This window comes from Podarcis liolepis (assembly GCF_965112155.1).
Source record: "Podarcis liolepis genome assembly, chromosome: 17".
Taxonomy (NCBI): domain Eukaryota; kingdom Metazoa; phylum Chordata; class Lepidosauria; order Squamata; family Lacertidae; genus Podarcis; species Podarcis liolepis.
Genome location: NC_139571.1, coordinates 16,827,559 through 17,925,058, shown reverse-complemented (window position 1 = coordinate 17,925,058; position 1,097,500 = coordinate 16,827,559). Strand labels below are relative to the sequence as shown.

General features: G+C 43.4%; 8 protein-coding genes, 3 long non-coding RNA genes and 1 pseudogene across 26 annotated transcripts in view; 7 read left to right on the top strand and 5 right to left on the bottom strand.

Annotated features, from left to right (window-relative positions):
- BNC2 (basonuclin zinc finger protein 2) overlaps positions 1 to 67,910 on the bottom strand; it is a 419,967-nt gene extending 352,057 nt beyond the window's left edge. The window contains exon 1 of one of the 2 annotated variants that reach the window (XM_083482228.1): positions 67,241 to 67,910. In XM_083482228.1, the coding sequence (XP_083338354.1) occupies positions 67,241 to 67,243 (3 nt within the window). In that variant the 5' untranslated portion in view covers positions 67,244 to 67,910. The remainder of the gene's footprint in view (positions 1 to 67,240) is intronic. The other variant, XM_083482225.1, reaches the window with a different exon arrangement.
- A 47,963-nt stretch (positions 67,911 to 115,873) lies between these two features.
- LOC310696611 (PSME3-interacting protein-like) lies at positions 115,874 to 117,062 on the bottom strand (annotated as a pseudogene). The gene is made up of 2 exons: positions 116,711 to 117,062; positions 115,874 to 116,441 (listed from the first exon to the last, which is right to left on the bottom strand). The product of its transcript is annotated as a PSME3-interacting protein-like (transcript).
- An 813-nt stretch (positions 117,063 to 117,875) lies between these two features.
- Positions 117,876 to 286,109, top strand: CNTLN (centlein). 4 transcript variants are annotated; one of them, XR_014520625.1, is made up of 27 exons: positions 117,961 to 118,344; positions 133,011 to 133,099; positions 144,513 to 144,597; positions 152,415 to 152,549; positions 153,184 to 153,363; positions 158,592 to 158,725; positions 166,923 to 167,085; positions 172,701 to 172,892; positions 182,383 to 182,556; positions 187,085 to 187,210; positions 188,608 to 188,729; positions 193,749 to 193,874; positions 208,071 to 208,171; positions 213,504 to 213,595; positions 219,399 to 219,940; positions 222,808 to 222,979; positions 224,891 to 224,963; positions 226,567 to 226,784; positions 246,222 to 246,401; positions 250,742 to 250,839; positions 252,634 to 252,760; positions 254,166 to 254,303; positions 256,497 to 256,682; positions 272,504 to 272,698; positions 274,350 to 274,427; positions 282,504 to 282,728; positions 285,022 to 286,109. XR_014520625.1 is itself a non-coding variant. In XM_083482217.1 (26 exons), exons 1-26 carry the CDS (start codon positions 118,225 to 118,227, stop codon positions 285,121 to 285,123), a joined length of 3,948 nt encoding a protein of 1,315 aa, XP_083338343.1. In that variant the 5' UTR covers positions 117,961 to 118,224; the 3' UTR covers positions 285,124 to 286,109. The 4 variants fall into 4 exon arrangements, 3 of the variants coding, with proteins under 3 accessions (XP_083338344.1, XP_083338343.1, XP_083338345.1); XM_083482217.1 differs by lacking the exon at positions 282,504 to 282,728; XM_083482218.1 differs by lacking the exons at positions 182,383 to 182,556; positions 282,504 to 282,728 and having other exon boundaries at positions 117,876 to 118,344.
- A 9,374-nt stretch (positions 286,110 to 295,483) lies between these two features.
- On the top strand, positions 295,484 to 304,286 carry LOC310696635. The gene is made up of 3 exons (XR_014520665.1): positions 295,484 to 295,594; positions 302,754 to 302,844; positions 304,262 to 304,286. It is a non-coding gene; the product is annotated as an uncharacterized lncRNA (long non-coding RNA).
- A 2,267-nt stretch (positions 304,287 to 306,553) lies between these two features.
- SH3GL2 (SH3 domain containing GRB2 like 2, endophilin A1) lies at positions 306,554 to 393,024 on the top strand. Of its 3 annotated transcripts, XM_083482340.1 has the most exons (11): positions 306,554 to 306,796; positions 341,426 to 341,590; positions 370,053 to 370,121; positions 375,299 to 375,383; positions 375,829 to 375,901; positions 380,588 to 380,731; positions 382,784 to 382,917; positions 386,627 to 386,785; positions 387,350 to 387,453; positions 388,890 to 389,014; positions 391,281 to 393,024. In XM_083482340.1, exons 3-11 carry the CDS (start codon positions 370,096 to 370,098, stop codon positions 391,478 to 391,480), a joined length of 1,050 nt encoding a protein of 349 aa, XP_083338466.1. In that variant the 5' UTR covers positions 306,554 to 306,796; positions 341,426 to 341,590; positions 370,053 to 370,095; the 3' UTR covers positions 391,481 to 393,024. The 3 variants fall into 3 exon arrangements, with proteins under 3 accessions (XP_083338466.1, XP_083338465.1, XP_083338464.1); XM_083482339.1 differs by lacking the exon at positions 341,426 to 341,590 and having other exon boundaries at positions 306,555 to 306,796; XM_083482338.1 differs by lacking the exons at positions 341,426 to 341,590; positions 375,299 to 375,383 and having other exon boundaries at positions 306,562 to 306,796.
- A 65,444-nt stretch (positions 393,025 to 458,468) lies between these two features.
- On the top strand, positions 458,469 to 952,762 carry ADAMTSL1 (ADAMTS like 1). Of its 3 annotated transcripts, XM_083482208.1 has the most exons (30): positions 458,469 to 459,229; positions 536,288 to 536,410; positions 720,613 to 720,740; positions 741,668 to 741,713; positions 756,116 to 756,352; positions 780,011 to 780,137; positions 787,767 to 787,841; positions 791,428 to 791,585; positions 801,951 to 802,062; positions 807,017 to 807,155; positions 815,371 to 815,421; positions 820,224 to 820,428; positions 823,274 to 823,421; positions 828,032 to 828,116; positions 847,169 to 847,470; positions 857,381 to 857,510; positions 883,865 to 884,075; positions 888,431 to 888,610; positions 893,554 to 893,707; positions 896,222 to 897,365; positions 907,223 to 907,350; positions 912,467 to 912,595; positions 917,918 to 918,097; positions 922,643 to 922,777; positions 930,298 to 930,498; positions 932,430 to 932,610; positions 938,673 to 938,880; positions 943,160 to 943,269; positions 946,087 to 946,307; positions 947,761 to 952,762. In XM_083482208.1, exons 1-30 carry the CDS (start codon positions 459,125 to 459,127, stop codon positions 947,865 to 947,867), a joined length of 5,460 nt encoding a protein of 1,819 aa, XP_083338334.1. In that variant the 5' UTR covers positions 458,469 to 459,124; the 3' UTR covers positions 947,868 to 952,762. The 3 variants fall into 3 exon arrangements, with proteins under 3 accessions (XP_083338334.1, XP_083338336.1, XP_083338335.1); XM_083482210.1 differs by lacking the exon at positions 888,431 to 888,610 and having other exon boundaries at positions 458,660 to 459,229; XM_083482209.1 differs by lacking the exons at positions 458,469 to 459,229; positions 536,288 to 536,410 and adding an exon at positions 689,560 to 690,104.
- On the top strand, positions 516,479 to 518,771 carry LOC310696619. Its single transcript, XR_014520649.1, has 2 exons — positions 516,479 to 516,616; positions 518,643 to 518,771. It is a non-coding gene; the product is annotated as an uncharacterized lncRNA (long non-coding RNA).
- Positions 952,763 to 960,596: 7,834 nt separating the features above from the next.
- SAXO1 (stabilizer of axonemal microtubules 1) lies at positions 960,597 to 996,454 on the bottom strand. Its single transcript, XM_083482295.1, has 4 exons — positions 995,991 to 996,454; positions 972,483 to 972,659; positions 970,746 to 970,948; positions 960,597 to 961,756 (listed from the first exon to the last, which is right to left on the bottom strand). Exons 1-4 carry the CDS (start codon positions 996,050 to 996,052, stop codon positions 960,726 to 960,728), a joined length of 1,473 nt encoding a protein of 490 aa, XP_083338421.1. The 5' UTR covers positions 996,053 to 996,454; the 3' UTR covers positions 960,597 to 960,725.
- On the top strand, positions 988,093 to 990,965 carry LOC310696614. Its single transcript, XR_014520642.1, has 2 exons — positions 988,093 to 988,139; positions 990,738 to 990,965. It is a non-coding gene; the product is annotated as an uncharacterized lncRNA (long non-coding RNA).
- Positions 996,455 to 998,154: 1,700 nt separating the features above from the next.
- Positions 998,155 to 1,017,920, bottom strand: HAUS6 (HAUS augmin like complex subunit 6). 2 transcript variants are annotated; one of them, XM_083482250.1, is made up of 17 exons: positions 1,017,535 to 1,017,920; positions 1,015,814 to 1,015,909; positions 1,013,438 to 1,013,516; positions 1,011,414 to 1,011,546; positions 1,011,091 to 1,011,238; positions 1,010,476 to 1,010,541; positions 1,010,127 to 1,010,181; positions 1,009,804 to 1,009,977; positions 1,008,826 to 1,009,019; positions 1,007,844 to 1,007,973; positions 1,007,205 to 1,007,307; positions 1,006,680 to 1,006,776; positions 1,005,160 to 1,005,226; positions 1,003,959 to 1,004,141; positions 1,002,877 to 1,003,012; positions 1,000,067 to 1,001,023; positions 998,155 to 998,955 (listed from the first exon to the last, which is right to left on the bottom strand). In XM_083482250.1, the coding sequence occupies exons 1-17, from the start codon at positions 1,017,663 to 1,017,665 to the stop codon at positions 998,948 to 998,950; spliced, it is 2,757 nt and encodes a 918-aa protein (XP_083338376.1). In that variant the 5' UTR covers positions 1,017,666 to 1,017,920; the 3' UTR covers positions 998,155 to 998,947. The 2 variants fall into 2 exon arrangements, with proteins under 2 accessions (XP_083338376.1, XP_083338377.1); XM_083482251.1 differs by having other exon boundaries at positions 1,013,438 to 1,013,496; positions 1,017,535 to 1,017,884.
- Positions 1,017,921 to 1,020,738: 2,818 nt separating this feature from the next.
- On the top strand, positions 1,020,739 to 1,028,902 carry LOC310696607 (SOSS complex subunit C-like). Of its 6 annotated transcripts, none has more exons than XM_083482370.1 (7): positions 1,020,746 to 1,020,864; positions 1,021,407 to 1,021,428; positions 1,022,460 to 1,022,531; positions 1,023,918 to 1,024,020; positions 1,026,232 to 1,026,291; positions 1,028,001 to 1,028,091; positions 1,028,612 to 1,028,902. In XM_083482370.1, exons 3-7 carry the CDS (start codon positions 1,022,507 to 1,022,509, stop codon positions 1,028,705 to 1,028,707), a joined length of 375 nt encoding a protein of 124 aa, XP_083338496.1. In that variant the 5' UTR covers positions 1,020,746 to 1,020,864; positions 1,021,407 to 1,021,428; positions 1,022,460 to 1,022,506; the 3' UTR covers positions 1,028,708 to 1,028,902. The 6 variants fall into 6 exon arrangements, with proteins under 6 accessions (XP_083338499.1, XP_083338496.1, XP_083338498.1 ...); XM_083482369.1 differs by having other exon boundaries at positions 1,020,763 to 1,020,864; positions 1,021,407 to 1,021,460; XM_083482374.1 differs by having other exon boundaries at positions 1,020,844 to 1,020,864; positions 1,021,407 to 1,021,460; positions 1,023,890 to 1,024,020.
- Positions 1,028,903 to 1,032,862: 3,960 nt separating this feature from the next.
- Positions 1,032,863 to 1,055,851, bottom strand: PLIN2 (perilipin 2). The gene is made up of 9 exons (XM_083482297.1): positions 1,055,630 to 1,055,851; positions 1,052,796 to 1,052,852; positions 1,052,516 to 1,052,711; positions 1,050,446 to 1,050,528; positions 1,048,746 to 1,049,031; positions 1,047,943 to 1,048,127; positions 1,046,332 to 1,046,466; positions 1,043,412 to 1,043,702; positions 1,032,863 to 1,034,726 (listed from the first exon to the last, which is right to left on the bottom strand). Exons 2-9 carry the CDS (start codon positions 1,052,823 to 1,052,825, stop codon positions 1,034,592 to 1,034,594), a joined length of 1,341 nt encoding a protein of 446 aa, XP_083338423.1. The 5' UTR covers positions 1,052,826 to 1,052,852; positions 1,055,630 to 1,055,851; the 3' UTR covers positions 1,032,863 to 1,034,591.
- Between the last annotated feature and the right edge of the window lie 41,649 nt (positions 1,055,852 to 1,097,500).

Below are 1,097,500 nucleotides of genomic sequence, written 5' to 3'. Positions count from 1 at the left end.
AGAAAGAACATGTTCTTGCTGGATGTGCAAGTCTGTTTTGATTTGGACAACTTGGACAAAACATAGCTGATAGCTTGAGGAATGCCCTTATTCTTCCTCTTAATGCAAAGTTTAGAAGAAGTAAAAAGTATGGATAATAATGCAGCAGTTTTGTCATACAAAAATACATTAAGATACTCTTGCTTGCTTTGGGCATGCTAAAGTTATAAAAGGGAAATGGATATTGTCCTCATAAGAGTGAGAGGGGCAGCTTTTCATATATTAGCACATGCAATAAAGTGCTGCATTTCTCTCCACCTATCAAAATGATATCACTGTCCTATGGGATATTTGTATGTGGTTTAAAAGTGGTGTGCATCTATTTGGTCCACAATATTGCTAGATCAATATATTTCTTTTCTTAATAAAATAATCTCAGGACTCCTGAAGTACATTACTGAAGAAGAAAAAACATGGCAGATTACTTTGACTGGAACTCAACTCCATACATTGACCAAAACGTTATGCTGAGAACCAGTGTGGTTCAGCAAGCAGAGCAATGACTGAAGTCTTGGATTCAAATTTCCCCCTCATCCATGAAGTCACATTTTCTTCAGCAAGTCGGGGGGGGGGGTTCTTGGCTCTAGTTCCCCATCTGTAAGACGAGACAACCATTGTCTCCTCACACAGTTGTTTGTGACAGAAAGACTATAGGATGCTTTGCACGTTAAAAAGTGCTACACAAAAGGATATTAACAAGAAACATGATGTGTAGAAAGGACTGTGGAGTAGCAGCTGTTAAAATAAACCCATTAGAAATGGAGTTTCATTCCGGTAGTTTCCCACAAAACAAAACTGAACACTGGTGTGCTGCATACTACCCAATATCCTGTACTATGAAGATCTCTAATCCTAAAGATACAGTAGTGCTTATACATGTAGACTAAGCCTACCCTTGTTCTGGGCTTTGTATAATTTAGGATGGGGAAACTTCCCAGTCGAGATTAGAAACTGTTTCCAGAGGTACTTTAAACAATTATATACACAAGGGCCACAGAAAGAAATTGATATAGATCGACTTTTGAAAATAAATGGATTACAAAAAATCTCTCAAGAAAATAAATTAATGTTGAATTATAAAATAACTGAACAGGAGGTAGAAGGTGCCATTCAGAATATGCAATTAGGTAAATCTCCAGGACCGGATGGATTGACTTCTAGATACTACAGATCTTTAAAAGAATGGTTAGTACAACCTTTAAAGGAAGTCTGTAATGAAATATTGGAACGGAAAAGGGCACCAGAGTCGTGGAAGGAAGCGGTATATCACACTTATACCGAAAACAGAGACTGAAAAGACACAGCTCAAGAACTACCGCCCCATATCACTGCTTAATGTGGATTATAAAATCTTTGCAGATATTTTGGCTAAAAGACTAAAAAAAGTGCTAGTGGAAGAGATTCATAAAGATCAAGCAGGCTTTCTCCCAGGTAGACACTTGTCTGATAATATGAGAAACATAATTAATATTTTAGAAAAATTACAAGTTTATATTAATACCAAGGCAGTTTTGATATTTGTGGACGCGGAGAAAGCTTTTGACAATATTTCTTGGAGTTTTATGAAGAAGAACCTACAGGGGATGGGGGTAGGTCAAGGTTTTGGAAATGGTATAAGTGCAATTTATTCTGAACAAAAGGCCAAATTAATTGTTGATAATGTGGTGACGGAGGAATTTAAGATAGAAAAAGGGACACGACAAGGTTGCCCAATCTCCCCATTGCTTTTTATATCAGTCCTGGAGGTTCTGCTGAATATGATTAGAAGGGACCAATTGGTTAAAGGTATACAAGTCGGAGCTAAACAGTACAAATTGAGACCATTTGCAGATGACTTAGTATTGACATTACAGGAGTCACAATCTAGTACTAAAAGAGTTTTGGAACTGATTCAAGAGTTTGGTCAGGTTGCAGGATTTAAACTGAATAAGTTGAAAACAAAGGTTTTAGAAAAAAAATTAACAGCGATTGAGAGAGAGAGGTTTCAGAACGAGACAGGCTTAACAGTGGTTAAGAAAGTGAAATACCTGGGGATTAACATGACAGCTAAAAATGGGAATTTATTTAAAGACAATTATGAAAAATGCTGGAGGGAAGTGAAGAAAGATTTATAAATTTGGTCAAATTTGATGCTTTCACTACTAGGCTGCATTGCTGCGATAAAAATGAATGTATTGCCCAGAATGTTGTTTTTGTTTCAAACATTGCAAATTTTGGATAAAATGGATTGTTTCAAGAAGTGGCAGAGAGATATTTCTAGATTTGTCTGGCAGGGCAAGAAGCCTAGAATAAAATTTAAAATACTAACGGACGCAAAGGAAAGAGGTGGATTTGCCCTGCCAGACCTTAAACTTTATTATGAATCAGCAGCTTTTTGCTGCCTGAAAGAATGGTTGCTTCTTGAAAACACAGACATTTTGAAGGTTTTAATAATGTATTTGGATGGCATGCATATTTGTGGTATGATAAGGTCAAAGCACATAAAGCATTTAAAAATCATATTGTCAGGAAAGCATTATTTAATGTCTGGATAAGATATAAGGATCTACTTGAAAATAAAACCCCAAGGTGGTTGTCACCGATGGAAGCGAAGGCTCAGAAAAAGCTCAATATGGAGACCAAATGGCCGAAATATTGGGAAATTTTGGAACAAGAGGGAGACAAATTGAAATTGCAGAGTTTTGAAAAGCTAAAAAATAAAGTGTGATTATTATTATCAGATGATGGAGGCATATAATTTGAACAAGAAAATTGGCTTCCAGGTGGAAAAATCAAAATTGGAAACCTTTACCTTTACCTTTTAGGGCTACTGTTGGACTACAGTTCCCATCAGCTTTGACTATTGGTCATGCTGGATAGGGCTGACAGACTCCAGGAGATCTTGAAGCATGCAGGTTCTACATCTGCAATATATCAGCTTGAAAACTTGTTGCCACCTACCACGTTAAAGATGCCCCTGCCCATACGGGCCAGTCTTGACAGACTCTAGGGTTGTGCACCCATCTCACTCAAGAGGCCGGGGGCCAGCGCTGTCCGCAGACACTTCCGGGTCACGTGGCCAGCATGACAAAGCTGCATCTGGCGAGCCAGCGCAGCACACGGAAACGCCATTTACCTTCCCGCCAGTAAGCGGTCCCTATTTATCTACTTGCACCCGGGGGTGCTTTCGAACTGCTAGGTTGGCAGGCGCTGGGACCGAGCAACGGGAGCACACCCCGCCGTGGGGATTCGAACCGCCGACCTTTCGATCGGCAAGCCCTAGGCACTGAGGCTTTTACCCACAGCGCCACCCGTTAACCCCACACGTTAACCTACCACGTTAAGTCAACACAAACGATGTCTAAATTGGAGCTACAGTTCTGATGGAGACACCACCTCAGCAACACCTGTCCCTGAGATGGTGTGTCACTATCAGAACATAGGGGCATAACAAGAGCCTTCTGGTGCAGGAGAGGGACCCATCTAGTCCAATATCCCATTCTCAGAGTGGTCTTACAAGCAGGACCTAAGAGCATTCTTCCATCCTGCAGTTTCCTGCAACTGGTAGTAGAACAGAAGCCTCAGGCTTAGTAGGCATTGCTCATGGTAGGCCAACTTTTATAGGAATGAATTCATGCCTTCAAACTAAAGATGATCTATATACTGAGAATATTTTTTGATGGAAATTATCACAAGTTAACTCCAGAAGGTTACATTTATCTAGCCTGGAGGTTGCCTTAACTGCAAACGCTATGCACAGTTCTTATGTTTGCAAGAAAATGGCAACTTGATAAATTTACTTAACACTGAGTACAGTTAGTCATGCTCCTGGCTTTTGGAATATCTGTTGTGGTTTAGTTTATTCACAAGTGGTTCTGGTTCTGTATTTTGCTTTATTAGATATTTACAAGATAATTGTAAATGTATTTCCAGGGGCAGGATATGCATCAAGTCTTCCGACAATACTTATAAAACGTAGGTAATTTCCTGATGGGATGATCTGAAGTACTTTCTGGTTAACTTGACTAGACTATTACCACTACCAATTTACTAAACAGAGAGAAAATTCTGCAGATGTTGGGAGCGTTATGCTACTAGGAATTTACATTTTATACGTCAATACAGCATGGATTTCTCATATGTTTTTATCCTCAGACCTTAAAAACGGTAATAAAAAGCAAGCATTGCAAACCAGAATGGTTTTTCTTTTGCTTGCATCCGTGCAAAATGCATTTCCATATACCAAAAACAGGAGAGTCTGGACATAAATGGAGCAGCCATGTCTTAATGGTTTTAAAAGATAACATCTGTAAAGCAAAATGTTTGAGGCAGGTATATAGAACAAAAGAGAGAGTGTGATCCAGGAAGGAACCGCCCTCAGGATTTCCATGTTATAACTGCAGTGGTTCTCAAGCCATTAAGCTGACTGGATCACCTTGGTCTACTCTGTCTCTCAGCCCATCCTCCCTCACAGGGCTGTTTTGAGAATAAAATTGGAGTGGAGAAGCATATACAGGGTGAGTCCTTTAAAAGAGGACCCGTGGATACAGAGTACACATGTTCCACAGAGCCTCTTTTAAAAGACTCACCCTGTATGTTGCCTTGAACTGCCTGGAAGTAGGGCAGGAAAAAGGAGTAAGTATCAATAATAACAGCAAGCCCATTTATGAGCAGTCAGTTGTTACCCTTCAACATTATACTGCGGGAACACAGTTTCCAAAACTTGGATCTCCAGCTGTTTCTGAGCTGCAGTTCCAATCATCCCTGACCAGTGGTCCTGCTAGCTAGGGATGATGGGAGTTGTAGTCCAAAAACAGCTGGGGACCCAAATTTCGGAAACCCTGTTATAAATTGTCCAGATACAGTCATACCTTGGATCTCAAACGCCTTGGCTCCCGAACAAATCTGCTCCCGAACAATCGAACTCCAGAAGTGAGTGTTCCGGTTTTCAAACATTCTTTTGGAAGCCGAACACACGACAGAACTTCCTGCAGCCAATCAGAAGCCACGCTTTGGTTTTTGAACGTTTTGGAAGTTGAACAGACTTCCGGAATGGATTCTATTCAACTTCCAAGGCATGACTGTATGTTTCTTTATTGGGGGGGGGGGAATATCCTGAAGTCAACCATGCTTTCATGCTATGTTTGCAAATATTTTACAAAATCCAGAGCTTACCTCTTTGAAATCCTATAGCTTGACTATTGTGGGTCTCTCAGGTTCATGGAAGACCTGGGAGCATGAAAGATGAAGGGAGGTTGTTAGACTGCCAAGTGGACAAGGGCTCGCACTGAAACTTTGACAGCAGCATTAGCAGTCTTTAAAAGGTTGTGTTGGTGTGGTGGTATGGGCACTAAAAGGACTTTCTCTCTCCTGATGCCATCACAATCTGCACAACACCAAACTTTTGCAGCTGCTCTAGGTGCTATATTCAGGCTGTCTTGAAAGTGCCTTGAAATCTTGTACCCACGGCAAGTAAGTTGCTCCATACCAGGGGTCGGCAAAGTTTTTGTGGCTTAGGCCAGTTCACGGTCCCGCAGATGCCGCAGTGGGCCAGAGTGTATGTGCATGCACGCATGCACAAACACTATTTCTGGCCCTCCTTCCAGCATGGAGGAGTTGTGCACAGCTTCCCATTGGCTGCAGGAGCTTCCTGCAGCCAATGGGAAGCTGACCAGCATAGTGGAAGGCAGTCCCCGCTCTGCTCCACGCCGGTTTAGCCCGGCGCATGGGAGCCAACCGAGCAGGCAGCGGGGGTCCATGGGCCAGTTAAACAACCCCCATGGGCTGCTTGTGGCCCATGGGCCTTAGGTTGCCAACCCCTGCTCCATACTTTGCAAGCAAAACTACCTGGGCTTAGCATGAGAGTTGCCACTTCAAAGAAGCAAAGATGATACCAATAATGCTGAAAAAGAAACAAACAAGCAAAAACAGGGTCCACTCAAGATAATAGTGCACATAAACATTATAGCAATAAACAAATACTAAAAGCAGCCTGCAATTATTGAGGATACTAATGCCATTTTCAAGCATTTTTGATGGAAAGCCGGCCTGTTTGCCAGTTCTAACGGGAGTTATGATTGAAAGCAGACAGCAGAGCTTGTAAGAATCCCAAGGGATCTTTCTAATATGGCAGCTGGCAAATTTTGCCAAGGAAATTCAAAACAATCCATAGCAATCTTTTCTCTCTTGTGTCTTTTACAACATAAAAAGTATCCCACTGTACAACTTATAGTCTATTCTGTAGACTCCCACTCTGAACTTTCCCCTGAGAGCGATGGAATGCAACTGTGTGCAAGCCAAATATGTTATCACCCTTAAGAATACGCAAGTTAACTGTGCCAACACCAAACTCTCATAGAATATTACCCTGAAATAACATAGAGCAAACCTTTCCCCTGCCCCCATTCACCTCTTTGGGATATATTGTAGGGCTGGCTGATATATCGATACATCATCCAAAACCGGTTTGAAGTCCATATCATGATATCAGTTTCATAATTTTTGACCTGGCAATATACCACAAATCGTGGTGTATGTGTGTGTGCTATGCAAAAATCACAATGTGGAAAAAACTGTGAAGCCAGCCAATGCTTCTCTCGATTCCTGTAGCCCCTATTAACTCTACCAGCTCAGTTCTCCCCTGCCTCATACAGGGGGCAGCGAATCACAAGATCAGGCACCGGCAAAATTCACGATGCGGGGAAAACCATGAAGCCAGTCAATGCCTCTACATAGCTCCATCCTTATTTCAGACATGGTAATATATTGGTGTATTGTGATGTTTAACTGGTGATATATCACAATGTTGAAAAGCAGATATTGCCCAACCCTAGTATACTGAAGATCATAACAAAATGGACCTAGGTACCAGGTGTGCAAGCCCCAAAAGTAGCTATGGCCAGGCATGGTCTAGATAAATGTATTGTCTTCATTGCTGACCTGGTGACTGCAAAAGGTTGTTAACACTTGGCAGGACACAGTATATTGCTGGTAGGCTGTGTTTGAATGGATGGCTCACAAATTATTCTTGTCTAAGGATACCACTAGGAATCATATCTTAATGCCACAAAATATTCTATCAGAACAATGTATAAGGAAATCCATCTTAAACAACACCTTGCCTATTAGACCTGAATGCCCACTCATCCGGTTCTGAAAAAGTTCAAACTCTTCCACAGAAGAACAATGTTCAGCTTGAAGTGAAAACTTTGATCCAAGTTACGGTTTGGATTGAGCTCAATTGACCAACTTGAAGCTCTCTTCTCTTCTCTCTCTCTCTCTCTCTCTCTCTCTCCCCCCCCCCCCTTTGGTACACATCACAAAAGGGAATCTAAAGTGATACCAATGCTTTAAAAGGAACAATCCTTAATCCAAACGGACAGCTTTATAGCTGGCCTGTATTGCAGCATTTTTCTTCATGAGTGAGAAAAGCTAAATGCCACTTGAGGGTTAATCTCGCCTAACCTCGCGAGTGAAGATAAATGCCAACACAGAGAGCAGGCATCGCAAACACAGCATGTATACTTCCCCTTCCTGTGGTACCAAGAAGACAAAAAAAAAGGCCTATATGGCAAGATAGAAAATGAAAAGTGCTAGAAATGGGAAGAAACAGGAGGCTGTGCTTAAAAGGAAGCCAAACTCCTGAATTATTACAGTACACAGAAAAACTGTACTGTCAAACGGCTTTTTCTCTGTGTTTGAATAAGCAGTCATTTTTTCTCCATTTAAACTGTATTACATCATTCATCCATAAGGCATCATGTCAGCCTGGTGCAAACACGATGTGTCCCAATCTCAACGTTAATGTAAGAGATTCTGAGTACCCCACGGCCTCATGACTCAGTCCTTCTGCTTTTCCTGCTATGTGAATTCCTCCTTCCCTTTGCATAATGTTAAGAGACATCTAATAAAACACACTACTAGAATGTAAACAATGGCTAGCTTTAAGTTGGAGTTTGAAACCAGGGTTTGCCTTCCTTTGCAAGCTCTGGTCGAAGACAATCGCAGTGACCGTTGCGAGCAGGGGTGAAAAACGCAAGTTCCTCAAGATGTTGTTGGACTACAACCCCTGATCCCTGCCCACTGGTCATGCTGTCTGGGGCTGATGGGAGCTGGAATCCATTCTTTTGAATTATGGTGCTGGAGGAGACTCTTGAGAGTCCCTTGGACTGCAACAAGATCAAACCTCTCCATTCTGAAGGAAATCAGCCCTGAGTGTTCACTGGAAGGACAGATCCTGAAGCTGAGACTCCAATACTTTGGCCACCTCAGGAGAAGAGAAGACTCCCTGGAAAAGACCCTGATGTTAGGAAAGATGGAGGGCACAAGGAGAAGGGGACAACAGAGGACGAGACGAGACAACAGAGGACGAGACGAAGCTACCAGCATGACTTTGACCAAACTGTGAGAGGCAGTGGAAGACAGGAGTGCCTGGCGTGCTCTGGTCCATGGGGTCACGAAGAGTCGGACAGGACTAAACGACTAAACAGCAACAACAAAACAACATATGGAAGGCCATTGATTCGTCACCCCAGGTGTAGCACCCCAATGCTACACTATGCCTAAGCCTGAAAAACAAAAATAGCAAGAGGGAACCCACATACTGCTCTTTACCATAATTACAAGTTGAGGGAAAATATTAGGCTTACCCTGGGTCAACAAATGGGTAGTTGTTCTAAGTCAGGATACTAGGTTATTGTGAAACACAGTGCTGAACCTCCTTAACCTACCTCACAGGGTCATTGTGGGGATTAACTGAGGATGGGGGTGAACCATGTCCTCATTGGAGAAAAAGGTAGGGAATAAATGCAATAAATGAGCTCTTCTGCTTACCTGCTTAAGAAAGCTGGAGGGGCCAGACAGACGGAGGTGTCAGTGGCCAACCTGTCATCTAGAGATCTCCACATGGCCAGAATTTGACGCGCACCAGTCGCAAAACGTGCCTGGCACCTGCCTAATTTCTAACACTGCCTTGAACTATCTCTTGCTGGCCAGGATGGGAGATGGAGAGGAGGGAGGGGGAAGGAGAGAGTGTAGGAAGTGAGCTTGGCTAGAATGTGGCCTACTGTGCCTCTTCTCTGACCCACAAGGGAATGGATCTCTCCACCTGGAAAACCCCTGGTGTAAACACAGAATATGTGACACAGTTATGAGAGCCTAGAAAGATCTAAGTGACCGTATAACACCAGTCTTGAAAAACCTACACTAGCTCCCAGTATGTTTCCGAGAACAATTCAAAGTGTTGGTGCTGACCTTTATTTAAAGCCCTAAATGGCCTCGGTCCAGTATACCTGAAGAAGCGTCTCCACCCCCATCATTCTGCCCAGACACTGAGGTCTAGCTCTGAGGGCCTTCTGGCGGTTCCCTCGCTGTGAGAAGCCAAGTTACAGGGAACCAGGCAGAGGGCCTTCTCGGTAGTGGCACCCGCCCTGTGGAACGCCCTCCCACCAGATGTCAAAGAGAAAAATAACTACAGTGGTACCTCGCAAGACGAATGCCTCGCGAGACGAAAAATCCGCAAGACGAAAGAGTTTTCCGTTTTTTGAGTCGTTCCGCAAGACGAATTTCCCTATGGGCTTGCTTCGCAAGACGAAACGTCTTGCGAGTTCTTGCGAGTTTGTTTCCTTTTTCTTAAAGCCGCTAAGCCATTAATAGCTGCTAAGCCGCTAAGCCGTTAATAGCTGCTAAGCCGCTAATAGCCGCTAAGCCGCTAATAGCCGCTAAGCCGCTAATAGCCGTGCTTCACAAGACGGAAAAAACGCAAGACGAAGAGACTCGTGGAACGGATTAATTTCGTCTTGCGAGGCACCACTGTACCAAACTTTTAGAAGACATCTGAAGGCAGACCTGTTTACGGAACCTTTTAATGTTTAATAGGTTATTGTATTTTAGTGTTTTGTTGGAAGCCGCCCAGAGTGGCTGGGGAAACCCAGCCAGATGGGCGGGGTATAAATAATAAATTATTATTATTATTATTATTATTATTATTATTATTAAATGCTGTGACATTTGGTCATTTAGCCTCAAAACAACAACAACACCCTGTATCTTTCGTACAGCAAGGATGATTGCATGCAGAAAATGGCTCAGGGGGAAAGGTTTAAGTGTTCTTCATTCCTGACAGCAGCCTACAGCAGCTAGGTAAAAAGTAACACAGACCCATGTGCATTATGTAGGTTGAACTTTACTCCGTGTAATACTCCATGGTTGTGTCTGTGCACACACAAAGGAAAAGCAGTGATGGGAAGCTGAACAGGAGGTGTGGATGCAGAAGCTCAAGGCTGCATTCCCTTGTCTTGCCAGGCGCAGATCATTCGCACTGCTGTAATAACTGCACCTACCCAAAGAAGAACAGACTAGAGTGGACTCTTTCAAAAATGACAACAACGACAGCAACTTAACATTCCTTAGCAGAGAATCACACACACGCACATAGTACCTTTTACAAATCCTCAAACCTAGCCCCCACCCCCATCATTTCTACCATGTAAACAAGGCATAAAGGCCAGAGTGAATTTGTGAGATGCTCCATGCCTCGCTCTTTGCATTCTCTCAGCAGATTACCTCAGTGAACCACATTTGGCCATAGGGACACACAAGTGCCTTCCTATTGCATATAACCTTTAAAGTCCTAAGGCACTCAGAAGGATAATAGTATTCACTGTGCATTACTATCTCAAAGGGAACAAAATGCATCACATGGCACTTTTCCCTGCGTTGCCTTCCATATGTGTTTCTATATCTTTATTAGCGGATGAAGCACTTCCTACGTATTTGGACATTTGCACACATTTCACAGCCTTCCTGACACTTCCAAGTGTCAATATTTTAGGGGAGAAAATAAGAGTTTTTACTTTAGAGGGACGGTCAGCAGGCAGCGGCTAACCAACCCAAATGCACTTTTACGGACAATGTTGATGGGAGCTTTTTCTGGCTAATATGACAAAGGAAAATGAAGCAAGGGAATCTGGCAATGTACAGGAGAGGATGAAATATTTATACACATACCCTCAAGAGGTACCATAATAAATGATTTGTAGGAAGGAGAGGAGAGGTCTGGAGAATTAGCGAAGCATAACGGCTAAAGAGTTTTAGCTGATTAATCAATTAAATTTAAACTAAAATTGGGTGCTGCCGAAACCTAAATAAAATATACATCCATTTTCAAACAAAAGCTACCACTAATTTTCAGGGGGTGGGGAGACCATCTCGTGTGTGTGTGTGTGTGTGTGTGTGTGTGTGTTAGGATTTAGAGTGGCATCACAATTTTCCCTACTGCATAAAAGATCCAAAATGGCTTCAAAAACAAACAAGCGTACCTTGTCTTCACCCAACAAAACTCCCACTACTGTGAGTTATGATTGCACCTGTAGTTCTGCCTATTATGTTGCAAGATGCATTCACTTGACCTACTATGGTCATTTAATGGATGCAAATGTGTACATTTTCCCTTCAGAAGCAATTCTATTTTTTTCTGTACAGAGATTCTTCCCACAGTAACATAGTGTTTAAACTACAAGCCGAGCTAGCTTCCCGTGCTGAGGGGATTGCCTGGGTGCTTGGCCATAAAGAGAACAAAGTACAGGGGGCTCTGTGCGAGATGGTAATTGGGTGGGCCTCCTCCTTCAAGGATAAAACAGGAGTTTGTGGTCTAGAAGTAAAGCAGCAATCTAAAGAGAAAGTCGGATCAACCTATAATTTCTCTTTAAATCCACAGCTGTGGCTGTGGGAGAAACAAGACCCTTTTGGTGTGTTGATACTGTAGGTAGGTAGGTAGATTCAGGTAGGTAGCTGTGTTGGTCTGACACAGTCAAAATAAATAAATAAAAATTGTCCAGTTGTACCTTAGAGACCATCTAAGTTAGTTCTGGGTATAAGATTTCGTGTGCATGCACACTTCTTCAGATGCATGCACACGAAAGCTTATACCCAGAACAAACTTAGTTGGTCTCTAAGATGCTACTGGACAATTTGTTTATTTATTTTGCCTCCATTGTAGCTTCAGGTTGTATATATGTGTAAATAAATCACTTGTCATGAAGACATCACAATCCCACAATCCCAAAAGTAAACTCTGGGTAAGTGCCTGAAAAACCTGCTTGGAGATTGAGGTGGCATGAAACAATATAATTGTATCCAGTCCTATTTTTCTAGAAAAAGAGGTGCCGGAGCTCACCATGAACTTCTCTCTCGTTCTCTTAGAATGACAACGGTGCCCACCCCTGAGAGGCACTGGAGCTGAGCTCCAGTGAGCTCCAGCTGGAAAAGTAAATAAATTCCTGATTGTATCTCACTGGTGAATAGAACTACACCTTCAGGCTTTTCCCATATTTAACTGATGTTGTGCAATTCATTTTCATTAACACTTCATTTTCATTAAAACCATACATGGAGCTCAATCCATGTGGTACCATAGAGGGGCTCAAATAAGTTTGGATGTAAGTGATTTTCAAACTGTGTCCCAACTGATTTCAGTAGAAAGAATGAAGTAGACAGTAGACAGAATGAAGGGTGTCCTCAAATATTCCGCTGATGGTTTTCAAACTATGATCCAGGGAACCCTAGGGTACCCAAGAAGCTTGCTGTAGTTCTCCAATAAGCAGGGTTCGAAATTAGCAGGGCGCCAGGCCCATTTCACATGTGAAGATTCTCCATTTGTGAGCACCTCATTTTTTGCACCTGGCTGACACTCAAGTATTACTAAAATGTGTGTGCTTTGAAGCCTTGAAGTATACGTTAAGGGTAGACAATATGTAAAAGAGTTTAACAATAAAAAGTAGAGTGTTTTGAAAACTGAAGTATGGTTCCAATATGTTTATTGTAAACACCAAATTAAACATGTATTAACAATTTCTGTTAAAAATGTGATATTAACAATATGTGACTTATGTGAATTGCGTATTAGTTCATGCTTATCAAAATAATAAATAAAAAGTGTTGTCGACAAACCCCCCCCCAAAAAAATGGCGACTAGACATTCTGTTTTCGTGCCCACAATGCAGGTCCCAGGAGCCCTCTGGCTCCTAGCTTTTCTATCCCAGTTTCTAACACTGCCAATAAGACAAGTTGTGGCAAACAACTCTGTTATCTACCACTGCCAAAGATCTTCTGCATGAACAGCTACAAGGAAGTGTTGGGTATGCTGTACTGCACACTCTTGGTTCCTGCCTCAGTGAAGCCCACCAAACTTGTCCTCCATCCGTCATGAATGAGGGTGCACCTAGAACAGGGGTCGGCAACCTCAGGCCCATGGGCCACAAGTGGCCCATGGGGGTCTTTTAACCGGCCCATGGACCCCTGCCGCCTGCCTGGTCAGCTCCCGTTCACCGCACTAAACTTGCATGGAGCAGAGCGGGGACCACCTTCCATGATGCTGGCTGGCTTCCCATTGGCTGCAGGAAGCTCCTGCAACCAATGGGAAGCTGTGCACACCTCCTCCGTGCTGGAAGGCCAGAAATAACGTTTGCGCTTACGTGCATGCATGCGCGCGCATACTCCGGCCCACTGCGGCGTCTGCGGGACTGTGAACCGGCCCAAGTCACAAAAACTTTGCTGACCCCTGGGCTAGAATAAGAGTTTCACAGCGGTCCAATGTGGAAAGAATTTCCTAAAGGCAGAACATTTGGAAGGCATAGCACTCCACGAACTAAAGTTTCTTGCCACAGCTAGCAAAAAGCTTTTATAATTTTTGGTAAGGTGTGGTGCCTACTTTCCTGTGCTAATTTTTTGAAAATCATCAAGTTATCCCAAATTTGGGAAGTATTAGGGAGTAGAAATCACGGATCTCTTGGAGAGGGGATGTTGAATCCTGTAGGTGATACCTTACACATTATTTCACAACTAATCCATGGTGGTTTCTTCCCACACAACCTGAAGAATGTTTGAAAACACACCACCTTCTCAGGCACACCAAATTAAGTCAGTTTTCTATCAGCAGAGAAGTGAGGGAGGCTGCTCCTTCCCTATCCTTGACTGCACTCTCCTCAGCCGAGCATGTACAAACTAGCATGAAAACATGAAGCACAAGTTTGTGGTTGAGAGCTCAAACTCTCTTCTGTAAACTTCAGAAGTTTAATTCCCAAGTTGCTATCTTGGGTAATGCTGTTTTGGAGGATCAACGTCCAACATTCCCATCCTGAATTTTTATAATGGAATGTGGGTGTCATTTTGTTTTTACAAAACTGTGTACGTTTGGGGGTGGGGGCTGAGTGTGTTATTTGGTAAAATGCATGCATACACACGAAGGAGGTGTGTTCACCATTCTGCTTGTCCCAGTGAGGAACGGGCTTCCTGCAGTGTGTCACCAAACATATACCTAATGAGCTTCCTGAAACAAGCCTAGCAACTATTATTATTACTACTGCTACTACCGCTAGGCTACCTTTAAAGGTACTGTCAGGGAACTGCCATCAGAGGGAAGAGGAGAGGTAAGACGCTCCAGTGATGCAGGGGAGGGAACTAGCAAGGAGAGAGAGAGAGAGCTTCCACGGGGGAAAGAAATCCAGGGGACACCAGGGAGAAAGGGGAAGCTGAGAGTACGGCGGAGGGGAGGCTCAGAGACTCTTCCAGTGAAATCAGCGGAGAGAGCACAGGACCTCCGCTTGGCACGCCCACGTTGCGCAGAAGGCTTCCACGCAGAGAATCTAGGAGGAGACTTGGAGTCAAGCAACTTTTATGTCGGAAGAAATTTAGGTCCCGCCCACTGACAGATTCTGCCAGTGACTAAGACAGTCGCGTTTCAAGGGCTGTCAAACCAGGGAAAGTTTTAGCTATACGACTAGCTTGGAGCAGTTTGCAGTTTACGCACAAGCAACCCCAATTCCCACTACAGGTACCTTTAAAGGTGACTTGGAAACTACAACCAATCCAGAATGCGGCTGCCAGACTGGCGACTGGAAGCGGCTGCCAGGACCATATAACACCAGTCCTATAATATCTACATTGGCTCCTAGTACGTTTCTGAGCACAAGTCAAAGTGTAGGTGCTGAGCTTTAAAGCCCTAAACAGCTGTATACCTGAAGGAGTGCCTCCAGCCTGCCATTCAGCCTGAACCCTGAGGTCCAGCTCTGAGGCAGTGACAGAGCTAGCCACTCGGGCACCTGGAGTGGCACACTGAGGGGTGCCCTCCAGCATGGAGGCGATCATTCCTGGGGTGTGCCATCCAGTGTGCACCCAGGGGGTGCAATCGGTATGGTGGATTGCTGCCGGGAGAGGGGTTGTCATACACACCCTCAGGGATGACACCCAGGGCAGGCTGCCCCCATCGCCCCCCCCCCTTTCTGTGTCCCTGCTCCGAGGACCTTCTGGTGGTTTCCTCACTGCAAGGAGTAAAGCTACAGGGAACCAGGCAGAGGGCCTTCTCGGTAGTGGCACTCACCCTGTGGTACGCCCTCCCATCAGATGTCAAACAGATAAACAACTATTTGACTTTTAGAAGACATCTGAAGGCAGCCCTGTTCAAGGAAGTTTTTAATTGTTGATGTTTTACTGTGCTTAGCTGTCTATAGTTTATTGGAAGCTACCCAGAGTGGCTGAGGCAACCCAGTCAGATAGGTGGCATATAAATAATAAATTGTTGTTGCTTTTAGTTTTTTTATGCCCTATCTTTTCCCCTTATGGGACTCGAAGATATTCATACCATTATCCTTGATTCTCCTTTTCCTCTGATTGCTCTGTGGTCTCCTGCACTACTGAAATATAAATTGCAACCTCCATGGGGCAGAGGCTTGTTGTTGTTGTTCTTTTGCTTAAATTGCTATACAATCAGTCGGCCAATTATGCAACTCCTCAAGAGCTGCACTGTGCCCCTCTTACCAGTTGAGCAACACACCAGCAGTCAGTCAATTTATGTTACAAAGTAAGTGTTCCCTTATGGCGGTCTGATTCTAATTCCTGCTGCACTGGCAAATAAGCATTTAGGATAGAATGCGCTGGCTGCCAAATCATTGCTACTTCACGGAACATGACACTATACTGGCACTGCAAGCAGATATGCCAGCACAAATCAGGGTGTTAAGCTATCACAAGTCACTGTTGATGAATCTACTTAAAACACACAATATGGCACAATATTTTTGATGCTCTTTGCTGGTTCCACTTCTTTACTATTAACTTTTATTTATTTAGGGCATCTAAACCTCGCCTTTCTACCGGACTTTTTCAAGATGGATTACAAAAACTAAGAAGCCACATTAAAAACACACACACACACACAAAAAAAAACAACAACAACAACATGCACACCCTGAAAATCATATTACAAGAAGGAATATGGAGTTGAAACCATATCAACAGCAAATGTAGCAATGGGAGGGGAGCAAACAAACAAAAGGCAGCAGAAATTAAATAGCACAACTTTACTGTTGTCAAAAATCCTTCAACGGTGCCTGATCTGGCTGTAAGTGCCATTACATAACTGATGAAACATGTACAACGGTTTTTATAAATTCTCTTCTCTTCTCTTCTCTTCTCTTCTTTCTTTATGCATCCACTGCCCCCCCTTTTTTATTCAATGCCTCCCAATTGCACATGAAGCTAAGTCATTTCAGTGACACCCCCTCCAGGGGGGAGGTATTGCCAATTCTGGGAAACATTGATTGATTGATTGATAGGAAACATGAGAAGCGGCTAGGAAGCAGCTGCAACAGCCACACTTTGTAGCATGTTGGCTGCTTTCTTTTCTGTCCTTACCTGTGTGGACTTACCTGTCCTGGCATCACCAGTTATGGTAGGTGATGGGTCTCTCTTGGGTCTTTGCTTCTGGAGTTTCACAGTGAACTCATAATGACATCCAGTGATTGGCAGGTGACAAGTTGGCCCATAGGGGTGGGAACTGCTGGGACAAAAAAACTTCCCCAACCCTGTCATAGAAGTTCCTTTCTCTTAACATGGCATTAGAAAGTGAGAGGGGGTGGAAGACATTGTACGTGAAAAGTGATGCTGATGAGCAAAGGACATATCCACCGTTTCTGACACTTGAGTCCACATTATCCATTTGCCTTCAAATGGTGGGGGGGGGGGGGGCGGAGCCCACAATAGTAAATAAAAAAAAAATCACTGGCAATCTGTGTTGGGTTTTCTTAATATTGAGGTAGTCAATGGTGCTACTCAGAGGTGCGTGTGTTTGTAATTATAACATGCATGGCAGCACATCTGCAAGCTCTTAACAATTCAACACACCTGTAGTATCATAACAATTTAACTAATTAGCGGGGGGGGGGGAGTTTACCTGCTGCATTGAATGCAGCGATGTGATAAGGTAATTGATTATTTTGAAAACTGTATTTAAGTTGACCAAATGCTTTGTATGGTACTGGCTGGTGTAGAATGGTGAGTTGCAGCTGTTTGATTATTATTTAAAATAAAGATAAGCAAAGATATTGCAGGAAAGTTTTTATTCCATCGCCCCATTCACTGCGCAAACTTGGTTGGCGAAGAAAGTCCAACAATCTGATTTTGGTTAGAACCCTTAATCAGACAACACTTTATTTTTATACAATTGAATTTAATTTAACATAGTAAAATTACAAGAGAAATGAGGGAGTCTATCATCTTAACAAATCATTTTTTGTGGTGCTGTTTTCTGCAGTTTAAGAAGAAAGGAAGGCAAGGAGAACATCAAGGGCTACTCTAGTGGGACTGTCCTTCCCTGCTCTCCTTGGAACGATGGACTTCATCTGCCCTGTGCAAGGAACATCAGATCATAGAATCGCAGAGGTCCAATTCCCTGCAATGCAGGAATCTATGACAGATGGCCATCCAACCTCTGCTTAGAACCTCTGCTTAGAAAATCTCAAAGAATGGAGAGTCCATTACCTCTCATGGGATTCTGTTCCATTTTCAAACAGCTCTTACTGCCAAAAAGTTCTTCCTGGTGTTGAGTTGGAATCTCCTCCTTTGTAACTTGAAGTCATTGGTTCAAGTCCTACCCTCCAGAGCTTGGTCCCTCCTCCACGTGACACCACTTGAGATATTTGAAGATGGATCTCATATCTCTTCTCACTCTCCCCTTTTTCAGGTTAAACATACCCAGCTCCTTCAAGCGCTGCTCATGAGGCTTGGTTTCCAGACCCTGGATCATCTTGGTTGCCCTCGTCTGCCCATGTTCCAGCTTGTCAACAACCTTCTTAAACTGTGGTGCCCGGAATTGGCCACAGTATTCCAGGTGTGGTCTGACCAAGGCAGAATAGAGTAGAGCTCTTTTACTTCCCTTGTCAGGTCCTGCTTTAAGGGGGCAGGTGGTTTTGTTTTGCTTTGTAACCATGTGGCTTTTCATTTATCTGTTGTGTTTTATAAATGTTGTTTTAAGGACTCTAGCAGAATATAAATCTACAAAATAAATAAACTCATTTAAAATATGGTGCTAACCCAAGAAACAAAACAAAACAAAAAGAAATTAATAACCACCCACATATATACTAGAGGTCTTCCAAAGACCTTTTACGCTGAAACCTTAAAAAGGCAGTCCATTAAGAACTTTACAAGGAAAGTGCTCAAGGCTAGTTTAAAGCATGATTGATATTACAGAAACATGGCATAAAAATAGATATTTTTTAAAAGCACATATGTAATAAAAACACCTTCAACATAAAAGGATACAATAAAGTAGCACAAGGGTATCAGGAAAATAATAATAATTCTATGTAGGGTAATTTATTTTTTTACTTGTTCTTTGCTTTGTTGAAAAGATATGAACTCTAAAAACCCATGTTACACTCAATTTCAGGTAAAACATGTTAAAAGCCCACAGTAAAAATTTAATATGCAATACAGTTTTTGAGTCTATAACTCCTTAACAGTAATGTTTTTACCTTCAGGTTGTACATGTTAAAGAGTGTGGGCACTTTGAAAAGAGTATAAATAAAGAAGAAAGGGGAACTATGAGAGTTTTCCAGAAATTCATTGCAACCAAGCAGAACTCAGGTGGTAGAGAGACTGATCAATGGTCAATCTTAGGTCAGTAATTTAGAGTGAGGCTGTGTGATGACCAGCAGGTCAACAGAAGTTTGGTCACAGTAGACAGCATTAAGCATTAGGCACGAGGGCCCAACTTGTTTCCCGTCAACCAGCACTACACTTGGACCATAGCATTAGGGATGCTATCAAAGCTCACCAGTCCCAGAGCCAGAAACAAACTTCAGAGTCTCAGTTAACACCAGTGGTGGCTGATAACCATTGGAAATGGCGGGGCAGAAGCAGACAAGTCAATGGCAGATGGAGCCAAGTCAATGGCAGGTGGAGCCAACTTACAACAGGCAGAACCAACTAATTCCAGTTTGTCCAGATCCTCTTCCCTGATGAGTTCTACAATGGCAACCCTGAGGCTAAGGAAGAGAAAGAGGACAATCAGTGCCAACCCCTTGACTGGTAAGTAAGAAGACATGGGCACCGGGCCGTCTTCACCCACTGTGCAAGGGGTGAAGGGCACTCGGGCACCGAATTTCTGGGGGGCGCCATGCACCCACTGCTGAAACCACCTAAGCTCTTAACTATCTACCTGTTATGAAATAATAAATAATTTAGATCAACGAAACAAAATACATATATACCTAGGTATTACCGAAATGTATACCTATTGTTTCACTTAAGGACTTTCGATTTTGTGCTCTCATTTACCAAAGATGCACCGTGCCAGCGGCGGTGCTTGGCATTCACAATGGTGCCGTGCACGTGAAATTAACTCTTACATCAAAATTTGGGGGCGCGGGGCAGATCTTTGCACCCCGGCAGCACATATGCTAAAGACAGCGCTGCACAGGCACTTCACATACATGCAGTGTTCTCTTCATTGTTGTGGGCCATTCCCTGCTGGCCCCTTTCTCTTGTGTTCACCCACAATCCCATCTTCATCTGACAGACTCCCTGGTCTGACCCTTTTGCCCCAGCAAACTGTACCACCCTCTCTTCCCCTAAGGCCTTCTACTTCCCCTGCAAATGGAAAGCAGCACAAAGCAGCCCAGTCAATGGTGGCCAGATTCAAAAGCTTTGCATGCAGAGGGTCCCAGATTCAATCGCGGACATCTCCAAGCAGGACAAGAACATACCTCTGTCAGAACCCTAGACAGCCAATCATGGTCAGTATAGATTTCCCTGGGCCAATGACCTGGTTCGGTATAATGCAGTTTCATATATTGATATGAACACCCGTCTATTACTATTATTATTTTGTAAAATAATATTAAAATATACTTTTCTTTATTCTTTTACTGCCTACTTTTCTTTGCATTTTTTCTTTATTTTTTCTTCTCTTTATATTATTCTTTATGTATGGCTTAGTAGTGATGTATTTATTTTGCAATAAAATTTCTTGAAAAAGAAAAAAAGAACATCAGTTGCATGTTTTTCCACCCCTGCTTTCCCCTAACCCCTGCAGCAAATGGGGAGCTTAGCTAAGCAATGATAGAGGCATCACTGCTACCAAAGCCACTGCAAAATCCCTTTGTGCCTTCCATTTTAAATGGGGGGAGGGAGGTGGCCATTGTACAGGACCCTACTTTGTCCTTGCATTGAATTTACTCCCCCCCCCCACTTACTAGAAATTTAGCAAAGCAAAGTAACATTTTTTAAAACAAAGAAGAAGAAGAAAGCAATGTTTTTATCTTCTCTTGCTCCTTTGATGGCATTGAACCTTGGAACAGTGCCGCAGACAGTGCCTTCGAATGCACATTTGTGTTGTGTAGGAGTGATGATTGAGTGCCCTTGAGGCACCTCAGACAATGTGCTGTCGCTTCTAGTCACTACTCAACAAGACTAATGCCATTCCTGTTATGACAAGAATGAGCCATTTTAAGGCACCACACCTCTGCCCCTAAACACATATTTTGTAAGTGGGATGAGCCTGGCAATAAAGGCTTCAGGTGTTGCTAGGTAGGAGCAATTTTTCCTATAAATACCAAGGAGCGAAAGGACTAAATTCATAAACAAACAAGTTTCAGTGGGAGAGTTTCATTTGTCTTCTGCTCCGGGAAACAAAAAATGTTCTCCACAATTTTCACAACAGTTTAGGCCTCATTTTCGGACGACAGACAGAACACAAAAACTATTGACTAGCCAGGTTAAGAAAGGCAAGGTTGCCAGCCTAAACCTGCCATCTGCTGTTAAGAGAAAGCAGATCACACCCTGACTGTGCTGTGCTCAAGTTTCCGAATCTCCCAAGAAGTTCTTTTCTCTTGAAAGAAAGAAAAAAAGCAAAAGCAGAAGCCCAAAGATGAAAACAAGCAGCCATTTATTAGAATAATTGACCAAAAAAATAAGTTTGTGTGCAGATAAGATAATAATTGACATCCTTTTCTTTAGGGAAGAAGGCAATGCAATACAAGCTGGCCCACCTCTGCAATTTGACAGCAATCCAAAAGGAGAAGGAAAAAATATTGTCTCGGTATGCTTCAGCATTGAAGCCCATGCCTTAGCTTTGTATTTGTGCTGCAATGTCTCATTCCACAGTTGGGGTGGAGAAGGGTTATGTGGTGCTATCATTTGCACCTCATTAGTCTTTCGGCTAGAGCTTTGAGAAAGCTGATATTCCCTCTAAATTTTTACAGATGCTTCTAGTTTACCACTTCATGGCTTCACCGTGCCAAAAGCCTTCCTGCCACTAAACTCCTAGCTGGCATGTAAGCAGAATTCAAACCCCCAGAAAAAAGCAGGTCTTTGTGGTGCTTGCTTCTCTGATTCTAATATGTTTAACACATACATTTAATAACACTTAGAATTCATATAGTTTGAACTATTCAGAGTCCTCAGCAGTCTTTACAACTTGCTTGTAAGGTAGGTCACTTTCACAACACCTTTACTGTAGATGGGTCTGTGCCTATAATTTAGTGGAGGCTGAAATATTTTGGCCTGGTTCAGATAATTATTTGAGGTTCCATGAGCAGTGTTAGAAACTCAGACATCTAAGCTAGGCACCAAATGGCTCCTTAAACCAGGGTTACAGTCGCCAAAAGGGAATGCCCACTTGCCATTTTGGAGCACTGGTTCAAATGAGGCTGTGGACTCATTCGCAAACACTAAATGCAACTTTTTAAAAATCTCTGCAAAAATGGCATTCAGTGGGAAGCTGTGTTTCCTTGGAGCCACTTGTTATATAAATGACTACCCACAGTCACATTCAATCAACAGTAGAAGTGATTTGCCCAGTGTCATGTTTTTTCCCTGTGCAATATACTGTAAATCGGTTGAGGTGGAGTACTCTGATTTAGGTTGACTCAGTATAATTAAATGCGCTTCAGATTGCCTTTCACAGAGTTACTCCTGATTTGTGGGTGCCTCCCACATTCAGGTTTTGGTCTCCCCCCATTTATATATCACCTTAAGTGGCTGAAGCCTTTCCCTCCTTAGAGAATTCACCTCTTCCTTTGTTACTCTCCCCAATACAGAGTTCTCTTGTGTTTCCTTTTCCTTTTAGTTGTTTTGGGGTATTTTTCTAGAGTTCAGAGCAGGTGACACTGGTCTGTTCTTAATCTTCGGTGCTTTAGTCATGTTAGGGCTAATGACGAGGGACACAAATCCCTTGATGGAACTGAATGCATTCCAACCTTCCCCGACCCACTCAGATCAGTAATCCTCTGCAGCTGGATCTTACTTACTGCCATACACAGCTAATACATTTTTTAAAGGCTAGTCAGCAGTGACAAATGTAAACTGGACTGAACAGCTCTCTTCGCCTATTTTCTCCGCATGCCCCCGCCCCCGCCACCCTGCCACAAGTTTTCTTTCATAACGCTGAGACTTGCCATTTCAGTGATGGATATGGTCTGCCAGTAGTACCAAACTTTGCATTGTATAGCTTTGCTCTAAGTGACTGGAAGGTTTTTAAAAGCTTCTTTTGCTGTCAGACAATAACACGCACACACACACACACACAAAAAGTCATTCTTTACACATAACATTTCGCAACCAGGAAACCAATACTTCACTGGCTTATCACTACACTTCCAAGACTTCTGTTTATTTAGATATAGTGCACAAGGCACCCGTATAAACACAATTCTGGCAGGTGTTCTGAGCAAACATTATCCATTATGTAGGTTAGAAACAACTGTTTTGCATCAGGACAAATCGGGTATTTGGCGCTAACTCACAATGGCAAGTCATTGAGGAAGGGAGGGAATCGATGACATGATATGATATGGCTGCAATCTTATAACACCAGTGTCAGAAACTCAGATATATAAACTAGGCGCCAGATGGTTCCTTAAAGGTTACAGTCGCCAAAATGGAAGGTCTAGTTGCCATTTTTGGGAAATATGTCACCAATGTCTTATTTTTCAAATGATGGGCTGACTGTGATTGATTATCAGTTAAACATCTGGCAAGTTCAGAGGACAACCTTGAGCTAGGTTAAGAGCTTTGAGAATGTAAAGAAGAAAAGTCACTTGATCAAGGGACAGTCCACATATATATATTGGCCTGTTCCTGCCTCTTTTTCTTAAATATAACACAGAGCATTCATAATGTAAGAATATTCTTCACAACTGTGAGCAGGGCAGTGGGATAGGGTAACTGAAGACAAGCTGCAACAATTACAGTGGTGCCTCGCAAGACGAAAAGAATCTGTTCTGTGATTCTCTTCGTCTAGCGGTTTTTTCGTCTTGCAAAGCAAGACCATTGACGGATTAGCGGATTAGCGCTATTAGCGGCTTTTAGCGGCTTATCAGCTTATCAGATCAGCTGATAAGCGGCTTAGCGGCTTAGAAAAAGGGGGGGAAAGGGGGGGGAACCGCAGGAACTCGCAAGACATTTTCATCTTGCGAAGCGAGCCCATAGGAGATTTGTTTTGCGAAGCACCTCCAAAACGGAAAACCCTTTCGTCTAGCGAGTTTTCCGTCTTGCGAGGCATTCGTCTTGCGGGACACCACTGTAAGTATAACATTGCTCAGTGCTCCTGCTCAGGCTGCACAGAAAAAGCATTTTGGTTCCTGAAATTCATTCTGATTGTGCAGATAAAGTGTAACAGAAATAATTCTACAGGACGTGGTATTAGTTTGTGAAAAGACTCAAGAGCCAATGATCCCCAGGCATGCACCACCAGATGGTGGAGATGTCAGGCGCTAGTTGCTAACAGGTGCAAAATGCGCCTGGCGCCTGGCTAATTGATGTGGGTTTTCTAGAAAAGTAACTGAAATCAAGAGTAATGACCTCAGTTCTAGAGTGGTGTGGCAATGGTTTGCAATAGTATCAAGTTTGGAATGAGATCAGAAATGCGTCAGTTGATCTAAGGCAGGCAAAGGCAAACTTGGCCCTCCAGATGTTTTGGGACTACAATTCCCATCATCCCTGACTACTGGTCCTGTTAGCTAGGGATCATGGGAGTTGTAGTCCCAAAACACCTGGAGGGCCGAGTTTGCCTTTGCCTATGCACATCCAAGATGGCACATCTATTTTTTTTAAATGATATTTATTGCAAGATGGCACATCTAAGGCCATCTGAATCCTACAGTTGGCGTGAACATTTCTTTCAGCAGATTAAACCAATGCAATCATTTTCATTCCATTTGTCTAAAGACAGAAGTGGGAGGGTAGGATTTCCACTGACAGCTTATTAGGAGCAACCCAATAATCACAGGCAGGTTTACTCCACAGTAAATCTTGGCTGGACTCAAGAGAACACACTTCTTGGTAAATATGTTGAGATTCTCATTAGGGATTGAGAAGTATTCTCAGATGTTAAATGCCGGAGACTGGATTTGATGGGATATAAATCTAAATCACAGATTGTCGGTATTGCTCGTTTGCAATCTTCCATTAGCCCCAGAAAGCATGGCCGATAGTCAGAAATTATGGAAGCTGTAGTCCAACAACAGCTGGATCACAAAACTCTGGGTCCAGTTTATTTAGGCTGCAAAAAAAAATGTTTAACAAAATCCAGTATAACAAAAAGTATTTCTGCTTATTCTTTGTTGGAGGATAACATCAATAAACAGTGATTAAAGTGATACTGCTAATTAGGTGTGAATATAACTAGCACAATGCTGATTACAGTACATTTCATTATGTTTAATTGCAGCAAAGTTACATTTGGTGAGGGGAACATAATTTTACAACTATCCTCAGCATTCCTGCTTTACATTCAACCTCTTTATATTACACACTAAAGCATTGCACCTAGGCCTTGAAGAAGAAGAAGAAGAAGACGAAGAAGAAGAAGACGCCACCCTGGGCGGCTTCCAACAAAATATTAAAAAACCAAAACACCCTCAGACTTCCCAATACAGGGCTGTCTTCAGATGTCTTCTAAAAGTTGTAGTTATTTATCTCCTGGACATCTGATGGGAGGGCATTCCACGGGGAGGGTGCCACTACCGAGAAGGCCCTCTGCCTTGTTCCCTGTAACCTCACTTCTTGCAGGGAGGGAACTGCCAGAAGGCCCTCAGAGCCTGAATGAAAATAATTTGTAGACAGTGACAAGTTGGGCCCCTGTGAATTAAAAGCAAATCTAATTTTGTGCCCTCCTTAAAACAAGAAATTCAAGAAAGCCTTAGTGACCAGTCTCAGTAGTACTGAGGAAAGCATGAATGAAAGGGGACAAAAGGCAAGCAAAATCTGAAATGGTTAAAAAGAAAACTTTTTAAAAAGAACATTCTGTTGGATTGCATTGGGTTCTGCTGTCAGCAACCTTTACTACATTTAAAAGCAGCCAAGGTTTTTCTACTATCCAAAATAGATGTCCACCGTGCTATTTTTCTAGAAAAAGAGGTGCTAGAACTCCCCGTGAACACCTCCTTTGTTTTCTTATAATGGCACTGGTGCCCACCTGAGAGGTGCTGGAACTTAGATGTTGGTGCATGTCTTGTATATTGGAGGGAGCAGAGAATGGGACTGTGATTGGGATTTAATGATATGAGACTGTTTGGTAAGGTTTTTATGTTGTTTTTAATGCTGCTCTGTTAGTTTTAGATTTTTGAAATCTGGGAGCCACCATTATAGCAGACAGCAATTGAAAAGCTACAGAGAAAACACACACACACACACACACACACACACACACACACACACACACACAAACACACACACATACAGAGAGAGAGAGAGAGAGAGAGAGAGAGAGAGAGAGAGAATATCTTTCTTCTAGAATCTATTTTTATTTGAGAGGCACAGTATAGTTAAATACAGCAGGCTTGATAAAAAAAATCAGATCAGTTTGCTAATTCATTTAATCCTGTTTTTAAAACTGAGGGGAAGTGTTTAATTACAAAAAGAATGTTATAACAAACAAACAAAAACCCCTAGAATTTTTTCCAAGTAGACTCAAATGTTTCAAAGACATTTGGGTGCCAGGAGGCTGGAGGTAATAAGAGATTAACAGTGCCTTTATCTGCCCGAGCTGCAACAAAACATGTGTCTCCTGTACAGTGGTACCTCGGGTTAAGAACTTAATTCATTCTGGAGGTCCATTCTTAACCTAAAACTGTTCTTAACCCGAAGTACCACTTTCGCTAATGGGGCCTCCCGCTGCTGCTGCCCTGCCGCCGCCGCGCGATTTCTGTTCTCATCCTGAAGTAAAGTTCTTAACCCGAGGTACTATTTCCAGGTTAGCGGAGTCTGTAACCCAAGGTACCACTGTATTGGTCTCTACAGCTGCAACACTCCTACAGTTTGACTTCACCTCCAAAGGCACATTCTTCCAAAGTCTCCCAAGACTGACAGATGCCAATTTATGCAGAAGTAATCCCCATTTAGTTCTACGGAGCTTACTCCAAGTAAATGTGCTGAAGAACCAGCTAAATGCCGCACAGCAACGAAAGGGGCAATTCCACAAAACCTTTTCTCCTCAAATTACTGTGCCAGTTTTACAAATTTGTGACAAAAGTACCGTACCGTTTTCCATCAGCCTTACTTGCTGCTGCTGCTTCTCGGTTCCCGCCTAGAATTTTTAAGTTGTTCTCACTGGTGCTGGACCAAATGTTCTCAAGATGAGGGAGTGAAACTTTCCACCAATTTGGGAGGCTAGTTCAAATTAGGATGGAAGCAAACTCATCATCCGGTGTCCTCAGCCGTGAGAGATCGTTTTCCTTCCTCAAAACATTCAGGAAGGGGAAGTTTTTATTTACTATGAGTGTGAAGTTGCTGCTCTTTGGCTGCTTTTATTTATTTATTAAGAGTATTCAACAGGCGGCTGTTCAGCTCTGGTGGCTGACGAAGAAGGACAGGCAGCAGCAAAGGAAGTACACATCTGTGTGCGCGCATGCACAGACACACCCACCCATATTCCATGGCCCGACCACCACCACCCACCTGTAAAGATTCTGATCCTATCAGCCAAGGATCTCATCTCCATTACTGACAGAAGAAAAAGCAGAGCCTGCCAGGGAGATGGCATATTTTAGGAACGTTGAACCACAACCAGATGATAGAACATTAGCCAAACATGTTCACACTTCCTGATATTAAAAAGGAAGCAGACAGCTGCATTTTGCACCAGATTTTCATTGATGAGTCAACTGAAGAACCTACAAAAGTGTGGATCAGCATAGCAGGATCCCTGCTGTTCAGGAAAAGACAGTTGGCACAATAAATGCAATTGGTGGGAAGCAGCTCCAGGGACCACTGCTGCTGTTGTTTCGTCATTTAGTTGTGTCTGACTCTTCGTGACCCCATGGACCAGAGCACACCAGGACCACTGCTACTTGCTTATAAAAAAAACAATTCTAGGTTCAGAAGCCCTATTCAGAGAGGTTGATCACAACTCCATTAATCAGAGATGAACTAGCCACTCCAGTGTGATGGGCTTCCCATGACATGAACCATGAGCACATTCCCTTACCAAAAGCAAAGTACACATAATATTTGTGCATTGTTTTCTATAAGCTCACTCAGTTATTTTTTGTTTGGTAAATAAAGCACTGATATTTGGCATGAGGCTTATCAGTCATGGAGGAGATTTGATTTTTCCCAAAATACACAAATTCTTCACATGCAAAAATAGATAAGGCTACTAAGAAGCAAACTTTCTCCTTGTATCTTTTTAGCAGAACTAGGTCAAAGAAATCTGGGGTTTCTACATTAATCAAATCTTTTTTAAAACAACAACAACCTAGCAGCTAGTGCTTTCTCTTCATCCACAATAAAACTGCTTATGTAAACAAAGGGAATAACTGTAACAGGCATAAGAACATGTATGATTCCAAGACACTACAAATGCAAATATTTGCATAAATCCATCACCACCCAAAAAGGCTTATAACACATTTTTTGTGTTTATGTATTGCACAAACTAAGATTCAAGAAGGGGGTCAATCTTGATTCAAAGCTGTAGCTTACTTTGATTCCCATCCCCAAATCCATTTATTTTTATTCAACTATTCCAACATCATGCAATAAATTCAAAAGCTATATGGATGCAACATTTTTGTTTTAAGTATGTCCAAGTCTTATGGCACCTTACAGACTAACAAACTGATTAAGCCATAATGTTTAATTCACAAAAGTCTATGTCATGATAAATGTGTTAAGTCTTTAAAAGGTGCCATAAGACTTTTCAGTTGTTTTTGCTGCAACAAAGACTCACAAAAATACCCCTCTGGAAGATGAATATCATCAGAAGCTTCTGGAAAAAAAGGCTCTGAAGTTCCCAGTGACAGGACTTGTGTGAAATGAGCACTGTTTCTTTAAACTGAGTGACCCGCTGCATTTAAGTAGTCTTTAGCCAAGGAAAAGTTCTGAAACACAACTCTCAGGAGCAAACATTTTCTACATGTGAAGTAAACTCTGTTGAAAGACAGCAGACTAGGGTCCCACCAGTAAAAACAGGAAAGTTTTCAGCCACTGACAGCTCTCACTACAGACAGACACTTACACACACAAAGGCAGGGGGGGAAACCCTCCAAGTGTCATAGACTGACTTTATTAAACCATATGCTCATTGCCCTGTGAAGAAAGCGAGGTCACTAATTAGTTCATTCTGCGAAAGAAGCCCCTCCTGATCCCGTTGACTTTTGTCCCCCGGTTAGCTCTAGCTATTTCTGTCATGCAACTTGAAAATCACTGGAGGGAAGAAGATCGCCATAACAACCGCTGGAATGATCTTGTGGAATGTGTCTAGTGGCACTGGAATAACCTGAATATGTGCTCCAGATGTGTCGGCTGTCACGGAAAAAGTAAACACATCTGATGGACAACGTATGACTGGATGGCCTCACGGTTGACTCCAGAGAGTTGGGATCGAGGGAGGGAGAGGAAAAGGAGGCAGAGAAATGGAGTCAAGGGCCAGGCGAGAGTCACCCTGTGGACCTGTGCAGCCTGGCAGGCTGAGAGCAGAGAGGACTGGGCTTGATTGTTTCATGCCTGTCCCTCCTCAGAGAGGCCTCTATGGGACTGCTGCAGCCTCTGTGAATTTCCATCTGGCAAAGACTTGCGAGCTTTTGGGAGCAAACTGAAATATGAACTTCAGGGGAAGGGGAGGTAGTGGGGAGACAGAAAAAGGTTCAGGATATTTGCTTCCTGGAGTTTTCTTGGGTCAGTATGCTTCTAAAGCATCCTGCATTCACAAACCCAAGCCCTACAGGCACGCACACACACACGGTACAACTCTGCCCTCCTGTCTTCCTCTGCACGCTTGAAAGAAACATTATTTTATTTGGCCACCTAGAGAGGAGGTGAAAAACGAATTTTAAAAGTTGTGCCAATTAAACATGTTAGAATCAGAGAGAGAGAGAGATGGAGAAAAACATACATTCTCTAGGAGGCTGGCTGATCTACTACTTTCAAATGTTATTTTGTTAATTTTTTGTGGAAGTCACGCTTGTTCTTGAAGAGTGCCAGCTGGAAAAAATATGGATCTTCTTTTGATGCATTGATACACTATTTAAAGATATATATATTCCTGAAATCTGGAAGACTTCCAGTGCCCTAGATGTTCTAAGGAAGGTTGGTGGTGTTCCAGACATGTTCTTGAGTAATTTTATATCTGTATATGAAATTGGTCAAACTAGACCCATTAAGTACCTCCTTTCATGGCTAAACAAAGGAAGATGATATATACTACGTCAGACCATTGGTCCATGAGTTCAGTATCATCTATAGCAGGGCCTCCCAAACTTGGGTCTCCAGCTGTTGTTGGACTACAGATCCCATCATCCCTAGCTAGCAGAAGCAGTGGTCAAGGATGATGGGAATTGTAGTCCAAAGCAGCTGGAGACTCAAGTTTGGGAAACCCTGCTCTACAGAGACTAGTAGTGGCTCTCGTGGTTTTCAGGCAGGGTTCTCTGCCTGTCCTACCTGGAGAAGCCAGGATGGAACCTGGAACCTTCTGCATGAAAAGCAAGTGCTCTGCTAGTGAGCCATTCCTTGGCTAAAGAGTACAGGTGATTGGCTGGCACAGAAACTGCCAGCTGCTTTCAGAAGAAGGCAGACCAATGCCCTGCCTGGAGGTGAGGTCATCAGTGATTATAAGAGAACAAAAGGCCTGGAGCTGGCTTGCTCTCTGCACTGAGTCCGAAGCTATGCCTTTGCCCGCTATCCCTGCAGAAAGCTAAGATCTGTTGGAGTGTTAATGCATCTTATGTATACAAGTATACAAGCCTGTATACAAGTATGTAAATAAAACCATATGGGTGGGATTCAATGTTGTACTAACACAACGGCCCTTGTCAGCGCAAGCATTTCTGCTTGCTCGCCAGACAGAGAGATCTTCCCTCTCCTTCCCTCCAGCTCTTCTTGGGGTTCTCCCTAACTTCCAGAACAGATTAGGGGGAGGAAAGAGGAGAGGAGAGGCATGGAGTGCACCATTGCACTAGCAGGAGTCTTTGTGATGCCTTCTGCTAGTGCATTGGATTCCGGGGCAGGTCTTGAATCAGCTAATCCTGAAAAATATCTCTGTATAACTTGGATTTGCAGTTTAGGGCAGAAAATGGAATGGGCTGGCCAAAGATCGTACCCTCCAAGCTTTAGAAGAGGATTGGAAAAAATTTAAGGACTACTTACAAAAACATTATAAGTTATATGAATGTTGAGAATTTGCTAAGTTTTGGTGAAATTAGCTTCAGTAATTAAATTTGAGAATGGTGGAAACTAAGTTATAACTATGAAAGAACCAAAGTTTAGAGTAATGTCTTTATTTTAGGACCAATGATGGGAAAAAGTGAACTAACAACAAGTATTCTAAATCTAAATATAATTAGACGAAAATACAAAAAACGCATGAAACAAGGTAACAATTTGCTGTTATTTTTATTGTAAAGAATGCAGGGGGCGGAGGATGTGGGGAAGTCCAGTGGATTATGAAAAATTGTATGGAAAATATGAATATTTTCTTTTTTTATTTTCTTCTCTTTTCTTTCTGTAAAGTCGCTTTTGATGAGATATTGTCTATGTTATTGACCCTGGAAAAAAGCAATAAAAAATATTTTTAAAAAAACAAGCTGAATGCAGCCCATTTGTGAAGTTTTATAGCCTGACAAGTTGTTTTTTGTTGTTGTTGGTGTTTTTTGCAGTTCCAGGCATGCATGCAGACTCAAGAGGCTTATGAAGCCCCATGTAAACTATCACACATGACTATTGAGCTGCATTTGGCTTGGTGGATCTTAAATTGTGCAGGTCTGACATATGCTGTAGTCTCAGGTTCAGAAGAAAGTTTAGTCAAGTGCTTAATCCTGGAATGCTTCTTCATAAATTATCTGCTTCATTTTCCTCCAGGTAGAACCAGTTGCATGTGCCAATAAAGACAAATTGTCTACTTGTCTTTGTTGCTGTGGTTAGCAATTCACACAGGTTAAGACAGAAATAGAAGCACCAAGGAATGAAGAGCTTTGGATATACACAGTTGCAGTTTCAAAATAATGCACCCAAAATACACTGTTGCATCACTAAAGGTGCCTTGACATAACTGAATGACTATGATTACTGGGAGAATCATAGAACTGTAAGGAACCACAAGGGTCATCTAGTCGAACGCCTTGCAATGCAGGAATCTTTTGCCCAATGTGGGGCTTGAGTCCATGAGCCTGAGATTAAGAGTCATGCTCTACTGACTGATCTATCCAATTTGAAGTGGGGATCCAGTTCCACATTCTGCCCATGGAAGGATTACCAAGATAAATAGTTTATGTAGGAATAGAGAAATGCTTTAGATTTCACTGGAAGGTTCTTTCTAGGAAGCAGCACCTAGTAAGTTGGGGTAAAAGGGTAAAGGTAAAGGACCCCTGACAGTTAAGTCCAGTCGCGAACGATTCTGAGGTTGCGGCGCTCATCTCACTTTACAGGCCGAGGGAGCTGACGTTTGTCCACAGACACTTTTTCCAGGTCACTTGGCCAGCATGACTAAGCCGCTTCTGGCGAAACCAGAGCAGCTCATGGAAACGCCATTTACCTTCCTGCCGGAGTGGTACCTATTTATCTACTTGCACTTTGACGTGGTTTTGAACTGCTAGGTTGGCAGGAGCTGGGACAGAGCAACGGGAGCTCACCAGGTTGCAGGGATTCGAACCACCGACCTTCTGATTGGCAAGCCCTAGGCTCTGTGGTTTATCAGCCAATATCATCACCATCATGCCGCATGCAAGCTTCCCCTGCCTCAGGGTCTCCAACAGAAGGCTACCTATAAGGCTGCAGGGTTCCTTCTCCCTATCACAGTGTTGGCAGCTATTTATTGCTTTCCATCTTATCATATCAGTTGCCATTGCTTCTAGGCCTTCAGTCCAGGAGCCAACTAACTCTGCAAGTAAAATTTTTGGAGCCAAGGCTAGTTTGTGCCTGGTAGAATGGAAGTTAACATATTTTGGGGGAGGGTTTTTTTTCCATTTTCCCCCTATGGGTTTGTTTATTTTTTAAATGATTGCTGAAAACCACAGCTTCATCTGGTTCAACTTTATTTAACGGTGAGAAAATCAACAAACCACACCACATTCCGTAAGCAAATTACATACCACGAGAAGTGGCTGAAGATGAAACAAACACACATTTAAACTGATTTGAGAAGAAGTAGCAAGGTCTGTGTCACATGACAGGTCAACCATTTTGAAGAACACTCCAATAGCTTGGGCGACTTCATATTATTCAAGTGTATAAAGTAATGTAAAATCTTTAGTGTTGAACAGCTGACATGTTAAAGCCCCATCCAGAAAGGTAAGAAGAATCGCCTCTTCTCTGAACACCTGTTGTCAAAAGCCATCAAGCTAAAAGCTGTGTTAATTTACCTCATTCTTACAGGCTTTTTAAAAAGAGATTTTCTTAAGAGAATTTCATTTATAAAAAGATAGAGAGAGACAAAGGGGGGGAAATTGAGTGAGAATGAGAAAATAAAAAATACTGTTATAATACATTAATATACAGATGTGTATATTCTTATTATCATAATACACATATAATTGTAAGTCACCTAATATATTCTTACAGACTTTAGTCATATTTCCATTTCCCCCATAGAACAAAATATGTATTACAATGGATTTTCAAAAATCAATACAATATTTCCCCCCCAAAATCATATGATAAACCACAACCTGTATTACCCTCTGGAAAATATATTCCTGTTTCCTTTTTATAGGGACCATTAGCCAAAACATACACTGACTTCATGGGAAGAGTACTGCATTTTTACAATCACAGTAGGATGACATCTTGCATGGGGGGGGGGAGGCTAAAGTTCCAGAGATAGCCTGCATACACAAACATGCAAATTCCGAAACCGCCATCACACAACCTTCCTTACCTTTATTGGACTCTGAGATGCTCCGGCAAGATAACGCAGAGCAGTCCGAGTTCCCATGAGATCTCATGAGAGCATCCCAGAGCCCAGTGAGCAAGTCTGAGAGCTTAAAAGCTCTTTCTATGCTGGGAAAACCCAGTGCAAAAGGAGCTTTTAAGCTCTCAGACTTGCGTGCAACTAATTTGACTGTGTGATGGGTTACAGCAGAACTAGAGGAGCCAGAAGTTCATATATGGTCAGGAGGTGCTGGTCAGAAGAGCTCTAGAGCTGGAGGATCAGGGAAGAAGGAGGAAGACTTGAGAGGCAGGTGGATTGGCTTGATGACTGAAGACTTGCTGGGGGTGGCTGGATTGCTTGGCTTAAGGCAAAGGACGAACCTGCCCACAGCGCTAAGGCCAGAAGTGAGAAGCAGCTTGGCATGTTGGCCCGTGGTGACTTGCTTTCCTATATGATATATGCTGCAGTCAGTAATTTCCTGTGTTTAACTTCTCTCCTTCCATATTCTGTTTTCCAAAATCATACCTCATGTTAATTAGGCCATTCATTTGCTGAAACTCTGGTAAATTATAAGTTAACTTCTGAAGAAAGACAAGGAACAAGGCACTTTTCAAGATGTAAGAAGACCAGCAGTTGATCATCAGCCTGGCTGGCTAGTGAAACCATTCCCCTTAGCAGGCTATAATCAGAACAAGTTGGGGATTTCTGGAGCAGAGAACAACTGACATGAATGTTTGGCTGGACAAGAGCCACAGATAGACATTGAGAAAAGGGGAACTTTTTCAGAGAAAAACTACTACCCCCCCTTTCTGCTTTTAAGTAATCAAAATAAATACTTCCCTTTGCCTAAAACAGCTGTAAAGGCAACTTAAGAATCACCTTCCTGATCTCTCTCCAAGTTACTAAAGAACATGAGATTTGTTGCATCTTTCAGAAATCATTTACATGTCAAATAACTCCCTATTATGTTTCAAATGAGTAGGTTTTCGTATTCTTTTGTTCGCTTTTCAGTTTCTAGGTACCTGTTACAATTGCTCTCAGGTTTTTTTGTCTCATCATTTAGCAATATGAATGCAGCTGGGGTTTCAACTCTCCAAATACTAAATATGAACAAGACATATTGTGGTCTTTTGCAGAACTGCAGAGCAAGTTGATCACTTGAAAAACCAGATGTTTTGTTATCTCCAAATTAGGCACGGACTTCATTTCACACTGGGGAAGGGCTTCGTTTCACCATCTATCATGCTTCTGGAATCTTTTTTACACTCCAGAGTGGGTAACAACAGTCATATTTCCCAAACCTATTTATTCCTAACTGAATTTTCACTCTGGTGTTCTAAGTCCGGCAGGCATTTGTGGGAAAACGAATATTAAGGGGACAGATCTGACCTGAACAGCAGCTGTATGGTTGCATAGCTCTCTTTTAAGGGAACGCTGTGCAAATGTGGAACAGGCCACATGTCTCCTAACTATGCACTTGCCCACACATTGTCCCCCTGGACACATTTTTAATAATCAAGATCTTAAAATCAGAACACACATCAAATGTGGCACCAATACAACGCAGCACGTTCAGTAACTTTGTCTTGCTCATTTATACTTGGTTGTGAAGAGTCAATCCTTCATTCCATGTAAAAGCTGGGAGTCTTAATCACAGTGAACCAACCCATCATGGTAAAAGGAGAATTGCTTTCTTTCTGACACATTCCTAACAAATGATGGCCAGATGCTGTGTCACACACACACAAAAATGTACACCACCATTATATTTTAAATGGGTTGGTAGTTTAGTAATATATAAATAAATAAAATATATTAATTCAGTAACTTGTGATTAGGTTTTGAATACTTCAAAGGTCACATTCTTCCAAAGGGCTCTTTGAAGACAAATGCTACAAGATAGACAATGGCAACACTACCCATGCTAGGTTATATGAGACTACATTTTAAAGAGAAATCCAAAATCCAGAGTTGGGCAATAACTTTGCTGTGACCAAGCAAAATGACACAAAAAATGTGGCAAGCTTCCAAGTTCTCCAGAATTCTTCATCAAGCAAAATATTACAAAAAATAAAAGGAGAGGAGAATAAGAGGGAGCAGAGTTAAGACGAAGTCACTTTGTGATTGAAGTTACTAATACAATACTAATATATTTTAATCCTGCAAACTTGACCATCACTAGGTGCGCATTCACACAAAGATTAACCTGGGTGTTTCATGTATGTCTGGCAGTAATTCATAAAAAGAGGAACTAAGTGGTACTGCAATTATTGGAATTGTCAAACATATCACTGCTCAGATGGTTGGCTCCCTCATTACATCAGAACGGTATCTAAATGCCTCCGCTATTACTATCTCCCCCAACATGATATTCACCAAAAAGGTAAAGGTAAAGGGACCCCTAACAGTTAGGTCCAGTTGCAGACAACTCTGGGGTTGCGGGGCTCAACTCGCTTTATTGGCCGAAGGAGCCGGCGTACAGCTTCCAGATCATGTGGCCAGCATGACTAAGCCGCTTCTGGTGAAACCAGAGCAGCGCACGGAAACTCCGTTTACCTTTCCGCCGGAGCGGAACCTATTTATCTACTTGCACTTTGACGTGCTTTTGAACTGCTAGGTTGGCAGGAGCTTGGACCGAGCAATGGGAGCTCACCCTGTCGTGGGGATTCGAACTGCCGACCTTCTGATTGGCAAGCCCTAGGCTCTGTGGTTTAACGCACAGCACCTGCCCCCCCCCAATATTCACCATATAATGTCTTAATCTGAATGTCACCATTGTCTAACGTCAGGTAAACTGGTCGTTCTCAGTGGAGGGATAAGCATCAAAGTTCTCCTTCTTCAGAGAGAGATTCAACCACCCATTTTAGAAGACCAGTAAGGACAATTTGGTTTTTTGGTAAGTATTTCAATTGTTTAGCATTCCCAGATTGGGAATGGCTTGTTTATTGGACGAATTGGCTGCTATATATCTTTCCTATTGATGTGGGTGGGTTGGTGGGTTGGTTGGTTGGTTTCAACCACAGAACTGTAGAGTTGGAAGGGACCCTGAGGGACATCTAGTCCAATCACCCTGTATTTTTACTAGAGGGTGTATGGATTCACTTCATATATTGTTCACCATTGGTGGAATAAATCAATGAGCAGGAATGCACGTGGATGACAATGGTCAGGACTGCCTGCACGTGCGAAAGAAAAATTGCGAGAACTCACCCCTCATTTCTTCTGAATAAGTTAAGATAGCTGCTAGGAAGAAATCAATTTTAAAGATGGCTTATGTAATACCAACTTGAAGATGGCAGGAATTTGTAGAAAGCACTCTTTTATGATTACTCCTTTCCAAGCAATGAGGACCCAAGGGATCATCATAAAGAAGAAGAAAAGTCAACCAGGTATTTGAGAGCTAGGCTCAGAAAGAACAAGCAAGACAAGGGTTATTATAATGATGTTGATATCAAGCTGTTTCAAGACCTTTTAGCACATGCAACCACAAAAGTGCTTCAGAATTTTAGTTTCTCGGAGGGATCCTACTGAAGGTATTACTTGTTTGCTCCTCGCCCATCTTCTTCACTAGCTATGCAGAAGCAAGAATTTATTTCATATTTTTGTTGGGCGTATTATTATTCATTATCACATTTCTGTCATACTGTAGAAACGGGGCTGAGGTTGAGCCTATGCAGTGAAGAGAAAGTCTGGTTTTTAATGGCTGGGGTCAGTATTAGAAACTCAGATATATAAGCTAATCTGCAAATGGCACCTTAAACCTAGGTTGCTGTCACCACAACAGAATGTCTAGGTGACATCCCCCCCCCCAAAAAAAGTGATGGTGGTGATGATTACCACTTCTGCATTTTAAAGGGAAAAAATCTCAAAGTGGTTTACAACGCATCAAAACATCCAATAAAACAATCTAGAATAAAACAGATTCAAGTGTCAAGGAAAATATTTCAGATCTTTCTCTAAGTAACATTTGGCTTTCCCTGTATTTATTGACCTACTTAGTTTATAGAGGTGCCCCGTAGCAGAATTGCTATAGGAAGCCAGTGTGGTATAGTGTTTAGAGTGTTGGACTAGGACCTGGGAGATTAGGGTTCAAATCCCCACTCTGTCAGGAAGCTCAATAGGTGACCTTGAGCCAGTCACCGCCTCTTCACCTACCTCACAGGATTGTTGTAGGGATGAACTGGGGAGGGGGGTGAACTGTGGATTCCTTGGAGAAAAAGGTCAGAGATAAACGCAATAAATAAGCTCTTCCGCTGACCTGCTTAAGAAAGCTGGAGAGGACCAGCCAGATGGAGAAGTCAGTCGCCATCCAGAGAGCTCCCCATGGTTGCCATCAGACCCACACAAAACACGCCGGGTGCCTGGGGAATTTCTAACACTGGCTGGGGTGGCCACTATAGGCAGGCAGGCTAGTTCCAACCCAATATGTGTCCATTTACTTCTTTCCCATATAACTGAATGGCTGTTATTCACTCCTGGAGAAAAGCAGAAGTGTGGCATCTGGGAACACTGCTGCTGCTCCCCAAAACATTAGATATCATGGGCCACATGGCAGTGATACATAGGAAGCTGAAATGTGCATCTCTGTGTGCAGAACACATAGAGATGCGTTGAATCCCTGAGAGGTCTTTTCAGCACAGAAAGGCCACAGAGGTGAAATAACATGGGAGATACCAATGAGTATAAGGAGACTAGGTCAGAAGTGGGCATTCCAAGTCCCCTTGGCTATCTTCTGAAACAAGGATAGAAAATTCAGGGTCCTGGTTTTCACTTTTTAAAAATGTGGGTTTTTTTCCAACAGCAATGCTTTTCAATTAAATCACTTCCTCAGTGAGTAAAGTGCTGCTCCAGAGATGTATGACGAAGATAAAGCCTATTCCAGCCCATTGCTCCTTTCCATTCATAACATTTTAGATCTTCTATTACATTCAATTCACATGGGCATTTCCTCCTTCTAAATACAAAATTAACATGCTTTCCTTGAGCTACTTGTGTTACATTTCCTGTTTCTGTCTTGGCGTATCTCATCTTTGGTCAGGCAAACGGAGCGATGAAGAAAATGCAGCAGGCGCTATATAACCTCTGGACACCATATGCCCACTAGATCTTTGTGATTCAATAGGTATGGGCAATAAGAAACTAACCAACTAGCTGCAGAAAAATTATGGAAAGAATAATATTTGAATTCACGAAGTGAACCAAGGTGTTACAAGGAGGAACTTAAACAAAATAAGGGGTGGGGTGGGGGGAATGTAGAATATATAAGCAGTAAAAACAAGAGACCGTGCTGAAGTTTCTGGAAATCTCAAAGGGGTTCTATCATGTACAACAATAAGGTACACAAGAAAGAACAACATAGTGTGGCATCTGAATATAGACTGCATTTTTAATCAAGGCATATATTGGCTTATATCTTGATCAGGTAAATGGGCTTAGACTTTCAAAAGTTTCATGCCATGCAGAAACCAGCTGGCTAAGTACTTTGGCAGTTGTTTATCTTCCTGCTCTCCTGAACAAGGGCCTCCCTGATTTATAGCAGTAGCAGGAGACAAGTTTCTCAAAGTTGTAAAAGCTGGAATTACAGGCTGAAGATCAAGGTTACACAGACCCTACATAATTAAGAGTTTGGTAAACAGTAAAATAAAACCGTGTGCCTTAAACTTGAGCCTAAGGTCAAAAGGCCAAGAGCACATGGAAAACAAACCGGCTGGAGAAGGGGGGGAAGTGTGAAGAGGGGAAGAGGCTTTTTTCCTATTTTATTTTGAGGCTGTAAACTGTTCCTTCCTTGTTACTTTTAGGAAGTTTATCCTTCTAAAAAGCTATCTATGATAATGTATGAAATATCCTGGCTTAAATGTAATTATGCAAAGGATTTAACAAATGCTAGAAGAGTTGTATTTATCCTGGAATTAAGTCAGCCATTGAGTCCAGCCCCCTGCCAGAAATGAGACGCCAACCGAGCAATTCTGATATATAAGTTGTCAGATATTTGTTTAGAAACCTTCAAATGAAGGAGATCTTTCAATATTGATGTGAAACTCAAGATCCTTGACATATGTTTAAGATAAAAATTTAAGATTAACCATTTGTTTTAGAAGGCAGTAGGGCAAGGAGGGCAAGAGGTGAGCTGGTAATTAAGATTCCATGTAAGATATATTATTACTTATTTGTCATTTATATATAGCTCTTTGTGTTCCTTATAAGGACAGTAGGATATGAGTGTATTTTTGTGATTGGTTATACCAATCAGCCAATAGGAATTTCAACCAGGCTGATGGGACAGAGGCAGCCATAGGAGGAGCAAAGGGGGCTGGATTAAGGAAATATAAGTGCTGGCCATAATGGCAGGAGGCCAGGCCAGAGCTTGGTAATCATATACCACTGTGCCTCTTATTTATTTGTCTGACAAATAAATTATTTTTTTAATTTCTCTGCTGCTGCGTTGAATATTTCATTCCAGCTAAGCGTTAACCACAAGCAGGGTGCTACATTTTATGGTGCCTGCGACTCGGATAAGTGGTCTGCTGGAACGCAGTCCCTTCGCCTCACTGGACGGGGTACAAGAGAGAGGACAACTGTGCCTACCCAGCGCGCACTGGAAAATTTTTCCAGGGGAACGCAGCAGTCTCGTCTGTCTGATACCCTGCCCACTGACGGCGACGGACCGGGGGGGACCAGAGAAATAAACAGGGAACCAGCTAAGGGTAAGTGCACTAAGGGGTTTGGCCCTCCAATTAATTGGGAGGAAGAGAAGTCCTGATCAAACTTCTGCGTCTCAGTAAAGGGGAACTGAGTACGCTAGGTGGCTGGGTATATCAGATGGTGATCTGGTGTAGGGAAAAGGGAAGAATGGGAGGTAGTGTGTGGTGAAGTATCTGGCGCATTGCATGTGTGAGAAAGTACAATGTGTAGCTGACCTAAGTGTGGAGTGAGTACTACTTCGTTTCCCAGTAAGGTGTGTGTGTGAGTGACTGAGTGGATACTTCACAGGGCCATACAATGGGAGTTGGGGGTTCAAAGGGGGGAAATACACCTTTTGAATGTATGTTAAATAATTTTAAGAAAGCCTTCTCAGGGGCATATGGAGTCAAAATGACGCCAGAACGCTTGAGAACGTTATGTGAACTAGAGTGGCCGAAGCAAAATACTGAATGGCCATCTCAAGGAACCTTTGATATAAATTTAGTAAGCAAACCTTGGTCTAACATCGCCAAAGAAACTGAAGGGAGCCTAATTCAAACCCTCCACCAGTTGTAACCCCAAGGCAAGAAAGTGGAATGAATAATGGGGGTGGAGTCACAGAACTTGATTCCTTGATAAATTATGAAAAATATCTTCAGGAGGCATTGGAGTCCTATAATGAAGCTCAAGCAGAAGTGGTTATTCCACCTGTGAGTCCCAGTAGAACTCCATCTACAGTCTCCTTTAGTGGAACAACTGATTGCCTACCCCAAACCCCTGTACATCCAAGTCCTAGAGAATTATTACAGAAGTTACAGGGAGACCTTAATCGGTCAGCAAGCAATACAGCCGGGCGTATAAAGCTGCTAAAAGAACGCCTTGGGACAAATACCATCCCCTATGATTTGAGGCCCCTAGAGCAAAGCGAAGAGAAAGATCACGTAGTAGCCCCTCTCAGAAGAGTATTTGATGCACTTGAGGAGCCTGTCCAGTACATTCCATTCACAACTACGGATCTGATGAATTGGAAAACACCCTATCTTTCACAGAAAAACCTCAGGCTATGATGGACTTGGTGACTTCAATAGTAAATACTAACAGTCCTACTTGGACAGGTTGTCGCCAGCTCCTGAATACTCTCTTCACCACTGAGGAAAGGAGAGACAAAATTGAAAAGGCACAGATATATTTGCGTGAGCAGGCCAGAGTGGGAAATATTTATAATATTGACCGTCATCTCCAGGAAAACTTTCCCTTGGAAGATCCTAATTGGGATCCAAACAATGCAATTCACCTGGCCAGGCTTACCACCTATCGCCAGACGCTTGTGCAAGGTATCTGCAGGGCATGCCAGAAGCCCACTAATATGTCTAAAGTCTCAGGAGGGTAGACGTGTTACCCATAACACTGTTTCGTGTTCGGTGCACACCCACAAAAAGACTTAAGTTGTCACCTTTTGAGCTCCTGTATGGGAGGCCGCCCTCCTTTGTTCAGGATATTCCAACTGACCTCAAACAAATAGGAGAACATGTGACACAGGGACAAGTGCAATTTCTCTCCCGTGTTTTTGTCTCTCTCCCGTGTTTGTTTGTTTTGTTTTGTTTTTTATCTTAACAGGTGGGCCCTCGAGCGCACGCCGTGCAGCATTGCCTGCCGATTCATCAGCTCCAGGCTGGCATAGCATATGGGTGAAAGAGTGGAAACGTGATCCACTTGCACCTGAGTGGCGTGGACCTTACACCGTCTTGCTCTCTACTCTAACAGCGGTGAAGGTAGCTGAGGTGACCCCCTGGATTCATCACTCCCGTTTGAAGAAGTCCGAAGGCAGTTGGACGTGCAAAGGTGACCCCTCTAATCCTCTTAAACTGACTCTCTCCAAAAACCCCTGTATCTAGCCCTACCGGGAACGGGCTGGGTCACGGGCAACATTAGACGACCGGCCTGCTGCAGCCACAAACCTGGAAGCTGGCTGACCTGCGCACGCCTGAAGCTTGAGGAGCGTCTGAACCAGCGGCTGTGAAAGGGAAGATTCTCTTATACAATTGATTGACTGCCCCCTTGTGGAACAATTATCAGAGATATTACACATTGGGGATCCTTGGGATATATGTTTTGGTCTTGGTGGTTCCCCATTCCTGTCACTGGGGGAATTATATTGGGACTAATATTTATGCTATCACAATAAGGTAATCTTTTGTGGAAGGAATGCATATGCTAGACATCAATATGATTTTATTAATCCTGATCCCTTGGGAAGGGGAAGGGTCCTTGAATCTGACCAAATTGACTAAATATGGATTCCGCCATGACCACAATATGTGGGTATGGTAGCCAATGTGCAAATAGGACCAATTACCTTGTTTGCTCTCTTGGGCCAGATGATTCAGAGGGAGGTATGCCCTTATTACCAATACCATTAAATGCCATTGGTATGGTAAGCGAAATGCTACACCAAACAGAAGTACAGAATTTCCCCGGATGGAACTCAACAAAACCATTACGAGTTATACCTGTACAAGGGGAATTCTGTGTACATAAATCATAAGATGCAGCTGATTCTACCATGGTAGGCTCTTCTCATTGTCACTATACTTGGGATTATATTAAGAATAGTCATACCTGGGCAAACGGTACTACCTATCGAACTCGGAATACCTTGCCCTGTGCACCTCCTTTTATTCATGCATGGAAAGTGGTATGGAACATAACTGTGACAGAGAAAGGCAATCTAACATACTGCACTGTGAACTCTCTACCTCTTTTGCTATTTCGCCTTCTGTACTCCACGTACCAAAAACCTCAGACCCGATGGTTGTGGTGGATATGTGGAGAATGGGCATACAAGAAACTCCCTTCCAAATGGAGTGGGACTTGTTTCCTGGGATGGGTATTACCACCAATGTGAATTATGCCCACTAAATTTGGCCAAGCGTACACGAAGAAACGCTGATATTTCTCATATAGCAGGAGGAAGTACCCAAAGTCGGAGCGGTACTGATGATTGGCCGCCAGGGCGCATTATAGCCTATTATAATCCTGCCTCCTGGAATCCTGGTGAGCTCATACAAGGGGCACGGGATCCTATTTATAATCTAAACAGAATAATTCGATTGCAAGCAGTAGTGGAACTTGTAACCAATGCAACGGCCCAGAGTTTGAGACTTATTGCACAACAGTTGGATGAAAGTAGAGCCCCATTTTGCAGCTGAAAATGGGAATGGATTATGTACTTGCCAGGCAGGGAGGCCTGTGTGGAGTCTTGAACTTGACAGGGAATGCCTGTTGCTTTAACATTTCTGATAATGGTGAGGTAATCCGTGTGTTGGCCACAAAGATGGAGAGTATAGCACATGTCAAAGGGATATTATTGTCTTGCTTGTTTTTCTTGACAGTAGTGATGGTTTTATGTATGATGCCATGTATCATTTCATGTTTTAGAAGTACAATTAGCAAGATGATTTCAAATGAAACTCTACCTCATATCATGGCCCTATACAAAGCTTTAACTCAGGAAGATCAAGCTATCAAGGACGCTTGGTAGCAAGGTCCTTGAGCTTGAAAGGGGGGATTGTGGCATCTGAATATAGACTGCATTTTTAATCAAGGCATATATTGGCTTATATCTTGATCAGGTAAATGGGCTTAGACTTTCAAAAGTTTCATGCCATGCAGAAACCAGCTGGCTAAGTACTTTGGCAGTTGTTTATCTTCCTGCTCTCCTGAACAAGGGCCTCCCTGATTTATAGCAGTAGCAGGAGACAAGTTTCTCAAAGTTGTAAAAGCTGGAATTACAGGCTGAAGATCAAGGTTACACAGACCCTACATAATTAAGAGTTTGGTAAACAGTAAAATAAAACCGTGTGCCTTAAACTTGAGCCTAAGGTCAAAAGGCCAAGAGCACATGGAAAACAAACCGGCTGGAGAAGGGGGGGAAGTGTGAAGAGGGGAAGAGGCTTTTTTCCTATTTTATTTTGAGGCTGTAAACTGTTCCTTCCTTGTTACTTTTAGGAAGTTTATCCTTCTAAAAAGCTATCTATGATAATGTATGAAATATCCTGGCTTAAATGTAATTATGCAAAGGATTTAACAAATGCTAGAAGAGTTGTATTTATCCTGGAATTAAGTCAGCCATTGAGTCCAGCCCCCTGCCAGAAATGAGACGCCAACCGAGCAATTCTGATATATAAGTTGTCAGATATTTGTTTAGAAACCTTCAAATGAAGGAGATCTTTCAATATTGATGTGAAACTCAAGATCCTTGACATATGTTTAAGATAAAAATTTAAGATTAACCATTTGTTTTAGAAGGCAGTAGGGCAAGGAGGGCAAGAGGTGAGCTGGTAATTAAGATTCCATGTAAGATATATTATTACTTATTTGTCATTTATATATAGCTCTTTGTGTTCCTTATAAGGACAGTAGGATATGAGTGTATTTTTGTGATTGGTTATACCAATCAGCCAATAGGAATTTCAACCAGGCTGATGGGACAGAGGCAGCCATAGGAGGAGCAAAGGGGGCTGGATTAAGGAAATATAAGTGCTGGCCATAATGGCAGGAGGCCAGGCCAGAGCTTGGTAATCATATACCACTGTGCCTCTTATTTATTTGTCTGACAAATAAATTATTTTTTTAATTTCTCTGCTGCTGCGTTGAATATTTCATTCCAGCTAAGCGTTAACCACAAGCAGGGTGCTACAATAGCACAGTTTATATCCCACTAGGCTGGTGAGTCTTTGCATGTTGGAGGGGCAGGCATAATCACTTTCCCTACACGATGTAGGCAAACATGATGAAAAAAACAAACATTGCATTGAACTCTTTCGAAACATGCATCATTTAAAACAGCATGTACCTTAAGAGTTTTTGAGCACCGTAGAGCATAGCACTTTGAGAATGCGATGAACGTGATAATCTGACCAAGTTCACATGCAAACGCTAAGCCAAACTACGAGCAAGCAAGTGTGCTGGCACACAGGGAGCATGTCACAGCCCCAATCATCCTTGTCACTGCTACACTACTGGAAATTAAGCTATGGTTTAACTTAGCATTATGCCCAAACCTGAGCTCATGGTTTATCTCACTTCAAACAAACAATGAGCTATAACCATGGCTTGTTCTTGGCTTACCACACTTGGTTATGTCAGGTTTAGGCCTAATGCTATGCCAAACCATGGATTAGCTCCCTGGGGTACAGAAGCAGCAGCAGCAACGAAGTAAAGCACCTGCCTCCTGGTTCCAGGAGACAAAACTGCACCCACCTCTTCAGGCTTCTGACCAGGCATGTCCACCTCCTGGGCTGCCTCCTTCCTCAGCCACACAAAGCTCTCCCTTTCTGAACAACCAGAATCCAAGGCACCAAAGGAAGATCCCCCTCCCTCAACCCTGGCTCCAACCATTCGGCCCTTCCCCCATTTCTTTCTCCACCTATGGTTGGGCCTGCCAACCCAATCCCCTTCCCAACTGTGCTGCAGGGCTCACAACACAATCTAAGAATAGGAAACCTAGTGGATGGTGAAACTGCTTGTTTTTATTCTTTTCCATTGTGCATTTCCCCACCTATCAGCATGCTCTGAGTAAAATCTTTGTAGTTATAAGCCCAGGTTAGTAGCCTAAGGGAGGGCCACAGGGTCAGTTGCCCCAGGCACAAAATTTGTTAGGGGTACAAGAGTTTAGCACCCAGTGCTGCCTCAGTACAGCTAGGTGCTTCCGTCACTGGGCTCTGTTGGAAACAGCTTCTCCATGCAAACTCAGAAGTGACCTCTCCAGACAATGGAATGACTCTTCTTTTCTTATCTCTGTGGTTGCTATCTCCTGGGTAATTCAGACACTGTTAGGCAGTTGAATGTGCATGGGTATCTTATCCATTTCCGTCTCTCCAACCTACCCAGCCCCAGGCACTGGCAACCTATGCTACGCCACTGTATAAGGTTGCCAATCCTATGCTTGTATCCTGGGCTCCACAGCCAGCTTTTCTGCCAATTGCTCTACCAGGCATGGCCCAACCAAAGCCACCACTGCTACTAGCCAAGTTAGTACTGAACACCCACCTAGGGTGCTTCTACATAGCCGTTTATTGTGAAATTGGTGTTGCTCCTGCTCAAACATTTCTTCCAGTGTCTGCATGATACCCTAGCCATCAAAAAGCCAGCTCATACTTTTTCTTGCTTTAAATCCGGATTTTCTCCTAACACTGAAAAACCACAAGGAAGTTATAAAGGACCAGATGTTGCAAAAAAACTATCACCAGCTACAACTATCAGTGGATAAAACAACCCTAGAAAGAGTCCCCCCACCCCAAATTGGGGGCGTCTTATACACGGGGGGCGTCTTATAGACGGAAAAATATGGTATATGGGTTAGCAAGACTGTTTAATTCTCTCTTTCTCCATTCTCCTTTCTTTCTGCTTTCTGAATGCAGACTCTTTCCTAAGCCACAGACAAGTCTTTGAAAAAAACACTGATGTTTCCTAAATACCAAACAAGCAATTCACCCATATGACTATGCAAAAATTGATACTGAATTAAACTGAATTGCACAAGAAGTGGAATGTGGGAGACAGCTATGCTTTCCTTGGTCATAATGACCCCGTTCTCCCTATCTGCCAAGCATTCTCAAAATATACCTATTGTAGAGAAGAGCGGCTGGAGATTTTAAAAGGATCTTGACAAAAACACTGGATCTTCTTGCCAAATACATTTTGTTGTCACACATTTTAGATTTTTTTTTTTTTAAAGAAAGAATGATTTAAGTCACATTAATTCTGAGGTGTGACCTGCAATGGTAGGCTACATGTTGTGTTCAGAAAATGGTGCCAAATGCTTCTCTGAAACATTTGTCACAATGAAAGAAAGAAATACGGAAATTTGCAGAGACATAAAATTGCCTTGGTTTCATAATTAAAATGTTCACAAAATGTCAGATTTAAATGGTACTGGAAAACATATTTCCGTATTATGTCATGGAACAAAAGTCAAATGTGTTCGTCCCACAATAGGTCAATGCAGGTTAGCACATTGCCACACATCTAATACACCGTTCCTCACCTCATGTACATGATTGCCTCCTTACTACTTTACAGAGCATCACAAACAACCAAAGCTCACCCATAGAAGGATCATTTGGTCATCTGTACAGGCTCAGCATGACCTATCCTCATACAAATCTACCTGCATTAAGATTTATCAGAAGCTTAAGCCAAGGACAGGTTTTAGGCCTGGACCAATCAAGGGTAGCTTCCTCCAACTGCGTAGAAAAGCAGGTAAGTCATAATAAAAGGAGGGCAACAGTTATGCGGGCTACCCACTATGGTGAATGAGAACCATCCAGAATCAAACCATGGTTTCAGACTGTGGCTTGTTTAAACAGTTCCCAATCTGGAACTTCACCAGGAACTGTGGTTGCTTTACAATCAAAACTCTTTGGCCCAGTTGTGAAAGAGGAGGAAAAGGGAGGGAAAGTGTACAAGCCTGAGGCTTGCCACAGCTTGTTCTCATAGCAAAAACCCTTGGTTGAATTGAGCCAATATGAGCATCTCCAGTGTACATTTGCTAGCAAACCAAACATTATCATGTACTAAGGTAAAGGTAAAGGTACCCCTGCCCGTACGGGCCAGTCTTGACAGACTCTAGGGTTGTGCGCTCATCTCACTCTATAGGCCGGGAGCCAGCGCTGTCCGCAGACACTTCCGGGTCACGTGGCCAGCGTGACAAAGCTACTCTGGCGAGCCAGAGCCGCACACGGAAACGCCATTTACCTTCCCGCTAGTAAACGGTCCCTATTTATCTACTTGCACCCAGAGGTGCTTTCGAACTGCTAGGTTGGCAGGCGCTGGGACCGAGCAGCGGGAGCGCACCCCGCCGCGGGGATTCGAACCACCGACCATGCGATCGGCAAGTCCTAGGCGCTGAGGTTTTACCCACAGCGCCACCCACGTCCCATATCATGTACTAATATGCTGTAATACATTACAGCTCAATTCTTCATGTAAACCCTTCCTTACATATTAGTTTTAAAATTTATACCCCATCTTTCAAAACAGAAGACACTCCTAGACAAAAGAACCTTTGCACAAGGATAGTGGTAGTAGTAGTAAAAATAATAATAATTTATATACCATCCATCTGACTCTGATGCCCCAACCATTCTGGCACCCAACAAAGAATAGTAAAAACACAACATTGTATATACTCTCGCTGTGCCAACATTTTTAAACTCAAGAGAAATTGTAACTGTCCAATAATTTAACACACCGATGCAATTTTAATTATTCTGATTCTTCCTCATTTTCCTCTACTATTTTACAATATACGGATGCATTTATATGTTGTATCTAACCAGTGAATGCTTGTTTATTTGTATTAATCATTCATTTTGTGTACTGGCCCTTCACGCAAAGATCTTAGGCCAGTTCACAGCATAAAAAGACAACTTAAAAATACAAAACATATAATTAAAAAACAAGAATGAAACAAACCAATAACCAATATTGGTCCTCTTGTTTTCCCAAGTCAACTGAGGAAATAATTGTTGGTGAACCAGGTCCAACATGACACCGAGCAACACAGTAGACCACACCTAGAGAAGGTGGAGAGATATGCACACAAATGCATATATAACTAAGCCCTAATTCTGTACTTTTTTCAGATAAACATATCTGTGTCCAATATGCAGCTAGAACTACATATGTTAGGGGGCGGAAGCAGGTAGATGCTAACTCTTTAGTGCTTACCTTCTTAATAGCCATTGTGTAGCACTCTGAAGTATTCAGTGCGCTTTGCTTGCATTATCTAATTGTAATCTTTACTTCAACACTTTAAATTAAGTCAGTATTTTTTTAAAAACAAACAAACAAACCATGTTGCAAATACTGAGGCAGAGGGTAGAAGATTGTCTATGTCTACCTAGTGAGTTCATGACAGAGGTAAGATTAAAACTGGAGGCTTTGTGGTTTCCTGAGCTCAATGTCTTGCCCTCTATCCTACCAGTACCCTTCTACCCCAACAAGTGAAGAAGCATCCCTTAGAATGACCACCTATTAAAACAACTTGATGAATGCCCTTCCCTTCTAGTCTTCCTATTGTCAATCACAGCTAGACACCGCAAGTCTATTTGTTTCCCCACAAGCTAGAAGCTGCAAGAGATAAGGCAAGTGGGATAAATGTCAGTATACAGGATCAAATATCTTATTTGGAACAGAGTAGTTGGGGGTGAAAAACTGCAGGCTTAATTGCTGCTAAATGCAAACACGCACGTGCTCTTGAAAAAAGCCTGCCTGGAGTTTCATAGAAAACACACACAGCGAAAGTTGTTGAGAAACAGAATGATGCACTTAAAATAATATCTGTTTACAATTTCAAGTTGCTGCATGGTGGAAAACTTGATTTCTGTAATATGTCCTCAAGATACAATCAAACGCGAGAATGTATCCTGCGGTAGGTCGAACTTTCCAATTACTAGAAGCAAGCGCACAAGAGATATAATTACTTATGACACTGGGACAGGCATGCATGTTTCGACACACACAGAGTTCTGAACAACGTTTTTTGGCAGTATATGACAGAAGACTTTAAATGGAACTTTCAAAGACAAGGTGTACTGTGTTATAAAAATATACCAAGTTGAAAAGATCTTTTTTATCCCACCAAATGGTTTTTAAAAGGTATGAACATATTATGCTTAAATATCTCTTTAAAGGCTCGAGAAAGAAAAATATTTCCCTACAGCAGTAAATACAAGCTACATGACAGATTACGGGGGGCGGGGGGGAGAATATAACTTTGAACAGTTTTCTTTTCCTTGGGTGAAAGGATATAATTTTCTCTTTTAAGAATGCATAATTTATGGCGAAGAACTTTCAATCAAAGAAAGGTGAAGAGTTTTTTTAAAAATGAATTTAGGAATACATCCTTAGCATCAAATAATATCAATTCACAAGATAAATTCCTGTATAACTTCTGACATTATTGGTTGGGCAGAAAAATGAAGCAGCTTGGGCACCAACCATTGCATTAAGAAGCCATTCAAAACTAAGGGCCCGATTCACACAGCCAATTCACATGGTGTCCAGCTGTTTCGTTTGTCCAGCACAGAGAGAAAACAGACGTTCGCACGCAGGCATCATTTACAACATTTAATGGAAGGGATGTAGTTCAATGGCAAAGCACCTGCTTTGCGTTTCCAAAAGTCCCAGATTCAATCCCAAGCACCTCCAGGTATGGCTGAGAAGGTTCGCTGTCCGAAATTCTGGAGAGCCACTGCCAGCATGGACAGTACTGGACTAAATGGACCTATGGTCTAACAAGGGCAAGGCAGCTTCCTGTGCTCCTACCTGAGACAGGCACACAGCTTGGATCCATTACCTGAGGCTCAGGTGGCCTCGCTGCATCAGCTTCAACTGGTGACCCAGCTGCACCCCTTTCTGGGGAGGGATAGCCTGCCTTCTGCCATCTGTGCTTTGTAACCTCTAGGGTAGATTACTGCAACACGTTATACCTGCAGCCGCCTCTGAAGACAGTTTGGGAACTTCAGCTAGTGCGAAATTCAGCAGATGGGCAAGATGGTTTGAGCATATAATGCCAATCCTGGCCCAACTGCACTGGCTGCCAATTGGTTTCTGGGCCCAATTCAAGCTACTGGTTTGGACCTATGAAGCCTTAAATGGCTCAGGACTGCAATACCTTAAGGAGCGCCTCTCCCCATATAAACTGACCCAGACCCTGTGATTATCATCTGAAGCTCTTCTTCATGTGCCCTCCCCATGAGAGGTCTGGAGGGTGGCAACACGAGAAGGGGGCTTTTCTGCAGTGAACCTGTTTGTTGAACGCTCTCCCCAGAGACGGTCACCTGGCACCATCATTATATATCTTGAGAAGCCAAGCAAAAACTTTCCTCTTTCAGGCCTTTGACCTTTAACTATCTGTGGTCTTTTAGAAGTGAGTGGGATGTTTTCATAGAATAACAGAATTGCAAAGCTGGAAGAGACCCTAGTCCAGGGGTCAGCAAACTTTTTCAGCAGGGAGCCGGTCCACTGTCCCTCAGACCTTGTAGGGGGCCGAACAATATTTTTTTTGGGGGGATGAACGAATTCCTATACCCCACAAATAACCCAGAGATGCATTTTAAATAAAAGGACACATTCTACTCATGTAAAAACATGCTGATTCCCAGACCGTCCAGGGGGCAAATTTAGAAGGTGATTGGGCCGGATCCGGCCCCTAGTTTGCCTACCCATGATCTAGTCCAACCCCCTGCAATGCAGGTATATGCAGCCAGTGTTAGAAATTGGGATAGAAAAGCTAGGAGCCAAATGGCTCCTGGGAGCTAGGTTGAGGGTGCCAAAACAGAATGTCTAGTCACCATTGGGGAGGTGGCAACCAGATAAAGCAACTACTGAGATTACATATTCATACTCCTTATTTTTTGAAAACCCCACAGAATACATCCCATAAACCAGGGTTTCCCAAACTTGAATCTCCAACCATTTTTGGACTATAATTCCCATCACTGGTCCTGCTAGCTAGGCATGATGAGAGCTGTAGTCCAAAAACAGCCAAAGACCCAAGTTTGGGAAACTGCCATAAACAAGTATTAATTATAGTTAATGGTTTATTCAAGATTACTATCTGTGTGTGTGTGTGTGTGTTGTGCGCACGCACCCAGAGCAGCAAGAAGTTACTGAGCAGTGCTTGGCATGTTTGGGCTTCCTTGGGGGGGGGGGATCACTGGAAATTAATGGCATTTTTGTAATGTTTTGTTTACTTATTAATACATACATGCAGCAGATCCACTCCCCAACACTGGCACCTTCACCCCAAACTGGTTCCAGGTTTCACAGCCATCCCTCAGTCCCTCTTTTATCCCAGAACTGCAGGGTCTTTCAAACAGAGACCTCAGATCTGCCCAGCACCCTTAGATGGGTATGTGTGAAGGTATGACAACCTTACATGGCCTCCTCCCCCCCCAAAAAAAAACTTCAACTACCCATCATGAGCAATTAGCCAGCAATTTCTCTAACAACTAGCCTCCATTAAGAGACATTCCCATGGCCATTATCAGGCAATTTGCTTGACAAAAGGTATAGCTAGGCCAGTATTCATAACACTATCATTCGGATCACACTGTTTTATAAACCAGTCAATATTTGCAAGAAGTGTGACTCTTCTCCAGGGTCAGATCTATATTATTAAAATAAGAGTCCCAAATCACTCAGAAAACATCAGCTGTAATTCCAAACTACTCAAAGGTAATCTGTCCAGATTCATTAAGGAGAAACCCACTAGCAAGGCTCTGCTGAAGGCTTGCTGAGGTGCATTCCGCCATTACTTAGCCAACATGCTAGATACATGAGCAATTGCATTCATTTCCCAGAATGATACAAATGGCGGAGTTTTGTTCATTAGATGCTGCTGCTTTTGCGATTACTCCTGTCTATTTACAGAGTTCACATTTACAATAATAGCCTTGATTGCAAAGACGTCTAAAGGGGTTTACTTGTATCAGAATGAAATGACATATTAAATATTCAACAGTGCCAAGAACACTCAATGCTGCGCGAGAATGCTCAGAAGAGACACTAAGTACAACGGGGAATGTGGAAGCAAGATGTCCATCACATTTCTCAAAAAGCAAAAGGAAAGTTCAGTGTTGCACTAGCTTATTTACTACCCTTGAGATCAAGTTACCAAGAAGTTGTCCCTAGGTTAGGAAGGGAGCCAGCATAATATTTGGTTTTCCCAATGGTTGTGCGCTTACTTTCAAACACATTGTTTCAGCACAGTGTTGTACTTTGTCCTCAGTTTAAGGCCGGACTTTTAGCCAAAACATTTCTGGCATAAATAACTTGGCCTCAGAAGAAAAAGAAAATATATTGTAACTAAGGCCCAGCAGAATTATTGGATATGCTCTGGGTCCCTTCTTCCCTTCTCTCCTTGACAAAAGCAAAAGTGGTGTTTTATTATCTGTGTGCCACTTAAAAACCAAACAAAAAAACAAACTAAATTACTTGACATTTAGTTACTGCAAACTCAATACTGCAAGGCACAATAAAACACTACTAACGGAGTCATCCTATACTTTGCTTACACAAGGGTAGAGAGATATGGCTCCTCTGCAGTAGCGGAATGAGCATTGTATCTTGTACCTGCTCAGCCTGAGAGGAGAGGAAGACACAGCACATGCAAAACCCCCACACAGCATGAATAGGGCAGCGTCACACAGTACCCCTTGAACCACCACCACCTGTTAATCCAGAACTGTGCCAGTGGCAATGCCCTCATGCTGTCAACACACAAATAACTCATAACAGTGGGGACCTGCCCCCAGTGCTCTGCATCACAACAATGGCACAGTGGCACAGGAAGCAACAGCTTGGTACTAGCAGTCAAGAGGCACCTCTCCATGCTAGGGGTTCAAATCTCCCTGTGCTCCTCACAAACACCATTTTGGAAGCAGGAAGCTTGCAGAGAGCACACACAGCCCTCCTGGGGCAAGGCTCAAAACCCGTCTCAGAAAGGAATCTTTTTACCAAGCAGTCAGTGTGTGGTGCTGAATGCAACAAGACTAGTCATAGACCAGGGGTCAGCAAGGTTTATCTTGCTTGGGCCAGATCAGTCCCGTGAAGATCCCTCCTTGGGCTGAATCGTGCGCACGCCCATGATTTTCGGCATCAGACGTGATTTCCAACACCATAGAAGTGAGTCCCCGTGCCACGCTGTGCTGGTTTAGCAGAGCGCTGAGTGGGCAGCTCAGTTCAGGGGCAGCTTGTGGGCTGGTCAAACAACCTCCGCAGGTCGCTCCCGGCCTTAGGTTGCTGACCCCTGGCATAGACACAAGCTTGCAGCACTAGCCTCCATGAACTCACTTTATGGGGGGCACTGGGCAGCTGGAATGAGTTACAGCCTCATTAGGGGAAAGGAGCAACATAGCGCGCCCCCCTCACCTTTTCCATATCAATCCCTTCTCAAGTCTCTGGAAATATCCTTATCATGTGCAGGACCCTGTGGGAGATTTTACACATCAGTATTCATGGGACAGGACAGTAATGAGGGGAGACATGAAACTACACTGCTCATGCAGCCCACACTTGGCTTCAGAAGTTGTGTCATCCTGTTCTTCACACTATTGCCAAATTATTACTGATGTTTTGGATAAGGGAACTTTTTGCATTCTCATAAACTTTTATTTAAACCAGTTCATTAACCTTTGAATGTACAAAGTGGCTTTTTAAAAATCTATACATGCAACACAAATTTAATGCTAAGCAGCACAACTGGTGCAATGTATTTCAAATTCAGCGTGGTTAAGCCAATAGTCTATCAAAGGACTACAAAAGTAATTATTAGACAAACAGTAAGAACAGGCTTTTGTTAACAGGAAAAAGATATTGTGAACTCCCAAGAAACCAAGCATTGTCCTTAATTCAGCACTGGCACAAAAGAAGCCCTCCAAATTAGTTGTACTGCCACTTATTTATTTAATTCAATTTCAAGATGTATGTACTTTTTAATAGAGGTCTGGTTAGGCTGCACTAAAAACAAACAAACAGCAATTTCTCCATGCTGTGTCATTCATGAAAACATTAAATAAATGCACATTAAACAAAAGTGGTTTCCAGCTGACATTTTCATCTTTGAACTCAGAACCAGAAAGCAGTATCTGAATTCATCAAAGTTCTTATCAATCTAATGATAAGATGTTCCACACAATGAGTTTGAATGTCACACTAAGCCAAATGACAGCTTAGCATGAGCACACAAGTGTACCGGCTCCAGGGGACAAGACTGTGATCACTTTGCTCCTCCTTGGCTATTCTGGGGAATCACCAGGGAAACCCAGCCAGATGGGCGGGGTATTAAATAAATAAATAAATAAATAAATATGCATTGTGCTGAACTAAGCTGTGCCTTGGCTTAGTGTGTCATTCGAACACAGGACTGTGATTTAAGCTCTCTCCAGACTAACCATGAGCCGTAAACAAGGTTTGATCCTACCAATGGATGCGGTTTGCTCAAGGGAGCTAAACCAGGAGCCTGGATTTGAATGACACCCAAGCAGAAACATGGCTTGGCTCAGCGCAGTAACAGAACAACCAGGGGGGAAGAAAGAGGCTGCTGTATCTTCTCCAGGAGCCCACACTAAGCTACGGTTTGGTTTAGCATGAAGCAAAAACCAGGACAATGTTGTTAGGTTTGTTCTGATTTGTTTTGTCTTGTTCTTTAAACATTCAGTTTTACCATTCATGTTTTTTATAATGTGGCAGCCTAGGAAATTTCTGAACAATTGCTATTTACTAATTTCTGCAGCAGATGTAGTTCTCATTTTTGTACATGAATAACTAAAAGTTGTGCTTAAAAACACAAACAACAAAAATGAAGCAAATCTTCCTTTGTGCGTAGCTACCAAATAGACTCTGCCTAGGCCAATTGTGTTCTGCTTGTCAATTTGACTTTTTGCTTTCTAAAGCGTAAATCATTTGTTTGCTGTGCTTTGCCTTCTTTCACAAGAAGGAAAACAAAGCAGCTCAACAATGCATTTATACTAACTGAAATAGCACAGCGTAACAAGAAGAATGAAACTTTAAAATTGTTAACTTTATTCGAGCCATCCATATCTATTGGTGGATACATCTTGCTAAGAAACTCTATTTACATCACAAAATGGCCAATTGTGTTCTTCCTCCACCCGCCTTGAGCATGAATAAATATCAGCAACCGTCATAGAACTATTTCATATTGTGCTTGGTATGCAACTCCTAGAACTTAATGCTAAAAAGATTAAGAGCCTGGGTCACATCAATGTGCCCATGCAGGCCACCTGATAGCTTCTTTCTGATATTATCCAGATCTGGTTGTTGTAGGAAATTTTTAATATCACATGATGGGCAAAGCACTGACATCAAAGGGCAGATAAGCATATCTGGAGCAATGGATCAAATACTCCTCTCCATGGTGGAGCGGAGCTCTGAAAAGCTGTTTCTGCAAATTTGAAGCTTTATCCTGTTGTAAGGTAAAGGTAAAGGGACCCCTGACCATTAGGTCCAGTCGTGACCGACTCTGGGGTTGCGGCGCTCATCTCACTTTATTGGCTGAGGGAGCTGGCATACAGCTTCCGGGTCATGTGGCCAGCATGACTAACCCGCTTCTGGCGAACCAGAGCAGCGCACGGAAATGCCGTTTACCTTCCTGCCAAAGCGGTACCTATTTATCTACTTGCACTTTGACGTGCTTTCGAACTGCTAGGTTGGCAGGAGCAGGGACCGAGCAACGGGAGCTCACCCCATTGCAGGGATTCAAACCGCTGACCTTCTGATCGGCAAGTCCTACGCTCTGTGGTTTAACCCACAGTGCCACCCGCGTCCCTTTTCCTGTTGTACTTGACACCAATTGGCTCCTTCTCCCCCTTGTGATGTCACAAAGATTTACACTGTCTCTGAAGCTGTACTGAACTTTCAAATAAAAGTTTTCATTTTTCAGAGTAATATGGAAGATGATGAACATTTATTTAAATTGCAAGGTTAAAAGACAATGCCATCTCTGGGCAGTAGACAAAACTAAAAGCACAATTAAATAATGTAATGCCAACAAGCAATAACTGCAGATTAATCAACATGTTAGAACAATGAACAGCCTGGCTTTAAAACATGAAACCAAATGCCTTCAAGTCCTTTTCAACGATTAACAATGCTGGAGCTAGCCACACACGCCTTGCTCCACAAACTAGGGGCCACCAGTGAAAAGGTCCTCTCTCTAATGCTTACCAGTCTCATATCTTTACAGCAGGCTAACAAACAATGTCTCAAACACTGATCTTGGCACAAGCAGGTTTGTATGGATGAAGAGTGTTCCTCAAACAATCTGGCCCTGTACTATTTAGGACTTAAGAGGTGGAAACCAGCACCTTCAACTGGGCTGAGAAACACTAGCAACCAGTTCAACTGAACGCTGTTGGTGTTAGGATCTGACCAGCTAGTCTAAACAAATACTGACTCAACAAATATATTCTGTACCAGCTAAAGTTTCTGAGTCAACTTCAAAAACAGCCCCATGTAGAATTGAGGACACTGCAGCAGCTTAGCCTAGTACACAGACACTTGAAGCAATGTCCCCTTTCTCTAGAGAGTTCAAGCAGTACTTCTTTTAAGATACATGTCTAAAAGCAAGACTACGGTAGCTTAGTCTAGTGTTTGATTGGCAGATTTGCACCCCTGACATTTTCATCTGTGGAATCGGGTCCATCTTCACCCAAACTTCCTCCTCTTTCATTCTAACCCTTTAGCAATTCCATGGCATTTCAAGCTCCTATTACACACGTCTTGAGTCCCACCCCACCCCCGCTAATTACTCTAAAAATGTATGTTTTCTATTAATAGTCACTTTATATTGAATCTATTCAACATAAACAGAGTTGTTTTCCTGACAACTGTACTTTCAGTAGGCCTTGAACAGCTTCCTATCTAGAAAGGGTTTTGATATCTGATTGTCCTTCAGCAAAACTACAATAAGGAATAAGGACATGGAGAAAACAGAGCTAGAAGTACTAAGATTGGACAGTAGACTTCTATCATGTCAAAGTGCAAGGTGCCTAAACAGATTGGGGAAGACACACGATAAAAGCTTATAAAATCATAAATGATGCAGTGAAAGTAGACTGATTTTTCCACTGTCCCATAAAATCATCACTTGGGATCAGCCAATTAAATTAATTAGCAGGAAAAGATTCAGGACACACAAGGCATAATTAACTTATGGAATTCACTGCCACAATATGTGTTCATTACCACATGAATTCTGGTGTTGGCCAATGTGGTAGAAGGCGTTAAAGGGGAACTATAAAATTAAAGTGATCCCATCTTCTGATAAAGCACAGCCTCTTTTGCATATAGATAACTGGGGATATGACTGGAGACAAGGTAACAGAAATGAAAGCACAACAGGATAAATATTGTACAGTGGTACCTCGGGTTACATATGCTTCAGGTTACATACACTTCAGGTTACACATGCTTCAGGTTACAGACTCCGCCAACCCAGAAATATTACCTTGGGTTAAGAACTTTGCTTCAGGATGAGAACAGAAATCGTGCAGCGGCGGCGCAGCAGCAGCAGGAGGCCCCCATTAGCTAAAGTGGTGCTTCAGGTTAAGAACAGTTTCAGGTTAAGAACGGACCTCCGGAATGAATTAAGTACTTAACCCAAGGTACCACTGTATAACTTATTTGGTTCTTTGTTTAGGTATGTGACTTGACTTGCCCCACATCGCTCTGAGCCACTTTAACCTTCACAGCAAAAAAATTACAAATGTTCAGAACCAGCAAAATGTATTATAATGCTTAGTAATTTCCAAAGAGCAATACTGGATTTCATTGCTTAGAGCTGATCATATCAACGGTGCTGTCAATGTTTTTAATACACAGTTTGCCGTTCTGATCCTTGACAAGGTACCTTTTGGAGGATTATAAGAAATATATTCCATCTTAGCTAGGTTTCTCTTCTCTTTTTCTTTTTTAAAAAGTCAATATTTTCACCAGTTGCAGATAGCATTTAATTTTTATTTATTTTTTGTTCTTGTAACAGAAACTTAAAATGAAAGTAGCATGATTGACAAGTACCTCACAGGCAACCCTGGCAACACTTAATTCGACTCCCTCTCCTTTGGCTCCTTAAGCAAAATTCCTCCGCAACTGTTTGTCTTCACAGTAACTCCCACAAAGCTCATTACTGCCAGCCTTAGTCTATCCCTCATGTTGCGCATTTATCTCTGGGGTGCATTATCAACATGTGGCACATGTCCTTGACATGCACAGAAGAGCCTGCACCCCAGGACAGCAGCACGCATGACAATAGTGTTGACTCTCAGTCCATTATGGTTGCTGGGATGTAACCGAGAAATCTAATAACTGTGACAGTGGGCCTTTGGGTTCTGGCTTGCCTTTTCCAGACAGTGAAGCTGCACAGACACTAATGAAAGGTTAAATGAATAGGAATAGCTGACAAGAGGTACAATGAAGAAGGGGCTTGGTAATCTACAGACACTGAGCAGAGATCTTTGGCTCAAGCAGAGAAAGGACAGCACATCAGCAAGTCACAATATTTAAAACAGCTTGCTATACACAGAGGCTTTTGTGTCTGGGTACATGTCTGGCTCTGGAAGGAAAAAAGACCCTGAAAAGGAATTCCAGCATGGGGCACTTCGGCAAATGTAAGGTCACAAAGAGGGAAAAATGTTTTCTGTGTGCTGCTACATCTTTGTACAGAACATTAAAAAGCAGCTATTAAAAAGACACATGAATCACAACTTTTAAGGACAATGAGGCCTGCCTGGCAATTACAGCTGCCTTTCAGAGGAATCCCAACCGATAGTGGAAATGGGTGTTAATGCTGCATATGTATTTCTTTAAGAACCAGAGTCATTCATAATCCACGCATCACTTTGCCTGCATTTCTTCTTCCTACAGCTATCAACTTCATTAGCATGAATGTGCAGTATCTGAAAAGGCAAAGGATTGAAAGATGTAGCTGAAAAAACAACAAGGTTTTACAACTCTTTAAGTCACCTTTTGACTTGAAACAATGACAACATTTTCCCCCAGCACATTTGGGTACTTGATATCTCCTACTCGTTTGCTGATGTGATAATTATGTTCACAAAACATACCAAAATGCCATAGGTCCCCCCCCTCCAAATGAAGGCAAGGGTAGAAGGACAAATAAAGCTATTAGACACAATGGGAAAATATTTTAAATTAACACATACCTATTAAAGAACAGCAGTCTAGAGTGAGCTAAAGGAGGGGGTGGGGTGGGAGATGCATCTCCCCAGAATAGAAAGTAACCTGATCACAATATTGTGTTTGACATAACCTTAAGCATCTTTACTCAGAAGTATGTTTCAATGACTTCAATAAGGTTTACTCCAATAATATTTAGTGCATGCAAGACTGCAATTGTGCAACCCAGTCTTCTACCTGTTTATTCAGAAGCCCCACTAGGTTCAGGAAGCCTTAATCTTAGCTAAGTGCACACCCAGGATTACAGCCCAAGGCTGTGCTCATATTCAATGGGGTAAGCCCCATTGAAATCTAAGAAACATTTCTTAGTGAGCATGCAGAGGATGAACAGTATATATTTTTTTAAGCTTCAACACCCTGATTCTAAAGACATTTGCTTTAGGTAAATCCTATATTTCAGTGGACTTTCTCCTATTTAAACATGACTAGGTTCACTTAAACCCACAGTCTCAATCATACCCTTAGTGTGTTTTTTTTACGATGCACTAACTTTAAGTGTACATGTATCACAGTACATTGTATTTAAAACAGTGAAAGACACTTCCTAGGCTAGAGCTCTGTGCCCATTTTTTATATACATGGGGCTCCCCTGCAATGGAAGTGTCAGCTGAGCTTTGCATCAATGAAACTGCCCCATACACACAAGTGTACTTGCCGGAGCAACAGCTGCATGTTTACTGAAGGATCTATGCGGGCAGTGTCTGTACTTCAGACTGCAGGTAAATGGTATATATAAGATTGAGTGCAGTTCACTTCATTAAATAGCTATCTATACTGCATGCTCTCCTTTGCACATCAACCACCCCCATGGCAACCTCCTGCATATTCCCCCTCTCACACATTGCAATTGCTAAGCTCCCTTGTCACCTTTCTCCCAATTATGAAGCCACCATCTCCTGCAGTCCCTGCTGTCATCTTCACCCACATTCCCATGCCTTCTGCTCCTCCATTTTGCAACACACACAATAACATATGTACAGTCTCTTTAAGATAAAGATAATTGTAAGCAGCAGAGGAGGAAGAGAGGGGGACAGAAGGTGAAGAAAGAGCTGTGAGGATAGGTGAGCCCTTTCTCCATCCTCTGGACTCCCTGAGGAACCCAACAAACCTGCTGTACCTGGAGCTGGGTTTGAAGGGTGCAACTTTAATGCAACCTAGCTGTGGGCAGCCTGAGAAATGACCATCTACCTGCCCATAAGAAGCAAGTCTAGAGTGATGTCCGCTGTTTCCAGGATCTCTTCTCATGTGAGACTTTTGTGGGTGAGCTGAGAGTTTGTTTGGACCCACAGGCTGAGAGGAAGGAAGTAAACTAAATTGGTATACATGTAACTTTATAATTAATGTAACATCTTTATATGCAACTGTGTGTTTTTGCAACATTGTGAGCCCAGCACCAAACAATAAAAAGCCCGTTGCAACTAAGTCTGGAAATGTATCTGTGGACATGTAGAGTAAACACTGTATACTCTACAAGTCCACAGATACATTTCCAGACTTAGTTGGCTTAGGCTGCCAGTCCCATGCCAATCAATGGGACTTGACTAGTCCCACTCCATGGCTTTCAATGGGACTTAAGATATGTACACATTAGTGGTGAAAAATCAGTGAGGTCCTTTATCCCAGCTGCATTCCAAGTTGCATTTCTACATTGCTACATTGCTAAAATGGACTAAGTAACAATAATACCAAAGGGTGTGTGTTACTTCCTCATCTATACCTACTCTAGATGTCTTACATAACAATGGTATTACCACAGAAATTTCTTAAGAAAAGGACATTACTTTGATTTCAGTAATACTTTTGATTTCAAGAACGGTAATTAGTTATTTCAAGCTTCACTCTTATACACACTAACCTGGGAGCAGTGTTAGAAACTGAGATATGAAAGCTAGGAGCTAAATGGTAGCTTAAACCTAGGTTATGGGTGCATCAATGGAATGTCTAGGCGTGCTTTCTTATAACAATAATACAGTGCTGAAAGTGAATGAACTGCAGCTAAAATATTATGTTCATTTTTCACATGGTCTAGTCCTTCCCCTGCCCACCACCCTAATGTTCTTAAGAGGGTCTCTTCTCCAGCCTTCAGAGAGTAGCTGGAAGTGGGGAGTCAGAAAAAGGTCCTCCTTTCCTTCTACTCTGCAGTTTTAATCTGAAATCTTAGGCACAGGACTGCGCCCAGAGCTCGGAAACTGCTCAAGCTAATGAAATTCCCTGTCACAAAAATGCACCTAGAACAATGGGAGACTGGAACACTGCCTTGCAGTAAGCCCTATTAAAGGTAATGGGAGCTACTTTTGAGGAGACAGGTAAAGCACTGCGTTGTAAGCCTATTTTTAAGATATCAAACTTCTCCCGTACATAATAAGTTTCAAAGGTGCCTGGGTATGTACTATATGAATGAAAAGGACTTGACTGGGGAAGTTAAGGGGAGGAACTCCTCTGAAAATCAAAACCACATGCTGTCACTGAAATCAATATTTTGCATATACAGAGACATTATATGTGTGTGTACACACACACACACACACACACACACACCATACTGTACAGTCATCCAGAAAACAGGAGCTGTTGGGAACATTTGATTCATCTGGAGAAATACAGTACTTAGACTCAAGGCACTGACAACTAAATCAGGATTCTGCTTCTTCTAGTTCTTCACAAAGGACTTTAACCAATAATCTTCTACAGATATTTCAGATATTATTTTATAAACATGCACAGAGGGGGAGAAAGAAATGAGGCACTGCTTCCCCTAGATAGAAGCTAAGTGTTCTTGATTTTAACTCAGCAACTTTTTCAGTGCCAAAGCTTAAAGAGATGTGGGGGATAAATGGGAACATCTGGTATAGCACATAAAAGGTAAATATTACTTATTGTCCATTAAAAAAAGAACTCTCGCCTAAACATTTTCAATTCACACTTGACTTAGAAACCTTGTACCTTGAAACCTTAGATGGTGCAATTCTTGTACATTTTGTAGGAAATGATTGTCTACTTTTCAAGAATTAAGGCTGCTATGCTAACGCTAACTTAACTTGGAAATAGGTTCAACTGATATAAAAAGCAGAACATACGCTTGCAAATAAATGTGTTGAGGACCAGGATGTACATGTAAGAAAAACAGAGAACATATGAATAACTCACATATTAGGAATCATTTGATGGCTCAAAGTGCCCCCCCCCTTTTCTTTTAACAGAAGACTGGAAATGCCAATAGTAATTTTCTCACTCTGTTTTCACTAAAATAATATTTACACAGAGTATGTGTAATGACTTTTCCCCCTTGTTTAATCCCCTATGTATCTGAGTACTGGATACAATGGAATTACAATTATTTAGCAAGCTATAAATAATGTATCTGGCATGCGCAATTGATATTTAGCATGTCTTACCAGAACTATAAAAGGCTCATTATAGATCAGCAAATCATTTCTAACAAGCAAGTTCAGCTGTGAAATACCGAAGGAAACCTTTACTGTACATTGCTGATATGCTTGTGTGTGTGTGTTAATGGATATATATTTAATTTAATACAGTGAGTAACATACCACCCAGAATAGTTTTTTTTAAAAAAAATAAATGCCAAGACACAAACAAACTTCATAACTGCACCACGTCGATGACTGATTTAATAATTTAATTTAATTCAATAAATTGAAACAACAGGAGAATACCCTGCCTTTGGAAGAGGGTTGAGTGTCCAGTTTCGTCGTTCCTGAACAGCTGTATTCGCCAGCTTAAGTTGCTCAGCTAATTCCTGGCTTGCAAGGACTAACGTGGAAGCCAAGTAAAAAGAAGGAAAGAAATTCACACACACACAAAAAGATCAATTTGCTATGAAAGATCAAATGAGAAAACTGTGGGGACAGCACCAGGTCAGAGTGTAGAGAACGATGCAGTCCTGTTCTTCATTAACTTGAAACCTCTTGGGATGCCACACACTACCTGTCCCTGAGCTTATTGAAACGCCTGACGCTAACCCCTGTCTCTGCGCCACTCTTCTGGGCCCCAAGTGAATCATATCCTGCCGCTGACAAGTTTAGCTGGGGGACCACAGCTGAAACATGAAAAGTGCTTTTCTCTCTCCTCCCCCCCCCCACCTCCCTTCTCAAAATCAGGCAGTTTTCTGGGCAGTGGTGGTGGGGAAAGACGACACAGCGTTGACTCAGTGACATGGCGAGATGAAACAAGAGGTCCAGGCCACTCTGGGAGCTTTGCAGATAAAAGTAATCAAATGACACTCCTGGAATGCAAATTGGCATTCTTGGACTGCAGCAATTGCGCAACCCATGAAACATCCTTGACAGCAAAGCAAGATTAGGACAAAATGTTATGTAAAAGCACTGAACGAAAAAAGGGAAAGGGGGGAAAGGGGGGGTGGGAAGAAGCTTGCTTGGAAATTCAAACAGATCACATTTACACACCATAACATTGCAGGAGTCAAGTCTGCTCCTCAGCTCCATTCTTTTTACTGCTTTGTTTCATGTAAATGCATAACCCAGTGTGTCAAAGAGACACACACACAGAGAGAGATCCTGATCTCTGTACACTTGTAAGAATGGAAAACATTCGGAGCAGTGGAAATAAACATGTGTGCCTGCTACATTTCTTGCAATATAAATATTTTTAAAGTTAACTATTTTCCAAAACATTTCTAGATAGATCTTTGCTACATCAAAACTAGTGTTGGGTATATGGACCAGTGCAAGCACATGGATTATATTTAGCTCATTGGGAATTAATAATACTTAACACCCAGTCACCGTATGTAGGCAGCCTCTAGGCCAGGTGGAATGAAATCTCCTTAATGTACAACCTGAAAAGTATTTTATTACCCCTAGAATTAAAAAAAAAAAACCTTCATAAAACTGGAAAAGCTTTTATGCAAACACACACAAGTCAGAAGTTAGGACTTCTGACACTGTAAGTGTGCATATCCCCTTATTTACATTTCAGGCTGAAGCTTCCTGAAATTTTTAAGGATAAGAGATGTTCTATGCTTTCTTGCAATGACTTGATATTCTTCAGAAGATCTGCTGATCAGGCAAGCTTATTAAATATTACTGGATGAATGAACTTATTAAAATGCAAGCGCTCCCCATCCCCATTTCTAAATGGTAAAAAAAAAGTCTCATTAATTACTGTTTTAAAAAAAGTAATTACTGCCCATGGAAGATAAGCAATGATACACATGGTATATTAAAAAAATTACAAAAGGGTGATAAAAATAAAATAAATGCTCACTTTTGTATTATAAGATTTCATTTGCCATGTCAGGAAATGTGTGAAGGATTTGAGAAGAGGTCTGTAATGTTTCGCTGGGACTTTTGAACTTCAAGTCATTTCTACTGAGTGGCACAATCTCCCCCCCCCCCATGCAAAATACACTTTAATGCTGGATCTACTTAGATTATTACGTGATGTCCTTTGTGCATCAATTTTACAACAGCTTGACTCTAGGGTAAATGAGAAGCACCATAAACTGCAGTCTGCTTTCAAAACCACTTTAATTTCTGTCAGTGCTGCGGTTACCACAGTCCTGAGCGCATGATGCGCCACTTTTACCCACCCACCTCCCCTCTTTAGGGTTGCCTTCATTTGACAGTCTCATCTCCTACACTCCAAGAGGGGCTTTGATCACTGGAACAAGACATGCCACTCTACGGGGAAGGGGTGGCGGCGAGGAAATAGTATTTTCCCTAAACGCATTCTAATTACAGACGCAGAACGCAAGAGCATCCCATTCCCCAAGTGGGGCTTATGACAGCAACGCGCAGGGGTTAAAGTACACTTAAAATGCAAGGCAGCAAGTCCGGGAAGAATCCATCCCCACTCATCCCTAGACTAAAAGACCACCGAATTTCTTCGTTCGCTGAGCCGGTTGGGTCTTTTGAAAGTGCTAGCAGAAATGAATGCAAACCAGATAGTGTCCCTCTCTACCTCTTCAAAACCTGCCAGTTCTTTAATAAAATGTCCACATCAAAAACAGCCCAGGGGGAAAAAGGCTTCAGAAAGGTAGGTCTCCTGGGCTTATTTTAACTTGCGTTAACACCTTCAAGGGGGGAAGGTGAAGATTTTAATGATAATAATAATAATAATAATAATAAGCGTTTTGCAAATTCCTAAGAGCACCTGACGTCTTCCTTTCTCTACCTCTGCCTTCTTGAATCACTTTCGTTTCCTGCTTTCTATGGAGCTCGCTTCCGATGTGCAGCGGCTGGCAATCTCTCCGCAGACCCCTTTCCTAGAAGGCTAATAATAATGGCCCTCCACGAAGCGCCTGCCCGCCTGCCTGCCTGCGCTCTGCCTTCTTCTCCTCGCCCGCCCGCAGCACGAGCCTTCCTGCCCGGGACAAGTTCTGCTAACGAACCGCGCCGCCTGCAGAGGTGAAAACTGCCAAGCACATGACCGAAAAGTCGCGCGCGGGACCGGCGGCTTTGCACTTCTGGCCTGGGAGCCCGAGGCGCTGGAGATCGTCGAATACACACACACACACACACACACACACACACACACACACACACACACACACTCCCACTCGCACAGAGCTCGCAGCCCACCTCCCTTGGCACACCCCCCCTCCCGCCGATCGGCGACCCCCGATCTCTCCACTGGCGCACACAGCCCTCCCTTGCAGGCTGCTCTTCGCCAGCGCCGCGTACCCAACACACACCTCGAGCGAGGAGAGGAGAGGAGAGGGGGGGGATCTCATTCCTTAGCCCCTCCCGCTCTTTTCCCTCACCTTGGATGCCAGGAGCAGAAGGGAAAGAGCTCCCATCCCATTCTCTCTCTCCCTCCCTCCCTGAAGGGAAGATGGTGGGGAGGGGGGAGGAGAGAGAGAGAGAAACGACCCAACTTCAGGCCAACTTTCCAATCCGGACCCTGCTCTGCGCTTCGCCGCCTTCGCCCTCCCCCCCCCTCCCCCGGTCCCCGCTTGTTTGTTTCGAAGGTTTTTGAGGAAACACGCTTCCTCACAGGCGGGGCTGTTTGCATTACGGCACGCTTCAAAAGGCGCGCGCGCGCACACACGCACCCGCCACCCAAAAAAAAAAAAAAAAAACCCCACACACAACTTTTTTTTTTAAAGGAAATGTTGGAAAAACTTCTTACCATTTCGGCATGCTGCTTGTCAGGGGCACCCCCCCGGCTCTGGAAGTCCTCGCGGCGGCGGCGGCACGGGCCTTTCCTTCCTTCCTTCCTTCCTTCTCCCCCCTCACCTTCCTCACACAAATTCCTCCCCCCCTTCCCCCCCTTCTCTCAGCAACACCAACAAGAAATCTCCGCAGCCCTCCAGGTGATTTCCAGACACGCGCGTGAGGAAGTCTCTCAGCCCCCCCAAAAGAAATCTTCGGTGGGGGGAGAGAGAGAAAGGGGGGGATAAAAGGTTTGCTGAGGGGTCAAGAGGCGAGGAATGGGAGTCTGGTGCTGCCACAGGTTGGGGAGAAGGAGGGGGGAGGCTGTCCCCAATCTGAAAACACGGCGGCGGAGGCGCTTCCCTCCTCTTCCCTCCTCCTCCTCCTCCTTCGCCGTCCCCTCCCGCCGCTACTGTACCTCAGAGCAGCTTGTTATTGGTCCTGGGGAAGGCAGAGAGGAGGTGGGGAGGGGAAACGGGACACTTTTCTCTCCCCCCCCCCTTTCCTTGGGCAAAGCCAGGAGACCCAAGGAGAGGCCGCCTGCGCCCAGCTGTCAATGAAAAGTGAGGGGAAAGCGAGCCGCCCAAAGCGAGACCCGGGAAAACTTTTATTCTGAGGAGCGAGCCCGCTCGGGACTCCCCTCGCCCTCCTCGCCGTGTGCGTGTCTGTCTGAGGCGCTTTCTCTCTCTTTGCGCGCTCTTGACGCCCCTTCCGGGCCGGTTCCTCCTCACGAGCGAGCGGCGCAGCAGGCACACGCTCTCCCGCCGCCGCCACAGCCGCTGCTCCTGCCTCCGCTTCTCGTCTTCCTTATCAGCTCAAGGCGTCCAGGCGCCGCTGGAGAGAAAGACGGAGCGAGAGGGAAGGAGGAGGGGGAAATGGAGGAGCCCGCCGCCGCCGCCGCCGGGAGAAGCGGGAGCTGCTCCCCAAAGAGGAGAGCAAACTTGGGCCGCTCCTGAGGAGAGGTTTTTTTCCTCCCTCTCCCGTCGCGCGCAACGCCCGCCTTGCCCAGCTCACTTGTGGCCCCACTTCGCAGCTTCTTCCTTTACCTCACGGGCTGCTGTGCTTTGACCGCCCAAGCGCAGCCCTCGGGGATTTGTTTCTAACTGCCTACCGCCCTGCCTAAGTTGCGCGGGTCACTCTGGGCAGCGCCGAGCCCGTGGGGGTTGTAAGTTTTTGCGCCGGGCTGGTCGCTTTGCTGGGCTAACGAGGCGAAGAGTCGCCACTGTGAGGCGGCGGCGGCGGCTCTGGAGACCCGGAGAGCAGCCCGCCCGCGTCGGAGACACCGCGAAAAGGCGCTCGCTCGCTCGTTCGCCGCCTCAGTCCCAACACGTACAAAGGCGCCACAGACCAGGGCCTCCCGAAGTTGCGCATTATTGCGATTCCTTATCATTATTTCATTATTTTTTATTATTGAGTTACTTTCTAAAAAGTTACACGCTCCTTTCTTCACCGTGCGCGCGCGCAAACGCACGCGCGCCCCCCGTCCTCTTCCTCGCCCCGCCGGACGTTATTGGGCACGAAGTGTTGGCACGGCTTGGCAAACTTCTGGGGCATCTAAACCATCTGGGGCATCTTTCTTTCTTTTTCAGGTCTCCCGTTTGAGTTAATCTGTCATGATTCACTTTCTCTCTCCATTAAAAAAAGGATACCCAACATTTTTATTGGCCAAGTTCTATGCAGAAATCCCTCGGTTTTGAGTGCACTCCCGTTTACTGATAACGAAGTTTTACTCAGCGAAAGCCTGTTGAAGTTAATGGACCTTTATAGTCATTCATGTCAGTGGATCTATTCAGAGTAAAACTTAACTGACCTGACAGAATGGAGCACTTTGAGGCTGAAGCCCTATCTATAGACAGGGACCAGAGAGCAAATCTCAAATTCACTGAGTTACGTACTTCTGACTAAACTTACATATAGGGTTGCTCTGTTAAGCAGCTATTGACTTGGCTGGTTCTTGCACTTAGAAACTAAAATACCACCCACTCCTTATGGAGAACTTGCCATTTATTTTGTGTGTGTTTTAAAAAGCCAAGTACTCATTACTAGAAGGAAAGGCCACCTTCACTATTTCCTACAGTAGGAATTCACATGAGTCAAAATGACTTTTTAAAAAAATAAAGTAACTGTAGTGTTTAGTCTCCATGCGAGGAGTATGCTTCCATCAATTAAGATTCTCCTCCATCAAAATTCTTTGCTTGGCTCATTTGCCCGCTGGAGATTGCCTATTGTGTTAGTCACATTATCCTAGCCCTGCTCCTGTCCTGCTCTGATCTGGGAGGCTTCAAACGCATCAAAACCCTCACAACTTGCCTCCCACTTTGCTTCTCACCCAAGCAGCTTCTCCCTCACTTTCTTCCCTGCCTGCCCCAATTCGAAGCAGCCACAGCACATCTCACCTCTCTCGCCAATCCAGCTTCTGCCTCACTCCTTCACCCCAATAGCTTTGTTATCCTAGGGATGGTGCACTTGTGGGCAGGCTTGGAGAAGGAGGCTGTTGTTGGAAAATATATCATTGTCCTGTTCTTCTGTTTCAACCCCAAAAGCTACTGTCTGCCTTCTCTCTCTTTGATATGCTCGCAGCATGACCAAGCCACACAGAAAGGCAGAACAGGCTATGAAAAAAAGAGAGACTGCACTACAACAGAGTGAATGTGGTGATTTGCAAATTTTGGTAAAGCTTGCAGCTTCAGGCAAGTTGCAGTCTCTGAGCCTACCTCAGAAGGTTGGCTTGAGGGGAACATGCTCTGAGCTACAGTACTTAGAGGAAAGAGTTGTACAAAAAATATTTAAACATGTGCTAAACTTTGTATGGCTGTGATCTCTGTTTTAGGGTGTTTTAGGGGCAGAATGTTAAAATTACCACACTCTTATGTTCATGTTTCCTAACATTGCCTTCAAAACTGAAATTTAAGAAAGAAAGCAATCTCCCAGCAATTTATCAAGATCATGTTCTATCTATGATTTTCATAGACGGCTAAGAGGTTAGTTTAGTACTGACTTAAATCTAAGAAATACAGGACTGAACACATCTCATTTCTCTGCTTAGTAAAAAAAAGGATTGCTCTTTTTGCTTTTTACTCCAGAATAAGATTAAGGGACAGATTTTCAAAAGCAAACATGACACTTCAGTGCCTGTTTGGTGCTGACTTCTAATGGAATTTAGACGCCTCAGATATCCTGAATCCAGTGAAGCATGAAACCAGCAGAGCACTTTGCAGAATCAAGCTAAAGAGTCATTTGGGCCTTTGAAAACATGCCCCTGCAGCAATTAGTCGTAAAGCTGTCGTCCCCGTAAAGCTGGCGACACCATAAACACAGCTCCTTCTGCACTCTGAGCAACTGTACTAAACATAAGGTGCAAAAGGCTTTGCTGGATTTGCGGGTGCTGTTTTACCTCTGCTTGCCAAACTACTTACAGCAGCAGCAGCATCTTAGCACAACTTCTCTCTTCAGCCAGTGACGGCAGATGACGTTGCCAAAATGCTCCCACTTCCCCCAAAAAAATCCTTCCTGCACCATTCAGACACTAATTCCAGGCTTAATTCATTTATTGTTTTAATTTGAAGGCAACATACACTGTTCTTATTCCTTCTATGTTTTTTTTTAATTCACAATAACCCTCCGAGGTAGGCTAGGGCTGAGAGACTGAGCCGCTCAAGGTTACCCAGTGAGTGCAATGAGGATTTGAACCCTAGCCCCCCCCCCCGCCCTAGTCCAATATATTAACTTCTACATCACACTTGCTTTCACATGTATTGCCTACTCATTGTGCTGCCAGACAGCAGGTCACTTCATCTTATTTCCAGGAAGATCCACTCTTTCAATCGGCGCACGGAGTTAGTGGAGTCTGTAACCTGAAGCATATTTAACTTGAAGCATATGTAACTGTATAAATCTGATATATCTTTACCACGCCCACTGTGCCTCCAAGGAATTCTTCATGGAATAGAATTGTAGGGTTGGAGGGGACCATGTGGGTCAATCTAGTCCGACCCCCTGCAATTCAGGAATCTTTTTGCAAATGTGAGGCTTGAACCCACAAGCATATACACAGGGTTCTCCTATTCTGTCCTCACAACAGCCCTGTGAAGTAGGTTAGGCAGAAAGAGAATGCATGGCAAAAGGCCACCCAGCAAGCTTCATGACTGACAGTGAGAGATGTGGAACAGTCTCCTTCCAGAGGTTGTGAACTCTCCTTCCTGGGAGGTTTTTCAGCAAAGGTTGGATGGTCATCTGTCATGGATGCTTTAGCTAAGATTGCTGCACTGCCGGGGGTTGGACTAGATGAGCCTTAGGGCCCCTCGCAACTCTACAGATCTGTGATTTTATGATTCTTGGATCAGGTCCAGTGCTCTATCTGCTAAACCACACTGGCTCAAATAAGTAGTTACGGCGCTGCTTTGATGTCAGCAACCTGAATATGTGAATTCACCTTTAGGCCACAGCTGCAGATCTTTAATTGTTGTGCATGTGGGAGGAATGAGAGCACGACAAGAGTGTTCCTGTTTAGACATGACTGGCACATCCATGCCCTTACACTTCTCCTGAGTCTTCCCACTGTGTTGACAATGCAGCTGACCAGTATTGGGCTTGCTCACAGGGCAAATGGACACTATTCAGGTACCATGTAGACCTCCTGTGTCTGCCATATCAGAGATACATTCAACCTAAATATTCCCATTCATAGATACACCGCTGTACAGCCAGTGTACACACACACACACACCAGACTCAAGTGACAAAGCTTTTCTTGGGCTATAATATTTCAGTCTGCAAAAGTCCACTCCCATCCTAAAAGGGGTGTGAAAATCTCACTGCACTCAGGGGTGGGGAAAAGGAAACGGAATGTTTGGGAGAAGGCTAGGATGAATCCTTGAAATGCTAGTTTTCCACATGCAGGAAAAAAAGTGGGAGAGGCTGAACTATGCCAGAGATGGGCAGACTTGAGGTGTGTGGAATAGACAGTGTTTTTTTGTTTAAATTTTTCCTAGATCGCCATGACCTTCCAGTTGCAGGCAAATGTTTGAACAGTGGCTCAGTGGGAAAGAAGCACACTTGACCATAGATAAGTTTACCCCAAAGTAAGACCCACTAAATTCAATGGGGCTTCCTCCCAGGAAACTGAGGGTACGATCGCAGCCTTAACAAAGTGCAAGAACTACCTCAGAGCATATGCTCAGCCCAGCATTTGTATGTAGTATCAGAAATGAGCTCTCAGTCACAACCTTGTCTCACAAAAAATCTACTCCTGGTTTCTCCCATCCCAAGGTGTTTTCACTTCACCCAACAAAGTACAGTACGCAGTTCTGGCAACTTTCTTTCCTGGACAAAAAGCATTGGCACTTACTGTAACAACTTCATGGTGAATACTAGCACCTTCTTTTCTAGAGGAAAAGCACTGATTTCAGCTATTGTCAAACGGAAGTCAAAAATTCTTGCCAATCTACTGCAAGTTGCCTGGAGAGCTACCAGTGGACCACAATCTACCTTTTGCCCGTTCCTGAACTATGCAAGCCAATCATACCTTCTATAAGCCCAGGAAATATTTTTGCCACTTGATTCTTGTGCTTGTGCAAACGAGTTGTGTTGCTCACCCACTCTGGCAGCCCGTTGGGAAGCCAGTAACAGTACATATACAAAACAAGGCTGTTTAATGTGTGCCATTCTATTAGGCTTTAACTTTAACAAGACCTCTTTCTTGCAAAGTCCAGATGGATGTGGTTCAACAGCTCAGCAATCGTCTTAAATGAATTCTTGCACCAGACAGTACAGAAAGATGTTGTGAAATTAGGAAGCAGAAAGCTCTTTATTATAATAGGAAGGGTGTTTTTGTTTGTTTGTTTGTTTGTTTGTTTGTAAATAGAATAGATATTTGGAATTAGTATCTGATGTGCATTCCAGAAAAGGAGAAGAATGAAAAAAGTTGGTTACTCACTTTGGCACTGCACCTTGTTTTTCACACACACATTAAAAATACTCATGGTTCATTTCCCTTTTGGAAGAAGAAAAAACTCGCAAGCTGTACCCAGGTCTTACCAAAATGTTGTGCCCATGAAGCCCCCTAGTGGTTATATAGACTCATTATCCTGTATTCATCTCTCCTGATTCCACATTGGCCAAGGGCGAGTATAGATTCAGCTCTATTAATTGTGCAATGCGCAGTGGTCCTTTGAAGAAGAGGCTGATATTACCCGTCACGCCATAAGCCTATAAAAGACAGTGCCTGGTCCTGGGGCAATGGCACTTTGCCACCATACGAGCGCAGTGCCAACTTCTCCAGCAGCTGTGAGTAACCTGCGAACTGGTCGCAGGAGGTACCTCTGAGAACAGGCACTCCAGTCAAATATATTACAGAGAAATCCTTCATATTCCCAACCTAGACTCTTTTTTTGGCATTTTTCCTAGATTCTGAGTTTCCCCGGTCCAGCAAATGTGCACATTCTGCTGTAACACCCATTAAAATATATTTTATATGTTTTATTTTGGTTAAAAAAAAATGCATAAAAGGCAGAAACCCCCGTGCTGTTTGTTGATACTAACATTCCATTTTTATGCCATTCTCAAGAAACTAACCAGTTCTGTGTCACGGGTTTGTCTTTGACACTACCCCTTGTATGCTACTGCAAGTGATGGCCACCTGTCACGAATGCTTGAGCTGAGATTCCAGCATTGCAAGGGGTTGAACTGGACAACCCTTGGGGTCCCTTGCAACTCTACAATTCTATGATTCTATGAATTCAGATGCCAGCTCCTGCTGCCTCCTGTCTCTCCCTGACACGTAGCTTCTCTGTCCTGTGTGGTTTTATTTATTTTCATTATTTACCTACATTTATAACCCTCCTTTCCTCCACGGAGCTCAAAACAGCATGCATGATTTCTCTCTTTCCTCCATTCTGTCCTCACAAACAACCCTGTGAGGTTGATTAGGCAGATAAGGACTGGTCACCCTGTAAGTTTCATGTTGCTGAATGGAGATTTGATTGGTTCCCCAGGTTGTTCTTCGGCTCGCTTAACAGTCAGAGTCTAACCTATTGCTGGATCAAACTCCTGTAGACCTCTAAATTAGCTCATGTGGACTTGCAAAATAAAAATAGTATTTCAGTTCCATGCATGTTTCTTTATTCATATTGTTGTCCACCTTCTAGTATTAGTTTTAACTACCCACCAGTGTGATGCATTGTAACAAATTAGGGGTGCGGCAGGGGTGCCAACTTGAATAAAATATTGCGGGGGGCACCCTGCATAATTGATCACATGACAGGGTGCGCACACACCATTTGAATGGCAATGCCCATCAACTTTGGAGAGGCCCGGCCCACTCAAATATTTTATTGGGGGGGGGGGAGGCAAAGACAACTCGGCCCCTAGGAGTCAGCTCCTATGGGTTGTGGGGACCAAATTCCCATGTCCGCTCGGCCATGGAGCTCTCTGCATAACCTTGGGTTGATTTATCTCTCAATGTTACCTACCTCATAGGTTTATTAGTGAGGGTAGAATGAGGAGAGGAGAAACTTGTATGCCCCCTTGAGATATCAGAGATACAGTGGTACCTCAGGTTACATACGCTTCAGGTTACATACGCTTCAGGTTAAAGACTCCGCTAACCCAGAAATAGTACCTCGGGTTAAGAACTTCCCTTCAGGATGAGAACAGAAATCGTGCTCTGGCGGCGCGGCGGCAGCAGGAGGCCCCATTAGCTAAAGTGGTGCTTCAGGTTAAGAACAGTTTCAGATTAAGAACGGACCTCCGGAACGAATTAAGTACTTAACCCAAGGTACCACTGTAATATACTATTCCCAAATGTAATATAATAGCCTTCAAAACTAGGGCGACCAAGAGCCTGCATACATGGCATGGATGTAATTAGAATTTGCAACCATTTGTCCTTTTTTTGTTCTTTGAAGAACTTGGTGTTGATTACATGCTCCCATTCAGTTTCTAAATGTTCCTGGAAATTCCTCTAAAAGGCAGCACCCGGTCAAGTCAAAATCAAGCTCTTTGAAGGCCCATTCATTTCCAAGGGACTTAAAGTCCCTAACTTTCATAGGGATCGTGATCCTGTCTGTGAAAGCTCACCCAAAAGCCTAGGTTCTCAGCATTCTAACTAGATTTCTGGGTTCAGGAAAAATGGAATTTCTATTCCAGTTGCTTCGCAACTCCAACACTGGAGGAAGGAAGGAGCTCCAGATAATTATTGATGCTAGGAGGAAACGTACATATGCATCTGTGCCCCACTGACACATTTATTTTACTTAAATTATACATTCTGCTAATGCATCTTGCCTCATACCTCATCTCCTTAGATAGTTATTTGTTCATGCAGAAATGCATACTGTTGCTAACCATCAATTGTGTACTCACAGGAACTAGAAGGTATGTGGAGAGCATTTTTAACTCTTGACCGTTAGCACATGGCACTAGCTTGCTGCAGCTAAAAACTTCGGCTCATGGTGTCTGTTGGGTACATTAAAATATATTATGTGGAGATATATATATATATATATATATATATATATATATATATATATATATATATAGCATCATAAATCAGCATGCATCAAAATGAGCATTTTTCTTCTGCTGCATGGGAGATTGTATGCAGTGCTCTACCAAGACACAATACATTTATATTGAACTGCTTATATTTTCCACCTACATAAGTTGTTGAGACAAGTATATGTGAGAGCTAATTAAAGAGCTGTAGGAGTGGGTAAGCATTAGTCACTGTGTTTGCCCATTTATGAAATGTTGTTAAAATTAGATTTTATTCAAGATAAGAGAGAGAAAGCTGAGAACAGACACGTCCAATATAAATACTTTTATCTTCATACCAATAAATCACCACAGTGCCTGGTGAATTAAAAGCAGTATTATATCAGACGCTCTATCAAAGTATAGTGCAGATGCAGATACTGTAGTTGCTTTTAAGTAAGTCATCTTTACTGGAAGAATCTAGACCTCCTATAACAATGTATCTCACCCTGGGAGGGCACCTTGTAGCCTTCAAGATCTTCCTGGACCATAATTCCCATCATCCATGACTATTGGCCATGCTGCATGGGACTGTGAGAGTTTGTGTCCAACAATATCTGGAGGCCACCAGTTTCCCAACCCTTTATCTGGCCTTTTGCATGCAATCCATTAAACTCAATGGGTATTTTGCTATGGACTTCAGTGATATGTGGGTTGGGCTACCAACCTTCAGTATCCAAGCAGCTTGTCAGCTTGTTCTCCAAATCGAAACAAACTTCTTCAATTAACTCAGAGCGTTACTAAATAAATAAAGCTAAAGGACCCCTGGATGGTTAAGTCCAGTCAAAGGTGACTATGAGGTTGCGGCGCTCATCTCACTTTCAGGCCGAGAAAGCCGGCATTCGTCCACAGACAGCTTTCAGGGTTGTGTGGCCAGCAGGACTAAACCACTTTTGGTGCAATGGAACACCGTGATGGAAACCAGAGTGCACAGAAACCCCGTTTACCTTTCCGCTGCAGAGGTACCTATTTATCTACTTGCACTGGCATGCTTTTGAACTGCTGGGTAGGCAGGAGCTGGGGCAGAGCAATGGGAGCTCACCCCATCATGGGGATTAGTACCGCCAACCTTCTGATGAGCAAGCCCAAGAGGCTAAGTGGTTTAGACCACAGCGCCACCCGCATCCCTTGGTAATAAATAAAAAGCAAAGCAAAGCGAAGCGAAGCGAAGCGAAGCGAAGCAAAGCAAAGCAAAGCAAAGCAAAGCAAAGCAAAGCAAAGCAAAGCAAAGCAAAGCCAAAGCCAAAGCCAAAGCCAAAGCCAAAGCCAAAGCCAAAGCCAAACTAAGCTAAGCTAAGCTAAACTACAAGCATGGTGGAGCATGCTAGCTTATTTCAGAGGACCTCCACTAAAAAGAAAATGCCTGCCCTGGTTCATTTGAACTCTCTCACTCCTCTATTTATCACCATCTAAAGCAGGGTTTCCCCAAACTTGGGTCGCCAGCTGTTTTTGGACTACAGCTCCCATCATCCCTAGCTAGCAGGACCAAGTGGTCAAGGATGATGGGAACTGTAGTCCAAGAAAACAGCTGGAGACGCACCTTTGGGAAACCGTGATCTAAAGCAACTTCCCACATTACTGCCTTGAAGGTGTTTAAGTGATATAGCAAGGTATAGACATTTTCCTAGTCTTATAGAGGCTCTTATCAATGAGCAACTTCCTACATGACTGAAATAACATTTCAGTGATCAAATTACATGGGCGCTTGGCCCATTTCCACCCTTGGATTTGGTGTAAAGATTTTGTGGTCTTCAGGGGTGGGAAGAAATTTATTATATTGGGGGTGGAGTGCTCCTACATATATTTGGGGGTTTGAGGCAGCAGATGTTTGCAATCAGTCAGAAAAAATGCTTTGCTGCCACTTCAAGGAGCAGTGAAGCTGTCATGAGCAACTGCAACCCATCGACTACCCACTGCAAACAGCTCAATAGGAACAGGGCTACATGGCACCCAACTCCTATGTACCCTGGCTGGCATTGCTAATTGTCAAGAATGATAGGAGTTGGTGGAAGGGTACCATCTTGGCTACCTTGCCTGTAGCATCATTCTTGGCTTTAAAAAAATTGGCTGCCTTCACTACTCTATTACTCTAATAATAATAATAATAATAATAATAATAATAATAATAATAATAATTTATTATTATTTTTACCCCCACCCATCTGGCTGGGTTTCCCCAGCCACTCTGGGCAGCTTTCCAACAGAACGTTAAAACAGAATAAAACTTCAAACATTAAAAACTTCCCTAAACAGGGCTGCCTTCAGATGTCTTCTAAAGGTCAGATGTTGTTTATTTCATTGACATCTGATGGGAGGGCATTCCACGGAAGGCCCTCTGCCTGGTTCCCTGCAACTTTGCTCCTTGCAGTGAGGGAGCCACCAGAAGACCCTCAAAGGAGGACCTCAGTGTCCGGGTTGGACGATGGGAGTGGGGATGCTCCTTCAGGTATACTGGACCGAGACCGTTTAGGGCTTTAAAGGTCAGTACCAACACTCTGAATTGTGCTCGGAAACGTGCTTGACATATTAAAAATGCTTCTAGCCATGTGCTAAAGCTTTCCCACATGCTTTTATGCAACTTACATCAACATAGAAGGCAGCTCAGCCACGTGGATGGAAAGTGATACAGGATCGACTGTAACAAAAAATCATGTCGCACTAGGTATGTGAAATGTGGGGGATGGAAAGTTTCCAAGTCACTAACATGCAATACACATGAAACAACTTGTTGCACATGGTAGTATAATAAAACTAACTAGCCCTTGTTCACACTGCTTCCAACTAACCACATACTGTTTGGAACATGTCATTAAAACCATTACAAAATTAAGCAGATAGCTATATTGATCCATTAAAATAAATAAATAAATCCAAACCAGGACAGTAAAATAATACCGTGTGAACTACTGAGTTGTATGCCATGCTTCTTCAATGTAAAAAAAACCCACACGTTATTTAAAAGCAAAATGCAGCCAGATGAAGAGGCGAATGTACAAAAACAGTTCACACATTAAATGAATAGAACTTAAGCACGTGTTTTACTCAAGCTTTTCCTCAAATCATGCACGCCTAACTTCCCTTGAATTGCATGCCATCTACTAAACAGCTACAGTTCTGCGGCTTTTTGGGTGTAGGAAAAACACCAATCTAGACTGCATTGCCTCCCATAACAATATTGGTATTTCCTGTTTAATTCTGTATTTGATCATATAGGATAGGCTTGGATGTTTTTGGTTTTGGGATGGGGGGGAGGTAAAAAGAATGGCTGAAATATGGGCCAAGTCACATTTTTGTAAGGAAGTTGGAAAGGTAGTTGCATTCTTCCAGCGGTTCATTTTACAGTCTTCTTTGAAGGCAAAAAAAGTGATCACTATGGTTTTCCATATTATAGGTTATAGCTTGTTAATATTTTAAAAGATAGCGTGATGCTCACACGCAGCCTGCAAATCTTTTTGCCAAAAAGCAACCATGATTTTGTTCAGCCTATTAGAAACTGATTCATACGTGACTTTTACTCCTCCCTTCCCTCAAACACTGAAACATGTCACATTTGGGTAGAGGAAGGAGACAGAAACACTCATTGAGAAAGTCGGTATAAAAAGCAACACGCTGGATGAAGTTTTCCAAAACTCCAAAGCACAATTCCATTCAGCTGGAAAAACAACTCCCATAATCGTAACGCAAGACTACCGAGTCATAGACCAAACTTCACACTCTCACGTTAACCAAGCATCATGTGTTCTCAACTTTTAACAACGCTGATAGGTGATGACAATGACACTTTATTGCATATATCAGACACTTTATACAGTATAAAGCTAAAAGTCTCAAAGTGTCCTGGCAAGATAAAGAAGAATGAAAGCAATTTAAAACCAGAAAAATCTAAAGCAGTGAACAATACAAAGTACCCAAAATGCTCACACAGTAACATATTAATGACTAGTACTAGCCACCCCACTAAGAGAGGAACGCCAGCATAGGAGGCAACTTAATTACCTTAAGGAATAAGTAAAAGGTCTTAGCCTGGTGTCTATAAAGACTGACAAGGATGATACCAGGCACATTTCCTAGGGAGAACTTTCCACCGATTGGGGAGAGGCCATGTTGTCACCTCCTGAAATGACCTGTTCTTGTGCGGCCACCCTCCACACCTCCCTCAGGTGGAGCACACAGAGAAGTGCCGTTTAATTGTCTTTTAAAGTGAGGAAGTGGTTATGTCATCTGCTGGAGCAGATGACGCAATGACAGTAATTGATGGACCCTCTAGAAAGTGAATAAAGAAGCAATGAGGATTTCACGTTTGGTTCTGGAAGGCGAGCACAGAAGAAGTCAGAGAATGAGGGAAATGATTAAGCAGAGACTGTGCACGTCTTTCTCTTCTTTGATGGGGTTCGTATTTCATGCTGGCAGTTGAAATGTTAACAATTCCCTGCATTATTTCTTGTATTTCTGATTAAAAGTTATGGGTTGCATTTCAGTTGGCTGATGATCTGTCATTAAAGGTCAATGTTTTTACAAGTTGAACCTATGTAGTCAGAAGCAAGCACCAGCAAGTTCATTATAGCTTGCTCCCAAGTAAGTATGCATAGAATTGCAGTCTTGCTGATTCAAATAAATTGGGCATTTTGTGGCATACTGTTGCTATGGGTGTGCTCACATGCACACAGATAGATCTGTACAGTACTCTGCATTTTTGCACTCTCTTTGGGGGCATGGCTGTGGCGGCTGTCATGATGTGCTCTTGACCTTCAACATTTACCTTTGCAGCACCTCACTGCTGTAACTATCGCAAACAATGTAAAGAGTAAAGAAAGACAGTGAATTTATTTATATTTTTATACTTTTACCAGGGTAAAGAAAGCTGGTCTAACATAATGAGCTTCCTTACAACTCAACCTCCCTTAGGTTTCCAGCCTTAATACTCACCCTCAAGAAAATACATCAATACTTTAAACACAACACTCCTGAATCACGGGAAAGTCCATGACAAAGTGTTTGATTTAGTTTACTCACATTCAACAAAGGTTAAGAAATTACTATGAAATTCTCTTTGCAAGTACTGTAGAGATAACCGGGATGACCACTATTCAACTATTAGTTTTCTATGCAGAGGGAGGAAAGAAATAGTTGCGAGCAAATTAACATACAATCCTTATTTTCCGTATCTAGCTAGTTTATTTTGGATACCCTGTATTTTGACTTTATTCATGTATAAATCTTGGGAGTGTGCTTGTAAAAACAAAGCTCTAGCAATGTGGTTCACTGGCTGATGAGCTGAATTTTAAGCAACATATCCTAAGGGTGTAAAACGAACCAGAATCTTGTTTATACATCCACATCCCACTTTAAGAGGCAGCTATAGATTTACTTCCTTTGAAATTTCTAGCGTATGAAACAATCTCTTTTAAAGACATAATTCAGCTGAACAATCAACAGAAAGAGAATTGCAGTCCTAGAGATGCCACAGAGGCAGAGGCAGGTCTTAATAGATAGAAGCTAACGCCATTGCAGCACCGTTGAAACTTTCCAAGCCTCCTTGATGCATGAATGCTACTTGCTGCAGCATCAGGTGGTGGCTTGCATGTGAGGTAAAGGTAAAGGGACCCCTGACCATTAGGTCCAGTCGTGAGCGACTCTGGGGTTGTGGCACTCATCTCGCTTTATTGGCCGAGGGAGCCGGCGTACAGCTTCCGGGTCATGTAGCCAGCATGACTAAGCTGCTTCTGGAGAACTAGAGCAGCGCACGGAAACGCCGTTTACCTTCCTGCCGGAGTGGTACCCATTTATCTACTTGCACTTTGACGTGCTTTCGAACTGCTAGGTTGGCAGGAGCAGGGACAAAGCAAAGGGAGCTCACCCCGTCACGGGGATTCGAACCGCCGACCTTCTGATCAACAAGTCCTAGGCTCTGTGGTTTAACCCACAGCGCCACCCGTGTCCCTGCATGTGAGAACAACACACACAAAAAAGGCGAGTGGGTTTCATACCATAATGTGCGTGCTGGTTTTAAAGGGAGTTAGTTCACACACTGAGTAATCAAAGTGATGGGAGCCAAATGAAGTGTATGTATGTGTGAAGCAGCTTGCAGACATTCAAAGCAAGTGACAACAGCAATTTGCCGTTTACTGTAAGGCTCAAAGGACTTCAGACCACACGGGGACTTATCAGCAGGGGCAGCCCTGCTTGAGTACAAGAACAAGGTGGTGCTGCCTCCATGCTTCAGACAGAATCCTAACTGGCCTGGCAGATGAATCATTCATGCTGACAACAGGTTTGTGCTGCTGCACCAGAGAGCAGCAGGCTGACTTAGGGGACACAGATCAAGCCACCTGGCAATTGCAGCCCTCTCTACCCCCCACCTGCCTCACTGCACCTAATGGGAGAGTGACCTCTGACCCCCTAGGGCAGGCAGACGGGGGTGCCAGCAGGCTGGGTGATAGGCAAAGAGGGCTGCTAGCACCACTTGTCTGATGACCAACATGGCAACTACAGTCCAATGGGATCAGGTGACATGAAGGGCTTAATTCAGCTGCTTCGCTGTTTAAGACTTTTCGTTCCAAGTCACTTTGCTGGCATCATCCAGAGTTGAGATACGAAATTTTTATCAGGCCCAATAAAACTTTTTTTTTACACTCTTTCCTCTTTTATCAAGCCCTGTCCCAAACTACCCCACATGGTGCTTCTGTACATCAGATGACTGCATCACATTGGATTATTGCTACTCAGTCAATCATCTGTGTGAGTCACATGACATTGTATTCGGTCAGCTGCCCATGATTGCATTCTCAGCAACTCCATTGCTCTACTCGTGGCCCGAACAGACACTTAGGAGACTGCGTAATCAGAGATAATATTCTGGATGATTTACAAGTCTCCCTGCTATGTTGCCATTTTGAATTTCCAATTTCTTCTCAACATCTTCCAAGATAACAGTGCCCACTCACACTATCAAGAGCTCATAACCCACCTGCTCTCAGCGGCCAGAAACATCATAGCCAGACACTGGAGAGACCTGTCAGGAATAAACATGGAACACTGGTATCAAGAAGTATGGGAAAGAGCCTTAGTAGAAAAGCTAACCAAAAGACTGAAACTGACATGGGGGCAAATAGAAGAAGATGCCTTCACTCTGGTATGGCTCCCCTTTATCATATACACAGCCCAACAAGACAACAATACAAACCCACCAACAGCATATGATTCAGTATGGCTAACTTAACCCAACAACTCCCCCCACCCCATGCACAAACAAATCCCACTGCAGCCAACCAAAGACAATCTACCACACCCTAGGCCACCCCAACCTCTCTCACCACCGAGGAAACATAACAAGTGAATAGAAAGAGAAGCTACCCAAGTAACGCTGGCACAAAAACCACATGCATGCACTAAGAAAAAGAACATAAGCTTCACCAGCCCACCAGCCCTCTCTCTCCTGTCTCCACCTCTTTTCTTTCCAATCCTCTGTAACACCAATGTCTCACAACAAATGTAACTGATCTGTAGAAAACACAACCTGAAGAAAGAGACAATGTGTGTGCTTTTGTAAATGAGGAAAATCTTCAATAACATTATATATATAAAATTTATTTTACTTTATTCTGTGATGTAGAGACAGACACTACAATCCTGCACATGCTTTCTCAGAAGTCCCAACATCTTCACTAGGTCTCAGTCCCCAGTAAGTGTATTCAGGATTGGAGCTTGATGCAAAATAGCAAAAGACCTTTATCATTAGCAGCAGGTGAAGTTGATACCTAGTTGGGGGATGTCGGGGTGAATAAGCCCTACTTATACTAATGAATGTTATACTGATAAATGGAATCTATATGCATGCAGTAGCTGGGCTCTCTTTGTTGGTGCTGTTTTTGCCTTCCTTGAGAGAGCAATCTAAAAGCACCTTTAATCATAAAAGATAAATCACAGGAATATCTTAACACCGAGAGACAAAAGAAGGTTCTCAGTTGATTCAAACACTATTAAGTTTTTAGTTTACCTTTGATCACTTCAAAAAAAACATGGCGAACTCTCTAATGAAATGTAACCTATTATTGAAAATGAAAGATTTACAATGAATCTGTCCCATTTAATTCTTTATCCTTGTAAGATAATATTTGGCCTACACCTCATAATCAAATGGGTATCAAGGAAGATCAGCATTTTTAAAAACGAAAAAGGCACCAGGTGAATATATGTACCGGTAACTGCGATGCTATACATGCTTTCCTGGGAATAAGCTCTATCAAACACCAAAACTTACTCTTTCTTTTCTTTTTCTCTTTTTGGTAGGATAAGTATTTAGGAACTTACTTCTGAATAAGCCTGGGATGGGGAATCTTTGGCCTTCCAGATTTTGCTGAACTATGATTCCCATTAGCCTCAGCATGCATGGCCTTTGACCAGAGATTATGGGAGTTGTAGGTCAATAACATCTGAGGGGCCAAAGGTTCCCCACACCTAGAAAAAAGCACTCATAAGATTGTGTTGTCAGAAGACAGCTATTTAAATATTTAGCTTATATTCTGCTCTTCCTTTTGGAACACTCATAGTATGTATGTAATTTATATCTCACTCTTACTCCCAAAGGAGCCCAGGGTGGCAAACACATCTACAGTATATTTGGGGAAGTGGTTTGTCAGTCAGTCAGTTTGTCTGTCTATTTTTTTCTCTATACATTAGGACACCTTTCAATAAATTGCTGCCAAACTTGGCACAAGCATTCCCAAGGTTGGGGTGGCAGTGGACTTCATCACTGTTTGGGTACCAGTTTGAATCAAAATGGCGGACTGAAGCATGACTTTGGTGTGACTTCGCCTATTTTTTTGGCATAGGTTTGGGTGTGTGTGTCTTCATTGCCATTTTGATGCCAGGCACCATTCTGAATCAAGGTGGCAGACTGAAATGTGACTTTGGCATGACTTCAACCAATCTTTGGTGTGATCGGTTCAAACTCACAAATTATACTATCTGGAGCAATAAAATTGACCAGTCATATTCAGGTGGTTATTTCCTTAACTTAATAAAACTGAGATATGAATGCAGCCTCTTCACTCGAGCAAGAAAACCAGAAAATCTTCAGTTGACTACCATTTTGCATTTTGCCCAAGCCAAGAAACTACGGTTAAGAGCTTCAGGACAAGCCAGGGTATTAAGCCAACTTCAAATGTAGACTTGTTACAAAGCTCTTAACCATAGTTTACCAATTCAGATGAAGTGGCAAGTGGTAGTTAAATGAAGATTTCCTGGTTTATTTGGTGGCTCACACAAAGGAGTCACACATGTGGGCAAGAGGCTCATTTGCATCCCAGCTTACTAAGCTAAGATATGACCATCCAAACTCTCCCACTGTCACCACCAACATCTTACAACAATAGGCATTGCACATGCATTTCCCAGGCCCCATGCGCCAGGATAACATCTTGCCCAACACCACATGAGTTAGCACAAGCACCATAGGCTGCTTATCTGTTAACTTTCCAAACTGCTCATACTTTTATCCCCTGTGCAGTCAATTAGCAATAAGGTTCTTAATTAGTCTGGCCCACCTGGCTATTTTCCTCCTAATAAATCAATTAATTCAAATCACATTGAGGTCTTTGTATTTAGTACGACAGCTCAGTCATTACTGGTCATCATTGGGTGGGACTGCTGTGCAAGCCGCAAGAACTTGCTATCTGAGCTGAATTTTTATCCTCTGTTGTTGTGGAGTCTCTCAAGTAAGCTGGGAGTGTGACTAGTAATTTTAATGCCGGTTGAGATTCAGCAAAAAAAGGGCTAGTCCAGGGAAGATGTAAACAGGCTACCATGCCAACCTGTATATACTTCATCTGTATTTGAATAGTAAGGAAAATATTCACTTTAGACCTAAATGTCCTGCTGTCCCAGAGGATCCTGGCGCTGCTGCTCAATTTTCAGTAAATTCTGAACCAAATAAATACTTTTTAATACATGAGAAATTGTCTCAAAGATGTGAAAGCTGGGGTACTGCTTCCAAGTCCACAAAGTCATAGAAAATATCCCAATCACAACCAAATAATGCAAGAGTAATGTCAGTGATTTGGCCAAAAATAAAGTTGATTCTTTAGCTCGTGTGGAGAACTTTTGACCTTCCAGATGTTGCAGATCTACAATGCGCATCAGCCCCAGCAAACATGGCAGACGGCTAGGAATTATGGGAGTTGTAGTTCAGCATTTGGAGGGCCAAAGGTTCACCACACCAGCTTCAGGTTATTAGCTATGATTTAGGATAAATTTGTTAAGGACTTGTTCCCTTTTGAACTTGAACATGAATGCTCCCTCCTCCAGTTTAGGAATTCCCTCCCACTAACAGAGGGAAAAGGATGGATTGCCTGGGGCCTCTATGGCAGGTTTAGCATTGCTAGGAAATGAAAAACTGACACCTATTTAGCTGCCCATTTGTCACCTTGCTTGATAATAATAAGACACCTTTTAAAATTCCCAGCTGTGCAGACCTCAAGCTTTTAAAGCTGGCATCACTGACCTTTGCAAACCTCACCATAAAAGAAATTTCTGCTGAAACCAATAGGGTGGGCAGGATCCAGCCACAGTTAAACTTTTCTGCAGCCGGACCTTCTGTATATTTACTAGATGCAAATCTCGCTGAATTCAACTTGACTCGTTCCCATGGAAGTAAGGAAGTGTTTATCAAATTGTAGCCTAATAAACACATTCCTTTGGAACAACTTGGTAGGACTTACCACTTGAATAAAGCACACAACAGCAGCTCACCAGGGATGGGATTTTATTCCCAATTGGGCAGATGCAGGTTCTGTGGGAGAAGTTTGGCATTCATCAAAGGCTCCTTTGCATGCCAGCAGCTTCCAAGTCCACTCAATGGAAACAAATTTATTTCAGGTGTCCATTATAAAAGAACCATCACTTTCTCTTATTGGCTCAACATCTGCATCCTAACTGGGTTGTTGAAGTCCAAAGGTAAGTCTGCAGACAACCATTGGTGCCCAGGCATGCTTGTTTTGGTTGCTCAGATGAGGGGCAAATTGATACTGATATATATAGGCTGTAGCACTGGGACAGACCACATTGCCCTGCACGCAAAGTGTCCTAGATTCAGCATTTCTGTGTAGGGTTGGGAAGGACCCCTGCCATGAGCCCTGGAGCAGCTGCCAGCCAGTGTAGGTAGGAGGTAGACCATGCTGAGAAAAGCAATGACAAACCTAGACAGCATCTTAAAAAGTAGAGACATCACCTTGCCAACAAAGGTCCGTATAGTTAAAGCTATGGTTTTCCCAGTAGTGATGTATGGAAGTGAAAGCTGGACCATAAAGAAGGCTGATTGTTGAAGAATTGATGCTTTTGAATTATGGTGCTGGAAGAGACTCTTGAGAGTCCCATGGACTGCAAGAAGATCAAACCTCTCCATTCTTACAGAAATCAGCCCTGAGCGCTCACTGGAAGGACAGATCCTGAAGCTGAGGCTCCAATACTTTGGCCACCTCATGAGAAGACTCCCTGGAAAAGACCCTGATGTTGGGAAAGATGGAGGGCACAAGGAGAAGGGGACGACAGAGGACGAGATGGTTGGATAGTGTTCTCGAAGCTACCAGCATGAGTTTGACCAAACTGCGGGAGGCAGTGGAAGACAGAAGTGCCTGGCGTGCTCTGGTCCATGGGGTCACGAAGAGTCCACACGACTAAACAACTAAACAACAACAACAGACCATGCTGAGCTAGATGGGCCAGCGGTCTCTCACCTTTGTACCTTCCTAAAAGCAAGGATCACACAGAATGCATTTGCTTTGTAAGGTGCCTGCCTCTCCCTTAGCCTTCAAATGGGCTGATTGAGCAATGCCATTAGTATCTGTGAAATACCTTGGCAGTCCCATTGGAAAGGTGCTTCATAAGCACACCGTGTATTGCATGCATAAGTAAACCGTGCCTGAGTTATTTCTCTGCAGGGAGGAATGTATTGGTTTTTAATTGTTGATTTTAATGGATTAGAGTAAAATATTGTTTTCTTTTATTTGATCTTCGTCCCATGGTGCTCCTACTTTTTCTTCCTCCTCATCAGCAGCGACAGTTCCCTCTTCAGACTTTTAATTATCTCTTCCAGGACCCCCTTGTTTTACCAATGGTGGTGGCAGTTTTATCGCTCTGCTGAGGCCCAGTTCGGCAGTTATTCCCTCTCCACTGTCCATCCCCCCCCCCCAGCAGGGAGGGCCGTGCCAGTTATTTATCTGCTCCTTCAAACCAGCAGAGCAACGGGGAGGTAGGAGGGTCGGCACAGAAGTTTCATGAAATAATCAAATGGCTCAAGTCCACTCCTCAGCAGGAGGCTCCATGAGACACCATGTTGCCCAGCACTGGAAGAAAATCAACACACTCATTTAAGTGATCTAATGTTACATTATTAACACTCTCTCATTAGAGGAACCTCCACTAACAATCATTACTGAGTTTCTGCAGGCAATCAGAGAAACAGAGTCTAGGAATGCACAGCTGTCTTAAGCAGGAGGCATTCATTAAAGGCAACAGCTGCTAACACAGGGAGGGCAGTGGTCATCTACGGGGTTGAGGTCTGGCCTTGCCTCCCTGCCTGACCATGGCCTTTCAGTGCAAAGGGGGGGGGGTTCATCTCACAGTGACCCCTCCTGGTTCCATGAAGTATTCTAACCCGCAACATAGCTGTGGACAAAGGGACCTGCTTTCATAAAACAAAGGACTAACTGATTAGGACTCAGAATTAGATTAAAGAAGAGGCACTCTTGGTAGGGTTTCTTTTCTTTCCAAGTCCTAATTAAGCTCATTACCTTTGCTTTCTTCCACTGAAAGATGCAGTACACATAAAGCCTTTTCCACTTCATATTGATAGGACCTCGAGATAGGTCTGAGCCAGTTGCATCACACCCCCAGGGGCAGATTTTGGTACTATGGCACCCTGAGCTAGGACAAAAATTGTCCTGCACCCAGTCCCCGTGCCCTGGCAGGCTTTGGGGCAGATGTGCAAGGGCTCTAGCAGGGCCCTAGAGCCCTTCTACCTCCTCCTCAAAAGCTGACCAAGTGCTAACTAAACTTTTGGGAGGATGCTAGGACCCTGCAGAGCAGCTCACACCTCTTTCCTGTAGCTGAGCAAGTGCTTTCTGGGCTTTCCTCTCTGCTCGGAGCCCAGTGGGGGGGGGGGACTGGGCGCACAGCGCTAAACTGCCTCTGACACCCTATGCAGCTTCCCCCAGGATGAAACTCTTTCCTTGGCTAATGAAGGGTGCAGTGCTTTGCACATTTGCATGGAAGCCATCCCCAACGAGCTCCATGGAATTTATTTCCCCAACCAGAGTTGGGGAATCTGTAGCCTCCTAACATCCCTGTCATTGGCCAAACTGGCTGGATCTGATAAGAGTTGGGAGCCTGCAATACAACAAGAAGAACAAGAACAAGAACAAGAACAAGAACAAGAACAAGAACAAGAACAAGAACAAGAACAAGAACAAATTTGTACCCCGCCCATTTGCCCAGGTTGCCCAAGCCACTCTGGGCAACTTCTAGCATATACAGAAATATAATAAAACAACAAACGTTAAAAACTTCTCTAAAGAGGGCTGCCTTCAGGTGTCTTCTAAAGGTTGTGAAATATACTCAGAGTCAAAAGTGGATTTCATGCTCTTTATTCAGCTCATAGTGGTGAGGAGGAATGAATGTTTCCCCAAAGTATCTGCTTTATATACATTATTTACACAATGGGCTGCACATGATTGGCTAATTCCAGAATTCTCCTGTAGGCCAATCAGGTTGTGGATTAACTTCCATCTGGAGCTGGATTGGGTGGCTCCTGCAGACCAATCATACTGCTGCATTGTTCTAAGACCAATCAGACTGCTGCATTCTGAATCCTATTGTTCTAGGACCAATCAGACTGCTGCATTTTGGATCCTATTGTTCTAGGACCAATCAGACTGCTGCATTTTGGATCCTATTCAACTCAGTACATAACGGGTTGCCTACTTACTTATCTCCTTGACATCTGATGGGAGGGCATTCCACATGGAGGGCGCCATCACTGAGAAGGACCTCTGCCTGGTTCCCTGTAACCTCATTTCTTGCAGTGAGGGAACCACCAGAAGGTCCTCGGAGCTGGACCTCAGTGCCCAGAGTAAACAAAGGGGGTGGAGACTCTCCTTCAGGTAAACTGGGCCGAAGCCATTTAGGGCTTTAAAGGTCAGCACCAATTGCGCTCAGAAACGTACTGGGAGTCAATGTAGGTCTTTCAGGACCACTGTTATATGGTCCCAGTGGCCATTCCCAGTCACCAGTCTAGCTGCCGCATTCTGGATTAGTTGTAGTCACAGCATCTGGAGGGCCACAGGTTCTCTGATTTAAATAGGAGTTTGGGACATTCTCGGGGATCAGTATATGGATCAGTGTCGATTATACAAACCTTCAGTGGTATTCAATATTTATTTATGTATACGAAATGCAGAATGGAATGTAACATTGACCAGTTTAAATCCTTTACGTCCAGTTTCCTATTACCTTGCACGAGCAGCGAAACACTTTCTACTCGGAGCCCAAGTAAGTTCTTGCTGTCATCAGAATGCCCTCTTCTCCCCTTTTCCCCAACTCTCCCTCCTGCATTTTCTATCTGATGGAGCTTTTGATTTGCACAAATAGCATATGTACATATAAATCCACATGTCAAAAAACCTGACGTGTGGCACCAACATGCGCCATCACACATAGCTTTGGCTTGATAGGGATGACAAGCTAAAGAGCACTTTGAATGGAAACCTCATACAGGAAAGCTGCCTGTGTGGAATGAATACGGTGCCCTTTTTGAAATGACACTTGGTAGTTGAAGAGGCAGTGCGACCACTCATGAACTGCCTGGGAAGAGAAGTAATTACTGGGAAGTTGCAGTCAGCTTGATTTGGTTGTGCAACTATGACAGACGACTACAAACCATTCCAGTCAGCTCTTGTTGAATGCGTAGGATGTCACTAAAAAAATATTTTTATCTAGCGCAGCGTTCCTCAACCCTGCATCCCCATATGTTGCAGGACTACCCCATCACCCCCTGACCACTAGTTAAGCTGGCTGGCCATGATGGCAGTTCTAGTGCAACAACATTTGGGCACTCAAAGATTAAGAACACAAAGCTAGAGGGCCAGGACTCTCAGGAGTAGACACAAGTCCTTTGGATGGTCATCGGATACATGCAAGCAGTTCTCTCTCTCTGCTTCCATCCTTTGATGCTAAACCACAGCTGTACAGTGGTACCTCGGGTTACAAACACCTCGGGTTACAGACTCCGCTAACCCAGAAGTAGTACCTCGGGTTAAGAACGGTTTCAGGTTAAGAACAGACCTCCAGAACGAATTAAGTTCATAACCAGAGGTACCACTGTACTTAACGTCACACAACAAGAACCTGTCCATATGGCAGGTGGGATCTGGCTGCCTCGGGGATATTTCAGGATATTTCTGCAATATTGCTGAAACAAAGGTGCCCTGGATGTTTTTGTACATTCCAGCAATGAATTTGTTCAAGAAAGGACCTCCTCAGCCATGAAGTTCACTAGTTGATTTTCGGCCAGTCACTATATATATAAAACGCTTTGAAAATGCTTTAAAAAATGTTGTAATATATATATTAAATTTGCCATTAAGCTCGCCATCTTGTGTCACTTTTGTATAATGCACTTAAAACACCCTTAAAACATTGTATTTGCAGCTGTATAGCTGAGTCCTTTGTCTCAACCTATTCCACAGTGAGGGATTATTGGGAGGGTTAAATTGTGCATGTGGGGAGCAATGGGGGTGACACCCAATGTCATGCAAGAAGTCTTCCATTTGCACAACTTAACTCCTTCCTCTCCTCTCCTTGCCTTCCCAGTCTTCTTTGGAGGGTTCTCCAATCTTCTAGACCAGAGCATGTGGGGGACGGGGAAGGAGGGGCTGCAGGGAATGAAGCCCCCTCCACAAGGCGGCCTGTTCTGCTGCTGGACAGAAACAGGAAAAATATCAGTGCAATAAATAAATTTGACATATTATTCATCCACTGAACTTATGAAGATTCCCCACTCTGGGATCCCACAGCTAATTCGCCCCTGGTCTCCTCGCTGGCCCAAATACGACTAATTTAGCCAGCTAGCCCTGGTGATCATCTAATGTTTATTGGATGGATTTCCCCCCTAAACCGATTTTTGAATTCTGAATTTATTGTTATTCACCTTTTATACTGTATTTTAAGCTGTTTTTTGTTGCATCAATTAAGTGTTTTAAATTTCTTGTTAGCCACCCTGAGCCCGGTTTTCTGAACCGGGAAGGGCGGGGTATAAATAAAAATTTATTATTTATTATTATGGGTGGACTCCAGGGCTAATGTGAAGAAGCCATCTTTGAACTAAAACAGCAGAAACATCATCCAACGGTTGCAGGTGATAATTGGAGTAGTTGTCAAGTCAGCTTTGGAGGCATCCTGATCACATGGAAAACAAACACTCTCTTTCTCTTAGTCTTTATTCCAGCACACAAACCTTTTAGATGAGAAAAACAGTGTTGTACTCTGTGTGTGGCCTGTCAATGAACTGTTATTGTTCAACTCCCACCACCCCACCTTTTTTTTTTTTTTTTTGACGATTGGTCTGGGAGTGTGCACTCTTGCTTTGTTTTGGCTGGGTTTCTGCTATATAAATAAATGTGCTTTGGTTCTTCAAAACGGAATATCTTTGGAAAGTGGTGACTAACTCCCAACTTCCAGCCCTGTGGGAGCAATGTCACTGGAGAAGAAAGAGATGGCAAGTCCGGGAACATACCAAATCAGACAATATGGGTTTTTTTTTTAATTCCACAGGACACTTCCAAGAAACATAAGGCGATTTTGACAGTGGTGCCTTGTTTCATATTGAAAGAAAACAACAATTTCTCTCAGTTAATAAAACAACTCAAACGCCAGCCCAACATGGAAATGAACCATTTTCACAAGAATGCTATTAAGAGTGTAACTCTCTCATAAAGAGTTGGTACTAATTTAAACCGCACATGTTCGGTGCGTAGCTACTCATACCGGTTGGTTGATACTTTCAGGCTTTGGAGCCAGTGTGGTGTAGTGGTTAAGAGCGGTAGTCTCGTAATCTGGTGAACCGGGTTCGCGTCTCCGCTCCTCCACATGCAGCTGCTGGATGACCTTGGGCCAGTCACACTTCTTTGAAGTTTCTCAGCCCCACTCACCTCACAGAGTGTTTGTTGTGGGGGAGGAAGGGAAAGGAGAATGTTAGCCGCTTTGAGACTCCTTAAAGGGAGTGAAAGGCGGGATATCAAATCCAAACTCTTCTTCTTCTTCTTCAGCAAAATGCGCAACCAATTAAAAAACAACGTTTGAGTAACTAATGCTCCACTACTGATTGATTTGTATCTCACCATTCTTCCAAAGAGCTCAGGGTGGCAAGCATGAACTGATCTCCTTTCCCCCCTTTCACAACCACACCTGGGGGACAGGTTAACCTGAGAGATAGTGGTTCACCAAAAGTTACTGAGCATTCGTGGTGGCTGAGTGGGGATAAAAGCCGGTTCTCACTCTGGTTCCAACAAGGAAACTTGTTTGCATGGAACTCATTGAGTCTAATTGATCTCAATGGAGCTTCCTTTTAGGCAAGTTGTTCGCCTTTTAGCTGTCCATCTTCTCTAGGGTGGATGAATGCTGCATCTTTAAAATTTCACATGAGTGAAAACTAAATATAATTTTGCATGGGTTGGAACAGGACTTAGTCATGCATGGTGCAGTCTCATTGAAATCAATGGGGCTTAAGCCAATCATAACTCAATTCCCATTGATTCCAATGGCTTAGATCCGAACGAAGGGTGGAATTCAATGCACTCCTTCTGTTAGTTGCAAGGATTTAGGCTTGTGCAATGAAACCCCCCACTCTCCTTCTGCTGTGTATCAAATCTGTTCCAGAAGTTTGGGCAAACCCATAGAGCAGATTTAGGGGGCATCTGGGGTTGGGGAGAGGAGGTGGAAAGTTCCGTTGCAGAAGTTTGTGTCCTTGAGCTGATGGAATGAGTTACTTAGTGCTACACTGGATACAAGCCAGTGGTTTAGCTGGTGACAGCATCCTGTAGGCAGAGTTCCACTAAGAGGACACTCTTGCCAGTGGGATGAGGTGCTTTATCTCCAGTCTCCCCTTGCCCTCCAGGTAGGTGGGGGCAGGACAAGAAATCAGCTAGAAATGCCATCCTGTCTCTGCAGCATCCAAGTTCCCTCTGTGTCACAGAATAAGCTTCTGTTCACAAAGGCCGAGTTAGGAATAGGATCCAAGCCAAAGGGTTTTCTCTAAGCATGACTAAATCTGGATCCAGCCCTTTTCACTCATATGAACTGAAGAAAAGTTAAATAAGTCTTGCTGCCTGATCTCATATTGGTTGTTTGGCAGAGTGTGCTGCCAAACCATTGGAGAGTTACAGCGCCTGCTGTGACTGTAGAGACCGATACAGGAGAGATATGTTTTGTTGCAGCAGGGGCAGATGAAGGCATCCAGTTTTGCTGCTACTGATCAGTGCTGGATTTACGTATAAGCTAAACAAGCTATAGCTTAGGGCCCCACTCTCTTGGGGACTCCCCAAAAAACTTAAAGGAAAAAAAACCTGGATGTACATTTCCAAAATATAAAATAAAAAACAAATAAAATAAAACCTACATACAGCAACAGTGTTTTGTGTTGTGTAGGCTCCTATGATGTAAGTGATGGGCCCATGTTACTTTGATAAAATACATGTTTTGTTATGTGCAAATGGCTTTAGATATCTATTAGGTCCATAAATTCCCATATAGCATATATTCAACACAAAAAACAGCGACAATTTGTTGTTGACAAAGGACAGCTGGACATATAAAGGGCCCCATTATCTTCAGTAGCTGAGGGCCTCATCAAACCTAAATCTGGCCCTGCTACTGATGTTTCTTCTCTCTGCGCTCCTCCCAGTGGTCATTCCTCCTCTGGTCACTGCTGTGGATACACAACCTGACTGTCTCTCTCCAGACACTATGGTCGTCTGTGAGGGATTCCCACATGGTTGGCAGCCTTCAAGTCACATTTGCAGACTTATTTGTAATGCAGAGTTGGTCTGCCGACAGGCCTAGTGCCTGAAGTCAGTTCCCCGTAGAGCACGTCCTTGGGGTTTCTGCCATCTTCCATTCTGTGAACATGACCAAGCCAGTGCAGATGTTGCTGAGACAGGAGTGCAAACATGCTGGGGATGTAGGTTTGGGAGAGCATATCTTCGTTTGAGACTGTGTCCTGCCATGTGATGCCCAAATTCTTCCTGACGCAGTGCATATGGACGGCATTGAGGCGTTGCTCTTGGAGGGTGTAAGTTGCCTGTGACGCACATCCATAAAGCAGCCTGCTCAACACACAAGCCTGGTAGACCTTCATCTTGGTATTGGATGGTAGCATCACATTCTCCCATCCCTTTTTGGCGATGCAAGCCTTTGCTATAGCAGCTGCCTTGCCAATACACTTGTCCAGCTCAGTGTCGATGGAAAGGTTGCTGGTGGTGGTGGAGCCCAGACAGACAAATCATCTACCACCTCACCTGTGGGGTCACCAGTGCTGGTGTGTGAAGTGCTGGTGATGTTCTGGCCCAGGATGTTGGTCTTCATCAGGCTGGTGGGGAGGCCCAACTCCATGGAGGCTTGGGCAAAACGGCTGATAAGTCTCTGTAGAGCTTCCTTGGAGTGCGCAGTCTAGAAGTAAATACCATTGTCCTACAGGGTCATAATGCCCACCACTGGAAGTGATTTGCAAAGTGATTACAGGAAGGATATTGGTATAGAATTTCATTTCATTTCCAACCAAATGTAGGGGATTAGCTTTGATAAACAAGACCTTGCAGTGCTGCAGTTTCTCTTTCTTCCAGGCATGCTTCAGTGTTTTCATTTCTGCTTCCCGGAATGTGAGAGTGTCGGAGAAAGTCATTATATAAACTATGTGCACCGTGCTTATTTTGTAACAAATGGTGAAGAGCAGTCTACGAGTCTATTATTTAAACAAATAGAAGAAATATGTGTATTACTTCACATTTACCTCTGTGAAAGGGAAGTGTTGTGTAAATTAACAGGCTCCCCCTCCCCAGTGCATACTCTGGGCATTTCCTTTGTGGAAAAGAATGAGAAGCTGTACCATGTGCAGGATTTCATGTGCACGATCAGAGCTGTTGGGAATCTAAGCGTTATATGGAAGGAGGCCCCACTGGAATCCAGGGGATTTAATTCTATTCTTTAGGATTAGAATGTTAGTAAATAAAATAGCTCTTTATGGATCTTTTTCCTTGTGTGAGATCAGGTCCCAAGAGATGGATTTGCATGACTTTCAGCTTATTCTATGTCAGGATCTGAACGTAGACAAGTATTCTTGATGAGATTTACAAAGTTGATGAGATTCACAGTCAAAATCTTGGTTCTCTGGGTCCTTGGTATAGCTGTGGCAAAAATTTTGCTAGCTCGTATGATAGCAACCCCAAGGAATACAACAATCTGTTCTCTATCATTATCATGCTTCTCCAAGAAATGTTGAATGAAAAGCAGGTTTCATGAAGTTCTGCCCATTTTCTCTTATGATTTCTATCAAGATTTGAAATATTTAGATCAGGATAGAGGGTATTCCATCTCTCTCTCTCTATTCCAGTTTAGTATAGCAAAGGAAGAGTAAGTGATATTTAAATTTAAGAAGTCATGACTTCTGCTAATTTTTCTCCTTGGTTGAAAAATTGTAAATTGCTCCAAAGATATGAGCCTTCCTTAGGCATTTTATTACATATTAAAACAGTTGGACTATGATCTTCACTTGCAGCATAATTATATTAATATTGTTCAGAGTGTGTTGAGAAGATTTGGAAAGCTCTTTAGAATTCTTTTTGGAAATGTCTCTCTCCTTATTGGTTACATTTGTACCCTGAGTTCATAACTTCATTTCTATGAGCTCACAATGACCATGTGTGGTAGACAGCAAACTTACCCGCTGGATAAAGGAGCAGGCATAGGGCACTGGGCTCAAGGGGTGCTGTGCTTTGGGGTAGAGGGGAAATATCTGTCATAGGCTAACAATGCAATTATCCACTTGGCGGCTGAAACAAAAAGTATAAACATTTAATAGTGTATAGTGTTATTAGTTTGTGAGTGCCCTTCTAATTCCTGGATCCAGCAAGTGATGAGGTAATCACCTGGATGGTGGCTCAATAAGAGAACAAAGGAAAGCTGGTTTTGGGCTCCTCACGAAGCCTGAGTTTTAGAGTTGTGAGTCTGCAAACACTGCAAGCAGAAGTGTCAGAGCAAAGTGTGAGAGTAATGTTTGATATCTGTTTGAATTCAAGGCTGTGTGAGAAACAAGACCCTTTTGGCCGTGTTCAGAAAGTGGTGGTGGGGGATGAGTGTTCAGACCCCTGGGCTCTCACTTGTGGGGTGCCTCAGGGTTCTGTCCTCTCCCCCATGCTTTTCAACATCTACATGCGGCCGCTGGGAGAGATCATCAGGAGGTTTGGGCTGGGTGTTCATCAGTATGCGGATGATACCCAGCTCTACCTCTCTTTTAAATCAGAACCAGTGAAGGCGGTGAAGGTCCTGTGTGAGTGTCTGGAGGCGGTTGGAGGATGGATGGCGGCTAACAGATTGAGGTTGAATCCTGACAAGACAGAAGTACTGTTCTTGGGGGACAGAAGGCGGGCAGGTGTGGAGGATTCCCTGGTCCTGAATGGGGTAACTGTGCCCCTGAAGGACCAGGTGCGCAGCCTGGGAGTCATTTTGGACTCACAGCTGTCCATGGAGGCACAGGTCAAATCTGTGTCCAGGGCAGCTGTTTACCAGCTCCATCTGGTACGTAGGCTGAGACCCTATCTGCCTGCGGACTGTCTCGCCAGAGTGGTGCATGCTCTGGTTATCTCCCGCTTGGACTACTGCAATGCACTCTACGTGGGGCTACCTTTGAAGGTGACTCGGAAACTACAACTAATCCAGAATGCGGCAGCTAGACTGGTGACTGGGAGCGGCCGCCGAGACCATATAACACCGGTCTTGAAAGACCTGCATTGGCTCCCAGTACGTTTCCGAGCACAATTCAAAGTGTTGGTGCTGACCTTTAAAGCCCTAAACGGCCTCGGTCCAGTATACCTGAAGGAGCGTCTCCACCCCCATCATTCTGCCCGGACGCTGAGGTCCAGCGCCGAGGGCCTTCTGGCGGTTCCCTCATTGCGAGAAGCAAAGCTACAGGGAACCAGGCAGAGGGCCTTCTCGGTAGTGGCGCCCGCCCTGTGGAACACCCTTCCAGCAGATGTCAAGGCGATAAACAACTACCTGACATTCAGGAGACATCTTAAGGCAGCCCTGTTCAGGGAAGTTTTTAACATGTAATATTTTATTGTATTTTTGGTTTTTATGGAAGCCGCCCAGAGTGGCTGGGGAGGCCCAGCCAGATGGGCGGGGTATAAATAATAAATTATTATTATTATTATTATTGATGCTGTGAGGCCCGCCATCATAGGCTCAGGTTGTATATATGTGTAAAGACACTACACTCTGCTACAGTATGCCTCATTTCCAAAAGGAAACATGAACCCTGGGTAATCCCCTGGAATCTTGCATCACTCAGAGATTGGGGTGGTATGCAACAATAGTATGAATCTTAGTGTAATCTGCAAATGCAGACCCTCCAAGTCTCACTATTTTCCAGGGACGTTCCTGGTTTAGAGAAGCCGTCCCGGTTTCTGATTTGATCCCAGAATATCCCACATTCCCTTAGGATGTCCCTATTTTCATTGGAGAAATGTTGGAGGGTAACTCCATATCTGACCCCTGAGCCGTCTGAAGGCAATTCTGTATAGGGAAGTTTTTTTTAAAAAAAATGTTTAATTAATGCAGGCTTCCTCAACCTCGGCCCTCCAGATGTTTTTGGCCTACAACTCCCATGATCCCTAGCTAGCAGGACCAGTGGTCAGGGATGATGGGAATTGTAGTCTCAAAACATCTGGAGGGCCAAGGTTGAGGAAGCCTAGTTTAATGTTTTATTATGTTTCTATATATGTTGGAAGCTACCCAGACTAGTTGAGACAACCCAGTAAAATGTGTGGGGTATAAACAGTTAAAATTATCATTATGGAATGGGACGTCCATAATTTTAATCGGAGAAATGTTGGAGGGTATGCAAATGTGTTGTCTTACATGACAGAGATAAATCATGCATGTGAATTAAACAGCAAAGTTGTAAGGCAGGCTAGAAATGCAAACCAAAATGGTAATCAAATGTTGAAGAAATGAACAGAGGACTCCAAAGACACCATTTGATCTGAGACTGACTCTGGCAATTTGCCCTGAGCAACCTAATAGAGCTTCTTAGATGGCTGGGGGTTTGAAGCTCTGATTATCACATCCGAGTTATTCTAGTCCCTGCACCACACTTAAGGTTGCTATCCTATATGTGCAATAACCTGGAAGTAACTCCCATTGAGCTCAACGGTGTGCTGCAGTGACTGTTAACTTTAGGCTACAGCCCTGTACAGACTGATTCACAACCACATTTCTTCCTACAGCCTGGTGGGCGATTCATATGGCCAGTTTAATTTGTCGACCAGCAAAAAAAGCAGAGGATACGTCTCCTGTAGAAGATAGCACTTGCATGAACAGACTGAATGTCGGAATAACATCTGACTGATTTTATGGGATAACATGAAATGAGAAATCATCTAGCCAGGCCAGAGCTTCCTGCTGTTGTGGAGGGCTTTTTCCATCAGCTTCTGGCACAGAGTTTGGAACTGCAGCTGGGGCATGTGATTAGACTCTGTGTCCCAGCATGCCACTCCAGGGTGTGGCTGTTTACCCATTGGGAAAGGGAAAGCGTTTAATCCTGCATTCTCCACAGTAGTTATGCAACCTGCTTTGCAAATGGCACTTTCACTTGGTTGTACACAATCCGCATTCCTGCTGCAGGTGTTATGGTCAGAGAAATGCACGGTCTTTGGGAGCTCTGTAGGCATAGCAATATTTGGAACAGTTTTTTCATAGTTAAAGAAGTTGAGATCCTACAGTTTCTTTGTTGTGCCACAGTAGGTATTCCAAACGTGGAATTTTTAAAGTAGGCTATTACTTCCTACATGAAGGACTTCAGAGCAAAAGTCAAACCAACCCACCAAGGAGGGAAACTATAGCTGCTTGGTTGTTGCTGCACCCCAGTTTCCATCAACCCCAGCCAGCAGGGCCGTTAATCAAGGATGATGGGAGTTGTAGTCTGGAGAGCCACAAGCTAACCACAACGTTGGGGACAGTGCTATATTTTGGGGGGCAAGAGCTCACCATTAACTTCTCTCTTGTTCTTTTAGAATGACAATGGCATTGACATGAGAGGTGCTAGAGCCGAACTCTGGTGAGCTCCAGTTTTAAAAAAGCCCTGGTCCGGGGGTGTCACAGTTTACCCATCCTGCTCTAAGGATAAAAAGGAACTTTATTAAGATATGAATAGGGACCTGTTTGCAGAGGTGCTGTGTTCTTTTGGCAAGTTGTGCATGAATGCATGGACACACACTCTCTTCTTCTAGCTTTTGCCAACTTGATTTTGGACTCCAGTTCCTATTGCCCCAGGCTGGTAAAAGCTGCCATATTCCATTGTCCATACCAGTGGGGGGGGGGTAATAGAAAAAGGTGCCTGTACTCACCATGAAGTTGTTACAAAAAGTGCCACACTTTTAATGTTTGAGGGTCAAAGCTGCCCTTGAGTACCCCCAGAGCAAAAGCATTGATCCATACAATTTTTACCTCCTTGCTCAGTGCATAGAGGCAAGAGAAAGAGCTACTGTGTCTAGTTTAATCTTACAAAATACCAGTACTACATGATGTATATTTGACCATTTTGTATAGACAGTGCTTTGTAGTGCCAGAAAGTGGCCCTTCATCTGGTAAAATGGAGCTCTCCCCCCCCCCCACTGCTTGTTAACATAGCAATTAGTTTACTAAAAAGCACATTATCTTGAGCCTGTGCCAAAATCACTACATATCAGGTGTGAAATGTCTGATGTTTTCCATCTGGAGAGGATCTGCTCTGCAGTCACAAGGCGTCTGCATGGTTTTTGGCTGACTTGCTAATTATTTTGGGGAATGTTCTGCTGAAACATTTTAAAACTACAATTCAAAATAAATACGGATGCTTGGGTGTGCACTAGAAGGAAAGCAAGAAAGCATCCTAAGGAGAAGATAGGAAAGTTCTCTGTCCTAAAACCTTTATAAACCCAGGGACCACAATTCCATTTGAACCCTGTGAAATCTGGGTCTCTCCTGGTCAGGCACGTCCAGGGCAGAATGCAAAACAAAAGGTTAAAAGAAAAAGGATTGAGACTAAACCTCAGGAAGAACTTCCTGCCAATATACAGTGGTACCTTGGTTTCAGAACAGCTTAGTTTATCAACAACTTGGATTAAGAACACTGCAAACCCGGAAGTAGGTGTTTTGGTTTGTGAACTTTGCCTTAGAAGCAGAACATGTTCTGCTTTCTGTCAAGTGTGTTCCATTTGTAAGCTGAGTCCCCCGCTGCTATGGGAAAGCACGCCTTGGTTTAAGAACACTTTGTTTTAAGAAATGACTTCTGGAACGGATTAAGTTCGTATACCAAGGTACCTCTGTCGTTGTGGAATAAAGCAACAAGGCTTGCAGTAAGTTACCTGAACCAGTGGGGGCGATAGACAGAAAAGTAACCATTTCTTCCCCCACTGATTCCTTCTTGTTTAGTAACTACCTGTTGAGAAAGTAGATCACTTCCTCTCAGGGTTTACTTCCTTCCCTTCCCCAAATTAGTTCAAGTACGGTATCAGTATTAGTTAGCATGTGCAGGTGTTATTGACTCCATCTTGGCCACATGGCTTTGTTTGCCATCAGTGATAAACTTCCTGTTTTCTTTATCACTTCAACCAAGACTATTTCTTTCTGTGCACTGCTGTGGCATACCCCTCAACCGCCTGAAATCAATTTTAAGCGGGACACCCTGGGATTACAGAAGCCACCCCAGCTTCTGGTTGGATCCCGGAAGGTCCCGACTCGTTACAGAGCGCATGACCAAAAGATGCTCATTTTTTTGTCTGGCGTTCTGGCGTGAGCCAGGTGGCCAATTTTGATCAGCAGGACGTTGGGAGGGGTATGCTTTGATATATTTACCAAACATCAACAAATATGAACTCTTTGACACCGGGACAGATGGCCTCAGAAGGTGGTGGACTCTCCTTCATTAGAGGTTGAATGACCACCTCTTAGGGATGCCATACCAAAAGATTTCCTGCAATGGCAGGAGGTCAGACTAGAAGACCTTGGAGGTCCTTTTCCGATGAGCAGCTTGGCTTTCTAAAGTGCTGACTTTTGATAATTTCCATCTGTTTTGTGGGGAGTTGCAGATGTTTGCAACTTTTCAAACTTATCCAACACATACACTCCATTTCTAGCAAAAACAAAGGCTTGCTGCAGCTCAGAACTTAATGGTCAGCTCTGGTCTCAAGGAACATTTGATACTAAATGATACAAAATCACAAATAACCCACCAATATATTTGCATTCACTAGTATTATGCTCAGGTAGACGTATCAAGGTGTCCTACAGAATAACAGAAAACAGCATTTTTGCCTTCACTGCTGGTAGCTGAAAATTTTCAGGCATATTCTTTTCTGGGAATATATTTAAAATCCAACACTAGTAATAGAATACACAAAATAAATATGCTCCTTGCAAAAGCTATACATGTGGGTGCATTTTGTAACTTCCATTTCCTTTGCTCCTTTGGCTATCCAAACAAAGGCATTCCATGGAGAAGTGGAAGGAAGGCATGCTTGTTACAGCATCATTTTACAGCTGTAGCATAAATAGAGCAGAAATACCATCTTATGGGTATCAATCAAAGCTTAATTTCTGCCAGAGTTTAACCCTGGCATCTGTTTCAGCGTGGGAATGTAACCCTGGTACATTACAAACTAAGAATAGGTAAAAGCAGGGGTTGTTTTTTTTTCAGCCAGAGCTCAGCTCCAGCACCTCTCAGGTGGGTGCCATTGCCATTATAAGAGAAAAAGGGAAGCATTCATGGTGAGTTCTGGCACCTCTTTTTCTAGAAAAACAGCACTGATTATAATATATATGGTATTGTGTAGGTTATCGGAGGGAATCCATGAAGGCATGAGGATATCTCCTACTAAGCGATACACTTCGGTATTAGTAATTAACACATTTTCTCATTTCTTTGCAATAAAAAATAGAGCTCAAATTATTGGGGGAAGCAGAGAGGGCACAACCTCTTTCCTTTATGTGCTACGTAGCTCCCTTAGCTATAGTTTTCAAATGCTCCTTTAAATTTCCGAAATAACAAAACAGGTAATAGAAGCAACTCCAGAACTCACCCTATTAAATATCTCCCAGGACAACGATACACATGCATACTACAAGGAACTCATGTCACTTATTTTCAGCAGCTAGAAATATCATAACTAGACACTGGAAGGACCTATCAGGGTGAACATAGACCACTGGTACCAAAACGAAAAGTTAACCAACTAGAAAAGTTAACCAACAAACTCAGACTAGCAGAGGGACACGCTATGGAGGATGACTTCACCCGAGTGTGGGGCCCCTTTATTATATGCGCAGCACAACAGGACAATGACCTATCCCCCCCCCCAACAGCATACAAATCAATATGGCTAACCTTACCCAACAACCTAGCATGCTTCCCCGACACAAATGAGCCACACCGCAGTCAACTAAACACAACCAACCAAGCTTGGGAACCCCATACCTCTCGCAATGTCAAGAAAAATAAATAAATACACAAACAAAGGACTTACCTATATGATGCTGACACAACACCCCAACCTACACTAAGAATAGGCAATACTGTAGAATGAAAGAACAATATCCTCGTCTCTGTCCCCCCTCCCCTAACTGCAGGATGTTGATGACAAAAATGTCTCTCACCAAACGTAATCAAACTGTGAAAACGAATATGAATTGAAAGTGGAGAAAATAGATGCACCGTTTATCTGTGTCAGGTGTGCGTGCAGGAGCCAGGCCCTGTGACGGGTAGGGCTTCGCAGGACTGGGGCCTTCCTAAGTTTGTTCTGAAGAGGCAAGTTGCAGCTGCACAGGTGAGGCCAGTTGGTGCACCTGGTGGCAAGAGCCGGGAAGGGATATAAGGTCAGCATTTCCCTTCGGCTTTTCGCCACAGCAACACATTCCCTGCCTTGCTGCGTTTGGTCCCTTGACTCCTTGCTTCCTGACCTCGGACCCCTGACTTCGTGACTCCTTGCTTCTTGATCCTCAGACCCCTGACTTTGTGACTCCTTGCTTCCTGACCCTCGGACCCCTGATTTCGTGACTCCTTGCTTCCTGACCCTCGGACCCCTGACTTCGTGACTCCTTGCTACTTGATCCTCGGACCCCTGACTCTTGGCTTCCTGACTCCTGGCTTCTGGACTCCCATTCCTGCTCCCACCCCACCATCTTGCCCCTGGTCCCGACATCCCCAGCCGAGACTTTGATCACCCGTGAACCAGACCGTGACAATCTGTTTGCTTTGTAACACAAAAAAACCTATTATCAATATTTTATTTTTTTTAAAAAGAAAGCTCCTTTGTGATGATGGTGGTGGTGGTTGTGGAGATGATTTGGCGAAAACTGGAAGGAATCAATGGGCCCCCAACTGTCCCCCTATGATTTGAGCACCGATCCAAAAATCATGAATTGAGCTGTGTGTATGGTTATGATTGTGTGCTTTGCAATCTGGTTTAAAGTGAAGATGAGAGCCATGTGGTCTGATACTCTGCATTTCCTTGGAAATAAGCTGAGTGAGTCTTGTTGGGCTTACTTTCAAAAAAGCATGCATAGGTTTGCAGTCTCACAAAGGAGAATTTGGACTAAACAGCTGCAGAATTATGAACCTCGCCATGCTATTAAAATCACTCCAGATTTGTAGAATGCACTCCCAACCCACTACAAAATAAAACAATGGTACTTGTGTATCTTAAAGTTTGACTACTAACAGAATGAATTTGCACTCTTTCTCATCCAAATGTTATGTATTCTGTCATGTGAATATTAAGTGCAAGAGCTATGTTTAAATAATGTGAAGAGCCTTGAATTAAAGCAACACAGGCCAATCTCTTTAAGGTTTATGTTGACAGTCTATCCTTAACTCATACAAATTGTGCGCAACAGATATAATGGCATGAATTATATCACTCTTCAAGTAACATTTCCAAGACTACACTTGAATTTCCTCTGTTCTGACAGTTTACCATCTCTCCATATGTTTAAATATAGATTTAACATTTACTAGAGTTCCTTTTTAGAAGGGGGAAGAATATATTAGAGTTTTTCTAGGAATGTTATTTGCTTGACAGTGGGATCTGCCCACTTTATATATTTAATCTGAGATTTTTCTTTTTACAGACTCTCCAGGTGTCCCTATTTTCCAGGGACAGTCCCAGATTTACAGAAGCTGTCCTGGTTTCTGATTTGATTGCAGAATGTCCTGCTTTTCCTTAAGACATCTCAATTTTCACCAGAGAAATATTGGAGGGTATGGAGTTATGCAACCCCCAAGCCAAGGAGATAAGTAACTATACAACCTTTAGAAGACATCTGAAGCCAGCCCTATGTAGGGAAGTTTTTTAAAAAAATGTTTAATGATGTTTTTATGTATGTTAGAAAATGCCCAGAGTGGCTGGGGCAACCCAGACAGATGGGCAGGGTATAAATAAAATATTATTATTAATATTATGAAATAGGTCATCCCTATTTTCATCAGAGAAATGTTTGTATGTTATTACTATTCTCCCTAGGATACTCTTTATTTTTAAAAAAAAACGCATTAAATGCTATCATTATTTTTGTATTGTCTTCTTCTGGAAAAAGCTCTGGAAGTACTTCTCTATGGCTATAATTCTACGCACCCTTAGTCAAGCGAAAATCTAAAGGGCTTCATGAAACTGGTTTCTGTGTAAGTGTGCTTAAAATAGCTCATAAATCTATCCTTCCATTTCTCAGCGTTTAGTTCAGGGGTGGGGGACCAGTGCCCTCCCCATGTTGTGAACTCCAATTCCCATCAATCCCAGCTAGCATGGCCCATGGATCGGGATGGTGAGACCACAGCAATGTCTGGAGGACTTCAGGCTCTCTACCCCTGGTTTAGCTACACTAAAAAATAAATGTATACTAATGCAATAATAACAGCAAGAGAACATCTAATTGCAGCGCTAAATTCTAGTGAGAGCAGGTAAGCTGTCAGTGACACCCTGCTGAAGGTTAAGGTGGCACATTAATTATAAATAGCACGCCTAATTGTGAATTATCCACTATTTTGACACTCGGCCACGGAGAAAACAAGTTTTGCCATGCAGTAAGATATTGCTTGAAAACTGAGGGTCCATTTTTCATTCTAAGTTTTGTTAACACTGTTGAAGGATTCCACCCAGAGCTCTAGCTATTTGGGTTGCTATCCCATACATACTAACTTGGGAGTAAGCCTCATTGGAATAAATGGGACTTTCTTCTGAGTAGTCAAATACAAGGTTGCTGTCGGATAGCAAAATAGTAAACAGGTTCTTAAAACTGGCAGGTTATTAAAACAGCACTGCATAGGGCTCAGTTTGGTGTTCTCCTTGATGGGCTAATATTCAGGGACTTTTTATTTTTATTTATTTTTTGCAGGGGCAAGTAGGAGAGCATTTAATCTGGCAACCACCCACAAGCTTCCTGAACTGGGAATTTTTAAAAACCACTTTATTCTGCTGAATGTGCAAACTGGTCCATATTTAACAAGACCTGGTCCCCTGCCCAAAAATGACTACTCCCCAGCCTCCTATATCTCATTAAATCTCAGGTGGTATACAGAAATATAAACCAATAAACACACACACACACACACACACACACACACACACACAACCCAACACTTCAAAATTAGTTAAAACCAGTAGAGCAGTAAGAACATCATCAAGCAATAGAACTGCAAGCAGGTCAAGCAATACTTTAAAATGCCTGGGTGAGTAGAAAATATATTTGCATGATGCCAAAAAAGACATAGAATTAGAGTTGCAAGGGACCTCAAGGTTCATTTAGTCCAACCCTCTGTGATGCAGGAACCTCAGCTAGAGCATTCATGACAGATGGCCTTCCAACCTCTCCTTAAAAACCTCCTGAGGGAGTCTGTTCCACTGCCGTACAGCTCTTACTCTCAGAAAGTTTTTTCCAAATATTCAGTTGGAATATCCTTTCTTGTAACTTGAAGCCATTGGTTTGAGTCCTACCCTCCAGAGGAGGAGAAAACAAGCTTGCTCCCTCTTCCATGTGACAGCCCTAGAGGTGTTTGAAGATGGCTCTCATATAACTCCTCTCAGTCGCCTCTTTTCCAGGCTAAACATACCCAGCTCCTTCAACCGTTCCTCATAAGGCTAAGGGAAAGCGGGAGATTCGAGGATCAAATCAGAAACCAGGATGGCGTCTGTAAATCCAGGACTGTCCCTGGAAAAGAGGAACACTTGGAGGGTCTGTGGGCATGCTTCTTGACTGGAAGAAGGCAAGCACATAGCAGCATTCAGAGCTTCAACAGGCAGCCTCCTCCATGAACTGGCATTTCTGCTGCATCTCTTCATCCAGAGCACAGAATGACCCCATCACACTCAATGCACGGATGTGTCTGAACTTCCCGTCCCCAGTTTACTGTTTTGACCTTCCCTCTGCTCAGAGAGGGTAACCTCCATTGAGGATATGGGGCCAAAGGAACTTGAATTATTTAATGAATCATGACACATTAGCAGTGTTCTTGCAGTGAATTATGAGGGAATTACTTCCTTAGCCTTGGCAAAACATCCTCCCATTACTGTTGGGGTTTCTCTCTTGTTGTCTCTTAGCATTAGACTTTTCATCCTCAACTTACGTTCCTTGCTATTCTGGAAAAGGAGAACAAGCACATTGCTAGAGAGGCAGATGTTTCAACAAAAATGCTAATAGCTATAACTAAGGGTTGCCCCTAGTCAACCTCCCAAAATCACTGTGTGATTAGAATGGCTGTATTCTCCATAGCCTGAGATGCAAACCTTCTTCATATCTATTATTAAGCAGAGAGGTGAAGAAACCCCGTTTATGTTTTGCACACACAAAAACTGTCAGGTGAAGCAGGAGTGGGACTGCGTTCCTGGCCCTGCTCTTAACATCCCACCCCTGAGCTAGCCCTGCTCTCTGACGTCCCTGCTGGACTGGCTCCCATCCAAAACACGCAGACAGAAGCTCTTACTTGTAAGCAAGAAAGAGATCTTTATTCAACCAAGTAACAGTGTAGGCCCTGCAGCAGACACAGTGCTCAGGAGTCATGATTCAGGAGTTCAGGAGCAGGGCATGTAGTTCAGAAATGAAGCGAAGTGCCAAAGATGTTCCCCTTTTCCCACCAAGCTTGTGGGGATATCAAGATTGCAAGTAGATGCTTTGTCAGGGTTGCTTGTCTGCTCCCACCTGAGAGAGCAGCACCTGGTTCAAGATGAGAAGGCTGCACCCCCCTGCTCAGTTGCTGCTGTCTTCTGTTCAGCTGATCAAAGTCCCCCACTCCCAGCCCTGCATAGACTCTCTGCTCCAGGAAGGTCAAAGGGGGGAGATGACATCCCTGATCCCGCTTCCAAAGTGACTAAAGTCCAGACCCTCCAAGTGTCCCTGTTTTCCAGGGACAGTCCCGGATTTACAGACACCATCCTGATTTCTGAGTTTAATCTTGGAATGTCTCTCTTTTCCTTAAAAAGGTAAAGGCACCCCTGACCATTAGGTCCAGTCGTGGCCGACTCTGGGGTTGCGGCACTCATCTCGTTTTACTGGCCGAGGGAGCCGGCGTACAGCTTCCGAGTCATGTGGCCAGCATGACTGGCGAACCAGAGCAGCGCACGGAAACACCTTTTACCTTCCCGCCGGAGCGGTACCTATTTATCTACTTGCACTTTGACGTGCTTTTGAACTGGGACCGAGCAATGGGAGCTCACCCCGTCACAGGGATTCGAACCGCCGACCTTCTGATCGGCAAGTCTTAGGCTCTGTGATTTAACCCACAGCACCACCCGCGTCCCTTTCGCTTTTCCTTAGGACGCCCCTATTTTCAAGTTGGAGGGTATGGAATTCTGCTCATGAAACACATTTGCAGGCAGAATTGCGGGAGGTCATTTTCCCAGGCTCCTGTTTCCCCTGGCAGGCCCCTGAAAAGCTACTCCAGAGGGTCTGGAGACCCCCCAGAACAGTGTGGGAGGTGATACAGGGACCTGCAGGGGGAAATCTGTGAAAATTGTTTCCTTTATTTCCTTTGGTGGATTGGATTCCCATCTGGGAATGCAAAGATCCTGCTCTTGGCAGAAAGGCATCCCTGGATCCATCCCGCTACTACCCTATGTTTGACATTTTAACAGTATCTCTACCAGCAGAGATCCATCTGTGGTTGAACTGATATTAATAGTATGACTGTGAAATAAATGGCTTATCTGTTGCAGCCTGAGACTGTAGTATCCTTGACATAATAATATGGGAGCTTTGTAAGTGCAATGAAGCACCTGCAGAGATCTGGACTGAAGCCCATGTTTTTAGGATTAAGGCAAACATCTCCTACCCTGCCCCCAGCCCCATTGTGTATCCTACTCTGTTGTGAGTGTATTTCATTGCTGTCTATGGAAGCCCTGTGTGTGAATTTCTTTGCTCGTGTTCCTCTGTGATTGGAGTTTAAGTATTCCTTTTGAAGTGTTAACACCCCAATAAGTTCATATATTACACATACTGTATTTTAGAAGCAGTCCAGTGTGGCTTAAACACTTGAATCAACAGTTATACGGCTCACACTTTGTTAACTCTATCTGAGCTCAGGCACAGTAGGACAGGAAAGTTGGAACATTTCTGCTTTACGCTGCTGCCAATAAAAACTAGCCCTACCTCGCTGGACTGAGTCATGTAAGTCCCACTGTGATGATGGAGTTCGGGCTGCACAGAGAGTTCAGGTTGGGCTGACTGTGCAGTACCACCCTGGAATGCAATGTACAGTATCTCTCTTGTATATTCCCCAGAGGTGTGGAATTTATAGCAAGCACTGCTTTGGGGAACTGTGTTAGCAGCTGAGAAACAGCAATATAAAGTAGCTTCCCTGTAACTCAGAGCTACTAGTAGAACAATGCCAGCAAAACAAAAATAGCATTTTGCTGGCTCATCTAAAGCAGCTTTAAACTGGTCAGATTTAATTAAAAGGGGTCACGTTAAATATACTGGAAGGATTTAAATTTGTGGAAGCAGCACTTAAAAAAAACATATAGATAAACCAATTCCAAATCAGCTTGGCAAAGATCTTTGGGGGCACAACCCCTGCTACCTGTAAAACATAATTTTAATTAAGATTGTATTTAAATAAATAACTTGATATACAATGTAGAGAAAAAGATCTACAGGCTCACCTCCCCATAATCCATAAATCTGAGCTGGATAAACTGTGACTATTTTATATGAAGGACAGAGTAGCCAATGCTTTAGATGTGGTATAAGCACTTCTCTTATAACTTGTGAAATGAGACTTGCAAACCTTTTCCATGGTTTCCTGTAAATTTCTCAAAATGGATGAAATATGTGGGTTATACTTCAAGTGTAATAGTAATATCAAAGGGGAAGCAAAAGTAACTTGAGGTTCACCTTACTAATGTCACTGTGATGTTTGATTCAGCTTCAGTGAGTGATCCTAAATACAGTAAGTGTATTTCTGTCTCTCTGTTTTCCAGTGTCAGACGAGCCTTGTTATGTTTCCTGCGTGGAAAGTTGTTAGTATGGAGTGTGGAAGTGGATCTGGCTGATGGGCCAAATCCTAATCTCTCCCTACACTCCACACAGTGGAGTGTGATCAGTAGACTAGGGGGACTAAGCTAGTCTCCTAAATGTTCCCAATAAATTAGAGTATTCAAGTACTAAAGCCTGGTGCTTTCTTCCCAAAGCCTGGGAAGCATCTGCCTGCCCAGCTTAGGTAAGGAGGCATGATGCTTCAATGGGTTCAAGAGCTCTTCTGCCACCTTCCCAAAGTCCACCCAACTTTGGGAAGTAGACAGGAGGGCTCCAGCATCCTGTTAGAGCCCTGACACCTCCTTCCTAGAGACTTCTGCCCAGCTTAGGGGGGGAAGCATGCTTCTCACTTACGTGACTCCAGGATGTCATGCACGCAACACCCCCCCCACCCCCAGTCATCCTTGCAAGCTGGAGCCTCTGACTCTGTGGGCCAAATCTGACAGGTGGGCAGGGCTCCCATCACCTGACATCACAATGATGCTAAGTTACACTGTGCTTTGAAGCCCTGACAATTGTTGGAACTTGTTGGAACTTCACAGCGGGGCTTGGAGTTGCAAAGAGCCCTGCTTTAAAATTATGCCTTTTGGCCAAGTCCAGGCACCTTTTTACTTGCCCATATGACTGGCAGGTAGACATGGTTTGGCTAAAATGACCCCATCCTGTATCGTGCATTAGGTTGTATATCTGTATGCCTTGATATAATCTAAGCCAAGAATGGCGAACTGGTCCCCAAGGCAATTGTGCTTGATCCGTGATTGTCCTACTTTTAATCAAGGTATGGCAGAAATTTATTGCAGCCACAGTTTCACTTATAAGGAATAGAAAAACAGTTCAGTTGTAAGAAATAGGGGTATTCCGATCAGTTACGTCTTAATCTTTGATTATGTACACAATGTGCAACTGCATATATTTGTATGTTATGCAAATATATCCAGGACGAAACCAAATGTGATGCAGCTGACCCTGATCAGGATTTCCCATAGCCAACAGCAGTTTTTGTGGGATGTGGGATGATTTGTTTGGGGAAAGAATTCAGATTAAGACACTATACCCATCGCGGCAATTTCCCCATTATTCAAAGCGGTTGTGGGGATGTGCTAATTAATGAAAGCAAAAAAAGTGGGTGATCATGGATGTCCTACATCACATCTGCTTTGGCCCCAAGCATGTGTACAGATGTGGCACCAAATTTATTAAAGAATCTGACTGTGATTGAGAAGGTCAGTTTGTACACAGCAGCTCTCAAGTGTGTAGAACTTGGCTACCGTCCTAATGTTCATACGTTAGGAACACACTACTTTTGTGTGCGTGCATCCATGTGGGGGGCTGTGGATCTCTATGGATTGTGTGTTCTGAATTCTGTTAGTCCCCCGAGAAGGGGATAGTGAGGGTGTGATGTGTGGGTGTGCATTCTCAGCTGGCATCCCTAAGGGCAGGGCAGATCTTAGGGGTGTCCTCTGCACAATGCATCAAGCCTGGGTGGCCGTGGACTTTGCTGTCCCTTCCAAGTACACGCCTTAGGTTAAGAAGAGCATTGTTCTTTTGGGTGGCCATGTACTTTTGACTCCTCAGAGAACAGTAATCTAATTTGTTCCACTTCCCGACCAATCCTTTCCCTAGCAGGTAACATTCTCATTTTTATTTTTTTGTGACAGCCTACACATCCTGTGCAGGGTCAAACCTCACCCTCTTTTTAAGCTTGACTGTGTTTAAAATGCAAATAAACAGCACTTCCCAAACTCTGTCCTACTGTCTCCTTTGGATCATTTAAACACAAATACTTTTGCTAGGACAGTCCAGTTGTGATATTTGTTTCCTCCATTTAATTACCTCCAGCTGATGGACTCCCTCCAGGCTTTGTATTAATGACAAGTATGTAGGATGGGGAGGTACCACCAGACTTTGATCTAGAAGTGACTAATAACAACTTATCTTCCTCTTTCCTTCCAGCCCAGCCGCCTTGTGTGGTTTATTGACCATTCCACGACACTTTCATTTGTAACCATTTCTTCCTGCTCTTATGTCTGGAATGTAGGACAATAATCATTGAAGGCTACAGAGACTTGCATTCCCTTCAGAGCTGAATGTTGGAACGAGCCTTGCAGACTAGTTTAAAGATTGTGAAGCCTTGCCAAGGTTGGAGGCTGTAACTTGAAACATCCTTATGCCTTGCCTGTGCAGCTTTACTAAAATGTATTTCAGGTTGCAGCCATTATGAAAACAGCCTCCTATTATCAAGCATAATAGTAGTCTTGTCTAAATTTAACTTCGTTTTCTGAATTCTGGCATACGCCAAGGGCATGCAATTAAATTTCATGAAGGTCCATAAAAATCACAACAGCAGTAGTGGAGGGTGTGTGTCTGGAATCTGGTTGCTTTCTCCTGAACACAAGAGCACTTTCTCTTTTATATCACAGCTGAGTGGGTGGCCTATAAAACATGGAGTGGAGGTCCAGTTATGGACCTCAGACCACAAATGGTTTCAAGTCCACCTCTGCTCTAAACCTTCTCTTTTTCAGAACTACCGAAACAGCTCTTCTTTGTCATAAAATGTTGTTCCCATACACCTTTATGTCCCTTATGAACGCATTTCGAAGTAACTGTAAGGTAGATATTGAGCTAACTTCACACAAATGTTGTCTAGTAGACAGAATGTTGATGCACGAAATCTGCAAAATCTCTGTGTAACAATGAACTGGAGGCATGACCTTGGAAAACTCGTTCCCTGGCAGGTCATCATCTATCTGTTGCAATGGTATATATTTATTACCTAGCTCAGTTTTTTTGGAAGCATTAAGATTACAAGGCAAAATCCTGTGAGTGCCATGCAACCCTACTCAAAAGCCTCACGGAGTTAAGCAGGGCATGCTGCCGGCACACACACTTAATTCCAATTTGTACCTATCAGGTTGACAAAGCATTACCCTTCTTATTCAGAAAATGGATCTTGCATCTTTACTAGTTCCTACTTCATTTTGAACGCTAAGAGCAAATGCTGCTTTGGCAAGTGCAAATGATGGCCACCAACTTGGATGGCTTTAAAAGGAGTATAAAGAATAAAATCCTCATCACCACCATTAGTATTATGCAATAGTTTGTCCCTAATTTCATTGGATAAATGCTGGAAGGTATGGAGTTATGTCCCCTTCATGGATCACTGCCTTGCTGTGGTGAAGGGGCTTGAATAACTCAGACAATCTATGAGCTATGCCGTGCAGGGCCATCCAAGATGGACAGGTCATAGTGGAAAGTTTTGACCAAACGTGATCCACCTGGAGCAGGAACCGGCAAGCCACTCTAGCATCCCTGCCAAGAAAATTCCATGGACAAAGACAACAGGCATATAAAAGTTATGACGCTGGAAGATGAGCTCCTCAAGTCGGAAGGCATCCAACATGCTACTGAGGAAGAGCGGAGGACAAGTACAAGTAGATTCAGAGCTGATGAAGCAGCTGAGCCAAAGCTGAAAGGTCGCTCAGTTGCGGATATGCCTGGAAGCGAAAGGAAAGCCCGATGCTGTAAAGAAAAATATTGCATAGGAATCTGGAATGTAAGAACCATGAACCTTGGTAAGTGGGATGTGGTCAAAAATGAGATGGCAAGAATAAATATTGACATCCTGGGCATCAGTTGAACTAAAATGGACGGGAATGGGCAAATTCAGTTCGGATGACCATCATATCTACTACGGTGGGCAAGAATCCCGTTAAAGAAATGGAGTGGCCCTCATAGTCAACAAAAGAGTGGCGAAAGCTGTACTGGGATGCAATCTCCAAAATGATAGAATGATCTTGATACAAATCCAAGGCATCACAGTAATCCAAGTATATGCACCAACGACTGGTGCTGAAGAAACTGAAATTGACCAATTCTATGAAGACTTACAACACCTTCTAGAAATGACACCAAAGAAGGAGGTTCTTCTCATTATAGTGGATCGGAATGCTAAAGTAGGGAGTCAAGAGATAAAAGGAACAACCTGCAAGTTTGGCCTTGGAGTTCAAAATGAAGACATCTTGAAGGCAGCCCTGTATAAGAAAGTTTGTTTAATGTTTTATTATGTTTTTTATATATGTTGGAAACCACCCAGAGTGGCTGGGATAACACAGTCAGATGGGTGAGGTATAAATAGTCTTCTTCTTCTTCCTCCTCCTCCTCTTCGTCTTCCAAATCTTTCGGGGGGGTCACCCCAAAATCAATAAATCAATTTTTTTGTACAGTATATGAAACTGTATAATGTATTATGTAATATAGAGCTTGCAAATTTTCTAATACTTGTACAATGTTTCGTACGCTGTACACTGCTTGTTGTTGCTGAGGATAAATCAAGGTTGCCGTTTGTCTTCGTTTCTGAGGCGAGCGTCATTAAATCCAATCACTTGGATGGCACGCTCTTTCTCAATACCAATGTTTGGATTTTTCTAAAACATTCTAAATAGTATAACAACAACAGCAACAGCAGCAACAACAACATATTATTTATACTCCCAGCCATCCGGCTGGGTTTCCCCGACCACACTTCTTCCAGCAAAATATTAAAATGCAATAATTCATCAAATATTAAATTCCTCAAATATTTTAGGAACTTCCAGGTAGCTGCAAAAGTTCTGAACAGTTCCCTAAAGTTTTTAAAAGTGAAAATACTTTTTTTTAGGAGTTCTTTAATCAGATGCAACACTAAAACATCGTTACAGTGTCGTGACAATCCACATTACCATCTGCTCGATTTTGCACTCTCCCCACAACAAAACCAATACTTAAAAACTAAAGAGAGATCCAATCCATATGTCAGCACCTGCCAGACAGCTACACCCTAAAAATGCTTCTTTGTAAAACCAACTCGGAACACCCCCAGCAAACAATCTTTTCATTCATGGAATCTTTTTAAAAATACAAGGAATTTCCTGTCCTCATCTGTAAACCTCAGAAGCCTCAAGTCTTTTGTTGCTGTTGGTACAATGGATGCTTTTCTAGATTTTATGGATATTGAAGATGTATGTCTCCCCAATCATAGCTGTCAACCTTCACTTTTTTTGTGGGAAATTCCCTTATTCCAGCGCCATTTCCTGCTGCTTCCCACTGCTATCCCGGATTGTTAGCTATCCTGTAGACTGTCCCCAGGACAGGTGAGGCTGCTGATCCCTTATTTTCAAATCTGGAAGTTGACAGCTATGCCCCCAATCTGTACTCCCTCCTAAACTGAATGCAAGTCTTAGAGTGGAGAAAAGGACAGGGGATATGAAGAGAGACACGCACAAAGACTGATTCATTACATTATTTTGGTATTCTCTGGAAAATAAAAGAGACAGGAGAACAGAAGTTGCGGGTCTAGGGGATGTTTGGGATGGAAACAGAGAAATGACGAGCATCCCTACCCATGCTTCTAAGGGGCTGGGGAGACTCCAACAACAGAGCATCAAAGAAGTTGCTTCCCTGAAACATGGAGGAGACGATCTTCCCGGTGGAGTTGCTGGTCCCTTCGCTGTCCGAGCTGGACCCAGAGTTGCTGCTCCCAGAGTAGGCCCTGAGGCCCGGCAGGATCCCAATGCAGCCGGCAGCCAGTGGAGGGCAGAGCCGCTCATGGAGCCGCTGCTCAGAGGAACACAGGGAGGCTTTTCTGGAGTCTTGTTATGGTCAGGATCTGGATCAAGTTACAGTCTTTTCATACTGTTGGCACCTTCTGAACTCCAACGTTTCACAGCTCCAGCCAGCAGCTTTGCCTGTGAGAACTTGCTCTTGTTTTCTGCTGATTTCACCGGCAGTTTCTTGTCTGCCTCCTTCTTCAGGTCGGCACTGACCCCCACCTTTGACAAAGTGCTTCTGTACTTGTTAAGTTGTGGGTGAACATATCAGATGACACAGTGATTCTTTAAATGGCTCTTGTCTATTCACAGGCCAGAACAGAACTGGGCTGCAGGGTTCAGCCAACCTGCTTATATAGAGCTCAACTACAAAGCAACAGTAACAACTTTCTGTACATATCCAATCACTGAACGTCACTTCCAATTCCTTATTTGCATATGCAGACCTGAGTGAAAACTATCTACAGTATCCCCCTGCTGGCCCAGGGTGACAACTTCAGTACATAACAGTACTCATTCAGCTCCTGAGAGATCTTCTTCTCACCGCTGCTTCTCTATTAACGCTTGATGCCGGGAAACCTCATCTACAAACTTGGTCTCCTCATCGTCTAGGCCTCTGACCATGTTTTTGAACTTGAACTGCTCCTCAGACTCCTGCTGCTTCTTGTCCTTCTGCTCCTGGAGCCTTTTGTAGAGCGATTGGGGGTTGTACACCTCCTCGGGGCATTCTTCAGGGTCTTCGGATTTCCGAACCTTCTCCCATTCTTCATGCCTTCGCTTGCGCCACTATTCTATCTCCGCTCCAGACACAAAGCTTTTGTTAATCACGAGGTTGGCACTACCTTCTCCTCCATCCATTGTGGAGCAGCCTCTCTGCCATGGACCCCTCCAGCGGGGCCTTCAAGTGAAAATACTTATGAGTAGTACAGTGGTACCTCGGGTTACATACGCTTCAGGTTACAGACTCCGCTAACCCAGAAATAGTACCTCGGGTTAAGAACTTTGCTTCAGGTTGAGAACAGAAATCGTGCGGCAGCAGCGCAGCGGCAGCAGGAGGCCCCATTAGCTAAAGTGGTGCTTCAGGTTAAGAACAGTTTCAGGTTAAGTACGGACCTCTGGAACAAATTACTTAACCTGAGGTACCACTGTAATGTTACATATGAGTGACCTTTTTTCACAGCTGAGGAAAATTAGCCCCCTTTTCAGTGTTTCTAAGCAAAAGTTAACCTCCTTATGACACTGGAAATCAGGCTATTTTTTGGGGGGGGGGGAGTCTAAAAGTTATAACCCTAGTGTGTATATGCAGATATACTTTATCCAGCAGGTAAGGTGGTTTTCCAAACTTTTCACGTTTTTGACACTTTTTAGACACGCACTATTTTGCGACGCAATAGGAGGGGAAGTCGAAAAAGAACCAAAGGAAAATTTATTACGTTTTTGGGTGTATATGTGAAAGTATTTGAAATTAATAGAATGTAATAACTTTTTTTCTAAATCCCTCTCAATGTAAATTGGCTTATTTCCAAACACAACACCCAAAAAATATTCTGTCACAAGTGTCTCTTCAGAGGCAACAGAAGCTGCGAAAGCACAGACTGAGGAGACGCACAGGAAAAAGAGCGGGAGTCTGAGGCGCGAAAACTTGCGCATGCGCTGTAGCGACGCAGGGACATAAAAAAAGAGAGAAAGCACTTCCCCCTTCCGCTCCCCCCCATCCCCGCTCAGCAGCCGTTAAACGGACGATGCGAGACGCGGCGTGCTTTTTCCTGTGGTTCCTATCGCCGCCCGCCCTCCCTCCCGCTCTGGAGAAACACATTTCGAAAGCAAGCAAAAGCGGGCAGAAGAAGGACGCGAGAGGGAGGCGGGACGGCGACGAGGAGGCGGGGCTTCGGCGGAGCCCTTCGTCTCATTGGTTCGCAGCCGCGCTTTCGATTTTCAGTGGCGCGCGAGGCGAAGGTTCATCTTTGTAGCCTCCCCCCCACAACTGCCTCTCTCCCCCCCCCCAAAGAAGGGTTTTCTCCTCAGCATGGCTTCTTCTTCCAAAGGCGGGAGGAAGAGTCCGGCTCCCGCCGCGTCAGCGGCATCGCGGGTCTTGGCCCTGGAGGAAGAAGTGCGGGGCCTGACGGAGGAACTGAGTCAGTGCCAGGTGGGTACCGGGGCGGAGGAGGAGGAGGAGGAGGAAGGGGCGCAGGGCCTCCCTCACTCCTAGACCCATCATCCACTCGCAGGCAGGCAGCAGGGGGAAATATCGCAGCTTTGTGTGGAGTGGGGAGGGGTCCCCCAGAGGTCATCCAGTCCAACCCAGCCCCCCGACCAGGCAGGAGTCTCAGCTAAAGCATCCCTGACAGAAGGACATCCAACTTTTGCTTAAAATCTCCAAGGAAGGAGAGTCACGGAATCATGGCGTTCTGAAGTGGGGAGGGGCCCCCAGGGGTCATCCAGTCCAAACCCCACCCTCCGTGCTAGGCAAGAATCTCAGCTAAAGCATCCCTGACAGACTGACATCCAAACTTTGAATTTGTTCATTCCAGACTGGAGTATATATGATAACAACAAAAACAATAATAATAACAACAATTTATTATTTATACTCCGCCCATCTGTCTGGGTTTCCCCAGCCACTCTGGGCGGCTCCCAGCAGAATGAAAAGCACAATAAAACATCACATATTAAAAAACTTCCCAATACAGGGCTGCCTTCAGGTGTCTTCTAAAAGTCAGATAGTTGTTTCTTTGCTTGACATCAGATGGGAGGGCGTTCAACAGGGCAGGCACCACTACCGAGAAGGCCCTCTGCCTGGTCATAGAATTTATGAGTCCTAGAATTGTAGAGTGGGGAAGTCTACCCGGAGGTCATCTAGTCCAGTGTTCCCCAACCTTGGGCCTCCAGCTGTTTTTGGACTACAGTTCCCATCATCCCTGACCACTGGTCTTGCTAGCTAGGGATTATGGGAGTTGTAGTCCAAAAACAGCTGGAGGCCCAAGGTTGGGGAACACTGATCTAGTCCAACCGCCCCCCCCCCCATACCAGGCAGGAATCTCAGCTAAAGCATCCCTGACCGATGGCTGTTCAACCTTTGAATTTGTTCGTTCCAGACTGGAGTTTATATAATAATAATAACAACAATAATAATAATTTATTATTTATACCCCACCGATCTGTCTGGGTTTCCCCAACCACTCTGGGTGGCTCCCAACAGAATATTAAACAGAATAAAACATCACACATTATAAACTTCCCTAAACAGGGCTGTTTTCAGATGACTTCTAAAAGTCAGATAGTTGTTTATTTCCTTGACATCTGGTGGGAGGGTGCCACTACTGAGAAGGCCCTCTGCCTGGTCCTAGAATTTACAAGTCCTAGAATTGTAGAGTGGGGAGGGACCCCCAGGGGTTATCTTTGCAGGAATCTTTCACTCCTTGTGGGGCTCGAACCCTGGGCATGGCCCATCAGGCATGCCGTAGGAGCCACACACTGAAGAGGGATCAGTTGTGCCAGGAGACACAAAAAAGTGAATGCAGAGCAAATACAGTGGAACCTCGGGTTACATACTGTCCTCCTTACGAATGCTTCGGGTAACGAGCTCCACTAACCTGGAAGTAGATGCTCCTGGTAGCGAACTTTGCCCCGGGATGCGAGCGGAAGTCGTGCGGCGGCAGTGGGAGGCCCCATTAGTGAAAGTGCAACTCAGGTTAAGAACGGTTTCGGGTTAAGAATGAACCTCCGGAGCAAATTAAGTTTATAACCGGAGGTACCGCTGTAGTCCCTGATGACTCAGGCAAGTAAGCCAAGCTACACACTATAAGGAAGGGAAACAAGAAGTAGTTATTGTGATGGCTTCTTTCTTCGTAAGGGCCTTACGATTTTTCATATGGAAGCTGAGAAGCCTGCCATAAGTACGCTTTGGTCTGCAGATTTGGTTCCACTGCTTGAGAAAATCCAATACCGAGGCAAATTCCCATGCAGTCTTGTTGACTCCCCTGCATACAAACATTACAAAAAGCTTGTTCACACATTACTCTGAACACAGGTGCTGTGTTCTACACTTGCGTTTGTGTGCAAGTGTCTTCTGACTGATTTGTACACCACCACTGTTGTATACACAGATATTCCACCACTTGGTGAATGTTACATGTGAATGCTGCTAGAGCAACTTGAAAAAGTTAAATATTATTAAATGCACGTATCACAGGTATGGAACCTCATTACAGTCATACCTCGGGATAAATACGCTTCAGGATAAGTATTTTTGGGTTGCGCTCCGCAGCGACCCGGAAGTAACGGAGTGCGTTACTTCCGGGTTTAGCCGCTTATGCATTTGCAGATGGTCAAAATGACGTCACGCACATGCGCAGAAGCAGCGAAACGCGACCCGCGCATGCACAGACGTGCAATCACGTCTTACGTTCTTTTCAGGATGCGAACGGGGCTCCGGAACGGATCCCCGTTCACATCCTGAGGTACCACTGTAGTAAGTATTGATGATGGGACGACAGGTTAGTTTAGGGTGCGCATGGCAGACCAGGTGGCACATGTGACTTGCTCCTCCACCTTTTCACCACTGCTCCCTGCACCTGCCATCTCACTCAGCCTAATGTTAGCTCCCTGATACGAATATGTGATACCACTTTCATATTGCGAGCTCTCTGTATGGTTGTTTAAATTCCACATTTTATTTTAGCGGTGTATGTAAAATGCCTTCTGATATTATGTGTGACATTGCTGCCTATGACAGCCTGGTACTGCAAGTCAGTAATAACTCCTTTGTTGGATGAAGTAGAAATCCTAGCTGGTGAAACATATTCTCAAAGGGCAGCTAGATGCATCTAAGAATCTCAAATGCAGTGTTTGATGATGATCATCCCCTATTTTATTTCATAGGCAGAGGTCACCTTTCTCTGAACATGCAGCTTCTGTTTTAAGCTATCATGACTAATAGCCATTGATGCATCTGTGAATTAAAAAAGCCAATCTTGTGGCTATTGCTTCATTGTGTGTCATTGAATTCCTTACATTATTTATGCATTGCATGTAGTCTTCTTTTGTGTTTGTGTTCCCTGAATCTGCTGCCCAGTTACTCCCCTCTCTGTTTCTCCTCCTTTCTCCCAATTGCCACCAGTACGAGGAAAATTAACTATGTCAGCTCCCGGCCTGATCTGTGGATGTGTCAGGATAATGTTGGGTCTTTGGATCCTCTGAATCTTAGGATGCCTTGGCTTGTCCTTCCCTATGACCTGTAGAAGTCCATTAGTGGCACATCCTCTCTCACAGCACAGTGGCATTTATGCCACTCCCCTCAGCTGGCCTCATAGAATTGTAGAGTTGGAAGGACCCCAAGGCCCTGCCCACAGCTGTCCCTGGTTGGGCTCAAACCACCAACCTTCTGGTTAACAGCCAGACACACTGACCCATTGTGCCACTGGGGGCTCCTTCATCTAAGTCTTTTTTTGGGGTATATTTTCCAATTCTCTGACAGCATTGTGATTCTTGGTTTATTTTCAACCCATATCCTAATAATTCCTAGTACTTTCTTTACTTGCCCCTTTCAGTGAGCTTTCTGCTATGCCCTTAAAGACCTACTTTCTGGGTATGCGCAGCCATCAGAATTTATGTGCGTCGCTTTTTGCACTTACTGTTTTTCAGTCTTATTTGCCATTTTGTTGGCCAATCCAGCAGTTTGGAGAAATCCTTTTTCAAACTTTCCAGTATCTGTACTACCCTGAATAATTGGTGTCATCGGCAAGCCTGGCTACTTTACTGTTCTCCCTTGACTCCAGATCATTTATGAATAAGTTAAATAGCACCAGTCCCAATACAGATCCTTAGGGGACCCCCTGTTTTCTACGAATTTATCTGGGACAGATGTTAGGCTGACTGGTCTGTAATTATGTGGATCCCCCCTGGATCCTTTTTAAAAAATTGATGCTGCATTGGCTACCTTCCAGTCCTTTTCTAAGAAGATTTATTTTAGTGATAAGTTGCATATTTTTGTTAAAAGATCAGCAGTTTCACATATGAGCTCTTTAGGAACTCTTGGGTGAATGCCATCCAGCCCTGGTGACTTATTTTTAACTTGCCATTTAGTTCTAAACCAGCTTCCTTTGTCACCTCCAATTGACACAGTTCATTGGAGTGGTTGTTCAAAAGTAGGAATCTCTTCCAGCATCTTCAGTAAGGACTGATGAAAATAATCCGTTGAGCTCTGACTTGCAGATAAGACCACAAGAGATACAATGCTGCCTCCTTCAAAAAGCTTTCATTAGTAATTTTTGGCATGCTATTTGCCACGATTCTGGTTTAGAAAAGCTTCTGCATGGTTGTTTGAAGGATATACTTATTCTTCACAGGCAGCTAGATGAATGGCTATGTGCAGACAACTGATTTACCTTTCTGTAATTTCCCTGTTTCCCTACATCCTGCTATTGTACCTTTGTCTTCTTGTATCTGGTATACTGGAAAGCAACCACAGCTCAGTGATAGAACATATGCTTTGGATGCAGAAGTTCCTACCTTCATGCCCATCATCTCCAGTTAAAGGATCTCAAGAAGCAAGTCCTGTTCCTATAGGGAAGATACACAGCTGCCTGTCAGAATAGACAATATTTGGCTAGACAGATCCAACAGTCTTCAGATGTTCAGGGTTCACATGCTTCTGATCTACTCAAGTATTTATTATTCATTTTTAAAATATGTGTCATGTATCTTAAGGCTGCAACCCTATAAAGTGGTACCTTGGTTTATGAACTTAATCCATTCCGGAAGTCCGTTCTTAAACCAAAGCATTCTTAAACCAAGGAGTGCTTTCCCATTGCAGGGGGAGGGGCTCGATTTACAAATGGAATACACTCAACAGAACATGTTCCGTTTCCAAGGCAGAGTTCTCAAACCAAAACACCTACTTCCGGGTTTGCAGCGTTCTTAATCCAAGTTGTTCATAAACTAAGCTGTTCTTAAACCAAAGTACCACTGTAGGGGCATACTTTTATTAGGCCAACCTAGCACTGGCGCTGTGCTCTTGTGGGTGTCATGTGACTTGCATAGGTGCATGGCTCTGAAAATGTGTGGCCCTCTTTTGCCTTGGGACAGGTTGGAGAATATGGTGACACCATTTACATAACAAAAACTACCATAGAAATATCAACATTTTCAAAAGTAAGAGGTCCATGGCTTGGCTTTTTGAAAAGTGGGAACCTTTGGGCTAGTTACTCGTACATTACCAGTAGCCTTCAAAAAAAGTGCATTATGGATTAAATACAAACAAATTGACCCTGGTGTTCAGGCTCTGTACAATGATGAATATTCAGCTATCCCCTGAAACATGCATGTTCTCTTTCTGAAACCGCTGAACATCAAGCCTGAACCCACTGGGAGTGTTATTTGTCTTTGATGCTACATGTTTGCAAATGCAAGCTTTAAAAATATGGAAACTTTGATACAAAATTGATGTCAACAAGGACCACCTCAGCAGTGAGATCATAAACTCTTCAGTGCTCATAATTCTTTAACATTTTTATGAAAAGCTAGTTGAAATTTGAAGTAGTTTATTCTATCTGTACACCATTGTCACCTGCCAAACGGTGGCAAAGCACCTGCAATATTTTTCTTCATTCCTCTTCTCCCAAAATACAGATATATACAACACGATTATTGGTTTTGAATAGTTTTCATTTGGTTAGGGCCACAAGACCTGTGGAATATTGTCATTTGTCACTTCCAAGCCCATTCAAGGAATTATATGCTCGGAAGGGTGTGGGACAGAAGTGGCTTTCTCCAACACTTGTGAAGAAAGGGTCAGTCCCAAATTATTGACCTGGCTTTCTCATATTGATGGAATGAGTTTTGTCTTTAAATTTCACCTTTCCTCCAAGGAGCACAAGTTGGCATACACAGTGTGACACCCGGTCCCCAATTTTATTCTTGAAAAAAATCCGTGAAGTGTTAAACCAATAGAAGCTTATTTTCTGAGTTTCTAATTCTATTGTTATAAGATAACGATGAGCGTTATCTTATATCTTATATCCCTCTCTTCCTATTGATGCTTTCTCCCCCATCCAGAAAATACCCCAATGCTCTAGAGCAGAATTTGGGTGCTACAAGAGGGGAAAAGGAAAAGGAAGCCCTGTTTGCTTGAGCAGAAGTTTGTTGTGCAATTGAGTATCATCCATTATTTTGCACAATCTAAGTACGTTATGCTTGTAGCCCAAGGGATTGTTTCACATAGTTCCTAAAGTGATCATTGTCTTTGACCCTAGGTTTTGCAGCTATGGTGGATTGAGATCTATGAGGCTTATCAGTGGTTCTATCAGTGGCTTATCACCAAAGCTGTGGCTCTCTATAGATGCTAATGCAGATTTTCTTCCTCTTGAGTTAGTTGTCTGATAAATGATGTTCCAACACTGCAATCAGCTACAGAGTGCTTAACAGTTAAATTTTCTCTATTTAGCCACATCAACTCTCAAAAGAATGTGCCAAGTATATCTGTTTGGCTAGGCTATCTGTATCCTGGGATTTCACAGAAATTCTACATTGAAAACCGCTTTGAAATTTACAGACAGATGAACACTATGCAAATGCTGAGCATCATTAGGAAGCAAGGAACAATAAAAGATTCCCATCAGTCCAATGGATGTTCTGACCGTTAGAATGCACTCCATTCCCTGAACCAATGATCAAATGCAGAAATCCTGATTTCTCAAGTTTTGCTCACCTAGAAGATAGCTGTGTTAACCCATAGGGATGTATGTAATTTTGGTATTCTATGTACCGGTATTTTTTCACTAGGTTTCATTTGTTCATGCTGAGTTCTCTGAAACAGTAACTCATTGAGGGTACAATCCACATCTTTATTCAAAAATTTATAGCCTATCTTAATGGCTAAAGTGAACTCTCAAGAAAATAGAAACAAAATGACAACCCCAAAACATATCCCAGTAAGTGCCCTAATCTGGGTCAGCCCAGCTGATAGCTTGCAGACCCAAGATCCAAGATATGGGCAGGCCCTGCCAGTGTGTGGAAGCACTAGGGCAACTTTGGTTAATTTTAGCTATGATTTTTTTTGGGGGGGGGGGACAACAACCTCAAACCATGGTGTAACATATTTCTCTAAGCTATAGTAGAGTCTTAGCATAGTTTTGATCCAGACATGACAATAATCCACTGTTAATTCACAACAGAATTAAAAGCATCCCACAAGTTTCTTTTTGGCCACTTTTGAGAATAGGATGCTTGCTGGATTAAATGGGCCTATGGCCCATGTTCTGGTGTCCTTGCTGCTGTGCCAGAGGAGGAGAGGAGAAGGGGAAGTGAATGAATGTGAGCCTTGTGCAGATAAACTACAAACTATGGCTTAGTGTTTTGTCCAGACCAAATCAAAACACAGGCCATTTCCCACTTACACAGGGGTTAAGTTCCGGGCCCCCACGCACATAAGTGAAATTGCGTAAAGTTGGCAGCACCCTCTAAACATGTTTTAAATGCTCTCTCTGTCACGCTTTCTTCAATCCATATCAAAAATACTGTATCCAAAAATATGTGCAACTAGAATTGGAGCTCTGGGGCCGGCAGGAGGGTGGAAGATGCGTGGGAAAGCGGTTGCTGCTGCTGCTGCACTACCCTGCACATCATCTGTTAGGCAGGGAGGCTGAGCAGCGTAAACAAGCCCCCCTGTGCCTCTGGTCTCCTTGGGGCTTCATCCGCCCTCACCAGCGTCCTCTTTGGGCTCCAGGGAGGGTCTTCTCATGAGCTATGAGGACTCTCCAGCTCTCTCACCATTTCCAGGTTTGAAGTATTTCCTGATGCCGTGCATATACACGGTCACGAGTGAGTAGAACGTGCATCAGTGGGAGGGTGGCTGTATAAGAATAGCCTGTGGCCCCCCGAGTCCAGCAGCAGGTTCTCATGGTGTTCAACAAGGTGCCCCCAGGAGGTCTGTAAGCAGGGCCTGAGCTCAACAGCATACTCCCCTTGCTTGATTTCCAACCACTGGTATTCAGAAGTATAGGCATCATGGTCAGTAGCTATGGATAGCCTTATTCTCCACAAACTATCCCAAGCCTTGTTGAACATATCTTCCACTCCCTCGCTCATCTATTTTTCTAACAAGAACCAGTCTGAAAGATGTACTTGCTTGTGGCCCTGAGCATTTACTTGAAGCTTCATAGACTTTAGAATGGAAGATTTACATGAACTGAAATGTGCTTCTCAGCTCTTTCACAGGTGGCTTGTTTCAATTATTGGTGTATTTTTTCAAATCTTCATCAGTTTCTTTCACTCAGTGAGGCAAGTGAGAAGCAAGAGGAATCAAGCTGTGTTGAGCAAACCTTGCAGCTATGTTGCAGGGGCAATGTGTTTGCCAAATTCCTGGCTAGCTCTCCTGAAGTAAATACTTGAAAGTGTTCTTTATTCTGCAGCATTTGAAAATGCTTTTTCAAGATCAAGTCCTAAGAGCTCTGTTTGTTTAGTAATCCAGTCAAGCATAGTAGTAGTGCTGTCTTAATTAACATGCTACGTTTGAATCTTGGATCTAAGAGATTTGCAGCAATATGAACTGGCTGTAATAATATTATTTTTAAAATATTGCTTTAGATGAGCTGTCTTGGACTATTTTTTTTAAAAAAAGAAAAGGTGGGTTATAAATTGTTAAAATAAATCAATAAGATAAGTTACACTGAGATGGTCCCTTAGCCTGGTCCTCACTTTTTTCTGGGATCAGGTCAGGAAAAAGGGCAACAAAATACAGCCTGATTCAGTTGGCCAGCCCGGATACCAGGACTTTGCAAGTTTTCCATCTTCCCCTGGAGATTTGTTCTGTGCAGCCAAGAATTCCCTGCCTATTTGCAGTGAATCTTAAAGTCGTGGCTGGATTTCCAGGAGAGTGCAATGTTAGAAACTCAGATATACAAGATAGGTGCCAAATGGCTCCTTAAACCAGGGTTGCAGTTGCAAAAATGGAATGCCTAGTTGCCAGTTTAGGTCAGATGGCTTGCAAATTCGTTCTGATTGTGCAGATAAAATATAATGGATAGAATTCTACAGGATGTGCTGCTCGTATGTGAAAACAGCCAAGATCTATTGATCTCCAGGCATGCACCTCCAGACAGGGTTCGAAATTAGCAGGGTGCCAGGCATATTTTGCACCTAAAGATCCTCCATTTGTGTGCACGTTAAAAAGTGGGTGCCATTTTCTGCGCCTGGCAGACACTCGGGTATTCCTGAAAAGTATGTGCTTTGAAGCCTCAAAGTATATGTTAAGGACAGACAATATGTTAAAGAGTTTAACAACAAAAAGTGTTTTGAAAACTGAAGTATGGTACCAATATTTTTATTGCAAACACCAAATTAGACATTTATTAACAATTTCTGTTAAAATGTGATATCAACAATGTGTCATTTAGGTGAACTGTCTATTAATTCATGCTAATCGAAATAAAAAATAAAAAGTGTTGCAAACTGCCCCCCCCCCCAAATGGCGACTAGACAGTCTGTTTTGGCGCCCACAACCCAGGTCCCAAAAGCCATTTGTCGCCTAGCTTTTCTATCCCAGTTTCTAACATTTCCACCAAATGGTGGAACCCGGCACCCGGGCATCTTGGTTGCAATTGGCCGATATCCAGGTGCAAAATATGCCTGGCGGCTGCTGAATTTCAAACGCGGGGAGAGTGCTATTGCACTCATGCCCCACATGTGGCATCTGGGTGGCCACTGTGAGTACTAGACTAGACAGGCATTTGGTCTGATCCAGCTGTTATGTTTTTATGGAGTTCTGGGCATGGCTCACAAACCTTGGGTGGATTCCAGCTGGTATCCTTAAGCTCATGGAAGGATTTGGATACAGCAGACACCTCCACTAACAGAAGAGGAAGGGAGGCATTTTCTGCCATTCCCCTTGCAGCCCCACCACTGCCTTCCATCCTATGCTGGCGTGTCAGTCAACCTTCAGGGGGTTCCAGGTGTCACGGTCCAGTTCATGGGCGATTGAGGTCCCGGCTGGTGATGTCAGGAACGGGGGCAAAATGGCGAGGTGGGAGGAGGAACGGGAGTCCAGAAGCCTGGAGTTGGGAAGCCAAGGGTCCAAGGGTCAGAGAGCTGGGAGCCACGAAGCCAAGGGTCAAGAAGCAAGGAGTCATGAAGGCAGGGGTCTGAGGATCAAGGAGCAAGGAGTCATGAAGGCAGGGGTCCGAGTATCAAGGCGCAAGAAGGCAGGGAACGTGTTGCTGTGGCAAAATTGCTGAAGGGAAATGCTGACCTTATATCCCTTCCCGGCTCTTGCCACCAGGTGCAGTGAGTTACCAACTGGCCTCACCTGTGCGGCCGCGACTTGCCTCTTCAGAACAAACTTAGGAAGGCCCCAGTCCTGCGAAGCCCTACCGGTCACAGGGCCTGGCTCCTGCACGCACACCTGACACCAGGAAGTGTTAGCAGAGCTGCCCTAGAGGAAGGCTAGGACAGAAATGGAATAAACCAATGAATAACTTGCTGGATGAAAATAACTTCTGTGAGCCTGAGGACACCAGTTGGATTTCACTCCTGCGTATCTTGGAATATCATTGACTGTAACTTGGTCAGGAATTTTAGTTTATTTGGGTATGTCTTGGGCTATGTGCCTGGGACTAACGCTGGCTCTGGGATAGAGTGTTGCCTGCATGCCCCTGAAAGAGACTGCTCTTGTTGAAGGTCTCCATGCTGCTCCTGGGAGGCTTTGGTGCTTAGGTTTCGTGCTTAGCAGCTGCAAATTAAAGAAAAATGAAGGGAGCTGGATGCTTTGACCTTAGGAAAACAAGGGGCCTGGAGGGAGCTCATGGCTGAGTGTTTGTGTGTAAGGGTTGCCTCCCGAGACCTTTGGCATCCTCAGTAGAATAAGTGTGGGCATGATATTAATGTAAATAATACTTTCTGCTTCTGAAGTGTCTCTATGTGAATAGAGGTATCAGTATTCTGCTTCTGGCTCAATTAGCACACCAGGAAACCGGATTGATGAGAGGGTATCAGAACAGTTCACATTTTTCTTGTAGGAAAATAGTAGTAGTGTGTGTATGTGTGTTCAGGAATAATGGAAATTGATAGAATAGTGTGCTTCTGAGCTGCATTTAATTTTAGAATGTTATTCACCATAGCCATGACTCTGTGTGCTTTTCAGTTGGTCTAGATCAGTAGCTCCAAAACTTTGTGCCAGGCCGAGGGATTTTTGTGCTGCTGGAAGTAAGTGAATAAATAGCAGCCAACTTCACCAAGGTGAGAAGCTGCATTCCCTCCTGGGGAACCTTCGAAGGGTTGGTGGGGCAAGAGGCAAAAGTGAACAGATCAGTTGATGTGACTCTTTGTACTGTAGGCTACATTCCAGGTGAAACGAAGAGATTTTCTCACACGTTTCCATTTCTTCATTCAGATAGGCAAGATGGATGGGTCAGTCAGTCAGTCAGCCAGTCAAGTTTATTGCTTATAGCCAAAGGCTGCTGCAATGTATACAGTGAGGATGGATCAGTCTGTTTCACTTATACACCACTTTTCTACAATGAGCTGTGCCCAAAGCGGCTTACAGCAGACATTCAAAACATAAAAATAGAGAACATTTGATGTACAAATGTACAAAATACAGAACATGCCAGGAAATTCAAAGTAACAAAAACTAAGAACAATTGCACTGTACTGAATGGAAGCAGGGGCTTTCCAGAGATTGAATATTTGATCACCATTGAATTATGGATGTAAAAGGAAAACAGCAAGTTTTGCCTTCTTTACCAGAGAGCTTCATAATACAGGGACACATTCCAGCCAGGTAGAAGGATTCAAGGAGGGGGATGTTGTGATTTGTAGCCTGTGGAGAAGGCTCATGGTTTGTCAATTGAGCCACGGGCTGGGGAGAATCCCAAGAGCTGGAGAGAGAGGGCTTGAGGGCTGCATTTGCCGGCAGACCCAAGATTTCCCATCTCTGTTCTGGCCCCCCTCCTTACAGCCAGTGGCTAATTTTTGCCTCATCTCAGTTTCCTGAGAGAGGGAAAAAACACCTGAAGTTTTTCTTCCTGTCTTGTAACAATGGAACTTGGTACCACCCAATGAAGCTAAATGTTGGAAGATTTGGGACAGGCAAAAGAAAGTACTTCTTCACACAGTTCATAGCTAAACTAGGGAATTTGCTCCTGTGAGAAGTAGCACAAACCTCTTGTATTTATGCTTCTTGCTTCAGCCAGATTGTTGGTGACCTCCCATTGGAAGTCCAACTCCTTCCCAAGAGAAGTGGCTAGCACAAGTATGGGACATTGCACTGCCAGAATATTTGACACACAAACAGAGAGTCCATAACGGTTCATTAAAAGCAGATATTTCCCCCCCCAACATGGTATAAGCCTTTTTTCCCTATGTTAACTCAGTTGAACAGCCCACTAAACCCCCTGTTCCACCTCATTTTATTTTTTCTATCTGCATGTATTTATTTTGGTTACACTTACTACTTTTACAGTATTTTGTATGTGTTTATATCAATAAATTTTTATATATTTTTTTAAAAAAACAGCAGTGATGGCCACTGACTTGGGTGGCTTTAAAAGAAGATTAGACACATTCATGGAGGATGAGGTTGCTAGCCATAGTGCCTGTGTTCTGCCTCCACTGCCAGAGGCTGGGCAGCAAAAGTAGGGAGAGAGCTGCTGCACTTATGTGCTGCTTGCAAGGTCTCTGGGCATCAGGTTGACCACTGCAAGACGGGATGCTGGACTAGATGGGCCTTTGTCCTTATAGCAGGCCTCTTCTCACATCCTCCTTTGGTGTGATTGGACACAGTAGATTGGACCTGTTCTTGCAAGAGGCCCACTCAGAATAGGGATCACCACAGAAACATGTTTGTGTTGCATGCATGTGTGTAGTTCTCTGAAGGCGAGTCATTCCGGTGCTGACACTCAAAATCTTTTCAACTGAAAGAGTACAGTGTTCCAGTTTTAATTTACGAGAAGAATTTGTGTCGGCTATCTGAAGTGTGGAAAATGTGTGTCTAGGGTGAGCATCTCCTGAAATGTTTTCAAGGCCAGAGCTCAAATGCTGAGGGCTGAATAGTCCTACAGTACTAAACTGAAGTCTTAAATAAATGTTGATGTTTTTACCTTTTCATAACATATGGGCTTTTTGTGGGGCGGGAGGGAAGGTATATGTCTGAATATTGCATGTAGGGATCTGCTCTGTTCCTATTATGACACGACCATATTCAATAGTAGCAGGGATCAGAGGCTGGGTTGTTCTGCATTTCCATATGTCTGCTAACATGACGATGATGAGGTATAATTATTTTCACTCTTGACTGAAGCACAATCCCATTGTCTCTCTCTTTCATAACTGTCACTTTTCCAGTGCGAGGCCTGACCTGCAATCATTGCAGATGCTTTGCTGCACTGGGAAGAGCATCTCACTTTCAATATAGTTCCCAAAGCACTCTAAATATTTATGTTTTATACATCTCTCTTTTCAGCCTGCACTCACATTCCCAAAGTGAGCAGCTTCTCTTTCTGACACACAGTGGTAGTGTGGGTAATTTTATTTTTAATGAGGAAATTTGAGGGAACTTCCGAATGACATCTGTGTTCTGTCCTGCACAGATAAGTTCTCAGCTGCTCAAGGTACACCTCAGCTGACCTCTCTGTGCCGTTAACATACGCAGGGTAGACAGAACAGTCCTTGGGTACATTGAAGATTGATATATCCCAGGCATTGACAGCTGTAGAGCTGGGCTGCTGTGCCAATTTCAGACGGGAGGTTTTTTCTTGCTTCAGAAAAAAATTAGTTGGCTCTCAAAACCGTTTAGAGAGCCATCTTACCAAGATGGCTAATTGTGCAAGGAATTTTATGAAAAGCCTTTACGATGTTTTATTCTGAACAATTGCAAGCTAATATTGCTACTTCTATTAGGCCAAATGCTTCTTATAATATTAAGAATATTTAATAGCAAACGTTTTGGGTATTTTCAGTTGGAACGAAGTTCAGATATTCAAATTTTTCGTGCCCTCTACATATAAAGAAGAGGAAGAAGAGTTTGGATTTGATATCCCGCTTTATCACTACCCTAAAGAATCTCAAAGTGGCTAATGATATCCTTCCCTTCCTCCCTCACAACAAACACTCTGTGAGGTGAGTGAGGCTGAGATACTTCAGAGAAGTGTGACTAGCCCAAGGTCACCCAGCAGCTGCATGTGGAGGAGTGGGGAAGCGAACCCGGTTCACCAGATTACAAGTCCACTGCTCTTAACCACTATAGCACACTGGCTTGATGTGCCCTGTTGCTTGCCTTCCTGAGTTCCCAGCCATTAGAACTTAGAATCCTTAGGATGTCTGTGATTCTAAGAAATGATATTTATTGTTGGGGATGAAGTAAGCTGAAATGCTGGGCAGGCAGAGTATGGTGGCCGACCACAAAAGCAGACAGACCTTTAGCCTTTGTATTTAAGAGGGAATTTCAGCAGGTGTAGCTTTTCTACATCTGGCTACCTTGTAAGTTCTTTAAATGCCTCTTTTTTAAAAATAAAAAGACTCTTAGGAGATAGACTGGTTAAAAGAAGTGGGATGAGTTCAGCAAATGATGTAGGGAACTGAAATGATGGGGATGAAGAAACTGGAGTGGGGCAGGGGGAGATCGGACAAACCCTTGATTAGAAATGTTCCCATAGGAATCAATGGAAACCATGGACTTGATATGTGAATGCTCACACAATGAATTATTTCCAGGAACACATTGTGTTTAGTAAGCGGGACCTGTGTGTAGTAGAGGTTTTGTACGGCTTATAATGTAGTGTCAACATGTTTCATGCTTTCATTTTCTGTTTGTATTATTAGGCTGATAAAGAATTTGTGTGGTCTTTATGGAAACGTCTTCAGGTCGCAAACCCAGATCTGACCCAAGCAGTCAGTATGGTTGTCGAAAGGTGAGTATGGGCAATTTTTCTCTTTGTGTTGTTTTCTTTTTAAATTATAGTCATGTTCAAGTGTTCGCCTGAACATGCAGTGCTTAAAAGTGATAACAGGGTGCACATGCAAGCCCCAGCCACAACATCCCCGTGTTCATTCATCCTCATTCACATTAACATTGACCTTCCCATGTAGAGCAGGAAAGGAGATTTTGCCTAGATTCGCTTGAATACTGGTAAAACTCTGCACAGTTTGAGACATTGATAAAGCAGAGTCTCCCACTGGATGGAGAGTTATAGTCCCATTTAAATGAATGTGAGTAAAAGCCTGCTTCAGACTTTTCATGTTCAACACAGGAAGGTCTGGGCTCATGCATGCAGGGATGCTGTGTCTGGCTGCCCTTTATTTTAGATATTGCCTATTCAGGCCTGAACATACCATTCCTTTCTCAGATATGAGGAATCTGTTTAAGATCACAAGGGTTTGCCCTAGGTAGCTGGCCATACAGAGAGGGCAGAATTGATGTCCTACAATACAGTTGAATAACTCCGTTCTCCATGTATTCAGGAGATCAGTGCTGACTTATTGAAGGTGACAGGCCTAGTTATATTTAGGGCTGCCATTTGGTTAAAGGAATCTTAGTCCATTAATTGCATGAGCATTAGTTGATTGATGAATTAAATTGAATTTGCATATGATGAACAATCGGTCTAAAGACAGAAATCAGTTGTGGGGTGAAGGTAAGATGATGCATGTATCTCTCACAGCAGGCATCATTCTACTATCTCATCTTAGAAGAAGCACTCCTATTGTGTAAGCGAAGGGTGAATACTTTTTGATGACACTTGCCATTTGCAGTGTGTGTGTGTGTGTGTGTGTGTATCTATCATCTATTTATCTATCTATCTATCATCTATCTATCTATCTATCATCTATCTATCATCTATCTATCTATCTATCTTCTGCCTGATTATTTTTTCAGTTGATCAGAAAGTTTTGACCTGATTTATACTAGCCTATCAATCAGATAAATGTTGTATCCATAGCATTCATCTTTTGATATTTTGTTATAAAAAAATTATAAGTGAGAAAAGTTGGTTTTAAAACAATATTATTCTTATTATAGAACCATAGAACTGTAGAGTTGGAATGAATCCCAAGTGTCATCTAGTATGGTTTTAGTAATTATATATATATAGAGAGAGAGAGAGAGAGAGAGAGATTTAATTCTGTTAATAATCATTTTTTAATGATTTCCCCCCTTGTTTTTAGTGGATCTTATTTTTATGTGTAAGCCGCCTTGATTCCCATCAGGGAACAAGGCAGGATATAAATAAATACCACCACCATCATTAAAATGATTTAAGAATGCCACTTTCTGAGATGCTGGAATAGTGATTTAAAAATAAATAAATAAATAAACCTCTAACTTGCTTGTTAAATATATGGACCTTAATTGTTGAAACCATATAGTCATTTTTCTCCTGAGTGAAGAAATAATATGAGAAGCAATAAGGTATAGTTGTTAAAGTGTGGGACTAGGACTAGGCAAATCTGAGATCAAAATCCCACTGAACTGTGAATCTTATGGGGTGAATTTGGGCCAGTCATTGGCCTGCTTCACACATCATGCTAAACCAGACCATAGCTTAATTCAAATGTATGGGCTCTGAGAGTAGAGGTTATGGCTGCTTTGCTCATCCCTGGTCTCTCTTCTGCTGCACTCCACTGAGCTGAACCACAGTTTGGTTTGCACATTGTCTGAACCAGCATACTGGTTTACCTCCCTCTAACAATCATGAGCCTTGTCACTTTTGTTTTCAATTTTGTTCCTAATGATTAGGATTTTTTTTGGCCCTATATTAATGTTTCCATACCTGAGAGGGTCACCACCAAAAAAAGGCCTGTCTTTTTAAGGCATTCTTTATTTAGTCTAATTGTTTTTATTTAACCAATTAATATTTCAGTAGACTTTTATTTGCAACACTTTTAAATATCCATTTTTATGAGACTATGATAATTAAGCTGTGCAGTTGAAAAATCTTTTGGGGAATTATACCTTTGTACTGGTTTGATGTGGAAATATTTTGCAACTGAAGAAAGTAACTTTTTCCTTTTCAGAATTCTTTCATGTTCCCAAATAGGGATTGAACTGCCCTAAAAATTTCAAAATGAAACTGGAACCTCATTGTCTGTAGCGTTGATTCCTGAGATACACAAAATAGATTTCACTTTTCAGCATTCGTTGCAGTTCTTATCTGGTGACTGTAACAACATTCTCTGTTTTAATATTCAGGTACAAACAAAAAATATCTTTACTGTGCAAATGAGAAAAGCCTTTGGGATATGTTAAAGCCTCCAGGTATTTTCAAACAAGCCATTGTAAAAGTATATCCATGTTAGTGTACTTTCCAACTACTTTAAATACTATTGATCTCTGAATTATGTAAAAAAAAAAAAGGGGGTATGCTATTTCTAGTTCATATGCCTTTTGAAACTTTTTTTTAATAAAATTAAGCACAAATAAACACTTAATCAGTAATTTTGAATACCTGTGTTTATCAGGTAAATACCTGGAAATGCTTCTGTTGCTCTGTAAATGTTTCTAGAAGGAGCAAGCCAACTGTACGGAGTTTTGAAATTAACTTTTAAGCTATTTTTGAATACCTTTTATCAATGTTTTCCCACAAACCCAGCATATTTTAATAAGTGAGAAAGTGGACAGGATAATTGAAGCAATCCATATGACCATATGTTCCCCTGGTACCCGCCCTTCCTGGGCTGGTTAAAGCTAGCTGGAGGAGGGTGCCCAGGGTGTTATGAACATGCCGTTGTGTGATGGGGAGGTGCCAGCTGCCCTTATAGAGGTGGTGGTGTGACCCACCTGGACCCAATGGTTGTAAGAACAGAAGAAGAGCCTGCTGGATCAGGGCAGTGGCCCATCTTGTCCAGCATCCTTTTCTCACAGTGCCTACCCAGATGCCAGTGTGAAAGCACAAGAGCAGGCATAGGCAAACTCTGGCCCTTCAGATGTTTGGGACTACAATCCCCACCATCCCTAGCTAACAGGGCCAGTGGTCGGAGATGATGGGAGTTGTAGTCCCAAACACCTGGTGGGCCGGAGTTTGCCTATGCCTGCACAAGAGCACGGTGCAAAAGGTGGTGGCAGAGCGCATAGCTGTCAACCGTCCCTTATTTGGCGGGAAACTCCCTTATCCCAGCGCCGTGTCCCACTGCTGTCCCTTATTGATGATGTCCCTTAAATTTCCTGGGTTTCATGCTCGCCCGGCTAAGGAGGGAAGCAGTGGCTCTGGGTCCTCCGCTGCAAGAGAGAGCGTGCGCTGGCGCCGTCGTCCTGGCGAGAGGAGTTCCATCCACCCTTCCCCGCCTGAGAGAGGGGGGAGGGAGAGAGACTCTCGCCCACACTGTCCACGAGCCCGGAGGCAGCAGTGGTGGTGGCAGCTGAGGAGGCGGCCTGAGGGAGGAGGAAGAGGAGGGGATGGGGAGGGACGCAGAAGGGCGGCGCTTCAGCGGCCGCTGCGGCACTGCAACTCCCTCATGACGGATTGACAGCATCTGTCAATCCTACCAATGTATGTAACTCTTTACAATAGCAAAATCTCTTATTTTGGCTGCTGATCCCTTATTTTCGAGGCTGCTGGTCCCTTATTTTCAAATCTGTAAGTAGACAGCTATGAGAGCGACTGCAAGTGTTCCTGTATGACCCTGATTATCTAGATTCATTTCAGTCTGGGTTTAGGCCTGGTTTGGGGAGTAAACGAGCTTCCATTGCCTGGATGAATGAGCTGCATTGGGAGAAAGCCAATCGGAATGCAACCCTGTTACTTTTACCCGGTCTCTCAGCAGCTTCTGGATTGGCTGTGTAGGATGGTGCGTAGAGACACTGTAATACAGTCATCCCATTCCTACTTGCACAACTGAGTCTAGAGAATAGGATTGGGGGAAGGAGTGCTTGTTGACCCATGGCAACTGTGCTATGGGGTTCTGTAGGGCATTCACTCCAATGCTATTTAACAGCTACATGGAGACACTGGGGAGCTGTCACTAGACATTTTGGAGCGCACAGCCATGGTTACACTGGTGACCTGCAACTCTACTACTTTGTAACATGTGAATCAGAAGACACTGTGGAAGCTCTGGACTAAGTTCCAAATGCAGTGCTGGTCTGAATGTGTATGAATCCTGGGAAGATGGAGGCTGTGTGGTTAGGTGATTTCTGTGTCCGGATGATATGCCAGGTGCCTATAAGCAATGGTTTTTGACTTGTGTGACAAATCTCCAATCAGAAGCAGATGGAAAGCATGACCCACATATATAGTTTTTGCTAGCAGACCCTGGTCCTACTAGGACTTGGGGTGGGGGTTCTGCTTCCTTTTCATAGAATCTTCGTAGAATTGTAAGGGAGCCTGAGGGCAATCTAGTCTAACCCTCTACAAAGCAGGAATCTCAACTAAAGCAGCTGTGATGGATGGCAATCTAACCTCTGCTTTAGAACCTCCAAGGAAGCAGAGGCGACCACCTTCCAAGGGAGTCTGTTCCCCTGTTGAACAACTCTTGCCATCAGAAAATTATTCCTGATGTTTGTAAAAACAAACAACCCTGACTTTTTAAGATAATATTTTTGTTTCCTGTTAATTATATTGCTTTGAATGTATACTTTGTATTGTATTTCTTTTGTGTGTGGTTTTTTTCGTGGATTGTTTTATTTGATGTTTTAATGTCGGTTGTAGACCACCTGGAGATTTTCTTTTAAAAAAATAGAAAGCGGTATAGAAATGAATTGAAGAAGAAAAAAATTACTTTGAAGACAAGGCCAGAGAATTATCCTGCAAACTCATGCACATAAGTTACCACAGTGACAAAGAGTGCAAGGGTCAATGATGTCCAATAAGTTTCCAAACCTTCTATAAAATGACATTGGTCCTGTTGGGAGTGGCCATTTTAATGCCGTATACGAAAAAGGACCTAATAATCAACTTCTGCTGTTTCATAACAGCTGGAGGAGACATGTCTTCCTCTGGCTTACACATGGTTCATTCTGTGTTTCAGTCACTTGGGTGAGCAAATGCCTTAAATCAGAATATCCCCAAGTAACAAATTTCTTTATTCTGGATCAGAATGGAGATTTTGCCATGTAAGGCCAACTCCCCTCTAAAAAAACCAAAAACTAAAAAACTCTGAGGGCAGAGCAATAATTTAATGAATTTAACTACATATTCTTAAGCCAAATACTAGAGCAAATATTCTTAAAGTTGTGCAGTGACATCCTGCTATTCATATCTTGGTTCCCCCCACCCTGCTTTTTAAAAAGTTCCTTTATCCAGACAGCTTGCAGAGATTGCCCTGTGCATCTAATGTGCTTCCGTTTATTAAAGAAATGTGTGAAGCTTTACTCTGTTTCAGTTATAAGTTATAAAATAAATTTTTGTTCCTTCACTTACATATGGGTAAAGATCTAAGCAACCGGAATCTGTTTTAAAACTACTTGGTCTGTTGGGTTTCCAGTCTGTTACGGAATAATGCCAATCTTGTAACTACATGTTTAAATTCATGAGCAGGGCATTTATGTTGGTTTCAAGTGTCAGCTTCCTCTAGGGATTGTGGATTATGTCCAGCATGGACTACAACAGTTGGGCCCAGACTGGTGAAGGTGGAATAAACCATAATGTTTTTTCCCCGTTGAGTTGAGGCTGTGTGTTACATTGTCTGTACAGCCTTCTCAGTGTTCTATTTAGAGGGGAAATATAACACCATGGCAGGATTTAAACATCAAGTGATTTATATCTGATCTTCTGGTGGCAATATCAAATGAACTTGTTTGCATTAAATCATTTAGCAATGCTCATTGATTATACTGCCAATAGACAGAGTAATTCAATCAATGCAACTTTGTCATTTATCAGCTTCCTTCCTCAGTTAATCAAGGCATACAGAGTACCGTCATAGACCGCTTAGCATATGGGCACTCATTTAAACTATAAGATTATGCTATAGATGTGGATTGGAGTAAAACAAAATGTAAATGCCTGGTCTTTCTCACTCTATAACCTTTAATGTAAGCTGATTAATATTTTCTTAAGTGAACATATAGAAGCAAAGGTTTTAAAACAAGGATTTTGTTTTTAGCCAGATCATGGCATCACTGACTGGCACGCAGAAAAGAATAGTGGAGTGTCGAGGTGTATAACCTTTGCCTCTAAGGTCAAATAATTGTGATTGTCCACAACTGATGAAAGTTTAATACCCTGTTTCATTAAAAATTCTCAGAACATTGAACATAAGTCAACATTCCATGGAGAAGAAAGTATTACGCAGCTTGCATGTGTGCATATCTGCATATCGGAGCACAAAATATTGACATGATAATTGCAGTCAAGCCTGAGTGAACAGTGGCCTATGGGAATTCAGCTGGTGTTGTACCAACTGGATGGCTGCTCAGGACACAGTTTGAAATGCAAGGTGCAAGTTAGCACTTTATTCAGCACAGGCAGGCATCATTTAAAAATCCTTGGGGGAAACCCTGGTGATGTGCAGATGTTAGACCAGTCTGTTCTGAAGTGCTGATATTTTGAGCACTGTAAGAAACTTGTGCATTTTATATGATAAGATGCTTTCAAAATTAAGAAAGAAATATGATACTTAAAGTGTTCAGCTTAGTACTTTAAGCCATAACCTCCACAATGTACAGGAATGCATAAAGAGTCATCTGTGTTCATAGCTATAAAAATCATGATTGATTTTAGTCATTCAGTTTACAAGTACAAGACAATTTGTTTCCTTGAATCAAGCTTCTCTAGTAGACAAAGCAATATGTAGTGAAATAATGCATAGAGCAAAGACATAATCAGATAAGCAGTTACTTAATTTTAAATTAAGCAGTGTTAGAAAAATGTAATTTATATTGATCATATGTTCTTTAAATGTTTTCATTATAAAAATAATTGATATGGAGACTCAGATATTTTAATACTTTGCAAATTAGGCTTTCTAGGTTGTTAAATAAAACAAAAACTGCATGTAAAATTTGGTTTGGCAGTCTCACGTTTTCCATTTTTCACACATCTTAACGTGTATTGAGGTTTAGATGCAACCCTATACTTGAGACCTCCTGGCTGAGGCGCTGATGCCACAAAAGCCCCACCATGCTGGCAGAGTCACTGAAGTGGGGTGAGATTATGGATGGAGGGAACACAACCAGTTTCACTGTCTCCCCCACCCTTCCTGTTCAGGAAGTGCTGAAGGCTTTCTTCCAAAGCCCTATGTTCAGAGAAATGTTGAGTCTCCCAGCCTTCATTTCCTGTGGGAGAGAATGAAATATATTGTCACTTCTGCAAGGTAAACTGCACCAGGAGGCACCATCAGCAAGATTCTGCCATGGCGTAAACTGCTTTTGAAATACTGGGGAAGTTTCTTGTGTTTCTTGTGTCTGTTTGTGGACGGTGGTGGGAGAAGGATAGTCAAAGCAACACATATGTGTATATGTGAGCTCTAGTATCCTTAAATGGTCTCACAAGCCTCACCTGCACAACCTCCATTCATCTTAATAGGAAGGTTTCCTAGTAACACAGGGTTTTGAGTAGACTCAACGAAATGAATGGGAAGTGCCATGAACAGTCCAAAGCAGTTGAGGTTGTCAAGGTGGGGTTGTTTGTACATGTGAGAAAAGCAACGAGCAACTAAATAAACTGTGATCTATGCAAAAGGTAAAGCCTTGTTTGGCGTAAGGTTGTTTCCTGTATTCCTAGAGTGGCTCACATAGGGCCCAGTCCATCACCCTTCTAGGCATTGCTCAAGACCACACTCACTTTGCCTAAGCCAAATTGTCTCCTATGCCTTCAGACTCCTTTCTACAGCATCCTCCTTTGACAAACCCAAACATTGTGTTGCCATTTCAAAATGCAGCTTTTCAGTTCAGAGGGGGCTTCTGGAGAGAAATTACAAACAAATCCTTCTACACTTGTTGGCGCCTCGTTGGGTTGTAGCCACTGTCTTTTATCACTTACACTTTTGCTACAGTAATATGAAATAGCATAGCTTTTGACTTCTCTGTGTTTCACTTTATGTTATGAACAAGTTTAATTGATTTCCACCACAGATCTCTATTTGTCCTCCTGCCCATAATTTCTCTTCAACACCACTGCTTTGCATATTTATTATAGAAAAGATAATATTTTATAAACTTCAGCAGGGCACCTTTGAAAATATTTGCGGTTTTTTAGAAACTGCAGGTTCTATTTTCACACCTCATTCGTAGTTAAATGCTTCCTCGTCGTATCCAATATTTCATTTTTGACAACTCATTAAAAATGGGCCAAATCCCAGAAAATATGGTCCTGTCATGTTGTATAATATATAGCGTGGGCCATATGCAATAGAAAATTGTTAGTTAATGGTTTAGTATAATTTCTCAGATTTTTTGGCTTTCGGTGGCTGGTGAAAACTGACTGTGAAAAATCCATGTGGTTAAATACAGCTCTGTTAAACATTTAAAATAGGCGGTACTCGTGGGAAAAGTGATTGGAGCTTAAAACTTGTACAAATTGACAGCCTCTCTTCACTCCATTTTTCATCCTAAAGAAGTCTGCAAATATTCTTAGCTCACATCATTATTGCTCATCAGTGGTTCTAATTAGCTAAACTGGAGTTTGTCTCGGTCATTGATCATCATCAACTCTTTGACAGTGCCTGAATTATGTTTTTTTCTTATTTGGGCGAACACTTTTTAATGTATTGTAGGCATGTACAGTGTATATTAATTGAATCAACCATATTTTTTTCCGACTGTGCCATTTACCTTTATAAGCAAGCCTTTCCTCTGCTTCCACCCTTTCCTCCCGTTTATCATACTTAAAATGTAGCAGTGGGTTCAATGATATGCTAGTAGCTTGAAGCATACAGCAATATTACTTAGCTCCTCTTCTGGGACCTTCCCTGTAATGAGTATTGGAAGTTATCCTATACCACCAGGAGGAGCTGGTGATAAAATTCTATACCAGGTTTTTAATTTATGCTGCAGCATCTACTCGCACCCGCTGTATGCAGAAATTGGAGCATTTACACAGTATATACAATGATTGCACATTTCTGACTTAGTTTGTACTGCAACCACCACTCTACTAAAGGCTGCTTATCGAAGGAACTCTCCCCCCCCCCCAAGAAGGTGTTAATTTTCTCCCTTTTATTTAATGGAATGTAGATACATTCTTGGAATTGTCATTTGTGCCCCTGTTACACACTGGGAGTGATATCTAATTGTGGTGTTCCACTTGTACAACAGACCTCAGCTGCATATAGGGGGCTTCTCTGCTGCCCTCCAGGTTTACAGCACCCTCCTGCTTGCTATGAAAGCGAGAGAGATCATGTGTGCAAGAGACAAAATAGGCCAGAAATTGGAGTTACAAGGAATAGGATGGCAGAGACTTTGCAGCAGTAAATTACAATTCTAGGATTATTATTAATTTAAGCCAATGAGGCGTTCATCCGGTGACCATCACATTTATTATGGCTCCTATGTAACACTATTTCCCCAAATGATTAGTCTAGTCATAGCATGCTCTTTCAAAAGAAATAATAAGTATACCCTTATTTATTATTTATTTCTTAAAATTTATACACCTCTTGTTTAAAAAGAAGAAACAAAAAGAACTTTCTCATTGAAGTATGTGAAGCTTAGGAGGACTTAACAGCATCGTTCCCTAGAGGTTGGGCTTGGAACAGACTTGTATAAAGCCTTGTATGAAAAACCAACATACACTCCAGATGTGGATGCTTTTTCTGTGCCTCTTCAAGGGTTGCCCACTTTGTGCATCTTTTCAATTTTTTTCCTTCTGGTTTCCCTTTTGTGTGAGGTACAGATTCTGTACCCACATCTACTACTTTTTGTCTGCTTACAGATTCCAACTGTTGATGGAGTTTTTGGCGCTCCTTTGATCACCTTTCATTTTTCAACACACCGTTGTCAGTTACCCTGTTCATAATGGCAAAAGTTGCTAAGTCAGGGTTCACTAGGTATACCAGTGCATTCATTTTTAATTAATGCAGTTAATTATCTTACTCTTTCCATGCCCTCTTTCCACTTATTGTAGGTGCTTTATAAATAATAATATTTTATCCTATTGCTATATACTTTGGAAAGCAATGACATCACCAAGCCAAGAAAAGGTGTAGGATGATATATCAATCTTTATTGGAATAAAAGATGTGGTTGCTAAAGCTCTCTGGTCCAAATCTACTGAATAAAAGGCAAATGTGTGTGGTTTTAGTCTTTCTGTATTGTATATTGAGTATGTATGTGTTGAGTAAACTCAGTGTTTTAGAACAGCAATGACCACTTTCTTCATCTTGAAACACTAGAATCTCACTGGCTAAGTCATTCAGGTTCCAGAATATTTTTTTAAAAAATCTCTCATTGGTGCTTGACTGAGGGTTTGGCTTCTCAGACTAAAAAACCCATCCTTGTTTGCACATTTCCCCCTCAGCCAGAAGATGACCCTTCTTGCATCCCCAGGGGGCTGGGCTAGATGTCCCTTTGGGTCCCTTCCAACTCTGCAGCTTTCCGATTCTATCAGTGAACTGACTGGGTCTCTAAAACTGTTGCTTCGCAACTGCGAGGTGAGAAATGACAACTGTGAAGGTGGAGATGCTCTTTGTCCAGCTGGCCAGTCTTCATTTGGAAATTTTTACATTTCCTCCAAACATTACCCACAACTAAATCAAAACTCCTGAGGCACAATTGATTGCAGGATTTGTTTAAGAACTGTATAAACAGGTTGCAGTGACTAAATGAAGAGTAAACCAGCAAACCTGATGAATGCAGCTGAGAAGCTGGCACCATTTGTTTTCTCTTTCTTTTCCCATATTATCATCCTAGTTGAAGTTATGATACACAGGTTGGGATGGTTGCCAATTTGGAACTTGACTGAGGAGAATAAATCATTAGGGAATGAAACATCTCAGCCCTGAATTTACCAATTGTTGACGGTTTGAGCACAATAGAACTTTTGCATTTACCAGTGGGGAAATGGCGATGGTCCTCAATTTGTTGCTCTTTTTATATCCCTAAAATGAAACCCAGATTTTATTTGATATCAATAATGAGGAAGCGGGGGAGTGCTCATAAAAAAGGCTTCATTTGCAAGATACTCCATATATCTTTTTTTCAAAGTAAGCATATCTAGTCTTGGTATCATAAATGCTGCTTCATTTAGAATAAAGTTGTCTTAGTTGTTTGCAGATAAAATTTGCTGTCACTTGCCATATGTTCCATGATTAATACTGCAAGGGCTGTCAGCCTCAGATAATTTAATTTCCCATGCTTTAAAATGACATTCATTATCAGGACATGAAAAATTCAAATGATTAGCAGCAAATTATGACTAATAAGTGTCAATATATTTTTGTTGTTTCTAGAGAAAAGCAGAAAGCTGAACTCAAGGACAGGAAGGTTTTAGAAATTTTGCAAGTTAAAGACGACAAAATACAGACATTGGAACAGGTTAGTGTTATATTTAAACTAACAGGTGAGAATAATGTTGCTTCTTCTAATTTGGCTTAATCCCTATTGTTCGAGTTCTGTTTCCTAAAGTGTAAAGAGCTACTAGAGGACCCTGGAGCTTATCCATCTCCCTGAACCCTACTGTATTTCTATATTGTTTCCAGTTTCCAACTTTTCATTCCCAGTTTTCAACCTAGAGATGAACAAAGTGTAGCAGTTTATGAAGTTGGCGAGAGCATTTCACTCAAATTCTTCAAGGCACAGCTCCTGTAAAACTAGCTGTCATTGTTTTTAAAAATATATTTTTATTAAATATTTTCTTGGTTTGCAAAGGTACATACCTTGTCTCTTTTTCAGGTTGTGTAGTCTTTCTTACAAATCAGTTACGTTTGTTGTGAGACATTAGTGTTGAGTACCGTATAAGGTTGGGGAAGAAGAGGGGGGAGAGATGGAGTGGGGTGGTGAGGCTTATATTATTTTGTATAGTGTACATGTGGGGTTTTGTGTCAGCATCAGCTGGGTAGGTTCTCTTTCTATCTGTTTATTACATTTCCTTGGTAGTGAGAGGTATTGGGGGGCAGGGTGTGGTTGGATGTCTGTGGTTGTCTGCAGTGGGGTTTGTTTGCATTTGTGAGGGGGGAGGGCTTGTTGGGTCAGGTAAGCCAGATTGATTCGTATGCTGTTGGTGGATTCCTGTTGTTGTCTTGTTGGGCTGTGTATGTGATAATGGGGTGCCATACTTGGGTGAAGGTGTCCTCTTGTATTTGTCCCCGTGTCAGTTTCAGTTTATTGATTAGCATTTCTAGTTAGGCCATTTCCCATACAGTTTGATACCTTGGTCCATGTTTATGCCTGACAGGTCTCTCCAGTGTCTGGCTAAGAGGCTTCTGGCTGCTGAGAGTAGGTGGGTTATAAGCTCTGTATAATGTGAGTGATCATTATGATCATGGAAGATGTTCAGTAGGGCCAGTTCTGGGGTGAGTTCTAATACAGTGGTACCTCAGGTTACATACGCTTCAGGTTATATATGCTTCAGGTTACAGACTCCGCTAACCCAGAAATAGTGCTTCAGGTTAAGAACTTTGCTTCAGGATGAGAACAGAAATCGTGCTCCGGCAGCGTAGCGGCAACAGGAGGCCCCATTAGCTAAAATGGTGCTTCAGGTTAAGTACGGACCTCCGGAACGAATTAAGTACTTAACATGAGGTACCACTGTACCTGTTTAGTTATTTTGCATATCTCTTGTAGGACTGCTGTCCAGAAGGGTTGGATTTTAGGGCATTCCTACCACATGTGGAGGTATGTGCCTGTGGAGGTACAGCCTCTCTAACATCTTGGTGAGGTTCCTGGGCATATCAGTGCCAGTTTCTGTGGTGTGAAGTACCACCTGCAGGTAGGCAATGTGTAGTTTCATGGTGTTTACGTATGAGGTGATGCATTTTCTTTTGGCAGGATTTCCTAATCTCCTCACGTTTAATGTAATTGCTTTTAAGCTAGACATTTCGCATGTCTATTTTATAGGACGATTCCCTGCCAACCCGTCTGGGTTGTCCTGTGTTTCTCACCTTATATTGTCTATCAAACCTAGTGTGTTGTGCTGGCATATAGTGTGGTGGGTGGGGGAAGAGGGGGTTAAGAGTTAGGGGTGGGCTGAAGATTGGGGGGCAGGTTATAGAAAGGAGCCTATATGTAGTTATATAGGTGTTAGTTTGTTTGTTATATAGTTGTTTGTTAGCTTGGACCATTTGGCTCCCAGCCGGTTGGTCCTGTGTCTCAGCTGGCATGGATGGCCTTGTCTGAGAACAGGCCATCCCCCCTTTTGCTTGTGATAGGGGTGGGTCGGTGAGACTGTGTCAAGCACCTTTATGGTGCTTGTGTTGGGTGTAAAGTTTATTGGTTTGTTGGGGGTATTAGGGTTGTGTGTGGGGGAGGTGGATTCTTATTTTTGTTTGTGTGCTTATTTTTTGTGTATAGCCATTGGAACGAGGGGTGCATGTGGTTGGAGGGGATGGGTTGTTGGGGTGGGTGGAGAGTTCTAATTGGTGGCAGTTGTTTTGGAGCAATATTTTCATTTATTATTTGTATTTGTTTCAGATAATAGTGATTTGAGCATGTTTATACGGAAGTAAATCTGTTCAATGGGATTTACTTCTGAGAAAGTGGGTATAGAATTGCAGGCTTAGATTCCTCCTTAGGCAATTCCTTAATAAGCCTTAAACACAAACATACTAATTGTCAGATCACAGTAGTGAAAGAAGCGGTGGACACATAAAAACTAATATACGTCTTTGAGTAAGTACATTTTTCTCTGTTACAAGCATTCAGCTTTCAGAAAACCTGTCAGTGCTGAGCTTGGCCACTTGGATGCAGCAGAAGATCTACTCAAAAACCATTAAAAGAGTTGCTTATCTTGATTTTTCTGTCTTTATTCTCTACTTATACCATGTTTATGAAACCATCAAATACTAAGGATATTTTCCCACATCATGTCTTTCAAGTGACCTCTTCAATTAATGCAGGTTTACATTAATCAGCTGTGCAGCTAGTTGTTTGTCAACCACATGGGGATTGCCACTTTTGCCTCATGTGCATCCTGTACAATTGGCTGTTTGAGATACACTTGACTAATTCTCATCCATATACACAGCCTAGGCCTACCCACTTTGAGGCACTGGTTTACCAAAATCCAGTAAGACACTTTGTCTTCTTTTTTTATTTTGATTTCACCTCTTTTCCAGGATGCTCAGTAGCATGCATGACTATCCTGGTTTTTATCCTGAGATTATTTCTCAGGTAGATAAGGCTAAGAGAAAAAAGAGGGGGTGAGTGTCTGGCTCATGGTCACCTAGTGAGCTTTGTAGCTAAGCAGGGGTCTCAGTCTGGGTCTCCCTGATTCAGAACTATTGCTGCTACAGTTGGGTGCAATTGTATAGGTTGCTGGTGGAAAACTATGGTTGTACCTGGAGACAACCTGCAGCCACTATAGATAGTGACACCTTGTGCCTTAACATCCTGAACTATCGTTGTCTCTCTAATGGCAGAGAGAACAGCAGTTAGTTTGTGGAGAAACAAGACACCCATGATGTTGGTAGCAAGTAGTGCAGAGGTCACCAGTGTTGTGTTCTCCAGATGTTGTCGGACCCCAGCTTTCATCAGCTCTAGCCAGCTTAGACAACAATAAGAGTTGTAATTTAACAATATATGGAGGGTACCATGTCAGCTGCTCCTGGATTCATGTCCATTAGCTGAAACAACAATTATTGTAATAACTGGGTGCTTATTAGGAATTGTTGGGTTAAACAAGAGAGGATGTTATCAGCTTGGATCTTCTTCTCTTTTACATGCTTCATATTAGCTCTGGATGTGCACTCACTTACTAATTCCCCTGAGCTGATGTTCTTCCTTGAGATGATAGTCACCCGGTATAGGGAACTGGAATGCTAACTGCAGCTTTGTAGGAACTGGCTTTCATTAGTTCTGGTAGTTTCTGCATTTCTGGTAGTTTTAATATTTTTCAAATTAATTTCATCTAACTATTGGTTATAATTGTAGCAGTTGGTGAGGAAAGATTTGTTCCGAAGGTGTAGTACAGAAGATTGGGTTATATCTAGTAGCATTAGGAATACTACATTGTATATGTATGCTGACCCACAGTTCATGATGAATATTCTGTTACATCTTTTGGGTAGCTAATTAGCATTTGTTATTTGTGAACTGCCATTTGGTCGTCTTGACATGTGGGTTAGCAAAATCATTAAAATCAGTTTCTCATTTTTCAACAGAAAACTGCCCTGAGCCCTTGGGATAGAGTAGGTTATAAATCTCAAAATAAATAAATGGAAACATCTTTTATTTATTTTTTAACTTTAAAATGAACACATATTTAGATCTTGAAATACTAATTTTGTGGGTGTTTTTTTTTAAAAAAAAGACCTGTAGTTCAATCTCTGTGCTTGCAAAATCATGAGCTTTAGTGTTTGCACAGTTGCGAAGACTATGTGTCATCATTGCAGGCACACAGATCAGAAAACCAATGGAGGGAATGTAATATGTGGTATGGCGTTAAGTTCTGTGAATTGGTTTCAGGGCTTGTTAATGTTAATTAGTTTAATACAGGTAATCACATACTTGAAACTGGTGCTAATCCACACTGCTTACACTGGAATCATCTGGAAATCAGTGATGTGTGTGTGTGGGAATCGAAGTTGGCGTTTGGAAAAAAATTATGTTGGCATGCATCAAATTGTGTTTCTCTGGAGAGGCATTGGCTTTCCTCTAGCAGAAAATACTACATATATATGTGCAGATTGTAACCATTGCATTGTTATTGTTAGCTGTTTTTATCCTATTTTATATCCATGAAGACCTGTAAAATGGGCTAAAGGCCACCCATTGAGCTTTGAGACTGCCTAAAGGTTTGAATTTGGACCTGGCTTTGTTGAGTCCCACACTCTGTTCCCATACACAACACTAAATAAAGCCCTACCCTTACCTTTGACTCTGACCTCTTCAAAGGTTTTCCCTTTTAGGATTAGTTCAAACTGCACATTTTTAATCTATGCAAAAGACCCTAACCATTGCTAAGCTGTGTGTCTCCATCAATAAATGCAATAAGCGAACCATGGAACATATAAATGGCAGCAATGTTTGTGGCCAAAACAACAACAATTCAGGGCAGCTTCCAACATGTATAAAAACATAATAAAGCATCAAACATGAATAATAGCAATCTGATCCAATATAAAAAAGTCAAAATGACTACACAGTGCCTTTGTGATACAAAGAATTCCTGGTGACACAGAAATTATCATGTCCACATTTTAGGTTTGTCCATGTCTGTTGGTGGCTTTAATACTATCTCAGGTGACAATGTAAATCTTGTTCCTCCTGTGTAGTCCACACAGTAGTCTCAAAATAAAATGTAAAGAAAATATGCTCATTTGTTTTTTCTCGGGAGATGAAAATTAAGGATGAATAAAAGTACAGTAAACCTTTACCTTCTTTTTTTATAGCACTGTTATTTAATTAGCTTTCAGTTTTGATCTGAAGAGACTAAAGCTAATCTTTTTGTCCTAGACCTTGTAATCTTTCAAAACCTTATCAACCAATTATACTCCAGAGGGGTTAAAACAGTACTAGCTGCCTCATTATCTCCACTTGAAAATCTTTGGCTTGCTGTGCAAATCTATATTAAAGCCCCCTTTAATAGGTCCAATTGAAAGAAACATAACTCTAGCTTCGAGCATTAATTAACTTTAATACATTTCGTTCTTAACTTTTACCTAGCCTATTTATTAATTCAATTTTCTATACCTTGATTAAATTAAAATCATATTGTAGAAGAAATTACTGTAATATTAATATTTTTTGAAAGATGGAACCTCAATAAAACGTTACTGGCAAAATGGGAATATTTCATCATGATAAAAAGAGACAGTTGCAAAGTGTCATGCAACTCTTGAGCAATTGTAAGAAATGTAACATGATTTTTGGAAGGCTTAAAAGAGTCCTGTACAATCATCAGCCAAAGTGCTGAATAGCCAGAATTGGAGTGGGGAACCTTGTCTGCCCCTCCCAATCTGACCGTGCCTCTGCTGAAAAGGGTATTTCGCTCATAGCTATTCATCATGATTTCTTCTTTAGATTCTAGTCCAAGCCTCCACCAGATAAAGGCCCATGGGGGCAAATTGTGACCTTTTCCCATTTGTTGCAGTTTTCTGGGGGGAGTTGGAATGCCTGTTGTTTTCATTGCTTTTTCATGTCTGTGTAGGACCATCTATCTAATCCTACTTGCTTCACTATACAGTCGTACCTTGGATCCCGAACACCCTGGAACTCAGACATTTTGATTGTTCAGGTTTGCAAATGTTATTTTTCTGTGGCTTCTGATTGGCTGCAGGAGCTTCCTGACACCAATCAGAAGACGCCAATTGGTTTTCAAACGTTTTGGAAGTTGAACAGACTTCTGGAATGGATTCCGTTTGACTTCCAAGGTACGACGGTATCTGTAGAGCTTTTAATCTCGCTGGATTTAGAAGTATATGGTGGAATTAGTGCCATTTATTTTCATTTTATTGCTGCCAGCTAACAATGTTGCATGGCTCACCTGTGTCTGGTGTGCATTGCTTGGAAAGGAGAAATTTTGTGTGCTGTTGTCCCTAAACCTAGTGAGATGGAATAGGGATGGGGGGGGATAGAAATGGGGTGCAGGGAGAGGAATAGATTAGAAGAAGAAAAAGTGGGTACAAAAAGGATGTGGAGAGAACAAAAGCTTGGAAGGGGGTAATATAGGATAAGAAAAAAAGGGAGGTAGCGTGTGACATGTAGTGTAGTAATCATAGATCACAGAATCATAGAATTGTAGAGTTGGAAGGGACTGAGGACCATTTAGCTCAAATCCCTGCATTGCAGGAATATTTTGCCCAATGTGATCTCAAACCCACAACGCTGAGATTAAGAGTGTTGTGCTCTACTGACTAAGCAAGCTATGCTTAGGGCAAATTCCGTGTTCATCTGTGGAGGCTTCCTTCGTGTTTTGAAACCCCGATTTTTACAGAGATCCACACTAAAAGTGCTCACAGTGACGTTGGAAGTCTGAAGTAATGTGTCCCAAAGATGTGAAATATACTAGCCTACCTGTGCTAGATACATAGGTACCTTCCGGCGGGAAGGTAAACGGCGTTTCCGTGTGCTGCTCTGGTTCGCCAGAAGCGGCTTAGTCACGCTGGCCACATGACCCAGAAACTGTACGCTGACTCCCTCAGCCAATAAAGTGAGATGAGCACCGCAACCCCAGAGTCATCCGTGACTGGACCTAATGGTCAGGGGTCCCTTTACCTGTGCTTTAAGACCTGCTGTGGTGCAGGGGTAGGTGGCAGGGCATTCCACACCTTTGCAATGACCACCTCTCTGAGGTGCTTCATGCTCCAACATTGTTTTTGTTAAGTTGTGGGCGAACATGTCAGACGACATAGCGATTCTTTAAACAGCTCTTCTTTATTCAGATGCCAGAACAGAACTAGGCTGAGGAGCTCAGTCAGCCTGCTTATATAGAGCTCCAGAACAATGCAACTGTTGCCATTTTCTAAAACTATCCAATCACTGAACGTCACTTTTCGATCCTTCATTTGCAATACAAAACTATCCAATCACTGAACGTCACTTTTCGATCCTTCATTTGCATAACTATCTACAGTATCCCCCTGCTGGCCCAGGGTGAGAACTTAAGTACATAACAGTTTTCATTTTCAGCAAGTGACTGTGGAATGGGGACAAATAAAGATCTGACCTGCCAGGCCAAAATTGTACCCCACTCAGTTGGTCAGGAGCTGCCTGGGCAGAAATCTGTATGCTGCTTCTAGTATGGCAAGCCAAAATTGGTGCAGGCTGGAGTGTTCCGGTGGCTAAGTAACTCCATCAACCCAATATACCCATTGACTCCCACTGGCATTTTTTTTTAATAAAAAAAATCTTGAGTTGGACTAGGACATTGCCTGATGAACATCTGTATCCTCTGTTTCTTGCTCCTGGGTATTTAATCTTCTTCATCAAAACAAAAATCTTCCTCATTTGCACAAATTTATGATGTGATGGATCCTTACATCCAGGCAATAGTTTCAAATCCCTCTCTTTTTGATATGCCAAATAGTAATATAATAATTGGTTTGCTTAATGATAAAATGTTTGTGTTTGTCACAAAACTGTGCTGCAGGTACAGGCAGATTAGATAAAATTGCAAATGTTTTGTTGCCTGGAAAATGAAATTTTGAAATGTGTTGATTTTCACATTATCATCATTATTAAACAATCTTTCTTAGAGAACATGTGGGCAACAAGAGGAGATAAACAACCTGGTACAGAGAAAGCTTGCTGTGGATGAGGAAAACGCAGTCTTGAAGACAGAGCTCTGCATCTTCCAACAGAAATGTAAAGATAAAATCCAGGAACTTAAGGTATATTGACTCGTACATAGTACTAAGATGGCCACAGCTTTGAAGTAGCTCTTTGAGCTGCATCTGTCTTTGTGGCATGGAAAGTGACAAGCTCAGAGGAAATATAGCCTTAGGCCTTAGGCTGTACCTTCCAGTCTTCTCTCACGCGCAAAACTCGGAGAAAGATGCTTTAAAGTGAAGAATCCACGCTTTGTAACTTTTGAATAAATAGTTAATGATGGAAATGGAGCAAAGAAAGTAGGAGTGTGAAGATGTGGCTTCGTGTAATTAGATTCTGATGGGACTGGCATTATTAATTGATAAAGCCGAGGTCTGGGAGGATATGTCTGTGTGGGTCTCAAAAATAGCTGGGGACAGCATCAAAGGCAGCTTGATCAATTAATGGGCTCTTTGCAAATGTGTACTCATCAAAGCTGTCATCCAGCTAAAAAATATGACCCTTCCACCTGCATGAAAGAGGCCAATAAAAGTACACAGGTGACCTTGGCCATCAAATATAGAAGAAGCTGCTGCGAGGGTAAAACTGCACAGTTTATATTTGCTGATTAGTTCTCACTTTTCTCCCCCCCCCTTTCCTTTCCCTTTTTCCTTGGTTTTGTTTTTGTTTATCGGCCCTTGTGGTACTGTTGTACAGGACACTAAGGAGTGTGCACTGAGAAAGGAAGAGCAAAGCAGACTGGTTATAAAAAACCTGGAGGAGGAAAATGAGGGATTAAGTACACGCTATGCTGACCTGCTAAATGACCTGGAGAAACTGAGGAAGCGGGAGGCACAATGGAGAATAGAAAAATCTGGCATTGAAGCAAAAATAAAGGTATGAGGAGGAAGAGGCTCCTGGATGTGATTTCGGCACCAGCTTCTCACAGGCTTTATGCTACATGTTATTTTCTTTAAATAACAAGTTATATATTCATAAGTACCAATGGGGACTGACATTCATTTACATTCCTTCACTTAAGACCCAAAGCTTTTTAAAAATTGATGTTGCAAAGCAGGAAGCTGACTTCAAATAGCCACCCTAAAATGTAATCATTAAATAATAAAAGATATTTCATTCAAATATAAACATGTAGGTTTTTTAAAAAATAAAATAAATAGGAATTATCCTATCCAAGATTTCTCCCCTCGGTGAGATTGGCAGCCCAGTCCTGTGCATAAAAATGATCTGACCCAAAGGTGGGTCATTCTGTTCCCAGCAGTCACCAGCCAGAACAGGTTTACTTGGAAGTAAGACCCACTGCAATCAATGGGCCTTACTTCCAGGTAAGTGTGCAAAGGTTTGCAGTGGTCATTTCATTTCTCTAATGTTAATGTCATGAATTACAGCATGTTGTAATTAATTGTTCTTAAACTTTGCAATACATTTCTATCATTCTTTAGAGAGCTCCATGCATGTTGAGTTTTTATATTGTATCATCTTGCTTTCAAAACAAACAGACAACTCTTTGGAGTGATTATGATAAATATGCTGACTCTTCCATTTTGTTAGGATGTCTCACATATACAGGTTTCAGCGTCTGTTTATGCATATCTATAGCAATATGTTGTGTGATGTATCTAGACTTCCGTGAGATCAAAATTATTAAGACTAAATGCCACTTACATAGCTATAGCATATTTGTTGCTTTTGCACAAATGAGACATCCACAGATAGATAAGCTGTGAATGCTTTATAAATTAGGCACTTTAAACCCTTGTATTTTTCTCATAGAGATTTGTTGCTAAGGCATGGTGCAGTTGTTGAGTGAATCTTGCTATTTCTCTGGACATAATCTATATTTCAGACGTGTGTCAGTGCATTTTATGAGGCTTGCCCCCTAGAATCCTGGGAATTGTAGTTTGGTGCTGCTGCGGATAATTCTTTAATAGATTCCTAGTCCCAATCTCAGAACTGCATTTCCCAAGGCTCTTTGTGGAGAAAAAATGACTATTGCATGAGGAGTGTGGCTGTGTCGATGGGTGAGTGTCAGTGACCTAGGTTTCACCTCGTACTATTCCTCACATTTCCCTAATTACTCCCTAGCTGTCTCCTGAACCCCTCAATTGCTTCTTCTAATCTCCTTCTCACTCACCTTGCTTCTCCCAGAGTCCCACCTTTTGCACTCTCTCTGCCTCTTCAAACTAGTTCCCTTGTTTTGCTCCCTCCTCATTTCCTCCTGCTCTTATGCTCTTTTGCCTCCTAAATCTTTTTCTTTCTATCACCATTTCTCATGTCTTGTCTCTTCCTTGGCTTTCTTCACTTCATCTTTTCTGTCTGTTTTCCCGTCTTTCAACTCAATCCGTTCTGTGCATCCCCTACTTTGTCTCTTTGATAACTTCAGCTTCCCTTTCGTCCTAAAACCAATACCACAAATGCCTTGAAATGTTGCTGTTGCTGCTCCTGTCGCTCCCACCAGCTTCCCCTCTGCCGGCCTCGTCTTTTAAATACATAGTTTTATTGATTTCCAGTATAGAACAATTACAAAAAGAGAGAAAAAAGGATACAAAAACAAAATCCCAACTTGCCCCCTTCCCTCCTCCAGAACAGATTAATCTAGTTAAATTTTCCAAAGTCTAATCTGTGATTTTGGTAGTTGCCATTCTTCAGTATTATCAGTAAAGTATTTTATGAAAGGAGAAGGAGAGAGTGGTGATGGCTGCTGCTCAAGCTGACCCCAGAACCGTGACCTATAGAACACTCTGACACAGATTTTCGTGGGGAACTCACACAAGCGAGCACTGGCCTGACTTCAAGAATAATGGCCGCTTGATCCCCGGAGCTCTTAGAAGAAGAGGAGGAGTTTGGATTTGATATCCCGCTTTATCACTACCTGAAGGAGTCTCCAAGCGGCTAACATTTTCCTTTCCCTACCTTCCCCACAACAAACACTGTGAGGTGAGTGGGGCTGAGAGACTTCAGAGAAGTGTGACTGGCCCAAGGTCACCCAGCAGCTGCATGTGGAGGAGTGGAGACACGAACCTGGTTCACCAGATTATGAGTCTACCACTCTTAACCACTACACCACACTGGCTCTCCCTAACCTAGGGTTAGGGTTAGAAAGCCATCAAGCAACACAGTCTGAATGACCTCTTAACAATCACAAAGAAACCTACCAAACCACCCAGCCACAGATCGACACCACACAAGATCTAGTCCAAGGGTCAACAAGAAGACCAAAATGGCATCGATTTAGGGAAAGACAGAAACCAAAGAGACAAGTTCCCCAGATAGTGAATACGCAACAGTACCAAAACATAACCTGGAGGAACTTGAATTGAAACTGAAAGAAGCCATACAAGGCTCTCTCATGGACTATGCAAAACCTGAAAGAACCAAATGACTCCCTTAGAGCAACAGATCAAAGAACTGAACTCCAAGATGGAAATTCTTATGGGCCTCCAGAAGCTTCCCCAGCTTCCCCAAACAGGTGGAGAAGAGAGACCCAGCAGGCTCTGGAGCAATAGAAAACACATTTGCTGCATCATCCATATAACAGCCCTTCAGATATTTGAAGATGGCTATCCTGTCTCCTTTTAATTGTCTCTTTCTCCAGACTGAACGTACACAACCCTTGATTCTCAGTACTTAGTTTCTAGATCTCTCGTCAGCTTTCCTCCTTGTGCACAGTCTCTGCTCTTATGTGTATATGACAGTCATTTGGAAACCTGTTCCTTTATATGGGAAACCAATTCCAAGAAGAAACAGTGTAATTTGAAGGAACTTCTACATTAGCATGCTTTGAATGCTATGTTGGATGGATTTTTTCAGAGTTCCTCACCAGTCGCATTCCTTATTTTGTGTTTTTGGGACATCTGAAGTTTTATCAGCTCTGCTGATGTTTTCCCCTTGTTAATATGCTTGACAACCTAGAGATCTAAATCAGAAAGCTTATTTTACTTTAGCAGACTATTTCCCAGAATGGAATTCTGCAATTTGAACTATTTACGATATTAGAGGTTTTCACAAAATGCCTGACCCCATTGCCTGCTCATTTGTAAAAGAAGATGTATACATTTATCTGTGTATACATGACCGGCTCATTAAAGCAAGCTCCAAGGAGGCAATCAATTCACATTGATCGCATTCTCACACTACTGTAACCTTTTTCATAATAAACGATGAGAAAATCTCTCTACTGTTCTGTGGCCCTGGAATAGGTAAGAGTCATGACCACTAGAAATTAGCAACAGACTCCATGCTTTAGTGTTTCCTGTAGCCAGCTGTTCTCTAAACTGTGGAGAACCCAAATCTAATGCCTGTACCTTTTAACTAGTGCAGTTACTAGAAATATGAAAACTCTATAGCCTCATGGCAAGGTGTGTGTAGGATGGTGGTCGGGGAACAGTAAGAAATATGGTGGAATCAGGGAGGAAAAAGGGGATTTTTTCTTTTTTCTAGGGGCACTTGGTAGAACCTCTGGCCAGTTGACACTGTCAGCATCTAGAGCATCAAGAACCCATGAGTCTGTGCATCCTTATGCCTGATGCACCTCAGCTTTCCATAAGTCCCACCTGAACCAAGCAAGACATAATTCCTTATTGTGAGTCAAGATAAGAAGCCCAAACCAGAAGACTTTATATCAGTTCACAACAGTGACTTGTTCTTATGTGATGTCCAGCAAACTTAACAAGGCCAATAACATTTCAGAAACCATTGAGAAATAATGTGTGATGATTTCATTTAGCACTTATTCATTAAATACAGTCTACTCTGGGTGCATCCATACTGATCTTATTTATGTGATCTGATTATGGGTGGTGGTGGAGAGAGTTTATTGCTCCACTTCTAAGTTTTCTCATGGATAGCTTGTACCTTGTTAAAAAAAAAAAAGTTTTTCCAAAATTTGTCTAGTGACAGGTCTCAGTGGTGTCCAGAGGCACCATTCTTGTTGAACTAATTTAATTTGATATTGTTCCTCACAATCCTGGTACTACTTAAGGCTCCCCTGTTTCCCCTTTTTTTAAAAGTGCCAGATACTGTATTTCCAATGCAAATTTTTCATCAGTAGTCAAATCCACAACAAAAATCTTTGTGCCGCATCTGTCTACTACTGCTTCTTCCTACAGGTTGGATGCAGAGTTCCCATGAACTTTGCTCATGGGATGTTCCTACTAGAGGAAGCAAGGGAGGAAGTGATTTTTGCTGATTCCACCTTCCCTCTGCAACCTTCCCACAAACAGAGAGAGTCCTTCTCCTCATGGAAGGAACATTGTGGTTTTAACCTTCTAGCTTTGGAAGTGACTTCTGTAAAAATACACGTGTCTACATGGTCAGGTATCACATTGAAAATGAATAGCTCAGTTGGTAGAGTTGGGTCATGGATTCGAGTTCCACGTCGGGCAAAATATTCCTGCATTGCAGGGGATTGAACTAGATGACTCTTGTGGTCCCTTCCACTTCTATGATTCTATGAGCTGATGTTATGCTCTGAATTTGTGTGTGATAATGTTACTTTTAATTTTTTGAAGTGGATGCTATCATTGCATCGTGAATAGCAGACCTGTATTAAGCAGTTTTGGCTCTGCAGCAAAAAGGCTATGTTTTAATTTCATTTACAACAAAAAGCCACCATCTACAGCAGCTCTTTTTTGGCACCCACATGAAACTTTTGAGCCATGAGTTTGCCATTCTTAGTTTGAGCTGGTAACTAGTAATCTATGAATTAATTGGAGTCGCAGAGTTTTCTTGGTAGACAGAACTTAATTCAAAGAGCCAAGCTTCCATGATGTGATGAGGGTTGTTTTACTGCCCACACCATTATTTAATCTAGCTGCAGATACCATTTTAGTTTGCTAAGCTTTTAGTGTGAGTTGAAGTTCCACCTCCCTATTGATGTTGAATTGTTTTATCCTGCTGTTGGTTATGGCTGATTTTAGTAATTTGAATTACATTTTTTTTAAAAAATTCTTTTACGCAGCTTGGAGTTTTCTAAATACAGAAGAGCAGGGTGTTGTTTTCTTAAAAAGGCGCAAAAATCGATACTATTTTTGATCCTGTTATAATGATGTGCATCCTTTCATTTCTTGTTTAATTTTGTCTATAGCATAATATATGTTTTCCAGAATTTGGAAGCTGATTTAACAGAGGCAAGTGGGCAAATGGAAACCTTACACAGCAAATGCAATGATCTGGCATCTCAGCTGGGTGTTAAGCAGACTGAACTAACACAAAAAGACTTGGATGTGGCCAGAACTAGGTATGTGTGCAGTGTTTTTATAAAGGGCTTGTGAGCATTCCCATGATAACGATTATGGGGCAACATCAAATGGTTTGCTTTTTGTAGTATGTTTTGCGCATTATGAAAAAAGTTTAGAATGTCTACTGTTTACGCAGACTATCTCAATGCCTTTTGACTTCTGTTATGGACATTATTTAAAAATTGCACATCTCTAATTAGCATTGGGTCAAAGAGTTCTCCGTCTCTGCTGCAAGTCACAAAACATCAATATGATTAGTAACATAAGCAATTAATTTGAGAGGCTAAATGCCCGAAACTGACAAAAGTTTGAAGCCTAACTTTCACTTTTTAATTAGAGTTAAGTCTGACAGGTCAGCAGGAGTCTGCTGCTAAAGGTTTAAAATGTTGTGATTTTAGCTTTATCTGAGCGTTTCACATATTAAGTTGGATCATGAGGATTAATACTGCATGTATGAAATATGACTGACACGTAAGGCAAGTCTGAACCAAGAAGCACAAGCAGGGCAAACTTACGTTTCGGCTAATACGACTGTTGCTATGCGGGAGCTTAGATCAGTGTAAATAATTGGAATCTTATGCTGTCCCCAAAGAAATGTCCAAGCACAATTAACAGCAGTAGAAAAATGAGGGAACGTATTAATGATGACAGCCACTCAGAACCCCTAGGAACTGTCTCGCAATCACCAATCACAGTGTTGCTGCAGATGATGTCCCGTATTAAGTGTGCATAGATTGTGCAGACAGTGGCCATATTTTGGATGTGAGCTGGCAGTCAATGGCTAGGCAAATTAGTTTGTTCTTGAGCCACACTCCTTTCTACCTCACAGCAGGGGACTAAACCTAAGACATCTTTCCTGGAAACACTTTAGAACCCCTTGAAGCTATCCCACCAATGCAGGAACCTTTTGGGTAGTGCTGGTACGACACATATTGCTGCTGCTCCCTGCTCAAGTTGGCATTGTCTGTTCAGGCATAATGCCTGGAAAGAGCTTATATCATCTCCAAATACTGATGTTCTGAATGGCCACGGTGCTTATCTAGCATACATTTAGCTTTCCATAGAAATGCCATGATGCCTCTTCCGTTTGCTTCCACTCTTTACTACAAGTTGCTACAACTCTCATCATCTCTGCACACTGGCTATGGTAGCTGGTACTGATAGAAGTTGTAGTTAAACAATACCTTGTGAGTCACAGGTTGGCCACCCTTGTTTTGCAATTTTATTTTCTCCCATGGCCTTTCTGTAACTTTTCTCTATGTGCATGAATTTAAACATATATGCGCATGCACACAGAAGATAGATTTCTATTATTTGCATACTACCTTTCATTTCAAATAAATACAAAAGCAGTTTATAGGACATTTAACAATAACAATAAAAAACCAGTGTGTCTGAAGAAGTGTGCATGCACACAAAAGCTTATACCCAGAACAAACTTAGTTGGTCTCTAAGGTGCTACTGGACAATTTTTTTATATACGTATTTTTCACTCTATAACACGCACCCGACCATAACACGCACGTAGTTTTTAGAGGAGGAAAACAAGAAAAAAAATTCTAAACGAAACAGTGGATGTATGAGTTTTGTGGTTCATGCTGTGGCCACAGACATGTGATCTGACAGTGAGTTTGGAGCAGCCCAATGCAAAAATCCTGAGGATCCATGCTTTGTAACCACGTTTTTGCACCACTGCGGCCCCAGGCAACAGTGGGTGTGTAATTTTTTTGGTGCAAGATGTAGCCATGGACATGCTATGTGATCTGATGGTGAATTTGGGGTGACCCAGTGCAAAAATCCTGAGGATCCATGTGGATCCGTGCTTTGTAACCACGTTTTAAGTGGGGAGGGAAGGAAAAGCACTCAAGGGACAAGGAGCACGCGTGGGGTGTGTGGAGAAGGATGCTGCTAATAATGCAGAAGAGGGGTTTAAGGGGAGAAGGAACACGTGTGGGGTGGGTGGAGAAGGATGCTGCTAATAATGCAGAAGAGGGGTTTAAGGGGAGAAGGAACACGCGTGGGGTGGGTGGAGAAGGATGCTGCTAATAATGAAGAAGAGGGGTATAAGGGGAGAAGGCTCCTCTCCTCTCCCACTTTGCTCCTTTAAAGCAAGCAGGCTCTGCTTTTCTCCCTCCTCCCCGCTCCTCCCCGGCTTAGCGAGCTGAAAAACTTTGCTGCTATGTAGCGAGCTGAGTGGGGAGGAGAGAGGAACAGACAGCCTGCTTGCTTTAAAGGAACCAACCGGACAGGAGCCGCTTACACTCGTGTAAGTGACTCCTCTCCTCTCCCACTTTGCTCCTTTAAAGAAGCAGGCTCTCTGTCCCTCTCTCCTCCCCACTCAGCGGCTCTTCTCCCGCTTTGCTGTTTCAAAGCGAGCCATGGAGGAGAGAAGGAAGGGGAACCATGGATCCTCTGCTCAGGACTGCAGCAGATCCCCCCACCATTCGTAGGCATTTGCTCCATAACACTCACAGACATTTCCCCTTACTTTCTAGGAGGAAAAAAGTGAGTGTTATGGTGCAAAAAATACAGTATTTCGACTGTGTCAGACCAACATGGCTACCTACCTGAATAAAAACCCAATAATCAGTGGCCTGCTTCAGAGGGAGATCAACTTGTAAGGGAGGTGCCACATGGTGAAATCCCTTCCCTGCACCCCTGTGAGGTAGACATCTGAAGGCTGTGGTCTGGTTAAGAGGGATGCTTCCACAGTTCACAGTAATCAGATTGGTCATTGTGGGAGAATGAAATTCGCTCAAATCACCTGGTTATTTAAGGCTTTATAAGCCTGTACTTAAACCTCAAACTTTGCTCAGTATCTGACAGCCAGTGCAGCTCTTTCAGAACAATTTTACATGCATGCAGTGATAAAGTGGGCTCTTGTCCGTGGAAGATTGTGCCACCATAGGTCTTCGTTTAATGTGTCACAAACCTCCTCCTTGTTTCTGCAGTAACAGTCCTGTCCTCAGGCCGGCATTGGAATGTTTACCCATTGGGGACATCGTGAGACTCAGAAGCAAAACATGCAAAGGTTTGCACTGTTAACACAGCTGCCCCTCTGGAACATTTGCACTTTATATTCTAGGCAGTAATTCTTCTATACGATGTCCATGACAATAAGTAGCCTTCAAGGAACTTGTGTGGTGGTGACAGAATTGTCCGTCTTTACAGTGCACAAAGCCAAGAAAAAGATAATGCAATTCACTATGCAAGTAGGAAGGGGCAAGAAATCTCCTGATACAGTGGTGCCCCGCAAGACGAATGCCTCGCAAGACGGAAAACTCACTAGACGAAAGAGTTTTCCGTTTTGGAGGTGCTTCGCAAAACGAATCTCCTATGGGCTTGCTTCGCAAGACGACAATGTCTTGTGAGTTCCTGCTGGTTTTTCCCCCTTTTCTCCCCCTTTTTCTAAGCCGCTAAGCCACTTATCAGCTGATCCGATCAGCAGATAAGCCACTAAAAGCCGCTAATAGCGCTAATCCGTCAATGGCCTTGCTTCGCAAGGCGAAAAAACCGCTAGACGAAGAGAATCACAGAACGGATTCTTTTCATCTTGTGAGGCACCACTGTAGTAGTGTTGAAGAAATTAGCATGATATTCATTGCTTATAACCCTATAAGGCTCTTATTCTGTACCTATAAATAAACATACAATTATGACCGTGAAAGATCTACAATCCTTGTTGTTAGTATACCAGTAAGACAAATCTACAAAATATCAGCAAGGGTTATTCTGAGGATGACAGATACCATGGGCATGATGTATGTTCATAATTGCCACATCTAGCATCCGGATTGGTGGCAGCTGCTTATATTAAACTTTGGAAAGTTGCACTTGAAGATTGAAACCACTAAGATTCACAGGACTTAATATTCAGTTCAGGTGTGAAAACCAATGTTCCTTTGAACTGGGTGCTTGGAATGGGAGCCCAGGTGAAACTCTGACATACTTGCTTTGTGGTGAAGGATGTGGTGAAGTTCTTTCTGAACCCTCCCCCATTTCTTCTCCAATTGTCCAACTTAAAATTCTTTTTATTTCTTGCTGTATCTTTTCATTGTCTGTGGTGCATACCTATTATTGGCTCCCTACAGCTCACAATGTGCAGATTCTGAAATCAGCTTCAGGAATGGATGCTCCTTCCTCTACCTCAATTTAACACTCCGTTTCAAGTGCTGGCATTAGCACTGCCCCAGCGTACGGCTAAGTTAACCATGGCTCAATTAACCAGGGTTCTCAAAACCACTTGAAACCCCATTTTCAGTCACCCACATGGTTTAGACTGTGCACACCACTTGATGACTAAAGCTTAAGGCATTAATCTGTGTTCAGTGATCTGTGGTATTATTCCACTATGTTGCGGGGAGCTTCCTCTGCTAAAATTGTGTTGCGTTGGCTACATCACAAAATGGCAATGCCTACCTTTATTACTTGGCCAGAAAACTAATAGGGGAAGAATGACGTCATTGCTTTTAATTACCTCCCCTAGTCTCTGTATTTGCATGATAGGAACTGGCATAAATGTAAATGTATCCCTTTCTTGTTTGTATTATTTTGGCAAAATTACTACTTTATTCAGTCCATGCATGTTCAGAAACCTGCAAAGTTGAGCTGTGCACCCAGCAGAATTACAGCTGAAGCAGCGAACCACTTACTAGCAACCCTGTCGCTTATGCTCAGGTCCTTTGTTCTGCTTTGTTGTTTAGACATTTACTTGTAGGGCATTAACCTTGAAATTTGCAGATAAATGCTTGGAATTGTGAGCTTTGAGGTCTCTTCCTTTTATAGTCTTTGCGAGGCTCCATTAAAACTGCTAGGTTTTGAAAAGTATCCTGTGATCAACTGCAGCATCCCCGCTGCTTGGCTGCTCTATCTCTTCTTACAATGTAATGACTGTGCTTTCTATGAAAGTTCGCTCGGCAGGAGAAGGCTTTGACTTCAGCAGCTGTGGGAATGAACAGAGCAGCTGCCTGACCTAAAGCTCTTTCATACACACACACACACACACACACACACCCATAGAAAATCCTCACTTCGTCCACCAGTCTGGTGCCCTCCATGGCAAATTTCAGAAGTGGGGAGAAAGGGCAATAATTCCATTTTAGGCATCAGATTTTACTGACTTTGGTATCTGCATCAGGGAAATGTTAATTTAATTAAAGTGCATTGTTGTAGCACCTGAGAGCAGGTACTTGCTTCAGAAAGAGCAAATTATAATACATGGGTTTTTTTTTGTGAGAAATGATAATAATCATTTTTAAACAGGGAGATCCTTGAAGCAACTCCACAAAGTTAAATTAGGAGAGGGGATATTGAAAACTTGAGATCAGCATAGAATCCAGTGGGTTTCATCATCCTTAAATCAATAGCTAACGTTAATCTAGCCTCCATTCTATTACCTGCATTTCTTTAGGGGACCCCCAAGGAGATCATAAGCAATGCAGAATGGAAACATTCGGAAGTGCAGGGCAGACCACATTATACCAGTGCCAGGAATCTCAGCACATGATATACTTGTAATTGGTGTTTCAAACAAGCGACCCCTCACTGTTGGGGAAGTTATAACTGGCATAACACATCCAGTTTGTGCACAAGATAGTTTCACCGTGCAAGTTGGGCTATGAATATAATCTAGAGCGGACTGCACATAGGCAGATTTTTGCTGTGTTGCTTTCACATCCGCTAGCACCATGGAACTTCCCTGCTGAGTTTGAAACACCCCAAAGTTTAAATACAAGATTGAAGAATTAGTTATTTAAAAGAAAGACTATTGTGGCACTTTAAATACTATACTAACAGACTAATTGTGGCATAAGTTTTCAAAGCACAAAGTGCTCTTTTCTGGTATTTATAGACCTTCCTATTTGTAGGTTTACAAGACAGCCTACAATAAAGTTTAATTAAAAATTCATCCAGTAAAATTGAACAGATTAAAAATGTGTTGTAAAGATAAATTGCCTAAAAAACTAGCAGTCAATTAAAAGGCATTGGAAAATAAAAAAGACCTTTCCCTGTTCCTGAAATGATATCCTGAAGTTAGCCTCCCTGGGAAAGCTGTTCCACAGCAAGGGTGAAAAGAGCCATCCCAAATAGTCAATATAGAATTGTCACAGGCAGTTTCTCTTGTATTTCCTGGTAATGCAGTCCTACTTTTGCAAGGTACTCAAGAGGCTCGTGGTTGTGCAGCTTCAGATGTACTTGGACGAAGAAACAGGTTATCTTCACCCATTTTCGCCTGGCTTTGGTTTTCGTACCAAGACAGCTTTGGTTAATCTGGTTGATCACCTGCTTTGTGAGAGATGGGGGAGTTCAAGTATGTTGGCCTTGTGGCTTTTGATACAATCACCCCACCTTCCCCCCCCATCCAATGGTTGGGGTCACAGGGTTAAGGTGTTTTTGCTGCTACTTCCAGGGCCACTTCCAGAGAATAGCATTGGATTACTTCTGCTTGGCCCTCGTGGCAGTTACGCTGTGGGGTCCCACAGGTTTCCTCCTTGTCCCCAGTACCATGTAACATCTAGATATAGAGCTGGGTGAGGTTGCCAGGGAGACTGAGAGTCTGCACCACCAATACACTGATAGCTAACGTTATCTGTATTATGCATCTACATATCATCCAAACCCGGTACTGGAAGGCATTGGCGAGCTGGAAGAGGGCCAAAAAACTGAAACCGCATCTTGACAAAATGGCGGCACTGTTGGTGGGCAGTTCTCATGTCTGAGAATTGGATGTTTGGGCTTTTCTGGAGGGAGTTGTAAAGGAGCAAGTGTGTAGTTCAAGAATGCTCCTAAACCCAATAACTTCACTAGAAACCCAGGTTTGTTTAGCAGCTGTGGTCATTCCTGGATTGAGATTCCCTGGTGGCAGTTTTGCTTGCTCCAAGATCTCCCATTTGGATTACTGTAATGCACTCCATATGGGTTACCATTGAAGGCAGTCTAGAAACTGTAGCTAGTGCATAACATTGCTGCACAGGTTTTAACAGTTTCACTAGTAGGGAGTCATAATTTCCACTGGCTGCCTTTATGCTACTGAGCATCTAGCATATGTTTCCATTCTTCCAGTATGAAAAGGCATTATTTTGTCAACTATCTGTTAGCATATTAATTCTCTTGAGTCTTCTGTTTGTTCTGTTACATAATTCATGTCCCTGTCATCTGAATTTCTTTCCTCCTTTGGGTTTAAATGGACACATAACAATGTTTCTGTCTGTTTGTTTCTGTAAACAGCCTGCCATTTTAATGGCATTAAGTACCTGATTCATACGGTAAATCTACACAAAATGTTGTTCCTCTGTAATAAAGAGAAGCTAAGATTTTAAATTTTTAAAATCTTAAGATCCTAAATAGATTCAAAGAATACTGAAAATAAAAAGCAAGATCAAAATATATAAATCAAACGGAACCACTGTTTTTAGCTGTGCTTTTAATGATCACATAGCTGCTCTCATAAGAAATTCTGAATTGCTAAACATTTTTGCTATATAGTAGAATGGAAAATCCGAAATTCAAAACCTAAGCCTTCTTTGAGTGGTATTCAACAAAGTTTTACACAGAATAGACCTGTTAATATTATTCAGTCTAGCATAGTCATGTTCATTGATTTCAGACAAGTGGAAATGTTTGCACTGGCAGAGTGGTCTGCTTAGCACTACGTTGAATTCTACCCCCTGTCTTTGGCCTGATATAAGGTGGGTCTTTCCAATTCCTTAAACATCACAAGAAGTTTCACAACACCTCTTTGGACTAGTTCTGTTACATGTGTTCTGTTATGTGTTCTGTTATGTGTTCTGTTACATAAACTCCTTAGTAGGACATTTTTACTGCAAGCATATTTTATCAGGAATCAAAAAAGGTATGAATAAAAACAGTGAAAGTCACTTGCATGTATCCCTTCTTATGTTTTTGCTTTAAAAAGTATATTGAATAATGAAAGGAGAACTGCAAGTTTTTCTGTGAGAACTTGTTGAAGTCCATTTATTTTACCATTCATATTGCTGAAATGAATTAAAACGAAAACTGACATTACAGTTTATATTTCTTTTCTTTTTAGTTCATCACTCTTATCACTCAATGAATCTGAAACGATAGATGAGAGTGGAAGATTTTCACATAAAAACAGCTAGCATAAGTGTTTAATTGAGATGATTGCAATATTTCTTTTGCTCAAGTTTCTTGTTTCTTGCTTGCTTTGCACAGGAAGGAGTTGCAGGAGCTGCAGAATCTCTACAAACAAAACACTGAACATGCAGCACAGCAGGCAGAGCTGATCCAGCAGCTTCAGGCTCTCAATATGGATACGCAAAAAGTACTGAGAACTCAGGAAGATGCTCACACAGCTGAAACAATATCATATCAAAAAGTATGTAGGCGCTCCGAAAGTGCGTTTCCTTCTTTACAAGGGCAAAGCTTTGCAAAAGTGTCACCTTCACTATAAGTGCAATATGTGGTTGGACTTGTGTGAGTAGTCATTGAAGGTCAGTGGCAAATAGCTTGTTCCATCACTGCCCTTGGCCTCATCACTAAGGTAAAGGTAAAGGGACCCCTGACCATTAGGTCCAGTTGTGACCGACTCTGGGGTTTCGGCGCTCATCTCGCTTTATTGGCCGAGGGAGCCGGCGTACAGCTTCCGGGTCATGTGGCCAGCATGACTAAGCCACTTCTGGCGAACCAGAGCAGCGCACGGAAACGCCGTTTACCTTCCCGCCGGAGTGGTACCTATTTATCTACTTGCACTTTGACGTGCTTTCGAACTGCTAGGTTGGCAGGAGCAGGGACCGAGCAACGAGAGCTCACCCCATTGCAGGGATTCGAACCGCCGACCTTCTGATCGGCAAGTCCTAGGTTCTGTGGTTTAACCCACAGCGCCATCTGTGTCCCTGTCCTCATCACTACCACACTGTTATTGACATCTTTCTCTTTGCAGCTGAGGAAGGGGGGACATATAATTTGACACTCCTGTTTCCAGACGGGGAAAATATAGTACAATCAGTGTGCACCAGTTTGCTGTGTTTCTTTTTCCTTTTTTTATCTGTTTATTTTAATTAACAAAATGTATATACCACTTACACTATAGAATCATAGAGTTGGGAGGGACCCAAGAGTCATCTAGTCCAACCCCCTACAATGAAGCAATCCCAGCTAAAGCATCCATGACAGATGGCCATCCAACCTCTGATCAAAAACTTCCAAGGGAGAAGAGTCCACAACCTCTCATGGGGTCTGTTCCACTGCTGTACAGCTCTTACTCTCAGAAAGTTTTCCCCAAATATTTAGTTGGAATATCCATTCTTGTAACTTGAAGCCATTGGTTTGAGTCCACCACTCTAGAGGAGGAGAAAACAAGCTTGCGCCCTCTTCCATGTGACAGCCCTTGAGATATTTGAAGATGGCTTTCATATCTCCTCTCAGTCTCCTCTTTTCCAGGCTAAACATACCCAGCTCCTTCAAACGCTCCTCCTAAGGCTTTGTTTCCAGAACCATCATCATGTTGGTTGCCCTCACACATTCCAGCTTGTCAACATCCTTCTTAAATTGTGGTGCCCAGAATTGGACACAGTATTCTAGTTGTGGTCTGATCAACATAGAACAGAGATTTATAAAAGACAATCTAAAATATTCATTAACGAAACAAATAAAACGAACATGTAGAACAACTTACATTAAAAAACCCTAGAATTTTCAAAGCAGTTATACTTTATAGCAGTTATACAATGTGTTTAAAATTGCACACCAAAATTACATGTTTGGGTGGGCTTGCTGTGTGTGGGGGGGGGGGGGAAGGTTTTTGTAGGCACTAAAAACAAGATTGTGAAGGCACATGGTTAATATTAATGGGAAGGGAGTTCCAAGGATTGGGTGCTACCACACTAAAAGGTTCAGTTTCCTGCAGAATGAACACTATGTGGCACTTCATCACATACAAGAAACAGTGTAAAACTGATTAAAATTAAAATTAGGAACAGAGACAGCAGGTTAGAAGCCAATGAAGGTTTACAAAAACCTAAATATGTCAGCAGCTTGAAAAGTAAAATACCTGTCAAAATCAGCAGTCTTCATATGCAAGGTTATAATCATGCCTCCCCAATGGTATTATTATTTCTTTTGATCTGGATGCTGTACTTCTGTTGATGCAGCTTAGAATTGCATTAGCTTTTTTTCTTTTCTTTTCTGGTGCATCAACACTGTTCATATTGTGGTCTACTAAGACCCCTAGATCCTTTTCACATGTCCTGCCTCCAAGCCAGGTGTCCTCCAGCCTATATTTGTGGAACTGATTATTCCTGCCTAACTGTCTGCATTTACAGTTGTCCATATTGAAATTCATTTTGTTAGTTTTGGCCCAGTTCTCCAATCCTGATTGTATCTTCTGTGGTATTACCTATCCCTCCCAGTTTAGTGTAAAAATAATAATAATGACTAGCATCTGCTCTATTCCTTCATTCAAGTAATTTATAAAGATGTTGAACAACACTGGGCCAACAGAACCCTGTGGTACTTCTTACTTTTTTCCTGGATGACGAGGAACCGTTGGTGAGCACTCTTTGGGTTTGGTCAGTCAACAGCTACAAATCCACTAATAGTAATATCGTCTAGCCCATATTTTACCACCATCTCTGCAAGACTGTCATGAGGGACTTTGTTGAAAGCCTTACTGAAATCAAGATACGTTACAACCCACTGCATTCCCCTGTCAGCCAAGCTGGTAACTCTATCAAAAAAATAAGATTTTCCTGACATGACCTGTTTTTGAGAAACTCTTGCAGGCTCTTAGTTATCACAGCATCCTTTTCTAAGTGCTTACAGACCGATTGTTTAATTATCTGTTTCTATCCTTATAAAATCTGTTCTCTTGATCCACTTGGAAAGTCAAGCCTGTTTTTGTTCTCCCTCTTTCTCTAGGCTTCGGACAAACAAGTGTGATGTCCTTTCAAGCTAATGATGTGACCATGGATTTATATTTGGAGAGCTGGTCAAGTTCATTTCGGGTTTATCAAGCTCATTTGAGCAAGCTTTGAAAAACAACACTTGATTGAGTACATCGAAGACACTTTGTTTATCCGTGTTGCTGGTCCCAATTTCTGTAGATAGAGGAAATACAGATGTGGTCTAGGATTTAAACTTAGTTTCCTGTTTGGGAGCAAACAGTGTTACTTTTGGACCATTGAGAAAGCTTTCCTTTATGAGATTTTCAATCAGACCAATTAATAAATAGCTAGGCAGCCAAGACCTCGCTGAAGGGAAGTGCTGCATTTTGAAACAAAACTTTTAAACTGTAAATTTCAGAGTGTGCTGATAAGGTAGTCTGGAGACCGAGAAACTCTTGTTGTCTTATTATCCTTAGTATTGATTTAAGACTCACCACCTTGAGTCTTAGGTGAGGATAAATCTATTGAGTCTCATTAAAACCAGCATGCTACTGGAGCACTTGGTATGTCTGGGACCAGTGAAATAGTTGGTATACATTTTTAGAAAATAATTCCTTTTCTTGAGAAGAAGAGCTATAAATACAGTATAAAATAGATGTCAATGAGTTTCCATAAACCCACTAACCTAAAATATTTGGACTGAGGGGAAGTAGTGTTGTGTAGCCCATCTTGATATTAGTGTGGAACTGAATGCCTACATCCAGTTTTTCTAACTTGGGATCATTGGTTAGACTATGTTCTACAAAAACGCCTGAGAGTTTGGAGATGTTTTCCATTGTAGTTATGTCTGGATATGTATTTATAAGCCTCTCAAGATGTTATATCTAAGAGCATGATACAAGCGTGAATGGGCTCATGTGATTAATCTGGTGCAAGACTGTCCAAATTTAAAATATAGGTGGAGAATTAATAATCATACTATGCATTTATGTCATGCATTTTAAGAATTCAAGATTACCAAAAATTTCTGAACGCATAAAAACCTTTAGACTGAATATTTCCTATATTTAAAAACAAATCCTGGATATATAGATACTAGCACATCATATAAAAGGTTCGGGTAACTCTTTTTGACATGTAAGGTTTGTTCATATGTGTTTGTTCATTCAGGATTTTTTTTTATGTTGGGCATATGGGAATGTTCAAACGTTCAGTTGCTTACTCACAGCCTGATTACAGCCTACTACTGTATTGTTCAGAAGCGGGGAAGGGCTTCACCCTTGGTGTCTCTAGGTCAGGCTGGGAATGCCTCCCATCAGAACCCTGGGGACCTACCGCCAGTTAGGGTAGACGATACAAAGGATCAATCATTTGACATGGTATACGGCAGCTTCCTGTGTCTGTGTATATCACATGAGATTACCAATCATTTGCCTTCACTCCTGGAGCTGCAATCCCATACACACACAACTGGGATTACGGTATGTGCTGTTGAACTCACTGGGACTTACATCTGAGTAGGCATATATGCAGAATTGTGCAGCAAGTTTGTCAGAGCAGCTTTATTTATTTCAATTTATGCCCTATCTTCTTTTGTTCAAGGCGGCAGCTTGCAGTAGCTTTTAAGCCATGGGATCAAGTGTGACCTAATAAACTTGGTCTGTCTGTGCAAATTTCATTATTTCCTAAATGATATGCCAGTGAGTCACATGACCTGAGGTTCTGGGCATATGGGCTATCTGACCACTAACAGAGGTCATTGATCTTGCTATAAGGGACGATATATCATAGGACGTACATGCTGATAGGCTCAATGCCATTTGGAAACGTAGAAGACTTTTCCTCTGTGAATTTGCCTATAGAGTGGCTGACAAGTCCTTATCTAGTTCTTCCAGCCAGCACACTAATGCAAGGGAGACAGTTGTCTTGGAATACTGCACTTTTGATTTGTTAGGGGAATATAAAGTCTGTTATCTGGTTTCAGCCATTTGGAGGATGAAAACTTGTTGGGCCTTTTGCAAATGTAGACATTTGCATTGCTGGGTGGCTGCAGGTTTTGTTTTGTTTTGTTCTCTTTAATATTTTTATCCAGACAAGTTAGATGGCTTAGAGAAACCTGATCATCTTAGCTGCATGTAAATAACAGTAAGCTACTGTGGTGCAGGAAAGAACTTGGAAATGGTATTTTGTTATACAGTAGCTTCAGTTAACAGAGAACTGTATTTATTTATTTTTGCCAAATATTAAATAGAAACTAGAAAAAAATCATTTGTATGCACAAACCCTACCCATCCATTTTCTATAACCCGTGACATGTGAAACTGTAACCATCAAGCTAAAGCTGAGTTCATGTTCTTAGGACCAAAATAGCCCTGGCAGGCAAAAAATGTTTGTTGCATTTGTCTTGTTGCTGTGTCTGTTCCATTCATGAATAAAGTAGATGTGGTCTAATTTCTGTAGGAGATATTTGCAGAGGCAAGTTTCTTTTCTGTCCCTTTCCCTCTCTCTTCCGTCCCTGCATTCTAGGAATCTCCTGCTCTTTTCTCCCAGGGCAGTTCTGATACTGGAAGTGTGCCAGAGCACAGCAAGATTAAGTTCAGGTGGATTCAGGTCCTTTCACATGCTGTCACCTTTCGTTATAAAAACTAGACCCACCCAATTTATATGTCAATGTGATAGAAATGGTTGCTTCTGTCATGTTTGGTTTGGCCTGTAGCCTTCATTTAGTAGTGTAGAATTTAGATTTATGGGATAATATTGTTGCGAGCTGTTACATCTAAGATAGTTTTATGCAGAATAGGTTCTGTAGATTTACTTAGTGTAAAATATAGGTAAGTACACTATAGGCAGTACACTACAGTTCCAGTGTCAAGCATTTTCTTTCTATGTGTTGATGAAAGGCATTGGAACTCTGTCTCAAACAAAATCTGGCAGAGTGGAATCAGCATTTACAACGGTTGAAAATGGTTTTAATTATACTGGTTCTCTGAATTTTGTTGCTAGATTTCACACTCTAGTAGTTGCATTTTTATGAACGTATGCTCTTGTTCATAATGACACTTTTTCTTAAATCTTAAATTTTTCTTAAATTTCTTAAATCTTAACATAGCTTTACAATGAATTGACCGTATGTTTTGAGAAACTCAAAGCAAGTGAGTTGGAGCTCCGGCAAAGTCAAGCTTCTCTCCAGAACCAACTACTTGAAAAAGAACGACATATCAGTCAGCTGGAAGAACAACTTCAACAGGCTCTCAGCTCTCTGTTTTCAAAACCTGAAAGTCCTTCAAAACAGAGAAAAGAGGTAAGAGAAAAATTGTTGGCAAATAGTATTTTTAATTATTCCACTGTCCAAGTGAACAACCTGGTAGATATAACACCATGCACCCATAAAACAATCAAGCATCAACTAAGTTAAGTTTTTCTGCAGCACTTGCATTGTTGTTGTTCACACAAAAAATGAGAACACAAAATACATAATGAAACAAAAACAAACCAGTAACCTCCCTCCCACAAACACATTTAAAAGGCCATAAAATGTTTGATCAGCCCAATACCTGGTTATAGAGAAATGTTTTTGCTTGGCACCTAAATATATGTAAGGAAGGTGCCAGGTGAGCCTCCCTGGAGAGAGCATGCCACAAAAGGGAGCCACCACAAAAGAGGCCTGTTCTCACGTTGCCACCCTCTGGACCTCTCATGGAGGGGGCACACAAAGAAGGACCTCAGGTGATGATTGCAGGGTCTGAGTCACTTCATATGGGGAAAGGCAGTCCTTGAGGTATTGTAGTTCTGAGACATTTAAGGCTTCATGGGTCAAAACCAGCACTTTGAATTGGGACTGGAAATTAATTGGTAGCAAGTGCAGTTGGGCCAGGATCAGTGTACAGTGGTACCTCCGGTTAAGTACTTAATTCGTTCCGGAGGTCCGTACTTAACCTGAAACTGTTCTTAACCTGAAGCACCACTTTAGCTAATGGGGGCCTCCTGCTGCTGCCCCGCCGCCGGAGCCCGATTTTTGTTCTCACCCTGAAGCAAAGTTCTTAACCTGAAGCACTATTTCTAGGTTAGCAGAGTGTGTAACCTGAAGCGTATGTAACCTGAGGTACCACTGTAATATACTCTAACTATCTTGCCCCAGTGAGTAACCTGGCCGTCGAATCCTGCACCAGCTGAAGTTTCTGAACTGCCTTCGGAGGCAGCTCAACATATAACACGTTGCAGTAATTTAACCTAGAGGTTACCAGAGCATAGGTGACAGAAGTTAGGCTATCCCTGTCCAGAATGGGGAATAGCTGGGCCACCAGCTGAGTCTCAAGGGACAGCAAAGGATCCAGGGGTACCCCCAAGTTATGTACCCACTCCTTCAGAGGAAGTGCAACCCCATCAAGAGCAGGCAACCTCCCCTCTGGAGAACCACCCACTAACTGCCTCGGTTTTATCCGGATTGAGCTTCAGTTTGTTGGCTCTCATCCAATCCATTACCAAGGTTGCACAGCTGCATAGTTCATACATAGTTCATATAGGCCAGAGAGTTTCACATTCCAATGGAAGACCAACTTTTTAAATCCTGCGGGTGTAACGTTTGGTCAATTAATACCACCAACTGGTTGATTATGCACTCTTCAATCCGTTCAAATGTGCTTCCAATTAATTGGGTAGCAGGCTTTTTAAAAATTTGAATGCAAATCAATAAGAATGGACACTGTTGTTGGAGAGGCATTTCACTTATTTTCTCATACAGAAGGGAATGCCTTTTCTAAGACAGGACATTCCAACTGCTGGTGCTCTGTGATGGAGCAGAACTAGGCATGACCAGCATTTTGCTGTGAAGACAAACAGCAGTTTTCCAGGCTTAATATTGTTCTCCACCAGGGATAACATACCTGTAGCTTTCTAAGTGCTTCTGGCTTCCAACTCCCACCAGCTACAGTCAGCATGGTCAGTGATGATGGAAATTGCTATCTTAACAGCACTGGGTGGTGGTGGTCCAGGGTTTCCATTCCTGACTTGCACCATCCTCTCCCTGGTCCAGTTTCCTGCCACCCCCCACCCCCCGCTTGAGTTGATCCATGCTTAGCAGCGCTGGCCACAAAATGCAAACAAACTTGCTGTTTCTCCTGAAATAATCTTGAAATTCTGGATCAATGGGCATATTCCTGCATTTTTTTTGGGGGGGGGGGAATTCAATGTAAAAAACAAAAAATACCTTTCCCTTCTTCAAAGTGGTCAGTTCTTCAGATAAAATTGTGTGCCTCTTTTAATCAATTGTTTTAAACCCATAAGATTAATCAATTATGTTTCTTGCCCCCCGTCCTTCCTATTTCAACCCTTTGGAAAAAACCTAAATATTGAAATTTACTCTGGTTTGTGAACACATGGAATGAGTATTATTCATGTATTTATTTCCTTTGAGAAATGCAAATGATAATCCTTCTGCTGATTCAAATAATAGTACTTAGGATAATGTTCTTGAGTAATCCATACACATTTTATTTTCTGCATAAGCACCCCTATAGTAACCCGTGTGTGTGTGTGTGTGTGTGTGTGTGTGTAAGAGTTATCATTTCTAACTTTCATTTCAGTAATTTCGTCCACATCGCTAGCAAAATATTTGCAGAGACAGTATTCAGCTAAATGTGCTGAATACAAGGCTGATATTGCCTCTTATTTACGGTTTCAGCCATGTGATGTTTAGAACCGTTTTATTTGAATTTAGTAGCTTCCCAACCCTGCAACGTGGTATGTTTGCATAGGTGGAATGCATAGACAGTTCTCTATTGCAAGGTGAGGAACATCCCATGTTCAAATAAATGTGGAGGGTCTCTGTGCAGTAACCATTTTTTGTTAATGGTAACAGGGCTGCTGGGAGCAGTGTATCAGCAACATTATTGTATGTAGAAAGGTGCACGATAGGAAACATAGTTTGAAAAGGTTGCAAGTGTTGGGTTTTACCATCTCTAGGAGCGGTTTAGCATGCAAGCCCCACCCCTGCCCTTTTGACTGAATTCTGTTATCCAATAAGAAGTTTCAAGCCAGTAGCGAAGTGCCGTATCCGAAGTTTCTGTCTTCAGGACTTGTTGGTGAAGCTTAAATGTTTATATGCTTAATAAGCCAGCAAAGCGAATATCCATTTCCCACTCAAAGCAAAGGCAAGCAGTAAGAATGGGAAAGTGCAGGGCTTTATTATGGAAACAGCAACTCAACTTTAACTACTCTATAGTGGCAGTGTTCATGCCGCTATAATAAAACTTAAGAACGTTTTAGTAATTTTTTCCCCTACAATTATTCAAAATTACATTACCCTTACTGAAAACTGAATGGCTTTTAGTGGATTAATTAAACTGTAGCTGGTTTGCCATCTGGGTGCAGCTTGTTTAGCTGCTTTTCACAGAAAGATTTTTCACGGAATAAAGAGCATTTTTGTTGTTAGAAAGCAGCTGCTAGAGAATACTCTTTAAAATACAAATGATGTGTGCCCTAATAATTTATGTTGCTTTATATTAAAAATAATGTTGTGGAAAAAGAACTTTTTTAACATCTTATTTTTTTTGTCAGTGTTGCTTTATTGAAGTCATGGAGCCTCTTACAAATCAGCTTTTATAAATATATTCACTTTTTCCCCCATTCGGGTTGCTCATGATATTGTGCTAAGAGTTCAGGGTTTAGGCTAGATGCAGAAGAGGAACTAAAAAGGAAGAGAGAATTAAGTAGATCTGATTTTATGGCTCAAGTGGTTTCATTAAATTAGAGTGCTGTGTGCTCCCGTTCATTAATGAACTTTTGCCATATGCTTTAACTGTTCTGGTCAATAGCTGATAAAGAGAAGCTTGTGTTAAAAAACAAATCTGGATAAAAATATCCCTGTGATGGGCTTTTATCAAAGGAGTTGCTTTGAATTCAGTAACTACTACTGAGGCAATATGGCTCACAATTTGCGACCCAAAGGTAGTCATACATTATTGGAATAGAGCCTACTGCGCTTCACATTACACAGATGTGAAGACCTGATTATAGCTGCTTCATAATTAACAGTGATCCGATTTGTTTTGTGGCATAAATGGTGCATGTGTAGAACATTAGCCATGGCACTCTCATTCAAATTCAACTCGAGGGCTCAGCGGCAGGCGGGTCACGAGCTTCAGGGAGTAGCAGCACAAGCTCCTCCATATGTTCTTGCGGCATCTTACTATGGCTATGAGTGCAAGATAAGTTCCCCAAAGAACCTAATCGTGTTCTGTAATTACAGTGCGGCTTTCTGCTGGCTAGAAATGAGGGAGAAGCTAAAACCCTCATCAGATAATTTGTAAATTACTTTACATGGCGGATGCCTAACTCAGTTGGTTTTCAACTGCTGAAATTATAAATAATTGTAACAGATGTGGCAATATGGCTGGCCTCCAATAAATGAGGCCCTTGATAATTTGGCCGACCCTTTGACAGGCCAATTTAATAAAATGTGAACAAAATCTTCTTGCTAATAATTTATCATCCCTTTTCCCAATAGAATAAATTTAATTACCCTAGCAGTTAACAAGGTCACACCCAGATGCCAAACTCAGCTACAGTTTTGATAATGCAATCAGGAATTGAGAGGTGATGACAGCGTTGTTGTTTTTTTCATTACCTGGCTTCACATAAACACAGGTGGCGTAGCTTTCTTGTCAGTTTTTAATAATTACAGGCTATTATGGAATGCATAGTTAGCAGATTGAAAACCACACTTTGGTGAATTTGTTTGAGTATGATTGAGATTCTAATGTATAGAGATGATAATATATAACAAGCGTCGCTCCTGGTTTACTCCGTTATTGTGCACGATTTGATTTCTACTGGTGACAGAAGTGTAACCGTTGTGCAAACTTTGGTGTAGCTGGCTTATAAGGCTGTGTTTGTTAGCAACAGTAAGACGGAAGAGCCAAACAACACCTTTTCCTTCCTAATCAAACTAACTCTGCCTTCCCAAGCTAATATACAACCGTATCACACAATTGCATGCTTGTAACCCCAGAGGAAACCTTAAGGTCATCAGGTCCGACTCTGCATATGAGGCAAGATGCTCTATACACAAGCGTTACTACATTGGATTAGAAAACACAATCTAGGTGTCAGTGTGCTGAATGCAGAAAGAGCGTGCAAAATATACTTAAAATGGCATGGAAAGGCGTTTCATTGGAGTCTCTGTAAAGTACTGACTGCATTCAACAAAATTGTTTGAAAGTCTTCTCTAGCACTGATAATATGGTCAGCAATATGTAGAACAGTTTAGCGTGAAATTAATGCTGCAGTTTTGATTTCAGTGAGGCATTGGAAAGGACTTAGAATGATAGTCACAGACAAAAGTCCAGATGGCACCCCACACATTAACATGGGGCTTTAAGCTACAACAGGAGAAAGGTGTCCAAGTATTGCTGAACTGTCTGGCATGTGGACTCTGGATTATGGCCATATGCAACAATCATACAGAATTCATTATGAAGTCAGAGCTCTGTGAGTCGTCCTCCGCCCCTGCTTTCTGTCTGCATTGGGCATTCTTCATTGTGGACATGGAGGATTCCAATATGTAGATGAAAATTGGCTAAGCTCATCACATCCTGATGTCTTTAGGCTCAATAAGGCTCAGTCCTGTTATGTTATGGAATGTTCTCATGGTCTATAAAGTTGGGTTGCTGTGGCTTCCCTGATGAGTGCCCCATTTCTCTGAAAATTCTGTATTGCCTTCTAGGAATTGTAGTGTGATCCCTATCCTTGTTGCCTTGTTTTCACTCCACAGTACCAACCATGGTGGAGTGCACCTTGAAAATTCAGCCTCCCCTAAATTCAGTGTTCATTTAAAGGTGAACATATATAGTTGTACCTTCTGGAACAACAAGTAGACTGAAGCTAGCCATCCTTTGACATTTGCATTTCCCCCTGAATTTCACAACGCAGTTATCTAACCTAGTAATAATGTGTACAGAAATGCATATACTGGGGTAAAGTATGCATAAAATATTTGGGGAAATTGCTCTGCAAAAATGTGTATATTGGGCAAAATGATACACACAGGTTTGTATTAGCAGAATATCACATTCGAGTCCTGATGAGGATGTGCGTATGTGTTTCAAAAAATTGCATGTGGAGACCTGAACTTAAGACTGGAAAATGACAAACCAAGAGAAAACAAAATTGACAGATTCTCTCCCCTCCTAATAACCACATTAAGGGCTTGCAAGACTCAAAAGAAGTTAAGAGTAAATAATTTCTACACATTCCAGCTTTTCAGATCACCTAATCACCAAATCTGATTTATCATTCTGAGATGGAGAAGAATTTTTGGGGAAGGAGGGCAGAATGGTACTCAACTTACATTATAGCTGGGCCTTATATTTTGAACAGCTTGTATGCTATGCCTGGTAATTACAAATTTTGATGCTATTCCTCACTATATAGTGTAGTAAATATTGTTACGATGTTTATAAAAATTGATTTTCCTTCGAACTTGCTAGCTGCACTTGTATAAAAACTAAGCTACTGCAGTGTTAACTAAGAAAAACAATTAGTGAGATGTTTCCTTTTCTCTTAGCACAGTTAGATACAATGCATCTTCTCTATATGTTCAATGCAAACTTGCCATGTGAGCTGCACACATAACTATATGCATGTTTCTTGTTAATGTCATTTCCTTATTAGGTTGATTCACATACAACCTACCATTGGTTCACATGCCCCTGCTTTCCCTCATGCACTCAGATTCATAGATCCAATTAAGAGTCCTTATGGATTAGTGAAAGTATGCATCTTACCCATGCCAGGCAGGTGCCAACTTTGAAAGTCAAGAGTATATTCCACCAATTCTGGCAAATCACCCTCATTAGTCCATCTAGTCTTACAAAATGCAGTGTGATCATATGGGCTTTCTTTTTTGAGGCAGATTTTCATGTTATAAAATGAGCAAGTAGAATTATCCTATTTTAGGAATTATTATTTTTTATTTAGTATTCTACTTTGAGCTATTAGGACAAGTTGGCATTATTGCACTGTGAGAAAATAAATACACACTTTTGACATATGAATGTGTATTCTTGTTGGCTACACATTGGAGTGGATCCAGATTGCCTTCCATGGAAGGAAAGACTACTTTCTACAGATTACTTTTGATCCAGTGAAGGGATCACACTGAGGCGGGGCTCTCAACATGCTAGAGCCACACAGGAACTTCAGAGGAAGGAGGGAATTAGCAAGATGGTGGCTGAGGGAGAGGAGCCTGTTACCTGCTGCACCTCCACAAACCACATACTGGAAAAAACTGCATATGCAAGTACAAATTAGATGGAGGATTTTAACACAAACTTGTATTGTGTTTCACAACTTGCCTGGTAGATACAGTATAGTAATTCGGTATAGCCAGGTGCATGGAGTTCATTGCAGGTGAATGAACCCATTTTTTGTTTCAACTCGAGTGCCAAAATGTCTTGGGCCAGCCAAACAGGGTAGTAATTTCTTTTGCAGGCTAGTAACTTCATTTTTTCTTTTATATATTAGCATAGTGGTAGCATTTGTTGATTTACAAGGAAGTTCTAATGAAGTAAATATCCACTTTTGCTGCCTAGGAATTTGAGCAAGTAATCCAAACCTACCAGTAAGTTAAATAAACCTTAAACCTTGCAATGTCTCATCCAGTAGCTGCTAACAGAGTGGTTTGGACATAGCATGCTAATAAAGAAAAAGTTGAAGGGCAAATTCTGCAGTACATGGAAACATTTGACATTTGTATAGTCCATACCTGTGTGCCGCAGCACAATTCTGTACACACAAAAATGGTTTATGGATGCAGCCAATAATATCCAGATTAAAATCTGCCACAGATAAAGAGCAGATAAAAGTGAACCAGGTCAGAGGAACCCATGACAATGAATGAGTTTAGAAAAACAACCCCAAGTTAAGCAGAACTAAATTGAGGCTCGCATAATGATTTCATACGCTACAGTGGAAGTAAATGCATTGCCAAGCTTCCAACTAGTAGGAACAATTTATTCACCCATTTTCAACACATGGTAGTCAGACAGGGGCTCCATTCATGGAATCAGAGAACTGTAGAGTTGGAAGGGACCCTGGGGATCATCTAGACCCCCTGCAATGCAGGAATATGCAGCTGTGCTATACAGGGATTGAACCTGCAACCTTGGCATTATCAGCACCACACTCTCAGATGCTGCTGCTTCTCTCTTGGTGCTGCACAAATCCATATTGAGAGTAGAGTCTCTTTGTGCAACTTTTTTTTTTTATTTGCCTGGTGAGGGAGTTGGAGGTTACTTCTGCAAGCCCAAGACTCACTTCCAACCCTTGAGGTGGGCTGGGGAGTTTGAGTCGCTTGATAGTTGCTAAGGGTTTGAAAATCAAAGCCATTTGCTGCGGCCTCCACTATTGTCACCTTCTGGTTTGGGAAGATGTGCAGTTTTGTGTTTCACTTTTTGTCACGTTGTAACCGATTGTATTCTCTAGAGTTGGAATTGTCATAATGGGCTACATGGAGAAGGTTTAGAACTTTTGCTAGCAAACATGTTAGAATTTTGCTACACATTTCATGGCAAACAATCCCAAGGCTCCCATGGTATATCTACAAGTTTATACATCAAAACAACACAGATTCCTGTGTTTCGATGATGGTTTGAAACTTCAGCTGATAAAAACTGCTATGCCCATCTTTTGGGCCATGGTGAGGGGTGCATTATGAGTGCATTACACCAGTGTTCTAATGCCTTTTTGCTTTTCAATAAAAAATGTTGGCAATGACCTAGGTAAAGGTAAAGGGACCCCTGACCATTAGGTCCAGTCGTGACCGACTCTGGGGTTGCGGCGCTCATCTCGCTTTATTGGCCGAGGAAGCCGGCGTACAGCTTCCGGGTCATGTGGCCAGCATGACTAAGCCTCTTCTGGCGAACCAGAGCGGTGCACGGAAATGCCGTTTACCTTCCCGCCAGAGCGGTACCTATTTATCTACTTGCACTCTGACGTGCTTTCGAACTGCTAGGTTGGCAGGAGCAGGGAGCTAGCAATGGGAGCTCACCCTGCTGCGGGGATTCAAACTGCTGACCTTCTGATCGGCAAGTCCTAGGCTCTGTGGTTTAACCCACAGCACCACCCGCGTCCCTTGGCAATGACCTACAGAGGCCTCAATGGCATGGGCCCAAAATAGGAAGTCGTCTTCACCCCATGTTCTTTTGAAGCCTTTAAGAGCTCCTATCATCTGTGTCATCTATGTATTAAGCCAGGACAGAAAGGGCACTAAGAGATGTATTCCCAGTAGTTGCACTGTAACTTTGGATCTCCTTTTCTTTGGACACTTCCTCGTGATTAAGTGCCTTCCAGAAGCAGTAAAGTGTTTCTTTTACTGACTTTTGATGCCAAAGATAGGATAGGTGAAAGTGTTAGTATAGATCAAGGTGGGATTAAAAAAATATATTCAGTGTTTTATAATTAGCATATTGTTATCAGTCCTGTTCCCTTGGGATGAGGAGGGCAATGGCATTGAATTAAATAAATTAAATGCCTGTGGGAAACATCCAAATCATTATGATCACAGTTCATATCAAAAGGTACAATCCAAAAAAAATATGTTTTGGTGAACTTAGCCCTATGTCCAATTGCACTTGAATATTTTATTTTATTTCACCCCAGCCCCGGCTATAAAAGGTGGTCTTTTGGTGTGCAACTTTTTGATTTAATATGTGAAGCATAGTATGTTGGCAGCAGTATTCATATTTTGCTTTTATCCCCAAGTATTCCAAAGTACTTGTCCTTCTGTTTTCTAGGAATTCCAGCAGTACTCTTTAAGTGAGCTAGAATATCTCATACTATCACAAAAATCTGAAATAAAGCTTTTGAAAGAAAAATTGAAAAGAGCAAATCATACACTAGCAGATCATAGCCTTTGCAGCAGAGATTTCTTGGATTGCATCAGTGTTAAGGCTGGGAAGAAATACAAGGTAGGAAAGCTTTATTGCCTTGTGTATTTGTGTCAAAATGAGGTTGGCAAAGCTTGACATTTTGCTCTGGGACTCGGATAATACCAGTTTTAATAACTGTCGATGCTACTTATAATTCTGGAAGCTTGATCGAAGAGTGTTTTTATTATCTGCCAAAGACTTGTTAAAATAACTGTTGGGAGTAGGAAGTTTTACCTTATTAAACACTGAATAAAGGATTGTTAATTTAATGAAATTATTTAAAGGTTCAATTCTTTGTAGGATTCTTAAGATGAATATTTATTACTTGATACTGTTTGTGAGGATGCCCATTCTTTTCAAACAGATGAACTTAAGAAATTGAGTTTGAGATTTAAAAGTTTGCAATTAATATAAATGCTGAGTTAGGAGTTCTGTACAACTGGTGTTGTTTTATCTTTAGAATTAATTATTGAATCTGAACTCAGTTATTTTCCATGTATTTTACCTATTAGAATTTGTATTTCTCTCTGCTCTTAGATGTTCAGGGCTTGTTGCATCATGTCATTTAAAAACAAAAAACAAAACATATTACATGAAAATAATCTCACCTATACCTGTATAACACTAATTTCCAGACAGCCGCCAAAATATGTCCTTTCATTGGTTCTGATTATTCTTAATTCTCTTCATGAGAAGAGAAGACTCCCTGGAAAAGACCCTGATGTTGGGAAAGATGGAGGGCACAAGGAGAAGGGGACGACAGAGAATGAGATGGTTGGATGGTGTTCTTGAAGCTACTAGCATGAGTTTGATCAAACTGCGGGAGGCAGTGGAGGACAGAAGTGCCTGGCGTGCTCTGGTCCATGGGGTCACGAAGAGTCGGACATGACTAAACGACTAAACAACAACAACAACAATACCTGTATAACACTAATTTCCAGACACCCGCCAAAATATGTCCTTTCATTGGTTCTGATTATTCTTAATTGTGAAGCAGCTCCACAGAACACTAGTCTTCAGACTTCTTGCATGGATAGTATTGTTAATAAAGTAGTTTTGTGTAGGCATATTAATCACAATCATGGGGAAGGAAGATATTTTTCGGATACAGGGCTTCAATGATTATAGAAGCCCATGGGTCAGAACAGAACAACTATCTTGAATTATACCTGGAAGCTTGCAAGAAGAGCTCTGGTAGATTAGATCAGGCCTATCTTGTCGAGCATCATGTTTTCCAGAGTAACCAACCACATGCCTATGGGAAGACCACAAGCAGGATACAAGCTCAAAAGCCCTTCTGTGGTGCTGGTGACACTGGACATAGCATACAGCCATCATGACTACTAATTACTGATAGCCTTACCCACCATGAATTTTTTTACTCCCCTATTAATGCCATAGAAGTTGATGGCCAATACAACAACACCCTGTGGTATTTTAAAGCTAGGAAATTTGTAAAGATACAAATATGTGGTCAAACAGGGACTCCTTCATCATTCTGACCCCTGTGAAAGAAGTGGTGCCTTCTACTATCCTAAATTTTTTCTAATTTGGAGCCATTAGACATAATTAAGATGGTTCTATGTCTGAAATACTGTAGAAGGAGGTTCAGTTTAAAAACTGGGCGAAGTGAATCAGGCACCATTTTGACAGTATTTTTTATCTTTAAAGGTAGAACATACAGCTGCAATGGATGTCCTCTTTTCACCCCCTCCCACAAATGTTGTGGACACAGATTAATTCTGAAACAATTTTGGAGGAAAATGTTCCCCTGCACTAAGACTCACGTTTTTTTACAATGACTGCCCTATACCCCCAGAATGCCCAGGATCTGGGGGAAGCTGCCATTTCTGCTTAGGATGCCCAGGGACAACACTGTATCTGAGGCATTCTGGGTAGGAAATAGGTAGCACCAAGGGAGGGGACAGGAGGCAAGTGCCCCCCAAAGAAGGAGCCCCCCCACTTGCCACCTCCTGTTACTAGACTCCTGCCATTAACATATACTGATACTTTTGGTTCAGAGATCTTAACATGTGAAACACAACTTCCTCACCTAGAAATATACATTGCCTTTTCTGTGCCCACCCCCACCCCCTGGAAATCTTTTTTTGGTGTTGCCGCTGGAGATAGCATCTGCCACAAGAGGCACCTGACAAGAGGACCTCTGTCATTGCTGCTGCTGCCTGAAAAATCCGCAAATGGGGCAACAAATTTGGCGGCCATTCTTTGTCCCACACTGTAGTAATGTTTGAAGTGGCCCACTAGCTGTGGTATAACAGAATCTACTTAGTTATGCCACTCTAGCGACCCTTATGGTGTTCTTGAAGCTACTAGCATGAGTTTGATCAAACTGCGGGAGGCAGTGGAGGACAGAAGTGCCTGGCGTGCTCTGGTCCATGGGGTCACGAAGAGTCGGACACGACTAAACGACTAAACAACAACAACAGCGACCCTTATAAACTATACAGTAGTTCTATTAGCAACCTTTTCCCCACTTCTGACCTGCTCCAGGAAAGCCTCTAGCATGGAACATTTGCACCTCATCGGGGCTTGCACCAACATCGACTCATTTTGTTGCGTCAACCTTTCTATTCTATTGAAGACTTCATAAATGTTCTTCAGAATTCTCTCCATTCCTGTGCTCTTTGGCCTGTGCAACCAGTTCATCTTTACTTACAGATGATCTACAGCAAAATGTGTTTTATAATCTGTTTGGCACCATCAATGTACATGGCACTTTACGGATCTTATTATAATAGTCTTTACAATGCTACAAGCATAAAAGTGTTCTTAAAGATTTATATAGCGTAGCAATGCATTAGCAGCAAAAAAACATACTCTGCCAGAATAGTCAACCTGATGTCATCTGTTACCTTAAGTACAATTCTATGTAATTCCTACTGAAATGTGGATTGACTCACTGGAGTCAGAGAAAGGGTAGTGAGTTGGTGGTACAGTTCTGCAACATCCGCCTTGAGCACTTGGCAAGAGGGCATCAACCTTAGACTGCAATTATGTTCCTGGAAGTGGCAAGGAAGATGTAAATGTGTGGAAGATGGAGAGCAGGCATTAAAGTTCAGCCCTGTTCACCAGGTGTCATGAGTGCCCCCTTCAGAGGGACCAGGGATGCTGAGAAAACGTGAACAGTGGTCATAGAAGATCAGGTTAGGGACAGCAAGAGACGTGCCTCTGCCATCCTAAGCCTTCAGTACAGACAGATAGAGAAATCAATATAACTTTTATTGTTTGTGGGCCAGTTCACACTCAACAGTTCTCATGCAAGCACCCCTGGAGTGTTGGAGACAATTCTAGGGTTGTGGCCAGGCAGTACTCATGTCCACAAGCCACTTGCCTTCACAATGGCTCAAAAAAATAATAAGGCTGCAATTGCGCAAATCCTGGTGATCAGGGATTCCAGTTTGGCCCATGAGGCCATTTCCCCCAAACCATGTCCATCTGCTCTTCAGCTGATGTCAAGGGAATGTCAGTTGATGGGTGAGAAAACAGAGTTTAAGTCTGCACTGGCTGCACAATCCTGTTCCCAGCAGGAAACAGGATTATGCAGCCAAGTAGCATACCTCCTCCTTCCTCAGATTATCCTTATAGTTGATGGGAAGCATATATTTAAATATGTTTTTCAAAGAGGTGTTCCACTACAGTCCGAATCCTTATCTGTTTTGTTCAAAAACAAAGAACAGCAGAACCCTATTTCTTTTCTTTCGTGTCATAAAAAAACTGATGAATTTTGAAGGCACTGCAATTGCTCCTTGTTTTACAAAATAAAAGAATTGGAGAAGCTAAAGGAGCATTATATATCTTAGGCTGCTAAACTATTAAGTGCACCATAATGGTATTAAGATACTGCCCAGCCTTTTAAGCAAAATTATCTAGGAATTCAGTGAAGTTGATCTGAATCTTTCATGCCTTTTACATAAAGGCATATGACATGGTGCAAGCAAGAAGGTTGCCCAGTTTAAGTGCTATTTTCACACATCCTTTCTCCAGATTGCCGTAGAAAGCTGCACATAATATAAACACACACTCTTGTCTCTAGTTAGGCATATTATAGTTAATGACCATATGGTCATTATGGTATAAGATCTACTGTCTGTTGTATTTATATTCCTCAAGCATATTGTTCCTTCAACTTCACAGTGTGTTAAACTATTTCAAAGGGGAAAAAATCCTTTCCCTCTTGTTTCTGGTTGTCCTATCAAGTGTAACCTTGGACCCTTATAGAGCAATTAGATCAGCCTCTATCCCCTCCTTTGTAATGAGGTTTCTTGCATTTCTGAGTCTATAACCCTTTAGTCTTCCCTAATGGGACATCATTATTCTGAAAGAAACAATGTAAATGTAAATGAATATTCTCATTAACGAGTCACAGAGAAACCTTTAGTGGTAGCGCTGTGGTAATTCTGCTTGTTATTTCTCTGGTATTCCATGCAGGATTTTTTTTCTTTATAATTCATTATTAGTATTCAAAATTACTTGTTCTTTAATTTTGCATGTCTTTCATAATCCAGTGTTCCAACCAGTTCAACCATGTCCTTGTTTTATTCTCGAGGAACCACCTGTGAAACGTTCAAGGTCTCTGTCCCCAAAGAGCTTTTTGAAAGAGTCGGAAGAATTAAGAAGGCTTAAAATAGCTGAAAGAAAGATTGAAAACTTAGAAAAGACACTGCAGCTAAAGGTGAAAATTATTATTATTATAAGAATTAGCTTTCAGTTGGCATAGACAGGCAAACAAAAATCACAATGTCATTTTATAAAACCCAGCATACATAGCAATGCATATGGAAATTGAAATAAATAAGATGTGTTTTCCGTGGGCTTAAAGTTTTACCATTTTCACAGTCAGTCCTGTGCAACAAAAAAATTGAAATAAAATGTTCAAGCAGGTACTTAAATAGAATTTGAATTAAGGATTGTGGGGCTGGATCCCTGCAAATCTATCTGTCCACCCTAGAGAGTTATATCCCCATGTCTGAAATGGCCATAAGAAGAGCCTCCTGGATCAGGCCAATGGTCCATCTATTCCATCATCCTCTTCTCACAGTGGCCAACCAGATGCTTGTGGGAGACCATCAAGCAGGCTTTGGTTTCTAGCAACTGGTATTCAGAAGCTTTGCTGCCTCCAACTGTGGAGGACAGCCTAGTCACCTCTCCCTCCATGCATTTGTCTAATCTTTTAAAGCCATCCAAGTTGGTGGCCATCATTACTTCTTGTGGGGGTTCCATAGCTAAACTATGCACTGGGTATCAGCACAGCTTTAGGTTTTGGCTACTCTCATAGCCAAAAAGCCATGGAGTCAAGTGCTAAGAATCAATTCTTTTTTTGCAACGCACAGTTGATCTGTATTGGCTGTGTTACTAATAGGAAAGAACATGACTTGTTAGTCCAAGGAATACTGTACTCTGCATAGGACAACATGAGTTTTTCTGATGTCCCATGAAAGCTCTTTATCTCTTTATCCGCTTCGAGGATACAGTGAGGTGGTAATGTGTTGCTTCTTGTCAACCAGTTTCTGTAGTAATTAAACTATTGTGTTTGGTCACAACTATTTTGAATATTCGTAAGAACGTTTGTGAAATAAATCCATTTCTAAGAATCTGTATTCCCAATTATTGTTTTCAAAAACAATACAAACAAAACTATGCACTGGGTAAATAAGTATTTTCTTTTATGTGTTCTAAATCTTCCAACGTCCAGCTTCACTGGATGTCCACGAGTTCTGGTATTTTTTTTGGGGGGGGGACTTTATCCATTTTCTCCATGTCATGCCAAGTTTATAATTGTATAAACTTCTGTCATCTCACCTCTTACTCGCCTTTTCTCTAAACTGAAAGTCCCAGACATTGCAACCTTTCTTTGTAGGGGAGTCGCTCCATCCCTTTGATCGTTTGGTTGCCCATTTCTCAACCTTTTTCCAACTCTAAATGCCATGAGTGTTTCTATCACTGTGTATGAACATTGTGTTGTCAGTTGATCGTAAATAATATCAAAAAACTTAGCTGTAGCAGACTGCCATTTTAAGTGCTTGCATTTTACTCAGTTGTATCTTATCACGTCACCTTGGTATTATGCAGATCCAAGAAAACGATGAGCTGAGGCAAACCCATGAAAAGCGCAAAAAGAGGCTGCAGATGTTACAGACCAACTACAGAGCAGTAAAAAAGCAATTAAAACAATGGGAGGAAAGCTATAGCAAGTAAGTTACACAGCTCATTAAAAACCATTATATGTATTAAATCTGAGTGTAACTTTTGCTGCTTAGGTGTTCTAGAAAAGAAGTAGATTAAAGCAGGGAAAAGATAATTTCCTGATACTGTTGGTCTTTATTGCACAGGCTCATATGAGTAAATGTTACTGTATAAACAAGTGGCATAAACTGGAATGCCATTTAAGTTTAGATCCCATTATAAGTTTCACGAATGAACAGAGCCACCAATTACTTCTGTTGTGACTGGTCACTGCCCTTTCCTTGTACCTGTGTTTTGTGGGCATTTAGTTCCATTGTTTATATATAGCTTTTTTCCTCTATCCATGAAGAAAGGAGGAAGAGGGCTGTGCATATGCTTGGGGAGAGGGCATGAGCAAAGGCTCAGACGAGTAATGCTAAACCACCCCTTTCTTTTTGCTGCAATGAACTTAACACAGTATGACTACTTTCTCTAAGTTGTCAAATGGTTTGTTTCACCTCTTCTAAAATCCTTCTTAATTAATGAGTTTACAGTGGGGGATATTCAGCCAACTTTACTCGGTGTAGATCCATTGAAAAGAATGAACATGTCTAAGCTAGGTCCAGTCATTTCAGTGGGTCTGTCTGAGTAACAGTTAGTTGAATATCACCCATTGTTTTAATTGTTTGTTTACATGTAGATTTCATTGTACACTCCAAATAATTCTGCATAGCATGCAATAATCATCATAAACACCTGAAACATTTATTAATATATGCAGTTATACTCCACTTTTACTGTTAGGTCACATGGTATAACTTCTATGAGCAATGGGCAAGAACAGCTTAGATTTTAAATTAAGGGCAACTTAAGCAGGTCCATAGCTTGGTGACCAGGAGTGCCTATTTCCAGCTATGGCCCCTTTGGACAGATATTACATAGCCAATGTTCTCCATGCTCTGATAACTTCCAGATTAGATTATTGCAGCATGCTGAACATAGGGCTACCATTGAGGACAACAGTTCCAAAACAAAGCAGCCAGATAACTGGTTGGGGTTCCATCTCTAATTTGAGTAACCCCCATTTTAAAACAGCAGCACTGATTGCCAATTCGTTTCTGGGCCCAGTTCAAGGTGCTCATGTTACTAGATATTTGCCATAAATGACTTGGGCCCCAAATATCTGAAAGTCAGCCTCCTTCCTTACAGACCCTCTTGAGTGTTATGGTCAGTAGAGGGGGGGGGGTCTCTTGGGAGCTCCACAATTAATTTGCACAGATTGCATTGTTAATTCAACACCAGAATGTGTTGCTAATTAATCATTTATGCTTATAAGTTATAGGGAAGAAAGTGATCAATTGATAAACCCGGATTAAGCAATGGTAGTGAAAATAACAGTAAAACTAATTGAGATTCTGCTACTTCTTTGAATGGGTTTTTAGGAATAACTCTGAATCAAGGCCATGTATTGATTTCTTCAGGGGCCTTTGCTGGTTTTTTCTATTCCCTGTAGATAGCTGTTGTGTACCTGGGTTTATTAAAAGAAATGAAATGACCACCTTTTCTTCTTCCATTATTTCCCTCCCTCTGCCCTAACCAAATGGGAGCCTCCATGGGGGCTCCAGGTATGTTGAACTGGTACAAAAAACCACACACAACGACCTTTTATTTTCTGTTTTAAGATGTGGGGCACTCTGAGACACTTGAGTTCACTTACCAAATTAAATAAAAGCAGTTTTTGTTGAGCTATTTAGCCCAGAATCACAACCACATAGGGATCGTGTTCAATGAACACAGCAAATTAGCATGGATGTTCCTCTCCCTGGAAAAGCCCCAGTCTTCAATAGGAGGAGTTTTGATATGTTGGTTGACTATGCCTCTTCCACTGGGATAATGAATAAATTTAATGTTATAAACTTGTCATCTGTGCACAGGGTTTGTAGTATCACTGAGCAAGGAACTTTCTGGACAATTAAAAACCCCCTCAAATATTTATTTTAGGACCACAGTTATACTAGCTCTGATCCAATATCAGGATACCCTTGGATCTACAGGTATAGAGTGGTATACAAATTAAATAAATAATACTAACAATACATATTATTATCATGCCTGGTTTCCCACATGCTGTAGGGAATAGCAATTATATTATCTTAAATCGGGAGGCATATGCTCTGAGCAGTACATTACTGGATGGCTAAACTGTGAAAAGAAATTGTTTTTGAAATAACATGGTATAGGGACATAGGAAGTGGTCGTATACCAAAGCCAACCATTGGCCCTTGTAGCTCAGTGCTGGCTTCAACGGACAGCTCTGACTTTCCCATTTCAGATAGATCCTTCCCAGACACGTCCAGAGATCTGGACTGAACCTGGAACCTTTTGAATGCTAAGCATGTGCCATGCCACTGAGCCACAGGTCTCCTCATTATTGTGGAGAGAGGAGGAGAGACTTTTAAGTGGTTGCTTTTCTTGAATATTTAAAGGGTTTCTTGATTCCTCATGTATAAGGGGAGGCATAGCTTATAAAGAGGGTTTTCCAGTCTTAAAAAAAAAAATCAAAATCAAATATAAGCTTCTGGCAAGGGGAAGAGTTGTGTCATTTATCACAATCCTTTAGGTGTCCAAAGCAGATGCACAAACACATTCCACAAAGTAGTATTGACTGCTAGAAATAACATTTTCTGATAAAGAAAATGCTGCTATTTGAAAATGTGAGGCCATTGCAACCAACACACTTTCCTCTGGAATGGTGGCTGTACGCAATTATTCTGAAGTAAATTAGTAATCAGGAATGGCTCTGGTTGCACAGAAGGTGAATCCAAAGGATGCCAAGAATCGTTCCATACACTGGCTTTTGTTCAGGGGAGGTGTGAGGCACTTTCCACACTCATGTCAGTGTTTGGGGCAGCTCCATGCTTCCCATCCCTGTTATGTACCTGAAGCTCAGTATTGTTTTGAATGGGAAATTCTTGCGAGGAGCTCCTTCTATTCAGCAGAGCACCCACAGAACATTGGATCAAGCTGAATATTTCGATTTAAAATATAAAAGATGTTTTGTTGACTTGCAAGGTCACTTTGAGAGAAGTGATTCTAAGACATAATTAGACCAGGACTTTGTCAAACCAGATGCAAAAGGGAAGATTACAAACCGTCACATCCATACCTTACCTGAGACACAAGAAATCCAATCAGAGTTGCTGGAACAAAGGAATCTCATGTTCCTTGAATTCGCCATGTGGCTTTTACAGGGACATCAAAAGGCAGCATGTGAGTAAAGCATTGTACTACCCTAGAACTCATTCTCAGAAGTCCTTCTGCTTGGCATTATCGCACACAGTAAACTGTCCTTCTGGTGTAAATGAAAATATAGGGCATTGCATGCACTTAAAAAACCTATGCATTGTTCATATATAATTTTAATGGAGAACATTTGTTCTATAAATTTATTATTTTTAGAAGGCTTTTTCTTTTTCTAAAAAATTTAATTTACAATTTATAATGGTTAGAAATAGGTATAATAATAGGAATAATAATTCATAAAACTAATAATAAATCAATAATACCTTAACAGATGGTATTCAAAATTCAAATATTAATGTATAAATATATGAATAATATAGATGACATAGACTTTTTTCAGGAACATGTGCAAATACATCTGTATTGGCTTATAATTTGATTCAATTGCTTGGTTCTCTTCCTATCACTGTTAATATGACCTCTATTTATGTCCTTTCTTCTGTTACAGTTTTTGCACACTACTTCCTATCAAATGTTTCCCATACCACTTTGTCATTTCAGTTTGGTTTTGCACTTATGACTCACCATAGTCAGCAAGGTTGTTTATGCAAGGCATAAATTAGAGGGGTTTTCTCCTCTTGTCTGTTGATTATTTGTCTTTTTCTGTCCACACTGTGTGGGATCATGCTCAAACCTCCCCAAACACAGCAGAATGGGAACGTAAATTGAACATGTAGTAAGGTCATAAGCAGCATTCTCTAGGGAGGAAAGTGGACAATGTCATATGTCAGTTCTTGCCACAAAGCCTTTCATGTAATGTTTGTGTTGTGGCATGCTTATGAATCACATCTCCAAATTCCTTCCGAAGAAAGACAGTAGAATCCCGAGCTTAGTTGTAGTGTCTTGTACAACAGCAACATTCTGTTCAAATGCAATTGATTTACTCTCTCCAAACAGAAAACTGGCACTATGTGGATTTACATAATTTTATGTTAGTAACAACCCTGGGGCAGGGGTAGGTTTGTCTGAAAGGCGTGGACGTATCCAAGGCCACCCAGTGTGTCTCTTGGCTAAGCAGAGCCCTGATATCAGTTTACCAGAATTCTGTGCTTTAACTATAAGCCAGTTGGATTGTGGAGCACAATGAGTTAAGAAAAGAGGTGTCATGTATGCCTGTGATGTCATGGATCTTTGTGCAGGAAGTTGTAGACTGCATCGCTATGGTGGTTTTGGGAGTACAGAGGACCGACAGTGGGCTTGTAACTGGCACCACTAATGTTGAAGCACCATTTGCGGGAACCAGTGTCTCCATATGAGGGCTGTGTATGAAAACACCATGGTTTGTGAAGTTCTGATTGTCTGAAAAGGAACTGCCAAGATCATGAGGAGGAGCTTCCTCCTTCTTGTCTTTGTGTGTTGATATATGCTTAGCTCCTTCCTTCAGATCAAGTGTTTGTGCTACTTAAGGATCAGTTGACACTGGGTGCTGGGAGAATTGGTGGCTCCTCACCTTTCTCTGAGACCGTGTCTGACATCTCTACCTTTCACTTTTCTCCCTGCTGACTGTGCAAACGAAGGCGAACGTTGCAGTTTGACACACACCATTTCTGAACTCTAGTGCCACATCAGCAGTTTATCCTTCTGAAATTAGTTAACGGGAATTTCAGTTTCTTGACGTGAAAATTTAGGGGCTATGTTTCAGTAATGCCATTACATGTCAAGTGTTGGGACATTACACTTTTCACGGACATTTAAAACCGTTTATTTTATAGATTTTGTTCTTGTCATTGTTTGTTTAAATACAGGCCTGGAAGCGGTAAAAATGGAACAGAGCGTTCTCATCCCCGGCAGCTGTGTCAAGAAGATTCTGATGCTGTGTGGAACGAGCTGGCGTATTTCAAAAAGGAACACAAAAAGCTATTGATTGAAAAGTGAGTTTCTTTCTTTTAAAATACATATACATTGAGAAACGTGCTGCTAGTTTGCTAAATCTTCTTCTCATTGAAGGCTACACGAAGGAATTCCTTTCAAATACCAAAATTAAATCATCTTCCTCTCCTAGAAACTGAGAGGAAAGCACCCTCCTCCTCCCACCCCTCCTTTTAAATCAGTGACAACAAGTTTGCTAGCACTAACAGAAACTGTATTACATGATCTAGGGATTGTGTTAATTAATGTGGCTCTCATCTGTTGGAGGTGTCGCTCTTCATTAGCCTGTATTTTACACACTGCCGTGCTTCATTTTTGGAATGAGGTGGTGAGGGGATAACCTAGCCAGCCATCCTTGTTTGATCTCCTTGATACATACGCAATGCAGAATGCCTCAGCTCTCTTGGTTCCCTGCCCTGTCCTGCTAATCCCAGCTGAGCTCATTATGGTGTAGCCTTGCTGCTACTCTTGGAGCCAGAGCTGTCCAAGCTAATTACTGGTAGCAGCAGAGCTGCCTGTTAAGGGTCTGGAGTGGATCTGCTAACATGGTCCTTCGTAGTGACCTGCGAAAGGCATGAGGGAGTTGCTCTCTTTCTTGCCATACACAGCCTGTCCTTTGGGTTTAGTACTGATCCCTTCACACAGCTCTTTTAGCTGTGGTAAGTGTAAAACTTGGAGAAGGAATTCTTACTTTAGAAAACATACAGTTTGCCTCTTTGATCTTATAATTCATAGACTATTACACTCACCCTGGTAAAGTAAGAGCATTTCCCTTTCATACTAGAAAAAAGGGAGTTGGTAGGGATTGCATAATTATTCTTTTAATTATGTTTTAAAATGTCTTTTGTCAAGTTGATTTTGTTGTTTAGCATTGAGTGTGCTTAAAACTCTGAACGTTTCCCCCCTTGTTCTTTTGAGACTTCAGCAAATTTGTCAGAAGTGTGCCTGCATTGATAGAACATCTAGAATATTATCTTGGCAGTAAAATGCTGAAGGACCTACCTTTAAAACTTCACTGTTGGAACTACAAAAATACTGCTGTATCCATAGCGCAAGCTATGTGTTAATATATATATGACACTATGATCGCTTGGATAATGATTTTCTGACACATTTACTGGCATCATAGGTTTTTGTAACATCACATAAAGATAGTAGCATATGGGATTCTACCATAGAATTTCTGAAAGCTGGAGATCTTCTTTACATTTTTTTTACTGCGTCTTGCAATGTTTTAGAATTCTGATTCTACTCCATTGTTCCAAGCACTAGACCCTACACTGGCCAGTTGCATTTCAGCATTATTCTGACATCTTAGGAAAACGCTATGGGAAGAAACTTGGGTATTGCTTTTTCCAGAAAGATAGTCATGTTAGTTGGTTGCAGCAAATATAACAGGGGTTTGTATCTAACAATCAAACAATTGCCTGCTCCGAACAACTTCCATGAGTGCAACCAAACTTCCCCATCCTCTCCTCCCCTCGCTTAAAGTTGAACACATTTATTATGGCATAAGCTTTCACCGACGTCAGTCGATTTCATCAGATTCAGGAAGTGTTATCCTGTCTTATGAGGTTTGCATGGTTGGGAGAAGGAGAAACATAAACACTGAGATCACAAAAGAAACAAAGTGAAATAAAATGCAAAAAAGTACAGATGGTGCTAATTGCATTATCAACAGTGGCCATTTGCAGCAAAAAAAGAATAATACAAAAAAATTTGATGACTCTGTTTTGGGAGGCCAATTAACATAGTGTAGTGTTGTAAAAACCTGTTCCAGTTCAATCCACATTTGAGCTTCCTTGTAACCTTGGTCTTCAAGGAAAAAGCAATATTAAATGGACTGGGGGTTTGTTAAGGATAGAATACTGGAAGAAATAAATAAGGCTTAAAAGACTTATACAAAGTTCTGATTATGAACTGTGCTGTGATAGATTTGCAAAAAAGGAGCTACTCATTTTTCAAATGCTTTATCTCCAATCATCGAATCTACCTCTGATTTGTAGCAAATGCTGTTCAGTGACAAGGAAGATCATAAACTGACTGGTCCTACTGGTCTTTTTCTTATGTTTCCTGTGAAGGCTTCAAGTGATAAAGCCATGTTCTTAGAACATCAGTATCACCAGCAGAAAAATTGGGTAAGATGTAAGACTGTACCGGTCTTCTCTGATGCACATATTACATCAGTGATGTTTTTAGTCAATGGTATCTGCTGATAGTTTGTATTTAAAAAGTTGCCTATCTCTGCTAGAGAGTCAGCTGAAGGGGGGGAAGAACACAATAAAGATCATTTTCTAAAATAAAGATATTGAGCGGTGACAGGCAAATATTTTCCCCTTTGCTCTAAAATGAGCCGCTTACTGGTCTACATTTGCAGTTAGTACAGATGCCCAATTCTTTAATTGTAGCACTGTGTCCAAGATGTCTCAGTACCAGGCATGGTTATCTAAGTGTTCTATGACTAAGTGGTCAACTAATGTTCCTTAAAGGCTCCCCCCCCCCCACAGATTTTATATAGCTTGTCTTGTTAGTTCTTGTATGGAATGTAAAGAATTGATCAGGTACGCTGTTTGTGATAAAGCCCCCTATTGCATGCATCCTGTGATCATTCACATTCCAGGGAAAGAAACTACTCTGCAGGACACACTCAGCAGACCTTTAACACAACACATGGCAAAATAGTAATTAATTAAGATAGAGCATTTGTACCCCAGTCTTCAGCTAAATCACCTCCCAAGGGGGCTTACACACAAGCAATTAAAACAAGGCAGTCTCTGCCTGCATGCTTACATTCTAAAAGGCATCACACACATATACAGGCACACACAGTCACGACAAGGAGGAAAGAGCAAAAAAGCACACTAAGGCACCAGTTCGTAAAGTTAAATAGTAGCTCTTAAAATGACCAAGTAGAATGGAAACAGTTTAGGAGGCGCTGAGCTGATGGAAGGAGCTCTCCTTCTTTCATCTTATTGGTAGTGTTTGGCTGATGACCTGTTCAGATGCACGGACCTGATTATTTGTTTCATACTGTTGTGAGCTGTTCTGGGAGCAAAAGTTTAGCAGTGGGATATAAATATGATGATCATGTGCAGAAGGACAGGAGATGATTTTTAAAAAGGCATTCTAATGGGGAAGTGGTCAGGAGTTCCACTGTGTGCCTCTGAAACATTTATTCTACTGGGGGTAAAAGGATGAAATTGTTGTATTTATTCCTTTCTCCATTTTAGCAACAGCAATTATTGTAGCAGCCTTTCTTTGATTACTTCAAACTAAGGCTTGTTGTAGGTGAAATGTATAGCACAGAGTGCACTCTCTGCTTTAGATGGCGTAGCGGTTGAAACAGATCCATCAGCACAGGGGTACAATAAACATCAACCTCATCTCAAGAGACAAGGATCTTCCCGTGGCTCTGGATATAAAGAATCCAATTCCACCTTTTGCCTCCAGAGAAAATCTACTGGATGCTATTTTGTAGATGCAAAGATGGTGGCAAAGATGTTTCCTTCAGTTGCTGACACTTATGCCACAGATACATATTTTTAAAAACACTACGTCAGTTAGTGTAGGCACTAGCTCTTCTGAAATAGAACTGTGAGCTGCAATAGAAGAAGAAAAGGAAGAAGAAGAAGAAGAAGAAGAAGAAGAAGAAGAAGAAGAAGAAGAAGAAGAATTGTCAATAGCTACTAGGAATTCGGTTACATTTGCAGTGTAGCCATGCACACACGATCATGGGTAAAGTATTTCATCTCCTTTTATTCCCAGGTAGAAGGGATGGCAGTGTATTAATGTAATCTGCATCAAAAGCTTTGTCCTTGATCACTCATGGAAGAAAAGCCCTAAATTTGCTGATCCCACACTTATGACTGTTTCCACACTTCTTTGGGATTATGCTTCTACATGGAACTTGATGCTCTTATTGGGCTAATTGATTGTACCTTCCTTGGCATCCAAACCCACGTCTTTTCTTCCCTAATTTGAGACATAAGCGCAGGTGAACTAAAGTACATTTTATGCTGAATATCTTTACAGCCATTTTTTTTTTAAAAAAGCACATCTATTCTATGAACTATGTTTTAGATGTTCTTCTCGAGAATTTTGTATGAAACCTCATGACTACAACAATTTTAAATGAACTGTACAGTGTACACCGTCTTCAGACCAGTTGCACCACTATCGTCGGCATCTGTAGTCACCACCCCTCCTTTATTAACAAATTTAGCAAAGCAAGCAAAAAGAACAGAGAAAGAGGTAGGCAATGTGGGGAAACCCATTAGCTCACATTAAAAAATGCAATAAGTATTGATACAGCCATCTTAATTTAAACATATAAATTGATATGTGTCAAATAAATGTCCAGATAGGTATCCACATGAAACTGACATTTATAAGAAATGTGTTCAAATGTGGCAAAGGCGGTGAGGTCCTCAGAACCTTGCATGGCGGGTATTTACCCTTCCATGCGCAACGTATAACTCTTTTCATGAAATACCCTTTGGTTGTCCTTCCATTAATCCCCATACTGGAATAATGTAGTTTAAAAATACATGAAAGATCAAGAATTTCACCAGGACAACATTAATATGGACAACAACTTCAGACCAAAATGAATATATCACTGGACATTCTCACATCATATGCCACAATGAGGCATTATTATTATTACTATTATTTAACAACATTTATGTACTACTTGATTTTTTTTAATAAGAAACATTAAAATTATCAACAAGAAGTGTTAAAAGCAAGTAATTTTAATTATCGTTTTTTTAAAAAATGTATCGGCAGACTACAGGTTTATAGCCGGCGAATAAAGTCAAAGCTGTGATTGGCAAATGATCTTTTTGGCCAATGCACAAATGTTATGAATGACTAGAGCTGCCTTTTCTGCCTCTGTCTCATTGCTGCCCAGCTCAGACACTGTGCATTGGCTGATGGTGTGTCTATGTTTGCAGCATGCGACCTGAGTGATTTTATGGCTTTCAGCAGCAGCAGGTGTGCCTGCCCCCTCTGTTGTACACATCTAACATGAACACAGCTGCAGCAGAATTATAGTTTATGATGCCCTTAAAAGTGTTGATGGTGTGTTTTATTTATAATTTTTATTTATTTATTAGATTTATACCCGTCACCTTCCTATAAAGGACCCCAGAGCTACTGAACAGGGCAATTTATTTGTCTGATACATAGCCTGCTCTGAATCTGGTTTCTTCCAGTATCCTGTTCCTGTACTTACTTTTCTGGAAGTAAGGCTGCAACCTCAATCCTATTTATCTTGGAGTAAACCCCACTGAGTTCAGTATGGCTTACTTTGAGTAGACATGTTTAGCATTGTGATGTACATCGGTGGGACTTACTTTGGACTAGATGTAGGATTGTGTTGCTAAAATCTCTCAACATCCTATTTTTAAAAAGCAGTTAGGCCTGGAGTCTGGGGCAGATAGGGAAAAAGGCTGCCGTGGGCACATAAACTGTCAGGGGCTAGGTCCCTGTGCCACAATTTATACACTTCCTTTATTTATTATAAATTTATTTCATAAAATTTATACACTGCTTGGTTGTAAAAAAAAACCCCAACAACTCAAAAGTGCTTCACAGAAAAAATGAAACGAACAGCTGCCTAAAACATATCAAAAAATCAACAGCAGCGATAAACTAAAAACAGAATAAAACACACACCAACACTCTGCACATTTGAGTGTGAGGAAGGATGAGTTGGGACTTTTCATCGGAATGAGAAAAGGCCCGGGTGAACTAACTCTTGGTCTCTTGTCTCTAATTGGGTCATTTTTCTTGCAGCTATTCTTCCAAGAGCACATACCAGGGAAATAGCACAAGAATTTAACATTAAGTGGCCATATCAATGCCTTGTTTCTGTAATTAGAATTCTGTCAACATCCTTTCTGTGTTAGCTTGTTGTGGCCTTCCCTCCTCCTCCTCCTCTTACCTTCCAGGCATTTATAGAAGCCCATTTAGTTAAGCAGCGTTTTGAAGAAAGGCTGCTACAGATGAGACTGGAATTTTTATTTGGGGGGGGGGATGTGATATGGAAAGGGAGCGGCTATTTTATTGGATCTTCTGGCTGGTGATCAATATGAGAGATGTTTGGGAGCCAGAGAAGGAGAACCGCTGCTGCTCTGATTGATTTTGTAATTTTATTGTGCTTTTAGATTTGCCAAAGGTTCTCAAGGGCCTGGAAGGGATGTGTCTCCTATGAAAAAGTTTATGTACAAATGAGGCAATGATTATCTAAATAAGGTGTTTCACAGAGGTTAATAGAGATAGGCCTGTTACATTAAATTATTTTTAATAATGCTGACTGTTATTAAAAATTAAGGCGTTCTGAGCTTCAGTCACTTTCCCTCTATGCAGGTCCTTAAGTGGATTAATACCTACATGCTGCCCAATAACCTCCTTTCTCAAATTGAAATAATGAGGAGGAATGTAATACTCCTCGCATACAATTTGTGGTTGGGAGAACTTATTAATATGATTTATCACTGACTAACTCACTCAAAGGGAGTCAAGGTTGTGTTTTATGACAGAGAGAAGGCAGCGATAAAATGCAAACTCCCTTCTTCCCTTTTGTTTTTCTGTTAGGACTGAGCCCAGGCTTCATTCAGAAGCTACCTTTGCAACATGGGAGTTGCTTGAGTAGCATGGTCCCCTCCAACATTGCTCTGGCGATGCAACAGGTGGGCAGTTGGGATGGCAGGATTGCTTTCTTTGCTGTCATCTTCCCAGGCCACACAGATATGTTTGAAGGGACTCCCAAGAGCCAATTAACCCTAGGAATGGCAGATTAAAATGTGCTTATTTATTTACTTACAGTATATATAAGCTACTCTTTGTCCAGCTTTTTAAATCCCAGAGCAAGGAACAAAGTACCAAAGGTAAACGGGGTGGGGTGGGGTGGAGGGACAATATGTAAAAAACACAAAATCCTATAAACATTTTCAATAAACAGCAAATTAGCATTCTGACATCATAAGGTAATGAGGACAATTAAAAGATCCAGTTTAACCAAATACCTAGATAAAACACAACATTTTGTTGCCAGTTTTGGACAAATCATACTTTGCAGTGGTACCTTGGTTCTCGAACTTAATCCATTCCGAGAGTCCATTGGACTCCTGAAACCGTTCGAAAACCAAGGCGCGGCTTCCGATTGGCTGCAGGAGCTTCCTGCACTCAAGCGGAAGCTGCCTTGGATGTTCGGCTTCTGAAAAATGTTCGGAAACTGGAATGCTTACTTCCGGGTTTGCAGCATTGTGGGAGCCAATTTGTTTGGCAACTAAGCCGTTCGGGAACCAAGGTTCCACTGTACATTTGAAACAAATGGGACTTGCAACAAAATGTTGCTTTGGATCTCAACCACTAGCAGAAGTGTTCTTATTTAGGGTGCCAGCCGGCTATTCCCTCCTTGTGATACTAATCAGTTATAATAGGCTCAGGCGTGCCAATTCACTCTCACTCTTCAATGTTTCACTTCCTGCTGACACTCAAGAAATCCTTAAAGGAATCAGAGCACAGAGTGTGGTGGGGCTGGAAGGAGGAGTGCCCAAGCTCAGGGTTTACTCATGTAATGCCCAACCATAGTTTACTGCTGCTGCGAACCGCAAACTGACCCAGTTCACGACTGTGAACATGCGAATGTTTCTCGGTCATTAATTGGGAAAAAAAAATATCCAGGAAAGACATTAAGAATTCAAACAGATGCACACCCAGGCACCATTTGTTTCTATGATATACCTTATTTGGGCATTTCAACCATCTGAAACTTGATGTGCTTGCAGTGGCTGTTCACCTAACCCTGGTTGGAAGATCCAGAAAATGTTGAACAGCTGTCCTTGGCTAGCTGATAGTTATCAAACTGCAATCACTTTCAGATAGTCTAAATTGGCCAAGGAATTCAATAAATCATTCTCTGTAGCACGAACATGACTAAAATGTAAGTAATGCTTGTACTTCTCTCTCTTTTTTTGCTTTACACTCTTTTGGCAGCCTTATCCCCCAATGTATGTAATGGTTTTTTGCTTTCTCACACAGGCTAGATCAAACACCTGCTCCAAGATTTGCTCTCGCCTCCCAAAGCTGTCAGTTGACACACAAATATACAGACCTTTTGAAAGAGCATCTCTTGCCCTTATTGCAAGCAGATGTACCTGAATCTTAACATTGGAGGAGCAAAGGGAAAACTTTTGTCATACTAGTATTTGACTGCTTAAGAAGTCAGATCTGGTTCAAGCTTATTTCAGATCTTACAACTTTAAAGACTGGCAGGGTGGGGATATTGGCGAAGTAGAATAAGAGAACATTGAGCCATGTTGTTTTCTTCAGCCTTAATTTATGACATCTGTATTGACAGCAGAATTAAAGGGCAGGTTTTTCAGCAGTTTTACAGGGATTCGTTGAGGAAAAATTGGTGTTAGGTTTCCTTTTTCTTAATAACAAAAAACAGCTTTATTTCCCTAGTAACCCTCCTATATTCACATAACAGCATTCCTCACAGCAAGTGAAAGAATATTTCTGGTTCATTGGGTCATGATGAAAAGCACTTTAGTATGACGATTGTTCTGGTTTATGCAACTAAGTGGTAATCCTATGAGCCACTAGGCTGACACCATAGTATTTAAAGTAATGTGTTGTGGGGTCTTTGCTTTTCCGTCAAGGGGCATAAAGAAATTATGTTGCGCCACAGCAAGTCACGTACCAACATGAATCATGCTATTTATTTGTGAAGAGGCAGCTATTGGCCATGCTCCTCAGTACTTCCAGCCCCTCATGCTACCTGAAAAATAAATAAATAAAAGCTGCCCATCAGCCTTTCATGTTTTTTCAGTTACTGTCAGATTATTGATAGGGCTGGGCAATCTATCACTATGTCCTCCAAAACCAGTTAGAAGTTATATCATGATATCAGTTTCATAATTTTGACCTGGCAATATATCACGAATCATGGTGTGTACGTGTGATGCAAAAATCATCAAGTGGGAAAAAGTGTGAAGCCAATCAATGCCTCTACCAAGCTCTATCCTTATTTCAGACAATATGATATATCGGTATATCGTGATGTTTTGCTGGTATCTATCACGACGTTGAAAGCCAGCCCTAGTTAATGAGTTCCTAGTGAACCAATTGTTATTGGCTGTGCTATGGTGGCTATGTTATACAAAGGACTTATGTCGAAAGGGAGGAGGAACAGGGCCAGTTAGAAGCATTGAACAGGAACCTTCAGCTTTGTATGAGTAGACCAGCAGTGGCATAAATTCCGCCTAGGATTAAAAGTAGTCACATTCACCTTTTTAAATGCAGTTTTTATTAAATATTTTATCATGCTTTTATCCCGTGTTTGAGAAGCATTGAAAGAACAGGTAGCAGTTTACAGGATAAAGGATAAGTGTTATCAACATCATTTGTACATGGGAAGCAAATATGGCTACCAAGCCCCTCCCCTCAAACAAAGTCTAACTGTACAAGATTCTGCAGCAGGTGATTATGGGTAGTCTCCAAACTTGATTACTGCAGTCTGTTTTATGTGGGACTACCTTTGCTCTGCCCTGGAAGCTCCAGCTGATACAGAATGTTGCGGCTCAGTTGCAGACAGGTGCAGGTTTTCGACAGCTTGCTGCAGGATCTGCATTGCCTGCCTGTATGCTCTCGGACCAGGATATACAATAAGAGTGCAATAAATACAATCAATCAAAACAATATAAAACAAGGTAAAAGGTAAAGGGACCCCTGACCATTAGGTCCAGTCGTGGCCGACTCTAGGGTTGCGGCGCTCATCTCGCTTTATTGGCCGAGGGAGCTGGCGTACAACTTCCGGGTCATGTGGCCAGCATGACTAAGCCGCTTCTGGCGAACCAGAGCAGCGCACAGAAACGCTGTTTACCTTCCCGCCGGAGTGGTACCTATTTATCTACTTGCACTTTGATGTGCTTTTGAACTGCTAGGTTGGCAGGAGCAGGGACCGAGCAACGGGAGCTCACCCCGTCGCGGGGATTCGAACCGCCAACCTTCTAATCGGCAAGTCCTAGGCTCTGTGGTTTAACCCACAGCTCCACCCACGTCCCTAATATAAAACAATTTATAATATAAAACAAGCAAAATGACAAAATAACCACCGGTCACGCTGGGTATGTGCTCATGAGCTGCACTGATGCTCTCTCTGCAGAAGCAGCTGCCCAGCATTCCACTTCTGATTTGGAAGGCAAATTAAGTCCCCGCCCCATCTGCTCCGCACTCTCGCCTGTGAGCAAGCCCATTGCAACCCATTGCCCACGAGGCATCTCCTCACCCTCCTCACACCTCAAGCTAGTACCAGTGAACAAAGCCCTGAACAACTTGGTGCAGTGGTATATTAATGAGCACCTCACCCCCTGTAGGTCACATAGATCCCTGAGATAATCAGAGGCCCAGCTTCTTCAGGTGCCTAATGCCCCAGAAATTAAATTTCTCTAAGCTTGCTCAGAAGAGAGCATTGAGTGCAGTAGCCCCTGCATTATGGAACACTCTCCCAGTGGAGATGAGGCAGACGCCAGCGTTGTATGGATTTCGACGTGCTGCGAAAGCATTTTTATATTTCAGCCAGCCTTTCCAGAATGTTAATTTTATCCAGTCACTTTTAATATTCTGCTGTTTTATTTTATGATGCGAGTTATTTTATATTTTATTTAAATCGCTTAGAAATCTATGAATACGGGTGATTCATAAATACTTTAAATAAATAGTAAAAGATCAGTGCCATTCAGAAGCAGAAGCACATACCTATACTTTTGGGGAACTAACTTCTTCATAGTGGAATTATCTACATATGTATCAGAAGGATATCATACAATAGGAAAAGTAGATTGTTCCATGTTCCCTTTTACAATTCTGACTTGGGGTGTCACTTTTCTACACTGCAGCTGTTTTCCATATTCTGGCAAGCTGGACAAATATGCATGGAATGCCATTTTAATTACAGCACACCCCTTTGGACTATTCTTCTACCAAACATTACATAACTATATATTTGAAAATCCATTAAGATTTTAAATGAAAATCAAGGACTCATAGAATTGTAGCGTTGTAAGGGACCCCAAGAGTCATCCAGTTCAATCCTTTGCAATGCAGCTAAATCTCAGCTAAAGCACCCATGACAGATCACCAAATCTTTGCTTAAAAACCTCCAAGGAAGGAGAGTCCACCACCTCTCATGGGAATCTGTTCCACTGTCAAACAGCTCTTGCTGTCAGAAAGTTCTTCCTGGTATTTAGTCAAAATCTCCTTTCTTGTAACTTGAATCCATTAGTTTGGGTCCTAGCCTCTGGAGCAGGAGAAAACAAGCTTGCTCCATCCTTCATGGGATAGCCTTGGTGCTTTTGAATTATGGTGCTGGAGGAGACTCTTGAGAGTCCCATGGACTGCAAGTAGATCAAACTGATCCATTCTGAAGGAAATCAGCCCTGAGTGCTCACTGGAAGGACAGATCGTGAAGCTGAGGCTCTAAGACTTTGGCCACCTCATGAGAAGAGAAGACTCCCTGGAAAAGACCCTGATGTTGGGAAAGATTGGGGGCACAAGGAAAAGGGGACGACAGAGGACGAGATGGCTGGATAGTGTTCTCGAAGCGACCAAGCTGTGGAAGGCAGCGGAAGACAGGAGTGCCTGGCGTGCTCTGGTCCATGGGGTCACGAAGAGTCAGACACGACTAAAAGACTAAACAAAATCATATCTCCTCTCAGTCTTCTCTTTACCAGGCTAAAAATACTCAATTATTTCAATTGTACCTCATAAGGCTTGGTTTCCAGACCCTTGATCATCTTGGTCACCCTCCTTTGCACACGTTTTCAGCTTGCCAATAACCTTCTTAAATTGTGGTCTGCAGAATTGGACACATTATTCCAGATATGGTCTTACCGAGGCAGAACAGAGCAGTACTATTACTCCCCTTGATCGAAACACTATACTTATGTTGATGCAGCCTAGAATAGGATTAGCTTTTTTTGCTGCTGCATCACACTCTTGACTCATGTAAACTTGTAGTCTACTAAAATCCCTTATCATTTGTACTACTGGCAGCCCAGGTGTCCTCCATCTTTTATTTGTGCAGCTGATTTTCCTGCTTAAGTGCAGAACCGTACATTTGTCCCTATAGAGATTCATTTTCTTAGATTTAGCCCTCTTTTCCAATCTGTTAATATCATCTTGAATCCTGATTTTTACAATGTTTTTCAGGCAAAAATGGGTGGCTGCAAAGCTTCAATTATCGTGTTTCACAGGACTGAAGATTTTTATTTTGGTGGGAGTCAAACCCTCCTCACTGAAGGGTTGCTTCACACAAAATGCAGGGGGAAATGAGTTTACCACTAAATGTATTCTTAATTGAGAAGTGCAGCCAATCCTAGCTCTCTGTATGATTTTGATGATTATATCTATGATTTTGTTTGAAAGATTATTTGAAAATTTATGTACTCTCCTTCATCTAAAGGGTCAGCAATTACGTGTAGTAAAATATCTTACAGACAGGGCTTTTTTTTCAGCTGGAGCCTACAGGAGCTCAGTTCTGGCACCTCTCAGGTGGGCACCATTGCCATTGTAAGAGAATGAGAGAGATGTTCATGGTGAGCTCCGGCACCTCTTTTTCTAGAGAAATAGCACTGCTTACAGAATATAGTGTACATTGATCCTCAGAGTTGTCACCTGATCCAAGACAATGCAAAATGAAATGAAATAAAATCTATTTCATAAGGACGGATCATAGAGAAGTTGTGAGGAGTGATCTAAAAAGTTTTCTGATGTATCCTCCTGGAATTGCTTATGTGCTTCAGGTGCTTTGTGTATAAGATTTTACATAAATGCCTCTGGTTATTGCATGTATCCTGGTACGTTGCCTAAGGTCATGATAATTGGTTAATCTGTAATCATTATGATGTCTTCATAAAGACAATTATTCTGTTTCCTACTTATTTGTAATTTTTTTAGGCTGAAGTTTTGAGCTCCCCCAGTTTTCTGTATCCTGGTTTAATTTAGCTAAATGCTGGTTGCTAATATGCTTCAAATGCAAGGGATATAATTAAAATAGTTTTAGTGTAATGCACTTTTATTTTTCGGGAAGAAGAGGTTTCTAGACTGAGAGGACAGGGCTGCTCCTGCCACACAGTTCTTCTCATATAGAATCGTAGAACTGTAGAGTTGGAAGGGACTACAGAGATCATCCAACCCTGTGCAATGCAGGAATCTTTTCCCAACATGAGGCTCGAACCCACAACCCTGGGATTAAGAGTCTCGTGCTCTACTACCAGCTGAGCTATCTGCTGCTGGACAGATGACTTGATGGGACTTTGACTCATCATAGGAGGGAGCTATTTCTAGCTGAAACCTTGATTACTTATAATGGAAGCAGAAACCAGCACACACAGGAAAGAAAAAGAGATCTGCATTTATAAGGGCTGTGCTGTTAACTGGCAGAGCTTGAGAGTACCAGCAAGTCACTGTCATTCCAGTACTGTCTAGTTAATCTTTTCATTTGCTGTGAAATCTGTCAATGGGCAAATACTCAAACTTGAAAGCATAACATCATAATAGAGAGTATATTGCATTTCAAGAAAATCAAATCAAATACAGACCGTTGCGACAATGCTGTCTATTTTCAGATCTTTTACAAATCTCTTCTTACGTGGTTGTGATTTGATTGCTGATTTCCCCAAAAGTTGGCATTGTAACTAAACATGAGAGTGGATGTATCTACATGTTTTCAGTTAGAAATGGAACAATAGGATTTTCTTGCTAGAAATGGAACAATAGGATTTTCTTGCTGATCGTACTGTTCTGGAGCAAGACTGCTCATAACATACTAGTGTTAAAAGTTACCATATTTACTCAAATGTAATGTGCACCTTTTTTGGCCAAATTATGTCGTGGAAATTAGGGTGCACATTAGATTTGACGGTACCTTTACATTTGCCAGCAAATACTTCTTTGATTTCAAAGATTTGAAAATTGAGGTACGCATTTGATTCAATGGTACATTAGATTCACGTAAATACAGGTAACACTAGTGCTGATATGTGTTTCCTGAAATTCAGTATAAAGGTTTTCAGTATTTTAAGTGACATGTTTTATTCAGCATGTTTTTGTAGGGTATGTCTCCTTGACTCACTCACCCCACATTCTTTCTGCTGTGCGCTCATTTCTTGTGTGTGTTTTTCTAGACTGAATTTAGAGGAAGAATTGGATCAGATGAGAGTGTATACATCTAGGGATAAAGCTACAATACAAGAACTGAATATATGCCTGCAACAAGAAAGAGAAGGTAGGCTTATTTCAGCCATAATGTCAAACAAACCATGTGTCGTGCTAATTATAGGTTATAACCCAAACCATAGTTTTAGATCTGTTTCTGTGCTTTTCTTTTCTGTCCTCGCAACGCTCAGCTTCATAAGTTCATTCTAGGCCCCATGGTACAGTTGCAGTGGGAAACAGAGCGATGGCTGTATAATTATGATGTGTTAATTCAGACATCACACCAAACTGTATTCTCAAACACTATTAAAATCATGGCCTCTGATGCTGGTTTGCCAGCCAAATGCAAACTGTGGTTTGTCAATTCACAAATTACTTGAAAACATACTTAAGCTTCTTAAAACCCTGGCTGGCGAAACCAGAATCCAAAAACCACAATTGGTGACAACTATAGTTTGGTATGATGTCAGAATTGCCAGGGAGGTCACAAGGCTAAACAGCTGCCCTGGGCTTTTTGGAAGAAATGTAATAAATTTCCCTCAGTTTACCTACGCAGAGGTTTGCTGTTGTAATAATTTTTCAGCTTCTCCCTTTTTAATCATGAGGATCACATACATGGATATAAGAAATGGCCTATCAAACCATATCTATGGCAGTTGTCCCTCTTGCATCTAGCAACTTGTCTGTGTCAGTTATGTCAGTCACTTCAGATATACATTGCTTCAAGTGCTTTCTTTGTTGTGAAGCTCTTCAATAAGTAAGAAATGAGTCAGTTCTCCTAAAATGGCACTCTACCATAATTACCATAGAGGCATTGGCTCTAATGTGTGTCCTATTGCAGCAATTGAATTTAACTTCAAATTATTGTGATTACCATAATCATGCATTTCAGTGCTTTTTGTTGTTTTTTTAAGGCTGGCATCTGGGATCTAAAAGCACTGTTTGCATAGCTGTTAAGGGGATTTGGTTTCCAACCATAAGAACGAGAAGAGAGTCTGCTGAATCAGGCCAGTGGCCCATCTAGTCCAGCATCCTGGTCTCATACTGGTTGACCGGGGTATCTGTGGGCAGCCTGCAAGCAGGACATGTGTGCGACAGCACTCTTGCCTCCTGCTTTTCCCATGATAACACTGGTCTTGAAAGACCGACACTGGCTCCCAGTACGTGTCCGAGCACAATTCAAAGTGTTGGTGCTGACCTTTAAAGCCCTAAACAGCCTCAGTCCAGTATATCTGAAGGAGCGTCTCCACCCCCATTGTTCAGCCCGGACACTGAGGTCCAGCGCCGAAGGCCTTCTGGCGGTTCCCTCACTGCGAGAAGCCAAGTTGCAGGGAACCAGGCAGAGAGCCTTCTCGGTAGTGGCGCCTGCCCTGTGGAACGCCCTCCTACCAGATGTTAAAGAGAGCAACAACTACCAGACTTTTAGAAGATCATAGAATCATAGAATCATAGAGTTGGAAGAGACCACAAGGGCCATCGAGTCCAACCCCCTGCCAAGCAGGAAACACCATCAGAGCACTCCTGACATATGGTTGTCAAGCCTCTGCTTAAAGACCTCCAAAGAAGGAGACTCCACCACACTCCTTGGCAGCAAATTCCACTGTCGAACAGCTCTTACTGTCAGGAAGTTCTTCCTAATGTTTAGGTGGAATCTTCTTTCTTGTAGTTTGGATCCATTGCTCCGTGTCCGCTTCTCTGGAGCAGCAGAAAACAACCTTTCTCCCTCCTCTATGTGACATCCTTTTATATATTTGAACATGGCTATCTGAAGGCAGCCCTGTTTAGGGAAGCTTTTAATGTTTGATGTGTTACTGTATTTTAATATTTTGTTGGAAGCCGCCCAGAGTGGCTGGGGAAACCCAGCCAGATGGGCGGGGTATAAAAGATACATTTATCATCATCATCATCATCATCATCATCATCATTATTATTATTATTCCTCTGGCAGTGGAGGTAGAACATAGCTATTGTAGCTGGTAGTCATTGACAGCCTTGAATTTGTCTAGTCCTCTCTTAAAGCCATCAAAGGAGTCAGTTGCCTCCCATAAATACTTGCCATTATCTTTCTTCTTTTTCTACATTGGCACATTTTGACTCTCTAGCTTAGAGTGCAGAAGCAGAATCCCTTGGTGGGGGAAAGCAACATCCCTGTGGATGTGCGCAGCCCAAAACTTTGAACACTCCAAACCCATAGTGGCTGGGGCAAGCCAATCCGGTGGGCGGGGTACAAATAATAAAATTATTGTTATTATTGTTCATAGTATTCTGAGGTTCCATTTCCAGACTGGCTGGGGCATGGAATGGGAGCACCATATCCTCCAACATTACTCCAATGAAAATAGGGTTGTCCTATTCAACAACAACAATATTACTCTCTATACTCTGGGTTGCTTCCAACATATATAAAAACATCATAAAACATTAAACATTAACAAACTCCCCTATGCGGGGCGTGGGGAGCCCCGCCGGGAGCACAGGGCAACGGCGCACAGCCCACCCGCCACTCCCAAGCGGCGCCGGAAAGAAGGGGGAAGGGGGGAAGGCTGCCAGCAAAGTGGCGCGGCTCCCCCCCCCCCCAGGAAGCAGTTCAGATTGGTAGGGGAATATATATTTTTCTTTTTTCCTATTGATTTTTAAAGGTGCGGCTTATTTACACGTGCGGCTTATATCCGCTGTTCCTGGAAAACCGGGGCACTTGGAGGGACTGCAGCATTCCTCTGAGGGACTGGAGATACACTGCCAGCTCTGGCTTAATTTTAACTGTAATCTGGACATTTAGTCAGTGTTGTGTCAGTTAACCTCACCATCGACACCTGAATCTAGAGTGAATTCTGCATACTTTGCTTGGTAGCAATGAACCTTTGTAACTCCTCTCTCTCTCTCTCTCTCTCTCTCTCTCTCTCTCTCTCTCTCATATTTGTTGCATTGTGGCTTTCCTAAATTCTGGATCACTGGGGGGAAAAAAAGATATTTAAATCACCTTTGTTTTCAGTGTGTGTAAATCTTATATTCAGTAGTTGTAATTCATATATCTAATCATGTTATAAGGTTTAACGCTGAGTGCTTTGATCAGTTTATTATTAGAAACAAAACAAAAAACTCCCTCAAAAGTAAATGTTGATGTAAAAGCTACAATTGACATTCAAATGAGTGAATATTTAGAAAAAGATGAAAAGCCTCTATGTGTTACCATTGCATGTTACTTAAAGGAAGTAGCAAATGTATGCAGTACCACTGTGCTGAGGGACTAACCTTGGAACTAACATGGGAGCTGATAGATTAATATCAAGGTAAAGGTACATATTCCCCAGCTGCACAATTTTACTTTTTTCAGCTTCTATTATCTTTAGACTGGTGCTCCATTTATTTTGTGAATACAGAAGTTTTAATTGGCCATGACATGTTCCAAAGACAAAAGAAAGATCTAATTCTCTCTAACAAACTTGTTAGTCACTGTTTATGCCAAGAGGATTGCTAACCTACAGAGAGTAGCAGGCTTTTCTTCTGCTCCTCCTTTGTTTGTGAATTGAAAGTTCTTAAGTGACCTGCCATGTCTGCTTTACTTTTGAATGACGGTTCTAAAGCAAACCTTTAGCCGGTATAGTGGATATTATTCTCTGAGGAGGCACGTCTTGTTTACCCTAAAAATATTTTTGCAACATTTGAGCAGTTTTCCTGCAATCCATTTCCTTTATATAACATTTTTTTAAAAGCTCAGTTCACAGTTAAAAGCGCAGCTGTGGCTTAGTATATGCACACAAACATACTTTCTGAGCCCTTGGCTAATGTGCACTTGATGAATTTAATTTAAATATGGGAATGGACAATTGGAAGGGGTGCAGCACTGCATATTTTGGGAGAGAAGGACTGGCTGGAGTGAACCATTCAGACATGCAAACCATGATTTCATGTTGCATTCATTAAGTAGCCATCTTGAAATACCTCAAGGGCTGTCACATGGAAGAAGGAGCAAGCTTGTTTTCTCCTGCTCTGGAGGGTAGGACTCAAACCAATGGCTTCAAGTTACAAGAAAGGAGATTCCAACTAAACATCAGGAAAAAAATTTTGACAGTAAAAGCCATTTGACAGTGGAAAAGTCTCCCACGGAAGGTGGTGCACTCTACTTCCTTGGAGGTTTATAAACAGAGGTTGGGTGGCCATCTGTCATGGATGCTTTAGCTGAGATTCCTGCATTGCAGGGGGTTGGACTAGATGATTCTGGGGGTCTCTTCCAACTCTGCAATTCTATGATTTGGTCCTTTGGGCAAGCTAAGAAGAGGAGTTTGGATTTGATATCCCGCTTTATCACTACCTTAAGGAGTCTCAAAGCGGCTCACAATCTCCTTTCCCTTCCTCTCCCACAACAAACACTCTGTGAGCTGAGTGGGGCTGAGAGACTTCAGAGAAGTGTGACTGGCCCAAGGTCACCCAGCAGCTGCATGTGGAGGAGTGGAGACGCGAACCTGGTTCACCAGATTACGAGTCCACTGTTCTTAACCACTACACCACACTGGCTAGTTGTGTGAGTGAGTTTCTGCCCATGTGGTCATGAATATATCCAGCACAAACCGCAGAAAAGGCATTGGAATGATGTGATGGAAATGGTTGGAACTGGGCCGCAGAATTGGCTTATCAGATGGAGCAGCAGGGCGTGTTTTCAAGGCGGGTTCCAGATTGTCTATTTGAAACGCATGTTTTTACTTTTATAAACAGTGGTTAGTATGTAATAGGTTTTGCGTTTTCAACTTTGGGGCTAGAGCGAGGAGGAGGTACAGTCGGGGGATACCATCAAGCGTGTGGATGATCTTCAGAGTGGTGAATAGAATGATGGGTCACCAGTTGGTTGCTGGAGTTTCTAATTGCTATGAATCTCCAGCATTTCAGTGGAATGGCATGTGCGACTTATCCTGTAAAGTACTTGATCTTTCACCTTACAAGAAAGGGAGTTTAAAGTTCCGTCCACCCTAATTCTGTTTCTGTTTGCTTTGTTCGCCAATCACTCTCTGATCCTCCTGGCAGGGGATAAGACCCAGAGAACAAAACTGCTAGTGACTGTGTAGATAAAAAGACTTGTGAATTTGCCTTTTATGGCACAGAGGGAATAGTCTATAAAAGAATGAAGATGGGAATAAAAGTACAGCATCTTTAACCTGCACATCTATTGTACCTTTGAAAAGCTTGTACTGGGGGGAAAAACATGGTGATGCTACAAGGATTAATAATTATACAGCATAAGGCTTTAAAAAAAGGTCACTCTTTTGAGGCTGACCAAATGGCTTGACAAGAAAATAGACCACATTATTCATAATTGGGAAGCCAATGAACCCGTTTCCTTAAAATGCCTTGGTATTGTTTTACTAGGATATTAGGTGTCAAAATATATTATTTATTTCCTCTTCCAGAGCTGCTCTTTAGACTTGGTGAAGAGGATGGGGTCAAGAACAGTACTCCAAAGAAGAATGTGAAAGAAATACCAGCACAGACATTACTGAAGGTACCCTAATCTGTAAGATATTGAGTCCAGCAAGTTAAATCTCAATTTCAGTGTAAGGGATCATAAGTTAAAAGACAGAACTGATGAATGTAAGCCATGTGTTCTTTTTTTTAATTACCACCCATAATTCAAAATAACCCTAACTGCCAAAATTGTGTCAGAAATCAATGCTTGTGGAAAATATATATGTGTCTCTTGTAGAGGGAACGAAAATTTTTTAAATGTATTTAAAGAGACAGGGAAGATCTAGATGTAAATGGAAGCATTTCTTTGTTTTAGGAAGCTTTAGTAAACATTTTGTGTGCCGCAGTTTGCTTTTGTATAGTACAACACGTAAATACTACACCGCAATGGCTTTTTATACTTGCAGAAAGGACAATATCAAGACTCGGTTGTGTATGCATAAGTGTGTAAGTTCACAGTGCAAAATAGTGCTATTTTTTTTAAAAATAACCCCGATGTAATTGGTTTTATGCCTATATGTGGTACCTCTAAGACAGTGTTTCCCAACCTTTTTTGGGCAAAGGCACACTTGTTTCATGAAAAAAATCTTGAGGCACACCACCATGCCAGATGGGGAAAGGTCACTTTTTACTTATGTAAAAAAAAAAAAAATAGTAACAGCATAGAAGGTAATGGTTAGGCTAGCATCCCTCTTCCCAATATGCTAGGTTTTTATTTGCAGGGACTGTTCTACATGGGAAAACATTCAGCACTGTCATTCTCCCATCTGCCATCTGAATTGGTACTATTCTGGGTCAACTTACTCTGCTGCATGTGTAGATGAAAATGGCAGCCCAGTAGGCCGGCCGAAGCGAGCGGCGATGGGATGTGGGAGGGAGCTCGCTCGCCGCCCCGCGTGTACCTATGTGGGGCACGTTACAGCCCCGTGACGTCAGCGCCACGCAGGCAGCCAGGCAGGCGCTGGGCGGCCTCTCCTCGCCGCCGCCGCCCCACCTCTCGCCGCCCGACTCGCCCGCCTCCCTCCCACGGCACACCAGGCAACGTCTCGTGGCTAGTGTGCCACGGAACACCGGTTGGGAAACACTGCTCTAAGATGATGCCACTGGCTTGCTGATTCAAAAATCATGTATGGGGGCAGAGGCACATTGGTATATTGTGTGAAGGAAACATGTAAAAAATAAATGAATGAAATCATCAAAGGCTTCCAAGAGCCCAGTGTGCCCCCCTGTATATAGGCTTCTCATTGGCCCAGTTTGGATGCTGCAGTAAACCACGGTTTAGTGCTGTGCACACACTGCAGTCATCCTCAAGCTCACACACTCTCCCCTGCTTTTGCACAGCTAGGACAGTGATTTTGTTTCCCTTAAATATGCCTTTTAATTCTGACCAAACTAGGGGTCATGTTTTACATTAACTTTGTAGTTTAAACAAGCCAGCTTTGTAACCCATGGCCGAAGTTGATATATTTTGAAACTGGTGATGGTTAGTGTAAAACACAATCCCTGGGTTGAACACAACCACCACTGAACTGAAACTAAATTTTTCCAAAGTTATTCTCTGACTGCACAAGAGGATTGTAGCATCAACATAGCAGTGTGGTGTATATTACTTGGTTTACCGCCCACAGCGTGAGGGGAGGAAAGAGGGTAGTTGTTGGGTGTCGGTTGTTGCTGCTCGTCTAAACTTTCGAATCAACATAATTATGTCAGAGGCTCAAAACTTTTTGCTAAAAACCAAAGCCAACAATTAAAGGCTGTTTGATCTGTGATGATAACATTAGTGTATTTCTTATGAAACATGAAGAAATGACCACAATCGCTCTTAGAATATAGTGCTTGCTATTTAACAGTTTAATCTAGAATTTATCTGTACCTTGGTTGCTGCAGATCTTAATCCTTTTTAGATACCTGCCCCAGCAATCTGAAATACCATAGGTAAAGGTAAAGAGACCCCTGACCATTAGGTCCAGTCGTGACCGACTCTGGGGTTGCGGCGCTCATCTCGCTTTATTGGCCGAGGGAGCCGGTGTACAGCTTCCGGGTCATGTGGCCAGCATGACTAAGCCGCTTCTGGCGAACCAGAGCAGCGCACAGAAACGCTGTTTACCTTCCCGCCAGAGCGGTACCTATTTATCTACTTGCACTTTGACGTGCTTTCAAACTGCTAGGTTGGCAGGAGCAGGGACCGAGCAACGGGTGGTCACCCTGTCGTGGGGATTCGAACTGCCGACCTTCTGATCGGCAAGTCCTAGGCTCTGTGGTTTAACCCACAGCGCCATCCGCGTCCCTCATCTGAAATACCATATATATTATATTGTATATATTGTCTTATATTGAAGTAAATATTTCCAGCCTAAATTAACTGATGAAAGATGTACAGTGACGTAACCAGTTTTCAGCTCATGAAACTGAATTCTTGGGGGAGAACTGCACTCTTATGCCTTTAACAGATGCATGGCAGGCAGAAATTAAGCAGGTCAAGCCTTTGCTATTAGGGCAGTAGACTTATGGGAGCAGCTTGACCCACCAACATTCTGTCTTATTAGTTGTTTGTGACCCATTTGGGGGCCGTTCCCCCCCATCCACACGTGCACAAAAGTTGCATATGACACAAATCATATGCAAATTTTATGCAAACTTACCCCCCCCTTTTTGCAAGTGGGCGGAGGACCTAATTCATATACAATGTACTGGCCCCAGAAAACCATGTTGGCAGCCCTTGAGGAACAAACTATTTGGATGAGGTTGAAGAAATGGGAAGGTCTGGGATAAAGGGGGTGAAATGTTGCTGTTTCTTCCTGAGCCTCCTCATCTCTAGAACTGATATTAAGTAGTTCATTTTGTTAACAGCTGCTCACTTAGGAGGCTGTGCTTTACCATATGTTTGCTCCAAAAATATATTTAAAAGTGTCTTTCTGCTTTTCCATCCCCATTTCTTGAGCTGCTTAAACTGAAGTTTTAACAGTATGCTTGAACTGAATAGGTGAGACCTTGTGACTTAATATCAGGATAGCTATGTCCATTTATCTTATATTTGTGAATTAGCTTGTAGGAAGTACAGTAATTTACAGCAGATGATGTGATTGCATATACTTCTAACACTTGCCATATGGTCAGGTAATGAAGGCTGTCATCTCGTTATTACTGAATGACAAACATCATGTTAAAATAATAACACAGAACAGGAAATGCTCACATTCATTTATCTTAAGGTAGAGTGAGTAATTGAAATAATTTGAGCGATACAGTAGAGGATGTCACACCAATCACCTGTGTTTCAGAGTAATTTTGTTTGCCAGGTACACTCTAAATTCCATCTCTGTGGATTAAAGGTGTTATCATGAGACCTTAGGGTATAAACCTTGAAGACATTCATTGTTTCCTTTCAACTATTGTAAATGATCTAGTCCTGCACCAAATAAAGAAGAATCTGTTTTACAAAACTAAAAGGCAGCAAGCATCTTACATAGGAGGGCTTTATGATGGAGGCTAATTTGACGTAAATTATTATCAGACAGGCTTCAGCTCTGGCACTAACTCCATAGTGTATGTACTACCCAGATATACAGGGTGGTGTTTCATTGCTATTTGCTGCAATTGTAGCTGGCTTATGGTGGGGAGTAACTAGAGCTGAGAGCTGTAGCAATTCCTTCTGGAACATCATCCAACTATTTTCAGTAATAAATGACAGTACTCCAACTCGACTTAGGCAGAGTGCCACTTCTTTTAGCCTCAAAAGCACTGACAATTGGTCAGAGCAACATCCCTGAGTTCCACTCCAGACTTGATTTTAATTGAAACCAGAATTGTATCAATACACACCACCTATGCAAGTTTAAATGCTCTGACGATAACAGTATTCACTTGGCTCGTGCACCAAAATGACAAATTTGATGGTGAGGTTTATTCATTCAAGCAATATCCTGGCAGAATCACTAACCATTTTGTCTTCTCTGTATTTCTGAAAAATAATAATGAAGGATTTAATACGACAAGGTTGCCCTGTATTGGTCTGCTATGACGATGCAAAAGTATCATTTTCATTACAGTTGTGACTGGGGATTTCCCCCAGCCTCACTCATCTTTACTCCAGACCTCCCCATATTCAAAAGGTATGGAGGGGGGGAACCTGAAATTGCATTTCACTGAATGTTCTTCCACTCTTCCCTGTGCCATTACGGTTCCTGATAAGTGATGGGCAGTAACCACTGTCATCGTCAGAAGGGCAGGGGTGGAGAGCGCAGGGTCACCACACTACTGGTGTGAATAATGGCTTGGGGTGGGCAGCTGTTTCCGTCCCATCGCGGCAGGCTCCGTCCTCTGGGGAGCAATACTTTGCTAGGCACCCAGCATTTGGGGAAATCCTCTGGCTGGCCATTTGGATTGGTGGGCTTTCCCACCACCCCAAGATTTGAATTCCAGCCAATCTGGGCTCACTGGGTGGGCAGGGCTTGGGAGAGGACCGTAGTGGTGCAGGCTTGACTCCAGTCCGCACCCAGCCTTTAAAAGTTGGTCACATTCAACCCCAGGGACCATGGTTGGCTGAAGAACATTCAGATAAAGATCTGAATGAAGCTATTAAGTTTATAAGCATCAAAATAACTGAAATTATAAATATTATTTCTTGAGACAGTGTAGCTCAGTCTGAATTTAATGTGCAGAATTTATTTTAAAGTTTAATAATATCTGATATCTGGGATAGCTTTTGGATACACGGCTCTCAAGGTTGTGTATAAAGCAGACGTGAAAGCAATTTTAAAAAGAAGAAATATAACTAAGAAAACAAAAATTGAATGTTGAGCAATTACACCTCAACAAGACTAAAGAGGCTATTGTGTGGTGTAGTGGTTAAGAGCGGTAGTCACGTAATCTGGGGAACCGGGTTCGTGTCTCTGCTCCTCCACATGCAGCTGCTGGGTGACCTTGGGCCAGTCACACTTCTTTGAAGTCTCTCAGCCCCACTCACCTCACAGAGTGTTTGTTGTGGGGGAGGAAGGGAAAGGAGAATGTTAGCCTCTTTGAGACTCCTTAAAGGGAGTGAAAGGCGGGATATCAAATCCAAACTCCTCTTCTTCTTCTTCTTCTTCTTCTTCTTCTTCTTCTTCTTCTTCTTCTTCTATTGTAAAAAACCAGAAGAAAAATGTCTTGTCAGCCAGAAGCTGAGCAATGAAAGGGTTAATCTAATCTCCCTAGGGAGGGAGTTCCTTAATCAAGGGGGTGGCCCAGAAAACCCATCTCACGTTCCTGTCTACTGTTAGTCCATATGCAATCCATTACAGTGTCCAGGCAATATATTGCTTCTAAGGGCCGAGGTCTCTTCAGCCTCCCCAATAAAATATTTGAGGGCACACTCCCAAAGCTGATGGACGTTGCCATTCAAATGGTGTGCACATGCCGCATCTTGTGATTATGTGGGGTGGGCTTACCTGCCCCTCCCATATTTTATTCAAGTTGGCACCCCTGACTGCAATTCCTTTCCCACTTACCTGGGAGTATGCCCCACTGAACTCAATGGGACTTCCATCTGAGCAGACGTGTATAAGATTGTGCTGAAAGTCTCTGACTATATTTAGACTTCTGTGTCACTTTGTTGGGAATGTTAACTTCCTTTTACCATCTGCCCTTTGTTTAACAGATGTATTATTGCAGTTCAAATGCATTCATCTGCACTACCTTGGAATTATTTTTCGATTAGGTACTTTAAATAGCTTTTGCCCTTGCATTGGATGCAATTTTGTTTTCATAGAGAGTATATAGGACATTAAGACATAATTGCTAGACTGACTGCTGTCTGAAAGGTTAAATTTGAAATATGGGGGGTTTTTTGCTGTTGTATTCAGGTTTTGGAACTGGAAAGGAGGCTAAAGAGTTTCGAGAGAGAATCAAGGAGATTGAAGGAAATCAACAAAGAGTTAACGAAAGGTAACAGTGATCTGAAAGCATTGCTCAAACAGCAGAAGGAAGAAGCAGAGGCCAGGGAGAAGGAGCTGGAGATGCTACTGAAACAAATCAAAGAAGTCCAGCAGGACAAAGCAGACCTGCTGCTACTGATAGATGGGCTAGAGAGAGAGGTTGCCTTTCTGAAGAGGCAATTGGCAGAAGCAAGCTCGCTGAGAGATGAAAACAAGGATCTACTGAGTCAAGTGAGGCAATTGCAGAGTTCGCTGGACAGAGCAAGGACAGTGCCTTCCATGGCCAATGCGGAGGCATCCTGCAGGCAATGTCTGTGTAAGAATAGAAGTGCCAAAGTTAAGTTGAAAACAGGGGAGAAGAAAGGCTTAGTGGGATATCACCAGTCTCTTCTCAATCAGTCCATCAAGGTTATGAGCGGTGTATTTGAGAACTTCAATAAGGACGGCTGGGAGGATGTGAGTGAAAGCAGGTACGGCTCTCATTAACTTCGCTCTGTAGAGGGGACACTGTGCATATGTAAAGTACTAGCAAATAGAGATTGAATTTTAACTACTGTCGATTTGGTATTCAGAAAAAATACTGTCAGAGCCTTTGAAATATCTTGGGAGGTCTTGTTCTGAGTTTATTGACTGAAATTTGCATGCAAAATTAGCCACAACTGCACGAGTATTTGAGTAGGTGCCAGGAAACCCAAAAGAAGGCGATGCTTGATTTCTTCCAGTGATGCTATTTTCATGCAGTCATGAGGCTTGAAATTGACAGTTTGGCAGGTTGATTTAATTTGCTGGCCCTTTGCATATTCACCACTGACAGCTAAGGATTCCCAGGCAAGCCTTGCGAAGTCGGTTTAGTTATCTTGTGACATGCCGACCCGGGAGTAGAAACATTTTCTCCCCTTAATTTAGTTAGATAAATTTTGAATGACCCATTTCAGCTTGCAACCAGATGTCTACAAGCTGTTTAACGTCCTTTAAATTAAGGATCATCCACACTAATTATTTCATGTATGTTTTATGTGCAGTCATTGTACTAACTTTAATTGAATGATGGTTGAAAAATCAGTTTTGTAAAGGTAAGTATAACTGCATAGGTGCTTAGAAACAGTCCTTAGCAAATGCTATTTCCGATCCTGAAATGAAGCCACTTCAGGATGTTTCCATAGGTTGTAAGAGGCCAATGGGTGCAAAGCTTCTCACTTGATTTCATTTCATACATATAATGTGCATCACCCAACTTTCAGAACTTGCCATTTGCACATGAGAATAATGCCTTGAATATTTCCCAGCATTCCCGAAAGGGGTTAGCTCATGTTCATTTGTGTGGGTTTTGTGTGTGTGGGTTTTTTTTAATCTTATGAATGTTGTAAAATCAAATAAATTTATCACACCCCTTTTCATGTTCAACCTGAATTGTATAGTACTTTTGTAAATCTGCAGTTATGGAAAGTTGGTTTTGGACAGTTATTTGTATTCATCAAATGAACCAAATGTGAGCAGAATAAGTCTGCAATAAGAAACATCCGTTTTAAAAATGGGTACAACAAAGGATCTTCCAGGTCATGTGATGCTTGTCTTAACCAATAATAATTGAAGATCCTTTGTAACAATTTGCACATTATCTTTATAAGATGTTTAAGAGTTTAGATGTGGGTGGGCAACCCACGGCCCGCCAGAAGTTATTGGACTCTAGTTCCCATCAGCCCCAGCCACCATTGCCAATGCTTAAGGATGATGGGAGTTAGAGTCCAGCAATATATGGAGGACTACAGGTTCCTCATCCATGGTTTCGATCAGACCTTGACTTTAATTTGGAAACTGGATAATATATAAATTTTGTAGCTTTCACATTCCTTCCACGACAGGAGGAGTGGTCATTTTCAACTTCTACTACTAAAGGTGGCAATGTCACAGAAACATAACACTGTTTGGTAGTAAGTAGTTTTGGCCATGATGGAAACATTGGATATTTTGGAGGTTTCTTTTTATCTCAAGTATTTGATCATGTGTGTGTGTGTCTTTGTGTATATAATGTTAAGGGTTTAGGAAGCTGTCATTGATTGAGTTAGGTCATCCGTGTTGTCTTATACCAGTTTCCCCACCCTGGTCTCATCTTGTTGTTTGGGAGTACAGTTCCCGTCAGCCTCAGTCTGCATGCTGAGTGGTCAGGGATAATGTGTATTGTAGTCCAAAGCACCAACAATCTGAATCTGCTTTATTCAGATATGCGAAATCAGCGCTCTCAGGATACAAAAGAAACATACTAGGCACATGTATCCTTAGAGGCAATCAGATGAAGCTTAATTCAGTTTTAAAAGTTTGAGATTAAGTTCTCCCTTGCCATCACTGAAGGCTTTCAGTCGGCATATTCTTTAAGTCACCTCAAAGTAAGCTGGGCATCGTTGCTTTTCATATTTATCAATGATCCTATGCCCTTTATATGGTTACCATTAGGCTCTTTCTGAATTCTGGGGAAAAGTTTTTCCACAGATTTGGGGACAAGCAAGGCCACATGTGGCCTATGCAGAAATGTCACGCCTGTGCCAGTGAAAATATAATGTCTGAACTATGCATAACCCTGTCTAGAGGAGAGAATTAATGGCTTCTCAGAATTTTCCCAATACACATATTTCCTTAAAGAAACACAGAACAATTATTCTATTCTGGATCTTTAGATATGGTTGCAACATCCAAGGGTCAAGTGATAAGTGGCCCCCAGAGTCCTGGGCAACTAATGCAAGGAATCAGAGCAGTTGTTGGGATTTCTTGCTGCTGTTTCCTTTCTCCATTCCCTTTCCTTAAGCAGGAAGCATCCATTGCATTTTAAAAGGGATCAAAATAAAGATGATGAAATTACATTCTTATAGTCAGTACTTCATATTTCTCTAAATTTCAGGATATGGGGTGAAGGTTTGGAGGACTAAGGTCCTCTGAGGGTCTTCTGCTGGTTCCCTCACTGCGAGAAGTGAAGTCACAGGGAGGCAAGCAGAGGGCCTTCTCGGTAGTGGTGCCCTCCCTTTGGAAAACCCTCCCTTCATATGTCAAGGAAATAAAGAATTACACAACTTTTAGAGGACACCTGAAGGCAGCCCTTTATTGGGAGGTTTTTAATGCTTGATGTTTCATGTTTTTAGATATGCTGTAAGCTGCCCAGAGTGGCTGGGGAAACCCGGCCTGATGTGTGTGGTAATAATAATAATAATAATAATAATAATAGCACTTTAGTTTGTGTGTTTGTTTTTTCTAGATCATTATGTGGTTGCTTTATTTTCTGCTTTATTGGATAATTGGAGATCATTAAACCCCAATGTTCTAATGTTTCCAAATCTGGTCTTCATAGTGACTCTGAAATACCAGTTTCCGAGAATCTGGGGACAATAACTGCAAAAAGAGTACAGCATTCTCCACTGACAGACAAATATGACCAACAGGAACAAAATAAGGTGGAAGATAATTGCATGCCTCCAAACAGTGTGCATTTAGAAGGCCCAAGCAAAATATGCTACAAAAAGGTAAAAATGGACTTGAGCACATTTAACCATGCTGCTCTTCAATGTATGTGACAAATATTTAATGGTGATCAAATGCATTTGTCTTGTACATCGTGGTTCCTCTTAAGATATGTTAACAGAGTGGCAGGGGATCAAACTATGAGGAAGTGGCAACATCACAAGTCTGATAAGGCATGAACAAGCTGGCTAAACAGCCACTCTTATCAAATATTGTTAGTGTTGTATGACGTTGCACTGGTGCAGCAGCTGAAAATCACATCCTAGGCATTTACTTACCTCTGCAACAGATCTTGCAATCAGTCACAAGTATAGTAGCCCTGTATGAAACCTGTGCTGTGTGGCAACTATTTCTTTAAAGTCACTCACAGCACGGATCTCTTTGTTTTCACAGTGTCACTGCAAATCCTGTTTGCATCTGTGTAGCTACCAGGTGTTTCTGCTTGGCTCATCAGGCAGCGCACCCTTCACACTGTTATTTGTTGTCCAAAGAGAGCTTAGTTTATATGAACCCTGATATACAGCTGTTAAATGCTGTTCTAGTAGGAGCCATGATTGAGCTGAATGAGATTTGCATTGGCATTTCAGATATGTGTTCCACAGAGAAATTTTTGTTCGGTATCTCACAGTGTTTCTGAGCATAATAAAGTGTGTTTGGGAAGATGCGTTGATCTGCATTAAGGTATATTTTGATGGTCTGTCTGAGTGATTGCCCAGGTGAATTCCCAAAGTTTGTTCTCCTCCACAGAGCAGCCTTCCAGTTATGCAGGGTGTGATTGACTACTCCCGTATTCTTACTGCTCTCACCTTACTAAGCAGCACATGCACAATCCCAAGCTTTATGTACAGTGGTGCCCCGCAAGACAAATGCCTCGCAAGACGGAAAACCCGCTAGACGAAAGGGTTTTCCGTTTTTGAGCTGCTTTGCAAGACGATTTTCCCTATGGGCTTGCTTTGCAAGACAAAAATGTCTTGCGAGTGTTCCGATTTTTTTCCGCTTCCCCCCCCTTTTTCTAAGCTGCTAAGCCGCTAATAGCCTTTTAGCCGCTAATCCGCTAAGCCTTTAATAGCCGCTAAACCGCTAATAGCGTTAATCCGCTAAGCCGCTAATAGGGTTGCTTCGCAAGACGAAAAAACCGCTAGACGAAGAGACTCGCGGAATGGATTAATTTCGTCTTGCGAGGCACCACTGTATTCAGAGTTCCGTAAATACAGGAAGTGCTTCACTTTGTACATTGTTGATTAGTCTCTTGTCGATTCACAAAGGGAAGGATAATCTGTAGCTTTTTAAACAAAAATATTTTATATTAAATGTTTCCTTGTGTTACAAAACAAACAAATAAACAAGTAAAAGTGCATCTAGCACCTCCACTTTCATAGAGTCTATTTCACAGTTCGTTTACATTTGGTATAAGACACTATTGTCATATTGTACTGTTGGGGGAAAAGAGAGGGGAGAGAGAGAGAGAGAGAGAGAGTGAGAGAGAGAGAGAGAGAGAGAGAGAGAAGGAGCGAGGGAGGTAGGGGGATAATGATCTTTTGTCCTAGTGCATAGTGTTTGTGCAGGGTTTTCGTGTCAGCATCACGAGGGTAGGTTATTTGTGTGCATATGTACATAGATAGATAGGCATTGCAAGAGATTAGAGAGTCCAGAATTTGGTTGGTTGCATTCAGTTTGTTACAGTGTGGTTTGATGGTATGGGTTGTTGTTGTTTTTTTTGCTAGGGCCAGATTATCCATATTGATTTGTATTATGTTGTGGGGGATAGGTAATTGTTTAGTTGTGCTGTATGTGTGATAAAGGGAAGCCACACCAGGGTGAAGGTGTCCTCCTTAGCTGATTTGTATCAGAACTATCTCATGTATAGCCACATGCTCTACTATTCTGTACATGTTTCTTTTTGGTGACTCTAGCAAAAGAAAGAAACAGAAGTAGTTCCTTTCCACAGAAAGAAGATCTTGCATTCAGCTCTCATCCCAAGTAAAGGTAAGATTCTTATAAAGTAAAATTTGTCATCCTATTATCATTGCACTCTAATATCTGTGTAGAGTGACTTTTAATGTAAACTAAGCCAGTTAAATATCACATATGCATGTATTTTTCTCCTGCCCCTGGTATCTGAGGCCAATTTCTGTAACTTATTTCTGTTCATGAACATTAGTAGGGTTTTGAGCAGTAACAGAACAGTACAGACACCTTTAATTATTATTTACCAGAAGCCTAAATCACCCTAAATAAAAACAAATTGAGAACACACTGATAACTGGATGAGCAAAATCATGACTGCATTAGTGCTGAATTTTGTACAGTCTTATGACCTAATCCCAAGTATTTTGGAAAAGTATGGGTGGCGCTGTGGGTTAAACCACAGAGCCTAGGACTTGCCGATCAGAAGGTCGGCGGTTCGAATCCTTGTGATGGGGTGAGCTCCCGTTGTTTGGTCCCAGCTCCTGCCAACCTATCAGTCTGAAAGCACGTCAAAGTGCAAGTAGATAAATAGGTACCGCTCCGGCGGGAAGATAGACGGCGTTTCCGTGTTCTGCTCTGGTTCGCCAGAAGGGGCTTAGTCCTGCTGACCACATGACCCGGAAGCTGTACGCCGGCTCCCTCGGCCATAAAGCGAGATGAGCGCTGCAACCCCAGAGTCGACCACGACTGGACCTAATGGTCAGGGGTCCCTTTACCTTTACCTATGGTATTCATTTGAAGTAAGAAAGGTGTTGGAGATGGTCAAATTCTGGACAAATTCTTAACTGGGAGAATGCAGTATTCTTCATGTCTGCCTTGTATTCTGAGGTGGGGGCGCACAGCCAGTACTCTCTGGAGTTGCGTTTGCAGGTCAAGAAGAATGATTCAGAGTTTAGGACCTTGGAGGGCATTTCCTTCAGCACAGTCTGATCCAAAATCAAACGATAACGCCTGGCCTGCTCCGCCTGTTGTCTCTACTATGATAACCAATGTGCTTTCAAATTTGCAAATAGAGAAATTTGAAGACACACCCTCTTCACTTCTGATACGTTACTTTTAAATTGTCTTCTATCAGTCATGCGCACAGCATTTAATGCCCACATAGTAGTAAGTAAAGGTAAAGGGACCCCTGACCATTAGGTCCAGTCATCTCGCCTTATTGGCTGAGGGAGCTGGCGTACAGCTTCCGGGTCATGTGGCCAGCATGACTAAGCCACTTCTGGCGAACCAGAGCAGCGCACAGAAACGTCGTTTACCTTCCCGCCGGAGTAGTACCTATTTATCTACTAGCACTTTGAAATGCTTTCAAACTGCTAGGTTGGCAAGAGCTGGGACCGAGCAATGGGAGCTCACCCCGTCACGGGGATTCGAACCACCGACCTTCTGATCGGCAAGTTCTAGGCTCTGTGGTTTAACCCACAGTGCCACCCACGTCCCTCGACATAGTAGTACTGTATACTAAATCCTGTATTGTCTCAACTAGAAAAGTGGGCTTGATTAGGACTTGATTCTAAAGAATGTTTAGTTGTGAGGCATTAAAGTGTGACGAGAAGATGACCATTTCATCAAAGGTCAATGGAAACCATCAAATTAATTGTTGATCTTTGTGACCAATGTTTAGTAAACAGAGAGAAGAGAAGTATCGTGGGTCAGAAACCTGGCTGTGCCATTTCACTCAGGGGACGGATTACATCCTTACAGCAGCAGTTAGCCGTTCTTCAGAATTCGAAAAAAACAGCCATGTCATCTCTCAAAACGTCCAGGGAAACAAATAAAAAATTAACATCCCAGCTGCATCTTGTTGAACAAAGACTTCAGGCCAGCAAGCAAACTATTCAGGTAATGGTGCACTGTAGTCTCGACATGCAAGAAAACCAAAGTTTGGTGGCCAAATTAATCATATACATCTGTTTACCTATCTATCTGAATTCAGAGATACCTGTGGGTGCATGACACTGCTATTGTGAAATTCACAAAGGTACATTATACTTCTGAATATGGAGATTTCATTTAGCTATCCATGCCAAGCATCAAAAAATATGAACACCTACCTGACACTTGTTTGTCTTGTGGTAAAGGCATACAGGTAGTGCTCATATTGGCATATTCCTCCTGAGCAATCTTCTGATAGTAAGTTAATTGAAAGCCATAAATAATGTACCTAACCGCAAAAGACTGTGTTGGACTGGCATGTGATCAAAGCCTAGAAATTCTCCTTGCCTACTTGGGGCTTGTGAGGACAGGTAGAACTGGATTTTGGCAAATGTCTTTTCAGATTTCTTCATCCTTTCTCCTCCCCTAGGTGACCAGAGTTTTTGAAGGTAACTTTTGAGAAAATATGGAAACTAGACCACATGTAAAAATAGTCACACACATTTTTCCATTGCTGCCTTTACTAACAAACACACTAGATGCAGGTTACAGAAAAAGTAATTGTCTCCAAGCCAAAAAAGAGAGAGATAAAACTGTTGCAGAAAGTTGGGCAAAATATCTATCTATACAAGTTATGTGCCAAATCTCAGCATCCAATTTTAATTTTCTGATTTCACCCAGTTATTCTTAACGTGCTCTATTAGTGCTACCAAAGGAGAAATCACTTTAAGAAGAGGTTTCGGCTACCTTCCAGTGAAAATTAAGGAGGTAAAACATCGCTGTAGTCACTGCAGGAACATATGCATTTTAGAGGTAGCTTTGGGTTTCAAAAGACCAAGTGATAGAAAAAACACATTTTTAGTACTGCCTATGATCAAGAAATTGGCTGGTTAGCTTTCCCAAACAATCCACGAGCTGTAAATCAATGGGCAAACTTTAGTTATAGCTCATGAGTCCAGGTTCCGGTGATACACCAAGCCAAATCTTGGCTTGGATCAGCAAAGAAAGCTGCAAGCTCCTCTCCAAGATTGTGTGCATTGGTGCCAAGCCAAGGTTTGGCTTAGTGTTGATATGAGAACTAGGTCACTGAGTGGTAATGTAGTAACTTAGTGGGCAGCAGGAGATACTGACATGTGCTTTTTATGATGTGATGTTACACTTACAATTCACTCTGGAAATGTTGTAATAGATGTAGATGATCTTTGGCATCTATTGATTACAAAAGTTTGTGGACAACAGCAGATATTTTCTTATGCTATTATCCTTTAATGACATGCTGTCATGCTTACTGCCCACCCACGTAATATTTTAATGGATGTAGATGGTTTTTGGCATCTATAGGCTGCAAAGCAGGACAGGATGGAAGTGAAAATACAAGCCCCTGGAATGATCTGGACGGGTTTAAAATTGTGGATAGTAGTAGCTGCAGGGAAAGTTGCTCTTAGCTCAAAAAAACCCACCTCTGCTTATACATCATAAAAACTTGTTAACATAGTATGCGTAGACAAGATAACCTTTTGACTGAATGAAACTGAAGAAAAAGGTATGTAAATCAACACAAACAGGTATTCATTCAGTCAATACTTTATCATCATCCCCATGGACTCTGGTTGTATAAGATCAGCTCTAGATTTAAGATGTAAATGTTCCAGATGTTCATTTTCGAGACTGATTTTACAGTTCCTGCAACCCGAGGATTGGCTGGCGTCTGTTTCCTGGATGGCTAGATTCATTATCCCTCCCTCCTCCACCCCTCTCTCACACACAGTGCATGTTTGTAGCTATCTCATAATATGTATGTTGGATTTAATATTTTCTCTTAGTTACATGAATTATCTGTAGAATTCCAGAGCCCATATTGTGTTATCTTTGCAATGAAAACCTTGCCCCCCATATTTTCCAGCAAAATTACTGCAGGGTGACTGCGCATTTGGGATTTGGTGTACAGTTTCCGAGACTCATCATAAGTACTGAAACAAGACCTTCTGTTTGTGAGTAAAGTAGTTAGGCTTTCCACTCAGTGTGTAGAAATCACAGCTGGAGTTGTTACTTAATGTGGAAGTGATGGGATCTGATCTTTCAGGAGTTCCTTAGAAAAATGTCATGGAAGAATTATTGGCAAAATTCAGGGAAACTCTTTTTAAAAGCTTGTTTTTCCCCTCACACCCCCTGTGTCTAATGGCAGTGCTGGAATTTCCATCACCAGATGTCTTCTCAGATTAAGACATCCTCTGCTGTATGTACTAGGGTAATGACAATTATACATGGGTAAGGTATAACATTAGCATAGCAAAAACTCATAGAGGCGCAAGGGATGCAAGATACAATACAAAACTGCCATACTGTAATTTAAGTCAGTAATCATTGCCTTTTAAATGTAGCGACCCAATTACAAAGCCCCCCCCACGACAAAGCTACCCAGAATCCTTTGCTCCCATTCCCATACTGCTACAGAAGTGGCTCCACAGGAGTAATCGGATTGTTTTATGGGTTGCCTTTGACATCTGAAAAGGACTGAGTAGCTGAGCAAACCCTTCTCGTCTGAAGAGGCCAGGCTTTTAAAAAAGGGAACAGACTTGCAACCTGCCAGGCAACTGTTTGCAGCTCCTTTGGGCAGCAGTACACAAAGGCTGTGAAGCAGCTCCTCTTCCAGATGTGTAACTGTTGTTTCTGCTTGGGATTGCTGCGTTTCAGCCTAAAGAATTCCTCCAGTAGCATTTCAAAAACGACTGCAGGCGTTTCTTAAGGAGTTCCAGTGATGCTAGTAATTTGTAAAAGAAAATCTTGGTTGTTCAGTGCTTTCTGTGTTTTGCACTGAAAACCTCCTTAGCATTTCAGAGCTCTGTTGGCTTAAGGGAGGTAACTTTTGCTTTAACTTGGTACATCTTTAGAAGAGACTGAGTTACTTGTATCACTGTCAAACACTTAAATTGAATTCACAAAAGCAAAAGCCCTGCCATCAATTCCATTCTAGTCATTCCTTTTCTCTCTGCTCTCTCAGCTATATCTCACAGAAAACCCAGTTTCACAACTCAGTCTCATTCACTGCCTCTCCCCTAGCTGGACCCTAAGCCCTTTTTTCGTGTGCCTCCTCCATGAGAGGTCCAGAGGATGGCAACAAGAGAATGGACCTTTTCTGCAGTGGCTCCCCATTTGTGGAATGCTCTTCCCAGTGAGACTCGCCTGGTGCCTTCATCATACACCTATAGTTGCCAGGCAAAAATGTTCCTCTTTAACCAGGTCTTGGTTGATTGACATACAATGCCCTTTTAAAATGTGTATTGGGGGGGATTATTGGGTTGTTCTTGTTTTTATTTTTATTTTTATTATGTGTATTTTATATTGCACTTTTATGTTGAGAACTGACCTGAGACCTGTGGGTATAGAGCAGTATACAAATTTAATAAATAAGAACAATAATAATGTATACCAGTTCCTGTCATTCCATAACACCCTACAGCGGTTCTCAACCTGTGGGTCACCAGATGTTGTTGGACTACAACTCCCATCATCCCTGAGCTCCGCCTTGCTAGCTAGGGGGGATGGGAGTTGTAGTTCAACAACATCTGGGGACCCACAGGTTGAGAATAGCTGCCCTAGTATCTACCACACAGGGTGAATGAAAAACAGAATTCAGGCAGAAACTATGCAGATTTAGGCTATGGGGCTGCACATGTTGAAGCTGATTTCTACACATACAGTTGTCTACAGTGTGGAATTATTATTTTTTATCAAGGTCTGACCGATTTCGATGGGCGTGCAGGGATTCTTGTATCATTCCAGACATTGGGACATGCTGGCTGGGGTTGATGGGAGTTGGAGCCTAACGATATCTGGAAGAGCACAGGTCTGGTAGAAGCCATCTGAAGCTGTTTGCCCCAAACGCTTTTCTTGTGTTCAGCACTCTCTGCTAATGTGGGTGGCATTGTGTTGCAGATGACCTTTAAAGCCCTCAACAGCCTCGGCCCTGTATACCTGAAGGAGTGTCTCCACCCCGTCATTTGGCCCAGAAACTGAGGTCCAGCTCCAAGGGCCTTCTGGTGGTTTCCATACAGGGAACCAGGCAGAGGGCCTTCTCCCTGGTGTCACCCTCCATGTGGAATGCCCTCCCATGAGACATCAAGGAGATAAGTAGCTATACAACCTTTAGAACACACCAGAAGGCAGCCCTCTATAGGGAAGTTGTTAATGTTTGATGTTTTATTGTGTTTTTTTATATGCTGGAAGCTGCCCAGGGTGGTTGGGGCGAGCCAGTCAGATGGCCAGGGTATAAATAATAAAATTATAATTATTGGATTGCTCTCTGGCTAGTGGGTGGGTGGTCCCATGGTGACCAGGTCTGGGTGACCTTTTTTGGGGTTCCATTTCAGCGTTATGATACTAATTAGTAACTCTTTTCATTTTGTGACATACATATTTTTTAAAGTACAAGGGCACGATACAGTAGGAGATTTTTCCTTTCCGTAGGTTTGTGTTTCCGCGATCAAACAAAATGCCTTTTATGTTCTACTGATCTCTAAAGCAGGATTGCTATTTAAAAAGTCTTCCATTATTAATGAACTTACATAGGCTGCATGTTGGAAATGCGGCTTATTCATAAATTACAGCAGCTGTTTGGCATGAATCAGACCTGTCTGAGTGCTTATATTCATTGTAATGCAAACTGAATGTTGATAGATGCTAGATGCTAAAAAGGTATAATGTGGCAAGGCAAGTGAATTATCCTCAAAGAGGGAGTGCTGGTATTCAAATACTGGTGCATAGCCTTCCTAGAAAACAAAGGCACATCCCTGTGGATTTCCTTGGCATAAAGTAAGGGGCCCGATTCAGCTGATGTTCAGCACTTGAAAGTCCCATTTCCAACGTGCCCGTTAGGTATGTGCTTTATATTCTTTTATTTAAATATCGGGAGTTTAAAACTGTACACGGCCCTCTTCTTTTAGCTGCAAACTTAATACAAACTATAGTATACCAGTTTTTTCTTGTACATATGGCGTGATTTTGCTATAATTGTATCACAAGTTTTCAGTTGTGATTCATTCCAGTGCAACAAAAATCCCTTATTTTGTTTTTGTTTTGTTTTCTTGGTAGTGGTTTATAACACAGAACTCTTCCTTTAATATATACAATTTCTGGGTGTCACATAATACTTCATAATGCTGATAATATGTAACTTAATAGTTGTACCATTTCTTAATCGCTTTAAGCGTTCCTGCTAAAACTGGTAATATTTATAAGCTTTCCCCCAAGCACCAGTTATTTTTAGCGTATTCTATTTATTTTTGTATTTGATAATGATTTCTCTCACATGAAAGAATAAAAAAGCAAATGGTGTCTGGAAGTCTGGAAGAGGCAGTGTTCCCCATCTTTGTTTTCTAGAAAGGGAATAGTCCTTCTGGATCCCTGAATCATAGGATTAGAGGGTGCTACTTCTAAATTGTGTTCAAGAACCAGTCATTTGTATCTTTTATTATTCTAATTACTCACTGATAACAGGAGTTAAAACCATCAACATTGCCTATGTCCTAGATAAACCTTTAGCATGTACAAAAGTCACTTTTTAAAAGCTTTTAATTGCTTCTGTAGTTACATACAACTTGTGTGTGTGCATTCCAGATACAAAAGCAGTTGTCCTGTATAGATACAATTTAACTCATCTAAACTTAAACTAAAACAATCTAAGATGAGAAGCAAATGTCTCCTGGATGGAAACTGTTTGCACATTCTAGAAAACTTATAAATTCCTTTATATTTGCATACTGGGGTAGGAAACATTTCCTAAGATCTTTTCTCCACTGTTGTGAAGAGGGCTTGTGCCTTTACTTGGTGTGTGAGACTCACAGAAGAGACACAAAGTGGGTACAAGTTGGCTTTTCCTTTGCAGGGTTCAGTACTCAAGTTCTTTCTGTATCAACTATATTCAATAGCCAGTGTTGGTGACTGCCAAGAAATTCAGAATATCTCCAACCCATCAAAAAAAATCTGTAGCTCTCTGAAAATGAAGTGCGGTCAGAATGCTTTGAGGCCATTCCCTGCTTTCTGTGCACAATTTGTGTCAATATATTTGCATTTGATATAGGTTCAGGTACATTTTCTGAAATAAATATTTCAAGTGTGTGTGTGTGTATGTCATTCTGGATTGTAGCCAGAGTACTGAATACATTTCTGCTGGCTCAAAATCGCATCTACCAAAAAAATTGTGAAATTAGTTCTCAGTTTCTGTTTCACAAATAAGACTGTTAGCTTCATTTTGCATGGAAACAGGTAGAAACAAAATTTTAAGGCATTTTTGTTGCTTCTTCTTGTTTCTTGTTGTTGTTTTTTATACCAAAAATGAAGCCCATGCAATTTCCTCATTCCTACAACTAAAGGTCAGCAGATTGGGTGTTGGCTCTTCCCACAGATTGATGTAGGGCTCCCAGGATTCAGTTGCTCCTGCCTTCGTCAAGTGCAGCTAGATGGCTATTTGCTCCCATTCTTAGTTGTCTCCTCAGTTGCATTTATTGAAAGCTTTCCAAGAACTCAGATGATGGACTTGCTAACTGGGCTTTCCAAGATTCTGTAACTTGAGAAGCTAAGCCATGCCTCAATACTGTACTCTGATAAAATGTTACACTAGGTGTTTTTTATTTTTACTTTCCTATATGGGGTCTAATATTTTTTCTATGTACTACCATAGCCCAGTGAATGTCTTTTAGTGTTTGTGGCCTTCATACTCACCAGGACAGTTTATTTTCTGGACAAAGCACCTCATGCTAGCAGTTAATTTTTCCAAAAGTATTTATGCTAAGAACTGAAAAACAGCTTTTCTTTTCGGCAGCTAGTTTGTGATTTTCCTTTGTACAACTCTGGTGATAACAACCGAAAAGTCCTATTTATATAATTTTTCATTGTCTACTCCCTGAATTGTTTTTACTTTGACTTGGCAGCCTGCATAGCGGACAATCCTAGTAGGATATTTAGTATATATATGTCGGGTTCTCAAGGGCTATGGCTTTTGCCAGATGAAGCACTTTTGATTTTGAGGCTGATGAAACACGGTGCTATTATTGATCTGTACATGACACAGCCTGTCTCTCTGCTGGCAGAGTGTAGCAACATTTATCCAGGAATTTGTGAAATGTCACTTGGATCATGTTCGTAAGGTAAACTGGGCAAAAAACAGGATCCAAGCTGAGAATCTATGTGGAATTGGACGTGACTGTCTTATCCCTATGTCCTATATTCTAGCTCAGGCGAGTGATATTTGTTAACCCAATGGCTGCGGTTTTTATATTATGTTTCAGAGAAGTATGATTATCATTTGAAATACCCTGTCCAATAAAGTCATACTATTTTTCCACTCTGTTTTCAAATGCACTTGGGATCAGAATATTTTAAGTCAGTAAATGTGATCTGAACAACACAAGTCAATAATTTCTGTTCTGTTTGTAGCAAATTGATAGTTCTCATACATCACAGAATAAAAGAATCTGCTTATATTCCCTGTAGGAATTCCCTTGCTAGTCTCAGTTCACCTACAGGTGTGTGGGAGAGAGGGAAAAAGAGAGAGCCTGTCTCATTAAAATCTCAGCATGCACTGTGGTCACAAAATCTATGGCTTTGATCTCATGGTAATACCATCCAAAAAAAATTCCTGCACTGTACATGTTTTCAAAATGTTTTGGTATGCATTTCAAAAATAACTGAATTATTTATTTTAGAATGTACAGATTTTTTTCCAAGAAACTAAACTGTCAAATCAAATGTGAAACAAGTTTTTGTTAACTAATAATAAGCAAAGGCTTGGAATAAAAATTCAAAATTCCACATTAGGGCAATACCTTGATGGAGACAACCAAAATGTTATTAATAGGCGTTAGCTTTTGAGGTTGCCGGAAATATTCATCAGACCAGAAGGCAGTAAAGAAATCTAGCTGGGAAGAAGAAGCATGCAATGGCTGGTCCTCTGTTTTTGAAAATATAAAACCCAGATAATACCTAAGGAACTGTGGTGAGGGATGCTCATCATTGGGCACATATCCTGGCCATGCTGAGGGATCACCACTGGCTGCCTATCAGCCACCGAGCCAGCCCTAAATCAACTGGACCAGATAGAAAACTATATTGCTCTCAACTGCCTGATAAGGGCAGTGGGATCAGCAAATGGTACCCAGTTAGATTTGCCACAGCCGGATGATGATGATCAGCTTTCAGTAACATGGTGATAGGCTTCTTTTACCGGTGGTGCCAGTGTTATGGAGTGCCCTCCATGCTGTAATATGAGAGGCCCATCATTATTGGCATTCTGTCGGCTGCTGAAAACACACTTCTTTAGGCAAGCACTCCTCTGAGCTTGATCTTCTGATCTTACTGCTTAAACTGCTTTTAAGTGTTTTGTCATTCTTCTTAACTAGCTTATTCATTGTATATTAGGGATGCTCTATGTAGCTTCATTACATTTAGATTTTATTTATAGATTTAAACTGTTAAGAAGCATATGACTGGTATATAAATTAATAAATAATAGCAATAGTTCCTTGGTAAGTGATAAACAGGAATACGGAGAAAGCTTTGTATACACAAAGCCAGAGATTAAATGTAGGTGATCAACTATTGTATGCTTCTTCCCATCACTTCTAGGTGTGCAACCTGGAACCTGCATGGCACCTAGTAGCTTCATTGGACTGCCTGCTTCCTCCCATGGTTCCTCTTTCACACATAGAATCCTGGGAACAATAGTTTACTCCTCAAAGAACTACAATTCCCAACACCCCAAACAAACTACAGTCCCCAAGAGTCTTTGAGGGAAGCCATGGTTCAAACATGCTTCAGCATAAGCTGTCTCCTCCCCCTGTTTTTTTAAAAATTAAAAATTGAAAAACCAATCTACCCTGATGAAGCGTTCAGGAAAGCTTCAAGGTGGGCACACTACTTTGTAACATTTTAGTTGCCTAATGAATATGCCATCCAAATGTGGATTTTGCTAACTAGCATTTGCTCTGGCTTTTATACAAAATAGACAAATTTTTCAAACAAATTTACCTATAATATTCAAATGACTGAAGCTGCAAATATGTGACTATGTGCCACAACTGATATTAATAAACGAAAACCTGAGCAGTGGGAAATTGGCAGAAAACAATCTTTTTTTTTTTAGTTTGATTACAATTCCATTTAAGATTACTATCATTTCTAATTAAAACTTGCCAAATTTTTAATCCTTACGTTGTTATAGCACTTTTCAATAATTTGGAGCATTTTACCTCTGTTGTCTTAATCACTACAACAACCCTGTACAGTAGGTCAGCCTCATTATCCGTGTACAGTGGTACCTCGGGTTAAGTACTTAATTCGTTCCGGAGGTCCGTTCTTAACCTGAAACTGTTCTTAACCTGAAGCACCACTTTAGCTTATGGGGCCTCCTGCTGCCGCCGCGCTGCTGAAGCATGATTTCTGTTCTTATCCTGAAGCAAAGTTCTTAACCCGAGTTACTATTTCTGGGTTAGTGGAGTCTGTAACCTGAAGCGTATGTAACCCGAAGTACCACTGTATTGAATATTGGACACTGAGTATTCTTCCTTCCCCCTTAGTGAGTTTATGGCTTGGGAAAGATTTGATTTCATTGCACATAGCCTTTACTCTTGGTTGTTACTCGAGCGCCATTAATTTGGCCTGTACGGATGTTTTCTAAACTGTATCGTAGCACTTCGGTCCATGCAGTGATTTTTATCCATTGCCGAGTGATTTCCTCCCACCATCAAATCCCCTGCCAAGTCCATAAAGAGCACCCTCCCAGCCTGAATGTAGTTCGGCACATGAAGTGTTCATAGAACCATTTAGGCAGACCCTCTCTTTGATAGGAGATAAAGATTGACAATGTAAGCACTCAGCGGGGAGCAGGCTAAGTTGCTCAGAGAGTTAATTCTGTAGCTCAGAGCCAAATGGCTCATCAGCACTGAGCCAGAGTACAATCTTGAAAAGCCCGGTAACTGAAGGCACAGGTGGAGTTTGACAACAATATTGTGGCCAGGATTGGCAACTATAATTTGCCAGTGGAAGTGTGCCTGGCTTCCCTCCCTATTAGCCCTGGTGAGATTCTGCTTACTGTCGCAGGCCTTTCCACGTTGCAGGAGACGGGTGAAAAATTTAAATGGTTTCCTCAAGCTGTTGGATAAACAGGAGTCCTTTAAAAGTGAGAACAACAGATGCAGAATTAACAAGAAAATGATTGTGTCCATTTTAATTTTCACTTGCGTTTACAGGTTTGATGGGATTGGGGACCTCAGGAGTAAGGTCTCAAAGCATTTTTAATGAACAGTCACAGATTTCAGGATAATGGTAGCAAAAATGTCATCCAGAACATCTTATGTGGCTTGGTATCCTGTTTTATTCTCACCATTTTAGTATGAACGAAAGTCAAAGATATATAGAGCTTTGTACTTTCTCCAGCAGTTAATAGCCACTTACTTTTGTCCAGAGGTGTTATTATTATCATGATTTCTCAGTAGTATGTATATGTTTACTTGTGTTAAAAATTATTGAGAAAATTAACAATAGCTCAGTCCTAGAACACAACGTTTTTCATTTCAAAAGATCTTGGGCTGAATTCCCAGCATTTCCAGGTAAGTTTAGGTGAGACCACTGTTCTGTAAGCTGCTTTGAGAGGCTTTTTGGCTAAAGGGTACAGGATTCATGCCAGTAAGTAAATACCTATAATTCTGAGCTTCGTGGGCCATTGATAGGAGACAGCTTCCTACATTCCATGCAGTGTAACGTTATTACAGCTGAAGAAGAAGGCAGTGAAATGCCTGAGCTGCACAGAAGCAAAAAAAAAAAAAGGGGGTGGAATATTGTATATTTTTCTGTTGTACTCATTGCACAAGAAGAGTTTAGAGAAAATGCTGCTTCCACTCCTAAAAGAGAACTTAATGCTGCAAATGAATTTTCAGCATCCCCTTATTTTTTTGTGCATGTAAAAAGTCATTTGGAAGGCTATATCCTTTGGTTACATTCAATTTAAATAATCAGAAGCAATTTTTTTTAAAAAAACTTAATATTATGTTACTATTATGTTAATGTCTTTTTCTCCATATTTTTGTTAGCTATGTGGAAAACAGATGGAAGCATCCAACGCGCATTCCACAATGAGTATATTTGTGTGTTACCTGAAACATCAATACTGAGCATTGCTGCTGTTAAATTTGTAATGAGCTGTAGGGGCTGTGAAATTCCCTGACTGGCTCTCATATAAGTACTTCATTTACAGCACTTAGATGTGGCAAGATGCTGGATAATAACGTAGTAAAGCCAGCCTCTACTTTGAGATGTGCTAACCTAATTTTGCCATTCTGAACCTGTTGTTTTCCTTCCTCCAATATTTGGTGTGAGCAGCAACGGCAGGGCAACTGAACTGTAATGTGACATCCAAAGATATCCTCTCGTGTCCTGCCTAAGTGGCACATTGGTGCCTACCACAGGATTTTGACCTTATAAGGGACAGTGAGCATAAAGGTATCGCATTTGCCTGTGTTCACATAAGTGTACATATTTGGTTTTGTATAAAAGATACTATAAAAGTTCACTCAATAAGCCAGAACCAAATGTGTCATTATACATCTACAGTCAGTGACCATTTTAGGCGTGTCCAATTGTCATGTGACTGCCAATGGGCGGGTCCTTTTGGGCCTAGAAGAAGGTAGAATGGGAGCATAATGAGGTGGGCATGATCACACATAATCACCCAGAACACGCAACCCCTGCATAATTTGGGGGTTGCCTGTACTTGGATTGCAGGAAATGTATGCAGTAGATAAATACAATAATGTCTATAGCCAGATTTATATGCTTATATAAATAATAATAATAATAATAATAATAATAATAATAATAATAATAATAATAATAAATTTATTATTTATACCCTGCCCATCTGGGTATAAGCTCCCAACAGAATTAAAAGCACAATAAGACATCAAACATTAAAAACTTCCCTAAACAGGGCTGCCTTCAGATGTCTTCTAAAAGATTGTTGTTTTATTTCCTTGACATCTGATGGGACGGCATTCCACAGGGTGGGCACCACTACCGAAATGCCCTCTTAAAAGGAGCAGAAGAGCCTTGTGCCGCTGGTCACTTGTGCATTCAAGTAAACAGTTCACAGTAGCTCTGATGAATTCATTGGCCCAATTCATCTGAAAGAATTCTAGCTCTGTGGGATACTGGTTTAATTTATATTTATCTCTGGTAATCAGCAACTTACAATTAGTTTTATTACATTAATTAGTTTGTTAGTTTATTGGTGTTCCTTTCTGCTAACACTCAGAAGCTAGCAGTTCATAAGAAGTGTACACACGGTGTTTTGGTTTTTAAAACTACAAGTTTGCACAATCGTGGAGCATACATAAATGTCTTAATGCCATACATTAGTTCGCTCTGCCATTCCTAAACTTCCCTTCAGTGCCCTAATGTATGAAGCTACAATCAAGAACTTGATTTGGCCCTATTTGAAAAGCAGGGAGACAGAGGAGACGCTTTGAGAGATACTTTCAGGATTAGTTTCTTAATGGATGACTTCTTTAGATGGGTCATCTTCAGTTGGTGGCCTGCTTAACACATTTTTTGATGTGTTGCCAAATTGAGACTTTTATTATATATAAGAACATAATAATAACAGAATTTGTCATAAGTTTCAGCATTTAATTTCCGCACGTGAGGTGAAAGTTTGCAAAATCTTCCTTAAAACATGTTAGTGTGATCTTTTGAACTGAAACTACAGTGTGAATCCCATCGGCAGGAAAAAATACTTACAAATTATTATTATTTTTAAGGCAAAAAGCAGTATTATCAACAGGAACATACCTCTATTTCTCTGTTGGGATGTAGTTTAAACACTTCATTAGAGATTGGCATTTTCGGTACCTTTAAGCATCTTTAAAAGCTGCTTTGTTAATTGCAAACCATATTTAGTATGACCTCATAATAATGTTGCACACCTCAAGTGTCATGGCTGTCTATGCAGCATGCGCTAGAGCAGTGTTCATTTATACTAGACAACTGAACTTCAAGGGGAGCAAAATCTTGATAGGCAATTAGCAGTAATTAGGAAGATTCAACTCAATGAGATGTCAACATTGGATTGCTTTAAAAAAAGAGTTGAATGTCAGGGACTTGAAAATAAAGTTTTTCTCTCGCTGACATACAGGTATGGCATATGAAATATGAAATGTTAATTTAACTTTTCTGCTTATTATTCATGCACAATATTATTTTGTCATTCAGCTGCTACTCTGACAGAGTGCAAGGGGTGTTAAAACAGTGCTGCTGGAATAAAAGATTAATCTACCACTGGCCAATTAACCAAAGGGTACTTAATGGTCTCTAAAGGCTGATGAAGTCTAGCAACTAGCTAAAGTACTCGTTAAAAAGTCCTCTGCATTACCTTCATTTGCTTGACATTTTGCGAAATACACTGTTATCTTTCAGTAACTATCTGGAAATAGTTTATAAATGTGTAATCTTGGCAGCTCTTACGAAACTGAGCAACTAAGAATATTATTTCCCTCCCTGCTCTGTCCGTCTTATCTGACAAGGCGGCCATTTCTCATTTCCATTTTTCTCCATGTAGTTATGTGGTAGAAGAAAGACTTCCTTTCTTTCAATTCCTTGCATGAAAAATAATATGCATCTTGGAATTCCAAGTTATTAAATTATTATAGCCTCTTATCTGAAGGCAGTAGTGGCCTGATGTCCTATATGTTTTTCATAAATATTTTACCTATATGAAGCTCCAAATCTGAAAGAAATAGAAGACCATGGGTATACTTACCTAGTCCCATTTGGTGCTATAATTTTGCAGAGTTCTGTATAAATTTATAACTGCCGCAACACTTAGCCATTCCAGCCTGCCTTGCATCCTTCCTGTCCCCATAAAAACTACTTTCAGTCTCTCAGTTCCTCTTTGGCATTCCCTTCATATGCCGCACAGATGATCCAAGCTGCGATGTCAGCTAGAGAGGACTGGGTATAAGTGATGCTGGAGGAGTCAGTAGGATAATCTCTGGAGGAAAATCGAATGACCAGAGAAATTACACTCTCAGCATTGGAATATGCTCAGATGTTGATGGGAATTTCATAACATACACTAAGGTAGCTAAATGTTTTGAAGGGGAGCGTTGTGCTTTCAGTCGCATAATGCTGGAGGCTACAACTACAGATGGAGCGCTTTGATCAAATAAAAACTTAGGTGCAATGACCTCCCTGAACTCTCCCTGTAATACATTGCTTTTAGTGTGTTGGTAAATGTATTATCATTGTAAAGATCAAACATACCTTAGAGCAGGGGTAGGCAGCATAGTGCCCTCTGGATAGCTTATGTGGTTTGGGTGGTTTATTTCATTACAGTGGTGTCCCGCAAGACGAATGCCTCGCAAGACGGAAAACTCGCTAGACGAAAGGGTTTTCCGTTTTGGAGGTGCTTCGCAAGACGATTTTCCTATGGGCTTGCTTCGCAAGACGACAATGCCTTGCGAGTTCCTGCGGGGTTTTTTTCTCCCCCCCCCTTTTTCTAAGCCGCTAAGCCGCTTATCAGCTGATCCGATCAGCAGATAAGCCACTAAAAGCCGCTAATAGCGCTAATCCGCTAATCCGTCAATGGGCTTGCTTTGCAAGACAAAAAAACCGCTAGATGAAGAGAATCACAGAACGGATTCTTTTCGTCTTGCGAGGCACCACTGTAGTTTCAATGAGACTAAAGCATAAATTTTTGTGTTTATTATTTGTATACTGTCCTATTCCCACACATGGTATACAACATAAAATCACAGTATAAAAACGCAAAATACATAATAAAAATAAAAACAACAAGCCAATAATCCTCCACAACACATTTTAAAAGGGGATTGGATGTCAACCAGCCAAAGGCCTGGTTAAAGAGGAACGTTTTGCCTTGTTCCTGAAGGTGTATAATGAAGGCACCCGGCGAGCCTCCCTGGGGAGAGCATTCCATAAACGGGGAGCCACTGCAGAAAAAGCCTGTTCTTGTGTTGCCAGACCTTCTGGACCTCTCGTGGAGGTGGCACATGAAGAAGGGCCTCAAATGATGGATCTCGGGGTCCGAGTAGGTTCATATGGAGAGAGGCGGTCCTTGGGGTATTGTGGTCCTGAGCCTAAATGGTTGGACCAGGACCACATGACACAAACTCAGATTCTGCTTGTGGGCTTTCCATGGGTATCTGACTGGCCACTGTGACTGCAAGACTAGACAGGCCTTTGCTTTGGCTGATCCAAGCAGAGCTTTTCTTATGTTCTTTAAAAAGAAAACCCTACAGTTTTCCATTTCAGACAATTATTTTCATAAAGATGTCAGAATAGGGGTGCATGACGCAGAATGTGGCATTTGGTTAAATTATTTTTCTCCAACCTTTCTTAGAACACGATATAACAGCAGTGTAATCTACTACACAAAGATATGATTCAAAGCTAAAGCCTTTCTTCTCGGGGTGAAGCCTTTGGTAAAATAGTTTATTTGAGAGCTTAGAGGAAAGGCTGATCTACAAGAAAACCCTACAGACATACTCGGTTATGCAGAAGCTTTTTACAAAGCATTACTGCATCGAGTCAGTTTTTAAGGCATTTTACTTAATAATATCACTGTCTCCAATTTAAATTCTAGTACTTAATTATGGTTTTGCTGTTGCTCCTGGACAATATAAAACACACACACAGGTAATTAAAATCCTCTGAGGATCACTATTAAAAGTATATCTACAGAAAAGAATTTGGATGGTTTTTTGTCTACAGCTGCTATCCTAACCTGCTGCCAGTTACCTAGAGAGTTTTTGGAATAATACATGCTGTTTACACTAACTTCAGTCAGCTTATCCATACATCTGCTGGCTTTTGCTATTATCTACTGAGTTCATCAGATCAGCAAAGAAGTGTATCTTGATTATCTTGATTAAGCAGAAGCCCTCAGCTGCCACCCCCCACTATGTTTTTAATACTAACGTGCCAGTCCTTTCCTTGTCTAATCTAAATTATAACATGACCTATCATTAAGTGCTAAAAGAGTATTCCCAAGGTATGTACTATATGAAAGGTCTATTTTAATGCTATTACAAGTTTATATAAATAGGGTAGACATGAAGATCATTTTTACTATAAATCGATAGCTATTTATATATTTAGTTCCAATTCTTCTGGAAGGTGCTTTTGTTACCTGTCCAGAGCCCTTGAGATAGGGAAGACTAGATCTAGAGTGACAGATCTGAACAGAAGGCACCTCAACTCTGTGATTCTAGATCTACAAGCTATCCTTTCTCAAAGGCTCAGAGCAGATTACAAAAGCAAACACCATCCATCAGAACATAATAAAATATATCCAAATGCAGTGAAGTTTCCCCAAGCTTTCTTGACTCTTGAGCTGTAAAGGCTAGCTTAGACAAGTAGGTTGTATGCTCTGGAAGAGCACTTCCATACTGGAGAACAGCCTACGACACTACTTCTCTTTGCTCCCCTAGCTTTGGAACTTGGTACAAGGACATAATTAATAAGATGTATTCAGTGGTTCTCAGAGGAGCATGTGGACCTCCCATCAGCTCCAGCCAAAATTATTAGCGATAGCTGGGGTTCTGGTCCAAGCACATGTGTAGACCCAAAGTTGAAGAAGCCTTGTTGAGACTCACTTTGATGGATCTGGGCCACTGATTGTGTAAATTAGGGTCTTGACGTTTGGAGAGGCTTTTGGGGTGACTAGAGTATAGGTTATGTTTCAGTGTTCTTCAGTCTCATATTAAACAGTTGTGGGTTTTTTGCTTAAAGCTTTTAGGGGAAAGTTGGTTTCTTTTACAATTGATAGTTAATGTCTTTGTTGCTTTCAACATAATTATGTGTAAGTTACCCTTCTCCAACCTGGTGCCCCCAGACTACAGCTCCTATCGACTCCAGCCAACATGGTGTATGTCATATACACAGGATCATACAAAGTAAAATAGAGTGTGAATTGTTGTTGGTACCCATCTGTCTTGAGAGTGCGCCTCTGGGGGTGAAGTCAAACTACTGTGTTAGCAGCAGTGAAGTGACCCACCAGGGCTCAAGCCAGGGCATTGTGTATGGAGATTCTAGGCTGCCCAATGACAAGACCCCCATCTCTGCCTCACTGATGTGGTTCAAAGGAAAGCAGAACAATACGTTTGGCACCAGCTTGGCTGCAGGAGTTGCTGGAAGGAGGCGTACAAAGTGTCATGCAACAGTCTTAGTGACTCCACTCCAGATTTGTGTAGGGTTTACTCATTTGCCTTTACTTCTTTTGAAGATATCCCACAAGGCAGAGAGGTTTAGGATCAGGGTTTTCCTTCTCCTAGATGGGCTCCCTTTCCTTATTGATGAGTGCCATCTGCTACTTACTTCCCTCTACAGCACATGCTGTTAGACCCACTATGGGTCAATCAACCGGACCCTATCTTTGCATGCAGGGGAAGTCCCTAACTCACTGAGGGTTTGAGACCCATCAGCTACCTTCACCTGGGTTAGCCAGCCTGCTGAAGCCATTCCCGGTGTGTGTGGCTGCTGTCACATGCTGACAGCTTCTAGGAGCCACAGGTGAGAGAGCTGAATGAGGGTGGGGACCAAAGGTGAGCAAAGTACCCCAGCCGGCACAACACGTCTGACACCAGACATATTAGGTTGATCATATATTGTACACATACCTCCATCAACCCCACAGTAAAATTATTCAGCTCAAAAGAAAGCACTGCCCTATTTTAAACGAGCCCTGTGATTCCCCATCTTCTTCTAGTCTTTCAGGTTCAGTAGTAGAGAACAGGAGATATACACACATGCGCACACACAAATGATTTAAATGATAAAATATGAACATTATCAGGTGTCCTGATGTTTTAAAGCGAGAGACGTGGCAAATATAGTGAAGACATCAGTGAAAAGGAGCAAGAAATGAATACATGAGTCTTAAGGCTTTGTGGAGAAAATAAATGTTGGGCAAACCCACTGCCTCCCAATTTTTCTCTGGGGCGGCTCATTGTCTGTTTTAATAACGCCCCAATATTTCCTTCCAATTCTTTTTTTAATGTTCCCTTTTCCTGTCTATATTCTTTGCTTTTGTGAATGCCTCCTAAGTCCTTTCTTCTATTTCCTGCCTTCTACCTTCAGATTAACATTATAGTGTATCTGTTTCTTATCTCCTTATTTCAGTACAAAATATAAAGTAGCTACAGCTAGCTGTTTTAAATGGTAGCATCTTTTGCAGTGTCTAATTGGGAGTCTTCACAAGGGAAGTTTTTTGCTCCTCTGAGAGATTGCAATACCATTTTGTCTAATTGTTCCTTATGTTAAACTACCATATTATAAGCATCTTTGGAATATTAAAATAGTACTATTGTTGAGCTCTTAAGGAGCCTTCGGCTGTTATGCCATTAAAAGCTTGGTGGCTTTCTGCTGACTACAGTCTGGTAAAAGATTATTCCAGCTATTACAGAATAAAACATGTTCCTATATTCCACAGCATAGCAAAATTAAGGTAAATACTGAATACTTCATTTTACCATTTTAAGACACACGCTGCAGCACCATTTCACATCGCATAAATGCTCCTGATCCGTTGTCAGTCAAGTTCAGTAAGACTGAAATAGTTTATTTGCTTGCTATTCATATGAACTAAATCCCTAACAAGCCTCATCTGCTAATTGGACTTAACATTTATGTTGCTAAATGAGAAGCATTTTGGCTGCAGTGTTGGGTGGTAAGACCTACCCAGTGGAATAAACAACTAACATCTGCTATCTTGTCGTGCTCCAGCTTGGCTTTTACCAGTTAAGTACATCAGCCCCAGGGTCAAGGTTATGGAATTTGTGGTTTCCTGGCTCTTGTGTGTACATGAGGAACGGAAGAAGCAACAACATAAAGACCAGCCAAACAGAAGTTCTGCAGTGCATATGGTCTATTTTGCTTTAACCTCCACAAGTCCTACAAACCTAATAAGTCAAAGCACACTGCTCCATAGCATTTGTCAATAGAATATTCATGTGAACTTATTCCAGCAGCCATTACATTCAATCCACATTTCCTACATAAAGTGAAATCTGAGAATATTTCACTGTTTTCACATACACATCACAAGGAATATCAGTGGCAGTGGGGAACAGTATTAACTATTCTTTAAAGCATCATTTTCCTCTCCCCTTTGATGGGCAAATATCACTAAAGGCAGCCTGTCTCATTCTCTCTTCCTCTTTAATATGGTTGTGTCTGTTTTGCAACCAGTGAAATCAGCCAACCCATTTGCAATTTGGACAATGCACGGTGCATATGTTGTGTTTCGTAATGCTAAACTGTAAAATTATATAGCACGTTGGTCTCTATTGCATATTGAACACAACTGTTGCTATTATTACTTTCTTTGGAAAACAGACACTGACGTCCAACCTGACTGAGTTGCAGCGAGAAAAATCAGATTTACAAGGGAAGTTGGACCACCTGAAAGTGAGAGAGGGTCTGTCTCCTGTGACATCTGGCCCTACTGGAATGACACCAGCAACTCCATTAAAGAATGTAGATTTGGAAATGAAGCAGCTGCAGTGTAAACTGAAGGTGACAGTCCACGTTATGAAATTATTATGAAATTTGCACTTTTATGTCCTAAAGAGAGTATCAAGCACTGAAAGACTAAAAATAAAATGCATCTTGCGGCTTAGGTAAATGTGCTATTAAATGATGGTCACACAACCATAATTAAATAAGAATAACTTAACATTCAGTCAGATGAAATTGAACTGGCTCGCTTCATCTGTTCAAAGATTAGAGAAAATAAATCAGATTCAGGACTATAATTAAATCTGGCTTGTTGAAAGTGTTAGGCTGTGTTTAAGACAAATCATATGATTCCGGTCCTTACAGTATAAGAAGTGAGATTTAAAATTGCTATATTCACTGGGTGTGTGTGTCCTATGATGGATATAAATCACTATTATGGCAGTTTGAAAGGATAGTGACCTCCTTGCATTTTGCGACAGTATGAAAATATAATCTAGGAGAAAGAGGTCCCTGTAGTCATATTCTCTTCAACCCTCTGTTGCTGTTCACTACCAGAAACTTCTTCCTTTCTGGAACACCTGTCTGAAAGTCTTTCTAATGTTTCTAGGAAAGCCTCAAGCCTAATTGGAAAATGCTATTGACTTTCAACAGTATTGGTGAACATTTAAAAAACCAGCATGACTCCACCAATCACATTTATCACAATGATTATTTTGCATCCCTGACTTCTTGGAGGGAGTTAGAATCGCAGTATGGAGGTTAATCTTAATGGAAACATTGGCAATATCAAAAAGTACATAGAGTGCACTTGTTTGAGAAACAGAAAGGAAGAGTACATGCAGGCTGAAGGTTTTGTGATATTTGAATATTGATAGCGACATGGAATAGGCATTGTATTAGCAGCTACAAGATGAGATTGTGGAATAGCTGGAATTGGATAGGCTAGGAGTAACCAACATGGTGCCCCTCCCATATTGTTGTTGCACTGCAGCTCTGATAATCTCTGACTGTTGTCCTTGCTGGCTCATGTGAGCTGGATTCCAATAGGACCTAGACTATCCCCAGTAGCCATTGGCAGGGCAGGCAGGACAAAGTTCTTGTCTTCCCAGTGCTGATCAAAAGGCAGGGAGGGAGAGGGGTGGGGAGCCCAGCACCAGACGGCCACAGAAGTGCTTCCGTACTATGCACAGGTCTCAGAAAATAACATACTAAAATTCGGATTCAGATAGAGCAAGACGACTCCTCTTGGTGAAAGGAAGAATCCTGGGGTAAGGTGGAGGGGAAAGCCCATGGTTTCATCTTTGTGGAGAGACTATTTCAAAGTAGTGAATTTTCGTATGTTATTTTCCTATCTCATGGATGGCGGATAATGAAATATTTAATTGGAGCCAAATCAACCTTCATAGCACTGTGCGATGGCATCCCTGATTTATATAAAAAATTAAAACAAATTTGTTCTTGGTATAAGCCTTCGTGTTCATGCACACTTCTTCAGATACAAAAGCTTATACCAAGAACAAACTTAGCTGGTCTCTAAGATGCTACTGGACTATAAACACACACACACTGCGTCAGACCAACATGACTACCTACCTGAATCAAATTCCTGATTTAGTTAAGCAGATTTTAGTGGAACCCTACGTCAGTCTCTCAGTACTTACTCATGAAAACCCTAATCAAGTATCCCAATGCTTTTCCAAAGTCAACATTGTTTTATTATTTATTCCATTTATATCCTGCCTTTCCTTCAGTTCACTCAAGGCAGCATATATTTTGTCTCCCCTTCCAAAAAAATCCTCACCACAACCCTAGGCTGGTTTGAAAGATGCTGACTGGTGCCAAATCAACCAGTAAGGTTCATGGCTGAGTTGGGAATTGAACTGGAGTTTTCCCAGTCCTAGTCTATCACTCTGATCCCTATACCACATGGCTTCCTAGTATAGCCATTGTTCCTAAGACTGCCTTGCTTTTCAAGCAGTTACAAGGGATACACCTGGAAGCTTGCTGCTGTATGCAAAAAAACACAACATGGTGATTTGCTACAGCTACCCACATATCAAAGTTTACATATTAACCGTATGGCTTCTTAATACACCCCTCAGTGTGTCCTGCATTGTCCCAACAACTTTAGCAAAGAGAATTTTAAGAAAGCTATTAGCAACGCAATAAACTTATACGATGCATCTGACTTCTTGGGAACCTGTTATAAAACCATCATCATTTGTGCACGCGTCTCAGTTTTCCCTGCAAGGTTTAGGATAAATAGTCCAAGATTGTACCTTATTCGTGTATCTCCTCCCCCCTTTTCCAAATTCCAAAGTCTAACCACACAATAAGTGGTTTTTGAGAACCAGGCTTCCTGCATCTTAACACTCCTACCCAATCACGGCTGGAAGAGATTTGCTTCATTTCCTTTCCCCTTTTTTGCAGCGTTGTTTTCCACAGGAAGTGGTGACTTTCCCCCTTGGACACAAGCGCTGCTGTGTAGCTCTTTGCAGAGGCCCCCGTTCCGCACAAGTGTCCACTTTCACTTGGCACATGTAAACGCCTCTGAAGGTCATGCTGCACAAGTTGGCCTAAGGAACTTCAGTTATTATTCTGCTGCCATCTATCATTTTAACTATTCTCAGGTTAAACTTCATATATTTCAGGTTGGGGTGACATGCCCAATGCAGAACTGCTGGAATCCTAGGCATGCTTTGACCACATGAAAACATTTCACTTCCCCCTCCCCCCCACCTTTTTTTTTTTTTTTTTTGTAAATGTAATAAATGACTGCAGCTCTGTTCTGAAAAATCCTTTTCCTTACCCAAAGAAAGCTCCTGTTGAAGTGTGCTGTAACGCAAGAATTATGACTTGCATTCTTTTTGTGGCTCAGGAGTATAAACTAGACATTATTTTTCATCCCTTACAGTATGATTGTGTTTATGAACATGCAGAGCCAGCCTTAATTTTTTTTTTTTTAAAGAAAAAAGTAATTATAGGTTCAACTTCCTGGCATGCTTTAACCAAGTTGCGTTTGAATCCTTCGCAAACCTGCTTTTAATTTTTATTTCATTATATGAATGTTAAAACAGGATCGTTATAGTCCCTGCCATGAGAAAATGTTGGAATTTCAAGGCACTGTGGGTTGCCAGTATTATTGGATTTTAATTAGAGGAACAACTATCATTTTATTTTTAAGCCAGTGAGTAAAAGGGTGTAGCAGTGCAGAAGAGGCTGCTCAATATAACTGCAGTTTACCCCATACTCTACCCATCAGAGTCTATACTTCCCTTGAGGGGAAGAATACTATGTGCAAGGCTCCCATTAATGTTAATGGGAGTTAGAAGGCTGCAATGAGCAGGAGACATTCCAGCAGAGTTTGGCTTTACTGCCTATCCCATCTCTTCGCTCACAGTTTTACACCTAATGTGTAAATTCCCCAGGCCAAAACAAGGGCTGAACTTGCAAATAGGAATGCACACCTACGGTGAATTCATCTCCCACTTCTGCATCGAAAGGTGGAGGAGAAGAGAATGCCATTTACTCTGAAATACTCTGAAATGAAAGTTAATTGTTGCAGTTCCATGCCACCAATTTTAGCTGTTGATCACTCTGGAAAATATGGTAGGATTATTTCAAACGGCTGAGAGGTTTCTTTTTGCGACGTTCCCTTTCCCCCCAGAATTGCCTAAAATAACTGATTTAAGGCCGTATGATCATCTCTGTACAGTGAATTGTGCTGTCTACTTCCGAGTAGTATACATAGACAAGACAAGGTCTATGGACATCCTTGTTTAGGCTGCTAAAATTCTGATGTGTTGGTGGTGAAAATAGTAACAGTAGAGGAAGTGAACCAGATGCTGGTGTCCTGTGTGACTACTCCTAAGGAGGACATGGGACAACAGACCAAAAATCTATACGATCAACTCCTGCTCCTACGTAATGTTTCTCATAGGTCTCATGCAAATCTTGGAGATCAAAAGACCGAGAAGAAGCACAGGTCTCTCAGACATATGCCTTTTGTTTCCCAAGCCTATCCTTTGAGGAAACACAATTGATGGAAAATTTCTGTAAGCCGATCGTAAGAGTTTAATATTTTTTTCTGCGAAATAAGACGGGATGTATCTAGCTCTGGGCTGGCCCTGATAAATAACCATTTAGTGGTTATAAAGTCAGCAGTGTGAAACATTAGCAAAGTGTTTCTAAAGGGCAGAATTTCTAAGCGCAAAAGCTGTAAGAGATATTCTTTTGTGCTGTGATGTACACTAATGATTGTTTAATAGTGATCAAAATAGACTATAAACTATTATACAGTAATTTTTTTTGTTTGAAACAAGATCATTATGAGTTATATTTTCGATAATTCTAAATATACACTATTGAGGCTTTAATAAATATTTTATTCAATCTAGAATGCAAATAATGAAATCACTAAACAGTCATCAACCATTAAATCTTTGAAATATGAAGTCCAGCGAAAAGAAGAACAGATGCGGGAACTACAGGAAAAGTAGGTTCACTTTGCTTCTCCATTGTGTCTGCTTCCCCCCAGTGGCAGAAATGTAATTACTTAACAGAATTTTGGATCAAGTAGAGACATTTTTCTGGAAGTGATATTTTCTATCCAGTTTCTTTTTTTCTTTATGATGCCTATTTCAAACTATTGCAGCAGTCCATGCTGATGACTTTAAAAGCAAAAGACAAAAACTGATGAGTTGTTAACTGACTATAATTTCTGTAGAGCAAAAAGAGTATCAACAGTCACATTTCAGATTGCAGAGCGGGCTTGCTTATCCCTTGATGTAAATCTAAATGATTGCCTCACCGTAGCTAAAAGCAATCTTTCAAATACAAATGCCTAAGGGCTTAAAGACAAGTCAAGGTTTAGATGCTTAAACAGGATTAAATCTCCAGTTTTACATCTGTAAAAGGTGCAAAAGGGCAGTTAGGCTTATTCATTTTTATGTTTGTTAACTCTGCAACCCTATTCCTGTTTACTCAGAAATACATCCCATTGTATTCAGTGGGGCTGACTCCCAGGTAAGTGTTTATTATAGGATTGCAGTTTTAACTCTGAAAAACATTAACTTTGAAAATCACATCTCATTTATTTTGCATACATAACACTGTATTTTAACTATGCTGGTTTATTCCAGAAGAGCATACTATAGATTTGTAGATTGATTATCTAGTCAAATATTAAAGTCACAGAAACACCTGCAAGTGAGTAAACCTGCTGCCTACTACTGTGTGATCTTGGAAATAAAAAATATTTTATTGATGTGGTTCCTTCACCTTTAAGACAGGAGTATCTTTAAAATACATTCATGGAATGCATATTTCATTGATTAATGCCTTAAGATGCAGCTAAAGAACCCAGCACCTCCATTTTTTTAGATTTTAGATAAGACTGTTCCCTACCATTATTTTATATAGTAAATACTGAATGCGCTTTGCTGGAGGTGATCTACTCGATTGCTCCCAGTACACTGTTAGGTGACCATTCAAATGTAAATTCTTTCTATCCTTTTTTATTATGCCATGGTTTTCTTGCTGATTTTATGTGACATGATATCAACAACAATGTATTCTGTATATTCAACATACTGATTTGATTTATTTGGATAAAATATTGTGTCCATAAGAAAACAGTTTCAAGTAATAAGGAAATAGGCATCCTGTTTGTCTCACATATCACCCAATCAGCAGTTTTTAAAATTCCTTTGCCACAGATTTGCTGTGGAAAAGTTTGCATTTCCTTCAGAGATGCTATGTGTGAAAGCAATGCTGTCTTTGAAATCAGCGTATTGATTTTCCACAGATATTACTCACAGACATATTTTAATTCCTTCCTTTTTATTGTTATGAAGCTTTCTACATCCTAAATAAAGGTGTACAATCATGCTGGGCAGTCCACATATTTGCACTTTTAAATTGATACTTTAGTAAATTACAATCTTCCTCTTCTTCACTTTGTCAGCCTACACCAAAATAATGCAATATTCTGCTTTCCCTTTGCTCATAATTGTATGCTCACCTTAGTATGATTAACTGTAGGAAGTACTGTGTATTTGCATTGCTGGCATAATAATGTTGTTCTTGCAATTCAGAAGTCCACAGAGTTTCAATTTATCCGTTGTATCTTTATATGTGTAGAAAAATGGAATGATTTTCAACTCCTTTGCACTGGCAAAATGTGCAAAGATTAGCACTCATCAGAGTCATACATTTTAATTATTCAAAATAAGCACACAGTAGTAATGTTTCCTAATTCTGTGAATATTGCATTCCTCCTTATTTGAAGGATTTCTCGAATGGAGAGAGACCTAAGTATGAAAAGGAATTTAATAGAAGATTGGAAGCTGCGCATGAAAGCAAATCAGGATAAAGAAAAAAGCTTTAATGAAAAACTACAAACTCTTGAAGAAAAGGTATGTCATGGTTTGTGTGTGTTTAATCCCCTTCCTCCAAAATGAGCATCACATACAAAAATCAAAATATCAACACCGTTGGTGAGGTTTTGTTTGTTTGTTTTTTAAAAAGTGTTGCATTTGTATCCACTTAGAAATGCTATCAGATTTCATTGATTAATTGCAGCAGTCGTGATAATTCCATTCATACATAGAGAGAGCACATTTGTGCTATCTAAACAGTGAAATAATTTAATGTGACAATGAAAGGTTTGCTGTGTACATATGGTATATAGTGAATCTGGCTTTTCTTGTGCTTGTTAATTTCAAAAGAATGCAGCTCAAATACCTGATATGTGAAATATATGTGTTTTTTCTATCTAACATCTAGCAGAAAGAAAAGATTACATTTCAATTAGCTTTATAATAACAGTGACATGTTATCCCTTTCACTGTTATATATTTAATGATTCCATTTTATGCTATTCTGCAAGTTGTTTTCTCCCTAAATATTTAATGCATTTTGCAGATGCTTAAAGGGACGAGAAGTGAAATTGCGCCTTCCTTACGCTATCTGCCCAGCACCCTTTTATTCCCAGCAAACAGGGCTCGCATGGAGGAACCCCTGAGGCTTCACACTGTACAACCTCAGAGCAGAAATAGTTTTTGAGGCGAGCCCTACTTTGATTCTCTTTAAAATCAGGCGCTGGCTGCGTTGCTCTGAAAGTAGCCTGCACCGGCAGCCATTAAGCACTTGTCAGTTCCAGAGAGAACTACTCTCTTGCCCTCCATGTCAGAGATAAGATGTCATTAAGAAATCATCAGCCAAAAAGAGGGGGGTTGGGGTGGAGAGGAAATCACACCAGGAAGGTGCAAAATGAATCCTTGATTTTGTTTCTGTTTTAGAAAATCAATGTTTTGAAGAGCTGTGATATTAAATCTTGCATGTTTTGATTTCGGGGAGAGAAAGTATCTGCATACCATAGATTGCATAGATCTTGAATACATTTCCTTTACAGTTGTTTGAGAAAGGCTGATCCAAACAAAATCTATAGGTGCTGGATACTAACAGAAGGGTTGTGTGGTTAATATTTGTTTCCATCAAAACCTGAAAGCACTAATTCTCCATGTAGCTATACTTTCTGCAAGCTTATATCTGTCTACTTGCTAAATGCTATGAATTTTGTAATCACTACGAACTTGGAGCTCTGTAGCCAGTTATGTGTGAATAAGTTCTATTGATTTCCATGGGATACAGTCCTTGCAGGAACAGCTGAAAGAGAGCTGCCGGCCTTTTCACCTAAACTGGCAAAAGAAATGTTTACAATGAAACGTAGTTGTTATTTTGGCAAAAGGTTTTAGGTTTCCCCTCGAAATGGTGCAAATGTTTCCCCTAATAACAGTTATTCTCTGGGTGTTACTTCAGGTAAAGTCATTGACGGAAGATTGTTCAAACAAAAAAACATCGATTGATTCACTAAAGCAAAGGCTTAATGTAGCTACAAAAGAAAAGGCACAATATGAGCAGATGAATCGCAAAGCTAAGGAGGAGCTGGACAAAAAGGTACATGGTTACAGATTGTTTTGGATTAAACACAGAATATTTAATTTCTACCTAACCTTTTTATGTACAGTGTTTATTACCAAAAGGAAAAGAGTGGTGAGGTCAGCAACTCTGCATTTTCACTCTACCCATCGCAGTATCTCTGTGGTTTTTATTCTCTTGGACTTGGAGCCTTTACAAGATATGAATGTAATGGCTAAATGCATATTTGAAGATGAATTAAATGAATCACAGTATGATGTTCTGTGATATTAGCCTAGGTAATGAAATTCAATATGCCCCTGTTTGTAGCACCCTAAAATGGGTTCAGCGGAGCTGCTTTTTTTCTGCGCAATTCAAGAAGCAAGGACTGAAACTTCTGGTTGGGGCAGTCAGGGAATATGGGAACATGCTCCTGTGGTGCCCACCATCATTATCCTTAGGTCAGGGATGAGAAACCTGTAGGGTCTGGTGTGGGAGGCACTGCTGCTCTCCTGGCTCCCAAACACAATGACAATAGTGGCAGATGGGCTTCCCAGCACCACACAGCGCCAAGTTCCCCATGCCTCCCCCCCCCCCCGGGAGAGCACCAACGACATGCAATGTTTGGAAGCTGGGGGAGAAGTGGACTCGTCAGGAATTACAGCTGTCCAACAACATATGAAGGCCCATAGGTTCCCCATCCCTGCTCTATGTAGAAAGCATATCTTTGGCTCTCCATTGGTTTTCTGTTCATGTTGTTCTTTTAGCTTAGGTAGAGACAGAGGTTTTAAGTGTTATTCCTGTTCCCACCTTAAAGGTAAAGGGACCCCTGATCATTAGGTTGAGTCGTGGCCGACTCTGGGGTTGCGGCGCTCATCTCGCTTTATTGGCCGAGGGAGCCGGCGTACAGCTTCCAGGTCATGTGGCCAGCATGACTAAGCCGCTTCTGGCGAACCAGAGCAGCACACGGAAACGGCGTTTGCCTTCCCGCCGGAGCGGTACCCATTTATCTACTTGCACTTTGACGTGCTTTCGAACTGCTAGGTTGGCAGGAGCAGGGACAGAGCAATGGGAGCTCACCCCGCCACAGGGATTCGAACCGCCAACCTGCTGATCGGCAAGTCCTAGGCTGTGCGGTTTAACCCACAGCGCCACCTGCGTCCCACCTTACTTATTACCTATTACCTATTACCTAGTTGGGCTGGCCCAAGGCGTTTTGGCACCTGTGGTGAACCGCACAATGACACTCCCTCACCAGGGGAGAATGGGTAAGGGAAGATGTATATCAGGAACGGGGGGGGGGGATAAAATTCTACATCTGGAGCAAGGATGGGAGGAGCAAAAGGTCGTTGCAGAGGTGGCATTGGGTGGGGCTTAAGAAGTCCACGGACCCAACCTCCAAGGAGTGGTAGCAGCAGCAGCAGCAGCAGCAGGGGGCAATGCATTCCATATCTGCTGCCTCTGTGGATCTTGCTGCCTCACCTTGTCTTATGGGTTGGTACCTAGGAAAAGAGGGAAAGAAAGATGGAATGAAGGCCATGTATGAACTCAAAGCTTACTCTTGCCTCCTACTGGGTCAAAAACCCTACATTTGTATTATGGGCAGGACTTACCCTGAGCCCATATTAGGACAGCGATGGTTTCATTGAGCCCAAGGCACTCGGTAGTAGAAAATCCACAACTGTGTGATACAGTCCAAAGGAAACAGCACTTAGGTTTAAGCCAGGTACGACACACCAATACATAGATCCTTTCTCTGAGTTTGTTTGACCCCAAACAGCTGAGGAAGAATGGTGGGGACATGGGAGAGGGTAGCAGGCTGCTCCGTTGGGAGAGAGTAATGTACAAAATCGTTGTAACCTAAAGCAAATCAAGCAAAGGTTCCTTTATAGATATATGACACTGGAAGAAGACAGCAATGAACATGGTAAAGGAAGCTGAATACAGTTTTTAACTTATGTTCTTGTTCTTGCTCTTGCTTCTAACTGTGCAGTATCCCAACTCCTCATGAAATCAGACAAGAACTAAGAATATCCCCACTCTAAGGGTGAAGGAACCAAGTTGTGGTCCTTACAGTGAATCTTCCTAGAAAGGGGACACAATGGACTTTGTGGACTCACTATGTATCCACAAAACTCGCAATCCCTCTCATGGCTTGATTGACTCACCTTAGGGTATTTTGCTCTTGAGTGAAAAGTATACCAGTATCATTTTCATGTGGCTTTATTTCAGGAGCTTAAACTCGCCAATCTGGAAGCTAAAATGGCTGAGGCGGAATGTGCCATGACAGAACTCGAAACCACTGCCTCTCAGCAACTTCATGGCTTGGCAAAGCAAAGTGAACAGGCACTCGAAGTACTGCAGAAAAAATTGATGATGTCCAATGACAAGGTGGAAGAGTTCGTTACCTTTGTGAAGGTTCGGTATTTTAAAAATTTGTCTTTTGGTTTAGTGACATGCCTTAGGTCAGCTTTCCCCAACCTAGTGCCCTCCAGATGTGCCCTCCAGTGCTTAGGGATCGCAGAAGTACTATTCCAACATCTGGAGGGCACTGGGTTGGGGAAGGCTGACCTACATCATACTAATTTAATGCAAATATTCCTGTGGACTCCAGACTTCAGGGTTTTCCAATTGTCCTTCTAGCAGAAGGTGAGACGGGCCAATGGTGACATCTCTCCCTCTGCACTTGGGGCATCCACTGTTGCCAGGACGAAGTTTTCTTCTGGCTCAGCATATCCCCAGCATCCAGATCAAGACCCCCCCCCCCCAGCCCCTGGGACCCTCCCTCAGATTGGTTTCCAGACTGCCATCCCACTTCTCTTCCCTATATATGTATATATTAAAAAACCACCCCTCCTCTTGTGAACAGAGATGGACAAAGCTGTTGTTTCATAACCTTTGGTGAGTGACTGTCCAATTTCTCCTGAGCACAAAGTGATGTCCAGACAGCACAACCAGACAGGAGATCTGTGAACAGGATGTCCACTGATTTTTTTTTTTTTTTTTTTTTTTTTTTTTTTTGCTAATTAGCAGCCCTATTAAGGGCGGGGTGTGTATGAAGGTTGAGGGGAGGGCTTGATTTGGAAGGTGTTGTTTAATCCTTTTCTCCCAGGCAGTTTCTCCAAGGTAAATTGCCTCCTGCTAAAAAGCAGTTGTTAGCTGTGCAGGGCAGAAAAAGACATGTGCAGATGCTGTCCCCCCCCCCCACGCAGAACTAATAGCAACAGCAGTATCTATGAAGGTGGGACACAGTGAAGTAAGATAAATGTCATAGGGCTTCTTTTGCTTTGACTTAACCTGTTATGAATCTGGAATAGAACATCCTGTTTTCTCTATCAACATTTTAAATTTAATTTAATAGACCTTTCCAAATAAATGCCATCTCCAAAATATCATAGTTATGTATCCTCCCTCTGTTGAATAGAAGATCACTGCCAAGTTGTCAAGAGCAAAGGTAGCTAAAAAGAAATTGCCAGCAGGAGTGAAATTAATAAAGACTAAATGAAATTAACTTGCTTGCTGACAACCTAACAAGCTAATTACTACTTTGGATAGTCAGTAATAAACACAGTCAAGCACACGGCACCTAAAAACAGCTGAGTAGCTTTCAGAGGAAGAAGAGGAAGCACGCTATCTCAAAAGATGTGTCGCTGCATGTATTAAAATGGTCAGGGCACAGTTCTCGTCTGCTAAGCACACCTAGAACTGATGGATTTCATCGGAACTTAAGCACATTTTGCTGTGCTTTGGACTGCGACTGCACAAAATGCAACGGAATGAGCTTATAGTGACAGGACTTTTCTAGCTGAGCACAATTTGTGAGAAGTAGACCAAACAAGATCAGGGGAGCATTGCTCCAAAGTTACCATGTCAGAGAAAACACTAATTTTGAAAGTCAAGGACCTCACCACATGAATATATTGATCCCTTCAAACTGAACACACAGAAATCAACTCCAAGGTCCTGCTCTACATAATAAAATGGTTAGGGAGCTTGCTTCAAACAGCATCCCCAGGTCACCTTTCCCATACTTCATCTTGCCTCTGGCATCTTCCCCGTAGTATTTTGTATTATCCACTATGTGTGTTTAGGAATGTACCAGTGCCAGAATATCTGTTACTCCTCAACACTGCTTTCTAGTTTTGCATACTTCTCACAATCTGTATTTTTGGGCATTTCATATCTGTTTACATTTTTAACACGGCACTCATGCATAAACATACTTGCTAACTTAGTATAACAATGCATGCAGCTGGTGAACTAGATTTTCACCAGTAGTGCCCGGAAGCTTGCAACCATGATACAGGTGTTTAATCTTTAAGGGGCCACAAGACTCATTGCTTTTCATGTTGCTCTTCTACATTGTATGCATATCTCCTGAGTGATAGCTCAGTTGGTAGATAATGAGACTCTTAATCTCAGGGCTGTGGGCGAAAGATTCCTGCATTACAGGGGCTTGGACTAGATGATCCACGTGGTCCCTTCCAACTCATATGATACTGTGATCTTCCAGGCCAGTGCCAGCTGCAAGTAGTCATGTGCAGCACTGGTGCAGATCCTCTCTACACTATTCAGATACTGAGCTCTGCTGCATGTTACTTTAGCAGTATAGAGAATGTTGTAGCATAGGGTTGCCATATTGAAATGCCAATTGAAATGGCGAAATTTGCATCCGGAGGGAAATATGGAAATATGGAACCCTATTGTAACATAGAATGCTCTTGTTCAAGGTTCTAGCCTTGCACAACCCTTTTCCCAGGGTTGTTCTATTACAAACAAGGCTTGCATCTTTCTCTCAATCTTGGCACAAAAAATTAACAGCCAGTCAGCATTCCATACGTACCAAGCCTGCTGAATCCTAACTAAGCTGTTTTTGTGCCTTTTCATCCTTTCGTTTCCCCTCGCTTCCTACAGATTTTTTAAAATTTTATTTCTGCAGATATGTTCCTGCCTTCCATTTGTGTAGTGTCATTTTGCCTACATACAAAGCCACCCTCATAGAATGAGTTTTCTATTAGTATATAGCAGGGGTAGGCAAAGGGTCGATTGGGATCTACTGGGATATCTTCAGGTGATTTGAGGTTGATCATCTGGGATTTCTGGCTCCCATTTGTTTAACAATGGCAACATGTCAAATGACTTCCCAACGCCTTAGATTATACCCTTGAAATGCTGTTATATGGTTACACCATTACATGGTTAACCATTGCAAGGAATCAGCAGCTTCACACATTTTTGTCATTTCTGAGGTCTGCCTTTTTCTACATATTTGTGCTGTGACAATCTTAAAACGTACACAGTTACAAACCTCATAATAAACAAAACCCAGGTCAATATGCATTTGATAGAATAATTTTGTTGAAAACTGTTAATCTATTGTGCCTGGCAGATAAATTGCAAGAAAACAAAGATGTGGTCTGGAAATCAGATATTGATGATGAGCAGAGCAGCCATTATTGACTTGAATTCACCTGGTTGCTAAATATTTATGCAAGGAGAGTCCTCTGAAACCCATTTTTAAGCACAGTGTGTTACCGAAAAATAACAGCTGAGATTCTTCCTCGGGTATCAGTAGCACTATATACTGCACATAAAAACTACTTCTTAAACATTTCCCACTAAAACCACACATAGGGAAATTAAGTTAGCACAATGAGGCAGTACCTTTGCCCCTCCCCCTGGCACCACCTCCTTCTTTGAAGTATACTCTGTGCCATCTCTACCCTCTCCCTCTAGGAAACTGCCAATTTTTCTTCTATTCTCGCCCTGCTCTTCCCTTTTCCACTTTGATATGTCTCTCCCTCCTGTATCGGCCCTTATTATGAGACGGCTGTATCTTCAAGTGAATGACAGAGACCCTTTTCACACATTCTGCATTTGAAGTGTACACCAGACATACGAACGTACCTTGGCTTTTGACCTTCAGCACTGGGCTGCATCAGTACAAAACACGGTACCATTTCTCGGTTTGATCGTAATTTGCATTATGCCTTTACTTTGCATTATAGATCTTGCTCACTGTAGACACTGCTGCCCTTTTCTCTGCTACAACGCGCTCAGTTCAGCCGCCCGTCACCCCAATCCTACAGATAAGAGTATGTGTCCCCAGGTTATTGGCCAAGCAGCTGTCCATACTGCTTTCACCTTTTCTCTCTCTTCATTTGAGTGATCTGATCCGTTTGTTCACGGTACTGTCAACCCCCAAAGCCTTCAGCCTTGAGTTACTTTCAGCCATCATATTTATCTACAGGAAACTTGGATTCTTGTCAGCTATGTCTGCACCAGTAGATACATTTGGGAGATTTTGAACTTGAGGGGGAATACTGGAGAATATGGAATGTGCGAAAGGCTTTCTTTAAAAAAATGAAAACTTGATAGTAATTTCAATCAAATATCTCCTTTAAGGATGTGGGATGTTTTCATCTACATGTTGATATCAGTTTTGGTATTTATAGTAGAAGTTAAATGTAACATATTTATATTGTATGATTGGTGGAAATAAAGCAGCTTTTGTAACATTTTACAAGTGGAGGGCTTCGTATTGGTATTTGATATCAGCAGATACTGCAGAAATGCCCCAAATACTTGACCATTTAATTAACAACAAGCTGAATTTTTCATACTTTATAGATCTTGATTTAATTATTGCTCTGGGACTACATTCATGTGATCTGAAATATGTCTACTCAGAGTAAACTCCACTGAGTTCAGTGGGACCTATTTCCAGGAAAAATGTTTAGGATCAGAGCCCTAGAACTATGTGAGTAATATACTGGTTAAATAGGATGTAGCCTGATGATAACTAAGATTTCCTGGCTTCTCTTCTGTGTCTGGAAAGATGTTATAATACAATTTTGGTTAGAAGCACCATTCCTTTTATAAGGCTTTTGGTCATAGGAAACAAGCTTAATGTTGGAGCAGCTTGAAAGCAAAGACTGAACTTTTTGGCCCATTTTAGCTCAATCTTACAGTTGTAATTTTAGTTCAGATTAGGAAAAAATTCCAGTACGATGCATTTGCACCATTGTCACCAGGCAGTGAGTTTGCCAGTCTGTGAACATCCATAATATGTGTGATAACAAAATAAATCAGAATACAGTGGTACCTTGGGTTACATACGCTTCAGGTTACAGACTCCGCTAACCCAGAAATAGTGCTTCAGGTTAAGAACTTTGCTTCAGGATGAGAACAGAAATTGTGCTCCGGTGGTGTCTCAGCAGCGGGAGGCCCCATTAGCTAAAATGGTGCTTCAGGTTAAGAACAGTTTCAAGTTAAGTATGGACCTCCGGAACGAATTAAGTACTTAACCCGAAGTACCACTGTAGTTTTTAATTTAAACACTTTCATATGTGCTAGAACAGCCTTCCCCACACTGCTGTCCATAGTGCTATAGTTCAAACATGTGAAGGTCAACAGGCTGGCTTCTTTAGAAGACTACCACAAGTGGCTCATGGGAGCATTTTCACGACGCCTCTGGAAAATCTTGATGTATATGATTCGCTGACTATTTTCTATTCACCAGGCTTCCGTTTGGTGGCAGGTCAGGCGCCGATGCTTGTATTAAGAAACAGCCACAGTTGATGGTTCTGAGAAGAAATTGGTGATTAGATTAATTCTCCATCAGGATTACTCTTCAGATGGGATTTAGGCAAATTGAATCAGAAGCCTGGATGGTGACAGTGAATATCTATTAGAGTGCAAGGGGAAAATAATAGGCTATCTGGATTTTAATGAATGAAGTGAATATCTGAATTCTCGCTGTTTCGCGTTAGCATATGGTAAGAAATACGTACAGTACACCAGGAGCTATAATGTAGATGCTGGACAGACTCTGTATTGCTCCAGATGAAAAATTGAAAACTTCTGCTGTGCTGGAAATTAGGCTCCATTTATGATTTGGACACAGATAGCACATTTCCTTGGGGGTTTCAATATTACAGTATAAAAACTGTGTCTGGATACTACTGTATTTATAATCTTTGAAAATCTTTCAGCCTATGTTGAAATTTAGAATATATATATATATATATATATGCAGGTTTTGGTGTCTTCGGGTGTCTTCCCGTGTAAGAGTTGGGGTGTCTAGGCGACGTTTCGACGAGGTCTCACTCGTCATCTTCAGGCTGGTGCTTTCGGCTTCTTGTTACTGGAACAGAGCAGGATCTCAGTGTTTGAGTTTCTATAAATACTGTTGAGGGGGTGTGGTATATAGCCTCCAACGTTCTGGGCAGAGGGGAAGTTCCCAGGTTAGTGTGTCTTTTCTTCTTTTGTTCCTTAATTACTTGAGGGATATCTTGAGTGATTTCTTGAGTGATATTCTGAGTACCACTTAGGTGGGTCATTAAGTGTGGATTAGTTGCTAAAGCTTTCGTGTCTTGACCTCTTGAGCTTGTGAAGAGTTTTTCTGAGAAGATGGCTGTACTGCACTTAGTTGTGCTCTGGCTTGGCTTCGTGTATAGGGGCGAGCTGTGGTTTTGTGCCCTGTGCCAGCCAGATCTGTGTAGGGATTGCAGAGGGGTGCAGCATCCGGAGGTGCCACTATGGTTTGGCTACTGGATGGAGTCTGTAATTTATCTGTGGAGATAGAGAAACACCCCCACAACATGAACAAGCGTGACGACACGTCCCGCCTGCCAGACATCTGGAAATTAGCCCTCCCCACAAAAACCGACACCAGAACCAGAGGCACACAGAACGCCATCACCAATCAACCACACCAGACCCAAACCCAGACCCTCTCCACAGATAAATTACAGACTCCATCCAGTAGCCAAACCATAGTGGCACCTCCGGATGCTGCACCCCTCTGCAATCCCTACACAGATCTGGCTGGCACAGGGCACAAAACCACAGCTCGCCCCTACACACGAAGCCAAGCCAGAGCACAACTAAGTGCAGTACAGCCATCTTCTCAGAAAAACTCTTCACAAGCTCAAGAGGTCAAGACACGAAAGCTTTAGCAACTAATCCACACTTAATGACCCACCTAAGTGGTACTCAGAATATCACTCAAGAAATCACTCAAGATATCCCTCAAGTAATTAAGGAACAAAAGAAGAAAAGACACACTAACCTGGGAACTTCCCCTCTGCCCAGAACGTTGGAGGCTATATACCACACCCCCTCAACAGTATTTATAGAAACTCAAACACTGAGATCCTGCTCTGTTCCAGTAACAAGAAGCCGAAAGCACCAGCCTGAAGATGACGAGTGAGACCTCGTCGAAACGTCGCCTAGACACCCCAACTCTTACACGGGAAGACACCCGAAGACACCAAAACCTGCATTCCTGTACCCGTGAAAATCTACGAAAGCAAATATATATATATATATATATATATATATATATATATATATATATATGGCAGCCAAATGGCAGTGGGCAGCATCTTTCCAGCAGCTGCTCATATAATTCTGAAAAGGCAAGTGTCTATAGACCTGATTCACATAACTAATATAGAAGCACATTTCGTTTTAAAGAGTTGCTGCAGTACAGCAACGTAGTGTGCTGATCCAGAGCTGGCATAGGGAAACTATTTGTTCTTGCTCTTGAAATGCCTTTTGGGTACAATCACATAGTTATTTCCATACAGTATATGATAGATGTTCAAGATTGTTTTGGCAAGAAGAAGAGAAGAAGAAGTGTTTGGATTTGATATCCCGCTTTATCACTACCCGAAGGAGTCTCAAAGCGGCTAACATTCTCCTTTCCCTTCCTCCCCCACAACAAACACTCTGTGAGGTGAGTGGGGCTGAGAGACTTCAGAGAGGTCACCCAGCAGCTGCATGTGGAGGAGCAGGGACGCGAACCCCGTTTACCAGATTACGAGTCCACCGCTCTTAACCACTACACCACACTGGCCCTCTCAAGAGGGCAAGCACATAGAACCTGCATGGTACGTGCAACCAATTCTATTTTGGCAAAAGAAAATAGGGAAATCTCTTCAAGGAGATGCTTTTTTCTGCTGATTGTGAAGACAGAGACTGTGCTATACTGTGAAGTTCAGGTCTACTAAATCACCACCATATCTAAATATTGAACACAAAAATGAGAGTTTTTTCTTGCTAAGAAGAAGAAAGCTTACTAATATTGAGTCAAGCCATTGGTCCATCTAGTTTGGTATTATCAATCTTCAACACCAGCCAATGTCCAATGATCAGACATGATGTGTCAAGGGGCTGTCAGGAGAATGCAGGTCATCCACAGGTCAGGAAAATGACTGGGCAGGGGGGGATGTATGATACTGGATCCATAACCTAAAGGGGGATCCCCATAAGTGGTCTTGAGAGGGGCATCACAAGGCACTGGCCCAAACTCAGGATTTTGAAATTTTCTTATGGGTCAACGTGGCTTCCTTTAATTTTTGAATCTTTTTTTTTTCTGGCTCTCAGGGATGACAAAACATAATTTGGTCAACATTTCCAGAACTACAGATAGCATATATAACATTTTAAAAATGTATCCATGGGCTTTGTGATAAGATTTCTTATTTTACCCAGTGGTATAGTTCAGCAATCTTATGTTACTGGGTATGTCCAAAATGTGGTGAATTCTGACAATACCAGCTGAATTTTGTGAAATCTTGACGCTAGTTATTTACTTCTTGGTTTTTCGGGAATACCCATGCTAATCCCGACAGAAAGATATAGGTAACTACCAGCATTAAGCATTAGATCTCTAGTCCTAGTCATTCAATTTCCCCCCACCCTGTGATTACCAACATGTGAGGGAGAGATTAGGGACAGTGGCTCCTCCCACACTTTTCCATTGGTGTCCCTGCAACACACACACCCCTCTTCTGCAGCCTGCTCTACCCAGGTGAGCTCCCTGCACAGTTAAGAACCCTGGAAGATCAGGGGGGAAACCACAGTTTTAATTCTTGAACTTCTTGCATGTTCTGTTGCTGATTTGGTAATCTTTCTGTTTTTTTGAAATTGTAAATCACCCTGAATATTATTATTATTCAGGAAGACGGCCAAGACATTTTTTAAAAAACAGTATTTTCATGTTTCTGAATATTATGCTCCTGAAGCTCTGGAACTGAGTAGTGTAAGGCTTAAGCATGCTTCAGTTTAAAGCACCCGGAACCATTTGCAAAACTGGATTAGGCTTTACCAGCTGCACTGGCTCCCGGTGGAGTACAGGGTCAGGTTTAAGGTGCTGGTTTTGACCTTTAAAGCCTTAATGCGGCCTAGGACCCACACACCTACGGGACCTATGGGACCGCCTCTCCTGGTATCCTGGTATTTAGGACCTTAAGGTCCATAAATAACAACACTTCGGAGGTCCCAAGCTTCAAGGAGGTTAGATTGGTCTCAACTAGGGCCAGGGCCTTTTCAGCACTGGCCCCGACTTGGTGGAACGCTCTTTCACAAGAGACCAGGGCCTTTCGGGATTTGACATCTTTCCGCAGGGCCTGCAAGACAGAGCTGTTGTACCTGGCCTTCGGCTTAGACTCACTCTGACCCCTTATATGGGATTTGGCATATAAATTTTACTTTGGCTTTTTTGCTGGCCCATGTAGGACCAGCATGGATATCTGGCTCGGGTGAATATCTGATGTTTCCTCCCTTTATGGTCTTGATTTATGGGCTACTACTAAAATGAGGCTGCATTTTAAGCCGTATTATAAGCCGTATTTTAATTAACTTTTTTTCTATTACGTTTTATTGTAATTTAGATTTGGTGTTAGCCGCCCTGAGCCCGGCCCTGGCCGGGGAGGGCGGGATATAAATAAAAAAAATATTTATTTATTCATTTATTTTCACATATTTTTGTTGAGTCTTTAATTTTATGTCTTACTAAGATCGCAAAACCTTTGCCATTCAACTGTAACCTGGCGGGGGATAGTATACTAGCTATACAAATACTCCGCTGCTTGTGGTATCAACAGTTTTAGTGCTGTTCTCCAAGTACTGAACCAGACTAGTGGTTCTTAATTTATTATTTGCCAGTAGATCAAAGCTCGGACTGACAAAGCTGAACAAAAATGTTAGTGGACTTTAGCTAATGCTCAAAATGTATTTTCTGAGAGAATATCAAATAAGGTCAGTAAAAGTGTGACCTTTATTTCTAGGTCTTTGAGGACATTGAAAATTCCTGGGAGCTGAAATGCTTTAAGGAAAGTTTCATGGATACTGTCTACAGTAGAAATATGCTCAAAAATCTAAATGTAGAGGTTTTCAGTTAGATGCTAGAGTTTGAGAGGTACTGCTTTGTTTACCAGTGAAATGCATAACTGTAGATTCCTGGTACTTACACCAGGCCTGACCAAACCAAAGGCTCCACATTTCCTGCCAACCAGAGGGTTCTTGTCCTCTAACCTTCTCTTCTGGATTTAAGAAGAACTCTGAGATCTGAGGGTACACAGCCTCGGGCCAAGGTCCCAGCCTCAGTTTGAGTTCCAATTTCAAGCCCTGGTGTCCCTTTGGGATCCTCATTACAGGTTTTTTTTGGGGGGGGATAGAAATTGAAATATGCAGGCTATACCCTTAACATGCCCCTATATCCACAAAATGATATCCTCTCATTTATCAATGCATGCATGAGCAAAAAAATAAATCAAAGATGTTTCATCCAGACCCATAAGTGTCTCAGAGACAAGAGACTATGTTAAAATAAATGAAGAGTTTTCCATTAGTTTTCCATGAATTCGTCAGAACACTGCCTTGCTCTTTCCGTTTGCTGATTTCCGTTTTCTGCTGTCTTTTGTCTTCTTCAGCCCATAGTGAACTGCTGACAAACTAAAAATATCAAAGAAATAAGCTGTTCTCAAGACGTAGTAGGAAAATTACCATAGGAGTAGTCTTTTGTAACTATTGATTTCAGATTACCCAAATCTCAGATTGTGAAATGAGTAAAGGGAAATAAGAAATGGATTTTCAGAATTAGAGAAATCTCTTTAGATATGTTTCAAATACGTTTACAACTCCTCCCTGAAGAACATGTTTTGAATAAACCAAAGGCTTGAAATTAGAGTGCTTTACTCAGCACACCAGTAACCATGCTTCATAATACTGTAATCAATTTTATATGTGGTTCCATGCTTTGTACAAGGGAGGCATTCATTCAGTTTTTCTGTACACATACATTATTAGGGAAGAAAATGTACTGAGCAAAAAAGCCCGTTAGTCTGTGTTCTAAACTCCACGGTTCAAATCAATGGTGGTTTGGCAACTGGGTCCTTCCCTGGGGCTCACACTCCTTCCCTCTTTCCCTTGTGTTTGGGTTTCCTCTTCCACTTCCTGATTTTTGCTACCCATATTTTGCTGCCGCATCTGAGCTGGCAAATTGTAAGTTTGTAAACTCGTTTCAAAATCATTATTTGAAGACACTGTGCTAATTCTACTTTGCCAATGTAGATGTCATGGCAAGCTATGACTGGCGAAAACATAAGACATGGAAATGGGAGGTAATGAGCCAATGGACGCTCCCAATCACCAAACTCTGATTTGGCACCCAAGTGGAGAACTTCATTGATCAATCCTTGTTTGTTTCATACTCCTAAGGTCAATCCTAAGGTCAGTGAGCAAATAGCACCATCCTAACTTTGTATAGCTTACAAATTTTGTGTACGACTCATATTCTACATGTCACATCTTAGAATAAGATAATCTGCATGGTCACTCATTTTAGTGGCTAACAGTATAGCCAGGGATTCTCTGTTGCTCTTTTATGAAACCACTGGGAAATGAAGCCAAAGGGATGGGTGCCTATGAGGTTCCCCCCCCCCAAAAAAATGTCCAGTTTGGTTCTTTTCAATAATAATTAAAAATGTCTGTAGAATGACCACCTACTACGTGTGGCAGGAAATAAAAATTAGTGTAGTTCTCTTGAGTTTTCCAGCTTCAGGCTGAGTTCCCATCTTCTCTCCCTCTATCCCAAGAGTGACATTTAGAATGAGTGTCACCCCCTCCCTTATTATAGACCGCAAACAATTATTATCATCTTACTTCTGGCTGGCTCACAGCATCCATAAATAAAGTGATTACTGTTATAAACAGTGCTAAGTGTATGCATGTCAAAAGCTCTTGCTATTATTTATTTTTATTTTGCAACTAGTGCTCTGTTGAAATTGGACCATCCAGCAGAGAAGAACCAATCTGAAAAGGTCCTAGGAAACTTGCCTCAAAGGGCACCTTCCATTTGGCTCTTGAAGGCAGTAGAGAACACAACTGCTGATGGCCAGAGTGGCAATACAGATGTTTTCAGTGGTATTCTCCTTAATGTTACTCAGAGCAGACCCACTGAAATTAATGAGCATGGCTAATTTGCATCAGTTAATGCCAATGGGTTTACTCTGAGCAATACGTAATGAAACACCATCCTTTATGACACATTAAACATGAATGCCTGCAGGAACAAAGATTTGGAACTTGGTTACTCTTTCACCCTTTATTCCAAATCCCTCTGTGTACCCTGAAATATGAAATGGTGCATTTCAGTGGTGTTCCATCCTGTGGGTTCTGTAAGTAGTCCCCCTCATAAGCCTGTTTTTCTGTCACGTATAGCAATGCAAACACTTGACTGGCAATGTGGATGGTTGTGTTTTCCTTAGCAATGGCTACTGCTGGAACCAGGGGAGCCACCTCGCCCTCAGGATTGTGGGTGCCTGCTGTTGTAACACGAATGTGTGATGTGACGTCGCATGTCCACATTGCGGCAGCCGTTCCTCTTCCTCCTACTCTCCACAGCCAGCGAAGCACCCTTTTCTGTGGAGAGGGGCTCACACTCGGAGGCAGAGAGACACTGTCTCAGCATCCAAGCCCCTAACCCAGAAACAGTGCCTCATCGGTTGGCTGTGGAGGGCAGAGCTGAACAATATCTCTCTCTGAGGCAGTGCCACTGCCACCTGCTGGCTTTGCTCATTGACTTTGTGGGTGCCTGACCCTCACAATTAGATTATTGTGGGTGCCCAAGCACCCACGGCCGCCTGCAGTTGGCTCCTGCGCTTGGAATTGTGCTACAGAAGACCACCAAGCTGTTCCTGTGCTTATTGACACATTTATTTGAAAAAGAAATTACAGATAGCAAAAATAATCTGCTATCTTGCACAGTTATTTATTTCAAGAAAGTGTATACCCCTCCGTATCAGCCATGTTCTCGGAGATGTTTACAATTGAATTAGTGGGAAACTGCTGGATGTTCACTAAATTATTGAGTGTGGTGACTCCCCTTTCTCTATTCTACCATATTCTTCCACCTTTCTGCTTAAATCTTTTTCATAAACCACTTACTTGTTCTTTAATCAGACTTTGGCTCTCATTTGCTGCCAATGCTAAGCCATTGCTTTCAGCTGACAGATAATACTTTTGTTTTGATCATGTCTGAATGCCAGCTGTTTAAGGCCGACTGAATATTTCAGGTGTGATCTCTCTAAAGCTGCGCAGAAATTCGCTGTTATTTATGTAGTTCTCTCTCTTTTCCATCAAACCAGTATGAGCTAGTGCTGCTGGTGAAACTGTTTGATCATTCCCTTACATACTCAGCATTGAACTTATTAGCTACTTAAGAAGGATTGGGTTGGTGAGTTTTCACAGGGGGAATTCTATCTTCTGTAGTACTCTAGTGGGAAAATAGATCATGAGCCTCTAAAACATATGTGCGCCTCCATTGTAAAAACTTCAAGCTCTTTGCCATTTAATTATTTGCTACCAAAATTAAAAACATATTCAAAACTGCAATGCTTCCCTTGTGGCACTGATGGTCGGGGAACACTAGGGATAGTTTTACAGTTACCATGAGAATCAAGCACAGGGGAAAACAAAAACATCAGTGGAGTACGAGTTATTAAAGTCCTGCCTGCTGATTAGCCATTTGGGCTGCAATCCAGTATTCAGTTAGAGGTGCTTAAGAACAATTGAAATCAATGTGCTGGATTGCAGCATTGCCCTCCAGTGCTATAGATCTAGCAACAGAAGCAACATTATGCATCTCTTTATCCCTGGAGGCAAATCCTCTCTCTAGTTTCTTACTTTCAGTGTTGGAGGTTGGAAGTTTGCAGTGCGGCCTTGATAGTGTCGATGGGCCCAGAAGGCCCGTAGCATGTAGTGAATTGTAACGGGACCATAGCTTTGCCTCCTTTCTATCCCAGACAGTGCTACACGAAGAATAAATAGTGTCCTTATTTTCCAGGGACAGTCCTGGATTTAGGGAAGCCGCCCTAGTTTCTGATTTGATCCCGGAAAGTCCCACTTTTCCTTAGGACGTCCCTATTTTCATCGGAGAAATGTTGGAGGGTATGGAGTTATGCGGCCTCTGAGCCAAGGCAATAAGTACCGTATTTTTTGCTCTATAAGACTCACTTTTTCCCTCCTAAAAAGTAAGGGGAAATGTGTGTGCGTCTTATGGAGTGAATGCAGGCTGCGCAGCTATCCCAGAAGCCAGAACAGCAAGAGGGATCGCTGCTTTCACTGCGCAGTGATCCCTCTTGCTGTTCTGGCTTCTGAGATTCAGAATATTTTTTTTCTTGTTTTCCTCCTCCAAAAACTAGGCGCGTCTTGTGGTCTGGTGCGTCTTATAGAGCGAAAAATACGGTAACTATACAGCCTTAAGAAGACATCTGAAGGCAGTCCTGTATAGGGAAGGTTTTTTTAAATGCTTAATGTTTTATTATGCTTTTATATATGTTGGAAGCTATCCAGAGTGGCTGGGGCAATCCAGTCAGGTTGGTGGGGAGGAGGAGGAGGAGGAAGAAGAAGAAGACGACGACGACGACTAAGTCCCTATTTTCATCAGAGAAAAATTGGAGGGTATGAAATAAGTGTATTACTCTCATCAGGAAGCCAATCTACTTTGGACTGGTTTTGAGAGTTTGTTTCTGGTATTGGGCCTGTCTCAGCTTATCAAGGACCCAATTCATGTGATGAGACACAACCTCAACCTGGTCTTTGCTACAAACCAAGGATCTGTTGGTCACTGGTCTGTTGGTCAGTGGATTGTCAGGGTGGACCATTCCCTGGTGGGATTTGGAATGTCACTGGCAAGGGGGTTGCATCCCTGGAGTCTTAATGAAATCCGGTGGACTCCTGATTGCTCTGCTGGACTTCCTTGATGACATGCTGCTGAAGCCCTGGACTCCCTGTGAAATGGTGGTATTGGAGATGGAAAAGAATAGATACTGGAATCTGCAATGCCTGTACCAGAAGGCAGTCTAATACAGATAGATGCTGGAGATGTAATGCTGAAAAGCGCTTGTTGAGGCATATGATGTGGCTGTATCCAGTGTACTATATACTTTTTGGTCTGAATCTGTCCATATGTTTGTGACTTCCATGTCCCTTTTTCATCTTGCTTTGTTTTTCATATTCTTTCTTAAATTTGACATTTAACAAACAAACTTGATTTCCATTTTCTCAACATGTGAAGATACACTAGGCTTTATGGAGTGGTAAAATTTAATGATGGCTAAGGACTATGATCTGTGATCTTCTTATATTGTTACATGTGTTCTTTCCTTTTTTGTTGCCTGAATTTTTAACTTTATTTCAAAATAAATTCCATGTTGTTGTTGTTGTTGTTGTTGTTGTTGTTTACTCATGAATAACTGTATGAATCTTATCACTAATAGAAGCTTGCTCCAATGAGGCAACATCTGGCATTTGATGTGCATGTTTATGATGCATTATCTTTTCTTAGGTGCTATTGCAGGTTTTAGGCTGCAAATCTATTTAAATGGGAGTAAATCCTAAGTAACTCAATTGAACTCATCCTATTGAATGAGTAGGTATGCACCGTTAACCCCATTGTGGAACCAAAGTTTAATATCTAGAGCAAAACACGGGTCTAATATTAAGGCAAATTCAAAAGAGGATAACAGCTGTGGCAGCTTTTGGGGACTGTAGGCAAGGTTTTGTTATTTTTAACTTAATTACCTCATGTGGTTTCTCATGTTGAGGTTCTTTTAAAACAATAAATAGGGTGGTTTATTTGTAGAACTGTCTTGTTCAACACATCAAACTTTGTCCAAAGTCAATCCAGCACTCTGCTCTGTTCTATTCTAGGGATGTTATTAACATACATATGCCAAACAAATGGGGTGTTTCTTGATTACACACGTATGTTTGTGCAGTTACACACCTATATGTCATGTGCAGCCTACTATCTTTTGATTATGACTTCTACCCCAACTGCAGCCATGCCTTAAAGCATTTGTGATGTGCCAATATGAAGACCAAAGGCGTTAAAAGGTGATCTGGAAATGTACTGATCATTTATTTCTTTATTTCACTTTCCTTAGAGTTTAGCCACAGAGTTGCAGTCTAGTGTGAAAGAGATGAGAACGCGAATCAGATGTAGTAAAAAAATGCAAGAAAACAAAAAATGCAACAGCGTTTCCAAAGCATCTGTTCACCGAGCCCAGCACGTGGCAGCATCTATCCTTAATATTTCAAAGACTGATTTAGACAATTTACTTGATGTTGAGGATGATGAGGTAAGCGACCAATAACACCTGGTTTTGCTAAAAGGAAGCCCCCTCTTTTGCTGGTGTGGATTGGCATAGCTCCATTTAACTCAGTGGGCTGCAGCAGTGTCACTTAGACTCTATAAATTTATTCTCCTCGTTCTCTTCCTCCTCCTCTTCTGATTTCTTACCCACCCTTCACCGTAAGGTTCCACCAATGCAATAACAAGATTAGACTGGGTGTGTGTCATGGAGGCTTTAGCTAAGATTATATGATTCTATGTATGTATTGGGTTATTGCTTGTTTGTATGGTTTATTCTTTAGCCTTTTCTTCTCCCTAAGATGTCCTACAAGGCAGTGGGTACAGATTTTTCATTGGGATTTCTTCTGGAAGCCTTTCTCATGAATGAACATAGCGGAGGTTGAGGACCAGAGTTTTCCAGGTTGACAAGCCCCATCTGCCCCTCATTTCTCTCCACAGCACATGCGGAAACTTCCTTCTTGATCATTGGACCCACAATTGTTTTCATCTGCTCGAACCCATCTTTGCATGCAGGGGATAGCCAATTTACTTCCAGTAATGGATTGTAGCCTCAATTTGGGCCCTTCTGCATGTTTTCTTGATCACTGTGCTCTGGGCCTTCCCTGTTTTTTTCTTGCCTGCCACCCCTCAGAAATGAGTGACAATTTAAATGCAACGTATTTCATACCCTCCAATTCCAAGTAAACTATTCCCCCAGTAGTAAGTATGGCACTCCAGACACAGAATTGATCTTTACCTCCTTGGACAGATGTGAGTCCAAAATGACCCTCCATCCTTTAGGGGCACAGTCATCCCATTCAGGACCAGGGAGCCCCCCACACTACCTGTCCATGTCCCCCAGAAACAGTACTTCAGTATTTTAGGGATGTAGTCTAAATCTATTGGAAAGGTTGAATTGCTCATGAATAAATGGGCAAGGTTTAAAAGAACTTATTCCACAGATCCTTGGGGAGTTTGGAGTTGTCCCTCAAATGCATCCCCCATGCTAAGCTCCAAAAGCCACATGTTTTGTGACAGAAGTTCTGTAACCACTGCCCATCAGCTGTGGAGGTCCACCGATTGTGCCTTGAGAAGCCACAGACCTGACATCCAAGTTAACAACACGGTGGAACTATACTGAGGGTTGGGACTGCATTGAAGGAAGCCCTGCTTGATATTGCCTGGGACAGAAAAGTCTTCTTTCTCTACTTCTTATATCCCTTTAAATGTCACTGCTAGTAGACAGGGTGATCTGGCTGACAAGGGGTGGCAGGCCCCAACTTCTGCACCCTGTAATAGAGGAATTGTTGTGCACCAGTGTGGTGTAGTGGTTAAGAGTGGTGGACTCGTAATCTGGTGAACCGGGTTCACTTCCCCGCTCCTCCACATGCAGCTGCTGGGTGACCTTGTGCTAGTCACACTTCTCTGAAGTCTCTCAGCCCCACTCACCTCACAGAGTGTTTGTTGTGGGGGAGGAAGGGAAAGGAGAATGTTAGCCGCTTTCATAGAATCATAGAGTTGGAAGAGACCACAAGGGCCATCGAGTCCAACCCCCTGCCAAGCAGGGGTACTCCTTAGGGTAGTGATAAAGTGGGATAGCAAATCCAAACTCTTCTTCTTCATCATCAATATTTATTTATTTTGGTGTGTGTTTTTAGGAAACACAACAGATGAAAATGGAATATGAAAGCGACAAAGAATGGATGGGCTACTTACAGAAGCTTCTTGAAGGACAGGTGCTTGGGTTTTGCTATATCATCAAGTATAACCATGGCTATAATTTGTTTATTTCATGGCATGCAGTTGCTTATCTACTGGAAAGATGCTGTTTTTACACAACATAGTCCAGAAAATATATGCTACACTTGCTGACTTCCTCAGCTATGGGGGAGAACACTCTTGTTATCACCCACCTTTGACAGCTAAGATGGGGAGAGTTCAGTTTCCAGTGTGAAGAAGGCCAAAGAGTCTCATTTACCTCCTTCCTGTATTTATGGGGATCCTTCCCATTGAAAAAGGAGAAATTCATCAAAGGCTATTTGCATGGTAGATCTGGAGTGATTTCCCAATTCCTGGTGGGAGAGGAGCCCGTTATCTGAGTAAGAAACAGAGTCCTTCTTTTCCAAGGAAATGGCTGGCTGGTCCAAAAGCTCTGCTTCTTACTCGCCTACCGGGAGCCCTTCCTACAGAGAAATAATTGATAACAATGATGCCAGGTGGAGGTCCCTATTTGGATTTCCTATTTTCCAATGGGAAGCTTCATTGGCCAAGCCAAAAGCGGTGATCAGTGCACATCTCACCTGGCCTCCTGTGATGTCACCTTGCTCCCCACTCCTAGTGGCACCTGCAAGGTGAGAAGCCTCTTTCTTAATACGGCAAAGGAAGACAGGTGGAGGGGCTGGAAGAAAATGTCAACCCTAGCTAAACTCAGCCCCAAATGAACCATTCCTGCTTACGTTTTGGGGAAAGAAGGGAAGTTGAATACCTTAGGCAGAGTTCACCTAAATCTGAGAGGTTCAAGTACAGATTTAATTAAAGCGCATTTCAGTATCTTTTTACAAAAAAAAAAAAATCTATTGAAAATTTTCAAGGGTGTTTCCTAAACATCCTTTTCTCTTAAGCTTTTGAGACTTCACATGAGATGGAGGAAAGGTTAACACCATATTTGTTTGAGCTAATGATACATATGGAAAATAGAACATCTAGGGAGACAAGCCTACATCTCGGCAAACGTATTAATTAAATTATTGAGTCTATCTATATCCATGGTGGAGAGAAAAGGATTTGTTCCCTCATAAGTCTTAGGAAAAAGAGATTTTTTTTTATCATGTGCCTTTAAAGTTAGTAGTTGATATGGACACCTGAGGAGTTCATGGGTTTCTGTGACCTTTTACTATGGACCTGTTTCCAGTCAATTCATGTTTTCCTCACAGCCAGACAGCTGTTTATTACCGTGTCTTCCCGCATTCTCTACAATATTTTCTACTGAGACCTCAAGCAGCTTGTTAGTGGGAAGTAAATATTGATTTGGCATCCTGTCAATGCAGAAAGAATGAAAAAATTTCCACCAGAGGCCCCTCAAACATTTTCCTATCGACATTTTCTGGGCAGAGTGGAAGGCTGCATAGAGGATGACAAGGCTGAGACTAGTTGAAATCCCTGAGGGGTCCATTGAGACTGCCGCTGTGACCTGTGTGATACTTTTTCTTCTCTTTCAAGTCTTTTTTTTTTAATACACACACAAGTCTGCTGGGATGCTCCCCTCTTGTAAGTGATCAAGGGCAGCTTATTGGCAGGTGAGAGCCCTGCTTTTCTAGTCATAGCCAGCTTTTGTTTCAAGATGGCTGACAACATAAACTGGGTTTTGAAACTTCTTTCCTGTGTAGTATATTTATCCTCCCAGTTCTGCTAATGTGTCTCCCTAATCCAGGGAGAAACTGTCCTACAAAGAGAAGAGTCTATTTATGACAGATGCGCCGCAGTATTTATTGCACAAATGTCGTAAAATGCACGTGCGATTTCTCTTCAGAAAGTGAAAAGGGGGGGTGTTTAAAACGGTTGGGGAGATTCGTGGAAATAGCTTTCAATCTGTGCACCCAGTTAAAAGCAGCACACATTTTCACCCTAAATGAGATCAAAACTTAAAATCCAGTGTTACAGTGATGGCTGATATTTATTGACTGGCAGGTATTTAATATATTATCAAAAGGTTAAAGGAGCGCCAATACTTTCATTGCCCAAAAATCCCAGAAATGCAAATATCCAGTCAATAGGAAGTGTGAATCAGGCAACCGTTTTATGGGGTTGGTGCCTATGTAATTCTGGTGATACATTAACTGTGGTTAAGAGACTGGGAGCTGATGACACAACTGAGAACTCACTCTATACTTCCCCTTTTGCTCATTGCTCCCTTCGTGGCACAAATTCTGCCATCCTTCCTCTGACCACCTTAGCCCTGGCTAAGTGTTACTGTCACTGATGTTTGCCATTATCAATGCTAAGCAGGCTTCTATCATAGGCAGGATCTGAAACTGGCTTCAACCTGTAGTTAAGCAGGGACTCCAGTTAACAGTAATGCTGACGTAACACAATATCTGGGGAAGACAAAAGAGGGAAGGTGGTAGTCTCAAAAACTCTTAACCATAGTTAAAAGGTCTCCAGAACTATGCCTCTGCCAGTCTATATGATAGAAAGATCAAATACAAAAAAAAGTTTTCTGTATCCTCCTTTTGAACTTCTCACCTGGCCATTAGTGCATAACTTAGGTAGGCAAATTTTTAGGGTTCGGGCTGGAATCCACGTATTTTGGAAAGGCAGGATCTTTCCTGAATCCAGTGGGACTACATGTCATTTATAGCATAATGCTATTTCTTTGGAAGCAAGCCCCATTGAGTTCAGAGCTTACTCCCACGTAGGTGTGTTGAGAATTGCAGCCTTTGGAGATGATTCAGATCATACTTCTGCTCATTTCTCACCACCACCAAGTGGGAAGCACATGGAACTCAGTTGCTGAAGAAAGGAAGCGGCTTCCAACTCCAGCTACGGGCTCCAAAAGTTGACTGTGGATTTACAATAGTCCTTGTTCTATCATTCTGCCATGGCTTCCCAGCATGTGTAGAAATACCAAAACGAACATACGTTTGTTCCTTAAGCATGCCAGTGGACATGTGATGAGCACAGTTGTCCTACGTGGAAGCATTGACGATGGAAGAAAATGGAAGGCAGCCCTCAATCACAACAAAACTTCACAAGCCTAAGCCAGATAGCTGCCTTTTTGGCATATACCTGGGAAAGAGAGGGTAGTATCATATGTTGCAGGTGCACATGGAAGATATTGAATACCCCTTCTCTCAGCGGACCAGTACCTCAGGCACCCATCCAGTTTTGTGGAACACGAAGGGCAGCACGTCCTGCAGACAAGGCCAGGCTGACATGAAAACTCCTGCCCGTTCTGTGGAGGCCAATAAGCTTGGAAAAGTTAGAGCCCTCTTGTGTCATTTGTGTTTCCCATCCAAGATGTTTACGTCCGTTTTGTGATCTGCTGGGCCACCTCCCCCCCCACTTCCTCCCCACCCCCTCACAGAATGTCTTGCAGCAAAGTACATGAGATCACTTAATACCGAAGTTTGATATAGTGTCTTCTTGTGCCATTGAGCCTGGCCTCTAGAACATAATTGCCCAACAGTATTGATTTAATTGCCTAGGTTTATTTGTGGACTCCTAATTATTGACTGGAGGTAAATTTAATGGAGAAACCTTTATGAACACAGGGAAACTGCTGCTGTTGCTGTTATACATAAATGAACAGCATCACATCCCTTTGGATCATTTTTCAAGCTAATTTTATTCCACTGTGACAGTATGATAACATTTAAAATGTCATAGACGTTTTATTTTTATTGCTGACATGCACCGTTTTAGTACTACATTAGAATTTGGGAGGGAGCAGTTTCATGGTGAGCACTGGTTGTTCTTTATTGTCATTTAAAGATTCCCCCAGAGAGGAGTCGTAAACCGGGGCACACCTCGTAGTTGTTGCATCTCCACCTGTGTTTCCTGTATTGCTGATACCTAAAGGGGACGGGATCTTTTCTGCCTAAGGAAATCATCAATAATGTTGCTGATTAACAAATATAATATCTCTGGGCAGTTGCTGAACAAATATATCTGCATAAAGTGACCTCCCCCCCCCCCCGGCCCATATGAGTGAGATTACAGGCAGAGTGGAGAGAAAGCTTCCAGCGAGCTCTTGTTTCACCTAATGGGCTATTAGAGTCTTTCTACGGAGCAATCCTATCCTCGCATTACCCGTATTGGGGGTGCAGGGGCGACATATGCTAGCGGAATGGCTACCATGTTTCGCCCAGGAGAGGAGAGGAAGCGTGGACCTTCGTATGAAGTCGAGGAAATGCAACCAGAACATATGACGGTGGAATAAACACAACAGAGGCACCCACAACATCCCCGGATACATTGCCATGAGCCTTCAATCAAGACTCTGTCGGCATCAGCGCATGCCATCCATGCATTGGGACATGCACATGCCTCTTATCTCCATGCGCACTGAATGCAGGATGACATCGCAACATCCTCAGCCCCAGTGGCTTAGCCAACAACAGCACTTCTACTGCCATTCCCTTGGCTGGCTCCACATTTCACTGGCATATCTGGAGTGTCACGGCAATGGTGCTTCTTACTTTCCACCAGTGTAGCAGGGCTTCCGCAGAATAGCCTCCTACTGGACCTTCAGTAAGGACTGCACCTTTCGTCACCAAAATATCTATGGATCACTTATAATACCTTTGGTCCTCCTGAAGTTGGTGAACTGCAAACCTCATCATCCTTGCCATTGGTCTGGCTCACCGGTGCTGATGGGAGTTGGCCTTCAGCAACAGTTCTGCATTCCTGGTTTAATGGCTTTCTGCCCTGCTCTTCTGTTGAAAAGTCTCCAAGAGCAGCTTACCTACAGTCAAAAGAAGCCTGCCAAAAAGGCTTATGAACTGAAGGATATGACGCAAAAGGAAAATAGGAAGAGGGAAAAAAGCAAACGAACCAATTCTTAAAGTTACATCATTTTTATAATTTCAAGCTGGAATGGAAACACATATCCATGTAGTTCAGAAAGCCTTGGGGAAGGAAAGAAAAAATGAATGGGTCCCTCCAATGCATAACATTTCTCAAAGCTCATGGAATGGAGAATAATCAGTGACCTCCCATGGCACAGATGCACACAGAGTTTATGGAGAAAGACTTGGTTAGGAGATCTATTACGTGGCATACGTACATATATTAAATGTCCAACGTACATTTCTCCAGCTATCCATAATCAAAGTAACCCTTTATATAGTCTCACTTCTGTACTTTAAAAAGTGAAAATATGAGTTTCTAAATACTTGTTCTCCAAGAGACGCTTTGGGGCGGCAGGGTGTGTGTGTGTGTGTGTGTGTGTGTGTAATATAGCACTGTGTGCTGAGGATGAGAACCTAATGAAAGAACCCGGCTTCTATTTAAACCATTGATATTTGCAAGGCTGACTTGTAAATAAATATTTGGGTTTGGCAATATAATGCCTGGCTGAGATGCAGGAGCCAGGACACAGCAGCCAAATCACAGATGGTCCACTGCTTAAGCCCTTTCCCCTTGCTTCAGTGCTGCAGAACTTACCTTGCAGCAGAAGCTAAAGGTCACCTGTTAAAGGGCTGACCAATATTCTTGCTTTGCCTAAAATGCCGTCACTCTAATTAAGAGGCTCTTTGTGTGCGTTAAGAGGACCAAATGTCAACCCTTGCTTCTGCCAAGTCAGGGGCAGGGTGGAGGCAAAGTGATGCAGGGCAGATCTGTGGCAAGAATTTTTTTTTTGGGGGGGGGGTGTTTCTACAATCAAGTGGTATATACATTTTACGAAAATACATACATACATATCAGTAATACCCATAGCCACCCTGTTGCTTAGCACAAACATGGCGGCACTCCCTGTGTGACTCTTTCTTTTCTGTTCGCTGTTCCCCCCTGCCTTGCAGGCAGAAGGATAACAAATGGGAAATCCATAGCACAGTGCAGTGTCTTATCAGACACCAAACATTGCTGGATCTTTAAGGACCACTTCATATGAATCTTCCGTTTTTCTTTCTTTGCTTACTGTAATCTATGGCCGTTGGAAATGGGTCATATGAGTCTTTTTATCATGTACCAAACCTGCCATTTTTCTTACTACCACCAATGCTTAATTTAAGCAAAACAGATCAAAGATTGGGAGGGGCCAGTTAAATTAAAAATTGCCCCCTAGTTGTACCTTAGTTGTAGCTGCCCTTTGAGCTGTTTCATGGGACTTCCCTGTCCCTGGAGACATTTGCTAGCAGAGTTACTTCTCTGATGTCTGCCTCCTCTCTCACGAGGCCTTGCTCTCTTGAAACCCTCACAGAGCAGAGCTTCTAGTAGCCTTACATTAAAGGCAGCTGAAATCTATACAATAGGCAGCTCGTGAAGAATCTGCATCACCCAGCACACAACGCAACTGCTGTTCCCTTCATAGCGATCACAAACTTTGGTAAAACTGTTTTCTGTTGCTCGGGGTTGTCTTTTCAGTAAGGTAATATGAGCTCTGCAGTGATGTGGCTTATGAAAAGCAACTGAACGTTGCAGCACACAAAATTAGCTGAATAAACAGGTTGCAGTGTGAGGCACAAGGTATCCCAGTGGAGATAATCATACCATCTTGACGGACCCTGTCAGGCCATGCAACTGTATAGGAAAGGGATATTTCCTTTCAGGTTAAGAACTTAATTTGTTCTGGAGGTCCATTCTTAACCTGAAACTGTTCTTAACCTGAGGTACCACTTTAGCTAATGGGGCCTCCTGCTGCCGCCGCACGATTTTTGTTCTCACCCTGAAGCAAAGTTCTTAACCCAAGGTACTATTTCTGGGTTAGCGGAGTCTATAACCAGAAGCGTCTATAACCTGAAGCGTCTTTAACCTGAGGTACCACTGTACTGACTTAAAATTTTAATTCAAATGGGAAACTCTGAAAACTATTCTTCGCCAAAGCTAGCGGACTCTAAATCAACCTGTCCTGCATCAAATTAATCTGTCAAACATCTTAAAGTGGGCAAACTGCAGGGAAAGTGGGGGCAGCAAAGGACCAGAGTGAGAGGCCTAATCTTTACATTCAGTCCCCTCAACCAAAGAAGTGTGTGTTTGCTTATGGTAGGTGGAGAGGGTGAATATATATAGTCGTACCTTGGATCCTGAACGCCTTGTGAGTCAAATGTTTTGGCTCCCGAACGCCACAAACCCGGAAGTGGGTGTTCTGGTTTGCGAACGTTCTTTGGAACCCAAACGTTGGACGGTGCTTCCACGGCTTCCGATTGGCTGCAGGAACATTGGCTGCATCTTATCAAATTTGTCACTCCCTGCCACAGGAATTTTCATTTTTATTCCTTCATTGTAAATGCCCTGGGTAGAGACCAGGCCTAAGTCATAAAATATATGAACTCTGGGCCCACCAACATTCAGCCTAGTCCTTCCATTCAAACAGCTGTTTAAGAGCAATATCTCTTTGATTTATGCAACCTGAATTGGTGGCTCTTGCCTTCCGTGCCCCATATCTTAGATGGCAAGCTTGCAGGCAGGATCATCTGTAACTCTTGTCAATTAAAAAATCATATATGCAGGTAGAGTGATGCTTGGAGGCTGATAGGCCACTGACTGGTTGGGGTTCCACCAGAAGCCCCTAATATTCGTCAACCCCAGCTGTCAATCAGCTTGCACCTGAGCTGGTTGGTCATTGGATACATGCCCAATGCCTACACGAAACATATTTGACCCTAATCAATAAAGTTATGGCCTGGCTTTTATTCATGGCCTGCTTCCCCTACACTATGCATACGAAGCAGGCATGCCAACTCTAGGGGGCCAAAGGCACCTTGGCTCCCTCAATATTTGTTTGAAGGGGCCAGGCCCTCACAATCTCCAGGTGTGTATTGTGCGTTTATGATGTGACATGCGCAATGCAGGTTCATTGGCTGGCTCCTCCAGCCTCCTGAGCCGTTCCCAAGGGCATGCGGGTCATACACGTGATGTCACACATACTGGAAACCCCACCTCCCCCAATCTTGGGGGCAACCTGGTTCCTCTGATACTGAGCTAAAAGGGCCTGTAGTATGACTCAGTATAATGTAGCTTCCTATGAGAGAGAGAGTAAACATTTGGGGCCCATTGATAGGATTCTGCAGGGTGAGCTTTTTTTGTTCAGGAATTATGAACACACAGAGGAAATCTGTATATTTACTAACCCATTAATAAAAATCTGGCAGGCCTCCACTGAAGATGAAGACTGCAAAGATGCAGTGCAGAATGTATGTCTATAAAGAGAGCCAGATAAGAACATGGACACATTCCCAGAAGCTGATAAATGTGCAAGACATCTGCAACATTTCAAGCTCTCTTATCCTTGATTGCACTGAATGATTAAGATAGAAACACCTCCTTAAAAATCATTTTACAGTGACAAAGGAGCCTTAGAATGTAGTGAACAGCAGGTAAAATATAGAATGATATGAGCCCAAGACAGTGGTAAAGTAATCCATTCATCTAAAGGGGAGTGTTATTAGGAAAAAATAAAGATGCCTCAAAAGCAAATGTGGTCTGGGTGGTGACAGACAGGTCTGAGAAACTTTGAAGAATGGAAAGGATGGCGGTTACCCTATACATAACTACATGAAGAGGGGGAAAGCATAATGTAGGAAAATGATATTTACAAAGTCACATGTGAACTTCAGTGCATGATTCCCACTGGATCAGTGTTCTTGTGGCACAAGAAACCTTAACGCCAGTATATAAACTGCACACATGTTGATGTGTTTTTCTCTGTATTAATTTATTTTTCTCATCTGTGGTGGTTTGAGTTAGTCATTTGCTTATGTACCCACATACAACTTTTTCTTAATTCATAGATGAATTCAGAAGAATTCATCTATGAATACTTAACTGGAGAAGAAAACTTTAAAAAAACAAACAAACTCGCAAATCTTTATTTCTGATATTGCTCCATTTGGATGTGTGGCCTGCAGTGAAGGAAAGGTCTTAAACCCCCCATTGTGGGAATACCTCTGCATCTATAGGGATTTCTAAGCAAACCCCTTTGCCAACCCTAGCCTATTTTGTTGAGGTTAGCAATCTTCGGGTACCATGGGTTAGTTCCACAGGTGCAAGCCGAAGCCCTCATCTGCAACTGAAAAGACTTCCTCTGACTTAGCACAAAACCTTTGTGAAAAGGAAGTGAAATTCAGTGGAGTGCTTCTGTTAGCACAAGGCATTGTGAAATATTTTCTGGTACAAAGTGTTGCACAAGGACTTGCAAAACATCTCAAGAAGTTGCTTGTGCTAAGCCTGTGTTGAGTGAAGTCTTCTGCTAGTGCTTCTGTTCGTTGAACAGTACTAACTGCTGAGTGTTATCTGTCGACCAAACCCAACCTTCTCAACAGAATGACTTAATATGCTTGACATGCTGCATCTGCCTTGACCTAGGCTCATGCTTGAGCTTTTCAAATCCAGCCCCAGGTTTCCCTTTTGCCATATTTGCTAGTTACCGTTTCTAGCTCTTACCAGAAACCTGGCCCACTTTGTTGAGGTTCATAGCCTTTGGGGCCAGAAAAGGTTGGATCCTCAGAAGTCCTTCTGCAATTGAAAGGCTTTTTCCAGACTTAGCACAAGATTTCACACCTGTTGCGTGGCCTGCTGGGGAAATCACTTTCTTCCTTCTCAACATCATAGTGAGCTCACAGAATTGGTGTAGATTTAGATGCTCACAAGCAACCCATTCACATGGTGAAAAACATTTCCTTTCTGCTGTGGACTGTTGCTCTAAGGCAGCCATGTCCAAAGACCTTTTGGGGGGCCTAATCCGGCCCGCCGGTCTGTTTAATCTGGCCCCTGTGGCAGTTTATCTCCTGAGGCAAAATCCTAAAAATACCTCAACAACTTCAACCTTAAACAAAGCTCAACAACTTCTTTGGAGTAAAATCCTAAAAAAAGCTCAACAACGTCAATCCTAAAAAAGGTTAACAACTTTGGTTGGCCCTTTGGTTTGGCCCTCACGGCCCTTCATCAGATCTGGCCCTCTTTGAAAAAAGTTTGGACACCACTGCTCTAAGGACACAAAGACTACTGACTTGCCATGTGACGAAGGCTTTCTTGAGAATTACAGCCATCCTGTGAATGATGTCATTTTTCTAACTTTGACCGTAAAGTATAAATAAAGTCAGTGCAAGCTTGTCCTGTGCTCACCCCTAAGTTTCCTTTATGCTTACGTTTCCCAATAGAATCCTGATCTGTGAAGGGATTCCCCCCCCCCCCTGCATTTAGTCCCCAAAGTTTCACTGGATGCCTCTGAAAGCATTTGCCTCCGGCCCGAGGAGCTGTATTGATAGCTCCCTCTCTCCCTCTCCTGAGAGCAGTCAGCATGCAGTGCTGCGTCTACTTATAAGTGCCCCAGAGATGACTGTAACCTCATATTGATCAGCTGATTGAAGATAAATGACAGAGCTGCTGGTATTGCAGATTACATCATTAACATGGTCAGTAAACCATGAATTGTTCAATAAGGCGTTTATCTTTTTTCATTTTATTCTGCTCTTTTATCATTTTTATGATAAGGAACAGTTACACACACTAATCAGGAGGATCCGTTTTAGGAGAGAACGGACATGGGCAAGTGTGCCAGTGTCAGAACTAAGTGAAATCTAATGGCTTCAGAACACTTAGTAAATGTTTTTTAGCTGAAGAAAAATATAGGCTTCGCTGATCATTTTTCTTACTCTGCTTCTCTTTCAGTTTCCTTTTGCTTCGTATTTAATGGATGCAGTGCTGGAAAAACTAAATGAGCAGAAAAAACTGGCGGAAGAATACAGTTCTCTTGTGAAACAAATGACCTAGGTGTTGCTGAACAGAATCTTGAAAGAGAGAAAGGGGACTCTTCCCCCTCCTGTTTTTGGTTTTGCACTTTGACTCCACTCCTGATTTTTGCTCATACTAACGACCAGTTCACAATCTGTCGTGGCAGGTGCATTTGCTGCATACACCAAAAAGTACAGCAAATATGAAAAGGAAAGATACCCACCAATGTAGACATAGCAAACGTACCTGTTCTCATTAAGTGTGAAGCAGCCATTGGCAACCTTGCCGTCAATGAGTCTTCTAAGTAAACAGACATAAGATTTGGCTGTAGATCTCCCTTCTTGTTTGCTAGACACCTTCTACACAAACACATTTCTAAGCATTCGCTGCAGAGCCATTTGACACTGGTTATGCTCCCAAGTCCAATGGAAATAGTGTAAGCATTTTGCAGAGAGATTGCCTTCAAGCAATTAAAAATTAAATTTATTTTGCCAGTAGGAAGTCTGGATAAAGCAAGATGCAGTTGCAGAGGTCGTCTTAAGAGCAGTTCCCAGCAAACATGCCTGGAGTTGTAGTCCAAAAATGATAGAGGCTGCATTACACATCCGGCATTGCTAAGCACAATCCATTAGGAACTTGAGCAACTTCTTTTCTTGCACAGCTCCTGATCATTTGAATGGTGTGTGCACAGGAAACCCCCTAGGCAACTGTGCCATACATTCAGAAAAGCAGGAGTACAAATTTTAATATAATTCATTAAAACTGAAGTTAGTGCCCTTTGAAAACCCTTGATTATGACTAACCTAATAAACAGCTTCAATATTCTCTTTTTATGTGAAACAACAACAAAAGGAACACAAGGCATGGTTAATGAAGCATTTTTAGGGAGCATTCAGCAAACATGTGCTTCCTATTGTTTGTTCGTTTTGCTTTTTTACTGTGAAAGAGTGCATTACGTGTGCAATGTATTTAATTGTATTTAAGAAACATTTTGTTTTGAATAAATGATTTTGAGTTGAACTTTTTATCTAGGAAATCCCTGTAAAATTATGTTTCTCTTTGTTTCTCTGTCCCTCTGTCTCTCTCACACACATAGCTGTAGTAACATTTTGTAATAATAGAACTATCAGTAATATGCTTGAAAGTAGAGGTGAGCACATATTGACCCTACACCTTTAGGACAGGGATAGCAAATGTGGGACCCTCCATATGGTTTGAGCTACAACTTGTAGCTCCCTGACCACTGGCCATTCTGGCTGGGGCATCTCACCACATGGGCGACCCCTGATTTAGGGGATTACAACTGTGGACAGGTGCTTAAAAGGGTCTCTTAGTTATGTGGGAGCTGTTTCCCATGGAATCAGGAGAGCACATGGCATGAAATAAATGCCATGTTTGAGACCCATGCCATCAAAAGCACACCCGTGTCTGGGTCCAGAAAAAACGCCTCCCACACAACTACAATAATATTTAAAGACCCGTTCGATTATTTCCTAAAGAAGATGATCCCTTTAGAACAAAGGTACATTCTTAGAGCACAGACAAAATATTCAGCTACTGGTAAATTGCTTCTGTGTGAACAAGATTCTGAAGACTGCTTGACAACTTGTTCTAGTCTTCCATATAAAGTATTTTCTTTTAAAATGCCTTTGAAGATATGCTCAAGGAAATGAAACGGTGATGTGCCTTATTGGTTGGTTGGTCAACAGAAGTTCCAGGTTTAACACTTGGTATTTTCTTCAAGGAGTTTGGCATGGAATGATGGGGCCACCCATTCAATTATTTAATTAGAACAACATCAGAACACTTATAAACAGCTGCATACGCAATTGCTATTTCTACAGATGAATTTTATTGTCTGATTCAAGAGAGACTGCATTTTGTAAATGCTGTTCAGCACCACATAATTTTTTTGGATCTTATTTGTTGTGGCGTAGAAAATGGAGCAGACATATGCTTTGAGTGCTTAAGCTTATCTGAAGTTAACCCTGTAAGCCACGAAGCCTGAACTGATGTGAAATACCTGCACACCCTTCAGACGGCTTAACGTGTTATCACACCTGCTATTTAATTAAGTTAATTCAGTAAAAAGAGTATAAGAATAGCATGTTGGGAAAATCTCTGATCCCACCCAATCACAACTTGCCCATAAAGCTAGAACTAGTACAAATATCTATCTACACTTGCTTGTAAAAATAAATAAATCAACATTTCCTCACCCCAACCCACCACTTTTCACGTTTCCGGTTGTCTCCAATATTTTTGTTGAGCGGCTGAAATAATTTTGGAGCAAGCTGCATTTTACAGGTACTTTGTGCATCGCCTCTCATTATTTCCGCACCTAAATGATGGCCTCACCTAGAATGCAGACCAGTCCTCTGATTTACTTTCCTCCCCTTCCTCCTCATCGCTTATAAATTTTTCCCAATTGATCCTGTTTTCGGATTGATTCTAGGCTCATCCACAAAGTGCGGGAAAATATTGTCTTTGGATTATTATAAATTCTGGGCCAAAATAGTTTGCTTCCCTCCTGACATACTTTGAAAAAGTATGGAGAAAAAAAGGAGACCCATCGAGAGATGCAAGATGAACAGCTGTAAACCCCCCCCCCCCCAAATAAAGGAGGACTGTAAATCTGTTGTTAGGCGTCTAAGAGCTGAACTGCATGTTCAGTAAAATCTTGTTCCGCTGAAGCGGGAAATTGCATATCTGAATACTGCACATAGATTCCAGCTGGTATACTGGAAACAAATAATTGGCCTAGGCTTTTCCATGAGCTGGTAAGCAGTCTGAAACGGGCACGCCACATAATTTCGCTGAACATGTAGACCAGTCGATTACAATCATAGATCTAAAACTCTAAAATGGTGCCACCCCAACTTTTTCTTACCCCGTGAACTACTCGAAAATTGCTAAGGGTCTTGGTGAGCCATTTAATGGTTTTTCTGCCAGTTGTAGAAACTGCAATGCACTGTAAAGGCAAAGGGACCCCTGACCATTAGGTCCAGCCGTGGCCGACTCTGGTGTTGTGGCGTTCATCTCGCTTTATTGGCCGAGGGAGCCGGCGTACAGCTTCCGGGTCATGTGGCCAGCTGACTAAGCCGCTTCTGGTGAACCAGAGCAGCGCACGGAAATGCCGTTTACCTTCCCGCCAGAACAGTACCTATTTATCTACTTGCACTTTGACGTGCTTTCGAATTGCTAAGTTGGCAGGAGCGGGGACCGAGGAACAGAAGCTCAGCCCGTCACGGGGATTCGAACTGCCAACCTTCTGATCGGCAAGTCCTAGGCTCTGTGGTTTAACCCACAGCGCCACACACGTCCTACACAATGCACTGTACTTGGCGTTATTTGATTTTCAGCTATTTAATGAACATACCATAAGCCATCTGAATGAAGCTCACAGACAACCAGTGGTCCACAAACCACAGTTTAGGAATCCCTGCTCCTGTCGCATCAGAGTATGCCTGAATACATACATGAAAACTAGGACTGGGTGATATATTGATATATCGTCCAAGATGGATTTGAAGTCCTTATTGTGATACCACTTTCATAATTACTGACCTGGCAATATCTCACGAATCTTTGTAGCTCCATCCTTATTCAGACATTGTGATGTATCAGTATATCACGATGTTGAAAACCAGATATCGCCTAGCCCAATAATAGTTTAAAATGAATTGGAATCCCAGGGATCATAGGAAAGATCATTAAATTACAGTAGCAGCACAAGAATTAGAGCAAATGCCTTTGACTACACACGGCAACAGAGCTTACAGCTTGAAGAAATGGTCAGGTGGAGTGGCTGAACAGCTGAAACCCTGGATGAGGAATCTGTGACCCCTCAGATATTGTTGAATTATCAGCCTCAGCTGGCATGTCCAAGGGGGAGGATCCAACAATTTGGAGGAGGGCAAGTTTACCATCCTTGGCTTAAATTCCCCACCTTTGTTGGATTTAAGCACGACCAGTTCATTCGTTTCATTTTTTACAGGAAAATGCAACTTCAAGGCAGGGTTGCCAGCTTTTAACTTCCTGTCCTCAAACAGAATATCCTTTGCCCAGAGCATCTCTGACAGCTTCTGAACTTCTCTTAAAAATCCAATAGTGAAGATTCTACAACTTTCTTTAGCCTCAGCCTTGTACTGATTAATGAATTAGTTTTGTCAGTGGGTATGGACTAAAGAGGCATAATTAATACTATACAGTATAAACTGTTCTTACACAAATCCTGGCTTATTGATAATGCCAATTATCCAAGTGCTGTGTGTATCCTTAGATATTTTCTCTCTCTCTCTCTCTGGAGTCTTATGTTTTGCATTAGCTTTGTGCAAATTTCATTTTAGTGAAATGAAAAAAAAAGGTTCCAGCCAAAGGAAGAAGTAATGAGAATCCATTTATAAACCAATCTAATTTGTTTATAAACAAAACAAATTAATACCCTTTGTGAATGTTATGTTCCTGCATCACCAATTCATTTAGCAGCACTGAATGTTTCTAAATTGTCAGGTTGCGCTAAATTGTATCTGGCTATTAATTCTGAGACTTTTGAAAATGAGATGAGTAATAAAGCTTAGTTTGTAGTAAATAGTATCAATGTCGTTTTCTTTTTTTAAATTAATAATAATTCTTTGAGCAGTTATTCCTTATTACTCATTGGCAAGTAGCCATTGCCCTAACAAGAAAGCATTGAAGCCAATTTTAGTCATTCTCAGAGTAGACCCATTTAAATTAATGGGTGTGACTAACTTGGATCCATTCATTTCAGCTGAGTCTACTCTGAGGAAAACCGAGTTGCGTACAACCTGTTGTTCCTTGTAATAGTGTGTTTATTGTAAGAACAGCCACCTCTGGTTCAATCAGTCAACCAAGCTTCCACAAATGTACATTTGAAGGCAACTGCCCCTTGACCCTCTGGCAGTGACTCCTGTCCTGGTCAAGACGTCCAGCAGCACAGAGATCTCTACCTCCAAGTTCATCAAGAATTGAAAGGTCTCCCATGTCAAGCCAAGTTTTAGGGCAAGTAGAAGCTTTTTCCTGGTTGATATCTCAGCACAATAAAGGAGACTTCTTCTGCCCATCCCTGAGTCCTGTCACAGACCCTCACAAGTGGCTCTATTTTCCAGGAACAGTACTGGTCCTGGATTTACAGAAGCCATCTAGGTTTCTGATTTGATCCCAGAATGTCCTGCTTTTCCTTAGGACATCCCTATTTTCATCAGAGAAATGTTGGAGGGTATAGAGTTTTGCAAACCCCGAGCAAAGGAGATAAGTAACTCTGCAACCTTTAGAAGAAATCTGAAGGCAGCCCTGTATAGGGAAGTTTTTTTAAAAAAAAGTTTCATGTTTTATTATGTCTTTATAGACGTTGGAAGCCACCCAGAGTAGCTGGGGCAACCTGGTCAGGTGGGCAGGATATAAATAATAAAATTATCATCATCATTATTATGGAATAGGACGTCCCTGTTTTCATTGGAGAAATGTTGGAGGGTATGCTGTCCCACATGCAACAAGGAAGGGGGAGGACTGGAGGTCTCTCATATTGCGTGGAGCCATCAATGAAGAAGCTGAAATGTTTGAGAGTAACAGCTACTGCCTGTTAAAAAAACACAGCCAAGTCCCTTTGTTCTTGTTCAAGACCATTTGAATTCTTCACAGACAAGTTTTCCACTATAAACATCAAGTGTGAGGAACCTTTGGGCTCCCAGCTGTTGCTGAACTACACTTCCATCATTCTTCCTGGACAGTGAGGTCCAGCACCGAGGGCCTTCTGGCGGTTCCCTCACTGTGAGAAGCAAAGCTACAGGGAATCAGGCAGAGGGCCTTCTCGGTGGTGGCACCCGTCTCCTGCCAGATGTCAAGGAGCTTCACAATCTTCCAATATACCTGAAGGAGAGTCTCCACCCCCATTGTTCAGCCCGGACACTGAGGTCCAGCGCCAGGGGCCTTCTGGCGGTTCCCTCACTGTGAGAAGCAAAGCTACAGGGAATCAGGCAGAGGGCCTTCTCGGTGGTGGCACCCGTCTCCTGCCAGATGTCAAGGAGCTTCACAATCTTCCAATATACCTGAAGGAGAGTCTCCACCCCCATTGTTCAGCCCGGACACTGAGGTCCAGCGCCAGGGGCCTTCTGGCGGTTCCCTCACTGTGAGAAGCAAAGCTACAGGGAACCAGGCAGAGGGCCAGAGGGCCTTCTCGGTAGTGGTGCCCTCCTTGTGGAACGCCTTCCTGCCAGATGTCAGAGAGATAAACAACTAAATGACTTTTAGAAGACATCTGAAGGCAGCCCTGTTTAGGGAAGTTTTTAATGTGTGACATTTTAATGTATTTTTAATCTTTGTTGGAAGCTGCCCAGAGTGGCTGGGGAAACCCAGTCAGATGGGCAGGGTACAAATAACAAATTATTATTATTATTATTATTTTCTTCATCCCTGAACCGAGGCAAATAGGAATTGCAGTTAGTCAACAGCAGGAGGACCAAAGGTTCCTCACACCTCATTTAGAGTCATATGTATTTTCTGCTGTTAAGGAGATTACCAAGAGCAGGAAGCGATGATTAAATTCTTATGAGGTCTACTTCTGAGTAGACACATACAAAATAGCACTGTGAAGAAGTGATTGGTGCAGTCAACAACCACTGCAGCCCCTTCTTCTGAACGGGGCTCTTCAGCACGGGGAAATGTATGAATAACATTGTTTGCATATGTTGTTCTTCCTGAATTTAAAGATAAGTATTCTGACCTGCTTATGGCCTAGCTGGATCAGGTTGCTGCTAGCTGCTTCTTTGTGACAATTAAATGACCAAATAAAATTTCTAGAGCCTAGCAGATTCTTAAGAGTTTAATTTTTTTGCATGTCATTATTTCATTATTTTGCATACCGCCCTATACCCACAGGTCTCGGGGCGGTTACAACATAAAATCACAATATAAAAACAAAAACAAAATACATAATAAAAAAGGAAACAACCCAAGAAATACAGCACATTTTTAAATGGTATTGGATAGTACAGGGTTTTAAATGCACATTTTATGTACACCTCCTCAAACATGACCAAGGAAACTGAAGAATAAGTCAAAGAAAATGTCCTCTTACTTTATATAGACAATGGGGGCTTCCTGGCTGAATCTATTCTTCCATTAAGTGCTCCTGATGCTCCACCTAGTGGAAGGAAAGTTCCCACCTGCCTTAAATAAACTTTACACAAAACGACTTTTAGTATTTCCTGTGAGCTTTTTCAGTAAAACAGTTTTAATGTGGAAAAAATGTTTTCTGAGTCGTCGTTGTCGTCCTCCCCCTCACCGCAATGCTTGGTTGTATCACGCAAACACATCATGTTTTTTCTTTCTTTTAAAACCAACCAACGTGCAGTAGGCAAGGGGAATGGAAGCAAAAATAAATGGAAAATTACAATATTTCCCCTCCTCAATATGTACAAAATGAAGAATTGCCCAGTAACAGTGAATAATTCTGGCTTGAACAGTACGCAGCGGTTTAGACTGCAATCTGCCCATATTGATCACTTATTTGTTCAGTGTGATCCTGTCTCCATTTAGTGAATTGACTGGCATTCCCTGCTTAACTTTGAGGGAGCTACTTATGTCTTACAACTAGGTTATCTGCCATGACATAGCTGTTTACCTTTCCAGTTTACCTTTTCAGACCTAATCCTTACTTTTTTTTTAAGAGTTCTTTTCTATAGCTACGTTTGCCAGCACGACAAGTTATTGCTTCTCTTAGGTCACCCATGTTGCTTTTGTAATTTTGTTAAAGAATAAAAGGATACTTTCTTGGATGCCTAGAGCCAGGTTTGGGGGAAGTACTCTTTGTTGAGAAAGCCACAGCAGAGATTTAAAGTCACAAAACATGCAGCAAAGTTATGCATGGAAATATAGGCTGTTAGACCTTTAAATATCCCATTCTAAGTCACTTCCAAAGCTTCCTTAGCATAGAAAAAGACCGCACGTTTGGTAAGTTAATAACAGTTTACTTACAAACTCTTCAATGTTTAAATTCATGTGCTTTTCCATACAGCAGCAAGAAAAGACAGGCAATATAGCTTAGTTTCAAAAAGTGGTCCAATGTTTCTAAATTTGTATGCAAACACAAAGATGGCTTGCTAAATCCATGTGGTCTAAGTTTGGTGTAGACTTTCTTACTGGTAGCCTTCACATAGTGGAAAGAGAGAGAATAAAGAGTTTGGTCAACCATGCTCCCAAGGTAAGGGTGTGTGACCTAACTAAGCCGAGCGGGGCAGTTTACTCTATGGTTTTAACCCCTTCATGCATGAATTAGATTTAAGCATGCTGGTTATATGAGGCTGGATATATCCCACAACCCTCAGGTGTTCAGCTTCAAAAGCCCAGACGGGTCCCATATACAGTCGGAGACCTTTGCACTTTCAGTATGAAAGTCCAAAGGGAGATTCCAAGTGAGTTCATCTGAATGTGTGCCAAAAGCCTTCCTGCAACCCAGAACCCTGCTCAGTTGGGTTTCATAATTACAGAAAGATTCTATGTGCATTCAGCTGAACTTTCTTGGACTCTACATTTCAGAACATGCTGAAGCTAGAAAGGTCAGCAGTAGAGGTAGGGAATCACAAGAGGGATAAATGCAGGGCTGGCACATGTTCCTCTGACCTGCCAGTACTGCATCCTTGGGTGTTCTTTTGAACTCCTGAATAGAGTGTTCATGTTTTAAGAATCCTAACACTGAGTGAGACACCTGATCCCGGAGATGCAGGTGGTGCTGTGGGTTAAACCACAGAGCCTAGGACTTGCCGATCAGAAGGTCGGCAGTTCGAATCCCCACAACGGGGTGAGCTCCTGTTGCTCGGTCCCTGCTCCTGCCGACCTAGCAGTTCGAAAGCACGTCAAAATGCAAGTAGATAAATAGGTACCACTCTGGCGGGAAGGTAAGCGGCATTTCCGTGCGCTGCTCTGGTTCGCCAGAAGCGGCTTAGTTATGATGGCCACATGACCCGGAAGCTGTACGCCGGCTCCCTTGGCCAATAAAGCGAGATGAGTGCCGCAACCCCAGAGTCGGTCACGACTAGACCTAATGGTCAGGGGTCCCTTTACACCTGATCATACTTGTGTTAATAGCAAAAATAAACTGGAGAAATCAAGGACAGAGGTGGAAAGATTAAAGCTGTAATCCTTTGCCAAATTACCTGGGAGTAACTCTCATTGAACACAGTGGGACTTCTGAGTGGGCTTGCATCAGATGGCATTGGAAATGTCCTTCAGTTACACTAGGTTTGTTTAAAGCAGGGAAAGAGCCGCAAGTTGGCCCAGTCCAAAGATGGTGTGTTCCAAGTTGTACACGCATCTCTGTACACTTGTCATCCTTTACACATGCAAAGTGATTTCTCCATTCAAGTGAAGGAGAAGATGCTTACAGGCCCACGAGAAATCATCTGACTAGTGTTGAGTTGCCCAGACTTGGGTCTCCAGCTGTTTCGGGACTACAGCTCCCATTATCCCTAGCTAGCAAGACCAGTGGTCAGGAATGGTAGGAATTGTAGTCCCAAAACAGCTGGAGACTCAAGTTTGAGAAACACTGGACTAGAGTAAGAGCAACAACTGTATACAGTCGTACCTTGGTTCTCAAATGCCTTGTGACTTGAACGTTTTGGCTCCCGAACGCCGCAAACCCGGAAGTGAGTGTTTCAGTTTGTGAATGTTTTTTGGAAGCCAAATATCCGACACTGCTTCCGACTGCATGCAGGAAACTCCTGCAGCCAATCAGAAGCCATGCCTTGGCTTTTGACTGCTTTCGAAAGTCGAACGGACTTCCGGAACGGATTCCGTTTGAGAACCAAGGCACGACTGTACATTCAAAAGGATCTTAAACTGTTTGAGACGATCTTTGACTTTCAGTACCATTTGGTATCAACAGGTTGTGTGTGTGTGACTAGATGAAAACCTCATTACCTAGTCTAAACAAGAAACAAATAAATTCAGTGACTATATGAAATGACTTCCATAGGTCTAGTTACAGGTAGGTAGCCGTGTTGGTCTGCGTAGTCGAAACAAAATTAAAAAATTCCTTCCAGTAGCATCTTAGAGATCAACTAAGTTTGTTATTGGTATGAGCTTTCGTGTGCATGCATACTTCAGATACTGTATCCACGCTCATTGGTTAATAAGAATAATAATAACAATTATAACAACAACAACAATAATAAACTTTATTTATACCCTGCCCTCCCAGCCAGAGCATTCCATTTGTTACAACAATTTTTTTTTAAAAAAGTGATAAATGCAAACACATCCTCAATATTCCCACTAGATGGCAAACTTTAACTGAAAATGTATTATGTTGGCAGGGAAAATGAGTCCATCACATGTCTATTATCTCACTCTGCATATGTTTATGTTTTGACCCACAGTTCTAATGGAACTCTATTGGTTGTGTAGAAGATGCGATTTTGCACACACTGCTTGACTTGCTAGTGGGAATGAAGCTTCATCAGCTGAACTTCTGTCTTCAAATAAAGCAGTACAGGTAACAGAGACCTCTTCTCCTTCCCATCCAGTAAGACGAGGCAGGTAGAGCCTGCTATTACTGAAGGAACACGGCAACTTTCTGTCTGAAACTTGGTAGGCTTCAGAAGTGGTGACCATGCCTGCAATTTGCACCCAATTCTAGCAGGGGGGGGAAAGTTTAAAGATTTCCTGCATGAAAGCTCCTGGATGAATATGCCTGGTATATGGAAAACTTGTTTTATTCTAGAGCAGGCATAGGCAAACACAGCCCTCCAGATGTTTTTGGACTACAACTCCCACCATCCCTAGCTAACAGGACCAGTGGTCAGGGATGATGGGAGTTGTAGTCCTAGAACATCTGGAGGGCCGAGTTTGCCTATGCCTGCTCTAGAAGGACTCATTTCTCTGCAAGTTCCACCCATCTATGTGGGGGGAAAGGTTAGGGCCATTTCTAGATTCCCCATTATGAACTATTTGGGAGCCTCAGATTTAACAGATGCTACAGATATAAGATAAATTTTGTGGTCGCTGCATACCCAAAATTTAAATTTCCTCTGCCCACCCTAGCATTACGTTAATTTTGTATTTCTTTTGGCCACCATCAATAAAATATGAAGTTGAGGGAGCATCAGGCCCCCAGGTTTCGGCACCCCTGGCCTAAATACCTTTCCTAGGAGATAACTTGGTAATTATTTGCCAACACTTGACCAATATATTATCAGTAAAGGTAAAGGGACCCCTGACTGTTAGGTCCAGTCGCAAACGACTCTGAGGTTGTGGCACTCACCTCGCTTTACTGGTCGAGGGAGCTGGCATTTGTCTGCAGACAGCTTCCGGGTCATGTGGCCAGCATGACTAAGTCACTTCTGGCGAACCAGAGCAGCGCACGGAAACGCCGCTTACCTTCCCGCCGGAGCGGTACCTGTTTATCTACTTGCACTTTGACATGCTTTTAAACTGCTAGGTTGGCAGGAGTGGGGATTCGAACCGCCGACCTTCTGATCGGCAAGTCCTAGGCTCAGTGGTTTAGACCACAGCGCTACCCGCCAAATGCCAAAATTAATCACAACAAGTTTTTTGTAATGTTGGCTAACTCTCTTTAGTTACTGCTTCTCTTCTTTCTGTTTTTGGTTTCACTACAGTTTTCAGTAATGTTTGAAGGTTGTAAATAATGATGGTGATGATAATTATAAATCTATATCCTGCCCTTCCTCCCAAAGGAAACGAGGCCAGTATGCTGATTGGGGTTTTGAAATTTGGGGTCTGTCAGCTGCCCTGCAAATTGCAAAACTGAAGGACAGGATGGCAAGATAACTTTTATTTTACCCTGTAACAGTGAGTTACAGGAGCAAACATTATTTAGCATTTGAAAGAATGGTTACACCAATCTTCTCGATCATTTGGAAATTACTGAGTCACCACCATCTTTTCTGATAAAAGTTAAATTTTCCAATTGAACACATGATGGTGCTAAAGTACAAGAAATGAAGCCGGTAGATTGGAGTGTTTGAGGAAAGGCAGGAGTAAGGGAATCGAGTTCCTCTCTTCCCTAACAGCAAATAAACCAACCAGCAAGCCATGCAATAGCACTGACACTTTGTGGGCACTTCAACCCAAAGAGATGTATTAACAATTTATTAATTTTCCATTCATTTTGGAATTATCAGTCCCATCCAAGCACTTACAGAGAGTGACGTCTGTACTTTTGGAGCTTTTCTTCCTTAAAATTACAGCGAAGCGAGCCAAGCTGCCTTGATGTTTGTGGGCGCAGGATAGGAATAGAATGGATTTTAAAGTTAGTTGCCAATCACTGTCATGGCCTGGCTGGGTCAGGATGATGCAGAGAGCACATTGTCCGAGGACCTGGGGGAGGGCTCCAGTGGGATGTGGGGAGTCAGAGACCTCTGCTGGGATTGGAGCAGCCTATTAGTGGGGATGGAGGGGGGCAGGGGTGCCAATTTGAATAAAATATGGCGGGGGCAGTTAAACTCTGCCCCACAGAACTGATGGCATGACATGGCACACACCCACACCATTTGAATGGCATTGCCCATCAACTTTGGGGGGGCAGCCCCCTCAAATATTTTATTGGGGGGGATGAAGGGACCTCGGCCACTACCAGTTGGCTTCTGCAAGAGATTGGGCAAAGGAGGAATGTTAGAGACTGCCTCTCCCGCCGGAGCAGTACCTATTTATCTACTTGCACGTTGACGTGCTTTCAAACTGCTAGGTTGGCAGAAGCAGGGACCAAGCAACGGGAGCTCACTCCATCACAGGGATTCAAACCACAGACCTTCTGATCAGCAAGCCCAAGAGGCTTAGTGGTTTAGACCACAGCGCCACCCGTCAAATGCCAAAATTAATTAGACCAGGTTTTTTGTAATGTTGGCTAACTCTCTTTAGTTACTGCTTCTCTTCTTTCTTCTTCAGAGAAGAAGAAGACAGTTCAGATTTACAACAAGGGAGGGAGGTCACAGCTCAGAGGCAGATGAGAGAGAAAGCTGGGAAATAATGGGAGAGGAGGAGGAAGAAGAGGAAGCACCAGGGGGCGACAGCTGACGGACACAGTGTCTTTAGAAAGCATTCAAGACCTCCCCTCCCAGAACTTGGCGAGCCTTGAAAGTAGGAGAGCAAAGAGCTCAAAGACAGAGGGCACTTTTCAGCATCCATAGCGATGACACGTGAGAGAGGAAGGGGGTGAAGACTCACTCGGGGCAACACCATTATTCCAAGAGGCTGCATTTCCAAGCCTCTCTCTGTGAATATTGAATAAAAAGCAGTTGGTAAGAGCTTTCGCTTGCCTTATCCGTTCCTGGCAACCTGCCGTGGGGGTTGAATCCTCTGCCTCCTGGCAGCTTCTATGGAGTGTCTTAACCTGCTCTCTGGTCTCACCTGTCCTTGAAGGTGCCTGTAACATCGCCCACCTTTGCATCATGGGATGCTTGGATTAGCTCTGCTTCCCAGACAGGGTGTTTCTCCAGTGCCAGCAATCTCTCAGGAGGTAGTGATACCTCCTCCATCACTTGGGTCCAGGAGGAGCCTGAAAAGAAAAGAAAAGATAGTTCCACCTACTAGGTAAAAAAAGAGATTGCAGAAACACTTAGAGCTCTAAGTTGTTCCCAGCCCACTCCTATATACAGTGGTACCTCGGGTTACATACGCTTCAGGTTACATATGCTTCAGGTTACAGACTCAGCTAACCCAGAAATAGTACTTCAGGTTAAGAACTTTGCTTCAGGATAAGAACAGAAATCGTGCTCTGGTGGCACGGCGGCAGCAGGAGGCCCCATTAGATAAAGTGGTGCTTCAGGTTAAGAACGGTCTCAGGTTAAGTACGGACCTCCGGAACAAATTAAGTACTTAACCTGAGGTACCACTGTATAGGATAGCAAAGGGGTGTGCAAGCCTCCAACCCCTCATTACAATAGCTTTGTAAATAAATGATCCTCCTATCTGTTCTAAACTTACCGTAATTTCCCCCCTTTATATCTCTTTTCCTTCACTGGCATTTCAGTGTGTCATCTGACCTTCACCTGCCTTTGCTGACATCCGTGAGGCCTGGTGGCCAGGCCGCCTCAGGTCTCTGTTGCTAGGTGAGAAAGCAGTTCGCAGGAGGTCCGTCCGTTCCACCTAAGGAACAATTTGCCAGCCTGTGATCTGCCATCCCATCAAAATGCAGGAGCAGATGGTCCGCTTGCCTCATATCGGTGGCTAAACCAAGGCTGACAGAACATTTCAAACTGCATTAGTGAGCCTAGTGAGATAAGACAGCAAACAGCTAAATCAGCCGGGATCCAAAAAGTCAATTTCCCCAACAATGTTGCTTACTGTATCTGGATAATAATCAGATGCTGGTCCCTCCTTGAAACAGCATGATGCCCCCTGGACCCTGAGACGCAGGCAAAGCAAAATAATAATAATAATCAAACATGCTTCTTGGACATTTCTCCTCACAACAGAAAAGGCCGGAAGGTATATTAGTTACTGCTTCAGAGCCGAGGAGAATAAAAGGCGATTTCTCTCTCCAGATGAGCCCCCCAAAGACCTTCTGCACTTGCAGTCATACAATAAACCTCAGGGCGAAAAATAAACCCATAGAACCACGAGGGAAAACACTCTGGAAGTCAGTTATCTTTGAATAAGCCTTGTCAAATAAATCGAGCTTCACTTGAGCCATTGGCCAGTGGCCAGACTGGAGTCTGTTTAGAATAGAATAGAATAGAATAGAATAGAATAGAATAGAATAGAATAGAATAGAATAGAATAGAATAGAATAGAATAATTCCTATGGAGCATAGGAATCATATATATCCCAGAATAGATTACAGCCCAAGGTGGTTGTTGTGGTTGTTGTTTTAAAAAACAACAACATTCTAACAATAAAATTATATTTCCAAGTAATAAAAACAGTTAAGAAAGCAGCAGCATAAGACAGCAAGAACAATCATCTCAAAAGCTGAAGCAACAGTAGATCAAATGAAAAAAGAAAGCTGAACACAGAAAGCCCAGGTCAAAAGAAAGCAGAGCAAGGCTTCCTTAGCACGTTTGGTCGTAAGTGAAATGGGGAGCTAGAAAAAGGGACACGTAAATCTATTTCGTTCAGACTCCAAACCTTTCTTAACTGAATCACTAAAGAGCAGTAGAGCTATTTATGCACAGCGCGCTGGTGCAACACTTTAGCCCAAATCTCTGTAGGACTTCGTCTAGCGGTTTCATCGGTGGTAAAGAGCATTGGGGAGAAGATACAACCTCTTGCACCCAGGAGCTGAAATCCGTGCATTAGTTTCTCATCCCCATCTTCTAGAATCCGTAGCGACCCCAAAGGACCTCAGCAGGGTTCTTCCTAAACCCACCCTTGAAAGAGGACCCGGAAGGAAACTATAGGACTCAGCTACATTACTCAAAAAAACAACACTTTGATTGCATTATAAACATGCAACACCAGATGGCGCCAGAGAGCAAAGAAATTCTATGCGATTTTTTATGTAGTATTTTTTTTCTTTTGTTATAACGATTTGATTTCTGACTTATTTATAGCGCTTACCCCCCACCCCCATGTTTAGATCCATCCTATGTTAATGGTACTGAAAGATGCTGAGAGGTTCAGGATCACATTCCCCCCATCTGTCTCCTGGTACGAGCTGTTTACGAAGGCTTCTGTCCCAAATTAGCTGCATCCAAGATGATTAGCTTCATTAGAGTAAATGCAGAGCTGGGTGACACACTCCAAGCATTTTACCTAAGATTGGAATATTTGAACCTGAACAATAATTTTTAGATTTCAGATATGGTTTCTTACAAAGAGGACATGCTACTGCCCCACTGCGGACAAGTTACACAGCTGTCCCACATTTACAACGTCAGAGGTCCAGACTGTTTAATGCTCTCCTTATTGTCTTAATCATACAGGAGGGGAGATGTGCATAGCTCCAGGCAGAACACTGAAAGCTATGCACAGAAATCGACTCATTCCAACATTTCCACCTCTTGCCAGCTCCTAAGTCCCCAGCAATGCTAGTGCGCATTGCTCTTCCCCCCTGCAAATACAGTCATGCCACATTGGGCAATTCCTGCAGCTGCAGGAGGAGGCGCATGGCTGTGAGTGCGCACATGCAAGGAGGGCTGCAATTAATGGGCTGAGAGCAGCTGCACAGCATGCATGCAGAGTGCGGAATTGACTAGAGGTAGAAGCAAAGATCTGGAAGCCTGAAATCATTACGAAACAAATTAGTTTCATAATAAGATATATCAATCTTTGAGAGGAAATTGAATGCGGAGTGTGCTTAAAATAATTAGAAAAGAACGGATTTCCAAGTGACTAGTGATTAGGAGGCTAGAACTCTGTTCTCATGTATAATGGATTATTTTTGGTTTTGTAAATATATCTGAGCAGGACTGATATTCAGCAACCCACCGCTTTTGACAACGCTTTTTTAAAGGAGCACTTTTTAAAAATTTTTGCTGCAGCATCCTGTGAAATACTGTTCTTGTTCCTTTTGCTTATGCTTCTCAGAGAAAGCAGGTGGTGAAGAAAAACATCCCAGCAACAGGTATCAACTCCCAGGGACTGTGCAGAGGAGTCTGCAGCAATCTACAGTTGCAATTTGAGTGTGGCTCGTTGGCAGGTTATGGCACAACCCCATCAAAGACTGAGCTCTCCTCGTGTTATTCTCTGTGCCATATGCTGGAGGCCGGAGAGCAAAAGATAAGTGGGAATCTGGCAGGGCTCCACTTTAAGACTATTAGAACTGAAAACTGGCAATGTTGGATCTGTGCAAGTTTAGACTACCCCCATGTCCTGTTCCCAGTGGCAGGCCACAAGCCTCTCGTATAATAATAATAATAATAATAATAATAATAATAATAATAATAATAATTTATTTATTATTTATACCATGCCCATCTGGCTGGGTTTCCCCTGCCACTCTGGGTGGCTTCCAACAAAATATTAAAATACAATAGTCTGCCAAACATTAAAAACTTCCCTAAACAGGGCTGCCTTCAGATGTGTTCTAAAAGTCTGGTAGTTGTTTTTCTCTTTGACATCTGATGGGAGGGCATTCCACAGGGCTGGTGCCACTACTGAGAAGGCCCTCTGCCTGGTTCCCTGTAACTTGGCTTCTTGCAGTGTGGGAACTGCCAGAAGGCTCTTGGAGCTGGATCTCAGGGTCCAGGCTGAACGATGGGGGTGGAGACTCTCCTTCAGGTCTGCTGGGCCGAGGCCGTTAGGGCTTTAAAGCTCAGCACCAACACTTGAATTGTGCTTGGAAATGTACTGGGAGCCAATGTACATCTTTCAGGACCGGTGTTATGTGGTCTCGGCAGCCACTCCCAGTCAACAGTCTAGCTGCCGCATTCTGGATTAGTTGTAGTTTCTGGGTCACCTTCAAAGGTAGCCCCATGTAGAGCGCATGGCAGTAGTCCAAGCCGGAGATAACCAGAGCATGCACCACTCTGGCGAGACAGTCCGCGGGCAGCTACGGTCTCATCCTGCGTACCAGGTGGAGCTTGTAGACAGCCGCCCTGGATACTGAATTAATCTGCACCTCCATGGACAGCTGTGAGTCCAAAATGAATCCCAGGCTGTGCACCTGGTCCTTCAAGGGCACAGTTATCCCATTCAGGACCAGGGAGTCCTCCACACCTGCCCCCCCAAAACAGTACTTCTATCTTGTCAGGATTCAACCTCAATCCGTTAGCAAGAACGCAAGAAGGGCATCTTAAAGCCAAGCCTTTCTCCTGCTGTGTCCCAGCATGTGGTCCTCACAGGTACATTCCCTCCGATCATGGGGGATATAGTTTACTGTCCTGGATGTTGTGTATGCAAATCTCAGGCTAAGCTGGGGAAAAGCTGATAAAAAAGAGCAGGGCATTGGGGTAATCTTCTTCTACCAGGTAACCACAGCCACCTGTCGCTTTGCAAAGGCATCCGATCAAATCAGAATATAGAGCTCAGAGTTTACAAGTACGTGATGCTGCTCTTTTTGAAATTAGCAACAGAGGTGCCATCTGCAGTGCTCAAGAGCAGGGGCTGAGTAATGAAGCAGCATAGAAACGACAAGGAGTTTATATAGAGCATGCTTTAAGGAAGGGATAGTGCAGGAGCTGTGGGAAATAAGGAACAAAAAATGCAAGCAGGAAATGAGTGGGGAATGTCCTGGAGCTATGGGGAAGACGGTGCTCCTTGGCCATGTTTGGGTACCTCTCCATAGTTTAGAGTACCTCTCCATGTGTGTTTCCACACACATCCCTCTCTGTCCTCCATGCAGGCAAGCAGAGGGCATTGTTGTTGTTGTTTAGTCATTTAGTCGTGTCCGACTCTTCGTGACCCCATGGACCTGAGCACACCAGGCACTCCTGTCTTCCACTGCCTCCCGCAGTTTGGTTAAACTCATGCTGGTAGCTTTGAGAACACTGTCCAACCATCTCGTCCTCTGTCGTCCCCTTCTCCTTGTGCCCTCCATCTTTCCCAACATCATGGACTTTTCCAGGGAGTCTTCTCTTCTCATGAGGTGGCCAAAATATTGGATCCTCAGCTTTACGATCTGTCTTTCCAGGGAGCACTCAGGGCTGATTTCCTTAAGAATGGATAGGTTTCATCTTCTTGCAGTCCATGGGACTCTCAAGAGTCTCCTCCAGCACCATAATTCAAAAGCATCAATTCTTCGGCGATCAGCCTTCTTTATGGTCCAACTCTCACTTCCATACATCACTACTGGGAAAACCATAGCTTTTACTATACGGACCTTTGTTGGCAGCAGAGGGCATTATCAGAGTTCAGAATGCCTTGCGCCCAGGCAAAGACACTCAAGAAGGATGCAAAGCAGGGCGAGATACCCTGTCCCTGATTTAGGCAACTACGGTGGCTGTCAGAAATGCATTCCTGCTGTGTTGCCCTTCTCTGTCTTGGAAGGCTCCGAGACTGGAGAGGAGGGACAATGTGCGAAAAGCCAAGGAAGAACTGCACAGATTTCGTCAAGCACAAACTCTGCTTACCTCTGCAGTGTCCCAGCCTCCTGGGAATCGAAGGCTTGAAAGCATTAACACCTGCTCATCCCAGTGGCTTGGCACCTGTTGCTACTAGACATGCAAATGAAGACAAAACGGTCCTCTGCCAGTTACATGGGAGGATAACGCAAGAGAAATTGCACTGAGCAAAGCGAGTAACCATTCAACTTATATCCAGGTCACACAATGATTTCCACTGCCATGGGAGTAATTTATTGGGTGAGCAATGACTTCACGTGTTGGCTATGGGACCTTCACTTGCCGTGGCTTGAAGGTCACATCGTTCATGGCTGGAGACAACTCTTTCTGTGTGAGCTACAAAATATTAGACATTTGTGTTCGGCGTTCATCATAATCATAGAATTCACACCTCAGCTACGATGATGTTGTGGAGTGGCATGCTGGGCACCCACAGTCGGGTCTCCAAGTTGGCACCCCTGTCTGGGAGTAAAGCTGATTGACCTCAGAGGGGGTTACTCATGAGTAAACATTTATCGGGTTTTGCTGTCATTTGCTAGCTTTGCGCAAGTGTTGTTTCAAGGCTGCTGGAGTATTGATGATTCCTGTTTACTCTCAAAACCAGATGCAAGTGGTTCAACATATATCGGCTGAAACAAGAGCACACTCCTATCATTTCGAGTTATATTTTTTATTAGCCTCCACAAAGAGAGCCCATTTCGACTGTTCAACTGTCAGCAACCCACTATGACTGAAGATTAAAGCTATAAATATATACAGAACCATGAACTACTTTGTTTTTTTTGGAAGGTGAATCCTTCAGAGGCTTTGCTTGTATAAATGGATTTTGTGTGTCTCTGTGTTCAGAGCATTGTTATTTATTTCTGTGCAGTATTATCTTGTGTGGGGGGGGGGGTGAAAATTCAGTGTTAAAGTTTACGTGACTTTACTGCACTCAATAAAATAACTCCAGAGAAACCCATATATATTTATTTCTGAAATGAATCTTCCCTGTTTGTTGCATATCAACTATTCTTTATAGCTGAAAGAAACCCCTTTGTGAAAGAAGATAACTAATAAATGTCCTCATCACAGAAAAACATTCAGTCCTCTCTATGCGTGCCCAGATCCTGTGTTAATTCAATATGTTACTACAAGGCTTCAACACACACAACAGCTCCAAAATATATCTTACCCCTAAGACCCACAAAACCCAGCAAGACTTACTTCATAGTAAAATTTTGCATTATACAAAATGTGAAAAGGATCGTGACTTCTCTATGTTTGTGGTCATTTCACAATTGATTCCAAGGATAAGATAAAAGGTGCTTAACTTTTGTAAAGTTCTTGTTCTCTTTTAATGGCAATGCTGCCCACCCAAGAGGTGTCGGAACTGAGTTCCAACAAGTTCTGACTGGGGGGGGGGGGAGCACAGAGTATAATCGATTTAATTGACACAGAAATGGAAGATGTATGTGTATTAATGAAAGTTTAAAATGAAAAATGGTTAAATGTGTATTGGTAACATTGGGGTTTTTCCATAGTAGTTTTTCTAAGGGGCTCTAAGCTTCTAAATGGGTTAACGGTTACCCATTGATTCTGTTACTCTAAACTGTTGTAACTTTAGGTCAGGTGACAAAGGTTGTTGTTGTTTAGTCGTTTAGTCGTGTCTGACTCTTCATGACCCCATGGACCAGAGCACGCCAGGCACTCCTGTCTTCCACTGCCTCCCGCAGTTAGATCAAACTCATGCTGGTAGCTTCGAGAACACTGTCCAACCATCTCGTCCTCTGGCGTCCCCTTCTCCTTGTGCCCTCCATCTTTCCCAACACCAGGGTCTTTTCCAGGGAGTCTTCTCTTCTCATGAGGTGGCCAAAATCTTGGAGCCTCAGCTTCAGGATCTGTCCTTCCAGTGAGCACTCAGTGCTGATTTCCTTCAGAATGGATAGGTTTGATCTTCTTGCAGTCCATGGGACTCTCAAGAGTCTCCTCCAGCACCATAATTCAAAAGCATCAATTCTTCGGTGATCAGCCTTCTTTATGGCCCAGCTCTCACTTCCATACATCACTACTGGGAAAAATGTTGGAGGGTATGCTGTCACACATGCAACAAGCAAGGGGGAGGAGGACTGGAGGTCTCTCATATTATGTGGAGCCATTCATGAAGAAGCTGACATGTTTTATTATGTCTGTGTATATGTTGGAACCCGCAAGAGTGGCTGGGCCAATCCAGTTAGATGGGTGGGGTATAAATAATAAAATTGTTGTTGTTGTTGTTTTGTTGTTGCTATTGTTATGGAATTGGACATCCCTATCTTCACTGGCGAAATGGTATACGGCGTGGGGCTACGAGGCTTGCTGGCACCGGTGACCGGCGCTTAATTGGGAGCAAGCGGGCGCAGGCCAGGAGCGTCCACACGCTGGAGAGAACCGGAGCGCGCCGCTCCTTTCTCGAGAGAGCGCAAGGCGGAGAGGGAAGCGCAGAGCTTTCCCTTTAAGAGGCCGGCTTGCCTCCATTTGACGTCAGGCTGTTTCTGCACCATCGCCGGCACCCGCGAGCCCCCATTCGGGCAGGAGGGGCGAGAGAGGCAGCGAGCGCGGCCGGCCAGGGAGGGAGAAGGAAGCGAAGCCCAGCTCCCCCGGGAAGCGTCCCGCAGCCCCTCCGGCTCGTCCTCAGCATCCTCCCGCGGAAAGCGCGTCTCCTGCAGCCATGTCTGTGGCCGGTTTGAAGAAGCAGTTCCACAAAGCCACTCAGGTGCGGGGGCCGGGAGCTCGCGCGGAGGAGGCCGAGGAGCCCCGGGCAAGGAGGGAGGCGCGCGGGGGCGGCGGAAAGCGCGGGTCTAACCCTCCGGGTTAGGAACCTCTGGGCGCGCGCGGGAGGGAGTGAGGCGCCGGAGGAGGCCTCCAGGGGGCGCTGCGTTGGGGAGGGGGCGCTGGGCAAACGGGAGGACCGGGGGCAGCTGGGAAGCCAGCCGGAGAGGGTGGGGGGCAGAGGGCGAAACTAGGTTTTATTTCACCCAGGGCAAAGACCCAGTTTGGCACCCTTCCCAAAGCGCATTTGCGTGCGCGCACACACCCGGGCTGGGAGAGCCTCTCTGGCGCCCCTCTGGAGGCTTAACCCGGGGCAAAAAAAAAGCGAGGCGGGGAGAGGATGGGGTGGGGGAACACATCCGAGATCGACGAGGCTCCCTGCTTGGCCCTGTGCCATTGCCAGGTCTTCCCAATTAAGTGGTGTTTTTGCACTAAATAGCGCACCTGCTCTGTGTGACTGCAGCAGAAGCTGGAAAGGGTCCCGGCGGAGGGGCGCTTGGCCCGACCAGGTCTGGCCAATGCAGGGGGCGCGATGGGTACCGCATTGTGCTTTCCAGGGAGACGGGGATCAGACACCCGGTTTTCTCTCTCCCCCCCCCCCACGCTTTATTTCTCTGCCCTGCCTCGTTCCGTGCTGGGCGCCCACAACTGGCTCGCCGCAGACGCGGGGTCTTGCGCTTCTCTCTCCTCCCGCCCTCCATCTCCGCGCTTCCCCCGCATTGGAGCAGCTCAGCCGCTGCAGAGCCCGGCGAGGATTTGTGGCTGCTTTTATCCGCCGCGCTGCTGCTGCTGCTCGTGCTCCTGCAGCCTTTCTGGGACGTGGCTGGGGGGAAGGAGGGGGCACCGGGCGCGGGAGGCTGGCGGAGCTTGCAACGTGCAAGCGGCTGCTGGTGGAGGAGGAGGGCTGGCCAGTTGTACTATTTCCATACCCTTCCAGTGGACTATCCGGCCGGGACTCGGATTATGTAAAAATCCTCCTCCAGTGACCTTGCAGTGATGTAGTTACTGAGCTTTGATTCCCCCCCCCCCCCGCTGCTCCATCACACGGTGTCCCTAACCGTGCGCGCGTCCCCTCCCCTCCCTCCGCGCCTTTCCCCGTCTCATCAACCGAAAACCATCCTTTTCCTTCCATCGGGTTTTCGACTTCATGAATGGAAGTAGATCTATATTAAACTTTAGTCTTTAAAATCCCAATGAATGAGGTGTTTGGGGTTTTTTCGTGTGGGGTATTTTGACGCTCGAGTTGGATATTGCCAAACTGGTTTGTTTTGGTATTTTGTTGGTTAAATCTGTTTGGTGGTAAAGAGCCTTGTCACCACGGAGGGGAAGTTCCTTAAAAATATAATCTAGTGTGTCCGTCTGTCAGGCTGCAGTGTTTTTTTCAGTTTAATCTTGTGTTGTGACCAGTGGCAATGCGCTTGTGTGAGTAACTGATTTGGAGAGTGAAGTCTGATGGGTTAATGGCCTCATGCTGTATTTCTATAACCAAGGATTAGATTCTGATTCGGTTTAATTCACGTTGGTGCAAACCTGGGACAGGAAGGGGAATCGAATCCCCAATATCTGTCGGGTCACAGAAAACCTTCTGTCTTCCTTTTTTGAAGGCCACGTGTTATATAATGCCGCCTATGAAGTATCTTCAAGATAACGTCAAGCTGTTTAAAAATATCACCCTAGTGAATCTCCTCTGCAGAATGCAGTGCAGCATCAGACCTTTCGGGACCGGCTCAAGCACATTGTCTTATCCTCTAGGAAATGCAGACCTTCCAGAATTAGGAATTCACGATGGAGCAGTTCTACTGGCACATGCCTTCATTCTGATTCTTCCGTCATCATTTACTTTAATTTCTTTCATGGCCAAAGTGAGCAATGCAAATACTTTATTAGAGGGATGCAACACTGTGTTGCAACCATTCTTCAGTAATAATAATAATAATAATAATGTAATAATAATAATGCGAGAAGCCAAGTTACAGGGAACCAGGCAGAGGGCCTTCTCGGTAGTGGTGCCCTCCCTGTGGAATGTCCTCCCACCAGATGTCAAAGAGAACAAACAACTACCAGACTTTTAGAAGACATCTGAAGGCAGCCCTGTTTAAGGAAGCTTTTGATGTTTCATGTATTACAGTATTTTAATATATTTTTTGGGAAGCCGCCCAGAGTGGCTGGGGAAGCCCAGCCAGATGGGCGGGGTATAAATACTAAATTATTATTATTATTATTATTATTATTATTATTATTATTATTATTATCATTATTATTTATACCCCACCCATTTGTCTGGGTTTCCCCAGCCACTCTGGGTGGCCTCCAACAGAATATTAAAAACACGATCAAGCATTCTAACATAAGATTAAGAACACATTAAAACATCAGTAATTAAAAACTTCTCTAAGTAGGGCTGCCTTCAGATGTCTTCTAAGAGCCAGATAGTTGTTTATTTCCTTGACATCTGATGGGAGGGCGTTCCACAGGGCAGGTGCCACCACTGAGAAGGCCCTCTGCGTGGTTCCCTGTAACCTCACTTCTCACAGGGAGGGAATCACCAGAAAGGTCTTGGAGCTGGACCTCAGTGTCTGAGCAGAATGATGGGGGTGGAGACACTTCTTCAGATATACTGGACTGAGTAGCATTGATATGAACATGACATGGCTAATTATCACCATGTTATGGGATCAGTGGGCTTCAGATGTTGCCTTCATCGCCTTAAGATTTTAGTTCCTTTCTGTCAGTCTTCGGTCGCATCGAGAATGCGGTTGAATCTGTTTGGGAGAGTAGCATATACATGTTGGCACTCTGTTGCTAGTCAGGAACATTTAGGGTTAGAGTAAAGTGATCTGGAGACGATTATCCTATAACCAGCAATAAGAATTTTGAATTTTGTTAGTATTAACAGGAGTGCCAAAAGTCTTGAACTAAGCAGTCTTTAAAAATGGGATATATTAGAAAGATGGCGCAACGATATGAGGGCTGTTGTTCTATATGCACAACAGAGTAAGTCCCATTGAACTTGATCATTAAATAGATTTGCCAGGCAGAGGATGGCATTTTAAACGCTGGTTTTGATCAATATTTTCAGCATTCTGACTCCAGTTGTAAAAGGTGTCAACAAATCCTGTGAATGGTTCAACACCCCACCCCACTTACTATATTCTTATGGGGTTACACTTCTGAAACTTTCATGCCGGTTAAATAAAGTAGGTAAAAATTAATACTGCATGTGTCATAATTTTAAGGCCTATTTCTGAGCAATAAACTGTGAGATATAGTTCTGAAGGCGAATCACATTTGATATAACTCCTTTTAAAAATTCAGTTTTTAATATTGTGTTGTTGTTTTAAAGAAGACTGAATAAGCAGGTAAATCTCAGTGCTGCAGAAATCTCAAAAACCGCTGCCGAAAACTGAATTAAACTTCTGTTATTAATTGTAGTTTTCTCAGAGATTTGCATTTAAATTAGTTTGGTCTCCATGAATTGTGTATGGCTGGAGTTAAGGAAATGAATTTCGTGCCTCCTTGTCCTCTGCTCACCTTTTTAACCTATTCTGCCGTCCAGTTAGCATAATACCTACAATTACCTTAACACCTGCAAATCCCTTTTAGCCTCCTACTGCACACGGTAAAAATAGGCTGTGCACTCTTTCGCATTCCATGTGAATTTTTATTTTATTTTATTAAACCTCTTGAGTCCTTTTTCAACATGGCACCTGTTCCTGGTTTAGCCTTGTGTGGACATCTGCAAGTTGCTGCTCACATATTGCACTTTTAGGTGTACATTTAAAGATTGAAATAGTATATTAAAAAATGGAGTGTTCGAGACAAGAAGTTGGGAGGGGAGGCAAGTGAGGAATCGCAGGGAAGGCTGATAAATAATTGGAATCGCTTTCCCTCCCCAGTAGCATTAGCACAAGATACAGTGGTACCTCGGGTTAAGTACTTAATTTGTTCTGGAGGTCTGTTCTTAACCTGAAACTGTTCTTAACCTGAAGCACCACTTTAGCTAATGGGGCATCCTGCTGCTGCCGCGCCGCCAGAGCACAATTTCTGTTCTCATCCTGAAGCAAAGTTCTTAACCTGAAGCACTATTTCTGGGTTAGCGGAGTCTGTAAACTGAAGCGTATGTGACCTGAGGTACCATTGTAGTTCAGTTGGTTAGAGTGTGGTGCCAATAATGCCAAGGTTGCAGGTTTGATCCCTGTATGGGGCAGCTGCATATTCCTGCATTGCAGGGGGTTAGAGTAGATGTTCTTCTGGGTCCTTCCATCTCTATGCTTCTAAGTATAGGGTAGATTAGTGACTCAGGGCCCTAGCCCTGAATCCCAGCAGCCTAGCACTATTGCCTTATAGCTCTAGTTCTGTGGTTTAGAGCTAGATGAACAGAAATCTACTCAGTGTTCCCAAAATCTGTGTAGCTCGGTCTGGAGACAGTCTCTCTCTCTCTCTCTCTCTCTCTCTCTCTCTCTCTCTCTCTCTCACACACACACACACACACACACACACACACACACAATATTCTGGGAAGAACTGGAGATGGGTTTTGTGCTAGCTGTGAATTCCAATATTTGTTAAGCTGTTGGATGCTCTGACCTCTTCTTAAAACAAGGATAGGGGACCTCTCTAGATGTTGAACTCCACCTTCCATTAATCACAGCAAATATGGTCAGTGGTTGGGGATGGTGGAGTTCAACAATGTTTGGAGGGCCACAAACTTCCCACGTTTGCCTTAGAGGAAAGAGTTGTGTGTGCGCGATCAGGACTGGAGGAAATGTTTTTCTTCCAACCTTAGTAAATCACTCCTAGGGCTCTTTCAACAGTAAACAGGTTGGGTCTCCTAAAAGTAGATAGCATTCTGACTGTGGATGGGAGAAGTTAGGGTCCAATGCACCTACTCCTCTACCCCACTTCCCAGATGCTATAATAATCAGGTTAGGCTCTATTTAGCAGGTTTCCCCATCATCATCTTCTACCCTGGCACCATCACTACTTATGTTTAGGGGCCAGGCAAAATCATTTCATTTGCACCAGGCCTTTGGCCCTTAATTATCTGTAGCTTCGTTCAGAGGGTAGAATGTGCCATTTTATAAATATGAATGTATGTTTAGGTTTTATTCCATTTTAGTTTTATGCTGGTTTTAATATATGCATTTGGTTTTGTAAGTAGCTTTGAGTTTCATTTTGCATAAAACTAATAAATTCAATTAATAATACTAATTGACGTTTAACTGTTGAGTATTCTTTATCTCTTTGAGGGCAAACAACTTCCACGGTCTAGCTACTGGGTGTGTGGGCATGAATTCGTAAGAATCTATTGAAGCCAAATTGCGTAGTTTTGTGAACCTACTTCAATTTATTCTTTGTATTTATTTTTTGCGTAGTAATGCAAGCAAGCCATAGACTACTTCAGGTCAATCATGGGCAATTGTGTAGAGAGGCTTAAAATATCCCCACTGGGAACCCTGCTAATAGCATCCCTGCTGAGTAAAACTGAATGGGCATAAACCAATTTGGCAAGTGTGGAAGTTTACAGTTGGGAAGAAATAGGCATTTGAGCTTTAAAAGGCGTCCAAGTAAGTGCTGCTCTGGAATAGCTTCTGTCTTCCTATAGTGATCGCTGGAGAAAGTGGATCAGTTCTGAAAAGAAATCCATGGGGCTAGAAGGCACTCCATAGACCAAGTCCAACCCCTTGTACAGGATTGATCCTCCTTTAATCCTAGCAGACTGTATCATGTAATCCAGACTATATGGTATATCACAAGTAGGGCAAGTAATGGGACACATGGCATGTCCAAGTGAGCCTGCAAAGTGCCTGGTTCCAGGTGTTTTCAAGCAATTGGTTTGGCTTATAAGTTGCACCTGGAGAAGGATGGAGGAACTTTCAGAGCTTCAGCTAGGCTGACCAGCTGCAACATATCTTCTTGCCCTCCACAAATGATCAGCGAGTCCATTATAAAATAAAAACGGCAAAGACACTTGCAGCAGGGTAAAGACCTGAACCTTTGTCAGCAGCTTTCATGGAGTGTCAGTCACTTGATGCATCTAGAGTAGACTGTAGCCTACAGAAGCTTCTTCCATAATAAAATGGTTAGTCTTTATGGTGCCGCAACATTTGTTAAGGTTTGTGCTGCAACAAGCTGACACGGCTGTGTCTCTGGGGATCCCTAAAAAAGCAAAACCCAAGCACCCACCTCTGACCAACCCAACTTCCAGCCTTTTTGAGAGGTGGAAGTTGGGTTGGTGCATTGGCAAATGCACACAAATTTGGCCTGATGAGTCTTCTGTTCTATTAACTGGGCTAGTCCATGCCATGGGCTAGGAGTCAGCTTTGCCTGCTGAGCAGCAGCTTGAAGGCGGGAGAAGGCAGAGTGACTCCACCTGCGGTTGATCAGCCTCCACAGAGGAGAAGGCACTGATGAGAGCCAGCTGGTTCTGGTCTTCTTAAACAGAGCTCTCAGCAGCAGTTAGATGCTGGAAATAGCACCTGTAGTTCCTGGCCCTACCTTGCTGCTTCCTGCTCTCCACCTGGACCCTTGGCTCTGTGATCACCTGGATTCCCTGACCTCTGGACTGTCTGACTTCATATGTGGATTCTGCTCTCAGGCAAGGGTTTCTCAGAGACTCCTAGCCCCTGCTTGCTTGACGAAGGGACCTGGATGGGGCTACGGCAGTAAGATATTGCCGGAGCAGTAAACGGTGCCCTACCCAGTCCCGTCAAGGACATTTTGGCACTTAAGGCAGGAAACCAAGCACACCTTCCTCCTTCCTAGCAGTAAAAATACAATAATAATAATAAATGGCAGGTTAGCTATTTAATTTGCTGCCCTTTCACGACACCTTCAGTTGCCTGTCTGAGGCAGCCCTCTCATTCTGTCTAGGGGTAGGGTCACTCTCTTGGGCAGAAAGCAACCAACAGTCTTCAACACTGCAATTCTAGGCATGTTTCTCCAGAAGCAAATACAGTGGTATCTCGGGTTAAGTATTTAATTCGTTCCAGAGGTCCGTTCTTAACCTGAAACTGTTCTTAACCTGAAGCACCACTTTAGCTAATGGGGCCTCCCGCTGCTGCCGTGCCGCTGGAGCATGATTTCTGTTCTTATTCTGAAGCAAAGTTCTTAACCTGAGGTAATATTTCTGGGTTAGCGGAGTCTGTAACCTCAAGCGTATGTAACCTGAAGCGTATGTAACCCGAGGTACCACTGTACTGGTGAGTTATCTCCCCACAACTCAAGCTGGAACATCATTTTTTACTAGATTGCATTGTGTTTTCAATGCTTCCTGACCCAGGAAGCACTGAACCGAAGGGCACAGAAAGCTACAAGTCCCATGAACCCCAGGAGGAAATAACACTCTGGGATTATGTCTTTCATCTATGCTTTGATAACCTCTAGGTTAGATTACTGCAACGCTTTATATGTGGGGCTGCCTCTGAAGATGGTTCGTAGACTTCAGCTGGTGCATTATTTTATTGTTTAATGTAATAATTTGATTTGAAGTTAATTTGTGAAACTTTGGAAAAGTTTAATTAAAATTAAGAAAGGAAGAAACTACAGCTGGTGCGCTTCATGGGAGACTTTGGTGGCCAGTAACCACATATTTGTAAACTGAAGCAACCCTAGTAAGTATTTGTTTGCAGTAATTGCTGAAAGATAATTGTGCTGGTTTCCTTTAATGCTACATGAACCAAAATAGGAGTGAGATGCCAGGGAAGGTAATTGTGGAAATACAGTTATTTGGCTGGAGACAAGGGAGTTAAATTTAGTATTTTGATCCGTTTAAAATGTTACAAAAAGGCCATTAAGCCTAGGGGGAAATACGTCTCAATATTACATTGATAATTAGTTTACCCTGGCATACATCTAAAAGCCAGCACACAAAGAGGGGCTTTCTTACCAAAGCTTTGCTAGAGGAGAAGGAGTCTGCACCTGGTGACACTCACCTAATGGGAGCTGGAGGGTTGGGCTCCATGTCAGAAGCTAATATAGCACCAGCCAAATTAGCTGATACGTAATTTCCTCTGGAGATAAAAATTCACCTAATTAACGTGTTTCCGACAAGGCAAGTAGATGGAATTCTGCACAGTGATTTCTTCCTATACCAACCGAGAAGCCTAGCAGACTAATGCTATAAATGTGCTTTGGTGAGCCACTCAGCAGGGAGGCAGGGGCTTGGTGCCGAAGACCTGAGCTTTGACCAAGAACTCATTGGAGAAACTGATTTCCTTATGGGGTGAGCTGGAGCCAACTTGGCCTCATCACTAAAATTGGTATGGAGCCAATGGCCAGAGACCTCTCTTTGTCTGTCTCTGTTTCTTTCTCTCTTTCTGTGTGGCCTTATACTGTACTCTTTCAAGAAACCCCTACTTAGCTTCTCCTAACATGGAAGTTGGGACGTGATGGGATTCTGGCAGCAACCTCTCCTTGCAGCATGGCTGAGAGTAGCATTTGCCAAGATCCTGCTGAAGGCTTTGTGTCTAAGCCAGCCTTTTCAAAGCTAATACTCTTTGGATAGTTTAGCCCCCAGCCCCAACCAAGCTTGTGCTTTTTGGGACAGATGGGAGTTGTAGCTCAAAATATCTATAAGGCTGCCCCAAACCTCCTCAGATGAACCGTTTCCATGCTAGTGTCCATCAACTTTTGCATGATCCTCTTCCACCTTTGTCTTGGAGAAACCTACTGTGTGTATATCATTTATTATCACATGTACTGTGGTTACTTAACCTTTCTCCTGCTTGTTCAGTCCCAGAGTTAAACTCGGAATGTGAAGCCAATTCCCCTTTCCATCTTCTTCCATCTTGGAGAAGAGGAGGTTAAGGGGTGATATGATAGCCATGTTCAAATATATAAAAGGATGTCACATAGAGGAGGGAGAAAGGTTGTTTTCTGCTGCTCCAGAGAAGCGGACACGGAGCAATGGATCCAAACTACAAGAAAGAAGATTCCACCTAAACATTAGGAAGAACTTCCTGACAGTAAGAACTGTTCGACAGTGGAATTTGCTGCCAAGGAGTGTGGTGGAGTCTCCTCCTTTGGAGGTCTTTAAGCAGAGGCATGACAACCATATGTCAGGAGTGCTCTGATGGTGTTTCCTGCTTGGCAGGGGGTTGGACTCGATGGCCCTTGTGGTCTCTTCCAGCTCTATGATTCTATGATTCTAAGTGTTTCAGAAACCTAGCCAACTTTGTGAAATTGTACGGGTTTGAGGGTGTTATGGACCACATTATGTTGTACAAGGCGAATGGAAAATGTAAGCATGGCAGGATCTTGCAGATTTCTGTGCAGTAAGGAGCACATTGCTTGTGTTGATGGCTGACCTTAATTTTTTATAGTTCTTGGTTACCAAACTGACCCTGCTAACCAGCTTCAATATAAGATCCTTGTTTGCTTGTCCCCCGCAGCTGCTGTATTGACTGCAATATTTACCATGGGGAGGGGGGATAATTGGTTCACATCAAAGGGCTGCCATCTCAGCATTCACACCGACCTAAAACTCCATGCTGTTATTTGCCACAGCAAAGCAGTGGGGCGTAACAGCTGGTGGGAAGTGACTGGGATAGACTACCAATTTTATTTTAATTGCCTCATATTATTTTTGCCTCATAAATGATTGTTTTGTTTTGTTTTTAAAAAAATATATCTTTATTAATTTAAAATAAATACATTTATGAGAAAACAGGTGTACATACAAGTAAACAAACATACAATCAAACAAACAACTAACAGAAAAATCAAACAAACCACCACACTATAAGATATAAGAAGATTAATATAATTATCATCATATATACTCCTGATACTGAATACAATTATAAAACTTAAAGAGAAGAAATTTAAAACTGACTTCCAATTAATCTCACTGTACTTTGTCTATCCATTACTTTATACTGCACAGTTACATATTTCTTATATAATTTATTTTTATCTCCCTACGAACTTATATTTATACAATACAGGATCAGTCTAATTCTGCCAAGAAATGATTGTTGTGAGGAAAGATGATCTCCGTAAGCCGATGGCTCTGCCATGCTTTCGATCTACAGTTGTGCTTTTAATGTTTCGTGCAGGTATTATTGGGTTGCCATCTGGCCCCGATTCCAGGACAAAGTGATTCCAATGGAATTGAGACCCTCTGAAGGGTGTTGTAAAAATTCTAAGGTCTCAAATATAGAATAAATGTATAATTCTTGCTTTTGGACCTTATTGGTCATGTGTACCAGCAGGACACAGCAGCGGGAAGGTAAATGGCATTTCCATGCGCTCTGGTTTCTGTCACAGTGTCCCATTGTGCCAGAAGCGGTTTAGTCTTGCTGGCCACATGACCCAGAAAGCTGTCTGTCAACGAACGCTGGCTCCCTCAACCTGAAAGTGAGATGAGTGCCACAACTTCATAGTTGCCTTTGACTGGACTTAACCATCCAGGGAAGGGATGCAGGTGGTGCTGTGGGTTAAACCACAGAGCCTAGGACTTGCCGATCAGAAGGTTGGCGGTTCGAATCCCCCCAACGGGATGAGCTCCCATTGCTCAGTCCTTGCTTCTGCCAACCTAGCAGTTCGAAAGCACATCAAAGTGCAAGTAGATAAATAGGTACCGCTCTGGCGGGAAGGTAAATGGTGTTTCCGTGCGCAGCTCTGGTTCGCCAGAAACGGCTTAGTCATGCTGGCCACATGACCCGGAAGCTGTATGCCGGCTTCCTCAGCCAGTAAAGTGAGATGAGCGCTGCAACCCCACAGTCGGTCACGACTGGACCTAATGGTCAGGAGTCCCTTTACCTTTACCTTTACCATCCAGGGATCCTATACTTTTACCTTTTTTGTTTCATCAGTGCTGATGCTTTGTGCAAACTGTGTCTGGAACTATGTAAAATTTACTAATCCCCAGGAATGTCACAGCTTGACCTGCCCGAGCCACTGTAACCCCACTTTATGTGTGATGTATTTCTTACTGTAAAGGGGATGTCCTTCATCTTCATGCCAAAATGCTAACCCTCAAAAAGAGGTGTCTCTCTTTGTTCTGGGTCTCTCACTTCCTTGCAAGGGAACTTTGTTGCAACAGAAAAATAAAGATCTGCCTTGCTTTCCACTGGTTCCATCCATTCTTCTCTGACTGATCATGGACTTAGGGGACTCAGAGTCCCTTGGGAAGTTGGGCAGCAAAAGCCAACCCCAAATTTTCTACAACAGCATAATATGTCCTGACAAAGAGCATTCATTGTGTTATCTCCCTCTCCCTCTCCCTCTCCCTCTCTCTCACTTTAATTAATTCATTCAGTATACTAAGTTGCTTCAGGTTTAATGATGACCAAATGGAACTGACAAATTGAATTGCTAATCTGAAACTATTTTGGGCCTATAGCCCTCCCACTCAAAAACCGTAAGGTTCTGTTCTGCACACTTCACAAAATTTACTCACCTTGGCAATCAATATAATGAAACAAATTACTCTGCTGGATTTGCACGGAACTATTGTGAAGCCAGCTGCCTGCTCTGTGCCAGGTAAATATTTATGGGGAACCTTTTACAAGCTAAGATCCAAATCTAGTGTGCCTTGAATTGACAGACAATAAAAAAGAAGCTATGTGTATAGTCCAGAAGAAAGTTCTAATTAAAAGCTTCCACTGCCAATAAAGAATTAAGCTCATGATGAGGTAGCTCACAGTGCAACCCTATGCCTATTTATTTAAGAATCACGTTCTGCTGTGTTCACTAGAGCTTACTCTCAGGCAAGTGTGCATAGGATTGCAGTTTCAGGCCTGGAAATGGTTTCTCACCTGGCGTCCTGTGACAAATAAGACTGACCTCTAGGGAACTATTGTACATTGGAAGACCCTTGCTCCTCGGCTTGTGTGCATTAGATGTGCCAAAATTAACTAATACAGTGACTTGCTGGTTAGTGATCCTTCTGTGGATTAGTTATTTTCTTGGATGATGATGATAATTGCAATCCGTTCTGATTTAAAATTTGATCTGGTTTGGGGACTGCAAGTGCCTTAGTTGTCCTGGTTGATTACTTTTGCCTAGAAGTGGGAAAGGAAAGTGAAGCCTTTTTAGTTCTCTTGGAACACTCAGTAGCTTTTGATAACGTTGATCCTGGGATGCCAGGGCTCTTAGCTGGGTGCAGTTATGAGTAACTGTTTTGCAATGGCTACTGTTCTGCCTATCGGGTAGATCTCATGAGGTCATCCTGGGTTGCTCTGTGAGGTCCCACAGCAGAAACAAATGTCAGACACTCACTCACCTCAGTGCTCTATTGGTCAAGCATTCTTCCTATTAGAAATAATTAATTGATATTCAGAGGAGAGTCACTTTGCTTCTTGTCTGGACTTCCTCTTGAGCCAATGTTGCTGAACCACAACTCCCATTAGCCCCAGAAAGCAAAGCCAATGATTATGAAAGTTGTAGTTCAGCAATACATGGAGGGTCAAAGGTTCCCACACCTGATTTAGAGACATGGTTAATTTAAAATTAAAAGTGATTGTGTGTTCAGTATTTTAAAAAAGACTTTAGTTTTTTTTTAATGGCTAGTTGGGGCAGAGGGGAGAGACAGAATTCTGTAAGTAAGGCATACATAATTACCAGACACCTTCATCTGCCTCACCTGCAATAAAACATATCTCTCCCGTACCAGTCTCTGCTGCCAGACTAGGTGCTGTAATTCTCCAATGGTTTGGCTTAACCCGCGAAGGTGTACTCTCCTGTTGTCTCTCGAGACAGACAGATGCCAACACACATTCTGTAACTACCTGTTTCATTCCACAGTGACCCTTTGGGTATTGCTAGGTTCACACAGGTGCTTTCTATAGATTCTCATCCATTCGCTGTTTACATATAATAATGTTAATCTTCCTGCTTACAGTAATTGAACAGAACAATGATGTAACGCCAATAAGTTGGTAGGGAATTTCCTACAATAACTGGCCGTGTCGTTGTTTAGCCTGTAATGATTGTTTAGTTGTGCCCTTTGCCCAGGACTCAGTCATTGGCTGCAACACCTATCTAAGCAAATCAGACAGCTAAGCCAAGTTCCGCTGTTACCCTCCCCCCCCAACAAAAACTTCAAAAGGGGAAATTATAGGAAGATTGTGTCATTTTGTTCTATGTAACATATCAAAGGAGATTTCCATTTTTATGCACACCTGAAGGGCCTCATAGCCACAGCTGGTGCATTTTCCTAACAAGCTAATCACAGTCTCTGTAATCTGTTTTGTCATGTGTTGTATCAGTTTATCTGTAGGTGTCCCAAACAACACAAGCATTTTCCTGGAAGTGGGATATTTGCAATCTCAGCTCCTGTATTTGCATCTTCCCACACCCCCTCTTACCTGCCCGCGAAAATGAGTGACAGTTCTCTCTTACTTCATTGCGCTGTTGGCAGAAATCCACCTCTGTCATCACTGTGTATAACTGCTGAGTGTGAAGTTGTCTTTTGGGTTATCCATGAAACTTTTTAGCCTGAGCTGACATTCCACGTGTACACATGTGTGGGTTGATCGTGCCAGCTGGGCAACTTTGAGGCACCCAACTTCCATGTTGACTGTACAGTAGATAATGCATATAGACCATCATTGCATGACTCCCCCCCCCCATTTTTTTTTGTGTGTGTGTATGTTTGTATATTAAAGGTAAATAGGTCCATTAGGTCCAGTCATGGACGACTCTGGGGTTGCGTCGCTCATCTCGCTTTATTGGCCGAGTGAGCCAGCGTACAGCTTCCGGGTCATGTGGCCAGCATGACTAAGCCACTTCTGGCGAACCAGAGCAGTGCACGGAAACACTGTTTACCTTCCCACTGGAGCGGTACCTATTTATCTACTTGCACTTTGACATGCTTCTGAACTGCTAGGTTGGCAGGAGCAGGGACCGAGCAACGGGAGCTCACCCTGTTGCGGGGATTCGAACTGCCGACCTTCTGATCGGCAAGTCCTCGGCTCTGTGGTTTAACCCACAGTGCCACCCACATCCCATGTATGTATATTAGGGCTAGGCAATATCTAGTTTTCAACATTGCAGTACATCACCACCTAAACATCCCAATATAACATGATGTCTGAAATAAAGATGGAGCTATGTAGAGGCACTGGCTGGCTTGACGGTTTTCCCCGTATTGTGGTTTTTGCGGGCACCTTCTCTTGTGATTCACTTTTCCCTGCAGGAGACAGGGGAGAGCTGAGCCACAGAGTTACCAGGGGCTGCAGGAATTGAGAGAAGCATTGGCTGGCTTCAAGTTTTCCCCCACACTGTGATTTTTGCACAGCACACATACACATATGTCATGATTTGCGATATATTGCCAGTTCAAAATTTTTGCAGCCGATATCATGATATGGACTTCAAACTAGTTTTGGACCCTATATCAATATATTGGCCAGCCCTAATGCTGAATATTCAGAATGGCTGAAGCCTCTAGACATGGGCAGATGTGCACTCAAGATCCAGAAATAGAAATTGGGACCTTCCACATGGAAAAGGTCCACTGCAATCAATACATATGTATATATCTTCCTTCAATTCCTCCAACACTTAGAATGAGCAGAAATGTCAGAATAACTTTACATTAAGCAAAAATGGGTGGCAACTCCTGTCTAGATATCTAATTTGCTTCATTTTATTGCATTTTTATTCTACCTTCTCCTCTAAGGAACTCATAGTGGCTGAGAAACAGTGACAGGCCCAAGGTCACCCAGTGATTTGAACCCTGGTCTCCCAGGTCCTGGTTGGACACTCTAACCCAGGCATAGGCAACCTCGGCCCTCCAGATGTTTAGGGACTACAATTCCCATCACCCCGACCACTGTTAGCTAGGGATCATGGGAGTTGTAGTCCCAAAACATCTGGAGGGCTGAGGTTGCCTATGCTTGCTCTAACCACTACACCACACTGGCTTCCCATCTGGCCTAGGAGACCCCTACCATTTTGTGGGTCCTTGTAGCTTACAGCATGCAACTAACAGTCTCCCCTGTACCTTAACACGGGCTGCGTAATGGTTACAAAATACAAGTACTAGCAGATATAATGCATACATACCAAGTCCCTTCTCTTCTTTGCCCCCATCCCCAACAGCCTGCCTGCATATGGCCTTGGCTGGCTCTGTACCATTCTTTGCAGGCACCTTTGATGCATGATGACAGCCCTATCGGAGGCAGGTTAAGCTGGTTATGAAGTCTCGTTTCCATGCCATTTGGAACCAAATAGCTGCTTTGCGGAATCTTTGTTGCCCAGGGGGTCTTTCTGCCTGTCTCAGCAGCCTGCTTCTTTCAAAGCGGGAGCTGTGCATGGGAATTCCGGCTGCTTCTCCATCTTGGCAGATGCATAATTACTCCTATTTGAGTTTTGCATTATAATGCCTCCTTGCAACCAGTGGCCAATTATCAACGCTTGCGCTTCTCTTGAATTAACTCGGTGCCTAAATGTTACGGCTCTGAGGGTTTCCGTCCCCCACGATACGCTTGTGTGTGTGTTTGTGTGTGTGTGTGTTTGCTCTTTCCTCTGCCACTCAGGGCGACTTTCCTTTTCCTCCCATGTGGGTGGAAGCAGGCTTTGAATCCCGGAATCCAATTAAGACCTCCCTGCAGGCCGGCAGGCCTCTCGCCTTCTCTGTTTCCCTTTTGTTGCATGCCTGTAGTGTAACAAGCAGCAGAATGGCTGTTCCCACAGCTCAGAATATGATTATTTATTAAGTGCTTCCAGCCAGCAAGATGAATATATTACTCTCTGACAAAGAAGATCGGGTAATTGAAAATGTATATTTTGCCATGATACTGAGTTTCTTTCTTAATAGCAGACTAACATGGCTGCAGTGGTCCCTCACCATAAACATCAGACCCCAAGAGATTTTATTGCAATGTTCTCAAAGTAAGAATTACTGAAGATGCTAGTATTTGATCAACATAATAGAATTTTAGATCAGTTGAGGCACACAGGGCGGGATTTGCCTAACGATCCCCATCTGAAAGGCTTGCACAGATGGGAAGATTGGAAGAGTGTCATGTTGAACTTCACCCATAGTGTTTTCTTGGCTCATTCAGACTTGTGTGGGTAGTGTTACTGTGCTTATCATATCAATATTCCTTGTAGGTGGGTATGTTGGAAATGTGGCTGATTAGCCCCGTGAATTCCTTACTAGATCCGTAAAGGTCTCTGGGATACCTTTTTCTTAAGAGGGTGATCACCCAACAAGCTAGGCCAGGGGTGGCTAACCTGGCGCCTTCTTTCAGATTGCATTTCCCATCACCCTGTGACCATAGGCCATGCTGGCTAGGCCTGATGGGATTTGGAGTCCAGCAGCCTTTGGGGGGTTCCATGTTGCCTGTCCCTTGCCTAGGCAAAAAAATACTTGGGGGTTGTTCAATATGTGTGCTCATTTCTTGATTATCTCCTAAGATCATGGATGTCCTGCATATGACAATGAGCTTTCACAAAGCAAATCCTAAAGATCCACTGTCATCTTATACACAGTCCTTCGTATTGAGGATAGTTTAGCCATTCAGTTGCCAGGCACCGAATCCTAACAAATCAGTACATGCTCATTCATGTGTGGAACACCTTTCACAGAGAAGCAAAGGGGAGAATGTAGAAAGGCAGCGTTTTAAAGCTGTCCTAAATGTATTTTAAAATTGTTGTCACCTGAGACAAATAAAACTGAAACACAGTGATGAAATACAACTATTCTATGTTATTTTCATTTTATTGAGCACTTTTATAGCCCACCTTTCCTTCAAAGAATGCAAGTGGGTATACGTGGTTCTCCTTTTCCTGATTTTGTCCTTACAACAACCCTGTGGTCAGGCTGAGAGACTGTGACTGGCGCAAGGGTGCCCAGTGAGCTTTCTGGCTCAATTTTGAAAGTCTGGATATAGAATTGCATATGATGAAAGCTGTAGCCAAGTACCAGTGGCCCATGGCAAGAGATACTTGGCACCTCTTTTGACCCCAGAGTTCCACTGGGTCGCACACACATGTACATTACATGGTGTATGTTAAGGTGCATCAAAGATGACCAGACAGTTTCAGCTACAAGGCTTTTGGTGAAGGGCACCTGACATAATAGAAAGATGATGCTCAACCGAATTCTCTTGGTAAAGCAAGTCACAGCAATGGAAAAACCATTATCCTTCCTCCTATTGCTTTTCAATATTTTCTGTAAGTGGATATGCAACAAGCCCTCACCTGCTTACATCAAAGGCATCCAATACCTTTTCTCTCTGAAATTGTATGTCCTCTATTCCTTGATAGCATGGGGCTGGGTTCAGAACTTCATTTCTTCCAAAACTGCATGCCTCCACTTCAGGGGGTTTCAGCTCATGATTGCAAGGCAGACGCAATTCTGTTTGATAATTTGCTGGAAGCCCTAACGTCTGGTCTGTTTTGCAAAGACCAGCTCACATTCTGATAGATGGTGTCAAAATAATGGCTGCTATTTCCTGCTCTCGAGACCCAGCACTTCAGAACTCTATAGAGAACCACGGGACTCTGCACAATTAGCGTTCCAGCTTGTTCCAAGCCACTGCAGTTTAACTGAACTCCATGAAGCTGACAGCGTAGCCCAGAAGAGTGCATTATTTCTGAAATGTTGGGAAACAACTCTGCTCATAATGTCGGAAGCCGCAGCAGCTGCAGTTGCCAAGAGACTGAAACAAACAAACAAAAAAGAATTGTTTTTACATATGTCCAATTTAGTGTTGACTCTTATAACAAGCAGTAAGACGTCGGAGGAAAAGAGTCTCTAGAGTAACAGCTATTTTTGCAGAGGTGTTGTTTGCTGGTGGTCTCAGTTTCTCCCTAAAAATAAAATTCTGGTACGGAGGCAATTATGTTACTCAATAAATCCACATAGCTTGAAGCATGCTTAACCTAATGCATGCTTAGTAGTCCCCCCTTCATTTTGGACAATTGTGTTCAATAGAAAGGGGTTTGGGGCCAGTGAAGCTCCCACATGCAGTAGACCCTCAGGGTCTTTTCCAACTCTACATTTCTCTGATTCTATGAGTGAAGCTAGCTGAATGTTGACTTACTTAATCGGATTATACAGAGTGTGCATCCCATTTCTCTATGAGTTTGGGTTTTTTTGGGGGGGGAGTCATTCTGTCTGTAGAAGTGTGTGCAAACTGAGCATGTTGAATTTCAAATTGTAAGGTTCTTAGTGTTGGTTCTCTTGTACTGTTTAAAGTGTTATGCACATCGATGTTGCTATATAAATAACGAATAAAATCAGGCAATGACCATTTCGACAGGAATATTTTGCCCGGTGTGCCACTCCCCAGTGGCAGCTGCTCTGTGCTGCCCAGTTTTGGAAGTGAACTTGTGGTTGTTGATGATGCATGTATGCTGCAGGGCACAGTGTAGACTCTAGAGAGTCAGCCTGGGTGGATCAGCACCATGGACAGTGCTCTCTGCCGTTGCTCCTTCCAGCTTTCCATTTTTGAACTGCAATCTTAAAATGGATTTTGGAAATGTCAATAGGAGCCCATATCTTTCCCAGAGTGAATGAACTTCTTGGCTGTAATGAGTTAAGCAGTTGCCTAGGATGTTTCTTATTGCCAATGTTTGTGACCACCCTCCCTTCTTGTGGCAACGGCCACTCGATGATATACAGCAATGCCGTTATACAAAAGTTCATGATGCCTGAATGAATCTTCTTCTTTGGCGATCCCTTGTAGCCGAGTATGATTGTTTTCCATAAACACGGTTTTAGCCATCAGTCCGTAAGTGACTCTGGAGGCCAATTCTGGATCCACACGGCCTTCCACAGTGGGGACATTGGTTTCTGGGTGGGAGTTGATCACAGTGAGGGTTTGCCAAGCGTGCCTTCCTCTTAGCACATTTCTCCCTTTTGTCCTGAGTCTGAGGGTCTTCAAAGTCCATGACACCTTTGGTTAAAGGCTGTTCTCCAATTGGAACTCTCGCAGGCAAGTGTTTCCCAGTTGTTGGTGTTTATACTACATTTTTAAAGATTTGCCTTGCGGCAGTCCTTAAACCTCTTTTGCTGACCACCAGCATTACGCTTTCCATTTTTAAGTTCAGAATAGAGTAGTTGCTTTGGAAGACGATCATCAGGCATCCGCACAGCATGATCAGTCCAGTGAAGTTGAGGTTGAAGAATCATTGCTTCAACACTGGTGATCTTTGCTTCTTCCAGTACATTGGTATTAGTTCACCTGTCTTTCCAATAGATGTGTAAAATTTTCTGGAGACACTGTTGATGGAATCTTTCAAGGAGTTGGAGATGGCGTTTATAAGTGGTCCATGTTTCACAAGCATATAGTAAGGTTGGTAGTACAATAGCTTTGTAAATAAGCATTTTGGTTTCCCTGCGAATGTCCCAGTCCTCAAACACTCTGCACTTCAGTCGGGAGAAAGCCATACTCGCAGAGCTCAGGCGATGCTGGATTTCGGCCCTTGTGGAAAGATAATTGCCCAGGTAGAAGTGATTGACATTTTCCAAAGTTACACCATTGAGTTGGATTTGTGGCACTGCAGAGGGGTTATTTTGTACTTGTTGGTGCAGCACTTTGGTTTTTTGGATGTTGAGCAATAGGCCAAGCTGTTCGTAAGCTTCTGCGAATATATTTAGGGTGGTTTGGAGGTCATCCTCTGAGAATTCACACATTACGTTGTCATCAGCATACTGAAGCTCTATGACTGATGCCTGAATGAATACACTAAATCTGGAGATGAAGGGGAAGACTACATATTATGACTAGTAAAGGAGATGCCAGTGTTTGCCATAACAAAAGGGTAAATTGTGGTGGTGATGTGCGCATCTTTATCAAAACCAACCAGCCATGTGCTTGCATCTGGAAACACTGGTGTTTCTCAAACGAGCAGTAACATGGCTCAGTATGAAAGTATATGAGAAGGAATTTTCAAATGACCATCTTAAGGCACTGACTTCATTTATCAGCGTTGATGAAACTAACTTGTGAATCTGATGCATTGTATGAAGTTCTGTCAGTGCTACCAATATGTTGGTAGCAACCTGCTAGTCCTTCATGGTGCTATTTAAATGTCAGTGGAAGGAGAGAAGAAATGATACAAACTGAATAAAAATGCATGAAGAGGCACGTGGGAGAGCGGGAAATAGAAAATAAAAGAAGTTTCTGCACGTAATGCCTCTGGATCAGAAAATTCTGCCTAAAATGGAGAGGATGAGTTACGATACTGACAGAACCAATGTCTGTACTTGAAGCTGAGCTATGGGACTCCTTGCCACAGGGAATTAGATAGCCATACCTAATTGCTCCTCCCATCCACCACCACTTTGTGATTGGCTTTGCTTCTCGTATGTTATGGCTGGTGGGATGTGTTGATTTTTAGCCCCCTCAAGAGGGTCTTGAGGGTAGAAAGTTTGATGTAGCCCATTGTGAGCCAGATGTGTCAGTGGTAAAAGGCAACATCGGATGTTCCTATGACAAACTTAATGGCAATTTATAAATGCTTTAAAAATGCCTGTGTGCTAGATAAAAGATGTAAATCTCTTACTATTTTATGGCATCTGAAATACCAAAACACTCTTACAATGCTGCTGTTTCACAATCTAATTCTGAATGTCTCCATCAGGGGGCCTTTGAGCCTTGCCTCCTTTCCCCAGGCTGCCTGAAACCTAAAATGATATCCATGTCCCTGTGTGCTTGGCTCTGACGATGCTGTGTGTCCTCTGAACCTATTCCTCAGGCACTCAGTTTTCACTCATTGGAGGAGTAGCCCTAATGATTCACTGTGCAATAGCTTGATTTATTGTGACTTCATACTGCTGGGCAGGACATGCATGCAGAATTGCAATCTGTAGAAGAAAACAAGTACTATCGATTACTTATTTATCATAGGTGTGCTTCTGTTCAGTTTAAGCAATGGTTTATTTTAGCTGCTTGGGTGACAAAAAGCCAGCTGTATGGATTTTTTCCCCCTCCCAAGGACTCTGCGTTTGAGTTGCTGACAGCAATTGCATTTCTAGGAGCAGTTGTGCTCTTGAACTGTCTTCCATCTCTTTCTCCTTTGGGCCAGATCTGTGCTGTTTGCAGAGAAATTATAGGAGGAAAAACCCTCCAGCTTGGAATGAGGGGGTGGAACCACAGTATAATCAAATTAGTACATGTGATAACCTTAAGATGTGTATCTTTGCAGTTGACTATAAGATTGAATGTGGCACATCATAGCAATCTTTGCTCATTAATAAAGCAGTTATGAAATTAGAGGCAACAGTGATGAAGGATTTTACTTTGCTTTTCCTGTACTGCAACCCTGCAGACACAGGATAGATAACGGGATTCTCCAAATTATCACAGACATGGAAAATAGATTGGATGCACCTTCTTGCGTAGATGATGCCTGATACATGCTGTGACCTGCATGAAGTCCAATTCTTTAGCTGTTGCAGAAACCATGCATTAGCAACACAGGAATGACCCAGCCAAAGCTAAGCACATCACTGATTTCAGTGGAGTAGTTAAACACAAGTTCCAAGCATTTCATTTTGTATATGACTCAGATGCTAAAGTTTGGCTGCATTGAGCCTATTCCATATGGAATTACAAAGATTTGGCTAGGATTTCGTGCTTTGTACCCAAGGCCTTCTCAGTTGTAGTCTATTTACTTTCATCTAGCACAGTTGCTAGTTCCCCCTCCTCCAGTCCCTTCTGCTTAATACAAACAACATGGTTATATAAATACTCATATAAACTTCATTGCTGTTCTTGAACTTCTTCTTCTTCTTTTACAAATGCATGTACTGTACACTCAGATTCCTAGTCTTCATTTCCTACTTAATCGGCAACAGTGGGTGTGTGAGTTAGAGAACTGGAGAAAAAGAACCGTTTCCAAACAATGGAAGAATTTCGAATGTCTGTCACTTTGTCTGTGTTCCATATTCTATTTTGATAAAGTGCTTGTATGGGAGGAACTTAACTGGGCCAGCATTCTCACATACTTTTAAGATGTGCGGTGCTTTAATTTGCCCATAGACACGTAGGTGTGTGCATTATGGTATTGTGTGATTTAAAATAGAAGCTTACTTCATTTTCCCATACATGTTCAGTCTTGATACCTATAGACAATGTTACAAGACAACACTGCAATAAATGTATCTAGCCAAGAATAGAAGTTCTCAAAAGGGCACTTCCTAGAAATCAAGGGTTTTCATAAACACACCATAAGAAATTTAGGAAGCGTAGGTAATATTCAAAGTACGTTAACCCTGGATTTTTATTAAAAATGCTCAAGGCAACTTACAACACAATTAAACATTTATTTTAAAAATACCGATAAAAGCTAATGCACATATAGATGGAGGAACCAAAACTTGCTGTGAGGTTGAAACCCAACAGCTCAACAGTGCAGTTGCCTGGCGTTGGTGACAGAAGGTCTTCATATAGCAATAATATGCCATCAAAGAACTTGTGTGGTTACTGCTATGAGACATGGAGTAAGTCTTTTGCATTATCTTTGGGCAGAGATGGCCAGTTCCATGGGTGGTGTTGGACTCCAGTGCCCATCAGCCCAGCCCAAATGGTCAAAAGCCAACCAAGAATAATGGGCACTGTAGGAAGTTGGGAGGGTCATGTTGATGCATGCCCCTTGGAATAAATATTATTCAGTCCAGTTCCAGTAAGAATTCAGTTCTTGGGTTGCTTTAGTCCTGATGTATAGCTTTTATTGGGAGAGGGAAAGAGTGAGTGTGCTGATTCTGTTTTGATACCGTTGATCATGGCTTTCTCCTGGAGTGGGTCAGTGGCATGGGAGTTGCAGGCCATGTGTTGCTGTGGTTCTGCTCCTATCTTCAGGGAACCAGAGCATTTGGCACTGCTTGGTCAACCCCATGGCTTTTTGACTGTGAGATTCAGGAAGGTTCCAGTGCTGTTCAACAGCTACATTGAAGCCATTGGGGCCAGTTGGGGATTTGGAGCAAGGCGTCATCAGTATGCTGACGACATCTCTCTGTGCCAATTGAGGTACGTGCCGGTTCTGAGCCCAGTGCCTGGATGGAGTGGTGGGCTGAAAGGGAGGCAAGAATTGGAAGCTGAATCCTGGCACAATTGAGATCCTGTGGGTGGGAAGATCTCAAGTTTGTTTTCTGACACATACAAAGCTCGCTGGCAGTGAGAGAGGGTTCTCGGCTAAAAAGTGAGGTTTTTAAAGACAACTTCTTTTGTTTTAGTGGTGCCAGTTACCATCTTGCTGCAAACTCACTGTGATACCCTTTGTTCAGATTATCCCAAGGCAGTGTTAATCTGAACATTAAAAAAACAGCATGTGCACTTGCACTATCTCTAACCTCTCCTTGCTTGACTGAACTGAGATAAATGGCATTGAAACATTGATGCCTTGTTCTTTCTGAGGTATTATCAGTAAAATGCCTGGCTTTCTTCTTCTTCTTCTTCAAAAATAAATTCTATTATGCATCAGCATTGCAAAACCATGTATACAGCACAAGATTGCTTCTATGTTTCTATACCCAATGGATAAATGTTGTTTTTCTTTTAAATGGGCCATGGTATAAGTCAGCTTTCTATCCTGGTTGGCTGAAAGCAGAATTTATTTTCCAAAATGAAGGCCGTCTATTGTTTCTTTATCCCATTCTGTTTCTATGCCATTCTAAAGTAATGGCAGTAGGAACGACCATGAACAGCTCACTTGTATGAATTTAGAGAATCTGAAACATTCTAGTAAGACTATCTGACTAAGAAAAAGTTTGAAGAAAAACGAGCTAATAGTATTCCCTACATGTACATTAGAAATTGGGAGCATGTGCATGATCCATATTAGGAATAAGTTACGCAGGTTCACCTTCTCCTGGTATTACATGAGACTTCCACATGCCTGAATGTTCAAAGGTGATAGGTTTATAATTTTCTCTTTGCCTGTCCTGGGCCTAAAGTTTGCTATTCTGGTCCATTTGCATGAATAAGCCACCTGGGACAGTATTTGAGCTGCAGATGAAAAATGCCGCTTTTGTGAACTTTCATGTGCTGCTTGAGATGAAGGAATAGCAGAGAGTCAGATGCGATGGAGAGAAGGGAGTGACAGCAGATGGATTCAGGAGCCTCTCTACATCTGTGAGGTGTGTGATGCATGTGCATCAGCTGCGCAGAACTTGTGCACCTGTGTAGAGTCCCAAGATGCTACCAACATTATGCCTACGCCAATTCCGCAGCCGTGGCCATTTGTTGCTGCTCATAGAGCTATGCATGCTCAAATACAGAGTGGTCAAAGCTACACAGGGAGCGTAAACTTGGAAGTTCCACATCACTCTTCCTTTCTTCTCCAATAGCCCTTAAACCTGCAGAACAGATTACAGCGAGAGCTTATCTGTCCCTGTTTTGCAGATCTAGATTCTACTGAGGAACCAAGGGACCGTTTTCTTCTTTCTTGTGTGTATACATGCTGATGCACAGTGATACACTACATTGTCTTAAGGTTTGGAAACCAGAAGTTTCAGCAAGGCAGTTGTGAGTCAAGGACCCTCCACCTGCTTAGGATAAATAAGACACAAGACACATGTATTTTAGGTTAATGGGCTAAATAAGGCCACAACTTTATTGATTACAACATGTGAGAGGTATTGGCTTATGCATTGGATCAACAATCAACATATGACCCCACCCTGTGCAGCGGGGAGTCATTTGAAGGTTAACACCCAGTGGGAGGAGCTTGTTGATACAAATACAACTGGAAGCTTCCCCTGATGTCACCGGGGCTCTAGCCACCAACAGGGCATCAGACAGGATCCACGACCTCCAGATTCCTTTAACAGAATACCCAACAAGGGGAGGGGTAGGTGATGGCCACCACCTGCCCTCCAACACACGACAGATATTCCAATGCCTAACCACCAATACCTGAAAAGTTGTGACGATTTGTTACGAGGTAGGCGAAAAACCAAGAGGCTTGTGCCAATTTGCCAAATGGATAAAAATTCCTACCAGGCCCCCTGGTCAACCAGGGCAACCAACCCTGTTCCATAGCAAGGTCAAAAGGCAAGAATTATGGCCTAGGGGAAGGCAGGCAGGTGATCTGAAGGTGTGTGGTGTGGTGTAGTAGAGCCAGTGTGGTGTACTGGTTAAGAGCGGTAGACTCGTAATCTGGAGAACCGGGTTCGCTTCCCCGCTCCTCCACATGCAGCTGCTGGGTAACCTTGGGCCAGTCATACTTCTTTGAAGTCTCTCAGCCCCACTCACCTCACAGAGTGTTTGTTGTGGGGGAGGAAGGGAAAGGAGAATGTTAGCCACTTTGAGACTCCTTAAGGCAGGGATAAAGCGGGATATCAAATCCAAACTCCTCCTCCTCTTCAGGGTGAAGACACAAGGCTGCAGTGTCCGCTTGAATGCAGCTCAACCCTGCCCACAGACCAGCCCTATTGGCTGGCTTGATGGGCGGGGTGCAGCAGCCAGGACAGTGATGCAGGGGGCCGACTATGCCCCCCTGCTGACGTGGGACTGGTTCCCGCTCACAACACCTCCCCTCTGTGAGGAGGAGAGGCCTTGCATACGGCACAGTATCATACCTATTTTGCCAACATTCTCCTCCTCCTCGGTCCTTGCACTCTCCAGGGTCTCTTTGTATATCTTCCATTCACCTGTAGCAGCAGCATCACATCAGCCCCAAAAGACTACCTGTTCTTTCTGACTCTCTGGCTTTCCCCAGATTTATAGGGCTGTCAGGAGGATCTTGGTGGAAATTTAAACCCCATCTTTCTTGGCCGTTTGCAGCTGCCTTAGCTTTGCTGATTGTAAGAGGTGGGTGAGGGGATTCGCTCCCATTTTGTGCCCTTGCTGGCCTCAGCTATGCTATATTTTGTAGAACACACCCATGGAAATGGCGCTACCTGGCACACTTTTCTGGGGACACGCCAGGAAGATGCTGTGGGATTGGGAAGAACTAGAACCACCTGCCTCTTTTTAAAAGTCATAATCACGATGATTTCAAAATGCCAGCAGGAAAGCTGTTTGAGGTAAATCGTGAGCTGACTCGTCTTGTTTATAAGGATGTCTAGGAAGAAAAATAAGGCATTGCTGTGTAAGAAGATATTGTCTGTCTTGAGTTGGGTTGCTGGGGAAGAGGAAAAGGCTTGAAGAGAACGCATGAGCTGCTCGCTCCGTTCGCCCTTCTATAAATAATTAAGATACACCAACCTTCCAGAGGGTATAAATAAAACAGTGTCACTGTGTATGTGATCTATGAGACACCCAGGAAAATGGGTCACCAAATCAATGAAATATGACAGACTGTTCTCACTCAATTTGGAAAGCATTCTAGCAGTTCTGCAGCTAATTAGTTGCTGTTATTTTAGTTAATTTCAGTCGCATAAGGACTTCACGTGATGCACACGTTCTATAAATGTTGGCCATAAGAGTCAGTCTGTGTACCTTTTGCTTAATATTTATAAAATCCAAGTCTAAAAACAGTCTATCCGTCAAGCCCTGCACTTACATGGTGCACTGCGGCTGGATCTAGATGCATTAAAAAAAGTTTGAGGAAAACGCCTTGTAAACCTCATCATGGGAAATCATGTTGCCCAAAGACGGAACTCCACAGTGCCATCTGGTGTCACAGTTTTATAACACATTTAAATTGTGTTTCTGTTTTTGTTTTAAAAAAACTAATGTAGCTGAACCCCCAGGTTCAGTATTTGATCCACCTGAGAAGGAATTTCTGAACTCTTGACGCATTCCTGCATTCTGTCCTGATTTCTGGCTTGCTCTGCTGTACTCTGTGGTTCTGGCTCCATGTTCTTGACTGCTGACATTTCCCGTCTCCTAGTTCCCGACTCCTGTGACCTGATGTGATAATCCAGGCAGGAGATAGATTAAGAGCTCTTAAAATATACATGTAGGTAAACCCTAGGGATTTAAGGGTCAATTTTAATTTCATTTTTTTTAAAAAATTAAAATTATATTTACAACCTGCTTTTCTTAACTGAAGGTAGCCCCTAAGCAGTAAAAATAAAAGCAGACAATATGTAACAGTACGTGATAACCAGGAAGCAATTTAGTGGGTTCACATGTTGCTCATGATGCTAATTTTCTTTCCATGGAGATTTTGCAAAACATTCTTCAGAAATGGCATGTTCAAACGTGCAGTTCTTTTCTCAGTGAGGGAAGAGGAGTCTTGGTAGAAACTTGAAAGAGTCAGTCAGATTCTGTTTCCCTTTTTAAACAATTTCCACCTCTAGGAAGCTTGCAAGCGAAATGTATTTTCCTGAAAATATGATGGTGGTTTATTTTGTTTCTGTTTGCACAAGCTGGCTTCCAACTGTGTGCGTTGTCTGTTTTTCTAAATGCAGTATTATGACCTCTGATACATAGTGAACTGGTAGCTCAGCGTAAAGATCTAAAGGTCAGAAACAGGTCAGAGTTTTCAAGCTCCTCAACCTCAATCGCATCCGTTTAAGTCCGTGGCTGCCTCTTAAACGCTTGCAGCCATCTCTTCCTGTGCTTAATCTTAGTAGCATGAAATGATTAGAAAGCTATTGTCATTCATTGAAATGCTGCATTTACGTTGCCATATTGTCAGATATATTAAACTTAGTAAATGTATACTGCATGCGCACATTCAATAGGATTTTGTCCACATTCATATCATTTATGAAGAAAGCTTAATAGCAAAAGGCAAACCTTTAAAATGAGGAAGGAGAGGAGCCAGAAAGCTGTGGTTTGAATTTCTCCATCTTAATGTTCACTTTTGAAACAGGTGATGTTTTAAGTGATGTGTTTGACTTGTGGAACAATGCAAGTTTTGCTTTTTCTCTCACTCGCTGATAATGTATGGAGTAAATTCCATTGTTGAGAGCAGTGGTAGATTTTGCAGCATAATTTGTGGGCCTGCCCAGCTCTCCAAGGCTTCTTTATTTCAGGCTCCCAGACTCAAGTAGATGAGGTTAAGCTGCCCCATGGCATGAGATGGAAATTGGGTTTGCATATTCTCTGAAGCTGCCTTTGGCAATGAAACGAATTCCCTACTGGGTGCAATGGGGGATTTCCCCTTATTGCAAATAGCAACTTTAGAGGAAGGGTTTTCCTCAGGATCCGTGTTATGGTTAAAGTAACTCACTCACCGCACCATAACCATCAATTCCTACCCTTACCAGATGCTATTGCATTGTTTAAAACCTGCATGACAAAAGGGAAGGAGCGTTTTAATCTTATATCTCGCTTGTTCTATATACTTTCTGGCTCAGGACTGTAAACCTCCCTTTTGATCCACAAACTCTACATATAAAAAGGCTACCAAGGAGAATCGTATAGAATTGTTTACAAAATTGCACTTAACTATGGGCGAAGATGACTGAAAGTTCATGCTTTCCTTTTTGGTCCTGTGAGTTATAGTGGAATTAACACTCCAGTAGTGCAAATGATTAAGTGGATACAGAAGATACTGCCAGAAAAGTGTGCAAAGCACACTTTATGCTTATTTAATTCAACTGAGACACAGATGGTTAGATTTGTTGTGCTGTATACAAAGCACGCATAGCTCTTAAAAGGGCTAGCTCATCATCATCACCATCTCATTTATTCGTCATGTAACCAAGATCAGAATCACACTCTGCTTCAAAGGACAGCATTCTAGACCTATATCCTCTTCAGCCTTCAGCTGAGTTTATCAGTTGTAATGTCAAGTGCAATAGACTCGAAAGGGTGAGTGTATTTTTAATCAAGCAAAGGCCACTGATACAGACTTGAAGGAATTGATGCAGATGCAGTAAAAGGACAACAGGAGAGACTACAAAGCAACTTCCCAAGTATAGAAGTACTTGGATATGATTGAAGCCAACCTCTTAACATGCCACAGATCCTTTGATCATTTGTTGTATGGACATTTCCTCCAGTTGAAGTGAGAATAGGACTGTTTGCCTATGTGAATAACCCCAAGGTGAAATTGCTGACCTGCATCACACCAAATTAACAGTCTCTGAAACCACCTTAGGAGCCCAAGTTATGTATACAGAACCTGAGAGGTCTATGACTGATCCACCTGCAGAACAGAAGGAGCCCATCACGTGTGCAGGAGATTTTCCTCAGGACCACTGCAGAAGAGGAAATGGTTGAACTTCCCCTCCAGGCCTTCTGCAGTGGCATGTTTTCTCTCCGCCCCTCTCTGTTTAAAAGCAAAGATGCATGTTAAATGCAGAGAAGCATTTTAATGTTATGTCATGTTTGGCCCTATATATTTATTGTTTCAGGATTTCATGCATCCCTTTTCTATAAGAGATATATTGCTAAATTATTAAACCTCCTACAAGAATGCAAACTGTTCTATATTTTGGAAAGTTGTTTGGCCATTCACCTGTTCTCTTTGAATTCAGACATCTCTTAAGATACTGGCACAAAATTTGGCACAAAAGTTCCAAAGATTGAGGAGCATGTATGTTTGGGTGCCATTGAATCCCATTACAATTACAATTTCACACCAGACATTTTCCAAAACTACACTGCTTTTGGCACATCTTAAGATATTGCAACTGCTATGCCCCCTCTGGAGGTATCCTCTTCAGAAAAGTACCTGCTGCTCCACAAAGTAAGTGTTATGAAGGAGTGGGTTGCACATGGAGATGGAGAAGGGGATTTGGGATCTCCAGGGGTTATGACACCCTTGAAAGAGCACCACCTAACTTCCACTTCTTAATTCCTGTGCATGCTCAGATATAATTTATCACATTGTGGTATTTTGGGATTTGACAAATGGTAGGTTTCTGGGTCCGGCCTTGGTGCAAGTCAATGCAGTATTGCATTTTATGAAGAAGAATTTTAGAAGTTCTTACAGCTGGAGTTTGGCATTAGAGAGCACTTGCTATGGAACTAAGAATCTTGAACCTCCTGGAAGACCTACTAGAATGTGTTTGCATTGCAGTGCCTTCCATTATTCCATAATGAACCATAATGGCAGTGGTCCATGTTCCCATTATATGTTCCTGAGAGCTTCTGAGTTTAGAGTAGTTTGCCAGAGTTTTTCGAAGCTGAGCTTTCAAACAGTTGCAAACAGTTCCAAGAAATGATGGCTTGCTCCTGTCTCCTCTATAGAGCAGTTTCATTAAGCTCTCGCCATTTGACTGTCAGGCGTATAAGAAGCATTTCAGGAGCTGTGCTATTCTCATTGCTGCTCAAGATACCCAAAGTTTATTCTGTGCCGTTGCTGCTACTCTCTGAGCCACAAATTATTTAGAAGGAATCATTCTGCTGCCAGCCTTTGTTACATCAAGCAGGACTCAGCTCTTATTAGCATTTTCCACTAGTAAAAATAATAATCCCTAATGCTTTGGTAATTCACTCACTTGTTACCTTTAAGATCCCAGCTGATAATTAGTCTAATAGAAGTGTGTGGATGTCAAGGGATCAGGGGTCACAAGTGGAATTGCTTGGTAAAGCCTGTGCAGAATGTCAAACCACCATTGACAATATGAGGAGCAGCTAAAAAAATTAATGAGCAAGAAATGTGTTCTAGTGTAATTTATGTTTAGCTAGTGTTGGTCTCCACTTCTCAAATGGTGTCCAGTGAGATGTTCCAAAACAACTACCTGTTCATTAGTGAGCTACGTGAATTCAGAAAGAGTTGCATGGTCATTTTCCTCTTTTCCAGCCGGTTGCACAGCAGTGATAGCAATGTTTGTTTTGGAATGTAGCATGGTTAGAATAGTTAGTCATGAAGAGAACTATACGCTGCTGCTATGGTGCTTGATTAGATCAGCACCAGCTGCCAATGGACAGCGTCCAACATTCGCTTGGGAGATCAGAGCCTGCTATTCTTCTGCAAATGAAGCTCTTTTGTTTTTATTATTTTCTGCTAATGTGTCCTATTGGGAGGGGGAAATGACGTTCCTTCAATATTTAAAGGCTTAGTCCTTTCTCAGAGGCATCAGCCTGGTATATGAAATGGAAATGGGGGATCACTACAGCTGTTGGCCTCCAACTTTCAGCAGTCCCAGCCTTTTGGCCAAGTTTGCTGATGGCTCTGGATGAATCTCACTTTTGGCTGTTAGGTGTAAAAGTAGGCAAGAGCTTTACTAAATATAATTAACACAGAGAAAAAGAACGGAGGGTGTGCATGTACAGAAGTTCAATACCCCAAAGTAGAATTGCACAGAAAAACCAGCCTGGCTCAATAGCCACAAAGCCCCCTCTCCAATTTCAAGACAGATAATAATTTTATTATTTATACCCTGTTGTTTGAAGGGATGCAAGTGGCGCTGTAGGTTAAACCACAGAGCCTAGGACTTGCTGATCAGAAGGTCGGTGGTTCGAATCCCCATTACGGGGTGAGCTCCCATTGCTCGGTCCCTGCTCCTGCAAACCTAGCAGTTCGAAAGCACGTCAAAGTGCAAGTAGATAAATAGGTACCACTCCAGCGGGAAGGTAAACGGCGTTTCCGTGCGCTGCTCTGGTTTGCTGACCATTAGGTCCAGTCGTGACCGACTCCAGGGTTGCGGCGCTCATCTTGCTTTACTGGCCGAGGGAGCCGGCGTACAGCTTCCGGGTCATGTGGCCAGCATGACTAAGCCGCTTCTGGAGAACCAGAGCAGCGCACGGAAACGCCGTTTACCTTCCCACTGGAGCGGTACCTATTTATCTACTTGCACTTTGACATGCTTTCGAACTGCTAGGTGGGCAGGAGCTGGGACCGAGCAACGGGAGCTCACCCCGTCGGAGGGATTCGAACCGCCGACCTTCTGATCTGTGGTTTAGACCACAGCGCTACCCCGACCCCAAGTCAACCCTTATAGTGGCTGATTTCTTGCTTGAAATCTTACAATGCCTACTAAGCTACACTTGCAGTCATGAGAGCCTCAAGCCAGCCTGGCCCTGAGCCCAGAAATGAAGCACCAGAAAGTGCCACCTCCTTCCTTCTCCTACAGTTGCTGCCCAACCTGCAGGCTATGCGGCAAGGGAGAGGTATTCCTCTTAGCCAGTGGTTTCTGTGCTTAAACTAGAATTTGCACAATGCTTCTTGCATTGTGCATCATTATCCCATTTACACTCATTTTGGCACCCTGTAAATCTGGACTGCTTTGCAATACTGGTGCCAATAGAAAGTACAAGCTCTGGTTGTGCTTTGCTCCCTGTTGAGTTTCCCACATGCTATTCCGGTGGGGGTGATGCTATCTTGATTGTGTGTGGGGACTGCAATAATAATAATAATAATAATAATAATAATAATAATAATAATTTATTAATTATACCCCACCCATCTGGCTGAATTTCCCCCAGCCACTCTTGGCGGCCCCCAATCGAGTGTTAAAAACAATACAGCATTAAATATTAAAAGCCTCCCTAAACGGGGCTGCCTTCAGATGTCTTTTAAAAATAGTATAGGTGTTTATTTCCTTGACATCTGGTGGGAGGGCATTCCACAGGGCGGCCGCCACTACTGAGAAGGCCCTCTGTCTGGTTCCCTGTAACCTCACTTCTCGCAATGAGGGAACCGCCAGAAGGCCCTCAGTGTCCGGGTAGAACGATGGGGGTGGAGACGATCCTTCAGGAATACTGGGCTGAGGCTGTTCAGGGGCCCTCGCCTGTTTTAACGTTTGCCGGCAATTCACTTGTGACAGAAATACTGCGGCAATAAAACATAAATTTTAAACAAGGAAATCCAAGCAACAACATATATACAAATTCGAATACATTTTTGCATTTGCTCCTACCAAGTAACTTTTACAGAATCATAGCTCTATTTTGTGGCTTGCATTTTTTTTCCAAAAGAAAGAAAGAAAAGCTTGACTTATCCTATGTTCAGCTATCTGATTTCCAGTAGCCACTATACTTTTTGTCCAAATATATGTCTCCCCACCCCAAGGTAGTTAATTACACAGGGGTGCTTTTATGCTTTATAATTTTCTAATGCTCTATAATTGAATTCCCACTGAAGCTTTGCAGAAAGTCAAATTAATTGTTGGCATAATGAAAAATGTGTTAAATATAAAGGAAGGTGCAGTGTACCAAAACATGTTTATTAAATGCCTCTGTTTTGAGCGCTGTGGAAATGCTAAAGGATGATGTGAATCACAGGAAAAAAAGAACAGTAAGAGGGGAATATGTGCAGGTCGAACAATGTATCTCCCCCTGTGTGTTCCTATGTATGGAATCCTGGTATTGCTTGAACAAGTAATCCATGAATAGAGACCAATGTGATTACTACTGCCATATCGTAGTGTTGACTTTGTCTTTACTCGTACCTTCCCAGAAAACCTGAAGTTTATTTAACAGATAGTACCTGTACTTCTGGAAAATAGAAGGGGAAGAAATTGAGGCAGTGAGAGATATTACTTTCTTGGGCTCCATGATCACTGCAGATGGTGCATGAAATTAAAAGATGCTTGCTTCTTGGGAGAAAAGCAATGACAAACCTAGACAGCATCTTAAAAAGCAGAGACATCACCTTGCCGACAAAGGTCCGTATAGTTAAAGCCATGGTTTTCCCAGTAGTGATGTATGGAAGTGAGAGCTGGACCATAAAGAAGGCTGGTCGCTGAAGAATTGATGCTTTTGAATTATGGTGCTGGGGGAGACTCTTGAGAGTCCCATGGACTGCAAGAAGATCAAACCTATCCATTCTGAAGGAAATCAGCCCTGCGTGCTCACTGGAAGGACAGACCCTGAAGCTGTGGCTCCAGTACTTTGGCCACCTCATGAGAAGAGAAAACTCCCTGGAAAAGACCCTGATGTTGGGAAGGATTGAGGGCACAAGGAGAAGGGGACAACAGAGGACAAGATGGTTGGACAGTGTTCTCAAAGCTACCAGCATGAGTTTGACCAAATTGCAGGAGGCAGTGGAAGACAGGAGTGCCTGGCATGCTGTGGTCCATGGAGTCACGAAAAGTCGGACATGACTAAACGAGTAAACAACAGCAACCTGTACTTCTGCTCTGGTGTCGCAGACCCTGCATGATAACTGCCCTGTAGCTAGCTATCAGAGTGGGACACCCATCACAGAATTGTGGAGTTGGAAGAGACCGTTGAGGAAGGGGGAGCAACAAAGTTGAACCATGATTGACAAAGCTGAAGCATCAGTGGGGACAGGATCTGGGGACCCACCCATGGTATCATTGCTGGTTCCCATGGTATTATTGCTGGTTCAGACAGTCTGGTAGTCCCAAATCAGCATCCTCATTCATTAAATTCCCATTCCTGCAGGTACAAAGAAATGGGCTAAAACCAGTTCTGCTTATCGTGAAATTCCCATGCTAAACACAGCATGACAGCTGTGTTTTATGTATTATGGTCACAACGTGCTTAAGTTAAGCCTCCTTCCTTTGGGGCTTAGCTATTGCTTGTTTAGGGAATGATGCTGACAGCCGTTTTGTCCTGCAAATGGTGTCAATATATAGGAACTGGTTTTGATTCAAAAGCTGAACAGGCCCGATTGGCCTTGTAAACTGCCTAGAGAGGGGAGTGACTGACAGAGCCACATTTTAGCTGTTGTGTGTGCCCTTTGTAAGAATGAAGTATGACTGTTAAAATAAATAAATACGTGACCTATTCAGGTTGAGTTCGAAGGTCAGCCGAGATCAAAACGATCACAGTCACACATAACAGGCCTAGATTTCCTGCTTGAAGTAGATTTGTAGGCAGAGATCTAACTTCCATGAAATGAAATCTTACAGATGAATGCTGCCACATAGAACTGACAATCAAAATGAAAAAGGGAGCTTGACCTGCATCACAGTTAACATTTACAACAAATCCAGCATGTTGTTATACAACAGAAGGTTGTATCTGCCAAGCAAATAAAACTGCATATTAACACTCCTACCACAACCAGAAAAGAGGTGAGGAGAGGCGAGAGATATCTCTGTTCATGAATTTAATGCAACGGGTTTTTACTATATGAGCTTGGTGGCTAACTGCAATTTGATTTGTTCTCCAATTAAAGATGCACATTCGTTAAATATATGCAAATAAAATAGTTTATTTGTTTTAATAGATGATGCATGTGAGGAGCCTCTTGTGTGTCAATGAGACCAAAGACAGAGGCTTCTTCTAAGATGCTACTAGCAAGGATTTGTATTTTAAAACAGAGGCAATATTTTTTTAATAGAACAAAAGGTTTCAAATTAATTTTAATTGACTAAATTTTGCAGCTCTAGTAAAAAACAAACATTAAAGCCCTTTGGTGTCTTCTACTGAACTGAACCAAGTTACACACCACACTTATGGGATTACTCTGGAATGAATTGGAGTAAAGTGGTTTAAAGATGCAATTATAGAGACAATTAATGATTGGGGCTATCAGGGAGATGGTAGGATATATAAGGCACAGGATGCATTACATAGGGAAACAAGAGTTGTATCCTGTTGGGTCCTGTACCCAAATTCTTAGGCTGCTACTGCATACATATGGCAATTTGTGTGTGTTGCAGAGCATTGGACTAGGTGTCCCTTCCAATTCTACAATTCTATGGAAAATGTAGGGTAAGATCTGTTGTCTGTACAGAGCAGGGTAGAAGGCTCTGTTTTTAGGTGGCAGAAGTGAAGCGAACTCCATTTCTGCAACAACTGGATGGTTTCTGCATTGCATGGCAGTTAAGGGGCAGGGTTTGCTGTACAACAACAACAACAACAATAATAATAACAATAATTTATTATTTATACCCCGCCCATCTGGCTGGGTTTCTCCAGCCACTCTGGGCGGCTTTCAACAAAATATTAAAATACAATAGTGCGTCAAACATTAAAAGCTTCCCTAAACAGGGCTGCATTCAGATGTCTTCTGAAAGTCTGGTAGTTGTTTTTCTCTTTGACATCTGTTGGGAGGGCGTTCCACAGGGCTGGTGCCCTCTGCCTGATTCCCTGTAACTTGGCTTCTCGCAGCAAGGGAACCGCCAGAAGGCCCTTGGAGCCAGACCTCAATGTCCAGGAGGAACGATGGGGGTGGAGATGCTCCTTCAGGTCTACTGGACTGAGGCCGTTTAGGGCTTTAAAGGTCAGCCGCAACACTTTGAATTGTGCCCAGAAATGCACTGGGAGCCAATGTAGATCTTTCAAGACCGGTGTTATGTGCAAATGCTGACTATACAGCTCTCTGAGGTAGCAGCTTTCCAGTCTCTACATCCCCAGCCTAGAATGCTTCAGATGTTTTGGTGCAACAGATCAGTACAGTAGACTTACTGTTCTGGAAGGCATGTGAAAGTTATTCCTTCTTACCTCATGCACGCCCGCCACTCATTGCATAGCAGCCTTCCGCAACATAATGTCCTCCAAATGTCTTGGACCACAGCTCTCGCCATCCTTGACCTCTGGCCAAGCTGGCTGGGGCTGATGGGAGTTTGAGTCCAACAAAACCGAGCAGCATCTTGCTGGGAAAAACTCTTCTGCATTGATTACAGAATTGATGCCTGTTGCTGCCTCCACTGCACACGAAGTCAGTCTTGCTATGTTTAGCACCTGCTCAAGCCAGGGTCTATGTGGGGACGAGGTATGGAGAACTTTTGTATTTTAATTTCATTTAATAATTGCGTTGGCCATCATCTAAAACAGTGTTATCCTCTCTGTGGCTTACAACGTACCAATAACATTGCATACCCTCCAACGTTTCTCTAACCTTTAAAGCCTTATATGGCCTAGGATGCTCGTACCTATGGGACCGCCTCTCCTGGTATGTCCCATGGAGGACCTTACAGTCTTCAAATAAAAACATCTTAGAGATCCTGGGCCACAGGGAGGTTAGGCCTCCTGGTATGTCCCATGGAGGACCTTACAGTCTTCAAATAAAAACATCTTGGAGATCCTGGGCCACAGGGAGGTTAGGCTGGCCTCAATCAGAGCCAGGGCTTTTTTGGCCATGGATCCGATCTGGTGGAACGCTCTGTCACAAGAGACTAGGGCCCTGTGGGACCTGACATCTTTCCGCAGGGCCTGCAAGACAGAGCTGTTCCACCAGGCCTTTGGCCAAGGCACAGTCTGACCTCCCCTCTCCTTCTGTAATCCTCATAGAACTCTAGCCCAATGGTTGCCATTAATTTGATTCTGAACTGATTTTAGAATGTAGTTCAATTAATTGACTGTGATTTTATGTAAACTGTGCTATTTTTACTGTTGTTAGCCGCTCTGAGCCCAGCTTTGGCTGGGGAGGGCGGAATATAAACAAAATATTATTAATGAAAATAGGGACATCCTAAGGAAAAATGGGGCATTCTGGGATCAAATCAGAAACCGGGACGGCTTCTGTAAATCCAGGACTGTCCCTGCAAAATAGGGACACTTGGAGGGTCTGGGACACCATGTTGACTGCCATTGCTCTAAAGGATGTCACTCTGAGCTTCCATCTTTGTAGCATGAATATCTGTAAGCCAAATGGCGATTTTTATTTTGGTGTATTCCCTCATTAGGAACAGTTCAGACACAAACACCCAAGGACATTGGACCCTGGATCTCCTGCTTCCTGCTAAAAACAACAACCCCAAAACCTTAAAAAACTTGCTTGCAGGGTTGGTGAGAGATCCCTTGTGATCTCATGGTCACCATGTTGGACTAGAAGCTGGGAGACCAGGACTGAAATCCTCACTTAGCCATGAAACTCACTGGGTGCCCTTGGACCTCTTCTCAGGCCAGCTTCCCTCACAGGGTTGTTGTAAAGATATTATGCAGAAAGGAGAACCCAGTATGACTCCTTGAGCTTCTTGGAGAAAAGATGGCATATACAAGCAGTAATAAAACAATACAGCGCTGTGGTGGCAATAGCAGAAGATGCCTTGCATAACGAATCTCCATATTTATTGCTGCTGCTCCAGGGAGGCTAGCAGGATGTGTGTGGGCAGCACAGCAGTTGTTATGGCAAAACAGCAGCCGTAGCTCCAAACCCCAGTTTGATAAAGGCCTAGAGGCCACATGCCCACATAATGTAAGACAGCCGAGAGTTTCAAACTCTAGGACCCAGACCCGGGCATCTTGCTCTTTGCAACACTGTCCTCCTAATTGGACCATCTTCGCTTGGTGAATAAGCAATTCCTCACATCTCCAGACTCTCTCAAAGGCAAGCATGGAAAGCAAATTAGCCTACATATCCTCAACATGTAAAAATACAGTGTTTGTGCGGGGGGCGGGGGAGAACGAGGCTGAAAGTGTAGGCTTTTAGAGATGGTTTGTCTTCTTCTGAAAAATCTATCATGCTTCTTCAGGTGACAGATCCTTTCACAGCATGCAGTTTTGCTTGTAAGCAGGGCTTCAGAAATTGTGCACAATTTGTATGGCATGTGAAAGATAAGAGCGAAAGAGATTAATTTTTTTCCAAATATATTGTCAGTCAGTTTATTTAGAGTTCTGAGTGCTGGTTAGCAGGCACAAGAGAGCCTTTCTGGCAACAGTTTGGAAATTTCTTCCTGTGTGTGCTTTAAGTGTTTAACTGGCTATAAGGCTTAAAAAACTTTTCAGGTCATTTATTATGCTGGCTTGATTAGCATACTTCCATACTTCCATGGGCATCTTATCCAAGTCTATTATTATATTTAATAGTATCATATATTTATTATAATATTTAATAATATATCTTCTATTCTATTTCTACTACTGCTACTACCACTACTACTATATTTAACTGTTTTATAGGTGGAATTCTTTTTAAATGCTTATATTGTTTTTATATATGGAATTGTTTTCTATATGGAACTTTTTTTAAAAAAATAGTTTTATAGTTGTCACTATTTCATCAGTTTGAGAATGTGTGTTCTGTTGTTGCAACTCACACTGGGACTTTCTGGTAAAGGGAGGTTCAGAAATCTAATATAAATAAATGGTTGTAGGGGAAATCTGGCTGCCCCACAAACATGGCAGACTATTAAAAACCTAAGTCCTGTCTCATTTATCCCCCCCCCCCATGGACGTTGAAAGGTTGAAAGATTTCACCAGTCCTCCAAGGACTGTGCTTTCCTTTTCCTTCTGATCTGCTCCCAACCCCTACACAATGTGCCCCCAACGTTCTGTCGGGAATTTCAGCCCAGCCCAGCTTGTGAGACCCTCTGATTCACCGGGAAGTATAATGCTGGTTCACCAAGTTTTATTCATTCATTCATTGTTGCATTTATATACCACTATCTTCCTCCCATGAGTTCAAGGTGGTATACTTGACTCGCCTCACTTAGTCCCCACTGCAACCCCAAGATGCAGAGACTGGCTCAAGGTCACTCTGTGAACTTTGACCAGGGTCCAGTGGGGATCTGAACCCGCGTCTCCCAGCTCCTGGCTCTTAATGGCTGTGTATATGCCACCTTATTTTCTAGCTCTAACCAACATTGGACAAAACTGAATAGTAACTGGACTTCCAGGAAGAGATTCCTCAGTTTAATTTTTAGACTGCTCACACCTCACTTTTCTTCTGTTTTGTTGCTAGGCAACCTTGACTTTCCTGGTTGTGACAGTGAATACCAACTGCTGTTTTGCTTGATTCTTCCTCTCTCCTCTCTCTTCCTCTCTCCTCTCTCTCTCCTCCCTTTTTTAACCAAGGAAGCTGTCTGTGGCATAATGTCAGATGCTCTTTTCCACATATCAAGATTTACAAAGTCAAACTGCGCTCAGGGGTTTTGTTCCCCCCACTTTTTAACAATTGAAATATGCACTCGTGTTGGTTTTTTAAAATAAAGTGTTTGCATTCTTAGTACGTAAAACAGAAATTTCCAGACAGATATTTCAAGATTGGATGACAGGCAATGTGAAAACGATTTTGCGCCTTGGACGCATTCACATTTTACATTTTTTTAGGTGTGCACAGGAATATCATGTGGCAGATTACACTCATTGTATGTTGCTGTCAACCTCCTTTCAAAGAAATCCTCTGGCAGTAATTCTTTCCCTCATAAATATTGTGTGGCTATTGCCTGATTCTGAATATTTTTGATTTAGTAAAATGTCAAGCCACTGGGTGGAATCCAATGTAGTGCTAAGGCAATTGGCCCATCAATGCCAGGATGTTTGCTTGCACAATGTAACATTCTCCTTCTACACACTCCCTAAGGTTTTCCTCAACTCTGGGTGATGCCCAGTGTTGGATGAACAGATTATCCCTTCCACTCCTCCTCCTCCTCCTCTGCTCCCTGTATGCCTCCAAAATCTTGTCTGGAGCACATTTTGGGGGTATGAAAAGGGAATGAAAGGAAGGAGAAGTTCAGCTTTGCAAGCAGAAATGGGTCACACAATCCTGTGGGGGGAAAAAGGTAAAGGCAAAGGAACCCTGGATGGTTAAGTTCAGTCAAAGGCGACTATGGGCGTGCAGCGCTCATCTTGCTTTCAGGCCGAGGGAGGTGGTGTTTGTCCACAGACAGCTTTCTGGGTCACGTGACCAGCAAGACTAAACCGCTTCTGGTGCAGCCGGACACCGTGATGGAAACCGGAGCGTACAGAAACTGTTGAGAATTCTGTTCCACCTTAAGGAACAGATGTGTGGAATTGTTGCATGTCACGTATCTGTTTACATTCCAGCGCAGTATGCTGGGAACTTCTGTTTGTGTACAGCTTTTGCGTTTCTCTCTGAGATGACATGAGAGAGAGATGACATGTTTCTTTGTTCTGATTTATGTTTAATAAATCTGTAGCTGTAGCATGACTTATGCCTCACGCCTACTTCTGTGTGCGAACCACACTCTGCTAATTGCATGCCCTGGCTTTTGAAGTTCGGGTCGCTGATTTACGTCGGAGCACGGGCCGATGGAAGGAGACGTCTGAGCTGGGCTTGCCAGCTGGCCTCCTGGCCCCTCTGCATGTCGACAGAAACACAGTTTACCTTCCCGCCGCAGCGGTCCCTATTTATCTACTTGCAATTGCGTGCTTTCGAAGTGCTAGGTTGGCAGGAGCTGGGCCAAAGCAACGGGAGCTCACCCCGTCGCAGGGATTTGAACTGCCAGTGTTCTTAACGGCATGCCCATGGTGGTTTAGACCACAGAGCCACCCGTGTCCCTTGGGTATCACTGGATGACACCCTCTGGATTCCCAAAGAGTGTGCTGTTCCATAAGGGATGCTATGCTTGATGCAGATGTATAGCATGGCTTTCTTTTGAAGTACTCTAACACCAAAATAGATTGCCTGCATTTTGATGATGTCCTACTGGTTCAGTGGGTCAGTGCGTCTGGCTGCTAACCAGAAGGTTGGTGGTCTAAGGCCATGCAGGGGTGGCGAAGGGCAGGGTTCCTGCATTTCAGGAGTTTGGAGTTTGGTTCCCTTCCAGTTCTATGATCTATGGTTTTAGGTTGATTAGATACAGTTTCAAGCACCTGGTGGAACCATTTGAAGAAGCCAGGCTGACATCTGATGCTTTGTGACTGCAAGAATTATGCCTGGCTCACTGGGAGAGAGTTCATGGCCAAGCCTATTAGAACACATTGTGAGTAAATCTGTCAAGTCATTTGCATTGCATTATCAGGCTTGTAAACAATTTCCATCTTCTTGACTGGTAGGCTTATTTGAATGAGGAGGACTGGGAGCAAATCCTGATGATGGGCAAGGTATTATGGGACGAATGTTTGCACAAATATCTTCTGTGTATTTATACAGGCAATTTTTGGCAGACACCATTCCATTGGGCCCCAATTTACTAAACACGCCGGTGTATAATGATTAATAAGGCAAACAATTATTCACACCATTACTAGCAGCACATGCTAGTACTATGCTGAATTTTTGTGAGGGCTGCAAAAGTTGCTATTCTTCTTTGGAAATATTCATGAATCCTTGCTCCTACCCTTCCACATTATAATGCTTTCTCCTGTCTTTAACCTCTTTACTGCCATTGTTGTCCCACTTTTAGGGGGCAATATTAAAATGTCAATACAATTCAATATTTTCCCCCACTAAGTAAATATTCCTTGGTCAGCGAAGCATTGACTGTTGCCCCCGTGAGAACAGTTAAAGACAACCTAAAAATGTGTTTGTGTGGAGTCAACCTAGAATAACTGAAATCACATTTAAGGATTAATTAATGGCCATGAGCACTACCAAACAACACATTTATAAATCAAGGAATCAATATATCTGTAGTCCATGTCTCCTGCATTTTCCACCCTGGCTGGATTTTCCTTTAGTTCCTATTCAGCAGTCCAAGGTTGTATAATCATGGCACTGAAAATGTCAGAGCAGGCACATTCAAACAGAGTTCTGCACTTCAACACCTGCCTGATCTAACCTGAGTTGCAGGATTGTACAGGTGCAAAAGACTCAATTCTCTATTCCTTCCCCACGTTAAGAAGTTCAAATTAATAATTGCACCAGGCCCTTTCGCACAGTGTGCAGAGGCAATCAACAGGCAGTGACAGCCAGTCATGAGTTCCTGCTGAGTGTTACAATATGGAACTTTTGTGTTAGTCACACTGTGGGGAGGAAAACCATGGGTGCGCAAAAATTGTCTGTAGGTTAATTAAGTCTTTTCATTTGGTTCAAGAACACTCATGATCAGCCCAGAATAGCTATAACCACAGAACTGGGGATTATTCTCTCAGATCAGAGCCCTTAGAGTTAGACACACACAAAAAAAGGTATGTATCACCTTTCTTTAATCACTGCATGTGCATTGGGACATAATTGGGCTGGAGGTTATTAAAAGTTCACCACTTTTCAATTCTTAGCTCTCAGTGGTGAAAGAACAAGAAGAAAAACCTTACCCATCCAGCACTTAGTTTCTGCCAGAGGAGTTTGCTTGACAGAGGCTGGTGGCATTGTGGTCTCTCTGGAGATCTCATAACCGTAAAAAGTAACCAGCACATGTTTCAGGAGAGGCAGTTTGCCACGAGAGCTTATTTGCTAGCTTGGGACGTCTCTTTATCAAAATAAAATATATTGTGCCTTGCGGAAAGAGGCATAGAATTACTACAATTTCATTCTCCCTGACATGTTTTGCGATTACTTTAATATCAAGCAGTAAGCCTGTATTTGGAAGGATTAATCCAGAACAAGCACAAGCAGAACTCACATCACTCTGGATCCTGAATTACCTACAGTCTATTTTTTTTAGCCTTTGAGAGTGCTTGACAGAAAATCTCTGTTAAGAAATGCAGATTTTGGCCCAGGACACTTTTCTGTCCAGACCAAAAGTGTTGTTTGCTGCCATTCTTAGTGTTTTTATGCCCTAATTAAATATTATGTTGCAAAAATAATAAGGATGGGTGGGTGGAAAGCAGGTGGGGAATGAGAAGAGATAGGAGCTAAAAAGCTCTGGGGGAGGAGAACATTGACATATCCAGAAAAGCTCTAGTTTGGCAGTGGCCAGGTAATGCACTCTAGGGCACCCTTCCTCAACCTGGTGCCCTCCCGTGATTCGGACTACAATTCCCATCATTCCTGGCTATTTGCCATCTTGCTTGTGGCTGATGGGAGTTGTAGTCCAAAACATCTGGCAGGTTGGTTACAGCTGCAATGAGAAGCTGCGGCTTCTCCCAACAGCTGATAGCTAATTCCCTTACACGAACAGCTCTTTGTGTGTTTGTGTACATCTCTTTACTTCTGGAAAGAGGCATTTAAAATTAGCACTAAAATTGCCTGGACAGGACTTTGCTCTTCTTCCTTGCCTCCCCCCCCCCCAGTATCCTTATGTTTGAGTTGAGAAGATTGGGATTACTTTGCCATTTTGCTTATCCTTAGAAAAAACACCACACAACCCAACTAATCCTGGATTTTGCTGTGAAGTGATTTCAACCACTTGCTTCTTCCTGCACCTTGAAATAGTTACAGCTTCATCTCCATTGAGGCTCAGTGCAATGGAACTTACATAATGCTCTGACAGCATTCTTAAATAAATGACAATGTGGCATGTTTTGAGAATTTCAAGTCCACAGCAGCTCAGAGATGTTTCCGCTGCATTTGGCTTTAATTGGACACCAAACCGAAAAGACTCTGAGCTCTCAGTTGTGTGCAGGTTGAAGTTGCCTCACATGTAAGTCATTTTAAGGAAATGGCACCAGCATGTTGTTGGCACTTGCGAGGGCTCTCCTGACCCGTGGAGATGGCAACATTGACCCTTAGAGTGAAATCTAACTGCTTGAGTTTGCAAGCTTTACAGAATAACACACTTTCCAGAATGCAAGTCACAGAATTGGAGACAATTAACCAAAACAATAATAAATAATAATTTTTATTTATACCCCACCCTTCCCCACCTCTGGATGGCTAACAACAAATTTAAACACTTAATTGTAAAAGCAGCATAAAAAACAGTATAAAAACATGAATAACAATAAAATTCAAAGTTCAGAGATCAGTTTGGGGAAAATCTATCTAATAAGCATTAGATATTCACCAGGGCTAGCTGGCTGAATTGGTCCTACTTGGGCAAGCGAGGAGGCCAGGGGAGAATTAGCTGTGGGGTCTCAGAGCGGGTGATCTTCATAAAGGGGAGGGGGAGGGAAGAGACGGGAAATCAGGCTGAAGGGAAGGGAAATCAAGAGAAGGGAGATCAGGCTGAATTCAAATTAAAGGCCAGGCGGAATAGCTCTGTCTTACAGGCCCGACGGAAGGCGGTTAAATCCTGAAGGGCCCTAGTCTCATGGGACAGAGCATTCCACCAGGTTGGAGCCGTCAGCCATCACTGAGAAGGCCCTGGCCCTGGTGGAGGATAGTCTGACTTCCTTAGGGCCCGGGACCTCTAAACTATGGTTATTCATGGACCTTAAGCAAGCATTGTGTTTATGTGCTTGTTTGTTTTTTGAAGAAATGCTATGCAATGGTTTAAATGCAAAGCATAGTTATGTGGTTAATTGCAACACACTCCAGCTAGATGGCATTAACATGGTAAGCTGATCTCACTCTGGCAAATGTGGACAGCTACTCTTGAGCTGGGTAACACAGACTGCTTGCATGTTGTTAGCTAGGTGATATGCAGGGCCGAGCATGAAAAGGAGTAAAGGTATTAGTTTTTAAAAATCACAAAAGAAACATAGGAGGAAGTGATCTTCTATATATGTACGTAAGGCCTAACTTCTTATGTGTATTAAATAAAAAAAAGTGAATGTGTATGGGAAGAGCGAGCAAAGTGGGGAAACATGCAGAAAAAGAATCCACGGTTATCACTGGTCTCTGGTGGGTTGGTCTTGCTATCTAGTCCCAGGTATGCAGACATCTACATATTGTCACAAGAATAATGCTGTAGTCCTCCTAGCTAAGTGAGATAATGGCCCACAATGTCCCTGACAGTACAGTTCTTTCCATGTTTGCGCTGAAGCAAGCCCAGCCATGTTCAGTGTAGTAAGTCTGGTTTAAATTAGAAGCAAATCTCATAATTTGTCATTTAAATGTAGCAAGACATTTGTTTTGATTGTCATTCAAACAAGTGATTTAAAAGCTGCAGCAGATGGCCATGCAAACCACTTGAGGCTGACCACACAGAAAGATCCATTGGATTCCTGATGGGAGGAGTGCCACTAGCCTCTTAATTCTGCCCTGAATCCAGCAGGCTTCCTTTATTCAAAACTAGCCCCTCCTTCCCACATTTCCAATTGGCTCTCTTCTTTTTTTATGGTGATGCCTAGCAGAGCTTTGGTATGATGTCATACTTCCTTAATAGCTTCTGTTCTTTGCATATTTAATCTGGGCTAATTTTAGGAGCTACTTCTCAGCGAAATTCCAGTTTAGAATTGGCTTAATGCAGGGAGTCAGATTAATGAGCCTGAAGTTAGCAAATAGCTCTGCCTTCACAGAGAGCTAGTAGAAGCTGTAAGGGTGGATTCATACATAATTTGAAGCCATCAAGGGAAGAAATGGTCTTTAAGTAGCTTTGTTGGCAAGGTGAAGATAATTGCAAACCACATGACATTATGCAAATGTCTATGTGGTTCTGTGCCCAGGGAGTTCTGCTAGTGGCATGGTTGCCATAGAAAAGAAAACATCTGAAGGACTGGAGGGAGTAGGGCAGGGGATATGGTACAAAACTGCTATGTCTGATTAACCACACACATCTGTTCTGCATGTAATTTGCTCTGCACATGCTGTTGGGATGGATTCCCCCACCCTCAATCTTCTGACTGTGCATATGTAATAGCAGGTAAAAGGTAAAAAGGTAAAGGACCCCTGGACGGTTAAGTCCAGTCAAAGGCGACTATGGGGTTGTGGCGCTCATCTCGCTTTCAGGCTCAGGGAGCCGGTGTTGGTCCACAGGCAGTTTTCTGGGTCATGTGGCCAGCATGACTAAACCACTTGTGGCGCAACGGGACACCGTGGCAGAAACCAGAGCACATGGAAATGCTGTTTACCTTCCTGCCGCAGTGGTACCTATTTATCTACTTGCACTGACGTGCTTTCAAACTGCTTGCTAGGTTGGCAGTAGCTGGGACAGAGCAATGGGAGCTCACTCAGCAATGGGGATTCAAACTGCCGACCTTTCCGATCGGCAAGCCCAAGAGGCTCAGTGGTTCAGACCGCAGCGCCACCCCTGTCCCTATATGTAATAGCACTGCCATGCACACAATGTAGAGACCATTTGGGTGGTAGTGTGAATGCACATAAGTCATTCCCTTCTATATGCATAGAGACACATTTCCCTTACTATATGGGAACAGAGTTATTATTATTACTGTTCTATGCAGAAGCTGCATTATTTGCAAATGAACTAATTCTGTAGTTGAGGCTGAACATCTGGAATGTGCCACAGCCGCAGGCAGATGAGCAGTGCCGTGTACAGGGCCCACCATGAAATCAGTCGTAACCATGTGACAGGTTGTTTCTAAGGGCTCAGCCACACTTCTGCTTCAACAAAGGGCTCGGCCGACAACGACAAGAACCCGCCAACAGCAATCAAATCAATCTGGCTAACCTGACTCAAAAAAACCCACCCACCCCACTCACACATGAAACCAAAGTTCACCACAGCCAATCCCAACCAACCAACCAACCACACCCTTGGCCAACCCACTCACCACCAAAGGAATACAAGGAATACAATAGTAAAGAGAACCCGCACAAGAGATGCTGACACAAAACCCCACACATACAATAAGTAGAAGAATAGAAGGATTGCCACCCGACCCCACCCCCACTCACCATGGCCCCCTCCACCGCTTTCCCCTTTTCTTCCTAATGTAACACTAATGTCTCACAGCAAATGAAACTGATCTGTAGAAAACGCAACTTGAAAATAGAGACATTGCACATACAGTACTTTTGTAAACCAATAAATCCTTAATAAAAAAATACGTTAAAAAACACACCAAAAAACACACCAAAGGGCTGAGCCACGCTTCCGCTTCTCCCATGCCTAGAAAGCATGGCTCTGAGCCATTCTCCACCAGTTTCATGCTTTCTAGGAAGAGGTCTGAGCAGTTGTATGTTTGCTCTGTAACTTTCCCCTGAAATATAAGCTCTTTACTTCTGAATCGGAACAAATAATTCATGGAAAACCCATTGCCATTTGGTCCTATTCAGCAGTATATGGTGAATTTCCCCGGGGGAAACCAGTGGGGTATAGGGAGCTATGGAGGAGCCCAACGTCATCCCATTAGTTCAAGGATTTCCTTCTGCACAATAGGACTTCTTCTGCCCAAATATGATTTGGACAGAAAAGATTTGCTTGGGGAGGGACATGAGAAGAAGTGGAAGCCCCATTGTACAGGTGGAAGACTGCACTAATGGGACAATTTTGTCCTAAGTGTTACAGGTTTGGGTGGCACCATTTTTCGGTGGAACTGATCTTGAAGTCAGGGATGAGGATCTGATGGACAGGTATAGACATGATTGTTTAGTCGTTTAGTCGCCTCCAACTCTTTGTGACCCCATGGACCAGAGCACACCAGGCACTCCTGTCTTCCACTGCCTCCTGCAGTTTGGTCAAACTCGTGTTGGTAGCTTCAAGAACACTGTCCAGCCATCTCGTCCTCTGTCGTCCCCTTCTCCTTGTGCCCTCCATCTTTCCCAACATCAGGGTCTTTTCCAGGGAGTCTTCTCTTCTCATGAGGTGGCCAAAATATTGGAGCCTCAGCTTCAGGATCTGTCCTTCCAGTGAGCACTCAGGGCTGATTTCCTTCAGAATGGATAGGTTTGATCTTCTCGCAGTCCATGGGACTCTCAAGAGTCTCCTCCAGCACCATAATTCAAAAGCATCAGTTCTTCGGTGATCAGCCTTCTTTATGGTCCAACTCTCACTTCCATACATCACTACTGGGGAAACCATAGCTTTAACTATACGGACCTTTGTCGGCAAGGTAATGTCTCTGCTTTTAAGATGCTGTTTTAGGTTTGTCATTGCTTTTCTAAAGTTATGTTACGAGAACCAATGTGGTGTAGGCCTAGACTTGGAGACCCACTGGGTGACCTTGCTTTTCTTGTGCTCCCTCAGCTTAATCTACCTCAGAGAGCTGTTGTAAGGATTAAATAGGGAGAAGAGATCTGTGTGTGCTGCCTTGAGGTCCTTGAAGGAAAGGTGGGACACGAATCTCCCCAAAAAGTCTTCTGTATATGACCTCCCTCCGCTTCCATAGCAGCAAGTTTGTTGTTCGCTCGCTTCTGTTTAGATGATAGCACTGCAGACTACAAATGCCTGGCACTGATCAGTAACAATGCTGGAGATTCTGTGAGTCACAGTACATCAGCAGCCTCCAGCCATCTCTGCAAAGAGCGCCAGAGTTCTGTGAGTAGCAGTGACCTTTACTCCCTGTTATTTGGGGGACCAAAAATCCAGATCAGAAGCAAGAATATAAGAGTGCTTGTGATATGTCTGATCCTAGCCGAGGATATTGAACTGTTGGCAGAAGCTTCAGCTGCATCACTTACTGTCACTGTAACATCTCTCTGGATAAAATATGGAGGAAAGGGAGAAGCACGTATGCCAACTAATAGTATTTGTTGGTAAGGTGGGATACGCTCTTTTTTCATTTTTTCATTTATTTCATTTAGACATTTTATATACAGTCATACTTTGGAAGTCGAACGGAATCCATTCCGGAAGTCCGTTTGACTTCCAAAACGTTCAAAAACCAAATCGCGACTTCTGATCGGCTGCAGGAAGCTCCTGCAGCCTATCAGAAGCTGCGGAAGCCCTGTCAGACGTTCGGGTTCCAAAAGAACGTTTGCAAACCAGAACACTCACTTCCGGGTTTGCGGCGTTCGGGAGCAAAACGTCCGAGTTCCAGGGCATTCGGAATCCAAGGTACGACTGTACTGCTTAATTATGTCGATCTCTTAGCAGTGTAGAAAAAATATAACTACAATTAAAATAAAAGTCAGGTAAAATTATAAAATTAGAATCCAGTTAAAATTCCTGCTAGATTTTTTTTTTTTTAAGGATTCACTAGGCAATGGAAGTTCATTGGGGAGAGGGCTTGTCTGACCTCACCTCCAAGGGAGTTTCATAAAATTAGGCCCACATTTCTGGTGGTGGGAAAACAGGAAAGACTGGGATGAGGGACATGTTATAAACAAACCCCAGCAAGAGCCCTGCTGCCCCAAGGGTTGTTGTTGGGGTAAGTTTCCGCTTGGGAGCAAGAGGAGTTCTCCATTTGCTTGCATAGGTAAAGGCACAGATCTAAATGCAAAACAAACTATTTCAATGTTGGTAAGAACATAAGAGTCTTAATCTCAGGGCTGTTGGTTCAAGCCCCACATTGGGCAAAAGGATTCCTCCTCACCAGAGTTTTCCCCAAGCAATCAGAGACTACGCCTGTGTGAAACCAACATCTCCTCCTCCCTTTTCACGCCTCTTCTGTTTCTGGGAGACCAGGGGAGAGGGGAGCTAGTCATAGCAGGAGGGAGAGAGATACCCGTGCCTCTTCACCAGCCTGACTTAACTCTGTCTCTTGGCCTTCCTCCCCTGCTTCAGCTTCTGCCTCTGATTCTGGACTCTGCCGCAGACTCTCCCAGCTCACTAAGCCCTGTTACTTCTTTCCTGGTCTTCTGCCTCTTATTGTTGTCCTACCACCAATCCCCGGGCTCTGAGCCTCCTTCCTTTGGTGGTTCCCCAGCTGGTCCCTGCCACCATTCCTCTGAATCCAACCAGCCCATGACATCTGGCAATCCATCTCAAAATGTAAACAAGGGCATCTATAGGTCAGCTTTCACAATGCAGAGTCAGTGTGAAAGGAGACATTGGGCACACAATTCTGAACTTTGGGTTAATACATCTTGTGTTGTGTTTCACACTGCATTGCATATTTTATCTGAAATGGAATCACAACTGTGCATGGCTACTCCAAACACAATATATACCATCGATGGCATCGTTTACCAAATTAATTTGCCTTGGAAGCATCAACCAAATGAATAATGGTCACAGATCAAACATAGCACAAGACATACTGTTTTCCCAGCTGTAATGTTCCAGCTGTAGATATAGCTTTGCTAGTCAAGGGTACTGAATTAAGCACGATGCCATTGAGACAGCTAGCTTGCTCAAGAAAAATGAAACCTTTAATTTGTAGAGCTGTGGCTTATTAGGAAAGAAGCATCACACAGAGTTAGTATTAGAAGAAAATTAAATGAACTGTGGGATGCAAACTAGTTTTAATCTATCTTGCAATTTAAAGGATCTCCCAAATGTGGTCATGAAAAAAATAATCACAGAAGCAGTTCTGCAAAGAGTTATCTAACTCCTCGGCTCAGTAGAGTTTTATTCCTTTATAATAGGAATAAAATAAAGATGCTGATTTGTTGATATTAGCAAACAGTATTTAGTTCCCGTCTATGTTAGATAAACATGAAATTTCAGAACTGAAGCTGAGAATTGCAGATAAAGAGAACACAGATTGTGACTCAAGAAATTCATGTGGGATCTCTTTCAGTTGCAGCTTTATTGGTTTTTAACCCAGTTGTAGCCAAGCTGTGGAACTCCACATGGGGCTGAACTATAACTCCCACCATTCCTGACCATTGGCCATGCTGGCTGAGACTGATGGGAATTATAGGAGGGCCATAGGATGACAAGCTCCATTTTTATGTCTTTATATATTACATCTATATATTACCTTCCTCCCAAGGTATCCAGGGTGGTTTACAATTTTAAATATTTGAAGAAAGGCTCTAAAATATTCCCAGACCAATTTCAGGAGCTAATAGCATGAGCTTCCCTAGTTTGGGCTTCTCCAATCAGGTCTAATCAGTGACTTTGGAACAGGAAATACTTGTGAAATTGGCTGCTCAGAACATCGTTAGTATCTGGTTAAGAACATAGCAACATTCATCAAGAAAATGGGATAAACCAAAATCACAGCGATAATATCACTTAGAGAATATGATGTTAATTTGCACAAACTTTCTCCTACATTGTGCCTATATATTGGGGTTGTCCCCCCCCCCCCCCGATGATATATGGTATTCAGCTAGGTTTTATTTAGAGTAGACCCATTGAAATCAGTGAACATGACCTGCCTGTCATAATGATAGGCATTTCGCTAGCAAATAAATTTTGGGCAGAGCACGATGCATCTTTTCTACTCATGATGAGTAGTGTACTGGTTTGTCAGCAATCCTTCTGGGTAGGCTGAGATGTCACATTACGAAAACAAAAAATAAAACCACCCAACATTATGCACATGGAGATGGAATGACTCATGATTCAAGGCGAAGCTGGAATGCTGTGTGTGCTCGGCATAATTCTGATAGTTTAGGGATATTTGAAGGAAGGTGTTTATTGGCTTCCCGTGGTTTGTTGATTGATTGGGTTTTTGCGTGTGCAAATAAATAGCATTAAACGGCAAGATAAATGAATAAAAATGTATTTATTCCATCTGCCTGTCTCCTTGCGTTAACTGTTGTAACTTTGAGTCTTCTCGTCTGCCTTTGATAGAGACAAACCAAACTTTGTTTAGACTACTGTACTGTGCTGAAATTATTCATATTAGTGAGAAGTTCATGATAGCGATTTCTCCAGCAATACAACAAAGGCACATCACAGTATTGGGGGCGGTGGCGAGGGGATCCCGCGTATTTGCTGCTTATAAATGGTCCATGTGTGTTGATTCTGCAGCTACCTAGGATCTGACAATGGACTTTAAGACTGGAATAAAATCTGTCATTTACCTTAAAGATGTGAAGGCTAGGATCCTAGGACTGGGCTTTTGCAGTAGCTTTAAATATACTAGGAATGAAAAAAATGAGTATCTCTATATTAAGGTAAATGCTAAAGGATTCTCCAACTACCTACCAGGATAGAATAGTTGACTGCAACTACTAACTAAAACAAACAAACAAACAAACAAACAAACAAACAAACAAACAAACAGGCTATTCTTGAACACCTTATGCAATCTGCAATGGCTTCAAGTGCTCTCCTGTTCAGTTCTGCCCTTGAGCATTTAATCTATTGTATTTCCTAGACATGCTCTCTCCCTGAAGATGCTTGGAGATAATGCACAACCTAATTTTACGTGCCTGTTTCAAAATAAAACACAGCTTCCTTTTTAAATAGTAAGACTGTGTACACTCCATGCATTTAAAGCATTTTCCTCCTTCCCAGGAATCCAGCTCATCACAGAACTACAATTTCTAGCACCCTTAACAAACTACCATTCCCAAGATTCGGGGCGGGGGGGGGGATAATGATGCTTAAATTCATGATGTGTATGCAACCTAGGTGAGAGCCTAAATGCAGGTGGTAGATCTCAGTTATTCAGAAAAAGACAACTGCCTTTCCTCAAAGGTGTTACATTGAAGCCACACATGTATTACTGTTACAGATAGGTAGCCGTGTTGGTCTGCCATAGTCAAAATAAAAAAAATCCTTCCAGTAGCACCTTAAAGACCAACTAAGTTAGTTCTTGGTATGAGCTTTCGTGTGTATCTGAAGAAGTGTGCATGCACACGAAAGCTCATACCAAGAACTAACTTAGTTGGTCTTTAAGGTGCTACTGGAAGGATTTTTTTTATGTATTACTGTGATTGCTTGACTAAATACAGTGGTACCTCGGGTTACATACGCTTCAGGTTACATACGCTTCAGGTTACACACTCCACTAAGCCAGAAATAGTGCTTCAGGTTAAGAATTTTGCTTCAGGATAAGAACAGAAATCGGGCTCCGGCGGCACGGTGGCAGCAGGAGGCCCCATTAGCTAAAGTGGTGCTTCAGGTTAAAAACGGTTTCAGGTTAAGTATGGACCTCCGGAACGAATTAAGTACTTAACCCGAGGTACCACTGCATGTGCATTTTTGTAGCCATCAGTGTCACATCAAAGCAGAGAGCGTGGCAACATTTGAAACTTCAGAAGTGACTGTGTCTGCTCTTCCTCCTTCCCCTGGAAGCCTGTACAATGGAACCTCTGGTTAAGAACTTAATTTGTTCCGGAGGTCCGTTCTTAACCTGAAACTGTTCTTAATCTGAAGCACAACTTTAGCTAATGGGGCCTCCCACTGCTGCTGTGCTGCCGCTGCGCAATTTCTGTTCTCATCCTGAAGCAAAGTTCTTAACCCAAGGTACTATTTCTGGGTTAGTGGAATCTGAAACCTGAAGCGTCTGTAACCTGAAGTGTCTGTAACCTGAGGTACCACTGTATGTAGAAACCTTCACCTACCTAAATTGCAACAGCAGCAACAAGAAAGTTCTGCGTGTTCAGAATGATCTCACCAAGCCTTGTAGCCCTGAAATATAGGTGGAGACGCAGGCTGAGAAACTGCTCATAATTCTCTGTTAGCTTTACCACCTAAGATGACTTGACCAGCCTCCACAGCAGTTCATGCCCAGAGAGAGTGTGCTTGCATGCGTGGAATGGTGCTTTCTGGTTAAGTTCAGCTATCAGGATATCTGCTACCAGCTGGTGAGAGCAAGTGATAACTTGTCAGCCGGATGATCAGGAAGCTAAAGCTGGCTTTCTGAGCAGAAATTTGGCAGCGTGGCGGGGGGGGGCGCGCACAAAAACAAAAGCTGCTCCTAAGGTCCGCATAAAACAAGTACTTCCATAATGAAAACGAAGCAGCCTTGTTATTCCGAATGTTCCCTTTCTGCGTTATCACTTGAACTGTTGCTGACTTGGCATTATGCTACGCTATGCAAATCTCTTCCCCCTGAAATTAGCAACATTGATTTACTTTTAGGATGTGCCGTGTGTCCCCGGCTGACATCATTTGTCCTGCGGCGTTGCTGACCTTGTGCAAGGCAGATCTGCTGTATCGTGAGGGACTTTCACGCCGCTGCTCTTTCTGTCCTCCCACGCAGACGTTGCCTTTTGGTCCCCGGTGGATGTGTAGCTTTTAGGTGGAATGCAATAGCACTGCAGCAGAGGCTCTGCAGCGATGGGCTGGAAGAATACGCAGCAGGGCCGTTGCTGCCAAACTAGGTACCGGCTATGGCTCAAATCCTTTGCTCTTGTTTCGTGCTGCCTGAGTCACAGGAATGTACTAGATCGTGCAGCCTTAAACTGCTGAGCTAGGCTAGAAGGAATCTTATGTTAAAAGTTTTTTGTTTTTTTAAAAAATATCACCACCAGATAAACTGAAATCAAATGCTAATTAGAAACAAGGGGAACTTGGGTCTTCCAGATCTATCTATCTATCTATCTATCTATCTATCTATCTATCTATCTATCTATCATCTATCTATCATCTATCTATCATCTATCTATCTATCTATCTATCTATCTATCTATCATCTATATCTATCTATCTATCTATCTATTTATCTTTATTACGGTCCAGAGACCCAACAAATCGTTACAAAGCAATGCACAATTCAGACAGCCTACCTCCAGGTTAAACAAGCATTTTGTTCAGACTTAAAGATAGGGATCATTGGTTCTTGCAACCACTGATAAAAACTTTGCCACTGCTAATGTTCTAGCGTTTGTCTGGTCTTCCAATAGGAACCTGACATAGTGAGCCTCTGGTTTCCCCGGGAAAGGTACCAGCAAGGGTAATATCAGTTCAGCCCTCCCTTGCTCATATTTCGCACAGTGCAGCAAAATATGTTTTATAGAATTGATGTCTTGAGCACACGAGCAAAGTCTGTCCTGGTAGGGAACTCCTCTCAACCTGCCATCCAACACTGCAGAAGGAAAGATGTGTAGTCTGGCTTTGGTGAATAACCTTCAATAATTTGGTACTATCAGGTTTTTAATGTAAGGTGCTAACTTAAAGACATGCCCATATTGTACTCCTACTGCAAGCAGACTACAGACTGCGTGTGATCGAGATCGCAAGTCACTGTGTGTATTATCCCATAATCTTTGCTTTAATGTCTTTAAGGCGCCTTCATAACCCAGGTAATAAAGTTGGGGGGATGACAGACCAACAGAGGTGGCTTTTCTAGCCATGGTTTTCTGCCATTTGCTGACAAACTCTTCATTGGTCAGGTGTTGGTACAAACCCTTCCCTAGATCAAATATTGAAATCCTGAGCCAATGTTTTAGGGCAGCCCACCATGCTTTAGTTGAAATTGGGCATTTACCAGCTTCTAACAGAAGTATGGAGTTGGGGACACAGTTAGGTACCTTGGGTCTTCCTGATGTTGCTGAATTACATCAGCCCAGAAGCATGACCAGTGGCCAGTGATGGCTAGAGTTGTAATTTGGCAACATCTCAAAGACCAAAAGTTCCCTTCCTACGTGCTGCTTTATCAGACTTGCCCTCTACGTGGTTTAAAAGTGGAAACCTTCACAAGTTAAACAATGGATGTTCTTTATTGCTGGGTGTCCATTGAGACAAACCTCGAATTCCTTGGGGCCAGCATTAACTTCAGGAGGTCCTGAACCAGAGAAACTTAATGTGTGAGGGTATGGGCAGATCTATACCACATCTTTGAAGCACATTAAAACATGACTTCCTCAGAATCCTGGGAGCTGTAGTTTGTCAAGAATGCTGATAATGACAGAATCACAGAACTGTAGAGTTAGAAGGGACCTTGAGGGTCATCTAGTTGAACCCTGGCAGTGCAGGAATCTCAACAAAAGCATCCCTGGCAGATGGCCAAGGAAGGAAGAGTCCACAACTTCCCAAGGGAGACCGTTCCACTGTCTCTTACTGTCAGAAAGTTCTTCCCGAAGTGAAGTTTAGTTGGAATCTCTTTTCTTGTAACTTCAAGCCATTGGTCTGAATCCTGCCCTCCAGAGCAGCTCTGTGAGGGTAGTTCCGTGAGAGTAAAACTACAGTTCCCACGATTCTTTGGGGAAAGTGATGTCTTTTAAATGTGCGTTGGATCTGCTTTACATGTTTGGTGTGGATCTGTGCTGGCTGTGGTGGAGGAAAATCACAAGCTCCTCCAGATCTAGAGCAGATAAGAAGTTTTCCATTTCTTTAGTTACTGGTGGTGGTGGGGTACTCAAGTAAGACTTATTGTGCGGGGGCCTGTTTCCTACATTACAGTGGTACCTCTGGTTGCAAACAGGTTCCATTCCAGAGCCCTGTTCGCAACATGAGCAGAACGCAACCTACATTTGCGTGTCTGCGAGTGTGTGGGTCACAATTTGCTGCTTCTGCGCATGCGCGGCTTGTCATTTTGAGCAGCTGCGCATGCGCAAGCTGTGAAACCCAGAAGTAACCCTTTCCAGTACTTCCGGGTCTCCACAGGACGCAACCTGAAAAGACGTAACCTGAACCGAATATAACAAGAGGTATGACTGTACTTTATAGCAGTCTTGGAAATGTCATGGCACTTGCAGTAACTGGGAGCAATAGTCCATCCTGGTTTTCTTTCTTGTTTTGGTTTTTCTTTTTGCAGGTGTACCTGCATGGTGTATGCAGATATTATTGCTGCATTAAAATGTACAAACTATTGTTAGAATGGCATACTAAAAATGAAGAAGTTAAGACGTTTATGATTAAATGGGCTAAAGATTTTGGTCATAGTATTCAATTAGAAGTGTGGGAAAGATTATGTACAAAAACTATTAATTTTACTGCATGTATGACACTTAAGGAAAATTTAATGAAGATGATCTATAGGTGGTATTTGACACCGACCAAACTTGCTAAAATGTATAGGACCCAAGATAAGGTTTGCTGGAAATGTAAGGAAAAGGAAGGGAATTTCTATCACATGTGGTGGACTTGTACTAAGATCAAAGTCTACTGGGATATGATATATAATGAATTGAAAAAGGTATTTAAAAACACTTTTAGTTAAAAAAAACACCAGAGGCTTTTCTATTGGGTATAATAGGAGATGAAATTCCCCAAAAGGACTTAAAGTATGCTACCACTGTGGCGAGGACACTTTTAGCCCAGAAATGGCAGCAGCAGGAACTTACAACGTTGGAAGAATGGCAGACCAATATGATTGAATATGCAGAATTGGCAAAGCTGACAGGGAAAATCCGAAAGCAGTGTGACGAACTGTTTGAAAAGGACTAGAGTAAATTCTTACAATATATGAAGGAACATTGTAAACATTTGAAAACGTTTGCAGGATTGATTTAAAATATTTTGTAATGTTATGATTAGATACCTCTTTACAAATATTTGAGTTGATTTATAAGCATAGAAAGAAGCCAAATAAGGTAATAGAGAAATGCTAAGATGAATGTTAGTATTTATGGAAGCCGGGGAATGGGAGGGGGGAGAGTCGATGCTCTGATTGAACAAAAATGTATGTGATGATAAAATTTCATTTTGAGTGTGCTTAAAAAAAGAGAAAAATTAATAAATATTATTTAAAAATTACATTTTCAAGGTGCACAGGCAAAAAATTCTAGAATGACAACTTAAAAAAGCAACAGCATTTGAAATTGCTTCAAAAAAGAAGGCAGCAAATAAATGTGAGAACCCTGAATTATTCAAAAGAGAATATGTGCAGTTAAGATCTTTACAAAACGCAAGGCAGATTTCTGTATTTATTTTTAAAAAGCAACTTGCAATTACACACTATCCTGGAATTATTAAAAGAAGAAGCATGAAAATGTTCACTTAAACTGCTCTTTGGGGACAGGTACTCTAACTAGGGTGAGAGGATGATACTGAAGCCATGTTATATTTGATCCCCTCTTTTGTCATAGGAGTAGCGATAGATTAGTTACGGTCACCTTCATGTGTCAAAAGTCCTTGCAATGCCATTCCCTTCATCGGTCTCCTCTTTAGTTGCCGAGGTACTTAGACCAACACTGTGTTTTAAAATAAGTAAATAAATGATAAACCACTGAAGTTGTCAGTGGATGTTGCTTCAGGGTTGATGTGATCAAGCGTTGGTTACTCTGGCTGTGCTCCAAGTTTAATAAAGAACATTTAGTTTTCAGGTTATTCTCCTGTACGATACTGCAGGACTCTTCTCTCTCCCTGCCCTCTGATTCTCCCTTCAGTAGATTGCCAACCATTACATTTCTTGCCTGGTTTGTTCTTGGTTAGCATGGGAAAGAGAAGGAACAAGATGCTGGTCAGCTGGGGGTGGCCTGCAGTGGGGCTGGGCAGCTATTTTTCTGCCACTTGGGATGCAAAGATGCTAGGTAGACAACCTCTACGCTGTTCTGCCCACAAGAAGCTGCCCTTTCTTCCTCCTGCAGTACTACAGATGACCGCAAGGTTTATAGATTCAGGTAGGTAGCCACGTTGGTCTGACACAGTCAAAATAAATAAATAAATTGTTCAGTAGCACCTTAGAGACCAACTAAATTTGCTCTGGGCATAAGCTTTCGTGTGCATGCACACCTCTTCAGATACACTGAAACAGAAGTCACCAGACCATTATATATAGTGGGAGGGTGGGGTGGGGTTTTTCTCAGGAGGGTAGTACAGTGGTATCTCGGGTTAAGAACTTAATTTGTTTTGGAGGTCCATTCTTAACCTGAAACTGTTCTTAATCTGAGGTACCACTTTAGCTAATGGGGCCTCCCACTGTGCCACTGGAGCACGATTTCTGTTCTCATCCTGAAGCAAAGTTCTTAACCTGAGGTATTATTTCTGGGTTAGCGGAGTCTGTAACCTGAAGTGTCTGTAACCCGAGGTACCACTGTAGGAGATGGGTGATTGACTCAATGGGTATGGTAAACCTGTTGGCGACTGTTTTTCCTGTAGGACTAATTGGTCGTTAACAGTCGTCAACAGGTTTACCATACCCATTGAGTCAATTACTCATCTCCAACTACCCTCCTGAGAAAAACCCCACCCCACCCTCCCACTATATATAATGGTCTGGTGACTTCTGTTTCAGTGTATCTGAAGAGGTGTGCATGCACACGAAAGCTTATGCTCAGAACAAACTTAGTTGGTCTCTAAGGTGTTACTGGACAATTTTTTTATTTTCTTATTTATTTCGTGAGGTTTATGTTTATTCAGACATGGGGCACTCCAGATCCAAACAGCCTTAAATTCATCCCAGGGAAACTGGTGCTGGTATCTAGAACTGCAGAATTCTTTCCATCTGCCACATATTGCTCACCCTTAGCAAGACAGCTCTTCAGGGCTGAAGGAATTGAAAGCACCTTCTTCTTTGCAACAGGCCTTGCCACAGTCGCAAAGAAAAGCGAAGATGTGGATTGGCACTTAATAAAGCCATATATTTATGCAACTATTATGCTTAACATCAAGCACCAGCCAGCCAACCCTGACTGTAATAACCCATTCTCACGGCGTCTTAATTTCTCACACTCCGATTTCAAGCAGAGCTTTTGTCACCTGGCGGTAGTCTCATTTAGCTTTTCAATTTCAATATGAGAGATAAAGCCCAAGCAATAAGAAATTATTTGTATTCCTTTTAGGTAATTGCGTGGCAAATGTCACCCATTAGCATAGAGGATTAACACTGTTCTCTCTGTATGTATTTCTATTTGCAAGAGTGAGAAAAAACATGATGCTGAATGGACAGGTGCGTATGGATATGGATATGGGATGGTACAGGGATGGGAAAACCTTTTGCGGTCAGAAAGACCACAAAGGTGGGTGGAACAATAGAGGAACTCTTACCTTTATACAGTAGGGTTTACGCGAACTGTGCAAAAATCAGACGTTTCTACAACAGAGATCTCTCCATCTCCATTCAGGCCTGTTTCCAGGCACAATTCAAAGCGCTGGTTATGACTTATAAAGCCCTTTATAGGTTTAGGTCCAAGCTATCTGAAAGACCTTATGAACCTGCCCAGGTTCTGAGATCTTTGTGGGAGGCACTTCTCTTACCCTGCCACCTTCACAGATACGCTTGGTAGGGATGCAGGACAGGGCCTTCTTGGTAGCTGCTCCCAGACTTTGGAACCCTCTCCATGAAGAAGCCAGACTGGCTCCCTCCTTGCTGTCCTCCCACTGGCAGGTGAAGACCTTCTTATTCCAACAGACTTTGGAGAACTGGCTGCTTTCAGTGAAAGGGCTGATGCCATGCTGGTATTTATTATAATTATTTGTCTGTTTTTGAGGGGGGGGGATGAGGAGGAGGAGGCAGAGATTTAATAGAATCATTTTAAAAAAATCATTGCATTTTTTCTACGTTTTTAGCTGTTATTATTTTATCTGTAACCTGCACTGAGTCCATGTCAGGGAACAAGGCTGAGTAGTAGTAGTGATGATGATGATGATGATGATGATGATGATGATAATAATAATAATAATAGACATCAGGGGAAGGGGTTATGTATATTGTTAAATATAATCCATTTCATTGACAAAAAGAATAGATTACATGGGAAAGTAGCTGGAATCGACACCCACAGGATTAATTTTTCATTTCTAGCTATTGCAAATAGTTGTTTTGACTGAGATGCATTATAATGATGCTAAATCCTGCTCTTAACCTTGACTTTCGGTTTCCATGTGCAAAGCATTCTGCAAACTAAATCGGTAGCACTTGAAACAGGAAAGAAAACATGGGAATAGCCATCATTTTAAGCACTGCAATCTTTCTTAACCAAGAAAAGTTTTAACAGTCTCCAATTTTGAATATCCTGTTTTTATGGGGGGGGGGGTCAAAGTTTTGCCTCTTAAACTGTTTCAAATCATAATAATCAGTTCTAAACATTTTTAGCTGCAATTTAAGGTTTGATCATTCCTGTTGCTCTCTCTGTGTTTTAAGAGAGATGCTTAGGCAAAATGTTTCTGACTTGGCAAATAAATCTCTAAGCGACTAGCCAATTCAGTATGTTTCTGGCAGGGCACCTCTCAAATTACTGAAGGAAGCAGCAGACCAACTCCAACAAGATTTACCATTGACTGTAACATGTCTCACTTTCAGATTAGTACGTCCTGATTCTGCAAATGTTTCTATAACTATTCTGGAAAGAAGAGCTGATAGTGAACACCCTTGATTTATTCTCCTGTGCAGGCAGACTTGAGGTGAATATAGCTGGGCAATAACTGCTAAAAAAAACAACTGTCTCCAAAGTAATCTTAGAAGGAAGTTCCATTCAAACTGTTCAAAAGCTTTGTTGTTGTTTAGTCGTTTACTCGTGTCCGACTCTTCGTGACCCCATGGACCAGAGCACGCCAGGCACTCCTGTCTTCCACTGCCTCCCACAGTTTGGTCAAACTCATGCTGGTAGCTTTGAGAACACTGTCCAACCATCTCGTCCTCTGTCGTCCCCTTCTTCTTGTGCCCTCCATCTTTCCCAGCATCAGGGTCTTTTCCAGGGAGTCTTCTCTTCTCATGAGGTGGCCAAAGTATTGGAGCCACAGCTTCACGATCTGTCCTTCCAGTGAGCACTCCGGACTGATTTCCTTAAAAATGGATAGGTTTGATCTTCTTGCAGTCCATGGGACTCTCAAGAGTCTCCTCCAGCACCATAATTCAAAAGCATCAATTCTTCGGCGATCAGTCTTCTTTATGGTCCAGCTCTCACTTCCACACATCACTACTGGGAAAACCATGGCTTTAACTATACGGGCCTTTGTCGGCAAGGTGATGTCTCTGCTTTTTAAGATGCTGTCTATGTTTGCCATTGCCTTTCTCCCAAGGAGCAGGCGTCTTTTAATTTCGTGACTGCTGTCACCACCTGCAGTGATCATGGAGCCCAAAAGCTTGAAGATGTCTAATTGGATTAGAAGCATTTAGGATTTAGTTTGGGGGCACCATGATAGACCACATTCAGTGCCCTCCTGACTGAATTGCTGGATGGGCATAAAGACCATTATTTACACATTTCAGAATGAACTGATTAAATCTTGTTAGTCATCATTATCAAGAAAATGGTTTTCTCACTTAACGTTGCTGCCAAAAAAGATCTATACATCATGATTTATCAACATAAACAGGCTGCACAAGTTCATTGATTGAGGGTCCTTATCTGGTTTGGGCGCATCAACGTGTCTGGATTGCTTCCAAGAAGCAGGAATAACACTTCCATCCAGGATAGAATTAAGCAGAAGTGAAAGATGAGGGACTCAGATATCTGCTAAATGTCCGTAAACTCTTAAGTTAGACCATCATTACTCAGCATTTTACCATTTTAAGGTGTGTGGGGGTTATTGTTTTTTGGAAAAATTCAGCATCAACTTCTTCAGCTAAAATGGTCAGATTCAGATCACCTTGATGCTCTGCTTTTAGAGCTGTTCTGGTCCAGCTCCATGTCATCAAGTGATATAATTAGATTGTCTAAAGAAGCCCAGTATACACTATCGCCCGCTTTGGAAGTTTTCCTTGAAATCCATTGTGAGTGTGGATTTCATGCATAGAATGCCTTTTGAAACCTCTAAAGCTATGGTCTCGTGCTTTTTTCCTTGCCTTGCATAAATCCTTTACAGGAAGATATTCTGATTCTGTTGATTATTAAGCCTGATGGTGACAAAAGTGTATTTCTGGCTTGCAAACAAAATCATGATGCTTAAGAACAATCACCATCACCAATCCTGGCACAACTGTACTGGCTTAGTTTCCAGGTGCAATTCAAAGTGCTGGTGTGGACTTATAAAGCCTTACATGGCTCAGGACCTCAATACCTTAAGGATTGCCTCTCCTCATATGAACTGACCTGGACCTGAACTGACTTGTCACCTGAAGCCTTTCTCTATGTCCCTCCCTCCTAGAGAGGTTTGGAGGGTGGCAACAAGAGAACGGGGCCTTTTCTATGGTGGCTCTCCAATTGTGGAATGCTCACCCCAGAGAGGCTCGCCTGGCACCATCATTACGTGTCTTTAGATGCCAGGCAAAAACATTCCTCTTTACCCAGGCCTATGGCTATTAAATAACCTACGGCCTGTGAAAGTGTGGGGGAGAGGACTGCTGTTATAATAACTACTTTATTATTAGGCTGTGCTGTCAGTATGCTTTTTATTATGTTTCTGTCATGTTCTGTAATGTGTTTTTAAAGTTGTACACCACCCTGGGAGCTTTTGATAAATGGTGGCATATAAATGGAATTAATAATAATTTTAAAAATCACTCCATCCTTGCTTCCTTCAAGGAAAGGCATTCTACGCTGGGAATTAAAGTCTCATATCAGAGCTCCTTCTGGCTTATCAGTTCCACCTGGATTTATCTTGTTTTGCTTTTCTTTGTCTGCAGAAAGTGAGTGAGAAGGTTGGTGGAGCAGAAGGAACCAAGCTAGATGAGGATTTCAAGGAAATGGAAAGGGTAAGTCTGAAAGACTGCTATTACATATTTCATATTATTTCAGCAATGCCTGATATTAAAGCACTGTTGCAATTAGGGCCAAAATGTATAGTTGATTAATCATTTGGAACAATTGATTAAAAACCTTTTGAATGTTATTTTAAAAATGTGCCTCTATTTTCAACCAAGAAATAAAAATAACGGGTGGGCGGATCCTAATTCAATTAATGTAGGGTTCTTCATGTATGGCTGGGCAGCGTTTACACATTTGGAGATTTCCCATGACATCTTTTTCTGGCAAGTGTTCTTACTTAACTCAAAACCAAAAATGCTGCTAGACAGGCTACTGCTTACAAGACGAGTGTTTGGTAGCAGCCCACCAAGACCATGTGGTTTTGATGCTCTCTTTACAAGTAAGGAGTAATGCAGTCATCAAGTAGGACAAACTGCCATTGCAAACCTGTACACACATTGTGTGAACTTGAGCATGTGCAAGGAGAAATTTAAATCATTTGGAGAGAGGAAAGGAAATCAGGTTTATGCTTCACCATAAAAGGAATCCAAAGAATTCTCTTGACACAAGAACCAGAAGAGTAAGCTTGCATGGCAATGCTGCAATTCAAAGCTTATCCCGGTTCATGTCTGTTTGAAGTGATGTTTAGGAAGCTCTCTTTATCAACAGGCCTGTGGTTGTAGATCTAAAGTAGCCCAAATCATATGCACAGACACTGACATGTTTTACTTTAGAAAAAATTATTAAAGCACCGTTGCAATTAGGGCCAAAATGTATAGTTGATTAATCATTTGGAACAATTGATTAAAAACCTTTTGAATGTTATTTTTAAAATGTGCCTCTGATTAATTGATTGCACAGGCAGCAGATTTCAAGGGGCAAATTTCATTTTTTGGAAAGTTTGTTTAAGAACAAGCTTTTACAAAGCCACAAATGACAGGCACCATTTTAGCGGGGGAGGGTGTCTCTTTTAAGATGGTGCTTGTTGTGATTTGTGCGTGCTCCATCTGGAAACCAACTCTGCCTAATAATAATAATAATAATAATAATAATAATAATAATAATATATTATTTGTACCCTGCCCATCTGGCTGGGTTTCCCCAGCCACTCTGGGCAGCTTCCAACAAAGATTAAAAATACATTAAAATGTCACACATTAAAAACTACCCAGAAGAGGTAGTTGCCTTCAGATGTCTTCTAAATGTCAGGTAGTTGTTTATCTCTTTGACATCTGGTGGGAGGGCATTCCGCAGGGTGGGCGCCACTACCGAGAAGGCCCTCTGCCTGGTTCCCTGTAGCTTTGCTTCTTGCAGTGAGGGAACTGCCAGAAGGCCCTTGGCACTGGACCTCAGTGTCCGGGCAGAACGATGGGGGTGGAGACGCTCCTTCTACTGGGCCGAGGCCGTTTAGGGCTTTAAAGGTCAACACCAACACTTTGAATTGTGCTTGGAAACATACTGGGAACCAATGATAGTTGACTTCAGAATGATAGTTGACTTCATCTTTGTTGTTGTTATTAACATTTATACATTTTGGAGACTGAATTCAAAAGGACTTAACCTTGGAACAGGCATGCATAGGACTGCATTGCTAGTAATTCAGGCGGCAATCTCGTACCTTCCTAAGGATAAGCCCCATTGAAATGAATGGGACATATATAGAGGTTTTAAACCCCTACTACTAATTGACGTTGATGGCTTTAATCAAATGTTGGACCTAGTTACGATAAAACAATTGGCACACTGTGTAGGAAACCAGGTATTCAAATGACACCCAGTGTCTTCTTACCGCTGAATTTGGAAGATACTATTACTTTTATCTTGTCATATGCCGCCATATCACAGGTGAATAAAAGGATTAAGAAAGAAAGCTCCAGTGCCCCAATCTGGCAGGAGAGATTGAATATTTTGCATGGCCTCTGGTCTTTCTTTCATACCCATTGCAGTTGCCAATATAAATGTGCTTCTTGGCACACATTCCCATCCACAACATGATGCTGATCTGAGCCCTGTTGGAAGGGCTAGATGCTACTTTTGATGTGAACAGACAACGTTTGGATTGGAGCCCAATTTTCAGCAGCTTCAACAACACTTATTTTGCCTTCCAATGAAATTTGTGTTGATCTACTTTTGCTTTGTGCTTTAAGCCCATGACTCATTAGGGAAAATGGATAAAGGCAGAGAATTGAATGATAACCTAAAAGCGGAAGATGGGCAGCCAGACGAAAGCTAGATCCTTGCATATGCTTGTTCTATTTTCTTTGGACATCTACATGCCGTTTTAATGATTGGTGGGCTGTTGAGTGTTCACTGCAGTGAAGGAAGATTACTAGGTCTGTGTTTGCTCTGATGAACACCTGTGCCAGAAACATGGAAGGGAGGAGGAAGTGGCAAAGGCAGCGAGACATCTATAAATGCTTCCTCCTGCAAAGGAACAAGCAGGCCAGGTGCACTCGGGCTGTACCAGTGGGTTGTCCCAATATTCTAGCAGAATGACACCAACTGTTCCTAATAAAAGGGTTGCTCGTTCATGATCACTAGGAGGCAGGTTTTGCCTGTGTCTTGCAGTGGTGATTTTGGAGACCTGCTTCCAGGGCCTGTCATTAGCCCCATCCAATCATTCAAAGCATTGTGGGAGGGTGGCATGACAGTAGCAGTGAAGAAATTCTGGAACAGAAGGCAAGGAAAATATTCCGGGGAGAGGGGTGGAAGAGGGATAATTTCATGTCCCTTCGTGTGATACTGGATCTCCCCATCTAGGTCCCACTTTAAAAAGAATGAAAATATTCAATAGTTTGTTAAAAATATATATATACCTATTTCCTTAAAACTACATAACAGATTAGGGATGTGGGTAGCACTGTGGGTTAAACCACAGAGCCTAGGGCTTGCTGATCAGAAGGTCAGCAGTTCAAATCCCCGCCACGGGGTGAGCTCCCATTGCTCGGTCCCTGCTCCTGCCAATCTAGCATCAAAGTGCAAGTAGATAAATAAGTACCACTCCAGCAGGAAGGTAAACGGCATTTCCGTGCACTGCTCTGGTTTGCCAGAAGTGGCTTAGTCATGCTGGCCACATGACCCGGAAGCTGTACGCCAGCTCCTTTGGCCAGTAAAGCGAGATGAGCACTGCGACCCAAGTCATCTGCAACTGGACCTAACGGTCAGGGGTCCCTTTACCTTTACCGGGTTGACCAGGAAAGGTAGGTGGAGCAATGGAAGCATTTCCGTGCGCTGCTTCGGTTTCTCCAGAAGCAGCTTAGTCATGCTGACCACATGACCCGGAAGCTGTACGCCGGCTCCCTCGGCCAATAAAGCGAGATGAGCGCCACAACCCCAGAGTTGGCCACGACTGGACCTATGGTCAGGGGTCCCTTTACCTTTACATAACAGATTTGCACATATGATAGAGGAGAACAGAGGAGGCTCTGGAAACCCTAAATGCAACGGTTACTCCAGGCCCACATTTTCAGAATGCAAATAGCAGCTTCAGTTGGGGAGGGACAAATGACTGATAATTGACAGAATTTCAGCACGCAGGGAAGAGGAGTTTAACCCTTTCCACCCCTGCTGTGCTCCTGTTGGGAATTGCTCCTTGAATTGGGAGGAAAGCCCCATTGGGAAGCTTCATAGTAATGTTGAAAATGTTGAACTTCTTAAATTAAGCGCAGTTCTTGTCCTGATTGAAACAGGTAAGTGGCCAAGAATATGCAGCAAGCCAAAAATTTCCTCCTTGCTCCCATTCATTCTTTGTAGAGCCAATGTGGTTAAGAATATGAGACTGTGAAGACCTTTATTCAATTCTCCACTCAACCATGAACCTGGGATCAGTTATTGTCTCTCAGCCTAACCCACCTCGCCAAATTGTTGTAAGGATAAAATGGGTGACACAGAACCACATGCAGACCACTCTGAGCTGTGCAGAGGAAGGATAGGATATAATTGCAATAAATCAATGGAAAGGCCATTGCATTCAAGTATCTGCATTTCAGACCTGGTCTTATTAGATCTGCTACTTCCTAGGCTTCCTTCACTGCCTTTATTATTCCAGCCTTTTGATTTTATGTTGCTCTGAGACCTCAATTAGGCCAGTACTTCACTGTGCTAAGCATTGTAATGACACATAATAAACTTTAATTATTCCCCGGCCCTCAAGCGCTTACTGTCGTATAAACAACAAAGCAGGTGGGTGAACAAATGAAATGAGGGCATGGAAAGGAGATTAACAATATAAGCAGGTATCTGTTGTGTACATAACAATGCAGATGTACGTGAAAAGAATGGGGTAGATATTTGGTCAAGGATGGTAGCTGAGCAAGTGCAAGAGGACTATTTTCAGGTTTCTGCATAAGCTATTGAAAGTTGGCTGTGTTCTGCTGGGTTTGGGAGCATGGCCGGTCCTACCATTCTGCAGAGTGATGTGGCCACCTCATGCAATAGTTAGGCAGAGGTGCTGAAAGACAGATCTTTGTGTGTTCCACGCGGCCTGCTCTGCAGCCTCTAAGCCAGCCTCCCACTATTGGGTGCAGTGGAGGCACTGTCTCATTGCTCGTGCTTCCAATTAAGATTCCACTGCATGTCTGATGACTTGTGAAATGGGGAAGGGAATGGGGAAGGGATGCCATTTTGGCCTTCACCTCAAGGTGCCACATGTCTTCAATGTATTCACACTGAACCTTATCAAGTGTTTTAATACCAGTGAATGGGGCTGAATGGGGCTGAATAATCTCCAGAACTCTCCCCCTGCTTCAAAATTTGACTCAGTTTCCCAGCTATAGCATTGTTTACCACAATGGTTCCATTTTAGGAGATACACTGTAGAATATTCAGAGTAGAATATTGAGAATATCTAGAGCCCAGAAGACTGGTAATAGCTTATTGAGCCTTAGCTTCTCTGAAAGGAAGGCTTGAGTTATATGTTCACCTCCCAATGAGGCATAACATACATAGAAGCCTCCCAGAGCCTGTAGATGACTCTCTGTCTTGACATCTTTGATGCCTGACACTCAAAGTCGGAGATCCCCCTTGTGGTCTTGGTGAGTAAAGGGCTTCAGCTGTTCACTAACCAACTAATAGGTGCCTTGCTTTTATTTTTAAGGATGGAAGTAGACAATTGCTCCCCAGTTTTCCTTTCTTGTCCTATCTGACATTGGTTGCTTTTCCCTACTCTTCTCCTTCCCAACTGCAGGCAGGAGATGTCAACAAAAGAGAGAACAAGGAAGGAAAACAGTCAGGGAGTGACTTCCTTGATCTTCTCTGCAAGAAAAAGCAAGGTACTGCCAGAGGATGAGTGAGTAGCAGCTCTCGCCCTCCCAGAAACTGGGGCCAGGTGAAATCTAGAAGCGGGCTCACCTGTGCCAGGTGTCTGTAGTGGCTGTTGGAACCAGTGGTTGCTATAGGCTCTTGAAGGTTTCTGTCCCTGTTCTGGCTCATTAAGGAAGCTGTTGCATGAGGCAGAGTCTGCAGCATTATAGATTTTCTATCATGGCAGGCATAGGATTTTGCCACATACCCAGTAACATGTTAGGGGAGAACAGCAGTGTGTTGGGTCTGTTAATGTGTAGTTGCTATTGACAGAACTAGCACATTTGTGTCATCTACCACATATAATGAAGAATGATGGAAAAATAAATACAGAAAACAAAAAGTATTGGATTATCCATCCTCACTGGGTGTTTCCTCTCTCCCTTTTATATCTTCTTCTTCTTCTAATTGCAGAAAGTGGATGTCACCAGCAGGGCTGTGATGGAAATAATGGCCAGGACAACAGAATACCTTCAACCTAACCCAGGTAATTGTCCTTCTTTGGGAATCAGAGTGCATGTTGATTAAAAGTTCACTCACTTTTTTCCAGTGCTGCTTCAGATGGGCTTTTATCAAAAAACAACAGCAGAGTAGGAAATGATGTGTAGGAGAGATATTCTCTGTGCAAAGTATGACGTATATAGATGGTTTTAAGAGCTTTGTCATTACTGATGCATGGACACTGAATCTAAGGTGAGGAATTCACTGGCCTTTGTTGCCATACTTCTTGAATGTACATCAGTGCAAGGAACATCCTAATCTACACAGAAGGCTGTTCTGCTTTCCCCTTTTCAGCAAAGTCTCACTTCCACATGTTGACCAGAATCTCAACATTCAGGGCTCCTTTGTACAGTGAAAAGAAAAGACACCCGACACTGTCATCCTGAGCCCCCTTTGCCTTAGTTCTTAAGGTGCTCTTGTATGAGTGGAAGGTGCTTCAGCTAGGACAAGAGGAGCCTGGTATTTGTCAGTTCTGTCTTCCTCCTTAAGTGCCTTGTGCCCAATGCCTTCCTGTTCCCCAAAACTTGGGAATGGATTTTGAGGGCTACAGAGGAGGCGGTAGAGTCCTGCCATTTCAGCAAAATTCTGTTCCATAAGGAGAGTGGATGTTAGGAACCAAGCCATTGCCTACTCCGCCAGGGCCAGGGCCTTCTCAGTGATGGCTCCAGCCTGGTGGAATGCTCTGTCCCATGAGACCAGGGCCCTGCAGGATTGAACTTCCTTCCGCAGGGCCTGTAAGACAGAGCTATTCTGCCTGGCTTTCAATTTGAACTTAGCCTGATCTTTTATTCCCCTTCCTTCCCTCCCCTTCCCCTTTTTATGAAGATTACCCGCTCTGGGATCCCACAGCTAATTCTCCCCTGGTCTCCTCGCTGGCCCAAATAGGACTAATTTATCCTGCTAGCCCTGGTGATCATCTAATGTTTATTGGATGGGTTTTCTCCTAAACTGATTTTTGAATTCTGAATTTATTGTTATTCACATTTTATACTGTATTCTAAGCTGCTTTTTGTTTTACCAATCAGCGTATTTTTCGCTCTGTAAGACGCACCCGACCATAAGACGCACATAGTTTTTAGAGGAGAAAAACAAGAAACAAGAAAGCAACGCAAAGCCTCTTGAGCGAAGAGGGAGGAGCACTCCTGCTGTGCTCAAGAGGCTTTGCGTGGCTATCCCTGAAGCCAGAAGAGCAAGAGGGGGAAAGTGCGTCTTATAGAGCGAAAAATACGGTAAGTGTTTTACATTTGTTGTTAGCCACCCTGAGCCCATTTTTCTGAACTGGAAAGGGCGGGGTATAAATAAAAATGTATTATTTATTATTAATATTACTCTGACTGTCACTGACTGTCCACCTTCTCATCATGCCATAAAAGAAAAGAAGAGCCTGCAGGAGCAGGCCAATGGCCAGTCTAGTCCATCCTCCTGTTCCCACAATGACAGACGAAATTCCTGCAAGCTGGTCATGAGCTCAACAGCACTCTGCCCACCTGCGATTCCCAGAAAATGGGCATTTGGAGCTAGAATGCCTCTGACAGCATCGGTAGAGTCACTGTGACTAGTAGCCATGGATAAAATGTCAGGGATGGAATCTGGGGTCTTGTGTGTGCTCTTGGTCTGCCTGTATCTCTCACTGCATGTTTATCACTATGTGCAGATGTGGTAGGGAGACAATGCTGAGTCTGGTTTCTTGGTGTGTTTGTGGATTGTATGCTGTGCTCGTACACATGCATTCAGAAGATGGGAAATACTTCTCAGAAATAGGTAATGGTTTTTGTCCTTCATGGTGGAAGAAGCCTGGGAAAGTATGGTCTCACTAGTTATAGTCTGCAGAGTCATTCTGTGCGTAATAGCTGTGGTTACAGGTGAAGTCTAACTGCATTGTGTCCCTAGGCTACTGAATACACCCACTTCTGTTCCAGTCAGTGCTCTTGAATTGTGCCAGCTGCTAAATGAGGCAAGAAGCTCTGACGTCCTGTTGAAAACACTTTAGATTCAAAGGGCAAACCGCAGGTTGAAAATCTTAAGCAACATAGTCTCCTCACATCCTGGTATTGACCCAGAACTCTGATGTGTATTGAATTAAAACATTGCTTATTTGCAAGGTGTTGACATCTGGTTCCATATCAGAGCGTTTGGTAAAAATGGAATGGATGGAAATCAAACTTTGAAATATTTCTTGGCTACGCAAGTGATGTTGGTTCTTTTCAGTTGTTACCAACATGCATTGAGTTTCAGACAGTGGGGTGTCTGAAAAGGGGGTCCTGGGCACATACAGTGTATGCATATAGGAACTTCGTGTATTCTGGATCTCTCATGGTGCAGAGTTCCAGTCAGATTAAGCACCTGCGGAAAGAGGCAGGGGCACTGGGGAGGGGCAATGTCTGGTTTGGGACAAACTTCTTTATGAAAATAGACACCATTTCCAATCCAGCCTTCATCTGAAGACTGCAAGGGGGTTGTGCAACAGTTTGACTGTTTCGTTGTTCCCCGCGGGGTTCAAGGTTTCAAGAGGACTGGAAAAGATTTAGTGAGCCCGGAAAGGATTTGCAGCGGAACAAACAGAGTGCAATGGCGCAAACCATTACTTGCCATCCTGCACTCCACCGGTATCATTATAGTGTTCTGTTTCCCACTCTGAGCAACAGAATTCTGATGATTTCCCCTGCCATCTCGTGGGTTTGGTTGCGATATATACGTTATGTGTTAGTGAGCAATTTGTGCTGCAGAGGCACCACAGCCAAAACACATTTTCATAGATGAGTCACCGAGATAATAAGGTTTGCTTCCTAGGATAGGTTTTGTACTCTGAGACAGATACCCAGCTACAAAATGTATGCGTCATGCATCCACAACGGAGGAGTTGTGTGCATGCATAAATTACTCCAGGTCCCTTTACAGTCCATGTGAGTGTGGCTTCATATCTTTCCCGGTTGCAGCTGGCATATATTTTAAGGCGGGGAAACACATATCCATGCTCCTCTCATTACTGATGTGCTATGAGGATCTTTTGTGCATTCAGAAAGTCTCTTGAGCTACAGCTTCCTTGGAACCACGTAGAAAGAGTGAGTGGGTTAAGCTTATTACGACTGTCTGCTGTCCAGTGTGCTGATAGTTGTAGTGCCAGGCATTGGGGGTGGGAAAGCAGGCAGTCTGCTCACTTGATACAGAGCTTTAGAGGAAAGAAGGAAGCAAACAGTGCTGTCTCTCTTCCCTGCTGCCCAAGGCACCCATGTAGGCAGAAGAATCATAGAAAGAGAACCTTTCTTTGATATGAGTTTTTGCTGTTGTTACTGATATTAACTGATATTACAGTGGTACCTCAGGTTACAGATGCTTCAGGTTACAGACTCCGCTAACCCAGAAATAGTACCTCGGGTTAAGAACTTTGCTTCAGGATGAAAACAGAAATTGCGGGGCGGCAGCGGGAGGCCCCATTAGCTAAAGCGGCACCTCAGGTTAAGAACAGTTTCAGGTTAAGAACGGACCTCCAGAACGAATTAAGTTCTTAACCTGAGGTACCACTGCACTGATATTAACTTTTTGTATCATTATTTTTGTGTGGAAGTTGTTCAGTTTGGTTATGTAGTTCTTAATGTGTTTTATTTGTTTTTATGACTACTTTGGGATGCGGGTGGTGCCGTGGGTTAAACCACAGAGCCTAGGACTTGCTGATCAGAAGGTCGGCGGTTTGAATCCCCGTGATGGGGTGAGCTCCCGTTGCTCAGTCCCTGCTCCTGCCAACCTAGCAGTTTGAAAGCACGTCAAAGTGCAAGTAGATAAATAGGTACCGCTCTGGCGGGAAGGTAAACGGTGTTTCTGTGTGCTGCTCTGGTTCGCCAAAAGCGGCTTAGTCATGCAGGGCACATGACCCGGAAGCTGTACGCCGGCTCCCTCGGCCAATAAAGCGAGATGAGCGCCGCAACCCCAGAGTCGGCCACAACTGGACCTAACGGTCAGGGGTCCCTTTACCTTTACCTTATGACTACTTTGCTATGTTTGTGATCATGTAAATCTTTTCATATTGTAAGCCGCCTTGAGCATTGTTTTAGCTGTGGAAAGGTGGCATACAAATAAAAAATGATGATCATGATCATGAACCTACTCAAGTGATGCTGGCACAAAACCCCCACACATGCACTAAGTAAAATAACATAAGCTTCACCACCCCACCACCCCTCTCTCTCCCGTCCCCTCCTCTTTTCTTACCAACCCTATACTGCCTATCACACAAATGTCTCACAACAAATGTAACTGAGCTGTAGAAAACACAACCTGAAGAAAGAGACAACACATGTGCTTTTGTAAATAATAATAAAATAATAAAATTTTATTTATATCCCGCCCTCCCCAACCAAAGCCGGGCTCAGAGTGGCTAACAACAGTAAAAGTAACACAGTTTACATAAAATCACAATCAATTAATTGAAATACATTCTAAAATCAATTCAATTCTAAAATCAATTCAGAGTCAAATTAATGGCAACCACTGGGCTAGAGTTCTATGAGGATTACAGAAGGAGAGAGGGGGTCAGACTGTGGCAAATCTTGGAGTAAATGGAGTTTCACCATGGCTGAAGAACTCACTGGGAGAACTCTTTTTAAAATTATTATTCTGTCTTTGGTCTGTGTTGTCACCTTTTCTTGGGTTAATTAGCTTGTTTGCTTGCTTGCAGCTTCCAGAGCTAGACTCAACATGCTCAACACTATGTCCAAAATCAGAGGCCAGGAGAAAGGACCAGGTTACCAACAGGCGGAGGCCCTGTTAGCAGATGCGATGCTGAAGTTTGGAAAAGAACTTGGAGACGAATGCAACTTTGGTAATGTGATTTTTAAAATCCGCACTGTAAGATACCTCTGGCTGGACCTTCTCGGGGTTAGGCCTCCAGAGGTGGCACAAAAATGGCAAAACCTGATTATGCCACATTTTATTTATTTTAAAAAAATTATGTCCTGATTTTTGAGAGAAGTTCCCCACAAAGTGGCTCACAACAAGATTTAAAATCACAACATACCACACATTTATTCAGGCAGATTTTTCCCATGTGGGAGGGCCAGGACTAAGCACATGCAGAGAACCCTCATGCAAAATGTGGAGCTGCAGCCACAATTTGCTTTGAATCTCTGCATCTGTTTTGCCAAATTGTTCTTTTATGAATTAAATGTTCATAACTGGACCTTTGGAGAATAGTTTGTATCAGACGCAAGCTCCCAGTACAAAAATTCAACAACACGCCATATGTAGGGTTGCCATATTTCAAAAAGTAAAAACCAAGATACCCCAAATGTTTTTGAGCTTTTAAAAGGAAAACCCTAAAGTTGTTGAGCCAAAACATTCGATTTTTCAATTGACTTGCCTAAGATCCAGGACAAAGCGGATATTCCTCCCAGACTTCAATACCGCTTATTTTCTGACAGTTAAACATTTGGGGCTGTTTCACACAAAGGCTAATTATACAGAATATACACTGCTGGGCATAGTAGCAACCCTTGGGCTCATGTAATTTTCTCTAGCATGCACAGATAACCTTCAGTCTGAACTAGGGCTTACAGGCACAAGTGCTTTTAATATCTACTTTTTAATCTACAGTGGTGCCCCGCAAGACGAATGCCTCACAAGATGGAAAACTTGCTAGACGAAAGAGTTTTCCGTTTTGGAGGTGCTTCGCAAAATGAATCTCCTATGGGCTTGCTTCGCAAGACGAAAATGTCTTGCGAGTTCCTGCGGGTTTTTCCCCCTCCCCCCCTTTTTCTAAGCTGCTAAGCCGCTTATCAGCTGATCCGATAAGCTGATAAGCCGCTAAAAGCCGCTAATAGCGCTAATAGCGCTAACCCGCTAATCCGTCAATGGGCTTGCTTCGCAAGACGAAAAAACCGTTAGACGAAGAGAATCACAGAACGGATTCTTTTCGTCTTGCAAGGCACCACTGTACTATCTTGCTTTCATGAGATGTCCACTGAAAAGGGATGCCCTGATCCTATGAGCATTGTCTACTCACATAAGCATAGATAGATAGTTATAGATAGACAGAGAGACAGATAGATAATAGCTAGCTAGCTAGAGATAGATAGATGATGGATAGATAGATAGATAAATAGATAGATAGATAGATAGATAGATGATAGATGATAGATAGATAGATAGATAGATAGATAGATAGATAGATAGATAGATGATAGATAATAGATAGATAGATAGATGATAGATAGATAGATAGATAGATAGATAGATAGATAGATAGATAGATAGATAGATAGATAGATAGATAGATGATAGACATAGCTAGCTAGCTAGCTAGCTAGCTAGATAGATAGATAGATAGATGATAGATAGATAGATAGATGATAGATAGATATAGATAGGCTTTTTCACATCCTGCCATGCTTATAAGCTTTTGTTTCTAATCTTCTTAGCTGCACTAGAGCCCGATTTCCACACTAGAAGTGTGGAAAACTATTGATTTTTACAAATAAACAAATTAATGGCTGGTATTCCCCAGGCTGGGTCTGAATGAGGCCAACATAGCAGACAACCAATGGTCATCTGGGAGGGAGTTGCATGATTATGTGCCATGATACAGAAGTTCTGTTGCCTAGAATGCCTTTAGTGATATTCAACATTAGTTGTACATTAGAATGATTGAAATCAGTGGATTAAATCCAGCGGTTTCAGTGGGTCTATTTGCGTATGATTAATGCTGGTTTTCACCCCTGTGTTTTTGATTCCTGAGAAATTACTGCGCTTAGGAACCGTGCTTAGAATTTTATTTCTGTAATGAACTTCTCAATACTTGCCCTGCTCTATGTTGATGTGGAAGCACAGTCTTTATTTCTTCATCAAGATTAAGTAAACTCTTCTTCCATTTCTTCAGGCCCAGCTCTCGGTGACGTTGGGGAAGCAATGAGGGAACTTTCTGAGGTGAAAGATTCTTTGGACATTGATGTGAAACAGAATTTTATTGATCCCCTTCAAAACCTTCATGACAAAGATCTGAGAGAAATACAGGTAATTTGCTGAGAAATTAACTGGCCATTGCAAGATACACAGCAGAACCATTGCTCTGTAGCTCCTCCTTTCTATTCCACATAATACAGGATACCAGGATAGAGAAACCAAGGGGTGAGGTCAGTGCAGTGCACATGCACATGCACTGGCGGGAGACCTGATTGGATCTGTTGGTATGCTTGCACTGTATTCACCTTACCTCTGCCCTGCTCCATATCTGTAATTTAATTGTGTGTGTGTGTACGTACACACACACACACACACACACACACACACAATATTTTCTATCTATCTATCCTATCTATCTATCCTATGTATCTATCCTATGTATCTATCTATCATCTATCATCTATCATCTATGGCCTAGGACCCTCGTACCTACGGGACCGCCTCTCCCGGTATGCCCCACAGAGAGCCTCAAGGTCCATAAATAGCAACACCCTAGTGGTCCCGGGCCCTAAGGAAGTTAGATTAGCCTCAACCAGAGCCAGGGCCTTTTCAACACCGGCTCCGGCCTGGTGGAACGCTCTGCCTCATGGGACCAGGGCCCTTCAGGATCTGATTTCTTTCCGCAGGGCCTGTAAGACAGAGTTGTTCTGCCTGGCCTTTGGCTTGGAGCCAATTTGATTCCCTCACCCTCTTTCTTTTTTCTTTCTCCTCCTGTGATGAGGCTACATTTTAATATTTTAATGTTTCTATATTTTAATGTTGTATTTTAATCTTGTTTTTAAGTTGTATTCATTCAGCTTGTTTTTATATTGCTTGTTAGCCGCCCTGAGCCCAGCCTTGGCTGGGGAGGGCGGGGTAATAATAATAATAATAATAATAATAATAATAATAATAATAATAATAATATCTATCTATAATCTATCTATCATCACCTATCTCTATCTTAGAAGAAGGAGTAGTTAAATGGTGGTCATACCAATATATAACATTGCTCAGCTAATTTTAACTCTGCAATCCTATGTATGTTTATTCAGAAGTGAATCTTCAACGGGATGACCCCCAGGTAAGTGCATAGCACTGGATCCAACCCTTTATGCAGTGCAGCACAGGGAGAATGTACTTAAAAGTGGAAGCAAGGATTCCAAGAATAGAAATCACTCCCAGCGGCAAGTTCCTACTCCAAAGTCAAAACTAAGAGAACATTCCCTGGTGGCCAGTGTTGCGGTCCTCATCTACATGATAGCATCTTCCCCAGCAGGCTGAGAATTGTAGTTCTGTTCAGACACTGGTGTTTGGATACAGGCATCTGCAAGCTCACTCAGAGCTCCAGCTCTAATTGACTGAAGAGCACTTGAAAAAATGTTTTATTTGTAAAATTATTACAGTGGTGCCTCGCAAGACGAAAAGAATCCGTTCTGTGATTCTCTTTGTCTAGCGGTTTTTTCGTCTTGCGAAGCAAGCCCATTGAAGGATTAGTGGATCAGCGCTATTAGCGGCTTTTAGCGGCTTAGCTGCTGATCGGATCAGCTGATAAGCGGCTTAGCGGCTTAGAAAAAGGGGGGGGAGGGGAAAAAACAGCAGGAACTCGCAAGACATTGTCGTCTTGCGAAGCAAGCCCATAGGAAATTCGTTTTGCGAAGCACCTCCAAAACGGAAAACTCTTTCGTCTAGCGACTTTTCTGTCTTGCGAGGCATTCGTCTTGCGGGACACCACTGTATTTTTATTTTAGATATTCCTAAACTGTCCTTTGGGATGCGGGTGGCACTGTGGGTTAAACCACAGAGCCTAGGACTTGTTGATCAGAAGGTCGGTGGTTCGAATCCCCACGACAGGGTGAGCTCCTGTTGCTCGGTCCCTGCTCCTGCCAACCTAGCAACCTCCTGCCAAAAACCACTTAATTTTGATAAAGCAGCATACACAGGGGGATGCGGGTGGCACTGTGGGTTAAACCACAGAGCCTAGGACTTGTTGATCAGAAGGTCGGTGGTTCGAATCCCCGCGACAGGGTGAGCTCCCGTTGCTCTGTCCCTGCTCCTGCCAACCTAGCAGTTCGAAAGCACATCAAAGTGCAAGTAGATAAATAGGTACCACTCCGGCGGGAAGGTAAATGGTGTTTCCTTGTGCTGCTCTGGTTCACCAGAAGCGGCTTAGTCATGCTGGCCACATGACCCGGAAGCTGTACGGCAGCTCCCTAGGCCAATAAAGCGAGATGAGCTCCGCAACCCCAGAGTCGTTCGCGACTGGACCCAGCGGTCAGGGGTCCCTTTGCCTAAACTGTCCTTTAATTTAGTGGGCTGTAAGTACACCTTAGGCAAATGAAAGGTTGTTTATATCACAGCTTTCAAAAAAACCACGAAAAAACCCCACAACCATCCACAGATTAAAAACAAATAAACCCAAAGAGCAATAGGAAAGCAACAGCAGCAGAAGACACCAGTCATGTTACCATCTCTTAACTTTCTGCCAATTTTTATTTTTTTTAAAGGCTAATAAGCTCCCTAGAACTGGGCAGTGAAGTAGCTTGGCAGGATTGCCTCCATAATTGTGGCCCATATCCACCATTTTTGCTAGCAGATGGCAGGGTTTAAAGGTTGTGCGGCAAAGAAATTCAATGCAGCAGTTGCGCTAGTGGAAGTTTGTTGTGCAACAGCCAATGTTTATTGTGCAATTTGTTTCACAGCAATGCCTGGTAAAGTACTTATGTTTTCCCTTGTCCAACAATGTTTCGCCAGCGCAACAAGAACATCACTAATCAACTTTAACTTTGTGCTACATTGGATGCACTCTCAGCTCCCTCTGCAGTGAAGTCTTGTGCAGTACTGCTTTCTTCAAGGACTGCAAATTTGATGGAATTTCCTGTCAGTATAAACACCTACTTATTGTTTTAATTGTGGTAGGAGGGTAGCCACTGAAATGCTGTACAATCAACAAAATAAAACAAGGGTGATCTCGGAGTACCACTTTTCCTGATGATCTCTAGAGCCTGGAAAGGCCACATTCTTGTGATAAACATAGTTTCTGATGTAGTTGGTAGTTGTCAAAATTCAAGGAAGCAGTGTGTGGTCCTTGAATAAATAAGGATGTAATTAAGATGCACAGTTGGTCTTGAATTCACTGTGAAGCTTTCCTATCCACTACAGTGTTATGTCTGGAGTTGGGATTCTAGAATAATAGGCAGGGAGGATTCTAGAAGGCAGCATCTGATTGGCAGTGGAGCCGTCCAATCCGGCTCCAGAAGGGAAGTTTGAACTAACCTATCAGGTGTGACCTAGGGTGTGGTTACATGATATATAGCCTGGGTCTGGCAGGGACTACAAGCCAGGCTACACCCTGACTGTTTTTATCCGACTACCTGAAATAAACTGAAGCCTTTCTCTGAGTATATTTCATACAGTGAGACAAAAATCAGGTTGCAAGCTAAAATTGCTTGGTTTTTTTAATATAAAAAAAATAAGTTGCATATTTAGGCAAATAATGTTCTATTAAAAAATATGACTGTGTGGTTCTCCTATTCTATGTATTTTGGCCTTCACTCACTCTGATAGGGTAGTTTCACATCTAAACAGCTACCAACTATGACTTCTGCCCTTTATCTGCAATATGAGCAGCATACGGACTTGATTCTACAGCAGAATTTGTGGGTACTTAGTCAACTCATTCCATATAAGTTTGAATGTATAGTCTTTATTTAGTCCACTGCGTTTGTAAGGCAGAGGCGAGGACTTGCAGAATCTCTCTCCACCCTTTCCCCCTCTTCAGCATCACCTTAAAAAATTGGAGGGCAGACGCCTGGATTTCGATTACAAGAAGAAAAGGCAAGGCAAAATCCCAGATGAAGAACTCCGTGCGGCTCTGGAGAAGTTTGATGAGTCAAAGGAAGTTGCTGAGTTGAGCATGTTTAATCTGCTAGAAATGGATGTGAGCAAATCTCTTATCTCCTTGGAATGTGTTGTAGTATTGACATGTTTGTTGGCAGTTTAACGACTTTTTAAACGAGTAGAAAAACAAAATAAAAGAACTGAGTTTTGTGTTCATGTTTCCTAGACTCTCTTCCATGAATATGCATCATCGTATTTCTTAAATCAACAGAGCAAGCATGCACAATAATAATGTTTTATTTGTGTGCAAGCTAGTCTGTGTATGGACTCTTAACATAAGAAGCACCTTTCTGCCCCGGGCCAACGTCTATCTAGCCCTCCTTCCAGAACCCAGCTGGAATCGAATGATTCTTTCTCCAAAAATGCCCAATACTGATTGACCAGTCTGCCACTGGTATACCAATGGTTCTGCCCATTTCCTGCTGAAGTGAGCTCCTAACACAAGTCTACATACATTTATGTTCACTTTGGCTCGCCAGTCCAATACAGATAATACTTTATCCACTGTTTCTTGCATGTTGGAGTGTTAGTGCCTTTACGAAAGCTCTTTGAATAAGCCGCACGACAATAATCAACACACGTTTTCAATATCTCTCTTTTTCAGATCGAGCAAGTGAGCCAGCTATCTGCCCTTGTACAAGCCCAACTGGAGTACCACAGGCAAGCCACACAGATCCTCCAGCAAGTTAGTTCCAAGTTGGAAGAGAGGTAGCTAAATATTTCTGATGTTCTTAAAAAAGGGGGGTGGGGATCTGAGGCTTAATATATGTTTCAATTTGTGTACAGTGGTGCCCCGCAAGACGAATGCCTCGCAAGATGGAAAACTCGCTAGACGAAAGAGTTTTCCATTTTGGAGGTGCTTCGCTAGGCGAATTTCCTATGGGCTTGCTTCACAAGACGACGATGTCTTGCGAGTTCCTGCGGGGTTTTTTTCCCCTTCCCCCCCTTTTCTAAGCCGCTAAGCCGCTTATCAGCTGATCCGATCAGCCGATAAGCCGCTAAAAGCCGCTAAAAGCTGCTAATAGCGCTAATAGCGCTAATCCGCTAATCTGTCAATGGGCTTGCTTCGCAAGACGAAAAAACCGCTAGACAAAGAGAATCACAGAACGGATTCTTTTCGTCTTGCGAGGCACCACTGTATATTGTCTGTGCAAACATGTCAGCAGTGCTGAACCAGAAAAAACAGGCTTGAAATTGTATTGTTGATCTGTTCAGTCTTTTAACACATAAATTAAATCCCATTGGTTGCAGCCACCAGGAAGTAAGATGTGTAAGTGTAACTTAGGGGTGGAGCATGTTATATTTTGCAGCAGGCACTCAATCAAAAACATCCTCATTGTGATGAGGTCTCTACCACCATCACCATCCCTAGCCTTACTAGTATTCGCACAGTTGCTCCCATGCCAGTAAAAGAACAGATACAGATGGATTGAAATGTTACTTCTAAAGACTGGTGGTGGGGTTAGTTCCCTTTTTTCATTCTGAAGTCATGCGTACCGATTTCAGGTGTTGCAAAGCTTGGAGGTGGCTTCTTTGCTTGTTTTAAATTCTGTAAGTTGTTGACAGGAAGATTTTGGAGCTACCTAATACACTTTTACTCAACTATATATAGTCTTTCTACTGTTGACTTTAAGCACCTTGGACAAGTCCAGTCTGTTGCATTCTATCAACGGAGAGTTCAATATATTCAGTGAGCCGGGGAATCTGCATAGCTTCAGTTCCACTGCAAATGTGACCTCAAACCGCAGAACATGACAGCTTTGCAGAAACACAGCTTTCCTGAGGTCTTTTGCAATCAGACCTTCCAGGAAAAGGTACAAAAGGATCTACTATGATGAAGGGTTATAATCAGTGCTATTTTTCTAGAAAAAGAGGTACCAGAGCTCATCATGAACTTCTCTCTTGTTCTTTTAGAATGGCAATGGTGCTCACCTGAGAGGTGCAGGAGCTGAGCTCTGGTGAGCTCCGGCTGAAAAAAGCCCTGGTTATAAATATACCAAAACAAAACAAAACAAAACAAAACAAAATATCTAAGAGACTCTAGTTTATTCAGAATTCAAGGGAAACTTTTTGTCTTTCATTAGTCTTGGTGCTTACGATTTGCTGATGAATTGCTTGCTCAGGATTTGCTTATCTTCTGGCAGGATAAAAGATGCCTCAGTTCAGCCCAGAAGAGAGTATCAGCCAAAGCCCCGCATGAGTTTGGACTTCTCTGAAAACAATCAGCACAATGGAGGGCTCTCTAATGCCACCACTCCCAAGCCCTCAAGTAAGAGAAGGTGGAAAGGAGGGGTGGGGAACATATGATAGTAAAGTCTCTCTGGGGGTTGCTCCGAAAATTATACTAAACAAGGACAAACGCTGGCATGAGCGACTCCTGCAATAGCATTTTCAGTTTCTGGCTAGGAATGCCCAAAGGATGAATTCTGTAGAAAGATGCATGGGCACACCTAACATAATTCACCATGGAAGAAATGCACAGACTTTCGCCCTTGGATATGAGACAAGGAGCATTGAAAAGCAGGGGCATCTGTCAGCGTAATTCATTGGTTGATCTGTCATACATTTATATTTTTCCTACTGTTCCTCCAAAAAGACAAAGCTGGCGCACATGACATTATCTCCTTTTATTCTCACAGTACGAATGAATGAATATTTATTTGCGCCAGCCATCGGCCATAGCAATAAAACAACAATACGATATACAAAGAATTTAAAAAGTCAATTTTATAAAATACATATTAGGGTTTTTAATCAATAGTCAAATAGTGGATCTTATTCGAATTGTCCCAGCTGAAAACCTTGCAGCCTTTGCTGTCACCTGCTCATCTTGATCTGCCAAGAGAAAGGACACTGGGGCAGTGGCTGGGCGACCCGGAATGGACAATAAAAGAGGGGTGATAATCTCATTCCTCAAGTCTTTATAAAGGGTGCAAGCCAGAAGGGCATGCACCACCGATTCAGTGCTGCCATCTCCACAGGGACATAAGCGTTTTTCATGTGGAATCTGTTGGAATCGTCCCTCAAATACAGCCAAGGTCAATACATTCAATCTTGCGAGAGTAAAGGCACGTCTATATTTTAGAATTGCTAGGTTATTTAGATTGTTTAGAGTGCCAGAGAGTCGAGATGGGAAGGTGGGAAATAGTTATACCATGGGCAAAATTTCCTTATCGTGGCCAAGTTATTCTGATGCTCAATGTCATTTAGGCGCTGACAGGTTGTGAGGTTGCAATGCCTAAAGCATTCCTCCATGTGTTGCTGATCCAATGCCATTGGTAGATTTACCAACCCAACTGGCAGCAAAGACAGAAAATGGTGGTGGCTCCCCAAAGAGGGGCCCATGCTTACCTTCATAATCTGTGTTGACCAAAGACCTCCTGACTCCACCCCAGCTCATTCAGTATAAAATGTGGTCCTGGTACTGGGTGCAAACCATTGAATATGTCTAGGCTGAGATATGCAATTCTTGGTCTGAGGACATGATCTAGACCACAGGCCAGTTTCCCTCAAGATGCCCACCATGCTCCTTTTAAATAAATAATTTTAAAAAACCAAGTGTTCCTATGAAGCAAAAATTAAAAACTCAGTTGGCACAGTGTTGGGGTGCATTTGTGCATGCTTCCTGTGAGGTGTGGATCTCTGTGTGGGTTGCCCCACTTGATTTTGTCTACACCCATTTCTGGTACGGTACCCTCAGAGGGCCACCAAATAAAGTTAGCTACTCCTGGCACAAGGGACGTGGGTGGCGCTGTGGTCTAAACCACAGAGCCTAGGGCTTGCCGATCAGAAGGTCGGCGGTTCGAATCCCTGTGGCGGGGTGAGATCCCGTTGCTCTGTCCCAGCTCCTGCCAACCTAGCACTTTGAAAGCATGTCAAAGTGCAAGGAGATAAATAGCTACCGCTCTGGCAGGAAGGTAAACGGTGTTTCCGTGTGCTACTCTGGTTTGCCAGAAGCGGCTTAGTAATGCTGGCCACACGATCCAGAAGCTGTACGCCGGCTCCCTCGGCCAATAAAGCAAGATGAGTGCTGCAACCCCAGAGTTGGCCACGACTGAACCTAATGGTCAGGGGTCCCTTTACCTTTACCTTACTCCTGGCGCAAATGATTCCACACACTGGGAACCCTGGGCTCTCAGGTTTCCTGGTCATGCTTAGAAAATAGCAGCCAAATTGGGATGGCAGCACAGGGTTATGGAGGGGGATATGTCCTCCCATGTCCCAAACCTGTGCTATAACCAGACATTTATCAGCTAGTATGACTAATCTCCTCAGCCAGTCCAAGAGCCCATCAGGTCCAGCATTTTTTTTTATGCTGGACCAGATTTATTTATTTTTGCCATGTGTAGGGTACCTGGTTCCCCCCAGTTGTCACTGCCTACAGTGCCCACCATCCCTTGCCATGCTGGCTGGGGCTGATGAGGGCTGGAGGGCACCACATTGCCTACCCCTGACTTCTACCAGTATTGATTTCTTTCTCTGTCTCTAAGCGCCTTTGTTTCTGTTCCCCTCTCTTCCCTCCGCTTCCTCTGCAGATGTTCCCATGGACCAGCCGTGCTGTCGAGCTCTGTATGACTTCGATCCTGAAAACGAAGGGGAACTGGGTTTTAAAGAGGGTGATATCATTACCCTCACTAACCAGATTGACGAAAACTGGTATGAAGGGATGCTTCATGGCCAGTCGGGCTTTTTCCCTATTAATTACGTGGATATTCTCGTCGCTTTGCCTCATTAGGAGGGCTGAATCACCGTGTCTTAATCTCCCCCCTCCCTCGAGAAATAAATAAAACAGGTCATGTGTCGACACCACTGCTTTTTAAAAACAAAGCAATGAATACATAATATGGCTGCTTACTCCACATCACAAATACAAGCTGCGGTGGTGTTTTTTTCTTAAAACAAAAACAAAAAACCAGTCATTGGGCCCCCACAGACAATCCTTGGTTTTCGTGTTGTCATGCTACATCGTGGTGATGCGTGTTATCTTCTCCAGGCTGTGTGCCCAGGCACGTGGGATTTTCACGTTCACACACGCACGGTTGCCACAGAGCAATGTCTGCAGAATGATGGGGGGAGAAAGTGGCGGTAGGCAATTTGAGTCAGTCATAGTGTTGGGAATGGGGGATGCAGTTGAGTTAGCTGGGAAGAAAAGCCTGTCACCAGTCTACTGCCATTTTAGTTCTCCCATCGAAAGCGGGGAGCTGGGTAGCGCCCCTGATTGTTCCATCTTTCCCTTCCCAAATGTTGCGGTTTATGCGGGCCTAATATCGCTAACCAGCTTTTCATGTCGTTCTTCTCTTAAAAAGGAAAAAATAAAGGGGGAGGGGAAAGACAGAGTCCTGTCCTTGGAGAAACAGCATAGCGTATATTTCAGTTTCTCCACAGATGAATCGCCACTATTCTATACCCGCTGTTGGCGTAGAACCAGCTTTTATATACGCAATAGTTAAATAGAGGCCTGTGCAGTATCCAGGTTACCTTTTGAAACCATCCAAAGGCCAGGCCAGGAAAGTAAAGCGCCACAAGCCAATGTGGCTTTCCTCAGAAATGTTGGACATAACAACAACAACAACAACAACAACAACAACAACAACAACCTAATGCCAGCAGCAAATAGATGATGCTAGAAGAAAAACCTAAAGAAACAAACAAACACAACTGTTTCCACTTTGTGTAAAGTCTAGGCACAAAAAACAACAACCCCAATATTATTCTACATCTTCACTGAAAAATAATAATGAAAAGCAACTCACTTTATGTAATTTTTATTTTCATCTACCTTGTGTTCTTCGAACATCATTTGTGTATATTCTGCCCTCAATGAGGACTAAAAAACAAACAAAACAGAAGAATCTTTGTGCTGAGCAATTAAAGCGACATGTGGCTATATATGCAAAAACATTCAAGTTGATTTTTCCTCTCCAGAGTCGTCATATATATATATATATATATATATATATATATATATATATATACACCGTTCCGTATCCTACATTTTGTGTGTGCATAGTGATGTCTCTAGCTGATTCACTGTTCCTATTTTTGGTAACTGCTGTAAGAGTTTGTTTTAATTTGAGTTGCCCAGAGTTCTATTTATCTATCTACGTACATATATATTTCTATATGTACAGACTCTTCCTCCTGCACTGCTTTGGACGTGCCGCTTCAGTATTGGACCGTGTGAAACGACGGCAATCCTCCTGCTTTTAATGTATAAACTTATACCATGGAGAGCATTGTTATTTCAAATAAAAATTGACTAGTGGATTGACTAGTGAATGAGTGTGTGTGCTTTCCCCCACATATCATTGATTTGCTGTTTCTCTTGTTGTGCCAGCACAATCGCATTCTGTAGGTTAGGGCAGGGCGGCTTGGAGAGGGGGCTTGGGAGAGCTCTAGTAAAAATCTGGGGGATTTGCATGAGATCAACACCTGTTTCCGACTTGTCTAGCTATAGCAACAACTAACAACCCACCCACCCCAGTTTCCTTACCCTCCCAGAATCATTATTTTTTTTGGTTTTTTCGAAATACTTATGCGCCACCTTTTGCCAAAATCGGCTCCGATGTAGTTTTCGTCGTTAAAAATGCCACGGCGATAAGAACACAGAATAAAACAACCGCTACATAAAACAGAACCATTGGCAAATGCCTAACATGAGATAACACAAAATGGTTTTGCCTGGTGCCTGAAAAAAACAAAAAACAAAAACAAGTGCTGATCATTTGAGGCTCCCTAGGAAGGGCTTTTTATAAATGGGGTGCCACCACCAAAAAAAGCCCTGTTTCTGATTGTTGCCTGCTTCACCTTTGACAAGGAAGTAACAGAGGAAAAGGTCTTTGGCTAACCCAAGATGCAGGCATCAAGATGCTATGGGAGGTAAAGGAGCTCAGTCCCAAGCTGTTAAGTCTTCACAAGTCAATATCAGCAGCTTCATCCAATTCTGTTTTATTAAGTTTCAATATTTTTAGCATATACAGTCAAAACACAATTTCATCTTTTCTCTTATTTCTGTCGACTTCCCTTTTTTCCATGGAGTTGTTGTTTCTCCCCTTCTGATGCTAACTATCTTCTATCTCTCAAATCATAACCATAATATGGTGGTACCTCTAGTTATGAACTTAATTCGTTCCGGAGGTCCGTTCTTAACCTGAAACTATTCTCAACTAGAGGTGTGCTTTCGCTAATGGGGCCTCTTGCTGCTGCTGCGCCGCCAGCACACAATTTCGGTTCTTATCTTGGGGCAGAGTTCTCAACTTGAGGTACTGGTAACTCTTCCAGGTTAGCGGAGTTTGTAACCTGAAACATTTGTAACCTGAAGTGTTTGTAACCTGAAGTGTTTGTAACCTGAGGCGTTTGTAACTCAAGGTACCACTGTAGTATAGTCTAATTACTTCTGTTGCTCATAGCTCAAATCCTGCTTTCAAGTTCATCATACTACGATATTTCTTTAAATAGTCTGAAAAGGGCATCCTTTCTTTCATAAAACATTCATCATTAGATTCTCTTAATTTTTCCAGTTCTGCAGATTCCATTATCTTACTTACCCATTCTTCTTTGGCTGGAGCTTCTTCTTCCTTCTGTTTCTGTGCATATAGAATCCTAGCTGCTGCTGTTACATACATAAAAAACTTTGACATTTTAGAGGAAGGGATTTCTACCCCTATAATCCCTAACAGAAATGCTTAGGGCGCGCGCGCACACACACACACACACACACACAGTCGTACCTTAGTTTTCGAACAGCTTAGTTCTCAAACATTTTGGCTCCTGAACCGCTGCAAACCTGGAAGTGACTGCTCCGGTTTGCGAACTATTGGGCCGATTGTATGCGTCTCTCGCACCCCATCGTTAAAATCCATCTCATAAGGCAATGTTCATGTGGGAAAGAGATGTGATGTACTTTTCACATATATACTGTAGTGATGTGAAGTGGAAGCATGGAGAAATGGCTCTTGTGCCATTGTGTAAGTGTGTGAAGGGCACTAATTGTGTGCTCAAAACGAGGCTGCATATACTCCCTGTGATTGCAGGGATGACCAAGGAAGTATCTTGCAATTACTTCCTTTGTAATTAGTTTGTTAGTTTGTGTGCTTTGAATATATTCCACATAATGATGATTAAAACAAGACAGAAATGTTTACATGAAATTTCACAACTGAACTGAGTTCCAGGCACACACACACACACACACACACACACACACACAAATGTGCCCCAGTTTTAGGTTATAATAATAGTAAATTATTATTTATATGCCTTCCATCTGACTGGGTTACCCAAACCCCTTTGGCTGGCTTCTAACAAATTAGGTTGGCTAGCAAGTATCAAATCCCAGGCACTTTGAAACTGCTGTGCCTGTGGGACTACAGCACTGTTAGCTAAGCAAGCCATATATTATCCTTTCTGAAGGGAGGCGATGTTGTGCTGTCATCGACAGGTTCTGCTGCCTTCAATCATTTTCGCCTCCTCTAAGTTTTTATGCAGCCTTCCAGAACATTTTTAAAATGCAAAACTCTTGCTTAGCTGCTATACCAGTCAGAAGTAGTTTGATTTATGAATGTTTTCAATCAAGATAAACGAAGTGGGGATGGGGAATCCTAATACTGAAATGTCGACTGGAAACAGATTGCAAACAATTTAATGCTGTTTTCTAACCAAGAGGTACATCTGCCCAAAGTGACTTGGTAATCTAAGTGATGCTATTTGGAGCTGACTTTGCATTCTGTATGGAGAATCTTGGAGCAAGCTATGAAAGTGTTTAGAAAAGGGGTTGTGTAGCACCTTGGTAGAGCACACACTTCATGCGAAGAAGGTGCTGAAAAGGATATCAGGTAGTTGGACTGGGAAAAGATCAGAGCGAATTGCTGTCAGCTGCAGACAATCCTGGGAAACATAATGAATGGTTTGATACAATTGAAGAAAGCTTCATACAGGTTCCCTCACTGCGAGAAGCGAAGTTACAGGCAACCAGGCAGGGGGCCTTCTCAGTGGTGGTGCCTGCCCTGTGGAACGCCCTCCCATCAGATGGCAAGGAAATAAACGACTATCAGACTTTTAGAAGACATCTGAAGGCAGCCCTGTTTAGGGAAACTTTTAATATTTGATGAATTATTGTATTTTGATATTTTGCTGGAAGCCGCCCAGAGTGGCTGGGGAAACCCAGCCAGATGGGTGGGGTATAAATATTATTATTATTATTATTATTATTATTATTATTATTATTATTATTATTATTTTATTTGTTAATATGTGACCCTTAAAATCCTCATAAGCCTGATGTGGCCTGCTGATTAATGCAGAGCCTTCCAAGTGTGTTTTGTTGCATTTCTTATTTCTAAAAGTTCTCTGCGTAATTTATATTGGGATAAAACAAAACACTTTAACAATCTTACATTTTTAAAGGGGGAGGAATAGCTGCTCGTAGCTGTATTACTTTTTCTCCGGCAGTCCACAGGATGGGGCCCCTTGTCATTTGAGCACTGACTTTGTTTTCCTTTTGACTCCACCACACCTGAGTCTCCTCTGATGGCGGCAGGCAGTATTTCAAGAGGTATGTCACGTCTGGGTTCTCTGTGGCATCTTTGACAAAAAGGTCCAACTAAATACATTTTGAATTGGTGCAAATCACGATTGCCTTGATATTTTACATTGCATAATTTTCGATGCAAATCTGATGGGGGGGGGAGGTTTTTTTTTGTATGATTATTCCTTTCCCACTTCGCCTGCAAGGAGGGAATTTCTCCATAAACTCAATACTTATATTAAATATTCAGACAGAATGGCTAGGGCCATAGGTTTCTGTAGCTCCTTCTGGTGGTTCCCTTGCTGCGAGAAGCAAAGCTACAGGGAACCAGGCAGAGGGCCTTCTCGGTAGTGGCGCCCACCCTGTGGAACGCCCTCTCACCAGATGTCAAAGAGAAAAACAACTACCAGACTTTTAGAAGACATCTGAAGGCAGCCCTGTTTAGGGAAGCTTTTAATGTTTAATAGGTTATTGTATTTTAGTGTTCTGTTGGAAGCCGCCCTGAGTGGCTGGGGATACCCAGCCAGATGGGCGGGGTATAAATAATAAATTATTATTATTATTATTATTATTATTATTATTATTATTATTATTATTATTGCTTCATATACCACTCTGGTAACCTGTAGAGGGAGTTACCGAGAAGGAATGAATGCCGAAGTGAATATTGACTATTTCTTCCAACTCCAGGAGAGTCACTTCTGTGTCGGAAATAAGCTCATCCTTTGCCTCCGCCCAGTATGATATTCCAGGGCCAGCTCAATACATTTTGACACAAAATGGCGGCCGCCTCCTGCCAGGGGAAAAGGAATGTGTGAAGATCTACATCAGCAACAAGGGGGCGGGGGATAAAGGTCTCCACTGGGAACAGGGGGGGAGGAGACCCACAATGACTCCTATTCACAAAGAGGCTGCTATAGAGGCAGCATTGTGGGATGGGATGTGAAGAAGGAAGCAGATCCAGCCTCTGAGGAGTGGGGCACAGCTGTCATTGCCACTGAGGCAGCAGCACTGGGCGACGCATTCCTCGGAGGCTGGCTATGCTGCTTCGGTAGATGCTGTGGGAATGGTCAGGGATGCAGGAGAGGATATATTGTTTGATTACAGCCTTTCCAACTTGGGTAAACAAGTTCACAATTTAGCAAAGTAACATCCCCCTTTTTAAACTCACAGCAGATGCTTTTGCTCAGACTCGCTAAAGCCTCTATAATAACTGTTCTGGTATTTCCCCCTTATTCCCTCAGAAAAGATAAGACATGGCACAGTCTTCTATAAAAGTATAAAAAGAGTTTACTCACTCACATTCTGTTCACAGTCTGCCAGAAGGCAGACTTATCGTAGAAAAGTAACATACACTTGGAAACTATCTCATAAAGAGACAGTCCCTTTGTCCTCTCTTGTCTGGAAGCCAAGAGAGCATCTTTGGCTCAGCAGATGTTTCTTCTTCCACGGAAGTAGTCAGAGAGAGAGAGAGATGGCTGCCCTGCCCAGTGCTTTTGTCATTACCTGCACAGGTGAGGCCATGCCCACCTCTAGTCACATGCAGAGGAAGTCTGTCCCCAGAAGGAAACAGGAAGTTTACCTGCTCGCTGGACAAACATTCCTCCCTATGTGTAAACATGTTCACTCTAGGAATGTTGTACTTGACTGCTCTTGTGTTTCACATCCCACAGATGCTACCACCTGAGGCGGTCCTCTCACTTTGCCTCATGGGTGGACCAGTCCCATGTTATCCATTTGGAAGTTGCAAGAGATGTTTAGGAAGAAAAACCAAAGGAGGCAGCCCCTGCAGTGGCTTGTCTTAATAATAATAATAATAATAATAATAATAATAATAATAATAATAATACATTTTATTTATATCCCGCCCTCCCCAGCCGAAGCCGGGCTCAGGGCGACTAACAACAATAAAATAGTACAACATTCTAAAATCATTTCATTATAAAATTAATTCAACTCAAAATGATGGCAACCATTAGGCTAAAGTTCTGTGAAGATTGCCAAAGGAGGGAGTCAGGCTGTGCCCTGACCAAAGGCCCGTTGGAACAGCTCTGTCTTGCAGGCCCTAGTCAAGTCCCGCAGGGCCCTAGTCTCTTGTGACAGAGCACTCCACCAGATTGGAGCCACAGCCGAAAAAGCCCTGGCTCTAGTTGAGGCCAGCCTGACCTCTCTGTGGCATAGGACCTTCAGGGTGTTTTTGTTTGAAGACCGTAAGTTCCTCTGTGGGACATACCAGGAGAGGCGGTCCCGTAGGTACGAGGGTCCTAGGCCATATAGGGCTTTAAAGGTTAAAACCATCACTTTTAAATAACAGAACCTCTGCAGCTTTGTTACGGTGGCAATGAATGGATCGTAGGATTTGAGGAAGGCAGGAACTCAGTGACAGATAATCTTCCTTGCATGCCCCAGGTTCAGTCCCCAGTGTCTCCCTGCAAAATGTGCCAGGGTGAACAGCCCAGAGCTGGATGATCACTGCCTATGGCAAACAGCATGGCAAGCTAGCTGTCTGATGCAAACTACAAGGGACTTATTCTCCTGCCTATCGAGTTCGTGAATGGCTGTGGCTTGTAAGATCCTTTCTCTGCACGCCCAGCTGTTCCTTGTTTGCAGAGGTGGGCAAGCCAGCTGCGCTCCGGTCCAGAGTCTGACTGACAGGAGTCTGGCAGCGCATGTGCCTATGCAAGGGAAAGTCCGGGAGATTATTTCAGTGTTATTGTCTGGCATTTGCAGAAATGTCTCAAAACCTCCACGCGTTAATAATAAAGCAGCATTTAGGTGGCTTGTTGGTTTGCTGCCTGGGTTTCCTTTGGCTCTGCCATGTGCTTAAGAAATTATGGTTTGCCCAGTTTCATTTTTTAGCTTCCTGGGTTTTGTGTTGCTGTGGGAAGCATGTTCGTTCCATTGAGGAAATTAAAATAAGGGAGAAGCTTTTGGAGGGGAAAAAAGGATGCTTATAACCTGAGGCTTCAAGAACTAAAATTTCATTCTGGCCACAAGTCCAAAAAGTCAGTGGGAGCTGAAGGATCAGTTACAAGATGATGCTTTTATTTTATTATTTTATTTTATTTTATTTATGCATATGAAGAGCTTTCTATTCTGTCTTTCTGGTGCATGCACACCAGAAACTAACTTATTTATTCATTAAAACATTTCCATTTCACTCTTTTGGTGCAAAGGAGCTGCCTGGGCAGCTATCGTTTGAAAACTATAATGGCATAAGAGCAGTAAATACCAAGCAATGAACTCATGAGGCAGGATCAGCAATAAAATACACGCATAAGAACATTACCTGCTGCATATAACGAAAGTCTTGCAGAAAAAAAAGGTCTTTAGCAACCAGCAAGGGATGGAGTTACATACGTCATGGAACAGCCTAGATGCAGCCAGTGAGAAATTTTTGCTGAATTTTCTTCAAAGTTCTTTGCAGTTTTAGCAAAGGACTTGCATGCAGTCGTCTGGTTCACACAACCATGTGACGGCGCGGGCATACAGTTCTTTCGTGCAATTTTCATGAGAGAACTATGGGGGAACAGAAGCATGACACCACATCCAAATATGTCCACTGTAGTAAAAGGAAAAAAAAGGTAAAGGACCCCTGGACAGTTAAGTCCAGTCAAAGGCAACTATGGGGTGAGGCGCTCATCTCGCTTTCAGGCTGAGGGAGCTGGCATTTGTCCACAGACAGCTTTCCAGGTCATGTGGCCAGCAGGACTAAACCGCTTCTGGCACAACGGGACACCGTGACGGAAACCAGAAACATTGTTTACCTTCCCGCAGGAGTGGTACCTGTTTATCTACTTGTGCCAGTGTTGTTTCGAACTGTTAGGTTGGCAGGAGCTGGGACAAAGCAACGGGAGCTCACTCCATCATGGAGATTCGAACCGCCGACCTTTTGACCAGCAAGGCCAAGAGCTTCAGTGGTTTACACCACAGTGCTACCCACATCCCTTTACCACTGTAGTGTCACATCACAGCTACCAGTGTGGTTGAAATATAGCACAACACAGTGGTATATCCGTCAAAAAGCCACAGCGCCATTACACAGCAGCTAATGCAATGTGAAAGGAGGATGAGGAACGAGGCCACCAAACGCTAGCGTTATAACCAGGAAAACTAATACAATAAAACCCGTGTCTGAAAGCATCCTGAGCGTTACATGTGAATGGAGCTAATGCGTAAGCATAAATGCTCCTTTTTAATTAAACCCAACCCGTCACCACCACAATTCCCCTTCTTAATCAAAACAATCTTTAATCATCATCATCATCTTTATGTGGATGGTGAATCAAGGATTCAATTTTTATTCACTCATGACAGTGAAGCAAATGTTTTTTGAATGTTTGATCTAATAAGTCAGCTTTGCATCTGTTAGCAGCAGCTATGGAAATAGTAGCATGAAGAAAAGTTGCAAAATTCATCTTTTTAGAAGAATATATAAAAAGCTCTGAGCGGTGTGTATAAAGTAATTATCAATAATTTGCAAACAATACCAGCGTTTTTGTTTTTTAAAAAACCAGAATACACATCTGGATAGTGGATTTTCTTTCTCTTTCTTTCTTTCTTTCTTTCTTTCTTTCTTTCTTTCTCTGATTTCGTAGTGGTTAAAGCACACTGCCTTTTAAGATCAGCTGTAGTTGGAGTCCAGCAACATCCCCATTAAAGAAAACCAGGGCACTTGTTAATGGGGATGTATCTGTGCAGGAAGCCTGTGAGATATTATTCTGTATTAGCATTTCTGCCCAAAGGGCTTTGTTTCTCTAACTGCTCTATGATGACAGGGGTAAAACCCAAGAAAGGATTCATTTCCCTGCATGGAGACAGTGAGAGCATTTGCATCTTGAATTTCTGTCCGCTGCATAAAAGCACGTCTAAGAAACAAAGGTGGTAGTCATTCTGTGGCAGGGACAGGGCTGTGCTCACTGTACTCTTAGGCCATTAAAAATAAATAAATTCTGGCAGTGTTCCTTAACGTTTCCAAGTGCATCTAATGATTGCAGATGAGGTTGCACATGTGCACATCCTTACCTGGAAATGGATTTAAATTCATCCAGAGCCTACATTCCAATGACTCAGGGAAATCCTATTTTATGGAGGAAAATAGGTTGCCCTCTAGCGGTGAAACACTTTTTTTCCCACTCCAAAAACCATACACAGAGATAATTTATGAGACTGTATAGCTTCCTGATCAAACCCGTTTGCAGGCTTTTTTGAGTGTCCCAGGAATCTGCGCCAAGCAAAACTATGTTCAGAGTGTAGATTTAAAATTTTGGAGGAAGCTTGCCTAAAAAAACCCCCACCTGCCCCATCCATGTCATTTAAAGCACGCCTATACAACTTTGATTTTGATTTCCCAGTAGTGATGCATGGAAGTGAGAGCTGGACCATAAAGAAGGGTGATCGCCAAAGAATTGATGCTTTTGAATTCTGGTGCTGGAGGAGACTCTTGAGAGTCCCATGGACTGCAAGAAGATCAAATCTATCCATTCTGAAGGAAATCAGCCCTGAGTGCTCACTGGAAGGACAGATCGTGAAGCTGAGGCTCCAATACTTTGGCCACCTCATGAGAAGCAAAGACTCATTGGAAAAGACCCAGATGTTGGGAAAGATGGAGGGCACAAGGAGAAGGGGATGACAGAGGACGAGATGGTTGGACAGTGTTCTCGAAGCTACCAGCATGAGTTTGACCAAACTGTGGGAGGCAGTGGAAGACAGGAGTGCCTGGCATGCTCTGGTCCATGGGGTCACGAAGAGTCGAACACGACTAAACAACTAAACAACAACAAGTCTTGCTGTGTTTTGTGGGTCTTAGGGGTAAGATATATTTTGGGGCTGTTGTGTGTGTCGAAGCCTTGTAGTAACATATTGAATTAACACAGGATCTGGGCACGCATACAGAGAGGACTGAATATTTTTCTATGGCAAGGACATTTATTAGTTATCTTCTTTCACAAAGGGGTTTCTTTCAGCTATAAAGAATAGTTGATATGCAATAAACAGGGAAGATTCATTTCAGAGAATATATATATATATATGTTTCTCTGGAGCTATTGAGTGCAGTAAAGCCAAGTAAACTTTAACACTGAATTTTCATTCCCCCCCCCACAAGATTTCTGCACAGAAATAAATAACAATGCTCTGAACACAGAGACACACAAAATCCATTTATACAAGCAAAGCCTCTGAAGGATTCACCTTCCAAAAAAAACAAAGTAGTTCATGGTTCTGTATATATTTATAGCTTTAATCTTCAGTCATAGTGGGTTGCTGACAGTTGAACGGTGTGTGTTGTCCAGGTGAGCTTGACAGCTATCAATCTGAAAACAGGCTTCAGGTGGTGTTGATAGCTGTCAATCTGAACACACCTATCTTTTTAAAAAACCTGAAAGGCTATGCAGCAGCCTGCCCTTCTGTGTGCAGGCAAGATTTTAATTTTGCCCTGCAGTGGGTATATTGAATGGAGAAGGCAGTCTTGGGGGAGGCAGCTGAGCAGCTGCATCCAATCTGAATAAATGATAATTTGCAAAGAGATAGGCACCACCTGAGGTTAGCAGCAAGAAGCCAGCCAGCCTTTCTCCCAAGCTCTGAAGCCCACTGAGCCACACTACAGAGAAGAGAAGGCCTTCTTTCCAGGATGGCAAGGTAAGGAGTTGTTCGGGGTCTTATCTGAATATTTATGTTCATGGCCCGGTTGCGATATTTGGGGACAAAGAGCAAGTCTTTCTTTAATTGTAGCTTGTGGCAAATATTGTGTATATCCTTGAAGCATAAGGGAATAGTGCATTGTGCCGCAGAAAAAGATGGGAACAAGGGCAAGAAAGTCCAGCAGACTGGCAGGTGTTTTATTTATTTATGATGCCCCCACTTGGGAGTAAAAGTAGGATCAGTGTGAGAGCAATGGCTGCTACTTCTTGTGGGAAATTAGCATGTGTTGTTTGGTCAGTGCTGATCCCAATTTATAAATTGGATTGGTATTAATGACAAGATGTCATAGATATTGAGTACAAGATAGTGAAGATGTCATAGATATTGAGATAGTGATGATGATCATAATAATATATAACAATCTTACATGAAATTGGTGAAGGCACAGAAAGCTCTTTAATTAGCGGCCAGAACACAACACGGAGTTAACTGTGTTGAAGAAATCAAGGCCATTATTTCCAAGTCAACATAAAATGGTTGCCATGCTTTTTTCATTCATTAGCTGTTATTTAAAAATGACTGTAGTCTTCAAAGTTTTAAAAATAAAAGTTGAAATCCTGCATAGATGCTTGCTTTCACCTTCTCACATCTGTTAAGACTGGGGCGCTAGTGTGTGCCTGCGTTTAACTACATCCATTGTGCATTATAATATTTAAATCTAATATTAAACCTTTAAGTAAAGCAGAGCTATGACCTAGTAGTGTTTGATATTTGGGTTCCTTTGCAGATTCCTTGAAGTAAACAATATTGTTAGGGTGAGTGGATGCTAATAGCCAGTAGAGGGCACTCAGGCATTTTAAGATAGCTAACAGACTCCAAAGAGGATGCAATTTCATTTTGGCAAGTTTACCCAATAGATTGCTTACAAAAAGAACAGGTTTGTGCTGACATTCATGCTCCAGTTTCCAGCACAATACCAAATGCGGGCTAACTGAATCTGTCTGTTGCATTTTGTCATCTGGAAATTAAGAAAAACTGGGAAATGCTAAATACGCAATGCGATGTTGCTCATTAGAGTTGGGGTGCATAAACTGCCTTGGACTCGATGTTTATGGATGTAAATGCCTTATGCAAGTAAATGTCAACATGCTAAAATGTTAACAGACCCATAACAGGGTGCCCACCAGTACTGCTGTGAATAAAGCAGACATTTCTGAAGTTGTTGGGGATTATCTGCAGTGGCATGGATCCTAGGCTTGAATGCTGTCTTCCAAAAAGTGAAAATTCAGACAGAAAATTAGAGCTGGGGGGGGGGGGCAAAGTTGTTGAACTTTTTTTTAGTTTTGCGCAAAGTTGATGAGCTTGTGTGTGTGTGTGTGTGTGTGTGCGCGCGCGTGCGTGTGTGTGTGCAAAATCTCAAAAAATATTGAAGTTTTTGGCTCGCCATACATCTGGATTTCCCCGGACATTTCAGCGATTGCTGCCCGGACACTGTTTCCTACAGTCGATTCCTGGCTATGTCTGGGAAATTCCAGACATAAGGAACAGTCTCCCGTCTTTTCCTTCCCTTGCTTAGGGCAGCGAGATACAGGACAGGACACGACAGGCCTCTTGCACCTTTAGGTGTTGGGTAAAAGCTGGATTTTGTGACCAGTAGGACTTTGCAGGACTGGGGCCTTCCTAAGGTTGTTCTGAAGAGGCAAGGCGCGGCCGCACAGGTGAGGCCGATTGGTGGCAAGAGCTGGGAAGGGATATAAGGTCAGCATTTTCCCTTTGGCTCTTTGCCACAGCAACACGCTCCCTGCCTTGCTATGTTTGGCCCCTTGACTCCTTGCTTCCTGACCCTCGGACCCTTGACTTTGTAATTCTTTGCTTCTTGATCCTCGGAGCCCTGACTTCTTGACTCCTTGCTTCTTGATCCTCGGACCCCTGACTTCTTGACTCCTTGCTTCTTGATCCTCGGACCCTTGACTTCGTGACTCCTTACCTCTTGATCCTCGGACCCTTGACTTCGTGACTCCTTGCTTCCTGACCCTTGGACTCTTGGCTTCCTGGCTTCTGGACCCCCGTTCCTGCCCCCACCCTGCCATCTTGCCCCCGGTCCCCACGTCCTCAGCCGGGACTTCGATTGCCCATGAACCGAACCTTGACAAGGTTGGCACCACAGGACATAGGTGAAAGTCAAGAATTGCTAGCAGAATAGTGCAGCTTTGAAGCAGTTGGCTCTAGTGAAGGATTGGAGAAGCCGTTGCCTTCCAGGTATAGCTAGACTACAGCTCTCAAAGGATGTGTTCTACCACTGAGTGAGCTGCAGTTCAGTACAAAGGTAAAGGTAAAGAGACCCCTGACCATTAGGTCCAGTTGTGGCCGACTTTGGGGTTGCGGCACTCATCTCGCTTTATTGGCCGAGGGAGCCGGCGTACAGCTTCCAGGTCATGTGGCCAGCATGACTAAGCCGCTTCTGGCAAACCAGAGCAGCACATGGAAATGCCGTTTACCTTCCCACCAGAGTGGTACCTATTTATCTACTTGCACTTTGACGTGCTTTCGAACTGCTAGGTTGGCAGGAGCAGGGACCGAGGAACGGGAGCTCACCCCATCACGGGGATTCGAACTGCCAACCTTCTGATCGACAAGTCCTAGGCTTTGTGGTTTAACCCACAGTGCCACCCGCGTCCCAGTTCAGTACAAACTTTGTTGAAAATTACCCTGCAGCAAAGGCACCTGCTTGGACCAGGCCTTCCTTCCTTCTTCTATAGCAGTTTTAGCATAGTAGTCCAGAAAATTGATAATGTTCAGTGTGGCTTTACGATTACACGCAGGAATGCTGCACACGTTTAGACTTCTTTCCCCCTTCTTGTAATCATTGATGTGCAGATGCTCATCTTTTTTTTTTTAAAAAAGGAATGTATTCTGAAACTGTTCAATGAAGCTCAAACAATTAATCATCTTTTAAAAAAACAAACCTGCTTCCCCTAGCCATAAGGAGACATGTGGTTTTTTCCCCCTTCCCTATACAAACCTGCAGATAAAGTGGACTAACAATATTTGGCATACTTACAGCTTGCTTTTCATCACAGGTCAACCCAGTTTTACATACCTTTAATATGAGGGCCTTACAAGATTAACAAACATTAGCGCTAGCTTTTAGAGGCGACTGTCTTTATTCTGTGCACATGGTTAAGTGAGTCACAGGAAAGTGAAGATTTAAGCAGAATGTAAGCAATTAAGAAGGCTGTGTGTGTTTTAAGTTGATTTCCAAAATATAGGTTTCTCTCCAGCTTTTTTGGAGTGAGTGAGTGAGCCAGTGCTCTGCAGATTTGCAGTTTTAGTATTTCTCACCAAGTTTCTCATTTGTGACAATGTTCATTCAGAAAAGGACTGCTGAATGTCAGGCTAAAGGACTCCTAAGACTGCTTCACTCCATATAGTTAATGCACTGTGATACAACAGCTTCCTCTGAAGAATTTTGGGAACTGTAGTTCATTAAGGGTGCTGTGACTTGCTAGAACACTCCTGTTCCCCTTGCAGAACTACAGTTCCCAGAGTGCTTTAGCAATCGACCCCTCTTCACTGGAAACTCTGGGAACCGTAGCTCTGGCAGTGGAATAGGAGTTTCCTAACAATTCTCAACACCTTCACAAACTACAGCTCCCAGGCTCCTTTGGGGAAAGCCATTACAGTTTAAAGCAGTATGATACAGATTTAAATGTTTAGTGCAAACGGAGCCTTTCCATTCTAACAGTGCAATCCTACACATGTTTACTCATAAGTAAGCCCCACAGTATGAAATATGTCCTACGCCCAGGTAAGTGCCTTGAGTTGAGAGCAATGTCATTGTATTTCCTTATTTCCATCAATCTGCTGCCAGCAAGGAAGCTGCTTTCTCGCAAGTCCACCGTTGCAAAACCCCAACACAAAAGCTGCTGTAATAGACAGGTTCCTGCTTTTTCTATGAGCTCTCTCCCAAATTGTTCGGCGGAAACTTGATGTGCTTGATTTTCATTAACCGGAGCGCGATGATCTCAGATGCCCTCTGGGGAACATTTTTGTAATTTTGAAGAGCACAAGGAAGGAATTGAGCCTTCCTTCAGTCAAGCTCAAAGGTGCTCGCTGATGGGAAAGAATGTCCCGAGAGCACGGCAGAGCCTGTTAGTGATAGCTGAATGGCAAACGTTTTCCATTCAGAACTGTGCTAATTCTTTACTAGCATTGCTCATATGTCATAGGCCACATTCACACCACCCATTTAAAGCACTATGATACCACTTTAAACAGGCACGCCTCCCCCCAAGGCACTGTATTTTGTTAAGGGTGGTGGGAGTTGTTAGGAGACCCCTATTCCCCCCACAGAGCTACAATTCACAGTGTGGTTTAACAACCAATCCCTCTCCGCAGGGAACTCCGCAAATCGTAGTTCTGGCAGGGGAATAGGGGTCTCCTAATGATTTTCAGTACCCTTAACAAACTACAGTTCCCATAATTCTTTGGGGGAAACCATGGCTGTTTGTGGTGGCATAGCACTTTAAGTGTATTGTGTGAATGTGACCACAATCTCAAATCCTTCCGGGTTTAGCTCTGGATAGCTCCAGAATGGCCACAGCACTTTTCTTTGGGCACTGATATGGAAACCAGGAGGCAGGAACACCATATTAGAACTCCACAAGGAAAGCCATTCCATGTGTGCAGAACACATTTATAGGCTACAGATGTGGGAGCTCCAGAATGAGATGAATGGTATGTGAGGATGAAGAAAATGAGGGAAAGTGGTGAGAGAAGGGAGGGGACCATAGGAGCTACTATCAACTTTACTGTACGCTTGTGAAACATGGACCGCTCATAAACGCAGTCTCCAACTCCTCGAAAGATTCCATCAATGGTGTCTCCGGAAAATTTTACACATCACTTGGGAAGACAGGTGAACTAATATCAATGTACTGGAAGAAGCAAAGAAATGATTCTTCAACAGTGTCAAAGAAATGATTCTTCAACATCAACTTCACTGGACTGATCATGCTGTGCGGATGCCTGATTATCATCTTCCAAAGCAACTACTCTATTCCGAACTTTAAAATGGAAAGCGTAATTCTGGTGGTCAACAAAAGTGGTTTAAAGACTCTCTCAAGGCAAATCTTTTAAAAAAGTAGTATAAACACTGACAACTAGGAAACACTGGCCTGCGGGTGCTCCAATTGGAGAACAGCTTTGACCAAAGGTGTCATGGGCTTTGAAGACACTTGAACTGAGGATGAAAGGGAGAAACGTGCTAAGAGGAAGGCACGCTTGGCAAATCCACACCATGATGAACACCATCCCAGAAACCTATGTCCCCACTGTGGAAGGAGGTGTGGATCCAGAACTGGCCTCCACAGTCACTTATGGACCCACTGTTAAAACTGTTCATGGAAGACAATCTTACTCGGCTATGAGTGATTGCCAAAGAAGAAGAAGAAGATGATCTGAGGTTTAATAATAATAATAATTTATTATTTATACCCCGCCCATCTGGCTGGGTTTCCCCAGCCACTCTCTGCAGCTTCCAACAAAATATTAAAATACAGTAATTCATCAAACATTAAAAGCCTCCCTAAACAGGGCTGCCTTCAGATGTTCTCAAAAGTCTGGTAGTTGTTTTTCTCTTTGACATCTGGTGGGAGGGAGTTCCACAGGGTGGGTGCCACTACCAAGAAGGCCCTCTGCCTGGTTCCCTGTAACTTCTCTTCTTGCAGTGAAGGAACTCCAGAAGGCCCTCGAAGTGTCCAGGCAGAACGATGGGGGTGGGGGTGGAGACGCTTATTCAGGTATACTGGGCTGAGGCCGTTTTGGGCTTTAAAGGTCAGAACCAACACTTTGAATTGTACTCAGAAATGTACTGGGAGCCAATGTAGGTCTTTCAAGACCGGTGTTATGTGGCCTCAGCAGCTGCTCCCAGTCACCAGTCTAGCTACCGCATTCTGGATTAGTTGTAGAGAGAAAGGGGCAAAGTAGTGAGAGCAGGGGGAGGACCATAGGAGCCTGGGTCCCCCCAATATTTTATTCAACTTGGCAGCCCTGGAGGGGACTGTTGGCTCAGGAGAGATACCGGTAAGTTGTTCATGAGAGATTTGCATTGTGTTGTACAGTGTCGTCGTATATTTGGGTCCATTGTGAAACCATATTTTATTAGTAGCAGTAGCACCATCGCCATCATAAACAAAGTAAGGTTCTGGGGTTGGATGTATACCTACCAATATAAAAATTAAAACAAATAAATTATATATAAATTAAAAAATTAAAAAAACAGTTAAGGGGGTAAGAATCCTTCTAATTCATGAATCCAAAAAGGATTCAAATGCTGGAATAGCCAGGCATGTTTCTTGGTAACGGCCTAAGTATGGGTTTTTTAAGGTAACAAAGGAAGTGTCTCTGCACAAGAGGACAAATGGACGGGTCCCCCCCTCTCAATTTACTGTTTGTTGGAAAGACAAAAGACAAAGTTGTGTGTAGGAGCTAGAAGCAGGCTGGGCAGCTGAGTGACAGAGCCATGCCTGATCTCTGCTGGGAGCCAGGGGTGTGGCTATGAGAGAAGCAAGAGTTTATTGGGGTGTTAATGCTATAAGCCCCTCCCTCATGGGTGCAGGTTGTATATATGTGTAAATAAACCATATATCCTTCAGACGCCGCTGTCCTTCATTCTGAGGAAACTGAACCCTGGGTAAGAGTCTGAAATCCCTGGAATCCTGCAATCCTCAGAGATTGGGGTAGTGTGCATAAATACACACAACAACAACAACACAAACACACACTTCATCTTACATTCCCTTAGCAGATATAGTGCACCCTCTACTCTTCCTTTGAAATTAAATTAAAAGATCTAGTGCAGTGTTTTGTGGGGCGCATTTCAATGATTTTCTTTTACGCTTTAAATCAAGTAGTAGACTGGTTTAAGAAATATTCCTTTCTGGAAAACTTTTTTCTTCCAGAAATGTCAAGGCTTAGAAAAGGAAAAAGAGTCTATATGTTTGAGGTGGGGGAGGGGGACAACTCTGAATTAAAAGGCACTGACACAGTTAATAATGTTGGCTGACTGATATGTCCTGGCACGAAAACAGACAGCTCCCCAAAGGTGTGGCTCGTTCATAGGGGATGGACCTGAAAGCTCAGGAAGTGACTCTGGCAGGAAGTTAGGGTGTGTCTTCCTGCCTCGGGGAGAAAAGAAAGCTTTTCTGCGATGTTTGCCAGCATCAGCCTGGGAGTTGTCTCTGTGCAGGCTGTTCCTTGACAAATTTTTAACTCCCAATTCCCAAAATGTCACAGTACACCTGAGCCTTAAAGGCAGCATGCAACTGCTTACACACACAGAGAGAAAAAATATTCTGTACTCTTTGAGCAAGTTGTTCTTCTTTTACATTTCTTTTGAAGTTTCTAATCTACAAATGTAAATCTCTCTCTCCCCCCCCCCCCGTTTTAAACAGAATGACTCTGTTATAGAGGTTACTTAGATTTTGCGTTTTCAGACCCAGAAACCTCCCCCTTAAATAAATTCACACTTGACTAAAATTTAGGTTTGGTTTTTGGCAGAATTTAGGCCACAACTTTATTGATTACAGAAAGTAACTGGTTGCATAGGCTCTGGTTTGACTAGCTCCCTGCTCTGCAGGTAGCGCTGACCCAGGGTTCCAGCCTAGGTCAGCCAAGGGTGAACACCTGGATAAGCGGAAAGCCGGGAACAGGCTATCTCTGCCACCCAAATGCCCCCTGGACTCAGGCACGGGAGTTGACCAAACCATCGAGTCCCTGGATTCCTTTAATTCTCCCATCCCTATTACCTGAACCAGAGCCTATCCACAACCTTACAAGTTGTGACAATTTGCTACACGGCAGGCGAAACCCAAATGGCAACAGCCAATCAGCCAAGTGGGGGAAATTCCTGCCATGCCCCTGTCCCAACGACAGATGACACACGACGGCACAGCAAGGTCAAGCACAAAGCCCTAAAAGTAGGGAGAGGTGGGCGGGTGTTCTGAATGCATGCGACGAAAGAGGAAGCTCTGGGTCATGGGCATGGGCATAAATAGGTCCCTCGAACCATTTGGACTGTGTCCCATTGGCCAGATTGCACCCAGCTTTGAGGGACCAGGTGTCCAGTCATACCCACCCACAACACAGGGTGTCGGTTTCCAGGTCTCACCGCAATACGTGACCTCTTTAAGGGAGGACCCAATTTGGCTAAGCCCCACCCCATAACCCACTAAAGGCATAGAAACTTTCCCACAGTGTAATTGAGAAGTTTTCTGCCGCAAGTTTATGACGATGGCCATCAGATTAGATTGTATATGCTGTAAGCTCCCCTTAGTTTTCAGGTGTAAATGCTCCAGTAAAACAACAAGTACGATCCAATACAATAAAAGTAAACTTTAAAGGGGGATTAGACAAACTTATGGAGGATCAAACTACCTGTGGCCAGTACAGCTTCAGAGGCAGCAAAATCAGTTGCTGGCAAACAGCAGTGGGAGATGCCTATAGGCTTGGACACTGGGTGAGAAAGAAAATGTCAGACTAAATTGGCCTTTGACATCAGTCAGATGTGTTCTTCTGTTCTTACCTAGGCAAGAGTCTTTCAGTTTGTGCCTTTCTGCAGCCCCGTGTGACCACCTTTCTGACTCCGATTGCTGCTGGTGTCAGAGCGTTGGCAGAATCTCATCCAGGCCAGCTATGATGTTTGTTTTGCATAATGTGCCACAGTAAGAGTGCAGAAGTCCGTATCAGAGCCATGCTAAAGGGAAAGCTGATGACGCTGTAGGAGGCTCGGGCCTGCCAACATTAAATCCCAATGCTCTGCATCCAGAAATACACTTGGGGCTTAGGTTTTGGGTGAAAACGTGGAAGGATTTGGACATAAGCAGGCTGCAAGGTCATGTAGCAGGAAGCAGGTTCAGCAAGAGATGGAGATCTCCCCAGACAAGTGACAATGGGCTTCAGCAGCTCAGTGGAAGAGCCTTGCAAGCCTGCCTAATGGCAAAAATGTAAGATTTAGACAAGTGGTGTAGGCAGCAAGAAGGCGGTGTTTTATCCTAGCCAAGGCAGTAAGTTAACAGCTCTGCTGAAATGAATTTATAGACCCCACCCCAAAATGAACAACAGTGGTGTTCTCACCTTTCACATTTCATGTGAGCTTGTATGCATGCACTCAGCCTAATTTTCTTGTACAGAAAGCATTTGTAGCTCAAGGAGCAAAAGCAAACGTTCCAAATTCTTCACATACTTTTCTTTTCTTTTTTTACAAAAGAAGCTCCTTTGTCTTGGCTCTACTGTTGTGGCGAGGGTGGGGAGCCCCTCTCTTGCATCGACCGAGAGCGAGAAAGAGAAGAGGAAGTACATGCTTAAGGAACACCTTGCATTTTCAAGGTGACTGTAAGCAAGGTAATAATAATAAAAAAATTACACGTATGTCCAGTAATGTCTGCTCAGATCAAAAATAAGAAAAAACAAGATAAGGACAAGGAACAGTGAATAGGTGGGTTATTGAGGGGGGGGGGGTTAGCCTATTACTATACTAAACTAGATTTCTTGACAGCCGTGATATCCTGGCGCCAGATCGGGGGGACTGTGGCAGGAGGGGGGAAAAGAAAGCAGGTACTTGCAGATGCCATTTGGACAGACTGTCTCTGAAGAATCTCAGTTATTAAAAGGGAAGCCTGGAAAAGCTAAAGAAGCATTGTTACCTCCCCCCCCCCACCTTTGTTGCCTGGGTACACCTTTTGCAATTGATGCAACCAAGGCCTTTGAAAAAATAAACATTTAGAGATTTGCAGAGAACACTGCTCTCGTTCTGAGTGGCACCTCCCACATTTACCGGGCCCCCGATTACTTTAGCTGTACAGACATAATAAATAACACTTGTCTGTTCAAAGCATCTTGTTTGTGCCTGGCAATGTCATAGATCATAAACGCTTCTTCAGATCTTGCGATCCTGGAGCTGCGTTCATGATTACTTAAAAACAGTCAGCGTGTGGGAATGCCAATTATGTAGAGGTTGGGTGGCTGAAACTGTTGCTTTTGGAATGAGCAGGCGGGTATTTGAACGTAATGGTGCATCTTGTAAGATGATTCTCACCAGCGCTGTCTGCAAAGATCCGCCCAGCGCCTCCAAATTTAGTTTAGCCCCCAAATTAACTTTTATTACGCTTATGTCAGACACCTCGTTTACGCCTTATCTCTTGTTTACGAAAGAAGGGAGGAAAAAGAAAGAAACTCTTTTATTTACTCATTTATTTACAATACACTTATACTTAAGAATACAACACCACCACACTTAAACCTATAAGGATTGTTTAGGCACCTGCTTAGGAGAAAAATCAGTCGTGTCAAAGGTGCCACTGAGCCCACTGCCTCATAGCAACTCAATACAATACGTAACGTAATACTTTGATGTAAGAGTTAATTTCGAGTGCACGGCGCCATTGTGAATGACAAGTGCTGCCGCTGGTGTGGCGCGCCTGTGGTAATTGAGTGCACAAAGTCGAAAGTCATGTAGTGAAACATAGGTATACATTTCAGTAATACCTAGGTATATATGTACAGTGGTACCTCGGGTTACATACGTTTCAGGTTACAGACTCCGCTAACCCAGAAATAGTGCTTCAGGTTAAGAACTTTGATTCAGGATGAGAACAGAAATCGTGCTCCGTCGGCGCGGCAGCAGCAGGAGGCCCCATTAGCTAAAGTGGTGCTTCAGGTTAAGAACAGTTTCAGGTTAAGTACGGACCTCCAGAACGAATTAAGTACTTAACCCGAGGTACCACTGTATTTTGTTTTTCTAGCTTGATCAAAATTATTTATTATTACATAACAGGTAAAGAGCTTAGGCAGCTTCAGCCTGGCGCCCCCCCCCCCCCAGAATTCAGCGCCCGAGTGCCCTGCACCCTTTGCACCCCTGAGTAAAGACGGCCCTGGTTCTCACGCTTAGTCTAAACACATTGTAATGGAGATGAAGCGGTCTGTACCACTTCAGGCTCCAAGTTGGTGACATCAGGTTTTAGAGCGCTGCTGTGTCCAAAAAACCAAACCGAAACACTTTCCTGCAAATGATCTAAGACCACACCTGCACCCAAATTTAAAGCAGTACCATATCACGTCAGTCATGGCTTCCCCCAAAGAATCCTGGGTTCTCCTTAAGGGTGCTGAGAGTTGTTTGGAGACCCCTATCCCTCTCAGAGTTCCATTGGAAGAGGAGCTTGACTGTTTAACCACTCAGAGAACTGTAGCTCCATTTAGCAAATAGGGAACTCCTAACAACTCTGGTCACTCTGCTTACTGCCAGAATAAATTGTACCAGTGGGCAGAAGAGATTGAAATGCATGTGGAGGGATCTACAGAGGGATCTACAAAGAAAATAGGATTCTGAACTATTCCACTTCAGACTGCCTTGCCCTTTCCTTTCTGCACATGCTCCAGGTGAATGAAAAAGGCGGTGGTGATTGCGATACTGTGGTATCTCAGTTTACAAACTGTCCTGTTAATGAACTATTCGGTTTACGAACTCCGCAAATCCAGAAGTAGTGTTCCGTTTGCAAACTTTACCTCTGTCTGCGAACGGAAGCTGAACGGTGGAAGGGCACCAGCAGCGGGAGGCCTTATTAGGGAAAGCGCGCCTTGGTTGAAGAATGGTTTTGGTTTAAGAACGGACTTCCAGAACGGATTAAGTTCGTAAACCGAGGTACCATTGTATATGCCCAACCACAATGCTGTTGGTCAGGTGTGGATATACTTGCCCATTTTTGGGATCACCTACATCAGTTTTCATCTGTTTTCAAATAGTCACACTGCGGTGTAATGTAGACTTGGTCTACAATGAAATGTTGATTGAAACAAGTTCCTTAAAAAGCACTTTTCAAGGACATATGCTGAAGGCAGCCCGGTTTAGGGAAGTTTTTAATGACTGGTGTTTTAATGTATTTTTAATCTTTTGTTGGAAGCTGCCCAGAGCGGCTGGGGAAACCCAGCCAGATGGGTGGGGTATAAATAAATAAATTATTGTTATTATTATTATTATTATTATTATTATTATTATTATTATTATTACTACTACTACTACTACTACTACAAAAATATGCAGCAAACCTAGATTGTGGATGAACTATATGGGGCGGGGAACCAAATACTCCTTCTCCATCGATTCTAGAATAAAATATTGTATGTGTAAAGCCTAAGTAAACACCAAACCCTTTTGCATTTAGTGCAAATTTCGCATCCTGTGTAAGTTCAAGTTAGGAGATAAGAGGTGAATACTCCTTTGTCTCATTGTTTCTCTCAAACAAAGAAGGACAGCTAGCCAGGAAAATGGGGGAAAGGGGCTTCAGAATAGAATTACTGTAGTTATTTTAGTTAATGTATTGTAATTATTGATCCTAATACATTATTGACTGGGGGCTTTGCCATGATTCTGCCATTGTATGAGAGCTTATCTTTGCATTATGCTGATAAATACTTCCTGCCTGCAAAGATCTTGTGAGACTTTTTCTAAAACGCACTTGCAAGCAGCGTACAATAAGGGCCTGCACCAGCAGTGCTAAATTATCATGGGAAAATCAGGTCTTAATTCAATAAACTTTTAATCAATTGTGCTTTATAGCTATGCTAAAGTCTTCCCTGAGCCCTTGGGATAGTATCAGGGTCAGATTCAGGTTTGATGAGGCCCTCAGCTACTGAAGGTAATGGGGCCCTTTATATGTCCAGCTGTCCTTTGTCAACAACAAATTGTCGCTGTTGAACATATGCTATATGGTCATTTATGGACCTTATAGGTATCTAAAGCCATTTGCACATACAGAATGTAGGCACCCTATATATAGAAAGGAGCAAACCAGGGATATTTGAGGGAGCAGGCTAGCAGGTGGGGCCCATGACTTACATCACAGGAGCCTATACAACACAAAACACTGTTGCTGTATGTAGGTTTTATTTTATTTGTGTTTTAACTTATATTTTGGAAATTTACATCCAGTTCTTTTTTTCCTTTAAATTTTTTGGAAGCCCCCAAGAGAGTGGGGCCCTGAGCTAGAGCTTGTTTAGCTTCTACGTAAATTCGGCACTGGATAGGGTACATCACAACTTGTAACTGCATTGGAACATTCAGGAAGTGTGGAAGTGGGTGGATAATGAAGTTGCAATTATTTTGTTCATATCAATATGAACAAAGATCAAATTTCTAAGCTGTCCCTAAGAAGAATCTCTACAAGTATGCCCACCTTTCAACAAATGGCTAACAGGCAACCACACCCACTCTTTGTGGACAGAAGGATGTAGAATCCATCAATACTGAAAGCAACCTGCTGAGAATCCTCCTGCTCCTGCAGCTGAAGTGAAATAAGAATAAGAATAAGAATAAGAATAAGAATAATTTATTATTTGTACCCCGCCCATCTGGCTGGGTTTCCCCAGCCACTCTGGGCAGCTTCCAACAAAGATTAAAAATACATCAAAATGTCACACATTAAAAACTTCCCTGAACAGGGTTGCCTTCAGATGTTTTCTAAATGTCAGGTAGTTGTTTATCTCTTTGACATCTGATGGGAGGGAGTTCCACAGGGTGGGTGCCACTACCGAGAAGGCCCTCTGCTTGGTTCCTTGTAGCTTTGCTTCTCGCAGTGAGGGAACCGCCAGAAGGCCCTCAGAGCTGGACCTCAGCATCCGGGCAGAACGATGGGGGTGGAGATGCTCCTTCAGGTATACTGGGCCAAGGTTCTGGCATGTGCCCCCCCTTGTCACCCCCGCCAAAGCCTCACTCACCAGGATCGTGCAGCTGTGGCTTCCAGGTTCCGGTGAGATCTCACGAGAGCCCTGTGAGAGCATGCAAGAGTTCTGCAAGAGAGCATGGAATCTTCCAGAACTCTCGCATGACCCTCCCAAGACCCAGGTAAGCAAGGTGCTCTTACAAGATTTTGTGGGGTTCTTGGGAAATCTCACAGGAATATGGCCACTAATCCTTGCTTCTCTGGTGGTGGTATGTCTGTGGAGCACACCCCCCCCCCGCCTCACTGTCTCATGGAAGTGCTGGTCCTGTGAGACTGAGCACCAATGACTGAGAAAAAGTACGTTTTTGCACTACAAATGCCTTAGTTGAGCTAGCTTCTGGGTGCTAATATGGATGAACCGTAGACTGACTTTTAGCTTGGCTTTCCCCACACTTATTTAAATATGATTTTTATTACTGTAGAATAGGAAAAAAATGTGATACATTTGTAATATTTTAGGAGCAATACAGGTGTTGTTTTCAAAATTATAAACCAGGCAACAGCGCTTTAAGGCCTCTGGCTGAAAACGAAACATACTTTTCTCCCAGGACTCTATCCTGTGCTTACAGAAGGAGATGATGGCACTTGGAAGTTCAACAGAGCTTTTCCTTGTTTTAAAACCATTACCCATCATCAAAATACTTTCCCGGCACACCCAGCGTTGTCTATGTGGGAAAATCTGAAGCCTGTTTCAATCGGCTTATAGCTGTTCTTACTGACTGCATAAGACCACAATGCACGAAGCAACATGTAGCTATCGTGAAACCTCCCCTTTTAGCAGAATGGCGAGCATTTTACGTGCTCCCATTAATGTAGTGGGCATGAGAAAAAAATAATTGGGTGTAACTTTGAGTCAGTCAGAGTGCCCATTAGAGAGCCCTTTGTTCAGCAGCCTCTTTTTGCCAACTCCCTGTCTTGTCCATATAATTCACTCCTAAATTCCAGATGTGGTGCATCTAAAAGAGATTTCAGGGCAGAAAACGTATGTGAAAGAGGCAAAGCTGTTACTGTTTATATTTGCACGTGCCCACCCCTACCTCCAAAGGACTCTAAAGAAGGATGTAGATAAACTGGAATGAGTCTATAGGAGAGCAATAATGATGGTCCGCTGTTTTGGAAAATGAAGAAAGGTTGACGGGAGTGAGCATGCTTTATGTGGAGAATAGAAGACTTCAAAGCACCAGGATAACACTCTTCAAATACCTTAAGGGCTGTCTTAAAGAAGTGTGGGGAGGGCAAGGGCGAAGACATGTTCTCTGTTGCCTCTGGAACAGAACTAATGGGCTTAAGTTACAGGAGTGTAGAATTTGGTTGAATGCACTGTGATGGGCCCACAGCCCCTGCCCTGGAAAAGACAAGCCACCTTTTCCAAGATGAGTGGCACGAGGAAAAACTGGTTCCTGCTAATGGTGGGAGACCACTTTCTTTTTCTTTTATTGTGTGGGAGAACATTCATACATGCAGTCACAAATCTGCATTCTGAAGGCATTCAGTCCCAGCAGAGCTATGCTTTGACCTTCACTGCCGGAGGCCCTATGCCTCTCAATGCCACCTGCTAGAAAGCACAATTGGGCCAGGTTCTGTTGCATAGCCTCCAACATTTCTCCAATGAAAATTTTGTTGTTTAGTCGTTTAGTCGTGTCCGACTCTTCGTGACCCCATGGACCAGAGCACGCCAGGCACTCCTGTCTTCCACTGCCTCCCGCAGTTTGGTCAAACTCATGTTGGTCGCTTCGAGAACACTGTCCAACCATCTCATCCTCTGTCGTCCCCTTCTCCTTGTGCCCTCAGTCTTTCCCTACATCAGGGTCTTTTCCAGGGAGTCTTCTCTTCTCATGAGGTAGCCAATGAAAATAGGGGCATCCTATTCAAGAGGAGGAGGAGGAGGAGGAGGAAGAAGAAGAAGAGGGACTACAACAACAACATTATTTGTACCCCGCCCATATGACTGGGTTGCCCACTCTGGGTGGCTTCCAACATACCATATTTTTTGCTCCATAAGACACACTTTTTTCCTCCTAAAAAGTAATGGGAAATGTCTGTGCATCTTATGGAGCGAATGCGTGGTCCCTGGAGCCGAATTTCCCAGGGGCAAAAAGCAGATCGTGCTTTTTTTTTTTTTTAAAGAAAGAGGGAAGGGGGTGTTGAAACAAAGCTGCTGAGCAGCTGATCGGCAAGCGATTGGGAGGGAGATAAGGGACTCTAGAGATAAAGGAGGCTGCCTGGGAGGGGGGAGGTAAAATCACATGGATCCTCAGGATTTTTGCATTTGGGTAACCCCAAATTCACCGTCAGATCACATAGCATGTCCATGGCTACAGCCTGCACCAAAAAAATCACGCATCAACTGTTTCATGGGGCCGCAATGGCGCAAAAACGTGGTTACAAAGCACAGATATACATGGATTCTCAGGATTTTTGCATTGGGTCACCCCAAACACACCGTCAAATCACATATCATATCTGTGGCCACAGCATGAACCATAAAAATCATACATCCACTGTTTCGTTCAGAATAAATTTTTTTCTTGTTTCCCTCCTCTAAAAACTAGGTACGTCTTATGGTCGGGTGCGTCTTATGGAGTGAAAAATACAGATATAAAACACAATAAAGCATTAAAACTTTACTAGGCAGGGCTGCCTTCGTATGTCTTCTAAAGGTTGTATAGTTACTTATCTCCCTGGCTTGGGGGTCACAGAACTCCACACCCTCCAACATTTCTCTTCTGAAAATAGGGATGTCCTAAGGAAAAGCGGGATATTCCAGGGTCAAATCAGAAACTGGGACAGCTTCTGTAAATCCGGGACCTGTCCCTGGGGAAAAGGGATACTTGGAGGGTCTGCTGCTGCCCTCGGGTCCTGTTTTTCTTCTTCCTATAAGCATCTGATTGGCAACTGTGAGAACAGACGAGCTCTTCCTATGTTCTGTTCTTTTTAAGAAACTGTTCATATAAAGTATGTAACATCATCCTTAGTTGGCTTTTATTCTGTACACGCTTCTTCTGAATATATTATATGACCATTGTTATTCCATGCGTGCTTACAGTAAACAAGACTCTCACTTGTTTTGTTTTTTTACTTTTTTCTTTAAATATTGCCTTGAATCGATAGCTGAAAACGTATTATGTTTCTGTGTATAATGACACAAATGAACTTTTTGATAGTGACAAGGAACGGAGGCATGCGAGTGTATCAGATAGAATCTGCCGTTGCAGAGGCACTACACGCTAAGCCAATCTTTCTTTCGTCTTCTGGTTCTTCAGAACTTTCTAAAGCAGGCTTGAAGTATGAATGCAGAATTCATAATATAAAAATCAGCAGCTGGTGGCCCCAGGGCAAAAACTGGTCTTCTGAGGGATGTAAACAAAAGCATTCTATTTAGTATTTCAGCCAAAAAAAACAACCCCTACTAAAAGTGCCTGTCCTGTCCTTTCTTTCTACTGTATTTAGTGCTCTCGCTAACTGCTGATGATATTTGAGTTTTCAATGGCCTCCCGCCCCCCTCCCCATATGCTTTTGAGCCCATGGTTTCTTCCAACCACAGTCAAGTTGCAATAATGCTGGTTTCCCCCCATATACTATGTTCATTTCTATGGCAACAAAAACGGACTGTCACAAATACCGGATTATAGCTGTCAGGCAATAAGTTATTATCCAAGCAAAAATATGTCAGATAATAAATAGCAAAGGGACTATAGAATATGATGGGCCAAGTGAAGTGGTTGGGCTGTTGTTGTTTTTTGCATATAAATACAAAGAAACCAGTCTCAAGTGGCCGCCCAGGAGACCAGCAAAGAAACGGTGTTGCCTAGCAGTGGATGCCTTCATCCAAGGGTCAAACGGAGCAGCGTTTAAAAAGCAGGGCTGTTAAAGCAGTTGGCTCAGAGAAAGGGGTGGGTGTTGTGGAGAGATAGCATCTTCTTTCAGAGTTTTGCTTTCTTCCTTACTGTAGCCACTTAGTAGAAAAGGTACTCCTTGAACGAAAGCTTCCCTTCAAAAGGAAACCACCGACGAACACCTTTCTTTGGTCAAAGAGGCCAATGTTCTGATTGCATGATGGGAGGTCATGGACCAAAAGTATGAAGGTACCAAAAGATCTGGGCTCTGGGTGTGAGGGGGAGAGTATTTTCTTCAGGACACACCCAACCGCTGATGCGTTTTTCAAGTACGGATGGACATTTTAACATGCCAGCACACATTACGAGTGATGCAATGAAATGTTCGGCCACATCCAAAAAATGATGTAAGGTATGTTTTAATATTCTAGCTGTTATTTTAGTGAGCTGCTATAGCATACATGTAAGCTGTTGGCAGGGAAGTCACAGGATAAAATCTTAAAGGTAAAGGGACCCCTGACCATTAGGTCCAGTCGTGGATGACTCTGGAGTTACGGCGCGCATCTCACTTTACTGGCTGAGGGAGCCGGCGTACAGCTTCCGGGTCATGTGGCCAGCATGACTAAACCGCTTCTGGAAAACCAGAGCAGCGCACGGAAACGCCGTTTACCTTCCCGCCAGAGCAGTACCTATTTATGTACTTGCACTTCGTGATTTCGAACTGCTAGGTTGGCAGGAGCTGGGACCAAACAATGGGAGCTCACCCTGTTGCGGGGATTCGAACCGCCAACCTTCTGATCAGCAAGCCCTAGGCTCTGTGGTTTAACCCACAGCGCCACCCATGTCCCTCTTGGATAAAATCTTACCTCAGTCATTATTCACTAGGTGGCCTTAGGCAAACTACTGCATGCTACTGTTCTCCTAATCCAGGCATAGGCAAACTCGGCCCTTTGGATGTTTTGGGACTACAACTCCCATCATCCCTAGCTAACAGGACCACAGTGGTCAGGGATGATGGGAATTGTAGTCCCAAAACATCCAGAGGGCCGAGTTTGCCTATGCCTGCCTAGTCTCTTTGCCTGTTCCCATTGGCAACATGGATAAACTAGCACTGGCCTACCTTGCAGGGATCCCTTGTACACAGATTATATGCACTGCACAGCTCGTAATTTCCAAACTCCCTTCTCTTCTTCCAGTATGGCCAGAAGGACTGCTTGCTTCCAGGCAATCACAGTTGCTTCTCGTGTCCGGAAAGCAGGCAAAGGTTAATGTTAACTGTGGCTTAGGGAGCAAGGCAGGATCATTCATCACAGTTTGAAGCTGGCTTATTTTCCTAGGCGATTGTTAACACCACTGTTTGTCTGCTTTCAAACACACCAAGTAACTGCTAATAGAAAAAGCTTCCAGTCTCCTCCTCATGGCCACGCCAGAGGAGGGGAGCAAGTGAGCTCACTGCTCATTTAGGCTTGTTTATGTAGTGCTGAAGTATGGTTAAGTGTGTCGTCTGAATGCAGCCGTCTTCAGAGGCAGATTTAGGGAAGAGTGAGTACTTCAATCACACTGGGCGGAGCCTCAGTGCCGCCGCAAATGTTATTGAGAATGGAGCGCAAGATGCAGGGGGTGCCGAATTTTGGTGCCACTAAAATCTGAGACCCTAAGATCCACCACAGTCGTCTTGTAAGGATAACTGAGGCAATGTATAAGAATGTCCTTGTAACGTTTGAAGTGTGTTTCATAAGGGTCTAGTATGGTGTTTCTCAACTGAGGGAGGTGTGTGTGTGTGTGTGTGTGTGTGAGAGAGAGAGAGAGAGAGAGAGAGAGAGAGAGAGTCCAAACATATATATGAAGTGTTATCTTTGGGAGGTGAGAAGATTGTACCCTGTTTTTCATGTGATCTGTCTTTCATCATGGGCATTATTAGTTTGGCATTATCTTGTGAATGTATGGCAATCCACAGCACAGCCGTTCATTGAGCATGGTTTCACCTGTTGCATGTTCACTTGCACTGTTCATTTCTGGTTAATTTTGAAAACTTCGTGCACGCCACATGCTATTGCCTATGGAATTACATATCTGTTTGGCCACAACATATTGTACTTCATCTTTGGACAGATTATGCTTCATCACATGCTTGTAAATTCCCTTAAAATATTCCTGCCCCCCCCCCCCGAACTGAGATATCTAACTTTTGTTAGTTGACCTAATAGCTATATGTGCACACATCACAATTGACTGTGCTTTGCACAGAGGGAAATTCCATTGAGTTCAGTCTTAATATAGGAAATCTTTTATGTGTAATATAAGTTGCGTGCCCAGGCATCCCCGCCCGACGGACCACCTTCAACAGTGAATATCGAGAGATGACAACTTATATTTTGGGTCAAATCAGGCCACAACTTTATTGCCTGCCGATGTAAGAGGTTTGGCACAGGCTCTGGGTAAAACCAAGCACTTCCGGCCTGCCTGCCGGAAGGACTTAAATTTGGGGTCAGCCGGAAGTGAGGGGGTTATTGAATTACATCAAGGAGCAACTCCCCTGCTGGATTGCAACTGGGGGATTCTGTGGCCCTAGACCCCACCTGGGTCAGAAGCAGCTCATTTTTATTCTCCCTCCCAAAGTGCTGGCTCCACCCCCTCTTGGTAGCCAATCAGAGAGAGGCTCCAGCCCTCTGGTGGGAGTCTGAGGCACTGCATCACCAGACTCTGGCCTAGATCAGCTGTCTGTCACAAAAGCCTTTACATAGGATGGGTGCACAGCAGTATTTCAGTGACAGCTCCTCTGGCAATTCAAGTACTTTACTGTGAACTGATGTGCTGCACAGAATATCAGAGCGCCCAGTCTTTTACCAGCTTCTATCGGGAGCTGTGGGCTGCCTTCTCAGGTGGAAGGTGTAACCTGGTCTGGAATCCTCTATAGAAAACTTCTGTGTGCGTCAATTAGTGTTCAGATTTGCTGCAATAATTTTTATGCCATCAATCCTTTCCACCAGTAGCTGGGCTAAGATTCCTTTGTCCGACCCATAACAATGCATCTTATTTTACAACCAGCCTAATGGACTGAAGTGCCGAACTTTTCAGCTTTACGTTTGCCATTCTGATAAGTGGCACCTATTAAGTGCTGCAAATTAGGAAGCTGTTGACCCGAAAAACCAGGACATGGTGAAATGGACAGAGAAGGAGGGCAGTGTATTCCAAGTGAGTCCAAACTGGAAGTACCAAAACACTCATGGTTGGCGGGGGGACCCATTTGATAGGGAAACCATTTTGAGTTGGGGAGAAACGGTCCTCTCCTCACCTTCCTTTGCTTAAGCTTACAGTGTCCCAAGGCTGCTGGATATATAGAATCTGTGATGGTGTGTCCAGTTTGGGTCTGAGCCATTTATTTTTGCCTGCAGTTCCCACATTATTCATAGAGCACCACTGATCTGAGGGAAAAATACAAATAAACCCGAGGCAATTTAATGTGTAGAACAATAACTCTTGTGTCTTGCTTAGGGTTTTCAGTAGGCACAAGGGAGGAGGCAGGGAAATGCATTGTGGCAGTTTTTGGTGGGAAGAGATGCATCTTATTCTGCTGCATTCATCATAATTGCTGACTAAATTTCACTCCTTTTTTTGCTGCTTGCTGTGGAAGAATGTCTTGCCTCTAGCAAGCTTATACTTTCTTTGCCTGTTCATGTCATCCAACTCTCCAATACAGTTCTTGCTGTCAGTGTTGTGGTGGACAATGTAGGGAGGCCCAGGGTTGTTGTTGTTTTTCTTCTTCTTCTTCTTCTTCTTCTTCTTCTTCTTCTTCTTCTTCTTCTTCTTCTTCTTCTCCTTCTCCTTCTCCTTCTCCTTCTCCTTCTCCTTATCCTTATCCTTATCCTCCTCCTCCTCCTCCTCCTCCTCCTCCATTTTAAAGGAAGATCTGGTTTTCTGCTCTTTGCTATACAATTTGGTTGCTACTTGAAGTCTATTTGTTGCTGTTTCAAACAGAAGACTGCTTGCTGACTGCCCTGAATGCATGTTTGAGGAGGCTTTGTGGCCCTGCAGATGTTGTTGGACTACAGCTCCCGTCAGCCCCAGCCAGCATGGCCAATGGAGTCCAACAACATCTGCAGGGCCACAAGACCGCTCAGTAACAACCCTCAAAGGAGAGCCAAGTTTTTAAAGCCCTCAAACTCTTTTTCCTCTTGGCAGGAAAATGACAGAGTCAGGGCAGAGCTAATCCCCGCTCCCCAAGCTACAGTACAAATTTCCTGTGTACGTGTTTGTGCATGGTGACATTCTGTAGGGTGTCATCTATCACCAAACCCTTAACTTTCGTTGGTGAAGCACTGCTCAGTGGGGTGCTTGTGGGGCCAGTCACATCATGCATGGCTTTTTTTTTAACCTGCTGTTTTCTGCCAGTCTGGCATTTGGAAAACTTGGGTCTAAAAAAGAAAGAAAAAAGTCCACAAACAAAAATCCTTCTGCAGATGCCCACAGGTCTCTGGAACTCAAGGAGGGCAGGAAAATACTATTTTAGGGAGTGGGAGCTGTTATGTACTGAAGTTCTCACCCTGGGCCAGCAGGGGGATACTGTAGATAGTTATGCAAATGAAGGATCGAAAGTGACGTTCAGTGATTGGATAGTTTGTATGCAAATGAAGGATCGAAAGTGACGTTCAGTGATTGGATAGTTTTAGAAAGTTGTTACAGTAACAAGGTACTGGAGCTCTATATAAGCAGGCTGACTGAGCCCTTCAGCTCAGTTCAGTTCTGGCCTCAGAATAAAGAAGAGCTGTTTGAAGAATCGCTGTGTCGTCTGATATGTTCGCCCACAACCTAACAGGAACAACACCGCACAGTGCAAATACATCCCATCAAACATGGCCCCTTGGTGTGTGTGGGAAGCTGGGAGGCAAAGTTCAGCTGAAAATTCTCATGTGTGGACGGGTGTGTTCAAAAGCAGAAATGGAAAAAATGGACCTGAGTGACTCACTTGTGGATTAACAGTCTGGTGTTTACACAGCCATGGTCACAACAACAGGAGAGGTGAATAATTTAGGCACCATTTTATACATACAACAATAGGAAAATGGATTTTGGATCATGCCCATTGGGAAAATATTTCAAGTAGTAAAATGTAAGGCAGCTTAGCCAAACATCTGTGTCCCCCAATAATCTACAGTTAGTTTTTATGTGTGATTTCTCTACGGCCAAAACTCAGAAGTTGTCAGTTCTTTTTCACTCTCCCTCTCTCCATCAGTTATTTGATACTCAACAATATTATACGCCCACACTTGGGTCTTTTTTTTAAAAAAACTTGCTTTACTCCCTCAGATTTATTCTAGATGACTGAAGCTGTATGAGAGTAAACAAGGAAATAAATAAGCGTCCCATCATAGAATCAAAGCTGGCAGCTTTGTTTAAACTGAAAAGCTTCTTAATGAATACAGTTGAAAAATATTTTGGCAAAAATACCACAGATGTCCTAGATCTCAAGATGATTTGGGGGGGGAAAACGTTAAGAATTCTGCCTGGTATGTTTGAAACCGCAAGGTAAATAGGTGGTGTTCAGTAGGTGCTGCTTTCTGCTGTTGTTTTACTCAGAGTAACAGTGTATTGAGGAAGAGCATTGAATGTATTAGGCCTATTAATTCTCAGAAATGAGCATATGCTCTTAGGCCATAAAATATGGTACTACATTTTCCCAACTCCACCTCTTTGTATATATGTATACGAATCCTATGGGATACATAGTAGTGCTATTAACTTTGGATAAAAAGTGCTTACCTACTGTTCAGTGGTAAGCCTGGCGATGTATCAGTACCTCGCCCAGGAATGGTATGAGAGCCAGACCGCAATGGTTGCTTCACACGGCAGTCTTTCTTTTTCTTCTTCTTTGGCGATCACTCGTAGCTGAGTAAGATTGTCTTCCCTTAACATGGTTTTAACAGTGAGTCTGTAAGTGACTGTGGAGGCCAATTCTGAATCCACATGTCCTTCCACAGTGGGGACATTGGTTTCCAGGCGGGAGTTGATCACGGTGTGGATTTGCCAAGCGTGCCTTCCTCTTAGCACATTTCTCCCTTTCGTTCTGAGTTCAAGTGTCTTCAAAGCCCGTGACACCTTTGGTCAAAGCTGTTCTCCAGTTGGAGCACCTGCAGGCCAGTGTTTCCCAGTTGTCAGTGTTTATACTACATTTTTTTAAAGATTTGCCTTGAGACAGTCTTTAAACCTCTTTTGTTGACCACCAGAATTACACTTTTCATTTTTAACTTAGGACTAGAGTAGTTGCCTTGGAAGACGATAATCGGGCATCCGAACAACATGACCTGTCCAACAAAGTTGATGTTGAAGAATCATTGCTTTGACACTGGTGATCTTTGCTTCTTCTAGTACACTGGTATTAGTTCGCCTGTCTTCCCAAGTGATGTGTAAAATTTTTCAGACACACCGTTGATGGAATCTTTCAAGGAGTTAAAGATGGCGTTTGTAAGTTCACCCAGCGGTAGATCACAGGTTAAACTGCAGCTGCACAAATGGAGTACTTGTGCTGTGGCCTCAGTCCCCGCCAGCTTCACATGGCAGGCCACCGCTCCCCCTCCGGGAGAAAGAGGTAGCCCACTCCTGCGAAGGCGGAGGCAGCCCTGTGTACATAGCCTGACAGGCTCTGTGCACTTGGCTACCACTGCCTGTCTGCCTTCACCCAGAAGGTTGGGCTGCGTCTTTCCTCCCGGGGTGGTTGGTCACCCTGGGAGTAAAGAAGCAGTGCATGAAGGCAGGCAGGCGCCTTTGAGGGAGCCTCCCCTCCAGCTTGCCTCAGTAGCTCATTACCTCCATGCACTGGGCGCTGGGGTTGGAGGGACTCCCTCTGTCCCCAAAACCCAGCAGGAGGAAAAAGCTGTATCTGCCCTGACTCCCTGAGGCGCCAGGGTGAAACCACTTTAGCTCGCTCAACAAGAGAGGTAGCAATTCCAGCCCAGCTCCTCATAGGGCCAAGACCAATGCAGCTTGTTCCTCCTTCCATTTCAAATCGCGGTGTATCACCAGATCACAATGTTTGGCTGGTGATACATCATAGTGTTGGAAAGTTGACATCACCCAGCTCTATTCAGTGGCCTCCTCCCTACAGAAGTTCATGCCACAACACATTTGTTAGTGATTATTTTTTTCCTGATATTGGTGGTTAGGAAGTCAACGAAGTGCAAATGCACCAGCAGGAGCACCAGGTTGGCTCTGCTGGTGTGTTTTCACTGCACCAATCTCCCTGCCACATCCCTACTCCTCCTCTCACTCCCACTAAGCAACAGCCACTCAGGTGTTGGGATGTCAGGTAAGCACCACCCACCATGTTGTCTGCTACTGCAGCTCATTTTAAGCCACTAAAGTAAATCTCAAAAAGATTAAGAAAAATATTAAAATTATGGGGGATTCCCCTATTATGTTCCCAAGGGTCCACTCTGCAACAATTTAAGAATAACACTTTGTGCAACTCATGACAACATTGGCAACAACTGGGATTTGCCAGTGAGTGTACACTTGCCTGTGTGATGTGTGCCCCAAAACTGAAAAGAAAACCCTGCAGCGTGAAGCAACTCTAACATCTTGCAAGTATATCCATGAATTAAAAGCCCATTTTAAGATGGGGGAATTACATGCTTTATTAATCTAATTAGTTAGTTAAACATTGTAGCTTCATTAATAACATTTAAAAGATGCAGGCAGTGGGGAAATGTAGCTAGATATGGTAAGAGAGTTGATTTTGTTTGAATTTTAATTGGAAACGACATAATTTGCACTTCTCAAACCAAATCATGAACCAAAGCACAGCTATCATTTGAAATTTGCACTTCTCTGAATTTTGCAGTTCTACAACAATGCCATGTGTACAAAAATGCATATACTGGGGAAAGAATGCATAAAAATACTCATATTCATGGAAATAACATGCAAAAAAATGCTTTCTATCAGGGGAAATTGTTTGCAAATTCATTAGAAATGCATACAAAAATGTGTCCGTAAGGAGAAATTTCCAGTAAAATGCTGATAAATTTCCAGGAGGGTTTTTAAAAAATAAAATCAATAAAATCCACAAATCATTGCAGAAATGTGGAGAACTGAATTTAAGACTGGAAAAATAAGAAGCTGGGAGAAACTGAAATTGACTGATCTGGCCCTCCCTCGTAGTAGCATGCATTGAAAAATAGCCCAACATTATGCATCCCTATTAAGGCAATGCAGGACACCTAACAAAATGTGTTCTCCATCTTTATCACCGCCAATGGCATGTGAATGGGAAACTGAAACCAGTGGCAATGCTATCACTCTCTAGCTTGGCCTGCCTGTGTTTTTTTGAGTGAGTTAATTCATAACAATTCCGTAGAGAGAGTCACTTTGTTTCCCGAGTCAGAAGATCCAAATGATGCTCCCCTGCTGTGATTAAAAAGTATAGTAATAAACTAATTAATTGACAATCTTCTGCCATTTTAATAATAGGATTGCCCCTGTTTCAATAAACAACTGTCAAAACGAGTTATGTAGGGTCCCATGCTCCAATGGGCCACAAAACAAAGGCTGCAAAACTGTGATATTGTGTGTGGGCCATAAGAATGGGGACCTTTAAGTTGTCCAGTGAATAGCTCATAATCCTTGTTCCAGATTTCTAACAGTGGAATTCTGCACTCTGTATTCAGTGAAAGATAAAGCATTTTACCATCCTGGTTATTGGCGTAGCAGGGTGGTGAAGGCCATTGAGAAATGTCCCGTATTTTTCGCTCTATAAGACGCACCCGATAAGATGCACCTAGTTTTTAGAGGAGGAAAACAAGAAAAAATAATACTCTGAATCAAATGTTGTTGAAGAGGCTTCGTGCAGCTATCGCTGAAGCCAGAACAGCAAGAAGGATTGCTGCACAGCAATCCCTCTTGCTGTTCTGGCTTCTGGGATAGCTGCGCAGCCTGCATTCGCTCCATAAGACGCACACACATTTCCCCTTACTTTTTAGGTGGGAAAAGGTGTCTCTTATAGAATGAAAAATATGGTACTCGTCTACTTTGAGTGATCCTGAATACGCACTGAAGATGTGATGAAAAAGCTAAACTGCATCCTAGCTGTGAAAGGGAATTCAGCCTCCCCTGCTCTTCAAAATACCCTCTAAAACTGCCTCACTCCCATTTTAAAAGAGGGCACATCTTGCTAGCTAAGAAGTTTGGGCTCGCATTCAAATCTGAATGGCTACGTCGTGACATTATGAAGCCGAATCAGGATTGTGGCAATATTTTCGCCCCCTTGTTTTCACACCCCCCCCCCGTAATCGCTGAGACATGAAGGAATGTTTCATGGGGGGCGATTTGAGTGTGCGCGAGACAGCGAGCGAGTCAGTGAGAGTGAAATCTGCTCCCCATTTAAGCTCAGCTACATGTTCGCACAATGAATCAGACGCTTTTACAATCTTCACACATAGTGATCTGCATGCAATTTTCATGCCTCTTTCTGCATGGACGTGCTTTTTGGATAGGAAGAGAGAAATGTTTCTGTCTACTTTGGGGGTGCACAAGAGCTGCTAAGCTCCCATCCAACATCTTAAATACTTGCAATAGTAACTGCCGCTTCACTGGTTGCATTTGATTAACAGATATCTGCAACGTATATGTTTTGTCAATATAAGTTATGTCGGGGTGGGAAGTTAGGGAAAAGACATCCCCTCTAAAGAAACATTTGGGGTTCTTTTTTGTTTGTTTTAAAATAAAAACTAAACCCCCAAAGAACAGCCTGGAAGCCAAAAGAGATGGGTGTGTGTTCCTGTGTCAACATATTGCATTTAAACAATAAATACAGTTGTGTTACAATAGCTAATAAATGGGTAAGTAATTGTTCTGGAGTTAGGAAGCAGTGTGGTGTGGAATTAGTTCCTTTCAGGAGAAGAGCGATTGCGAGCTGGAAAAACTGCTCCTTTTGTGGGAGAAGCTGCTGTTGCTCTCTGACCTCTCAGCCATGTTCCTTTCCAGCAGAATACAGAACAGGTGGCTGGCAGTAATTGAGAGCCAAAAGTGAGAATCAAGTACTTGGAGCAAACTGCTCCAAATAGATCCTCCGTTCTCCCTTTTTAGAAAGGCAACTACCATCAACAAATGGCCGTTTTTGCTGTGTGTGCAATGGGTGGGTGAGCCATTCTGCATTTGTTCTCATGGACGTGACTTCATTAACATGTGTCACTTGCCATATGTGAAGATGGACCTGGGAAGACCTGGGGGAGGAGCTTCAGCATCCTAGAGAAGGGATGTTGACAAAGCAGAGCTCTGTCCGCACACTGTCTCTGTGCAGCTTAACGCTTGGCACCAGAATCACACTCCAGCTCCAGCTGCAGAACTGCTGAAATCTGGTGGGGCTCTTTAGCCAAACCACAGCATTCTGACTTCTCCCTTTTTATAGGGAGCTTAGGCTGATCTACTTCTGAGCATTAATAATAACTGCTTTCATTTTGCCTCTACTTAACCAAAGGCATCGATCTCCTGAGAACAAATATTTATGAAAGGAATGTAAAAAACACCATGTTGAAACTCCTGGTTGTTTCAGGGCTAGTTTTCAAAAACTGTGCTAGGAGTCCAACTTTTGTAAATGATAGGTTAGTGCAGGGTTTCCTAAACTTGGGACTCCAGCTGTTTTTGGACTACAACTCCTATCATGCCTAGCTAGCAGGACCACTGGTCAGGGATGATCAGAATTGCAGACCCAAAACAGCTGGAGACTCAATTTTGGGATATCCTGGGTTAGTGAGTTCAGAACACTGATCAGGGTATTTGCACCATTGTGTGATCAGAGTAGAGCCATCAAGGTGGTGCAGAATAACTGCTTATCATGAAACCAGTGGTGCGGTTACATAATTTTAGACTCTGGTCAATAGAGTTTCAAGGTAAGGGGTGCTCCTCTTAAGATGGCAAACCATTTTACTTTGCTTACTTCAAAGTATTGAAAGCCAACCTCACAGAAACTTGGGGTCATCCTGCCCATTCTATAGAGTGGTGTCCTGAACCTTTACCCCAGAGTCCTGCCATGATGGTACTACTGCATGAAGTTGACTTGGTGATCTTGTACCAGACATCATCATATTGTGGGATAACCAGCCTCATATAACCAGCATGCTTAAATCTAATTAATGCATGTAGGGGTTAATACCACAGAGTAAGCTGTCTTGCTAGGCTTAGCTAGGTCACTCCCTCTCATAATGGGATGAAGGGCTATTAAGCATTTGTTCTTCCATTTTCCACCATGTGAATCCTACCAGTAAGGAGGTCTAAGCTGGATTTTCCAAGCTCAGACCACTTGGCTTAAGCAAGCCGTCTTTGGGTTTCTATACAAATAATTTTAAAACATTCACCACTTTGGAACCTACATTTTACTGCTTATGTTTTCTAACTGCTGTATGGAAAAGCACATGAATCTGACCTTTGAAGAGCTTGTAAGTAGACCATTTTAACTTTCCAAATGTGTGATCTCTTTCTATGCTAAGGGAAGAGGGGAACTTTGGAAGAAACTTAGAAGGGGATATTTTAGAGGTCTAATAGCCTATATTTCCATGCTTTACTTTGCTGCAAATTTTGTGATTTTAAATCTCTGCTGGGGTTCTCTCACCACAGAGTACTTGCTCCAGGCCCTGGATCTTAAGCGTCTAGGGAATTCTTGTTTTCATATGCCTATATTTTATCTTTAACCAAAATACAAAAACCAACACTTCTAAGCATATCCTACTTTGTGAGGAGGATAACAATGTAACTCTTTCGTGGAAGAATATGATATGTATGTAATAAATACAAAGATGAATCTTAACTAAAGAGGAAATTAGAAGGTCTTCCTAAGATACTATGTTGTTTATTAATCAAACAAGTTATAAGCCGCCTTGTTTTTTCACCATGGATCCCAAAAGCGCCTTACAACATGCAAATGCAATGATTAAAAGCATAATGTGCAACAATAAATCAAAACCAGCTTCATTAAAAAATGATGTAGAGAATGTCACTCTAAAGCATACTAAGTGATTTCCGTACAGTGGTCTGCTGACGTGTATGATGCAAATGTATAATTATGGCTTACTTTGTTTATTGAAAAATAAAATGTTAAAAAAAAAATTTTTTTTTTGAAAGGGAAACCAGTACAGCTGCTGCAAATGTCTTCTGAAAATAGAGCCACTTGGATGGCCAGAGGCAGAGACCTGTATGGTCTGGGTGGGAAAATAACACCCCACCGTGTTCCATGAACATCTTTGCGGTATTTGGTGAGTGAAAACCACCATGTCCCGTATCTTGCCTTTGACTGAAATAACCAGTTTTTTTCCTGCAATTTACGAATTTTCTTTCTGCCTGAAATGTGCAATGCAATAAAGAGCCTAACAGCACAATCCTATGCATGCTTTGGGGGAAGTATGGTTCACTGAGTTTCAGATGAGTTCGTTTGCTTTAGGATTACAGCAGGAGATTGTTTTGATAGGTCTTTAGTGTAGTTTAATGTTGACTGCGATTGGAACTGATACTTCTGGCTTCATCTTGTACTGTGGCTCCCGCTCTGTTCAGGTTCAACTCAGTACCATTCCAGTTGTGCCAATCAGAAGAGACAACTTTCTCCGTCTTCCATTTGCCCAAACCAACCTCATTGTTGCTTCATGGTGGGGACAGGGAATCTGTGGTGTTCCAGACAGGGATGCCAAACTATTAGTAAGAATTGCTGCTAGTGGACCTATATTAACTCAGCCTAGGCTACCTCACAGATCTGTTACAAAGATTGAAAAAAGGGAGGGGAGGGTAATGTACACAGCCATCAACTCCTGAGAGGAAAAGCAAGATAGAAATATATAATGGCATTCATGCAAAAAAATAAAAATAAACATGCACAATGCTCAGACTTGAGCTCTGTGGGAGGAAAAGCAGAATACTAATACTAATTCCAGGTTTCTCCTTTCAACTAATTTTGGATTAATTATCTTTTTAAGGCCCTTGCACACAAACAGGCATGGGGTTTGGGGGCAGCCTCATGCCTCTAGAAAAGGTGTGAAAGGGTTTGTGCATGGGTGAGTAATCACCAAATCCTTTCGTTAAACAAGGGATGGGGAGACCCAGATTCATCGCCAACATCAGGGATATGATAAGTCCTGCGTTGGTTCAGCTCTAAAGCCAGTTTACCACATTTGTGAGAACTGTACTGACAAGGCTTGTGCCAAGTCTCTATCACCCTGATCTACTTCACGGGGTTGTTCCATGGATAAAATAGGATGATGCCATTATACTGCACTGAGGGAATAGAAAGTTGCAAATGTGACAAATGAATAATGATGTGGGATATCATTATCATATGATGTAACCTGCTTACATCACTGATGGTGGGGCCATGGTGTATTGCTTATGTTGGGTGTACGTTCAGATTTTCCAGTTCAAAATAAAAAGGGACACAAGAGTTTTGGAAAACAGGAGTTTGGTATGAATAAAAGGATTTTCAGCATGTGTTTAAAACGTATTCCAGACAGCATAAATTATGCTATCTCAGTTGTGCATTTCTTGGAATCCAGTACCAATGCTGTAGTGGAATTTGCCAGATACACATGTAGAACTAACAGGGGATGACATACCTGACCCAAATAAGCAAAACTTCTTTCCTTTCAGTTCTGAAAAACTGGGTGCATAACTTGAAACCGCCCCCAGGCAGCTTGAACTTGAAGAATTGGCACTTAACATAACTGATCATAGTAGGACTTACTAAACTTGGCAGCCAGAGAGCGGTCATATTTTTCACATGGATGAACTGTTCTTGAACAATTTCTCCAATGTATTAAGCACAAACAGGCTTTTCTTCCACAGCAGAGATGCAGGTCTTTCCTCTCTGCCTTCTTCACAACAACAGACAGATATAGTTATGCTGGTGCCTGGGGCAGAGTGGATTCTATTTTACCCCAGTCCCTGTGCAGATTGATTCTTACTGAGAATAAGGGATTGGAAAATGATATAATAACTCTGGGTTGCACTCTGGCTGTGCCTTGTGCAATGGTAAAAAAATGGGGAATAAATAAAAGAAGGGAAAGGTGGGGTTGGAGAGTTGGAGTGAGCAATATAGATTGTTGGGGGTGTTATGGGGGACCCCCACCCACCTGCCTCATCTTTCTCTCCCAGTGAGGTTGCACACATGATTGGGTGCTGAGCCGATCTCTTAAGATGAGGACAGATAAGGATTTCCCAGTGCACTGGCTTCATTAAAAGTTTGCTTGAGTGTCTGCATGTACTTTTCACTAGCTGTGGGAGTATTATTATTATTGCCTTGCATGGCTTCCTTCATACCCAGAATGCAACAGGATATGATGGTTCCAGGCTCTGAGCCATTTTAGAGACACTTTTACACAAATAGCCTTGTGAGACAAGTTTTGCTGAGAGGTAGTAAATTGGCCAAAGTTGTTTGGTGAGCTTTATTTGAACTTGGGTTTTGTGGGGTAGTATGAAATTCTGAGGCGGTCTTCGTGACAACCTCAATAACCCCATCCTTTCTAAGACTATGTGACAAAAATGAATTTTCAACTAATGTAGACATTGTTCCATTGCCCTTACCGCCATTGGCCGGTAAGAGTATGAAGATCAACAAATGGAACACAATTAGTTTTCCCATGGCCTGATTATCACTGGCTTGTGGTAATGCAGAGAGGGGCTTTTTCGCCGGGGGCACTAGTGCATATCCATCAACTGCCCCATTTTAAGTGAGGCATCCCAGATTCACAGAAACATTCCCAGCTGGAGAAGGCAGGCAGGCAGGGGAGAGGATGGGAAGGAGGCAAGTTAGCAGGCAGGGGAGAGGAAGCGGGATTGGTGGGTGCGCGCGCAGCTATCCCATGCCTGGGAGGGCACCCTCTGTGCCCCTCTGGAATGTGCCCATCCTGGGCAGCACGGGCATATGCTCCGCCACTGATGAGCAGCACTCTGTTGCGGGTGGAGTACGGTGCTCTCAGGTACATGACTTTGCTGCACCATCCAACAGAGCCGGGGGAGGGGGGGAGTGGAGTGGGTCCCAGAGGGGCTGCAAGGGAGCTGTGGCAGAGGGTGGAGAGGCTGCCTCGGGCTAGAGGGGGGGGCTGTGGCAAAAGTGGGGTGAGGAAAAGGTGTGGAAGAGGCACAGAGGAGGGAAAGCAAAAGGGAGGTTTTGCCAAAAATTCTCTTTGCGAGTAGAATGTGTGTAAAATTCACCCAACAGTTATGGAGTGGTGGACGGCATAGCCCTATTTTTATGTCCCAATTTTTGTCGGATGAATGTTGGAGGGCAGGCTGGGGTCGTGGAATGATTTCCCTGAGAGGCCCCATTGATATTGGCATTCCACTGGCTCTTGAAAACATACCTGTTTAGACAAACACACACCTGATCTTCAGCTTTGAACCTCCTGTTTTAATTGCTGTTTTTATGCTGTTTCAGTGGGTTTCTTTATTGTACATATTTGTTATGGATGCTTAATTTAATGTTTTGATGAAATTGTTTTATTGTGCATTTTAATGACATGTGGCTGCTGTCTTCTTGCAATTTATTTTTATACTTGCAAACCACTTAGAAACCATTTTGACAAGTATATTGGCCTGCAAAGCTATTTCTCAAAAAACACACCCACCTGCCAATCAGCTAGCATCAAGCACTCAGTTGGAAGGTGACGTGAGCTCATTGGGGGGGCTCCATCCTGCCAAAGCAGCAGGATTTGAGTAGGGATTAAATCCTGCACAGTTTGACTGAGTGTACCACTTCCCCTGCTGGGAACAGAATGGCCGGGGAAACCCAGCCAGATGGGTAAGGTATAAATAATTAAAAAATGTTGTTGCTGTTATTATACACACAGTCAAAGCAGCTGGGGTCAAATCCAGCTGCTTTTGCAGTGCATATCACTTTCCCTGTTTTTGGTGTTTCAAAGGGCTGTTTGAAAGCCCCTTTGCAAGCAGCCCAGATTTTGGGGCTATAAAGAGCAGGGCAAGACTGCTTGCCAAAGGGGCTTGCAAATTGTTCATGATGCATTTTGAAACACCCACTTGGAAGCTAAATTAAATAATAAGAAAGGACCATATATTCAGACTGCAGTTGGCTATAACTCTTACTGAAACCACTTTTATCTAATTGGATAATAGTTGTTTGGGACCAGAACACAAATATGGAAAAAATAGAGATTTGGGGGTGATAGTTTAACATACGAGATGGAACTTGCCCCATCGGAATTGACTTGACACCCAGTCTTTGTGCGCACACCCGACCACACCAGCAATATGTGTCTGCTACAGAAAGGGAGGAGAAAGTCTTGTGTTGAGTTTTCAGCTGCACATGTGAAATGTAAGATCTAGTTCTGCTCTTACACAATCAGCTTAATTGACCTTTATTTATGTTATTCTCATCATACACTGTGGCCTACTATAATGTTTCTCCTGCAGGCACTCACTTGTTGTACAGTACCATCTCATTTGCCCCCCCCCCCCAATTGGATAAGGTGTTATGCCAAGTCAGATGGTTCATCTATTGAGCCCATCCTTGCCTATTCTGGCAGTTGTTGTTCCCAGTCTCAGGCAGAGAGGTCTCTCTGTTCACCCAACACATGCTCTTTTCAATTGAAGATGACAAGGACTGAACCTTGGATATTCTTTATGTTCTCTGCCATTGAGCTATGATCCTCCACACTGTTTTGAGTGGGAGATGGAATGGAAGAGGTGGAATGTAACTTAAGTGAATGGAATGTATTCGGTTTTCATCTTCCACAGCCCGGATTAATTTCACCTGATTCCTATTGTAACAGGGATATCTGCTCCTGGTGTAATTAAATTAACCCAGTGTTGTGCTCTTTCAGATCTTATGTTAGCAGCAAGGAAGCTGTATTTCCTTGCCTTAAGGTCTGGTCTACAGCTGCTTCGTTTGGTATCCCTGAGAAGGCACAAGTCCTCTTGTGTATTGCGTCTATTGGACAGATAATCTCCATTGGTTCATGTTCGGCTTGAGTACCAAGTGACTAGAGTAAGCAGACAGTATTTCATATCTGATATTTTTGTAGTTCCTTGGTTCATACATCAAGGATGTTCTACACATGTGCACTGATTTTAACTGCTTCGCCACAATGTTTAGCAATGCAGTCATTCGAGATGCGTTCCAAAATATATGCAATGGGTGTGAATTTTGGGCTGCACTGCTTCCCTTGAAAAAGAAATTTACAGGAAAGAAGCCAAATAGTTCTCACAGGCAAGATAATTTTTTGCTGCAGACAGGTTGTACAATAACATCTGCTGTTGCAAGATTTGTGTACGACAATGAGGGGCAGCAGAAAAGTATAAAGTATTGGAGTTAAATGAATGAAGATAATATATTGGGTAAAGGCCGTCTCTTCCTATATCGGTTCCAGTGTCAAGCTTAATGGGGAACACATCATGATGTTTAAGCACCTGTTGAAGACATTTTTATTCAATAGGGCTTTCCCTAAGGGGTGACCCAATCACTTATAGAATATTAATTCCATATTTGCAAATACGGCTTTATTGCATTTCTAGATTTTGTAAAGTAATGGCTTTATCACTTCTAGAGTTTGAGGAAACTATTTTATTACTTTTAGAAAGTGGGTTTTGTGTTTTATCCTGTTTTTATCTTGTATACATGCCGTGTGTGACTTTCTGCATTCTGTTGACAGGAATTAGGATTGCCTGCTATCCTTGCAGGTCATCATTTTGAATATTAACATATGCATTTTGTGTTATTTTCAGAAATTTGTGCATTTTTATGCATGCTATACCCTAGAATATACATTTTTACACACATTAACGTGGTTGGAGAAATGTATTGCAAATTTCGGAGAAGAACAAATTTAGAAAAATGGCTTGCACACTGTTTTGGATAGTGCAGATTTGATAAGTTTGCCTTTAAATGCAAACTGAAACAAATTTCTCTCACATTCCTGTTTACTGATCTTTACAGCATTGCCTATACTGCCTCAATCAGTTAGTGGTGCAATACAATTTTTGCGTAAAGCAGCAACTATTTCTCAGTGGGCTAGTGGTTTCGACTTTCAGATGTGCAGAACAATCCCCATTTCCACTGTAATCAGTGAGAGAAAATGCCTTTGATCCTTTCAACACCTTCCTATGAAATGGACTGTAGGGCAACCTTCTCCTCCTCCGGTCAGCTGCTTGTGTCTACCCACAAATCAAATGCAAGGCGAAAGCTCCCTAAGAAATCATAGTTTTTCTTAAATAAAGCTGTTCCTTGCTAAACAGCACAGGCTATTCCCTTTGGTGCATTCTAGCTAGATGATGTAAAGTTCTTCGGGTGTGGGAGGCCATACCATGAAGCACAGGAAATAGCTTAAATCTTCTCAAATGTTTATAAAGTTAAATAAATGGGAAACGGCTACAGCTGACATGGCCAACCACTTCAGAGCTGTTTTAGTGAGATTTATTATTATTATTATTATTATCATCATTATTATTATTATTATTATTAAAATTGTCACTATGTGTCTGTAGTTGATGTTGAATTCAGTGGTAGAGGGGAGTAGGGCTAACCAATAATAATAATAATAATAATAATAATAATAATAATAATAATAATAATAGCCCCAGACACTCTAGGCCAGCGGTTCTCAACCTGTGGGTCCCCAGATGTTGTTGGACTACAACTCCCATCATCCCTGAGCTCTGGCCTTGCTAGCTAGGGGTGATGGGAGTTGTAGTTCAACAACATCTGGGGACCCACAGGTTGAGAAAGGCTGGTCTAGGCTGCTCCCAACAAAACATTAAAAATAGGGCTGCCTTTCATAGGAGCCAGCTGCTAGGGGCTGAGGTCCCTTTGCTCCCCCCATAAAATATTTGAGGTTGCTACCCCCAAGTTGAGAGGAATTTCCATTGAAATGGTTGTGTGTACCAAGTCACGTGCCAATATTTTATTCAAGTTGGCACCTCTGCTGCCTTCAGATGTCTTCTAAAAGTCAAGTGGTTGTTTATTTTCTTGACGTCTGATGGGAGGGAGCAAAATGTTGTTGGGCTTACTGGCAGTTCTGTACTGAGGTGCTTTAAGACAGCGGAATGGAACATTCATGTTTCCACTGCAGCCCGCGGGCGGCAAACCGGCTGCTGTCTATGGTTGTAAAGACTGTGGAGAGAATAACTGGGTGCACTCTTCCCACCTTGGATCAAATCTATGCTTCCAGGTGCCATAAGAAAGCTGAAGAGATAGTGAGCACCCCGGAAATGATCTCTTTCAGCTTCTGCCTTCTGGAAGAAGTTACAGGATTATAAAGACTAGGACTAGCCTCCTGAGAAACAATTTCTATCCAAATGCGATTTTGGTTTTAAACACAGTGTAAGGGATGCGGGTGGTGCTATGGGTTAAACCACAGAGCCTAGGACCTGCCGATCAGAAGGTTGGCAGTTCGAATCCCCATGATAGGGTGAGCTCCCGTTGCTCGGTCCCTGCTCCTGCCTACCTAGCAGTTCGAAAGCGTGTTAAAGTGCAAATAGATAAATAGGTACCGCTCCAGCGGGAAGGTAAACGTCGTTTCCGTGCGCTGCTCTGGTTCGCCAGAAGCGGCTTAGTCATGCTGACCACATGACCCGGAAGCTGTACGCCGGCCTAATGGTCAGGGCTCCCTTTACCTTTAAGGTAGTCTCTATGGGAGTATATTGTATATAATTATGGGGTATCAGAGTTCTTAGAGGGCTAACCAGGCTGGGATGGCTGGGATAGCAGGCTTGTTGGTTTTTGAATGTGTAGATTTTTTTCAACGACAACGACAATAAAGATTACCGTATCGTATTGTACTCACACATGCACGGCTCTACTCAGTGTGCACGCTGCCCCTACGAACTCTGTGCCTGCCATAGGTTTGTCACCACTGGCCTAGGTGGATGCTGCGAGCCGCAGTTCAGTTTGCCACATAGGGTGGCTGCACATGGCTTCCCGTTCGAATCCCACACTGTGCTACTGTGTGTCTGCTTCAGGTGCGAGGGGAGCACCCAGCCCCTCCCAATACAATAAAATGAGAAACCCGCCCTAAATCATAGCTCTCAGCACGCTGGCTCTCAGTCCTAAGCCTACACCCATTTAAGAGACTGCGTGGAAATGGAAATAAATGAGAACGACTTCCCAGCAGATCTAATTTAAATGGGCTGTAAGGTCTTCTGTATGAAGTCAACCTCTGGGTGCGGGAGAAACAGCAAGAAAGAGAAAGCAAAAACTAGGTGCTTTTAATTGTGCTGTAAAAGGCAGAGTATCAAATCAATAATGCTGAATTTCTGCCACAAGAAGAGCTAAGCATGAAAATATTTATTGTTTACTAAAAAACACCTTTTATTCCTTGCAGAGACAATGTAGTTCATAGGAGATTTATTACCCCATCGCATAAACTGTCATTTATAAAACACCATGGGTTCGTCACAGTGCTCCAAAATGGCTATAAATTTGTCAGTAATGCACATCAGTTCATTACGGAGCTCGCTTGATCTTAGATTTCTGCCTGCACTCAGCTCCAGTCTCAGTGGATTGCCTGATATGCTTGCATTTTATATCTCACATAAAAGTTTCTCTCGTATAAAGTTATCAACACCATATATTGCCAAGATCCATCTGGCATCCCCCGAATGTGCATTTCCATTTCAGTTTCCCTTGCTCTTTTAATGAGATGCCAGGCGTGTCAGAAAAATGTGTCCATGTGGTGCGCCACACAGCCAGAATCTCATTTAAGCTGGGTTGCCTTGTCTATGTGCGCAGGGCTCACACACCAGGGATCCGCGTGAAAGGCTGGCACCCCACTGCCATGCGAACAAAACACGGGGAGCAGCCGAGGCCCAGGTTTAAACATGGGGAATGCTGCATGGACAACTTTTTCAGATACATGTCATTAGAACCGGGTCTTAGATCAGTATAACCAAAGGCTGAATTTGGGCTTGTGCTAATGAAGGCATTTGGGCGGCTGAAGAGATCCAAAATATTTGTAAACAGGGAACTAATAATGGTTTGCAGGTCTGGTCCCGAAATGAGACAGAATGAGCAAATTGTCTCAGGCAGCGGGTATAGAATTTGTGTGTGAATTAGTGCTCCCAGGTCTCCTGTTTAGGGAAGGTTTTAATGCTTGATGTTTCATCCTGTTTTTAATATTCTGTTGGGAGCTGCCCAGAGTGGCTGGGCAGGGTATAAATAAAAATGTAGTACTATTATTATTATTATTATTATTATTATTATTATTATTATTAGCTTCATTGTTAGCTTGGCCAGCCACCTCCCCTTCCCATGAGCCAAGATGGGGGGTATGAAAATAATAATAATAATAATAATAATAATAATAATAATAATAATAATAATAATAATAATGAAGCTTCATTGTTAACTTGGCCAGCCACCTCCCCATGAGTCAAAGCTCTTTACTGCCCTTTCTACCTTCTCCTCCCTGTCTCACCTTATTCAGAGAATGGGTTAAGGAGGTCCTTCTTCAGAAAAGTTCAATGAGTTACTGCAGCAGTTTGCCATGGCGGCTACAGATACTTTAAAAAAATTGTTTGGGGGGTGGAATGCGGTTACTAGAAACTTATCTAACTTTAAAACAGCCTGTTTAGCTACTGTGGTAACAACTCAGGCACTGCCTTGTCCATCTTATCTTAAAGGCCTTGCTCTAAAGAAAGGTCACAAATGGAGTTGTTATCTTCATCATCATATTGAGGTGAGAGAGAGAGAAGATGAAGTGCAGAAAATGCTAGTGCTCTCACTGCAAATGTGGAGGCAGAGGGAGGGAGGAGCTTAAGAAATGCAAAGGTGCAGGAGGCTCATTGATGGCTAGAATACTGGACAGCAAAGATCAGCCATAAAGCTCTGCTAGTGTTCCTGAGATGTCATTGTCTTCAGTTTAAACATAGGGTTGTTGGTTCTCCAAAGAGAGAGAGAGAGAGAGAGAGAGAGAGAGAGAGAGAGAGAGAGAGAGAGACTTTCTTTTGTTATACAGTGGTACCTCGGGTTACAGATGCTTCAGGTTACATACGCTTCAGGTTACAGACTCTGCTAACCCAGAAATATTACCTCAGGTTTAAGAACTTCGCTTCAGGATGAGAACAGAAATTGTGCGGTGGTGGTGTGGCAGCAACAGGAGGCCCCATTATCTAAAGTGGTGCTTCAGGTTAAGAACAGTTTCAGGTTAAGAACAGACCTCCAGAACGAATTAAGTTCTTAACCCGAGGTACCACTGTACAGTAAGTATGCAACTTACACACATTTAACTTGTACGCACTTGGCTTTAAAGACATGGCAAATAGATAAATTAAAAGGGGCTGGGATTCCCAGGAAAATGGCTTTGACAATCCCACCTGCCATCGCACCCCATTGTGTTTTAACTTTACACAATTTTGGCTATAGGCTTTCTCTCTCTCTCTCCCTCTCTCAAATATCCCTGAGCTCTTTTAATGAAAGGCGGGGCAACTTTACAACAAACAAACAAACAAACAAACAAACAAACATGTGAAGGGTTAAGATTACTGTAATGTTTTTTCTTTAATCCCAGTCTATTACCTATCCAAATATATCCATAATGGCTATTATGCTAGCTTACACTTCAATGCAAGCCAAAATTAGAGACATGGTAATAATTCAAAATTTGGAATCTGAATCATTCCCCTTCCTCCCAGCAGTCTACCTTCAACTTCCAAGACAATGGTTTACCATGACTGCAATACAGTATGCTGGAGACAGTGAGTTTGAAGAGAGCAGAAGTAATATACAGTAAATGTTTCCTCTGGTCCCTGATCATTAAAAATATATCAGAGTGGGAGGGGTATGCACACCATAGGCAGCAACACTCTGGTCTGGATGACACTACAGAGATTCAGTATGACCCTCCATGTGGAGCCAGCAAGCCTGTTCTTACCTTCATCTCATGGGTGTGGACAGCGCTGTCTTTAGCATATGTGCCGCCGGGGTGCAAAGATCCGCCCAACGCCCTCAAATTTAGTTTAGCCCCCAAATTTGCCCCAAATATGTAACATAATATTTTGATGTAAGAGTTCATTTCGCTCGCATGGCGCCGTTGTGAATGACAAGCACCATCGTTGAGTCTGACAAGCGCTGCTGTTGTGAATGACAAGCGCCGCCGCTAGCGTGGCGCATCTTTGGTAAATGTGTGCACAAAGTCGAAAGTCCTTTAGTGAAACAGTAGGTATACATTTCAGTAATACCTAGGTATATATGTATTTTGTTTTTCTAGGTTGATCAAAATTATTTCTTATTTCATAACAGGTAGATAGTTAAGAGCTTAGGCGGCTTCAGCGGTGGGCACCTGGTGCCCCCCAGAATTTGGCGCCCAGGTGCCCCGCACCCCTTGCACCCCCCAGGTAAAGACGGCCCTAGGTGTGGAAGGTCTGACAGAATGGCTGCAGTCTTGTGTAGCAGTTCAAGATCACATAATCAATTTCCCTGATAAAATCTGGGAACTGGCCGCATGGATTTGGCCTATGTAAAAAAGGAATGCATATCTGCAAGTTCCATTTGAATGGGAATCCCTGAGGAATGGCAAAGCTGGGACGGCGTTTCAGTTCCCACCATGCAGAGTCAGACTGGAGTATCATATCCCATTAGGATTGACAGCAGTTACCTCAAGGTTATTGCACTGTAAGATGTTGTTGATAGCAGCTCTTGAATAGGCAGAGTGGGGAATCTTTCTGGAGTCCCCCCCCCAACTTCTTAAATTGGCCTTTTAGAAGTTAGGTGGTAAAAACCACTTAATTTTGATAAAGCAGCATACACAGGGGGATGCGGGTGGTGCTGTGGGTTAAACCACAGAGCCTAGAACTTGGCGATCAGAAGGTCGGCGGTTTGAATCCCCATGACGGGGTGAGCTCCCGTTGTTCGGTCCCAGCTCCTGCCAATCTGGCAGTTCGAAAGCACAAAGTGCAAGTAGATAAATAGGTACCACTCCAGCGGGAAGGTAAACGGCATGTCCGTGTCCTGCTCTGGTTTGCCAGCAGCAGCTTAGTCATGCTGGCCACATGACGCAGAAGCTGTCTGCAGACAAACGTCAGCTCCCTCGGCCAATAAAGCAAGATGCACGCTGCAACCCCAGAGTCGGTCACGACTGGACCTAATGGTCAGGGGGTCCCTTTACCTTTAGCATACACAGACAGAAGAATGTTTAAAGCAACAACCAGCATACCTGCAAGCATTCTCATATGTGAAACCATTGAAGGTTTGTTGAGTGGAAAGTCTTTTTTGTGCCATTGGCCTAACAACGTAATTGTTTCTGGCACGCACAGAATTATGCTGTAAGTGGTTAAAACTATGAAGAAAGGGACAATGGAGCCTTATTCCAGTTGCCTTTGTTGAGACTCATGGGCTGCAGTCATTTTAATATATTTTGAAATTAATATTGCTTGGCATTATAATTAAATGTGTCTTTCGCTATTCATTCAGTCTTGAATACAGATTTGGACTTAGCCCTCGTGGGGTTGCTTCAGAAGGGCATTTTGCTGTACCTTTTCCATCGCTTGTAGTAGGCTTTTTACGCAGGGAGTGAGGTGCTCCACAAATAAGCACAAATACCTTCTTTCTACCTAAGTTAACTAGACTTGTGTACAACACACAGAGAGAAACACTCAAAAGGACTGTTAGTACCATTTGTGGTGAAGTTTGCGATAAGCACATTATTAAAGCTTTAGAAAACAACCCAAGAGTGATCTCATTAAGAAACCCAGGAAGGGGGGGGGGAATCACTTCACAGAAATCACCAGCTCTGCCCTTCTCTCGCCCAAGGCTTCATGGGACCCCCCAGTCCTGTGACTCCCACTGGCCCAGTCCAGATATTTACTGGGCAGCTTCAAATAATGGATGAGCACCAAGTCAGCAGCACCAACTTCCATGGATTTCACTGATGTTTGCTTTCAAGCAGGTATGCTGCTTGCTCAATATCTGATGTAGGTGTCCTTTGCAAAGACCATTATATATTACTGTCTGATTCTTTCTCCTTTAAAAATAATGGGGGGGGGGTTTCATTGTGAAATGGGTGGCCGTCTCTATGGCCTTTTATAAATTGTATTATATAAAATTGTACATTATTTTAGGTCTGTGGCAGAAGAGAGGTGCAACTATTCTCCTTTTCCACCTTGTGAAATCTGTTGCTAGCTAACAACATGGGGGACCTGATAACAGATACAATGCAGGAGGCCCCTGATTAGATCTCTCAACATTTCCCCCGCATTTTGAAGCAGCTGTGTAGTGCTCTGTTTTTGATAAGGATAGCAGAACTGGAAGGCAGGTCGTTTATCTCTTTCCCTATGCTGTTTTCTCAATTAAAATCTTTGTTGTGAATCTGACTCTGATTTAATGAATTGGCCTGCTAACAAACTGTGGTTTGCACAAACCACCATTTTCCCATATTGACTTTTAAAGCCCTAAACAACTGCATCGTTCATCTGCATCATTCATCCAAGACACCGAGGTTGGGCTCCGAGGGTTTTCTGGTGGTTCCCCCATTGTGAATTTAGCACTATCTGCTTCATATAAATGCATTTAGTACATGGTGCCAATTACATACAAGTCACTGAGACAGAAAATGTTGTGTAAAGGATAATGACAATATATCACCTGGACTGAGTTTTTTCTTTTTCTTTAAATCTGTCATTATAATGTAATTCTATAATGTAATAAGACTATTTAACTGAGCACCTCAAAGAAAATACTGAGCAAATTGTAAAATTGAGGTGAGAATGTGGTTTTCCTCAGCTATCAAACAATTAAAGTGCTATATTTTTTTTCAAAAAAAAAATAGATAATGGTTTTGCATATGCAGAAAAGCCTATGAAGGTTTGCCTAGCATGGGCAAGGGGGTCCACAGCTGGAGAAAATAATGATCTCATGGCAAGGCTTGCTGCTTCTAAACAGTTGCTGTCTTTTTCATTTTCTCCACTTTCCCCAGCCTGCTTTCAAAACTCTTTATCATTTTTTTTTTTTTTGGGTCATTCTCTCCTCTAGTTCCCTTTTCACACAGTTGGTTTGGATTTAAAATGGGAGATAGTATTCCTGTATCTTGAAGCCTAACAAGCGCTGAGTAAAAGATGTGTTACTGTGTCTGTTGACTTTCGTATGATGTTTGGGTCAGTAATACATTGTAAAAATCGTTCAGGTTGTTGTTAAGTTCAGAGGGCCAGTCTGGGTGTGATCTGAGGAGTCCTTTTCAGGATTCCTGGTTGCAAGACAGAGGTTTGGTCAGGGGAGAGGGAGCCAGGTTATCTTGAACTCCCCAGCCTTCCTGAAGGAGGTGACTCTCAATGGGTGGTTTTTTTCCTGGAAGGAGCAACCTGAGGGCTTAGCTTCCCTTTGCCTCCCCATGGAAGGCAGTATCATCAAGATGATGTGTAAATAAGAGAACCATAGACTGGCAGTCCTGAAACTGAGACTGCATAAGCACTGTATCCACAGAGACACAGAGGTCTGGGTTTTGCTCAGTGAGAATCTAAACTTGGCACACTTGGAATTCTATTAGAAATCTGATGGGGAACAAGAATTACCGACAAAAGAAGAATGGCAGACGAAATTAATGCAGAATTAGACAAGGTGAAACCTGCGGGACCAGAGATTCTCAGAGGACTGGAGTAAATATTTGAATTCTTTGAAAAGCAATTGTAATAAACAGATTACGCTAGTAGGACTGCAAGAAGTTTTTGTAAGGAGGATTATGCGAAATATTGCAGAGAAGATTATGAAGAGAATTATTAGTTAAGGACAAATAAAAGTAATAAGGAAATTAAGAAATGTAGATTAAGTGATAAGACTGAAAAACCTTCAGACGTGGTTGATGGAAGTCCAAAACGTTGTATAAGATAAGAAAATGTGTTATATGTGTTGAGAATGGTGTGTGTGTGTGTGTGTGTGTGTGTGTGTGTGTGTGTGTGTACAGTGGTACCTCGGGTTACATACACTTCAGTTTACATACGCTTCAGGTTACAGACTCTGCTAACCCAGAAATAGTACCTTGGGTTAAGAACTTTGCTTCAGGATGTGAACAGAAATCGTGCTCTGGTGGCGGCAGCAGGAGGCCCCATTAGCTTAAGTGGTGCTTCAGGTTAAGAACAGTTTCAGGTTAAGAACAGACCTCCGGAATGAATTAAGTACTTAACCCGAGGTACCACTAATTATCACACACACATCTATCTATCTATCTATCTATCTATCTATCTATCTATCTATCTATCTATCTATCATCTATCTATCTATCTATCTATCATCTATCTATCTATCTATCTATCTATCTATCTATCATCTGATGGGGATCAATATCTGTTGGAGTCAATGCAGTGAATTCACCTCTTGTGCTCAGCCTGTATTTGTAGAGATGAAACCTTATTTCAGGGGAACACCATAAATCTCTGATGACCTCATTCAAAGGAAACCGACCTGGGGCATGCACTGGACTGCCTTCAGTGGCAGACTTTGGACTCTAAAATTCAGTGCCACCTGCCTCTCATTCCCCGTTCTACAGCGTTGTTTTGGTGCCCCCTGCAGCTTGGCGCCCAGGACGATCACAGCGGCTGTGGTACCCTAAAGCCGACTCTGCTGCCCTGAAACTTCTCATGGTATGAAATTTGGGATGTGCGCATAGCAAAAGCGACGGTAAATTTAGCCAGTGAGGGCTGGCAGGATTGTAACCAGGACAGAGCTGCTAAGAAACAAGAGGGGGTCATTAGCATTGTTGGTCTGCAGAAATTCAACAAATATTTTTGGGGGTGGGGAAACAAACTCACAAACCACCCAATGATAACTGAGCATAGTGAGTGGCCACATAATTCTGAACATCTGGGGGTGAGAGGGAATGGCGTCTCCTAAAAGAAGAAATAGTTGGCTTGAACATAGTTGCTCCACATGGTAATATAATGTTGCATGTCCCACTTGTATTAATACCAAGTGAATTCTGGGGAAGTAATTATAAAATACCAATCTCTTTATATTTTCATAAGCATAAATAAGGGGGTGCATGTACATTCTTTTTTTCTGTACCAGATGCTAATTTTCTTTCACTGGAATCATCTGAAGATAAGACAGCAAAACTGTTGAGTCCTAATTCATCTATGTATGCTGCAAGTGAACCAGAATTACCAATCACGGAATATGAGGCATCACCTGGTTAATTGATTTAATAACATTAAATCATTGTTTACTATACAGATATATATTTTTCTGGGACTGCAAGGTCACAATCCTGAGCATACCTGCTTGAAAGCAAACATCAATGAAATCCATGGAACTTGCTTGTGAATAAATGCAGTTATGATTTGCTACCCAGGTAGCATCTCTATAGTAAGCAATGTTAGGGTCGTTGGAAGGGGAGGGAACACAGAAACTAATGTGCACTAGATAGAGGACACCTGTGTGCAGGTATGGACATTTGCAGAGTGACGTCTACATAAACACTCTTAGAAGAACCCCAAACTGCAGCGCCTGTGTCCCTGTCCCAGGAGAAAGCTGACAGGACACAAGGGGAAATGTATGGCAGTAGTTATGGCTGCCTTGCCTCAACAACATACTTTATAAAGATTCAGGGCTGGATCTATGTTTTGCTGCCTATTGGCCTTACTGCGTTGTGCAGGCATAGGCAAACTCTGGCCCTCCAGATGTTTGGGACTACAATTCCCATCATCCCTGACCACTGGTCCTGTTAGCTAGGGATGATAGGAATTGTAGTCCCAAACATCTGGAGGGCCAGAGTTTGCCTATGCCTGGTGTAGTATATACTGTATGCCTGATTATCATCTTCCAAAGCAATGACTCTATTCCGAACCTAAAAATGGAAAGCGTAATGCTGGTGGTCAACAAAAGAGGTTAAAAGACTCTCTCAAGGCAAATCTAAAAAAATGTAGTATAAACACTGACAACTGGGAAACACTGGCCTGTGAGCACTTCAATTGGAGAACAGCCTTTACCAAAGGTGTCGTGGGCTTCAAAGACACTCGAACTCAGGACTCAAGGGAGAAATGTGCTAAGAGGAAGACATGCTTGGCAAAACCTCACTGTGATCAACTCCTGCCCAGAAACCTATGTCCCCACTGTGGAAAGACATGTGGATCCAGAATTGGTCTCCACAGTCATTTACGGACTGTGTTTATGGAGGGTAATCTTACTCGGCCATGAGTGATCACCAGAGAAGAAGATATATGCATTGAAACAGGAACCCTATTTTTTCAGTGCAGATTTTGATAAAGAGCTCTCAACAATATGCACTTGCAGTACTAATATAAACTGTTGTGCCTCTGTCTCTGCAAAATGTTGAGTCTTATACTGAGCCTTATACTGAGTCGCCCACGCCATTGGTTCACCCAGCTAAGCAGTCCTCCAAGATTTTAGGCAGGAGACATTCCTAGTCCTTCTCGGAAACATCTGGAGGGCCAGAGTTTGCCTATGCCTGTACTACGCAGTAAGGCCAATAGGCAGCAAAACAGAGATCCAGCCCTGAATCTTTATAAAGTATGTTGTTGAGGCAAGGCAACCATAACTTCTCCCATAGATTTCCCCTTGTGTCCTGTCAGATTTCTCCTGGGACAGGGACACTATGGGGAATCCATAGCCACCACTGTCAGAAGTCAAACAGTGAGACTGAACCCAGACCTTCTGCATGCAAAGCAGATGTTCTACCACTGATCTATGGCACTCCCCTTAATGCCTTATCTCTTTCATGCTCCTGTAAGGCGCGGGTGGCACTGTGAGTTAAACCACAGAGCCTAGGACTTGCTGATCAGAAGGACGGCGGTTCGAATCCTCGCGATGGGGTGCGCTCCCGTTGCTTGGTCCCTGCTCCTGCCAACCTAGCAGTCCGAAAGCACGTCAAAGTGCAAGTAGATAAATAGGTACTGCTCTGGTGTGAAGGTAAACGGCATTTCCGTGTGCTGCTCTGGTTCGCCAGAAGCGGCTTAGTCATGCTGGCCACATGACCTGGAAGCTGTCTGTGGACAAACACCGGCTCCCTCGGCCTATAGAGCGAGATGAGCGCGCAACCCCAGAGTCGGTCACGACTGGACCTAATGGTCAGGAGTCCTTTACCTTTAAGACAAGAATATCCAAATGTACTTGGAGGACTCTGAGTGTTTCATTACATTGTGTGTGGGTAGCTGAATCTCTCTCATAAAGCCTCACCCTAAAGCAGTTTATAGAAGTTGTTACGGTTCTTTGGGGGTGCTAAGTATTTTAGATCTCGTCTTATGGCTTGGTTTTCTATAAAATGCAAAATATGGATTCCTTTTTAAAAAAGAAACAAACAAACCCAATTCCTTGAGACTTCTTAGGGCTTTGATCCTATGTACACATTCCTGGATCTAAGCCCCATGGAACTCAATGGGGCTTCTGAGCAGACATTCACCAGCCAGCACCATAAGAGAGTGTGAACTTATTTCTTGTTAAGTCATTTTAATGTGTTATGAAAAACAGTTTTGTCACAGTTTCAATTTGACAGGCTGGTTGTTTTTTTAAAAAAAACAAACAAACAAACCCAAAACCTTTAAAGTGTGTACAGCCATACCTCGGGTTACAGACACTTCAGGTTGCGTTTTTTTGCGTTGCGGACCCGCTGAAACCCGGAAGTACTGAAACAGGTTACTTCCGGGTTTCGGGGGTCGCGCATGTGCAGAAGCGCTGAATTGCAACCCATGCATGCGCAGACGCGCTGCTGTGGATTGCAAACGTGCATCCCGCACGGATCACATTCACAACCCGAGCGTCCACTGTATATCTATATACAATTAGACATTTTGTCTAATTTGTAATGGAGGCTAGTAATTCGTTTCTATCTTACTTCTATCGTCTTGTGTCTTTATAAAAAAGCAACACAATAGGCTTCTTCAATAAACATCAAGTTTATAAATATAACACTTTAAACATAAGTTACATTCAGCAGGTTGATTTTGTTTTTCTTTCTAGAAAGAGAAATCTGTGTTATGTTCAATCAAAATAGAAATTTCCAGCTGCTATTTTCAGCTACTTTTGTACCATTTCAGTTACAAATCCTGCACATTTCATTACTCACAAGAGAACTGATCCAACGCCCACTGAAGCAAATGGAACGACTCCAATTTCATTTCAACTGGTGTTTGGTGGCCATAAGGGGAGGGGAAAACACTAGCAAATGAACATTTGAAAATGCATGCATATCCAAATAGTCTCAGGGGATGTGAGTACAGCCAATAAATAGTTGGTTGGGTGAAGATGTAAACATCCTGCTTTGTTTCTTCAAATTTACTGGCTCACAATTCTAAAGATTGTAACTCCTGCAGCATTGGAATAGACGTGGCCAGGAATGTCCCAGATCTTGAAAAGTCAAGAATGGGAATCAGGCAGCAAAGCACACATCACCCAATGCAAGCCTTACACCCAAATCCTGAACATGTTCAGTTGATTTGGGCTGCAATTCCATCCCCACTGACTTGATAGTAAGTGCCCCTGAAAACCAATGCTGGAGGAACTTACAACAAAATCATATGCCTGATTACTCTGAAGTAAGTAACCATGCTTAGTTGCATAACCTTGAGTTTGTTGTCTTGCTGATGATGCATGATAGAAGAAGAAGAAGAGGAGGAGGAGTTTGGACTTGATATCCTGCCTTTCACTCCCTTTAAGGAGTCTCAAAGCGGCTAACAATCTCCTTTCCCTTCCTCCCCCACAACAAACACTCGGAAACTGTAATTAATCCAGAATGTGGCAGCTAGACTGGTGACTGGGAGTGGCCACCGGGACCACATAACACCAGTCCTGAGAGATCTGCATTGGCTCCCAGTATGTTTCCAAGCACAATTCAAAGTGTTGGTGCTGACCTTGAAAGCCCTAAAGGGCCTTGGTCCTGTATACCTGAAGGAGTGTCTCCACCCCCTTTGTTCCCTCATTGTGAGAAGTGAGGTTACAGGGAACCAGAGAGAGGGCCTTCTCGGTAGTGGCGCCCGCCCTGTGGAATGCCCTCCCATCAGATGTCAAGGAAATAAGCAACTATCTGACATTTAGAAGACATCTGAAGGCAGCCCTGTATCCCTATACAGGGCTGCCTTCAGATGTCTTCTAAGTGTCAGATAGTTGCTTATTTCCTTGACATCTGATGTTTTTAATATGTAATACTGTATTGTTTTTAACACTTGATTGGGAGGTGCCCAGAGTGGCTGGGGAAACTCAGCCAGATGGGCAGGGTATAAATAATAAATTATTAAATTATTATCTGTGAGGTGAGTGAGGCTGAGAGACTTCAGAGAAGTGTGACTAGCCCAAGGTGACTAGCCCAAGCAGCTGCATGTGGAGGAGCGGGGAAGTGAACCTGGTTCACCAGATTACGAGTCCACCGCTCTTCACCACTACACCATGCTAGCTCTCTTGATAAAGGCAAGATCAATCAAATGGAAGGTCAAATTATCAAATGATAAAGGCAGAAGAGCCAAGCCAACAACAATATTTAGACAAAGTCCTACAAAGTAATAACTTTTAATAAAAAAAAAAGGAGATTTGGGAGATACTGGGTCAGGATTATCAGGTGTTGCTTGGTAAGGTGTGTTTTTTCTTATTATCTAAAGTAGGGATGGGGAAACTGTGGCTCTTCAGAAGTTGTTTGATCCACAGCTGTAATAATCAATGACCAGGGATGATGGGAAATGTAGTTCAACATCTAGAGTGCCATAGATTCACCCATCCCTGCACACAAGACATTTCAATGTGTTAAAGGGACCCCTGACCATTAGGTCCAGTCATGACTGACTCTGGGGTTGTGGCGCTCATCTTGCTTTATTGGCTGAGGGAGCCAGCGTACAGCTTCCGGGTCATGTGGCCAGCATGACTAAGCCGCTTCTGGCGAACCAGAGCAGCACACGGAAACGCCGTTTACCTTCCCGCCGGAGCAGTACCTATTTATCTACTTGCACTTTGATGTGCTTTTGAACTGCTAGGTTGGCAGGAGCAGGGACTGAACAACGGGAGATCACCCCGTCGCAGGGATTCGAACCACCGACTTTCTGATCGGCAAGACCTAGGCTCTGTGGTTTAACCCACAGCGCCACCCGCGTGTTATTTAACCCAAATCCTAAATTCTGCCTCACCCCCCCCCAAAAAAGTCCACCAATTAAGCTCTCAGGACCATATCAGGATGGACCATTGAGATGGCAGAAAGGGAGATAGTTCAATTCACACACGGGGGGTAAACAGGAGCAAGGAGGGGGTTGAGCAACCCTAAATCAGGCCAATTTGCTCCTCTGCAGTTATTCATCTCGCCTCTCCACCATGACCTCCTTGTGCCTCCCTCTGGCAGAGTTCATCTTGAGTCTCTTCCAAGGCAGGAGCCATAGGAACACCACTGACAAAGACTGTGCCAAGGGGCTCACTTAGCAAAGAGCCCTTCCTTCTTTCTGCCACTACCTGTTTGCCTTTGCTGCTTGCTCACTTGCAGCCTCCTCTCTGCTTCTCATGGAAATTGGCCTCAGCGGAAAAGAACAAATGAATGGGTGGTAACAGTGGTGATAAAGAAGTGGACCCACTGAGGACATCCTGACCAAGAGGTCCCTATAAAAAGCATCACAGTGTGGTATGCTGGTTTGACAACAACTGATAGGAAGTGCCTACAGAAGGTGTGAATACAGCACAAGATATTATGGGCTGTCCCGTGAATTCGCTGGATGAAATAGCGGAAGAACGTTGCCTCAGGAGAGTGAGGAAAATTCACAGGGATGATTCCACACCCTGGCCGGCACTTTCTTGATCTCCTGCCCTCAGGCAGAAGATAGAGAAGCATGATTAGTTGCACCAACAGGGTAAAGAACAGCTTCTATCCATGGGCTGTTAGGCTGCTGAATGAAAAGATAACAACAGGGCAACTGACTTTGGGGTTTGGTGGGTGTGCGTCAGTAAACGAGGGGAATTAAGACTAAGAGAGCTGAGTGGGGGGTGCTCGTGTAATCTCACTGTATACAAGTTGTACAAGTGACAATAAACTATTTTAATTTCAATTAGAGTCAACATTGCTCAGGGCTGCAAATCTGTGTCTTGTGCATCTGGTCATCAGATGACAACATTGGATCCTGTCTTTAGGTGAGATGAAAGTCTTTGTTTCTGAAATCATGGGGCAAAAAGTTGCTCTTTGGGTTGTGCTATTTCAGTGGCATCCCAAAACACATCATTCTACGGCTATAGAGTTTTTTCAGCTACATAATATCTATACATATATATAGAGAGAGAGAAGAAACAAGAAACTGAAAGGCAGAATGTTTATATCTGCAGCCAGCCCAAGTTTGTTTGCTTTTGTGTGTGTACAGAGGGTGTGTGTAGCAATTTCTTTATTCGATGAACACATATCTGGAGGGTGTATTTTACTTGGTCAGATTTCATCATATGCACGACAGAAGGCGAATACTTATTGGATTAAATGTGGTATAAATCCTATCCACTCCTTATCCCTGAATCACTCCTAGAAGTTAATGTTAAGCATTAAAAAACCACCTCTGCAGGGGGGAGGTAGAATGCCCCTGCAGTGGTTGACATAATGCAGAAAAGATGAAGAGAGCTATGATGACCGTCTTCAGCCGGCATACATGCTGCTTAATCACCATATAGTTTTATTCAGGATTCCCATATGATGTATTTGGCTCCTCAGCGAGGTGTGCATTTTCCACGGATAATCCAAGTATGTAAATACTATATGCCCAGATGCTAAGGGAGTGTGCACATATACTCATGATGGGAGCTGAGAAATGTGTGTAATAATAATAATAATACATTTTCTTGCGGTTTTGCAAGAGGCTTTGGGGATCCAAGCCGAATCTTTCACAGGCTGCCAACACAAACGTGTCCAGGTTGATATTCCTATTTGATTGTTAGAAATGTGTCTTGCAACTTTCTCATTAACAGATGTCTGGCTTTATATGCAAGACAAAAGCTTTTAAAGCTGTGAATCAAAAGGTTTTTTTGTTTTGTTTTTAAGATCTAGCAAGTGCCTAAATAAGCGATCTTCAATCTTCAAGCATCTTCAGTTCTTATAGCTCTGATGAGATCTATGTTCTTCGCAGGGTACTAGCCTTTTAAATGCATTTTTCTTCTTTTTTAAAAAAATCGATCCCGCTTCTGTGCTTTTAGCAGCAGCCTGAAACACAAAATTAAGCAGGTGAAACTTTTTGCACCACTCTCTAGCTCCATAGCAGGAAAACTAGACTTGCCTTCTTTCTGTGCTAGGCTGCAGTTACTGGATCATGACCTGTAGAAAACAGCTGACGTTCTGTGTGACTACCAGCACCATGGCAATCCGTTCCAATGTTTGCTTTCTCATGTAAAGCACAATGGCACTTACTCACAGGCAAGCATTCTTGGGATTGGTGCCTTGATATTAAAATATATAAAGTCTAGTTTTCACTATGCAGTATGGAAAAATAAGCTATTTTCATACTGAATGTCAGACAAGGTCATGTTTGATGCATTGGTAATGCATTTACCAGCATACCAAAGATGAGAACTCCCATTGTTCATTCTTTATCTGAAAATCTAACGATCCAAATCTGTAGGATAGCTCTTCCTTAAACAACTCTTCTCTTCCTCTGAAGTCACAGTTGTTGTGAAGTATCAATGCCCCCAAAGAATTTCTGAATAAACGAGGATGCCCTTGATTGCAAAATGTGATATTACTTTGGACTCTACTGTGAGGATTCTCAATTTCCCTGTGTATACATTGTTATGCTATAACTCAGGGGCAGCCCAAGATGTTTTGGTACCTGAGGCAAAATGTCCAGCTGCCACCCCCACAATGGGGTGTGATGCTCTGAAAGGGCAAAAGCCTTTGCTAAGCTTCACTACCAGGCCGGGGTGGGGGCAAACTCCATAAGGCAGTAGCGTGAAGTTAGTGGACTAGGGGGATTAGGCTAGCCACTCCTCTAAATGTTCCTGACAAATTAGAGTATTAAAGTATCCTTCCCAAAGCCTGGGAAGCTTCTGCCCAGCTTAGGGAGGGAAGTGTGATTCCTGTGCATGCAATGTCGCCTCCCAATCACCCTTGCAAGCTGGCACTTTCGGCCCTAACTGTTGTTAGAATTCCTGCTCTATGACTGCAGTCCTGGGATTGTTGTCTATCACATGATGGCATATGTTTTGACTCCACAGAGTGGGAAGTAACAGAGACAGGATGTTTCTTTTACTGTGTTCCGTGAAGTGGGACTATTGTCCTTTGTCCTTTTTCTCTTTGCTGTCTGATGCTTGAGAGAGAGGGAGCCATGTTGCAGTACTCCGTGTGAGTTTATATGTAAATAAAGTAGATTAGCCAAAATGCTGAGTTGCTGAGGTCTGTCACGCAAGTTGCGCAAACTCTGCAGATCCCTAAGTGTGCCGGTGTTGGTTGGCATCGGTTGCTGTGATGTTCAGGCTGAAGAAAGCTTTTGAAGTTACCAAACGATCGACCAGGAGGGAGGGAACATGCCAGTCGGGCACGTGACTCTGGCAGGGTCCTACTTGAGTGTAGGCTGAACTCCTGACAACTGTTCCCCTATGAAAAATTCCCCCGCATGCCACTGCCACAAGGGCATCCATGATGCCCCCCGTCTTGCCAAAACCTGGTGAGAGGGAGCTGTTCTGGAGACCTTTGCCTCTGGTCTTCCCTCACTCCTAGGGCAACGCTGAGTGGCGGGCGGGCCGCTTGGGTGATCTGCAGCTGCCAATGCATCCCTGGCCTGGGTTGCTTCTCTGGTGGCAGCGGAAGTGGTGGGGTAGTAGGGGTCCCTGAAGGGGTGCTGCATCTTGCATTTCCGCCACCTGAGGCGGCTGCTTCACCCTGCCTCATGTGTGGGCCGACTCTGCTATCACTACCTCTCTGTGCATCATACTGATGGGTGATGTTGGTGTAGGGGTGATCCATATAGGATTGGGATAAGGTGTGGGGTGGGGGGAATGAATCTAGAAAAAATACTTAGTGGCAGGCACTGCTGAACAAGAGCTATTGGTTTCTGCTGTTGTGCCTTTAAGAGCTATCTGATGCACAGTCTCCTATTAGGTGATTCTTTCCTGTCACATAGGGTTGCCATATTTCAAAAAGGATAAACCAGGACAGCCTGAAAGTTGTTGAGCTTTTCTAAAGAAAACCACTGAAACTGACTTGCCTAAGATCCAGGACAAAGCATCACCTTGTGGAAATTGCCCCCCGCCCAGGACATAAGTTCCGCCTTTGAAATGGTAATGTCCAGGGAAATCTGGACATAGGGCAGCCATGCTGTCACATCTATCTATGACTCAGCTACACAGGTCAATTTATAACATTATAAACCCATTCTAAAAATGTCACCCCAGATGTTGCTGTGGGGCAGAGTCAATGGCAGATTGCCTCAGAAGCTTTCTTCTCCTTCTCCTATAGCATTTTTAATAGCATTTTTTTTTGTGGTAGGATCGTGGGACTTCTGAGTAGCATTGAATAAAATATTGCGTGGGGCAGATAAGCCCTTCCTGCATAATCGATCACATGACACGGTGCATGCACACTATTTGAATGGCAATCCATATCAACTTTGGGAGGCCCTGGCCCCCTCAATTTTTTAATGGGGGGGAGCAAAGGTATCTCAGCCCCTAGGAGTTGGCTCCAGTTGATTGCTTTGAAGTCACTTCATCACTAGATGGGGGAAAATCGCCTTCCAACCGCCCCTCCCCGTCTTGTATTTTGCCAGAACTAGGCTTGCCATATGTCCTCCTTTTCCAGGACACGTCCTCCTTTTTCAGGGGTAGAGTTGTCACAGCGATGCATAGTCAAAGGTAGAAGCCGACTAGCGCGTCCTCCTTTTTTGGTTCTTCAAAATATGGCAACCCTGTGTAGCATTTAGTATTTCAAAATCACGGGGCTGTCAGCTAAGCTGGCAGGCATTCGGGTTGCGCTTGGGTGAAGTAGCCCCCAATGCCCATGCTGTGCACGTGCAGTCTGATCCTGCACCATCCAGGAAAACCCAGCGCAACGCGCGGCTCTTCTGCTAGGATAGACGACGCGCGCAGGATCGCCGCCTGAGCCTGCGCTTCTGCGCGCGCGTCCAGGCGCCCGCCGGCTGCGCTCCGGTTCCGACTTGGCGAAGTGGGCGCGCGCTTGCGCGGACGCCCCCGGCGGGTCCGGCGCGCCGAGGAATCCCCTCAGGGGAAAGCAGCGGTGTCTCTTTAAGGCGGGGAAGGTAGGGCGAGGCCCTTCTCCCCACACCGACGCCAGCCCGCCCGCCCGCTCGGCGAAAACTCCTCACAAATTGAGGAGCCAAGTGCCTCGAGGGAGCCCGGCGCCTGAAACCCTGAGGCGGAGAAGCCGGCGTCGAAAGCAGCCCCGCCGCGGTCCCGCGGCTCCCCTCAGCCGTCCACCGAGGAAGTGAGGAGGGAGGAGCAGCAGCAGCCGCGGCCCCGCCACCCCTCCTGCCCCGCCGAGCTCCTCCGTTTCGCTCGCCCCCTTCGCCCATGTCCCGCTCAAGCAAGCGAGCGCCCCGTCGCGGAGCTCCCCGGGGACGCCTGGCTGCGAAGCGAGGAGCCGCCGACGGGGCGAGCCTCTTCAGGAGGGATTAAGCGGGAGGTGGAGCGGACGAGAGGGGGGCGACCGAGCCGGGCGCGGAGCTTGCGCGCCTCCTCCTCCTCCTCCTCGCGCACTTTGTTTTTCCCGCCCTCGCAGCTGAGGAGGACGAGGGCCATGGCAGCGCCGGCGAAGCAGCAGCAGCAGCGCCGCGCCTGGAGTTTGGTCGCCGCGCCCGTGTTCTTCTCCGTCAGCTTCTGGCTCCTGTGCTCGGCTCCCCAGGTAAGAGAAGCCGCGTCCCGTCTCCCTCTCCCTCTGTTTCTCCCCTCGGCTCGGTTGTTAGCGCGGGGAGCCCCCTGTCGGGCGAACGACAGGTGGACACGCACGTGTGCATGCGCGCGGGCGCGGAGCAGGGGTTGCCTGAGGCCAGCAGAGGCTCCTGCGCGCACGGGTGAGCTTTTGGGAAAGACGTCTCTGTGTGAGGAAGAGGGGCTGGGATGCGTTCCTTGCCTGTAACTGCCCATGCTTGCTTGCTTACTTGCTACTGATCCGTGCCTGATTTACGTATAAGCTAAATAAGCTATAGCTTAGGACCCCACTCTCTTGGGGCCCCCAAAAAAATTTAAAGGAAAAAAAACACCTGGATGTACATTTCCAACATATAAGATAAAAAACAAATAGAATTAACCTACATACAGCAACAGTGTTTTGTGTTGTGAAGGCTCCCATTTCTTTATGTGCAAATGGCTTTAGATACCTATTAGGTCCATAAATTACCATATAGCATATATTCAACACAAAAAACAGCGACAAATTGTTGTTGACAAAGGACAGCTGGACATATAAAGGGCCCCATTACCTTCAGGAGCTTAGGTAAAGGGACCCCTGACCATTAGGTCCAGTCGTGACCGACTCTGGGGTTGTGGCGCTCATCTCGCTTTATTGGCCGAGGGAGCCGGTGTACAGCTTCTGGGTCATGTGGCCAGCCTGACTAAGCCGCTTCTGGCGAACCAGAGCAGTGCATGGAAATGCTGTTTACCGTCCCGCTGGAGCGCTACCTATTTATCTACTTGCACTTTGATGTGCTTTTGAACTGCTAGGTGGGCAGGAGCAGGGACCGAGCAACGGGAGCTCACCCCGTCGTGGGGATTCGAACCGCCGCCCTTCTGATTGGCAAGTCCTAGGCTCAGTGATTTAACCCACAGCACCACCTGCGTCCCTAGTACCACCCGTGTCCCTGTGCCTGATTTACCTATAAGCTAAACAAACTATAGCTTAGGACCCTTCTCTCTTGGGGGCCCCAAAAAAATTTAAAGAGGAAAAAACTGGGGGTACATTTCCAACATATAAGATAAAAAATAAAATAAAACCTACATACAGCAACAGTGTTTTGTGTTGTGTAGGCTCCTATTTGTTATGTGCAAATGGCTTTAGATACCTATGAGGTCCATAAATTACCATATAGCGTATATTCAACACAAAAAACACAGACAAACTGTTGTGGACAACGGACAGCTGGACATATAAAGGGCCCCATTACCTTCCGTAGCTTAGGGCCTCATCAAACCGAAATCCGCTCCCTGGGGTCCCTCTTAAAGTGAGGGATCTCTTTGGCCCCATACTGCTATGCACTGTCAGGCATGAGCGTAGCCATGGGGCGAAGGTTTTATGGGGGGGGGGACACAAAACCGAGTTACCTGCTACACAATCGGTCAGTTAGTTAAGTATTTTTATTTATTTACTTGATTTGGGGGGCAGCTGCCTCCCCAGCTATGCCCATGGTGTCAGGAGTTGTAATAATAGGCAGGGATGCCAGCTTGAATAAAATATTGGAGGGCCACGCAAGCTCCGCACTGCATAATCAATCACATAATCAATTATGTGCACACGCACAATTTCAATGGAAATACCCATCAACTTTTTTGGGAGGGTGAGCTCCATATTTTTTTTTGGGGGGGTGAAGGTCCATTGGCCCCTAGGAGTTGGCTCCTATGATAGAGAGTGTCTTGGGAACCTGAAGTTTGGGACAGGACAAGATTTCCTGCATCTCTTGTGGCTTCAAGAACTCTGCGCTTTTGCAGCTTAGGATGACTCCAAGCTGAGACTGACAGGTGTCATTTGCTTTTAGGAGATGATTCTTAAAGTTGTTTTAAAATAGCTGACCTTTTTGTTCCAGGACATGGCATTTCCAGGGAGCTTTGAACTATCAGAACATGACATGTGAACTTCAAGGAAGTGTCCTCTTCTTTGGATTTGCGGATCACCCCTTTGGTTTCTTTCAGAGATTCTAATAAGGGGTTAATTTCTGCCGTATACAGTGTCTGCTTCTCTGGTGTTTACAGAGGAGTTTTAGAGACTCTGTCCAGCTTCTGCATCTTGGTTTCTGAGTGCAAATAAGTGATAGCAAAGTTGTTGGTTTTTAATTTTAAAAACTGGCTTTCCGTCTGTGTTTAATGCCTGAATTCAGGATATGGTTATCCTCTTCAGTAAGAAGCAGAGGTTTCAAAACCTGCAGAATCTGGTGCAGCATTTCAGGGAAACTTGCCACTTTTTTTGCTGCAAATGGGTGTTGAGGATAGAGCTGTGTGTCCATCTCACTTGAGCGAATTTAGCAAAGCAGGTAAATTACCTTCTCTTTGGACCCAGCAAGGGCTGAAGTGGCTGGAAGGTTGAAGGGAAGAATCAGGACTCGTTTTGTGTCTAGCAGCTAACAGCAGAACTTGAAACTGATGTCGAAAACAGGAGGTGTTGCCAGATTAGCTGGTTTTCTTTGGAAACAATGAAACCCGAAAATTTCAAAAATAAACATTTTAAAAATATAAACACATTTCAATGCCACTTCACTTTTCCCAATGTCATTGAAAATGTTTTATTATTCAATGTGCCAAAAGTACCTATGTCTTGGTGGGTTGCGCCAGGCTGGATTATGCCAGCATCCTCTAATTTCAAATACGTACAGTCTTTGCAAATGCCACTGTGTAAATGGAGATGGCCTCCTTTCTCTGCCTGTACCACAAGAATCATAAATTTGGCATATCCCAGTCCCCAGAGTTCCAAAATAAAACCCCTAGTGTGAATTCTGCCAGATTCTATTTTTGTCCATTGTTTTAAATATAGGTCACATTCTCTTCCTAGAAGTACACCAATAGATTGCTGACTCTGCCATCTTAAATACAGTAGGCCTGCAACTTATGTGGGGGCTACGTTCTGGGGATCATGTGTATAGCCAAAATTGAGTAAAGTCAAAACCCATTGGGTTCCATGGTGGGTGGGATTGTCAAAGTCATTTTTCCCAGAACCCGTTTTCCCTTTCTGCCCCTTTTTAATTCTTAAAAATATTTTTTGCCACTTGTCTAAAGATGAAAGCACACACAGTTCTCAAACCTTTCTTGGATAGTTTGCCAGTTTGGCTGCAATAATAACAGCTAAAACCTAAAAATTCAGTATACTGAACAATTGCATTTATCAGCATGCCACGACTGCATTTTGGTGCACAGGTTAATAAATGGAAATTGAATGTTGGAGGGGAGGTTAGTAGAGTTGTTAAGAATGCAGTGTTGCATGGCTAGTGACTTGATTGATTTTCTAGCTTTGAGTCTGAATTCCTCCATATTACATGGAAGTAGGTTTCCAAGCTCTTTTACAAGGAATTCTGTCTTAATTTTGGACCCAAGATATGAGCCCCCTGGTACTGCATTGACTCTAGGTCTAAAGTCAATCTAGAGTCACTTTATCCCACTGATGATAAACGTCAGCCAAGCCTACATTGTATCTGCTTCAGTGTTTTCCTGTTTTTTCTTAACAACAAATACATTGTCAACAAAACTGGAAATAAAACTAGCGAAAAGGCACAAACATTTGTAAAAACTATGAAACACTGACTTTGAATAACGAACAGTGAAAGAATGCACAGTAAAGCTATGCTGTTGATGCCTTAAATGGACCACCCCAGTTCTGCCACCAGAAAACCTTCCCCGTGCAGTAATTTACCAAGGAAGACTAGGTAAGAATATATACATTTCTAAACTTCGAAATATAAGGACACAAACAGATGTCCTGTCCCTCTGGGGGACACCCAAGGGGACATGGGATACAGCAGATCTCCTTCTTTGCTGGTGGAGAGGAGATTCACCCTCACCTGCCTTCCTGTAACACCTGTGGAAAGGTATATCACTCTCAGTGCTCCAAGAGCAGAGAGAGAGAGAGAAAAGGGAGCACATTGGGGGAAGGCTTTGCATTTGCTGAATCCAAAGCCCCCTCTTGCTTGGACACAACCCTGAAATAGTGGGAAAGGCCTAGAGCTGGCATACTGGTTTTTCTTTCATGGGGAACCAGTGAGAGGAAAAAATATTAAAGAAAGGGATGGAGTGGCACAGGATGGTCAAAAGAAGGCAAAGAGCCGTCCCTTTCCCCTTCTACCTTTCTAGCACTAGCTCAGCAGGAGTCAATTGAAATAAACCTATTATTATTTTTTAAAAAATTAAAATATAGGTGTGGGGACCAAACTCCCAATCAACATGGATAAAGTGCTCTATTCCTGTTGTTTCTAGTTCAGGCAACCCCAAACTCAGCCCTCCAGATGTTTTGGGACTACAGTTCCCATCATCCCTGACCACTGCTGTTAGCTAGGGATGATGGGAGTTGTGGTCCCAAAACATATGGAGGACCGAGTTTGGGGATTCCTGCTCTAGTTCTTCTGGGGTCATGATGCTTCTGCCATGGAATGTCCCATACCTACCCCACATTGGGTTGTTCTGTCCGGCTATAAAGTACTGGAGAGCAAGTTCAACAGTTACAAAGCAGGGCCTTCTCTGTATTGGCATCCCATATTGTTGTCATGTATCTTGAAGGTAAAGGACCCCTGACAGTTAAGTCCAGTCATGAACGACTCAGGGGTTGAGGTGCTCACCTCGCTTTACGGGCCGAGGGAGCTGGCGTTTGTCCCCTGTCAGTTTTTCTGAGTCATGCAGCCAGCATGACTAAGCCGCTTCTGGCGAAATCAGAGCAGCGCACGGAAACACAGTTTACCTTCCCGCCGGAGTGGTACCTATTTATCTACTTGCACTTGACATGCTTTCGAACTGCTAGGTGGGCAGGAGCAGGGACCGAGCAACGGGAGCTCACCCCGTCATGGAGATTTGAACCGCTGACCTCCCGATCTGCAAGCCCAAGGCTCAGTGGTTTAGACCGCAGCGCCACCCGTGTCCCCTCTCATGTATCTTAGGGGGTACCAAATCATTATACACAGCAGCAGGGTCTGCCAAGGAGAGGAAAAGCTCAACTACATATCAAGTTTGCTGAGGCAAACAGAAAAATCACTGTTCTGCAAGTAGGTACCGGTACTGTTGTTGAAAACATCTATATATAAATACACACACACACACACACACACACACACACACACACACACGCAAGGCTGTTGTCACTCTGTAGTCTGTGTGGCTTCCAAATGATGGCATAGTGGCAGGCAGGTAATTAGAACATCTGTGTGTACAGGCAGTCTGCCCATGCAAACTGTTTAATAGTAGTAGGGGGCACTTCAGAGTGTGGTTTTATCAAACTGCTCTGTGAAGCAGCTCTCTCTCTCCTTTAAAAGAGGTTGGGGCAAGGTGTGGAAGTGGTTTGGGCAAGCTGCAAGGGGGCGGTTGAGGTATAAAGGAACAGGTATAAAGGGATGAGGTTTGGCCTGGGGTGGGGGAAGGCAGTGTCAGCAAAGGGAAAGGTGAGCAAGGGTGGCAGTCCCTAGTATTTAATATTGTATTAGTTGCATTCGAGTGAAATTTGTAATTCTTTCTGCCACTCCCCAATTACAATGCATACAGCCTGGTAAAGATGAAGTACATAGAAAGATGAAGTACTCGGGTTACAGATGCTTCAGGTTACGGACGCTTCAGGTTACAGACTCCGCTAACCCATAAATAGTATCTCAGGTTAAGAACTTTGCCCCAGGATGAGAACAGAAATCGTGTGGCAGCAGCATGAGGCCCCATTAGCTAAAGTGGTACCTCAGGTTAAGAACTGTTTCAGGTTAAGAACGGATCTCCGGAACGAATTAAGTTCTTAACCCAAGGTACCACTGTACAGTGGTACCTTGGTTTACGAACTTAATCCGTTTCGTAAGTCTGTTCTTAAACCAAAGCGTTCTTAAACCAAGGTGTACTTTCCCATGGCAGCGGGGACTCAATTTACAAATGGAACACACTCAACAGGAAGCGGAACATGTTCTGCTTCCAAGGCAAAGTTCGCAAACCAAAACACCTGCTTCCGGGTTTGCAGCGTTCTTAATCCAAGTTGTTCATAAAGTAAGCTGTTCTTAAACCAAGGTAACACTGTAGTGATCAGCGTGACAACTGTGTTTGTCTTGAGAGACAGCAAAGGGTTATGGAAATCTGAGATCGCGCTCATGTCACATAACAGCAGTTCACCCAGCTCCTGAGATCAACAAAGGCAAACTTATTCTTCTTGTACCGCCAGCAGGTGCAGATTGCTATACAGTGATGTGAGTCTTCTCTGTAGAGGTGCTCCAGCTGTGGAATTTACTCCTCCTGGAGGTACAGTTGGTCCCTACACTATTGGGCTTCTGGCATTAGGTTAAGATGGTATCTCTTAACCCAGGCCTTTGATAGAGCTTACCTTTCAGCCTTGCCTTCCTCACAGAGTTGTTGTGTGATAAAACAGAAGGTGGGGGGGGGCATGTATGCTGCATTGAGTTTCTGGGAGGAAAGACAAGATACAAGTGTTAGCCATATATATATAAAATATATCTGGTGCAGTCATCCTGGGGGCAGGAGAGCCACATAATTTTTCTCTTGGTCTGTTTGTGGAGGCTCTGCACAATCTGGTTTTTAAATTGAAAGGGGAATTGTGATTCCTAAATAGGGGCTATTTGGATGTACGGTTTACTTTTCCTAATAAAACACACTGGACATCTAAAAGATGAAGTTAGTTTTATAATCCCGGGGAAGTGAAGGTTGCATGGTATTTATTATAAACTGTGCAGGCTGCAGTAAATATTATGGGCTGTGGTTCTTAATTATCCTCTTGTGAGGAGGAATTTTTCTTCTTCCAGGGTATCAAGTACTCCTGTAGTCTCTCCTGTTTTGTTTTCAAATGAGTTTTTCGTTTCTTGAAAGCAGAATGTTGAGCTGGGTTGTGTCATTGTGTTTCCCATGGGTATAATTTACACGTACTTGATGTCATTTTAGTATTCTCTACAAGGTAGTTCCCTCTGCTTAGTCATGGAATCTCCGCTGCCCAGATGTTGATTCAGGGAAATGGATCATAGCTTAGCTTGTGGGGGGAGGGCTGTAGAATATCCTGCAGATGCAATGGAGCACAAACAAATCTAATTTAATTAACTTTTCTTGTTTTCTTAAAACTGAAAGTGAAGCTAGTGTGAGAACCCGCCCCTCCTGGTTACTCTTATTTGTTTTCGAGTCATCTCCAGATTAGTTTTTGTTTTTTTACAAAAACATAATTAAATCTGATCGCTTTGATATACTTCTTAATGTAAGGTTACACTTATTGAGAATAGTGTTGGATTGCATGGGCAAAATGCCACATCTTAAGTAATAAGATGTGAAAAGGTAGTAAAACATGACCACTCTGCCTGGTTGCTAACTGCGTCATCAAAATATGTTTAGAATTTTGTTTTTTTAAAAAATGTATTACTGTGCTGCTAGGACAGTTGGAAGCTTGTGAGCATGGTAGGCCTTAAAAGAGGGTGGTTGGAATCTGTGGCTGTCCGGTTTTGCTCCTTTCACCCCTGGTGACTGGATGTGCTCACTGGGGCTGCTGGAAACTGGAGTTGGAGAACACCAGGGAGGCTGCAGGTTCTGAACCTTAAAATCTCAAATCGATAGTTGGCTGGTGGGTAAGGTAGAGGCAGTTCTCATTTGTATGGCCAAAAACTTTAATTAGTGCAGCTAAAATGTCACATTTGTTCACTTTTAAAATCTGCTTTTGGTTTTTACATTATACCTGCAGTGTGAAATTAAAAACACAAATACTTAACTTTCCTTCTGACAACGGGTGGTAGCCTTCCTTTGGGAAAATAGCAACCGCATGGTCCAGCATGGAGTTTGAAAACTTCGGTTGCATTCTTCAGAAGGGAAAGGGTTTGCTCCGAGCTGTCTTAAGTGCTGAAGAAGAAACAGCTGGTGCACAGCTGGGTCATGCTACCTGATCGTCAAGAATACCTCTGTTTCAACCTATGTAAATATCAGACTTTTATTGTTGGAGAAGTTTCTGTGTTGTGTGTGTGTGTGTGTGTGTGAGAGAGAGAGAGAGAGAGAGAGAGAGAGAGAGATGGTATATTAATTTTTTTGTCTAGATTCTGGTACTTTTTGAGTTAAGGTAAAGGTAAAGGGACCGACCCCTGACCATTAGGTCCAGTCGTGACTGACTCTGGGGTTACGCGCTCATCTCGCTCTATAGGCTGAGGGAGCCGGCATACAGCTTCTAGGTCATGTGGCCAGCATGACTAAGCCACTCCTGGCGAACCAGAGCAGCGCACGGAAACGCCGTTTACCTTCCTGCCAGAACCGTACCTATTTATCTACTTGCACTTTGACGTGCTTTCAAACTGCTAAGTTGGCAGGAGCAGGGACCGAGCAATGGGAGCTCACCCCATCACGGGGATTTGAACCACCAACCTTCTGATCGGCAAGTCCTAGGCTCTGTGGTTTAACCCACAGCGCCACCCGTGTCCCACACTTTTTGAGTTCGCGCTGTGTTAAAAAGCAGGAAAGTCATTCTGTGTGCAGGCTTCTACAAATAATGCTCATCGTAAGAAGTGTGGCACTGCCACTCTGGTGAGTGTGATGAGTGAAAAGCCTTCCTGCCAACTTTGAAGTGGCAGAGGCAGGTGGAGGTCATCCATGCAGCTTCAATGTTGGGAGGAAAGCTGGGGAAGGTGGTTGCAAGCATGCTCTCCATCTCGATTTCCCACATACCGCTGAGCCCTAACTGCCTGTAATGACTGACACAATCGCCTCCTTTTTTTTAATCACAAGAAGAGGAGAAAAAGAGATGACGAAGGGGGTCTGTAAGCCTCTCCTATGAACATGGGCTAAAGCCTGGATGGACTGCTCCTCCCTTTTCCACAAGAAATATTGCCAGAGATTCCTTTGCTGTTGGGTGGAGATTATTGACGTCATACAGCTGGCAGGTGGAATGAGCACAGTTTTTGGCTTGGGTAAGCAGGCCCAGCCAAAAACTCCAAGTGCATGAAGGTACATACAATTGAGATTACAAGCATAGAAAACTAAGGAGGTTTTTGTGTGTGTGTGTTTTTAGAGTGAGTAAGCGGGAACTTCAGGATTGAATAAAGTCAGGTAGAGTGAATGGTCACTGAATGCCTTGTTTCCATGTAGTCTTCTTCGGTGGCTCGATGCGCATTGAGGATTGTGCTCAATGCTAATCACTGGGAATATTGTTGACAGGATCAGCAGGACTGAGTCACAAAACGCTTGTCATCTTCAAGAACCATCCTCCATCACTACAGAATTTGGAATGTCTGTATTAAAGTTAAAATACCTTTCTGTGACTTTTGATGCCAGGTGCCACTAATTCAATTCCAAGGAGTAAGACACGCATGTTCAGTAGTTTCATAGGTGAGGTGCCACTACTATCCTTATTTGTTGCAGCAGTTTCTACAACAGTAGGTAACTTTGTCTTTTAATATACAGTGGTACCTCTGGTTGCAAATGGGATCTGTTCCGGAGGCCCATTCACAACATGAAAAGAGAGCAACCTGCAGCGGCGTGCCTGTGCACGCGCGGGTTGCGATTCGCTGCTTCTGTGCATGCGCGTGGCGTCATTTTGTGCTTCTGTGCATGTGCAAGTGGCGAAACCCGGAAGTAACCCTTTCCAGACAAAGTTGTGTATAGAGCCAGTGTGGTGTAGTGGTTAAGAGCGGTGGACTTGTAATCTGGTGAACCGGGTTTGCTTCCCCGCTCCTCCACATGCAGCTGCTGGGTGACCTTGGGCTAGTCACACTTCTCTGAAGTCTCTCAGCCCCACTCACCTCACAGAGTGTTTGTTGTGGGGGAGGAAGGGAAAGGAGAATGTTAGCTGCTTTGAGACTCCTTCGGGTAGTGATAAAGCGGGATATCAAATTCAAACTCTTCTTCTTCTTCTATAGATCATATGCCCAGACATTATTTGTACATAAAGGTATGCATGCCATTGTTGCTTTATACAAAATGCTACGCTTGCGTTAACAGTGATGCAAGCCCAAGCCTTGTCCCCATGTTTCTCTTTTATAAGGGGTACAAACTAGAGTACAGAGAACACATTCCTGGTCATTTGTGAGAGTCTCTTTCGTAACCAGTCTTTTATTCAATGAGACATTTTTAAAATCTCTTCTATTTTTTCAAATGTTTTAATTCTGGATTGTGTGCGATTATATGCAGTGTTCATACTTCACCTAAGGACGAAGCTATAGTTGTGGGCAATTGCTTGGATAGGAAAATAATACGCAGGCTGTGCAGAATACTTATGACATACTTTCATTAATAATGTACTTAACAGGGAATTTAGGGTGTCATATCTCCCATGGGCATAATGGATGCAGTCCTGTTCTGAAGGATATCCCATTTTTGCTGTCTTCCCCTCTTTAGCCAACCTTGACTATTGTGGTACTTTGGACGAGCTCCTTCTTCACCATATCATTCAGGGAATTTTGCTGTTTGGCCAAAAGCAGAGCAAAGAGCCTAGTTTGTCAGGATAAATGACAAAGCAAGCAACTGTTGAGATACCGTAAGCACAAGGATAGCTACCCAATTATGCACAGTTCATGTATTAAAAGTTTGCACAAAAAATGGGTCATGTGTTTGGTTCCTAAGAATGAAGTCAACTCTGAGAATGCCTATCACACATGTGGCAGTTGAAAAAGCTCTTATTGATCCTTCAAAGGCTTGAAGCAGAGCTTAGTATGACAGATATGATGAATCACAAAGGAACTATTGGCTCAGAAGGAACATATGGAGCTTGTATTTGGACCTTGGAGGTTGGAGTAATGAGGAGCAAGTCACAGATGGAGACTATCTGGACAGCTCCCCAAGGAAAAACATGCAAAGAAGGTTTGGGGGTGATAGAGTACTGTCAATAGCCCTGTAAATGAATATTGATGTACATTCCTTTCCTGTATTTGTTGAGGGTGGAATGGAACTGAACCATGGTGCTGCCTGACGAGAAAAGCCATCAGCCAATCATGGGATGATGGGTAATTTGCTATTTTAACATTTTAAACTTGGAGCAGATGTTGGATTCTTGACAAAGACAGATGGAGCACCTTCAATTGATGTATCTGCCGTTTTACTCCCACCGCCATTCTAATACAAGGCAGTCTACAATTCTTACTCCTAACGCGGCATTGCAAAGTTACAGTACAATGAGTTTGCAATGTCAAGTACCAGGTGAGAAAAATCGACCCATTATTTAACTTGTCTGTTTGACAAATGTATCAAGCAAAGACCACACAGATGGAAACGTGTGATTTGGCATTGCCATGGTTAAGGAAATAAAAAAAATAAAGCATGAACTTGCTTAAGAGTGCTGTTGCAGTTATGGTGTGACCCCCAAAGCCCCATTTCAAATCTTACTTTGGGCAAGTAGTGATTCTTTTGTGCTCAGTTCCCTGGGTGTGATATAGAAAAAAATAAAACTGGTCTTGCTTCCACAGTTGTTGTGAAGAATAGTCAGGTAAAGATTAAACATGCACAGATTACTTGAAGTTTGAAAAAGAAGTAGACCAGACAAGGAAAAGAACTATCAGAATAGTCTAGGCTTGATTTTTCTTAATGTTATTCAGGATTTCTGTAAGTATTGCTTTGAATCCCCTTCTTTGGAGGAATAGATAACTGAATGGATGCAGCTACGGATACTGATAAAAATGTAGTTTGTGCAGGATGTCTTTTTATAAATTTTGATTTAATAAATTTGCATACGAATAAAATAATGGTAACACAGGATAAATCATTTTTATTTATTGGATTATGTCTTGAGAGGCACCATCCTTAGAGAGAAGGGCGATGGAATGCAACCTGCAACCCACCTATTTTTTTATAAGTCCACATATTAAAATAATTAACAGTTCCATAAAACTGTGCAGCCTGGTTCACCAAGGACATCTTTTTATGGAAAGGCTTTAATTGATTTATAGTTAGGCGAACTAGTGTCACAGCCTTAACTTTCCCCATTATAAAGCCTCTCCTCCTTGCAGAGGGGAAGGAGTTGTGAGTGGGAGCCATTTCCCGCGTTGGCAGGGGGCATTTCGGCCCTTGCCCAGCCATCCTGGCTGCCACGCCACACCCCCAGGTAGCCAACCAACCAGGTGGAGGCTTGGGGGCGGGGTTTCACTGCTCGAATGCAGCCGTGGCAGCACTTCCCATCCATTGTGCTGCTGCCTTTCGTCGGATCACCCTCCCACCCTCCCTCTAGTTCATTGCTTGGTTCTTGACATTGCTATGGACCTGTGGTTGGTCGCCTTGGTTGGCCAAGGGGCCTGGTAGGAATTTTTATCCAACTGGAAAATTGGCACCAGCCACTTGGTTTTTCGCCTACCTCGTAGCAAATTGTCACAACTTTTTGGTATTGGTGGTTAGGCATTGGAATATGTTTGTGTATTGGAGGGCAGGGTGTGGCCATCGCCTACCCCTCCACTTTATGGGTATTCCATTAAAGGAATCCAGCAGTCGTGGATCCTGTCTGACGCCCTTGGGCCAAAAGTGACTTGTCGACCCTTGAAGGCTAGCAAAGAAATTTATTATGGCATAGACTTTCATGGAATCATAGAATTGTAGAGTTGGTGGGACCCCAAGAGTCATCTAGGCTAACCCCCTGCAATCCAGGAATCTCAGCTAAAGCACCCAAGACAGATGGCCATCCAACCTCTGCAATGAAAGAGAGTCCACAACTTCCCAAGGGAGTCCATTACACTGCCAAACAGCTCTTGTTGTTATAGCCAGCTGGACAGCTGCTGCAAGAAGCAACAGATCTATATAGCATGGCAGCTGCTGTTCCTTTAAAGAAACCAGCATATTGCTAGATCTTCCACCTTCTATGGTAGAACAACAGCTTGGGGGTCTGGTTTTAAAAATATTTGAAGTGTAAATAAAAAGTTATCCTTAAAAGGTTTTTTTTGTGCTCATCAATGCCTGTAGCTGTTTATTTTATATCAGATTATTTTCAATTGGTGTTACTTTGTTGTTCCATTCAGTTGCATTGTGCATGGTGATTGGGTAAGGGTCTAAGGGAAGGTAGCATTTGCTGGAGTGAAAAATGGTCATTTATTTAGCAGCAGCCTATTTATTATATGTTAAAGGGTGGGAAAATGCTATGGTGCCCAGGTCTCCAGCAAATAATGAGTGACAGTTGTCCCATCTCTTGGCTCCCACCTCCCAAAAACTCATATGCTTTAAGTCAGCTAATATTTCATATATAGTTCACCTTCATTGTGGTTCAAGTCCATGGTGCATCTTTTAATAGGTGCATCCCAGTGTTATTTGATGTTATATGCCATGGAGACCAATGGGACAAATTTGTGATGATAGATAACACTTAGGACAGTGTTTCCCAACCTTGGATCTACAATTTCCACCATCCCTGACCACTGGTCTTGCTTGCTAGGGATGATGGGAGTTGTAGTCCAAAAATAGCTGTAGATCCATGATTGGGAAGCAGTGACTTGGGGCATTGCTAGAGCTCTAAGACTAGATGCATCCATAACTTTGTTTCTGTGCCATTCTTTGCAACAAAACGAGAGTGGAGATGTCCCTAAAAATGTGTTCCTCCTTACTTTGTATGTAGATAGTCAGGCTTCCTCCTTTCTCTGTGATGCTGTCTGCAAATAGTGCAAACCTTCGAAATTCATACACAGAAACTGACCTTTTATGGACATACTAATGTGTCCTGTGTGTATTTAATCTTTTGAAGAAGAAACTCTCATGTAGGCACTATTGGCAAAGGAATACAAGTGTGAGTCAGAAAGCTTAAAATGGAGAGTTATCTCTTTTTTCAGAAGGGAGGAGTGATAAATGAGCATTTGTTTCCTGACAGTTACAGATCTCCTGTTTCTTGATAAACTGCTTGTGATCCCCCACACTTGACTCTTAGTTCAAATGTATTCCCCGCAACACTCCCCACCCAACACCCATGCACACACATCAAATATATAACAATTATATTATATTTGTAAATATTTATATTGTGTAAATATGAACTAAGGGAAAGAATAGAACAAAAAATTGTGCGCCAAACAGTGGCAAATAATTTCCTATGAAATATTTTCCTATGCTTGGACTAGAGAGTATTTCAGAGCTTCCTTTTCACTGAGGAAGCAATGCTTTTATACTACTCAGTAAAAGATTTTCCTGTTTGATGGGAAGTTAATTGGCTGCTTTTGTTCATGCACCTGTAAATAATATTTCAATTTGGCCATTAGCATGAATCCTCGCTTTCCCTCAGGATTCTCTTAGTGTTGATATGTTTTTGTTTTCCATTATTATGTGACATTTACTCCTTATCCTCCTGTTTTACTGATACTTCCATGTGATTCAGTAAAAAAACAAACAGGTGCTTGCACCATAGGGGACAACTCCAGACATCCCGCACAAACCATATAATTCTGGGGGCTGGGAACCCACAAAGTCAACGAAAACAGCTAGCAGGCGGCAGTGGTGCTGCCTCTGAGAGAGCAGTTCAGCTCTGCCTTCCACGGCCAGCAAGCGAGGCACCCTTTTACATGGGGAGGGGCTCGGATGTAGAAGCAGTCTCTCTGCCTCCGAGCCTGAGCCCATCCTCACGGAAAAGGGTGTCTCCTTTGCTGTGGATAGGAGGGGGAAGAGGAGTAATCCCTGCTGGCCACCGAAACGTGGATGTCACGCACACATGCCTGCATGTAGTTCATGTGATGTCATGCAATGGGAGCTCACCCCGTCACAGGGATTCGAACCGCCGACCTTCTGATCAGCAAGCCCTAGGCTCTGTGGTTTAACCCACAGCGCCACCCGCGTCCCTCCCAGTGTAATAGTAATGTAAATTACAGAGCAATCTAACCCCCTCATCTTTCGTGCTGGGTGGTGCTTGGATGGGGAAGACATGTTCCTCATCTTACCCCTGCCTGGCTCCACCAGGTTCTGCTCTTGATGGGAGCCCCTACTGTGGTTGAGAAGTGCCCCAATAGCAGGTAGAAACCTATCATCACCATCATCTTAAGTGGTGGTAGCCAATGGAACCTATCAAATGGGTCATTGGGGGGCAGGAAGCATGTGAGGTGGCATGTGATCTGCTGGGTCCCGTGGAGACCGTGTCTTATGGGGAATCTAAAAATGACTATGCCTCTTTTTCTGTTTTGATATAAGTGGATTAAATTTGTAGGCACAGGAGCCCCTCCAGAGTAGGCAATGCAAACACTTTTCACCCTGTCTCATCTGGAGAGATTAATCTCATTCCTCAAAACAGACTCTTACCCTGAGGGGAATCGAGAACAGGCACCCACACACCTGATGCTCAGTGGTTAAGAGCAGTGAACTTGTAATGTGGTGAACCGGGTTCGCTTCCCCACTCCTCCACATGCAGCTGCTGGGTGACCTTGGGCTAGTCACACTTCTTTGAAGTCTCTCAGCCTCACTCACCTCACAGAGTGTTTGTTGTGGGGGAGGAAGGGAAAGGACAATGTTAGCCGCTTTGAGACTCCTTCGGGTAGTGATAAAGCGGGATATCAAATCCAAACTCTTCTTCTTCTTCTTCTTCTTCTTCTTCTTCTTCTTCTTCTTCTTCTTCTTCTTCTTTGGAACCACCCCAAACAATCACATAAAAGCAGAACTAGTCTCATTTAAAGAACAATAATGCCACAAGAAAAACAAACAAACAAATAATAAAACTAATCTACAGACCATTTTTGTTTAAGCATCTTGTCCTTAAGATATCAGTTAGTCAGAACAGTTCTTCTGCAGCTACATCTTTTCATGAACCTCCCTGCTATGATGCTAATTGTCTATCATTTATGAAAATTTCACCCATTACTTTCCTAAAGGGTTTTATTAGAGACTCTGCAAATGTTTTGTAATACACTAATGGCACCAGGCAGAGGGCCTTCTCAGTAGTGGTGCCCACCCTGTGGAATGCCCTCCCACCAGATGTCAAGGAAATAAACAACTATCTGACTTTTAGAAGACATCTGAAGGCAGCCTTGTACAGGGAAGTTTTTAATGTTTGATGTTTTATAGTGTTTTTAATATTATGTTAGAAGCCGCCCAGAGTGGCCGGGGAGGCCCGACTAGATGGGTGGGGTATAAGTATTATTATTATTATTATGGCAGTCTAATGGCCACTGATATTTTCCCCCTGAAGCAAAAGCATCCAGGGCCTGTTGATTCTCTTAGCCTAGTTTTTAGCTAAAATAAAAAAAGAAAATTAAATTATTTACTTATTATCAGGTTTATTTATAAAGTTTTGGAATAATACATCAGTAATCCACTCAGTGTGTTGACTAATGCCTCTTTTTAATGGTGGAATCTGCTTTTATATATGTTGTTATTTCAGTTGATAAGACAGCAGCTTTCCTTCTTTGTTTCCCCAGTCAAATGTTCTTTAGCAAAATGTAATTGATTGTCTGAATTTTATAGGCTTCTAATAACTGACTGCTTTGGGGTTTTCTGCATATACTTAATTTGCTAACAGCACTGTTGTTTCCCCAAATTAAGATTCTAACTTCATTCTCTATCTTTAATATAAATTTTGCCCATGTCCTCTACTGCTCCTGCTGTTTTCTGAAGTGGCAAAGTGTTATTAATAGTGAAAGGATCCATTAATTCAGCTTGCATTTCCTATTACTTCCGGGTTTAATAGGAAAAACTCAACCTCCTTTCACCCCATTAAATAATTCCACTGAAATCAGGTTATGGTCTACATATGTCACTGTTTCAATTTTAACTTGATTTGTTTTTTACATTAAAGTAGGTGTTATCCAGAACACTTCTATTTTAGTGTATGTGTTAAAATATGTAGAATAAAAGGTATAATCTTCCATTTGTGTTCCCGGTGCCTCCAAATACTGTTCAGCATTAACAGCTCCATATATTCATGAAGTATTTCAGGTAATATTATAGAGCAGTTATTTTTATCCTTAGATTTATCCTTGGCAGGGTTGAATATCCCATTCATATTCCCAGTTAGGTTTTCTCCTTCTGCTATGTCATTCCTTTTTCTTTATAAATTCTCCTAGGACTTAATTTGTCCATCATTTGGAGCATAAATGTTTCCCATTGTTAATTTCCCAATAGGGCTATTTAACTTCAAGAAGACAAATCTCCCTTCTGTATCAACTGCTTGTTTTCCTGCTACCTATTCTTGGTCTTGTTTACCAGTGCCTTAACTTTTTAGTTACGCATAAAAGATCTCTGTTCCTAAGAATTTTGTTGCTAATCAGTCCTATTCATTTCCAGCTGCTCCTTTTTTAATTATGTTTTCTCCCATCTCTTTCTAACTTCTAAATTATTTTGCTATTAAAAAAAAAATCTCCAGTTGTTAACTGTATCATTTCTTCATCTCTAATTTCTTTATTTTGGTGTCATCTTATAATAATTTTCAAATGTCCCCCGAAGAACCATTTTTTCCTCATTAGCCTATCTGACCCATCACTCCATACTTCCTTTCATAATATTAAACTACACTATAAGCCAATGTAATCCTAAAACATAACCTTCTCTAGCTACACAAACGTAAAGGTAAAGGACTCCTGGACAGTTGAGTCCAGTCAAAATCGACCATGGGGTTGGTGCCCATCTTTGCTTTAGGCTGAGGGAACCAGTGTTTGTCTGCAGAAAGCTTTTCCTGGTCATGTGGCCAGCATGACTAAACCGCTTCTGGTGCAACAGAACACTGTGACGGAAACCAGAGCGCACGGAAACACTGTTTACCTTCCCGCCGGAGCAGTACCTATTTATCTACCTGCACTGGCATGCTTTTGAACTGCTAGGTTGGCAGGAGCTGGGACATAGCAATGGGAACTCACTCTGCCGTGGCAATTCGAACCGCCGACCCTCCGATGGGCAAGCCCAAGAGGCTCAGTGGTTTAGACCACAGCGCAACCTGTATCCTGCTAGCTGCACAAATACTTAACTAGGTAAATGACAAGTAATGTATAATCCAGTTCCTCCAATCAGTGGCGTAGCGTGGGGGGTGCAGGGGGGGCCGGCCACACCAGGCGCAACATCTGGGGGTTAGGGTTAGGGGGCGCAAATCCACGGGTTAGGGGGCGCAAATTACTTGCCTTGCCCCGGGTGCTGACAACCCACGCTACGCCACTGCCTCCAATTGTACTGATACATTAATTGGGGAAAAAACACACAAACCGAAGCAAATCAAAACCACTCCAACCTCTTCATTAATGAAAGTACAGAATTGTATAGTAAATTCAATAACAAACTGGAAAAGACTATAGTGATAAGAAAAAACAAACACTTAGGAAAAGCTGATCATTGAAAGGTTAGGTTATACGATAGTTCATCAGAAGGTTAATGCATTGGTAGAAGACCTCCTTAGCAGATTAGTTCTGTAGATAAATGATAATTTTCACATGACTATTAGTTCATTAAAAACTTAGAATATTATTATTGTAGGCCTGGTGCCTTGATGCTTTTGTTGTAATTATGGGTATGTTTTAAGTACTCTACATGTCCCCAACATGTGGTTGAAATGTACCTTCTACTTCTTTACGTCTCCAACAAATACTTGACTCAGGTTTATACGTTTTTGCTTATTTACTTGGTGTCCAAAAGCTGTTCCTATTCCTATTCCTATTCCATCCTCCCCTATCTCTCAGCTCTGCCTGTTCCTTCATCCCCATATTTTTTTGTTTTTGTTTTAGCAGCCAGTCAGTATATTCTAACTTGGTAGTGCTGCCTTGCTTTCCGTAACATTATCTGCTATGGCTGAGAAAGCTTTACTTTCTGTGTACAAGTAATCCCATTTATCTAGAGATAAGTGTGCTTAATGAAACTCTAAATTCAAGAAAGAGAAGGGGGCATTATTCATTCAGGAAGTTCACTTAAAATATAGGCTTTTATTATTGAGCTTCCAGGGCACTGCTGCATTCCGGGGCTACCATTAGTCTTTCGTAGCATCCTTGCTTTGGACGTTAGTATGTAGGGCTGGACATGTCCCAATCAGTTTAGAGTTGATGGAGCTGAAACTCATACAGAGGACCAAACAGAGGAACACAGAGTAGGGTTTTTTTAATATAAGAAACCCAACATGGTAGTCTGCCAAAAAGCCGAATTCTAATTAGTTTCTCTGAGCTGCTTATGTTTTCCTATAGAAGACTGACCTTACTTGTCATGTGTTACCTGGCTGTTGCTAAATTTTTGACCTGTACTTTCATTTCCAAAGTGGCATGTGGATGAATGTGACTTGAGAATGACTGTACCGGTCTGAGCTATTATCATTGCCTCATAAAACAAATGTTGCTTATATGTTTAAAATATAGAATTGTGTCCCATGCCAAGTTATTCATGCAAAACTGATCCCCCCCCAGTGTTTTGGAAGAAGGAAATGTTCAGCACCATGGACCACATTGGGTTATGCAAGTTAGCTACCTCTTATTTTGAATCACATTATACTGTTTCTATAAACTTGTGTAAACTTAGTTGATGCCTGGAAATGACTACAGGCTCCTCAGACAGTTTTTCAGTTTGGAATCAGGCAGAGAAATTCTTAATGATATTTGAGCAGAATGCTGAGTTTAAGATGTTAATTAGAATGATGTGTGTAGATGTATCTTGAAGCATTTGAATCAGAATTCATTGAAATAAAAAACAGTTTCTGCCTATGGACACGATCCAATCATTATTGGATTTTTCACAAAGCAGCAAGCAGTCAAGGCTAAAGAATCACTTGGGTTATAATTTAGGCTTTTTAAAAATAAAAAAACACTAGCCATTGATTGTACCACATGAAAGCTTGTTACTGCTATCCTGGTTCAAGTCTCTCATAACAGCCTTATATTAAATTTAAAAACCATGGAGCTTGGAGATAGTACTCCATGACACCAAACTGTAGCTCAGATTAAAAATAATCAGAACATTTGTGAAACTACAATGCCAGAAAAACTACATAAGTATAATAATATGAATTTGCATTGTAACAACAGGTGACTGGAAAATACAACTTCCAGTATATCACCCTATGGACATCTTCATAGAACTTTAAAAGGCAGAGATAGAATTAGTGTAATAATTGCTGATATTTAGCTGATTATCCTTACAGTAGGCAAGAGAGCAGCAGAAGCAAGCTAATAGATACGAACATTTGTGGCTAAAGTGGGCTGGCAAGTGATGCATACTTTAATAAATCAGGGATGGCTAACCTACGGTATTTCAGATGTTGGGACCCAGCAGCCTCTGCCAGCATGGCCAATGGTCAAGGACGATGGGGAATGTTGTCCAGCAACCACAGATTATCCTATAGATATCCATAAGTACATATTATACACCCATTTTCTTAGGGTTCATTGCTTCTATTTTAATGGTGTCTGGAATTTAACCTTCTTCAAAAACGGACACTAATCTGGTAATCCTATGATCTCTTATCTGGAAGTAAGTCCACTGAAGTTGAACACAGTGAGATTTACTTCTAAGTAAAAATCAGCCACGAGGGCTCACTGGAAGGACAGATCCTGAAGCTGAGTCTCCAAGACTTTGGCCACCTCCTGAGAAGAGAAGGCTCCCTAGAAAAGACCCTGATGTTGGGAAAGATGGAGGGCACAAGGAGAAGGGGACGACAGAGGACGAGATGCTTGGACAGTGTTCTCAAAGCTACCAGCATGAGTTTAACCAAACTGCGGGAGGCAGTGGAAGACAGGAGTGCCTGGCGTGCTCTGGTCCATGGGGTCACGAAGAGGCAGACACGACTAAACGACTAAACAATAACAACAACAACAACAACAACAAATATGAACAGGATTGCATTACAGAACTCTCTACAGTGGTACCTCGTACAGTGGTATGCTCAGAAACCCAAGTGTGGCTTCTGATTGGTTGCAGGAAGCTCTTGCAGCCAATCAGAAGCCATGGAAGCAGCACCAGATGTTCAGGTTCCAAAGAACATTTGCAAACTGTAACACTTCTGGGTTTGCAGTGTTTAGAAGCCAAAACATCCGAGTACCAAGGTGTTCGGAAGCCAACGTACGGCTGTAATTCCCATAGAAGCTTCATTGGGGAGAATTAAGACAAACAAAGGCTAAATTTGAATGGTCACAGAGGACCAAAAGATGAATTACCTCCTTGATCCTTAAAAGGGGATATTAATATCCATCAGAGACTGTAAGGGGAATATCAAGTTGTTCTGAGTGCTGGCAACACTAAACTCCATTAGCCATTCTGAAAGATGCTCTACATCTGTGTGTGTGTGTTCTATTTTTTCTGCAGCCTCGTTCTACCCCACAGCAATTATTGCTGTGTTGTAAAATCAACACTTCAGAGCCATTAAAAAAATAATAATCTTTTTTAAAAAAAGGCCAGGTCCCTGTACTCAGATAGCAGATCTGATGGGACTCTCAATTTTGAAATATTATATAACACTATGACCTTTCTTTGATGTACACGGTGTGGATGACAGATGTATTTTGGCAATGGCACTCAGAATGTTTCAAGCTAATCTTGCTCTTCATGATAGGATTACAAGGCAGAAAGAGCCTACTGTAAGTTCCAACTTTTACAGAAGAGTGTAGCAGGGCAGCAGCGGGGGGGAAGATAAGTCAAGTTTGGCTACAGGGGGCTATCCACTGGAATGCTAAACCTCTTTAACCGTACTGGTGACAGTTGATGCCAGATGCTGAAACTGTAGCAGAGAGAGGGAATTTTAAGAGCAAGAATTCAATTTTTGCTGAGGTTTGCATTTGCAAGGGAGAATCAACAGGAAGGGAGTTGATTCGTTCTCACATTTGCAGATTCTCCCCTGCAAACAATCAAAACTGCCCCCCTCCTTTCAACTAGACTTAGTTTCCAGTCTAAAAATGGCCTGGGAAGACAGTTTGCAAGGGGCATGATAAAGGGTGGAAATTATTATATTGGTCTCTCCTGTTTTAGAAGGTCATTGCATTACATTCAGCTTTTAGGCTTCAGAATGTCCGATTGCAATGCGTTCGCAGCTTCAAAAAAGAAACGGCATTTTGGCAGGTCAAAATTCTTGATGTTAAATAGGCGTTGAGTTGTGCCTTGAGAAAATGTGTCTTTATGAGTCGGAGTCTTTGATATGTTCTGTTTGCTGATGAAATTCTGCTGCTAATCTTTCACAATTCTGTAACTGCAAGGGGATGCCAGCCCAGCCAGAACTTGCTGAGCGTCTTGTAATTTTATCAAGCGGCTACTGAGCCCTGAAGCCTGGGTAGAATGCAAATGAAATGTATACTGCGTGCTGTATGTTGCCAAACTGCACCAACAGAGGCAAATGTCCTACTTCCCCCCAGCAAAACCCCCCTGTAGCACAAAAGCTGGTATCATAGTACCCTGAACATGAAATGGAAATACTGGGGCTGTGCTAATTTGCTGACCATTTGTTTCCTCTGCATCGGCTTCAATCACCCCTGTTACCCATAGTCTCAGTGACGAGATGCTTTTGGTTAATTTGAGAGTTCTAGGTGAAGTTTCAAAAATATCCATGCATGCAGCATCTTAGCACCCCAGTTTGGTGCTGACTTTTATTTCTGGCTGCAGATAGACAGATGTATTTGGTTAGTGGAATTATGTCCTCTTGGTCTTCCATCACAGAATGCAAGGTAGTAAGCACAAGGTTTCTAGGTGCATTCCATGCAGATGCTGGCTAGACTTAAAACTCAGTAGGAGCTACACCATTTGCCCCCAGACAATGCTTTGGTGTGGATATAGTGTTCTATTCCTCCCATCATTTGACTGCTCAATCACCCAATGCAAAATATTGCTCCTGGTCAGCCCAGTCTCTTGTGTGGCAGGATTATTATTATTTTTTTGGAAATGAAAGATATAGTTTGGATACACGTACATATGCATATCTAAATGCAGAAGTGAAGTAATTTGTGTTAGTTTTATTTTATTTGCCTACCACCCATATCACAAGAGTTGTCTGGGTGGCTTACACGTAATTTAAAAATACAAAATAAAATCATTTTTATACAGTCAAACCAACCACAGTCATACTTCGGGTTACAGATGCTTCAGGTTGCGTTTTTTCATGTTACGGACATGCGCAGAAGTGCCAAATCACAACCTGCGTGTGTGCGCACGCGGTGCTGCAGGTTGCGATCGCTGAGGGTTGCGAACGTGCTTCCTGCATGGATCACGTTCGCAACCCAAGCGTCCACTGTATAAATAAACAAAGACTAGTACAAATAAAGCAGTTAAAAACAAGAAAGAACCAGCAAAAGCAATAACGTATGCAAAGATCTAAAATTACTAAATAGATATACTCATTACATTAAACAGCCTGGGAGAAAAAAATGCCTTTAAAAACCATAGAGTAAGCACCAGGCGAGGATGTCTGGGAAGGGCATTTCACAAGCGGGGTGCCACCACCAAGAAGGCTGTCTTCTTAATAACACTTCATTAGGCAGGGGAACTGTGACAAGGGCCTCTGAAGATCTCAAGGCCCAGGCAGGTATACATGGGAGAAGGTGAGCCTGTTCTTTGTGCTAACTATGCAAGATAAGCCAGTCCAAAGGGCTGCTGCACGTTGGTAAGATTTCTTGATATGTTCATTCCCTTGTGTGCATGATGTGATGGAATTTAGTCTATGAACTGGCTTTGAATAATACCTTTTAAAACTGATTATTCAGCAATGTTCATTGTATAAGATGAAAAACCTGTCATCAGCTAATTCCCGGTTTGAATAGTAGTTGATTCTAAAAATAGCAGCTGACAGATGAGAAGAATTAAATTGCCATTTGTTTAAGCATTAGCACCCTATTTATTCAAGCCAATCGTGGTAGGATGGTTCCATATTAAGTAATCAACGATATGGTATGCCTGTTACTAATGTAGCTTCTGCACACTTAAGCCAATAGAAGTTTGGGCTGCTTTCTTCAAATACCAAATGTGCTTTGACCACATTTAAATTGACAAGGCTTAACAAAAACATACCTTACTAATGTTTTAACATCTCACTTATGGAAGTATAGGCAGAGTAAATCTTGATTATTGACAGCTGTCACTGTGGCTTTTAGAATGTGAGATTAGGAACACCTGTTACTTGGCAACCTGTCCAAGTTTATTAGAAGCAGATGTAGTCGGGCAGTGAATGGTTCCACTGCTGGGACCCTGCTTTGGTTGCCATCCTTGTGTGAATAACAGATATCAAAGCAATATTTAGGCAGCAGGATTAATATGTAAATCTCATTCTGACTGCATGTAGGAACCCAGCCAGATGGGTGGGATATAAATAAGGATGAGAATAAGAATAAGAATTTATAATAGGAAATTTGCAATTTCCATAGTCTTGTAGGTGTCACTTCCGGGGGTGGCATTTGATGGTATTTTTTTTATTCTTTCTTATTTATTTGTTTATTAGATTTATAGACTGCTCTTCATAACAAGATCTCTAGGCAGTGCAGAAGATAAATCAATGGTATCCCATCGTTTTCCAGTATGCATATAAATACCACAGCCCTATGGGAAGAACAGGAAATTTTTGATATAGGAAATTTATTTTTGAGAATACTGCACAATACCTTTTATGTTTAAAGCTTCCTGATGTGTGTGCTTTTCTTCTTTTTGTTTATATTTCACTCCTCGACTTAATATGTTGCTTTTGTGTGTGCAAAATGGGCAAGAGCTTTCTTATGCAGTGAAATAAAATAGACATCAGTTCCAAAATCCAGACACAGGGGGCTAGTCATATTTCTTCTCTAAAACTTTTTGAGGAAATAATATAATAGCCCCCATGAGGTTAAGCTGGTTTTTTGTTGTTTTTTACCAAAATGGGGGAAAATATGTATGTTCTAATTACCAATGGATTTTGAGCACACTCTCTGCCAGCCCTGAATGAATACCAACTGCCCAACTTGTTTGTTTGAATTCCCTTGGCATAAAGTTATTTGCTCTCCAGTGTAGGACAGTTCAGATCATTTGTAAAATAATAATGGGGGTGGGGGGTCACTCTGTACAAAAGCAGAACAAGTCAGAGGGGGAGGAGGGAAATAAAGTGTGGTTGAATACCAGCTTGTTTCCTTCGAAGTCTCTTGAACAATCTTTGCTTGGTTTCATCCAGCTTGCCAGCCCATCCATTGTGCTACAATCACCACATGATACTATTTGTCTGGTTGCTTGCAAAGGAGTTGCATCTGACAAATGAGTAACTCACAAATGAGATACAAAAGCGGATGTTCTGGGGGGCAGGATGAGACCAGGCAAGACTTACACCTGTTCCAAACCACCTGGTTCAGCTTGGTCATGTGACCCAGGGCCCAATTTTTCGCTCTATAAGATGCACCAGACCATAAGACGCACCTTGTTTTTGGAGGAGGAAAACAAGAAAAAAAAAATTCTGAATCCCAGAAGCCAGAACAGCAAGAGGGATCGCTGTGCAGCGAAAGCAGCGATCCCTCTTGCTCTTCTGGCTTCTGGGATAGCTGCGCAGCCTGCATTTGCTCCATAAGATGCACACACATTTCCCCTTACTTTTTAGGAGGGAAAAAGTGAGTCTTATAGAGCAAAAAAAATACGGTACTTTGACTCACACTCACCTGACAGCTCAGCTGGCAAGCAACCCCTGCAACAGGCTTCTGATTAGAGTTGTTTTTATTATTATTATTCTTTATTAAATTTGTAGAGCGCCCTACGCCCACAGGTATCGGGGCGGTTCACAGGAATGGGAATGAGGCAACCTATTCTAGCATAAATTGAGTAATAGTTAAGATTGCATGCTCACAACCATTTGCATTTCACATGAGGCAGCTGATACTTATCAGGTTTGCAGCAGCCGTGGAGTTCAGATTTAACATTTTCTTCAATTATTGGGGTTTTAAGGAAAACCTGGGTTTGTATGTTTTTGCAATAGATTTTGTTGGGGGAGGTAAACCCCTCCATGGATGTCAATCCAGTTCTGACCCTGCTACGCCTTCTTTTTCAAGGCGTAGCAGAGACAACATTGGAATTCAGGCAAACTAAGCTAAACTAAAAGCAAATATGAATTGAAAGAGAGAACAATCTCCTCAGAATGAACAGGCTGCATGTAATCGAGTTGTCATGGAGTAGGCAGGTGGCGTACGAGATAGGGAGAAGATCGTGGGTTCCTTAGCCTCTCTCATTTAGATGTTTTGCTTTAATGGGCAAGATCGGTCACTTCTGAAGTGCAGTCATGTGGTAATCCTAGTAAAACAGTGTTTCTTGAGTAGCACTTAGAAGTCGTTGCCAACTTAAGCATTATATTCTGCGTACTAAGCACCTTTGTAGTAGCGTACTTCAGTGTTGCTTTTAAATGGGCTAGAAGTGACATGAGATTGCAATATTCGTAAGCAGAGGTACCACTGTAGTCTATTTGTGCTTTAAAAGGTGGTACAGTGGTGCCTCAGGTTAAGTACTTACGGTAATTCGTTCCGGAGGTCCGTACTTAACCTGAAACTGTTCTTAACCTGAAGCACCACTTTAGCTAATGGGGCCTCTTGCTGCCGCTGCGCCGCCGGAGCATGGTTTCTGTTCTCATCCTGAAGCAAAGTTCTTAACCTGAAGCACTATTTCTGGGTTAACGAAGTCTGTAACCTAAAGCGTATGTAACCTGAAGCATATGTAACCCGAGGTACCACTGTACTCAGAGATAGAGAATATTTGCCTCTCAGTGATTACACACACACACACACACACCCTCTATTCCCAGTTGTATATGTCGCCCATGGAAGGGGGGAGTGGGAGAAAATTCACAGCAGAGTTCCCAAAAAATAGACCAGAGGCAATTGAACTTCATCTCTGCGCTGGCCCAAATAGGACTAATTTAGCCAGCTAGCCCTGGTGATCATCTAATATTTATTGGATGGATTTCCCCCCTAAATTGATTTTTGAATTCTGAATTTATTGTTATGGACGTTTTACACTGTATTTTATACTGTTTTTTGTTGCATTAATTAAGTGTTTTAAATTTGTTGTTAGCCCGGTTTTCTGAACTGGGAAGGATGGGGTATAAATAAAATTTTATTATTATTTATTATTATTCAGCAGAGCTTTACTTGCTTAAGGTTAATGAGCAAAATGGTCACAAAGCCAGTGCATTCAGGTCTGGCACAGTCCATAAAAATCCAGTTGCAGCACTTAAAACAAAACTTACAGTAACTTATATTAAGACGTAACCTTAACACTACAACATACAGAACAAAACCTCCTTCCTGTTTCTCTCACATAGAAATAAACCTTCTAGAACAGTCTTGAACTAATCAGAATAGGAAAGATCTGCACACATCAGATCAATACTTTCTGTACTAAGAGATGAAAACTGAAAGCATGAAAAATATCAACCACTGCAAAAAAATAATAATATGTCTCTGCTGTTCATTGGCAATGAAATGGTGTTTTAACTGGTCAATGTTGGAAGAAACATTTGTTCCAGTGGGTGGGTCCCATTCCCCAAGCGGGGTCAGATAGTCACAACCAATGCCTAAGCAACCACTCACATTTTTGGTATTTTAATAAAGTTGTGGCCAAAATTATGCCAAAAACCTTAAACAAAAATTATGTGTCAATTGTGTTTTATTGGGGGGTATCTTGGCAACCTCGACACGCAAAACGTTCCTCATACCTTTGAAAATGAATCGTTTTGTTGTTGTGTTTAGGATTTCTAGCTAGACAACTATTGAGACAGAATCAGTTGCTTGTGAGAACTATTTATGTTGTTAGATACAACCTTTCTCTGTTGCCCACACTTTTGAAATCACGGGGAGTGACTTCTGCAATGTGCTTTGCGTGGGGCTGCTGTTGAAGATGACTTGAAAGCACCAACTAGGATTATAAAGAATGCTGCCAACTACCTCTTGGTGAATGATGAGAGATGGGACTGTATTCAAGCTCTTCGTGGGCAATTAGCTTCTGGTTTCAATTCAATGTACTGGCGCTTATCCCTTTTTTATTTTTTAAAGGCATTTGGCTGCTGAGTGGACATTTGCGGCTCTGTATTGTTTACAATGATCTTATTTTGTTGCTATTTTAATAGTTTATTTTCTGTCGGAAGCTACCTCAGGGAGTTGGGGGTATAAATGTTTTAAATAAGTGAGTTCCAGAGCCCTTCCTTCTCCAGTTACATTATATAAGATTCAAAGATTATTGCTGTATCTTCTATGCACTGTTGCGTGTGTTTTCTCTTTCTCTTTTAGGATAGAGAAATTAGGAACAAACCATTCTCTTCCCTGAAATTGGGTCAGTGTGTTGCTTGTTCTTCCTGCACACAAGAATGTTTTTCTCCAATGTCAGTGTAATCTTAGCTACATTTACTTGGAAGCAAGGCCTTCTGAAGTTAGTGGATTGCTGCACATGTATAATGTCTCTGAAGTGATTACATTACTGTAGGCCAGAGGTTTGAGCCCATGGCTCCCTTGACCAACTGTGCCACCCCTGTGGGGCTCAGGATCCCAGTTATGTCGGCTGCAGGGCTAGCAGCCGTTCACCACTTTTTGAACACCCTCCCTTGTGGAGGGTTCCCTCAGCCTCCTCTCCTCTCCTCTCCCCTCTCCTTTAAAGCCCTAAACGGCCTTGGTTCAGTATACCTGAAGAAGCGTCTCCACCCCCATTGTTCTGCCCGGACACTGAGGTCTAGTGCCGAGGGACTTTTGGCGGTTCCCTCACTGCGAGAAGCCAAGTTACAGGGAACCAGGCAGAGGGCCTTCTCAGTGGTGGCACCCACCCTGTGGATCACCCTCCTATCAGATGTCAAAGAGAAGAACAAGTACCAGACTTTTAGAAAACATCCGAAGGCAGCCCTCTTTAGGGAAGCTTTTAATGTTTAACAGACTACTGTATTTTAATACTTTCTGGAAGTCGCCAAGAGTGGCTGGGGAAACCCAGCCAGATGGGCGGGGTATAAATAATAAATTATTCTTATTCTTATTATTGGGAGTCCTCTGAGCAGCCACTGCTGCCACCCCTGGTCTCTGAATTGCCCCCTGCCCCCAAAGACAGGTGCCTCCTCACCCCACCCCACAGGGACCTGGGCAGATAATTCCCCCAGCTTTAGTGGCCCAACAGAGACTGGCCAAAGGTGAACATGAGACCAGCACCTTACTTTGGGAAGGCAGCACTGGCAGCAGGACTGCTGCAACAAACAGCTATGCAAGCCGTTGTGAGACAGAGATGCAGTGCCGGATTTAAGTATAAGCTAAACAAGCTCTAGCTTAGGGCCCTACTCTCTTGGGGGCCCCCCAAAAAATAAAGGGGAAAAAACCACTGTATGTACATTTCCAAAATATAAGGTAAAAAACAAAATAAAACCTACATACAGCAACAGTGTTTTGTGTTGTGTAGGTTCCTATGATGTAAGTCGTGGGCCCCGCCTGCTAGCCTGCTCCCTAAAATATCACTGGTTTGCTCCTTTCTATATATAGGTGTGCCTACATTCTGCTCTTTATACCTATTATTAGGTATATCAAACACCTATTATTGCATCATACACCTATTATTAATTCATGTTATAGCAAATTTCAAGAGACTAGATTATGAGTATAAATTGTGTTTCTAAAGGAACTTTTGTTCTTGCTAAATGCCAATGAATAAAAAAATCATTTTAAGTTAGAGATTAATAATTATTTCACTATTAATATACTTCTTCTTAATTAGAATCATAGAATCATAGAGTTGGAATAGACCACAAGGGCCATCGAGTCCAACCCCCTGCCAAGCAGGAAACACCATCAGAGCACTCCTGACATATGGTTGTCAAGCCTCTGCTTAAAGACCTCCAAAGGAGGAGACTCCACCACACTCCTTGGCAGCAAATTCCACTGTCGAACAGCTCTTACTGTCAGGAAGTTCTTCCTAATGTTTAGGTGGAATCTTCTTTCTTGTAGTTTGGATCCATTGCTCCGTGTCCGCTTCTCTGGAGCAGCAGAAAACAACCTTTCTCCCTCCTCTATGTGACATCCTTTTATATATTTGAACATGGCTATCATATCACCCCTTAACCTCCTCTTCTCCAGGCTAAACATGCCCAGCTCCCTTAGCCGTTCCTCATAAGGCATCGTTTCCAGGCCTTTGACCATTTTGGTTGCCCTCCTCTGGACACGTTCCAGTTTGTCAGTGTCCTTGAATTGTGGTGCCCAGAACTGGACACAGTACTCCAGGTGAGGTCTGACCAGAGCAGAATACAGTGGCACTGTTACTTCCCTTGATCTAGATGCTATACTCCTATTGATGCAGCCCAGAATTGCATTGGCTTTTTTAGCTGCCGCGTCACACTGTTGGCTCATGTCAAGTTTGTGGTCAACCAAGACTCCTAGATCCTTTTCACATGTACTGCTCTCAAGCCAGGTGTCACCCATCTTGTATTTGTGCCTCTCATCTTGTATTTGTGCCTCTCATTTTTTTGCCCAAGTGCAATGCTTTACATTTCTCCCTGTTAAAGTTCATCTTGTTTGTTTTGGCCCAGTTCTCTAATCTGTCAATGTCGTTTTGAAGTGTGATCCTGTCCTCTGGGGTGTTAGCCACCCCTCCCAGTTTGGTGTCATCTGCAAATTTGATCAGGATGCCCTTGAGTCCATCATCCAAGTCGTTGATAAAGATGTTGAATAAAACCGGGCCCAAGACAGAACCCTGTGGCACTCCACTAGTCACTCTTCTCCAGGATGAAGAGGAACCATTGATGAGCACCCTTTGGGTTCGGTCAGTCAGCCAGTTACAAATCCACTGAGTGGTAGCATAGTCAAGACCGCATTTTACCAGCTTCTTTACAAGAATATCATGGGGCACCTTGTCGAATGCCTTGCTGGAATCAAGGTAGGCTACATCCACTGCGTTCCCTTCATCTACCAGGCTTGTAATTCTGTCAAAAAACGAGATCAGGTTAGTCTGACATGACTTATTTTTCAGAAATCCATGCTGACTATTGGTGATCACAGCATTCCTTTCTAGGTGCTCACAGACTGTTTGCTTAACGATCTGCTCCAGAATCTTCCCTGGTATTGATGTCAGACTGACTGGGCGGTAATTATTTGGGTCCTCTCTTTCCCCCTTTTTGAAAATAGGGACAACATTTGCCCTCCTCCAGTCTGCCGGGACTTCGCCTGTTCTCCAGGAATTCTCAAAGATGACTGCCAGTGGTTCTGAGATCACATCTGCCAGTTCTTTTAATACTCTTGGATGCAGTTCATCTGGCCCTGGAGACTTGAATACATCTAAACTAGCCAAGTATTCTTGTACTATCTCCTTAGTTATTCTGGGCTGTGTTTCCTCTGCTGAATCATTTGCTCCAAATTCTTCAGGTTGGGCATTGTTTTCTTTATCGGAGAAGACTGAGGCAAAGAAGGCATTGAGGAGTTCAGCCCTTTCTGTGTCCCCTGTTTGCATTTCACCGTCTTCTCGTCTGAGTGACCCCACCTTTTCTTTGTTCTAATTGTATTTCAGTTCAGCAATTACTTTGATAAAATACATAATTTGTTATGTGCAAATGGCTTTAGATACCAGTTAGGTCCATAAATTGCCATATAGCATATATTCAACAATAAAAAACAGCGACAATTTGTTGTTGACAAAGGACAGCTGGACATATAAAGGGCTCCATTACCTTCAGTAGCTTAGGGCCTCATTAAACCTAAATCTGGCCCTGCAAAGATGCAAGAGGGCAATAGAGGAAGGAGGAAAGATAATCATTCATGGCACCCCAGGGTGCCATGACGCACTGCCTGAAAACCACTGCTGTAGGCCAAAGTATTTAGACTTTCTTGTTGGGGAGAGATCTTTATTTTGAATGTTTACATTTTATTAGGAAACCTTACATAGTTTCTTGTTTCCTCTGCTCGGGAACTAATGCAAACAAAAGTACTACAGTGTAATAAAGGTTACTTCCAGATTCTGAATTAATTAGGACTGAAGTACTCTTGTGAGTGTCGTTATACAAACTAAAAATTAAATGCAAGACAGAAGGTAGCTAATTTGAAAAGGGAAAGTAATTCTGTTGCAGGAAATACAGCCAGACCAGAGGTTTGCTGAAACAAACAAAACTTGTGGAAACAAAACCCAAATGTGATTTTTCAAATATGCTATCTGAAGCTATGTTAAAAACCTCAAAAATCTGTTACAGAATCTAATCCCGCTGCTGACATAATTACATTTCTTCAGGAAAGTAGCTAAAAAGAATTCTAGTAGTTATTCACATAATATGACCCTATAATTTGACTTGTCAGTCACCAGATGGCACACACAGAATAGAGGTGCAGTGTAGTGTTGCATTTCTTTACTTCTGCCTACATTTTACTTGCTGGGAGTAGCTGATAGTTTGACAAAGCCAGAGACATAACAAGAAATATAGTATGTTTCATAGAAAGGACCACAAATACAGGTATTTTTATTGCGTCCTAACACATGCAGATGTGATTAGATTAGATTAAAGATACCTCTTTTAGAAAGCAGGCAAGAAAAATAATTGAATAATAATTATTATTTTATGAATTTTTCCCGAATGCAGTATTTAAAAGGAATGAGCAGTATTTCTGACAAGAGATTAGACAGAGGTCCCGTTGTCAGATAATGCTAAACCAGACTATGCCTTTGTGCAAACATGCAGATTGCCAAAGAGGAGCTACTACTATGCCGTAAGATCCACTGTCCTGTAATATCACATATGAGCTTTAACTACTGATGAAGCCCAGGATGGCGAAACAAGGCCAATATTCCGGAAATCCTTGTCTTAGACTCTGTGAATGGGTTTTGTGGAACTGTAACAACCTTTCATGTGGATGATTTGGACTTTATGAACAGACAGGTTGAATAGACACCATTACATTGATGGACCTTATACATGAACTGACTATAGAATGTTCTGATCCACTGGGTCTTCTGCTTTGTTCATTTGTTGAACTTTATGAGTTACTTCTGTTGAAATTTGAAATTTGATACTATGAATAGTATACCTTATTTATCTAAGAACACAGCCAGTTACGTCTCATGTATAAAGAGGAGATAACGGCTGCTTTGCTCTTCTCCTAGTTGTTTTGTTATGGAACTCTGCCCCCAAAAGTCGTGGTTTGGCTTAACATGATATCTGAAACCACGTTCATGGTTTGGGTCTTTGCGGACAAACCATGAGCAATAAATCATAGGAAAAGCATTGGCTTTCCTAAAGAGAACAATCCACAAGGTTGGGTTCAGATGGCATGCTCTGCCAAGTCTTGGCTAAGGTCAGCACAGAGCACAGCAAAACAACTAAGGAGGAACTTCTGCTAATTATGGGTTACCATGAACATGCAGGCGGCTCCTATGTCATATCTGCCCTAGCAACAGTCAGATGAACAAACCATAATCTCTGTCTTGGAGTTAAATTCAAACTGCAAGGTTTGGGACACCAAGGTTTGTTCTTTTCCTGGCAAAGGTAGAGCAAAACAAACCACGATGCAACATTAACGCAGACATCATGGTTTGTTGCTCCTGCTCACTCCGTAAAGTGAGAGCGATTTCTTTGTGCACGTAATGAATCAGTAACTATGGTTTTCCATGATGTAAGAACTGGGCCACAATAGCATAAGCTGCTGTGTATGGAGTCAGCAAATGCATAATTTATGTGAATATTTGGGTAGTGATAAGGTCTGTTTTGGCAGCTGTTATTGAATATCCTTTGTTAGTTATTAGGACAGAAATATCAGTTGGAAATAGATATTTGTAGATTCCCACTAGCACCTGGAAGTGAGCTAGGTTTTCCTCCAAAATACCTTCCTTCTCTGATTCATTCTCTCTCTCTCTCTCTCTCTCTCTCTCTGAAATTAAAGTTGAAAAATCCTAATATGCACTGGTGGAAAAAGTTCAGCATTATCCCTGCATTTGTTAATTCATTGCCAAATAGATACAGAAATAAAAATATTTTTGTTAATATTAATTATTTCATTATAAGCCCAAACTACTAACTTTATCTAATGTTGCTAATATCCACCCATCACTATTTCTAGATTTCTCTCTATCTCCAATATCAGAAATAGATAAATTTAAAAAGCCTATCTATGTCTCACATTCTTACTCAGTTTTAACTATAAGCAATTGTCAGGGGTTTAGGAGCAGAAGCACGGGCAAGGGAGGAAACAGAGAGCGAAGGGGAGGAGGCAGAAGAAAAGATGAGTGACGACGACGACCCGAGATCTCCTAGTCTTTCCAGTGAATCAGAGGATTCACAGAAAGGAGCACCAGTGGCGAGGGCAAGGGGGGAGTCTAGGGGGGCACCCCAGGAAGACAGAGCCAGAGAGGACTCAGGGGGGAGCAGCTGGAAATCGGGACCAGCGTCACCGCCAGGAAGCAGGGAAGAGGAAGGGAGCCAGGGGGGAAGCGCTGGCAGCTCACCACAGGAGGGAGGACATGAGTCAGGAGTGGCCACACCTCCACAGGAGGGAGGACATGAGTCGGGGATGGCCACACCTCCATCGGGGAGCGAAGAAACGGTTGAGAGGAAAGTGGAAGGTTGGGCGCGCGCGCCAAGTTCAAATGCAGAGGAAGGCGGCGCAGTAAGCAGCCCCGAAAGAGAGCCAGGTCCTAAAGCCCGGCGCAAGGAGGCAGGAGGGTCTGGGTCAGCGTCAGAAGAATCCCGGAAGGAAGAAGCCCCGGGGGGTAGAGGGACCCAGAGGAGGACAGTCAGGAGGAAAAGGTGGAGCAAGGCTAGGATATTAAGTTGGTGCACACAGGGCGGAGACTCAGACGGAGCTTCGCCGACCTAGCTACTAGGCGTAGAGTTGCGCGCAGCAGCGTGAGAATGGAAACTGTAATTCAATAAAGACTTTTACTTAATGACCGCTGGCTAGCGTGATCCTCTGTGAGCTAGGATCTTCAAGCAGCTCTGACAGCAATATTCCTCATTGTGGATATTTTTATGCCTTTTGGCCTACTTTAAACTACTAAATAGCAGGCCTAGGTTTCATAGACTAACAATAGCCGCACTGTCAGCCAGTGTTTAATGTGTGAATTAGAGGCAAATGAGTAATGCTGTGATTGCAGCAGCTATTAATTCCAGTATTAGCTCGGTCCTCTGCTCTGGTTAACTCCTTGTGTCTTTATTCACAGCCACTAAATGAATATAAATTTCAGATCAAATAAGATCCTAAACTCTATTTACGGTATAGCTGATATATTGGTGATTCTCATGTTTCCAAAGATTCCTACAGAATTGTTATTATTATTATTATTATTATTATTATTATTATTATTATTATTATTTGAATTAATATACTGCTGTATGCGCAGATGACTCAGGGCTGTTCCCAAACGACAAATTATATATTATCAAAATAAAAGCACCAACCCAATAACCCCCCTCACCAAAAACACCCACCACATTTTAAAAGGGCATAGGATGTCAATCAACTCAACCAAAGGCCTGGTTAATAAGGAACATTTTTGCCTGGCACCTGAAGGTGTATAATGAAGGTGCCAGGCGAACTTCCCTGGGGAGACCATTCCACAGACGGGGAGACACTGCAGAGAAGGCCCCGTTCCCGTGTTGCCATCCTCCGGAGCCCTCAAGGAGGAGGCACACAAAGAAGGGCCTCAGAAGATGATCTCAGGGTCTGGGTAGGTTCAGATGGAAAGAGGCGGACCTTGAGGTATTGTGGTCCTGAGCTGTTTAAGACTTTATAGGCCAGTGCTTTGAATTGGGCCCAGAAACTAATTGGTAGGCAGTGCAGTCGGATCAGGATTGGTGTAATATGTTGTCTTGCTCCGTTGAGCAACCTGGCCACTGAACTCTGCACTAGCTGAAGCTTCCAAGCCATCTTCAGAGGCAGCCCTACTTATAACGCATTGCAGTAATCTAACCTTGAAGTTACCATAGCTTAGACAACAGAAGTTAAGCTATTCCTGTCCAGATGGGGTGTAAGCTGGGCCACCAGCCAAAGCTGATGGAAGGCCACCTCAGCCTCGAGCGACAGCAAAGGATCCAGGAGTACCCCCAAGCTATGAGCCACTTTCCTTCTGAGGAAGTGTAACCCCATCAAGAGCAAGCGATCTCCCACCCATCGGGTCTAGGGAATCACCCACTAACAATGCCTCCGTCTTATCTGGATTGAGTTTCAGTTTATTGTCCCTCATCCAGTCCATTACACTGGTCCAGCACTTCCACTGCCTCACCTGCAGATGTAAAGGAGAAATAGAGCTGAGTGTCCTCAGCATACTGCTGACAACATACTCTGAACCTCACCCAGTGGTTTCATTTAGATGTTAAACAACATGGGGGACAGGACTGAGCCACGCTGAACCCCACATTGAGGGTTCCATGGGGTTGAAAAGCATTCCCCAAGTAGTACCCTCTGGGAATGACCATCCAAGTAGGGCTGGAACCACCACAAAGCGGTGCCACCCACCCCTAGTTTGGACAGTTGTTCCAGAAGGATACCATGGTTGATGGTATTGAAAGCCACTGAGAGGTTGAGAAGAAAGAACCAGGACATCCTTCCTTTGTTTTTCTCTCGACAGAGGTCATCATACAGGGCGACCAAAACAGTTTCTGTGCCAAAACCAGGCCTAAACCCTGATTGAAATGGATCCAGAAAATCAGTTTCTTCCAAAAGCGCCTGGATCTGGTCTGCGACACTCGCTCCAGAACCTTGCTCAGGAAAGGGAGATTAGCAACTGGCCAGTAGTTAGTTAGGTTTTCTGAATCCAGGGAAGGTTTTTTAAGGAGTGGTTTTACCACTTCCTCCTTCATAGCATGATCTTGCTATTATGAATGCGGCAAATCATAATCTGCATATATTAAAACCTGATCCCTCCAGAATTCTTCTGAGTTCTTATGTTCTGGCATTCTTCATAATTTTGGAAGTACCTTGAGCTAATTTTAGAACATGTTCACTTGTGGAAATATTGGCTGTCAAGCAGACAGGCAGTAGGAAAGAATATTTAAGAGCCAATGAGTGGGGGTTGGAAGTAGAAATAAATATGTATCTCAGGTAAAATAGTGTGAAGCCTTCAAATAAATGGTTCACATGCAAATGCTTGCTGTGAGTTGAATAATTTATTGGTTTGATTATTCATATTGACCATAGTGCAACTGCTTTGGCAGACAGGCTTCGTTGCGCAGACTGTCTTGATGCAGCAGACACAGAACCAACAAACTAATCTCTGCTTATAAACAATATATTTTAATATAGTCTATTCCATGATGTGGGTTTTATGGAAAATTCTGAAGTGGAAAATTTTCCAAATAAAATTTCCTTTGCCTATCAGGGCAATTTGCATAGAATTACTTGCACCAGAAAATACTCAGTTTGCACTGGGAAATTTTCTGATGCTCCAGAGACTAATTTAATTTAACATGTTTCTTCTATTTGTCTTTAGTAAACAAAGCTGAAAACTTTGAACTTGCCAAGCTTGCCTAGTGCTTTATATTCAGTTGGCATCTATTCCTTTGGCATCATCCAGCTAAACAGTTCTAATAGAAAAAGCACATTTGTCAGCACAGTGAAACTTCCCCTCCCTCTCTTCGCCCTCACTCCCTAAATCTGTTGTAGGATTTTCCCCAATCCTCCAGAGCAGATTGGTCAGGGGCACAGGGAGAGGAGAGGGGTGAGAATTCCCATTGTGTAGCCGACAGTGCTTGCACCAGTGGAACTGTTTAACTGGACACCACCCATCATTATAAATGAGTTTATGAAATCAAAAGTTTTCCACAGGAGCACAGTCCCATGGGAAATGCTGTTATTTCCATTGAAAAGCTTCCGCGCAGGACTTTTTGACAACACAGCATAGTCTAGGACAGGGATGTCCTACCAGTAGATCGTGATTTACCAGTAGATCTACCAGTAGATCCCCAGCTGATCCTGGTAGATTGCGGGATCCTTATCATGTACAAAAAGTTACTTACGGGGGGGGGGGGAGCTAAAAAACTCTGTGCAATCCTCCCCCCCCAAAATCTTGAAAACTCTGGGCAATCCACCTACCCCCCCCCCACTCCTCCTCCCTCCAATAACAATGGGAAGATCACTGCCAGTTTTTTTTTATACTGGGAGTAGATCACAGTCTCTTGGGAGTTGGACATGCCTAGTCTAGGAGATGGAATCCTGTAGTCTTCTTGCAGTCATTGACTTGCTAATCTTAACTAATTTCACCTTTATTTGGTTCTGTTTTCTTTTGCTCACCTTCCTTATTAAGAACACACGTTTTCTGTGTAACCGAAGCCCAGAGAACTTGCATTCTTGACAGGCCAAGTTATTGTATCACAGTGAAGTTTCTATTTAGGATGAGGCATCTGAGACCTTCCGCAAAAAACAACCACTGTGATTTATTGCCTTTAGATGTTCAACTCTCTCGGACGCTGCAACACTGCGTTTGAAAATGTCAGTTCTTTTATCTGGGATGAGGCAGTGCACAGCAAGTCTTCACTTGTTTATGTGGGATAGCAAGTACAGTATATACATAGACTTATGACAAATACTGATTATTGCTTTCCTTTGAAGTCCTATGTGAAGTAAGTAAACCTGAGGAAATGCTAGATGCAGAACAAGAGTATGGACTGATGCAAATTCAGAATACCTTCTGAATTTCAAAATTAGAGACCGCTTGGGAGATAGATCTGGGTCTTAACTAAACCTCAGCTAGGAAAGGGATTGGAAGGGAGTGAAGTGAATGCATTATACATAAGGCTGCCTCTGAAGACAGTTCGGAAACTTCAGCAGCCAGGTTGCTCACCGGAGCAAGACTGTCTAAGCATATTGCACTGATCCCGGTCCAACTGTACTGGCTACCAGTTAGTTTCTGGGCCCAATTCAAAGTGCTGGTTTTGACCTATAAAGCCTTAAAAGACTCAGGACCGCAATACCTCAAGGACTGCCTCTTTCCATCTGAACCTACCCAGACCCTGAGATCATTTTCTGAGGCCCTTCTTTGTGTGCCTCCTCCTTGAGGGCTCCGGAGCGTGGCAACACAAGAACGGGGCCTTCTCTGCAGTGTCTCCCCGCCTGTGGAATGGTCTCCCCAGGGAAGTTCGCCTGGCACCTTCATTATACACGTTTAGGCACCAGGCAAAAACGTTCCCTTTTAACCAGGCTTTTGCCGGACCTGATCTACATCCTAAACCCTTCTTTTAAATGCTGGCTCTTTTTAGGGGTGTTCTATTGAGTTGTTGTTTGTATTTTGATTTTATGTATGTGATCCTTTATGTGAACCGCCCTGGGACTTTCGGGTATAGGGCGATATGGAAATAAAACAAATAAAGTAATAATAAATGTGAAAGTGTGGCTCCTTTCCCTATTCCATTTTCCAAACCTAACATCTACATCCCTTTAGGAAAGTCTCTTCTTATGAACTCTGTAGTCAGTAAATCCCATAGAATTTGAGCCAGATTTATTTTATAAAGTATATTCAGATACCTTATTTTGTCTTGATCGTACAAGCTATAGGGTAATCTAGAGTAGATCTCTTCTATGTCTGTTTTTCTTTCTTCTGTGGAAGCTGTTGAATAATTTTCCAGTTTTTATACATGCTCATGTTCGTTTCAGTGTCCCGCCTGCCTTTCCCCCTGCCCTCAGTTCTCCAAAGAAGGATTTTCTATAAACTACAGGCTTGCAAGGAAGTTCCTCTCTTGGGAGGAAGTATTCAGCATTGATCCTGCATCCTGTCACCCCAGGCAAAGTGACTTCTCATCAGACTAGGTTATTTTCCTGTTCTAGGGAGGATGAAGATTGACAGATAAGAAATGAAAATCTCCACAGTTCTTTTTTTAAAAAAAACAACAACAACCAGTCTAAAGTTTGGACATTTAGGGTGTGTGTGTGTGTGTGTGTGTGTGCATTCTCTCTGTCTGTCTCTCTCCAGCATGTTCCTTGTTTAGAGTCCATTCTGCAGAATACTTGGCTGTCATAACACAATCTCTTCATTTACAATATGCCTCCCATTGTTAGACACTCTCTCTGGCTATTGTAAACCACCTCTGATGAGTGAGTGTTCTGCTTAAGAGCCAAACTCCACTCCAATTTCCATCCACACTCTCAAACAAGAACAGCTATTCCCATGCGCCTCTCTTCAGTTTCTGTGTCTTGTGCCCCCCCCCCTTTAATGACTTTGAGAAGTAAAAGGAGCTAAGTATTATATACAAATGCTGCTTTCTTGTACTCCATCTGGAAAACTACTCTTACGGAACCTAGAACTGGTAGACTGGCTGTAACTCTATTCATACATTTACTTACTTCCAGAAATATATAGGCACTGATGTGAAATTTGAAGAAGTAAGTGAGGGGCAAAGTAGGCCTGAAGGAATGCTCTTGTTTTAAGCAGGTGTGCATGTGTGTAAATATGTATTCCTCATAGTAAATAATTACTAATCCATCATGCCTGGTAAACCTCTCCACACCCCAGACTTAACCTGTCTGGTAACGTTACAAACTTTTAACAATGCCCAGGGTTTTGTAATCTTGTTGGATTTGATCCAGACTAAGTTTAGTTTAGCTTAGTTTCCACTGGAATCAATGAGCCATGTTAGTCATGATTTTACTTAAATCCTAGTGAAATCAGTGGGGCTTAAGTTCAGCTAACTGGTGCCTAATCAGAAGTAAATCCTGTTGAGTTTGATGGGGTTTATTCCCAGGTAAATGGGGGTTAGAACTGCAGTCTCAGCCCGAATCCAAACCATTCTAGTTCTAATAATGGTTTTCATGTGATTGTTTTCAAAGCAAAGTAAACAAAATAAAAGCATACCATACTTTTCTGTGTATAATATGTATAAGATGCCCCCTCTTTTTAGGGGCTCCAACTTGAGAAAATGGGGGGGGAGAGATTGCCCAGAGTTGTTGAGCTTTTTTTGGGGGGGGGTGAAAATCACTCACCCGCAGGAACGCAGCAACAGCCAATCACACGCACATTGGTGAAGCCACCAATCATCTGCATGGTCGTGAGCACCAATCGCCCGCCCAATTGCTGCAGCAGCCAATAGCCAGTAGACCCTCAAAAATGCCACAGACAATATCCTGCTCACGGCAACCACCAATCCCCCATCCCACCTCTCCACTATCAATGTATAAGACAACCCCAAGTTTTTAGCAAGTTTTTTTTTTTGTCATGTACTGAGTTGAATAGGATCCAAACTGCAGCAGTCTGATTGGTCCTAGAACAATAGGATTCGGAATGCAGCAGTCTGACTGGTCCTAGAACAATTAGGACCCAGAATGCAGCAGACTGATTGGTCCACAGGAGCCACCAAATCCAGCTCCAGGTGGAAGTGAATCCGCAACCTGACTGGCCTACAGGAGAATCCCGGAATTAGCCAATCACATGGGGCCCATTGTGTAAATAATGTATATAAAGCAGACATTCTGGGGGAACTTCCATTCCTCCTCACCGCTATGAGCTGAATAAAGAGCATGAAATCCACTCTCGACTCTGAGTATATTTCAATTTTAATAAAATAACCTACGGCAATTCCAAAAAGACCAGAAATCGCAACAGCAATGTCACAACTGAAGCTGTACATTAAATAGAAATTGGTGAACCACTCTGACCCCAGAGCAGATTCATACAGGCTAACACATTAGAGGGGTCTAGGTGGAAGCCTCTGTCCAGAAGCCAAGTGTGGGACAGGCAGGCCATAGACCCTCAGTAGATTGGCATCTTGGGGAGGCCAGAATCCTTTGCATGACCCTCTCCAAATTTCAGCCCTCCGGCATGAGGCTGGAATGGAGATACACCCACTGAGCCAAAGTCCACCTACATCCGGAATCGATAAAGCTGTGGCCATTTTTCTAACCCCAGATCATTGTCCTGTTGAGTTTATTCCTTACACATTTCTATAGCCTTTGCATGGTGAGAGGTGGCTCTGTGACTGGGACCACAATGAGTCTATGTTTCTTTGTTTGTTCATCCCTCTCTCAGGCAGGTATACACACACAGTGGAAAGAAATCCCTGATCTGGGCCTTGTATAGAGTAGAAAAGAATTTGCTCTCAACCACAATACAGTAATGAGTTTCAGAGCTTTACTGCAAGCAGTCTTAAAATAGTTACACATAAAAATTACAAATAAGATACAGAGTAACACATTGCTCTTCAACAAGCAAGTGATGCCGTCCTGCCTTCTTCCTAGTCCTTAATACAGCACATTAAATTTTCCTCTCTCTGGTCCGAGAGAGATCCTAAGCAACTTGCTTGTTCATCATTGTGGAGCTTAGCTACTACCACGTTTGCCAAATCCAGTAACCTTGCTGGCCATGTGTCAAGGGGACTATTGCTCCCATTTGAACCTACCTGAGGCATGAGGTCATCAACAGAAGCGTCATAGGTTTAAGCTGTGGGAAGTGACTAAGATTGCTTCTGATAATGTTCTTATGCTATTAACTCTGGCCACACACTGCTGCAATCGAGCAACACCATTTGTGACTGACTGGGGGAGACGATCTACAGCCAGTGTCAGAATTTTTAATTTTTAACTTGTGTGTTTTAATTTTGTAAGCTTTCAGTATCCTAGGAATTTGAGTGAAGATCAGACTTTAACTATAAATAGCTATTTTTATTTTTCTAACCCCCTCTCCATTCCCTGAATAATCTATGTTGTCCTTCCTTAGCCAGTGTCTTAAGTATTGGGGATGCAACTTACCTTTTGATCCTCTACTACTTTTTTATTCCAGTTGATCTGGAAGTGGCAGGGTTTGTGCAAATATTAACTTTATTAAATATTTATAGACTGCCCTTTTCATAAAAATATAGAAGATTACAGTACTTTCTTGTTAGTGCAGTGTGATAAATGAAGCTACAACCATGTTTTTAACTTCTAAATATGAAGAACATCGCCTTAACTCTGGAGAATCTGATTAAATTTACAATTCAGCTTTGCTCCTAATCAAATTAGGAAATACAGAAAAATGCTGATCTCTGTAAATATGATAAAACATTATTTATAACTCCGTGCCAAGAAAATGTACCATTTTTGTTTAACTTTAGGATAGCTTTCATTCCTGATAAATTTGTATTTTTTTTAAAATAAGTGAGAAGCTGCTAAGACAAATATAGTCTGTAACTATTTTTACATTCAAAGCTAGCTCTGTTTTCTACACTTGAGCTCTGACTGAGTGACAATTCTGCATTGTTGCTGAAGTGAAGCCAGTTCTAGCTCCTTGATTTAAACATTCTAGAAATTTGGGGGGGGGGGACTTAACATCTGGATCCAAATCTTTGAAGCTTGAGTGTAAGCTTTCTCCTATTCTGCTAAATTGAATGCAAATACTTTTACTACATACCACTTTACTGGAAGTGTTTTAACAGTGAGTGCCATGATCAGGATATACGTTTGAGCAGAACATTAAAAACTTCCCTAAACAGGGCTGCCTTCAGATCTACAGTTGTCAGTTATTTAAGGCAAATGCAATTAAACCACAGACTTTAGTCAGCCTGAGCTGAAATGACAACCATACCAACCTGTTGTGTTTGAAATTAGGCCTCATAACAGTTAGCTAGATATGTGGGTGGTGCTGTGGGTTAAACCACAGAGCCTAGGACTTGCCGATCAGAAGGTCGGTGGTTTGAATCCCCGCGACAGGGTGAGCTCCCATTGCTCGGTCCCTGCTCCTGCCAACCTAGCAGTTCGAAAGCATGTCAAAGTGCAAGTAGATAAATAGGTACCGCTCTGGTGGGAAGGTAAACGGTGTTTCCGTGAGCTGCTCTGGTTCGCCAGAAGCGGCTTAGTCATGCTGGCCACATGACCCGGAAGCTGTACGCATGTGACATCGTTTTGCGCTTCTGCGCATGTGCAAGTGGTGAAACCCAGAAGTAACCTTTTCTGGTACTTCCAGGTCGCCGCGGGACATAACCTGAAAGAACGTAACATGAAGCAAACGTAACATGAGATATGACTGTACAGTAGTACCTCCGGTTACTTAACCCTCTGGTTACGTAAACTTTGGGATGCGAAAGCGGCAAACCTGGAAGTATTTTACCGGGTTTTGCCATGCAAACATGTGCAGAAGTGGTCCTCAGGTTGTGGAAAGCTCAGGATCCGTCCAGACCTGCGGAACGGATCCTGTCCACAACTGGAGGTACCACTGTACTGCATTGCCAAGGATGGCTCATGTGACCTTTCACCCTCTTCAAAATCAGCAGTTTTGGTTTTGCTATGTTGTCAGGATGAGGCTAAAATCTTTTGTGGGGGGAGAGAATGATTTTGGCTTTCGTTTTGGTTACCCCAGAAAGTTCTATTCTGATCTGAGCAGGAAACAGACTGGTGGTCGCGGGTTTTGAGTACAAAAGGAGCAATAAATAAATAAATAAATAAATAAATAAATCCCCTCCTAACAAGAATTACATTTCTGCAATCTGTGACATAAAGGAATTTGTGTGCTTTGTTCCATTGACTGTGTATCAAAATAGCCTCAACCCCGTCTTCCTTTTTCAGCACAAAGTAACTATTGTAGTTGTCATTGTAACCACTTTTCTTCCATTGGAAGCTGCAGAAATTCAGTTATTAAATAACTAAGTTGCTTATATGCCAAATACCCATTTCATTGTTGCGAAATTATCTTTATATCACAAAATGTCAAAATCACTCAGTTCAGTTTGAAGTCAAGCTTACTGTAAGGACAATTTAAATGTCAAAAGGGAAGGAAATGCAAAATCGAGCCACCCAGTCAGATGGGCAGCTGACAAATTAATAAAATTATTGCTGTTGTTCAGGCCATCAGGAGCTAGAATGGTAAGCCTTGAATCATTGTGTTCTGATTATTTGTTTTCTTCATATAAATTGAAAAGTGGGATGTCATGAAATAAGACTGATAGAGTTTCAAAATGTGGAACTCCACATTGCAAGAATGTCTAATAAAACATTCTGTAGTGTTTCTAGGTCAATGTCATTGCCTGTTGATCTAAAGACGTTTGTGTGCCAGCCTGGGTCCTTTTCATTCCTAATAGTGTGCATCTAGACATTTTTGCAAGATCTGCGCCTTGTAACAACCTGTCTCTCCAGGTAGGGGACTTGCATGTAGGCCTTTGGAAGATTCGTGTTTTTGTCATGCCCAACCGATCGAGGGGATATAAATTTAATTCTAGCCAGTTCAGTATACAAAGAGTCCAGTGTACTTTTAAATGTACACCTGTTCCTCATTCCTCCTGCCAAATTTCCGTAAATCTATGATCTAATTATTTATAACTTTGAAAGTGCTTTCTTCTGTGGTCAGGTGAAAAATCTGTATAAACAGACGGCACCTACAGTTGTTGCCACGTAAAGAAAACCAGGAATATAAGTTGGCCAGGCCACATCCCTCTTCCCTTCTAATAAGAAAAGAGGCCATGGAAATCATTCAAAAGAAAACACGTGTTGGATTTTCCTGCACTGGAAGGAGAATGATGTACCAAACTCCATGAACCTCCCTGAGACCCCCTGGCATAGGGTAGTATATAAATTCAATAAAAAATAATAATAATGAATGTATTTTCTGGAATTTTACTTTTTCGGAATATCTCCAATAATCAATTCTGGATTCCTTATTTGCCTGCAACTTTTGAAGGAGACAAGGGCAGTGTATATGGTATTTTCCACATTTTATATTCACAAAACCTATGTGAGATTGGTTTAAAAAGGTAAAGGGACCCCTGACCATTAGGTCCAGTTGTTACCGACTCTGGGGTTGCAGCGCTCATCTTGCTTTATTGGCTGAGGGAGCTGGCGTTTGTCTGCAGACAGCTTCCGGGTCATGTGGCCAGCATGACTAAGCCACTACTGGCAAACCAGAGCAGCGCACAGAAACGCTGTTTACCTTCCCGCCGGAGCGGTACCTATTTATCTACTTGCACTTTGACGTGCTTTTGAACTGCTAGGTTGGCAGGAGCAGGGACCAAGCAACGGGAGCTCACCCCGTCGCAGGGATTCGAACCGCCGACCTTCTGATCGGCAAGTCCTAGGCTCTGTGGTTTAACCCACAGCGCCACCCTAAACTGAGATTAATGACTAATCAATAGAACTTCATTACCAACTGGGGATTTGAAGGCAGGTTTCTTCAGTCCAAACGCAGTGCTTCAAACACTGAATTTTCTAGTAATTAAAAATTAAGCATGTCGCCACTAGCATTGCCACGCACTCGTCCTAAGACTAAGGATGTAGATTGCAATACTTATTGAATTGTGTCCATTGCTAGTCCTACCCAGAGTAGAACCATTGGAATTAATGAACCTAAATTTGCCGTGTTCATGAATGCTCTTAGGGTATACTCTAAGTAAGAATAGCAGTGGGTGCATTCTATTGCCTATGTTACTCCACTGTCTCTCTAAGAAAGGATTTGTATTTTAGGGATGTGACTGCATGCTTGCTGTGGTCCAGGAAGTTTTGTTTGACTGCACATGTACCAAATGAAAATTGTATAACAGCTTGTTTGGAAATGCCTTTCCACCTGTGTTCCAGGCCTACTACTCAAATGACTAATTAAGCAGCCACACTCCTGGAATGCTTGTAAGCAGCATGCAGATATAATTAAACTTGTAGTGCAGGTGCACACCTGTTGTTGAAAAAAACCATTAGTGCGTGCCCTTGGTGGATCAGTTTCACATACAAAGGCAAAGCTAGGTTCTTAGGTGAACTGGCCAATCCCTGCCTATATTGAACGAGCGAAAGAAATAGAAATGAGCAAAATGGATTTGTTTTTTAAAAAGCACTCAAGTTTGAACAGTATTTACTGCCCAAGTATCAAAGTTGCTAGAATCATTGACCTGTTAAATCTTCGTTCATGCATTCTGGAGGACTTGGACGCATAGACAAATGCTGCATGTTCATCTCATTGTTCCCTCTGCTTTCTGTTACTCTCACTTTATAAAACATTCTCAGTCCTTCTGAACAGCTGATAGCCAACACTAAATGTTGCATAAAGCAGTGCTCCACAGTCCTGTTAAACGTCTTAATGAGTTCTTACAAAAATAAAAATTCATGCAGGTGGTTTGTGGTTAAATCCTTTACAATAAAGTGTATGTAGCACAGTAAGGAAACGAGGCTCGCTAGCAAGGCCTCTTTGCATCTAAGTGATATTGTCTGAAATCAATCAGGTTTTTTTGCCTAGTGCCAGAGAATAGCTAGCTACCAATTTGATGGCCACTTTCAAAACAAATGAAGAACAGATAAACAATTCTGTATCATGGTAAATATTTTCTGAAGCAGCTTGACAAGAAAGAAAGATATTTTATTGAATCCCGCGCCCCCCCCCAGCTTTAATTACAACACCACATGTTTTTAAATCTTGCATTCTCTTCAAAGAATGCCTTTATTGCTGTAATGCATACTTTTCCAGTTTGCAAATGCTGGGCTTTGTTAGCATCGCAGAAGTTAAGATGCTGCTTGAAATATTTTAAGTGAACTAAGGACAGCAGCACACATTACAATTGTTGAATCAATGGCTGCATGAATTAGCAGTGTTATTTTTTATTTTTAAAAACCCCAGGTATAGTTAAAGATACAGACTGCAATATAATTACTTAAGTATGCTTTGAGAGAGCCCTGCCCCCAGATAATAATAATCATGATGATGATGATGATGAGGGGCTGGATCCAATCATCCCATTCCACTAGTGGAGTCTACTGCAAGGTTTCCTGCTTGCGTATGGGACTTCCTCCCTTCCTTCCCCTTGCGGCGTAGCATGTGGGGGGCACAGGGACAGTTGCCCCAAGCACAGAATTGTTCAGGGCACAATATTTCAGCATCTGGTGCTGTCACAATACAGCTGAGCACTTCTGTTGCTGGGATCTGTTGAAGACGGCTTCTCCATGTGAGCAAGGAAGTGAGCTCTCCAGACAACGGAATGGACTCTTCTTTTCTTATCCCTCTGGTTGCTGGGTGACGTGGACACCATTAGGCAGTTGAAGGTTTCCTTCCCTCCAATCTGCCATCCTCCATGCGGCCCCAGAGGCTGGCAACCCACACTATGCCACTGCCTCCTCAGTTGGCTTAGGGGGCCAGGAGAACCCCAGAACATTGCGTGCAGGGAGGAAAGGGCAGGTTGTCCCATTGGACAAGCAGAAATTCTTGCGTTGATGGAACAGTTTCCTCAGTGCTGCGCTGAATTCTACTCGGAATGGATAGAACTTTCCTTTTGAAAATAACTAGATAGCCCAGGCCTGCTCTGAATATCCCGTTCTTGCAGCTCTTAGTTAAAAGGGCATCTAAAGCCTTGAGGGATGTGGGTGGCACTGTGGGTTAAACCACAGAGCCTAGGAGTTGCCGATCAGAAGGTCGGCGGTTCGAATCCCCGCAACGGGGTGAGCTCCCGTTGCTCTGTCCCTGCTCCTGCCAACCTAGCAGTTCAAAAGCATGTCAAAGTGCCAGTAGATAAATAGGTACCGCTGCGGCAGGAAGATAAACGTTGTTTCTGTGCGCTGCTCTGGTTCGCCAGAATCAGCTTATTCATGCTGGCCACAAGACTCCCTCAGCCAATAAAGCGAGATGAGTGCTGCGACCCCAGAGTCAGCCACGGCTGGACCTAATGGTCAGGGGTCCCTTTACCTTTACCTAGAGCCTTGAAAGCATTCTGTCATGTACTTCTGCTCCTCCCTAACCCAATCTGTGCACAATAGCTTAAAAGCCTGCAATAAAGTAACAGGTGTATTGAAGTCACAGGGGTTACATAGGCACAAGTTTGGGTCAAAACACAATGGCAAATCCTAAATCACAGAGTTTAGAGATGAACAACTAAATCTGTATCTCGATTTCCTCCAGTGTAAACTGGGGCTAAGCAGAATTAAAAGCCCATTTTGGAAGGGGAGTCCATTTGGAGAGCAGAGTTCATAAAGCCTGGGGGGGGGGGGAAAGAGATTTTCTTAGCACTTTATGTGTTATAACAGCACACCCAGGGCATTTTTAAATCTCACAATTCTCTTTTTCTCTTGGCAGTGGTTCTTACTATTTTGATTACTTTTTGACCTCTCATATCAGACCAACTTCAGTCCTGAAACTAACAAACCAGCATTGCCCAGTCAGGAGATTTGGGTGTGGGGACCACGGAAAGAACAGCTATGCCAAATCAAATGCTTTCAAACAAACATTGAGACTAACACCTAATGAAATTGCCATTTTTTTAAAAAAATAAAATCCCGTTTTATGTTGGTGCATAAGCAAATGTTGAAGAAAAACTGTCGGATGAAAATATTTCATTGCCTGCTGACATATTAATATGATACTTTTTTTAGAAGGGTGGTTTTATTCAAAAACGAACTTGGCAATCACCTATTATGTCTGGGAAGCTGCATAAAATTGCTGACAGATAAAATTAGGGCTGAGTTATAGCTAAAATGAACTTCGCCGCTCAGCCATTTCAAAGCCAACCAGTTCAACATCGGCTTGCAGATTGTTAGACTGAGAAATAGTGGGTGAGCATAGCCCTGTGCCATTGCTGAAGGAAGTTGTCTTCCGCATACATTTGGCATTCCCCTAGAAGAGACAGAAGCATCTACCTTTTGTTGACATTGACACCATTTTGCTTTCAAAACCTCTGTTCTTGCTATTAGAGAATAGAATAAAATTAATATTCACAAGGACACAACTTAATTGAAAAATAATAACCAGTATAGGATGTTATTGCATATCAGCTTTGACATTTGACCAGAGATGTACTTGTGGATCTCACAGTCATTGTATGTCATGATATGTTGTTCTTGGCATCCATCTGTCTTGGGAGACAATGGAAAGGTGCGCGTTCGTGGGCAAAGTCTAATCGCTGGAGTGTTACGGCATGTACTGTGGCTGTAGAAACTGATACAGGAGAGACATGTTTTATTGCAGGTGGGACAGATGAGGGTGATATGACATGACTGGAGAGGAGGTAATGTTGAAGGAAGGGTGAAAGGCATGCAGAAAAGGACATGGAGAACTCTATTGGTGTTAGAGAGGGAGTTCAGATGCAAATGATGTTGTTGTTTAGTCGTTTAGTCATGTCCGACTCTTCGTGACCCCATGGACCAGAGCACGCCAGGCACTTCTGTCTTCCACTGCCTCCCACAGTTTGATCAAACTCATGCTGGTAGCTTTGTGAACACTATCCAACCATCTCGTCCTCTGTCATCCCCTTTTCCTTGTGCCCTCCATCTTTCCCAACTTCAGGGTCTTTTCCAGGGAGTCTTCTCTTCTCATGAGGTGGCCAAAGTATTGGAGCCTCAGCTTCTGGATCTGTCCTTCCAGTGAGCATTCAGGGCTGATTTCCTTAAGAATGGAGAGGTTTGATCTTCTTGCAGCCCATGGGACTCTCAAGAGTCTCCTCCAGCACCATAATTCAAAAGCATCCATTCTTCGGCGATCAGCCTTCTTTATGGTCCAGCTTTCACTTCCATACATCACTACTGGGAAAACCATAGCTTTTACTATACGAACCTTTGTCGGCAAGGTGATGTCTCTGCTTTTTAAGATGCTGTCTAGGTTTGTCGTTGCTTTTCTCCCAAGAAGCAGGCGTCTTTTAATTTTGTGGCTGCTGTCACCATCTGCAGTGATCATGGAGCCCAAGAAAGTAAAATCTCTCACTGCCTCCATTTCTTCCCCTTCTATTTGCCAGGAGGTGATGGGACCAGTGGCCATGATCTTCATTTTTTTGATGTTGAGCTTCAGACCATACTTTGTTCTCTCCTCTTTCACCCTCATTAAAAGGTTCTTTAGTTCCTCCTCACTTTCTGCCATCAAAGTTGTGTCATCTGCGTATCTGAGGTTGTTGCTATTTTTTCCGGCAGTCAGATGCAAATAAAGCCACCTTATTTGTGGTGTGAGTGGCTTGCTTAGATAAAAGAATGATAAAAGTCCCTGTTCTCTCCCCAGCTCCTTTCTTCCCAGGCACACCTCACATCTTTTAATCCAAAAGCAACAAACCCCCAAGTTTAAAAATACACAAGTTAGAAAGAAGTTTAAAATGATTTTTAAAATAAGTGGGACAGTGCTAACGGCAACAAAACCAGCTTCACAATATTCCAATCCCAAAGCCTGCTTAGCTCCCTCAGCTTCCATAGCATTGGAGGTTGCTAACTTTGATAGATGCTAGTATGTGCTAAAGTGTTTGCTGGTGGTTTTCAACATAGCACTGTATCGCCAGCTATACACTGCAGCAATATACTGAGCTGGCAGAGTTAACAGGAGCTGCAGGAATCAAGAGAAGCATTGCCTGGCTTCACGGTTTCCCCTACATTGTTATTTTTGCATAGCTCTCTCTCTCTCACACACATCATGATACACCAGGTCAAAAATTATGAAATCGATATAGCAATATGAGCTTCAAACCAGTTTTGGATTATATATTGATGTATCTCCCAGCCCTATCCTTCACTTAGGGTTGTAGGTTTTAAGGTTTAAGGTTTTACTATGTTTTCATATTCACTGGAAGCCACCCAGAGTGTCTGGAGCAACCCAGTCAGATGGGCGGGGTACAAATAAATTATTATGATTATTACTTATTATTATTATTGCCAATTTGTGAGTATGTGTTAGTGACTTGATTGTGTTCAGTTTCTGTTAATTGGTTCTCGTGGGAAACTTGCAGATTCTAGCTTCACCAATTAACTCAAGCTGGTGTCAATTTACTCTTGGCAGAAAGCCCAGGTCTGCTTGACCTAGAAACTACTCACTCTGATTGGTTAACGACCAGCACTCAACTCTGTTATCAAGGGATTGTTAGCTCAGTTTGATGTTAGGTGTGTTAGGAGTTAGAAGTGCTGTGTATGGTTTTGAGAGAGAGAAAGAGAGGATTTATTTTGCTTTTATTTGTATGCAGAAACTCTGCTGGTTTTATTTTTCCTTTTAATAAATCCTGTAAATAGTTCTTCTGAGTCTAGCTGACTAGTCATTACCGCCGCAACTAGCTTCCTCGCTGTGCAGGAAAACTCTGCTACGTTTGGGCTAAAGCCAGTAGGGCTATGCCTGACACTTCAAAGTTCCATGAGGTTATGGGCATTGTGCTGCCAGCCTGAGTTGTGGTGGTGTCAGCATCAACGGCGTTGGTTCCAGTAGTTCCAGAAGTTGTTGTTCTCTGGCTGGTTCCTGACCGTGGTGAGCTGGTGACGCAGCGGACAGAAGGACAACAGCTGCAGCGTGTGAGTGCTGGGTGCTGTGGTTCCTGTTTTCTCTCTCGGTGGTCGTGAGTAGCTGGTTCCGGGTTCCAGGGACATCGCTCTCAAGATGGCCTCACAACCAGTTCAGATGGCTTTTGAGCGTCTGAATGACTCCAATTACTTGCTGTGGTCGGAACGCATGCAGGCAGTGCTGCAGAGGGATCGTCTCTGGCAAGTGGTGAGTAAGTTTCCTACGAAGCCTGATGATGAAGACCTCGATAAAGACCAAAGAGCAAGGGCCACAATTGTCTTGGGGCTGGAAGATTCCCAGTTGCCGTATGTGAGGGGAATCAAGACAGCTAGAGGTGTGTGGCAAGCACTTAAAGAACTCCATGTGCGTGAGACAGCGGTTTCCAAGCTGTTCATTCGCAAGGCATTGTACAAGGCAATGTTACAGCCTGGGGTTACAATGCAAGAACACCTACACAGTTTACAGTTAAAGTTTTCTGCGCTACAGGAAAGAGACTGTGCGTTAGACCAGCAGGAGAAGGTGGCTATTATTTTGAGTTCTCTCCCGGAAAGCTGGGATAATTTAGTTTTGTCTCTAGAAGGCATACCGGAGCATGATTTATCAGTCAGTTACGTTACTGGGCGTTTGATTGAAGAATGGCAGAAGAGGCAAGAAAGGTTGTTGGCTGCAGAGGCTTCTACAGGTGGACGGTTTGGAAGGAGTTCTCATGCCGTGCCAGAGGTGACGCAAAAGCAGCGTACTGGTGAGGAGTCAGCGTTTGCTGTTAGGCGTTGTTTCCGATGTGGGTCTTCAGCGCATCTAAAACGACAATGTCCGGAGTTGGTCAAGTCTCAGTTGCCGGTGCAGGAGCAGAGACGAGATCAGCAGCAGCAGCAGCGTAAAAAAGAAATTCTTCAAACAAAAACAGTCGGCTCAGCTGGTGACCGCCAAGGTCAAGATTGCTGATGAGAAACAAGCGGTCTGGGTGGTCGATTCGGGAGCATCTCGCCACATCGTGAATTCAGATGAATTGTTTGTTTCCAAGAACTCAGCACAGCGCAGCCAGGTGGCTCTAGCAGACGGAAGTACTTCCGAAGTGATTTCGGGGGGTGCAGTTTTTGTTCCTTGTCTTCGTGAATGCCTGCAAAATGTACTTTGTGTGCCTTCATTAAGGAGCAATCTGATGTCTGTAGATTGTTTGCTAAAAGCTGGGTTTAAAGTGTATTTTGAAGGAGACAGTTGCATTATTAAGAAGGCTGGTGAGATTTTAGGCACTGCTAAGTCAGAGGGAGGCTTGTTTTGGCTTAAAGCAGGATCTCAAGTTGCAGCAGTAGTCAGTAAATCTCAGCCTGCAGTGAATAACAAAGCTATACATGACAACTGTGTGCACTTATTGCATAGGAAAATGGGGCATGCTTGCTGGAAAAGTGTACTAAAAATGTCTGAATTGGCTGATGGGGGTAATTTAAAGAGTTGTAACAAGTACCTTGATTGTAATGTGTGTAAAAAGGTTAAAACCCACAGAGTCTCTTACCCCAGAAGTGACAGAGTTAGTGAGTCACCGCTACAGTTGGTTCACATGGACGTAATTGGTCCATTTGCTGTAAGCAGGGGTGGATCGCGTTTTTCACTAACAATTGTGGATGACGCCACGCGTTACTCCTGGGTTTTTCCCATGAAGAATAAGGGTGACGTGTTCACTAAGTTTAAAGGCTGGGTGGCATCTGTGGAAAGATTTCTGTCCATTAAACTCAGAAGGATTCAGACGGACAGAGGTGGCGAATTTATGTCAAATGCCTTTAGAGATTGGTTACAAAAGCGTGGCATTGGGCATAGAAAAACGAACGTTTTTTCCCCAGAGGAGAATGGCGTTGCAGAGCGAAAAAACAGATCTTTACAAGATATGATGTTTGCCATGCTTGATGATGCTGATTTACCCATGTCTTATTGGGGGGAGAGCATGCTCACCGCGTGTTATCTCCAAAATAGGCTCTTTCATCAAACAATAGGTACAACCCCATACTTTAAATTGTTTCAGAAAAAACCTAAAATTGACCATTTGCATGTGTTTGGATCAAAAGCCTGGGTATTAATTCCGAAACAAATGAGAAAGAAGGGAGATCCTAAGACCAAACAGTTAGTGTTTGTGGGTTACCAGGAGCTGGGAAAAGGTTTCCGCTTTGCTGAAGGGACAAATGGCATTGTGATCTCCAGGAATGCCAGTTTTTGTGAACATAGTGGCTGGGAGAGACTACATGCCAATACTGAGGTTTGGTTTGAACCTTCCCAGGAGCTCCATGACTCTGAAGGTAGACACAGAGAATCAGAGTCTGAGGGGGAGGAAAGTTCAGATAAGAGCTCTCAAGAAAGTGGAGTTAGCCAGAGACCAGTTGCTAAGCAACAAAAGAGAGGTCGTAGTTCTGAGGAGGAAAGTGGGTCAGAAGAAAAATTTTCTCCCAGAAGATCTAAAAGACAAAACAAAGGAGTGCCTCCAGTGCGTTTTTCTCCTGATACTGCAAATGTGTTTAGTGTAATTGCAGAGCCCAAGAGTTTTCAGGAGGTGTTAAAGTTACCAAAAGAGGAGGCAGAGCGCTGGAAACAGGCAATGGAGGAAGAGATGTCCTCTCTGAATGAGCACAAGGTTTTTACACCAGTAGCAGCACCTGAGGGGGCAAAGATTGTAGGCTGCAGGTGGGTGTACAAACTTAAACCTCTGGTGACAGGAGAGTACAAATACAAAGCTCGTTTAGTGGCTCAAGGATATTCTCAGAGGCCTGGAAAAGATTATGACGAAACTTTTTCCCCTACTGCTAAGGGGGACAGTGTAAGGCTGATTCTAACGCTTGGAGCAAAGAGAAAACTCCTGTTAAACCATTTTGATATCCAGACTGCATATTTACATGCATCAATATCAGAAGACCTGTATCTAGCCGAACCGCCTGGTTATGAGACAGGTTCCAATAGAGTGTTGAAATTAAACAAAGCTCTATATGGTCTCAAACAGGCTGCAAGATCTTGGAACAAATGTTTCCATGAGGCCTTAGTGTCATTTGGTTTTAAGCAGAGTACAGCTGACAATTGTGTTTATGTACGTGGTACAGGCAGTGATCAAGAATTTTGTCTGATTTATGTAGATGATGTTTTGTATGCCTGCAAAACAGATAAACAAACTAAAAGATTTGCCAAGCAATTGTCCAGTAAGTTCAAAGTGAAGGACTTAGGCCCGGTTAGGACATATCTAGGGTTGGAAGTGTGCTGGGCCCAAGATGGCAGCTGCCTAATTAGTCAGCAGAACAAAGTTAAACAACTACTGACTACATACAGGATGCAGGATTGCAAAGGGGCAGCGGTGCCTATGGATCCAGGTTTCATAAAAACACTTCATATAGATGAGAGTCCTGAATTTGAACATCCTGATGTATATCACTCTGTAATTGGAAGTTTATTGTATATAGCACAGTGGTCCAGACCTGATATTAGCTATGCAGTAGGCATATTAAGTAGATTGGTCTCAAAACCCACACTAAATGCCTGGAAAGGGGTAAAACAAGTTCTGAGGTATCTCAAACAGACAATTGGCTATATGTTACAATTAAATTCTTCAGAGGACGAAATGTTGAGTTGCTACTGTGATAGTGACTGGGGAAATTTGCCAGATAGAAAATCTGTCACAGGACTAGTCATAATGGTCGGTGGAGCTTTAATCAGCTGGCGGTCACGCAAGCAAGACGTTGTAAGTGTGTCATCAACGGAATCAGAGTATGCCGCATTGAGTGAATTGTGCAACGAGGTGATTTATTTCAAGCATTTGTTAGCAGATTTAAATGTAAATTGTGGAGAACCAGTACAAGTTTACATTGATAATCAAGCTTGTATAACCTTAAGTAAAACAGAGGGTTTCAAATCGCGTTCCAAACATATCTCTGTAAAATACCAAAATGTACGTTGCTGTGTACAAGACAATGTAATCACCTGTACTTATGTATCAAGTGAAGAAAATGTAGCAGATGTGTTAACTAAACCATTGGCAAAGATAAAGAACAAGCGAATGTGCAAGGGTTTAGGTTTGCTGGAAAAATAATCTCCTACATAGGTGTATTTGGAGTTAATTGTTCAGCAGAATCTGTGAGGGGGTGTTCAGTTTCTGTTAATTGGTTCTCGTGGGAAACTTGCAGATTCTAGCTTCACCAATTAACTCAAGCTGGTGTCAATTTACTCTTGGCAGAAAGCCCAGGTCTGCTTGACCTAGAAACTACTCACTCTGATTGGTTAACGACCAGCACTCAACTCTGTTATCAAGGGATTGTTAGCTCAGTTTGATGTTAGGTGTGTTAGGAGTTAGAAGTGCTGTGTATGGTTTTGAGAGAGAGAAAGAGAGGATTTATTTTGCTTTTATTTGTATGCAGAAACTCTGCTGGTTTTATTTTTCCTTTTAATAAATCCTGTAAATAGTTCTTCTGAGTCTAGCTGACTAGTCATTACCGCCGCAACTAGCTTCCTCGCTGTGCAGGAAAACTCTGCTACGTTTGGGCTAAAGCCAGTAGGGCTATGCCTGACACTTCAAAGTTCCATGAGATTGCCTTAGGAACTGGGCAATCAGAAGGGTGACTGATCAGTAATAGACCATGTGCCTTGCATCGAAAAGGTCCCAGATTCAGTCTCTTATATCTCCAGGTAGGAGATGTCTGAAATCCCTAGAGATTGGCTGCTAGTCATTGTTGACAAGACCAAGCCAAATAGACCCCCCCCCCATGGTCTGACTTATACTAAGAGAGCTTCCTACCTTCCTATATTTGGGCAGATTATTTCATGCAAGTGTACCTAGTGAAAACATTTGCTGGGTTACATGTGCGCATTTGGTTTAATTAAGAAAACTGTGGATGAAATTACGGTTTATGCATAAACAAGTTTGAGAAGAAAGTGGGAGTTCCTGACACCAGAAGGTTAGCTTTTAGAAAATTACTCTTGCCAGACAAGAGGGCTGGGCTAATCTTCTGTGTGCCTGTCATCCTGTCAAGTTGAGAATGTAGCAAGTACAGATTTCATATTTTGGGAGTGGGGTGGGGGGTGGCGGAGTATGAAATAAAAATTTCATAATGTAGCTGGGGATTTGTAGTTAATGCAGCGCAGCATATTGCACAGCTGTGAACCTCTTTTTTGGTGTGTGCCAGCCTTCATCTGCTAGTGAGAAAGTTTTCCTAAGCCAAAACAGGCCATATGAGCCTACAGGGCTGAGCAGCTAGCAGGGAAGCAGCAGATGATGAAACAATTCTTTTTATTTAAACCAGGGTATTGGGCGGGGTGGGGTGGGGGGTGGAGGACTCCCAAAAGCCAGCCTTGTGATTTATTTCCTTACTTACCAGATGTACTGTGCTCTTCTACATCACTGAGGCAATAGTCTCTGATATAATAACGAGATAAAGTGTGTCGATGGGTTGTGCATAGAAACGAGGAGAACTGAGGGCAAGTTGAAAAATAGCTGCAGTGTTGGTTTCTAGCCGTGCATGTCTACTCAGAAGTCAGCCCCACTGAACTCAGTAGGGCTTGCTCTCAGGTAAGTAGGCACAGAATAGCAGCTTGATGTCCATATGTGTATCTGTGTGTGAAGAAAGGTTTCAACATTGCTACCACATTTGCATTGGTAGGTTAACACTCTGATCACAGTTCAGCCCCCCAAATTCTTTTTGTATGGAAAGCTGTTTTTTCTTAGCTTTTGCAATTCTTTTCCAGGCAATCATTGCTGTCAGTGCTGTTGGGAAGGTTAGTGACTTAGGGACTGGGTGTGTAGAGGAGAGAGGTTCAAGTTACTTTGGCAGCCTGTGGATTATTAGCAGGAAACAGCAATGAGGACTCTCATTTTTTTCCCCTTTCTGTTTTGCTACTCGTGCAGAAATTACAAGTGTGTGTGCTATTTCTGTGACATACACACAAACAAACAATTTGTGCTACACACAGCACCCTTGTGAAGTACCCCCACCCCCCATTGCCAGAGGATAGACGTTTGCATGTTGTTTGTAATTCACAGGAAGAATTTTTGTGTGTGTGTGAATCCTGTTGGCTAGACCCCAATGGGAGTTGGAAAGAGATTGTATGTGAAGATTGTTAACAGGGAAGATGCGAGGGTCAGGTCTGGCAGATGGTAGATGGACTACATAATAAATTTAGGAGTCTGCCAAATACACTGTTGACAGCTGCCCAGTTTTTTGCAATTCTTCAGCACGCTATCATCAAATCAGTAAAACCGTTTAACTGAAGGGGGAAAGAGCAAGAATATCATATCCTTTTCATTTTATTTTAGGATGGGAGTTGAGCCCCCCCCCTTATTTTTACAGGCAATACTGGCTATAAACATTTTGGAACAATTAGAATTTATTTGCCATTGGTTGGAACACAACAAACTGCGAGGCGATTAATAGCTGTGCATCAAGAAATATGGAAAATGTTCCTTGGTTGTTTATGCCTCTGCCACTTTTGTGCACTGTGCAGTTTTCAGAGTGGACTATAACTACTGCTATTGGCCTCTGTCTGTCTCGGGTGACAGTGGAAGAGTGCGCCTTCAGGAGTGAAGTCAAACCATTGGAGAGTCACAGCGCCTGCTGTGGTTGTAGAGACAAATACAGGAGATACATGTTTTGTTGCTGTTGGGGCAAATGAAGGCATCCGGTTGAGCTGATGCAGATGTACCATAGCATTTTTTCTTTCTCTGGTCACTGCTGTGGATACACAACCTGACTGATTGTCTCCTGGCACTATGGTTGTCTGCAAGGGATTCCCACACGGTGGGGTTAATGTCACCAGCCTTTGTGTCACATTTCCAGACATCTTTGTAATGCAGAAGCAGAGTTGGTCTGCCAGTGAGCTTGTTGTCTGATCAATAGAAGTGGGAGAACACACACACACACACACACACACACACACACACACACACCTTCTGCTTATCCTTGAAACAGCTGCTCGCATAATCTGCTCATTTCAACTTTCTATGTGTTTATAAATACAGTACTGGTGTTTCATTTCGTTTTTCAAAACACAAACTGGGGAACTGAACAGTGTATTTCAATAGTTGTGTTTGATTTAGCATTTACCGCACTTAAGTGACTCACCCCACATTTTCCAATTTGAATGCTCTAGTCTTTGGTTAATGTAATGGTTCTAGTTCTGATTTTGGATAGCAACCACCCACTGGTGATGGACTCTACCTTAGAAGAGGGAAGTCAACTGCTACAGTTCTCATGACTGGGTGGGAGATTTCACTTCTTCTGGAACCTCATTGTTTATAGCAAAATTTATCCCCCCCCCGAATTCCTGGGCCACTCAGTTCCATGGAACACTGAGGCATTGCCTTTATGCAGAACACATATGGAGAAGTGTTAAAGATGAGCTTCCATTATTCTGCTGTGACATCCTTTTGTTTCTCATTAAGCAGAGTCCACATGGCTCTGTTTATCATCCCTGTACATTAAGATGCTCTAAGGAATGATATTCAATGTGGTGAACAAATGCTTCCTCTCCTTGTCTTTTTCCTGAGTTGGGCCTTGCCCTAATATCTGTTCTCACGTTAGATGTGGGTTTTCTTTCAGATTAGAAAATGACTAGAAAGATCAGACAAGGTTTTGAACTATGGCTCACTGAAGATTATCAGCCCGGTCTCAAAGCAAAACAACAACAGTTCAATGCAAACTTATTAAAACAGAATGATGTTAGGCTGAGTGTGGTTTCTGAGTCTGTTGAATAATGACTTTTTTATTGAAAATGTTATGGCGAGGCCAGCCACACTTAGCATTTATAGTGGAGGGGAAAGCCAAGCTTTTGTCCATGTGATCTGTACAGCAGAAATTGTATATGTACATAATCATGCAATTTGTATCCAAGACTACACAATGTTAAAAAGGGCAAAGACTTTCTTAAAATTTCCAAAAGCCATATTAACACCCAAATTAATGCAATATAACAACTTTCAGTATTTAATTTGTTGTCACAAGGAAATAATTACATATAATGGAAAGACGTTTAATGCTATTATACAATTATGATCCAGACAGGCCTCATCTCACCAAAACAGAGATATGAAAAAGGTTATAATAGTCAAGCTAAACGCCAGTTATTAATGGAATGCAAATTTAGAAAGAACACCCCCCCACACACACACTTTACAATGTTAGATGTTTTTCTTCATAATTCTTGCCAGATTTATACAGATAGGATAAATCTCAGAGATTTTGTATCCATCTGCCATAAAGTCCCCAAAAATGCAACTCTGGTTTCAAGAAGAGAGAGACATACTCTTAAGACTTTAAAGCTAGATCAGAACAAAGCAGAGGCCAAACTGTTCACATTCCTAGTTCCTTAGCTTGCCTTTCAGGGGTTTAAGTAAACTCATGCTTCCATATGTCTGTATTTAAAATATTTGAATAGACATTTGTAGGATTTCGCTGGTGGGTTCATATTTTCTTATAAGAGACTGTCTTTCAAAAACACACAGAACATTTTACAGAGGGCAGTAGCACAGAGCATCTAATGGTGCTGCGATGAAGAACAATACTTTAAAAAGTTGCCTTGGTCCTGATCCGAAGTTCACTTTCAACAGACAGAAATGCTCTTTCTGGCTTTTGATCCCGGGAGTGGTGGGGTGGCATTTGCAGATTCCTCTTGGAGCTTCCAGTGGCATCAGCTGCCAGCATTCCAGAGCATCATCCAACCCTCTGGAGAGCAGTGTGGTAGGTGATGCTGGGGACTAAGTGCGGACTTCAATTTGTGGCCAAATAACTACCGATATAGCAGCTCCTCTCCCCCATGCTTTTTAACATCTACATAGTCGCTGGGAAGGATCATCAGGGGGTTTGGACTGGGTGTCCATCAATATGCAGATGACACCCAGCTCTACCTCTCTTAAGGCGGTGAAGGTCCTGTGTGAGTGCCTGGAGGTGGTTGGAGGATGGATGGCGGCTAACAGATTGAGGTTGAATCCTTACAGGACAGAAGTACTGTTCTCAGGGGACAGGGGGCGGGCTGGTGTGGAGGACTCCCTGGTCCTGAATGGGGTAACTGTGCCCCTGAAGGACCAGGTGTCCAGCCTAAGAGTCATTTTGGACTCACAGCTGTCCATGGAGGCGCAGGTCAATTCTGTGTCCAGGGCAACTGTTTATCAGCTCCATCTGGTAAACAGGCTGAGACCCTACCTGCCCGCAGACTGTCTCGCCGGTGGTGCATGCTCTAGTTATCTTTCGCTTGGACTACTGCAATGCGCTCTCTGTGGGGCTACCTTTGAAGGTGACCCAGAAACTACAACTAATCCAGAATGCAGCAGCTAGACTGGTGACTGGAGGAGGCCGCCGAGACCACATAACATTGGTCTTGAAAGATCTACATTGGCTCCCAGTATGCTTCTGAGGACAATTCAAAGTGTTGGTGCTGACCTTTAAAGCCCTAAATGGCCTCGGCCCAGTATACCTGAAGGAGTGTCTCAGCCCCCATAGTTCTGCCGGACGCTGAGGTCCAGCACCGAGGGCCTTCTGGTGGTTCCCTCATTGTGAGAAGCAAAGCTACAGGGAACCAAGCAGAGGGCCTTCTCGGTAGTGGTGCCCGCCCTGTGGAACGCCCTCCCATCAGATGTCAAAGAGATAAACAACTACCTAACATTTAGAAGACATCTGAAGGCAGCCCTGTTTAGGGAAGTTTTTAATGTGTGACATTTTAATGTATTTTTAATCTTTGTTGAAAGCCGCCCAGAGTGGCTGGGGAAACCCAGCCAGATGGGTGGGGTACAAATAAATTATTATTATTGTTGTTGTTGTTGTTGTTGTTGTTGTTATTACCACTCCCATACCAGAGAAGTGACCCATCAGATGATGTTCAGTTTCCATTGTCCCTGACCATTGGCCATGCTGCCTGGTGCTAATGGGAACTGGAGGTTCAATCCTGGTATGGGACAGCTGCATATTCCCACATTACAGGGGTTGGACTTGATGACCCCCAGGGCCCCTTCCAATGTTACAATTCTATGATTCTATGAAATATTTGAATGGCCACAGGTCTCTAATCCCTGCTCTAAATAAATGCTATCCTCCAAGTATATGGATTGCCTCTACATTCTAATCTTAATGGGGAAGTCCTGAACAAAATGTCTAAAATGAGATTTCCAGAACGTGTGACATTAACACAGGTAAATGGAATTAATATTGTTACAAAAGTTGGGTGCCACATTCGCTCTCTGCTGAGTGATAGCAAGATCCCAGGGGGTTCCAGGCACTCACCCAATGTCTGTGTTCCTTTGGAGAACTGAGACATGGCAGAGATGGTCCTAGCTTTAAGAAACATGGTTTATTCACCTATTTGCACCTTCAGTCTGCATGGAGGGACTCCAGAGCTTACAGCATGGTCATTTCAAGATGGGCTTGTCCCCCACAGCAGTGCAGCGAGCCTTCATCCAGCCTGCCCAAGATGGATCCTAGTCTTCTTTCTGCCTCCTTTCTCCTCCTCCTACCCAGCACACCTGCTAACAGGTGGCTTTTCCTGACACCTCACACTCAGTTACCTAGGCAAACTTCCAAATCCCCAGTCTCTGTTCACACCTCAGGACCAGAGGGGAGGACAGTTCTTTTTTATGCCAACAGCCCTCAGTGAGGTCAGGTTTTTTGCACAAGCTAGCCCAGGAATTCCTCTGCAACTTGCATTTCTCCCTTCACATCCCAACTAATCAAAATCCTTCCATTTATTAATTTTTAGAATTTAGGGGGGAACCCCCCCCAAAAAAACCTTTAACAATATGTTTGGTCTAATTTGTAGTTAGTTCAATGTAATTAACAAAGCAGTTGTTTACATGTTCAAAGTCCTTGGGTTACTTCAGAGGGTGAGGCTGCTATTTGCAAATAAACAATCCCAGCTGAGAAAACAGGATGTCACCCTGTTCAGTTCACTTCTCTACTATCTCAGAATACTTTCTAGTCACTGCTTGCTTGCTGTTAGTTGTGAAATCCACCCATCTCTGAATAAGTGAGGTGCTGGACTCAGTACTGATCATGATGAATTACCCAAATGAGAAAGAGGGAGATTCTTTTCAGCTCACTACTAGTATCTCTGGATCCTTTTATTAATTCTTAATACACTGGAATAATAATAATAATAATAATAATAATAATAATAATAATAATAATAATAATTTAATAATCTATTCTTAGGCCTTTTAAATATAGAAGACAACACAAATAAGGATTTGTGTAGGGTTTGAAATCTCAGGTTAAACAGCCATTCTTTTTTATTATCTACCATGCTGAAATACATTTAAACATCTCAGTTGTAAAAATTATCAGAAAAGATAATTATTTGAGCATATACCGTGAAGTTACTGAATATCTATAGCTGAACTATTTCAGTTATCAGCAGAGGAAAAATAACCTTTTCAGACAAAGCCAGCAACCTGATAATTTAGAAGCAGTGGAAAAAACTAACACTGAATAGACATTATTCCTGTTACTCACTTAGAAAACAGTTCTGCTTTATACTCCAATGAAAAGCTATCCTGATGGTTCTGGTTCTTGGATCAAAGAGCTTTCTACTTAACATTCTACTTAATCCACCTGTGTAACAAAAATGATGGAAATTGAAATTTAAGGCACTTTGGCTTAACTATAGCTTCATATAAGTAGTAAACATGTTTTACTGTCTGCAGCACAGAAGTAGCAAATCATGGGTAGGCAAACTAAGGCCTGGGGGCCAGATCTGGCCCAATTGCCTTCTAAATCCAGCCTGTGGATTGTCCGGGAATCAGCGTGTTTTTACATGAGTAGAATGTGTAAAATTCATCTCTGGGTTATTTGTGGGGCATAGGAATTCGTTCATTCCCCCCCCCCAAAAAAATATAGTCCAGCCCCACACAAGGTCTGAGGGACAGTGGACCAGCCCCCTGCTGAAAAGGTTTGCTGACCCCTGTAGAAAATGCATTTTAGAGTCACAGATTTTCTTAACTGTGATGTGCTTAACATCAACTGTGATATTAGGGTTAATATCAGGGTTAATATTACGTGAAAGGGATATTTTCCCACAACAATTACTGCATTTCACAGGAAAAAGCCTAGAAAACCATCTAATTAATTCTTACTCCTGCCCCCTTTTTGGAAGGTGGTGGTGACTTATTTTGTTCCCATATGTCATTTTTGGCTGGGCTACATTTATTATGGTTTGTGACCTCAAAGGCCAGAAGTGGCCCAGGCCTCAACAGACCTCTGAGAGGACCTGATGAGCTCCCACATCAGTAAGATTCCATTGCCCCTGCAACTCTTCGGACCAGTTGTCATCATAGCTGTCAACTTTTCCCTTTTCTTGCGAGGAATCCTATTCAAAATAAGGGAATTTCCCTTTAAAAAAGGGAAATGTTGACAGCTATGGTTCTCACAGGATAGGATACCAGTGACCCTGAGACCAACATTCAGTTGATTCTGCCATTGGTCCTAGACCAGCCAGGATGCCAATGTCACGATAGACCCAGTGGCATCTAGTAATTCAGTTGACCCTGCTTTTGCTTCCAAGCATGTCATTCCAATCAAGACGAAGGCTTTGCTTGTAACCATTGGGCTATAGGTCCCTGTGACTCAAGCCATTGATACACACACCACACAAATGCTGAGAACTGCTTCTTCACTCACACATGCTATTTCAGCCTGTATTGCCAGTGTTGAGCATGTTTCTTTTGGGAGGCAGGAATTGTAGTGACTGAATGCTGGGAAAGCTATCTGGCTCAGCTCCCACTGCTGCGTATTAATAACAGAAGGCAGCAGAGATGACTGTACCTGTCATCTCCATGTAGTTGCCAGCTCTATCTGGGTTAAAGAGAACACCACCTCCTAATGCTGTATACAAGTCAAAAGTAATCAATCATTCATTCATTCAGAAAGTACATTTCGCACCATATACAGAAATAATGTGCACTGAAGGATGACAAAGAAAAAATTGTTTTAAGAGCTCTTGGTCCTTCATACATCTTCTGAAAATGGCAGACTGTAGCTCTTGGTAATGGAGGAAGCTGAAAGCATTTTCTAGCTTTCCCCATGAAAATCCTTGTATGTCTGTTAAACAAAACCCAAGCACTACTGTGGCTTAATAAGGTTATGAACACTGCATGAGATTCAGCCTTAAAACAGTAAGAAGTATACTGTAAAATAGCAGGAAGTTTGTCTTCTACAAAGTACGGTATGTCTATATGCTTTCACTCTTCCTTTGTCTGAACACATGGGAACCTGCTTTAAGATACTTTTTGTAACTTGTTTACAACCCTAGTAACAAATAGTCAAACTCTCCACTTCAACAACATATAAGGGACATAAGCTGTAGAGTTGTTGCAACACCTCTGGCATTAAGTAGCGTTGCCTCTTAGCACAGTTTTTTGCACCAATGCCAGCAGTCATGATGAACAACAATTTTCTAATATTCCATTTCATCCCAAGTCACTGCTGCTTTGAACAAAATGAGGCCTTTGTGATTGCTCAAAAAAACCCCCCCACTATCCTCTTTAGTGATTGCAGGTCATGCTGTGATGCTGGTTTTCCTGAGTTGGAAGACTGAAATTCTGAAAAACGACATATGAATTCCGAGTAATTTCTTTCCCCATGCCCCCATCCCAATATATTCAACCACCTGTATATTTAGACTTTATATTGTAAGTTTTTGTATCTTGTCTAATATGTTGCTCTTGAAATGTTAATTAAAATGAACTGGAAGCTGACTAAATGGATGCCCCTTGACTTAATGGAAGTGCAAGGTTCTTTTGAGAAGAATGATAGAAATACAGTGGTACCTTGGGTTACAGATGCTTCAGGTTACAGACTCCGCTAACCCAGAAATATTATCTCGGGTTAAGAACTTTGCTTCAGGATGAGAACAGAAATTGTGCAGCGGTGGCGCAGTGGCAGCAGGGGGCTAAAGTGGTGCTTCAGGTTAAGAACAGTTTCAGATTAAGAACAGACCTCCAGAACGAATTAAGTTCTTAACCCGAGGTACCACTGTAGGCATGAAACGTCAGAACTGGTTGTGAAATGGGCTCCGAGGGTGGACTTGGGTCTTTCAAATTTCAATGATGCTCTGTGCAAGGCCAAACTTCGGTGCCTCTCTGCCTCTTGTCTTCCGTTCTGCTCAGTTCACTATGTCAAAGTTGTGATGCTTACTGTATTCTTGTGAAACATGGACCAATCATAAACACCATCTCCAACTCCTCAAAAGATTCCATCAACAGTGTCTCTGAAAATTTTTACATATCACTTGGGAAGACAGGCAAACTAATAGCAGTGTACTGGAAGAAGCAAAGATCACCAGTGTTGAAGCAATGATTCTTCAACATCAGCTTTGTTGGACCGGTCATGTTGTGTGGATGCCTACTCTATTCCAAACTTAAAAATGGAAAGCATACTGCTGGTGGTCAACAAAAAAAGGTTTAAAGACTGTCTCAAGGCAAATTTTAAAAAATGTAGTATAAACACTGACAATTGGGAAACAGTGAACTGTGAGTGCTCCAATTGGAGAACAGCCTTTACCAAAGGTGTTGTGGGCTTTGAAGACACTCAAACTCAGTGGCATAGCGTGGGGGGTACAGGGGGGGCCGGCCGCACCGGGCGCAACATCTGGGGGTTAGGGGGCACAAATCCACGGGTTAGGGGGCGCAAATCCACGGGTTAGGGGGCGCAAATTACTTGCCTTGCCCCGGGTGCTGACAACCCACGCTACGCCACTGCTCAAACTCAGGACACAAGGGAGAAACGTGCTAAGAGGAAGGCACACTTGGCAAATCCACACCATGATCAACTCCCGCCCGGAAACCTATGTCCCCACTGTGGAAGGACGTGTGGATCCAGAATTGGCCTCCACAGTCACTTACAGACCCATTGTTAAAACCGTGTTTATGGAAGACAATCTTACTCGGCCTCGAGGCATCGCCAAAGAAGAATAAGAAGCCCTGCAGCAGCACCTAGGCTTGTCACTCAGTGTGGCAGAACCTGTCACAGTGCCCTAATCCTCCTTTCTGGGTTATAAGACTATTGCATGGTTACAGATGTTTTTTAAAAACCCCCAGAAATACTACAGTGGTACCTCGGGTTAAGTACTTAATTTGTTCCGGAGGTCCGTTCTTAACCTGAAACTGTTCTTAACCTGAAGCACCACTTTAGCTAATGGGGCCTCCTCCTGCTGCTGCGCCGCCGGAGCACGATTTCTGTTCTCATCCTGAAGCAAAGTTCTTAACCTGAGGTACTATTTCTGGGTTGGCAGAGTCTGTAACCTGAAGCGTATGTAACCTGAAGCGTATGTAACCCGAGGTACCACTGTACAAGAATGCCCATGCATGTGAATGCAGTAGATACAGTTCAAGTAAAATTAACTATTTGGTCCTCTTGAGTTTTAAGAACATATTCATATCCCCCCCCCAATTAAAATCAATAGGGCTTAAAAGTCCTTAACTGTATATATAATTTTTTGAAATAAATCTTACATGGAGGTTGCATTTAAAAGCAGTTACGGAACTAAAGATTAGAAAGGCACATACTGGCATTAAATAGAAGTTCACTGATTTTGTCACATAGCTTTTAATTTTATTATTATTTATTAAATTTTTCGGTCACTTTATCTCGTCCACGGCAACCCGAAGCGACTTACAGTCAAAGAAACAGACAATGAACCCCACATGGATACATTAAAACCAAGAGGATAAATGTTTTTAAAAGCATCCAAGCCCAAGCTTAAATATCTTTAACAAGGAAGGAAGGAACAAAGGAAGCTGGTTTATACCAAGTCAGACCACTGATCTCTCTAATTCCGTATTGTTTACACTGGCTAGCTGTGGTTCCTCAAAGTTCCTCAGGTAAGGGACATCCCCATCTCTACTTGGGATAGAACATCAGACCTTTTCAATGCCAAAAGTCTCAGGCTCTTTGAGCTGCATCTCTTCTCCCAGCAATGATGAAAGCCTCTGTCCCGTGCCATCATCATATAGAATAACATAATATAGAAAAAATAAATTCCGTGTTTACTGCACGATGATCTGAGAAGGTTCGAGCTGCAAGAGTGTGACCCAGCTTGTTTCATTAATAACACATGTGACAAAGATTACAGCATATCCAAATTGGAGAGATAAAAAGAAAAAATTTCCAGCATCATAAAAAACTATATTTGTATACCATGTAGTATTTTAAAAAACGGAATAAAGATTTATCAGTTATTAAAACCAGTTTTACCATTGGCAGGAAACATTAAAAATCCCATCCCAATCAAACGCATCTGGGGGAGGGGGGGGCATATAAATCAAGCATGGGAAAAAGACCCTCAAACTTAAGACTTCTCACGGAAAGATGGGCCTGATGAAATTATTTAAATGATGCACATTTCCTTTTGATATGGAACTAGCGGGGAACAGCTGATATTAGATACGTCGAGAAGTTCTCCACCCACAACACTGGGTGGAAGGAAACATTGATTTTAATTTAGCTTGCCACAAAGTGAAAATAAGGCTTTTAAAAAGCCCCCAAACAACCCTGGGTTTACTTGAACATGCAATGGCCAGGATCCAAAGAACTCTACAAGGAGTTCCATGTGCCTAGGGGACTGTGGTTTTGTGTTTCTCAAAAACCAGCCTCCGTGTGTGTGTGTGTGCGAACAGTCCTACTGAGCATGTGTGTGATGGGTGTTGTCAGTAAGGTAAAAGGTAAAGGACCCCTGGATGGTTAAGTCCAGTCAAGGATGACTATGGGATTGCGGCGCTCATCTTGCTTTTCAGGCCAAGGGAGCTGGCGTTTGTCCACAGACAGCTTTCTGGAAACCAGAGAGCACGGAAACATCATTTATCTTCCCACCGCAGCAGTACCTATTTATCTACTTGCACTGGTATGCTTTTGAACTGCCAGGTTGGCAGGAGCTGGGACAGAGCAACAGGAGATCACCCCTTCACGGGCATTCGAACCGCTGACCTTCTAATCACCAAGCCCAAGAGGCTCAGAGGCTGCCACCCATTGTCAGTACGGCCTGCCAAACCCCTGTAAATCAGAAATGTCTGCACCCACATTATGTGTTGGGCAGTACCCAGAATGAACCTGCCACTCAGCTCTTTGATTCTGGGGAATGGGAGTATTTAAAAGCATACTTTGCCCTGCTCCAGTATACTTACAGACGATCTTTCTAAGGTGTAGCACAGCAAGTAGGCACCTAGATATACCTGTAGTTGATGGAATGGAAACCATCCAGACAACAAAGCTTGATATAAAATTTCCTACCCTGAAGCACCACCAATTGAGATTTGCACGTGTGTGTTCATCACTTGATGTCCCATCACTTGATAACATGTTGTTGAATGTTTGAATTCTTTCTAGTAGTCTTCTGACCTTTATTCTATGAAGGGGTGTTTATGCCAGTTCCTATACGGACAGAGAACTTTGGATAAAGAATCAGATTGATGTAAGGAGAGGAAGATAAAAGAAATTCAGATTTGGGGGTATGGAACTGAGATCCTTAATATTATTGTTATCTATTAAATTTATATGCTGCCCTTCATCTAAAGATTTCAGGGCGGTTCACAAGATAAAAATATAGGGTAAAGGCAAAGGGACCCCTGACCATTGGGTCCAGTCGTGACCGACTCTGGGGTTACGGCGCTCATCTTGCTTTATTGGCTGATATGTTTAGGACTATAATTTCCATCACCCCTGACTTTTAGCAAGGACTGATGGAATTATCATAGAATTGTAGAGTTGGAAGGGTCTAAAAGGGTCATCTTTTGCCCAAGGTGCAGCTCGAGCCATGAGATTAAGGGTCTCATGCTCTACTGACTGAGCTATCCCAAACATCTGGAGGGCACCAGGCTGGGAATGGCTGGTCTAGATCCTGGCTTTTAACGGGGAAAAGCCTGCGAACCAGAATGATTTGGAAAGATTGTGTAAAGACTCATTTTAATCAGGAATGACTAAAAATGGGAATATTGTGGTACCTCGGGTTAAGTACTTAATTCGTTCCGGAGTTCTGTACTTAACCTGAATCTGTACTTAACCTGAAGCACCACTTTAGCTAATGGGGCCTCCTGCTGCTGCCGCGCCGCCGGAACACGATTTCTGTTCTCATCCTGAAGCAAAGTTCTTAACCTGAAGCACTATTTCTGGGTTAGCAGAGTCTGTAACCTGAACCGTCTGTAACCTGAAGCGTATGTAACCCGAGGTACCACTGTATGTGAATTATTACTTATCATTATAAAAAAAATATTTTTAGGCAAGCTTTATAGGTAAAAAGCATCTCAAGGCAGTTTACATTTTTTTAAAGTGTAAAATATATAAATTATAAAATTAGCTAAAATAGCAGCATTACAATTCCATGTGCAAATAAAAATACCACTGAACTTAAAACCGTTAACCGTTAGGCTTATTCTTTCTTTGCATTTCTCAAACCTCTGAAGATCTTTTGCCCGAACGGTTTTATAAATTCATCTTTCCTTTTGCTTTTGGGGGACATTTTGTGGCAAAACCTGGTTCAACCCACCCACCCACCCACCCGTCCCTCAGTTTTTCACAACACCTTTCAAGCTCCAAGTGGGTAAATTTTGTAAAACGCAATTTGCTCAAGCTTATAAAGGATACCTCATCCTTCCTTTTTGTCTTCGCCATGCCTTGGTGGCCCACCAGCAAGGTTGTTCTAATCAACAGGGTTTTAAAGCAGATGTAAAGCTTTGATTTGTTTGCTCCTATATGAGTTCATCTTTCTTTCCCACAGTCTGCTGCCCATATTTTTTTTCAGCCAAGGTTGCTTGGCAGCAGAAGTATTGGCGTGTTGTTTTTTTTGTTACGTTCTTTTTTTCTTTCCCCCCATTCTCTCTTTTTTGCCACTCCATTTGCTGGGGCCATGTTGGCTTTCTCTGTTGTTAGAACACTCTGGGTCAAGTGTAGGCGTGTGCTTGCTTTACAAATAACATCCCCATCACTGCTAATGTCTGCCTCAGATGTTAAGTTGCTGGTGGCTTTGTCCGAGGGGGCAACTTCACGCTGTAATCTTGAATGCAAATCACTTTTTGTTGCTTTTGTTCCTTGAGAAAGGAGAGGCTGAAATGGAGCTCAAATAATTTATTTCAATGAATACATTAACCAGGCTTATCTATTGTGGCTGCTTGAGGACTGAAAATAATTAGCACAAAGCCACATTTCCTTCACAGGCCATGGAAAAGAGTCAGAGTCTTGCTGCAAACCCTGAATTCAGTTTCTGTAGAAAGAAAGGGTTTTTTTGGGGGGGGCAAGAGAGATTTAACATATTTCAAGGGCAACTAGAATTTCTGGTGGGAACATTTTCAAGCAGAATGAAAAACATTCCCTTGTGAAATATATTGCTATTTGAACTGGGAATTTCTTGGGCTTGTTGTAACACATCCTCAGACTGTCCCATTAACGCAACTCCTTTTTCTTTTAAATAGGGCAGTCAGGTATGGGCACCCTCTTTGTATCCTTGGAGATGTACAGCAAAAAAGTACTTTTGTCTTTAAAAGCATGAACTCAACAAGATAATTCAAAACCATTATCCGGACGTCGTTTTAGCAACTTTTCAGGAGTGCTGTAATAAATGATCCAAAACACCTGGGAGAGAAAGAATTGTAGCTAATGTGTTGCAGTATATTGATAATTATTTAATATACAGTGGTACCTCGGGTTACAGACACTTCAGGTTACAGACGGTTCAAGCTAACCCAGAAATAGTACCTCGGTTTAAGAACTTTGCTTCAGGATGAGAACAGAAATCACATGGCGGCTGTGTGGCGGCAGCAGGAGGCCCCATTAACTAAAGTGGTACCTCAGGTTAAGAACAGTTTCAGGTTAAGAATGGACCTTCAGAACGAATTAAGTTCTTAACCCAAGGTACCACTGTACCTGTTTTATATCTCTTTGTTTTACATGTGAAACCTTATTAGTATTATTATTATTAACATCTCTTGCAGTCCAGAGCTCATCCAGAGCTTTGGCCCACTTGACCATCTCCCTACAAATGTTGGCTATTCATACATGAATTTCCCCTTTCTTTCATTTCTTATGCACACACCCTCTTTAAATCTCAGTTTATCTGTAACCTCCTTCTGCAGCCACACTGGTTTTTGTGGGTCCTTCCTACTCTTCTTTCTTGTTGGATTTGTCTGCATTTGTGCCTTCAAATATCTCACCATTAAGAAACCCCTATGCATCTTCGACTCCCTTCTCTTTGAGTATTTCTCACCATGGAATCTCATCCACTAGTTCCTTAAGCTTGAAACCAGCCTTCTTAAAGTCCAGAGGGTATCACCTACACTACCCTCAGCTTTCCCTTGCCTCTGTATCATGAAACCCAACAGGACTTTCTCCCAAACTTCCCAGTACTTCCTCTTCGTTGATCAGTTCCTTCCTGTTGGTGAGGTCCAGGTCCCAAGATAGATGATCCCTTTGTTGTTTCTTCCACATTCTTGGAAATGAAATGTCAGTTAATTGTTAATTAACTGAGTTCCGTAGATTACATGAAGTCAGTTTAACAGTCCATCCTCCACGCAGCTATCTCGGACAAAGAGCCAGGATGTGACTCTTCCATTGGGTTTTAACAACACAGGGTGATAACAGAGCTCTGTAATCTGATGTTCATCCCACCATCTGGCAAATAAGGTATCTGGCCTTTTATGGATTCATTTAATCTATTTTTATTTAAATTTGAATCTTTGGTACGCTTCTGGTTCTTGCCATAGTGCACAGTGTATATGCAGAATTCCCTTTTGCTTTAATCTTGCTGGGTGGTTAATTTTCACGAGATCGCTTTTAGCTCTTGTATTTCGTGAAAGTAAATAGCATTTCCCTCTTTCTCTTTTACGCTTGACTTTATAACTTCAATCATATTCTTCTCTTTGAAAGGGACTCCTTCAAAAGCATCTAAACATAGGCTTGATGTGACTGCTTACAATTTTTGTCTCTTTTCAGCACCCCTTATATTTTTCTCTCCTTCCCCACTCCCTTTTTATATGAAAATAAACCCACCCTTGCTTGAAGCAACACAGCAGTGCTAATCAGCAAGTGTTTTTGGCAGCGAGCAGCAATGCGGACACATCTGGAAGCCCGAACAGGAAGTCATTCCTTGTCCAAGTAACTTTGCAGAGCAAGAGGCCTGTGATGCACTAACAGGGCATTTTTGTGATGGTACAGAAATGTTTGCTCTCTCAGTCAGTCGAGAGAAGTCAGGACCTTATCATAAGCAATTAGCACTCATTAAGTGTCATTTCACACTGAAACATTTTTAATTCCTCTCCTGCTGGGACTGCACTGTATCTTGAGCCAGTTAATCATAAACACAGATTCCTTGTGTTTAATTATAAGCATCGTGACTGCTGCCTATCCCTGGGCTCAATAAATTGAGCTCATGCTAATCTCTGGCTTCTGATAATTGAACCAAAAAAATCAGAAATGGGATATAAAGCAGCCAGAGATTTTTGCCTCTTCAGAGGAGCTTCCGTGTTGAGGAGAACAGGAATAAAGACCTTGTGGACCTCCAGATGTTGTTGGACTACAACTCCCATGTGTCCAGCCGGCATATGCAGAGATGATGTGAGCTGTAGTCCAAAAAGGTATCAAATTAGCCACCCTAATTTGCAGCAGCAAAAAAAGAAAAAAGAAAAATGGTTCAGGGCACAGGTGACACTTTTAAATTGAAAAATGGTCCACTTGACCTGTTCTCAAGAGAATAATTTCTGCCCCTTATTTCTTATTTTAGGGCCCTCGTATTTACGGGACCGCCTCTCCTGGTATGCCCTGCAGAGGATCTTAAGGTCCATGAATAATCATAGTTTAGCGGTCCCGGGCCCTAAGGAAGTCAGATTACCACCAGGGCCAGGGTCTTCTCAGTGATGGCTCCGACCTGGTGGAATGCTCTGTCCCAGGAGACTAAGGCCCTTCAGGATTTAACCTCCTTCTGCTGGGCCTGTAAGACAGAGCTATTCCGCCTGGCCTTTAATTTGAAATCAGCCTGATCTTTTATTTCCCTTCTCTCCCCTCCCTCCCCCCTTTTATGAAGACCACCCGCTCTGAGACCCCACAGCTAATTCTCCCCTGGCCTCCTCGCTGGCCCAAGGAGGACTAATTCAGCCAGCTAGCCCTGGTGAATATCTAATGCTTATTAGATGGATTTCCCCTAAATTGATTTCTGAACTTTGAATTTTATTGTTATTCATGTTTATATCCTGTATTTTATGCTGCTTCTATGTTGTATTACAATTAAGTGTTTTAAATTTGTTGTTAGCCACCCTGAGTCCGGTTTACTGAACCGGGAAGGGCAGGGTATAAATAATAATAATAATAATAAATAATAATAATAATAATAATAATAATAGCTCTATCTTGAGTGGTGTACATCTGCATAGAGAGTAGCTGCACAAATAATACACTAAGCTGCAAACAGATTTGCATTTATTAAAAATATGTGAGTAACACTGAGCTTACAAGCATGTTCGCCTCTCATAATGAGTAGGTTTTCCCCTGGGTATGGCTCTTTGCTCTTTAGAACTCTCCACAGCTGCAAGCTTGTTGTGGCACTTTACCATTCCTTTTGAGATATTTTTTCAATTCCCACCTGATTCATGTTGTACTCAGTGTTGCTATGGCGCAGTGAGTCTTATGTAATACAGTTGGGTGTGTACCTCACTGTTAACCACATAATGCAAAGTCCATGCACCTGTTTTGGTTTTTTTTAAAAAAAATTCCCCATGCTCATAAAACCATATATGTCTTATACTACAGCAATAATATAATTTTTAACATTTAATTTTACAGCACAAGCGTTCAGTGCACTCAGAAGGGCTGAACACCTCCCTCTCCTTTTCACAGCCATGAACTCAAGGAATTCTCTCCAACATATTACAAAGTATAAAACTAAGGCTATTCTGTGCTGAGAGACCTCGAATTTTCCATCCACCCTTTTCGGTATTATTTTTTTCCTCCACCCCTCTCCTTTCCTCCTCAGCTGATTTCTCTCCAGCCATCTCAACGGAAGGCGCAGTAACTATGAAACACACCACTGCTCATTCTTCATGTGAAAAGATCGCATCCTTATACCCTAAAATGCCATATAGCTGCCCGTGAGTCGTGGACTGGCCCTGGTTTCATAGTTCAGACAAAGTCATGTGGTATATAGACAGATGGGTTAAACCCATAGCTTTCCTAATAAAGTGTAAGCTCTCTGAACATTTCCAAGGTAGCTTTGCAGTCTACAAACCAACCAGGGAGGTATAAAAGCAGCAATAAGAAGTATGAGACAAAAAACTTTCTTGGGCCAATTGCTGTAGCAGGAATATAAGTTGTCAAGCTACAAATTGCTGTTCTTTAAGTTCACCAGATGTGAGCTAACATTACTGTATACTATGCAGGCTGCTAGTAATACATAGTTTATTCCTCACATATCCATGCAACCCCAGGTGAGCTTATTGGTGGTAGAGGGAAGTAGCAGTGATGTCACAAGTTGTGACAGGTGGCTCTCAGCCACTCATTGTTAACTACTCACAGAGCCCCAACCCAGGCTGCCATCTAGATGTTGTTTGATTGCAACCCTCAATATCCCTGACCATTGGCCATGCTGGTTGGGGCTGATGGAAATGTCGTCCAAAGCACAGCTGAGGCTGATCTGGGACATAGCATTTAGATGGCTGGCATTTGCTAAGTTTGTAGAAATACTAGCCATGGCTATACAGGTTATAGTTTTGCTCAGGCCTTGTTCCTTTGGGGGGTGGGGGTGGGTCACTGGGAGTGGGTCCACGATACCATTCATTTTAACTCTAGGTGTAGGCAAGTCATGCAATATCTTAATCCATTTTATGAAATCAAAATTTATTTCAAGCTACCTCTCTATACTGTATATAAATTGTGTCAAAGGGCTTTTCAGCATCTAATGGTAACATTAGAAATTGGTCTTTATTTTTGCTTAAGTCCACCACTAATCTTCTTCTTCTTCTTCTTCTTCTTCTTCTTCTTCTTCTTCTTCTTCTTCTTCTTCTTCTTCTTCTTCTTCTTCTCCTAGATGTTCTTGGTTTACAAAAGTATGTGCAATCTCTCTCTCTCTCTCTCTCTCTCTCTCTCTCTCTCTCTCTCTTTCCAAGTAACATTTTTTTTACAGGTCAGTTTCATTTGTTGAGACATTAGGAAGAAAAGGGGGAAAGAGGTGGAGGGGGGAAAGGTGGGTGGGGGTGGGTGGGTGGGTGGCGATGTTTCTATTATACTTAATATATATGGGGTTATACTTATTCTATTATACTTAATATATATTGTGTCAGTGTCGCTTGTGCAGGTTCTCTGCTATTCACTTGTGTTCCTTTGGTGGTGAGAAAGGTTGGGGTTGGCCTAGGGTGTGGTCGTTTGTTTGTGATTGGCTGTGGTGATCTTTGTTTTCATGAAATCCACCACTAATCTCATATTAACTGCTGCTTGCCTCGTTTTTATAAAACCAGTCTGGTCATTCTCGAAACGGACATTATCAATTGCTGGATTCCAATTGCTGAAGTCATTGTTAAATTCTTTGTATCAACATTAATCAGTGATATAGGCCGATAATTTGCACACTGAGTGTGATCTTTATCTGGTTTGAGTGCAACTGTAATATAAGCTTGATTGAATGTCATTCATAAATTACCTTTATCAAGTTTCTCTTTGTACAATTGGTGCTGATAGATCCAGTGCTTTTTTTCTGGGGGGACGCAGGGGTACGCATACCCCTAAACATTTTATGAATCTTTGTACTTTTGTCCACTTACTGTATTTATTTCCCCCGATTTGAACTATAAAATGATGACTTTCTTGAGTCAAAATGATAGTACCCCTAAACATTTTTTAATATATGCTTTTGTGTGTCATCTAAATATGTTGTTTATTTTGTTAAAGGAAGCCTCTATATCATCTTAAACTACATATTTTGGTTTAGCATATAATTCCAAAGAGAACTTGAAAAATTGATCATTTGAGATTTTATAGACTTCATCTTTTCCCACCCTAATAATTAGGATCATTGCTTTTCCTTTCTTGTTATTTGGGGTTTATTACTCCTGTTGCACTATGCAATGTGTCCATGGTTGGCTGTATAAAAAAAGCTGATTAAATATTTCATTTTCTTATGCATCAGCATATTTCTACACTGTTTTTGCAGACAGTTCAGAAATTGTTATTCCTTTCTATGATGTTGCCAGCAAAGATAAAGCATTATTTTTCTAAACGATAGTATTTTATGTTTCTAGGTTGGTGGCGACCAAAGCCAGGGAGCCATCTTTCTGCGTGAGTTTACCTTGATTCGGAGAGAGAGTCTTAATGAAGATTTCCTTTCAGATTTGCTGAATACGAACCACAGAATTGAAGATACGGTAGGACTGGCCTATCTTTTAAATAATATGGTGCATGTGAAAAATGGCATTTAGCATTTAGATCGTTATTCTAAATGGCAGGAGAGAGGAACTCAGAGATATTAGGAAGAACAGGTATAACAGGCACTAGAGCCGTGGTTGGAACTGTTGGTGGCAAACTCTCCTCCCATAGCAGTGCTCTTCTGGCTCCTTCCTATCCCAGAACTCATAAGGCAGCGGTTCTCGACCTGTGGGTCCCCAGATGTTGTTGGACTACAACTCCCATCATCCCTGAGCTCTGGCCTTGCTAGCTAGGGGTGATGGGCGTTGTGGTTCAACAACATCTGGGGACCCACAGATTGAGAAAGGCTGTCATAAGGAAAGAGAAACTTGCACTGTAAAAGGTATGAGGGAGAAGAGCATCAGTTGGTTGAGAAGTGGTCTACAGAGGTCAAGTATGCCAAACTGGAGGGAGATCTACTGCAGCTCTGGCTGCTCTACCAGGTTGCTCTGAATTCAAGAGAGAAGATCTGAATGGTGAGCTGGAACCAGTAGCTCAGTCAGTATAGGCTGGGAGCAAACCAGAAGGAGTATCTCCCTCCCATAACCCTTCAGAGGTCTGGCTTTAAGTTGTGACTGTAAGACAAAACCAGTTCCGGAGCATAGCCTAGTGAAGTAACAAGACAGCATAGAAGCTGAAATTTACCTGCAACAATTGCTCTATAGCAGCAGGGATGATGGGAATTGTAGTCCAACAACATCTGGGGACCCACAGGTTGAGAACCACTGCTCTATAGCATGGGTAGGCAAACTAAGGCCCAAGTGCCTTCTCAATCCAGCCCGCAGATGGTCCAGGAATCAGCATGTTTTTAAATGAGTAGAATGTGTTCTTTTATTTAAAATGCATCTCTGGGTTATTTGTGGGGCATAGGAATTCGTTCATCCCCCCCCCCAAAAAAAAAACATAGTCCGGCCCCCCACAAGATCTGAGGGACAGTGGACCAGCTCCCTGCTGAAAAAGTTTGCTGACCCCTGCTCTATAGTGGAAGCCAGACTTCACCAACTTGCTGTCCTGTGCGTTTTGTTGCACTATAAATCCCAGTATCCCTGAACAATGACTATGCTGGCTGGGTCTGATAGGAGCTGGAGGACAACATCTGGAGGGCATAAGATAAGGCTAGTGAACTATCTTTGAATAGTAGTTATTTTGATGGGACTTGCGTGAGCCTAGTTTTCTCTAGATTTTGCCTGCTTTGTGCTAATACACTGAATTTATTTCAATGTTTCTGGTGTCGAAATCCTATCCCTGAAATTAAACAGAGGCATATATTTTTTAGTTAGCATTTGTTCCTCTTTCCTCCTGTCTTTCCCTAAGTTATGCAAACCATAACCATTCAAACTCCTCCTGCTGATTCAGTCTATCTTTTCATTTGTGGACAACAGTCCAAGCAATGGAGGTTATTGTGTATCATTTTGTGTTCGTTAAGATTGTGATGCTTTTAGCATATGCACTTTTACAAGGTTCTGTGTTGTATTTGGAGAAGACTCTCTGATTGTATGTAGTTGTTTCTTTTTGGTTATATAAATTTATTTTTTAAAAAGCAGATACAAAGATAATGCTTTGTGCTGCAATTCAGCTGCACTTGTGATTGTGGAGTGGATATCACTGGTGAGAACACGGTTGACTGGAACATTAGAGAGATGAGGATTGTGAAGATAAATCTTGCTTAGGTCAAAGAACATACTTAACAAAGAGGATGGATGCATTAAGAGGATGGATGCAATAAACAGTCCCCTGGTAATCCATCTGCTTTTCGGCAAACCATCTCTAGGATTCTCACAATCCCACCCAAAGAGTTCACACATCAGGCAAAATCAACACTTTGTTTTTGCCGTGTATAAATCTGTTGGTGAGACTCATAGTAGAATCAAGCAATGCTTTACTGCCAAGACAAAAAGATTCTTTGTGAAGATGATGCGATTAACCCTCACTGTGATTAATGATGTGTGGCTTGAATCTCTGTGCATCAAATGCAATGCTCCATAGACCAGCAGGCAACCTTTTGTTAGTCTTTGTGTCTGTTTTGCTGGCTTGGCCTGTGGTTGTATTGAAATACATTGGTCTTGTGCCGGACTACAAGTATTTGTACACAGTTAACAAGCGATAGTACCATGTTAATTATACAGAAAGTTCCAACCAGAAACTATTTCTTCTCAGTAAGTTTATTTTATCACTCAAAAAAAAAACCAAAAACAAAACACTGCCCTGATAGCTATGCTACATCTTAAATTTTCATTGAGAAATTACCGTATTTTTCGCTCTATAACACGCACCCGACCATAACACGCACGTAGTTTTTAGAGGAGGAAAATCCGTAGGCATGCCACCTGTAGGCATTCCCTCCATAACACGCACAGACATTTCCCCTTACTTTCTAGGAGGAAAAAAGTGAGTGTTATGGTGCAAAAAATACGGTATATTTTTTTTGGTTGACAGATGCCAGAAAATCAAATCTGTTGAATGTGAATGAACAGAATATGAACAGGATATTTTAAAACTCTGTGGTCCAAAGGAAAGCAGAGCAATATGTTTGGCACCAGCTCGGCTGCAGGAGTTGAAGAAAAGAGGTGTTCAAGGTGCTATCCAACCATCTTGCGGACCCTGCTCTGCATTTGTGTAGGGTTTACTCCTTCTCCTGAGGAAATCCCACAAGGCAGTGGAGGTTTAGGATCAGAGTTTTCATTCTCCTATATGGGCTAAATTACCAGGCTGATGAGTTCCATCTGTCCCTCAATTCCCTTTACAGCACATGCAGAAACTGCCTTCTTGACCATTGGACCCACTATTGATCTCATTCAATCAATCCACTGGAGCCTGTTTCCACATGCAGGGCAAGTCCATAACTCACCTATTTTAGCCGGCCAGCCAAAGCCTTTCACAGGGTGTAGCAGCTGTCGCGTGTTGGCAGCTTCTAGGAGCCACAGATGAGTGCTGAGTGCAGGGTCGGGACCAAAGGTGGCCCCTCCAGGTACTACCCCTCCCCTACCACCCAATACACCACAATAGTGGTGTAAAAGTAAAGGTAAAGGGACCCCTGACCATTAGGTTAAGTTGTGACCGACTCTGGGGTTGTGGCGCTCATCTCGCTTTATTGCCGAGGGAGCCGGCGTACAGCTTCCGGGTCATGTGGCAGCGCACGGAAACGCCGTTTACCTCCCTGCCAGAGCGGTACCTATTTATCTACTTACACTTTGACTTGCTTTCGAACTGCTAGGTTGGCAGGAGCAGGGACCAAGCAACAGGAACTCACCCCGTGCGGGGATTCAAACCGCCAACCTTCTGAGCGGCAAACCTAGGCTCTGTGGTTTAACCCACAGCGCCACCTGCATGCAGAACTATCTAAATAAATAGAGGTTGCTGATTCTATCACTCAAGGGTATCTCCTGGTTCACACTTCTCCCCTTTGTTATTGAAGACTGGCATAAAAATCTCTGGGAACTTTATCAGCTCAGAACACAGAAGTTGGAGAGATCATGTCTGAATGATTTATCACTTTGAGTGGAGAACTAGAATTTTAGGCAGATGCCTGGCCTAGATCCCTAATGGTTTTCATGGTCAGGAGGTTTTTGATATGGGAAAATATTTCCTCCTAGAATACTCTTCCCTACATTCTGAATCTGATACTTTATTGGAAGGTTTAGCACTGTGTATTCAGATTACCTCTTATATCACAGGTTCCCAGTGTGTGGCCCATGTTTGCCTCTAGACAGTTCCATCCTTATTTCAGACATCATGATATATCAGTAAATCACAGTGTTTAGCTGGTGATATATTGCGATGCTGAAAACCATATCAATGGCCCAGCCCTGTCAATGGGCTATCGGTTGTTTGTGGGCTTTATTCAGATCGCCTGCAGCTTGACTTTAGCATCTAGCACAGCTCAAAAAATTGGTGAACAACAGACAGAAAAATGGTCTGCCTAGATACTCTGCAGTTATCTATTTGTCTGGGGTGGTGGTGGTGGAATTTGGGAACCACGGTCTGAGATTATAGCACAGTAGCATAAGGCTAAAAGGCCAGACTTTATGGCTTCATGACAAGAGTATTGTTACATTGTTATCTGCAGGATAATCAGATAAGTAAAACAAACTTTTATTTAAAGTAACAATGCATCAATTAGAAATTAAAGATTTATTCAAAATAATAAAAAAGCTAGCTGTGATTTTCTCCCAGAAAAACTTAGTAGTTGTTGCTAGATATCAGTCTAATGCAGCGGTTCTCAACTTGTGGGTCCCCAGATGTTGTTGGACTACAACTCCCATCATCCCTGAGCTCTGGCCTTGCTAGCTAGGGGTGATGGGAGTTGTAGTTCAACAACATCTGGGGACCCACAGGTTGAGAAAGGCTGGTCTAATGTGTATTCATCACCATCAATGACAACCGAAGCAGTATTTGGGCAGCCTGGGGATCAAGTCCCCAAATTCTGTTGTTCTGGAGTCTTAAGGATGGATCTGTGAGTTACGATCCTGTAGCCCCATAGGCCCCCATTATGCAAACACTGCACAAACATGATACAAAAATAGCAGTACAGCGCTTCTAGCTTTAACCTCAGAAATGTGATGTTTCTGCCGGCCAGGGGAAGAATTCTGCCCCTGCCCCCAAATCTTTATCATATTCCATCTTTTGCTAAACTCATAACTAAAAATGGACTAGAGAATGCAGTCCAGCAATGGATTCCATGTTTTCTCCAGGGTATCCCTATTTACCGTCACATACCCTCAGTTTTGAACATTCACTAGAAACATAGAATTAGAAAATAAATTTAAAAAGCAATGGTTATATGTAAAATAACAATGTATAGACTCTTAAGGATTTAATGTTTCCTTAGTGGTTTTCAAAATGGACTTTTAGGAATATTACGTGCTTTTTTAATTGGTTCGTTTACTTCTTAAACTTATGATTGGACATCAGGTGGTTAGATGTTAGCAGAAGCATATTTAACCCTTTGCTGATAGGTTGGGTCAAGCACAAGGGTGGTGCAATGGAAAACGAATGTTGCAGTGAAGGCATGATGTTTTCATCTTCTTGCAAGTGGTGTGATGCTTAATCAAATCTGCCAAATATTTTATTTGTATGCCCTTCTTGACCCAAACACTGGATTCGTAAAAGCAGTTTCTCTGTCAGTGTAGGGTTAAAGATCTTGTTTGTACTAACAGAAGAAGTAATCAATGCATTTATTTATTTACAAAATGTTATGTATAATAAACATATACTGTTCTTGTTTTGACACCATTGATAATGACCAAAACAGCAGTGATCAGGCACTTGTCCATTTGGTATTTTCGTCTTAGTTTTGGAATTCTGTGTGTAATATATGTGTGTCTAATATATAATAAACTAAGTATTTTGAATAGCGTGTATAAACGAATTGCATTAGTTTTACAAATGTTTAGTATACATTTTCCCCTGCCCTTGTTCCTTTTGGTGTATACTGATGACCACATGCCACTAGTACTGTTTATTAGGATCATTTATTTATAAAATATTTATATACTGCCATATCATAAAACATCAGGTGGTCGTAAAACAGCAAAACATAAAACACTATTAAAAACAGTTTGGCTTACCTATCACATCATGGTTATTTTCTCCATGCATGGATAGAATAACCACTGTAATTTGAGCTGGAAATTGCAGGAGTGTGGATGCAACGATGGCTTTGTTCCAGATTTGTTTCCCTGTAGGAATCACCTCCTGTATTTGTATCTTTTTAAAAAACAAGCTTAGCTCTTTTTAGCTGCACTGCACCGAAATACAATATTTACATTTCTCTAAGTGGTCCCACAGTTCAAAGAAGAATTCCTGCTGCTGTTGCTGGAGCCTCAAGTGCTCATTATAAACAAAACTCTGAACTGAGGAAAGCAACAGTTGTTTGCAGGTAAAAAGACAAGGTCTGTTACTTGGTCTTGAAGGAGGAAGAGTATATATTTTGCAACAAAAGAAGGGCCAGGGAACCTGGGAAAGAGTTCCAAGGTAAGTTCTACATCAGCAACCACCTGGCTTAGACTGAACCTCCACAGGAGATGGAGACTCCTCTTCCTGGCTCTCAAAAAGACCCTGGTCTGGGCAGGATGTCAGATGGACTTCTTCTTCCAAGTATTATTATGTAAATAATAGCCTTGAGGAGCTAGCTGTTAGCAGCTTGGGTGAATTAGATTGGAATAATCACAGCTTCTGGAGTTTGAAGGGCTTATTCATGCAGGAACTTCTTACAGATTGGTGAAGATAGGAGAGAAATAGTGTACACATTGTTTGGAGAAAACAGCAAACAAAAAAATGGCTCAGCTTTTAGGCATGGAGTTAACTTAGAGAACTACAAATGAAGAAATGGGTTTCCCAAACCCAAAACTGACTGTGCAGGCAGTTTGAAACGGGCGTCAAAATCCCTATTTTTCCTTAGCTAAAATCCATTAACTTGAGCTCTGAGTCAACGTATAAACAAAAACCCGGCTGTATAAACAAGTACTCAAAGCCCTCTCCTTTATCAGTTCGTGACGGCAAGGATGACCTTGGCTGTTTCAGTGGAGTAGGGATGACACGTCTAGGTCTTATCTTACATCCTGGACACACTCTGACACACAGACCTAGTCTGGGAACAGCGCCAGAGTGTGTTCTTGGAGTTGGTGACCTCTTGCTCCAAGATAAGAGTAGGAACAGGAATAGCCTTTTATGGTCAGAAGTACAGGAAGGAATACCCTTTTATGGTTAAGAATACTTTAAGAATATTGCTGTACAAACAGTGGCTTCTGTTTAAAACAGAAGTGGTTTAAAACAGCACATGCATTGACTAGGATATTTAGAGAAGAAAATGTATTTGCTTTCCTTCAACAGTAGCTAGGTAGTCTACTGGCAACCCTGATGTTCCTGCTTGACTTGTCATAACCTCATTCCCTCTGGTCCGTAAGCCCTTGGGTAATTTGAGTGAATATGGTATCCATTTTGGAGTTTTCAGTGCTGCAGCTGGAACGGTGGGGAATGGTGCATTTCTGCAAGGATGGTGTGTTTCTTGGGTTTGGTGGCTGTGCTGTTTGTTGGCAGGTCCTGCTTCTCCTGTTTCTTTGAGGAAATCTCACATTCAGGGGTCTGAGCATGGCTGGACTAAGGGAGCTTTACAGTTTTAGTTTACTATGGATAATGAAAAATGGGGTAGAATTCTAGCACACATATTTGCACAGTATCAAACAGGTTCCCACTCATTAGGTCAATGAAAAGGTACATAGTCAGTAGCAATTAAGACCACATTTATGTTACCATTGTTATTTATCTGTATAAGCATGGACTTGCATATATACAGAGCCGAACTTCTAGGAAAACATCCTAGATATTTTATTTGGGGGGGGGGAGGGGGGTCTAAAATGAAAATAGTAGGAAGTAACCAAAGAAGAATGGTATACAGCTACGTTACCTATCTGTGGGACCTAGGGCAGTATCTGGGCAAAAATGAAGCAGCCCATTATTTTGTCAGTTACTGCTTACAAGTTCTATGATGAGAAAAGCCACCTAAAGTGTATAGGAGAAAGCAAGGAAAGGTGAATGGGAACTGGAGAGGAAGTTCATTATGTGTTCTCCATATTTGTCTAAGTTAGTATTCTGGCAAAGAGAACCAGGTTGTAGCTACATGTCTATAAAGTTGGGGTCTGCTCAAGGTAAGGAAGCTCATTGAGAAAACAAGATGAAGGGTGGCATGCATATTTGTGGTACGACAAGGTAAAGTCTCATAAATTGTTTAAAAACCATATTGTCAGGAAAGCTTTATTCATTGTCTGGACTAAATATAAGGACTTACTTGAAAATAAGACCCCGAGGTGGTTATCACCGACGGAGGCTAAGGCCATAAAACTACTTAACATGGAGAGTGGCTGGGTAAAATACTGTGAGATAATAGAAAGAGTTGGTGATACTTGGAGGTTGCAGAGTTTTGAAAAATTGAAAGGAAAGGTGCGAGACTGGTTTCACTATGCCCAAATTCTAGAGATCTTTAAAAAGGATTAAAAAATTGGTTTCCAGGTGGAAAAATCAAAATTAGAGTCAGAACTACTCGAACCTAAGACGAAAGTGCTTTCAAGAATGTATAACTTGTTACTTAAATGGAACACTCAAGATGAGACAGTTAAATCAGCCATGATAAAATGGGCACAAGACATTGGGTACAACATTATGTTTGAAGACTGGGAAAGGTTATGGACCACCGGTATGAAATTTACGGCATGTAGTGCCTTAAAAGAAAACATTATGAAAATGATGTACAGGTGGTACATGACCCCAGTCAAACTTGCAAAGATATATCATCTGTCTGACAATAAATGTTGGAAATGTAAGGCTGAAGGAACATTCTTCCACCTCTGGTGGACATGCCCGAGGGTGAAGGCCTTTTGGGAAATGATTTATAACGAGCTGAAAAAGGTATTTAAGTATACCTTCCATAAGAAACCAGAGGCCTTCCTCCTGGGCATTGTAGGCCAGAGAGTGTCAAAGAAAGATAGAACTTTCTTTTTATATGCAACTACAGCAGCAAGAATCCTTATAGCCAAATATTGGAAGGCACAGGAGCTACCCACGCTGGAAGAGTGGCATACGCAACTGATGGACTACATGGAACTAGCCGAAATGACTGGCAGAATCCGAGACCTGGGAGAAGAGGCAGTGGAAGAGGATTTGAAAAAATTTAAGGACTATTTACAAAAACATTATAAGTTATATGAATGTTGAGAATTTGCTAAGTTTTGGGAAAAACATGCTTCAGTATTGAGATTTGAAAATGATGGAAATTAAGTTATGACTGTGAAAAGTTTAAATTTTAGAGTATATAATTAGATGAAAGTACAAAAACACATGAAACAAGGTATCAATTTGCTGTTTATTTTTTATTGTAAAGAAAGCAGGGGATGGAAGATGTGGGGAAGTCCAGTTGATTATGACAAAAGATCTGGAAAAGTGAATTTTCTTTTATTTAATTTCTTCTTTCTTTTTGTAAAATCGCTTTTGTTGTGTTATTGACGATGTATTCTGACCTTGGAAAAAAAGCAATAAAAAATATTATTAAAAAAAAAAGAGAGAAAACAAGATGAAAAGGATTAGGTCCAAGTGCCATTGATAGTACCATTCAGAGAAGGAAGATCCTCTAGCTTTCTTGATTCCTGGAATGGCTAAGAGAAATATGCTTTTGCTTGTGGAACAAAAAAGTAACGTCCTGCCAACGTTACCTCTCTGACTATGCCTGCTCTAGCATTTTCTGATATCTTATGTCAGGCATAGGCAAACTCAGCCCTCCAGATGTTTTGGGACTACAGTTCCCATCATCTGTGACCACTGGTCCTGTTAGCTAGGGATGATGGGAGTTGTAATCTCAAAACGTCTGAAGGGCTGAGTTTGCTTATGCCTGTCTTATGTTAACGTATGGTTTCTAGGCCCAGAGATTGTGCTTATACCACTGAATGCTCTGAGACTCTGCTTCTTTGTTATTTTCCATGCCAGTCCTCTTGCTCACTTTTCTCTCTACCTCAACATGACATGTGTCTCATTCTCATTTAGAGCTCTTTTGGCCAAAGCAAATGCAGAAGGGTGGACTTCTCCACCAGTAAAGAAAAAGGGTAGGGAATGCATTCGTTGTATCCTCTTAGTGCCTGGGAGTACTGTCTCTGGAGAAGATGTTCTGTTGACCTTGCCATCAGATTTAAGCACAGGACTCTGCTTCTTTAAAACTCTCATTCTTTAAAACAGCCCATGAACCAAACACCCAGGAGAAAGAAGGTTCAAAGATGTCCCTGGACCAGAATCCCGACATTTCACAATGGTATTTAAGCTGCTAGCTTTTAAAACTGGTTATGCTCAATATTTTCACAGAGATTCAGATGTATTGAAAATAATGGCCCATGGAGAGTTTTGGATGGTTTCTTATTAGCAAAGAGCACTCACTACTGGAAGAGATGTGCCATTGCATTTAATTAGATGAGCTTGTACAGATATTCAGAGCATATGCTACTGGAGTCAATGTTATAATGATGTTTTGCAACACATCCTTCTCTTCGTTCCATAAAAAAGAAGTCTCTGTGGTGTATGCGGCAGAAATGGAAAGATGGCAGAGGACACAATCCCTGTTTTTCCATGCAAATTCATTTGTTGGAATGAATAGAAGCAGTATATTTGTCCTGTCACTATGCAGCAGGATGTTCTCCTGTACAGATCCTGCACTTGCTTAAACCTATACATTGGTACCTTGGTTCTCAAATGCCTTGGTACTCAAACAACTTGGAACCCAAAAACTACAAACCCAGAAGTAAATGTTCTGGTTTGCAAACTTTTTTCAGAAGCTGAACGTGCTCCATTTTGACTGTTACATTTCCAATCTGAGTGCCACACTTCTGTTTTGAGTGTTACGCTGAGGTCTGTCTGCTTTTGCTATTTATGTTGCGTTTTTGTTTTTGTGACTTTTTTGCTTTGTTTTTGTGACTGTGTTGAACCCAGTTCAGCTACTGATTGATTGATTGATTGATTGATTGTGTGACTGCAGTACATAGTTTATTGCTTTCATTTTATGCATCAATGGTCTCGTTAGATAGTAAAATTCATGTTAAATTCCTGTTTTAGGGGTTGTTTTTAAAAGTCTGGAACAGATTAATCCATTTTGTATGACTTTCTATGGGAAAGTGCACCTTGGTTTTGGAACGTTTTGGTTTAGGAACGGACTTCCGCAACAGATTAAGTTTGAGAACCAAGGTACCACTGTACAGCAAGGAAATATTTTCAATGAGTTTTTGATAATACTTGTCTTGATGAAGTTCAAGAGGGGGTTGTAACCTGATATGGTTGTATGTAAACTATGTACATCTCAGCCTGGATAGCTCAGTTGGGTTGAGCATAGTGCTGATACCGCCAAGATTTTAGATTGGGCTAGACAATCCCCAGGCCCTTTCCAATTCTACGATTCTATTTATGGAATGGATTTCACCTCTTGCTGGTCAGTGAATAGTGGGATTATCAAGGCTCCTCAGTGCAACAAACTGAGTTACAAAGGAATGCAGTTAGCAATCTTAATTTAAATCAGGATTCCATCAGGTCTGCTTCAAGACAGGACACTTCTGTGATAAAAATTCCTAGATTAGTTTTTTTAAAAAAAGTTTTATTTCTTTTACTGGAGCTCTGATGCTGAGCTGTTTTAAAAGAGTGATCTTAATGAAATCCCATTTTGTTCCTGCTTCAATTTGTTGTTGAAAGTGTACAAGAAATAATGTTCAAGCATAATTGAGAGTGGCAGGAATGATAGGTTTGTGAGCATGTCAATTTGAATTTTATCCGAATACTCATCTTTCACACAGTACACAGGTTGTATTTTTTTAAAGCAGTCAATTAACAAAAAAATAACCCTTGGAGTAAAATAAGTATGGAGGGAGAAGACAGCTATGTGCATTTCAAGTTACTACATGTTAGCCAGTTAAATACGTTTGTCTCCAGACTACCCTTTCCCTGAGAAAAATGTACTAATATGAAAAGCTGAAGTATACCAGTCCTGCTGTTTGATTTCTGTCTTAATTTATTTAACGCAAAGTTTCTGAACATAATGAAACCACTACCATCCCATAATTTCTAGCTCTGAAAGTCAAATTAAACTTCAGTTTCATAGATATCATCAACATATGTGATCATGCAAGTAGAAGCCTGTGGAAAATTTAATAGGGGAAAAATATTTTAACTATTTTATGCTAATTCAACCTATTTTATCTTAATTCCTTCCCACTAATGTTTTAGGTAGTGATTATCCAGCCAAGGATAATTCTCTTAACCAAGGTTAGCGTCAGAATTAAGCAGAATTAAGCTGTATGGAGCTTCCTTCTCCTCCTTGCTGTCCCTGCCTTCCCTGAGCTCTCAAACAGCCACTATGAGCTGCTCAAGGGAGGAGGCCGGCAGCAGCAGCCATGGAGAGGCCATGGGGAGGCCACAAGATGCTCCCTCCTGCACCAGCTCATTCTCCTCCCCAAGCTCACTGGCAGGGGAAACAGGGACATTCTGGGATCAAATCAGAAGTTGGGAGGCATTTGTAATTCCAGGACTGTCCCTGGAAAATCTGGACACTTGGAGGGTATGAAACAACACAGCGGGCTTGCCAGGGAGAATTGAAATTGAAATACTTTATTGTCACTTGTACAACTTGTATACAGTGAGATTACACGAGCACCCCCCCACTCAGCTCTCTTAGTCTTAATTCCCCTCGTTTACTGACGCACACCCACCAAACCCCAAAGTCAGTTGCCCTGTTGTTATCTTTTCATTCAGCAGCCTAACAGCCCACAGATAGAAGCTGTTCTTTACCCTGTTGGTGCAACTAATCATACTTCTATATCTTCTGCTTGAGGGCAGGAGATCAAGAAAGTGCCGGCCAGAGCGTGAATCATCCCTGAGAATTTTCCTCACTCTCCTGAGGCAACGTTCTTCTGCTATTTCATCCAACGGATTCACGGGACAGCCCATAATATCTTGTGTTGTATTCACCACCCTCTGTAGGCACTTCCTATCAGTTGATGTCAAACCAACGTACCACACCGTGATGCAGTATGAAAGGACACTTTCTATTGTGGACCGGTAGAAGGAGATAATCAAATGTTGATTGATATCGTTCTTCCGCAATACTCTGAGGAGATGGAGTAAAATAATTTGTGTGGTATTTCCAGCTTGGGCTGTTCGATGATGGGGCAGAATAAATACATTGGTAGTGGGTCGAGTCTGAAGGTGTTAGAGGAGTCATTCTCCCTGCTTTCTGGGATAGAGATTTTCCTCACCAGAGTTGTTTTCCAGTTTCCACAGGAGAGTCAGTCAACAAAGGGATTTTAGGCTGGGAAGGTTTCCGTGGGTATTTCAAACATTTGAGGGTGTTGTGCCCAAGGTGCTGATCATTTTGTATATATAATTTGTACATCAAACCTTAGCATTTGCAATGTTGGGGGGGGGGAATGGAAATCAAAAAGAAAAGGCAAATGTGTCCTTTGCTGTCTTGGTACTGTAGTATTTTATTTATTTATTTATATGTTCTTGGAAGTATTAACTCTACTTTTTGAACAGGATAAAGTGAGTGCTTGCTTTTTACAGTGCAGAGTTGTTCCTCCTAAAATGTTCTTTTACATAATTACCTGGCAAGAGATTACTTTCTTAATACTGACAACTTGACAACATGTTTCGGTTACTGAAAATTATAGCATAGATGTGAAAAGGGAGCTTTTGAACTTCTGGGTTTACCTAATTATAGGTGTAGTGCTCTGACAAGACTCCACAATTTATAGTGGCTACTCCTTCCTAATTACTTCTTAGGCTGTCTAATTCTCAAATTAGTTCTAATGTGTCATCCTTGTTTAACTTTCTGTGTTACTGCCACTGATCATCATGCTTCAGATATCTCAGGGGAGAGTACTTGCCTTAGGTAGATGAGATTGAATGTCCTTATAGACCACACAAGACACAAGGGAGAGATCAAACTTACATGAACAGAAGCCCCAAAATAATATAAAATCTGAACTTGTCTTCTGGGCATGAAGAGTTATGATGTACACATTTATGACTTTAGAATGCTGAAAGTTTTTTTTTATGTGAGCAATTTAAAACACACACACACTTAATTTGACAGGTAAACAGTAGTTGCAGCAGTTATTTGCATGTTGAAGGATAACAGATCTCTCCCATGTGACCAGTCAATCAGGTTGTGTACAGTGGCATTGCATGGAGGGCGTTCACAAGAGCAGTTGCCCAGGGTGCAAAATTATTAGGGCGTGCAAAATTTCAACACCCGGTGGTGCCTCAAAGCAGCTGTGTGCTTCCATTGCTGGGCTTCATTGCAAGCAGCTTCTCCATGTGAACCAGGAAGTAACCTCTCCAGACAACGGAACAACTCTTCTGATCTCTGCAGCTCTAAACAATACTACAGCTCAAGAGTTTGTTCAGCAGCGTCAGCTTTTGTAGCTGGAGTCAATCGGGGCCCTGCCCTCCAGGCCAGGGAGCAGATCTCCCAGGACTCTCAGCCAAGATGGTTATGGCTAAATCCCCAAGGCACAAAACTGATTCCAGTGGACTCTCTTTGAGTACCCACATGTTACTGGGCTACATCTGGATATTATGATTGGTAATGCTACCAGGATGTTGGGACTTGCCGATCAGAAGGCCGGCGGTTCGAATCCCCATGACGGGGTGAGCTCCCGTTGCTCGGTCCCAGCTCCTGCCAACCTAGCAGTTCGAAAGCACATCAAAGTGCAAGTAGATAAATAGGTACCACTCCAGCAGGAAGGTAAACGCCGTTTCCATGTGCTGCTCTGGTTCGTCAGAAGCGGTTTGTCATGCTGGCCACATGACCTGGAAGCTGTATGCCGGCTCCCTCTGCCAATAAAGCGAGATGAGCGCCGCAACCTTAGAGTCAGTCACGACTGAACCTTTACCTTTTAATGCTACCAGGAAGGAAATGATCTTATTATGCATATATTGTACAGTTGAATTGCTAAAAGCCTCAGTATGCCAATACCTTGGTTTAACAAAATACTTGCAGATAGTTTTTCGTAATAAGTGTTTTGCCCCTCATAATTGTTAAAACTAAATTATGATGATAATAATTTATTATTTATTATTTATACGCCACCCATCTGGCTGGGCCTCCCCATCCACTCTGGGTGGCTCCCAACAGAATATTAAAAACACAATAAAATATTAAACGTTAAAAACTTCCCTAAACAGGGCTGCCTTCTGATGTATTTTAAAAGTAGGATAGTTGCTTATTTACTTGACATCTGATGGGAGGGCATTCCACAGGGCAGGCACCACCACTGAGAAGGCCCTCTGCCTGGTCCCGTGTGACCTCACTTCTTGTGGTGAGGGAACCGCCAGAAGGCCATCAGCACTGGATCTCAGTGTCTGGGCTGAACTATGGGGGTGGAGACGTCCCTTCAGGTATACAGGACCGAGGCCATTTAGGACTTTAAAGGTCAGCACCAACACTTTGAATAGTGCTCAGAAACGTACTAGGAGCCAATGCAGGTCTCTCAGGACTGGTGTTATATGGTTCCGGCAGCCACTCCCAGTCACTAGTCTAGTTGCCGCATTCTGGATTAATTGCAGTTTCCGGGTCACCTTCAAAGGTAGCCCCACATAGAGTACATGGCAGTAGTCCAAGCGGGAGATAACTAGAGCATGCACCACTCTGGCGAGACAGTCCATGGGCAGAGAGGGTCTCAGCCTGTGTACCAGATGGAGCTGGTAGGCAGCTGCCCTGGACACAGAATTAACCTGCACCTCCATGGACAGCTGTGAGTCCAAAATGACCCCCAGGCTATGCACCTGGTTCTTCAGGGGCATGGTTACCCCATTCAGGACCAGGGAGTCCTCCATACCAACCCGCCCCCTGTCCCCCAAGAACAGTACTTCTGACATGTCAGGATTCAACCTCAATATGTTAGCTGCCATCCATCCTCCAACTGTCTCCAAGAAGTCTTATCTACTATATCTACAAACAGAATATGAAAACAGAGAACAACAGGATTATGGGAAGTGTGTCTCTGACTGCTGAATAACTCCTCCCACCCAGAATTTGAAGAGGTTTACAGCCAACTCCCTTGAGCACCTCAGGGGCTACTCGTCTTTCATAACAACCACACACATGCATACAACATAGCCTATAATCAAAGCCAAGATCAGTTAAATGGTTGTTAGTTGAGGGAACAATTTAATAACCGTCACTTCTTTAGCTTCTGTTCAATCTGTTTAGCACCAGCGCTTGAAACTCCTTTATTTGTATGACACCAAAGCTTGTTAAAGTAGCTGCAGATAGGAGGTGAACTACTGTGCACTGCTGGAGCCAGGATAAAAGCTTTGTGTATGGACCAAACCACTTTAGGCTTCACTTGAGAGCTGTCCTAATGAAATGCTCCTCCACTGTTAGACACAAAAAACTTGTGTGTCAAGCAGAAATCCGTCTCTGAACTCTTTCTAAATAGACACTTAGCTACTGTGCAATCAGATCGAACATTTAACAAAGCAAAAACTTGCTACGATTGGGACAGCCACCTTTCCCATGTAAAGATAGAAGGCTGTGATTCATTCCCCCTATGCAAGCAAAGTAGTAAAGCACTTTGGGTCTTACACAATTCAACACCCCTTCACAAAGTTGGCAAATATCGTTCGCGTTTGTCAACAGAAACTTGGAGTTTTAGCTTCATCCTGGCAAACCACACTGCTGAACTTTTTGCAAACCACAATTCTGCCGCTACCCAACTAAATGATCCTTGTTAGGAAGACACTGAGAACAAGGATAGAGAACAGAAAACATGCTGCACATCTAGTATTGTATTACAAAAAAGTATTTTCCCTTGATTAAGTGTATCACTGCCAATCATTTATACTTTTAACAGATGCGTATATTTCTGCAACTGTGGCTTCACAACCATAAGATGTTGAGTCTAGACTGTGTACCTGTCCTTCACACCAGTTATTTCTGGCTTATTAAATCATTTGTATCAACTCCTGTTCATGTGTGTGAGAGAGAATTTTGGGGACTAGCTTTTATAAATAATAGGGGTTCTTTTTGTGCTTGTGTGATCAGCTTGTTTTCCATTTAAATCCACCATGCTGCAATAAACCAACACCAACTTTCAACAGGTCCAGATATCCTATAGCTATGCTAGGATTTCTTAGCGAAAAACTTAGGCATTACAGCTAAGAAGACACATGTCAGGTTTTTAGGGTTAACAGCGGGAAATAGATGGCTATGACAGTTGAACCCCTAGAGCTACCATTGAGGAAATATATGACCTCTGGCAGCCAAAATCTAGAGTTAATATAATTAATCCAGGCATGCGGCAAAAACACCAGCAGACTTGCTTCACTTTACCATTGTTATGTACCATTAGGAATGTGTACTTTCTAAATAAAGGCATGTATTCCCCCTCCCTTTTCTCCTTTCCTTCTCTTCCCCCTTTCTGCCCTATGTTCCACACTAAATGCTGAATGTCACCCAAGAGCTCTTTCTCTCATCATATCTGTCCCCGGCCACAGCTTGGAGTTGACTTCTGATTCTTCCATAACTGGCAGGTTTTTCCTCATCGCTGCGGATGTACACATGCGCATGAGAAATGCCTCAGATGTATTCTCTGTCTATCAACAGTTTGCTTGATTTGTGGCTGCCCCGGCATGTTTTAAATAGAGCTGAAAGCTCTGGATGTTTAGACACTGAGTGTCGCAACAATGATATGTTACCGTGGGGAATGATATTTGTAGTGTTGCGGTCCAGATTGTTATTGTGCATTCACTCATGCTATCTTGCTTTCAGCTGGATGCTCCCTTGATTGCTAATCAAGATTCCCATGTTTGCTTTATATTCTTAAAGATCTGTATTTAGCTGCTGTGCCAGAATTTTTTGCATTGCAAGAGGCATAAGAATTGATTACTGTTACCAGAAGGATTAAGATTTCTGAATAATCTAATGCTTTTATTTCAGCACTGGAAAGAATGTATTGCTTCTGCCACCAATACTGACTTTTTTTCTGAGCCTCCAACACCAGATGTAATTTTGAACTCCGTATGAGCCAATTCAATATTCAACATATGAGTTTGCCCCTGAGATACAAAATATCCAAGATAATATTAATATTAGATTATCACATGTTTGCGCATGTGGGTTTGTTCACATGACCACAATAATTATTAGTTCTTATGGGAAACAGGAATGTATGCAGGGTCTCAGTATGTGGTAAACAGATGTTGCACATCAGTCAGAGTGAACAGAATTCAGAACTATGGGTGCAACTTGTAGATTTTTTTCAGGGGTGAGTTAAAACTGGAACTTGGTAGCAGTCTGAATTTGCCAGTTTGAGCATATTGCACTTGGATTTGTCAGGTGTACCAGTTCCCAGTTTGTTTCCAACAGGCCCAATTCACAGTGCTGATTTAAAACTTCAAAGACCTCAACATCAGGTTACCTGATGCCTTCTCTCCTATGCACCTACCCAAACCCCAAAAGCCTCTTTGGACAGCCTGCTACAAGTGTTCTTCACTGAATAAAGTTAGGCAGGTAGTCATTAGGAAGAGAAGCTTTTCAGCAATGGCCCCCCACTTATGCAAGATCATTCCCAGGGACATCTTCGTGGTATTTTCAGTGCCAAGTGAATCTTTTCATTTACTCCAAGGGCTGGATTATATTCTTGCCTACAAACACAGTGAAATTTATGCATGCTTTCATTAGCCAACCTTCTATTTTGGGAATTAATTACTACATAAATAAAAATTAAAAACAGAAGCAAACATCTTCAAGGCAATTGGAAACAGAAATATGTGTTGTAGCATGTCTTTATCATTGTTTTGGCAGCCTATCCAAATAGAATTGAAACACTGTGTGGCCATTTCCCCCATAGTTGTTTTGCACAAGGTAACTCTGGAAAGCTTTTCTTTTCTTTGTTTTTGATTCATAGTAAGAGACTTTATCCTATAACTAGAAGTAATTTAAATTATCCTCTGAAGGGGATATCAGGCCTTTTCCAAAAACTAAACAGCTACCACTTGCGAATCTAGTAGATTAGGAAATGGAGGAAGCATTGACAATGAGGACTTGCAACGATTGCTTTAAGTCTAGCACTATATTGTGTTAAGCAACTGTTCACACACGATTATACCATAGCAAATGTTGGTTTTTGTGCAATAGCTTCATTTGCACAATCATGTGTCTGCCATATTTGACAGTGCACATTTTACAGACTGATGCATTGTGCAATGCAAACAATTTACTTTTCATTGTGATTTTTAGTCCTAGATGCAATGATATTCTTAGAACATAAGTGCACATACTCTGCTCAGCTCAAAACGTTATGCATCATTTCCCGTTTTTGCCTGTTTTATGGCATCTTGCATTTTTACTTACGAGAAATCACTTTGCGATTTATTTGTTTGTTTTTTTAAAAAATGAATAAATTTAATAAGCAACAATAGCAACATTAGGCAAGGCAGTCAGCATTGTACTGGTTACATAGTGTCCTTCCTATGGACTATAGCTCCCCAAATGACTGTACATTGTCCATGTTGACTACAGCTGAGGGGAGCTGTAGTCTGAGCAACATCTGGAAAACACCAGATTGGCTACCACTGCATGGGGTTTGAATCCAGAAATAAACCGGCAGAAATTTTTTTTAGGAGTGGTGCTTTTCTGTTAACCTCTGTAGAAGAGATAGCAAAAGACTTTGCACAAAATAGACTTAGCGCAAATATGCATCTTTGAAATATTCTACGTGACCTAGACAGCATCTTAAAAAGTAGAGACATCACCTTGCCAACAAAGGTCCGTATAGTAAAAGCTATGGTTTCCCCAGTAGTGATGTATGGAAGTGAAAGCTGGACCATAAAGAAAGCTGATCACCAAAGAATTGATGCTTTTGAATTATGGTGCTGGAGGAGACTCTTGAGAGTCCCATGGACTGCAAGAAGATCAAACCTATCCATTCTTAAGGAAATCAGCCCTGAGTGCTCACTGGAAGGACAGATCGTGAAGCTGAGGCTCCAATACTTTGGCCACCTCATGAGAAGAGAAGACTCCCTGGAAAAGACTCCCTGATGTTAGGAAAGATGGAGGGCACAAGGTAAAGGGGACGACAGAGGTTGAGATGGTTGGACAGTGTTCTCGAAGCTACCAGCATGAGTTTGACTAAACTGCAGGAGGCAGTGGAAGACAGAAGTGCCTGGCGTGCTCTGGCCCATGGGGTCACGAAGAGTCGGACACGACTAAATGACTAAACAACAACAACAACAACAACAACACGTGACCTTGGGCAGGAGATTGCAGTGGGCCTTGTACCTAAAGAAGCATGCTGATATATTTCGGTTTTGTTTTCTCCCACAGAGATCTTGTACTAAATGAGAAAAAAGCCTTTCTTGGAAAAGGCCTTCCATTTGAGGAAGAGCATCTCTGGTTCCAACCATAGTTGTTCGCTGCTTAGAGCTGTGCATTAGAATAAAACCTTGTACTCTAGATGAAGCACAGGGTTTTCACATGCAGTGAGCGAATAAGATGAAAATATGTGCAGGCGATGTATGTGGGGAGGAGAGTAAGTGTGCACTACTTCAAACTTTTAATTAGCAAAATAATATTAGGATAGCATTGTAGGCATTCTAATGCAGTAAGTGCCATAATGTACCTTTTTATCCCTTTTAGTATGTAGCATTGCAACTCACATTATCCTCCATTAGAGGGTCCCACAACACAGCTAACACCATTCATAACATTCTGTTTGGAAATCATGTTTCTGCTTTTGATTTCTGATTCTAGCATCCAGTTCAAAGACTTTGACCATCTGCATAATTGGTCATTGCTTTAGTAGGAATAAGAATCCCCCACTCTTTTATTGCTGGGTATTCAATGTAAATATTGAGCACCCTCTTCGATTATTGAACCCACAGCCCTTCGTCTCCACAAGGAAGTATTCTCCTTCCTGGTCACAGAGCATAATGGCCTCATTCACATGTAACACTAAGCCAAACCATGGCTCACAAGCAAACTTGTGAGCTTCCGGATAAGAGATTGTGGCTGATTTGATTCTCCCTAGTTGTTCTGCGGCCATTCTGCAGTGAGCTACACTACACTATGGTTTAGCTTAGCATGTTATTCCAACCTGATAATGTGATTCATCTCTCCCAAACAAACTATAAACCACAAGACAAATCTTAGTAACAGCTCCTAGCTTGTCTGCAGAGAACTAAGCCCTGAGCCTTAGTTCAGACAACTGAGCAAGATGCACAAGATCCCTATGTTCCTGTAGCTCATGCACACATTTTCTGCAAGAACTATAGCTTTCTCACTTATACACTTTTTTACTTTCCGGCCAATACTAAATCCTTCCACTTTCATATTCATTGACAAGGTTTTTGCATCGTGTCTGTGTATGTCACTTCAGGGATTATTGTTCATTTTACCAGCGCTCAAGTTTTCAGTTTTCATATTTTTCTGTAACTGGGATGTAAAATGGTATATCCTTTAATAATAATAATAATAATAATAATAATAATAATAATAATAATAATAATTTATTCTTTCTTCCATGTAGAAGGTTACATTGGTTACTCAAAAGTTATATTCCAATTCAACAAAACTAACGACTTCCTGCTCACCCAACCCAAATTACACACAATGTAAAATGGTATGTTCAAAACAGGCAGTGGTATATGGCAACATAAAGCTTGGGTTTTCTATGTTTATTGAATCCTGCCAATGATCTTTTGCTCCCAGCGTGTTATAAGACTATTTTGGGTATCCCACAGGCAGTGAAAAGATGTTTGTTTTGAAAACGGTCAAAAGTTTCTCATCACTTTCAGTATTTACTTGCATTTTTTCTTCCAAACTTCCAGGCTTATTACCATTCTTTAGATTGTAAAGCAGAAAACATTTGTATTTTTCTGTGTGAATCAGCTGCATGACACTAGGGGATGCTGTTGGGCATAGTTTTGTTGAAATTTGCTATTACTGCAAGCCATGCTACTAGATATAAGCAGCGATAACAGAAATGTAATAATAACTTATGTTTTATATGTGCGTTTACATTCAGACTTGAGTAGGTATCGCCAAAAGTAAAAACAGATGATGTGTCCAGGAGATTTAATTCTCAAAATCCCAACTGGTTTACAGTCAGAAAGTTAATGTTATCGCTTGTCATCTAGTACTGCATGAGCTCTATAAAAGATTCTTGGATGATCCAAAAACCAAGCACACACAAAAGATTGTGCTTGCATAAAGCAAAAGTAAGAAACAGGGGACAAAAAACCGATTCTGCAGACGTTTGCTCTGAATATCAGGACCAGGAATAATGTAAAGGGAAGCAATAGGGTGGCTAGGACAATACAAATGTTAAAATTTGGCAGCTTACTCACAAAATGAGTGAAGCACATGCACCAGGTCATTGATTAATAAAAAAATACCTACTGGAGCCTTATTTCTGCAATGAAAATAGGGACATCCTATTCCATCACCATCATAATTTTATTTATACCCCACCCATCTGACTGGGTTGTCCCAGCCACTCTGGACAGCTTCCAACATATATAAAAACATAAGACATTAAACATAAAAAACTTCCCTAGACAGGGCTGCCTTCAAATGTCTTCTAAAGGTTGTATAGTATATCCTAGATTTGGGAGTAGCATAACTCCATATTTTCCAACATTTCTCTGACAAAAATAGGGACATCCTACTGAACATTCCAGGATCAGATCAGAAACCAAGATGGCTTCTGTAAATGTGGGACTGTAACTGGAAAGCAGGGACACTTGGAGGGTCTGGAGCAGGGGTCGGCAACCTAAGGCCCATGGGCCACAAGCAACCCACGGCGGTCATTTAACCAGCCCACGAGCCGCCCACGAACCGAGCCACCCGCTTGGCAAGTCCCCACGCACTGCGCTAAACTGGCGCAGCACAGGGACTCACTTCCGCGGCACCAGAAATTGCGTCTGCGCAGACGCCGGAAATCGCGGGTGTGCACGCTCATGCATGGGTGCGATCCAGCCCACAGAGGGATCTCTGCTTAAGTGAACGGGCCCAGGCAAGGTGAACCTTGCCAACCCCTGGTCTGGAGCCTTGGTGGTGTAATAGTTACCGTATGTTCCGGCGTATTAGGCGACTGGGCGTATAAGACGACCCCCCAACTTTTGCTGTTAAATTATAGCGTTTGGCCGCCCGCCGCCAGGGGCAGAGTGTGCACCCCTCCGCTGCCTCTGCCGTCGCAGCAGCAGCAGCCTGAGGTGAGGCGTTGGGTGGGTGGAACGAAACCGAAACCCGCCACCCAGAGGGAGGGAGGCCCGGCCCGGCTCCCTCCCTCACCTGTGGGGATGCCCAGCTCCTTGGAGCCTCGGCCGAAGCCACACACCACCTCGCCACGGCAGGCAGCCCTGCACAGCCACGGCGGAGGCTGGATCCGGCTCCCGCGACGGCAGCAGCGGGCGGGCGGGTGAGCGCCGTGCTCGGAAGGACTTTCTGCGGTGAGGATAGAGCGGCGGCCACTGAACACGCGCTGTGCCAGTACGGAAGAGGTGGCGCCTTGAGCTGTGCCACAGGAGGCTGCGTCCCCTTCCGTGGGGAGGGAGGAGGAGCGACAGCAGAAGGGGCACCTCTGCTCACGGCTCCCTGTCCTCCTTCCCAACAGGTGGCTCCATGTATACCTGGCGTATAAGACGACCCCTGACTTTTGGGGTGATTTTCCTGGGTTAAAAAGTCGTCTTATACGCCGGATCATACGGTAATCTGGAAGAGAATTACATATATGCCTTCTATACACAAGAGTCTTAAGAGTTTCCAGAAATTACGAACAAAAGTAAATAAGAAGCTCTTTAATTTTAGCACATCATAACTATGATTTCAAGTGGGTCTGCCTTGATTATGACTAATGTTGAAGACCACTCAAAGACTTTTGAAAGCAACAAATGCTGTAGAAGTATCATTCTCTCATATATGATTAAATACATGTTTGATAAAGACTGGCTTTTTAAAATTTATCATAGTGTATTACGACCCTGGAGGTATGTGGTAGTATTTTCGACACTAGAAACATAATGAGCTGCCTATAAATGTAGTGAAAGCCAGGGCACTCACAATTTCAGCAGCCAATGTTTTAGAAAATGAGATTATTTTTTCTGTTGAATTTTGTTAGCTTGTCAGTTTCCACAACCCTGCTAATAACTGAAAGTTATTACACTGTCTACTGAGAATAACTACGATAGAGTAACCTGAATAACTAGAAAAGGGAGACAATAAGTAGCAACTCAACGAGCTGAATATTTGCTCCTATCCACTCTGTGCGTGACACAGAGAACTCAAACCAAGCTGATAAAGTAGACTTAAGCATGCAATTTTTTTTTCGACACACGGGGTGGTATTCAACTAGGTTTTACCCAGAACGGACTCATTAAAATTAATGGACCTAACTTAGCAATGTAAATTAATTTCAGTGGGTCTATTCTAAGTAAAACGTGGCTGAATAGTTCTTTCAGAGCTAACCAATATTCTAAAAGATAAACATGTGCTTAAGAATGTTTTATATTGTGTGTGCAGTGGACATCTATTTCCCAGCTGGTCAAGCTGCTGCTGTATACAGTGGTACCTCAGGTTAAGAACTTAATTCGTTTTGGAGGTCCGTCCTTAACCTGAGGTACCACTTTAGCTAATGGGGCCTCCCGCTGCTGCGCGATTTCTGTTCTCATCCTGAAGCAAAGTTCTTAACCTGAGGTACTATTTCTGGGTTAGCAGAATCTGTAACCTGAAGCATCTGTAACCTAAAGCGTCTGTAATCTGAGGTACCACTGTATCAAGTTTGTGTGTGAGTGCCTATTTCAAATGTCTCTCAGTGCTAAGCACTTAATAAACAGTGTAAATACATCATGCTCAATAGTTGTAGCAGCAGCATGTTTGCACTAATATTAGTTTATGGAAAAGTTTATGGAAAAATTATAGAATTATATGGTCACGTGACACACAGAAAATACACAGATAAGATGTTGTTAAATGGAATCATTTATATGTACCAACATTGGAAGTTCCATTTGGGTGAACGATGCAGTTCCCCACCAACCTCAATTTGCCCTCAGCCAACACCTGCCAACCTTCTTACTTAAAACCAATTCATTGGGTTGCCCTCTGTCTGCTCTCCCCTCCTTAGTTGCCCTTTACAAAACTTAGCAGGAAGGAGGATGTCAGGAGTCCAGGTTCCCAGCTTGATAACACAGTAAGCGTAATTAAAAAGGAGGATTTATTGCAAAAACAAACAGATAGCTCCAGACGGCTCTAACAAACCCTCCGGCATCATTACTCAAGATGATCCTTCTGAAGGCTGCTTCCGGCGTCTCCAGCAGATATTGAACTTATGACCCTTACATCTCGTTTTGCTTCCTATCTATAAGCCCTCCCATTTGCCGACCCCACGGACTTATTGAATCAGCTCCAACCTTTTCTTGTTCTGAGAAGCTGTTTTTGAGTTTGCTCACTCCTGATTGTGCTTCCGGCAAGCTATGGCTGTGTTCTAGCCTGCTTTCAGCTACTGCCCTATCAGCCAGCCCGTCAAGGTCAGGAAGAGCCAAAGTCTGCAGCTGCTGGCTCTCACCTGCCTGACTCACATCAAAACCTCCCTGTTCCTGGCTGCTTTCTGCAGTTGGCTGCAAACCTTCACTTGGAGCTGTCTCATTCCTGACAGAAGATGAGACAGAACCAGTATTAGTTGGAACTGCCTGTCATTGTCTCTAGCTCCCCCTGCTGCTCTTCTCTAGTGGTTAAGATCACTCCAGAAGGGTTAAGAAGTGTACCAGTGGTTAAGATCACTCCAGAAGGGTTTCAACAAAGTCATTGGACATGTAGCAACAGCTATCAACCATCATGGCTAAAAGGTAGCTTAGGGACTGTGCCACTAAGTGTCAGTTGCTGTGGGAGCAGCACAACAGTGAGAAGAAAGCTAATTTATTTGTTTGTTCTATCCTGCCTCTCATCCATGGAACTCCAGGAAATGTACATAAGAGTTTGCAAGGTGTTGTTCATACAGAAAAATGGCAATGCCATCTGGTTTCTCAACACTCTCAACATTCTCAGTTGGCACCTCACTAAAAATTATTCTGCCAGCCCTATTATTGCAAGTTCTTTAAAAGTAGAAGTTGGAGATGCTGTCACAGTGATTGAAATATGCAGAGCCGAGCCATCAAATCCATTCTGATAGAGCACCCCTAATTGTGCTTTTAATTATGTGCTCTCTAGAGCAGAGCAGCAAAGTTAAGACAACATACGGTAGTTGATCAAATTTAGATAAAATGGCAAACAGCCATAGAAATAGAAGTGGATTGTACTCAAATTGATCAAAACTCAGTAGGAAAGAGTGATGCAGAATATTCCCAGAACCTCCACATCTTTTGATCATCTCTTCTTTCACCATTTGGGTTTAGTGGATTTGCATTTGAAATTGCCGTAATTAAGTATGCAAAATTAGACATGCAGTTTCATGCTTAAATAGTTTGATAATCTGTCTGTGGAAACATTCTCATTAGGATTCTGAGGTTTTGTGCAATTAGGATTGAAGCTTTCCTTGTGTGCTTTACCACATCTTTTCAAAGTTGATGATTTAAACTCAATAGAAATGCTCCATCAGATCAAATCCAGAAGATTATTTTTGAAACCACAAGGCCTAGAAAGAGTTTATTTGAAATGGAAAGGCTGAGCTGTGCAGATATATCAAATGTGCCAAATTCATAGCTTGACACATCTGACACTGGCCATCTTCTTTTGTGTAAATATGTATTAAGTTACCCCTCACAAAGGGTTGGGTTGCCAGCAAACTTGCAATAAAAAGAAGGAAGCTCATAACACTCCATAGTGGGGTTTTTAAAACTCTGATCGGAATGATATCTTTAAAAGAAAACTAATTTCAACATAGCAGAATGAAAAATGATGAGTTAAAAGGAAAAGAAAATATCACATTTCAGTTGAAAAAGAAAAGGCAATATTTCTCTTTTAAAGGGTGAGAAGAATCCTGCCTTATATGGTTTTGTATGCTTTGGAGTTATTTCCCCCTGCCTCCAAACTTTATTTTATTGATTTTTGCACAATACAGAAACAGAAACATTAAATTGTTGTCCACTATCACAACTTGCACTGAGCATTTCCCGCAACTAAAACAATACAGAAGTGCCCTTATTTCTGATTTAGAAACATCAGTTATTTAGGTAACCTCTCCAAAGATCTGTTTGAGTAGTGGGGAATCTCTTCCATGTTCATTAACACAAGAAATAAATGGACGCCACACCATATTGAAGTTGTCTCTTTTGGAAGTTTCTTGTATAACTCTTCTGTGACAGGCAAGTCTTTCTGATAAGGCTACATTCCACACAGCATTAAACCATAGATCCACGTGTATTTCTGACTGATTTTTCCACTGCTGGGCTATCACCAGGTGTCCCCCAGTCAGATGAAAACCAATTAATTCTTTGTGATTCTTAAGGTCCTCTGTGAGGAGTGCTAACGCTGGATTAGGCTGCAGAGATGGTTTAGGGATAATAGAAATAACCTTGGAAACGTTGATCCAGAATTTGTGTACAATTATACATTCAAATCATACATGCATGTAATATCTAGGCTTTCCACATGCTTTCCAGTAGAAAGGGGACAGTCTGTGGTTTATTTTAGCTAGTCTTATTGGTGTCCAATACCATCAGAAGATAGTTTTTAGGGAGCCTTCTTGAAGGTGATCAGATACTGTCTTTAAAGGGCATGTCCCACCTGTGAGCCTCTATCTTTTCCCCCTACCTCTGTCTCCCACAGCTGCCATAAACTTTCTGAATTTTCCATACTATGTTACAATACTATAGATTAGGGAAGCTGTCCCTTTCAATTCATAGTTTGATTAAAGCATAGAGACTCGAATGCAGTGAGGGATGGTAAGCCCTTTGGGCTCCAGGAGCATGTGAAAGTGTAGCCTTGTGATGCTCTGAACCAAGTTTTGTGTGCATCCCCAAGCTTCCCCATAATGCTTAGATTGGCTTCTCACTGGGGAGAAGATCACAAACTCTATACAGCCCCTTTGACTCCCTATCGGCTTGTTCTTGTCTGCCTAACCAAAGGTAGGGTGGTCTAGAATGGGAGTTGTAGAACTTTATGCCAATCTTTCCTGCTTTAAAAAAAAGGATTCTCCACTTTCTCTGTGTCCCTGCAAGTATGACACACCTGTTGACAGCAAGGATGGAGCAAATTTAGCTGTACCCAAGGATAATCAGTTTGGCCGCTGGTCAGTAGGATAAATGATTTTATTTGAAATGCAACATAAAGGTAAAGGGACCCCTGACCATTAGGTCCAGTCGTGACCGACTCTAGGGTTGCGGCACTCATCTCGCTTTATTGGCTGAGGGAGCCGGCGTACTGCTTCTGGGTCATGTGGCCAGCATGACTAAGCCACTTCTGGCGAACCAGAGCAGTGCACGGAAACGCCGTTTACCTTTCCGCCAGAGTGCTACCTATTTATTTACTTGCACTTTGACATGCTTTCGAACTGCTAGGTTGGCAGGAGCAGGGACCGAGCAACGGGAGCTCTCCCCGTTGTGGGGATTCGATCCACCGACCTTCTGATCGGCAAGTCCTAGGCTCTGTGGTTTAACCCACAGTGCCACCCATATCCCTGAAATGCAACATAGGGCAGTCCTAAATTGGGCATTCCTAAGACTCCCTTGGACTTATATGGGATTTTATGACTGCCCTTTGATATTTTTCTTTGATAATTGTGTTTCTTTTGCCTTTTGAGGGGGGGGGGCGTCTTAAGACTGGTAGTACCTGGAAAAGAGATGAGAATCTAGGCAACATCAACATTTTTATTACTGCAATTTGTCCAAGATGCTTCCAGTTTTTTTAGATTATGCTTGGAAGTTGTGTAGAAGAAGAAAAACGCCTCTCAGTTCTGGTGGAATCTGACTTCACTTCTAAACACTTTATATGCCAGGAACACTGGTATGGAGTTACTCTTGCAGATATGGGATAATTCTGTCAGTGCTTGTCATAATTCTTTCCAATAGCTGAGTACATATTAATGTTGTCTTTGGAATGGGCCATACCTCCCAGACTTTCAGGTGAATTAAAACTTGGAATTCCTGAAGTTTGGGTTTAGCATGCACACAACGTGATGTGTCCCACCGTAGCATTGCATCAAGGAGCGTCTAGATCAGTGTCATTACACACACTCAGTACTTTTCTGGTCATGCACATTAAAGAGAAGCGTGAGAATAATCAAGTGCAATTAACTGACCAGCTTTGGGAGCTTTTCAAGAGCTGTCCTGCTATCCACATGGAAACAAGACAAGCATCTTAAACTCTGTCCACCTCCTTCCCTTTGTGAACTTTGGAAAGTTACGCATTTTGTTGCCTAAGGCAAAGAACAAGATGGTGTCCCTCCTTATTTCTCATAGAATCATAGAATCATAGAGTTGGAAGAGACCACAAGGGCCATCGAGTCCAACCCCCTGCCAAGCAGGAAACACCATCAGAGCACTCCTGACATATGGTTGTCAAGCCTCTGCTTAAAGACCTCCAAAGGAGGAGACTCCACCACACTCCTTGGCAGCAAATTCCACTGTCGAACAGCTCTTACTGTCAGGAAGTTCTTCCTAATGTTTAGGTGGAATCTTCTTTCTTGTAGTTTGGATCCATTGCTCCGTGTCCGCTTCTCTGGAGCAGCAGATAACAACTTTTCTCCCTCCTCTATATGACATCCTTTTATATATTTGAACATGGCTATCATATCACCCCTTAACCTCCTCTTCTCCAGGCTAAACATGCCCAGCTCCCTTAGCCGTTCCTCATAAGGCATCGTTTCCAGGCCTTTGACCTGGAAGCTGAGATGACTGCCAGTTATTTCAGAACTGGTGATGGGACGGCATCTCTGCTACATCATACAGTATTTGCTACAAAAATATGTCTCATAGCTAAAACCTATGTATTACATCCATAAAAAGAATTAAAACAAGTGATATTGATAATTGATACATAGAGGATTGCTTTTGTGTCATCAAGGGTCTTCTTGGTAGTGGCGCCCGCTCTGTGGAACGCCGTCCTGTCAGACGTCAAGGTGATAAGTAACTATACAACCTTTAGAAGACATCTGAAGGTAGCCTTGTATAGGGAAGCTTTTTAAAAATGTTTTATTATGTTTCTATATATGCTGAAAGCCACCCAGAGTGGCTGTGGCAACCCAGTCAGATGGACAGGGTGCAAATAATAAAATTATTATCATGAGTATCTATGCATACCCACTCACCCCATTTCTTAAAATGGTGTATATCAGTTGCTACTAATTAATTTTGGTCTTGGCCTTTCGCAAGGCAGAGGCTCTACACGTTTATATTGTTAGGTGCTGTTTTGCCTAACCTGTTAGGCTCTTTTACTGAAGGACAGGGCTACATCATTAGGCATAGCTGCCCTTTGCCAAGGCAGAACCTCTGGCATTGTTTAGCTGCCCGTCTGTTTGCCTTCATGTTGCCTTTGGAAGTCTATGCTATCTCTGTGGCTTTTGTGGTTGTTTCCATCAGGCAGTGTGGTCCCTTTCCAGAGGCACTAGCGTGCCAGACTAGCCCATTTGAATTTGTGCCAGCCCACTTACTTGGGAGGTGAAGCCAAATATTTTATATTTAAAACCGTAATGCTGTGCTTGTCCACCTCACTCCTGTCTCCTGAAGTCATTAGTTGTGGTTTTACTTCACTGTTAAAACACTCTTCAAGTCCGTTCTCGTTCTCTCTCTCTCTCTCTCTCTCTCTCTCTCTCTCTCTCTCTCTCTGCCCCCTCCCCAGCTATTTTCAGCCCTTGTATATTTAGTAAGTTGTGTGTAGGTAAAGAGATTGTACCGCTGCATTTAGTTTTCTTTCTTTTTTCTCTATTCCCTGTGTCTCAAGGGAAAAAGCTATGTTTCTTATTAAATATGAAACACTGTGTTTAAATAACATTAGGCATCTGAATTTAACCAACCAAAACCAAAGCATTCCCAGTAGATGTTGATGTTCTGCCTTTAGCAGTCGCAAATGCATCACAGGTACAGTGCGAAAGGACGGCTTTCTTACACTGAATTTCTAAGTCACACCATGTTTAATATAATGTATTTTATTAGTTAAATATTATGAAAAGGGTCAGGGCTCCCCCCCAGCTGGAACTCACTGGAACTCAGTTCTGGCACCTCTCAGGTGGGTGCCATTGGCATTATAAGGCAACAAGGGAGGCGTTCATGGTGAGTTCCGTTACCTCTCTTTCTACGAAAACAGCACTGATGATGGTAATTTATAAATGCTGTATCACTAGCCCGCTGGTGTTTTTCTTAAAGTAGTATCTCCTCAGTCAGTTGGTTTGAAGGCTGCCATTTTGAGAGTGCGATGTGAACTTCATGGCAAAACCATTGGCAATGTTTCAGATTAAACTGAGGGATGGGAGGGTTCTCAGCAAGTTTTAAAAGCCTAGCAAAGATTAAACTGCATCTGCTGCGATTACTTTTTCTATATCACAGCAACACATGTACACTCTCCACCCGTCTTTTTTCAAAGAATTGAAAGGATATGTTCCTTTGGCATACATGCTTATATGCATTCTTTTAAAACTCTTTGTAGCAGTGATCATTCAGGATGCAGAATAGGCTGTTTATCGGTACTCCTGTTGTTATTATCGTGGAATATGACATCCCTGTTTTCATCGGAGAATTGTTGAAGGAGATGGGGTAACAGGTGGTGCTGTGGATTAAACCACAGAGCCTAGGGCTTGCTGATCAGAAGGTTGGCGGTTTAAATCCCAGCGACGGGGTGAGCTCCCATTGCTCGGTCCCTGCTCCTGCCAATCTAGCATTTCAAAAGCACGTCAAAGTGCAAGTAGATAAATAGGTACCACTCCAGCGGGAAGGTAAACAGTGTTTCCGTGCACTGCTCTGGTTCGCCAGAAGCGGCTTACTCATGCTGGCCACATGACCCGGAAGCTGTACGCCGGCTCCCTTGGCCAATAAAGTGAGATGAGCGCCGCAACCCCAGAGTCGGTCACGACTGGACCTAATGGTCAGGGGTCCCTTTACCTTTACCTTTAACTGCTTCTCTTGTCGGTAGAGCAGAGTAAACATTAGCAGAAAGTCCAATTCCCTTTCTCAGCCCTGCTTACATGAAATACCCAATTTACTATATCACTAGCCTCTACTATAGACATCTAGACGTCAGTCCTTCAGGTAAATAATTAGGTGAGTGTTTTTTATTCTTCCTTTGGAAGGTGTAGAATTGCCAATCTTAAAAACTGAGGTCATTTGTTTTTTCATAAGAAAGGTAAGGAATAGAGAGTGGGAGGTGAGATTCATTTTCCTTCCCTCTTTAATCCTTGATTTCTGCTCAGCCTGCCAATGCGCTGTCAATTAAAGTCAATTATGGCATGGTGTTATACGACTGGAAACTGTCCAAGACAGGAGAGGCACTGAGACAGCTTTAAGATACTAGCAAGCTGTCATAGCTCCACTCTCCTGGGTTAGTAATGCCCTGAACTGTGTGTGTGATACCTTCAATGTTGCTTCATTAGAACAGCAATGGAGAACAGCCTGATTAGACCTGGCAGGGGTCCTAATGTGACCTGCAAGGCCATTTTAGCCACTCCCACTTGCAGGTGGCACTGTGGGTTAAACCACAGAGCCTATGACTTGCTGATCAGAAGGTCGCGGTTTGAATCCCCACGACGGGGTGAGCTCCCGTTGCTCGGTCCCTGCTCCTGCCAACCTAGCAGTTCGAAAGAACATCAAAGTGCAAGTAGATAAATAGGTACCGCTCCGGTGGGAAGGTAAACGGCGTTTCCGTGCTTCTCTGGTTCACCAGAAGCAGCTTAGTCATGCTGGCCACATGACCCGGAAGCTGTACGCCGGCTCCCTCGGCCAATAAAGCGAGATGAGCGCTGCAACCCCAGAGTCAGTCACGACTGGACCTAATGGTCAGGGGTCCCTTTACCTTTACCTGCCCTACACCTGACATCATATGTGACATCAGGTGTGGGGGCAGGTAAAGAAGCAGCTGCAAATGAAGACTCGGGAACCTCAAAGTGAGCTCTCCATTATTTTCTGGAAATATGTTTGTCCCCTTTTACATTTCATGCCAAATGCAAGCCCCCTGGGATTGGTTCCCTTCACTAGCTTCTGGCCAGAGCTTTCAAGTAGAACCACACCCTACAAAAGCACCGTTTGCAGCCAGGCAGGCAGATCAACTGATCGGCCTGGCTGCAAACCCCATTGTTGCTGTTGTTTAGTCATTTAGTCATGTCCTACTCTTCGTGACCCCATGGACCAGAGCATGCCAGGCACTCCTGTCTTCCACTGCCTCCCACAGTTTGGTCAAACGCAAACTCCATAGATTCCTGCAAAAGTGGGGTTTGCAACTGACGTGAATCAGCTGGTTGGCTGTGCCTGCAAACTCCGCTTTCAGCAGAGATCTTCTGTTGCAGCCAAGCTTGAGTTCGCTTAGAGTGCGCTCTCAGTTCCTTCACCTGAAGCTGGGCCACTTGGCATCCAGTGCCAGTCAGTGGGGCAGCTCAGGCATTGTGTCGCTGCTCACCTGCCTTCCCAACACAAAGCACAACAGTTGGTTCCTGAGCATAGCTGTCAACGTTTCCCCCTTTTTAAGGGAAATTCCCTTATTCCGAATAGGATTCCTTGCAAGAAAAGGGAAAAGTTGACAGCTATGTTCCTGAGAGGGAGAAGTGTGAGGTGTGGGGAGCTCAGTGCAGTGCAGGAAATGATGGCAGGGACAGCATCTTGGCTCTGCTGCCGTGCCACTAAATTGATTTTTGTAAATGTAACTGTATAATGTATTATGTAATATGCATTATAATACAGTCGTACCTTGGTTCATGAACACTTTGCAAGTAATGTTTTGGCTCCTGAACACCACAAACCCAGAAGTGAGTTTCCTGGTTTGCAAACATTCTTTGGAACCCAAACGTCCTGACGCGGCTTCCGTGACTTCCGATCGGCTGCAGGAGCTTCCTGCAGCCAATCAGAAACCGCACCTTGGTTTCTGAACGTTTTGGAAGTTGAACGGACTTCTGGAATGGGTTTCGTTTGACTTCTGAGGTACCACTATACCACAGTGGTACTTTGGGTTAAAAACTTAATTTGTTCTGGAGGTCTGTACTTAACCTGAAACTGTTCTTAATCTGAAGCACCACTTTAGCTAAGGGGCCTCCTGTTGCCGCCGCACGATTTCTGTTCTCATCCTGAAGCAAAGTTCTTAACCCGAAGTACTATTTCTGGGTTAGCGGAGTCTGTAACCTAAAGCATCTGTAACCTGAAGCGTATATAACCCGTGGTACCACTGTACAGGATTAACAGGGCTTGCAAATTTTCTAATATTTGTACAATGTTTCCACTTTCTCTGCACCACAGATAATCTTATGTACCTCTCTGTTGTGTGTCCTCATGAGGTGAACCCATCAGAACTACTGCTTAGTTTGTTTATTTTTAAGAAAACACTCAGGTACTTGGAAACTTAGTGAGAACCAAGTTCACTAAGACAGAACCAAGTTGGTAAAACAAAGGATGTGTCAGGAGATAGAAATCTTCCAAGAAACAGTAAACACACACACACACACACACACACTAAAATTTCCTCAGCGGTTAACATGAAGAGAGATGCAGAAGCCCTGGTAGCTGCCTTCTCTTGCTTGGAAGCCATGCCCCCCAAACACAGAAGTGTGCGGTGGGAGTTGTTACTTGTTGTTGTTACTTATATTGCACATTGAAATAGGTTCAGGTGCTGAGCCCTGGCTGAAATTAAGCTTTGAATCTGTACTTCTGGTAGATACATAATTTTGTCTGGCAGTGGCACTGAAAGAGAAGGCAGCAAAGATATGAACTACTCCCTTGCTTTTTTGCTCCCCCCTTACCCCCCCCCCCGGCTTTACTGCTACAAATACTCTCTGACAGTATTTGTTAACTGATCATTTTAGGCTACCGACATACCAGGGGAAGCCCTGAGGGATTAAGTCTGGATGAGATTTAAGAAGCCTCCTCTTGTGTATCTTAGTAAGATATTAGTCATATCAAAACACTAAAAGGAAGAAGAAAGGAGGGGAAATGACAGGCTCCCTCTCTGATATTCTTAGGGAGCATTTTTGTCTTCTGTGGGCTAACAATGCCTCTATTCATTTCCCCGTGTCCGAGTGGGAATTTGTTATTCCAAGAGTGTGGCTTGGCAAAAAAGCAAAAACACAGCGTAAGGAAAAGGGCAACATATTCTCTCTGAAATGGCAAATCTGTTTGCAGCTAGGAGTGATGTTTGCAGCAAACAGGACTAGCAATATCCATTATGTATTTTAGATAAGAAACCATGATGTTACATCCCTCCTAATTTAAAGAATAGCACCGTAAAGACTTTGGTTGTTTCATTTTTGCCTGAAGCACAAGTGTTAAAAAGGGTTTGGGAAAAATTGCGAAATGAATTACTTTTATGCAGAAGCACACCGAAGGCCACTTGGGAATGGAATTTGAGATGAAAGGGCTGGGATACATGTGATCCACTGTGCTAATGTAGAATTTTTTCTTCATTTTTCTCTCTGCAAAGATACTTCAGAAAATCATTCAATGGCAGAAAAACTCTGTTTCAACTTCTGCCCTCATAATTCAAACTTCAGAGGAAACGGCAGTCAATAAAAAAATCCCTTCTTTGCGTATTAATATCATAAGCGTGAACTGCTGTCTTTGTATCTGTTGTTAGAACGTGGGTCATTTATTTAGCTAAGAGCAAGATGTCACTTTGAATGATACAGCTATCCTGGAAATGGTTGAAACGGAAATGCCTTCTATTTAAGCTTTTCTTAATTAATAGTTTTGAAGTGTTTTATTCTTCCAAATGGGTCCAAAGATTAAACACATTCGGAGAGTCACTAATTGGATGCTCAAAATATATATGTCATTTCAGTTTATGAGAAATCTGTTTCTGGAGGGCGGTAAGCCATAAAAATACCATTTCCATGAATAAGGGCATGGGCAAACCTCTGGAAGTTTGGTTTGGGCTGTGTTCAAACCCAAAAGCTTTTGCAGAACTTGAAATAAACTGAATTGCTACCACAAACCAAAGTGGGAAATTTCACTGAGAAATCATTTCCTATTTTTTTCTTTTTCCTTTTTGCATCCACAACATAAACTTTAGCTTTATTCTAACGTGTCCTGTGTTTCCTTCTCTGTTATGTCCAAAATGGAACTTGAAAGTGGGGAAACGATTTTGACAGAGGTACAGGAGAAATTATTAAAATGCTTGGCTCCTACAGAGGCTTACTTTGAGGGGTGTCGGTGACAGCAGAATCACTTTTATGTGCATATTCTTGCTTTAGTGAATTGTCCTGTTGCAATTTGCTGAGATGGAGCTTCATATTATTTACTGAAGGGATGCGGGTGGCGCTGTGGTCTAAACCACTGAGCCTCTTGGGCTTGCCGATCAGAAGGTCAGTGGTTCGAATCCCCATGATGCGGTGAGCTCCTGTTGCTCTGCCCCAGCTCCTGCCAGCCTAGCAGTTCAAAAGCATGCCAATGCAAGTAGATAAACAGGTACCACTGCGGTGGGAAGGTAAACGGCATTTCTGTGCACTCTGGCTTCCGTCACGGTGTCCCGTCATGCCAGAAGCGGTGTAGTCCTGCTGGCCACATGACCCGGAAAGCTGTCTGTGGACAAACGCCAGCTCCCTCAGCCTGAAAGTGAGATGAGCACCACAACCCCACAAGCGCCTTTGACTGGACTTAACTGTCCAGGTGTCCTTTAACTTTAACTTTAACTTTATTACAAGCTGATAAGCTCCGTAGCATAGTTTCATCTGATATATTGTCAGGATTTTGTTTTTTGTCCTCTTTGATGAATTCGTTTCTTGTTCAACCAAGTAAGAGGTGCATATGAAATGAGACACTTTCTAAACCCCCCCTTTCCTTTCTCTAGTACTTTAATGAGCAGTTCTTAAAAATAATCACCATAGATATTTCGGTAATTTGAAAGAGGGAATTTTTTAGGGATTTCACGAAAGACATGCAGATACTGTACCATGAACACTGCTGACTAAATCCATTGTTGCAGACTTGAAGCCACATCTAAGTCTTGCTATAATAATAATAATAATAATAATAATAATAATAATAATAATAATAATTTTTATTTATACCCTGCCCTCCCCAGCGAAGGCCGGGCTCAGGGCAGCTAACAAGCAACAATAAAAACAAGTTGAATGAATACAACTTAAAAACAAGATTAAAATACAACATTAAAATATTAAAATATTAAAATGCAGCCTCATCACAGGAGGAGAAAGGAAAAAGAAAAAAGAAAGAGGGGGAGGGAATCAAATTGGCTCCAAGCCAAAGGCCAGGTGGATGAACTCTGTCTTACAGGCCCTGCGGAAAGAAATCAGATCCTGCAGGGCCCTGGTCTCATGAGGCAGAGCGTTCCACCAGGCCAGAGCCGGTGCTGAAAAGGCCCTGGCTCTGGTTGAAGGTAATCTAACTTCCTTAGGGCACGGGACCACTAGGGTGTTGCTATTTATGGACCTTGAGGCTCTCCGTGGGGCATACCGGGAGAAGCGGTCCCGTAGGTATGAGGGTCCTAGGCCGTGAAGGGCTTTAAAGGTCAAAACCAGCATCTTAAATCTGACCCAGTACTCCACTGGGAGCCAGTGCAGCTGGAAAAGCACTGGGTGAATATACTCCCATGGCAGAGACCCTGTGAGGAGCCTCGCTGCAGCATTCTGCACCGGCTGGAGTTTCTGGGACAGCTTCAAGGGCAGCCCCGCATAGAGCGAATTACAGTAGTCAAGCCTGGAGGTGACCGTCGCATGGACCACTGTGGCCAGGTCAGGGCGGGAAAGGTAAGGGACCAACTGCTTGATGCATTGTATACGTAGTATGGGATATACAAGTGCTCAGTGCACTAGAATGGAATTGTACTAGGATTGTAGTGATACTATATTGATATTACCAACAGGTATTGTGTGACAAATCTTAAGGGTCATCTGTACCAGAGTTATTTAAGTCATCCTGATTTTCCTTTAGCGAAGGGCCTGTGATGCTCCTAAGGCAGGCAAGAGAAAAGGACTTCTATTTTCTGAAGTAGTTTCAAAACGATGTCTAAATGCTTTGGATACTAAGCATTGCTCAAATGATGCAAGATGAAGCCAGCGGCCTGCGAAATTCACTGGAAATAATAATCTAGAAACTGAAACGATGTTACTTAGGAATATGATATTGAAAAATGCGATACTGAGACAGTTTTTTGACCACAAGTTTGGGTTATTATGTTCATTTGCTTAAGACACACAAAAGTTTAAGCGAGGGTGATGCTTAAGATTTTGGAATGTGATACGAAACTTTGCCCATCACCAGATGAATTTTGAGTGCAGTTGGCATCTAAATGGATTTAGAAAGTGAGAGGCTTTGGTTAAGCGTAACTCCAAATGGTGCAGATTAGGGAGAAACATACCAGCTATAATTCTATAATTATTATCCTCTTTCCCTTCTCTATTCCCTCATTAATGTGAAACTTCAGATTATAAGAACCATGAGGAAGCAAACCAAGGGTTTCTTTTCTCTCTCTTTTGCTTATGTTGTATATAAGGTGTTTTTACATACCCAACACTAATGACAATAAGTGAGATTAAAAAAAATAAATAGTATGTTGTGTATACTTTTTGCACCTCCCTTTGGGTTAGATTCCACCCCCTTTTCTTTGTTTTTGTGTGTCTGATTATTAGAGCTGGAATATTTACTAATTAATAAATTGGATTAAATTTTTAAGCATCCGTTTTAAAAAAGGTACCTGTATTGTATTTTGACTGCCTGCCAAAAAGTGAGCAGAGATGGAACCTGACAGGTCTCCTTTGAGAGGGTTTCCAATAATCTTTATGCCATGTCTGCTGTACATCTCATGACTGGTAGTGGGGGAGGAACTACAAAGTTGATATCATTGCTCACACAAATTTGTAGACTGAGAGTTGAATCCAGAAGAACTTGTTCCCACTTTCAACCCATTGAAACCAGTAGACGGCAACCCTCACCCCACTTACCTAGAAGTAAGCGCAACTGAATTCAGCAGGACTAACTTCTGAGTAGACATGGTTAGGCTTGCACTAAAGTGTGACTAGGCTCTACTGGATACATACATTGAACTGGTGTGTTTTATATACCTTTATTATTGACCATGAAGAAGGCTGGTTGCCGAAGAATTGGTGCTTTTGAATTCTGGTGCTGGAGGAGACTCTTGAAAGTCCCATGGGCTGCAAGAAGATCAAACCTCTCCATTCTGAAGGAAATCAGCCCTGAGTGCTCACTGGAAGGACAGATCCTGAAGCTGAGGCTCCAAGACTTTGGCCACATCATGAGAAGAGAAGGCTGTCTGGAAAAGACCTTGATGTTGGGAAAGATGGAGGGCACAAGGAGAAGGGGGCAGCAGAGGATGAGATGGTTGGACAGTGTTCTTGAAGCTACCAACATGAGTTTGACCAAGCTGCAGGAGGCTGTGGAAGACAGGAGTGCCTGGCGTGCTATGGTCCTTGGGGTCACAAAGAGCTGGACATGATTAAACGACTAAACAACAACAACAAATTAGGGTTGGGGAGATCATATTGCATGAGTGGAAAGCATCATGCACACAGTTTGTATACAGTCCAAGGTTTTTACACTTTGTAGTTTAAAATACATGTTTTATGTTCCCAGGAAAAAGGAAAGGCCATAGCATATTTACCGTATTTACTCAAATCAAATACTCACTTTTTTTGGCCAAGTTACGTTGTGAAAATTAAGGTGCGCATTAGTTTTGATGGCACATTAGACTTGAGTAAATACAGTAATAAAATAAAATGGTTCTCCTCCAGCCAATCTTATTTTATTTAACAATAATCATATACTGCTTGATTGTAAAAAGAACCTTTTAAGCACTTTGCAAAAAAACAAAAAACACCCCACATAATTGTCAATAAAAGTCAAAGTTAAAACTAGGTATTTTAAAATTTCAAAATATAATTCAAACTATAGTCTCATGGCAACATAATTAACAGACTTGTATATGCTGCAAGACTGTTCTCTAAAGACATGAAACCTGTTTCTGCACAAGCACTAATGGAAGCCGCATGAAAGATTTTCAGCTTCTTTCTAAACTGGCAATAAACGGTGTTTTAATTTAAAACTTCTATTGTTTGAAGGATTAGAATATGAGTAGTTGTAGAAATATTGAAAATGTTGAACAATTAAAAATTTAAAAGATTGGAAAGTAAATAACCAACGCCCTCAAAATTGTTTTCAAATTTGAAACAGTGTTAAGATTGTGAGGAAGGAGATGACTCATGAATTTGAACCATGGGGTTTGGCAATACCAGCTACATGAAGATAGACAAAATAACATTGTGAGAGAAAGTAGACCTGGCACCCGCTAATTTAAATCATTTTCTTTGGGAGAAACAAGTCCCCTTCACTCTTAACCTTTCCTTGGTTTAATTTCCCATCTCTTTCAACCCCAGGAGTTATCCTGGCTCCATGCAGAAATTCATTATATATGCATATATACACACAGAGATCCTTGCACCTCTTAGAATGACACTTGAGAATATTTCAGACTAGGTAAATCAATAATCACTTGTCTTATCAAAATACCTTTGTTTCCGAAGCTGTGGGGAATGGCTTTCCTGTCTCTTTCTATACGATATCCTTGCACCTGAAAACCTTTGTGTTTCAGGACAGTCTTTTCGCGTCCCTTTAAGGCTATTTCTTGCTGCCAAGACTGGGTCAGATATATGCCCTTGAACCTTTATTAAATTCATCTTTAATATTCAGTTGGCATTGAACATCTAGTAACTGTCATGTTATATCTCCGTCAGAGACATTTTTAGGAACCCTTAATACGAAGCATGGCGACATTCTTTTATTTATAGACTTTTCCATTGTTTTTGCCTGCATGTTTTCTTCTTTTCTTTTCCACCATGAGCAGAAATAACCATAGCTGCTTTGCCAGCCTCTGACCCCTACTTTCCATTCATATGTGCCTGCACCAAAAAATGAACATTAATAGCAGGGGTGAGGAATCCTTTTCATCCCAAGGACTGCCTTTCCTCCCTGATGCCATGTGTCAAATGATGGATAAGGCCAAAGACAAAGTGAATGAAGCAATTAATGTAATTCCCCACCTCCCCGCACCTTCATAAGAGTAGGGTCAGGAGCCAGAGTCAGGTATAGGTCAGCAATAGAAAAAACGGTGTCAGTGAAGTTAACTCTTTATTCAGAGAAGCCAAAGTAGTTCAAAAAGCAGAGGCATCGCTTTGCCAACAAAGGTCCGTATAGTCAAAGCTATGGTTTTCCCAGTAGTGATGTATGGAAGTGAGAGCTGGACCATAAAGAAGGCTGATTGCCAAAGAATTGATGCTTTTGAATTATGGTGCTGGAGGAGACTCTTGAGAGTCCCATGAACTGCAAGAAGATCAAACCTATCCATTCTGAAGGAAATCAGCCCTGAGTGCTCACTGGAAGGACAGATCCTGAAGCTGAGGCTCCAAGACTTTGGGCACCTCATGAGAAGAGAAGACTCCCTGGAAAAGACCCTGATGTTGGGAAAGATTGAGGGCACAAGGCAAAGGGGACGACAGAGGACGAGATGGTTGGACAGTGTTCTTGAAGCTACCAGCATGTGTTTGACCAAACTATGGGAGGCAGTGGAAGACAGGAGTGCCTGGCATGCTCTGGTCCATGGGGTCACGAAGAGTCGGACATGACTAAATGACTAAACAACAACAGTGATCCCAACAAACTCTTCCCAGTAGGTCTTGCCAAAATGAGGCAGTTTGGAGGATTGAAGGTTGCTGCCTTCCCAACGCTCTCTAAGGCTCCTTCTCTCCAGGGTTTCCCCTCCAGGCAATCTCAAACTGTTCTGTGCACAACAAATCTCTGCCCTGCTTCCCCCCCCCCCATTTCTCTGCATGTTCTGGGAGACCAGTGGGGAAGGGAGCTGGCTGCAGCAGGAGGGGAAGACTCCCTGTATTCTTTAGCAGCCTGCCCCTCTGTCTCCTGGCTCCATTCCTTTCCAGCCTCGGAGTCTGAACTGCTGTCTGCAACAGCCTCTTCCTGCTCACTAAACCCTGTTACCTCTTCTGCTTCCGACACCTCCTCCTCCCAGTCTGCTCCTTCTTTTCCCTCTGATCACTCATTGTCCCTCCACCAACCCCCTGGCTCAAGAAGCACTCAAGAATGATACAAAGCATGGCTGGTGAGGGGTGTGATCTGGAGAGAGTCTCAAGGGCTATATAGAGAGCCCTGAGGGCTACATGTGGCCTAAGGTTTCCCATTGCTAATGTAGGGCATTGCCCTTGCACACTGCACATGTTCAGTGGTTTGTTTGTTTTAAATCCAAAGGATAGGGCAAATCTGTTTTAGGGAATATCCATGGCATCCAGATTGAATACACTGTTCTGGTTGGGCAAGAGAGCCCACAGAGCAAGGTGGCAAGCCAGGTCAAGTGCTGCAGCACCATGGAGAGCTCCAACTGAGCAACTTGCTCCAATGTGGTGTACTGAGGCCTTTTTTGCTTTAGCTTAAAGTCCACCTTTTCTAGGCCTCCTCTCCATTGTGAGAACTGCAATACTTAGAGGGCCAACCCCAAGGGCACTTCTGCAATCCCTGCCCCCCTCCCTGGTGTGCTTCCTGTGCAACTGAACCAGTGTGGTAGATTGGGAGGCACTCAGTTCTTCAGGCCTAGGCTTAATGGGACATGTGAAATCTGACCCAGGGGGATCCTGCTTGGCAGCCTTGGATTTGGCACTCTCTTGGTGACCAGCATCAGGTTAGAGTCGGATACCTGGCCTTGCTCATTAGCTAGCAACTCTTTAACCACTGACTGTGTTTTCATTACTGCTCGACTCTGAAGTCATGGCACTGACAAATGTAATAAAAGGAAACTCACAGTGCAGTCCTTACCATGCTTATTCAGAAATAAGCACGAGTGAGTGCAGCAGGGCTTACTCCCAGGGCTAGAACTGCAGCCTAATTTATCATTATCATTGTCACAGTTTATTTCTTGCCCTTTACCCAAAGGTCCCAGGGCAGATCACAATGATTAAAATACAACATTAATATTACAGTGTAATATTACACAATAGTGGAACAGCTGAAAATTACAAAAATAAGGCAGGTTCTACCTAGGACCCTTGTACCTACGGGACCGCCTCTCCCGGTATGCCCCACGGAGAGCCTCAAGGTCCATAAATAGCAACACCCTAGTGAACCCGGGCCCTAAAGAAGTTAGATTAGCTTCAACCAGAGCCAGGGCCTTTTCCAAGCCAAAGGCCTGGTGGAACGCTCTGCCTCATGAGAACAGGGCCCTGCAGGATCTGATTTCTTTCTGCAGGACCTGTAAGACAGAGTTCATCCACCTGGCCTTTGGCTTGGAGCCAATTTGATTCCCTCCCCCTCTTTCTTTTTCCTTTTTCCTTTCTCCTCCTGTGATAAGGCTGCATTTTAATATTTTGATGTTTCAATATTTTAATTGTTGTATTTTAATCTTGTTTTTAAGTTGTATTCATTTAACTAGTTTTTATTATTGCTTGTTAGCCGCCCTGAGCCCGGCCTTGGCTGGGGAGGGTGGGGTATACATAGAAATTATTATTATTATTATTATTATTATTATTATTATTATTATTATTATTATTATTGAAAATATACATTTGATGTGTCAGAATCTAGTGTGAACAGGTGCATCTACAAATTATTTGTCAAATCATCAGATGTATTTGTGTGATGCTCCCTTCATGTGAATCGCAAATGAAGTGGTCTGCTGTGCTTCCAGCTTCTCAAAGCAGTCTCTGGAGTAGAAATGGGCAAATGTGTCAATTTTGGTTTCTGATTTTCCCAGTCAGTTCTCCATATTTCCATAGCGGTTTGTTAACTTTTTAGTCTTCATGAATATTCATCTGCAGGTTAGTGGGAAATTCTTCCCCTATACACATTTTGTTCTGTGCAATCATTCCCAGTTTTCCCCTTGTCAAGGTTCAAGTGCCACTCAAGGTTGGCAGTCTGTAATCTTCAGGTCAAACTTCCTTAAGTTTAAACATACTGACCTGAAGACAAACGCTTGTCTAGATTTTCTTGGGAAATTCCCTATTAATATTTGGCTGTCAATTTTTTCATTTAAGTCATGACTGCACCTGGTTTGTGAAATTTTACATAAATTGGAGTGCAGTCCTTAGGGACATTGACTAGAAAATAAAGCCCCATTGAAATCACTAGGACACCTCTATAAAAATGCTTATTCCGCCTGGCCTTTAATTTGAATTCAGCCTGATCTTTTATTTCCCTTCTCTTCCCTCCCCCTCCCCTTTTATGAAGATCACCAGCCTGAGACCCCACAGCTAAGTCTCCCCTGGCCTCCTCGCTGGCCCATGTAGGACTAATTCACCCAGCTAGCCCTGGTGACTATCTAATGCTTATTAGATGGATTTCCCCTAAACTGATTTCTGAACTTTGAATTTTATTATTATTCATGTTTTTACACTGTACTTTATGCTGCTTTTACAATTAAGTGTTTCAAAATTGTTGTTAGCTGCCCTGAGCCCTGTTTTTGAACCGGGAAGGGCGGGGTATAAATAAAAATTTATTATTATTATTATTATTAGGATTGTACGGCACAAGATCAGACCCATGTAGTTTTGTACAACAGCACAAGCCTCAAAAATCTGTGGGTTCCCTGTTAAGTATAGCCATTTCGCCTTAAAATTCTGCACTTGCAAACTCTGGCACCAAGGGATTGTGAATCATTCAGCTGCTTTGGTGTACTTTCTTTCTTATGAAATGTGTTATGGACTGGATTCAGACTAGTTTAGTCACACTTACTTCCCATCAGAACCAGTGAGACTTAACTTAGTCATACCATGAGTAACTGACATTCCACTGTTTTCAGTGGAAACACTGCACAACTAACTTAGGATGCATCCAACTTGTTCCCTTTTTAAGATAGTGTCTGCTTTTTCCACCTATCAAAGTTCTCCTTCCTGCCTGAAATAAAAAAGAAATGTATGATAAAGCGAGAGACCTGGACAAGATGCAGTTCCCTGCTTCCCTTTGGGTGATATGGATTAATCTATTTTATTATTTTGATGGGCTAAAGAGACTAATTAATGGATTGGTATAATTTGCTCATAGATACCCCATCTGTGAGGGACACGGGTGGCACTGTGGGATAAATCACAGAGCCTAGGACTTGCCGATCAGAAGGTTGGCGGTTCGAGTCCCCGCAATGGGGTGAGCTCCCGTTGCTTGGTCCCTGCTCCTGCCAACCTAGCAGTTCAAAAGCACGTCAAAGTGCAAGTAGATAAATAGGTACCGCTCCGGCGGGAAGGTAAACGGTGTTTCCGTGCGCTGCTCTGGTTTGCCAGAAGCAGCTTAGTCCTGCTGGCCACATGACCCGGAAGCTGTACGCCGGCTCCCTCGGCCAATAAAGCGAGATGAGCGCCACAACCCCAGAGTCGGACATGACTGGACCTAATGGTCAGGGGTCCCTTTACCTTTACCTTTTACTAACACTTTACTGATGTGCTACTTACTACATTTCAGTGTTCTTGTGGAGATTTAGGAGTCATTTCTCAGCCCACAAGGAAATTCCCAATAAAATGTACAACGTGTAGAGAAGCAAATTAAGATAAACTCGTGCTTGCTTCATCTAGATATAAAAAGTCATTCCGAACAAGAGTGGCTTCTAGGAAATGCTCAGGCTTGGACTTTGGCAGGTCTTTTGCATTTGTCAGTGACATATAACATACATTTCATTTATAACGCCACAGAGGAGACTCAGCAGATAGCTCAGGGCATATGATGACTCACAAATGTAGTGTGTGTGTGTGTGGAGAGAGAGAGAGAGAGAGAGAGAGAGAGAGAGAGAGTCAATATGGAATGATACCAATAACCTGTGGGCTTGCAAAATGCGACTGGTGACAGAGCCTAAAATGACTTGAACATTTCACATTTGTGGGCTATGAAGTCAGCAGGAGACTGAGATGGAATTATAGTTTTATAATTCATGGCTGCTTGTTGCTCACTCGCTATGTATATATGTGTGTTCAAGACACACCATTCATTTCCTGTATTTAAACAGAGCTACAATATGTGAACCAAACAAAGCACTCATCTGGCAAGGTAATTACACTGACGATATCAGGATATCACACTCTGCAAATAACGCATTTGATGAAAACCCCTTAAAATTATTTTCAAGCAGGCATGATGCCATCATCAGTTCTACCTGTGAAACCACATAAGAGGCACATTAACTTCTTTTTTGTAAAATAAACAAATGATGCCATAGATAAAATGGCTTTTGCAGATTATACATTAACAGCGCAGCGAGTGCCAAGCATAGTCAAATAGCCAGCTTCTGTACCTCAGGCAAGAGAAAAGAAAGAACGAATAGACATTGCACCTACGACCACAGGGGGCTCATCATTCCCACCGCATGCATGTATGTAACTCACATTACCATTAACGAGAGTTGCGTATGTTCGTTGACAGGAGAAACGATCTCATCAAGAGGAGAAAAGTTGCTTCCTGCAATCCATGCTGGGGGAAAAAACCCTAGTTATATTTAAAGTCTCTTTGCATGTTATTATTACCTCTATTTAGTTTGCCTATACGGTGGTACCTCTGGATGCGAACGGTATCCGTTCTGGAGCCCCGTTCGCATCCTGAGTAGAACGTAAGACATGTCTGCGCGTGCGGGGGTCGTGTTTTGCCGCTTCCGCGCATGCGCGTGACGTCATTTTGAGCATCTGCGCAAGCAGTGAAACCCGGAAGTAATGCGCTCTATTACTTCCGGGTCGCCACGGAGCGTAATTTGAAAATGCTCAACCTGAAACACATTTCACCCGAGGTATGACTGTATAGTTTGCCTACTAACACTTTCACTAAACCTAGCTTATTTGCCCAGGCAGGCGCATTATATAATGCATGAGAGCAACAAAATAACCGGACTGTACAACAGCGATGGGATAAAATCAGGCCAAATCTTTATTGACAGCAGCGGGCAGGGCAAGGGTTGGCATGGCATTGGGTCCCAGGATCAGTTCATCATTCCACAAGCCCCATGCTGATGGAATGGATCCGCTGGGTTTGGATCCACTGAGAACCAGTGTTGAACCTTGCTATGGTGGAAGCCAGGAAAGCAAGGTCTCACTGGGACCAGAGTGTAGATTCCAACCAGGCCCAGATTTGCCGTGGTCAATTCTCCCCTCAGACCCCTTATGGGAGCCCCGCTATACTATGTTGATCCTGCCCAATGTCATTTCCACCATCATGCAATGTTCTTCTGCCTACAAAGGAAAGCCATAATTTCGCTGAGGGAAAGGCAAAGAAAGAAAGAAAGAAAGGAGACCAAGTGCCAATCAGGTTGAGCAGTGGCGTAGCGTGGGTTGTCAGCACCCAGGGCAAGGCAAGTAATTTGCGCCCCCTAACCCTAACCTCCAGATGTTGCGCCGCCCCCCCTGCACCCCCCAAGCCACGCCACTGAGGTTGAGAGAGAGAGAGAGAGAAATCCTTTCCACTCCTGTCAACCAGCGACCCAAAATTGCTCAGTGAAACCTCTAACCTGAGGTGGGCGAGTGGGAAGCTCTCAAAGCAAAATGGCTGTGAGCTCCAGGAGAAGCAGCCTTACACAGGCTTCCCTCTGCAGCAAGGGCTCATGGGACAGCTTTTTCCCATGAGCCCATCACACAGAGAAGATACTGGGCAAAGCCTTACCCAGTATTTTGCTGCAATCTATGGGCTACAGCGCTGCTGGGCAAAGGCTTATTGGGCACAGAACGGGGCTTGTATGAAGAAGGTTAGGCTAAGAGACCCTTACTGGTCCAGGGTTACCCAGTTAGCTTCGTGGTTGAGCAGGGGTTTAACTGCAGGTGTCTTTGGTTCATGTTGATCGCTCTAATTCATCACATTGGTATACCTCAAGTGTGGCATCTGTGCTCAATACTGAAATAGAAGACATAGAAGAAAAGGAGGAGAAAGGTTTCAAGTAGCTGCTATAGAGCCTGTTGTATATGGATGTGTCATCCTGCTACACCATTTGAGATTCAGGGCTGCTTCTCACTTGTCATTTTTATGTATGCCTAGCATCAGCTCTGAATGGTGTTTATGTATGCTGCCATTTTTGTAGCTGATTGAAGTCTTCTTTTTCTTTGCAAACTGGATGGAAACCAGTGTGGAGCTCGTGGTTCCTTTGCAACTCCACTTCCATTCCATGAATTTTGCGGGGGGAAATTAAAGGAGTACAAGTGATGTGACGTATGTATTCTTCAACTTAGCATGTCCTCACTGGCATGTTGCTTTTATGCTTGAGTAGGACAACTGAAAGGGGCTTAAGGTAGCATAGCAAAACAGTACAGTGGTACCTCGGGTTACATATGCTTCAGGTTACAGACTCCGCTAACCCAGAAATAGTGCATCAGGTTAAGAACTTAGCTTCAGGATGAGAACAGAAATTGTGCTCCGGCGGCATGGTGGCAGCAGGAGGCCCCATTAGCTAAAGTGGTGCTTCAGGTTAAGAACAGTTTCAGGTTAAGTACTTAACCCGAGGTACCACTGTATTGGCCTTGCTCGTCTTCTCCAAATGGGAGGAGGATATCTTCAGCTAGCTCACAGAGCTGTTTGGATTTACCAGTAGTTCTTGAAGGTTTCAAAACCTCCCAGGAAGTATTAGAATAAGATTAACGATATAAAAACTTACCTGGCTAATGGCTAGAAACTAAAAGCTAACTGAAAACAAACTGCAGGCCTCAGAGTTCAAGGGAGATGCAACCTTGTCCTCATCATCATGCCATTCAGTATGTGGATTTTTGTGAAGGAAGTCAGATGACTTTACTGCATCCCTTCTCAGTGGTCTCTTATACTGGTCGGCTGTTACGCTGTTTTTATATGTATATTTTATTTTTTTAATCTTTATTTGTACACTGCTGATGTGCTTTTAAATAGGTTTACATTGTCAGCCACTTGAGGTCTATCCGGTGGGGAAAAGTGGGATATAAGCTTTTTAAATTGGTAAAGAAGCAAATCTTCTATAGTTTAACAGCTGGTAAACTCACATTTGAAATAGACTTGCAGCTTTGCAGATGTAAACCATAATAATAAGCTGAATGAAATTAGAATCCTTGTGGCCAAAAGATTTCTTGTCAGCCTGGTTGGATAATGGGATAGATGCCTCTGACCTAGAAATATCAATGGAATGAAATAAATGCATGGAGATGAATTTTAATTACAGAAGAGTTGTAGGCATTTTAGATATCTGACTTATGGCCAAATATAACAAGTTGATGCAAGATTTTTCAATTACCATAACAACTATTCATCAGGAGGCAAAATTATGGTATATCACTGTGTATCCTGTATAAATTTGGAACTTCCATCTTCAAACCAGGCATTTGTCAGTAGCCTTAATGGTACCTGAAGTATTCATCAGTTAAGGCAACTCAACTGCAATGGACAAATAAATAAAAAAAGGGCAGATACGTTATCTCATTGCACTTTTATTATATTAGTTTCTGAGACAGAGAGGGGTGTGTGAGTTGTAGAATTCAGCATGCGACAGTCTAGTCAGTAATTACGTATTTCCTTGATAAGGCTTTGGCTGCCAGCCCACTCAAATATTGATATGAAATCTGATCTGCTGGGACTGTGGAATTTTTTTGGTAATGGGAATGAGGCTAAGAGGTTTGGAAGTTTTTGGCAACTCAGCTGTAGTAAATTCAGGAGCTCGAGGCAAGGACCATTCCCCCCCCCCAGCTGAGCCCAAATATAATATATTATTTTACAACAATGCTGTCCTCTGTATACATAATATTCCTGTGTCTGGTGTTTCTCCTACTTCTCTATTTGTCAGGAATACACATTCAAGATAAATCTCTTGTTTTTGAATAAGAGAAACAGCATACCGTAACAGATCTTTGGGTGGTTGAGTTAGATCTTACACTGCATATGATCTACATGTATCTCTATTTGGGTATTATTCTAATGTTTTTAGAATTAGTTATACAATACATAGGAGGCACTGTGGTCTAAACCACAGAGCCTAGGGCTTGCCGATCAGAAGTTCGGCGGTTGGAATCCCCGCGACAGGGTGAGCTCCCATTGTTCAGTCCCAGCTCCTGCCCACCTAGCAGTTTGAAAGCAAGTAGATAAATAGGTACCACTCTGGCGGGAAGGTAAACGGCATTTCCGTGTGCTGTTCTGGTTCATCAGAAGCGGCTTAGTCATGCTGGCCACATGACCCGGAAGCTGTACGCCAGCTCCCTTGGCCAATAAAGCGAGATGAGCGTGCAACCCCAGAATCATCCACAACTGGACCCTAACAGTCAGGGGTACCTTTACCTTTACCTATACAATACATTGAGGCCTTACAAATAGCAGGGGAGAGAAGGCAAGCAAAATGCGAGGGAGATAGTGAAAGATACAGGAAATTGAATGCAGATTTCCAAAGAATAGCAAGGAGAGACAAGAAGGCCTTCTTAAACGAGAAATGCAAAGAAATAGAGGAAAGCAATAGAATGGGAAGAACCAGAGATCTGTTCAAGAAAATTTGAGATATGAAAGGAACATTTCGTGCAAAGATTACCATAATAAAGGACAAAAGTGGAAAGGACCTAACAGAAGCAGAAGACATCAAGAAGAGGTGGCAAGAATACACAGAGGAATTATACCAGAAAGATATAGATGTCTCGTATACCCCAGGTAGTGTGGTTGCTGACCTTGAGCCAGACATCCTGGAGAGTGAAGTCAAATGGGCCTTAGAAAGCACTGCAAATAACAAGGCCAGTGGAAGTGATGGTATTCCAGCTGAACTATTTAAAATTTTAAAAGATGATGCTGTTAATGTGCTACACTCAATATGCCAGCAAGTTTGGAAAACTCAGCAGTGGCCAGAAGATTGGAGAAGATCAGTCTACATCCCAATCCCAAAGAAGGGCAGTGCCAAAGAATGCTCCAACTACCGCACAATTGCACTCATTTCACACGCTAGCAAGGTTATGCTTAAAATTCTACAAGGAAGGCTCAAACAGTATGTGGAGCGAGAACTCCCAGAAGTGCAAGCTGGATTTAGAAGAGGCAGAGGAACCAGAGACCAAATTGCAAACATGCGCTGGATTATGGAGAAAGCTAGAGAGTTCCAGAAAGACATCTACTTCTGCTTCATTGACTATGCAAAAGCCTTTGACTGTGTCGACCACAGCAAACTATGGCAAGTTCTTAAAGAAATGGGAGTGCCTGATCACCTCATCTGTCTCCTGAGAAATCTCTATGTGGGACAAGAAGCTACAGTTAGAACTGGATATGGAACAACTGATTGGTTCAAAATTGGGAAAGGAGTACGACAAGGCTGTATATTGTCTCCCTGCTTATTTAACTTATATGCAGAATTCATCATGTGAAAGGCTGGGCTGGATGAATCCCAAGCCGGAATTAAGATTGCCGGAAGAAATATCAACAACCTCAGATATACAGATGACACAACCTTGATGGCAGAAAGTGAGGAGGAATTAAAGAACCTTTTAATGAGGGTGAAAGAGGAGAGCGCAAAATATGGTCTGAAGCTCAACATCAAAAAAACAAAGATCATGGCCACTGGTCCCATCACCTCCTGGCAAATAGAAGGGGAAGAAATGGAGGCAGTGAGAGATTTTACTTTCTTGGGATCCATTATCACTGCAGATGGTGACAGCAGCCACGAAATTAAAAGCCGCCTGCTTCTTGGGAGAAGGGCAATGACAGGCCTAGACAGCATCTTGAGAAGTAGAGATGTCACCTTGCCAACAAAGGTCCGTATAGTTAAAGCTATGGTTTTCCCAGTAGTGATGTATGGAAGTGAGAGCTGGACCATAAAGAGGGCTGATCGCCGAAGAATTGATGCTTTTGAATTATGGTCTGGAGGAGACTCTTGAGAGTCCCATGGACTGCAAGAAGATCAAACCTATCCATTCTTAAGGAAATCAGCCCTGAGTGCCCACTGGAAGGACAGATCGTGAAGCTGAGGCTCCAGTACTTTGGCCACCTCATGAGAAGAGAAGACTCCCTGGAGAAGACCCTGATATTGGGAAAGATGGAGGGCACAAGGAGAAGGGGACGGCAGAGGACGAGATGGTTGGATAGTGTTTTCGAGGTTACCAGCATGAGTTTGACCAAACTGCGGGAGGCAGTGGAGGACAGAGGTGCCTGGCGTGCTCTGGTCCATGGGGTCATGAAGAGTCAGACATGACTAAATGACTAAACAACAACAGCAACAATACAATACATTTCTCGATGTACACTTGCTCAAAGTCCTGAGTCTCTTGGAGAATGCCTAAAGTGCATGGCTAATCGTAAAAATACCTTGCAAACTTTATGGGATCTTTGTATCTCTAGCAGCCCAGCTCCACAACTGCTTTGGACATACATGCTGTATAAACCCGCCCTCCATGTCCCAGTGAAGTACACAGAAAATGATCTAATAGAGCCTGGTGCATTCCATTTGAGCCCTACATGTGCTGTGCAAAGATATCTACTGGCCTGTAATGCTTACATCCCACACTTGTCCATGCATGGGCCCCTGCACAGGTGAAGGGCTGAAGAGTGTTTGTGGTGATCATGTGTCAGTCTTTATTTTCCCTCTCCCTTTATCACTGCTTGCTGGTGATAGGAAATGCATGAGACACAACCACGATGTTCAATGAGCCAGGCTGGAAAATGTGCTATAATCACTTGCTTCTGTTTGTAGGCAATTGTTACTGTTGCAGGTACCATTTTTAAATTTTTTTTATTTTAGTTCTTCATTCAAGTTGCAGTGAATTAACAGATATGCTACATCAATTTAAACAATTATGTAGGAATAATTGGCACAAAAGGAATATCGAAATCCATCAAGGCTTCTTGGTAGGTGGCAATGTGGTAGAATGCTATTATCTCACCAAAAGGACTCTTTAGGATCATATACAGATGGGGAACTTGTTGTTGGACCCGCACCCCCATCAACCCCAGTCATTATGGCTGGGGGGGCTTTAGTCTGCAAGCATCTGTAGAGCCACAGGTTGCCCATTCCTGTTGCAATGCATTTAATTACAACAGTTTGGAATAGTAACATGGTGTCAGAGGCCAGGCTGAGTTCTGCAGCTCGGATGAGGAATAGTGGGAGCCTCCCCATCCCCCTGCTCCTGACCAGAATCCTAAAACTGCCCAGGAGCAGTGGAGCAGTATAGAGATGGAACCGTGGTTTGCAGAGGGGCATAGTTCTGAAGACAAAAGTTGGGACAAACTGGGGGGTGAACAGCAATGTGAAGAAGAACTGGAAGAGAGTGAGCAAACCGACTCTCACTGGAAAGTGTACAGCCTATCAGTCCAAGGTCATGTAGAGCAGATAAGGTGGCTACACAAGAAGCACAGTGGTTGCAAGATCAGGTTGCAAGAGGTGGAAGTGACTAGGGAGGAAGTGGGTGGAAACCTTAATGGGGAGCACCTTCATTCTGAGAATGGCTGCTTTGTTCCTTTGCTGTGACCATTAAAGACTCTTTAAATGGAAAGCGACTATTTTCGCTTTGTCCTGCTCTTCTATGGCAAAAGAGAGGGAGGATGCCGAGTCCTTGGAGCCTGACACATGGAGGGGCGCAGATTGGACAAGGCTCTTCTAGGTGCTCCACACTATAAACAGTTATTTGCTTTTCCATGCTTATCTTTTTGGTTAGTGTTAGCCGACTTTAATCTCTTCAAGTCTTTCTTCACCATGTCTCTTCAGATCTTTTCTTGCCCATCAACACTTCATTGCTGTAGAACCAGTCAGCTGTGCTCTGTTGTTGTTGTTGTTTTAAATAGGTTTTATTGAAATAATTTCATGGATAACAAAGCTACGTATAGCACCTGTGTTTTCAGCTCATAGAGTCTTTTCTACAGGTCAGCTTCAGATGTTTGGTTTGAACATTTTTTCCATTAATAGATTAACTTTGATTCTAGCCATAGGTTAAAGGGGGATTTATTTATTTATGTATTTATTTAAAAAAAGGTTGGAAATGGCATTTCTGTTCAGACATATGGTACTCTTGCACATTCAATGGAAATATTCATTCTCCTTTGTCTTTTCCACTTGCTGCCCTATCCTCCTGTCTTTGAATGAGATTTCCCCTGCTTCAGAAGTGATAAATGAAGCGAGCATTAATCGTAAGTCTGTAGCCCAACAGAAGCCAGCTTGGAAATCAGAAGAATATATAATCCTGATTGATTGCTCCTCAAGAATATTTTTGGTCGGTTGTTACATGCGCTGTTGAAGTTGACAGTTCTACCTCTCCCCTAAACAATCTGAAAATAAATAAATTAATAATGCCAGAAGAGCAGGGTAGGATTGGTATCACAGGCTCCTACCACTGCGAATATTTGAGATAAATAAGGAGCTTTCCATTTGTCTTATAGGGAGCAATAAACTGTGATGAATTTCACTTGGCACATTGGTTCAAAGCACTTATGCTTTTAATTCTCAGAGTCTTCTGTTCTCTTGAGGAGGAGGAGGAGAAAGAAGGAGGTGTTTGCCAAATAACCAACCAAAAATAACTCCAGGCTTTGGCACAACCATGATTCCTCAGAACAGTTTTTTAAAAAAATATCACAGCAAGTCATGTAGGGTTTGTATCGAAACATTTATTTTTTCCACTTAATTCCACATATCATTTACAAAATTTCATCCTGTTGAAAAGCAGCAGGTTGACAGTTCTGGAGAACAGTGCTGTAAAGAACATTACACTAGCAAACAATACCAATTCAAGTTGGGAGCTGTCTTTGAAGATGAGCCAGGCAAGGCAGCTGGAGCACATTGCATCAGTTCTGTACCAGTTGATACCAGTGCATTTCTCGTTATGTATGTGTGTACAGTCATACCTCTGGTTGCGAACATGATTCGTGCGGGAGACACGTTCGCAACCCGCAGCATTCACAGCCTGAAGCGCTGTGTCTGCGCACACACGTGACACGATTTGGCGCATCTGCGCATGTGCATGACGTCATTTTGTGCTTTTGCGCATGTGCGAGCGCCGAAACCCAGAAGTAACCCGTTCCGGTGCTTCCGGGTTCGGCGCGGTCCGCAACCCGAAAATGTGCAACCTGAAGCACCTGTAACCCGAGGCATGACTGTATGTATGTATTTATACCTTGCCTTTTTTCCTGATGAGACTCAAGGCGACTTTCAGAGAAAAACAAGAATTGCTAAAAACACAGGGGGGGGGGGACCATCATTTTAAAGCAATTAAACATTAATAGAATTAAAACTATTTAGATATATATATATAGTCTATTTAAAACATACAAATAATTACAACAAAAGCAGCCCGGCACCAGCCCTTTCAATAAAAGCAGTCGTTCCCCAAAGCCTGTTGGAACAAACATGTCTTTTTCACTTGCTGACGGAAGGATAACAAGGGGGGGAGGAGTCTAGTTTCTCCAGGGAGAGGGTTCTAGAGTCTGGGAGCAGCCACCAAGAAGACCATTTTCTGCATCCCCATCAAGTGTCCCTGCGAGGATGGCAGGAATGAGAGAAATAGTCGCGAGACCTCAATTTCTATCCATTCTGTCTTTTCCTTTCCCTGCTCCTCAGCTTTCTCATTCATTCTTTCCTACGGGCAGAAATTAAATGCACTTAGAGGATCATGGGAAAGCAAATAAGCTTTGTCCAAGCTTCTACCAGTGAGAGCCAGTGTGGTTTAGTGGTTAAGAGCGGTAGTCACGTAATCTGGGGAACCGGGTTCGTGTCTCCGCTCCTCCACATGCAGCTGCTGGGTGACCTTGGGCCAGTCACACTTCTTTGAAGTCTCTCAGCCCCACTCATCTCACAGAGTGTTTGTTGTGGGGGGGAGGAAGGGAAAGGAGAATGTTAGCCGCTTTGAGACTCCTGAAGGGGAGTTAAAGGCGGGATATCAAATCCAAACTCTTCTTCTTCTTCTACCAAAGGATCTGTTAACCTAGCAACTGAATTGGGAACTAGACAGCAGATTGAGCAGACTTACACAGCCACTTGGTCGCAATCTTCCTCCCTATGGTGAGATGTGTTGTATACAACTAATCCAGAATGCGGCAGCCAGACTGGTGACTGGGAGTGGCTGCCGAGACCATATAACACTGGTCCTGAAAGACCTTTATTGGCTCCCAGTACGTTTCCAAGCACAATTCAAAGTGCTGGTGCTGACCTTTAAAGCCCAAAATGGCCTTGGCCCAGTATACCTGAAGGAGCGTTTCCACCCCCATCGTTCAGCCCGGACACCGGGGTCCAGCTCCGAGGGCCTTCTGGGGGTTCCCTTCCAGCGAGAAGTGAAGTTACAGGGAACCAGGCAGAGGACCTTCTCAGTAGTGGCACCCACCCATCAGATGTCAAGGAAATAAGCAACTGTCTGACATTTAGAAGACATCTGAAGGCAGCCCTGCATAGGGAAGTTTTTGATGTTTTATATTTTATTGTGTTTTTAATATTATGTTGGGAGCCGCCCAGAGTGGCTGGGGAAACCCAGCCAGATGGGAGGGGTATAAATAAATGGTTATTTTTATTATTAAAATATAGTGCATATATTCCACATGCATCTATACATATAATATGCAAATGTTATGCAATATTTTGCCTTCTTATTTGATGATGCATCTTCTCTTTTGGCAACACGGCCGTCTTATGTACATGTAAGTAAACCCCACTGAATGCATAGGTTTTCCCTCTGACTGTCTTAAGAGGTCTATATTGTTACCTTTCTCAGGGAACTCTGCTAACTAGTTTTGTGAGTGGGTCAGAATTTATAACTTAGAATTCTCACCAGTTCCCACAATCCTTTGCAGGGGTGGAGAGATGTGGAGCCACAACATTTAAATGCTCTAAAACTGATACTGGTTTGTGGCATAGATACGTCCCACAAGTCAGAGTAGATCTTTTATTGTGCAAATTTCTGCAGTATTATTTTTACCTATTATGTCTCTCGCATTCCCTTGGGACAACACCACTCCGACTTGATCTGTTTTGGCATTTCTCCACCTCCTGGACATTTTTTTTTTGGTCTCTCCTAATAATTGCAGCTTGATTACCTTTCATAAACTCAGCACAAGCAGAGAAAGTATTCAAAAATCCATTGCATATAAAAAGACAATGCTGTGCTTTAAGACATCATTTCTAAATGTTCCAAGTGTACCTGCCTTTCAGCCACATTACTAGCCTCACTGGTATTTCTTAATTTTGAGATCTGCTGTAAAAGAGTTTATAAGGAAGTTTGATTCCACCTTCCCCCCCTTAAGCACTTCTCTGTCTGGCCCACAGTATAAATATTTTAGCTTTTAGAAACGGTACCTTTTGGTCTCTGGTGTGAAATAAAAATTAGGAAAACAAATTACTTCTGATCTTAACCCAAACGCATTTTAAATGGAAGGTTTGCTTGTAACAGTATAGTGTTATCCCATTGTTTTTGGGTGGCTTTTTAATAGCCTGCATTTACATTTCTCTTGTGCTTTTGATGAGCCTCAAATAGTTTCTCTCCTCTCTGGGTGGCCTCCCTGTACCGCAAGCCACAGGACCAAATGTACACCTAACCTTTGTTTCATTGCAAAATGTTATTCAGCAGTATCTTTCCAACAGGGTTGTGAAAAGAACTCAGCAACCTTCATCTGTCTAGATATCTATCTGTTCCTTCATCCATGCACCCTATAGAAAAAAAATCAGACTTAACATGATTGCTGTGATCTGGATTCTTCTCTATTTTTGAGTGCCGGTTCCTTTCAAGAGGTTCATTTTAGCTTGGTTGGCACGTTGCTTTAAGCCATAGTTTAAAACAAATTCTGGTTTAATGTGAATGAGCAGTAGCTTGGTGCATGGCAAGGTTCTTGGGGCTTGCTGCTCCCTTGCCCTTGCTGCTTTGCCACAGATGAAAAAGGTTGGAGCCTGACTTGTCCTGTCTGAACTTGGGCTCATGGTTTGCTTCCCCAAAACAAACCTTGTGCGGTGAGTTAAGAACAAATCATGGTTTCCAACTGCAGTTTGTTTGTTTGTTTGAAGAGAAATTATTATTATTATCATTATCATTATTATTATTATTATTATTATTATTATTATTATTATTATTTGTACCCCGCCCATCTGGCTGGGTTTCCCCAGCCACTCTGGGCGACTCCCAACATAATATTAAAAACACAATAAAATATAAAACATCAAAAACTTCCCTGAACAGGACAATGTAAGCCAGACTATGGTTTGTTTCACCTGCAGTGCAACAGTGGAAGGGGAGCAGTGATGCAGGAATGTTTGATGTCATTCATGTTACAACATAGTTTGCTTTATAGTTACAATAATTTTTATTAATTTCAATGCAATTCCAATAAAAGCCACATCGCCACATGACCAAATTACAATCCAATTAATAGAGAGAGAACCAATTATTCAAAAACCAAATTAATCAATTTGAGATGACTTCCTGTGTACTGAGTTGCAGGTTACAAAATTCTTATTTCTTCCTGCTTGCATAATCTTAATCCAATAACAACAGTTCCAGTTTTAATCCTCAACATGTTGTTGTTTAGTCGTTTAGTCGTGTCCGACTCTTCGTGACCCCATGGACCAGAGCATGCCAGGCACTTCTGTCCTCCACTGCCTCCCGCAGTTTGGTCAAACTCATGCTGACAGCTTCGAGAACACTGTTCAGCCATCTCATCCTCTGTCGTCCCATTCTCCTTGTGCCCTCCATCTTTCCCAACATCAGGGTCTTCTCCAGGGAGTCTTCTCTTCTCATGAGGTGGCCAAAGTATTGGAGCTTCAGCTTCCAGTGAGCACTCGAGGCTGATTTCCTTAAGAATGGATAGGTTTGATCTTCTTGCAGTCCATGGGACTCTCAAGAGTCTCCTCCAGCACCATAATCCTCAACATAGTTTGCTTTAAACTATGGTTTGAAGTGAGCTGAGCCTCTGTGTTCATCTACCATTGTATTGTGCTGTGTGTTGCATTAATAGGAGGTCATATACTAGACATTGTTAGCATAAAAGCTTGATCGCCACGTCAGCACAATTGTAACTGGAATAAATTTGAGCAGGGTTTTTGATATGTGTCACTAATTTACCTATGGGGGAAGATGAGGACCTCATACATTAATTACTTTGCCAGGAGACCCAACAATTTGCAAAAAAATGTGTGCCATAATGGTTGGCCATTATCTCAATAATACCAGCTATTGTTAGCATGATCTCTGTACCTGTTAACTGGTGCACATAATACAGTACATTGTAATTTGTGGTACAGAAAGGATATTGCAAATGTGTTTTCTTTAGCATGGCTGCTGAAGAGAAATTGGCATGCCGAAATTGGTATATCAAATTGTATCGTTTACCCTTAAACAATTCTCAGCTGGGTTAGAAGAACATTATTATAATCTAAAGAATAATGTGCTGGGAAATGGAAATACCTACTTGAGTTCAAAAGCTAGATTATTTCATGCAATTCTACTGAGTATGATGTTCTGCACAGCACAGACTCAGGAACTGTCTATGACTGAGGCTTACTCTGCTCAGTCGTTTATACAGTTGATAATGCAGTTTCCACCAGTTTTGTATCTAACCATCAACCCTTCCCCTCCTATTTTCCTGCTATTTTTTGTTGTTACTTTTGCTCTACTTTTTTCATACTTACACCTTAATCTAAAAGCAAAATGGAAGGCATAATAATAATAATAAAATAATAATTTATTTGTACCCCGTCCTCCCCTAGAGGACGCGGGTGGCACTGTGGGTTAAACCACAGAGCCTAGGACTTGCCGATCAGAAGGTTGGCGGTTCGAATCCCCGCAATGGGGTGAGCTCCCATTGCTCGGTCCCAGCTCCTGCCAACCTAGCAGCATGTCAAAGTGCAAGTAGATAAATAGGTACCGCTCTGGCAGGAAGGTAAACGGTGTTTCTGTGTGCTGCTCTGGTTTTCCAGAAGCGGCTCTGTCATGCTGGCCACATGACCCGGAAGCTGTACGCCGGCTCCCTTGGCCAATAAAACGAGATGAGCGCCGCAACCCCAGAGTCGGCCACAACTGGACCTAATGATCAGGGGTCCCTTTACCTTTACCTTTACCGTCCTCCCCGGCCGGAGCCAGGCTCAGAGCGGCTAACTTCATATAAATAATACAATATGCATAAAATCAATCAATCAATCAATCAATCATGGCATTAGGGAGTCAGTATAAATGGTCTTACTGTCCCATTACTTCTGTCAGTAAAGGGTAGCTGGGTATTTGAAGGAGTCTGCCTAATGGCGGTTATCCCATCAAGCAGACAGAATCAGGCACATGTCTCTCTTTCTTTGTTTCTGACGCGTAGACCAAGCATACGAATCCCTCCTTTCCTAGGACATATTTCAGCATTGGAAGCACCCAGATTGGAGAAGCAACAATGCCAGCACCACCTTCAAGTCCAGCCACTGAATCAGGTTCCCAGTTTATTCTGTGGGCAGCCTAGCTTTGTTCTTAGATCATGACTTCTATCCATAATAATAATAATAATAATAATAATAATAATAATCAGAGAACCTCTTTTGGGCTTCTCGTCTTGAAAGAAAATGAACAAACTTGAGATGCCCAGACTGAAGACTGTAAAAGCATTGCTTAGCAGAGGGAGAGACAGCTGAATACCGAATAATAATAATAATAATAATAATAATAATAATAATAATAAAGAATACTACTCTGGATTGAACATTAGACTGTTTTGAGGAATATGACTGACATATGGGTAGCTGGAAGTGCTTTATACTTATTTTTTATATTTTCTTTTTTTTAATTCTTTTATTGTTCCTTTAATGCTCTCATCTCTTTGTCCCCCTTCCCCCCATTTTTCTGCTTTGTGTTTTTGCTCTGCTACAATCTTTAGAATTTATTGTGGTCCTCTGCTCAGAATTAAGGAGGAGTTAGCATACATATATAAAGGTGATGGAGAGTTGATGAAGGACCCTATGTGAGATGCAGGGAAGGGAAGATTTTCCAGGGTGGGAGGGTGGGAGAAGAAAAGGAAGCTCCCAGGTGAGAGCTGGGAGGGTTCACCTCTCCAGGTGTGGGACAAGGGACAAGTTAAGAATTACCTGTGAAATAGGACTTTGTATTCTCCTGTTTTCCTTCTTCCTTTGTTTTTTTTTTTTTTTGCTTAGATTAGTTTGTTTTCTGTTGTAATGTATTATGAAAGGTCTTCATAAAATCTTACTATTTAAAAAAAAGCAATGTAAGATCATCACGTGAGGCCATTCTGAAGAATGTGATTGGTAGAAGATCATAAGGAAAGTCCTGCTAGATCAGCCCAAAGCCCCATTTTGTCCAACATCCTGTGCTTCCTGTAGCTTAGCAGATGCTTATGGGAATCCCAGAACATGAATGCCTTATGAGGAATGGCTAAGGGAGCTGGGCATGTTTAGCCTGGAGAAGAGGAGGTTAAGGGGTGATATGATAGCCATGTTCAAATATATAAAAGGATGTCACATAGAGGAGGGAGAAAGGTTGTTTTCTGCTGCTCCAGAGAAGCGGACACGGAGCAATGGATCCAAACTACAAGAAAGAAGATTCCACCTAAACATTAGGAAGAACTTCCTGACAGTAAGAGCTGTTTGACAGTGGAATTTGCTGCCAAGGAGTGTGGTGGAGTCTCCTTCTTTGGAGGTCTTTAAGCAGAGGCTTGACAACCATATGTCAGGAGTGCTCTGATGGTGTTTCCTGCTTGTGGTCTCTTCCAACTCTATGATTCTATGATTCTATGAATGCAGCAGTATTCTCCTGCTTATGATGACCCAACACCTTCAGCAATTGGTGTTCACAGGTCCAACAGTGGAGGGAGAACATAACCATCATGGTTGGAAGTGGTGGGTGGAATTGCTTCCAAACAAACAAACAAACAAACAAACAAGACTCTCTTTTTTTTAGTCTGGTCAGATATGGGTTGAGTCTCTCTTTAGCTCACCTGGTAGTGAAATTATCAGATTGCTCTTACGGCCAGCCACGTTGTAAACTACTGGAACAGGGAAAGCACTGTAAGCAGCAATATGACTCAATCGTCAACACAGATTTCTCCGTGTTGAAAGGGTTGTGTGAATTTGCCCTAAGCCAGTGAAGCCTGTGAAGTTGCGCTGATTCACAGTCACAGTTTATTAATGGCAATGGCAGGGCTAGATTTAATAGCTGCCTGCTGCGACACTTTTGCAGTAATATCCAAAGGCAACATGATAACCAAGTACCACAATGCAACGTCAATATAAACTCTTTATATAACCTATACAGAACATAGAACAGTATGAAATATATGAAATATGCACTCTCTGCAAAACCAAATAAACAGAAATCTTGTAAAACAGAAATCTTGTAAATCTCTGAAAGTCACAAAATACGCACTCTTGATGGATTCTCTTGAAAACATAGAACCAAACAAACATAAGTCTTATAGGTCTCTGAAAGTCTTTGTGGGCTATGCAAGTCTCTGAAAGAAGCAATGGGTCACATTCTTATCAGGTGATAACAAGCCGTAAAGCTTTGTTTTATGATGTCCAGCGCTGCCGAAGTGGTCCGCAAACAGACATAGTGAACAGTGATTCCAGATATACCCACTGTTTTGCAGGTGTGTGTGTGTGTTTAAAATTGCTCATATATACACTCCAACTTGTCCTCCACACAACCTCCTCGTTTCAGGTTATATTGGACAACTTATTGAGACCAAAGGATGCAGACAGGGTGCAAAGTCCATGCTCCTTTTGACCCATTATGTCCATATCTGTGATGGCTAAGAAGAGCTCTTCATGAGGAAGTGGTGGCTTAAGACTCAAAGATATATATTGATCCTTGTGACTTAAAAAAGCCCGAAGTGGACGAGCAAGCTGTAGTTTGCAAGTTCCAGGCTCTTCTGGATTCAGAGATTTTTCTGGATGCATTTCACACGGACTTCCAGGTCGTTTTCAGGACTTAACATCTGCTTTGATCATCTTGTTGGGTGATCTTTGCTGGGAGAGAGACAGGGAGTGTGACTTTCTTGAAAAATTGTGAAATTGGATATAAATTATTAAGCTTAAAGAAAAAATTGATACACAGCATAATTCTAAACTCAGTGTGATGGTGTATATAGCATAAGAGACTGATTATATGAGGGGAAAGTAGACATCTTTCTATTATGCTCTTAGTGTATAATTTTTAAAGGATTTTAATTAAGGAATGACTGATAGGAGCTGCAGTTCTGTTTCCCCTCCTTCCCTCTCTCATATATATATATAATTATCAACATCAATGTAGCTCATTTCTTTCAGAAAGCAGAGTGTATATCAGAAGACCACCAAACGGCGATAACCTCTCAATGCAGAGTGTGTTGTTATAGCTGCTTTGGAGCACCCTTTGTTATACAATCCCCTGGCATACTTTAATTAGCGTAGCCTATATTTTTACTACAGCATCAGGAAGATTGTTAATAGAAAACAGATCTCTAGCACAGAGAGGCTTCACTGGGTTGATAGATGTCGTCAGCTGGGGGCTGTGCTGACCAGGCAATCTAATTCTACCTTCCCCAACCTGCTGCCTTCCAGATGTTTGGGGCAGCGGCTCCCACCATCCCCAGCCAGCATGGCCAATGGTCAGGGGATGTGGGAATTGCAGTTCGAAGCCTTTGTAGGGCACCAGGTTAAACAAGGCTCCTCTAGTAGCTTTCATGGGCTTGGCATAGGTGCTTTTGTGTTTCTTTTATGATGGTTAAATAAAGGGGGTAGGATTAAAAAAGAAGCAATATCCCTGACCCAGCATTCAGACAATGTCAAGTGATGTCAAATGTTACAATTAGTACCTTTTTACCACATTAGGCACGCGAACACACACACAAAATGCTTGCAATCACTTTCTCGTGGCCAGAGGGAAACAGGGGAAATATAAGCACAAGGCTCACTTGTTCTGCTCTTAGTGCAAGACTAATAAACCAGATATTAAGAACATCCACCTTCAGTACCTGAATATACATGTTCAGTAGAACAAACACTTTGCATGCCTCAGGTTCAGCCCCCAGTTGAAAGCTTTTGAGATGTAGCTTCGCTGTTTCTCTGCCTAGGCTTTGAAATGCCCTGACCCAGCATATTCATTCTGGACAAAACTTTGCTCTGGGGACAGGCACTTGTTTGTTTGGATATTTGATCTGTGTCAGTGTAGTGTAGTGGTGAAGAGCGGTAATCTGGTGAACCGAGTTCGCGTCTCCGCTCCTCCACATGCAGCTGCTGGGTGACCTTGGGCTAGTCACACTTCTCTGAAGTCTCTCAGCCTCACTCACTTCACAGAGTGTTCGTTGTGGGGGAGGAAGGGAAAGGAGATTGTGAGCCGCTTTGAGACTCCTTAGGGTAGTGATAAAGCAGGATATCAAACCCAAACTCTTCTCCTCCTCCTCCTGATTTTTGGTCATACCAGTTTCCATTAGCCTCAGCCAGTGCACCCAATAGCAGTGGTGGAACTTGAGGTCTCAAGTTTCAGTGGCACCCTTTGCAGCTCCAATGGAGCTGGTACTCAGCTCAACTCTTGCCTTACACCTGACATGGTAGTTGCAGAACCCTGTGCAGTGCCACCGAAGCTCAGCGTGCATTGCAACCAAAGCGCTCACACTCCCCTAAATCCCCCTCAGCCCAACAGTCAGAAATGCTGGGAGTTGTAGTTCAGCAACACCTGGAAGGTTACAAGTGAGCCAGCCCTGCATTAGCTCCTTTTTTTGTGTAAAATCACCATGAGCTGCAAGGCACACGAAAACTAAGGCTACCATGAAAGCAAATTACATATTTGGCAATAAGGATCTTGCGATTCCACCTTATGGTTTGATTCCTTACTTAAACGATTTATTGACTAAATAAACGTTCCAGCGTTGAGTAGAGGGAAAGTATTGGTGAATGTTTGATAAATGGATTGAATTGTGATTTGATGTTTGTTCTGTTTCTCTTTGCTTTTAAACTCAACTATATAGGCATGATGTGTGTGGCACTGATACTCTGAGTTTTATTTTTTTAAAAATGTTTAGTTAAGTGGTTTCTGAACTTATAAATTCTGCACAAATGCTTTAAGAACGGGCAGCTTAGTGGAGTAACATTAGATGGATTTTATTTATATTTATATGCAGTTAAAGGCCTCTGATTTGTGATGGTGATTTCAAACAATTCCTAGGGACTTGGTAGCTCAGTATCTTAAGTGGTGGCTTCAAATGTTTTATTATGTTTTCATATACCATATTTTTCCATGTATAAGATGCCCCGTACTTTTGGGGACCCCAAATTTAGAAAATGGGCATATGCACTATCCGTGTATAAGATGCTCCCAGATTTTTAACCTTATTTTAAAGTAACAAAACCTAGTCTTATACACGGAAAAGTACAGTATGTTGGGAGCCACCCAGGATGAAAAGGGCAACACAGTCAGATGGGCAAAGTATAAATGAAAAAATCATTCAATAATAATATTATTATGGAATAGGACACCCCTATTTTCATTAGAGAAATGTTGGAGGGTATGTGTAATTTATAACTGAAAAAGTGGTGGTTTATCATTGGTGTCCAAAAACAGTAAGGCTGTTGTGGCGATCACACAGGGTCCCCAGACGTTTGACGGTCTATTGATCCCTGTGCCACCACTGTGATTGCCTCCTCGCTGCCACCAACCCGTTTCTCTCGGGTGCACACGGAGTCCAGACAGTTGTTAACATTAACAAATAATCAAGTTTATTTTATAAGCATGAACAAGTTTATGGTTTCAGTTAATTTTTCTTGTCATTTTCTTAATCTTAGTTTCTTTACCAACCTATACGTTCCTAACAACTTCAAACTGATTATCCAGACTATCTATCCGACTCCACCTAACAGTTCCCCTCACTTTCTCACATTAAAACTAGACCAACCCACAGACTTATCCTCCCTCTTCCGTCTCCAACTCCCAACTGGCTTCCAAACAACTCCAACTCTAACTCTAACTCCTCCCCTTGGGTTCACACTGGCCAATCACTTCACACTCATTTAACCCTTTCCTTATGACCCACCTAGGAGGGCAAACGCCACAGCTGTGTAGACATTAAAATCAGCATTTTACATTCCATGATTTTTTTTTACAAAATTATCTTGTTCAGTATCTCAGTATCTGTGGATAGTACAGTGGTGCCCCGCAAGACGAATGCCTCGCAAGACGGAAAACCCGCTAGACGAAAGGGTTTTCCGTTTTGGAGGTGCTTCGCAAAACGAATCTCCTATGGGCTTGCTTCGCAAGACGAAAATGCCTTGCGAGTTCCTGCTGGTATTTTCCCCTTCCCCCCCCCCTTTTTCTAAGCCGCTAAGCCGCTTATCAGCTGATCTGATCAGCAGATAAGCCGCTAAAAGCCGCTAATAGCACTAATAGCGCTAATCCGCTAATCTGTCAATGGGCTTGCTTCGCAAGACGAAAAAACCGCTAGACGAAGAGAATCACAGAACGGATTCTTTTCGTCTTGCGAGGCACCACTGTATTCAAGTAAGCCATACTCAGCATAGACCCATTGGACCAAATGATTCAGTGGGCCCACTTTAAGTGTGACTTAGTCATAAACCATCTTGTTTCTCCCCACCCAGTACCACCAGAAAGTAGTGGGGAGGATTTCAAAACTTGCCTGTGTGCATCAGGAAAGCAGTTGTTTATTTATTGCACTGGAAGGCGTTTTCGAAATGAGGGAGATGGTGCTTCGGCCTGTGGGCTCTGGATTTTCTTCACATCACCACATAGGCAAAAGATCAGAGGGCTAAGGAAGGCTTCCAAGTTTTATTCTAAGTCTGAGAAACTGTAAGAGATGTAAAATTGGTCAGGCTCCAGCAAAGAAAATAAACCAAAATGATGAAGTACCTAATAAACTAGAGCAATGTGATGGCTCTTTGGTAATTTTAAGTATTTCTCATATTGTTTTAAGTATAATTGTTGGACAGAATTTGTTCCAGCTAAGGAAGTGAAAATGTTAGCAATTAGGGGTATCGTTCCCCCCCCCCCCAGTAAGTTCATACACATTCCAAGGTTGTTCCTCTACAGTTCCTTACATAATTTACTTTCAACTGGGAAACAAATAATTTCTGCTCTGTATTTCACCTACCAACCACCTTTGGGCTAATTGCAGGCACCTATTTAATCAACAAGAACCAAGTATATCCATACATTCTGAATCAGGGGTCGTCAGTGCAGTGGTTTCCCCTCCCCAGATGTTGATTACAGCTGCCATCATCCCTGACCATTTGCTGGTGTGTGTCTGTGTGTGTGTGGACATTTCCCCAGGGTACCAGGAGTGGGGATCTGAGCTGCAGGTAGGAGTGGCCAATCTATTCATTTCCCAGTGCTTTGCCTATATGTGGGTGCACATGAATTGAACATGCGTAAGGGTGTGGCATACACGCCAGTATTTACACATTGAGAGAAGAAAGGGGCACAGCTGACAATTTGGTGTGGTTGTCTGTCCATTTAGCTGTGAAAGGACATTTATAGCATCCTTCAAACTCCCTTTTATATTACCGGTACTTCTGTCCTGCATTTTATTGCTCACAGATACAATTGTTTCTGTTTTTTTATATATATATTCCTAAATACAGAAGAATGAAGTGACAGAACTATGCTATATTGTATGATGACAAACAGAAAAATGTAACAAAATATAGACATGTCATTCATTTCTTTATTTACAGAAATATTCATGTAATGCTTTTCAAGCATAATGGTTCTCAAAGCAGTTAATTAAAACCAAACGTTAGAAGAAGAATGCAAAAGTTGTAATTTCAAATCACACAAACAGCTGCATAAATGTGGGCTGAACATTTTAGCATAAATAAAAGTTGTGAATGTCTGGATGGAATCGTCCACAAATGATACTTATGCTGTAATACAACCCAGTAGCAGCCACAAAATGTTGATTGCATTGTTCCCAAAATATGTATTTTAATTTAATGCAGCCTATGCAAATTATAAAAAATTATTGTTAACACTACCTATCAGGGCATTACTTCGGTAAATATTTTTCTTTTAATATGGGGTTAACTTTCATAGCACGTGAACTGCTTTTCATTACAGCCGTAGCTAAGGAGATCCTGAAGCAGCATATAAAAATGTTGCAAAGCTTTAAAAATATACTGCCCCAATAACTTGCCAATAGCCCTATTAGCTGAGGCTATCTCTCCTCTAATGACATTAGACTTTAATAAATCATAAAAACATGAAAGGATTTGGGGAGATTGGAAGAAAGTTAATGATTCATTCAATATTTTAAAGGGTAAGTGGAATGACCCCTGCAATTAAATTCAAGTTTGTCTGACATTTGTTTAAGACATAGGGAAGCTGGTACATAACTTTGGAAATTAAACTTGGAAGCATTGTGTGAGCACAGGCAATGTTCAATTGTGAGGTGTCACTATCAGGAGCTTGAGCATTATTAACTCTGTGTTTTAAAGCACAGGTAAGGAACTTCAGGCCTGGCCCAAATGCAACTCTCGGAAATCTGATAATGTCTCTTGCTTGCATGGACGGAGGATAGAAATATATGTTCATGGGTGTAGAAACTAGCCAACTATACAAAAGTAAAACTTAATTGTCTTTGATCTTCCTCTGCCCAGCTCTGGCATGTGACCTTCAGAAGATTGCCTAGTTTGACCTTCAGCTATCAGGCTGAAAAAGGTTCTGCACCCCGGTTTTAAAGGGCTGAAAATGAATGAGTCGTTTTGCACCTTGTGTGGAGAGGTGTGGAGGTTGCTGTTGCTTCTTCCATTCTTGCCGCCACAGTGCTCTGGGAAACTTACAAGCTGCAGCATACTGTACCTCGTTGGACAGTCTCAAAGTTTGTGTATCTTCAGGGCCAGCTCCAGGTTTGAAGGGGCCCTTGGCAATGCAAGCCCCCTCTTGTGTTGGTGTGACCCCCGGCTGTACCTAACAGCAGTGGGTGGCCATGTTAATTTCCCACAGTTCCACCAGTGTAGCAGTGCTCTTTTTGTTGTGAGAAATTAAAAGGGTTGCTCAGTGCTTCCACCACCACATAAAGCCTCTACTAAGGACACAGGGCAAATGCAATTTCTTCTCTTGAGTTCGTAATTAATGCATGTATTACTTTAAGCCAAAGGAGGACACTGTTTGTGTAGTAGTCTAGCCAGCACTTGCTTGTGAGACTCTTTGTCTAAGTTAACTCGCCCCCCAACTTGTTGAGACAAAATGTCTGGTATTTCCCCTTTCTAACTTCACTCAAGCTGCAAATAGTTCCTGCATGAATAAAGTCTTTGAACTCCATAAATCGCAAGGGATCTTTCCAATCTAATTCATCCAGGCTTCATGGTCTGCTAAAACAGTGCTGGTTGGTGGGCCTTGCTGGGTTCCTGGGGCCCTAGCCTAGGTGTACCAGATGCTGATCTATATACCCAATACCATCTATTTCCCTTGGGTTCAACGCTGAAGAACTTTCCTGAACAATGCCCCCTGGGAGAACTGTCCTCAGCAATTGCAGAGTTTGGCCTTCTGGGACAGCATGCCCATAGTTTTCTCCAAGCTGATAAAGACTCAGGCGAAAAGCAGATGAAATGTTCATGCAATTTGCTTAGCTTTTTTCAAAAGAAGGTTTTGCATGGTCCTTTGTTTTGGAGTCAGTAATTTAAAGCATTGGGGAATTAGTTCATCTGTTTGTTAGACATATGACACAAAATGTCCAGCATACCTGAAGGAGCATCTCCACCCCATCATTCTGCCCAGACACTGAAGTGCAGGACCGAGGGCCTTTGGCGGTTCCCTCCCTGCGAGAAGCCAAGTTACAGGGAACCAGGCAGAGGACCTTCGTGGTAGTGGCACCCGCCCTGTGGAACGCCCTCCCACCAGATGTCAAAGAGAAAAACAACTACCAGACTTTTAGAAGACATCTGAAGACAGCCCTGTTTAGGGAAGCTTTTAATGTTTAATAGACTATTGTATTTTAATCTTTAGGGACGCGGGTGGCGCTGTGGGTAAAACCTCAGTGCCTAGGGCTTGCCGATCGCATGGTTGGCGGTTCGAATCCCCGTGGTGGGGTGAGCTCCCATCTTTCGGTCCCAGCTCCTGCCCACCTAGCAGTTCGAAAGCACCCTTAAGTGCAAGTAGATAAATAGGTACCGCTTTATAGCGGAAAGGTAAACGGCGTTTCCGTGTGCTGTGCTGGTGCTGGCTCGCCAGAGCAGCTTCATCACGCTGGCCACATGACCCGGAAGTGTCTCCGGACAGTGCTGGCCCCTGGCCTCTTAAGTGAGATGGGCGCACAACCCTAGAGTCGGACACGACTGGCCTGTATGGGCAGGGGTACCTTTACCTTTACCTTTATTTTAATCTTTGTTGGAAGCCGCCCAGAGTGGCTGGGGAAACCCAGACAGATGAGCGAGGTATAAATAATAAATTATTATTATATTATATAATGTGGGGAGTGGGAGAGCAAACTTGAGTACTCAAATGCAAACTCATGAGGCCTTGACATTTTCTGCTGTACCACTACTTGGGGATATATACATCTATGTGGGGTAGATGTAGCCTGCCACTTGTGCTACTGTGAACAGTGTTGCTGACACACCATGGACCAGTAGTGGCATGTGTTGTGGGGTAGAGACACCCTCCCAACACCAATGTTGCTGTTGGTTACCTGGACAAGCTGGGATGGTATGGTGGTGAGACTACAGTTACAGTTGTGGGGCTTTTGCTGCCTGTCTAGTGCTCTTGCCACTATATCCATGCTTCCATGAGCTCACCACCTCCCTCTCCCACCACCATCCAGGCAATCAGCATTGAACTGGAAGGATGAGGCTCCTCTCCACCACACAGAACCACTATTTCTATGGGCTAAAAGATCAACCCTGTGGTTTCACTATGTGTCCTTTATTTCTCTACGTGTTCAATTGAGGACTGGTTCCGGACTAAGTTTGCATGGCTCTGTGGAGCACAGCTACAGGATAATCAGGAAAGCCAAGCACTACATTATCCTTGGACTGTGTTTTTTGGTGCTGGATTTATTAAAACAACAGTATTAAATAATAATAAAAGATGGCATAAGACCGCAAAATATTGTACCACGAAGACAGTATTAGTTCTGAACCCCACAAAAGAACGTCAGCTGCAAAGCCCAGTCCATCTTTCCCTCATTAAAGGAAAAACCAACAAGGTCTTTCAAAGATAGAAATTAGGCTTAGCAGAAGGGCTACCATTGGTTTCTCAGGGGACTTCAGCTTCCAGTGATATGAAATCTCTGTGTTTAAATACAGGAAGAGCATTAAAAGCTGTATGAGAGTTGACAGATTATGTATGAATAGGGAAACCTGAGCCGGCAAGTGTAGAAAGCTTTTTTGCAGTTTGAAAAGCTCCGTGAAGCACAAATGTACAGAAGCTATTTCTCACATTCTGGTTTATTAAAGGGAATAAAAATCAGTAATCCTAGATTCAGAGAGGAAGAAGAGATTAACAAATGGATGAGTATGACCAGACCTTAGCTGCTTGTTTTCATAGGTGTGAGCTTTGAAAAGTAACTTGTACAAGATTGTGACAGTAATTTGTCACATCAAATTCCTGTGTTTTGCTCAGAAGGTAGAAGAAGCGGTACTAGCAAGCCAGTCACCAACTGAGTTTGGGGGCATGACCGTTCCTAGTTCAGTGCCTTGCACAGAAGCCAGAGGAACTTTGATAAGAACTAATTTGACCTCGGGGTAAACTAACAGCTCACTGGGAATAACCAGCAGGCCTGTCCAAGGTAGCTTGAGTGCCCTGCAACACAATGCCTATGGTTTCCATAAGAAACATTCAGAATTTCCTGCATTGCTGGGGGTTGGGCTAAATGACCTTTGAGGTACCTACCTTCCAACTCTACAGCTCTATGGTTCCTTTTCAAGCAAGGCAGAAAGTCTGAGAACCACAGCTCTTGTCATTTTCTTGCATACTGAAAACAGCCCTCTCTTTCTTCATTTATGTTCTGATTGTTAAATTTGGCTCCAAGTTCAAAAATAAACAATGTAATATGTAAAATGTAGTTCTCATTTTTGTAGGCTGGTTTTGTTGTTGATTTAAGTGTATTTTGAGAAGTGGTTGCATCTGAAAGTAAGTGAACATGCCCTTTTGATCCTCGCTCTGGCACAATCGAGGGTCTGCAATGTTTCCCTATCCTCTTTGAAGCAGATGGAGCTTTGCAGGGATGAAGGAAACAGTGCTTTTTAACAATTTGATCTTTCTTTATTGCTATTTTCCCCCCAAAAAAATTCAGAGCCAAACCTAGACTTGGCTCTTAGGTTTTAAATAAAATGTATTTTAAACAAGTTTTCCAAAGCAGAATGCAGCGTGATTCCCCCAGAAACAGGTTTCAAAGCAAACATGGTAGTAACTGAAACTACCACTCAGCTCAATAAAGCATCAAAAGAGACAGGTTTGAAGAGTTATGCTCCTTCCACAGGCAAGCAGAGTGGATTTCTTCCAAGTTCTGAAGCATTGTTCTAGTGAATTTATTTCATGTTTAGGGATTCCAAATAGCAAAACAAAGAGAATCGCAAATGCAAACAACTTATGCTGGCTGTACAAGGAACACAGAAGTTCATTTCTCACACCTGATTCCTCTCTACCACACCCACACAACCATTCAAGGTCGTACTGAGCATTCAGTCAGATAAAGAGTTTTGCATAATTATGCTCTCCAAGCAAGGTTTCTAGCTGTCTAAGGGACGTGGGTGGTGCTGTGGTCTAAACCACTGAGCCTCTTGGGCTTGCCGATCAGAAGGTTGGCAGTTCAAATCCCTGCACCAGAGTGAGCTCCTGTTGCTCAGTCCCAGCTTCTGCCAACCTAGCAGTTCGAGAGCATGCCAGTGCAAGTAGATAAATAGGTACCACTGCGACGGGAAGGTAAACAGTGTTTCCGTGTGCTCTGATTTCCGTTATGGTGTCTCGTTGCACCAGAAGTGGTTTAGTCCTGCTGGCCACATGACCCGGAAAACTGTCTGTGGACAAACACCGGCTCCCTCAGTCTGAAAGTGAGATGAGCGCCACAACCCCATAGTCACCTTTGACGGGACTTAACCATCCAGGGGTCCTTTACCTTTACCTTTTACCTCTAGCTGTCTACTGGGAGAAGGCCAGGATCCAAGAGCAAATGATCCACTATGTTAAGCCATTTTTTTTATTTTAGGTAACAAATGATAGTGGATACCACTTCTATTCGCTTGTGTGATTTCTGTTCCCGACCCTGGGTGAACATGCAGGTTGTGGCAATTTCCACTCCCATTTCCATTCCTATGGAATTTTCCAACATCCCTACATGCATCCCTACTTCGCTTTTGACTAAATCATAGTTCCCTGTTACAAAGAGACCCAGAAAACTGTGATTTATTCTAACTGTAGCAAGTCAACGATATTTAAAAAAAATTTTTTTAGCAAGGGTTACTTTAACCCACAGTTCCCTGTGTTAGTAATACAGTGGTGCCCTGCAAGACGAATGCCTCACAAGACGGAAAACCCGCTAGGCGAAAGAGTTTTCCGTTTTGGAGGTGCTTTGCAAAACGAATCTCCTATGGGCTTGTTTCGCAAGACGAAAATGTCTTGTGAGTTCCTGCGGGGGTTTTTTCTCCTTTCCTCCCCCTTTTTCTAAGCCGCTAAGCCGCTTATCAGCTGATTCGATAAGCCGATAAACCGCTAAAAGCCGCTAATAGCGCTAATCCGCTAATCCGTCAATGGGTTTGCTTCGCAAGACGAAAACCCGCTAGACGAAGAGAATCACAGAAGGGATTCTTTTCGTCTTGTGAGGCACCACTGTATGAAATTGTGGCATCCAGGGAGGTACTTTTAGTGGAGAGGCACCTCTGCAAGGTTTATCACCCCTACCACTTCCCCTTATCCTCTTGCTCACAAGCTTGGAGGCACTTAAGAGATACTAGATTTCTTGAGAATAGGAAAGTAATGTTTCTCAAGCCTACTTGTCCCCTACCAGCTAGATTCCCTTCTGTAATTTCTGTTCTCTCCTTGGAAAAAAATCTAGCACAAACAAGGCAATTAAACATGTGGGTGAGGCAGGCCTGACTCCTAAGCTATGTGCCAAGTCGGTCGACTTCAGGCTACTGATTTAAAGTGTTTTTTATTAAAGGGCTCAGATAAGGAAATTGAGAAAATAGCAGGCTGCGTTGAAAAGAAAATATAACAGTAATTGTCAACTGATCCCAGACTGCTGTAACCGCTAAGGAAGATTTAGTAACTTACATATGAGAGTATATCATTCTTCTGCATTATTATGGGTTCCATCTGGCAAGAGACCAAACAAAAACAGAAACAAAAGCATGTTTGGAACTAGCCATTTTTACGTTGGGTTCCAGGAGGGAAGATCAGCATGGGGGAATGGTAGAATCAAGTCAACTAAATAGGAGATGGATGCTTACCACTGGCAGTTCAAGTGTAAACATAAACAGGTATTTCTTCCCTTCCTGCTAGACACCCATGCACATTCAGGTAAAAAAAAAAAGGGGGGGGTTGTATTGACTCACTTTGAGGATCATGGAAGAAAAGGGTCTTCCTTGTGTTGCTGGATGGAAGGAAGACTCCATGCTATCCAAAGGGGTTTTTATGAGAGAGGGGTTTAGGTTTTGCTCTGTTATAGAAATTTGTTTATTTAACAGCCAAAGACTTCCCTCATCCACAGGGCTGGATTTAGGATTGATAAGGCCCTAACCCACTGAAGGTAATGGGGCCCTTTGTGTGTCCAGCTGCCCTTTGTCAACAACAAATTATCACTGTTTTTTTGTGTTGAATATATGCTATATGGCACGTTATGGACCTAATTGGTATCTAAAGCCATTTGCACGTAACAAAATATGTATTTTTATCAAAGTATTTTATTTTATTTGTTTTTTAGCTTATATTTTGGAAATGTACATCCAGGTTGTTTTTCCCTTTAATTTTTTTTGGGGCCCCCAAGAGAGTGGGGCCCTAAGCTATAGCTTGTTTAGCTTATACATAAATCTGGCACTGCTCATCCTCCATATGCCCAAAAGAAGAAAAGAGGACAGAGGAACCCTGAAGCTCACTCTGTTTCATTTGCCATCATCTAAATCAGGATTTAAACTACCATCTGAACAGGACCAATGGGATCACTGTCACAAATACTCCCATGAATTGAAGATAATAAGCCACTTGATCTCATGATCAGTTCAAAGGCATATCATTTATTACATCAGCATTATAGGAAACAAACCCGTAAACTTCTTAGTCAATCCATCCCTTGAAGACAGAGGGGAAACCCTAGTCAACAAGAGCAGAAATGTGCTACAAGCAATTGCTACCATTCAGAAGCCAAAGATCATTATGGAGCTGGAAACATTGCATTGTTTGGATTCTGTGTATTCATTCTCATCTAGCTAGGAAGACATAATAATTTTACACAGGTAGGTAGCCATGTTGGTCTGCCGTAGTTGAAACAAAATAAAAAAATTCCTTCCAGTAGCACCTTAGAGACCAACTAAGTTTGTTATTGGTATGAGCTTTCGTGTGCATGCACACTTCTTCAGATACCATTTTACACATGCATTCATGGGGTCTGAACTGGCAGTGGCTGATCATCAGCAAGACCTTGGGGTCATATTTTAATTAATTGTTTCATTTTTAATTAATTGTTCTGGATTTAAGTTAATCTCACCCCACTGAAATCATTAGAATGAAACTGGCATAAATCTAAGAACGTTATGGATCACACTTCCTGTACCCTTGTTCTGAGTGCCTCTACCCCCATCGTACAACCAGGACACTGAGGTCCAGCTCCGAGGGCCTTCTGCTGGGCCTCCCTGCAAGAAGTCACGTTACAGTGAACCAGGCAGAGGGCCTTCTCGGTAGTGGCGCCCTCCTTGTGGAACGCCCTCCCATCAGATGTCAAGGAAATAACTAACTACAACGTTTAGAAGACATCTAAGGCAGCCCTGTATTGGGAACTTTTTTCTGTTTTGGTATTTTATTGTGTTTTATATTTTGCTGGAAGCTGCCCAGAGCGGCTGGAGCAACGATGGCCAGCATGTAAACAATAAAATAGTAGTAGTTGTTTGTTGCTGCTGCTGCTGCTGCTGTTATTTCTTGGCTTAATTTCTGCCAATTCATGAGGAAGCAGCAGAGCAGATTGGTTGCTGCACACTAAAGTGGTTCTTTAGTTTTTAAATGGGTGGAAAATGTTTCCCACAGTCTGGAAATTATTTGGCATTTCGAACAATTTATTCCCATCGCATTCTACTCAGTTCTGTTCCCTTTTCAAATAAAGGCCATTTATAAGTTGATGGTTTGTATAATCTATTATAGCCATACACTTTCCCCTCATTATGGGGCTGTCTCTGTTTTAGCATGCTGTTTGGTATACGGCTCCAGTTGAGCTATCATACATACCATCATTAGAATAATACTTTATGATAACACAGAAAATGCCTGTCTCCTAAAGTTGGTATTTTAACAAGGGTGGAGTGCATCTGAAATGTATATCACATTGCAAAGGGTTTCATATTGCCAAACCCTGAATACAAGCTATAGCCACTAGAGGCTTTTTACCCCTGTTTTTTTTTAGTGGAATGTGATATTATTTTAGTTGTTACTGTTAAGTTTGCTTGGAATTTTTATTTGCTTATAAATACATGTTTGTGGCACATCCTCCATACACTGATATAGAGTCCCTGTGAGAATGTTAAGGAAAAAAAGGTTGACGGTGCAAAATAATTAAGAGCACATAAGCATATTCCTAAATATATAACAGAGTTTAGGCATAGTTTAATTTGCCGTTCATAAATCTTTTATTCTTCCGTGCGTAATAAGAACTATTTATTAAAATCTGGCATCCAGTTATCAATGATGAATATTCCTATTGTAAGAACAGGAAGTTGATCAACATTTAGGTTTTGGCTGTTTGTTTCCTGTATCCCTTTCATTTGAATTCAATATTTTTTTAAAGTGATGATAAAAAAGAAAAAGATGGAGAAACTTGAGTTTCAGAATGAGTATCTACTTTTCTGACTTGTATAGTTTTATATGAATCAGCCTTTGAAATGTGGCAGTTTCATTTTAGCGTGGCACCTAAAATATACCCTTGTATCTAAAGCCAATATCACACATGTGATAGTACTAAAAGAGAAAAATTATATGAAATAGGTGGAATGGAATATATTTCAATTCATAATGTTGGCGTGGCTACTTTCCCCAAGGTCTGAAATAATTTCATAATTGTACCACGGTTCAACCATATCTTCATGTTGGCAGTTTTTCTGAGTCACGCAGTGGCATCACCCTCAAAGCCCTAGTGATGAAGTAGACTCCACACATAAAAACTTGAAGATGACTCTTTACTTGCAGGATGGCAACTATTTACAAGCAGTAGCATTTGCACATGTCAAGTCCAGTGCAATGCATTTCTCTCCCTTGAGCCCAAGAGAGGGTCTTCTTGCTTCCCAAACTCCTTCCTAGCAGTGCATAAGTGATCATTCCATAGCTTTGTCCGTCCTCAAAAACTTCTCTGGACACGGCACCTCCACGCTCTGCCAAACAACAGCAAAACAATCCCCACCCCTCCTATCACTACCTAAGACACCCATACTCACTTTTAAAGGGAGTTAACAAACCGACAAGGCAATGGTTCAACATTCCTGTGACCTTAATTGGAGCAGCAAGATGTTGCAGCTCTTACATTACATTACAGAGGTTTTCCTTTCCCCGCAATGCAATGTATTACAGTGGTACCTCAGGTTAAGAACTTAATTCGTTCTGGAGGTCCGTTCTTAACCTGAAACTGTTCTTAACCTGAGGCACCACTTTCGCCAATGGGGCCTCCCACTGCCACCGCGCCACAATTTCTGTTCTCATCCTGAAACAAAGTTCTTAACCCGAGGTACTATTTCTGGGTTAGTGGAGTCTGTAACCTGAAGCGTCTGTAACATATCTGTCAACTTTTCCCTTTTCTTGCGAGGAATCCTATTCGGAATAAGGGAATTTCCCTTAAAAAAGGGGAAAGCTATGGTCTGTAATCCAAGGTACCACTGTATTTGGAAAATACATTTTATAACAAATATATTACAAGTATTAACAGATCACTCTTCTCCTCTCCGTTTAGCATGTCTGTTGTTGCTGTGTGTGCGCAGGAGAACACACTGTGTGTGTAGTCCCAGTCAGTGGCTCTCTATGTTACAGAAGAGAGAGCCCTAGACGTGCCTATGCTTAGTGGGGTTTTCCTTGTTGCAGTGTTGCAGTGTTTCAGTGTTGAGAGAGCCTTCTCTAGCTTCGCGAACTCCATGTGTTTTCGGACCACAGCTGACACCAGCCAGTTCATATCATTTGGATCAGTCAGGTCAGTGGTCAGGGCAGGTGATGGGAATTGTCGTCCGACATAATCTGGAAGGCACCAGGCTGAAGAAGGCTGCATTAGAGAAACAAGAAGAGCAACAAGAAATGCGTGCTAACCAGGTTATTATCTGTAAAAATATATATATGCAAAAGAGATATGGAATGAGAAAGAGAATTAGTAAAATAAATGTTTTAAACTGCTACTGATATAAGTGGGACATGTATGATATCATAAAAGATCAGTAACATAGCCCATTTCCTGTCATGTCCACTTTGTTTGGGACCTTCGGAGAGTCAGACACAAACTTTTATAAGTAAAACATTGCCTCACTATACTGTTCAAGCATGCAGGTGTTCGCATAGGCCTTAAAAATGGTGAGACCTTTGCCTCCCATATCCAGCTGCTAATAATAAAAATTATAATTTATCATAATCAGGTTGCATGCAGGAACAGAATGCCTCATCCCCTGGTGGATTTGGCAGAACACAAATAGTTTGCACCAACTTCTGCCTTCTGGACTGGATAATGACATCATCACCATCATCTGGAAAATTCCAGGCAATACTCTGGTGATTCCTGAACCTGAGGTCCTATTTTGATGTTCCCCAACAAGCCGGGATTTTGCAATCCAAGAGCAAACTCTGGTTTCAGGATTGCTAGCAATCCTGACTTTTTAAAGCAGCAACAAAGCCAAAATCCTATCACAGTATGTCAGTTTGTGGCTTCCTAGTTTGTTTCTCCAGTTCATACCCGGGGAGCAGTGAAGTGGGAAGGCTGGGCAGCAACGCTTATCCACAATAAGCCACGATAAACCTGCTATGTTGGAATGTGAGAACGTGTAGCCACAAGCCCATGGGCCACCCACTTCCCTTTGCCACCCCTGCTTTTCCCAGGCCACACCTCTCACTGGCCAGGTCCACATAGCCCTCAAACCATTGAATGACTGGAATTAGGGTTGCCACCTTTGTTGTAGCAAAATACAAGGTGGGGCAGAGTGGTTGGGGAGAGTCCCCCACCCCCCATCTGGTGATGAAGTGTTCAAAGCAATCCATTGCAATCTAGAGAGCCAGCATGGTGTAGTGGTTAAGAGCGGTGGACTCGTAATCTGGTGAACTGGGTTCGCTTCCCCGCTCCTCCACATGCAGCTGCTGGGTGACCTTGGGCTAGTCACACTTCTCTGAAGTCTCTCAGCCCCACTCACCTCACAGAGTGATTGTTGTAGGGGAGGAAGGGAAAGGAGATTGTTAACCTTTTTGAGACTCCTTAAGGAGAGTGAGAAGAGAAGACTCCCTGGAAAAGACCCTGATGCTGGGAAAGATTGAGAGCACAAGAAGAAGGGGACGTCAGAGGATGAGATGGCTAGACAGTGTTCTCCTTTGCGGCTTCTAGTGGGTCCAAGCCCCACCTGCTAACATTGTTCATCAGCGAGGGAGAGGAGAGCTATTTTGGGAGGGAAATTGTAGTTTTAGGTTCAGTGCCTTGATTGTCCATTGGGTTTAAGGGGACCAATAATATTCTCAGTGTAAAAGCACTGTTTCAGAAGGCAGTGAAGCACGGAAAGGAATGTTGGTTTTGTGAACTTTGGCAGCCTGGAGCCCTATTGTGCATTGATGGAGCACAGCTTTTCTCTGAAGAATTCCAAAGGCATCACCATCGCTTTAAATAAGGCACCTCGTGGAAATCAGAGCTGGCTGGCGCTGTTTCACGAAGCTGTGGCTGTGAGCAAGTAGAGGACCACAGGAGACAACACCACATTTATTTTTAAACGTTGTTATTTGGGGGAAAGGGAGCCCTGCCTGGGCTTCACGTTGTGCAAATGGCTAGTCACGCCAGAACTATATTTGGTTTCATTTCCAAATGGCTCCAGATAAAGTATTTTTCTTACCAACGTGTTAGGTTCTTCAGTGAAGCAATTGAGTTCGTGGCATCAATAAAACTGTTCTGTTATCAGATGGCTACATCCGACTTAAAAAGTGTCCATAATGCAAGTCATGAAAAAAATCTAGCCATATGTAGGCATTAGAGTAAATGGTCCCACAATTTAAACAGCACTGTGAAGAACGGAGACCCATATATTGCTATTGTATTTAGGGACAGACACTTTTGTTGCAATAGGTTTATCAAATTCATAATCCATAAATAAAGTTATTCAACTTAGAATGCTAGAATCGTAGAATTGGAAGGGACTCTGAGGGTGATGTAGTCCAACCCCCTGCAATGCAGGGATCTCAACTAGATAATATATGACAGATGGCCATCCACCCTCTGCTTAAAAAGCTCCATGGACGGAGAGCCTGTTCTGTTGGAGTCTGTTAGGTCCATCTTCCATGTGACAGCCCTCCAGATATTTAAAGATAGCTCTCATACCTCCTTTCAGGCTCCTCTTTTCCAGGCTAAACATGCCCAGCTCCTTCAACCATTCCTCATCAGGCTTGGTTTCCAGACCCTTGATAATCTTGGTCACCCTCCTCTGAATACATTCCAGCTTGTCAATGTCATTCTTAAATTGCGGTGTCCAGAACTGGACACAGTATTCCAGGTGTGGTCTAACCAAAGCGGAATTTATCTGGACACTATATTTCTGCTGATGCAGCCTAGAATAGCACTAGCTTTTTGCTGCAGCACCACACTGTTGACTCATGTTAAGTTTGTGGTCTACTAAGACTTTTTTACATGTACCACTGGCAATCCAGGTGTCCCTCATGTTATATTTCTGCAGCTGGTTCTTCCTGCCTAAGTGTAGAGACTTAACATTTGTCCCTATTGAAATTCATTTTGTTAGATCTCCAATCTGCTAAGAATCCTGATTCTGTCTTCAGTGGCATTGGCTACCCAGCAGCATTGGTTTCATCTGCAGATTTGATGAGCATCCCCTCAGTTCCTTCACCCAAGTTTGCCTATTCTAAAACAAATATGTATAATTATGCACTCCCCTCTCTTTACTCTCATAGCAACATTTTCATCTCAGTAAAACATTCACAATGTCTGAATGTTGTGTGGTCTTATTTCTATGGAAGGAATAAATAACAGGAATTGCAGCAACAGTCTCTAGAAGTCACTAAGGCAACATTTTCCCAACTTTGCCACATTAAGCAGTTGGTCCCTTACTTTTCCTGCCCCGATTTGGCCACAGTGATCCATGCGACGGTCACCTCCAGGCTTGACTACTGTAACTCGCTCTATGCAGGGCTGCCCTTGAAGCTGTCCCACAAACTCCAGCGGGTGCAGAATGCTGCAGTGAGGCTCCTCACAGGGTCCCTGCCATGGGAGCATATTCACCCCGTGCTTTACCAGTTTCACTGGCTCCCGGTGGAGTATAGGGTCAGGTTCAAGGTGCTGGTTTTGACCTTTAAAGCCTTTTGTGGCTTAGGGCCCTTGTATTTACAGGTCTGCCTCTCCTGGTATGCCCCGCAGAGGACTTTAAGGTCCATGAATAACCATAGTTTAGAGGTCCCGGGCCCTAAGGAAGTCAGATTACCACCAGGGCCAGAGTCTTCTCAGTGATGGCTCCCACCTGGTGGAATGCTCTGTCCCATGAGACCAGGGCCCTGCAGGATTTAACTTCCTTCTGCAGGGCCTGTAAGACTGAGCTATTCCACCTGGCCTTTAATTTGAATTCAGCCTGATCTTTTATTCCCCTTCCTTCCCTCCCCCTCCCCTTTTATGAAGATCACCCGCTCTGAGACCCCACAGCTAATTCTCCCCTGGCCTCCTTGCTGGCCCAAGTAGGACCAATTCAGCCAGCTAGCCCTGGGGATTATCTGATTGATTTTTGATTCTTTAATTTTATTGTTATTCATGTTTTTATACTGTATTTTATGCTGCTTTTATAATTGTTTTAAAGTGTTTTAAATTTGTTGTTAGCCGCCCTGAGCCCGGTTTTTGAACCGGGAAGGGCGGGGTATAAATAAAAAATTATTATTATTATTATTATTATTATTATTATTATTATTATTATTATTATTATAGCTAAGCGTTTGTTAGCTAATACAAGTTTACCTAGTCTTACTGAGTTTAATGGGCTTACTCCCAATGCTCATAGAATGTGTGTGTTAGAGAGAGAGAGAGAGAGAGAGAGAGAGAGAGAGAGAGAGCGCCATTGTCTGGCACCCTGTGAATGGAAGTTCAGTCCCCCTGTATTCTTGCTGAACTTCCTACATCCCAGTATGAGCCTGGGAGGATCATATGTAGTGCAGACAAAAGCAAGCACCTCTCCCTTCAACTCTGATTCTCCTGAACAATCAGGGAAAGGCAATTAAAATCCCCCAAGTGCTTTATTTCGAAGCGAAGAGGTGCCAGGATGCACACCTGCTCAGAAACTATCGGACCTTGCAGGCAGTAATATGGCTTCTTAGGGAGCCTTGGACTTGAATCCTAAGTGAGTGTAGACAGGCTGAATATATTCAAGTGAAGATACATGAGCACATGCTTGCTTTCCTTTATTATAGGTTGGGAGTCAGCTCATTGAAAACAGATGTTGGAGCAAGGCTTGGCCCAAATTAAGCATCTGTGGCTCAGTGTGGCTTGTAAGCCACAGTTTGGTCAGTGCTGTGGTGCCTTTTGTTATTGTAAGGGTTTCCTTGTGTGGAAATGATGAGCTGTAACTTTCTAAAGACTTAACTTGAACCAATGCTTAGAACCCAAAAGCATAGACTGGAGACAAGCAGTGTTTATTCCACCCCCCACCCCCACCCCACCCCACCCCGAAAATGGAAGCTTGCTTGAAATAAAGCTTGCTGCTCATATTCAGCCCACTTTCACCTTCTAGTTTACAAAAACCTACAAAGCTTTTCTTTTCTGTCTTTTTTGCTTGAAAGACCCGTGAAACTCTTTGACCAAAGGTAACAAGTTATGTGTGTGTATGCCCTTGATAAAATGAACTTTCTCAAACTGCTTTTAGCTCTGTTAAAATATGCTATCAACCGCGAGAGGCCCTTTTTTCAGTATTGGTGCTGAGCCATTACAAAATTCATTTTTGGATATATTGATTTTAGAAAACTTATATATTGTGCATTCAGTGGTCCAAACAGTGCCAAGAACAGCTTCTGTCATTTTGAAAATCGAAACAACTATATCCAATGAAATGTGTGAACAACAGTATGCAGCAACATGTGAAGCAATGATCTAAAACAGTGCCTCTGAGCATGCACAGAGCAAAACATTCCAGCAGACTGGAAACCCGGGCACACTTCCTACTTTAGAAAGTTCTGCCTTTTAGGAAGTAGCCAAACAGTTTGTTGCACACAGTGGGTGGGATGGAGGGGAGTCTTCTTTGAATGCAAAAGCCTTCAGAGGTTAGTTTGCTGCTGCCAACTTTTGGAAGTTCATCAGGGGCTGTCTTTAAAACAGCAGGGCTTATAGTGGCCATGGGAGAATTTTCCGGGTTACTGTGTGTTTAAAAAGGGATCCAGTGATTAAAGACATCTGACCGTCTTGAGAATGAATAGAGAAAATAATCACCTCCAACTCCAGTGATATTAATATTTCCACTGGCCAGGTTCACTGCTATATAATACATTGCCTGCTTTCTCGCCTCTCCAGCCTCCCTCCCTCCCTCATCCCCCCACCCCCGCCCCACCAACTTTCTTTTTCTAGGATTTCTTACTGTGCATTCTTCTCAAGCTTAGTATCATGCTGGAATTCTAAATTCCGTCAAAAAAAAATTTTGGGACCTGAATCCAATATCCAGACCAAATTTGAACTACATCCATTTCCCCCCACCGGGCTGCAACGTGAAGATTTTTAATTCTGTCCGCCTTTACTAAAATGCCGAAACCGCAGCCTCTTGCTAGCTGTGTGCATGGAGTAGGTCTGAATGTTTTGTGCTGCGTTCCCAGAGAAGCTGTTTACTAACTCTGTCAGGAATAGTTAGGACACGCTGCAGGCACGATTTTTCTATTGCTGAATACCAGACTCAGCCCTTTCAAACGAATTACACTTTTATAGGGGTTTCCCAAAGGATAGCATATAACCCTTCAGAGGGCCACACAGTGATTTTCTCTGTGTGTAAGTGTGTGCATGTGGGTGTGTTTCTGCAGCAGATTCATTGCATCTTGCCCTCTCAGATGTGCAGATGTGGAGGGGAAGGGAACTCAACTCTCTGCAGCGCATGTGGGCTTTCTGCAAGAAAAAATATTATAGGCACAATCTGATGTGGAACAAGAGGATTAGGAGAATGTTTAGCCCCATGCCCCTGTTATATTTGTTTATAAGGGTATTTATATAAACTGCCAACTCATTATTGAGAAATATTGAGGCTGTGCACACCAAAAATACAATAGAAGTAATTAAATCTCACCACAGTGCAGGGCTAAACACCCAATTATGAATAGAATTAATTCTCTAAAAATGCTGGACAAAGCAGAACACTTTCTTCAGATGACAGGGAGCATCGTTTTTGCCTTAATCCAGCTGAGACTGCTGAAACTGACCCACTAGCCTAGGGTTACCAGACATCCCTGGTTACTGGGGACAGTCCCTGGATCTGCAGATCTTTCCTTGGATAAATTCTGTCCCCGGAATGTCCCCAGATTTGCAAATCTGTCCCTGGGAAATGTGGCAGCGGCAGTCTCAGCAGCCCGGAGCCAGCCTGGTAGCGTAGTTGGCTCTGGCTGGCTTCAGGAGCTGCTCACTGCTTGCTGCCACCGCCACTGCCCAGGGGGAACTGGGGACATCCAGAGGTACAGATTTCCTGCCCCCTTCCCCCTTTGTTTTGACAGATCGGGGGAGGCGCGGGAGTTGTGGGCGGGCAGCCGTTGCCCAGGAGGGGTGCAAGGCGCACGGTTTCTCTGCCAGGCAAGGTGCAAAGCCCTTCTTTCACACCCTGTGAAACATAAATGTGCAGAGGTTTTTTTTAAGAAAACTGGGCAACGGCCAGCAGCCTGCGACTCCCAAGCCTCCCCCGATCAGTCAAAACAAAGGGGGAAGGGGGCAAGAGATCGGGGGAGACTCGGGAGTCATGGGCACATGGCAGTCTGTTGCCCAGTAATATTAATGAAACAAACATGCATAATCTAACACCTGAATCCAAAACTTGTTAAATCAAAAGTAATCCCCACTGAACTCAGGAGAATTGATTTCTCCGTAAGTATGTTTGGGGTTGCATCTTAATTTTATTTTATTCCAATGTGATTAATGATGTGAGCAGAAGGGGGAAGTACAAGATATTTTAGTGACTAAGCTAAAAGGGCTTAGCACCTTTATTCAATATGCATGTGTGCTTGGGCCCAGGGTCTTTTGCCTCACCATCCCCACTACTGACTCCCTGTTGCTACTCAGCTTCCCCCCCCCCAAAAAAAGTCCCCGGATTCATTGAAAAAAATCTGGTAACCATACACTAGCCCCACCCTTCCCCTTCTAGTCTTTGACCCTGGATCCGTCCCCAGCAGACAAAGACTGTGTCAAGAGACGAGCTCCTCCTCTGGGCTTGCCTTGCCCATTGTTCAGCAATGGAGAGGAGAGCCAGCAGGATTGGGGCCATCTTGCTGCTGGGTAGCAGGGGCAGCCTCTGACGCCTCTCTGTTTGAGTCTGTGCTCACACTCTGACTCTCTAGCCCTGACCTGGAAGGTCCTCCTTCTCCTGACCCCCTGCTTCTAGCATCTCCCAGCTTCTTCCTTCTGCAGACTTCTCTTCAGTGTCCCAGGATCAGGATCTGGGATCTAAGTCATCGTCTTCTGTGCCTCCCCCAGGGGGCTCTTGGGCGGGTAGCTCCCACCATTCTTCCTCATCCAGCCAGTCCCTGATTCTGCTGATAGTATAACATGGCCATTGGCAGCACCTTTCCGATAAGTTTACTAGCATTTGGGGTTTAATGACTGAAAACGTGCCATTCTCACTTGTTTTGGCATGCAGTGTTTTAATTATCATTTTATTCCAGCGCCTTTACTGTTCCAAACATCTGTTGCCTGATATAGAACATAGGGTGTGCAGGGTGGGGGGGGGGGACTGGAGAGACATAAAAATAAGTAAATAAAAAGAACAGTTGAGATTTTCATGATGTTAACAGCAGGAGCAGTGCGGCAACGTTTGCAATTATGAAACATAAGGTGAAGCTCGCATGAGGTTGATAGGGCAGCAGTTTTCTTTGGCTTTTAAACTACACTGAACCAAACATAACTCGACAGCAGGTCTGAAGTGAGCCATCAATAGGCACCAGTTTTCCTGATAACATGGAAGAATGTTTTGAATTTAAACACTATGCTGCTATTTCTGCAGCAGAACGGGTTGGCGGGTGTTAAGAGAATTGCAATCTAAGTGACAACAAGAACTGATGTTGTATTAGACAGAGCTTCACGTGCCTTTCAGAATGGGCAACTTTCATAAATCACTTGAATGCAGTGGAGAACAATAATAAACTCTGGATCTATTTTTACTTTTTTTCCAGGAACTTACTCTTGCCGTTTTTTCCTTATGTCTGGTGTATCCTTTTTTAAAAACAAAAACAAAAACAAAAAAACCCAGTGGATTGGATAAAGTGACTAGAAGGAATTGTACCCTTTCCTGTAGACATTCTTCTTTTATTATTATATAGTTGCAAATCAGGGATGCGGGTAGCGCTGCGGTCTCAACCACTGAGCCTCTTGGGCTCGCTGATCAGAAGGTCAGCGGTTCAAATCCCCGCGACGGGGTGAGCTCCTGTTGCTCTGTCCCAGCTCCTGCCAACCTAGCAGTTCCAAAGCATGCTAGCGCAAGTACATAAATAGATACCGCTGTGGTGGGAAGGTAAACGGCGTTTCTGTGCTCTCTGGTTTCCGTCACGGTGTCCTTTTGCGCCAGAAGCGGTTTAATCCTGCTGGCCACATGACCTGGAAAACTGTCTGCGGAGAAACGCCGGCTCCCTTGGCCTGATCAGCTGAGAAGTGAGCGATTTACAGAAGCCCGCTTCTCAGCTGATCGAGCTCCTGGCCTCCGGCTTTTGTGAGCTGGATTGGGGGCATTGTTAAACTGCTCACCAAGGCATGGGCAGCTGCGTGCCCCTCAGCAGAGCAGTTTAAAGAAGCCACCTGCCCTTTGCGGTATGAGGGCCAGAGTGTGCTAGTGGCTTCACCCGGAGTTTATCATGGTTGAAGCAGCCGCCGCTTCTGTGTCCCTCTGATACATACCACCAGTTGAAACAGCCATCACACTCTGGCCCTCAAAGTAGTCCTGGGCGATGTATCAGTACTTCATCCCAGGCCTACTGGAGTGGGTTTAATCCTTTGTCTTCTCCTCACTCCAGAAAGGAACATGTTAATCTAAGTTACTTTCCAAGAAAAGTTTCACTGCTTCAAAGAATTTCAGTTTTGGCCATTGTGTGAACTTTACCTTTGTGCAGAACTTGGCATTTCATTCTCTGTGATTCCTCCTGTGGTGTTGCTAACTAACAACACATGGAAGAGAATTTGAAGAAAAACAGTGGCATCCAAGGACTGAGGACTTGGGAACACCTGAAATTTTCAGTTTACTTTCTGACCTCACGATTGTCCCACTGTCCCCTGTTACTGCCTCCCCACCCTCTTTTTGTCAGAAATATTTTTAGGCAGTACCCACATCATAATTTTGATGAAAAATTATATTAGATACCCATCAGTTATTCAGTTCTGGAAAGGAGGACCACTGTAGGTTTCCTTGTGTTTCCTAACAGGCTTGAATGAGATGGAAATGCAAGGGAGAAAAATTGCTACTCTTCCTTCTTATTGATCTGCAGATAATGCATTCTAAGGCTGGCATGTGTTTCAAGTGAGTATGATTCTTCCAGGATTGATCCCAGGGAACTGGGCAAAGTAAGAGACCACATGCTGGTGTGAACAACCTTTAGATTAAAATCTGACAGATGCAGCAGCTTAAAGGCAATCAAGCATGTTGAGTATATTGGCAGACATTGGCCCATAATGAAAAATAAGATAATAATGAGTAGAGGTGGGTGAACCTGTCAATTTCAGTTTCTACTCTTAAATGCAATTCACCATAGTTAGGAATGAGTTTGAGAGTTGTTATTTTTAAAGTCTCCGTGGAAAATTGTCAGCATTTAACTGCACATTTCTCCTAAATGACTTTGCCTCAAGTCACCAGATAGTTCCTTATCTTTATCTTTTTGTCCAATTATATGCTACTTTGGGGCCATAACTCAGAATATCATAGCAAAGGACTGCAGCATTAACAATTACAGTGGTACCTCGGGTTACATACGCTTCAGGTTACATAGGCTTCAGGTTACGGACTCCGCTAACCCAGAAATAGTGCTTCAGGTTAAGAACTTTGCTTCAGGATAAGAACAGAAATCGTGCTCCGGTGGCACAGGAGGCCCCATTAGCTAAAGTGGTGCTTCAGGTTAAGAACCATTTCAGGTTAAGAACGGACCTCCGGAACGAATTAAGTACTTAACCCAAGGTACCACTGTATTTAAAAAGCTGGTTAAAACAATTACAAAGACTAATAAAAAGTTTGGCATAGCTCTGTTTTGCAATGCTATCTCCTAGGCTAGCAGCAAACACCACATGTATCCACCTCTCTTTGCCGGTCCACCAGGAAGAAGAATCTTGACCTCCTCCACAGGGCCTTCTGCGCTGGAGGGCTGGGAGAAAGCTCAGAACAGGGGCAAGGAGGCAGCCCCCCCCCCACAGATGGCAAAAGATGGAAAATATATTTCATGTATTGTGATATCTTATGATATCTTGCTGCAGTGCAGCTTGCTATGCTTGAAAAAGTTCAGATTCCACATCACCCAATGCTAAAGAGAATAAAATGCTTCGCTATGTGAGAAGGTCTCAAGAGATAGTCAAAGCATCATCTTGAAAGTTAACATCAATAGGGTTGGGCTTGCATCACACAATCCAAAATTGCAAAATGAACTGCTAGACTTGAGCAGTGACCTGAGTTCCAGGCTGTGCATATGAAAAACTGGTTACACTGCACAACTGTTCCGTTGTGCTTCAGTGCCCTGCATGGATCTCCTCATTGCATGTTCTCCTGATGCTAATTTGGTTGTGTGACCTGACCAAAGGAGAAAGATCTGTTACATGTATTTAATACCGTGTTAATTCCAGAAATCCGTGTCGGCTCAGCAGTGCAAATGTCTATGTGGATCAGATTTTGTATCTGTCGACTCTTTCATCTGCTGGAACTGCTTGCACAAGCAGTGAGTAATATTTGGGTAAGGTAGTCATGGAAGATGCAGGGACACATCCATAACCAAGGATTTCTTCATTCCTCGCTTCCCAGCAGCAGCAGGGCTGTGGCTTACTCAGAGAGAGGGAGGCAAGGCAAAAGGGAGGCTGGGCTGTGCAACTGAACTTGTTCCCCTGAATCTGCTTCTGCGCTAAGCTTCTAACAGATTTAGCAGCTTAGTGCAGAAGTTGTTGGGCAGAACAACTTACGAACCATCACTCCATGTCTCTGTTAGCAAGACTCCTTGCTTGATAACCATTTGATAACCAAAGCAGAAAGTACCAGAAGCAATGAAAAGCACATGGAATCCTTATATTGATAGTCTTGGAATGTGCCCGGGGGGGGGGGGGGAGATTGCGACATCAGCAGCAGTTGATTGATTTTGCCAACATGATCTCTGAACACTGAACAGTGCAGACTTTTTAAAGGACTGTAGGCTCAAGATTATTTTCATTAAGAGAACTTTTAAAATGCAATCACAAGAGTCTGTAGGATCACTGTTCGGCTGAAACCCTGTATTCCGAAGCAATCGTGGTGGTGAAATAACTCTGAGGAATGCATTTGCCTTTTTTTGGTGGCAGCCCAAGTTGACATACCCCAGGCTGAAACCTGGCATACATTGGTACTAATGCAGGAGAGGGATTGATATGCTGGGAGCCCTCACAGCATATTAGGCAACTTTATTGTAATGACTGAAGCGACAGCAGATCTTTTCTACTCCAGCCCATGCAGAAAAGCAGTCCATTCACTCAGCCATCCAAGCATGAAAATCAAATAGGATGGTGCAGTTGGAAATGGGAGATGGTATTCCAAATGCAGAAAGCAGCTTCCACCGTGGCTGTGAAAAGAGCCTAGCGTTTTGTGTAACAGACTCATACCCTGTGCTATTGGTTAAGTGCAACAGCGCAAAATAAGAAGGCTATGTTCATACACCTGATTAAACCATAGTTAATGTTTATCTATGGTCTAATGCTGCTCAAAAGTCCCAATTTCTCTCCTTCCCCACTGCTGGCCTTGGTGTTCTGGGAACAACAAGCCACAAGCCTTGGCTTGCCATGCCATCCGAACCCAGGTTCCTGGTTTATTTCCTCCAAACAAATGGTGATTCGTAAACCAAGAGCAAATCTTGGCTGCTGCTCATGGTTTGTTTGGAGAGAAACAAACCATCAACTCCAGTTCAGATGATGAGCCAAGCTTCTTAGATTTGTTGTTCCTGTGGCAGCACACTGCTCATTCACGCTAACTCATAGTTAACTATGGTATAATACTATGTGTGAACCATGCCAAAGTGCCCCCTTCTCTTTGCTGGGGACAGGAGAGTGCTGGAGCTCTGTGTTTGTGTCAAGGTTGGTTGGGCCCTTCAGACTGCCATGCCTTTTGTAAAAGAAAAGCGGATTTTGTAAAGAGGCAAGCTTGATTCGGTCTGCAGCTTTAAAAGGAACACTTAATCTGCATTACTTTGTTTCCAAAAGAGAGCTTTGCTTTATTGTACTTGAATTCTAAACAATGCCATAGGACAAAAACATACAAGCAGATGGTATAATTCTGAAAGGCTCTGTCCTTGTACTATTCAGATACAAAGAGCTGATTGACGGCAAATTGTGGAAAAATGTGGCTTAACTAGAGCCATGTGTACAGAGCAACTTGACTTTCAGATTTCGTAAATAGTTCACACAGTTCCCAGAACTGTGTTGTCAGGCAGTTCACCCTCACCAAGTTTTCTCCAGGTGGTTAGCTATTATTTTATTGCACATACATTATGTCATGGAAAGTAAGAAATAGTGTCTGGGAATCTACTTTCAAACTGAATTGCTTTCATTAAGTCTGCATTAATTTGCCTGAGTTTAATATCAAATGAGTTCCTTATCTTGCAGTGCTTAGCTTTGCATAAGTCTGCCTAAATCTGTTTTGGTCTACTGACACTGAATGAGGAGGAGGAGGGGTACGTGAGGCAGGGGGGCTTGGGCTGAGCTGTTTCTGAGACACATATTTCCATCAGATGCACCCCTTTCTCCACGTGGCGAATAGCGGGTAATTCAGATACTCATGATATCATTTGGATATTAAAGAATTATGCTCGAGGATTTAGAGATAGTTGGCTTCAGCTGGGATCAATTGTTGCCTCCCCAGCGAAATCTTCGCTGCTGTTGCTCTTATATCTGATGAAGAACTGGCTTTTCACATCCAATTCACCTTAAAATCTCGGCTGAAAGCATACACATGGTGATGGAATGACTCCAAAGGTCCATGATATACTATTCATCATATGCCTTGTTTTACTAATTTATGTTGTTAGTATACTGGGCATTTATTGCATAAGGTCTAATGTCCCATAAGCTGGCTTGAATCTTAAATGCCTCCTGCAACTATGGGGAAGCACAGTTCAGAAAGTGGCTGTTTCAGGATTAGGAACTGGGAACCAGTATGTAATGTTGTGATAGCTCAGTCAGTAGAGCATGAGACTGGGAAGTGTTACATACCGTCCCCTTTACGAATACTTCGGGTTACGCGCTCCACTAACCCAGAAGTAGATGCCCCTTGTTGTGAACTTTGCCCCAGGATGTGAGTGGAAGTCGCGCTCCGGTGGCGCAGCAGCAGTGGGAGGCACCATTAGCGAAAGCATGCCTCATTTTATGAGCGGTTTCCGGTTACGAACAGACCTCCAGATCCAATTAAGTTTGTAACCGGAGGTACCACTGTATGTTACCAGGTTTCTCCAGCAGCTGATGCTGGAAGGTGGGAAGCAATGGGGAGGTGTCTGAGGACAGGGCTGTGTGCATCATTCGACCTGTCTTCTGCACTCTAAGCAGGCCTGCCGCCTTCAGGTGCAGCAGAAGAAGCTGTCTCATGGTCAGTGTTGAAATAGGTCTTGCCGGGCAGTCTGCTCTGGTTTTTATGTGGAATAGGAGGGGCTCCATCTTTCTCCTTGAGTCAGGCAGCAAAATGTCCTGGGCCAACCCTGTGTCCTAGTCATGAAAGTTGTCACCATTCTGCACCAGCCACAAATAAAAGAGAGAGGAGCTTATTTTGCTTAGGGCACCATTAAGTTTGCTGCTGAAACAGGAAACGCCAAGTCCTTCCTTCCTTCCTTCTCTCCTTCCCTCTCATCCCCTAACATCCCAAGTAAATGTGCAGAGAGAAGCAATATTTTAGAAAGCAATAAAGGAATTTGTCCAATGGAATCAATGTTGTATATTTTCTAACTAATCTTCAGTGTCTTGGCTCAGAATGAAGAGACAGCCATTTAGCCTTCGTGCCAATTTCCATTTCTCAAGATATTCCCCCACCCTCCTTCAGATTAACTAAAGACTTAACAAAAAAGTAGAGTCTGATTGCTGTTATAAACCTGTGCATAGGTTATACCACTTCAAATTGTAGATGGACGCTCTCAAGATTGAATACTCCTCTGTACCAAACAAACAAAAATTAGGAAGTATTAGGAAGCACTTGGAATGAACTATTTCAATTTAACAAAGTTCACATAATTTATTTTAAACATTTTTTATTTGGAGTGGGTGGGTTAAACAAGTACAAATACAATCTCTGAACGACACCTGAAAGTAGTTCTCCTAATTGCTGGGGGAACTGAATATGAACTAAGTTCATTTTCTGGCAGAACTTTGAGTGATTTCTAGTTCATCTTCAAGAAACATGTGTTTTTATGCATTGGAGTCTTTGAGCCATTACACTTAAATATAATCATTACTGGGGAAAATAAACAACTAACAGTCCATGGTGTGTGCTTTGATGTTTTCTTAGTATATTTTATATTTCAGCACAGTAGCTTGTATCATTCTTTATGCTGGTTTTTCTTTTTGCTGAGGATCATTTGAATGAACTTGAACTGTGAACCAAACTAGTTCATTTTGTTTAAGGATGAACATGAACTGAAATTAGTTTCTTTTTGAGCGCGTTGAACTTTTTAAAAATGAGCTTTCCAAACTGTGCTTTCAGGCTACATGTTTTGTCTGTCACAGGTCAGAAACAGGAACATTTGTGCCCTTCAACAAGCAGTAGTACACCTACTCTGGAAGAAACCGTCCCAAATCCCATGGTTCATAACTACTGCAAATAGTTGCAAATTGGAAGATGTGGTGGAAAGGGGATGGCCAAGCAGTTACAGGAGTTCCTGGAGGATACAAATTACCTGGATCAAGGGTGGGAAATAACCTAACTATACCCTAACTATACCTAACCATACACCCTTGCCCAATTTTGCAGATTCCATCCCCAACCCCCAGAAGTCAATCAGCATTCCATGTCCACCAAGGACACTGTTTATGTTTTCCCATTTACATATTTCCCCTCTGCGGCATTTTTGTGTACTTCTGCAAACCTTGAGGTTCCTCCAAGTTTGCTGGTGTGTGTGTGGATTGTGCCAGTTTGGCTGCACGAATAATAATAATAATAATAATAATAATAATAATAATAATAGTAATAATAATAATAGTAATAATAATAATTTATTTATACCCCACCCATCTGGCTGAGTCTCCCCAGCCACTCTGGACAGCTCCCAATCGAGTGTTAAAAACAATACACCATTAAATATTAAAAACTTCCCTATACAGGGCTGCCTTCAGATGTCTTCTAAATGTCAGATAGTTGCTTATTTCCTTGACATCTGATGGGAGGGCGTTCCACAGGGCAGGCGCCACTACTGAGAAGGCCCTCTGTCTGGTTCCCTGTAACCTCACTTCTCGCAATGAGGGAACCGCCAGAAGGCCCTCAGAGCTGGACCTCAGTGTCCGGGAAGAACGATGGGGGTGGAGATGCTCCTTCAGGTATACAGGACCGAGGCCGTTTAGGGCTTTCAAGGTCAGCACCAACACTTTGAATTGTGCTTGGAAACACAGATTAAAGCTAGAATCACCATTGAGACACATGGCATGAATATCTTGGAATTCCTATTGGTAGCATTTGGACCACCGCTATGGAATATCTTGATATTGTGGACTTCTTCAGAAAGCGATTCATTCATTTTATTTTACTTGCTTTTTTACCGCAGGGTTGAAAGACAAAAATATTATTAAGAGTATTATGGGAGGAAATCCTTTTCTGTGAGTTTTGTATTGAGGTTCTTGTTGTGTAGTTTATTGTGAGACACAAAATAGTCAATATTTTTTACTCTGCGCTAAAGAGGGAGTGGGGAATCAAAGGCTTTCTACTGCTCCTTCTGCAGCACCTGACAGAACATACCTGAGATTACTTGTTAATTTAAAAAAAGGTTTCCCTCCAGAAAAAACATTCAAAACCATATAATATTTATTTTAAAATAAATTAAGTAGTCATTGCCTCCAGAAAACTTCAAAGTTGACATGCTGATGCACAATGTGTGGTGGAAATTGCAGTAATTAGCAGCAAACTCATTGGGGAGTTTCCAATAGATTATAGAGTGCTAAGGAAGGAAGGAAGGAAGGAAGGAAGGAAGGAAGGAAGGAAGGAAGGAAGGAAGGTCTATAATTGCTCTTAAATTGTGTACTGTGGTGTTAGCCACCCAAAGGCCATGATTAGGCTCTGTTGACCACAATCGGACTTACTAAACAGATATGCATAGGATTATAATACAGGTCTGTTTTTCACTCAGCAAGAAAATGTCTTTAGAATTTTCCCAATGGATGGTTGAGTCAGAACAAAAGACAGACTATTATTATATTTATAAAGAAAAAACACCTGACATTACAATGAGTAGGGCATATGAGGTGAGTGTTTTCATTTCCCCAAGATTTTTGGGCAACCCTAAGCAATGAAAGTCTAAGATCTACAATTCTGAAAAAAAAACTATGCTAAGTCTTGGACAAATAAAACACTTCTGACCTGAAAGATAACACACTGGATGTCAGGCAAACTTTCTGAGAGGGAAGCATTTCCAGAGTCAGGGTGCCATGACCTGAAATATACTATCCTGGTCATCGCCTGCTTCCACTCTGGTGGGTTGAGTGCAGGATGAGTGCAGGAGATACGAACGAGCCTGAAGACCCTAGGTAACATTTATGAATACTGCATAGGCTTTTTCCAAAGACAAAACAAATGGAAAAAGAATCTGGCATTTTATTTCAGTTTTGATGTAAGTTCAAAGGAGCAGTTCTTCTTTTCTTCCCCCACAAAAGGAAGGAAAAGTTCAGGGAAACTTTGGCTGCACTTGCCTAGGAACCTTGCAGGGCTGGCACCTCTCCATTCATTCTTTTATTTGGCCAATAAAAGACAGCACCAGAATCTAAAGGACATGAAGTAAGAGAAGAACATGAGTATATGAAATGAGGCCTTTCTACTCATTCAGTAACCATAACCAGCTATGCAGTTAGGCAGAAATGACTTTGTAATAAATAGAAAAAGCTATTTCAGGCAGCTGTGGTTTCTTCTTCTTCTTCTTCTTCTTCTTCTTCTTCTTCTTCTTCTTCTTCTTCTTCTTCTTCTTCTTCTCTCCCCCCACTGACCCCTCAGAAGTAATCCGTGGTCACCTAATCATTTGCAGACCTCGGTGCTTACCAAGGAAGGATGAGCAGGTTTTGATGACTTGCTGCTAATTCCCAGGTCTTGATTAGGGACAAAAAAATTGCAATCAGGAACACTGTTTGCAAAACAAAGCCACTGATTTCTGGCATTTGCTGAGGCTTTTTTTGTGCTGAAAGTTCCCTGAACTCACTGAAATCTGTGGAACATGAGCAAGGCAGGCCCAAGACATTTTGCCACCTGAGGCAAAGGACAAAGCGGAACTCCCTTCATTCCATATACTGAACTCCACTGAATTGTCAGTTGAATCTCAATTCAGCAGTGGCAGCAGAAAAACATTGGCCACTGCAACTGAGGGAAGCAGGCTACCTTAGGGTTAGCTAATATTAACTAAGGAACACTGGGCAAACTGCATGGCTCACACAGCTCTGTTGTTCAGAGGTTCACCACTACAGTGGTGCCTCGCAAGACGAAATTAATTCGTTCCGCAAGTCTCTTCGTCTTGCGGTTTTTTCGTCTTGCGATGCACGGTTTCCCATAGGAATGCATTGAAAATCAATTAATGCGTTCCTAGGGAAACCGCCTTCAGACCAGGTCCGGGGACACTCTGTCCCCGGACCTCTTCTGAAGGCTGGGGGGGGGACAAGGGCTTTTCTTCCCACCCCCAGCATTTTAAAAAACCCCGGGACAGCGGAGGACTTCTCCGCTGTCCGGGGCGATTTAAAAGCCCCTGGGAAGGCAGGCAGGGGGGACAAAGACTTTTGCCCCCCGCCAGCCTTCAGAAGAGGTCCTGGACCTCTTCTGAAGGCGGGCAGGGGGCGAAAGTCTTTGCTCCCCCCCGCCTGCCTTCAAAAGCCCTCCGGGACAGGCAGGCGGGGGGAGCAAAGACTTTCGCCCCCCGCCTGCCTTCAGAAGGTGTTCCCTCCCCCCCCCGCCCGGCTTCGGAGCACCGGGAGAAGCGATCTCCCCGCAGCCCCTTGCTTCAAAAGAGGTCCGGGGGCAGCGGGAAGCGCTTCCCGCTGTCCCCGGACCTGGGGCTGCGGGGAGAAGATCGCTTCTCCCCGCCGCCTCTTGCTTCAAAAGAGAAGACCCGCTGTCCCCGGGGCAAGCTTCGTTTTGCGAAGCAAGCCCATAGGGAAATTCGTCTTGCGAGGCAACTCAAAAACGAAAAAACCTTTCGTTTTGCGAGTTTTTCGTCTCGCGAGGCGTTCGTCTTGCGGGGTACCACTGTATTCCCTGCCCTCAGCTGTTGCCACCTAAAACTCCTCTGCCTAATGGCATAGCTGTCAACTTTTCCCTTTTTTTTTAAAGGGAAATTCCCTTATTCCGAATAGGATTCCTCACAAGAAAAGGGAAAAGTTGACAGCTATGCTAATGGTCAGGCCAGCCCTGGATTGTCAGGTGTGTGTGCAGGAGCCAGGCCCTGTGGCCACTTTGCAGGACTGGGGCCTTCCTAAGTTTGTTCTGAAGAGGCAAGGCACAGGTGAGGCCGATTGGTAACTCACAGCACCTGGTGGCAGGAGCTGGGAAGGGATATAAGGTCAGCATTTCCCTTTGGCTCTTTGTCACAGCAACATGCTCCCTGCCTTGCTGCATTTGGTTTCTTGCTTCCTGATCCTCGAACCTTGGCTTCTTGACTCCTTGCTTCTTGATCCTCGGACCCTTGACTTTGTGACTCCTTACTTCCTGACCCTTGGACCCTTGGACCCTTGACTTCGTGACTCCTTGCTTCTTGATCCTCGGACTCTTGACTTCATGACTCCCTGCTTCTTGATCCTTGGGCCCTTGACTTCGTGACTCCTTACTTCCTGACCCTCGGACTCTTGGCTTCCTGACTCCTGGCTTCTGGACTCCCGTTCCTGCTCCCACCCCGCCATCTTGCCCCCGGTCCTGCCGTCCCCTGCCGGGACTTTGATCGCCTGTGAACCGGACCGTGACATGGGTGTGAAGAATGATCGCCGTCTGATACCAGGCAAATGGAGCTGATGTTCTCTGGACTGAGTGGTGCATTTTGAGATAGTGGTTCATAATGAGATAGGATCTCTGCCACTAAAATCTTGGATTTGCCACTAAGATAATAGCAGACTTCTTGCTAAGCTGAAGTCTGGGGTAAATCCATATATGTGTGCTTTCCTTTTTCTTTCTATTTTACACTTGCACCATACTGCATGTGTATGGAAAGCACATATCTTAAGTTTATGGAACCATGGCTGGGTATGATTTGCTATGCCCATGGCTAGGGTGGTGTCCCTAGACCAGGGATGGGAGAACCTCGGGCCTGGGAGACAGTCTTCTCTGTGTAGCCCTTGGGACTCTTCCTAGGCCATATTTCTCTTTCCATGTGACACACTTCACAAGCTGTGCTCTGCACACTCACTGAGAATTTTTACCTGGATGAAATTTGTCCTTGAACTCTGATAACATTTCTTATTTGCCCAATAGAGAGCTGTGTAGGTGCATGTAGAAACATGACCACTGTACAAATGTAACCTTTTATATTCATTGTTCTGGTTTCACTCACTTTTGCCTTTGGCCCTGATCACCTGGCATGTGGCCCCCAAGAAGTTGTCTAGAAGAGAATGTGGAACAAAGGTTCCCAACTGCTGCTGTAGACAATCAGTGTAGTAAAATGCTTGGTGAAACTGTATCTTTGGCTTGGGAATTTTAGCATCTCATAACACAACCCTATACATGCTCACTCGGAAGTAAGTCCTATTGAATCCAGTGGGACTTAGTTATGCCCAGTGCTGTTTTTCTAGAAAAAGAGGTGCCGGAACTCATCATGAATGCCCACCTTGTTCTCTTAGCTTGGCCATGGTGCCCACCTGACTGAGTTCCGGTGAGTTCCAGCTGAAAAAAAGACCTGGTTCTTCCTAAATGTGTATAGGGTTGCAGAATGTGTATAGGGCTGCAGCTTTAATCTGCATTTAAACTTTGAGAATTGCTTACTTTATCCAGCTGAGAGGCAGTGAGAGAGAGATAAATTAGGGGCAATTTTGGGTGCCAACATTCTTCACTTTTATGTGTACTAATCATGATAATTCATGTCATTTTGATATAAATATGGTATTCGTGAATGATAAAACATTCAGCAAGAAGGTGAATTCTAATAACCTTGTTTCCAAGAGCCGAGCTGCAAGTCTTACTTCAAATGGGTGTGACATGTTTTTTCTGTATGATAGCTTGTACAGTTAAGAAAGCAAATCCTCTTTGGGGCTCTGAAGTATTTTAGAAGATAAACTGTGTGGTGCAATTTATAGTTTGTCACACAGCCAAAGCTCATCTCTCATATACTACCAGCAATGCTTCATTATTTTCTGCTAACTTAGATGCTGACCTCCCAGGGCTCTTATAACATCATGCTTCATTTATTTGTTCAAAGCAAATGCTGCCTCCAACTACTGATTTATATACTGTATTAAATGTGTTGTCATTAACATTCATTTACCCACAGTTATTATAGAGGTATCTAGAAAGCAGCAAAGATAATTTCTCTGTACTTAAAATAGTAAATAGAATAATTGCAGCATCGTAAGAATCTCCCAGGGGAAACTGCAGGGGAATGTTAAGTATGATGTGTGGGTACCTTGAAACTGTCATGACTTGTTTATGGATCTGCTGGTAAGGCTTGCAGAAATGGAGACAAGAATCTTCAGCCGCTACACGGAAACATTGTCCTTTTTTCCCTTTTGCATTGAGCTGCCATTCTTAAATAAGATTGAAATCGGTGTGGTGTCTCACCCACCTCAAGTGGGTTGGGCATGAAAGATTCGATCTTTCAGCCAGAATAAAATTAATGCATTTTAAAAAATTCAGTCCGGTGGGATATATCAGTATCAAAATGTGATTCAATACATATTCAAAATGCAAGTTTTTTTGTGGGCACCTGTCTATTAATTGTGCTTGCAGAGACAATTAGAATTTATTTGCAGTCCTTTCCTTGAAACCTTCAGGGCTGAGAATGTCAGCTTCCCCAATGCCCATCTAATATCTACATGAATGAATACACTGAACCTTTAAGAAAATCAGAGGCTCACTATGTCAGGTTCCTGTTGGAAGACCAGACAAACGCTAGAACATTAGCAATGACAAAGTTTTTATCGGCGGTTGCAAGAACCAATGATTCCTATATTCTGAACAAAATGCTTGTTTTACCTGGAGGTAGGCTGTATGAATTGTGTATTGCTTTGTAACGATTTGTTGGGTCTCTGGACTGTAATAAAGACTGATTGATTGATTGATTGATTGATTGATTGAGAAAATGTTGGTCATTTTACAATGAAAGCTACCTTATTCTTTAAACATGTATTCATGTCTTATTGCAGTCGCTTGATGGTCTCAGACCAGTGAATTCAATCCCACGTAAACCACTAACTCGTGGTTTAGTGATCTCTTTGCCTTGATTCCTCCACTGCAAAATGGTCCATGGGTCAGTGGCACAGCTGGTGTCAGGTGTTGGCTAGCATCCTTGGAACTCCCTGCCTATTTATTCCAGGCAGGTGCCTTCACTGTGTTCTTTTCAGTGCCTGTTTAAGACGTTCTTATTTAGACACGCCTAGCCAGATGTTTGGAAAGTTCATATGAGTGTTAATTTGTTCTAGTCTGGTCTATTGTGATTTTAACTTCCTGTTTTATAAGTTGTAGGGGAGTGTATAGGTGCTAGAGGAGGATATATTTAATAGATATGACCCTTCCTTCCTCACATTTGTAATTTTGGCAGAGTGCATCCCCTTGCAGCTTAAAAGGGAAGCTTAGATAGGCTAGCTTTAGCCTTCTAGTTTAAGTAATCAAGGATGCTTTAAGGCAGACTGGATTCTCACAAAACAGTCTTGTAAAAGGTAAAAAAGAAACCTTTACTCTCTCTGAGTTTCTGTTGCAGAATATCAGATACAGGCTTAAAATGGTAATTTTACCATTTACAGGCTTAAAAAGGCGCCTTTTAATTTCGTGGCTGCTGTCACTATCTGCAGTGATCATGGAGCCCAAGAAAGTAAAATCTCTCACTGCCTCCATTTCTTCCCCTTCTATTTGCCAGGAGGTGATGGGCCCAGTGGCCATGATCTTAGTTTCTTTGATGTTGAGCTTCAGACCATATTTTGCGCTCTCCTCTTTTCACCCTCAATAAAAGGATATTTGATTCCTCCTCACTTTCTGCCATCAAGGTTGTGTTATCTGCATATCTGCATATCTGAGGTTGTTGATATTTCTTCCAGCAATCTTAATTCCGGCTAGGGATTCATCCAGCCCAGCCTTTCGCATGATGAATTCTGCATATAAGTTAAATAAGCAGGGAGACAATATACAGCCTTGTCGTACTCCTTTCCCAATTTTGAACCGATCAGTTGTTCCATATCCAGTTCTAACTGTAGCTTCTTGTCCCACATATGTGAAGCATCAAGGTCCATTTGTTGTGTAGATGTGTGTGTGTTTGTACAACAGTGCTAATATTCCCATTGAGAAAAGTCAGGAAATGTTTTACCCAGAAAACGTACAATCGAGTACTACTAGAAAGGGAGCTGGTTGTCATCTTGGCTACTTTATTATGTGTATCACACCAAGGTCACTTGAAATAGCCAGTGTTCATTCCAGACTTTGGCATGTCACGCTTGCAAGGCACTTGCGTACGAGTTCTCTCTCTTATTTAGTGGTGGCTACCTCTATCAGCCCCGTCATTCTTCCTGGAATCCACTTTAATTAAATTTTCCAGGGCGTTTCACTGGTGACCTAAAGGCCCGTAGGGATTTTAATGTTCAGGAACAAATCTGGCTTCCTGCCCAAATCCTCTTGGTGGTTTATTGCTTCATGAACAGAAATTACTTTCTGCTCAATTTAAACAGGAATTCACCACCCCCCACCTCCAACACAACACACACACACACACATGGGCACCAAAATTGGTTTTGAATCAAGCACTTAAAAAAGGAATCCTTTTTGTATTATTATGCCATGCCCCTAGTCACTTGCTTCTTAGTACTCATGACTTAACTGCAACCTCGGGTGATGACTTGGATGGATGAAATAGCCAGCACAAATCAAATACCATGGACAGAGTTTTCCTGACTTCACCTCAAGCACAATATCCTTTTCAGTGGAGACTGCTTATCTGTGAGATGTGGAGATCTGGTTCATATACTCCTGAATTTGCAGTGGAGGGGTGATGGGATTCTCTCCCCCCCCCCTCCAGTTGCTTCTGTCCTAGAGATAACAACATCCCATGTGAGTTGGGTGCACCACAGAGTGGTCCGCTTGCCTGGAAAAACTATCTGCACGTATTTTCTGTGGAAGAAAAACCTTCTGCACTGCTGCGAGTCTCTATGGAGCACCCAGGTCACTGGTAAAGTTATCTGCTATAAAAACATATCAGCTATGTTTGTAGCTCAGGAATATAGGTATAGCCTGAGTGTTGTTGATGACCCATGTTTTGATTGATGCTATTACATTTTTATGTTTCAATGCTGTGCTGCTATTAAGTTATTAAAGTACAGTTTATGCCTCAGTCCTTCTGGGTTTTATACCCACTCATGTTATGACTGGATATTCTTCCGTCTGATTTTTCTAAACACGACAGACCTCAAGGAGTTCACGGTAAAATTGGCAGTCTGTACCTCTCCCCAGGCTGTAGGAATATAACATGCTGACTTCAAATGGGGACTTGCCAATCAACAGTTTGCTTCCTTCATTCCCCACTCATCATCCTTTTTGCATCCTCATTGGTATTCAACTGCAAATGTCACACTTTGGAGTTTTCGGTATGTTAATAAATCTGCTGAACTGCCAAAGTCGTAACCTGTTGCCACTGTGTTTCATTAGAACTCTCTGTTCTGCTTGCAGTAGCTTATGCAGATGGGATACAGATTTGCTCAGATCTTAACAGCCCTTCTATCTATAATTCTCTATCAAGTTTTATATAGGAAAGCATAAAATAAATTTTCATTAGCCAAGCAGAGATTAAATCAGTAGAGGGGGTTTTAGTATCCACATGTTACTGTTTTTTAAAAAATAAATAATAAAAATACCCTCCAAGGAGGAAAGGAATTCTGGTCCAAACTGGTGGTTGAATTCTAGAACAGAAAGGAGGAGAAATACCAGCAGCCACAATTTCAGATGTGGCACTCATGTTCCACCCATCATGGATATGTGGGGTCTGGTTCTTTGGGGTCTGAGATTTGGGGAACAGATTCTGATGCATCTTAAAAACCCACAGCCAACTGCATATGTGGATTGAGATGAATTGAATTAGGAGACAGTGCTGCTGCAAAATGGAATCTATTATCCTGCCTAGTTATATTCATTAGGGTTATAACTTACTGACTTTAAAAAGAAAGAAAAATATGTCCTGTATCATAAGGGGATGAACTTTTGCTTAGAAACACTGAGAAAGGAACTAATTCTTCTCAGGTGTGAAAAAAGGTCACCCGGAAATGGAAAGTTGGAATCACCGTATATGTAATGTTACAACTCATAAGTATTAGCACTTTTTAAAACTATCTGGAACTGTTTAGAATTTTTACAGCTGTCTGGAACTGTTCTATAAGAGTCCAAATAATGGTATATAGAAAGAACATGCAGTCAAAGTGATGCAGGAATTTAATGGTGTTTGCAGCAGAAACAAAGGGTAAACTCAATTTATTCTAAGCAACAAGAAGTGATGTACAGTGTACAAAACATTGTACAAGTATTAGAAAAATTGCAAGCTCTATTTTTCCTGTATTATAATACATGCTGTCCATATTACATAATGCATTATCCAGTTGCATATACATAAAGTGAATTATTAATTTCGGGGTGACCTTTTTTTCAAAAGATTTGGAAATGACAGTTCATTCATTTGTTTTTAGGCAAAGGTTCATCTAACTAAGCTACAGGAACATGAGGCTGTAAGAAAAGTTATAACCCTAATTTATCTTGGCTTCTCCTCCAAATAGGGATAGACTGTTAGTACTGATTTACTGAAAGTTCCTGCCACAGTCCATGTCAGGCTAATTTAAGTCAAGACCTAACATGGAATGCTGCATTCAGAACAATGGCTGTCAGTGGTTCACACAGTTGGCATCTCTGGGCTCCAAAGTCCAGAAAAGAGGAGATATGATAGCCTTCTTCAAATATCTTAAGGGCTGTCACATGGAAGATGGAGCAAGCTTGTTTTCTCTTGCTCTGGAAGGTAGGACTCAAACCAGTGGCTTCAAGTTACAAGAAAGGAGATTCCGAATAAACATTAGGAAAAACGTTCTGACAGTAAGAGCTGTTTGACAGTGGAACAGTCTCTGGGCACAATTCCAAGTGTTGGCACTGACCTTTAAAGCCCTAAACGGCCTCAGCCCAGTATACCTGAAGGAGCGTCTCCACCCCCATCATTCAGCCCAGACACTGAGATCCACCTCCAAGGCCTTCTGGCGGTTCCCTCCCTGTGAGAAGCGAAGTTACAGGGTACCAGGGAGAGGGCCTTCTTGGTAGTGGCGCCAGCCCTGTGGAATACCCTCCCATCAGATGTCAAGGCAATAAACAACTATCTTGATCTTAGAAGACATCTGGTGGCAGCCAGATGGGCAGGGTATAAATAATAAATTATTAGTATTATTATTTTTGGGATGTTGTGGACTCCTTCCTTGGAGGTTTTTAAGCAGAGGTTGAATGGCCGTATGTCATGGATGCTTTAGTCGAGATTCCTGCATTGCGGTGGGTTAGACTAGATGGCCCTTAGGGGTCCCTTTAAACTCTAAGATTCTATGGTTCTATGAAACGATCAGAAGATAATCCAACTCAGTCCCCAAACCAAAGAGCCTTGTGTTTAAATGGCGCCCAGCAATTTGTGATGGATTTACAACCCCGGTCAGGTGAACATTTGTCTGCATGCTTAGAGTAAGAGACAACCATGAAACTTCTTTCTAGCCATTAAAAAAATAAGGCCACCCTAATCCAGATTGTGGCAGCAGCAGAAAACTGGCAGAGAATCTGCATTTCTAAAATTGTCATGGGAGGGAGGATCAGTTATGATGCCCAGCATTAAGCTTGTATTTACATATGAATTAGTTGTCTTTTTCCAAAAAAAAGTTAGCTAAATCACAGAATGAAACATAATGCACAGCACCCAAGAGCTTTAACTGTATTTCTGACATTCCTTGAAGGACTTTATATAAAGATGTAAGTAATGAACAGCTGAAATAGAGGATTCTTCTTCACAGCAAATAGATCGTGCTCCCATTCTGTCAAATAACCCTTTGCTTATTTTCTTGAGAAGTGCGTCACCTTGAAATTTCATGAGATTAAAAAAAGCTTATTAAAGCTGAGATATATTTATAACTCTGAGTTTATCATACTGTATATTTCCCCCTCCCGCTAAAGATAAATCTAGAGAAGCACTGGCAGGAAATGTAATATTATTTACCATGTAAGTATGAGCATGCAAGGACTATCTTTGTCAAGAGGGTAAATTTGGTGGGGGCAGATGTAATAAGGCAGTGGGCATATATAATCAGTCTGCCAGAAGTGATGGCTCTATTGGCTTAATAAATGCTATGGCTACAGTTTACTGCATAATTACATCCACTTACCTGAGTCAAAATGAAATCAACTGGGATAAATCCATCTAGCTCGTTTCTGGATGGTAGCTTTTCTGTGCTGTATTAACTGAATGTCAGCTGGATTATATTGATAGTTCTAGGTGCACTAATAAGTGGGTGGAATCCAGCAAGAGTTAGGGAATTTAAGTTGCATTGAAATTAAATACTTAATACTCTCCCACAGTGAAAGTTAAAGTAACCCCCAGAAATGGTTAGGCTGAACTTCAGCCTCCAAGTTTAGTAAAGATTTGTTGAGCTGATGTAATGTTTCTACCCAGTGCTTCACCTCAATAATAATAATAATAATAATTAATAATAATAATTTATTATTTATACCCCGCCCATCTGGCTGGGCTTCCCCAGCCACTCTGGGTGGCTTCCAACAAAATATTAAAATCCATCAAACATTAACAGCTTCCCTAAACAGGGCTGCCTTGAGATGTCTTCTAAAGGTCTGGTAGTTGTTTTTCTCTTTGACATCTGGTGGGAGGGCATTCCACAGGATGGGTGCCACTACCGAGAAGGCCCTCTGCCTGGTTCCCTGTAACTTGGCTTCTTGCATGTAATAATGGGTGTGTTTTCTGGAGTGGATGGAGGTATTTAGAGCTTCATATGGTAGGGGATTTGAAACAACACCTTAGCAAGGGAAGTGGGCAAGAGTGACTTGAGGAACCCACACAGGAACCTATCCTGGGATACAGATCAGTACATAGAAAGCTGGTTCTTTTCTAAAATAAGTCCAACAGATCCAGGTTTGCCATCAATACTGTCCTTCTACTGTTCATCTAAGAATCTATTGCATGCTCAGATGCCTCATGTGTCTCTACATATTGTAAATAGTTGATTTCCACAGAATCCAGCAAACAACATCCTGGGCATCACAAATGCTTAAAACAAAATAAAACAGTATATCTTGACTTTATTATTCTAGGGTCTCTTGGGGGACCACATAAGGTTCTTTTAAACAGAACGTGGAGATTTGACTTGGCATGTTCTATTTTGCATACCATTTCACATCATTCAGATACTCATATGGTTGGAAAATTTTATTTCCTTTATGAAGTTAACTGCTCTATAGATAACAGGTAAGAACAGCAGGACAAATTCTCTATGCTTGGGGATCAGTCAGGGCCGAATTTCGGTTTGATGAGGCCCTAAGCTACTGAAGGTAATGGGGCCCTTTATATTTCCAGCTGTCCTTTGTCAACAACAAATTGTCTGTATTTTTGTGTTGAATATATGCTATATGGTATCTTACCAGTGATATTTTAGGGAGCAGGTTAGCAGGCGGGGTCCATTACTTACATCATAGGAGCCTACACAATGCAAAATACTGTTGCTGTTTGTAGGCTTTATTTGTTTTTTATTTTATATTTTGGAAATGTACATCCAGGTTTTTTCCCCTTTAAATGTTTTGGGGGTCCCCAAGAGAGTGGGGCCCTAAACTGTAGCTTGTTTAGCTTATACAGAAATCCGGCACTGGGATCAGTATATCTATAGATCTATTTGCAGAGTCAGTGCCATTTTTGGATAATTTCTTAGGGCAACTTATTAGGGTTGTGGAGAGATGCATGTAGTATCAGATTAAAGCACAGAACATGAAAGAGTGAGTGGGGAATGGACACAAGAGGTATTGCAAATGCAAAACACATCTGTGAATTTTCATGCGTCTCTACTTCTTCAGGTTTAATTTCTGTGTGCCTTGTCTCCCACTCTTTTCTTCCCCCAAAAGCAAATTTTAATGAGAACCTTAAGACTGGGATTCAGCTATTGTCATCTCCCTAAGGTAGAGCTCTTCCTGTTCCAAAATATGTTTTTGTTAACATTTAATCAGAAAGCTAGTTCTCCGTGCTTGCTTTTTCTTTCTATCCTCCTGAAAATTGTAATGCACAATACATGGAGCTCCTACCATTCTCAACGTAAATCTTCAGACTTTAATTGAAAACACAGTTACAGTAGTGCACAGATCCCATAGTCAACCTATAACTCTCCTCTGTGTCACAGTATTATCTGTGAGTATGCTTCTCTGTGGAACTGAGTGTCAGAAAACTATGTTACAGATAAATAACAAAAAGAGACTTGCATTTTGCATGCTCTGTCATTTCTAAATGGGTTGTGTGAGAAATACATTAGGATATGCTAAAATCTCTCTGAAGTGCATAATAGGTTTTTTTCCTTGTGCGTTAGAAATGTGTCTAAATACATAATAACTTATTTAATCCTTACTATTAGACTACTGGAAATTTTTTCCGCAATAAAGCACTTTGCCGTTTGGAAATCCCAAGTCTAGCCTTTCTAAATTTGACTTAATGGATTTAGCAGGTTTCTTCATGCTATACTTTTCACAAGAAACCTCATTTTCATTTCAAATTAATTGATTTGTACATTGCACTGCTTCCCCCCACAAGCTAATTATTTTTTGCCCATGGGTATTTGAGGTCTGGGGTATTTTAAGAAGCTAAGGAAGCACAGCAGAAGTTCAGAAGTGGAAAAGAATCAGAAATCAGTGTCATCTGGATAAGTTTGGTTAATAGTACAGATACACAAGGAAAGTTCTGTTGGGTCAGACCAGGGCTCTTGTCAAGTTTAGCATCCTTTTCCTCCACAGTGGCCGACCAAATGCCTTCAGGGAGCCCACAAGCAGGGTGTAAAGGCAAAACCACAAATTTAATCAAGGTCTTCTCTGTTTTCATGAAACAATTTTTGGGGATCAAAATACAGCCCTTCCTTGGACTCTCTTCTGAAAGCTTTCCCCATGATAAATTGCTTTCAAAACTGAACAAAGGCAGATTTTAGATCAGAGGCTTTTTCTTTATTTGCTTATCTTTCTTTCAAATGTGAATTAGATACACTATGCAACTTCTGCCAATTCCCTCTTGTGACTGTTATAGGGACTTTGCAACCACGCAGTCCAAAATGCAAAGCAAATGTTCAATTGGTATATCCATTAAACCAATTTTTATCAATGAACTTAATTCACATGCAATAGAAGTGACATGAATTAACTACCAAACGTTAGCTACCTAAAAGTTTCCAGATTTTCATTTGCAGGGGTTACTGATAAAACACATGCGTATAATTGTGATGTTTGGGCTGCTACTCTCAGCTTTCTCCGTTTCATGTTTGCACATATATTTATCACTCTGCATCTCAATTTTGAGCATGCAGATGGCCATAGATCTTCACCATCCTTCAGTACTTACCATGTCACTCTTTATATTTTTCTCTGAGATGCATGGGCAGCTAGGCCTAGCCAGCATTTACATTTAAGCACATGAGAACAGCCAGCATCCTGGTCTGAGGGGTAATCTGTGAGACAGCCGCAATCAGGACATGAGCACAATAGCCCCCTCTCGTTTTGTGATTCACAGCAACTGGTGTTCAAGGGCATACAGAGGCACCACATAGTATCACTCAATATTGTAAGAAATTATCATAAGAAAAAGAAATAGGGGAGCTAGACCCTGCAATCTAGTACTACTCAGAGCAAAAGGTAAAGGACCCCTGGACAGTTAAGTCCAGTCAAAGGTGACTAGCTGGTGTGGCACTCATCTCGCTTCAGGCTGAGGGAGCCAGTGTTTGTCCATAGACAGCTATCCGAGTCATGTGGCCAGCAGGACTAAACCGCTTCTGGCGCAATGGAACACCGTGACAGAAGCCAGAGGAAATGCCGTTTACCTTCCCGCCACAGCAGTACCTATTTATCTACTTGCACTGGTATGCTTTTGAATTGCTATGTTGGCAGAAGCTGGGACAGAGCAACAGTAGCTCTCTCCATTGCGGGGATTCGAACTGCTGCCCTTCGGGTTGGCAAGCCCAAGAGGCTCAGTGGTTTAGACCACAGTGCCACCCACATCCCTACTCAGAGCATTCCTGCTGCTCACTGTAGTGCATCACTGATACCAAGTAAGCCCATCAGAGCTCACCAGTGGAAGAGGTCACTTTTTCCAGGGTTTTAGTCCTTTAATATGGCATGCTACACTTAGAGAAGGAACATAGCTCTGTGGTAGAACATCTGCCTTGTATGTGGAAGGCCCCAGGTACAGTTCCTGGCCTGGCCAGGTAGGGTTGGGAAAGACTATTGCAAGTCCTGCCCGAAACCCTGGAAACCACTGTCAGCCACTGTAGTGAATACTGAGCCCGGTAGTGGCACCCGCCCTGTGGAACGCCCTCCTACCAGATGTCAAAGAGAAAAACTACCAGACTTTTAGAAGACATCTGAAGGCAGCCCTGTTTAGGGCAGCTTTTAATGTTTAATAGATTGCAGTGGTGCCTCAGGTTACAGACGCTTCAGGTTACATACGCTTCAGGTTACAGACTCCGCTAACCCAGAAATAGTACCTTGGGTTAAGAACTTTGCTTCGGGATGAGAACAGAAATCGTGTGTCGGCAGCTGGAGGCCCCATTAGCTAAAGTGGTGCTTCAGGTTAAGAACAGATTCAGGTTAAGAACGGACCTCCGGAACGAATTAAGTACTTAACCCGAGGTACCACTGTATTGTATTTTAATATTCTGTTGGAAGCCACCCAGAGTGGCTAGGGAAACCCAGCCAGATGGGCGGGGTATAAATAATAAATTATTATTATTATTATTATTATTATTATTATTTATTATTTATTTATTATTTAATGGACCCGTGGTCTGACTTCAGTATAAAGCAGCTTCCCTTAAACCTATGCTTCAGTGCTCCACGAATTGGCTGCATTGATTCAAAACCTGTGTGAGTATGACTGTAGTATGTGTCTATGATATAAAAAAACCCCTGCATCATGAAGTTACGTTGCTACCTCATGAAAATAGCTGTTCCACAACATTCCGATACTTAGGCCTGTGACCCACACAGAGTCAGTCGTTGGGCCTTTCCACTTATTTTTCAGATGGGCTCCATAGAAAGTCATCCCAACATCCTACACCTGTGGATATTCTCTCTTTCATTCCCTCTCTCTCTTTTCCCCTCCCCATGTACTTGTGTGTAAAACTGAGTAGCAGCATGACTCTGGCTTTACTTATTTAATGTTTTATTCTTACTGCTGCTTTCTTATCCAACAAGTTGAATTTCTTACTCTTAAAAACCTGTCTGTCTCATATTTGTGTGAAAAGCAAAACAACTTAATTGTTTTTCCTTACATGATCTCTTCAGAAAGATTTTCATTTTGGGAAGATTAAAAAAGAAAAAAAAAAGAAAAAGCTCCACCACCCCGATCCTTATCTTTAAACCTGGTTTGCAAATTGAGAAGACTGTGAATAAGAACATTGTCTGCTAGCCAGAGGGTGCTAGCAGAGGCCTCATCCCAAGCCAGTTGTCATCACTGAAAATACATCTGACTTAAGGCAACTTTGGATGCTACACGATGCCAAAGCTTTGTCATGTTGGCTCATCAGAGCTGTATTTTAAACCGAACTTGTATAAATCTATTTGGAAAGTGCATATCCTCTTGTGTGTGTGCATTTGTGTGTGCATGCGCATACAGATCTCTCATATTCAGTACCATGCTCCTCCTTTTCAATTGCTTGATGTCCAGTAGTAAGAGAAATCTGGTCTTGTTTTTAGCAGACTGTCCCAGGGTGTGTCTTAAACCTTCTGCGTTAGTCGATGTGAAACCTTTCTTCAAATGGGTGGAAGCTAGGTTATGAAGATGCCTGGAGATTCCTACCTCAATGGCTGAGCCAATGGTTTGTCATCTAAAATGAATTTGAAGCTCTGGGATAGAAAGTGTTCATTGTGGAAAGAAGTCATAATTTATTTAAAGAAGTCTGTGTCCTTTATAGAGGAATTCCCACTAGGGCTTTAGAAAAAGGTGGTGAGCTGGATTTAAGACTCTATTTAGCTGTGATGGAAACTGAAATATTCAACCAAAACTGATTGCAAAGAAGTGAAATAATGTTGAGAAAGTGGGGACCTATTTGTGATTCGAGGACCTGCCTCCCGCTTATGAATAATAAAAACACGTGGACACAGTAAATTAAAGGTTAATGGGCTAGAAAAGGCCACAACTTTATTGATTACAGCATGTGAGAGGTATTGGCATAGGCATTGGACCAACAGCAAATTTTGACTCCACCCACTCGGAGAGGGGTGAGTTTGATTAGAGTTAACCACCAGTAGGGGGAGCCTGTTGATGCAAATACAACTATAAGCTCTCCCCCTGATGTCACCGGGGGTCGTGCCATGGCCCCCCGCCACACAGGGCATCGGACAGGATCCACGACCACCGGATTCCTTTAATGGAATACCCGTAAGTGAAGGGATAGGCGATGGCCACACCTTGCCCTTCCACACACCAACAACACATTCCAGTGCCTAACCGCCAAATACCGAGAAAGTTGTGATGATTGCTACGAGGTAGGCGAAAAAAAACCCAAGAGGCCAGTGCCAATTTGCCAGTTGGGAAAAAACTCCTACCAGGCCCCCCGGACAACCAAGGCGACCAACCATAGGTCCATAGCAAGGTCAAGCGAGAAGCTAAGCGCTAAAGGGAGTGGTAGGTGGGTGACTCGAAGAAATCCGGCAGCGCAATGGCCGGGAAAGCTGGTGCGGCCGCATTTGAGCGGCCAAACCACACCCCCGAACTGCCACCCGATTGGGTGCCATTACAGGGGGTGTGGCGCGCCAGCGACAACGGCAGGCAGGGGCTGAAACGCCCCCTGCGCCTCTTGGGAATCGGATCCCGGTCACAATCCCTCCCCTCCGGGAGTAGGAGAGGCTTTGTCGAAATGTCAATTTATTCCTTGCAGAGTTTCTTCTTGTTCTTGGTTTCTTCCAGCCTCTTTTTTGGGATTGGGGCATTTGAGGAAAATAGATAACGTCACCCCCATTCTTCTTTTGACAAAGCAGTTGCGTAGATTCTTATTGCTTTGGCAGACATCTGTTATGTTACTTTCCAACATGCTTTCAGTTAAGGTGGTACCAGAGGACAGGAACATTGTGGTTTCTAGTATATGTTGCTCACTTCGGGCTAATGAGGACTCCAGGGAGTCTCATCGTCTTCATTCAGAGCCCTTTGTATGAGACAACCTAGTCAGAGAGACAGTCCTATAAAAACTAAGAAGGGTCATCAATTAAAATCTTACACTTCCCTTGCAGCTGCACAAACAGGTTAACAAATGTCACAGATGGTTTTACCTGGTCTGCCAGACTTCCAAACACCATTAATAATAACTTTAATGGATGTGCATACAGCAGTTAGGTAGCTTTTAGAAGGGGCATTTGCATTGTTCCTGGAGTGTCTGCTTGCCTGTTGTATCTTCAAGAATTGGGATGTGTGTTTCAGAGAAGTGGTTGGAGTATAAACTATGGAAAGAGAAAGAGAAGAAAGTGACATTGAAGCTGCAAGGGGGAAATGTTATAACAACAGATAATATAAATATTAAAAAAGCATTTCATCATTTTTATTCTAAGCTGTTGCCAAGCAACTTTTTAAATATAGATAGACAGATGAATACTTACAGAGACAAAATTTACCAAATACCGAATTTCACACTCGCAGAAACAAACTATGCATGGACCTATAACTATTTAAGAATTAGGTGATGCTATTAAAAAGTCTCAAGAACAGAAAGCTGCCAGGCCCAGATGGGCTATCAACTTCATACTACAAATCTTTTGAAGATGAACTCTTTCAAACAATGCAACAGGCAGGTTACAGACGCTTCAGGTTACAGACTCCGCTAACCCAGAAATAGTGCTTCAGGTTAAGAACTTTGCTTCAGGGTGAGAACAGAAATTGTGCTCTGGCAGTGCGGTGGCAGCGGGAGGCCCCATTAGCTAAAGTGGTGCTTCAGGTTAAGAACAGTTTCAGGTTAAGAACGAACCTCCAGAACAAATTAAGTACTTAACCCGAGGTACCACTGTATATTCAACACAAAAAACAGTGACAATTTGTTGTTGACAAAGGACAGCTGGACATAGAAACGGCCCCATTACCTTCAGTAGCTGAGGGCCTCATGAAACCTAAATCCGGTCCTGCATAGGAACATCAGAAGCTGCCGTACATCAGAGCCAGCCCACCCAACTCAGTATTGTCTACACTGACTGCCAGCAGCTCCCCAGGGTTTCAGGCAGGGAATCTCTCCTGGTCCTACCTAGAGATGGCAGGAATTGAACATGGAACCTTCTGGTGCAAAACAGATGTTCCACTTGAAGTACTAACCACTAAGCCACGCTGTCTGTGTGTGGACCAATGGTGACACGGGCTAATGAGCCTTTTTGAAGTATCAAATAAGAATGTTTGGATAGTTAATGAATGGGGTCTGGCCTTTCTTAGCAACTGTCTATATTTCCTTAGGGAAATCCATCTCACAGTCCTGAAAAGCAGCAATTCAACATATTGTGGGTTGTCATTGTCACATATTTCTGGAAAGCACTGTGACCCTCCGGGTATTAAATCAAGCCTTCCTGCTGGAATGAGGGTTGTTTTGGCAATTTAGATACGCTATCTGTAGAGAGCTCATTTTTAAATTAATTTACTTTTAATAGGTTTAGGGGTGTTTTCTTTGCCAAATATCTTTTTGCTAATTGGCCACTGCTGATTATTATCATGGTCTCCTGTGAAAGTACATTTTGTTCCAATCATCCTATCTTTATGGTCTGTTTGGAAGGGAAATCTTGAAACAATCGCAGTTTAATAGAGAGAGGAAAACAAACTTTCCCTACTGGGATCTTGGTCGTAGTCCAGATTTTGTTCTAAAATAAAAGAAGGTAAAGCCAAAAAAATGTGTTTCTTCTCATAAGAGGTGTCCGTATAGAAGACAAATACATAGCACAGTTTTTCTTACTCATTCCTAAGATTAAATCTGTTATTCCTAATGTTCCCTTAGAAGGATATTTTTTTAAGCCAGTTACTGGTCATTCTCATGAAAACAGTAATTAGACATAGGCAAAATGTCTGAAAGAATTAAGGAAATAGGTACATAGGTCTCAGCACTGCTTTCCTTATAAATCAGATTGAAGGAATGGGGAGTTATTCTCTCCATAATATCGAGACCAGAAAAGCATCATTACGTAGCATTCTTCAGAGCAGCTAATATCACAGAGGGCAAAGTTTGAAGGACATATTATCATCACCTGCTCAGGACTAAGGCATGATTAGAGAGTTACCTGGAAAATTGAGACATACCTTTGCACCAGCGCAAGATATAGAATGGCGACTTATGCATTGCTCAAATGCATCACCAAAGAAAAAAGAGGGGACAGATTTGTGTATAAGCCACACATGATTATTTATTTGTATAGATGTGAATTTAGAAATCATTACTGTACTATCATTTAACTAGAAATACTACAATGCATCTCATTATAGTAGAGAAAACTGTGACCACGTGCTAAATTTTGATGGGCAACTTCAATTCCCAATTAAAATAAAACTCACCATTTATCACCAGCACCGATTAAATCTGATTCAATCCTTTTAAGGCATTTTTGGATTATAATATACTTAATGTTTTTAGATTTTTTAATTTGGGGGTTTCTTGTTTCTAGATCCTTTTGCACGCTCTTAATGTTTTAAATGTTTATATGTGCTGTTAATGTTTTTAAATGTTTTAAGTTTTTTCTTTAAGGTTTTGTTTGTATTTTTGCTGCAAGATAGAAATGTAACAAAATAATATTTACAGCAGCTTTATTAAGTTCTCTGATTGGCTTTTTAAAGCTTGATTTTGACTTCATGCTATTGTTGCAACAAACTTTTTTTCCCTGGGGCAAAGTGTAGTGTAAATTGATGCTACCTTTCTGGTAGAAAAGCTGAATTGCTACTGTCAGGGGTTCAGAGACAGAGACACAGGTGAGGGAGGAGACGGAGAGCGACGAGGAAGAATCCCAGGACAGTGAGGAAGAGGATGACAATGACTTGAGATCTTCCATGAGTCTCTCAAGTGAATCGGAGGATTCTCAGGAGGGGGCGCCCCTAGTCAGGACAAGGGGGGTCACAGGGGGGACCTGCCAGGAGCAGGGAAGCAGCAGGGAAACCCCGAGCGGGAGTGGGAGATCGGGGCCGGCTTCCCAGCAGGAACGAAGGGAAGAGAGGGGGGTTCCCAGTGTGACACACGGAGCGGAGCAGGAAAGAGACAGGGGAAGGAGATCTGGGGAGAACGTCCTGCCGGAAGAGGGGGAGAGTAGTACAGGGAGTAGTGTCAGTGTCAAAAGGAAGGTCAGGGGTAGCGAGCGCGCGCCAAGTTCAAATGTGGAGGCGCGCGGAAATGAAGAAAGCCCGGAGGAGGAGCCCAGCCCCAAAGCACGAAGGAGGGGGGAACAGGCATCTCAGGAATCCGCTTCAGGAGAGAGCAGGAGGGAAGGAACTCAGGGGGGCAGAAAGACCCTGCGGAAAAGGAAAGACAGGAAGAGGTGGTCTAGCACAAGCCTCTTAAGTTGGTGCAGGGGCGGGAGCGAGTCAGAGGGGACTTCAAACGTCTGACGTTAAAGACACGGGGCTGCACGCCTCGGTTGTGGAATCTATAATGAACTGCAATAAACATCCCTGTATATAAGAAGAGCTTGGCGTTGGTCTTTTGTGAGCTGAGACCTGAGGCAGCCTCTGACAGTAAGTCCCCTCCAAAACTACGCAAAATTTTTTTTTGCAAAGCTCACGAAGTTTGGCAGCCCTGAGTATGGAGCAGCAGATAGCTGAGCTACGCAACGCAGTCTCCCGGCTTACCACTGAGGTAGTGGTCTCCCAGAAGAAGGGGGAAGAGGCAGAAAAGCGGTGCCAAGATCTGCAAGCCAGGTGGGATCATGCATGCCAGGTGGGGTTCCCGGGGACCAAAGCGGCTGGAGTAGCACTGGGCAGAAGAGGGGGCAACTTGGTAGCCCACTTCGATGGGAACCTGCAGCAATACCCCAGTTTTAAAGCAGACGTAGAATATGCGTTGCACTTGCTTCGCGACGACTTTAAAGATGAGGAAGAGAAAGTGGGGTTCATTGTTTCCCACTTGCATGGGGAAGCGAGGGCTTGGTTGCGCAATCTGTGGCGTGAGGATTGTCCTGCTCGAAGGGACTCTGATGAATTTATCAAATGCATGGACGCTTGCTTCCAGTCTAGTGTGGATGTGGATGTGGCACGCCATCAGATCCATGGTTTAAGGCAAGGCAAGGCTTCCGTACGTCAGTATCATGCTCGCTTCTTCGCCTTGCTGAATGTGCTGCGCTGGGAGAAGGATTCTTTGGCTGTCAGAGACTTATTTTGGGAGGGGCTATCTGGCCCTGTGAAGGACGAGTTGGCTAGGGGGGACAGACCTAAAACCCTGGCAGACGTGGTGCAGCGAGCGCTTGCCATTGGAGTGCGCCAGGAAGAACGCCCTTGGCGCAATGAGGGGGGTAGCCAGCTTCACGCACCGCCCAGAGTGCCTCCTTTCTTTCCCAGAGATCCAGGACGTCCGCGTCTCTCCCCTCAGCTGCAGCCAGGGGAGGAGCCTATGGAACTGGGGAGTGCTAAGGCTCAGTCAGTGGCCGGAGCCCCAGCGTCCGGAACAGTCAAGAAGAAGCCTCCTAGAGGGAACAGGAAGTGTTACGTCTGTGACTGTACAACGCACATGGCGAAAGAGTGTCCCCAGAGGCTCCGGCAGCACACTGCAGCCTTGGCAACAGTAAATGCAGCAGCACAGCATGAAGAGCTGTTTCAGGGAAACGACAATGCCTGGCTGGAATCAGCAATGTTGGGGCACAGCCAGGCAAGTCAGTAGAGCAGTCCCCAGCGCTTTTGCAGCCTACAGACCCCCTGCCACCCAAACCTGTAGTGCAGCTCACTGCCACCCTCCAGCTACCTAATGGACGCACCCTGGAGGTCCCCATCACAATTGACAGTGGGAGCAACGCAGACTTCGTGGGGGTGCAGTTCGTCAAGCAGCATCGCATAGAGCTTCTGCCAGCCACGCTGCCATTGAACGTCGTCACAGTGGATGGCAGGAAACTGCTGGGGGGGCAAGTGGTACAACAGACGCCGCCCATGGTGATGCAGATTGGCAATCACCGAGAAGTCATCAGTTTCAACGTCACCCGCCTGTCAGACACGCCTATAGTGTTAGGCATGAGTTGGCTGGATAGGCACAGCCCGACCATGGCGTGGTACCAGCGGCAGCTCACCTTCGGCTCGTCCTATTGCGCGCAGCATTGCATCCAGACCGGTCAGGAGGAGGAGGGCCAAGAGGAGGGGCAGCAGCTACGTCTCAGCATGGCGCAAGCAGTACCCCTCAAGTACAAGGGGTTTTTGGAGGTTTTCTGCGAAAAGGAGGCTGACCAATTGCCACCTCACCGGCCCTACGATTGCGCTATTGACCTCTTGCCAGGGACAACGCTGCCGCCTGTGAAGCTGTATTCCATGTCCGAGGAGGAGCTGCAGGAGCTCCGGGAATTCATAGACCACAATCTGCAGCGGGGATTCATCCGAGAATCGAAGGCTGTAGGGGGCAGTCCTGTGTTTTTTGTGAAGAAGAAGGACACGCCCCAAAAGAGGCTCATCGTAGACTTCAGATTCATAAACTCAAAAACAGAGCCCGCGGCCTTTCCCATGCCCAAGATCGACGACCTGCTCGCGACGGTGCGGAAAGGGAAGATCTTCACCAAGTTGGATCTCCGCGGAGCTTACAATCTCATACGTGTGCGAGAGGGTGATGAGTGGAAGACGGCCATGTTCACGCCGTTGGGCACCTACGAATACAGAGTTATGCCGTTTGGTCTCCAAAATGGCTCCCACTTTTTCCAAGCTTTTATGCATCATGTGCTGGCGGGACTCCTCTACAAGAAGTGCGTATGTTTCCTCGACGACATTCTGATCTTCTCAGAATCGCCGGAGGCTCACGAGAGCGACGTGAAGGAGGTCCTGCAGAGGCTACGGGAGCACAGGCTCTACGCCAAGTTGGAGAAGTGCCAATTCGACGTGACGGAGGTGGATTTTCTGGGCTATAGGCTGTCCGACAGGGGACTAGCCATGGACAGTGCCAAGGTCCGCGCGGTGTTGGACTGGAAGAGCCCGCGAAATCGGAAAGAGGTCCAGAGGTTCGTCGGCTTCGCCAACTTTTACCGCAAGTTCATCAAGGGTTTCGCCAAGGAGACGGCAGCTATCACGGACACTCTCAGCTCCAAGAAGAAGAAGTTCACCTGGACGGACCAAGCGGAGCAGTCCTTCAGGAGACTTAAGAGTCTCTTCGCGTCCGAAGAACAGCTGCTACACGTGAATCCTGGCAGGCCCATGAGGGTGGAGACTGACGCATCTGACAGAGCGGTGGGGGCCGTCCTCTTACAGGAAGACCCGCAGGGAAACTGGAGGCCCTGTGCTTTCTACTCCCGGAAGCTCAGCAAGTCGGAGCAGAACTACACCATTTGGGACAGGGAGTTGCTGGCCATCCACGCAGCTTTCAAGGCGTGGAGGCACTTTCTCATCGGAGCCAAGCACACCGTGCAGGTCCGCACGGACCACAAGAACCTAGAGTACTGGCGCACGGCGAAGCTACAGAGCCAGAGGCACATACGCTGGGCAGAGTTCTTTGCGGATTTCGATTTCAGGATAGAGTACATCCCAGGCGACAACAATGTCATAGCAGATGCGCTCTCCAGGAAACCGCAGTATCTCGAGGCAGCGGCACCGGTGGCAGCCAAGCACATTTTTGCACCGCAGGCGTGGGCGTGCGCTTCAGCCGCCGTGGACCTGGAGGCGGTGCGTCACGCGTTGCAGGCGGATCCATTCGCACAGTCCAAGATGGAAGAGGTGCGGAGGGGCACAGCGAAGGACGACGAGTTCCAGATACGCGACGGCCTGCTGACCCGTAAAGGTGCTCTCTACATTCCGGGAGACGATCTCCGCGCGAAAGTTCTGCAGCAGTTGCACGACGCACCCAGCGCTGGCCACTTCGGCAAGGAAAAGACGACAGAATTAGTGGCCAGAGACTTTTGGTGGCCCCAGATGCGAGGGGAGGTCGCGGAGTACGTCGCCAGGTGTGACACGTGCCAAAGGTCCAAGCCAGTGCACCAGAAGCCAGCGGGACTGCTGGAACCACTGGAAACGCCACTGCAACCGTGGGAGAGGGTGGCGCTGGACTTTGTCACTGATCTGCCCAGTTCGCGAGGCAAGACGGCGGTGCTTGTGGTTGTAGACCTGTTCACCAAGATGGCGCATTTCATTCCTTGTGCGAAGGTGGCGACAGCGGAGCAGACAGCCAAACTGTTCATCGACCACGTGTTCAAGGTGCATGGCTTGCCACGGTCCATTCTGTCTGACAGGGGGCGCCAGTTTGTGTCCAGTTTCTGGCGGAAGCTCCTAGGGATCCTGCACGTCAAAATCAACCTGTCGTCGGCGAGACATCCGCAGACCAACGGCCAAGCAGAGAGGGTCAACGCGATCATGCAGCAGTACCTGAGATGTTACGCCAATCAGCGACCCGCGGCTTGGGTGGATTACCTGCCGATGGCTGAGTTTGCCTACAACAACACGAAGCACGCGTCTACGGGGGTGACGCCGTTCTTTGCTAACAATGGAAGGCATCCCAGAACCTTCCCGGGGCTCGTAACGACGGGGGAGGGGGAGCCACAGGAAGCCGACCATTTCGCAGCAGAATTGCAGGAGGTGCACGACGAGCTACGGAGACATTTAGAGTTAGCTAAACAAGCCTATAAGGTGCAGGCGGACAAACACAGGAGGGAGGGGGAAGACATCCAGGTGGGAGACTGGGTATGGTTAGCGGCCCAAGCGGTGCCGGCCAAGTCGTTAGCTAAAAAGAAGCTAGGACACAGGCAACTAGGGCCGTACCAAGTTGAGGCCAGGATCAATCCCGTAGCGTTTCGATTGACCCTCCCCGAGGGTTCCAGAATGCACCCGGTCTTTCATAGGTCGATGCTCACCCCCTACAAGGCCCCACACAGATTTCAGGAGTCAGGGACGGCACCAGAACCAAGCAGGGAGTCGCCCAAGAGGGGGAGGTCACCTAAGGACGAACCAGTCAACGAGGTCACAGAGATTCTGGACTCGAGATGGGGGGAAGAGGGAGTAGAATATTTTCTCGCCAGGGAGGGCGCCCCGGCCAGCACCAACAGTTGGGTGCCAGACTACGCTTTGGACGAACCCCTCCTCAAGGACGAGTTCCATGCCCTTTTCCCACACAGGCCCATGCCAGCACAGTTTTTCGACGATTGGCTTTTTACGCCCACACTTTCCGCCAGCACCTTCCGAGGGTTCTCCTCCGCAGAGGAGACGACGCCAGAGTCGAGCCCTCCAAGGGGATCGTGTTCGGGGGTGGACACCGACCCTTCTTACTGGTGGGACGATCAACCAGAAGAGGACTGGCGCATGAGGTGGCGGGTGGGTCCTTGGCAAGCAGACCCCACCCAGGCAACAGGGGGAGGGGAGGACGTGAACATGTTGGGAGAGGACAATGGGTTCGAGTACACAAACAATGAACTGGAAGCAGAGGAGATCGACGTCGACGACCTGTGTCCGGCAGCGACCTCCGCAACGACGGAGCCCCCGGAACCTGCGCCCGAGCAGCGGGAGGGGGGAAGGGGGGGCTTCGAGGGGGGGATGGATGTCAGGGGTTCAGAGACAGAGACACAGGTGAGGGAGGAGACGGAGAGCGACGAGGAAGAATCCCAGGACAGTGAGGAAGAGGATGACAATGACTTGAGATCTTCCATGAGTCTCTCAAGTGAATCGGAGGATTCTCAGGAGGGGGCGCCCCTAGTCAGGACAAGGGGGGTCACAGGGGGGACCTGCCAGGAGCAGGGAAGCAGCAGGGAAACCCCGAGCGGGAGTGGGAGATCGGGGCCGGCTTCCCAGCAGGAACGAAGGGAAGAGAGGGGGGTTCCCAGTGTGACACACGGAGCGGAGCAGGAAAGAGACAGGGGAAGGAGATCTGGGGAGAACGTCCTGCCGGAAGAGGGGGAGAGTAGTACAGGGAGTAGTGTCAGTGTCAAAAGGAAGGTCAGGGGTAGCGAGCGCGCGCCAAGTTCAAATGTGGAGGCGCGCGGAAATGAAGAAAGCCCGGAGGAGGAGCCCAGCCCCAAAGCACGAAGGAGGGGGGAACAGGCATCTCAGGAATCCGCTTCAGGAGAGAGCAGGAGGGAAGGAACCCAGGGGGGCAGAAAGACCCTGCGGAAAAGGAAAGACAGGAAGAGGTGGTCTAGCACAAGCCTCTTAAGTTGGTGCAGGGGCGGGAGCGAGTCAGAGGGGACTTCAAACGTCTGACGTTAAAGACACGGGGCTGCACGCCTCGGTTGTGGAATCTATAATGAACTGCAATAAACATCCCTGTATATAAGAAGAGCTTGGCGTTGGTCTTTTGTGAGCTGAGACCTGAGGCAGCCTCTGACAGCTACAAATGAAATTTGTATTACAAGATCATTGTTTAGTTACTTACCATTGGCCGGGAAGCGGGGCTGGGAAGAGAAAATAGATAATCACTGCTGCTGAGCAGCCAGAAAGTTGGCACATTGCACCATGTCTCATTATTCATTTGTAGAATTGATATACTAATTAGAGACCCTGCAGCTAGCCTAGCCCTTGCGATAAGCGAAGCATTTTAATAATACAAGTATTATTCTTAAGGGACTGTGTGACCTTTCCATTGCCCGGCGCTGGGAAGAAAATGACAGCTGTCTGATATCTCAGCTAATCTCGGTGGCCGGCATTGCCATCCAGCCTATTTTAGAACATGACTTGTGTACCCAGCTGTTATCAGGGATAGGCTCTCAGAACCATTGCCAGCCAGATGCCATTTCCAGAACATTTCATCATCTTGACGGGATGCCCGAGTCGTCGTAAGGGGAAAGGGAAGGAGTAAGAGAGCTTGTTTACAAGCTGACTACACACATTTTGCTTCCTGGCCTTGTACCCTGAAGTGTTTCACTGTTGCAGTCGCGATAAAACTTAACGCAGGCTCACTTCTCTTGAGGTTGCAAAGTGGACCTGCTGGCTTGCCTCACATTCTCTGCCAGACAAGCTAAGAATTCCACCAAGGCTTCGTCTGACTGATGATTTATTAAAAGCACAATTAAAATAAAAATCAAGGTTCAGGCCAATGGAGACCAATTCAGTTAAAATACTGCTGAGCTAAAGATGTTAGGTTGCTTCCCCCGCTTCTTTCTATGTGTACACGCAATTTCCCCTCCCCATTTTTAAACCTGGGGAAGTTATCCTGTTATATTTCTTTTTTCTTTTTCCCTTTGGAGAAACACCGTAGGAAGCCTTAAGATTCTGTTTTCAGGTTTCATTATATTCAGAGGTGGGCAGCTTATGGCCTTCCAGAAATTATTGGACCCCAGCTCCCATCAGCTCCAGCCAAAATGACCAATGGCCAGGGATTATGGGAGGTGTAATCCAGCAATATCTTGAGAAACACAGGTTCCCCACCCCTGAGATATAGCCTCATACCCTCCAAAATATTGAGTCCCCAAACCGGGACTCATTTCCTCCTGTCCGTGGTCCTGGGTGAGATCACAGAGCACATGCTTTTCTGGGGGCCATGCTTCCACAGCACCCGAAAATGCATTGTGGCACTCACACAGGGTCCCCGGACGTTTGACAGTCTATTGATCCCTGTGCCACCACTGTGCTTGCTTATGCGCTGCCACCAACCGGTTACTCTTGGGTACACACTGAGTCCAGACAGTTGTTAAAATTGAACCAATTAAACAAGTTTATTTTATAAACATTAACAAGTTTATGGTTTCAGATATTTTTTCTTGTCAGTTTCTTAACCTTAGTTTCTTTACCTGCCTATACCTTCGTAATACCTTCTGACTGATTATCTCAACTGTTTGACTGACTCCTCTTAAAATATTCTCCCACTCTCTCACATCAGACTAGCCCAACCCACAGACTTATCCTCCCCCTCTCTTCTCTAACTCCAGACTGACTTCTTAACAACTCTAGGTGAGATGTTGGTGTGAAATTGTGCGAGATCACAGCACCCAAAGTTTCCCAAAGTGTTTTTGCAGGAGAAAAGGTGGTGTCCATTTTTTTCCAGGACACTTGTGTGGTACTCATTCTGCAGTTATACCACATGACTTTAGATATTAGTATGTGATGGATACAGGAAGTTAGCATTAGGCAGGATGCGCTTTCCATCTCGGTATGTTTGGGAGTACCCCCAAAGGCCAACAAATAGCAAAATGTACTCATTTATTCGTTATTAGCAAATACTATTATTAATATTATTTTATTACAATGAAGGTGCAATCTGGAACTGGTCTGTGACCGAAATAATAACATTTGATTCGGTCCCAAAGGCGCTAGTCCTCCAATTGCACATTTGCATTGATGGGGCAAATTGCAGCTCTTTGGGGAAAGACAAACTCCGTATGCTTTGGAATATGTTCAAGGTGGATTCCCCACTTTCCCTATCCTCTAGAATTCCTTCGGTACCTTTTGCTCCCCAGTTCTCTCTTCCATCACGGTCATGCTCTTTTCCCATTGCTACACCTTGTTACTGTTTTCTTCTTCAACTCCACTGTGGTGCCCTAGAGGGGGCTGTGGTGATGTTCGCTTTTTCCTGACATCAGTCATTTGCTGTTGTTGGCTCTCCTCTTTGGGTATTTGGCTGGCTCTTTCCCAGTGGGAATCGTTGCTCTCCCTTTACATATGCACTTACATGTTATCAATGTATGCACAATGCATAACACAGAACTTAGCATCCCTCTAGTAGAGCCACACCAGAGATCAAGAGGACATTGTGCCAGCCTACCATGTTCTCAGGAACATTAAACATGCCTTCCTTAGCTGTTTCCCAGCTGCTCAAGGCTTCATCTGCCTTCCTTTCAAAAGTGTGGCAAAACTGAGTCTCCCCATTTCATACCACGTTTGAATCTTTGCATATTTAAGGTTGTAATGTCAACATTATTGCCAAAAATTCCTACCTTTTTGGCAGGGAGTAGGAGAGAGAAGAGGGCTCTCTGTTGGCTTACCAACACTGTGATGGCCCCAGGGAACACTGTAATCAATGCCATGAATTGTTTTATATGAACAGTGTTCTATACTATGAATTATATTGTAGGAATTGTTCATGCCATAAATTAGTCTACACTGTGGTCTAAAGCACTGAGCCTAGGGCTTGCTGATAGGAAGGTCGGCGGTTTGAATCCCCGCAACGGGGTGAGCTCCCGTTGCTCGGTCTCCGCTCCTGCCAACCTAGCAGTTCGAAAGCACGTCAAAGTGCAAGTAGATAAATAGGTACTGTTCCATCGGGAAGGTAAACGGTGTTTCCGTGCACTGCTCTGGTTCGCCAGAAGCGGCTTAGTCATGCTGGCCACATGACCCAGAAAACTGTCTGTGGACAAACGCCGGTTCCCTTGGCCTGTAAAGTGAGATGAGCGCCGCAACCCCAGAGTCATCTGCGACTCAACTGTCAGGGAATACTGTAATGATAAGACAAATTGCTTCTTAAATCCACCCACTTATTTAAAGTGAAACATACTGTTTTAGGCTGCATTCCATTCCCACTTTCCTATCTGTGAGACTTACTTCTGAGTAAGCATTTATGGAACTGCTGCCCGGGTCTGGTTGCCTTTAGTGAGCCAAAATGCTTGCTTCGCTAGGCAAGTTGTCAAAAGTTATTTTCACAACTGACATTAAGAATCCCTCTTAGTCTGGAATGCACTACTTATGAATGTTAATGTGCAACAGAATGATTAGAAAGTGGAAGAAAGCTGTTCATTCAAAATGTACATTTTAATCAACATAGCTTTTTGCATTCAGATCACAGACATTGGGAAACACAAAGACTGGTTTAATTCTCACTTTTTGTCACAGCCATTCCTACATGTTAGTAATGTTTCCAAAAAATTCCTAAGCCAAATTTCCCTGAATTTTGGAGTTCTAAATTACCATATTGTTTCCAACATAGAACTAAGAATTCTCCACTGCTTTGGAACCATAAACTAAATCATGTACTTGAGCAATATTGGATGGAAGGCATAGGAGCCAACTTCTAGGGTCTGGGGTCCCTTAACCTCCCCATAAAATATTGGAGGGGGCTGAGACCCCCAATAGTTGATGGGCATTTCAATTCAAATGGTGTTTGTGTGCTGTGTCTTGTGATAGATTATGAGAGGCAGGGCTTACCTCTCCGCTCCCAACATTTTATTCTAGTTGACACTCATGTGCATTTAGCATGCACTTTGCATGAAGTAGCAGTGAGGGTTATTTTTGAGCTCTTTTAAAAAAAGGAAAATTTTCTGCACTTGGTTAAAGAAGTTCAGGGGTTCCATGTTTATTAGATCTATATGACCTCCTTGATCCCTTAGCAAGGACATTATGTGCTCTTGGCTTGCCAAATATTGGCCCAAGGTGGGGACCAGCCTTTACATACCGTGATGCTGACCTTATTTGATTGTCGCACTGAGTGATGCTGTTTTCCAGTTACCCCATTATGCAACTGGAATGTATTATCTTGTAGTTTGGGGCACTTTTCTTGGGTCATATAAGTGGTGACAAAAGGTTAGATGGAGGTTGTTCCTTAAGTGTCTTGGATCTTCTCAAGGCAGACTCCTTCCTAGATGTCTCAGTGTCCTTGCTAATTAAAGTGTTCAATTTGGACTGCAATGAGCCCAGCTTTCTGAAGATAATAATATTAATATATTAATGATTTATTATTTATACCCCACACATCTGGCTGGGTTTCCCCAGCCACTCTGGGCGGCTTCCAACCAAAATGGCCCATAGATTTCACTTGCCAATTTTGCAAAGAGGTTAGCACTGAAACGAGTAATTTCAGTGGATTCACCAGTCATGTTGTGTTTCAATATTGGCCAGAATAGCAGTACGTACTTGCAGGGTTGAGGTTTTTTAAAATAGACCAATTGGTATATTATCTCCTACCAGGAATTATGAATTTGGGGATCATTTGCACTTCTGAATCCTTACATAGAAAACCAATATTAGAAAAGGTGATTATAAAAAACATGGAAGATAATTCTACATCCAGTTGAATAAGTATTGGAAGTCAGACTGAGCAGTTTAATTAAAACTGCTTTGCAATATACACAATTAAATGTTCCTTGCTTTAGTACTTTGATTTACAGGCATAACCAGCATGTGTAAAGTTTCTCTTCTACAGTGTTGCAACCTGTGAAAACTGGGAAGACGCCATAATTCCTCACCATAGAGGTGCAATGAAATTTTATTGAAAACAGTCAATTTTACGTGCACACACTCAACATGCACAACAGGCCAAGCCATACAGAAGCAGTGCTCCCCACCAGCTTTAAAATGCAGACATTGGCCCCTGGTGGAATACAAACAGTAGAGAAAGAGACTTAGGTTTCTCTCCAATCTATTGAAGCTTAAATGATTTTAGTCCAATAGAGTTGGATCACAACTGGCGCATTTGTTCTTCTCGAAGTCAACGGAGTACATCAGGTTTCCATTCAGCAATATATTCTTCATATCTTAGTCCAAATCTTGTAAAAGGATTTAATGTCCTTTAAATTTCACCTCCGCCTTCAGAGAAACAATTATTTGTGAAATGGAAAAAAAGAGAGAGAGAGGTTGCTTCTCAAGGCTGGTTCTCCTGTTACCTGAGAAGTGTGGTTGCCGTGGCTGTGGGCTCATGTTTTGAGCTGCTCCTGTAACAGCTGAACAAGGTGACTCTGTGGGTGGAATGAATAATATGGTTATTCCCACACCAGCTCAGACCCTCCAAGTGTCCCTCCAAGCCGCCCCAGTTTCTTATTTGATCTTGGAATGCCTCGCTTTTCCTTAGGATGTCCCTATTTTCATTGGAGAAATGTTGGAGGGCGTGGAGTTACGTGATTCCTAAGCAAAGGAGGTAAATCACTATAGAGCAGCCTTACTCAACCCGTGGGTCCCCAGATGTTGAACTACAACTCCCATCACCCCTAGCTAGCAAGGCCAGAGCTCAGGGATGATGGGAGTTGTAGTCCAACAACATATGAGGAGCCACAGGTTGAGAACCGCTGCTATAGATCCTTTAGAAGACATCTGAAGGTAGCCCTATATTGGGAAGGTTTTGAAAAAAATCTTTAATTTTGAATTACATTTTTATATACGTTGGAAGCTGCCCACAGTGGTTGGGACAACCACATGAGCTGGTGGCTTTGGCATGGAGAGCAGTGACACCAGTTTCCTCCTGTACAGTTACCAGAAAGCCAAGGAACTTGAGCAAAAGAAGGAGGACAATGCTGCTCAGGTATCACAAGAGCTGGCTTTCAGCGTGCATTTCAGAGTATTGCGGCTCATTTATCCCGCAAAATGAAACAAGAGTCAGCATGGAATGGTAAAAAAAAGGCAAAGGACCCCTGGATGGTTAAGTCCAGTCAAAGGCGACTATGGGATTGCAGTGCTCTCAGGCCGAGGGAGCTGGCATTTGTCCACAGAAAGCTTTCCAGGTCATGTGGCCAGCAGGACTAAACTGCTTCTGGCGCAATGGAACACCGTGATGGAAACCAGAGCGCATGGAAACACCATTTACCTTCCCGTCACAGAGGTACCTATTTATCTACTTGCACTGGCATGCTTTCGAACTGCCAGGTTGGCAGGAGCTGGGACAGAGCAATGAGAGCTCACCCTGCTCCCTTTTAAGGTGGAACGGAAAAATCCTAACACTTTGAACCAGCAACCTTTTTATTGGCAAGCTCAAGAGGCTCAGTAGTTTAGACCACAGCACCACCTGCATCCCTAGCATGGGATGATCACCAAGTCCAGATGCCACACACATGTTCCTTAAGTGCACCCAGAAGTTTTCGTGTCAACCCAGCAGCTCTTCTGTACCCCACAGCACAAAACCTGGCTTGTCAAACCGTTCACACCAGAATTATGAGTTGAGTTATGACAGTACTCTAAATTAGAAAGCATGTATAAAACAACAACCAACAATTCCCAAGTTATATGGAGTGTAAATGTATTGTTTGCTATCTTGGAAAACACTGGAATTATTTTTGGGCATACAGGAAGCTTTGTATTCTGGAAATGTCAGAGTGCTTATGTGTGTGCTGTGCAATATGGGCTTTCATGCATTCTACATTTTAGTAAGCTGTTGCAGTGTAGATACAAATTAATGCCTTGCTGCCCAGCCCAACACCTCGGGGAAAATGAGTGGCTCAAGAAATAGACCTCCATGGCATCTAAAAGTGACTGTAAATATAATTTATGCCTGATTTAAGACCCCTCCAGGGCACCTAAGTGAAGCAAAATGGCCTTATTATAAAGGAAAAATTGGTACCAGTGTCTTAGTCAGTTCTAATACTGTGGGATTTTTACAGTCCTGTAGAGCCTGTCAGTTCCTTAATTTCACCTGCTGCTCCACGCTGCCTGCTGATTTTTCCACCAAAAAATCTTGTGCAGGATATTCTTTCCAAATAGGCTGCCATTCCCATGCCTTTGAAAATCAAGCCTTTGATATATTTTTATAGGGTTGGGGAAATATATATTTAAGTGTACTCTGTTAGCCTTATTGAGCTCTATTTCTGGGTCAATATTAAAAATGGTAATTTCATATCCAGCTTCTCGGAGCTTAACTGCTCCAGTTTACAGTTGGTGGTGACATCATAGGAAGCCACTGATGAGCTGACATTCTTTTATGATCTAGCCGAGCGTAATTGACTCTTTGTATCTCCTTATGTGCAGTGAAGTCCTGTACTCATAAATGTTAATGAGTTATCAGCAAAGCGGGTAAGGGGGCGGGATAGCCTTTCTGGAGCACAATCTTTGTTTGCATGCCTTTACCTTATACTTTGATCTTTCCCCTTAATTGGCTATAACGATAAAAGTGAAAATAGGGAGTTGGGTCCATTCACAAATCCAACGTTATAAAACGAAGCAGGCTTAATTGCAGTAGCATCTAGCTATTAATCTAGACAGGCAGCTAGAGGTTTGCATTTATTTATTTATTTATTTATTTATTTATTTATTTCTCTTTGTTCCTTGGTTATGAGAGAAATAAATTAGGTAAAATAATACCTTTTACAGGGCCCGTTTCATTTGGTGGGTCCAAGCTTTCAAAAACTTGCATGCGTATACCAGCAAAAAGTTGCGTCAATAAAAGGTATCAGTTTACTTACTCCATCTCCTCCACATCCAGGGACCAGCATAACAACACTCTGAACAAATCTTTGTTTTAGCAGCTTTCTTCCCCTCTCTTTATGATTCCCTAATTTTAATAGTTCAGAAATGTGTATTTTTTTCCCCTTTTCTTTTTTCCTGCTTGGCAAAAAAAAAAAAAGGACTCTTATTATCCATGATTTTACAGTGCCATGGTTTCAAGTAAAACAGCAAAAGCGGCACTCAGGGCAATTATTACTATCAAGGACATATACCGCCCAATCAAAACTTCAGACTAAAACAAAACAAAGCATGTGAAGCCAAGAGCTGCCACAAGAGCTGTTTTGTCACAAATGCTTCCAAACTAAATATATAGAAAACGGTCTTCTGTGTAGGGGAGCATGTAGGAAATGGGAATATATGGGTATGTGACTTATTTTAGATGCCCGTCTCTCTGATTAAGACGATGAAACTGTAAAAATAATAATATGTGGGATTTAACATTGGTCATTACATAGGGACTGGTAAATCGGTCAATTTTGGTTTCTCCCTGTTTCTCATTTTTTTCATTCTTCAGTGCAGATCACCGTATTTCTGCAGCGGATTGCGATTACTATTTTTAAAAGGTCCTCCTGAAAACTTGGCAGCGTTTTAACATTCATTTCTCCTAATATGCATATTTCCTTGCAAGAAATTTCCTCTGATATAATACATTTTGTCTGTTATCTTCACTCATATATATGTATTGTATCACACACCTTTTGTGTGAAATATTGCACACAAATTGCCCTATTACACACATTTTTGTATGCATTTTCCCCCCTTCTTGGAGAATTACATCACAACATTCAGAGATGTGCAAATTTTGAAGGATAACAGCATTTTGGTTCACATATTGCTTTGCCAAAGACGAACTGGGTAAGTTCGTATCACAAAGCATGCTAAACCACATTTGTACCCCATCCCTGACATTATCAGTCCAACAACTGCCACTGATTAGCCTTGCACAAGGTTTTCCATTCTGAAAAGTTGGTTTGGGTTAGGCCTCTCCTCTTTATTTCACTCAAGCTTGTGGAAACTAGGAATGCCACAAAGATTATGTGTTTGGCTCCTGGCTGTGCAAGACTGACAGGACCTCATTACAAAGGTTCCCAGATGAGTGCTGGCAAAGGTGTTTTTCACACATTCCCTTTCAGCCAGGAGGAAGTAGAATCTTGCTTTTAACAGCTTTCAGGAAGAAAGTCGAGAAGGCCATGCAAAGAGAGAGGAGTGTAAATCTGGGGAAATGTGACTTATCAACAGACTTAAATTTCCACTTTTTCTCTACCTCCCACTGGGTCCAGGGCAGAAGATCCTGTCTATCCTGCTGATGGATATGTCTGGAATGACACATTAGGCTCGAGTGGGTTGGGAGGGTTTGACTTTGTGAGCCAAGTTCATTTCTTCTACCAGGTGTGCCATTGCTCAGTGGCCCTATGTCAAGCATGTTTCCTTCAGTGCTGAGACTCAAATGTGAGGAATTGTTTTGCTTTGAGCATAGGCCTGCTTTGTGATGCACAGCCCTGGAACAGGAAGCAGTGCCTGTTCATGTGATAAATCCAAAGTAAGGCTGCAGTCCTAAACACATACTTAGGAAGAGTGTGCTTTGAGTCTTTTGTGCTCTGTCCAAACAAAACTCAGGTGCCGTGAGCTCTGGGAGGTCTTAAACAGCATAGACAACTCTTTCATGGTGCCTGTTTTTCATGGTAGGAGTCTCAAATGTGGGCCTTTTTGTTCTCCCTGCTAAAATATATATCTGTTATCACAAATGTGCTCTAGCTTAACTCCAGTTTTGCACTGGAGAACAATTTTGTACTGGAGATCCAGCTCCGAGGGCCTTCTGGCGGTTCCCTCGCTGAGAGAAGTGAGGTTACAGGGAACCAGGCAGAACGCCCTCCCATCAGATGTCAAGGAAATAAACAACTGTCTGACTTTTGGGAGACATCTGAAGGCAGCCCTATGTAGGGAAACTTTTAATGTTTGATGTCGTATTTTGTTTTAATCTGTTGGAAGCCATCCATAGTAGCTGGGGTAACCCAGTCAGTTGGACAGCCAATCAATCAATCAATCAATCAATCAATCAATCAATCAGATGGTGATGATTAGGCTCCTTGTGTAGAGTGAGGATGGATTTGAGAATACAAATCAATGTGCAATATCCATAACTCATACAACTCTTTCAAAGCTTTTTTTGTTTTGTTTTTCATTGATACATGAGGTTGAACTGTGGCCAAACGTTGGTGCCTGGAATTAACCTGGAGAGCTCATTGGAAATCATTTGGTTAGCTACCTAGGCATTGCAGGGAGCAGAAGTCGATGTAAGGGATAAATGCTCCCATTCAGTTTTAATGGAGAGAAATATGGCCCAATACAGTAATGGCTGGGTTTTGCTTTAACCTGATGATAGAGAGCCCGCCCTTCCCTTCCCAGCTCTAGGGTAGAATATTATCTGTTTTATTTAATCGTTTCCTGCATTTCCACCACATTGAAACTGTTTAATCCATCAAGAGTGAAAAAGTGCTGCTTTTTGCATGGCAAGCACCTCTGCTGAAAAAAATTTAATATGGAACCCGATAGCCTCCAAGTTATTAACATTAACAATATAACTCTTTCCAATTCCTTTTTTTTTTTTTAGCCTGTTGCTTTGCTTATAAATGCATTTTTTGTTACAACACAATAGTGCATTCATGTTCAAACTTGTATACAGGTAGAGTTCACTTTTTGCAAGAAACACAAACAAAAAAACCATATGTTTCAAATATTTCTCCAAATATCTTTTCCATTTATGTGCACGTGTTGCTGTGCTCCCAAAGCTTACCATTATCCTCTTGTGTTTTATAACAGAGTTTCCTGTATTCCTTCTTTGTATGTTTATAAATACATTTTGCAGTTTGAACTACTTTCTCTCTCTCTCTTGGCCAGCACTAACTTCTCAATCATTTTTCATCACTTTCACAGGATGTTGAACATTTCTAGATTTTCAAAGGACTGTTGTGATTTGTTTGAGTACCAGAGTGGCAGAACCATGAAGCCACAGAGAGTTAATCTACACAAACAGCAGGTTGCATTCGAAAGTCTGGGCTGTACCACTTCAGACTGCAGATGGAGTAGCACATTGCATCCCCATATAAACTCCCTACACAGAGAAAACCAGATGTCAAAAAGATGTGTTTCAGTCCCATCTTTTTCCTAACAGCCTGTTGGGTTGTTGTTTTATTATTTTGCTAAGGTTTTGTTTTTCAGCTTGGGAAAGCTTTCAGACGTGTGGCTCTACATCTGCAGTCCTAAGTGGTACAGTTCAAGAACAGTTTTCCTTTCTCCCATGTGTGATTTCTTTGTTTGTGAGCCTGAACTTTATTTACATAGCAGTTGAACAGAACATCTGAAAACTTGAGGCCTGATGCAGGGCATTGTATATGCAAGATTTCTAGGATTCACTATCTCTGCTGCTAGACAGGTCTTTTTTTCAGCTGGAACTCACTGGAACTCAGTTCTGGCACCTCTCAGGTGGGCGCCATTGCCATTATAGGACAAGGGAGGTGTTCGTGGTGACTTCTGGCACCTCTTTTTTTCTAGAAAAATAGTGCTGATGCTAAATAACACCAGAAACAAATGTATGGCAATGGTTCTTCTTGTTGGGCAAGAGGATCTTAGGTCTTACTTAACAGAGGACAGTCCTCTATTTGAAGGGCTGTCAGAGGAAGCGCCTATATCAGAAGATGACCTCTACTATTTGGTGAGCTGCCTCATCCAAGTCTGTTTGTTGATAGCAGATGGACCGTGGTCTATCATGGCGTGTGACTGGACCCTCCTATCCCTATGAGCTGTACAACTGGGCAGAAAGGGTCGATACAGGTCCAGTCTGTCTGATACTTCCCTGCTCTTGAACCTCTTGGAGAGCTAGGATCTGGTATTTTCCCACAATGAGGGTCTCTCAGCCTTGGTGGGCACACATTGGCATAATTACCTGCCTTCCCACAGTACATGCATAGCCCCTCTTTGTGGTGCCTCCCTTCCTCCTCTGCTGACAGATGAGGCTGAGCATTTCCCAGGGGTGCTGTCATGAGTGAGCCAGTTCCCAGTGGTAGGTTGGAGCCAGCTCTCAGTGAAGGTTTGCAACCAGCTGAAGAAAGCAGCCAGGAACAGAGAGAGTTAAACTGCCAGGCAGCATGAGCATCGGCTCATTCCCCTAGGAATGTTGGTTGATAAGGGAATGTCTGAGAGCGGGCTGGAACCCAGCCAACACTCTTGAGAAGTGCAAACTGGTGGGAACAGAGAAGGCAACAGAGAAGGAAGCAGTTTGTCAGAACGGGAAGAGATTGGAGCTGAGCCAGTCCCTCCTAAGAGTAGGTTAAGGGGAGGGATGTTAGACCGGAGGCAAAACAAGAGACGTATGATGCAAAAGTTCTCTGTCTTCTGTAGAAACTGGAAGGAGTCTTCAGAAGGGTCATCGTGATTGATGATACTGGGAGGCTGTGTTAGAGCTGTTCGGAGCTATCTATTCTTTTGACAATAAATAATCCTTTTTAATTAACTACACTTACTGTGTGATCAAGCCGGGGACTGGACTTTTGACAGGTGCCAACTTGAATAAAACACGGGGGTGGGGAAGCAATCTACCAATCTCGACATTCCTATAAGATGAGAGTCTTGAGAGTGAACACACCTTGCTTCACCTTTAAAAGCTGAAGCTGGCCGGAGTTGTGGGGATACTTTTTGGGGCATCTTTGTAGCTTCTGCCCAGTTCTGAACTTCTTGCCCTGCTGTTGAACTACTGAATTGTGTCTCCTGAGCACCATTGCTGCTGAGTCTGCAATGAGCCTCTATCTGTGTGTTCTGGGTGGGAGCCTGGACACATAACAGCAAGATGAGGAAATTTTAAAAACAACAACCAACAACCCTGGAATTTGGACAAAGATGATAATGTGGAATTACTGAATACCAAACAGATGAAACTGGACCAATATTTTTTTGGCTTCTGAAGATAAGTTAGGTCTGCAGAGTTCACAATCCCAGTGGCAAATCGCTTTGAACCACTATATCTGGAAATGGGTTGGCAGATACCCTGTGGGTCTTAGAAAGTGGTGGTGGGGATGACAGGAGAAGCTCTCCAGACTGAAAACACCAGCCCCCCAAAGAAAAAGTGGAACTGCTTGAGAAACAGTGTCTAGCCAGGCAGTCCAAACCATTTTTATGCAACTAGAGCATACTGTTAAGAAGTTGGGGTGTCTGGCTGCTGAGCAGAGTTTTAGAAATGCGTCTACCAATACTGAGCTGTGTCAACCTCCGTAAGGAGTAATCAAGTACCTAAGAATCAAACAGGGTGGCGCTGTGGGTTAAACCACAGAGCCTAGGACTTGCCGATCAGAAGGTCGGCGGTTCAAATCCCCATGACAGGGTGAGCTCCCGTTGCTCCGTCCCAGCTCCTGCCAACCTAGCAGTTCAAAAGCACGTCAAAGTGCAAGTAGATAAATAGGTACCGCTCCGGCGGAAAGGTAAACGGCGTTTCCGTGCGCTGCTGTGGTTCGCCAGAAGCGGCTTTGTCATGCTGGGCACATGACCCGGAAGCTGTACGCCGGCTCCCTCAGCCAATAAAGCGAGATGAGCGCCGCAACCCCAGAGTCGGTCACGACTGGACCTAATGGTCAGGGGTGCCTTTACCTTTAAGAATCAAACAAGCGGGGATTTCCGCTCAAATCAATAATGTAATATTGAAACTATGTGACATTGTGGTCGGTATATATTACGGGGTACCACTTTCACCTGCGCTTCTATGTTATACACGAAATAGCACCATAAGATTACAGTTGGGCCTTCCATTAGACAATGTAGATCTAAAGCTGGGGAAGAGGATCTTGGATAAAAGCCAGCCATTAAGAATTCTTCAAAATTTTGAAACTAGAAGGATTCTGTCCTTAGTGAAGGGAATGAAAGCTTAATTAATTCAGAAAGAACATTCCGAAGACACATTAGTCGGACCTCTGCCATGAGTCAGAAAGGAGGGGAAGCATCCTTCCTTCTACCTGACCTCAAGTACAGTGGTGCCCCGCAAGACGAATGCCTCGCAAGACGGAAAACTCGCTAGACGAAAGAGTTTTCCGTTTTGGAGGTGCTTCGCAAAACGAATTTCCTATGGGCTTGCTTCGCAAGACGACAATGTATTGCGAATTCCTGCTGGTTTTTTCCCTCCCCCCTTTTTTCTAAGCCGCTAAGCCGCTTATCAGCTGATCCGATCAGCAGATAAGCCGCTAAAAGCCGCTAATAGCGCTAATCCGCTAATCCTTCAATGGGCTTGCTTCACAAGACGAAAAAACCGCTAGACGAAGAGAATCACAGAACGGATTCTTTTCGTCTTGCGAGGCACCACTGTACTTCCTCACACAGCACATAATTAGTTCGTGGAATTTGCTGCCAAAATATGTTTTATTTACTCCCCTGCTTTTTACATCAAGGAACCGAAGGTGCCACACATAGCATTGTTCTCAAGCAGTCTCCCAGGAAGGCACTAGCCCAGTGCTGCTTAGGTTTTGCACGGCCGTGCCTTGGGATCATGACCAGAGACCAAGATATGGTGACAGTCACTACCTTCATAGTTTTTAAGTGGATAGGACATATCTATTAATGGCTAATAATCATGATGGCTGTATTGGCCATGAGGTTGCCCACTTGTTTTGAAACAGGGTCCTTGAGCAGATGAGCCTTAATATCCTAATATTTTCTTCTCTGGAATTCCCATTCTGATGTTCTGACTCATCTTGTACTCGTGCCTGTATAAGACATTTGGCTGTCACTCAGCAGTCACACACCCAGCTAACAGGGAAAATATGAGCACATCATTGCACAATGCCTAATTATGCTATTTTAAAAATATTTCAACTATATGCACAAACTGACAGTAAGCAAACTTACGTTAAAACCTTTCAGAAACAGAGTGTGTCAGCTTATTTAAATCTCTGTAAAGAGGCCATGCACCTTTTTGGATAATTACTTACATCAGAAGTATCATTATTCTTTTTAATGATCTTTATTGAAAAAAGAATTTTTAAAATCACAAAGAAAAAAGAAAGACAAAATTTCAGAAAAAAGACAAAAATGAAAATGAAAAAATAAAAAATAAAACCATCATTTTCAAATTCTCCACTTTCTTTACCTTCTTTCCATGACCTCCTCCTCCTCCCATCTCTTGTATCTTGGTTGATAATTGTCACAGCAAATCCTTTCCATAATTCATAATATTCTGTCAATACATTACCTTGCTCTATTTTCATCTTATCTTATATTAAAGCTTAAAACTTAAAATTTGAATCTTATTTATACCAGCTTCTCATAACCACTACCTTTTTGCCTAATTCTTTAAACATTCTTACAAGAGCCTAGTAAATCCATTTCAACATTTTTGCAACTTTCATAAAAACATTTCTGACGATAAAGAAATAAGAGAATAAATACTTACATCAGAAGTATCAGAAGTGTTGGTAGTCATGCCTAGAGAAGGGAGGCATGTTGCTCTACGCCATACTCAGATTATTCTACTCCATTGTGAATAACTTGAAATAATAATAATAATAATAATAATAATAATAATAATAATAATAATAGATATGACAGATCATCTTCCAAGGCCCTTCTTCGTGTATCTCCTCCATGAGAGGTCCGGAAAGTCTGGCAACACGAGAACAGGGCCTTTTCTGCAGTGGCTCCTCGTCTGTGCAATGCTCCCCCCAGGGAGGTTTGCCTGGCACCTTCATTATCTATTTTTAGGTGTCAGGCGAAAATGTTCCTTTTCAACCAGGCCTTTGGTTGGCTGACATTCAATGCCCTTTTAAAATTGGGGGGGGGGGAGTTATTGGGCTGTTTTTGTTTTTATTTTGATTATGTATTTTGTGACTTTATATAGTGATTTTATCATGTGAATCACCCTGATGATGATGATAATGATAATAATGATAATAATAATAATTTATTATTTATACCCTGCCCATCTGGCAGGGTTTCCTTGAGAACTGCAGGTGTAGGGCAGTATACTTACATACATACATACTAAAATATATATAATATAATATAATATAATATAATATAATATAATATAATATAATATAATAATGCCCTGGACTTTGTTCAAAAAAAGGAATATATATTTTCTCACCATTATTTATTTGGGCTTGTGGAGTCTCTCTCTCATTCAGGACAGAAAGAAGGTGCAAGGCTTAATTTCCAGGATCAGAAAACATTGTTAAACTACAGCTTGTGCATGAAAGGGTTGAAGCACTGCCAACTGGAACGCTAAATGCAGACGGCAGCTCCTTTTCATCTGGGCATTGGCATCCGCTCAGCCCCCTCCTTTCACCCTTTGCCCCTCCACAGCAATCAGCACTGCCCGTCTCCAGTTGCATGATCATAAGTGCTTCAAATCAGCATCACTTCCCTCCTGCACTGGTCTTTCCCAGTGGGAGAGCAGCTGCAGTGGTGTGCAGTGAAATTTCCCCCAGGGGAACAGTTAGGGCCAGAAGTGCCAGCTTGCCAAGGGTGTTTGGGCTGGGGGCTCTTATGTTGCGTGCATGCGTGAGCATCGTGCCTCCCTTCCTAAGCTGGGCAGAAGCTTCCTGGGCTTTGAGGAAAAGACACCAGACCTCTCAAGAGATACATAGCCGCACCGGCAGCATACTTTCTCGTATCCAAAAATGCAAGAAGGGCTTTTGCACTCGCCAGAAGCTCGGCTCCGCCCTCGCCGGTCCTGGAAGGATCCTTTTAAAAAGTCCCATATGCTCGGAGCCTTTGCGCCTGTTCATTGGGGGATATAGGAAGCCCAGAGCACTTGTTCTTTAGATGTCCTTTTTATGAAGAGGCACGTAGTGAGACAATTGATTCCCTGCTGGTGAGGCTCGCTGACCTCCTGGAAAAGCAAAAATGTGACCTTTTCCTGCTAGGAAAAGATCATAAGACGACCCAGATGGTCACCAGATTCTGTGTACAGATCTGTAGGCGCAGACCATCCCCCCGACCCAAACTAGTTCGTTAAGAAAATCCCCAAACTCGGTTCCATTGGTGACTCTGGATCATCTCTCTGCGCTTATCTATACGCTTATCACATTTATAAATTTATTGCTGTACATTGTTTTAAATGTTTGTTTTCCTTCTGGGGTTGTACCCCCAAGTGTGTTTTATAAGCTGGTCTCTGATCGTAATAAACTATCATCTATCTATCTATCTATCTATCTATCTATCTATCTATCTATCTATCTATCACTAGACCTCTGACAGGATGCTGGAGCCCTCCAGACTGTTTCCCAAAGCTGGGTGGGCTTTGGGAAGGTGGTGGGAGGGCTCTTGGACCCATTGAGCATCACATCTCTTTTCCTAAGCCACACAAAAGCTTCCCAGGCTTTTCGAAGGCCAGCACCAGGGGAACATTTAGGGAACTAGCCTATAGTCCCCCTAGTCCGCTGACCACACGCCACTGAGTGGCAGGTTCTGCATCCTGGAAGGAAAAGCATTGCACATGGGTAGGCAAACTAAGGCCCGGGGGCCAGAACCAGCCCAATCACCTTCTCAATCCAGCCCGCGGACAGTCCAGGAATCAGCGTGTTTTTACATGAGTAGAATATGTGCTTTTATTTAAAATGCATCTCTGGGTTGTTTGTGGGGCATAGAATTCGTCCCCCACCCCCCAAAAAATATATATAGTCTGCCCCCCCACCCCAAGGTCTGAGGGACAGTGAACCGGCCCCCTGCTGAAAAAGTTTGCTGCCCTATAGCATTGCATATTGCCTGTTTCAACAGTGGCCTTTCCCACTGGGAGAAACCAGCATGAGAATGGCTGGTTATCTGAGGATGTACCCCAAGCACCTCTGACCGGCATCCAGCAACACCCCTATTTCCACAACCTTACTGAAAAGGCCATGGAGAGAGTTGCACGTTGCATGGCGTCCCAATGGCTCAGAGCTGTTTCATGCAACACCCCTCATTTCCACCCATTTCCCAAAAAGGAAACAGGGTGAAAGAAAGTAAGAGAGGAAAAGGCTCTCATTCTGCTGCACATTACCCCATATCACCCTTGAAAGAAAGAAAAAGGGTTTCCTTCCCTTGCCTTAAAACAATAAAACAAGTATAGGCAGTGTTGCAGACTTATTTTGATGTGCCTGGGTGATTTCATTACAGTGGTACCTCGGGTTACAGATGCTTCAGGTTACAGACTCCGCTAACCCAGAAATATTGCCTCAGGTTAAGAACTTTGCTTCAAGATGAGAACAGAAATTGTGCATCATGTTTATACATGCATGTATAAATATGAAGAAGATCTGCAGAAGGGACATGGAAAAGAGTTAAGAGCCTCGGACAGAAGATCACCAGGTTGATGGACCATATGGATAGAAAGGACTGACAGAATCTGAGACCAGGGAGAAGAGACGGTGGATGAAGATTGGAAGAAAGTTTAAAAATTTATTTAGAGAAATATTGTAAAATTAATGAGTGTTAGAAAAATGTTGGAATGAAATTATACGGCTTTAGTAGAAATGTTATAAGGAGTTAAGTATAAATAAGTTTTAGGCTTCTAATGGTAAATTAAGGTTAAAATAAAGTAAGACAATTAAATGACAGAAAACAGTGAAAGATGGAAAGGATTTGCTGAAATAATTGATAACTAGAACACAAAAAAAGGAGGTGTGAGGAGGTCAATGAAACAAGTTAATGAAAGATAAAGATATGGAAATATTGGATGTGTTTTTAATTGTTTTTGCTTTTGTTTTTGTTTTGATGTATTCTGTCTTTTGTTTTTGTTTTTTATATGTATTGTAATGTATTGATTTGTATTGTTTACTTTTTCTCTTTTTTTATTTCTTTCTGTAATTCTTAAACTTTTAATAAATATTTTTATTTTTATTTTTAAAAAAGAGAGAACAGAAATTGTTCTCCGGCAGCGTGGTGGCAGCGGGAGGCCCCATTATCTAAAGTGGTGCTTCAGGTTAAGTACAGTTTCAGGTTAAGAACGGAACTCCGGAACGAATTAAGTACTTAACCCAAGGTACCACTGTATTTCTGCTGGTTCATTCTGGAAGGGGAAGTTGAGCAGTGAACGAGTTAAAGAAATCGGCAAGGCAAATATATTCCACGAAAAAGTGAAAAGGAAACATTTCTGCTGACCTAAGGCTTTCTAAAAGTTTGTTTCTCTAATACCTATAAGTGGGGCCTATACTGACCTGGCAGTGTCTTGTTCAGATTCTGTGAAAGATTTCCTCACATCAGGAAGCAGCTGCATCTTAATTTCTAACTCCCTGAAGTTTAAGTTTAATTATTTCTCTTTAAAAGAAAAAAAGAAAATTCATTAACCCATATTGGGTCAAACTGACAAAGTGCACCAAAAGAGCTGATAAAGGGGGAACTGTGATGTCCTGAAAAATTACTGAAGTTATAGAACTTATTCCTCGCCCCCCCCATCACATATAAAGGTATGGATTGAATTCACACCTAATACTGGACCTAAACTTGCTTGGCATGTGTCGCTGAAGTGTTGCATGTATTTTCCAGACATGTATGCAGAACTCCGTGAATTGGATATGAAAAAATAAAGTTCCTAGTATATATGGTTATGAAGATGCTTTAAAAACATTCAGTGAAAGGGTGGAATTAAACCATCCAAGGATTTTATATTTCATTTCCGGGCTATTTGGAAGGGAGGGTCCCAATGTTCATGCCCCTATCTCAAATCCCACCCCCAGAAAAATCATATATCACTATTGTTTCCTGTTTGCCCACCTGTCTCCTTTGGTCATTACTATTCTTTGAAAACAGGGCCATTTAAAAAAATAAAATACTGGAACTTCAATGGTTCCGGTAAATAGCAAAATTTACAAAAGCAATATCAAAATCAGAAAGAAGTACAACGACAATGCATATGTCGCATTTATAGATGTGTTCAAACTGCACTGGTGGTGCTGAATTAACTCCACAGTGTGCATGATCTTCATCTTAATGCATTTCCTATCCTAACACAATGTTGCTTCCAGCCCAGCCCCTATGATTTAATACTTTCTTAACTTTCGGGCATATAGATGACCTGGTGGTAACTCACCCCATTGTGCATAGAACTCCAGTTGTCCTGGTGAGGAGACTGACCTGATCGGACTGCTGCAGCTGAACAGAAATCCAGGGACACAGGGGAACTGCAAAGTTGTTCTCACCACGTTGCAAGACAGTGCAGATAACCAGCTTACAAAGTGATTGCATGTGCACCATGCCATAGCAACACTTGATAAATGGCTGTATATGTTTACCAGGATGCGGGTGGTGCTGTGGTCTAAACCACTGAGCCTTTTGGGCTTGCCGATCGGAAGGTCGGAGGTTCAAATCCCCGCGACAGGTGAGCTCCCGTTGCTCTGTCCCAGCTCCTGCCAACCTAGCAGTTTGAAAGCACGCCAGTGCAAGAAGATAAATAGGTACCGCTGCGGCGGGAAGGTAAATGGTGTTTTCATGTGCTCTGGTTTCCGTCACGGGTGTTCCGTCACACCAGAAGCGGCTTAGTCCTGTTGCCCACATGATCCGGAAAGCTGTCTGCGGACAAATGCTGGCTCCCTCAGCCTGAAAGCAGGATGAGTGCCGCAACCCCATAGTCACCTTTGACTGGACTTAACCGTCCAGGGGTCCTTTACTTTTACCTTTTTTATATATTTACCATCTAGCATGTTCTAAAGGCTTGAACACTGCCTGTTATTTTGTTCAAAATGTGGGAGATTGTTTATTTGTATAGCATTTACACAGTGCTTTGCTCATTGCAACCTACTATCTGAATGGTATCTCATGCCTTTGCCCAAGTACTCTACAGAGTAGTGTAGGAGTTAAGAGCAGTGGACTTGTAATCTGGTGAACCGGGTTCAGTAACCCCGCTCCTCCACATGCAGCTGCTGGGTGACCTTGGGCGAGTCACACTTCTCTGAAGTCTCTCAGCCTCACTCACCTCACAGAGAGTTTGTTGTGGGGGAGGAAGGGAAAGGAGAATGTTAGCTGCTTTCCTTAGTAAAGGTAAAGGGACCCCTGACCATTAGGTCCAGTCGCGGACAACTCTGGGGTTGCAGCGCTCATCTTGTTTTATTGGCCGAGGGAGCCGGCTTACAGCATTTGGGTCATGTGGTCAGCATGACTGAGTCACTTCTGGCGAACCAGAGCAGTGCACGGAAATGCCGTTTACCTTCCCGCCGGAGTGGTACCTATTTATCTACTTGCACTTTGACGTGCTTACGAACTGCTAGGTTGGCAGGAGCTGGGACCGAGCAACAGGAGCTCACCCCGTTGTGGGGATTCGAACTGCCGACCTTCTGATCGGCAAGTCCTAGGCTCTTTGGTTTAACGCACAGCACCACCCACGCCCATAGCTGCTTTCCTTAGGGTAGTGATAAAGCGGGATATCAAATCCAAACTCCTCCTCCTCCTCCTCCTCCTCCTCCTCCTCCTCCTCCTCCTCCTCTTCTTCTTCTTCTTCTTGAAATTCCCCAACACTTTCATATCTGGGAGAGGGGGAGTTACGTTGTGTGGGTACAAATCTATAACATCCAACATGCATTTTGGGGGTTGGAGGGAACTGTAAAGGATTTATATCCCTACAAGAAAAAAATGTCAAAGTTGGTTAATATTTCAATCATTATTTATTGGGGTTTATCACCATATGGCTTCCTTACTTAACTTTCCCTTTACATGGACAAGGGGTTCTTCATGCATGATAATATAAAACAGGTTTACCTCTTCTCCTTTCTCACGTATTGGAGAGAATGATTTGGATGGGGTGCCAGAAGCCTGCCCACTGCATTGAATTCAAGTTTCCTCTTTTACACAGTGGTTTCTAGTGGGTCTCAGGGGTGGGGGCCCAGCAGTTTCTGGTGGGTCTGTGGGCTCCCCGGTTCTCTTGCTTCACCAAGTACAATTCAATATGCAGAGCTCGCTTTCAAATGAGGCAGAAGAGCCAACGTGCTGGAAAAGAAGGGAACCGGCAGAAGTAAAGCACAAAGAAACCCCAGCAAGAAACCCTTGTATAAAACAGACCGTTATCATTAAACAGCAGCCCTATAATCCATCAACCCAGTAAATGTAGGAAGCACACAACAGCCAGTGCTACGCTGACTGAGATAAGAAGGTAGTGCTGTGCCAAAACCTGTCCTCCATTTGCTCAAAAGTTTTCTTCCCCTACAAAAGTGGCTTCTGCTTTTCTGCTTCATTTGCAGGGTAGAATTGCCTCATACTTTCAGTGGATATGGGGCTATGAGCTTAGCACCTTGTTGCAAGGTGGCCAAGGCTAGCATGTGTATTCAGGGGTGGAGGGAGGTGGGTGCGGGCCGCCCCAGGTGTCACCACTGAGGGGGGTGACAAAATGCCGGGCGGCACTCACTGTGGGGCCTGCAGCGTGCCTGAGCCATGCGTCTCTCCTGGGAGTGGCACCCGCAGGTTCCGTGCTACCACAAATGGTCCGCCCACTGCCTCCCCCCCCCCAGCTGGGCAGCTGAGTGGGAGGAGGCGGGCAGACTCTGGAGGGCCCGCAGTGTGCCCCGCCCCTCTGGGCGACTTGCCCCACCCCTGGGTGCGCCGCCCCTGGCGCCCAAGCGGCTTCCCCCTCTGCTGTGTGTTTTACAGTCTCCCCAGGTGCCCTGCTTACTTTTGTGGGGAGGGGGGAGGGGGCAGACATATAGGAGACAATATCGTCTGATATCGTCCCCTGGGTTTTAATGAAGGTATGTGGGAAGCTAGGGAGTCCTAAATGGCAAGCGCCTGAGATCAGCGCAGTTGCTGGTTTTGTTTTTAAAACAAGTTCTTCCTTTTACCTTAAAAAAAATCTTTCCACACGGATTTTTTTTTTTAATGATTTATTTATATTTTTTACATAAACTACTAACACAAAATAGTTATCAGCAGCCTGGTAGACAGCTTCCCGTTCTTAGAGGGGAAAGGGCACAATAGGGTTTACAGGAAGTTCAGATATCTAGGATGACTGCAAAATGCAGACCACTAGAGTGAGGAGCAATGCTCAAAACTTCTCAGCCACCTGAAAAGTAAGGTAGTTGAAACAAGAAAAGCCAACCTCCTATCCATGGGAATTTCACTGAAATTTTCTCCCCTCTTTCAGAATTTTCAAATTCATTTTCTAATTTATTCATTGGAAATGATCGACATTTTCAGCACAGCAGTATATTTAAAGTGGCATGTACAGGCAAATCTATATGCATTTTCCTGACCCGATCAACACTACTAAATGTTGCACTTTAAAAAACTTGCCACTAAATTCAAAATCAGTAGCAGACGAATGTCATCAAGTTAAAATGTGCCCTAAGCAGATTATTATTATTTTTTAATGAAAATTCATTTTTTGGCTCCAAATCCCCCTTTTGACATGAAATGTCATGAAATGAAATTTTCTTCTTAAACCACAATCCTGGCATAAATTATCAGCATGCCGACAGGGCCGCCTTGTTTTCAATCTTATTTCTCCACTCTTGACAATATAAACAACATTTAATTAAAAGATGTAGACTGAAACCCTGTTTATTTTAGTAGCTAACCTATTAACAAAACTCTTAACATTGGAAGATGCAGCGAGACTAGCTGCTGGTGTGATCTCTGTGCTAGGGCACCTGCTGATTATAGTTTCAACAGAGTCAATCTAGAGTCGTCCTATTCAAACAAATGAATAGGAGCTTTCCATGTTCAAGGAACGCTTTCCACATTACCATGTTTGAAGAGGACCCAGAAAACATTGCAGAATATTTGTGTGTGTGTGTGTGTGTGTGTGTGTGTGTGTGTGTGTGATATTAATGCACATAGCTCAAGCAAGCCGTCCTTGGGATTTACGAGTTTCAGCCAGACTAAACCAAGAGCACAGTCCTCATAGCGCATGGATAGGCAAACTAAGGCCCGGGGGCCGGATCCAGCCCAATCGCCTTCTCAATCCAGCCTGTAGATGGTCCGGGAATCAGCGTGTTTTTACATGAGTAGAATGTGTGTTTTTATTTAAAATGCATCTCTGGGTTATTTGTGGGGCATAGGAATTCGTTCATATTTATTTTTTTTCAAAATATAGTCTGGCCCCCCACAAGGTTTGAGGGACAGTGGACCGGCCCCCTGCTGAGAAAGTTTGCTGACCCCTGTCATAGCACATAGGGCACAAAGAGCTCCATAGCATTACACGCCATCACTTACCAAGAATTCCATGAACATTATGGCTGGAACTTACAACCTGAAAAGAAGAGGACATTAGGAACAGACTGGATATTTTGTAACGCCATTTGGTACAGTTCTCAGGAACAGGGGATTAGTTCATTTTGAAGGTCGTGTTTGGCCTTGCTTTGGACTTCGGTTGGTCGCCTGTTTTTGGAATGAGGGCCAGGTAGGAATTTTTTCCAATGAGGCAGATTGGCTGTGGCCACTTGGTTTTTGCCTACCTCTTGGCAATTGTCACAACTTTGTAAGGTTTGGTGGTTAGGCATTGGTTTAGGGGAATGTGGGGAGGGGAGGTGCGGCCATCACCTGCCCCTCCAATGAATAGGGTATTCCATTAAAGGAATCTGGGGGCCGGGATCTCGTCCGAAGCCCGGAGAGGGGCTAGGGCCATGCCAGGACCCCCGGGAACCCCAGGCGTGAGCACCAGTCAATATACCCTTCCAGACTTCCTGCAGGGTGGAACAGGAGCCAGATATAGTTTGATGCCAATGCCTAAGCCAATACCAGTCACATTTGTGTATTTTAATAAAGTTGTGGCCAAAATTTGTCCATTAACATTTAAACTAAATTCTGTCTCCACTGTGTCTTTATTTCCATTTGGGATGGGTTTTGGGGCTCGAAGCACAACCTGAAAAGAGAACGTTAGGAACAGACTGGATATTTTGTAATGTCATTTGTGGTGCAGTTCTCAGGACGGGGGATTAGTTCATTTTGAATTGTTGTTTCAGTCCTGAAGAATAAGCTTAACCAAAATAAATTCATTCAGCAAAACTGCATCTTGGCAAAATGCTGTTTATACTTTTCAGAAGTCCATCCCAATGTGCAGTGTCTTCTCTGTGAACATCTTTCAGACCTGATAAGGAGACCCCTTTCCATACTATGGAACACACTTGCATTTGTAATGAACACCCACATTTCATCCTTTCACGTAATTAATTGGTTTGTCTCTCACAGAAAAGACACTTAACCTCATAAATTCTAGAAGGGCAAGGTTCCCATCTGGTGTGCATTTTTTCTTTTTCATTTTTTGCTATTATGATTCAGAGAAAATTTATTGATTTTCTTACATGGTAAAAATAATACATTCCAAATAAAATACAAAAGGAACAACAAATTACCAAATAAACAAATATGTATAAATCCTTAAATTCCCAAAGAAGACTTGTATTATTTAATTCACAATTTCTTATTTTCTCCATATGGCTTCCCATCTCCTCATTAAGGGTTCATCCTCCCCCCTTTTTTATTATTATCACGGCTTCAATATTCCTTATGTGCATTTCTTTCTTTTATTTTATCTCATGTATTCTTTCTCTAACTTACAGATTGCAGAGTTTAGTCAAAGCATGTCCAGGTTTTCATTTGTGGACATTGTTTAATTAAGTATTCTTTATAAATTCCCCATTCTTTTTTTATACCTTTGAGTTGGCTGTCTCCTAATTGTCTCAGTCATTTTTGCTAATTCCATATATTCAAAAAGGTGTTCCTTTGTGTTAGATTCTGTAGCTGTAATAAATTCAATAGTTACCTTTTGGTGATCATATCACCCAAACTTTTTTTTCATCATAAACAGGCTGTGGCACTTATGATGGAATTGCACTGAAGGTAATTTTACAAGGATTAAAGCTGCTTGGTGGTTTCTGATTTCTTCTGCTTTTGGCAACATCTTCCATGGGGATTTAAGGTGACACGGTTCTTACATTTGCTATTTCAGCACAGAAGTGGACAGTGTGTTCTCAGCCAGATGAGGTCACTTCTGTGGCCGCGTGCTTTTTTCATCTAGTGGGTCCATGGTCCCACAGAAATATCTTTGTTATTTTACCCATGAAAGAATAACAGCAATTTATTAATAATGTTCCTTGCAATGCTATCATATTTGACCAACACTTAGATCACATTATAGCTTAAATCAGAAAAAGATTGCTTTTGCCATCTTGATGACATCATAAAACCTCTGAGCTATAATAACTCAGAATTGGCTACCATGTGAACAAAGAACCCATACACACAACACCCTTCAGAAGAACAGAATAGGATTTTGCCACCTTTCGTGAACCTGATGTGTGCATTGTTCAGCTCTTGGTCCATAACTTAGAGGATAAGTGGCTAATCTAAGTTCAACGCATTTGCTTTGATCTGAGATCCTGTGAAACCCATAAGAACTTTATTTTTATGTAAATATGGATAGAGTTAAAAGATTATCTTCTGAAAGAAAGAAACCCCCCCCCCAATAGCTTATGTTAGGGGTAGCCAACATGATGGTTTCCATGATGGATGGCAATTTCCATCATCCTTTATTATTGACCATGCTGGTAGAGGGTCTTGGAATCCAAGCAGGCCTGGAGGGCACCACACTGTCTTTGGGCATGCTTTCGTTGATCTCTCGTGCAAAGATGAGTTTATTCTATAATGATCCATATGGTCATTTCAGTCTCATCACCTTTCATTTGTGCAACTTTCACAATTGACGAATTTCTCCCACCTCTCTTTGTCCTAGCCTTCACAAACACAGTGCCCTCCAGAAATCTTGGACTATTAAGTCCCACCAAGTACAGAGTTGTAGTCTGAAATGTCTGGAGGTGAGGGCACCAGGTTGGCAAAGGCTGCTTTGCCCTTTCTGTTCCACACACACAAACATTCCCATTTGTCAAAGCACCATTTCCATCTGTATCAGCTTAAGGTAAAGGTAAAGGAAAAGGAAAAGGACCATTAGGTCCAGTCACGGATGACTCTGGGATTGCGGTGCTCATCTCGCTTTATTGGCCAAGGGAGCCAGCATACTGCTTCTGGGTCATGTGGCCAGCATGACTAAGCTGCTTCTGGTGAACCAGAGCAGTGCACGGAAACGCTGTTTACCTTCCCGCCAGAGCGGTACCTATTTATCTACTTGCACTTCATGCTTTCGAACTGCTAAGTTGGCAGGAGCTGGGACCGAGCAACGGAAGCTCACCCCATCAAAGGGATTCAAACTGCCGACCTTCTGATCGGCAAGCCCTAGGCTCAGTGGTTTAATCCACAGCACCACCCGCATCCCTTTTTAAGGTAAAGGTAAAAGGATCCCTGACCATTAGGTCTAGTTGCAGACGTCTCTGGGGTTGTGGCGCTCATCTCGCTTTACTGGCCGAGGGAGCCGGCGTACAGCTTCCAGGTCATGTGGCCAGCATGACTAAGCCACTTCTGGCAAACCAGAGCATTTGTCAACGCACCCTTTCCATCTGTATCAGCTTAGTGTTGTGTAAATATCCACCCAGCATTTGTTTCTTTGTTTAATTTACAACATTTCTATGATGTCCAATAACACACATTCTCTGAGCAGCTTCCAATAAAAACAAAAACATATAAATGCAAACCATGATTATAAGCATGAACTCTAATGCAGCATGCTCACTAATTGCTTACTAATGGGTAGTGAGTGGCAATTTAATAACAACTGTTAACACCGCAGAAACGACGTTTAAAGAAAACACTGAGAAAATAAGAACGTGCAGCATTCAGAAAGAGACAGGTGGGTTTCAAAGTGAAAACTATAAGTGATTCTCTCCAGGGAGATCAACTCCAAAGTTCACTTCACTATTTCCACCAGTTATAGAGCACATTTGATGCTAACAGCTTTCTCCTGTCCTGGCAGGTGGTTTTTAAATCAAGCATTGTTAAATCTGTAGAGCTTAGAGTGATGCATCAGACAGTTCTGACACCCGTTCTTGCTTCTGCGCTCATTTCACATAAACTTGCTGTAGGCCTGAGGCATGGCTAACCAGGCGGCTTCAGTTCCAACATCTGAAAGCCGAAAAGCAAAGGAACAAAGGCAAGGGCCCATCCAGACTCATGATGGGGAATCAGCTTTGTGTCGCTTTGTGATGATCCCACAACTCCAGACTATCCTCCCCACCTGTGGAGGTTCCTTTTTCAACTAAATAAGGATCTTCATTAGAAGCAAGAAGAAAATAACCACTAGAAAGGAGGGGAAACTCTTGAGTGACTAATTTAGAAGCTTCTGTAAGGTCTCAGCAAAATGACTGACAGAATGTGTGAAGAAAATGCGTGCCCTACACTGAGACATGCACCCTCTCTGTTTCAAAGTGTTCTCCTCACCCAGGATCTTTTTGTCTCCAGAGCACTTAGAGCAAAAGTCTGCCCTAAGGATGAAGGAGCTGTCATGTGATGAGTCAGGCTGCTTGACCACTCTGGGCTCAGTGCTGACTGATTCCCTGGAGAGACACAGAGTTCCTCTATCTAGAAATGCTATAAACATTAAAACAGAGGCCCTATGCAATCAAAGCAGCCTCAGTCGCCTTCAGGGTTTTTTTACCCTTAATTTCACGAGCATTGCTGCTTTGTCTTTTTACCTGATTGCGTTTTGACTAACATGTTGTTGTTGTTTAGTCGTGTCCGACTCTTCGTGACCCCATGGACCAGAGCACGCCAGGCACTCCTGCCTTCCACTGCCTCCCGCAGTTTGGTCAAACTCATGCTGGTAGCTTCGGGAACACTGTCCAACCATCCCGTCCTCTGTCGTCCCCTTCTCCTTGTGCCCTCAATCTTTCCCAACATCAGGGTCTTTTCCAGGGAGTCTTCTCTTCTCATGAGGTGGCCAAAGTCTTGGAGCCTCAGCTTCAGGATCTGTCCTTCCAGTGAGCACTCAGGGCTGATTTCCTTAAGAATGGATAGGTTTGATCTTCATGGGACTCTCAAGAGTCTCCTCCAGCACCATAATTCAGAAGAATCAATTCTTCGGCGATCAGCCTTCTTTACGGTCGACTAACATAACTGGGTGTAAAATTAGCACCAGCACTATGGGTGGCCTTGCGGTGGTAAAAGCTGGAGTAAAATGCCGCACAACATGCTCCCTATAATTGCCACATCTCTTCAGACCTCATTTGGTCTTTCTGCAATGGGCAGAACACCTTAGCTGTGTTCTATAAGTTGTTAAACCATAATCGCGGCACTGTGGTGAGCCAAAGCGATTCCGCCATCTGTTTACAGAGGGAGAGACAGGTATGGGGGTGGGAAGGTATAAGCATGATTCACAACATATTCGTACATGTGCCTGGTAATGGAAACCATTCTAGAAGTAATCATCCTGTGTCTGGAAAATGTTATGTCTGAACCAGCTCAAAAATCTAAAGCCAGGGGTGTGTTGCACAGAGTTGTGTTCAACTGCAGAGCTCTTACATTTGATAGTTATGCTATTTATTAAATATAAATCTTTTTTAAAAAAACACCCGCTGACAAATTATGTGTCTGAGGGCTGCAGGCAACACCATTTGACAGCTACTAATATATTTCTTCTGACATTTTTTTCTGCATGCAAAATTCCTGTTGACTTCAACGCACAGGACAATGATGGTTCTGTCAATTGCGCACATGCAGACTCCAGTTTAATTAGCTGCAGATGATGAGTTACCTGCCTTTGGGGAGTTTTGCAGAAGAGAATCTTTGCCTTGGTTTTATTGCAAGTATAGGTTTACAGGCATAGGCCTATTTTATTGAAAAGAACTCATAAACCTGTATGCTACTTGTATACTAGTGGACATAAGTGTGCATAGGAACACTGATGTGCATCTGACTGCTTAAGCAGCATCTTCCAACAGAATCCCATCTTACAGGTATAAAAACCCAGACTAGGCACCCCACTCCACCAATCCTACAACAGTAGGTCTCTTAAGACCTTTTAATCTTTCCATCTGTGCAGTTTTCCCACCCAGTTTTCTGATGAAGTATATTACCAAATCTGTGGCAAAAGAACAGCACAGTCCTATACATTTCTACTCAGAATTAGCTCCAATTTTGTTTGGTGGGGCTTACTCTCTGGTTAGTGGGATTAAGAGTGCAGCCTTATTGTGGTAGAAGCTTTCATGCGCCTATCTCAGTGTGGATCTCATTTCAGCCCAGATAAAGTGACTTACTAGAATTGCTGTTGTTGTCATCCATCTGCCTCAGAGACAATGGAAGAGTGTGCCATTGGGGGTAAAGTCAAAGCATTGAAGAGTTACAGCACCTGCAGTGGCTGTAGAGACCAATACGGGAGAGAAATGTTTTATTGCAGGTGGGGCAAATGAAGGCATCGGGTTTCACTGTTATAAAGGTAAAAGGTAAAGGATCCCTGGATGGTTAATTAAGTCCAGTCAAAGGCGACTATGGAGTTGTGGTGCCCATCTTGCTCTCAGGCCGAGGGAGCCGGCATTTGTCCACAGACAGCTTTCTGGGTCATGTGGCCCACAGGACTAAACCGCTTCTGGCACAACGGGATACCGTGATGGAAACCAGAACACATGGAAATGCCATTTACCTTCCTGCCATAGTGGTAGCTATTTATCTACTTGCACTGGTGTGCTTTTGAACTGCTAGGTTGGCAGGAGCTGCGACAGAGCAATGGGAGCTCACCCCGTTGTGGGGATTCAATCGGCGAGCCCAAGGGGCTCAGTGGTTTGGATCACAGTGCTACCCACATCCTTATACACTGTTATAGATGCACCATGGCATTTCTTCACTCTGCACTCCTCCCAATGGTCATTTCTCCTCTTGTCCACCAGAACATATTCTAAAAAGCTGAGGAATTTCCTTGGGTTTTCATACCAAGGCAGCAAGGTCCCTGTATAACTTATGGATTCATTGAAGCGACAGATATCTATGTGGGGAGAGCAGGGTACGTAAACATCTCGAGGGGTGTGTGTGCAGAGGGGGCTGCAGAACAGGTGAGAGGATGAGGCATAGAGATTGTGGTGATCTGTGTGGAAGAGAGATTTGAGAAAAGGAGGAGGAGGAAGGGGAAAAGGGGGTTGAAGGGGAAATTGGGGGTGCAGAAGGGTTTTCAAAAAAAAAAAAGGAGGGAGTAGCAGACATGGGAGGGGAGATGAAGAGGAAGGCAGGAGCAAGAAAGGGTCTGGAGAAGAGGAGAGGGTGGTTTCCTAATTGGACAGAAGATGGAAAGGGTGCCTACTGGTTGCAATGTGTGTGAGGGGTCTGTGTGCAAGGGGAGGTTACACAAATGGAGAGGCAAGGCGGGGAAGGCATGGGTAGGAGGGGGAAGGTGCAAACAGGGGCGCAAAGTCGGGCTGCGGAATAGAAGTGGCTTCAGAAATTGGGTTGGGAAGGCAAAAAGTGAATTTAGTAGTTGCAGGAAAGGGGATGCTCTGGGAGGTTGGTGTAAGGGAAATTGCAGGGCGGTGGGGTTGGTGAGTAGAGCAAGAAAGGGCACAGCCTAGTAAACATGTAAACACTCCATGTTGTATTATGTAAATAACGTGTGTGCTAGACATTTCCTTTGCAGTGAACCCACCCTGGAAAGAATCTACAGTGGTACCTCGGGTTAAGTACTTAATTCGTTGCGGAGGTCCATTCTTAACCTGAAACTGTTCTTAACCTGAAGCACCACTTTAGCTAATGGGGCCTCCCACTGCCGCCACGCCACCAGAGCATGATTTCTGTTCTCATCCTGAAGCAAAGTTCTTAATCCGAGGTACTATTTCTGGGTTAGCGGAGTCTGTAACCTGAAGCGTATGGAAGCGTATGTAACCTGAGGTACCACTGTACTAAAGAGCACCCATGGACTGCACTTATGGTCTCGTTCCTTCCCTTTCCTGCCACCTTGTCGAGATATGGATTGTTCTCGCTTCTTGAGCCTTTGATCTCCAGGGTCACATTTTCGAGATGAACCTCTTAACGAAACAACCAGCTCCCATCCACGATTGGTGTGCTGGTGCGTACTGAGGGCCAGCCCCAAATTTATATACCTTTGGACAAGCAAGTTTTCTTTATGGCTGGCTGGCTGGCCTGCCATGGTTTTGGGGTTTTTTGTTTTTTGTTTCAGTACGTGTGCCTACAAAGAGCACGGGAGCATATTTGGAGGATGATTTATTTTCCTCCCTGAAAGATTTCTGCCTCTTCTGATTCGCGTCCCCCTTAACGGCATGTGTTATATATTGACAGGGATTAAGTTTCCCCTCCTGAACGGAACAATGTGCGGGCAGAAAGCGAGCTAAGAGCTACCTTGCTGGTTCCTAAACGCAAGCAACGAACTATGCCAGAGCTTCCAAGCAAAGCACTCCTCCTCTCCAAGCTCTGCCACGCTCCCTCTCTCCTTCCACCCCTCTCCCTCCTTCCTTCTCCCAGTTATCCTTGTCCGGGACCCCCTTTCCCCCTTTTGTTATTCGGCATGTCTGATTAGCCCGAGCCTGATTGGCTGCCTGCCTGTTCGGAGAGAGATTCCATGCAGATCAGCCCCTGCTCTCTCCCAGTCCTCGCTCAGGAAACGTGAGCGCGGCGGATGGAAGCGGAGAGGCAGCGGCTCAAGCGCTAGCGCCCCGCCGCCGCCACCGCTGCTGCTGCTGCGCCGAGCCTGACAGCAGGCAAGCGAGGCAGGAGAGCCGCTTAGCAGCCGCAGCCGCTCACTCAGTGCCTCTGCCTGACCGACTGAGATCCCGGCAAGGATCCAAGCATGGAATGGTGCCGCCGGGCAACAGCTGGCGCTCTGCTCCTGGCTTCCCTGCTCCTGGTAAATGCCTTTTCTTCTCTTTTACTAAAGCAGCGGCGGCCGCAGGATGGTCTCTCCTCCCTTGCAATGACTGGAGAACTTAGGCGGGGAGAGCGCGCGGCGAGGCTGCTCCTCTCGCAGAGGTTCCAGCCTCGCAGGGCAGGTCCCGTTAGGTGGCAGGGGCTTAAAGGGCAGGTACAGAGAGTTGGGCTCGCCTCTGGTGTGGACAGGCAGCCCCTGAAACTTCTGGGTCTTGGAGGGGAAGCCCACACTCCTGACATCCAGTTCTGTGGCCAAGGATGTGCCTGGGATTCTTTCTAGAAGGGATGCCGTTCTTTTCCCTCCTCTTAAAAAAACTATTTCGCCCACTGCGAGAGAGGGAGAGAAAAGCAGGTCCCGCAAGCGACTGAAGGATCCAACCCTGCTACCGCAGTAGCGCGCTGATCTCTGATCACTGCAAGATTCTCGCGCAAACTTAGCTGCTTCTTCCCTCTCCACGGTGCCAGGGATCCTGCCCGTTTGATGATCTTAAGCGCGCGTTATTTCAGCCAGACGAAACTTTTCAGATAGGAGGCTTCCCTAAATTGAATGACGGATGAAATTCTTTTGCGAGTTGGGCTTGGGGGTTTGGGGGTGTTGAAAGGGAAGGCTCCGTTGCAAATTCTCCCCCGTGGGTTACTACTCCTCCTCACTACCCTCCCTCACGTTCCCAAAAGCGTCGCTCACAATCTTGAAAAGATATACTCTTGCATGCTGCGCGTGTCTTTTGTGTTGTTTGTTTTTCCAAATCACTTCTGGTGATTTGGAATAATTGACTCGTTCATGCTGATCTTTTTGCAACAAGAGCTAAAGTTGGTCCGGGACCAGGAATGGACTTGTCGGTGTGAAGGATTTCACAAATGCAAGGGGCTGGGGGGGCAGAAATGATATTTGAACGTCAATAGTACTGTTTCTGGTGTGGTTCTATAAATACGAATTAAACTTGCTATTGCACACTAAGGTCCACGAGATATTTGAAAGTTTATTGCTGACTCACTCTTTCTCTGTGACAGGGATATGACTCTGCACTTCACTTGCACTGTAAATACTTTCCTACAGATGGCTGCTTATCCTAAACCGGGTTACTGTTTGTCATTGTAATTATTGCCAGCTCTACTGCTTATATCAACCATCACTTTTATGGGCAAACTTATTTTTTTTGGCAACAAGTGTTGTGCATGATATTGTACATGCCACTGTCTCCAAATCTTTGCACTAGTTATGCACATATTATTTCATTGTGCATATCAACATTTGTTTTTAAGATAAGATGTGTAAACTATTACAAATCACTAGTATAAATGTGGCAGGAATGGGTAGCTGGTCAGGCTTATCCGGGGCTTTTTACCCCCCAGAACCTGTTTTCAGTGCCAGAACACATCAATATTTCTCTTGCCCCTGAATAATCACTTCCACCCACCACTTCTATAATAAAGGGGTCATTTGAAAGCTCCTTGGGGCAGGGGCCTGTCTTTTGCTTATTTTACACTGTAAAGGGCTGTGCGCTTTATGCAATAGTGATTTGTAAACAAACCTTCATCCTTATTGCTCTGCAAGTCAAAAGAGCGAGGCTCTTTCTTCCTTTCTGGATTCATCCCAGCAGCAAGAGAAAGAGTATTATATTTGGAGCATGCTTGCATTAGACTTGCATAATTGTTACTCTGCGTTGCTCTGCCAAATCGTGCAATTTTAATCCACCAAGAGCCAGTTTCTGAGAGCAAAAAGGGGTGCTAAACCCTCCTTCTCCCGCAGCGTACCTCCCCGCTGCCAGCCCCAATAAGCTGTGAGTGAGAGACTGTGGGCAACAGACTGGTTCACCCTGCCTCAATCACATGCCCCTTTCTCTCTTAAAATTGATCCCCGCTTTATACACGATTGGAAAACTTTGTTTTGTTTTTTTGGTATTCTAGGACTGACTGAAGCAAGAGTTGAAGCAGCGTGATTTGGCTTCATCCTCAGAACATACCTAAACCAAATCTCCATTACTTGTGAATTAGGCACTCATTTCTCAGTTCACTAAAATAAATAGTACTCTCTGCTGCCAACCATTATGCATTATTCTTTAATGCTATATACCAGTTTGAGTTGGGTGAGTTGACTGGGATTCTTTTCTTTTAAATAGATTTCCCCATTCACCACCAAATAAAACTTAATTTGTGCCTGCAGGTAAGTTATAGGGGAAAAGAGGATGGGGGAGATACAATCTCCAAGGTACACAAAACAATGCACTGTTGTTGTTTTTATATTTTACTTGCCCCAATGCATTTCAAAGCACACCGAGTAAAGCACAATAAAATGATGAGTGATGGGGAAGACTATGTTACACTCCCCCTGCAAATTAATATATGCGTTTTGGCAGGCAGGCAACCTTCTGCTTCACTGTTTGGTTTCAAAGATCTTTATGGGTGGAATGAGATGGAACAAGAAATTTAAAAGAGAGTTGAAGATAAGAGAGGACATAATTAGGGGATTAATAAGCTAGCACTTATGGAGTGTGTGTGTGTGTGTGTGTGTGTGTATCATGACTTCCGTTTCTCTTCTAAAAGAGTTCCCCTAAATCAAGTGTGATGAATGAGTGAATTATGGAGGGACACCAAGAACAGGATATAGATTGTAGAAACCTGTGGATCTCTAGCTCCTCCCTTTAAAGTAAGTCACCCAACTTCAGCTCAGCATTAATTTATGTGGGAGAATGAAGCATATTATGCTTGGCTTTTTAGTTCTGGTCTAAAAGGTCACCTTTGCCTTGCAGGTGTGGCTTGCAACAAGAAACAAAAAAACAAGGTTACATTAAGTATGCTCAGCTACCTGGGTAAAGTCAACTAGAAAGGTATCAGAGCTGAGTACACACATACCTGTTGATCCCTAGGCAGCTTGTGATGTCAGATGAGGGCCTCACCAGAAGCACCAGAAGCAGATTCCTCTCTTTGGTAGATGTCTGCCCCAATCATTAATAAAACAGGGGGTAGGGGCCCAGTTTTAAGAGCAAAAGGAGGCTGTGAGTAGGTGGCCTGGTTTTTTTGGGTTGCTGGCACTCTAGATTGCTGGCACTCCAGTCTGGCACTCCAAGCAGCACTGGGTGGTTTAGTCTAGGCACCATTTCAGTTTCCCACAATTCACTTGAGGTAGCATGCCTTTTGAAGGCTGTGAGGAGTTAAAATGAGGGCTGAACACAGCCACCTAGCAGTGCCAACACTGTTGCCTGCCTCCAGGTAAGCCAGTCAGGGCACTATTCTGAAGGGCCTGACCCCTCTTCAACCCCATCATTTGCTGTTAAATCTGGGCCTTGTAGCCCTCACTTTATTCATTATTGGTGCAGGCCCACATTTCTGGGGGGGAAAGAAATGTGTTTGCTGTCAATTCTAGCATATCCCTGACAACTTCCATGTATGTAGAGCTGTCACTATGGATTTGCTGGAGAATAGACTGTAGCTGACACTTGCAGACACCTCTGTATGCATGGATCAGGGGGGAAAACTATCACCTCCTCAGTACGCTGAATGAGTCAGCCCACATATAGATCACACAAAGCAGACAGGAGCCTTGGTTGTACATGGCTAGCTTCCCAGGATGAGCATAGGACATGTCTCGGAGGGGAAAGGTTTTGCAATTTTTCTGTGAACATTTCCCGTGCTACTGGTTACGTGCTGCAACTGGGAGCCTGGAAAGCTGGCGTACATGAGTCCCTCGAGACTGAAGGTCAAAAACCTGAATGGATTGTGGTTATGTGAGCAAAATAGGTACAGCGGGATAAGTACCTGGGGTTTCCATCCTCCAAGCCAAGGATGGGGAACCTGTGGTCCTCTAGAAGTCCCAGCCAACATGGCCAATGGTCAAGGGTTATGGGATTTGTAGCCCATTTGTGTAGGGCCACAGGTTCCCCATTCTTGCTGTAGGACAAAAGTGTGCATTCGTTTTAGATGGTATTGCCCCCCCCACTCTTCACTGCCTTGTTTTGCAAGCCCCCTTTCCCCTACTACAAGAGATGCTCAGAGTCTGAACAGTCAGATGGAGTGCAGAAGTTCCAAACATCTCCCTAATCCTTTACTTCACTCTACCTCTGGTCTGAATATCACAATTTTTTCATATTTCTGCATAATGCAAAATGGGAAGTGAAGGGGCAGCTTAGCCCAGTTTGATCAAAAGCCATCCTGCTGTGTGCTGGAGTAATTGCTCTGCTGCTTTCACCAAGGTCCACATCCTAGGTTAAGGTTTTTAATCTCTGATGATGTGTTTGCCATGGTACATCCTCTTCCCTAGAGCCATCGTCTTCAACACTTTCTTCCTGTAAAAAACAATGGGTTGTAGTTCCAGAAAAGGCAGGAATTGTGTGGTCTGCAGTAGAAGTGTAGAATGCATCAGTTCTTTATCCTGGCACTCAAATCCTCACATCTTCACCAACGCCAGTTGGGGACCAGAACAGCACACACAGCATTGTGGCTGCCAGGAATCAGATAAGGCTTTAGCAACAAGAGACCACTTTCAGTTGATTTGTCAGGGGGTACAAACAGCAGCAGATGTGTCTGCGTAGCCGGAGTGAGGGCAATGAGCCCTGTCCTCACTCTGAATGGGCTTTGTTGTGTAATCATACAGCCAAATCATGATGTCATCCTGTTGATGATATGATTGCCCCAATGGGCTAGGGTCACAATAGTCAGGAAGAAGCACATGGCCAGGAAGGGGAGGAGAGGAATGACACTGGAACAGCTGTAAATAGAAAGCAATTAGATTGTGAAAAGGTGTGAATGTAAGCACAGAACATGTTGGGTCCCTTGATGGCTGCCCTTATTATGCTGAAAATCCTGCTGTGAACACTGACCTATTGCCTGGAATCAGATGGGCAGAATGGATGTATTTCAGTCTCACCACCCAATAAGCCCACATAGATGTGTCCAAGAAGAGGTACCACCACTTTGGGAGTATGTTGATGACAAATGATTTACACCCTGAAATGCTAATATCCTTTGCACACATAGAAACAAACCTGTTGTTGTCACCAAGTGCACGCTATGGTTTTCCCAGTAGTGATGTATGGAATTGAGAGCTGGACCATAAAGAAGGCTGATCGCTGAAGAATTGATGCTTTTGAATTATGGTGCTGGAGGAGACTCTTGAGAGTCCCATGGGCTGCAAGAAGATCAAACCTCGCCATTCTTAAGGAAATCAGCCCTGAATGCTCACTGGAAGGACAGATCCTGAAGCTGAGGCTCCAAGACTTTGGCCACCTCATGAGAAGAGAAAACTCCCTGGAAAAGACCCTGATGTTGGGAAAGATGGAGGGCACAAGGAGAAGGGGACGACAGAGGACAAGATAGTTGGATAGTATTCTCGAAGCTACCAGCATGAGTTTTACCAAACTGCGGGAGGCAGTGGAAGACAGGAGTGCCTGGCGTGCTCTGGTCCATGGGGTCACGAAGAATCGGACACGACTAAACAACTAAACAACAACAAGCACACTCAAGAAGAAATGGAAGCCACTGAGAGAACACTCCCATGGAGAGTCCTCGCAGGATGCATGCATTTTTTTCATGCATACTTTGAAGTATATACTAAACACCTAAGAATGCAATGTGTGAAGTGGCGCTGAAGTAAGTGAAGACTATATGTTTGAGTTTCTCAAGAGGTAATTTAGCATTCCGCCTGCCACAGCATATAGCTGAGGGCAGCAACAGCAGCAGGGCCACATCCAGCCCCTTGGAGAAGTCTACCAGACCCACCTCTGGTTAGAAGCAAAAGAATTCCAGACATTAGATTTCACCACTGACCTCGTGAGTGCCAGGACCTCCAGCCTCCTTCATTCTTGTAAAAATTCCATATTTCAGTGATGCTGACACAGAGTTCAGTGGAAACTCTTCACATATGTTAGTTCATAGGAATGTAGGCTTTATTGTGGCTGATAGGCAAATATGCTGCCACCAGCAAAAAGGAGTTGGGATAGGGGAACCCTGCAAATATTGCACCAGCTCTGGCTAGGCAGCAGGAGGGAGGCATTAATGTTCTGTCTCTCCTGCCCCATCGCATTCTTTCTGAGCAGGAGAGGAGCTGTGATTTAGCATCCTGTGGTTCCATTGAGTCACTGTGCTCATAAGAGGGCTGGCCATGCTCAACCTCTGAAAGTCCCACTGCATGCAGATAGAGAACTACAAACCATCATACAAAAGGAGGTACCTGACACTGCAAAGACCTATCAGGGGACTTAGCCCAATAATTTTTAATTAGGTTTTGAAAATAAAAATAAATCTCATTGCTTTGTTATGCAACAGGGCCTGAACTTGCAAGCCAAGATTCTAACGAGTATTTAATTTTAGAAATAAGGACATTGGGGAGCAGGATTGTCCAGGTGGCCATCTTTGTTGCTTTTAATTTCACCATTGTTGTTGTAATTGTTGTTGTTAAACACATACTCGTGTTTTTCTGTCCATATGCAGTTCTTCCTTGTAGGGATTCAGGTTTATTAATCAATGTATTTCTGCAATTGTTTCCATGCACATGCACTTAATTTGATATAGATTGCCAAAAATTGGCGGGGAGGGAATCTTGAAGAGAATTGGTAGGTAGCCAGGTTTAGCTTCTGCTAAAAGAATTAGCAGACTACTACTGTTTCCTTCTGAGTAGCTGCACAGGTGCAGCTCTGCAAGTCGCTTGCTCCAAAAATGAAAGGGGGGGGGGGAGAGAGACAGGAAAGTGACCAAGAAGAGGCACAGCGTGAGTCTTTCTCCAGATTAGTTGTGAAATAACTGGAACCTGCGTGATGAAGTACATAATGGGGGAGGGGAGGCTTGAAGTTCCAGACTTTAAAGTGAACATGCTAAATTAGGACCCTTTTTGTGAGTAAATATCAGTAGCAGATTGTGTGTGTGTGTGTTTTAAAAACTGCCAATCCAGATGCACTAAAAATAAATAAATAAGTTGTAAAAGAAGGGGAGGTGTGTGTTCTAATTAATTGAAGAAACATTTATGTGACTGAGATTTGTTAGAGGTGAACGTTTCCTCAGTATCCACAAGAATGTACACACGAGGCATTCTATGAATGCAGAAAAACTGAATGAGAACCCATGTAGCTTGTAAGACCCAGGTTCAAGTTTCCCTCAACCATGAAGCTCACAGGTAACCTTGGGCCAGTCCAAGCCACTTGGACACACTCAGATGGACATACAGTGGTACCTCAGGGTACATACGCTTCAGGTTAAAGACTCCGCTAACCCAGAAATAGTGCTTCAGGTTAAGAACTTTGCTTCAGGATGAGAGCAGAAATCGGGCTCCGGCGGCGCAGCAGCAGCAGGAGGCCCCATTAGCTAAAGTGGTGCTTCAGGTTAAGAACAGTTTCAGGTTAAGTACGGACCTCTGGAACGAATTAAGTACTTAACCTGAGGTACCACTGTATTGAGGAATGAGTGCGATTTCTGGGGGGGGGGAACCCCTTCATGGGGTAGATGAGGAGTTGTAGGATAACAATTCAATGAAGTTTTTATTATAAAAATGCAGGGATTTCCCCCCTTTTTTGTGAGGTTATGTGTGTGGAAGATAACAGAAACTAAAGATTTCTTTTTAACCACGCCTTGATCAATATTGCACGGAGTTCCTGTCATGTGAGGTGTGTATGCACAGATAAAACCTGCTGCTTAAATTATGGTTGATAAGGTTGGGAGGCTGTTGATGAAAGAGATTCACCTGAGGGTAACAGGGATGGAAAGAGCTTGCCTGCCATAATCTAACCACTAATATTGATGCTTCAGGAATCAGATGCAGACCACTGGACCTCATTTGACCCCCTTTCATTTGCGCCAGCGGAGAATTTGGCCTTGGTTTGCAAAATGGACATACATTCATAGCCCTAGAATTCCAATGACAGGGACCAACAAACCCAGGTATTTTTCAGTGGGGTGAGAAGAGATGCCTTTGCTCCTTATATAGATTTTACATGCTGAAGAAATGAGCCGATAAAAAACAACAACACCCTGAAGAGGGTTAAAAGGCCCATTATGTTCATTTAGAGAATGCAGAGGAGACACAGGGAGCCTTCAGTCTTCTCACCCAAAGGGAATGTGGCTGAGACTTAGGCTGCTCTTTGACATGCATGTTCATCCTGACTTGAAGTCAAACCACTTCTTGTCAAAGAGTCATTGAATCAAATTTGCATTTGCTGTCTGCTCCTTTTCAGGGGGCCTTAGCTCTCTTGCCTGCCATTGTAATAGTTTCAGGAGTAACACTAGGAATGATAATAAAGTACATGGGTTCCCCCTCCCCTCAAGAATTTCTTTCCCCTTCTCCTCCTCCTCCTACTCCTAATTTATACATGGAATCTAGTCAAGTACAATAGTCCATTCCATTCATGCTCTCCTCCTCTATTATCTGTTTTGGATGACCATTGGTGCAATTAGCCTGTGGACTGAATCTTAAATTCCTTGTTTTACAACTGAACTCAGAAAAGTTTTCTTCTGTCACCCCCTTTTTTTTGTGCAGATATGTCTATCACTCTAAGACTGCCCATCTGTTTCTACGTTTATAGCTGTGCGGAGAGAACGATTTTCCAATGCTTGCTCCAAAAACGCACATGTTCTTTTTCCATGATCATTCACTTGTGTATGCGACCGGCACTCAGTTGTGCCAGCTGAATAGGTGCACGCTGTACTCTGCTCTTTACACATGCAGTCAAGTGGCTTTGTTTATGCACACAATCCGTGTTCAAAATACTGCGCCGTTTCGGTGTCCAAAACTTATCTCGTGCTCTCTGCCACTCAGATATCTTCACTGCACCTGAGTTTTAAATCAGGAGATTAAAACCATACCCACTGGGCAAAAGGGCATTTATCTAAAGCAGTGTTTCCCAAACTTGGGTCTCCAGCTGTTTTTGGGCTACAACTCCCATCATTCCTTGCTAGCAAGACCAGTCAGGGATGATGGAAACTGTAGTACGGAAACAGCTGGAGACCCAAGTTTTGGAAACACTGATCTAAAGCACTGCTATGCAGGAGGTATCTGAGGAAGCAGTGATGGGAAGAATCCTGCAAACCTTTAAATATGTCACTAAAGATAATCAAAGAGGTCTAGCATAGACTATTAAAGGGTGTAGGTATTAGGTCAAACAGCACATAAGACAGGAAACCTGTCTCAGAGTGTTACCACCTCAGACTGCAGGTGTGAGCTCCTATGATCCTATGCACCTCAATAAAACATTGCCAGCTGAAAGAAAAGATATTGAATCATTTCCTTGACATGTTGTTTGTGTGGGAGCTTATTCCCACAGGCTTCGGGGAACTGACTGTTTTGAGTGAAAGGGCAGGTGACTAAGCGGTGGCATGATAGCAGGTTATAAAATTGTACAGTAGTACCTCTGGTTGCGAATGGGATCCATTCTGGAGCCCCGTTCGCAACATGAGCAGAATGCAACCCGCATCTGCGCTTGCACGGGTCACTGATTTGCCACCTCTGCACATGTGTGTGATGTCATTTTGCACATCTGTGTATGCGCGAGCGGCGAAACCCAGAAGTAACCCTTTCTGGTGCTTCCGGGTTGCCGTGGGACGCAGCCTGAAAAAAAGTAACCTGAAGCAAATGTAACATGAGATATGACTGTACATGGCATGGATTAAGTGAATAGAGAGAAAAAAATTCTCCTTCTCATACATCACTAGAAGCTGAATGTTGGAAGATTCCAGATAAAAGAAAGCACTCCTTCACACAGTTAAACTATGGAACTCTCTGCCACAGGAAGCAGTGATGACTATAAACTTGGATGGGACTCAAGGTGGATTACAGCTGAAATAGGAACAGCTAAAAACACAGAAAAGAAATAATAGGAAAAACAATTAAACATTAATATCATTCAGCATCTCACACTTGCTCTTTCTGAGGTCTATTAAAAGCATACAGATAATTATAATAAAAACAGCACCAGCTCTTTCATTCAAAGCAGTCAGTTCCCCAAAGCCTGTTGGAATAAGAAAGTCTTCGCCTGCCAGCGAAAAGACAACGGGGGTGGGGAGCCAAACTAACTTCTCTAGGGAGGGGGTTCCAGAGTCTGGGAGCAGCCACCAAGAAGGCCCTGCCCCTACTAAGCATGTATACAGGCATCTGGTTCAGGCAGTGTGAGTGTATATTGTTAGTTTCTGTTTGTGCCACTGTGCATTGCTTTGAGTCACAAGACTCTGTTTTGCATTCCAGAGATTCCAGACTGTTGGAAATCTCACAGAAGACGGGAGACGGATGTGATGTTTACTGGTTTCCTGTTTCCTTTGTTTTTTCAGTTGCTCTCTGCTCTCACAGAGAGAGGATGTATTTCTTTTCTGTCTGCGTAGCTTAGTAATAAAACCCTTAGCATGTAGCTCATATTTCTCGTCACTTCTGCTGCTTTGAAACTCTGCGTAATGGGAACATGCTTGGAGCCTCATCAAAGGCTCAGGTTGTTAATTATCGTCGGAGGAGATTCCGGAAGATGAGCTTTATAGCTCAGTCGTAGCGGAGATTCCGACATATATGTGAGGGAAGAAAAACTGGGTTTCGGGTCACATTTGGATGACCTTTTTATTCGGCAATCATCCTGAAGTGTTTGCACAAAGTTTGTGAGGAGGTTTAGCCCATGCCAGCTATTTATTGAACAAGAATTCTGATTAGCTTGGTTAGGCAACATTGTGTCAAGTGCATGTGATCCTACATTTTCCATTCACTTTCCTGATAGCAAAGAGGCTGACTTTTCGGAGAAGCAGGCTAGTTGTGTGAGAACTCCAAAGCAGCTTTAATTGTACAAACTTTAGCGGCATGTGACGGAATAGAGACAGTCTGGAAGTGTCCTCAGTCTTGTCCTTTGTGCGTGCATTTGTGTTAACGATGAGAGGCTGAGGATGGAAAGTGCATGTATATTTCCTATATGGCACATACCTTTTATATAATATTATTAATTAATTTTTAGCATACAAAATTTTTAAAGGCATACCACACAAATTATTATACATATGTCCTTGTTTGAACTTCCTTCAGCATCTCTGATAGCCTTCCGTCTTGATTATTTCTCCTGCAATTCTTAACTTAATATTGCCTTTACATTTTCTAGCAAATCATTTCTCCCTTTCCATTTTTACAATATTTCTTAAATTACTCCTCACAGAACTTCTTGTAGTCCTACAAACGTAATCTGATCATCACAAATACTTTTCAGATACTCAGTAAATTTAGTCCAGTCTTCGGTAAACCTCTGGTCTCGCCGGTCTCAGATCCTTCCTGTTAGCTTTCCTAATTCTGCGTAGTCCATCAATTTCATCCTCCATTCTTCTAATGTTGGTAGTTCTTCTTGCTTCCATTTTTGGGCCAATAATGTTCTTGCTGCTGTTACTTCATATAAAAACAACTTACAATCTTTCCTGTTTATATCATTTCCAACAATACCTAAAAGAAATGCTTCCGGTTTTTTAATAAAAGTGTATTTCAACATTTTTTTCAACTCATTATATATCATCTCCCAGAAGCATTTCACCTTTTTTCATTCCCACCACATATGATAAAATAATCCTTCTTTTTCTTTACATTTCCTATATGGCACATACCTTAGCCATAGAATGCATATGTGTGTTGTGTGAGTTGAAGCATCATCTGTGATTGTTGTCTTGACTTATGCGTTCTGCATGCAAATGGATTGTGTTGTGTTGATCTGTGGGGAGCTGATACCACTCATGTATTGTATTCCTTGATGGCAGGAGACTTGTGAGCACATGTAATAGCTGTGCATCTTGAGAACAACAGGGTATTCTTCTGTGGGCCCCACCCTCTGAGCTCTGCCAAAGTGCCAGGATTTTGAGTGTTTCAGGTTTGCAAGCCTATATGTCAGCTATGAAATTAGGCAAGAGGTTGAGAGATCTTTGCCCAAGGATATCCAGGTAGATCCCCGAAGGAACAGAATCTTCCCTGGTTCCAGTTCTGATAGTCTGTCAACACTGTCATACCGGCTGCTTTGTAGTCTAACTGTTTGCCGATTCCCACAAGAATGACAGCATGGCAGTGAACTTTGGTCCCAAATGCAGTTGCAGTGACCGTAGCGTCTGCAGAATGCATTTTGCAATTCTTAGTAAATTGATAGGCATTTTTCAAATTTCTTTCAGCACAATGATTTAAGTTTCCTTTCACATCCCTACCGTTGCTGATGCCGCCACCGCCAAAGTAGAACATGCTTTAATTTCATTGTAAAAACAACCCCCAAATAGTTGTGGGTAAATCAGAAAGCTTCATCATCAGAAGGGTGGGATGCAAGACACAGTAGCGAGAAAGCCGTGCAAGAAGTATGAGTGCAAGATTTATTCCATCTCTGTGGCAAGCATATGCATCGCTTGCTAATAGCTTCACCACCTGTGAATTATACCTCATAAATGGGTTCCGACTGCTATTTTTGTGTAGAAGCAATAAGCGGTATGTTCCCTGATTCTACACTACATTAATTTTTTGCCGAGTTTCCATTTTTGTCTTTATTACCTACTTGGAATTTCTTCCAAAGCACCCACCATTTATTAGGGTGGTGCACTGAGTGCGGTTTGGGGTTTTTATTATTATTAATAGTAATAGTTTCGCAGTGGAAGGAAGGAGGTGGGCGATAACGTAAGGCATCCTGAGATAAAATCCGGGAGAACTGAAGAAATAAGACCGGAGATTATGTGCAACATGCAATAAATCCAAACTGTCCCATAAAATAAATATAACTCATTTTATTTCTACACAAAAGTACTATTGGGGGTATTGGATTTCTCCTCCCTGCTTTGTTGGATATAATCTTAACCCCCCTGTTTGAAGTCTGATAGAGTTGTGTTTAATTCCTGTGTTGCATCAATAGAACCATAAATGAAAAGGTATGAAAGAAGTAATAACGGCTTTTATTGTTCTGGTGCTGAAATACAGCCTGGAGAATTTACTTATTTTTCCTTCTTTCACTTTTTCCTACGCGGGCAAATGTCAGCCAATCAATCCACTTAGTTTAAACAAAGCATGGGAAAGGGTGGGCCTACCCAGCGTTCTCTACAATTGTGGTTTCTCTACAGAACCTGATCTTCAGACCACAGGTCACACTTGCTTGTGTGAATTTTCTCTCCTGACAGGTGCTCACAGAGAGCTGTTAAACTTTGGGAGGGAGCTGGAAGGAAAGGGGGAAAACAAGGAGCTCAAGGGAAGAGGAGATGCCATGGAGGGCAATCAGAACTTTGGGCAGGGATGGACATCTCAGAAAAAAATTGGTCTAGCAGAGTAGTTGTGAAGTGCGTAAAAGGAAATGCATTGCTTTCTGCTTGGTGAGCAGAAGGGAAAGGTGGTTGTATCATTCTCTGATTTTTGCAGTGAAAAGACATCTTTTGGAGGCAAAGTGTTAGGAAAACAGTTAAAAAGGTTGCTCCCTTGGATTCAGCTTAGCCACATCACAAATGCTCTTGTAGTAGTAGTAGTAGCAGTAGTAGTAGTAGTAGTAGTAATATTTATACCCCACCCATCTGGCTGTGTTTCCCCAGCCACTCTGGGTGGCTTCCCACAGAATATTAAAATAAAATGCTTCAGCAAATATTAAAAGCTTCCCTAAACAGGGCTGCCTTCAGATGTCTTCTAAAAGTCAGGTAGTTGTTTATTTCCTTGACAGCTGATGGAAGAGCGTTCCACGGGAGAAGGCCCTCTGCCTGGTTCCCTGTAACCTCACTTCTCACGGTGAGGGAACCGCCAGAAGGCCCTCGGAGATGGACCCCGGTGTCCAGGCTGGACGATGGGGGTGGAGACGCTCCTTCAGGTATACTGGGCTGAGGCCATTTAGGGCTTTCAAGGTCAGCACCAACACTTTGAATTGTACTCGGAAACGTACTGGGAGCCAATGTAGGTCTTTCAAGACCGGTGTTATGTGGTCTCGGCAGCTGCTCCCAGTCACCAGTCTGGCTGCTGCATTCTGGATTAGTTGTAAAATGTTCTGCCTGTTTTATTTTGAAAACTCTATCAATTGTTAATTATCTCTTCCATTGTTTTTAATCAGCCCCGCACCTTCCTTTGGAGGAGTCTGTTGACTCCTTTTTCAAAATTTCAAGCGTTTCTGTAAAAATGTTATGGTGAGCACAACATGCAAACTGTTGAAGTGATATACTGTTGGTTGTATGGTGTGCCAAGCTTCCTTCTTAGTTGTTGTCCCTTTAAAGGGAAGGTGTGACCTCAACCTTGGCTGAGTTTCTTTAGCGATAGAGAGGCAGGAGGTTGCTGTGAACTCAACAGAATTAGGTTCTGTTATGTACTGAAGTTCTCACCCTGGGCCAGCAGGGGGATACTGTAGATAGTTTTCACTCAGGTCCGCATATGCAAATAAGGGATTGAAAGTGACGTTCAGTGATTGGATAGTTACAGAAAGTGTTACAGTTGTGTTGTAGTGGAGCTCTGTATAAGCAAGCTGGCTGAACCCTTCAGTTCAGTTCTGTTCTGGCCTGTGAATAAACAAGAGCTGTTTGAAGAATCGCTGTGTCGTCTGATATGTTCACCCACAACTTAACAGGTTCGTTGAGTTAGGTGCCGATGTGATGGGCACCAGGTTATAAAACTTTATGGAATCTTGCTCCAAGTAGGGCTGCTGTGACCATCCCCCCCCCCTCTTCTTTTCTTTCTACACATTTGTGCAAAGGAGAACCTGACAAAGAAAACCCCCAATCAGACAAATTGCTTTGCCAATTTAGCTCTACCTGATCACCTTAAATGGGGCACTTTGATTTATGCTAGGCACATAATGACACTGAACGAAAAGATATTTTGCCTTCTGTAGATTTGAGCGAATCATTATGAATAAGTTTGTGTTGTCTTATTTTAACAGATGTGATAGACTGAGCGCAAGGCCTTTTTTCTTGCAACAACTGCTCTGGAAAAGTGTGTGGGCCCAGCAGAACCCAAACAAACCGGGCATGCCCCTCAGAAGTAGGGCACCAATTTGACCTAGTTCCAGATGCTTGGCCAGTGAAGTGGGGGCAGTGGGGGGGGCGGAGAGGCTGTCACCCTCCAGATGTTGCTGGACTCCAACCCCCTTCAGACATAGGCAGTATGGGCAATGGCCAGAGAAGATGTCCAACAACATCTGGATAGTCCCAGATGCTTCCCTTCCTCCTTTTCTAGTGTTTGACTACATTTGAGGAAAGGGTTATAGCTGCTGTTCAGCCTCTTTATCATAGTTCTGAAGAAACAGAGGGATTGCAACATATGGTGAATCACCTTTATCTGCCAACTCCTGCCGGGAATTAGAAAAGTTGAACTATAGCTCTGTAGGTCCATCCCCCAGATGGAAAAAAGTGTTGGTCATCAGGAATTCAGAGACTCAGTACATGAGCAAGCTACTGTAGCATATGTGTTCTTTTAGCTAGTTGCCCTAATTATTGTCTCCAGCCCCTCCATAGAAAAACAAGAAACCACATCCAAATATTTTTCATATATATATATATATAGAGAGAGAGAGAGAGAGAAAGTGCTTTGTGATATTTAGAGTTGTTTTGGAACCAATGACATTATTGTGGGTATATAACATGCACCATAAGGCATTTTGCTAATCAGCTGCCTGGAAAATGACTCTTGGATTTTACTGGCAGGAGAAAAAAGATACAATCATTGCTATGTATAACCGTGTCTCTGTCCCGGGAACCCCTGTAATGTGGGGGCAATTGTGTTCCTAATTGAAAGAAGCATGCAACCCGGTGGAGAGGGTGAACCATGTTCAATAAATATTTTATTGATTCCCCTGATGGAACGGGCGGTGGTTTACAGATAAAAACATGGACAAATCAATCATTAAAAAACAATACATTTGTAATATTGGTGAATGTGCTCTTTGACTAGGCCATTTGTGAAATTGCCTGTTTGTGCTGTCAACTTTTGCCACATCCCACCCTGCGTAGAAAAGTGGACTTGCATTACATTTTCTAGTGAACTCGCATTAACATATATACAGTATATATATGTCTGTGCATGTGTATTACATTTATATATATCCATGAGTGTATACAGTCATTATTTGTGATGTTGGCGACAAATAAATTGAAGTGCTCTGACTGTATGTGAAAAAGCAGACTTACCTTTCTGCCAGTTGATTGCCCGCTACCATCAATTTGCAGGAGTCAATTCCGGATAGTGCCATGTCTGAGACTGGCATTTCTGCTTCTGGGGCAGCCAACAAATGATTGCCAAGTGAGGTAATTCTTCTCCTTTTTTCTTATTTCATATGCAAAAATTGGCATATGCCAACGAGAACTGGAATGAGACCACTAATGTGTTTTGCAGAACAGCAACTTACCATTATGTGTGTGCTGGTATGTTGATGTTCTCTCAGAATATATTCTCTGTGGAGACCTATGACATATATTTTTTGCCACAGCCAATTTACTCATCCGTACAGTATTTCCTTGGGGGATATGAATACTGGAAATGCGAACTGACGAGTCAACCAAATGCCCATTCATAATGTCAATCACTTTGTTCTTTGCTGCTGGAGTTCCTGCTGTCAGATTAACCCTGAACTTTGAGAGGGTTACAAGATTGTGGAAGGATGTTCTTCAAGTAGCTTGTCAGGAAATACAGAGCAGGATTTGTGTGGGGAGCTGGCAGGTGGGACATGGTTAAAGCTGGCAACTCCTGACCTTTATAAGTTCTCGCGTTTCTTAATAGCTGCTTGTCAAGAAGGAGTTCAGCTGCTACAACACTGTGATGGGTGAAATAGCACTAGCTGGGCCGGATCCTGCTAATCCTGTCCTTCAGGCCGGACCTTGTAGTTGCTGAAGCTGCTCTATTTGATGCTTTGGGGGAAGCTGGGTGGCTCTCAGGGCTGGTGGCCTAAAGGGAGGTAGGCGGTTCGGAGGAGAGGCAAGCAGGGAGGTGGTCAGAGCAGTTCAATTTGAATGTGAGTGACAAGTTGCTCAGACTAAGGAGAAAATGGCTAGAGCTCAATGCGGATAGTGGTGAGGTCCATTTTGGGTCCATGTTTCTCCTGACCCCTGCCATCACTTGCAGTTGAGGTGATGCAACACAGTGGAGTTCATACCAGTTTGCTAGCTGAATCAGTGGCCCAGTGATTAAGTCACTTGGCATTAGTCACCTGGTTTAAGACCCTCAGCACTCTACGATAGGAAAGACAGAAGAGTAAAGGCCTAGGGATTATCTTTCTCTAGGACTTCCCGCAATTACCATTTACAGTGGTACCTCAGGTTAAGAACTTAATTCGTTCCGGAAGTCCGTTCTTAACCTGAAACTGTTCTTAACCTGAAGCACCACTTTAGCTAATGGGGCCTCCCACTGCCGCCGCGCCACCAGAGCATGATTTCTGTTCTCATCCTGAAGCAAAGTTCTTAATCCAAGGTACTATTTCTGGGTTAGCGGATTCTGTAACCTGAAGCATCTGTAACCTGAAGCATATGTAACCCGAGGTACCACTGTATAGTGATATTGTTGCTGCTTTCACCAGATTTTTCAGCATGCCGTTGCCATTGCAGTCATACCTCATGTTACATTTCCTTCAGGTTGCGTGTTTTTAGGTTGCACCCTGGAAGTACTGGAAAAGGGTTACTTCCGGGTTTCGGCGCTTGTCCATATGCAGATGTGCAAAATGATGTCATGCGCATGCGCAGAAGTTGTGAATTGCGACCTGCACATGCACAGACGTGGGTTGCATTCTTTTCAACTAGTATTCTGGAATAACACACTAAAAATGCTTTTTCTTCTACTGCAAAGAAGGGTCCTCAATATTTTTTTTGTGTGTGGCATGTGTACGGGCATCATCCTAGTTTCTGTGTGAAGGGAGAAGGGGTTGGTGGGCATGGCTTGGGAGATGTCTGCTTCATGCCATTTCTCTCTGACCAGTGCAATCCATCAGTTTGCAAGGTCATTTCAGAGGAGAGCTTCGTAGTGGTAGCTTCGTAGTGGTAGCTTCGAAGCTTCGAAGACACTATCCAACCATCTTGTCCTCTGTCCCCTTCTCCTTGTGCCCTCCATCTTTCCCAACATCAGGGTCTTTTCCAGGGAGTCTTCTCTTCTCATGAGGTGGCCAAAGTATTGAAGCCTCAGCTTCAGGATCTGTCCTTCCAGTGAGCACTCAGGGCTGATTTCCTTCAGAATGGATTGGTTTGATCTTCTTGCAGTCCATGGGACTCTCAAGAGTCTCTTCCAGCACCATAATTCAAAAGCATCAATTCTTCAGCGATCAGCCTTCTTTATGGTCCAGCTTTCACTTCCATACATCACTACTGGGAAAACCATAGTTTTTACTATATAGACCTTTGTTGGCAAGGTGATGTCTCTACTTTTTAAGATGCTGTCTAGGTTTGTCATTGCTTTTCTCCCAAGAAGCAGGCTGCTGTCACCATCTGCATGGTGATCATGGTGCCCAAGAAAGTAAAATCTCTCACTGCCTCAATTTCTCCCCCTTCTATTTGCCAGGAGGTGATGGGACCAGTGGCCATGATCTTTGTTTTTTTGATGTTGAGCTTCAAACCATATTTGCGCTTTCCTCTTTCACCCTCATTAAAAGGTTCTTTAATTCCTCCTCACTTTCTGCCATCAAGGTTGTGTCATCTGCATATCTGAGGTTGTTATCAAATGATATATGCACACTAATCTTCTAGCATAACACAGCAAGAAGCGTGAGACATCGTATTTATTTATATTTATATTTATTTACACACTATGTACAGGCAAAGGATTCATGGCGTCTTCTCTCTCCAGCTCCGAGAGAAGAAGAGAGACAAGTGAAAGCAAAAGTACAGTACAACTAGTACATACAGCGGAAGAGATAAGACTGTCTTCCATTCCCACACTCTTCCCAGACAGGCATGTGATTTACACCAATCTCATCTGCGGCATCAGAGGAGTGAAATACTAACATTCTAGCATTATGCTCTGTCGATAAGCGGCGATTTCCAAACCATCTATTACAGAATTCGAACCCATGATTACCTTGCATGGTATGGAAGGGAGACATGTAGCGGAATGCAGGGTATTTTCAAGCAGTGGTTATGCGATGGTCAGTCATTTCACGCTCTCCCAAGTATTTTAGAGGGAGACAGTGCAGGTGTGAAGGACAGCAGGAGCATTTGATTGGCAAGCTCCTTCCATGTTTACATCTCTGTTCATGCCCTTGCAGTGTGCACAGAGCCTTCTCTGCGGTAGCGGAGAATAAGTTTTAAGTTTAAGACAACAACCTCAAAAGGTGTTCCCATGTCATCGCTGGCTGTTATCAGATCCCTGAGCAATAACCAGATGGGCAGCAGGTGATACAGAATCCATATCAATGTACACATCTATGTCTTTCCTATCCATGGCCTTTTCAACCAATAGAAAGAAGAGAAGGAAAATGTAGATTTGGATATTGCAATGGTATTGGACAGCATGACATTTGCTATGGCTGTTTAGGTGAAACATGCAAATACAGTTGTACCTTGGATCTTGAATGCCTTGGCTCTAGAACAAATTGGCTCCTGAACGATCGAAACCCAGAAGTGAGTGTTCCGGTTTTCGAATGATTTTCGGAAGCTGAATGTCCGGCGCAGCTTCTGATTGGCTGCAGGAGCTTCCTGTAGCTAGTCAGAAACAGTGCTTTGGTTTACAAATGTTTTGGAAGTTGAACGGATTTCCGGAATGGATTCTGTTCAACTTCCAAGGTATGACTGTACTGCTATTGGTTGGAATATTTCAGGGCATTACTAAAAGTCAAGCAGGCCAATACTAGCCCAGTATAATATGATTTAGCGCGATGTCTGAATAACGTCACTGTGTAGATTATCATGTGGGCACTCTGTTTATTTTATTTATTTTTTGGTGCCTGAAGGTGTATAATGAAGGCACCAGCCAAACCTCCCTTGGGAGAGCATTCCACAAATGGGGGAGCCACTGCAAAGTTGTTGTTTTTTATATAAATATTTATTGGATTTTCACAAATTATAAAAAACACACAAAATACACAATACAAACATACACACACAAAAACAAACATGCATAATTTCAAATCCTTTTTTTCTTAAAACTTACTTCACCGACTTCCCCATACCTCCCCTTTCTGCATCCCAATTCTCAAATTGTTTCAGCAAATCCTCCCCCTTAATTTTATCTACTTTTTCCTTATTCCTTTCTTTTACATAATCTTTTACTTCTGTAATCCCCTATTTTCTATAACCACAACATTTTAGCAGTCATTGATTTTGCAATATTTCTTAAGATAGATTTTAAATTTCCTCCAATCTTCTTCCGCTGTCTCTTTCCCCTGGTCCCAAATTCTGCCAGTCATTTCTGCCAGTCCCATATAGTCTATCACCTTCATCTGCCATTCTTCCAGGGTGGGTAGATCTTGTGTCTTCCAATACTTTGTGATAAGTATTCTTGCAGCTGTTGTCGCATACATAAAAAAGGTTCTGTCTTTCTTTGGCACCAATTGGCCGACAATGCCCAGGAGAAAAGCCTCTGGTTTCTTAGGGAAAGTACATTTAAGTACCTTTTTCATTTCATTATATATCATCTCCCAGAAGGCCTTAATCCTTAATCCACTGCAAAGTTGCCACCCTCCAGACCTCTCATGGAGAAGGCACACATAGAAGGGCTTCAGATGATGATTTCAGGGTCCAGGTCGGTTCATATGGGGAGAGGCAAGCCTTGAGTTATTGCAGCCCTGAGCTGTTTTATAGTTTAATATCGGCACTTTGAATTGCGTGAGCAACCTTACTACCGAATTCTGCACCAGTGGAAGTTTCCGAACTGCCTTCAGAGGTAACCCTACATAGAATATAACTCGTCACAGTAATCTAACCTAGAAGTTACCAAAGCAAAGACAACTGTAGTTAGGCTATCCTTGTCCAGATAGGGGCGCAGCTGGGCCACCAGCTGAAGTTGATGGAAGGCACTCTTTTCAAGCATTCAAATGAACACCTGTAGATGGGATGAGGGAGCAGGTTTCCGTTTGCATCCATTCTACATGGAATGAATGTCCGAAAAGGCTTATGTTCAGCTCCGTCTTTGTGCAACTTCAGATTAAGAGCATCCTGGCTTGTGATGTTTCAGACATGCAGCACTCAGGACACTGCTATCTGAATCATTTGCTTTCTTTGTTGTTGTTTAGTCGTTTAGTCGTGTCCGACTCTTCGTGACCCCATGGACCAAAGCACGCCAGGCACTCCTGTCTTCCACTGCCTCCCGCAGTGTGGTCAAACTCATGCTGGTAGCTTCGAGAACACTGTCCAACCATCTCGTCCTCTGTCGTCCCCTTCTCCTTGTGCCCTCCATCTTTCCCAACATCAGGGTCTTTTCCAGGGAGTCTTCTCTTCTCATGAGGTGGCCAAAGTCTTGGAGCCTCAGCTTCAGGATCTGTCCTTCCAGTGAGCATTCAGGGCTGATTTCCTTTTGCTTTCTAGGACAGCAAAAAAACAAAAAAAACCCACATGCATACAAAAAATAAAAATCCCACTCTGAGCCTGATTCATCTGCCAGGCAAATGTTTTTAGCAAGGCTCTAGAGATGGGTAATAGAATCTCCATTATTTGACCTGTTCCACGTTATGTAATATGTACATATTTTTCATTATACTGGCAGATTTGGGAGGGTATTTTTGTTTACGGGGGGTTTTTTTGCTTTTGCTTTTTACAGATACATGCTATCTGTTCTTCTGTTGTTAAATGCAGCTATACCTAGCGGTATTAACAGGGTCAAGTGAAGGTTAAGTGTGTATTAGGGAACTGAGGACAGGACTGATTCCAAGCAGTTTGGAAAAGCCATTGCGGCTTACATCTGTATTGCTTGGGGTGGGGATTGAGGTCACTTGAGTGAAGCAACGTATGCACCAAACTAAGTGAAATACAATATTTGTGATTCCCAATTCATGTCTGTCCATTCGAATACTGGGATGCTCATGCGAAAAGACAAAACCAAACCAAACCAAACCGTAGAAGTAGAATAATTCCTTCTGCCTCAACGTACATGTAGAACAGCTGGTTTTCTATTATTTATCTATTTATTCATTTAGCACCTTTTCTTTAGGTCATGGTTGATGTGAATGCACAGGTTGGTTTAGATTCTGAATTAGCTCTTTATTAAAGTATTCTCCTGCTTTATGAATACCATGCTGTTGCACACGTTTGATTAATGATGTGTTTGATTCTTTGAATCTTTGATGTATATTTAATTAAAACCAGGAGATGGGGAAATGCAGTCGCCCTAAACATTTTATTGCAGCCACAAACTTCCAGAAATTTTCTTTTGCGTTAGTTCCAATAGCTTATCTCAGTCAATGTAAATTTGCACAAATATGGGCAACACACACACACACATACACATAGACGCTTGCTTGCTTGCTTGATATACCGATGTCAAGCAAGCAAGCAAGTGTGTATGTGTATGTGTGTGTGTGTTGCCCATATTTGTGCAATATTTGTGCAAGCAAGCAAGCAAGCAAGCAAGCGTTTGTTTGTTTGTGTGTGTGTGTGTGTGTGTTGCCCATATTTGTGCATATTTGTGGAATGAGTCCTGCCACACCAAACAATCGAGTTCTTACCAATGAAGAACAGGTATTGTGGTGTCTTTAGTATTGCCAATTCTGCCAGTCAAAGCTCCTCCTTAATTTTCCTTTCCGTCTATAAAGAACACCCTCCTAACCATTTCATTATCGTAATTGGAACAAGAGCATAAAAAGAGGACTTTCTTTCACCCCACAAGCAAAAATCCCCATTTGTCTTGGAAACTCACCAAACTCTAAAGCATGGGCCATTTTTGGAAGCATCCTAAGAGGAAACAGTTATTTAAGCCCAGGCTGGCAGAATATCCAGATTTTAAAATGTATCTTAGCGCTTGCATTTTATTTTGTTAGTTAGCTAAGCCTATGAGAGGGGAATAAGATGCACATTTAAAAGAACAATTTCTCATTAATGAAAAACTGCAAATTTCAATACTGGAGCAGAGAAGATAGAACTTGCCTCTACTTTTCTGTTGACCTTTCTTTTTGGCAAGTCATGTTGCTCATTCTTGTCTAATCACTTGATTTGTTGATTTGTGGTACTAGACAACAAACAATTCAAATGCGAATTCACTTTCCTAAGATCTCCTTTCCACAATAATTGTCCAAGGGGGATTTGCTTGATGTTTCTTGGAGCCTTTCTTAAAAAATTCTTTTCTTAAATGTTTATACTACTGTAAATCCTCAAGTGCTAATGCAGCAGTAAACAAAAACAGCTCAGGAAAGTGGCAAAACTGGATTAGACAGGTTGGCTGTTTATATATCAAGGCAGTCTTCAGACTCAGGGTAAATAAACACATTCTTCCTCTAAACCTTTAAATGGCCTTTAAGGCATCACCAGTCAGTTCAGAAGAGGAGGGGAAATCACTTTACTTTCTCCTAACATTAAACATGGCCCAAGTTGAAATGAATTATGTTTATTCCACTTGTTAAAAGGAAACCTGGACCCTGCTCCAGCTGGAGGTCACATGTTTTGGGGGGAAGCGTAGGTCTTATAATGAATTTTGGAATGCAAATAGCAGGCATGTGGCTCTTTTCTTGGTGGGCGTGCAAATTTATTTGGGGAAATTTGGACTTCTCGTCCAAATTCAAGTTGCTCTACTGCTTGGAATTTGTGATGAGGTAAGAGCGCTCAGTGATTGTGGCTTCACCTTGTGACCCCTGCTTAATTGCTCTTCAGTCTCAGCTTATTACCATGACTGCTCTAGGTTTTTTTCATGATTTACAGAAATCTTTGTGGTAAGACAAAACTTCTCTCTCCCTCTCTCTCTCTCTCTCTCTCTCTCTCTCTCTCTCGTACCCCCCGTCCAATTTGAGTTTTGTTTTTTATTTAAGAAAACAATCTGGGAAGCAAGCTGCCATAAAAATATCAGACACCTGGGATTCGACTATCCTTGCCCAACATGTAAATGATAATGGGATTGCATCTGTTGGATGGAGAACATCTGCACACCCACAGTGTGGGTGATCCTTTGCAGCTGTTGGGATTGGCTGTGGTCAACATTTGATCACTTATCTTGCTTCCTTTTAATTATTATCTTTATCCCAGCAATTACAGGGGTTGGTTCAAAATTAAGCCGCATGGCATTTTAATAAAGATAAGAGAGAATTGAATTTAGTATGCCTAATGAGCGTAATAATTATTTGTGTGCTGGACTGATCTGATATTCTTGTGCTATAAGAATATATTAATTCGGTTTAGGTCCCTGGTCCACCCCACCCCCACCCCACTAGCCCCTGGATGAAAGCCAAACAATGAAATATTGCATGTTACAGTAGTTAGAATGAGATTCCGTTAACTGTTTAAATTAGAAACGGATCTTTAGAAAGCTACTTTGGCAAGGGAGAGGAGGGGAGGAAAGAAGCCCTGGCATCTGTTTCAGATGCGGTTTGAGTCTACATAGAAGTACAACAGCCTACAGTAGCTTCCCAGTATGCTATAGTTCTGTTCACAAACCAGAACTACCGTATTTCTGCACTATAAGACGCACCTAGTTTTTGGTGGAGTAAAACAAGGGGAGGGGGGGAATCTGAATCCCAGAAGCCAGAACAGCAAGAGGGATCGCTGCGCAGCGAAAGCAACGATCCCTCTTGCTATTCTGGCTTCTGGGATAGCTGTGCAACCTGCATTCGCTCCATAACACACACACACACATTTCCCCTTACTTTTTAGGAGGGAAAAAGTGCATCTTATAGAGCAAAAAATATGGTATTTGGCAGAGTATTGTCAGTCGAAGAAGGAAAAGTTTCATGAATGGGATGGAATAGAGCCGTTAAGTTCACTGAATAGCTTTCTTGGGAAAGCTTTATCTTCTCTCTTCGTAGTGGACAGTTCTCCAAGGCTTCTCTGTTTTGCACCAATAGCCTTGCACGATTCCGTTCATCTGGCTGCCGTATTTCCTGACAATGCACCACGTGGCTCTCTGTGGTGTGCCTAGAGGGCAATTTGCTCTTCTCACAGTTTGGTGCATTTGGAACTGGAAATACAGGAAATTAGATTACCATACATTTCCATAAGAAAGAAGTTGTTGCGGTGGGCGGGGGAGAGGTTGGCACACAATCACAAAGGGACTTTTGCCAAGTGAACTACACAGCCCATATTGGTCCCTGAGTTCTTTCCACCTGCAGTAAAGTTGGAAGGTAAGTGTGAAATGGGGGTCACTAGCACATGTGGACTCTGGAAAGCAGGCTCCACATCCAGTCTCCTCCAGAATGATGTCATTTGGAGATGCTGTAGGATTATCACGAGCCAATTGCCACTACGCTTCTTTATTAACTTGTGCATCTTCTTATGTGAAAAATGGATTGGTTGCTTTAAGTACAAAGTCTTCAATACAAATATAGTGTTATGCGAGTGGAATCCTCACCCCAGGCTGAAGCTCCTTGCTCCACATCACACACCACCCCAAAGGATCCCTCAAATCTCTGGAGAAGTTTTCTGGGGGAGTTAGAGCATGGGGTGATAAAATTGGCACGAGAATGAAACCATGCATAAATGGAAATGTCTTTCACTTGCAGTCCCCCATTCCTGGTGTTTAATTAATAAAAGTCAAGTTGCCACTCAGCAAGTGTTGTGTGTAGTTTAGTCTTTGGTGTAGAATTAAGGGCTGTGGGTTAAACCACTGAGCCTAGGACTTGCCGATCAGAAGGTCAGCGATTCGAATCGCTGCGGCGGGGTGAGCTCCCGCTGCTCAGTCCCTGCTCCTGCCAACCTAGCAGTTCGAAAGCACAAGTAGATAAATAGGTACCACTCCAGCGGCAAGGTAAATGGCATTTCCATGCACTGCTCTGGTTCGCCAGAAGCAGCTTAGTCATGCTGGCCACATGACCCGGAAGCTGTACGCCAGCTCCCTTGGCCAATAAAGCGAGATGAGCACCGTAACCCCAGAGTCGGTCATGACTGGACCTAACGGCCAGAGGTCCCTTTACCTTTACCTTATGATATCAACAGCCTGTAAACCAGTACTATCCTTCTGACTTCAGCAAGCTGAGCCCTGTTGCAGTCATCCCACCATTTGGCAGGCAGCTTAGTAGTACAGTAACAACGCCCAGTTTCCTGTTGTTCATTCCCATCAGTTGGATGCATGAAATATCAGGATGCAGTACTTCTTCACTTTCAACCTGACGTGGCTATTCTTGGTGCCCTCCTTGTTCCATAGCCAGCAGCTAGCAGAGCTACATGGGCAGAACAAGTTAGGTGGTTTATTGCAGCAGTAACTGCAAGATCAGCTGGTTGTTTATCTTTAAAGGCAAATGAATCTAGCCCTGGATCCTCATTTCCCTTAGTATATCTCTGTGCTCTGGTTTCTTTCTTTCTTTTAAAAAAGGAGCTTCCTGTGCCTTTTAGGGGTGATGAGAAGCAGCTGTAGGAATGCTGCCAGTATGTCACTTTGGAAATGTCAAAGGAGCAGCAGGTCAGTGGACACCGGTTTTGTGAATCCCCCTTGTCACCTGCACCTGACCCTTGCCACTCAACCCTTCCTTTAAACTCACAGAACTGCCCTTGGCGTGGCTGCAGGAAATAAGACAACTTGGGTGTTGCTGTTTTTTAGCAGCCGCAAATCTCTCTCTAGGGTGCCTCATTTTCTAAGATTAACTTTATACTGTAAAATGACTTTAAAAAAGGAAATGGTACACAGGAAGAAACAAAATCTGTGCTCTAAAATCAAGCACTGGGATTAGTTTTTTATACTCCTTCCATTCTCAGTAACACCTTAATATACCATTTCCACTTAACACAAAGCGAAACACTTTTGAATTCCATTGGCTTGAGTGGGAGATGCTGACAGTCCAATTAAACATATGTTTACTCATAATAAAGTTCTGTTGAATGCATTAGGGGGACTCTAAGTATTGCACATGGGGCTGGAGCTTTAAGGGTTTAAAATTTAGCTTTGGCTTGATTATGCCTGTTGCAACTTTCTAAACTAGGATTTTATGCCCCAGTCTTGTTAACTCAACTTGCTCTAATCTAGGGATAGCCAACATGGTGTTCCCTACATGTTTTGTGGAGTACAGTTCTCATCGGCCCCAGTTTACATGGTCGATAGTCAGGTATTATGGGAGATATCATTCAACAACATTGGCTAGCCCTGCTCTAAGCTGTTTACCTCTAAATCAGGCATAGGCAAACTCAGCCCTCCAGGTGTTTTGGGACTACAACTCCCATCATCCCTAGCTAACAGGACCAGTGGTCAGGTATGATGGGAGTTGTAGTCCCAAAACATCTGGAGGGCCGAGTTTGCCTATGCCTGCTCTAAATTCTTTCTTCACTCAATAGTTTGAAGACCTTGATTGTTGTTGTTGTTTAGTTGTTTAGTCATGTCCGACTCTTCGTGATCCCATGGACCAGAGCACAACAGGCACTCCTGTCTTCCACTGCCTCCTGCAGCTTGGTCAAACTCATGTTGGTAGCTTTGAGTACACTGTCCAACCATCTTATCCTCTGTCGTCCCCTTCTCCTTGTGCCCTCCAACCTTCCCAGCATCAGGGTCTTTTCCAGGGAGTCTTCTCTTCTCATGAGGTGGCCAAAGTATTGGAGCCTCAGCTTCAGGATCTGTCCTTCCAGTGAGGATTCAGGGCTGATTTCCCTCAGAATGGATAGGTTTGATCTTCTTGCAGTCCATGGGACTCTCAAGAGTCTCCTCCAGCACCATAATTCAAAAGCATCAATTCTTCAGCGATCAGCCTTCTTTATGGTCCAGCTCTCACTTCCATACATCACTACTGGGAAAACCATAGCTTTAACTACACGGACCTTTGTCGGCAAGGTGATGTCTCTGCTTTTTAAGATGCTGTCTAAGTTTGTCATTGCTTTTCTCCCAAGAAGCAGGCATCTTTTAATTTTGTGACTGCTGTCACCATCTGCAGTGATTATGGAGCCCAAGAAAGTGAAATCTCTCAATGCCTCCATTTCTTCCTCTTCTATTTGCCAGGAGGTGATGGGACCAGTGGCCATGATCTTAGGTTTTTTGATGTTGAGTTTCAGACCATATTTAGTTAGGCTCAGTTTTCTAATCATCTGTATTAGTGTGATCCTATAGAAAGTATACACCTGGTTGCATTTTCAGTCTTTTGCCTTGGAATATCTGTCTTAAAGGACTTCCAAGATTCCATAATCTAAACAATCTTGCCTCTAGCTTTCCAGATGCAGATGCAACATTTATCTGTTTTGTTCTTCTCTTGTCGCTCAAGTGGGGATAGCCAATGTTGGTCCCCTCCATATGTTGTTAGAACTCAGCTTTCCTCAGTCTCAACCAGCATGGCCAATGCTGAGGGATGAAGAAAGTTTTAGGCCCAACAATATTGGGGAGCACTTTATCAGCTATTCCTGCCCCAAGGGTTCAATGGACAAAAGCTTTTATGAGCCGGGGGGGGGGCACTTTTCCCTTCAGCACAAACAAGTTTGTTTTATTTGTCTGCATTGTATACAGCCTTGAGTAAATTGGGGGGGTTTGGGTGGAAGGTAATAATACATTTTTTAAGAATAAATCAATAAACCCATTAAACAAAGCATCATAATATATATTTAATTTATTTCCAATATTTGTAGACCACTTTTCACCACAGATGGGCACAAAGGGGGTTATACAACCAGCTATAAAACAATCAACCAAAATAATACGGTAATTAAAACAAACAAAAAACACAAGTGAAAACATGAGTTCAATAAATAGGCATGGTAGAACTTACTTTAAAATGCCTTCTGAAATATAAACAGGTCTTTGTCAAATATCTGAAGTTCAGCGTTGTAGGACTTAGAGCAATCAGTTAAATAAAACACATTAAATCCTGGAAGCCTCTTTTAAGAAATTGGATGACGGATTTTGGCACAACAGTAATAAAAAGTATGCTACGTGAGTTTGATCTCCCTGTTACCCAGTCGCTTCAGTAGCAGCACCGCTGGGTAATGTAGTTGGTATAACATTCCTACTGCTCATTATTACATTAAATGAGAAGCGGGGTTGCGGGAGAACGCAACAGTGCATAATACCACATTCCCTCGGCATTACTAATAAATAGATTCTTGGTTGTTTCATTCCCAGTATAAACAACTGTCAACTGTAACGTCAAAGGCTCTCAGCAGCCACATTGGTAGGTCCTACTTGATAAAGAACTTTAAAGAGAGAGGGCCCCAGGCACAGTTCCCAGCTGTTGGTATATGTTGAGGGTTTGGATTTAGGTCTATGATAAGTTCAAAGGCTTTCCTGAAAAGATATATACCGAACTGTTCACAGTTCCAGCCTTCAGCGAACCCCTTCCCAACCCCCCTACCCAAACTGCCTGTGAATAACTGCATTCAGCACAGAAGACTTTCGCTAGGCTTCTGATATCATGACAAAGGTTTCATGCAGCCTTGCAAGATAAGAAAGCTATTTTATGCTTTAAACTGCTGCAGCATCCCAACAGAAACAATCAATAGTTTAGACCTCAGAAGCCTGTGGTTGTGTGTTTTATGTTGCTCAATTTCTTGAGAAGCAGTTTTCATGTTTGTCCTTATTTGTCTCTGACCATCCCATAGCCTTCATCTAAATGCAACAATTAACACACGGAATAGCCTAATTCAGACCCAAAATAATAGACTTATTTTGAATGCCGCTGATCATCTCTGAAATGGATCAATAAAAGACAGGGCCTTGGAGCATGCGCAGAATCAATTTCTTTCACCTTTTAGCAACCAAAACTTTCTCCAGACTTTCCCCCCAATTAAAGCAATTGGAATGAAGTGTTTCCAGTGATGATGATGGTGGTGGTGGTGATTATTATTATCCCACCCATCTGGCTGGGTTAATGTCAAACATTCAAAACTTTCCAATACAGGGCTACCTTCAGATGTCTCCTAAAATTTGTGTAGTTCTTTATCTCCTTGAAATCTGAAGAGAGGGTATTCCACAGGCTGGGCGTCACTCCCGAGAATGCCCTCTGCCTAGTTTCCTGTAGCTTCACTTCTTTCAGTGGGGGAACCGCCAGAAGGCCCTCGGTGTTGGACCTCAGGATCCGGGCTTAACAATGGGGGTGGAGATGCTCCTTCAGGTATACTGGGCCAAAGCCATTCAGGGCTTTAAAGGTCAGCACCAACACTTTAAATTGTGCTTGGAAATTGTCCTGGGAGCCCATGTAAGTTTTTCAGAACCAGTGTTATATGGTCCCGGTGGCTGCTCCCAGTCACCAGTCTGACAGCTGCATTCTTGGTTGTCAATTCCAAGTCACCTTGAAAGGTAGCCCTACGTAGAGCGCATTGCAGTAGTCCAAGCAGGAGATAACCAGAGCATGTACCACTCTGGTGAGACAGTGCATGGGCAGGAAGGGTCTCAGCCAGTGTGCCAGATGGAGCAGATGGATTTACACATTAGTGCGAATTATTGTTTTGCAAAAATGCCGTTTCGTTCAAGGAACCTGATTCATTGGTATAGAATCTGGATGTGAAGATGCCTTGTGCGAACAGTCCTGAGGAAGTAAAATGGCTGCATCTTAAACCTTTTGACTGTCACCAATGTCTCCTTTTCTTGACTTCGTTCTTTCTTTCTCTTGTAGAGTTCTCGAACTGCTCGATCGGAGGAAGACCGAGATACGCTGTGGGATGCCTGGGGCTCGTGGAGCGAATGTTCCCGTACTTGTGGGGGAGGCGCTTCCTACTCCCTCAGGCGCTGCCTGAGCAGCAAGTAAGGAGTTAAATGTCTCTTGAGTATCTTCGGTCTACAGCATACAGAGCAGCGGGTGTCTCGGAATCGTGCTTGCATTTCAAACTTGGAAGACGAAAGGTCGCGTCTTCTTCAGGCAACTTTCCAGTGGGGTTGATGGCCCAACGCACAGTCCTTAAAATATGCCTGCAGTAAAAAAAAGAGAGAGCGTGCAGCGCAGCGAACAATCCCTACATAGTTCTTACCTGAGTCTAATGCCAAACGGTCCATTGCCAGCTAATGAAAAATGAAACCACTCATAGACTCTCTCATTCAGAGTGGTAATCCTCTTCACTCCCATGCACTGAACCTGAGATAAACCTCCAGTTTTCACACCCTAAATCATTTAGTCATATGGGATCTATAAAAAAACCCCAAAAAGATATCCATATTTGTGTCTATATATAGACACATGCACACGCGCACATGTATAATAACATACTGAGCTTTTGCTTTTACAGAATATTTCCTTTAGGTTATTCAGGAGTGTAATGGGTATGAGTTACTCGTGCGTAAACTGGTGCCTTTCTCGGCTAATTTGCCTTGTTAAACCTTTCTGACTGCACAGCCCTTTCTCATCGTGGCTGCCTCAGTCGCTGGCAGAATCTGTCAGTGGGCGTTTCTTGAACCTCTTCCAACATAAAAGTTGTTTGACACCCAGTCTCCTCCTCCTCTCACTGCGCGGGAGTCTTCTGCGTAGGGAAGGCGTGGGTAGCGGAGGACCTGGGCTCTCCTCACTGATGTCCAGTGAAGAGTCCTGGAGCCCTCTCTCCAATTCCCCCATCTGCCCCCCTTTATCCCTGGTGTTGTGCTGATTGGCTTCCCCCTCTACTGAGCTGTTTCTCCCCCTGCTGCTGGGTCCTTCGCCAGCATCATCTGGGAGCCTCCCCTTCGCCTCTCGCTCCGATGTCAGTTCCCTGACAAGGAGATTTGGGACCAAACTAGACAAGATGCTAAATGAATCACTAGGAAGTTCTTTCCTCTGCCCCGTCCCCATCAATTCTGATACAGGGCGTTGACCCTTTCTTTCATGCCACTGTCCCAATGGAAATTCTCCCCCTCCTCTGCCATTTCTGTTAACCCTAGAGATGGGAGAACAAAAGACTCTGGCACCAATGGAAGGTCCCCATCAGGGATGCCGACTTGGCCCCCCAACACACATTGAGGGGGCCTGGTGTCATGTGATTCATCCTTACCCCATCCCACTCCTGAACGCTCACCTGGCAGTGGTGAGGGCTGGGGCACGTGGTGGGCGCTCGTGTCCTGAACTCGCCCAGTTCCCGAGCACTTGCCCTCTGGCGGCAAGGGAGGATGGCCCCCTCAGTTTTGAGGGGCGAGCTCAGCCCCCTGCCCCCCAAATATTGAGGGGGCTGAATCCCCCTTTGCTCCCTATAGTTGGCATCCCTGGTCCCCATTTTTACTAAAAGTAGTTTTGTAAGAGTGACAGGATGACAATCGGGGAGTGTATGGTAGTTCTACCTGTATAGTGGCTCTTTTCTGATTTAAAAACCAAACCAATTCACATACACTCACTCACAAACGGAAATGTAAGTATTAGGATTGGCACCATCCCGTCTAGTTTGGCCCTCAGAAAGACCTGCGTGTTATCAGCAGCAGGCCAAACTATAAATGTGTGTCTTTGTGCCCAAGAAGACCCATACTATTTTGAAATTTATAGTCTTAAACTAGCCCCACCGGACTCTCAAAACCCCTTATGACAAATATCACTAATATAATAAAATCCATTTTAGAATAACTTCCGAAGCCCACACCTAAAGTACCCGCATGCATGAAAATCTTAAACCAACAGCCCAAGCAAGCAGCATTAAATTAAAACCAGGTTTATTACTCTACTAGATTTCCAAAAGTACTTCCTAAACAGGAAGATCATAGCATCATAGAATTGCAGAGTTGGAAAGAACCATGAAGATCATTTAGTCCAACCCCCTGCAACGCAGGAAACCTTTGCCCAACATGAGGCTTGAACCCATGACCCTGAGATTAATGTGCATAAATTGACCTGATGTGTACAGAATTTGGGTTTCTATGAACCGAGAAGAGGGACGCTACCACAGAGCATGATTCTGAACATGTCAACAAGTATGAATTTGGCGGGAATAATCGTATATCAATTTCAATGATGCTTTTATTATCTTACACGTTGACGGCACCCAGGTGTAATTTAAAGAGAGCAAAAAAACCTGGCACATGTTTTCTGTACCATGCTGATGAGAATTTAATAGAAACCTGTTGGGAAGGAAATACTGTCCAAAAGTGCTTTCTTAGGTTTGATACTATGACGATGTAAGGAAGCACTGTTCATTTTATAATTGAGTCCAGGCAGCACAAAGATGGAAGCTGGATCTCCTGTTGCTGTTACGTTGAGGCAGGAGTGGGATGTTTATGAGGAGAGGAAAGATTCATGATGGAACCATGAAATCAGTGGGGCAACAATGTGTTTGTTTTAGCTCCCTGTAGAAATGGACAATGGCTTGCCGTTGCCTTGGTCTAGAATTAGCCCAGCTTTTCCACAGGGAACTCATTCATCATTACCAGAGCACAGTAAATCTCTACACCTCCTCTCAAGACAACTAAGCAGCTGAACAATCACTGTGAAGGTCAGTCGATTTATTGTGTATAGCCAAAGGCCTTTACAAGGTAAAAGAATAGGTAAAGGACCCCTGGGCGGTTAAGTCCAGTCAAAGGCAACTATGGGGTTCCGGCGCTCATCTCGCTTTTCAGGCCGAGGGAGCCAGCGTTTGTCCACAGACAGCTTTTCTGGGTCATGTGGCCAGCAGGACTAAACTGCTTCTGATGCAACAGGACACTGTGACAGAAACCAGAGCACACAGAAATGTCATTTAACTTCCCACCACAGTGGTACCTATTTATCTACTTGTACTGGTATGCTTTTGAATTGCTAGGTTGGCAGAAGCTGGGACAGACCAACAGGAACTCACCCTGTTGCGGGGATTTGAACCGTCGACCTTCCGATCGGCAAGCCCAAGAAGCTCAGTGGTTTAGACCACAGTGCCACCAGCATCCCCTCTACAATCTCCTTTACAATGAAGAGCAGAGGACAAAGGCAAGGCTTTCCTCTGAAATCACACAACATAACCTATAAAAGTTTACAGCATAAAAAATTGACAGCATAAAAAAATTAAAATTAGAAAGCATTAACATAGCTGGAACGGAGTTTCTTAGCTGCCAGAGCAAATTTGACTACCAGATGTGTAATTTGCAGATGTTTATTAGCTAAGAGTTTGACTGTCACTTTCTGGGGGATCAGCCGGAGGACCAGTTAATAGATGATAGAAAATTTTCTCTGGGCATTGTATACAAGGGGGATAACAGCAGGTACGTAAAGGTAGTGAAGCAACTGGACTACAGTGATTATGGTTCATTTTTAAGACCAGGAGCAGCTCCCCCAATGAGATGGAGTCACAATAGTGTCCTAGTAGCTGCATCACTACCGCTCACTGGGATGTGGCGGTGACAAGGCTTAGACTGTGTGGGCATACAGGATTAGGTCCACCACTTGCAAAGCACTGACCTTGCTGCTGCTTCACCCCTCTCCCTCCCGGTAAGCAACAGGTTAGGTTAAGATTCATTATCCCAAGAATGGACAATTCCAGCTCCCTTTAGCTCTAGCCATCATGGCCAATGATCTGGATGTGATGCGAGTTGCTTTGCAGCGTTGTGGTTCTGCTACCATTCTGACCCTGGAAGAGGCTGCAGGAAATAGGATTTGCAGGGAAGGGTTGATATACCCACAGCGAGTGTATGGCTTCTTTCTGCTGTTAGCGAGAATGGTGGAAATAATAAGGCACTTAAATCAAGGATTAGGATGAGGGTTACCTCTACTCTTCATATGGCCAGTTCGTGTGGTTTTTAGTCCTTAGATGCACCAAAGCTACTGCCACTCTCTGCTCTGCTTCTTCCTTGAAGGCAATGCTTGCGTTCACTGTAATTTTCAACATATATTGAACATGGGACAGTATGAATTTGTTCAGCAGTAATGCAAAACATTACTATGGGACATGGGTGGCACTCTAGGTTAAACCACAGAGCCTAGGACTTGCTGATCAGAAGGTCAGCAGTTCGAATCCACACGAAGGGGTGAGCTCCCGTTGCTTGGTCCCTGCTCCTGCCAACCTAGCAGTTTGAAAGCATATCAAAGTGCAAGTAGATAAATAGGTACTGCTCCAGCTCCAGCAGGTAAACGGCGTTTCCGTGCGCTGCTCTGGTTTGCCAGAAGCGGCTTAGTCATGCTGGCCACATGACCCAGAAGCTGTACGCCGGCTCCCTTGGCCAATAAAGCGAGATGAGCGTCGCAACCCCAGAGTCGGTCACAACTGGACCTAATGGTCAGGGGTCCCTTTACCTTTACCTAATGCAAAACAATGCTAAGTTATTTGTTTGATAGGTAGGTAACTTGTCAGATTTCTGTACTGTTCTTCAACAATTTTTCTAGGGCCTGGAAAAATAAAAAAAGATTTGTCATGAGTGATAACCTGAACAGACTCCCATCTGACAAGCCATGTTTATTGCAAGTGCATGCCAAACCAGGATCTGAAACTATGGTTTGAAACTGAGTGGCAAACCGTAGTTGGCATTAAATCTGAACCACCAAACCATGGTTTGCCTCATTGCTTCATCAGTACAGGCTACAGTTCATGATAGTATCTGGGGATTCTCAGAGAAGGTAGTCAAAGATGAAGGTGAACAAACTATAATTTGTCTATTTGCCTAGTTATGCTTAGTAAGGTATCTTCTATGACAGGCATGTCTAAAGTTCGTTTTGGGGGCCTAATCCAGCCCACCGCTCGGTTTAATCTGATCCCTTTGGCAGTTCATTTCCTGGGGTAAAATCCTAATAAACCTCAACCCTAAAAAAAAGGTCAACAAATTTGGTCAGCCCTTTGGTCGGCCCTCGTGGCTCTTCACTTCATCAAATTTGGCCCTCTTTGAAAAAAGTTTGGACACCAGTGTTCTATGAAAACAAGTATTTTGGGTGGTGTGCGTAAAAGCTGTCTATGGCACATATGCAAAAGGGACATACTCCATAGTCGTAATTGTCTTTAAAAGTGTGTTGTTTTTTGCTTCCATATCAAGAGAGTTCGGTTTGATTTATGAAACCAAATGTGAACTTTTGCCTATTCGCAGATTGAGAAAGGGTTATTATGTGCTTACTCTGTTCGCCAGTAACAATATATTCTAAATAGTAAAATTTGACCTTGAATTAGCACTAAATGTGCAACTCATTTTTCCTTTTTCTGGTCTGCATACAATTATGAATATAAAAGAGTGCTAAATGATTATGATTATTATTTTTCCCTGTGATGCTGGACAAGCAGTTTCAAAGCGAAAAGGAAAGAAACCCACCCAAACTTTGGGGATTTAGAAACAAACCCCAAAGCATGACAGTTTTAAATCTAAGAAGATGAAAATGAACTATCTGTGATTTGTGTTGGTGGTTCACAGTTTTGTGATGTCTGTCATGTTGCAGAGTTGTGTATGCCGTACATAATTCTATAACAGATAAAATGAAGAATGACACTAGATTTTTGATTGTTAGTTTGATAAATTAAGAACTGGTGCGCTAGTTGAGCACTATAGAACAGACCAACCCACAAACCAAAACTAAATATTTCTCCTCCACTGAGGAATGTTCATGGTGTATTACGCCTTTTCGTTCTCTGTGTGATGGCTTCCAGAACCCGAAGTAAAAGGAGAATGCAGTCCCATTGTGTCAGCTTTGAAGCCATGCAAAGAATACATGCCCTGCTTCTAAATATCTTTGTTCAGCTAAGCAGCTGAATAAATGCAATTAATTTATTTTCCAAGAGTCGCCTGCCAGATCTCCTGATTAGTCCCATTCCTTTAGCTGTTCGGGTCAGGTATGTTTAGCTGTCATGCATTTTCACTGTGTAAATGCAAAGATCCTACTTAATATGATCTCCATACAGTGCACTGCAAACTTCGTTCATCAAGTAGCATGGAAGACATTAGTAGTTCCAAGCCAGCTGTGCTTAACGTTGAGTTCAATAGGGACAGCAGGACTTGTGGTAGGTTCTGAAAAAGGAAAGTTAGAAGGAAAGGGTTAAGCTGAGGGTTTAGGTGAGGCAACCAGGTGGTAAGAACATAAGAATATAAGTAGAGTCTACTGGATCAGGCCAATGGCTCATCTAGTCCAGCATCCTGTTGTCACAGTGGCCAACCAGATACCTGTGAGAAATCATGAGCCCAAGAGCGCTCTCCCCTCCTATGGGTTTTGTTGTTGTTTAGTCGTTCAGTCATGTCCAACTCTTTGTGACCCCATGGACGAGAGCATGCCAGGCACTCCTGTCTTCCACTGTCTTCCACTGCCTCCCGCAGCTTGGTCAAACTCATGTTCATAGCTTTGAGAACACTGTCCAACCATCTCGTCCTCTGCCATCCCCTTCTCCTTGTGCCCTCCATCTTTCCCAGCACCAGGGTCTTTTCCAGGGAGTCTTCTCTTCTCATGAGGTGGCCAAAGTATTGGAGTCTCAGCTTCAGGATCTGTCCTTCCAGTGAGCACTCAGGGCTGATTTCCTTCGGAATGGAGAGGTTTGATCTTCTTGCAGTCCATGGGACTCTCAACTATGGGTTTATCAACTAGTATTTAGAAGCATTGCAGCCGCCAACTGTGAAGCAAAACTCATACCCCCTGCCCACCCTCAGGGCATCTGCTGGCAGGACTAGTCAGTTCAGTCTGGTCCAAAGTTAGCAAGTGAAGCTCCTTCCCTCAAGATTGAGGCTGAAATTCTCCACATTACTCTTTGGATCAAGTGTCCTTCCGCCCTGAAACTGTTGCCATTGGATTGTGTACCTCCTCTGCCAATTGTTAATAAATGCCACCATCATCCTCACTGCATTACTTCTGGACATCTTCTGGGGAGAAATGGTGCGTTTTTCTCACGATAATCTTCTATAATAATCTTTGAAAATGCGTAATATGGAAAGGGAGGGTACAGGAAGGGAGGAACTCCCAGGACTCTGGAAACAATCTAAGGTGATAATAGGTTAACCAAGAAGCTAAATATTTACCCAGAGATCCTGTCCATTATTGTTGTCATTCTTTCCAGCAAAGGGCAAAGCATGGGATACTTTGTGTGTGCACAAACATTAAAAAACACAAGACGTAGCTGACCATGTGTGGTCTCACGAATATTGAATCACTGAAGCCAAGTTTATGGGCCAACATCTGTTATCATCACCCTTTCCTCTAGGAAATCCTGTATGAATTGTTCATCAGGGTGGAGATCTTGCCTGTGTCTAAAATTTATCCACATCATCCATCCTCAATTAATGAGAAAATAAATTATATATGAAAAATTATCAAAGGGGAGAGAAAGTTTTGGAGGAATCCTTGTGGTTGGGGTGTGTGGTCCTTGTTGCAGTTACCTTACATGTGGCCTAGAGGTGTTGTTGAGTGCCCTGTTCTGTGTGTGGAACAGGTCTCGGTGTTCCGATTTCTGGGAATTGAGTTGAGAGATGACCTAACCTGGGGAGAAAACAGCAAAGACCTGATGAAGCGAGCACAGCAGAGGTTATATTTTCTGAGAATCCTCCAGAAAAATCATCTCTCAAAGGACCTGTTGATGGCATTTTACCATTGTACTGTTGAAAGTGTATTAAATTATGGTCTGTGTGTGTGGTTTGGGAGCTGCACGGTCAGGGAAAAAACAATGCTGTAAAAACTGCAGAGAGAATAACTGGGTGCACTCTTCCCACCTTGGATCAAATCTACGCTTCCAGGTGTCATAAGAAAGCTGCAGAGATAGTGCAGGATAGCACGCACCCCGGAAATAATCTCTTTCAGCTTCCGCCTCCTGGACGAATGTACATGGTTATAAAAACTAGGACTAGCCGCCTGAGAAACAGTTTCTATCCAAATACGATTTTGGTTTTAAACACAGTGTAAGGAGTCTCTGTGGGAGTATATTGTATTTAATTATGGGGTATCAGAGTTTTTAGGGGGTTAACCAGGCTGGGATAGCAGACTTGTTGGTTTTTGAATGTCTGGTGTAGATTTTTTCATTTTCGTTGTTCTGTATGGGACAATGACAATAAAGATTATTGTATTGTATCGTATCATATTCTGCAAATTATCTCTCTTGTGGTCTGTGCTCCACAACCTTCCTAAGTGCCTGTGCTCCCTGAAAGCCCCATGGCAGCCTCAGCTAGGGTTTCATGTAGGTGTAGAAGGCAGGTGTGCAGTCTACCATTTACATGACCATTGCTTTTTTTTAAAGTGAAGTCTTTTTACTTTTAAAGAAATAAGATGTGTATGTGTTTTGTTTTGTTTTGTTTTGTTTTGTTTTGTTTTGTTTTGTTTTGTTTTGTTTTGTTTTTAAGGTAAAAGGAAGGACTTCCCTTCTACCATGTCTGCAGCTATTTCATTCTTTCCTTCCTCTTTTTTGAGTACATTTTTTTGGAAATGTTGTCAGGCCATGCCCTGCTTTATCAGTTATGTGACCAAATATTTCACAAAGACAGATTCCTCCTTGTCCTTTGCTTAATTGGTTATTTTGGGGGGGGGGGATGGTCCTCCTCCTAAGTAGTGGGGATCCATATTACTAACTTGAAGGCACACCATTTCTATTGCACAGTGATTAATCTAGATCAGCAACCCCCAAACTTGGCCCTCCAGATGTTTTTGGCCTACAACTCCCATCATCCCTAGCTAACAGGACCAATGGTCAGGGATGATGGGAACTGTAGTCCCAAAACATTCCTGATCAAGATTAAACCTCTTGAATGTTGACATTTTATTTCAAAGCAAACTAGAACCCTGATGTTCATGAGTAGATTCATTGTTGTAGGTGAACGCCAGGAAGGTGTGAGAAATGCGATGAGTGAGTCAGGCCATGGCAAGAAGTGATGGACTTGATGGACTACAGTGTGGATTTGTTTTTGTTATTTTACTGTTGGTGTCTGAATTTTCTCCCAATTTGATCTTTCCAGTATTTTTAAAAATTCTTTGGCTATTACAGTTGTTTATCTCTCTAACCCTTATACGTGTTGTTGTAATAGGTGCATTGTTGTTTGGTTTTATCCCCCATCTCAATATAAGACATGTGGGGATCTGTATGAATGTAGCAGAGTATATATTGATTTGATGTTATCCTTCCTTACTCACGTTTATGCGTATAGCAGAGTACACCCCCTTTGCAGCGCTAGTGGAAGCTATTGAGAAGCTGGTTTCACCATTTAGATGAAGCAATCCAGAATGCCCTCAGTGCAGCCTAGATCTTCCTGGTATCACCCCCCCCCCTTATATTCCCTCTTTAATAGAATAATCATACAACATAGTCTTCTTAAAATAAGAGTAGAGTTTACTCACAGTTCACATTCAGTAGCAGTCTGAAGGCAGGCTTAAGTTGCAGTTATAGGGTACATTTGTAGATTAAAATGAAGAGATGCCTGAGCTAAGTCTCAGACTTTGTTATGCATGAGGCATCTCAGGAAGCAGATTAACAGGCAAAGAGCAGGAGGCGAGAGAGAGAAATGGTGATGTGTCGAGCCTTTAATTTGGGTCCCGCCCACCTCGACCTGGCTGCATCCAAGGGGAAGTGGCTCCCACAGGTCCTCCCTTTTGGAGACCCATTCCCCTGTGTGCCCATTCTAGGAAACAGGAAACGATGGACTTGACAGCTCTGTCTACATATCCCACAGGACACACACACACACTATCTCAGAGGTCTTACATCACTGAGCTTCCCCCATATTGTAACTCTATCACAGGTTAAGAGAATAATCGTTCTCCAAAACCACTGTAGAGCCACATATGGCTCAGGCAGGACCAGCTCCAAAATTTGGGAGCAGCTTGGGCAAGGAACCCTCCAGAGTCCTCTTTAACATAGAACAGGGACAGGGAACCTATGGCATTCCAAATGTTGTTGATCTCAGGTGTGTGGCATGGCCAATAGTCAGGGATGGTGGGAGGGATCTGCTGGTCCCAGTAAGTAACCAAACATATTGTAGATACCCTCAGGAACCAGTTCTGGTTCCATGGCCTTACGTTTCATGTTTCATTTCGTTTTTAAAAATGCTTATAACAGCATTTTAAGGGACGCGGGTGGCGCTGTGGGTTAAACCACAGAGCCTAGGACTCGTCGATCAGAAGTCCGGCAGTTCGAATCCCCACGACCGCGTGAGCTCCCGTTGCTCAGTCCCTACTTCTACCAACCTAGCAGTTCGAAAGCATGTCAAAGTGCAAGTAGATAAATAGGTACTGCTCCATGCACAGCTCTGGTTCGCCAGAAGCGGCTTAGTCATGCTGGCCACATGACCCGGAAGCTGTACACCAGCTCCCTCGGCCAATAAAGCGAGATGAGCGCCGCAACCCCAGAGTCAGTCACGACTGAACCTAATGGTCAGGGGTCCCTTTACCTTTATATCAGCATTTTAATTGCTTTCTTCTAGTATCAGCTACATACCATAGTAAGCACATCCACTGGATATACAGTGTGCAAATGTAAGAAGTCTGCGTACTTCATCCAGCAATCTTGCTCATGCAGTCAGATGGTGTCCTTTCTGCCCTGCTGGTCTACAAACTGTATTTTATATTACAGTATGGAAAGCTATTTGTAACTGTAAGGAAGCATGCCTGGATGTGCACCTGTAGAAGTTTACCCATGGCTGTTAGCTGCAGTGGCTCTGTTCTACCTCCACTGAGGGAGGCAATATGCCTCTGAATACCAGTTTCAGGGAAACACAGGTGTGGAGAGTGTTCAAGTTCTACTTGTCACCTTCCTGTGGAAGTCACTGTGAGACCAGAGTGCTAGACTCGATGGGCCTCTTGCCTGATACAGCAGGACTCTTCTTACAATCTGATATCTTGTCAGGAACCCCAACCCCACCCTTTGACCCATTGTTTAGTACATAAGTTAAGTACACTTTTATAGGGCGGAAAAATCTGTAAATTTTCATCCCCTTTGAACCCCATTCATTTCGTTCTGTTCTAAATTAGCCATGGGAGAATTGGGCTGGAGATAATGGATCAGCAACCTTTCCTAAGATGACCTATGGAATCCCAGAGTGGTTTTCACCACAGCTTTGAGCCAAAGTTTTCTGTTTCACTTGGCGCACTCTGTGACTGTTTGCACACTCCCTTTGTCATCATCCTTTCCTGTCAAGCTATATTTTGTTTGAGAAGTTTGGCCGAGGATGGAGGAGTTGGCCATGATTCCATTGCTCTGTGTTTTACGGTTTCCAGCTTCAGATCAGGATCCTTCTGCCTTGAGCAGCAGATGTTTTTACACACCGAAAAACCCAAATCACGACACTTTATATAATATATATATTTTATTTTGCTTGTTCACCTTTTTTCCCTTCCCTCTGTGACATGGAATTGATATGCACCAATTTGTTCCACATTGATAGGGCAACTTGTTGTCATGCTCCAAGTTAGAGCAATGTGAAGAAGCCACTTTCTAAAAGTCATTGGAAGAGTAGGAATCATTGTTCGGTGCTTTCTTTGGAATACTCACCTTTCCATTCCCATTTCAGTAAGCATGTGGAGATTATATAGCCAAAACTCATATTCCCTAAAAACAGCTGCCATTGCACAATATACATAGCCAAAATTTTAGTCCTGTCTGAGTTTTTGCTATTTATTGACCTTTTCATGGAATGAATTTAAGACCCCTTGTATACATATTATGCAATTGTGCAGTTAATGTGTATTTCTAAAATTATATTTAATTTAAACTATAGGGGAAATCGGAATTTTAAATCTGTAATACATTTGTATACATGGAGAAAAACCTGCATTCAATGCATAGCTCTAGTTTTATGTGGATTAAGCCTACTTTGCTGTGGCATGCAAACATAATAGCAGCCACATCTGGTGTAATTCTGGAATGATGGGTTGCGGAGGGCAGCAGCAGATTCTCCTGGTTTGCTCTTTTTCCTCACTCTTGATGATCATATAGGTACTTAGTATACCATTTTCCATCTTGAAAAAAACTTCTGTTGCTCTTTGAATAGCTTGATAGAATGAAACCATTACCATGAATTCACTACCATTGTTGTCTTACTGCATTCCAACCTCCATATCTTTGGAACGGGAGCATTTGTTCTTCAAAGCAAGAGTCAAAATTCAGGAAAGGAGTCTGAAGAAAAGAGGCAAATGGTGCTGACAAGAGAATGAAGTTCTGGGCTTTATCAGAAGATTTTTTTTTAAATCAGCAGATAATATCGTATCCACCCAAGAGTTCTTAAAGAACTCGAATGTGAAATTAACGATCTCGTAACAAAAATATGTAACTTGTTCCCTAGATCAGCCTTTGTGGTTGAGCAATGTAACAGCTGTTTTTAAAAAGGAATCCAGGGGTTTGGGATCCAGGAAATTATAGGCTAGTTAGTTTAGATGAACTCAAGGTAAAGTCATGGAAAGAATTGTTAAAGATAAAATTATCAAGTTTATAGAAAGAACAAGTCTTTCAGGAGTTATATGAACATGATTTTACAAAAGTAACCCTTGTTCCACTAACTTTTTGGAGTTCTTTCAGAGTGTTAATAAGCAGGTGGATATCGGTAATCCAATAGCCATTGTGTACGTGGATTTTCCATGAGCTTGGAATAAACTTCATCACCGAAGATTCCAAAGCAAATTTAGCAGTCATAGGATAAAACGACACATCTTGCTATGTATCATAAACCATCTAAGGAACAGGAAGCGTAGAGTAGGAGCAAATAGACCGTTCTTACTGTGGCTGGATATAAGGAGCTGTGTCCCACAAGAATCTGTGCTGAGAATGGTGTTTTAAATTTGTTCCTAAGTGATATGCAGTTCGGGTGAACAATGAAGTGGCCAGGTTCATTCATAGCACCAAATTATCCAGGTTTGTCATACCAAAAAAGATTACAAAGGATCTCTCCAAACTGGATGACGGGGGCATTAAAATACTAAATGTGGTTCATTGTAATTTAATGTAGAGTGATGCCCATTGGGCAAAAAAGAAAGCATAACTTCAAATCTACACTAATGGGGTATGAATGAATTGCTGATGCTTGACCATGGATCTTGGACTGCATAGTGAATGCAGTCATACCTCGGCTCCTGAACGCCTTGAACGTTTTGGCTCCCAAATGGTCAAAAACCGGAAGTGATTGTTCTGGTTTTCGAACATTCTTTTGGATGCTGAACGTCCGGCGGGGTTTCCGTGGCTTTACAATTGGCTGCAGGAGCAGCCAATCAGAAGCCATGCTTTGGAAGTCAAACATTTCGGAAGGCAAACAGACTTCTGGAATGGATTCTGTTTGACTTCCGAGGTATGACTATATCTTAATGAAAGCATCCACTTAGTGTGTGGCAACTGCAAAAGAGGAAAGTTATGTGTCATTAGGAAAGGGGTCAAAAATGAACCCCAATCATTGGAGAAGCCATTTCCAAGCGGTGCAAACGTAACCAGAACAATATGCAAATATTGGCAGGCATCAGGAGTAACAAGTACTCTTTAAGTACAATACAAATACTCCTGTTAAAATACTTGCCAACAACTTTTCTAATGGCTTTGTACTTTATTTTTCAAATGTCTTTCTTTGTCACCCATTCTGCTGTGGTTTCAATTTATATCCTACTTTCCATTCAACAAACACTCACAACACGGTTCACAGTAAAAAGAGTGAATAATAAGCTATTTTGTTATTAAATCACATAAACGCCCCAAAATATAAATACAATCTTTAAAAAAGGAGAGAATTGTTGTTGCAGAAATAGAGGAAAGCCATGGCTTTAGTGTTCTTTGGAGACAAAGGACACAGGGTGCTGCCTTAGGCTGAAGTTAGACCATTGTGGTCCATCTAGGTCAGTACTGTCAACACTGACTGCCAGCAGCCTATCAGGATTCTTGCTAGGGATTGAACCTCAGATCTTTTACATGCAAAGCATATGCCTCTCACTGAGCCTATGGCTTTTCCTGACTATCGTGGAACTCCCAGAACTTTGGCATCCAGGTTCTATTGAAATACAGTGGATAGAATGTTGGGCTTTTGCCTGGATTCATATTTGTACGCATCAGTATCCAACTGTAAGCAAGTCATCATCTGACATGCAGTATTTCCCATCTGTAAAACTGACCTGCTGACCTACCTTCACAGTAGTTTCACGAGGCAGAAACGCAAGCCAAATATATACAATGCTGATGACATCAGCAAACCCAGAGAAAATTTGTTACTTATTTGTGGACGATAAGCTTGTTGAACCATCAAGTTCCAATACTTGTTTTGAATCCAAACCACACGAAGTCACAAACTTCAGACAATTTACAGAGACAGTTTAGTCTGTAGGTTTCGCTAATCATTCCTTCAGAGATGGCTGGTAACTTGGTTGTGGTTTTCCTAATTTCCGACCGCTACACCATGTTAATTATGAATAATGCATTAAATATCTTCCAAATGGTTTCCCCCATATAAACAGCTACCGTTGCCTCCAGGATATTATGGGATAGGGGAGGTTAGCATGGTAAAGACTGGGAGGAATGTCTCTGTGTTTTCAAATTGCAGGGTTGACTTTTAACAGATATACTGTACATTGTAAGCTCATTTATGTGGCCGCCTGCAAAATGCATCCAGCTATGCTTGGGATATAAGGAGCTGATTTATGGGAAGTCAGATAATTTGTCCTTCCTGTGAAATACTATCTGCTCTGATTGGTAGCAGCTTCAAGGGTCCGCAGCAGAACCAATGCATGCACACATCTCACTCTAGAAAAAGAATGTTGCTCCCTGTAGAAAAATGTTTCAAATGTTTCAAAATTATGCTGCAGTCCTAAGACCAAACTAGCAGTTTGGCAAACAACCCAGCTTGTAAAAAACAAGGGTCACTGTTAGTAAAGGTAAAGGGACCCCCGACCATTAGGTCCAATTGTGACCGACTCTGGGGTTGCGGCGCTCATCTTGCTTTATTGGCCGAGGGAGCCAGCGTACAGCTTCCGGGTCATGTGGCCAGCATAACTAAGCCGCTTCTGGCGAACCAGAGCAGCACACGGAAACGCCGTTTACCTTCCCGCCAGAGCGGTACCTATTTATCTACTTGCACTTTGACGTGCTTTCGAACTGCTAGTTTGGCAGGAGCAGGGACCCAGCAACAGGATCTCACCCCATCACAGGGATTCGAACCACCGACCTTCTGATCAGCAAGTCCTAGGCTCTGTGGTTTAACCCACAGCGCCACCCGTGTCCCAGGGTTACTGTTACACACCTCTTATTTCCTGTACCGCTGTGCCCTATAGCTGTGTATAAGTAACTGAAATAATTGCGCACTCTGCCAGTGTTTGTCCCCATCTCCTCTTCAGATGTTGAGATGGCAAGCTCCTTGTTCACTCTGCGAAGTGCCATACACATGGATGGTTTAATATGCAGCCTGTGCATGTTGTGTATATCACAGGAGAGTTTATGGGTCCCAATATCCACTCATTTATTATGGGGAATGGAGACATGGTCACAGCCAGATTTCTGGAGACTTTCTCTGCTGTCCTCCACCTTCTTAAAAACTAGGGCTTGGCTTGTGATCATTTTTCTGACTTGCAATGAAGTTGCAGCACCAGCCTAGTTAGCATAGACTGCGAGAGTTCTGCTGGTTCTCCTGGCTTGGGCTTCTACTCTTATTCACCCTCTGCTGTTGCAGATCTCTTTTCCATTACATTTGCATCCTGTGTTACTTCTGGTTATTAAATTTTTGCCATTTTCATTGTTGCATGGAAGTGCAAGCACAGTAGTAATTTTATGACATCTTGTTGATGAATTTGTCTGGGGTCCAAAGCTCGTATCAGGAAGAACAAAGACCCAGAGGGGTTGGAGAACTTCTGGTGGTGCAGCACTGCATGTTAAGGTCTGGTTTTTCATCTTGGTTCAAACCATCCAACTAAATCTTGGGCTGCAGGTCTTTACTACTTAACTCTATGAAATGACAGACATTAAGCGGGCAGGGAGACATTCTCAGTAACATTGGGAGTAAATTCAGTGCAGCTTTATTGACTTTTATGAGTGCTCTAGAATTACATTGATGTAATTTGGAGTGTGTTTCATCCCAGGGACATTTATTTGAAGCTCAAATCTACCTCTCCTCCCACACAAAGGCTAGCATTTAGTTCATTTCAACTATGATAAATTATTTGCATCAGAAACGCTGACTCTCTAAAACCTGAGATTTTGGGAAATGTTATTTATGCTAAAAGTATTAATTCCTAATAGTTTTTGGTCTCCTGCTTTACTACTTCTCGTCTTGCTCTCATTTCGGGTCATTACCCCATATACTGCATCCCATATGTGTGCCTTTGGCAGTCCAAAAGGTATGATTTGTGTTTTGATTTTCCTGGCCAGTTTGCTGACTGCAGTGACTGCCGCTGGCATTTTGCCAGCTGGTTGTTTATTTTGTTACCGCTAGAGAAAAAAAATGTTCCTCAGATATGTTTCGGCGTGTGTGTTTTTTAGGTTGCCAGGGGAAGAAGAAGGCCTATGTTATCTACTCCTCGCCTTCTTTTCTGATCTTAAAGGGTGAAGCGTGGAGCTGAGCTGAAACAACCTCTTTAGTTTCATTTTCACTATGGCTGGTAAAACACTTCAATTTTCCCATGTGATTTCAAACTGTCCATCATTTCCCCCCTCCTTTTTTGTCCAGGTCCTGACTACTAGAAGGAAAGATGGGAAAAGTCCCCAAAGGCCTGTTTCCTAAGCCTCCCTTAGGGCACAGGCTTAATAGCAAAGGTCAGGAAGGAGTCCCATGTTGAGACAAAGCTTCAAGAGAATCTGTGTCATGGGCAAGGAACCATTTTTAGACAGAAGACCACATTTCCTTTTAGCTATCCTCCAATGACTACATGCCAGTGGCATAGCATGGGTTGCCTGCACCCGGGGCAGACAAGCCGCTGATGCTGCCAGAACGACCCCTCACCAGAACAAACCTCTGCAGGGAAAAAGAAAAGATTCCCATTCCCTGGTCTAGAATCTATAGGGTATTCTGCCAATTGAAGCTTCTACTCTCATTGCAGTATTATAACTCAACGACCCTACGTGGGCAGCAACACAGACCTAAAAGCAATGCTGGAGGCACTGAATGTCACAGTTTAAACTAACCAGCCTGTTCTTTGGCTGCAGGCTTCTAGCATATTATTGATAGTATAGGGTGTTAAGAAACTTTATACACAACCCTTGCTTCTGTTTGACAAATGAATGGAAAACCCTAACCCAGTCATTTCACTCCAAACCTATTTGCAAGAAATGGGGCCCATGAGGACCTAACTTTGAAGGCAAAGGTTGCTCTGTGCCAAGCCAATCTGTGCCCAAGTTGAACTGTGTGAAAATGCCTGAAGAACTGTATTAGCTCAAGAGAAGCAAAGTCATTTGGACACAATGTTGGCGGGTTTTTTGTTCAGTTGACGGTTTGCACTTTCGCTTCAACCACGCTTTGGGAGAGGATCATCATCAAGCTACTGCAACTCCCAATTAAAACAACAACATGGATTAAAATAGTATCATAGAATTCAGATACTATGACGCTTCAAATATTGGGCTTCTTATTTTCAAATTTTCTAAAAGAAAGCATAATATTTTTAAACACACACACATATGCATATATACACAGACACTTATTTTCACAAAACCATATTCATATGAATACTTTTATGAGATTCCCTGAACCCCAGGACTTCCTCCCACCCCTCCACTGGCTTCCAGAATTCTTCCCCTTTTAACTGCCTCTAACAACTTTATCTAACTTTGTTATACTCCATTCTTACCCTTTGTTAATTTAAATTACAAGTGCTATGTGAATCCTGCTAATGTTTTTAAACTCTTACAGTGTTCTTTAATGTTTGTGAAACATGGACCACTTATAAACACCATCTCCAACTCCTTGAAAGATTCCATCAATGGTGTCTCCAAATTTTTTTGCACATCACTTGGGAAGACAAGTGAACTAATACCAGTGTACTGGAAGAAGCAAAGATCTCCAGTGTCGAAGCAATGGTTCTTCAACATCAACTTTGTTGGACTGGTCATGTTGTGCGGATGTCTGATTAATCGTCTTCCAAAGCAACTACTCTATTCCAAACTTAAAAATGGAAAGCATAATTCTGGTGGTCAACAAAAGAGGTTAAAGACTCTCTCAAGGCAAATCTAAAAAAATGTAGTATAAACACCAACAATTGGGAAACATTTGCCTGCGAGCGCTCCAATTGGAGAACAGCCTTTACCAAAGGTGTCATGGGCTTTGAAGACACTCGAACTCAGGATGCAAGGGAGAAACGTGCTAAGAGGAAGGCACTCTTGGCAAATCCACACAGTGATCAACTCCCACCTGGAAACCTATGTTCCCACTGTAGAAGGAGGTGTGGATCCTGAATTGGCCTCCATGGTCACTTTCAGACTCATTTGTTAAAACCATGTTTATGGAAGACAATCTTACTCGGCTATGAGGGATCGCCAAAGAAGAAGAAGAAGAAGACCATTCTCTACTAAACTTATTGTCCTCTTGGTGCCTGATCTCCACATATTCCACTGCCATCTCTGCATATTCCATCATCTTCAATATCCATTCTTCTTTCGATCGAATAATGGGCTTCTTAAGAGAAGTTGCAATAATTACAGGCAATTCCCCATTTTGAGGGTGGGTGTTTACGTTCTGAGGCACTGCATGCATCAGTGAAATCACATATATTTGAAACACCATTGAAAAAGCCTGCAAACACCCCATTCTGCCCTGTTCCTCCCCATCCTGCCTCTTTTTGTGACGTTTTCAGGTCACGTCTGGGTTCAGTGAGATGCACAGATGCACACATATTGAACGGGCACACATGGAGGGTTGCCAATATACTGTTCAGAATGTTAGTATGTATGGCTCTCTTTCCTTTTCCTATGTATTATAAAATATATATTTTATGGGGGTTGAGAATACCGATAGTTCTTGTATTGTGCTGCATCAGAACCTATTGCAATACTTCTTAGCAGGATGGACTTGCTCAGGGTGTTCCATCGTGGCATGGAACTGAAATACATTTTTAATTTCAAAGGTTTGGATTTATTGAACTATGTTAGTTTAATGCTCAACTTCTTAAATTAAGAAAAGTCAGCTTTCCCATGCATGCAACAGCTTAGAAAAGAAACAGATCTTCCGTTAACTCAAGCATTATGTTGGCCGTGCTATAGTTCAGAATGATTGGGCGGAGGGAGAGAAAAAAAGAAAAGCGCTTGGACTTTGTCAGAAACTGGAATGTTTAGGTTGAAATTTTCTTTCTGTTTCTGATCTCCAGATGGCCATCAGTCTTCATCTTGTTCCGTCTTTTATTCCAGTCAGCCTACAGCATTTACAAAATTCTCATCCTGATCTGGTAACATTTTGCAGTCTCTTTGCACTTATTAAGGTGCCAGGTGGCATAGTCCTATATATAAGGTGTTGTTGTTGCTTTTAAAAAAACTTAAAATCTTTTCAGCCTCCCTCCCATAATCTGGAGAAACACAGTTCAGGAACTTCTGTTGTTGAGTTGTTGTTTTTCCATTAACCCAATTACATATCCCTCAAACCGACTTGATTGTTTTAAGAGTCATATATGAGTTTTCATATATTTTGATCCTAATAGTGTCCAACCAGCCAAAGTTGCTATAGATGTATATTCTAAAGTTCCCCAGTTCAGAAAGTTGAAACCGAAGAAAGGTTTCCAGTATTTGATATTAGACAATAAGTAGGCATGATGGTGTAGTTCCAATTTCAGAATTCCAAATCCACCTTCATTAATTTGTGATTTTTTCCCCTGCAATGATAATCTTGGTGTTGTTGAACCCCAAATACATTTCCTAGCAATATTCCAATTCTGGCATTGGTCCCCGGAGTGCAAACTTGTTGATCACTTGAAGTGAATGTATAAAGTCAGGGAAATTATATGGGAAGGCAAAACCTGTAGCCTATGAAAGGAAAAAGGATCTACAGGAGACAGAAACTGGAGTACACAGACAGAGCTACTGAAGGCTACAATGATAGGTCATAAAGCAAATAGCTCTGTTTGAGCCTTTCTTTTGGGGATCCAGCAGAGCTATGAATTTTAACTAACATGCTCATTATAGCTTTGACTTTCTCTCCTCCCCCCCCCCCACCTCTACACACAAACACATGTGAGGAACAGATTGACCATACAGTGGTACCTAAGGTTACATATGCTTCAGGTTACATACACTTCAGGTTACAGACTCAGCTAACCCAGAAATAGTGCTTCAGGTTAAGAACTTTGCTTCAGGATGAGTACAGAAATCGGGCTCTGGCAACGCGGCAGCAATGGGAGGCCCCATTAGCTAAAATGGTGCTTCAGGTTAAGAACAGTTTCAGGTTAAGTACGGACCTCCGGAACGAATTAAGTACTTAACCTGAAGTACCACCGTATGTCAAAATTTACTGAGTTAATTTTTTCATAGCATTGCCTAATGAATGTTTGTCAGTAACCTTTATGTTAAGTTGCCACACAATATTCTGAGGTTCTGTATTGGAAAATAGTTTGTAGCAGTCATGCACTGATGTCACTGTAATTTGACATGTTGTATGCTGCCTTGTTGTATTTTAATGAAAAGCGTGCTCTGCAAATATTTTACATAAATAAATTGACTATCTTTGAGCAAAGGCGTTTAACCTTCTGAAGACTACCGTCCCTTTTGAGTTCCAAGTTCACTCAGCTTCAGAGAGCTGCATGTTATGGAATGTATTTCTTCACATTGCTCCATTTAGGAACATGAAATATATCGTGGTGAACGCACATCTTGACAACATTCAGTGGTCGGAATTGTGCATTGTGCCTGATTTATATGACTGGCAAAATACAGATGGAAATGAGTGACTTGTGGATTAGGGTATTGACATGCAGTAATGTGGCTTTTGTTTTTGTTTGGCTACAGGAGCTGTGAGGGTCGAAATATCAGATACCGAACATGCAGCAACGTGGTAAGTGATTATGTTCCGGGGCTACTGCAATCCACATATCTGGAAAGATTTGGGGTTTGTGACAAATGGGTGCTCTGGAAACTATCCCCCAAAAGGATAGGTCTCTGGTAGTGGCGTATGACATTCAAGTAAATGAGGTTTATACACAAATATTTACAGTTGAAGTGTTGTTGGTATGAAGAGAAACACATTTTCCCCATAGAGGCGCAATACTCGGGCCTCCTTGCAGATGTCTTTCCCCTCAATGCAGAAGGAGGGAGAGAATGAAGGGCACCTTTTTCATGCTTGCCCTCTTGCAGACCCTCCAAATGCCCCTGTTTTCCAGATTTAAAGAAGCCATCCTGGTTTCTGTTTTGATCCCAGAATGTCCAGCTTTCCCTTAGGACATCCCTGTATCCATCAGAGAAATGTATGAAGTTTTGTGACCCTCCCGCCAAGCCAAGGAAACAAGTAACTGTACAACCTTTAGAACAGAGGTCAACAACCTTTTTCAGCCATGGGCCGGTCCACCGTCCCTCAGACCATGTGGTGGGACAGACTATATTTGGGGGGGGGGGCGGTGGGAATGAACGAATTCCTATGCCCCACAAATAATGCAGAGATGCATTTTAAATAAAAGCACACATTCTACTCATGTCAAAACACGCTGATTCCCAGATCATCCGTGGGCTGGATTGAGAAGGTGATTGGGCCGCATCTGGCCCTCGGGCCTTAGTTTGCCTACCCCTGCTTTAGAAGACACCTGAAAGCAGCCCTGTATAGGGAAGTTTTTTAATATTTAATGTTTTATTTTGTTTTTATACATGTTGGAAGCCGCCCAGAGTAGCTGGGACAACCCAGTCAGATGGGTAGAGCATAAATAATAAAATGATGGTGATGAGGGGTGTCCAAACTTTTTTCAAAGAGGGCCAGATTTGATGAAGTAAAGGGCCATGAGGGCCGACTAAAGGGCCAACCAAAGTTGTTATCCTTTTTTAGGATTCAAGTTGTTGAGGGTCTTTTTAGGATTTTACCCCAGGAAATAAACTGCCACAGGGGCTGAATTAAAATGACCAGTGGGCTGGATTAAGGCCCATGGAACAGCCTTTGGACATGTCCCTGTTTTCGTCAGAGAAAACCTGAGGGTATGCTCTTGCTGAAGGGATGGGGAACCTGTAGTGCTCTGGATATTGTTGGTCTCTAAATCTCATCTACCCCAGTCATCAAGACCAGATGTGGTCAAACAACATCTGCAGGGCCGCAAGTGTTAAACCCCTGTGTTAAATAGTCAGAAAACCTTTTAACTGTATCTCTTTCCTTCACTAGAACAACTGCTCCCCATACACTCATGTTTATTCAGTCAGTCATTGAACATGATGGCTAATGGCTCCAATGTTGTGCGTGGTTTGGCTGCATAAATCTCATTGATTTCATGGGTGTTTAAACCACCTTACTGTTCATGGGATTACACTGGGGTCCTCTCCGGGTCGTTGCAATCTCCCTTTAGTCTAGACAGGAGCTGTCCTCATTGACAACAACTGGAGGTAATAGCCAGTCAATAAAGCTGCCCTCTGCTTTGTGGGTTGTCTTCCAGCTGCGAGGCACTTTGGGTACACCAGGAGACTGAAGAGAGCAACAGGCTTAATAATTTGTGTCAAGTCGGGAGACATACGGTGGCTCCACTGAATATAGCATGGGAGAAATGAAAGAGACACTGTCCAAGCTGATGGGATTCAAAAGACTCTCGCGGGTTTTGTTTTGTTTTGCACAATACTGGCCAGCTTGCTCCTTGCCTTGCTCTGCTGCTGCCAGCCCCAAAGGAAGCAGAAATGTAACGAGATGCTGCTCTGCATTAGTTTGTTGTTGCTGGATCACCCTGCTGGGAAGCTGGGATTACACCTAAGTTCGGAGCCCTTGTTTATAGGAACAGCTGAACTTTTCCAACACAAAGAATAATCTTTCCTTAATAGAAAAAATAAAAATGTTGTTCTTAGGATAGGTTCGATCTTCTGGCTAATGCACTTGAAATGTGTCTCTTCAAAATAAAAGTTCACATATCTCTGTCCAAAAGCAAGAGTAGAGAATTGAGTGTGTAGAATCAGAGTTATAGGGCAGCTGCTCTCTACTTCATGGCAAGAAGGTTGGTGTTTCTTGCTGTTCCTTTGCTCAGAAATCCAAGGAAACAGGGGGACTGTAATGTAATATTGGGCGCAACTGTGTGGCCTGAGGCTCCAGTGGGCACCTCTACACATGAACGATGTTTTAAAAGGCCGCTAGTAGTACGTTTCTGAGCACAATTCAAAGTGTTACTGCTGACCTAAACGGCCTCGGTCCAGTATATCTGAAGGAGCATCTCCACTCCTGTTGTTCTACCCAGACACTGAGGTCCAGCTCTGAGGGCCTTCTGGCGGTTCCCTCATTGTGAGGAGTGAGGTTACAGGGAACCAGGCAGAGGGACTTCTCGGTAGTAGCACCCGCCCTGTGGAACGCCCTCCCACCAGATGTCAAAGAGAAAAACAACTACCAGACTTTTAGAAGACATCTGAAGGCAGCCCTGTTTAGGGAAGCTTTTAATGTTTAATAGGTTATTGTATTTTAATATTCTGTTGGAAGCCGCCCAGAGTGGCTGGGGAAACCCAGCCTGATGGGCGGGGTATAAATAATAAATTATTATTATTATTATATTATATAATGTCATTGGAACTAACAATTGCCTGGTTCAGAATCCAAATAAGTATTTGAGGAGAGTCTTGTTTTAAGTCTTTTTTTCTTTTAGGGAAGCCACTGGTGCTAGTGGTGGTTAGGAGTAGGGGTTTCATGCGGTGGAGCTGAAAATGTAGCGTGCCCTCACTACAAAAGCCCACTTTCTAACATCTTTGTCCAGGAAACTTGGGAGAGCTTTTATAATCCAATTTACCACTGAGTCGGTTTAATGAACGGTGTGGGTTCATTATTGGTTAGCCTGTCTTCCAATTTTTATTTAATCTGTGTTTCAAGGGGGAGGGATGTATGGTTTTATTTAATTTTTTTATCGCCCACTTCCTCGGCTGCTTTTATGTGGGAAAGTGATTTATAGATATGCATCTACATGAAATTCAACACGAGCTCACTCATTGCACAAATGCAAACAGCAAAACAATTTACAAAGAGTAGGAAAGATTGTCTAAGCCCCCCTTTAAAAACAAAACAAAAACCTCTTTCCAGAAGTTGCCTTCTCAGAATGCATGCTGCAGAGATAGTCTAGCAATTCCTCATTCAGTGTCCAAGGGAGAGATAAATCACCTGTAGGGAAATAGTTTTGTCTTCATGATGAAAGGGATGCCTGCTCCTGGTAAAATATACCTGCATATACATTGCATATATCAAATCAGCAGGAGGGGGAACTGACAAATTAACAGTGAAAATGGGGAGACCTAAGGAAAGATATCCAGGTCTAGTATGCACTGAGGGAATTTCCTAACAATCATATTTTTGGTGTGATAAGTACACATTTGTTTCTCATTTACTGCATATGGCACACGTATTTTTTCTCTCAAGGTTCATCTTATTGCCCCGGCAATCCTATTTTGTGTACCTGGGGAGATGCAACGCTTTCTCTCATAGGGAACATTCAGTGCAGTTACAGTTGCAGAACCATAATAATAACCAAGAAAGCAATCTGAAGAAGTCCAGATAAATCTGACAAGAAACTTTCCCCAGATGCCTCTTGCATTAACTCCACCTCTGTTTTCCCATTACAGTTGGCTTAATCTGGTATCCTTGCTTCCCAGAGTTTTTGATCCTTTCATTGTTCTGGAGTACACACCGCGAATTAGTTTGTTTTAAAGGTGTGTGTGAGAATAGCAGTAACTGCAGCAAGTCTTGTTTCCTCCTTTATCTGTTGTGGGGATGAACATGGATACATTCATGTGGTGACTACAAGCGTGGAGTAAGGGTTCTGAGCTCTTTTTCTGGCTGTCCTCCTATCACAGCAATTTTATTTTTAGGTGAAGAAAAGCTCCAGCTGCTAAATTCATGTGTGCCAGGCTGTTCTTAGAGGCATGTGAGCAAAGGCCAGTGAAAAAGTTGGCATCCTTCTGGAACTTTTATCTGGACTAGATGGTTGTTTGGTATGATTCTGCCAGCCCAATTCTTATTCTTTAAATGGCTTTAGGGTCCAGCCAGGAAATTTTTATTTTGGAGGCAAGAAAGATCTATTTGTGTTCTGAACTGTGGTAGAAACTTGAGGGGGAGAAAAACCCAGCTAAACATGTCTGAAACCATTCTGGAACTTTGAAGGAAAAATACCCTTTGTTGTTTCTTGGAAAAACGACCCTGAACGCAGTAAAAGAAAAAGACACATTTTTATAACTTGCTATGTTATTATATACCCTTTGGTATGAAAAGTAAACAAAATCTTAAAAAGTGACTCACACATTTCTTGGCTGCATGGAACTTCTAAAGCTGATTTCTCTGCCATATTGTAAACCTATAAAAGATGGATTTTTAAAGCTGTTCTTTCAGCCCTTTTCTTTCCTGGAGATTCACCTTCAGCTGCCAAAGGTTTTTCTATTTTTAGTGACAAGATGTCACTAATTCTCTCCTCCTGAAAATAACCTTTTATTATTTCTTCATCTACAAACAGAACCGCTCAACCATCACATGACCTGAATTTCCATGCTTCTAAATACTCAGATTATACCTTTTTCTAAGTTCATAGAGTCAGAAGCCATCTGGTACAACTCCCTTCTCAGGCGCTGAATCTTCCATGCTGCAGACTTAATTTTGTAAGACAAACCAGATGGCCTAAGCAAGGGAACCATATTATGTCTTAGACCAAAAGTCACCTTTACTTTCCACCTGCCCCCACATTACGGATCCTTCTCAAAATAGATAGCCCAATGCCGTAATGACTAGGAACCGCCAATCTGCTTTATGAAGCACCACACTCCTCCTGCCCCTTCCCACATTCCATGGCAGTTAAACAAATCGTGAAAGAATGATTTAATGTAAGACGGAAGCTGAAGCTGGATCAGAAATACGTCCTCCTCTGCAAATTAGTGAGTATATTGCCCCTCTACAGAATCTTTTGTTTGGAAGGAGCTTATGGGAGAAGAGCACTGGAAATCCTTGGCTTAGAGTTCCTTTGATCACCTTGAAAGGAGTGGTTTCTTCATCTGGGCGCCCCCCTCAAATATCTTTGCTTGCCTCCTAGCGGTGCAGCAATAAAACTGCTAGCACATTTGCAAAGCTAAGCAGGGTCTGGTATGGTTTCAAATTGGATGGGAGGCCCCATGTGTCGAGATTCCTGCATTGCAAGGGGTTGGACAACCCTCACTTCTGTGATTCTGTGAGACGGTTTGCAAGGGATTGTGGAGAAAAACAGAACAGATAACACTCACAGTATTGTTGCCACCACACAACTAATCTCAATACTTGCAGTATTGTAAGTATATGCTGTTTATTAAGCTTATAGGACTAACCGTAAAAATTGGTGGGAATTAATAAGATGATATATCAATTACATTTAATCCCCTACAAGTGGCTTAAAGCCCTCGTATTTACGGGACTGCCTCTCCTGCTCTGCCCCGCAGAGGACCTTAAGGTCCTTGAATAATCATAGTTTAGAGGTCCCGGGCCCTAAGGAAGTTAGATTATCCTCCACCAGGGCCAGGGCCTTTTCAGTGATGGCTCCGACCTGGTGGAATGCTCTGTCCCATGAGACCAGGGCCCTGCAGGATTTAACTCCCTTCCACAGGGTCTGTAAGACAGAGCTATTCCACCTGGCTTTCAATTTGAACTTAGCCTGATCTTTTATTCGCCTTCCTTCCCTCCCTCTCCCCTTTTTATGAAGATTACCCACTCTGGGATCCCACAGCTAATTCTCCCCTGGTCTCCTCACTGACCCAAATAGGCCCTGGTGATCATCTAATGTTTATTGGATGGATTTCCCCCCTAAATTGGTTTTTTAATTCTGAATTTATTGTCATTCATGTTTTATACTGTATTTTATGCTGTTTTTTGTTGTTGTTTTAAATTTGTTGTTAGCTGCCCTGAGCCCGGTTTTCTGAACCGGGAAGGGCGGGGTATAAATAAAAAAATATTATTATTACAGACCCGCATGTGTGGGTCAGTTAGCAAACTGGCAGCGCCTGTTTTCAAAACAGAGAGCCCAAGGAGCAGAACATTCAGCTCCATCATTAGGCACATGAATGAAGCATAGGAATAGGCTATTAAACCTTTTATTGATTTTGTTCAGCTGCAAGAATCAACTGACACCCTTTCTATCCTCATGCAATCAAACGGAACACACTCTGAAGTGAGTTTAAAAATGATTTAGTTACTTAATCGAGGTCATAGTCATGCATTTTCCTTTAAGCAACAGCTTAAAGATAATGCAGGTAAAATACTTGGTTGAAATACAACAGAGCAGCCTCAGACACATGTCTGAGACAGGGAGTCCAGTTGAGGACCTCCTTGCTTGCAGTGTGTGTGAGAGAGGGGGGAGGGGACGGGGGGGGGAATTACTTCCCTCCTGTCAGGAGAAGATGGGGCATGATCTCATTGAGCCAACTCTAGCAGTTAGAACTCTGTGGTCCTTAACTGCTTCATATACTAACTAGCGTTAGGTTTGACTGCAAATCTCCCACTAAAATACCCTAGACTTCACTAAGAAATCTCCTTTCCTAATCCTATTGGGGATAGGTAAAGGTAAAGGTACCCCTGCCCGTACGGGCCAGTCGTGTCCAACTCTAGGGTTGTGTCTCATCTCGCTCTAGAGGCCGTGAGCCGGCGCCGTCCAAAGACACTTCCGGGTCACGTGGCCAGCGTGACGAAGCTGCAGCTGGCAAGCCAGCACCAGCGCAGCACACGGAAACGCCGTTTACCTTCCCGCTATAAAGCGGTACCTATTTATCTACTTGCACTTAAGAGTGCTTTCGAACTCGTAGGTGGGCAGGAGCTGGGACCGAATGACGGGAGCTCACCCCGCCACAGGGATTTGAACCGCCGACCATAAGATCGGCAAGTCCTAGGCACTGAGGTTTTACCCACAGCGCCACCCGCGTCCCTTTTTGGGGATAGTATATAGTTAATCTATAGTTAATACTATTGGGGATATTATATAGTTAATCTCTCTTGGAACCTGAAATATACAATATGTATATTTCATAAATTGTTTTAGAGGCTTCTCAACTGCTTCTCTATTATAAAAACCTCGATAAGATCTTTGTATCTAACCTACCAAGTAAACTTTTAATAGCTCGATCCTTTCATGTCCCATGTAATCTGATCTACTTCCATCAAGCACATCTGGGATTCATCTTATCTTTTTCTCTAGCTCATTGATTAATAGAAATTGTTTGAAATGGGATTTAAATATGAGAGACCTGTGTTGCCGTTATGAAGCACAGTGAGGGCAAATAAAAGGTCATGGCAAAAATGGTTGTTGTGTATGTGTGGACAAGAGACATTTAGGCAATCTGGGTTTTATGTTTCAAATACGAAGACTTAACATTTTGTGTTTGCATTCAAAGGAAAGGGGTTTGTTCACCTAGGGAACGGTTGGCCACCTTTAAAGTAAAAATTGTTTTTGTAGGAAATATATGCCCGAGAGGATGAGTAATAGTTGATAGTTATTGACATTAAACAAACGCTCAAGAGAAAGAAAAGACCTGTAGGTTACGAATTCCTCAAATGCACTAAAAAAATAATAATGTTGTAAAAGATATTTCAGTGCTGAACCAGAGGGTCTCTCATCAAAGAATCAGAAAGACAATGGCCGCATCTTCCCCATGTGTTTAAAGTACTCTTCCACTACTTTAACAGTCATGGCTTCCCCACAAAATCCTGGCAGGTGTGGTCTGTGAAGGGTGCTGAGAGTTGCTGGGATCCCTCACAGAGCAATAATTGCCATCACCCTTAACAAACTAGAGTTCCTGAGATGTCAGGTGGGCTCAGGTGCAGCGGTTTGGATGCCTTTGCTCTTTACTGAGGATGCAACACCTGTGAGTGGCTCCTGCTGCATGTTTCCCACCTCTCTCAGGTACAGGAAGTAGGTCCCCTGTTGTGTCTGTGCAGGACAGGTAAGGAGGCCCTGGCCATTGAAGCTGGGATAAACTCTGGTTGTAAACCCTGCACCTTCTGTATCATTTATCTGTGTGTATCGAGCCGTTTATTTAAGAAAAGAAGAAAAGGGGGAAAACTAAAAGAAACCAGAGCCTATGATTGTGGTTGAGAGAAAAATTGCCCACTGGAAACTAAAATTACAAGAGTGAGGCACTGAGACTTTGGGCCCCAAACCCACAAGCTATCCACTTACATGAAAGTGTAATAATTTATGTAGAATGAAATCACTTTTTTTCAGCCCCTTGGAATGAATGTGCAACAGAATCCTGCAGCAGTAATTACAATTGGTAATGTGCATTTTAGTAATGTTTTATGTGCGCTCAACAATTTTATAATTATCTTGTCATTTCCGACAATGAGGTTTGAGAGGCTGTGATTGCAATTCCGGGAAGGGTGTGTGTGTATTTTTTTATTTTAAAAAAACACAAAAACACAAAACCAAGAGGCTAACACTGAAAGGTGTTTAGTTGCCCAAATACCCCCATGAGTCCACAAGGCCGATAATATTTGAATCCAGGTATTCCAGCTTTAGCTTCAATACTTTGTCTACAGTTCAAGCCTCCACTTCTCTTTTGATGACAGTAAAAGGCATATTGCTTCTTGCAGAGCCATATCTGAATGAAAGCTACCTAAGGCCAATAAGTCAAACTTCTGTACTAAGATGGTTTTGGTTTCAGCCACTTTTTTTGGTCATCTATTAATTTACTCCCCTTTGAAACTCTTCCTCTCCAAGCAAACCATTTCAGAGGTTTGCTTGTTTTGGTAATTAGAATTCCAGTGCCTTTGAAGTATGGGACTCTTTACAGGAACAACCTTTGTACAATAAAATAAAAATCCCAAACTCTTGCTTTCTGGTCATGGATATTCTGTTGAATTCTGCAGAATCACCTGAATCCATAGGTGCTTCTGCATGGGTGCTTATTGTGCTCCTTATGCATACATAAAGGTAAAGGTAAAGGGACCCCTGACCATTAGGTCCAGTCGTGGCCGACTCTGGGGTTGTGGCGCTCATCTCGCTTTATTGGCTGAGGGAGCCGGCGTTTGTCCGCAGACAGCTTCCGGGTCATGTGGCCAGCATGACTAAGCCGCTTCTGGCGAACCAGAGCAGCGCAGGGAAACACCGTTTACCTCCCCGCCGGAGCGGTACCTATTTATCTACTTGCACTGGTGTGCTTTCGAACTGCTAGGTTGGCAGGAACAGGGACCGAGCAACGGGAGCTCACCCCGTTGCGGGGATTTGCACCACCAACCTTCTGATTGGCAAGTCCTAGGCTCTGTGGTTTAACCTACAGCGCCACCCGTGTCCCTATGCATACATACAGTACTTGTTTTTGCAATATTTGTATGACATTGTTGGCATAAGAATGCCAGCCCATATCCCACGCCATCCCTCTAATCCAGATCTACTTTTTCTGGGGAAGCTCCCAAAGATCCACAGAACCATTTGTGATTTCTCAATGGCCTTTTGCAGATGGGCAAGCCACTCTTTGAAACGCATTTTGCCTGTAGAGCTTCTAAATAATCTGAGTGTCTCTCAACAGTGCTGCATGCCTCATAAAGTAGGGAAGTCACAGAAGGTATTTTGCTGGGCCTGAAGATTTTGACTCTAGCTGGGATTTAGCATTGTATGTTTGTGCTGGCCCTTCACCCTAGAGGTTGAAATCCACTCATTCCTGCCTTAGGGCCCGTGGCATAAGTATGCATGTAGGCTTTTTTGAGTGCTCGTATTTCTTCTCCAAAGAGCTTCAAGTTTCACAGGAAACTTCTTTAAACACATACTTTGCTATTTAAATCCGTGTTATTATTTTAATCGTGGAAATCAAAGGCAATGTAGCATTTAACTTTTGGTCCTGATCACCTGCAGTGTCCGAGGAACGTGCTAGGTTAACCGTTCGTTTTTTATTCCTTTGGTTTGAGAAAACAAACGGCTCAAACAATTCTATTGGCTTGCGGGTGAACCAAGATTGAGAACTCTGTGTGTGTATATATATATATATATATATATATATATATATGTAGGGTTTATTGGACCTTTTATCTCTGTAAAAATAAATCAGCCCAAGCCGGAACATTATGTAGGATGAGCCAAGACAGAACCAAACAAGAGATCTAGCTTGGCTCTGTGAATGCTGGAATAAGCCAAGCTTATTAAACCAGGCTACATGCTCTTGTGGAACAAAGGAGTGCAAAGGGAACTAGGAGGGAGGTACACTTGTTTTAATAGTTTCTCAGGCTGTTTACATGGAGCGCCCTTTCAGACCAGACCCAGCTGATCTGGGCCAAAGCTCACTGAATGCTCACACAAGGCTTTCGCAGTGTGTTGACTGCTTGTTTCTAAGGGTCAGGGGCTGAACCAGGTTCATTCTAGTTCAGCCAAGAAGAAACAGAATCACCTCTGAGATGAGCTGTTTAGGACACTATGGAAGGACACAACATATAGCAGCCTCCCTGCACTGCTGTTCATAGTCCAAAAAGGAAGTTTTGTATTTTTATTTTGCCACAACTTTCTCCCCTTGATATGTGCAGAAGTTCTGCTTTCAGTGGTAAAGGAAAGAGACAGGGGACAGGAAGCACTAGAACTTTCCTTTTTCTTTCTGGTGTGGTAGCGACTGCAGGAGGACAGCTTCTTCCCGTGCAGCCTGCGTGACCTCAGAGGCCCTGGACCATATGGGAGACACCTACAATTTGGCTTGTTCCCATGTCAGCATAATAATCAAAACTTTATTAGCAAAGCCAACAGGCCACAGCTGTACAAGAGTTAAAAGTGAGAATGGGGATAAAAGGAAGAAAAGAACAGGCAAAAGGAGGTCCGTCGGGTAAACAGGTCTGTCACTCAGATGGTGGCCCATCTAGCTGGGTTTCCCCAGCCACTCTGGGCAGCTTCCAACAGAATATTAAAATATCAAAAACATCAAACATCAAAAGCTTCCCTAAATAGGGCTGCCTTCAGATGTCTTCTAAAAGTCTGGTAGTTGTTTTTCTCTTTGACATCTGGTGGGAGGGCATTCCACAAGGCTGGTGCCGCCACTGAGAAGGCCCTCTGCCTGGTTCCCTGTAATCTCACTTCTTGCTATGAGGGAACCGCCAGAAGGCCCTTGGTGCTGGACCTCAGTGTCCAGGCAGAACGATGGGGGTGGAGACCCTCCTTCAGGTCTACTGAGCTGAGGCCATTTAGGGCTTTCAAGGTCAGCACCAACACTTTGAATTGTGCTCGGAAACGTACTGGGAGCTAATGTAGGTCTTTCAGGACCGGTGTTATGTGGTCTCAGCAGCTGCTCCCAGTCACCAGTCTAGCTGCCACATTCTGGATTAGTTGCAGTTTCTGGGTCACCTTCAAAGGTAGCCCCACATAGAGCGCATTGCAGTAGTCCAAGCAGGAGATAACCAGAGCATGCACCACTCTGGCGAGATAGTCTGCGGCCAGGTAGGGTCTCAGCCTGCGTACCAGATGGAGGTGGTAAGCAGCTGCCCTGGACACAGAATTGACCTGCGCCTCCATGAACAGCTGTGAGTCCAAAATAACTCACAGGCTGTGCACCTGCTCCTTCAGGGGCACAGTTACCCCATTCAGGACCAGGGAGTCCCTCACACCTGCCCACTTCCTGTCCCCTTGTCTTGTCAGGATTCAACCTCAATTTGTTAGCCGCCATCCATCCTTTTCCTTCAGAAGCAGTGGAGTCTTTCCACATGGTGTACTGCCATTACCCCACATGCTATAGTGACTCTTCAACTGAATCAGACCCCCCGTGACAAAAACGAGATTAAGGAATTGGAGGAAGCAATGTTTGGGATCAGGCAAGCTGCTAATACTGGAAGAAACTGTTACATGCTAGGAGATAACTGAAGAGTGGTTTTAATATAACCCATAAGGAAATAGTGAGTTTATTCTTAAAAAAAAAAAAAATGTAGCTATTCTGTTAGACGATGGATACACAAGGATATTATTTACAACTGCAAGTGAAGAAGAAAAGAGTAAGTGGTTTAAACTGATTTATGGCTAAACTGCCAAGAGCAATTTTAAACTATGGAAAATGTGAAAGATTGAATTAATCACCAAAGGAGTGAGTAGCTCTTCTTAAGCTGCCTTCTTAAATTTTCTTACTTTACAGGAAGTCTTAAATATTCTTACTTTACAAAATAAAAAAAATTCTTCCAGTAGCACCTTAGGGACCAACTAAGTGTGTTATTGGTATGAGCTTTCGTGTGCATGCACACTTCTTCAGATACACTGAAACAGAAGTCACCATATTTTTTAAATTTTTTAATTTTTTTGAAATTTGTTTCGACTACGGCAGACCAACACGGCTACCTACCTATACCTTACTTTACAGTAAGTCTCATTGGACCCAGTGTGATTTCCTTCTTAGCAGATATGCATAGGGTCAGGCATTAAGAGTTCTTTTGAAGGTTTTGAGAGTGTTTGCCATCAAATTTTGTGTTGGGTGACAAAATAGGATACATCCACAATCTCTCTAGAAACAGCCTCTACGATAATGGGTGTGTTTGACTAAATGCAATGGTCATTGAAGTAGCTCTGGGAGAAGGGGGGGATTCAAAGCTACTGAAAGTTGGATAAACCTTTTATCTTGAATGCTACAGAAAATGATTGCCTCTGCTAAGATATCTAGCCAAATATATGATTGGTCTTTAGTAACATTAACAGCTAAACTGGGTTTTTTTTTAATTGCTTAGCGCAAATTAGAGATACTACGCTTGCACCCAAAACTTGTCTGAAACCTCCCTTGAGAGGTCAACAAGGGGTATTTAATAAATACATAAATAACTCATGATAAGCGGGGGGGGGGGGGGAAATCTGAAGAGTTGCTGATTCTGTGGATTGTAAAATCTCTGCTTGCATTAGCCAGGTTGAAGTAATACAAATATACAGAGCATTTTTCTGGCTCACGTTGCTTCACTGACTGATTTAGGTCGTTTTGGAAAGAAACGCTAGCAAAGAATGCTTAAATAAACAAACACTTGAATCAAGCAATTTTCTTGATTCCTCCTCCCCCCCTTCTCCCTTTTCAAAGGAGAAAGAACAGTTGGCTAGGTCTGCATATGTGCATAAAGTCAGAAGAAATGTTGAACAACAGGCAGTTTTTTGTGAGAGGAGAAAATATATTTCATACACTAAAACACATGGCGCTTTGTCCTCTTCAACTTGTCCCTCAATAACACATAGTTGAAGAATCTCTAGTAATAATGTCATGAGCTACTTCAGTTGATGTGTTTGCTTCTGGATGGAGAGACACAATCTTTTCTACTTCTTCAGGACAGTCCCAAAGAGGGATTCATACCCAATGGTTGCCTCTGCAAAACAGATTTTGCAAATTTTCGCGTTAAACCAAGAAAACTAGTCTAACCAATGTCACTAGTGCAATGAAAGGAGTGTGTGTGTCTTTGTGCAGTGCCCACTTTCAACTCCCTTAAAACTGCCATCTGATTTCTGCCTATGACCACGTTATATATAGACTCGGTTGAGTTCCCCGTGTTGAGAATACAAAACCACTTCCAAACTTGAGAGGAGGTGGAGTTGCGGGCTTCACGCCCTCTCTACGTGCGCAGGGGCTGGCTCTCAGCCTCCACGCGATTGAGGGGATCCCTGGCCGGGTCATCCCCTGGCCAGCCAATTGGCAGGCCTGGGGGGGGGCATGGCTTGCGCGGCCAGGTATCTCCCTCTTTTGCCGCCTCAGTTCATCGGGTTTCCCTCCCTCTCACCCTTTAGGTTTTTCTTTTGACCTTGCTATGGACCTCGGTTGGTCGCCATTAAAGGGCCTGGTAGGAATTCTTTCCACTTGGCAAATTGGCACCAGCCACTTGGTTTTTCACCTACCTCGTAGCAAATCATCACAACTTCCTCGGCATTGGCGGTTAGGCATTGGTAGGGGGTATTGTCATGTAGATGAAGGGGGGAGGAAGCGCCATCACCTCCCCGGAATATCGAAGGGTAGTCCGGTAAAGGATTCCGGGGAACGTGCCCCTGTCCAAAGCCTATGGAGGTGAGGGCCTAAGGCACGCCCCCGAGCAGTGACCCCGGGGGAGTTCCTAGTTGATGTGCATCAGCAGGACTCCCCCTACTGGTGGTTAACCCTTCCCGGTCTTCAAGCAATCGGGCTGAAGCCGGATAGTCAGTTAGGACCGATGCTTAAGCCAATACCGCTCATTCCTGTAACCAATAAAGTTGTGGCCATTTTTGGCTCATTAACCTAAATATTTGTGTCATGTGTCTTTATTTCCACCGGGGGGAGGCGGGAACTCGCCACGCAATTATTAGCCCATTTGCAAGTGACCACCTGCCTTCTTCTCTTTCTCCTTAGGACTGCCCTCCAGAAGCAGGTGATTTTCGTACCCAGCAATGTTCAGCGCACAACGACGTCAAGTACCAGGGGCAGTTTTACGAATGGCTCCCTGTATCGAATGATCCTGACAACCCATGCTCCTTAAAGTGCCAGGCCAAAGGGACAAGCTTTGTTGTGGAATTGGCTCCTAAAGTGCTGGATGGGACCCGATGCTACACTGAATCGCTAGATATGTGCATTAGCGGCTTGTGCCAAGTAAGGACAATAGGGTTTTTTTGCTTATTTTCACACACCCCACACATCCTTTTTCTGTGTCTCTTGTCTTTTTCTGTGTCTCGTGTTTTAATCTCTCCCCTCTCCTCCGTGGTGCTTGCTCCTACAGTCTTCTTTAAAGTGTGTGTTCATTTTCAGAGTCACTTACATATTTGCTTCTGAAATGCATTTTATCAACAGTATGGTTCCCCCCCCCCAGTTTCTTTTAAGTTTGTGACAGCTCTTCCTGTTGAAACTGCCTGAAAAGGTAACCCTTTCAAGGCAGTCCTTTCAGGTTTTTCATTCCCATTCCCTTTTAATTTTTAATTCCTTTTTATTAGAGATTTTATTGTGTTACAAAACAAACCAGCTGTGAAAAGCTCATATAGCATCTCCTATATAGCATTTTTTGTTTAGAGTCTTTTTCACAATTTGTTTATGTTTTGTATGAGGCACTATCATTCTAGATATCATGCCGCTCCTGGGGGAAGATAGGAGAAAGATGGAAAGGTGACGTTCTTTCGTTGTGTTGCATAGCGTTTGTATAGACTATTGGGTCAGCATTATTTGAGCAGGCCTTTTATTCATACCTTTATTAAATGTTTATTGGCATTGCGAGAGATTAGAGGGTCCGGTGCCTGGTTAGTTGAGTTCAGTTGGTTGCATTGTGGTTCCTTGTTTGTTTGTGTGAGAGAGTGGGGGGCTGTTGAATTCCCATTTCCGAACATGTAGGTAATTTATCAATTTAGAGATACTGCTATTCAAAATACTTAGTTGTGTACCCAACTACAGTCGTACCTTGGTTTTCAAACAGCTTAGTTCTCAAATGTTTTGGCTCCCGAACGCCGCAAACCCAGAAGTGACTGTTCTGGTTTGCAAACTGTTTCTGGAAACCAAAATCTGATGGGGCTTCCGTGGCTTCCAGTTGGCTGCAGGAGCTTCCTGCAGGCAATTGGAAGCCACACTTTGGTATCCAAATGTTTTGGAAATTGAAAGGACTTCCGGAATGGATTCCATTCAACTTCCAAGGTATGACTGTACAGTCTCCTGAGAATAGACCCATTGAAATGAATGGAGCTAAGTTAGCCATGTCTATGTCCTACACTTGAGTAGGACCCTGGTAGAGACACATGCCTGACTGGCATGTTCTCTCCCTCCTGGCCGTTCGGGAGCTTCAAAAGCTTTCTTCAGCCCAAACATCACAGCAACCGATGCCAACAGACATCGACATACAAAGGGATCTGCAGAGTCTTTGCAGCTTGCTAAACAGACCTCAGCTACTCAGCATTTTGGCTAATCTACTTTATTTACACACGGAGCACTGCAACCTGGCTCCCTCTCTCTCTAGCATCAGACAGCAAAGAGAAAAAGGACAAAGGACAATAGTCCCACTTCACTGAACACAGTAACACAAACATCCTGTCTCCGTCACTTTCCACTCTGTGGAGTCAAAACATACACCATCATGTGAAAGACAACAATCCCATGACTGCAGTCATGGAGCAGGAATTCTAAGTCTATTCACTTCAGCAGGTCTACTCTGAGGACAACTAACATTGGATACAACCTATTCTTTCCGTAATGAACAATGCACTCATTCCAGCTCCATTCAGTTCTATGGTCATGCCCTTGATATCAGTGTTCTATGTTATGGATTAGACACAACAGGCAGAGTCTGAAAGATTGAAACATATTCTATGCTCTCAAACAGTCCAATGGGCACATGGAGCTACAAAAAAGCTGGGGCTTCCAATACGGTGGTACCTCAGGTTACAGACGCTTTAGATTACAGACTCTGCTAACCCAGAAATAGTACCTTGGGTCAATAACTTTGCTTCAGGATGAGAATAGAAATTGCACGGCGGCAGCAGGAGGCCCCATTAGCTAAAGTGGTACCTCAGGTTAAGAACAGTTTCGGGTTACGAACAGACCTCCAGAACAAATTAAGTTCTTAACCTGAGGTACCACTGTATTCTTGTCAGTATTAGCAACAGCTATGTGTTTCTCCAGAATGGAAAGGCCCTGCAATTGTTAGGATTTGTATGTCTGTTAGAGTGACTGCCTGCCTCTCAGTGGGGAGGTCTAACAGAGCCCCCATCTTGCATGAGCTGAAGATGGGGTGTGGGCTCCATTAGACATCTCAATTGAGGGTTGCAGGTTCATTAATAATAATAATAATAATAATAATAATAATAATAATAATTTATTACTTATACCCCGTCCAACAGAACACTAAAATTCAATAACCTGTTAAACATTAAAAGCTTCCCTAAACAGGGCTGCCTTCAGATGTCTTCTATTAATTTCAAAATGCTGAAAGCTTTTCTGTGCCACCAGGCTTGTGTCACAGTTATCCAATGATTTGTGGGTTTGTCGTACAGAACAATTCCGTTAAAGAAGGGAGAATGCAGGCCTGCTGCCACTTTACTGATAAGCCCTGATACTTGATTTTTAAAAATACAAAACAAACCTTCCTCTCCTCTTCAACCCCTGTTCAGCTCCATCACCCCTGTGAAAATGGGCAGCCATTCTAACTCAGTATTGGCTAATGCCAGCATAGCCAATCTGAGTACAAGTGATGCAATTCAACATTAGCAGCGTCAGTTTCAGAAATGTTATGCTTGTGAGCTCTCAGAGACATCCAGCTGTCCACTGTTGGGGGAAAAACAAAGCTGAACTGGAACCAGCCATTGTCTGACCCAACAAGACAATACGTAAGTTCTTATGTGTTTAAATAATACATGCATTTAACACATTATATGTTTATAATGATACATAATAAAATCACTTCATCTAAACCTCTGGCTCCTAAAGCTTTGGGGTCAAATATGAATCCAGACTGACTCACTGAATTAAAACAAAAACAAAAAAAGGATGCAAGCATTTCTGAACTTTACTGTCGTTCCAAATCCAAGTTTCACAGCTCTCCCCATCCATAATCCCATATAATTCCTGACATTTTATTAGCATTTGAACTGAATTTCCTTTCTGTGTCTTATGGTTGTTTTTCCCTTAGCGCTCTTTCTCTTCAGTGTTGCGTTCTGACCTGGCCCACGTCTTTATTGTTGAGGGAGATGTTTAAGCTAAATGGAATGTGATATAAAGCACATAGCTTCACTTATCTCAGCTCTGTAATTAACTGAAACAGGGACATGTCTCTTTATTTCATCAGAGGACACAATGGTCTTTCTGAGAAGTGAGCTTAGTCGAGTCAGAAGACCTTGCTGTTGGCTGTTTCTCAATTTATTAATAAGCGACTCCAGGGGACAATGTGTTTAATTCCCCCCACCCCCTCGCTAGTTGGCTAAAGTGCTTGAGCTCAGGACAAGATGTGGATTTGGAGCATTCTTGAGTCAACTAACAATCTGTTTGCCAGATCATATTGGACTAAGGCTGGATTGTGTTTTAAGGTCCAAGTTCAGGACACACCTATGTGAGAAAGCCTTCCAGTGCTAATAGATAACATCCACCATTGAAGCATGTGTTCCTTGTTTTCACACACTTGGATATAGGGAGAAATGGAGCACAGCACTGACAATTATATTGTTATTTAATATTATTGTTGTTCTTGTATGTTAAAACCCAAATGCTTGTTCGTCTCTGTAAGTTTCCATCAGGCATGCAGGACACTGAGGAATCACCAGAGAGAAGATGGATCACACCCAAACTGCAAAATGATTCCCAAATCTGGACTCACTTGCTGCCCAGAACTAGCAGAACAAATTGGTTTCAAAAGGAGCCGTTTTTGTCACTGCACAGCTGTGTCAGAGCAGGATACCATTGCACTTGATGTAAAGGAAGATCAGAATCCTTTCCAGAGCATTTACACAACATCTTATGTTGTGGGCCAGCACAATTCTAATTCTAAGAACACTGTTGTGCCTTGTAGAGGTGAATTGTCCATGAAACACAATACAGTGGTACCTCGGGTTAAGTACTTAATTCGTTCCAGAGGTCCATACTTAACCTGAAACTGTTCTTAACCTGAAGCACCACTTTAGCTAATGGGTCCTCCTGCTGCCGCCGTGCTGCCGAAGCACGATTTCTGTTCTCATCCTGAAGCAAAGTTCTTAACCTGAAGCACTATTTCTGGGTTAGCAGAGTCTGTAACCTGAAGCGTATGTAACCCGAGGTACCACTGTAGAGGTAGAAGACTCTACTTTGCTTGAGGTCACATGATTGAAACTCAGTCACTCTGGTGGCAAAAGTCAGTTCACTACTATTGAGAACCCATAGTCTCAGACTACCACCCATAATTAACTCGGCAGTATGCTTGAACTGAAATTAATCTATTCAGCCAGGACTACATCAGTGGATGGTGCCCATAATCTGCATGCAGAAGACCTACACTGAACCCATGTTTCTTGCTCAAGGAAGTGAAGCAGAGCTGGCGAAACTCACATCATGCAGTTTCTTGGATGTCTAGTTCAAGTACGACATCCAAGAAACATGGCAGTGTACTGCTAGTCCCTGATTTCCTGTTTGAAGTAGCTCTGGATGGCACCACCCTTGTGACTTGCAGGTTAGCTGGGTAAAGTCAGCAGCACTTTTGATGCATTTAAACCTCTTTGTCTGAAAACAACCTAAGCGCCTGTAATCATTGTTTCTTGTTGAGCACTGTCCAGCATTGCATCATTTACCCTTGGCCTATATTTGCAAAAACCTCCCAGAGCATGTACTTTTTCATGGAGATTTAAAAAAAATGCAATCTGTAAACATCTTGTATATTAAGCATGAGTCCAAGACAACTCTCAAAGCAGACCATATATCTGTCAACAAATATGTTGATATTACCACCAGCAATGACACAATATGTATCGTCTCCAAGGGAGTCGGGGGTCTGTTGTTAAGGATGTGCTTGCTTGGCGCAAGCTACTCCAAACCCCAAGAAAGTAAGACGTCCTATAAATGCTAGTGTGTTCTCAGAGCTGCAGCAATCTAGGACTGCCACATTGCCGGCAAGCTTTTAATAGGGAAAGAGATGTTGAACCTTACCTCACAATTTTGAATTGTTTAGTTTTAAGTTGTGAAACAGATACAAAACGTTCTACAAGGGAGCTATAAATCTGCACAGCTGGGATTGCATTTCAGTTGCAGAATCAACTAAGCTTTACTCCATTAATTGGAATTAATGAACATGAGTAAAATAGAGTTACTCTGAGTAAAAGTTAGTTGAAAACCAGCATGATTTTTTAGTGCAGGATGCGGCAAGTTCTTAGAACAGAGCTTACACAGGGAGACCTTTTCTATGTGATTGAGAATCCTGTGAAAAATAAGATCTCTAGTCATGTGTTTGGATATAGCTATGGTCAGACCTTCTGGTGAATTTAAGTAGGCTGGAGAAAGGGACAAGTAAAGGGTTTCCCTATTACACTGAACATCTATTACTGTATATTTCCATGTATAAGCCAAGGTTTTTTTAATTATAAAATAATGTTTAAAATTGTGGGTCATCTTATACACCAATAGTACAGAGGGGGGAATGGGCGATTGGTTGCAGCCGCGAGCAGGAGATTGTCATTGGCAATTGGGCGGGTGATTTGTGGCAGCAGCAAGGGCTGCTATCGATTGGCTGGCGTGCGGGAATAGGGCGGGCGATTGGTGGCGGCTGGCGGCAAGTGGGCAGACAATTGGTGGCTTCGGCGACACGGGCAATATCGTCATTATCGGTCAGGCAGTCAGCGATTTTCGGCAATCCCCCCCTGAAGAAAGCTCAACAACTCTTGGAAATCTCCCCCCATTTTCTTAATTTTGAGTCCAAAAAATAGGGGGCATCTTATGCACATGGACGTGTTATACACAGAAAAATATGATAATCCCAAATGAAGGTTTTGTAGTGTGGCTTCCAGGTCACTTGTAACTCCATGCTTCTACTGAGCTAACACTCCCTTCTCCTGAACTTTCTGGAACAGTACAGTGGTACCTCGGGTTAAGTACTTAATTCATTCCGGAGGTCTGTTCTTAACCTGAAACTGTTCTTAACCTGAAGCACCACTTTAGCTAATGGGGCCTCCTGCTGCTGCCGCACCACCGGAGCACTATTTCTGTTCTCACCCTGAAGCAAAGTTCTTAACCCGAGGTACTATTTCTGGGTTAGCGGAGTCTGTAGCCTGAAGCGTATGTAACCTGAAGTGTATGCAACCCGAGGTTCCCAAAAGTGCGTGGTAGCACACCTGGGGGATGCTGGAGGTGTAAATGACTATCAGATTTTGAAAAGCTGGTATCACTGCATCAAGTTGATCAGTTTTGTTGAACTAATTAAACTAAATAGTTTTGATTGGATTTTGATAAACATGCAGTTAATTGTTAATTGTGGTGAATTTTTGTGTGTGTGTTGTTATCTTCCTGAAGGCAGCCCTGTTTAGGGAAGCTTTTAATGTTTAACAGACCACTGTATTTTTATATTCTGCTGGAAGCCTCCCAGAGTGGCTGGGGAAACCCAGCCAGATGGGTGGGATATAAATAATAAATTATAATTATAATTATTCCTTTGTGGGTTGTGCAACCTGCTATTCTGAATAATGCTTTCGGTAAGGTAGGGTAGGGGGCACTAGGCGTCCAATGATTGATCCAAGGGGTGGTGACCAAAAAAAAAGGTTTGAAAATCGCTGTTCTAGGCCCTCTTTCTGGCTTACGTTCAAAGAGGGCCTTCTCAGTGGTGGTGCCCACCCCGTGGAACGCCCTCCCATCAGATGTCAAGGAAATAAACAACTATCTGACTTTTAGAAGACATCTGAAGGCAGCCCTGTTTAGAGAAGTTTTTAATGTTTGATGTTCTGTTTTTAATCTGTTGGGAAACCCAGCCAGATGGGTGGGGTATAAATTATTATTATTATTATTATTATTATTATTATTATTATTATTATTATTATATCCTCCACCCTCCTAACCCCAATGTTAATATACTTCATTTTTGCAGCTCCCATTGTGACACTTCTGTACCCTTTGGCATGAATCTGATTTCTGCTAAGTGTGCCACAATTTCCTCTATTCTGCCTCACCGGCGCATCGTTTGCCCTAGTTTTTACTGAGATAGTGAATCCCTCTGTTTTCCACGGTTTTAAACTGTATGGACAGCTCCTCCGTACTCGCCCCTTCCTTCCCATATAGAAAGCTAGATGTCAGGAAGAAAGTAAGACTGGAAGTCTTCCTCCTGGTTTTTTACATCAATTAAACATTCAACCCTGTGATCACAGACCTATCATCACCATGTCAGTGAGAACTGAACCTTTGCTTCCAGGATTCCCTCTCCTAACACCGGACTTTGACACTTCCCTATATTCCCTGCCGGCCGGTGGGGTCACTGGGTAGAGCTCTGGTTCCTATCACAGTGACAAAGGTAGGAGAAAACACAGAAAGAGAGGTGGGGGGTGGAGACCATCATTCCTGTGCTGCTACTTTATTTTGTTGGGTACATTCATAACTTCAAAACAGTTTCATCTCCACCCCACCCTGCCAAAGTAGATGACGAGATTCATTTAAAATTCCACTAGCTTTTATATACAGTGGTACCTCAGATTAAGTACTTAATTCGTTCCAGAGGTCTGTACTTAACCTGAAACTGTTCTTAACCTGAAGCACCACTTTAGCTAATGGGGCCTCCTGCTGCCACCGCGCCACCGGAGCACGATTTCTGTTATCATCCTGAAGCAAAGTTCTTAACCTGAAGCACTATTTCTGGGTTAGCGGAGTCTGTAACCTGAAGCGTATGTAACGTGAAGCGTATGTAACCTGAGGTACCACTGTACAGTCTATTCAGCTGACTGTGCCCCCAAATACCCCAGTAATAAGATCAGTAAGTGTGCAGATGATACAACGGTGGTTGGTTTAATCATGACTGGAGAGGGGGAGGCGGCCTATAGGAAGGAAGTTGAGCAGTTGGGGGAGTGGTGCAGGAAAAACAACTTACTCCTTAACTTAAAGAAAACAAAAGAGATTATTGTGTACTTTAGGAAATGTAAATTGAATATTCAGCCACTTATTATTGAGGGGAAGTGCGTGGAACAGGTCTCGGTGTTTCGATTTCTGGGAATGGAGTTGAGAGATGACCTAACCTGGGGAGAAAACAGCAAAGACCTGATGATGAGAGCACAGCAGAGGTTATATTTTCTGAGAATCCTCCAGAAAAATCACCTCTCAAAGGACCTTTTGATGGCATTATACCATTGTACTGTTGAGAGTGTATTAACTTATGGTCTGTGTGTGTGGTTTGGGAGCTGCACGGTCAGGGAAAAAACAAGGCTGTCCAAGGTTGTAAAGACTGCGGAGTATCAGATGGGGTATCAGAGTTTCTAGAGGGCTAAACAGGCTGGGATAGCTGGCTTGTTGGTTTTTGAATGTCTGGTGTAGATTTTTTCAATTTCGTTGCTCTGTATGGGACAATGACAATAAAGATTATCGTACACTAGCAAGCAATTTAAACTAGCAAATTATACAAAAAAAACCAATGACCTGAGAGCAAGTTATTATGTATTTTCAGTATCAAGGGAAGTTTGGAAGTGTGGTGTATGATTCTATTGTGGTTAGCACCTTTCAGATGACAAAGTAGGAAAGGTTACCCTCTGCATTTTGTGTTTTTCATGAATCCAGCAGAGAAAGACGTGTGCTTGAACTCCTGCCTAACTAGGTTGTTTCTTCGTTACATAGCTTGGGTCATGCTTCGTATGTGTCTTCTGTCTGCAGCTTATCCTCCAAGGATAATCATACAAAGACTAAGAGCTGGCTTACTTCCTCAGTGCATCATTAAGATTGCATTTGCAAGCTCTGTCTGTTTGGGACCCCTTCGGGATGACAACATAAGTGAAATTTATACGACTCTTTTAATCCATATTTGTTTGATGTTGTTCGTGATGCAGGGATGCAAGTAGCTGAGTGACATATTTATGAGGCTTTGTGCAATTGTAAGTTCTCGTGGCAAAGCCCTTTTGCTTTACGTATGACCACCCACCAGCTTAGCATAAAATCAACACAGACTTCTGGCTACATTCAGAAGAGGGGAAGCCAGCTTTTTGTGTGGTGTTTTGGAGTCAGAAGCAGCTGTCCTTGGAAATGCTGGCTCTGCAGCAGGATGGGTAGATGGCATGTTGAAAATGCACTGTGCTTCATCAGTGTTTGCTTGAGAAATAATATCCACTTACTGGTGGCAATTTCACACTTCATTTTTTAAACTGCGCTTTTGGAAGAAAAAAATCATGACATTATCTCTATAAACAGAAAAAAAGTTTATTCAGTACAGCAGTGGGTTTCAACCAGTGTGCTGTGGCACCCTGGGGTGCCTTGAATCATGGCTATGGGTACTGCGGGCAACAAGGGCTTCCATCCCTCTTTCCTTCCCTCTCTCCTCTGACGCCATTTCACATCTCTGCCTAACTGTTTGTTGCAGCAGTTCTGGCTACAAGCTCCCCAGGTGAATGGTGCCTCTGGGGCTGGCCAGGGGGTGTTTCCCAAGCCCCTGTGGGGCAGTGTGAGGAGGCACCTCTATTTGTTCCCCGACATTATAATACCAGTTCTTAATAATAATTAATATAGCTTTGCAGGTGACAAAATCTTACCCAAGACAAGATGTCTGGTGATAAACCTTTCCCATACATGTCCACAGTTGTCAGATCTGTGTGGCTTTCCATTTCACTGTTTAATTTCACCCCCTTTATTCTGAAGCAGAACAGAAGGTTTCGCCACCTTTCTGCTAGTGGTGAAATTTGATGCTGGGAGCTTAGTTATGGAAGAGACTACTATCCTTTGATGCCTTCTGCCCCATACCTGTGCTTTTCCATACACTACTAAAACCATCCCTTTACCAGGGCGGGCTGGGTGGGTGGGTGCGTTCCCCATTGCCCCAATCATGCATATTTTCTTTTTCTGACCTGGGGTAGGGGGCAGCCAGAAGAATATCAGTGGTGAAAGGGTTGGTCTGTAAAATCACTTATTGAGGAATCAGATAGTTCCAATTGGAGCACCATATTTTGTCCTCACCTGAAGAACCTGCGAGCCCTTCCTCCTGCTGTAGTGTTTATCCTGTTTGGTTCCTTTGGCTTGGAATCTCTGTGTCCCCTCAAGTTGACTGGAGTTTCAAAAGAATGGCACATTCTTTGCCCTTCAGTGAGGAGGGAAAGGGTGCGTGGTGAAAGCCCATCCAGATGGCCTGAGCCATAGTTTTAATTGCAGTGCTGCTGATTCTCAATTGCATTCCTAGGTCTAAGAACAGAAAATGGTTTGCCAGTTCTTCATGGGCGAGACATAATTGGTACCCTCAGATTTCTGATTTACTAACCACCTGTGACATTTTCCTTGTGAACTGAGGGAGAAGCACAGCCATAATATTCCTAATCATCTTCAGAAATTGAAACATTAGCTGGAGGCACCATGCCTGGGAAGCTTAAACTTCCCCACACACCCTGTCTTTTTGAAAGGCTGAGTTTTCTTTTTTACAGAACAAAGCTCCGTAAGAATAAATGAACCCACAAATAATTTAGCTATCTGGGAAGTAGTGCAGAGGTTTAGGGTGGGGAGTTACAAGAGCCCAGCATGAAAGAAGAAGCAATAGGGGGACCCAAATGAGGTCCCTGAAGACTTGAGGTGGGCAAATGTCTCCATCTTCAAAAAGGGAAGAAAAGACTCAGATATCTACCGTATTTTTCGCTCCATAAGACGCACCAGACCATAAGGTGCAACTAGTTTTGGGAGGGGAACAAGAAAAAAAATATTCTGAATCCCAGAAGCCAGAACAGCAAGTGGGATCGCTGCATGAAGCGAAGCGGGAGGAGGGGAGGACAGGCACGTTGCTAAAGGGGTGCTGCGCAGTTCTCCCTCTCAGCACAGCGCCTCTCCTTCGCAGGAGAGGTGCTGTGCAGAGAGCCAGAGCTGCACAGTGCCCCTTCAGCCAAGCGGGAGGAGGAACAGAAGGAGCCCCCTCTGTTCCTCCTCCGGCTTCGCAGGACAGGCATGTTGCTGAAGGGGCACTGTGCAGTTCTACCTCTCTGCGCAGCGTCCCTTCAGCAAAGTGGGAGGAGAAACAGAAGGGGCTCTGTTCCTCCTCCCGCTTCACTGAAGGGGCGCTGCATGGTTCTCCCTCTCTGCGCAGTGCCATTCACTCCATCAGACGCACTCACATTTCCCCTTAGTTTTTAGGAGGAAAAAAGTGTGCCTTATGGAGCGAAAAATACAGTACCGCTTGTATTCTTCTATGCAAGTGGGAAAAGATCGCTGGGAAGCAAATACCACAGTCTTATCCATTAGTCTACTCCAGTGGTTTTCAACCAGTGTGCAATGGCACCCTGGGGTCATGAAGGTCATGGGTGTCGTGGGCAACACTGGCTTCTGTCCTTCTTTCCTTCCCTCATTCCTCTGATGCCCTCTCGCATCTCTGCCTCCCAAAGACTTGACAACTGTTTGTTGCAGCAGCCCTGGCTACTAGCTCCACAGGCGAATGGTGCCTCTGGGGCTGGGCAGGGCGTGCTTCCCAGGCCCCTGTGGGGCAGTGTGGGGAAGTACCTCTCTTAGCGGTAGGGGGACAGCTAAGAAAACATGCAGGGGCACATATTCAGTGTAGGTAAGGCTGAGGCAGTGCCGACAAGAATTGATCAGGAAGAGCAGTCTCTCCTGCATTTTGAGGGGTTATTTACTGAAATCTTTCACAATTGCCATAGTAGCTACTGGCGGCAACACTGGTACCCATGAATTGAGTGTATTGAGTGCTAGAGAGATTATTTTATTGGTTGGGTGCTAATTGGTGGTCAAATTGTGAGGGAGCAACAGTTGACAACTGTTGGGGTCCTCTTGTAAATAGAGGACTGAGATGTGTTATCAGTTTCATATCCTCCAACATTTCTCCGACGAAAATAGGGATGTACTAAGGAAAAGCGGGACATTCCGGGATCAAATCAGAAACTGGAACGGTTTCTGTAAATCCAGGATTGTCCCTTGAAAATAGGGATACTTGGACGGTCTACAGTTTATCTTAACCCAACAAGAGACTAGATTGGCATGTGAACTTTGTTGAAATCTTCAACCTTAATCTTTAGATGCTCCAACCCTAGCTTAACCAATTTCCTTCACATTCCTAGAAATGCAAAGTTTCTATCTACTTAGCTGTGCCTCTGTTCCCAATTTGACTGTTACCGTATTGTGTAACTTCTGGAAAGACTAGCTTCACTGAAATCTCACAGCACAGAGTTTTGTCTTCTTTTCTTTCCTCATGGAAAGAAAGGGATCTCCATTTTTTTGACTTTTTCATTTGTTTCCTGCCATATAGGTACTAATGGAATGCTCACTTGAAAACTTGTTTTATATACTGAGCCTGCAATGAAAGCCGAAACCAGACCGATTAAGGATTTGTTTTGCGTGTTGAGTTGCAGCTGTGGTCAACAGGCGTTGATGAGTTTCAGAAAAGACACATTGAAATCTCATCCTCCAGCTTACAACATTTTAGGGCTAAAAGGTCAAGCATTAAAAGCAAAGATAACTACTAAGTTCCCCGTAGGTTAAACATCCAGAGACTCAGGGATGTAAATTATTACATCAAAAGGCAGGCTGTGCTGCTACTTACATCGGAAACAGCTGCTGACTCTATATACAGACCTATGAAAAAGAAAACGGATTTTGTAGGCACTAATTCCTATATTTAAATAGTTGTGAAGATTGCTTTATGTTTTGAAAAATACAATTTCTTTAGTTATGCGCTGCTGCCTCAGTACCAGTTGAGGGACAAACAAAGGCCCTGCCAAGATCTCGTAAGATCTTGATCTTGTGATCTTGCGATGACTGTGCTCACTCCAAGATCTTTTCCTCCTGCCCCTGCCCTGGCACACTGCTGTAGCTAAGAAAAACCAGGAGTTGCTTCTCCCTTTGCAAACAGCCCCTCTTGCTGCAGCTAGGCTCAGGGGTCACAACATTCTGCTCCTGAGCCCATCAGACACACATTCACATAGAAGTCAACTCCTAGGGGCCGAGGGGTCTTTGGCAGCTCACCTGGCTCCTGTTTGGATGTGGGGCGGAGGGGGTACTGCGCTGCAATTTTCAGAAGCATAATTTAGTGTTATAGGCCACCCCAATCTGTATGAGCAGTGTGAGGTTCCGGGAGTCTTGGCACTTGAAATTGAAATTGAAATACTTTATTGTCACTTGTACAACTTGTATACAGTGAGATTACAGGAGCACCCTCCACTCAGCTCTCTTAGTCTTAATTCCCCTCATTTACTGATGCACACCCACCAAACCCGAAAGTCAGTTGCCCTGTTGTTATCTTTTCATTCAGCAGCCTAACAGCCCACGGATAGAAGCTGTTCTTTACCCTGTTGGTGCGACTAATCATGCTTCTATATCTTCTGCCTGAGGGCAGGAGATCAAGAAAGTGCCGGCCAGGGTGTGAATCATCCCTGAGAATTTTCCTCACTCTCCTGAGGCAACGTTCTTCCGCTATTTCATTCAGTGGATTCACAGGACAGCCCATAATATCTTGTGCTGCATTCACCACCCTCTGTAGGCACTTCCTATCAGTTGATGTCAAACCAGCGTACCACACCATGCTGCAGTATGAAAGGACACTTTCTATTGTGGACCGGTAGAAGGAGATCATCAAATGTTGATTGACATCATTCTTTCGCAATATTCTGAGGAGATGGAGTCTCTGTTGGGCTTTCTTAAACACCTGGGTTGTATTTATTTTCCAAGTAAGGTCTTCACTGAGATAAACTCCTAGGAATTTAAAGGAAGAGACTCTCTCCACACAGCCCTCCCCGATGTACAGCAGGGCTAGTTCTCCTCTCTTCCTCCGAAAGTCCAACACTTAAACAGGGGTTGTCTTTCTTTTGGAATGAGGCACAGCAGAGACTGTAGGGTCTTTAAGAAATATGGTTTATTCACACATATTTACACTGGAGTTTTATGGAGATAGAGTTCACAGCGTTTGCATCTCAAGAGGCGCTTGTCCTTCCCAGCAACACAGTGTTGGATTCAAAGACATCGTAAGCGCCAGTCCTATTTCTATTTGTAACTGCCTGCTCCAGCCAGCCAGCGTGGCTGTTGCCCTTAAGTCTCTGCATGGATTCCTCCACACTTCTTCCTTCTCCTTCCCAGCAGCACTTGCAGAAAACCCCTTCTCCACATCCAGCCCCACCAGCATCACTGGGCACCCCAGCAACCTCTGTTTCTCAAACCCATTGCCAAAGGCACTTTTCCCTGCTGCTTACATCAGGCCAATGGTAATCCGAACCCAAAAGCTACTAGGCAGAGGGTCTTGTGTTTTGCCAGTGGCTTAATGTTATCAAACAAACCATTGCAGTGGTACCTGAGGTTAAGTACTTAATTTGTTCCGGAGGTCCGTTCTTAACCTGAAACTGTTCTTAACCTGAAGCAAGGTTCTTAACCTGAAGCACTATTTCTGGGTTAGCGGAGTGTGTAACCTGAAGCGTATGTAACCTGAAGCGTATGTAACCCGAGGTACCACTGTATCAGCTTTTTGTTTCATCCCAAGCCCATCCCAAGCGAGCCATTGCCAGGCTGGCCCCATGAGAAAGCCAGCCAGTATTATTTCCAGCCCTTGCTAAATTCATGAATTTATGAGTTTGCTCAAATTCTAACCCTTCACTGAATGTAGAAATTATTAGGGGTGGGGATTTGCCCCCTCCCAAACTCATAACAATGTATAGCACTTTACAGAGGTCCAAAAATACTTGGCTTATGCTATCTTAAAAAGGGGTCCCAGAAAGGATTAATTAGATTTATCTACTTATTAGTTTTCAAATGTCTTGAAAATTTACAGTTAGTCTTAAAAAAAACACCGCTTAGAGTCACTGAAAAGCAACAAGTACCTCAATGAATACTTGCTATTTTCTTTTCCTTAGAAAAAGGTTCAAACTCTTTGCAACAGCTGCATCCTCGTCTCTTAATTCCTCTTGTCCTCTCTCATTTTATGCTGCTCATATGGTCTTTCCTTGGCAATACACGGGCTGAGCTGTAATGCAGGATTTGAAGCCTGGAATCCAGCATTTTGCTGATGGCTGAGGTCAGGGTGAACCCATTGAATCTGGTTTCACAAGGGTACAGGCTAATTATCTGATTACAGCAACAGACCTCCTTTGGCACAGGCGCTGACAATAAGGATGCACTCCAGTGGGACGCCTGTTTGCATCTGGCCAGAAGACCCTTTTCTATCAACAAAAGGAGCTCTGTGCGTTTAGCAGCAAATGTACGTGCCTTGCGGATGGAACGGTTTGATTGGCGATACCCAAATATGTCATGAAGTCATTGCCGCTGACAAAGAATCACAGACTCTCTAATGAGAATCCAGCGGTAGCTCATACAGACTCTTGCTGTTTAGTAATTGGACACATCTGAAAGGGTTAGCAAAGGCTGGCTTTATGTGTATTTAATTCCATCGCTTGCTTTTTTTTTTTTTAAAGTTGATTATGCTATTCTGAAAATGCTAGAACAAATATGCCTTGATTGATCATTTTATGACATGGGCTCAACAGTAGATTCTTTACTCTCTCTAGTGCATATATTTCCCGGCTCTGAGAAACCTGGGAACTTGTGTCAGCTAAATCTCCAGGGGATCCACATCATGGGAGGATATCCATAGTAGCCAACGACAGCAGAATTGTCATCTGACACGTCAGGTTGTCAAGTTGTCTGCGTTGTGCCTACTTTGTCACCGCTAACTTTGCTTGCCATCACAAACATAAGCTGTCTTACTGAGGGTCAGGAATTTAAAGAGTCCATTTTTTGCTTCGTCAAAGAACAGTATCATGAATCCAGGTATATTTCATGATAAAGAGAATTTTTTTTAAAAAAAAGAATGAAAGCAATACGTAAGTGAAATACAGGGAAAGGACATAATAAAAACTGTAGGATTCCCTCTTTTCTCTAAAGTTGCATTTCTGTGACTCACTGAGGAATTTGCAGAAGCTGAGGAGCAGTGGGGCCCCTACCCTCTGTCAGTCGACTCTTGGGGGCTCCTCCACACTTGCCCTTTGCCATGTGCTTTCCGGCCACAGGTCCATGCTTTCCCTGTCCATGTCCGAGCATTTTCCCCAGGCATAGGCACCAACTCTATGGGACTGAGGACACCTCTCTCACACACCCCTTCCCCCCGATGTATGTGAGATGGGGCTGAGCATCCCCCAATCTTGAGGGGCCGGGCCATGGCAGTGAAGACTTTGTTGGAACTCCCCACATTGGCAGAGGGCCCTGCCAGGACTCCCCGTGGTGGAGTCTTGCCCTGCTGGGCTTCACAGCCTCCTCCAAACGTGCATGATGTCACGTGTGTGTGTGTGTTGCATGTGTGATTTCACATTCACGTCACACACACACACAATGTTGGGTGGAACTTGGCAAGTATGTCCCCAGGAAAACCTGATCTTTACTGCTGAATCGGAGTATCACCTCTCCCGGTATGTCCTGTGGAGGACTTTAAGGTCCATAAATAGCAACATCCTAGAGGTCAGATTAGCCTCAACCAGAGCCAGGGCCTTTTCAACACTGGCTCCGGCCTGGTGGAACGCTCTGTCTCATGAGACCAGGGCCCTGCAGGATCTGATTTGACATGGCAGAAGGGTGCAGTTTACAGTGCTGGGCCAGGAGGAAGACGAATGAAGAGGGACCCAGCAATGAGCCTGACATTTGCCCAAGGCTGCTAGCTTCTGGCACCAGCCCATCAGGAGCCATTGTACTGCTGAGTGTCTATTTATCAGGCACACTTATATTCCTGGCCAACTTGCCATCTCTCCTCCTTGAAAGAGTATTAATATAAACATTGCTAGGACTGTCCCTAGCTGAAGCCAAAGATCACAGATGATCACATGAAACATTTAAGCCCTGTTTATTTCATAGAATCGGAGAATGGTAGAGTTGGAAAGGGCATCCAGCAAGAATGATGGTGAATGCTGATATGTGGCATAATGAGAGCACCCTTCAAAAAAAGAGAAACAAGTGAGACTGAATAATTAAGTCCATGAATCTGGCAACTGCATAGTTGATGCATTGTAGACTTCAGTGGAAATCCCCACCACCCACCCTGTATTTCAGCTGAGAGTTTTAATGTTAAAGTATTCTTTGGAGAAGGGACGAGAAACTTGGGCTCCTGTGGGAATTCATAGGAAATTAACAAACTCTATGTGCATAGATCCACTGCGTAAGTCCTATTATTTTGGTTAAAGGTAAAGGTAAAGTGACCCCTGACCATTAGATCCAGTTGTGGCCAACTCTGGAGTTGTGGCGCTCATCTTGCTTTATTGGCCGAGGGAGCCGGCGTACAGCTTCCGGGTCATGTGGCCAGCATGACTAAGCCGCTTCTGGCGAACCAGAGCAGCGCACGGAAACGCCGTTTACCTTCCTACCTGACCGGTACCTATTTATCTACTTGCACTTTGACATGCTTTCAAACTGCTAGGTTGGCAGGAGCAGGGACCGAACAACAGGAGCTCACCCCGTCGTGGGGATTCGAACCGCCGACCTTCTGATCGGCAAGCCCTAGGCTCTGTGGTTTAACCCACAGCGCCACCCGCGTATTATTTTGGGTAGAGGTGGCAAAAAGAATGGAATTCAGTTTAAAATGTACCCTTTGGGAGATAATATTCCAAATGCGTTTTGATCCACACTGGTCAACCAAACAGATTGTCTTTGGTACAAGGGAAATGACAGAAAAGAAAGGAAGTTATTATCCAATGTTGCTTTTGAACATTATTGTTTTTTGTACACAGAAAGTATAAAATATAGGTATCTGTGTTTTATCGTGTATCACTTCTGCTTGTAAATATAATTGCCGCTTTTGCCCCAAAGGTGTGTATAAGCAGCTCAGAAAGGGTCAGACTGCTGTCCGTGCATATATACCAAGCTATAATTTGCATAATTTATACAAATTTGTACTATTAATAAGTAGCCCTATACATATTTGTCTTGTATTCAGGAGTAGGCTTTCAAAGAAGCCCTCTGTTACCACTTTTTTTAGAGAATTGTGTTATATAAAATTTTATTGAGATTATTACAGTAAATTAAAAAGAAGGAATAGAAAAAGGGGAGAAAGATAATATGGGGAAAATATTTTTAAAAGCAGAGGAAAACAGCAATAACAAAATAACGATAAAATGTAATGAAGGATACAAAACTACATAGTATATATGTAGATGGACAGACATTGTTTCCCTCAGGAATATGTTAAGCCGTGTGCCAGTATGGTTTCAACAAATACATTCCAAATATTATTAAATTTGTGCATGTATAATTGTCATCTGAAGGCGATCCATTCATGGGTTGCATCCATCCATCGATCCATCAAAGTGGACTGTATTTTTGTCCTGTTTCAGCAGCTGTCATCCTCTGACTAGTGCCATCTTTACTGAGGGGGTCCTCTTCATTTTAAGGGGCTCATCTTGCTTTAGCTGTTGTTTACTGTGACAAAGCAGGGGGAACTATGGTTCCACCAGGGCTTCTGGCTGGAGTCCTCTAACTCAGAGGAGGACCTAGGACCCTTGTTCCTTTAAGGACCGCCTCTCCTATTATGTCCCATGGAGGACCTTATGGTCTTCAAACAAAAACATCTTGGAAATCCCGAGCCACAGGGAGGCCTCAACCAGAGCCAGGGCTTTTTCGGCTGTGGCCCCGATCTGGTGGAACGCTCTGTCACAAGAGACTAGGGCCCTGCGGGACTTGACATCTTTCCACAGGACCTGCAAGACAGAGCTGTTCCACCAGGCCTTTGGCCAAGGCACAGTCTGACCCCCTCCTTTGGTAATCCTCACAGAACTCTAGCCCAATGGTTGCCATTAATTTGATTCTGATTTGATTTTAAAATGAATTGATTTTAGAATGCTGTGTTACTTTTATTGTTGGTAGCTGCTCTGAGCCCGGCTTCGGCTGGGGAGGGCGGGATATAAATAAAATTTTATTATTGTTCTTAATGTGACACCATAGAGCAGGCTTCCTCAAACCTGGCCCTCCAGATGTTTTTGGCCTACAACTCCCATGATCCCTAGCTAGCAGGACCAGTGGTCAGGGATGATGGGAACTGTAGTTTCAAAACATCTGGAGGGCCGAGTTTGAGGAAGCCTGCCCTAGGGGTACTGGCATCACAGGAATTGTGTAAATGTTCCTGGTTGGTGGTTTGCATTTGGGGGTGGCTTGAGGGTAACTCTGTCTCCCAACCTGAATCCCTAGCGTGTCTTCGGAAGAAAGGGACTCGTGATGCTAAATTAGCATTTTGGTACAATTCACTACATCTCTTTTTAGTTTAGCTTACAATGCATATTGGATGGTTTAGTTCAAGTGTTGAAACTAGTGTTGCACAGATATTAACCTGGTAGCACACCGTTCTCACTTTATAATAATTATAGTAGTTGCTGCAGCAGTATATTGCTATATTATTATAATAATAGTAGTAGTATTAATGATAGCGTTTGATACATTTCTAAGTGAAATAAATCATGCTGATAGGTTTTCCTTGCAACCAATTTTTAACAGTGAGCTTGTTTGTAAGGCAGCTGTTGTCCCTCAATCTGTTTGCAACTCCAGTTCCAATATTTACTGTCACTTGCGCCTTTTTCAAATATCCAGACCAAAACTCCAGGGCATATCAGCATTCAACTAGATTGTAAAATATGTGCAAGGTTAAATTAAAAGCAAGTGTTTAAGTGGATTAGGGACACCCATTCCAATCTTGGGATCTTTATCCATAAACTCAGTGGCGCAGACAGGGCCTCTGAAAGACCAAAAAAAGAGATTTATCTATACTTAGCTGGAGTTGCCGGTTTGTTTTTATTATACCATTTCCTGGCCAAGTTTCTCAATGCTGAGAAGAAATTATTATGAAAATGTCTTACCCTAGGGCACTTCGGAGCACGCAGAGCTCCCCAGGACTTGTCATTGCTGGTCCAGTTTGTATTCCTGAAGAAATCCCAAAGTTCACACATAGTGGGAGAACACGACTATACTACAGGGATGCTTTTACTGCAGTGTTTCCCAACCGGTGTTCCGCGGCACACGAGTGTGCCGTGAGACATCGGCTGGTGTGCCGCGAGATGCCTGGAGGGAGGCGGGCGAGTCGGGCGGCGAGAGGCGGGGCGGCGGCGGCGAGGAGAGGCCGCGCCTCCTGCTGCTGCCTGGCGCTCCTCCTCGCAGCCGGCAGCGCTGCCTGGGCGCCTCCGCGCGACTCTGCCTCGCTGGGTTTGGTCTCCCAGCAGAGACGGGTCACACGCGCACCTCCCTCCCTCCCTCAGCCTGCGCGGAGGGAGAGCCAGAGAGAGGCATCGCTCCTCCGCGGCGGGAGAGGGAGCAGCCGGAGCGATGCCCCAAACGAGCTGAATTCCGAGCGAGGGACTGAGGGGGGAGGGAAAAAACTTTCACTTTCGTGCGTCCCTCCCGGCGTGACGCTGCGCGCTGACGTCACGGGGCGGGGCTTTAATGGTGGTGTGCCGCGAGATTTTTTTTCAGTAAACAGGTGTGCCGTTGCCCAAAAAAGTTTGGGAAACACTGTTTTACTGGTCCACAGAAACTCATTGCCTCACCTTTCCTGCCTCATGTAGTGTCTTGTAAACAATGGCTGATGTATGAGTCTCTATGTTATGGCTGCGTATCCCGATTCTTTGTCCTGCCAGTTCAACTTGGTGTTCGCCCAAATGAAGGGGGTCACACTTAACATGAAATATAAAAGTCAGTTTCTAAACCATAGTATGGTGTTTTTAACTTCAGAACATGGCCATGTTGACTTATGCCAAAGAGCCATATGCCTCAGATGCAGGAAGCAGCATATCTGAACTAATATCTGTGCTAAATATCTGGCCGCTATCTGTGCTAAACCTACAAGCAAAGTTAACAACTCAGCCTAGATATGTGTAATGGTTCTAGGGGTTGCTCGTGCGTAAATGGTCACCACACCTGGCTGGGTTGCCTGAGTGAACCTTTTCTGTCTGGAAAGCCACTCGCCCGTGGCTGTCTCAATCGCTGGCAGAATCCGTCAGTGGGCGTTTCTTAAACTTCTTCCAGCAAAGAAGCTCTTTGACGCCTAGTCTCCGCCTAGTCTCCCTGCACAGAAGCCTTCTGCGCAGGGAGGGTGTGGGCAGCGGAGGACCTGTGCTCTCCCCGCTGGTCCCCGGTGAAGAGTCATGGAGCCTCCTCGCCGATTCCCCCATCTGCCCCCCCTTCTCCACTGGTGCTACGCTGATTTCCTTCCCCAGAAGATGTGCTGCTTCTCTCCCTCCCGGGACGCTCTCCGAAACCCCTCTGGAGCCCTCTCTCTCCCTCTGGCTCCGATGGCAGTTCCCTGACAATATGGGTGTGAGCTATGAGAGGAAGATGTGTCAAATGTGGAAAACATTGGACAGAATTGGTGGTTATACAGAGTCATGCAGCATGTGGAGCACAAACTGGGTTTCATCTTTAGCCTGCCAAGCAATGATATTGCAACGCTACTTAACAATAACTCAGCTGTTATGGTGGCAAGAATGTGATAAGTTCATTGATCTCAGGGCAAGGATGCTGGACTACAGCTCCCAAGCCAACATGGTCAGTGGTCAGCGAGGATGGGAGGTGTAGTCCAACAACATTTGGAGGGCATTGTGGTGGGAGAAGCCTCCTCTACTTGAATACCCCCCCCTTAAAGTGTCTAACCCCCAACCCCACCCCTATGAGAAATTTGGGTCGTCATATAAATGCTTTCATTTTCTCCCTAAATTTCTACTGTCTCCCCCCACCCACCCAAAGTAATCTCCAAAACTTTCCTTTAAGCAGAAATTTGGTGGTAGTGGTTTGAGAGCCACAAAAAGTTATACCTGTCTTAAGAGAGTCCTGTCAAGTTTATGCAAAATTCCTACAGATGATTTGCCTTAGTAAGATTCGGCAATTCAATACAAATTTCAGTTTAGGTGAAATTCAGTGGTGTCACTAAGGTTCTTCTGATATTGGAAGCGACAGAAATCACTGTTATGAGTGTTATATGAGTTTGTACATGGGTGTTGTGTGTGATATTTTTTTTTTAATGAACACCTCTGATCCCTGATGATGTGCTCTACAGACAATTTAAGCTTGGGTACTTCAATGAAAGTGACTTAGTTGGTCATTCTGATGTAAAACACACACACACACACACACACACACACACACACACACACACACACACACAACACCCTATACCCATTTTGATCAAGGTTCTCTGGCTTATCTGTTTTGCAGATCAGGCTTTATGTATTGGTTTTGAGCTGAGCACTCAAGGTTATATAAATTTTGGAAGAGAAGGCTACCCAATGGCTCCCCCAATGCCTGTTGGAGGGCTGGAAATGGAATCCAGACTTGCTGGTTTTCGAACCCTCGTTTTAAATACAGCCTCTCTTGTGTGTCACCCTGAACATTATCTGGACACGGTTTGCATACGGACCGCGAGGACAGTCAAATGTAATTAATGCCACATGTTACTCTGGAAGTGGGCGTTTTACTGGGACTGCGGCAGAATGCAGACCAATATGTTTGGGCTCCAAGTTGCATGTTTCTGTTTACTGTGGGTTGTATCACTGGCAGCACTGTTCACCGCTGCAAGTGCATTCAGTCTCGCATGTTTAAAATGTGAGTTAAAATAAACTCTGCAGCATGCATGTCAGACTGTACATTCCTCAGTGTTTCTTCGAGGCGTGATTTTTCACGCTCCTATTAGATACAGCAGCGTCACCAGAATGCAACTGTTAGGCATTGCTTTTTGTGTATAGTGCATCTCTTCCATGACATGGTAAATCTTAGCTCAGCCTTCACCAACTGGAACTACAAACTCCCATCAGCCCTGCGAGACACCAGGTTGGGTGAAGACTGTCTTAGATAACCTTCTGTTAGCATTAAAGCCTTTGTAGTCTTCCTGTTGCAAGCTAAGTGTGTTAAAAACAATACAGCGGTACCTTGGTTCTCAAACTTAATCCGTTCCGAAAGTCCGTTCCAAAACCAAAGCGTTCCAAAACCAAAGTGCACTTTCCCATAGAAAGTAATGCAAAATGGATTCATCCGTTCCAGACGTTTAAAAGCAACCCCTGAAACAGCAATCTAACATGAATTTTACTATCTAATGAAACCATTGATTCATAAAAGGAAAGCAATAAACTGTGCACTGCAGTCGCACAATCAATCAACCGGTAGGTGAACTGGGTTCCACACAGTCACAAAAACAAAAAAGAGAGCTGCAAAAACAAAAGCGCAAAATAAATAGACAGACCTCAGCGTAACACTCAAAACGGAAGTGTGGCACTCAAATCAGGAGCGTAACACTCAAAATGGAGCACATTCGGTTTCCGAAAACAGTTCACAAACCAGAACACTTACTTCCGCGTTTGCAGTGTTTGGGTTCCAAGTTGTTTGAGTACCAAGGCGTTTGAGAACCAAGGTACCACTGTACCTCATCTTCGGACCCCTGACCAGGAAGCGATCACTACTAAGCCACCACTCCTTTTAAGAAACATTTCCCCCTCCTTTCTTTGCAGCCACAGCATCATCACTTCGTTGCCCAGTTCAGATGGAGCTCTCTCAGCCGAATTCATTTACTCCCCCCCCCCTTTTCATTGCTAACATGCTTTATGGCCCTCTTGAGACAGTGTGTGTGAGAGAGGGGGGAAAGAAATTGGCGGGAACTAACCACAGAGATGGATCCAGCAGTCAGGAGGTGCTCAATTTGAACTACACATCTTTCTCTTTTGTCAGATTGTTGGCTGTGACCACCAGCTGGGAAGCACTGTCAAGGAAGATAACTGTGGGGTCTGCAATGGCGATGGTTCCACCTGCCGGCTTGTCCGAGGCCAATATAAATCTCAGCTCTTGGCAAATAAACGTAAGATGTTGATTTGACTTTTTGCCTCAACAGGAATATGAACGCCCTCCAAACAATGATGCGTAAAGGGACCGGTCGCTTCTAAGGGTTTTAATTATAACCCAAACATTTTTAAAAATGTTTCCTTTAACTGTACTGACCCCATGCTGGGAAATCAGGCAAAATTAATCTTCCATCAACAAAAGGCTTGGCGTTTGGATTCTGAAGGCACGCAGATGGAAGATAGGTTTGCCAGATGTCACAGAGGACATGGCAGCTTTTTCCTGACGCGTCAGAAGGAAACTCCACAGGTGTGTCTGCTCTGGTGTTGCCGTGATGGAGAAATCGGCACCTGCTCAATGGCTTTCCACTTGCTCCCCTGCAGCATAGCCACTACAAATGTATACAAGCCCCATTGGGGTTAGAATCAAGCCACAACTGTGGCACACACACAAACACTGCAATATTTTGTGCCCCCAAAAACATGAGATAATATTCGTAAGCACTTGACTTGGGGAATGGACTTGGGGAAAGCTATGACATTCTAGAATGATTTACTCATTAAATGTTGCAGATGGGGCCAAACTGCTTTGTAATGTCAGCCTGATGGCCCCTTCTCCATTGCAGTGCACCTTTGGTCAGGAGCTTTCTAGTGGAAAGGGAGTGTGTCTGCTCCCCCTACCCTTAAAAAGTTTTTTTTTCATGCTCTCGTTGACTTCTGCCTATGTAGATGCCCCAGGCACACAATTACTTTGACACAATGAGTCTAGAACCAATGGGGTGCAGATCATGAACCCTGCTGGGCGGGGGAAGGGTTAAGCATCTCCCCTTGCTACTAAGTGCCCCTCCATCATGAGCACCATGCAATACAAAAGGGGTAATAATTACATGTGGTTGTGATGTGATGTGTAGCCAGGTACAAATCATCCTGCTGTTAACAGCAAAGGTAAAGGTAAGGGGACCCCTGACCATTAGGTCCAGTTGTGGCCGACTCTGGGGTTGCGGCGCTCATCTCACTTTATTGGCCGAGGGTCATGTGGCCAGCATGACTAAGCCGCTTCTTGCGAACCAGAGCAGCACACGGAAACGCCGTTTACCTTCCTGCCGGAGCAGTACCTATTTATCTACTTGCACTTTGACTGCTTTCGAACTGCTAGGTTGGCAGGAGCAGGGACCGAGCAACGGGAGCTCACCCCATCGTGGGGATTCGAACCGCCAACCTTCTGATCGGCAAGTCCTAGACTCTGTGGTTTAACCCACAGCGCCACCCTACACAGCTGTTAACAGTAATGCTTAGCTTTTCCTCAACTCTGGCCAAAAGTGAACATTCGTTTTACAGAATGCATGGTTTACGTGTGTGTGTGTGTGTGTGTGTGTGTGTGTGTGTGTGTGTATTCTGAATTTAGAAAGAAAAACTGGCACATGAACTAAACATCTAGAATAGCATGTAATTTCTGACAAGGGTGTGTGGAGCCATTTCTGCTGAATATCTATCCCACCTATTTATGTTTGGTTTCTGTGGGGAACATGGAAAGGCGTTTGTTTACAGAATCATCCTTACAGTCTCAAAGAATAGCCCGATGGCTAGAAAAGTTTGAGACACACCCTGAGTTTGCACAGCGTGCTTCCGAAAATGAATGCACTAGCTGCGATCTGCCCAGCAGATCAAGGAATAACAATTCACAGAAAAGCTGAATAGTCTTGTGCAAATGCTACATGTTGTAAGACTGAGAGCATACCAAGCCAACCTGGCTTAGTCGGGACCAGCAAATACATTTTGCCGCCTGAAGCAGGACAGCAAATTCCACCCCTCAATATGTAAAAGACAATAGTCCCCCAGTCTTCTCAAGTTATTTTGGCATCTGAGGCAGACAGTTTCACAGGTGCCTTCACAGGGAGTAAAAATGCAACAATAATAAAATGATGAACAGTTTGCCACCTTTTTAATGGCACCCGGAATGAGCTGCCTGAGGTTGCTGCCTCACTCTGTCCTATGGTAGGGCCAGCTGTGGGCTTAGTGTAGGAGCAGGGAATTTGCTGGACCCTCAGCTCTCAGCATTTATTTCTTTTTTAAAAAATAATAATATTGATTTTCTTTTTTTCTCATCACAAATATGGGCATCCAGCAACAGGTTCCCCATACATCCTTTGCTTATTGAATAGCGATGCATTTCTGCTGGGGAAAAGCAGGTCTAAATTCCCACCGAACCATTAAGCTCACCAGAAGACTTATTAGCTCTGTCCCTCATCATAACCTGCTTTTAAAGGTGGTTGAGGAAATAAAACAAAAGGGGCATGTATACTGCCTGTAGCTCCTTAGAGAATGGGTAGGATAATATATATATAGTAAATATTTCCAGACCCTTTCTTTAACGGGTTGGTTATATACTACTACAAAGAGTTGGAGATACACTGCAACATTTTGCTGCAGGTTCTACTTACGTGCAACAATTTTCAATCTGAAAGCACTGCTCATGTTTCTGTGCTCTGGAGCTACAGGCCTTGCATGACTTGGCTGTTTAATAATAATAATAATAATAAATTTTATTTATATCCCGCCCTCCCCAGCCGAGCCGGGCTCAGGGCAGCTAACAACAGTCAAATAACAATCAAATAATAACACATTCTAAAAATATTTCATTATAAAAATTAGTTAAAATCAAATTGATGGCAACCGATTAAACAAAATTCTGTGCAGGTTGCCGGAGGAGGGAGTCAGGCTGCGCCCTGACCAAAAGCTTGGCGGAACAACTCTGTCTTGCAGGGTTGCTGCAGTTATTGCTGCTACTACTTCTATATATATCTATATATTTTAAAAAACCTCGTCCAAGTATAATTTCATTCCCATACTTCCTCTCCGAATCCATAGCTATCTTCCCGCACAGCAAGGCATGGCATAAGGAACATTTGGCTGCTGGAGGGAGTCTGCTTTCATTTCTGGTTTTCCTTCCCTCTTGTACTATCACATAAGGGGGGGGGGGGAATTGTTGCCTGGGATTGAGCATCTGTGAAGCAGGTAGTTTAGAAGCTCTGAGGAACGCCGCTGTACTTAAGAGATTCCCTTTTTTAGCACTTCACATTAGCAGCTTCTGTGCCAAAAGGAAAAATAAATGCTGGGAATGTTTTTTCTCTCTGAAGCATTCCAAACACACCGCTGCGTCCATCGTATTGAATTAATTTTCTCTCTGTATCTGTGTTCAGTTCTGTTCCCCCACTCTGCGGACATCGTGGGGTGGGATGTGGAGGGGGGAGTGGAGGGTTTTTGGAAACAGGGATCAGAAGACAAGGATGTGGATGGAGCAATGCAACTGTTAGCACTTGCAACGGAAACAACTATCTCAGTATTCACAGGGATAGTATATCAGTCCCAGAAGTGTGAGAAACCTGGGGGGGGGGGGGAACTACCATGGTGGGAAGAGAGATGCGCCCCCCACTTCCCTCCTACGCTCTTCTGAAGGGGAAACACCTGGTTTGGTGTCCCCTCCTTGCAAATAAAAATGAAAGATTATTTGAAAGATCTGGCGCTCCAGCAATCCAGGCTCTTTCTCTGCATCCACCAAAAGTACTTAATGTGTTTTTATTACTCCTGCTTGTAAAACTAGTCTGGTTTGTGAATTTTTTTTCTTCTGCAGCAAAGCCCCTGCATGGTTGAATCTCTTCCCACTTTGACCCTACATTGCCTCCGAATCAGAGGCAGCTTTCCAGAATCCACTTTCTCAAAGTACAGTGGTGCCTCGCAAGACGAAAAGAATCCGTTCTGTGATTCTCTTCGTCTAGCGGTTTTTTCGTCTTGCGAAGCAAGCCCATTGACGGATTAGCGGATTAGCGCTATTAGCGCATTTTAGCGGCTTATCGGCTTATTGGATCAGCTGATAAGCGGCTTAGCGGCTTAGAAAAAGGGGGGAAAGGGGGGGGAAACCGCAGGAACTCGCAAGACATTGTCGTCTTGCGAAGCAAGCCCATAGGAGATTCGTTTTGCGAAGCACCTCCAAAACGGAAAACTCTTTCGTCTAGCGAGTTTTCCGTCTTGCGAGGCATTCGTCTTGCGGGGCACCACTGTAACGGATAAAGTGCTGATCCTGAGCTCATCTGTCACGTGCACAGTTTCTGTGGGCTGGTTTCTGGGCTGCGCATTCTGTGTGAGCTCTCCACTTATAATAATATAATAATAATTTATTATTTCTACCCAGCCCATCTGGCTGGGGTTCCCCAGCCACTCTGGGCGGCTTCCAACAAAGATTAAAAATACATTAAAATGTCACGCATTAAAAACGTCCCTGAACAGGGCTGCCTTCAGATGTCTTCTAAATGTTAGGCAGTTGTTTATTGCCTTGAAATCTGTTGGAAGGGTATTCCACAGGGTGAGCACCACTACTGAGAAGGCCCTCTGCCTGGTTCCCTGTAGCTTTGCTTCTCGCAGTGAGGGAACTGCCATAAGGCCCTCAGCACTGGACCTTAGCGTCCGAGCAGAACAATGGGGGTGAAGACGCTCCTTCAGGTATACAGGACCAAGGCCGTTTAGGACTTTAAAGGTCAACACCAACACTTTGAATTGTGCTCGGAAATGTATTGGGAGCCAATATAGGTCTTTCAAGACCAATGTTATGTGGTCTCAGCGGCCGCTCCCAGTCACCAGTCTAGCTGCCGCATTCTGGATTAGTTGTAGTTTCCGGGTCACCTTCAAAGATAACCCCACATAGAGCGCATTGCAGTAGTCCAAGCGAGAGATAACCAGAGCATGCACCACTCTGGCAAGACACTCTGCAGGCAGGGAGAGTCTCATCCTGTGTACCAGATGGAGCTGGTAGACAGCTGCCCTAGATACAGAATTGACCTGTGCCTCCATGGACAGCTTTGAGTCCAGAATGACTCCCAGGCTGCACACCTGGTACTTCAGGGACACAGTTACCCCATTGAGGACCAGGGAGTCCTCCACACCTGCCCGTCTCCTGTCCCCCAAAAACAGTACATCTGTCTTGTCAGGATTCAACCTCAATCCTTCACTTCAGTCCTGAGCTCTTCAATGTGTGGAAGGCAGCCAAGTCAAGCTGTCAGGATGCAATAGAGGGGACTAGGCCACCAAACACATTTCCACTCCCCTCCTGGGGGCTAGAATGCCTTGGAAATTGAGCTGTTTCACTCAAGGACAGTAGATTTCATGCCATGGGATGGGTGAGCTCAAGGAATTAGATCTTTTGCCAGGAATGTGGGTGGGGCTTCTGAAAGACCCCCACTGCAGAGAAGCTTTGAGAAAGGATTCGCTCCTGTCATGCTTCTGAAGTCTATAGACTTTGATTCCCTAGCAATGCAATCCTGTGCACGCTTACTCCAAAGTAGCTAAAGGGGAAAAATCTGTGGGGATTATCTCCCAAGTAAGTGTGCATTCCAAGGTTTGCAGGCTATCTTTCTGGGAAATTTGTGGGTTTCGGCTGAAATCCTAAATGCACTTACTGGGGGGGAGTTAAGTGCTGTTGCAGTTGACTTACTTCTGAGACTGTATAGGACTGTGAGTTACTCAAGCATGATTTGGATAGTCAAACTTAATTGAATAAAATCTCTGAGCTGCTACCATTATTGGATCAAAGGCAACTCCTGTCTTCGCTGCTTTGCCCTTCTCAGCTTGCACATACACACACATGGCCAGTTCTTATCTGGACCTCTCTCACATAAACACACTGGCATGCGCTGATAAAAGGACAGCTTTGCTGACATTTTCTCTAACTTTGGCTTTATGTCAAGGCTAAATGGATTGCTTGCTAGGGATTCCAAGCTACTTTGCCTCAAGTCACAAGTAATTCTTCTTTAGCGGTATTCCAATGGATCACACGTGAAAATTGTTATCTCCTCTGCACGGATACACGCACAAACAAGCAAGCATCACAGGGTCAAATACTTTTATTTATGTATATATTGTCCAGCTTGGGTGAGCCTAGGATAATGAGAGGCAATTCACCAAATGGCCAGACAGACGTTATTTCAAATGTTGGACCTTAGGAAAGTCTAGCCCAGGGTTTCCCAAACTTGGGTCTCCAGCTGTTTTTGGACTGCAACTCCCATCATCCGTAGCTAGCAGGGCCAGTGGTCAAGAATGATGGAAACTGTAACCTAAAAAGTTTGGGAAACTCTGGTCTAGACCATGATATGACTCAGGGCTTACCCACGTCCGTTTGCCCTACCACTTTCCCCTCCCCAAAACCTGTGGTTTTGCACTGAATCGGAAGATAAAATGGCAATTGAGTTTTCCATGGACTGCTATTCTGATTTAGCACTAAAGAGCAGGTTTTCAGCAGTAGGGCAAAGGCAGAACCTCTCATGGCACAAGCGGAAGTGTTGGCCAAGCCCTCAGTGAACTGTGTGCTGCTTTGTGGCTTGAGCAACTTGGCTTTGAAAGGGGCACCTTCGCTCTGCTGCTGGCTTTGGTGGAGCTGAACATTTAAAGTCAAAAGAAGGCTACAGCAGAACTTGCAGTGCGGACAGCAAATCTATTTTCACAACAGAGTAAGAAGAACAGACTGTGGCTGTGTTGAGTTTACTGGATTTTTTTTTTTAGAAAATTAAAGCTCACATAGAAAGGTTGCTGTTGCTTGCACTTCAGATGACCTGTGGGTAAACATAGACTTTCTATTTTCAGCAGCCCCATTCCATTAAGTTTTTATTAACCAATTTTTTGTACTACAAGGGTAGGCAGCAAAGGTTTCACTGACCTTTCCTAATGTTCGAGGCAGGTAAAATATGCTTGCTAAGAATTAAAAAATGCATTAAAATAGTTTTTCTGTTGGTTTCTGAGGCTGTGATAATGTTTTAGTGCGTGAGAATGTGGGAGGGACGCCTGAGCTGGCATCCAATATGTATTTTAATTTAAAGTGGTGGGATGATTGGGATAAAGAGTTTCAAGTATTTGAGTTTGGCACCTAATTTTGTTTTCTCTGCCTACAAATGTCAGTTATGGAGCTGCTCCAGCCAACACCAAAATGGGAGATCTTAAAAGATTAAAAATTGGGGTTTTTTGTTTTGTTTTGTTTAGTAGATCCTGTGTTATATTTCCTCTCCATTCCGTCCTACTACCTTGCCCCCATCATCTGGGCAATGTGACCACCAAAGCCCCCAATTTCCATTTCCCACATCCCAACACCCCAACCAAGTAAATATTTCATCCCCCCTCCCAAAGAAAGATCAAATTCTCATTGTTTGCCAGTAAAATATCTCTTTGCCTTCTGCCATAAAAATGTTGATAACTGTTTAATGACAATACAGATGCACAGTCAAATTTCTGAGGAGGCTCACAAGAAAGTCAGTAAACAGCTGGTTTGTAGCCTAATATCTGCAAGAGCATCTGTTGCTATGGACGTGTAATAAGTGTTTATTTTACAAAGCAACCCTGTATAATTAAAGTGATAGCTTTCCCTTGAAAACAAGGGCATTTGTCTAGCAGCGCAGCACACACAAAGTCTGAGAGACGGTAGAGCGGAGCATAATTGTTTCATATATAGCTGTTCTTCAGGGTTCATTGGGTTTGAATGTTTATCTTTTTAGGTGGCCCAAAACTTGGCTTGCCATTTTCCCATGAAGAACTGTTTTCACTGCTTGTTTGGGCACTTCCTTTGCTTGTTGATCATGTATGTTTTTTTGCCTCCCTCTTCCCCCACCCAGCGGATGATACCGTGGTTGTTATTCCCTATGGAAGTCGACACGTTCGCCTGGTGCTGAAAGGTCCTGATCATCTCTGTGAGTAAAAGTACACTTTATCATTGGTCTCCCGTTTTTAATTGCTGTCTTGTTGTAACAGGGCTGTTTAATTGTGTGTTTTAATTGCATATATTTCCAATTGAATGCTTTGCATGAACTTGGTTTTTGCACTATGAAAAATGCTTCGAAGCTTATTTCAGCATTGAGTGTGTTAATTACACAATAATAGTCAAATGCTCATAATATGCTGTGGAGCTGTATTTAGCAAAAAACAAACACAACTCTTACAGCTTCTCTGCCCCTGCCCTCCTGCCCAATGTGAGAGTCAGCCCTATCCTCAAACGCCACTCCCAAGAACATCAGTTAGCTGCACAATTATAAGAAGCTATAATTCAACCCATAAATAAAACACTAATTTTCCAGCCAGCTTGATGCAAAGGACTGCCATAGAAAAGATTGTGCTGGCTGATGAGAATACAGTGAAGGCTTTCCTGCTGCTCCGCTGAAGCACCACACTGCTCATGAGCTTAACACATGTTCTTGCTCATATGTTTTCTTTGGTATTTCTGGACTTTGGAGACACGTGCATTTTGTACTGTGCTGTTAAAGGATGTTGCCCAAAGAAAGCACACCAGTGCCCAAGATAGTGGAGCAGAGATTATGGTTTGCTAAGGGTGGGACGTAAGGAACGCAGATGCACTGGAGATCCCCAAGGAGCTTGTAGTATACCATACCATGAGCTCAGCTTAAGATATCTGAGCGGACTGGCAACAGATATGGAAGACAAATATTCCAACGCGGTCCTGACTTTCAGAGTCTGCAGTTGGCTTCTTTTCATGAGCTCAAATGAGGGAGCCAAAATCATTAACAGCCATATATGTTCCTGAGGGCCTAGAGCAGGCTTCCTCAACCTTGGCCCTCCAGATGTTTTGAGACTACAATTCCCATCATTCCTGACCACTGGTCCTGCTAGCTAGGGATCATGGGAGTTGTAAACCAAAAACATCTGGAGGGCCGAGGTTGAGGAAGCCTGGACTAGAGATACAGATTGAATTAGATGGTCAAATACAGAGATGGAAGACAAGAGTTCAGAGTACACCCAAATAGAGGTGGTTCACTTGGATGTTAACATGGTTGAAACATGCGTTGTATCCCCTCCCCAAAGAACAGGTAATTCATGATGCTGGATTTTTAAAGGGAAAACCCCTATTTGTCTTGCTTTAAGCCTACAATTTCTCGCATCTCATGAAGCCGAAGTCGCTGTGTGAGTCATGCAGTCCTCAGCCATATCCCACAGTAATAAAAGTCGGAGGGAAGCTCATTGCATTATGGTCCTGCCGACTTAACGTCTTGAGCTGTGTTTCGTGATGACACAGTAAGAAGGTGGGGAATTCACTAGAAAAATTTCGTCCTCATGGTGAAAGTAACATGTAGATCAGCTTAGTTTATTGCCAGTGACACGTTGGATGATCAGGACAGTGTCCCTTTTACCTGCTGTGAACACACACACACACACACACACACAGAGAGAGAGAGAGAGAGAGACAGAGAGACTGGTAATAGAACCAAACAAAATATACTCCAGGGAAGAGATGTTGAAAGCAGATGGAAAGATGCATATTAACTGAATTTGTTGTGGCCGTTAAAACGGTGCAGTTCTCCCTTGGTTTTCAGGGAACAATATAACATGATTTTCAAGATTCTAGAAAGCCCACAGAAGAAATCTGCAATAAATTCTGGTTAGATGCATAGTCACTTAAATGTTACAATGTGAGAACTGGATCTCCGTAAATCTCTAAACACCAGACCAGGGTTAATAGTTTATGGGTGTTTGGTACAGCCATATAATATTAACTGGTTTATCAAAGGTTCTGCATGTGCCTAATAATTATCCCGTCCCCCTCGCCAATCCTGCCTAGTGCTACGTGAGGCTATTTAGCAGTCGAGAGAAATGAAAAGTGCAAATATGTGAAATGGAAGATCAGACAGAAAGCGAAACACCCCCCCCCCATGCTTTCACAAGCATAGCTTAGATATCATAAATATTGTGTATCGCGAAGAGTTGTAGAATAGCGGCAGATCAGCTCCACGTAAGCAGTGCCTTGGATGATCTCATTCAAAGTGAGCTGAAGGACCAATATGACTCCTAAGCAATAGGCAGATGGTGAATGTCATCCTGGAATAAACTTTACACAAGATCATGATCTTGTCATGTGTTTGCAATAAATGTGTTCTCCTGGCAAGAAACCAGTGTGCTCTGTTACACTGAGCCTGGTTCAGCTTCGGTAATGTGAAGATACTGAAAGAAATTCCCTAGCAAGCCTAGCTGATTGACACCTAAGGCAGTTTTCATTTAACAGGTCATATTTCTGTTCTGCACCGTGACTTGTCATGCCCTTGTCTTATTGCATCATGGATCAAATACCCTGGGGGGAATGGGGATGAGCCCTTGGGCATTGAGCCAACAATTTGGTTCTGTAAGGAACATCTTCCCCGTCCCTGATCCTATCCATGACTCTCCCAGCCACTGTTCTTTTATTCCTTCGTTTTTGGTCTCCTTTCTCCTCTCTCTGCTATGCATTTCCATGTTCTCAAAACATTCTGGGGCTAGCAACGCAACCTAAGTCCAAGGAAGGGGTTGGTGCTGGTGAACCAGTTAGGTAATTCGTTTAACTGCCTGGTGCAGAATCGTGTGTGTTTTGCATGAAACGTAGAAGGGGATTTTGCATCGCTGTGGAAAAGGCATTATTAAAACAGAGTTCATCCTGGCCGACCTGCAGTGCTTTTTTGGCTGGAGCTTTCTGTTCTCCTTGGCTAGCTCTGGAATAAAAGCCTTTCTATATACGTCTATATCTCATTCTGAAAGAGGCCAGGAAGGAGTACAACTTCCGCTTGGAATCTCAGCACACACACAAACAGAGAGAGAGATATACACAACACCTTCTTAATTCTACTGGGAATTTTTCTGGCTCCCAAATAGATAAATAAATAGAAAAAAGAGAGGAGACCAAAATACACTGGAATAAAGTAGAAAAAGATTGTGTGCAGGTCTTAACAGAGATGTTCACAAGCATAGACGTTAGTGAGGGCAACTTAAATGAATACAGTGGTGCCCCGCAAGACGAATGCCTCGCAAGACGGAAAACTCGCTAGACGAAAGAGTTTTCCGTTTTGGAGGTGCTTCGCAAAACGAATTTCCTATGGGCTTGCTTTGCAAGACGAAAATGTCTTGCGAGTTCCTGCGGGGGTTTTTTCCTCCCCCCCCCTTTTTCTAAGCCGCTAAGCCGCTTATCAGCTGATCTGATAAGCAGATAAGCCGCTAAAAGCCGCTAATAGCGCTAATCCACTAATCCGTCAATGGGCTTGCTTCGCAAGACGAAAAAACCGCTAGACGAAGAGAATCACAGAATGGATTCTTTTCGTCTTGTGAGGTACCACTGTAGCTGCTCCTTATTAACGGAGGGAAAATCCATCTAACTCAGCAAAAAGGACATTTCCTTAAAATGTAGTATATCTGTCAAATGTGCTTTGACATTCCCAGTACTAATCGTTTTGCTTGCTTGTTTTCTCTCCGTGAGCTGCCGAAACAAGCGCACCCTCCTCTTAAATGTGTTGTGTTTGCCAGATTTAGAAACCAAGACGCTGCAAGGTTTGAAAGGCGAAAACAGTCTCGGCTCCACAGGTTCGTTCCTTGTGGACAATTCTAGCGTGGACTTGCAGAAGTTTCCGGACAAAGAGATCCTGAGAATGCCTGGCCCTCTCACTGCAGATTTCACTGTCAAGGTGAGAAGCTACAACTAAACCATGCTGTTCTTTTTAAGGAAAGGGGGATGCGAAACAACGGGCACTTCACTTCAAAAGCAGTGTATCAAAAGGCCACTTATCCTTCCAGCTCTCTGCCAAGATTGACATAGAGATGGGGTATCTCCTATGAAAACAGGTGGGGAGAAAGTCCCCGTTGACCCTCAATGCTTATAGTTTGGGATTAAAGAGAGTGACTGCCCCTCTGCATGTAGCTATGTACACGCCATAAATTCGAAGCACATTTCATCCCATTCCAATGAATCCTGGGTTGTTGTTGTTTAGTCTTTTAGTCGTGTCCGACTCTTCGTGACCCCATGGACCAGGCACTCCTGTCTTCCACTGCCTCCCGCAGCTTGGTCAAACTCATGCTGGTAGCTTCGAGAACACTGTCCAACCATCTCGTCCTCTGTCGTCCCCTTCTTCTTGTGCCCTCAGTCTTTCCCAACATCAGGGTCTTTTCCAGGAAGTCTTCTCTTCTCATGAGGTGGCCAAAGTCTTGGAGCCTCAGCTTCAGGTTGTGTCCTTCCAGTGAGCACTCAGGGCTGATTTCCTTCAGAATGGATAGTTTTGATCTTCTTGCAGTCCATGGGGCTCTCAAGAATCTCCTCCAGCACCATAATTCAAAAGCATCAATTCTTCGGCGATCAGCCGCCTTTATGGTCCAGCTCTTATTTCCATACATCACTACTGGGAAAACCATAGCTTTAACTTTGTCGGCAAGGTGATGTCTCTGCTTTTTAAGATGCTGTCTAGGTTTGTCATTGCTTTTCTCCCAAGAAGAGGCATCTTTTAGTTTTCTGACTGCTGTCACCATCTGCAGTGATCATGGAGCCCAAGAAAGTAAAATCTCTCACTGCCTGGGAAATACCTTCAATTCCCAGCACCTTTAACAAACTGCAGTTCCCAGAATTCTTCAGGAGGTAGAGAATTGGGCTTTAAATTTATGTTGTATATGCTGCCTAGATCTCAGCTCCTGCACGCCTCTGAGGAATCAGAGCTATGAGCCCTCCAAAAGGGCTTTCGTTCAGCATTGGGTAGTGGGTGGGAGGGTGGGTCGTTAGGAAGATAGCTATACAGTGGTACCTCTGCTTACTTAATTCGTTCCGGAGGTCCGTTCTTAACCTGTTCTTAACCTGAAGCACCACTTTACCTAATGGGGCCTCCCGCTGCTGCTGCCGAGCCGCCGCCACCGCCGCCCAATTTCTGTTCTCACCTGAAGCAAAGTTCTTAACCTGAGGTACTATTTCTGGGTTGGTGGAGTCTGTAACCTGAAGCATATGTAACCTGAAATGTATGTAACCCGAGGTACCACTGTACAAAGAGTTGCAAAATTTTATTAGAAATATGTCATTGCAGGCTGTTGCTAGTGCTCCGTGTGTCGTTTCTTAATGAATTAATTGCCAAGTTAAAGACTATTTACAGAAATATTGCAAAATTAATGAATGTTAGAATGATGTTGGATTGAAGTTAAGTGGTTTCTAGCCGTAATGGTATAAAAGAATATGAAAAAATTGGATTTTTAACAGGTAAAAATTTAATGCTATAATATATTAAGATTAAAGATCAGGATAAAATAAGGAGGGAAAGGAATTGCTGAACTAATAAATTGAACTGGAATACAAAAAAGGGAGGTATGAGGAGGTCCGGGAAACAAGCAAATGAAAGATAAGTGACAAAAAGATGGAATTGTTTTTAACTGTTTTTTATTTTGTATTCTTTCTTTTTTCTTTTTCATTATGTAATATTGTGAAAACTTTAATAAATATTTATATATATATATAAAGAATTAATTGCCAAGTTAAGTAGAGTAGAATCAACTCTCTTAGGGATGAACACGTTCATGGAGTGGAGGAGGAAACACTTGTGGAAAAGGCAGGTCGGTTATGAGATCCCGGCTACAATAAGAGTCGGTATAAAATGAAGCTGAAGTGGGCAAATTAGACTCTGATACAGGCTCATCATTCACTGGTTTTTATGCTTCTGCAGTCTCACAGAAGGTGTAAAAATGCATATAAAACTAAACCTCATGCCTCTCAAGATGAGCAGGCTGGCTTTGGTCAAGAAGTCATTTGTATAATTTTGAAGTTCTGCTCTGCGCAGTGCTGGCTGTAAGAATCAAGTTGTTTCCTCACATTAGTGCTTTCCTATTCTTCCAGGTAATATAAAACACATTGCTGGAGGCAGTGTGCACATTCTGTAGGGGAAGGGGGTGAAATTGCAGAGACAAATGTGAGCATTTGGGAATTACAATAAAATAAAACCCCTTTTTGGGGGGGCGGGGAGGTAGGTCAAGAGGGCCTGAAGGATTTCAGCTGTAAAGCTGTAAAAATTGCATTGTGTCCAGGATACCGTAAATTTTTCATTGTGGGATACAGTGTCAGGGCGTGTTTGATGTGAGCTGATTCTGATGACCTTGTGGCAGATGGAAATGCAGATGGTTGCGTGGAAAGCAGAATATGGGATCAAACCGAATTGAAGAAAATAGAATTAAGTCTGTGGACTTTTTGTGTGTGGTACCTGCCCTTCATAACCCTCTCCAGATGTAGCAATCTAGTCCAGCTGAGAAAATGTTCCCAATGCAAAAACAGTTTATTATTATTATTACTGTTGTTGTTGTTAAATTTGCATTCCTCACTATACCTGTATATCTCGGGTTAGTTCACACAAGGTACCAAAAGAGATGTTTATTAAAAGTGGGGGTGCCAATAGGATTTTCTGGGTCCAGTACACGGTATGTGGATTGGGCCCTCCAACCAACCTGTAGAAGAGGACATAAGTTTGCATGAAGATTGAATATGCTTTGTGTGAGATGGGGAAAATGTGGCCTTTTGAAGGTAGGGTGGGAGGCTCAAAATCACATCCGTGGCCACACGCCAAATAAAATGCCCTACAGTCAGGATGTTAAACATTTGCAGCTACTCTTCATCAAAATCCACACATGTTCATAGGTCATCGGCTGTTCTTCAGTACAGCAGAATGAACCACTTGTCCTCTGTCTTTTCTTAACTTTTTTTCTTGGTAGTCAAACTCTTGGAGTTCTTGGTAGTCAAACTATGGTACCTGCATCTTTTCTTGCCCTTTGTGCAGGTTTCCCCAAACTTGGGTCTCCAGCTGTTTTTGGACTACAACTCCCATCATCCCTAGTTAGCAGGACTAGTGGTCAGGGATGATGGGAATTGTAGTCCAAAACAAAAACAAAAACAGCTGGAGTCCCAAGTTCGGGAAACCCTGCCTTAGTGTTTTGACTGTTTTAAACTTACAACAATGTGTTCTCATCAGAGTGTCCTGATTTACTTTTCCAGAAAGGCAATTCTGGACCAAACAGAACTAAGCAAAAATGTAATAAAAAGGTTGATCGTTGAAGGGGGGGTATGTCCTTTCTCTCTAAAAGCACTTACTATGAATGTTTCCATTTAGAAAAGTGAAATGACCTAACTAGATGTAATCTCAATTATGCAAACATTTCATTCGTTTCAGCTGAGAATTTGCTGATCAGAATGTAGGTGCCAAAGATTTCCTCCCCCCCCCCCCATAAAGGTTCCTTTAGCTGTGAATTGCAGAATGCAATGTATCTGAAAATCCTTAGCGTACACAGTACTTTTAACAATAGTACTATGTGTGATCAGGTCAGCAACTGAAAGAATTTTCCATACACTTAGTGAATACATTTAAAGCAATGTTGTATTATATCATGGTGGCCTTTACTACAAAGATATATTGGTTTTATATCCCTGTCACTGCCATGGCTTCCCTCAGTGAATTATTGAAATTGTAGTCAGGTGACGTACTCATAATTTTCTGCTTGCAATTCCTTGCCACCTCCCAGTTACAGTTCCTAGGATCCTCTAGAATAATTATTAACAGTGCAGCCTTAACATTTTACTTTTATTAACAACTAAAAACTAGCCTTGTGTACAGGTGCAGCAAAAATTAAAAGGCAGATTAGCAGCCATATAGCGTTGGGCATTTGGTGTTTATACGGTATTCCGTGGCGCTTGTAGTGGCAGCCTTATTAATTGCTTGGAGACATGAGTGCTTGCAGTGTGAGGAGCCCAGAAACTCAAATGCAGATGGATATAATTGCTTTGTGGGCGCTGGCAGTGTTGTAGTACCATGTCCTAGGAATTCCTCACTTATATGCTTCTCAAACAAAAAAACAAACACATGCCCTCCAACATTTCTCTGATGAAAATAGGGCAACACTCTGTCCATCTGGGCAGCTTCCAGCATATATAAAAACACAATAAAACATTTAACATTAAAAAAACAACCTTCCCTATACAGGGCTGTCTTCAGATGTCTTCTAAACATTATGTAGTTACTTATCTCCTTGGCTCAGGGGTCGCATAAAAGCGGGACATTCTGGGATCAAAATCAGAAACTGGGACGGCTTCTGTAAATCCAGGACTGTCCCTGGGAAACAGGGGCACTTGGAGGGTCTGTAAGCATATATCCCACACTTGCATATTTATCTAGTAATAGTGATTAATCCTTGTTTCCTTATTTTCTGAGGAACAGACCCTTAGAAAAACTAGGAGAACTGTACTTGCTGTACTTTTCCATCTATAAGACGCCCCCATGTATAAGATGCCCCCTATTTTTGGGGACTGAAATGTCATAAAATGGGGAGATGTGGCAAAAAGTTGTTGAGCGTTTTTTAGGGGGGAATGCTGAAAATCACTCACCAGCACGCAGATGCTGCCAGTCGCCCGCCCAGTTGTCACAGCGTTGGCCAATCAACAACACCCATTGATGCAGCAACCAATAACATGCACAATAGCCATTGACAGCCACGGCAGCAACCAATCAAACAGACACCCTATGCACTACCCATTTATAAGACGACCCCCACTTTTTTGCATGATTTTAAAAGGAAAAAACCTAGTCTTATACACAGAAAAGCAAGGTATTTAGTGTCAGTCCGCTATATCTTTCCCCCTTATCTTTGAAAGGCTGCTGATGGCAGACATTTTCAACTCATTTTCAACATTCTTAGATGCGCAAAACTAAATCCAAACATGGATTTCAAGTTCAGAGCTTTGGTCTGTGTGCATGTGAAAATGGGATATGAGTATTCTAAATCAACCGATTCTTTGGGACTGCTCTGGAGATGTGGCCAGTCAGGAGTGAGGAATGATGCAGCCAATGGTTGCTGAACTCTGACTCCATCATGCACCTGAAATCTTCCACCCCACCAATTTAATACATCTATGGACCTGAGTCTGCGACTATCCCATCTCCAGGCCTAACCTTCTAGGTATTCACCATACTAAAACACGTAAGAAAGCAATTGCAAGTTCCTTAGAAGTGTGTTTTCCTTTGCGGAAACTTATTTCTTCTTAACCTGACCATACCCCTTTTGCAGATGGCTATTTGATGATGACCTAGCAAAACTCGATTAATATGTCATGTTGATTAAACCAGACAACAGCAGATGTAACCTTAGAACGTGCATCTTAGGTCAGGCTACTGTAAACTCCAACAGGCAGGAGTAAATTGATGGGACCCACGTTGCCAAAATCCAAACAGTTCTGTTTAGCAACAAGGAAGTGAACTTATCTGATTAAAACCGAAAAGTTTTTCAGTGGGACTAACTGCCAGAGAGATGTTTCAAATCACCATTTCCTATCATAGCTTCAAGCGTAAGATTATTTATTGCGTTTATCACAAAGAGCCCTGTTATTTATGGATCTGTGTGAAGTTTGATCAAAGCGGACATATATTAGCTCACAAGGGATTGGAGGAATAGCTGGTGCCTAGGCATACAGTTGTTTTCAGCATCCACAGTAAACGGATAAATCATTTAGAAACAAAGGGGAAGACATTGATTGCTTCGGGTGCTTCCTTCCTTTTCTCCTTTCCTGGATCATTCATATATACATATATATTATATCATGTGGTTTTGATACCAAAGCAATCACAGGGCTAAGTGGACCCATTTGCGTTATTTAAGTTTCCTGACATCGGCGGTGATCCTAAGCAAGTTCATCAGGAAGTCTCGCCAAATTCAGATGCTTATTTCCATATGAAAATGCTTCCATATAAAAAATTACTTACTGGGTCTTGAACATGCCCCGGGAATCCTGAGCTCCTCTCAGCTTCCATTGTGTACCTTCAGATTCAAAGAAACTTCATTTTTCAAATGTGGGTGGGTGTTAAGCATATAACATGTGTGGTTTTGATAAACTGAGCAGAGTAATACTCTTTGGTGTTTTCCATGGTACAATGCATTTAACAGATATATTTAGAACCTGTACTTTCCCTTCAACTTGGGTTTCTGAAACCAATGTTGGGATGGCCAATAGTGCAACTAGCCACACACAAAAAGGCAGAACAATTTAGGAACATTGGTGGATATTATTTGTGGTGGTGTAATAATAATAATAATAATAATAATAATAATAATAAAGCAGAGACATCTCCTTACCAACAAAGGTCTGTATAGTTAAAGCTATGGTTTTCCCAGTAGTGATGTATGGAAGTGAGAGCTGGACCATAAAGAAGGCTGATCGCTGAAGAATTGATGCTTTTGAATTCTGGTGCTGGAGGAGACTCTTGAGAGTCCCATGGACTGCAAGAAGATCAAACCTATCCATTCTTAAGGCAATCAGCCCTGAGCGCTCACTGGAAGGACAGATTGTGAAGCTGAGGCTCCAAGACTTTGGCCACCTCATGAGAAGAGAAGACTCCCTGGAAAAGACCCTGAAGTTGGGAAAGATGGAGGGCACAAGGAGAAGGGGACAACAGAGGACGAGATGGTTGGATAGTGTTCTTGAAGCTACCAGCATGAGTTTGACCAAACTGCAGGAGGCAGTGGAAGACAAGAGTACCTGGCATGCTCTGGTCCATGGGGTCATGAAGAGTCGGACACAACTAAACAACTAAACAACAACAACATACAGCAACCACTATAGGGAAGATATTTCACAAGAACTTATGAGAACGTCCCTTGATATTTAGCTTGAACCAGCATGTAACTGCGACTCGAGCTTCAGAAACCTTCAGAAGCTGAGCACGCAAGCCAGCAGACATAATAGAAGGGCAGACAGAGGCTGTGTAAAGCGTATTTACAGGCATTTTATTCAGCATCAGGACAAAGGGGAAAACATGTCTTCCCCACTTCGTGTCCAAGCAAGCAGCATAATCAAAAGCTATACAGCAGCATAATCAAAAGCTATACACAAAACGGAAGTTCCCAGCAAGCTGTGCTGGAATGTAAACAGGCATGTGGCATACAACAACTCCACGCATCTGTTAAGGTGGAACAGAATATCGTAACAAAGGCCTCTCAGGTTTGCTGAGGTGGCCCAAAGAAAAGCAGAGCAAGATGTTTGGCACCAGCTTGGCTGTAGGAGTTGCCAGAAGAAGGCATACCCAGCACCAATCCAGCTGTTTTAGGGACTCCACTCTGGATTTGCGTTAAGTTTGTTCCTTCGCCTTTTATCCCTCTGAGTCAGGATGAATGCTCAATCAATGGGGTGTCTGGAGAAACCCATTGTGTTTTGGTATCATCTCAGCAATTGCCTGGCTTTATTTATTTCTATTAGTTCTTTATTCCCTTTAGCCTGGAGGTATTCTGGACTGGGTGCAAAACAACAAATTAATTTAAAATACCTTTAAAACAGATAAAAAGTCGTCCAACTAGTCATAAGACTAACATGAGGAGGCAGCCCCTTGATTCATTTTACTAATTCACAACAGAAGTCAGCACCACTTACTTTTGAAAGACATCGGGAGTCAGAACGTGGAATTGAGAAGATATGCTTCCCTTTTCAACATGGGGACATGGCTTCCTGGGTTGTGGATTCTCCCCCCCCCCCCCCAGGTTTTAGAGGTAGTCCAAAGTTTTAAAATGGGTGTGCAGGCAGGATACAGCATTTAGTTTTCAGCAGAATCAACATGTGTGCCTAGTCAACAGCTGATCTTGCCTGCGGGCTGCAGAACCCAGGTCTAACCTCTTGTCAAACAAAATTCTGACAACACGGTAATCATAGTAGTCTCTTCTTCTCCCAAAGCCTATGCAGCTTTTATGAAACAATAAACACTCTTTCTTTTCTTTTCTTTTTACTGATTTCTTTTGCCTCGTTCACCTAGTAATGTTATTTTTCCATCTGTGATTAATTGCGGTATATTCCTGGCTGTCCGAATAACTTCCCACTTATTTCAGGAGATCGATCTGCATCTGCCTTTTCTCTGTGTCAGAGAAGACAGATAATCAAGCAGACAACACGACAAGAATCCTTGGGGATCTGGGTTGTTTGTCTTCCCAACTTGGGATGTGGAACCTACTCAACCCTTTCAACTAGTCCCTGTGTAATCTCTCTCCTCATTTATCATGCTCTGGCTAGGACCTCACACACGAGACCTTTCAGGTCCAGGCAACATAGTTGGTCCTCTCTCTCTCTCTCTCTCTCTCTCTCTCTCTCTCTCTCTCTCTGTTTCTCTCTCTCTGTTCTCTCTCTCTCTCTCTCTCTCTCTCTCTCTCTCTCTCTCTCTCTCTCTCTCTCTGTTTCTCTCTCTCTCTCTCTCTCTCTCTCTCTCTCTTGTGTGTGTGTGTGTGTGTGTCTCTTTCTAAGCTACAAAAGCTTTCATTGCTGCGCATTCCAGTAAGAGATTTCAAATAGCGTCTAGCATGATACCATTCTGCTTCCCAAGAGTCAGCGGGGCTTTTCGTTAAGTTCAGATCCATACTTGATTAATGCACCACCCTGCTTCAAGGAATTGGACATCCTGTTTATGGCATGTTCAACGAAATGATATTAGTCCATACAAGAGGCCTCCTCCATTGCTACAGCTGTATATATATAGATATATTTTCCAATGGGGAATTTGACATCACTGTTTATCTTGATTTTAAAAAGACCAGCTTTACCTCAGTAGAGTGCAACTCTTATATCTTTCAACGTATCCCAAAGCATTTCGGCCCTGGCTCCCCCATCCCCCCCAGCTAAAATGCTATTTTATTAGTACTTACGTTCCTCTTACTTCCTGAAGAAATAAGTAATCCAAATATAATGCAATTGGTTTGGTATCTGTCCCCCACTCCACTCGTCACTGGCAGTGCACTTCCACTGTGCCAACCTCCCTGTTGCCTTCCATGTTTCCCCTTTACTGCTAGGGAAATGGAAAAGTACTACTACTACTACTACTACTACTAATAATAATAATAATAATAATAATAATAATAATATATTTATACCCTGCCCTCCCCGGCCAAGACCAGGCTCAGCGTGGCTAACACTGAATATATATACAGTAAAAACATTTTTTTAAGAACAACAAAAAAGTTGATTAAAATGTAAGTTAGAATACAGTTTAAAATGCAGCTTAAAATGCAGCCTCATTTTAGTGGTAGCCTATAGATCAAAGCCATAAGGGGAGAAAACGTCAAAAACTATCCATGCTGGACCTACATGGGCCAGCAAAAAGAGCCGAGGGAAAATTTATATACAAATCCCGTATAAGGGGTTCCATTTTAAAAAAAAATGAAGGGGGGGTTAGACTGAGTCCAGCCCAAAGGCCAGGCAGAAGAGCTCCGTCTTGCAGGCCCATTTGGAAAGATGTCAAATCCCGCAGGGCCCTGATCTCTTGCAGTAAGGGGTTCCACCAGGCTGGGGCCAGAGCTGAAAAGGCCCTAGTCCTGGTTGAGGCCAATCTAACCTCCTTAGGGCTTGGGACTTCCAAAGTGTTGTTATTTATGGACCTTAAGGTCCTCCGTGGGGCATACCAGGAGAGGCGGTCCCGTAGGTACGAGGGTCCTAGGCCGCATAGGGCTTTAAGATTCTCAAAGTATATACACAAAGTATCAAATGTAGTAACAGTAATAATAATGCAACAAAACAACAACGCCATAAACTGGCTTATAAGTATAAAACCAAATTTACTAGAATAATAGAATAGAGATAGACTTGTAACCATTCAAGCAACAAACACACTGAGGTGCCATGAGCAAAACAAAGCCTGGAGATACTGTAAACATGGAGTGGATAAATGTGCAACTGTATCTTAACAAGGCACCTTATGTTTGTTGCTTGAATGGCTGAAAGGCTATCTCTATTCTAGCTATTATTCTAGTAAATGTGGTTTTATTCTTATAAGCCAGTTTGTGGTGGTGGTGTTTTGTTGCTTTAGGATTCGAAGCTTGCCTAATTTACTTTGATATGCATCTATTGTTTAATACTTCTGTATATACATTTTGACATAGTTCCGGCAGAAGGTGTAACATGTTTCTCCTGCTCTGAATATTACCAGCCGTGTTTTTTATTATATTTTGTGACCTGTACAGGTGTTTGATACCTGCGCTACATACCTTTCAACTTTACCTGCAGCGTTTCTCCTTTTCAGATCCGTTACGCTGGTGCTGCCGACAGTACGGTTCAGTTTATTTTCTACCAACCTATTATTCACCGATGGAGAGAAACTGATTTCTTTCCTTGTTCCGCTTCCTGTGGTGGAGGTAATAAATTTAACATTGTTTATAGCGATTTGCATTCTGTACCAATATACAAAAGGTTAAGTTGTTGTTGCTTAAAAAAATGGGAATGAGTTTCGCTCATTCTGAATTAACTCTTGTTGACTCTTCATCTTGGAATGGATTTCACCTGTTAGGAATTGCTTGGGGGGGGGGAGTGTTGATTTGTATCTGATTAGTACTTCTGTACAGTACAGCTACCTCTAGGAAAGGTGCCTGGAAAATGCCAGTCATACCCAATTAGCATGGGAGCTAGGGACGCGGGTGGCGTCTAGGAGCCTAGGACTTGCCGATCAGAAGGTTGGCAGTTCGAATCCCCATGACGGGGTGAGCTCCCGTTGCTTGGTCCCTGCTCCTGCCAACCTAGCAGTTCAAAAGCACATCAAAGTGCAAGTAGATAAATAGATACCACTCCAGCAGGAAGGTAAACGGCGTTTCCGTGTCCTGCTCTGGTTCACCACAAGCAGCTTTGTCATGCTGGCCACATGACCCGGAAGCTGTATGCCGGCTCCCTCGGCCAATAAAGTGAGATGAGCGGCACAACCCCAGAGTCGGCCACCACTGGACCTAATGGTCAGGGGTCCCTTTACCTTTTTAGCATGGGAGCTGATTTGCCACATCTTAGTTGCCCCAGGAAGAAGACTTACTGGTTTTGCCCCAGAATTGTGGCTTCTGCTGCCAATCAGAGAGGGGAGGAGAACTTGCCTTATGAGCACCCTCCTCTCCCTAAATATTGCAGTTTCTCTTTTCTGCACCCAACCCACCTGCCTATGCAGTATGGACTCTGCTAGTTGCCTGTTCAAGGGGCAAAGTAGAAATGGGGGGGCAGGAGGCCCTTTCAATTCCCCTTGGGCTCTTCTTTTTTGCCTGCTTCATGCTGCTGCGAGTCTTGTTTGGAGTAGTGCTGTTTGCGTGTCAAGGTCCCCAAGCCACCCCAAATAAAAACACAATAGAAGCATAATTTTTGTTTAAGGTTTTTGGCATAATTTTTGGCCACAACTTTAATTAAATACACAAATGTGAGTGGTTGCTTAGGCATTGGTTACGACTATCTGTCCCCGTCTAGGGACAGAACTGACTTCCGGATTCCAGTGAAAGCCAATAAGGGAAAACAATATTGGGGAGAAAATGGAGCCGGGCACCAGACCCTCACCTCTCCCTGCATGCTTCTGGGGGCTTGCGCGGCCCAAGCCCTATGCCAGGGATTTGGACAAAAGCATGGCAAGCCCCTGGGTTCCTTTAGCGGAATTCCCTTGCAGCAGCAGCATTGGAGGGGTAGGCACTTACCCCTGCACAAACCAATTTGAACCAATGCCTAACCACAAACCTTACAAGCTGTGACAATTTGCTACGCAGTAGGCATAATTTTGGCCACAACTTTATTAAAATACAGAAAATGTGAGCGGTTGCTTAGGCATTGGTTGTGACTATCTGACCCCGCCCGGGAACAGGCTGACATTCGCATGCCCGCGAAGTCAGAAAGGGATAACCTTTTGGGGAGAGAGACAGAGCTGGGAACCATGCCCTCAACTCTCCCCAAATGCTCCCAGGGGCTCTTGTGTGGCCCTAGCCCCTTGACAGGGGTTCGGACAAAGGCATGGTGAGCCCCTGGATTCCTTTAACAGAATACCCTTGCAGCAGCAGCATTGGAGGGGCAGGCACAGCCAATCCATACCCCTCCACCAACCAATTTATAAAACCAATACCTGACTGCAACCGTACAAGTTGTGACGATTTGCTACGCAGTAGGCAAAAACCAAATGGCACCAGCCAATCAGCCAAATGGACAAAATTCCTACTGGGCCCCTGCCCCAAAAGCAGATGACCCCATGACAGGCAGAACAAGGTCAAGCAAACAACCCTAAATTAGGGTGGGTGGGCGGCTGATCCGATGCGCGCAGCGAAAAGAGGAAGCTCAACGTTGCGCACAGGGCTTTTATCAACTTCGGCTGTCAGTCACGAAATGGCAACATATAAATCTCCCCAGCAACAAGAATCTCATTGAAAATGGCGGCCAACTCCCTTATTTCCCTCCCAGCAACAGTGGGGTGTCTTGCTAGCCCCCACCACAACACGTGCTCTCCATGAGGGAGAACACACTTTATTTGGTCTAATTGGCGATTAGCCTGGGCAAGAGTTAAGGTGTAATCAAATGAGGCAGTGCTGGGTTAAGGATGATCTGAGTCACCTTTTGCTCTGCTGGGGTCATTGGGGGCTCCCTTTTTCTTGACTTGCATCCTGGGGTGAACCCTGAACCACACCACAGTGTGCATGCAGACCTCAGATTTCCAGGGCCTCCAGGGCATGAGGAAGGGTTCCTTTGAATCCTTTTCTCCAACTCCATCATAGGCAAGGCCTCTCATCCTGCCCCTTGGGCATGAGGGAGTTTAACCCTCAGGGAGCTTCCCCGTCCTGACTATATTTTGATGTGGTGAATCAGCTTGTTGGTTTGCAGATCCTCAAATTTTGTTACGTTTCAGTCAATATAACCTTTCTCCAAGTTGCTGGTGTGTGAGTCTCATTTGCAGCGTTATCTGTCCCAAGGGAAGTCTATTTCTGTGGAGGATAATTATAGAAGGTGGTTCGTTGCTATTTATAACTCCAGTGTGGTCCAAAAGGATGCATCAATACCGCTGATTAATGACTTGCTTTTCACTCTTATACTGTAAACCATCTCTCCTTCCCAGATTACTTCTCTGTTTAGAAAGTCAGTTCCTGTATCCCAAGTTAAATATAGAGATAGATATATATGCATGTTCTGAAAGTATTTGCAGTTGCCAAAGGAGGACTGAAGTCATGGCTTTCAGTAATTGCAGAAATGTTCAATATGAATATGAGGAAACATCTCACAAAGCTTTTCTGACTATCTTCAGATTATGTGCATGGCACAATTCCTTTGGGAGATTCCAGGTTTACAAAGATGCATATCAGTGATGTTCTACCCATTTCACCCCTACGTGTTTTCCAAATCCTGTTTGAAAAGTATAATCTTGAAAGTTGCCTGAAGAGAGAATTAAGTTCAGTACCGTTACAACTACTGAATGTGTTCATTTGTCTAACTGCTCCTTTTACAAAAAAAAATGCACCTAAATTTCACCCTATAGGTGAAGTTAGCCATATTACAGAAACAGGGTCTATTTATTTGCATGCTTTTTGGAGCTATCTTTTTGTTTTTACTTTTAATGTATCCAGCATGTGCTTTTGATTCCATAACTCATCATCAGCTCTGCAACTTGATTGGAGGAAGAGATCCAATTTATTGGACGCAGTAAGGCAAATGAAAGGGCAAAGTTAACAACTTGCCGTGTGATATTGGGTACAACGTATGTGATATAGGCGTCCTGAATCCTAGTGCACTGGGAAGAAGCCTGCCAGTTGAACTTCCCCTTGCCTCTTCCAACGATTTTCAAACAATTTCATTAAAGGAATTGTCACAGTGACTTGTCATGAAAGCCTCCGGGGGAGTTATGCAATCTTTGTGGTCAAGGATAGCAGCACCTAGAGAGAACTGGTATCTGGTAATTGAAATTAGGTCACAACAGTCGGTACTCCCATATGGGAAGTTACAGGGGGGAAAGGGAGGAAATGCTCAGAAGGAGACTCGTAATGCAGAATGCAAAAGCTGGACTTTAAGGGGAAAGATAAATCAACCCGAAAGATACGAGCAGTCGGGGGAAGTTTGCACTTTGCTTTTACTACTTTATCATTTTAGATTTCTGTAGCACCAAGCTTAAGAATCTGAGGTTGTTGTACAGAAATCAGCCTAGGGCATTAACCCTCTATAAAAGAGAACCGTATAATATTGCAGTTGACATCAGCATGCAGCTAACCAAGAAGAGGCAAAAGGAGTCAATTTCCACCTTAAGAATAGCAAGGGCCAACGACAGGCATTCTATAAACTTCTTGTTCCTCTCAAGGAAACTGCCATCGACAGTATCCACCGACCTTTGTTAACTCTGAATTATACTTTATATACAGCAGTGACTTTGAATTAAATAAAATCCCCAGAATAAAACAATAGCTGGGAAGCTGATACTTTCGAATGTTTCTTTTTGAAAGGCTTCGGCAATAGGCGAAACCCAATACTGCTGTTATACGTGCAGAATAGCTCTTGATCCAGTGAAAGTGTCTGTCAATGCAAGAGAAGGGGAAGAAATTCTTGCCAGTTCTCCTTTCCCCACTGCAGGACTCAGAACTCCCTGGAAATCTGTTTCAGAGGGTTGAGGGGGGGCCCTCCGAAACATTGTGGGCAAGAGTCAAGGGCCTGGAGGGAAATGAGAATAAGAGAAAATCATCTCTTCTCTTCCATTAGGGAATGACTCTCTTGGGTCAACAGCCATTTCATGAGCAAAACAGCAGAACAGGATTTCACCTATTGATTGTTCAGGCCTCAAGATATGCGACAATGTAATAGTTAAAGTTTTTGCAGGGCAATGGACCACCTGTCCTTTTTAATTTTGTGTGTGTAAATAATTATTGGGGGAATGTGTTTACATGAAATTTTCACAGATAGCTGAGAAATTAACAGTGACTTCCAGTTACATTTTTGGAAACCACGTGAAGGGAAGCCGCTTAGGGTGGCTGTTACGATTGGATGCAGGTGAGAAAGGACTTAAGCACCTTCTCCACGACTGCTTCTCCTCTCTAAATAATGGTTTCCCAAAGTTGCGTTTCATACCTTTAAAAAACTCCATCACGACTCAGCCACATAGGTTTGTTAATTTGTACCTAGCCTCTTAGCTCTAGTGATACATGTGACCAAAAGAACGTTTGGAACAAACCTATATTTACATTCTTAAGACGCACTTGCAAGGTCTTTTTAGGCTAGCAAGTACATTCTGGTTAGTATTTTAGCCCAGTATCACAAACCTTAGCACTGCGAGTTAATTCAGTGTTGCGTAGTTGTCTTTGTCTTTTCTGAGTCTAGATTTTTTTTAAGGTTACCAGCTGACTTCTGCCGAGTGCTATGATCTGAGAAGTAATAGAGTGGTCTCTGACCAATACTGCCACTACTACCCCGAAAACATCAAGCCAAAGCCAAAACTTCAGGAGTGCAATCTGGATCCTTGCCCTGCCAGGTAAGTCCGTTCACGATTTTGAGAGTTTACACTGAGCAAAATCAGACCAGTTAATTTATTGTTTAGATATTGAGAGGATTGCAAATAGCTTGTTATCCAGCCGGCATGTACAAATTAATGTAACCACATTGATTGGAACATCTTAAATTGAGGGGGGGGGGGGAATCCCAGGACATTTTCTGTTCTGGTGTAATAAATTAACTGGGATCTGATTTAGCATTTTTGAGGTAAATGTGGTGGACAACTCTTGAAAGAGTTGTTAATGTAGCTGATGTCTCTGAGTAGGCATGTTTTTTAGGATTGCACTGAAAAGTGGGATATTCAAAGTAATTTAGTTATGCACTTGGAAATTATATTTTTTGAATATATATATATATATGAGAGAGAGAGAGATCAATAGCATACTGTACGTGTCCTTATGTTGTCAAAAGTTTAAGAAAGAATGAAGTCACTGAAAACTGAAGATATGCTCATTTTAGCACGGAGAAGGAGCTCCACAGTTAAACTCACTATATATGCTTTCTAGGGATGGTTACCTGGGAACAAAAACTAATTCACAACTTTGCAATTGCCCCTATTTTGAATGGTCTTCTTCCAGTCATTATGAAGCTGCATTTTCAGAAAAAGATAATTTTCTTTTGAGCAAGGGGGGGGAGAGATATATAACTGTGGAAACATTTCTGGAGAAATGCCCATCCCATATCACTGGCATTTATCCACAACTTTATCAATGAGGAGAAGGTTTGTTGGTTTGTGTTTTCATCAAGTGTTTCTGACGGTTGAAAGGATAGCATTAGAATGATAATATAGATGAAATTCCAGCCACCTTGTATTATTGAATGTTATATTCTTCCAATTTGAAAAGGGCACTTCATGAAAATTAAGTATTGACCAGGGCTTTATTGCTTGTCACCTTTGACCTTTGATTAAATGTTCCCACTCCTTCTGCTGGGAACCTTATGGTGTGTTTCTGGTTTTGGGTTTTTTTTAAAAAACAACAACAATTGCCAACACAGAAAAATAATGAGAATTGGGTCTCGTTAGACCAGGGGAGAGACAGACTTCAGGCTTGTTGGATCTACTTTGGTTTTATTTTCTAGAACCTCAAGGTCTAACTGCCAGAATCAGATACAAAAGACATGTGGTTAGAATGAAAGACGTGGTGCCTCTGATCATATTCTGAGCTTAGGAATTTGTCTCCAGGACCGGACCTGAGCTCACATCTTTTTAACACAAAAGTCCACTTCTGATAGCTTTCTTTAACTCAGCCACGGGTGCCATCTAGGAGGGACTGAGGGGCCAAGGGCCCCCCCAAAAAAACAGATAAAATAAGAGCTCTGAGAATACAGTGAGCAGGGCATTTAACATTCAGTGATGTTAAACGTTTGCCTGAAAAGGATAAGCAATATGGAAAGAGATTGCACAAAATAGAAGTTAACAATTAAGGCAGAATTGGCCTCCAGCAAAGAACGTGACCACAAACCAGATTTATAATAAACCGTAGCACTAACAGGAGCAAGGAAAGCAAACTGTAATCGGCTAGCTATGGCCTGCCTAAGATATTGGTTGCAGGTAGCATGATAGCTCTGTGCCCTGGCCTGCCCAGAGCAACAGAAGCAGGCATTATTGAGCACAAGATACAACTGATGTGCTGCGTACAGGTACAACCTGGTGTCTACATGTTGTGCCAGCCTGAATTATCAGGATAAATAGAAAAGTGCATTTTCACAAATTTGCAAGTTGCAGTGTACCATAAGCAGAGGGAGACACACGGCAGGCCACTCAAAATGTCAGTGGTGCCTGCAAAATAAAGATTAAACATGCCTAGGTATTTATTTTTGCCATTCATTTTTAAATGTTTGCCTTTCTTGATGTTTATTTTATTAGAGCTCACACACGCCATTTGTTTCTGGGAACTGATTTCAAAGCTGTTTTCCAGTTTGGTGTGTGTGTGTGTGTGTGTATATATATATATATATATATATATATATATATATATATATATATATAAAACCTGACACTACATATACATAAATGTTAAGACAGGTGGCTGCATGGTGCATGCATATCAAAAGAAAGAGAAAAATAACTTCTGGGCAGATGTCAGGGAAGTAATTTTTGCTGTTATACAAGACGGATCAACGTGAGGCTGCTGACATATGGATCCTGAAGGGCAGGAGTCCTTTAGATGCAAGAGTCTTCTCTTCCACTTACCGGACCTACCAGAATGAAGTTGGCTTAGTCAGTAATGTGACTCTAGTATAGGACCTTTCTCATAATTGCATTTGCTCTTGGAAGCAATATATATATCCTCAGCAGGAAACCTGCTCTAAAAGAGCACTGCAGAATAGCCCCCCCCACCAGCTAATTGGTTTAATTAGTCCATTTTCACCAATATTAAGAATGAGCTTCACCCAGGCCCTTGATCTGAGTGGGTTTCTCATGTGTTTGCACTATCCATCTTTTCGCTATTCGCACTGCAGGCTACAGACAGGCGTCTGGGAGGTTGTGTATGATAGGCAAATCACCTGTTTTTTTCCCCTTTTCACATTAATTATAGCCTTTATGCTAATGTTACTTAACTGTGCATACCTTTTAACACCCGGAATGACACTCTGTTACCCACCCTATCTCTGCTTGTCCTAACAAAGTCATCTTGTGCCTTTATTTCAAATTCCTTCCATTGTACAGACAATGCTGGAAAAATTCCACCTACACATTTGACAAACGAAAATGATTCCTTCTAGCCTTCACATGCATAGGTTTGGTTCATCCATTTCCTGGCATAGGTTTGGTTCATCCATTTCCCCCACCGCCCTGCTGAGTATCCATATTTGGCACGATCACAATGGCGGAGAGAAGACATTTGACCCACTAAACACCAATGACAACAGTCACCAAAAAATGATGGCGCTTCTCACTTGGTCACCACTGCAAAGCAGAGTTGGGAGCATGGGATTTGTAGTGGAGAAGCAATGGGGGGGGTATGCAATGTACTTGTACCTAACCCTTTCCCCTGAATTCCTCACAGCGAGTTTTCCTCCACATGGGTTCTTGCGTTTGTGCTGGAAACACAATCTAGTGGGAAAGTGGCTGAAAGGATGACTTTTGGAAGTGATGGGGTTGAAAAGAGGTGCAGGGGGAAAGGCTAACAAACACAACCCACAACTGTTCTTCTGCTGATACTGCTTTGCGTGTCAAAGCCCCCAAGCCACCCCCATGAGAATAAAGACACAAGGACACAGAATTTTAGGTTAATGTTAATGGGCAAAATTTAGGCCACAACTTTATTGGTTACAGAATGTGAGCGGTATTGGCTTAGGCATTGGCATCAACAGACTATATCTGACTCCTGCCCGCCTTGCAAGGAGTCTGGTAAGGGTAAACATCCAGTAGGGGGAGCCCTGCCGATGCAGATCGACTTAAGCCCCCCTGGGTTCCCACTGGGGTTGTGACATGGCCCTAGCCCCTCCCCAGGCTTTGGACAATATCCACACCCCCAGATTCCCTTAACGGAATACTCTTGAGCACAGAGGGGTATTCCAATGCCTAGCCCAACGCTATTCCAATGCCTAACCACCAAACCTTACAAAGTTGTGACGATTGCCACGAGGTAGGTGAAAACCAAGTGGCCAGTGCCAATTTGCCAAGTGGAAAAAGTCCTACCAGGCCCCGCAATGGCGACAAACCGAAGTCCATAGCAAGGCCAATGACGCAACCTGAACAAAGGGTGGGAGGGCGGGAGATCTGCGATGCGAGGCTGAAAAGGGCCAGTTCAACGTCGTGCTGTGGGTTAAATTGGTCCCAGCCACACTCCCCAAGCCGCCTGATTGGCCGCGTGGCTAACTGGCGTGGCTGGGCCTCCCCAACGTAAGGTGGGACACAGTCCCGCCCCCCACACTGAGGGGGGAGGCTTGGTGGCTCGCCCACAACGTGTCCCCACAAAGAGGTGGAGCCAATTTGCAGGAAAGCTGCATCTGTAACTATTGGTTACAGTGGTACCTCGGATTAAGTACTTAATTTGTTCCAGAAGTCCGTACTTAACCTGAAACTGTTCTTAACCTGAAGCACCACTTTAGCTAATGGGGCCTCCTGCTGCCACCGCGCCGCCGGAGCCCGATTTCTGTTCTTATCCTGAAGCAAAATTCTTAACCTGAAGCACTATTTCTAGGTTAGCGGAGTGTGTAACCTGAAGCATATGTAACCTGAAGCATATGTACAGTGGTGCCTCGCAAGACGAAATTAATTCGTTCCGCAAGTTTTTTCTTGCGAGTTTTTCGTCTTGCGAAGCACGGTTTCCCATAGGAATGCATTGAAAATCAATTAATGCGTTCCTATGGAAACCGCTTGCCAGGCTGGCGGTGCGGAGAAGGGCTTTTCTCCCCACTGCAAGCCTTCAGGACAGGTACGGGAACAGAGGGGAAGGGGCGCAGCGCTTCTCCTCTGTTCCCGGGGCTTGCAGTGGGAGGAGGGTTTTTCCTCCCCACCGCCAACATTCAGAACAGCATTCTGAATGTTGGCGGTGGGAAGGAAAACCCTCCTCCCACCGCAAGTCTTCAGGACAGCCATCCGAAGGCTGGCGCGGGGAGAAGGTCTCTCCGCCCCACCGCCAGCCTTCGGAGGAGCCTTCCAAAGGCTGGCGCGGGGAGAAGGTCTCTCCGCCCCACCGCCAGCCTTCGGAGCAGCCTTCCGAAGGCTGGCGCGGGGAGAAGGTCTCTCCGCCCCACCGCCAGCCTTCGGAGGAGGTCCGAGGACAGTGGGGAAGACGCGCTGCGCTTCCCCGCTGTCCGGGAGATTTCCCTATGGGCTTTCGTCTTGCGAAGGAAGCCCATAGGGAAATTCGTTTTGCGAAGTGCCTCCAAAACGGAAAACCCTTTCGTCTAGAGGGTTTTCCGTCTTGCGAGGCGTTCGTCTTGCGGGGCACCACTGTAACCTGAAGCGTATGTAACCCGAGGTACCACTGTATTTGCAGATTAGTTTGGCTGCAGAAGGTTTGCTGGGGAGACCACACATTCAAGAAACGCAAAAGTAACTTTTGCTTGGTTTAATAACAAATAACAAAAACAAAAACTCCTTTTACACTAAATTACATTATATCAATAAGTGTGACCCATCCACCAGGGTACTGAGAGAGCTACTTGCTGCTCTTTATATACTATACCCAACATAATTATATAGTATACCCAGCTTAATTAACATAACTTAACAGCACCTGCTATACTGCTTCACAGATGTAAAACTAGGTCATGTTATTTGCTCTGGCCCTTAAAGACATACACATCTTGTGGAACAATAATGAAACCTAAAATTTAAAGAAACCGTTCAACAGTAGCACGCAGTATAGACCCACTGCCCTCCAGATTGAATTCTGCTGCTTAATTATTGACTGGCAGTCTGAGGTCTCATGTGGGAGCTCGCTTGCCTTGTGAGTCCCAGTTGCAGGGCAGCTAGCACAGCGGAAAGCATTCTACCGCTAACCGAGACCGCTAAGGACTCGTATCTTGCAGGCATTGACAAAGAGGCCCTTCCCATATGCACAATGTGCCAAAATACTTGTCTCGTTGCTCTTCTGATCACGAATTTAGTGGAAACAGGAATACAGATTGACTGTGATATTTGCCTCATAATTGCTATCTATTTAAATACTTTTCAGCAACGTGATGACAGAATAAGAGCAAGGCAGTTAAGAAATTTCCAGCATAACCTGCCAATCTGAAATGAACTGAAAAGACCTCTCTAATTAGTTAAGAAAACATCCTGTCAGGACTCTGTTCCAGCTTTACGTCCTTATTCGTAATGCAGTCTAATATGCAAGGCCCTTCCTCCTCAGACTTGCTGAAAGAGCCTCAAACCCCAACAGAGGGGAGCAGCTGGGGTGGGTGTGTAGGTTGATCTTGAGCAGACAGCCACAGAAGAAGGGGTTAAGCACCTCATTTCCTCTTGCTTTTCTTCTGCTTGGAAAACTGCAGCCTCCCAGGACTGCTTCTGCTTAAGAAAAAGTCATTGAGCTCTCATACGCATTTGGGGTGGAACATCTGGGGTGTACTGGGGCTTCCAGACGAAGACTCTGGAAGCACAGAGTGGGCCCATGTTGAGTAGCCCTGGATGGTGTGCACGCCTCCCTTGAGGTCCATCTGTACAACACAAAACATCTGCAGCAAGGGGGTCTGGTTGCATGTGCAGAGTTGTTTCCCTGGAATCTGCACCCCTGACCTTTCAGGAATGCTTCTGCAGCCCTGTGTTTAAGAGCCCCGCCAAGAAGCAGGGTATATAACCTGCACCTGGATGCAGCCTAAATTCAGGGTTCAACAGACAACACACAAAGATGAACAGCTCTATTTTAAATGTATTTCTGAGCCCCCTAACCTTTCATCACGTGCCCAGTGGTCCGGATGTTGCCTTCAAGGAAATTTGTGGCAACTCACGCTCCCAGCACACTTCTCAGGTAGTTCTGCAAACTCAGGTTTGCTGTGGCCTTTACTGAATTAGGCTCTGGGCTCTTGCTGTTGCCAAAACAATTAACCCTGTGTTTTGGTCTTGGGCTCTGGGTTCTTGGCTGACAACATGGCGGAGCGAAGGATTGGTCTCCAGCAGCAATGTGGTTCCTCACTAGCCATCTAGAATTTAGGATGCCAATATGCTGCCACCTTAGCGTCTAACAAACCCATTTTTTACATTCAGCCTTCTCTCGTGCAGCAGTACACATAGATGCAAACTATAAGCACCGAAGATCCAAACAAGTACTTAAAGAAAACTGATGCTTTCCCATTATTCAACCGTATCGTTTGCTTGCTTTATAATTTCTTGGGAAGTGATCCATTAGAAGACGTACTTTTGCCTCACAGGCTATGTAGCCTTTTTGCAGATTCGCTTCACTTGGCCCAGTCTTTGGTTTATCAATGCTTAGTTCGTAAGCTAATGAGCTATGATGTCGTAAAGGGGCATCCCTGTAAATGTGGAGGATTAAGACTGTAAATTATAGCATTGGTGACCTGGAAACCACATATTGAACAAGGAGTGATCCAAGTTGTGATGGATGCTAGACCATGTGGACTAGCAGGATCGCTATCATGCAAGAGATATATAATAATAATAATAATTTATTATTTATACCCCGCCCATCTGGGTTTCCCCAGCCACTCTGGGCGGCTTCCAACTGAATATTAAAAACAGTACAGCTTCAAACATTAAAAACTTCCCTAAAGAGGGCTGCCTTCAGATGCCTTTTAAAAGTAAAATAGTTGTTTATTGCTTTGACATCTGCTGGGAGGGCGTTCCACAGGGCAGGTGCCACCACTGAGAAGGCCCTCTGCCTGGTTCCCTGTAACCTTACTTCTCGCAATGAGGGAACCGCCAGAAGGCCAGAAGCATGAGTAACCTGAATCCCCAACAAAAAGAAACTCCAGTGAGGTACTTCCTGTTTGTGCTTCCTGTTTTCCTGTTAACTTTGATGTGTGGAAGCATCCTTCAACATTATGGTTAGTACAAAGATGGCAACATTTCTCCCATCTTGTTGAGATGTTAAAATCGAATCCTACTGATAGACAGAGTCATTTTATTTGTCAACAAGTAATGGTGAATATGTCTCTTTTCGCAGCACAAAATCCCTACTTTTTAGGTTGACCTTTAAAATTTGGTGGTGGGCTTTGTTTTTAATGAGACAGAATAACTCCTTGCTGTTTGTGATTTGTAAGAGTGGAGAAACTCTTCTTTTCCATGCACCAGGAATGGGGAATCTCTGGCTATCTGAATGTTGTTGAATTCCAACTCCCATCAGCCCCGGTCAGCATGGCCCACAGTCAGTGAGGATGGGAACTGAACTCCCAGCACATCTGGAGGCTCACAAGTTCTGCGCCCCTTCCCTACAGATGCAAAACACATCATTCTCTCCCTCACTTATTCATTAACTCTGTTGAGTTCAGTTTAAGAACATAACTGTTCTGCATTTAATAAATAAATCACTTTACATTGTGGGAGCCATATGAAGTAATTGGTTAAAAAAATTGGTTCATGAAATATTTTGCAAAGTGAAATGTTGAGTGCCAATGTCAATTTTTGCTTGCCTCCTTAGTCTTTGAAGCTAGATTTTTAGCCGCATGAGTAGAATGACATAATAATCTATTTAATGCTATGTCTCTGTATAATGTAATCATTTAGTGTTTATTTTATTGTGTGTACCTTCTACTCAGAGGGTTGGCATTATTGTTCCTAACAGTGATGGATACAAGCAGATCATGCCCTATGACCTCTACCATCCTCTTCCTCGGTATGTAAACCAGCTTCTCTATTTAACAAACATTCAGATATGTGCTTGTGGTTGATTGATACTCTTAACAGAGTGTGGTAGTGATCTGCAAACACGCTCTGGGCCTGCGGTCTTGTGTTTTGTTTTCATTGCTTCCTGCTTTTCTGTACACATGAGATACTGAAATCTGGATTTCTCGTGTCCTGGAGCTCTTGCAAAGAATGATAATCACCTATCACACAAACCAAAGAATCTTGTCACTGAAATATCCAATTGAGACTGAGATTAAAATGTCGAGCTGTTGCCCTCCCTTTCTTTTCCCCATGTGGGCACATGTTTGGCACTTTGAGAGGCAGAGTTTTAATTGGATCTTTCTCAAAATGGCAATTACAGTCTGTTGATTGAAGGCAGTTCATTTAAGGTAAAGGTTTATAGCAACAGAGAGCGTTTGTGTTCTCCAGAATTATTAATTTCACGTAATATGTTAAAAGTCAAAATACTGCCATTCAACTTGTTATATAATCAGCTATAAACAAGACCAATTAATTGAAAACAAATTCTGACATCTCTAGTTTTAACATAGCAATCCAGGTTATTACAGTTTAATTGCTAATGGGGCCAATAAAAGCCATTGTCTCAATCCATATTTCTTGACAGCTTTTGGCATTTTTGCATGACTATATTACATTATTTCTCGCATATTCATCTTTTAAGCAACATAAATGAGTCTTAATTGGCTAGAAGCTTGTTATTTTAGAATTTTGCGACTAAGGCCTTACTCTTTAACAATTGCCAAATTGAAGCAGAATCTATATAATTCTCTTTGGCTTATTGATGTGACTTATGCAAGTATTTTCTTCCGTGTGTTTATTCTGAGGCAACCTTGAGCCCAATTATTGAAGCATTCAGCCGATTACAAGCTTGATTGGGGAGAAACATCTGTGTGCGTTTGTGTTTGCGTGTCTGTAAGGCATATATTATGCTATTAAGGTTAAAGTGACTGTGAAGGATGAATGGCTTGGTGAATTGCGCAGCACCTAATTGCATTTCTCATTGGAATGCAAATGAAGGGTAAATATAAAAAGTATGCCGCTGTAGTTTTGTTCAGAAACTAGAATGGCTGGGCTTTGGTGGGCTAAGTTGGCTGAGGGCCCCCACTTGAGACCGGCTGCCTTTTTGTTTGAGTTTACAGCTTTACTCGAACAATATACCTGGCCTCAGACAAGGTCTGCATAGTCCTGATCTCACAGGCGCCAACTTCTCAAGAAGATTGAGGGGGCCCAATGTGATGTTCTCACATCATGCGTGTGACATCACGAGGAGCCAGAGGGTGGAGCCAAGTGTCCCCTGAACATTGAGGGGGCCTGGTCCCCTAAAACAAAAAGCCAACAACAGTGCCTCGGCCCTGTGGGAATGCTCAGGGTGGCAGGAGAGGATATATTGTTTATTGATATCCTTCCTAACTTGTGCTAGCAAGTTCCTTTACTTAGCAGAGTGCATTCCCCTTTACACAGCAGAAAACTAGTTGTAAACTCGTGTGAGTTTCTTAAGAGAATACGCAATTCAATCTGGCTTGTCCAGATTGAAATGTGTTCTAATATTTTCCTGGTAAGACCCCTTGAACCCTTCCTAAAAGAACAAAGACACCACAGTCTTACTCATAAGCAATAAAAAGAAAGTTTACTCACAATCAGGCAGAGCACAGTGTGATCCCTGAAGGCAGGCTTTAGGCTTAAATTTACAAATGTATAAAAACGGTTTACCCCATAAGGGAGATTCACCTAGTGACTGCAGGCTAGCAGTCCAGCAGTTAACAGGACGAAAGGAAGATGGAAAAGAAGGAGAGTGGCAGCATGCCTTGGCCTTTTACCAGGTCGGGAAAGGTCATGCCCACCTACTAGTCACATGCAAGAAGAAGGATGCTCCAGGCCAGGAGGAACAGGAAGTTTCAACTGGCTGGACCAAACATTCCCTTGCATGTCCACTCTAGCAAAACAAGGAATGCTGTACTTGACTGCTCCCAGTGGATTGCATCCCACAGGCCCCTAGGAGCTGGCAACTATGCCTGATCTAGATGCTAAGTTCAAAGTATAGCCCAACCACACTTTAGCCTATGCAGACCTGCCTTGCAAACTTTTATCCACAATCACTAGCATGATGCCCAGGCCTACACTTAACAGAAGAGAAAATTAATTTTGCTGTGAGAGATGGTGTCTCTCCCTCCATCAGTTTGCTTCTATTGCTTCTCAGTCAACAAAGAACTTCACCCACAAAGAGTAGTCTTGCATGGGAACTGGAAGTGATGTAGGGAAGGGGAGGAATTAATTTCAGTTTCCACTTAAAGGCAATCTTACCTAAAACCAACTTTCCCAAATAATAAGCAAGCCCAAACAGAGCCATCCTTTCATGGTAAGAATTCACCTGTACAACACCTTGTTCATTACCCAGGTGAGGAACAACCACATTTTGAACAGACAACAGAACCAATGAGTGAATTCTGTCCTATTACAATAGCTATAATAAATGCTGGGTCGCTAAATCTGGGTACGGGACTGGGAAATAGTTTCCTTGGTTCTGTAGTTTATTCAAAAGGTGGTTATTCCTCACCTGGGTAACAAAAAAGGTTGTGTAGAGATGAATTCTTACCACACTTTGAAATTTGCACTTCTACAAATTTTGCAATGCAGTTCTCCGGCCAAGCAATGTATACAAAAACCTATATACTAAACTAAGCATTAAAATGCATATATGTATGTTAAAAATCACATACAGCAATGCATTACATTAGGGGAGATTGCATTGCAAAAAATGTATATTTGGCAAAATAGTGTATGGAAAGTTGTTTATTAAAATAAATTTGTGCTAAAATGCTGATGGCCTTTTGTGAGGACTTTAAACAAGAAATCACAAACTGTTGTGGAAATATAGAGAACCAGATTTAAGTTTGGAAAAATTAGGAGCTTGAGAGAAACGGAGATTGAAAGATCCATGTATCCCTAACCAGAAGTAGGTCCTATTTAATTCGGTGAGGCTTACTTGCAGGTAAGTGGTGTTAGGATTGTAGCCTAAGTCCTTTGTTGGTTTCACATTAACAATAGCCCTGTTCAGATAGTCGTCACGTTCGTCCACTCGGTGTGTGGACAAGGGAGGTGGGACTGTGCTACAGGCCATTGCCACCAATGTTGCACATTCAATGAAATGTCTGAAGAGGGAAGCCTCTGCATTTACAACTTTGTGTACATAGGCTCACCATCAGATAGGAAACCCTGTGTCATCAAAATTCACACTAGCATGGGGACTCTGCTGCAGATGTCCTGCTCACTGCATAGATGTCAGTGCTAGTGGTTTGGGCTGTAAGCATGCCCCATGCATTGAGTGTGCATGTGACCTGGGAAATTGCTTGAATAGCATGACTGGGTCTAACTAATGTAGGAATTAGCAACTATATAGGCTGCTGGGCCAAATCCAGACCCAGCATTGAGGGAATGCTGTCTGTTCCTTCTTCCCACCTGCTTGCCAACACAAAAAGGATAGCTGGATGTGGTGGGAGTCGTAGCTGCATCTGTAATAACTGTACTTGCCCACTGGCTACATGGAAGGGGTTAAAGACTGAAGGCTTAGCACACTATCACCCAGGGCAGCCCTCTAATTGCTGACCATTGACTCAAAGACTTCCCTTATTTTTCACCCTATAGGACTCATTTTTTCCCCTCCAAAAATGAAGGGGAAATGTGTGTGCGTCCTATGGGGCGAATGCAGGCTTTCGCTGAAGCCTGGAGAGCGAGAGGGGTCGGTGTGCACCGACCCCTCTCACTCTCCAGGCTTCAGGAAGCTATCCGCAAGCCTTGGGCTGCGGGTAGCAGCCTGGACCCGTTCTAGGGCTCAGGCTTCCCCCGCCACCAGCCCCGCCACCAGCCCGCAAGCTCCGGGAGTGATGGCGAGGTCGCGCAACCTCGCCTTCGCTCCCGGACCCCCAGCCCCGAGGCTAAAAACGAAGCCAGGACAGCTAGCGGGATCCATCCCGCTCGCTGTCATGGCTTCTTTGCTCTTTGGGGCTCGGGAGGGAAATAATTTTTTTTCTTTATTCCCCCCCCCCCCCAAAAAAAAACATAAGTGCAACCTATGGGCCGGTGCGCCCTATAGGGTGAAAAATACAGTAACTGGAAACCCCTCTGCCAGGAAAGAAACTGACAAATGTACTTTACCTTGAGACCGTTCCCTTTCAGCTCCATCGCTGAGCACTCTGAGCATGGCACATACAATGTGGTGTAGCTGCGCTTGGTGTCTCAGGCAGAATCTAGTAGGTGCCTGTGACATGCACACCACTGCCACATTCCAGACTGCAGGAACTGCATTCTCCCAGCAGTAATATCTCACCATTCGAATATTGCGGAAATGCGCTGCCCCTGAGAAATGGCGATTCAGGGAAGATGCCTAGGTGCTGATCAGTACGCAACGTTGCAATGTGTTCTTGGTTGTTTGCAACAGTTTCTCCCATTTTCAAATGTGCCCGCAGACCCATAAAGGTGGGTGACCCCTGCCAAGGCATACTGAACCCACAGATTTCTTCCGTTCATGTCATGCTGCGAATTCTTTCACCAGCTAAATAATTTTGTCCTTCTTAGGCAGTCATGGGTGAAATACTGACTGATGTAATTGTTCCAGCAACCGACATGGTTGTGCTTTGCTGCTGCTGCTGCTGCTGCTCATGCTGCTGCTGCTACTGCTACTGCTGCTAGAGAAATGCCAATATATCATAAGATGCATGCAGTGAGAAAGCTCGGATGCTCAGCCTTTTCCCTGACTGGAATCTTGTTTTGCAGGTGGGAAAGCACCCCGTGGACTGCCTGCTCTTCTTCTTGCGGCGGAGGCATTCAGAGCCGCACAATCTCGTGTGTGGAAGAGGACATCCAGGGGCTCGTCAGCTCTGTGGAAGAATGGAAGTGCATGTACACTCCCAAGATGCCGATTGTCCAGCCTTGCAACATCTTCGATTGCCCCAAGTGGTTGGCTCAGGAGTGGTCTCCGGTAACCGTTTTCTTAAAATACGTATATATTACAGTCATACCTTGTGTTGCGTTTGCTTCAGGTTGAGCGTTTTCAGGTTGCGTCCTGCGGTGACCCGGAAGTACCGGAAAGGGTTACTTCCGAGTTTCGCTGCATGCGCAGACGCTCAAAATGACGTCATGCGCATGAGCAGAAGCGGCGAATCGCGACCTGTGCACACGCAGACGCGGGTTGCGTTCTGCTCAGGTTGCGAATGGGGCTCCGGAATGGATCCCGTTCGCAACCAGAGGTACCACTGTATATTGCAGCATTGCTTATTAGCCCTCTCAGTTCTATAAAGCCCTGTGGTGCATTTCATGAATGTGCCCAACAAGGAATCAACAAGGGTATATTGCTATTATGATAGGCTATTATTATGAAAAGTGGGATACAGCCCCTCTTTAGTCTACCGTGGCTGATGGCAGCGAGAGCTTAAATGCTCAGCAGAAGTTAACCATGCAGAAACCCCCCTGGAGGAACATACAGTTGTACCTCGGTTTAAGAAGAGTCTGGTTTCAGAACGATTTGGTTTACAAACTCCACAAAACCAGAAATAGTGTCTTGGTTTGAGAACTTTACCTTGGTCTAAGAACAGAATCTGAACAGTGGAAGGGCACCGGCGACGGGAGGCCTCATTAGGGAAAGCGTGCCTTGGTTTAAGAACGGTTTTGGTTTAAGAACGGACTTCCAGAACGGATTAAGTTCATAAACTGAGGTACCACTGTACTTGACACACACACACACACATACACACACACCCCGGAGAAGCACATTGAGATTCTGAGTTGGTAAAATAAATAAATAAAAATCTGTGTTTATAACTTGATTGGAGAGATCTCCAGTTCTAGCTAATTTGCTTGCATCTCAGATGGAGAGAGATTCAAGCATCCCTCTGGTCACAAGGGAGGCATGGAGAAGAAGGGAGAGGAAGTGAGGTTAGGTCAGCCTAAGGGTATCAGTATAACACTGAAGGAATGTCAAGAGATCAGCACAGGAACGGCAGTCTAGGAATCTTGGAGGTTGCTCTTTTATCTTCAATTTCCACAGTATATCAACCCACAGGGGAAGCAGGACAGCACCTGGCACCTCCAACAGTCTCCATATCATTATCCGAGGACACCTTTCTGTAGAGAGGCTCTGATCTCTCCTGGACTTCTTACAAAAAAACCCCACAGCTCAGAACCTGTGTGTTAGCTCTGTGAGTTTTTAAATAGCAAATTGTGAAGCGTTTGTAAATAGCTGAAGGCAGCTCAGTATAAAGAATAGAATGACTGCACATGCAAAACACAGTGTAGATCAGTGATAGGTCATGTCCAGCCAGCATGGCGAGTGGTTCAAGATGATGGGAGTTGTAGTCCAATGACATCTGGAGGGCAGCATATTGGCACTTGTGTAGGGTTTGGAGGCACAGGGCAATTTCAGTCATCATGTTGCCTCAGTGTGCCTTGTCCTTACAATAAATCAGTGGGAAAGTTACCTTTCCCCTGTGCCTCAACAGCACAGGATTTCAAAATTTGGTTCTTTAGCCCAGTTATACCTCAATTGTGAAATGAGTGGTGATTACTATACAAGATTGGTTTATTGTGTAGGACGCTGACAAAGCCTTTGCTTTTATATAATGCTGAGGATAACGAGAACATAAAACTATCCCAAGGAGGGATAGTTTTAAAATCGGGGTGAAAGTTTAGGATAATACACATGGTGAAATGTATTCAGGCTGCAAATATAAGATCCTAGTGTGTTTCCTACAAGTAACCCAACAAAATCACCATGGGAGAACATTCATAAAGAATATCCTTCACTACATGTGGGTTTAAAATATAATTTAGAAAGTAGTTGAAGGAGCAGAGCCTACTGTATGTAGTTCACCATTCACCATTCCAAAAAAGCTTGACATCGCACTGATTACCACATAACATTAAGTGCTTTGCCTTTGTACTAAGCCAAAGTGACTACAAATGAAAGTGATGATGTGTTAGTAAGCACAACAACTTGTGGCTGTAAGCCAAATAGCCGGTACTGAGATAGCGAGCGAGCGAGCGAGAAAGAAAGAAAGAAAGAAAGAAAGAAGAAAGAAAGAAAGAAAGGAGACGACCTTTCTACCAAATAATTATGAACAATCCAAACCATCATATTCTCTTCTTCCTTCCTCTTAACTCAGAATGCCAGTCACACACCAAGCACACGTTGGGAACTATAAACCAGTGCTTGTGGCCAGTGGTGTAGCATGGGTTGCCAGTGTCCAAGGCCATGAGGTGCAGGGTGGGAGGGAGAAAAATGGACAGAGTATGCATGCACATTCAACTGCCTAATGGTGTCCACATCACCCAGCAGATCATAGCCGTAGAGATAAGAAAAGAAGTCATTCCATTGTCTGGAGAGGTCACTTGCTGGTTTGCATGGAGAAGCTGTTTTCAATGGAGACCAGCAACGGAAGCGCACAGCTGTATTGAGGCAGCACTGGGTGCTGAATTATTGCACCCCTAACAATTTTGTGCCCATGGCAATCACCTCTGTGGGCCCCCCATGCAACGCCACCATTAACGGCTAATTGGGATTAAGCAGCATGCTAACATATTCTGTCCTGTTGCTCTTGCCCAGGTATGAGCAGAAGAAATAAGCGGTATGTACATGGTTTGTTGTTATGCATAAACCAGAGTTGTGGTTTGCTTCTTCCTAACAAACCATGATCAGAAAGCCAGGATGGGTGGATGGTGTTGTTCTGGTTCAGATTGCTAATTGTCCATATGGGCAAGCAGGGTTAGAAAAGGAAGGCAGAGTCTGGCTATTCAGGAATATGCCTTTTTCATTTTTTTTTTCCTTTCAGTGCACAGTGACATGTGGCCAAGGCCTAAGATACCGGGTGGTTCTGTGCATTGATCACAGAGGGATGCATACCGGTGGCTGCACTGCTAAAACAAAGCCTCACATCAAAGAAGAATGCATCGTCCCCACTCCTTGCTACAAGCCCAAAGGTAAAACACAGGGCAGAAGAATCCTTGCCTGCTTTTCTCTCTCTCTCCCTCTAAATACATGTACTCCCTGCCACCCCAGTAGCAGGAAATTTCCACCAATAAGTCAGATGCCTGAGAGGTGATGCCTTAGGTTTAATTTCAGCCAATATAGTGGTAGGAGAGCTGCAGGGGGGGGTTCACATCTGGCAACCAATGCACCCCTTGGGTTTCAGATAGTACATGGGTAAAAGGTAAGGTAAAGGTAAAGGACCCCTGGACAGTTACATCCAGTGAAAGGCAACTAGGGGGTTGCGGTGCTCATCTCGCTTTCAGGCCAAGGGAGCTGGCGTTTGTCCACAGACAGCTTTTTGGGTGACTAAACCGCTTCTGGCGCAATGGAACACCGTGATGGAAACCAGAGCGCACGGAAATGCCGTTTACCTTCCCGCTGCAGTGGTACCTATTTATCTACTCGCTCTGGTAGCTTTTGAACTGCTAGGTTGGCAGGAGCTGGGACAGAGCAACAGGCGCTCACGCTGTTGTGGGGGTTTGAACCGCCGACCTTCTGATTGGCAAGCCCAAGAGGCTCAGTGGTTTAGACCACAGCCCCACCCATGTCCCAGTACATGGGTAAAGGTAAAGGGACCCCTGACCATTAGGTCCAGTCGTGACCGACTATGGGGTTGCGGCGCTCATCTCACTTTACTGGCTGAGGGAGCCGGCGTATAGCTTCCGAGTCATGTAGCCAGCATGACTAAACCGCTTCTGGAGAACCAGAGCAGCGCACGGAAATGCCGTTTACCTTCCCGCTGGAGCGGTACCTATTTATCTACTTGCACTTTGCCGTGCTATTGAACTACTAGGTTGCCAGGAGCAGGGGCCGAGCAACGGGAACTCACCCCGTCGCGGGGGTTCGAACTGCCAACCTTCTGATCGGCAAGTCCTAGGCTCTGTGATTTAACCCAGGCCACAAATCTGTGGTTAAAAAGCCCAGGACACAAATTTTCACAGCCCTCTAGCAGCTATAGTGGCTTATTTACCAGAAGTAGTATTTAGCATTAACTCTGAAAGTGTGTATATTCTGTTCTGACTGCACTTAGCTTCCTAGAGCAACATCAGGGTCTGAGATGATACCGTATCATGTCATCTCCAAACAAGTTGCAAACACCATGATAATTGTATTGTGTCAGACCAAAGTTAAGATCAGCTCAACAGCTTGCAAAGTCAGCAAGTTTGCTTTGTTTTATTTATTGTAACATTGTTATTGTGTTTTTACACCCTGCTTCTGGGATTGGCTTCCTCAGATGCTAAAGTCGAATCATAGAGTTGGAAAGGACAGCAGAATGCCTTGGGCTGGCCTTGAGGATTTGTAAACAGAATGTGACTTAATATGTCTCTTTCCCTCTAACCCACCAAGGCATATACACATCATATTTTACAGGCATCACGCAGGCATCTGTACAGGAAAGCACCATCTTGGGGGGGGGGTGTTTTTGTTTTACAAGGCTGTACAGTTTTTTAAAAGGGTGAAAGAAAAGCAGTAAGGCATGACTTTCCATTACCATAAAAATAAGTATACGGTGTATAAACAGAAATATCTCTTTACATATTAGAGTTAATGAACATGGTAAAATACAGATTAAGCTAAGAGCTGCATTTCCACATATATAACATCAAGTGGTACCACTAAATATATCTGAGTAGAAATCTGGCAAGTAATGGTCGGGGAGGAATCAGGGCATAATAACTTCATTATCCTCTTCCTCTTGTCCTCATGCCCGTAAATCTACTCCAGGAAAATTCATCACAGGAGATGTGAAATAGGATTACAGGTTATAGTCACTGTGTGTTGCCAGAATTGCAACGGATAGTTCAGCCAATGTGAAAGACTGTATGAAAAATGTTGAATGCACAATCTATTGGGGAGGTTGTTGGGGCGGGGTTGTTGGGGTTTTTGCATCAATAGGAGTATAGCATCTAGATCATGGGAAGTAATAGTGCCACTGTATTCTGCTCTGGTCAGACCTCACCTGGAGTACTGTGTCCAGTTCTGGGCACCACAGTTCAAGAAGGACACTGACAAACTGGAACGTGTCCAGAGGAGGGCAACCAAAATGGTCAAAGGCCTGGATACGATGCCTTATGAGGAACGGCTAAGGGAGCTGGGCATGTTTAGCCTGGAGAAGAGGAAGTTAAGGGGTGATATGATAGCCATGTTCAAATATATAAAAGGATGTCACATAGAGGAGGGAGAAAAGTTGTTTTCTGCTGCTCCAGAGAAGCGGACACGGAGCAATGGATCCAAACTACAAGAAAGAAGATTCCACCTAAACATTAGGAAGAACTTCCTGACAGTAAGAGCTGTTCGACAGTGGAATTTGCTGCCAGGGAGTGTGGTGGGGTCTCCTTCTTTGGAGGTCTTTAAGCAGAGGCTTGACAACCATATGTCAGCAGTGCTCTGATGGTGTTTCCTGCTTGGCAGGGGGTTGGACTCAATGGCCACTGTGGTCTCTTCCAACTCTATGATTCTATGATTCTATGATCTTTATTTTAAAGCTTGTTGTGTGAAAATCGTTCAGCCTGGTTGTGCATTTTAAAACATTTTATCTACAGTTTATTACTACTTTGTCATGTTGTAGTTATGCATATTTTCATGTTGCAAGTCGCCTTGAGCATGATTTGAACTGTGGGAAGGAAGCATGGAATAAAAGTATGTATGTATGTATTAATTTCCTGTTCTGCTCTGTGGCAGTCTTCTGTGCCTGGAAGAAAACTTGGGGCCCTAAGCAGCAGGGAATGCCCTTATTGAATCCTTAGCCTGGGTATATGTCCCTATAGTAGATCCATCATCAAAAGATTTCATCTAAATTTTGTGTCTTGCAGCATCTAAAGCTTCACCCGCCCAGTCCATACACAAGCAGAAAGGGGAGGGTTAATAGAGTTCACTCCAGATTGCATTCCCTGCATATGTTAAATTCCACTTTTGAAGTTCTCTCAACCTTCAAGAGAAGGTTTTTTTGGGGAAGTGCAATGAGCTATTGGTGGGAGGTTCAGAAAAGCTGTGTTCCATATGGACCCAGGGCTCTTAATTCTAGGATTAAACACAAAACAGATTGGGCTTACTCAGAAACAACTGCATGTGTCGAATTGCCAGAATTGGAGACTCTAATCAGAGCAATGTTGCTCATAAGTAGCAACTATCTACAGCTGCTGTTTTTCTAGCTAGTTTGAATATGAGAACTGTAAACTGTTGTTCAAGTGGTTTTGAAAGGAAAAAAGGGCCCATGTAGGGTTGTTTCTGGGTCATGAATTTCAGGGAGTCATGTAGGCGGATCACATATTTCCAGCAGCCTGCTGTAGTCAGAGAGCTTGGGAGCAGCGCTGTAGCATCCAGTGATCTCCGCAGAGATCAGTAAGTCCCTGAAGATGGTTTTCTGTTCCTTCAGGGTGAAGTCACCCATTTGTCATGGGCTCAGGACCTCAGGTCTAGCCTTGAAGGGCCATTGCAAGTCTGGTTTGCTCCAGTTTACTCTAGCCAAATCCAGATTTATGTTCCCAAGGGAGTGTATTTTGGCTCCTAAAGTGAGTATTTTATTAGATACTTCTAATGTATATTTTTGGTACTGATTTTGGAGGGGAAGGGAGAGGTCGGGATATGGAGCAGCGCTGTTTTGTATCAAAAATGACAGGGAAAGTATTCAGCTCATTCTTCGAATTCACATATTGATGAACTGATAAGCTCAAACTGGAAAGGGCATCACTGAACTATTTTTGCATTTGCCTGTTTCTTCAACTATCACTCATCACATCTGGATTTTCTTGAATGTCATAATAAACCATCAGAGTGGAGTTTAGTATATATTTTGTTTTTCAGGTTATTAAAGTGAGGGTGCAATGGGTATAACTACACACACATCTTTGACTAAGCAATGCAGGAATCTTCAGGTCTGTTAACATGAACTTGGGGCTATCAGGCACATTAAAAGGAACAGGGGGAAATGTGTGCACCTGTGTATTTTCACTTCCTGCCACTGATTATAAGTGAAAACAAAACCTCATGTCTCCCACAAGGGGAGATCCATGACTTCTGCGTCATGAAGCCCACACATCCCTCTGGCAGAAACGTGCAGGGCACACACAGAGAGAGAGAGCTATTGCAGACGTAATACTAAACCAATGTTTAGTGTAATGAAACTGAGCTTCAGACTCCAGCTCATTGGTCTCCTCCAATACGTCTGCAAGGAGGAGTTTGGAAACTTCAGCTTGCGTTTTAGATCAGCCGCATCTTAACCATAGTTCAAATTAACCAGAGTTTAGGATTTGAATGACACACTAAACCAGGGTGGCTATCCTGTGACTCTCCAGATGTTGTTCACCTCCTGTCACATCCCTATTGACCATGCTGTCTGGGAATGATAGGAGCTGCAGTTTTGCATTGTTTGCAAATGAGGCCGCAGAGACTTACTGCACCCTGTCCCCAGAGACAGAATGTGCTCTCCACAAACACTGTGGTCATAGTGACTAGTATGAAATAAATGCAGCACACACAAAATCGGTGGATTGATTTACAAAAAAAATGTGCATGATATTACAGCGGCATAATTCCTATTTACCTGTAATTATTCCCGCAGAAAAACTTCCTGTTGAAGCTAAATTGCCATGGTACAAGCAAGCCCAGGAATTGGAAGAAGGAGCAATAGTATCAGAAGAACCAACGTGAGTATGGTTTTCTGAAACTGGTATGAGGTCAGGAGTTGATCAGTGCTTTGAAACTGTATTTTACTTTAAGACTATGGGTGGTGCATTTTGTTACATTCCGGAATGGAGTTAAACCCCATTGAAGTTAGGATATTTTCCATACCCCATAATCCTGCCCTTAACTTGAAAGTCTTCCTGGCTGATTTGTGTCTTCTTGCAAGGAGTTAAACCACAATTAACATGATGTAGCTCTAACAACTGAGTAAGTTGATTCACAGGGGGCTTATTTTTATGACCCTCTAAGCTTTTAGCAGCTGAGGTTTTTAATCAAGTTGTGCTGATTTTCACTCGTAGCCGAAGTGGTTTTGTGCATGCTGATTGAGTTTATTTATTTTGGTTCGTGTAAACTGGTGAATAAGAGCTGACTCAAACTCTCCGTTGCGGAAGCAGTGCAAAACCTCTCGCATAACTGTACAGTTCAGGCTTCGCATGAGTTTGAAAGCACACACAAACATCAAAACTTGCCGCTTCCAGCCTATGCTAGCTCAGAGCCAGCCTAGATATCACATTCATCACAGAAATGCCATGTTTACAGCAGTTCATCTTGTGAACTCTGGCCATCGGATCTGAGATTTCCACACACCCTGCACTCCCAAGGTTCATGGGGTGCTTTTACCAAGTAACTTTTCATTTCAGAAAATGTTTCTCACTTAAACATTTAGAGCAGCCTTTCTCAACCTGTAGGTCCCCAGATGTTGTTGGACTACAACTCCCATCACCCCTAGCTAGCAAGGCCAGAGCTCAGGGATGATGGGAGTTGTAGTCCAACAACATCTGGCGACCCACATGTTGAGAACCACTGATTTAGAGGTTTCCACCTTGAAATATGACATTTTACTTAACATATTTTTCCGTGTTTAACACGCCCCCTATTTTGGGGGACTACATTTTAAGAAAATGGGGGGAAATGGCCCTGAGTTGTTGAGGTTTTTTTTTGGGGGGGGGAATGCCGAAAATCACTCACCTGACTCACAGACACCAGCAATCGCCCGCCCAATTGTCACAGAAGAAGCCAATCCAAAACAGCCCTTGCCACAGCCACCAATCACCCACCCAGTCACCAGTGATAAGCTGCTGCTCATGGCCAAAACAAATCACCCGTCTCCCCTCTGCACTATCCGTGTAAGACGAACCCCGATTTTTAACATTCTTTTTGTGTAAAAAAACCACCCCTCATCTTATACATGGAAAAGTACGGTAATCAAACATTAAAAACTAAAGAATGTTATTGATTCACCAAGCTAAAATATTACAACTTACCCAGGGTGGGGTGGGGATTAAAGAGCAAGCCCTGTAAGACTTTCTCATAAGGTTCCCTTTCGTTCCTACTGTATTGAAATGGGAAGTGGTTTCTCACGGGATGCTGATAAATGCCAAAATAGATGTGAAGTACGGTATATTTTTTCATGCGAAAGGCTGGGCTGGGTGAATCGCAAGCCGGAATTAATATTGCAGGAAGAAATATCAACAACCTCAGATATGCAGATGACACAACCTTGATGGCAGAAAGTGAGGAGGAATTAAAGAACCTTTTAATGAGGGTGAAAGAGGAGAGCGCAAAATATGGTCTGAAGCTCAACATCAAAAAAACAACAACCAAGATCATGGCCACTGGTCCCATCACCTCCTGGCAAATAGAAGGGGAAGAAATGGAGGCAGTGAGAGATTTTACTTTCTTGGGCTCCATGATCACTGCAGATGGTGACAGCAGCCACGAAATTAAAAGACACCTGCTTCTTGGGAGAAAAGCAATGACAAACCATCTTAAAAAGCAGAGACATCACCTTGCCGACAAAGGTCCGTATAGTAGTTCAAGCTATGGTTTTCCCAGTAGTGATGTATGGAAGTAAGAGCTGGACCATAAAGAAAGCTGATCGCCGAAGAATTGATGCTTTTGAATTATGGTGCTGGAAATCAGTCCTGAGAGCTCACTGGAAGGACAGATCCTGAAGCTGAGGCTCCAAGACTTTGGGCACCTCGTGAGAAGAGAAGACTCCCAGGAGAAGGGGACGACAGAGGATGAGATGGTTGGACAGTGTTCTCGAAGCTACCAGCATGAATTTGATCAAACTGGGGGAGGCAGTGGAAGACAGGAGTGCCTGGCGTGACCTAAATGGGGTCATGAAGTGTTGGACACGACTAAACAACAACATATTTTTTCTTTGTTTAAAAGCAGCCACAGGGGAGAAGGGCCACCTAAGCATTTTCGACGATGCTACTTTTTCAGTCACTATCACCTTTTCTGAAAACTGCTGCTGCTGTGAAAGGGACAAGGCCGGCCCTAATATTAGGCAGAGTAAGGCAACTGACTCTGTTGCCACTTCTCCCTCCTGTGGCCTCTAATCTGGACAGCTGTCCCAGATGTGGCGCAGGATTCTACTCCTATCATCAACATTGAAGTAAAATTCAAACATCAGCCCAGTTGGGTTCTGAACATTGAATTAGGATGGAGTGCCATCTTCTCCTTTGCCTCAGGTGGCCAAATGTCTTGAGCCGGCCCTGGGATTGGGGGAAAAATTAACGTCTTCCTCATGGTGTCAGAAAAGCAGCAGGATTTGTGCAAGCTGCTTCAGCTGTCCTTTAGACTCCGAACCTTTCACATTCCAAAACACCTTTAGCTGAAACATATCTAGCCTTCCTGGAGACAATTTTTGGTTTTGAATGATGTTAGAGCCATATTTTCATCTCATAAAATTTGTCTTTGAGATAGTAAAGCTGCCATGCTGGCATGGCTGACCTGAAATCGCGCAAATTTTAATTGAAGCCATGGGGAAACAGTGAGGAAATTTACAATATTATACTCAAGATCATAGTTATGTTTATATTTATATGTATCGTATGTAAATATATATTTGTCAGCTGTTACATGTTATGATGAAGTTATACTTCAGAGCTATTATATATTTCATATGTGCCTTTTGTTCATTTATAGCCAAGTGCCAGATACACGTTTGAATCTGTTTTTATTTATTTTAATTTGGAAGCCCAGTTTTTGGATTTCTGCAGTTTTCTGTCTACTAGTAAACCACTTTTCTAAATACATATTTAACAAACTATAATTACCCTTCAGTTGTATAATGGGAACTGGGCAGTGTTGGGGGGGTGTCAAACAGGGATCACATTGCTTACACTGGAAAGGGATGATTTGAATCATAGCCCATATTTCTGCTGCAGAGCACTAAAAAAATAAGCTAGGAGAAGCCACAACTCCAGAAGAAGTCATGATCATGGACTTATTGACAAAAGTCTGGATCTGAATGTTGAGAATTAATGTTGGCGTTGCTTCGTGAGGGGGGGGGGAACCTCCCCAAATGCTTGGTGTTGAATAGTTATTGAATTCTTTTAAAAACGACAGCACAACAGATTTCTGAATAGTGGTACAAATGGGTTTTTGTAAGGATTCTGGGATAAGGTACAACAGAAAATATGGAATATAATTATAAAGTATTTTGGACAAATGGTAAAGACCATGATTGAAGGAATTATATACAGCCTTGGACGGGGGTGGGGGGGGGGAATGAAAGGAATCCCAAGAACTTAAGCAGAGATTTTATTTGTACTTATCAGCACCTTTTTATTCAGCAGATCTGTTTGCTTTACAGAGTTGTTTCCCCAGCTGTAAAATGGAGAAACAGCTCTGTAAAATAACATCACAATGTTTGGGTGGATTAAGGTTTCTTTGATAGAAAATGAGATATTTGTTATCTTTCATTCTTTCTTTGGTCTGTTGCGAAATACCTTCTTCACAATTACTACCCCATTGTAGGGGGTGAACTGAGGAGAGCATTTCGTCAATTTTGAGGGTGGGGCCAAAAATATTCAAAGTGGTTCCAGTTGTGTATTTATCCTAAGTAAGTTATATAGTGTGGCATGGAGCAGCAGTGGTTTTCTATTCCCTTCCGCTGTCCTTGTGTGGTTGCAAGGAGCATTGGTGTACAGTGGGGGGACCACAGGGGCAGTTGCCCCAGGTGCAAATTTATTAGGGGCACAAAACTTCAACACCCGGTGCTGCCTCAATACAGCTGTGCACTTTCATTGCTGGGCTCCATTGCTGGGCTCTATTAGTATTAGTATTAGTATTAGTATTAGTATTAGTATTAGTATTAGTATTAGTATTAATTTATATGCCACTCTGGGCAGCTCCCATCAAAGTAATAAAAGCACAATAAAATAGAAGGGGAAGAAATGGAGGCAGTGAGAGATTTTACTTTCTTGGGCTCCGTGATCACTGCAGATGGTGACAGCAGCCACGAAATTAAAAGACACCTGCTTCTTGGGAGAAAAGCAATGACAAACCTAGACAGCATCTTAAAAAGCAGAGACATCACCTTGCCGACAAAGGTCCGTATAGTAGTTAAAGCTATGGTTTTGCCAGTAGTGATGTATGGAAATGAGAGCTGGACCATAAAGAAGGCTGATCGCCGAAGAATTGATGCTTTTGAATTATGGTGCTGGAGGAGACTCTTGAGAGTCCCATGGACTGCAAGAAGATCAAACCTATCCATTCTGAAGCAAATCAGCCCTGAGTGCTCACTGGAAGGACAGATCTTGAAGCTGAGACTGCAATACTTTGGCCACCTCATGAGAAGAGAAGACTCCCTGGAAAAGACCCTGATGTTGGGAAAGATGGAGGGCACAAGGAGAAGGGAACGACAGAGGACGAGATGGTTGGATAGTGTTCTCGAAGCTACCAGCATGAATTTGACCAAACTGCGGGAGGCAGTGGAAGACAGGAGTGCCTGGCGTGCTCTGGTCCATGGGGTCACAAGAAGTCGGACACGACTAAACGACTAAACAACAACAACCTCCAGTTAAGGACAGGTAACTCGAGATTTCCGCAACTGGAGGTGTCTGTTCTGCTCATGCACGTGTCATGGTAGAGTGCTTCTGTGCATGCGTACGGCGAGGAAGAGCACTTCTGCGGATGCGTGTGCATCGAAACCCAGAAAAATACTTCCAGGTTTGCTGTGTGTGTATCCCGAAGGATACGTAACCAGAGGTGCACGTAAGTAGAGGCACCACTGTATCAGAAACTTCCTTGAACATAGCTTCTCCATGCGAACCAGGAAGTGACCTCTCCAGGCAACAGTACAACTCTTCTTTTTCTATCTTCAACCACAATCTTCTGGGTGATGAGGACACCGTTACGCAGCTGAATGTGCATGCGTATTCCGCCTGTTTCCCTCCATTCCACAAATCCCCTCCACACAGCTCTGGGCACTGACAACCCACACTATGCCACTGCGTAGGAGTACTGTAGAAGGTCTTGTTTGGTTAGCAGGGGGATCTTTCCCACAAATACAAGAAAGAGGAGAATAAGAAACTGCCACTCAGCACACTTTATTCATCTAGCTGAGATAAACTAGTCGCTTTCCATCTGCCTGAACTAGATAGGATATCCTCCTCTATCATAAAACAAATTTCAGAGGGCTAAATTCTATGACCCACCTATGACCCACCCTGCAGTTGTGAAAACAGCCCTTTTTGACAAGCCGAAACACAAACCTACCGTCTGCTAACCTTCCAAAGGCAACAAAATCTTATGAGAATGATCAGTAATATGATCTCTATGGAGAACAGCTAAATTGAGGGTTGACTCTATTGCCAATTACTATTAGAAATGAGACAGATGACTCGTATTAAATTTTCTCTATAGGGCTGTGTACTGCAAGGATCCTCTAACTTAGCCCTACTTTAAGTGAAGGTTAAAGAATACCTCCTAACAACATTTCTTAGACCCTTTGGCTGCAATCATCTGTGCAGTTACTAGTGAAAACAGTGTCACTTGCTTCTGAGTAAACATATAAGATTGCTCTGTTAATGCCGGTACATTGAATAGATTGGGCGTCACAATTCAAGAAGGATGTTGACAAGCAGGAATGTGTGCAGAGGAGGGTGACCAAGATGATCAAGGGTCTGGAAACCAAGCCTGATGAGGAGCGGTTGAAGGAGCTGAGTGTGATGGCCTGGGACTCGGGCTCGGACTCGGAACCAGAGAAGTCTCAGTCTGCACTGGATCCTTTGCCTCAGGCATCATCTGAACCAAGTCTGGGGCCTGATCCTGAAGAGTCCCAGCCTGCACAGGTTCCCCTGCAACAAACACCAGCTGGGCCGAGTCAGGGGCCTGAGCCTGCCCTGGCTCCAGATGCAGGGATTACCTTGTTGCCTTCAGCTGGGCCATCACTTACAGCTGCTCCTCTACCAGTTGGGTCAGGGGAGGCTGAGGCAGCCCCTGGGTCTAGTAACCCACCGACGTCTCCCGAGCTGCAGAGACTAAGGTCTGAGAGAAGGAAAGATCAGAGTACTCGCAGAAGCAGTGCTCGCCTTTGGGCGAAACAGGGAGGTGAGTCACTGGGGGATCAGGACCAGCCGCTACCCCAACAAGGTTAACATTGCTGTATGCCAGACCCTGCCTGAGATCCTGTACCTGTCCTAGCCTGGTATCCTGCCTTGGACCTGTTGGACTGACTTCTAGTGGAACCTTCGGATTCTGGACCGGACCAGGACCGCGTTTCATGGGTTACCCCCGGGGCCAGCACACTGAGTATCCTTAGTCTGGAAAAGAGGAGACTGAGAACAGAGATGCTAGCCATCTGCAAATATCTAAAGAGCTGTCAAATGGAAGATGGAGGAAGCTTGTTTTCTCCTGCTCTGGAGGGCAGGACTTGAACCAATGACTTCATGTTGCAAGGAAGGAGATCCCGACTAAACACCAGGAAGAACTTTCTGACACAAAGAGCCGTACGACAGTGGAACAGTTTCCCTTGGAATGCGGTCGACTCTCTTTCCTTGGAGGTTTCTAAGCAGAGGTTGGATGGCCATCTGTCATGGATGCTTTAGCTGAGATTCCTGCATTGCAGGGGGTTGAAATAGATGACTTTTGGGGTCCCATCCAATTCTACAATTCTGTGAGTCTATGTCTAAAATCTCTAGCATTATATCAGGGGGAGGGCAAGGAAAATGAGGCATCCTTGTTTTCCCTCACCCCTCCTTCAATCCCATCTCTTGAGCGGTCTGGACAGTGCACTGTTCCGGGCTGAATGGAGCTCTGAACTTGAACCATCCCACAAATGGAAATACACTGCAACATTATGTTGCAGCTCCCACTCATCAGTTTATAATCTCAACTGGGCCTGATGGACTCATACATCGTTCCATCTATAGATGCAGGCAAAATGTTGCATGCAACGGCAGTTGCTAAAAGCACTATCTAAACCAGTATGAAAGCTCCGTACTGTGATACCCTGTTTTCATTTTTAATTAGAGTACGGTACGATATGATACAATATGATGCGATACGATAATTTTTATTGTCATTGTCCCATACAGAACAATGAAATTGAAAATCTACATCAGACATTCAGAAACCAAGAAGCCTGCTATCCCAGCTATCCCAGCCTGGTTAGCCCCCTAAAAATTTTGATACCCTGTAATTAAATACAATATACTCCCATAGAGACTACCTTACACTGCGTTTAAAACCCAAATCTCATTTGAATAGAAACTGTTTCTCAAGCAGCTACAGTGGTGCCTCGCAAGACGAAATTAATTCGTTCCGCAATTCTCTTCGTCTTGCGGTTTTTTCGTCTTGCGATGCACGGTTTCCCATAGGAATGCATTGAAAATCAATTAATGCGTTCCTAGGGAAACCACCTTCAGACCAGGTCCGGGGACAGTCTGTCCCCGGACCTCTTCTGAAGGCTGGGGGGGGGGGACAGGCGAGCGGCATTTTAAAATCGCTCCGGACAGCGGAGGACTTCTCCGCTGTCCGGGGCGATTTAAAAGCCCCTGGGAAGGCAGGCAGGGGGGACAAAGACTTTCGCCCCCTGCCCGCCTTCAGAAGGTGTTCCCGCCCCCCGCCCCACTTCGGAACAGCTTTCCGAAGTGGGGCGGATGGGGCAGGTGTCCCGCCCCCCGCCCCACTTCGGAACAGCTTTCCGAAGTGGGGCGGCGGGGCCGGGTGTCCCCGCCTGCCCGCCCCACTTCGGAACAGCTTTCCGAAGTGGGGCGGCGGGGCCGGGTGTCCCCGCCTGCCCGCCCCACTTCGGAACAGCTTTCCGAAGTGGGGCGGCGGGGCCGGGTGTCCCCGCCTGCCCGCCCCACTTCGGAACAGCTTTCCGAAGTGGGGCGGCGGGGCCGGGTGTCCCCGCCTGCCCGCCCCACTTCGGAACAGCTTTCCGAAGTGGGGCGGCGGGGCCAGGTGTCCCCGCCCCCCGCCCCACTTCGGAACAGCTTTCCGAAGTGGGGCGGCGGGGGCGGGTGTCCCCGCCCGCCCGCCCCACTTCGGAACAGCTTTCCGAAGTGGGGCGGCGGGGCCGGGTGTCCCCGCCCGCCCGCCCCACTTCGGAACAGCTTTCCGAAGTGGGGCGGCGGGGCCAGGTGTCCCCGCCCCCCGCCCCACTTCGGAACAGCTTTCCGAAGTGGGGCGGCGGGGCCGGGTGTCCCCGCCTGCCCGCCCCACTTCGGAACAGCTTTCCGAAGTGGGGCGGCGGGGCCGGGTGTCCCCGCCTGCCCGCCCCACTTCGGAACAGCTTTCCGAAGTGGGGCGGCGGGGCCGGGTGTCCCCGCCTGCCCGCCCCACTTCGGAACAGCTTTCCGAAGTGGGGCGGCGGGGCCGGGTGTCCCCGCCTGCCCGCCCCACTTCGGAACAGCTTTCCGAAGTGGGGCGGCGGGGGCAGGTGTTCCCCCGAGCGCTTTTAAATGCGGGCGGCTGGGAGGGAATCCCTTGGCCCCCCGCTGGACTTCCCGAAGCTCTTTTGAAGTCCGGCGGGGGTCCAAGGGATTCCTTCCCAGCGGATCTCTCTGCCAGCAGCGGCTGCTCTGCCGCTGCTGGCGGAGACTTGCCGGCATCCCGAAGCCTGTGCGCAGCGCGCCCAGGCTTCGCGGATCTCTCTGCCAGCAGCGGCAGCTCTGCCGCTGCTGGCGGAGACTTGCCGGCATCCCGAAGCCTGTGCGCAGCGCGCCCAGGCTTCGCGGATCTCTCTGCCAGCAGCGGCAGCTCTGCCGCTGCTGGCGGAGACTTGCCGGCATCCCGAAGCCTGTGCGCAGCGCGCCCAGGCTTCGCGGATCTCTCTGCCAGCAGCGGCAGCTCTGCCGCTGCTGGCGGAGACTTGCCGGCATCCCGAAGCCTGTGCGCAGCGCGCCCAGGCTTCGCGGATCTCTCTGCCAGCAGCGGCAGCTCTGCCGCTGCTGGCGGAGACTTGCCGGCATCCCGAAGCCTGAGCGCAGCGCGCCCAGGCTTCGCGGATCTCTCTGCCAGCAGCGGCAGCTCTGCCGCTGCTGGCGGAGACTTGCCGGCATCCCGAAGCCTGTGCGCAGCGCGCCCAGGCTTCGCGGATCTCTCTGCCAGCAGCGGCAGCTCTGCCGCTGCTGGCGGAGACTTGCCGGCATCCCGAAGCCTGTGCGCAGCGCGCCCAGGCTTCGCGGATCTCTCTGCCAGCAGCGGCAGCTCTGCCGCTGCTGGCGGAGACTTGCCGGCATCCCGAAGCCTGTGCGCAGCGCGCCCAGGCTTCGCGGATCTCTCTGCCAGCAGCGGCAGCTCTGCCGCTGCTGGCGGAGACTTGCCGGCATCCCGAAGCCTGTGCGCAGCGCGCCCAGGCTTCGCGGATCTCTCTGCCAGCAGCGGCAGCTCTGCCGCTGCTGGCGGAGACTTGCCCGGAGATTTCCCTATGGGCTTTCGTCTTGCGAAGCAAGCCCATAGGGGAATTCGTCTTGCAAGGCAAATCGCGGACGAAAAAACCTTTCGTCTAGCGAGTTTTTTGTCTTGCGAGGCATTCGTCTTGCGGGGCACTACTGTAGTCCTAATCTTTATAATCCTGTACCTTCTTCAAGAGATCATTTCCAGGGTGTGCACTATCCTGCTCTTTTCACAACCTAAAGTTCATTCCTATGCATTAATATCTGACCTCTGTGTCATTTTTTTAAAGGAACCCAGTAATTTAAGAAGAGGTTTAAAAGCAGCATTATATTCAACAGAGCTGTCGACAACACAGCTGTTTCTTCAGCTGTAAAATGGGAGTGATAATATATTTTGCAGTGTTGCGAATTGCCTGAGGCAATGCCTTGTGATTCTAGATTGGAAAGTGTGTTCACTTAAACCTCAGCCAGGTCCTTTTAATCCTCCAGTGACCATAGCCATATAATAAACACGCAGGAAAGAGAGACCCCATTGATGGCATTATATACGGCCCTCTAGGTAGGAACTGTGTTCCTTGGAATGCTACCTTCAAAAGCAAGTGTAGGAAATGTAGATGTAAATTACCATATTTTTCGCTCTATAACACGCACCCGACCATAACACGTACATAGTTTTTAGAGGAGGAAAACAAGAAAAAAAATATTCTAAACAAAACAGTGGATGTATGATTTTTGTGGTTCAGACATGTGATCTGACGGTGAGTTTGGGGTAGCCCAATGCAAAAATCCTGTGGATCCATGCTTTGTAACCACGTTTTTGCACCACTGCAGCCCCAGGCAACAGTGGGTGCGTGATTTTTTTGGTGCAAGCTGTAGCCATGGACATGCTATGTGATCTGTTGGTGAATTTGGGGTGACCCAGTGCAAAAATCCTGAGGATCCATGTGGATCCGTGCTTTGTAACCACCTTTTAAGTGGAGGGGAGGAAAAGCACTCAAGGGACAAGGAACACACGTGGGGTGGGTGGAGAAGGATGCTGTTAATAATGCAGAAGAGGGGTATAAGAGGAGAAGGCTCCTCTCCTCTCCCGCTTTGCTCCTTTAAAGGCTCTGCTTCTCTCCCTCCTCCCCGGCTCGCTGGAAAAAAAACAGCTCCAGACTCGTGTAAGCAGCTCCTCTCCTCTCCTGCTTTGCTCCTTTAAAGCAAGCAGGCTCTCTGTCCCTCTCTCCTCCCCACTCAGCGGCTCTTCTCCCACTTTGCTGTTTCAAAGCGAGCCACGGAGGAGGGAAGGAAGGGGAACCATGGATCCTCTGCTCAGGACTGCAGCAGATTCCCCCACCATCCGTAGGCATTCGCTCCATAACACGCACAGACATTTCCCCTTACTTTCTAGGAGGAAAAAAGTGAGTGTTATGGTGCAAAAAATACGGTATAAAAGTAGCTGAAAACAATAAATCCACCAGTGAGTAAAACATAGTTATAAACTCCTTATATCCTGTTCCTTGCCATTTTATCACATTGATGTTTGGGAAAGTATAGTCTGTCAAAGAGACCGTTCAGAACTTGGCTAGCCTCATCCTTCCCTTCTTCATGGAGGCCTGATTTCATAGCCCACTACACAACCTGAACACAGTCCACTACACAGTCATCGCGGCTGAAAAAGTCAGGGGCCTATTAGTTTTCATCTGACTTGTTTCGTTGGAGAGTTTGCCGAGTTGGGGGGAGGTTTTTTTCTAAAAGATTTGCAACTCTTGAAAAACACTTTTGTATGTTAACACGATATCCAGCTTTTAACATTTTGCCATAAATAACCTGGTGTGAGCTGTAAAAATAAAATAAAAAAGCAAAAGGGGGGTGGGCAAACTGTAATATCTGGATGCCAGATGGCACTGGCTAAGTGATGGGGCTGATTCAATAAGAAACAAAAGGAAATTCCTGACATGCAACTATTTGAATAGAACCCACAGGGAACAACTTAGCTGCAGAAAGGCCAGTAGTATGCAATCGCCCAGTCATAATTCCTAAATGTTAAGCCACGCTTGCTTAGAGCCAGTCTTTTAGAGGTGAGATTTTCTACCAAAAGGGCTTAAGGAACTAGACAGGTGATGTGTTTTCAGAACTTTTACCTGCATCTTAATGTACTTGATCTGAGCGTTCATTCTACACGGAATTGCTCCAGTAAGTAGCAACATAGCAAAAACATGTATTTATATGTTTGTTTGTTTAAATTAGTATACTGCCATTCATCTGAAGATCAGTTCACAACATAGAAATACAAAATGAAAACACGGAATACATAATAAAACAGAAACAAACCAGTTACACGCCTCCCACAAACACATTTAAACGGCCCTAGAATGTTAATCAGCCAAAAGCTACGGTTATAGAGAAATGTTTTCACCTTGTGCCTAAGGATTTGAAATAAAGGAACCAGAGTGGCTGGGGAATCCCAGTCAGAAGGGCTGAGTAAAAACATATTATTATTATTATTATTATTATTATTATTATTATTATTATTATTTAATTAATTTCACAAACGGGGGCCACTGCAGAAAAGTCCCGTTCTCATGTTGCCACCCTCCAGACCTCAGGATCTGAATCGATTCATATGGGGGGGTCCTTGAGTTATTCCAGTCCTGAACCATTTAAGGCAGGGGTCGGCAAGGTTTACCTTGCCTGGGCCGGTCCACTCCAGCAGAGATCCCTCCATGGGCCGGATTGTGCACGCATGTAAGCACACAGGCCTGTGATTTCCGGTGCCGGCGCCTGCGCAGATGCGATTTCTGGCGCTGCGGAAGCAAGTCACCATGCTGCGCCAGTTTAGCGCAGCACACGGGGACTTGCTGAGTGGGCGGCTCTGTTTGGGGACAACTCGTGGGCCAGTTAAACGACTCCCATGGGCCTTAGGTTGCCGACCCCTGATTTAAGGTTTTATAAGCCAAAACCAGCACTTTGAATTGGGCCAGGAAATTAATTGGCAGCCAGTGCAGTTGGGCTGGGATCAGGGTAATATACTCAAACCGTCTTGCTTTGGTGAGCAGCCTCGCCGCTGAATTCTGTGCCATCTGAAGTTTCTGAGCTGTCTTCAGAGGCAGCCCAAGGTTACCCGAGCATAGACGACAGAAGTTAGGCTATCCCTGTCCAGATAGGGGCACCCAAATAGAAATTATTAGGCCTATGTCAGCCATGGCCATTATTCTCATTGGGCCTGCTCCATGTTAAAATGAGTTGAGTGCAACATAATAATAAATAAATAATATTAGAACAACAAAAAAGCACAAATTGCTTTCAGTTGGAAACACTTTCGAAACTGATTTTTGAGTGCTGCGAAGAATGCGAGCTTTGCTTCAATCAAGAAATGTTAAATGTTGCGAGGAGCCAGTATGCTGGTTCTCAAGAGTGTGGTTTGGAAAGCCCTGGGTCATTTAACTTCTGTTGTGTATTGAGCAGCTCACTTGCTTTTTGCTTGCCGAGGTCCCCAAGCCACCCCAAATAACTCACAGGTAATTTTTGTTTAAGGTTTTTGGCATGATTATTGGCCACAACGTTATTTAAATACACAAATGTGAGTGGTTGTTTAGGCACTGGTTACGACTATCTGTCCCCGTCCAGGGACAGAACTGACTTCCGGATTCCAGTGAAAGCCAATAAGGGAAAACAATATTGGGGAGGAAATGGAGCCAGACACCCAGTCCCTCACCTCTCCCTGCATGCTCCCAGGGGCTTGCACGGCCCAAGCCCTACGCCAGGGATTTGGACAAAAGCATGGCAAGCCCCTGGACAGTGGCATAGCGTGGGTTGTCAGCACCCGGGGCAAGGCAAGTAATTTGCGCCCCCTAACCCGTGGATTTGCGCCCCCTAACCCTAACCCCCAGATGTTGCGCCCGGTGCGGCCGGCCCCCCCTGCACCCCCCACGCTATGCCACTGCCCCTGGATTCCTTTAACGGAATTCCCTTGCAGCAGCAGCATTGGAGGGGTAGGCACTTACCCCTCCACAAACCAATTTGAACCAATGCCTAACCGCAAACCTTACAAGTTGTGACAATTTGCTATGCAGTAGGCAAAAACCAAATGGCACCAGCCAATCAGCCAAATGGACAAAATTCCTACCAGGCCCCTGCCCCAAGGCAGACAACCCCATGACAGGCATAGCAAAGTCAAAGCAAGAAACCCCCCCAGTTCAGGGAGGGTGGGTGAGTGATCTGGTGCATGCAGCAAAAGAGGACACCCAAAGCTGCGTGTCCAGTATTTAAAACCTTTGACCCCACCCCCAAAATGGCAACATCGAAATCTCCCCAGAAACTCAATTCCCCAATCACTGCCTGTGGCCATCCAAACAGATCTGTCCAGCAACAGTGGGGTGGCCTCTTGGACCCCACCACAACACATGCTCTCTGTTAGAGAGAACACACTTAAGCAGTATCTCTCAAACCCAGTTCTTCTTCTTCTCCCTCCTCCTCCTCGACTCGGACATGGGCGACCAGGGTTCAAATTCCCACTCAGCCATGAAGCTCCCTGGGTAACCTCATGCCTGTCCCTAGTTGTGGTGAGGTTACAATGGAGAGGAGTGCTATGAAGACCACCTTGACTTCCTTGGAGGAAAGGCGTGATATGGATGTAATGAATAAGATAACCTTTTTTAAAAAAAATATGGTTCCAACTTCTTTTGTAGGGTTGTGACAAGCATTGGCTCCCAGTATGTTTCCGAGCACAATTCAAAGTGTTGGTGCTGACCTTTAAAGCCCTAAACGGCCTCGGTCCTGTATACCTGAAGGAGCGTCTCCACCCCCATTGTTCAGCCCGGACACTGAGATCCAGTGCCGAGGGCCTTCTGGCAGTTCCCTCATTGCGAGAAGTGAGGTTATAGGGAACCAGACAGAGGGCCTTCTCGGTGGTGGCGCCCACCCTGTGGAATACCCTCCCTTCAGATGTGAAGGAAATAAGCAGCTATCCTATCTTTAAAAGACATCTGAAGGCTGAAGTTTTTAATATTTAATTCTGTACTGTTTTTAACACTTGATTGGGAGCCGCCCAGAGTGGCTGGGGAAACTCAGCCAGATGGGCGGGGTATAAATAATAAATAAATTGTTGTTGTTGTTGTTGTTGTTGTTGTTGTTGTTGTTGTTGTTGTTGTTGTTGTTATAGCAACTCAGGATAACACTCCATGCATCTAATGAAGTAGACTGCAATCGACATAACTTTATCCCATAGTAAACTTGTTGGTCTTCAAGGATGCCCCATGACTTTTTGCTGTGCAAAGGCTCGCATGACTGCCTCTCTGGAAATGGTTACAAGGAGATGATGTATCCTGAAGCCTTTTGAACATTCCATATTTAGATGAAAGAGGAGATGAAAATTGGTTGTTAGAGGTGCCCTGGAGGATCTGAGGCTGTCAGCGAGGATGTTAGTTATGTATATATTGCTTTTGATATTATCTACGAATACTTTTTTCCCTTTAGTTTTTGCACTGCTTTCTGTCGGCCAAAATATCTCTTTGGAGGTGTATTTCCTATGGTTGCAGTCCATTGCGTTTTGAAACAGTTGAGAAAATTCCCTCTCAGCTGCCAGGGCATTGGATCAACTTGTGCGATTTCTTCCCTTTGTCTTTCTCCATTTCTCTTGCCACTGCTCTCTCAAAGCTTTGACTACAAACCACCCCACTTCGCTCTAGAGGATTTTAACAATAAATGAATGTGATTGTTCCATGCCAAAACAAAATGTGGACATTCTCACTGCTAATATCTGTTTAAAATAGTAGGGCCCCGTTACATTGTTGTTTTTATAAACGAGGCGATCTTTATCTCAGGAGCAATATTCCTTAACCGCAAATGTTGAATTTGAAGCATGTTCATTTTTATAAGTTAAAAGAACTCAGACCTTCCTGCCTGAAGGAAGAAGAGTTTGTCAAACGATTGCACAGAGCTTCACATCAAACAGGGGCGTGATTTGGCATTTTATTTTGCAACTTGAGAATTTAATTTTTAATTTTAATTTTAATTAGGGACATTGCTTATTTGTTTGCTTTTGAAAAAAAAGGATTTGTGAACTTATTTGCTAGGCATGGTTTTTTTTCCTTAGCCATGGTCTGGAGATGCATGCATTGTTAACAAAACTGGGTACAGTATATCAGGCAGTTACTCCTCTAGCTGGTAACCCAAGATTACAAGGCAGTTGGGGAGCTTGTGGAAGGAGCAGAAGAAATTGCATGCCCAGGCATCATGACCCTGCAACATGCATGTGCTTGAATGACAACTCGTGACAACATCCTTTGATTCAAATCACACCACAACTTTATTGATTGTAAGGTGTTTGCCTGGCTATCCAGTTCTGGATATAATGAATTTTTGTTGTTGGTTTCTACAGTCCAGGCTACATGCTAGCTTTATAGCTTTGTTCTTTCAAACAAACAAACAAACAAACAAACAAACAAACAAACAATGTGTTGATTTGAGTTTTAATGTGAAAGAATTGAGAATGTGGCAATTAATCTTTCTGCTAATTATCGCGTGCACTTAAATCCAGGGTACCGTCCCAAGCTTCTGTTGGGAAAGCCAAAATGGTTTGTGTGGGAGTGCACATTTCATAGCAATAAATAGCTAACGGTTTGGGTTAATTGAGCATAAGTCATGTAGATCAGGTCTACCAGAGTTGTTCTACCAGCGTTATTCTACCGAAGCATCGGGAGAAGCAATACTGTGGGTTTCAATGCTTCCCACTCACCGCTCCTCAAAAGCTTCCTGCACATAAGATCATAATTGCCTTGCAAATATGTTTCCAAATGCCTCAGGAAGTTCACAAGCAGGGCGTGAATGTGACTGTTGTCCCAAATGTATCCAGCAGCAAAAATGTCATCATCAGCAGCATCACTTTTAATTTGTATGCCATATTTCTGTCTTACAATACCCAAGCTGTTTTACAAGCTGAAGAAACAAAGAATGTACACCTTATAACAATCTAATGCAATACAAAAATGTGATAATAAAACATAGCTTTAAAATAAGCAACCTACATCAAATACAGTAACATTCGACAGTCATTAGAATAGTATAGAATAATAATATCAGCATATAAAAAATCAAACAGAAATCCATTCTTAACAATTACAATAAATACCGTATTTTTTGCTCTAGAAGACTCACTTTTTCCCTCCTAAAAAGTAAGGGGAAATGTGTGTGCATCTTATGGAGCGAATGCAGGCTGCGCAGCTATCCCAGAAGCCAGAACAGCAAGAGGGATTGCTGCTTTCACTGTGCAGCGATCCCTCTTGCTGTTCTGGCTTCTGAGATTCAGAATATTTTTTTCTTGTTTTCTTCCTTCAAAAAGTAGGTGCATCTTGTGGTCTGGTGCGTCTTATAGAGTGAAAAATACGGTAATTTCTAAACTTCAATCAGTAAAACAACGGCAAACCACAGAGCATAAAATAATACAATACAAAATGAGAAGTAGGGACTGGAGGGTGGAGCAAGGCAGGTGGAAGAAGGCCTTGCCTGGTGAAGTCTCTCCCCTCACTCTGCACGCAAGTTGGACCTGAAACAAAATGTCGCAATCCAGAAGAAACACTTTCCAAAATTCAAGCCACCCCATTCCATCCCCTTTCCCCCCACCTGTTTTGCATTTCTGTTCCTAAAAGTCAGTATTCTGTGACTATTCAGTAGGCTTGGTCCTCACTGGGTTCTTTCTTCACCTTAAGTAGTTTTCCTTTTTTTAAAAAAAGTACTTCTGCAAATGGAGTTTTCCCCCCTCCAAGTCTACTGATAATAATTGCATTGTTACAATTATTGTAATAATTATTTGTGGGTGGTGCCGTTGTAGTTGCATAATCAATGGCACTCATAACCTGAATATCAGAAATATATAGGATTATTAGCTCAATGTATGGAACTGCCATTTGATCCAGTTACTATTTCAGTGCTAAGTTCCGTTCTGAGCTAATTCACTGAGATTCAAATAATCAAGACCATGCTAAGCACAGTGATCCTGATTATATTAATTCACAGGATATTAATTCTGTTATTGCTCTAACCCTGTGCAAGTAGTGTTTTGATTTACCGCAACTCTGACTAGTCAAGTGTCGCTCGTTCCAAATAGATGAATAAGCTTGGAATATATCTCTTACAGTTTTGTACTACAGAGTAACTCATAAGCATATATTAAGAATTTATTTCACAGCAAAGTAGCACTATCACCAAACTCAGAAATATGGTTGTTATTAGTAAATGTTGACTTTCTAATGGCAACCTTGTATGTTTTATTGCTCTCAGCTCCACAGGTTCTCTTTATGCCTTTGAAGCAAGTTATTACATAGCATAAACCTACCCTACTAGGCTCATAACTCAAAATGCAAAGTATCTGTTTAGGAAGCAGGAAAAAATATAACTTCCTGATGTTATTTCCTGCTTTTCAGTTATGAATTACTGTGCACAGTGAAATGATTAATAATGAGTAGATTATAGTTTATGCAGCAATTTTCATTCCCTAGAAGAGTTTCCTTACAGGCTATACATTTCTCTTTTCTGCTGTTGCTCCGAGCATGTGGTTTATGCACATCTCCATTATTTCATTTAACAGGGTGTGCTGCATGAACTTAACATGCTTTTTTAATAGTAGAGCCATTTTGCCCTGCATTAATTTGCGGTCATGTTTTTGGTAAGAGGAATCTGTGGAATTATAAAATTATGAAGCTAGACTTTCCTTAAAGTCATCTGGCCCATTTTCTTCGCACTGCGAAGGGACCATCTTTCTTTACTTAAATTGAATCCACTCACAGGATGCTCACACTAAAAAAAGGGGGGTGCAGTTTTCACTGATTCCCCTTTAGCCTGCATGCAGCCTCCTCAAACCTGCCTTCTTCAACAGGAGCTTCCATTGGACCTGAGTCCCTTCCATGAATGGAAGGAGCCCTTTGAACTTCTCAAATAATATTGGTTTCAAGTTACAGTTTTGGCATCTCTGGCAGAGAGGCCCAGACACCTTAGAGTAGGCATAGGCAAACTCGGCCCTCCAGATGTTTTGGGACTACAATTCCCATCATCCCTGACCACCAGTCCTGTTAGCTAGGGATGATGGGAGTTGTAGTCCCAAAACATCTGGAGGGCTGAGTTTGCCTGTGCCTGCCTTAGAGCAAAGGTTTTCAGTCTTTTTGAGTCCACAGCTCCCTTGAGGTGTGGGGAGAGACTTCGTCTGGCAAGGCCTCCTTCCACCTGCCTCGCCCCACCCTCTAGTCTCTGCTTCTTAATTTGTATTGCATTATTTTATGTACTTTGTCTTGTCTGGAGAACTACTGCCTTGCAATCCACCTGGCCACCATTCAAGGTGCCCTGACTGAAAACCACTGTCTTAGGGAGATGATTCCTATGTTTGCTTTTCCTTGTAGGTTTATTCCAGAGACCTGGTCTGCCTGCAGCGTGACCTGTGGGGTCGGAATCCAAGTCCGCTTAGTGAAGTGCCAAGTTCTGCTCTCCTTCTCTCAATCTGTGGCTGATTTACCCATTGATGAATGTGAAGGGCCCAAACCAGCCTCCGAACGAGCTTGTTATGGCGGCCCTTGCAATGGGGAGACCAGCGAATATAGTCCCGAAGAGGCCGATGTGTTTTATGGCGGCTCGCAGGATTTTGACGAACTCCATGACTGGGAGTATGAAGGCTTCACAGAGTGCTCTGAGTCTTGTGCAGGAGGTGAGTTGCATTTTTTTTTCAACTTGTTTGTTTTGCTTGTTTTAAATATTGCCTACCCACAGGCAAAAAATGGATGGGTATTAAGTCATGACTACCTTAAGTGCCTTGGGATGCGGGTGGCACTGTGGTCTAAACCACAGAACCTAGGGCTTGCCAATCAGAAGGTCGGCAGTTCAAATCCCCGCGACAGAGTGAGCTCCCATTGTTCGGTCCCTGCTCCTGCCAACCTAGCAGTTCAAAAGCACATCAAGTGCAAGTAGATAAATAGGTACCACTCTGGTGGGAAGGTAAACAGTGTTTCCATGCGCTGCTCTGGTTCGCCAGAAGCAGCTTAGTCATGCTGGCCACATGACCCGGAAGCTGTACGCCGCCTCCCTCAGCCAATAAAGTGGGATGAGCACAGCAACCCCAGAGTCGTCCACAACTGGACCTAACGGTCAGGGGTCCCTTACGTGCCTCATTGATTATAATCAGACTTAATTTGAACTAACTGCATCCACACTGTACCCGACTCACATTTTGATCTTATTGTGTACTGATTAATCCTTCCCTCTGCCCAAGAGCTATTCTCATTGTTCTACAGCGGTGCCTTGCAAAAACACAACCTTACCCACTAAATTAGTTCTTATCAGATGTGTGGGAAATCTGAAGAGGGGTTTTTGTCCAACCGAGCTTTTCAATTCAGCGGATTAGAGCCGATTTTCACAAGGCACACAGCTGGCTAATGGGAAATGTGGATAAATGTGGCATATAAAGCAACTCCGTCTATCCATCAATAACCCATGAAATGAGCACCTTCTGCACATTTTGGGTACTGTGTGGATGGTCCCACCAGCTCGACTGTGGCAGCCGAAATGTGAGAATCAGACCTCGGTCTTCTGTTTTCTCTGTTTGAAATGGAAGAGTGGCTCTGTGAGGGAACTATCGAAATAAAGTCCAGATGTAATACCATTTTGGATCTAGAAGGTATCAGAATTCACAGCTGGGGTCTTTCATATGACTAATGCAGTAGTCTGGTTGTTTACATTTCCTGCTGACCACTTACATTTGGGCCAGGGAAGCGTTTTTTTAAAGAGCAAGATTAAGTCAGGAAGCATCAGGTGTCATTAGCTCTGCATTGCCTGACTTCTGCTTTGTAAGCAGAGACATGTGGATCCCAAGCGTTGGGCTGTTGCATATGTATTTCTTTACTGAATCTACTGGAGACTCAGCTGGTTTTGATAGCTTTTACTAGCAAATGACATTAGCTTGGATCTCAGTGCAGGGTAAAGGAGAGAGAGAGAAAACATATGGCAAAAATAACCAGCGAAAAGATTGCCTGGAGCTAGTAAGTTTGGCACTTAGGTTAAAAGTTAAGGAGGGTCACCATTTATGCATATTATGAGAATTGTTTAATGTACATGGTGTCTAATCCATTTGGGTCTACTCAGTCATTTTCTGCTAATTGCTTATGAAAATCACGCCCATTAGAAACGTCCCGTTCCTAAAATTCCTTAGCTCCTCTGAAGCTGGGGGTTTTCCACACAGGAATTGTAACAAATGGCTTGCATTTCATGGGTTCTGAGTACCGTATTTTTTCCTCTATAAGACTTACTTTTTCCCTCTTAAAAAGTAGGGGGAAATGTGTGTGCATCTTATGGAGCGAATGCAGGCTGCGCAGCTATCCCAGAAGCCAGAACAGCAAGAGGGATCTCTGCTTTTGCTGCGCAGCAATCCCTCTTGCTGTTCTGGCTTCTGAGATTCAGAATATTTTTTTTCTTGTTCTCCTCCTCCAAAAACTAGGTGCGTCTTATGGTCTGGTGTGCGTCTTATAGAACGAAAAATGCAGTAACTTGTGCATGATAGAAAAAGAACATTTTTATCACAAAGTGAATAATGTTTCATAATTATTCACTCCTTCCTTTGGTTATCCCACTTCCTGTACCCTATCAGACCAAAACATCGCTTTCCCTTACTACCTCATTCTCGGGTAAATATAGGGAAGTGGGTTTAAAAATGACACAGAAAGCATTTATCTCTGCAGCATCGCTCAAATCTGACGCATACACAGTTTACATAGCATAGGGTTGCCATATTTCAAAAAGTAAAAATCCAGACACAAACTTTGTTGAGCCTTTGTGGGGGGCAAAGTTCTTGAGCCATCCCCTCCCCCAAAAGTTGTTGCACCAAAAACTAGACTTTCTACCTGGGTTGCCATGTGTCTGGGTTTTCCTGGACATTTCAGCTATTTCCTCCCAGACACTGTTTCCGAAGGCTGTATTCCGGCTGGGTCTGGGAAATTCTGGACGTATGGCAACCCTAATTTACAGAGCTCTGAAGGCAGGTCAACATGCTTTCTTGAATCCAGAAGAAGCCCCAGGTGTAGTCTTTCGTGCCAAACCCAGGTCAAAACTCAAAGTGGAATGAGTACAGGCATGGAATGAGTGCATGCCTAGAGATGGACCATTAGGTAGCTGGAGAATCATCATCATCATTTTTTATTTGTATGCCACCTTTCCATGGAAGTGAGAGCTGAACCATAAAGAAGGCTGATCGCAGAAGAATTGATGCTTTTGAATTATGGTGCTGGAGGAGACTCTTGAGAGTCCCATGGACTGCAAGAAGATCAAACCTATCCATTCTTAAGGCAATCAGCCCTGAGTGCTACTGGAAGGACAGATTGTGAAGCTGAGGCTCCAATACTTTAGCCACCTCATGAGAAGAGAAGACTCCCTGGAAAAGACCCTGAAGTTGGGAAAGATGGAGGGCAAAAGGAGAAGGGGACGACAGAGGTCGAGATGGTTGGACAGTGTTCTTAAAGCTACCAGCATGAGTTTGACCAAACTGCAGGAGGCAGTGGAAGACAGGAGTGCCTGGTGTGCTCTGGTCCATGGGGTCATGAAGAGTCGGACACGACTAAATGACTAAACAACAACAACATGCCACCTTTCCACAGTTAAAAAAACAGTGCTCAAGTTGGCTTACAGCATAACAAGATTTACATCATTCCAAAAGTCATAAACAATAAATAAACCACATCAAAAAAATACACAACCAAATGGGAAACAATTTCCACATAAATCTAAATTTAAAACTAAGAATACAGCATTAATATCACAGTTTAAAATCACATAGGTAAAAAATAACAGCAATTTAAACAAAAAGAACTAAACTAAACTAAACTAAACGGAGCCCTCTCTGTCCAGCAGCAGCGGCGGCAGCAGTCCTTTATAGAGCCCATCAGGCCCCACCCTGGGCCAGGTGGTGAGTGGCAGGATTGGGGCCCTCAGGTGCTGAGCAGGGGCGTCCTCCTGGGTCTATCACAGTCAATTTTGCACCAGAGGTTATGAGGGCTGGAAGCCCCATTCCCATTTAGGAAAGAGGCTGCACCATGATCTCCTTGGCACCCACTGCCACCTGCCGAGCCACGCATTGATTCCCGGACTCTCCATGGGCTGGATCCAGAAGGCAATTGGGCTGAATCCAGCCCCCGGACCTTAGTTTGCCGACCCATGGTTTAGGGCTTCAAAGTGTTTGTCAGGTGTGCTTGCAGGAGCCAGGCCCTGTGACCAATAGGACCTTGGGGCCTTCCTAAGTTTGTTCTGAAGAGGCAAGGCGCAGGCGCACAGGTGAGGCAGATTGGTAACTCACAGCACCTGGTGGCAAGAGCCAGGAAGGGATATAAGGTCAGCATTTCCCTTCGGCTCTTTGCCACAGCAACACACTCCCTGCCTTGCTGTGTTTGGCTTCTTGCTGCCTGATCCTTGAACCTCAGCTTTGTGATTCCTTGCTTCCTGACACTCAGACTCTTGGCTTCTTGACTCCCGGCTCTCTGACCCTCGGATTCTTGGCTCCTGACTTCTGGCTTCTGGACCCCCATTCCTGCTCCCACTCCGCCATCTTGCCCCCGGTCCTGACATCTCCAGCAGGACTTTGATCGCCCATGAACCAGACCATGACAGTGTTGGTGCTTGGAAATGTACTGTGAGTCAATGTAGGTCTTTCAGGACCGGTGTTACATGGTCCCGGCAGCAACTCCTAATCACCAGTCTAGCTGCTGGTTTTTTTGCTTTAGCTTAGAAAAGTGAGGGCATCTTTTAAAATAAGATAGCCAGTTAAAATAGAGAGCTTCATCATTGGCTGTCAACCATCTCATCAAGCAGATGTGCTGCTTCTGACATGCACTGATTGAAAAAGAAATGTTTTTCCTCTTGTTCCTGACCCCAGTCCACATTTGTTCTGAACTGGGAAGCAGTTGTGCTTGCCGCACACCGCTTTGGGGAGGCCCATAACACACACTGTGAGAACCGCGGGCTCTACATTGCAGCAGTCCTACTCCATATCAAAGTGCAGTGGTTTGTAGGAAATAAAGACCTTTGTATGGCAACCACTTGTTTCCATGAGTTAAATTCACATCCAGCACTCGGTCTGCTGAACAGCATTGCCACAGAGAACTTGGGAGCGGCATCTCTTGTTACATTTATTGTACCTGATAATATGTGGCTGTAGCAGGAACCATTTCTTTGATCCATTCAATGCCATCTGATTGTTTTGCGAAATGACTGGCATTCAGAATGTTTTGGGGGGAAACGTTTTCTGTTAAGCAAATTAAAATGGAATAAATAGGTTCCAAATAATCATTTTGTTTCCACAGTTGCATGACAGATCAAGTTAATTTTATTGTTCTTGTGCTCTCTGGAGATGAAATTTGATTCATGTAGAAGTAGCCCTTCACCCTCGAAGGAGTAGCAGCCAGAAGGAACCAGTTAACAATTTAGTCTTCATGAAGTGGCTGCGTCTTCCACTGCTGTCATCAAGTATCATGTAACAATTATGCTATTCTGGTAGATATAAACACAGCAAATCCTATTTGATGGTATATTGAAAGTGAACTGAAAGCTACTTAGATTCATGTCCTCCCCTTGCTCCGTGTAGCAGTTTAATTTCCCAGCCATAAACTTCAGGGATTTTCAAGGAAAAACAAACCCAGCTTCATTATGTTAAAATTGTGAGCAATAATTTTTAAAACTCGAGCCTCAAATACCCTGGAAAGTGGAAAGCCCAGGACTTTTCTGCGTCCCATTTTGAGCAGCTTATTTTCTCATTAGAAAGGAATGTACAGCTTCTTCGTTATATGTATTTTCCAGTTTTTGAATTCATCTGTGTTGGAAACAGCAAGATCTAATCCTAAAATTCCAAGAGGGACAAATCACTATCATGCTACTTGGTTCTGTGCTGCATCTCGAATGTTTTACTAGCTATTGAAAAATGTCTGAAACATAAGCAAATGTTTTTTTTAGAATGGAAATGCACCGTTGCCATTTCATATAGGAGGTCCCCACCTTTACTTATCTATCTCTTCCTGCCACTTTCTAGTTTTGTCTGAGGACAAGGGAGAATATGGGCTCACCTATCATTTCTAAAACTGCATAAAGGAGCACATAGTTCAGAGCAGTGCTTTCTGCCAGAGAATGGTCTGAGGTCACAGGATACTACAAAAAAAAACACCTGTCTTCCTCTTGAAATGAATGGACACAATAGTTCATTGGTTTAGTTCTGACTTAGTTCTGACTTCATTATGAATTCACAAGGAAGTCTGCTTGAAAACGTTCGTAACTACGGCAGACTGGAGTTGCTAAGGAGGTTTTCGCATGCTGTGATGGGTGAATAGTGATCTGAAACTTCCATTTTCTAACCACTTGGAAGTTTACAGTACAAAAAGGTCACTTCCGAGCTAGGGAGGAGGTGGGGATATGGGCTTCACGCCCCTCCCCCCACACGCGGGGGCTGGCTTTCAGGGGAATCCTCGGACATGTCATCCCCCTGGCCAGCCAATCGGCTGGCCCGGGAGGCATGGCCTGCCTAATTTAGGACTGGTGCGGCCGAGGATCCCTCTTTCCTGCACCTCAGCTGACCAGGTTTTTTGGGGGGGCGTGGCCTTGTCCTAAGCCTATGGAGGTGTGGGCCCCCGGCACACCCCCAAGCAGTGGCCCCGGGGGAGCGCCTAGTTGATGTGCATCAGTGGGACTTCCCCTACTGGTGGTTAACCCTTACCAGTCTTCAAGCAAGCAGGCTGAAGCCGGATAGTCAGTTAGGACCAATGCCTAAGCCAATACCACTCAATTCCTGTAATCAATAAAGTTGTGGCCTAAATTCTCGTGTCTCGTGTCTTTATTTCTGAGCGGGGAGGCGGGAACTCGCCACGCAACACAAAAATGTGTAACACAATGACAAACGAGACAATAACCTCATCACCATGGGCTTCAGCCCGTCACTGTGAACTTGTTAGGAAGACTGCTGCTTTAATAATAGCATCTCCCATTATTACCACACCTTTGAGTGTATCCTCACCGTATCTTGTTCTTCACTCTCATAGACCTTACCGCCCGCAGTAAGCCTGTGCAAAAAACCACCCTGGGTTTTCTCCAGTGCTGCCTCTAACCCTTCCCCACACTTGTGCTTTCCAGAGCTTTCGGCTGCAACTCCCATCACTCCTGACCATTGACCATACTGGCTGGGGCTGATGGGAGTTGTAGTCTACAGGGCACACATTAAAATATTAGAGATAAGAGAAATTATGTTTATTAAAAAAAGTGTTTCGTCTTTGCAAGCATGTGTCTGTTTCATTCACACTTTATAATTTTAAGCGTATATCTAGTAATCACATATCCTTCTGTGAACTGCCCTGAGATTTTTGGATGAAGGGCGGTATACAAATAATAATAATAATAATAATAATAATAATAATAATAATAATAATTAATAATAATTCTTTAAGGAGGAAAGTCCTCTATCTGAAAGCATCCTTATTCTGAAGAAGGGCTTTCTGGGCCAAATCCTAAGAAGGGAGAGTGGTGACCTTCAAATTGCCCATCAACCTTTAGTTTCTAGACAGCAAGCACAACGGTCATGTGTTCACATCATGACCAGCTATAGTTGATTTATGTTTAGCATATGCATATGTGGAGCTGGACAAGTGGATTGGCAAGGCAGCTGCAGCAATGGCTCACCTCTCCGAAAGGGTCTGCTGGAGGAGGAGCAGAAAGCTCCCACTTCCTGGATCTGCTACCGAGGATTCGGACGCATGAAGCCATGTTCTGTACCCTGTAAATTTGTATGTAAATAAAGACTGTAAATATATCTGTGAGTGAACAGAGGTATTCCTTGAGAAAGGCTTCCAGACCCATCACACCCGGCTTCAACAAAACATGTCTCTCCTGTATTAGTCTCTACAGCCACAGCAGGCACCACTACCTTCCAACAGCTTGACCTAGGCACATTCCTCCATTGTCTCACGAAACAGACAGGTGCCAATATGCATATTTCATGCAAATGGTTGTTCTATTTTGCCCTTCCTATTGGAGCTGCATTTCCTCCTAGGTGTCAGTTTGTTGGCGGTCACCACAGAAAGACACCTAAAAATGTAGTGCATGGAGTGCCCTGAAGCTCGGATCTCATTCTGCTTCTAGTCCCTTGCACCTGTCCCTGGCCGTTTATTGTGGAAGACTAGAATTTTTTGCATTGCCCATGAATACCTGCCCATGTTTGCGGGCCAACATTGCAGCTCAGAGTGAGGTGCTGGTGGTGCAACGGTGCGATAGTGCTTTGCATTATCCGGCGAGCGGCCCGTAGGGAATAAAACCAGGCAAGGGCTGCTGGTGCTCACAGCTCTGTGACTCTGATGAAAAGCAAAGGAGCGTTTTGAAGAGCAGTGCTTTGATTCTGCACTATAAAAAGAGGCGGTGTGTTTCTTTTTAAGCTTTGGCGTTGAAAACAAAAATAAATCAAGGCATTGTAGCTTCCATGCATGTGGCAGTGTTGTTTTTGCTCATTCAGCATGGCTTCTCAGGCTTGCCTGATGCTTTTGTAAATATGCTGTCATCTTCAAAAGAGTTTGGTACTTTGGTGGGTGAACCTCTACATTGCTGCTGCTTTTACTGTTGTGGTGGAGGTGATGCCAAAGGTTTCTCCTAAGCTAAACATTGCCATCCCATAAAGCCTTGTACTCACAACTGGATGACCCCTGAATTACCCAGAGACAGTCTAGCCACATGGGCGAAGGCGGCCCATTCGCCTCGCACCACAGAGAAAACAATGCTTTGCATCTGGTTTCCTGGGGCCTGGGGCAGGCTACTTTATGTCAACACACCGAGAGCAACACTGGAAACATATTAGAGGGCTGCAGTTAATTTGCATATTTTAGCTTCACTTAATTAACATATCTGGCCCAGCATTTGTGTGTGCTTTGTGGATGCCAAGACATAGGCAACGGATGCATTACACTTGTCATGGCCTTTTTCTGGCATTGCTTATGCAAATGTGCGGGAAATCTCAACATGTGCTGCAAAACCCGTTTGGGAATGGGGCAGAATGATAGTTTGGGGATTTTTAACCTGCCCTGAGTTCTGAGATATAACTGCACTGTCAGTAGCTTTTAAGAACTGTATACAGAACCACACTAGCTGGAAATATCCATCTATCTGTCTATCATCTATCTATCATCTATATCTCCTATGGAAAGGGCTGTATAATAATAGTTAGGAAGTGTCCTCTCTCCATCTCTCTCTCTCTCTCTCTCTCTCTCACACACACACACACACACACACACTCACACACACACACACACACACACACACACCTCACAATATTCATGTTTGCAGGGTGTGGTAAACCTTCCTTTCCCATGTCCTGTGGCTCTGATGAGAAGTTCCCCCACCATAAAAATTAAATAACATAGCTGCTCGCTGCAGAATGAAAGTACCAGGTTTGGCCCTAAGACTGCAATCCTATGTCTGGTTATCTGAAGGGAAACCCTATTGAACTCAGTTGTGAAGACAGGTACAGGGTTGTACTGTGAATTTAATTTTTGTAAATAGGATTTTAAAAAACTTATTCTTTTTTTGCATTGGTCTTATAGTTGTAGCTGGAATGTAACAACATTGTTAGGAGATATTAATCCCTGAGCCATTTCAGTTCCATTTAACTTGGTGGAGCAAAGTTCCGCTTACACCTGCATTTACTGGACCTTTCCCGGTGTTTGACAATAGACTTATTGGCTGAAAGTTCAATGGCAGCTTTTTATCACCCTTTTTAAAGATTGGAATTTCATTTTTGTTGTCGAAATACACTGCAGACGTCTGATCTCCCTAGAGACCAAGAGATGTGACGACTGACTGCTCTGCCTCCTTTCTTTTAGCAAATGTTTTGTGCCGCTGAGGAAGTGGAAATTCTGTATTGATTTGTTTTGGATGTTTGTATGTGATGCCAATAAAAGGTTTTGATGATGATTTACTGGACCTTAGTTTGTGCAGATAGGCTTAGAACCTGAATTCCCAATACCTGCACCTTATTCCAGGTGTTCTGAGAACAGGGCCATGCTGCTGTCGGTGTCGCCTGGTGCATAGACCATTTGCTCCATAGCTAGAAACTTCAAAAAGGGTGGGCACTCAACTTTCAGCGGCAGGAGGCAATGGTTCCATAGCTGTGTTTCTTTGCAGAAAGAATGAACCGAGTAAACCAAGAACTGTAATGTGAATAGATTGAGATGTTTTCTTAATCAGAAAAGAATTCGAAAGCTGTGGGGGTTGTTTTGTTTTTTTATTTGCCGCTTGCCAGTGAAGAAATTCCAGTTCCTTTGCAACCCTAATACAGGTACAGGATGTAACAAGGAACAGATCTCCCAACATCTGACACTATGCTTTCCCTTCCTGTTCCATGGGTGGCAGCATGGTGTGATCCTGCCCTGTCGACAGCAAGGAGTATCAGATTCATCTCCCGGAGGCAATGAACTCCACAACAACTCAGAAGGACCCCTGCCGATGCCATGTCCGCACTTTCCTCTCCTGGCGCTGACTGTGATTTTTCCGCCCTGATTCTGTTACATTAAATTTTATTTTGACGTAATTGTGTGTGTGTGTCTGTGTGTTTGCAGGTGTTCAAGAGGCAGTAGTGGCTTGCCTGAATAAACAGACAAGAGAGTTTGCCGATGAAAATCTATGCGTGAGCAGCCAGCGTCCCCCGCAGTTGCTGAAAGCTTGTAACCTGGAGCCTTGCCCCCCAAGGTAGGCTGTTCTTTGCTCTTTTCTTCAGTTAGGCATATAGAAGTCACAGAATCATAATGTCTCAGAATTGCAGAGTTGGAAGGGACCCCTGAGGTCATCTCTTCCAACCCCCTGCAATGCAGGAATCTTTTTTGCCCAACGTGGAGCTTGAACCCACAACCCTCTGCCAACTGAGCTAGCCAGTCACTATATAGAAGAAGAAGAACTGTTGGCCTACAGTGTCCCGAAACTAAATTTTCGCTATACCAAATAGTATTTGAGGTGGGCCACTGAATCTAGCAAAATTGGGACAACATATGCTGGGATATGGGACGAGGGTGGCGCTGTGGGTTAAACCACAGAGCCTAGGACTTGCCGATCAGAAAGTCGGCAGTTCAAATCCCCGCGACGGGGTGAGCTCCCATTGCTCAGTCCCTGCTCCTGCCAACCTAGCAGCTCAAAAGCATGTCAAAGTGCAAGTAGATAAATAGATACCACTCTGGCGGGAAGGTAAACGGTGTTTCTGTGTGCTGCTCTGGTTCGCCAGTCATGCTGGCCACATGACCCGGAAGCTGTACGCCGGCTCCCTTGGCCAATAAAGTGAGATGAGCGCCGCAACCCCAGAGTCGGCCACGACTGGACCTAATGGTCAGGGGTCCCTTTATGCTGGCATATATCACTGATTTATGATTGAATTGTTTCGCCTGAATCTATTCAGGGTTGTTAGTATGTAGGTAGCTGGAGGCTCAGAAATTCCATCGAATTTAGGGTGGATTCCAAAGCAAGCCCTCTCATCTATTTCCTCGCCAGAGGCCTCACTCGTTTTCCTGCCTGCCCATCTGCCTGTGCCTTAAACGCTGTAGGCTTGCAGAGGAGGCTGCCTTATACTGAGTAAGATCATTGGTCAATGTAGCTCAGTATCATCAACACTGTCTAGCAATGGCCCTACAAGATTTCAGACACAGTTCTCTCCCAGCCCTAAGTTAGCCAGCAAACATTGCAGCCAAGTGTACATTTGAGCCAGGGGCTGCATACATAACATACATTTAAAGCACTCACCCACACCTAGATAATCCTGGGAACTATAGTTCAATGAAGCTTGCTGGAAAGGATAGCTTTGTGGGGAGCAAGTTACAGTTCCCAGGATTTGCCGAGAATGTTTTCCTTTCCTACCAAGTGCTCAGCCTTGGTATCTTCAGTACCATATTGGCTGGTCTCCCCAGCTGAGAAGGAAAGTGGGAAGAAATAGGAGCAAGGAAAACAGCCCTGCTTTTACTTGCTCTGTCCTTTTTTCGGGTTCTTTTTGAAACAGAGAACATTTGAGTGTGAGAACTCGGAGGCCTGCTTAATACAGAACACTTGCAGAATTAAATATATTTAAACATAAGAGCGTTATGCAGGTGTCGGCTTCAACTTTTGCTGAGACATTGGTTCAGCAATCAGATTTTCATCTTCTGTGATCCCTTAAATGTGCCGCAGCAAAATTGGATCAATAGATATTCAATAGCAAACCAACTAGTGTGTCTCCCTTTTGAGACCACTGTGACATGTGGAGGAGGGGTGCGCTTATGAAAATACACAGGAACCACAGTTTTCTGAAGCTCTTGGACATTTTCCCAACACATACCTCCCTTCCACATATCATTATTATTTTCTGCTGCAAAGTCCACATAGTGTGTGAAATTGTCCACACGTGAAAAGTTCGCACAAGTGTTTGGTTTTTTAAAAAATTCAGACATTTGCTGGGTGAGGGATGCATCTGATTCTCATGTTGCCACATGGATATCTTTCGGCCATATATCTACTAATGCTGCATTTCCTGCAAGTCAGGAGTAAACTATAGAATCATAGTTTCCTTGCCCTAGAAATGAGGCAACGAATGTTCTGATCCAGTGTCTTACAAGCTGCAATTCAAGGAACTCTGGGATTTCTTCAAGTTTCCCTAGAAGCAAATGTTGTTGGGTGCCTTCTAGGCTCACATTAATTTAGTGCACACCTCTGAACCCCAGAATCCTGTGCACAGTACTGGCATATGCTCAGAGGTCCCTTTGCAGATGCATCAGTGCAGAGAGGATTACCTGTAGGCAGGCAACAGACAAATCCCCTTCCCCTTGAGATAGGATATTCTCTTTCTGAAGCATCTCTGGCAGATGACTTCATAAGCTAAAGCATGCCATCAATGAAACTGAAACAATTTCCCTCTTCAACAGAAGAGGAATTTGTACTGACCAGAAACATATTATTCCACTCGCTTGGATTTTCGAAGCACTCTAAGGGGGTACTTTGGTGAGTTCATACCCTAGGAGGGTTACACCAAGGAAAGTTGCAACTGGGTTTGGGACCGCCAGTGGTAATTCCAGCTCTGCCTGTACTTTTGGTGGGTGGGAGAGGGAAGTCAATGGCAGCAGAAGATAAGGCTGTTCTAGTCTAGGATACCCATCACCATCCTAGCATGGCAGATCAGGGATTTCAGTTGCACCCTTAAAAGATTTTTAGACAAAATAAAAAAATTCCTTCTAGTAGCACCTTAAAGACCAACTAAGTTAGTTCTTGGTATGAGCTTTCGTGTGCATGCACACTTCTTCAGATACACTGAAACAGAAGTTGCCAGATCCTTCTATATAGTGAGAAGGTGGGGAGGGGTATTACTCAGAAGGGTGGTGGGAATGGGAGATTGGCAGATAGCTGAGATGAGCCTGTTGACGACTCTTAACGACTGCAATAGGTCTTACAGGAAAAGGCAAGGGGTGAGAAGGTGAGAAATGGCTTAGTCATGTATAATGAGATAAGAATCCAATGTCTTTGTTCAAACCAGGTCTCTCCATGGTTTTAAGTTTGGTAATGATTTTTAGAGTTTTTTGTGGTGTCCATGCAACTTAACCAGCACTGCCATTTGAAATAAGAGATGTCTCTTGAATCTTTATAGTTCTGTAAAAAGGTGCATTAACTTAATATAAGCAGCATTTGACACCTTTCTTAAATGCATGGCTTATAACATAATCTTGTTTCTTGACAACCGTGAAGGCATGAGTAGTCTTTGGAAAGACAGGGAGTGCTACCAAGTGCATGAAAGATTTCCACGGTGGGTGTTATGAATTATATTTTTTTGAAATATCCCCCCTGCATCTTTGGTCAGCATGTGCTAAAAAGATTTGGGTGGGTGGGTGAGTAGGAGGAAAGAGGAGCAGGCAATGAAAGCCAGATGGATGAAAATGAAGGAAATTCCAGTCAATTTCTGCCGCTTTGTTCTTAACATACTTTCAGAACTAAACGTTTATTCCTGTGCAAATAACTGAATAGCAGAGAACAGACACACACGGGGGGAAACAGCTCACAAAGTTCCAGGAACAGCAAAAATGGGGGAAAGGAAAGATTTCCCTTCTGTACACAGCTCTTTCTCAAACTTTATGGTTCTTCTGAGAACAGGGAGAAAGAGTCTGCAACAGCAGTTTGATAATTCCAGGACAGGACTGATAAATCTCAGAACTCTGACAAGGTCAACCCCAGAGTAGTAAACACCTGACCTCCTCCATTATAAGACTGATTTGTGCTGGGGAACATCAGTTCCTTATTTTTTGTGGTTCTGGTTGCTTGTGTCTGCAGAATTGAGACTTTCCCCCATTCTCCTCTGATTTATCAAGAGAAAGCTATAAGAAAACATGGACTATTTATCAAGTATTTTCTCTTAACAGTTGGCTAATAGACACAGAATTATGTACATAAATATGAAGCCAGTGGTGACTGGTGCCGACTGGAACTGGGAGGGCAGAGAACCAGCATTAGTTGGAACCAGAGCCAATGAGAAGCAGAGCCGCCCCACCCTCACCTCGGCTGGTTGCAAGTAAAATGGCAGGTGTCCTATTCCATCATCATCATCATTTTATTATTTATACTCCGCCCACCTGACTGGGTTGCCTCAGCCACACTGGGCAGCTTCCAACATATATAAAAACATAATAAAACATTCAGGTAGGTAGGTAGCTGTGTTGGTCTGATGCAGTCGAAATAAATTTAAAAAATTAAAAATTGTTCAGTAGCACCTTAGAGACCAACCACGTTTGTTCTGGGTATAAGCTTTCATGTGCATGGTATCTGAAGAAGTGTGCATGCACACGAAAGCTCATACCCAGAACAAACTTAGTTGGTCTTTAAGGTGCTACTGGACAATTTTTTTTATTTATCATAAAACATTAAACATTTTTAAAAAAACTTCCCCATACAGGGCTACCTTCAGATGTCTTCTAAAGCTTGTATAGTTACTTATCTCCTTATCTCGGGGGTCGCATAACTCTATACCCTCCAACATTTCTCTGATCAAAATAGGGACGTCCTAAGGAAAAGCAGGACATTCTGGGATCAAAGCAGAAACCAGGTTGGTTTCTGTAAATCTGGGGCTATCCCTGAGAAATAGGGGCACATGGAGCGTCTGAGGTTGGCTTGACAGTGCCTCATTCTCCCTTGCCATTCTGCAGGCACTGGCCTTGTCCTCCCCCCCAAAATAAATAAATAAATATGGATGATACAGACTCATGTCTTAAGATATGTTCAAACACACAGGTACAGAGACAAATGAAGTTTGCACACATCTTGTGTGGATTTACTGGCCTAATACAATTTTTTACCTGAGGTAGAGCAACAGAAGGCATTCCTCCTCGTGGTTCCAGATTTATGCAACTAAAAGAGGGGAGAAAGGAGCTTTGGAAAGCGAATTAGAACAACAGAAGGCAAGACCTCTGGTAATTCTGGACACAGAAGTCGCTCAAAGTTTCCCCTTTAAATCAGGACACACAGAGCTGGCATGAGCAGGAACGTGTTAGAAAGCCCTTCTGAGGAGTCACCGTAAGGATCAGCTGGAAACCTTAGGCTGAGGCTTTCCCTGTGGGGCTGGAAGGAGTGTGGGTGGGTGGGTGTGAAATCCTGTAGCATCAAATGCCAAAATAGCTTTCCCCCCTCCTTACCCCCTGCTTGCTTCCTCTCTGTGGTGGAACGAAAATAATGAGGTGTTGGAAGAGACAAATGCTGTTTTGTTAACCTTAATGCCTGCAAAAAAAAATAAAATCAAAATTGTACGTCAAGGGTGTCATACCATTATTAGGCTGAAAAGGGATACCTTTTGGGGGGAGACCTGTTTTAGTTTAACTACATATGAATCATACCTTTCATCAACAAGCTCAGGAATGTACATGTTTGCTTGCATTGTACACATCCTCTCAATAAACTTGTGAGGTACATTAGTTTGTCACGTGGTAAGGGCCTTCCACCCACACCAAGATTACCAGCTGTGAATATCCACTACACCCCACTGATCACAGTAGAGCTGATAGTGGAACAAATAATTTTATTTGCAATTATGCAAAATATGTACAATATTGAATATTTCTTAAACAATGAGTCCTGGGTGGCATACACACCCTACATCCCATTTTTTATCCTCTCAACAACTCTGTGAGGGAGGTTAGGCTGAGAAACAGTGACCGGCCCAAGGTCACGCAGTGAGCTTCATGGCTAAGTCAGGATTTGAATTCAGGGTCCCCGGCTCCTAGTGTGGCCCTCTGACCCATAATCCACAGTTGCTTCCCTTTTTATGTAGGAGTTCCAGCCCTCTTAATTTAAAGTCATTCACAGTTAAGCACCTGTCCATTGTAGCTCTATAATCTCAAACACAGTTTTTGCTGTATTGTAATTCTGTTACTTTTAGATCATAAGTGATTGTTGTTTAGTTGTTTAGTCGTGTCCGACATCTCGTGACCCCATGGACCAGAGCACGCCAGGCACTCCTGTCTTCCACTGCCTCCCGCAGTTTGGTCAAACTCATGTTCGTAGCTTCGAGAACACTATCCAACCATCTCGTCCTCTGTCATCCCCTTCTCCTTGTGCCCTCCATCTTTCCAACCTCAGTGTCCAGGCTGAACAATGGGAATGGAGAAGCTCCTTCATAGTGTTACACCCTAATTTGTTTGTGCTCTTGCTCTGCTGTCTCCACCATCTGAAGTCAGGTGGGCATGGAGAGAGTGTTCAGCGTAGGCTTAGCTGTGGGCAGGTATTGTTTGTGGTGCTGAGATGTGCTGAATGAGCCAAGTGGAAAAACCCTCCCCAGCAAACACTCACGTCTTCTTCTAGCCTGTGTCCGGTTGGATTTGATTTTAAATAAATGTTTAAAATATATATGCTAAAAAGTCACTCCAGCTATATTACCCAGATTTGTACATGTAGATGTTTTAATCTTCACTGGATTTGGTGCGTGTTAAATTCCTCGTCAATGTGTTCACAAAATATTGGAGCACATCTGTAAATGATTTATTATAGGAATGACTTCTAGGCACTCTTTTTTCTTCTCGCTTCAAAAGGCATCATATCGCTCATCTTTGTTGATGATCCTTGTGCACACAGGTACCTGTCTGGTGATAAACTTGTAGTGCTGAGGCATGAAGAAAACGTTGTGTTTTCCTTACAGTGTAATTTGACTTCATCCCCCTCCACCCGCTTCTCCCTCTTTGATTGGCAGCATGTATGATCACGAGTTGAAAGCCAAACTAAGAACTATACAGTGACCAATTTTCCTTCATTTTACTTGTCTTGGAACGGATGGTTTTCTTGTCCCCGCACCTTGCTTCAATCTGTCTCTGTTTCCTAATGCCCTTTCTAAAGAGAACCTAATACTCACTGCCACCTAATATTTTCAAATATTTGGAAGGCTGTCTCCCCTCCATATATTCTACCTCTACCTCTTATTCTTTGTTTCCTCTTTAAATATGTTCTCAGTTTCCCCGAGTATAAATTTACTCTCTTGGCAGAAGGAATTTGTTCTTCTGAACACAAAAGGAAATATTTTTCTGCCAGTGCTGAAGAAGTGGGGGGGGGACACTTTTTGCAAAACCAAGCCAATAATAAAATCAGTTTTAAAAGTCTGGGTATATCCTGAAACAGTGATAGTCTTTATTCATTTGAATCTGGTTTCAGCATTCTGCAAGCCGTCTTGAACAGTCTCGCAACTGAGTAATCTTGCTATGAACAATGCTTGGTTTGTGTTAAAATGATTACTCTTTAATAAGAATAATTATATTATTTATACCTCACCCATCTGGCTAGGTTTCCCCAGCCACTCTGGGTGGCTTACAACGTATCTAAAAACATCAGTCCCTAAAAAACCTTCTCTAAACAGGGCTGCCTTCAGATGTCTTCTAAAAGTCTCTGATTATTTCCTTGACATCTGATGGGAGGGTATTCCACAGGGCAGGGGCCACTACCGAGAAGGCCCTCTGCCTGGTTCCCTGTAACTTTGCTTCTCGCGGTGAGGGAGCCACCAGAAGACCCTCGGAGGAGGACCTCAGTGTCTGGGCTGAACGATGGGGGTGGAGACGCTCCTTCAAGCATACAGAGTGGAGGCCATTTAGGGCTTTCAAGGTCAGCATCAACACTTTGAATTGTGCTCGGAAACGTACTGGGAGCCAATGACTATCCTTTAGGATCGGTGTTATATGGTCCCAGCGGCCGCTCCCAGTCACTCCCATGCAAGATGCAGAAAGTAAGTCACGAATAGCAGACTCACAAAAGAGCACTTAAGAATCTCAACCTCGCCACCCAGCTACTGCTGACACAGTCACAGTGTTTAATCTCCTACATCCACATGGAAAGATTGGGGACAGTGGATTGCCTCTGGATCCGATGTGCAGGTACAACACTACACAGGAATCAGAAGGGGTATAGGGGAACCCGGAAGTAAGCCCCACTGAGTTTGTGGAGAGTTAGGCCTCCTCCAAACAATCTGTTTATTCTGCATTCATCCTGATTTGCTTGCAGAAAGCTTATGCAGTAGTTAGACTATGCCTGGTCTTTTTTTTAGCATTCATTCTGATATGTCTATGAGTCAGTTATATGAAAATGAGCATTCATCCTGATTTGCTTGTGCAATGTTAACACATCTTCACACTAGTCGTCCATTGATCTCTCACTTTCCAATTTCTCACTCTCCATCATGTCAAATGGGAAAGGTCCAGCTGGTGTTGTTTTTTTTTAGTGGATTGGTTTCACCAAGGCAACAGGGTGCTTTAATTCACTTTGAACTCACAAACCAAAAGTTATGATATGCACTTGAACACACCCACAACCACACCTGCCCTGCAAAATACTAATAACCTGGAGGCACTGATGGGGAAATTCCTTAGATATTAGTCCAGATTTTGGTGCATACAAACCAAAGGTTGTATTCTACTAACTCCTGCTTAGAGCAAACCCATTGTAATTTAAGAACCTAAGTTGGCCATGTGCATTAACTTTAATGGGTCTGTTCTGAGTAGGACTAGTACTGAAGACCACCCCAAAGTTATAAATGCAATATCTACAGGGAAAGGGTGGACATCTTCTCTGCTCTCCAAATTACTTACTTCTCCCTGCTTTTTGCCTTTCCATCCACTCTAGAGCATCACTTCCCTTCCTTATATGTAATATACAGAGCATCGCTTATTTATGTGTGCTATACAGAAATTCAGCAAGACAGCCAGTGCTGGCATTTTCATCTTGCATATTCACTAGCCGTTGCTGCATATCCACGTCCACATTTAAAACTGGAAGAGCTGCCTGGAACCAGGATACCAAACAAGGCTTCGGTAGTTAACCTATGTTCCCACGTGTCCAAGTTTAAGTGATCTACCATGGCTGTGGCCCTGTGTCAGGCAGGATCCTGTGTGAATTGTGTGCAGGTGCTTCCCCTCTTGAGTCTCAGCACAAAACCCCAAACTTCCTAAGGAGCTTCTGTTGGAAATCTGAGAGTGACAGGCACTTTTACAGCCTTTAAGTGTAAAAGTATGTTGTCTGTGTTACAGAAAGATACAGTATTTAAATAGCATGGCTCTGGGGAGTTCATGAATGATTGCCCTAATCTGCCCCAAGTCTTTGGGAATGGGGCAGGCCGTAAATAATTAGGCTAACATTTCAGAGCTGCTTCGGCTTGTAGCTGGATGTTGCGAGACCCTCCTGGAAGCTGCTGCTTTCCTACTATTGCATTATGAGTGCCTTGAATCCCACCTGTCCATATGAGTGCTTGTTTCACACCAATTGCCAACAATGAATTGCTGCTGCTCATCGCCCACAGATATACTTGAGCAGATGTGATGAACAGGCCAAAATATGGCTGGGGAGCACTCGCAATATGTATTGCTTTCAACAGGACTTGTTCGGTATTTTTGTGCAACGCCCTGTAAAACTTTAGTAGACTAGCCTTATCCTTTGTGCTTCCATTGAAATTCCTCGCGTACCTTGCCCAGGCAGGAATCTCTGCAATTCCTCTTGAAATCAAGTTTGTGATTGACCTGGGGGTTAAATAAGTTTGTTGGGTGCCCACTTTGAAATCCAGTTTGTTTACATTTGGTATGAGACGTTACTGTCATAGACTTTAGAGGAAGCGGGGGGAGAGAAAGAGAGGGAGAGGGTTGGGGGGTGATTATCTTTTCATTCTATTGCATAGTGTTTGTGCAGGGTTTTTATGCCAGTATCTTATGGCTAGGTCCTTTATTTATATATCTATTTGTTTCTATTGGCATTGTGAGAGATTGGAGGGTCCAGGGTTTGATTGGTTGTATTCAGTTGGTTACAGTATGGTTTGTTTGTTTGTTTGTATGGGGGGGGTGTTGTTGTGTCAGGTTAGCCTTATTGATTATTGTGTTGTTGGGGGGTAGGTCATAGAATCATAGAATCATAGAGTTGGAAGAGACCACAAGGGCCATCGAGTCCAACCCCCTGCCAAGCAGGAAACACCATCAGAGCACTCCTGACATATGGTTGTCAAGCCTCTGCTTAAAGACCTCCAAAGAAGGAGACTCCACCACACTCCTGGGCAGCAAATTCCACTGTCGAACAGCTCTTACTGTCAGGAAGTTCTTCCTAATGTTTAGGTGGAATCTTCTTTCTTGTAGTTTGGATCCATTGCTCCGTGTCCGCTTCTCTGGAGCAGCAGAAAACAACCTTTCTTTGACCTGTGCTGTATATGTGACAAAATCTGTGCTGTATATGTGACCTGTGCTGTATATGTGACAAACGGGAACTGCACACATGGCAAGGAACTCATAAGTCACTTACTCTCAGCAGCTAGAAATATTGTTGTTGGTTGTTTTTTTTAAAAAAAGGTAAAGGATCCCTGGACGGTTAAGTCCAGTCAAAGGTGACTCTGGGGTTGTGGTGCTCATCTTGCTTTCAGGCCGAGGGAGCCAGCGTTTGTCCACAGACAGCTTTCTGGGTCATGTGGCCAGCATAACTAAACCACTTCTGGCACAATGGGACACCATGATGGAAACCAGAGTGCATAGAAACGCTGTTTACCTTCCCGCTGCAGTAGTACCTATTTATCTACTTGCACTGGCGTGCTTTTGAACTGGTAGGTTGGCAGGAGCTGGGACAGAGCAACGGGAGCTCACCCCATCGCAGGGATTCGAACCGCCGACCTTCTGATCAGCAAGCCCTAGGCTCAGTGGTTTAGACCACAGCGCCACCCGCTGTGTCTATTGTAACTAGACACTGGAAGGACCTACCAGGAGTGAACATAGACCACTGGTACCAAAATGTATGGGAAACCTCGCTGCTGGAAAATTAACCAACAAACACAGGGACAAGCAGAGTACACATTTTTCAAATTAAACACTTGTGTCAGCCAATCAGGATCTTTTGTACCAAAGGTGATACTTCCTGGTATGCAATCAGGCTTCTTTTTGTTAACTTGCCTTCCTTTCTTCAGCCGCTTTGTAAAGTTCCTCCTCCGCCTTGTTACCTAAAAGCTGGCTTTGTGCCTTTTTGATTCACTGTGAGCTATAAAATTCTGATTGATACCAATCAGAGCACAGAGCCAAAGCAGGCCGCAGCTCTTGATCCCAAACCTTTCTTATGAAGCCTTTGATCTGTCTGCATTCAGGCTTAATGATGCAGAATAACTGTACAATAGTCTCTTTTCATGGATTCTTCTAAGTTGGGAGACAGCCGCTTTTTTAGCCGAGGGGGAGCAGAATCATCATGCCTCTCTACTCAGAAAACCCACCGAGTGGGTCTGATCTGTTGCCAAGCTGGCAATGCTGAAATAGCAAGCTTATGAAACAATAGCCTCTGAGCTTGCAAAATTAGTTGAGAGCTGTAAGGAAGCATAAGTGCTTAAAATGGCATGTGTTACACTTGCACAGCTTCACACATTCACAAGTCAAAGCGAGTCAGATAAGTACATCGTCATATATTTTCATGTAACATGGTAAAGGTAAAGGGACCCCTGACCATTTCGTCCAGTCATGACTGACTCTGGGGTTGCGGCACTCATCTCGCTTTACTGGCCGAGGGAGCCGGCATACAGCTTCCGGGTCATGTGGCCAGCATGACTAAGCCGCTTCTGGCGAACCAGAGCAGTGCACGGAAACACCGTTTACCTTCCCACTGGAGCGGTACCTATTTATCTACTTGCACTTTGACGTGCTTTCGAACTGCTAGGTTGGCAGGAGCAGGGACCGAGCAACAGGAGCTCACCCGTCACGGGGATTCGAACCACCGACCTTCTGATCGGCAAGTCCTAGGCTCTGTGGTTTAACCCACAGCGCCACCCGCGTCCCGTTTATGTAACATGGAGAGAAATCCAAATTTGGGTTAATTGGACTTAAGGTGTATCAGGCAGTGTGAGATAATGGAATATTACAGAAAGGCAAGAAACGATTGGTTAATTTAGTTTATTAATTAGTTTTACCACCATAGGGTTTGCATTTGGATTTTCTGCTTCAAGCACCAAAATGTATTGGGGTATTTCACTCTTTGGTGATGTTGTGGCCCCAGACACACTCAATTGCACTTGCAATTCTAGTGTGATTGGCTTGAGGAAGCAATCTTTTTTAGAGTACCACTGAAGAAACATGTGATCAGACAGTTCTGTCCCAGCATGCATTGCAGTGCAGCATGGAATCCACACCTGATACAGCCACTCAAAGCAGCAAAATATCTTGGAATAGCCTGGAGAGCATCTGTGCTGGTGGCACCAAACTGCATTTTTTTTTGCAGGAAGGAAATGATATTTGAACAACCCGTATTGCTAATGTCTGGCTTCAGAATGGGGCTTTTATTTCTGCTATTCAGCATGATAGATCTGGCCAGCATTCTGTCACCAAGCTAGGAAGGAAAGAAGCCACAAAGAGAAATGGGTCTCTTTTCTGAGCCACTGCCATGCTGGTACCTTGAAGATAGCAGTGAAGGCAGCACAGCTTGCACCAGATCAAAGTCTCCCCCAACTGCTGTACGAATGGGGAAAACATGAGTGTGGGCTGATGCCTCCATGCATCTGAATGAGAGGTTTGCACTGGCTCTTTAAGTCTCTGCTGAGCTATTCGCTTTATCCACACAAGCTTCCAAAGTTCACCACAACTTCCATTTTCCCCACATGCCACTATATACAGTCCCAAGGAGACTGCTTTACTAGGAGCTCTGTGACTTTACTCTTCTTCTTCTTCTTCTTCTTCTTCTTCTTCTTCTTCTTCTTCTTCTTCTTCGACAATCACTCATAGCCAAGTAAGATTGTCTTCCATAAACATGGCTTTAACAGTGCATCCGTTAGTGACTGTGGAGGCCACTTCTGGATCCACATGTCCTTCCACAATGGGGACATTGGTTTCCAGGCAGAAGTTGATCACAGTGAGGGTTTGCCAAGCATGCCTTCCTCTTAATAATAATAATAATAATAATAATAATAATAATAATAATAATATTTTTTTTCTTTATACCCCGCCCTCCCCAGCCAAGGCCGGGCTCAGAGCGGCTTACAAGCAATAATAAAAACAAGTTGAATGATTACAACTTAAAAACAAAATTAAAATACAACATTAGAATATTGAAACATTAAAATATTAAAATGTAGCCTCCTCGCAGGAGGAGAAGGAAAGAAAAAAGAAAGAGAGGGAGGGAATCAAATTGGCTCCAAGCCAAAGGCCAGGCAGAACAACTCTGTCTTACAGGCCCCTCTTAGCATGTTTCTCCCTTGCGTCCTGAGTTCGAGTGTCTTCAAAGCCTGTGACACCTTTGGTAAAGGCTATTCTCTGATTGGAGTGCTCGCAGGCAAATGTTTCCCAATTGTCCATGTTTATACTACAAAATTTGCCTTGAGACAGTCTTTAAACTTCTTTTGTTGACCACCAGCATTACGCTTTCCATTTTTAAGTTCAGAATAGAGTAGTTGCTCTGGAAGATGATAATCAGGCATCCGCACCAATGAGGTTGATGTTGAAGAATCATTGCTTCAACACTGGTGATCTTTGCTTCTTCTAGTACACCGGCATTAGTTGACCTGTCTTCCCATGCTATCAAAAACAAGGAAGCAAAATCTACCGTTTCTTCTTTCTTCAGAGACGTGTGTTGCAATGCTACAAACACGGAATACCCTGCTTCCCTAAAACCTACAGAAATGGGACAAATGGCTCTGTGAAATGGTGTGGAATTGCTGTAGGAGGTTATTTGGATTTTGAGACCTGAGTTAAGCTGACACAAGACCTACAGGGAGCCAGATGGATAAAGGCATTTCAATCTTGCCATGCAGCAGTTTCCAAACTTGAAATGTAGCAGGTGTATCAGCTAGCTCAGTGGCATGGAATTAATTTTCCTCCACAATCACCACTGCTCAAAGCAGATTCAGCCAGACATTTTAGTCTCCGCTCTTGGCCAATCTGGCTAGCTCTCCCAGCTGTACATCTGTTGAAAACACAACCCAGTGATGCAAGTGGCCAAGTGATGCTTGGCACCGTTTTGCATTTCTGTGCAAATTATCGTTGGCGGTGCACTTGTTGAAGTGCAGTTCTTGCAACATCCCATTCATTCATCCCATATGAACTGCTTAAACTAATCTCAGCATGGGGTACACTAGTTGCTACTAACTATGTACTCTTAGTTACTAATTATTCTGGACTAGGGATTAGTACAAAGAGGACTGCTTCCCCAGCAGTTAGAAAACAATGTCACCCTTTCCATTCTGTTCATATATGTTTAAAAGTAATCCTATAAATAAAGTCAGCATTGAAACAAGAAAGACTTTTGAAGTTTTATACATCTCACATGCTCATAGTTTCGCCATAAATATAATTTAAACAATAGAAAAAGCAACGGGTGGAATGGTCTTGAGTGTATTTGCAAGTTTCCATTTCACCTTCTCTTCAGCAGAGATGGGGGACAAATTAGTTCAGTTTGCATTGAAAGCTAAATTTATCAAATTCATACTTTGTGAACCTATATGAGACACAAAATGTAGCCATTTTTTGAAATTTAGACTTATGTGAATTTTGCAATGTGGTTCTCCAATAAATTTTTACCAATTTTTTTGCATATATTAGGTAAAAGTGCACATAAAATAAATATATCATTGAAAAAAATGAAAAAAATGCATTATGTTAGGATAAATTGGGGAAATGTGTAACTTTAGTCAGAAGAACATACAAAAATGTGTTTGCTTGGAGAATTTGCACTAAAATGCTGAAGAATTTTCATGACTATTAAAAATAAATAAATGCTCAAATTGTTGAAGAAATGCAGAAAACTTAATTTAAGAATGAAACAATGAGAAAGTGAAAGAAGTGGAAATGGCAGATCTTTCTGCTCATCTTGCCAGCATTATTGGTGGAACAGAAGATAGACAATATAGCATAATTAATTCAGACGGATGTGTTTCATAAGCCCAGTTGCCATGCAGCCAAGAGAGCATAAAGTGCACCTCTGTGTTTGTAGGTGTATGAAGTTAAACTAGTGGTTCTCAAACTTTTTTTTTTTCCTCTGGGCCACACTTTCAGAATGAAAATTTGCTTGCGCCACACTGAATTTCTTATCAATAAGAAATACATTGGAAAACAAAAAGAAACAACCCCTAGGAGTGCATGATTTATAATATAGAACACAACCACTTTATAATATGATCATGGAACGTGCAGAAAGTGTAAAACAATGCAGCTACATAGGAACATGAATCATTCCCATAATATGAATGTCTCTTACTGGGGAGTCTTTAGCATATGCGCCGCCAGGATGCAAAGATCCGCCCAGCGCCCCCAAATTTAGTTTAGCCTCCAGATTAACACCACCACACTTAGAAGAGTTTGGATTTGATATCCCGCTTTATCACTACCCTAAGGAGTCTCAAAGCGGCTAACAGACTCCTTTCCCTTCCTCCCCCACAACAAACACTCTGTGAGGTGAGTGGGGCTGAGAGACTTCAGAGAAGTGTGACTGGCCCAAGGTCACCCAGCAGCTGCATGTGGAGGAGCGGAGACGCGAACCCGGTTCACCAGATTACGAGTCTACTGCTCTTAACCACTACTACACCACACTGGCGCTTAAACTTCTAAGTATTGTTTAGGCACCTACTTAGGAGAAACATCAGTCGTGTCAAAGGTGCCACTGACCCCGCTGCCTCATAGCAGCTCAATACAATACGTAAAATAATATTCTGATGTAAGAGTTAATTTCACATGCATGACCGCCGTTGAGAATGACAAGCGCCGCTGCTGGCACGACGCATCTTTGGTAAATGAGCGCACAAATTTGAAAGTCCTTTAGTGAAACAGTAGGTATACATTTTGGTAATACCTAGGTATATCAATATTTAGTTTTTCTAGCTTGATCAAAATTATTTATTATTTCATAACAAGTAGATAGTTAAGAGCTTAGGCGGTTTCAGCGGTGGGTGCCAGGCACCACCCCCCCCCCCATAATTTGGCACCCGGGTAAAGACGGCCCTGTCTTTTACGTGTGTACCTTAACTGTGAATATAAACCCAATGAGAGATGTGAGCTTGCTTTTACTGGGCAATCTCCTTTATATTAGGCGTAATCTGAGACAAGGGACGCGGGTGGCGCTGTGGGTTAAACCACAGAGCCTAGGACTTGCCGATCAGAAGGTTGGCGGTTCGAATCCCCGCAACGGGGTGAGCTCCCATTGCTCGGTCCCTGCTCCTGCCCACCTAGCAGTTCAAAAGCACGTCAAAGTGCAAGTAGATAAATAGGTACTGCTCCGGCGGGAAGGTAAATGGCATTTCTGTGCGCTGCTCTGGTTTGCCAGAAGCGGCTTAGTCATGCTGGCCACATGACCCCGAAGCTGTACGCCGGCTCCCTCGGCCAATAAAGCGAGATGAGGGCCGCAACCCCAGAGTCGGTCACGATGGGACCAAATGGTCAGGGGTCCCTTTACCTTTACTAATCTGAGACAAACAAACTCTCACCCCCTCATCGGCACAAAGAAGCCTTTCTCTTTTCCAATCTTTTCATATTTATCATAATCCCTGTTCACAAGAATAGGTCATGGAGAACAGTCAAAGCTATTCTCCAGCACTCTGTTCGAACGGCAATTATAGCTCACAACTAGCCCTTGCCTCCAGAATCACTTGATGCTCTTGCTCTCATTTTGGAAAGATATCTATCCATACTCTGCGAATAAATAAGTAAGATACTATACTATACTACAATGTACTGTTTAAATGTTTCTGTGATTGCCCTTGAATCTTCACACCAAAGTTGCCATCCTCTTCTGCTACACCCTTTCAGAACCACTGAGTTAATCTATAGGATGCATAGCCGACCATATTCTATCCAAGCGGCAAGAATATTTATTTCAGAAATAATAATAATAAGCAACATTGCTTCACTTTAAGATGGCTTAACAACGTAATAATTAGAAGGTTCGTCACAGACACACGCTCTTTTTTTTTTTTACCACAATGGGAGGCATTTGTATAGAAAGCTGTTTGCTTTCCCTTTGCAATACGGCAGGGGTGTCAAACTCAAATTCATCAGGGGCCGCATCAGCAGTTTGGTCACCCTCAAAGGGCCGGTTGTATCTGTAGGGCTTACAGTACAGGAGAGAAGGGTTCAGGCAGCCGTTGGATCTGTCACATCACAGGATGGCATGCGCTCAATATAAAAACAAGTGGAGGTTTCCTGAATGCATGTAAAGTGGAGGTTTCCTGTGTAGAACGGCCGGCGCCGCTAGAGGGCAGACGTTCTCTGGCTTGTAGGCTGCTGCGCATGCGCTGAAGAGGCGGCTTTCTTGTGTCAAAAAAAAAAGCGAGAATAAAAGGTGAAGGCTGGCAGCCGGCGGCAGCTACACGGGCCACATGACGAGGTCTGGCAGGCCGGATTCGGCCCGTGGGCCTTGTGTTTGACACCAGTGCAATACGGAATTCACAAAAAGTTGGTGATTTAATAAGACCACCTACCCCCACCCCACTGCCCCACTGTTACTATCCTCTGTTTTTAAAACTCTGTTTCAAAAGGTTACTCAATCCTTTCCATTCATATAGAAGCATTTGTAAAAACTCTCTCTTTAAAACTGACATTTTTGAGGGGGTTGGGAGGAGAAACGACTGGGAGAATCATGAAATGGTTACCGAATTTGCAAAAATAGCTCAGTTTATTTATAAAGCAGTCAATAAAAGGAAGTTTGGACTGCTTGGCAGCACCTTTTTATTTTATTTATTTATTTATTTATTTTGAGGGGGCGATCTTAAACATCCAGGTTTTCATTAAATACTTTACTCCTGAAAGTATTTACCATATACCTTAAATTATGGAGGTTTCATTTTTAGGGTGGGAGAGCTGTAGGATCCATCCAAACCCTTATTCAGCAATTCTCCATTATACAGCTCAATATGGTTTATATATAGAAGTCTTCCTGTTTGGAAACTATTGACCCTGAGCATCTTTTCGGTCACTAAAGTAATTAAACAAACGCCCCCTGCATAATTGCATTGATTTCAGTGAGACCCAGGCTGTGCTCATATTCACACTGGGTGAGGATTACATCAGAGGTCCAACCCTGTCTACTCAGAAGTAAGGTCTAAGGAATTCAAGGGGACTCACCCCCAGCTAAGTAGGAATAGGACTGCAGCCTTAGAGTTGCAGCCAGTGCTAGTGCGACTCAGAGTATACCCACTGATGTAATTGGTACTAACTTGGATTCAGTAATTTCAAAGGGTCTTGGAAACAATCTGTAGTTAGGAGCAAAGATGTAAAGGATTGGGTTGAATGAGCACGTAGTCAGGAGCACGATTGCAATCCATAGCCTGGGTCTAAGAAAGTTCATGACTTGTTCCATTTGCCTAAGGCAGTGGTTCTCAACCTGTGGGTCCCCAGATGTTGTTGGACTACAACTCCCATCATCCCTGAGCTCTGGCCTTGCTAGCTAGGGGTGATGGGAGTTGTAGTCCAACAACATCTGGGGACCCACAGGGTGAGAAAGGCTGGCCTAAAGGAATTTGGGGCATCTGTTTCTCAAACAGCACAGCACACACCGCACCCAATGAAGGGAATGTCACAGGTAGCTTGAGATATGCAATGCAGACCAATCATTTAGAGCAGGGATGGTGAACTGTGACCTTCCATATACTGTTGAATGAGAACTCTCAACATCTCTGGCCATTGGCCATGCCAGCTGAGACCACAGGTACCCCATCCCAATTTAAAAGGAAAAGGTAAACCATTCTGTAAAACACATCCAGGACTTTAAATACAAAAAGCAGCCCCATAGATCTTGAGCGTAATATCCAAAGTATCAATGAGAATGTGTAAAAAGAAAACCTGATCTGGAACCTCTTTTAGGTAAATATGTTGTTGTGTTGCCAGAACTTGCGCATGGTGGCAGGGAACTGCAATCCAAGCCTGGTTGTTGTTTAGTCGTTTAGTCGTGTCCGCCTCTTCGTGATGCCATGGATCAGAGCATGCCAGGCACTCCTGTCTTCCACTGCCTCCCGCAGTTTGGTCAAACTCATGTTGGTAGCTTCGAGAACACTGTCCAACCATCTTGTCCTCTGTCGTTCCCTTCTCCTTGTGCCCTCCATCTTTCCCAACATCAGGGTCTTTTCCAGGGAGTCTTCTCTTCTCATGAGGTGGCCAAAGTCTTGGAGCCTCAGCTTCATGATCTGTCCTTCCAGTGAGCACTCAGGGCTGATTTCCTTAAGAATGGAGAGGTTTGATCTTCTTGCAGACTCAAAAGTCTCCTCCAGCACCATAATTCAAAAGCATCAATTCAAGCCTGGTTACAGCTTGTGATTAGTGAGGAGAGGGCTTAATCAGAAATCACGGTTCAGACGAGTCAGTAAGCCGAACTTTCGCACAGGGCGGTACAGCAGCAAAAAGTTTGGGGGAAGATTAGCATGGCTACAAATTCCTCTCTGGGAGCCCACAAATTTGCACAGTTCTGCAAAGGCAAAGATTGGTGTTGTGTGTCATGTGAGCCAGTCATTGAGAATAACTCGCATAGTAAAAATAGCATTCTACCTTATTGGTTTATGCATTAAGCAAATGGACATAGTATTTTTTTTAATGGCTTTTTCATGGACAATTGCAAGTGGGGGGAAATCTAATTTGTCAACCAGGTGATTTATTGTAGATTATTTGTCCAACTCTTAACAGGATGTGACACCTGGTTTTCCACAATGGGTCGTTTTTCTCTGGGTGATCCTTATGGAAATTGTAATTCCTCATCCTTCACAACATCCATCATGCCATATATCACTGCCTCCTTCTTATTCGTTTATAATTACTAAATCTTCATGGCACATACTGGTTTCATTCTAAAGTGTTTTGCACAAAGGAGTTCTCTTCATTCTTATTCTTATTTTTTGCACACATGGATGTTCACCTCTTCACCTGAAACCTCTAAGGCAAAATTTATTTATAAAAGGCTATCTGAAACAATTTAATTGAAAGACGATAAATCAGTCAGCAGGCGCTGTCTGTCTATCTGTCTCATATCACTTCTCTGATTGCACCCGCGGCAATTTAAAAAGCCGTGAGTGAAACTGCCTTAGAATGCAATCACTGCAGCAGTATTGGCTTAGGCATTGTCTTAACCGACTATATCCGACTCCAGCTGACTGCTTGAAGTCTGGGAAGGGTTAACCACCAGTAGGGGGAGTCCTGCTGATGCACATCAACTAGGAACTCCCCCAGGGTCACCGCTAGGGGGCGTGCCTTAGGCCCTCACCTCCCTAGGCTTTGGACAGGGCCACGCCCCCCAGAATCCTTTATTGGACTACCCTTCAATATGCAGGGCAGGTGATGGCGCTTCCTCCCCTCTTCCATCTACAGAACAATACCAATGCCTAACCGCCAATACCAAGAAAGTTGTGACGATTTGCTATGAGATAGGTGAAAACCAAGTGGCTGGTGCCAATTTGCCAAGTGGAAAAATTCTTACTAGGCCCCTCAACGGCGACCAACCCAGGTCCATAGCGAGGTCAAGGAACGAAACCTTATAGGACGGGAGGGTGGGAAACAGGAACAGCTGGTAGGCGGCAAAAGAGGGAGATCCCTGGCCGCGCCTGCCTTAAATAGGGCAGGCCACGCCCCTAGAGCCAGCCGATTGGCTGACCAGGGGGTGACGCGACTGGGGACTCCCCCAATTGTGCGGGGGCTGGGCCGTGAAGCCCGCAATCCCACCTCCTCTGCAGGGCGGAAGTGGCTTTGCCAAGTTTCTTCACATTTTGGTTTCCCATTACAGTATTCATGGTTTCAGGAACTCTTGATCTCTGCCCCACGCAGTGAGTTCCATAACTGCAACCTCAGGTAGCAGTGGCCTGTGTGTGGCGGAGTGGACCCATGGAGCCACCTTCCTGACACCAGCATTGCTGCAGCTTACCTGAGCAGGGCGGGAGGCAAGGAAGCAGTCAGGGATGTGTGGCCATATCACCAGAGCCAGCCTGGTAGCCCTGCCCAGGCAAACCAAACCTCACTGTTACCCTGCCTTGTCCCATTCAGGAAGCTGCAGCAAGAGGGTGGCTCCACATCTCTGTCAGGTGTGCGTGCAGGAGCCAGGCCCTGTGACCAGGACTGGGGCCTTCCTAAGGTTGTTCTGAAGAGGCAAGGCGCGGCCACACAGGTGAGGCCGATTGGTAACTCACAGCACCTGGTGGCAAGATCTGGGAAGGGATATAAGGTCAGCATTTCCCTTCAGCTCTTTGCCACAGCAACACGCTCCTTGCCTTGCTGGGTTTGCTTCCTTGACTCCTTGCTCCTCGGACCCCTGCCTTTGTGACTCCTTGCTCCTTGGACCCCTGCCTTTGTGACTCCTTGATCCTTGATCCTTGGACCCCTGCCTTCGTGACTCCTTGATCCTCGGACCCTTGGCTTCTTGACTCCCAGCTCTCTGATACTCAGACTCTTGGCTTCCCTACTCCTGGCTTCTGGACTCCAGTTCCTGCTCCCACCCCGCCATCTTGCCCCCTGTCCCGATGTCCCCAGCCAGGACTTCGATCGCCCATGAACCATACCATGACAATCTCTGCCTGGCCATGCAATTTGCTCCAGCTCTTGGGGAAGAACCTTCTGGATCTAGACTGCTTCCACCCACTGAGGCAGGCCGCTGGTTCATTCTGGATAGGAAGGAAGATGAGATGGTTTGCTTTGCTTGAGCAACTAGGTCTATTTGAGCTTTAACATGCCTAGTGCAGGCATTGGCAAACTTGGCCCTCCAGATGTTTTTGGCCTACAACTCCCATGATCCCTAACTAACAGGACCAGTGGTCAGGGAAGATGGGAATAGTAGTCCCAAAACATCTGGAGGGCCGAGTTTGCCTATACCTGGTCTAGTGTTTCTGCTCCTCTTCTCATCCCAGCTCCTGGGATGTTCTCCAGTCAGGCCTTTCTGGTGTGCCTTTTCCCAACTGCTCTTTGCCTGATTGCTCTCTGGTCCTGGTTCCCTGTCCCAAACTCCAGACTCTCTCTAGGCTGCTGCCTACAGCCCAGAGCTGACCTATAGCAATGAGTATTCAAGATGCCTTGGGTCTTTGTGTCATAGCTACAATTCTATGGGAAGGAGCCAAATGCAGGATACAAGCAATCCTTGTAGAGATGCTCAGGACAGAACCAGCACGGCAGCTTGGAAGACATTGACTGCTGTTTTAAACGGAATTCCAGTGTCTAGTTATCTGACTTTTCCCCATAAGGACTAGAGAAACATTCTGTACGATAGCACTCCATTGTACGGCAAGTTTCTCCTCTTCTACATGTGATTTAGAATCAGGAGAAGGAACTTGCAATCCTATGATAACATCGGTTCACACCATGAGTTTCACTTGACCTTATGGCAGAGAAGAGAGTTTGCCCCTCTGCCTTCCTCTCCTCTTGGAACAGAAGATTGAGCACATTTCTGTTTTTCAACCATCTAAAGACCGTGCGTAAGCGAGGAGCCTCCTGCTCCTGGCCTTTTGCACGCTTGTAGAAGCTGAAACCCTTTTAGATAGCTGCTTGTGGTTAAAAGACATAATCGCATTCCAGCAGTTATGTGGCAGGTCTGGAGATGTGCTTAGTGCTTTCAACAGTTGCCCTTGGGGGGTAAATGAGTGGGCTTCTAGCCAGCTCCTCCTGCAGGTTTGATTTATCTGCATGCCAAATTTCCATAGGAAACAATGGCAAAGAACCACCGTGCTGCTCCTGGTGCTTCTTTGGGTAGCAAAGAGACTGTTGCAGACCACAATCCAGCAGCCGTTCGTTGTGGGTTTATAAATTGACAATTTGGAAACAGAGGTCAGAGCCAAGAATTTTAAGTTGGTCTTTCATCTAGAGAAGGGCTAGAGTTCCCTATGCTTTTGCAAAGTTTTAACTACGACCACTTGCTAAAGGTAGAGTCATACCACCTGATCATCTGCTTCCTCCTCCTTCTCCAGTCACTTTGCATTGGATAATCTCTCTTGCACACTTGGTTCTGAAACATGCTAGGCTTGCACAACCAAACTTATATGCCTGTGACCATTCAGAAGATTGGAGCTTACTGTGCAAAAAACCACAATTTTGTGGGTCCTCCCTTTCACTCCAGTTTCAGTCGAACACAATTTTTGTTCAAAGATTCGCTCCTAAAAATCCTCATTCATGTGCATGTTTATGATGGAAACAGAGGAAAAACTGGTAACGATGCCTTACAGTCATGCCTACTACTTCGCTAAATCAGGAAACTGTTTAAAAGTCCCCCTTTCTTTCTTCGATTTCAGCTCTACTTAGAAAAATCAGGGGGGGAAACGAACATTTTAAAAGGCTACAGGATTTATTTTCATCCAAAGTTAAAAAATAGGATTTTTTTAAAAAACTTGCGAACTTTTATTATTATTATTATTATTATTAAAGAAGCCAAATAAAGGATGCATTCCTTCTTATGGCCTGCTAGGCTGCTCATTGCCAACATAAATGCTGAGCATTTATTCCACGGATAAACAATGAGCTGCTGGAGGTAACTGGAAAACCTCCCACTCCAGAAGAATAAACTTTGGCAAGTGTTGCAATAAGCTCTGCATTGAAATAGACCTCCAAAGAAGAGACAAAAGGCAGGATTTTATTTTGGGTTTTGGGTCTTGTTTTGTTTTTTACCACCAAGTACTCTGAATACCTCTAAGGTGTGCCAAGCACAGAGGGTAGCTGATATGTCATTATTAATTCCGACTGACAACTTCGTGGGACCTGTAATTCAAGGTTCGTGTATCAAGGAGACTTGCTCTGAATTAGATTAAGCGGTGGCCAGGTGCCATTGCTGTCCCACAGAAAAGTGGTGATAGCAGCCCCCTCGTTCATCATAATTTAGGCAATGCTCATAAAGTCCCTTGGCCTTCAAATAGCCTTATTAAGGTCAGTAAATAAGATTCTGGGAGAGAGCCGGTATATATTCACAGGACTGCCTCTCCAGGATACCCTGACATGTGCTGGGTCCAGTGCTATTTTTCTAAAAAAAGAGGTGCTGAAACTCACCCTGAACGCCTCCCTTGTCCTCATATTCAGTCGTACCTCGGGTTACAGCTGCTTCAGGTTGCATTTTTTCAGGTTGCGGACCGCCGAAACCCGGAAGTACTGGAACAGGTTACTTTCAGGTTTCAGCGGTCGCGCATGCGCGCTAGATCACGCTTTGCGCATGCGCAGAAGTGCCGAATCACAACCCGCTCGTGCACAGACACGGGTTGTGAACGCTGCAGGTTGCAAACATGCATCCCACACGGATCACGTTTGCAACCTGAGCATCCACTGTAATGGCAATGGCGCCCACCTGAGAGGTGCCGGAACTGAGTTCTGACTGAACGAAAGCCTTGGCTGGTTCTCTTTGTCTCCCTGGTTCAAGGTGAGCTGCTCTCGCACCTTCTCTTTCTGAAGAGGCACAAAAAAAGAACCCAACCCAACAGTGTGAAGTACAGGGAAAGTGGTGCCAACATGACATGACAGTGTGAAGTGAAGAAAAGAAAATAGACCATCATGAGGGTGCAGAACATCATATCAGGGTAGTTCACGAGCATTATGTTTTCTAGGTTGCAACATTTCTCTCGGTCACAATAATTTAAGAAATAGGCAGCTTAAGGATTGTGGCCAACATGGACCTGTTTAGTTGCGCTCTCTCACAAAAAGCAGCTGTAATCTGCCAATCTCTCATCGAGAAATGGAATAGTTATAGCACCTCAGATTGACGATGCTATGCCTAGAACAAGTCAATAGGTTAAAAAAAAATGGCATTGTGATACGAGTATTCATTGTGCAATTGTGCCCATGTATGCATATGCACACCATAATTTTTTGCCATCAGCAACACATTGCAAGGTTAACCATTTCAAATTTAAACCTCAAATCCTGACCAGCAACATTCAGAATGCAAACACAGTACAATGGAGGATGTATCCTGCTCTGTGCCTGAGTTGTATGCTGGGTGCAATCTGCATCCAGCAAATAGACTACATCTGTACTGGAACATTTCATTTTCATTTCACTTTTCATTTGCATACTGCCTTTCTATCTTATTATTCACAAGGCGAAGAAACAACAAAATAGACAGCCAAGGTCACACACGTTAACAATCTGATTCAATTACAAAAAAACACCACAATAACTTTAAAATAAACAATAAGGCAATATTCAATAAGCCATTAGAACGTAATGGTAAACAGTAAAATTAAATATCAGCAAATAGTAATTAAACAGTTTACACTTAACAAATGCAATAAGGAATTACTACAGTGTAATCAATAAAAATGGTGGCCAGTCACAATGAATAAAACACCATAAAGTCATGTAAAAGGATCAAGTTGAAAAACAAGGAAAACAACATAACTTACAAAATTATTTTAAATATATATATCCCTGAGCTCCTCTTCTCTCTTCCCAGCTGCTTCTGCTGGTCTCAATGTCATGATCTGGGAGAAACTCCTAGGGCTGGAGGGTGGGGCAAAGCAGGTGGGAAAGCCATTGCCTGATGATGATGATGATGATAAATAAATAATTTATTTTAAGACGAGCAGTGATGACTACAAAGGAGCTCAAACTGTAAACATTGAAGGAACGATAATAAACAGTAGCGAATTCTGAACTGAATTTTAAAAACTTAAAACTCGAAACCTGGACATAAATATAAGCACCAATTCTGAGAATTGGCCATATTTTCACTGCTACTTGTAGCACAATACTACTCTTAATGTCATATTTTATAAATTGCTTCCTGGTCACTGACCGTATTAAAGATATTTGATTTGATTTGATTTAAATAATTTATTTATACCCTGCCCATCTGGCTGGGTTTCCCCAGCCACTCTGGGCAGTTTCCAACAAAAGATTAAAAATACATTAAAACATCAGACATTAAAAACTTCCCTGTACAGGGCTCCCTTCAGATGTCTTCTAGAAGTCAGATAGTTGTTTATTTCCTTGACATCTGATGGGAGGGCGTTCCACAGGGCGGGCGCCACCACCAAGAAGGCCCTCTACCTGGTTCCCTGTAACCTCACTTCTCGCAGGGAGGGAACCATCAGAAGGCCCTCGGCGCTGGACCTCAGTGTCCGGGCTGAAAGATGGGGGTGGAGACATTCCTTCAGGTATATTGGACTGAGGCCGTTTAGGGCTTTATAGGTCAGCACCAACACTTTGAATTGTGCTTGGAAACGTACTGGGAGCCAATGTAGGGAGCCAATGATGAACAGAAAGTCTCCCTTCCCTCACAGTTCTTCCTCTGGAGCATCTCTCTTATGAAGACTCCCAGTCCGATGGCACAGTAATACCATCCCCTGGGGAGCTGCACATGTACCACCTTCACAGATTCCACAGCCTTTCTCAAATAACTAGTAGACTCCTTTTTGTGTTTGCCTCTGTAAATGGCCATCCTGGGTTTGTGTAAAAACTTCTGCATGACTGGATCTAGGTCAGAGTTGTGACCATTTCTTTTTTGACTCTGGCCTTGGCCACCAGGGGCAGAGGTGCCCAGAAGCTAACACAGCCTCTGATAAAGATGCCCCACTCCTGGTGTATAGGATTGTAGGCTGGATCCATTCCAGAGTTTCTCACGCAGAGCGAAAAGAAAAGGCAGACAGATTGGTAGGAGGTTTGGGAAACTTGTTTTGATGCAGCGGTTTCCTCTTCTCGGCTTTCCCCCCTCAGGTGGGAGACGGGGCAGTGGAGCTCCTGTAGCCTCACCTGCGGCGTAGGACTGCAGACCCGAGACGTCTTCTGCTCTCACCTCCTCTCGCGAGAAACCAATGAGACGGTGATCTTGGCAGATGGGCTGTGCCACAAGCCCCAGCCCATCCAGGTGCAAGCCTGCAATCGTTTCGACTGCCCCCCGTCCTGGTACCTCTCGGAGTGGCAACAGGTAAGTAATGTCTTTCAGTGAACCAAGGCATGACATTTCCTCCACTTGCGCAACAAACAGGGAAGATGCAAATTCTGAACCCTATTCAAAGATCAACACCAGGGGTAGGCAAACTAAGGCCCATGGGCCGGATGCGGCCCAATCGCCTTCTCAATCTGGCACACGGATGGTCAGCGTGTTTTTACATCAGTAGAATGTGTCCTTTTATTTAAAATGCATCTCTGGGTTATTTGTGGAGCCTGCCTGGTGTTTTTGACAGGAGCTCGGCCTACACTCAAGTAGGACCCTGGCAGAGACACATGCCCGACTGGCATGTTCTCTCCCTCCCGGTCTTTCATTTGGGAGCTTCAAAAGCTTTCTTCAGCCCGAACATCACAGCGACCAATGGCAACCAACACTGGCACACTTGGGATCCACAGAGTTTGTGCATCATGCGTGATAGACCTCAGCAACTCAGCATTTGGGCTAATCTACTTTATTTACATATAAACACACACGGAGCAATGCAACATGGCACCCCTCCCTCTCTAGCATCAGACGGCAAAGAGGGGGAAAACAAGACAATAGTCCCACTTCACGGAACACAATAACACAAACATCCTGTCTCCGTCACTTCCCACTTTGTGGAGTCAAAATATACACTGTCATGTGAAAGACAACAATCCCATGACTGCAATCATGGAGCAGGAATTCTAACAGTTTCTACATGAGTAGAATGTGCGCTTTCATTTAAAATGCATCTCTGGGTTATTTGTGGGGCATAGGAATTCATTATTTTTTTCAAAATATAGTCTGGCCCACCACATGGTCTGAGGGACGGTGAACCAGCCCATGGCTGAAAAAGGTTGCTGACCCCTGATCAACACAGTCTCTCATTTCTGCTTTGATTTTGAGGCAAGCCCACTGCCCCCATAGACACCCTCTTTGGCTGCCCCACTGACATGGGGTAAACCTCACTCTGGGAAGCTCATTGTATCTACTGCGGCTTTTTACATGAATACAATATTTTAGCTACAAGCGTTACCACTCTTCTTCGCTGCGGCTTTTGAGTTCTCATAAGGAAAGATGGTCCAAATTAGATTTTTTTTATTTATTTAATAAAGCTTTAATGTTCTTGGCAGAAGGACTCCTGAGATAACCATCAGCATGTTTAACATTTCGAGTGATTAAAAATACATCCTTATAAATTCAAGTCTTTATTTTTAAAATGTTCCATATTTGGGATAAAGCTGTGAGGGTGTTTACCTTGTTTTGAGGGGTTATCTCCTCTCCTCGCCTCCCACCCCAAAGAAAATGGTATCAGAATTCATTTTTATAAGCCCCGGTAAACATCTCTTTTGCAGAAAGTGGCTGCAAAATGTTGCATCCATAAATCTTTTTCTATCTTCACTTTATTGCTGAAGGAAAGGGACTTTTAATAGAACAAACCATGGCTCACTTTTCAGAATATCTATTAAAGTTCCTTGGGCTGATATGTCCCAGAACATTTTTAAAGGCTTCTTTCCCCTCTCCTGCCCCTTCAAAACTGTTTCTCCCAGTATTTTGGGAAGAAGTGGGGGGGGGGGACCTTGCTGAATGCAGCAAATTAGAATGCTTTAGGATCCAACAGCAACCATTAAAGTTTTGGAAAGCATGGTTCCTTTTTCCTTCTGCATCTGTTTGGTCTCACTGCCTAACAATGCAAGTGAACAATTCCAAGAGCGAGTGTAGAAAATAACTGCTTACCAGAAATTAACTTGTCCACAGAAGGGAGTTATAATCGGTGTTAATTTTGGCACATTTCAGACAACTGGTGAATTAGTACTCTGTGAATGACAGTCCACATAATGAAACATTTCAGTAGCAAGGCTCTCGCCCTGCTGTATACAATATGTTGTTACTGTCACTGTTTTTTAGTCGCTTTGCTTACAAAAGTTTAAAGTTGTAAAGCTGTTGGGTGTTTATTTACCTTTTGCTGTTGCGAATACAGTGGAACCTCGGCTCCTGAACGCCTTGGGAGCCAAACGTTCCGGCTCCTGAATGATCGAAAACTGGAAGTGATTGTTCCGGTTTTTGAACGTTCTTTGGAAGCCAAGCGACCAGCACGGCTTCTGATTGGCTGCAGGAAGCTCCTGCAGCCAATCGGAAGCCATGCCTTGGTTCCTGAACTGTTTCAGGAGTCGAACGGACTCCAGGAATGGATTACGTTTGAGAACCAAGGTTCCACTGTAGTTTGTTGAGGTTTTCTTTTTCACAAAATTATGCTGCAGTCGACAGCCCCCTCCTTCATTTCTCCCTCCCGTTACCCCTCCTCACATACCCAAACATACTGATGCACCCACCCGGTAATTCTAGTTAATACATATGCTACAGATACAAACAGTACAGGGGAGCAGAAAAAGGGGATAAATAAATGTGTAAAAAAATACATTAATAATAGCTACAACAATATAAATAATGCAGCTGCAATTCATAATAATGCATGCGCAAAGAAAGAAAAGAAATCTCATCGGTGTGCCTCCCTTTGTTTATTGCTCTAGGTACTACTCAGCGAATAATTCTAAAAACTAGCCCCAAATAATCTGAAAGCTCCTTTTGTGTTTCACAAAGCAGAACCTCTTTGTGTGTTGTATGTGTGTTTTGTCTGGTAGATTGGATAGCGAAGTACCTATGCACACACACCTGTGCATTAAAACACCTTTATGGGAGACTTTAGCATCCTAAAGCATCAGAAAGAGCCCGTTGTTGTGGGTAGGTCTATCTCCCATATCATGTCAGCCCTCGTCAGACATTTTGTAAATGGTTTAGCTATAATGTCAAAGGGACTGTAGGGACAAGCACACAACGCAACTTCTCCTTCACGCCTGTTTTCATTGCCTTCCAACTCACGGTTCATTCTGCACATTGTCATATGTGGGACATAGAGCTGGTTCACAAGTACAGGCTTAGACATCCCTTTTATTTCTCACTGCTTGCTAACCTTGCAATTGAATATGTGAACGGACTCCATTGAGTAGTTCTCTCACTCGCTTGATCTAACGCTCTTTAATTGGGAACCAAAAGGGATAATGACATGTGAAACCAAGATTGTAGGAAGTTTTTTATCAGAGGAAATATGAATGTGATAAGCCTTCCCAAGGATTAACATACAAGACACTAATTGGTATTAGCCAACTGACAGGTGCAAATAGAATTATTATTATTATTATTATTATTATTATTATTTATATCCCGCCCTCCCCAGCCGAAACCGGGCTCAGAGCGGCTAACAACATTAAAATGATACAACATTCTAAAATCATTTCATTGTAAAATCAATTCAAATCAGATTAATGGCAACCATTGGGCTAGAGTTCTGTGAGGATTACCAAAGGAGGGGGTCAGGCTGTGCCCTGGCCAAAGGCCTGGTGGAACAGCTCTGTCTTGCAGGCCCTGTGGAAAGATGTCAAGTCCCGCAGGGCCCTAGTCTCTTGTGACAGAGCATTCCACCAGATCGGAGCCACAGCCAAAAAAGCCCTGGCTCTGGTTGAAGCCAGCCTAACCTCTCCGTGGCCTGGGACCTCCAAGATGTTTTTGTTTGAAGACCGTAAGGTCCTCTGTGGGACATACCAGGAGAGTATGGAACCAGTTTCAACTTACTTTAGGGAACCCAACATGGTACCTTAGATTTTGGACTCCAACTCCCATCAGCCCTAGCCAGTATGGTGGAAGTTGCAGTCCACAACATGGGCACCATGTTCTTTAACCTGGTGGTTTGTGCATAAAAAGAATTGCTAGAAGCAGGGCCTCACTGGCCTCATTGGGTCCAGTGAATCTCTATACAAGTTTATAATCTAGTTCCTGGCCTGCATGAATGTATGCAGGAGAAGATTTAGCTTAAAGAGGGAGTGAGATGTGGTTTATTAGAAATTAATCTAACATACTTACATTGACTCCAATAACCCTCCCCTTTTATTTTTGGAAGCAGTGCTCACAGCAGTCACCAAGAGTCATAAAAATAAAGGACTATGTGGTTTAGTAGTTTATTATATTAACCTTGCAAACCAATTATATAGGGAGCTGCGGATTGAAGACCCAGGTAGCTTTCCCATGAATTAAAATTTGGTGGGGGTGGTGGAGTAGACTGTGGAGTTAGGTTGGGCCTGGTGTTGAACAGAGGGTTTTCTGAGCAAAGAGAGCGCCAAAGGACAGCTCCGCTTCTGCTGTTTGTTTAACTTACACTCTTCTCACAAGTAGGCTGTATGTAATGGCTGCCATCTCACATGCAGTCAGGTTGCTCCCATTCACTTCAGTTGTGATTCAGGCAACCTGACGCATGGCAGTTGCTGCACATGTCAGCAAGCTCTGAGGCCTCTGCCGCTTCTGTTGTCCTCCAGTGTTCACAGACGTGCGGGGGTGGCCTTGAGAAGCGGGAAGTGCTCTGCAAGCAGCGCATGGCCGATGGGAGTTTCCTGGAGCTTCCAGAAACATTCTGCTCCACTTTGAGGCCCGCCTCCCAACAAGCCTGCCAAAATGAGGACTGTCCCCCTGAGTGGCTTCTGAGTGACTGGACGCAGGTATGAGGTAGCAGTAGAAAACAAAAACAAACAAACCGCAGCCTTGGATGTCTCTAGCATTGGGTAGCCAATGTGGTACCCTCCAGATGTTTGGGACTGTGAATACCAGTATATCTGAAGGAGCATCGCCACCCCCATCCTTCTACCCAGACACTGAGGTCCAGCGTCGAGGGCCTTCTGGTGGTTCCCTCACTGTGAGAAGCCAAGTTACAGGGAACCAGGCAGAGGGCCTTCTCGGTAGTGGCACCCGCCCTGTGGAATGCCTTTCCACCAGATGTAAAAGAGAACAACAACTACCAGACTTTTAGAAGACATCTGAAAGCAGCCTTCTTTAGGGAAGCTTTTAACGTTTGATGTATTACAGTATTTTAATATTCTGTTGGAAGCCTCCCAGAGTGGCTGGGGAAGCCCAGCCAGATGGGTGGGGTATAAATAATAAATAATAATAAATTATTATTATTATTATTATTATTATTATTATTATTATTATTATTATTACCATCAGCTCTAGGCAGGATAGCACAGGAAGTCGTGGGCATCTAATGAAGCAGAATGCTGGAAGATTCAGGATGGATAAGAAAAATGCATTGCGTAGTTGAACAATGGCACTTGCTCCTCCACAGGGACACCAACTTCAGGGGGTCCTGGGGGCCCAGGCACCCACAGAAAAAAAATATTCTGTGGGTGCCCAGCCTCCATCCCCACCCCTGCTGGCCACCAGGTGCGCTGGCCACCAGGTTTGAAGTCGTCTTTTTCTGTGTCCTCCCTGTGGGGCTCTTGGGCAGTTGGCTCCCACCACTCTCACTCATCCAGCCAGCTTCTTACATCTAATTTTGTCCCCATCCTCTTCCCTGATGAGTTTTGCAAGGGCAACACTGAAACTAAGGAGAAGGGAACTGACTGGCAGTGCCACGCTCTCGGCAGGTTGTAAGGAGAAAAGCAGGTAGGTTGGGGCTGACCGAAGGCAGGCTGAGGTTGGTTGGGCAGTGCACCATTTGCCCTCAGTGACCAGCCTGAATGGATGGGGTCAGATAGGTCTCCCTTTTCCCATGATGTTCTTCCTGAAAGTTGTGAGGTGTATTCTCCTAGTAGCCCTATTACACCTGGCTGGTGGTAGAGACCACAGTGTTTCACCCTCAAGCTTTGCTGAAGGGATGCTCTATTTTGACATTTTCATTTGGAACATCTCTGCAAAACCTCCATAATAAGAGTTGGAGATGATGGCTTGTAAATTCATAATTTCACCATGTGCATTCTAGGTGGGTTTGGGGGCAGGCGAGGGAGTGAGTGAGTGATAGTTCATCCTGGTGCTCATGTTATTTCCACAGAGGTACAGATTCGTTGGTTGCTAGTTCATTGGCTCTATACTTATGCAAAACCAGCCTTGATCCAGTATACCTGAAGGAGCGTCTCCACCTCCATCGTTCTGCCTGGACACTGAGGTCCAGCGCTGAGGGCCTTCTTGCGGTTCCATACCCTGCGAGAAGCCAAGTTACAGGGAACCAGGCAGAGGGCATTCTTGGTGGTGGCACCCGCCCTGTGGAACACCCTCCCACCAGATGTCAAAGAGAAAAACTTTTAGAAGACATCTGAAGGCAGCCCTGTTTAGGGAAGCTTTTAATGTTTACTAGGTTATTGTATTTTAGTGTTCTGTTGGAAGCCGTCCAGAGTGGCTGGGGAAAACCCAGCCAGATGGGCAGGGTATAAATAATAAATGATGATGATGATGATGGGGTCTGCCTTTCATCGGAACCAGGTGCGCTGGGGGCAGCTAGAGGAGACAATGGCAACAACTGGAATGAAGTTTGCTACAGCTGCCTTTCCGCATTGCCTTGTCTGCAGCAGAACACCTGTGTGTGCTGCAGGAGGGTTCAGAGCATGTTTCAGGGAATGCGATCCATTATAGAAAAGCTTTGTGGGCCGCACAGTTATGCTGTGCAAACTTAGAGCACACTTTGGAGAGGGCCTAACCAGCACCTCCCCTGTAACACCGCAGAGGAAGACTTTTCTGTCCTTTCTTAGGCTGCGTACACATTACCAGTTTAAATGCAGAGAAGTCCTTTTTTCCATTCTGATCAAAGCTGGTTTGAGGGGAATGAATCAAAATGCAGTATTTCATTTGAAAATGTAGGCTCGATACGGGTGGTGGCGAATACCATGAGTGCCTGGCTTCCTAGACCAGCAGATGCAGAAGAAATGAACATGTGTACACAGCCTTATCTCTCTAAGGAACCACCTGACAAGGCTCGTAATATAGAATACTCAGGCTGCAAAAAGGCCCTTGCCAACTTCAATAAACACTTTGTAGGAGAGCATTTGCGTAAAGCACTGCTCTAGTCTTGTTTAATGATCCACGACCGAATACATGTGCACTTTGGGTTTGACATTATCGAGTGATTGCAGAGAGAGAGAGGCTTTCAGGTAAGGGATGTCTGGAGCACCTAATAATAATAATAATAATTTTTTAAAAATAATAATATTTGCAACCCGCCCAACTGCCTGGGTTGCCCCAGCCACTCTGGGCGGCTTCCAACATATATAAAAGCATATTGCTTAATCCTAAAACCAAGTGTTCTTCTCCTCGTCATTGCCAACCCCTCTTTCACTCAACGAGAAAGTTAATAGCTTGGTTGTTGAAAGAAACCCGTCGTGCCAGGATGTGTTTGTGTGCGTGTGTGTTGTAGAGGAAGCTTAACTAATTGATAATGATCTATCCTGCCAAGTAAATAGATTGTATAATGCAATCAGCTGCTAGGACATGCACCCATTATGGGGCTAAAGCAGGCATTCCACCCCCCTCCTCAGGCAGTCATTTTGCTCATCAAAATGTACATAAAAACCTACACAACTTTCTGCATAACAGCATTTATATTATTTTTCAAAAGGGGGCTGTTTTCTTCTACACCAGAGAACGTTTTGGCGTGTCTCTCCCCACCCCGTTTTTTACACCTATAACCATCCTTGCACGAGTATTAGAAAGTTATATTTTAAAGCCCTGATTCAACAAGAGCCATTTATTTATGTGGTGCGCACACAGCAAGGGCAAGCAGAGCAAACCTGGACCCAGATACTTGCAGCTGCTACTGGATCTGCATATTGAGTTTATAATACTGCACCTATAACCATGTGCACAGGGCCCAAAGGAAGGAGAGCACCTTTGCTCAAGAATGCAAGTCCTTCATTGGAGATGAGATGGGCCCTTCCATCTGTCTTACGATTTAGATAGCTCTTTGTTATCTGGGGCCACAGCTTTTGGTAATTATTAATACCCGTGCCTTACTTGCCACATGCCCACCCTGCCTTGTGCAAGGCTGAATCTGAACTGGGGTCCATGTGAGCATCATGTCTGCTTCTCCCTCCCTCCCTCCCACTCGCTGTTGCCATGTTAGTCATCAGCCGCTTCCAGGAACAGCACCGCAAGCAAAAAACATAAGCGGCAGCATTGGAGTTCTTTGCAGATGTTGTCAAGAGTTCAGGCCTGTTAAGCTGCCTGCATATGAGTTACACCAAAGCGATCCTGTGTATTCCGTAGCCTGCCCGCTGGAGTACCTAACTTTTCCTGAAGACAGGATGGTGAGAAGCGAAGGAATGGGAATCTGTCTTCTTATGCTGGCATGGGTAGGACTTCCCATGTTCAGATGGCTGCAGGAAGGCAGTCGCGACCATGCATGCTTCCACATAGCATGCATGGTTTGAACAATAGCCACACGATGTCTTCCCATATTATTTCCCCATTTAACCCGCATTTATGGCTTCCATGCATAGCTATCAACCGTCCCTTATTTGGCGGGAAACTCCCTTATCCCAGCGCTGTGTCCCCCTGCTGTCCCTTATTGATGATGTCCCTTAAATTTCCTGGGTTTCAAAGGAAGCAGCTCCTCTCCCTCCCTCCCTCCCTGCCAGCCAGGGTGGAGGGAGGCTCCAACTGTGTTGCTTGGCTGCGTTGCTCATACAATAAGGAGTCTAAGAATGACTGGGGGTGGAGCTTGCATGCCTTGTGCCAATCAAATTGGCCGCATTGCCCGGGGACTCGCCTTTGCTCAGCGCTTCCCAGCGGAAAGTTGATGGTGGTTTTCTTTGCTGCATCCCCTTTGCCGGGTTGCTGCGCTGTGGGAACCACTGCTTGAGGCTTCGTTTGGCTGCTGGCTGAGCTTTCTGCCTTTGGCTCAGAGGGGCTCAAAAGTTGAAAATACCTGTGCTGGGAAAATCCCTTATTTGGGCTGCTGATCCCTTATTTTCGAGGCTGCTGGTCCCTTATTTTCAAATCTGTAAGTTGACAGCTATGCTTCCATGAAAAATCCAATTGTTATGTACTGATCTTGGATCCTAGAACAATAGGCAGGTAGGATCCTAGAATGCAGCAACCAGATTGGCCTGCAGGAGCAGCCCAGTCAGGCCCCAGGAGGAAGTTAATCAGCCTATTAGGTCAATAGGATCCTAGAATGCAACAACCGATTGGCCTGCAGGAACAGCCCAATCAGGCTCCAGGAGGGAAGCAGAGTCAGCCAATCACATGGGACCCATTGTGTAAATAATGTATATAAAGCCTGAGGTTTTGGGGGAAATTAATTCACTGTTTACGAGCTGCAATAAAGAGCATGAAATCACTACGCGACTCTGAGTATATTTCACCAATTAAACAACCAAAACCATGAACAGTGCATCTGGATTAAAGTGGTGGGTGGAGACAGAGAACACCATTATCACGAGGTTGATGTTTTGTGGATATTGTGAAAACCTTACATGTATGAGCATTACCGAGTCCACAAAAATCTGCAAAGAGGAGTTCCCTTCTGTACAGAGTAATGCACCCTAATATTTTAAAGCATAGTGGTCACAGGAAGAGATTACAGTCCATGCACCCAGCTGCCTCCGGCCCTTTTCTCTGCACCTCTTTGTCTTTTAACATGTGACCTTCCTAATCAGTTCCTGTTTCTGCCTAGTGTTCTGTGAGCTGTGGTGAGGGAACCCAGAAGCGAAATGCTATTTGCAGGAAAATGCTAAACACCGGGCTTTCTGCCATCATCAATTCATCGCTGTGCCCACCCTTGCCGTTCTCATCGTTGGTCAGGCCATGTGCAGTAGCAACCTGTGCAAGTGAGTATAGAAAAGCAACTGGGGCGAATGGGAATTCTGAGGGTTTGTGGCATCTCCGTGACCAAACAGGAGTTTGTAGAGCCCTTTAAGGTAAAGGGTAAAGGGACCCCTGACCATTAGGTCCAGTCGTGACCGACTCTGGGGTTGCCGAGGGAGCCGGTGTACAGCTTCCGGGTCATGTGGCCAGCATGACTAAGCCACTTCTGGCAAGCCAGAGCAGCACACAGAAACGCCGTTTACCTTCCTGCCGGAGCGGTACCTATTTATCTACTTGCACTTTGACGTGCTTTCGAACTGCTAGGTTGGCAGGAGCAAGGACCGAGCAAAGGGAGCTCACCCCGTCGCGAGGATTCGAACCGCCCACCTTTTGATCGGCAAGCCCTAGGCTCTGTGTTTTAACCCACAGTGCCACCCACGTCCTGTAGAGCCCTTTACTCAGTAACAATTTACTGCAAAGCACCTGGAAGTTCAGCAGGGGCTGAACTCAACCAGCACAGTGAATTATTTGCCCTCTAGATCCCATTCATAAGACTTTCCCATAATAGTTTGCCTGTGTTCCTTAAAAATCAGGCAACAAGTTGAGAAAAGGCCTTAATGACTAGTTAAAATCTGAATCAATGGCAAGTTGGCTTATGACACAGTCCATGGTCTACCCTGGGAGTCTGCAAATATAGACATGGGTGAATTATGGACCAAAAAAAGAGAGAGACCTTACTGTGGGTATTGCTGGACTATAGCTCTCACCATCCCTGACATTTGGTTGAAACCCTGTCTTGGGGTTTGATTCAGCGAGAAAAGGCCCCCTAATTACTTTGGGGCAAATGGAGTCCATGTTTTCAAAACGATAAAAGTTTCATAACATTGCAGTTGCATTCAATTCCCAGGGCTTGTTTATTTTCTGTGAAGAAGATATAGAAGGGTGGGGATCCCTTTCCAAACAATAACAATCAAGTTCAGTGCTCCAGGGGTTTATGGGTGATGTTTAACAGCGTCCCTCATTGGCAGAACTGTTCAACCCATCCCTTGTACCCGCATCCCTTGCCCCCCTCAAAAAAATATGGGAGGGGGGAATAAGGAAATGGTGGGTGTCGTCCTGTGTGTTTAGTATAATGTCATTTAAGATTAGTACGCTACTCACGTATCATAACTTTTGCCTGAAAAATGGAAAAGTACAGTGAGAAGGAAAGAATTGGGGGCCTTGTTTGTATAAGTTTGCAACAGCTGTGATTTATACATGGATGGGCCATTCATAAATGCTACATTGGGATTTGATTTCTAAGTGCAAAATGTAACATTATTTTCAAAATCCATGACCCAGTCCTCATATTCTTTTCAGTTGTCTGGCACAGAGATCTGAACTGCAGGGACCCACATAACTAATGAAGTCTAATATTATCCACCGTGGGGTTTTCAACCCGCTCAAACTAGATTTGTTCTGCTTCACATTACACCCTCGAGACTCCACTGCATTTATTCCTCCTTGCTGCTCTCAGCTGAGGGGCCTCACAGGGCTGAAATGATGAACATTTAACAAGGGGAGTTCCCCTTTTTCTTTCGCACCTTCCTTGTATTCATTAGATGGGCTCCTTCACGGAAAGATCTTCAGCAACGGGATGTGCGTTGCTGTTTTCTGATTTGGGGGAGGGGCTGCTGCTGCCACCCACCTATTTGCTGTAAATCATAATAGCTAAAATAACAGCCAGTGCCAAAAAGAAGCTGTTTATTTTGTTTGATGAGGTGCAAACGACATTTCTGGACAACACTGAGGTGCTACTGAAAATGATATCTCGTGCTGATTTTCCTTCCTCTCTCCTAGATTAGAGTGTAGTGCCCCATGCCATGATATAGTGCAGGAATCCCCAAACCTGGCTCTCCAGCTGTTTTGGGACTACAGCTCCCATCATTCCCAGCTAACAGGACTGGTGGTCAGGGATGATGGGAATTGTAGTCCCAAAACAGCTGGCGGGCCAAGTTTGGGGATGCCTGATACAGTGTATTACCCCATGATATGTCATTTGAGCTACTGTAGCTCTGTCCCAGCTCCTGCCAACCTAGCAGTTCGAAAGCACACCAGTGCAAGTTGATAAGTAGGTACCACTTCAACTGGAAGGTAAATGGCATTTCTGTGCACTGCTCTGGTTTCACCAGAAGTGGCTTAGTCATGCTGGCCACATGACCTGAAAAGCTATCTGTGGACAAACTCTGGCTCCTTTGGCCTGAAAGTTAGATGAGCACCGCAACCCCATAGTCACTTTTGACTGGACTTAACAGTCCTTTACCTTTACCTTTATCATGTCATGCTCTTTTTGGCCCTCCCTGCCTCCTGCCACAGCAGCAGCCGATGTTGTGGAAGTAGAACAGGAAGTGCGCAATCTGATCACAGCATATCACAGATGAACTGGAACAAAATGGGAGAGAGGGAATAACCCAATTCTAGTTTCCGCCCGAACTTGCTAGGCTGAGAATGGAGAGATGATGTGGTTCCATTTCCAAACATTATTAATTACATTTCAGGACACCAGAGGCCATCTCACAAGCAAACCCCTCTGATCATGGCTCAAAAGAAAGTCTTCATCCAAACAAGGAAACAGAGAAAGCTGCACTTCGTTGTTGGCGGGTACGCCTACCTTCTCCCCAAAACCTCCGTCATCCTCAGGTGCCCCGTGAGAAGGTTCCGGAAGCCAATGATCACATGGGAGAAAGATGGCAAGCGGCTCATCAGCTCGGCTCACGTGACTATTGCTCCGTATGGATATATGAAAATTCATCGGTTGAAGCCCTCCGATACGGGGACTTACACCTGCACAGCAGGGCTGGCTCGCGAGCATTTTGTGATTAAGCTCATAGGAGGCCACAACAAGCGCATGGCCGCCTTGTCACTTGGGATGATGAAAGAAGAAGAAGCCACGAGGAAGGCCAGCTTGAACGAAGCTTTGCACGCCCAGGAGAAGCATCAGAACGGAATCCTCTTCAATGGGAGCAAAACTGAGAAACGGGGGCTTCTTACCGACCCTAGCAGCCGGTACGACGATATTGTCTCCAGGCTTTTGGAGTACAGAGGCTGGCCTCGCGACCACCCAGAGCCATGGGAAGCTCAGGACTCTGCGGAGAGAAACATCTCTTCCGAGGAAGATCAAGGCCAGGAGTACACCCTTCCTTTCACCATGGTCGCCAACCAGGATCGTTTGGACGACATCCTGAGAAACTTGTCTCAACAGCCAGAGGAAGTTCAGGATATCTATAGCAAGCAGCTGGTTGCGCAGTTGGCCCACGAAATTTTCAAAAGCCATTTGGAACATCAGGAGTCCCTTTTCAAAACGCAAGGGAGCAGGGTCAGTTCTGCTTCGGTGGAGGTCCCGTTCAGCAAGTATTTTTCCGAGTTCACCAGCTCCTTGAGAACGTCTTCGGCTGAAGCCCACTTGTCCTCATCACCAGAGCTGACAAATGGCTCGTGGGGGCCTCATAGAAAGCCTGCCATTCTCAAGAAGATATCTGCAGCCCAGCAGCTCTCCGCCTCCGAAGTGGTCACCCATCTCGGACATACTGTCGTTTTAGCTAGCGGGACGCTAAGTGTGCTTCTTCACTGCGAGGCGGTTGGGAACCCAAAGCCCACCATTAGCTGGGCAAAGAATGGAGAGGTTGTGCAGTTCAGCAAAAGGTAACAAATTCTGTTGATTTTACCTTCCCAAGGATTAAGCTATGCACTTTTCTGTTTTAGTATTTATCCTTTGATGTTCACACTTCCTGTTCTGGGGGCACATTTTGCAAGCATGCACACACAGTGTGGAGTGGTACTGTCCATGTGACGACCACTGATTAAAACCTGTCTTTGTTATTCAGTGCATGGATCAATACCTTCCCCTATGGAGAGATCAATGGGGAGATCCCCACTGTAGCGCAAGAAAACCTGGGGAGCTAGAAGCCTACCCCAACCCCTTGGGGTAACAGGGTCATTTCTGGGAGGGGTTACATTTCTGCCACCACAGTATTTCCTGAGGATCCATGTTCTTTGTTTCATGCCTCCTCTATGAGTCCTACAGCACTCATCCCAGAACAGTAAATTCTGCCCTTGCAAAAAAACAAAAACCCACTGCAGCTATCATTCTGCAGCTATAAATTCTAAAATTTGACACACTTCACTCAGATGGAAGTAGCCAGTCCTGCAAATTCTGGCAGAAAATGAAAAAAGTTATAGACTGTTAATATGAATTTAACTTTAAAGATTCCCTGCATGAAATACCTACTACTTAGCAGGTTTAATATATTCTGGGGGGACTCTTGTGACTGTAAATTTCATCCACTTTGGCCAAAAGCAGGGGAAATTACAGCCTTTTTAAAAATAGATTTCCGAGTACAGTAAATGGGGAAGACAGAACTTTGTTTAATAAAGAGCAACTCAGAACCCAATTTTTTTAAAAAAGCACCCTGACGCCACCTCCCTTCTTTCTGATAGCCTGTCTCTGGCTGATTTTTATTTTTTATTTAAAAATGTAGTTTGAAACATAATTAGCATAGAAACTTTTTAGCAAGATTTTTAGCAAGATTGATGATGCACAGTGAAAAGGAATTGTTTAATTGTTCGAAGGGCTTAGGGGGTTGTCAAGAACATGGGGTGGGGAGGGAGCTTTCAATCAAGACATATTCCCTCTCCTATGTTGGCAGGGAGAGAATTGCTGCACCAAGAACGCTACTTCTTCATTTCCGAACTCTTCATGGACAATAAAACCTGTAGCCTGAACTGTCAAACACCCTCTGTAATAAATTCCTCCGAGTTCTCTGAATGATCAGCATATAGTGATGATTATTTACACACCCAAGTGAAAAATAATACCATTTTCGGCTTGGGTTAAATTGGCTCCGGTGAAGTGAGCAGCCATTATTAACAGCAGCTGCAGCTATATATGGGAAAGTTTCACATGTGGTAAAAGATACGGCCCCATCATTTACAATTGCTAAAGTTTCTTCCAGGCCAAGTCCAACCCCCTGTCCGCTATATAACACAGGCACAACAGAGTAGCACATCTTATGCATTAGCTTTGACTTGTGGCATCCTTGCCAAAAAGTTTGCTTTCCATTGTTTTAAGGGGGCTTGAGTCGTTGGGAGATAACCCAGTACAAGGCAGCTTCTAATTTGAGCAGAAAACGGGGGATGTTTTTGTTTTTTAAGCAAAACTCCTTTCTGTGTCGTTTTCTTACGGCTGGCGATATTTGATCATGTATCTGGGGCCTTGTATCCTTGCTATGCGTTCAGCTGTGTGCTAATTTGTGGCGCTACGCATGCCCAGGGTTGGGTGGCCATACGAGAGAGCGGCTTAAGACCTGCTAGTGTGCTCAGAGGCATCTGCAATAGTTGACGTATTTACAAGGCAGCCATCCAAGAATCTGCTGCCAGTACATGTTTCCTCTATGCGTAAGTTATGGGCCCGAGGTTAAATATCCGAGTCCGGTCACCGGGGTCAGCCTAGGAAATGAGAAGGCACACAAGAGTCAACTCTCAGAGCTAAAATTAATTTTAAATGGCTGTTTCTGTCGAGGATCTAGCAAGTTTGTGATTTATCCAAGGTGCAGTTCATCGCTTGCGGTTTAGATACAGAATTAGCTTGCTTGCTGCTCTCCCTTTTCTGTGGCTAGAAGCTCTCCAAGTGCAACGATTTCTGCAATTTGCTAGCATTTGCAGCATTGTTGCTTTTTAAAACAGCATTTCCCTTCATTATTATTGTTGTTATTTCCCTGGCAGATGATACATTTGATTTTTACCACTAAAAGTAAAACGTGTGTGACTCTCCCACCCTCAATATAAGAACAGGAATGTATTTGTTATGAAAAGCACATGCAGCCTTAATCAAGAATAGGCCTATGGTATATATATTTGATTGGACATTGTCCTGTAAAAATATCTTTCTGGCCTGTAGAGAGTTGTATGCACAGATTTGCATAGCCAGTGGTTACATCCTTTTGGGAAAGTGCCCATAAAGTGATTAATAATAATAATAATAATAATAATAATAATAATAATAATACACACATTCTGTTTGAACTTACTGTGGTGTGGTGTATAGGTATTTGTGTGTGTGTCATGCTTTTAAAAATAAATTGATATTCATTAAGTCCACACAAGGATTAAGCTTGAGAGAAAATTGTATCTTGATCCCACGCTCAAGTAAATGTGCTTGAGCAGTATATGTGCACCAGTATAGTGCTTTGTTGTTAGGGAGCAAATAGTTGGTTCCAGGTTTTGGCAACTTCTTGGGTGAGGTGCTCTCAATAGAGTGGAATGAGTCCTGTGAGGAGACACGTGCAATGCAGGGGGTTGGACTTGGTGACCTTGAGGTCCCGTCTAACTCTACAATTCTATGATTCTGAATTTAGATAAATAATGTATTTTCCCTCTCGGTATCATCCATAGTAAGGGATGCGGGTGGCACTGTGGGTTAAACTACAGAGCCTAGGACTTGCCGATCAGAAGGTCGGCGGTTCGAATTCCTGTGACGGGGTGAGCTCCCGTTGCTCGGTCCCTGCTCCTGCCAACCTAGCAGTTCAAAAGCACATCAAAGTGCAAGTAGATAAATAGGTACCACTCTGGCGGCAAGGTAAACAGTGTTTCCGTGCCCTGCTTTGGTTCGCCAGAAGCAGCTTAGTTATGCTGGCCACATGACCCGGAAGCTGTACACCGGCTCCCTTGGCCAATAAAGCGAGATGAGCGCCGCAACCCCAGAGTCGGCCAGGGCTGGACCTAATGGTCAGGGGTCCCTTTACCTTTACTTATCATCCATAGTACCATTTCATACATTTCTTTTTCTTTTTGTAGAGGGTTACCACAAAGAGTACAGTCAAGTTGGAAGTGCAGTCAGTTTACAAATGCATTTGTCCCATTGGAGTAGCGCATTTTTAGGTGTATGCCTAAAGCATCTCAGATGTACACCTCAAAATGCAACGTGTGAAGCAGTCCTAACTATTTGAGTACTCCTTTTCAAGACCTTGTTCATGACCGTGCTGTGCTATTCAGATGAGCATGCTGAACCAGCCAACGCTTACCTGTGTACTAAAAGGGTATTTTGTGCACACAGGTGTGAGCTTTGCAGAGGCTGGTTTCTAAATAGACGTGTAGCGATTACATGCCATCTTGAAGGCTACCCTTTCTGGAGGAAGGAATGACCCTCTTCTTTATGGTCTGCTTAAGAAGACCCCGGGCCTCTTTCGATGAAGTCGAAAGCCTTCCTAAATATGTAAGGCGAGGTCCTTTTTGCCTCCTACATGTTGAAGAGCAGTAGGAAGGTCAACATAGCTTTTGGTGGGACAGAACCTTGTCTGCGTACACACTATACATTTGAAGCACATTTTTACTCCTCAGAGAATTCTGGCCACTGTAGTTTATTAAGGGTGGCTGGGAATTGTTACTCTATGAGGGTGCCGAGAATTCTTTGAGGAGTAAAATGTGCTTCAAATGTGTTTTAAAGGTAGAGTCTGTGCGCTGCCCTTCCCTAGTTTGCTTTTCCCCTCCCCCCCCAAAAAAAACGTATTTGATGGGTGGCCTTAATCTGGTTTGTTTTAGAGTGTTGCCACCCATGGAGCTGTGGGTGAGATCAAATATCCTTAACTTTGTGGTTCATGAGGCAGTAGTTTTCATTCAAGGGGAAAACAACAAAAAAAATCTCATCAGCGCATGGTAAGCAACTAGACTTTGATTGCACTCGGATGGGCTTTCTCATTCCAGCTTTCGCATCCTCTTTTGCCTCGGTTACTCCCCCAATTTCTTTTTCTGTCACCATCCTGGCAAAACGATTTATGTAAAACAGCTGCTGCAATTTTATTCTGGGAAAAGCAACCTTGCCTATAGTTCCCCCGCCCCATTAATTCAACTTAAGAACGGGTTGAGGAAGTTTCTAGTATTAGCTTTTTTGGGGGGAGAGAGAGAGAGAGAGAGAGAGAGAGAGAGAGAGAGAGAGGTGTTAGGGCCACCTATAGATTTTCAGAGGCCCAAGCTTGGAAACCCTTTGGCCCAAGTCTAGCATACCTGTGTATATTTATGTGTGATTATGAATGATACAGAGGCACCATTGATAACACAAAGTCTGTGGCATATTATCTCCTAAATCTCCATGCCACAGCGACTCCTATGAGTGATATAGACTCTATACTTGGCTCCTACCCTCTGCTCCACAAGCATGATCTCATACAGCCCTAAGTTCTTGCATATCCTCCAACACTTTCCCAATTAAAACAAGGACGACGACAATTTCATTACAGTCATACCTTGGTTTTCGAACAGCTTAGTTCATGAACAACTCAGAACTTGAATGTTGCAAACCCGGAAGTAGGTGTTCCAGTTTGAGAACTTTGTGAACGTCCAGCACAGCTTCCGATTGGCTGCAGGACTCTCCTGCAGCCAATCGGGAGCCACGCCTTGGTTTCCAAACGTTTCAGAAGTCGAACGGACTTCCGGAACGCATTCTGTTCGAAAACCAAAGTACGACTGTGCTGTACTTATATCCTGCCCATCTGACTGGGTTTCCCTAGTCACTCTGGGCAGTTTCCAACCTGTATAAAAACATAATAAAACATTAAACATTTAAAAAGTTTCCCTATACAGGGGCTGCCTTCAGATGTCTTCTAAAGGTTGTGGAGTTACTTATCTCCTTGGCTGGGGGGGGGGGGGCAACTCCATATCCTGCAACATTTTTCCCATCAAATTAGGGATGTCCTAAGGAAAGTGGGACATTGCAGGATCAAATCAGATCCTGGATGCATGGGCGCAGCCGTGGGGGGCAAGGGGGCATCTGGGGGCCCCCAATCAAGTAAATAAACAAAAATACATTAACTAAATGACCAATTGCACCTCGGATAACTTGGTACTTCCCCCTCAATAACATAAAGCCTGTCCCCCTCCTAAAATAAATCCTGGCTATGCCTCCCCAGCTTCTGTAAATTTGGGATTTAAAAAAGTAAATGTAAAGGGACCCCTGACCGTTAAGTCTAGTCATGGACGACTCTGGGGTTGTGGCGCTCATCTTGCTTTACTGGCCAAGGAAGCAGGCATTTGTCCACAGACAGTTTTTCTAGGTCATGTGGCCAGCAGGACTAAGCTGCTTCTGGCGAACCAGAGCAGCACACGGAAACGCCGTTTACCTTCCCGCCGGAGCGGTACCTATTTATCTACTTGCACTGGCATGCTTTCAAACTGCTAGGTGGGCAGGAGCAGGGACCGAACAACAGGAGCTCACCCCATCACGGGGATTCGAACTGCCAACCTTCCAATTGGCAAGCCCTAGGCTCTGTGGGATTAACTCTGGAAAATAGGGACACTTGGAGGGTCTGTTTCTGAGTGCACCCCCGCCTATTTTTTATACATTTCCCTCTCTCAAAGGGATCCCCCTGATCTCTCTAGTCTTGGGATTGGGGTGCCTTTGCTTTGTATATATAACTGTTGTAGAAGCTTCCCCTGTTTTGCAAATGCCAGATATTCCCTCAAGTTAAAACAGGAGACTGTTGCTAGAGAAGCCTAGAACAGAGGATCATTTCTAAAGATGATGGATATGTAATACGCTACAAATGTTTTTAATACATAATAATGATTTTGTCCAGTTAGTGGGATGTGGGGATTTTTCCCAGCTGCTTGGGAAGAAGCCTGGGGCCCTCTTCTGAAGTTACATTTTCCTACTTTCCCTTTGGAACAGTATTAACAGACGTGGCCAGGAAAAGTCCCAAAATGTTTGGAGGTCCAGTCTTTACACTACTGGAACAGTTCGGTGAAAGACTTGCACCAAATATGCAAAGGGGCTGTGTATGGGTTGAGTCACAGGCTCCTTCCCATCTCCCAGTTTGCAAATATCTGCATCATTGTTAATATTACCATCCTTTTCCTGGCTGCTTCCTTTTATGCCATTTCGAAACGCAAGTAGGCAAGATTAACGTTGGAATTGGCCCATGGGATGTGAAAGATGAGAGATCGCTGCTACTAGCTTCCTTGTGTGGTCTTGGAAAAGTCAACTAGACTCCCTGGATCTTAGTTGTCTGCTTGTCACTTGCAAAGTATGGTTTATCCCAGTGATCTCTCGCGTTTGAATAAACTGTATTGCTGTTGTTTACACAGGCTTGCAATTACGCAGGATCACATAGGTGGCAGGCACAGAATTCAGATAGTCAGCAAATCAGATAATGAAGAATTCAGGGCTAAACTAGAAATGGCATGCCTTTTTCTCCCAGTGTGTGGTGTTGCTGTTTCAAATGAAAAGCAGCCTAAGACATTCTTCAGGCAAAAGGAAGGAACAGGAAGAGGCTTCTTAACCCTTTTCCTCCCTGCCATCTGTCAACTCACAATCTCACTCCCTTCCAGTTTCTTTCCAGTTTGTGAATGTTTCCAGGGACAGTCCTTTACCCTTCTTCATTCCTGGTGCTAAGTGGATACAGTGGTACCCCGCAAGACGAACGCCTCGGAAGATGAAAAACTCGCTAGACGAAGGAGTTTTTCATTTTCTTAGCCGCTTCGCAAGACGCATTTCCCTATGGGCTTGCTTCGCAAAACGAAGCTTGCCCCGCAAGCTCCGGGGATAGCGGGGAAGCGCAGTGCGTCTTCCCCGCTGTCCCCGGACCTCTTTTGAAGCAAGGGGCGGCGGGGAGAAGATCGCTTCTCCCCGTTGCCAGCCCCGCAATCTCCAGGGACAGAGGAGAAGGCGCGCGCGCCTTCCCCTCTCTCCCCGGACCCCTTTTGAACCAAGGGGCGGCAACGGGGAGAAGCGATTCTCCCCGCTGCCCCTTCCCTTGCTTTAAAACAGGTCCGGGGACAGAGGGGAAGGCGCGTGGCGCTTCCCCTCTGTCCCCGGACGGTCTCCATAGGAACGCATTGATTGATTTTCAATGCATTCCTATGGGAAACCGTGCTTCGCAAGACGAAAAACTCGCAAGAAGAAAAAACTTGCGGAATGAATTAATTTCGTCTTGCAAGGCACCACTGTATATCCTCAGGAATCACAAAACATTTTTCCATAGAAAAGAAGGCATCACACACACATCCCAGAAACCTGCTACCAATGTGTCCTCAACTGCACACAATAAAGTTTTACAAGCTGGGGGGTCCTCAGAAATTTATCAGGTTCATCTATGAGAAAGTGTTAAATGGTAGAAAATCTTCCCTGAAAGAGTTTGTTTGGCATAATCATGTGCAGTGTGAAGCTGCCTTCTAATGCTGTCCACATGCTAGGGGCACAAAATCTCAGTTCATACAGAGTTAACAGTGAGGAACAGTAGGACTTGCCTCCTGTTTTACGTGAGCTGAGTTTGCGCTTTAGTACATGCCCCAGAATTCTCTACAGCACACAGCAGTTCCTGGCAAGTACGCAGAATTCTGCTGATAGACAAGAAAGCAACGTAGAAAGATTTCCCTGGAAGCAGAAAGCATGAAATCCAGTAATCTGATTGATACTTTTGCAGCAGCAAAAAAGAATCAGAATTAAAATTCAAATGTGCAGTTGTGACAGACCAAGAGCAACAGGTATATTGTGCCATGAACTTTGGTAGAGAAAAATCTACTTCATCAGATGAAAGAAGGGAGGTTCTGGCTAGCTTCGAGCGCCTTTCTTTAGTGTCAACCAGATTTCAGATTTAATTCCTTTACCCAGAGGTCACCAAAGTGGCTCCAGGGATGCGGGTGGTGCTGTGCTCTAAACCACTGAGCCTCTTGGGCTTGCCGATTGGTAGGTTGGCAGTTCAAATCCCCACGACGGGGTGAGCTCCCGTTGCTCTGTCTCAGATCCTGCCAACCTAGCAGTTTGAAAGCACGCCAGTGCAAGTAGATAAATAGGTACCGCCGCGGCGGGAAGGTAAATGGCATTTCCATGCGCTCTGGTTTCCGTCACGGTGTTCTGTTGCACCAGAAGCGGTTTAGTCATGTTGCCCACATGACCCAGAAAGCTGTCTGTGGACAAAAGCCGGCTCCCTCAGCCTGAAAGCAAGATGAGCGCCGCAACCACAGAGTCGCCTTTGACTGGACTTAACTGCCCATGGGTCCTTTACCTTTTACCTTAAAGTGACACCTTTAGGCACACCTGCACCACCTGCAGAGGCCTGCCCTGATGCCTGTAGGGTCTCATCCCTACCCTTCTCCTACTGATATTAGGTTTGGGAGAAGCCGGATTCTGCAGCCAAAAGAATAGGATGGTGTGTGTGTGTGTGTGTGTGTGTGTGTGATGCCCACAACAGTTTTTCTGGTTTGTAAATATGCCCATGGGCTCAGAAAAGTTGGCAGCCCCTGCCTCATACAATATTAAGAGGCTCGAAGTTGAAGCAGCCAGTGGGGCTGCCATCTCAGAACAACCAACAGTGGCAGCAAATGTTGGAGTCCTACTCTGGGAGCAATTTTTCAAAAGAATGTATAGGTATTCGAAGTAGCATTGTCTATGAAAAACAAGAGGTTGTTAATGGGCTGTTTCCAGTAGTTCCCACAGGAGAGATCGTGATGCTACTTGCGCTGGAGTCAGTGGAATTTGCTCCTTAAAAATTGGCAGTCCCTTAGTCTTCAACATTCACATGATAATGACATTTGAAAGAGGATTTCCCTAATCCAATATTTCGCTCCCCCTTGCATCAAATTTAGTCACATAGTTGGAGAAGCCTTGGAATATGAACATCCCAGACTGGGAAGGGAGGGAACTTAGCTAAGGCAACCTCAGATATTTGGAGGCCCGGCAACAAATATATGCATGTTTTCTGGGGAAAGAAGAAGAAGAGTTTGGATTTGATATCCCGCCTTTCACTCCCCTTCAGGAGTCTCAAAGCGGCTAACATTCTCCTTTCCCTTCCTCCCCCACAACAAACACTCTGTGAGGTGAGTGGGGCTGAGAGACTTCACAGAAGTGTGACTGGCCCAAGGTCACCCAGCAGCTGCATGTGGAGGAGCGGAGACACGAACCCGGTTTCCCAGATTACGTGACTACCGCTCTTAACCACTACACCACACTGGCTCCAAGGTGAAATGGAAGAATGTTGTGGAGCTTTGAGGTGACCGTATTGACCAAAATGATGGTTAGGCAGAGGACCGGCACAGGTGGAGGTAGTCACCAGGTCCTGGGGCTTGGGGACCATTGCCTGCCTTGGGACATGGTCACAGGGTTGTGAAGACTATGCCTTTGCACAGGAGTACTAGAGATTGCAATTAACGGGTGCTGTGAAGCTGCGGTGGGGAGGCTGCAAGGCACTGAGACATGCAGTAGGGCTTGAACAAGTCAACGCCGTTCACCTCTGCTTTGGAAGCCAATGCACACAGCAGTGTGTCGTATTGAGGTAGAACCTGAAAAGTTAATGTGTGCGTAGTTTAAAAAACAGAAGGCTACAGATGCCTTATGCGGTTTGTTATTGCTGGATTTAAAAACTTGTTATTTAATTAAACAGAATCTACAAAACTGGAATGTATGAGGCCTTGTAACTTGTCATTCTGCATATATATTTATTTAAATAGCTAGTGCTGAGTAATAGCATACTTGGCAAGGGATCTTAGACTTACATATTGGTCTGTCGCTGCAGGATACTTCTTCAGCCAGATGACTCCTTGCAAATTCTGGAGCCTGTCGAAGAAGACGTCGGATTCTATACCTGCAATGCAACTAATGCGTTGGGATCTGACTCTGTTTCCATTGCCGTCACGTTAGCAGGTAATATGTTCCTAGCAGTCATCACAGAAATACTTTCTTTTTCCTCTTCTGTTTTTGAAAAGTTAAGCCCAAATGTGGAGCAGGCCAGGCTCCGAGGTGCAAAGCCCTTGCAGATATTGTAAAGTTTCTACTCAGATCAACAGCAGTTGAAATAGTTTAGCAATGCTTTTGCACCCAGCAAAAAATTACACCTCCAGTGAAAATCCAGTATTCCTTTGCAATCCAGAGAAGAATTAAAAAACAAAGCCAAAAATAGATAAATGGCTAAACCTGAGTCATTGTAGGACGATTGCTAAAACGAGTAAGCAGATAATTCAATAGCTTTTCTTTCTGACAGGGTTATTATCTATCACTCATGTGCATTCGGTGACATTAAAGCCTCAGTAAATTGTGTGTCGAGGTCCCCAAGCCACCCCAATGAATCACAATTCACACAGAATTTTTGTTTAAGGTTTTTGGCATAATTTTGGCCACAACTTTATTAAAACACAAAAATTGTGAGTGGTTGCTTAGGCATTGGTTGTGGCTATCTGACCCCACACGGGGACAGACTGACATTCGCACGCACACGAAAGTCAGAAAGGGAAAACATTTTGGGGAGAAAGATGGAGCTGGGTACCATGCCCTCACCTCTCCCCAAATGCTCCCAGGGGCTCTTGCGTGGCCCTAGCCCCTTGACAGGGGTGCATACAAAATCATGGTGAGCCCCTGGGTTCCTTTAACGGAATAACCTTGCAGCAGCAGCATTGGAGGGGCAGGCACAGCCAATCCATGCCCCTCCACCAACCAATTCATAAAACCAATGCCTAACCACAACCTTACAAGTTGTGACGATTTGCTACACAGTAGGCAAAAACCAAATGTCACCAGCCAATCTGCCAAATGGACACAATTCCTACCGGGCCCCTGCCCCAAAAGCAGATGACCCCCATGACAGGCATAGCAAGGTCAATACGAACAACCCTAAATATAGGGAGGGTGGGCGGGTGATCAGATGCGCACAGCGAAAAGAGGAAGCTCAATGCTGCGCAGGGAATATACAGTATACTTTTTGGCTGTCAATCACAAAATGGCAACATCAAATTCCTCCCAACGACAAGAGGAGCCCAATCGCAATGGTGGCCAGCTATCTGTACCCGCCCAGCAAAAGTGGGGTGTCTAGACCCCACTGCAACACATGCTCTCCATGAAGGAGGACTTGTGATGTACCACAAGGTTTCAGGTGTGTGGGTATCTTTTAAAAAAGGTCACCTTCCCTCTGATATACAGCATGATGCTTATCTTGTTTGGATGTAATGCTAAACCATAGTTCACATTCCATGCAGCAAACCTGCTCCCGATGCCCCCCCCCCCAGCTGCAAGGAGGGGATCAGAAGCAACTGCTTCGATGTAAACTAACAGCAGTTTATTGTTTTCTTTGATGGAAACTGTGGTTAGGGCTATAGAGAGAGACTTGGAGGGCTGCCTTTGGCCCTCGGTCTGAGGTTTCCCAACCCAGGTTTTGTGTTATGTCCAAATGCATCCCTTCCTTCCTTCCTTCCTTCCTTCCTTCCTTCCTTCCTTCCTTCCTTCCTCTCTCTCTCTCTCTCTCTCTCTCTCTCTCTCTCTCTCTCTGCGTGCTTCGTGCCTACTTTTGGAATATTTCCATTGAAAATCAGTACAGTTATGTCTCCTTGAAAAACTAATGCAATTAGGAGAATGTAGACTCTTTTTAAAAAACTTCACTGTAATATAAAACACTGGAATAATTCATCTGTTATGGAACTCTCCTATCAACAATGGAATGGTATCAAAAATGGATTTAACATGGGAGTTTTCAGGCTTAGCATTTTGCAGCGGGACATAACAATCCATTCTGCAGAGAGCCTTTGCAGCCAGTTATGCTCCTGATGGGCAAGTTTCAAAGGCTATAAGTATTGAATACAGTTTTGGAAGAAAGCCTCTTCATTCAAGTCACAGTTTTCATCCAACGGAGGCTAATCAATCACTGTCTCCCAAAAAAGCCGGGAGAGGGGAATACACGAAACAGATAGATATGCCTTTGGGTTTTCAGCAACCAGCAATCATTTTTCTAATAAAATGCTCCATGTCTTGATTTCATTTTCTCATGCAAACAAATTAGCAAATGCAAGGCCCTCTGGGTCATATTTTCAAGAGACAACACTACTTGAAGGAAGGTTCTGAATAGCCTCATCCGTCAAGCTGGAGTTGAAAGTGCCCAGTCACTCAGCTGCTTGAAATCTGGACACCAAGTTTGAGATAATGAAAATGCAATTAACCAAAAGAAGAAGGAGGAAAAATAAACCACACACATTTTCTTTCAAAAGTGGAGCCCAGAACTTTTCTGCAGAGGAAGTGGGTAAGCTTTGTGCAGTCTAAATGAAACACTCAGCCTCTTTGATTAATTTAGCACATGAGGGCCCAGAGAGAAAATGTGGTTCCATTTTTGGAGTAGTTTGCTACTTTTTATGGGCTGAGCAGCTGACAGACATTTAATCTAACAAAGACATCGTGAAAGAAGAAGAAGAAGAAACCACCAGGAAAAATTAAAAGGCCAATTGCCATTTGAGGTCTCTCTTTCCTCCTCCTTGATTTAAGAGCACCCTGTAAAACATCAGAACTTGGTGAACTTTCCATGACTGAATGGAACATGTTTGTGCTTGGCTATGCTGCTCTACATTGATGTCTCAGGGACACTAGAGTCCTGCTCCTGTACAAAAAGTGTTACTGAAAGTGAATCTGCACAGCATCAGGGCTTCATGGCATCCTCTCAAAATACGTGGATTAGCTTGCTGCCTATTCCACATGAGTCCGTTTCAGCTGACAGGGCAGTTTATGGATTTTAATTCGCGGCAGCGGGATCTGCGGAGAGGCAGGAGGACAGGAACAAAACCAGATTTCAACCGTTTTGGTTGCTGCCGCCAACTAAAGCACCCATAATTCTTCCTCCTTCTCCTCCCTCTTCCACCCATCCTTTCTTAGCCAGCTTTCCCCCTCTTAGTGCCACTGTTGATTTATAGCTGGATTAATTCATAGGCCTTGTAGGCTCCTGTTTTGGGCCCAAGCCCATGGAATCACACGACGGCATCCATTCTGTCTTCTGCTGGCCCATGAACAATCCCACTTCTGGGAGATAAGCATGCAGCCGGCCAGCACAGAGAAGCTCTCTCACAAACATTAATGCCTTCGGAAGTGGGCTGGCCCCAATACAAGAAGATAACGTAAGCTAGATGGAGTCTCACTTGGGCTGGGGTGTTTTGAGCTCTTCCCTCTCTCCCTCCCCAGCAGCATGGAACGTTTTCTGTGGTTCATCTGACTTTGCAGCAGTTAACCCTTCGATGCACAAGTTCATTTCTCCAGATACTGGGGCCCTACCCTAGAGACATGCAAATAAAGGCACAAGGAGAATGAAACTTAACTTTATGGAGGAAGCCCTGAATGTATATACAGATACGTGAGACATCAGGATTGTGGCAATAGTCAAGCAAATATCAGCTTCGGTTACATTTTCGTTTATTGTTGCAACTGGCTTTCTATTTGTCTAGTTTGCTCTCCTGTTCAAGAAGATTTTTGACTTAGAGAATAATTTTTGACTAAGATTTTTTTATCTTAGAGAATAAAGACTTAGGTAGGATTTGACATGTGAATGAGTAGTTATCATACTCCAGTTTACACACCACCATATTGTTTTCAATCATATAAGAGCTGCCAAGATTCTCGGGGCATGTTTTACCATGCCAGGGGCTACTGGTTCCATTTTATTCCATTTCATTTCTTTTTGTCTTTTGCTGCCCCCAAAATTATCTCTATGCACCCTCCATTTGTGTATATGCTCCCCTCTCTCCCAATTGTATGCTTCGAATTGTTTCCAAAATAGTGCTGCCTTTGCACACCTGTATCCATGCACATAGCTGTCAGACGGGGAATGTGGGGGAAAGAGATGACATTGAGATGAAGTTTGCAAGTACATAAGGTTGTGCATGATCAGGAGCAATTCCTTCCAAAAGAGGAAGGGTCTAGTCTGAGTGGGCTACTTTGTACAAAGCAGGTTAAAAGGTTTTACATGCCAAGACCCCATGACCCCACAGTTCCCTAGGGGAAATGAATAACCACACAGGACAACAGCATTTTGGGTTTTTGGCTTGAATATGGCCACAACTTTATTGGTTACAGTAGAGAATGGTTTGGGATAGGCATTGGGTAAAACCATTGCTATTCCACTCCAGCCCATCTGCTGGGAGTGCGTCTAAGGGTAAACCACAACAGGCCGCAATTTAACAACTCCTGGGAGTGAGCCCAAGCATCCCCACTTGCTGGTTGGGCCTTCTGCCAGGGGAACGCCCTGTCTAAGGGCTGATGGCATTGGCCAACAGCCAGCAGCCAAGCGATCCGGCCTGCCATTTGTCGGATCACTTGTGGGTCCGGGGCCTGGCCGCAACACTGCCCACCAATGAGGGTGACCGGACTTAAGGGAGAGAGAAAATTGAAGAAGAAAGTGACAATTTGTAAGATGAAAGATATAGCAGAACATCTGAAGGCTTGCGACTCTTTAAAAAGGTAAAGGTAAAGGACCCCTGACAGTTAAGTCCAGTCGCAAATGACTCTGGGGTTGCAGAGCTCATCTCGCCTTACTGGTCGAAGGAGCCAACGTTTGTCTGCAGACAGCTTCTGGGTCATGTGGCCAGCAGGACTAAGCCGCTTCTGGCACAACAGGACACCGTGATGGAAACTAGAGCGCACAGAAACACCGTTTACCTTCCCGCCAGAGCAGTACCTATTTATCTACTTGCACTTTGATGTGCTTTCGAACTGCTAGGTTGGCAGGAGCGGGGACCGAGCAACAGGAGCTCACCCCGTCGCAGGGATTCGAACTGGCAACCTTCCAATCGGCAAGCCCTAGGCTCAGTGGTTTAGACCACAGCTTTAGCATCATACTAAATTTTGCAGAATGGGGGAAGAAGGAAATGGGAGTCCTAATCGAGGGCTGTCAATGACAGCCAGGAGACAAAATACAGACTGTGCCAATTCCTTGCGCTATTTTCAGGAAGAGTAGCAGTGCCCATATCTTGCTTCTTCCCTTATCTATTTAATAATCCGCAATCCCTTCTGCTTACAGGGAAGCCATTAATAAAGACATCAAGAGCCACCCTGGTCAACAAGGAGTTGCCTGCTGTCACTGTTGATATTGGGAGCACCGTGAAAACCATCCTGGGTGCAAACGTGACCATCAACTGCCAGGTTGCAGGTGAGAGGTTTCTGCTCTCTGTGTCCTCCCTCTGGCTCCTCTGCTCTGCCCCACCCCTCAATTTCTCCCCTTCCCAGCCCCACTGTTTCTCATATCTGCTTCAGTTATCCCTCCTACTTCCTTCACCTCTCCCACTCTCAGCCCCACCATCTCCCACCTGCTTTTTAGCCTTTTCCCCTCATCTTATTTTCTTGTCCTTCCAGCTTCATCCGTTTCTCCTATCTGGTCATCTGAGTTTAACAGAATGAGGTGGTCAAGAACTGGGTTATATGTGTGCATTTACCATTCCTCATTCTTCCCCATTCTCCTTCCTTCCATGCAACTTTCTGTTTTGCAGGAGATGTGGGTTGTCGCTTAAAGGCGGGTTTCTCTCTCTTTTAAAAAAGGTTTTGTTTATACTTCTCCAAACTGTGAGATTCCCCCAAACGTACAGGTATGGCCTTGTTGCTCAGTGGCTCTGTTTGGCTGCAAAGCTGTCATCGCGCCAGGACTGAGTTCGGCATTAGAAGGAGTGATGTAGTGCACAGCTGCTGCAATCCAGAGAGCTGTGTGTGCAGTCAAATCCCATGGCTAAGGACCGATGGCAAAGAACCACAAGCACTGTGGTTATGTCGCCAGCAGTCTGAAATTCTTGGCTGCTCTTGCGGTACTTACTCGCTGGAACGCAGCCAGTGCGTGTAGATTAATTGGATAACAAACAACAAGTGTGAACAACATCCATTCCCATTCATGAGTAAAGGAGAATAATTGGCAAGTCAATGAGTGGAAGAAAATAACCAGGACGCTTGATTATCCTCTTGGGCGGCAGGGAAGGGCAGATGGGGCTTAAGTCGTACTCAGTAGCCGCCTCACAGTGCTCAAGCCTAGCTACAACATGATAGGAGAGCCTTTTGGATTACGAAGGAGAAAGAAATCTAAGTGCTGGGCTGGACATGCTGCAGTTCATTACTGTAATCCAGTGTTTCCCAAACTTGGGGTCTCCCGCTGTTTTGGACTACAACTCCCATCATCCCTAGCTGGCAAGACCAGTGGTCAAGGTTGTTGGGAATTGTACTCTGAAAGACAAGTTTGGGAAACACTGCTGTAATCAAATGGACTGGCTGGCCTAGGACAGGTGTGGACTTGAAACAGCCGATAGATTAATAGGAACAGTGTCCAGAATATCATTCGTAAGGAAAGGAACAGCTCAGACCACTAAGAATCATATAGCTGGAAAGGATCATTTAGTCCAGAGTCATGTGGACTCAAGGCCACACGTAGCCATTGGCCTCATTTCATGTGGGTAGCAAGTAGGAATTAAAGAAAGCAGAAGTTTACATTCCAACCTATATTTGTCACAATTGGTGCTGTTTCCATTCTGCTGCAGTTCAGTGTCTAATAATAATAATAATAATAATTTATTTATACCCCACCTATTTGGATGGGTTTCCCCAGCCACTCTGGGCGGCTCCGAACAGATTAAAAACAGAATAAAACATCCAACATTAAAAACTTCCCTAACCAGGGCTGCCTTCAGATGTCTTCTAAAGGTCAGATAATTGTTTGTTTCTTTAACATCTAATGGGAGGGTGTTCCACAGGGCGGGCGCCACTACCGAAAAGGCCCTCTGCCTGGTTCCCTGTAACCTCACTTCTCACAGTGAGGGAACCACCAGAAGGCCCTCGTAGCTGGACCTCAGTGTTTGGATTGAACAGTGGGGGTGGAGACGCTCCTTCAGGTATACCATGCCATCTGGGGCTTTCAAGGTCAGCACTAACACTTTGAATTGTGCTCGGAAACATACTGGGAGCCAATTTAGGTCTTCCAAGACCGATGTTATATGGTCTTGCTGTCCTCTGTTTACCTTGTTAAGTAAGTTATTTAATTAATTCGTGTAACTAAATTATAGAGAGAGTGAGCAAAGGAGTACTCTGCCCACTTTTGGCTCTGGCTAAGCTCATCACCTGCATGTGACCCCTAGCAGATTACTCATGTGGGAATGCGACCTTCAAGAGAGAAAAAAGTTTCCCCGTCCCTGGTCTAACAGTTCCCTCATATTTGTCATGGCTATTGGCTAGAACAATAAACTTATACACAGATGGTGAGAATGTGCAGTGATGTCAGTGGGCCTCCTTCCGAGTAGACATGGCTAGGATCACACTGCATGGAGGTCTGGCCCTGGGCACTGCCTCAGATGGGGGCCTGATGGGGAGCCCAGTGGAAGCTGCTCTGAGCTCCCAAGATGAAAAAAGAGCTAAAAGTTTAGCAAATAATGGTGTGGCGGAACAATGCTTAGGAAATGATATTTTTCTACTTGATGAATAATACAGCCCATTGAAGGATAGTCCTTGAATTTTTTTTAAAAAAATTACTTCCACCTGTGCCTTTTTGAATATACTCCCTGTTCCAGTTGGCTAGTAAAGGGACCCCTGACCATTAGGTCCAGTCGTGGCCGACTCGGGTTGCGGCGCTCATCTCGCTTTATTGGCCGAGGGAGCCGGCGTACAGCTTCCGGGTCATGTGGCCAGCATGACTAAGCCGCTTCTGGCGAACCAGAGCAGCGCACGGAAACGCCGTTTACCTTCCCGCCAGAGCGGTACCTATTTATCTACTTGCACTTTGATGTGCTCTTGAACTGCTAGGTTGGCAGGAGCTGGGACAAAGCAACGGGAGCTCACCCTGTCGCAGGGATTCGAACCGCCGACCTTCTGATCGGCAAGTCCTAGACTTTGTGGTTTAACCCACAGCGCCACCTGTGTCCCATTCCAGTTGGCTACATGGCCCTTAATCTTCTCACTCTGAAGATTTCATGACTACTTATTAATGTTTCTCTCTCTCTTTAATGTCTTCTTCCTTTTCTAAGCCTTATTTCCATCAAGCACTGCAGGTGACAGATGCATAATGCAGCAAAAGAAAAACTTAGATTCGGGAAATGCTCTTGCTCCCCCTACTGCTGCTGCGATTGAATAGCGACTCGTTGGCCCCTCTGCACCTGTGTCCTAAATTGCACATCTTGAAGTTTTTGCCAGATCGCCATGTTCTCGGATTCATTGCCTTTTTCTTTGGAATAAGGCTCACATAAGAAGGATAGGAAAGCTTAGGGGCTGCTCACTGCTGTTTCTTCTTCCTCTCTCTCTCTCCCCACTTTCCCATGACATTTACTCCATGCAGGTGGGACATTTGGTTTCGATTCTTCTCTGTTCACCTTGAAGGCAGCAGCGGGTAACTCTTTTGTGCAGGTGATCAAAGTTATAGAAGCACTGAGCTATATTCCGTTCTGTTCTGAACGCAGCTGCAGATTGCAGCAGAAACACTTTGCCTCCAAATCCTTAAACCCTTACTTTTATCCGAATAAAATTCCCCTTTGTTGTTTTGCAGAACCATGGATCAGAGTCATGATTTTAGGATTTGGTTTCACGTGAGCCCAGGCAGCACGCCAGCTCCAGAAAAGAAATGTGGATGTGGCGATTTGGTTTTCGTCCACCACTTGAAACTTGTACAGGCGTTGGGATTGAGATTAGAAGTGTCTATAACAGAACAGGGTGTACCTGGCTAGGGTAGCATTAGACTGAAGTATCGGATAATTGTCCACGCCTGCCTGAGCTCTGTCTGTGTTTGGAGAAGATGCTGCAAATGTCCTCTTGATTCCGTCTCTCCATTACATTATCACTCCTTCTAATATTGAACTTGGGGTGGCGGTGCCAATGACTTTATATGCAAAATGGCTTCATGGAGAATCAAGCAGGAGATCTCTGTATGTTTGGAGATACTCCCAAGATTTGCAGAATGTTGAATCCCTAGCAACTCCTGGTAGGGCTTGTCTTAAAGCCCGGAGTCAATGTAGAAAGAGCATGGTCCGACAGAATAAGGGAGTTTCCAATGTCATTATGTCCACATAGTAATTAGTCTGGATTACTGCAACGGGGACATGGGGGCAAGCCTTGAAGACAGTCAGTTTAACCAACTGATATCAATGGATATATTTTAATGATTAAAAATCAAGATGTTGTTATGTCCGTATTATTGAAATGAATTATTTATCTGGATAGCCATGTTTTGAAATGATTTAGGATTCAGACCAGGCATCCCCAAAATTGGCCCTCCAGATGTTTTGGGACTACAACTCCCATCATCCCTAGCTAACAGGATGAGTGGTCAGGGATGATGGGAATTGTAGTCCCAAAACATCTGGAGGGCCGAGTTTGGGTGTGCCTGATTTAGACTGTTACTGTAATCATGTATTCTTCTTCTTTCTTGCCGCCATGTTGTGAGCCATGTTGGACACACGTATGTGGGAAAGAGGGCATACAAACTGAAATAGCAATAAATATAAAATAAGGTGCCACTGGTGCAGATTGTGGCTGCAAGAGTACTGAGAGCAGTGCCTCAAACTAGAATCATAATACACTCATTTTGAAGGAATTGCCTTCGCACTACTGGGCCTAGTTCAAGATAATGGTGTAGCCTTTCAAAGTACAGTGGTACCTCGGGTTAAGTACTTAATTTGTTCTGGAGGTCTGTTCTTAAACTGAAACTGTTCTTAACCTGAAGCACCACTTTAGCTAATGGGGCCTCCCGCTGCTGCCACGCCGCGGGAGCCCAATTTCTGTTCTCATCCAGAAGCAAAGTTCTTAACCTGAAGCACTATTTCTGGGTTAGCAGAGTCTGTAACCTGAAGCGTATGTAACCTGAAGCGTATGTAACCTGAGGTACCATTGTACTGAATATCTTACCTGTGCTGACACCCCATCTGTGGAACTCACTTCCATTAGAGGTGCACCCACCTTGTTGATGAGTTTTCATAGACAACTTAAGACTTTCTAAGATTTATTCACTTAGACTTTGGGGTGTTTGTCCTGCAATTGCTGCTTGGATATGATAACTTTAAACCAGGCTTCCTCAACCTCGGCCCTCCAGATGTTTTGAGACTACAAATCCCATCATCCCTGACCATTGGTCCTGCTAGCTAGGGATCATGGGAGTTGTAGGACAAAAACATCTGGAGGGCTGAGGTTGAGGAAGCCTGCTTTAAACTCTGAGTTTTAATTTGCATGTTTTCGCATACTTTATTTTACTGATTTGTATTTAACCTTCTTTTAAATACATTGTGAACTGTGCTGTGATCCTGATCACTGAAGGATAATGTGTACATTGAATGAATGAATGACTTTTATTCTTCTCAGAACAAGTTAATGTGTGTGAGACAGACTGGGATTTTGGCAAAAAATATATAAAAAAGAACCAACATATGTAACATCAGCTTTTCTCAACTACACCTTTGCAGAGTGTACAGAATGCAGATTCTCTCTCTCAGGGTTTTATTTTAACATATTCTCTTAACAGGTGTGCCTGAAGCAGAACTCACCTGGTTCAGGAATAAAATCAAGTTGGCCCCTGGTCATTACCTGCAGGATGGGTCACTGCAGATTGAAAATGTTTCTCTCTCGGATCAAGGCTTATACTCCTGCAGGGCAGCCAACATACGTGGGCAGATTACCGAAAGCACTCAGCTTCTTGTTCTGGGTAAGCTTAAATTTACACTGTCGTTTAAAGAGCTAACATTTCTTGCCAAGGTTTCTTCACATGTACTTCAGAGAGAAAAACCAGTATTGCCGTAATATAAAAGTGAGGGGTGCAGAGCCAAACCAGTCACGATATTCAAAGTCTTCTTCTTCTCTTCTTTGGCGATCCCTCATAGCCGAGTAAGATTGTCTTCCATAAACATGGTTTTAAAAACGAGTCCGTAAGTGTCTGTGGAGGCCAATTCTGGATCCACACATCCTTCCACAGTGGGGACATAGGTTTCCAGGTAGGAGTTGATCACAGAGTGGATTTGCCAAGTGTGCCTTCCTCTTAGCACGTTTCTCCCTTTCATCCTGAGTTCGAGTGTCTTCAAAGTCCATGACACCTTTGGTAAAGGCTGTTCTCCAACTGGAGCGCTCGCAGGCCAGTGTTTCCCAGTTATTGGTGTTTATACTATATTTTTAAAGATTTGCCTTGAGTCAGTCTTTGAACCTCTTTTGCTGACCACCAGCATTTTTAACCTCAGAGTAGAGCAGTTTCTTTGGAAGAATAGGTGTTTTAAATAGGCAGATGTTGTCAGCTGACATTGGGGGCATAAGAACAGGAAGCGGACAGGCATAGAGAGGGGAATGCAATATATGGGTAGTATCAATGGGGAATTCCCTCACAATGCAAACAGAGGCAGACACATATTTAACATCTCGTGTAATTTGGACCTCAGTAGGGTTAGGAGAGAGGAACTGTCAGAGGTTTTGACTTCCAGAAGCTAGACAGCGCACAGAAGCAGTCTCAAAATTTAGCGTTATCTGTGCAATTGTGAAATACCTACTTGGTGATAGGTTGGATTCATGTTGTAAATAAGGTCTTTGGAATATTGTTGCAGCCCTTTCTCATAGGAAGTACTGAGGTGGAGAGCAGCACTGGTTTAATGTTATATGTGAAACATAAAACACAGCGAGTTTCTAAAGGTGTTGAGCACTTAAGTGCCACTGGTCACAGGGCTTACCTAATACTTTTTGCTGCCTGACATGAAGGACAGATCTTACAAGTGCCCCTGTTTTCCAGAGACAGTCCCATATTTACAGGGTATGTAAGGACACACCACAATTGGGGGGTATGAAAGCACACACCACAATTCCATGTATCAAAGCCAAACAGGCTGGTAATTGAATCCTAAGCGAGTCGGAGGCCAGCATCCTCACTTAGGAAGTGCAGAATACGCCGTGTGACCCTAGAGATGGGTGGAGAAATTCAGTTCGGTTCACATTTAAAGGCAAACCTGTCTAATCTGCTTTCTCCAAAACGATACCTTCAAAATTTGCACTCCTCTGAATTTTGCAACGCAGCTCTCCACCCAAGTCATGTGTACAATAGTACATAAACCTAGGGTAAGGTGTAGACGAAGATGCATATATTGGTGCAAATGAGCTACAAAAATGCATTGCATCAGGGAATGTTGCCTTGAAATAAGCTAAATTTCTTTCAAAATTGTGTATATTAGGAGAAAGCCAAACTAAAACGCTGGTGAATATTCAAGATTCTCTTTTTTTAAAAAAAAAAAAGGAAACAAATGTGGAAATGCGGAGAACTGAATTAAATACTTTTTTGAAATTACAAACTGAGAGAAGCCAATATTGACAGATTTGTCCATCTCTCTGTGGTGCACACACAGCTCTCTCTCTCTTTTGCAACACCTCACCACCGCCTCCTGCCCTCCGACATCTGCCGCCTGAGGCCTGAGGTGGCCATTGCACTCTGCCTAACGGTAGAGCCAGGCCTGAAAGGGACCAGCACCCTCCCTTTCTTGCGCTTCAGACCACATGTGATTTCTCCTCCGGAGGACCTTTGACTTGTGGCCTGTGTGCTGGTTCTACGCATTAGGTGGCTGCAGTCATCATAGCTAAAATGCCTTGTGTATTAGATATGTATGCCAGTGTTACAAATTTCTTCGCTTAAAAATGAAAGGTGACTGACTTGGTAAGCTTGCTTTGGTTAAATGACAGCTATTGCTATATTGTTAAAAGAGAAATGTCGACAAATGCCCTTAAAGGCACTGCTTTCCCTGCCTATTTAATGCATCAAACAGTGGGCCTTTTAATTGGGGTAAGAATTTCCCAAGGATACACCCAATACCAACCTCTAGTGAAATATATTTGCCTCCTTACTGAGTCTGAAATGGCACTCCTGAACTCACTTCCACTGAGCTGATACTTGAGAATTTAATATTACACCAGCTTTTCGTGCCGAGGACAGAAACGGGCCCTTCTCCAAGAACAGGCTTCCCTAAATGAAGGCAATATATTCCTCCTGCTTCTCTATCACGGTCTCCTTACTGGAGAAGCAAGCCCTGTGGTAAATCACAAAGTGACACGGACCAATTTCACACCTCACTGACAGATGCAAAAACCAAACTCGGCCCTGTATTTTAAAAAGCGCACACAAAACAGGGACTCAGTTCACCGAAGGGTGAAGTTTACTTTGTCTTGTGTTTCACGATAGCAGGCAGTTTGAGTCTAGCTGGGTGATTTGGAATGACATGGTCAGGCCCAAAGCATGAGTGGAAATGTGTTCCTAGGGCTGATTTATGGCGCTTGCTGATGGATTTTCCTTCCTAATAACACGTTTGTGCCATTTTTACTCCCTGCTGCTTGAGAGCTGAAAGATAGGCTAGGTTGAGCAAATGCTACTGTAGATTTGCTAATGGAGTGTGCACATTCTAGAGAGGCCTGGGCGAATTGATGCTTCCCAACTCATACGAAAGTACCCCTGGCAGACCTCATTTTTCAGGACTCGATGCTTTGCTTGTTTTTAAACCCCGGCTGACCCAAGCTTCCAGGGCAGAGCGTGCAGACCGAGCTCAGAAATTCCCCTTCTGTCTCTGGCGTCACCTTTAGAAACAGAGACTTCTCAAACCCTGTTGTTTGTGCAAAGGCTGGTTCACACACTGCATGTACAGTGGTACCTTGGTTCTCAAACTTAATCTGTTATAGAAGTCCGTTCCAAAACCAAAGCGTTCCAAAACCAAGGCGCGCTTTCCCATAGGAAGTAATGCAAAATGGATCGATCCGTTCCAGACTTTTAAAAACAACCCCCAAAACGGCAATTTAACATGAATTCTACTATCTAATGAGGCCATTGATCCATAAAATGAAAGCAATAAACAATGTACCGCAGTCACACAATCAATTCATCAGTAGCTGAACTGGGTTCCACGCAGTCACAAAAACGAAACAAAAAAGTCGCAAAAACATAGAGAGCTCAGCAAAACACTCAAAACGGAGCACATTCAGTTTCCAAAAAAAGTTGCAAACCGGAATGCGTACTTCCGGGTTTGCAGTGTTTGGGTTCCAAGTTGCTTGGGAACCAAGGTACCACTGTACTAGTTATACGTGGTGCACTTGGATGTGTGAACTGACTCCACTGAAAAATGTTGTGCCTGAACTGACGATAGGCAACACAATCCGAGTGGCCCCTTTGTGCAGGCAAATAACTTGAGGCAGAAGTCACTGAATGATGAGTATGCCTTTAATCAACTTAAGGGGACTGATTATAATTTTTTAAAAGCTCTGAATGGGAAAGTTTCTGAATTAAGAGATTCGTCAACCCCTGAAGTCATCTGGAAAACTCCGTGTTGCCAGGGTGACTTAGACATGTTTATGCTGGGCAGACAAATCCATGAAGCTTAGGATTTTTTCTACTGAGAGATATCCTCAGGAGAATCATGATCAGGTAAATAAGGGTACCCCTTCTGTTTTTATTATCCCACATCTAATAGTCAGAGATAGACCATCACTAGTATAATATTATTATTAAGAAGTAAAGCTACAGGCAGAGGGCCTTCTCGGTAGTGGCACCCACCCTGTGGACCCCACTCCCATCAGTTGTCATGAAGAGGAGCAACTATGTAACCTTTAGAAGACATCTGAAGGCAGCCCTGTATAGGGAAGCTTTTTTAAAATGTTTAATGTTTTATTATGTTTTTATATATGTTGGAAGCCACCCAAAGTGGCTGGGGCAACCCAGTCAGATGGGTGGGGTATAATCAATCAGTCAATCAATCAATCAATCAATATTATTACTACTACTACTACTACTATTACTATTATGTATGACTAGAATCCCATACTAAACCAGTTTTCTGTGAATTTGATTTGATTTTTTTAAAAAGTTTTTCTTGTGACCATCAAACATATCCTGCAACACTGAGTTCCACAGATTAATTATGGGCCATAGACTCACCTGTGTATCCTAGCTTAGTTTTGTCCATCTGCTGGCTATTGAGGCATCCCACTGTATTTGTTAGGATTCCACTTCCCAACGTTGAAAATGGTTCTGTTCATGATGTCACTCATTAGGCCTGTTGTCTCGTTAATGTTTTGCCCTCGTTATTCCCCCATTCAGAAAATAGATATAAGTCCCATTTCAGAAAGTTCACATTTCAGTGTGGCAAACAATACCACGAGCGGTACTAAAGAACGTCAGGAATTAACTGTCTTGGTTAAGAGGCTTCCTTGTCGTATCTTAGGCTTTTCAATGTGTTCCCAGACCCGCCACAATTCCCTCATCGTTTGGAAGACATGGCAGCCGCATTATCCATCACAGGACCAGGCATTCCTTCTGTGATAACATCTCCTTCAGGAACGAGAAAAGTTCTCAGCCCAGGGAGTTCTGTGCTGATTGGTAAGTTCAGGTGTTTAGAATTTACCACGTTCAACTTTTTTTTCCTCTCCCTTCCCAGCAGGGCTCATGGAAACTTTGGGTTGTGGGAGAGTGACTTCATTCCAAAGAACTGCCCCTCAACCCATACTGCTGCTCCAAAATTTAATTCCAAACACACGTAGTCACTTTTAACTTTTTGTAGGGTTTTTCCCCTCTTTTTTCAGTAGGAGGTGAGAGATCCAGTTGCGAATCTGCTCCCTGGTGTACTGGGAATTCTGTATGAATATCCCATAGACCAAGGAATTTGAAATGTTGGTCTATGCTAGCTTCTCTTTGTACAGATGGAAAATAATCTGCTTACATGGCTCATGCTTGCGTATTTCTGGAGGGTTATTGCAAATGGCAACTGTAGATTAATTACCTGTCAAATACAGAAGCCGCAAAGAATGGTGGTTGAGATAGGTGTTTGGGGGTTGTTTTTTTCTTACTTTTAGGCTTCAATCCTTTACCCACTTACCTGAGAACAAGCCCCCATTAAACTTGGTAGGCTTACATTTGAGTAGACATCTGTAGGCTTGAGCTGAGAGAATGCCAAAATAGGAATTTGATACCTACCCTCCTTCAGGGCTACCCATTCTTGTTACACAGAGAAAAGTGGAAACATTTGACAAGCATCCCTGGTGTTTCCAACCCCACATGTCCTATTTATTTCTAAGAATCAGCAGAAATCCAATCTTCCTGATGTGCAGTGATTTCGTGTGTGTGTGTGTGTGTGTGTGTGCAATCTGTATAAGAATATTTGATAGCGTTTATAATGCAGCAACAGAGATGCTGCTGGGTTTGGAATGAAGCTTCAAGTTCCCAGGTTTTAAGAGAAACGGGGGTATAAGTAATACTTGAAATATTTGGAAACTTAAATCAAAGACAGTAAATCTACCCATGGCAGCTACCACTTAGGACTGTTAGAATAATTTTATATAGATAAAGATATCAATGCCATGCATGCCAGTTCCTGCATTTAGTATTCTGTTTTCTAATACGTTACCAGGAACCTATAAACAGTTGGCTCAACCATTTTGAAAAAGATCAGTTTTCACATATTTTTATTAGTGACCCATTTAAGATTTTCAAAAGTATGTTGATCTTTTATTTGAAAAAAAAATGAATGTACAATGTTAAGTGTTTATATTTAAGGCTGTGGACCTTTCCAAGAAGTTAAAAGGAAGATTTCGGAGCGGTGGGGGTTTCGATGCTCTTTTTATCATTGCACTGGAAATACAATTTTTGTTTTGTTTTTGTGCATATATGAGAGGTGTGACAGCTAAGTCAAGTGCTAGACATGATGGCAGCAGTTGCATTGAGCTGCCAAATCACTGAAAAAGAGAGGCAGGCAGTTCAGGTCACAAAAGGATCTGGGGGAGCCGGTTGTTGCCACCAATATGCAAGTGTTGCCCAGTTATATCTCTCCTCTTCCCCTGAACTTGGTGAGGCAGTCAGATCAGAACAGAATCATTAGCAACTTAGGTTAGCAAACCTATACAGTGGTGCCCCGCAAGACGAATGCCTCGCAAGACGAAAAACCCGCTAGACGAAAGGGTTTTCCGTTTTTCGATGCGCTTCGCAAGATGAATTTCCCTATGGGCTTGCTTCGCAAGACGAAAACGTCTTGCGAGTCTTGCGATTTTTTTCGCTCCCCCCCCCTTTTTCTAAGCCACTAAGCTGCTAATAGCCTTTTAGCCGCTAAGCCGCTAAGCCTTTAATTGCCGCTAAACCGCTAATAGCGCTAATCCGCTAATAGGGTTGCTTCGCAAAACGAAAAAACCGCTAGACGAAGAGACTCGCGGAACGGATTATTTTCGTCTTGCGAGGCACCACTGTACGTACAGTGGAAGCTCGGGTTGCGAACGTGATCCGTGCGGGGTGCACGTTCGCAACCTGCAGCATCCGCAACCCGCAGTGGCACGTCTGTGCACGCGCGGGTTGCGATTCGGCACTTCTGCGCATGTGCAAAGCACAATTTTGCACTCCTGCGCATGCGCAACAGCCGAAACCCGGAAGTAATCCGTTCCAGTACTTCCGGGTTTTGGCGGTCCGTAATCCCAAAAAACACAACCTGAAGCGTCTGTAACCCGAGGTTTGACTGTACAGTGGTACCTTGGTTCTTGAATGGAATACGTTCCAGAAGTCCATTCAACTTCCAAAACGTTCGGAGACCAAAGCGTGGCTTCTGGTTGGCTGCAAGAAGCTCCTGAAATCAGTCAGAAGCTGCATCGGACGTTTGGCTCTCAAAAACAGTTCACAAACAGGAACACTCACTTCCTGGTTTGCGGCGTTCGGGAGCCAAAACGTTCGCGAACTAAGCTGTTCAAACACCAAGGTACGACTGTACATCAGAGCATTGTTTTCTGCCCTTTGGAGCTTTAAAGATTAACATCAGCACTTTTCTTTTTAAGCGACCTGCTGCTCCAGCTCCCCCCCAAAATTGTTTTTTTTTTATTCATTTTTATTAAAATTTCCACTTTAACAATCCAATCAAATCATATTAAATATTCCAAAATATACATATCAAATAATCCAAATATTCTTCCAAATTATTTTTAAAAAATGAATAGGACTTCCCATGCTTCAAGTTCAGAGGGTTCCGAACCCTCCCAAAAATTGGGTAAGGGGTTTGCCACTAAACCAGGGATGGGAAACCTGTGGTCCTCCAGATGTTGTTAGACTCCAGCTCTTGCAAGCTGCAGCCAGCAGGTCCAGTGGTTGGGGATGATGGGGGGAGTGAAAGATGCTCTGTGCCACAGAAGTCCCTTAGGCATTCAGAGGCACAACTGGGATCTAATGGTTCCACAGACCGTGAACCTGCTCCTAAGGTAGGCATGTAGAACCTATGGCCTTCCTAGTGTTGGCTTCCAAGTCCCATCAGCCCATGGTCAGAGCTGAAGTCCAGAAGCAGTTGGAGGGCCCCAGATAATAATAATAATAATATACCCCGCCCATCTGGCTGAGTTTCCCCAGCCACTCTGGGCGGCTCCCAATCAAGTGTTAAAAACAGTACAGCGTTAAATATTAAAAACTTCCCTGAACAGGGCTGCCTTCAGATGTCTTTTAAAGATAGGATAGCTGCTTATTTCCTTCACATCGGAAGGGAGGGTGTTCCACAGGGTGGGCGCCACTACCGAGAAGGCCCTCTGTCTGGTTCCCTGTAACCTCACTTCTTGCAATGAGGGAACTGCCAGAAGGCTCTTGGCGCAGGATCTCAGTGTCCGGGCTGAACGATGGGGGTGGAGACGCTCCTTCAGGTCTACTGGGCCGAGGCCGTTTAGTGCTTTAAAGGTCAGCACCAACACTTTGAATTGTGCTCGGAAACGTACAGGGAGCCAATGCAGATCTCTCAGAACCGGTGTTATGTGGTCCCTTCATCTGACCCTTATGGAACAGTGCAAAAACCAACCTCTACCCATACCATTTGACTCGCGTCCAGTCTGTGACCCAGACTTTCAGTACAAGTAGTTTTTAAAAAAGCAATAAAAGCCCCTATTCATGGGAGATATGAAACAATAACAGCAGAGTTTGCTAGTAAAGTGTGCTTTTTATGACCAGAGAAGTACAGTCAACTGTAAAAAGGAAATCCTGCTGTTCCATATTTATTGTCTTCTCCCCTGGTGACTTCCATATCATATTTGTTCAGTTCACAAGTCAGAGCTCGTTTTGCCTGGCTGCCAGCACTCTGCAAGTCTAACTTTGGGATCCTGGGAGAGAATGCGTCTTTCTGAGAAGCTAGACTGCAGGGCCCCGCTCTCTTCGGCTGAGTACATTTAAAGCACACAGGAACCGTGGTTTACCCCTCACAAAACTACAATTCCCAGCACCCTTAACAAACTTTGGTTCCCAGGATTGGGGTGTGTGTGTGTGTGTGTGTGTGTGTGTGTGTGTGTGCTTTAAATGCATGATGTGCACACACAGTGTCTGTTGTTTCAGGACACAGAACATCCTCATCCTCTATTTGAAATCCAATTCAGTTCACCAAGTGTCATCACTTGTGGAGCCAGGAAGGCAACAACCATATATAAAAAAGTAGAATCAACAGAGTCAGGATGACACCCCACCCCCCCAAGATTTGCAGTGTGGGAAATGTAGGCTCATATAGCTACCATGTGTAGCTCCAGTTAAATGCATGAAGGAGTTAAGACCATAGAGTAAGCTGTTGTGTGAGACTTGACCAGGTCACGACCCCCTTATGTCCTGTAACCGACAGCTAGTAAAGTTGTTGGTTTTTTTACATTTTTTCTTCTATTTGCTCTCTTCCACCATATGAACTCAATCAGAGAGGACTTCTGAGCTTGACCGCTTCAAGCTCAGGCCGTCTGCTCAGAAACATTTGCCACATTTTGTAAACTTAAGTTTTTCTACCTGAGTTTTTCTTGCTGCTGTGTAGAAAAACGCAGGACTCTGACCTTGAATGAGTTTGTAAGTAAACTTCTTTTAAACTTACCAAACTTTGTAGTCTATTCACTGCAAAGGGGGTAGAATGGGAAGCCACTATGAGTTAACAGTGGAATATTTAAAAGGTCTATATATCCCCATGCTTCACTTGGGATGGTATGGGTATGGGTATGGGTATGTAAAGGCTGTTTTACTTCCATAGGCTGTGCCCTTTATTTTAGATGAGTCTTGAGCAAAAAGTAGTTAAAATGTATGACAGATAGGAAATACAGAATAAGAGTTACTAGCAATAAGATGCATTAATATTCCTTTCCACAGAATGAAAGGTCAGTCTTCAGTATTTTTTTATATTTTATTCTCACTGTGCAAGATACTATGTTTTGTGCTAAAGAATTTATGTAGAATATCTCGCCAGTCAAGGGTGATTGATGCTCCTCTCACAGGTGCAAGTGAGAAATACATGTTACTTACTACTTTCATAGATATCAGAAAGGGTGAGAGAAAGAGAGAAATAGGAAAATGTATCACTGCACATGCTGCAAGAACAGGGGGCGAGTTTTAATTATTTATTTTCCCGTTGTTGACTTCGTGGTATTTCCATTATCTTATATATTGGTTTTGGAAGAGGTAGTAACAGCTGATGCAAATTAAATATATAGCGATGAGAACAAGGCTTGACTTATTTGGCAACCCAGAACTTTGTAGGAGATGAAAAAAAGGAAAAAAATTGGCTGAGGACAAACTGAATTTGGCCTTCAGTGTAGTTGTTGTGAACCTGCGGGTGTGCTTTTATACATTCTGTTCCCATCTGCAACATGCATAAAATCTAGGAGTCACTCGGGGCCAGATCACGGCTAGCCTCAATGCGAAAGTTACAGGCATGGCACGCTGTGGAGGCAAGAGCCCTCGTCTGCTGTGCACAGAACCTTTCATAGGAGCCAGGGCTTACGGTGGTCTGTGCAAGTATCATGTCCCCGCTTCAGAGCCGTCAGCTGGGGGGAAATGGTGCAAGCAAAAGAGTCTGGCTTCGTGAAAACAGGCCGCAAAGAGCACTGATGTTTTTATAAGACCTGCCTTGGCGTTTAGATGTGTCATACCTAAACGAAGGCTGGATGTAATGCAATATATTGGGGGACGTGCCAGAAATGGCGGCCTTGGTAGGGCCCACTTCTGGTACTAACCACTGATTTGGGTCCTTGTACAGTGGTACCTCAGGATGCGAACGGGATCTGTTCCAGAGTCCCATTTGCATCCTGAAGCAAACGCGACCTGCGGCTGAGCAGGTCGCGATTCACTGCTTCCGCACATGGGCGTGATGTCATTTTGACCGTCTGTGCATGCGCGAGCGGCGAAACCCAGAAGTAACACGTTCCGTTACTTCCAAGTCGCCGTGGAGCACAACCTGAAAGCGCTCAACCTGAAGCGTATTCAAGAGTACAGTGATACCTCGGTGTCAGGGAACTGACATCAGAGCGAGAGGCGAAGGGAAGGCTCCCAGATGATGCTGGCGAAGGACCCAGCAGCAGGGGGAGAAACAGCTCAGTAGAGGGGGAAGCTAATCAGCGCAACACCAGGGAGAAAGGGGGGCAGATGGGGGAATTGGAGAGAGGGCTCCAGGACTCTTCACTGGACATCAGTGAGGAGAGCCCAGGTCCTCCGCTGCCCACGCCCTCCCTGCTCAGAAGACTCCTGCGCAGTGAGAGGAGGAGGAGACTGGGCGCCAAACAACTTTTATGTTGGAAGAGGTTCAAGAAACGCCCACTGACGGATTCTGCCAGCGACTGAGGCAGCCACGATGAGAAAGGGCTGTGCAGTCAGAAAGGTTTAACAAGGTAAATTAGCCGAGAAAGGCACCAGTTTACGCACGAGTAACTCATACCCATTACACTCGGGTTGCAGCCACTTCAGGTTGCGTTTTTTCGGGTTGCGGACTGCCAAAACCCAGAAATACCAGAATGGGTTACTTCTGCGCAGATGCGGGTTGCAAACATGCATCCCATGCGAATCGCAACTCAAGCGTCCATTGTAATGATCAGGGGTGGAAGAAGGGGGTGCGGTGGGTATGGACCGCCCTGGGTGTCACCACTGAGGGGGGTGACAAAAAGCCGGGCGGCACTCACCACAGGGCCTGCAGTGCGCCCGAGCCACACGCCTCTCTTGGGAGTGAAGCTGTGGCTTGGGTGCGCATAGGCTTTGCGTTGCTCAAACGGTCCGCCTGCTGCCTCCCCCCACCCAAGCTGTAGGGCAACTGAGTGGGAGGAGGCAGGCAGACTCTGGAGGCCCTGTGGTGTGCCCTGCCCCTATGGATGGCTCACCCCGCCACTGGGCGCCCTGCCCCAGGCACCCGGGCAGCTTCCTCCGCCACTGGTAATGATTTGCAGGGACTCACCAGCCTTGCCATCTTCATTATTCTGACCCCATCCTCGGTGGATGTCAGGAATGGGCAGGGGCCCTCAAATTTCAGCGGCGCCCTATGCAACGCTAACAGTCGAGGGACCCTCTCATGCTCCATTTTGCATCGTTGTTGCTGTGCAACACCCTGTGGTGTTTGCGCCCGGTGCGGCCAAACCAATCACATTACAGTGGTACCTCTGGATGCGAACGGGATCCGTTCCGGAGCCCCGTTCGCATCCAGAGCAGAATGCAGCCCGTGTCTGCACGTGCTCGGGTTTCGATTTGCCGCTTCTGCGCATGTGCGTGGCGTCATTTCGAGCATGTGCGCATGTGCAAGCAGCGAAACCCGGAAGTAACACGTTCCGCAACCTGAAAATGCTCAACCTAAAGCAACTTCAGCCCGAGGTATGACTGGACTCTAAAAGTGCCTCTGGAGTGGGGCCAGTCTAATGGAGACAGCAACTCAGAGCTTACTGCTATTCTCTTGTAGGTAGCGTCCATTTGGTGATTGGTTTGCAAAGGATCTATTTCATGATCTTTATTGCTCTTTGTGTGAATGTCACTGGCCATTTTGAATTGAACAGGACCATGCAGATATGAATGTTTGTCAAGAATATGGAGCTACCATCTTTGGGTTCTCTGCTATCGGGGACCAAGTTTGCTGGGATTTGATATGTTACTGTCCTTTATTATTATTTTTTTAGGCTGCCCTGTGAATGGTCATCCTGCTCCTAACATTACCTGGTTTCATGCTGGTCAGCCCCTCAGCATGCCTCACCATGTGTTGTCGTCTGGAGAGATTATTCAGATACTGAACATCAGCCTTGATTATCAAGGAGAAATCAGCTGCATGGCTCAGAACGAGGCAGGCTTGCTCGTACAAAAAACATCTCTGACGGTCCAAGGTAAAAACTGCACCTCTAGATTTTTAGAATTGGTGTAATGGCATAGGTAATACAGTTGTTGTTTAAACAAACACACAAAGAAACAGCATACAAATTTCATGTGGAAGCAGTCAGTTTCTGGGCAATAGATTATGGATTTTAGAATATTGCCAACAGAGTCAGTTAGCTCAAAGAAGAGGACACACTTCACCAGCATTCACAAATACCAAACGTTTATAAACTACGGTGTAATGTTAAGGATACCCAACCAAAGCAACTTTTGAATTACTGGAGTACCTCCACGCAGTGCCAGATTTACGTATAAGCTAAACAAGCTATAGCTTAGCGTCCCACTCTCTTGGGGGTCCCAAAAAAATTTAAAGGAAGAAAAAATCTGGATGTACATTTCCAAAATATAAGATAAAAAACAAATAAAATAAAACCTACCTACAGCAACAGTGTTTTGTGTTGTGTAGGTTCCTGTGACGTAAGTCTTGGGTTCCGCCTGCTAGTCTGTTCCCTAAAATATCACTGGTTTGCTCCTTTCTATATATAGGGTGCCAACATTCTGCATGGACTGGTTGCATGGCAACATGCACAAATGGCTTTAGATACCTATTAGGTCCATAAATGACCATATAGCATATATTCCACACAAAAGCAGTGACCATTTGTTGTTGACAAAGGACAGCTGGACATAGAAAGGGCCCCATTACCTTCAGTAGCTTAGGGTCTCATCAAACCTAAATCTGGTCCTGCCTCCACAGTTATGTTCTTGACAGAGGTGTGTTGAGTTTTCAGTCTGGAATGCCGATCACACCCAAGGGAGTTTAGCATTTTGAAATCAGTGTTTACAGTATTCCAAAATGCTCCTAAGGATTTTGGAGCTTCCCATGTTTTGAGTGCTGTTATGGAGGTAGTCTTGCAAATCACTATTGCGAGCAGAATCATGACACGAGAGGGATCTATCCTCTTGTTGACTTGTGATTATGACAAACACATGCCCAGCTGCCACTCCCATCTCAGATTCTCGGCATACCATTGTTAGCAGCAACCTTTCCCATCGTTTTCCATCTTGGATCAGTGAATTATGGCACCATTCTCCAAGCACTATATGGTACAGTTCCTCTTCATAGTTACTTGCGGTGCCAGATTTACGTAAAAGCTAAAGAAGCTATAGCTTAGGGTCCCACTCTTTTGGGGCTCCCCCCAAAAAATTAAAGGAAAAAAAACTGGATGTACATTTCCAAGATATAAGATAAAAAATAAAAATAAAACCTACATACAGCAAATGAGGTCCATAAATTCCCATATAGCATATATTCAGCACAAAAAACAGAGACCATTTGTTGTTGACAAAGGACAGCTGGACATAGAAAGGGCCCCATTACCTCCAGTAGCTTAGGGCCTCCTCAAACCTAAATTTGGCTCTGGTTACTTGCATCAAAAGGGTTGTGGTGGTGGAGGAAAAAGCCATTTCCAATAAATGGCAATGACTGTCAGGTTTCCCCAACCTTTTTGGACATGGGATCACATTTGGAAATCTAAGGAACTGCTGCGGGTACCACAGAACACAGCTTTCACGGAATGTGCATTAATGGACTCTGAAAATGCCTCTTTCTTGGATGAAGGACAGAGGGTGAGTTGAGTGTGTGCACTGTGTAGAAATTCACCTACTCTACAAAGATAAAATTTACATTTGTTGCTGCACCTACTTCTGCCTCTGACTTTGCCCACCACTGGTAGGCGGCCCTCAGAAGGTTACCCAGAAGACAACATGGCCCTCGAGGGTTAAAAAAACCTTGCCCACCCATGACCTATAACCATATAAATATATTGATGCAAAAAAAAAAGATGGGTTGAGAAGTCTGCTGCTTTTACACCTACTAATAAGCTCTATTAGATCTAACTCTGTTAGATCTTTTCACCTGGATGTTTTGCTGCTCTTGCAGATTACTGGTGGTCGGTGGATAAGATGTCGCCCTGCTCAGCCTCCTGCGGTAACAAGGGTCTGCAGTATCACCAGCTGAAATGCTTACTGGACAGAGCCCAAGTCAACAACTCCCACTGCATGGAGAAGCCCAAACCGGCTCTGCAGCCGGTTGCTTGTAACAGAAGAGATTGCCCTTCAAGGTTTGGCCTTTCCCCTGAAATGTATAATTATGTGCTACAAAGCATTACTACAAAGTCATGATGGTTCCCTTCTCTAGCTAAGAGTGTGCTGCTGACCAAAAAGAGGGACACAAATGGTGCTGTGGTCTAAACCACTGAGCCTCTTGGTCTTGCCAATCGGAAGGTCGGCGGTTCGAATCCCCGCAATGGAGTGAGCTCCCATTGCTCTGTCCCAGCTCCTGCCAACCTAGCAGTTTGAAAACACACCAGTCCAAGTAGATAAATAGGTACCACTGTGGCAGGAAGGTAAACAGAGTTTCTGTGTGTTCTGGTTTCCGTCACGGTGTCCCATTGTGCCAGAAGCAGTTTAGTCCTGCTGACCACATGACCCGGAAAGCTGTTTGTAGACAAACGCCGGTTCCCTCAGCCTGAAAGCGAGATGAGTGCTGCAACCCCATAATCACCTTTGACTGGATTTAACCATCCAGGCGTCCTTTACCTTTTTGCTAACTAAACATTGACCCACACCATACTGAAAGCACTGTCAATGCACTTTTAAACCACACGACTTCACTTAATAATTCTGTGGTTTTGTTAAGAGTATTGGGAATTGTAGCTCTGTGAGGGGGGAACTACAATTCCCAGGATTCTTCGGCAGAAGTCATGTGCTTTAATCATGTGTTTAGTCATGTGATTTCAACATCTGCTCTGTGCATTCCCAATGCTACTGAAGTGCAGATTGCACCGCAGGATCGAAACTGCCTGGTGGTTGTGGTTGTTATTTATTAGATTTATATACTACCTTTCATCACAAGATCTGAGGGCGGTTCTCAGGATGAAAATACAAAGTAAAAACGCAAGTAAATAGTTAAAACAAAACAATAATGCCCCCCCATCCCACAAACACATTTAAAAGGCTGTAGGTAGAATATTAATCAGCCTTATAAAGCAGCACACACACACACAAATTGGTAGCCTGCATTAAATAATGACGACTCCACACTTAAAACGGGGGGCGCCCTTTGCGTGGACGCGCGCAGCCCCTAGATCTGGAGCGGCTCCAACTGCATAGGCTTGGTTTGCCTTCCCTCAGGTGGGATACCTGGAGGTCTCCGCCTACCTCAGTCAGTTGTCCAATCCCACCTGGGGGAAGCGTTGCCAAGGAGACCAGGCCAGGTAGGAGAGGAATTACCTGCCCACACAATAGAGGGAGGATCTTACCTGGGAATTCCCACTTGGCTCCAGAGCTCGTGATATATACTCAGAGTCACAAAGTGATTTCATGCTCTTTATTCAGCTCATACTGGTGAGGAGGAATGAATGAAAGTCCCCTCAAAGTATCTGCTTTATATACGTTATTTACACAATGGGCTGCACGTGATTGGCTAATTCTGGAATTCTACTGTAAGCCAATCAGGTTGTGGATTCACTTATATCTGGAGCATGATTGGGTGGTTCCTGCCAACCAATCATACTGCTGCATTGTTCTAGGACCAATCAGACTGCTGCAATTTGGATCCTATTGTTCTAGGACCAATCAGACTGCTGCAATTTGGATCCTATTGTTCTAGGACCAATCAGACTGCTGCAATTTGGATCCTATTGTTCTAGGACCAATCAGACTGCTTCAGTTTGGATCCTATTCAACTCAGTACATAACACCCCTCCCCTCTAAGTTCCAGTCCTGCCCGGGAGTTCCCTGCCGGCAGTCAAGTGAGGAAACTCTTGTAAAAAAACAGAGAGAAACAAGGTCCATATGAATGCAGGAGGCAGGAGAAATATTGGGTGAATCCAGCTTTCATAGACACATAGTTCCTTTTATGAGACGGCTTGTGAAAAGCACAGCTTAGTAAAAGAAAGCAATAATTCTCAGCACTTTTCGGAGACTACTGTATTCTGTGATCTGTTTTGTTATGACCAGCGGTTTTAAATAAATAAACTGAGCCAAACTGCAGGCCACACTCCCCATGTTATTATGCAGTGTTATCTTAGACATAAAGATTCCTAGACTTGTGCTTGGGAAGAGACTAGATTTTTCAACCCATCTTTTGGAGAAAATGTAGGCTGCGTACATACTCCCATTTACTCTGCATGCACTACACTCCCACGTCTGGTTTGGGAAGTGGTGTAAACATGTAAAATTAGCTACAATCCATATCTATCCTGTACAGTGGCGTGCAGTCAGTGGACTAGGGGAACTAGGCTAGTCTCCTAAAGGTTCCCGGTAAATTAGAGTATTAAAGTATTAAAGCCTGGCGCTTCCTCCCCAAGGTCTGGAAAGCTTGTGCCTAGCTCAGAGCGGGAGGCGCGATGCTCAAACACGTGACGTTGGGGCATCACACACGCCACATCGGACCTCCCAATTGCCTTTGCAAGCTAGAGCATCTGGTCCTAACTGTTCTCCTACAAAAAAAAGAATCACCGCACGCCACTGAAAGGCACTCCTAGCCAATAATAATAATAATAATAATAATAATAATAATAATTTTTCATGTATACCCCACCCTTCCCGGTTCAGAAAACTGGGCTCAGGGCAACTAACAACAAATTTAAAACACTTACCGGTAATTGATGCAACAAAAAACAGCTTAAAATACAGTATAAAACGTGAATAACAATAAATTCAAAAATCAAAAATCAATTTAGGGGGGAAAGCCACCCAATAAACATTAGATGATCATCAGGGTTAGCTGGATAAATTAGTTCTATTTGGGCCAGCGAGGAGAATTACCTGTGGGATCCCAGAGTGGGTAATCTTCATAAAAAGGGGAAGGGGAGGGAAGGAAGGGGAATGAAAGATCAGGCTAAGTTCAAATTGAAAGCCAGGCGGAATAGCTCTGTCTTACAGGCCCTGTGGAAGGAGGTTAAATCCTGCAGGGCCCTGGTCTCATGAGGCTACTTGACCCTCAAGTGACAAAGATGGATCCAGGACTGCCCCCAACCTATGCCCCTGTTCTTTACGAAGGAGAGCAGCCCCGTCCAGGACAGACAAGTGGCCAACCTCTCAGACACAGGGATCACCCACTTCCTGTGCCTCTATATTCCCAAATGTGTGTGCTCCCAGAGAGAAGCTTGCTGTCTTTTTTTTGCTCCTCCTCTGCCTTTTCAACTCAGGTGCCGCGCTGAGCCGTCCAGACTTGGCCACGTGGTTCAGCTCCCTCTTCACTAACCACAGGCTGTACAGCCAAGGTTTTTTCCTTTGCTACAGCTATTGGTTAGGGGACGCAGGTGGCACTGTGGGTTAAACCACAGAGCCTAGGGCTTGCCGATCAGAAGGTCGGCGGTTCGAATCCCCGCGATGGGGTGAGCTCCCATTGCTCGGTCCCTGCTCCTGCCAACCTAGCAGTTCGAAAGCACTTCAAAGTGCAAGTAGATAAATAGGTACTGTTCTGGCAGGAAGGTAAACGGCGTTTCCGTGCACAGCTATGGTTCGCCAGAAGCGGCTTAGTCATGCTGGCCACATGGCCTGGAAGCTGTACACCAGATCCCTCGGCCAGTAAAGCGAGATGAGTGCCACAACCCCAGAGTTGGCCACGACTGGACCTAATGGTCAGGGGTCCCTTTACCTTTTTACAGCCATTGGTTAGCAAGAAGAGAGCTCGACCGCCAGCCTGGGTTTGGACAACAGAATGCTAAGTTGAACGTTTGCTCAGCTCAATATGGTGTGGAAGTGAAGAAAAAGAGGAGCAAAGTGGTTGTGAGATGCTCTCCAAGAACCTTCAAGTTTGTGTGGTCCCCGCAAGCCATTCGCTGTGTTGTGAGAAGCCAGGCCAACATAGACGTTGTCGAGCAAAGGTCTATCAGGGGCCGTTTCCGGTGTTTCATGACCTCGGAATCTTTTCTGACAATAGCAGCAGCACAGCTGCTAACAGAAACGAAACAACAAAAGCAAAGATCTTCTTGATCAGCTTGGAGTGGCCATCTTGGAAATGGCTCCCTTTTAATTACTTTTCCATAATGTCCCACACACCTCTGCTTTAGGCAAAGGATGGCTAGCTGAACCGTAAGGGACAACTGGGACCAGGAGTGTGAAATATGAAACTTGCTCATTAATATCAGCAAAATTGTGACTTGCTGGTGGGAAACACATTCTGCAGGAATGATTTATGCACATTCATTCGCCCCTCTACTAAGCTGCAGCAGTGCCCATGCTGCTTTTACCGACTCCCAAGAAACTGATGAAATGTGCATAAGTTGGGAAAGAGAAAGAGGTTGGAAATGCAGGGCTGAAATTTACAAGGGGCAGAAAAACCTGTGGATTTGACCTTTCCAAAGAGCAGTGTTAAAAAAACAGGGGAAGTGTGTTTTCTTTGTTTTGACAGGACCTGATAGGTTTCGGGGGGGTATTTGGGGGGGGGAGTCCTGGTTAGCAGAAGAAGAATAAAAGCAAATTCACAGCTGCAGAGTTTGCATTTTTATTTAATTTAAAGGGCAAGAAAGAGAAGTCCTATTCATGTTTACGTGGAAGTAAGTTCCCTGCTTCCTATACTGTACATAATTTTTTTGCACAAATTTTCAGCCTAATCACAGCCTAAGACTTCCCTCAACCCCTTCTAATGGTTTTCTAAATTCCTCTCTATTTTTGCATTTTATTCAATGGTCCTTGCTTCCTAGTTAGGACTGCAGCCTAAATTATATTGTCAAATCACAGCACCACCCCACAAAGAAAAAAAAGAAACAGTTCAAGTATCGTTATAATGTATATTCCTGGCCTGCCAGTGTCATAGAACCTTAAGAATTAGCAATGCATCAAAAATTGCATTTCCTAGGCATGAAATAGAGATGGATGAATCTGTACATTTCAGTTTCTCATTTTCACAGTCTTAAGATAAGTTTGCCAGAGATCTGTGTCACTTGACAAGTCCTGGTGAACATTCCTACCATTTAAATTCACATTTTTCCTAACATAATTTTTCTATGTGCCTTTTTTATGTATTTGGAAGCAATTTTCCCTAATATGTGTGTTTGTATGTTATTTTTGTCAAAATATCCATTTTTATGCCCACTTTACTCATAATATATGCACTTCTTTACTTTTTTTTTTTTTTTTTTTTGGTTGGAGAACCGCATCACAAAATTCGGAGAAGTGCGAGTTTTGAGAGATGGCTGAGTTTCGGTTCTCATGTTGTTTTAGGGAGGGCGAATTAGGTGGGTTCCCATTGAAATGGGAACCAAACTGAAATTCTCCCCACCCCTACCTGCAACAAAAGGTTGCAGTGTGTCGTCGTCATCACACCTAATAGGCATGCTCCTATTCAGGGTGACAGCCACGTGCCTCCTCCTGGATACAGCAAGCCAGGGACACGGGTAGCAGTGGTCTAAACCACTGAGCCTCTTGGGCTTGCCAATTGGAAGGTCGGCAGTTCAAATCCCCGTAACGAGGTGAGCTCCTATTGCTCTGTCCCAGCTCCTGCCTACCTAGCTGTTCGAAAGCACACCAGTGCCAGTAGATAAATAGGTACCGCTGCGGCAGGAAGGTAAACGGCATTTTCGTGCACTGCTCTGGTTTCCGTCACTGTGTCCCGTTGCACCAGAAGCAGTTTAGTCCTGCTGGCCACATGACCCGGAAAGCTGCCTGTGGACAAACACCAGAGATGAGCACTGCAACCCCATAGTCGCCTTTGACTGGACTTAACCGTCCAGGGGTCCTTTACCTTTTACAACAAGCTATAAAGACTGGGTGTAGAAGATTAAATTCCTCCCAGGCCTGTTTGTTCCCCCAACTGACAGCTAGCATTCAGCACCTCCTGGGCATTCTCATTCTTTGACAGGTGTTTGAAAAAGTTGCGGCTTTTTCCTTTTTTTACTTATGTCTCCCCTGTTGTTTCTCGCTGCCCCCATTTTGGTTGCGCTTCACTCAGCACCTACCACCTTGTTCACTGCTAGAGAGGGAGAGGTTTTTTGAGTTTCTCGCGTCCCACTGGCCTTTCGCAGAAGGAGAAGGTGAGAATCCTTGTTAGAATAAATGCCAAGTTGACTGAAAGTGTACAGTTTCAGAAGGAAGAGAAGGCAGGTCGTTTTGCTGCACCCCTGTGGCTCACCCACCAGTAATTCTTCTTCCTTTCCCCTTATCCTTGTGCTAGATGGATGGTGACGTCGTGGTCCCATTGTACACAAAGCTGTGGCGGAGGCATCCAGACCCGTCGGGTGACATGTCAAAAGCTGACAGCTGCAGGCAGCTCCATGCCCATGTCAAACGACGCATGTGCTCAACTTTCCAAGCGCCCAGTAGACACCCAGAGCTGTAACAGACAGCTGTGTGTCGAGTGGGCAACATCTGCCTGGGGGCAGGTAAGTACACGCAGCTGCCAGTCATTGGGAGCCAGTGTGGGGTAGTGGTTAAGAGCAGTAGATTCGCAATCTGGGGAACCGGGTTCGCTTCCCCGCTCCTCCACATGCAGCTGCTGGGTGACCTTGGGCTAGTCACACTTCTCTGAAGTCTCTCAGCCCCACTCACCTCACAGAGTGTTTGTTGTGGGGGAGGAAGGAAAAGGAGAATGTTAGCCGTTTTGAGACTCCTTCGGGTAGTGATAAAGCGGGATATCAAATCCAAACTCTTCTTGTTGTTTGGGATTGTGAGGAGGTTAAAACAGGGGTTGAGAATGCATTTTAAAAATTGGGTTGGTGTCTCTCTCTACTAGATGGCCCTGTGCAAGTCATCATCCCAGTTACCCACCTGTAAAACCACGGTGACCTGCCTCTCAGGATTGCTTCAGTGCAGGCAAAAATTAGCATTTTAACATGGGCGTGTGTGTGTGTGTTTAAAAAGTTTGGTGTATATTAATCATAATAGCATTAAAGGAAATTGTAAGCGCATGTTGCTGTCACTCTTGGGTGACCCTAAAATGACGGCGTTAAGCCATATGTTTTAATGGATGTTGTTAAATATTAGCTGCACAGGGAAATTAAGTTTAGAGGAACCCAGTAATATCCTGATAAAATTATAATAGCCGTATGACTGCATCATCTGCAATATCCGGCCCATTACTGAGAATGATCACAGCATGGTAAGCCAATTTGAAAGAATAGCAAATAAAGTACGTCTTATGTCAGACAGGTAAAAAGGCCTTGTGGGTCAACTAGCAACGTTTATTCTACAATTCCTGATGAACCAGATGGACTTATAATTCCCTGGTTAAAAGACATTACACATTACATTACTGTCCATTACGCAGTATGCAGTGTTGAGCTGCCACAATGAGGGCAATGCTAGCCCATCCTGAAGAATACGGTTTGGTGGGGTGAAGAAGGATTGCAAGGTATCCTATGGCCAAATCAGACTTATTATTAGCTTTCATTTGGCTGATAACTGCATTAAAAACATGTGTATGCATGCACACACACAAATTCTGCTTTGGTAGATTTTAGAAAATGTTCCCTCCAGCATTGATTGACTTATCATGCTGCCATTTATTTAAAAAGGATCAGATCTTTCCTTGAAAAGCTGTAAGCGAATGGTCTAATTTGTACTTTCCCTGGAATGCCAGGTAAGGTTTATGTCTAGTTCCCCCAGAGGGATGGCTTTTAGTTTATAGCATCCCATGATGTCATATCCAAGCTCAATTATAAAAAGTTGTATGAATTCATCTGTTTCACCTGACCTTTCGGCTTTCTGATATAATATTTCTCCAACCAGAGAACCGGGAGAGGAGTTTCTCATACATTGTGTAAACTTACAAGACTCCATTCCCAGGCAGGCCTACAAATTGATTATTCTGATTACAATTAAGAACAGATTACTGGCCATGGATCAGTGCCATTTCACTATTGTATCACACAGTCCACTCAAGGAGACATCAGGTTCCGATTGGCCAAGCTCAATGATTACCTTTCCCAAAGTGCAGGGAAAATAAGCAGATTACGTTGTCCCCTCTGCAAACAGACCTTCCCTCCCCTGTCTCCTATCATTTAGTTTTGATGTAGGTGTCGTGACAGCCTCAAAGGCAGGAATTCCATGCAATCATTTCTCATAAGAATTAAGTACGTTCACTGTAACTCCAGTTTCACTCGTGTTAGTTTGCAGTGGAGATATTTGAGACTACGGATTTGAAGTCTAGGGCTGAGGAATTTGAAATGCTGTTTGGGAGGCTCGCTGTTCAGAGTAATGGGAGTCAAAAGTTCTCTTGGGTGGACTGAGTCCCCTCTGGGAAGTAGTAGCTCAATTCAGGGTTGGATTGGCTCTAGAGCTTTGGGGTGTTCACAGCATGATCGATCATTCCACTTCCAGACAATATAGTCATTTAAGCAGGCAATGTCCACAGTATTTGGTGAGGAATCAAGTTGGAGGTGATATCTGGCAATGAGCAGGAGCATAAGTCAAATCAATAGTCCTAATCCTGCAACACTCAACAGAACTAACCCCACCACTCTCAGCAATGTCGCCATTCCAGTGGGAGGACAGCTAGCCGGCAGCTGACCACATCAGACCGAAGGGTGCCGGACAATATCCACAATGGTGTTTGTCTGGAATGAACCTACAGCTCCTGCATCCAAATTCTTACCATCTCCAGTCTTGCCAGACCCCTCCAAGAGAGCTGGAGTCAGAAATGCAATGGTACACCTACTAGATAGAGCAGTTGGTGGAGCACATTCTTCAAGAAGAATGTGGCTCAGGGATCTATTCTACCTTTACCACATCCAAGAAAGATAGATCGCTCAGAATGGCATTAGGCCTCAAGTTTTGCAGCCAACTCATAAAACACCACCATTTTCAGATGGAGACGTTACAGCCTATTCAGGAATATCTCCAAAAGGGGGGGCTTCATGCCCTCTGACTATCTGACAGAAGCCAACCTGCGCGTTGTGGGAATGTCCAGGGTGGAAGGAGAGGAAATATTGTTTATTAATATCCTTCCTAACTTGCACTAGCAAGTTCTTTTACTTAGCAGAGTTACATTCCCCTTTTTACATGCACAGCAGACAGCTGGTTGCAGGCTCATGTGAGGCTCTATTATACAATTCAGTCTGTCTCAGATTGAATTGTACGTTCATGGTAAGTTCCCTTGAATCCCTCTTAAAAGAATAAAGATGTCACAATCTTACTCAAAGTCAATAAAGGAAGTTTACTCACATCAGTTCACAGTTGGATTCCTGAAGGCAGACTTAGTTACAAATATGTACATGTGGATCTACACCATATGGGGGAATGATCCCAATGCTTCTGCTAGCTGAGAGCTAGCAGAGCAGTCCTAGCTGAAAGCTGGTCAAACAAAGAAGGAAGTCAAAAAGAGAAAGTGTTCTGCATGACTCTTCCTTTTATTACCTGGACAGGTAAGGTCACACCCTCCTTCTAACGCATGCAAAGGAAGGATGCTCCAGCCAGGAGGAACAGGAAGTTTCGACTGGCTGGACCAAACATTTTGTCACATGTCTTCTCTGGCATTACAAGGAATGTTGTACTTGACTGCTTCTCATGGATCACATCCCACCCGCATTCCTATCTTTCCACCACAGCACAGGTTCCTCATGTTTGCCTACAACGGCTTTCACCTCCAATATGGAGCAATCTGGTTTGCCCTTGCCTCAGCCCAGAGAGCTTTCACCTAGGTAGTGGCTGCTTCTGTGCCTATTCCCTTCTCCTTACCTCGAGGACATGATGATTGACTCTGCATCCCTGCACCAAACAACAGAAGACTTCATGTGACCTTGTTGGTCTTCTAGGATCACAACTTCATGATCAACTATGAGAAGGCCAAGAGGCTATGAAATCTGGCAACGAGCAGGAGCCTAAGTGATATATATTTCCACTGCAGAGTTCTTTTTAATTATTTTCATTTAGGCAGATCTGTAGTCATTACCCATTTTTCCACACTGAGGGGAGTTTACCTTAGATCTGTGGACAACCCTTCCGTGAAACTCTTTATGAATTCTCATTCACGACTTTTGTTACGTTTCCAGGACTTGCATGAATTGTCTCTTGCTTTTTGGTTACTTGTTTTTAAGGGGTTGCCTGTAAATTATTAGTAAAACATCCGGCAAACGGGATAGAGTGACATTTGCCGTGTGGATCTCAAGCTGCAGGACAACAAATTGGGAAAGTGAGAAGGGACTTTTCATTTGTCCTAAACTCTTGAATTTATAGCACCAACCAAGGCAGCTTGAAAGGCTAATGTGTTTACTGTAGCATCAGTTTTCAGGGGTTCTGGCACACAAAAGTCCATGCTACCATTAATTTCCTTGTGCAACAGGACTCTTGTTGGTTTTGCTGAAACAGACCACCCTAGCTATGCTTCTGGAATTTAACAATAAATTATTAAATCATACATCTCCCAGGCCACAGATCTGTAGCAAAAGACAGGGAGCATCTGACTCATTTGCAGTGTTCCTTTAGCAGTACTGAAAGAAATGCATGCTATTTCTTCATTCTGCTGCAGCCCGCTCAATTTATGACCCACCAAGCTGCATTCAATATACCAGCCACACCTCTTTTACAATCCTGGATGAGCAACAAATAAATATTTATCAAGCCCTTGGTAGATTTCGATACATGATTGGTAGGCTGCATTCTTTGATAATAATAATAATAAATAGTGCATGTCTGTTCTAAGTGTCCAGTTGTCTTTGTTAACAGTGTAACGGACCATGCATTGGATCTCGACTGGCTGTACAACACAGGCAGGTTTTCTGCCGGACCAGGGATGGGATATCTGTGCCTTCTGACCAATGCAGCTCCCTTCCACGGTAAGCCCTGCTGATATTTTCAGAAACTGACACCATGTTTGCCAATTGTGACATAGCATTATTTATGTTTTGAACTTTAAGTTTTAATCCTGTTGGGGGGGGAATTATTTATAGCTCACCCATCTGGCTGGGTTTCCACAGCCACTCTGGGCAGCTCCCAACAGAATATTAAAAGCACAATAAAACACCAAACATTAAAAGCTTCCCTAAACAGGGGTGCCTTCAGATGTCTTCTAAAAGTCAGGTAGTTGTTTATTTCCTTGACATCTGGTGGGAGGGCGTTCCACAGGGCGGGCGCTACCACCGAGAAGGCCCTCTGCCTGGTTCCCTGTAACCTCGCAGGGAGGGAACCACCTCGGAGCTGGACCTCAGTGTCTGGGCTGAACAATGGGGGTGGAGAAGCTCCTTCAGGTATATTGGAATACTGTAAAGCTCCTTGACATCTGACAGGAGGCGGGTGCTACCACCAAGAAGGCCCTCTGCCTGGTTCCCTGTAACCTTGCTTCTCGCAGTGAAGGAACCACCAGAAGGCCCTCGGAGTTGGACCTCTGGGCTGAACGATGGGAGTGGAGACGCTTCTTCAGGTATACAGGACAGAGGCTGTTTAGGGCTTTCAAGATCAGCACCAACACTTTGAATTGTGCTCAGAAACGTACTGGGAGCCAATGCAGGTCTTTCATGACCGGTGTTATATGGTCTCGGCGGCCACTCCCAGTCACCTGTTTCCTGTGGAGTGCGAGCTACAACTATATATCTAACATCATCCATTATCACAGAGGAATACAAATGTATTCCCTCATATTTCCTCATATTCCCTCATCTTACCTGCAAGATCTAGTTACCTTGAATATGGTCACTTCATTACCCATGATAATGAGGACTTATGAAGAGAGTGAAATAACTCTACTGGATTTGATTTATAGCTCATTAAAAAAGAAACCAAGGCAAATCACAGTCTGACTAGCTCATCCTCTTCCCTAAGCAACAAGCTTGAGAAGGGAAATGCCAATCCTAGAAGTTCAGTCCTCCCCTTCCTTTCCTGAATCTCATCACCACAACCATGAGAGCAAACGGAGCTGGAAAAGAGAAATCCCCAACCTGCCAGCATCTCAAGGAGGAAAAGTCATCAGGTCTCTGTTCGGGAAACATTTGTCCCCCAAGCAAGGAGACAGGAGCTGGACAGGGAGAAAGCCCATCCTGTGGGATGGGCAGAGCGGAGCCAGCATTGGTAACATAGCAAGAGCCCTGCTAGATAAGCCAAAGGACAATTTGGCCCATCATCCTGTTCTCAAAGTGGTCAACCAGATGCATGTGAGAAGCCCACAAGAACCCTGATCCCTTAAACCCCACCCATTTCAATGCTTCATCTAACAATTTCACCTGTCTCAAAATAAAGTCTACCAATACTGAGAATGCCTGAAGGAAACATTACGATTTGCAAAGTGAATAAATCTAGGACAGAGTTGTTGTTGTTGTTTAGTCATTTAGTCGTGTCCGACTCTTCGTGACCCCACGGACCAGAGCACGGCAGGCACTCCTGTCTTCCACTGCCTCCCGCAGTTTGGTCAAACTCATGCTGGTAGCTTCGAGAACACTATCCAACCATCTTGTCCTCTGTCGTCCCCTTCTCCTTGTGCCCTCCATCTTTCCCAACATCAGGGTCTTTTCCAGGGAGTCTTCGCTTCTCATGAGGTGGCCAAAGTACTGGAGTCTCAGCTTCAGGATCTGTCCTTCCAGTGAGCACTCAGGGCTGATTTCCTTAAGAATGGAGAGGTTTGATCTTCTTGCAGTCCATGGGACTCTCAAGAGGACAGAGTACTTGTTGCTTTAGGGATGGATGGATTGGCTCATTAAAGGAGAAAATGAAAACATTAGCCAATCCTCTTCCTCTCTTTTCTTACTGGCGGACTATGTTTACATGTTATGAGTTCATGTGGATGTAGAAAATACTGCACACACAATTCAGCTTCCGGAAAAGCTCAACTTTTCATTTTATAAAGGGCAAGTGCCCAGCCTTTATTGTTAGAAAGAAATGCTTGGATGCTGGAACCCTGGAAGCCAGAGGGCATTGGCAGGATTCCAGTAGCAGAATCCTGCGCCTTTCACGGATCCTCGCCTTTTCCTTTGACTTGCAAAACCAGAAGCAAATATGCAAAGTCGTACAGATGTCAGAATAAACTGTGCAAAATGATGGAAAGAGAACTGGGCTGTTTTGCTTGCCACTGTGGCATCATTCAATTTGGCTTACTTGGACGAAGGCAGGAGTAATCTTGAACAAGAAATAGGCTGGCCACTTTTGAAGGTTTTTTGCTCTTGTAGTCATTTGTGACTCCTCTTACAACTTCGTTTCGGCTTAGCAATTTTTTCAGGGCACCATTTGTACGGTTGGCTTTCGGTTAATGGTTTGTTGCAAGAAAAGGGTTAGCACTCTGCTGGGCTTCACTTCTGGGCTGTTAATACTTGGTGAGTATGCAAAACTAAGAGGGCCCAACCTATTTCCTGTAAAAGCTACTCCTGCCTTGGTCCACTAGAAGCACAAGTAATCCCAACCCAGCAATACTACACTGGAGAAGCAAACCTAACCTTCAAGTAGGCACATTTTCATTGTGCAGATACTGTAGTGAATCATTCCATGTGTTTGTGCGTGTGTATATGCAGAGTGTACATCCTTCTGGTTGATTTGTCAAGACAGGGGACCGACTCTGGTTTGACTCCTACCTGGCCAGACAAGGGTCAGCCTTTCCTGAAAGGCTCGTACAGGTGTTGTTTTTAAGAATATTTCTGCAGTAGTATTGTATCTCTTCTGTTTGCCAAAAGGCCTCTGAGCACGCAGAACTGCTGGACAGATGCTTGCGGAGTGCACTGGAGGGTCAGTCTGTGGACTCTGTGCACGGCTACCTGCGGGAACTACGGCTTCCAGTCGAGACGAGTGGAATGTGTGCGTGTCCGCACCAACAAACCCGTGCAAGAGCACTACTGCGCCTGGAGACCGAGGCCGGCTAACTGGCAGCGTTGCAACATCACTCCCTGTGAAAATAGTACGTCTTTCTAACTTAGCACTACAGTCGCTGGGGAAAGCCGCTGTCTGAAAATGCACGTTCTGAGGACTGGTTCACATGTCGTCCTCTGCAGGTGGTCATAGCTGGTTGTGCATGAATTTCACTACACTGCTGATTCCCCAGATTTCTAATCAGATTATATATGATAAAGTTCTCATCACTACCCGGCAGAACATCATGAAAGACTAGCTTCCAGAACAGTTGCATGTAAACCACAATTACATTACAGTGTTACCTCGGGTTAAGTACTTAATTCGTTCCGGAGGTCCATTAACCTGAAGCACCACTTTAGCTAATGGGGCCTCCTGCTGCTGCCACACCGCCGGAGCATGATTTCTGTTCTCATCTTGAAGCAAAGTTCTTAACCCGAGGTATTATTTCTGGGTTAGCGGAGTCTGTAACCTGAAGCATATGTAACCCAAAGTACCACTGTACTATAGTAAATAAAGCTCTGTGGTTATTCTTTATAGTCATTGTCGCAGGATAATCCCAGATGTAGTTTGAAATATGTACTGATTCATATATATGAATGTATATTTGCATAATTTTTTTTCTCACAGCTCCTTTGTTTTGGAGTTCTAGAGAGGCCCCAAGATTCACCTTGCAAGCTGTGCATTTAAAAAAACTATGATCTGTTTCTGCATCGTGCCATGCACTCCCCCGTTCAATCTGTGTTTCAGTTTAAACTGCATTTCAGGCTTTAACCTGTTCTGTATATATATTTTAAAAGCTGTGTGTTCCCCATTCACTATAATGGAGTACAGTGGTGCCCCGCAAGACGAATGCCTCGCAAGATGGAAAACTCGCTAGACGAAAGAGTTTTCCGTTTTGGAGGTGCTTCGCAAAACGAATTTCCTATGGGCTTGCTTCGCAAGACGACAATGTCTTGCGAGTTCCTGCTGGTTTTTTTTCCTCCCCCCCCCCTTTTTCTAAGCCGCTAAACCGCTTATCAGCTGATCCGATCAGCAGATAAGCCGCTAAAAGCCGCTAATAGCGCTAATCCGCTAATCCGTCAATGGGCTTGCTTCACAAGACGAAAAAACCGCTAGACGAAGAGAATCACAGAACGGATTCTTTTCGTCTTGCGAGGCACCACTGTATCTAAAAACAGCTCTAACTTTCTCCGCCTTTGGACAAAGCGAATGAAATGTTCAAGCCCAAGAGTCCCTGCAGATTGGATTCAGCCTGCCAAATTGCAGACAAAAACGTTATGGGGCTTTTTTGGGTGGGGGGAAGTAAACGGCCAATAGTTCTGTCTTAAGTTCTGTGAAAGAAATGGCCCCAAATGTTGCAACGGTAATGAAATGATAGGAAGATTGGAACTTTGCAGAGAGAAGCTGTAAAACCAGTCAACATATGAGATGCAAGGTAATGAATTCTTCTCTCTCTCTTTTTTTTAATGCAATGATTCTCTCTTTTCTCTTTTTCCTAGTCGAGTGCAGAGATACCACCAGGTACTGTGAGAAGGTGAAGCAGCTGAAACTCTGCCAGCTTGCGCAATTCAAATCAAGGTGCTGTGGGACGTGTGGAAAAGCATAAAGGTGGCAGGCAGAGAACCATCTGATGAATTTGGCACCACCAGCCCCCCCACCTCTGCTTTGTTACTGAGAAGGGCTTCTTCATAAAAAGGAAAAATTGGAAATGGAATGGCCTTATCTTCCATTTTATTTATTTATTTCCCCCCCCCTTTTTCTGTTTCCGCTTTTTTCAAAATCCCTTTCTTAAACTGAAGTCTTTGTAAAGACCTCGACAAGGTTTCCCTTCTCTAAGGAGGCTGGGAGACAAGCGCAGCAAGCCACAGAATTCGTTATGAGGGTGCAGACCAAAAACAAAAGGGAAGAGAGCACCAGAGAGAAAAGAGTCTGGAATGACGGAACGCCCTGGAAGACTTCAAGGCTGCCCTTTGTGGACAGAAGGAACCTGCGGAAACCGACCCTGAGCAACTGGGCTCAGCAAACGCCTAGCGAAATTGCCAGTACCTTGAGTCAAGAGTGGAACGCGACATTCGCCCCTGCCCAAAAGAAGGGATGGCAAAGTGAAAGGAAAAGGGGTTGTCGTGTTGAAGAATGGATTAGTCTTCGGTTGACCCTGGAAGGCTTGCTCACGTAAGGTGAATAGATATGACCATCTGCTAAAAGGAGTAGCTTCCCATGTAGTGCATTTCACCACGTGGACATGGGAAGGAACAGCCACCCACCACTGGGCGAAGAGGAATTTACCCTGTACCATTGCAGTCAGAAATACGGGGCAGCAAGGGAGTGGGGAAATTCTGCTACTCGCCACTGGGGCAGGGATGCTGCAGCCCAACAGCTTCCCAAATGGTTGTGTGTTCATGTGCTCAGCAGTTCCGTCTATTCATCCACCATGGGTTTTGTATAGCTGTTTCTCTGTTATGTTACCACCTGGGCCTCCCTGCTTTTGGTTTATGCTCAGGAGGCACAGGCCAAGTCTCAAAATACTGCATCGGCACAAGCTCCATTTCAACGTGGCATTAAAAACAGGGGGAGCAATGCAAAGGGTATATACGTTAATCCCAGTCACCAAAAAGAGAGTCTTGAAAGAAATGATGCTAAAAGGCTTGCCCTCTTGTCACATTTCAGTTGATTTCTGTTCATTGTCCTGGTATTCCGCCTGACACATACTGTACAGTCGTACCTTGGTTTTCAAGCAGAATGCATTCCGGAAGTCCGTTCAACTTCCAAAACGTTCAGAAACCAAGGCGTGGCTTCCGATTGGCTGCAGGAGTGTCGTGCAGCCAATCAGAAGCCGCGCCGGACATTCAGCTTCCGAGGCAAAGTTCACAAACCAGAACACCCACTTCTGGGTTTGCAACGTTCGAGTTCCAAGTTGTTCGTGAACTAAGCTGTTCAAAAACCAAGGTACGACTGTATAGACTCTTGTTTTTAAAACACACACACACAAAATATTCTCAATAAATACTGAATATGTGCAATGATATTCACATACTAATAGGACACTTGATCAATTTTAGACCAGATGAAACTGGAGGAAGGCCCTAGGTTCAAAAATCCTGAAGCAATTATCAGGTTTAGCTGGTGCTAATAAAAATTAAATTGGAACATAATTGAGAGTTAATGATTAAAATAGAATCTAGATTGGGCAGTTGCATAGATGCAATAGTGCATACTGAGTGTTAAAAAAAAATTGAAGAATATTTGATAGTAACAGAGGTAAGTGGGGGACCTAGTCCAGAAAAAGAAATACCATGAGACATCTGTAGCTAACAGTACAGAATAAAAGTATACAGGTTAAAAATGCAAAAGGGTGTAACTCTTGAATGTGACTTGAGATTCGTACAACGCAGCAGTCTCCACCCACCCGCTGGCCCAGAATTGGCACACAATCAGGTATTTCTCACTATGAGCACATTAAGGTTAAACACACCGTCGGAATTCCCATGAGTTCAGCATCATGTTTAAAACAGTAGCACCTGACCATGGAGCATGGGCATGTTAGTACACCTGGACCATCGATCCACGGCATGGGGCCACAGCATGGATTGATGCAAATGGCCTACTTTAACCATGATGCTGACTGTGTTGCTTCTGGCAAAGGTAAGCGTTCCCGTAACTGGGGGAATGTGGCTGTGCTGCCTTCTCATTTGAAGCAGATCTCAGACAAAGGAAGGACAAGATAAATGTTGAATAAGGATAGGACTATCAGTCTAGGTGGTCCCTGAGCCGCACGCCCACTTTAGTGAAACATACGACCAATAAATGTTTTCGGGGTCAGGTATGAAGCAGGCTTCAGCTGGACTACTTTGACCAAAGTCCATGTGCATCTCATGCACATTTTGAGATTCGGAAGTGTGCATCCAACAGACTCTCACAGCTATTTCGTAGTGACTAGCTAGGTGCATGCTTTTCCCCGTGAATGGCTCAGTTAGGGTTTGGCAGGTTTGCTTCCTGCAGGTTGTCAAATACCGTATATTTTGCTCTATAAGACTCACTTTTTACCTCCTAAAAAGTAAGAGGAAATGTGTGTGCATCTTATGGAGCGAATACAGGCTGCGCAGCTATCCCAGGAGCCAGAACAGCAAGAGGGATTGCTGCTTTCACTGCACAGCGATCCCTCTTGCTGTTCTGGCTTCTGAGATTCAGAATATTTTTTTTCTTGTTTTCCTCCTCCAAAAACTAGGTGCGTCTTGTGGTCTGGTACGTCTTATAGAGCGAAAAATACGGTAGGTGTTGGCCCACAACACAGCTCAGGTGGGTTGCGTGAGCATGACTTCCAGGCTGCAAACAGCAGGAGGGCCAGCAGGCGAGGTTGTGGGACTGCAGCCAGTATACCTGCACAGCAACCTATGCAGCCTGCAGCCCCTGGACCCAAAGTGAAGCAGAAAGAACAAGTTTCTGCAATAAATAGCATTGCTCCTATGTGTGCTTTGAGCTCTCTAGGGGATGGGCGAAGACCACCTTTTGCATTCTGACCTGTATCCATCACAATCAGCGCCGTTTCCATTCCACTGCAGTTCAGTTTCTGCCAAATGCTACATTATGTCCGCTAGTTAATGTACCTTACACTCGTTTCAGTATAAAGGGAACGCCAAAGCCATGTCTAAAATGCCGTTAACTTGCGTGCTTGTTTGCAGACTCAGAAACGGCAGCAATGTGAATGAACACTGATCTTACTTGCTTGATCCATTTCTGCTGCTGACTGCAGACAAACACGCAAGCTGCAGCAGATTCCGCTTCCTTTTCCGTTTTTGTCAGAATTCCCCGACATCCCTATAGGTGTCTAGCGGATTTATATATCCGGGCTTTAGTGCCACAAAGTGCTGCACCTCTTCAAGCCAAGGAAAATAAAAGGCTGTTTAGAAAGAAGCCCCTACATCAGTGGGGCAAGGCAGCGGGGAGGCCTGGCTTGCAAACCTTTAGCTTTGTGTGGCTCTCGTCCTTTGGTTGAGCACCAGGCCCTATAAAAGGGCTTAGCTGTGCCTCAGGTGTCTCTGTGGGGGCCCAGGGCTTGTGCTGGAGTCATAAAATGCAGCTCAAGTGCTGAAGGTAGCATTGACAGGTTGCAGCTTTTATTACCTGCCAATTCTAAAGCAAGTCTGGAAGTTCTCTGGTGAGGCCAGCTTCAGGTCCGACAGATTAAATTGCCTCCGGTTTTGGGTCATTCCAAAATGTATCTGGCAGGGAATACGTGTTTTCTCTCTCTCTCTTTCAGATGGGTCTCTGAGCTATTGTGTTGCTATGAATCAAAGCGACGTTTATTTAAAAAAGAAGAAGAATGTCTTTCTATGTATGTAAATGTATCTTTTTTTGTATATTTATTAGAATTTCTTGTATAAAAAGTGCAATATGAATAATTGTACATTATGATGTTCAGATGAACCTATTTAGGAGGAGGAGCTATTCTGTTATCCCTCTGCAATGTGTTTTTGTTGTACCAGTGATAATGTATATCCCCTCCCCTCCCCAAATTCTAAATCAGCACTTCTTGTTTAATATTGACTGAGTTTCAGCGTATACAGAGTAAATTGCAACAAGTGGGAGGCAAGGGTGGAGTGGTGTTTTTTAAATTAATTAATTAAATTTAATTAATTAATTAAAAAAAAAACCAAGGAGTTACCAAGAGAACAAACAGCAGCTTACTTAATAATGACGTGGCGGCTGTTTTCCGACAGCAATTACTGGCAAGAAATGCAGCGGTAATATCAGCCTTTGGTAGGGTTGCCATATTTTGAAGAGCAAAAAAAAGGACGCCACTGTGCCAGCCATTCAAAGCAAATAAATGCAATTTGACTCAAAAATTTACCCCTGAAAAAGAGGACGTGTCCTGGAAACAGAGGACACATGGCAACCGTGCAGCAGCTACCTCTTTTATAGTCATTATGCAATAACTCTGCTCCAAGGAATCTTGGAGCTTAAAGCCCCGGGGGACCAGCATGCCTGGGACTCTCACCCAAGCAGACTCCCCCCCCCCCAAAAAATGAGCGCAGAGTGAAGCTCCACACACGCATCCCTTTGTTGCCCCCTTCATTCATGTGACGCTGCGCATGGGCATCACAGTGGGGCCTGCGCCTGCAAGGACTCTCCAAGGCCATGCAAATCAATTCCTACAGAAATCAAGGATCGTACCGCTGTATTTCGTGACGCTGAATTGCACTCAGAGGCTGACTCGGCCGCTCTGCCCCCCTTTGCACACCATGGCCAGGGTCCTCTGCGCAGAGCGCTTGTGCTAAGTCCCGCCGGGGCTTGCAGGTTTGCGAACTGTGCAAAGGCTTGCAGCCTATGAATGTAATTTCAAATGTAATTTGTCTGATGAATTGCAACCTGAGAGCATCAGTGTACATTTATTAGGGTTGGAAAATATTACAGGAGGCGGCTTCCCTCCCCTTTAAAAAAACAAAAACAAAAAACTTGATTATATAATTTTTTTTGTACAAATAATGCATCTTATTTATTTACTCCCTCTTGTCTCGTCTCGTTCTTTATAAACCATACGGACACCTTGGAATTCAGAAACAGCTCAGGCTTCATTTCTGTCCGAGATCTGAAGAGAAGTATCAAAACCCTTAGGCTGTGTACATTTAAAATGCCCTGCCCCCCCCCCAAAAAAAAATCTGGGAAATGTAGCTTGTTAAGGGTGCTGGGAATGTGAGCTCCATGAGGAGAAAGCTACAGTTCTTCATATTCTTTGAGAGAAGAGATGTGTTTTAATAGCCAATTTAAATGTGACCTTAGGCTTCGGTTTCCAGGCGAGAGGGTGGATTTAACATTAGGCAAATGACTTAAGTTTCCTTCTCCAGCCCCCTAAGGGAGACCCAAAACTGAAACCCTAATTACAAAACCCAAAGTACTGCTGTGCAGATGAGGAACAAATAGTAGCCATGGTGAATGATAATGCAGCAAACGAAACTCCTTAATACCTGCCCTCGTGTCAGCCATCGTTATCTGCCTGAACTTAAAGGGCACCAAAAAGAATTTTGGCCCACTTTAAAACCGAAGGCTGGTTCGTTGCACGTGAACAATCCCGATGCCAATGATATATTTGCCAAATTGGGGGGGGGGGGCTGGGGACCAGGGCTTTCCTCACCGGCTTCCTTCTGCCCAACAAGCTGTACTGCATCCCACTGTTGGGATACTGCCAGGGAGATAAAGTCCATCATGGCCCCAAGCCGTCTGCCGGACGTCCATCGATCTCCCATAGGCACGCAGTATCATTGATTAGCGACATGAGTTTCTAAAAAAATAACTTGCCACATTCCAGAGCTCATGCACACCCTTATCAGCAGATAATGCACAGCCAAAAGTCGCACTCAGGACAGCATTATTTACAAGCTTTATTCAGCGTTGATCAGAACAAAGAAAGACATGGCTGCCTGCGACAGTGTCTCAGACAGAGAGAGAAACGAAAGCAATAGCAAACATAAACATCCTGTGAACAGGAAATACGCAGGCTGTGACACAAACATCCTGCTCCCTTTTAAGGTGGAACGGAAATATCCTAACACCCCCTTGCATCGGATTTACAGGAGGAGGGATAGCACCATATGAAATGGCTTCTCGCTTATTTTATGGCAGCCTCTCCCTTTTAAGATACCAGAGTGAAGCTTCTGTCCTGGGAGGCTTGTTCTTGGCTGAGCTTTGTTTTTATTATATACATATAAGTAAAGTCAACACTGATGCGCTTTCCACAGGTTCAGGCAGGAGCATCTCCCAGCCCTACCGGGAGATGCTGGAGATTGAAACAGACCACCTGCATGCAAAGCATTTACTCTACCACTGAGCTTCCAAAGCCTGATCCTAAACATTTTTATCCTTACATACTCTCCAACATTTCTCTGATGGAAATAGGGACGTCCTATTCCATAATCATAATTTTCTTTTTTATACCCCGCCCATCCGGGTATAAACCACTCAGGGCAACTTCCAACATATATGAAAACTTAATAAACATTAAACATTAGAAAACTTCCCTATAGGTAAAGGACCCCTGGACAGTTAAGTCCAGTCAAAGGCGGCTATGGGATGTGGTGCTCATCTTACTTTCAGGCCAAGGGAGCCAGCATTTGTCCACAGACAGCTTTCTGGGTCATGTGGCCAACATGACTAAACCGCTTCTGGCGTAATGGGACACCGTGATGGAAGCCAGAGTGCACAGAAACGCCGTTTACCTTCCTGCCGCAGCGGTACCTATTTATCTACTTGCACTGGCATGCTTTAGAACTGCTAGGTTGGCAGGAGCTGGGACAGAGCAATGGGAGCTCACCCCATTGCGGGGATTTGAACTGCTGACCTTCCGATTGGCGAGCCCAAGAGGCTCAGTGGTTTAGACCACAGCACATCCCCATACAGGACTACCTTCAGATGTCTTCTACAGATTGTATCTCCTTGGCTCGGGGGGGTTGCATAACTCCATACCCTCTGAAATTTCTCCAATTAAAATAGAAACATCCCTATACCCTCCAGCATTTCTCGAATGAAAATATTGACATCTTAAAGAAAAGCAGGACATTCCGGAATCAAATCAGAAACAGGGACGGCTTCTGTAAATCCAGGATTGTCCCTGGAAAAAAGGGACACTTGGAGGGTCTGTCCTTACATAAATCCAATGTTCACAGGACAGTGGTCTTAGGTTCCTATGAAAGCTTATCATGGCTTAGAGTTCTTCCTTCAAAGGACTAAATGCTATCTAAATCTAAAGCAGGCATGCCAGTTGGTTTATTTTGTGGGGTGTAAAATTCTAAAAAAAGCGCTCAACAACTTCAATCCTAAAAAACAACTTTGGTCGGCCCTTCACTTCATCAAATCTGGCCCTCTTTGAAAAAATTTTGGACACCACTGATAACGGGTAAAATAGCTGATAATCTGTGATAACAAACAAATATGGTGCATATGTGTCTGGCTGAGAAGGAATTAAAGTGCTGGGAGAGGCTGTGATTTGAAATACAAAACATTTGCTTTTGAGTGGGTAATTATTATGATCGCTGTGGCTGCACGCCCTGCACTGTAAATATGCTTTCAACAAAATCATGTGGGAATTGAGAAATCAATTTCTTCTGCACACGCAGGCGCTCCTCTGATCCTATAAAACAGTCTGCTGCCTCTCGGTCCCTCATGACCATTGGGATGATCTCATGCTTCAATCCAGAAGGTCAACCCAAACAAACAGGAGCGCCATGTAAACCGAAGAGACCGGAGAAACGGAGAACAATTTAATTGCTAATGAAGGAACCCAGAACTTGCTCCTTGTTACTTAAGGAAATGCTTCAATGGTCAGATTGAAGGTTGCTATTCCCTCCCCCACTTTACCCAAAATTATTTGTTAAGCCTAAATTATTGGTTTAAGTAAATGTTCTGCGAGGTTGGTAGTGCAACGTTTATGGGGCTGGTTTCTACAAACCCAGTGGTCTAACCTAGTGGTTTTTATTACCAAGTAAGAAAGAAAGCTGGGGACACAGGTGGCGCTGTGGGTTAAACCACAGAGCCTAGGACTTGCCGATCAGAAGGTTGGCGGTTCAAATCCCTGCGACGGGGTGAGCTCCCGTTGCTCGGTCCCTGCTCCTGCCAACCTAGCAGTTCAAAAGCACATCAAAGTGCAAGTAGATAAATAGGTACCGCTCTGGCAGGAAGGTAAACGGCGTTTCTGTGCGCTGCTCTGGTTCGCCAGAAGCGGCTTAGTCATGCTGGCCACATGACCCGGAAGCTGTACGCCGGCTCCCTCGGCCAATAAAGCAAGATGAGCGCCGCAACCTCAGAGTCGGCCACGAGTGGACCTAATGGTCAGGGGTACCTTTACCTTTACCTAAGAAAGAAAGCTAACTTGCTGAGACGTATCATAGCAGATCAAGTACGACTGCACCCAGAAGGAAAGATTCCTGAGCCAGAAACCAGGGAATGGCTAACCAACAGCCAGGGGGACCAAATACAGTCGTACCTTGGAAGTCGAACGGAATCAGTTCCAGAAGTCCATTCAGAAACCAAAGCATGGCTCCTGCAGCCAATCAGAAGCCACGAATGCCCGTCAGACGTTCGGCTTCCAAAAATAGTTTGCAAACCAGAAAAGTCACTTCTGGGTTTGCGGCGTTCGGGAGCCAAAACATTCGAGAACCAAGCTGTTTGAAAACCAACAGTTGCTGCAAACCCCCTTAAGCAAAACTAAGGCTGAATGCATGTGCCACGATTTCCACTAAGCAGAATATATAAAATGGTGATGTTCTCCAGACTTGCCATATAACCAGGAAATTTTGGACAATTAATACTCCCCACAGAAAGAGGTTTGGGCTATCAGATTCCTGCCTGAGTAAGTGCCTCCAGTGGCCACTTATGTAAATCTCCAAAAAGAGGGCACAGATTTAAACAACACTGATATGCATCTTGATTTTCATGTACAGTGGTACCTTGGTTCTCAAACTTAATCTGTTCCGGAAGTCCGTTCCAAAACCAAAGCGTTCCAAAACCAAGGTGTGCTTTTCCATAGAAAGTAATGCAAAACAGATTAATCCATTCCAGACTTTTAAAAACAACCCCTAAAACCAAAATCGCATTGGGGTAGAAACTGTTTCTCAGGAGGCTAGTCCTAGTTCTGCATCATCTACACAGACTAGTGAAAAAAAGACAGTCACGGAACCAAAAAATTACACAGAACAAAAGAAATTACCATGAAAATCCCTGAAACGAGAAGTAATCGACTATAGAATTACTTCAAAAACTTACTTCAAACTCAAAAAATTACTTCAAACTCAAAAAACAGGGCTTTAAGAGAATTGAGCAATCTAAAAATCCAATACATTTCCTTCTGTAGTAATTTCTTTCTTAAAATATTCGTATTTATCTCAGAAGTTTGAAGTTTATAAATGATAAACCATCGTATTCATAGTAAAGTGATGGAAGCACCTCTTACTTCTCATTTCTTAGAAACCAAACATAAGGCAACGGATTTCAGATGGTTTATCATTTTAGATTTGGTTCCTTAATTCCGTCAGGTCTCAACTCTTATATTGACTTTAGTTCCTTCTTGTAATCTCTTATAACTCTTTTTAAACAATATTCTTGTTATTCTTTACAAACTTTGGCAACCATGCTCTATGTTTGAACTAGATGGTCTGTCCCTTTAAAAATTCTTTCACCTTACAGTTTAAAAACCTGTGATTAGGAACACCCTATATCAGTGTTTCCCAACCACTGTTCCGCGGCACACTAGTGTGCCGCGAGATGTTGCCTGGTGTGCCGCGGGAAAAATTTAAAAATTCGAAAGATTTTTTTTTTTAAAGTCAAATTTTCGATTGGGGCGCCGTCACTAGATGACCCCTGGGGTTCCCTCCCTCCCTCCCGCTCTGTGCCTCCCTCCTCCTCCTCCTCCTCCGGGGAGGCCCTTCCTGGCTCTCGGCCAAGGCTTGGCGGCTGCCACTCACTCACTCGCTCGCCCACCCGTCCCTCCATCCCTGCACCCGGCCTCTCCCCCTCCGTCCCCGGCGCGGGGGCTGCCGGGATCCGTAGTCCCCTCGCCCTTGGGCTCCGCACCCGCGCGGGGTGCGCGAACTATGTTTCCCAGCGTGGCTTGGCGGGCCAGGCGTTTTGTTTGAAGCGCTCTTCTCCCGGCCATGGAATGAGCGCAGTGGCGGCGGCCGGGCGGGCAGGGGCTCTTCCGCGCAGACCCCGCGCAGCCTGCCTGCGCCCCCGCGGAGATCGGGCGGCAGGATGGAGCCCGGGGATCCCCGTGGAGGCGGAGCGGCGGAGGCGGAGGCTGCCCCCCAGGTAGGGCTGCTTCGGGGGGTTTTTATTTTTGCAATGTTGCATCCGCACCGGAGGGGACGCATCGGACCGCGGGGAGACCCCTTGGCGGGCGTGCAAGGCAATGCATGTGTGCAGGCGTTGCATGGAGTGCAGTGCAATGCAATGGCAACGCGGCGCCCTGCATGCATGCATGCAACTTCCACCGGCGCTCCGGACTTGGCAGGTGAGGGGGTCCCCAGTGGGCGGCAGAGAGAGCCGGGAGGGCGAAGGGGAGCCGGGGGGAGCAGCGCTGCTCCCCGAGCCGAGCCCGGGGGGAAACTTTGGCGTCGTTGCGCCGGGTGTTGGAAGCGGAGGCTGGCGGGGGCCCCTCACCTGCAAAACCTGGTCGCCTCTCATATATTTCGTGCATTGCATTCATCGCCTGCTTTCTCCTCCAAGGAGCTCCCGGGGGCGCGCGTGGTTCTCCCCGTGTTATCCTCGCCACAACAGCCCTGCGAGGTGGGTCAGGTGAGTGGCCCAAGGGAGCACCCAGGGATTGTCCTGGCCAGGTGGGGTGATTTGAACCCTGCTCTCTGCCCGGTCTTCGTCCTCATTTAGCCCCCACATGTGCATGACTGTGCATGACTGAGGTTTTCCCCCCTCATCTTGGCTATGGTGTGAGTCTGTGCTGTTAATTAATGGGGTTCTGCCTTCGGAGAAGATGAGCCAGCCCTCAAGGAGGTGATTATGTAATTCTGCTAGCAATTCATGTCCCTCCCGGCGTGACGCTGCACGCTGACGTCACGGGGCTGTAATGGTGGTGTGCCTCGAGATTTTTTTCATGAAACAAGTGTGCCTTTGCCCCAAAAAGGTTGGGAAACACTGCCCTATATCATTCTTTAACATCAACAGTCAGGAGCGCTTCAGCCCTGTTTTTGAGTCTGTTTGAAACTTAAAACCTCAATTTCTCAGTAGGACTATGTTCAAAACTTGTTTGAGTCTCTGCCCTATTTTTGAGTTTGTTTGAAACTTCAAATCTCTATTTCTTATTACTACTGCTTGGTTCTCTTAAATAGGGTTTTATTTAAAACCTTTTTGAGTATCTGCCCTGTTTTTTGAGTTTGTTTGAAACTTTAAAACCTCAATTTCTTATCACTACTGCTCGATTCTCTTAAATAGGGCTCTTGAGCTTGTTTGATATCACTTACAATCTTATAATTTCTTTATTTCCTTCTGAGGAAACTGATTAGTTCAGTGAAATGAGTTTTGTAGCCGGCATCTCGTTAAGTTTTTGTTTAATTCTACTTTATTTTTTGATTTTTGTTATTCTATAGTCGATTACTTCTCGTTTCAGGGATTTTCACGGCAATTTCTTTTGTTCTGTGTAATCGTCTACACAGACTGGCAGAGGCTCGCCAAGGTTTTAGAGAGAGCTCTCCCTCAGTCCCCTACCTGGGACTGGACCTGGGGTCATCTATCCCCGAACTTTATCCCTTTGCATGTCCATTTAGCATTAATTATTATAATTTTAAATAAAAATGCAACTTACCAGAATCGTGTGAGGTGATTCGGGTGCTTGCTCATCCTTCTGCCCAGCTGTTGACAATAAATGGGCAACCTCCAGCTCCCTGCCTTTGGTGGTTCTGTATCTTTAAACTGGGCTTGGGTTGGCCAGCCCTTCAAACAAATTGGCCATCACCTGTGATTTAGGACACATGGCAACCCTGCAAACTCCTGGGATTGCTAAGAACAAAACCACAGGTGCAGTGAGGCTATTAGTTAGTTATAGTCAGGGCTGGTAACTGCTAGGCCTGGAAGCTGTTAATAGGGCCAAAATTCAGTTTTTGGAATATGCAGCAAAGCCTCATAACGACTACACATCCTGGGAACTGTACTTTCCTCTTCGCAGAGCTAGAATTCCCAGCCTTATTAACAAACCGCATTTCCCGGGATTCTTTGTGAGAACCTTTTAAAATGTGTGTCGGATGTGCCTTAAATGTATGGTGTCGATCTGCCCTGAAGTTATTCTCTTCCCTTTACAACATAAATTTCTCTCAAATGAATAAAGTCGTAAAAATGTGCCTGGGCTAGTAACTGGACTGACTAACAAGGACCATGACTCTGAGCATGTGCAGAGTTCTTCTCAAGTGGATGAACAGAGCAACACACAGAAACGCCGTTTACCTTCCAGCCAGAGTGGTACCTATTTACCATATCTACTTGCACTTTGACGTGCTTTCAAACTGCTAGGTTGGAAGGAGCAGGGACTGAGCAACGGGAGCTCATCCCGTCGCAGGGATTCGAACCGCCGACCTTCTGATCAGCAAGTCCTAGGCTCAGTGGTTTAACCCACAGCGCCACCTGCGTCCCTTTTCATGCAAACATAGATTGGATCAATTAATTGCCTGATCAATCAGTTCAGACTCATACGATTAATGAATTTAACCTGCATACCTGTACCTGCAAGTAAGAGCCATTGAACTCAATGGGACTTCCAAGTAGATATGCAGAGGATCGTGCCATATGGTTTTCTGGTGGCAGCTCCGGAAATAAAATGTCATAACGCAACCAGGGGGAGGAGAGCTTTCCTAGAATGTTAGTTATTTATTCAGCTCTACCAGAAGGACGACAAGCCTCTGGAAATAAACATGATACCAATAGCATTCATCAACGAATAAATTCAGTGGTGTGTTGAAAACTAGCTCAAGAAACATCAGGCTTTCATCGCAATCTCTTTGAGGCCCGTTTGACTGAAGCTGCCGCCAGGAAGACTGCCTCTACGGTCGCCAGTATTCAAACTGGACGCACATCGGTCCTGGGCCACCGTAGCAGGACGGAACCGCCTGTGCCCTGCGTCATCGATCTTCTCAAATACGTAGCCGGGCGGCTCTTTGTACGTGGCAGGGCAAATGTGGACTTTCTTGGGTGTGTAGCACGTGGCGTAGGTGGTTTCGTCAACAAACGGAACGTGAGGCCGACAGGCCGGCAGCCGGGGCTTGAAGCTCTTGGTGAATGGAAGCGGGTGAGGCACGTAATGGCTCTGGAAGGTGGTCAAGGTGTCCATGGGGACTTTGGGCAACGTGACCTCGCAGTGAGGAACAATGGCCTTAGGTTTCGAATAGTCCCAATGCTTATAATCCTCCTTCATGGTGGAGCAGTGGTCGAAGGGATCTGTGTTGGTTATGACACGGGCCAGGGGTTTGCAGGACGTTGCCGGGCGGCCGTGAGGGTCGACGTAATGAATCTGCGCCATCGTCTTGAGGTCCATCTTCTCCTTAGGCGGTGTGTATGCGGCAGGCTTCCTGCTGACCGGCGGGGCCGTTGGCCAAGCTAAGAACTTTTCCCGGAATTCGGTAGTCCCCTCAAAACTGGCAAGGTCCGGCCTCACGTAAGGTGGCTTCACAGACTGAGCGGGTGGCCCTGCCAGCCCTTTGTAGGACTGCTTGTGGGTGGTGAGACCGTCAAATGGCTCCTCGCTGGGCTTGAATGGCTCAGGGACATGGGCGTGGCGTTTGGACAAGGGGTGTGCCACGTAATTCAACTTATAGTTGGTCATACTGTCCAAGGGTATCTTTGTAATGTGTGGCGATCTAAAAGGTTTGCAGCTCTTCGTCATTACTGGGCCCTTGTAAAGGTACTCATCCTGGTGCGTGGTCCGACAGTCAAATTTATCTTCTGCTGGGCGGAAAGTGTGTGGCGGCTTAATCATGTCCCTTTTGGGCTGCTTCCATGGCAAGTAATCAGCTGAAATGTAAGGAGAATGTATTTTAAAGAAAAATCATATGCTAACATTTGCTGACTAATAATATGGGGCTATTGTTTATCTCATATTCTCATTTCCACTCTATTTGCATGGCGAGTTCCCGCCTCCCCCCCAAGTGGAAATAAAGACACATGACACAGATATTTAAGGTTAATGGGCTAAATATGGCCACAACTTTATTGGTTACAGGTGATGAGCGGTATTGGCTTAGGCACTGGTTCTAACCGACTATCCGGCTTCAGCCTGTTCACTGGTTAACCACCAGTAGGGGGAGTCCTGCTGATGCACATCAACTAGGAACTCCCCCAGGGTCACCGCTTGGGGGCGTGCCTTAGGTCCTCACCTCCATAGGCTTCGGACAGGGCCACGCCCCCCAGAATCCTTTATCGGACTACCCTTCAATATGCGGGGCAGGTGATGGCGCTTCCTCCCCTCTTCCATCTACAGAACAATACCAATGCCTAACTGCCAATACCAAGAAAGTTGTGACAATTTGCTATGAGGAAGGCGAAAACCAAGTGGCTGGTGCCAATTTGCCAAGTGGAAAAAAATTCCTACCAGGCCCCTTAACGGCGACCAACCGAGGTCCATAGCAAGGTCAAAGATGAAAACCTTAAAGGGCGGGAGGGTGGGAAACTGGAGCAGCTGGAAGCAGGAAAGAGGGAGATCCCTGGCTGCCCCTGCGTTAAATGGAGCAGGCCATGCCCCCCAGGCCTGCCGATTGGCTGGCCAGGGGATGACCCAATCGGGGATTCCTTCAATCGCGCGGAGGCTGAGAGCCAGCCCGCATGGTGGGAGGGAGAAGCCCGCAACCCCACCTCCGTTCTATGTCGGAAGTGGCTTTATGGCATGCCATGCTAATGAATAAAATAGCAGGATTTATGTGAATATGGGCAGGAAGAATGAATACAGCTGCTTTGTTATTAGAAAGATGTCAAGACATTCATTGTATGAATGAACAGAACGAAACAGATGAGATGCACACATTATCAACATGGTAATTGTATAGCTGAATAAATACTGAAACAAGACGTCCCTAGATCACTGTCTCTTTGTACTTCCCTCTGTTTTGGGATGTGCAACGTCATGTCAAGAACATAAGGGCCTTCCTTGCTAGATCAGACCCGCATCTAGTCCAGTGTCCTTTTTCACACAGCGCCCAATCAGATGCCTTTGGGAAGCACACAAGGAAGAATGGGGAGCAAAAGCCCTCTTACAGCAGTTGTCACCCAGTGACTGGCCTTTAGAAGCAGGCTGCCTCAGATTCAGGCAATAACGTATTGTCATTACGACCAGTTGCCATTTTGATTTAAATGTGCATTTCCTGAGTTGAGCACCCCAAAAAAAGGTGTACAGAAAGAAGACTGCTCCTTCAGTTTCACTAAAACAGACACGTGTGGTGCTGTGGTCTAAACCACTGAGCCTAGGGCTTGCCGATCAGAAGGTCAGCGGTTCGAATCCCTGTGACGGGGTGAGCTCCCGTTGTTCAGTCCCAGCTCCTGCCAACCTAGCAGTTTGAAAGCACATCAAAGTACAAGTAGATAAATAGGTACTGCTCCGGCAGGAAGGTAAACAGCATTTCCGTGCACTGCTCTGGTTCACCAGAAGCAGATTAGTCATGCTGGCCACATGACCCGGAAGCTGTCTGCTGACAAACGCTGGCTCCCTCAGCCTATAAAGCGAAATGAGCTTGCAACCCCAGAGTCATCCGCGACTGGACCTAACGGTCGGGGTACCTTTACCTTTTAGCCCAAAGAGAGTGTAGGATAGCATACGAGGGTGGAACTATAAGAAACACAGGGCTGCCTCTGAAATCGACCTGGTTTTTCCATGCAACATGTTTCCACTAAGTGATTCCATGACAGCAGCCAAAGAAAGCTGTGAAGCAAGGACTAAAGGACTGTAACATCACAGCATCATCACTGAAGGTAAGTTCTTCTACGTATTACCCTAAAAGGGAGAGATGCTCACCGCAGGGCCACAAGCTCTCTGTTGTGGGTGGGGTGGTTTGACTCTAGAAGACTTGAGTTAGCATTCAAAAGAATGATGGTGATACCAACTCCATACTTCATGGGCATTTTGACTCTGCTGGTGAACCTATAACCTAGGAGTCACCCGTCTTTTTTAGGTCTGTGGGCACATCTGGGTCCTTTTAGTTGAGTGCAAATGGGCACCACCAACACCCCTCTCCCATAGAGTCAGAAAGAGAGAACGTGGGCACTTGGCTTCTTCGAGCATTCTCAGTAAAAGTAGAATAAATCCAGTAGAATTTATCTGAGCCTTGAAAAACACAGATGGAGATGAAGGAGGAAGTGGGGGAAGGTGTGACTCTTCCAACTTCCTGCTTCAGTTTTATGAAGAAGAAGAAACATGAGCACCCTCATCACTTTATGACCAAGGAGCTATGAGTGGGGAGTTTCGGAAGCCCCTGCTCTAACCAAACCATCTCATCTAATTGCATCTTGCGGCCTAGGACCCTCGTACCTACGGGACCGCCTCTCCCAGTATGCCCCACGGAGGACCTTAAGGTCCATATATAGCAACACCCTAGAGGTCCCGGGCCCTAAGGAAGTCAGATTAGCCTCAACCAGAGCCAGGGCCTTTTCAACACTGGCCCCGGCCTGATGGAATGCTCTGTCTCATGAGACCAGGGCCCTGCAGGATCTGATTTCTTTCCGCCTGGCCTTCGGCGTGGAATCAATTTGATTCCCTCCCCCTCTTTCCTCTTTCCTTTCTCCTTCTGTGATGGAACTCATATTTGGGGATTTCCCTGGCTTTTTTTCTGGCCCACGTAGGATCAGTCTAAATAGTTGGCCTTGGTGAAGATTTGACATTTTCATGCCCAAAAAGTTTTTGATTTGAGTTTCTACTGAAATGAGGCTGTATTTTAATGTTGTATTTTAATCTTGTTTTTAAGTTGTATTTTAATCAATTGTTTTTATACCTGGTGTTAGCTGCCCTGAGTCCAGTCTTGGCTGGGGAGGGCGGGGTATAAATTATTATTATTATTATTATTATTATTATTATTATTATTATTATTATTATTATTATTAATGAATCCCAAAAGTTATCTATGTGTTGTGTGTGCAACAGCCCTTCTTGTCTGCTCTGGCACAGCCCCAACAATTTGTTGTGATGCAAAGCCCTGTGCGATCTTTAACTTCTTCCTGATTCTCATCCGCACACCTGCATCTTTGCTACCTGAGAAGCTGCCATCGAGACACAGCACCTGTGACAGCCTTGGGATTTAAATCTGCTTCCTTGCAATGCTGCATCCCAAGGAGGACTGAGGTGCTTGCAAGGGATCTCCACGGACAGCCACAGTTTAATAGCTACTGCACGCAATAAAGGATTAAGGTTACTTTGGGAAGAAGCCATGTACATGTATTGAAAGGAACCACGGGGAAACGGAGCGACGACTAAGTGAGAACATCCCTCGTGTTTTTAACGGCTGCTTCTTAACACAGTCTCTACACAACCCTGGAGCAAATTTATAAGGATTACCTTTCAAACACACTTTTTGTAGGCCGTTGAAGACATACGGAAGTATTTCCAGAGTTTGCCATTACTTGTGATAATCTGGCCTAGGATGTTTGCTGATATGGGAGTTTTGTACAATATTTGGAAGATGGCAAATGTTTCCATATGTCTTCCATTGCACGTGTGTGTGTTAAAATGAACTCCACACATTTGGAGCTCTCCTAGGTATTATGAATATATTTCACTTTGTTGGAGCCAACAGCGCTACTATCCACCATCAAAATATGTTACAATTTCATTGAAACTCTCCTTCTTCTCTGGTGGGTATTAATGGCTTCCCATGTATCACCATCTTGAAAAAATTAAGAAATAGGGGAGGGAATCAAGGATACGCACCACATGTTTAAAAAAAGGCTCAGGCAGACCTCAGCATAGCCAAACAAAATGACTCTAAAATTAGATTATCTACTATGGAGTTTATCTGGGAGATAATGAGAAGACTGGAACAATAACAGGGTGATGCTGCAAAGCTGCAAGGCATTCGTTGTGACCTGATAGCATCATTTTCTGCCACATTGTTCTGGCTGGGGTGTATGTAGATAAATGCAAAAACTGCATTTCCCCCCTCTCACTCTCATTTCTGTCTGAATTATATTCTATCTCCATATAATGAATGGAAGGGATTGTCCCATACCTGACCTTGAAAGATAACAGGCTAATGTGGATCTGCATTGGTGGGTCTAATCCCTGCACCACAAATTCCATTCCAACTTTATACAGTGGTGCCTCGCAAGACGAAAAGAATCCGTTCTGTGATTCTCTTCGTCTAGCGGTTCTTTCGTCTTGCGAAGCAAGCCCATTGAAGGATTAGCGGATTAGCGCTATTAGCGGCTTATCATCTTATCGGATCAGCTGATAAGCGGCTTAGCGGCTTAGAAAAGGGGGGGAGGAAAAAAACCCCGCAGGAACTCGCAAGACATTGTCGTCTTGCGAAGCAAGCCCATAGGAGATTCGTTTTGCGAAGCACCTCCAAAACAGAAAACTATTTCATCTAGCGAGTTTTCCGTCTTGCGAGGCATTCGTCTTGCGGGGCACCACTGTAATTGTATGATTCTGTGAAATGGGGAAAGTGGGTTGTATCAGAGGCTTCCATCAGCAGAAAGGGGAGGGGGGCAATTGGGGGCAATCGTCCTCTGCCCCAGTGCACCCCTCCCACATTGTTCCAAAGCAGGGCCAGATTTAGGTTTGATGAAGCCCTCAGCTACTAAAGGGAATGAGGCCCTTTCTATGTCCAGCTGTCCTTTCTCAACAACAAATGGTCGCTGTTTTTTGTGTTGAATATATGCTATATGGTAATTTATGGACCTAATAGCGATCTAAAGCCATTTGCACATAACAAAATATGTATTTTATCAAAATAATTTTTGAACTGAAATACAATTAAGAAGTATATTAATAGTGAATTACAATTAAGAAGAAATTGCTGTTTTGAGGGGTAGTTTTTTGAAAGTCTGGAATGGATTAATCTGTTTTGCATTACTTTCTATGGGAAAGCGTGCCTTGGTTTTGGAATGGACTTCCGGAATGGATTAAGTTTGAGAACCAAGGTACCACTGTATATAGAAATGAGCAAACCAGTGATATTTTAGGAAGCAGGCTAGCAGGCAGGGCCCATTACTTACATCAGGCATAGGCAAACTCGGCCCTCCAGATGTTTTTGGGACTACAACTCCCATCATCCCTGACCACTGGTTCTGTTAGCTAGGGATGATGGGAGTTGTAGTCCCAAAACATCTGGAGGGCCGAATTTGCCTATGCCTGACTTACATCATAGGAGCACAACACAAAACATTGTTGCTGGATGTAGGTTTTATTTTATTACTTTTTATCTTATATTTTGGAAATATAATCCAGGTTTTTTTCCTTTAAATTTTTCTGGGGCCCCCAAGAGAGTGGGGCCCTAAGGTAGAGCTTGTTTAGCTTATACATAAATCCGGCACTGTTCCAAATCCTCCGGAGTTAACTTAGGGTGGGCAGGAGCTGCAGTGGGGAGAAGGAACTGCCTCCTTCCCCATTCTACTGATGGAAGCAGCTGCCTCCCATCCCCCATTGAAGTGAATGGAGAGCCCCACTCGCAGGAACTTTGTGAGTGCAGTTTAATTGGTCTGACTCTGGCTAAGAGGATATAACTGCCTGAATACTAGAAAGCGCCACTTTGTTCCAGTCCTCCAAATCGATGAAATGTGCCCTATAAACAATGAATCAGCACAATATGCCCAAGACCGTGGGACCAATTATTAGCTGGGGATTTCCATTTGCAGAGAATTGTGATAAAAAGTTGTAAATTGCAACCAAATGTAGGCGAGCTGCATTTCATTACGGCTCTCGGAACCCCGGCAAAAGCTCTGCAAATCATTACCTAAGGTTTTCATATGGTTCATCTGCAGGTAGTTTAAGCACTTCGGTTTGGGACAGTAACGTCGTTGAGGGGATGAATCCACACACTCGAAGGGCCAGGGAAGACGGGACAGAAGGGACATGTGTGCACAATCGGCATGCGTAGGTGGGGAGCAGGGATTGTGTCCATGGCATGCACTCCAACATTTCTCCAATGAAAACAGGGAATTCTCTTCTGTGTCAGGAAGATGCTCCCGCGTTTGATCTCACGCACGCATGGACGTCACCTCAACATTGACATCTGGCACTTTGAGCCAATTGCAACCTCTCCACTGAATCTACTTCACAGGATTGTGGTGAAGAAAAAACGTGTGAGGGAAGGGATTGCACACAACACCTTCCACAGACAAATGGAATGAAATAATAATAATAATAATAATAATAATAATAATAATAATAATAATTATTATTATTATTATTATTATTATTATTATTATTATTATTATTATTTATACCCCAGCCAAGGCCGGGCTCAGGGCGGCTAACAAGCAATAATAAAACAAGTTCAATGAATACAACTTAAAAACAAGATTAAAATATTGAAACATTGAAATATTAAAATGCAGCCTCATCACAGGATGAGAAAGGAAAAAGAAAAAGGAATAATTGTATCTGTAAGCTGCCTTGAGTCCCTGTCAGGGGAAAAGGTGGGTGATAATAATAATAATACTAATAATAATAATAATTGAAATGGTGAAAATGATCAAGAACATACCAAAGAGTAAATCCTATTGAACTCATTAGAACTTAGTTCTGAATAAAAATGCTTAGGATTAAAGTGTAAGGCTGCAGTCTTTAACCAGTTACTTGGGAGTAAGCTCCACTGAATACAGCGGGACTTACTTCTGAGTAGACAGTGTAAGGCTCCATTTACAGTAAAGGAATCGACACTCCACGCGTTTCCTTAAAAATGAAGCGTTGCCATGAAAGAATTTGAAGTGGATCGGTGACCTTTTCCCTCGAAATTATAGGGAGAGAGAGAGAGAGAGAGAGAGAGAGAGAGAGAGAGAGAGCGCAAAGACGTGGAGGGGAGGAAAAAGGATAACCGGGACATCCCGGAATCAAATCATAAAGTGGGATGGCCTCAGTAATTCCGGGACTGTCCCTGGAAAATCGGGGCACATGGCGGGTCTGCCACAGGTTCCCCCAACCCCGTTAGTCACATTTCCCATACCTTGTGAATGACTTAGTGCATACAGACCTTCTGTATACAAGCCCTGTAGGCAGTCAATATGTTTGTACACATACCATTTGTTCACACACTATACAAAATGTTCATATTGGAGTAGTGGAGGGTCCCGGGGACACCATCCTGCTTCCTCCTCTTGCAGCAAGGATCTACACCACTGAACCTCTTGGGCTTGCCAGTCAGAAGGTCGGCGGTTCGAATCCCCACGACAGGGTGAGCTCCCATTGCTGGGTCCCTGCTCCTGCCCACCTAGCAGTTCGAAAGCATGTCAAAGTGCAAGTAGATAAATAGGTACCACGGTGGTGGGAAGTTAAACGGTGTTTCTGTGCACTCTGGTTTCCGTCACTGTGCCCCATTGCACCACAAGCGGTTTAGTCCTGCTGGCCACATGACCCAGAAAGCTGTCTGAGGAGAAATGCCAGTTCCCTCGGCCTGAAAGCAATTTGAGCACCGCAACCCTGTAGCTGCCCTTGACTGGACTTAACCATCCAGGGGTCCTTTACTTTTACCTTGTTACACCTGCGTCCTGTTTAAAGTTCCTGACCTGCCTACAAGTTTGAATATCTATATTTCTGACAGTATCCCCAGCAGAGTTAACACTGTTTACATACTAGGGTTTCATTTCTCTTAATCAGTGAAGTTGTTCCAGTAACTGCGACACTTCTAACATGTTTTTTTTGGGGGGGGGAGTGCCGTTACTGTGGACCCTTGAGTACCCCCAGGAAAATACCTCCACTGCTCTTAACATTTAAGTGAGCCCTTGCTCACTCTAGTTTAACAGCCCTTTCTCAGGGTAGCATTCTGTGCCACAGACACGGCACCGAAAAGGCTCCTCACTGGTTGCGTCTCCCCAGCTGCATCCAGCTTTGCATATCCTCTGATGATATGCAGATTCTGTGCACAGATTCTGCAGTCTTTAAATACTGAGATGTGAACAAGAAGCTGCCATGAGATAACCCCACCACAGCTGACCTGCAGTCCCCAAGCAATAACTGCCTCAGACACAGGAGCCAAGCCAGAGTTGGCCGCTTAATAATAATAATGATAATAATAATTTATACCCTGTCCTCCCCAGCCAGAGCCGGGCTCAGGGCGGCTTACACCAATAAAACCACATTAAAAACATAAGGCGGGGGGGACCAATTTAAAATACAGGTTAAAATGCAATTTAAAATGCAGCCTCATTTTAAAAGTAGCCGATAAATCAAGACCACAAGGGGAGGGAAACATAAGGGTCAGAACGAGTCCAAACCAAAGGCGCAGCTCTGTCTTGCAGGCCCTGCGGAAAGATGTCAAGTCCCGCAGGACCCTAGTCTCTCGTGACAGAGCGTTCCACCAAGTCGGGGCCAGAACTGAAAAGGCCCTGGCCCTAGTTGAGACCAATCTAAACACCTTGCGACCTGGGACCTCCGAAATGTTGTCATTTGTGGACTTTAAGGTCCTCTGTGGGGCATACCAGGAGAGGCGGTCCCGTAAGTACGAGGGTCCTAGCCGTATAGGGCTTTAAAGGCCAAAACCAGCACCCTGTACTCCACCGGGAGCCAGTGCAGTTGGTAAAGCACCAGATGAATGTGATCCCGCGGCAAGGACCCTGTAAGGATAGAATGAGGTGGTGGAACCTTACTGGTCCCTCGCGTCACCTGATCCTCACCGAGTTGGTCACTGCAACACCAGACTCTGGCCATTTATAGTGATGGAGCTATAAGTGCAAAAGAAAGCATCTCTGTCCTGCGGCAAATTGCTATGGTGACATCGTACGGATTAAGGCGCCTTTGTTTCAGCCCCGTGTCCAAGATGTTGCAAAGAAGCAGATCGCCTTATAAAATAGCTCCTTTGACACTTACCTTTGTATGTTGGTACTGTGGTCATCTTGTCATCGGAAGAATATTTCCGTTCCTGAGGCATGCAAGGACGCACTCGATTAATGGGGTAAGGGTTGTAGTCTTGCTTATACGTAGACAACAGGTCCATAGCTGCATTACTCTTGAAATATTGTTCGGGCGGCCTCAGCTTTATAGGCGATACTTCATGAGGGACGTAATCTCTCCTGTAAACAAGAACGCCGGCATGGCTCACTTGTGTTAATATCTAGAACCGAGGAAAAACATGTGTCTATATTGCACCTGTCCTTAGATAATGTTGTCGGACAGGTTTAATGCCCCTGGAAGCTGGCAGGGGATTTGGGTTGACAGGCCAACTCGCCCTGTTCCCGCAACTGTGATTTGTTTTCACGTTCCTAATGTTGAATGTTAGGATATTGTGACCAGCCTGGGGACCTGGTGGTGAAAAGCAGGTAATAAATTTAATCATCATAAATGATAATAGTCTTCAATTTTTTTTCACCAAAGCCAGACTACGCGTCTTTCCTTCTGCAGTGTTGGATGGCAGGTTGAGAGGAGTTCCCTACCAGGACAGACTTTGCTCGTGTGCCCAAGACATCGATTCCATAAAACATATTTTGTTGCACTGTGCAAAATATGAGCAAGCCAGGGCTGAACTGATACTACCCTTGCTGGTATCTTTCCCGGGAAAAGCAGAGGCTCACTATGTCAGGTTCCTATTGGAAGACCAGACAAATGCTAGAACATTAGCAGTGGCAAAGTTTTTATCGGTGGTTGCAAGAACCAATGATCCCTATATTCTGAACAAAATGCTTGTTTAACCTGGAGGTAGGCTGTATGAATTGTGTACTGCTTTTTAACGATTTGTTGGGTCTTTGGACCATAATAAAGATTGTTGTTGTTGTTGATAATAGTCTTCAATTTTTTTACACCCGAGTCCCATATCTAGCCCAAACATGCAGTTGAGGACACACTTTTTATTCCCCCCCCCCCCCCGATATATCTGTATGGTGGTAATCAAGCTGGGAATCTGTAGTGGGTCCTAACTTGGCCAATTGTTTAAAGAAAAGGAAACTCACAAGCGTTGTGCTTAGCAGGACATTGCTGGTGCTGCTGGTGCTATTATTGCTGCTGTTTACAAACTGTGCCCCCTTCTCCACCCCATAGCCTCTTTTTCCAAGTCTAATGAAGCCCCATAGATAAGGCTGCATCCATACGTTCTTGAGCATCTTAGCTAGGGACAGTTCAAAAACCTCCTGTTCTACAAGAATTCTCAGTTTTTAGGCAAAGGCTCTGAGATTACATCTGTGAGCTCCTTTAGTACCCCTTGGGTGCAGCTTATCAGGCCCTGAAGATTTGAAATCGTGGCAAAGTAGCTAGGTGTCCCCTTGCCACCTGTCGAGCCTTGTTCTGCAATGGCTGTGATTTAATTTTTTTTATGCTCTGTACTCCTTTGATGGTCCGCTCACCATAATAAACATTGGACTGATCTTCCCTGTCTCAGTTTATGAGGCCAAAATGCCTCTGTTGCCCAGAGGTATTGGTGTTACTGAGAAAAGAGTAACATCCATTCTGCACTCTCTGCTCTCTCCATTCAGCAGGATAACAAACCCTCCATCATTTCCCTCCTCAAGTCCCGAAAATCAGGACTTCACCCCCACACGGGACTGCAACACACATCTTTTCCCAGGTATGTCTGTTTCATGGCTCACAGATACCCATCACTTGCCATTTTGTTACCTCATGGTAGAAATGCCCTCCATTGGCACTGGCTGCTTATTGTACTCTATGACGGGTTTGCAGGATTCTCTGGGTTCAAAGTTGGGATAAAGTGGGTATTTCTCTGTATACTCAGTGAGGAGACATGGCTTCTCGTTCATTTCGAAGGGTCTGGTTATATGAGGGCAGCGATGGCGCCTGGAGGAAGCACAAAGGTTAGGAATTAGTTGGCGTACAAAACAAGAACTTTGTTTGTCTCAGCTCAGCTCTGCAAACTGCTTCCAGGGACAGTGCTGAGGACCGAGACATGTGACATAGTAATAAAGAAGAGATCCTTGGAGCATGTGCAGAGATCCTTTCCCATGGCACAGGTTCACCAGAGCTAGCCCTAAAACACTTTACAATGGTACCTCAGGTTAAGTACTTAATTCGTTCCGGAGGTCCGTTCTTAACCTGAAACTGTTCTTAACCTGAAGCACCACTTTAGCTAATGGGGCCTCCTGCTGCTGCCGCATTGCCGGAGTACGATTTCTGTTCTCATCCTGAAGCAAAGTTCTTAACCTGAAGCACTATTTCTGGGATAGCGGAGTCTGTAACCTGAAGCGTATGTAACCTGAGGTACCACTGTACAGGGGGAAGAAGAGGGACGGCAAGCCTTCCTACAATAAAATTAATAATAATAATAATAATAATAATAATAATAATAATAATAATAATAATAATTTTATTTATATCCTGCCGTCCCCAGCCAAAGCTGGGCTCAGAGTCACAGAAGTATGGTTTCCTGCCAAGTTTAAATGCGAATGCTTTTCCGTTTTGAAATTGATTTACACCTCACCTGTGAAGTAAGGCAATGTTGCTGCTGCTTAAAATGTGGGAACCTTAGGCAAAACTGCAAATGAATAAATCCCCTCAGGGAATATTGACAGTTGCATTCAGAGATAAGTCTGCCTTTCCTGTATTAAAATTCAGTGGCCCATGCTGTTGACCTCCCTCTCCCTCTGCCGAAATCCAAGAAATGCTGGAATGCCTACAGGTGATTTAATGGGAACAATCTGGAACATTCCTAGTTGAGAGAAGGTTCTGGCCCCAGGCCTCTTGAGCAGGGATGGGGTTGGAATTCAGTTTGATTTGCATTACCCGATTCACAGTTCCTGAAACAGTACGCAAACCAGAATGCTGGTATCAGTTAAAATTTGCACTTCTCCAAGATGAGGATAAAACAATAAAGACAGGGGAAAAGAGTAGGTTAATGTGAACTGAAACTGTAATGAGGCAGAAGGAAGTCTACAATAAAAAATAAGTAACGAGATTCAACCCACACCGAAGGTTCACAATATACAAGAAATACCAACACAGGGTAGAATCATATTAAATAGAATCTATCAGGTGATAGGTATTGAGAATGTTTAAGTTATCGTTCTGTTATAGTTAAATTTTGTCAATTTGTATCTTTTTATTTTTTCTTTTCTTTCTATTCATTTCTTTTTTTTTGTTCACGTTGACGTGTATGTTTTCCCCCCTTTCCTCTTTTCGTATAGGTTATTAATGTATTTGCTATGTATTTATATGGTTTTGCTAATAAAAAATTAATGATAAATAAAATTTGCGCTTCTCTTGAGTTGAAAACTTGTGTACAAAAACAAGTGTATAAGGAGAAAGTATGCCCCCCAAAAAGCATACACATGAAATGCATATTGAAAGCAATACACAAACTGAAGTGTAGTGGGTTCCCATGAGATAAGACACAGTAGTAACAGCAATAACCTTTACTGAACTAACAGAACTGGACAACAGGGCAAAGCAACTGCTTATATACATTTCTGAAGGACTGGGCCACTCCCACTCCCAACGTGATTGGCTGTCTAAACTCCCAAGCTGCAAATCATGACTCAGAGTTTTAAGGGCCAATGGCAGAGGCACAAGTCCTGAAATGTTCTGTGATTGGATATCATGTATTGAATCAGAACACAGGGGTTCAGAATCCTTAGTCCAGACTCAAGCTCAGGCAAACACAGACCACAGAGTACATAACCCAAACATTAGGTTAAATTGCTTCCAAAAACATGTATATTGGGCAAAAGTACATACAAAATTTTCTAGAAGAAATGCATGCTAAAATGGTGACAAGTCTTTGAGGTTTTTCAAGAATGTAAACTGATGAGGGAATGTGGTGAACTGAAGTTAAGATGGGAGAAACAAGAAACTCAAAGAAACCCAAACAGAGAATTTGATTCATCCATACTTCTGGGTTTATCTTGATTCACAAAAATCACCCTCAGAGTCTAATAATAATAATAATAATAATAATAATAATAATAATAATAATAATAATAATAATAATTTATTATTTATATCCCGGCCATCTGGCTGGGCTTCCCCAGCCACTCTGGGCGGCTTCCAAAAAAATATTAAAATACTGTAATACATCAAACATTAAAAGCTTCCCTAAACAGGGCTGCCTTCAGATGCCTTCTAAAAGTCTGGTAGTTGTTCTCTTTGATATCTGGTGGGAGTGTGTTCCACAGGGTGGGCGCCACTACCGAGAAGGCCCTCTGCCTGGTTCCCTGTAACTTCGCTTCTCAAAATGAGGGACCCACCAGAAGGCCCTTGGTGCTGGACCTCAGTGTCCGGGTAGAACGATGGGGGTGGAGACACTCCTTCAGATATACTGGACCAAGGCCGTTTAGGGCTTTAAAGGTCAGCACCAACACTTTGAATTGTGCTCAGAAACATACTGGGAGCCAGTGTAGGTCTTTCAAGACCAGTGTTATATGGTCTTGGCGGCCGCTCCCAGTGACCAGTCTAGCTGCCGCGTTCTGGATTAGTTGTAGTTTCCGGGTCACCTTCAAAGGTAGCCCCACGTAGAGCGCATTGCAGTAGTCCAAGCGGGAGATAACCAGAGCATGCACCACTCTGGCCACCTATGTCCTGATTGTTAGAAATTCCAAATTCTGGATTCAGAATCTTCAGTTCCAAACTTATCAGTTAAGGGAGTGGAGAGTGGGAAATAGTGGTTGGGATCTATTTTCAACACCTGGAAGTGAAATTTAGAACCAATGCATATGGTCAAATGGACCTCTACCTCTTAGCTATGGCCCCACTGAAGTCACAATGGCTGGGCCAGCAGAAATAGTGGCAACCTCATTGTACAGAGCTGGAGTAAAACATACAAAGTTATTACCACTATTAAATCAGCCCTAAATCAGACCATTGCAGAGACCCTCTATTGTAATTTAATGTTAGAAAATACACTCTGTTTATGGCAGGAGTCTTTAGTACCAACTGCCCACAGAACTGGCATCTAGTTGATCAGAAAGCCACACATTTTTGTACTTGTGACTTACATTGTCGAAGCAGCCTAATGCATGACATCATCTGCACACAAGTGCGCTTCCAAGTTCATGTAGATCATTAAAAGGTCGTTAAATAGCGGTGCAAATCATAAAGCACTAGCCATGAATCCCCAGGGCAAGCTCTGAAGCAGCTCAAACATTCTTCTCGCTGACCTAAACAAACTTCCTTTCCCGAGTCAGGCAAAGAGAAATATTCAAGCCAAATGCATTTTTCTTTTAAGTACAGCAAATTTCTGGCATTGTTCTATATCTCAGCGACTTTGTTCAAGTTGGCCTGATCCTTTTTGGCATCTGAAGAGAAATTAACCACTTAAAAATAATTGAAGTTATCTTATCCCCCTTTTTTGCTTTGCAGCTGTTACAAGAACAACCTGAGTTTACTGAAGAGAAAATAAGAGTTGAGTCCAGCGAGCTACTCATGCGTTTAGGGGGGAGACAAGGAATATTCCAGCTCTTTTTCTGTGTGGAGGGGCTTGTTTGGTAAAAGGAGGGGGCGCTGCAATGTGCTCAGCACACTGCCAGCAAATGACTGGGGGTTGTGGAAAAACTTGGCAAGAGTTGGATTCTACCTAGCTATCTCTTATGCTTCCCCCAAGTTCAGTTTCATGTTGCCCCTTCTCTTTTGATCGCATTGTCATGACCTTTGTTGTTGGGTGGGATATGAAGAAAATATTTATTTGCAGAATGTATTATAGTAAGGTAAAGGGACCCCTGACCATTAGGTCCAGTCACAGACGACTCAGGGGTTGCGGCACTCATCTCGCTTTACTGGCCGAGGGAGCCGGCGTACAGCTTCCGGGTCAGGTGGCCAGCTTGACTAAGCCGCTTCTGGCGAACCAGAGCAGCACACGGAAACACCATTTACCTTCCCACCGGAGCGGTACCTATTTATCTACTTGCACTTTGACGTCCTTTCAAACTGCTAGGTTGGCAGGAGCAGGGACTGAGCAACGGGAGCTCACCCTGTCGCGGAAATTCGAACTGCCGACCTTCTGATCGGCAAGTCCTAGGCTCTGTGGTTTAACCTACCGCGCCACGAAGAAAATATTTATTTGCAGAAATGTATTATACGGGCCTCCAAAACCTTACTCTCAAGAGGTCTGGGTGATGTATGTATGACTTATCTACTTCATCATTCCTTTAAAGCCCTAAACGGCCTTGGTCCAGTATATCTGAAGGAGCGTCTCCACCCCCATCGTTCTACCCGGACACTGAGGTCCAGCACCGAGGGCCTTCTGGCAGTTCCCTCACTGCGAGAAGCCAAGTTACAGGGAACCAGGCAGAGGGCCTTCTCGGTAGTGGCGCCTTCTCTGTGGAACACCCTCCCACCAGATGTCAAAGAGAACAACAACTACCAGGCTTTTAGAAGACATCTGAAGGCAGCCCTGTTTCGGGAAGCTTTTAATGTTTGATGTATTATAGTATTTTAATATTCTTTTGGAAGCTGCCCAGAGTGGCTGGGGAAGCCCAGCCAGATGGGTGGGGTATAAATGATAAATTATTATTATTATCATTCCAAGCAATCTTGTGAGGTAGGCTGGGCACACACACAGAGAGAGAGAGAGAGAGAGAGAGAGAGAGAGAGAGAGAGAGAGGGAGGGAGGGAGGGAGAGAGACTGGCCTAGGCCAGCCCAGAGAGCTTCCTGACTTGGCAAGATTTGAACCCAACCCTCTCCAGTCCAACCAAGCACTTTAGCCACTGCACTTCTCTAGCTCTCATGATGAAGGTCATCATTAGGTAGGATGAATACCCCCAGCCCCAATTGCCAAGTCAGTTATACCAATCTTATTTATCCACACTATTTGTGTTTCCCATATGTATATCCAGTGAGGAACCTCAGGCCTCTTTTCTGCCATCAAGACTCCCCCAAGCCACACCCTTTACGGGTCCTGCTCCACAGCCTCCTGGGTTGCTTTGGCCTGGCTAGAATGTCCCATGATGTGAGATAACGCTTTTTGCTAGACCAGATAGAGGTTAGCATGGTTGGAAGGGAGTTGAGTGAGCAAAGTTTAGCATCATAACCTTTGCCCCATCCATCCCCTTCTGGTCCCACTCACCACTGGAATGCAGGCCTTGAAGAACAACAACAAAATTTGTTCCCCATCCCCAATACAAATGATCCTCATGCCAGGGAAATCATTTCCACATGGAGACCCTCATCTAGGCCACCTTGACAATATGCCACTGTGACGCGGCAGCTAAAAAAGCCAATGCAATTCTGGGCTGCATCAATAGGAGTATAGCATCTAGATCAAGGGAAGTAATAGTGCCACTGTATTCTGCTCTGGTCAGACCTCACCTGGAGTACTGTGTCCAGTTCTGGGCACCACAGTTCAAGAAGGACACTGACAAACTGGAACGTGTCCAGAGGAGGGCAACCAAAATGGTCAAAGGCCTGGAAACGATGCCTTATGAGGAACGGCTAAGGGAGCTGGGCATGTTTAGCCTGGAGAAGAGGAGGTTAAGGGGTGATATGATAGCCATGTTCAAACATATAAAAGGATGTCACATAGAGGAGGGAGAAAGGTTGTTTTCTGCTGCTCCAGAGAAGCGGACACGGAGCAATGGATCTAAACTACAAGAAAGAAGATTCCACCTAAACATTAGGAAGACCTTCCTGACAGTAAGAGCTGTTTGACAGTGGAATTTGCTGCCAAGGAGTGTGATGGAGTCTCCTTCTTTGGAGGTCTTTAAGCAGAGGCTTGACAACCATATGTCATGAGTGCTCTGATGGTGTTTCCTGCTTGGCAGGAGCTTGGACTCAATGGCCCTTGTGGTCTCTTCCAACTCTATGATTCTATGGGCAAAGTAGCCATGCAGTCAGGGTTGGCAAAAGCACATCTCTCCAGGTTTCTAGATTGCTTCTGACTAGAGCTAGGTAAGATATCAAAATAGCATCCAAAATCAGTTTGAAGTCCATATTGTGATATCAGCTTCATAATTTTTGACCCGGCAATATATCACGAATCATGGTGTGTGTGTTATGCAAAAATTGCAATGTAGGAAAAACCATGAAGCTAGCCATTGCCTCTACAGAGTTCCATCCTTATTTCAGACATTGTGATATATCACACAGCTTCCCAAACGTCGTGACACGTTAAATGTATCAACTGCAGTGTGTAGATGTGTCACACGAACACTCCCCATGCTCCTCTCACGTCGGAAAGGGGTTAGTTTAACCTTTGTTTGCTAGTAAAACTAAATCACCGTGTTGTGAAATGATGCATATCTAAAAAGTGTGTCACCAACATGAAAAGCTAGGAAAGCTCTGATATACCAATGTATCGCGGTGCTTAGCTGGTGATATATTACAACGCTGGAAACCAGGTATCGCCCAGCCGTACTTCTGGCCTGGCCATTTCAATAGAATTATCTTACTGCCTCCTGCCCCACCTGTCTTGACATGGCAGAGGATTTTGGGAGATGCTCTGTGTTTATACAGGAAACTCTTTGCACTGCATGGTAGAATATATATGTCAACAAACACTCATGGGCTATGGAGGAGAATATTATTGATATCAACCTACACCATGGAAAATCTTCAATCCATATCTTTGCTAAAGTATTATAAAGCACCTTCTGCAGTTAAAGGTGTTGCTGTGTTGCATTGTCTGCCTTGAAGCAATATTGCTAGCTCATCTTCAGAGCCTACGGTGATTTGGCTGGCTGAAAACACATGGCCCGCCAAGCTGAAATAGCCTTTTCTGTAACACCTAGAGCTGCAGAGGTTCTTTATGACCCATGCGCGGGCGGTGCGGAAGAAAGATCTTTCATTTCACAAACTGATAGTGACGAGTGCTATCCTGCTTACTTTATGACCTCGACTTTGCATTGTTAAAATCACCCCTAGTAATTAGAAGTGAATTGGATGGATTTCTATGCGCTTGGCCAAATTCTGGGCCCCCAAGTTGTCAGCTGGTGTGACTAGATGGAGTGCTGTTAGAAAGGGATCTGACAGCATCTCGAAGGTTCACCTTCTTCGTGAAACAAGGGCCTTTGTGACACGAAATTGGGGGATAAGCCTCAAGAGCACACATGAACCAAGCACCATGGAAGTGTTGTCTTGCTCTCCTGAGGCCGCAGCCAGGAAAGGATGTTACCAGAGACCCAAATTCCTGAATGGGGCACTAATACAGCAAAAAAAATGAGGGCTGCTGAATATTCATAGAATCGTAGTGTTGGAAGGGATCCCAACCCCATGGATGCAGGAATATGCAGCTGACCCATACAGGGATCGAACCTGCAACCTTGAAATTATTAGCGCCATGCTCTAACCAACTGAGCTATCCAGGCCCGGTAATTCAGATTTTCAAGACACAGGGATCATGTCCTTGTAGGAAAGTGCTCAAAAGTCTCATATAAATTGCATGACGTCACACAATTACCAGATTATGATTTGTGTATGGGAATGGGTGAATCTGTCAATTTTGATTTCTTTCAGTTTCTCATTCCCCCACCACCACCTTAAATACAGTTCTCCACATTTCTACATCAGTTTGCATTTTTTTTAAAAAAATCCTCATGAATATTCACTGGCATCTTAGTGTGACTGTCTCCTCATATAATCATATGTGCATTTTTGTAACTATCATTTGGAGAATTGCACTGCGAAATATGGAGAAGTGTGGGCTTTGCAGAATGGCTGGGTTTTTGTTTTGGGAAGCTCCATTCACACTTTAATTGTGAATGGAGCTGAATTTCTCCCCACCCTTATTCATGTAGAGACACTTAGGAAACTGTAACATGCTCACAGCTACCCATGTTATGTACACAGATATGCACACAGCTTTCAGACAATTCCCTACCAAAATTTTCCTGCTAGGAGTGGAGTTTGCATGTGTGTAACTGTGGCCACAATAGCTCCGCCATCAGGTTTTTGAGAAAACTCTGCTGTAGCCCTGAAAAGACCCTTCGGAGAAAACTCATCAAGCCCCGTGCATAAGTTGCATGCGCTTCTGCAAATGCCATAAGAATATGGCTAATCTGCTGCATTTGCTGCAGCTCCTTGAACGATGTCAAATATCGTACTTTTCCGTGTATAAGACTATGTTTTTTCCTTTTAAAATTATGCTAAAAAGTGGGGGTCGTCTTATACATGGGTAGTGCCTAGGGTGAACGTTTGATTGGTTGCTCCCGAGGCTGTCAGTGGCTATTGTGCGTGTTACTGGCTGCTGCGTCAATGGGTGGGTGTTGATTGACTGACACTCCAGCAGTTGGCCGGCGATGGGACAGATGGGAGCCAGATTTAGCTGCACAACCCTGGGTAACCCCCCCCCCAAAAAAAGCTCAACAACTCTATGTCATCCCCCCTACGCCCTAGTAAAAATCAACAGGGCTATACGCAATGCGACCCTGCATCTTGGTGGCCGAATGATAAAACATCCAGAAATTAAATCTGACAAACTGGACCTTTTCAGAACTGACCGAGTGCATCTTACACCTACAGGGAATGAGCGTTGGTTGAAAGACGTGAAGCAGAGCCTTGAAGAGTGAATTCGGTCTTGGAGGTGAGACTGCGATTCCGCGGTCTCGGGTGGGGTTTTAGGTCTTGGGTGGAATCCTTTAGTCCAGGGGTAGGCAAACTAAGGCCCATGGGCCACAAGCAGCCCACGGGGGTCGTTTAACTGGCCTACGAGCCGCTCCCGCTGTGCTAAACTGGCGCAGCGCGGGGCAGGGACTCACTTCCGCGGCACCAGAAATCGTGTTTGCGCAGACGCCGGAAATCACATCTGCACAGATGCAGACACCAGAAATTGTGGGATCTCAGCTGGAGTGAACTGGCCCAGGCAAGGTAAATCTTGCCAACCCCTGCTTTAGTCTAACAACTGCAGAAGGGGTGAATGCGTGACTCATCCATTCCGTGCCGGCGGCGATAGCAGGATTCCTCATTAGAGGGGTCTTGAGGGGAGTCTCTGTCCAGAAGCGCAAAGCAAATGGGCCATAGAGCTCCCCCCAGCATCACAGGAGGGGACCGGCTGTGTAAACGCATTTTGCAGTGGTCCCATATTCTTATTTGACCCGGCCATGCCTCAGACCCCCAACTGGGGGCTGAGAGGGATACATGCCCAATGCCTATGCCAAGGTTTCCTACATCTGAAATTTAATAAAGTTGGGGCCATTTTCATCCCAAAATATGTTGTTGGGTCTACTCCTTTGCCCTTGAGGTCTGGCTCCCGGGGTAAGGGGGGGGGGACTGCGCCTGGGCATGCAAACATTCTTCTTCTTATTTTTTGAATATCCTTGCATATAAATTTCAAGGCAGTTTACAACCGTACAATAAAACAACTAGAAGCAAGAAAGGGAAACACCCTAGGCAGAGAGACCTAACAATTCTTCATCCAGCTGGAAAAGCTTGTCGAAACAAGAACATCTTCAATTGTTTCCGGACACTACAAATACTGAGTGCCTGCAATATCTCAACATTATAGGATTATTTTTATAAGATATATATACATGGGTATGCAGGATAGCTTACAGAGATAATGTAAGGAAGCAAAAGCATACATGTGCAACACATCACAATGTATCACACAGGAATATTAGATGTGGTAATAGTTTTAAGAAAATGAAAACACATTGCAGATAAAGGCATAAGGAAATGTCAGCCTGTTGCTTTTAGACAGTGAGTGGTTTTGAAATAAAACTTAAAGGTGCAGTGAAAAGCAACTCCTCCTTTGGGGAAAGCAAAAGTTTGAAGTCTCTACGCTTATGACTTTAATCCAAAACCTCTACAGGGTTAGCAGGAACTCCTGCAGATCTCAGAAGCATTTTCCGAATGCCATGGTTGTAACATAGCGCTCTGGATGATAAACCTGATTCCACGAACGCTTCCCAAACGCTAAAACATAGACCAGCAGTTGCATGCACCAATAAACCCAAGTTGGCCATGAAAGCTGGCATCTTGCACATGCAACCAGTGCAACACACACACAGACGCCATTCATTGGTGAAAAGAAAAGCCACTCTTAAGGACGTGCCAAATATCTCTTTTTACACCAAGGATCATTACCTGTGACATACTGGACAAACCTGCATATGTACCACACACTTAAAGCACATTTTAACCCAGGGGTCAGCAAACGTTTTCAGCAGGGGGCTGGTCCACTGTCCCTCAAACCTTGTAGGGGGCTGGACTATATGGGGGGGGATGAACGAATTCCTATGCCCCACAAATAACTCAGAGATGCATTTTAAATAAAAGGACACATTCTACTCATGTAAAAACACACTGACCATCCGCGGGCCGGATTTAGAAGGCAATTGGGCCAGATCCGGCCCCCAGGCCTTAGTTTGCCTACCCATGTTTTAACCCAAAGAATCCTGGGGACTGTAACTTATTAAGGCTGATGGCAATTGTAGTGCTGTAAGGGGTAAACTGCAGTCCCCAAGATTATTTGAGGAGAGTCATGTTCTTTAAATGCAGGGTCTGTACGCAACCAAAGGCTCTGGAGCCATTGCTGTATGCTATGTGCATTAGCTCTGTACATAGCTGTCAACTTTCAGATTTGAAAATAAGGGATCAGCAGCCAAAATAAGGGATCAGCAGCCTCACCTGTCCCAGGCACTCCCGTCTTCCACTGCCTCCCACAGTTTGGTCAAACTCATGCTAGTAGCTTCAAGAACACTGTCCAACCATCTTGTCCTCATGGTTCAATGTTACTAGTGAGCAAAGTTGCCCAGTCAGGATTTGAATCTTGGTCCTAACTTTTGGGGTTAAGTTTCTATTTAGCTGTCCATTAATACGGACAAACCGTATCTCCCATTCATCTCTCAGATCCCCTTGTAAATCTAAAGTACTGACCTCACCATGTCCTGCGGTGAAAAAATTCCCCAAGTTAATTACACATTGTGTGAAGGTAAGTGTGTGAAGTTACAGCATTCCTACTATCAGCTTAAGTGACACATTCACTCTCTCTCTCTCTCTCTCTCTCTCTCTCTCTCACACACACACACACACACACACACGTACAGAGTAGAGCTCCTCTGAGCCAAAGGCCCAAAGGCAGAAAGCCCAGCCAGCAGCCAAACGAAGCCTTAAGCAGTGGTTCCCACAGCGCAGCAACGGCCGATTTGATCGCCACAAGGCATGCAAGCTCCACCCCCCAGTTGTTCTCAGACTCCTTATTGGTGAGCAACGCAGCCGAGCAACGCAGTTGAGGAGCCCCCCTGGCCGGCAGGGAGGAAGAGGAGCTGCTTCCTTTGAAATCCAAGAAATTTACAGGAGATCAACAATCCGGGATAGCAGGGGGAAACGGTGCTGGAATAAGGGAGTTTCCCGCTAAATAAGGGAAGGTTGACAGCTATGCCTCTATAATAGCCTGTCCCACGCTGATGTGTAAAACAGGTTATGTGATTAGGCTGGCTGACAATAACAGATTCATATATTTATTTATTTTTAAAAGACTTTTAATATGCCTTTTATCACATGATCAGACCTTGTGTACTTCAGTAGAAAAGCAGCAGCTCAAACATATATTTATTACTATTATTACTATTACTATCATTTCATCCATCAGAATAACCACTTAACATTACAATCCGGACACGCAGCTTTATAAGGGGCTGGGGGTGGACAAAAAGCGAAATCCAGGTCTTTATTGCTTAGCCAAAGGCCATCATCTGTCCATACAACAGTATAAGAAAACGTGAGACACCACTCAAAATCGTTTTAAAACCAAGAGCATTGTTCATTGCAATAACCTATATAAATTCAATATCTTTTACGATACGATTATTATTTTTAAGTTTACTCTTATTATTATAACAGCAAATAATATCACAGAAAAGATAGGCTCCTGCCTGTTCATAATCTAACTCAACACTTTAACAACAGAGTTGACAGTCCCCTGCTATCTGACAATTCTCCCTTGACTTCCGTTATACTAAGCCACACTGTCACTCAAGTCATGTGGGATCCAGCTCATTCCACAAAAACCACAATTAGAAAACCAGCTAGATAAAACATGATCTCATGGGTCTGGTTTGTCCGCAAAAAGAGCAGTACATTCTGTCCTCCCCAATTCCTTTTGTTCCCCCAACCACTTTGCTACTAATTTATAGCTATGGCGACTCTATAGACTGCGCTGCAATACTTTATACGCCAGAGTTTCCGCCCCAGAGACCTCGGGGCTCCTCCAGAGAAATTCCTCTGAACCATCCCTCTGAATGTTCAGAGGAGCAGCTATTCAGCCCTTCCAAGGTGAATTGTCGTATTTTCAGGGGTTCAAGGGGCCAAGGAGGGAACCGCTGAACGTCTTCCCCCTTTTTCTTATGGTAGCAGCTGCATCTGTTGCATCAAAAGCTCTTGAGCAAGGCAAAACCGGGTGCAACCCTGGAGCTACACCGTTTTCCAAAATAAAACTTTGGTGTTCTCTAGTGCGGGTATATATGCGTACAGTTTATTTTTGAGGAAAGCAAAACCAAAGTTTTAAAAATGCACAAATCTGTGCTCTGAACTGGCTGCTGCGATAAGAGTCAGCTGTGATTTATCAGCCACTGGGAGCATTTTATTAATTCCGAATGAGGTCAATAGTCTGAGAAGAGGACAGACATTGGAGCATGTTGTTAAAGACTCTCGTGAATGTCTCCTCTTTATAAGCTGCAGCGAGGCAGAGTCATTACAAGGTCAGCTTCTTTACTGTCAGCTCGCAGGGTCAGCAAAGGGTCCGCCATGAGATCATTACATTTCTCAAGGCAGACGGCCTGTCATGACATTCGCTTAAAAACTTCCCTTTGTCTTTTGAAGGCTGTAATCCTAAACACGCTCGGGGCAGCCCTGCAAAGCAGAAATTAACTGCTTTTTCAAGTCAATGACTTTGTCCTCCTTCCTGGTTTTCTGGTTTAGGCAAAATGGTGCATGTGAAAGCCACCGGTTAGGTGCACCAAACGGCTCAACGAGTTGCAACCTTGCTAGTCCACAATTGGACCTGTGGCTCCTTTAAAGGCAGAGGAGAGAATTATATCCGGGCCTCTGGTGAAGTGATTAAGCCTCCCCAGTTTTCTTTGTGTAAATCTTCCTGCTGTTTGCCCCAAGGTGTTTTTCTTAATTTGCACCAGGAAAATGGCAGAAGGGGCTGGGACCAGGAGTATATATGTTAAATACTTTGAATAATGGTTATATACACAATTAGCAGATAGCAAAATGGAAGCATCCCCCCCCCACTCTCTTGTGAAGATCGAGATATGAGGGTGACCGAGGGCAACATAGATATATTTATAATTTTGTGTATTATGAGGATTATATGAGGATTATTAATGTGTTTTATCTTCTTTTTCTCTTTAGTTTCCTTTCTGGTTGATATACTGTATTTTCTTTTCTTTTTAGTTTAGTTGGAATTTGATGGTATATTAGGTTGAAAACTGTTAATAAAATTGATTTATTTATTTATTTAAAGGAAAATGACATGGGGGAGGATTAACCCCCCTTTTAGCAATACCATAATCCAGATCCAATTGAACACTGAACTGTAAAACGCAATACAGAATGCAAAACTTTCATCAGCATCCAGCTGTTTGCCAGTATAAAGTCCAAAATTTGGATAGGAGTGTTTGGATAGGAGTGTATCGAGTGTTTATAAATGTAAAAAATATAATAATTCAGCAGCACAGATGGCAACCTAGGACCATAGCAGCACCAGATAAAGAATGGTTTGTCGCCTAGCACATATTGCAGTCCATTAACAGAAAATTAGGATGACAAAGAAGTGATTATAGGAGAAGCTACCCCAGCACATCTTCAGATGAGAAGTAGGAGGGTTTTCCTTCCAAACTGGGTATCGTGCAAGCTTATTGCAAAAGGCAGTTAAATGCAAACAGGTGTGGTAATTAAGATCCTAAATACCAATTAAATGGGTAGAACATAATATTTCCTCCTTTGGTGAAACCCAATCTAAGAAAGAAGCTTCCTGAAGGAAGGATGTCAGAGATCAGAGAGAATTTCTGAGGCCTAAGACAGCTTTCCTAATCCAAAAGTCAGCCGTCGGTTCTCAGCGGGCAGAAGGCAAGACTTTCTTACAAGCCCCCTGCCCACAAAAAGCTGCCATTCACTGAAGCTGATGGAGAAAGAGATATACACCCACAGTGACTTAAGAGGATTACGGATGGGGCAGATTTTACAATGGGACCTGTTCAAATCATCTGATCGTTTGAGTTCTGGATCAGATTCACAGTTACTTCCTGGCGTTTGCTGCATTAGGAGTTATTTAGTTATTTAGTTATTTCTCTCTATTTTATTTTTTAAAATATATCTGCGCTCATGTGAATCTCAAATGATATGATGGTGCAAGCAAAACAGAAGAGGAAATTCTCACGTCGTGTTTCATTCACAAACAACGAAACTTCCAACTCTGCTACGTAACCAAGAGAAAGAAAACCACAGGGCTGAGAGACAGGGCACGATAAATAAAAATATGTGGATGGGGCTTTTTCACGTAGGCAGAACTGATCTCATGTCATTGTGTGCAACACTACTTGCTAGAAGAGAAGGCTAGGTTATACAGTCAAAGCTCGGCTCCTGAACGCCTCCGTTACTGTATGTTTCGGCTCCCGAATGCCAAAAACCTGGAAGTGTTCCGGTTTTTGAACATTTTCCGGAAGCCGAACGTCCGACGCAGCTTCCGCTTGAGTGCAGGAAGATCCTGCAGCCAATCAGAAGCTGTGCCTCGGTTGTCAAACATTTTGGAAGCTAAATGGGCTTCCGAAAAGGATTAAGTTCTGTTAAATTGTGGGTGAACATATCAGACAACACAGCAATTCTTCAAACAGCTCTTGTTTATTCACAGGCCAGAACAAAACTGTACTGAAGGGTTCAGCCAGCCTGCTTATATAGAGCTCCACTAGAACGCAACAGTAACCATTTTCTGTAACTATCCAATCACTGAACGTCACTCTGGATCCCTTATTTGCATATGTGGACCTGAACTATCTACAATATCCCCCTGCTGGCCCAGGGTGAGAATGTCAGTACATAACAAGTTCAACAACGGAGGATTGGCTGTATTTTGTTATTTTATGAGAGCCATGCTTTTAGCCTGCCACTGGTGGTATTCCATCAGAATCATTTCCTATGCTAGCCAGCACATTCATGCACATCATAAAATGTGTCCCAGTATGCTGTGGGCCATTGCCTTGGTAATAAGCTATCCTTTTGTGAAGCATGCTGGGAAATTATCCACAAAGCATTCTGAGCCAACAAGCATGATTGATGATGAAAGCAACCTCTTGCTGCACACAAGGAATGCTGGGGTATTAGCACTCTTGCTACTGAAAGGGCAGTAGCAACAGCTGTGCCTCCATAGCTCATCCGGTGGGAAAACAGCACTGGTAAGTGGACTACAGCAACGTCCGTATGAATGCCAACCACTGTAGTTGGCCTTCTAGGTTGGATCCTAGGCTGAGGCTGAAATCTCAACACATAGTACCTGGGAGTAGGTTCTGTGGAATTCAACAGGATTAAAGTTTGCATAGACACGGTGAGGACTGCATGGTTCATTGCTAATAAGTCCCACTGATTTCAATGGGTCTGCTCTGAATGTGGCTAAGTCTGGATTCAACCCACTGATGAAAAGCTCTGGGGTTTGCTCTACAGAGCTCAGTGCAGCCAAGATGCCCCCCCCCCAATTGTGGTTTGGCTCGGCAATATATGGTGGTTTCCAACATCGCAATAGATCACCAGCTAAACATCGCGATATACCGATATATCACAATGTCTGAAATAAGGATGGAGCTATGTAAGGGCACTGGCTGGCTTCCACGGTTTTTCCTACATTGTGATTTTTGCATAGCACACACATGATTCGCAATATATTGCCAGGTAAAAAAATTATGAAACCAGTATCACAATATGGACTTCAAAGCGGTTTTCAATATATCAATATATCAATATATTGCACAGCCCTATTTGGGGAAGGCAAATGTGAGAGTAATCGCCAGGGAGAGGTTGCTCCTTTCACAACAGAAGTTGCTCAGGAGCAGCAAAGTTTAAGGGGATAAGTGAGTCACAAGTGACTTACAACCAAGTAAAAACTGCAATAATAAAACAGTTTGAACCCATTTAAAACAGGCTAACCAATACAGTATCATGGGCGCTATTCCCCAAATGCAGAGGAGACAAAAAACGCCTTTGTCTGGCATCAAACAGATGACCAGGTTGGCTCACCACACAACAGTGTGTAGAGTCCTGTTGCCACTCTCTGGACCTCCCTTGGAGAAGGCACACAGCGAAGGGTGATGATCTCAGGCTCCAGGCAGGTTCATACAGGGGCAAGATACAGTGGTACCTCAGTTGTCGACCATAATCCATTCCGGAAGACCATTCGACTTCCGAAACGTTCAACAACTGAGGCGCAAAGGGTGATCAGCAAAGTCAATGGAGAAAAAATAAAAAAAATGCAGATGCTGTTCAACTTCTGAGGCACGTTTGAAAACGGAAGCAATTACGTCCGGGTTTTCAGCGTTCGGCTTCCGAGATGCTCGAAAACTGAGGTACCACTATATTTCAAAACTAGCAGCAGGGAGGGAGAGCACATTTGCAGGGACTAGTTATTTGACTGAGTAAAGACCTAATACTTCCCCACCTATTCTCTCCCTAACCTCACATTCCATAGAATCATAGAAGTGTGGTGTATCTGAAGAAGTGTGCATGCACACGGAAGCTCATACCAATAATAAACTTAGTTGGTCTCTAAGGTGCTACTGGATGGAATTTTTTTATTTTGTATAGAATTGTGGTGTTTGCCTAATAATAATAATAATAATAATAAATACTAGTTGGGAATGAAGGTGGGCAGTTATCAGCACCTTCAAATGTAAAGTACCTCTCTCTCTTTCTCTGCTACCTGCTTCCCAAAAGCAAGGAGCAGGTTTAAAGAACGCAGAGCAAAGGCAAGTGAATAGAGGCAAAAGCACTCACAGCTAACAGCAACCTCCACATTCTGGCATTCTAAGGTCTATGTTGCCACCCTGTGGAATTCAGAGGGAAAAAGATGCCGAGGAGAACCTCGTTGACAGCAACAGAGAACTTCCGCAGGAACAGGACCACCGATCAGTGGCCCTGACTATGCCCTGCCCTCCTCTCCTCTTAGCAGTGGGGGATAAAGGGCATCCAAGAAGCTTACTAGACTACAATATGGCGGCATCATCTTGAACCACTCCCAATGCAAACGCCCAGCTCCATCTTGGTGCTATTGGCTGCTGTTGCTACAACAATAATCTGAGTAAACAGCAAGGTTGAGCCTCAAGAGTGGCACATTTTGAACCAATCTGTCCAAAATTTGCTACCCATAAATTTCTCCCCAATTCTCTGGCTATAGTGGAACATTAAAGCCCAACTTTGGATTAGCCCAGATTGGGCAAATATTTTTTTTCTGATTTCCTAAGCAAAACAAAATTGCCGTTTTTTTATCTTTTTAAAAAGGAAAATAGGCAAAAACACTACCGACATGGGTTGCCATAAGTTCGGATATGCCAATTTCTGCCGGGGCACTGCTTCTGACAGCAGTATTCTGGGTATGTCCAGGAAATTCCAGGTGTATGGCAAGCCTACCCAAGGCTTCGGGGTCACAGTAACCCCATTCAGGACCAGGGAGTCTCCCACACGTGCCCGCCCCATCCCCCCAAAATGGTACTTCTGTCTTGTCAGGATTCAACCTCAATCTGCTAGCTGCCATTATCAGATCCCATAGCCCAGAACCTACCAGCGTTGTTGTTGGATACGATTCAGAAAAAAATCAGATGCCAACTGGAGCATCAATGTTGATTTTAGGTGCACAACATTAGGTGCACAACGACAACTACTCATGGGAAGACTCGTATTCAGATCCGAAAGGTCCTCTTCTGTGGATACAGTAAGTCTTCTTGGCAGAAGTTCCTTTGGTCAGCGAAGGGAAACCTTTAGTTCCAGCCTAAATCGCTGTAACCTAGGGATGGGGAACCTGTGCTTCTCCCAGATACTGATGCTGAGTTGGGAGTTCAACAACCTCAGTCAGCCCGGCTTCAGATAGCCAGGGATGATGGGAGCTGGAGTCCAGCGACATTTGGAGGGCAGCAAGTTCACCGCCTCTGCGGTAACCTGTTGAACAGATGCACGCCTGTTTCGCAAACATACAACGGCTGAAGTGTGCCTTCCATTAAAGTCAATATTCAAAATAATGCACCTAGGTGGCTCTGTTCTTCTCCTGCTGCAGTTATTTGAATGGCTTCCGGAGTTTGTATACTCAGGTGAGGGCAGCAGGTACTGAATGCCCTCTTAAAATGTAAATATTTCACACTAGGTACTTTTATCCATGTCTACATATTTTCACCTCGCCGTGAAGGATGAAGGAACGTTACATGCATTTAAAAACTTTGAGAAACTGCTTCCCATGTGTTCAAATCTCTTGGTCAAAGCACAAAGCAAGCCAGCAAAATACACACAGCTCTATTCTTTGGAGCAAAATAATAAATAGCCACCCTGTTGACACACAGGCAGTTGGATCACTCTCCAGCCTTCCAGAGGGTTCTGATGGATATCCCTAGCATGGCTCCACAGCCCAGACTAAATAGCTTCCTGCTGATAGATACAGCATTCCCCTTATGTTATACCCTGCAGCGGGCAAGGTCACAAATAATGATATGCGCTAGGAAACATCAGCAAGCCATCAGGCATCTGAAAGGACAAACGAGACAGAAGTTCCACATTGTTATGTCGAGGTGGTTGTAAATTCCTCATCGAAAGAGGCGTTGGATCCAGAGTCTTTAAAGGATGCAATGACTGCACTGTTCCTAAAGTAACATAGTCTGGACCAAGGAGGTGTTAATAACTATATGTCGGATTCAAAAGAAAATCCCTTCCTGGGCAAGGTGTTTGAGTGGGTGGTTGCTCAGCTCATGACTCTCTGCGGACAACACTGATTTACTAGATCCGCTTCAGGTGGGCTTGTGGCCTGGTTGCGGAACGGAAACTGATTTTGTTGCCCTGTGGGATCACCTCTGCTGAGACACAGACGGGTGTGTGTGACACACTGTCGGTTTTCTTCAATCCTTTTGACTCCATCAACCATGGTATCCTGCTGAATAGGCTGTCTGGGTTGGAGGGAATACACTGCACTGACTTGGGTGCTTCAGTCTTTGCACAAAGTTCTCCTTTGCTGGTTTGGATTGCTAAATTGTTTTAGCAGCTATGGTTTGTGCGTTTTATAGGTGGGTTTGTTTGGAGGGGGCGTTTGCTGGCCTTTTTGCTGTTGTAAGTTTCCTTGGTTTTGGTGTTTCACGAGGAATTCTGTGTGTGTGTGTGTGTGTGTGCGTGTGCGCACGCGCTTACAGGGGGGGTGAGCATTTTGCACAGGGGTTCCATTCCTGGCCCCCATGCACAACAGTAGAGTATGCATAAGCCGCCCCCTCCTCCGGGTCCAAAAGGACCTGTGCATCGGCTGTCACACGTCAACTGAATGCAGGCAAAATGGTTACCACCTGTACATCATAATAATAATACATGCCAAGTTCACAGAGGTTGTTTCTTAAAAGAGAGAGAGACTATAGAAGAATGGATGTAGCTAGATCTTACACAGCTTTGCTAGTTTTCAAATTCTGAGTGGATTTGCACCTTTTGCCCAAGTTATGCATCATCTGAATATTCGTATTTATCAAGGGCAGAAGTACAGATTGCTTTACCTTTCAAGCTGTTTCAGTACTACCAACCACTATCTTAAGAGAATAATTGAGGGCAATAAACTCGTCAGAAGACAAGGTTTTCCAGCACTTCAGATTCCCCAAACAGAAGTGTTTGGCCATCCTCGCACGTCCTTACAACACATATTACAAACAAAATGGCTTTAAACGACGGGCCGGATGTAGACATGGGAAAGCACCAATACTGGTAAAAAGCAGAAACATTCCGTGCAAAGTGCACTTCGTTGGATCTAAGACATTTCAAATTAAGCATGCTCCTGAAGAACATCGTAAAAACAACCAGCCTTAATCTTTAGTCTCCAGCAACTCTGCTGCCAAACAGTCCAAGTTACTTTACAGCAGAATCACCAGAGACCGAATAGCAAGATTGGTTGTTTAAAATGTACCTCTGAACATACTAATTTGAAACACGTAGAAGCCTGCATCTAGCAGCTCCCTTTCCTCTTTTCCTTGCGTAGGAAATCTCCATAGATACTCCAAGGACTTCTGAGGGGGCAGAACACCTCTGTACGCTGCAGTCAAAGAGACACACTGCATGATCCCTGTCAGTGAAGGCTAAGTCACTTGGTGTCTGGCTCAGTTCGACTGTAGCTGTGTCCCCCAAATGCTATACTTTGCTTTTTCATTAAGAGAGTGGGTGGTGCCGTGCTCTAAACCACTAAGCCTCTTGGGCTTGTCGATCAGAAGGTCGGTGGTTCAAATCCCCGCAACAGAATGAGCTCCCATTGCTCTGTCCCAGCTCCTGCCAACCTAGCAGTTCAAAAGCATACCAGTGCAGATAGATAAATAGGCACCACCGTGGCGGGAAGGTTTAGTCCTGCTGGCTACATGTCCCAGGAAGCTGTCTGTGGACAAATGGCGGCTCCCTCAGCCTGAAAGCAAGATGAGCACCGCAATCCCAGTCACCATTGACTGGACTTAACCGTCCATGGGTCCTTTACCTTTTCATTCCTAAGAGGTGGGGAAGTCTGTGGGGTACATCTGTTTACTGACTCATCTAACCCCAGACATTGAGAATCAAGCCTGCTCTGATCTACCCTGGGTTCAGATCCTTGATAACACAAGTGCGGTGGAATATTAAGAATTCAGATAAATCTGCTAGGAATATGAGAGCTCACCACCACACAAATCCATATATATCTACTACAGCACAATATTGTGAGTCTAGATTCTAACATTTAAAGATACTTCTTAAACAAGTTCCCACCTCTGGGTCTTCCAGTGAGTTATTGTCCTCATCTATAGACTCAATCCCTTCATTCTTTTCTTATTATGGGTTGGAGGAGACTGTCAACACTTAATCCTGTTTCAAGCTGGAAAGGATGGACTGTGCTGAATTGTGTCAAGCAAACAGAGTTTCACACCGCAAATACAAATAATTGTGGAATAACATTATTTTGCTGCTGGCTGTGCTGAAAAACCAGCTTCTCAAAGACATCTCTGCATGGCGTCCGTGGCGCTAACCACTGAAATGTAGACACTTTGGAAAGGGACAGCTGAGCAGCCAGTGTATCCATAAATGAGAGATTAAGGCAAACGCGGACCAAATGCAGCACCAGCACGACTCCTTTTGTAAATATATCTGAAACCACTGTCAGTGCCATGGAAAAACAGCAACAGATGTGGAAGGCTAGGAAAAGTGTTAATGTACCCAAAATAAAGGAGACACAGATGTACTAACAGTGGGCGATGTGTGTGTTTCTGCTCTGTGCCAAATCCACCAAACACATCGAGTTCCCCAGCTGTGAGCCCACACACATTGCTCCAGATGTAGAGATTGAAGCAACCTCTCACACAGGCAGGAGCATCCAGGTCACGACCCACAGAGGCTCAAGAAAACTGTCACCCAATGTCAGTATGCTGACTTTATGCGGTGTCTGGACTGCATCAGAGGTGTAGAATTAAAAAAGGAGTACTGCAAGGTTGAAACCAATGACTGGACAGCCATGAAAACACATGGGCTTAGAGCCCACCTCATAGTTAAAAGTTTTCCTTTGCAATCACGAAATCTGAGGTTCCCGGTGATCAAGCTGCACTACTGGTTTATACACATACTGTCCTAATGCATATCCAGAAAACATATAGAGACGGTTACCATTGCAGGAAAGTATAGCTGATGCGGTTCAGAAAAGCCCTACTAGACGACCAACAGCAAGGCGGTTTTTGGATGCAAACACGTTTTTGATGTTCCAAGTCAATTCACACTGGAACAAAATGGGCCAAACCAAGACCTGGTGTGTTTTGCAATGCAAATTCATACCAAGCAGAAGAAACTACCGATTGCAAAGAATGACCACCCAGATCCCTACCAGCAACACTTCCCCCAAAACTTCTAGGTCAGGCCAGCTACTACCAGCCACCCAGTAGGGCTGGGCAATAGCTGGTTTTCAACATCGTACTATATCACCAGCAAAAGATAATGATATACTGATATATCACACTGTCTGAAATAAGGATGGAGCTATGTAAAGGCATTGGCTTTTTTCCCACATTATGATTTTTGCACAACACACACACACGATTCACAATATATTGCCAGGTCAAAAATTATGAAACCAATATCATGATATGGGCTTCAGCCCAGTTTTCGATGCTATATTGATATATCATCCAGCCCTGCCACCCAGTGGAGACTCCTTCCATAACGGCACCCTGTCAACAAAGCAAAAATGTAGCTGAGTATCACTAGCACCCCAGCCTCTCTTTCTCCTCTCTTTCTGGGATTTATGCCCCCATTCTGCATCTTCTGTTTTGACTTGTGGAGAAGAGAGCATCTCTCAATTGGCATTGGTGCTAAATTGTGATTGTGAGTACTCAAGTTGCGTCAACTGGAACTGTTCAATTGCTGCAGCAAGAAACTGGACAGAGGGGGCATTACAACAAAGTGGTTTTTCTCCAGGAGCCACAAACTGAACTTCCTTCTCCCAATGAATAATTTGTTTAGATGAGAGAGGGAGATTTTGTTTTACAATAATGTCAACCTATAACCTTCCAGAATCGTAAGTATCAGGAATTCTGAAGGCCTGGATTCAGAGCCTGCTGTGGATCTGAACCTTGGAGTTTTGCTCTCCATCATTTCCCTATGGCTATCATGCCATTTTAAAAAACAGCCCTTCCGGTTGGGTTAACGTAAAGCTGATTTGGCCTGTGAGATGATAATCTATCAAATATACTGAAACATACTATGGAATCCTGGAATCCATTGTGCAAAGCACCTTTCAGACAACCCACTTTCATGTGTATTCTAGCTGGCAGGCTGCAAAAGCCGGGCTCACTGAGCTGTTCCGACTTCCAAGGTACGACTGTAAATGGAGAAAAAAAAGTCACATGGCTGCTCTGAAAATCAGCTCAGATACATCCTTGGCAACGGGACCATGGACCACAACACAGCAAGGAGAGATTCTGTCTGTCCATAACAGCTCTGCGAAAGCGACTTAACTATGAATGGGGATGGAGGTGTGTATCTTTATCTATGATTGGGCAAGCCAGCACACGGCATATACATACCCACAGTCGCAAATCTCACAAATGCATGGTTGGGAGAGACGTGAAACCGCTGGAGAAGCCATGGCTGCTGCAGTCCTGTTTCTTCTGGGGTGCAACCTGTAGGCTAGCTCTTCCTCATCTCACTGCAGCAGGTCACAAAGGAAGAAAGTATTCTGCACATCTCAGCTAGTCAGCTTTCCTAGAGCAGCACAAATTCTCTTTCCCCCTAAACTTGCTGCTGTTCAAGCCTCTACTAATCCAGGCCTGCTCTGCAAAGGACAGGGGACTCATAATATCCTCTTGGGGTGGTCACTTGGAGATCCTTTGTGAAGTCACCAAGGTAGACCTGGATCTTGCAGCAGCAAAACTGCCAAAAGCAGGACTTAGCACAGCCCCCACCACAAAACAGGGGAGGAATTCATAGCTCAATTTATAGCCAGCTCAATTTTAAATCTGGGAATCACTAAACTACTCCAGTTGTGAGCAACTGGAGCAGGGCTGCTTTAGAGATGCAAGCTAAAGGGCCCCCATTTCAATATTTATAAAAGGAAAACAAATGTAGTTAATACAGCTGCAAACATTACTTGACAATACTTTTATTTGAGAACTGTTACCCTTCCATGTGGCGCTTCGAATCAGTCCTTTAAAAACCTTAATGTATCAATCAATGCCAAAGGCACAGTAACACATGAATATTAAATGGCTATTGTTTTCTTGTTTCTGTTCCTGTGGGCATTTGGGGCATATTTCCTGCAACATTGTCAAAACTACCTGTGAACGTGGAGTGGAGCAAAACCCACACGCTGCCCACTAATATTGAAAACAGATCCGTACACATGTTTGATATTAGAACACTTCCTGTAATAAAAATGTTACTGAGACAGGCCACAAGACTTTTTGTATTAGGGAGAATATGTATATCCTGCTTTATAGACCCAAGAGTATCACAGTGGCTTACAAAATATCCTTAAATCTAGTACAGAGACAGAAATTAAATGGCACTCCACATTGAATCAGGATTACTTGGCCAGCATCCTTGGTGTCATCCTATCAGGTACCAAGTCCCAACAAAATATTTTGAGGCAAGGGAGCAAGCTGTGCAGCTGAAACGTATGAAAGAAGACATCTTCCCTTGCTGGCAGTTTCTTTTATAGGGGCTTTTCTACATTTACACGCTATATGAAAAAGTAGCAAATCTGACTTGGGACTCAGCTACACAGCTGCAAATAAAACGTTTTAAATGTGTTGTAAAGTGCAATATACAAATGTGACACTAGATGGCAAGAGTGAGCTAAGCAAAAGTAAAAGTATTTTTCCAAAACGTCTTTTTAAAAAAAGCATTTTCAAAGCGTTTTCTGTATGTGTGTAGATTCCACCTTGAAGACTTCACTATGACACTATTTGGCTTTTCCAAATGAGAAAATTCTGGCAGGTCCACTTCCCCTGACCTGCATAACCCAAATGCTGCAATACAGCATGCAAGAGGGAAATTTACTAAATGCTAGGGGCAAAAGCCCCTTCTGTGATCAGAGAGGCTCCTAAGCGCAGTTATATTCTCTTGTTAATTATGCTGTTTTAAATGTGCATTTGATTTCACTTAGGAATGTGTTTTTAAATGCTTAAGATTTCGTTAACTTTGTGTTAAATATGTATTCTGTAGTTGACCTCCTTTGTAATATTTTATTTTGAAATCTTTAAGATAAAGTTTTAGTTTTCTATTTGGCTTTCTTCAGATTGTTTTATTGATGTTTTAATATGCTGCAAACCGCTTTGAGATTCTTAAAAATATAAAGCGGTATAGAAATGAAATTAATAATAATGGTTCATGAAGTATAGAAAATTGCTGCTGGAAGAATACTTTCCCAGCTCAGAAGCCACAGTAGTCACATGAACAGACCATCCGCCATAAAGCTGTAGGGGTGTTTAGGAGGAATTCAATGTGGCGCTAAGATGACTATTCCACCAGCAAAAGCATTTTGGACCACTCAGAACCAATGGGGGGCCTGCAGAAGTTTGGAAAGACATGTTGTGCTAGCAGAAGGCCTTATCTGGGCTTTCGCTGGCAGGACCCATTAGTTGAATCCAGCCTAAAATAAGTGAACAGACATAAAACACAAGTTGGGCCTCTTTCATAGCCTTAAATAAATTTACTTCATTCTTCCAAAGAGCCGAAGGAGGGAAACCCTTAAATCAGAAGATTTTATTGAGAGAGGTTTATTATGCTATTTAACATTTATTTTTAATAAATATTTTAAGACAAGTGAAAGTTTTAAGACAATACATTAGTTACTAGAATTCAGTTCATTGTCTACATGACCAAGCTATGTCTGGGCAAATGTGTTCTAACAAAGCAAGCTCTCCGTTTTTTAGATAAGTTCTTAAATACACAGCACATAACCTATTTTAGGGGGAGCATCTTGCAACAGCAAATATTAAGAGAAAACACAGAAGAGAAAGATGAAAACATCTGCGTAATGAAGACTATTCTTAAACCTGCGTAGATTCAAACACAGGAGGAAAAGTTGACATAAGAATGGGCAATTGGTTTAGGCAATTATTTACAAGAGCATTTCATTAAGAATATGTGCTGAAAAGGGTTAGAGCAAAATGAACTGTCAAAATCTGATTAGAATGCAGTTATGATATGTAAAGGTGTACACAGATAATATTTGTTGGTTCAGTCTCTTAACACTCCATGCTTGTGAAAGTCTCAAATGGCCTCATTTTTTCAGGATCTCTTAATCAGTAAAAACAGAAGAGCACCATAATGGGGACTATGCAACAAACTAAGTCAGAGTTTGCATTGTTTAACACCAAAATCTCAATGAAAGCATGAGGTTTACAAAAAAATATATAAATACTTTAGGTAAAAGTGAAATGTTTAAGTTTCTGAAGTTAGTGCATTGTTATATAACCAAGGAATGTTTTCATCTTTACAGATCTTTGCAGATGAAGATTCTTTTACATCCAGTTCCATGCTACTTTTCTGAAAAAGAAACACATATGCCATTCAAAAACTTTTCAATTATTTTTTTAAAACTTGCCTAGAAATAATAGTCCTTTAGGCATAAAGTCTTCCAAGGATGTACCCTGTTATGTATGGGGTAGAAATCAATTACGAAGCAACCTCGGTTAAAACTTTTTAAACTTCCAAGTAGCAAAAGAAGATTTTTATGGTCACTTTGGCTATTAGAATTTAGATAATATTAAGAATAAGATGGTCAAAACTGAGAGAATATGTTTCACATGTTAAGGGCAGAAAATGAGAAATCATTTTCCTTGCACAAACGACGCATGCAAGATCTCTGAATACAAGATTGTTTTAAAAAATCAGCACGTGGATTTTGTTAAATAAAACTATATCCAGAGAACTTGTTGTGCAAGTGGGAACAAATGAGAATTAAACAAAGAAATAAAAAACAGACAGCAGACTTTCTTGCTCTAACACAAACGGGTCTGGGAAGTCCCCAAAGTTTAAAAAGCTGTTTGCTACATAGGAAATGGTGGAGCAAAAAACCCCAAAACTAGACACTACCTGGGATGTGCAGAATTAGTGGCATGCTTCTTTGGCTCCCGTCTCATGTACATAAGCCGTTTCACACAGCTACTTGCTCCCTTGTGTCCCTACTATGGCATGACTGCTTGCGCTGGAAAATGCAAATCTGAGCACAGCAGAAATGCAAGCTATTTTATCCCTTACAGAACTGTGCTAGCAGTTTGCTGGCATTCCTTAGCTTCTGCCCCACTCAGTATTAGAAAGTGTTCCATCACAGCAATCCTATGCCTGCTTCAGAAGTCCCATCATGTTCACTGGGGCTTGGGAACATAGGAAGCTGCTTTTTATCGAGTCTACATTGACTGACATCAGCTCTTCAGAGTTTCAGAGAGCGGGTGTGGACACCCCTAACTGTGGATGATTAGGAAGAAAACCTGCCCCTTCTATGTACAAAGCAGATGCTCTAACCACTGAGCAACTCTGCTCCCCCTGTAGGCAAACAAGAGGACTGTGAATCATACACTGAAAACAGAGGAATGCCAACCCACCCCAACACGGCAATAAAACACATTTTCATCTGCAAGATCCAACAGGTACTAACCATTTAATAGGTCTCCCCTATCCTGTGAGCCTGACTGCTCTCTCTGTGGCGTTGAAGGAAGCGAACCCAGGGGGGAGAGAAGGATCTTTCTTTCAAGAAGAGTCGTGTGCGATGGTTTCCCGGCAAGTTCTGCATCTGATGCATATGGTTTCCCCGAAGGGGTAAGAACATTGCAAGCTTCCAAGCTCGCCGGAGAGAGACTAAACTCAGACCTGCACCTTGGGATTTGTTTTTTAGAAGGCAGCGAGTTTTCGAGCGCAGATTTTTTCAACGTTTCCAAGCGCTTTCGAATAGATTGTAAATCCAGTTTGCACGCACTTCCTGCCACGCAGTCCGGCAAAGTGTCGCTGTCTTCTCTTACTTCATCCAGTTCAAAATCTTTACAACTATTATTAAGGCTTAAGAGTGCCCCTTCCTCTGGAAGGGTTTCTTGAAGTATGCCCAGTTGGATAACTTCCTGGCTATCAGAGCAGCTTCCTATCGGAAGACCATCCCATGACACAGTTGTACTCATAGAAGAATTCTGGCTCGCATAAGGAGGCAAAGTCTCTGCCGCAATGCCATTCCATGGACCATCCTCCAGCTCACTTGCACGTTCAGTCTTGAGGCCAGGTTCTGGACTTTTTGTTTCACATTTGCCTGGAACAGCGCATGTTAACCCTTGCTTCCAAAACATCTCACCCATTGGCCCAGCAGCTGCTTGACAGGTCAGCAATTCGCTACAACCAGTAACCACCTGCTGGAAACAAAATGGAGACCGCACATCCAGAAAAGGAGATTCTGCTGTATCAGACATGCATGAAGACATAAAGCATGCCATACTTGAATCTACTTGGTTTCGAGACGCAGGGACTCGTTCCTCCGGCATGTCTTTTATTGCTTCGGTATGATTTCTCTCCACACTTGAGGCTTCTTCATCCTGGATAGCTTTTTTCCAGGAGCTTCTAATTTCAGCAACTAAAATTCAATCAAGAATAAGTGAAATGTAGCACTGCACTGGAGACCATACTCCTATCCAATATGTTTCTATTGCACAGTTAGCATGTTACCTTCAAAACTAGCTAGGACTGCTAATATAAATATAAATATAAATATAAATATAAATATAAATATAAACATAAATATAAATATAAACATGTAAATATATTATTACTTATACCCCACTCATCTGGCCAGGCCTCCCCAGCCACTCTGGGAGGCTTCCAACAGGATATTAAAAACATGATAAAACATCAAACACTAAAAGCTTCCCTAAACAGGACTGCCTGTCTTCTAAAAGTCAGATAGTTGTTTACAGTGGTACCTCGGGTTAAGTACTTAATTCGTTCCAGAGGTCCATTCTTAACCTGAAACTGTTCTTAACCTGAAGCACCACTTTAGCTAATGGGGCCTCCTGCTGACGCCGTGCCGCTGGAGCACGATTTCTGTTCTCATCCTGAAGCAAAGTTCTTACCCAGAGGTACTACTTCTGGGTTAGCGGAGTCTGTAACCTGAAGCGTATGTAACCTGAAGCGTCTGTAACCCGAGGTACCACTGTATTTCCTTGACATTTGATGGGAGGGCGTTCCACAGGGCGGGCGCCACTACCGAGAAGGCCCTCTGCCTGGTTCCCTGTAACCTCACTTTTCACAGGGAGAGAACCGCCAGAAGGCCCTTGGCGCTGGACCTCAGTGGCCAAGCTGAACGATGGGGGTGGAGACGCTCCTTCCGGGATACTGGCCCAGACCGTTTGGATTCCCTCGCTTCCTTCCACATGCAATGTCATCAGTTACTTAAGTATAAGGTCCTTAGAAGAATGGTGGATATAATGTCAAAGTTCAGGGAAGCAAAACTATTTGTACTGCCAGACTGTGACTGATCTGCGTTTAAAAATCAAGTTCTGTATGAGCCAAACAGATTTTCTTAGCTTGAACTGCTCTGCTAGTCATGTGAACAGCAAGACAATAGGCCGAAGCATCAACCTCTGACCAGTGAAAAGGCTTTCCTCCTCCAGGCATATTTCACCAGGCATCGCCCACAGAATGGAAATGCCTGTTTTGCTACCATAAGGAAAAGAAACTTACTCTTCATAAACAAAAAATGGATTCTCAGGGAGTGAAGGTAACACCCTAGTCTGTGCCTGTCTTGTACAACAAATGAATCAGGCCGCGTAATACAGCACTGGGAGAAGAGTAAAGTTAAAAGTTGGTAAGAATCACCCCCTTTGGGAACTATTAGCATTTCTGCTAATCTGGCTCGTAACTGAACTCTGACCAACCATTGTTCTCCTCCTTTCCCACATGTAATTACAATTTGGCAGGTTATTCATGCAGGCCAACATAGAGGACATCACACTTTCCCCCAAGAACAGCTGGAGTGATGAGAGGGAACAATTTAACTGGCCTCTCAATGAGTCAGTCAGCTCCAAAAAGGGAGCCTCCTGGTCCAGGGAGCCACCAGGACAATTTCTGCTTCCTTCTTCCTGACCCTTTAAAGAAAAATGGACAGAGGCATAAAGGATGAGGATGTATCTGGAAGAACCTGTGTGTCAAAAGGTATCAGCTGCCATTGCCTTCAACACTTGAGTCCTAGAGGAAAACGTTGCCATCTAGCACAGAAGCATCACTGACTGCCCAAAATATTGAACGATTTCTCTGATGCCTTTAATTGTGGTGTCTATTCTACCTGTTCAAGAGAGAACGCGACTTCTTGTAAAATTCCTGCATCAGACAAAGGAATTACATTCCCTCAAAACCTTAACTTTGTACCAACTGGCATTGCAGAATCCTCTGCCATAGGTAATTAAAGGGTGGAATATTAGAGATACTCACTCAGATTTTCTGGGGTCCGTGGAATCTGTTTCTTTGTTAAGAAGGGGTCTGAGATTAAGGTGCCAAACAGGTCCTCCAAATCCTGTCCTCCTCCTCGAGTGCTCTGGGGAGAATTAGATACTACTACATCTGCCATCTGCAAAAAAATACACACACACAAAAAAAAACATACAAGTAAGGTTTCCACAGGACCGGGTTCTACTCATGGGACTCTGAATCCAGCTTTGACAAACTATGGGACTATTAACATTGAGCTTTAGAGCAGCATTAGTAAAACTTCGACAGAAAAACTAGTTCATTAGACACCTGCCAATGAAACAGCTTTTAAAGCAGCTGTTCAAGATGCAAGCAGATTTCCCAACTCTTTCCTAGGTGTCAAGAGACCAGGCTGAGGTCTGCACCTCTGATGAGGAATGGTGGGAGCCTCCCCCTCCTCTGACCTGGATCCTGAAGCTGCCCAGGAGCAGTAGAGCAGTATAGATTTGAAACAGTGGTTTGCAGAGGGGCATAGTTGGGAAGAACTGGGAGGGTGAACAGCAAAGTGAAGAAGAACTGGGAGAGAGAGAGCGTGCTAACAGACTCTCTCTCTCACTGGAAAGTGTCCAGCCTATCAGTCCAAGGTCACATAGAGCAGATAAGGTGGCTACACAAAAAGCACGGTGGTTGCAAGATGGAAGTGATGGGACTGGGGGGGGCAGGGAAGTGGGTGGAAGCCTTAATTGGGAACACCTTTCCTCCGAGATGTTCTTGAGCTGTGATCATTAAAATGTCTTTAAATGGTTAAGAGACTGCTTTTGCTTTGTTCTGCTTATCCACGGCCAAAGGGAAGAAGGAAGTCCCTCCCCCACCTCAGACCTTCCAATACTGAATCCAGCTAAGCCAGGCATAGGCAAACTCTGGCCCTCCAGGTGTTTGGGACTACAATTACCATCATCCCTGACCACTGGTCCTGTTAGCTAGGGATGATGGGAATGGTAGTCCCAAACATCTGGAGGGCCGGAGTTTGCCTATGCCGGAGCTAAGCAGAGCTGCTTGCCTTGTGGCAATTTTCTGGCTGAATCACATTCAAGGACGTCTCTCACCTGTTCCGCCAGTTGCTCTTGTGCCTTCTTCAGAGGATCTTCTCGTTTAACGGAAGATGGCGTTTTGAATGTATCAGCTTGTTTTTTCTTTGCTGTTTTTGCAGGTCTTGAACTTCTTCCCTTAGATCTTAAGAGTTGATAACTAGAGTGATCTGCTGCCTTGGGTGTTTCAGTAACCAATCCCTGAAATGATGCAATTATTTGCACAAATGCTCAAGGACCGGCTTTAGATGCAGACTGTCGTTCTTGACAACATAACCACCATGGCAGATTTAACTGCAACAGACAATGCTGCAGTTTCCCAAATTATATGGATTCCCCTATTCAGAAGGGAGAAACAGGTTTTGGGCTGTCACTACAGAAAAGCTTGGTGTAGCTGGTCTTCTTTAAGGTAAAAGATTTTATGATGTCGCAGCAACCAAACCACATTTGCACCATATACACATTTTAAGCATTTAATTTTAAAGATTTTAGGCTCTCTTTCAGGGTAGATAACCTCACAAGATAGCTCCCAAGTTGGCAATTATTATTATATGGAATTATTTTATATATGGAAATGTTTTTAATTGTTTTGACACTTTTGTGTTTCCCCATTATAATTGTTTCATTTGTTTAATAAATTTCACGTATTTTATTGTTGTAACCTGCCCTGGGACGGGTGGTAAGAAATCTAATAAAGAACTAAAAACAGTACACAACATAAAATAAAATAAATAATGAAAATCAAGACAACTATTTAAAAACCCAATGAATGGCTTAGAAATATTTATAAATCTATTAGGCCTTAGAATAAATAATTCCTTAGGCACAGGAGCACCACTGAAAAGGCCCTCTCTCTCATGCATGTCTACTGGCAGGCATATATGGTCTCAAGGCCATTAAAAGGTCAAAACCAGTAAAATAATCTTAGGATAAGGTTTAGCTTCTTCAAGGCAATGGCCTATGAAGCAATAATGTTTTTTGAAGCCGATCAACACCATGTGGAAGGCAGGGAGCACTCACAAAATAGTCTATGTGCTGCCTCACACCCAGAGTAGCACTACTTCTTGGTGCCTATATTGTCTCCCTTCTCCTCCAACCAAAAGCAGAAATCACTCCCATCCACAAGCTGGGAAAGACAGAACCAGGCCAAATTATGACTTTACTCCAAGCTCTGTAACTCCTTATAGACACTTCAGCTTTTCAAGAACAGTTAGGTTACCTTTTCCGAAGATACCCATGTTTCATTTTCAGACGCTGTGGTGAGACTGAAAGAGGGCACGACCATCCTGGGGGGGTGAGGAGAGGTGAAAATATTACTAAATGCATACTGTTGATGCTCTGCACTTCATTCAGTCAAAAGCTGTATGCCCCGTATCTGTCCGTTACGATTTCCCTCAATTCGTCCCGGTCATCAAAAGGCAGTTTTATTATAGGGAGAGCTAGTGCCAACTAGAGCAAAGCTTTATCTCTATTTGAGTATCAGCCTCCCAGAAGTATAAAGGTGAATCTCATGAACAACAATATATGCACACGCAAAGAATTCAGTGCCTGGAAATATATGCTTCATAGAATGCTTTTAAAGACAGCTTGTACACAAATCGCAACTGCACACCATGCCACACAATCACAAATTGATGAAGACCAGTTTACGAACTGGTAGCAATCCACACAGAGAACTTCAAGCAAAATCAGTGTTTTACATATGGTAAGTACTGTATTTTCCCATGTATAAGAGAGAAAATGGGGGGAGATTGTCCAGAGTTGCTGAGCTTTTTGGGGGGGAGATTGGCCAGAGTTGTTGATCTTTTGGGGGGGTTGCCCAGACTTGTTGAGCATTTGGGGTGGCGGTTTTGCCAAAAATCGCTCACCCGCAGGAACTCAACAGCCAACTGTCTGCACACTCGCCGAAAGCAAGCACCAGTTGCCGCAGAAGCCAGTAGCCAGCGGACCTTGCAGCACCCACCAATCAACCACAAAAATGCCGCAGGCAATATCCTGTTTGCAGCAGCCACCAATCGCCCGTCCCACCTCTCCACTATCCATGTATAAGACGACCCCAAGTTTTTAGCACAATTATTTTAAGAAAATAACTTAAGTCTTATACACGGGAAAATAAGGCATTTCCCCCTATTTGGATAAACCATTTATAGTCCTTTATAGGAAGGGCTACAAGAGCTGGAAGGTATGCCTCATATATAGCTGGGTCAATATTGACCTGTGCAGAATCAGTTGCACGCGTAGCTCAAATGATATTTCAAGCCTAAGAACTTCAGGGAGCAGCATGCATGTCTTACGAGGGGGGGGCGGGGGGACGGACAACATTCTTCAGAGATGCTTCCCAAACCTGACAGGAGCAGCAGCAGCGCAAGTGGGGTCCTCCTCACTTGAGGGTAGCTTCCCATTACAAGAGAAACCAAGCATAAATTAATTCAGCTCTGCTGTTCCTCCTCTGCCCCTATATTGGACCTGGGCGCCTCCTGGGACTAAGGAAACGTAAGAGACGGCAGGTAAGTGAAGCCATATAGCCTTAGAGCTCAAATCTAGATTTGCATCAGAAGGAAAAGACTGATTCGCATTGCATTTCCATGAGATGGTCACAGAACTATAAACAAGAGGTGAGATGTGTAGCAGTACTTCATCCCTGTGTAATACCTGCTCCTCCAATTTTCAGACTTGTGTCACATTCAACACACACACACACACAGCCCTTTGATGCATAAGGACATATTAAAGCCATACCTCTCTGCAATTACCCCATCTGAACTACCTTGACATCTTGATGCTTTGCCAGGAAGCTCAAGTTCTGTTTTCTGAAAACTCTTCTTCTTGGTAGAATCTAAAAATACATTTTTACAAAGAGAATCATGGCTTTTCGAGAAGTGCAAATTTGTTATATTTACTAGATTAGAATACCCTAATGCAGGCATCCCCAAACTCGGCCCTCCAGATGTTTTGGGACTACAATTCCCATCACCCCTGACCGCTGGGCCTGTTAGCTAGGGATGATGGGAGTTGTAGTCCCAAAACATCTGGAGGGCCAAGTTTGGGATTCCTGCCCTAATGACTAATACTACATGCCTCAAATATTGTGCCCATGTTAGCAAGATGGTTAAAAAATTATGGCTAATGATGATAATTTTAAATGTGTAAATATGCAAAGAGGAAGACAGACATGTCTGCGACTGTTGCCATCGAAAGCCCTTACCCATGCTCTGAGGCTATGGATCTCAGGGCAGGATTGATAAAGCTGCTCTTGAGATTTACCTGGAATTGATGCAGGGTACTGGCAGAAGACACTGCTTTTATAAGCTTCCTCGGTAGCAGGAGAAAAAGAAAGGGGAGACATGGCTGGTAATAAGTCAAGTGCCTTAAAAAGAAAGACATTCAAAAAGTTATGTTAAACAATATTTTTAGCTCTGAGTAATATATCGTCAATATTCCAGAAAACTTAAAATTCCTACAAAATTTTAAAACCACACAGCCTCTTTTCAAAATCTAAAAGGCTGCCCTTAAATTTTACCATTTCAATAAACATTTGAAAACATAATAATAATAATAATAATAATAATAATAATAATAATAGCTGGGCTCAGGGCGGCTAACAACACTAAAATAGTGCAACATTCTAAAAACATTATACTTACAACCTTACAATAGTAAGGGGTCATAAGTTTGGCTCTTTAAGAAGGTTCAAATCAAGAGAATTAACCATTGCAAAATACTTGAGGATTTTACCAGCGTCACTACCAAAAAGTGTGTTGGTCAAGTTAAACAATTAGTATAACAATAAGGGGACTGCCTTTGGGATTTTTAAAGGCAAATTGTTTCAATAAATTTTCTACAGAAAACATACATTTTTAAAAATCAACACAAGCCTTTTACTCTCCCTGAAAGGATACTTACAGGATCTGGATTTTTAATTAAATGAAAAGGTGACTGGCCAAGGCAATTTTCCCACTTCAAATCCCATTCCTGCTGTTTTTTAGAAATAGACTGCTTTACTGATACACAATCTTCACGTTTTAATTTTTGCCTGTAAGAATTGAAGAATAACCAACATAGTTACTACAAAGTGTTTTATTCAAGTAAACTGAGATTTCATGAACAAATGAGTTATATCAAGTGACTGTATCTGCTATAAATTACACAGGAGCTGTGCCTTAGCTAAAGTCTAGTTGTGAACCATAATTAGAGTAAGCAGAAAGAAACTGCAAGACCACAATATATAAGTTTCATTTACAAAAATCTGAAGCTATTTGATACTCACAAAAGTAAGTTTGTGTCTTAAAAAGTTAACAGTTACTAGACTACTAGTATAGACCTGAAAAGCAAGAATACTCACCAAAAGGCAATCGAAATGAGCTAACTGCAAGTTAATAAAATCAGAAGGTAAAGAGTACAGGTCCTCTGTTTAAAATATAATCTGGACACCAAGACATACAGGGAGAAAGGAATTTTGTACTCCAAGTTCAGATCCATCAACTAGTCCAGAAACAAATAATGTGCTTGTATGCTTCCCACTCTTTTCTATTCCGTTTCTGAATACTTCCAGCGCTTGTTAAACCACACTTTCCTCATGGCATCCAAACCAGAAAACTCTGATTTAAGCAAATCATAAAAAAACAGGAATGTTCCTGGTTTTAGGGATTACTTAAAGCAGTTTCCTGGTTCAGATATCATGAGAAAATTGACTTAATAAACCATAGAAGTATTGACTTAAGGTCGATAACAGAAGATGGGGCATAGTTTGCTCCAGATCCAGGAAATCATGGTTTACCAGACCCTTACATCTAAGCCAGGCCAGTAAGTCAGTTTATTCATGCCACAAGTATGTGAAAAGCGGCTGTGCATGTAGGATATGCAAGCCACAGACTTCTGAACTCACCTCAGTGACTTAAGACCCTGTAAATTAACATTCTGGTATTTGGTCTTTCCTTCCATGTACTGAAGATCCAATTTTAGTGCATTCTTGTCAATGCGCCAGCGCTCATGCATCAGTATTTCCAAAGCTTTGTTGAGTAAGTGGACAACCGTTAAAACGTTTAGTTTTCCTTCTTCATAGACATTCCCTACATGAAACTGCAAAACGTTGCAAACAAGGGCAGGAACTGATTAATACAGAAATACATCGTTGTAACACCCCATTCCTCTTTCAAAAACTGAGAAAATATAATGGGATAGTGAGCCATGCAAGACAAATGGAGTGAAGACCGTGATTTAAGAGATAACTGAGTGCCTGTGGCTTGAGATTCAGGACTGTAGATTGTTTCTTTATGCCATGGGCCTGGAAGTCAAAGGGGGAGTGGCTGAAAGGTAAAAGAAAAAGGCATCACCGATTTTTCATTGTGATTTTTCAAGGGACTGCCGAGAAAGGGGCACCAAAAGACTTTCGGCATCATGCTAGTGTATGCTTGGGAGCAACCAGTAAACTTCTCTTAAATTAAAAATTTACATGGCAAACAATTTAAATTGGGGGGGGGTCTCTTGGGGGTAGTATGCGACCCGTGGGTTAGTCACCCCTGCTTATTACAGATGAAGGGTGCCGATATATGCATGGAACCTCGTCCAACCCAATGATTGGTCAGGTGCGAGGAGAGCCTGGCTCACGTAAGCCCAACTCAGTGTAGGGGTGGAATGATCTTGCAAGAAGTGCAACTCTTAGAACAGAGCTCTTTGATTTAAGTTTGATTACATCTTCACTATACTGCAGATCTTTCCCTGCATTTTGTCTTAACAAAGTTGCTAATCACAATAGCTGGGGGATAATGAATTTCAGACAACTAAACGAAACAACACCAGACAAGAAGAAAAAAACAATTCTACAGAAACAGTGGCGTAAAAACAAAGATGCAAAGAAACTTACTTGGTGCATATCCTTTTCAACTTTTTCAAGTAGAGGCCTCGGAACATTAATAGCGACACTTGTGCCATCTAATACGTACTGGTCAATATGACCTTTGACAACTGAATCTACAACTTCTATTTCTTTTTGTAGACGTGTAAGTGTTTCCGTTATCTGTGTCCATAAACAGCGAACCTTTGGAAGTAAAAGAAAGCGGGGGTGGAAACGAGAGAGAAAATGAAATACTTTGAGAAAGCAGAAATATGCATGCGCGTAAAATGACAGTCCTGGGAGGCAGGGCACCAGATGGTGATAGTTGGAATTACATGATCAAATATCCTCACCTTCTCAACTCTCTCTGCCGTGTTGTTCTGACTTGGATTAAGGCCTTTCTCCATTCTAGCCAGAAAGTGAAAAACACAAAAAGTGTGAGCCAATGGTATAATTTGTGCTACAGCAAAAGCTGACTCACATATTCTGGTGTCTTTTGCTAACAGCTAATCAGTAGCCATTGAGAGCATTAGGCATGACAAGAGCGTATCACATACAAGTCAACACAAAATGCTTCCTTCTCCCACTTCTCATATCTGCCAGGTATTATGTTGTAATGAAAATGTGTTAACACCACAACCAGGGCAAAAAAACTCTAAACTGAAACTTTCAAATGAAAGCAAGCTAAGAGGGTACACTTACTTTTGGAGTTGCTTGTCCAGATCTGCATTTTCAAATTTTAAATCTCTAATTCGCTTACTAAAATGCCTGCAAACAAAGAAGTAAAAGCCAATAGCTACAGGTAAAGATTCTTAAATGTACAATACTCCCAAAAGCAGCTGATGAAGAGCAAACAGCATTTTTTCCTTAAGCCCCAAACCCCCAATATGTGCTTCACATAGTTCACGTGTTTACTTTTTTAGTAATATGCAATTCTAAGATGGCAGCTCCCTAAAAGTTTTAGTTGGTTTGTTTGTTTGTTTGAATCAAGAAGCCTTTTTTAGCTACACAGGCCTGCTCCCTAGGGATTTACTCCTATTCTCCCTGACATCTTTGTAGAGACTGCCCTATGTCTCTTGGCAGGATCATGCATTTATTTGGCTTCTAGTCTTTTTTGAAGTGCTAAGATTTTGTCTTACATTTTTGTAAATTTCATACTTATTTTTTTATTTGAATTGTGTATTTGTGTGCTACCCTTTGTGAGGGCGTCTTTTGGCTGGAAGGCAGCACAGAAACGAAAACTCAACAATCTCAGCTATACGGTTGTTTGGATCACTCAAACTGCCACAACTTACATGTTATAGAAACTCTACTTACAATGCTTTTTTCTGCAATTCTTGAATCAAAGTGTCTTCCTTTTGCAGACCGTGTAAAAATCTGTTTTGTGCTACATGATATTTTGCAACTGCAATGTTCAAGTCGGGAGGTCTTGAGTTCACTGCTTCTGGATAGGATATGTCAGCACCTACAATGGAAGAAGCAAGTTTCTCAAGCCTTTTGTGCATGGGCCCCCCTTCATTCTGTTTTTTGATCCCTTGAACCCAGTATCAACTACATGTCCTACAGTTTATTTCCCACGTGGTGTGCATATAAAAAAAGCTAGTTTGGAATAGAAAGCCTCCCAAGAAATGATTGCTTACCTGCAGAATCTACTTTAACATGTTGCATTATGACATATCTTGCGAAGCAGTACATTAGATGAATGAACTTAGACCCACCGGGAGAAAGGAATAAAGATGCAACAACTGGAGGAAAGCTGTTTCCACATTCGTCCTGGGGAATTAAAAGGATAAAAAAGTGAACGGAGGAAGCGAACTGCAGCCTACAACTCTCTCTCTCTTAGATTTAAGCTTTAGCTACTACCTGTTTGTAGCACTAATACAATCGGCAAATAAAACAATACCAAGTAGCTTTGACAAATCAGCATACTTTGCTTCACCATTTCCTGAGGCTTGTACCAATACCGAACTTCTGATTGTATTCCTTTGTTATGATTTTTAATTGTTTTACTGTAGGTTTTAATTAAGGATGTTGAGTGCCCCAATGGATTTGTTATTGTGGATCTAAGTATGTATCGATTTTATAGCTGTGTGCTGCTTAGAAGCCATTATGACATTTAAGTGGTTTATAAATTAATAAATAATATTGTGCCTGAGCCACAGCTCACAATACACCTTCCTTCCTCTGCCGAGAGAGAGGGGGAAAAGAAGAGGGGGAGGGAGGTGCTCCACCACCACTCAGCATGCAAGGTCCACAGATTACTTCCCCACCCCAGGGAATGTGGCACTGGATAGAACAGAGGTAGCCCACCCCATCACTGGTCTGAACGAGGCTGTACTTTCTGAAGGAACAGGCATACAGTCTAGAAGTACTCCTTGATTCATCACTGCCACTGGAAGTGACAGTAGTGATCTCAGTAATTAGGAGTGCTTTGTAGAGTTGGAAGGGACCCCAAAGGGTAATCTAGTCCAAGCCTCTGAAAAGCAGAAATCCCAGCCAGGAGAGGAAGAGGGCCGTGAAGTCCAGACCCCCGAAGCGGCCCAGTGTTCAAAGGAGGCACCTGTGGAATGAGAGCAGCCCGTCCATCACTCCGACCAGCCCCCATGGTTACTTTGGGGATCAGCCAAGTAAGAAAGGTGGAGGCCCCCCAGGATCTATGTTGGCGATTGCATGTTGTTGTTGCTGTTTGTAAACCAGTTAAAGTAACAACCAGAGTGCCCTCCCTGCCTCCCCCGTCAGCAGCTGTTCTGGGACGAGCAGGGATTCCCAGACATCATTGCTGTGCTAACAATGGCCATTCCTGGACAGGAACAGCTTAGTTACAGCGACCCATGTAGCATCACAAATGGATTTTTGTAGAAGTTAAGACAGGCTCTGAAATTGGACACATTTTGTCACAGGCTAACAACTTTTATTTTTACACGCTTTCCCAAATGTTTTCCCATGGAAAACATCCGATTTTTTCTCTGATAATAGCTTTATCTGTTTTTGTTATCTTTTCGTTTTTTATTATGGTTGGATATCACTATGGTATTTTGTTACTATTATTATTATTCAGCCCATCTGGGGGCTCCCCAAAGCACAATAAAGCATCAAACGTTAAAAACTTCCCTGAACAGGGCTGCCTGTTTATTCATATTCCAAACAAATTAAGGAATAGCTTCTGCTGTGCTGAATCCCACCCAGCATGACTTCATCAAATGTACTTTTATGTCGGCACTGGGTGTTTCAAATTCAATCCCACGTGCTGCAACCATAGGATTGCAAAGCCATATTTAAATGCCCTGTTTAAAAACTAAAGAGAGGCACCAATGTTCTGATCCTGGACAGCAACAATTTAAACTGACCAGCTACTTTTGGGGCTGGCAAGGAAACCTCCCCAAAGGAGCAAGTACTGGAGGGAGGAATCTTCGTCCACACTCCTTTCTGGTTCTCCTTTCAAACAGTTTCTATCATTTGCTGACAACTTGAGCTACTTGAGTTGTTGCAAGATGATGAAAGCATGAAAAAGGTGAAATGGTGGAGGCAGAGAATAGGGCATGAGAGAACTCTCCCTCTCAACACCTAAAGAGTCAGAACACAAAGTCTGAAAGGAATTCTCATAGACCACCAATATTTATGGGGCAAATATGTGAACCCCTTTTTCATTCTTACCGATACTTACTGAAATTCTTCTTAGCCATTCGTAACTATGTTTCCTGAATTCAGAGTCTGTCTTTTTATCTGTTGGAGGAAAACAAAATCTTTCCAGGGAAGGGAAAGAAGTCAATTTCAACAAATGTTCAATGAATCAGATATATTTCTCACAAAACATAGCAATACAAAAGGCTCGGTGTTCTCTAAACACATTTGCATTAACAAAGACCTAAGTATCCCACCTAGGATAGAGTTTGCATAGACAACAGTTGTAGTCAATTTTCAGGCTGGCATTGATAGTACTAAATCATCCCCAACCCCTGGCCAAATTGATGGGAGGTGGAGTCCAAAAACTTCTGGAATGCACCTTGTTGACTACCCCTGTGCTAAGTAATAGGCAAGTTATGGAGACAAAAAGAGGCATGTTACAATTACAGCAATGTGTTCCAAATGGGCAACCTCTGAAGAATTTTTGGAAGCTTCAGCTGATGTGGAATATGTAAACAAAGGGTTTTGGTGTGTGTTCACCCAAGAGAACATGCACTGACTACTTTCCAACTGCTGCACAGGCTTCCAGTTCACTTCCAAACACAAGCTGACATACAAGTCTCTCACTACATGACTTGGGCCCAAAATACCAAAAGGAGCATCGTCTCCAATATAAATCTGCCTAATCTTAAAATCTCCAGGTCCCATCAGTGATGAATGACAAATAGCTAGGAGACAAGCACCTCTCCTAGGGTGCTGTGGCAGCACCTAGACTGATAAATTCCCTGCCTTAGGAAGTCTATTTGGCCTGCTTTCTCTTCAGCTTTTGTCACATAGTTAAGCGGGGGTTGACAAAATATAGCTGGCTTAACGGCCAGGCATTAGTTTCTACTAGCTAGCTGTGCAGTCTAGTTCCACTATGATAGCACAATAATATTACCTGAATTTATCAATAAATATATTATCTGGAAAAAACATATATCTTAAATTGATATAGCTTGGGTTTTTTAAATTCTGTTTTTAACTAGAGATTTATTCCACAGCCTTTCCTCCCTCACTTTCTCAGGTTTTTTGTTTTCCCACCCAGCCAGTCATTTTGTCTCCAAAATCCTATCCACATGTTTCGTTTGGAAATAAATCACTATCCATTGCTTTTGTGGATAGTTAGAACTTAATGACTGCAAAAAAAGCAGATAAAAAGAGATCAAGTTCCATTCTGAATGCCCACAGCCTTGTTTAAGCTAGAATTCCTGCTTGCTACAATAGATTGGCATTAGCATAAATAACTGCACACATATCATCTTACCAAACGACTGGCTTCCTCAATCTGCATCTTTTGAAACTGAGCTAACCATGACAATTAGTAAAGCTTGAAAGCTTTTTATCACCTAATTCACTTGTCAGAACAGAAAATTCTGGCACATGACTTAGTCTTATCCCAGCAGGTATCTGACCTTTCAGAATAATTTATTTTAGTGAACTGATCTCTTGCTTTTATATACTTTCCTGAGTGCAAGTATTATTTAACATAGAAGCCCTTACTTTTGAATACATTTGCAAGATTGCACTGTTAAATGCACTGCTATGTTTTATAAGTAATAAATTGTGTAATCGTATATTCCAAACACTGAATACTATATTGTTACAAAGATATTATTCATGACATCAGTTGGAAAAGAGTTCTATTGCTCATTGCTATCAGTTTCCAGCACCCTGTGACCTCAACACCACAAAGAAGATCTTGCAGGAGTTGCAACTAATCTCCAGAAAATGTGCAGCAAGTCCCTTGTTAGCTAGTTTTTCCTCTCAAACAAAGGCTACACACAGAGAGCAGCAGCAGTAAGCTTAAAATCTCAAAAAATGATGTGAAGAAATGGAGGAAAGGATGTTAAATTAACAAGTAGTACCTACACATTCCTCTAATTCTATTAATCACACCCACAAGAATTCTTCCCCCTGCCTTGTGCACAATATGCATCCTTTTGGTGGGCAGAGGAGGAGTAGAAACAAACATTATGGTTATCTCCTCTGCAGCAAGACTAGACCTCTACTACTTGTGGGCTGGATATTACACTATTTTCTTTTAATGGGGAGCAATACGCCAGTCCCACAAAGGGATAGCAATGTACAATTTCTCCCCAGAGGAAGGCTGCTACTAGCAATTGTGGGCTGCATAGTTGCTGGGCCCTTGGCCACACAGCTATCAAACTGGCAAACACCCTGTTACCCTTTTCTGCAGGAAAGGGTGAAAAGGCGCTGCCTGGCAGAGACCAACTACATTCTGGTGGCCACAATTTTTAGTTTGGCTTGTAAGGCCATCCAGAAGTTGTGGACCCGTTCATAATTTTGTCTATAAGAAAAAGCCATTGAGTAATAAAGCATCCTTTAAACGAAGTTAAAGAGAAATGACACTCACCTGAAAATCTCATTACAACGAGACTGGTCTACGTTGGAAAACAGGAAGTGCACAACGATACTAAATGCATCTTTGTTCGGTTTATCAAACATGTTCCTAAAAAAATTAAAAAAATATGAAAACCAGAAATGTCCTTGTAAAGGAAACAATTGCCCCATGCACAAACCTCAGCACCCACCAGGATTGCCTCCTTTCCTCCCTTAGAGGGCCCTTCAATGCACTGATAGCAGCTGACAAAATAACAAGATTTATAGAGAAGCAGGTTGTTGTTTTTTGGAGCAAGAAATGGGATTAACATCCAACCATGCTTCATTTCCCCTCTTATAATAGCACATTTGCAACTTACAGGAGTGCTACAAGGCCACAGTCCTGCACTATTAATTCTTTCCCATGATCCATTTTAGTGTCGGTAAATACAATTTGCATGAACGTGGACATTCTTTTTTAATTTTAAGGGAGAGAGGTGCAGTGATGGGAATACTTCATCTACCAACATTTGCCCGCCAGAGGTGTGCTTACGGCACACGAGTACTTGATTTTTAAGACGGTACCGTATCTTTTTCAAAAAACCACTACCATAAACAATATACTCGAATAAACCCCCATAGCATTTTAACCCCCACCAGCGCTGTTGCTTCTAGGAACTTGTGTGAGATGTACACCCATTAAACCAGTGGGTCTCCAGCTGCTTTCAAACTACTGTACAATTCCCATCACGGAGTCACAGAATTGTAGAGTGGGAAGGGACCCCTAAGGTCATCCAGCCCAACCCCCCTGCAATGCAGGAATCTCAGCTAAAGCGTTCTTGGCAGACAGGGCTGGATTTAGGTTTAATGACACCCTCAGCTCCTGAAGGTAATGCGGCCATTTATATGTCCAGCTGTGCTTTGTCAACAACAAATTGTTGCTGTTTCTTGCATTGAATATATGCTATATGGTCAAGGACATTAATAGACAGAATATTGAACTGTCTTTATATGCAACAACAGCGGCAAGAATTTTGTTGGCCCAGAAATGGAAACAAGAAGAAATACCAACGAAAGAAGAATGGCAAACAAAATTAGTGGACAACGCAGAATTGGATAAAATGACAGAAAGAATTATTTGAAACCTGTGGCACCAGAAATTCACAGAATATTGAAATAAATTTACAAATTATCTGAAGAGCAACTGTAATCAACAAATTATGCTAGTAGGACTACAAGAAGTTTTGTAAGGAGGAACATATGAAATATTGCAAAGAAGAGAAAGAAGAGAGGTATTAGTTATATTTATGTAATAGTGAAAGTAAGAAATGTAAATTAAGTGGAAAAGATTGGAAAATTTTCAGATGTGATTGATGGAAGTCAAAAAAATTGTATAAGATATAAAAGTCACAATTCTGTGACAAAAAAAGAATATGTGCTATATGGTAATTTATGGACCTAATAGGTACCTAAAGCCATTTGCACATCACAAAATATGTATTTTATCAAAGTAACTGTGGAACTGAAATACCACTGTTGAACTGAAATGCAATTAAGAAAAAGTATATTAATACCGTAGTGAAATTGGGGGGGGGGCAAGAAAGTGGGGGCCCCAACCTCTGCTTAAGAAACCTCCAAGGAAGGCTGAGGACAATGGGAGTTGTAGTCCAAAAAACAGCCGGAAACCCAAATTTGGGAAACGCAGCATTAAACAAAGGTCAGTTTAAAAGAAAAAAGAAAAAAAGGCCCACTCACACGCCCAGGCCGAGATGCGTGGAGACCCTCCCGGCGGCGGCCTTTTCGGGGTCGAAGCCCAGCGCCAGAAGGTAGAGCCAGAGGTGCTCTTTCTCCCAGGCGGGAGGAGGCGGGAGCTGCTGCGCACTCATGGCCGCGAGGCGAACCGGGGCTGACCCGTGTCTTCCTTTCCTCACGTGCAGGTATATCCTCCGCGTCAGCGCTCTGCTCTTCCTCAAGGGTTCCGCCTTCGTTCGCCAAGCCCTTCAGCTCCTCTCAGAGGCGCCCTTCTTTTTCAGCCTCAGCCGCCGCCTCGCCCACCACACGCGCCGCCATTGAGGCTCAAACCGCCAAAAAACAAAACGGGGAGGGGCGGCGAGGCCCGCGCCAGCCAATCACAGAGAAACATGCGCGGCTCCAGCCAATGGGGAGGGGGAAACCGGCATGCGAGTTCCCAGCATGCACCGCTTGCCGGAGACATATACTGTACCCGACTCTCAACCGAGGCACGCTGGCGTAGAGCTACGAAAAGTGTAGAGGGGGCTACTAGTTAAGTGTCTGCCTGCTGCGCGAGGCTCTTCCGCAGGCGGAAAGCGGAAACTGCTCCTTAGCAACGGAGGGGGGAAAATTTCCCACGGGCTTTCAATCGGTGCTGGATTTATGTATAAACTAAAGAAGCTCTAGCTTAGAGCCCCACTCTCTTGGGGGCCCCAAAAAAATTTAAAGGGGAAAAAACCTGGATGTACAATTCCAAAATATAAGATGAAAAACAAATAAAATAAATCCTACATACAGCAACAGTGTTTTGTAAGTCCTGGGCCCCGCCTGCTAGCCTGCTCCCTAAAATATCCCTGGTTTGCTCCTTTCTATATATAGGGTGCCTACATTCTGTTATTTATAATTATTAGTAGTTTGCATCATATACTTACACCTATTATTATTTCATGTTATAGCAAGTTTCAAGAGACTAGGTTATGAGTGTAAATTGTGTTTCTAAAGGAACTTTTGTTCTTGCTAAATGCCATGAATAAAAATCAATTTAAGTTAGAGATTAATAATTTCACTAGTAATATACTTCTTCTTAATTGTATTTCACTAGTAATATACGGTACTTCTTTTTAATAGATTTCAGTTCAACAATTACTTTGATAAAATACGTATTTTGTTATGTGCAAATGGCTTTAGATGCCTATGAGGTCCATAAATGACCATTGTGATAGGAATTTTGAGGTCTTAGATATATGGTAATGTTCATAACCGCACGTACATAAATCAGCACAGGAAGACCGACCTGAAGCCATTTTGATTCCTAAACTGATCAAATGTTTTCTCTGAAAGGTCAAACTGGAAAAGCCTCCCCATTCTCTTTTCCTTCACAAATCCTGTCTTAAGGGTATGTCTGTGTTTGAATAGGGTGTGAGCCTGTGACCTGGCCCAGGAACTAAGTATTTATCACTACGAAAGAATGGCCAGGCTCCCCAGGCAATCCAATCAAGTAACCTGCCAGACAGGAGATAAATAAGGACAGGAGAAAAAACAACATTCAAATGTTCTGTTTTAGACCGCCTTTTCTGTGATGTATGTATGATGTATCTGAGTGGTGGTCTTAGGTTACACCCCTTCTGTGATGTATGTATGATGTTTCTGGGGGTGGTCTTGATCTACAGGGTGGCAATTTCAAAAGTCTTTATAAAGCCTTGCATGCCATTTTTCTGGGTTCCTCCTCTCTCCTGCGGGTGAGGGGAGAACCCTGTTGCAACAGATCAATAAAGATCAAGCTTACTAGCTTTGCTTCTCAATATTCTCTGGTTGGCCTCTGTTATTTTCTCCTACCAATAGGGAACCTATGTAAGGACACTCTATGGGCTCTTGGATACCCCATAAGGGAAAAGGGCAATTTTTGTTTACAACACCATGTAGCATATATTCAACACAAACAGCGGCAATTTGTTGTGCACAAAGGACAGCTGAACATAGAAAGGGCCCCATTACCTTCAGTAGCTGAGGGCCTCATCCAACCAAAATCCGGCCTTGCTTTCAATGTAATTGAATCCTGCTCTGTGGCTTCTTGCGTGGTCATCCTTCATCCTTGCAAGGACTACGTGGCCAGCACAGGAGCATAGCTGTCAACTTTCAGATTTGAAAATAAGGGATCAGCAGTCTCAAAAATAAGGGATCAGCAGCCTCACCTGTCCCGGGGACAGTCTATGGGTTATCTAACAATCCGGGATAGCAGTGGGAAGCAGCGGGAAACGGCGCTGGAATAAGGGAATTTCCCGCAAAAAAGGGGAGGTTGACAGCTATGCACAGGAGCCCAACTCCTAGGGGTGGAGTCCCCCCACCCCCGCAATATTCTGTTCCAGTTGCAAGGATGTTTTAGCCACAGCCTGCGGTGTAGAGTCGCCGGATCCTGCAGCTGGAAGGGACCTTACGGGCCATCTAGTCCCACCCACTGCAAGGCAGGAATCTCAGCTCAGGGCATCCACAAGGATCATGAGATATAGCATGAGAATAACAAGGTTGGTTTGGAAACAACAGCAAGCACCAACGGTAGAAGAATGGCGACAGAAGGTAATGGAATATGCAGAAATAGCTAGATTAACGGGGGAAATTCGACAACAGGGCGATGAAACATTTCAAAAAGAATGGGGGGAAATTATGTCATACATAGGAAGGATAAGGTGGAGTAGTGAAACCAGTAGAACTGAAATAAACCTCATAATGTGAAATACAAAGAAAATTTCTGGATAAAGAAAATAACAAAATGTAAAATGTACAATGCGATCAATGTAACCAATGGTAGTTGTAATTGAATATAGGCAGACAATGAGAACTATATATACAGGAGGATTTATTTGACAATAGACACTCGATGGACAAATACAAAAGAACAATAATATACAAAAGGGATGAAGACAACGCGAAAAAGTAAGATGTGATGTAAAAGGACAGAAGAGGGAAGGAGGGAAGTCGGCTCTGGGGAGCAGGTGTAAATTTGAAATATGTGTATGTGGAGTGTGCAAATGAAAACCAGTAAAGAATAGGGGGGGGGGGAGAGAATAACAAGGTGGGGGATTTTTTAGACGCTGACCGCTGAAGAGACACTTGGAAAACTAATACTTTTCGCAGGCGCCGCCGCAGAATACCCGCTTCCTTGGGCGGCGCCTTTGGAACTCCCCGCCAGTGGAGACCCAGCTGGCTAAGCGGAAGCTCCGGCTCATCCCGGAAGCTGGACGCTGCGTGTCACTCTACCCTTTTCTGAGTCAAGGGTGGTCAGGGAAGCGAAGGCGGGACTTGTTTCCTGGCCCCGCCTCGTTAACGCGGCGCGCGTGACAATGAAGTCGGGAGCAGGTGAGCGGGGAAGAAAGAGCCCCTAAAACGGGGAGAGGAAGAGTCCATCTGGGCAGCCAATGGGGGGAGGGGCGGGAGAGTCCATTCGTCCAACCAAAGGGGGGCGGGAAAGTCCATCTGGACAGCCAATGGGGGAGCTGCAGAATCTTATCTGTAGATCCAAAGGAGGTTTGGGAGAGCCCACGTGAACAGCCAAAGGGGGGGCGGGAGAATCCATCTGGGCAGCCAAAGGGGGAGCAGCAGAGTCTTATCTCTAGAGCCAGAGGAGGTTTGGGAGAGTCCATCTAGACAGCCAATGGGGGGTGGGAGAGATCATCTGAACAGCCAAAGAGGGGGCGGCAGAGTCTTATCTGTAGATCCAAAGGAGGTTTGGGAGAGTCTACTTGGACAGCCGGAGGGGGGCGGCAGAGTCCATCTGGGCAGCTAAAGGGGGTGGCGTGAGAGAAACAGGGAGCAGTCCACCAGCAAGGAGGATGTGGGTGAATGGGGACTGTGTCCATCGCCAGGTGCTTGGAGCTGTTTATTTTTATGCTTTCACTTAGGGACTCCACCCATCTGCTGGAGGTGAGCCGAAAGCAGCAACCACAATGCTAACTGTAAGAATCCCCTTCGCGGATTCCCAAGTCCAGGCACCCTGCAAGACAGCTTGCACATATCCTCTTCCATCAGTTGCTGGCGCTGATGGGAGTTGTAGTCCGAAAAATGAATCATGGAACGAAATTCCCTCCAACGTTTCTCCAATGAAAAGAGGGATGTCCTATTCCGTAATCAATACTTTTATTACTTATACCTCGTCCATCCGACTGAGCTGCCCCAGCCACTCTGGGCGGCTTCCAACATATATAAAAACATAATAAAACATTGAACATTTTAAAAACTTGGGCTGCTTCCCAATGACATGAATAGCTCCATACCCTCCAGTATTTCCCTGAGGAAAATAGGGATGTCCTACAGTTTTTCAGGGGACGCGGGTGGCGCTGTGGGTTAAACCACAGAGCCTAGGACTTGCCGATCAGAAGGTCGGCGGTTCGAATCCCCGCGACGGGGTGAGCTCCCTGCTCCTGCCAACCTAGCAGTTCGAAAGCACGTCAAAGTGCAAGTAGATAAATAGGTACCGCTCCGGCAGGAAGGTAAACGGCGTTTCCGTGCGCTGCTCTGGTTCACCAGAAGCGGCTTAGTCATGCTGGCCACAACCCAGAAGCTGTATACAAGTTCCCTCGGCCAATAAAGCGAGATGAGCACCGCAACCCCAGAGTCGGCCACGACTGGACCTAATGGTCAGGGGTCCCTTTACCTTACAACAGTTTTGCAGGACATTCCAGGATCAGAAAGCAGGATGGCTTCTGTAAATCCGGGACTGTCCCTGGAAAACCAATCCAAACCAAGTGTAGTTGTTCCAATAAGGGGGTCACATGTACCCAGTAGGTGGCCCCAGTTCACACCATCTTTGCGTATAGCATACCTGCTACTCAGCGTTTTCACAAGCATTTTGCAAAATGTGTTGCTATTGCATCCTGCAAACTGAATATTAATGTACAATTGTATTAGTAGTGAGCCTTTTATGTTCACGTGTCCATTTATATTCTTTTCGGTAGCTCATCCCATAACTACGTTGTAGCCAATTAAGGCGGAAACTAGCAAGATGGCATCAAATCCTCCTGGGCAAGGTAAATGTTACATCTGGTAATCTTCACCTCTATCTGCATGGTTACGTTATAATAAAATTTTAAGGTGCACACACTCCGCAAAAACCCTTCACCCTTCAAAATTTAGGAAATATTCCCTGAGACTTCATGTGAGTACACAGAACAATCCCAAAGTCTTACCTCCTCTCATCTTGGAAAACCTTTCCCAATAGTTCTTTCACTCGCAAATCCTTCAAATCGAATACAGTGGTACCTTGGTAGTCGAACGCCTTAGTGGTCGAACAAATCAGCTTCCGAACGTCGCAGTGAGTGTTCCAGTTTGCAATTTTTTTGGGAAGCCAAACGTCCTAATGCGGCTTCCGATTGGCTGCAGGAAGTACCTGCAGCCAATCGGAAGCCATGCCTTGGTTTTCGAACCATTTTGGGAGTCGGGTGGATTCCCAGAACAGATTAAATTAGAGAACAACAGTACGACTGGCAAAACAGACCTGTCAGAGGAGCATTCTCTGTGTGTCAGTGGGTGCTTACCATTTCAAAGGAATGGCTCAGACTAGCCAGGAAACCACAACCAGCAAACATTGGATATCTTGACAGGCAGGAGACAAGCTACACTCTTATTTATTTATTTATTTATTTGTGCCCGGCCAAGACCGGGCTCAGGGCAGCTAACACCGAATATAAATACAGTAAAAACTTTTTTAAAAAAACAAAACAAGCAAAAAGCTGATTAAAATATAAGTTAGAATACAGCTTAAAATGCAGCCTCGTTTTAAGTGCTAGCCTATAGATCAAAGCCATAAGGGGAGAAAATGTCAAATATTCACTGGGGCCAACTATCCACGCTGGTTCTACATGGGCCAGCAAAAAGAGCCAGAGTAAAATTTATATACAGTTTTATGCCCCCCCTTCTCCCCAGACAGGACTACAAGCAGCTTATAAATAAACATAAGAACTGCTAAAAACATAGGGAAAGCGATAATAATAATAAAAACCAATTGAACATTGTTAGATTTAAAGCTATATGCATATATAAAATCTATTTTATATTTGTATACAAATAATTACAATAAAAACAACACGTCAGCAGCCCTTTCAGTACAATCTCTAATACAGTGGTACCTTGGCTCCCAAACAAATCGGCTCCTGAACAATCAAAACCCAGAAGTGAGTGTTCCGGTTTTCGAACGATTTCCGGAAGTCCAACATCCGGCACAACTTCCGATTGGCTGCAGGATACCCCTGTAGTCAATCGGAAGCCACACCTTAATTTTTGAACGGTTCCAGGAGTCGAACAGACTCCCGGAACGCATTCTGTTTGAGAACCAAGGTACCACTGTACTCTTTATCATTCACTTTGGAGAGCTTGAAGTAGTGCACAGACTTTTCCATTCTTCTCACTCCTGCCAGGGTTTCAGAATAAAAACAGGGTTGCGATTTTGGCAGAGCTAGATAAGGAGAAGAGGAAGCTGCTGATGCAAAACCAGTCTTCCACAAATCACCCTGGAGCCAGGTACAGTAAGTTTAGAGACCTGCCTTTTTGTTTCAGTTGTGTTCTCTGATCAAAGAGGAAAGCCAAGGGACCCTTTCTCTTGCATGCCAAGGCCCCGTGCCCTGTAGTTCCCCATTGATTAATAAACACACCAACACGAGTGTTTGGGATTATGGGCTAAAAGAGGCCACAACTTTATTGGCTTGGACGTTGGGTGAAACCAGGCTACAGTGGTATCTCGGGTTACATACGCTTCAGGTTACAGACTCTGCTAACCCAGAAATAGTGCTTCAGCTTAAGAACTTTGCTTCAGGATGAGAACAGAAATCGTGCAGCGGCAGCAGGAGGCCCCATTAGCTAAAGTGGTGCTTCAGGTTAAGAACAGTTATCAGGTTAAGTACGGACCTCCGGAACGAATTAAGTACTTAACTCGAGGTACCACTGTATATCTTGACGCCCGCCCACCTGCAGGGAGTCTAAAGGTAAAGGTAAAGGGACCCCTGACTGTTAGGTCCAGTCGTGGCTGACTCTGGGGTTGCAGCTCTCATCTCGCTTTACTGGCCGAGGGAGCCTGCGTACAGCTTCCGGGTCATGTGGCCAGCATGACTAAGCCGCTTCTAACAAACCAGAGCAGCACACAGAAACGCCGTTTACCTTCCTGCCGGAGCGGTACCTATTTATCTACTTACATTTTGACATGCTTTTGAACTGCTAGGTTGGCAGGAGCAGGGACCGAGCAACAGTAGCTCACCCCGTTGCGGGGATTCGAACCGCCCACCTTCTGATCGGCAAGTCCTAGGCTCTGTGGTTTAACCCACAGCGCCACCCGCGTCCCTTGCAGGGAGTCTAACTAAGGGTAAACCACCAGAAGGGGGAGCCCTATGACTTACATCAAATAAGGTCAGTCCGAGGGGTCCCCATTGGGTTAGTGGCATGGCCCTAGCCCATGGGTAGGCAAACTATGATCCAGGGGCCGGATCCGGCGCAATCGCCTTCTAAATCCGGCCCACGGATGGTCTGGGAATCAGCATGTTTTTACATGAGTAGAATGTGTCCTTTTATTTTAAATGCATCTCTGGGTTATTTGTGGGGCATAGGAATTTGTTCATATTTTTTCCCAAGATATAGTCCAGCCCCCCACAAGGTCTGAGGGACAGTGGACCGACCCCCTGCTCATAAAGTTTGCTGAACCCTGCCCTAGCCCATGGGTAGGCAAGCTAAGGCCCAGGGGCTGGATCCGGCCCAATCACCTTCTAAATCTGGCCCACGGATGGTTTGGGAATCAGCGTGCTTTTACATGAGTAGAATGTATCCTTTTATTTGAAATGCATCTCTGAGTTATTTGTGGGGCCTGTCTGGTGTGAGGAATTCGTTCATTATTATTTTTCAAAATATAGTCCGGCCTCCCAGAAGGTCTGAGGGACAGTGGACCGGCCCCCTGCTGAAAACGTCTGCTGACCCCTGCCCTAGCCCATGCCCAGAATCCACAACTCCATATACTTTTAGCAGGATAACCTTATCCAGGAGTATCCTCCATTAAACAAGGGTCATTGCAGGTCTGAGCAGTTCTGGCATGGAGGCAAGAGAAAGAAACCCTGGCCACGCCGCGATTTCAGTTACCCTGTGGCCATGCCCCCCATCAGCATAGATTGGCCAGGTGGGGGTGATACAGCTGGGGCTGGCGTGGAGGGGGCGACAATCTCCCGCCCCCTAGCCGGGTCGCTACCAGGGCCCAGATACCCAGCCGCAATGCCGCCCACCAAGAAGGTGAATAGACCTATCAGCAACACATACTTCTAATGGAAACAGTTCATAACCATCAGAGTTGTGTGCCAATTGTTCCAAGCAGCCAGCTGCAAGAGAGTTTCCATCTTTGCTCATTCCCTCTGGAGAGGGGAAATTTCAGTTCACCTTTTTTTTTAAAAAAAAAGGTAACTTTTTAATGTTTTGTATTTCCACCCACTTCTACACCAAAATTCCGCTTCCCCTGTGTTGAACCTTATCATTGTTTTCATATTAAGATTTGAGATTTCTATGAATCTGCTGGAATGTAAAGCTGCCCCTGAATTGAAAAAACAAAACAAAATCCTCTTCCATGTGTTTAGCGTAGAACTTGATTTATTGCTCATGGTGGAGTAGTAGTAGTAGTATTTTCGCGTACTGTAACTTGTTGGCTACGAAGAGACGTTGTCTCAGCGCAATCTCAATGGGAAACTCTTTTCCTGCATACAGAGTTCTGCAGCCACTCTACCAAACATATGAACTCCCCATCATGAAGACTATGGACCCCTGGTTAGTAGCGCTGTTTTATTCAGGTATCACTTAGGCAAGTTATTGGGGGGCGCCGGTGAGAGAGCAAAATGTGCTGGGGTCCCTTTTTCTTCTACTGCATGCCTTCCAGTTGACTTCCTTTTGACTTACACTTGGGTTTCCTCCCTATTTGATTTCACCTGCCATTGCTGGAGTGAATGTTCCTGAGCAGAAATGTCCGTCTGGCACCAGCGTTCAAAATTAGCCGGCGCATTTTGCACCTGACTGTGGCCACTTGCAGCCCAGTGCAAATGCCCGGGTGCCAGGATGACTCTTGACATCTCTGCCATCTGGAGGTGCCTGCCTGGGGATCCTTGGATCTAGACTCTTTTCACACACTGATACCCCATCCTGTAGATTTCTATCCATTATATTTTATCTGCACAATCAGAATGAATTTCTGGAGCCATAATAATAATAATTTATTATTTGTACTCCGCCCATCTGGCTGGGTTTCCCCAGACACTCTGGACGGCTTCCACAGAGACCAAAAATACACTAAAATGTCACACATTAAAAACTCCCCTGAACAGGGCTGCCTTAAGATGTCTTCTGAATGTCAGGTAGTTGTTTATCGCTTTAACATCTGATGGGAGGGCGTTCCACAGGGCCACAGCGCCACTACCGAGAAGCCCCTCTGCCTGGTTCCCTGTAGCTTTGCTTCTCACAATGAGGGAACTGCCAGAAGGCCCTCGGCGCTGGACCTCAGTGTCCGGGCAGAACAATGGGGGTGGAGACACTCCAGGTATACTGGGCCAAGGCCGTTTAGGACTTTAAAGGTCAACACCAACACTTTGAATTGTGCTCGGAAACGTACTGGGAGCCAATGTAGGTCTTTCAAGACCGGTGTTATGTGGTCTTGGCGGCCGCCCCCAGTCACCAGTCTAGCTGCCACATTTTCAGTGCAGCCTGAGCAGGGGCCAAGAACATTATACAGTGGACCCTAGAGTTACATACCGCTCTGGATATGTAACTTTCAGGTTGCGAACGCAGCAACCCCGGAAGTGTATACTTCCGGGTTTCGCCACATGCGCAGAAGCGCTCTGCGTGCCATGCACGTGCACAGAAGTTTCACCTCCAGTTACGGACTTTTCAGGTTAAGTACAGGCCCCCAGAACGAATTTAATTTGTATCCGGAGGGGCCACTGTAGTGAATTGTCGCAGCTTGTCTTCACTTCTCCCACTGTTGTGAATGGCCCGTATCACCATTAAGAAAAAGAGGCAGGAATAGGCCAATATATATTATGTGGACTGTCCCTTGATCAAGTGACTTTTCTTCTTTAAGTTCCCAAAACTCTTAACCTAGCTCAAGATTTTCATCTGAACAGGCCAGATCTTTAACTGAGACTCAATCACAGTCAGTCCATCATTTGGAAAATAAGACGTTAGAGCTGTCTTGCCCCAAAATGGCAGCTAGGCATTCTGTTGGGCGACTGTAACCTTGGTTGAAGGAGTCATTTGGTGCCTAGTTTATATATCTGAGTTTCCAACGCTGTCTGGCATGTGCAAATTATTCACTTTGCATGTCAGATTTGCCCAAAATCCCAAGTCTTGTATTTAAAGTAACGACATGGAACTTCTTGACTCTGAAACACCCACCCTGGCCATGACAAGCCTCTACCTTGATACTGTGCTGATGGCTGCCTTCCCTGCCTTTGTGTGACATCTCAATTTCTTATCATTGCTCGCAGCATCTCTCTCGCCAGATCTTCCCTTAACAAGGACTTTCGTGATCATGCTGAACTACAGCACATCGCTGCACAGCAGAAGGCTGCTCTACAGGTGAGTTGTCCTGACCAAAGCATATCCAAACGGGCCGTATTGCAAGTTTCCCTGGGCCTTTTTGTTTTGGTGCCTCGGAGACTATAGCTCCTAAGAACCCCCCACCCATCTCTGACGTTGGGGACAAAAGCTAACATGCATCACGAAAGCTTAAGATTCGCATAGTGATGACAAAGTTTAAAATTCTGAGAGTGTCTTCTGATTTGGGAAGTGGCTTTGGTCATGTTACGTTCTGTATTATCTCACCTTTTCGCCCTGTTTTAAACACTGCGGGCAAAACCTTGGGAATAATGAGCTAGATGTGAGGACGGACGTTGTAGTTCGGCAATATGGAGGGCCGGGGGTTCCCCACACCTGGGTCACAGCAACTGAACTACTAGCAGGACTGAAATGTGGCAAAGAACAGATATTCCTTCCAAATCTGATGTTCTTAAGCACTCACTCATGCTTGCATGACGGTGGAGAGACTTGGCTTCCATTGAAAAGGTCTCATTTTGAAACACTTATGTTCCTTTCGCAGCATGCTCATGCACATTCCTCAGGATACTTCATAACCCAAGACTCTGCCTTTGGAAACCTTATTCTTCCTGTGTTGCCACGGCTTGATTTAGAGTGAGGAACCATCCTTGGGACGAAGAGCATCTGTGTTTCTCCAGTCCTACAACTGCTCCCTTGCCAAACTTTGCTTCTGGTTTATGAAAGCAAGAGGACTCAAAAATGAATGTTGTTGTTGGGTTTTGTTCACTGTAATGGCTTTCCATTTTGGATTCAGGTATTTTGTTTTCAGCGAATGTTAAACTTCTTAAAACAAGTTCTAAAGTGTCCTGTTCTTTTCTTTCCATGTGGTCAAATTCCCCACAATGGTGAGGAAGAGCTGGCTACTTGGTCTTCTGTGATCACGAACAACACTACCCTGCCCTAGACAGAGGGAAGGGGGCGGAGGTGGCTACTTGCAATTTCTCTAGGTAGCACTGTGGGGCCATCCCTCCTTGCACAGTACCCAGAGAGAGAGAACAAAAGAGAGGAACCGAGAGCAGCTACAGTTTTCTCTTCCTCATTCTGCCCTGCTGCTGCCCGCACTCCTCGCTCGGACTGACAGAGCTCAGCACAAGTAATAATAATAATAAATAATAAATTTTTATTTATACCCCACCCTTCCCGGTTCAGAAAACTGGGCTCAGGGCAGCTAACAACAAATTTAAAACACTTAATTGTGATACAACAAAAAACAGCATAAATTACAGTATAAAAGCGTGAATAACGATAAATTCAAAGTTCTAAAATCAATTTAGGGGGAAATCCATCCAATAAACATTAAATGATCACCAGGGCTAGCTGGCTAAATTAGTTCTATTTGGGTCAGTGAGGAGACCAGGGGAGAATTAGCTGTGGGATCCCAGAGTGGATAATCTTCATAAAAAGGGGAGGGGGAGGGAAGGAAGGAAGGGGAATAAAAGATCAGGCTAAATTCAAACTGAAAGCTAGGTGGAATAGCTCTGTCTTACAGGCCCGGCAGAAGGAGGTTAAATCCTGCAGGGCCCTGGTCTCCTGGGACAGAGCATTCCACCAGGTCGGAGCCATCACTGAGAAGGCCCTGGCCCTGGTGGAGGATAATCTGACTTCCTTAGGGCCCGGGACCTCTAAACTATGATTACTACCACGGGAAAAATTGTGAGCATCCTGTGCCTCTTGGGCTTGCTGATCGGAAGCTCGGCGGTTTGAATCCCCACAACGGTGAGCTCCCGTTGCTCTGTCCCAGCTCCTGCCAATCTAGCCATTTGAAAGCACACCAGAGCAAGTAAATAAATAGGTATCCTTGCGGTGGGAAAGTAAACGGCGTTTCTGTGCGCTCTGGTTTCCATCACAGTGTCCCATTGTGCCAGAAGCAGCTTAGTCCTGCTATCCACCTGACCCGGAAAGCTTTCTGCGGACAAACGCCGGCTCCCTCGGCCTGAAAGCGAGATGAGCGCCACAACCCCATAGTCGCCTTTGACTGGACTTAACCATCCAGGGGTCCTTTACCTTTTACCTGGTTGTGTTCAGTTGGCTGCAGTGCGGCTTGTTTTGTGGGGAGGGGTAGGTTGTTGGGTCAGATGGGTCATATTGATTCATAAGCTATTGGGGGGAATAGATAATTGTCCTGTTTTGCTGTGTATGTGAGAAAGGGGACCCACACTGGGGTGAAGGCACCCTTCTTTGCTTTTCCCCGCATAACTAGCTGCTAAATGACCACAGGCGCAACACACATTGCATTCTGGTGTAGCAGCACCAGGCTCGCGGTGTCATTTTGCAACCCCAGCACCATGTCAGCACATTCAGTGGGCTACATCCTACTCTGAATGCTGGTTTGGTGGCTTTGGTGGGGTAAGGTGTCCGGTGCAACTTATTCCTGGCCAGTAGACTCGATGCCGTGGCATTTCGACAGAGGTCGGTCTACGATGTCAAAGAACCCCTGCATAAAAACACTTTTGAGAAAGTGTTAAGGACAGGGCCGGAATTAGTTTTGCTGAGGTCCTAAGCTACTCAAAGTAATAGGACCCTTTATATGTCTAGCTGTCCTTTTCCACAACAAATCCTCGCTGTTTTTTGTGTTGAATATATGCTATCTGGTAGTTTATGGACCTCATAGGTATCTCAAGCCATTTGCACATGTTGCCCTGCAACCAGTCCATGCAGAATGTAGGCACCCTATATATAGAAAGGAGCAAACCAGTGATATTTGAGGGAGCAGGCTAGCAGGCAGGGCCCATGACTTACATCATAGGAGCCTACACAACACAAAACACCATTGCTGTAGGTAGGTTTTGTTTTATTTGTTTTTTGTCTTATATTTTGGAAATGTACATCCACAGGTCTTTTACCTTTAATTTTTTTGGGGGGGCCCCAAGAGAGTGGGGCCCTAAGCTAGAGCTTGTTTAGCTTATACGTACATCCGGCACTGGTGAAGGACAACATTTGAATTGCTTTAGGAACTGTTATCTGTAAATAATTTTCTATTAGATCTACCAAAGAATAAAATCAAATCAGGATTAAGAAAAAGAGTTTGGATTTGATATCCCGCTTTATCACTACCCTAAGGAGTCTCAAAGCGGCTAACATTCTCCTTTCCCTTCCTCCCCCACAACAAACACTCTGTGAGGTGAGTGGGGCTGAGAGACTTCAGAGAAGTGTGACTAGCCCAAGGTCACCCAGCAGCTGCATGTGGAGGAGCGGGGAAGCGAACCCGGTTCACCAGATTACGAGTCCACTGCTATTTACCACTACACCACTTCTTCATCTACGCCAGCTTTCTCAGGATGGAGGGGATATGTGCTGTGTCCCATTGGGGTACTGGTGATGCAAATATTCTATCTATACCCTGCCCTTCCCAGTTCAGAAAACCGGGCTCAGGGCGGCTAACAACAAATTTAAAACACTTAATTGATGCTACAAAAAACAGCATAAAATACGGTATAAAACGTGATTAACAATAAAATAAAAAATCAATTTAGGGGGAAATCCATCCAATAAACATTAGATGATCACCAGGGCTAGCTGGCTAAATTACCGTATTTTTTGCTCTATAAGACTCACTTTTTCCCTCCTAAAAAGTAAAGGGAAATGTGTGTGCGTCTTATGGAGCGAATGCAGGCTGCGCAGCTATCACAGAAGCCAGAACAGCAAGAGGGATTGCTGCTTTCACTGCACAGCGATCCCTCTTGCTGTTCTGGTTTCTGAGATTCAGATTTTTTTTCTTGTTTTCCTCCTCCAAAAACTAGGTGCATCTTGTGGTCTGGTACATCTTATAGAGTGAAAAATACAGTAGTCCTGTTTGGGCCAGCGAAGAGACCAGGGGAGAATTAGCTGCGGGGTCTCAGAGCGGGTAATCGTCATGAAAGGGGAGGGGGAGGGAAGAGAAGGGAAACAAAAGATCAGGCTGAATTCAAATTAAAGGCCAGGCGGAATAGCTCTGTCTTACAGGCCTGATGGACGGAGTTTAAATCCTGAAGGGCCCTGGTCTCCTGGGACAGAGCATTCCACCAGGTCGGAGCCATCACTGAAAAGGCCCTGTGGGGAGCGAGGGGGACAAAATGGGAGATCAAGGAAGATCAGTTGGGGGTAGGAGTGAGCAACGTCCCTATTTTCATCTGAGGAATGTTGGAGGGTCGGCATTCTAGAGCAGTAAGCAGTAAATTATTTCATTATTTGGGAAGGGGCATGTATTTTATTTAGATACTTTTCCAGGCACCCAAAGGTCTTGTGGTAGAGCTAGGCTGCATGCTTTTTTTTTTTAATGCCAAAAATATTTCAAGGATAATGGTTATTTAGTTCTTAAAAGAAGCATGCTGCGTTATCACTTTGTTTTTTGAGAGGAGTTAATGGCCTTCAAGGCTTGGTTAACTTGTTAATAATTTGAACGGTATTTGCCAACTCAGTCACACCCTTACAGAAGCAACAATTACTTCTTTGGTGTGTGTGTTTTTAAAAAGTATCTTCAGCGTAACTAAAAGTAGTAGATACACATTTTATTTTTCATGGAAGACATCTGACTGTGGGATAAGTGGTGATCTTGTGTGCGTTTTTATATAACTCAACTTAGTCACAGACGTAAGACAGCATAAGAAATCATATTCTTATGAACCCATCAAAATGTGATAACCCTGTATTTCAGAAAAGGTTGGTTTTTTCCAGTTGCAGCTACAACAACTTCAAATAATCATGAATTTCTAATGGTTTGGAGGTCATATAAAAAGCAATAAAAAGGAGAAGCAAAACATCGGCAGCCATCAGATTATACAGTTTTAAACTTTATTTCCAAGGCATTTCAGTGACTAGTGCTTAAAACTTCCATGTTATCTCTTATAATGCATAACTGAAGAGTGGGGGGAGAGGTTGTCCACTTCATGCTAAAGAGAGCGTCAAATTATCTCTTTAATTCAGATCTGTGGACCTAACCTATAAAATTAGCACCATAGGAAATCCTCATAATCCCATAATTAAAAAACGGGGGGAAACCCAAAACTGCCAGCGATATTAAAGGTTGTCTGAACCAAAACACGGCGTGGTCTTTCAACTGTAGCATTTCGTTAAGTACGTCTGATTCTGCATTTCTAGTTTGTTTTGAGCTTCCTCTGACTCTTCTGATTTGCATCAAGAAATGGCGGATCTGTTTGACGGCAAACCACTGGAACTATACAAACCCTGCTAAAACAACTGCGGATTGCGCAGGAACATCGCTTCAGGGCTAGCTTTCTCCATCTCATTTGTATTTTCTGCCCCATTTTTCACTACACGTCTTTTCTTTTTTTGAACCCTCTCAGAAGTTTCCCAGTTTACATCTCTTGAACCTGTGTTTGGCTCTGTTTTACTCTAGAGCAGTGGTGGCCAAACTTGGCCTTCCAGCTGTTTTGGGACTATAATTCCCATCATCCCTGACCACTGGTCCTGTTAGCTAGGGATGATGGGAATTGTAGTCCAAAAACAGCTGAAGGGCCAAGTTTGGCCACCACTGCTCTAGAGTATTGTCCTGGTTAAACCCCAGATGTTCTGAAGCAGTGATGGTGAAACCTGCGACTCCCAGCTCCCATCGGCCTCAACCAGCCTGGCCAATGGAAAGGGATGATGGGAGATGTGGTCCAAAATATGGGAAAGGAGCACATGTTCCCCTACTGCAAAGCCTAATTCTTACTGTCCCTGGGCTGTACCACTTCTGGCTGCAAGTGGAGAGCTCACACGACTGCTCTTCCAGAGAAAAACAAAATTAGGTCTCAGGAAGGACGGTCCTAGTTCAAACTTCTCTGTGATGTGCTAAGATTTCTACATGCAAAGATTTGCTTTGTATGGAAGAGTGTTTGGTCTTTCTCCCATAGTCTAAAATGGCGCAACCCAGGCACAGGTTTATCACCTGACTGAGAACATGAGTTGCAATTTGCTGGAGCATCATAATCTTAGAAAAGCAAGGAGCACTGAGCTCATCCATTGCATTTGAACTCAAAGGGCACCTGTTTAAACATTTGGTACGGAGTCATGCAGATACATCACAACGAAACAGAAAGAGACGAGAAATGGCTGCATTTTTTCTTCCTGGCAGGTAAAGATGGAGAAACAACAGAAGTATTTACAGAGGAACTGAAATTGAAATCGGCAAATCTTTCAGACAGGATTCCATGTCAAAGCAGCAGAGATGTGGTTTCAGAAGCAACTGCTGTCCAAACTGTGATATAGACTTAAAGTTGATATTGTTGACCAGTTGAATACATTTATCTGACACGGAGGACAAAAACAGTCCACTCCTCCATGCTAATAGGTTATGCTAATGTGCGTTCCATAATATTTTTTGACAAGGTTAGAGTTTTGATCGCTCTAAATGAAGCAAAAGTGATACAAACAATTCCGATACTCCCCAAGAGCTAAGTAACTCCACTCCAAAAAGCAGGAGGATAAGGTTAGGGGAAAAAATGGGTATGAACATATATTTATTCAATCAAAAATATTAGTTTTTGGTTTTTTGTGCTCGGTGTTTATTCAGCTCTTTGACCTGTGGTGATGGGCCCATTTGCACGTGAATAATCTTGCTGCCCTTCTTCATCCAAAGCCAAGATATCTGGTATCTCATCCGATTCTGAAGACAAGTCTGTGATAGCAAAATCCGGAACCTGCAGAGGAAGAAACTCAAATAAATTTGAAGGCAACATTTTCAACATTTCCCAAAGTGTTAAGGACCTAGGACTCAAACTGAGGAGAACAGGCCAGCAAAATTTCCTCCCATTTCACAGTACTATATTGACAAAAACATAGCGTATCACATGTGAAATGAAATAATATTGTCTTATCATTAAAAAAGTTCACAAATAATTAATGTGGGGAATTGCCTCTTTCTCTGGTGTAGGTTTCATAGTGAGAAATAAAAGGAGATCCAAAGATTTTAAACCAACCATTTATCCACATTGTGTTATTTTAATGTAGGAAGCAGTGGTAGAAACTCAGTTATGTAAGCTAGGCGCTAAATGGCTCCTTCAATCAGAGTTACAGTCGCCAAAACAGAATGCCTAGTTGCCATTTTGGGGCTAGATGGCTTGAAAGTCTTATTTTTCAATATGACTTTCTGGTTCCTGAAATTCATGCTGATTGTGCAGATAAAATATAATGGATAGTATTGTACAGGATGTGTTGCTGGTGTTTGAAAACATTCAACATCCGAATATTGCCAATAGAAATCAAGCAAAACACAAGACCACTGTTTATGTACTCAATCACGGCTGCAAGAATACTCATAGTCAGAAGTTGGAAGTGTCAAACAACACCAACAGTAGATTGGCAAACACTCATAATCACGTATTTTCAATTAGCAAAGCTGACTGGAAAAGTCAGGGGTGCCCCGAATCAAAAAACATACAGAGAATGGAAATTATTCAAGGAGTATATAAGATTATATTGTAAAAACGATATTATCCTAGCAGAATTGAATGATACTTGTGTATAATAAACAAATGGAATAAACACCTTAGAGGAATATATAGAAAAAGTCATAAAATAAACTGTGCGATAAAATCAAGACAATATGAAAAGTACAATGAAAACGATTGGAAGTTTTTTTTTCAGAAGACTGTATTGGCTAAGATATGACGCTGTATAAATGATTGGCTTTTCTAACTGTTTTTTTTTTTTTTTTTTGCTATTATCAATTATTTTTTTGTCTTTCTTTTTTTGCTTTTCTTTTTTATCTCTTTTCTTTTTCATTTTCGTGTTTAACTCCGTTGTAAAGTATGATTGTATTTTAAATCAATAAAGACGATATTTTTTAAGAAAAAGAAAACATTCAAGATCCAAGGATTCCCAGGCAGGAACTTCCAGATGGGAGAGATGTCAGGCACCATCGTGGAGCCCAGGCATTTTCACTCGGTCGCAAGTGGCCCGTAAAGGTAAAGGTAAAGGTAAAGGGACCCCTGACCATGAGGTCGAGTCACAGACGACTCTGGGGTTGTGGCGCTCATCTCGCTTTATTGGCCGACGGAGCCGGCGTACAGCTTCCGGGTCATGTGGCCAGCATGACTAAGCCGCTTCTGGCGAACCAGAGCAGCGCACGGAAACGCCGTTTACCTTCCCGCCGGAGTGGTACCTATTTATCTACTTGCACTTTGACGTGCTTTCAGACTGCTAGGTTGGCAGGAGCAGGGACCGAGCAATGGGAGCTCACTCTGTTGCAGGGATTCGAACCGCCGACCTTCTGATCAGCAAGTCCTAGGCTCTGTGGTTTAACCCACAGCGCCACCCGTGTCCCTTTAAGTGGCCCATAGCTAGGTGCAAAATGCGCCTGGCGAATTTTGAATGCTGATACGAAGCTGTCCTATATCATGTCAGACCACTGACCCACCCAGGTCTGAACTGACCACACTGACTCATGGTGGCTCTCCAGAGGTGCTATTCTGCTATGTTTTATTCAGAGCACGCTCACTGAAATTAATGACCACATGCTTTGCCCCACCCTCCAACCCTGGAAGCCTTCATAAGAGAGCTGCTCCAGAGGAAGAACTGTGAGGGGGGAGAGACTTTCTGTTCCTCATCAGGCACTAGTGTTTCCACCTGCCTTGCCCAACCTAGCCTTTCCTGGACTATGACTTTGAGAACAGCAGCAGCAGCGGGAAAGAGAGGAGTTCAGGGATATTTTTAAAAAAATGTTTTTTAAAGTTGTGCTTCTTTGTTTCTCAATTTGATCCTTTTACATGGTTTTGTATGTTTTGTGGTGTTTTATGCATTGTGATCTGTTGTTACTTTTATTGATTATAGGTTGGCAATTATTGATTGTGGTTGAACTGTTTATTATTTGCTGGTGCTTAATTTTACTATTAGGTTCTGATAGATTGCTGAATGTTGCTTTGATATAAGTTGTTTATTTTGACTATCAGAGATTGCAAAGAAAGGAATACATGATAACAACAAGAAGATGAAGAAGTAATAAAGAGACTATCTGGACAGATCTGGATAGAACTGTTTGATAAAAGCAGTAACAGAAGTGATGTTTTGATCCTCGTTCGGAGCTTGATGTAAGAGTACCCCCAACAAAATTTAAAAATCTGGCTGTATAATTTGGAAGTAATATGATTTGGAAATAATGTGATTGGACTGGCCTGTTAATAAAAATTATGTTTTAAAAAAAGATATAGGTTGTTTATTTTAAAGTTATTGTGACTTTTATATTGGATCAGATTGTCACTATTAATGTTTGATGTTTTATTATGTTTTTGTCTTGGAAGCAACCCAGTCAGATGGGTGGGGTATAAATGAATTATTATCATCATCATCATCATCAGAGTCAGGCCCATTAATTTTAACAGGTCTACTCTGTGTAAAACTCACTTGAATACCACTCCAGGATTTCAGACAGGAAGTCTTTCCCTGCCAGCACTAAGATTTTAGGGTTTTTACCTGGATATTCTGCATGCAAATCATGCACTCTAGTTAGGGCTAGCAATTAAGGGCTCGACCCTCTTCTTCCTGTTGTGTGGGTTTGTCTGGGAATTGCACTCAAGGTCTTTGTCACTGAAAGCACGAGTCCTATCCCTAGACCAACAATCTGGAGAGAAATCTTTCCATCCTCCCACAGCTTACATCTCTGCCGGATGTTTCCTCCTAAGTTTGGACTCTGATACCAGAAGTGAGATCCGGTAAGTGTTAAACTGTAGTGTATGTGTGAATCAGTTTCCCTCAGCGCATGCCCGCTTTACTTTAACCAACTGTCATAGTTTAGACCAGGTTATCCTCCAAATCTCTGTTTCTAAAGCAACAGCATGATTACATGGCTTGATTTCATCTCTGAAACAGTTAGGGAAAGGGAAAGGACCCCTGGACGGTTAAGTCCAGTCAAATTTGACTATGGGAGTGCAGCTCTCATCTCACTTTTAGGCCGAGGGACCCGGCGTTTGTCCACAGACAGCTTTCCAGGTCATGTGGCCAGCAGGACTAAACCGCTTCTGGCACAATGGGACACCGTGACGGAAACCAGAGTGCACGGAAACACCGTTTACCTTCCTGCTGCAGTGGTACCTATTTATTTACTTGCACCGGTGTGCTTTCGCACTGCTAGGTGGGCAGGAGCTGGGACAGAGCAATGGGAGCTCACCCCGTCACAAGGATTCGAACCGCCAGCCTTCCGATCGGCAAGCTCAAGAGGCTCAGTGGTTTACACCCGCAGGATAGTTAGGGTAAACAGACTCATACAAACCAGAAATAATTCGATTCAGAATGAATTGGTTTCAAAATAATTAAAGTCAATGGGCTCATTCAGGCCTAAAGTGGCAATGCCTCTGTGATTCCTTGGGAGTAAGCGCCACTGTAATTAGTGGAACTTCAGAGTAAGCATAGGCAGGATCAGCTGCCTATTATTTTAACACTGTGGACACAAAAGTACTATGGTGACTATGTCTGCTGCTATGCTGGTCTCCCTGCTACCATTTGCTTTGAAGCTCTCAGAATAAGGCAGCAGGGAGTTTTCTGTCCTAGCCGTGCCGTACCTATTTCAGCAGCAGACTGGATTCGAGGTCAAGTTGCCTACTCTTCCGTAACCTGTTTTGAGCACCTTACGTAGATAAGGCTACAATCCTACACACACTTTCCAGGGCATAAGCATCACTGAACACAGCAAAACCTCTAAGTAGGAACATGAGGCTTCATCTTACACCAAGGGAGAAATATCTAGTTCCATTTTGTCAACACAGGCAGGCAATTGCCCTACCTAGAGCTGCAGAGTGTTCGAAAATCAGGATATATACGCTAGGCACCAAAAGGCTCCTTAAAACCAAGTTGCAGTCTCCCAAACAGAATGTCTAGTTGATATTTTGGGGCAAGATGGGGCTAAAGTCTTGTTTTTCAAAAGATGGGCTGTGACTGATTCTCAGTTCAACATCTGGCTAGTTCAGAGGACTACCTTGAGCTAAGTTAAGAGTTTTGAGAACTTAAAAGAAGAAAAGTCACTTGATTCAGGGACAGTCCACATATGTATTGGCCTATTCCGACCTCTTAATGGTGACACTGGCCCTTCATAACATAGGGCTATTCTTCACAACTGTGAGCAGGGCATTGGGGTGGGAGAAAAGAAGAGAAGCTACAACAATTCACTATAACGTCGTTCTCGGCTCCTGCTCAGGCTGCAGAGATGATGCATTTTGGTTTCCTGAAATTCAACCTGATTTTGCAGATAAAATATAAGGGGTAGAATTCTATAGGATGCGTTGCTAGTGTGTGAAAACAGTCCAGATCCCCAAGCATACACCTCCAGATGGTAGAGATGTCAGGCACCTTCATTTGGTTACAAGTGGCCAATAGCCACTTGTGCCTGGCGAATTTCGAACACTGGAGCTGAATGGCATTGAGCTTGTGATGTTCTGCTTGCAAAGAAGATCCTGTACAATTGAGCTATTGCCATGAATAGGATTGTACTTATGTTTGTCTTGAATGCTAGTGGAACATATACATATGTACCAAGCAACGGCAAAATGCAAGTACAGTGGTACCTCGGGTTACATACGCTTCAGGTTACAGACTCCGCTAACCCAGAAATAGTACCTCAGGTTAAGAACTTTGCTTCGGGATGAGAACAGAAATCGTGCTCCGGCAGCGCAGCAGCAGCAGGAAGCCCCATTAGCTAAAGTGGTGCTTCAGGTTAAGAACAGTTTCAGGGTAAGAACAGACCTCTGGAACGAATTAAGTACTTAACCCGAGGTACCACTGTACTCTGGTTCTGTTGCTATGTAACACGTTATTTACCTGTACAGAAAACTAATAATTATTTTCATATCATTCTTTAAAGCAGGGGTAGAAAATGTGGGACCCTCCCAGGTTTTTGTGGGACTCATCAGCCCCAGTCAAATTGCATGTGAGCTTACTTTCCTTTGTATAAAACAAGCCTGAAGGAGGCCCCTAACCCATTCACGGGTCCTTGTATGATCAGTGGAAACAGTTGGTCCTGGCAATTATTAACCAATCTCAATTGCACCCTGATAATTGCCACCTGGGGATGCAGGTGGCGCTGTGGGTTAAACCACAGAGCTTAGGGCTTGCCAATCAGAAGGTCGGCAGTTCGAATCCCCATGACAGGGTGAGCTCCCATTGCTCGGTCCCTGCTCCTGCCAACCTAGCAGTTTGAAAGCACGTCAAAGTGCAAGTAGATAAATAGGTACCGCTCCAGCGGGAAGGTAAACGCCATTTCTGTGTGCTGCTGTTTCGCCAGAAGCGGCTTAGTCATGCTGGTCACATGACCCAGAAGCTGTATGCCGGCTCCCTCGGCCAATAAAGCAAGATTTGCACTGCAACCCCAGAGTCGTCCGCAACTGGATTTAACGGTCAGGGGTCCTTTACCTTTACCTAATTGCCACCTGCCTGGATTTTAAAGTGTCTGAATTAATTTTAAGATATATTTTAATTAATTGATGTCTGTTTTTATGCTTATTGTGTTGTTTTTATGATGTTAGCCACCCTGAGCCCAGCCTCAGCCGGGGAAGGCGGGATAACAAATAAAAATTTTATTATTATTATTATTATTATTATTATTATTATTATTATTATTATTATTATCACATGCAATTGGTTTTAATGCAGATGAACAATGCTTATGCAACACCAGAATTGTATAGAGGGAAAATTCCACAGCCTGAAGGGAAGGAGAATATCCATGGGTGTGAGAGATCCCACAGCCTATCCGTGATCTTTAAACCACAGATTAATTGCACGGCTAAAACCAGTCCATACATGAATTATTGCTTGTCCTTAGTAAGCCAAGGTGGTTATTATTATTCAAATTTGTTTACCACCCTTTACCCGCAGGTCTCAGGGCAGCTCAGGACAAAAAATCACAATATAAAAAACACAAAATACGTAATAAAAATAAAAGCAGCAACAACCTAATTATTCCTGCTCACTGCACAACACATTTTAAAAGGGCATTGTATGTCAATCAGCCAAAGGTCTGGTTAAAGAGGGAAGTTTTCGCCTGGCGCCTGAAGGTATATAATGAAGGCACCAGGCGAATCTCCCTGGGGAGAGAATTCCACAGACGGGGAGCCACTGCAGAGAAGGCCCCGTTCTCCTGTTGCCACCCTCCGAATCTCTTGAGGAGGAGGCACACAAAGGAGCGCCTCAGAAGATGATCTCAGGGTCTGGGTAGGTTCATATGGCGAGAGGCGGTCCTTGAGGTCCTGAGCCTTTTAAGGCTTTATAGGTCAAAACCAGCACTTTGAATTGGGCTTGGAAACCAATCAGCAGCCAAGGCAATTGGACCAGGATAAACAACTGGGGAGAAATTCAACACTCTGCTGTGTCGATGGCACCATCTGCACAAGCATTTCAGTTTGCCAGATGAAACAATCTCTCCTCTGCTCCCCTTGCATGCTATTCTGGGGGGTGGGGTGGGCAGAGGGGCAGAGGGGTTAGAGAGGAGGGGAAGCCCCATTGCACAGGCAGAAGTCCTTGAGCAGGGCTTCAGCTAACAGGACTAGTTAGGTGAATCCCACCCACCCGCCAGTGCAACAAAAGGTTCACATTCTTCTGCCAATGCAACTAGGCAACACCAACCAAAAACTGTGTTCAAAGAAACCAGCACAACAAAGCATGCATTATAGATCACATGACAGTTGGCATGGTTCAATTTTAAAGCCAGCTTTTTAAAGGGCACTTTTAGACTAGGGGAATTATTGGCAATGAATTGTGATTCGAGTGGGCCTGCTGCTTAATTCTACCCCAGCAACGTTGGCAGAACGCTTAAGTCCTCATCGGTGCTGCTTCTACATAGGTGGAAGTCTCAGGGCATCCCGTGCGCTAAATGTTTTCCCTGCATGGACAAAACAATTAATATATTGACCTGTGTGTACTTTGTCATGTAACTGTTAGCGCAGCAGGATACCTGGACAGCAGAGCAAACTTGTTTTTGCTTGAGTTTAAGCATCAAATGCAAGAACAAGCAGAGCAGGAGGAACCAGAAATATCTCCAGGTCATTCGCTGATGTTCTCAACAGTTTGTTGTGGTTCAGCTTCCTAGGACCTGTTGTAAAATCTGAAGGGCCATCAAGACTGCGGAATGTCTGTGCTACGAGAGACAGGTGGTTTGGCCTCCTTTGGCATAGTATACATCATAACAGCCTACCGATTCAAGCCACAACCCACCGATTCAAGAGCCCCGACCCAGAAAAGCAAGCTACAAGCAAAAGCTGGGATGGTAGAAACTTAAGAAACTGCAAGTATCCAGAGAGCTGGATGAGGAGTCGTAGGAAGGAAATAAATACAGCAGCAACATCTGGCCCATCTGTTTACATGTAATGCTTGGTGCTGATTCAGCAATTTGCATTCAACCCATTTTAAACAGACCCACAGCTCAATGGTAATTGAGTCACAACGTTTGTTTCTCATCCTCAATACTCTTTACACAATCCAAGAGACAACAGACTCCGGCTGCTGAAGCATTTATTACTAAGCATACATGTGAAATTACAAGGCAAGGCACTACAAAAAGACAGGCTAAAAACACCCATGTACAAACAGCATGAATCTCGTTTAGCGCACAGTGCTCAATAGTAGCTTAAGTGGAGTTACTGAGTAGTACAACGTCTCACATTTAGAAATGAAGGACGAAGGTGAGCTGTCGCAACAGACAAGTTACTCTGGCAAGTCTAGTCCAACTCCACGCAAGGAGTGGAAAAAGCTTATCAAGGCTTTTTCTCTTTTTTTAGGTCCTAGAACAAATTGCTTTAAGGCAAATGGAAGGAATGATAAGTATACAAGGGTACAGTGTGCAGTTTTCAAACGAAAGCTGAATAAGAAAATGTAATTATGCTGCCAGAAGCTTTACAGATTTTCAATAAAGGGGGTTGCTTTGGTTTTTTCCCGCCCCTGCGTATATTAACAGAATAGCAGTAAGCTCCTTTTAAAGGCCACTTTAACTGAGAGACAAGATGGGGCTTTGTAATATACAGGTAGCTAAACAAGGTGTTTTCTCCAATGCAATCTGCTGAGGCTCAGAAGTCTTTTAAGGCACTTTGCATCTTTCACAACTTCAAACCCAAACACTGGGAACTCAACTTGGGAGCGCACAAATCTTTTTTTTGCTTTCTTGTCAGAGAAAGCACAGCAGGAATTAAATTTCTCCCCCCTGCCCCAGCAGGTTACACTGCAGCTACCACAGCTCGGCCACCTTGTCAGTCAAGCTACATGGCGTGTGTGTGTACGTTTTGTTACGCCGCCATTTTTTCTGTGTTGCGTTCAGGCTGTTTGTCCTCCTGGCTGGTCTTTTTCTCCCCGTCACCTCTGTGCCCAGCATTCTCAGAGCCAGCCAATTGCGGGTAAAAGGGACCTACCAGCCAGTTGAGGGGAGTGTTGTTCACCAGGTAATCCATCACGTCGTCCAGCGATTCCTTCATTTTCTTCAGCTGCCCTTTGCTGGTGGTGATGAGGTTGTCGGACACTTCCTGGAAGGAAGACGCCGAGCGGAAGTTCCGGTAGACCTCGCCCGCCATTTCCCCCACATGGTGAACCTGGCCTTGGATATTCTGGGGCAAACCCTGTATACTCGACACCAGGGTGACGCAGGTGGTTTGAAGTTGCTGGGTCAGGTTCCGTGCAATCGTTAGTGTGCGTGATTCAATGTACTGGAAACAAAAGCAAAACACACAGACATTGGAAACGGGCTCCATGTTATTCTGTTAGCTTAAAATAACCCCAATACAGTGGTACCTCTGGATACGAACTGGATCCGTTCCGGATCCGCATCCTGAAGTGAACGCAACCCGCATCTGTGCATGCCGCGATTCGCCGCTTACGCGAATGCGTGTGACGTCATTTTGACTGCACATGCGCGAGCGGCGAAACCTGGAAGTAACGTGTTCCATTACTTCAGGGGCGCCGCCGAGTGCAACCCGAAAGCGCTCAACCTGAAGCATATTTAACCTGAGGTGTGACTGTATTCTACAGCCGGGGCCGCCACCCTAGACAACAATAACTTGAACTTCCAATGTGGGGGTACAGTCGTACCTTGGATCCCAAATGCCTTGGTACTCAGACGTTTTGGCTCCCGAACGTCGCAAACCCAGAAGTGAGTGTTCCGGTTTGCAAACGTTCTTTGGAACCCGAATGTCCGACGTGCCTTCCAATTGGCTGCAGGACCTTCCTGCAGCCAATCAGAACCCGCGATTCGGTTTCTGAACGTTTTGTAAATCGAACGGGCTTCTGGAACAGATTCCGTTCAACTTCCAAGGTACGACTGAAGTATGGAATGAAGCTGGGACCTGTGCTCAAAATTTGCTAGGCCCATTTGGCACCTGGCTATCGGCCACTCACGACCAAGTGAAGATGCCCAGGTGCCAAGATGGCGCCTGATGTCTCCACCATTTGGAGGTGCATACCTGGGGAACCATGGATCTTGGCTGTTTTCACAATGCATCCTGTATAATTCTGTTACATTTTCACTGCCCAATCAGAATGAATTTCAGGAATTGAAAAATATGGCTTTCGAACCACCTGGCCCCCAAAAGGGCTACTAGGCATTCTGATTTGGTGACTAGCCCTGGTTTAAGGAGCCATTTGGCACTTAAGCTTATATATCTGAGTTTCTCACACTGGCTGAGACACTGCCATAAGACCCAAATGAATGCTCATACGCACTGACCAATGTTTCTCAGCATCCAAGGGATCCTAACTTTGGCTGGGACTTGCAACCTAATCAGACCCCTTGATCTGGAAAGCGAAAAGCATTTCTCTCTCCTGGCCTCCCATCAGTAACAGATCTGTCAAGTGGTTCTTCAGTTATATCCTATTTGCCAGATAGCTTTACCCCCACGCTTGCTACAAAGATCTTGTAGGCGTGGGAAAGAGTGTGCTGAGAGAAGCCACCTTACTCATTCACATCTTTTCCCTTTTCTTTACAAGCTTCCTGTATTTCCGCTGTGGCTGAAACAAGACAAGCAGCTAATACCCAGTAGTAGCAAGAGCTAAGTTTAAGCCTTCGCTTGAGTCCTGGACAGCAGCCTTATCACTGCTGTAATTATTTGGGTCAAAAGGTTAATACTCTTAACCTTGATAAAGAACTTTCAGCATGGCCAGCTGTAGACTGCTGCAGCAACTGGGCAAGGAAATTGTTTTGGGTGCAACCTTGCCCTTTATAGCTGCAAAAATATATATGATACTAATACATTAGGAGGACAAAAACATAGCCTTTCAATCAATGGACAGATGGCATTGCAACTCATGAATGGATCGCCTTCAGACAAACATTATGTATGGACAGATTAAATATTTGGAGTGCATTTATCGAAACCATAGGTAAAGGTAAAGGTACCCCTGCTCGTACGGGCCAGTCGTGTCCGACTCTAGGGTTGTGCGCCCATCTCACTTAAGAGGCCAGGGGCCAGCGCTGTCCGGAGACACTTCCGGGTCACGTGGCCAGCGTGATGAAGCTGCTCTGGCGGGGCGGCGCCAACGCAGCACACAGAAACACCATTTACCTTCCCGCTATAAAGCGGTACCTATTTATCTACTTGCACTTAAGGGTGCTTTCGAACTGCTAGGTGGGCAGGAGCTGGGACCGAAAGACGGGAGCTCACCCCACCACGGGGATTCAAACCGCCGACCATGCGATCAGCAAGCCCTAGGCACTGAGGTTTTACCCACAGTGCCACCCGTGTCCCTATCGAAACCATACCAACCCATGAATCCATGTATATTTGAGGGAAACTGTAAGTTCAGTCATTTGCACATGTGTTATATAGTTCTGTGATCTTAATTATATTTTGCTGTCATAGTGTTGTTTTCCTCTACCTTTTAAAATGGTTTATGTATTTTCTTTCCTTTTTTTTACTTTAACTGGTTATATTAATAAAATTGAATACAGTAAAAAAACACAAGTAAATAGTTAAAACAAAAACAACCAAACAGCGAGCCCTCTTCCTGCAAACATATTTATAAGGCTGCAGAATACCGCATTTTTTGCTCTATAAGACTCACTTTTTCCCTCCTAAAAAATAAGGGGAAATGTGTGTGCATCTTATGGAGTGAATGCAGGCCGCACAGCTATCCCAGAAGCCAGAACAGCAAGAGGGATTGCTGCTTTCACTGCGCAGCGATCTCTCTTGCTGTTCTGGCTCCTGAGATTCAGAATATTTTTTCCCCTTGTTTTCCTCCTCCAAAAACTAGGTGCGTCTTGTGGTCTGGTGCATCTTATAGAGCGAAAAATACGGGTATTAACCTGACACACATCTGCCCAATGCTCACTCAGCAACCTACCTCAGCACTGCGGGAGTCATCTTCTTCATTTTGGCCTGTGTTTTTCCTCCATTCTACCCAGGAATTATACAGCTTTTGTTGGGCATCTTGGAGTTTCTGGTTGGCACTATTCATATTCTTTCTGGCATATTCAATCTGGAATACAAAAGACTTGCACGTTCAACTTTTGGGAAGTACTCTTCAATGGTGCAATCCTGCACATGTCTACTCAGGAATAGCCACTGATTTCTGCGAATCTTTCTCCCAGGATACAGGAAACTCAGATCATTCTTGGGAGTGCTTTCGCAGCTAAAGCAATCTTTGTTCTGCCAACATTTATCAAACAAGATTCAGGTAGGTAGCCGTGTTGGTCTGACGGCAGTCGAAATAAATAGATTAAAAAACTGTCCAGTAGCAAACTTAGTTGGTCTCTAAGGTGCTACTGGACAATTTTTTAATTTTTTTATTTCTTTAGTTATCAAACATGTTTGTACAAGGTCGACTTTGATATCTCTTTTTAAAACTCCACCGGCGATTGTTAAACCCTCCAACAAACCCTCTGAAAAAGAATTAGGAAGTTGGAATTTCACAGCGCTATATGGATCTCGTATAAATGAAAGATATCTACTTGGGCCCCAAAATGTAACTGTGTATTCTTGCCCAGTAGAGCCTCTGTTTTCACCAATTCCTCCCCTTTGGTGCAGTTGCTGGCACACTACATATCATTTTGAAGAATTCTTTATTTGTTTAAATAAAGCCTAACATTTCCCCCTTCAGATTACCCTGCCCTAAGAGCCCATCAAATGCCACTATAGTGTTTTTTGGACCTATTGTTTCAACAATTCGATGTTAAGAAAATATTCTTATTGTGTCCATGGATGTAGGAAGGTTGCCCAGTAAAATGCTGAGCTGTGTATTACCTTAATGCTAGCCTTGCAAACTTTAAAACTTGAGGCCAACTCACAAATAAAGAACACAGGATTAAAATATTATTAAAAAGGTACAGTGGACTGCCATCCACTGATACATGCACTGTGAGTCCCAAAGGTTGACTGAAACCATAGCTGTCAACTTACAGATTTGAAAATAAGGGACCAGCAGCCTCGAAAATAAGGGATCAGCAGCCAAAATAAGGCATTTCCCAAGCACAGGTATGTTCAACTTCTGAGCCCCTCCAAGCCAAAGGCAGAAAGCCCAGCTAGCAGCCAAATGAAGCCTCAAGTGGTGGTTCCCACAGCGCAGCAACCCGGCAAAGGGGATGCAGCAAGGAAAACCACCGTCACCTCTCTGCTGGGAAGCGCTGAGCAAAGGCGAGTCCCCAGGCAACGCGGCCGATTTGATCGGCACAAGGCATGCAAGCTCCACCCCATCAGTCGTTCTTAGACTCCTTATTGGGTGAGCAACGCAGCCAAGCAACACAGTTGGAGCCTCCCTCCTCCCTGGCTGGCAGGGAGGGAGGAAGAGGAGCTGAGCTGCTTCCTTTGAAACCCAGGAAATTTAAGGGACATCATCAATAAGGGACAGCAGCAGGACACAGCACTGGGATAAGGAACTTTCCCCCCAAATAAGGGACGCTTGACAGCTATGACTGAAACCCTTTGCAAAAATCTGAAGTTAGAGCCAAGAACTCACCAGATTGACAGTGGAGTTAAGTTGAGAGATTGTCTCTTGGCTTCTGAGCTTTGCATCTCGAACCTTGATTAAGGCCTGCTGGTAGGCACGGGATCGGACCTTTGACGACAAAGACCCTAGTCTAACGTAGTAACTTGGCTTCTGAACTCCAACTTCAAATCCTTCCATTTTCGTAGCTTCTTTCTCTGCAGAATCAAAGAGCAAACCATTCCAACTGTAACCGTGGCAAGTTAACGCCGTCAATCTTGCAATTAGGAAAGCTAACAACTGCTTCCTATCTTTCTCGCTCGCTTCTTGAGAGTCTGTTGCCTATAACCAAGAGAGACAAATTCTCCCAAGGCAACTTTGCAAGGTGGTTTTGGTCTGATGGTGAAACATTCAAGGTGAGAGAGCTGGCGACTTTCCCAGGGAAGAGCTTTCAGCAGGGGGGTGGTCTACTGTCCCTCAGACCTTGTGGGGGCCCAGACTATATTTTTGGGGGGAAACTGAACGAATTCCTATGCCCCACAAATAACCCAGAGATGCATTTTAAATAAAAGGACACATTCTACTCATGTAAAAATTCCTGGATTGTCCGCGGGCCAGATTTAGAAGACGATTGGGCCAGATCCAACCCCCGGGCCTTAGTTTGCCTACCCATATTCTAGGACAGCCTTTCTCAACCTGTGGGTCCCCAGATGTTGTTGGACTACAACTCCCATCACCCCTAGATAGCAAGGCCAGAGCTCAGGGATGATGGGAGTTGTAGTCCAACAACATTTGGGGACCCACAGGTTGAGAACCACTGTTCTAGGAGAACTTACCTAGTTCTTCTTCCGTCAGTGGGAGATACTGGTCTACAAGGGTCTCTGATCTGCTGAGTGCAGTGTCAACCCCACTGGTCACCAGACGCAGCACCCGGCTTCCCAGAACGGTGTTGATGCTGCCACTGACCACTGACCGGGTCAACTCCACACTGTCCTGGACGGCTCCTTTTGTCTTGTCAACAACTCCATTAATGGTTTGTGCAACAGTATCCTTGGCACCAGTCACAGTAGTTGCGACGACATCCCTCGCACCGACAACCACATCCATTGCATTAGCGACAACCTAGAAAAAGTGGTTTCAGATTCTTCACTGCTAGCTGAATGCAAGACGCAAGGAGTGACACAACTCATTCAGTATAAAGCACATGGGCCCAGTTTGCCCATCACATTAAGCCAGAGTTTAAAAATACAGTTTTATTACGAACGAGCGGTGTGCTGGCACACACTCGCAAGTTCTTCATGAGTTTCCATAGCCCCCCACCAAGCATAAAACAAGACAGAATCTTGCCCATTGCATAACCTGATGTTCCCAAAAAACCAAGATCAGTAAGCCAATAAAAAAGCTTGCTTCCTGCTTGCTGGTTTTTTTTTTGTGGGGGAGGGGGGAACAAACATAAACCTGAGTTCCGACAATGCAACCAGCTTAGATTCTGAATCACTCTGTGTACGCCATGCAGACTTTTGAGGAGTGTGTCCCCAATGCCTAGAGTCTTCAAAGGAGCTGTAACACTGGATTCTTACTTGACAAAACAGAATACCTCATGGGTGAGGACCTCCTTCGTGCGCCTCCTCCTCGAGAGGTCTGGAGGGTGGCAACACGAGAGCGGGGCCTTCTCTGCAGTGGCTCCCTGTCTGTGAAATGCTCTCCCCAGGGAATTTTGCTTGGTGCCTTCATGACACACCTTTAAGTGCCAGGCGAAAATGTTCCTTTTTAACCAGGCCTTTGGTTGATTTGATTGACACCTGATGCCCTTTTAAAATGTCTGGTGTGTTTTTTTGCACAGGGGGTATTGTTTTTATTTTGATGATATATTTTGTGGTTTTATATTTTGGTTTTGTTCTGTGAACCGCCCTGATACCTCCAGGTATAGGGCGGTATATAAATTCAATAAATAAGTAGTAAGTAATGATATTGGAAGTCCCAGGGTCGTAGCGTGGAGAGGGCCGGGGGGGGGGGGGCATAGCCCTAGGCGAATTATTTGGATGGGCAAGCAGAGCAGTGCCCCGGGCTCCAGCAAAGGACGCAACACCACTGGTCAGTTCTACTCTGTAGACCCACTAACATTAATGGCAATGACTAACTTAAGTCCCTTCATTTCAGTGAGTCTACTCTGAGTAAGACTAGCACTGGATACCACCCTAAGTGTCCAGTGAGCAGCCTATAGATATGCGAGACCTTTTCCTTCAAAGAAGTGAATGAGAAAGCCCTGCAGGAGAGGGCTTTGAACTCAACAGATACATAAAGCAGGGAACTTTTGCATTTGTAGATTAAACACTGGGCAGGTATCCCAAGTAAGTCGTACCATCCTGCGTGCCTCGGGGCTACTTCATTTGTTTCCTGCGATGAAGGCCCCCCCCCCCCCCCGCTCCCCAATGCACCCTGTTACAGTTGGCACCTTTTTTCCAGTTCATGTGTAACTCTGCTTCGAACCAACGAGAGAGAAAAAGCCACACTAAAATCCTTCTAAATAGTTTACCTTATCAGTTGGTTGATAAAGTATTGGCAGCCTTTCCTCGACTTTGTCAAGTCCTATGCAAGCGTAGCTGTTGGCAACTGCAACTGGAAACATTAAAGGACCGTTAGGCCAGCTTTTGCAATTTTAAGAAGTTCATCAGAAGCTGTTTATTTCTTTGAACTGCTGGGAAACAGGAAGCATTCTGGTGTATCACGTTAAGGACGAAGTTCGTCATGAATGAAGTTCAGAGCTCCTTCAGAAAGCGATAAAAGAGGGTCTCCTGGCCCTCTGCCACTTCGCAAGAATAGGTTTCCACAAACAAGCTGACACACTCAAGCAGGGGAGTGCAAAACGCAAAGTGCCAAGTTTCTAAACTGTGAGACATTGAGAAAGTAGGCGAAAGGGGAAGATGAGACAGAACTTAGAAGTGGGTGAAGGGTGAGAAACTGGAGCCAGGAGGATTTTTTTGACTCATTGTGCATCTTACAAGTCACAATCTTATTTGACTTCGCACCCAATTCGTCCAGAAAGCTTCTTTATAGCCACAGCGGCCCATAAACGTTATGCAAAGGTATTAGTAGCCTCGCAATGAGCTGTTATTTAAGGCAGGCCTTTACAGTTCTTTGCAGGGAGTGTGCTTCCACTAAGCTAAACAAAATACTCTGCCCGTGGTGAAAACATTTTAGGCATTCTACAAAAGCAACGGGGCTTCTGAGCAGAGCATTTTGCAAGCTGACAACTGAATATGTCACTGGGCTGCAATTTCCATCATCCTTGACCATTGGAGAAATTAAGCAGCACCCAAGTGGTTGAATAACCATTCTGAGATCAGCGTTAGAAGCTAAGATATGAAAACTAGGAGCTAAATAGCACCTTAAACTTAGGATATGGGCACAAGAACAGAATGTCTAGGTGAGATTTTTTATAACAAGAATACAAAGCTGAAAATGAATGAACTGCAGCTAAAATATTATGTTCATTTTTCATATGGTCTACTCCTTCCCTTGCCAACCCCCTAATGTTCTTAAGAGAGTTTCTTCTCCAGTCTTCAGAGAGTAGCTAGAAGTGGCAAGGCAGAAATAGGTCCTCCTTTCCTTCCGCTCTGCAGTTTTAATCTGATAACTTAGGCACAGTACAGCGGTACCTCTAGTTCTGAACTTAATTTGTTCCAGAGGTCCGTTCTTAACCTGAAACTGTTCTTAACTAGAGGCGTGCTTTTGCTAATGGGGCCTCTTGCTGCCGCTGCAACGCCGGCACATGATTTCCGTTCTCATCCTGGGGCAAAGTTCTCAACTCGAGGTAACCCTTCCAGGTTAGCTGAGATTGTAACCTGAAGCGTTTGTAACCTGAGGCGTTTGTAACTCAAGGTACCACTGCACTGCGCCCAGAAAAGTGGTTAAGAGCGGTAGTCTCGTAATCTGGTGAACTGGGTTCGCTTCCCCGCTCCTCCACATGCAGCTGCTGGGTGACCTTGGGCTAGTCACACTTCTCTGAAGTCTCTCAGCCCCACTCACCTCACAGAGTGTTTGTTGTGGGGGAGGAAGGGAAAGGAGAATGTTAGCCGCTTTGAGACTCCTTTGGGTAGTGATAAAGCGGGATATCAAATCCAAATTCTTCTTCTTCTTCACACTAATGAAATTCCCTGTCGCAAAATGCACCAAGAAAAATGGGAGTTTCGAACACTGCGTGAGATTATTATACTCGGTGGCAGTGTTCAAAATTCACCTGATGCCAGGCTCATTTGGCACTTGGCTATTGCTCCCTTGCAACCACCTGAAGGTGCCTGGGAGCCAGGATGGAGCCCTGACAGCTCCACCACTTGGAGGTGCATGCCTGAGGATCACTGGATCCTGACTGTCCCCATCAAACTCCACTAGAGGGATCACAGATGACTTTGGATCTTACCATGCTGTCTACACATCTGAACGCACAGCCTATGAAACGACAGCCATTTCCAAACGAATACCAACTTGTATGCCCAGACTGTCATTTCTGCTTGGGAACCTGTTTATTGTTATGAATAAACCTGATCTTTTTTTGCTCTGGAAGAATTTTGCAAGCTGAAAAGTGTTTCCAAGAGCTGCGGCTTACTTTGTGGCTCCAGCTTTTGGATGATAGGCATAGCGCCAGTCATGGCTACTGCAGTAATGGTCTTTACGCCCTTCTCCGCCATCTCGCATACAGACTTCAGGTAGGGATGGTTGTCCTTCGTGGTGACGTAAGCTGAGGAGACCATGTCGTAGGTGGAGCTCACCAGGGGAAGGTTGGCAACCCTGGCGACCACATTCTGTGTATGCAGAAGACAGGACAGTTAGCCCACATTTCTTCTGGAATAAATCGTCAGGAACATTTTTGGTGCGTGCAAACATACCTGCTGTGAATCAGTCTGCTCTTCCGCCATGTTTGGGCCTTGAATGCTTTATAGAGTCTGGGGGAGGGGATAGAAAGCACAAGTTAAATGCAAGGCTTGAAACAAAACATAACCTTTTGACAAGTTGCAGCCACTAAGATATGCTCAGCTTGTTCCGTTATTAAAACGCTTTCCATTTATGCAATATGGAAGGTTGAAACTTCAAATCTGAAAGCATTTTCTTTCCGGACAAATATGACTAGCCAATAAAATTTGTGGGCAATATCCAGTGAGTCATACTCATGAATAGACCTGCTAAAATCAATAGGCTTAAGTAACTTGATGTACTAAGTATCAATTTCAATGGCCGTATTTAAAGCATGACTATTTTGGATATCTTCCGTTATTTCTAAATTATAATTCACTAGTTTATTCAGTAATGCTTGAACTGAGCAGAGACATGTTCTGGGTTGCTTTGGCAAAGCCAATTTGTATACAACCTTGGGAACACTTGGCTTTTCTTGTGTCCAAAAATTCGCCTCACTTTCCAAGCCAAAATGTAGCAGCAACAAGTTAGGGAAATAAGAGTTTAAATTGGGATTTGAAAAGTGGAAGCTTAGCATTGTATTCTAGTATTCTTTACTAAGTTACTAAACAAACAACAGTGCCTTCAGAGTAGACATTAAACCAGAGCTTTCCAGACTGTGTGTGTCACGACATGTCCTCTGCAGTGTGGAAAGGGGGTTCATTTAACCTCTGGTTTGCTACTAAAACTGAATTACTGTGTCGCAAAATGATGCATGTCTAAAAAGTGTCCCGCCAACAGAGAGTTTGGAAAGCTCTGCATCAAACTCCGGTTACAAGAATGAGTGAAGAAAAGCCAAGCTGAATCCACAGTTACCAAATGTGGATCCACTGTCAAAGTTGTGTTAAATGGAACAAGGGAGACTGTTTGTTCCCTCTGTAGCAATAAAGTGCTTAACACGTTGCAATTGCCCCTTCTTCCGCTGCTGGTTGTGAGACTCTCCCTCTGCAAACAAAACTGCCATCTGAATTATGAAACCACATCATTAGTCTATTAAGGACAGAGAGTTGCTCTGGAATATTCCTCTCGCTCAGCCATCCTTGAGTTCGTGCCCTCCAGATATTTTGACCGTGACTCTTATCATCCCATGATTATGAGCTATGGCTGGTGCAGGCTGTGGTCAAAACCAAACAGGATTCAGAAATCTGTTCTTGGCAGAGTACACATTGTACATTTAAAGCACATTCTCTCTCCTCTCCGTGAAAGGAATCCTTTGAACTATAATTTAAGGGTGCCAGAAATACAGGCATAAACTACAGTTCTAGGAGTGGGGGGGGGGGGTTGAATGGGTGTGTTTGAAACGTTTTGTGTATGCACTATTAAAGAGTTTCTGTAACACAGAAATGACAGGACGTGTTTCCATTTCAGTTCTCGTGAAACTTTATCCTGCTGCAGAAATGATTACAAAGCAACTTAAAAACAAAAAACCTTAATGCCTCTCTTAAGTTGATCAAGATCAGGCAGGATTCCTTTTCATACAAAAGGTAGCAAAAGGGAAAGAGCACACCATGCTAGGGGCATTTAAGCTTCCCATTTTAAGTCTCGGTGCAATACTTGAAGGACCACCAAGCACTCAAAACCCAGGTTTTTTTTAAGATATAGTACAGTACAGGTGATGCATTGGTTAAACAGTTAGTACAGACAACAGACAATGAATTCCAAAAATCGCAGGGAGCTTTTTCAAATTAAAAAATGCTCACTCACCCACAACAGTGTTTTTGTAACCCAACTACAATATTTCACGCAGTGTAAATAAAAGCAACCAAACTAAACCTCTCCTACAGAGAACCCTGTGAAACAGCTGCAAATTTTGCCTCTCGGCCCCTTCAAGTATGGGATAATTTAGAGGCTTTGAGGCAGCTTGCATGTTACACAGATGAACGCAGCTTTTAGCAGAGAGGGAGAGAAAACGAACAGGCTTGGTCTCCTCCAAACAATGGGACCAAACTTATTTAAGCAGCAGATTCTATATCGGTTCCGTTTGCTTAGGTTGCATTGTATTCATCACACAGCTCTTTTCCCGATTGTCCTTTGCCCCCACCTACATTGCCAAGATGATGACCTATCCGACAGAAATGTTTCCCACCCAATTATGGCTCCAGTTCACTGACGGCACAGCATCCGCCAGCAAGAAGTGAAAGTACATTTATAGACCTCCCCAAGCATCGGGACGGAGGCGTTTGGGGAGCGCCTGCATTTCCTTGCTGCCGTCCCGGAAAGCCTCTCCACTCACTCCTGCATCCTCAAGAGAGATCTTTCCTCACGGAAAAAAAGGGGTTTAAGAAGATGCCCTGTAGTCCCGCCCCCCTCGGGCAAAGAGGATGCCAACTGCACTTACCTGGGAGTAAGCCCCAATCAACTCGCGCGCGCGTGTGTGTGGCTTACCTCGGAGTAAGCCTACACAGGGTGTGCCCTGCCTTGTCTACGGCCCCTGCGCATCATTCCCGGGGCTTTCCAAACGGAAGATGGAGAGGAAGGAAGACGCAGAGCAAGAAAGCGCAAAGGGGGACTCGCAGTGTGGGACTCTTTGCTCTCAGGGTCGTGGGTTCGAGACCCGCGTCGGGCGAGAGAGCCCGGGCTTGGACAGGATGACTCCTCGAGGTCCCTTTGCAAGGCGAGGATGCGCGCAGACCCGCTTGCTCCTTTGCGCCCTGGGCTCCCGCAGCCTCTCCAGGCGCGTCCGCGTCCCCCATCATCATCATCATCCCCACCCCCGATTGCAAAGACGCGCAGGTTAGGCTCCTCTCGGCCAAGGGCAAAGGCGACTCACCTGTCGGAGGAGAGGTAGCTGCTGCCTCGTGTGCGTCAAGCGCGCCCAGCTGGTCCTCTCGCCCCGTCGGCTCCGCAGCCGCGCCCCAGCCTCGCCGGCAATTTATCCGGGCGGAGAGAGGGGGGGGCGTCGGGCAGCCTCCTCCTCCTCCTCCTCTCGCGAGACGCCAGGCAGCTGCAAATCCGGGCAGCTTCCTCCAAGCGCGCACACTATGCGCGCACGGCTCCGAGGAGAGGAGGGGCGCGGAGGGCGCGCGGCGGAGGAGGAAACAGGCGGATCCTGCCTCTCGGCGCCGCGCCCTCTTGGCTCCTCCTTGCGCAGCTGAAAGAAGCCGAGGAGAGAGAGGGGGACGAGGGTTGCCATGTGTCCTCTTTTCCCAGGACGCGCCCTCTTTTTCCGAGGGGTGAAATCGAAGACAAAGCGCATCTGTTTGCTTTGGATGGCCGACGCAGCGTCCTCTTTTGGGGGAGGCTCTTTAAAAAAGATGGCAACCCCCAGAAATCGCAGCAGTTAGGGTGCAGGTTGAATCGCAGGACCAGTTATGCAATGCCCCGAGCCGCTTATTTCCTTATTTCTTTATTTCATGAAGTGTATACCTACACTGCTTTATGTCTTTTTTTTAAAAAAGAAGAAAGCTCAAAGTGGTTTGCAAAAGATAAAAAAGCAAAACCGAGAATAAATAAATATTTTTTATTTATACCCCGCCCTTCCCGGTTCAGAAAACCGGACTCAGGGTGGCTAGCAACAAATTTAAAACACTTAATTGATGCAAAAAAAAACACACAAAAAACAGCATAAAATACAGTATAAAATGTGAATAACAATAAATTCAGAATTCAAAAATCAATTTAGGGGGGAAATCCATGCAATAAACATTAGATGATCACCAGGGCTAGCTGGATGACGGGGATGGAGATTCTCCTTCAGGTTGTTGTAGTAAGTGCCACACTTTTAACATGGGGGGGGGGGGGTTGAAGGTGCTGGTACTGTGTAACCTTGAATACCCCCAGAAAAAGGCACTGCTAGAACAGATTAGAATTACTTCCACTTTCTAAGCCCCTGAGTAGGCATGTCTGGGTGCAGACTTTGGTCTTTCAGATTTCTGCAGCGTCCTGTGCGAGGCCAACAATCAGCACCTTCCATTCTGCTCCATTCACTATGTTGCAGTTGTGGCACCCTGCGGCCCCCCCTAGGCTCAGCACCCAGGGCGGGGGAAGCAGTCGCACTGCCCGAAATCCGCCTCTTGCATGTCTGAACAGTTTTGTGTGTGTGGTATCTTTGTGTGTGATCTATACCAGGTGTTAGTTTCTGTTTTGCCACTGAGCAGCTGCTTGGAGTCACAGGACTCTGTTTACATTCCTAGGATTCCATACTATTGAAAGTTTCACGGGAGAGGAGACAGGATGTGATGTAGTGGTTTCCTGCTTCCTTTGCTCCTTTGTTCCTTTGTTCAGTTGCTCTCTGCTTCCATAGAGAGAAGATGTCTTTTCTGACTGCGTAGCTTAGAAATAAAACTCTTTACAATGTAGCCCAAACCTCTCGTCTCTTTCCTGTGCTGAAAACTCTGCTGAAGAATGTGCCTTGGAGCCTTATCAAAGGCTCAGGTCATTAAACACGTTGGGAGGCGATTCCAAAGACTCGGGGGAAGAAAATGAGCTTTATCAGCTTGGCCGAGCGGAGATCTCAACACCAGGCACCCCTAACCTTCGGCCCTCCAGATGTTTTGGACTGCAATTCCCATCATCCCTGACCACTGGTCCTGTTAGCTAGGGATTTTGGGAGTTGTAGGCCAAAACATCTGGAGGGCCGCAGGTTGGGGATGCCTTATCTATACCATCGCATACGTGAAAAGTAACTTTGATGCACTGATAATTAACTAAGCCACTTCCTGGCTTGTTAAAAATTCTGGAGAGGGAGCCATGGAGGTCTGTTGCAGGACAACCAGCAAAGAAGGTAAGGAGAGAGTTGCTATCGAGCCCAACATCCTTTTTCCCCACAGAAGGGAAGCTGGTGCCTATGGGAAGCCCATGTTCAAAGAGAAGATAATACAGTGGTACCTCAGGTTACATACGCTTCAGGTTACATATGCTTCAGGTTACAGACTCCGCTAACCCAGAAATAGTGCTTCAGGTTAAGAACTTTGCTTCAGGATGAGAACAGAAATTGTGCTCTGGCGGTGCAGCGGCAGGAGGAGGCCCCATTAGCTAAAGTGGTGCTTCAGGTTAAGAACAGTTTCAGGTTAAGTACGGACCTCTGGAACGAATTAAGTACTTAACCCGAGGTTATGAATTCATTCGGTCTCTCTGTCTCTCACACTCACTCACACACACACATGATCTACAGTGGTACCTCAGGTTACATATGCTTCAGGTTACATACGCTTCAGGTTACAAACTCCGCTAACCCAGAAATATTACCTCGGGTTAAGTACTTTGCTTCAGATTGTGAACAGAAATCGTGCTCCAGCGGCGCAGCAGCAGCAGGAGGCCCCATTAGCTAAAGTGGTGCTTCAGGTTAAGAACAGTTTCAGGTTAAGTATGGACCTCTGGAACGAATTAAGTACTTAACCTGAGGTACCACTGTATAGTTAATCGCTGCTAGGGTTAAAAAACATCAAAGCCATTAAAGGAGAAAATTTCTGTTGGAGTTGAAGATGGTTACAGGTTTAACAACAGAAGGCAGCTTACAAACAGGAGGAACCATTCTGAAAGAAACCAACATTTGGTTGACAAATGAGACTGAATTCATTGCAGTCAGGGGATGATTTAGCTCTGCAGCCAGTACCCCATAGGACATTGCACTAGTCGAAAGTAAACTAAAGGTTGCTTTGCAGATTTGTTTATTATAGTCCTTCAAGCTGTTTACTTTTAATTTTTCCTACGCTTTCTTTTCTCAGTATGTCCTAAACATGGTTGCTAGGTTATTTGACCAGAACGATTGACGCACGTTGGGAAATACAGATTGTTCATTGTAGTTCTTCATGTTGTTGATTCCCTGCCCTTCTTTTGGTTTCCTTCTTCCATAAGTTCTAAACATATTTGACCAGAAAAGATTGATGGTGGATTGCAATATGCACAAAAGGTCAAGACATGTTTTGATGGAACTCTGTTCTAGGAACGTTGAGGTTGCTCAGAAGTTTATCGGGGAATCTCAAAGAAAGGGGCATTAACAGAAGACAAACTTCACAGAAAGTCAGTTTCCCCAGCCAGAGCTACCGGTATTTTTCTAGAAGAAGAAGAAGAGTTTGGATTTGATATCCCGCCTTTCACTCCCCTTCAGGAGTCTCAAAGCGGCTAACATTCTCCTTTCCCTTCCTCTCCCACAACAAACACTCTGTGAGGTGAGTGGGGCTGAGAGACTTCAAAGAAGTGTGACTGGCCCAAGGTCACCCAGCAGCTGCATGTGGAGGAGCGGAGACGTGAACCCGGTTCCCCAGATTACGAGACTACCGCTCTTAACCACTACACCACACTGGCTCTCTCTTTCTAGAAAAAGAGGTGCTGGAACTCACCATGAATGCCTCTCTTGTTCTCTTATCATGGTAATGGCGCCCACCTGAGAGATGTTGGAACTGAGTTCCGGTGAGTTCTGTCTGAAAAAAAGCCCTGTAGCCTACTTTACCTGCAATATTTAACTGCAGAGGACAGGTGTTTTCTGAGATGCAGTGTCAGACCATGTAAGGCAATGTTGAGGCCAACACTCCACATAAACATTATTATTATTATTATTATTATTATTATTATTATTATTATTATTATAGCATTTCTATACTACATTACCTTTTTATGAAAAAATCTCAAAGCTGTTTGCAACACGTTAAAACACCAAACACAACAATCCAGAATAAAATGGTTCTGAAGAAAATCAAATATAAAGCATGCATTCAAAGCAATGCAATTAACAGGAAACTAAAAGATTCTCTTAAAGATTTCAAAACAAAACATGACAGAGGCGGCCAACTACCAAAAGCATATTTAACACAGAAAAGTTAGCAGCAACAACTATCATAAACATTTTAAGAGAAAACATTAGTAAAGGAAGTCAGATCTAAAATGCACATTTCAAACAGCCTAACTAACAAGGGAATGAAATATTATCTCAGCCATAGAAGATATCTGCTGCTGTTGCTGCCATTGCTGAAAATGGTGGCTTGTGGCAGGAGGTGTGAAGCTCAGGCTCAGTGACCTGGGTCTGCACAAAGAGGCAGCCAAGAGGGTCTTTATCAGGGCCGGATTTAGGTTTGATGAGGCCCTCAGCTACTGAAGGTAATGGAGCCCTTTCTATGTCCAGCTGTCCTTTGTCAACAACAATTTGTTGCTGCTTTTTGTGTTGAATATGTTAAGTTGTGGACGAACATATTAGACGACACAGCAATTCTTCAAACAACTCTTGTTTATTCAGAGGCCAGAACTGAACTGAACTGAAGAGCTCAGTCAGCCTGCTTATACAGAGCTCCAGAACAACGTAACTGTAGCAACTTTCTAAAACTATCCAATCACTGAACGTCACTTTCGATCCTTCATTTGCATAACTATCTACAGTATCCCCCTGCTGGCCCAGGGTGAGAACTTCAGTACATAACAGAATATATGCTATATGGTAATTTATGGACCTAATAGGTATCTAAAGCCATTTGCCCATGTTGCTGTGCAACCAGTCCATGCAGAATGTAGGCACCCTATATATAGAAAGGAGCAAACCAGCGATATTTGAGGGAGCAGGCTAGCAGGCAGGGCCCATGACTTACATCAGAGGAGCCTACATAACACGAAACACTGTTGCTGTATGTAGGTTTTGTTTTATTTCTATGGGAAAGCGCGCCTTGGTTTTGGAACGCTTTGGTTTTGGAGCAGGCTTCCGGAATGGGTTAAGTTTGAGAACCAAGGTACCACTGTATATAGAAATGAGCAAACCAGTGATATTTTAGGGAACAGGCTAGCAGGCGGGTCCCACTACTTACATCAGGCATAGGCAAACTCGGCCCTCCAGATGTTTTGGGACTACAACTTCCATCATCCCTGCCCACTGGTCATGTTAGCTAGGGATGATGGGAGTTGCAGTCCCAAAACACCTGGAGGGCCGAGTTTGCCTATGCCTGACTTACATCGTAGGAGCCTACACAACACAAAACACTGCTGCTGGATGTAGGTTTTATTCTATTTGTTTTTTATCTTATATTTTGGAAATGTACATCCAGGTGTTTTTGTCTTTAAATTTTTTGGGGGGCCCAAGAGAGTGGGGCCTTAAGCTATAGCTTGTTTAGCTTATATGTAAATCCAGCACTGATCTCTGTCCTCTTCGGCAACCTCAGCTTTTGCAGCTGGAGTCAGTCCGGGTGCTGCCCTCCCGGGCCAGGTGGGGAAAGGCTTGCAAGGCAGCCAAGATGGTAAACCCTGAAAAAAATGCTATTTTCAGCACTGAGGAAGAAGAAGACGACTAGTTTATAGAACTATGAGAAAGGAGGGGAGCGGTCCTTGAAGTTGTGTACCCATAGTTAAGAGCTGGAAAGCAGACACAGATCACTCAATCACCATCTTTCTCACTATGGTAAGATATGCATTACATTTCTATTTAAATAATAATATTTCTACTAGTTGTATATCTATATGTGCACATCATCATCTGCACTTTTTATGCAAATATGTTGTCCTCTTTTTTGTGTGTGTGATGCATTTCATCGTTTTGGCAATACAGAATTGCCCCTCTGTCGCTTCCTAGGCAGACCCATTCACGTGGGAAAGGGTCTCTTCAAAGTAAAAAAAAAAAGCTTGGAAACCACTAAAATGGGGAAATGAAAGCAGAAAACTCCCACAGTCATATAAACCAATGCAACCTTGGTTTCCCCTTCACAAGTCATCGTGTTGAAATCAGCTGAACTTAATGCAATGGGTGTGTCTCTCATCATAACAAAAACTCCAAAACGCTTTTATGTTCCAAGCACAGAAGATAAAATGAGATTTAAAAAGGGCAGGTATGGGTTGATTTGATGTTAAAAAGCCACCTCAGCTCCTCAGTTCAAATAAATACTCATTTCTTTCTAACACACTAGAAATGCTGTCTTGCTTTACCTGGGAGAAAATGGCTTAAGCAGGAGGTTTGAACCTGGTTAGCAACAAAGCTCTAGACAGATTGATTCCAACCTTTGTTGCAACGACATAACTTAGTGGGCTCATGGCGGTTGTCACCATGGTACAGTATTACTCTTTCTCGTGGGTGTACAGAGTGCTGGTCTCTGGCCCCTTCACCACACGGCTACAGTATGCTATAATAATGTGCAATGCTATCTCAGATCATTCCCCATTGTGGGCAACATGGTAAATTGATTTCCAACCCTCAGAGATGGCACAATGCAACTACAGTGGTACCTCAGGTTACAGATGCTTCAGGTTACAGACTCCACTAACCCAGAAACAGTACCTCGGGTTAAGAACTTTGCTTCAGGATGAGAACAGAAATCGCGCGGCAGCAGGAGGCCCCATTAGCTAAAGTGGTACCTCAGGTTAAGAACAGTTTCAGGTTGAGAATGGACCTCCAGAAGGAATTAAGTTCTTAACCCGAGGTACCACTGTAGTTTATTTAACAAGAAAAGTTCCCTAGAGAACATTCAGAAGGCTCCAAGAATAGCTTAAATGTGTCAGTGATGAGACAGTCCCTACCCTCAGACTTGCGATCCAAAAGACATGACAACAGGAAATAAATATGGAGGGAGAAGGAGAAAAACAAACAGGCACTATTTCTTATTTTACAGCATATCACTTTATAGTAAAATATGTTGGAACCGATATCTCCATTGTGGCTTCAAACCATGCAACCTTTGTTGGTTTACATTATTGCTGGTTTACATTATAGCCAGAAAAAAACAGAACTTCAAGATATCAAGTCATAACCTGCCCCTAAAAGTCCTTCAGATCAGCGTTCAAAACTCCCTTTGTTCTGGGCACATTTTGCGACAGGGAATTTCATTAGCGTGAGCAGTTTCTGAGCTCTGGGCGCAATCCTGTGCCTAAGATTTCAGATTAAAACTGCAGAGTGGAAGGAAAGGAGGACCTTTTTCTGCCTCCCCACTTCCAGCTACACTCTGAAGACTAGAGAAGAGACCCTCATAAGAATATTAGGGGGGTGGGAAGGAGAAGGACTAGATCATATGAAAAATATTAGCTGCTGTTCATTCATTTTCAGCTTTGTATTCTTGTTATAAAAAAGCACGCCTAGACAGTCCGTTTTTGCACCGATAACCTAGGTTTAAGGTGCCATTTACACCTGTATTTTCCCAGACATTGCTTTTTTGTAAACTCAACAATTTTTGTGGTTTCCTTAAAAAATGCTCAACAATTATGGTCAGCCTAAAAAAAAAGCTCAACCATTTTTGGAGTGTCTGTATGGCAACCCTATCCTAGCTTTCATATCTCGGTTTCTAAGGCTGCTTCAGAATACTTTCACTCTCCTGCGAGGCACTCTCACTTTCTCCTCCCAAGTTCAGCGAGATGTGGGTCTCGTTGGAGTATATCTATATCTGAACATACTTTGAACTAAGTCTTTTGAACCAGAGCTATTGTTGCACAACTACCTTACGTGTCAGAAAGCGAATGGGCCTGGTCAACTTCCACTGGGTTTTTTGAGCCTCACATGTCCATTTATTGGCGATGCTTCATTAGCCGATATAGAGCAAAGTTCAGGCGCTTGCCGACTCACACAGCTGTTTGCACAGACTGCTGTCTGCTGCAATGGGCAGAGTCCAGGAGAAGCAGATCACGTGCGTGTAAGAGAATATGGGGAACGTGATCCCTTGATGCAGCGGGATCTTGAAGGCAGCTGCTATATTTAGGGTATGTGCCAATACAGCCTTTTACTAAATTCAGGAGCGGCTTCTGTGGGTCAAGTCTGCAAGCTGATCTGCCCTGTTCCTGTGCCTCCAGGGATACACTGACTTGGGCACAGTGTGCAAATAACAGCATACGAACATTACAGGGTACCTTCATTGGCTCCCAGGACGTTTCCGAGCACAATTCAAAGAGTTGGTGCTGACCTTGAAAGCCCTAAACGGCCTCAGCCCAGTATACCTGAAGGAGCATCTCCACCCCCCATCATTCTGAGGTCCAGCTCCGAGGGCCTTCTGGTGGTTCCCTCCCTGCGAGAAGTGAGGTTACAGGGAACCAGGCATAGGGCCTTCTCGGTGGTGGCGCCTGTCCTGTGGAACGCCCTCCCATCAGATGTCAAGGAAATAAACAACTACCTGACTTTTAGAAGACATCTGAAGGCAGCCCTGTTTAGGGAAGTTTTTAATGTTTGATCTTTTATCTTTTATCATGTTTTTAATATTCTATTGGGAGCCGCCCAGAGTAGCTGGGGAAACCCAGCCAGGTGGGCAGGATATAAACAATATTATTATTATTATTATTATTATTATTATTATTATTATTATTATTGGTGTGTTTCCCAATAATGTACTTTTCAGTGCGGGTTTGTACAGTAGCAAGCGCATGTTCCCTGCAGCTGAGCCAAAGCGTGTGAAGAAATTAATGTCTGGAGAATTGCAGCTCATTCTTCTTCTTCTATATAAATTTTATTAAATTTTCTGTTTCACAATTTAAAATACTCATTTTACATCCTTAAGATATCAATGACTTCCCTTCTTCTCTTTCCATGGTTCATTTTACATATCATAAATCCCTGCATATTTTACATACTCTTCGGGTTACACACTCCGCTAACCCAAAATAGTACTTCAGGTTAAGAACTTTGTTTCAGGATGAGAATAGAAATCGTGCTCTGGTGGTGGTGCGGCAGCAGGAGGCCCATTAGCTAAAGTGGTGCTTCGGGTTAAGAACAGTTTCAGGTTAAGAACGGACCTCCGGAACAAATTAAGTACTTATTCCGAGGTTCTTCTCTTCTTTCTATGCTTTCTTTTTCTTCTTTTGTTCTTATTCTTTTTCTTCTCTTTTTTCCCTTTGATGAGCTATTTAGATTAATGCTTCAGTTTGGAGGGAAAAGATATCTGAGATTAAGTTCTGTGTTTTTCTTTATACTCCAATGAGGGTTTCCCAAACTTGGGTCTCCAGCTGTTTTTGGACTACAACTCCCATCATCCCTAGCTAGCAGGACAAGTGGTCAGGGATGATGGGAACTGTAGTCCAAAAACAGCTGGAGACCCAAGTTTGAGAAACCCTGCGAAATTTATTTTAAAAAGAGAAAAGAAACTGTGGAAGTAAGATAAGGAAATTGTGTGTCACATTATGTTGCTCATTCTCTTCTGTGGCCCTTTCCCCTCTTTCCTTTTGTATAAACACATATACTCTTCCTTTTCTCCTCTCTTCCTCCCGCCTTCCCCAAAATGCGCTGGTTTGGTTAGGAATGTCACTACGGGGCTTGACAGAATGGCTTTCCGCAGGTTAAGTTTTGCAGGAGGTGATGGTTCCTGTGCGCTAATGGCACCAGTTTTTCAGGGCAGCAAAGTCCCCTTCGAAGGAGAGTTCTTTTTCCAGATGGCGGCTTCATCTCCCTCAAATTGTCCGGCTACAGGCCTGCATGCAAACCCTGAAATCTGGTGTGTTTCGAATACAGGACCCAGTGCAGGAAGCTTCTAATTCAAAGTTGCTCAGGGATGACGCTGACTTTCCCCCCAAGTCTTGCTTACCACACAAGGTTGGTGTGAGGGTTCAGTGGGGATGGGTAGAACATTTGCTTCACCTGAGCTCCTTGGAGAAAGGGGGAATAAAATCCCAATAAATGAATGAAATACAAAATTTGTGCATTTCTAAGCTACATATGAGGGACGCGGGTAGCGCTGTGGGTTAAACCACAGAGCCTAGAATTTGCCGATCAGAAGGACGGTGGGTTGAATCCCCACGACGGGGTGAGCTCCTGTTGCTTGGTCCCTGCTCCTGCCAACCTAGCAGTTCGAAAGCACGTCAAAGTGCAAGTAGATAAATAGGTACCACTCTGGTGGGAAGGTAAACGGCGCTTCCGTGCACTGTTCTGGTTCGCCAGAAGCGGCTTAGTCATGCTGGCCCCATGACCCCGGAAGCTGTACTCCGGCTCCCTCGGCCAATAAAGCGAGATGAGCGCCGCAACCCCAGAGTCGGTCACAACTGGACCTAATGGTCAGGGGTCCCTTTACCCTTTACCTTTAAGCTACATATGACTTGTCAACGGTACTACAAATAAATAAAAATAATGGAAGATCACGAAACCACTAGTTCAGTCCCACAAAACCCACCTGCCCTTCTTTGCAACAACAGAGCACATCAGGCAAACATTACTTAGCCTGGTTATTGAATCAGTCGCTAGATTTTACCCTTTGTAGACAATCCTTTGTTCTTATTCACCAGTAGCGAAAATCCTAAGGTTTCCTTACACTTCAGAACTAGTATGGAAGACAAGGAGATACGCTGGGTGTGGATTTCAACTCCTCCTTTCCCTTGGGAATTTTACCAATGGCGAGCTCAAACAGAGAGTAAGAATGTAAGCCTTCCGATAACACGCACATAATCCTTGACCTTTCTTGTCTTTTATAACCAAAAGATAGTCAATATCAATGGCTAGGAGGACTTTGTGAAATCTGGTCAATATATGAACAATGCTGTCTTTTGTGACTGGGACAGGTCGTCTGCAGAAGAAGCAAACATTGCACATATCGCCATAAACTCATCTGCAAACTCTTCCTTTAGAAAACAATCAAGAGCTTGCTGATGCAAGGATGCAATATATCTTGCAGGGCGGGAGAGAGACCTGAGATGGATGGTGGCTCATAGCTCAGAGTTCAGAAGGTCGCTCATAGCTCAGAACCAGGGCCATCTTACCCATAGACTCTAGTGGCACAGGGCGCCAGGGCGCCAAGTTCTGGACGGCGGCAGGGAAGAGGCGGAAGCTGGACGCAGCACCTCCTGGCATCAGCTCGCCACCCTCACCCACCTCTGCCATGCCGCCTGTGCCAAAGCAGCACTGCGCCCGGAGCCTCCGTCTGCTGTGGCCACCACAGCAGAAGTGACCAGCTGAGCCGGGATGCGTTGCGTCCAGCCTTTTCCGCTGGAGAAGCCACCCTCCAGCCGCTGCCCGCCTCCTCCCATCCCGCTGGCAAGACACCCCCTGTTGCTAGGCAAGTTGGTTTGGTTGGCTCAAAATGTGATTGGGCTCTTCAGGTTGCTGGGGAGAGTTTGATGTTGCCAATTTTTGAGTGACAGCCTGGGTTGAATATATGCCCTGCGCGCAGCGTTGAGCTTCCTCTTTTCGCTGCGCGCATCGGATCACCTGCCCACCCTCCCTAATTTTAGGGTATTTGTTGCATTTGACCTTATTATGCCTGTCATGGGGTCGTCGGCTTTTGGGGCAGGGGCCTGGTAGGAATTTTGTCCATTTGGCTGATTGGCTGGGGCCATTCGGTTTTTGCCTACTGCGTAGCAAATCGTCGCAACCTATAAGGTTGCGGTTAGGCACTGGTTTCAAAAATTGGTTGGTGGAGGGGTATGGATTGGCTGTGCCTGCCACTCCAATGCTGCTGCTGCAAGGGAATTCCTTTAAAGGAATCCAGGGGTTTGCCATGCTTTTGTCCGTATCCCCGGCAAGGAGCTAGGGCCGTGCAAGCCCTTGGGAGCATGTGGGAAGAGGTGACGGTATGGTGCCCAGCCCCATTCTCTCCCCAATATTGTTTTCCCTTACTGGCTTTCGCTGGAATCTGGAAGTCAGTTCTGTCCCGGGGCGGGGACAGATAGTCGCAACCAATGCCTAAGCAACCACTCACATTATGTATTTTAATACAGTGGTACCTCAGGTTACATACGCTTCAGGTTACAGACTCCGCTAACCCAGAAATAGTACCTCGGGTTAAGAACTTTGTTTCAGGAGAACAGAAATTTTGCGTTGGCGGTGTGGCAGCAGCGGGAGGCCTCATTAACTAAAGCGGTGTGTCAGGTTAAGAACAGTTTCAGGTTAAGAACAGACCTCCAGAACGAATTAAGTACGTAACCAAAGGTACCACTGTAAAGTTGTGGCCAAAATTATGCCAAAAACCTTAAACAAAAATTCTGTGTGAATTGTGATTTATTTAGGGGACCTCGATACGCAAGTCCTGGAATAGCCGTGGCTGATGAAACAGAAGGAACAGAGAATCATGCTCCAGACCAGCAGCAGATAACGAAATATGGCCCATTTACCTACGTCCCCTTTCAAACAAAAGCACCAAGGACGTCTCTGCGGTGTGAACTCTAGCCCAGTTCCCACTCGTACCATTTCCTGGGAGGAGCTGGCAGTGGAAGAGGGGATCATGCGTCCTACTTTATGGCGACTTGGCTTGTCTGGTCTAAGTCCGATGGAAAGATAAAGGAACCCACCAAGGGAGGGCAAGGGGCCTCGGATTGGCCCATCAACAGATCAGCAGACATGCCTGCTCACCGTCTCTCCCCCCCCCCCCCCGTGGCAAGATCGGCTGCCTTTCTTATATAAATTGCAGTAACTGCTGCTCAGTTTACATCTGCACAAATAGAAACTAGCATGTGCAATTTTTTTAGCAAATCTGTGTCCTCTTTTCTAAGGGGCGGCTACTAGCTTCAAGAAAGGGTCTCAAGTCCCACAGCACAAGTTAAGTTTCTTGGCACCGCGATACTTACTGCATTTTTATCCTCTTATCTAAGGAGCTTAAGGTGGTGTAAATGGTTCTCCCCCTCCTCATTTAATTCTTACCAACAACCCTGTGAGGTTGTGCCTCTTAGCCTAACTTGACTGGCCCAAGGTCACCGACTGAACTTCATGGCTCAGCGGGGACTTGAATGCTCGTCTCCCAAGCCCTAGTAAGATGATGATGATGATTTATTTATACCCCAGGGACGCGGGTGGCGCTGTGGGTTAAACCACAGAGCCTAGGACTTGCCGATCAGAAGGTCGGCAGTTCGAATCCCTGCGACAGGGTGAGCTCCCGTTGCTCGGTCCCTGCTCCTGCCCACCTAGCAGTTTGAAAGCACGTCAAAGTGCAAGTAGATAAATAGGTACTGCTCCAGTGGGAAGGTAAACGGCGTTTCCGTGTGCTGCTCTGGTTCGCTAGAAGCGGCTTAGTCATGCTGGCCACATGACCCGGAAGCTGTATGCCAGCTCCCTCGGCCAATAAAGCGAGATGAGCGCCGCAACCCCAGAGTCGGTCACGACTGGACCTAATGGTCAGGGGTGCCTTTACCTTTTTATTTATACCCCACCCTTCTGGCTGGGTTTCCCCAGCCACTCTGGGCGGCTTCCAACAAAAGATTTAAAATACATTAAAACATCAGTCATTGAAAAGTTCCCTAACCAAGCCTTTCTTAAGCTTGGATTCCAAAATATGGTTGGACTACCACTCCCATCATCCCTAACCGCTGGCTGTGGATGTTGGGAATTGCAGTCCAGCAACATCTGGGAACCCAAGTTTGAGAAAGGCTGCTTTGACCACGACATTGACTTTCTCTCCTAGCTTCTCCAGGGATGGCGATGGCAAAGGGCAACCAGGATAAAGGAACAGCCTATGAAGTGTGGTAGCAGACTCTCCAGCATCATAGCATGGGGGTGGCCCACAGGGGCGGTTGCCCCAGGCGCAAAATTCTTAAGGGGTGCAAAATTTCAATATCCGGTGCTGCCTCAATACAGCAGGAAAACTTCCGTCCCTGGGCTCCATTAGATATAATAATAATAATAATAATAATAATAATAATAATAATAATAATAATTTATTTATACCCCACCCATCTGGCTGGGTTTCCCCAGCCACTTTGGGCGGCTTCCATCTGAATATTAAAAACAATACAGTGTCAGACATTTAAAACTTCCCTAAACAGGGCTGCCTTCAGTTGTTTTTTAAAAGTAACATAGTTGTTTATTGCCTTGACATCTGATGGGAGGGCGTTCCACAGGGCAGGTGCCACCACCAAGAAGGCCCTCTGCCTGGTTCCCTGTGACTTCATTTCTCACAGTGAGGGAACTGCCAGAAGGCCCTCAGCGCTGGACCTCAGTGTCCAGGCAGAATGAAATGTTGGTGCTGGTCTTTAAAGCCCTAAACGGCCTCGGCCCAGTTGACCTGAAGGAGCGTCTCCGCCCCCATCGTTCTGCCTGGACACTGAGGTCCAGTGCTAAGGGCTTTCCTGCAGTTCCCTCACTGCAAGAAGTGAGGTTACAGAGAACCAGGCAGAGGGCCTTCTCGGTGGTGGCACCTGCCCTGTGGAACGCTCCCCCATCAGATGTCAAGGAAATAAACAACTATCTGACTTTTAGAAGACATCTGGAGGCAGCCCTGTACAGGGAAGTTTTTAATGTTTGATGTTTTATTGTGTTTTTAATATTCTATTGGGAGTCGCCCAGAGTGCGTGGGCAAACCCAGCCAGATGGGCTGGGCATAAATATCATCATCTTCATCATCATCATCAGTTGCTTAGAGCTTGGTGCTGATAACGCCAAGGTTGCAGGTTTGATCCCTGTTTGGAACAGCTTCATAGTCCTGCATTGCAGGGGGTTGGGATGGATGACCCCTGGGGGTCCCAAACCTACAATTCTAGGATTCTGTGAAATGCAGCAGGTTTGGCTCACCACATTTTCAAGTTATGAAGCAAAACACATTGCTGTCTAAAGAGGGGAGCCCCGTGAGACCATGAGGTCCAGAGTCTAAGCTTAGCCAACTGCTGTATAAAATTTAACTCTGACTCAAACCATGTAAGGATTATTTAACAGAAGAATTGTGTAGAATGGGTAGGGGCAGAGCTTTTTGAGGGGGTAGGGTATACGCGGGGGCAAGCATACCCCTAAACATTTTGTGAATCTAAGTTTGGCCTCATTGAGGGGCAGGATTTCAATATGAGTAGGAAAATGGGAGTACCCCCTAAACATGTTTTTAGGGGGGAACACTGGGTGGGGGGGAGGCAGGCAGGAGTCATAGCTGTCAACCGTCCCTTATTTAGCGGGAAACTCCCTTATCCAAGCACCGTGACCCACTGCTGTCCCTTATTGATGATGTCCCTTAAATTTCCCGGGTTTCATGCTTGCCCGGCTTGGGAGGGAAGCAGTGGCTCGGGGTCCTCTGCCGCGTGAGAGCGCGCGCGCTGGCACCGTCGTCCTGGCGCGAGGAGTTCCATCGGCCCTTCCCCACCCGAGAGAGAGGGGGGAGGGAGAGAGACTCTCGCCCACGCCGCCCACAAGCCCGGAGGCGAGGCGGCAGCGGTGGTGGCAGCTGAGGGAGGAGGAAGAGGAGGGGATGGGGAGGGACACAGAAGGGCGGCGCTTCAGCGGCCGCCGCCGCGCCGCAACTGCCTCATGCTGGATTGACAGCATCTGTCAATCCTACCAATGTATGTAACTCTTTACAATAGCAAAATCTCTTATTTTGGCTGCTGGTCCCTTATTTTCAAATCTGTAAGTTGACAGCTATGGCAGGAGTACACAACTATTTCCACACAACTGCCCACCATTACAACAAATCCCGTGACCTTGTGTAACAAAAAAACTACCACCCTTTGCCAAGAAAAGAAAGAAAAAAAGGCAAGGGGACCTTTGCTACATTTATATGGTTTATTTCAGGGTTTTATAGCTCCACCTCGTGGCTGGAAACAAAACATAGTCTGATTCCACAGCTGATGCAGGAGATAGCTGCGCAGTCCTGGTGCTTGTTCAAATCTTGGCCCATATGATAATTATACCGCATTACAGGGAAATATATATATTTAATAGGTATATACAGTGGTACCTTGGTTTACAAACTTGATCCGTTCTGGAAGCCCGTTCTTAAACCAAAGCATTCTTAAACCAAGGTGTGCTTTCCCATAGCAGCGGGGGCTCAATTCACAAATGGAACACACTCAACAAGAAGTGAAACATGTTCTTATTCCAAGGCAAAGTTCACAAACCAAAACACCTTCTTCCGGGTTTGCAGAGTTCTTAATCCAAGTTGTTCATAAACTAAGCTGTTCTTAAACCAAGGTACCACTGTTGTTATTTCTTATATCAACATAGTTTGCTGGGTGAATTTGAAATAGACATAATACCATCAAAATACCACAATAAATTTGTATCCGGCACAAGGCAAATGCATGCGCTTTCTTTTGCAAGACAATTTTGGATGCTTGCTTTATTTATTAAAAAAAATAAAATGTTTATATGCCTCCATATCATAAAATGAAAAATACCAAAGCAGTTTACAGCAATATTACATAAAATATATAACAAAAACCATCAGCTGACCGTTGTGGGAAAATGTATTCTTAATCGCCTGCATAGTCCTCTCAGAACAGAAATGTTTCCATCAAGCGTTTAAAAGTTGGCACAAAAGGCACCTGCTGAATCTCTTTTGCTGGAGCTCAGTGGGGGGTATCAGGTGCGAGTGACTGTCATCACCCCATTAATGTCTCTCTCTGTGATGCCTCCATCTGGTCACTGAGATAGGCCATCCATTAATGGCAAAGAATCCTCCTCCTCTTATTGCCTGAGCCATTACAAGGCAACATCTGTAGAGAAGGATCCAGTGCCGGATTCACGTATAAGCTAAACAAGCTATAGTTGTTGAGCTTTTATTAGGATTGAAGTTGTGGAGGTTTCTTTAGGATTTTACCCCAGGAAATAAACTGCCACAGGGGCCGGACGAAACGGATTTTGGACATGCCTGAGCTAATGGATGCTCATCGCTTCCCTGGTGGGACTCTGTTGTCGACCTCTTCCTCCACTTCCTTTCTGGCCAAAGAGACCCACATGGTTGCAACTTTGGAGGCATTACATCCTAGCCTAGGAGGGAACAGAAGAAGACGACCTAGATCCCAGATCCTGGTGGTGGGGCCAGGGCCGGATTTAGGTTTGATGAGGCCCTCAGCTCCTGAAGGTAATGGGGCCCCTTATAGGTCCAGCTGTCCTTTGTCAACACCAGGTTGTCGCTGTTTTTTGGTGTTGAATATATGCTATGTGGTAATTGATGGACCTCATAGGTATCTCAAGCCATTTGCCCATGTTGCCATGCAACCATTCCATGCAGAATGTAGGCACCCTACATATAGAAAGGAACAAACCAGGGATATTTTAGGGAGCAGGCGGGGCCCATGACTTCCATCATAGGAACCTACACAACACAAAACACTTTTGCTGTATGTAGGTTTTGTTTTATTTGTTTTTTATCTTATATTTTGGAAATGTACATCCAGGTTTCTTTCCCTTTAATTTTTTTGGGCCCCCAAGAGAATGGGACCCTGAACTAGAGCTTGTTTAGCTTATACGTAAATCTGGCACTGTCTGCCGTCAGAAACATTAAACGATGTCAGTCTCTTTATCCTTCGAAGCCCATCAGTTCATCTGCCTGCAGACTGACCTCTCTGGCTATCTTCTTTGACTCAGCTCTATGATCTGAGATCTGAGATCCTTAAACTGGGAAGACTGAAGACTGGACGTGAGGCATCCATTCTGAGGTCTTTGTGCTCTGCTAATCCGCTCCACTTCCCAGTGGGGAGGAGTTGCGGTGGACCGCGTGGCCACCCATTCCCCACTGGGGGCGGGAGACCTTGTCCCCCATTGCCTGGGGGATCCCGGCCATGTCAGAGCCCAGCCAGCCAATCCGCTGGCCGGGGGGGGGGGGGAACGGGACATGGCCGGAGCTGTTTAAATAGAGGAGCGAGCCAGAGGACTTCCTCTTTGGCTCGCTTCTTGTGTGGGGGGGGAGGTGTGGCCATCACCTGCCTCTCCATGCTTAAGGGTATTCCGTTAAAGGAATCCGGGGGTGTAGATCTAGTCTGAAACCCGGCTGGGGGCTTGGGCCTTGACATGACCCCAACGGAAACACCAGGGGGAGCTTGAGTTGGTTCGCATCGACAGGGCTCCCCCTACCGGTGGCTTACCCTTACTGGACTTCCTGCATAATGGGCAGGAGTCAGATATACAGTGGTGGCCCGCAAGACGAATGCCTCGCAAGACGGAAAACTCACTAGACGAAAGAGTTTTCCGTTTTGGAGGTGCTTCGCAAAAACGAATCTCCTATGGGCTTGCTTCGCAAGACGACAATGCCTTGCGAGTTCCTGCGGGGTTTTATTCCTCCCCCCCCTTTCTAAGCCGCTAAGCCGCTTATCAGCTGATCCGATCAGCAGATAAGCCGCTAAAAGCTGCTAAAAGCCGCTAATAGCGCTAATCCGCTAATCCGTCAGTGGGCTTGCTTCGCAAGACGAAAAAACCGCTAGACGAAGAGAATCACAGAACGGATTCTTTTCGTCTTGCGAGGCACCACTGTAGTCAGGTCCAATCAATGCCTAAGCCGATACCACTCACATTCTGTAATTTCAATAAAGTTGTGGCACAAAATTTGCCCAATAACATAAACCTAATATCCGTGCCCTTGTGTAAGTTATTTCCAACGAGGGGATGGCTGCAGGGTCTCGACACGCAACTGAGCTACGTGATCATGGTAGCTTTTTAGCCTGTGCATGAACAGCAAAAGTGACTCTTGTGCTGAGCTCATGAGTATATTCCACCCAGCAGACCTCCAAACGTGGACGCTATTTCTCTTTTGAACAAGCCTCGCGTACAGAAGCAGCCCACAGGAAATAACAGCCTAGAGATCAAAGGCAGACAAACACGGACCATTTCAAGAGCGCTTTTTCCGTGGTACAGTCAGTGACGCTGCAGAGCTTAAAGTAGATGAATATGGATCGATTTAACACCCCGGGCAGCCCACAGCAAACGGCTCTTTAGAGATTAAAGCCAGATAAATGTGCACAAGTCAAATTGCTTTCTTGTGTTTGTTATTTGAATATGGCACACCCAGGTCCATAGTCCAATGAACTAAATCTGCTGCCTTTTTAGTTCATGCTGGATAGAAAAGGATTTGCTTTTCTCCGCGCTTCAGGGCCACCTGCAAAACTGAGACACCTTTCAGAATTCTATCGTTTTCGTATTTGGCTTTGTTTGTTTTTTATAAAAATTTTATTGGTTTTTCACAATTTTTATAACCACAAACATTACACAATACAAACAAACAAACACATAAACAAACATGTATAATTTCAAATCCTTTTTTCTTAAACCTTACTTCACCGACTTCCCCATACCTCCCCTTTCTGCATCCCAATTTCCAAATTTGTTTCAGCAAATCCTGCCCCTTGGTTTTATCAAATTTTCCCTTATTCTTTTCTTTTACTTAATCTTTTACAGCTGTAATCCCCTTTTTTCTAAAACCTCAACATTTTAGCATTCATTAATTTTACAATGTTTCTTAAGATAAATTTTAAATTTCTTCCAGTCTTCATCTGCCGTCTCTTTCCCCTGGTCACGGATTCTGCCAGTCATTTCAGCCAGTCCCATGTAGTCTATCACCTTCATCTGCCATTCTTCCAGAGTGGGTAGATCTTGTGTCTTCCAATACTTTGCAATGAGTATTCTTGCTGCTGTTGTAGCATACATAGAAAAAGTTCTGTCTTTCTTTGGCACCAATTGGCCGACCGTTTTCGTATTTGGTTTTGGGCAAGAAAATGAAGTGTAACTCATCCATGCGCAAACGGAATCTAGTTCTTCATCCTAAGGCAGTTCCAAGTTTCCTGTTGCGGGGGCGGAGGAGGGGAATAAAACTTACCATCTTGCTCAGCTGCAATCCTATATACATTTACCTTAGACTAAGTTCTATTGACCTCAATAGGTTATAGCAAGAAGTTGCTTACATCAGTTCCTAAGGGTCAGATGAAATGTGGCCATGGCCAGTTTGTCTTGGCCTGAACTGGGTCCCAGTAAAGTGGGGGGTTGGGGGGGAGGGAAGGAGAGATGCTTTAAGGCAGAGAAGGGGTGGGAAGAAGGGGTTAAAACAGGCATGTCCAAAGTCCATTTCGGTGGCGTAATCTGGCCCGCCGGTCGGTTTAATCCGGTCCCTGTGGCAGTTTATTTCCTGAGGTAAAATCCTAAAGAAACCTCTGCAACCTCAATCCTAATAAAAGCTCAACAACTTCAGTCTTAAAACTCAACAACTTTGGGGTAAAATCATAAAAAAGCTCAACAACTTCAATCCTAAAAAAAAGGTCAAAGGTCAACAACTTTGGTCGGCCCTCATGGCCCTTCATTTCATAAAATCTGGCCCTCTTTGAAAAAAGTTTGGACACCACTGCATTAGCTGCCTCTTTTTGGGTCTTGTTTATTAGTATCTGCATGCATAGAAAACATTGGCTGGGTGGGGAAGGATGAAATATTGCTGTGTTACCATTACTCTTTGTGTTGAGGTGAAGCTGTGTGTTCTTGATTTGCTTTAAATTTTATATCTGTTTATTTTTCAGGAGAATAGCCTGCTAGGTAGTTTTCCCTGCATGCGGTAACTCAAACACACGCAGAAAGCGGACTTTTCGTGCTTTGTCCCCAGAGAAATATTGTTTTGCACAGATGAAAGCGAAGAGCACAGAGACACAGATCCTTGGCCCCGAACAGATAAAAATGAGGTAGCAGTGGGGAGAAAGGGGAGCAGAACACCCACAGGATGTTTATTTGACAGATGCGGTATGTTTGATCCTCACAGCTGTCTCCCAGTGGAGGGAGGGCTAGCATCAGTTGAGCACACAGCACAGCCAGCTCCCTAATATCTACAAAGGAGTGTCTCTTAGGAGACAAGATTCCTGCCTATCCTTTATACTTATAATTCCCACACTTCTGGCAATGTGCTAAAACGCCAGATCAAGCTCCAACGTCGAAAATATCATCGAAAATGTACAAATTATTATTGGAAAGGCATACTAAAGATGAGGAAGTCAAAGGGGTGGTGATACAATGGGCTAAAGATTTTGGATATCATATTCAGTTATAAACTTGGGAAAGGTTGTGGAAGGAAGGTATTAATTTTACTGCATGCAGTGCACTTAAAGAAAATGTTACGAAAATTGGCTAAAATGTACCTAATAGATCTCTAAAGCCATTTGCTGTACACTGGTACCTCAGGTTACATATGCTTCAGGTTACATACGCTTCAGGTTACAGAACCCAGAAATAGTGCTTCAGGTTAAGAACTTTGCTTCAGGTTGAGAACAGAAATTGTGCTCCAGCGGCGCAGCGGCAGCAGGAGGCCCTATTAGCTAAAGTGGTGCTTCAGGTTAAGAACAGTTTCAGGTTAAGTACGGACCTCCGGAACGAATTAAGTACTTGAGGTACCACTGTATGTAGGTTTAATTTGTTTTTTATCTTATATTTTGGAAATGTACATCCATTCCCCCCCCCCCTTTAATTGGCTATAAGCTACAGCTTGTTTAGCTTATACGCAAATCTCGCACTGGGTGGGACACTGAAGAGAAGTCTGCAGAAGGGATGAGCTGGGATGTGCTAGAAGCAGGAGGTTTGAGCAATCAAGGAAGGTCAGAAGGAGGATGGTTAGAGGCTGGGACTCAGGCAGAGAGGAGTCAGAGATTGGCAGGATAGCCCCCGAGTCTTGTTACTTTCTATTAATAAAGAATTACTTGCCTTCCATGCCTGCTGTGTGTGTACCTGCCCTGTGGATGCCCTGCCTCACTGACAGCTCCTTGACAATATGACAGGCTGCACAGTGAGATGTTCTCTTTTCTGATGCCATATTCTGCCTTCATTGCACAGCTAAAGTGTCAGCTAAAGTGGGTGTGACCATTGCATGAAAAGTGGCTCCTCCACTTCCCTTGGAGCCAAACACTTCTTGGAACCACTGCTCAAATCATTTTGTGGTGACGGGGCAAATATTGGACCGTGCTGACATTTGGGTATTGTGTACTGTATTTTTCGCCCTATAGGACGCACTCAGGCTTCCCCAGCCCCGCGCCTGGGGGGAAAATATTTTTTCCCCTTTATTTCCCCCCCAAAAAACTAGGTGCGCCCTATGGGTCGGTGCGCCCTATGGGCTGAAAAATACGGTAATTACATGAAGGACGCTACACCAATCCACTCACTCAGATTAACAAGACACCAGTTTGGCCCGATAACTCGTTCCATGGTAATATTAATGGTCCTGCAGGGGACATGGGTAGCGCTGTGGTGTAAACCACTGAGCCTCTTAGGCTTGCTGATCAGAAGGTCCACGGTTCGAATATCCATGATGGAGTGAGCTCCCATTACTCTGTCCCAGCTCCTGCCAACCTAGCAGTTCAAAAGCATGCCAGTGCAAGTAGATAAATAGGTACCACTGTGGTGGGAAGGTAAATGGCATTTCTGTGCGCTCTGGTTTCCATCAGGGTGTCCCGTTACACCAGAAGCAGTTTAGTCCTGCTGGCCACATGACACGGAAAGCTGTCTGCAGACAAATGCCGGCTCCCTCGGCCTGAAAAGTGAGATGAGCTCCGCACCCCATAGTCACCTTTGACTGGACCTTGTCCATAGGATTAGCTGCATTGCACCTTTCCACCCGTTGAAATGGTTGTTCTTACCTAGGACAATTATAAAAAGGTAAACGGGGTCTTTACTGTTTACCTTTTTATAATTGTCCTAGGCAAGAACAACCATTTCAATGGGTGGAAAGGTGCAATTCAGCTAATCCTATGGACAAGGCCTGAACATTTAAGACTGCTAGACATGGGCTAGTAAGACCTTGTTCACGTGTGCTACTCTAAGTCAACCAAAACACGTGATCTCGTTTTTTGACAGAATTACAAGCCTGGTAGATGAAGGGAACGCAGTGGATGTAGCCTACCTTGATCTCAGCAAGGCATTTGACAAGGTGCCCCATGATATTCTTGTAAAGAAGCTGGTAAAATGCGGTCTTGACTATGCTACCACTCAATGGATTTGTAACTGGATGACTGACCGAACCCAAAGGGTGCTCATCAATGGTTCCTCTTCATCCTGGAGAAGAGTGACTAGTGGGGTGCCACAGGGTTCTGTCTTGGGCCCGGTCTTATTCAACATCTTTATCAACGACTTGGATGATGGACTCAAGGGCATCCTGATCAAATTTGCAGATGATACCAAACTGGGAGGGGTGGCTAACACCCCAGAGGACAGGATCACACTTCAAAATGACCTTGACAGATTAGAGAACTGGGCCAAAACAAACAAGATGAATTTTAACAGGGAGAAATATAAAGTATTGCACTTGGGCAAAAAAAATGAGAGGCACAAATACAAGATGGGTGACACCTGGCTTGAGAGCAGTACATGTGAAAAGGATCTAGGAGTCTTGGTTGACCACAAACTTGACATGAGCCAACAGTGTGACGCGGCAGCTAAAAAAGCCAATGCAATTCTGGGCTGCATCAATAGGAGTATAGCATCTAGATCAAGATAAGTAATAGTGCCACTGTATTCTGCTCTGGTCAGACCTCACCTGGAGTACTGTGTCCTGTTCTGGGCACCACAGTTCAAGAAGGACACTGACAAACTGGAACGTGTCCAGAGGAGGGCAACCAAAATGGTCAAAAGCCTGGAAACGATGCCTTATGAGGAATGGCTAAGGGAGCTGGGCATGTTTAGCCTGGAGAAGAGGAGGTTAAGGGGTGATATGATAGTCATGTTCAAATATATAAAAGGATGTCACACAGAGGAGGGAGAAAGGTTGTTTTCTGCTGCTCCAGAGAAGCGGACACAGAGCAATGGATCCAAACTACAAGAAAGAAGATTCCACCTAAACATTAGGAAGAACTTCCTGACAGTAAGAGCTGTTCGACAGTGGAATTTGCTGCCAAGGAGTGTGGTGGAGTCTCCTCCTTTGGACAGGGGCGCCGACTTATAAAAAATATTGGGGGGGCCCATACCGGGGTCCTGCCGCTGGTTCGCTCGGGTAGCCGGGAGAACGCAGTTCGAGGTGGCGGTGTTGGGGAGAGACCCTCGCTCAGGGCGCCACTAGACTTGGTGGCCGGCGGCCTATCTGGGGGGTTTTGGAGCGTATTTCGGCGGAGCGATTGGGGAGGAGGGGGCTTGTTGCCGGATTCTTCAGCTGGGCCGGAGATCCGCTGCTGGGGGGTCCCTGGGCCGAGTTGTGAGCACGGCCTGCTGAAGGGAGATCCAGCCGATTGCGCGACGGGGACGGCCGGGGCTCTCCGGCTAGGGCGCGCAGCTGGCTGGCTGGCGAGGGAGCAGGTGGGGAGGAGGCGGGGGTCCTCACTCTCTTAGGAAACGCACCCGCGCGCCCGATTGCCACGAAGTCCGAAGGGTGCGTGTGTGGAATTAAAAAGCAAAAACGAGATACGGGCAGGGCAGGCAAAGAGTTTTCTGCAAGAGGATGGAGGGCAGGTTGAAGAGAAAATCACTCAGGATGAGACAGTCAAATCAGCCATGATAAAATGGGCTCAGGATATTGGGTATAACATCATGTTTGAGGACTGGGAAAGGTTATGGACCACTGGAATGAAATTCACGGCATGTAATGCCTTGAAGGAAAATATTATGAAAATGATTTATAGGTGGTACATGACCCCAGTCAAGCTTGCAAAAATATATCACCTGTCTGATAATAAATGTTGGAAATGTAAGGAGGCTGAAGGGACATTCTTTCACCTCTGGTGGACTTGTCCAAAAGTGAAGGCCTTCTGGGAAATGATCTATAATGAGTTAAAAAAGGTATTTAAGTATACCTTTCCCAAGAAACCAGAGGCCTTCCTCTTGGGCATTGTTGGCCAGAAAGTGTTAAAGAAGGATAGAACTTTCTTTATGTATGCAACTACAGCAGCAAGAATACTTATCGCAAAATATTGGAAGACACAAGATTTGCCCACACTGGAAGAGTGGCAGACGCAATTGATGGACTACATGGAACTGGCTGAAATGACTGGCAGAATCCGAGATTTGGGAGAAGAAACAACGGAAGAGGACTGGAAAAAATTTAAGGACTATTTACAAAAACAATATAAGTTGTATGAATGTTAAAAATTTACATGATTCGGAAACTATAGCTTCAGCAATTAGATTTGGGAAACAGGAAATTATATTTTAAGTAAGAAAAGGTCAAAATCTAAGGTAATACTATGTTTAATTTAAGATATAAGTAACTGATGAAAAGTATGTTAAATTTAGAGGTATAGTATTTGAAAAGTACAAAATAAGGTACGAAACAAGGTAATAATTTGCTGATATCTTTATTATAAAGAATGCAGGGTAAGGGAGATGCGAGGAAGTCCAGTTAGTTATATAAAAAATGTGTTGAATGGTTGGTTTTCTTTTCTTCTTTTTCTTTTTTTCTTTTTCTTGTTCTTTTACTTTTTTCTTCAGTGTATGTTTCTAACTTTGTATTTGAAAACTTAATAAAATATTTATAAAAAAAGAAGAAGAGGAAATCCTTTCGCTTTTCTGGGGCTCAGGGAAGTCTCAGAGCCGGAGGTTGGGGAAGGGAGCCCCTTTGCTCTGCCCTCTTCTCCCGTCTTAGATTTGCATGGGGGTCCCCGCCCGAGCTTGCCTGGCCACCGGGCCACACAAGGGCTGCGCTCTACGCGGCACACCTTGCTAGCCGTGCAGCTGTCCTCCGCGGCTGCGGAGCGGCCCTGCGCCGGTGCCCAGCCCCTCTGGGGGCCGCTGCGGTGCCAATGACAAGCGGGCGACGTCGCGGGCGGGGAAGGCGTCGCTTTCTTTCCCGATCCTTCATCCTCCCAGTCTTCCAGCCCTTTTTTGGGTTGGAAGCTCGTCTCGTTCGCCCTTCTCCTTTCTTCACCCTGCGCGCAATTTTCCTCCCTCGTCTCCCTCCCCATTTCTCCTTCCTGACTGACTGACTGACGGGCTCTGGCTCTGGCTCTGGCTCTGGCTCTGGCTCTGGCTCTGGCTCTGGCTCTGGCTCTGGCTCGGGCTCGGGCTCTGGCTCGGGCTCGGGCTCGGGCTCGGGCAGCCACAGCGTCGGCGGTGTTGGCGATCGGCGGCGCGGGGGGATGGCCCTCCCGGGGGAGCCGGCGCTGCTCAATGGGGTTGCCAAGGAGACAGGCCGGCCGCCCCCCTCCCCCAGCCCGGCGCCCCCCGCCGCGCCGGTGCCCGTTATCGAGCTGGTGCACGCCGGGCGCCCTATAAAAGCCGCAGACGCGCCCACCGCCGCCCGAGATTATTGGGGGGGCTGAGCCCCCCCAAACGAATTTTTGAGGGGGCTCGGGCCCCCTCAAGCCCCATGGAGTCGGCGCCTATGCACAGTACTCCAGGTGTGGTCTGACCAGAGCAGAATACAGTGGCACTATTACTTCCCTTGATCTAGATGCTATACTCCTATTGATGCAGCCCAGAATTGCATTGGCTTTTTTAGCTGCCGCGTCACACTGTTGGCTCATGTCAAGTTTGTGGTCAACCAAGACTCCTAGATCCTTTTCACATGTACTGCTCTCAAGCCAGGTGTCCCCCATCTTGTATTTGTGCCTCTCATTTTTTTTGCCCAAGTGCAATACTTTACATTTCTCCCTGTTAAAATTCATCTTGTTTATTTTTGCCCAGTTCTCTAATCTGTCAAGGTCGTTTTGAAGTGTGATCCTGTCCTCTGGGGTGTTAGCCACCCCTCCCAGTTTGGTGTCATCTGCAAATTTGATCAGGATGCCCTTGAGTCCATCATCCAAGTCGTTGATAAAGATGTTGAATAAGACCGGGCCCAAGACAGAACCCTGTGGCACCCCACTAGTCACTCTTCTCCAGGATGAAGAGGAACCATTGATGAGCACCCTTTGGGTTCGGTCAGTCAGCCAGTTACAAATCCACTGAGTGGTAGCATAGTCAAGACCGCATTTTACCAGCTTCTTTACAAGAATATCATGGGGCACCTTGTCAAATGCCTTGCTGAAATCAAGGTAGGCTACATCCACTGCGTTCCCTTCATCTACCAGGCTTGTAATTCTGTCAAAAAACGAGATCAGGTTAGTCTGACATGACTTATTTTTCAGAAATCCATGCTGACTATTGGTGATCACAGCATTCCTTTCTAGGTGCTCACAGACTGTTTGCTTAATGATCTGCTCCAGAATCTTCCCTGCTATTGATGTCAGACTGACTGGGCGGTAATTATTTGGGTCCTCTCTTTTCCCCTTTTTGAAAATAGGGACAACATTTGCCCTCCTCCAGTCTGCCGGGACTTCGCCTGTTCTCCAGGAATTCTCAAAGATGACTGCCAGTGGTTCTGAGATCACATCTGCCAGTTCTTTTAATACTCTTGGATGCAGTTCATCTGGCCCTGGAGGCTTGAATACATCTAAACTAGCCAAATATTCTTGTACTATCTCCTTAGTTATTCTGGGCTGTGTTTCCTTTGCTGAATCATTTGCTCCAAATTCTTCAGGTCGGGCATTGTTTTCTTTATCGGAGAAGACTGAGGCAAAGAAGGCATTGAGTAGTTCAGCCCTTTCTGTGTCCCCTGTTTGCATTTCACCATCTTCTCCTCTGAGTGACCCCATTGTTTCTTTGTTCTTCCTTTTGCTACGAACATACCCATAAAAGCCTTTTTTGTTGCTTTTAACCTCTCTAGCAAGCCTGAGTTCATTCTGTGCTTTAGCTTTTCTGACTTTGTGTCTACACGTGCTGGCTATTTGTTTGAATTCCTCTTTGGTGGTTTCCCCCCTTTTCCATTTTTTGTACACATCCTTTTTTAATCTTAATTCAGTTAAAAGTTCTTTAGATAGCCACCCTGGCTTCTTTAGGCACCTTCCATGTTTCCGTCTCATTGGTATTGCCTGACGTTGTGCTTTTAGTATCTCCCTCTTAACAAACTCCCAGCCATCATGAACTCCCTTTCCTTTTAGTATTGTTGTCCATGGGATCTCACCCAGCACTTCCCTAAGTTTTATGAAGTCGGCTTTCTTAAAGTCAAGAAATTGAGTCCTAGTATGCTTGGCTGCTCCTTTCCGCTGTATAGTAAACTTCAGAAGAGCATGATCACTCGCGCCTAATGATCCTTCCACTTCTACCCCACTAACCAGGTCATCAACATTGGTTAGGACCAGATCTAAAATGGCTGTTCCTCTTGTTGCTTCTCCCACTTTCTGGACAATGAAGTTGTCTGCAAGGCCAGTGAGGAATCTGTTTGACCTTATGCTCTTGGCTGAGTTTGACGTCCAACAAATATCCGGGTAATTGAAGTCCCCCATTACTACTATCTCCCTTCCTTTTGCATGCTTGGCCATCTGTTCCATCTGTTTTATCACAGGACAAGAAATCAGCCCTCAAAAACTTAACCGGCAGAAAATATTTTTTTGAAAAAAATTTCTAAGCCCCGGGGTCACAATTTCAGTAAAAATCTGACTTTTGGCAATTCACTCAAAAATGGTGCCAGAAGCTTACAAATGATCCCCTGAAAGCTTTGGCGATGGAAACAGAAGGCTTTTTATCACAGGACAAGAAATCAGCCCTCAAAAACTTAACCGGCAGAAAATATTTTTTTGAAAAAATCCCTAAGCCCCGGGTCACTATTTCAGCAAATATCTGACTTTTGGCAATTCACTCAAAAATGGTGCCAGAAGCTTGCAAATGATCCCGTGAAAGGTTTGGCACTCGAAACAGAAGGCTTTTTATCACAGGACAAGAAATCAGCCCTCAAAAACTTAACCGGCAGAAAATATTTTTTTGAAAAAATCCCTAAGCCCCGGGGTCACAATTTCAGCAAAAATCTGACTTGTGGCAATTCACTCAAAAATGGTGCCAGAAGCTTGCAAATGATCCCCTGAAAGCTTTGGCGATGGAAACAGAAGGCTTTTTATCACAGGACAAGAAATCAGCCCTCAAAAACTTAACCGGCAGAAAATATTTTTTTGAAAAAATCCCTAAGCCCCGGGGTCACAATTTCAGCAAAAATCTGACTTTTGGCAATTCACTCAAAAATGGTGCCAGAAGCTTGCAAATGATCCCCTGAAAGCTTTGGCGATGGAAACAGGAGGCTTTTTATCACAGGACAAGAAATCAGCCCTCAAAAACTTAACCGGCAGAAAATATTTTTTTGAAAAAATCTCTAAGCCCCGGGGTCACAATTTCAGCAAAAATCTGACTTTTGGCAATTCACTCAAAAATGGTGCCAGAAGCTTACAAATGATCCCCTGAAAGCTTTGGCGATGGAAACAGTAGGGTTTTTATCACAGGACAAGAAATCAGCCCTCAAAAACTTAACCGGCAGAAAATATTTTTTTGAAAAAATCCCTAAGCCCCGGGGTCACAATTTCAGCAAAAATCTGACTTTTGGCAATTCACTCAAAAATGGTGCCAAAAGCTTGAAAATGCTGTCCTGAAAGGTTTGGCACTCGAAAGAAAAGGCTTTTTATCACAGGACAAGAAATCAGCCCTCAAAAACGTAACCAGCAGAAAATATTTTTTTGAAAAAATCCCTAAGCCCTCAGAAATCAGCCCTCAAAAACTTAACCGGCAGAAAATATTTTTTTGAAAAAATCCCTAAGCCCCGGGGTCACAATTTCAGCAAAAATCTGACTTTTGGCAGTTCACTCAAAAATGGTTCCAAGAGCTTAAAAATGCTCCCCTGAAAGGTTTGGCACTCGAAACAGAAGGCTTTTTATCACAGGACAAGAAATCAGCCCTGAAAAACTTAACCGGCAGAAAATATTTTTTTGAAAAAATCCCTAAGCCCCGGGGTCACAATTTCAGCAAAAATCTGACTTTTGGCAATTCACTCAAAAATGGTGCCAGAAGCTTGCAAATGATCCCCTGAAAGCTTTGGCGATGGAAACAGAAGGCTTTTTATCACAGGACAAGAAATCAGCCCTCAAAAACTTAACCGGCAGAAAATATTTTTTTGAAAAAATCCCTAAGGCCCAGGGTCACAATTTCAGCAAAAATCTGACTTTTGGCAATTCACTCAAAAATGCTGCCAGAAGCTGGCAAATGATCCCCTGAAAGCTTTGGCGATGGAAACAGAAGGCTTTTTATAACAGGACAAGAAATCAGCCCTCAAAAACGTAACCGGCAGAAAATATTTTTTTGAAAAAATCCCTAAGCCCTGGGGTCACAATTTCAGCAAAAATCTGACTTTTGGCAATTCACTCAAAAATGGGGCCAGAAGCTGGCAAATGATCCCCTGAAAGCTTTGGCGATGGAAACAGAAGGCTTTTTATCACAGGACAAGAAATCAGCCCTCAAAAACTTAACCGGCAGAAAATATTTTTTTGAAAAAATCTCTAAGCCCTGGGGTCACAATTTCAGCAAAAATCTGACTTTTGGCAGTTCACTCAAAAATGGTTCCAAGAGCTTAAAAATGCTCCCCTGAAAGGTTTGGCACTCGAAACAGAAGGCTTTTTATCACAGGACAAGAAATCAGCCCTCAAAAACTTAACCGGCAGAAAATATTTTTTTGAAAAAATCCCTAAGCCCCGGGGTCACAATTTCAGCAAAAATCTGACTTTTGGCAATTCACTCAAAAATGGTGCCAGAAGCTTGCAAATGATCCCCTGAAAGCTTTGGCGATGGAAACAGAAGGCTTTTGATCACAGGACAAGAAATCAGCCCTCAAAAACCTAACCGGCAGAAAATATTTTTTTGAAAAAATCCCTAAGCCCCGGGGTCACAATTTCAACAAAAATCTGACTTTTGGCAGTTCACTCAAAAATGGTTCCAAGAGCTTAAAAATGCTCCCCTGAAAGGTTTGGCACTCAAAACAGAAGGCTTTTTATCACAGGACAAGAAATCAGCCCTCAAAAACCTAACCGGCAGAAAATATTTTTTTGAAAAAATCCCTAAGCCCCGGGGTCACAATTTCAGCAAAAATCTGACTTTTGGCAATTCACTCAAAAATGGTGCCAGAAGCTTGCAAATGATCCCCTGAAAGCTTTGGCGATGGAAACAGAAGGCTTTTTATCACAGGACAAGAAAGCAGCCCTCAAAAACTTAACCGGCAGAAAATATTTTTTTGAAAAAATCCCTAAGCCCCGGGGTCACAATTTCAGCAAAAATCTGACTTTTGGCAATTCACTCAAAAATGGTGCCAGAAGCTTGCAAATGATCCCCTGAAAGCTTTGGCGATGGAAACAGAAGGCTTTTGATCACAGGACAAGAAATCAGCCCTCAAAAACCTAACCGGCAGAAAATATTTTTTTGAAAAAATCCCTAAGCCCCGGGGTCACAATTTCAGCAAAAATCTGACTTTTGGCAGTTCACTCAAAAATGGTTCCAAGAGCTTAAAAATGCTCCCCTGAAAGGTTTGGCACTCGAAACAGAAGGCTTTTTATCACAGGACAAGAAATCAGCCCTCAAAAACCTAACCGGCAGAAAATATTTTTTTGAAAAAATCCCTAAGCCCCGGGGTCACAATTTCAGCAAAAATCTGACTTTTGGCAATTCACTCAAAAATGGTGCCAGAAGCTTGCAAATGATCCCCTGAAAGCTTTGGTGATGGAAACAGAAGGCTTTTTATCACAGGACAAGAAAGCAGCCCTCAAAAACTTAACTGGCAGAAATTTTTTTTTTGAAAAAATCCCTAAGCCCCGGGGTCACAATTTCAGCCAAAATCTGACTTTTGGCAATTCAATCAAAAAGGGTGCCAGAAGCTTGCAAATGATCCCCTGAAAGGTTTGGCACTCGAAACAGAAGGCTTTTTATCACAGGACAAGAAATCAGCCCTCAAAAACTTAACCGGCAGAAAATATTTTTTTGAAAAAATCCCTAAGCCCCGGGGTCACAATTTCAGCAAAAATCTGACTTTTGGCAATTCACTCAAAAATGGTGCCAGAAGCTTACAAATGATCCCCTGAAAGCTTTGGCGATGGAAACAGAAGGCTTTTTATCACAGGACAAGAAATCAGCCCTCAAAAACTTAACCGGCAGAAAATATTTTTTTGAAAAAATCTCTAAGCCCTGGGGTCACAATTTCAGCAAAAATCTGACTTTTGGCAGTTCACTCAAAAATGGTTCCAAGAGCTTAAAAATGCTCCCCTGAAAGGTTTGGCAATCGAAACAGAAGGCTTTTTATCACAGGACAAGAAATCAGCCCTCAAAAACTTAACCCGCAGAAAATATTTTTTTGAAAAAATCCCTAAGCCCCGGGGTCACAATTTCAGCAAAAATCTGACTTTTGGCAATTCACTCAAAAATGGTGCCAGAAGCTTGCAAATGATCCCCTGAAAGCTTTGGCGATGGAAACAGAAGGCTTTTGATCACAGGACAAGAAATCAGCCCTCAAAAACCTAACCGGCAGAAAATATTTTTTTGAAAAAATCCCTAAGCCCCGGGGTCACAATTTCAGCAAAAATCTGACTTTTGGCAATTCACTCAAAAATGGTTCCAAGAGCTTAAAAATGCTCCCCTGAAAGGTTTGGCACTCGAAACAGAAGGCTTTTTATCACAGGACAAGAAATCAGCCCTCAAAAACCTAACCGGCAGAAAATATTTTTTTGAAAAAATCCCTAAGCCCCGGGGTCACAATTTCAGCAAAAATCTGACTTTTGGCAATTCACTCAAAAATGGTGCCAGAAGCTTGCAAATGATCCCCTGAAAGCTTTGGCGATGGAAACAGAAGGCTTTTTATCACAGGACAAGAAATCAGCCCTCAAAAACTTAACCGGCAGAAAATATTTTTTTGAAAAAATCCCTAAACCCCGGGGTCACAATTTCAGCAAAAATCTGACTTTTGGCAGTTCACTCAAAAATGGTTCCAAGAGCTTAAAAATGCTCCCCTGAAAGGTTTGGCACTCGAAACAGAAGGCTTTTTTCACAGGACAGGAAATCAGCCCTCAAAAACCTAACCGGCAGAAAATATTTTTTTGAAAAAATCCCTAAGCCCCGGGGTCACAATTTCAGCAAAAATTTGACTTTTGGCAATTCACTCAAAAATGGTGCCAGAAGCTTGCAAATGATCCCCTGAAAGCTTTGGCGATGGAAACAGAAGGCTTTTTATCACAGGAGAAGAAATCAGCCCTCAAAAACTTAACCGGCAGAAAATATTTTTTTGAAAAAATCCCTAAGCCCCGGGGTCACAATTTCAGCAAAAATCTGACTTTTGGCAGTTCACTCAAAAATGGTTCCAAGAGCTTAAAAATGCTCCCCTGAAAGGTTTGGCACTCGAAACAGAAGGCTTTTTATCACAGGACAAGAAATCAGCCCTCAAAAACCTAACCGGCAGAAAATATTTTTTTGAAAAAATCCCTAAGCCCCGGGGTCACAATTTCAGCAAAAATCTGACTTTTGGCAATTCACCCAAAAATGGTGCCAGAAGCTTGCAAATGATCCCCTGAAAGCTTTGGCAATGGAAACAGAAGGCTTTTTATCACAGGACAAGAAAGCAGCCCTCAAAAACTTAACCGGCAGAAAATATTTTTTTGAAAAAATCCCTAAGCCCCGGGGTCACAATTTCAGCAAAAATCTGACTTTTGGCAATTCACTCAAAAATGGTGCCAGAAGCTTGCAAATGACCCCCTGAAAGCTTTGGCGATGGAAACAGAAGGCTTTTGATCACAGGACAAGAAATCAGCCCTCAAAAACCTAACCGGCAGAAAATATTTTTTTGAAAAAATCCCTAAGCCCCGGGGTCACAATTTCAGCAAAAATTTGACTTTTGGCAATTCACTCAAAAATGGTGCCAGAAGCTTGCAAATGATCCCCTGAAAGCTTTGGCGATGGAAACAGAAGGCTTTTTATCACAGGAGAAGAAATCAGCCCTCAAAAACTTAACCGGCAGAAAATATTTTTTTGAAAAAATCCCTAAGCCCCGGGGTCACGATTTCAGCAAAAATCTGACTTTTGGCAATTCACTCAAAAATGGTTCCAAGAGCTTAAAAATGCTCCCCTGAAAGCTTTGGTGATGGAAACAGAAGGCTTTTTATCACAGGACAAGAAATCAGCCCTCAAAAACTTAACCGGCAGAAAATATTTTTTTGAAAAAATCCCTAAGCCCTCAGAAATCAGCCCTCAAAAACTTAACCGGTAGAAAATATTTTTTTGAAAAAACCCCTAAGCCCCGGGGTCACAATTTCAGCAAAGATCTGACTTTTGGTATTTCACTCTAAAATGGTTCCAAGAGCTTAAAAATGCTCCCCTGAAAGGTTTGGCACTCGAAACAGAAGGCTTTTTATCACAGGACAAGAAATCAGCCCTCAAAAACTTAACCGGCAGAAAATATTTTTTTGAAAAAATCCCTAAGCCCCGGGGTCACAATTTCAGCAAAACTCTGACCTTTGGCAATTCACTCAAAAATGGTGCCAGAAGCTTGCAAATGATCCCCTGAAAGCTTTGGCGATGGAAACAGAAGGCTTTTTATCACAGGACAAGAAATCAGCCCTCAAAAACGTAACCGGCAGAAAATATTTTTTTGAAAAAATCCCTAAGCCCTCAGAAATCAGCCCTCAAAAACTTAACCGGCAGAAAATATTTATTTGAAAAAATCCCTAAGCCCCGGGGTCACAATTTCAGCAAAAATCTGACTTTTGGCAATTCACTCAAAAATAGTGCCAGAAGCTTGCAAATGATCCCCTGAAAGCTTTGGCAATGGAAACAGAAGGCTTTTTATCACAGGACAAGAAAGCAGCCGTCAAAAACTTAACCGGCAGAAAATATTTTTTTGAAAAAATCCCTAAGGCCCGGGGTCACAATTTCAGCAAAACTCTGACTTTTGGCAATTCACTCAAAAATGGTGCCAGAAGCTTGCAAATGATCCCCTGAAAGCTTTGGCGATGGAAACAGAAGGCTTTTTATCACAGGACAAGAAATCAGCCCTCAAAAACGTAACCGGCAGAAAATATTTTTTTGAAAAAATCCCTAAGCCCTCAGAAATCAGCCCTCAAAAACTTAACCGGCAGAAAATATTTTTTTGAAAAAATCCCTAAGCCCCGGGGTCATAATTTCAGCAAAAATCTGACTTTTGGCATTTCACTCAAAAATGGTGCCAGAAGCTTGCAATTTCACAATTTCAGCAAAAATCTGACTTTTGGCAATTCACTCAAAAATGGTGCCAGAAGGTTGCAAATGATCCCCTGAAAGCTTTGGCGATGGAAACAGAAGGCTTTTTATCACAGGACAAGAAATCAGCCCTCAAAAACGTAACCGGCAGAAAATATTTTTTTGAAAAAATCCCTAAGCCCTCAGAAATCAGCCCTCAAAAACTTAACCGGCAGAAAATATTTTTTTGAAAAAATCCCTAAGGCCCGGGGTCACAATTTCAGCAAAACTCTGACTTTTGGCAATTCACTCAAAAATGGTGCCAGAAGCTTGCAAATGATCCCCTGAAAGCTTTGGCGATGGAAACAGAAGGCTTTTTATCACAGGACAAGAAATCAGCCCTCAAAAACGTAACCGGCAGAAAATATTTTTTTGAAAAAATCCCTAAGCCCTCAGAAATCAGCCCTCAAAAACTTAACCGGCAGAAAATATTTTTTTGAAAAAATCCCTAAGCCCCGGGGTCACAATTTCAGCAAAAATCTGACTTTTGGCAATTCACTCAAAAATGGTGCCAGAAGCTTGCAATTTCACAATTTCAGCAAAAATCTGACTTTTGGCAATTCACTCAAAAATGGTGCCAGAAGGTTGCAAATGATCCCCTGAAAGCTTTGGCGATGGAAACAGAAGGCTTTTTATCACAGGACAAGAAAGCAGCCCTCAAAAACTTAACCCGCAGAAAATATTTTTTTGAAAAAATCCCTAAGCCCTGGGGTCACAATTTCAGCAAAAATCTGACTTTTGGCAGTTCACTCAAAAATGGTTCCAAGAGCTTAAAAATGCTCCCCTGAAAGGTTTGGCACTCGAAACAGAAGGCTTTTTATCACAGGACAAGAAATCGGCCCTCAAAAACCTAACCGGCAGAAAATATTTTTTTGAAAAAATCCCTAAGCCCTGGGGTCACAATTTCAGCAAAAATCTGACTTTTGGCAATTCACTCAAAAATGGTGCCAGAAGCTTGCAAATGATCCCCTGAAAGCTTTGGCGATGGAAACAGAAGGCTTTTTATCACAGGACAAGAAATCAGCCCTCAAAAACTTAACCCGCAGAAAATATTTTTTTGAAAAAATCCCTAAGCCCCGGGGTCACAATTTCAGCAAAAATCTGACTTTTGGCAGTTCACTCAAAAATGGTGCCAGAAGCTTGCAAATGATCCCCTGAAAGCTTTGGCGATGGAAACAGAAGGCTTTTTATCACAGGACAAGAAATCAGCCCTCAAAAACCTAACCGGCAGAAAATATTTTTTTGAAAAAATCCCTAAGCCCCGGGGTCATAATTTCAGCAAAAATCTGACTTTTGGCATTTCACTCAAAAATGGTGCCAGAAGCTTGCAATTTCACAATTTCAGCAAAAATCTGACTTTTGGCAATTCACTCAAAAATGGTGCCAGAAGGTTGCAAATGATCCCCTGAAAGCTTTGGCGATGGAAACAGAAGGCTTTTTATCACAGGACAAGAAATCAGCCCTCAAAAACGTAACCGGCAGAAAATATTTTTTTGAAAAAATCCCTAAGCCCTCAGAAATCAGCCCTCAAAAACTTAAAGGGCAGAAAATATTTTTTTGAAAAAATCCCTAAGGCCCGGGGTCACAATTTCAGCAAAACTCTGACTTTTGGCAATTCACTCAAAAATGGTGCCAGAAGCTTGCAAATGATCCCCTGAAAGCTTTGGCGATGGAAACAGAAGGCTTTTTATCACAGGACAAGAAATCAGCCCTCAAAAACGTAACCGGCAGAAAATATTTTTTTGAAAAAATCCCTAAGCCCTCAGAAATCAGCCCTCAAAAACTTAACCGGCAGAAAATATTTTTTTGAAAAAATCCCTAAGCCCCGGGGTCACAATTTCAGCAAAAATCTGACTTTTGGCAATTCACTCAAAAATGGTGCCAGAAGCTTGCAATTTCACAATTTCAGCAAAAATCTGACTTTTGGCAATTCACTCAAAAATGGTGCCAGAAGGTTGCAAATGATCCCCTGAAAGCTTTGGCGATGGAAACAGAAGGCTTTTTATCACAGGACAAGAAAGCAGCCCTCAAAAACTTAACCCGCAGAAAATATTTTTTTGAAAAAATCCCTAAGCCCTGGGGTCACAATTTCAGCAAAAATCTGACTTTTGGCAGTTCACTCAAAAATGGTTCCAAGAGCTTAAAAATGCTCCCCTGAAAGGTTTGGCACTCGAAACAGAAGGCTTTTTATCACAGGACAAGAAATCGGCCCTCAAAAACCTAACCGGCAGAAAATATTTTTTTGAAAAAATCCCTAAGCCCTGGGATCACAATTTCAGCAAAAATCTGACTTTTGGCAATTCACTCAAAAATGGTGCCAGAAGCTTGCAAATGATCCCCTGAAAGCTTTGGCGATGGAAACAGAAGGCTTTTTATCACAGGACAAGAAATCAGCCCTCAAAAACTTAACCCGCAGAAAATATTTTTTTGAAAAAATCCCTAAGCCCCGGGGTCACAATTTCAGCAAAAATCTGACTTTTGGCAGTTCACTCAAAAATGGTGCCAGAAGCTTGCAAATGATCCCCTGAAAGCTTTGGCGATGGAAACAGAAGGCTTTTTATCACAGGACAAGAAATCAGCCCTCAAAAACCTAACCGGCAGAAAATATTTTTTTGAAAAAATCCCTAAGCCCCGGGGTCATAATTTCAGCAAAAATCTGACTTTTGGCATTTCACTCAAAAATGGTGCCAGAAGCTTGCAATTTCACAATTTCAGCAAAAATCTGACTTTTGGCAATTCACTCAAAAATGGTGCCAGAAGGTTGCAAATGATCCCCTGAAAGCTTTGGCGATGGAAACAGAAGGCTTTTTATCACAGGACAAGAAATCAGCCCTCAAAAACTTAACCGGCAGAAAATATTTTTTTGAAAAAATCCCTAAGCCCCAGGGTCACAATTTCAGCAAAAATCTGACTTTTGGCAATTCACTCAAAAATGGTGCCAGAAGCTTACAAATGATCCCCTGAAAGCTTTGGCGATGGAAACAGAAGGCTTTTTATCACAGGACAAGAAATCAGCCCTCAAAAACTTAACCGGCAGAAAATATTTTTTTGAAAAAATCTCTAAGCCCCGGGGTCACAATTTCAGCAAAAATCTGACTTTTGGCAATTCACTCAAAAATGGTGCCAGAAGCTTGCAATTTCACAATTTCAGCAAAAATCTGACTTTTGGCAATTCACTCAAAAATGGTGCCAGAAGGTTGCAAATGATCCCCTGAAAGCTTTGGCGATGGAAACAGAAGGCTTTTTATCACAGGACAAGAAATCAGCCCTCAAAAACTTAACCGGCAGAAAATATTTTTTTGAAAAAATCCCTAAGCCCCGGGGTCACAATTTCAGCAAAAATCTGACTTTTGGCAATTCACTCAAAAATGGTGCCAGAAGCTTGCAATTTCACAATTTCAGCAAAAATCTGACTTTTGGCAATTCACTCAAAAATGGTGCCAGAAGGTTGCAAATGATCCCCTGAAAGCTTTGGCGATGGAAACAGAAGGCTTTTTATCACAGGACAAGAAATCAGCCCTCAAAAACTTAACCCGCAGAAAATATTTTTTTGAAAAAATCCCTAAGCCATGGGGTCACAATTTCAGCAAAAATCTGACTTTTGGCAGTTCACTCAAAAATGGTTCCAAGAGCTTAAAAATGCTCCCCTGAAAGGTTTGGCACTCGAAACAGAAGGCTTTTTATCACAGGACAAGAAATCGGCCCTCAAAAACCTAACCGGCAGAAAATATTTTTTTGAAAAAATCCCTAAGGCCCGGGGTCACAATTTCAGCAAAACTCTGACTTTTGGCAATTCACTCAAAAATGGTGCCAGAAGCTTGCAAATGATCCCCTGAAAGCTTTGGCGATGGAAACAGAAGGCTTTTTATCACAGGACAAGAAATCAGCCCTCAAAAACGTAACCGGCAGAAAATATTTTTTTGAAAAAATCCCTAAGCCCTCAGAAATCAGCCCTCAAAAACTTAACCGGCAGAAAATATTTTTTTGAAAAAATCCCTAAGCCCCGGGGTCACAATTTCAGCAAAAATCTGACTTTTGGCAATTCACTCAAAAATGGTGCCAGAAGCTTGCAATTTCACAATTTCAGCAAAAATCTGACTTTTGGCAATTCACTCAAAAATGGTGCCAGAAGGTTGCAAATGATCCCCTGAAAGCTTTGGCGATGGAAACAGAAGGCTTTTTATCACAGGACAAGAAAGCAGCCCTCAAAAACTTAACCCGCAGAAAATATTTTTTTGAAAAAATCCCTAAGCCCTGGGGTCACAATTTCAGCAAAAATCTGACTTTTGGCAGTTCACTCAAAAATGGTTCCAAGAGCTTAAAAATGCTCCCCTGAAAGGTTTGGCACTCGAAACAGAAGGCTTTTTATCACAGGACAAGAAATCGGCCCTCAAAAACCTAACCGGCAGAAAATATTTTTTTGAAAAAATCCCTAAGCCCTGGGGTCACAATTTCAGCAAAAATCTGACTTTTGGCAATTCACTCAAAAATGGTGCCAGAAGCTTGCAAATGATCCCCTGAAAGCTTTGGCGATGGAAACAGAAGGCTTTTTATCACAGGACAAGAAATCAGCCCTCAAAAACTTAACCCGCAGAAAATATTTTTTTGAAAAAATCCCTAAGCCCCGGGGTCACAATTTCAGCAAAAATCTGACTTTTGGCAGTTCACTCAAAAATGGTGCCAGAAGCTTGCAAATGATCCCCTGAAAGCTTTGGCGATGGAAACAGAAGGCTTTTTATCACAGGACAAGAAATCAGCCCTCAAAAACCTAACCGGCAGAAAATATTTTTTTGAAAAAATCCCTAAGCCCCGGGGTCATAATTTCAGCAAAAATCTGACTTTTGGCATTTCACTCAAAAATGGTGCCAGAAGCTTGCAATTTCACAATTTCAGCAAAAATCTGACTTTTGGCAATTCACTCAAAAATGGTGCCAGAAGGTTGCAAATGATCCCCTGAAAGCTTTGGCGATGGAAACAGAAGGCTTTTTATCACAGGACAAGAAATCAGCCCTCAAAAACTTAACCGGCAGAAAATATTTTTTTGAAAAAATCCCTAAGCCCCAGGGTCACAATTTCAGCAAAAATCTGACTTTTGGCAATTCACTCAAAAATGGTGCCAGAAGCTTACAAATGATCCCCTGAAAGCTTTGGCGATGGAAACAGAAGGCTTTTTATCACAGGACAAGAAATCAGCCCTCAAAAACTTAACCGGCAGAAAATATTTTTTTGAAAAAATCTCTAAGCCCCGGGGTCACAATTTCAGCAAAAATCTGACTTTTGGCAATTCACTCAAAAATGGTGCCAGAAGCTTGCAATTTCACAATTTCAGCAAAAATCTGACTTTTGGCAATTCACTCAAAAATGGTGCCAGAAGGTTGCAAATGATCCCCTGAAAGCTTTGGCGATGGAAACAGAAGGCTTTTTATCACAGGACAAGAAATCAGCCCTCAAAAACTTAACCGGCAGAAAATATTTTTTTGAAAAAATCCCTAAGCCCCGGGGTCACAATTTCAGCAAAAATCTGACTTTTGGCAATTCACTCAAAAATGGTGCCAGAAGCTTGCAATTTCACAATTTCAGCAAAAATCTGACTTTTGGCAATTCACTCAAAAATGGTGCCAGAAGGTTGCAAATGATCCCCTGAAAGCTTTGGCGATGGAAACAGAAGGCTTTTTATCACAGGACAAGAAATCAGCCCTCAAAAACTTAACCCGCAGAAAATATTTTTTTGAAAAAATCCCTAAGCCCCGGGGTCACAATTTCAGCAAAAATCTGACTTTTGGCAGTTCACTCAAAAATGGTGCCAGAAGCTTGCAAATGATCCCCTGAAAGCTTTGGCGATGGAAACAGAAGGCTGTTTATCACAGGACAAGAAATCAGCCCTCAAAAACGTAACCGGCAGAAAATATTTTTTTGAAAAAATCCCTAAGCCCCGGGGTCATAATTTCAGGAAAAATCTGACTTTTGGCAATTCACTCAAAAATGGTGCCAGAAGCTTGCAATTTCACAATTTCAGCAAAAATCTGACTTTTGGCAATTCACTCAAAAATGGTGCCAGAAGGTTGCAAATGATCCCCTGAAAGCTTTGGCGATGGAAACAGAAGGCTTTTTATCACAGGACAAGAAATCAGCCCTCAAAAACTTAACCGGCAGAAAATATTTTTTTGAAAAAATCCCTAAGCCCCGGGGTCACAATTTCAGCAAAAATCTGACTTTTGGCAATTCACTCAAAAATGGTTCCAGAAGCTTACAAATGATCCCCTGAAAGCTTTGGCGATGGAAACAGAAGGCTTTTTATCACAGGACAAGAAATCAGCCCTCAAAAACTTAACCGGCAGAAAATATTTTTTTGAAAAAATCTCTAAGCCCCGGGGTCACAATTTCAGCAAAAATCTGACTTTTGGCAATTCACTCAAAAATGGTGCCAGAAGCTTGCAATTTCACAATTTCAGCAAAAATCTGACTTTTGGCAATTCACTCAAAAATGGTGCCAGAAGGTTGCAAATGATCCCCTGAAAGCTTTGGCGATGGAAACAGAAGGCTTTTTATCACAGGACAAGAAATCAGCCCTCAAAAACTTAACCGGCAGAAAATATTTTTTTGAAAAAATCCCTAAGCCCCGGGGTCACAATTTCAGCAAAAATCTGACTTTTGGCAATTCATTCAAAAATGGTGCCAGAAGCTTGCAATTTCACAATTTCAGCAAAAATCTGACTTTTGGCAATTCACTCAAAAATGGTGCCAGAAGGTTGCAAATGATCACCTGAAAGCTTTGGCGATGGAAACAGAAGGCTTTTTATCACAGGACAAGAAATCAGCCCTCAAAAACTTAACCGGCAGAAAATATTTTTTTGAAAAAATCCCTAAGCCCCGGGGTCACAATTTCAGCAAAAATCTGACTTTTGGCAATTCATTAAAAAATGGTGCCAGAAGCTTGCAATTTCACAATTTCAGCAAAAATCTGACTTTTGGCAATTCACTCAAAAATGGTGCCAGAAGGTTGCAAATGATCCCCTGAAAGCTTTGGCGATGGAAACAGAAGGCTTTTTATCACAGGACAAGAAATCAGCCCTCAAAAACTTAACCGGCAGAAAATATTTTTTTGAAAAAATCCCTAAGCCCCGGGGTCACAATTTCAGCAAAAATCTGACTTTTGGCAAT

Excerpts from the sequence above, each read along its gene's own strand:
- CNTLN (XM_083482217.1), top strand. The coding sequence starts at position 118,225 with ATGGCTTCTTCTTCCAAAGGCGGGAGGAAGAGTCCGGCTCCCGCCGCG. Across the intron at positions 193,875-208,070 it reads AAAAAGCTATTGATTGAAAA|ACTGAATTTAGAGGAAGAAT; the intron begins GTGAGTTTCTTT and ends GTGTTTTTCTAG. Across the intron at positions 222,980-224,890 it reads GCAAAATATGCTACAAAAAG|CAAAAGAAAGAAACAGAAGT; the intron begins GTAAAAATGGAC and ends TGGTGACTCTAG.
- SH3GL2 (XM_083482338.1), top strand. The coding sequence starts at position 306,752 with ATGTCTGTGGCCGGTTTGAAGAAGCAGTTCCACAAAGCCACTCAG. Across the intron at positions 306,797-370,052 it reads AGTTCCACAAAGCCACTCAG|AAAGTGAGTGAGAAGGTTGG; the intron begins GTGCGGGGGCCG and ends CTTTGTCTGCAG. Across the intron at positions 380,732-382,783 it reads TGGAGACGAATGCAACTTTG|GCCCAGCTCTCGGTGACGTT; the intron begins GTAATGTGATTT and ends CCATTTCTTCAG.
- ADAMTSL1 (XM_083482208.1), top strand. The coding sequence starts at position 459,125 with ATGGCAGCGCCGGCGAAGCAGCAGCAGCAGCGCCGCGCCTGGAGTTTG. Across the intron at positions 536,411-720,612 it reads ACCACAGAATTGAAGATACG|AGTTCTCGAACTGCTCGATC; the intron begins GTAGGACTGGCC and ends TTTCTCTTGTAG. Across the intron at positions 938,881-943,159 it reads CAACATCTGCCTGGGGGCAG|TGTAACGGACCATGCATTGG; the intron begins GTAAGTACACGC and ends CTTTGTTAACAG.
- SAXO1 (XM_083482295.1), bottom strand. The coding sequence starts at position 996,052 with ATGGCTTCTCCAGCGGTTTCACGTCTCTCCCAACCATGCATTTGTGAG. Across the intron at positions 970,949-972,482 it reads GAGGGCATTTCTACCATGAG|GAGAGATTACGTCCCTCATG; the intron begins GTAACAAAATGG and ends TCTTGTTTACAG. Across the intron at positions 961,757-970,745 it reads CACAGTACCAACATACAAAG|CTGATTACTTGCCATGGAAG; the intron begins GTAAGTGTCAAA and ends CTTACATTTCAG.
- HAUS6 (XM_083482250.1), bottom strand. The coding sequence starts at position 1,017,665 with ATGAGTGCGCAGCAGCTCCCGCCTCCTCCCGCCTGGGAGAAAGAGCAC. Across the intron at positions 1,011,547-1,013,437 it reads AATGGCTAAGAAGAATTTCA|GACGAATGTGGAAACAGCTT; the intron begins GTAAGTATCGGT and ends TTAATTCCCCAG. Across the intron at positions 1,011,239-1,011,413 it reads TGTTAAAGTAGATTCTGCAG|GTGCTGACATATCCTATCCA; the intron begins GTAAGCAATCAT and ends CTTCCATTGTAG.
- LOC310696607 (XM_083482370.1), top strand. The coding sequence starts at position 1,022,507 with ATGGCATCAAATCCTCCTGGGCAAG. Across the intron at positions 1,026,292-1,028,000 it reads ATGAAGACTATGGACCCCTG|CATCTCTCTCGCCAGATCTT; the intron begins GTTAGTAGCGCT and ends CATTGCTCGCAG. Across the intron at positions 1,028,092-1,028,611 it reads AGCAGAAGGCTGCTCTACAG|CATGCTCATGCACATTCCTC; the intron begins GTGAGTTGTCCT and ends TTCCTTTCGCAG.
- PLIN2 (XM_083482297.1), bottom strand. The coding sequence starts at position 1,052,825 with ATGGCGGAAGAGCAGACTGATTCACAGCAG. Across the intron at positions 1,052,712-1,052,795 it reads AGCAGACTGATTCACAGCAG|AATGTGGTCGCCAGGGTTGC; the intron begins GTATGTTTGCAC and ends CTGCATACACAG. Across the intron at positions 1,046,467-1,047,942 it reads TTAACTCCACTGTCAATCTG|ATTGAATATGCCAGAAAGAA; the intron begins GTGAGTTCTTGG and ends TTTGTATTCCAG.